This window comes from Aquarana catesbeiana, linkage group LG10, assembly GCF_042186555.1.
Source record: "Aquarana catesbeiana isolate 2022-GZ linkage group LG10, ASM4218655v1, whole genome shotgun sequence".
Taxonomy (NCBI): Eukaryota; Metazoa; Chordata; class Amphibia; order Anura; family Ranidae; genus Aquarana; species Aquarana catesbeiana.
In genome coordinates, this window is record NC_133333.1 from 221,670,574 (window position 1) to 222,824,006 (window position 1,153,433).

Here is a 1,153,433-nt window from a genome sequence, read left to right on the forward strand (position 1 = left end):
AAGACTATTCTTATACATTTATATAGTGCTGACAGTGCCCCACAGAGAGCCAGTTTCTTGTCGACCACACATTGTACATTTACTGTGACAGTGCCGTCCGGCTGTGCAGAATCACGTGTGTGTGTGTATATATATATATATATATATATATATATATATACACATACATACACACTTTTTATTGCCAAAAGTATTGGGAACTTTAATGACATCCCAGTCTTAGTCCGTAGGGTTCAATATTGAGTTGGCCCACCCTTTGCAGCTATAACAGCTTCAACTCTTCTGGGAAGGCTGCCCACAAGGTTTAGGAGTGTGTCTATGGGAATGTTTGACCATTCTTCCAGAAGCACATTTGTGAGGTGAGGCACTGGTGTTGGATGAGAAGGCCTGGCTCGCAGTCTCTAACTGATTCCAAAGGTGTTCTATTGGGTTGTGGTCAGGACTCTGTGCAGGCCAGTCAAGTTCCTCCACCCCAAACTCGCTCATCCATGTCTTTATGGACCTTCCTTTGTGCACTGGTCCAAATCATTTGGTAGAGGGGGGGTTATGGTGTGGGGTTGTTTCTCAGGGGTTGGGCTTAGCCCCTTAATTCCAGTGAAGGGAACTGCGAGCCAGGCCTTCTCATCCAACATCAGTGCCTGACCTCACAAATGCGTTTCTGGAAGAATGGTCAAACATTCCCATAGACACACTCCTAAACCTTGTGGACAGCCTTCCCAGAAGAGTTGAAGCTGTTATAGCTGCAAAGGGTGGGCAGTATATTCAATATTGAACCCTACAGACTAAGACTGGGATGCCATTAAAGTTCATGTGCATGTAAAGGAAGGCGTCCCAATACTTTTGGTAATATAGTGTATGTGTGTGTATATGTATATGTATATGTATATATATATATATATATATATATATATATATATACACTTTTTCACACAACTGTGTATATATATATATTTACCCCCTTCCTGATTTGTTATTTTTTTGCATATTTCTCACACTTAAATGATTCAGATCAGCAAACAAATTTTAATATTATACAAAGATAACCCAAGTAAGTCCAAGATGCAGTTTTTAAATGATTATTTTATTTTTTAAGGGAAAAAAACTGTTCAAACCTGCCTGTGAAAAAGTAATTGCCCCCTCCCCTGCTGAATCATGAATGAACTGTGGTTAACCACAATTTTTTGGAAAGCGGAGTTAAACTTCACTTGCCACACCCAGGTCTGATTACTGCCAGACCTGTTGAATCAAGAAATCCCATAAATAGAAGCTGTCTGACAAAGTGAAGCATGCTAACAGATCAAAAAAGGCAACACATCATGCCACAATCTAAAAAAAATTGAGAACAGATTAGAAACAAACTAATGTACATGTCGGTCTTGGAAGGGTTTCAAAGCCATTTCTAAGTCTTTGGAACTCCAGTGAACCACAAATGGAGATAACTTGGAACAGTGGTGAAACTTCCCAGGAATGGCTGGCCTACAAAAATTACTCCAAGAGCATGAAGACGACTCATCTAGGACGTCATAAAAGAACCCAGAACAACATCTAAAGAACTGCAGGCCTCTCTTGCCTCGGGTAAGATCAGTGTTCGTGAGTCAACAATAAGAAAGAGACTGGGCAAAAATGGCTTCCATAGGACAGTTCCAAGGCCAAAGCCACTGCTGACCAAAAAGAACATCAAGGCTCATCTCTCATTTACCAGAAAACATCTCGATTATCTCCAAGACTTTTGAGCAAATAAATGTAGCTTTTTGGAAGGTGTGCGGCCCGTTACATATGGCATAAAACTAATACAGTATTTCATAACAAGAACATCATACCAACAGTCAGACATGGTGGTGGTAGCGTGGTGGTCTGGGGCTGCTTTGCAGCTTCAGGACCTGGAGGACTTACCATAATTGATGGAACCATGAATTCTGAGCTCTACCAGAAAATCCTAAAGGAGAATGTCCGGCTATCAGTTCATGACCTCAAGCTCAAGTGCATTTGGGTTAAGCAGCAGGACAATGATCCAAAACACAACAGCAAGTCCACCTCCAAATGGTTCGAACAAAGCAAAATTTAGGTTTTGGAGTGGCCTAGTCAAAGCCTGAACTTAAATCCAATTGAGATGCTGTATCATGACCTTACACAGGCCGTTCATGCTGGAAAACCCTCCAATGTGGTTGAATTAAAACAATTCTGCAAAGAAGAGTGGGCCAAAATTGCTCCACAGCAATGTGAAAGACTCATTGCCAGTTATCACAAATGCTTGATTACAGTTGTTGCCGCCAAGGGTGGCACAACCAATTATTAGGTTTAGGGGGCAATTACTTTTTCACATAAAGCCAGGCAGATTTGGACAGCTTTTTTGCCTTAATAAATTAAACCATCATTTAAAAACTACATTTTGTATTTACTCGGGTTATCTTTGTGTAATAATAAAATTTGTTTGGATGATCTGAATCATTTAAGTGTGACAAATATGCAAAAAAAAAAAAAATCAGAAAGGGGGCAAATAATTTTTCACACAACTGTATATATCCAGTGGCTTGAAAAAGTATTCATACCCCCTGAAATTTTCCACATTTTGTCATGTTACAACCAAAAACGTAACTGTATTTTATTGGAATTTTATGTGATAGACCAACACAAAGTGGCACATAATTGTGAAGTGGAAGGATAATGATACATTTTCAAAATCTTTTACAAATAAATATGGGAAAAGTGTGGCGTGCATTTGTATTCAGCGCCCTTTACTCTGATACCCCTAACTAAAATCTAGTGGAACCAATTGCCTCCAGAAGTCACCTAATTAGGAAATAGAGTCCATCTGTGTGTAATTTAATCTCAGTATAAATACAGCTGTTCTGTGAAGCCCTCGGAGGTCTGTTAGAGATCCTTAGTGGACAAACAGCATCATGAAGGCCAAGGAACACACCAGACAGGTCAGGGATAAAGTTGTGGAGAAGTTTAAAGCAGGGTTAGATTATAAAACAATATTCCAAGCTTTGAACATCTCACGGAACACTGTTCAATCCATCATCTAAAAATGGAAAGAGTATGGCAAAACTATAAACCTACCAAGACATGACCGTCCACCTAAAATGACAGGCCGGGTAAGGAGAGCATTAATCAGAGAAGAAGCCAAGTGGCCCATGGTAACTTTGGAGCAGCTGCAGAGATCCACAGGTCGGGTGGGAGAATCTGTCCACAGGACAACTATTAGTCGTGCTCTCCACAAATCTGGCCTTTATGGAAGAGTGGCAAGAAGAAAGCCATTGTTGAAAGAAAGCCATAAGAAGTCCCGTTTGCGAGAAGCCATGTGGGGGACACAGCAAACATGTGGAAGAAGGTGCTCTGGTCACATGAGACCCAAATTTTACTTTTTGGCCTAAAAGCAAAACGCTATGCGCGGCAGAAAACTAACACTGCACATTACCCTGAACACACCATCCCCACTGTGACACATGGTGGTGGCATCATGTTGTGGGGATACTTTTCTTCAGCAGGGACAGGGAAGCTGGTCAGAGTTGATGGGAAGATGGATGGAGCCAAACACAGGGCAATCTTAGAAAAAAACCTGTTTGAGTCTGCAAAAGACTTGAGACTGGGGCGGAGGTTCACCTTCCAGCAGGACAATGACCTGAAACATACAGCCAGAGCTACAATGGAATGGTTTAGATCAAAGCATATTCATGTGTTAGAATGGCCCAGTCAAAGTCCAGACCTAAATCCAATTGAGAATCTGTGGCTGGCAAGACTTGAAAATTGCTGTTCACAGAAGCTCGCCATCCAATCTGAGCTTGAGCTATTTTGCAAAGAAGAATGGGCAAAAATGTCACTCTCTAGATGTACAAAGCTGGTAGAGACTTGCAGCTGTAATTGCAGTGAAAGGTGGTTCTACAAAGTATTGACTCAGGAGGGCTGAATACAAATGCACGCCACACTTTTCACATATTTGTAAAAAAATTTGAAAACCATTTATCATTTTCCTTCCACTTTATGTGGCACTTTGTGTTGGTCTAGCACATAAAATCCCAATAAAATACATTTACGTTTTTGTTTGAAATATGACAAAATGTGGAAAATTTCAAGGGGTATGAATACTTTTTCAAGGCATTGTATGTTACTGGATGTGAGGTAACAGGGGTACACTGGACTGGTGGAGTGGGCCCAGGCTCAGTACGTTCCTCCTAATGCAACACATACAGGTTACAGTGTGTGTATTGACATGGGACAAATCGCTTTTCAGAGGAATTCTGTATTATTACTGAACACAGTACAGGCTCATCTCTAAGTCAGGGAACTGCCTTAATGTTAGATTCTTTACATGACCGCAGTCTCCGCCTGGTCCCAGGCATTAATGAGCACGCTCCGCAAGAAAGGTATTCCCGCATGCACAGGCCCAGATGACCCCGCCCACATACAGTCAGATTGTAATGTGCATGGCAACCTTTCCCTTGCCATACAAGCAGTTCCCTTTGATTAGATGACTTTAGCAGCTCCCCAATCATGTAATGTCTGGGACAAAGGGATTGTAAGCTCTTGCAATCCAGCTTCTTTCAGTGTCCTGGTTGTAGCTAGTTTGCCCGTTTATTGTACAGCACTGTGGAATATGTCAGCACTTTATAAAGAAGTCTGGAAGTGCATTTAGAAGGCAGGCAGGGCCAGATATATAGTAGGTATTTGGTAAATGTGTGATGTCCAGGGAGAAGTTGCTTGTGCTTGTGTCCCAGCTGATTATCTTCTACTCCAGAAACTGTCCGTCTGATGTGTATGACTGGTGTGAAGATGGAGGTGTTGTGTGTAAATGATTTATGCAGGCATGAACAGCTGTGCCCGCTCATACACTGCCTGGCATATGGAAGGGAGACTGAGCTGGGACACACAGACAGGAAAGTCATAGGGGAGTCTGGAAGGATTCTGCTCATATGTTCACCACCCAGAGAGCAGGAGAAATGTGTTCAAAAGGGAAGAGAATTACTGTGCCCCTTCCTGGTACCTATGGGGGGGGGGGGATCCATGCTCTCCTCCCAGCAACGTCTTGTTTGATAATAAAAATCAATGAACTCACCACTGACCAAAAAGCTCGACCTCTTTTTGTAAAAAGAAGGTACGCGAAGGGTGGAGCCAAAAATATCACAGCAGGGTTTGTTAAAAGTGACACCAAGGATGTCATAGCAGGGTAAGTGAAGGGCAGGCCCAGAACTGTCACATTGGGTGGAAGTGGTCCAATACATTACAGCTTAGGGATATTTTTAATGTTCACTGTTGATTGCCATGTTTTGGGATTTCTGTTGGAGCCCCTCTCGGTGTTATTCCATAACGTGGCACATCTACGTCTGCCTACATATGGCCAGTTCCACATCCTCTGGCTACATCTCTGGTATAAAGCAGTGAATGTGAATCCACTGAGCGCTGCATGGGGGGAATGTTGTGCAGTGGAAGCTGAGAGTCAGTGTGCGATTGATGTTCCACTAAATGGGTATTATTTCCAGCAGATCCATATTCACAGGAGATAATATGATCACTGGGTGATTGCATATCAGATGTACAGGACGCCAGGGATGGGTCCTGGACGGCGGGTATATTTCCCTACTATTTCGGTTATGCTCTTTTTAAGGGGGATGGTTTGAAAACATAGTTGAGTACTCAGGAGTTCTCCCCTATGCAGGGTGAGGGGTTCTAAGTAGTCCGGTTGGAGAGGACTGATTTTCATTACTCTTTGGATTGGTAAATCCCTATCTGGGACCCAGAATTTGGAGGTTAGGAGAGACCTTTGGGTGGGAAAGAACCTTCAACTCAGAATACAGGGACTTTGGTCCTGAAGGAGTTAACTCGTCTGCATCCGAGTTCAGAAAAAGAGGAAAAAGCCAGCACCTATCCGTGAGGTGGAGAAAAGCAAAAGACACAGCTGAGCGAGCAATGTGGGATAGCTCTTTGGGACCCCTGAGGCAGATGGGAGCTTTCAATACCCTGTTAAGGGATAAGTGTGACTGGCAGTGAACCGACCCTTTATTTTATTGTGCCAACAATTGATAAACTATTTTTGTTTGCTGACGATAAGCTGTTTTTCAGTTTGCCTGTTTTAAATAAAAAGGACTGTTTGCTTTTACCAACATGCTTGGCTAATGATCTGGTGCTTCTCAAAGTTACCTCGGGGAATCCCAAAAATATTAGGAATCTTACCTGCAGAAGAAGCAGTTGAGAAAAGGAAAAGGGGCAGATTTGCATAGACAGTCCCCATATTCCCTGTACAGGCTTGTCTATACTCTGACCCCAGCAACCCCCATTTGCCTGCTTTGCGGTATCCCATTTCCTCAGTGTACATTGTGGGTCATTATTCATTATTTTATTCCGTCTCATCCTGTCCTGGCAGCGTGCGCAATATGTCTTCCTGATATTCATCTGTCTCACCGACCAGCTATTTCTCTCCACATCAACCCATCACCACCTCCAAATGAATATTACCCGCAGCCAAGGCCAAAATCCTTCTAATTAGACTCTGTAGTTTGCCCCATTACACTTCCAGCTCAGCTTCCATTAATACCGAGTTTAATTAATGACTCCTGATAAGCATCATTAATACGATGCCACGTGTAGCTTCAATTACAAATTGTAATGTGATAGCATTCAACAGAGTATTGAAGGCAACCTTGTGAGCGTTAATCCCTCTTATCTATATGTAAAGCAACTGATGTGTGCTAGAATCAGGCTTTTTTACTATAAATACTACATATACATACATGTGTGCATTATAACGCCTCAGTGCTGAGACATGCAATGTTAGGAATCATCTACCCCCTTAGTGCTGGTACATAGACCCAACAGCACTGCAAATCGAAAGGGAGGAAGCAGCTGCCCTAGCAAGGCTAAAGGTCATTGAACAAGCAATGTGAGAAAGTACTAACTCGGACTGTTCTATTCCAGCAGAAATGGAGGATCCAATTGAACGCACCAGTGAATATGTGCTAAGCCATAGTGTTTGCAATGATACAGAATCATCTCCTGTACCGTCTACTAACATTACTGTTCAGACTCTCAACAAAGAGACCTCCAATCTGCACAAGCCTAAGCCTCTTCAAGTCCACAAAGCAAGTGCATTTACACAGCAAACCACATCTCCTCCTGCCAATGACAAGGTGGCTCCCAGCAACAAGCCACAGTTCAAGCAACAGCCAACAGAAACCTTAGAGACTAAGCTAAATGCTCTTGCAACATCATTTCATCCTGGTAAACCTCACCCTGATTCACAAGAGAACTTTCATACCCAAGCGGACAAGTTACTTTGGCACCAAAGAGTGAGAGATCAGACCTGTCTGACTTCACTAGATATATGACCTGATCAGACCTGTCTGACTTCACCAGATATATTAGCCTCTCAAGGTTCGACGACTGTCCAGAGAACTATGGATCTTGGAGATCAACCTTCATAGCTTCTATTGCTGATTTCAACCTTACTGCCAAGGAGGAACATGATTTGCTTATAAAGTGCCTAGGGCCAGAATCTGCAGATTGTGTTAAAAGACTGAGAGCAGTACATGTTGACTACCCAGATGCAGGTCTTGCTGCTGCTTGGGCAAGACTTGAGCAAACCTATGGTACTTCTGAAGCCATAGAAAGTGCTCTATTCAAGAGACTGCAAAACTTTCCAAAAATGGGTAGCAAGGATCATCGCAAGCTTCAAGAACTAAGCAACCCCCTCATGGAGCTAAAGTTGGCAAAGGCAGACCCTCGTCTACCTGGGCTGAGCTACCTGGACACTGCCCATGGTGTGAATCCAGTGGTGTCTAAACTGCCATACCACCTACACGAGAAATGGGCACAACAGGTCTCAAGATATAAAAGAGACTATAATGTATCTTTATCTCCATTCTCATATTGTTGCAGGTTCATCAAGCCAGGATGAGAAAGGATCCCAGCTTCAGTGAGTCTAATTTGCCTGCATCATCATCATCATCATCATTATCATCATCATCATCAAGGTATGATAACAAAGCAACTAAATATAGAGACTTAAATAGAGCTGTATCTGCTAAAAAGACAGACATCTCACCTCCCGTATCCTCTCCCGAGATAAAGATCCAAATGGTCAGTGCCCTATTCACAAAAAACCTCACCCTCTAAAGAAATGTTGTGGGCTTAGGGCAAAGATGGTCCAAGAATGCAGGGAGATTCTCCGGAAACTTGGAATATGCTATAGGTGCTGTGCTTCCTATGACCATTTTGCTAAAAACTGTAAGATTGCCATCAAGTGCACAGAATCTTCTTCATGTACTGAAGTCTGTGAAGAAGGATTAAGCCACAAATGCTGTGCCAAGGTATGTCTATTTAAAATATATCCAAGGGATCAACCTAAGAAAGCTACCAGGATGTATGCCATAATAGATGAGCAGAGTAACAAATCCCTGGTCAAGCCTGAATTTTTTGAGATCTTTGGCATAAAGGGACATACAACACCATATACTCTCAACACCCGTTCTGGATGTGTAGAAACCTCTGGCAGAAGGGCCGATGGGTTCATGGTCTCCCATATCAAGGCAACGAAGGGCATGCCCTTGCCAACATTAGTTGAGTGTGACCAAATACTAGACAACAGGGAAGAAATTCCTACTCCAGAAGCTGCATATCACCATCCCCACTTAAGGCACCTGGTTTCCGAGATTCCTCCAATGGACATGGATGCTGAAATCTTAGTCTTGCTGGGAAGAGACATTCTCAGATTACATAAAGTATGCCAGCAGTGCAATGGATGTGACGACGCTCCATATGCACAAAGACTTGATCTAGGCTGGGTAATAGTGGGTGATGTATGCTTGAATAGAATGCGCACACCATCTGAGATTGATTCAAGACGCGTGTGCTAAAATATGGGCGTGCATCTCACTTTAGACAATGCCCTCATCATTACGAAGTAAAGGAGAAGCCTGTTGACATCATCCAGGTATATGATGTTACGTCCATCCCCTGTGATGACAACTTAGGTAGCACAGTGTTTTGTACTACACGCGATGACAACAGAAAATCTGGTAAATGGTAAATCTGAAGACAAAAATCTGCAGAAAATCTAATAGTGTGTATGGGGCTTAAGGAACAGGCCTGAAATTAAGGAACATTTCATTGCCTTTATGAAAAGGATCTTTGACAATGATCACGCCGAGCCAGCTCCACCTCTTCTTGAACATGATGAGTGCTGGTATCTGCATTTCTTTGGAGTATATCATCTACGTAAACTAATGCAAATCCGGGTAGTGTTTGACTCCAGTGCCAAGCATCAAGGCGTATCCCTGAATGATGTTCTTCTCACTGGTCCTAACCTAACCAACAACCTTGTAGGAGTACTTATGAGGTTATGCCCGCTTAGGCTCTGAGGAAAGGGGTTCTCCCCTGGAACGCGTCAGCCATCGCTCGATCCACTTGACGTCAGGTCCTGGCTTGTCGGTATTCAGAACCGCGAACCTGCTACATTGTCAATGCCTGTTACATATGCTCGATTGTGAGTATACATTTTGTTGTTTTATGCTTCAATTACGCTTTACCAGTGGTAATGCACTAGGTCCGTGCGCCTTCCTTTTTTCTTTTTTTGCAGATGCTCAACACTTCATTGTGAGAGACTTTTATGTGGATGACTGACTCAAATCCTTACCTACAGATGAGGAAGCCATAGACCTGCTCCAAAGGTATGCTTTCTGAGGCCAACCTCAGACTTCATAAGATTGCCTCAAACAGTGCTATGTGATGATCATACCACATGATTTACAGATTTAAATCTGGGAATGGACATGCCTCCTGTTCAAAAGAAGTCTGGACTTACGGTGGAACTTAAAGACACCTTTGGCTTTCAAGTCAGCTCAGCAGACAAGCCATTCACCAAATGTGGTGTGCTGTCAGTGGTAAACAGTCTATACGATCCACTGGGATTTGTGGCTCCCATCACCATACAAGGTAAATCCCTATTAAGACGGCTATCAGCGACTATTCAAGATTGGGATGCTCCACTACCATCAGACAAACATTCAAGGTGGGAGTCCTGGAAACAATCTCTACATACCTTAGATGGAATTGACATACCACGCTGCTACACTTCAGCTTCCCTTGCTACAAGTCAGAGAAAAGAGATTCACATCTTGTCAGATGCATCCACTGAGGCCATAGCTGGTGTTGCCTACCTCAAGGTAAGAGACTCTCTCATTCAAGCCCATGTAGGTTTTCTGTTTGGCAAAGCTAAGTTAGCACCCAAGCCTGAGCACACTATTCCCAAGCTTGAACTTTGTGGTTAACAGGACCTGAATTCCTGCTGGATCATACAGAAGAAACTACACGTGAGGTCTTCAGTCTTCTAGATCCTGACAACGATCTAGAGTCCCCAACCCTCCTTACTCCAGCCACTCTTCTTACCCAGAAGCTTGGGTCTGTTCCTGTTCCTCCTGGAGACTTTAAAGCAGGGAACTTATACCGTGAGCAATGGAAGCGAGTACAACACCTTGCCAACTTATTCTGGAATCATTGGAAGATGGAGTATTTTTCTCTTCTGCAAGGATGCAGAAAATGGCAACATCTGAACCCTAACCTCCAAGTTGGAGACCTTGTTCTGCTCAAGGACCAGCAAGCCGAAAGAATTGAATGGCCCATGGGGCTCATTGTAAAGACCATTCCTAGTGATGATGGTATGGTACATAAGGTAGAGGTGAAGGTTGCCAGACAAGGAACTGTAAAGACTTTCCTCAGACCCATCACAGAACTTGTTCTACTCTTGGAGACTGAACATGCTTACCTGGGTTTGCTGGATCCAGTTTCTACCACTAGAAGAATGTGCCTTGAACTATAAGTGACACTTCTTGATGCCTTATTGCAGTTATTATTGTTGCATATATGTGTAGCGCTGGTAGATTTTTATCTACCGTTGATAGGTAAATTTAGTGGTTCGCTTATTAGAGGAAGGTAGATTTGCCTCTGTTCCAGCTTGGCTGACGTTGCGTGTAGTTCCACATTGTGCCGGTGGGTGTCGTTGTCTCCATCGGCTGGTGTTGGAAAAGTAACATGTTGAAGCGGATGAGTGCTCCTCTTTCCCGGAGATAACTCGGTGGAGGTAGTCCTCCGAGTTGCATTCTGGGAGAGGGTATTTATGGAACAGACGCCATGTTTTAGGGTTTCATTTTCAGCCACCTGCTGGCCCTCCTGGCCGACAGGTATGCATTAGGAATACCACTTCATGGTCCTCTGTTCCGGAGGCCCACGCCGCTGTGGCATGTGGGTGGGCCCAGAAGCCTGTCTGGGGCCTACCACAGCAGCGGAGGAATGGTCCTGAGCTGTCTATCCTGAGCGAAGAAGCTGGACAACCGAGAAGATCCCAGGGGGGGACCCGTCATGGAAGGATCATGCATAGTGCTGGTCTGGAGAGGGGCCTGGTGACTCGGCTGGAGGACGCATTCCAAAGTAATTTAACAGTATAGTACTGCCGGGTTGGCTTAAAAGTTTAAGTACTGTATCTGATGTTCACCACAAACCAATACATCCTGTGGCAGAGGATCGTACGGGTTTTATTCCAAACAAGTCTGTGGCAGAGACTTTAGTTCGTGCTACATGCTGGCTGCTAGACCAGTGAGAGGGGTCTATCCAGGCGGGCAAAGATTGAATCCCACAGGGGGAGCGTTTTCAACCACGAGTGATTAATCTCAGAGAAATGTTCTAAAGAATACTAAGAAGAGTATTTGAGCTTCCCTGCAGCTTTCCTTCTACCTCTTTCCTGCTACTTCCCTTGTTCATTTATTAAAGCATTGGAAAACCCACTCAAGTGTTTGGTGCTTATATCGTCCAGAGGTAAACTCAACAGAACCCTAGACCCGGTGCCGGTGAAACAGAGGTATCGAGACTGAAGGTAACAGCCCGCTTAAACCAGCAGCTCCACCGAGAGTTATTGCTACATATGCATGTTCTTTTTTGTCTTTCAGGTCTTTAAGGTCTTCAAGAAAACTACAAATGGCACCATTGTTTATTTGCATTGCGTAACTACCGTTATAATGTAGCTTAGTGGTATTTACAATACCAGATGGGGAGTGTGCTGTTACACTGGTTGTGTAAAATGTAATGCTATGCATAGTTATGCTACTGTTTATATAATTGGTTATTATACTGCCATCTTGTGGTTATTTTGGTTGTAGTACTATCCTTTTCTGTTTATTATCTGTGTCCCCTCCCACATTATGATGTACTTCCTTTTCCTGTTCCTTCACTGTCTTGGGAGAACAGAGATGGCCATTTCTGTATAGGCCCATGCAATCTGTTCGCATGCTGGAACACATTACCATGTTTTGAGCTGCAGATACCGTCTTTCAATCATCTGCCAGATTTTGTTGTCTGTTATACCTGCTGCTTGCAATAAAACCCACACTTATGGAAGAAACGGTGTCTGGTGAGTTCAAGCTAGCTGATAAAGACTGTCTGCTGTGATTACATCTGCCTATACAGGCCAGGCATAGAGGTCTCAGCAAGGGTTAAGTTACTATTACAACAGTTGGAGTCAGAATAAGCACATTACACACATGTGAAAAGAATGTAGTAATTTGTGTCTCTTCCCCACCCACAATGGTGACAGTTCCCTTTAGGAGCGTGTGTCTTAGCTGTCTAGAATACATTGATTAACCACTTATAGGCAGGCGCCATCTACTTTTTCTACTGCAGGTGGCACTCTTCAACAGTGGCACAGGGTTCCTCTGTGATTTCCTGGGTCACTGGGGAATCTATCCTATTGGATGATGTCACCCCGTGTGATCCTAGCAGCCATCGTGGGTCAGGCAGAGCCTTTTAAAGGCCCTGGCTTCCAGGCTTGGCATGCTTTTTGTGAGTTGTTGAAGTAGGGATAGGTACCCCCACCTGTTAGGGTGTCAGGGTTGAGTTCATCTGCAATGGCGTCCCTAGGGGGGAGGCAGAGGGGGCCCCCCCCCATTAAATTTTTTTTTTTTTTTTTTACAAAAAGGCAATGTCTTTTTGTTTGCATTCGTAGCGGATGCACCACATCTTACTCGGGCCGCCGCTGGAGTAACACAGTCTCTATTGAGAGGGAGAGCATCCCCAGTCAGCTCCTACGGTTGATTCCTCCCCCCTCCTTCTGCTCGCTGACACTGCATATTGCGAGCACTCACACAACCATGGCCGCCCGATATGCTCCTTCCCCTGCATCCTCATTGGCAGGGAGAAGAGCGAGTTGCAGGAAGGACTCCACCAGGACTCTGTTACTGAGAAAACAGACTGATTTCTCCCATCCTTAGGACAGGAGAACCAGCCTGTAAATTCCAAGAGATGCCAGACCAGCGCTGTCAATAGCAGGGGCAGGACAGCAAGAGGAGGCTGGGGAACCCCACAATGGCAGAACACCAGGGCCCGGTGGCAAGACAACCTTTGCAACCCTGATAGTTCTCCCACTGCTTTGGACCCTTATATTTTCTTGGTATGCTGGTGACATATATCGCTTGTTTTCTGCCACCCTGGGGGGCCCCAATACAGTAGGAAGGGAGCTCACTGCAGAACATGTGAAAGGGCCCGTTGTGGGATCGTAGTAATGGTATATCATAGTGTATATATATATATATATATATATATATATATATATATATAGAATTGCATTTTATAGTTGCCCCCTACTTTTGTCCCTGTCCCCCCATGTGCCCCCCAAATATGAAAGCTGGAGACGCCACTGTTCACCTGCTATTGGCACTGGGGTTCACTGGGCCGATGGCTGCAGTTCCAGTGTCCACCAGCAGGTGTCTCCCAGAAGCCAGCAGGTTCTGATCAGCCACACCTGGCTCCAGCTGCCAGGTGGATATTTAAGGCTGCTCCTCCTTTCCCCCAGGGTGTCACTATCCTGTCTGATCGCCTCCTTGCTACCAGATTGTGCCTGATACCTATCCTGAACCTTCCTGTGTCCTGATCTGTCCTGCACCCTCTGCCTTGCTCCCTGCTCTTGTACCCAGTCATGTTCCCCTTTCTTGCATCCCTGTTACCTTTGTCCCTTGTGTTGTAAATATTGTATATAGATAGTAGTTAGGTTCATTAGTTATTTTTGTTCTTGTTTGCTGGAGTGGTTTATGTTTTCACTGGTTGCTGTGTATGTTTATTGGTGTGTGTGCTCACTGTAAATAAATATCACTTTAATGATAACTACATTGTTTTGGTCTCAGGTTCCTCGTGTAGCTACGTGTCTGGTCTCTTTAGCCGCTGATTCCTGACATATGGACAGGACTAGGGGTAAAGGAAAAGTTTCTGATGAAGAGGGAGGGTGCATCTCCCTTGGACTTCATCCCGTTTTGTCAGAAGATGGCCAGGCCACATTCTGCTCTCCTAACAGCCGCTGTCAGTCTGGCTGATACCCACTCTTTTTTCACATTACTGGAAACCGTGAGTGCACCTGGTTGGTCCACTAGGTTTATTGTGAACTGTTTACGCAGCACGCTGCACTCCACCTACACATTGGACTCCTAATACTTTTGTTATTCTTTATGTTTGCTATATTTCTTCAGACGTGTCACCAACAGGAGGAAAAGAGAAAAAGGAAGTGCAGTGTCAATATGAGGAGTGTCACTGAGTGGACAAAGGAATAAAGTACAGAGTATCACTGATAGGAGAAGGAAGTACAGAGTGTCAATGAGAGGAGGAAGAGAGTACAGAGAGTCACTGACAGGAAAAAGAAGGAAGTACAGAGTATCACTGAGAGGAGGAAGAAGGAAGTATAGAGTGTCAATAAGAGGAGGAAGGGAGTACAAAGAGTCACTGAGAGGAAAAATAAGGAAGTACAGAGTATCACTGAGAGGAGGAAGAAGGAAGTACAGAGTGTCACTGAGAGGAGAAAGAAGGAAGTACAGAGTGTCACTGAGAGGAGAAAGAAGGAATTACAGAGTGTCACTGAGAGGAGAAAGAAGGAAGTACAGAGTGACACTGAGAGGAGAAAGAAGGAAGTACAGAGTGTCACTGAGAGGAGGAAGAAGGAAGTACAGAGTGTCACTGAGAGCAGGAGGAAGGAAGTAGAGTGTCAATGAGAGGAGGAGGAAGGAAGTACAGAATGTCACTGAGAGGAGGAAGAAGGAAGTAGAGAGTGTCAATGAGAGGAGGGGGAAGGAAGTAGAGTGTGTCACTGGAAGGAAGTACAGAGTGTCACTGGGAGGAAAAAGAAAGTAGAGAGTTTTACAGAGAGGAGAAAGAAGTACAGAGTGGCACCCAGAAGAAGTGGAAGAAAGTACAGTGTTGCTGAGAGGAGGAAAAAGGAAGTACAAAGTGTGACAGAGAGAAGGAAGGAAGTATAGAGTGTCACTGATAGGAGGAGGAAGTAAGCACAGGGTGTCACTGAGAGGTGGAAGTAGGAAGGAAGTAGAGAGTGTCACTGATAGGAGGAGTAAGGAAGTATAGAGAGCATCACTGAGGAATAAGAAGGAAGTGCAGAGTGTCTGAGAGGAGGAGGAAGAAAGTACAGCATGTTTCTGCCAGGAGAAGGGGTTTAATATTTGGTAGGGGAACATGACTAAGGGAGGGAAATTCAGCAAAAGTAAAGCCACAAATAAGCCATAGCTGTGCTCATGCATTATTCAGCATTCCTCATGTTTAATTCTCGGGTGTTTATAAGTAAGGCACAAATAAGAAGCAGCAGACGTAGCTTTCCTTATTGGATCCCTGTGGCTCTCGGCATGAGAGCTCAGCATGGAGGCCGGGACAGACCTACACGATGGCTCCATTAGCTTCTAACGAGGGCTGACCTGCTCTGATGTCCCACTGCCCCTCCATCATCAGTCTAAGCTTTTAAGAGAAGAGGGACCCTGCTGAGTATTGCTCACAATTTTCTGCAGCATGGGCTGAGCATACAGGCTTCAATGAATCAGCAACAGTATGGTGATAATTTAAGCCCAACAAATCCCCCTTGGCACAGCATGGGTTAAATGAGCAGCATAATATGTAGGCCTCTTTCACTGCCGTGGATTTACCCATCCGTAGAGTTGATGAAGAAGAGCTGCTGACTACTTTTCAGCTTTATGGGGTTAATGGAGGAATTTAGTGCCATTTATTAAGCGGTTCTTGTGTTAAAGGTCTTCATTTTTTCAGCAGTGATGAGTTTAATGGCGTGCGTCCTAATGCGGTGATACATTGCAGTCCTAGGAATGAGAACAGAGGGGAGTAAAATATACCTTACGTAACGCTCTGCCCATTGCTACAGAATAAAAACTGCCTACACCTATACAACCTCACAATCTGACCTGGAGAAGTCTGCAGTCATTAGCATCAGTACTGGGGCCAGAGGACACCCTTGTCCTGTGAAGAAGGGGGTTGTTGAGTTGCCTTTATTTGTCAAGTAATAGGTTCTATGAAGGAATGAACAGCAGGTGTGTGGCCTCATTCTTTGGAATGGGCAGCCCTAGGGAGGAAGAGTTAACAGGTGGTCTTGCTTTGAATAGAAATGGCAGGCAATTGGGCCTGTTCTTTTAAGGAATGGTTAGTGGATAACTTTACTCTGCAAATGTACAGTATGCATGGCCTTGTTCTCTAGAGCAAACTTTCTAAACAAAGGGTCAGTTTACTGTCCTTCAGACTTTACGGGGACCGGACTGTGACCAGTGGGAGTAGAAAAGGTCCTGATGTCATTGGGAAAAACAATGCCCCATTGTTTTACTGGGAGTAATTGCTCCCCATTATTGGTGTAAATGGGAGGTATTGTGCCCCATCGTTGATGTCATTGGGAGAAACAAGTTTTATTGAAACAAATACAAGGTGACATAAGATGGTTGTATTACAGTTACAGGATTCATAACGTGTTGTAACATGTTAGACTTGCTATAAGAATTACAGGTAGAGTCATGAAATAAAACATCAATTATGGGTGGACAATCATAACACGGAGATACTTGTAGAACTTTGTTTTAGATAGAAGTCGACCGTAACAATGCATCTTGACAAAGAAAATAAGGTTATCGTGGATATAGATTATGAAAGGTTATTGATGATATAGATTGTTATAGTCTGGGATGGGTAAGTCATATCTGATGTAGACAACCCGGTACAGTATATGTTAATTAGGTGCTTCCAATAGTCGTATTTATTTTGTGGGGTTGCTGTTGTTACGTAGTGATTCCTGTTTGTCTCAGTGCGAGTGTCCAGCACAGACACTATGGGGAGTCCGATCTTGTGTTAGAAATTTTGGAGGGGAGAGGGAAGGAAAGAAAGAAAAGGGGGGGGGGGGGGGGATTGGGGGCAGTGTTCATGGTGAGCAAGAATAAAGAAGAGAAATGACTAGGTGTCTAGCTACATTTGTTTATCTAAGTATGTAAATGTGTGACTTTATTCCAATTGGATGTATATGTTCAATTGTATAATAACTTAGTATGATATAAACACATTGTTGTAACAAACCTTCTTTTCCCTAGTGTGCAGTGAACAGGTTGTAAAGAATGGATTTGGGCTTGTTGTGACAAGAGGCGGGTGTAATGTATACGTTCATTTTAGTGGGGGATGCCCATTGTCTTTAGATCGTTGGAGGTCTGGAATTGGCTTCAACCAGCCCATGTAGATGTAAATTTGTGGGGGATGTCATGTGAGATCGCAATGAGCTCCTCCATCTTTGCTATTTTGTTTATACGTTTGTACCAATCTGACAGAGATGGGATTTTGGTGGTACTCCATAGTTTAGGTATGCACATTTTAGCTGCCTTAATTAGCATCATCGCTAAAGATTTGTGATACGGTGTGTCTTTAGAGACATGGTGATGTAGTAAGAACTGTGCAGGTGTGTACTCAAGAGAGCTTGAGGTTATTTTGTTTGCGTGTGAACTTTCTTCCAGAAAGATTGAATGTGTGGGCAATCCCACCAAATATGTAGGAGATCGCCAATGGCTTATTGGCATCTCCAGCATTGATCAGGTATGGAGGACTCGAAATTGTGTAGGATAGAGGGGGTGTGGTACCAACGGGAGACTATTTTGTAGTTGTTCTTTTGGAAAGCAACGTTAATGGAGCCTTTGTGTATGTGACAATATATTTTTTCCCAATTGTTTTTCGTTAAGTTTATGTGGAGATTTTGGGCCCAGCCCTTGCAGGCCTTCCCGTCTTCTGCTTGAGTGTTTTCCCACAGCATGTTATGAACAGTCAAAATAATATGACGTTGGGGCTTTTGGTTTAAGCATAGTTTTTCAAAGGAAGTCAGAGGTTTGGAAAGATCCGTTAAGATGAACGTTGGATAGAGTTTACATAGTGTCTAATTTGCAAGTATTCCAGAGTGTTTAATTGTGGAGTGGCCAAAAGTGTGTCTTTTATATTTTCGTATAATAGTAGCCTGCCATTTGTAATGAGATGGTGTATTCAAATGCCAAAATTTGTTTGCATACTTTTTTAAAATCCAGAATTTCTCTTTTAAGGGCAGGATCACCACGTAAAAATAAAGGAAAAAAAGCATAAGGAAAAGAGAACTAATGCAGCAACCACATCTAAGGGTTGGTAAGCTGCATTTTTTTTTTTCCATATACGCTTTTAAGTGGTTTTTTGCCCTTGTTGCTTGCTTCCTTGTCTGTGGTGGATGGTCTTAGTTGATATCTTTGATATGCTGCAGAGTAAGATAGAGGTATTGTGAGTTTAAACCCACAAACAAACAAATATTTACATTGAAGTTTTTTTAGTTACCTGAAATTTCTACAAAAGTCAGTAACATTTTGCCATTTTTGGCTACATGCATTTAGATCAATGGGGAAAGAAACAGCAGTAAACGTAAAATAATTGTAAAAAAATATGGTTAGTTTACACTCCGTTTAATAATATCTACTATGTTCTTTTCCAGTCTATGAATTCCTTGAGATCAGCAAACCACAAAGTAATATATTTGGCAAGATATGACATCTGTTATTTCACCCATTGTATGTTTCTCTAGTCTATAGCCAGGTTAGTGTTGGAGACTGTTGATAGAGATCATGTGTAGTGAACGATCTTGAAGATAATGGCATTAGTTGAGATGATGTACTATGTTTCAAGGGAATTTACCCTTAAAAGAAGCATTTTACCAGATACAAAAGTAGTAGGTTATGTGAGAGTCTAATCAAGTTTGGTCACAAAAAGCTCACCTTCTGTCTGGGGCTGTCTGGGGCTATGGCATTGAGTGTATGCTGGTGTTATCACACAGGAAGGCTTGTGATGATCAAATCCTCATGTTAAATCAGGTTAGGGAGTCTCCCAACAAGACCATTCAGATGAGATAGTAGATCCAAATAGGTACAACTTTATTTCACTGCAGTGGAGAAATACAACACAGAGACCCAGTTCAGGTGAGCTGAGCAAAGGAAGGAAGTATCTCTGAGGTTACATCTACAGGTTATACAATTTTATACTTATGAATATGCATAAGATATGGGTGTGTGTTAAGTGTATTCTAGGTGTGATCTAGCTGTGACTGTATAGTTAGTCCAATCAGCATTCATATCTTCTTAGTAACAAGCAAACAGTTAAGTAGGTGGTAACATCATGTGACTGATAGAAAGTAAAACGAAACACGGGTGCCGCCATGACAGTTCTGGATCAAACTAGTTAGATAGGGCAGTCCATTCTGGTAGCAGAAAGGGAGTAGAGTGTTGCTTCTTATCTGGCAGTGACAGTCACCATAGACTGAAAACTTTGTGTCTAAAAAGAGACAAGCAAGTGCATTACAAATTCTTAAAGTGACAGTGTATGTATGTATGTATGTATATATGTGTGTGTGTGTGTATATATATATATATATATATATATATGTGTATATATATATTGTATATACAGTGGATATAAAAAGTCTACACACCCCTGTTAAAATGTCAGGTTTCTGTGCTGTAAAAAATGAGACAAAAATAAATAATTTCAGAACTTTTTCCACCTTTAATGTGACCTATAAACTGTACAACTCAATTGAAAAACAAACTGAAAACTTTTAGAATGGGGAAGTAAAAATAAAAAATGAAAATAATGTGGTTGCATAAGTGTGCATGCCCTGTTATAACTGGGGATGTAGCTGTGTTCAGAATTAAGCAATCACATTCAAACACATGGTAAATAGGAGTCAGTACACAACTGCCATCAATTAAAGTGCCTCTGATTAACCCCAAATAAAGTTCAGCTTTTCTAGTAGGTCTTTCCTGGCATTTTCCTAGTTGCATCCTACAGCAAAAGCCATGGTACTTCCAAAGCATCAGCGGGATCTCATTGTTAAAAGTTATCAGTCAGGAGAAGGGTACAAAAGAATTTCCTAGGCATTACATATACCATGGAATGTGAAGATAGTCATCATCTGGTGGAGAAAATATGGCACAACAGTAACTGAACAAGAACTGGACGTCCCTCCAAAATTGATGAAAAGACGAGAAGAAAACTGGTCAGAGAGGCTGCCAAGAGGCCTACAGCAACATTAAAAGGAGCCGCAGGAATATCTGGCAAGTATTGGCTGTGTGGTACATGTGACAACAACCTCCCTTCATATGTCTGGGCTATGGGGTAGAGTGGCACGATGGAAGCCTTTTCTTTCGATGAAAAACAGCCAAGCCCCGATAAATTTTGCAAAAACACACCAAAGTCTCTCAAAAGCATGTGGGAAAATGTGTTATGGTCTGATGAAACCAAGGTTTAACTTTTTGGCCATAATTCCAAAAGATATGTTTGGCGCAAAAACAACACTGCACATCACCAAAAGAACACCATACCCACAGTGAAGCATGGTGGTGGCAGCATCATGCTTTGGGGCTGTTTTTCTTCAGATGAAACAGGGGCCTTATTCAAGGTAGAGGGAATTCTGAACAGTTCCAAATACCAGTCAATATTGGCACAAAACCTTCAGGATTCTGTTAGAAAGCTGAACATGAAGAGGAACTTCATGTTTCAGCATGACAATGACCCAAAGCATACATCCAAATCGACAAAGGAATGGCTTCACCAGAAGAGGATTAAAGTTTTGGAATGGCCCAGCCAGAGCCCACACCGGAATCTGATTGAAAATCTGTGGAGTGATCTGAAGAGGGCTGTGCACAGGAGATACCTTTGCAATCTGACAGATTTGGAATGTTTTTGCAAATAAGAGTGGGCAAATATTGCCAAGTCAAGATGTGCCATGCTGATACTCATACCCAAAAACACTGAGCGCTGTAATAAAATCGAAAGGTGCTTCAACAAAGTATTAGATTAAGGGTGTGCACACTTATGCAACCATAATATTTTATTTTTTTATTTTTTACTTCCCTCCGCCTAAAAGATTTCAGTTTGTTTTTCAATTGAGTTGTACAGTTTATAGGTCAGATTAAAGGTGGAAAAAGTTCTGAAATGATTAATCTATTTTTTTTTACATCACAGAAACCTGACATTTTAACAGGGGTGTGTAGACTTTTTATATCCACTGTATATCTCAACATTATCAGACCCCTATGATTCTACTCACTCAGATAACCAACTTTTCAGACTTCTGTATTGAAGTTTTAGCCAGCAGTTGAGACTGCACCCTGTGGTTCAAGAGAATGAACTGTTGAAACTATATTTTTACCAGATGAGAAGAAACCAGATCAGGTTCAGAGATGCAAACATCTTTTAGTAGGCCAAGTGAGAGACTAGTTTAGTTTGGTCACAGCAAGCTCTCCTGGCATCTGAGGGTGTGGCATGGAGTGTATGCTGGTGCTATTATTAGCAAAACATTGTGAGTTTGAATCCTCAGATAGCCACCTAAGATATTTTTATTGAAGATTTAGTCTGCAGTGGAGACCGTGCCCTGTGGTTTAAAAAAAGAACGGACTACAGTTTTACCAGATGAGAAGATCCCTTAGTAAACTGGGTCAGTATTAGAGATTGTTGGAGTAGAGATGGAGATCATGTCTGGGGAAAGATCTTGAAGATAACGGCATCAGTTGAGATGATGTCCTATGGTTCTTGGTATGGTATGGTTATGGTAGGGAATTGACTTTTGAAAGATACAAAGATCTTTTAGTAGGCCAAGTGAGAGACTAGTCTAGTTTGGTCACAGCAAGCTCTCCTGGCATCTGAGGGTGTGGCATGGAGTGTATGCTGGTGCTATTATAAGCAAAAGATGTGAGTTTGAATCCTCAGATAGCCACCTAAAATATTTTTATTGAAGATTTAGTCTGCAGTTGAGACCGTGCCCTGTGGTTTAAAAGAACGGACTACAGTTTTACCAGATGAGAAGATCCCTTAGTATACTGGGTCAGTATTGGAGACTGTTGGAGTAGAGATGGCGATCATGTCTGGGGAAAGATCTTGAAGATAACGGCATCAGTTGAGATGATGTCCTATGGTTCTTGGTATGGTATGGTTATGGTAGGGAATTGACTTTTGAAAGGAGAGTTTTACCAGATGCAAAGATCTTTTAGTAGGCCAAGTGAGAGACCAGTTTACTTTGGTCACAAGAAGCTCACTGTCAGATAAGGGTACTCACCGAGGCCGAGATGCTGAGAGCGGTAACCTCTTGCGACTAAGCGCACTCCACTCCTGGAGATGGTACAGGGGGTGAAGGGCACAAAGAGGCACGAGTCACCAGCAGGCTGGGCAGGTCTTGCGCGAAGGTCACCGGCAGGGAGACAGCTGTGCAGGACTGGAAGATGCTGAAGCTCAAGAAGGAGGATAAACGGCTGATCCAACAACAGGCCGGGGGTCAAACACCGTTGACTAGTAAGAGTCTCTAGATAGGCAAAAACAGTCTAGTGCAAAGGATTGTTAGCAGGTCTGTCAGCAGGCTGATGACTTAGTACTAAAGATTGATAGCAAAGTCCGTAAACACCGTGAATGTGCGAAGGAAGGCATCGATATTGGCGAGACTGGTACTTGCCTCTTTCCTGACACTCACCTACTGTCTGAGACTGTGGCATTGAGAGTATCGTCACAAGCAAAGGGTTGTGTGTTCTAATCCTCAGATAACCACCTTTTCAGACTTCTTTATTGAACATTTAGGCCGCAGTTGAGATTATGCTCTGTGGTTCAAGAGAATGGCCTGGTAAAACTACATATTTACAAGATGAGAAGATTCTTAAGTTGGCAACTAGTCTAAGTCTGGGGATTAGGGGTGCTTAAATTAATCGCTGCATCAATGCATCGCGATTCGGGTGTCCTCGATGCGGCATCGATGCATGCGACTGTAGAGATCGATTGCCGGTGACGTCATTGCCCCCGCCCCTCGTGGGAGAGCGCTCCGAGCGTATCCCGTCGTGTACAATGCCTGTCTCTCTCCTCTCACTTCCAGCTCTTCTCACGTCAGTGGAGAATTCTCAGCCCCACCCGCTGACTGTTACTATCAAATCAGAAGAGAGGCGTGCGGGGCTGAGAATTCCCTGCTGACGTCAGGAGAGATGTGAGACTTGGGAGCAGAGAGGCCTGGCAGGTACAGTCACATCAGAGGTGCCTATGCTCAGGGCCGCTGATAAGGGGGTACAGGCAGCCTGTCCTCCTAGCACACCCACATAGTTCACTAGGCTAGCAGGCCGGGACTCGCGAGCGATGTCAGTACTCAGGGAGGGACTAATGAGGGAACTTGAGATACCCATTGGCAGAGGAGGCAGCAGGAGGCTCAGCCAATGGGTGCACAGGGAGGCCTGTCCATCACATTTTTCGTCCTGTGGTCTTCCTGACTTGGTGCAGGCACTGGAAGAAGTGGCTTTCAATGGAGCTTCTGAGCAAACTGCATTTGCTGACTAAGGTGAGGAATAGGGATGAGCCGAACACCCCCCGGTTCGGTTCGCACCAGAACCCGCGAACGGACCGAAAGTTCGCACGAACGTTAGAACCCCATTGACGTCTATGGGACTCGAACGTTCGAAATCAAAAGTGCTCATTTTAAAGGCTAATTTGCATGGTATTGTCCTAAAAAGGGTTTGGGGACCCGGGTCCTACCCCAGGGGACATGTATCAATGCAAAAAAAACTTTTAAAAACGGCCGTTTTTTCGGGAGCAGTGATTTTAATGATGCTTAAAGTAAAAAAAAAAAAGTGAAATATTCCTTTAAATATCGTACCTGGGGGGTGTCTATAGTATGCCTGTAAAGTGACGCGTGTTTCCCATGTTTAGAACAGTCCCTGCACCAAATGTCATTTTTAAAGGAAAAAATCTCATTTAAAACTGCTTGCGGGTTTAATGTCATGTCGGGTCATGGCAATATGGATGAAAATCAGTGAGACAAACGGCATGGGTACCCCCCAGTCCATTACCAGGCCCTTTGGGTCTTGTATGGATATTAAGGGGAACCCCGCACCCAAATTAAAATAAGGAAAGGTGTGGGGCCACCAGGCCCTATATACTCTGAACAGCAGTATACAGGCGGTGCAAACAAGACAGGGACTGTAGGTTTGTTGTTAAGTAGAATCTGTTTGTAATTTTGAACATTTTTAACGTGTTTAGCTCCAGCCAAAAAATCTTTTCTAAGCTTTTTGGAAAACATAGGGAAGGGTTATCACCCCTGTGACATTTGTTTTGCTGTCTTTCCTCCTCTTCAGAAGATTTCACCTCACTTTTTTGTCCCAATGAAAAATGTTTTTTGAAAATTTGGGTTTTTTTGTGGAACAAGGATTGGAAAGCATCAGTGGAAAGGAGAAATTGTTTTCCCATATTAACTCTTACAGGAGAGAATTTCCCTTCCTAGGGGTAGATTTCATCTCACTTCCTGTTGTCTCCTTCCGTTTGCAAGTAGGAGTCGTTTGTAAGTTAGATGTTTGAAAGTAGGGTCCTGCCCTATATACTCAGCAGAAATTTGGGCCTTAGGTGTTGCTGTGGCCACAACACTGTAAGCCCTCACAGGGCCCTGCTGTGAAATATTAGATCAAGAATTGTAATTACATGCCCCTGTTGAACAGGAGCTGAAAAATTAGGCCTTAGGCACTGGTGCTGGTGCCACAACACTGCAACCCCTCACAGACACTCTAGTTGGAACGCAGGAACGAGCCCTGCTGCAAAGTATTGCTTCAAAAATTGTAATTACACGCCCCTGTTAGACAGGGGCAGAAAAATTGGGCCTTAGGCACTGGTGCTGGTGCCACAACACTGCAACCCCTCACAGACACTCTAGTTGGAACGCAGGAACGAGCCCTGCTGCAAAGTATTGCATCAAAAATTGTAATTACACGCCCCTGTTAGACAGGGGCAGAAAAATTGGGCCTTAGGCACTGGTGCTGGTGCCACAACACTGCAACCCCTCACAGACACTCTAGTTGGAACGCAGGAACGAGCCCTGCTGCAAAGTATTGCATCAAAAATTGTAATTACACGCCCCTGTTAGACAGGGGCAGAAAAATTGGGCCTTAGGCACTGGTGCTGGTGCCACAACACTGCAACCCCTCACAGACACTCTAGTTGGAATGCAGAAACGAGCCCTGCTGCAAAGTATTACATCAAAAATTGTAATTACACGCCCCTGTTAAACAGGGGCTGAAAAATTGTGCCTTAGGCACTGGTGGTGGCGCCCAGAACCAAAAATGTTCTTACAAGCTATCAGCGTGATGATTGAGGAGGAAGAGGATAATTACTCAGGGATAGTCACTCAGCATCAGCATAGGCAGTCTTTGAAGGGATCTGAGATTTCAAAAAAAATTATTCGGTTACATCAGCATCAGGTGCTTGGTAGCTGGTGGTGATCCAAGACTCATTCATTTTTATGAAGGTCAGCCGATCGACCGAGTCGGTGGACAGACGCACCCTGTGATCGGTTACCACGCCTCCAGCAGCACTGAATGTGCGTTCCGAAAGAACGCTGGATGCAGGACAGGCCAGTAGCTCAATTGCATACTGTGCAAGCTCTGGCCAGTGATCCATCCTCAAGACCCAGTAACCCAGAGGATTTTCGGTGGGAAAGGTGTCCAAGTCTGATCTTGCCCCTAGGTATTCCTGTACCAAAAGCAGATTGCCCACAAGTACTTGGCTGTGACACACCTAATTCTACACCTTCATTCCTCTCACTGCAGGTCTCAGAGAGGACTGAAGGTCTAGTGGGGTTGGAAATCTCAGCTGATGAGGAGCAAGGAGATCCTCTTTGTTCTTTGGTGTGGGTCTTTTAGATACGCTTGCCAACGAACTGCATGGCAGGTCAACATATGTCTGGTCAAGCATGTGGTACCCAAGCGGGAGATGTTTTGGCCACGCGAGATACGCTTGAGACATATGTTGCAAATAGCAGCGGTGCGATCTGATGCACTCGTCTCAAAAAAGGCCCACACCAAAGAACTTTTTGAATAACGCGCAGAGACTGCAGCGCCCTGCACATGTGGAGCTTTGGGGTGTGATGCAGTCAATGTGCTGCCCTTAGGCTGGCCCCTGGAGGGCATCCTGCCTCGTTGGTGATGTGCCGCCGCCTCCTCCTCCTCCTCCTCTCTCCTATCAGGCACCCACGTTGAGTCAGTGACCTCATCATACCCTCCCTCCTCATCACTGGAGCAAACCTGGCAGTATGCTGCAGCAGGGGGAGCATGACTGCCAGATTGCTGTCCTTCTTGGGCACCCCCTCTGTCCGTGCTCATGTTACTGCCTTCATCGAGCTCAGTATCGTCATCAGAGCCTTCCAAACGCTGGGCATCCTCCTGGAGCATGTACCCAACACTGTGGTCAAACAGTTCGAGGGAATCCTCATGAGGACATGGTGGAGCTAGGGAAGGAGTCACTGATGACATTGAGCTGAGGGAAGAGGCCGCTGCTTTGCCAGACAAAGCACCCTGGGCATGGGTGAGAGAGGATGAGGAGGATGAGGACGGCTTGGTCATCCACTCGACCAAGTCTTCCGCATGTTGCGGCTCAACACGGCCAGCTGCCGAAAAAAAGGCCAAGCGTGTCCCATGGCCACGTGCTGATGAGGATGCACCGTCTCCACGACCAGCACTAGACACAGAGCCTGCTTGCCCTCTCTTATTGGCTTGTGACTGTCTGCCTCTCCTTCTTGGCCTTCCAGACATACTAATGGCCTGTAGCTGCACTAAGCTGGGATAGAACACCTGTAATTTTCTTCAGGTAGCTTTATATACTGTAACCAGACAAGCCTGCCTGTCAGTAGGAAGATAACAGGAACGGATCTAGCTGAACACTGTGAGCAGGACGCACTGTACTAAATGTAAATAGTCTAGCTGCCTGACCGTGGTACTAATAGGATCAAATAGAACACCTGTAATTTTCTTCAGGTAGCTTTATATACTGTAACCAGACAAGCCTGCCTGTCAGTAGGAAGATAACAGGAACGGATCTAGCTGAACACTGTGAGCAGGACGCACTGCACTAAATGTAAATAGTCTAGAAGATAACAGGAACGGATCTAGCTGAACACTGTGAGCAGGACGCACTGCACTAAATGTAAATAGTCTAGAAGATAACAGGAACGGATCTAGCTGAACACTGTGAGCAGGACGCACTGCACTAAATGTAAATAGTCTAGAAGATAACAGGAACGGATCTAGCTGAACACTGTGAGCAGGACGCACTGCACTAAATGTAAATAGCAGGAACGGATCTAGCTGAACACTGTGAGCAGGACGCACTGCACTAAATGTAAATAGTCTAGAAGATAACAGGAACGGATCTAGCTGAACACTGTGAGCAGGACGCACTGCACTAAATGTAAATAGCAGGAACGGCTCTAGCTGAACACTGTGAGCAGGACGCACTGCACTAAATGTAAATAGCAGGAACGGATCTAGCTGAACACTGTGAGCAGGACGCACTGCACTAAATATAAATAACAGGAACGGATCTAGCTGAACACTGTGAGCAGGACGCACTGCACTAAATGTAAATAGCAGGAACGGATCTAGCTGAACACTGTGAGCAGGACGCACTGCACTAAATGTAAATAGCAGGAATGGATCTAGCTGAACACTGTGAGCAGGACGCACTGCACTAAATGTAAATAACAGGAACGGATCTAGCTGAACACTGTGAGCAGGACGCACTGCACTAAATGTAAATAGCAGGAACGGATCTAGCTGAACACTGTGAGCAGGACGCACTGCACTAAATGTAAATAGCAGGAACGGATCTAGCTGAACACTGTGAGCAGGACGCACTGCACTAAATGTAAATTGCAGGAACGGATCTAGCTGAACACTGTGAGCAGGACGCACTGCACTAAATGTAAATTGCAGGAACGGATCTAGCTGAACACTGTGAGCAGGACGCACTGCACTAAATGTAAATAGCAGGAACGGATCTAGCTGAACACTGTGAGCAGGACGCACTGCATTAAATGTAAATAGTCTAGATAGAAGATAACAGGAACGGATCTAGCTAAACTGAATACAGTGTATATATATATATGCAACACCTGGGATGCATATATATACACAATACACTGTAAGTGCAGCTAACTGACTGACTGTTCTGCCTAATCTATCTAACTCAAATCAAATGACACTGTCTCTCTCTCTCTCTATCTCTCAGCACACCGGAACACACACTACACAGGGCCGCCGTGCAGGCGGCCTTATATAGTGTGGGGTGTGTACTAAATCCCCTGAGCCATAATTGGCCAAAGCCACCCTGGCTTTGGCCAATTACAGCTCTCTCTACTGACGGCGCTGTGATTGGCCAAGCATGCGGGTCATAGTGCATGCTTGGCCAATCATCAGCCAGCAATGCACTGCGATGCCGCAGTGAATTATGGGCCGTGACGCGCCACACGAATTTAGCGCGAACGGCCCATATCGTTCGCAATTCGGCGAACGGGCGAACAGCCGATGTTCGAGTCGAACATGGGTTCGACTCGAACACGAAGCTCATCCCTAGTGAGGAAGAGTTTTGTCCAAGTAGTAATAAAGGCAAACTGAGGAGCTGCTAGAAGTGACGGCATGTCTGGATGGATCCCGGGGAAGCCCATGCAGTGATAGCTCAGCAAAGTAATCAAAAACTGGCAGCAAAGGAAAACTTCCTCTGCTGGGCTCTGTAATAGATGATGTCATCAGTCAGAGCCTGGCAGAGAAGTGAGCAGAGGAAGTTTTCTTTTATGAGATGGTCTGAGCTATCACTGCACTGGCATCCCTGGCATCCCTTCAGATGAGAAAAATCAGTAGACAAGAAAAGTGAGAGGGGGATAATTCTTCTACAGGATTCCATATGGATTAAGGAGCACCAGTGCCCCCCCTCCCCCACTGACTGGGAGTGCCTCCTATCTCTCCCCACTAGGCCCCAAGAACCCTCCCATCTCCCCTCACTAAGCACCAGGACCCCCCATCTCTCCCCACTAATCACCCCCCATCTCCCCCCACTAAGCGCCAGGACCCCCATCTCCCTAATTGAGCACCAGTGATCCCTTTTGTCCTCCTTGAAAAAAATGGGGATATTTATTATAGCAAAAAGTAAAAAATATTGTTTTTTTCTAAATTGTTGCTTTTTTTTGTTTATAGCGCAAAAAATAAAAAACGCAGAGGTGATCAAATACCACCAAAAGAAAGCTCTATTTGTGGGGAAAAAAGGACGTCAATTTTGTTTGGGTACAACGTCGCACGACCACGCAATTGTCAGTTAAAGTAACGCAGTGCCGAATTGCAAAAAATGGCCTGGTCATTCAGCCAAATCTTCCGGGGCTGAAGTGGTTAAGGGAGTGAGGTTATTTTTAATTCAAAGTTCCAGTAAATTGTTTTGTTTATTAAAAGTCAGCAGCTACAAAAAAGTGTATCTTCTTTTAATAGAAAGACACTCACCTGTCCCACAATCCAGCGACGTGGCCACCTGACCTCCCTTCTCTCCCCCACCTGTCCACGGCGCTGGCAATACTACTGTGGGCATCCGGCTGTGACAGCTTGCAGCTTCACAGCTGGGTACGCATGTCTCACTGCACTGTCCTGAATGGCCGAGCAAACTTTTGGGACCTGTGATGTGTCCCAGAAGATTGCAGTGTGGAAGGGCCGCCTGGGCGGCCCAAGCAGAAGTGGGAGTTTGTCGGTAATCGTGATGCATCGTGGAATCGAATCGTTGACCAGATAATCGTAATCGAATTGTGAGACCAGTGAAGATGCGCACCTCTACTGGTGATAGCAGTTCAGTACAATTTTTAGACATGAAGCCACTAATATGATAATATGTAATGATAATACAACTACTGGTATCAGCACTCCCATCACCTTTGCCAAAGTTGCAGAAACTCATCGCAACCAATTGGCTTTCAGACTATGTACTTGGTCGCTGGGGGTTACTGCATTTCATTTGTAGGCAGCAGTTGAGATGGTGTCCTGTGGTTCAAGGCAATGGAGTCTCAAACGTGCACTTACCCTGTTTCCCCGAAAATAAGACCTAGCGTGATTATCGGTGATGGCTGCAATATAAGCCCTAACCCCAAATAAGGCCTACCCTGTTTCCTCGAAAATAAGTCCTACCCTGAAAAGAAGACCTACAAGGACTTTAACTAGGGCTTATTTGGGGGGGTAGGGCTTATATTGCAGCCATCACTGACAATCACGCTAGGTCTTATTTTCGGGGAAACAGGGTAGGAGGAGGCAAAGTGGGAAACTAGTGTAGGTCTGATGGTAGCAATTTAGTAAAATGTTTAAATATTAATGCACAAGTCAATTGGTATTCCATGATATTAAAGCTCAAGTTCCAAATACCACTTACCATCAGAGGACATGCCCATGTATGTATGCCACTGACTTAGCATATAAATGGTTGCAAGGTCTAATCTTTGGGTGGCTACCTTTTTCAGCTTTAGTTTTTAAAGTTGTAGAAACATTATGCATCCAATCAACTTTGAGATGAGGTGTCCTTCCATATTGGTTACTATGTGGTATTGCACTTTGTAGGCAGCAGTTGAGATAGGAATTGCCTCTAGGCCGAGTCAGAGATTTTTCTAGGTCTGATGGTAGCAGTTTAGTAAATTGTGTGAATATGAATCTACTAGTCATATGGTATTCCATTAAGTTAAAGGTCTAGTTTTGAGCCCCATCCACCATCTGAGGCAGTGGCCTTGTATGTAAAACACTGGGCTAGCAAATAAAATGCTTGCAAGTTCGACTCTGAAGGTGACCACCTTTTCAGAATAATATATTGAAATTGCAAGGACTTATCTTTTCCTATTGCTTTAGATTTTTGCACTTTGTAGGCAACAGTTGAGATAGTGCCCTGTGGTTCATGGCAATGGACATTTAAAAGTACAGTTTTACCAAATGGGAATTTCCTCTAAGCCAAGTGGCAGACTAGTCTAGGGTCTGATGGTAGCAACTTAGTAAAATATTCAAATATTAAGACTCTAGTCATGTGTTATTTTTTTAATGATATTAAAGCTCTAGTTTTAAGCCCTGCCCACCATCCGAGACAATGACCCTGCATGTATGCCGCTGATCTCACAAAAGATAAGTTTGCAAGTTCAAATCCTCAAGCAACCACCTTTTCATGATTCATTTATTAAAATTACATAAACTGAAGAAGCCCATAATAACCTATCAACTTTCAGACTAGGTATTATTTCATTATGGTCACTTTGGGTTATTGTACTTTGCAAGCAACAATTAAGATAATGCTCAAGGTAACGTATTCTTGAAAATACAGTTTTAACAGATGGGAACATCCTTTGGAAGGTCAACTGGGAGACTAGTTTTTGTTAGATGATGGCAATTTAGTACAATGTTTGAACATTAATCCACTGATCATATGGAATGTCATGATATTACAACTCTGGTTTGGTGTAACTCCTATCTGAGACTATATCCTTGTGGGTATGTTGGTGCTCTCACAATTAAAAAGGTTGTGAGTTCAGATCCACAGGTGGTTACCTTCCTAGATTTATTTATTAACATTGTACAAACTGTTGAAACCAATAGCAACCAATCCTCTTCATATTAGTTGCTATGCTATGCTTTGCAGCTTAAATCTTGGTTGGATTTAGGATGTATAGGCACTGCTGTCAGGCTTGAGCATCCAGGTCTGTGGTGCAACATGTAAGGTGGTGAATGTGGAATCTTGAAGGCCATGAGTTTGATTCCCAAAGCCCACCAAAAAAAGTGTCTACTCAGAGCGCTTTGGGGCAGAACAGCAATGATGTGCTTAGTGCTAAAGGGGTGTCCCTGTGTAATGAGAGGTTACAGAGTGGACCACGTAACCATGATGTGGGTGAAGCCTCAATGCAATGTAACCATCAAGTTGGTGTCCTTGAAACCATGGAAATTAAAGCTACAAGCAGTGGAAACTATGGAACAAAGGGGAACTTAAACATAGAAAGCACAGAAGTTGCACAATGTGTGCTGAAGGCTTAGGAAAGAACCAACAACCTCCAGCCAACATGTGCCAAGCAAACATCTTAAGGCCAAGGAAGGAGTTTTATTTATTTTTTATTTTTTTGCATTATACCAATTAATCTCATCATCTTCTCCTTCACAGTAGTCCTGCCCCAGGTCTGGAGGTGACAGGTTCACTCAAGCCCAGCCAATGGTGGTCCGCATCACCAACTTAGTCAAGTCTTGACCGCTTGACTGCTTTAGGGCGGCACAGTGGTGTAGTGGGTAGCACTCTCGCCTAGCAGTAAAAAGGGTCGCTGCTTCGAATCCCAACCATGACACTACCTGCCTGGAGTTTGCATGTTCTCCCTGTGCCTGCATGGGTTTTCTCCGGGTACTCCGGTTTCCTCCCACACTCCAAAGACATGCTGGTAGATTAATTAGCTTCTGTCCAAAATTGGCCCTAATATATGAATATGAGTTGGGGACCTTGGATTGTAGGCTCCTTGAGGGTAGGGACTGATGTGAGTGGGCAATATATGTGTGAAGCGCTGTGTAAATTGACAGCGCAATATGGGTACCTTAAATAAATAATAATATAATAGACGAGCATCTTAATGAGACGCAATGTATGGGGATAGGGACAATTGTAGACACGCACCCACACTCACTCAGGTTGAACTGGATGGACTGGTGTCTTTATTCAACCTTACTAACTATGTCCACCCCCCCATGTCCTAGTGCTTATTTGCTCACGCATGGGAATTTAACCTACAGCCTCTCTAATTCAAACATTAGGAGCTAACATGCTGCACCACAGGACCAGAAGACATCAGAAATAGTTGCTAGTGTACCTATATCATAGATCCAAACTCTCAAAGCATTTGAAACATAAAACTATTACCGCATCAGAGATTCGAACTAAGAAATCCAGGGCTTTCTGTATTTAACAGCAACACATCAACAACACGCACCACATGCTCTACCTAGCAAAGCATCTTCTCTGTAGAAATATATACTGAAGACGACATGATTAGAACAATTGAAAAACATTTTGTTTGAGACAAAACACTCTACTGTTACCACATCAGATTTGAACTAAGAAATCCAGGGCTTTCAGCATTCAAAAGCAGCACACCAACACCATGCACCACAGGCAACCCACCTTCGCTATATACCAAATGCGACATAATGAGAACAATTGAAAAACATTTGATGGCTTATGAAATACAAAACTGCATGCAGATTTTAACACACAACTGTTAAGCTACAAGACGAGCACTCTACACATTGAGCTACATTTAGAGCACGGCTTCCACTCTCCAAACCTTTCTATTTTCCAGGACTTCATAAATGCAGTGCTCATTTTACTGGTCACAAATTGGTGCTGGGTTAGAGATTTACTAAGCAGTAAAGCAAAAGGTAAGGGTTACAGCTTTCAAAATTAGATGCCAGTGGTGGCTACAATTCTTTTTTTTTTTTTTTATCCTGGCAGGTAATTTCCATGGGTATAGGCTCAGTTAGAAAGCATCCACATGGACATTGGATGCAAAGCACATCCAGAAGTTAAGTTTATTTTGGTCAACAACCAGACTGAGTTGCTGTTGCTCCCCCAGAAGAAAGCTATTGACATGAGTGCCTAGCCCAGGCCCATACATGCATGTGACATTTAGATTAACACAGCACACTGCAATGCCTGTTGAACTTTCCAATCTGACGGTCTTTGCTTTGCAAACACCGAAAAGTTGAGCAATCTGGGAGCCTCTGATCGCAGATTTCACAATATGACCACTGATTTAGAGAATGTGCAGTGAAACTCCTACTCTGTAGCCAGACGCAGGCACTATATACTGAATACAGGGACTCCAAGGAGCACTTCAGAACTAAGAGTACATATAAACATCTTGAAGTTTGTACTTTTAGGTCCTTCTCTCCGAAACACAATCATCCAAGTGACAGGCTTGCGTTTAAAAAGGACTTTGTTAAAAAGAAAATAAACTTTGTAGGAAGGCACTGGTGGAAGCTGTTATTCTTGCCCTCTCAGCCTGCATGCTACTGTAGTGTTCACCCCCAAAAGGACCTGCTGATTTGTCCCAGGTTCCTTTCCCAGATTAGTGTAATGGCAGCCAGGCACACAGCAACAGGCACCCTTCTGGCTCAATGAACAGTCTAGGGTAGGGGACTCCAAACTTTCTAAACAAAGGACCAGTTTACTGTCCTTCAGACTTTAGCGGGGCCAAATTAGGCCAGACTGTGCCCAGTGGAAGTAAACAATGCTCCATTGTTGGTGTGGGTGGAAGGAATAGTGCCCCACTGTTGGTGTGGGTGGGAGGAATAGCGCCCCACTGTTGGTGTGGGTGGGAGGAATAGCACCCCACTGATGGTATCGGTGGGAGGAATAGCGTCCCATTGTTGGTGTTGGTAGGAGGAATAGCGCCCCATTGTTGGTGTCAGTGGCAGAAATAATGGCTGGATAAAGGCAAGCAAAGGGCCACATCCAGCTCCGGCCACAGTTCAGAGACTACTGCTCTAGAGGAACAGTTTGTGGTTGTCTTTGTTTTGGGGATCAGCAGGTAGCCTTTTGCCAACAGAAGAGTAGTTGGTAGTTGATTACCTTGTTCTGGGAAAAAAAAGGTAAAAGGCAGCCAAGTTCTGAGGCAGAAGGGACCCAGTTGGTGATGGCGTTCTAAAAAGTCATTGCTGGTGGATGACAGTGTCCTAAGAACAAATGATGAGCATGGAAGATTAATGGTCTGTGGGTGACCATGTTCTGAAGAGAAATGGTCTTTTGGTCACCATGTTATAAGGTGGAATTGCATGTGAGTCACCATGTTTTGAGGAGGAACAGTCTGCGGGTCACCATGTTTTGAGGAGTAATAGTCTGTGGTACAAAATTTTTTGAGGAGGACTGGTCTGTCTCTGATCAAGTTCTGAGGAGGAATGGTCTGTGGGTCACCATGTTCTAAGGAGGAATGGCTGAATGGCTTGTGAGTCACCATTAGGGATGAGCCGAACACCCCCCCCCCCCCCCCCCCCAGTTTGCAGCAGAACATGCGAACAGGCAAAACATTTTTGCGAACAAATGAACACTGTTAAAGTCAATGGGACACATCAAAAGAGAAAATTTTAAAGGTTTATATGCAAATTATTGCCATAAAAAAAGTGTTTGGGGACCTGGGTCTTGCCCTAGGGTACATGTATCAATGCAAAAAAAAAAAAAGGTTTAAAAACTGACGTTTTTTCAGGAGCAGTGATTTTAATAGTGCTTAAAGTGAAACAATAAAAATGACATATTCCTTTAAATATGGTGCCTGGGAGGTCTCCGTACTCTGCCTGTAATGTAGCGCATCTTTCCCATGTTTATAATAGTACCACAGCAAAATGACATTTCTAAAGTAAAGAAATGTCATTTAAACTGCTTGCGGCTGTAATGTATTGTCGGATACCAGCAATATAGATATAAATCATTGAAAAGAAAACGGTGTGGGTTACCCCCCTAGTCCATTACCAGGCCCTTTGGGTCTGGTATGAATATTAAGGGGAACCCCGTGCCAAAAAAAATGGCGTGGGGGTCCCCCCAAAATCCATACAGGCCCTTCAGGTCTGGTATGGATATTAACCACTTCCTGCCCGGCCCATAGCAGATGACGGCCAGGCGGTGGTTCAGTTATCCTGACTGGGCGTCATATGACGTCCGCATTGCGGCGATCGGTGGAGCGGTGTGTCAGTCTGACACACCGCTCCACCGATCTTGGTAAAGAGCCTACGGCGTTGATGGGCTCTTCCTCACTCGCGTCTGACAGACGCAAGTAGAGAAGAGCCGATCGGCGGCTCTCCTGGCAGGGGGGGTCTGCGCTGATTGTTTATCAGCGCAGCCCCCCTCAGATCACCACACTGGACCACCAGGGATCGCCACTAGGACCACCAGGGAAGGGGCAACATGTGGATGGCCATGTATGTACCCCATGGCCATCCACATGTGCCCAGTCAGTGCCCAATCTGTGCCAATCAGTGCCCACAAATGGGCACTGATTGGCACCATTATGTTGCAGTGATGCCCAGCAATGCCACCCTTAGGGGCATCAGTGCAAACATTCAGTGTCATCAGTGCCACCCATCAGTGTCCATCGGTGCCACCTGTCAGTGCCCATCAGTGCCCACCTATCAGTGCCCATCCGTGCCCATCTGTGCCAACTATCAGTGCCACTCATAACTACCCATCAATGCCACCTATGAGTGCCCATCAATGCCACCTACGAGTGCCTATCAGTGCCGCCTATGAGTGCCTATCAGTGCCACCTATGAGTGCCCATCAGTGCCGCATACCAGTGCCACCTATCAGTGCCCATCAGTGCCGCCTATCAGTGCCCATCATCAGTGCCCGTTAGTGCCACCTCATCAGTGCCACCTCATTGGTGCCACTTCATCGGTGCCCATCAGTGCCGCCGTATCAGTGCCCGTCAGTGCAGCCATATCAGTGCCCGTCAGTGCAGCCATGTCAGTGCCCGTCATTGAAGAAGAAAACGTACTTATTCACAAAAATTTTTAACAGAAACAAAGAAAAATTTGTTTTTTTTTAAATTTTTTGTCTTTTTTTATTTGTTGCGCAAAAAATAAAAACCGCAGAGGTGATCAAATACCACCAAAAGAAAGCTCTATTTGTGGGAACAAAATGATTTGTTTTTGTACAGTGTTGCATGACCGCGCAATTGTCATTCAAATTGCGACAGCGCTGAAAGCTGAAAATTGGCCTGGGCAGGAAGGTGTCTAAGTGCCTGGTATTGAAGTGGTTAAGGGGCACTATATACTCTGCAGTATATATATTATACGGACTGCACTATATACTCAGAAAAATTGGGCCTTAAGTGTTGGTGGTGCCAGAACACTGTAACCCCTCACAGTTACTCTTGTTGGGCGCAGGAACGGGCCCTGCTGTTAAATATATCAAAAATTGTAATTACAGGGGGTCCCCGGGTTACGAACAAGATAGGGACTGTAGGTTTGTTCTTAAGTCGAATTTGTTTGTAAGTCGGAACAGTACCTTTTTTTCAGTGCACATCCAGTCTTTTATTTATTTTTGTATAATTTTTTTATTTTTAATATTATTTTTCTTATTCTTTACTTTTTTAATTACTTCTTTTTTATTTTATTAATTTAATTATTACTGTATTTCTTATTTTTTTAAAATTTTTATCAATTTTTTTTCATTTAAACTTTATTGCTATCACACAGGAGAAAACAATTCCCTGTGTGATAGCAATTGGAGGTGACAGGTTCTCTTTATTGACCCTGTCACCTCCAAAACAGGAGTCCCAGCACTGTGCTAGATTTCCACAGCACAGCACAGCTCTCCCCTCTCACTGTTTACATGGCAGCAGGGACAAGAGACACCAGAGAGAGGGGACCTGATGTGTGATGACACAGCAGGGAGATGGATGGATGGAGACAGCAGCAGTGTCTGTGATCCGAGTCCGGGCAGGCCGGCCGGCCGGCTGGCCGGCCGCAGTGCACCTCGGCGGGGCAGCGGCGCAGGAAAGACCGGGGATCCTGGAGGCTTCACTAGGTCGCACTAGGCCGCGGCCACGACGGGCAGTTTTAGCGGCCTGGCAGGCCACCGGACCGTACCAGGCCTGTGGATGGGCAGGCCAGGAACGGAGGAACGGCTCAGTCAAGCAAGGAGAGGAAGATTCGGCCGGCAGTGACGTCATTCGGGCCCCGTTCGTAAGTAGGAGTTGTTCGCAACTCGGATGTTCGTAAGTCGGGGACCCCCTGTACATGCCCCTGTTACACAGGGGCAGAAAAATTGGACCTTGGGTGGTAGTGGTGCTCTAAACCAAAAATATTGTTGGAAGCTAGCATTATCAAAATTCAGGAGGAATAGGATAGGCAGCATAGGCAGTCTTCAAGGGATCCCAGATCCATAGCAAATTCAATCAGTTACATCAGCATCAGGTGCTTGATAGCTGCTGATCCAGGACTGATTCATTTTTATAGTCTGTGGAAAGGTGCACTCTTTGATCCATTACAAACCCTCTAGCAACACTGAATGTGCGTTCAGAAAGCATGCTGGATGCAGGACAGGCCAGTAGCTCGATTGCATATTGAGCAAGTTCTGGCCTGTGGTCCATCCTCAAGACCCAGTAACCCAGTGGATGCTCTGTAGGAAAGGTCTCCAAGTCTGCTCCTGCCCAGAGATATTCCTGCACCATATAATGCAGACCCAGGCGATGGTTGCTTGAACCTATCAGACCTTGCAGCTGAGGACTGGAAAATTGTTTAAAGGCATCAGTCAGCCGGCCACACTCTCCACCGCTCTTCATGTTGTCCAGCACCAGGAAATGGTAACCTCCCAGGGTCTGGAAATACGTTACACGAACTTTTCTTCAAGGCCTCCTGAAGATGTTTCATCCTCTGCTCCCTCTGCGAAGGCAGGATTAGTTCTGCAACTTTACCCTTGTAACATGGATCAAGAAGGGTTGCCAGCCAGTAATTATCTCTCTCCTTTATACCATGAATCCTAGGGTCCTTTCGCAGCCATTGCAGAATCAGGGAGGCCATGCAGTGTAAGTTTGCAGAGGCATTTGATTCTGAGTCCTTTGGGTCAGTAAGGATTACATTATCTGTAATTACCTCCTCCCAGCCACGTACAAATCCTTGGGTTTCTGGGGACAGAAAACCATCCCTTGAAGACTGCTGCGTGTGCCCATAGCATCCTTCCTGCTGCATCCGCCAATCCTAATTGGGAACCCACCACTTCTGCAGCACCGTACTTCCCCCATTCACTGGCCAACCCGGCATTCAGGTGGAAACAGTTGATTTTACGTCACTTGATTTTTATTTGCTGTTTTTCACCGAAGATCTCTATAGATCTATTGTGGACCAATGCAATTTGTACGCTGGTCAACACATCGCCACTATTCCCCAGTCCTCCCTTGCCAGAGATTGGAGACCAATTACGGTTTCCGAATTTAGGCTCTTTCTGGGCCTTTCCCTCAACATGGGCATAAATAAAAAGAGTGAGTTGCGGTCATATTGGTCCACTGACCCAATTTACCATATGCCCGTGTTCTCTGTACAGGTTGTGTTGTGTTAAAAAATGTTTTATTTTTTACTATTTTTTTTGTATTTGCTTTGCAGGTATGGTAAGTCTTACTGTTATACTGTAATGTTACTTTGTTTTATTGTTAACCATCATTTGCTTAGCAGGTACACCATTCAGTTGCAGCGCGGATTTATTTATCTTGACAGCAACAGCATTTGCTCCCATGATACATAAAGCCGTGACTCCAGCGCTATAGGAGGTGATTTCACCACCACAGTTAAGAAAAAGAGCATATATGCCGAAGCATGGGGGCAGCAGGGGCGGATGCCCCCATGCTTCGGCATATATAAACGGTGCATGTATGCCCATCATTAGAAGTGGGTGGATGAAGGGAGGTATTCTAATGGTGGGCATACCCACCGCAATCTCTTTTTTTCGTTCAGCCCACAGGCTGCATGAAAAAAAAGTTTACAATATATGCCCAACAAGGACCAGCAACGTACTGGTATGTTGCTGGACTTTGAGTGGTTATACCAGAATGATGCCTGCAGGTTTAGGTATCATCTTGGTATCATTCTTTTCAGCCAGTGGTCGGCTTTCATGTAAAAGCAATCCTAGCGGCTAATTAGCCTCTACACTGCTTTTACAAGCAGTGGGAGGGAATGCCCCCCCCCCCACAGTCTTCCATGTTTTTCTCTGGCTCTTCTGTCCCAACAGGGAACCTGAGAATGCAGCCGGTGATTCAGCCAGCTGACCATAGAGCTGATCAGAGACCAGAATGGCTCCAAACATCTCTATGGCCTAAGAAACTGGAAGCTACGAGCAATTCATGACTTCACCGGATGTAAACAGCACCATTGGGAAATTGGGAAAGCATTTTATCACACCGATCTTGGTGTGGTCAGATGCTTTGAGGGCAGAGGAGAGATCTAGGGTCTAATAGACCCCAATTTTTTCAAAAAAGAGTACCTGTCACTACCTATTGCTATCATAGGAGATATTTACCTTCCCTGAGATAACAATAAAAATGATTTAAAGCATGCCGTGTTTGGTATCCATGTACTCGGCCTAAGATCATCTTTTTTATTTCATCAATCATTTGGCCAATATAGTGTGTTTTAGTGCGTTAAAATTTTAAAAAGTGTGTTTTTTCCCCAAAAAAATGCATTTGAAAAATTGCTGCGCAAATACTGTGTGAAAAAAAAAATGAAACACCCACCATTTTAAGGTGTAGGGCATTTGCTTAAAAAATATATATAATGTTAGGGGTTCAAAGTAAATTTCTTGCAAAAAAAAATAATTTTTTCATTTAAGCAAATAGTGTCAGAAAGGGCTTTGTCTTCAAGTGGTTAGAAGAGTGGGTGATGTGTGACATAAGCTTCTAAATGTTGTGCATAAAATGCCAGGACAGTTCAAAACCCCCCCAAATGACCCCATTTTGGAAAGTAGACACCCCAAGCTATTTGCTGAGAGGCATGTCGAGTCCATGGAATATTTTATATTGTGACACAAGTTGCGGGGAAAAGACAATTTTTTTTTTTTTTTGCACAAAGTTGTCACTAAATGATATATTGCTTAAACATGCCATGGGAATATGTGAAATTTTATGGCCTTCGAAACTGTGATAGGTAGTGAGGAGTGAATCAAAAATGTACGCCCTTAGAAATCCTGAAGGCGGTGATTGGTTTTCGGGGCCCCGTATGCAGCTAGGCTCCCAAAAAGTTCCACACATGTGGTATCCCCATACTCAGGAGAAGCAGCAGAATGTATTTTGGGGTGTAATTCCACATATGCCCATTGCATGTTTGAGCAATAGATCATTTAGTGACAACTTTGTGCAAAAAAAAAAAAAAAAAAAATTGTCACTTTCCCGCAACTTGTGTCAAAATATAAAATATTCCATGGACTCAACATGCCTCTCAGTAAATAGCTTGGGGTGTCTACTTTCCAAAATGGGGTCATTTGGGGGCGGTGTGCCATCTTGGCATTTTATGGCCTTCAAAACTTTGATAGTGAGGAGTGAAATAAAAAATTTATGCCCTTAGAAATCCTGAAGGCGGTGCTTGGTTTTCGGGGCCCCGTACGCGGCTAGGCTCCCAAAAAGTCCCACGCATGTGGTATCCCTGTACTTAGGATAAGCAGCAGAATGTATTTTGGGGTGTAATTCCACATATTCCCATGGCATGTTTGAGCAATATATCATTTAGTGACAACTTTGTGCAAAAAAAAAAAAAAAAAAAAAAGTTTATAATTTTACCGCAATGGTGCTTGTGTCAAAATAAAAAATATTCCATGGACTTAACATGCCTCTCAGCAAATAGCTTGGGGTGGCTACTTTCCAAAACGGGGTCATTTGGGGGGGTGTTTGTGCCATCTTGGCATTTTATGGCCTTCAAAACTGTGATAGGTAGTGAGGAGTGAAATCAAAAATTTACGCACTTAGAAATCCTGAAGGCGGTGATTGGTTTTAGGGGGGCCCCGTACGCGGCTAGGCTCCCAAAAAGTCCCACACATGTGGTATCCCCATACTCAGGAAAAGCAGCTTAATGTATTTTGGGGTGCAATTTCACATTTAACCATGGCCTGTGTGAGCAATATATCATTTAGTGACAACTTTTAGTACATTTTTTTTTTTATCATTATTCAATCACTTGGGACAAAAAAATATAATATTTAATGGGCTCAACATGCCTCTCAGCAATTTCCTTGGGGTGTCTACTTTCCAAAATGGGGTCATTTGTGGGGGTTTTGTACTGCCCTGCCATTTTAGCACCTTAAAGAAATGACATAGGCAGTCATAAACTAAAAGCTGTGTAAATTCCAGAAAATGTAACCTAGTTTGTAGATGCTATAACTTTTGCGCAAACCAAAAAATATATGCTTATTGACATTTTTTTTACCAAAGACGTGTGGCAGAATACATTTTGGCCTAAATGTATGACTAAAATTGAGTTTATTGGATTTTTGTATAACAAAAATTAGAAAATATCATTTTTTTTCAAAATTTTCGGTCTTTTTCCGTTTATAGCGCAAAAAATAACCGCAGAGGTGATCAAATACCATCAAAAGAAGCTCTATTTGTGGGAAAAAAAGGACGCAAATTTAATTTGGGTACAGCATTGCATGACCGCGCAATTAGCAGTTAAAGCGACACAGTGCCAAATTGTAAAAAGTGCTCTGGTCAGGAAGGGGGTAAATCCTTTTGGGGCTGAAGTGGTTAACCACTTGCCGACCGCCTAACGTATATACACGTCGGCAGAATGGCACGGGCAGGCAGAATCACGTACCTGTACGTGATCTGCCTCCCGCGGGCGGGGGGTCCGATCGGACCCCCCCCCCGGTGCCAGCGGCGGTCGGCATTTGACTGGGAGCGTCGGGAGGCGAGGGGGAGACCATCCGATCGTGGCCCCCCCCTCGCGATCGCTCCCAGCCAATCGGAATCCTCCCCTGCCTGTGTGTAGTTTCACACAGGCAGAGGATGTGATGTCATCTCTCCTCGGCTCGGCAGTTTCCGTTCCAGCGCCGAGGGGAGATGACATGTAAGTGCACACAACACAAACACACACAGTAGAACATGCCAGGCATACTTTACACCCCCGATCCCCCCCCGATCGCCCCCCGATCCCCCCCCAATCACCCCCCCCCTGTCACAAACTGACAGCAAGCAGTATTTTTTTTTTTTTTTTTTTTTTTTTTCTGATTACTGCATGGTGTCAGTTTGTGGCAGTTACTGTGTTAGGGCAGTGAATATTACCCCCCTTTAGGTCTAGGATACCCCCCTAACCCCCCCTAATAAAGTTTTAACCCCTTGATCACCCCCTATCACCAGTGTCACTAAGCGATCATTTTTCTGATCGCTGTATTAGTGTCGCTGGTCAGCGTTTTATAGTGACAGGGACCCCCATATACTACCTAATAAATGTTTTAACCCCTTGATTGCCCCCTAGTTAACCCTTTCACCACTGATCACCGTATAACCGTTACGGTTGACGCTGGTTAGTTCGTTTATTTTTTATAGTGTCAGGGCACCCGCCGTTTATTACCTAATAAAGGTTTAGCCCCCTGATCGCCCGGCGGTGATATGCGTCGCCCCAGGCAGCGTCAGATTAGCGCCAGTACCGCTAACACCCACGCACGCAGCATACGCCTCCCTTAGTGGTATAGTATCTGTACGGATCAATATCTGATCCGATCAGATCTATACTAGTGTCCCCAGCAGTTTAGGGTTCCCAAAAACGCAGTGTTAGCGGGATCAGCCCAGATACCCGCTAGCACCTGCGTTCTTCCCCTCCGCCCGGCCCAGCCCAAGTGCAGTATCGATCGATCACTGTCACTTACAAAACACTAAACGCATAACTGCAGCGTTCACAGAGTCAGGCCTGATCCCTGCGATCGCTAACAGTTTTCTTGGTAGCGTTTTGGTGAACTGGCAAGCACCAGCCCCAGGCAGCGTCAGATTAGCGCCAGTACCGCTAACACCCACGCACGCACCGTACACCTCCCTTAGTGGTATAGTATCTGATCGGATCAATATCTGATCTGATCAGATCTATACTAGCGTCCCCAGCAGTTTAGGGTTCCCACAAACGCAGTGTTAGCGGGATCAGCCCAGATACCTGCTAGCACCTGCGTTTTGCCCCTCCGCCCGGCCCAGCCCACCCAAGTGCAGTATCGATCGATCACTGACACTTACAAAACACTAAACGCATAACTGCAGCGTTCGCAGAGTCAGGCCTGATCCCTGCGATCGCTAACAGTTTTTTTGGTAGCGTTTTGGTGAACTGGCAAGCGCCAGCCCCAGGCAGCATCAGGTTAGCGCCAGTACCGCTAACACCCACGCACGCACCGTACACCTCCCTTAGTGGTATAGTATCTGATCAGATCAATATCTGATCCGATCAGATCTATACTAGCGTCCCCAGCAGTTTAGGGTTCCCACAAACGCAGTGTTAGCGGGATCAGCCCAGATACCTGCTAGCACCTGCGTTTTGCCCCTCTGCCCGGCCCAGCCCAGCCCACCCAAGTGCAGTATCGATCGATCACTGACACTTACAAAACACTAAACACATAACTGCAGCGTTCGCAGAGTCAGGCCTGATCCCTGCAATCTCTAACAATTTTTTTGGTAGTGTTTTGGTGAACTGGCAAGCACCAGCGCCCTAGTACACCCCGGTCATAGTCAAACCAGCACTGCAGTAACACTTGGTGACGTGGCGAGTCCCATAAGTGCAGTTCAAGCTGGTGAGGTGGCAAGCACAAGTAGTGTCCCGCTGCCACCAAGAAGACAAACACAGGCCCGTCGTGTCCATAGTGCCCTTCCTGCTGCATTCGCCAATCCTAATTGGGAACCCACCGCTTCTGCAGCGCCCGTACTTCCCCCATTCACATCCCCAACCAAATGCAGTCGGCTGCATGAGAGGCATTTTCTTTATGTCCTCCCGAGTACCCCTACCCAACGAACCCCCCCCCAAAAAAGATGTCGTGTCTGCAGCAAACGCAGATATAGGCGTGACACCCGCTATTATTGTCCCTCCTGTCCTGACAATCCTGGTCTTTGCATTGGTGAATGTTTTGAACACTACCATTCACTAGTTGAGTATTAGCGTAGGGTACAGCATTGCACAGACTAGGCACACTTTCACAGGGTCTCCCAAGATGCCATCGCATTTTGAGAGACCCGAACCTGGAACCGGTTACAGTTATAAAAGTTAGTTACAAAAAAAAGTGTAAAAAAAAAAAAAAAAACACAAACAAAAATATAAAATAAAAAAAAAATAGTTGTCGTTTTATTGTTCTCTCTCTCTATTCTCTCTCTATTGTTCTGCTCTTTTTTACTGTATTCTATTCTGCAATGTTTTATTGTTGTTATGTTTTAGCATGTTTGCTTTTCAGATATGCAATTTTTTATACCTTACCGTTTACTGTGCTTTATTGTTAACCATTTTTTTGTCTTCAGGTACGCCATTCACGACTTTGAGTGGTTATACCAGAATGATGCCTGCAGGTTTAGGTATCATCTTGGTATCATTCTTTTCAGCCAGCAATTGGCTTTCATGTAAAAGCAATCCTAGCAGCTAATAAGCCTCTAGACTGCTTTTACAAGCAGTGGGAGGGAATGCCCCCCCCCCCCCAACGTCTTCCGTGTTTTTCTCTGGCTCTCCTGTCTCAACAGGGAACCTGAGAATGCAGCCGGTGATTCAGCCAGCTGACCATAGAGCTGATCAGAGACCAGAGTGGCTCCAAACATCTCTATGGCCTAAGAAACCGGAAGCTACGAGCATTTTATGACTTAGATTTCGCCAGATGTAAATAGTGCCATTGGGAAATTGGGAAAGCATTTTATCACACCGATCTTGGTGTGGTCAGATGCTTTGAGGGCAGAGGAGAAATCTAGGGTCTAATAGACCCCAATTTTTGCAAAAAAGAGTACCTGTCACTACCTATTACTATGATAGGGGATATTTACATTCCCTGAGATAACAATAAAAATGATTTAAAAAAAAAAAAAATGAAAGGAACAGTTTAAAAATAAGATAAAAAAAATAACAATAATAAAGAAAAAAAAAAAAAAAAAAGCACCCCTGTCCCCCCTGCTCTCGCGCTAAGGCGAACGCAAGCGTCGGTCTGGCGTCAAATGTAAACAGCAATTGCACCATGCATGTGAGGTATCACCGCGAACGTCAGATCGAGGGCAGTAATTTTAGCAGTAGACCTCCTCTGTAAATCTAAAGTGGTAACCTGTAAAGGCTTTTAAAGGCTTTTAAAAATGTATTTAGTTTGTCGCCACTGCACGTTTGTGCGCAATTTTAAAGCATGTCATGTTTGGTATCCATGTACTCGGCCTAAGATCATCTTTTTTATTTCATCAAACATTTGGGCAATATAGTGTGTTTTAGTGCATTAAAATTTAAAAAAGTGTGTTTTTTCCCCAAAAAATGCGTTTGAAAAATCGCTGCGCAAATACTGTGTGAAAAAAAAAAATGAAACACCCACCATTTTAATCTGTAGGGCATTTGCTTTAAAAAAATATATAATGTTTGGGGGTTCAAAGTAATTTTCTTGCAAAAAAAAATTATTTTTTTTATGTAATCAAAAAGTGTCAGAAAGGGCTTTGTCTTCAAGTGGTTAGAAGAGTGTGTGATGTGTGACATAAGCTTCTAGATGTTGTGCATAAAATGCCAGGACAGTTCAAAACCCCCCCAAATGACCCCATTTTGGAAAGTAGACACCCCAAGCTATTTGCTGAGAGGCATGTCAAGTCCATGGAATATTTTATATTGTGACACAAGTTGCGGGAAAGAGACAATTTTTTATTTTTTTTATTTTTTTTTGCGCAAAGTTGTCACTAAATGATATATTGCTCAAACATGCCATGGGAATATGTGAAATTACACCCCAAAATACATTCTGTTGCTTCTCCTGAGTACGGGGATACCACATGTGTGAGACTTTTTGGGAGCCTAGCCGCGTACGGGACCCCAAAAACCAAGCACCGCCTTCAGGCTTTCTAAGGCCGTAAATTTTTGATTTCACTCTTCACTGCCTATCACAGTCTCGGAGGCCATGGAATGCCCAGGTGGCAAAAAAAACCCCCAAATGACCCCATTTTGGAAAGTAGACACCCCAAGCTATTTGATGAGAGGTATAGTGAGTATTTTGCAGACCTCACTTTTTGTCACAAAGTTTTGAAAATTGAAAAAAGAAAAAAAAAATTTTTTTTTCTCGTCTTTCTTTATTTTCAAAAACAAATGAGAGCTGCAAAATACTCACCATGCCTCTCAGCAAATAGCTTGGGGTGTCTACTTTCCAAAATGGGGTCATTTGGGGGGGGGTTGTGCCACCTGGGCATTCCATGGCCTCCGAAACTGTGATAGGTAGTGAGGAGTAAAATCAAAAATGTATGCCCTTAGAAATCCTGAAGGCGGTGCTTGGTTTTCGGGGCCCCGTACGCGGCTAGGCTCCCAAAAAGTCCCACACATGTGGTATCCCCATACTCAGGAGAAGCAGCTAAATGTATTTTGGGGTGCAATTCCACATATGCCCATGGCCTGTGTGAGCAATATATCATTTAGTGACAACTTTGTGCAAAAAAAAAAAAAAATTTGTCACTTTCCCGCAACTTGTGTCAAAATATAAAACATTCCATGGACTCAACATGCCTCAAAGCAAATAGCTTGGGGTGTCTACTTTCCAAAATGGGGTCATTTGGGGGGGTTTTATGCCATCTGGGCATTTTATGGCCTTCAAAACTGTGATAGGTAGTGAGGAGTAAAATCAAAAATGTACGCCCTTAGAAATCCTGAAGGCAGTGATTGGTTTTCGGGGGCCCCGTACGCGGCTAGGCTCCCAAAAAGTCCCACACATGTGGTATCCCCATACTCAGGAGAAGCAGCTAAATGTATTTTGGGGTGCAATTCCACATATGCACATGGCCTGTGTGAGCAATATATCATTTAGTGACAACTTTTTGTAATTTTTTTTTTTTTTTTTTTTGTCATTATTCAATCACTTGGGACAAAAAAAATGAATATTCAATGGGCTCAACATGCCTCTCAGCAAATTCCTTGGGGTGTCTACTTTCCAAAATGGGGTCATTTGTGGGGGTTTTGTACTGCCCTGCCATTTTAGCACCTCAAGAAACGACATAGGCAGTCATAAATTAAAGGCTGTGTAAATTCCAGAAAATGTACCCTAGTTTGTAGGCGCTATAACTTTTGCGCAAACCAATAAATATACACTTATTGACATTTTTTCTACCAAAGACATGTGGCCGAATACATTTTGGCCTAAATGTATGACTAAAATTGAGTTTATTGGATTTTTTTTAGAACAAAAAGTAGAAAATATAATTTTTTTTCAAAATTTTCGGTCTTTTTCCGTGTATAGCGCAAAAAATAAAAACGGCAGAGGTGATCAAATACCATCAAAAGAAAGCTCTATTTGTGGGAAGAAAAGGACGCAAATTTCGTTTGGGTACAGCATTGCATGACCGCGCAATTAGCAGTTAAAGCGACGCAGTGCCGAATTGTAAAAAGTGCTCTGGTCAGGAAGGGGGTAAAACCTTCCGGGGCTGAAGTGGTTAATAAATCTGCAAAAATGTCAACAATTCTGTGTTTTTCTGTCAATATGGGGTGCTGTGTGTACATTAATGAGGAAAAAAAATGAACTTAAATGATTTTAGCAAATGGCTGCAATATAACAAAGAGTGAAAAATTTAAGGGGGTCTGAATACTTTCCGTCCCCACTGTATAAATAAATATAGACACACACACTAATACACTATATATATATATATATATATATATATATATATATACATACATATATATACATATACATATATATATATATATATATATATATATATATATATACATACATATACATATATATATATATATATATATATATATATATATATATATATATATACACATATATATATATATACACACACACACACACACACAATTTTACAAACACACCTCTCACATTTTTGTAAATATTTTATTATATCTTTTCATATGACAAAACTGAAGAAATGACGCTTTGCTACAATGTAAAGTAGTGAGTGTACAGCTTGTATAACAGTGTAACTTTGCTGTCCCCTCAAAATAACTAACGAGCAGGGCCCTCTGATTCCTCCTGTATTGAATTGTATTGTACTTGTATTGTCTGCCCTAATATTGTAAAGCGCTGCGTAAACTGTCGGCGCTATATAAATCCTGTATAATAATAATAATAATAACTCAACACACAGCCATTAATGTCTAAACCACTGGCAACAAAAGTGAGCACACCCGTAAGTGAAAATGTCCAAATTGGGCCCAATTAGCCATTTTACCTCCCCGGTGTCATGTGAGTCCTTAGTGTTACAAGGTCTCAGATGTGAATAGGAAGAAGGTGTGTTTGGTGTTATCGCTCTCACTCTCTCATACTGGTCACTGGAATTTCAACATGGCACCTCATGGCAAAGAACTCTGAGGATCTGAAAAAAAGAATTGTTGCTCTACATAAAGATGACCTAGACTATAAGACGATTGCCAAGACCCTGAAACTGAGCTGCAGCACAGTGGCCAAGACCATACAGTGTTTAACAGGACAGGTTCCACTCAGAACACACCTCGCCATGGTCAACCAAAGAAGTTGAGTGCACGTGTTCAGCGTCATATCCAGAGGTTGTCTTTGGGAAAGACATATTAGTACTGCCAGCATTGCTGCAGAGGTTGAAGGGGTGGGGGGTCAGCCTGTCAGTGCTCAGACCATACGCTGCACACTGCATCAAATTGGTCTACATGGCTGTTGTCCCATAAGGAAGCCTTTTCTAAAGATGATGCAGAAGAAAGCCTGCAAACAGTTTGCTGAAGACAAGCAGACTAAGGGCATGGATTACTGGAACCATGTCCTGTGGTCTGATGAGACCAATATAAACTTATTTGGTTCAGATGGTGTCAAGCGTATGTGGTTGCAACCAGGTGAGGAGTACAAAGACAAGTGTGAGAAGAATACAAAGACAAGTGTGTCTTACCTACAGTCAAGCATGGTGGTGGGAGTGTCATGGTCTGGAGCTGCATGAGTGCTGCCGGCACTGGGAAACTACAGTTCATTGAGGGAACCATGAATGGCAACATGTACTGTGACATACTGAAGCAGAGCATGATCCCCTCTCTTCGGAAACCGCAGGGCAGTTTTCCAACATGATACCGACCCCCAACATACCTCCAAGACGACCACTGCCTTGCTAAAGAAGCTGAGGGTAAAGGTGATGGACTGGCCAAGCATGTCTCCAGACCTAAACCCTATTGAGCATGTGTGGGGCATCCTCAAATGAAACGTGGAGGAGTGCAAGGTCTCTAACATCCACCAGCTCCGTGATTTTGTCATGGAGGAGTGGAAGAGGACTCCATTGGCAACCTGTGAAGCTCTGGTGAACTCTATGCCCAAGAGGGTTAAGGCAGTGCTGGAAAATAATGGTAGCCACACAAAATATTGACACTTTGGGCCCAATTTGGACATTTACGCTTAGGGGTGTACTCACTTTTGTTGCCAGCGGTTTAGATTATTGGCTGTGTGTTGAGTTATTTTGAGGGGACAGCAAATTTACACTGTTATACAAGCTGTACACTCACTACTTTACATTATAGCAAAGTGTCATTTCTTCAGTGTTGTCATTGATACACTGAATGTGTGTGTGTGTGTGTATATATATATATATATATATATATATATATATATATATATATATATATATGTATATATATAAAATACACTGCAACTAATTAAATAACCTGCCTGCATAATCTAACTCAAGCTATCTCTCTGTCCACGCCAACCACACTACATGCAGCCGCTATGTAAGCAGCCTTATATAGTCCACGCCCTAACAGTAGCTTGAATTTCCCGCGAATGCCCCATAATGTTCTCTGTTCTGCGAACGGGCGAACACCCGATGTTCGAGTAGAATGTAATCCCTAGTCGCCATGTTTTGAGGAGGAATAGTCTGCGGGTCACCATGTTTTGAGGAGGAATAGTCTGCGGGTCACCATTTTTTAAGGAGGAATGGTCTGTCTGTGATCATGTTCTGATGAGGAATGGTCTGTCTCTGGTCATGCTCTAAAGAAGGAATGGTCTGTCTCTGATCATGTTCTGAGGAGGAATGGTCTGTCTCTGGTCATGCTCTGAGAAGGAATGGGCTGTGTGTTACCAAGTTCTAAGAACCAGTCTGTGGGTGACCATGTTCTTTCAAGGAATGGTCTGTGGGTGACCATATTCTAATGCTAAATGGCCTGTGGACGGTCATATTCTTAGCACGATCAGCGGGTTGAACCAAAAAAAAACTGATGAGCTTGGGAGGAGCTGCTGTACTAACTATGCTTTGCTAGTACAGCGATCTCCCCTGCTAAGCTACTGTGTTCTGACAGAGGTGTGGGGTAGCATTCCCCGCCCCAACACACTGAGCTCTGGTCGGATGCCGATCAGCAGACCTTTTTCAATCTTCCCCCTTCAACAGAAGCAACCAGAAAGCTTGGCTTCTGTCGGACTGGCTGTCACACACACACAAGGGCGAAATGTTGGCCGGTTTCTACTGAACCAGCCAATGCTGCCCGATATTTGCATCATGTGTACGGCCCTTTAGGAACAATGAAAATCTGTTGCATAAATAACATTTTTGTATAAATGCAAATTTTTCTTTTTATGTACTCGACCAGTAGAAAGATCCAAAAAGTCATGGACAATATGAAATGTTACAAAAAAGACTTAAAAGTTATGTACAATTGTAATGCATGAATAACCACTAATTGCTAAATATATTCACTTGTAAATTTGTACCATGCACACAAAATTACTCCATTCTCTGAAGCAGTTGATAATAATGTCTTTATTAAATACGATAAAGTTCTTGAAAAGAAAATCTGTCAAATAATTTGAGAAGTATATATGCATGCTGACTCATATAAAAAAACACCTAATTGCTGGTTTATTCATTGACTGTACTAATAGGGAGTCAGGAAGGGGTCCCTAAAGGGTAGATCCCCCCCCCCCCCGTATGACTTAATTTTATTAGATGGGTCCAGTAGTACTAGTAGTGCAGATAATGAGGCATCCACACGCTGTCAATGAAGCGAGCCAGGAATGGAGCTGTCTGCATTATCTCTCCATCCGTGTCTGGAATCTTAACATTGCTGGGCTCTGCTAGACAGGCTAGGGGGTGCAGGGGGCACATTAGTGGCCCCTGCTGCTTCCACACCTGTTCTTTTCATGGTGATAGCTTGCCATTGTCTGTAGGCGTGCTGGATATGTTACAGCACAAATTGTGGAATCAAAAAAAAAATAAGAACAATTCCACTAGTAATGTCATTGTAGCAGGATGGGTGGAAGGCAGAGAACTCTAATATTGGTGATGATGCAATGTAATCTCTTGGGTCTCTATGTATAAAATGAATGATAAAGGCAGATCACTTTATTCTTGCATGATGATATTAGACATGGCTAATATGTTGATCTTTTCAATTCACTGAATCAGGAAGAATCTTGTTTATGACAGTGTATGCAGTGATACAGATCGATGGAATCTCGGATGTAATGGGTAGTTTCTAATCAAAGCTGCGTCCAGATATAGAACAGCAGGTGTCAGAAGGAGGAGGTGGGAAAAGTGACTGGGCAATTTCCACCCTAAGACCTGTCCAATATAATCTGCAACCTGTCACACTCACCTGTGCCCCATTTCAGTGCCAGGTTTTTTTGCTCTGAGCATGGCCATCGGTTACTGGGTTCTTCCAGTGCCACGGTCAGTCTGCATCCAGGTACTATCTTTTCTACTTTGCAGCTGAATTGGGATAACACCTACTTCATATTTGTTACATATTCCCATTCACATAGCATAACTTTTAAAAAAATATTTAAAAAAAATATAGCTTACCTTTTTAGATGCTTTATCTTGGAACCTCCAGCACTGTAAAATCCTACTAGTTCATTTTGTTTATAAGGGGGGTTGGCAGCTATATTTTTCTTAATTAACCCGGTCTGTACTGTGCAGGCAAATCTTCATTAAAAGTTTGAACACTGTCTGTTGTAACAATGGGTTAAAGGTTTAAAAGCTTGGCTTTTTGTATTGTATGTTAATGAAAGGGATGTCATCCTGTACTTAGGACAGACTCACTCGGACATTATTCAAGAACCCTTGCAGTCAGCAATAACACCTTCTCTTGTAAAACATCTAAAAGGTATAAAATATTTGTAAAAAATCTCTTTGGGTATGTTGTGCGAATGGGAACTAAGGATGAGCTTCGGCGTGTTCGCACACTCCATGTGCAGAGCCCGCCAGGAAGTCGGCACGGCGCTCAGACTCGGATTTACTCCCTTTTCCGCCCCAAGGAAGCCCCCCCCCCCCCACACACACCACCATTCTCGTCCTTTAGTCTGATGACTGCTACAATAGATCAATTAAAAACATATCTCCACACACGAGAACACTGAAAATACTCTGTAATGCAGAAAATGCCTTTTAAAGATTATAGCAGTAAGAAACTCCCTACAATTTTAGTTCTAACTTTTCTTTTGGCAAACTCATCGATAATATCTTCGTAGGACAAAGTATTTAAAAGTTCTGACTCAATGGCAAGTAAAGCTAAACTGCTAAACTGTTCAGTCTTTCTTGACCCAAAGATGATCGTAAATAGTTCTTTATGCAAATACATTTCATTCATTTTTATGCACCAAAGCTCAGTTGCAGTGCATAGAAACAGTATGCATTTTGCACCACACTGCTCAGCACGCAGTGACGCCGTTGCAGTGTGAACAGAACACATAGAAAACAATTGTTTTCTATCGCCCTTGCAGAGACCTGTGTTTTGCTAGTGCAGAAATCACAGACCCCCTTTTACATCAGTGTCTTCAGTCCCGCCCCCCTTCACATCACATCACAGACCCCCTTTTACATCAGTGTCCTCATTCCCCCCTTTACATACCATACCCCCTTTTACATCACGACCCCCTTTTACATCAGTGTCCTTAGCCCCCCCCTTACGTCACATCCCCCCCGCCTCATCACAAACCCTCATCGCAGACCCCCCATTACAGACTGACCCATCACAGACTAACCTGCCCCATCACAGACTGACCCATCACAGACCCTCCCATCACAGACTGACCCCCCAAATCACAGACCCCTCATTACTGACTGACCCCCCATCACAGACCCCCATTACAGACTGATCTGACCCATAGCAGACCCCGCATCATAGACTGACCCCCCCATCACAGACCCCCCCATCACAGACTGACTCCCCATCACAAACTGGTCCTGACCCATCACAGACCCCCCCATCACAGACTGACTCCCCATCACAAACTGGTCCTGACCCATCACAGACCCCCCCATCACAGACTGACTCCCCATCACAAACTGGTCCTGATCCATCACAGACCCCCCCATCACAGACTGACTCCCCATCACAAACTGGTCCTGATCCATCACAGACTCCCCATCACAGACTGACTCCCCATCACAAACTGGTCCTGATCCATCACAGACTCCCCATCACAGACTGACCCCCCAAATCACAGACTGTCCCCCCCAATCACAGACTAAGCCCCCATCACAGTCCTCTCTCAATATCAAACTCCTTTACAGCACAGCACTCCCCCCTCCCCAAAGAACCCTACCTTATTCACACAAGACATGGAGCTTGGCTGGTCTGGACAACGGGCGGGACTTTTCACGTTAAAAGTGAGTGATTTATTGCTGGGACCGCCAAGCTGCTTAGCAACCAATCACCCACTTCTTAACTTAAAAAGTCCTGCCCTTTGTCTAGAGCGGCCACACTTCATGTTTTGTGTGAATAATACAGGCAGTGTGGGGAGGGGGCAGTACAGTGATATTAGAGAAGGCACGGACCTGCCGCACCTGCCATGCTGCTATGTTAGTGAGGGGGGGGGCGGCCGCGAAAGCCAAGAATTCGCCGCAGGAGCGGCGCCACCCCTGCACCACTGCCGCCCGAAGGCCTGGCCTTGTGGAAAATCTGTCCCTGACGGCGCTGCGCTAATCAAAGGCAGTGAGACATTTCCCGATCTCTGCAGCAGCACATCGGGAAAATGTCTCACTGCCTGTGATTAGCGCAGCGCAGTGCCGACTTCCTGGCGGGCTCTGCACGTGGAGTGTGCGAACACGCCAGAGCTCAACCTTAATGGGAACACATAACAAACATATCCTGGCGTTTCCTGAAATTTGACAGCAAAAGGTGAAATATGCTTTAAAGGGCACCACGCTAGCTTCTATGCTGCTATGCTACTGTGTCTCCTGGCGTTTTTCAGAGATTGTCCTCACTTTACTGTGTACCCAATGAACTTCTGTGACCCCTGTGCACTTCTCCTTGTTTCTCTTCAGTATCCATAGTCACTCTGCATACTTTGATAATTCCATGTGTCCCTAGAGACCCTACAGCTTCTGGTGTCACTGCCAACTCTGGGTAACCAGCATAACCCTGTGTCTCTATTTTACCCTGGGAGCCTCCCTCACATATGTCTCCACACAGCTTGGTGCTCTGCCTTCACTTGGACTGTCTGGTTTCCAGTGGATAAGGATCCCAGTCACAATCAGTCCAGATTTACTCCTCCTTTCTGTTCTGATCACTACTTAATCTGGTGTGATTTCCATCTAGTTCATGGGTGCTCAACCTGTGGCCCTCCAGCTGTTGCAGAACTACAATTCTCATCATGCCTCTGCCTTTGGGAGTCATGCTTTTAAATGGCAGTAGCTTGTAATGCCTCATGGGACTGGTAGCAACAGCTGGAGGGCCACAGGTTGAGCACCCATGAATTCTAGTCCAATCTGATTTATTTCCAGTTTGCTCCTATCTCTACTCAGTCTAGTCTGATCCTTGTCCAATATGGTCCAATTTCTGTCTAGTCCCATCTAATGTCTGTTCAGTCTTGCCCAACTCCATTCATTGTGGCCTAATCTCCAATCAGACTGACCAAATCTCGATCAAATTTGGTTTAGTCTATATCCAGACTGGTTCAATTTCCATCCAGTGTGACCTAATCACCATCCAGACTGGTCCAATCTCTCTGCTCCAATCTTCATTTAGTGTGGTCTAGTATTTTCCAGCCTTTTCTATCCAGGCCATTTAGTTTTCTCCCTATCCAACCATCACTATTTCAAATGCATAAAAGTTTGTTTAATTTAGTGAGTTTTATTCAGTCCCATCTAAGAATCATTCCGTCAATCTTCTGCTGATTCCAGGCAATCCAATCTGTTCTCTACGCTGATCACTGTAACATCATGACAGGTATTTTGGTCTTCCCCATCCAAAATGGCAAATGCGATCTTTTTTTTATACAAATGCATGCCAAACTTTTCAGATATTTATTTGTAAAAAAATATTGAAAACAATTTATAATTTTCCTTCCACTTCACAATTATGTGCCACTCTGTGTTGGTCTATCTCTTTAAGGCTGCATCCAATAAAGCAAGTCAAATTCTAATCTGTAGAGAATGCTATTTTATCTACAGTAAAGTGCCTTGAAAAAGTATTCATACCCCTTGAAATTTTCCACATTTTGTCATGTTACAACCAAAAACGTAAATGTATTTTATTGGGATTTTATGTGATAGACCAACACAAAGTGGCACATAATTGTGAAGTGGAAGGAAAATGATAAATTGTTTTCAATATTTTTTTTACAAATAAATATCTGAAAAGTGTGGCATGCATTTGTATTCAGCCCCCCTGAGTCAATACTTTGTAGAACCACCTTTCTCTGCAATTACAGCTGCAAGTCTTTTTGGGGATGTCTCTACCAGCTTTTCACATCTACAGAGTGACATTTTTGCCCATTCTTCGATGCAAAAAAGCTCAAGCTCCATCAGATTGGATGGAGAACGTCTGTGAACAGCAATTTTCAAGTCTTGCCACAGATTCTCAATTGGATTTAGGTCTGGACTTTGACTGGGCCATTCTAACACATGACTATGCTTTGATCTAAACCATTCCATTGTAGCTCTGGCTGTATGTTTAGGGGCATTGTCCTGCTGGAAGGTGAACCCCAGTCTCAAGTCTTTTGCAGACTCTAACAGGTGGTTTTCTTCTAAGATTGCCCTGTATTTGGCTCCATCCATCTCCCCATCAACACTGACCAGTTTCCCTGTCCGTGCTGAAGAAAAGCATCCCCACAACATGATGCTGCCACCACCATGTTTCCCAGTGGGGTGTGTTCAGGGTGATGTGCAGTGTCAGTTTTCCGCCACACATAGCGTTTTGCTTTTAGGCCAAAAAAGTTCAATTTTGGTCTCATCTGACCAGAGCACCTTCTTCCACGTGTTTGTTGTGTCCCCCCCATGGCTTCTCACAAACTGCAAACGTGACTTCTTATGGTTTTCTTTCAACAATGGCTTTCTTCTTGCCACTCTTCCATAAAGTTATGTGGAGTGCATGACTAATAGTTCTCCTGTGGACAGATTCTCCCATCTGAGCTGTGGATCTCTGACGCTCCTTCAGAGTTGCCATGGGCCTCTTGGCTAACGCTCTTCTTGCCCGACCTGTCAGTTTAGGTGGACGGTACTCTGTGAGATGTTCAGAGCTTGGGAATTTTTTTTTAACCTAACCCTGCTTTAAACGTCTCCACAACCTTATCCCTGACCTGTCTAGTGTGTTCTTTGGCCTTTATGATGCTGTTTGTTCACTAAGATGTTCTAACAAACCTCTGAGAGCTTAACAGAACTGCTGTATTAATACTGAAATTAAATTACACACAGGTGGACTCTATTTACTACTAATTAGGTGACTTCTGAAGGCAATTGGTTCCACTAGATTTTAGTTTGGGGTATCAGAGTAGAGGGGGCCGAATACAAATGCACCCCACACTTTTCAGATATTTATTTGTAAAAGAAAATCGAAAACCATTTATCGTTTTCCTTTCACTTCACAATTATGTGCCACTTTGTGTTGGTCTATCACATAAAATCCCAATAAAATACATTTACGTTTTTGGTTGTAACATGACAAAATGTGGAAAATTTCAAGGGGTATGAATATTTTTTTTTAAGGCACTGTATATTCATATTATATTGTGTGGGTTCAGTTTTAAACAGTGAGCATTTCAATGTAAGGTTACTCACCGTTCTTGGTTTTAGGACTGCCAAGCCATCTTTTGTTTATTCAGTAAGTAAAATTATAAAAAAAAAGTTTCAATACAAGGGTAAAGCCAGAAAAATAAAATCAGAGAAAAGTAAACTTTGCCATGCAGTCATCCAGTCAAATCAGTCCACTTCACTGACAGGCAAAGCTGCTTTTCCTTTAACAAGCACACCTGCTCTGTTCTGCATGGCCAGGGAGTACATCCTTTTTTTTCCCCGTGGCCAGGGAGCCCACCCTCTTTTCTCTGTGGCCAGGGAGCCCACCCTCTTTTCTCTGTGGCCAGGGAGCCCACCCTCTTTTCTCTGTGGCCAGGGAGCCCACCCTCTTTTCTCCGTGGTCAGGGAGCCCACCCTCTTTTCTCCGTGGTCAGGGAGCCCACCCTCTTTTCTCCGTGGTCAGGGAGCCCACTCTCTTTTCTCTGTGGCCAGGGAGCCCACTCTCTTTTCTCTGTGGCCAGGGAGCCCACCCTCTTTTCTCCATGGTCAGGGAGCCCACCCTCTTTTCTCTGTGGCCAGGGAGCCCACCCTCTTTTCTCTGTGGCCAGGGAGCCCACCCTCTTTTCTCCGTGGTCAGTGAGCCCACCCTCTTTTCTCCGTGGTCAGGGAGCCCACCCTCTTTTCTCTGTGGCCATTTAATAGACCTTTCTGCCGAGGAGGAACAACCCAGTGAACCTGCTGACCTCTGCCTACAGCAATTGGTGGCCCTGGAGGATTTGTGCAAGGCCATTGGCTTTTCATTTTACTTTCCAGCGGAAGAACTGGCATCAGGGCAGAACATCACTGAGCTCTGCCCAGCATCAACAGCAGCTTCAGTCTTCTTCAGAGAAGAAGCAGCCGGCCTTTCTCCCACACCACTGACAGAGACATGGGATATTATGCCAGCAGCATCTGTGGAGTTACAACAAACTTCTCCAGCAGAAGCACTGGCATCAGGGCAGAGTGCTACCAACCTCTGGGCAGTACTGGCAACAATCCTAAAGTTTCAGGGAGCCGGGGCAGGTGGCCCCTCTCCCAGTGACAAGCTGATGTAGTGAAGCTCCTACTCCCAGCTGAAAGAGGCACCCAAGCGGGGTGCCAAAGTGGTTCCGTCACAGAGCCCACCTTCACTGCTCTATAGACAGGTAACCCACCTTTTCTTCTCCATAGCCAGGAAGTCCACACTCTGTTCTCCATGGTCAGAGAGCCCACATTCTCCTTTCTATAGCCAGATAGCCCACTCTCTCTTCTCCATGGCCAGATACCAGAGCACAAAAGAAAGAAGACTGGATTCATGTTAAACTCCGAACTACCCTTGGAGCCTACAAAAATCTCCACAGCCTTGGTGTTAGATGTTCTTTAATGCAAGGCATCCCCAGTGCCAGCTTAGGTTGTTTAGTTAGTGAGAACATTATAACAAAGGAGGTTAAGCAACTAACAACAATATGGATTCTCTCTTTCTGACAGAGTACAGCAGATAGAGAGAAGGTGTAGGTGTATAAGTGACGCTGCCAGGTTGTTCTAGGCAAATAATAGCGGATGCAGAGAAGGTGTTGGTGTATAAGTGAGGTTGTTAGCCTCTTCCATTCAGAGTACTGTATAGTGGGTATGGAGAAGATGGTGCAGTGTTGTGAATATGGAAGAGGTGGATTGGTGTCATGTTTTGTGCCTCTTTTTTTTCCAGGTTGGATAAGCAGATGACAAGTGAATGGACTGCAGGAAGGGAGGATCAACTTACAAAGGCCAGTATTCAGCACAATCCCTGCCACACACTTGTTTTATTGTGCAACATAAAATGGTGATCATGTCCTGGTCACACAGAGGCAATTTCAGTGATGTCTAACCCCCCCAACTTCTCCATCAACAACTGCACCAGAAATTTAATCCCATCATACTCGTGTCTATTACCCCCTCCTTGGAAGCAATGAGGCTCCATCTGCAAACAAATTAACATCCCATTAGCTTAATGAAGATTGCAACATCCTCTGTCTGGGGTGCCACAGCCCAGCAGCAAGCAAGGGAGCTGGATAGCACAGAGCAGGAAGGATGCTCAGTGGTTTGATGTTAACCCATTCAGAGCTCCTAGACACACTGTGGGGTTATTTACTAAAACTGGAGAGAACAATGTACATGTAGCTACTTTAGATAATACATTTCTACCATTGCCTGGAGGATGGGGTTGTCTACTTTCCCATCATATCTTCTCCAGAACATTTATGTTAATCCATAGTGTCAGTCAGTTCCCACCATCAATTCTATTGTCTGGATTCTCTGGAAGGTGTGTGTGTGTGTGGTGGTGGTGGTGGGGGGTCTCCACTCCTCCATTATACCTTCTATAGAACATTAACATTACTCCATGGTGTCTGTTCCCACCATCCCTCATTCAGTTCACCTCTACTGTATCCCAATCCCACCTCTATCTTTTTGTTGTACCCCCAATCTCCTATGCCCCTCCACTTTAATGTAATGCCCCCGCTGTCTTTCTATTATACCCCGATTCCTCTTCTATCTCATTATAGTACCCTGGAAGGGGGTTCCAGCCCTCTGTTTTATCCTGATCCAACTCTGTCACTCTGCTGTCCCAAATTCTCCCTCTTATTCCAGTTACCCTTTTGTCCCTTTATTTACCACAATTCCTCTTTTGTAGTATCCTAGTGTAACAGGAGGTGATGTTACTGGCTCTGCGGTACTATTTTTCACCCACGAGATGACTGCAGCAGGTGTGCTTTTTGATTGAAGGTGACTTTGGGCTGCAGCACTGTTGGAGAGGTAATCTGGATGGAGATCGGAGTCATTGCCAATACTGGGAGATCAACTACTGTACCCTATGATACCCGAGAGTAGGAAGGAGCGGGGCTGTTGGAGAGAGCGGCTGCAGAGGAAGAGGTGCTGTGCTGTGTCTCACTGGGAATGAAAGGAGTTGGTGAGCTGCTTGTATGCTGAACTCTGTTGAACCCTGACCCAGGTAGCTGGACTGAGCTAGACTTTGCTGAAGGAAAAGCTGTAACTATTCTGGATCACCAGTCTGTGACCCAAGCCATTGCTGTTCTGGCCCGCTGGAGGAGCCATGGCGGTGACCCGCCAAAATACTTGTTATTCTTCTTTCCACATTTAACGGTCAACAAACTAAGCCCCCCCAACACCTCAGCCAACTGCTACAGGAGAGTAGTGAGTAATTCACAGACCCACAGTTAAGCTGAATCTTTGACATTGTTATTAGTCTCCAGGTGTAGGTGCAGGTAAGTTGTCCATAGATGAGAGATAAAAAGAACAGCGCCCTCTAAGTGCAGTATGCAAATTGATTTAATCAAGGAAATGGTTTAAAAACACTTACAAAAGTAGATGAACAAAGGGCATGAAATGTCATCCGCTCCTGACGGCCAGGTGAGAGAGAGGAAGGTCCAGTATGGATGTGGCGGTGGCTGTGTCTTCATGGATGCGATCCTGTGCCGGTCACACTGCTGGTTCACTGTGCTGTCTGGTGGATAGGAAGGGGATCGATGGTATACACTGCTCGCAGAGACAGACGTCACTTCCGGGACGGGTCGGCGGGAGGTGCTCGCGTTCGGGACACGCGTGTCCCTTCCCCAGGCTTGAATGGACTTTTTTCAACAATATTGCTTTTAATATTGGTTTTAATATTGCTACTAATGTTATTTTTAGTATTAGTGTTTTTAACACTGTCCCTAAACCACTGTCATATTGTTTTTACGGCCACAGTTTGTATTTTTATATTTCCAATAGATACCTGATTGTCCCCCCCCGTTCTAGATTCATTGTATCCAGAGAGCGCTGTATTATCCTACTCTTTTCATGTAAGTTGTCTATACATACACTATTGTTGCAGCTGTTGCTGAACTAGATTCAATTTACCTGTTCTTTTCATCCCATTGCTGCAACTGTTCACACCCTTTCTTCTAACTGCTGCAGATGTGCCTACAATTCATCTAATTGCTGCAACTGTGCCTACTCTTCATTTAACTACTCAACTGTATCCAAAGATCCCCCCCTTATTACTTAATCCAACTCCTGAGGTGCAGTACTGTAACCATCCAGACCACAGACATATCCCTTTTATATACATAGAGAAAAGTTGGCGCTTGCACCAGACTCAGTGTCAGTCCACCAGTCTGATAAGTAAATGGGAAATGGGGGATGATTACGTTTAAAAAAAATGACTGATAAAAACTCCATATAGTCTGTATGATAACACCTTGAAGGCAGCCCAGTGGAAGATGAAAAGCAAATCTTGGAACAGCTGAGGATAAAGCACACAGGCGCCACTCTAAGCGCAGTATAATGTAAATTTAATGCACAAGACGGATATACATACTCACAAGAGTAGGGTAAAAACAGGCATTTTTGGCATAGATTGCCTTGCGTCCGAGAAGGGGGGTGCATCCGTAGAGCTGCTGGCTGGTTACTCAGAGCGGGATACGCCGGTGGTCGCCGAAGCTTCCTGGATCTGGAACACACAGGGAGCCGAGGGATGACGTCACTTTCGGATTTATGATGAACCAATAGGCAACGTATTTATGGAGCATGCGGTCCTTCAGGCCTAACAGGGGGCCATGTTGGATAAGGGCTTATAAGCACTGGTGCCGCCGCCTCTTGGGTCCTAGAGTCCTGTGGCTATAGATATACCACATACATATATTGCTGGCTTAATGGTGATGCAGAGAGAGATATTTGAAGCTCAGCAGACGGAACTATAAAACTACTTTACTAACTGGGCATATAAAAGGATCATTGGAATTAATATAATAAGGATGGAGCATTGAGAAACATTTGTAAAAACGGCACTACAAAACAGCATAGTGCAGCACACAGCAGAAAAACACACACGCACATTAAGAGAGTATATTGTGATAAGAAATTTGTCCATAAACCAAATTGGTTAAATGGGAAATTGTGTGTATGGATACAACGTATGAATCGGGACGATCATGACTAACTTGTATTAATGAATATGATTAATATACCGTATTTATCGGCGTATAACACGCACCGGCGTATAACACGCACCCCAATTTAGGAGGGAATTTTAAGGAAAAAAAACTTTTAGGAGGGAAGTTGAAGGGAAAAAAACTTACATTTAAATGCCCATCATTGCAGCCTTCTCAGTGCAGCCTTGCCCCAGTGCAGCCTTGTCAGTGCAGCCTTCCCCAGTGCAGCCTTGTCAGTGCAGCCTTCCCCAGTGCAGCCTTGTCAGTGCAGCCTTCCCCAGTGCAGCCTTGTCAGTGCAGCCTTGTCAGTGCAGCCATGTCAGTGCAGCCATGTCAGTGCAGCCATGTCAGTGCAGCCTTCCCCAGTGCAGCCTTGTCAGTGCAGCCTTCCCCAGTGCAGCCTTCCCCAGTGCAGCCTTCCCCAGTGCAGCCTTCCCCAGTGCAGCCTTGCCCAGTGCAGCCTTCCCCAGTGCAGCCTTCGATCCCCTGTCTTCAAAGAGGGGCCCTCTTACACAGCCATCGCTAACAAGTGCCCGAGCGCCGTGTACAGCTGATGGTCAGCTGATCAACTTCGGGCATTTTCGGCATCTCCTTCTGCTCCATACTGCGCAAGCGCTGCGCCTGCGCAGTACGCAGCGGACACTATCCGATAGGAGGACAGTATATGTCAGAACACCGGTCCTCGGCTCTTTCCGGCGGCTCTCGTTCACTTTCGGCTCCACTCGTAGTCCCGAGCGGTTCGGATTGCTCCGCTCGGGACTACGAGTGGAGCCGAAAGTGAACGAGAACCGCCGGAAAGAGCCGAGGACCGGCTCTGTGTATTTCGGCGCCGGCGGCGCCATTTTCAAATCGCGGTCGGCGATTTTGAAGTTGTGCAGCTCAGGATCGCATGGTATCGGCGTATAACACGCACCTGCGACTTTCCCCTGATTTTAAGGGGAAAAAAGTGCGTGTTATACGCCGATAAATACGGTAATCATTATAAAAACAATAATAATAATGAAAATAAAAAATAAAATAAAAATAAAAAAATAAAAATAAATGTAAAAATAGATGTAAATAATGAATGGGAAAAGCAATTGTTCCTGTTTGTACACTTATTCAAAATATTATTGGGATTGATCACAACAAACCTAGAGTCATGGTACATTATTGTTGATGGGGTATTACAACTTTGTATTACTATTTCTATGGGTACTTACTTTTGTAATTAAAGACCTTAAGGGCCTGGGATAAATAAATGGGCAAGGATAAAGGAAGGAGGGCATTGAGGCCTATTATGTGGGCCTCAGGGACTTTTAACGGTGCTGAGATCAAAAAATATATATACAAAGTGTATCATAAAATAATATTTTATTTAAACAATCTCATTAAAAACAGACATAGGCAAAAGAAAATAAATGAAAAACAAAATGGGGTAATTCTTTGATACAAAAATTAATACCACTTTCTCAACATGTTTCGCTTTCATAAGCTTCTTCAGGAGATATATTTGTGATATTAAAGTCAGCTATAGGAGATAGAGAAAATATATATATAAACAATACATGTATATGTCTGCTTGTACGTCAAACAATTATATTTATCCTTATTTTTATTATAGACAAAGTATTAAACAATAAATAAAAAAAAAAAAAAAAAAAAAAAAAAAAAAAGGAGTAAGCAAGTCTTAATATATCTGTAAACATCACATGTTCAAATATTCAAATATGAAGTATAAAGTATAAAGTATATACGAGAAAAAAAAAAAAAAAAAAAACACACAACACACACATGTCATATATATATATACTGTCATCATTCAGTTTAAATAAGGGGGCTTACCTTTACTAAAGTAAAGAAGAAAAAGAGGAGGGGGGAAAAAAAAAAAAAATTGTGAGGGGTAGGGTTTTTTTTCTGTAATGGCAAATGCTTTCTCCTCAGTCCTCACTTCCCAAAAAGAGGCATGCAGAGAGGGATAAAACTAAGAATTCTCTAAGAGGAGAAAAATTAAAATCAGTATATATGTATAGATATGGTCAATTTGAATTAAAGTGCACTAGTCAGTAACATATATATAGGGATGAAAAGAAATCAGGTAATTACCTCCGGTAGAATCAATTGGGATTGACACAAATTACATCCAGAAGATGAGGATAGCAGAATTGCTTAAAAAAGTAAAAGAACGGTTCTGGTATTTTAGTGAAGTGACAGTCGAGGAAGGGGCAATATGCATCCATACGCAGCTGCTGAGTGAGCTGGACCTGGAGGTATTGCTGCACACTTTCACAAAGAACCTGAGGGATAAAAGTATAATCGGAGGGTATATTGAAATGTCATATAGACTAAAGTGCATCGTTACTGCAAGTAAGGGGATAGATGAGAAAACTTACTGTTGGTAGTTAATATCCTGTTGAAGGAGTCCCGTTGTCCATTAGGAGAGTGTCTGCCCCATGTATTAAACAAGAGAGTGACAGAGGTTAGCGGGGAAACGAAGCCCCGCTTTTAAACCTCTCCAGCGTGACGACGTCTGACTCGTCATCACGCTGCGGACTAAAGGAGACACCTGCGCATGCGCACGTATCCGATTTCTATTCAGGAAATAGCATAGGTGACGTCAGGCATTACAGGCCGACCCGCGGCCATCTTGGGAAATCCTGTGCCCTGAGTATAATACTACGGAAGCTCATAGGGCTCAAAAAGGCAAAAATATAGATTCTACATAATGTATAATGACGCGGTTTGGGGTAAAAGGTCTCTGAAAGAGCACAACTATGCCGCAACCATAAATGGGAAAACTATATACCCTGTATTATAATTTTTAAAGAGGCCCAAAGATGATAACAATAATGTGGTAGCATAGTGATGCCATTGTATGTAAATCGGAAAACGAGAAATGCAACATTCGGTGTCTAAACACGGGCGACTAAGCCATCAAGACATTGATTAGGAATTGATTAGCTGAGTGCCCGGGGTGTCCGTGCATACCAAAAGGGATGGAGGGAAGGGGACCGAGAGTAAAGCATAGGCCCATACCATACTCCAAATCATAAAGTGAATAAATATCAAAAAGATGTAATAAAATTAAATTTAGAGAAGTATATATATATAAGAAAATTGATCCTTCAATCAGTTACATCAATCAGTTATATATGGATTGATGTAACTGATTGAAGGATCAATTTTCTTATATATATACTTCTCAATTCCTAATCAATGTCTTGATGGCTTAGTCGCCCGTGTTTAGACACCGAATGCTGCATTTCTCGTTTTCCGATTTACATACAATGGCATCACTATGCTACCACATTATTGTTATCATCTTTGGGCCTCTTTAAAAATTATAATACAGGGTATATAGTTTTCCCATTTATGGTTGCGGCATAGTTGTGCTCTTTCAGAGACCTTTTACCCCAAACCGCGTCATTATACATTATGTAGAATCTATATTTTTGCCTTTTTGAGCCCTATGAGCTTCCGTAGTATTATACTCAGGGCACAGGATTTCCCAAGATGGCCGCGGGTCGGCCTGTAATGCCTGACGTCACCTATGCTATTTCCTGAATAGAAATCGGATACGTGCGCATGCGCAGGTGTCTCCTTTAGTCCGCAGCGTGATGACGAGTCAGACGTCGTCACGCTGGAGAGGTTTAAAAGCGGGGCTTCGTTTCCCCGCTAACCTCTGTCACTCTCTTGTTTAATACATGGGGCAGACACTCTCCTAATGGACAACGGGACTCCTTCAACAGGATATTAACTACCAACAGTAAGTTTTCTCATCTATCCCCTTACTTGCAGTAACGATGCACTTTAGTCTATATGACATTTCAATATACCCTCCGATTATACTTTTATCCCTCAGGTTCTTTGTGAAAGTGTGCAGCAATACCTCCAGGTCCAGCTCACTCAGCAGCTGCGTATGGATGCATATTGCCCCTTCCTCGACTGTCACTTCACTAAAATACCAGAACCGTTCTTTTACTTTTTTAAGCAATTCTGCTATCCTCATCTTCTGGATGTAATTTGTGTCAATCCCAATTGATTCTACCGGAGGTAATTACCTGATTTCTTTTCATCCCTATATATATGTTACTGACTAGTGCACTTTAATTCAAATTGACCATATCTATACATATATACTGATTTTAATTTTTCTCCTCTTAGAGAATTCTTAGTTTTATCCCTCTCTGCATGCCTCTTTTTGGGAAGTGAGGACTGAGGAGAAAGCATTTGCCATTACAGAAAAAAAACCCTACCCCTCACAATTTTTTTTTTTTTTTTTCCCCCTCCTCTTTTTCTTCTTTACTTTAGTAAAGGTAAGCCCCCTTATTTAAACTGAATGATGACAGTATATATATATATGACATGTGTGTGTTGTGTGTTTTTTTTTTTTTTTTTTTTTTTCTCGTATATACTTTATACTTTATACTTCATATTTGAATATTTGAACATGTGATGTTTACAGATATATTAAGACTTGCTTACTCCTTTTTTTTTTTTTTTTTTTTTATTTTTTTTATTTATTGTTTAATACTTTGTCTATAATAAAAATAAGGATAAATATAATTGTTTGACGTACAAGCAGACATATACATGTATTGTTTATATATATATTTTCTCTATCTCCTATAGCTGACTTTAATATCACAAATATATCTCCTGAAGAAGCTTATGAAAGCGAAACATGTTGAGAAAGTGGTATTAATTTTTGTATCAAAGAATTACCCCATTTTGTTTTTCATTTATTTTCTTTTGCCTATGTCTGTTTTTAATGAGATTGTTTAAATAAAATATTATTTTATGATACACTTTGTATATATATTTTTTGATCTCAGCACCGTTAAAAGTCCCTGAGGCCCACATAATAGGCCTCAATGCCCTCCTTCCAATTTCAAAATTTACTATATGGGATGTGGTGCTTCTGAATTTTCCTCTTATTTCAAATTTTTTCTCGGGCAAGGATAAAGGAAAAGAAAAGGATCATGAATGAAGAAATTATTTAGATATGGTTTTATACATATATATATATATATATGTGTGTGTCTGTGTGTGTGTACTGTACCATTCTATAATTATATAATTTTATAATCCCACTTTATAATGATACCATTCTATGATCCCACTGGAGGAATGGGGGATCAAACAATGGATACGTATGTTGGCCAACACAGGTACCACATCAAACCACACATGTGAGTGGGGGGGTTGTTGGTTTTGGATTGAGGGGGAAAGGAGGTGAAGACAGGGGGGAGAGAGGGAGAAGAACAAAGAGGGAGGGGAAAGGGGGAAGTGTTATAGAAGAATTTTGAAGGGGGTGTGGTTAGCGAGGGACAAGGCCAACACTGTCAATTCTGGAAGCGACAGAATTCTGCCTAACACATAATTATTTTGAATTCAATGGAGAATTCTATTTACAGGTAATGGGCACAGCTATGTGGGCAAATTTTGCCCCTAGCTATGCCAACCTCACCATGGGACTCTGGGAAGCCAATTACATCTGGCTCAATAATCCATATATCTCCCATATCATTTTTTATGGGAGATATATTGACATCTTTGTCATCTGGGACAGCCCAGAGTCCCTGTTCATAGAATTCTTACAGCATTGCAACAACAATGCATACAGTTTATCCTTCACTTCAGAACACTATTCCCAACAGTTATCATTCCTAGATTTAACGTTGTACCACCAAGAGGGCCAAATATTATCCAAAAATTACACCAAGCCCACAGCTGGCAACTCTTTCCTGTACCACGACAGTTGCCATCACCCTAGGTGGATTAATAATGTTCTGCCGCCTTCGCAGGAACTGTACCAGGGAATTAGATTATATTGAACAAGGGTCCTATCGCAAACAAAAATTCACTGAGAAAGCCTTCCCACCCAAACTCATAGATGAAGCCTTCAACTTCTATTTGTCTGATCACTCTGTGCAGCACAAAGACACTAACCAGTCTATTGTTAAACCAGTTAGGTTTGTCACCCAATTCCACACTAAACATAATGAAATGGAACGCATATTGGGCAAACATTGGTCCATTTTACTTGAGGATCCTCAGTTGCAATCTACTATCCAGGCCAAACCTAAATTGTCATACAGAAAAGCCAGGAACATCAAAAACTAGTAGCTCCCAGCAAGTATAAATATCACCCCATTTCCTTGACACAAACTTTATGCCTCATTCCTCTAGTTGGCATGTACCAGTGCCGTAAGTCAACCACGGGCAAAAATTATTTAAGGCACAAGGAAACATGTACCAGGTCTCCAGCTTATTCAATTGTTCCACATAATTCGTGGTCTATTTCCTTTTTTGACCTTGTGGCTTGCATTACGTTGGGAGGACCATACGGACGCTGAGGATGAGGTTTGGGGAACATCGCCGGTTTGTGGAGGGTGGAGATGACATACATAGTGTGCCCCGACACACACAACATGGAAAATCCTCTGCGGGCCTTAGGGTTTGCATTATAAAGTCTGTCCCTGGTACGTTCCAACTGGCAGAGCATTTCAAATGTTTCTGTCAGGGAGACGTACTGCATATACACCTGGGATTCTCTCACGTCCGGAGGCCTAAATGAGAAAATAGAGGTCAATAGTTTGATTTGACTCATATGTCCCCTTCATTTCCTTTACCCTTCTCCCCCCCCTTTTCCCATCTTGACAGTGTTGGCCTTGTTCCTCGCTAACCACACCCCCTTTTATAACACTTCCCTCCCTCTTTTTTATTCCCCCTCTCTCGCCCCCTCTCCCCCCGTCTCCACCTCCCTTTTATCCCTCCCCCTCCCAATCCAAAACTAACAACCCCCCCCACTCACATGTGTGGTTTGATGTGGTACCTGTGTTGGCCAACATACGTATCCATTGTATGATCCCCCATTCCTCCAGTGGGATCATAGAATGGTATAATTATAAAGTGGGATTATAAAATTATATAATTATAGAATGGTACAGTACACACACACACACACACATATATATATGTAAGTACATATATATATATAAGTTGTAATACCCCATCAATCCTGATAATATTTTGAATAAGTGTACAAACAGGAACAATTGTTTTTCCCATTCATTATTTACATTTATTTTTATGTTTTTATTATTTTCATTTTTGTTACTATTATTATTATTATTATTATTATTATTATTGTATTTCATTTTATTTTTATTTTTATTTTATTTTTATTTTCATTATTATTATTTTTATAATGATTATATTAATCATATTCATTATTACTAGTTATTCATGATCGTTCCGATCCGTACTTTGTATCCATACACACAATTTCCCATTTAACCAATTTGGTTTATGGCCAAATTTCTTATCGCAATATACTGGTATTCTCTTAATATATTCTCTTAATGTGCGTGTGTGTGTTTTTCTGCACTATGCTGTTTTGTAGTGCCGTTTTTATAAATGTTTCTCAATGCCCCCTCCTTATTATATTAATTCCAATGATCCTTTTATATGCCCAGTTAGTAACGTAGTTTTATAGTTCCATCTGCTGAGCTTCATATATCTCTCTCTGCATCACCATTAAGCCAGCAATATATGTATGTGGTATATCTATAGCCATAGGACTCTAGGACCCCGCAGCAGCAGCAGCACCAGTGCTTATAAGCCCTCATCCAACATGGCCTCCGTTAGGCCTGAAGAAGGAGCGCATGCTCCGTAAACACGACGCCTATTGGTTTATCACAAATCCGGAAGTGACGTCATCCCTCGGCTCCCTGTGTGTTCCAGATCCCGCTCTGAGTAACCATCCAGCAGATCTACAGATGCACCCCCCTTCTCGGACGCTAGGTGATCTATGCCAAAAATGCCTGTTTTTACCCTACCCTTGTGAGTATGTATATCCATTTTGTGCATTAAATTTACTGTTATACTGCACTTAGAATGGCGCCTGTGTGCTTTATCCTCAGATATCCCTTTTCCCCAGCGTAACAAAGTCTTCAAGGGCCCCAACCTAGCCGGCAGAAGATTCACATTTAGGACTATAGTTAGATAACTTATGTTGTACACTGGTTTACTTTAAGTTGCCAATACATTCTGTTATTCTTTCATAGAGTTGTAGGTCTAATTCTTGCGTGCTTGTCAAGGTTCACAAAAAGATATACTGGTGGTTGAGGCCTCACATATGGCTGAACAGGAGCAGAGGACCCAAATTAACCAGCGGCTCCTGTAGTCACCCTTTTATTCCTCTGTTTTATCCAATTCCCATTGTGTCTCTCTATTGCACCCCAGTCACTCCTCTTCTCCTATATTTACTTTGCTTTCCTTTATGGTACCCCCCCCCCGTCCATCTATTGTATCCCAATCCCACCCTATTTGTCCCTCTGTTGTGCCTCAATTCCTCCCGTTGTCCCTCTCTTATACCCCAATCCCTCCTTCTGTCCTGTTATTGTACCCCAATCTCATTTAATTTTTAATGTACTCCAGTACATTAATGCAGAATACTTTGTGAGCTGTTGGTGTAGGACATTGTGTAGTGTACTGTTGTGGCAAAACCTGTTCAATAAGGATTTAATATCTCTGTACATGGCCGCACCATATTATACCCAGAAGACACCAGAAATAAGCCTGGGAATATGGAGGGTAATGAGGTGTAAACATTTCTTCACTGTGTTAATGATAGCGGCAGCCCCTGATCCCTCTCAGTCCTCTTCGCACACACCATTTAACATGTTAAATCTTTATTTATTTCCACAATCAATACATACACAGAAACCATTTAACACATATTATGTGCAGACTCGCGTAAGTGATGGTCCCGGGGGGGGGGGGGATGGGGGGGGGGGGGCTGCAGATAATGACCTTCTACATATATCTGGAGATGTAGGGGCATTAAACAGTAGTTAGAGACACCCAACCTTTCTGCTCCTTACACACAGACACCAGGCCTCCCCACTCCTTAAGGCTGGTACACATTCGACCAGTGTGTACAGCAGCCTGTCTGGTTTCTGTTGAACGAGCATGCTGGAAAACCAGCAGCTGATTGGCATATGATCAGCGCTTGCAGCCAATGGCTGCAAGCCCTGACCGGTGTGTTCTGGCAGGGGGGCCAGTCCCCCTGTCAGAACACAATAGCTCAGTGTGGAGATCGCTGTACTAACATTTCATAATTAGTACAGCAAGTTCCTCAGTTTTCTTTTGTTCAGCCCACTGGGTTGAATGAAAAAGAAAAAAAAAAACCCTGCCGCTCGGCACCAAAAACATATACTCACTGGCCACTTTATTAGGTACACCTGTTCAATTGCTTGGTAACACAAATTGCTAATCAGCCAATCACATGGCAGCAACTGAAGGCATTTAGGCGTCTAGATGTGGTGAAGACAACTTGCTGAACTTCAAACTGAGCATCAGAATGAGGAAGAAAGGGAATTTAAGTGACTTTGAACGTGGCATGGTTGTTGGTGCCAGACGGGCTGGTCTAAGTATTTCAAAAACTGCCGATCTACTGGGATTTTCATGCACAGCCATCTCTCAGGTTTACAGAGAATGGTCTGAAAAAGAGAAAATATCCAATGCCTTGTTGATGTCAGAGGTCAGAGGAGATGATAGAAAGGCAACAGTAGCTGAAATAACCACTTGTTCCAACCAAGGTATGCAGAATAACCAAAAACCATCTCTGAACATACAGCACATTGAACCTTAACCACATGCCGACCGGCTCACGCCGATTTATGATGGCAGACTGGCACGGGCAAGCAAAAGGGAGTACCCGTATGTCCCTTTGAAATTGGCGCGACAGCGTGCCCACGGCTCCCGCAAACTCGATGTTCGCCGGCGGCCCGCGATTGCGGTGAGGAGAGGCCTATGTAAACAAGGCATTTCCCTGTTCTGCCTAGCAACATGACAGGGATCTACTGCTCCCTGTCATCTGGAGCAGTGATCTCTGTCATGTTGTAGTGAGCCCATCTCCCCCCACAGTTAGAACACACTGAGGGAACACACTTAACCCCTTCATCGCCCCCTAGTGTTTAACCCATTTCCTGCCAGGGTCATTTTTACAGTAGCTATCAGTGGTTATGTTATGGAAATGATTAAGAGCTCCAATCGAGCCCAAGGTTATCTGCTGCTGTCTCTAATTGGAAAGTGTGGATATGCATGCATATAAAAGTAAACACTCTGAGACACGCTCAGCTCCGTTACTTTTTACACTTCTAATTTATTCAAGGCGGTGCTAATGTTTTATACACACAAATACGTCATTGCTACGTTAGTCTAATAGGTACATCTCATTGGTTAGGATAGAAAAGAAGATGGAGAATCTTCATAACGAGGTTTGGCTGTCCTTGGTTTTATCTTCAGTTCCGCGTTCTTCTGATGTGTGGGATGTAGGGGGTACCCGCCATTTTGAGAAAACTATAGGAACAGAGCTAATCTGTATACTTATATAATGAGTAAGGAGAAAAATATGTATGCACATAAGAAAATAGACATTTTCAGATTATTATTATTATTATTTACATCACATTCCTTCACAATCCCCCCTAAAATGACTATTTTCTCTTTTCTGTCCCTAATACTAAAGGTCCTACTTTGGCCTGGCCCTTCTCCTCAGCAACTCTTTTAGGCTGTATATAGAATTGGGCAGCAACTGTTCACTTCCCTCCTCGATACAGCTGGAGAGGTGCAGTCAGGCGCTATCTATCCCTATAACCCTATAGGATTGTGAGATTATGGACAGGGAGTGACTGTAGAGGAGTGAAGGGTTTGTCATCTTCCATCATAAGGAGGTCCTCTTCTTCTTGGTGGAGAAATGTAGGTGTGCTATTGTCTACAGCCTTGCTCATTAACTTTTTACGAAAGGTAGAATACAGCATACAATCAGAGCTAAAAGAACCAGGATTATTAATACCCTTACCCGTATCTGGGCGAGCACCTTCTGCCACCCACTCATCCAGCTAAAATATTGGTCCCATGGGTCTGTGGTACCTGAGTTCTTCTTCAACTCCAATGACAGATCTTCTAATTTCTTTATAGCTAGAGTAACCTTACCATTTGGGCCAGTATTATCAGGAATGTATGTACAACAGGTTCCCGTTTTTTTTTCTATGATTTTACAAAACACCTCCTTTCCCAGCTAGCACCATGTCTAAGGCCATCCGGTCCTGGAATGTCATGTAGGAAGTGGGGGCTAACTGGTCAGCAATTCCCTGGAGGGCATCTTTAGTGTAATTTACAAATCTCTGTTGGTTATAATATGTGTAGTGTCAGGTCACCTAGAGGCTGGGTGACAGATGCACACCGTTGGGATCAGAAGTGCACCGCAAGGTAGTGGACCCTACGGCTGACTGCTGCGGATTGAACCCTGGGAGGTTCAGGAAGCAGGTCTACTGGATCACTGACACAGATCCCACTGGGAGCTAGAGCATAGATTCCCCAGGGTGCGGAGTCTAAGAGCCAGCAGGTGTTCACCAGAGCCTTTAATGGTAAGGATGGACTGCGCTGCAGTCTGGCTCCAGGTCGCGGCCCCCAGGGTCTCACAGCTCACGCTCACGGTAGACTACAGGAGAAGAGGAAGGAGGCAGCAGGCTAGAACAACAAGGAAAGTAAGGGACAAGCCAAGGTTCAGGGTCACAGGCAAACAGGGATGGTCGGGAACATGCCAAAGTCAGTAACAGGAATCAGATGTATGAAACACAGCAAGTACACACAGAGGCTAACACACAATGGTTGATCATCACTGCTGGCTTGCGGTGCACAGGTTAATATAGGGTTCCCTGATAGGGCCTGGGGTGGGGCCATGCTTAGAGGAGAGGTTACAAAAGCAGTCAGGTGAGGGTCAGCTGGTCTCTAGAGATGAACACATGGAGACAGGTATGCTGATCGACAAACTCTATTGCATAACCATGACATGTAGTTAATCCAATCTACATTCTTGCTGACAGTTGTTATGGGGATCAAAGACTCAAAACCAGCTTTTACCTGGTCCCTGGCTTTAAATTCATCAGGGACCCCCCTTGTAACCCCTATGACATCTATGTATACATGAGGGTCAAAGGCTTCCGGAGAGAGCTGCTCGCTTCCTCCTCTGACTGTGTGCTGGGTCAGTGTATGTATCAGGGGTATCTTCGGTTAGGATATGGGGGGCATAATGACCTTTGCAAGGGCACATTCACTGGTCCAGATTCCCTCTAGATCAAACTGAAAAAGGATATGCAGCACCCGAAAACACGCTCTCCTGCAGTGATAAGCGTGCATTCAGGTGTTCTTCCTGGCCAACTTGACTGAGGTGGCTGTGGTCAGCAAAAGTTGGAATGGACCATCATAACTTGACTCAAGTATCTCCAGACAGTAGTTGGTGTGTTCCTGTATCTAATTCAGGATCTGGAATGGAAGAAAACACCTGGACATGCATTCAGGTTAATTCTCGTGATAATGTGGTTACATAATTAGTCAACACATCAGACTGCAACTGTAACTGTTGTGGAAAGTAACAACCAAGTCTGGGAGCTGAACCAAACAAAATTTCATAAGGGGATAGGGCATGTTTCCCCTGGGGGTGTGTCTGACACTGAACAGGGCAATGGGCTAACTGTCTGGCCAACTCATGTTAGTCTCTTGGGCCATCTTTAACATCCTGTTTTTAGTGTCCCATTCATCCTTTCTACCTTCCCGCTACTTTGAGGGTGGTATGGGATGTGTAGTGCCAACTGAACCCCCAGTGCTGCCCAAATCTCTTTAGTAAGGGTTGCTGTTAAGGCTGGGCCCTGATCTCTCAATATCACCTCTGGGACCCCAAATCTACATACTATCTCACTCAGTAGTTTCTTAGCTGTGGTCCTGGCAGTCGTGACCACTTCCACTAGGGCGTTTTCGAATCTGCCACTTCTTGGCACTTGAGAATGATCAATTTGCATCCTCTGGAATGGGGTATAGGGCTTTTGCCAGGTGCTTGTTCTGTGTTTTTTTTCTGTGCGTCCTGGGTTACATTTGGTGCAGATAATGCATTATCTGCAGAAGTTGTCGGTCAGTGGAGTAACTCTTGGTGCAACAATTGTTGATAAGAGAGTTCATAAAAGTCTTTGTCAAGTGGGCAGCTCCATGTGCCCATTGCACCACGGCTGGGTACATACTCCTGGGTAGACAAGGCTTCTTGTTGCACTCGAATAGTCCATTTCTGAGAATTGCTCCTCTCCGTTTCCAGCTTTCCTTCTTATCCGGACTTGTTGTTTCCTGTAGTTCTTTTAGATAAACTCTGTCCACTGGGAAAGTCTGTAAGGTAAGCACAGGGTGGTCTTCTTCTACCACCCTGCTGTCCACTTCCCGTGGACCACCAGCTGTCTGTTTGGCAGCTGAATTGGCTAGATGATTGCCTCGAGCTTCCTTTAAGTTCAGTTTGTCGTGTGCTTTACTCATAATAGTCACTTGGGTTGGAGGGTTGGGAGAAGCAAGGCATCAATCAAGTTTTCACAGGTGTTCCTGCAGCGTCAGGAATCCTCTGTCCTAGATAACACCATAATGATGGGCAATGCTGAAAGCATATCTTGAGTCCATATGAATGTTGGCTCTTTTTCCCTCTGCCCATTTGCATGCTGTAGTAAGTGCTTACAGCTCTGCCTCCTGTGCAGACATCACCGGTGGTAAGGCTTCAGCTTGTAGAACAGTGTTTTCAGTGGTGACCGCGTGTCCTGTGTGGTCATGGGGTGACAAGTCAAGACTCTACTCCTCCTCCTCCTTTCCCCCCTCGAGAAGTGGAAGAAGGGTGGTAGGGTTCAGTGTTTGACAACTTAATAGAGTAATGCTGTCCAGTAGGAGGGAACACAGGAGTCTCAAGTGTCTGGTAGTGGACAAGTGGATCTTGGTTGAATATGGCAACAACGTCATGGGGAGTAAGCAGAACGAGGCAGTGTCCGAGGACCAAGTTCAAAGTTTTGTCAAGCAAGGTTTGTGTAGCAAAGTCAGCTCGCAGACACAATAGGCCTCCTCTTGCTACCGCATCCAGCCGACAGGAATAATATCCTATGGGGCGTAGGCTGATGCCGTGTGATTGGGTGAGTACACCTGCAGCATGTCCCAGACGTTTGGATACAAAGCGCTTGAGCGTTTTGTCGTAGGCTGGGAGCCCTAGCACCGGGGGTGGCGCACTTAAGGGCCTCAAACTTAGATATTTCTTCAGGAGACATCTGGAAGGGTCTGATTGCAGAGCATCAGTAGGAAGGCTTCTGGAATCCATGCTCTGCACTAGGAAATTAGTCCAAGGAAAATGACAGGTGTTGAGCACCACTGCAATTTGGGCTTTGAGGCTCTGCAGCCCTGGTTGGCAAGATAGCACAACAGGCTTTCTGAGGTGACTTCAACAGGGGGTAAGTCAGCTGCACAAAGGAGAAGGTCATCAACATGTTGGAAGAGAATCACTTCCGGGTGTTCCTCTTGTCATGTGTCAAGGATGATAGCCATAGCTTTTGCAAACTGGCTTGGAAAGTTCTGTGCCCCTTGTGGCACAACTGTTTAGGTATGTTGCCCTTTCTTTCCGTGGATGAATGCGAAAAGGTACCAGCAGGAGGGGTGAGGGTGGACACTGAAGAAAACGTTTGTAAGGTCCACCTCTGTGAGGTATTTTGCAGTCAAAGGCATCCACAGCAGGTACCTGGTTCTTCTTTAGGGGTTCTCTTCTTGGGGTTATTGTGGTTTCCGGGGCAATGAAGCGCCCTCTTTTAGCTTGACTGAAACTGGTGGCACTTTTAAGTGACCGTTGTCTTTCGGTCCTGTGGACCATAGGCACGCAGGGATTCTGTCAAGTACTTCCTGCAGTATTGAACTTGAAGTTTTTGCTTCATTAAGTGTCATCTGGAGAGGCAGAGAACACAAAGCAGATTAGTCTTCTAAAGATAGGGGAGTATGTAACTTCATCCCCCCTTCAGACGTGTCCTGATTGAGGCCTGTAGTCCGGACAACACATCAGCTCCTAGTAGATTCAAGGGACATGTAGAGGACTCCACAAATCTGGCAAGCAAATCAGGAAATGTCCCCACTTGGAGTGGCTCTACAAATGGACTGGAGCGGGGCAACCCATCCACTCCCACGCAGGAAACGTGTGTGTCTCTTTTCATAGTGGGAGAAACTCAGATCATCAAAGGCCTGTACGAGTCTAGCATGATACTTCTTCAGACTCCCCTTTATCTTGAGTAATATCTTGGATTGTGGTCTTCTGATCCGTCAACTTCTCCTTTGCCCAGTCGTGGAGCTGTGCACAGAACTCCACTCCTGAGGCGTAGGAAGTGGCACTTGTCAGGCAGGCATCATTGAAGGCCGGCTGCATGACTGCATGACTGGCCAAAAAACATGTCCTGCTTTGATTTGGCATAGGCTGATCAAGTCTCTCCAGGCAGCTGAGTAAGTTTCTTGTATCTGCACTATCCTGTGGTAGAAGGGAATTGGCTGCTTCTCTGGGTCAGGCAGACTTGTCACTAAGGCCTCTGCTTGTGGTGGAGTAAAAGCGACATACATCACTGGTGCCCCTTCTGGTAACCGAGACTGTTGTTGGGGCAGGGGCTGGCAAGGGGCACTGTTCTTTATGGTTGCCAGCATGTGTTTGAGATCCTCTCGGAACTGTGAGTCCGGAGCCGGATTGGGGGTTAAATCAGTGGGTGGCCTTGCTGCCTGCTGTTGGGCTTCCCACTCAGACGCTTCTTCATCATTAACATATCTGGCCTGGGAATGTGATGCTTCCGTATTGGGGAAGACAGATGTGTGGTACGAACCATCCTGGTTTAAAACAGGGAGGGCTGGGTACAGGCTGTTTAAGCTTACTGGGTGTACCAAGATGGCCGCCGGCAGGAAGTGCACTGGGCTGGGTAGAAAGTGAAGGCATGGGTGCACTAAGATGGCCGCCGGGCTGAGTTGTCACCGTGGGTTGTGCTTGGGTGGTGAGAAAGGAGTGGTCGTTAGACGGAGGGCAGTGCTGTCCCTCCCCTCCTTTTGTTTCAAGTTCCAACATATCATCAGCTCTGTGATACACATACATAATACAATTGCCATCTTCCTTAACTTCCTTTATCCAATTTTCTTTATCACACAGGATTTTTCTCCCTGTTTCTTTAGCAACATAACTTTCGCCACTTCGTTCAACTTTGTTAACTATTTCAACATCTTCTTCTCTCCTTCTTTACAATATCACATTCTTTTCTCTCTCTGTTTCTCGGCTAACGGCTTGAGAGGAGAATACGTACAACCAAGGGGTTAATATTCTTTCTCAGTGTTCTTTATCAACAAATTCCTTGGGTGTGGGCACATAAGACTGCGCTCCTAGCTGCTACTGTCTGCTATAACCCTGTAATGTACGGTTAATCTCAGAACAAGAACAAACACATCTGGGGTAGTGAGGAGCAACGGCCCGCGACCCAACAGATCCCCCGGGCAGCCCCCCCTCCGACCTTAACCAGTCCCCAACCCCTGTCGTGTATAGCAAACAGTAAACCACAAATACACTCACGACAGGACATTACACCTGCCACTCTTCGAACTGCAAAATTTCAGCAGGCTAAGATAACCTCAGGGGCAGACAACTCCCCATAAACCCAGTTAAAGGCCGTCATTACAGTTACTCCCAGAGGCCGACAGCTCATCTGGGGGTGAGACATCTGTAACGCTTTCAGACTGCGGGGGGCTCCAGCAGCTGAGATTTCCCTCAAAGGTCCGACAAACCAATGAGTAACCCGTCCCATAACCGACTGCCACAATAACCCATCTCACTCCAGAGGCCGACAGCTCGTCTGGAGATGAGAACACACATGTAGCACTTTTAGACTGCTGAGTTTCGTAGCCCAAAGAATGGCAGACAGTGAACAAATACAGACAGCAGAAACCCATTGGCAGGTTTGTTAAAACAACCTCAGGCGAGGAAATACCTGCCTCTAAGACAGTCTCAGCATACCGACAGAATCCAGCCGTCAACCGAAAGATAAGAAAGTCGTACAGTGGTAAGAATATAAAGAAGACTTACCGGTACTGTTAGGGCTGCGCAAACCCCCTCTCATCTTTCAATTAACGCCCGAATGCTTATCGCGGTATGACTTCGACTGTAGCCTGAGGTCCCGGGTTTCGGCACCATCTGTTATGGAAATGATTAAGAGCTCCAATCGAGCCCAAGGTTATCTGCTGCTGTCTCTAATTGGAAAGTGTGGATATGCATGCATATAAAAGTAAACACTCTGAGACACGCTCAGCTCCGTTACTTTTTACACTTCTGATTTATTCAAGGCGGTGCTAATGTTTTATACACACAAATACGTCATTGCTATGTTAGTCTAATAGGTACATCTCATTGGTTAGGATAGAAAAGAAGATGGAGAATCTTCATAACGAGGTTTGGCTGTCCTTGGTTTTATCTTCAGTTCCGCGTTCTTCTGATGTGTGGGATGTAGGGGGTACCCGCCATTTTGAGAAAAATATAGGAACAGAGCTAATCTGTATACTTATATAATGAGTAAGGAGAAAAATATGTATGCACATAAGAAAATAGACATTTTCAGATTATTATTATTATTATTTACATCACATTCCTTCACAGTTATTTTTAGCACTGATCGCTGTATAAACATCAATGGTCCCAAACTAGTGTCAAAAGTGTCTGATCTGTCCGCTGCAATGTCGCAATAACAACAAAAATCGCAGATCGCCGCCATTATTAGTGAAAAAAAATGAATAATAAAAATGCAATAAATCTATCCCCTATTTTGTAGATGCTATAACTTTTGCGCAAACCAATCAATATACGCTTATTACGATTTTTTTACCAAAAATATGTAGAAGAATACATATCAGTCTGTGGAAGAAATGTGTTTTTTTATATATTTTTAGGGATATTTATTATAGCAAAAAGTTAAAAAATATTGCTTTTTATTTCAAAATTGACCCTTTTTTTTGTTTATAGTGCAAAAAATAAAAACCGCAGAGGTGATCATATACCACCAAAAGAAGGATCTATTTGTATGAAAAAAAGGGACATCAATTTTGTTTGTGTACAACATCGCACGACCGTGCAATTGTCAGCTAAAGTGACGCAGTGCCGAATTGCAAAAAATGCTCTGGTCAGGAAGGGAGTAAATCCTTCCGGGGCTGAAGTGGTTAAAACAGAAGGACTACAGCAGCAAAAGACCACACCGGGTGTCACTCCTGCCAGCTAATAACAGGAAACTGAGGCTACAATTCGCACAGGCTCATCACAATTGGACAATTAAAGATTGGAAAAGTGTTGCCTGGTCTGATGAGTCTCGATTTCAGCTGCGACATTCAGATGGTGGGGTCAGGATTTGGCGTAAACAACATGAAAGCATGAATCCATCCTGCCTTTTATCAATGGTTCAGGCTGGTGGTGTAATGGTGTGGGTTATATTTTCTTGCACACTTTGGGCCCCTTAGTACCAATTGGGCATAGTTTAAATGCCACAAACTACCTGAGTATTGTTGCTGATCATTTCCATCCCTTTATGACTACAGTGTACCCATCTTCTGATGGCTCCTTCCAGCAGGATAATGCACCATGTCACAAAGCTCAAATCATCTCACCACTGGTTTCTTAGGTATGACAATGAGATCACTGTACTCCAATGGCTCCACAGTCTTCTCCCCACTCGCTTTTGCCTTTTCCTGCAGTGCCCTGAGGACATTCACAGAGTTGTCTCGTAGCCACTCCTATGTTATCTTGGCTGTGTGCTTAGGGTGGTTGTCCTGTTGGAAGATGAACCTTCACCCCAATCTGAGGTCCAGAGCGCTCTGGAGCAGGTTTTATTCAAGAATGTCTCTGTACATTGCTGCATTCATCTTTCCATTGATCCTGACTAGTCTCCCAGTTCCTGCTGCTGAAAAACATCCTGACAGCATGAGGCTGCCACCAACATGCTTCACTGTAGGGATGGTATTGGCCAGGTAATGAGTGGTGCCTGGTTTCCTCCAGACAGGATGTTTGCAATTCAGGCCAAAGAGTTCAATCTTTCTTTCATCAGACCAGAGAATTTTGTTTCTCATGGTCTGAGAGTCCTTCAGGTGCCTTTTGGCAAACTCCAGGTGGGCTGTCATGTGCCTTTTACTAAGGAGTGGCTTCCGTCTGGCCACTCTACCATCCAGGCCTGATTGGTGGAGTGCTACAGAGATGGCTGTTCTTCTGGAAGGTTCTCCCCTCTCCACAGAGCAACGCTGGAGCTCTGTCAGAGTGAACATTAGGTTCTTGGTCACCTCTCTGACTAAGGCCCTTCTCCCCCGATCGCTCAGTTTGGCCGGGCGGCCTGCTGTAGGAAGAGTCCTTGTGGTTCCAAACTTATTCCATTTACGGATGATGGAGGCCACTCTGCACATTTGGACCTTCAATGCTGCAGAAAATTTTCTGTACCCTTCCTCAGATACTGTCTCGGAGGTCTACAGAAAATTCCTTGGACTTCATGGCCTGGTTTGTTCTCTGATATGCACTGTTAACTGTGGGACCTTATATAGACAGGTGTGTGCCTTTCCAAATCATGTCCAATAAACTGAGTTTACCACCGGACTCCAGTCAAGTTGTAGAAATATCTTAAGGCTGATCAGTGGAAACAGGATGCACCTGAGCTCAATTTTGAGTGTCATGGCAAAGGCTGTGAATACTTATGTGATATTTTCGTTTTTTATTTTTAGTAAATGAATGATTTCAAACAAACTTCTTTCAGATTGTCATTGTGGGTTATTGTTTGTAGAATTTTTAGGAAAATAATGAATTGAATCCATTTTGGAATAAGGCTGTAACATAAAATGTGGAAAAAGTAAAGTGCTGTGAATACTTTCCGGATGCACTATAGTACATGACATAGGAGTTGATTTACTAAAGCCGTGCACCATCAGTAGAGGCGCATGGCGAGGTGCAAGGAACATTTCCATATTTACAACATGGTGCACCGGTAACAGAGCTGGAATCCCCCATTTACTATAGCGATCTCGGCGCACGGGAGAATGCAATCTGTGCGCCACTATGGGCATGGCGCACTGCATCCCCAATTCAATATTAACAGAAGATGGAGATGCCAATATTGTGTCATGTGTGTATGTCTGAATTATTTGGCCTCAAAACACACCTACTTCCTGTGTACAGTTTCACTTCCGGGCCAATGTATATTGCTTCCTGCTTCAGTGTGTGTGTAGATATAGATATATATTTATAGATGTAGGGTCTTGTGTCCACCAGCAGAGAGAAGTTTGGTAGATGCCACACTTCCAATTCTGCAGGCATAATAATGGTCTAGCACAGGGGTCTTCAAACTACGGCCCTCCAGTTGTTCAGGAACTACAATTCCCATCATATCTGGGAATGTCAGTTTTACAATGCCTCATGGGACGTGTAGTTCTGCAACAGCTGGAGAGCCGTAGTTTGAAAATTTCTGATCACTCTAGCATGTCTTGAAAAAAGGTGTGTTCTCATATGCCTTGTATAATGCCCAAGAAATATCGTTTGGAAAATACAAGTGGGTCATGGCACATCTACATTACAAATTTGGCATTTAAGATGGTCATGCACTGTGCAATCTCTTTGTAATGTATTGAATGATTTGGGTAAAAAAAAGAAAAACACATTTCAAAGATATATTAGAAGTAATAGAAATAAGATTAGCATCGAAAGGGTTAATTAAATGTGAACACCTACTAATTGCCTAACAAGACACACCCAATTAGATGAAATTTTATTGGGTGTGTGCTATTATCAACGAGAAACCTGCCGTTACCCTAGCGCCAGTTGCACTTAACATATTTATTATCGTTATTTGCACTTCAACGTTCGCGGGTTTGCACGTTCAATTAATGACTTTTCCCAAGCACCATTTAATGTATGAACTGGTGCAGTGCCTTCATAGTGAATGACCCTCATAGTCCTGACCAAGGTGTTCATTATCTCAACAGTTGCTGGCTTGCATTAAGTCTTTAAGGTAGGCTCAGTGAGGCAGAATTATATCTTTTTGTGTGCAGAAAAGCAAATGTAAATGAAAGTTACATTTTTAAAATAATCCTTTGTACTGAGGTTTATGTGTGTCTGTGAGACTGTCATTTGTAGCATAATAATTAGTAGTATATTGTGGGTAAAAAAAACGGTGGTATATGTGTAGAGTGTAAACTATCTGGGACTAGCCTCAGGTTGTTTTAAATCATCCCCCTTAAAGCTATTCCCACTGTTAGGCTTAATGTACACAGGACGCTGAGGCAACCTCCTCTGAACAATTTTTTTGACAGCTTCAAACCGGCGTTTAAGAACACCCGGTTTGCCGTGTTTGCATGCCGCGTTTTGCTGTGTTTGCGTCTAGGAGCGTTTATTTAAGATATGGACCCTCCCAAAGCCCAAAAACAGTATTATTTAACTATTTCAGCCATTCTGTGAGACCAGAGTGAGTAGCAGCAGCTGAGAGAGCAGCAGTGTACTTGTATCTACCTCAATTTCGGTGCTTTTACTATGGATCCCATAATGAGCATTTGTGAGGAAATTTTTTTTTAATATATTTAATTTTTAAATTGCAATTGATTAGGATATATTTTTGTTTTTTTATAAGCTGTATATTTAATTTCATTTTATTTATTTATTTTGTCTTTTTTATGCAAAATTTAATTGCAATTTTTTAAAATATATTTAATTTTTAAATTGGAATTGATTAGTATATTTTTTGTTTATTTTTTATTATAAGCTGTATATGTAATTTCGTTTTATTTATTTATATATTTATTTTGTCTTTTTTATGCAAAATTTGATGCAATTTTTTAATATATTTAATTTTTAAAATGCAATTGATTATTAGAATTTGTGTTTTTTATTTTTTTTTAAAAAGCTGTATGTGTAATTTCATTTTATTATTTATTTTGTTATTTATTTCTTATTTTTGTTTTATTATTTAATTTATTTTGTCTTTTTTTATGCAAATTTAAATAGCATTTTTTTAAATATTTTTAATTAACCCTAACCGGAAACCCTAACCCTAACTTGTTCTTCAAGGGGAAAACCCTAACCCTAACCATAACCCCCTAACCCCAATGGGAAACCCTAACCCTTACTGGAAAGCCTAACCCTAACCAGAAACCCTAACTTGTTCTTCAAGGGGAAACCCTAACCCTAATGGGAAACCCTAACTGGAAACCCTAACCCTAACTTGTTCTTCAAGGGGAAACCCCTAACCCTAACCATAACCCCCTAACCCTAATGGGAAACCCTAACTGGAAACCCTAACCTGTTCTTCATGGGGAAAACTCTAACCCTAACCATAACCCCCATATCCTAATGAGAAACCTTAACCGGAAACCCTAACTTGTTCTTCAAGGGGAAAACCCTAACCATACCCCCTAACCCTAATGGGAAACGCTAACCCCCAACTCTGACCGGAAACCCTAACTGGAAACCTTAACCCTAACTTGTTCTTCAAGGGGAAAACCCTAACTATAACCCTAATGGGAAACCCTAACCCCTAACCCTAACCGGAAACCCTAACTGGAAACCCTAACTTGTTCTTCAAGGGAAAAACCCTAACCCTAACCCTAAACCCCTAACCCTAATGGGAAACCCTAACCGGAAACCCTAAACCTAACTTGTTCTTAAAGGGGAAAACCCTAACCATAACCCCCTAACCCTAATGGGAAACCCTAACCAGAAACCCTAACCCCAACTGGAAACCATAACCCTTACCATAACCCTAAACTTGTTCTTCAAGGGGAAAACCCTAACCATAACCCCCTAACACTAATAGGAAACACTAACCCTAACCCCTAACCCTAAAGTTCATACAATTATGTTTGATCAAGTCGGGGGGTGAAGCTCCATGGTGGGGTCATCTGGTGGAAATCTAACAACATATAGGTCAAATTCCAATTATACTTTGGCTAACAGCAATGCTAGTGGTGTATTGGATTGGATTATGCTCATTAGGGGTATATAAATGGTCTATGAAGCATAGCAAGCAATTACAAGTTTTTTAAATATTAGTTTTAATATAGTTTTTAAAGTGTTTTTCCATCATTTGCTATCATTTTTAAGTTTTGTAATGTTAAAAAATAGGGCACCTGTAAAAATGCTTATAAACGAAATAGCGTGAACCAAAATAAGTGTAGGGATTGTCCCAACAAAACATGAAAAAAGATTGACTTATTTTTGGTTCACGGATTGTTATGAATTTTTTGCACTTTTATGGACTTCAATGAATTGCACATCACTGTTTAGGAATTGATTTTGATTGTTATTCTCATGAAATTTGCACATATATTTTTTTAGTATATTGCACTGTATGATTCAAGATTTTGATTGGTATTCTTATGAAATTTGCACATATTTATTTATTTATTTATTTTAGTGTATTGCACTGTATGATTCAAGAATTAATTTTTATTTTTATAATTCACATTGATCTATTGTAGTGTATAGCACTTTACTATTCAAGAATTCATTCCATTTATATGTTTGATATTTATGCAATATTGAATATACATTTCTTCATTCATTATTTCACCTTTATGTTACTCCCACTACCTTTATTTTTATATGTGAGTTACGGGTTTGTTTGATCAGTCGCATTGTTTATGCGTTCCAGTGGAGTCGCATTGCACTTCCTAGTAGCCTTTTGAATTTTCTGTGGCAATTTTAATTTCCATTTTCTGTTTATTTCCTTTCACACAGTGTGGGCATAAAGAGTGCCGCACATGTTTTTTTATTTTACCTGTTTGGTTCTGTTCATGTGAGGACACTGTTTTATGCTGGCAGCTCTTGTGTAGCCTACCCTTTTTCAGTTGATTGACTATTGTTGGTTTGCGCATTAGCTTATTTTCTATTTACCTACTGTCACCTATACTATTACAAAGGGGGCTATTAGTCCCCTATGTGATAGCAATAAAGTCATGTTTAAAAGAATGTAATTTTAAAAAATATTTAAAGAGACACATTCAAAAAAAAAGTTTGAGCCCACATACGTACATATACATACAAAAACCCATGCGTTGCAATTCCTTCACTCATCTGGGAGTAAAGGAGTATAAAAACAGAAAATGACTCCTGCGCACAAGTGGTCGACCCAATATAAAGGGGATACACTGGCCTTGCTGCCCTCAAGGATGGGGATTCCTAGCAAACAAAGAAATAAAAAGAGAGAAGGGCGCACCAGCCATGTGCATTATCTTTTGTAAAACATTTATTAAGTAAAATGATAAAGGAAATTACTCACAAGCAGTAAAGAATCATGTGCCATAAACCTTGGACATCAACTTGCAATATATAACACTGCTCGCTTACGCGTTTCGAAGGTCTCATCCCTTCTTCATCAGAGCTCAGCAGTCAGCAGTGACTGCTGAGCTCTGATGAAGAAGGGATGAGACCTTCGAAACGCGTAAGCGAGCAGTGTTATATATTCCTCGGGAACACCTTTGGAAGGCTTTGTTCATCATTTATACCACTTATTGCAAGTTGATGTCCAAGGTTTATGGCACATGATTCTTTACTGCTTGTGAGTAATTTCCTTTATCATTTTACTTAATAAATGTTTTACAAAAGATAATGCACATGGCTGGTGCGCCCTTCTCTCTTTTTATTTCTTAGTAAAGGAGTATACCCTGTGTATGTCTATGGCAGTGCCTCCACTCATTTAGAAGTATTCTCTGTATACCTCTATGGTAGTGTCTCCACTCACCTGGGGGTATGGGAGTAAATCTCAATTGTTGTACTATTTGCTGGTTCAGTATTGTGGGGGTATTCTCTGTGAATCTCTATGGCGGTACCATTTGCTGGTCCTGTATTACATAGTTACATAGTAGGTGAGGCTGAAAAAAGACACAAGTCCATCCTATGTGTGTGATTATATGTCAGTATTACATTGTAATGTTGCGGTCGTTCAGGTGCTTATCTATCTATCTATCTTATCGCTGCCCCCCGCTGAAACCACCGCCTGTGGAAGGGAATTCCACATCCTTGCTGCTCTTACATTAAAGAACCCTCTACGCAGTTTAAGGTTAAACCTCTTTTCTTCTCATTTTAGCGAGTGGCCACGTGTCTTTTTAAACTCCCTTTCGAGAAAGTTTTATCCCTATTGTGGGGTCACCAGTATGGTATTTATAAATTGAAATCATATCACCTCTCAAGTGTCTCTTTTCCATCCTAGATTCCCCCCTAGTGAGTAGATTGCATTCATATTTGCCATATATATTTTGCCACCCAGATGCATTATTTTACATTTTTCTACATTAAACTTCATTTGCCATGTAGTTGCCCATCCCATTAATTTGTTCAGATCTTTTTGTAAGGTTTCCACATCCTGCAGAGAAGTTATTGCCCTGCTTAGCTTAGTATCATCTGCAAATACAGAACCCTGGGGGACCCCACCTCCCACCCCTGACCATTCCGAGTATTCCCCATTTATCACCACCCTTCCCTTATCATCCCCTCAAAGGGCTTGCATACTATTGATGTTAGGCTAACTGGTCTGTAATTCCCAGGGATGTATTTTGGCCCTTTTTTAAATATTGGTGCTACATTGGCTTTTCTCCAATCAGCTGGTACCATTCCAGTCAGTAGACTGTCAGTAAAAATTAGGAACAATGGTCTGGCAATTACTTGACTGGAGTTCCCTAAGTATTGTTGGAGTATTCTCTGTGTCTCTCTATGGCAGTGCTTCCGCTTATCTGGGAGTATTCTCTGTGTATCTTTATGCCAGTGCTTCCAGTCATTTGGAAGTATTCTCTGTATATCTCCATGGTGGCGTCTACACTCACCTGGGGGTATGGAAGTATTCTCTGTGAATCTCAATGGTGGTACAATTTGCTGGTCCAGTATTGTGAGTATTTTTTGTGTATCTCTATTCTCTTTGTTCCTGTGGGTATATGGGAGTATTCTTTGTATATACCTATGTCAGTGCCACCACTCACCCGGGAGTATTCTCTGTCTATAACTAGCTATGTTAGACATGCAAAGACTTATAAAGCACAAATTCACACCCACCAGATAGCTGTTACTGAGCAAATACAACAGTCTTTGTTTTCTTACAGAAATATCACTTCTATTTTATAGAATTCAATAGAGCGGTTAATAGATGTCATTATTAGCAGATGATACTTTGTTCTTTCCATAATCAAATTTTCCATATTGCCAACAAAATACATTTTCTAATTAGGTTATAGAGCTTCCAGTTAATGAAAATTTTGGATGTTACATGTTAGGAAGTCCGGGCTCAGATGATAGTGCCATCATGGTGTACAGTTATGCAAACATTTACATTACGTCTAGTTCTTCCATTTTATTCTTTATCAAGTAATTGTGGAAAATCTACCATGACATTGACACAATTTTCTTTTTCTATGCACATCATTTACAAAAAAGTGGAGTAAAGAATTCTGGAAGGGGGAACAAATACACAAAGCCACCAATCCAATGTGGTAATTCAGTTGAAAGATGTAAGCTGATTGCTTGCTGTGAAGAACTGCTCAACTTTTCTTTTTTTGTTTTTTATCCTGCCACAATCCCTGTGCTATGGAGTCAGGAACCTCCTGCTGCAGAAACATTTCCAACAGGGAACGGGTGAACAGGTGGATGACCCACTGACATCAGGGATGGTGAGTGAATCTGACCAAACTCAATCAACTGTAGAACAAGATGTTTGTCCGCATGTTTCCTCTTTTTTAAGTTTCAGGGCTTATCTGCATCATTAACTTTAGAACAGCTGTACTCTGAATCGCATATAAGCGCCTATGGAGCTTCGTGTAGTACATCACAATATGGGAACAAGTTTTTTTACCCTATAAATGCAAATAATTCCACTATAGATACTTTTCAGGCTGTAATAGAGGGGAAATTGATACAATTGAAACAATGTAGCTTAACATCTAGGAAAACTAATGTCTCTAAGGAAGAGAGACAGGCTCTACAGCAGTTAAAAGTCAATAAGGGGTTAGTGATAAAGAAAGCAGATAAGGGAGGAGCAGTGGTGGTGATGACTAGGGAACAATATAGATCTGAAGCTATCAGACAGCTTAGTGACAGTGATACATATCGTCCCCTTTTAAAACATTTACAGTTGGGCATTAGTATGAGAGTTTTGTCATCCAAAACTGCTAAGTGTCTGCAAAACTGGGTGTCCGCAGAACTTTTTTTTGGGGGGGGCATCACCCATGCTCCGCCCCTTTTTGGCAATGTCATGGAGGGGAGGGGCTTGAGTGGGCGTTGACTGGATCTACATCTCTCTATCTCACCCCAGTAGGTCATCATTTTAGAATTAAAATTATTGCCCTCATACTGATGTGCACAGTGATATATGTGTAGGGCAAACACCATACTCGTACCTAGGTGACCTAGTACATGTGTTTTTGTATGTGTATGTGGGGGGGGGGGGGGGATGAGGGGAGGCCTCTAAAAAAAATGTATTATTGTTTATGTGTCCATTGAAAAAGTTCAAACTTTTTAAAATATATATTTATAAAAAAAAATTTCATGACTTTATTGTTATCAACCAAGAGCCCCTATGTGATGGCATATAGGTGACTAGGTGGCGGGGGGGGGGGGCACATCATAGCGGTTGTGGAAGTGATCAGCCAACATTTGGATTTACAAAAGTACACATACTTCTGGCTGCTATTGCCAGGAGCAGCCAGGAGTGTGTTAAAAGAACATAGCACATTAAAAATCTGAAGCTCCAGAAAGTGGCTGGGGCTTCAGATATTACCACCAACCCCCCCCCCCCCCCATATTGGCACTGATTGGTCTGATCGGGTCTGCCTGTCAGTTTTTCAGGCGGACTCGATCAGACCCTCCATTGTCCTCTATGGAGTGGTAGACGTAAACAGACTTGTGTCCGTTTACACCCGCCTACATCCAATCTGCCAAAAACAAATGAAGGGGATCTGTTCCCCTCTGTCTGGGCAGATGGGATTGGAGGGCAGTTGGGTGTAAACACACAAGTCTGTTTACACCTCACCACCCACAGAGCAGAGTGGGCTGTGTGGGATCTGCTCAGCAGGGGATCAGCACACAGATCCCAAGCTGAGCAAGTAGATAGGAAGCAGATTCTGTCCCTCTGTCTCCATGTAATCTTCTGTCTTGCCCCCATGTCCATTTCTGTCCCCATTTCTCTTTTTGCCTTGCACTCTGTCCCTATGTTTCTATCTATTCCTCATCTCTAGAGGGTCCCCATGGTGTACATGTCAGCGGGCTGTCTTATGCAAAGCAGCAAGATTTACCTTTCATCCCTCCACTCCATGCTGATCCTGCTCCTGTGCATGCTGACTCCTCCCCCTAGTCTCACTGGACCCCTCCCCCTCATATCTCACCTCCAGTTCAACGGCGATTGTTGACTCTGTGCTGGACTGGGGGCATTTCTGCGGGAATTGTTCAGTGTGGGGCTGGAGCCTGGAGAGAGAAAAGTGGTTGTTCTGCCCTTCACCCAGGATTCGGAGAGAGTAGGGGCAGTAGCAGCCTGGAGTGGGGAGCAAATGGAAGCTTGTAAACTGGAGGCAGCGTCTGAATGTTCACAAAATCACAGCGCGGTGCTGCATGTCACGGCGCGCACTGTGTGACCTGTATTGAGCTGGGTAAAGATGTGAGCAGGACCGGCGTCAGCATCAGCTTTTTTCGAGGGACCCCGTGGCTTTAGTGCCTTCCCTCTCCTGGTACCTTAAGGCGGCTGCCTTTTCTCCCCTATTCTAGCGCCGGCTCTGCACCCGCCCAGGATCAGCCTGGCCCCTGAGTGTCCATGTGCATACACCTTGCTTCAGGGGGGGCACTAGCCCACCCTTTGCCCCTACCTGCGGACACCCATGCTGCTGAGTATCTCTATGTTGATAAACCTGTGGTGCCAGTATTCCATCATCTTACCAAAATTCACAAGATTGATTGTCCTTTACAGGGACGACCAATCGTGGCCAGAATTGGTTCCTTATTGGATCGTTTGGGAGAATGGGTAGACCGGCACCTACAGCCTTTAGTACACAGATTGCCTGGCTACATTAGAGATGCGAGCACAGTCCTATCCCATATTACATCTGTCAAATGGACATCTACCTATATGTGTGGTACACTGGATGTGAGGGCACTTTATTCGTCCATCCCCCACAGCACTGGATTGCAGGCAATCCAATATCATCTTCAACGCTATAGCTCCTATTCTCAGGAGCTACAGAAGTTTATTTTGTTAAGCGTTAAGCTCTTATTAAAGCGCAATTATTTTTTATTTGAAGGTGTGTATTATGTCCAGCGCTGTGGGGCACCGATGGGTGCTAAATTCTCACCGTCCATGGAAAATCTCTACATGGATTGGTGGGGGTAACAATTTTTGTTCTCTCCCAGCAACCTCTTTGCCAGGCAGATTGTATAGTATGGTCGCTATATTGATGATCTTGTGATGGTGTGGAATGGTGACACTATAGGATTGCATGAATTTTGGAAATGCCTTAATGACAATCAGTTAAATTAGCATTTTTCAATTGAGCATGATGTTTTCAGTATCAACTTTTTAGACATCACCCTAATGGGCGATCCAACCACAGGTGATGTTTCAACATGCACCTATAGGAAACCTTGCTCTGGTAACACTACACTTTTTGCAGCCAGTTGTCATCCATCCCACACCATCAATGCCATCCCTTATAGGGAGTTTGTTTGAGCCAAATGAAACTGTTCAACAGACTTTGAGCTGGAATGCAAGGTCATTCATCAGCACTTATTGGACCGAGGTTATAACGAATCTGTTATACACCAAGGACTGGAAAGGGTTTTGACAATGGACAGAGAGGAATTACTGTCAGATAAGCCTAAAACCAAGAGAGAGTTAGAATAAGAATAAATCTTATAAGCCTTACAACTCTAGAAATAGAAGAATGGGCAAACCTATTACAGTTGTAACCACATTTTCCCAAGAATATCATTAAATAGTCAGAATAATAAAAAAGAATCTGCCAATACTGTATACAGATAAAGATTTAAATGGGATATTGCAAGCAGGTTGCCATTTTTCTAGCCGACGTGCGCCCGCATTAGGGACTGCACTATCACCTAGTCTTTTCTCATCTAAACAATGCCAACCCACCTGGCTCTCCTATTTTGAAAGTTACCCTTGTAATACAAAAACCTGTAGGTACTGTAATCTGTATGTTTGTTGCCACAGCCACAGATGAAGAGTTCATTATACAGCAATACATCAACTGTGGCAAAAACTATGTAATTTACCTGATCACCTGTATTTCATGCAGCCTCCAATATGTAGGTTGTACCAGACGTCCTTTGAGAGCATGTATAGGCATGGGCTTCCGCAGGTAGGGGCAAGAGGGGGCTAGTCCCCCCCGGAGCAAGGTGTTCGCACATGGACTCTCAGGGGCCAGGCTGATCCTGGGCGGGTGCAGAGCTGACACTAGCATAGGGGAGAAAAGGCAGCTGCCTTAAGGTACCAGGAGAGGGAGGGCACTAAAGCCACGGGGTCCCTCAAGAAAAGCTGATGCCAGTCCCGCTCATGCCTTTATCCAGCTCAGCACAGGTCACACAGCGCGCGCCGTGACATGCAGCACAGTGCTGTGATTCTGTGAACATCAGCCCTGCCTCCAGTTTACAAGCTTCCATTTGCTCCCCACTCCAGGCTGCTACTGCCCCTCCTCTCTCCGAGTCCTGGGTGAAGGGCAGAACAGCCGCTTTTCTCTCTCCAAGCTCCAGCCCCACACTGAACAATTCCCGCAGAAATGCCTCCAGTCCAGCACAGAGTCAACGATCACCGCTAAACTGGAGGCGAGAGATGAGGGGGAGGAGTCCAGTGAGACTAGGGAGAGGAGTCAGCAAGCACAGAAGCGGGATCAGCACAGAGTGGAGGGATGAAAGGTAAATCTTGCTGCTTTGCTTTGTTTTGCATAAAACAGCCCACTGACATGTACACCATGGGGACCCTCTAGAGATGAGGAATAGATGGGAACATAGGAACAGAGTGCACAGGAAAAAAGAGAAATGGGCATGGGGGGAAGACAGAAGATTACATGGAGACAGAGGGACAGAATCTGCTTCCTATCTACTTGCTCAGCTTGGGATCTGTGTGCTGATCCCCTGCTGAGCAGATCCCACACAGCCCACTCTGCTCTGTGGGTGGTGAGGTGTAAACAGGCTTGTGTGTTTACACCCAACTGTCCTCCAATCCCATCTGCCCAGACAGAGGGGAACAGATCCCCTTTGTTTGTTTTTGTCAGATTGGATTGGATGTAGGCGGGTGTAAACGGACACAAGTGTGTTTACATCTACCACTCCATAGAGGACAGTGGAGGCTCTGATCAGATCTGCCTGAAAAACTGACAAGCAGACCCGATCAGACCAATCAGTGCCAATATGGGGGGGGGGGGTAAAATATGAATCCCCAGCCACTCTCTGGAGCTTCGAAATTTTTAATATGCTACAGACATGTTCTTTTAACACACTCCTGCATCCAGAAGTATGTGTACTTTTGTAAATCCAAATGTTGGCTGATTACTTCCACAACCGCTATGATGTGCCACCCCCCGCCACCTAGTCACCTATATGCCATCACATAAGGGCTATTGGTTCCCTATGTAAAAACAATAAAGTCATGAAAAAAAATTAATAAATATAATTTAAAATTTTTTAACTGTTTAAATGGACACATAAACAATAATATATTTTTTTAGAGGCCTCCCCCCAACCCCCCCCCCCCCCCCCCCACATACACATACAATAACACATGTGCTGGGTCACCTAGGTAGAAAAATGGTACAGTCTCTCTCTACGCCAGATTGTCCTTTCAGTCCATACCAGTCCAAACAGTACTGACAGTCTTGCTCCTGGCTTGCCTTGCTCCCATCCTGCAGACCCGCATACGAGGCAACAGACGCTCTGCTTGGCTCCCTTGCACCATGACATCACATGACACGCTCAAGCATGGCCTCTGCCAGACCCGCCTCCACCAGTGCCACCCAAACACACTGTAGCAGGCACATGGTGGTCTCAGAGGGCTCTGAACTGGAACTGCGCATAAGGAAAAGAAAGAGCAGTACGCTCCTCCAAGTGAGTGTAATCCAAGAGGATTGGGTGGACTGGGGGCTAGCCCTGGCTCGCTTCAGTAGCAGTAGTGAGGACAAAAAAAATTTGGCTGCACACCACCGCTAGTCCAACAGTGTTTATTAGAACGATACAAGTAACTGCCACCAGGACATAGGCCACAGGATGAAATTAGCCGGCAACACGGTTACGTTCCAAGTTCCAAATTCCTTATTAGGCTACAATAAAAGCGGCACCAAATAGCTAACGTGTTTCGGCCAGGACTGCCTTCTTCAAATCATCAGTAAAAATGAGAAATCACAACATTTATAAATACATTTTAATTAAATTTATGATTTGTAATTATAAATGATGTAATTTCTCATTTTTACTTAGGCCTTGTAGCCTAATAAAGAATTTGGAACTTGGAAACGTACCGGGTTGCTGGTTAATTTCATTAATGGATTAATGCCTTGGGAGCACACACTCCAGACATAAGCACCGGCTCTCAGCAATCTATGAAGTAACAGCCCAGTTGAGCCTGGGTAAAGTTTCTTACACAGAGAATACTCCCATACTCCCAGATTAATGAAGGTTCCATCATAGAGATAGACAGAGAATACTCCCATACCCCCAGAATAATGAAAGTACCATCATAGAGGTAGATAGAGAATACTCCCAGGTTAATAAAGGTACCATCATAGCGATAGACAGAGAATACTCCCATACTCTCAGATTAATGAAGGTACCATCATAGAGATAGACAGAGAATACTCTCAGATTAATGAAGGTACCATCATAGAGATAGACAGAGAATACTCCCAGGTTAATGAAGGTACCAACATAGAGATAGACAGAGAATACTCCCATACTCCCAGATTAATGAAGGTACCAACATAGAGATAGACAGAGAATACTCCCATACTTCCAGATTAATGAAGGTACCATCATAGAGATAGAGAGAGAATACTCCCAGATTAATGAAGGTACCATCATAGAGATAGACAGAGAATACTCCCAGATTAATGAAGGTATCATCATAGAGATAGATGGAGAATACTCCCAGGTTACTGAAGGTACCATCATAGAGATAAACAGAGAATACTCTAATACTCCCAGATTAATGAAGGTACCATCATAGAGATAGACAGAGAACACTCCCATACTCCCATATGAGAGGAAACGTTGTCATAAAGATACACAGAGAAAACTTTCTTACTCCAAGATGATTGGAGGCACTGCAACAGAGATACACAGAGATAACTCTCAGACAAGCAAAGGCACTTCCGGATATACAGAAAATACAAGTGGAAAACGATAAGTAGTTGACCAATTGATCAGACAGAGACAAACGCTGGGTACACACAGATTGTAAATTCAGCAAAATAGGGTTAGCTCTGGTCGCAGAGCATTGTGCTCGGAGCCCACCCAGGTGTGTTAGAATAGCGAATTAATATTCACTATTCTAACACTGAATCGCCTCTCTGCCAATCAGGAAGCGCGGGTCTGATACCCGTTTCCGATTGGCTGAAAGGACAGGCGATCCTATTGGATGCCTAGGAGAGGGAGGGAGATGCACGGTGCCGTAATGCACAGGAGGAAGAAAGAAAGAAAGCTACAGCTCGCCGGACACGCTACCCGCCCGCCTGCTTCCTAGATGGAGTAAGTGCGGGGGGGCTTTGATGTCCCGACCGTCCTCCCGGGGGGGGGGGGGGGGATAGCCGCCTCCCCCTTAAAAGAAAAAAACACCAGCCGCCACTGGTGTGTAATATGCATCAAACACTGTTAAGTTGCTTCTCAACGTGCTAAGTTAAACAAGGTTCGCTTCATCGGGAGAAAGAACAAATTTTAAGCTGATAGCCAACATCTGCAAAGGAACCACGTCATTAGAATAAACAATATTCAAACAAAAAAATGGCCTCATAGAAGGGTGTGAAGGTTTTGACTTGGCTAACGTATCAAAAAATTTTGAAAAGAGGCCGCTGAGAGCTTATGAGTCATCAGTTGTTAAGGATGTGGCGGCTGGCTTCCCGGCCCGCTCTTTAACAACCAGCTATTCTTCACACAGAATTTAGACCGTTCAGAATTTGAATCGTTTCGAAAATTTGGAACTCCTTAGAAAATTAATAAACGAAACAAGATTAAACTAAATGAAATGATATAAAACTAAACTAAACGAATTCCAAAAGGAACCAACAAAACAAAATGAGTAAATTAACTATTCTCTCCGAAACTAAACTCATTTTCCCGTTCTGCAGCCCTGTCTAGTCCTATGGTCAGGCAACCTATTTTAGCAAATGAAAGATACTGTATGTACAATAAAAAAATATGTAATTTAAAAGGTGGTAAAAGGCCCTTTAGTTATGGTGATTGTAGGAAACGCATTGATGGTGTTTTAACCTGTTTTTATGATCAATAGATATTGACCTTCTTAAAGAATTCACTTGAAAGCACCTTTTTTATTGAATGGACGCTTCTGCATTGCACACTGGTTCAGTTTGGGGCCTTATCATTTTTACTAATTACTAATAAATTACCAATTTTAAAAGAATGTTCTTATCCATGCACAAATTGAATGTGTATACTACATGAGGATTGGCCTAATACTAAAAGGATATTCACTGCTCGTAAGCTTTTTGATGAAATGTATCCCATGGAAAAGGAATTTAAAGCTGAAATCCAGCTTTTGATATACTCTACATAGTTTGTTTGGGCCAGCTTGGCCCAAATGAACTATGTCCCTCACTAACATGTGAGGCTCCTGGATGTGTGGTATAAACTGTATGTAGTTGAGGTTACATACAGCATACCGCACTGTGTTCCAGGTTTGAGCCAAGACTTCTAGTCTTGTACCTGGAACACAGTAGAGTCTATCTGATCGATGCTTAGCCATTCAGAGAAAGCAATGTATTCTAGCAAGGAATACAAAGCTTCCTCTAATTGGCAGGGTCAGAGAGACATCAGAGGAAGCCTTGTATTCATTGCTAGAACCAGCACTTTCTTTGGTTGCAAGCCTTGGACACCTAAATTCACCAAGCCTGCCAGAAAGCCCTCCTCATAATGAAGGAGCCCCCCCACTCCTTAGATTAAGAGGACATCTATTGGCATTTGCGCCAGTCATTTAAAAGGGAACAAAATAGAGCTTGCAGCCATGATCCACTGATTGTGGTTGCAATGCTTTTCAGGCTCCTGTAAAAAAAATAATGAATGCACATTTCTTTCCTGCAAAAATATGCAGTTGGTCATACAAATCTCAAATTTGACTCCTTATGTTCCTATGGGATGTCTGTTCGGTTTCACAACACACAGAGGAAATTTCTTCACACTGCTTGGCTACTTGGATGTTGGCAGAGCTGTCAAGGTTTACCTGGTAGCCAAGGCTTCTGTTCGCCTTACCTCTAAGCTCTTGTAGAAGACAACCTGCTTCCCTCTCTTGCCAGGTGGATTAGAAAACTTATTTCCAAAGCTTACACCCTCTGTGGCTGTGGTCACCTCTTATTAGTTGCATAAAAATTGGAGTGTCCTGGAGTGGGTGAAGTTATATGAGTATACATTAGGACCAGCCCTAGCAAGTTTTTTTGACAGTGTCTTATCACTTGAGGGTATCCTGCGCATAACCCATGGTCTATGAATACAAGCCATGTGTCCTGTATTGTACTCCAAGATAAGGAATTTACAGGTAAGTCAATATTTCTGTTTTTCACTATATATAAAACTCTTCCTAAGTCTTTGTGAATTTTTTTAATTTTACCCAAAACTAGACAAAACAATGTTGGTAGAATTACACTTAAAAAACAAAACAAAGATGGTTTTAATTTCCAACGTTTAGGCTTCATGTACAGGGGACGTTTTAAAACCTCTCCTGAACGATGGAACTTGACAGCTAGTAATCGACATTTAAAAACGTCTGTTGTGCCGCGTTTACATGCTGCGTTTACATGCTGCGTTTGCGTTTAGAAGCGTTTTTTTGCATTGCAAACGGTCAGAAATGTATGTTCATTAAAAACGCCTATAAACGAAATGCGGCTTAACGCAAGTTACCGCATTTAAATGAGTTTACAAGCTGTTACAGGCATTTGGCATTTCAAATGCCTCTGAACATCCGTCCTGAACGCATTTTTTTGCTTTCCAAAAAATGCTTCTAACCTCAACTGCCTGGAAACGACTATATACCACTCAATGTACTGATAAGATAACATAGAGGAGAATTCAGAGGCAGCTGAAAAAAAGCCCAACAGCTCCTAAACGTCTGTTTACCAGCAGCAGTGTACATGAGGCCTTAGTTGAGTTAGTGAGTGAAAAAAAAAGGAAATAAAGAAATAAAGAAAGAGAGTTATATAAAAGTATGGATTTATGAACCCTTTGCTCTCCTGCTCTGGTCTGAGGTGTGTACAGTTAGTGGAATAAGTAGCTATGCAATCCACATACTGTATATTTATTTTATTTTTTCTTTCTAATTGTTTTCCTTTGGTTGTTGCCAGAAGGATGCCAGCACTGAACATCGATACTTTGTTGTGCTTCTCCAGCAGTCTGTAGGTTAATATGCATAAGCCACTTCTGCTGGCTCCAACGAGGAATCTAATCCTCACTGCCAAATATTTGTAGAAGAAATTGCTGTAATTCTCAGAAGAATAGAATGGGATAGTGTTTGTCTTGTTAACCCAGCAGGAGGCCAAAAAAATCAGGGCATTAATAAGAAAAAGCTGGTATCACAAGAAATTGATGGGACGAGGCCAGTAATTCCAGAAATGATATAAAAGGTGAGGGAATGTAGGGTGTGGACAACCAAGTATCTTGTTCCTAGCTAATATTAATCCAAGAGTCTGTATTTTTCAAAAGTGGAGATACCCCAAACAGAAGAACATTACATTTCTTAATTTACCAAATTATCTTTCATCAATATTGTACAGATATAACAAACAAACATACTCAAAGTGACCCTTGATATATTGTTTTATTACTTGTATGTCAATATTCAAACTTCAAACTAGAGTCACTTAATGCATACATTGCACGTATTAGTACTTCTAGGATGCAGCTGCCAGAATGCATATACAGTATGTGCTACCTGGTGCACTGTTAAAATTGTAATCCACTTTAAAGATGATGTCCCAAACAAGTTATTCAATACAAACAGGATCCCATATAATCACACTGGTGCTGGTGTTAAATTTGTAGCTGCACAAGCATGTTCACAAACCATATTCAATGCGACCTGGGCCCCGTACAAACATAAATCCTTAGCATGTTGTTGCATTTTGCATCTCAAATGAAACAGCACCCTTGGCGCCTCAACTCATTTCTCAAGAGTGTAACATATTGGTAAAACATATTATGTCCTTCTCACTAGTCAACCACACCACAAGCATTCTTTTAATTGACAAACTTGTGTCCTCTAATTAGTGTACAGGACTTCTGAATGCATAATGGTCCCTTGCAACCGTCTGGGTCACAATGCAGACCTTGTTCTTGTAATATCAAGGGTTGTGTGCAAAATAGGATAATTAGTGTGCTTGTGCTTACTGAACTGAATGTCAGAACATTCAGCATAATTTATATTGATATAATATACAATCTTCTGGGTTACACTAGGCACTTAATACAGGTCACTCTCCTATACATGGAGTACCTTTGCTTATACGACTGACCTAAACTCTAGTTGGGTACCTTAATCTTAATATATACCACCGTTCTCGGATCCCGATGATTAAGCGATGAGGGGCAGAGTGAAACACGTTGGGGGTGTGGCTTGGCGGGAGCCCAGGCTGAGACTGCCATGCATTCCAATACTACAAGTAAAACAGGCGCAGTGCAAGAGTACCTCTATAGAGTATACCTTGATAGTCCAGGGGGGTCGGAAACTATATATGATGATTATATATATATATAGAGACTGGTCTGTCAGGGCTGCCACCGATGGGACCAGAAGCAAGGTCCAAACAGGCTGAGAAAAAACAAGGAAAATGGGGCGCCTCTGAGTATGTATCAATAAACATTTATTATAAAAAATAATATCCACTCACATGGAAGATAGCATATCTTCATTCACGCATGTCTCTGGATGAGAGGAGAGGGACTGTAAGCTTCAGCATGTCCACAAACTGCTGGCGAATCCACATAGGATGATGTGGGGTGGTGGGGCACAGCGGTTCTTCTCCTTGGCACACAGAACTGAGATGTGATGGTATGTAGAAGCATCCAGGCATGTGTGGGTTCCAGTGGAGGGGGAAGGAGGACGCCGGGTCCTGTCACAAACAGTGCCGTGATGTTGTCAGTCTCCTCTGGTAGCACGGCCGTGGAGAGGGAACCAGAGAGAGGCTTGGCACGCACAGTAAAGCGTGGCGTGGAGTTGTAACGTCACCAATGTGCAACGCATTTCCGAGTATACAGGCTATGGATGGTCGGCATAGCAGCACTCCTTAGTCACTCCTTTGTCCGTTTGTGGACATGCTGAAGCTTGCAGTCTCTCTCCTCTCATCCAGAGACATGCCTGAATGCAGATATGCTATCTTCCATGTGAGTGGATATTATTTTTTATAATAAATGTTTATTGATACATACTCAGAGGCGCCCCATTTTCCTTGTTTATGCATTCCAATACCAGTGGGTCTGCTTTGATGTGAGGCTTCATGGGATCCATGTTTTGCTCAACCGTTGTTTGGAGCCAATTAAAATAAAGTCAAAATTGATCTAGCCAGCTCGTTTTTAACTTTTTGTTTTCTCTGAGATACAGGATGTTCAGGGATTTCACTCTGTTGTAAGCATTACACAATGTTCTTTCCTTATTTCCTCAATGTACACAATGTTCTTTCCTTAAAGGTTAAGTTCACCTTTACAGAAAACTCTGTAAGGTGAACTTACACAGGTGCCCCTCCTTGCCCCCCCAGGTCCCGCTGACCTGTACCGCCGATATCTCCGGTTCTAACCCTCGGTATATCTGCGCTAGGAGCACAGGGCTTAGAAAACCATTTACCACTGACAGTGCTTACAATGAGCAGCTTTTATTTGCTCACATAAAACCTTTATCCCAAAAGTTTAACAAAAATGTTGATGTAACTGCTTGTATAATACAGTGTAAACTTGCTAGTGTATCTAAATCTGCTAGTACAACTAACACTAACCTCCCCTCAGTTTGACAATGCTGCTGTTTGAAGGTGCTCCTGTCCAGAATGGGGGGCACTATGATAGAGGAGGTGAAGGAGGTTGTACAGATCACCAGGTGAAAACAGAGGGGAAAAAGCCAAAAAATAAATAAAACGAATGGACATCCAAGAATTGGTAAGCTGCAATATATTATATTTTTGTTTTTTAAATAAAAAATTTAATGTAAACATTATTAGTAGATTTTTTTAATTAATGATCTCAGATGTGTATTCCTGCTTCATGAATTATGCTTTCTGGCATTTTCTTTCTGTGTAACTTTGTGTACAGCTTACCTGGTATATCCTTACAGATCTTTACATCCAAAGAAAGACATTGTCTAGCTCTATGGTGAGCATGAGATTATATTCATTATTATTCTAGAGTGTTATTAATTCTTTAAGTTGTTCCGCAGCTCTGGCCCATAAGATGAAAATGTCTTTTATGTACCTGTGCCATGATAACACATGGCACAGGTACATAGAGAGGGCATACATTGGCCAGACATCATGTTTCCATCCCCCAGGTACATGTTTAAGTAAGATGGAGCACACATGGTACCCATTGCAGAACCCTGTACCTGGAGGTAGCGGGACTCATTAAAGAGGAAAATATTGTGCATATGCACAAAATCCAACAGCGCTAACAGAAATTTGTTGGGTATCTGTTCCGACATATCTAAGATGTCAAGGAATTTTCTCACCACCCCAGTCCTTTCTGGTGTGGTAGGGATAAATGTAAAGCTTACACATTAGATCCCACCATTGTAGTTCTGGTGGTACTTTCAGCCATGTAATCAAGGAAATCAGATCATGATTATCCATGACATATGAGGAAAGTGTTCCCAAATGAGGCTTCAGAAATGAATTTAAGACATTATTGGGAAGAGGCCATAAAGTAAAAACTTTGCCAGGAAGATGCCAATCATGCAGGACATTGATAATTCTAGATATGTTAGGGAAGAGACCAATAACTCAGGACTTTGATTGGAAAAGGGTGATAATTCAGCATACTTATGGGAGGAGGCTGGTAATTCAAATCAGTGATGGGAATGAGCTAGGAATTCAGGACATTGACCAGATGAGGCTAATACATTCAGGGCAAGAGGCTAATAATTCAGGATATTGATGGGGGGATAGGCCGGTAATAAGGAAATTGATAGGAAGAGGAGAATTTCAGGACATTGATGGGAAGAAACCAAAAACTCCAAACATCAATGAAATTAGGCCAGTAACTCAGGACATTATTAGGAAAAGGACAGTAATTGGGGACATTGGAAAGAGGCCATTAATTTAGGACATTAATTGGAAGAGGCTAGGAAATCAGAACATTGATGGGAGAAGGCTGATAATTTTATCACATTGATGAGAAGAGGCCGGTAATATAGAACATTGAAAGGGAGAGGCTAAATTTTCAGGACATTCATTGGAAGAGGTTGGTGATTCAGAAAATTAATGTGAAGAGACTGGTAATTAAGGACATTGATGGGAAAAGCCTGATTCCCCACAATGATAGGAAAAGCCTGGTAAATCATGACATTGATAGGAAGAGGCTGGTAATTCAGATTATTGATATGAAAAGGACAATATCACATGGCATTGTAAGGTCTTGGAAAATCAGGACATTGATAGGTAGAAGCCAATAATTCAGAACATTAATAGGAAGAGGCTGGAAATTCAGGACATTTATGGGACGAGCCCAGAAAATCAGGATAATGATGCAAAAAGACAGGAGGCTGGTATTCAGGACATTAATTGCAAAAGGCCAATAATTCAGAACATTGGTAGGAAGAGGCAGATAACCCAGGACATTAATGGGAAGTGGCTGATAATTCAAGACAATTAAGGGAGGAGACTAAAACATTCAGGACATTGATGAGAAAAGGTTTATACATTCATGGGAAGAGACTGATAATTCAGGACATGTTGGTAATGATGAGGACATTGATAGGAAGTGGCTTACAGTTCAGGACATTGGGGGGGCTGGAAACTCAGGATATGGATGGGAAGAGCGTGGTAACTCAGGACATTGATGGGAAGATGTTTATAATTCAGTACATTTATAGGAAAAGGTTAGTAACTGAGGATTTTGATGGGAAGAGCAAAGTAATTTGGGCTATTGATGGCCAAAAAATCAGGACATTGATAGAAAGAAGCCAATAATACAAGGTATTAATAGGAAGTGGTGGGTAAATCAGGTCATTTATGGGAAGATATTGGTATCATGAGACATTGATGGGAAGAGGACAGAATTTTAGAACATTAATCACAAGAAGCTGGTGATTCAGGAAATTGATGGTAAGAGGCAGGTAACTGAAGTAGTTGATGGGAAGAGGATTGTATCACAGAACATTGGAAGATCCTAGAAAATTAGGACATTGATGGGAAAAGACAAGCAATTTAAACAACAAAAACAAAGGTATCGCCCTTTGGGACTTTATATGAGGTGTGCACAATGGGCCGATGAAATTGACAAATATAAATACAGTAAAAACATTTATTGCAGAAATAATTACACATAAAAGAGTAGCATAAACAAAGGCAAAGCCAATACAATTTTACAGGGTTGAAGATCGCATTGCATTAGAAATACATGAATATACATAACATCTATAACAACCGACGCGTTTCACGAGATGTGACTCGCTCTTCAGGGGTGGATAAATGTAGGATATATCTGGAAATGAATGACAAAAAAGGAAATGTAACACATGAATAAATGATTGACAAACAGTAAGAGGGGCCTTGGAGAAAAAGGAAAGACCCCATACTCACCAATCGGCAAGGCCTGGGTGCCTGTGGCTGTGTTCACTGAGGATGGCAGCAATATATGCTTGGGAAGGGAGCTGAGGGAGCGGAGGCAACCACAAATCCTGACCAAGGAACAACAGGAAGGCAGACATGGCATGGGTAGAAATGAGTGACCTTGGAGGTCCTAAATGATCCGTTCAGGTGTCAACTATAATATAGTATTATATAATATGTATAGAAATTAAACATTGCTACATTGGCAAAGTAATCATGAAGTATATAATGGAATGCATGAATGCATGTATAAACCAACCTGTTGCGATGGTAAGACAGATAAAGGCCAATGAGCAATGTGTGCAAAACTGCAGATTTGTGAAAAGGGATATCAAATAAGGCAATCCCTGAAAGGAAAAGGGGAAATGTGAAAAAGTGTGAGTATAAAAAACATAACTAGTTATAAGAGAGGGCATGAGAAGGATGGAAGATGTATACCTGTGTAGAATCAGTAGCTTGCAGCAGTAGAGTGAACTGTCCTGTCCCATGTGAAGTGAGAATGAAATGAAACATTCCAGGCCATTTATAACCCCACAAAGGCTCCAACGGCCGCTGCCCCTGGATAATCAGTTCAGGTGTCAACTATAATACAGTATATGTATATAATCGACCATTGCTAAATTAGCAAAATGATCATGAAGTATATAATGGAATGCATGAATGTATATATAAACCAACCTATTACAATGGTAGGACGGATAATGGGGCCAGGGAGGAATGTGTACAAGGCAGCAGATGTGTGAAAAGGGATGTCATAAAGCAATCACCTAAAAGTAAAAGGGGGGGATTGTGAAAAAATGTGAATGTGAAAAACATAGCCAGACACAATGAAGTGCTTGGTGTGAAGGATAAATGGTTTGCGTACCTGTGTGAGATCAGTGGCTTGCAGCAGCAGAAAGACCTGTCCCATGTAGAGTAAAATAGTGAAATAAAAATAAATATAAACATAAAAATATGAAATCCCAGCCATGTGTGCTCTCTCATTGAAATCCCCGCAAGGTCTCCAGCAGGCTCCGCCCCCAACGCCATGTATGGGGAGGCATGACAAGCAATTTAGGGCATTGATAGGAAGAGGCCACATTTTCTGGACATTGTTGGAAAGAGGCTGGTCATTCGGGAAATGAGTGGGAAGAAACTGGTAATTCAGGACATTAATGGGAAATGCTTAATAATGTGGTGCATTGATGGAAAGAGGATAGTAATTAGATCATTGATGGGAAGAGGCCAAATAATCAGAATCTTTATAGGAAAAAGACAGTTTTATAAAACATTGATAAGAAAAGGCCATTAGTTCATGACATTGATTGGAAGAGGCTAATAATTCAGGCCATTGATATGAAGAGGCTGATAATTCATGACATTGATGGAAAGAGGCTGAAAAATTCAGGACATTGATGGGAAGAAGCCAATACACTCATAGTAAGAAGCTGATAATTCAGGAGATTGATAGGAAGAAGTTCGAATTTCGGGACATTGATGGGAAGAAACCTGAAACTCTGGACATCGATGGAAAGAAGCCAATAATGTAGGCAGTTCATGGGAAGAGATTGGTAAATCCGGACATTAACAGGAAAGGGACATTGACTGGAAGAGGCCAATAATTCAGGACATTGATGGGAAGAGGCCAGAAATTCAGGATATTAGTGGAAGGAGGGAAACTTTTTAGGGCATTAAAAACAAACCAGTAATTCAGAACATTGATAGGAAGAAGCTAGAATTTCAGAACATTAATTGGAAGAGGTTGATGATTCAGGAAATTAACTACTTGCCGACCAGCCGCCGTATAACGGTGACAGGTTGGCTCCCCTGCGCGAATCACTGTAGCTGTACGGCGGCTGATTTAACCGGTATAGGGGGCACGTGCGCGCACCCGCAGCGGCGTAGTCTGCCGCCCACCCGCGATTGCTCTTTAGAGAGCCAGAACGGGGATCCGTCTATGTAAACAGACAGATCCCCATTCTGACGGGGAAGGAGAGAGAGATCTGCTGTTCCAAGTGATCAGGAACAGCGATCTCTCTCTACTCCCTGTCAGTACACTGCCCCCACAAATAGAAATACCTCCCTAGGGAACACTTAACCCCTTGATCGCCCCCTAGTGTTAACCCCTTCCCTGCCAGTGACATTTATACAGGAATCGGTGGCTATTTTTAGCTCTGATCGCTTGTATAAATGTCAATGGTCCCAAAAAAGTGTCAAAAGTGTCCGATCTGTCTGCCGCAATGTCGCAGTCCCGCTAAAAATCTCTGATCACCGCCATTACTAGTAAAAAAATAAATTCATAGGAAAAATGCCATAAATAAATCCCCTATTTTGTAGATGCTATAACTTTTGCGCAAACCAATTAACATACGCTTATTGCAATTGTTTACCAAAAATATGTAGAAGACAACATATTCGCCTAAATTGATAAAGAATTTAGTTTTTTGGGTTTTTTTTGGGGATATTTATTATAGCAAAAAGTAAAAAATATTGTGCATACATACATATATTTTTTCAAAATTGTCGCTCTTTTTTTGTTCATAGCGCAAAAAAATAAGAGGTGATCAAATACCACCAAAAGAAAGTTCTATTTGTGGGAAAAACAGGACGTCAATTTTGTTTGGGTACAGCGTCGCATGACCATGTATGTGAAGAGGATGATTATTCAGGATATTAATGGGAAGAAGCTGATAATTTGGGACATTGATGGAAATACATCAAAAATTCAGCACAATGATGGGAAGAGACTGATAATTCTGAATATTGATGGGAGGAAGCTCATAATTCTGGACACTGATAGCAAGAGGCCAGAAATTCAGGACATTGATACGAAGAAGCAGATGGGAGGAGGATGTACAATCAGGATGGTGCTGGGAAAAAGCAGGTAGTTAGGAACATTGATGGGAAGAGGCAAGACACCAGTTATTTAGAATATTGTTTGGAAAAAGCTGATATTTGAAGACATTAATGTAAAAAGGCTGGTAATTCAGCACATTGATGCAAAGAGGCTGGTAATTCATGACATTGATAGAGGCCAGAACTTTGATTTGAAGGACATTGATTGGAAATATGTTGGTAATTAAAGACGCTGGGAATTCAGGATATTGATAGAAAGAGGTTGGAGATTCACAATGATGGAAAGAGGCTAGTAATTTAAGACACTGATAAGAGGAGGCTGTAAAATCGGGATTGAGATGGAAATGGTCTGGTAATTCGGGACATTGCTGGGATAAGGCCAGGAGTTCTGGACATTGATGAAAAGAGGTTGGTAATTTGAGACATTGATGGGAAGAGGCTGGTAATTTGGGACATTGATGGGAAGAGGCTGGTAATTTGGGACATTGGTGGGAAGCAGCCAAAAATTAAGGTTATTTATGGAGAGGGGCCAGCAAATTGGAACATGGATGTTAAAATCCTGGAAATTCAGCACATTGATTGAAAGAGGATGACAATTCAGCACATTGATGGGAAGAGGATGATAATACAGGATACTGATGAGTAGAGACTGATAATTCCGGATTTTATTGGGAAGAGACTGGTAATACAGGTCGTTATTGGAAGAAGCTGATAATTCAAACATTAATAGGAACAGGCCAACAATTCAGCATGTTAATAGAAAGATAACATTGATGGGAAGAGGCTGATAATTTAATACAAGAATGGGACGAGGCCGATAATTCAAAACACTGATAGAAAGAGACCATTAATTCAGGACAAAGGACTATAATTAAGGATATTGATGAAAACAGGCTGATATTTCAGGATCTTGAGGAATAGTGGCCAATAATTCTGGCTGTTGATGGGAAGAGGCTGACAATTTAGGACAGTTATTATTCAGGACAGATAAGTGTATAAGTGTATCATCTCCTCCATCTTGTACTTTGCGGAGTATCAGGTATATGAATTTGTGATTAAACTGTCATATGCTGTGGTATCTGAAGTGCTATAGTTTATATATTGTTATATTATAATTAATATTCCAAGGTCTTCTTTACAATCCAGTGTGATTTATTTTTGTCTTTTCTTCAGTGAGTAATATATATATATTGCTTAGAATAGATATACAAACCTTTTAGAATTGGTGATTACGGAGTGTGTGTTGAGCATAGTCTGCCTCTAAGTGCAATACATTCCAATAATATAGATGGTCTTTTTAAACATTACAGTTTCAGAACAGCTTGTTTCACCTAGCTTTTTTAAAGAGAATATACATGGTATACTATACATTATACAGGCACAGTAATACCTAACGAATGGGGAACATTCCACATGAAGGAATGTCTGTCAGTCAGGTCATTGCTGTACTGTATGTATGCTGGTTTATTCCTGAAGTCTTAGAAGTGGGAGGCTATTCTGACCTTTATATACTGAGATTTGTACAATCAATATGCAGATTACTTGGGTCAGGAACAAGACATCTTTGGGTCAGGATATTCGATGCCAAGCCTTCTTCACATAAGTTATTTGCAGGGACGTGTAAAGATTTTTTGTTTGAAATATATACACATCTGGTTAATTGGATAGGGCTGAGCTGAGGCACACAGGTCAAGGGCTCTGGATATGGGATTAATTACACCAAACAAATAATTCAGCTGAAAGTTGGAGACCAGACTGGAGTTGTGAATACTGTGATAACATTTACGTCATGTAGTTCATTGCCAGGTTCATCCATATAGTTACTGTGGCTTAAACATTTCAACTTCTCTTAAATAGCCATTACAATCTTCCCATCTTCCATCTAGCAGGTAACTATCAGTTTATAAATTTGGGACTTGAATAAACATATTTAATGTGCAGCAAATATTCCTGAAATACTCTGTACTCTGTGGTATTGTGCGTGTTCAGATGATTTGATTGGTTGTCCTGTCTGAGCATTTATTCATATTGGGAGTCAAGTGGAGCAAGAAATGAAGAGTGAATATATGACCCTTACCTATGAAGATACTAAGGAAAGCAGGTAGGTGAGTAACTTTCAGCAAGCATTCATTACAAGTTACACAGCAGGTCAGAAGCATTTGATTGCACAAGGTTGGTCATCATACACAGAAGAGAGGTCTGACATCATACACTGGAAATTGGTCTGCAACACTTCTATGTATAATGGCATACAACTCCCTGCTGTCAAACATGGGGGGGGGGGGGGTCTGTCATGGGATGTTCTGTGTCATACAAGGGAGGGTTGTCTGCCTTCATACACAGTAAGGAGGTCTCCCTCATACAGAGGAGATTGGTATACAAAGGAAGGGTGGTCTACCATCGTACAAGGGAGGGTGGTCTGCCTTCATACACAGTAAGGGTGTCTCCCTCATACAGAGGAGATTGGTATACAAAGGGAGTGTGGTCTACCATCGTACAAGGGAGGGTGGTCTGTCTTCATACACAGTACAGTGGTCTGCCACAGAAAAAGGGAAACCAGTCGTACACAAGACACCGATTCACTGTGACCAAAACTAAACTAGGTAATGTTAAATGGCTTCAGCTTTGCTCTCCATCCGCAGAAGAGGTTCCTCAGATGCATTTCGTCACTAGCTGTCGTAATCATTTAGGCCTCAGTGATTAAGCCGACTAAGGGGCGAAATGCGTCTGAGGGACCTCCCCTATTGGTGGAGGTCAGAGTTGATGATTAATGTTTAGGAGTATCTTTCCAGAACTCTCTTCCCTGGGAGAAAGCCTGTACGAAGGATACAAAGATAGGATGATTCCCCCAAGGGTTTTTTTTAGCAGCAAATTAAGTTAACCAGTAGTGACGATTTTGATAAAAAGTCTTTTTTATTATACAAAAACATATTTTTTTTAAATATGAGCTCTGGTTGCACATTTAAAGGACATATTCCATCATACATGACAGTATTGATACAGTGGAGCAAGATATTACAAAATGACAACCACAGTATAATACCCCAACGCGTTTCAACCCATGTGGTCATGGTCTTCCTCAGGGGGATTTTGTCTAGTAGCAATGAGTGAGTAATAAATAGAAGTACTTTAGGGGTTATGACAGAGTGAAAGAAGGTGCAAAACTGGGGAGAAAAAATATGTATATATTTCTCATTGTTTGTCTTTTATGTATATCCTATTTTGTGTTTCCATAAAGAATGATAATAGATAAATGATTCTTTTGTTTAAAGAGTGTATTGTTTACTGTGTATATCTTGTGTGTTCCAATAGAAGAAAAAAGTTGTGATAAAGAAATGTGTGTTCACTTTAAATCGTGCTAAAAAATGTGATGTCAGTGTCTATGAAGATACATGAATAAAATGACAGAATAACGTCAACCAGTGACTAAGGTACCTGACAAAGTGAGCCAAAAGTAAAATTTGTGAAAAATAATGAAAAAATAAGGTGCCCAAACAAAAATATGCAAAATTACCTTGTCAAGTGAAGTGACTTGGTGTGACCAAAAAGTAGATGTATGATATTATCAAACTGAAGTAAAAACATGAGTAAAGGTGCTCTGAAGTTATGGTGAAACCATAACATTGCTAAATGTGAAAAAAAGGGGGTGAAAAAGGAAAAAACAACCAAAGGGTCCTATGCAATACTCAAATGATTCAATATGTTATAGTAGTTGAAGCATTGCCTGGCCATTAAATTGCAGAGAAACAGGCTAGCATTGTATTTGTGAAATCAATACTTACAATAAACCACCAGTGCACCTCACACATCCCTGTCAACAACACCCATGGGATCGTCTCAGAATTCAACCCACATATCAAAACATTAATATATACAATACAGAAGAAACCGCGGATCCACTCAAACACTAAAAAAACACACATATCAAAACATTAATATATACAATACATAATTTGATAAATATATACAATCTTAACTATCAGTTATATTACCCAAAATACATTTGGGATTTTTCTTATGAAAGCTGTGTGAATATTCAATTTTTTAACTCTTTATGTCAATTCAAAATTCATTTTTCAATGTTGTTATGGTCTCAAACACAATAATGGACTAATGGGTCTTTCCTGACGTAAACCCTTTTAAAAAGGGAGCATATGATATGGACTCATTTAGGCCTGGAAAAGTAGTGGACTGTAATCTAAAAATCCATCTCTTCTCATGTTGGAGCAGGATTTTATTCCAGTCACTGCCTCGATCTGGAATATGTATCCGATCGTGGGCGTGGAAGGTGACTTTAGGCACAATATAGTCAGGTTTGAGCACTACATGTCTGCCAATTAGGAGGTAGCGGTTCCCAATTTGCATGCTGTACATGTTCTTAGAAATGCGGCGCCAAAATTCCTGTTTGGTTTTGCCTATATAAAAGGCGCCGCACTCACATACCATTAGGTAGACTATACCGCTGGTCGGGTGGGCTCGATGTCTGCTGGCGACCCGTGAGCTTTCATAAGAAAAATCCCAAAGGTGCTTTGGGAAATATAACTGATATTTAAGATTGTATATATTTATCAAATGATGTATTGTATATATTAATGTTTTGATATGTATGTTTTTTTAGTGTTTGAGTGGATCTGCGGTACCTCCTGCGTCCTCTCTGGTGGATTCTGGCTTTTCCATCGGCTTCCTGGCATGGAGGGGAGATGCGGGGATAATCCTTTCCTCACTTCTCCCTTTTGTTGTGCTCCAACCATGCTACAGTTCACTCCTTGGCCTCTGGGGGGAGCACTCCCGTGCCGGCGGCGTCCCTTGATCCCCTCTGGATGTCTCAGTGATGTGTGTCTTTCCATAAAAAAAGCCTGTATGAAAAATTTCTGTCAGGATCTGGCCTCAGTACGAGCCCTGAATTTGAAGGAAAAACAGCTGAACTGAGATATGCTTGTCTGAAGATTCTCACAGTGGTTGAGAAGCTGCCGTCTGGACCTAGAAAATGGGATCTTTGCCCTTGGGCTCAGAAATGTTATCTCCTCACAGAAGGACAGATATCAGATTCAGGAGCAAGGAAACACTATGGCTGCTCTCACAGATTATATGTATATCTGTCCTCCTATTTTGTGCTTTTTTGGGTAACTTGCACCCCTAAACACTCTCTCCAGTTTGAGAACTGGAATAAATAGTAGAAAACCCTAGGGACTGAAGCCTATTTTATTGTCGGAGTTTTTCTGTGAGCTATTGGATCCAGATACAGGGCAGGTAGCCATGGGATGGGTAGGTGAACCCAAATTATTCAAGTGGCTCCTTAAGGCATCACAGGAGGGTGGTCTTCCTTCATTAATAGGGGGAGGGTGGTCTGCTGTCATACACGGGGGGGTGGGCGACGGGGGTGTTGTGCCATCCAATATGAAAAAAGTGCCCTGTTGTGCCATTAACACAGTTCATCTGGACATTTGTTTTTTTCTAAATGGAGAGAGACAGGACAGGCTCTGTTTGGAGGGACAGAGCAGAACAGAGTATCTTTCCAGTTTGATTGCCAATATCACTGAAATCAATCACCTAGCTTGGGCCTGCCTTGGCCCTACAGCCATGAGATTTTAGTCTAATAGTCTGTTAGCTCACATTTGTGTGCACTTTTAAAGCATAGCAAGATGTTGAACTTTCTTTTGTGCAATGGCTGCATGTTGTCTGTAGTTTAGATGAGTTTACAGGAGAACACATTCCTTTCAAACGTTTCCGGTTGTTATGGAAAATGAGCTTTACTTCCCAGCATTCCAGCCATTAGCAGAACATTTATACATTTGTAAAGTTCTACAAGTTTATGGTGAAATACTATGTAGTCAGGTAATGGGCTGCAACAATATGGAGAGGCAGACATTGATCTTATTTACTTTCCTTTTCCCCTTTGTGATTGGTAATGTTGTATTGCACAGCCCTCCTCTAATCAGCAGGGGAAGATCTGAGTCCGGTAAACCCACAGACCTCAATGCAGAGTGCCTGGAATCCTGGAAGGTGTAGTCCGAGGCCGTGCATTGGTAAGATTGACTCTCTGATCTACAGGTACAATTTGACTCTGTGTGAGTAGGAGGAGCTAGAGAGAGCTTTTATTGATATACCCTGGAAAAGGCCTGCTCTCTTGGCCCCAATATGAGTCAATGCATCCAAACCTGTCTGTGTGAGCAGGAGACAGAGCCAGTCCTAGAGAGCCTAATGTAGAGGACGTGATCGCCGGGAAATCGGCAGCACCTTCAGACTTATCGACTTTGCAGAATGGGAGACAAGAGTATTCATCAGTTTTAACGCTTTGAGAGTTTGAGTTGCAGTTGCACCAGCGTTATTGTTCCTTCTGTTGTATTATCCATAACATTAATTAGTTTGAAGATCCAGCAGCCAAATAGGAAGCTCCTTTTATTTGTGGCAACCAGTGCGCAGATCTAAAAACTTATCACAGAAATTCAACTACAGAAATCACTTAAAAATAGAAGAAACCCTTTGTTCTACCCGCCATCATCCACTAAATGCTATATTATTAGTAAGAAGTGGAACAACCCTTTAAATTTCTGCCAAGGTCTCTAAACCACATTTGAAACAATTTCCATCCTGCTGCTTATTTCTTTGTCTCCACTTACAAAGTGTAGAATGTGGCGGTAAATCTCAGCAGAGGAAGGACTTCCCTGAGGATGGAGATTCATGGCTGTAAATTGTCCAGCACGCTGACTATTACAGGAATCCGAAAAAGCAGCTTGAGATTTCCCTATCAGTATTCTGCACACAGAATAATTGACTTGACCAGCAGTGGATAGTAGCTTGTTTTACACATCCATAATCAAGTTAGAGCAAAGAATAATCACCAGCTAATTCCTCCATACTGCTTTTATTTGCTGCGGTTGCAGAATGTTGGGGGGAGCTGCAGATAATATATCTTCACATCATCATTTAATGCATCACAGCATGCTCTTTTTCAAGGCTGGCGGGCCTTGTTGCGGCGGCATCTTCCTGCATCTAATACATGAAAACGTAAACAAGGCTAAATGCTTTCTGGCTGCTAAAAGGTTAAAATGAACAGGTCAGGGCACTTCCATCTACCTGGGTGTCCATAAGCATCCCTGCACTCTACCACCATTCATCCCCTGTACTCGCTACAATCCATCCATCCCTCACACTATGCTACTATCCATTCTTTGCACTCTGTCGCCACCCATTCGCATGAAAAGAGCTTTTGTTGGCACTGTAACAGCAATTCTTTAACGATCAATTACCCATCTCAAATGGATTGCTTTTCACAGCTGACCAGCCGCCACTCAGCCTTTCATTATAATCAATAAAACAGGCAAAGCGCTGCACAAGTTTACTCTGCTTCATTGTCATTAATTGAATAAAGGCGGACTCATGTTTGTCATTTCTAACTCTGGAGGGAAAAGCGTGATGGATCCCCAACACTATGGGAGATTAAAGAGGTAAATATACAGAGCCTCAGCCTCACCGGCCCAGTACACCTGCTTTGGAGTAACAGTATTTATTAGGGTCTATCTGGAGTAATAGGATTTTTTAGGGGTCCCTCTGGAGTAATAGGATACATTTGGGGTCTCTCTGGAGTAATAGGATTTTTTTGGGAGGCTATCTGGTGCAATAGGACATTTCAGGGGTTTCCTGAAATAGTAGGATATATAGTGGGGGGGGGGGGGGGGGCACTTTTCTGGAATTATGAAATATATTGGGGGGCCCTCTGGAGCAACAGGATTGGGGAGGGGTCTTTCCAGAATAACAAGATATGCTGGGGTCTTTATGGAATAATAGAATGTACCTGGCCTCTCTGAAATAATAGTATAAATTGTGGGTTTCTCTCTTGAATCATTGTGTATACTGGGATTTATTTGGAATAATAGGCTATATATATTGGGAGTATCTCTGAAATAATAGGATATATTGGGGGTCTCTTTGAAGTAATAAGGTTTTTGGAGGGCTTTTTGGAAATCCAGGATATATTGAGAGTCTCCAAGGAGTAATAGAATGTATGGGGGGTCTGACTTAAGTAATAGGATTGATTGGGGGCTCACTTTTGAAAGGAAGTGCAGTGCTGTAACTACATATAATTATCAGAAATAAACTGAGTAATAAGTGAACACACACAATGATCAATTGTGCAAAATGTAAACTGCACTAATCAATAGATCCAGTGATAGTATGAGGTACCATAAGGTCAATACCTTATGGATCAAGTGAATAAGTAACAACCAAGTTTAAAAAAACAAGGAATACATATATAAACTATATATCAGTGAATTATTTGTAAATAATAAAATGCCCCTAAATGTACATTATCACAATACAAAGTCCATCAAATGATGAATGTCATAGTATACTCTTCCACATAAGTGTCGGATAAATCCCAAAGGCATGGATGATGATGTTCCCGTCCTTTAAAACACCCAGGACTGTGCTTACACCACCGGGGAAGAGGGGTAGGTACTCTCACCATAGGGCGTGGACACACACGCCAGTGACGGTGAGTCAAACAAGCATGTATGGACACCCAAGTCCAAGGTCATGATCTCCAATGATGGAAAGGTGCAGGCACACGATCTCAGCAGTGGGATAGGCAAAACGAACCAAAGGCCGGAAGGCAACCACAATCTCCTGATCTTGTGTGGTATCCTTAAAGATTTTTCTCCAGCAGTGGGTAAAGGATGATCATGAAAAACAAACAGGAAGGCTTCCACATGGCATAGATCAAAACAACATACAGATTTATTAATAAAAGGTACAACCATCATTTAAGATGTGTGCTTTAAAAATGTGATCACAAAGAAATTCATAAAATTTGGTGCAATGTGCATAGCTCAGCAGACAGAGAACTGACGCGTTTCGTCCTATGGGACTTCTACCCCATGTGCATTTAGGTGGCATTTTATTATTCACAAATAATTCACTGATATATTGTTTATATATATATATATATATATATATATATATATATATATATATATATATATATATATATATATATATATATATATATATATTCCTTATTTTTTTAAACTTGGTTGTTACTTGATCCACCTTATGGTACCTCATACTAGCACTGAATCTATTGATTAGTGCAGTTTACATTTTGCACAATTGATCGTTGTGTGTGTTCACTTATGTGCACTTCCTTTCACATTTTCTGGAAATACAGAATATCTTGAGAGTCTACCTGTATTAATAGAGTTTATGGGGGAGTCTACTTGGAATAATACATGGATTAATAAGATTATATTGGGGCCTCTTTGGAATAAAATGATGTAGTGTGTGTGTGTGTGTGGGGGGGGTGTAATGTGAAATAATTAATAGGAAATGTTGGTTGGAGGGGGTCTATCTATCTAGAATAATATGATATATTGGGAGTGTCCCTCCAGAATAACATGATATATTGCAGAGTCTCTCAGGAATAATAGTATACAGTATATTGGGAGTCTCTTTACAATTATTGGATATTTTTTTTTTTGGGGGGGGGGGTCTATGAAAAAACAGGCTATATAAGGGGCAATAGGATATACTGCAGCATCGGTATCTATCTGGAGAAGTAGAATATATTGAGGGGGGCTTTCACATCAACAAGACACATTGATACCTCTCAGGATATATTAGGGGTATCTCTTCAGAATACTAGGATATACTGGGGGTAGGTCTCCTCTGGAATAATGAAATATTGGAGCATATCTCTTTGGAGTAATAGGATATACAGGGGGTGCCCGGGTTACAAACAAGTTAGGGACTGTAGGTTTGTTCTTAAGTTGAATCTGTTTGTAAGTCGGAACAGGTAAATTTTTTAAGTGTAGATCCAGCCCCAAAAAACTATTTTTAAGCTTTTTGGATAGCATAGGGAAGGGTTAACACCCCTGTAACATTTGTTTTGCTGTGTGTGTCCCTGTTCAGAAGATTTCACCTCACTTTCTGTCCCAATGACAATTGGATTTTTAAAATTTTGGGTTGTTGTGGAAACAAGGATTGGTGATAAAGCATCGGTGGAGACACCTTTTTCCCATATTAACTCTTACAGGAGAGAATTTCCCTTCCTAGGGGTAGATTTCCTCTCACTTCCTGTTGTCTCCCTCTGTAAGTAGGAGTCGTTTGTAAGTCAGATGTTTGTAACTAGGGGACCCCTTGTACTGGGGGTTTCTCTTGAATAACTGAATAATTACTTGGGGTCTGTTGAAAACCGGGATATATTGGCGGCGGATTTCTTTTTAGGGCCTCGACTTGCTGAAAGAAGAAAGGGTCGCTGAGCCACATGGAGGATAGCCTCTCTTAACAATCTATGGAAGAGTGCAGATTTCCTAAATGTAGATTTCAAAACTGTCCTCGTTATTTCCTCTTAGTTGACCAGGGAGAATTGAAACTGACTGACCTCTATCTCAACTAAGCACAGCAATTTGCGCACATCTTCATTCCTGAGCTCCTGTCTGTCCGCATGCAACCAACATTTACTAATCCCAGTAGCATCCAGAAATGACCTGCAGAACCTTTTCCCAGACTCATGGGTGTTCTGCAGCCGTACTTAAAGGGGAGTTCACAAATGAATGCAGATGATTGAATGCGAAATGTCTAGTGGTAATTTAAAAATGTGAAAAACCATGATAATTTCGGTAGCAGCCAATCAGATTGCAGCTGCCACCAGCCAGAAACATTTGATTGGTCAATCCTGAATAAACCGCTTGAGACTTGAAAGCTAATTTGCTATTATAAATATGGTAATTGATTGTGATATAATTAAATGATTCTTCAGTCTATGAGAACGGATCTGCTGGAGGATGTGGGTGAGACTGCTTATTGTGGGCAGTGTCTAATCAGCTAAAAATTTCTACCTTACTTAGTTCCTGCATTTTAGTCATAGAGTATGTATGTAGCACACCCCCTTAAGGGCCGCAGATGAACTGGGTTCCACCACCCTGCACAGCCAGCCACACAGAATTTTCACAGTCACTCCAAGTCAGAGAACAGTGCTTTGTTTTTGTCATTTTATTGGGGCATCCGAACTTGGATAGGGATTGGGAGTTATGGGTTGCCCGCTTGACCTCAAACAACTTCAGGGACAACTTCTACTATGTACAGTGCTATTTACACCCCTCACTTCCTCCAGCACACTTGCTTGCAGAACTCATGCTGGCGCACTGTTTGTGGATCTGACAAAAAGTACTCAGTCAGATTTAAAACAACAGCCTGGTATAGGCTGGAACCCAAGGCCCATTTGAGTGTGTAGCAAAAACGTCAGTGTCCAGTATACATCCCTGTGGCTACTGATCCCAGCACCACCTCTTCAGGCACTGCCAACCCGCCTGGCTGCAGCTGCCCCTTTTACTAGCCCTCATGGCTAACTTCCTCACAGTCCTCCCAGATGGACACTCTCTCCTCAGTCCTCCCAGACTGATCACTCATCAGCCCACCCGGCTGACTTCTCAGGAGATCTCCCGGAGGTGGTGACCTGCTCCTTCTGTCCTCTCACTTGCTCCTGTGCTTCCAGGAAAGGATTCCTCTGTGTGTTGTAGAGGGTCCCTCCAGCACCCAAGCCCCAGGCACGAGGTTACCCCCCCCCCCAGACTAGGGGGCACCCTCAGGGGCCACCATCAGACTCTTTAGCACTCCATCTCCATCTTCCGCTCGACTGCCCTGCTAGCATGAATTATGAGTATTTATGAGGTGGCCTGCCCCCTGCCAGCTCAATTTGCTGGGGATTGGCTGGGGCCCTCATCAATACTCCAAGCAGCTCCTTCTAGGTGGACTTCCGATGGACTTTCCTAAAGAACGGACTTGCCTACACACGATCACACCAAAGTCCGACGGATTCGTACGTGATGACGTATGACTGGACTAAAATAAGGAAGTTGATAGCTAGTAGCCAATAGCTGCCCTAGCGTCGGTTTTAGTCCGTCGGACTAGCATACAGACGAGCGGATTTTTTGACCAGACTCGAGTCTGTCGGAAAGATTTGAAACATGATTTATTTCTAGGTCCGTCTGACTTTTGGGGAAAAAAAGTCTGCTGGAGCCCACACACGATCGAATTGTCCGACGGAGTCCGGTCCGCCGGATCAAGTCTGCCGGAAAGTCTGCTCGTGTGTACGCGGCATAAGTCACTCGGCCCTGACCCAGATTCAACCCAGGCCTGGCTCTCAGCCAAGCCAAATTTTCCTACACTAACAACAACTATGATGATCTCAGACAAGAGACTGTACAGATGTCTACTGAAGCAATCAGAGGAGGCCATATTGAAGATCAGATGAGAACTTGGGCCTGCTATTACACTCAGTAAAGGGTGTACAAAGGGCGATTATCAATAGCAACGAATCAGAAATCGTACATGAACTGACATTGCTCTGAGTGGTCATGATGAGTTATCCCTTGCACATTCTTGATGTTCTTAGAACCGATGGATCAGAGATTCCCTGTGTGCATCCTTCATAGACATGAGATGTCCTCTTTCCCCATCATAAGGAAACATTTCCCAGCAAAAAAAATGAAACTCTGGGAGATGAAGAGTGTATTCCACAGTACACAGCCGGCAGACCAGGCAAGCAGTGTGGCTTCATATTTCCAATCAGTGATATCCCAATCAGATGGATCCACCAACTGGGACAACTACTAAAACACAGCCAGTGTTGCCAACCTACCAGATTGAAATTTACTGAAACAACACCCAAAATTTCCTGGCACAGCCAAGTTTTTACTGGCATTTCCAAAAATTAAAAAAACTACAGATTTATGTGCAAATTTTAGAATTTAGGCTACAAACAAGTACAATATGCAATTAGCAATGTGATTTAAGGTAGATATTAGGGAAAAAAACATATTTCTTATTTTATTTTCGATATAGTAAGTAAGTAGCTCAGGGACAGGAGGGCAAGAAATTAGAATAGGAAGGCACACACACACACATGAAGTTGACTCTCACAGTGACAATGACAGAAGTGTGCAGCAGCACAGATGATGCTGACTTCTCCCTGGCACATGTCCTCTCCTGTGTCACAGCGACAGTCTCTCTCCAAGCCAGGTGGTCCCTTCAGTCCACTCCAGTCTAAACAGCACTGACAGTCCCACAACACTCCTGACCTGCCCTGCTCCTTTCCTGCAGAGCCACACATGAGGCTCTGGCCGCTTTGCTTGGCTCCCTTGCACCATGACATCACACGACACGCTCGGGCAACCGCCTCCACCAGAGATGCCCAAACACACTGTAGCAGGCACTTGGATGGTCTCGGCCAGCTCTGGAGCGGGCCGAACATCACAGCCATATTTTTTACTGGCAGCTTTTTCCTTTTACTGGCAGGAGAACATTGCCTGTTTTTACTGGCTGCCAGTAAAATTACTGACGGTTGGCAGCACTGAACACAGTTCACACAGTGCTATACCATCACCCCTGCGCAACATACCTCAGCATGCTCTGCTCTCCTTGCACTACATGCTCTCCTTTGCCAGCACTATATATTCCAAGCATGCGCTGCTCGTGCTTAACTACATATCCCAACATGCTGGAAAAGTGATGTACAATCTAATACATTTATTGGACAGTTTTGCTGCCTCTCACCTCTTAAGAACATTTCTCCCATCTGCGCTCAGACATTGAACAGGACTTCTGAAGAACATTCCTCCAATCCTGGCACAGACATCAAATGGCATCACCAAACTACACATCTGCAGAACATTTTTCCTATCCTAGACACTGAATGGGAACTCTGCAGACCCTTACTCCCATTTGGGCACAGACAATATACAGGACTTCTGCAGAACGTTACTCCAAACCTGGCACAGACACGAAAGGGCACCTCTGCAAGAACACTCCTTCCAACCTGGCACAGACATTGAACAAGTGGCATGTATTAATCAAGGAAATTACCTATCAATCAAGAGATTGACCTACAGATTACAATACAGAAGCATTCCAGTTATTTGGGAAATTCTTCCTTCTGAGGAATGCCCTGACAATGCCCAAACTGGATTTGTAGATTTTAGAAGCGCCTATACAGAGCAGAACCTGTTTGCCATGGTTGGCTGACTTTCCATTGTACAGTGAGTGTAAACGCTGCGCTAAGCGTCCTCTGAGCGGTCTACAAATTGTGATATTATAAGGGCGGCGGAGCACATCATCCCTGGCTGTGTATTGTCATCGGCACGCAACACGGCTGACTTCATGTCCCCATAGACTGAGATTACTGACAATGTAAATGGCTCACATATGAATGGAATGTGATAATCGACTCCTCTATCCTCCACCGCTCACAGATAAGCAGCGCAGACATTGTCACAAGACATTACAAACTATCCAACATCACACACAGCCATAGAAGTCTTCAGTCATTTTTTTCAACTTTCCATCTATTAAATCTTCTGCCCTTGTTGTTTTAACTTTAGATGGTAAAACATTTTTTTTTCTGCCAGTAAATACCTTATACAGCCCACTTCCTTTTTCTTGTCTGGTAATTAGCCTAGGCTTATGACATCATGCACAGCTCTCTCTCTCTCTCTCTCTCTCTCTCTCTCTCTCTCTCTTTTATGAGTTTGCCAGGAAGGGAGGGAGGATGAGTCATAAGAGGGCCAATGAGAGTTGCAGAGCTGGAGGTGTGTCTGTGTAAATCCAGGAAGTGAACAGGCAGCAGCTTCAGCTGCCCACAGTTAAAATAGATGCAGCCAGACTCAGTGGAGGGAGATTTCTGCAGCATATTTGGCAAGTACAGAATCACAGTATATAGAAAATAATATGCAAAGTGGTGGGAGGGAAGCTTCAGAATGGACAATATGTTTTTATTACAAATTATGTGAGCAGACTGCAGTTCATCTTTAACATTGTATTTATATACAGTATGTAAACAGCTCCACTCCACTATACAATATAGACCACAGTACAAGCAATCTAACCAGGCTGGACATACAGGGCACTATCCTAATATAGGTTCGAACTCTGCCTCTTTCTTCATGGCTTTGGTTGATGTAGGATGTGGATGCAAGTTTACTTTAGACAGGATAAAGGTGGGGATGATGATGATGAGAATATAGATAATGAAAAGGATGCTGGTCAATTTTTTTTTTGTTTCCACTTTCAGTAAAAATGTTGAAAAGGGGAACTGGTTGTATTTTGACAAATGTGGCATGCTATTACAAAGTAAATTTTACAAATAAAATTAATATAAACCGTTTACTGGACTGCCTATATCATTGATGGCGAACCTTGGCACCCCAGATGTTTTGGAACTATATTTCCCATGATGCATAACTATGCTGCAGCGTGCATGAGCATCATGGGAAATGTAGTTCCAAAACATCTGGGGTGCCAAGGTTCGCCATCACTGGCCTCTATGATTAAAGTCTAACTTCAGGCAATGCTTAAAACACACTGCGATAGTCCATATATCTGAAAAAGATTTTCATATCAGTGAAGAAAGACTTAAGGTTCCTTTACCTATGCCATAAAGCACGTTACGATCTGTGGCTTCACTTTTCACAAATTAAAGTAATACAGTGTGTACATGGACCTACCCTGACCTTTGATTGGATAATAAAGAAACAGCAGCAGATAGGTTAACCCTATGCTCTCTCCTGTGTGGGTTGTCAGTGTTGTAATGAATCTGCCTAGAGTCCTGCTTCAATCTTAGGACATGTTACTGCTATTTTAGGTAACAAAGTATGACCAAGTCTCTATGATTAAGCACGAGCGTTAGCTCTGCCCTAAGGGTTTCATCACAACTGATGTCTTCTACGTCCCCGAAGACGTGAGTTGTGATGAAACGAGTAGGGCGGAGCTGACATTCGTGAAGTCATCACACATTCACAAACCCGGGAGTGGCCCGTTTAAATCCCAGGGCTGAGTGTTTACTGATATGAGCGATGTTTTTATGCTTGTGAGTATTTTACCATTCTAATAAATCTTGGAGTTTATGGTTTTACACAATGTTGTCCCCTAATTTTCTTTTATGGTGGTGTAGCACGGCCCCCTTGGGGACTGCTGAGAATTACCTGGTCATCTGCCAGGCCATGACCAAGTGAACCTTCCAACCCACCTGACACTCTAGGTTCAGACATCCTGTTAACACTATAAAGCAAGAATCAAACAACTCAGTAGTATAAGGTTCTGAAATATTTTACCTAAACCCAATTTGGAAAAAGTTATTTCACAAAAGGAAGGAATAGATCTGCTGAGCTGGGATAACAGCACCAACTCAGCAAACAGATTCCTCCCGAAGACACAACAATGCTTAAACGATGCATAATGCTATATACACAAGTGTATACTATATTCAGATCCGACGTCACCTCCTAGTGGATGTTTCAGTTAACTACATACGTGGCCACACTTAGATAAATGTAATCTAGACAGCCTATGTTACTCTAACGAGAGAGCTAATCACTGGGGTTATATATATATATATATATATATATATATATATATATATACATATATGTATATATATATATGTATTTCGGCTTCCTATAAGTAATGGCAATAGAGTTCACGTTGCAGATCTGTTATTCTTCGCTAGCTAGTTGGAGCTTGTTAAATGTAATCCATTTGGTTGTAGGTGAAACAATAGGTTCCGAGTGATGAAGGCCTAAGGCATCTGAGCACAGTGTTCCAGCAATGCAGTAAAGTGTTCTTGGGTAGAGACGTGTGTGTATGGTGTTCTGTAATGGTGGTAGTGAATAGATAACGATTGAGCAGCTTGCTCTCTCACCCATGACCCAAATCAATCCGAGGACTTCTAGACAGGAATAAGGATGTCAACACTCTGGCAACGGATCCTCTGTCTCGGCCTTCTGTAGTGACTTTCCCCACACGGCCGCACCGATGGGCAGGCGCTGTAAGTGATGCCAGTAACAGGATGTCCGACAGCGAGTAACAGGAGTAGACCCCTTGGGCCTCAGGGTGGGAGTAGCATCCCACGTGGTAGGCCACGATCTCTCTGTCATACTGAGTGGTCCGTCTTGCGTCAGGCCCAGGAGGAAGAGAGCGTGTGCGGGCTTCTCAGCTCCTTTTATCATCTCTCCCAGCAACCTTCAGGCCACTGCAAGGGTCCCTGGGATTTGTAGTCTTAGGGTACATGGGTTCATAGCAGCAGGATCAAAAAGGACTACATGCCCCATAACTCAATCTGTTGGCACACAGATATGAGGTCACTGGCTACACGAATAATCATGGGGGCAAACAAAGTTCAGAACACTGAAAGGTACGAAGCCTTCTGGTAACAGTCCATATCGCTACAGTGAAGTTTGTGATCCTTGACTGATGTGAGCCCACACGGGATAATGACAACCGAGTACTGGGCTTTCAGTTGCAAGCATTTTTTGACTTCTTTTTTAAAGCATCAAAAAGTTCCGGTAAGCGTATTTTGGATCTATTAGTGAAGGTGCACTGTTGGTGGGGCTTCTGTCGGGCTCTTTATTCTGCTCTGATACACGTGGATGATTGTTTATGCCCTTGATAGGGTTTTATCTACAAATATTTGGCACCACACACATGTGGTCTATTTGTTTTGAACCATTTCGCATCAAGGTCTGTTATTAATTGTCTATTGATATATCATTTCGATTACTTTCGCAGTGTACTGTGTCCATTTACACGTGGTGAATGCTGTTGTGATTTATGATTTTAGTGTTGCACTTTTTGATTTGTATCATTGAAAACAGTATCCAGCCATTTATTTAATTAAAATTGCAAGTGTAGGAGCGTAAGAACTGGGTAAAAGGACAGTCTCTCATGCACTTCCAGTGTTGCCGCCAATCCCTTTTTTAAAGTGGACACTGGACTATTTTTTGATCGCTTGGACTTGAAATATATTTATATATTGTATATTGTGAATAATAAAATTAGTGTTTTAATCAATTTATTTATATATAGATACAGTGCCTTGAAAAAGTATTCATACCCCTTGACATTTTCCACATTTTGTCATGTTACAACCAAAAACGTAAATGTATTTTATTGGGATTTTATGTGATAGACCAACACAAAGTGGCACATAATTGTGAAGTGAAAGGAAAATAATTTTCAAATTTTTTTACAAATAAATATGTGAAAAGAGTGGTGTGCATTTGTATTCAGTCCCCCGGAGTCAATACTTTGTAGAACCGCCTTTTGCTGCAATTACAGCTGCAAGTCTTTTTGGGTATGTCTTTACCAGCTTTGCACATGTAGAGTGTGACATTTTTGCCCATTCTTGTTTGCAAAATAGCCCAAGCTCTGTCAGATTGGATAGAGAGTGTCTGTGAACAGCAATTTTTTGCCACAGATTCTCAATTGGATTTAGGTCTGGACTTTGACTGGGCCATTTTAACACATGAATAGGTTCTGATCTAAACCATTCCATTGTAGCTCTGGCTGTATATTTAGGGTCGTTGTCCTGCTGGAAGGTCAACCTCCGCCCCAGTTTCAAGTCTTTTGCAGACTCTAATGCCGTGTATACACGGGCGGAGTTTTCGACCAGACTGGTCCGATGGAACGAATCCGTCTGACAATCCGTGGGCTTCATCGGACCTGCAGCTGACTTTTTCGGTCGAAAATCAGACGGACTTTAGATTTAAAACATGTTTCAAATCTTTATGACGGATTTGAGTCTGGTCGAAAAATCAGTTCGTCTGTATGCTAGTCCGACGGAGGAAAACCGACGCTAGGGCAGCTATTGGCTACTGGCTATGAACTTCCTTATTTTAGTCCGGTCGTACGTCATCACGTACGAATCCATTAGACTTTGGTGTGATCGTGTGTAGGCAAGTCTGTTCGTTTAAAAGTCCGTCAAAAGTCTGTCGAAAGTCCATCGGAAAGACCATTGGACCTTTGATGCCTAAAAGTCTGCCCGTGTGTACATGGCATAACAGGTTTTCTTCTAATGCCGCGTACACACGAGCGGACTTTCTATCCTACTTGGTCCGGCACACTTTCCGACGGACTTTGTCCGCCAGGTGCGCCGGACTTTAAAACGGACGGACTTGCCCACACACGCCGGGACTTTCCGGCGGGCTAAGTCCGCCCGTCTTTCCGACGGACTTTCGCCGGAGTTCCGGCGGACTTTCAGAATGAACGGACTTGCCCACACACGGACAAGTCCGTTCATTTTGAACGTGACTCAGGTGCGACGGGACTAGAAAAGGATGTCAATCTTGCCGCTTTTATCGGCGAGATTGACACCTTGCTAGCCCCGTCGCGGGGCATACCAGGCCCTTAGGTCTGGTATGGATTATAAAGGGGAACCCCGCTACGCCGAAAAAACGGCGTGGGGTCCCCCTAAAATCCATACCAGACCCCGATCCGAGCACGCAGCCTGGCCGGTCAGGAAAGGGGGTGGGGACGAGCGAGCGCCCCCCCCCCCCTCCTGAACCGTACCAGGCCGCATGCCCTCAACATGGGGGGTGGGTGCTTTGGGGGAGGGGGGCGCCCTGCGCCCCCCCCCCCCCAAAGCACCTTGTCCCCATGTTGATGAGGACAAGGGCCTCTTCCCGACAACCCTGGCCGTTGGTTGTCGGGGTCTGCGGGCGGGGGCTTATCGGAATCTGGGAGCCCCCTTTAATAAGGGGGCCCCCAGATCCCGGCCCCCCACCCTATGTAAATGAGTATGGGGTACATGGTACCCCTACCCATTTACCTAGGAAAAAAGTGTAAGTAATAAAACACACTACACAGGTTTTTAAAATATTTTATTAAACAGCTCCGGGGGGGGGGATCTTCCTCCGGCTTCGGGGGTCCCTCCGCTTCATCTTCTCCCGGCGTCCGGTTGGTTCTTCTCCGCTCTCCGGCCTCTTCTCCCGGTGTCGCAGGTCTTCGGCCGGCCCCTCCGCTCTCTTCATGTAGCTCTATTGCGAGCGGAGGTCCGGACTTCTGGGCTTCTTGGCTTCTTGGCTTCTTGGCTTCTTGGCTTCTCTTCTCTTCCCCCAGATGTTGACACGACGCTCTCTCCGGCTGGACTGGTCTCTGAGGGCTGCGTTGTGACTTATATAGGCGGAGACCCCGCCCCCATATGATGTCACAGTCCTTGGGCATGCTGGGACTGTGACGTTTTAGGGGGCGTGGTCGACCACGCCCCCTAAAACGTCACAGTCCCAGCATGCCCAAGGACTGTGACATCATATGGGGGCGGGGTCTCCGCCTATATAAGTCACAACGCAGCCCTCAGAGACCAGTCCAGCCGGAGAGAGCGTCGTGTCAACATCTGGGGGAAGAGAAGAGAAGAGAAGCCAAGAAGCCAAGAAGCCAAGAAGCCAAGAAGCCCAGAAGTCCGGACCTCCGCTCGCAATAGAGCTACATGAAGAGAGCGGAGGGGCCGGCCGAAGACCTGCGACACCGGGAGAAGAGGCCGGAGAGCGGAGAAGAACCAACCGGACGCCGGGAGAAGATGAAGCGGAGGGACCCCCGAAGCCGGAGGAAGATCCCCCCCCCGGAGCTGTTTAATAAAATATTTTAAAAACCTGTGTAGTGTGTTTTATTACTTACACTTTTTTCCTAGGTAAATGGGTAGGGGTACCATGTACCCCATACTCATTTACATAGGGTGGGGGGCCGGGATCTGGGGGCCCCCTTATTAAAGGGGGCTCCCAGATTCCGATAAGCCCCCGCCCGCAGACCCCGACAACCAACGGCCAGGGTTGTCGGGAAGAGGCCCTTGTCCTCATCAACATGGGGACAAGGTGCTTTGGGGGGGGGGGGGGGCGCAGGGCGCCCCCCTCCCCCAAAGCACCCACCCCCCATGTTGAGGGCATGCGGCCTGGTACGGTTCAGGAGGGGGGGGGGCGCTCGCTCGTCCCCACCCCCTTTCCTGACCGGCCAGGCTGCGTGCTCGGATCGGGGTCTGGTATGGATTTTAGGGGGACCCCACGCCGTTTTTTCGGCGTAGCGGGGTTCCCCTTTATAATCCATACCAGACCTAAGGGCCTGGTATGCCCCGCGCTCGCCGCAATAGGAAGATTTGTTTTTCCTATTGCAGCGAGCGCGAGATGCAATACCATCCCCTCGTGTCGTATTTGGTCTGTCGGACCAGCCTACACACGAGCGGGCTTTCCGTCGGACCAGCACACACACGAGCGGACTTTCCGCCCGAAACTGAGTCCGACGGAAAGATTTCAAACATGTTTAAAATCTAGGTCCGGCGGGCTTTTGGGAAGAAGTCCGCCGGAAAAGTCCGCCGCCGCCCACACACGGGCGGATTGTCCGGCACACTCTGGTCCGCCGGACCAAGTATGCCGGAAAGTCCGACCGTGTGTACGCGGCATAAGATTGCCCTGTATTTGGCTCCATCCATCTTCCCATCAACTCTGACCAGCTTCCCTGTACCTGCTAAAGAAAAGCACCCTCACAAGACGATGCTGCCATCACCATGTTTCATGGTGGGGATGGCGTGTTCGGGGTGATGTGCAGTGTTAGTTTTCCACCATATATAGCGTTTTGCTTTTAGGCCAAAAAGTTCAATATTGGTCATCATCTGACCAGAGCACCTTCTACCACATGTTTGCTGTGTCCCCCACATGGCTTCTCACAAACAGCAAACAAGACTTCTTATGGCTTTCTTTTAACAATGGCTTTCTTCTTGCCACTCTTCCATAAAGGGCAGATTTGTGGAGAGCGCGACTAATAGTTGTCCTGTGGACAGATTCTCCCACCTGAGCTGTGAATCTCTGCAGCTCCTCCAGAGTTACCATGGGCCTCTTGGCTGCTTCTCTGATTAATGCTCTCCATGCTGGCCTGTCAGTTTAGGTGGACGGTCATGTGTTAGTAGGTTTGCAGTTGTGCCATACTCTTTCCATTTTTGGATGATGGATTGAACTGTGCTCCATGAGATGTTCAAAGCTTGGGATATTTTTTTTATAACCTAACCCTGCTTTAAACTTCTCCACAACTTTATCCCTGACCTGTCTGGTGTGTTCCTAATCCTTGGCCTTCATGATGCTGTTTGTTCACTAAGGTTCTCTAACAAACCTCTGAAGGCTTCACAGAACAGTTGTATTTATACTGAGATTAAATTACACACAGGTGGACCCTATTTACGAATTAGGTAACTTCTGAATGCAATTGGTTCAACTAGATTTTAGTTAGAGGTATCAGAGTAAAGGGGGCTGAATACAAATGCACGCCACACTTTTCACATATTTATTTGTAAAAAATTCTGAAAACCATTTATCATTTTCCTTCCACTTCACAATTTTGTGCCACTTTGTGTTGGTCTATCACATAAAATCCCAATAAAATACATTTATGTTTTTGGTTGTAACATGACAAAAATGTGGAAAATTTCAAGGGTTATGAATACTTTTTCAAGGCACGGTATACTGTGTATATATACATATATATTTTGTCTAAAAAGTTTGGTGAATGGTCTGACATCTCAATGGCAACATGGGACAGGTGCGCACGCATGCACATGGCTATCCAGAGATTCGCCGAGAAGCGCCACCTAGCGTGGAGTACACGTAGCTGTCAGGGTAAACCTGCTGTGGGCAGTCAAACGTACTCAGTGTGAAAGGTAGGGTCACAGAGCAATGAAGCAACGAGTGAACATCAAGTTCTGCTACAAATTGGGGAAAACGGAGATGCATGAAATGTCGGTGCAAGTGTATGGGATGGAAGCCATGAGCAAAAAATGTATTTACGGCTGGTTCAAACGCTTTCACAGCGGGAGGGAAAGGGCTGATGATGAGCCACGTTCGGGTCAGCTGTCGACAAGCAGAACCCCAGACATGATCGAGTGAGTGTGACAAATGCTGGCATGAAATTGGCGACTGACTATGACTGATGGCGGACGAATTGGGCATTAGTAAGGAAACAGTGCACACCATCGACTGCGAAAATTTGGGTAGAGATATTATTATCATGTGTGACCAGGATCCATCCTTTCTGTGAACCATCATCACAGGGGATGAGACCTGGTGCTACCAGTTTGATCCGGAATCCAAGCGGCAACCAATGGAACGGCGTTTACTGTCTTCCCCGCGACCCAAAAAGAGTTGCCTGCAAAACTCCCCGCCTGAATAGCGTCATGAAAGGCGCTCGTTTTGTGGACGTGGAGACAATCCAAGAATGTGTAATAGCGGTTCTGCCAGTAGCCACAATGGGGATTCTGCCTGAAGTGTTCAGCTATAGCCACAGAGTGTCCTCTGTTGTAATATGCACTACATTTGGAGTATCGCATGGCTCATCCTACATCCTAACCAAGTTAACCATCATAAAAAATACAAAAAGACACGCGCTGCCTGTTTCTTGAGTTGTGGGACTATGGAGCTGCTGTGTGCCTGGCTGCCGTGTACCCCATAGGGCAGTGGATCTCAACCTGGGGGTTGGGACCCCCTCGGGAGTCAAATGATGATTTCCCAGGGGTCCCCAAATCCTTGGCTGTTCCTGAAGCCCGCACCGCTCTCCCAGCCTTTTTGCGGTCACCCAGCATGGCTGTCCCTGGAGCTCAGAGCCGCCCACTCAGCCTCTTCACAGCCGCCCATTCAGTTCACGGGATGACTGGGGGGCAGAGACTAGAGGTCAGCTGACTGGTGAGGAATGTGAATTGGCAGGGGCTGGAGGAGACCCTATCTCCTGATTTCGGCATAGGTGTCACTGCTACGAGACACCACAAAGTCAGAGACACATTGAGTAACACTACCTGGGATTATAGTTGCCATTAAAGGTCCCCACTACAGTTCTCAGATCAGCAGATGACCTTGATTAAGAGCACCTAAGTTGGCTGATGAGAACTCCCCCAGCACTGCCACTGATCCCAACTCCCCGCCACTCATCCCATTCCCCCCACACCCCCACCAAGGAGTAAGAGAAGGAATAAAAATACAGAATACATGGAAGGGAGAGGAAAAGAGGGGGGCGGAACAAAGAAAAAGGGAGAGAAAGAATAAGAGAAAGAACAAGAAATATGGCTAGAAAGAGGGATGGGGGAAAAAAACAAGAAATTAGCATAGAGAGAGATAAAAGGGAAAGAAAGGAGAACAAAGAGAAAGAGTGATACATCCTAAAATGTACCATAAAGGGTTTTAATACTGTAATGCCCCGTACACACGGTCGGACTTTGTTCGGACATTCCGACAACAAAATCCTAGGATTTTTTCCGGCGGATGTTGGCTCAAACTTGTCTTGCATACACACGGTCACACAAAGTTTTCGGAAAATCCGATCGTTCTGAACGTGGTGACGAAAAACACGTACGTCGGGACTATAAACGGGGCAGTGGCCAATAGCTTTCATCTCTTTATTTATTCTGAGCATGCGTGGCACTTTGTCCGTCGGATTTGTGTACACACGATCGGAATTTCCGACAACGGATTTTGTTGTTGGAAAATTTTATCTCCTGCTCTCCAACTTTGTGTGTCGGAAAATCCGATGGAAAATGTCCGATGGAGCCCACACACGGTCGGAATTTCCGACAACGCGCTCCGATCGGACATTTTCCATCGGAAAATCCGACCGTGTGTACGGGGCATAAGAGTGGAAGGGACTCAGGGAGCGATTAATGTCCGTGGGTTAGGGGCGCAAATTACTTGTCTTGCCTTGGGTGCTGACAACCCAAGCTATGAAAATAATTTTACGGTTGGGGATCCCCACAACTTGGGAAATTTTATCAAGGGCTAGGGAGGTTGAGAACCACTGCCATAGGGAATAGAACGTGGGACCAAACTGCCAGACCGGTCTGGAGTCTTTTTGCTGAAACAGGTGAGACTGGTGTGAAAAGTTTGACAAGTTGGAACTCCTAGTGAGATGGAGAGGATCTGCATTTGAGCTGTCTAGTAGGTGTGACTGGCGGCCTATTCAAGCACAGCTGTGGTGATGTATATCGGTGGTTGGCCTTGCTGTAATAGCCGCCTTTCCAATTTATCATCATTTTTGGAGTTCTCAATTCTACATGGATATGAGTATTAGAGACATAAAGTCTGGCAAACCTCCATTAAGTCTTGATGAACACAGTGTACAGATCAGGTCTCCATTCACATAACAGCAATTAGGAAGAAATTCACACGGCTCTGATCGCTGTAATTATTCGCTAACAGTCGGGAGAGGGAGTGATGCTGGCAGCCAGATTGCAGATATTGCATCTAAATGGTTGCACTTTCCAGATTACGTATTTCACTGATAAGGAGCCTTTCTGCAATAAAAAGACAATCACTAATGGGTGGAATAATCCTATTTATATCTACATACCTTTCTCTGAATCACTGTCCATACCCAGAAATACTTCAGCTGCAATCCTACATTGCATGTTCACCCCAATCACCTTGCGTTGGGTTTACTGTGTATGCGTTTGACCAGCTTCAGGCAATCATGTGCATATAAAGTAATAAATGCACTGCTCTTTTTTTTTTTCATTCTTATGTGTTGCAGCAAAGGTTAAAATACCCTGCAAACCTTAGAAAATCAGACCATTGCTCTCACACACAAGCATGGCCCAGGTCTCTGGCAGTCCTACACGCCCATCTGCCCACAGCACCAGTCAAAAGCAACCTATTTACATGAGCAGTACTGTTGACTGGAGCAATGTGCAGGCGGTGGGGTGGGAATGGCGGTCAGGCAGTTGGAGACCAGGGCTGCCACATTTACTACCTTTGTTGGCATTTATCCCCACCCACTGGCCATTGACTCCACCCACTCTGCAGGCAGTTTACTCCAAATCTTGCTATTGTCCCCACCTTAACCCTTACACCACCCCCTGGCAGATGTCAGTCAGTATATATATGGGGGTGTCAGTATATAGAGGTGGTGTCAGCAGTGTATATAAGGTGGTGTCAGGGAGTAAAAAGATGAGGTGTCAAGCAGTGTATATAAGGTGGTGTCAGTATATAGATGAGGTGTCAAGCAGTGTATATAAGGTGGTGTCAGTATATAGATGAGGTGTCAAGCAGTGTATATAAGGTGGTGTCAGTATATAGATGAAGTGTCAAGCAATGTATATGTAGCAATAACTCTCGGTGGAGCTGCTGGATATATATGGGGGTGTCAGTATACTGAGGAGGTATCAAGTGGTGTATATGTAGCAAGGTCCCAGGCCTCCTTTAGTCTAATGAGAACCTCCAGAGCCAGGAACAGTTGACATCCTTCTGTATAGAGTAGTTTGCAAGGCATAGTGGGTGTAATGCAAGGTAGATTCATGGGCGCCAGACGCTTCTTGAATGCAAAGAGATTTATTTTCTCTTGAACAGAACTGTGGGAGAGAGGGTTTAGGGCCAGGACACCCTTAGGAAGTTGCAATGTCAATTAGCAGACTCCGAGACTTCTACAGCCATGCAGGGAAAGGAATCCAGCAAGACACCACATCTGCATGTGTAGGAGCGCTGTCTCCTATAGCAACAGTCTTAGAACAATTCCTAACACAAATTGTAACAAACTCCTTTACTTTTATACAGTCACTTCTTGTAGATTCTCAGCCCACTGAGCTCCCAGTCTCTCTCACTAGACTTGCTGATTTCCTGCCACTGAAATCCTGTGAGCTCTTCTAATCTTCTTACTTTAGTATCTTCCTCAAGTGTCACTCCCGCTTCCCTGCTGGGTCCCTGGCTTGGCACTCTAGATACTCCTCAAGCGTCACCCCACTGGCTGAGTCCCTGGCTTGGCACCTGCTGAAGTTTCCCAGTTTTTCACCTTCCCCGGTTGGTGAGAATACTGCTCCGGTACTTGCTTCAGCTAATCACTGTGGTCCCTGGTAACAAGGTGGTTTGGTCCCTTAGTGGCGACAGCTTCTCCTCTACCTCCAACCACGACAGGTTCTCCAGCCGGCAGAACCGTCACTTCTGGTTGGACTGCGAACCGCAATCCCAACTCTACGCTGCTCTCTTGCTTCTGTATAGGCCCTAGGAGAGCCAAGCAGCCAGATGTGCCCGGGATAAGCCCAAACTCCGGCCTAGCAGCCCGGGCAGCACAACACACAACCACCCAGACAGCCATCCAGGTGGCACAGAACCCCGATCACCTTACCTCACCCAAATAAATAGGCTCTCCCAGCATGCCAAGGGACCCAAGAAGATCCCTGCCCATTGGCTGAGATACCCTATCTATTCCTAATCTGTCCTTGCAATGCCCTTGTCTTATCTAATGCCACCAGATACCCGGCCATCTAGTGACAAAAGTGAGAAGTGCAGCAATTTCAGGCTTAGGGTGAACTCAATAGATCCCTAACAATAGGCCAAGGCCAAAAACCCTGGCAGGTAAATTTAGGAGCAACCCTGCCTAGACATCAGGGTGCTACATATAGTATACGGGGGTGCCAGTATATATGTCTGTAAGGGGTGTCAGTATATTGAGGATGTCAGGCACTCAAAGAGCATCCCCAGGGGGTGTGCCTGGGCACACCCTGATCACTCTGTGCGGTGCAAATTACCCCTACTGCACGGGCTACTGCCCAGATGTGTCAGGATGGAGAGCGGGGGAAAGGGCTAGTTAATAGGTCATTTACCATCCCCTTCCTTTTCTAAATGAACACAGTGAACATACTCACTCACTCACTGTGTTCATTCATAACTGAAGCATAGTAAATTGTGTAAAGTTTGTGAATGAACAGGAAGCCACTTGTTCAGTGCAGCTGAGGCTGCAAAGAAAGGCATGTATGTTTGAGCTTTGGGGTGCACACCCTAATTCAATAGGCTGCGCACACCTGTGCAGGCACTGTGTATATAGGGGTGTCAGAATATAAAGAGGTGTCGGGCAGTGTATATATGGGGGTGTCAGTATATAGAGGGTATGTCAGGAAGTGTATAAATGGGGGTATATAGAGGATGTCAGGCAGTGTATATATGGGGGTGTCAGTATATAAAGGAGGTGTCAGGCACTGTATATATGGGAGTGTCGGTATACAGAGGAGGTGACAGGCAGTGTATATATGGGGATGTCAGTATACAGAGGAGGTGTATAGTATAGTATAGTATACAGAAGTGGTGTATAGTCTATGGGGGTGTCACTATATATAAGAGCTGAAATGCAGTGTAAATATGGGGGTGTCAGTATATAGAGGATGTCATGCTCTGTATATATGGGTACATGGGGGTGTCAGGCAGTGTATATATGGGGGTGTCAGTATATAGAGGGTGTGTCAGGCAGCGTATATATGGGGATGGGGGTATATAGAGGATGTCAGGCAGTGTGTATATGTGGGTGTCAGTAAATAGAGGATGTCAGGCAGGGTATATATGGGGGTGTCAGTATATACAGGATGTCAGGCAGTGTATACTGTATATATAAGAGTGTCAGTATATAAATGAGGTGACAAGCAGTGTATACATATGAGGGTGTCAGTATATAGAGAGGTTGTCAGGCAGTCTATATAGGGGAGTGTCAGTTTATAGAAGATGTCAGGCAGTGTATATATGGGGTATCCATATTCAGAGGATATCAGGCAGTGTATTGATGGGGTTGTCAGTATATAGAGGATGTCAGGCAGTGTATATATATATATAAGGGTGTCAGTATATAAATGAGGTGACAAGCAGTGTGTGTATATATATATATATATATATATATATATATATATATATATATATATGAGGTGACAAGCAGTGTATACATATGAGGGTGTCAGTATATGGAGGGAATGTAAGGCAGTGTATATAGGGGAGTGTCAGTTTTTATAGAAGATGTCAGGCAGTGTATATATGGGGTATCAGTATTCAGAGGATGTCAGGCAGTGTATAGATGGGGTTGTCAGTATATAGAGGTAGTGTTCGTGTACATATACCAATCACCCATAACATTATGATGACCCACATTATGATGACTCACTTAATATTGACTAGATCTCCATTTTGCTGTCAAAACACCCCCTTTTTCCGCCAAAACAGCCCTGACCTCCTGCGGCATGGACACCACCAGACCTCTGAAGTTATGCTGTGGTATTTGACACCAAGCCCTCAGTAGCAGATCCTTTAGGTCCTGTAAGTTGAGAGGTAGGGCTTCCATGGATCAGACTTGTTTTTCCAGCACATCCCATAGATGCTCGATGGATTGAGATCTGGAGAATTTGGAGGTCAAGTCAATATCTTGAACTCGTTTTTGTGTTCCTCAAACCATTCTTGAACCATTTTTGCAGTGTTGCAGGGCACATTATCCTGCAGAAAGAGGCCACTGCCATTAAGGAATACCATTTCCATGGAGGGGTGTATAGTACTTGGTTGGCAACAATGTTTAGGTGGGTGGTGGTACATGTCAAGTAACATCCACATAAATGGCAGGACCCAATGTTTCCCAGCAGAACATTGTCCAAAGCCTCACACTGCCTCTGCTAGCTTGTCTGCTTCCTATACTGCATCCTGGAGCCACCTCTTCCCCATGTAAGCGGCGCACACACCTGACTATTCCTATGATGTAAAAGAAAACCTGATTAATCAGGGCAGGTCACCTTCTTCCATTGCTCCATGGTCCAGTTCTGATGCTCACGTGCCCATTGTAGGTGCTTTTGGCTGTGGGCACGGGTCAGCATGAGCACCCTGACCAGTCTTCAGCTACACAGATCCATACACAGCAAACAGGGATGCATGTTTTTCTGCTTTTAACACATCAACTTAACCGTTTCCGGAAAGCCTTGCGTACATTTACTGCGGCCGGGCAGCTCGGGTGCGCAAAATCACGTACCTGTATGCGATTTTGTGCACGTGGTTTAGGGGGCACGCTGCCGCCAATCACAGCGGGAGCCAATCAGTGGGTCCGGCGGCCGCGATGGCTGCTACAACCCGCCGATCGTTTAGAAGAGACACGGAGCAGCAGTGTGCCGATGTAAACAAAGGGCACCGCTAATCTGTCAGGGAGCAAAAGTGAGAGATCGTGTTTCATCTAAGCTAAATCACGATATCTCTCTTCCTCCAGTGAATCTACTCCCCCCACAGTTAGAAACACCTCCCAGGGAACACATTTAACCCCTTGATTGCCCCCTAGTATTAACCCCTTCCCTGCCAGTGACATTTATACAGGGATCAGTGCATTTTTTTATTTAGCTCAGATCACTGTATTGGTGTCACCGGTCCCCAAAAAGTGTCACTTAGGGTCAGATTTGTCTGCTGCAATGTCGCAGTCCCGCTAAAAATCGCAGATCACCGCCATTACCAGTAAATAAATAAATAACAGTCCTTAAATCTATCCCGTAGTTTGTAGACGCTATAACTTTTGTGCAAACCAATCAATATACGCTTATTGGGATTTTTTAACCAAAAATATGTAGCAGTACATATTGGCCTAAATTGATGAAGAAATTAATTTTTTTAAATTTTTTTTTTTTGGTATGTATTATAGCAGAAAGTAGCAAATATTGTTTTTTTCTTTTTTTTTTAATTGCTGGTCTTTTTTTGTTTATAGCACAAAAAATAAAAACCGCAGAGGTGATCAAATACCACCAAAAGAAAGCTCTATTTGTGGGAAAAAAGGACATTAATTTTACTTGGGTAAAGCGTCGCACGACCGTGCAATTGTGAGTTAAAGTGATGCGGTGCCGAATCGCAAAAAAATGGCCTGTCAGGAAGGGGGTAAAACCTTCCGAGGCTGAAGTGGTTAATGGACAACATGTTCACTTGCTGCCCAGTATATCCCACCAACTTTCAGATGTTATTGTAACGAGATAATCAATGTTATTAACTCTACCTGTCAGTGATCAGTGATGTACTGATGGCTGTATGGTGTCATTATAGATAGGAGATGTCAGGTTGTGTATATATGGGGGTGTCAGTATATAGAGAAATGTCAGGCACTGTATATGTGGGAATGTTGAAATATAGAGGGATGTCAGGCAGTGTTCATATGGGGATGTAGTATATAGAGAGGATGTTAGGCTTAGGCAGTGTATAAATGAAGGTGTCCTCTATAGAGGGGACGTCGGGCAGTGTATATATGGGGTGTCATTATATACAGATGTGTCAGGCAGTGTATATATGGGGGTGTCAGTATACAGATGAAGTTAAGGGGTGTATATATGGGACTGTCACTATACAGAGGGATGTCAGGCACTATACAGCTGTCAGTATTACTGACATCTCCATATATACACTGCTTGATATTCTCTATATACCGACACCACCATATCCACTACCTGACTCAGTATATAGAGAATATCAGGCAGTGTATATATGGTGGTGTCAGTATATAGAGGGGGGTGTCAGGCAGTGTATATATGGGGGTGTCAGTATATAGAGGGGGATGTCAGGCAGTGTATATATGGGGGTGTCCCCCTATCTCTGTATAGCCAATAGCAGAGTGCGGGGTAGGTAGGTGGGTAGGTGGGTGGAGGGTGAGCAGTGTGTGTGTCGGTGAATGTTGCGGGTGTCACACAGCTCGGAGCTGCCACCACCACCATCATCACCCCCATCCTCTGCCCCTGTCTGTGCCGTCACCATGCGGGGGGTCCTCGTTCACCTCTTCAGAACCCTCCTGTGCTGGCTGACCGGACCGGCCCTGATCGCACTGCTCTCCGTACCAGGTACCGAACCCTCCCGGCCGGCATTACCCGCTACCGGGACCGATCTCTATACTTCCATCCTCCCGCAACCGACCCCGTCCATCACCCTCACCTGGGAAACAACCCCCTTCATATCTCCATCCTCCTCACCTGTCATTCCTCCATCCTCCTCACCTGTCATCCCTCCATCCTCCTCACCTGTCATTCCTCCATCCTCCTCACCTGTCATCCCTCCATCCTCCTCACCTGTCATTCCTCCATCCTCCTCACCTGTCATCCCTCCATCCTCCTCACCTGTCATCCCTCCATCCTCCTCACCTGTCATTCCTCCATCCTCCTCACCTGTCATTCCTCCATCCTCCTCACCTGTCTGTCATCCCTCCATTCTCCTCACCTGTCATCCCTCCATCCTCCTCACCTGTCATTCCTCCATCCTCCTCACCTGTCATTCCTCCATCCTCCTCACCTGTCATCCCTCCATCCTCCTCACCTGTCATTCCTCCATCCTCCTCACCTGTCTGTCATCCCTCCATTCTCCTCACCTGTCATCCCTCCATCCTCCTCACCTGTCATTCCTCCATCCTCCTCACCTGTCATTCCTCCATCCTCCTCACCTGTCTGTCATCCCTCCATCCTCCTCACCTGTCATCCCTCCATCCTCCTCACCTGTCTGTCATCCCTCCATTCTCCTCACCTGTCATCCCTCCATCCTCCTCACCTGTCATCCCTCCATCCTCCTCACCTGTCATTCCTCCATCCTCCTCACCTGTCTGTCATCCCTCCATCCTCCTCACCTGTCATCCCTCCATCCTCCTCACCTGTCATTCCTCCATCCTCCTCACCTGTCATTCCTCCATCCTCCTCACCTGTCTGTCATCCCTCCATCCTCCTCACCTGTCATCCCTCCATCCTCCTCACCTGTCTGTCATCCCTCCATTCTCCTCACCTGTCATCCCTCCATCCTCCTCACCTGTCATTCCTCCATCCTCCTCACCTGTCTGTCATCCCTCCATTCTCCTCACCTGTCATCCCTCCATCCTCCTCACCTGTCATTCCTCCATCCTCCTCACCTGTCATTCCTCCATCCTCCTCACCTGTCTGTCATCCCTCCATTCTCCTCACCTGTCATCCCTCCATCCTCCTCACCTGTCATTCCTCCATCCTCCTCACCTGTCATTCCTCCATCCTCCTCACCTGTCATTCCTCCATCCTCCTCACCTGTCTGTCATCCCTCCATCCTCCTCACCTGTCATTCCTCCATCCTCCTCACCTGTCATTCCTCCATCCTCCTCACCTGTCATTCCTCCATCCTCCTCACCTGTCTGTCATCCCTCCATCCTCCTCACCTGTCATCCCTCCATCCTCCTCACCTGTCATCCCTCCATCCTCCTCACCTGTCTGTCATCCCTCCATCCTCCTCACCTGTCTGTCATCCCTCCATCCTCCTCACCTGTCATCCCTCCATCCTCCTCACCTGTCATCCCTCCATCCCCCTCACCTGTCATCCCTCCAACCTCCTCACCTGTCTGTCATCCCTCCATCCCCCTCACCTGTCATCCCTCCACCCCCCTCACCTGTCATCCCTCCATCCTCCTCACCTGTCTGTCATCCCTCCATCCTCCTCACCTGTCTGTCATCCCTCCATCCTCCTCACCGGTCATCCCTCCATCCTCCTCACCGGTCATCCCTCCATCCTCCTCACTTATTTGTCATTCTTTCATGCTCCTCACCTGTCTGTCAACCATCCATCCTCCTCACCTGTCTGTCATCCTTCCATCCTCCTCACCTGTCTGTCATCTCTCCATCCCCTCACCTGTCATCCCTCCATCCCCCTCATCTGTCATCCCTCCACTCTCCTCACCTGTCATCCCTCCACCCTCCTCACCTGTCATTCCTCCACCCTCCTCACCTGTCATCCCTCCATCCTCTTCATCTGTCCATCACCCCTCCATCCTCCTCACCTGTCATCCCTCCATCCTCCTCACATGTCTGTCATGCCTCCATCCTCCTCAGCTGTCTGTCATCCCTCCATCCTCCTCTCCTGTCTGTCATCCCTCCATCCTCCTCACTTGTCTGTCATTCTTTGATCTATCTCACCTGTCCATCATCCCTCCATCCTCCTCACCTGTCCATCATCCCTCTATCCTCCTCACCTGTCTGTCATCCCTCCATCCTCATCACCTGTCTGTCATCCCTCCATCCTCATCACCTGTCTGTCATCCCCCTATCCTCCTCACCTGTCTGTCATCCCTCTATCCTTCTCACCTGTCCATCATTGCTAAATTCTTTTCACCTGTTCATTATCCCTCCATCCTTTTCATTTGTTCATCATCCCTTCATCCTCTTCACCTGTATGTCATTCCTCCAACCCTCTCACCTGTCCATCATCCCTCCACCCTTCTCACTAATCCATCCTCTTCACAGGTCCCCCCATACCTCCATATCTCTCACTTCTCCTTCATCCATCATCTGTCTCCCTTGCACTACCTCCTGACACTTTGATTTGTATTTAGTAACCCTTGTATCTGCCTTGGCACCTCTCCTAGTCACTGCCCTTTAGGTCATTTAAATGCCCTCCTTCTCCCCCCCCCATCCATAGGTCCCCACAAACGCTTGCAGAGTCCCCTCTTCTTCATCCATTAGTGCTCATTAACCCCTGCACTGCTCTGGTACTTTGTCTATTGCTACTTATTAACCCTTACTTTGCTCCCTTGTAGTAATTATGAACCCTCACATTCGGTAGTCCTTAGAAATCCTCACACTGCCCCTAGTTGTAGTCCTCATTAACCTTTGCTCTGCTCCTGGTAAAGCTCTCAATTCTATTTCGCCCTTACACTGCCCCTTCTGCATTAAAATTAGATTTTGCCCTACACCTTGGCATAGCTACTGACTTATCTGCTATTGCTTGTGTCTGCAACTTACTGGTCACCTGTTCCTTTTTATATGCCATCTGTATCCACATCATTTTTGGATTAGTTGATGTGTACTATATCCCATTACTACTACTTCACTGCACCTTACGTGCATCTTCCTTGTCCTATATCCTGTCTCTGATCAATGTGTACACCTATCTTAAATGTCCCATCTCCTTCTCCACTAGTGTTCACTGGTCTAACTTACCTTCCTTGTTTCTCACCTGCTGTATGCCCTCATCTCTCCTACTGTGTCTTTGCCTCTCCTTTGTTGTCCCATTAACTACTCTCTCATTTCCTCCATTGTCCCCTCATCTTCCATGCTGACCACTTATCTTCTCCTCCACTGTCCCTTTTTCTTTTTGCCCATAGTCCCCTCATATTCTTCTCCACTGCCTCTTCATCTTCTTCTCTGTTGCCCCTAATCTCATTTCATCTCCTCCTGTTTTGCCCCTTATCTCCTCCTCTTTTGCTGTCCCCTCCTCTACGGTCCATTTATTTCCTCTTCCACTACCCCTTCATCTCCTCTCCACTGTCCCCTTATCTCCTCTTCCACTTACTTCTCCCCTCCTTTGCAGCTACCTCCTTATCTCCCCCTCTGCTGTCCCCTTATATCATCCTTCACTACCCCTGGATTTCCTTCTCTGCTGTCCCCTGATCTCCTCCTCTGTTGCCCCCTCATCTGCACTTTTTCTGTCTCATCTGCTACTTTGTTTTCCCCTCTTCTCCTTCTCTGCCCCTAATCTTCTCCTCTGTTGTTCCCCTCATCTCCTTCTCCCCTAACCCCTCATCTCACCCTTCACTGTCCCCTGATCTTCTTCTTCACTGCCCCCCCCCCCCCTTGGTGTTTCATATTTTCTTCCATTACCTCTCCCTTCATCTTCTCCCCCACTACCGTATCTCTTCCTCCACTGTCCCCATACTCCTCTTTCAATGTCTCCTCATATCCTCCTCCACTACCCTCTTACCTCCTCTTCTGTCATCCCGTAATCTTTTCCTCTGCCCCCCCCCCCCCCCACATTTTTTTGGGCCTGACCCCTTATTTTTTCTTCACTGTGCTTTATCTCCTCTTCATCTGACACCTCTTTTCATCCTCCACTGTCCCCCTGATCTCCTCCTCCACTGTCCTCTCCTCTGCCATTACTTCCTTAACTCCTCCTCTGCTGTCCCCTCATAACCCCCTCAAATTCTCCTCCTTCTGAGGCTGAGGCCCTGACCTCTTCCTCTTTTGCTCTCTCAGCTATCCCTTTTCTGTCCTGTCTCCTCCTCCTCTGTCCCCTAGTCTTCTCCTCTGCTGCTTCTCCTCTGCTGTTTCTGACACCTCCTCCTTCCCTGACCTCTTATCTTCTCCCTCACTTCCTCCTTCGGTGATTCCTCATCTCCTCCCCCACTGTCCGCTGATCTCCTTCTTCTCTATCCCTTAATTCTCTCCTCTGGTGTCCCCCCCACCTCTTCCTCCTCTAACCCCTCATCTCATCCCCACTCTTTCCCATGATCTCCTCCACTGTCCTCTCTATTGCCATTACCCCCTTAACTCCACCTTTGTTGTATCTTGATCTACTCCTCTATTGCCTCCTCATCTCTCCCTTTTCTGCCCTGTCTCCTCCTTGGCTGTCACCTCTTCTTCCTTTGTCACCCAATCTTTTACACTGCTTTTTCCCTCATCTCCACCTCCCTTGGCACATTATTTTCTCCTTCATCACCCCGTTATCTCCTCCTCGCCTGACTCTCCCCCTCCACTGTTCCCCGGTCTTCACCTTTACCTTTTTATGTCCTCCTTCTCTGACCCCTCATGTTCTCCTCCACTGTCTACTCGTTTCCTTCCACCTGACCCCTTAATGTTCTCCTTCCCTGACCCCTCATCTCCCTGTCGGCTGTTCTCTGTTCTCCTCTGTCCCTTTCTCTTCATGTCCTCCTCCACTGCCCACTCTGCCACTTAATATTCTCCACTGCTCTTGCCCTCATCTCCTCCTCTCCTGACCCCCTATTTTCTCATTACTTACCCCTTTATCTTCTCTTTCCCCGACCCCTCATCCCCCCCCCCCTATTTTCCCCTTAACCCCTTCTTTTCTACCCTTTCTTGTCCTCCTCCACTGCCCTCTATGCCCCCTAATCTTCTCCACTGCTCTTGCCCTCATCTCCTCCATTACTGACCCCTTATTTTCTCCTAAATTACCCCTTTATCTCCTCCTTCCAATTTCTCTCCTATATTTCTCATTGGGTTTAAAGAAACAATAATACCTGTTAAGAGTATTTTCTCTCACAGTGCATCTTGTCTTGTTTTTCAAAATTTCACGAGCAATTTGGTTTCAGGGGTGTTCTCCTTTATATTTCACCAGATCTCTCTGGGGAGTTTTTCAATTTAAGTTATTTTGTAACTTCATGAAGTGGGCATAGCAGAGGATATGGAAAGTAAAAGAGGACTTGGGGTGGCTATTTATTCCTGAACACAAACTTGACTGCCATTATCAGTTTATATAATAGATGGTGGAGGTGAGGAGCCCAATTAGTTTCCAGAGTCCATGGGTCCATGTGACAGGTCTATAGATTGTGGATATACATTCCTTGTGTTTGATGATTGCTTTTTTCCTCAGTAGTTAAATAAGGGCTGGTATATGTTGGCTTTATACGTTTCTCACATCTGTAATATAATTCATTTAACTGGGTATGTTTAGTCAATACCAGCCAATAGTCAGCTACTATAACCTCTTTTATACGTTTGGATCATCATTATGGACAAAGAATTATATTATAGACACATCAGCGCTGAATATATTTCAGACTGCATTATGTGGTGAAATGGTATATGTCTGTAAGAGAGTACATATATTGCTTTTTATTCTCATTATAGCATGTAAGTTGTATATTTAGATCATGATATGTGGAATTAGCCATGCATGTGCCTCACCTATAGAGTGTAAATTCCTTCGTGTAGCACCATTTGTGGTCACACACCATTGTGTAGGCTCAGTGCTCTGCCTTTGTGTATGGAGTTGACATTAACACTGCTTTATTTATATATATATATATATATATATATATATATATATATATATATATATATATATATATATATATATATATATATATTTATATTGAGTGGGGGAAAATTTGCCTCTGGTAGTAAGTAAAAATGATACAATCCAAACATATTGCTATTATTTTAAATTTAATTTGTAGCCAGGCTGCGGCCTTTCAAATACTTAAATATTCTCAAGAAACAGAAAATGAGCTTTAAAACAGGCCCTCACTTCCCCCTATAGCTGCAGGCATTGTGGAAACATTCATCCTCAAAGTTCACAGCAGAAGCACTGAAATCATTTACTTGACAGTTCACTCTGCTCCACCCATCCAATAGTGACTCAGCAGCTCAGACCCTGTTTCCTCCCTTACAGCAGTGACTCAGCATCTCAGGTCACCCTGCCCCCCATCCCCAACAGTTGTGCAGCAGCTCAGCTCACCTTGCGTCTTCTACCCAACAGGGACTCAGCAGTTTTGCTTCCCCTGCCTTCCCCACCCAGCAGTGATTCAGCAGCTCAGCTCACCCTGTTCCTTCCTGTCAACAGTGATAAAGCAGCCCTGCTCACCCTATCCAGTAGTGGCCCAGCAGTGCGGCATCTCCTGCTCCCCCTCCCAGCAGTGACTCAACAGCTCAGATCCCCTGGTCCCTTCACCCTAGAGTGACTTAACAGTTCAGAGCCTCACTACCAGCAGTTCAGCACCCCCCCCTCCTTCTCATCCACCCAACAGTGCCTCAGCAGCTCAGCTCACTCTGCTCCCCTCCCTCAGCATTAACTTAGCATACCAGCTCACTCTACTCCTCCTGCCCAACAGTAAAAATCAGCTTCCTGGGTGTGAATTTCATCACTCAGACGCTCAGCTCTCTGTCTGCTCTTCCTTCTCAGCAGTGACTCAGCAGCTCAGCTCCCTGGTTTCCCACTACCAACAGTGACTAGGCTGCTAAGTCCACCCTGACCCCTCTTCCAGAGCTCTTTCTCCATGTTTGGATGAGAGATTATAAAGTTTGAAGGCTGCTGAGACATGACTTAATTTACTTCTGTGCCTCTGGTGTAAAGGATGATTTAATCAATAGGGCCTGTAGCTACAAAGGTTAGTGAGGGCTTGTTATAAAGCTCATTTACAGCTTAAGATTTACAGTATGCAAATACCTGAAAGTCTATAGCCTGTCCACAGGTGCACTTTATGGAAGCACTCTGTCTTTATGGCTTCCGCATTGGCCTTACATAGCTTTCTCTTCTACCACCTGCAGGGGGGTCAGCTAACATCTTTTTTATGTGTGTAAATCACAGAGGAGTAAAACCGAAATGTTCTATAGATTTAATTCAAACATCATTTCAGAGGTATATTATGTGCCAACAACGCTAGCTGTGGTGTGTATCGGCTAAAAATAATGAGTATATAGTGTTGCATTGTTTTGGGACTTTGTACTAGTTGATGTGTCTTCTCTTTAGCATGAAGTCTGGTAGATGTCCATACTGGAGGAGCAAATCTGTGTTTAGCTTCTTGGCAAATGTCTTATTATAAGGAAGAGGAAGGGGGGGGGGGGTAGATTTGAGGTTTAAACATTCCCCATAAATTACTAGACAGTGAATGACCCTTATTGTGATGTTGAGCCTGGCACACCTCAGTGGACTGACAGCCCCACATCAAGGGTGGTTAGGACTTAATAATTGTTTGTGACATGTCTAGGCAGTGGAGATAGGGGCATTGCTGACAACACACACAAAGGAGGTCACCTGGTCTACTTAGCACAGTAAAGGCTTGAGAAGGCCAACCATGGAGGTCAAATGATCCTATGGCCTCTGTATGGGATTTGTGGACCTCTTATATCAGAAACATGGCAAAGCTCATCCAACATAATAGAGACTGCTGCTATATCTGTGTGCAGGTGGGAAGAGTCTCTGAAGTGACGAATTGATGTTGAGAAGCTGTCAGTATAATGAACGGGGTGTTGTTCAATGTGACTGTGCAGATGGTGAGCTTTCATACACAGCTCCTAATGCTGGCAGAGATGAGCTTTAAGTGTGAAAGTCCCCATAGGATCATATGCTTTTTCTTTTTTATATTAGGAGATTTAATGTAATTAGCAGACATCTGCCTCTCTGTAGATGAAGTCATCACATTCTTCAGATTGGAAAGCAGCATATGTATAGAGAAAGACAGCACAGATCCTCCAGTCTCCATGTGACAGATCAGCAACACAAAACTTTCTGATTTGAAAAAAAGAGAACTCTGCATATGATTATTATTCCACTTGGTAAAGTATCACCACTGATTACATGATCAACAGATAACTTCCTGGCCTGTGTGATGTGAGCTGGACATAGGCTTTATGGTCAGTGTGGCCTTCTACACTCTGGTTGTTTCCACAGCCATTATGACATGACCGAGGCTACCGCTCAACCACTGCCAATGTTTGTTGAGTGGTAAGAGGAGAGAACTTTGTTCTGAAGCTATTAAGAGAAATAGTTTTATGTGACAGGAAATGGCAAAAGTGTTCTCAGTAAGTAGCCAGGAAATTAGCCCAATGAGTAGCTGGAAAGTGTGTTAAATTAGTAGCTAGAGCTTGTGCTTAAAGAGTAGCCGATGAATGTGCTCAATAAGTGGTTAAAATGTGAGCTCGATGATTTGCTGAGAAAGTGAGCTCAGTAAAGCCGCGTACACACGAGCGGAATGTCCGACAGAAAAAGTCAGACGGAAGATTTTCATTGTATATTCCGATCATGTGTGCGCCCCATCTGACTTTTTTTTTTTTTTAATTCTGATGGACCTAGAAATAGAACATGTTCTAAATATTTCTGACGGAACCAATTCCTATCGGGAAAACCGCTCGTCTGTATGCTGTTCCGACGGACCAAAAACGATGCATGCTGTGAAGCAAGTACGAGACGGAAGCTATTGGCTACTGGCTATTGAACTTCCTTTTTCTATTCCTGTCGTACGTGCTGTACGTCACCACGTTCTGGACGGTCGGACTTTTGGTCAGACTTTGGGTTGGCCATGTGTAGGCAAGACCGCTTGAATGGAATTCCGTCGGAGAAACCTTCAGAGTTTATTCCAACGGCAAAACCGGTTGTGTGTTCGTGGCATAAGTAGTTAAAAAGTGAGCCCAATTAGTAGCTGGGAAGTGTGCTCAATGAACAGCTGGGGGGTTTTCTCAATGAATAGCTGGGAGGTTTGCTCAATGAGTAGCCAGGAAGTGTACTCAATGGGGTTGATTTACTGAAAACAAATAGACTGTGAACTTTGCAAGTGCAGTTCCACTCTGCACGAGCAGTTGCTCCAGAGCTTAGTAAATGAGGTAAAGTCTCATTTTGCAAAGAATAGCCAACCACGTGCAAAGAAAATACAAAAACAGCATTTTTTCTTGCACATGATTGGATGATGGCAGTCAGAAGAGCTTCCCCTCACTTACTAAGCTCTGGAGAAACTGCACTTGCAAAGTGCACAGTCCATTTGCCTTTAGTAAATCAACCCCAAAAAGTGTGCTCAATTAGTGGACTGAAAGTGTGATCAGTGAGTAGCTAGGAAGTATGCACAATGAGTAGCTGGGCAGTGCGCTCAATGAGTAGCTAAGAAGGGTGCGTAATGGGTTGCTAGGAAGTATACTCAATGAGTAGCCAATAAAGTTGTCAAATGATTAGCTGGTTTTGTGCTAAATGTGTAGTTGGGAAGTGGTTTCAATGAGTAGACAGGTAATGAGGTCATAGACTAACAGGAAGTTCAGTCATAGAGTTGCCATGAAATCCAGTCATGGAGAAGCAAATGTGGTCACAAGTTAGATAGGAAGTACAATTTTGGAGTATATAGGAAGAATAGTCCTGGATTACATAAGAAGTATGGTCAGGAATTAGACAGGAAAGTGCAGCCACCGGGAAGTGTTATCACAGATTAGCAGGTCGAAGAGTAACAAAAGTGTGGTAGTAGAGCAGAAAAAAATGTGACGATGGAGTAACCAGGAATTCTAATCACAGGTCGATGAGTAATTACATAAATGGTAGTGACATGATCATGAGTGATTTTCTTGGGCTTCTAATATTGTACTAAACTGTAAAAAGAGCCATGTAATGCCCCATAGATTATTGCCCATTCCAGCTCGCAGTGGGTCAGAAGCTTACTCACCCGTGCAGCATGCCACTCTAGCCTCTGAGGATGCCAGTTAAAAAAAGGGTCTCCTTTTTTATGTGGTCTTATACAGGAAGTGTCCAGTCTGCAGATGTGAACAAAACCATTGCCACCGCTAACCCATGCTGGCCAGCAAAGAACACACAATAACAATTGAAAGTAACAAATTATGAAGAACAAAGTGCTCTCTTAAATAGTGTGCTCCTACTCTAAGGAGAGTACCAACACTAGGACTGATGTAGACCTGATGGTGGTTCCATCCCTATTGGATCCAGACATACACAGGGCAGCTGAGACCTTGTATGTGTACAAGGCAAACAGATGTTTATGAATTCAGATATTTGGATTTGGTCTACTGAATGGCAGCAATATGTGGTTTATTGTCCTCTCAAGAATGTTGCCCCTCCTGGCACAGTTACATCTCTGATCTTAGTAGAAAATATCTTGTAAGTGACTCCTCTTTGCTGTGATTCTGCTGCTTTTATGTGTAGGAGTTGTAGCTGATATGTATGGCTAGGTGGGCTCTCATCATTGTCAGTAATTGCAGGGAACACACAATGGGACAATGCCACTGACTGGCGATGACAATAATCTTGTAACTGTCACATGGAAAGGTGCTGATGACCCTTTCCAGCCTGCCAGTGACTCGGGAAGTAATGAAAACCATAAATGCCTTTCTGTGAGGCTGATTATATAAGAAAGGTGAAACTCTAGGACCCCTTGGGTCATCTGGAAAATAAAGTGATCCCTGAATGGCAGAATTGTGCCTGTGATATTAGATGTTCTGCCATTATTTAATTGCACTGCATTGTATGCTTTCATCTTTTCACCCCGACCCCTGAAAAGACCACACAACTAACACAGGTGTAGAAAAGAAGAGCACATTGATATTCAACATGCTATGTTTTCCAGAACTCTAGACAGGGACCCACTATATTTCATCAGTGATTGAGAGGGGGATCCATACTGCTCTCACTATCAGAATACAGACTAACTTGGAGGGTAGAGGGAGATCTGTAACCCCTTACCAGCCTATTGCAGAGTGACTTTGAAGGCAGAGGGAAATCAATACACCCCTCACAATTAGATTACAGAGTGACATGGAGGACAGAGGGGGATCCATACACCCCTCACCAGCAGATTGCACAGTGACATGGATGATGAAATGGGGAGCCATAGACCCTTTACAATCAGATTACAGAATTATATGGAGGGTATTGGGGGAACCCTACACCCCTCACCAGCTGATTACAGAGTGATATGAAGGGCAGAGTGGGATCTCTACACCCCTTACCAGCTGATTCCAGAGTGACATTGAAGGAAGAGGGAGATCAATACACCCCTCACCAATACATTATAGAATAACATGGCGGGCAGAGGGAGATCCGTATACCTCTTACCAACAGATTGGAGAGTGATTTAGAAGGCAGAGGGAAATCAATACACCCCTCATCATCATATAAAAGAACGTAGGTATGCGGCGCATATTCCCCCTACTGCATGGGGAAAAAATAAAATAAAATAATATAACTAAAAAACTATTGACACCACCCTCTGCCCAACTTACACCAGCCTCTGCCCTACTGACACCGTTTACTGCCCTACTGACTCTGCCCACTGCTCTACTGACACCATTCACTGTCCTGGTGACACCAACCTCTATCCTACTGATACCATCCACTGCCCTACTGACACAGTCAATGTGTGCTTAAGTTTGAGGTGCACACCCTAATGCAATAGGCCAGAGAATAACAGAGTTACAGAATAACATGGAGGACAGAGGTAGATTCGTACACCCCTTACAAACAGATTGCAGATTGATTTTGAAGGCAAATGGAAAGCAATACATCCCTCACCATCAAATTGCAGAGTGCCATGGGGGCAGAGGGGGATCCATACACCCCTCACCAACAGAGTGCAGAGGGACATGGTTGGTGACATGGAACGCAGAGGGGAATTTCTACACCCCTAACCAACAGATTGCAGTGTGACATGGAGGGCAGAGTGGGAACCCTACTTTCCTCACCGGCTGATTGTAGAGTGACATGGAAGGTACCATTAGATTAGAGTCCCATACACCCCTAATCATCAAAGTCTCTGAGCACAGCTGTAGCGATCTGTATTCTGTGTAGTGATGGAACAGTTTTCATCAAGATAGTTACATGGTTCTTTCACGAGGGATAATGGTCTCACTCTTCCAGACAGAGTTCTTCTGAATTTCTTAGCCTTATTATTAGAGAGCTCAGATATTGAATTAGGGGTTTGCAGAAAAAACCTGCTGGACAGTGTATTGGTTCCAGCATGATCAGGCTCCTCTTCCCAGGGTCTTTTCTTTTTTCATCTAATAGCTAGCTGTATATAGAGGAGCAGATTTTCTACTAAAAGATCTTAATGTGGTAATACAATCAATAGAGAACAATGCTAGTGTCATGGCAGTGTTGTGGTTTGTCCCAGCCCATCGTTATCACTGGACAGCTTGGTCTGCCTTTACAGTATATATGGAGGAAATGCTATTCAAGGCATGAAAAATACAAAAGTAAGTCTTTGTGATAGTATAAAACTGATTAAACTGCACTGAAATAAATTCAGTGGTTGCCACGGCCAAACCTATTGTAAAAATGCTGAGTGCCTGGCTGTCTCTAGTAGTCTCTGAGTCATGAACCCGAGTCATGAACCTGAAACACCTGATCTGCATAGTGTGATAAACAAGTCAGCCAGGCAGTTAGCATTTTCAGAGTGCAGACAGCAGTGACATTCTGCATATTGTTCCCAGTTTAATCCCTAATGCTGAGTATTCCAGTTCTGAATTGTTGCCCTTGTGAGAAATACTGTATACAATATAATCTATTCACTGTATATTTCTGAAGTGCGAGTTGTTTGTTTAATCTCTGGCGTTTGTCGTGAGTCTCAGCAGCGGACCCATGACATTATGTTCTCTTGCTGGGGTAAAGTGGGCAGATTGAGCCATCACATTGTAGCAGGTTAGGAAGATGTTAGAGGTGGCATGGGCTGCCTTCATCTGTGGGTGGTGGATGGACAGCAGCGCCTGGCAGGAGAGATTCACTTTTTAATCTTTCTGATAATGAGTAATGGGAGCTCGGAGCAAACCTGCACAGAGCTGTGTACACTGGCAGCACTGTATAAATATGTGCTATTAATTATCCATTAAGCTAGTTGCATGTCTCAGGGGAAGCCTGCGGCAGATGTAACAGTAGGCCGCGTCTTTTTCTGCCAGAAATTGGTCAGGATTAACCCCTTGTCTACGCAGACGCGGTCAATCAACTATAATCCTTTTGCTGGGTCTCTAGAACCCAGTTCTGACCAGGTCAGAACGTGTCCAGCATAGGTCTTCCTTTCCTGGGGAGCAGAGAAAGTTATTCTTCAATTTTCATATATCTGTAGTTGGTGCTTAAATGAAATGCCCCCTTTCTCTGTATGGTTTGGAGGCTTGTCCACATATATAATCATTGCCATTGTCTCCTGTAGCCAGCATGGGCCCTGGGGCAGACCAACTGTCTTCCTACTCAAGTCTACAGTCACGACTTTAAGCTACAGTTTTGCCCATAGTAGCTCCCAGGTGTCTATAAAAAACACAAGATAGAAATACTTCCAAGAAAACACAAATTAGGACTTTAAAATATATGTAGCGCTACCCCCATAGGAGCAGATGGTATTTTGCCCAGGTATTTCCCCTTTTTGCCCTGTACCGAGGTACAAGGTAGATTCACACATCCAGGTGCACACACACACTTCTGCTCGTTGTCTTCAATGACCAGTCTAGGGGTTTCATTTTTTTGTTGTTTTATTTTTGGAGAACTCGGATAGGGAAGGGACTTTAGTGGAGTACTCCAAGAAATAGTTATAGGTTTAGGGGTAATACGCTCAACCTGCGCAAAATTGATAAGTTGATTCAGTAGTGTGTTTGGCGTGAAAAAACAATGTGTTAATTACATAAATACAAATTTGGTACAGAACTGCTCGTTGTAAGGCTGAAAAACTAATAGTGATAAACAGATATTTAGTAACCGCGCTCCCTAACTTTAAGACCAAATATTAATAAAGTGTAAAATAAGACATATATCAATAAGGTGCAAAATGAATCAAAGGTGCATATTACTGTTAAAGTGCATAAATAAATGCATAAATAAAGTCAATTGAGTGCAATGTCCATGACTATGGTATTAACCATGGCTTGTTACCTGCTGTACCAATAACCTCACCCCTTTCATTTTAATGACCACACCACACATAACTGGAGTAAATTGGCCATAGCAGTTGTTTTATTAGCTAAATATAAATACCAATAATTAACATGTCAATAACCTTTAAAAACATAACATACGGTTTTATTAAAGATAATGGAGCCCAAGGTCCCAATAAGAAAAAAAAACAGAACTGTACCTGCTGGTCACTTCTCAGGCCTCCAGTCGCAAAACCACCGACTTGGAGACAACTAGCAGGTGTGCCCATACCAACTGGGAGCCGTACTTCAGACGGGTCCCTACACCATACCTTTAAAGTGCCCATTTGACCTAAAAGGACCTTGCACTCTGCCAAGTGCAACTCCTGCTCCCAAGGACTCTCAAGTCCCCCAAACAACATGACAAATTCCCCAAAAAATTTAAGGCGGGAGGGTGAGAAGCTGATTCACCGGCTCTTCCCCTCCAACTTAAATACCACCCCCCTTTCCTTCCCAGCTCACTTCCCCTATAGATCCACCCATATCTCCTAAAACATTCAGCAAAGCCTTAACAAAACCTAGCCACATACTCCCCTCCCATCTTACCATTACTCCCAGTCTCAAGCCCCAATAACCCCTGTCATGCCGGCCCTTCGTTTATTGCTTTGGGGCATACTACGGGCCTCTCTTAAACAACCACCAGGTGTCTCCAACTGGGTGCATATGCTCAATCAACAGATATCTTCCTGTAAGTCCCACACCAAAGTATGAGTATTCAGTGTCCTCTTCCACCAACAGCACACAGACCACTCACCGGACTCATATTCAAAAATAGCGGAATGTAATGCCACTCCCAATGGTCCTCCCCGCTGGTCAGAAGAGTCGACGGCTTATATATATACACAAACTAAATCTCCCACGAAAGGCAGAAAGAAAGGATGCCTTCCATAGTGAAGTACATAATGTTTATTAAAATGAACACGCTTAAAATGCTGCACTTACATTGTGAACGATCAAGTAGAGCTTAATCTCATAGCAGGGATGGCGATTTGAGTCTATACACCCTTGGCCTTCATATGATTCCAGGCCCATATGTCCTGGCCTTCAGCATTAATCAAGCCCATACATCCTGGCCTTTAGTGTCTATACCCCCTGGCCTCCAGCATGAATTCAATTTATAGCCCCCTGGCCTTCAGCATGTTTTGGACCTACATACTTTTGGCCCCAGCATGATTTAAGACAAAACGCCCTGGCCTTTAGTATGATTTAAAACTACCCCCTCTTGGTCCCCAACATGATTTTAGCCTTTACCCTCCCTGTCCTTCAACATATTTCAGCCCATACCCCAAATCCTTGCTCATAGTGTTTTTTTTCTACTAAACACATAATTCAATATATCAAAACATATGTAAACAAAGCAAAGGCATACCGGAAGTGACACGCTAATACGAGCTCGCTGTTCATGGAGTACATGCATGTTACACACTGTCTAAAAGTGAGTGAAAAGCTGTTTTTTTTTAACACATTAGAATTTTAAAAACAATACTACACTATGGGGAGTCTCTTTTACAATTCCCATTAATACGGACCTTACCAGGTGGGACCCCCAAGAGCAACACAGAGGAAACATCTATTACCATAGAGCCCCACCAGCCTGATAGATCACAGGAGGACCCCTAGAGGCAGGAGGAGACATACCAAAGACCAAGAAAATAAATCCACATATGCTGTTACCTTAGAGCAATAAGTTGAGAGGCTTGGCAGCACATAGGTGTCATAACACTAGAAAGAAGATACACCGGACAACATATCTCTATTGGGGAAGGGATACACTTTTATTTAAAAACCTCACAGTTAAAACATACTTCTTTTCTCTGTGTTAACCCTTTCCTGTTGTTCATTGATTAGTCACTATTGAGGAGGGGTGTCAAACTAAATTTTATTGCGGCCCGCATCAGCATTATGATTGCCCTCAAAAGGGTCGGTTGTATTTGTAAGACTAGATGTCCAGAGCATCCCCTACACTTACATCAGACGTCAAGAGCCCCCCACCATCAGAAGTTGAGTCCCCCACCCTCCCTTACGTCACAATACATCCCCCTTACCTTGTACTGCTGCTGGGAAGAAGCTGGAGGCATTGCTGGAAAGCAGAAAATACAGGCTATGTAGCACTGTTGAATTTTGTTTTGCACCGATCAGCACGCTTGTTATTGTTTATGTTTGTGGATTTATGCATATGTAACATATTGATTTACTTACCTTGCACAGGACTAATAAGCACTATTACTAAGTAATGGATACTTAAAGTGGTTGTTAAGCCACTCTGACTAATTTATATCATCTTCTCTGTGTCCTAATCCTGTGTCCCCCTGTTTGTGAGATTTAAAAAAAAATGCTGATTATACCTCATTTCAGAGGGCCGATTGGCACTCATGTGACTGGCCAGCTCTCTCCTCTCCCTGTCTGACAGCTGCAGTGGGCGAGGCTGAGATTCGTCAGGCGGGACAAGGAGAGGGGATGAGGAAAGCGATGGCTGGTCACGTGATTGCTGATCGACACTCTGAAATGAGGTATAATCAGCATTTCTTTTTTATAAATCACACACACACACACACACAGGGGCACACAGCATTAGGACACAGAGCGGATGGTATGAAAATGACACTGTTATTTCAGCAGCAGGAGGGGCGGGGGTGGGCATTGTCACTAGCTGACAGCTAGGGAGGGGGGAGAGGAGAGCAGACAGAAGAGAGCGGCTGAGGCGCGTAAACTGACGACAGTGTCAGGGCTCAGCAGCCATGATGAACCGTGGTCAGTTTACAAGGGCGATGGCAGAAACTGGCAGGGTCAGGTAGGTATTTCAGGTGATACAGGGGGCCAAATTACACAGCACAAGCACTGTACTGTATAACATGCTTTAAAGGGACAGGATCCATTTATTTTTTATTCTTTTTAGGTTAACAAACGCTTTAATGTTTTAAATATTTTTTGACACTTATTTTATATATTTTGGCACCAACAATTATGTGTTGTATATATTGATCGCATCGACATTATTCATACTAACAGCGCAGCACCAACACTGTTTGACATTTATCACATATTAGCCACGGATTAGCTAACCGGTGCTTGCAGCAGTTAACCACTTCAGAAGTTAACCACTTCAAAACACACAATGATAGCGCGGGAGCACTCATCTTATACTGTAAATGACATAATTCAACATACATACAGCCTCTGTGTAGATATAATGACTTTAGCTCCATTAATTTTGGACAGATACAGTATCTCACAAAACTGAGTACACCCCTCACATTTTTGTAAATATTTTATTATATCTTTTCATGTGACAACACTGATGAAATGACACTTTGCTACAATGTAAAGTAGTGAGTGTACAGCTTGTATAACAGTGTAAATTTGCTGTCCCCTCAAAATAACTCAACACACAGCCATTAATGTCTAAACCGCTAGCAACAAAAGTGAGTACACCCCTAAGTGAAAATTTCCAAATTGGGCCCAAAGTGTCAATATTTTGTGTGGCCACCATTATTTTCCAGCACTGCCTTAACCCTCTTGGACATGGAGTTCACCAGAGCTTCACAGGTTGCCACTGGAGTCCTCTTCCACTCCATGATGACATCACGGAGCTGCTGGATGTTAGAGACCTTGTGCTCCTCCACCTTCCATTTGAGGATGCCCCACAGATGCTCAATAGGATTTAGGTCTGGAGACATGCTTGGCCAGTCCATCACATTTACCCTCAGCTTCTTTAGCAAGGCAGTGGTCGTCTTGGAGGTGTGTTTGGGGTTGTTATCATGTTGGAATACTGCCCTGTGGCCCAGTCTCTGAAGGGAGGGGATCATGCTCTGCTTCAGTATGTCACAGTACATGTTGGCATTCATGGTTCCCTCAATGAACTGTAGCTCCCCAGTGCCGGCAGCACTCATGCAGCCCCAGACCATGACACTCCCACCACCATGCTTGACTGTAGGCAAGACACACTTGTCTTTGTACTCCTCACCTTGTTGCTGCCACACACGCTTGACACCATCTGAACCAAATAAGTTTATCTTGGTCTCATCAGACCCCAGGACATGGTTCCAGTAATCCATGTCCTGGGGTCTGCTTGTCTTCAGCAAACTGTTTGTGGGCTTTCTTTTGCATCATCTTTAGAAGAGGCTTCCTTCTGGGATGACAACCATGCAGACCAATATGATGCAGTGTGCGGCATATGGTCTGAGCACTGACAGGCTGACCCCCCCCCCCACCCCTTCAACCTTTGCAGCAATGCTGGCAGCACTTATACGTCTATTTCCCAAAGACAACCTCTGGATATGACGCTGAGCATGTGCACTCGACTTCTTTGGTGGACCATGGCGAGGCCTGTTCTGAGTGGAACCTGTCCTGTTAAACCGCTGTATGGTCTTGGCCAGCATGCTGCAGCTCAGTTTCAGGGTCTTGGCAATCTTCTTATAGCCTAGGCCATCTTTATGTAGAGCAACAATTCTTTTTTTCATATCCTCAGAGAGTTCTTTGCCATGGGCTGCCATGTTGAACTTCCAGTGACCAGTATGAGAGAATGAGAGCGATAACACCAAATTTAACACACCTGCTCCCCATGCACACCTGAGACCTTGTAACACTAATGCCTCGTACACAGGGTCGGACATTGATCGGACATTCCGACAACAAAATCCTAGGATTTTTTCCGACTGATGTTGGCTCAAACTTGTCTTGCACACACACGGTCACACAAGGTTGTCGGAAATTCCGATCATTCTGAACGCGGTGGCGTAAAACACGTACGTCGGGACTATAAATGGGTCAGTAGCCAATAGCTTTCATCTCTTTACTTATTCTGAGCATGCATGGCACTTTGTGCGTCGGATTTGTGTACACACGATCGGAAATTCCGACAACGGAAAATTTTATAGCCTGCTCACAAACTTTGTGTGTCGGAAAATCCAATGGAAAATGTCAGATGGAGCCCACACACGGTCGGAATGTCCGACAACACGATCCGATCGGACATTTTCCATCGGAAAATCCAACCGTGTGTACGGGGCATGACAAGTCACATGACATCGGGGAGGGGAAATTACTAATTTGGCCCAATTTGGACATTTTCACTTAGGGGTGTACTCACTTTTGTTGCCAGCGGTTTAGACATTAATGTGAAAAAGATATAATAAAATATTTACAAAAATGTGAGGGGTGTACTCACTTTTGTGAGATAATGTATGTGTAAAATGTTGGTGGTTCAGCAGCCCTTTAGAGAGTGTTGTCATTTCCCCTAGTCAGACCCATAATAACATTGGTGGGTCTTTTTATTATGTAAGTGTGTAAAATATCATCATTCAAACTTCAGATACTGCAGCATCTCCAAAGGTTCTTATCATAGAAAGGAAGTAACGCTAGTCCCTCCATTGCGGAGTACTTCCTCTCTAGTCCTGGTGAGTTGCTGAAGCATCCAGAGGTTACTTTCTACACAATTCCAAACCAACAAAAGGACAAATAACACTGGGACCATCAAACCAACAATGTTTGACACAGCACACACTGCCAGCTGCACTCTTGCACCAGGAGATGTTCCTGAGGCTCCTTTAAATAACAAGCCCCGAGGTTCTGGCCCACTCTTCCTCGCCTCTAATCAGGCCTGTCTGCAATCATTTATGTTTTGTCTTTTTGTTGATAGCAACCTTTGTGCATTTTTTTTCTGCCATACTGAACTAAGTGCAAACGGTGTTCCTATTATCTCCAGAGCAGTTGCTCATTTGGACACTTTTGGTCTTCAGGCACTGGAGAGCAGATCAGCTCATATGGACTGGAGACATCTTCTAATCCCCAGCGTTTCTCAGAACTCCCTTTTGTAACGTAGAAATATTGTAAGGAGATGGTGTGCTGATAAAGGTTACACAGATCTCCCCCAGGGACCGAGACAAGACATGCTTGTGCCATTTGCTCAGAGTTCATGTTATGACGTCCATTAGTTGTCCGTTCACAGCGGCAGAAACATCACAAGACATGGAGCGTGTGACAGGGAATACTGGCTCCTCCGGACATGCTCCAAAAATGGAGAACACTCACTTCTGCCAGGGGAGGGAGGACAGTGTACAGTACTACAGAGAAATAAAATGGAATTATTGTTCAATAAAACCTGACAATATTTCCTTCCATTCCATTGGTCTACTGAAACTGTTTGTTGCCAGGAGGCCAAGCTGACCCATCAATGTGTGTTTCTGATGTGCCTGATATTGTTTGTATCTTCATATTTAGCAGAATATTTAGAACTGTAAATGTGTGCTAAGTGAAAGCGCAAAATTGTTTTGGAGGATGGGGGGGTACAGTTTTTTTTAATGTGTTTTACTAAGATGGTTCTGGGGGTGCACAGTGTGTTCTAAAATAAATCAGAATAATGTAGTTCCTCAAATTGTGGATACAGTTGTAATAAGATGGCTCATGAGGAAAAGGAAGAAGGGTGGACAGTGGGTTCAAAAATATATCAGAATAACATGGTTCTTCAAGGTGGGGGTACAGTTGTAGTAAGACATTTACCAGGGAAATGAAAGTCGGGGGTGAGGGGCACAGTGGTTTCCAATCGAAATCAGAATAATGTGGTTCATCTTGTTGTAAGATACAGTTATACTAAGATAGTTCCCAGAGGACTGAAGGAGGTGCAGTGGGTTCCAATATACACTATATTACCAAAATTATTGGGATGCCTGCCTTTACACACACATGAACTTTAATGACATCCCAGTCTCAGTCCATAGTGTTCAATATTGAGTTGGCCCACCCTTTGCAGCTATAACAGCTTCAACTCTTCTGGGAAGGCTGTCCACAAGGTTTAGGAGTGTGTCTATGGGAATGTTTAACCATTCTTCCAGAAGCTCATTTGTGAGGTCAGGCACTGATGTGGATGAGAAGGCCTGGCTCGTAGTCTCCGCTGTAATTATTATTATACAAGATTTTACTGTATATAACACCAACAGTTTGTGCAGTGCTTTACAGTATAAAGGAAGACAATACACCAACAGTACAATTCAATACAAGAGGGTTAGAAGGGCCCTGCTCCTGCAAGCTTAATTCATCCCAAAGGTGTTCTATCGGGTTGAGGTCAGGACTCTGTGGAGGCCAGTCAAGTTCTTCCACCACAAACTCGCTCATCCATGTCTTTATGGACCTTGCATTGTGCAAATGATTTGGTGGAGGGGGATTATGGTGTTAGGTTGCTTTTCAGGGGTTGGGCTTGGCTCCAGTGAAGGGAACTCCTAAGGCATTAGCATGCAGTACCAAGACATTTTGGACAAATTCAAGCTCCCAATTTTGTGGGAACAGTTTGGGGATGGCCCCTTCCTGTTCCAACATGACTGCACACCAGTGTACAAAGCAAGGTACAACATACATGAAAAGAAAGGTCATCAGAAAAGGAATGGACACCGGGAAAAAACTTGATTGGTGTTGGTGGCACAGTGGGTTAGACTATAGACTGGAAGCTAGTGGAAACAGTAGCCTTCTCCCAGATATAATATCAGTGTGCAGTGTTGCCAACCATCAGTAATTTTACTGGCAGCCAGTAAAAAATGGGCACTTTTCTTCTGTCAGTAAACGCCAGTGACAGGAAAAGGTTGCCAGTAAAAAATATGGCTGTGACACTTGGCCCAAGCCAAGACCATTTGAGTGCCTTCTACAGTGTGTTCGGGCAGCGCTGGCGGGGAGCAGGTCTGGTGGAATCAGTGCCTGAGCATTTCATGTGATGTCATGGTGCAAGGGAGTCGAGCCGAGCGACCGGAATCTTGTGTGAGCAAGGCAAGCTGGGAGTGGCACTGTCAGTGCTGTTTGGACTGGAGTGGACTGAAGGGACCCCCTGGTGTGGAGAGTGACTGTCAGTGTGACTCAAGAGGGAAGAGAATTTTTCATCGGAAAATGTGACCGTGTGTATGCTCCATCGGACTTTTGCTGTCCGAATTCCAGCCAGCAAAAGATTGAGAGCATGTTCTTAATTTTTCGGGAAAAATTCCTATCCGAAACTGCGTTCGTTCCTACGCATGCTCAGAAACAATTCTACGCATGCTCGGAAGCATTGATCTTCATTTTCTTGGCTCGTCATAGTGTTGTATGTTGTAAGTTCAGAGAACTTTTGCATGACCGTGTGTATGCAAGGCAAACATGAGCGAAGTCCCGTCGGAAAAGCCGCCATATCTTTTTCCGACGAGAAGTCCGATCGTGTGTATGCGGCATAAGACTTTTCTTCCATTTTATTGCACTGTGTGATTGGGCAACTACAGTATGTGACAAAGGAGGTTTAATGTTGATAAATGTAAATGTATGCATGTAGCCATAGTCTACTGTTGCTGTAATGCCGTGTACACACGGGCAGACTTTTCGACCAGACTGGTCCGACGGAACGAATCCGTCGGACAATCCGACCGTGTGTGGGCTTCATTGGACCTACAGCTGACTTTTTCGGTCGAAAATCAGACGGACTTTAGATTTAAAACATGTTTCCGATGGACTCGAGTCCGGTCGAAAAATCTGTTCGTCTGTATGCTAGTCCGACGGACGAAGACTGACGCTAGGGCAGCTATTGGCTACTGGCTATCAACTTCCTTATTTTAGTCCGGTTGTACATCATCACGTACGAATCCGTCGGACTTTGGTGTGATCGTGTGTAGCCAAGTCCGTTCGTTCCAAAGTCCGTCGGAAGTCCGTCAAAAGTCAGTTGAAAGTCCGTCGGAAAGACCGTTGGACCTTTGATGCCGAAAAGTCCGCCTGTGTGTACACGGCATTAGAAGAAGAAGAATCAGAGAGAGCAGGTTGGGGACTGCAGAAGAGGAGTTAAGGGACTGCTCTGTGCAATATTATTGCACAGAGGAGCTAAGTATATGTTTTTTGTTTTTTTTTATGAAAAAAAAAAAAGCCTTTACAATCACTTTGATAATAGCATGCAATGCCAAGCTACAGTTTCTAAAGCTAGGTAGTAAACGTGGTAGTAAAACCTCATCCGGAATACTACAGTTCAGTTTTGGGCACATTAAGGATACCGGAGAATTGAAGAAGGTGCAGAGAAGAGCAACCAAACTGATAAGAGGCTCAGCTATGAGGAAAGATTATCTGAACTGAATTTATTCTCTCTTAAGAAAAGGAGGTTTAAGAGGAATATGATCCCTGCCATGTATAAATATATAAGTCATCCATATAGTGAACTTGGAGTAGAAATATTCACTTTCAGGTCATTACAGAGGACAAGGGGGCGCTCTTTGCATCTGGAGGAAAACGTTTTTGATGCAAAAGATTCCTTTTTAAATTTTTTTTTTTTTTATTTTAAATAGCAAAGTGATGAAATAAACATATATTTACCTGCTTTGTGCAATGGGTTTGCACAGAGCAGCCCCGATCCTCCTTTTCTTGGGTCCCCCCGCTGGCGCTCCTGGCTCCACCCTCCCCCGAGCACCCCCATAGCAAGACACTTGTCCCACTGACTCACGAGATGATCCAGTTCTCATACCTCTCCAGGATCCCCTCTAGCTGCTTTCCCCTGTGTTTTTATATTTGTAGAGGATATGTGGTAATGAGGCCTTTGACATTTGCTGTGTGTATGCACAATGCATTTTAATTTGTCTATGAAATGTCATTTGTGGGAGAAATTTAGCGTGTCCAAGGCGTCCAAGTTAGGTTTGTGTTCCTTTCTGCATCATTAACAGGACATAATCACTGTACGCTCCTAGAGATTGTGTCTTTATCCACAGTGTAGGTACATTATGACCCGGGATGGGGAGGATGGTGTAATAACACTGCTTGTAATATAACTGTACAGAGTGTGTGTGTTGCATATGTATGTTATGTGTGGGAGGGTTGTACTTGTACAGTGTGTGTGTGTGGGAGGGTTGTATCCGTATGTTATGTGTGTGTGAGAGTTGCACATATGTGGTGTGTGTGTGAGGGTTGTGTCTATACACTGTGTGTTAGGATTGCATCTGTGCAATGTGTGTAAGCGTTGTATCTCTGCATAGCTCTCAACTGTCCCTGATTTGGAGCAATGTCCCTCTGTCCCTCTTTCCCCCTCATTTGTCCCTCATTTTGGTCTGATCTATATTATAGTTATATATAAAATGCACTTTTTATCTTTCAAAAAGTGTTCCCCAGCGCTAAACCTTTCATCTGATTTATAAATTGCCGCATTTGTAAATTTTACAAGCCAATATAAAGGAATAGTAGTGGTAAAAAAAAGCACTTGTAGGTTGACTTAACCGTTTTGGTTTTTTAAGTGGGTGTGGCAAGGGGCGTGTCCTATGCCTACATACATTTGCTAGTAGGTGTCCCTCATTCCCATCTCATAATGTTGGGAGGCATGTCTCTGTGGTGTGTTTGTCCAGTGCCGGGACAAGGTCATCTAGAGCCCAGGGCGACCATGCCAAATTGCGCCCCCCACCCAATATGTATGAGCGTTATGTGTAAGCGAAAATCCCCTCCCCTTCCAAAAAAATTGAGCACTAATATGCATGATCAATTCCTAAGCAAGAATTCCCCCTCCTTTCAGTACAAATCCACTCCCCTCCTGAAATTGCCCCTCCCAGCACAAATCTTTGCCCCCCAGCTCAAATTCTCTCTACCCATATGGCCCTAGCACAAATTCCCCCCCCCACAACAAAAAAATCCCCCTTCTAGCCCATATCTCCTACCCTTCAAATTACCCATCTAAGCACAAATCCTCTCCCCCCACTCCAAATCCCCCCCCTTCCAGCACAAAGTCCCCTCCCCAAATCTGGCACAAATTCCCCCCAGCACAGATACCCCCAACCACCCCTTCTAGCACAAATCCTCTTCCCCTATCCCCCCTCCCAAACAAATCCCAAATCACCATTCCTAGCACACCTCCCCATATTTGCCCTCCTAGGACATTTCTTACCCGCTTCCTCCCCCCCAAATACCCCTTCTCAACACAAATCCCCTCCCCCATCTCCTTGTGGTGCCCCCCCCCACTTCACATGATACCACAGTGCCCAGGGCAACCGCCCCTCCTGCCCACCCCTTGTCCCGGCCCTGTGTATGTCCATAGGTGTGTGCACCCCATAGCTTACACATGCCTTTCTCTGCAGCCTCAGCTGCACAGGGCAGTGAATGAATGATAAGTGCTCTGTGCTGAGCAGCTTCCTGTTCATTCACAAACTGAAGCATAGTAAACACAGTTTGCTATGCTTCTGTTATGAATAGACACAGAGAGCGAGTGTGCTCACTGTGTTTATTTAGAAAAGGAAAGGGCCAGTAAATCACATATTTACTAGCCCCTTCCCCCGATCTCCATCCTGAAACATCCCCCCCCCCCGGTAGCAGCCAGGGGGAGAGAAGAGGAAGGAAGCCGGCAGCACTGCAGGGTGGAGGGGCCAACACAGGGGGGTGCCCAGGCAGCAGGGGGAATTAGCACCACACGTAGTGATTAGGGTGTGCACAGGCACACCTGGCACATCACTTGCGCACACCTATGTGTATGTCAGAGTTTTCTCAGTGCAGAGTGTCAAGGGTTATATCTGTACTGTGTGTGTGAAGGTTGTATATGTACAGTGTGTGTGTGTCAGGGCTGTATCAGTGCAGTGTCTGTGTCATGGTTGTATATGTAGAGCTTACACCCGAAGGACTCGTTTGATGTGTTGGGTCCCCTGTTCCTGCGCCCACAACTCTGTGAGCAGCACCACACACTCTGACATATTGGCTGGGTGGGGGATATTTTTTCCAAGACCCTGTATATACACTTCAAAGACTCAAGGTACATAGACACCATGAACAGCACAACAACTGAGTAATAGCAAGAAGTATGCTGCAACAGGATAATAAAATAAGAAATATACCGTAATGAATAAATAGAAAGAGAATTGTACTGCGCTGTTTAAACAGAAAGAGATATTTGCCGAAACAATTAGCAATTAGGAGTAACATGCTGCAGAAACAATAATTATTATAGAACACAACCCTTCCTGAGCCCTGTACTGGACAACCCTAATTAGGGGGAGATGTATATACAGTAATACAGTATATACCACAATATCACTTCGGCAGCCAGTCATATGCTACCCTATTTCTTCTGCTGGCCAGCTCACTGGGGCCCAAATGTTATGGTGGAGCGCTCAAGACAGTATACCTTTAGGAACTGATGCAGGCACTACTACTGTTTTTCTTGCAGACAACTCTCCCTCTGTGTAGTGCAGGGCTGGCCAGCGGCCTCTCACCACTCTGTGTCAACAGGCAATCTCTTTCTGCTCACTGACACAATGTACCTCTCTCAGTGTCCTCAGTATCTGACTATTCAATCAGGCAGCATCCAGGATGTCCCCCCAGGTTCCAGAAGGGCTGCCACTGTGTTTCTCTTTCACTCAGGTGCAGCGGTCCCCTTGCAGCCTCAATTTATATGCAGTTTCTCTTCCTTCCTTCCTCTCTACAGTTCAGGAAAGTTACAACACTCCCCCTCCTCCCCATCACAGTGCCGCTAGGAGTTGAAGTCTTTTCCTATTAGAATTTAAAGCCAATTCAGCCTGTAGAAACGACACCTCCCACTATCCTTCACACTTTTCTTCAGTGTCTCTAGCAGTCCGCATCCTCAGTGCACCCCCTAATGGAGGGTGGCTTAACACTGGTTGTTCTGTAATAGGAATCTTTCCTGCAGCTGTGCCTGTGTACAAAATCACCTCTGCAGCACAGACACAGAGTAATTTTCCTGCCAGAGCTGCAGCTACATATATGTATGGTGTGTGCGTCATGGTTGTATCTGTGTGGTGTGTGTTTCAGGGTTCTATTTTTCCTGTGTATGTGTAAGGATTGTATCTGTACAGTGGGTGTATGAGGGTTGTATCTGTGTGATATGTGTGTGAGGGTTGTATTGATGTGGTGTGTCTGTCAGGGTTCTATTTTTCCTGTGTATAGTATGTGTGAGGACTAGACATGTAGGTTACATAGTAGGTGAGTTTGAAAAAAGACACAAGTCCATCAAGTCCAACCTATGTGTGTGATTATATGTCAGTATTACACTGTATATCCCTGTATGTGGACAAAGATGTGGACAAAGAGGCAGGTTTATCCACTCTGGCAACTGCAGAGGACTGCACACTTGTCTCTGCTTGCGTGACAGAGGATGAGGAGGAAGGTTTAGTAAGCCAGTCCACCACCTCCTCTGCATGTTGTGGCTGGATAGCACGGGCAAACTCACTAAACAGAGGAAATGATGCCCTGCCTGAGGACTGACCACCATGTCCACCTTTGCCGGTGGACACATTTGTTGTTGGCCCCTTTACAGTGCCAAGGAAACGCCTGCCTCTCCTTGTTGTTCTCCCAGACATTATTGAGAGGGAGGGGGTGGTGCTTATAAGCAAATGTAAAGAAGAAGTTGAAATCTGTACGTAGATGCACTTTAATCAATGTAAAGAGGTGTTTGGTGCACTTTAATTTGAGTACTTACACTACACAGACACACTCCATGGATACACTATAATATACTGCAATATAATGCGCCAAACTACAGTACCGCACAAAACTATATGGCGTTAAACTGGCAGTAACGCACACAGAACTATATGGTGTTAAACTGGCAGTAACACACAAAAAAAGATATGGAGTTAAACTGGCAGTAACGCACAAAGAAGTAAATCGCATTAAACTTGCAGTAACGCACAAAACTATAAAGCGTTAAACTGGCAGTACCGCACACAGAAGTAAATGGCGTTAAACTGGCAGTATCGCAATCAAATAGACAGTGTTCAACTGTCACTAAACCGACGCTATCTGAACTGTCCCTTCTCTAGCTATACACTAATGTAAAGATTACTGACACGGTCTCGCTACACTACAGTGAAACTATCTGAGCTGTCCCTACTCTAGCTGCACACTATGCAAAGCTGAATGATGGTCCTCCTCACTACACTCACACTATCCCTAGACTATCACTAAACTAATATTCTACACTCAACTCCCTAAACAAGGTATTACTACAAACAGCAGACTCAGTGGTGCCAAAACGCAGAACACTCGTCCGCAAAAAAAACTCGAGATGGTTTAATGGCACTCTCACCCTACTCAAGCAAGAACGTAGAAGAGCTGAAAGACCATGGAGAAGAAATCCTACCAAGGAAAACCATACTAACTACAAAGCACTCACTGTGAAATACCACAAGGCAATCTTCAAAGCCAAAAAAAGAACATTTCTTGGACACCATCTCATCCGCCTTAAACCGCCCGCGGGAACTTTTCAAAATAGTCGCCCAGTCAATGAACCCAACCTGCTTAGAGCCCCCAGCAAACGATACTCAAGAATTTTGCAATGAGTTATCAAATTTCTTCATTGACAAAATCGACAACATTCGGAAATCAATTCATCAGAAAATAACAACCAACCTCACTCAACCAAAGCAAAAAGAGGATATCGACATGAACATCACACAACCACCGAATTTCTCTTTGTCCCCAATCACCACTGACACGACTAAAAACATCATCAGAAGCCTTTGAGACAGCACATCACCAAACGACATCATTCCCACAAAACTCCTGAAAGAATGTTCCGACATCTTGGCCCCTACCATAACACACCTCATAAATCAATCATTCAAAGAAGGGACTGTGCCAACCACCCTCAAGCAAGGCATCGTCAAACCCCTGCTAAAGAAACCCAATCTCGACCCTAAGGACCCCAACTGCCGCAGACAAATAACAAGCCTCAACACCATCTCCAAGATAATGGAGAAAGCAGTAGTACAACAGCTACAACGCCACCTGGACACACACCAACTCCTGGACCCTCTGCAATCAGGCTTCCGCCCAGGCCATGGCACAGAAACAGCACTTCTCAAAATATGGGACGACGCCCTTGAAGCAGCAGATGACGGAGAATCGTGTCTCCTGGTACTGTTAGACCTCAGCGCAGCATTTGATACTGTGCACCACAATACTTTATTTCTCCGTCTCGCAGAAGTAGCTGGAGCTACAGATTCTGCTCTAAAATGGTTTGCATCCTTCTTAGAGAATCGCTCTCAGATAGTGAAACTAGGAGCATTCACCTCGGAAAACCGGGCAGTCTCCTGTGGAGTCCCTCAGGGCTCACCCTTGTAATCAGTGCTATTCAACATCTACATCCGCCCAGTCCTCAATATCATCAGGAAAACGGACCTCTGCTTCCACTCATACGCAGATGACACCCAACACTATCTTCGCATCACCGGACAAAAAGACCATCATCAGCAATTAGAGAAATGCCTCACTTTAATAGATGACTGGATGACCATCAGCTCCCTCAAACTCAATGGTTTAAAAACAGAACTTCTTCTCCTACACGCTAACAAAAATTCTAAAACTAAGACTCCGTGGACACCTCCCACCATCCTCAGACAGACCATCTCTCCAAGCACCAAAGCCAAGAGTCTGGGAGTCATCTTTGACTCAGGAATGACAATGGATGCACAAATAGGATCAGTAGTTAGCGGATCCCACCATCTCCTCCACCTGCTACGTAGACTCATCCCCTTCATCCCAGAAGAGGACAAAGCAGCAGTTGTTGGGACAATCATCAATTCACGACTCGACTACGCAAATTCGCTCTATGTAGGATTACCCCAATATCAGCTTACGCGCTTGCAACTCATCCAAAACACGGCTGCAAGACTGTTAACAGGAAAAAAACCCTGGGAATCCATTTCCCCATCCCTAAAAAGCCTACACTGGCTAACCGTAAAGAATCGGATCACATTCAAGATCCTCTGCCTCACCTACAAATGCATACAAGGAAACGCTCCGCTATATCTCCGGGAGAAAATAAAACACTACACACCTAATCGCAGTCCTCAATCAGCTAACCAAAACCTCCTCATCATTCCCAAATACCGCTACAAAGCAAAGGGAGAACGAAGATTCGCAGTCCAGGGACCTCGGCTATGGAACGCTCTTCCGACGTACATCCGCATGGAAGAAAACCATCAGGTCTTCAGAAAAAAACTAAAGACCTTCCTTTTCGGGCCGTGTCCAAGATGGCGACGGGAGAGGACGCTCAGTAACAGAGCTCCCGGAGACTGTTTCTTATCCTCCATATAACCCCGGACCCAGTGCCAATACTGGGTTGAGCGAGAGCCCAGGGGATCGCCGGTGACTTCGGGTCATGCGCAGCGGCAATCCCAGAAGGTCCAAGTCGACAGCGGCACACTCAGACGGAGCAAGGACAAGGAGTCAGGCCGCCATTACAACGCACATGGCTTCCCAGACGGAGGCAACAGACTCTCCTCCAGCCACGGCTGCTGATCTAGCTGCAGCCATACAAACAATTGCCTCGGGACAAGCCGCCCTGATGGACAAAATAGATCATGTTCAGACTAATGTGGACTTTATCCGTAGAGACCTGGACTCATTCCGCGGCCGCATGGCGGAGGTGTAGCAGCGGGTCTCCGGGACTGTAGATACAGTGAGAGACCACTCAGGAGACCTACACACATTGAAGGCGAGGGTGAAGGCCCTGGAGAGTAGGGCAGAGGATGCCGAGAATCGGAACAGACGAAACAACCTCCGAATCGTCGGCCTCCCGGAGGGAGCTGAAGGTACGGACCCTACCGCCTTCACGGAGCGTCTCCTGAAAGACTTGCTCCCTGGGGCGAGATTCTCTCCTTTCTTTACTATCGAAAGGGCTCATCGCATGCCGGCGACGCGAGGGCCGCAGGGCTCCCCCCCTCGCACATTTATCTTTGAAATGCTTCATTTTAAAGATAGGGATATGGTGCTGAGAGAAGCCAGAGCAATACAAGATCTGAAATATGAGAACACGCGGCTGATGATATTCCCTGACTTCTCCATGGAGACCCAGAGGCAGCGTAACTCGTTCAACATAGTTCGCGCCAAATTGCGGGCTAAGGGAATAAAGTACAGTATGCTTTTTCCGGCACGACTCCGGGTGGAAGATGGAGAGTCAACCCGTTTTTTCACCTCACCAGCGGAGGCCTCATCCTGGATAGAGACGGTACGCAGGCACTGAGAATGGTTGTTTATATTTCCTTGTTTCTGTATCTCTACACGGATGCAATGGTGTGATCCCAGTGTTATAGAGGAGTCAGGATGGCAGAGCAGACTAACTCCCTAGGCCCAGTTGGTGGCGGAGACCCTTACTCCTAAAACTGCCCCCCCCCCCAGCAGGGCTGCTCTGGGGTTTCCCATGTTCCGGAAGACTATGAACAGAGATTTGCAAGGGGTATCCTGACTGACACGGCATTCCTCTCTCCTGTTAATAGCCCTCCCTGCCCTACTGCAACCTGTGTTCTATTCGGATTACCACGATGGGAGCTATCAAGAAGCAGGAGTATGAGAGGGTTGCCGCTGCATGGGATCTGAACTATGGGTCTTGTCCGTGATCCTGTCTAAAGGGGGGTCTCATCTCTCCCCACCCTCCTACTATCCTCTCTGAAATACAAGATTCCTTTATGCAGGGGGAGGTTGAGAGGCTGTGCTGCATGTCCCATCCTATCTAGCTCTGCGACGAAGGACTGCACTCCTTGGAAATACTGTGGATCACCTTACAGTTTATGATTGTTGGGTTTGCAACTAAGTTTTCTTACCCCCAGCATAGGCTGGGAGACTGCACTGGTCCCATTTATTCCGGTCTCTATTACCCGGTCCATGTACTGTACTCCAGAGGACGGGACTCCGGTGCCTTCTTGCACACGATACCTCCACAGAGGCCTGTTGCCTCCAGTTATTTCGGGAAAAAGGCTCCCTCCGGTTGGGGTGGGGGGTGGGGTTGGGGGAAAGGTTGGGGGGGTTTTTGTTTGGTTTGTAGGCAAGTGTACCAAGAGAAGTCAGATTTTGGCTATCTGACTCAAGGGTGGATGTCCCATGTAGAGCTGATATGACAGAATTTTGGGATGCTTGGGATAGATCCATCCCTGTCCCAGTTATCTGGGATGCATTTAAGGTGTGTATGAGAGGTAAGTTTCAGGACCGCATCGGCAACGTTCGTAAGGGGGCCCGTAGGGAAATTGAGAGGGCAGAGGTTAGGGTGGGTGGGTTGGAGGCTGCATACATTAGAGACCGTACCTCCCAGGCTTACGCTTCCTTTCAGGAAGCACTGAGAGACGTCTCCCTCATACGCACATCAATCACAAAATTGCATCTCCTGCATCAGAGTCAGAGGATTTTTGAGCAGGGGGAGAGAAGTGGTCGCCTATTGGCCTGGTTGTCAAGGGAGTATTCCTCCCCAGTATCTATACCCCGTATCTTCTGACGGAGAAGTCCTAACGGATTCCTCCCAAATAAATGAACAATTTGCAGCTTACTATCAAGAACTGTATAGATCCAGAGTGCGATTCACTGAATCTGAATTGCAGGCGTACCTTGAGGGGATAGATTTACCATGCCTGACAGATGCTACCAGGGAGAGACTGGATGGTCCTCTTACCCTCAAGGAACTCCAGATAGCAGTGAAATCCCTACAGGGTGGGAAGACACCGGGACCGGATGGTTACCCGGCGGAATTCCATAAGCAATACGCACGATATCTTACCTATATACAGGGAGGTGTTGCTGAAAACGCTTGAGAGTGGGACTCTCCCCCCCTCTATGTCCGAGGCGGTGATTGTCGTCCTCCCTAAGCCTGGCAAGGATTCGGAGCTCTGTTCCTCCTATCGACCAATCACGTTATTAAACGTGGATCTGAAAATACTTGCTAAAGCCTTGGCTGGTCGCCTGAATTCAGTAATCACGGCTTTGATCCACCCGGACCAGTCGGGGTTCATGCCGGGCAGAGGGACAGACATAAACATACGTAGACTTCTGACGCACCTGGACGTTGCATCGGAGGACAGCCCAGGAGTAGTGGTGTCTTTAGACGCCAAAAAAGCATTTGATTCCGTTGAATAGGAATACCTCTGGGCTGTCCTCCGGAAGTTTGGGTTTGGACCAACGTTTATTGGGTGGTTGCGCCTGATGTATGCCTCGCCCAAGGCCAAAGTACATACGAATAATTCCCTCTCGAGGGAATTCCCTCTATGCCGGGGTACTAGGCAGGGGTGTCCGCTGTCACCGGGGCTGTTTGCCCTGGTGGTGGAGCCCCTAGCGGCAAAGATTCGTGCAGAATCTAGGATTCGGGGGATCCCAATGGGAGTGGTGGAGGAGAAAATATCCTTGTATGCTGATGACACTATCCTGTACTTGAATGACGTCTCCTCCTCACTCCCAGTGGCTTTGCAGATGGTAGATGAGTTCGGGTCCTTCCCAGGAGTTAGGGTTAACTGGGGTAAATTCCTGATTTATCCCCTGAGCCCAAACAGGCCTAGACCACCCATTCGGAGTCAGTTGGTTTGGGTCGACAGGTTTAAGTATTTGGGGATTCATCTGGGGGGAAAAGTGGCCAAATACATGGATCTTAACCTAAACCCCTTATTGGCGCAGTTCTCCAAGAAGTGCACTGATTGGAAGTCACTCCCTCTGATGCCGGTGGGGAGAGTGAATTTAATCAAGATGGTTTTCCTCCCAAAGTTCCTCTACCTGTTTAGGAATAGCCCAATACAGATCCCAGCCTCCTACTTTGCTAAAATAAAAACTATAATTACCTCCTTTCTGTGGCTGGGGAAAGTGGCCAGATTGGCGCTGACCACACTACAGCTGACATTGGGTCGGGGGGGTTGGCTCTCCCGGATTTCCAGGTATATTATTGGGTCGCCATATTGGTGATGGCCAGATGGTGGTTCTCCCAGCCCAGAGATAACCCCGCAGTAACCCTAGAAGCTGCGATTTTGGGCTCCTATGCCGCTCTCAGTAACCTGGTGTTCCGAGGACCCAAGGCCTATCCAGACTTGACGACCCTAATGCGCACTACCATCACGGTCTGGCAGAAGGCCAGGGCAAGTTATCTCTCTGATGGTAAAATCTCCCCTCATACACCTCTTTGGGGTAACCCCAATCTTCCTCATATACGAACAGTGCCGGACCCACAGGTCTGGGCAACTAAAGGTATAGTGACTCTTAAACATTTGGTAGTAGGGGGTAGGCTGATGACATTCCCGGAACTAAAAGGAAAATATAGGCTGCCCAATTGGATGCTTTTCCGCTTCCTGCAGGTGAGGCACGCGTTTCAGCATCAGTTTCCCGGGGGTATCATCCTTGAGTCGGATCCGGTGGAGAGGTTAATTTCCACAAAAATTTTGATAGCCCCCCTCTCAACAATATACTTTCACATAACAGCTTCCAGGCCCACAAAACTTGAAAAAACATTTATGAAGTGGAAGAGGGACTTGCCATCCCTTGAGGAAGAAGAATGGGAGACATGTGTCTCTTCATATGTTTCTAACTTGATCTCTGCCAGGGACCAGTTCCTGCAACTAAAATTCCTGCACAGGGCTTATTACACGCCGCGCAGACTGGCTGCTATTTACCCCGACAGGTCTCCGGCATGCCCAAGATGCGGAGACCTGGAGGCCTCCTTCTTGCACATGACATGGTCATGCCCCAGGTTGCAGGGGTTTTGGGAGCGGGTTCTGGCGGACATCAACCAGACAGCGGAAACTACGATCCCAATGTGTCCGCGTGCATTACTGCTAAATGTACTGGCAGACACTGGTATAGGGAGATACACCAAATTGTTTATAGCATTCGCTACGTATTACGCCTGAAGGGAAATAATGCTGAGGTGGAGGTTGGGCGAGCCGCCTGCCATCAATGCCTGGAGGAAAACCCTAAATGCTATTTTGCCACTATACAAGATAACATATATCAACAGGAATTGTCCGTCTAAATTTGATAAAATATGGTCTTCGTGGATTGACTCCTGGGGATCTCTCTCACTGGAGGTCGCTCCACCTAGCCCAGGATTGGACCTGTAGATCACAATGGTAGAGATCTATTGCATACTGATTTGCAAAAATGTTGATAGGCTTCCGTCCCCCCCCTCCCCCCTCCTTCCCTTCCCGGTCCTTCCCCCCCCCCATCTCATCCGATCCTGCCGGGTTCCCCCCCTCTCCCTGGGCCTTTATCAATTCTCCTATCAACTCTCCTTTAATACTCCACTCCCCTTCCCTTTTGGGGATCGGTTATCACTATGCCCATTCGGAAGCCATTGGTTGGGGAGCTCTCTCCCCGACAATGAATCACTACAAGATCTCGAATAATTCAACAACTACATGAATCTCAAATGATTAACTACTGGTAATGCAAGTACCTATGTGATAATTTCTGTAACTGTAATACATTAATGCTCCTTCTCTTTCGCATGTATGATATATTGTAAACTGACGTGTTTGTTTTGATTGCAATAAAATTTACCTTTGTTAAAAAAAAAAAGACCTTCCTTTTCTAAGAAGCTGACAATAGAGAACTCATCTAGCGCCTTGAGGCGATTTAGTTCACATTTGCAGCGCTTTACAAATCATTCATTCATTCATTCACACTGACAATTAAAGTAAAATAGCACAATATAGCACACTAACTAACTGATAGCACTGAACAGACCCCTGTTCTATCTCTCCCCACGCCAAAATAACACTGAAAATGGCTGCCATTAAAAGAATACTTTTATACTGTGGGGCGGGAATGAGCCATGATTGGATAAAGTCATGATGACAGTGTCCAATCATGACTCTGACAGCTTTCACTGCTTCAGCCAATCAGGGCTTGCAATGCACTGTTCAGCCCCGCAATGCATTGTGGTCGGTTTGGGGGGCCGAACAAACGGTCGAACGACCCGTTTGTTCGGATGTTCGCTGAACGTCCGAACAACGAGAGTTCAGCCCCAACTTATGCTCGGGCCGAACCGTTCGCCCATCCCTACTAGTCAGTACTAGTGTGAAAAACTGTATTTGCTTTGGAAGAATAAATCACCTCTAATGTTGGCTGTCCTGCGTGTGGATGTTGCTGCATTATGTAAAACTATTAGAATGGGGTGCCTCAAGACTGTCCATAATTTTAAAGGGTGCCTTAACTGAAAAAAGGTTGAGAAACACTGCTGTGGAATATAGATTTTCATTATAATGAATGAATTTGTTTTATTGTTTAATTGTTTTGTTTTTAGATAATTTATTATTTATGTATGTATATATATTTGTGATAACGATTCGTAATTGAGAAAGTCGTTTGTTTATTGAATTAACACACACAATGACAATATTTTTTCTGCTACTTCTCAAGATTAATCTCCTCTGCTCACGTACAATACAGCACCCTTCTAAGGAATGCACTTTGCCAGTGGTTGTGCTGTGTCACTGCTGCTGGTATCAGGAGGAACCTGATGTTGAGAGCTTGAATCCATTAACACACACACACACAGGGGTTGATTTACTAAAGGCAAGTTGACTGTGCACTTTTGCAAGTGCAGTTGCTCCAGAGCTTAGTAAATTAGGGAGACATCTGCCGAGTTCCATCATCCAATCATGTTCAAGTAAAAATGCTGTTTTTTTAATTTTCCTTGCATATGATTGGGTATTCTTTTTTCTTTACCTCATTTAACAAGCTCTGGAGCAATTGCACTTGCAGAGTACAACTACACTTTGAAAAGTGCACAGTCCATATACAATTAGTAAATCAATCCCAATATCTCTTCTGCTGCTTCTCAAAAACTCATCTCCTCTGCTCAGATACAACACGCTTCTCACTCAGTTCTCAGGAATGCACTTTGCCAGTAATCCAACCTCCAGCACAAAATGAATCAGCTGATTGGACTGTAAGGTTTACTCCGATGTTGACCTGCTGTTTCATTAGACCTTTAACAAATTAATGAATCATGACAAATTAATTCGCTATTTTCGTTATAATTTATTTTGTATTCGTTGAAATTCGTTATACTTTTCTTTGAACATTTGGATGCATCCGAATGTCCGATATGTGCAAAATTCATCCAAATTTCGATTAGTTATGAAATGAATTGCACATGTCTAGTGATGTGTGTGTGTGAGAGTTGTAAAACAGACATAGGACAGAGCCGAGTTCTGTGATTTCTTTTATATGTGAGTGACTAATGGCTGGTAAAAGAGTACAAAAAGTTTACAGACGAAGAAGTCGGGGAGGAACGCACATAGATGACACCAGCCTTGCGAATTACCCAAGTGGTGTCTTTAATAATAAGTAAGAAAAGATATACTCACAAATAATTCAATGATAAAAAGCTGGAGGACCTTCCAGATGGCTAGCGCGTTTCAAGGGGAGATCCTCTCTTACTCAGAGCCATTTCTTTTTTCTTATTATTAAAGACACCACTTAGGTAAAGCGCAAGGCTTGTGCACCCTCTCTTCTTTGTTTTAGAGTGTTTCCATTGGGTTCTCCCACCTGACACTTAGAAGGAAGCAAAGCCTGTGCTTCCATTGGAACTGTTAAGGACCTGTGATACATCCACTGCTAATACATCATACTTGAGCGCAGGAGATTGTTGTTGTGTAAGAGTTGTATTGGTGTGATGTGTGTGTGTCAGGGCTGTATATGTACAATACATGTGTCATGGTTCTCGCTCTATGGCTGAGTTATTGTATTCTGACAGTGGGGAGCCTTCCCCACTATCAAAATACATTGATCAGTGTGGCTGGCTATAGCAGATGGCACTGATCATTCAGGAAAAACCAGACAGGCTGGGCTACAGAAGTCGATCAGTAGATTGACTTCTGTACAACCAGCCTGCCCATACATGGATTGAAACTCAGACGGTCCCTGCTGAACCAAATTAATTTCAACCCAAGTATGGCCTCCTTTAGTTGGGAGGATGTATCTGTAGAAAGAACCCATATTAGATGGGTGTCAGGATGGAAGTCTCTAAGCACCTCCTGATATCTGATCTCTGTTGATAAGCTCTCAGGTGCACTGCTCTCCTGTAACAGCAATTAGTGTCATTGTAATCAAGACATAGGACAAAGCCGAGTTCTGTGATTTCTTTTATATGTGAGTGATTAATGGCTGGCAAAAGCGTACAAAAAGTTTACAGATGAAGAAGTCAGGGAGGAACGTACATAGATGACACAGGAAAGGAATGTATAGATAAATTGAGGAATAAATCAGGGAGGGGAAGGTATATGGGTGACAAAGGAGAGGGATGGATAGAAGAATGGCAGAATAAATCAGGTAAGGACGTACAGTATATAGGTAACAAAGAAGAGCGACATATAAAAGAATAGAGGAATAAAACAGGGAGGGGGTGTGTACAGGTGTAGCACCCTCTACCTAGGGTAGGTACTAAATAGAGTTTTTTTTATAGAGGAGGTCAATTTAGGCAAGCCTAGCTTAAAGCTAGGCCTGTTTGTTTTGATCTGTGGGGCTGGGAGTGGCCTAGAGTAGGCTGGTGACTCTCAGCATCATCTTTCGTTTACCTCCCTTCTGCTTCTAGAGGCTTCTAGAAGGAAGGAGTGGAAGAAAGGTGGAGCTGCCTGGGGTGTCCTAAGGAGCCCTGACCAATCCCCAACCTGGATTGGCAGGGGGCAGGCCTCCTTAAATATTTAGAGTCAGCCAGCTGGGGAGGAGTTCTTCGGGTGGAAGAATTGGAGATGGAGTATTAGGCTGTCGGGCCTTTGAGGAAGGCCCCTACTCTTGGGCTAAGGGGCTCGGAGCTGGACAGGAACCCCACACAACCCAAGGGGTGTCCTGAACAGGAGCAGGAGAGGACAGCAGGGGGAATACTGCCGGGCAAGTCTCCAGGAGGGATTTAGCAGGTGTTGGTGAGTGACAGGCACAGTCGGGAGAGCTGGGAGGGGCATGCTGGAGCGGACTAGGAGAATGTAGTTTGAGATGGATGTAGAGCCAGCAGGAGAGACTGGCAGTGAAGTCGGGCCGCTGCAGCTGGGATAGCTGTCAAGGTCTGCAAAGGGCTGACTGGGATCAGTAGTCCACCAAAGAGGGCAGCTAGCACCAGAACTTTCCTTGCTACACCATAGAGGCCTGCGGTCCCTGCCTGTAATAAGGCACTTTTGCTAAGGCCTGGCTGAAATCAGTGTCAGGCCTAACCATGTGCCAGATGCGCCTGAAGAACTGTGCTGGAGGGAGAAGGAGAGATAGTCTGCAGCAAGAGTTGTGCAGGAGAAGAGTATCTATATTGTCCCAAGCTATGCTAATCTTTCTGGGCATCCCATCCCATGAATTCCTTAACCCCATCCAAGTTCTAATCCCTCAATAAAATACAAAAACAAAGCTGATGGACTTTTCATTGTCTTGGAGCATCTGGAAATGAATGCCGGGCTGGGCCGGGTGACAGGTGGGCCACATCACTCAGCAGCCCCTATGGGGGTACTTCTACACAGGTAAGACCGGAGTAAAGAATAATGAAGGATCAATCAGGACAGGACATATAGTATATGGGAGACACAGGAGAGAGACATATAGAAGAATGGAGGAAAATGTCATGACGGATGTACAGGATAAGGTGAGATGAACCAAATTAGGAGAGATGTATAAAAGTTCAGAGGAATAAATCAGGAAGCAGGGAATGTATAAGTGACACAGGAGAAGGATGTATAGAACAATCAAAGAAGATGGCACAAAAAGGATGTTGAACATCTAAAGGTTCCCCCATCTTTCCTTTGGTCACATAGCAAAATTGTAACACAGGGAGGCTGGACACTTTTGGTCTTACCTTGGGAAGGAACACAAGGCAGTTATCACAGCCTGCAATACCACCAGCCACCACTAAAGGAACACTCACTCAATAGCTAGCTGGTCAGATACACACGGCAGATCCAAATCCTGCATACAATCTAGAGCACTCCAAAGCCTCGTACACACGATCTGATTTTCCGACGGGAAATGTGTGATGACAGGCTGTTGGTGGAAAATCCATCGGACAATTGTTGTCGGATTTTCCGCAGGCAAATGTTGGCTAGCAGGTTTTAAAATTTTCCGCGGACAAATGTCTGTTGTCGGATTTTCCGAGTGTGTGTGTACACAAGTCCGTCGGACAAAAGTCCAAAAGTACAAACATGCATGCTCGGAAGCAAGGACGAACCAGAAGTGGTCGGTCTTGTAAACTAGCGTTCATAATGGAGGATTAACATTCCTGACGTGGCAAATTATGGAATCTCGAAATGCAGCGCACAATTCTCTTCTTCATTAATGGGATAATAATGAAGCTGCTTTGCTGGTGATACTGATGGAGTTATTGCAAACTAATTTTCAAAGGCTTTTTCTTTCTAGTGATATCAAGAATAATAATAGAATAGAACTTAACCAAAAAGTGCATTCTATGCATCCAAAAATATAGAAAATATACCAAATCAAATCATTATTCAACCAAAAAAAATAATGCCAAAGCAATAACTCCAAGGCCAATAATAAATAACACGTTATCTCTTCTGATTCCGCAACATGTCTGGTTGACAAACGGCCGTTCAGAAACGAACTCTCCAAACACTCACCAAACTTCTACTAACACGAAATTAGCAGAAGGAGCCCAAAGGGTGGAGCTAAAGAGCTTAAAAACCATGTAGTACGTCACTACATTCGTGATTGTTGGACAACAATTGTGTGGCCGTGTGTATGCAAGACAAGTTTGGGCCAATGCCCTTCGGACAAAAGTCTACGGGTTTGTTGGCCAACAATCCGTTCGTGTGTACGAGGCTTAAGTGTTGTGTGGCAGCTAGTAGATTCAGATTCCCATAAGCATGTGAGATTCCGCAAGCTATGTGAGCCGGAAGCTTTGCACACTTTCACCTTTTCCCACTACACACACCCGGGCGCACACACACACACACACACACACACACACACACACACACACACACTACTCGGGGTTGCTTACCATCACGCAGATTGTCAACTAACTGGTTTATTAGGCAACCAGACACGTGCACACACAGATTGCTGTTGTTGGCAACTGAGGTCTGTCTCTGCCTATGGCAGCAACGATAGTAACCACATTCTAAAGCTAATCTGAATGCAATCAGATTGGCTGTCTTGTTCTCTGTCAGCTAACTGCTGAAAGTATAGAGAACACAAGGCCATGCAATGCATTCTCACACTGATTAGAAGTGAATTTATAACCGAGCATATAGGCTCTTGGTAATACAATTCAACAGTCTCCCTAGGAGGTATGAATTCTTAGCTCAGTACACAGAACATATTCATATTTATATTTAATATGCCTATACGGGAAGTATATACAGAAGTAAAAATGACAAAAGCCAATTGCTATGAAAAAGGGAGAAAAATAGAAATAAACGTTATAGTTTGGGGGCGGTATAATTTTATCCTGTTAGCAGAAGCATCCTGTCATCCAGTAACTGCCTCGTTTTCAAACACACTCCAGACAAATTACAATGGTCAGTTGCATGCTACCTAATTTATAGTTAGTGAGGTGGGACTGGCTTTTTCACATTACCCAATTACCTTTGGCGACTGCATCCCGCTGGGTCTGAGGAAAGTTCTTACCTCTGAAGTGGTCGTAGGTTCTATGGGCCAGCCAGGTCTGATGGCTGGGTCAGAGTTAGAATTTCTGACACCAGTGCATCATTCTGATCTTAGAAAGTCCAAATCAGTCTGTATATGCAGAAAAGCATGCTTGTTATACTCACTGTGGAACCTAAGGGGTTAATCCTATGCATTGTGTAAAAAATAAAAAAATATAAAAAAGAAATTAGTAATTAGATGTGATCACCCACATACCTGCACCCACAAGCACAGCAACACGACATGTAAACATCTAGAAGATGTGACTGAGCTGTCACACTTGCGGGATGTATCCAGCCTCATTTTTTTTGTTCTTCGAAAGATGGTCCTGAAGAGATAAGACTGGAGCTCCTCTTTAATCAGATCATGAGAATCAATCAATCAATCAGAAACAAACAACTCCTAACTAGGAGCTCAGTACCTCACGCATCCAGGTTCCCCTTCTATGGAGATTAGTGGTCTAGTCACGGTCTAAGGAACGTTTTAGTGGTGTCTCCATTTCAAGAAAGGCCCCGACCGGGTTAAGGTCACAAGCTTTATTAAGCTTGCCAGTTGGTAAGCGTGCATTTTACTCATATCACAGTGGTGTGGTGAAGGTTATCCAGTTTATTTGTCAATCACTTTTGGTAGAGACCCAAGCTGGGGTCCTCATCCGTTTCACCTTTGAAGACTATTATTATAGAACTTTGCTGATTCAATTGATCTGATATGGACTCTAATATTATTTAACACTATTGTGACATTTATTTATCACATATTGCTTTACAGTGCTGCTTCTTCCATTTATTCATTGTGTAAAAAGGCTGTTTGATCATGTCTCCTCTGATCCTCCCCTTCTTCCATCATCCCCAATATGTTTCCTGATAACACAGAGTAAATGGAGTCAGGCTGCACATGCTCAGTTTGGAGAGTATTGCTAGAGAGTTTTGTTTTTTTCTTGGGAGAGTGCATGTGATCAGCACAGGGCCAATCAGCACTGTCCAGACAGAGGATGAGGGGCCCTGCATCCTGATAGGACAGCCAGTGCAGTATGAAAACTCCTCCTACAAGCTTTAACTAGCCACTGATAGAAGTCACAAGACTGCTATATACTGCTGATGAGAAAAGGTATTTAGAAGTTTATATTTACTAAAATAATTGCATTTTCCTGTTCTGTGTACTGTGGGAGACCAGATATAGTTGTGGTTGTGGGAGTTGTGGGAGTCCCAAAGTATGGGGTTTGGGACTCCCTTCTAGGATACCTTGTAGATGGAGTAGTGCAGGTCCAAACCTGAATGCTGGTTAACTAAGTATTTCAACTTGACAGAAGGTAGGATAGAAGGAGGTAGAATATCCAAACTCTCAGTCTCTCACAACTCCTCTGCTAGCAGTCACTTGGTGACCCTTGTCATCCATAAGCGCAACACTGCTTCTTCTAGAGAGAAGACTTATTAAAAGACTGTAATGCCCCGTACACACAGTCGGATTTTCCGATGGAAAATGTCCGATCGGAGCGTGTTGTCGGAAATTCCGACCGTGTGTGGGCTCCATCGGACATTTTCCATCGGATTTTCCGACACACAAAGTTGGAGAGCAGGAGATAAAATTTTCCGACAACAAAATCCGTTGTCGGAAATTCCAATCGTGTGTACACAAATCCGACGGACAAAGTGCCACGCCTGCTCAGAATAAATAAAGAGATGAAAGCTATTGGCCACTGCCCCGTTTATAGTCCCGACGTACATGTTTTTACGTCACCGCGTTTAAAACAATCGGATTTTCCAACAACTTTGTGTGACCGTGTGTATGCAAGACAAGTTTGAGCCAACATCCGTCGGAAAAAATCCTAGGATTTTGTTGTCGGAATGTCCGAACAAAGTCCGACCGTGTGTACGGGGCATTAGACCTGTTAGGTATTCAGAAGTCAAGAACAACCCCCTTCCACCCTCTAGGGGACCCTCACCTGAAAAGGTTTAATCGCACCTTCCTAGATATGCTTGGGACTCTTACTTCAGAGCAAAAGCAGCATTGGAGCAGGCACATTGCAGCCATTGTACATGCTTACAATAGCACTGAAAATGATGCCACAGGCTATTAACCTTATGTTTGGAAGGGAAGCTCAACTGCCAGTTGACTTAGCATTCGGCATCTCTTTAGATCATACCTCAATGGTGTCACACAGAGGATATGTGGACTGCCTGAAGAAGAGTATAAAAACAGCATATGAGAATGCCCAGGCTGCTTCAGATACCCGGGGCAGCAAAACAAAGGAAACTTCGACTTGAAGGTGAGAGTACATGATCTACAGCCTGGTGACAGAATATTGCTAAGGAATCTGGGCATGCCTGGCAAACATAGGCTACCTGATCGCTGCTAGTGGCAGCCCTACATTATCTATAAGCAGCTGCCAGGATTATCAGTATACCAGATTCACCCAGAAGGGAGCACGGGCTAACTAAAAACTTGGTATAGAAATCATCTGCTACCCTTATCAGAAGCAGTTTGCATGCCTCAACAACCAGATCCACAACCTACTCAATCTGCCTTTCACAGATCACTCCAGTAACCAGGTCTCAATCTGTGCCACCGAACACAGACGAAAAGGACAGTGAGGATGAAGAACTGGGTATGGACTGGCTGTGGCAGTCTATGCTACCAGAGACTGTCACTCTTCTTCCTCTAGAGAATCAGATACTGGAACCCTCAGGCCTGAGGCTCCAAAGTTCATACCCCAAAGCCAATCATAGACCCTCTAACCCCCCTGACTGCAGAGGACACAGAAACTTTTCAGCCGTCTATAGTGAAAGATTAAGTGTCAGTTGTACCAGAAGAAGAGTTCGTTGTACCTGAAACACCTGAGCAGAGAGAAAAGCGAATAATTCGTCCACCTAAAAGACTGACTTACAATACTTTAGGCGAAAGTTCTGAAGAAGCTGTCCTCACCTCTCAGAGAACTCATAACATGCTGACTCTTTCCACTACAGATTTAATGGACAGCTCACCCCCTGGCACATCTAGGTGGGCCAACCCAATATCGGTGGCTTGTATGCAAGACAATCTCCTCTCTTATGACAAATGGTGGGAGGTTCCCTTGCCAGATTCGTAGGTACATGCTAATTGCTTGTTTTCTTTTATGTACTAACCCTCTTTGCCTCCCACTGTATTTTGCATCATTTACAGTTGCATCACTTCCTGCCAGCAGAGTGGGACCATTTCTTTCAACAAGCAGAGCATCCTGGGACATGTAGTCCCACAGCCAGGACGTACTGCAATCTTTAGCACTGACTAGACGATTTTGAAAATACAATTGTGTTCCCTCCCACTGTACTTTGAAAGCTTGTACCAGGTTATGGGCATTATATGTAAATGGACGCTATCCCTTCTTTGGGGACCAAAGATTTCAAGTGGGGGGGAAGGATGTAGCCAAGTGCCAGTTATATCATTTTGCAACTTTCTCCCTAGTGCTCAGAGTTGGCATAGTTACATCATCTCCTGCCAACAGAGTGGAATCACGTCTTTAAACAAGCAGAGCATCTTGAGACACATAGTCCCACAGCCAGGACATACTGCAATCTTCAGCACTGACTAGACTAAACTTACCAGAAAGCTGGCAACTGAGGAGGAGAATGGGAAAAGAGATAAATTCCACAGCTAAGGGTGGGCTCTCTTGCCTGACACGGGACCTGCAGCTACAGGAGCGAGAGGCTAGGCTCCTTTGGTCGGTGTGAGCGGGCACCGAATCCTGGAAGGCATGGAGAGTCTTCCAGAGAGTGAGCATTATTGCTGGAGGCAGATCCTCAGCTGCTGGCCTCTCATTGGCAGCGTGGCTATCGGAGACCACTCTCACTTATACCCACATGGGGGCTGCTGAATCCCTGGGTTGTCAGGCTGCCAGTCTGGCAGATCCTTCAAGAGCCTGTTCTGGGACATCCTTCTCCACAAGCCTTGGTATCTATAGGATTGGTGAGAGGGCAGAAGCCCACCCTTAGTATTACATTCAGAGACACTGCATGCAGACCTCTTTACCTCACCCTTTCTGCATTAAAGGCCTTCCACTGGGAAACACATTGCTTATTCTATTCACCTTTGCTGGTTGCCAGTGCACAGCAACATCTTTGGGCCCCCTCATAGCTAGTTAAAGATTCTGGACTCCCTTACTGCAATGACTCCTCCACCCAAATGAATTAACCTACAGAATCTGTTATTGATTAAATTGTTTAAAGTGTAGTATATGTTGATCTTAAAGGATAACTCTCTCCCAGGTTTCACATATTGTGTTTCATTATTTTTTTTGCCTGTGGCATCAGGGTTTCGAGGAAGCTGACTGTCAAAGAGTGCTTTCTTTCCCCTCTTGCTCCTGGGATCATAGGTTCACTTGAGGTCTATTGGCCCCACAGTCAGGTTCACTGTTTTTGCCAGGTCATTGCATATCACTATAATTCTGTTCAGTGATAAACCCTGTAATTTGGTGAATACCCACAGTGTACATTTTGGTCATTTTCGTTGACCTAATAATCTCTAGTAAAGTATTATCTTGCAATCTCTAATATTCTTTTGGTGTCTTTTGCACAGGTGTTTGCAGTGATTTGATTTAACCAGGTGTGCCAGAGTGGCTGAGAATGTTCTTGGGGTAGAGGCGCAGAACAGAGAACCCAAAATTTCCAAGCAGCTCCTTCGGGGGTGGTGCTACAAACCAAACAAACAGCCTTCTTAATAGCTCCTGGCCCCAGAGGGAGAGCTTACGAAGAATGAAACAGGACTCACCAATAACAAACAAGGGGTTGGCCAGTTGACAACAAAGGCATAACTTCCAGCAACACACCTCTGACACAGGACTCTGGAACCTCCTCTGAGAGATAATGTGCAACTGAAAGTCCCTGAGCACCACATTCATAGAAAGGGGTCCCTACATAAGAGTAATCTCTCATAAGCTGGTTGTTTGCTTTTGTAGAGAAAGAGAGTAAACCGGCTCCACGCAGTGTCCCTGGGGGCATTTGAAGCCATGAAGATGATGCTACAAGACACAAATTGCTACAACTACAGTGCGTTGCTGCTACCATTTTCCTTTTATAGATTAACAATTAAGACTGGCTGCGCTTTGGGCATAGAGTGCTTGGTATTCGCTCCAGTGTGGGGCAGATGAGACGCTTTCCTCCTCTTTGCTGGCTGCTTGACTATTTTCCATCAAAACGTCAGCGGCTCTCTGATGGAAGTGTATAAATCCGTCCTTCTTCCACCATTCAATGACAAACGCCCCGAAGGCTTTCCACATCAATATTCATGTAGAAATAGAATTTTATTTCATATGAAATTTCTCTGACTTTTACTAGAAGGAAATAAGATTGTCAATGTATGTTTCTGGCATCTGCTAACAAGGCCTCCCCCTGGGACCATCGCACACTCCAGGTTCTCATGTCTACAGCAAAATGGCAAATGATATCACAGACGTGAAATTGAGATTGGTCCTACATCTTTTATTGTGATGTTCCTGATAAAAATAGCGCAAACTGCGTCTCCACCATGATTTGTCATCACTTAGTAGCATAAAACTCCTTCTGTCAGATGCTTCAACTGGGACATATTGTTCTGAATTGTTAGCCAGAGGTTCATTTCCTGCTACTAAGAGATTAAAAATCTCCTGTGCTCCATTAGGATCTGTACAGCTGAAGCTTGTATGCTGTACACTAGCTCAGTAGTCTCCAAACTCTAGCCTGAGGGCCAGATGCGGCCTTTTGCTTGGCTTTATGTAGCCCTTGGGGAACTATTCCTCTCATTGATACGAGGCATTATTGCCTCCTACTAACACCAATGATGAGCCCATTTTCTTTCCACCGACACCAACAATTGGGCAAAATTCCTCCTATTGAAGTCAACATCGGGGCCCTATTCCTCCCGCTGACATCAAAGATGGAGCACTATTCCTTTAACTAATACCAACAATGAGACACTATTCTTGCCACTGACATCAATGATGGGGCACTATTCCTTCCACTGACACCTTAGGGTAATGTTTCTTCTACTGACACCAACAATGGGATACTATTCCTTCCAATTACACCATTGTTGGGGTTCACTTCCTCCCACTAATATCAACAATGGGGCACTGTTTCCCCTTCTGACCACAGGCACTATGTAAATTTTTGGACTCCCACTGACCGCCAAGCCTGAGGCATTTTCTACTCGCACTGGCCATAGTGGGCCAACTGGCCCTCCTAAAGTATGAAGGACAGTAAATTTGACATTTGTTTAAAAAGTTTGGAGACCCCTGCACTAGCCGATGAGGCCAATCAAAGCAAAGTCAGGGAAGCCTGACACTCACCATATCTGTATGCTGCACCTGGTATCAAGTCTCCTGCCTTCGCTCTGCATAAAAATAAAGGCAGCCCTCAAATTTTCCACTCGCCTACTCGCATTTTGCGAGTGGAAAATTGTCTCTGGCGAGGAGCTGGGCTGCTTGGGAGTGGGGGGTGAGTACCGCCGGCCTGTGGGGTTAAACGGGAGCCATTCTACCATCGATCGCCCTGGGGGAAGAGAGCATGGAGGAAGAGGAAAGCCACCGGATCATAGAGCGATAGCCTGCTGTTACGGATAACATAACAATTGCTTCCACTCATGATTACTCACAGCCCCGCCCTCCTCACCCCGCGCCTGTGATAGACAGAACATCAGTCCAATTCTGGGATGTGCTCTGTCTATCACAGGCGCGGGGTCAGGAGGGTTGGCTGTGTGTGATCACGAGCGGAGGCAATTGTAATGTAAGCTGTAACAGCAGGCTATCGCTCTGTGATCCAGCAGCTTTCCTCTTCCCCATGATGATCCTCTGCACAGGTGAGCTGAGGCTGCAATGGAAGGCACAGATGAGGCAAGGCTGCAATGGTGGCACAAGTGAGCTGAGGCTGCAGTGGTGGGCACAGGTGAGGCAAGGCTGCAATGGTGGGCACAGGTGAGCTGAGGCTGCAATGGTGGCACAGGTAAGCTGAGGCTGCAAAGGAAGGCACAGTCGAGGCGAGGCTGCAATGGTGCCACTGGTGAGCTGAGGCTGCAATGGTGGCACAGGTGAGCTGAGGCTGCAGTGGTGGGCACAGGTGAGCTGAGGCTGCAGTGGTGGGCACAGTGAGCTGAGGCTGCAGTGGTGGGCACAGGTGAGCTGAGGCTGCAACAGTGGGCACAGGTGAGCTGAGGCTGCAATAGTGGGCACAGGTGAGCTGGGGCTGCAATGGTGGGCACAGGTGAGCTAAGGCTGCAATGGTGGGCACAGGTGAGCTGAGGCTACAATGGTGGCACAGTGAGCTGAGGCTGCAGTGGTGGGCACAAGTAAGCTGAGGTTGCAATGGTGGTACAGGTAAGCTGAGGCTACAGTGGTGGGCACAGGTGAGCTGAGGCTGCAATGGGCACAGTGAGCTGAGGCTGCAATGGTGGGCACAGTGAGCTGAGGCAGCAATGGTGGGCACAGGTGAGATGAGGCTGCAATGGTGGGCACAGGTGAGCTGAGGCTACAGTGGTGGCACAGTGAGCTAAGGCTGAAATGGTGGGCACAGTGAGCTGATGCTGCAATGGTGGTACAGGTAAGCTGAGGCTGCAATGGTGGGCACAGGTGAGCTGAGGCTGCAATGGGCACAGTGAGCTGAGGCTGCAATGGTGGGCACAGGTGAGCTGAGGCTGCAATGGTGGGCACAGGTGAGCTGAGGCTGCAATGGTGGGCACAGGTGAGCTGAGGCTGCAATGGTGGGCACTGATAAAGTTGTTGTTAATATTTATTTTTGTAACTTAATTCTGCATAGAACATTTAAGTGTAATTTCATGAGATCATTTATGAGGGCATGTATAGGAGCGGAATTAGGGGCGGTGCATGGTAGGGATTGGGTGGGGCAACTGGTGGCGAGTAACACTTAAGGCCTGGCTAGTAGCTCAGGACTTGAAATTTTGAGCCCTGATAAAGGGTTACAAAAAAAATCATTCTAGCTCCATTTTAAAGTGTAACTAAAGGCAAAACTTTTTTTTTTTTTTTCGTTTTGGAAACGTTTTGGATAGAATGGAGGGGCATTGCAACACCTGTCAGGTTTTAATTGTCATCTGTGCCCTCATTACTCAAATGCACTCTCTCAATTTGTCCTGTTTACTGTTATCAACCAGAATGAAAATGAAGGAAAATCCTAAAGTTTGGGCAGTCAACAGAACAAGAATAAAGGAAAAATCTTACATTGGGTACAGTAGTTCTGGTGACCCTGATGGCAACTAAGGGATTCCCTCACGTTGAAGAGATTTTCTGTCACTATGACTATGGGACATGAAATGAAGAGAAATTTTGCTAATGTGACACTGTTGGCAAAAGAACCTGAAAGGGGTTTTAACCCTTCCTTACTCAATCCAAAATGAAAAACTGCTTTAACCCTTTTATATACAGGTTCCAGTCTGTGACATGGCTGTGTAAGAAGCCTGCATACGGCATCCATCCCAAGGGTCTTCATCAGACCAAAGTATGGAAGGTCAATCAAATATACCCACAGAACCCAATCTGCACATCTTGGACAACATCCTCACACTGTAAAAAAAAGGAGCTGAAGCCAGGCGAGAGGCATCTGAAACCCCCAAAAACACCAAAATCAGCCCCCCCCCCATCAGGACGCCACAGTCATAACCGCTAATAATTAGAACTGTAATTATCACTACTAATTCTACCTAATTAATCACAAGGCAATAGCCAAATTGACTTTCCCATAATTATCAGATAAGCTGTAAGCACATCACAGCGATTATAATTAACACAACTTAATTAAAAACTCATATACATATATGCGTCCCTATAAAGGGAGTGTGTTGGGTTCAGTGCGGTTCGGTTTGATATCTGAACGGTGTCTTTTATGTCTTTGTGAGAGACGGAGAAGCTGAAAGCAGCTTGAGGAACAATTCCCCCCAATCAGCCTGCCAGAGGAGCATTTGTTGAGGCACTTTGAAGAATACAATCAAACATTGCCGATGGAATTACGGATTGTGCTGGGCCTGGCGCATTCAGCTGGCTCGTCTTCTGATCTGGAGGGTTCACACTTCTTACACACATTATTTCAGAAGTGTTGTCGTATTAGATTATAGGAGGTCGCCATAATGCTGACAATTTCCCCTGTGTCTCCAGGACCTATTTGTTGTTATACATTCATATAACTCTGACATACGCCGTAGCGCTGTGCTGGAAACACTGAGCCCAGTCACATTAGTCTCTGCACCAATGGAACGTGTGCTGTAATGATGTACAGAGAACACTGGGTCAGTCACATCAGCCACTGAACCAAAGGAGCGTACACTTCCACAGTCACATAATAATATTAATGTTATTATGAATACACATACATACACTGGGTTTGTGGCTCTTTTGTGTATCAGGGAACAGGGTAGATTGATAAACATGGAAATTTACCTGCTTGCCACCCTCCCCAAGAGCAGGAGATCAGCACAGTAGGTGTGACATCGGGGGGGGATACCTATCACTCTAATTCATAGATGTGATCAGGTGGCTTTGCAAGCACTCAGATCACTTCTACAGATATAGGGTAAACCAATTCAAACATGTTTTGAAGGCCAAATCCAGCCAAAACGTTATATTTCATGTTTCTCAGAGCAGAAAGGGGTTATGCCAGGTTTTTATTATTATCTGTGCTCTTGTTGGGGAGATTTTAATGATGTAAGCTGGTGTCAGGATGGCAGTGTGGTCCCCGGAGGTGGGCAATGCCAAGCTATCTTCCTAGGGTACTCTATCACACAAATACCAACTTCAGCCAGGTAGCTGTGGCCTTTGCCCTCCTGCCTACAGCACCCCACTATTGGTCAGTGATGGCTCAGAATCCAATGACAGGCAAGTAGTGCATTGCTGGAGGCAGGAAGGGGCAGGCCAAAATAGTGGACATTTTGCCTGAAGTTAGTATTTGCATAATATAGATTACCCTAGATTGCTCTATTACATAAATACCTCCTTCAGGCAGGTAGTTCACTTGTTGGCCCATGCCCTCCTGCCTACACTGCCCCACCATTGGTCAGTGATGCCTCAGAATCCAATGACAGGCAAGTAGTGCGTTGCCTTGCTGGAACCAGGAAGGGCAGGCTAAAAAAACAGACTTCTTGCCCGATGTTAGTATTTGCATAATCTAAAGCAGGGGTATCCAAACCTTCTAAACAAAGGGGCAGTTTACTGTCCTTCAGACTTTAGGGGGCCAGATTGTGGCCAGTGGGAGTAGAAAATGCCCCAGCATCAGTGGGAGTAAACAATGTGTCATCATTGGTTTTAGTGGGGGTAATATTGCTCCATGGTTGGTATCAGTGAAAATAACAGTGCTCCATTGTTGATATCAGTGGCAGGAATAGCACCACATCATTGGTGTCAGTGGAAGGAATAGTGTCCCATCATTGGTGTCAGTTGTGAATGGAATAGTGTCCCATCATTGGTGTCAGTTGTGGATGGAATAGTGTCCCATCATTGGTGTCAGTTGTGAATGGAATAGTGTCCCATCATTGGTGTCAGTTGTGAATGGAATAGTGTCCCATCATTGGTGTCAGTTGTGGATGGAATAGTGCCCCATCATTGGTGTCAGTTGTAGATGGAATAGTGCCCCATCATTGGTGTCAGTTGTGAATGGAATAGTGTCCCATCATTGGTGTCAGTGGAAGGAATAGTGCCCCATCATTGGTGTCAGTTGTGGATGGAATAGTGTCCCATCATTGGTGTCAGTTGTAGATGGAATAGTGCCCCATCATTGGTGTCAGTTGTGAATGGAATAGTGTCCCATCATTGGTGTCAGTTGTGGATGGACTAGTGCCCCAAGGACCATATAGAGGAAAGCAAAGGGCCACATCAGGCCCCAGGGCTGCAGTTTGGAGACCACTGATCTAGAGCACCTTAAGAGATACCTCCTGAGAAGTGCCATCTGGCTAAAATGTTACAGGTACGTGAAGGTAGGGAAAATGAAGAGTACACATTATTATGGTAAAGATCTGATCTGTCCTGAATTACAGAATATGAAACCAATTGATGGCTAAACAATATGGAGACTCTGCTTCTGCATAACAAGAACCAACAAAGAGAATTGGTTGTATATATAGTATGATGTCCATCCCAGTCCTCCTCTGCAGCTGCATTATTAGAGGAACATCTCTTCTTCTCTGGAGGTGATAATACAGAAGATTTCTGCTCGGAGTTCTGGATCATTAGAACTACACAGCTTTCTGATTAATTTTAGCATTTTATTTCACCGCAAGCTTAAAAATCTTTTTGGCTCCAATTTGGAGCTGAAATGTCCTTTGGCAACGGCGTGTGCGGGAGGAAGTGTGACGGCGTAGTGAAATTTGCGCGTTATGTAATGTCATTGTCATTTTCTCGCAGAAAGTCAGTAATTAGTGGGAGACTCAATAGACCTTTGCCTTGTCGTGCTGGGTTTCAGTTTGGCGCTCTCGGGGGGGCTGGCGATGCAGGCGCTTCCATTGTCTTTTTTTTCCTTGCCCTCATTGGTCGTAGATCAGAGCCTTTGTCAGTGCGGCGCAGCTGTGGGAGCCGAGGTGACATGTACACATCTGCTGGTGTGCAGTACGCACGGAAATAAACTCCCACTGACACAGTGCCATTCTATACTGGATAAATTATATATGTTACAATCGCACATTACCATCTAAAAAACATTAATGTTTATTATACGCTGCAAGACCCCACTAAATTCCACACATCTTCCACTCTTATATCTCCCAAAAGAGTTCAAGTTCAAATCTCTTCGATAATCTGTAACTTCCCAATAATGTGTAATGCTCTCCAATAAAGCATAATGCTCCCCTAATATTGTATAATTCCCCTCAAAAATGTGTTCCCCCACCCAATAATGTGTAATGTCTCTGATAATGTGTATTCCCCAAAATGTTTAATGCCCCAATAATCTCTCTACCTTTTATCTTCCATCTGCCTACTTCTCTTTCTTCTCCATCTACCATCCACCTAAAGTCGTGTACATACGACCGGTCTTTTCGATCGGACTGGTCCGACGGAATGAATCCGTCGGACAATCCGACCGTGTGTGGGCTTCATTGTACCTTCAGCGGACTTTCTCTGTCGAAAATCAGACAGACTTTAGATTTGGAACATGTTTCAAATCTTTCCGGTGGACTCGAGTCCGGTCGAAAAATCAGTTCGTCTGTATGCTAGTCCGATAGACAAGAAAGGATGCAAGGGCAGCTATTGGCTACTGGCTATGAACTTCCTTATTCTAGTCATTTCATACGTCATCACATTCAAACCAACGGACTTTCGAACGGACTTTAGTCCGTTCATGTGTGGGCAAGTCCGGTTGTCCGAAAGTCCGTCGTAACTCCGTTGAAAGTCCGTCGGACCTTTGATGCTGAAAAGTTCGCTCGTGTGTACGCGGCATAACTCTCTTCCTTGTAACCTCTCCTCCATTTATCCACCTACCTCTCTTATGCCGCGTACACACGGTCGGAATTTCCGACAACAAATGTTCGATGTGAGCTTGTGTAGGATCCATCGCACATTTGTTGTCGGAATTTCCGACGACAAAAATTAGAGAGCTGGTTCTCAAATTTTCCGACAACAAAATCCGTTGTCAGAAATTTCAAGCCTCTGTACACAATTCTGACACACAAAATTCCACGCATGCTCGGAATCAAGCAGAAGAGCTGCACTGGCTGTTGAACTTCATTTTTCTGGGCTCGCCGTACGTTTTGTACGTAACCGCGTTCCTGATGTTCGGAATTTCCAACATTTGTGCGACCGTGTGTATGCAAGACAAGTTTTAGCCAACATGCGTCGGTTATAAATGCAGGATTTTGTTGTCAGAATGTCCGATCGTGTGTTCTATCTACCATCCACCTTCCTTCCTTCCTTCGCTCTATCTACAATCCACCTACTTCACTTCCTTTTAACAACTTCCAGCCCAGGCTAATTCTGACATTCCTCTCTTACATTCAGCATTTTGTTTTAGGGCCAGTTCACACCGCATGCAGTCCAGTGCGTTTTTTTTTCTGCATCAAAAACACATGGAAAGTAGGTTATATGGTTTTTAATGACATAGTTTACACCAGTGCTTGCAGTTCCAGTATGTTTCAGTTCCAGAAAAAAAAAGTAGAATATGCTGCATTTTTTATGCACTGGACTGTACTGGAACGCTGTAAAACGCATCAAAAACGCACTGGAACACACCGGAACACACCAAAATGCACTGCAACACACTTGTCCTTATTTAAGGTTAAGAAAAAAGAGGGGGGGGGAGCACTGGACTGCATCAAAAACGCACCTGGAACGCATTAAAAACGCACTGGAACTCATCAAAAACACGCACGCAGAAAAGCACCTGGAACGCATCCGGACTGCGTTTCTATGATGTGAACTGACCCTTACTAGAAAATTACTTAGAACACTCAAACATTCTTTTTTTTTTTTTTTTTTTTTTTAAGGTGAAGCCCTAGAGAATAAAATGGTGGGTGTTGCATATTTTTATGTCACACGATATTTGCGAAAAATGTTTTTCAAACGCACATTTTAATTAATTTTAATGCACAGAAACACAATGTAATATCCAATTGGTTAAATATAAAAGACGATGTTACGCTGCGTAAACAGACACCAAACATGTCACGCTTTAACATTGTGTACGCCCATAAAACGATGCCAAACCACAGTACCTAAAAATCTCCATAGGTGATGTTTTAAAAGCCTTTACAGGCTACCAGTTTAGAGTTACACAGGAAGTCTGGTGCTAGAATTATTGCTCTTGCTCTGATGTTCACTGCGATACCTCACATGTGAGGTGCGATTGCCTGTACATATGCGTGCGGAACCGACGCGCGGGGGGGGGGGGGCTTAAAAAAGAAAAATTAATTTTATTTTTTTTTTAAATTAACCCTGTACACTGTTTACATTTTTGGATCAACTTTATTGCTATCACAAGGAATGAACAACTGGGCCGTTTCAGGTCCTCTTTATGGAGAGATTTGAGGTCTATGAGACCCCAGATCTTTCCTCTGGCCTTCAGAGCATCAGATCAAACCAAGATCAGATTCTTTCACAAGCCAGTAATGGCTTGTGTACATGAGACCGAAACCAGTAGTGACAAAATCTTTGTCGCTTCTATTTTCTGATGTCACACAGTGGGAGGAACAACATCAGTTCCTCTCACTGTGTCCCAGGAACCAGATGCTGCCAGTTGCACCCTTACCGGGCTACCCAATCAAATAGGAGAAGGTGATGGCGGGAAGGGCGGCTGTATAGCCGCTCGTATTAATTGTACTAAAAAGAGAATCGGCTGCTGAAAAAAATGGATCATGACTGTAGCTGTAGTCATTATCCTGGTATAACCATTTCAGCCTGCCACCATTTATAAACGGTGAAAGGACGGGAAGTGGCCAATTACCATCCATCTACCTCCCTTCCTTCTATCTACATTGTACCATCCACCACCTCCTTTTATTCTGTCTGTCATCAGCCTAACTCCCTTCCCTCAATCCACCATCCATCTACCTCCCTTCCTTCTATCTACCATCCACCTACCTCCCTTCCTTCTATCTACCATCCATCTACCTCCCTTCCTTCTATCTACCATCCACCTACCTCCCTTCCTTCTATCTACCATCCACCTACCTCCCTTCCTTCTATCTACCATCCATCTACCTCCCTTCCTTCTATCTACCATCCACCTACCTCCCTTCCTTCTATCTACCATCCACCTACCTCCCTTCCTTCTATCTACCATCCATCTACCTCCCTTCCTTCTATCTACCATCCACCTACCTCCCTTCCTTCTATCTACCATCCACCTACCTCACTTCCTTCTATCTACCATCCATCTACCTCCCTCCCTTCTATCTACCATCCATCTACCTCCCTTCCTTCTATCTACCATCCACCTACCTCCCTTCCTTCTATCTACCATCCATCTACCTCCCTTCCTTCTATCTACCATCCACCTACCTCCCTTCCTTCTATCTACCATCCACCTACCTCACTTCCTTCTATCTACCATCCATCTACCTCCCTTCCTTCTATCTACCATCCACCTACCTCCCTTCCTTCTATCTACCATCCATCTACCTCCCTTCCTTCTATCTACCATCCACCTACCTCCCTTCCTTCTATCTACCATCCACCTACCTCCCTTCCTTCTATCTACCATCCACCTACCTCCCTTCCTTCTATCTACCATCCATCTACCTCCCTTCCTTCTCTCTACCATCCATCTACCTCCCTTCCTTCTATCTACCATCCACCTACCTCCCGTCCTTCTATCTACCATCCACCTACCTCCCTCCCTTCTATCTACCATCCATCTACCTCCCTTCCTTCTATCTACCATCCACCTACCTCCCTTCCTTCTATCTACCATCCACCTACCTCCCTTCCTTCTATCTACCATCCACCTACCTCCCTTCTATCTACCATCCATCTACCTCCCTTCCTTCTATCTACCATCCACCTACCTCCCTTCCTTCTATCTACCATCTATCTACCTCCCCTCCTTCTATCTACCATCCATCTACCTCCCTTCCTTCTATCTACCATCCACCTACCTCCCTTTCTTCTATCTACCATCTATCTACCTCCCTTCCTTCTATCTACCATCCATCTACCTCCCTTCCTTCTATCTACCATCCACCTACCTCCCTTCCTTCTATCTACCATCCACCTACCTCCCTTCCTTCTATCTACCATCTATCTACCTCCCTTACTTCTATCTACCATCCACTACCTCCTGTTTTTCAATCTATCATCTGCCTCACTCTTTTCCTTTTATCCACCATCCATTTACTTCCCTTCCTTCTCTCTACCATCCACCAACTTCTCTTTATTTTAACTTCCATCCACCTACCTATCATTCTTCTACTTATCTCCCTTATTCTGTTTCAAATGCCGATATATACAATAACAGGCACTACCTCCTTAGACTAAATCTGTGCAGACAGTAGACACTTGCTGACTTGGCAGAATCCACAGGCAGCTTAATTCTTCCAACACTGTAGTTGAATCCAGCAAAGAATTATTTCAGAGGAATGCAATACAAAGGATGGTTTTTTTTTCAGTCTTTTGAAGTGCAAAGAAACTCCGACTTTTGTAAGCTTTTTCTCTGTGATGAAAAGTGAAATTAAACTGAGGCAGAACAGGGAAATTTACCAAGGGCGGAAAAGTATCCAGGCTGCAGTGGCAGAACACTCCCCACTTGCTATCGGTAATTACCAGTATATCAAAGTAGAATTCTTGCCAGACACGAACTAGCCTTATATAAAGTGTCCTCCTCCTTTTGCTATCTATGCTGACTAACCTATGCAAAAAAAAAAAGTGTATATATTTACCTATTTCAGCCCGCTACAGTCAAGTCATGCGATCCCCTGTGTCAATAAGCGGCAGCTGCAGGGGAGAGGAGGGTGCTCCTGACAGTGGCTGGGACATGGGAGCCAATGAGTGACGAACCCCTCTCCTCTCACCTGCAACTGCTGCTGACTGACACAGGGAATCACGGGATCAGATGGGAGCTGAATGAAAATAGGTAAATATACACATTTTCTTTACATAGATTAGTCAGCATAGATAACAAGAGGGAGAGGGGACTTTTAAGGCTACTTTTAGGCAGGAATTCTACTTTAACCACTTCAGCCCTGGAGGATTTTACTCCCTTCCTGACCAGAGCACTTTTTGCCATTCGGCACTGCGTCGCTTAAACTGACAATTGCGCGGTCATGCGACATGGTACCCAAACAAAATTGACGTCCTTTTTTTCCCACAAATAGAGCTTTCTTTTGGTGGTATTTGATCACCTCTGCGTTTTTTATTTTTTGCGATATAAACAAAAAAAGAGCAACATTTTTTTAAAAATGCAATGTTTTTTACTTTTTGCTATAATAAATATACCCCAAAAATGTATTAAAAAAAAAAAATTCCTCAGTTTAGGCCGATATGTATTCTTCTACATATTTTTGGTAAAAAAAATCGCAATAAGCATATATTGCTTGGTTTGCGCAAAGTTTATAGTGTCTACAAAATAGGGGATAGTTTTATGGCATTTTTATTTAAAATTTTTTTTTTTATTAGTAATGGCGGCAATCTGCGATTTTTATCGGGACTGCGACATTATGGTGGACACATCGGACATTTTTGACACTATTTTGGGACCATTGTTATTTATACAGCGATCGATGCTATAAAAATGCACTGATTACTATGTAAATGACACTGGCAGGGAAGGGGTTAACCACTAGGGGGCAGTGAAGGGGTTAAGTGTGTCCTAGGGAGTGATTCTAATGCCGCGTACACACGGTCGGACTTTTCAGCTACAAAAGTCCGACAGCCCATCCGACAGACTTTCGACAGACTTTCGACGGACTTTTGTCAGACTTTCAACACACTTTCTATCGAACGGACTTTCCTAGACACGATCACACCAAAGTCCAACGGATTTGTACGTGATGACGTACACTGGACTAAAATAAGGAAGTTCATAGCCAGTAGCCAATAGCTGCCCTAGCGTGGGTTTTTGTCCGTCGGACTAGTATACAGACGATCGGATTTCTGGGTCCAGCGGGGTTATGACGTAAAGATTTGAAGCATGTTCCAAATCTAAAGTCCGTCAGATTTGCGACTGGAAAAGTCCGCTGAAGGTCCGGTGAAGCCCACACACGATCGGATTGTCCGCCGGATTTGGTCCGTCGGCGTCCATCAGACCAGTCCGGTCCAAAAGTCCGACCTTGTGTATGCGGCATAACTGTTAGGAGGATGGACTTCAACACACAGGACAGTGATCATTGCTCTCGATGACAGAGAGCTGTGATCTCTGTCCTGTCACTAGGCAGAACGGGGAAATGCTTTGTTTACAAAAGCATCTCCCCGTTCTTCCTCTCCGTGACACGATCGCAGGCACCCGGCAGACATCGAGTCCGCAGGGCCTGCGATCACGGAGACCGCGGTGGGCGCGTACCCGCGCCACTGCTTCTTAAAGGGGATGTACCTATACACCCTTTTGCCTACCAGCGCCATTCTGCCGACCTACATCAGCGTGCGCTCGTCGGCAAGTGGTTAATAATTCATTTAAATTGACACAAACACAATAAACAATGAACATAAAATGTGTCTGCGAATGTGGATGACTTGTTCTTAGGACCTGAAAAACATAAATGCAACAAAAGTAAATACTGTATTTATTGGCGTATAAAATCGGATGCAAATAGTGTGTGCATATTATATGCCGATACTGCAATTTGGGCTGCCAAGGAGGGAACGGAGAGGGGGGCGGGACGAGCGCCGTCAGATTCCATACAGCAAGAATCTCCCGTTTAATCAGCGGCCTCTGTAATAGGAAGTCCCGTCTCCTGGGCTGGCATTGGACCAGTGTTCTGTCTATCATAGAAGCCGGTCCAGGAGGCGGGACTTTGTATTAAAGAGGACGCCAAGTAAACAGGAGATTCTCGCTGTATGTAATCTGGCGGCGGTCGTCCCACCCCCCTCCCTGTCCTCTCCGAGGCAGCAGTAATCTGAGGTGAGGCTGCAGATGGGCACTGATCAGGCTGCATTCATGGCAATGGTGAGGCTGCAAATGGGCATTGATCAAGCTGCATTGATGGGCAATTGTGAGGCTGTAGATGGGCATTGATCAGGCTGCAGATGGGCAATGGTGAGGCTGCATTTATGGGCACTGACCCTTATTTTGCTTCAAAGTTCTTTTTTTAAAATTTAAGTTTTTTTCCTGAAACTTCCCTCCTAAAATGAAGGTGCGTGTTATACGTCTGTGCGTGTTATATGCCGATAAATAAGGTAAGTCAATAAAAGAAGGACAACAACTTTGATAAAACTTCTGCAAGGTAGACTTGACAGGCTTTGAAGGCACCAAGTCATTTCTTCCTGGTGGCAAACCTTGCAAGGACCCTTATGGGTGTAGGTGGGATAGTCTTTCTATTTGGTCCAAGCTAGCACCTCTTGAAAAGTCTGCTTCTAAGAGACTGTGTTTCCGTCTTGTAAACTGGAGAAAAATCTTACACATTGATGGGTGTAGAAGGCTCCAATGAGTTTCTTTAGCCTTTCACTGTTAGCAGGGTGCCTGATGTAATACTGATAACCATGTCAACTTGGATCTTGATGGACGAATCTGTAGCTGAGTTGCAGCGTAGATCAAGACTCTTTTGAAGGAATGTAGAATCAAAGTCTTTTTCAGATGTACAGTAGTTTCATTGAAAACACCAGCCTGAGGTGCAACTCTTTAGCTTCTACTGATGTAGATATTGATTTAGAGTCACTAGTTATACAGTCCATAAATAACAAACAGAAGTATTGTGGTGCAGGATCTCAGTATTATTGTCACTTGTGGTTCATTCCAGTCAAGGTTCAGTCGTGCTGCTACCAGTTGTTTAATATGTTATATCACTCTAGTTGCTGTAATGGCGTGTACACACGATCAGAATTTCAGCCCGCAAAAGACCGATGAGAGTTTTTTGTCAGAAAATGCGACCGTGTGTATGCTCCATCGGACTTTTGCTGTCCGAATTCCAGCCAGCTAAAGATTGAGAGCATGTTCTTAATTTTTCGGTCGGGAAAAGTTCCTATCCGAAAATGCGATCGTCTGTGGCAATTCCGACACGCAAAATTCCTACGCATGCTCGGAAACAATTCGACGCATGCTCGGAAGCATTGAACTTCATTTTTTCGGCTCGTCGTAGTGTTGTAAGTCACCGCGTTCTTGACGGTCGTAAGCTCAGCGAACTTTTGCATGACCGTGTGTATGCAAGGCAAACTTGAGCGGAATCCCGTCGGAAAAGCCATCATATCTTTTTCCGACGAGAAGTCCGATCGTGTGTGGAATGTTTAAGATGATTCTCTGATATAGGCTTGATCGCTTATGAGAAGTCTTGTTGATATCGCCTTCAAGTCCTCATAGCATAAGTTTTGGGAGGTGAAAAGGATGTCTTGCCTTCTTTTGATTGTTTTAAAAATGCACACACTGTTTTGCCCCGTACACACGATCGGAAATTCCCCCAGCAAAAGTCCAATGTGAGCTTTTGGTCGGAAATTCCCACCGTGTGTATGCTCCATCGGACTTTTCTGGCGGAATTCCCGCCAACAAAAGATTGAGAGCAGGTTCTCTATTTTTCGGTCAGAAAAAGTTTTGATCGGAAATTCCGATCGTGTGTACAGATTCCGACGCGCAAAATTCCTACACATGCTCGGAAACAATTCGACGCATGCTCAGAAGCATTGAACTTCCATTTTCCCGTTGTAGCGTTGTATGTCGCCGCGTTCTTGACGGTCGAAAGTTCAGGGAACTTTTGTGTGACCGTGTGTATGCAAGGCAAGCTTGAGCAGAATTCCGTTGGAAAAACCATCCAAGTTTTTTTCCGACGGAAAATCCACTCGTGTGTACGGGGCATTAGAGTTTAGTTCCAAATCAAAATTCAGATGAAATTTTCGTTATTTACAGATTATTCAGAGATTTGGATGTATCAAAATATCCAATTTCCAATAATAAGGAATTTAAACGAATCCGAAATATTGAAACAACATTTCTTCCGAAATAACAAATTATCCAAATTGTAATCGAATTGCAATTAAATTTGAAAATAATTTGAAAACAAATTTGAAATGTTAACATATTGCTGACTATTGCTGATTTCCTTCAAAGACTGGGTGTATTAGAATATAGCCGAAATTCAAATTTAGAAAAGAATAGAAAATAAAGGAATAGAATAGCAAAATAAAAGAATGGAATAGAAAAAAAAATAATAGATTAGAATAGAGTAGATAGCATATAGCCGTCCTCCTAAATTCGAATTTCGAAATTTGAATAGAATAGAATAAAATACTGAGTATAGCTGTCTTTTGAAATTCGAATTTCAAAATTCAAATTTTGAATAGAATAAAATAGAAAGAATATAGCCGTCTTCTGAAATTTGAATTTCAAATAGAATAGAACTAGCTATATTTGATTCGAATACTTTGAATCCATTGGAAACATTTTAATCTGGTTGAAAAGGAATAAACAAAACAAATTGTGTTACGAATGCAAAACAAAATTAGTAACTTAACGAACTGATCCGAAACTAAATACATTTTTTTGTTCCGCACATAACATTTCATACTTGCTGGAGCAAGGGGCACGGATAACAAACCACCCTAGTCAGGGCCTTTGGGCATAAACGTGGTCATTGCACTCATTTAGCTGTTGATATATTTTGTGTGTTTTTTGGACATTTCTTCCTAGCAGAAGCAAGAATTTGGTATGGTTGTCAAGTGGTTGGATGTATCCAGTCAAGTGTACATGACATACGCCTTCTGGTGTAGGAATCTCCATTCTATCACTGGGTATTTGACTGCTCTCAAAGAGTGCAGGAGAATGTATTCCTTCAGTTCCTATTACAGTATGTCTGAAATAACAAATTCTTCAACAGGAACATTTCATTCTGTGGTTTCTACTGTGCCAGCATATGAGTGCAGCTTGTAGGACATTACTTCTCCATTTACATAAAACATGTCAAAGAACTCTGAAATTGCAAATAATTGTCCTTTGAGATGTAGCTTATTGTATTCAGATCTGACGGTTGGATTTGATGGTTTATGGTTGCCATGATCTGGATGTAAAATTTTCAGTAGACGTCGAGTCTTGTTTAAGGAGACCTCGGTGTAAGGCTGATGTGCTTGTCATTGCCACATTCAGAGCACTAAATTGTTGTTTTGCAGTCTCTGTGGCAAAGTGCTCTGTGGATGTGCTACATTTGAAAATAACATTGCCCCTTAGAAACTCTTTGTTTTCTTCAAAGAGTTTTTCTTTGAATACACATTTCCTGAGAGGATGCAGGTTATCATGAATAAGACATTAGGAGTTCGGGTCTTTTTACCTTTCTTCTGTGTTGCCGCTGGTAGTGGGTGTAACTCTCATCTTTCCAACAGAGATAATGGTGTTAATTTAGTAAAGGCAAATAGGCTGTTTTACTTTGAAAGATAAATTGCACTTTGCAAGAGAATTTGCCCCAGAATTTAGTGAATGAGAAGCTCTGCTGACTCCCATCATCCAATCATATGCAAGCAAAATTTAGTTTTTTATTATTTATTATTATATAGTTATATATTCTTTGCAAAGTGAAACTTCACCACATTTACTCGGCTCTGAGGCAAATTTCCCTGCAAAGTGAACGACCTATTTTGCTTTTGTAAATTAAACTCAATGTTTCCTATATTAAGCAGTGAGCTTTTTTTCTTCTTGTAGCTGGGGAGCTAGGGATTGTCAAGTTGATAAATGGGAAGCTTGGATTATCCTTAGCTCTGGCCAAGTCTTTGATGAACTCTTAAGCCTTGTACACACGATCGGATTTTCCGCAGACAAAACCTTGGATCTTTTGTCTAAAGGCCGTTGGCCAGGAACTTGTCTTGCATACAAACGACAAGGAATTGCGACCAACAAACACGAACGTAGTGACGTACTACGTGTTTTTTTAGCTCTTTAGCGCCACCATTTGGGCTCCTTCTGCTAATTTCATGTTAGTAGAAGTTTGAGTGTTGATTTGCGCTTTTCATTTCGCGCTTTTCAGTTTGCGCATTTCAGTTTGTTTCTTAACGGCCGTTCGTCAACCAGCCATGTTGCGGAATCGGAGGAGATAACCTGTTGTTTAGTATTGGCCTGGGAGTTATTGCTTTGACCCAAGTCCAGTCCAGGAACAGGAGGAGGAGGATTTCTTGGACCAAAAATTGGTTGCTTTATAAAGCGTGACCAATTATGTCATATGCCTTTGCTGCGGGAGCTCCAGGAGAATAATCCAGATGATTTTCGGAATTATCTCCAGATGACGGACCCCTGCTTTCCCCAACTCTTGGCATTGTTGACCCCCTATATTAAGAAGCAGGACACATGCATGAGGCTTTTATTTTATTTTTTGGTTGAATAATGATTTGATTTGGTATATTTTTGGAAAAAGAAAAAAGAGCGCACAAACAAAAAACACATATATGAAAATATATAAATAATTCTGTGCATACAAAATAATACAAACTTCGTAGTGCATATGATAAATGTGTCAAGACTTATCAAAAGAGAATCCTTCAATGTGAAAATTGAAAAATATATAAAAAATGTGTTAGACCATAAAAGTCTATAAGAAGATGTATTAAACCATAAACAATAAAAAGTCCATATGTTAATCTCTGAGTTCCAAAGAATAATCTGTTCTTCAATAGATAGAGTGTTCCAACATTCTGATACAAGTTGTAAAGTCACAAACTGCTTACCAGATTTATAGGATCTCATATGATAGAGATCAAAAGCGCTTGTGCATCAGCAAGTTCACGATCCACCTGTGATGTTCCTACAAGAAGGAATAATCCACCCGCAGCAGACGAACCATCAGAAGGAAAAAATCACTCCAAAGATCGCTCTCAGATTTAGAGGAATCTAAAAAGTCTCATTTAGTAGAGGACAAGAGAAGAGGGCTTCATAGTGTAGTATGTTACAAAAAAAAAGATTTATTTTAAAAGGATAACACGGGCTTTACATCCATAAAAGCACAGTGAAAAAAAGACAAATTGAAACCGCCAGCCGGCTGTTCAGCGTGATGACGTCACAAGTTATGCTCCACCCATATATTTTTGGATGCATAGAATGCACTTTTTGGTTAAGTTCTATTGGCAGATAGCATGTCTAATTTTATTTGTTTTCTTTTTTTTAATGCACAACAAAAAAAATTGTGGAGAATAATACTTGGCTATGTGTTTTACTTCAAATGTCAGTTTGGGAGTAGGCAGTTACATTTAAAAAATACAATGTAAAATTAACAAGGGACACCAACATAGTTGTATCTTTTATCTTAAAAACTACAGGATAATGGTATTGTGGTAACTTGCACCAAAAAAAAAAAAAATAACAAGCATAATCATATTATTCTTGATGTCTAGGAAAAAAAAGCCTTTGAAAATTTGTTTGCAATAACTCCATCAGTATCACCAGCAAAGCAGCTACATTATTACGCCATTAAAGAAGACGAGAATTGTGCACTGCATTTCGAGATTTCATAATTTGCTGCTTCACGAATGTTAATTCTCCATTACGAACGCTGGTTTACAAGACCGACCGATTCCAGCTCGTCCTTGCTTCCGAGCGTGCGTGTTTGTATTTTGGACTTTTGTCCAACAGACTTGTGTACACACGCTTGGAAAATCCGACAACAGACATTTGTCCGCGGAAAATTTTAAAGCCTGCCATCCAACATTTGTCCATGGAAAATCCGACAACAATTGTCCGATGGAGCGTACAAACGGTCGGATTTTCCGCCAACAGCCTGTCATCACACAATTCTCGTTGGAAAATCCGATTCTGTAGAAGGAAAAAAGTTGTAAATGAGACCTGTATTTCCTTCTTATACCTTTAGTCCTCCAGTGCCCATTTTTCTTTGATATTGTAAAACTATTTTGCTGCTACTGGGTTTATACCATGTTCAGTGTCTTGATAGCTAAGACCTGGTAGATGTGGGTCTTTCTTGGTGATTTCAGGCACAAGAAGTTCACTTAGTTCCTGAACCCTCTGGTTGTCTGTGTTGGATAGTTTTAAAATTTCCACAATTTGGTAAACAAGGCAAGCTTAATTACTTTAGATTTTCCGCAAGTTTGTATTATTATCTCCCACGCCTTGGTCTGGTTCATGGATGTGACCGTTTTAAATCTCTTACATAGTCGATAACTGGAGACCTAACCATCTGATCAGCAGATCAAGTTCTTGCATAGGTGGTATGCTCAGGTTGTGGGCTATCGACTTGAACATGGACCTCCAGCCCCTGTAGATATTTGGGTGTTCAGCAAAAGTCATAAGGCTGGTGTTAATAAGTCTTATTGACAGGGGCTCTTTCACCATTGCTGGAGGTGGCAGTATTGAATAACTGATGTTTAGGTGATGGAGGAGAGCATGGAGGGGTTGATGGTTCACTCATGTGAAGGCTTGACATGGATTAGAATAGCTGGAAGAAGTGGAGTAGCAGGTGGTAGTTTTCTACAATTGTGATATCCTGTCCTCTGTCCCTGACTTGGCCTCCAGAAATGCAGTGTAGCTATGTTCGTGAAGGATTGTTAAGTTATTTAGCTCCTGCATAGACTCTTCTGTGTTAATGTTTGATAAAAGAGAGTAATATTTTTCATACAGTCCTTTAAAGCTTTCGATGTTCTTTTAAGCCTTGCAAGTGCACTCCTATTGCTCTGCATCATTACTTGTTTCATCAGCAGCAGTTATACATTACAAAAATCTTGTTGAATTTTAAAAGCAGCGGCAAGCCTGCTGATCTCATAGGTTTGCTAATCTGACAGAAGTTCGCTGCTTTTAAAATTCAACATCTAACCCAGCCATTCTCAACCAGGGTTCCATGGAACCCTGGGGTTCCTCCAGAGATTGCTAGGGGTTCCTTGAGCTGTGGCTAATAAAACCACCCTTGTTGTGCCTACAGGGTTCAAGGTTCAGCATCACTTAGCAAAGCCAGCAACATGACACAAAATATATTTTTCGCTGTCTTTAAGGGTAGCATTCTGAGCACCATTTTAAGGGGAACATTCTTCCTATTGACCACCAGTATAAGGTGCATTGTTCTATTGACCCCTGATGAATTGGTTTTAGTAAGGGTTCCTCGAGACCTGAAAATTATTTTTGGGGTTCCTCTAGGGTTAAAAGGTTGAGAAAGCCTGATCTAACCAGTCAAACTGAGTTCTAAGTACTGTATTTCACTATATAAACTCACTTTACTGTTAAAAATAAGTGTAAAATGCAAAACTCCGGTGGGTGCAACAACCCTTCTCAGTGTATCCTTACTGTAGAGGAGTGCGGGGTGTAGCAAGATGGCGGCGACAGAACGTCACTTCCGTTACACATTCTGACGGGCCGCCTAATCTGATGAAACACGGGCAAATACCATGTGCTTTCTAAGGTCCAGGTATCACTTCAAAGCAGATAGAGCAGAGTGTGTAGAAAGCTTTAAAAAAATCTCTTCTTACTGTTTCAAATGTCATTATATATATATATACACAATGACTTACCTCCTTAGACACACAGTTGGTGCAAAATCCACAGGCAGCCTAAAGCTGGCCATAGATGGATCAAAATTCAGCCAGTTGAGAAGGGACCAGCAGAGTTTCAATCCATCTATGGGCAGGCTAATTGTACAGAAATCGATCTCTTGACACACCTCCCCCTTCTTTCCATGTTCCATCTATCTGCCTCCCTTCTTTTCATCTGCTGCCCACCTATCTCACCCCTTCTTCTTTCTATCTACCTATCCTTCTTCTTTCTTATTACTATCAACCTAACTACCTACCTTCCTTCCATCTACCATTGACCTACCTCATTTCCTTCTATCTACCCTATACCTATCCGCTATCATGAAGTCAAACTCAGAAGTCAAACTCAGCATAGTTTTACTTCAGATAAATGCAGTACAGATGTTGTTTTTCCAGTCTTTTGAAGCTCAGGCTTAATGTACACGGGACATTTTTACAACCTCTCCTGAACGATTTAACTTGACAGATAGTAACCCACATCTAAAACGTCCGTTTTGCCACGTTTACATGGTGCGTTTAGCAGCATTTTGCCGCATTTGCATTTAGAAGCGTTTGAAGAAAAAATATATATATATATTTTTTTTTCAAAATAGCAAAAAATGAAAAACGGCTGTAAACGAAACGCGACTAAGCGCGATTTACTGCGTTTAGCCGCGTTTAGAAGCGTTTGGCGCTTGAAATGCCTCTAAACTCAGCGTCTGAACTAATTTTTTTGCTTTCCAAAAAAGGCCTCTAAACTCAACTGTCCGGAAAGACTATGAACGATCCTGTGTACATGTACTGATAAGATAACATAAAGGAGAGTTCAGGAGCAGCCGAAAAAAAAAAACGCCCAACTGCTCCTAAACGTCCGTTTACCAGCAGCAGTGTACATGAGGCCTTAAAGAGGAACTGCAGTCTGCCCACATAAATTGTGATAAAAACATCTTTGCCGTTCTGAAGCTTCCCTCCAACCACTTTGCATATTATTTTATATATCCTGTGATTCTGTACTTGCCAAATATGCTGCAGAAATCTCCCTCCACTAAGTCTTTTACTATCCAAAGTTAAAACAACAAGGACAGACGATTTAATAGATGCAATGTTGAAAAAATGACTGAAGGCCTGCTTTAAGCAGACAATTACCTTCCTAAGCCCTGCTTCTGAGGGTGGAAAGTGAAAGCAAAGTGCACAGTAGAGGGAGGCAGAGAGTGTCTAGCTAGAAACTACTCCAACTAACACCATACAGGAGGAGGACATACCAAGGGCATAGAAAACAAGCAGGCTACCGTGGCAGAGCACACCTACCCGTTCCTTCTATATTACATCCATCTTCCTCCCTTCTTTCCATCTGCTCTCCACCTATCTCCCTTCCTTCTGTTTACTATCTATCTACTTCTTTCTAACTAATATCAACCTACCTACCATCCTTCCATCTTCAATTGACCTACCTCCCTTCCTTCTATCCACTCTACACCTATCTGCTTCTCTTCTATCTTCCATCCATCTACCTCCTTCCTTTTATTTACCGTTCGCCTTCCTTCTGTCTACCGACTACCTATCTCCCTACCTTCTATCTACCTACCTTACTTCCTTATGTCTACTATCCACCTACTTCTCTTTCTTCTATCTACCATCCGCCTACTTCCCTCCTTTTTATCAACCATCCACCTACCTCCCTCCCTTCTATTTATTACTCAACCTACCTTCATCTTACTTCCTTCATAACTCCCAACTGTCCCTGATTTCGAGGGACTGTCCCTGATTTGGAGCAATGTCCCTCTGTCCTTCTTTCCCCCTCATTTGTCCCTTATTTTGGTCTGAACCATATATTTGTATATAAAATGCACCTTTTATCTTTCAAAAAGTGTTTCCCAGTGCTAAACCTTTCATCCAAATTTTAAATTGGTGTATTTGTAAATTTTAAAAGCCAATATAAAGCAATAGTAGTGGTAAAAAAAGCTCTTTTTAATTAACCTTTTGTTTTGGTTAATTCTCCTTTAAGAGGGTGTGGCAGGAGGCGTGTCCTATGCCTACATACATTTGCTAGTAGGTGTCCCTCTTTACCATCTCAAAATGTTGGGAGATATGCTTCCTTCTAACTACCATCCACCTACCTCCCTTCTATTTACTATCAGTGCCTATCTTGTTTTGACCATCTATCTATATCTGACTATCTATAATCCACCAAGCTTCCTACTTTTTTTTTTTCAATTCCTTATTTAACTTTAAGCAGCAGTACAAAGGTCTCATAACACAAAAGTACCAGAATGTGTAACATAAGGAAAAAACAAAAAAGTGTCAGTAGTAATGAATAATTTGAGGCAGAGTCTACAACATTAATTAGGAATTCACTGTTCCTGCAAAAGGGTGGAATACACTATATTACCAAAAGTATTGGGACACCTGCCTTTTCACGCACATGCACTTTAATGGCATCCCAGTCTTACTCCGTAGGGTTCAATATTGAGTTGGCCCACCCTTTGCAGCTATAACAGCGTTAACGCATCTGGGAAGGCTGTCCACAAGGTTTAGGAGTGTGTCTATGAGAATGTTTGACCATTCTTCCAGAAGCGCATTTGTGAGGTCAGGTAGTGATGTTGGACAAGAAGGCCTGGTTCACAGTCTCTGCTCTAATTCATCCCAAAGGTGTGTTATTGGGTTGAGGTCGGGACTTTGTGCAGGCCAATCAAGTTCCTCCACCCCAAACTCGCTCATCTATGTCTTTATAGACCTTGCTTTGTGCCCTGGTCCACATCATTTGGTGAAGGGGGATTATGGTGTGGGGTTGCTTTTCAGGGGCTGGGCTTGGCCCCTTAGTTCTAGTGAAGGGTACCTCTTAAAGCGCTTGTGGAAGAATGGTCAAACATTCCCATAGACACACTCCTAAACCTTGTGGACAGCCTTCCCAGAAGAGTTGAAGCTGTTATAGCTGCAAAGGGTGGGCCAACTCAATACTGAACCCTACAGACTAAGACTGGGATGCCATTAAAGTTCATGTGCGTGTAAAGGCAGGTGTCTTAATACTTATGGTAATATAGTGTATGTGAGAATCCATTGTTGAGAGCATAAATACCTCACCTAACACCGGACTTAGGAGTCTATTTACCCTACAAAACATAAAATAGGGGAAGAGGTGGATGGGTAGGGGCAGAAAAAAAAGAAGGGGGTTGAAGTATTGGGAAAAGAATTGGGAGAGTTTCCTACTTTCTTAACGGCTTCAGATCCATGCTATAGCCGAATGACGGCTACAGCGCCTACCTACTTTGCCGGGAGGGCGTCAGTAGACGTGCTCCCGTGCCTGAGCGGCCTGCTCGCACCCTGCAGGGTGTAAGTGGAGCGCTCTGTGATCAGCAAGTCTATGAGACTCGCTGTATCACAGATCGGAGTAAGGGGTCGATCCCGACCCCTTACCACGTGATCAGCTGTCAGCCAATGACAGCTGATCATGTGATGTAAACAGATCCGGCAATCGGCTATTTTTTCTCCTCACGCTGATAGCGCGAGGAGAGAAAAAAAAAGGCGATCACCAGCGGCTGTCAGAGGGACATTGGTCCCGATCAAGGAGAGCAGCCGCCAGCTCATCTGTGCCCAGCTGTGCCACCTACCAGTGCACAACAGTGCCGTCTACCAGTGTCCACCAGCGCCACCTATCAGTATCCACAGTGCCACCTATCAATGTCACATAGTGCCTCAACAGTGCTGCCCATCAGTGTCACCTACCAGTGCCCATCAGTGCCACCTATTAGTGCCCGTCAAAGCCATCTATCAGTGGTACCTATCAGCAACACCTATCAGTGCCCATCAGTGCCACCCATCAGTGGCCATCAGTGCCATCTTATCAGTGGCCATCAGTGCCGCCTTATCTGTGCCCATTAGTACCGCCTTATCTGTCCCCATCAGTGCTGCCTTATCTGTGCCTATCAGTGCCGCCTTATCTGTGCCTATCAGGACCCATTAGTGCAGCCTATCAGTGCCCACCAGTGCAGCCTATCAGTGCTCATCAGTGCCACCTCATCAGCGCATATCAATGAAGGAGAAAAATGACCTGTTTACAAAATTTTATAACAAACTATGAAACATGATTTTTTTTTTCAAAATTTTCCATCTTTTTTTGTTTGTTTAGCAAAAAATAAAAACCTCAGCTGTGATTAAATACCACCAAAAGAGAGCTCTATTTGTGTGAAAAAAATGATAAAAATTTCATTTGGGTACAGTGTAGCATGACCGCGCAATTGTCATTCAAAGTCCGACAGCGCTGAAAGTTGAAAATTGGTCTGGGCAGGAGGGGGGTTTGAGTGCCCAGTAAGCAAGAGGTTAATGTCTACCAGCTACCTGGTCACCAGGACTAAGCGAGGGAATCTTCCCAGCTGTGACACAGTCAGGAATAAATCCTGATAGAGGTTATAACCTTTCCTTTCCCTACTCCATTTTTTTTTTTTTAATTCCCTAAAAGATACCTATAGATACACTTTAATGTATGGTAACACTGACCTCATTACACACATCATGTGATGGTAATCTTGGCTATTTCATGTAATAAGATCTACTGGCTGTCATCGTAACCAAAAGGATCAACAAAGTAGATGGTTCTGCCACAACATCTTCCAGCACTGAAATGTCCTGCTATGCACTTTTGGGTCTGAACCTCAAAACAGCTGCGCTTTACACCCTCTTTATAGTTAGCCCTATTTTTGGTTTGATCTCCAATGTGTGGGGTTCTTATGAATTGTATAGGCAGAATATCAACTCTTGCAGCATCCCCGTCCTCTGTAGTGAGCGAGCTGCATTATATCATCACTTGCACTTAAAGATAGGCAGTGTGGAGCCCATATATGGTCTATAAAATACTAAGCGGTGGGATGCGGCTGTCTTCCCTCCATCTGTACATGTCAGTCTGTATCCTGCTCTCCTCTCTCTAATCATGGAGGTGGCTCTGGCTTTATTCTTGCTCTCCTCACCCTTCAGAGAACATTAGGGCGCAGATGATCCTTTCAGCCTAAAGAGCAGCATTTCTCATCCCATTTTCTCTTTCCTAATCTCTGCCTTTGCTTCTCTAGGAAGACTGCAGCACTGTGAATCAAAATGATATTTTCAAAAGGTTAAGAAGGGATTTCGTACTTATCCACAGAGCTGCTGAATGGAGGCTCAATTTGAGCCGTAGCCTTTTCAGCTTTCTGTTGCACATCAAACTTGGGAAGGTGTCATAAGGAGACGGAGAGCAAATCTTCAGGCAGAAGACACCATGAAATGCTCTTTCTCTGCTTCTGTGTGGGGGCGGCACAGGCTGGGATGGATTTTATATCAGGATATTCTGTATAGGAGATTAGAAAACAGGCTGGCACACATACTGAATGCTCTGTAATGCCGGGGAAGGTGAGCCATCTGTTGGATCTTTTGGAGCCCACATCCCCAGTTTTCTGAGAATTTCTAGAATGGTTACCCACAATCTCTGTGTTAGTAGAAGACTTTACAGCCTTATCCCGCATGCACACGACCGGTTTTGCCGTCGGAATAAACTCCGAGGGCTTCTCAGACGGAACTCCGACGGAATTCCATTCAAGGGGTCTTGCCAAACCAAACTTGTCAAACCAAAGTCCGACCGTCCAGAACGCGGTGACGTACAACACTTATGACGGGACTAGAAAAAGGAAGTTCAATAGCCAGTAGCCAATAGCTTCCGTCTTGTACTTGCTTCAGAGCATGCGTCGTTTTTGGTCCGTCGGAACAGCATACAGAGGATCGGTTTTCCCGATAGGAATTGGTTCCGTCGGAAATATTTAGAACATGTTTCATTTCTAGGTCCGTCAGGATTTTCAAAAAACATAGTCCGATGGAGGCTACACATGATCGGAAAAGACGATGAAAAGCTTCCGTCGGACTTTTTCTGTCGGACATTCTGCTCGTGTGTACGCGGCTTAAGGGATTTTTTCCTGCTACTTTCTACAGCTGAACAGGAAAGTATAAGCAGGTCATTTTCATTTTTTAAAATGAGGTTTTAAATCTTTTTTTTTTGTTTTGAATAAATGGGAAAGGATTCCCAGAGCACTATGATTTACCTTAAATTGAGAGCAATCAGCGCAAACAATAATGTATAAAACAAGAGAAATATGCAAGCTGAACACTATAGGATTCACCAACCTAAGATACAATTATTAAAACAAAATTAGAGCAGCGCAAGTGATAAAATGTCCTTATTGAACTCATGCATCCAGTACATAAATCTTGAAAGGAAAATGTTGATGTCGTTCCCACAAGCCACAATAATCGCCAAACCAGTAGTAAATTTGCGCTTACCGGATAAGGTGGACCTCTAAATTATAGGAGGTCATAAGAGCCTGGGTTCCTTATGGAACTGTTAACGACCTGGATCTCTTGAGGACATCGATCATCAACATCCGCCAGTGATCAGAAGGAAACTGAAGCTGGTTATTAGCAACACTCTGTGGGTCTCATACACGAATCCTCCGATGTAATATACCATAAGGTAATAGTAAGTGTTGATCCTGTAAGTTGATGAGGAGGTACTAGATCTGAATCTAAGGCTCCAATTGGAACCCAGGCTCTTATGATCTCCTATAATTTAGAGATCCACCTTATCCGGTAAGCGCAAATTTACTACTGGTTTGGCGATTATTGTGGCTTGTGGGAACGACATCAGCATTTTCCTTCCAAGATTTATGTACTGGATGCATGAGTTCAATAAGGACATTTTATCACTTGCGCTGCACTAATTTTGTTTTAATAACACTATGATTTACCTGTCAGAAACCATGAAATCAGGCCGAGACAGAAGTACAGTTAAATCACACTTGTTTAATAATAAAAGTAAAAAGAACAAACGTAGTCAACAAGGATGTCTGAACAGGATGTCTGAACCCAGAGTGTCAGGTGGGTTGGAAGGTTCACTTGGACATGGCCGTGCAGATGAGCAGGTAATTCCTCAGCAGTCCCCATTGGGGTCGTGCTACACCACCATAAAAGAAAATCATAGTGTAAAATCATAAACTTCAAGATTTATTAGAATGGTAAAGTACTCACTGTCAGAAAACATGAAATCAGGCTGAGACAGAAGTACAGTTAAAGCGGAGTTCCACACAAAAATGGAACTTCCGCTTTTCGGAACCCCCCCCCCCTCCGGTGTCACATTTGGCACCTTTCAGGGGGGAGGGGGGTGCAGATACCTGTCTAAGACAGATATTTGCACCCACTTCCGGCATAGACTCCCATGGGAGTCTATGCCTCTTCCCGTCCCGACCGCGCTGTCTGCTGGGAACACACAGCTCCCAGGAGAGAGCGGGGACCACTAGGGACGCGCAGCGCGACTCGCGCATGCGCAGTAGGGAACCGGGAAGTGAAGCCGCAACGCTTCACTTCCTGATTCCCTCACCTAGGATGGCGGCGGCAGCTGCCGAGAACCGAGGGGGTTCTCAGCGTCCCCTGCCGACATCGCTGGACCCTGGGACAGGTAAGTGGGCATGTATTAAAAGTCAGCAGCTGCAGTGTTTGTAGCTGCTGGCTTTTAATTTTTTTTTTTTGGCGGTGTGGGTGAACCCCCGCTTTAAATCACACTTGTTTAATAATAAAAGTAAAAAGAACAAACGTAGTCAAAACATAGCAAAAGCTTAGTAACCGAAACAGATAGGCAGCCAAGCCAGAAGTCAGAGATCAATGTAGTGGAACAGCAAGCAGAATCTGGAGCCAGAAGGGATGTCAGCAAAGCACGTCTTGAGCAGGATCGCAGGAGATAGTTTCTGTTATGTTGACCAAGGCGAAGGCAGAGCTCCTCTGGACTGGACTGCTTAAGTAGGCAGGACTGACGAGCAGGATATCATCAACAGCTGAGTAACTGTGGAGAGATAGGAGCTGGCAATTAGCCGACAGCTGAGCGGCCAGATTAGAGAAGGAAGGGCTGAGCCCAGCCCTGACATTACCTCAAGAGACATCACAGCACAAGCATTTCCCATTCGGGCACACCGTCCCTCATTAAAACCTCTGACAAGCTGTTCAATAAGGGAGGAGTCATTAATTCACTGGAAATTAGTTGTACTAAATATTATACTCTGTTTTACAATTCATTTCCTCTCTTTTTGATTTCTACGTAGGAATGTTTTTCTGCTTGTCAAACTTGAGAAATATAGATAAATACTGCGCTGGTATTAATGAGTATTAAAGTAAAATAGAAAATTCTATCATACTGACCCTGAAATTTTCCTTTCATTGGCAGCATAAATATAGTAGTAGCCCCTCCCACTACTTCAACCCATGGGTCAGATAGCCAGGAGCGAACTGGGTGAGAAAAGTGTCCTGCCATGGGTTAGCACCAGGAAAGGAAAATTATGGAGGTAAGTATGATAGAATTTTTAATTTTCCTGGGGTTTAACGTTGCAGCATACATATGATAAACAAAAAGTTAGCTAGTAGGGAGGGCATGTTCAAGCAAATTGTATTTACAAGGAAAGTGAGGCTAAAATAGCTGACATGTAGATTGAAACATCTTATAGCTATGCACTGGTCATGTAGGATGGTAGGAGGAGGAGTTGCTACCATATACACTCACCGGCCACCTTATTAGGTACACCTTGCTAGTACCGGGTTGGACCCCTTCTGCCTTCAGAACTTCCTTCATTCTTCGTGGCATAGATTCAACAAGGTGTTGGGAACATTCCTCTGAGATTTTGGTTCATATTGATATGATAGCATCATGCAGTTGCTACAGATTTGTCGGCTGCACATCCATGACCCACGTCTCCTGTTCCACCACATCCCAAAGGTGCTCTATTGGATTGAGATCTGGTGACTGTGGAGGCCGTTGGAGTACAGTGACCTCATTGTCATGTTCAAGAAACCAGTGGTGAGATGATTTAAGCTTTGTGACATGGTGCATTATCCTGCTGGAAGGAGCCATCAGAAGATGGGTACACTGTAGTCATAAAGGGATGGACATGGTCAGCAACAATACTCAGGTAGGTCGTGGTGTTTAAACGATGCTCAATTGGTACTAAGGGGCCCAAAGTTTGCCAAGAAAATATCCTCCACACCATTACACCACCAGCCTGAACCATTAATACAAGACAGGACGGATCCATGCTTTCATGTTGTTTACGCCAAATGCTGACCCCACCATCTGATTGTCGCAGCTGAAATCAATACTCATCAGACCAGGCAACATTTTTCCAAACTTCTATTGTCCAATTTTGGTGAGCTGTGTGAACTGTAGCCTCAGTTTCCTGTTCTTAGCTGACAGGAGTGCCACCTGACGTGGTCTTCTGCTGCTGTGCATTCAGAGATGGTATTCTGCATACTTTGGTTGTAACAAGTCGTTATTTGAGTTACTGTTGCCTTTCTACTATCTCAAACCAGTCTGCCCATTCTCCTCTGACATCAACAAGGCATTTTCCTCCACACAACTGACGCTCACTGGATATTTTCTTTTTCGGACCATTCTCTGTAAACCCGAGAGATGGTTGTGCATGAAAATCCCAGTAGATCAGCAGTTTTTGAAATACTCAGACCATCCCATCTGGCACCAACGCCACTTAAATCCCCTTTATTCAAAATTCTGATGCTCGGTTTAAACCTCATCAAGTAGTCTTCACTGCGTCTAGATGCCTAAATGCATTGAGTTGCTGCTGTGTGATTGGCTGATTAGCGATTTTTGTTATCAAGCAATTGAATGGGTGTACCTAATAAAATGGCCAATGAGTGTATATCTTGCCATGTTGGCTTCTAGATAGAAGGTTAAAGGATGTCATTATGCTGTTCTGTAATGCTACATTTGAAACTTAAAGTGTATCTAAACTCCAAAATACAAATGTAATATATTGCAGCTTATCATTTTTTAGGAGTGGTAACTATTAATTTTCTTTTTTTTCCTGGCTTATTTTCTACTTGCGCTCACCTGTTATTTCTGCAAATAACATATATCCTGTCCCTGGGTAACAATGCTAATTTGTATTTATGGAGAAAGCTATGGTTGTCGTACACTCTGTACTTTAAACCTTTTTGCTTTTGTTCGCCTGCATTACATGGGGATAGATTGGATTAGTAATTTACAAATGAAAGTTAGGCTGCATTCACCCTGCTGATTAGAGCTGGTGCAAATTGTAGTGGAAATAATCTTCTGTTTACAGCTGTAGATGAAAGAGGCTAGGTGCAGCAGCTGGCCCTGTTCACTATAATGACAGGTTGCCGGTGGTCGCATCTACTTGCGACTCTCCGCACAGCCAGCGATTACATGCAGTGATCACTGCTGGGTGCACACAAAGTGTGCACACCTGTGAGCTTGCTCCCAGGCTGGGCTGTGTGTGTCCATAAATACTCACAGCACGGCTAGGCCCCGCCCCTAACTCCCTCCTCACAGTATTTGATTGACAGCGGAAAGAGCCAATAACTCCAGCTTCTCTCACTGAGTCAAGTGAGGAGAGGAAGATAGAGAGCAGCGCTGCTGCACTCGAGCACAGTGCTGGATCGAGATAGGACTCAGATAAGTATAAGGGAGGTGAGGGGGCAATGCAACCACTGGGACATTTTTTACATCCGGTGCTGCTCCTTATGACATTGTGCTGACGAAACGCATAGGGTGGAGCTTCCAGTGTCATTACATCAATTCCTGTTTGAAGCTGTGGAGCGCATATCGTCCCTGACTTCCTGATTTTATATGCTTTCTGAACACTGTAAAATTGTGAGAACATTTCCAACTGCATAAATTAAATAAAAGGATATAAAACTGTATTATGCTATGGGATTCAATCTTTTATCTGCATGTGGATGAGATCGAGGGGCTGAGCTTCTAAAAGAGGAAGGAGAGGCGAGTTACATAGAGGTGTGGATCTGGGATCTGCTACACAGTGGTATGAACTGTGACTATGAGACACCCCCTTGAGGGGAGAGCTTTTTGGTGAGTGCAGTACCATAGGGGAGCACAAAAACAAGCACCAGAACAAGCATGAATTTATGATAAACACGAGTAAAGAGCATGTATCACTTGATTCACTAATCCTTTAAATAAGGACTATCTGTGTACATACCAAGGATTGATAATTTGCTTTATATATCAAGGATTGATCAACTATTTAACAATAAGAGCACCAGTCACTTTTTTTACAAATACCATCCACCTATTTTGCATATGTTTCAAGGTCCAATTATTTTGTATTTTATATATATATATATTTTTTTTTTTTTTTGAGGAATAGGAGTACTTGACAATATAAATAAGGCCCAAATATCTATCAGGGATTGATAATTTGTTTGTAAATATTAAAGACTGATCAACCATGTAACAAAGAGCACCAGTCACCTATTTTGCATACTTTTCAAGGTCCATTTATTTGGTTTTTGTTATATATTATTTTTATTTCGAAGAAAAAGAACACTTGATACATACAGTGGGGACGGAAAGTATTCAGACCCCCTTAAATTTTTCACTCTTTGTTATATTGCAGCCATTAGCTAAAATCATTTACGTTCATTTTTTTATCCTCATTAATGTACACACAGCACCCCATATTGACAGAAAAACACAGAATTATTGACATTTTTGCAGATTTATTAAAAAAGAAAAACTGAAATATCACATGTCCTAAGTCAGTGATGGCGAACCTTGGCACCCCAGATGTTTTGGAACTACATTTCCCATGATGCTCAACTACACTGCATAGTGCATGAGCATCATGGGAAATGTAGTTCCAAAACCTCTGGGGTGCCAAGGTTTGCCATCACTGTCCTAAGTATTCATACCCTTTGCTCAGTATTTAGTAGAAGCTCCCTTTTGATCTAATACAGCCATGAGTCTTTTTGGGAAAGATGCAACAAGTTTTTCACACCTGGATTTGGGGATCCTCTGCCATTCCTCCTTGCAGATCCTCTCCAGTTCTGTCAGGTTGGATGGTAAACGTTGGTGGACAGCCATTTTTAAGTCTCTCCAGAGATGCTCAATTGGGTTTAAGTCAGGGCTCTGGCTGGGCCATTCAAGAACAGTCATGGAGTTGTTGTGAAGCCACTCCTTCCTTTTTTTAGCTGTGTGCTTAAGGTCATTGTCTTATTGGAAGGTAAACCTTCGGCCCAGTCTGAGGTCCTGAGCACTCTGGAGAAGGTTTTTGTCCAGGATATCCCTGTACTTGGCCGCATTCATCTTTCCCTCGATTGCAACCAGTCATCCTGTCCCTGCAGCTGAAAAACACCCCCACAGCATGATGCTGTGTGTACATTAATGAGGAAAAAAAAATGAACTTAAATGATTTTAGCAAATGGCTGCAATATAACAAAGAGTGAAAAATTTAAGGAGGTCTGAATACTTTCCGTCCCCAATGTATGTGTGTGTTTATTGTACTGATGTCTATAAAGAGTTGGTGAAAGTGACCCCTAGCATGTCCAGTGTGAAGAAGGGAAGGCCTTCCACCAGACTCTGGGACTCAGCTGATGCCTTTCCATTTTATTACCTATGACATTCACAATAATAATCCTTAATGGTGGGGTATAAGATCTGCCTGGAAGAGTTTTTGACCTTGAACAGATGTGAACCCCCCCCCCACTCCCATTCATATCTAAAGGTGAGAGACTTTGTAGAGAACTGCAGATTATTCAGCTGTTGGTTTATGATTTAAATCATGTCACACGTCTGTGTTGTACCTCGTCCTGAACACCGATCTATATTTTATTTACTACCTAATAATTGGTTGTCAGAACATCTTGTGAGATAGAGATTTGTTGGCTTGAAGTGAAACTGTTTAGGTGTTGTTGATCTATAGCAGTTTACAAAACAGGAAATTATTGTCATATGGGGTTCTCTGAGTGATCTGTAGACCTTTCCTTAAGAAGGATGACAGTGTAGAGGGGTTACATTAGAACCTTTTCATGTTATAAGGGTAGTTTTCACCAAATAATGGAGCTGCACAGATTTTTTTAATATATGACTCCATACACAGTGATGGGAAAGTGACAGTTATGACCTGTGGCCATTAGTGACCCTCTTTGCCATTGATCTCTGGTCCACTGCCAGGAGTAATCCTAGTCCCCCGAGATAAATGGTTTTGTAGAATAAAGTTTAGAAGATAATTAGCACCTGGATTTCTTTTATCTGTTGCTGATTTTATTTATCTGCTGTATGGAGTTAATAGTTTCTCTCTATAGCACATTTCAAACACAAGGCTCAAGGGCCAAATCCGGCCCGCCAGTCCATTTCATCTTGCCCTCGCACCCTGGGCTTTTTCCAGCCAGAACATGGCATAACTCTGAACCGCCACCTCCGGCTCTCGCCCTCCGAGGGCTCATCATTGTCACATGTAAACACAAAAGCCTTCTGCACTCACAGTGGAACAAGGGAGATGCAGGTGCAGTGTGGGATGGGACATCATGTGGTAAGCTGCACCATGATCCCCACCTGTGCCTGGATTCACAGATGCTGACCAATGATCTCCCTGCAAGTGAGAGAGGTGGAACCGCCTACACTGCCGTGAGGAAGGTTTTTTTTGGTGGGGGGGTGTTGTAGAGATTAGGCTCTGGAGAGAGATGTGTGCAGAGATCAGAGCCAAGGAGGGGGTGGAAGTAAGATGTGGACAGCCTGTGAAAGCGAGCGGAACCCTGCACACTAAATGGCACACTCTAAGCCCTGTACTTTGTATGCAGCGTGCTCCTCAACCCTGCACTCTGTACACAACACACCGATGAACTCTGCACTATGTATGTAGCGCACCCTGAAACTGCACTCAGTACAAAGTACACTGCTCGTATTTATTGCCCCTTTAACACCCTTCCACTGTTTGTGGAATTTGCCCACACCAACCTTTCAATACAATTTGGTGGGGGGGGTGTGAGGGCAATAATAATGCTGATGTCACCCTTCTCTATAGCCAGATATTTAAGAGAATCCTAATACCCTGTACACACGATAGGATTTTCCGATGGAAAATGTGTGATAGGACCTTGTTGTCGGAAATTCCGACCGTGTGTGGGCTCCATCACACATTTTCAATAGGAATTTCCGACACACAAAGTTTGAGAGCTTGCTATAAAATTTTCCGACAACAAAATCCGTTTGTCGGAAATTCAGATCGTGTGTACACAAATCCGACACACAAAGTGCCACGCATGCTCAGAATAAATTAAGAGACGAAAGCTATTGGCTACTGCCCCGTTTATAGTCCCGACGTACGTGTTTTACGTCACCGCGTTCAGAATGATCGGATTTTCCGACAACTTTGTGTGACCTTGTGTATGCAAGACTAGTTTGAGCCAACATCCTAGGATTTTGTTGTCAGAATGTCCGACCAATGTCCGACCGTGTGTACAGGGCATAAGACTTGATATCTCTCAGAATCTGCTGGATTTACATAGGAGAGGAAGCCTCTATCACACCAGTCAGAGCACAGCTTCACTGACTTGAGCAATGGAACACAAAGCAACGAATTAAAACTCAGTGTTTCTTATTTTGGCTGCTCTCAAATCATGAAAGGGGAAAGCTTATTGACTGGCATGTGTTTTTCTTTGTTTCTTACTTTATAAAGAATGACTGATAATGCACAGAGCACTTACTCTACCAGACTGACTATTTGTATCAAATATTAAGGAAAATTGTTATCCATACTTACCGTAATTTTCCTTTCCTGGATCATCCCCATGTCAGCCTACTATGGGTCAGCTCCACCCCCTCTGACCCCTCCAGGACCACCTCTTTTCTAGCCAATAAAAGGGCGGCTGTCTGCTCACACCAGTGTTAAAAAAAGCCCCGCCTCGAGACGGATAAACTGGGTGGCAATCCTCCAGCTGACATGGGGAGGATCCAGGAAAGCAAAAATTATGGTAAGTATGAATAACAATTTTCCTTATTCCTGGACCTCCCCGTGTCAGCTTACTATGGGATGTACCAAGCAATATTAAGAAGGGAGGGAAGACAAAGAATAAAAAATAAGCCAAACCCTCAATGCAGTGCTACTCAAATATTTTAATGGGCAACAGCTGCCGTAATAACCGTAGAGCCAAATGTTTCCTCAGGCGGACAAGCCATATTAAGCCTGTAATGCCTAATAAAATGTGTTGGGCGCGCTCCAGCTTGCTGCTTTGCAAACTACCTCAGGGGCGACGTTCACGTATGCCCAGGATGCTGCTATACCCCTCGTCGAATGTGCTTTGATCTCTGAAGGAGGACGAAGGCCCAGCGTTTTGTATGCAATATGCATGGTCTTGACAAACCAGGAAGACACAACTCTGGATGTTGCTGGCATACCCTTTTTAGGCCCCATTGGGAAAAAACCGACAGCTGATCTTGTTTTCAAAAGCTTTTAGTCCATTTCAGGTAGGTTGAAACCGCAGAGACCAGGTCTAACCTACTCCACTCATCAGCTGTATCTGCCAGAAAGGCTGGGAGAATGACCTCCCAGTTCATACGAAATTATGTGGCCACCTTAGGTAGAAAGCTCGGTATCGGCCTAAGGACTATCTTGACTGGGAGCACCAAACAATATGGTTCTTTAGATGAGAAGGTGCACAACTCAGAGACTCTTCTGGCTGAGGCCACGGCTAGTAAAAAACAAAAACAAAAAACTGTTAAAAGAAATAATGAATAAGAGGAAGCTTGATCAAATGGAGGAATCAGCAATGTTCCCAAGACGAGTGTTAAGTCCTCTTTTGGAAAAAACTATTTCAATGGAGGTCTGATTTCTATGGCTGCCCCTAAAAATCAGATCACCAACGGATGTAGAGCATATCTTGTACACGGTATAGCCGACAAGGCAGGGATTTGACCCTTCAGGGAATTATAAGCTAGCCCTTGGAGACCACTCTGCAGAAACTCCAAAATGTTAGATACTGAAGGAGATCCAAGGTCCTAACCACTTTCCATAGTATTCCAGATCCGGTGATAGGTTACATTCGTTCTTACGAGCCTGTAATAATGTCATTAACTTTATCCTTCTGTGGTTCGGGTGTCAGGCCCCACTCTGCAGAAGGAGATTTTGACAAGGAGGCAGAGGGATTGGTGAGCCCAACTTTATCCTCCAAGCCAGAGGGAACCACAGCTCCCTGAGCCAGTAAGGTAGGACTACTATTGCTGTGACCCTTTCTCACTGAATCTTCAGCAGGATTTTGAGAGCCAGTGGAAGCGGCAGAAACACATACACCAAGGGGAAGTTCCAAGACCTGGACGGAGCACCCTGACCCAATGCCTGCGGATGCCAGGTCTGGGAGAAGAAGCAAGGCAGTTGACAATTCTCCTCCAATGCCATAAGATCTATCAAAGGCATCCCGCCAGACCCTGTAGATCTTACGTAGGTACTTGGGGTTGAGGCCCCATTTGTTGTGATCCCCAAAGTCTCGACTCAAGCGATTTACTAAAACATTGCCAGTCCCTGGGAGATAAGATGCTGTAAGAGAGCCGAGATTCTTCTCTGCGCATAGGAAGAATGACATGCCACTTGAAGGAGAGGGTGACTTCTTGTGCCCCCTTGATGAGACACATAAGCCATCGTAGTTTTGTTGTCCAAAAGAATCTTGATAGCTCAACCTCGCAACATAGGTTGGAACGCTAAGAGCGCGTCTGACAGCATCCAATCCCAGGAAATTTGAACTCTTCGCCCTACAAAGGTTCCATTGGACTTGAACCTGCTGTCCCAGGCAGTGTGCCCCGCAGCCTGCAAGACTGGCGTTGGTCGACACCACTATTGGTTCTGAGGCCTTTAACGGAACTCCGCGGGAAAGATTGCTAGCTACTGACCACCAAACCAGGGACCAGAATATCGGAATTAGCAGACGATCCCACTGAAGAAGAACGTTGCATTGAAACCTCCCTCTGCGCCACCTGACCCATGGGACTACTGGAACTGTGGCTGATAAAACCCCCAGATACTGCATGCATTCCTTCATCATCATAGAAGGCCTGGCCATCACTGCTTTGTCTGAGACTGGATCTCCTGGACCTTCCTCTGAGGAAGAGAAACACGACCCCGATCCATGTTGAATTATACTCCTAAATACTCCAACATTTGGGTCAGATGCATCTGGCTCTTCCGAATGTTGATCAACCAACTGAAATGAGCTAGTGTTTTGCAGGTGAAATTCACATGAACTAGAAGGAGTTCATTTGACGGACCCAGAAGTAGCATGTCGTCTAGATAATGGAATATTAGCACTCCCTTGACCCTGAGAGTCGCAACGACAGCAGAGAGTAGCTTTAAAAACATTCTCAGAGTCGTGCAGAGACCGAATGGGAGAGATTAAAAATGAAAGTGAGAGCCTTCCATGGAAGGCCTGAGAAAGCGATGGTGAGATGCGTCTATGGAGACATGAAGATACGCATCCGCCAGATCGATGGAAACCATCCAGTCTCCTGACTCCACAACCGAAACGTTCGTTTCCAATGACTCCATTTTGAATGGTGGAACCGTTACGTAAGAATTCAGGACTTTGAGGTCAAAAACTGGTCCGAAACCCCCTGAAGCCTCTGGGACCAAAAACAGAAGGGAACATACTCTTTGACCCAATTCGTGCCTTGGAACCGGAAGGATGGCCCTTGCTGCCAACAGCTCCCCTATATATCCTTGCAAACATTGCCTCCTTTCCAAATCCGTAGGAAGCAGATTGACCAGCTGGAGACTGAGATTAGCCTAGAGGACAGAGCCTGCTGCAAATCAACAGTGAGCATTCTGATGTTTGCTAGGCAACCCAAAGAGGAAGCAGCCTCTGACCTCACCTGCTCAACTCTGAACTTCCTGAAAGAAGTACATGTGGAGGCGATGAACTACAAGTCCCAAACCACTGCCTGAACACACAAAAACATGGAAGGAGAGAGTGCCAGCACCTGCCTAACGAAGGTATATACAGTCATTTATACTGCCAGTGACCTTTGCCAGAAATACACACTCATTTATACTGTACCATACAATCCCAGCACCACGGGAACCCACCTCCTCAGGAGATTTACAGCCTATATGGGGGGTCTTCTGAACCGGGAGAGGCTGAACCCGACAGGATAGATGGATGGATGGATGGATGGAGAAAAAAAAATAAACAAATAAAAATAACTAAATAAATAAATAAAAATAAACTTTAAAAGGCGTCCAGAGCGAGGACGAACAAAGAACACTGGTGTGGGCAGACAGCTGCCCTTTTATGGGCTAGAAAAGAGGTGGTCCCGGAGGGGTCAGAGGGGGCGGAGCTGACCCATAGTAGGCTGACATGGGGAGGTCCAGGAAATAAGGTATAAACTGTTCTCTTCTTCTGAAGCAATTACTGTTGTGTTGAGTCACCATGTTACATGACAACATATAGCTGCAACATGGGCCAGTCCTCCATATCTCCTGTCTCATATCCTGTCCAAATCTTTGGGTGGACTATTTTTAGGAATTAAAGGGACTCTGTTGGGAATATAGGGTGGTAACAGGGTCTCTGGGTAGATTAAATATGACTGAATAAGGGTCTCTGGGTAGATTATACAGTATATGGTGGTATAGGGGGCTCTGGGTAGATTATACAGTATATGGTGGTATGGGGGTTTCAGGGTAGATTATATATGGTGGTATCAAAGTCAATCGGTGGATTATAAATGGTGGTATAGGGGTCTCTGGGAGGATTATGTATGGTGTTAGTAAAATCTCTGGGTGGATTGGTATCTCTGGGTGTATTATACATGGTGATATTGTAGTCTCTGGGTATATCATATATGATGGTATTGAGATCTCTGTGTGGATTATATATAGTGGTATTGAGGACTCTTGGTGGATTATATATGGTGGTATCTGGGTCTCTGTGTTGATTATATATGGTGGTATCTGGGTCTCTGTGTTGATTATATATGGTGGTATCTGGGTCTCTGTGTTGATTATATATGGTGGTATTGGGGTCTCTGGGTGAATTATAAATTATGTTATCTTGATCTCTGGGTGTATTATATATGGTGATAACATGGTCTCTGGGTGAGTTATATATCATGGTATTGAGGTCTCTAACTGCTCCTCTACACTTTATGTGTAATGCTCAATGTAGATAATTCATGACTTTTTATCAAACATTTTAGTAAGTGATGTAAAATTCCCTCTTTGTCTCCACGTGTATAAAATGGGCCATTTCCTCCAAGTCTATCAGAATTTCCCATGAAGTAGATGAGTTTTTTTATCTTCCTTTCTCCTTTACTTCCCAGTTAATCTTTGCTCAGTGTGTGTCATAAGGCTGTACTGTTACTGTCTCTGTACTGCAGTAATTCTTCTGTTTCTACTGTCTGTCACTCTTTCTGCATTATTTCTCTTTCCCATCTTCTTGTCCCCCAAATACCATCCTGGATCTCTTACTTTTCACCTCTTTCTCTCTCTCTCTCTCTCTGCATTTCTTTCCCTTTTTCTTCCCCTTTCTCTACCTCTTTCTACCCATTGTCTTTCTCCATTTCTCACCTTCCCCCCTTCTTTGCCCCCTCTCTCTTTTCAATTTCTGTGTTTCTTCTCTCTCTCTTTTTCCAAGCTCTTCTTCTCTCTCCCTTTCTTCCTTTTCCACTTTGTCTCTCCATTTCTTTCTCTCTGTCTCTGCCTTGTTCTTTCCCTTGTACTCCCTCTCTCTCCATTTCACCTCTCATATTTCTCCCTCAATCTCTCTTTCTTCCTTTCCCTTCCTTTCCCCTCCTTCATTCTCTCTTACTCCTCTTTCTTTTTCTCTCCCCCTCTCTCCCTCTTCCTTTTTCTCTCTCCCTTCCTCTCTTTTCCTTCCTCTGTCTTCTCCTGTCTCTTTTCCTCAGTCTCCATCGGTCCGTTCTCTCCCTCCGTCTCATTTTTCTCTCCAGCAGGATGTTGGAGTAGGAGGAAATTTCCCAGCTGCCCTCTCTTAGGTTGACAAGCACAATTATTCTTGTTCATTGTAATTAAATGGTTTAATTAGGCAAACTTCTTGTCAGCAGGATGCAGTCATTCTTTTGCATTTGGTGTTTCATGGGGAATGAGGTAAAGACTGAACTGCATAGAGAGGAAGAGAGACAGAGAATGACTAAAAGATACAGAGAGAGACAGAGAGAGAGAGAGAGAGAGAGAGAGAGAGAGAGAGAGACACAGAGAGAGAAGAGAGAGAGAGAGAGAGACGTAAACCAAAGATACTGCGAGAGACATAGGGCAAAATTCATTAAAGGTTATCACATGTGTTATGATGGTCACGTGACTACTTAAAGTGATACTAAAGTCTCTTTTTTTTCAGTTAAAAATAACAAACATGTTATACTTACCTCTTCTCAGGTCCCTCTTCAGAGCTCCTGGTTCCTCTCCTGTTGAGTGCCCCCACAGCAAGCCGCTTGCTATGGGGGCACCTGAACTGAGCCACAGCTCCCTGTGGCCATTCAGACACAGAGCCACAGCCCAGCCCATACCTCTTTCTCTCCTCATTGGCTGACGGACTTTGATTGACAGCAGCGGGAGCCAATGGCGCTGCACTGCTGTCTTAGCCAATGAGAAGGGGAGTCCTGGGCCGCCAAGACACTCCTGCAACATTGTTGGATCTAGATGGACCTTAGGTAAGTATTAGGGGGGCTGAGGGGGCTGCTACACACAGAAGGCTTTTGATCTTAATGCATAGAATGTATTAGGATAATAAAACATTTTGCCTTTACAACCACTTTGGTTGTAAAGGCAGTTCTCACAATCACTACCAGCCAGGGGCGGATCCAGAGTCTAGTATTGGGAGGGGCACTGCCAGAAAATATATTTTTTGGGGTAAATCTATCGGGGAAATGGCTGGTTTTCGCACTTCAATCATCATGGCACCATAGTTGTTATGATGTCAGGATGATTGAAGCGCATTATTACTATTTTTACATTGTTATAAAAAATTAAATAGTTTAAATCATCATAATACAGAATCAGTGGGAGCCCCGAGTGTGTCACTTGCCACATCGCCTGCCACCAAATGCGGATTGTCACTTGCCATGTCACTTGCCACGTCGCCAGTCACCAGATACAGATTGTCACTTGCCACGTCACCTGTCACCAGATGCAGATTGTCACTTGCCACGTCACCTGTCACCAGATGCAGATTGTCACTTGCCACGCCGCCTGCCACAGGTTGCGGATTGTCACTTGCCAAGTCACCTGTCACCAGATGCAGATTGTCACTTGCCACGTCACCTGTCACCAGATGCAGACTGTCACTTGCCACGTCGCCTGCCACATTTTGCGGATTGTCACTTGCCACGTCGCCTGTCACCAGATGCAGATTGTCACTTGCCACGTCGCCTGTCACCAGATGCAGATTGTCACTTGCCACGTCACCTGCCACACGTTGTGAATTGACAGTCACTTTCTGTGTCACTTTCCTACTAAGGTGGTCTCTGTGTCCCCTTGTCAGGCAGCAGAGAGATGATGTAATCTCTCTGCTGCCGTGGCTGCCTGCATGGTGAGGGGGGAACTGCAGGGATACAGGGCGGGCGCCGAGCGGTGAGAGATGATGTCATCTCTCTGCTCCCCCGCCCGCCGGCTCCCTGATTGGCCAGCAGCCCGCTCACACATCGAGCCACACAGCTGCTCATTCGCTCTCTCACCTTCCTGCTCACCAACTGAGCCGCCGGGCCCGCCCGCTGTCTCTCACCTGCGGAGCCGCTCGCCGGCTCTCTCACCCGCTGTGCCACCCGCCGGCTCTTTCGCCCGTGGATCTACTCGCCAGCTCTCTCACTCACCCGCATTCTCGGAGGGGGCAATTGCCCGTTGCCCCCCCCCCCGGATCTGCCCCCGCTACCAGCCCCTCTGCTATGACAAAATGTACTACACAATGTCTTTGTTTTTTTTAAATTCTTCCGCTAAATACCTTATTTCCCCTCGCCGCCACATGGTCACATGAGTAAGGCATTAGAATTAAAAAAAAAAACAAAGACACTGTGTAGTACATTTTGTCCTAGCAGAGGGGCTGCCAGTAATTGTGAGCAGTTACTTTACTGCCACTTGTAACAGCGGGAGGGAGGGGACAGAGGAGAGCAGTGAGCCGACGGAGGCACGTAAACTAACCACAGCAATCAGGGATCCGCAGCCATGAGAACCATGGTCAGTACACACAGGTGGGCACAGGAACAGGCAGGATTAACCAGGCTTTTTTATAGCATAAGAAAAGGAAAAATGACACCGCACAAGCACTATGCAGTTTAACATCCTTTAAAGTAACGGGATCTTTTTTTTTTTTTTTTTTTAGGGCTACAACCGCTAAATTTACTATTATAAATAGTACTATTTACTATTGCTCGTATGCAGTATTTAGACTAAACAACAAAAACGCTCGTTAAATACCACATACAAAGGCATTAAAGTCAATTCACAAAAGGAAATAAATAAATGCATGTGGTTGTTAAGTACTGGTCAAAGCTTGTGATACCTATTGGATAACTATGCAATAACTATGGCAATGGTCAGACCTCCCAGTGGTTTAAAAAATAGGTGGGACAATGCAAGATGGAGCAGGTGTCAGCTAGATTTTAGTGAGGAGTTGTGTCTGGGGGCTGGCAGACTGCATATCAAATAGGATGGAGCTGTTTGAATCCAGTCTTCTGGAATTTAAAGCAATGCAGAAGAGGAGGAGGAGAAGATCTCAAGTGGTCCTTTTAAAGGAAAGAACCTTTAAGGAGCGCACACTGCTGGATCAATTCTCCGATGCTGATACCCTGCAGAAGTTCAGGTTATCTAAGCCACTTATCATGGAGCTGTATACCAAACTCATAAGGTATCTTGAGCCCTCAACACAGAGAAGCCAGGCCATACCAGCCATGACTAATGCCGTGTACACACGGTCGGACTTTTCGGCATCAAAGGTCCGACGGTCTTTCCGATGCACTTTCGATGGACTTTTGACGGACTTCCGACGGACTTTCGAACGAATTGACTTGCCTACACACAATCACACCAAAGTCCGACGGATTCGTACGTGATGACGTACGACTGGACTAAAATAAGGAAGTTGATAGCCAGTAGCCAATAGCTGCCCTAGTGTCGGTTTTCGTTCGTCAGAATAGCATACAGACGAGCGGATTTTTTGACTGGACTCGAGTCCGTCGGAAAGATTTGAAACATGTTCCAAATCTAAAGTCCATCTGATTTTCGACCGAAAAAGTCTGCTGCAGGTCCAATGAAGCCCACACACGGTCGGATTGTCTGATGGATTCGTCCCGTCGGACCAGTCCGGTCGAAAAGTCTGCCCGTGTGTACACAGCATAAGTTGATTGCTGCCTTACACTTTTATGGAAAAGCATCATACCAGAAGGTAGCTGGAGAGATGGTGGGAATTTCCCAGACCTCATTTTCCCATCTCCTCACCCAAGTCCTACATGGTTTCCATGCAATAGCGGCCCAATACATTTTTTCTTCCTGAATCTCCTCAGGTGTGGGATCAAATCAAAAAACATTTTTATAATATTGCCAGAATACTCAATGTGCTCAGTGCAATTGACTATACCCATGTTGCTTTTTTTTTGCACCATCTTTTAAGGAGCATAACTACTGCTACGGGAAAGGTTACCACTCCTTAAATATCCAGGTGGTATGTGATGCCAATCTGATTATCAGGATGCTTGCGATAACTTACTGCATGGTTTCATGCAGTATTTAAGGCATACTTCGGAAAGATAATGCATGCAAGTTTTTAAGGAGAGTTTCTTCGTTTTTTTTTGGAACGTTGTGCGTTATTTTACTGCATACTCTGATACAGGAACATATTGCTTAGTGAATTGTACCCATGAACTGAACAAGAGAAAAAGGAAATTCAGACAATTGAGACCCAATTTCCAACACCAATAATGCTTTCATCCGATGTCATTGAGAGTTTTCTAGTTATTGACAAGAGTAACAAACCACTCAACCCCCCTACTTAAGTCTACCCTGTCCAAATACCCCAAAGTCGGCCTGCCTTTTCCAAAAATGGAAGAGGACATCCCTGTTTTGAGAGATAACTGATATAAATGTCTGCAACAATATGTCTCCTTTATGATCTCTGCCAGGGACAGGTTTACACAACTTTAATTCTTACATAGGGCCTACTATACCCCACAAAGACTGACCTCCATTTACCCAATGCTAATGGCACCGTGGCACAAATTTGAAATAGGTTCTTTCATTCCAGTGGTGTGCCTGTGGTGTCTCCAAACTAGACATTCGGACAGCCAGTTGTACAGTGCCTTGAAAAAGTGTTCATACCACTTGAAATTTTCCACATTTTGTCATGTTACAACCAAAAACGTAAATGTATTTTATTGGGATTTTAGGTGATAGACCAACACAAAGTGGCACATGATTGTGAAGTGGAAGGAAAATGATAAATGGTTTTCAATTTTTTTTTTACAAATAAATATGTGAAAAGTGTGGCGTGCATTTGCATTCAGCCCCCCTGAGTCAATACTTTGTATAACCACCTTTTGCTGCAATTACAGCTGCAAGTCTTTTTGGGGATGTCTCTACCAGCTTTGCGCATCTAGAGAGTGAACTTTTTGCACACTCTTCTTTGCAAAATAGCTTGAGCTCCGTCAGATTGGATAGAGAGAGAGTCTGCGAACAGCAATTTTCAAGTCTTGCCACAGATTCTCAATTGGATTTAGGTCTGGACTTTGACTGGTCCATTCAAACACATGAATATGCTTTGATCTAGACCATTCCATTGTAGCTCTGGTTGAACCTCTGCCCCAGTCTCAAGTCTTTTGCAGACTCTAAAAGGTCTTCCCATCAACTCTGTCCAGCTTCCCTGTCCCTGCTGAAGAAAAGCATGCCCATAACAGGATGCTGCCACCATCATGTTTCACAGTGGGGTTGATGTGTTCAGGGTGATGTGCAGTATTAGTTTTCCACCACACAGCATTTTGCTTTTAGGCTAAAAAGATAAATTTTGGTCTCATCTGACCAGAGCACCTTTTTCCACATTTGCTGTGTCCCCCACATAGCTTCTCGCAAACTGCAAATGGGACTTCTTATGGCTGTCTTTCAACAATGGCTTTCTTCTTGCCACACTTCCATAAAGGCCAGATTTGTGGAGTGCGCGACTAATAGTTGTCCTGTGGACAGATTATTCCACCAGAGCTGTGGATTTCTGCAGCTCCTCCAGAGTTACCATGGGCCTCTTGGCTGCTTCTCTGATTAATGCTCTCCTTGCCCGGCCTGTCAGTTTAGGTGGATGGCCATGTCTTGGTAGGTTTGCAGTTGCGCCATACTCTTTCCATTTTCGGATGAGGGATTGAACATTGATCCGTGTGATGTTCTTAGCTTGGGATATTTTTTTATAACCTAACCCTGCTTTAAACTTCTGCATGACTTTATCCTTGGCCTTCATGATGCTGTTTGTTCACTAAGGTTCTCTAACAAACCTTTGAGGGCTTCACAGAACAGCTGTATTTATACTGAGATTAAATTACACACAGGTGGACTTTATTAGGTGACTTCTAAAGGCAATTGGTTCCACTAGATTTAAGTTAGGAGTATCAGAGTAAAAGGGGTTGAGTACAAATGCACGCCACACTTTTCAGATATTTATTTGTAAAAAAAAATTGAAAACCATTTATCATTTTGCTGCAAATTTCCGTATGTGGTCAATTCATAGTGCTGACTACCCATAACACATAAAATCGCATAATAAATAAATAGCATAAATTGGTGTTGGCACTAAAAAACTATTAAAACTATTGAAATCGTGATAATCAGCATCACGTGTTAGTGAGAAGAAATATGTAAAGACATCTAAATGTGAAAATCTATAAAATACATTAAATACATATAGAAAATAGGAATAAAATTCAGAAAGGTGTCCTTATAGATTGTGCAAAATATATAGATTGCCAGTGCTTTAAGGTGATCTGGATATCTCCATTCAGACAAATTAATCCAAAACAATATATAAGTAATGAATGATATAAATCAATATAGTAAAATATCCCAACAATGGTGATTTCAGAATACTGTGCTAGTCTGCAAAACAATAGTAAATAACATGCCAATAAGTGCAGTAAACTAAAGTGCCAGTGTAAAAGTCATTTAAGGTGCATAAACAGGTTCTTGGTGTTCCAATCAAACAACAGTGGGGTGTCTGGGATGCAATTCACTCTGTGTCTTCTTCGTGCATAAAACACTCATGTAAGTAGTGGCCCCTTACCTAGCGGTGCTAGGTCAACCGCAAAAAATGTAGCTAAACCGCCAGGTCCTGAGCCTCATCCCCTGAAGAAGTCACGTGATCGGTGACATCACGCGTAGGGACGGAATAGGCTTTTTCACATTGCTGGATACAGAATGAGCTTGCTGCTCGTAAGGAGACAGACTCTCTCTTCACAGTTTTTATGTGAGTACATTTACTTAAGACTTTAAATAAAGCGCTATCTGGTTGTAACATACTTCACTATCAAGTACCTTTGTCCTGCATATTCTTGTATATATACACCTGAGATGTGGAGGCTGAGCTAGGACCCGCGCTGGTCCAGGACCCCAGCTAGGACCATAGCCACTTGTAACCAGTTGCCATTAGGATTATCCAACGCCGGCAAGCGTGGTCATAGGGACGCGATTGAGGCTCAGGACCTGGCGGTTTAGCTACATTTTTTGCGGTTGACCTAGCACCGCTAGGTAAGGGGCCACTACTTACATGAGTGTTTTATGCACGAAGAAGACACAGAGTGAATTGCATCCCAGACACCCCACTGTTGTTTGATTGGAACACCAAGAACCTGTTTATGCACCTTAAATGACTTTTACACTGGCACTTTAGTTTACTGCACTTATTGGCATGTTATTTACTATTGTTTTGCAGACTAGCACAGTATTCTAAAATCACCATTGTTGGGATATTTTACTATATTGATTTATATCATTCATTACTTATATATTGTTTTGGATTAATTTGTCTGAATGGAGATATCCAGATCACCTTAAAGCACTGGCACTCTATATATTTTGCACAATCTATAAGGACACCTTTCTGATTTTTATTCCTATTTTCTATATGTATTTAATGTATTTTATAGATTTTCACATATAGATGTCTTTACATATTTCTTCTCACTAATACGTGATGCTGATTATCACGATTTCAATAGTTTTAATAGTTTTTTAGTGCCAACACTAAACTAGGCGATGGGGGGGAGGGTCCAGAGACAGTGATAGCCAGCGCGGAAGATATTCCAGAGGGTAGTATTGGGGGCATTAGTGGTAGGTTAACCAAAGCACAAAAACACAAGGTGAGTATAGTAGCAAGTCCAAGTTGCAATCTTGAAACACCCAATACGAGGACAATATGCGACCGGTCTAAACTATGTGGCATGTTCACCAATGCCAGGAGCCTGGCAGACAAGATGGGTGAACTAGAGATACTGTTGTACAAGGAGGATTTGGATTTTGTGGGAATTTCAGAGACCTGGTTCAACAGCTCTCATGATTGGCTGGCAAACATTCAAGGGTATACCCTATACCGCAAGGATAGAGAGGGTAAAAAAGGGGGAGGGGTATGCCTATATATCAAGAATAATGTACAAGTGAATGTGAGAGATGACATCACTGAGGGGGCTAGGGAGGAGGTGGAATCTTTATGGGTAGAGCTCCAAAGGGATGAAGCTAAGGGGAAAATAATACTGGGAGTATGCTATAGGCCCCTTAACCTGAGGGAGGAAGTGGAGACGGATCTCCTATCACAAATTGGATTAGCAGCAAGGATGGGAAGTGTTATCATAATGGGGGATTTTAATTATCCAGACATAGACTGGGCGGAGGGAACCGCGCATTCATTTAAGGCTCGCCAGTTCCTTAATGTCTTGCAGGACAATTTTATGGGTCAGATGGTAGACGCACCAACTAGAAATAAAACATTACTAGATCTACTGATTACCAACAATACAGACCTGATAACAGATGTGGAAATACGGGGCAATTTAGGTAACAGCGATCACAGGTCAATTAGTTTCAGTATAAATCACACAAATAGGAGACATGAAGGGAACACAAAGACACTGAATTTCAAAAGAGCCAACTTCCCTAAACTACAAACCTTGCTAAAAGGCATAAATTGGGATAAAATATTAGGAACAAAGAATACAGAGGAGAGATGGGTTTGCTTTAAGAGCATATTAAATAAGGGCATTAGCCAATGTATCCCATTGGGTAATAAATTTAAAAGAGCGAACAAACATCCTGGATGGCTTAACTCCAATGTAAAAATGCATATAAAAGCAAAGGAGAAGGCCTTCAAAAAATACAAGGTTGAGGGATCATCCACAGCATTCAGAATTTATAAAGAATGCAATAAGAAATGTAAGGGTGCAATTAGGATGGCTAAGATAGAACATGAAAGACACATAGCGGAGGAGAGCAAAAAAAATCCCAAGAAATTCTTTAAGTATGTAAACAGTAAAAAAGGGAGGACAGACCATATTGGCCCCATAAAGAATAAGGAAGGACATCTGGTTACAAAGGATGGGGAGATGGCAGAGGTATTGAATTTATTCTTCTCCTCAGTCTTCACGAGTGAATCGGGGGGCTTCAGTAACCAAAACTGCAGTGTTTATCCTCATGACACAACACAGGAAGCACCTACATGGTTAACAGAGGACGGAATTAAAATTAGACTTGAGAAACTTAACATTAATAAATCACCGGGACCAGATGGCTTGCATCCGAGGGTACTTAGGGAACTCAGTCAGGTGATTGCCAGACCGTTGTTCCTAATTTTTACAGACAGTCTATTGACTGGAATGGTACCAGCTGATTGGAGAAAAGCCAATGTAGCACCAATATTTAAAAAGGGCCCAAAAAACATCCCTGGGAATTACAGACCAGTTAGCCTAACATCAATAGTATGTAAACTCTTGGAGGGGATGATAAGGGACTATATACAAGATTTTAGTAATAAGAATGATATCATTAGCAGTAATCAGCATGGATTCATGAAGAATCGTTCTTGCCAAACCAATCTATTAACCTTCTATGAGGAGGTGAGTTGCCATCTAGATAAAGGAAGGCCCGTAGACGTGGTGTATCTGGATTTTGCAAAAGCATTTGACACAGTTCCCCATAAACGTTTACTGTACAAAATAAGGTGCGTTGGCATGGACCATAGGGTGAGTACATGGATTGAAAACTGGCTACAAGGGCGTGTTCAGAGGGTGGTGATAAATGGGGAGTACTCAGAATGGTCAGGGGTGGGTAGTGGGGTCCCCCAGGGGTCTGTGCTGGGACCAATCCTATTTAATTTGTTCATAAACGACCTGGAGGATGGGATAAACAGTTCCATCTCTGTATTTGCAGACGATACTAAGCTAAGCAGGGCAATAACTTCTCCGCAGGATGTGGAAATCTTGCAAAAAGACCTGAACAAATTAATGGGGTGGGCGACTACATGGCAAATGAGGTTCAATGTAGAAAAATGTAAAATAATGCATTTGGGTGGCAAAAATATGAATGCAATCTATACACTGGGGGGAGAACCTCTGGGGGAATCTAGGATGGAAAAGGACTTGGGGGTCCTAGTGGATGATAGGCTCAGCAATGGCATGCAATGCCAAGCTGCTGCTAATAAAACAAACAGAATATTGGCATGCATTAAAAGGGGGATCAACTGCAGAGATAAAACGATAATTCTCCCGCTCTACAAGACTCTGGTCCGGCCGCACCTGGAGTATGCTGTCCAGTTCTGGGCACCAGTCCTCAGGAGGGACGTACTGGAAATGGAGCGAGTACAAAGAAGGGCAACAAAGCTAATAAAGGGTCTGGAGGATCTTAGTTATGAGGAAAGGTTGCGAGCACTGAACTTATTCTCTCTGGAGAAGAGACGCTTGAGAGGGGATATGATTTCAATTTACAAATACTGTACTGGTGACCCCACAATAGGGATAAAACTTTTTCGCAGAAGAGAGTTTAATAAGACTCGTGGCCACTCATTACAATTAGAAGAAAAGAGGTTTAACCTTAAACTACGTAGAGGGTTCTTTACTGTAAGAGCGGCAAGGATGTGGAATTCCCTTCCACAGGCGGTGGTCTCAGCGGGGAGCATTGATAGCTTCAAGAAACTATTAGATAATCACCTGAATGACCGCAATATACAGGGATATGTAATGTAATACTGACACATAATCACACACATAGGTTGGACTTGATGGACTTGTGTCTTTTTTCAACCTCCCCTACTATGTAACTATGTAACACCAATTTATGCAATTTATTTATTATGCGATTTTATGTGTTATGGTAGTCAGCACTATGAATTGACCACATACGGAAATTTGCAGAATTTTTCTGGTTAGCGCAGCACCCCTCCCCTCTTACACTTCTGTCCTACTTTAGGTTTATGCTTGGCCCTTTTTTGCTGCACGCAGCTGTCCAGTCGCATACGTGCGCTTCAGCCTTTTTCCTGCATTTTTTTTTTCTCTGTTTTTTCTTTTTTCTTTTTCCAATTGGGTAGCGCAGGAATATTCTTACTACACATTTATCATTTTCCTTCCACTTCACAATTATGTGCCACTTTGTGTTGGTCTATCACTTAAAATCCCAATAAAATACATTTATGTTTTTGGTTGTTACATGACAAAATGTGTACTTTGAATAGTTTTTCAATGCAATGTAAGTACTGTCAACTGAGAGAAAGAGAGACACAGACCCGAATAAGAGAAACAGAGACATGAACAGGGAGAAAGAATGAGACATAGACTGAGAGAGCGAGAGCTTCCCTCTCTGGGTAATTCAGTGCATAGAAATTCATATCGGAAAAGTAATGTGATCATTGTGAGTGATGGTGTGTGGGTGGTGTTAGGGAGGCCATTCACCTTTTATGTTATCTGACAGACGGAGCATTTACTGATGGCTGCTGTGGTTGATCCATTTCCTCCAACCTGCTGGGCCATTGTTCATGTGCATTCCGAAAATACTTTTTCCTCACAGATGCGTGTGCTAGTTAGTGTCCATCCACTATGGATGTGACTTTTGAAAGATCAGGTCTCTGTATATAAAGTAAGTGGAGATTCTTCTAGGGTGCAACCATTTCTGCCATACTGTAAGTATAGAATAGACTAGACACTACTTAAAAACCCCTATGTAAATAGAATATATAAATAAAGAAATTTAGCTGTATCCAAATTTAGGTCAAAGTAAGAAAATGAGGTAGTGCACAAAAGGTATAACTGAGAATGACTAAAAATGTTTGTGCAAAATGTTCATCAATCATCTTAGGTGTCCATGAAGTGTACCATCAGAGGTGACATTATTAGGTTTAGATAGCCAAAACATTGTGGTGACAGTGTAGTCTATAAGTGGTAGCAGACTTCCCAGATGGTGGAAGTGATCTGGAAATCACATGAATTATCAGCACTTTCTGGACATTTTGGTTTAGATTAGTAGTTTCCAACGTAGGATAGAAGTACCCCCAGGGGTATTTGGTAGCACATTTAGGGGTACTTGAAACATTTTTTTGTAATAGCAGAAAAAGTCTGTGGCAGAGGGGAGTCAGGGTGTGGCAGGGAGAAGTATATGCAGAAGGTCCGCAGAGTAAACCCATGGCCGCTTTTTTCATTTTTCACGTATTCTATAGTTCTGGCTGTCATTACCTCAATCAGGCCCCATTGGAGTGATATGACCTTTCTTAAGAGTGAATGCTGCCTTATGCAAACCTGCTGGAAGGAGAAGCAGCATAGGACAGAGATGGTGAGTGCTAAGACCGGAGTCCCGAGTGAGCCCTAAACTGCACCAAAATTGGCTCAACCCTCCTCTCCTCAGGGAACACCAACCTCCAATCCATTAAAGTTCCTCCATTGGATGAGATCTATTCCACTCGGCTCAATCCACCTCTCCCCAGAGAACACCAACCTTCAGTGCATTAAAGTCCTTCCATTGGATGAGATCTATTCCACTCTGCAGTGTCAATCCCCTTCACCTCACTTTTCACAGAGCACTGAAAATGCTGCTATAAATCTCCACGAACTGCAACATACAGGTGAGCCGCCGTATTGCACCTTTTTTCCATCTGCATCCTTTATGGCACAGACACCATTCATGGTGGGATGCTTAGCCCCCCCCAACCCACAGTGGCCCAAAAATCCCAGTGGAGTGCAAGATTCATGGAATCCAGTATCACAGGTTGCACCCCAAACAGGCCCAAAGATCACACTGAACACACCATTGCAATATAGTACACACCAATAAGCGTCCCACCCCAGCCTCCCAGCTTCCTCTTTAATCCTATTGATACAGCTGCAGCAGCATTTTTTCTTCCCATTGACACTGTAGCATTTTTTTCCTCCCACTTTAAGCCCCTCCTACTGTTAAAACAATTTGGCCACACCCACCATTCAGTGCAGTGCACTACTATTGCTTTTGTCCCCACCTGCTCTGTCTTCTAAATCCCAGTGAAGGACACAATTAACACAAATAGGCTGCCAACGGGTGAAAAAATGGTTGAGAACCAATGCTGTAGAATAGATTATGGACTACAAACTATGCAGATATTCTTCTTTATACCTTTAGAGGAGTGCTACCTCTTTTTCAAATGACTTTGTAGAGCTTTTATGTTATTTATCAAATGTTTAACATTGACTTTCAGTAGACTGTAACTAAAGTAGTGTTTTGTTAACAAGACTAGAATCATATTTTCTAAAAGATTTTATTAAAAATGAAGAATTCTGTGTATAAAAGTCCAAATTTAAATTTAAACTTATTAAATCACTTTAATGTGAATGGTTGTGGTACTTTGTGAAACAAATACAGAGAAAAGCGAAATTAATTTGATTGTCCAACTGTGCTTCTGCCTAAAGTTTTCCTCCTGAGTTATTTAAATTATAGTTAAAGTGATAATCAGCAAGGAAGTGTTAATTGCCATAATTCATTCATATAAATCATATATATTGTACCACTGAATTTAGTTTTTTCTTAATCCTTTAAAGTGATACTAAAGTCTCATTTGTTTTCATTTAAAAATAACAAACATGTCATACTTACCTGCTCTGTGCAGTTGGTTTTGCACAGAGCAGCCCAGATCCTCCTTTTCTCGGGTCCCTCACCTGCTCTCCAGGCCCCTCCCTCCTGCCGAGTGCCCCCACAGCAAGCAGCTTGCTATGGGAGTACCTAAGCCAAGCCGCTGCTCGATGTGTCCATCCAGACACGGAGCCGCGGTTCGGCCCCACTTCCTTCTCTCTCCTCATTGGCTCACTGACTTTGATTGACAGCAGTGGGAGCCAATGGCACCGCGCTGCTGTCTGAGTCAATGAGGAGCGTGAGTCTCAGACAGCCAAGACTCTCCTACAACATCACTGGTTTGAAATGGGCTCAGGTGAGTATTAGGGGGGCTGAGGGGGGCTGCTGCACACAGAAGGTTTTTTATCTTAATGCATTAATGCATTAAGATAAAAAACCTTCTGACTTTACAACCACTTTAAGTACCTTACTGTTAATCATGCTGTATGCTAAATTGTGCTATTACCCTTTTTAGTTCATTTTATGCTTGCCTAGTTACCAACCATATAGGAAGATGATAAATTAGGTTTGTCTTTACTACCTGGTTGTCAGAAACCATGAACCAGACCGAGACAGAAGTACAGTAAAATCACACTTGTTTATTAATAAAAATAAAAAGGTAAATAGAGTAAGCGTAGTCAAAGCATAGCCAGAGTCCAGTAACCGGATTGGGTAGTCAGCCAAGCCAGAGTTCAGTAACCAGATCGGGTAGTCAGCCAAGCCAGAGTTCAGTAAACAGATCGGGAAATCAGCCAGGCCAGAAGTCAGGGATCCAAGTAGAGGAACAGCAAGCAGGATAAGGAGCCAGAAGGGATATCAGCAAAGCCAGTCTTTAAACAGGAATGCAGAAGATAGTTTCTTGTGATGTGACCAAGGCGAAGGCAGGAATGAAGTGAGCTGGAGATCTTTAAGTAGGCAGGACTGATGAGCAGATCCACAACAGCTGGTAACTGTGGAGAGAGATGAGAGGTGGCAATTAGCCGACAGCTGAGCGGCCAGCTCTGAGAAGGAAGGGCTGAGCCAGCTCTGACACTGGTTTGGTGACTCCTTTCTTTTATATAGCACTACTACTGGGAACTAAGTATTATTCCCATTGATTTCCTGTGATGTTGTATGTTTGTACCCTCAACCTGGTGAGTCAGAGAGGCTGAAGTTCTTGAGAAGGTCAAGGCAAAGGACAGAGGACCCATCCTATCCAGCCGCTCCTACAGGGGTAGTGCTTTATAAGTTTTAGGTGGAGTGGAGAAGGATTAAGACACCTGTTTATTTTAACATTGACTGTTCCCCATTGCAAAAATTCACCCTACTTATGTGTCTTGGTGACCATTATCACCAAAACTGAAAAACACCCCAAATTTTGGGTTGTCACCAGAACAGAATTAGAGGGGAAATCTTCCAATTGGGACACTAGTTCTGGTGACTCTGGTAGCAACCAGGAAATCAATCACTTTGGAGGAAATTCCTCTCACTTCCTATTTTAGCTTTGGGACAGAAAGTGAAAGGAAATCTTCCCTGTGGGACACAGAGGGTAATGACCCTCCCTTACTGTATCCAAAACTAAGTAAAATGTTTTGCCTTTAGTTCTACTTTAAAACAAGACCATCCCCCTAAAAGGGAACTTGTGGAAAAACATTTTGGGGGGTGGGTTGGATACCTCGTTTTAGCAGGTGTCTGCTCCCACTTCAGCTCCTACCACCTAGCCAATCGGAGTGGAAGTTCTCCCCCTCATCTACAACCTTCTAGGACATGTTGCATGTCTCAGCAGGCTGGGGGACCAAGATACAGTATTTATAGCTGCTGACTTTTAATTTTTTTTTTATTTTTACGAGTGAAGATGAGTTAAGCTTTGAAAACTGTGAAATGACAAATAAGAAAATGATTGCACATATGAATGTTACTAGAAATACAAGCTCATCATAATTGCCATAGGATTTGGCATCAGGGGTCAGTAGAAAGATATGGTTCCATTCACAGGTAAATGAAGCAGTGTGCACCTGTGAATGGCCACTGATGATCAACTCCAACCTGTGGTACAGTGAGATTGGCAGTGTCTCTGTAAGCTGTGAATCAGTGAAAGTGCTTTGCATTTGTTTCCAGGTTACTGGTTGCTAAGCGACACATTTTGGGTTACTATCCTTTCTTAAGACTCTATTTTAATAAAGTGAATCTTTTAATGCACTATTGCACTTTTTATGTGCCTTGTAATAGAGGATCTTGAGAACACATCTAATGCTGAATCCTTGCAAGCTGTTTCCTATGGGGGACCATAATGGTTTCACATTTCCAGTAACCTCTAGGGGGAAAAAGTTTTGCCAATTTCCAGTTATCAAAGATTAAAGCCTAAGTGTAGTCGAAATAAAGAAAAAAAACAAAAATTCTTTCCTATTAAGAGTCCAGGCACTTTGTCAATGAGAACGTTTAACCTGCATAATGAATGGCTTTGCTCTTTGACTGACTATAGGCACACGCCTGCTCTTAATTACAGGCCAGTAAATGAAAGAACAAGGCCAATTATCATTCTCCATCCCCTCCTGCCACATATCCTAGAGCTGACAAGACCTTTAACCTCAGCACACAATCTACAGGAACATTAATATTTGCAACATCCATGAGATTTTTTCCCAGATTGTCTCTCGTTGTCTGAAATATTGTCTTAGGAGGCTGCAGAGGATTATAATCAGTCAGCCGTACCGCCATTCCTATGGGGGCCCACAATGAAACATCAGCACTTAATGTGTCCCCTTATCTGAAATGTAATTTCCCTTCCACTAAATCAATCTAAGTGAGATAATTATCTTTATTAAGATCGACAAATATTCAGGGACTAACACAATCCCCACTTCAACCATTATGTTCTCGACTCCTATTGCCTTGTAAACGCCTGTTTATGTTTAATAAATTGTTCTTGTTCCTGCAACATATGCTTATATGAATTATATTTATTTCAAAATACATTTAAGGATACCCTAATTATCATTTCTAGTATTTTTTGTTTTATCCTCCTTACTTTAAAATGCCTATATAGTTACTTTTCCACTGGCGATACCCTGTTGTTCCGTTCCAGTGCTCTCTCCTCATTCCTCACCCTCCCACCCTTACTACCTCATTCTTTCCCCACTTACCCTTACCATATCATTCCTTACCATCCCAGCCCAATCTCCTCATTCCTTCCCCTTACAGCTCAGATGCCCCATTCCTTACTCTCCCTCCCCAACTGTCTCATTCCTTCCTCTTCTATCTATACCACCTTATTTCTTCCCCTCCTATCTTAGCTGCCCCATTCCTTCCCCTTATACCACAGCTGCCCCATTCCTTCCCCTCCCACCCCAATCACATAATTTTTTCCCATCCTACCCCAACCACCTAATTTCCTTCCCTTTCTAGCTCAACTACCTCATTCCTTCTCCTCCCATCTTAACCACCTCATCCTTTCCCCTCCCACCCCAACTACGTCATTCCTTTCAATCTCACCCTAACCACCTTATTCTTTCTCCTTCTGCCTCAACTATCTTATTCGTTATACTCCCACCCCAACTGACTAATTCCTTCTTCTCCCACTCTAACTGCCCTTCTCCTTCACATTTTACCCCAAAAACATAATTCCTTACCCTCCTACCTCGACCACCTTATTCCTTCCCCTCCCATCCTAACTGATTAGTTTCTTCCCATCCCACTCAATCATCTTATTCCTTCACATTATACCCCAACAGCCTTTTTCCTTCCCCTCCTACCCCAAACTTCTTTTTTCTTCTCTTTCCATGCTAACCTCCTCATTCCATTCCATCCGACCCTAACCACCTAATTCCTTTCCCTTCCTCCTTCTCCATCCACCTCATTTCTTACACTTCTACCCTAATCAACCCATTCTTTTCCCTAACATTATGATTGCCTCATTTTTAAAATATTCCTATATGCATAATTGAGAGCTATTGCGTTCACCGTAAAGACGAACATTATTTTTTTATGCTTAATTAAATTAAATCAATTTCCGCAACTCGCTTTTATTTACATTTATTTTGTAAAAATAGATTGTTCTTCCATTAGAAGGAAGCAGGACTTGCTGACTTGCTGATTCAGAGCAGAAATGTGGTCTGAGGTTTTCTAATAGTTGAAATACAGCTACTGTATAGCACTTTGCGATTGTATAACTGAGCAGGGTGACCAACATTACAAAACAGAACACTGGCGGGTTTATGGTGGGAAAAGCCAAGTCTAATGGATTCTATAACACATCCACCAGGTTTCATTTCATTTCCAGATTTACTGCCAAAAATCCATGTGAAAAGAGCATCCTGACTGGCTGCTTTGGGCAAGACCAGGAGATGGTTTGTCATATCTCAGAGGGTAATTAGATTATAACTTCTCATTCAATATTTTCTACCCTGTGATAAGATTAAGCTGGGACTGTCTGTAATGTTTCTACCCACCCTTTACTGCCTAAACAGGAAAGCACTGGACGCCAAACTGTTTTTGGTTATGGCCAAAGGACATGGGAAAATAGTTGGACCATGCTACCAGGTCCAGCTATTCTCTGATGTTTATGAAATTTTTACATTGAAGTGTATATAATCTCTAACACTCAACCTCTCTTGTTTGGTCCCCTTTTCTGTTAAGTATACTATTGAAACTGTTTTGTTAAATCTGTTCTACAAGTAAAAAAAAAAAAATCTGTTGATCTTTTCAGAAATCTGAGGTGATAACTTCCTTGCGCTCTATTCAGTAAAATTGTTCCCAGCTATCTCTGTGGGCTAAGCAACATGTGCCCCTGTGTTATGGAAGTGATCCAAGGGGGAGGATCCTAGACATGTGCATGACGAAAAAAATATGTTTTTGTCTTGTTTAGAGTTGTTTATCTATTTATTTATTTTCATTAAATTTGGTTGATTCGTTGAATTTGTTTTCGGAATTCGTATTCGGAAATTGTATTCGGAATTTGTTTCCTTTATTATTTCCAATTTTCCTTTGATTTTCCGGATTATTTTTCTTTTCAAAGCGATCAAACCAAAAAATTTCAAATCTTTTCGATTCGAATGCGGCTGCCGAAATGGTTTCCTACATAAATAACATTTATAATTGAGGCAAAAAAGTTCTATATTTCTTTCTACAGACCAGAGATTATTCTTGTTCCTCACAGTCTAAGAGCCCTTCAGATGCATTTTTGAAAAATCCAAGAAGACGTGAATGTCTTTTGCAATGAGGAGTGGCTTCCATCTTCATCTAGCTTCTTGTTTGTATTAAAAATAAGTTTATTCAAAATATGTGACGTGTTCTAATTAATAAAAGTAATACAGTGGGGACGAAAAGTATTCAGACCCCCTTAAATTTTTCACTCTTTGTTATATTGCAGCCATTTGCTAAAATCATTTAAGTTCATTTTTTTCCTCATTAATGTACACACAGCACCCCATATTGACAGAAAAACACAGAATTGTTGACATTTTTGTAGATTTATTAAAAAAGAAAAACTGAAATATCACATGGTCCTAAGTATTCAGACCCTTTGCTGTGACACTCATATATTTAACTCAGGTGCTGTCCATTTCTTCTGATCATCCTTGAGATGGTTCTACACCTTCATTTGAGTCCAGCTGTGTTTGATTATATTGGTTGGACTTGATTAGGAAAGTCACACACCTGTCTATATATATTATAGCTCACAGTGCATGTCAGAACAAATGAGAATCATGAAATCAAAGGAGCTGCCTGAAGAGCTCAGAGACAGAATTGTGGCAAGGCACAGATCTGGCCAAGGTTACCAAAACATTTCTGCTGCACTTAAGGTTCCTAAGAGCACAGTGGCCTCCATAATCCTTAAATGGAAGATGTTTGGGACGAACAGAACCCTTCCTAGAGCTGGCCGTCCGGCCAAACTGAGCTATCGGGGGAGAAGAGCCTTGGTGAGAGAGGTAAAGAAGAACCCAAAGAACACTGTGGCTGAGCTCCAGAGATGCAGTCGGGAGATGGGAGAAAGTTGTAGAAAGTCAACCATCACTGCAGCTCTCCACCAGTCGGGGCTTTATGGCAGAGTGGCCCGACGGAAGCCTCTCCTCAGTGCAAGACACATGAAAGCCCGCATGGAGTTTGCTAAAAAAACACCTGAAGGACTCCAAGATGATGAGAAATAAGATTCTCTATTCTGATGAGACCAAGATAGAACTTTTTGGCCTTAACTCTAAGTGGTATGTGTGGAGAAAACCAGGCACTGCTCATCACCTGTCCAATACAGTCCCAACAGTGAAGCATGGTGGTGGCAGCATCATGCTGTAGGGGTGTTTTTCAGCTGCAGGGACAGGACAACTGGTTGCAATCAAGGAAAAGATGAATTCGGCTAAGTGCAGGGATATCCTGGATGAAAACCTTCTCCAGAGTGCTCAGGACTCAGACTGGGCCGAAGGTTTACCTTCCAACAAGACAATGACCCTAAGCACACAGCTAAAATAATGAAGGAGTGGCTTCACAACAACTCCGTGACTGTTTTGAATGACCCAGCCAGAGCCCTGACTTAAACCCAATTGAGCATCTCTGGAGAGACCTTAAAATGGCTGTCCACCAACGTTTACCATCCAATCTGACAGAACTGGAGAGGATCTGCAAGGAGGAATGGCAGAGGATCCCCAAATCCAGGTGTGAAAACTTGTTGCATCTTTTCCAAAAAGACTCATGGCTGTATTAGATCAAAAGGGGGCTTCTACTAAATACTGAGCAAAGGGTCTGAATACTTAGGACCATGTGATATTTCAGTTTTTCTTTTTTAATAAATCTGCAAAAATGTCAACAATTCTGTGTTTTTCTGTCAATATGGGGTGCTGTGTGTACGTTATTGAGGAAAAAAATGTACTTAAATGATTTTAGCAAATGGCTGCAATATAAAAAAGAGTGAAAAATTTAAGGGGATCTGAATACTTTCCGTCCCCACTGTATCTTACTTTCAACATTTTACTATGTACAATACTGTGCAGGGGTTTTAGCCAGCTGAGAAAAAATAATGTCAGGTACAAATGATCTCAAATACCATATTTATCGGCGTATAACACACACAGGCGTATAATACGCACCTTCATTTTAAGAGGGAAGTTTCAGGAAAAAATCTTACATTTTAAATAAAGAACTTTGAAGCAAAATAAGGGTCAGTGCCCATCAATGCAGCCTTATCAGTGCCTATCTGCAACCTCAGCAGTGCCCATCAATGCAGCCTCACTATTGTCCATTAATGCACCCAGATCAGTGCCCATCAGTGCAGCCTGATCAGTGCCCATCAGCAGCCTCACCATTGCCCATCAATGCAGCCCGATCAGTGCCCATCTGCAGACTCACCATTGCCCATTAATGCAGCCTGATCAGTGCCCATCTGCAGACTCACCATTGCCCATTAATGCAACCTGATCAGTGCCGGATTACACAGAGGGATCTCTCGTTTACTCGGCGGCCACTGTAATACGAAGTCCTGCATCCTGAATTGGCTCCTATGATAGACAGAACATTGGTCCAATGCTGGGACATGTGACGTCTATCCTAGGAGCTGGTCCAGGAGGCAGGACTGTGTGTGACTGCGAGCGCCAAGTAAACAGGAGATCCCCGCTCTGTGTAATCCGGAGGTGCCCCCCCCCCCCACATTCCCCTCCAAGGCAGCCAGGTAAAGTATCGGCGTATAACACGCACACATGATTTGCCCTCTATTTTCAGGTGGAAAAAGTGGGTGTTATACGCTGATAAATAGGGTGTATATATATATTTTACTGTTTTCTTTTTATCAATTTTACACATGCAAAGTGAACAAACAAAAGAAAAATCTACACTAAATGATTCAAATCAATTTTTAAATCACCTTTGGCTTAAAAAACAGAATTGTTTTGAATTGGTACAACGATTTGAATTTCGAAAATTCGGACAAATCTAATTTTCGTTATTCTAAGAATTCGGTAAAATTTGTTTGTACTGTGATTTGGAGATTTGGATACATCCGAAACTCCCAATAATGAAAAATGAGTCTGAATTTTTATTTGGAATGAAACAAACCTTGTGGTAGGGGCAGAGACACAAACTATGGCAGAGAAATCTTACCATTGTGGTAGGGGCAGAGACACAAACTATGGCAGAGAAATCTTACCATTGTGGTAGGGGCAGAGACACAAACTATGGCAGGGAAATCTTACCATTGTGGTAGGAATGGAGAAACAAACTATGGCAGGGAAATCTTACCAATGTGGTAGGAACAGAGAAACAAACTATGGTGGGGAAATCTTACCATTGTGGTAGGAACAAAAAAACAAACTATGGCAGGGAAATCTTACTATTGTGGTAGGAATGGAAAAACTAACTATAGCTTGGAAATCTTACCATTGTGGTAGGGGCAGAGACACAAACTATGGCGGGGAAATCTTACCATTGTGGTAGGGGCAGAGACACAAACTATGGCGAGGAAATCTTACCATTGTGGTAAGAATGGAGAAACAAACTATGGCGGGGAAATGTTATTATTGTGGTAGGAATGGAGAAATAAACTATGGCGGGGAAATCTTATTATTGTGGTAGAAACAGAGAAATAAACAACTGTGGGCAGGGCCGGATTAACATAGGGGCTGATGGAGCTGCAGCTCCAGGCCCCTGCCTTAAAATCGGCCCTCACAGCCAGCAGTATAAGCCTGATTTCTCATGTCCATAAACTTCTCTGGGACAGGAGAAGCTGTGTGTAAATGTAGGGGTGTCTGGCTGCATCTGTGTTGGCTCACTGTGGTTATTACAGTGTCACAGTGCACAGTTCCCCCCCTACACAAATGGCTCTGCCTTCCCCCTCCCCTCTCTCCTCTCTCTGTGTGCAGTGAAGGAGCCGTGTGGGCTGGGAAACAGAGCAACTGCAGCCGGCAGATAGAAGGTGAACATATATCTGAGTGATGAGCTTCTGACCATCCAAGTGTGAGCTCAGTGACTGGACTCTTATCTCCCTTCTCTCCCCCTCTTTTACCTTTATCTTCAGCAATGGCTGTTATAACTGCAGTCAATATGTAGACTCGGCTCCTTGTGCTTTTAGGTGGGTTCACACGGGTTTGCTGTGTTTTGGCCCATTGCTGGTGTATCTGCAGTTTTCCGGCGTTTTACCCATAGTCCTATTGATTTCTAAACTGCAGATACACAAGCAGTGCGCCCAAACTGCAGCAAACCAGTGTGAGCCCAAAGGCTGTACACACAACCCTCTATAGAACTTGGTCTGATCAATACTGCTGGCATTCATTTTACACACAACTATACCATCCCAGATTAGGAGGGGTGGGGGCTCCAGGGATTTCTTTGACTATGCAGGCCCTGTCCCTTCTACCCATCCTGGAAGAGTCCTGGAGGGAGTGGCAGGCTGCTGGTGGCAAGTGACACGCTGTATCTGGTGACAGGTTGTCAGTGGCAAGTGGCACACTGTATCTGGTGGCAGGCTGCTAGTGGCAAGTGGCACACTGTAGCTGGTGGCAGGCTGCTGGTGGCAAGTGGCACACTATCTGATGGAAGGCTGCTGGTGGTAAGTGACACACTGTATCTGGTGGTAGGCTGTGGTTGGCAAGTGGCACACTGTATCTGATGGCAGGCTGCTGGTTTCAAGTGGCACACTATCTGGTGGCAAGTGGCACACTGTATCTGGGGTCAGGCTGCTGGTGGCAAGTGACATGCTGTATCTGGTGACAGGCTGCTGGTGGCAAGTGGCACACTATCTGGTGGCAAGTGGCACACTGTATCTTGTGGCAGGCTTCTGGTGGCAAGTGGCACACTGTATCTGGTGGCAGGCTGCTGGTGGCAAGTGACATGCTGTATCTGGTGACAGGTGGCACACTATCTGGTGGCAAGTGGCACACTGTATCTTGTGGCAGGCTGCTGGTGGCAAGTGGCACACTGTATCTGGTGGCAGGCTGCTGGTGGCAAGTGGCACACTATCTGGTGGAAGGCTGCTGGTGGTAAGTGACACACTGTATCTGGTGGTAGGCTGTGGTTGGCAAGTGGCACACTGTATCTGGTGGCAGGCTGCTGGTTTCAAGTGGCACACTATCTGGTGGCAAGTGGCACACTGTATCTGGTGGTAGGCTGTGGTTGGCAAGTGGCACACTGTATCTGGTGGCAGGCTGCTGGTGGCAAGTGGCATACTGTATCTGGTGGCAGGCTGCTGGTGGCAAGTGGCACACTATCTGGTGGAAGGCTGCTGGTGGTAAGTGACACACTGTATCTGGTGGTAGGCTGTGGTTGGCAAGTGGCACACTGTATCTGGTGGCAGGCTGCTGGTGGCAAGTGGCACACTGTATCTGGTGGCAAGTGGCACACTGTATCTGGGGTCAGGCTGCTGGTGGCAAGTGACACGCTGTATCTGGTGACAGGCTGTCAGTGGCAAGTGTCACACTGTATCTGGTGGCAGGCTGCTAGTGGCAAGTGGCACACTGTATCTGGTGGCAGGCTGCTGGTGGCAAGTGGCACACTATCTGGTGGAAGGCTGCTGGTGGTAAGTGACACACTGTATCTGGTGGTAGGCTGTGGTTGGCAAGTGGCACACTGTATCTGGTGGCAGGCTGCTGGTGGCAAGTGGCACACTGTATCTGGTGGCAGGCTGCTGGTGGCAAGTGGCACACTGTATCTGGTGGCAGGCTGCTGGTGGCAAGTGGCACACTGTATCTGGTGGCAGGCTGCTGGTGGCAAGTGGCACACTGTATCTGATGGCAGGCTGCTGGTGGCAAGTGGCACACTGTATCTGGTGGCAGGGAGCTGGTGGCAAGTGGCACACTGTATCTGGTGGCAGGCTGCTGGTGGCAAGTGGCACACTGTATCTGATGGCAGGCTGCTGGTGGCAAGTGGCACACTGTATCTGGTGGCAGGCTGCTGGTGGCAAGTGGCACACTGTATCTGATGGCAGGCTGCTGGTGGCAAGTGGCACACTGTATCTGGTGGCAGGGAGCTGGTGGCAAGTGGCACACTGTATCTGGTGGCAAGTTGCACAATGTATCTGGTGGCACACTGTATCTGGTGGCAAGTGGCACACTGTATCTGGTGGCAAGTGGCACAATGTATCTGGTGACAGGCTGCTGGTGGCAAGTGACACACTGTATCTGGTGGCAGGCTGCTGGTGGCAAGTGGCACACTGTATCTGGTGGCAAGTGGCACAATGTATCTGGTGGCAAGTGGCACACTGTATCTAGTGGCAGGCTGCTGGTGGCAAGTGGCACACTGTATCTGATGACAGGCTGTCGGTAGCAAGTGGCACACTGTATCTGGTGACAGGCTGTGGTTGGCAAGTGGCGCACTGTATCTGGTGAAAGGCTGCTGTTGGCAAGTGGCACACTGTATCTGGTGGCATGCTGCTGGTGGCAAGTGGCCCACTGTATCTGGTGGCAGGCTGCTGGTGGCAATTGGCACATTGTATCTGGTGGCAGGCTGCTGGTGGCAATTGGCACATTGTATCAGGTGGCAGGCTGCTGGTGGCAAGTGGCACACTGTATCTGTGGCAGGCTGTGGGTAGCAAGTGCCACACTGTATCTGGTTGCAAGTGGCACACTGTATCTGGTGGCAGGCTGCTGGTGGCAAGTGACATGCTGCATCTAGCGGCAGGCAACTGTGGAAAGTGATACGCTACATCTGGTGGCAGGCTATGGGTGGCAAGTGACAAGCTGCATCTGGTGGCAAGTGACAAGCTCAGGTCCCACTGATTCTGCATCATGGTGAGTTGAACTATTTCACTATATATTACAATGTAGTAACTGAAATAATGGAATTTGATCATCCTGACACCATATCAAGCATGGTGTCAGGATGATTGATTTTATGTACTAACACCAGCCATTTGCCTGACAAATCACCTCCACCGCCAATTTCCCCGCCAACCCTGAGACTACATCCCCCACCCTCATCTTTTTTTTGGGAAGAGGGGGTTGTCTCTGAATGACAGTTTGGAAATGTGGTCTCCCTATGTTGCTGCTGGTGAGAGACCGCATAGCAGGTGGTATTGGTGGTGTTGCTGCTGCTCAGAGGCTGCACAGCTGATATTACTGATGAGAGTTTATTTAATTTGTTTTAGCGAAAAATTGTTTGCATTTTCATTTTGTTTCCATAAAAAGGCCCACCAAAATCCTCAGCACCAGGCCCATGATGCTCTTAATCTGGCCCTGACTGTGGGGAAATATCACCATTGTGGGAGGGGCAGAGACACAAATTACTGCAGGATAATTTCACCAATGTGGGAGGGGCATAGACACAAACTGCTGCAAGGAAATCTTACCATTGTGGTAGAAACAGAGAAATTAACAACTGTAGGGAAAATTTTACCATTGTGGGAGGGGCAGGGGACACAATTTTGGAAGGGTACAAGATATAAACTACTGTGGGTTAATCTCATCCTTGTGGGATAAGCAGAGACACAAACTATTTACTTGTTGCAGAAGCTGAAAATATAATAATTGTCCTATTTATGTTAGCACATTTATTCCTTCATACTGATATACCTGTGGCAGAGCAGTGATGAGGGTAGGTGAGTCTCCTCCAAGTTGTAATTATAGATTTTCTAGACTTTGAAGTCCCTTTTGAACTCTGTATGGGAAATGATTCAGAAAAGGCTGCTCATATGAATTTGAAGCTCTGTGGTGATCCGTATATCTTTCCTGGAGCAAGCAAAAGTGCAGGGTGTCATAGATATAAAAAGGCAGCATTTCTTTGTCATATTTGTCTCACTGTGCTGTGAAAATAAAGATTTTTTTGAGGAAACCTATAATTACTGGATCCATTATAATTAAATATTATGATAAAGAAGGAAAGAGATATCAGCGATTTCATGTAAATAAACTGTCTTCTGATGACTGATGTGACTATGGAGCTTTTCAGGTATTCTGAGGAACCCCACCCAAGTAAATAAAAAGTATGCCAGCTCAGCATGTTTGCCTTCTGCTTTATGGTGGCAATTGAGTCCATGCTGGAGCAATTTAATAGCACTTTGTTCTTTGCAGTAAAATTCATCCTCTTCACACCATCACACAGAAGAAAATTATGAGCCATTTTTCTTAAAGCTGACATTAAGCACCACCTAACGATGTATGCCATCACACTCTTAACATCTAGAACATATGAAGTAATCAGGGGTTCTTGGGCAGCATGGAGGCAGTTTGTCTTGCCGCTCTGGATTTAAATCCCAGAAAGGGAAGCTATCTGTATGAAGTTTGTATCTTCTCCCCTATGTTTTGCCTGAGTTTTCTCCAGGTGTTTTGGTTTTATTCCTACAAATTGAAACCCCTGTTGGTAGAGTAATTTGATTTCTACGGAAACTCTTCTAGTATGATAGTAACGGGGACATTGGATTGTGATCTCCTGTGGGTAACGTGTGGGTAGGTGCAGCATGATGTGGTGCCAGAAACCGCACAGAGTCCAAGCGCAGTAACAGGAATATATTATAACAGAAGTCCAGCAATGCAAAGCAGACCCGGCGGGAATGTGACCCAACCGGGAACTCTCACAAATTGTACAGCGATGGAACAGTAGATTGAAGACTCAGAGGTGCCAACAGCGTCTGTCTCGAGGGACAAAATGAAGCGTGATCAGTTGTACCCAGATCGGGAGGCTACCAGGAAGAATAGCTTGTCCCTGCACTTTCCATGCTCCTTTGAAACTTTTCACTGACGCTAAGCACTGTCCCTGAAAGAAGGTATCCTGTCCCTACACTGCCACTTGCAAAAAAGTGCACGTCAAACCCAGGAGCCAAGTTCCTAAATAGATTCTGCCTGACCCAAGATGACCACCAAAGTCACATGGGGTGCTAGCATCCAATCAGATAGCTGCATCCCTGTGACTGAGGAAACCATGGAGGAACTTGGTTCCTTCCAACTTCTTCCCCTATCTGCATTTCTGCTGTGGACAATCATTATATAGACTGCACCTGCCTACAGACGGAACTGACATCAATGGGTGTGTGTACTCTGTATAGTAAAAGGTTTGCACATTAAAAATGTAAGAGTGTTTCCAATGATGGGGGGGGGGGTTAATAGAGATGGCCCTCTCTGGGAAGCACACACATCCATTCTTGCTGTAGAACAAAGAGATCCTGAGTACCCGCTAAGTGGAAGATGAGGTAACCTTCCTGAGTTTTTAGTTCATTATTGCCTCCACCTATTAAGGTTTACAAGGGAATACAAGTTGGGAGTCAATTCTAGTGTAGCACGCTCTAGCTAGTGTGCTAGGTGTACATAGTTTAGTTGTTAGTGTAGGTAAATTGGCTTGGCTGAGAGCCAGGCCTGGGCTGAATCTGGGTCAGGGTTTAGTGACTCAGGGAGGCTGGATGGCTCATCTGACAGCTCTTCTGGTGCTTCCCACTGTTTTCTGGAACCTTGGAGAAGGTTCTAGATGCAGTGGGTGGAATCTAGGAGAGGTTGTCGTGCATACTTATGAGGACCCTGGCCAATCCCCAGCAAAAAGGGTTGGCAGGGGGCAGCTCACCTCATAAATAGAAATGAGCCATGCCGGCAGGGGCAGTCTGGTGGAAGATGGAGTGCTGAGGAGGCTGTCGAAGGGCGCCCCCTAGCCTTGGGGGGAGACCTCGGGACTGGGACTCAGGTGCTAGAAAGATCCGCCACAACACACGGAGGAATCCCTTTGCTGGATGCACAGGAGCAAGGAGAGAGAGGGCAGGGGGAGCAGGTCAGCATGTCTGGGAGATCTCCTGAGAGTCAGCCAGTGGGTTGTTGAGTGTCAGTCCAGAGGACTATGGGGAGAAGTTAGCCTGGAAGCCTAGTGAAAGGGGTAGCTGCAGCCAGATGGGTTGGCAGTTCTTAAAGAGGTGGTGCTGGGATTAGTATCCACGGGAGTGATGAAAGCTGAACTTTGCTACACAACCAAGAGGCCTCGTGTTCCTGCCTATAACAGGCTTTTGCTCTAATCTAATCTGAGTGCCTTGTCAGATCTTTACAGTGTGCCAGCTGGGCCTTCTGCAAGCAAGTGAGTGCTGAAAGAAGTGGAGTGTACATATAGGACTGTATATAGGAAGAGTTATCCCTGAAGTTGTTTTGAAGTCAAGTGGGCATCCCATAATTTCCAATCCCTCTCCAAGTTATTATCCCTCAATAAATAACAAAAACATGGACACAGACTGTTCTCTGATTCTGAGTGCCTGTGGAGATTTGGCGTGCCTGGATGTGCAGGGTGGGGGATCCCAATATACCTGCGGCTCCTTTGGTGGTGCGCTACACTAGCAATATCTTGTCCTTGGGTAGTTGTCTTGTTCTTGCGATAAATGCAAGTCCATTCTTTAGATGCATTTACAAACTTTAAAGTAAACTTCTGGGAAGAGGACAGGAGAATGCGAAATACATATTACAATGTAGGGCTGGTACAACTTCCCTAGCTAGTTGCTGGGTGGGTCTCAACAACCAGGAGCTTGCAGCTACCACTGGAGCAATTTTGCCACAAAATAAGAGGTTCTTCTGTTAGTCTGATCCAGCTCTCTGACCCTAGAAGTAATACTTTTAGGCACACTGCCTTCCCCCTCTAGGCCCTGGCTTTAGCCTGTGGGACACCTAACAGGCACACTGCCTGCACACATCAGGACCTCAGAGTACCTCTCGGTAAAGGGGAGGATTACCAAAAGGCCTCTCTCAGAGAGGGAAAGCTAACAAAGACCCCTTCCAGAACAGCGCACCTCAGTTTTCTCAAACCCAGTCCAACCCACAGATGACAAACTCAGCATGGGCTGGCCAGGTGATAAGACTAGCTTTGTTCACAGTTTTCCAACAGTGCACTGCCCAGATATACCTCTATATATATATATATATATATATATATATATATATATATATATATATATATATTTATATTTATATACAGTATATATTTATATTCCTTGTGGCTGGAGTAGGATTCATTGTATCACTAGATGAGACCTGGGGGCATGTTTATGAAGCTTTGAAGATAAAGGGGTGACCTCTACCAGAGTAACAGTATAAAGCATGCTGACCTGTAACTATATTGTACTTTGAAGCCAGTAAAGCTGCATAGCAAATTTATGTTTAACAATCCGTTGCATCTCCAGGGAATTTTCTTGAGCAGCCTTTCTGTAAGAGTCCTGATTGCCAGTTTGGAGTGTACATTGACTCAAGTATTGCTGTTGGATATTATCTGCATTATTGTCAAATCTGCTGTGCCCTTTGGTGCACTCTATTGGGACCTACAAATGCTTGGAAATGTAATGAACAATTTGGGTCCCTGTGGTGTTGATAGGACCCCTCAGGGCCTGCGCATAAGCACTGTGAGAGAAATGTATAGATTATCATTTGTTTTGTAATTTTTCATGTCTGTTATATTTATAGAATTCTATCATTTCATGAACGGGGAGCCCAGTAATTGGCTGACTTTCTCTGGAAAAACAAATAGAACAAAGTAGCTGCAATCACTTTATAAAAGTGGAAATTTGGGAATTAGGAGAAAGCAAAAGTGTCGAAAAATACATAGTTTGCTTAAAAAGTCAGTAAAATAAAAGTAAGAAAAAAAAAAAAGATACATTAAAAGAGATGACACAAAGTCACCTGGAAAATGATGAATTGATGGGAAATGTGGCTCTGCTATTAATGGATACACAACAGCGGCTCTCCGTCCTCACACACTGATCATTCCCCCAGCTTGCTCCCCGTGCTCAGAGCTCCGTGCTGAAAACTGTCACAATATGAAGATAAAATGTGTAAAAGGGACTTTGAAGTTTTGTTGGTAAATGTGCCGAGTCTGCCTGTGTGCCACGCTGGGGGATTTGGTGTAAAGAACAGGGAATTGCATTGCTCTCAGTGTGATGAAAACACATAAAGCCTTTCATCAAGGTTGATGTGAGATTAAGAGGAATGCGACAAATACATCTCCCGGCCTGGAACTACATGCATATTTACAATTTTATTGCCAAGTGCAGAGAAGGGCAGGTTGCTCCTTTTTTATACTGTACATCTTGATGACCCTAACATATTAACTCAATAGAAACCTGTCTTGGTGCTTCTCTTTTTTTCTGTGAAAGAAGAACTGTCTGGAATCAGACAGAGGAATGTTGCTATTTTAACTCAGATACTATTGAATACTGTTCGTGATATTGCAAGTGCACTTAAGTGGCTACAAAAACTTAGATATGAGAATAGAAGGGGTGCACGGTTGCCACGTCGAACTAAATTATTTTCTTGAAGTCATCTCATATAATATAGCTTTCCTCTGCAGATCCTCTGTGCCATGGAGTGATGATGACTGACTGCAGACCTCTCCTGCAATGGAGGGTGATGATTGGCTGAGAACCCAGCCTTTGATTGGTGAGTGGGTTATATAACAATGTACTGTAGATACAGCGGCGGCAGGTGAAGTTTTAGGATGGGGAGGCGCCAGACCCCACACTTCCTTTTTGACCCTCCCACTTCTCATAAGCCACACCCCTATATAATCCACCCACTCAGTCCCCTGTATTCTACTTGCTTCCACCCATAGTGTCAGAAGTATACAGCTCAGCATCACAGGACAGCGTATATAGCTCAGCCTCACAGATCAGGGTATATAGCTCAGCATTTCAGATAGGGTATATAGCTCAGCATTACAGATAGGATAAATAAATCAGCATTTCAGATAGGGTATATTTCCCAGCATTACAGATAGGGTATATAGGTGAACATTACAGATATGGTATATAGGTGAGCATTACAGATACAGTATATAGGTGAGCATTACAGATAGAGTATAGAGGTGAGCATTACAGATAGGGTATATAGGTGAGCATTACAGATAAGGTATATAGGTGAGAATTACAGATATGGTATATAGATGAGCATTTCAGATAGGGTATATAGGGCAGCATTAGAGATATGGTATATAGGTGAGAATTAGAGATATGGTATATAGGTGAGCATTAGAGATATGGTATAGAGCATTGGAGATATGGCATATAAGTGAGCATTACAGATAGGGCATCCCCCCCAGCGGCGGAGGTGTCCGCTTCTCTCATGCTTCCTCCACTTGCCAAAGTGCCGCTAGGCATCCAATAGAGTGAAAACAGGTCTTACGACCTGACCTGTGATTGGCGGGGAGGCACTGTAGTGTGAAAATAGTGAAAATTCATTCGCTATGGTCACACGATTGGGTGGGATTGGGGCGCACTCTCTGCTCCCCGATCCCACCCTTTTCTGAAGCCTATTAGAGCCTCTGGCTCTTATTACGTGCTTCAGAAAAAAAACACCCGGGGTCTAGAAAGGGGCCTGGGTGCATGGATAGGGAGATGGGGGGGGGGCAGCACCCGTGCGCCCTCAATGCATGGGACACCACTGCATAGATGTAAGATAGACCAAGGGGATTTGATTATTTTACTTTGGTGTTGCTCGGTACTCCATCCCTACTGGAAGAGCGTGTTAGACACATTGAATGTGGTGTTTCAGGTAAACGCCCCATTGGATCCTAAATGCTGCCCTCTGGGTATCCTCAGGGAGGTTGTGCAGGAAGAATTTCCCAGGATAGAAGTAAGTTGAGCCCTCTTTCATGCCCGAAAATGTATTCTGCAGTTTTGAAAATACCCTGATCCCCCTTCACACAAGTCTTGGGTGACTACTATAGGTAATGCTCTTGGAACGCCTTATCTATCCAAGCAGAAGTTGCTGTGATAAATTTGAAAAATGATGGGGCCCATGGCTTGACACCCCTGGTCTCAGCCCTACTGAACTCATATGTCAGAGAATTTTCCAATGCCTCGTAAGGCTGTATGGGTATGACATTTATTTCACTTTCATTGGCCTTTGATATGTCAATTGTCCATTTGGGTATTTTTGTTTTATTGTGGAAATTATTTGTTGAAGGAATGCTAAACGGCTCTATATTGTATGTACCTTTTTTTTTTTTTTTCAACTGTACTATTAAAAGGGTTAAATTCCTGTGCTTATTCTACCCTCCTGGTGAAGGGAAAAGTGACTACTGAAATGAAGAAATCAAACACATGAATAAATACATGAAAATATATAAAGAAAAGCTGTAACCTAAAAAGGTCTGAACCCCTACCATAAGCATAGATGATTAACCACTTCAGCCCCGGAAGGTTTTACCCCCTTCCTGACCAGAGCACTTTTTACAATTCGGCACTGCGTCGCTTTAACTGCTAATTGCGCGGTCATGCAATGCTGTACCCAAACGAAATTTGCGTCCTTTTCTTCCCACAAATAGAGCTTTCTTTTGATAGTATTTGATCACCTCTGCCGTTTTTATTTTTTGCGCTATACACGGAAAAAGACCGAAAATTTTGAAAAAAAATGATATTTTCTACTTTTTGTTCTAAAAAAAATCCAATAAACTCAATTTTAGTCATACATTTAGGCCAAAATGTATTCGGCCACATGTCTTTGGTAAAAAAAATGTCAATAAGTGTATATTTATTGGTTTGCGCAAAAGTTATAGCGTCTACAAACTAGGGTACATTTTCTGGAATTTACACAGCCTTTAATTTATGACTGCCTATGTCGTTTCTTGAGGTGCTAAAATGGCAGGGCAGTACAAAACCCCCACAAATGACCCCATTTTGGAAAGTAGACACCCCAAGGAATTTGCTGAGAGGCATGTTGAGCCCATTGAATATTCATTTTTTTTGTCCCAAGTGATTGAACAATGACAAAAAAAAAAAAAAAAAAAAAAAATTACAAAAAGTTGTCACTAAATGATATATTGCTCACACAGGCCATGGGCATATGTGGAATTGCACCCCAAAATACATTTAGCTGCTTCTCCTGAGTACGGGGATACCACATGTGTGAGACTTTTTGGGAGCCTAGCCGCGTACGGGGCCCCGAAAACCAATCACTGCCTTCAGGATTTCTAAGGGCGTACATTTTTGATTTTACTCCTCACTACCTATCACAGTTTTGAAGGCCATAAAATGCCCAGATGACATAAAACCCCCCCAAATGACCCCATTTTGGAAAGTAGACACCCCAAGCTATTTGCTTTGAGGCATGTTGAGTCCATGGAATGTTTTATATTTTGACACAAGTTGCGGGAAAGTGACAAATTTTTTTTTTTTTTTTTTTTTTTTGCACAAAGTTGTCACTAAATGATATATTGCTCACACAGGCCATGGGCATATGTGGAATTGCACCCCAAAATACATTTAGCTGCTTCTCCTGAGTATGGGGATACCACATGTGTGGGACTTTTTGGGAGCCTAGCCGCGTACGGGACCCCGAAAACCAATCACTGCCTTCAGGATTTCTAAGGGCGTACATTTTTGATTTTACTCCTCACTGCCTATCACAGTTTCGGAGGCCATGGAATGCCCAGGTGGCACAAACCCCCCCCAAATGACCCCATTTTGGAAAGTAGACACCCCAAGCTATTTGCTGAGAGGCATGGTGAGTATTTTGCAGCTCTCATTTGTTTTTGAAAATAAAGAAAGACGAGAAAAAAAATTTTTTTTTTTCTTTTTTCAATTTTCAAAACTTTGTGACAAAAAGTGAGGTCTGCAAAATACTCACTATACCTCTCATCAAATAGCTTGGGGTGTCTACTTTCCAAAATGGGGTCATTTGGGGGGTTTTTTTGCCACCTGGGCATTCCATGGCCTCCGAAACTGTGATAGGCAGTGAAGAGTGAAATCAAAAATTTACGGCCTTAGAAAGCCTGAAGGCGGTGCTTGGTTTTCGGGGTCCCGTACGCGGCTAGGCTCCCAAAAAGTCCCACACATGTGGTATCCCCGTACTCAGGAGAAGCAGCAGAATGTATTTTGGGGTGTAATTTCAAATATTCCCATGGCATGTTTGAGCAATATATCATTTAGTGACAACTTTGCGCAAAAAAAAAATAAAAAAAATAAAAAATTGTCTCTTTCCCGCAACTTGTGTCACAATATAAATTATTCCATGGACTCAACATGACTCTCAGCAAATAGCTTGGGGTGTCTACTTTCCAAAATGGGGTCATTTGGGGGGGTTTTGAACTGTCCTGGCATTTTATGCACAACATCTAGAAGCTTATGTCACACATCACCCACTCTTCTAACCACTTGAAGACAAAGCCCTTTCTGACACTTATTGTTTACATAAAAAAATAATTTTTTTTTGCAAGAAAATTACTTTGAACCCCCAAACATTATATTTTTTTTTAAAGCAAATGCCCTACAGATTAAAATGGTGGGTGTTTCATTTTTTTTTTTCACACAGTATTTGCGCAGCGATTTTTCAAACGCATTTTTTGGGGAAAAAACACACTTTTTTACATTTTAATGCACTAAAACACACTATATTGCCCAAATGTTTGATGAAATAAAAAAGATGATCTTAGGCCGAGTACATGGATACCAAACATGACATGCTTTAAAATTGCGCACAAACGTGCAGTGGCGACAAACTAAATACATTTTTAAAAGCTTTTAAAAGCCTTTACAGGTTACCACTTTAGATTTACAGAGGAGGTCTACTGCTAAACTTACTGCCCTCGATCTGACCTTCGCGGCGATACCTCACATGCATGGTGCAATTGCTGTTTACATTTGACGCCAGACCGACGCTTGCGTTCGCCTTAGCGCGAGAGCAGGGGGGACAGGGGTGCTTTTTTTTTTTTTTTTTTTTTTTCTTTATTATTATTATTTTTTTATCTTATTTTTAAACTGTTCCTTTCATTTTTTTTTTTTTTTTAATCATTTTTATTGTTATCTCAGGGAATGTAAATATCCCCTATCATAGCAACAGGTAGTGACAGGTACTCTTTTTTGCAAAAATTGGGGTCTATTAGACCCTAGATTTCTCCTCTGCCCTCAAAGCATCTGACCACACCAAGATCGGTGTGATAAAATGCTTTCCCAATTTCCCAATGGCGCTGTTTACATCCGGCGAAATCTAAGTCATAAAATGCTCGTAGCTTCCGGTTTCTTAGGCCATAGAGATGTTTGGAGCCACTCTGGTCTCTGATCAGCTCTATGGTCAGCTGGCTGAATCACCGGCTGCATTTTCAGGTTCCCTGTTGAGACAGGAGAGCCAGAGAAAAACACGGAAGACGTTGGGGGGGGAGGGGCATTCCCTCCCACTGCTTGTAAAAGCAGTCTAGAGGCTAATTAGCCGCTAGGATTGCTTTTACATGAAAGCCGACCGCTGGCTGAAAAGAATGATACCAAGATGATACCTAAACCTGCAGGCATCATTCTGGTATAACCACTCAAAGTCGTGAATGGCGTACCTGAAGACAAAAAAATGGTTAACAATAAAGCACAGTAAACGGTAAGGTATAAAAAATTGCATACCTGAAAAGCAAACATGATAAAACATAATAACAATAAAACATTGCAGAATAGAATACAGTAAAAAAGAACAGAACAATAGAGAGAGAGAATAGAGAGAGAAAGAACAATAAAACGACAACTATTTTTTTTTTATTTTATATTTTTGTATGTGTTTTTTTTTTTTTTTACACTTTTTTTTGTAACTGTAACTTTTATAACGGTAACCGGTTCCAGGTTCGGGTCTCTCAAAATGCGATGGCATCTTGGGAGACCCTGTGAAAGTGTGCCTAGTCTGTGCAATGCTGTACCCTACGCTAATACTCAACTAGTGAATGGTAGCGTTCAAAACATTCACCAATGCAAAGACCAGGATTGTCAGGACAGGAGGGACAATAATAGCGGGTGTCACGTCTATATCCGCACTTGCTGCAGACACAACATCTTTTTTGGGGGGGTTCGTTGGGTAGGGGTACTCGGGAGGACATAAAGAAAATGCCTCTCATACAGCCGACTGCATTTGGTTGGGGATGTGAATGGGGGAAGTACGGGCGCCGCAGAAGCGGTGGGTTCCCAATTAGGATTGGCGAATGCAGCAGGAAGGGCATTATGGGCACGACGGGCCTGTGTTTGTCTTCTTGGTGGCAGCGGGACACTACTTGTGCTTGCCACCTCACCAGCTTGAACTGCACTTATGGGACTCGCCACGTCACCAAGTGTTACTGCAGTGCTGGTTTGACTACGACCGGGGTGTACTAGGCCGCTGGTGCTTGCCAGTTCACCAAAACGCTACCAAAAAAACTGTTAGCGATCGCAGGGATCAGGCCTGACTCTGCGAACGCTGCAGTTATGCGTTTAGTGTTTTGTAAGTGACAGTGATCGATCGATACTGCACTTGGGTGGGCTGGGCCGGGCGGAGGGGCAAAACGCAGGTGCTAGCAGGTATCTGGGCTGATCCCGCTAACACTGCGTTTGTGGGAACCCTAAACTGCTGGGGACGCTAGTATAGATCTGATCGGATCAGATATTGATCCGATCAGATACTATACCACTAAAGGAGGCGTATGCTGCGTGCGTGGGTGTTAGCGGTACTGGCGCTAACCTGACGCTGCCTGGGGCTGGTGCTTGCCAGTTCACCAAAACGCTACCAGAAAAACTGTTAGCGATCGCAGGGATCAGGCCTGACTCTGCGAATGCTGTAGTTATGTGTTTAGTGTTTTGTAAGTGTCAGTGATCGATCGATACTGCACTTGGGTGGGCTGGGCTGGGTGGAGGGGCAAAACGCAGGTGCTAGCAGGTATCTGGGCTGATCCCGCTAACACTGCGTTTGTGGGAACCCTAAACTGCTGGGGACGCTAGTATAGATCTGATCAGATCAGATATTGATCCGATCAGATACTATACCACTAAGGGAGGTGTACGGTGCGTGCGTGGGTGTTAGCGGTACTGGCGCTAACCTGACGCTGCCTGGGGCTGGTGCTTGCCAGTTCACCAAAACGCTACCAAAAAAACTGTTAGCGATCGCAGGGATCAGGCCTGACTATGCGAACGCTGCAGTTATGCGTTTAGTGTTTTGTAAGTGACAGTGATCGATCGATACTGCACTTGGGTGGGCCGGGCAGAGGGGCAAAACGCAGGTGCTAGCGGGTATCTGGGCTGATCCCGCTAACACTGTGTTTTTGGGAACCCTAAACTGCTGGGGACGCTAGTATAGATCTGATTGGATCAGATATTGATCCGTACAGATACTATACCACTAAGGGAGGCGTATGCTGCGTGCGTGGGTGTTAGCGGTACTGGCGCTAATCTGACGCTGCCTGGGGCGATGCATATCACCGCCGGGCGATCAGGGGGCTAAACCTTTATTCGGTAATAAACGGCGGGTGCCCTGACACTATAAAAAATAAACAAACTAACCTGCGTCACTCGTAACAGTTATACGGTGATCAGTGGTGCAAGGGTTAACTAGGGGGCAATCAAGGGGTTAAAACCTTTATTAGATAGTATATGGGGGTCCCTGTCGCTATAAAACACTGACGGCGAACCTAAATATTTACGTCTCTAACTAGCGTCACCAGCGACACTAATACAGCGATCAGAAAAATGATCGCTTAGTGACACTGGTGACAGGGGGTGATCAAGGGGTTAAAACTTTATTAGGGGGGGTTAGGGGGGTATCCTAGACCTAAAGGGGGGTAATACTAACTGCCCTAACACTGTAACTGTCACAAACTGACACTATGCAGTAATCAGAAAAAAAAAAAAAAAAAAAAAAAAAAATACTGCTAATGTCAGTTTGTGACGGGGGGGGGGTGATTGGGGGGGGATCGGGGGGCGATCGGGGGGGGATCGGGGGTGTAAAGTATGCCTGGCATGTTCTACTGTGTGTGTTTGTGTTGTGTGCACTTACATGTCTTCTCTCCTCGGCGCTGGACGGAAACTGCCAGACCGAGGAGAGATGACATCACATCCTCTGCCTGTGTGAAACTACACACAGGCAGAGGAGGATTCCCATTGGCTGGGAGCGATCGCGAGGGGGGGGCCACGATCGGATGGTCTCCCCCTCGCCTCCCGACGCTCCCAGTCAGATGCCGACCGCCGATGGCACCGGGGGGGGGTCCGATCGGACCCCCCGCCCGCGGGAGGCAGATCACGTACAGGTACGTGATTCTGCCTGCCCGTGCCATTCTGCCGACGTATATATACGTTAGGCGGTCGGCAAGTGGTTAAAAGACACAGGTGCGCTAATCTATAGGAATATTCACAGTGCAAAAATACACATGACAAAAATTTATGGGCATAAAGTCCACTCCTACAAAAACAAGTGTATAAAAATAAATTTAAAAAAAATTAATAAAATGACTATTAAAGTGAAAAATACATGATTCAGTTCATAAAAAAGTGCATGAAAAAATGCATAAAAATTGTCCAACTGACAAACCCTTGTACAAAAGGGAAATGAGTAAACCAAGTATCTGAAAACTTCAGTGCTCTTCAAGGAAATTAAGTAAACCAAATATAAGGAAGCTTCAGTGCTCTTCAAAGCACAAAGACTTTAATATCCCATCACCACATAGATTCACTTCTCACCAGATAACGGTAGTTTCAAGCATTGGATAATATTCCCACCATGCTCCAACAGACTGGGCTGTAAAAATGAACCAAATTCCAGATAGCAGCAGTATCAGACACTGGACAATGATGCCATCAGGCTCCAACACCTTGAACTGTAAAAGTGGTCTCGGTTTTTCAATGGACACATGAATCAAGGTATCTTTGGAAGAGCTGATATCCAATCTGGCAGCTCAAGGATAAATCCCAGAGCATAAGGGAAGAAGAGGATAGCCTCGTAGTGCAATATGTTTCAACAAAAGGGTTTATTAAAACAGCACACTAAAAATTTACATCAAGGCAGCCAAACATCAGCAAAAATCAATGCACATAGAAAACAGAGCAGTGGTTTGCACCAGCCAGCTTAAACGGTTAGACGTCTCAAAATAGGCTCCACCCGAATAGTTTACCCGTAACAGGCTTCAGCTGGGAGAGGAGATTCCTTACTATTATGTACTTGTTTTTTGTTTGCACTGTCCTGGAATGCCGTATTGTTTACTTCTAATGAAATCTTCTTTGATTAAAAAAAATGTACTGTGATTACCAACAGTAATACCGGAATTGTTTTCAGAGCTTTGGTTCTGGAGAGATGATCACATGACAGAAGAGGTAGAGGAGACTGAATGATGGAAAACCACATCATGGATGGGCATAACTGATCACATAATGAAGGAGAGAGAGAGGAGATCACAGGATGGAGGAGGGCGAAAAGACTGTAAAACGGAGGAGAGAGAGGAGATATCAGAATGAAGAGGTAGAGGAGATGCGGGTGGGTAAGGAGACCACATGAAGGGGGGTTAGAGGGGACAGAGAAATTAGAGGACACCACATGATGGAGAGGGAAAATGAGACTGCATGAGGGAGGAGGGAGAGAAAACCACATGATAAAGGGGGGACAGGAGCCTGCATGATGAATGGGGGGACATGGGACCACAGAATAGAGGATGAGAGGAGACCACAGGATAAAGGGGCGAGGAGACCACACAATGGAGGGAGAATAAATAATGGAGGGTGGAGACAAAACTGCAGAATAGTGGGGTGGGGGGGGGGGGAATCACATAATGTTTGGGGAAAAGAGACCACAGTATGGAGGGTGAGAAGAGACTACATGATTGAGGGGGGATACTACAGGATGGAGGAGGAAGAGGTGACCACGGGATAGAGGTGGTGAGGATACTGGGTGAAAGAGGAGACCAAAGGACAGAGCTGGAGAAGGAACTACAGGATGGTGGAGGGAGAGAAGGTTACAGAATTGCAGGAAAGAGGAGATAGCAGGATGGAGAAGAAGAAAAAAAAAATAGATGGAAATTGGAGAGAGAACCGCTGGATCGAAAGTTATAGTGGACTGCAGGTTAGAGGAGGAAAGAAGACCACCAGATTTAAGAGAAGAGTTGACCAAAGGATGGACCTAGGGAAAGGAAACTGCATCACTGAGGAGGGAAAGGACACCACATAAGAGAGAGAGAGAGAGAGGAGTCTGAGATTGCATGACAGAGAAGGGTGAGGAGACTGCATTTTGAAGGTAGGAGAGGAGACCACATAATAGAAGGTAGAAAGGAAACTGTAGAATGGAGAGTTAGAGGAGACCAAATGATGGAGGGGGAGAGAAAACTACAGGATAGAGGTGAAGGAGGAGGCCACAGGATAGAGATGAAATTAAACCACATAAAGTGGAGGATGCTGCAAGATGAAGGAGTCGAGGGACCACAAGATGGTGGAGGGAGATAAGACTGCAAAGAAGGGAGATTGGCGAGAAAACTTTGGAATGGAGATGGTGGACCACAGGATAGAGAGAGAGGACCACAGAATGGAGGATGGGAAGAGATTGCGGGATAAGAGGGGACAGAGGAAACCTCAGGATGAAAAGATAAAACAGAGAAGATTCTAGATAACAGGCACAACAGTGTCCTTGTTTTGCCTCCTCTTTAGGTAATCTGTAGAGAGGTTCAATGTGTTCTGTCCACTTTCTCCTCCCCCACAATCCTCCTGACTCAGATTTAATTGCTTGTTAACCTGACAGCTGAAAAAATTGAAGAAGAAGCCCCGTCATGTTCTACAAAAGTGTGAAATCATCTCAGAGTTCACATGAGGGCCAGAAGGGGCCCCGACGATCAATTGTAGAGGTTTTATATCCCATGTTAGGGGGAAAGGAAGGGGGGTGATGAGCCTTTTCGAGTTTCTGTCCACAGCAGACTGACAGATGAACTGATTCAATGAGACGCCTCATTCTCCTCTGCCTGGCTGGAAAATGACACTTCGAGCATCTCTGGATTGTGACATCAGCAGGGGAATACAGCAATCTGCAGTGTATGGAGAGTGTGCTACGTGTCTTGTGTGTCAGCTTAAGCTCTGGCTTGGGTGCGCAGATATTGAATGTAAATCCTCAATTTTTGTTTTGATTGTCTTGCTTATGAAGCATCTTCAGGTAACTACTGTATGTGGCAGTTAATGGTGTCTAGTGTAGATCAACTTAGTTTTACAAAATTAAAGTCATGGTGGCATCAACTACTGTATGTGGTGATCCTAAAACAGCCAGCAAGGATACAATAAAATGGCACCATTGGGAAATCTGTAGTAGCCTTTAGAGAGCAGTCAGTAAATTCAGGAAATAAAGAATATGTATAGTATATGTCTCTGTGTGTCTATATACCCCACACACGGTATACACAGTATATACATTCACACACAGCATACACAATATATACACACTCCGGTATTATTCAGAGACTTGTTGTTTTGTGGCATCAGACAACTTTCTCTTCTGGTGGAGAAGACAGTGCCGTCCTCCCAGGATTACAGTCTGTCGGCCTCCATTAGGAACAGAACATGTCACCACCTGAGGCTGTAGCGGTAGTCAGTCTGTTCTTTTAATAGCCACATTATGCTCCTGCCAGTCAGCCACAGACTCTGCAAATTGGTCATTTGCATTGGCATAGTAGAGTCACAAATATATTGGAAAGATAAGTACTGTCAGTAGAGATTTGCCAGACAGAATTATTGCTTGGTGGTAGCATTGAGGCCCTCAGACATGTCTAGATGAGTGATTACCTCCCTCCAATGGTTACTGTGTAGGATTTGGTTTTGGCTCAAGGACGATGTACTGTATATATACAGGGTTGGGACAAAAAGACCCAAAATCTCTTCTTTACCTTTAAAAGCAAAAGATAAAAAAAAATTTTTTTTGATCTTTTGCTTTAAAAAAAAAAAAAAAGAAAATTATTTACTTTCAGGCTGGACCAGAAGTGACATCATGATATCGCTCTAGTCCTCCAGGGCCACAGAGGCGATCAAAGAGTATCTACTTTTTGTTTGCGTATTGGAGCAGCAGGCCGGACTTTCGGATAGCTTATCAGGCGAACAGGCAGAAACAGTAAGCCCGAAAAACACCGGCGATTGGGAGGGGAGCATTGTCCCCTCGCACCACTTCAGAAACCGTTCCAACGGCACATGAGCTGCTCGGAACAGTTTCATTAGAAAGCCAGCCGCTGGCTGGAAAAAACTATACCAGGATTATGGCTGATGTTTCCAGCCACAATCCCGGTAAACCACTTGCAACCCGCAATGTATATACAGAATACGCATTCTGCGGCCGGCAGGTGGTTAAACAAATAATAATACGGACGTTAATTAATAATATCAATATTATTAATCCCCTCCCACTTCTCACCGTTCTTTTAGGGGTAGGTCAGTAAAAAAACACACAACACACACTATGGGTGAAAAAGATTATATTGTACCAAGAATTAACATGAACAGCTCAGTCTTTGACAAGAAAATATTGCATACAAATTACAATACTTGAGAGTTATAAACATTGAAGAACCATATTAACAGCAACCGTCAATGCTAGCAAATAATACAGCCTCTGAACCTAAAAAGACAAATACCTATCAAACCCACAATATTCAAGCAATCATCAACTGTAATTACCCACAATATTCAAACAATCATCAACTATAATTCTAGCTGACCAGCAAGCACCTCCAATATTACCACTCCTCATTCAGATCTGCCATTCAAGTCTGCAGTTAAAGAGGAGCTTCAGTCTGGAAAAAAAAAATTAAAGTCAGCAGCTACAAAGACTGTTGCTGTTGACTCTTAATATAAGGACACTTACTGGTCCAGGGATCCCACGATGTCGGCACCCTGAACTGATTCATCAGTCAGCCTTGGGTGCAGGTGCCGGCATTGTAAGTAAGGGAAACTGGCAGTGAAGCCTTTGGGCTTCACAGCCGATTTCCTACGGCACATGTGCGAGTCGCGCTGCGCTTTTTGAATGCTTCTGCCACCTTCTGTGACCTGTGTGTGTCCTAAAAGGCAGTGAAGGGATGGAAATGACGTAGATCGCCGATCGGCCATCTTACCTGAAAGTGGGAGGGGGTACCTGTCAAAACCAGGTACCCGCTCCCCGCCAAAAAGTGCCAAATGTGGCAGTGGAGGGGGGGGGGGGGGTTGCCAACAATTGGAGCTCTGCTTAAAGGTATCTTCAGCACCTACTCAGTCAAGCTTCCTGTCAAGCTTCAGGTCCACCACTTCCTAATCAAATCTGCAGTCAAACCTTCCCAGTGACCCACCTTCTGCTATTCTTATACCCTCCATTCGCCATCATTGTGGAATCTCTGATTGGTCCAAACTGTCCAATTATATCTTTCTCAAGAAAGCAATTGGATGGAACTCAAATCTACTTTGCTAGGATGCTTAACCAAAATTAATGGAGTCGTGGTGTCTGAACCTGGATTTCAATTTTTACAGGTTCCTTATCCTATCTCTTTACATTAACAGTCAGCCAACTTTGCATCCCAAAGCCAAAGGACCTATGCTGTCAAGGTGTCTAGAAAATTGCCACCACCTATTTTCAACAACCCTCTAAAGATAAAACCAAAACTTAATCACCATGCATTTCATTTGGCTTTAGCATGCTATTGGTACATAGGTACTAAGCAGAAGCTTTTGTTCTCTGAGAGGCAGTCTTGACAGTCAAATGCCCCGTACACACGGTCGGATTTTCCGATGGAAAATGTCCGATCGGAGCGTGTTGTCGGAAATTCCGACCGTGTGTAGGCTCCATCGGACATTTTCCATCGGATTTTCCGACACACAAAGTTGGAGAGCAGGAGATAAAATTTTCCGACAACAAAATCTGTTGTCGGAAATTCCGATCGTGTGTACACAAATCCGACGGACAAAGTGCCACGCATGCTCAGAATAAATAAAGAGATGAAAGCTATTGGCCACTGCCCCGTTTATAGTCCCGACGTACGTGTTTTACGTCACCGCGTTCAGAACGATCAGATTTTCCGACAACTTTGTGTGACCGTGTGTATGCAAGACAAGTTTGAGCCAACATCCGTCGGAAAAAATCCTAGGATTTTGTTGTCGGAATGTCCGAACAAAGTCCGACCGTGTGTACGGGGCATTATAAACACAAACTAGGCCCATATCTCATAATAATTCCATAAAAATATTTTAATTTCATACTGGCCCTAGATACACATTTTCTTTCACTACAATATAAGCTGCCACCAGCAAATTACAGGATTTTAAGAGGTCTTGCTCCTGACACCTCTCTTTCCAGTTATGAGTTATGGAACCCAAAATGATAGTAAAGCCTAATACACACCATGAGTTTTTTGTCATTCAGCCTGCTGGCAGCTCCAGTCGGGGGCTCTGTATTAATGATCCGATGTTAGTACAGTGATCTCCCCCCACTGAGCTATTGTGTAGTGACATGGGGACGGCCCCCCGCCAGAACACTCCTGTCAGTGCTCTCAGCCATTGGACAGTCGGCCTCTGGGTTTCCAGCATGCACATCCGAAAAAAAGTCGGCCGATTGGCCGGGTTCTGTCAGACCAGCTGCCATACTCAAGGGGAGAATGTCGGCCGGTTTTTATTGAATGTCATCTGACATTTCGATTCAGCCTGTGTGTACTAGGCTTAATTGTTCCAGCTGTTGATCTACTGAGTCCAAACTATGATACTCTACACCAACCAGAACCAGTAGCACCGCAGATATAACTCCCCCATGTTTTATTATAAAACTAGCATGCTTGATGTCTCTTTGCACTGCCAGGCTTTTACAGATGGTTTAATGATTGTGTGCTGCATGGGTTGGGAGTTATGAGTTATTAACTTTTTTCAGGTTTTTTTGAAGATTGAATTGCGCACATCTGTCTTAGGTGCTAATTAAGCCTTTACACCTAGTTTGCAATAATTTGGAATTCAGATGCATCAGCTAGAATCAGGGAGAACGCACATTGCTGTGTGGATTCCTGCTGGGCAGGCATGGCCTTACCTAACACTGAATTGCTAAAATGCTTATGCAGATTGCTGTATTTCAAATGTTCCTTTATGCATTGACATACCGCCTTAGACCCAGTCTTTCCGGACAGAATGGTCACCTGCTGACTTGGCACCATCCGCAGGCAGCTTAACTCTTCAATAAGACAGAAGTTGAATCCAACACAATTTTACTTCAGCTAATTGCAGTACAGAGGATGTTTTTCCAGTATTTGAAGTTTAAAAAGACATGCTTTCATGAGCCCTGTCTCTGCAAATAGCTAACTCTGACCGAGAGAACATGGACAAAAATTGGGAGGGCCTACCTAGGACTAAACTAACTACTGTGCTGTGCCTTGAAAAAGTATTCATACCCATTGAAAATTTCCACATAATTAGGTGACTCCTGAATGCAATTGTTTCCACTAGATTTTAGTTAGGGGTATCAGCGTAAAGGGGGCTGAATACAAATGCACACCACACTTTTCACATATTTATTTGTAAAAAATGTTGAAAACCATTTATCATTTTCCTTCCACTTCACAATTATGTGCCACTTTGTGTTGGTTTAACACATACAATCCCAATAAAACACATTTATCATGACAAAATGTGGAAAATTTCAAGGGGTGTGAATACTTTTTCAAGGCACTGTAGCATTAAACAGGAAGGGGGGGGGGGGGGGGGCAGAGGAAGATGCCAAAATCATATAGTAAACAAGGTATAATGGCTCAAAACTGTAACTAGATGTCCGCATGCTACAAAACAATAACCTGATGCAGCTGAATACAAGACATCAAAAATACATAAACGTGGGGCAGAACAGAGATTTTTAAATAAATAACTTCTATGGTAACAGCATACACTTTCATTTTATAACATTGTTTTGGAAGGCATAACATCAGCACTGTAATAGCATTGCAAACAATAGTTATTTTTAACAATCTAATATATGCTTACTGAAAAATGTCCTTTCATGTTGTAAGTGCTGCCTGTCTGCTGGCTGTCTCTTTACATAACTTCCTTCCCTGCATGCTTTGCTGCTTCTCCACTGCTGTTTACTTTTAATTTCTAAGGACTACATGTCCCATGGTATCTTGTTCCCTTCAAGCAGTAATTCCTGTACAAACTGACTTGAAAAGGCTTTAAAATATGGGAGAAAGCTGGATTGGAAACTCCAGCAAAACAAAGTGACAGGGGTCTGGGGTGGCATGAGGACCATTACAGGTCTTAAGCAGGTTGGTGGAGGGACTAGGGGTGATGTGGAGAGGGCAAATGAACTGAACCTTTTTTTAATAGGTTTGATTTGGAGGCCCTGGCATTAACTCCCTCAGATTCAACACAAAGCTAAAGGAGAGTAGACTTGGGGAAAGTACTTTCCTCTTCTCATACTAGATGTCCTTCCTCCTTTAATGTGTGTTCTGATTTACCCCTATTGGATACTTTTACTGGTTGTTCTTTTTCTAAGAACAACTCTACTCCTCCTTTATAGGAAAGTGCATCAGTGTTTTTTACAGCTGATCAGGTGAGTAGACAGTTGAAGAGACTTAAAGCAGTACAATAAGCAGGCCCTGATGGAGTTAGCCCCAGGGTGCTTAGGGCATGTGCAGACCAGCTGGAGAATGTTCTTCAACGGGTCTTTAACTTGAGCCTGAGTCTACGAAAGGTTCCTGTGTTGTGGAAGACGCCCTGTCTTGTCCCTGTGCCAAAGATACTACGTCCTTGTGGCTTCAAGGATTATAGACCAGTGGCTTTGACCTCCCACATCATGAAGACCTTGAAGAGACTTGTTTTATATCAGTTACGACCCATGGTTAGTAAATGTTTAGACCCTTTGCAGTTTGCATAACAGCCAAGAGTGGGGGTTGAGGATGCTATCATTTTCATGGTAAATCACATGTATGTACACCTGGATAAGACAGCAAGCACTGTGTGGGTCATGTTTTTTACTTCTCTAGTGCTTTTGATACTATCAGGCCGGATCTTTTGGGCGAGAAGCTAGCAGCAATACAGGTTGATGTTTCCCTTGTATCAAGGATTATAGACTACCTGACAGGAAGACCAACAGTATGTGCATTTGCAAGACTGTGTGTCTGATAGGGTGATCAGCCAAATTGGGGTTCCACAGGGGACCGTTCTCTCTCCCTTTCTTTTTACTGTCTACACCACTGATTTCAGCTACCAGACAGAGTCTTGCCATCTTCAGAAGTTTTCTGATGACTCTGCGGTAGTGGGATGTATCAGGGATGGGGAAGAGACTGAGTATAGGACTGTGGTGGAGAACTTTGTCACATGGTGTGAGGTAAATCATATGTATCTAAATGTGACAAAGACAAAGGAGCTGGTTGTTGATTTCAGAAAGAAGAAGTCACCAGTGACCTCAATCTCTATCCGAGGAGTGGATGTGGAGGTAGTAGAGAGTTCCAAGTATCTGGGGGTACACATAGATAATAAGCTGGAGCAAGAACACTGAGGTGCTCTATAGGAAGGACCAGAGCCGCCTCTACTAATTGAGGAGACTGAGGTCCTTTAACATATGCCAGACGATGCTGAAGATGTTTTTATGAGTCTTTGGTGGCCAGAGCTCTCCTGCACGCAGTAGCATGCTGGGGAAGCAGGCTTAGGGTGTCCAAAACCAACAGACTCAACAAACTGATTTGCATGGCCAGTGATGTTGTTGGATTGAAATTGGAGTCTTTTACAATAGTGTTGGAGAGGACAATGTTGTTCATGTTACGTTCTTTCTTGGACAACTCCTCCCACCCACTCCACAATACGCTTGTCAGTCTGTGGAGTACCATCAGTGACAGATTGTTACACCCACAATGCACCACAGAGCGACACAGGAAATCATTTTTGCCTGTGGCGATCAAGATATATAATTCTTTTCTGTGAGGGCTGGAGGTGAAGATTTAATTCTGGTTTATTATCAGGATTTTGTGTTGCTTTTATAGTATGTTGGTATTGTGTTGGTTATTATCTGGGGCGTTCTTAGAGAAAGTGGTGTATTATTTGTATTTGGTAGTTTGCCTGTTATTTTAATCTGTGTTATTTATTCTATGTTGTATTTTAATTGTACGGATGTTTTATTTGTAGTGTAGTTATAATTTTGTAATTTGGTGTTAATGGCTGTTGCTAGTGATTTTGTTCTGTTTTTGTGTATTGTTCTGTCTATTGTTATGGTCTTGTGTTGTGTTTGTTGAGTGTGTCTGTGTCGTAACAATTTCCCAATTTCCCTTTGGGATTAATAAAGTATTCTGTATGTATTCTGTAAATTGTGTGACACAACAATGTAAGGAAGTAAAATTAATATAAGGAAGTAAATGTATGGGGATCTTCACAAAGTGAGTTTACAAACTTCAATACAGTTCATATTAGCAGGAGTAGGCTAGAAATAATTGAAATTCAATGTGGAAATAAAGATAATGATTTTACAGTTTGACAATAGATACGCTTTTTAACTTTTTTTGTAGGCTGGATCATGACTGATATTAAAAATGTTTCTGAAAATAAGTGAAAATGTGAAGCAGAATCTACACTCTCCATTTTCTGTTTCATGACATTATTATAATGAAAGCTGAATCAGACTTTCATGCCACAAAGAGAGGTATATCTCTATCAAGCTGTAGAGATAAGTGACAACCACCCCAATCCATAATTAACTTTTGCAGTAAGGCTAAATTGTCTGAATTATGTGTGGGGACGAATTTGATGCTTCCAGCTGCCATTGTGCTTTTGCTGGGCGTCCAATGCATCCTTGCGCCTATAAGTAGTAGTGGGCACCCTCCAGGCAAACCTGTCCTCAATTTATCCCATGCTATATGTGCTCCAGTTTGGAGACTCTGAAAACAATAGAGTTAGGACCACAGTATACAGAGGAGCCTTGACGAGACCCTTTGTCTTTGACAGACACTGTTAGACAGGACTACTTAGTTTTTTGGGGGTTTTTTTTTCTTTTTTTTCAGGCTAGCTGGTAAGTGTACTGGATAATTTTTGGTTGTTTGTAATGTATCATTATCAGTTGTCATGAACGGACAACCAAATATGTTAGCATAATCCAAGCAACAACAGTCACCGCTTCTTTGTATCCATGGTCATCACTGGTAGAGAAGGAGGGTTCATGCTTGCAGAGAGCAGGGGTAGATGATGGTGAAGAGGGATGGCGACCACTGGTGAAGAAAAGGGAATAGACTTTAATGGAATTGGAAGGTGGACACTGGCAGAGATGCAGGGTGGACACTAGTGCTCATGGCAGGTGGAGATGGTGAGTGAACACTGCTAGAAATTAAAGTTGGACAATGGTGGAGTTAAAGGATGGACACTGGTAGAGATGGCGGGTAGACACTGCTAGAGATGGAGGCTGAAGGAAAATGGTGGAGATGGTGGATAGACATGGTGAAGATGGTGGTTGGATACTGCTAGAGATGTTGGGTGGACATGGGCAGAGATGGCAGGTAGACATTGGCAGAGATAGAGGATGGACATTGGCAAAGATAGAAGACGTACATCACTAGAGATGGTAGGTTCGATGCTGAAGGGTTATGGATTCTGAGGGAGCACTGGAATTTTGTGAAAATAATGATGTTAAACAATGATAACGGATCAGTCCCCTGGAATGGAGGAGTCTGAGATTACCTATCATGCCGGTGCTAAATGAAGAGTTAATATGGATTCTTCATTCAACTGCTGTGCACTGAAGCAGGCGGTTTGCCAGTAGAACATTGGATGTTATTTTTCAGTTTCTCTTTATGGTAAATATACGGCAACATTGTAAAGCAGCAGAGAGACTTAATTGGTCAATCATTTCTATACAAACCCATCACTGCATCATCAGATATTTCCGGGGATGAGGCAACAAGTAACTCTTTAAGTGCTGATCCCTATTCTTTCTCAAGCAGTTGTGTCTTTCCCTTCTAACTTGTTGTCCAGCACAAATTCTAGCCAAGCTGATACACCCCAATGTATATGCTTAACCGATACAGCAGCAGGAATATTGCATCCATCCATAAGCTCTGGCTGCTGCTATGTACCCATGAAGGTTCGGTCTACAATTTCACACTTTGGTTGTAAAGAGTTCCTCCACCAACTGCAGGTTTAGCTTTATGTAAGCTAGGTTAACTCTGGAAAGAAACAAGTCCTCCCTTGACAACCTTTTAAGATATACAGTAATGATACCTTTTTTCTTTTTAGTGGCTATCTGTGTTATTTCTTGTAGGGATAAAGTGAGTTTCATGTTGTCAATTTTCTGGTTTCTGGTCAGAGTATCTCTTTAAGCTGTAAAAGAACTGTTGAGTTTCAATTTACTGAAATGATTTCTACTCTATAGAAATGTAGCAGTACCCCCGTAGGGGCTGCTGGTTTGTTCATCATCATCTTTGCCAATCACTCCGCTTCTGATCTCCCATACACGCACATGACACCAAACAGTCAATGTTCTTTACCTCTTTATTCGTGTAGTTAGTCTGGGGTTGCTCATAGGTAGATATGAGATGCTCCTCCGGACCCCACTTTATATGGGTGTAATCCACAGCCGTAGCTTTTGCTATTGGACTTCGATCCTTTCCTGAGTCTATTGCTTCCTCTTGTCTAGTACTTCCAAGTTGAACAGAAAGTCATTACTCTGAATAAATCCCTCTGCATGACTGATTTGGAGTATTAATGCTTAGTCACAGGCCGTCACCACCTATTTCCATGACCCACATACATAACGCCCCTCAGTCCTTAGAAGTTACTGTTCTTATGGTTCCTGCACTTGCTTCTCTGGATTGTCACTGACCTGTTTCCTCCCCATCAATAGTGCATGTTTCACTCACAAAAAATCGATCAACCAGTTCACTTCCTCCGCTTTACTCCTACTCCCTCCTTGCTGGGATGGATGTGCCGGGCGAGCGTGGGAACGCCCGGCTCTTCCCCAGCATTACATGCTGACTCCGCTATGCTCCAGTCACCTGCCTTGGACCTCTTGGAACACTCCTCGACTTCTTTTTTCTCCTGGGCCCCAGGCCCTCTTCTTCTTCTTTCCCAGGCCCCAGGCCCTTTCCTTCTTCTCTCCGGGGCCCCAGGCCCTCCCCCTTTCTGAGCATGTGACCCCCCTTATATGAGAGACCTCCTCTCGACCAAACAAATGAATAATTGGTCAGGATTCTCACAGCTTCCTGCCACTCTGATCTCAGCCTATCCTCTCCTCTTCAGCATATTTCACTGTCAGGCAGAGGAGGTATTCCTGAGCCTAAGTGTAGGTGGCCACACCCTCCTATTCTGACACTCCCACATCTAAATCAAAACAACCAGGCCTAGAAAAAGACCATAGGCCTGGCCAATTTTACCTGTAACTAAATCCTATACTACCAAACCACACTATCACACCTACCCTAAAGTAGAGGGCGCTACAGAAATATAATAAATACCTGATAATAGAATTACCGTATTTATCGGCGTATAACACGCACTTTTTTCCCCTTAAAATCAGGGGAAAATTGTGGGTGCGTGTTATACGCCGATCCTCTGCTGATTGTGAGCGGACTCACAGTCATGCCCAGTCCCGCCCTATGATGGACATAACACAGGGACTGGGCGTGACTGTGAGCGGAGCCGTGCCGAGTACACTCGGCTACTCTCGGCTCTGCTTGGGACTGCGAGAGGACCCGAGAGCCCCCGAGAGGACCTGAGTGCCGCCGAGAGGACCCAAGAGCCACCGAGAGGACCCAAGAGTAAGCGAGAGGACCCGAGAGCGGCCGAGAGGACCCGGCGCCATTTTTAAACTGGAAGAATGCAATGAAAAGGCTGCAATGACAAGTCTGCACTGACAAGGCTACACTGCAAGGCTGCACTGACAAGGCTACACTGACAAGGTACACTGACAAGGTACACTGACAAGGCTACACTGACAGGCTGCACTGACAAGGTACACTGACAAGGTACACTGACAAGGCTACACTGACAAGGCTGCAAATGACACTGACAAGGCTGCAAATGACACTGCAGATGGACACTGACAAGGCTGCATTGATGGGCATTTAAATGTAAGTTTTTTCCTTAACCACTTGACGACCGCCTCACGCCGATTTACGTCGGCAAGGTGGCACGGACAGGCAAAATCACGTACATATACGTGATTTGCCTTCCGCGGGTGGGGGGTCCGATCGGACCCCCCCGGTGCCCGAGGCGGTCGTCTTTTGTCCAGCGGCGATCAGAGGTGAGGGGGAGGCCATCCGTTCGTGGCCCCCCCCTCGCGATCGCCGCCGGCCAATCACATCATTCCTTTGCTGCTGTATGCTAAACAGCAGCAAAGGAAATGATGTCATCTCTCCTCGGCTCGGTAATTTCCGTTCCGGCCCGAGGAGAGAAGACAGGTATGTGAGTGCACCAACACTACACAACACAGTAGAACATGCCAGGCACACAAAACACCCCGATCCCCCCCCCCGATCGCCCCCCGATCCCCCCCCAATCACCCCCCCCCCCCCTATCACAAACTGACACCAGCAGTTTTTTTTTTTTTTTCTGATTACTGCATTGGTGTCAGTTTGTGACAGTTACAGTGTTGGGACAGTTAGTATTACCCCCCCTGTAGGTCTAGGATACCCCCCTAACCCCCCCTAATAAAGTTTTAACCCCTTGATCACCCCCTGTCACCAGTGTCATTTTTCTGATCGCTGTATTAGTGTCGCTGGTGACGCTAGTTAGGGACCTAAATATTTAGGTTCGCCGTCAGCGTTTTATAGCGACAGGGACCCCCATATACTACCGAATAAATGTTTTAACCCCTTGATTGCCCCCTAGTTAACCCTTTCACCACTGATCACCGTATAACTGTTACGGGTGACGCTGGTTAGTTTGTTTATTTTTTATAGTGTCAGGGCACCCGCCGTTTATTACCGAATAAAGGTTTAGCCCCCTGATCGCCCGGCGGTGATATGCGTTGCCCCAGGCAGCGTCAGATTAGCGCCAGTACCGCTAACACCCACGCACGCAGCATACGCCTCCCTTAGTGGTATAGTATCTGTACGGATCAATATCTGATCCGATCAGATCTATACTAGCGTCCCCAGCAGTTTAGGGTTCCCAAAAACACAGTGTTAGCGGGATCAGCCCAGATACCTGCTATCACCTGCGTTTTGCCCCTCCGCCCGGCCCACCCAAGTGCAGTATCGATCGATCACTGTCACTTACAAAACACTAAACGCATAACTGCAGCGTTCGCAGAGTCAGGCCTGATCCCTGCGATCGCTAACAGTTTTTTTGGTAGCATTTTGGTGAACTGGCAAGCACCAGCCCCAGGCAGCGTCAGGTTAGCGCCAGTAGCGCTAACACCCACGCACGCACCGTACAGCTCCCTTAGTGATATAGTATCTGATCGGATCAATATCTGATCCGATCAGATCTATACTAGCGTCCCCAGCAGTTTAGGGTTCCCAAAAACGCAGTGTTAGCGGGATCAGCCCAGATACCTGCTAGCACCTGCGTTTTGCCCCTCCGCCCGGCCCAGCCCAGCCCACCCAAGTGCAGTATCGATCGATCACTGACACTTACAAAACACTAAACGCATAACTGCAGCGTTCGCAGAGTCAGGCCTGATCCCTGCGATCGCTAACAGTTTTTTTGGTAGTATTTTGGTGAACTGGCAAGCACCAGCCCCAAGCAGCGTCAGATTAGCGCCAGTACCGCTAACACCCACGCACGCACCGTACACCTCCCTTAGTGGTATAGTATCTGAACGGATCAATATCTGATCCGATCAGATCTATACTGGCGTCCCCAGCAGTTTAGGGTTCCCAAAAACGCAGTGTTAGCGGGATCAGCCCAGATACCTGCTAGCACCTGTACTTTGCCCCTCCGCCCGGCCCAGCCCACCCAAGTGCAGTATCGATCGATCACTGTCACTTACAAAACACTTAACGCATAACTGCAGCATTCGCAGAGTCAGGCCTGATCCCTGCGATCGCTAACAGTTTTTTTGGTAGCTTTTTATTGAACTGGCAAGCGCCAGCGGCCTAGTACACCCCGGTCGTAGTCAAACCAGCACTGCAGTAACACTTGGTGACGTGGCGAGTCCCATAAGTGCAGTTCAAGCTGGTGAGGTGGCAAGCACAAGTAGTGTCCCGCTGCCACCAAGAAGACAAACACAGGCCCGTCGTGCCCATAATGCCCTTCCTGCTGCATTCGCCAATCCTAATTGGGAACCCACCGCTTCTGCAGCGCCCGTACTTCCCCCATTCACATCCCCAACCAAATGCAGTCGGCTGCATGAGAGGCATTTTCTTTATGTCCTCCCGAGTACCCCTACCCAACGAACCCCCAAAAAAGATGTTGTGTCTGCAGCAAGCGCGGATATAGGCGTGACACCTGCTATTATTGTCCCTCCTGTCCTGACAATCCTGGTCTTTGCATTGGTGAATGTTTTGAACGCTACCATTCATTAGTTGAGTATTAGCGTAGGGTACAGCATTGCACAGACTAGGCACACTTTCACAGGGTCTCCCAAGATGCCATCGCATTTTGAGAGACCCGAACCTGGAACCGGTTACCGTTATAAAAGTTAGTTACAAAAAAAGTGTAAAAAAAAAAAAAAATATATAAAATAAAAAAAAATAGTTGTCGTTTTATTGTTCTCTCTCTCTATTCTCTCTCTCTTGTTCTGCTCTTTTTTACTGTATTCTATTCTGCAATGTTTTATTGTTATTATGTTTTATCATGTTTGCTTTTCAGGTATGCAATTTTTTATACTTTACCGTTTACTGTGCTTTATTGTTAACCATTTTTTTGTCTTCAGGTACGCCATTCACGACTTTGAATGGTTATACCAGAATGATGCCTGCAGGTTTAGGTATCATCTTGGTATCATTCTTTTCAGCCAGCGGTCGGCTTTCATGTAAAAGCAATCCTAGTGGCTAATTAGCCTCTAGACTGCTTTTACAAGCCGTGGGAGGGAAAGCCCCCCCCCCACCGTCTTCCGTGTTTTTCTCTGGCTCTCCTGTCTCAACAGGGAACCTGAGAATGCAGCCGGTGATTCAGCCAGCTGACCATAGAGCTGATCAGAGACCAGAGTGGCTCCAAACATCTCTATGGCCTAAGAAACCGGAAGCTACGAGCATTTTATGACTTAGATTTCGCCGGATGTAAATAGCGCCATTGGGAAATTGGGGAAGCATTTTATCACACCGATCTTGGTGTCATCAGATGCTTTGAGGGCAGAGGAGAGATCTAGGGTCTAATAAACCCCAATGTTTTCAAAAAAGAGTACCTGTCACTACCTATTGCTATCATAGGGGATATTTACATTCCCCGAGATAACAATAAAAATGATTAAAAAAAAAAAAAAAAAATGAAAGGAACAGTTTAAAAATAAGATAAAAAAGCAAAAAAAATAATAAAGAAAAAAAAAAAAAAAAAGCACCCCTGTCGCCCCCTGCTCTCGCGCTAAGGTGAACGCAAGCGGCGGTCTGTCGTCAAATGTAAACAGCAATTGCACCATGCATGTGAGGTATCGCCGCGAAGGTCAGATCGAGGACAGTAATTTTTGCAGTAGACCTCCTCTGTAAATCTAAAGTGGTAACCTGTAAAGGCTTTTAAAGGCTTTTAAAAATGTATTTATTTTGTTGCCACTGCACGTTTGTGCGCAATTTTAAAGCATGTCATGTTTGGTATCCATGTACTCGGCCTAAGATCATCTTTTTTATTTCATCAAACATTTGGGCAATATAGTGTGCTTTAGTGCATTAAAATTTAAAAAAGTGTGTTTTTTCTCAAAAAAATGCGTTTGAAAAATCGCTGTGCAAATACTGTGTGAAAAAAAAAAATGAAACACCCACCATTTTAATCTGTAGGGCATTTGCTTTAAAAAAATATATAATGTTTGGGGGTTCAAAGTAATTTTTTTGCAAAAAAAAATAACTTTCTCATGTAAACAATGAGTGTCAGAAAGGGCTTTGTCTTCAAGTGGTTAGAAGAGTTGGTGATGTGTGACATAAGCTTCTAAATGTTGTGCATAAAATGCCAGGACAGCAGGACTGCTTTTGCAGCCCTGCTTATGGAAATAGGACTCCGGGATGTATGGAGAGAGAGACACAAAGAGGACAGATGTTATTCATGTTATTCTGCAACACATGAGGTCCTCTCCCGTATCGACCTGGGTTTAGGAAATGAGGCACTCCTGCAGTTAGTGGAGGACTCAGCGTATGAGCCACGCCTATTATCTGACCACTCCCCATTCTGGGTGCGGTTAGGCACCACTGGAAAGCTGGGGCGACAATTATGGAAGGTGAACCCCTACTGGTTGTCTCTGTTTCCCCAAATAGATAATATAAGAGAGGCGCTACGGGAGTTCCTGCAATTTAATAGGGGGTCTGCTAGCGCCATGGTAATATGGGATACACTTAAGGCATTCTTGAGGGGATGTCTTATTAAAGAAATTGCGGGAATTAAAACACGCTCCAGGGAATGGGAAAACAAGGTACGGGAAGAACTGATAGAAAGGGAACAGGTTTTGATAAGAGACCCATCAAAATCTAATCAAGAATCCTGGAGAGAGGTACAAGCGATATATAGCTCGGTTTGGTTATCAGCAGCAGAGAAGAGAAGATACTTTCAACAACAGAGTTATTTTGAAGAGGGGGAAAATACTGGCCGCCTTCTAGCCCTTATAGCCAGAGAGCAAAGAGATCCCACTACTATCCTGGCTGTGAGGGCTAAATCCGGGGAGAGGCAGACCCGTAGTTCAGACATCTTGAGCAGCTTCCAGCAGTTCTACGGGGACTTGTATTCTAGCAAAACTAGATACAACCCGCTTGAGCTGATGCAGTTTTTGCAGTCCTGTCCGCTCCCGCAATTGTCGGAGGCGGACAGGGAACTGTTGAACTGCCCAATCACATTAGTGGAATTAAGAGAAGCACTGGAGGGGACAGGTCGCCATAAATCACCAGGCCCAGACGGGATTCCGGCAGAGGTATACTCCCACTATAGAGAGGACCTCTTACCATCACTACTGCAGGCTATAAGGGAGGCTGAGGAACTGGGTTATCTACTGGATAGTATGCGTGAGGCAATAATAACAGTAATTTTAAAGCCTGGGAAAGATAATCTTCTATTAGACTCATATCGTCCAATCTCGCTATTAAACGCGGATGTTAAACTGTTCGCAAGTGTCCTGGCCAATAGGCTATCTCGAGTGATTAGCAGGTTGGTCCATCGTGATCAGTCTGGCTTTATACCTACCCGATCTACATCAGATAATATAAGGAGGCTCTACATGAACCTTCAGATGCCAGTGGACAATCCGGGGAGTAGGGCCATTCTATCTCTCGACGCCTCAAAAGCGTTCGACAGTGTGGAGTGGCCCTACCTCATGGAAACACTGAAAAGATTCGGGTTGGGAAGTAGGTTTGTAGCTTGGGTAGAGATACTCTATTTTAAACCTAGAGCCAGAATACGTATTAATGGTGACCTTTCGCCTCCATTTGAATTGCATAGGGGGACGAGACAGGGTTGCCCATTGTCTCCATTGCTGTTTGCCCTGGCAATAGAGCCTCTAGCTATAAAGATCCGGAATTCAATGGAGGTGGTGGGGTTCCGTAGACATCAGAGAGAAGAAAAAATATCTTTATATGCAGATGATGCACTTATATATCTGGGCGACATGACCTCATCCTTGCGGGCAGTAATGGAGATAGTGAGAGAATATGGCACCTTCTCAGGCTTTGTCATTAACTGGTCAAAATCAACGCTAATGCCCATAGACCAGCAGAGGGACCGACTACCAGTGGGAACGGAACAAATAACAATAGTTGACAGTTTTAAGTACCTGGGAGTGATGGTGTCCCCAAACCCGGCCGAGTACCTCCGGCTGAACCTGGAACCACTGATCTCTAGGCAGAAACAAAAAAGCAACAGCTGGTGTAGGCTCCCCCTATCAGTTATAGGACGAGCAAACTTAATAAAAATGGTATGGGCACCCCAACAATTATACGTTTTCCACAACTCTCCGACATGGATACCAAAAAAATGGTTTAAGCAAATTGACACACTAATGAGGGAATTGATATGGAAAAAAAAGACACCTAGAATTAGCCTAGAAACATTGCAATACGAAAAGGATAGAGGAGGGCTTGCAATACCCAATTCTAGGCTATATTTCTTGGCATCACAATTTCAACAAATGGCAGGATGGGGTCGAAAGGGCAATGAGGACCCTACATACCAATTGGTGACCATGATGGAACCCACACTAGAAGCGGCCTCTCACCTGGAAATGGACTTGCCAAGTATGAAGGGGGTAGACCCAATAAGTACGCTCTTTAAAAAAGTATGGGGTGAGGTTCGGAAAATCTTAAAGATAACAGGCGTGCTTTCATTTACGCCGATCTGGCACAATAGTAGATACTCTGAGATCCAGGGATTACAGGGGTTCACACAATGGCAAGAAAAGGGGATTCAGTTCTTCCCACAACTATATGAGGGAGAGGTGTTGAAGACATACGAACAATTATGTAGGGAATTCCACTTGAACCCGAGGGGCTTTTTCCAGTACCTCCAATTGCGCCATGCGATACAGGCACAACAAATAACGCACTCCCAGACAACACCGGCAGCTTCACTTTTGAATGAGATCTTTTTGGCAGATACAAGGAAAGGGTTAATATCCAAAATTTATAAGGAGTTGCTGAAGTCAACCCAGGTTCATACACTGTTAAAGTGCCGAAATAAATGGGTAGAGGACATAGGAGAAATAGATGACGAACAATGGGAAATGGCGCTCGAGGCTATTCCAGTGGTGTCACTCTCCGCAACCCAAAGATTGTCACAATTATTCATTCTTCATAGGGCCTATAGGACATCAGTACAGCTTTATAAATGGGGTCGAGGAGACTCCCCACTGTGCCCCAAGTGTAAGGTACACAGAGGGGACTTTATTCATTTAATTTGGAGGTGCCCAAAGCTGCATAGGTACTGGGATGAGGTTTCCCAACATATTTCCAGGGTGGCGCGGGTCCACATCCCCCTCAATCCGACCGTATACCTGCTTGGAGCTATAAGTGGAAAGATGTACCCGGGAGGAAAGTACTTCATGTTATCTAAACTGATGTATCTCGCCAGGAAACTTATTGCAAAGTACTGGATGGCTCCAACTGCCCCTACAGTTAAGCAATGGATTGCCTACGTTAACTCGTTTCTCCCTAGAGAACGACTGGCGTACGCCCGTAGAAGCGATCGGAGTAAATTTAACAAGATATGGCACTCATGGCTGGGGGATGCGGACCTGGCCCCACATCAATTGATAGTAGAAAGGCTTCAGATGTAGTGATCAGGGGGGGGTGACGTAGAGAGGAAGAACGAGACTGAGATACCCGAGGGGAAGGAAAGTGAGAGTAAGTACACAGGGGGGGGAGAAGAAGGAGGAATAGGAAGTTGGCTTGTAAAATTAATGACAACAAAATCAGATAAATAAGAACATTGGATAGGAGGGAAACCTGCGGTAGTTGTACAGGTGGTACAAGAACCATCAAAGGTAATATGAAAGGTTTGCTGTGACGGAGGGGAGGTGGGGTGGGGCGGGGTGGAGGGGAGGGTTGGAATAAAGTGAAGGGAAATGGAGGAATGAACTAGCAATAGAGATATGATTTTGTATGGAGGAAGGGCGGGAACACGAGAATAGGATTACATAAACCACACACTTTATACCATGTTTTGCTGTGCAATATAATGTGAATGATGGAAACTATGCTCCTCCTTTCTTGCCAGACATAGCCCCTGTGTGGGTCGACCTGGCTTTTGCCTTGCATTGTTATAATTTTATTGGCATATGTGCAATAAAAAAAAAATTGATTGAAAAAAGAAGGAGAAAGGAAAAATGCCAGGACAGTTCAAAACCCCCCCAAATGACCCCATTTTGGAAAGTAGACACCCCAAGCTATTTGCTGAGAGGCATGTCGAGTCCATGGAATATTTTATATTGCGACACAAGTTGCGGGAAAGAGACAAATTTTTTTTTTTTTTTTTTTTTTTTGCACAAAGTTGTCACTAAATGATATATTGCTCAAACATGCCATGGGAATATGTGAAATTACACCCCAAAATACATTCTGCTGCTTCTCCTGAGTACGGGGATACCACATGTGTGAGACTTTTTGGGAGCCTAGCCGCGTACGGGACCCCGAAAACCAAGCACCGCCTTCAGGCTTTCTAAGGGCGTGAATTTTTGATTTCACTCTTCACTGCCTATCACAGTTTCGGAGGCCATGGAAAGCCCAGGTGGCACAAAACCCCCCCAAATGACCCCATTTTGGAAAGTAGACACCCAAAGCTATTTGCTGATAGGTATAGTGAGTATTTTGCAGACCTCACTTTTTGTCACAAAGTTTTGAAAATTAAAAAAAAGAAAAAAAAAAAAGTTTTTTCTTGTCTTTCTTCATTTTCAAAAACAAATGAGAGCTGCAAAATACTCACCATGCCTCTCAGCAAATAGCTTGGGGTGTCTACTTTCCAAAATGGGGTCATTTGGGGGGGTTTTGTGCCACCTGGGCATTCCATGGCCTCCGAAACTGTGATAGGCAGTGAAGAGTGAAATCAAAAATGTTCACCCTTAGAAATCCTGAAGGCGGTGATTGGTTTTCGGGGCCCCGTACGCGGCTAGGCTCCCAAAAAGTCCCACACATGTGGTATCCCCATACTCAGGAGAAGCAGCTAAATGTATTTTGGGGTGCAATTCCACATATGCCCATGGCCTGTGTGAGCAATATATCATTTAGTGACAACTTTGTGCAAAAAAAAAAAAAAAAAGTGTCACTTTCCCGCAACTTGTGTCAAAATATAAAATATTCCATGGACTCAATATGCCTCTCAGCAAATAGCTTGGGGTGTCTACTTTCCAAAATGGGGTCATTTGGGGGGGTTTTGTGCCACCTGGGCATTCCATGGCCTCCGAAACTGTGATAGGCAGTGAAGAGTGAAATCAAAAATTTACACCCTTAGAAATCCTGAAGGCAGTGCTTGGTTTTCGGGGTCCCGTACGCGGCTAAGCTCCCAAAAAGTCCCACACATGTGGTATCCCCATACTCAGGAGAAGCAGCTGAATGTATTTTGGGGTGCAATTCCACATAGGCCCATGGCCTGTGTGAGCAATATATCATTTAGTGACAACTTTTTGTAAATTTTTTTTTTTTTTTTTGTCATTATTCAATCACTTGGGACAAAAAAAATAAATATTCAATGGGTTCAACACGCCTCTCAGCAATTTCCTTGGGGTGTCTACTTTCCAAAATGGGGTCATTTGGGGGGGTTTTGTACTGCCCTGCCATTTTAGCACCTCAAGAAATGACATAGGCAGTCATAAACTAAAAGCTGTGTAAATTACAGAAAATGTACCCTAGTTTGTAGACGCTATAACTTTTGCGCAAACCAATAAATATATGCTTATTGACATTTTTTTTTACCAAAGACATGTGGCCAAATACATTTTGGCCTAAATGTATGACTAAAATTTAGTTTATTGGATTTTTTTTATAACAAAAAGTAGAAAATATCATTTTTTTTCAAAATTTTCGGTCTTTTTCCGTTTATAGCGCAAAAAATAAAAACTGCAGAGGTGATCAAATACCATCAAAAGAAAGCTCTATTTGTGGGAAGAAAAGGACGCAAATTTCGTTTGGGTACAGCATTGCATGACCGCGCAATTAGCAGTTAAAGCAACGCAGTGCCAAATTGGAAAAAGACCTCTGGTCCTTAGGCAGCATAATGGTCCGGGGCTCAAGTGGTTAAACTTCCCTCCTAAAAGTTTTTGTCCCTAAAATTCCCTCCTAAACTTGGGGTGCGTGTTATACACCAGCGCGTGTTATAAGCCGATAAATACGGTAATACAACACACTGCTGTGTATGTTGATTCTCATTTATCCCAAGTTTGTGGGGGAAGCTCATCCAGCAGAAAGGAAACAAAAGTGGTGGCAAATGTAACCCATAGGGGATTATCGAGTAACCCAACACCTATTTATCAGCTAATTAGAAAATAATTAAATAAAGAAGTGCCAACAAGTTCAGCACAGGTGAGTGACCTGTTTCCAGAAGCAGCATATCTGTAGGAATCAATTTTAAGCAGCTAGGAAAGACTTGCGTGTTGAATATAGCTGGATACTGGAGTTAGAATATTTGTAAGAAGTGTATAATCTGAGATCCATGGTATTTGTGCATTCTGTGATATTCTACACTTAACAATGAAGTGGACATTTCTATGAAACTCCCCACAGGAATGTATGGAATGATTCATGTCCTGTTATATATTCATGTGATGACAAAAGAGCAAATCACAAAGAGACTTGTAATGGGACAATATCAGATTCATCAGACTGGCATGGAAAAGGCAACAGTGGGCAAAACACTGCTCCAATCTACTAAAAAATCTTAAAAAAAAAACCCTCAATATTGTGAGTGCTCATAGCATGTTTGGAGGAAATTAGTCCTCAGAAAATCTGAGGATATTTATTTTGTGGATAATTGACAAGTAGATCAGGCTTAACTGATGTGTGTGTCTACGATACATATTGTTTGATAACCACCTAAAGAACGGGGGGCGGAAATATGAGTCCCTTTTGGTCTTGCTGTCCATTCACATGTAGCAGTCCCGAGCCTCTTTAGGCCTAATGGTGACCTCCAGAGTTAGGGACAGCTAACATCCTTCAATGTAGATTGGATTACAAGGCATGATGGGTGTAATGCAAGATGAACAGGTGGGCGCCAGACACTTTTTGAAAGCAAAGAGATTTATTGTCTCTTGAACAGAACTGTAGGAGAGAGGGTTAGGGCCTGGACACCCTTAGGTAAATGCAAAGATAATTAGCAGACTCCGAGATTTCTATAGGTGGACAGTTATACAGGTGAAGGCTTCCAGCTGGACACCACTTCTGTATAGGTAGGATCGCTGTCTCCTATGGCAACAATCTTGTAGCTGTTACTAACGGTAATGGTATTCAACTATTTACAACTCGAACACTTCTCCTTACCCCACACTCACTCACTGTGGGTCTTCACTCAATGAGCTCCCAGTCGCTCTCTCAATAAACTTAAGCTCCACTAGCCACTGGATCCCCTGAGCTCTTCCACTTTAGCACTCATATCTTCCTCAAGCATCACCCCCGCTTCCTTGCTGGGTCCCTGGCTTGGCACTCACAGATACTTCTCAAGCTTCACCTCCCGCTGACACGTTAGGTCCCTGGTTTGGCACTCACTGATGCTCCACAAGCGTCACCTTGCTGTCCCACTGGGTCCCTGACTTGGCACTTGCTGAAGTTTTCCCACTTCTTCACTGTCCCCGGCTGGCAAGAAGTCTGCTCTGGTACTGGCCTCACCTCACTCACTGTGGTCTCCGGTAGCAAGGTGGATGGTCCCTTATTGGCGACAGCTTCCCCTCTACCCCTGACCGCCACTGGTTCCCCGGCTGGCAGAACTTATGGTTAGACTACAAGCCTGAAGTCCCAACCCTACGCTGCTCTCCTGCTTCTGGATAGGCCCTCAGACAGCCTAGCAGCCAGATGTCCTCAGGATAGGCCTTAGGCTTACGGCCTAGCAGCCTGGGGCAACATGACACACGTCCACCCAGACAGCCGTCCAGGTGGCACAGAACCCCAATCACCTGACTCCACCCAAATAACTAGGCTCTCCCAGCAGGCCAAGGGACCCAAGAAAATCCCTGCCCATTGGCTGAGATACCCCATTCATTCATTATCTGTCCTTGCTATGCCCTTCTCTTATCCAATGTCATCAGATACCCGGCCACCTAGTGACAGAAGAGAGAAGTGCAGCAATTGCAGAATTTGGGGAAATCAATTGATCTCCTAACAAATGGCCAAGGCAACTATCGCCTGGCAACTAAATTTAATAGCAGCCCTGCCTAAACATCAGGGTGCTACACACATAACTATGTTAGCTTTGTCCCAGGCATAATCAATTCATGAAGAAATTTAATAATTTACCAGTAAATAGGAATCTTATAGGGGGGAGTGGGGAAGTGTGCTTTCTCTGTTATCTCTGTTATCATTTGTTATCTTTTTCCTTGATGGGAGAGCATGACCCCCCAACCTTAGTTTTTCTGTATGGTAAAGGCTCCTCCACACATATACATATGTATGTAGCTTATCTCTAGCTCTGGGGACCCAATTATCACTTCTGTAAACTACAGTCATATATACTGCATGAAAATATAGGATATTTTCCAGAAAGCTCTGATTGTATTCAAAGGGAGTTTTCTAAGGAGATAGTATTGCATACCTGACTCTAACCTATGTGGTCACCATGCCAACACTTAGCATTATGATGGGTTGTCATACAGGAGGGTGTAAATGCTGAGTATTAAGATGTGTTGCGATACGCAACAATGTACGCTCGGAGCATTGTGATGAACTGTTATACAGAATGTTGTACACCCATGCAAAAAGGTGTACATACCAAGTACTGTGATGGGTTGTTATACAGGAAGGTGTATACCCTGAATATTGTGATGGGTTGTCAAATAGGATAGTGTACAGCCTGAGTTACAGTGCCTTGAAAAAGTTTTCATACCCACTGAAATTTTCCACATTTTGTCATGTTACAACCAAAAACGTAAATGTATTTTATTGGGATTTTATGTGATAGACCAACACAAAGTGGCACATAATTGTGAAGTGGAAGGAAAATGATAAATGGTTTTCAACATTTTTTACAAATAAATATGTGATAAGTGTGGCGTGCATTTGTATTCAGCCCCCTTTACACCGATACCCCTAACTAAAATCTAGTGGAACCAATTGTCTTCAGAATTCTCCTAATTAATTAGTAATTAGAGTCCACTTGTATGTAATTTATTCTCAGTATAAACACAGCTGTTCTGTGATGCCCTCATAGGTTTGTTAGAGAACCTTAGTGAACAAACAGCATTATGAAGGCCAAGGAACACACCAGACAAATCAGGGATAAAGTTGTGGGGAAGTTTAAAGCAGGGTTAAGTTTAAAAAAAATATCCCAAGCTTTGAACATCTCTTGGAGCACTGTTCAATCCATCATCCGAAAATGGAAAGAGTATGGCACAACTGCAAACCCACCAAGACATGGCCATCCACCGAAACTGACAGGCAGAGCAAGGGGAGCAATAATCAGCGGAGCAGCCAAGAGGCCCATGGTAACTCTGGAGGAACAGCAGAGATCCACAGCTCAGGTAGCAGAATCTGTTCACAGGACAACTATTAGTTGTGCACTCTTTATATCTGGCCTTTATGGAAGAGTGGCAAGAAGAAGCCAGTTGTTGAAATAAAGCCATAAGAAGTCCCTTTGCAGTTTGTGATAAGCCATGTGGGGGACACAGCAAACACGTGGAAGAAGGTGCTCTGGTCAGATGAGACCAAGATTGAACTTTTTGACCTAAAAGCAAAACACTATGTGTGGTGGAAAACTAACGCTGCACATCACCCTGAACACACCATCCCCACTTTGAAACATGGTGGTGGCAGCATCATATTGTGGGGATGCTTTTCTTCAGCAGGGACAGGGAAGCTGTTCAGAGTTGATGGGAAGATGAATGGAGCCAAACACAGGGCAATCTTAGAAGAAAACCTGTTATGCCCTGTCAGGTCGGATTTTCCGACGGAAAATGTGTGATAGGACCTTGTTGTCGGAAATTCCGACACACAAAGTTTGAGAGCTTGCTATAAAATTTTCCGACAACAAAATCCGTTGTCGGAAATTCCGATTGTGTGTACACAAATCCGACGCACAAAGTGCCACGCATGCTCAGAATAAATTAAGAGACGAAAGCTATTGGCTACTGCACCATTTATAGTCCCGACGTACGTGTTTTACGTCACCGCGTTTAGAACGATCGGATTTTCCGACAACTGTTGTGACCGTGTGTATGCAAGACAAGTTTGAGCCAACATCCGTCGGAAAAAATCCATGGATTTTGTTGTCAGAATGTCCAATCAATGTCCGATCCTGTGTACAGGGCATTAGAGTCTGCAAAAGACTTAAAACTGGGCTGGAGGTTCACCTTCCAGCAGGACAATCACCCTAAACATACAGCCAGAGCAACAATAGAATGGTTTAGATCAAAGCATATTCATGTGTTAGAATGGCCCAGTCAAAGTTCAGAAATCTAATTTCTAATTAAATCTAATTGAGAATCTGTGGCAAGACTTGAAAATTACTGTTCACAGACGCTCTCCATCCAATCTGACAGAGCTTGAGCTATTTTGCAAAGAAGAATGGGCAAAAATGTTACTCTCTAGATGTGCAAAGCTGGTAGAGACATCCACAAAAAGACTTGCAGCTGTAATTGCAGCGAAAGGTGGTTCTACAAAGTATTGGGGGGCTGAATACAAATGCACGCCACACTTTTCAGATATGTATTTGTAAAAAATGTTGAAAACCATTTATCATTTTCTATTCACTTCACAATCACATGCCACTTTGTGTTGGTCTATCACATAAAATCCCAATAAACTACATTTACGTTTTTGGTTGTAACATGACAAAATGTGGAAAATTTCAAGGGGTATGAATACTTTTTCAAGGCATGGTATGTGATGAGCTCTTGTACGGGATGGTGTATACCCTGAATATTGTGATGGGTTGTCATACAGCATGGTGTACACCCTGAATATTGTGATGGGTTGTCATACAGCATGGTGTACACCCTGAATATTGTGATGGGTTGTCATACAAGATGGTGTACAGCCTGAGTTTTGTGATGGGCTGTCATACAGGAAGGTGTACAGGCAGTCCCCAGGTTACAAACAAGATAGGGTTTGTACGTTTGTTCTTAGGTTGAATTTGTATGTAATTTGGAACAGGTACATTTTTAAGTGTAACTCCAGCCATAAAAAAGTTTTGATGTTTTTTGAATAGCACAGGAAAAGGTTAACACCCCTGTAATATTTGTTTTGCTGTCTGAGCCCCTGTTCAGAACATTTTACCTCACTTTCTGTCCCTGTGACAATTTGATTTAGAAAATTTTGGGTTGTTGTGGAAACAAGGATTGGTGATAAAGCTTCAGTGGAGACACCTTTTTCCCATGATAGCTCTTACAGGAGTGAATTTCCCTTCCTAGGGGTAGATTTGCTCTCACTTCCTGTTGTCGACCCCCTGTTTGTAAGTATGAGAAGTTTGTTAGTAGGATGTTTGTAACTCTGGGAACTGCCTGTACACACCAAATATTGTGATGGTTGTCATACAGGATGGTGTTTACGCTGAACACTGTGATAGATTAGCATATGGGTAGGTGGACCTAGGTGATGTTCAGGGAGAGAGCAAGGTCACTTGGGTGTTGTTCAAGGTGAGAGTGGGGTCACCTGGGCATTGTTCAGGTTGAGAGTGGTGTCACTTTGGTGATGTTCATGGTAAGAGACGAGTCACTTGGGGGTTGTTCAGGGTGAGAGTGGGGTCACTTGGGGGTTGTTCATGGTGAAAGCGGGTCATCTGGGTAATGGCCAGGGTGAGAGCAGGGTCACCTGGGCACTGGTAAACTGAGAGCCAGGTGATATTGCAGCTGATAATTCTGAGCAGGTGGAATGACTCCTCTGGTCTTCTCCGGGAAAAATGGCAGTGGGGCAGACGTTGCCAGCGGCTGAATTCGGTACTGGATGGTTTAGCCTGCGGATGTTAGTTTGATTTGAAGAAGAATGGACAGGGACACCCCGAGGGGCCTCTACACAGGTAAATAATGCATTTGTCTCTAGAAGTAACCTTGGAATGCATGCCCTCCTGGGATGCCCATCTGCAGCTGTGGCTAGACAGAGAAGGATATTATCTGACAGAAGGAATAGATAATGGGGCGGTGGTCCTGAGCGGAAACACAATCACGTTGTCACTGCTGAACAGAACAGAGAGTTTGATGTGTTGCAAATTGAAGAATTTACTGTGGGATCTGTTTACTGTGTGATAACACCTACATTTTGGTAATATATAACGTACACTCATACTGTAACACTGGAGAGCTGAGTATCTTATTTGTCCCCATTGTTTCCTTCAAGGATCAGCCATAATGTTACAATCATACAGAAGTTTGTGACCGTCAGGGCTGTAGCTATTTTTTTTTCCTGGGGGGGAGGGGGAGATCAGCCTTGGGCACCTAGATGAAAATAATTAGGTGGCATCCTACACTTTTGTAATAACTGTATGTGGGCTTAAAACTTGATCACAGACAAACATTTCCCAACACACCTACCAGTTAGCTTGCAAAAAATAAAAAACAAAAAACGAATTGACCCAGTCTAATTAAAAGAGAAGATTGTTTTTTCGTTTTTTTGTAGATTCTTACTTACCTCGGTGGATGGAGCATCAGACCAATGCTGCAGCTGTCCCCTGGTGTCTCTGCACTGAGAACCGAACCACCGAACATCGCCGATGGCTCGGTTCTCACTCCTCCACGAGCAGAGAGATGCTGCCTGTCAGCATTTCTCCTGCTCTGATCCTCCACGCTCATTGGAGCAATGAGCTGTGGAGGGGAAGCCCAGCCTAAAAAGCTCAGGCTGGACTTCTCCTTTAACATTAAAGACAAAGGGTTTAGTTGCACACATTTGCAAATATATGTGGAAACCGCAGTGCCTACGCTAAGGCTCCTCTGTATACTTCGGTTCTAACTCTATATTTTTGAGAGTCTTCAAGATGGAGCATATAGAGCAGTGGAAAAATTAATGGCAGGTTTGCCTGGAGGGAGCCCACTCCTCCTTAAAGGCACGGAAACACATTGGACGCCTGGCAAAAGCAAAATGGCAGCTAAAGTCATCCAGTGTGTGCCCATGCCAAATCCAGCAAACAAGCTATACAGGAGATAGTGACAGTCAGGGCTGTAGATTATTTTTTTCCTGGGGATCAGCCTCAAGCACCCATGGGTGGGCCTTAAAACTTAAAGCATTTGTTAACTCCCCCCCAAAAAAGATCCTTTTCCTTTAAAGCATTTTATACAGCACAGTGCTTGTGCTGTGTCATTTGGCCCCCTGTAACACCTGTAATACCTGGCTGATCCTGCCTGGCTATCCCCTCCCCTTTGTAAACTGACCAGGGTGTATCATGGCTGCTGAGCCCTGACACTGTGGTCAATTTACTTGCCTCCATCATTCGCAGCCCGGCTATCTGTCTACTCTGTGATTTCTCCCCCCTCCCTCCCTGCCTGTCAGCTCATGACAGTGCCTGTCCCCGCAACTGCTGCTGCTCAAATATCTTTCATATATTCATACTATCCCCTCTGTGTTCTTATCCTGTGTCCCCCTGTTTGAGTGATTTATAAAAAAAAGCCTACTATACCTAATTTCACAGCTCTTCTCAGCGATCACATGATCGGCTTGCTCTCTCTCTCTCCTCGCCTCCTCCTCTCCGAAGTGATGTCAGTGGGGGAATCTCAGCCCCACCCGCTGCATCTGTCAGTCACTGAGAGAGAGAAAAGAGAGAAAATAGCTGTGAAATGAGGTATAGCGGGCTTTTTTTTAATAAATCACTCACACAGGGGCACACAGGATTAGAACACAGAGGGGATGGTATGAAGATGTGAAATTTGCTTAACAACCACTTTAAGTGTACTCATTGTGCACCCAGTAACATATGGCACAGTCCTAACATAGCCAAAAACATTTAATAATGGTGCCACAAGCAAGAGTCCAACAGTGGTCAAGTGTGTGTAATGCACAGGTGAGTAGACAGGGTGCAAAATAACCTTACCTTCCTTCCCATGCTAACCCCCCCCAGTACAGTCCCCCCCCCATAGTAAAGATCCCCTTCCCCCAGTACAGCTCTTGTTTCAGTACTAATTCCCAGTACAGATTCCCCCTACAAAACAGATCTTCCACCAACAAGTACAGATCTCCTCCATTTTAGTCCTTCCCTCAGCACTGATCTCACCTCCAGCACAGATTTTCCCCCTTCAGTATAGATCTCCTCTTTTCAGTACAGATCCCCCCCCCCCGGTAACATGTGGCTGGTACAAATCCACCTCAGTAAAGATATTCCTCCCAGTACAGCCCACCTCTAGCAGCACAGCCTCCCCCTCAGTATAGATCTCCTCCCATTATATTTCCCTCCCAGTACAGCTTCCCCCTGTACAAACCCTCCCCCACCCAATACAGATCTCCTTCCCCCAGTACAGGCCTCCCCCCCAATACAGATGTCCCCCAGTACATATCTTCCACCTCAGTATAAAACCCCCTACCTGTACATATTCCTCCGGTACAGATTTCCCTTCCCCTAATATAGCTGCTTACCAGTACAGCTCCCATCAGTACAACTCCCCCATTACAGATCTCCTCCCCCACCACTACAGCTCCCCCTTGTCCAGATCTGCCCTCAACATAGATCTCCCCCAGTACAGATTCTCCCATGTACAGCTTCCTTCCACCAGTACAGACCTACCCTCTCCCTCACCAGTCCCTCAATGTAATCTACTCACCAGACTAGGCATTTCCGAGGAAAGCCTCCCTCACTATAAACTTGACTGCTGTCAGGTTTGGGGCCAATTTCTGTAGTAGGAGTAGGAGATGCTCACTATACAGGGCATCTCAGACAGACCCAGCCCATCTCTCATACAGGCCTGGCATTTCTTTAATACAATCCTGGTGCCCCTTTCATACAGGTCTGGCTCCTCTCTCATGTAGACCGGATCCTCCTTTATAAAGATCAGCCCCTCTCTCATAAAGGCCTGACCCCTTTCTCATACAGGCCCAGTCCCTTTCTAATGCAGGCCCAAGCCTTCTCTTATATGGGTCAGGCCCTTATCTTATTCAGCTCAACCCCTCTCTCATATAGTCTTGACCCTTTCCTTATATAGGCATAACCCCGCTCCCATAAAGGTCCGGCGCCTTTCTCTTGCACAAGCTCAGCCTATCTCTCAAACAGGCTTAGCCCTCTATTGTATAGACCCGATTCATCTCTTATAAATGCCCCTCTTTCATATCGGCCCAGCCCAGTGGCATATTATCCATGTGTGTAGTGTGTGCAGGGCACACAGACCCCCAAGGAAGGGGGACCCACTGTGCCAAGAGACACACTGCCAAGATAGAAGAAATGTGATTTTTTTTTTTTTTTTTGTTTGGATATGTTTTTCAGCAGAAAGAAAAAATATGTTTTTTTTTTTTGTTTTTTTTTAAATTGTCAGTAATTTTTGGTTTATAGTGCCAAAAAATAAAAACCGCAGAGGTGATCAAATACCACCAAAATAAAGTTCTATTTGTGGGGAAAAAAGAACATCAATTTTATTTGGGTACAGTGTCGCACAACCACACAATTGTCAGTTAAATTAACGCAGTGCCGTATCGCAAAAAATGTCCAGGTCAGGAAGGGGGTAAAAAAAACAGAGAGCTCACATTTTTTTCCAAGCCTACCTTAAAAAAGAGCTTACAATATTCAGGGACTGCTTAGCAACCAGCAACTGTTGAGACAAAGAACACTTTGGTGAGAAGTTTGGAATATACAATATACTGTAGTGTGTATATTATGCAGGAGTCTGTAAGGCAAAGTGCAGAGGTCAGAGGTGTGCACAGAGTGCTGCAGTCGGTGCCGGGTTTATCAGTGCGTGACACACGTAGAACAGGGGACGGGAGTATGTAATGCATACAATGCATGGGACATGTGTAATGCATACAATGCAGGGGACAGGAGTGTGTAATGCACAGAACGCAGGGGACAGGAGTGTGTAATGCACAGAATGCAGGGGACAGGAGTGTGTAATGCACAGAATGCAGGGGACAGGAGTGTGTAATGCACAGAATGCAGGGGACAGGAGTGTGTAATGCACAGAACGCAGGGGACAGGAGTGTGTAATGCACAGAATGCAGGGGACAGGAGTGTGTAATGCACAGAATGCAGGGGACAGGAGTGTGTAATGCACAGAACGCAGGGGACAGGAGTATGTAATGCACAGTGGGGGTCAGGAGTACAAAACAAAAACAGTGCAGGAAACATGGGTGTATAATGCAGTTTAGGGGTCAGGCAAGGGCAAAATTTCCACCAAAATATTGCCCCCTACTTTAACCACTATCCCTCCCCAAAAAATCCAGCACTTATCGGCATGCTTACCACTCCCAGCACAATCTTTGCCCTTCTTTTTTACAAGCTTTGCCCCCATCTTATATAGACCCAGCTCCTTACTCATACAGGCTCAATCCCTCTCTTTTACAGACTTGGCCTCTTTGTCATATAGTTACATAGTTACATAGTAGGTGAGGTTAACAAAAGGCACAAGTCCATCAAGTCCAACCTATGTGTGTGATTATATGTCAGTATTACATTGTATATCCCTGTATGTTGCAGTCGTTCAGGTGCTTATCTAATAGTTTTTTGAAACTATTGATGCTCCCCGCTGAGACCACTGCCTGTGGAAGGGAATTCCACGTCCTTGCCGCTCTTACAGTAAAGAACCCTCTACGTAGTTTAAGGTTAAACCTCTTTTCTTCTAATTTTAATGAGTGGCCACGTGTCTTGTTAAACTCCCTTCCGCGAAAAAGTTTTATCCATATTGTGGGGTCACCAGTACGGTATTTATAAATTGAAATCACATCCCCTCTCAAGCGTCTCTTCTCCAGAGAGGATACGTTCAGTGCTCGCAACCTTCCCTCATAATATCCTCCAGACCCTTTATTAGCTTAGTTGCCCTTCTTTGTTCTCGCTCCATTTCCAGTACATCCTTCCTGAGGACTGGTGCCCAGAACTGGACAGCATACTCTAGGTGAGGCCGGACCAGAGTCTTGTAGAGTGGGAGAATTATCGTTTTATCTCTGGAGTTGATCCCCTTTTTAATGCATGCCAATATTCTGTCTGTTTTGTTAGCAGCAGCTTGGCATTGCATGTCATTGCTGAGCCTATCATCTACTAGGATCCCCATGCCTTTTCCATCCTAGATTCCCCCAGAGGTTCTCCTCCAAATAGGCCAGGCCCCTCTCTCATACACTCCCATACAGGCCGACCCCTGTTGGCCTTCGGATCTGGTAGGAACACAAGAAGTCATCCAATATTGAAAGAATATTTCCTTTTAAATTATTTATTGTGTTTTGCTTTGCTAAAATATATTTGGGGTATTAGCTCATGTCTTGTCTTATTACCTCCCACGCACAACTTTTCAGTTGACTGCATCCTGTGACAATACATCATCATATCACATCTTCTCAGAGAATTTGTTGAGGCTTTTGCCTTCATATCTGACAGGTCATGCTCTTATTTCTGCGGTCGTTTGATTTTCAGGACTTTACCAGAATTCCGTATAACGTATATCCTTATTACGTATATATAGGCCTAAGCCACCAAGATAATTGTATAACAGTAAAATTGTCCCCTTGTCTTTGGATGTGGAACCACAAAGACCCTCAAATGTGTTAATAGGGTTGGAATCCGACCTAGGGAAGTGTGAGTTGTAAAAATGTCTGATCTGAAGATATCTGTAGAACTCTGACCTGGGCAAGGAGTGAGAGGATTGTAAGGATAAAAAGGAATGACGCACCCCATCCTTCTGGAGGGAGCCAAGAGTGACTAGGTCCCTAGAAATCCATAGGGAAAAGGAATTAGGATTAGGAAATGCTGCGACAAATGATGGGTTACCAACAAATGAGGCCCATCTGGGGTAAGGAGGGAGTAGGGAGAATTTTTTTTTTGTATAGGGACCACAGGTGTAAGGATTGACCCACCACTGAGTTAAGGGGGGAGATATCTTTTGGGCGAATTGCAGTGGCCTATAATAATCCTGGTAAAGAGTAAGGGGCTATGGAGGAATGTTCAAAACGGAGCCAGGGGATCCCAAGAGGGGAGATATGTCATTGTGCCAACTGTAGTAGTCTGGCAGAGAGGTAATAGTGCCAAAGATTGGGTAGGCCCAATCCTCCTCGAGCCTGAGGTCTGTATATCATCTGCATACCTAATCTGGGTTTTTTATTGTGCCATACAAATTTATCTCTTTGGATTGATTCAATCGTTTGTTGAGACACATAATTTGGGAGGGCTCTAAAAAAAATAAAAGTTTGGGAAGAATCAACTTTTTCATCTCCTGGATCCTGCCTAAAAAGGTGATGTGGTATGAGTTCCAAGTGTTTAAAAGTTGTCTGACTCGGGTAAATGCTGATGGATAGTTAGCTAAGTATAATTTGTGGAGAGAAGGTGCCAATTTGATCCCCAAGTATGGTAAGCACTGTCCATCCATGGCAAAACCAATGTTTGATTGAATTGTAGAGATAATATGTTGGGGGAAGTTTATAGGAAGGGCTGAGCATTTAGAAATGTTAACCCCTAAACCCGTGAGGTCTTGGAAGGCATGGAGGGTGGAAATCAAGTTGGGAATTGAGACTATCGGGTCAGACAAAAACAGGAGGACATCGTCCGCATATAGACTTAATTTGAATTCTTGGTCCCCTTTCAAATACCCTTTGATATTAGGGTCCAAGCTAATGGAACGGGCTAAGGGTTCGATGGCAGGGGCAAATAAAAGTGGTGACAGGGGGCAGCCTTGTCTTGTTTCCCTGTCTAACGTGAAATATTCAGCGTTACATCCTGGTAGTCTAATCCGGGTGCGGGGATGGTGATATAATGCCTGAAAACCATGAACAAAGGCCCCCAAGAAGCCAAATTTTTCTAGAGTTAGTTCGAGGTATGGCCAAAGCACACTATCAAATGCCTTATGAATGTCCAGGCTCAGAAATAGTACTTTGTGGGAATGGCAGTATCATTATGAGGGATTACTGTGATACCATGCCAGAAAATTGATTGCCAGCAGCATTTCAATATCTGCACTGTAGGAATTCTTGGGAAATTGCCTCTAGAATGATAAGTGGGAAACTGGGGGCTGCAGGTTGGAGATTCCCCCCAGAATGCTGAGGTGGGGATCTGAGGTTTGCAGGTCTACTATTCCTATCAAAAAACACTTTTATTGTTTTAATAGTACAGATTGATATTTGACAAAGAACATTAGTCCTTACCATGCTGTTGTGGCATCATTAACTACGGGCTGTAGATTATAACCATCCAGAGTTATTCTTGTCTAATCCTGCAATTTCCCCAGCCTTTCCGAAGGCTGCAACACTTGCATAATGGAAAATGTGTAAGATCACCCCCTCCCGCACAGTTATACGTCCAGCAGAATGCTGTGAAGTGAATGTGTTAAACACGGTCTCCTTCCATATTAGAAGTCATTGCTCGAAGCAACACACATTGTACGTCTTGTCATTTACTGCAGAGGAATTAATGTGGCACTTGTAAGTGTTCAGAGTGACACCATTGAGATGGCGCTTTGTGTGGCGTATTTTTACACTCTGCGGAGGGGGTTAGTGATTCCTTTGTAGCAGGAAATGCCCAACTCATCCAGTGAAGATGAAATTCTCATACTAATGGCAGGAATATGGGAAGAGACAGTGGGGAAAGTGGGGGGTGGTGAGAAGATGATAGAAGGATAGTGAAGAGAAGAGACATAAGTAGACAGCAAGGTGATAGTGGTGGTAAATTAGGAGTGGCTGCAAGGAGTCAGTGGGGGGATGATGGGGGACAGGGAGGGAATGGTTTGGGGAACAGCAAGGGATGTTGGAGTGACAGTGGAAGGACAGTGAGAGATAGTGGGGAACAATCAGTGGATGGTGGGGAATGGCAAAAGGATGGTGGGGGGACAGCAAGGGGTTGGTAGGGGGGACAGTGCAGAGATTGTGGGGGACAGTGAGGGGATAGCAGGGGACAGCGAAGAGATAGTGGGGGAACAATGAGGGGATGGTCAGGGGACAATGTGAGGACAGTGCAGGGACTGTAAAGGATGTTGAAGGACTATCAAAGGTGGGGAAACAGTGAAGGGAAGATGATGAGACAGTAATCAGATGGTGGGGACAACAAGAGAGATGTTAAGGTGATAGGTGAGGGGTTAATTAAGGACTGCAAAAGGACCATGGGCGAGCAGGGAGTGGACAGTGAAGGGGCAGCAAAGGGTTCAGTCCTTCCAAGGGAGAAGTATAGTCGGTCTCTTTGGAAGTGTGACTCTGATACAGCGAGCAACAAAAAAGGATGTTAGCCAGCACAGATTCAGGAAGCAGAGCACCCATGGGTCTCCCAACATGAGATCTGCTTTCTGGACTCCAGCTGGATAACAGAGAACTTCATTTAAAACTACAGACATTTAGTAATATTCATGGTCTGCTGTCATCCTCTTTTTTTCCCAGACACCTGATGACATTTCCGTAGGACACTTTGACTACTTTTCCTACAAAATGGCAATTTCGTTTTTTTAATTGGCTTGCTCAACAAATGCAACCAGTCTTCTACGTAAGGCCTAAATCAAACCAAAGACCTGCTGAGTGTTGTCCATCATTAGGCCTTCAAATCACTGAATTCAGTAGAGAAATTTTTAGTTTTTGAAGGGATGGGAAATAATTGGCTCTGGGTCATTGTTGTCCTTGGAAAAGACCAGACTATGGGTACAAACCAACAACCAGATAACGTTTTTTAAATAAGAACCATTCATCTTATTTTCTTTTATAAGTCTTTGCCCTTTTGGATTGGAGTAAAGTACTCACCTCCCGCGTTATCCTATACATTTTTATTGCTGTGTCCTCATTGGGGAAATTCTCCCTCCCTTCCTGTCTTCCTGGAAAATAAAAATTGCTGCTGAGGTTCCAAGCCTTTCTCTGATCTACCACTTTCTGTTTCTGTTAATGAAACTTCTTATTACACTCTGTCTTGGTGACATCACTGTCACCAGGACAGGAAATAAGGGGAAATCTTCTCAGTGAGACAACAGCCAGTTACATAAACCCTCCTCCACTACTATATGAGATTAAACTAAATTTAGCGAGAATTCAATTTTATTTCTCAGTGTGAGGAATAAACATTATGTTACATGGGGTTGTACAAGGTTGCCACCACTGAGACTTCCACAGCACTGTTCTAGGTTCATCTGTGTGTCCTAAAGCCCTGGAGGTGAGATAAGCTTGCAGCCATGATAGAAGTGGAAGGCAGGAGCGTCCCCTTTCACCCGTCTGAACACATCTGACCTCTCCGTAGAAGAGATGTGATGTCTCCCATGTCTTTATTTTCCAGAGTAAACTCTGAGCACACAATCCCCCTCCCAGCTCCGGGGAGCCTGAAATATTTACCAACCCTCTTATCTGAAGACTCCATCTAACGAGCCAAATAAAATATTAAATCTGCCTGATTAAAATCCAATCTTTCCCTTCTGTTTCTTCACAGCTGATAATACGGAAATGAATCAGAGTACCATGCCTGACAGCTCTTCGGATTTAATTAGCAGGCGCAGCTTGTCCTCTGGAGAGACTCTCTGTGTACCTGCGGCACCAGGTACACTCAACTCCCACCCTTTAAATCCTCACCAAATTTCATACATTAAGAGATCTGCAGTGACAAGGGGGCTTCATAGGTATGTCACTGATTCCTGTCCTGTGTATTGGTGGAGAGTCTGGGGATTGAGTTGACCTATACGCCCACATAGCAGACTGCAGCACCAATCATAAAACTCCACATCGCAAGCGATAAAACTTATGCCCTGTACACACGAGCAGATTTTTTCTTGGATGGTTTTTCCGATGGAATTCCGCTCAAGCTTGCCTTGCATACACACGGTCACACAAAAGTTCTCTGAACTTTCAATCGTCAAGGACACGGTGACGTACAACACTATGACGAGCCAAGAAAATCAAGTTCAATGCTTCTGAGCATGCGTGGAATTGTTTCCGAGCATGTGTAGGAATTTTGTGCGTGGGAATTTGTACAGACGATCACATTTTCGAATAGGAACTTTTTCCGACCGAAAAATTGAGATCTGCTCTCAATCTTTTGCTGGCGGGAATTCTGCCAGCAAGTGTCCGATGGAGCATACACATGGTCGCATTTTCCAACCAAAAGCTCTCGTCGGTCTTTTGCTGGCCGAATTTCCGATGTGTATGTGGCATTAGGGAGAATGATGTGCTCTCTTTTATTCAACCAATTCTGTTGTTATGGATAGTGTATATGCAGTGGGAGCATAATTTCTCATGTGTAATCATGTGTTATATACTGACCTTTCATTGCTCATCTTTCCTTTTCTGCACATATTTCACATGATATAACAGGCCTACATTAATAACTTTTTATTCTTTATACATCACCATCTGTCATACACAGCACATGACATAGACAGGACACATATCTCATTCCTCACATGACCATGTCACTAAACAATCTGTCATCAATTTGACTCCTCTATATAAGGGGTCTGCCTGATGTAACACCCCCAACATTATAACGGGTAAGCGGCTGAGAAAACATTGAAAAGACAGATTGAGAACAACAGACAGAGAACAACATGTAATAAATTGCGTCATTTTAATTCTGCCTGAAGCTCAACTTCAAATGCAAGAAGGCCTATAGAGCAGACATGGTGAATGATAGGAGGATTATGATTTCAAATTTTCCAATTCCAATGTTTTAACAGGGCTGATTTCTGGTGTATTCTGACTTGTTGGTCGGTGCACACTGTGGAGGATTAAGGAACATGTTGGACCTCTCCTGTTTTTTTAACCATACAACACCCAGCAGACAATTCGCTATTTTATAGATCTATCGCTTCATACACCAATTAGAATAGAACATACAGTGCCTTGAAAAAGTATTCATACCCCTTGACATTTTCCACATTTTGTCATGTTACGACCAAAAACGTAAATGTATTTTATTGGGACTTAATGTGATAGACCAACACAAAGTGGCACATAATTGTGAAGTGAAGGAAAATTATAAATGGTTTTCAACATTTTTTACAAATAAATATCTGAAAAGTGTGGCATGCATTTGTATTCAGCCCCCCTGAGTCAATACTTTGAAGAACCTCCTTTCACTGCAATTACAGCTGCAAGTCTCTTTGGGGATGTCTCTACCAGCTTTGCACATCTAGAGAGTGAAATTTTTTTCTTTGTAAAATAGCTCAAGCTTTGTCAGATTGGATGGGGAGCGTCTGTGAACAGCAATTTTTAAGTCCTGCTACAGATTCTCAATTGGATTTAGGTCTGGACTTTGGGCCATTCTAACACATGAATGAGCTTTGATCTAAACCATTCCATTGTAGCTCTGGCTGTATGTTTAGGGTCGTTGTCCCGCTGGAAGGTGAACCTCTGCCCCAGTCTCAAGTCTTTTGCAGACACTTATGCCCTATACACACGACCGGTTTTCCCATCGGAATAAACTCTGAAGGAATTCCGCTGAAACTGTCTTGCGTACACACGATCACACCAAAGTCCGACCGTCCAGAACGCGGTGATGTACAACACGTACGACGGGACTAGAAAAAGGAAGTTCAATAGCCAATAGCCAATAGCTTCCGTCTCGTACTTGCTTCAGAGCATGCGTCGTTTTTTGTACGTCGGAACAGCATACAGACAAGCAGTTTTCCCGATAGGAATTGGTTCCGTCGGAAATATTTAGAACATGTTCTCTTTCTAGGTCCGTCAGAATTTTTGACGTAAAAAGTCCGATGAGGCATACACACGATCAAAATATACAGTGGGGACGGAAAGTGTTCAGACCCCCTTACATTTTTCACTCTTTGTTATATTGCAGCCATTTGCTAAAATCATTTAAGTACATTTTTTTCCTCATTAATGTACACACAGCACCCCATATTGACAGAAAAACACAGAATTGTTGTCATTTTTGCAGATTTATTAAAAAGTGAAAAATTTAAGGGGGTCTGAATACTTTCCTTCCCCACTGTACGATGAAAAGCTCCCATGGACTTTTTCTGTCAGACATTCCGCTCGTGTGTACGGGGCATAACAGGTTTTTTTACCACTTAACATTTTTTCATCTTTGTATGTTTAGTGTGTATAAACGGTTTGATTTTATCTGCAACATTTGCATTGCATACGGCTTCATTATTATTATTATTATTATTGTTATTAATAAACAGGATTTATATAGCGCCAACAGATTGCGCAGCACTTTACAACATGAGGGCAGACAGTGCACTTACCATACAAATCAATACATGAGGAATCATCACCCATACCCCACATATTTACCACCTCCAGGTATATATACTTTGTGGTTTACATATTGGTGATACTTCACTGTATCCTTAGATCGCATTGTCCCCAGATTATCACATCATCAGGTGACTGCGGTTAAGATAAACTTTTAACACAACACATTTATTTTATATACCTGCTGAAGAAAAGCATCCCCACAACATGATGCTTGATGACCACCTTTTTTTACGGTGGGGATAGTGTGTTGAGGGTGATGTGCCGTGTTAGTTTTCCGCCACACATAGCGTTTTGCTTTTGGGCCAAAAAGTTCAATTTTGGTTTCATGTGACCAGAGCACCTTCTTCCACATGTTTGCTGTGTCCCCCAAATGGCTTCTCGCAAACTGCAAACTGGACTTCTTATAGATTTCTTTCAACAATGGCTTTCTTCTTGCCACTCTTCCATAAAGGCCAGATATGTGGAGTGCAGGACTAATAGTTGTCCTGTGGACAGATTCTCCCACCTGAGCTGTGAATCTCTGCAGCTCCTCCAGAGTTACCATGGGCCTCTTGGCTGCTTCTCTAATTAATGCTCTCCTTGCCCACCTCTCAGTTTAGGTGGACAAGCAAGTCTTGGTAGGTTTGCAGTTATCTCATACTTTTTCCATTTTAGGATGATGGATTGAACAGTGCTCTGTAAGATGTTCAAAGCATGGGATATTTTTTTTATAACCTAACCCTACTTTAAACTTCTCCACAACGTTATCCCTGGCCTGTCTGGTGTGTTCCTTGGCCTTCATGATGCTGTTTGTTCACTAAGGTTCTCTAACAGATCTCTAAGGGCTTCACAGAACAGCTATATTTATACTGAGATTAATTAACACAGGTGGACCCTATTTACTCTATTTAGGTGACTTCTGAAGGCAATTGGTTCCACTAGATTTTAGTTAGGGGTATCGGAGTAAAGGGGGCTGAATACAAATGCACGCCACACTTTTCAGATATTTATTTGTAAAAAAATGTCCAAGACCATTTATCATTTTCCTTCCACTTCACAATTATGTGCCACTTTGTGTTGGTCTATCACATAAAATACCAATAAAATACATTTACATTTTTGGTTGTAGCATGACAAAATGTGGAACATTTCAAGGGGTATGAATACTTTTTCAAGGCACTGTAAATGTGTAAATATTGCATTGTAGCAGAATGCCCATTTACCGTTCATGCTCTGATGCTACCAAAGATCCTATTTTAATATTATTATTATACAGGATTCATATAGCGCCAATGGTTTAAGCGGTGCTTTGCAACAGTGCAGCCGTGGCTAAACATTTTGAGAATGCCACAAATATACATTTTCACAAAGTCTGCTGCCTCAGTTTTTGTGATGGCAATTTGCATATACTCCAGAATGTTATGAAGAGTGATCAGACGAATTGCAATTAATTGCAAAGTCCCCTTTTGCCATGAAAATGAACTTAATCCCATGCTGCCAACAGTAAAGCATCCTAAGACCATTCATGTGTGGGGTTGCTTCTTAGCCAAGGGAATGGGCTCGCTCACAACTTTGCTTAAGAACAAAATCATGAAAAAGAATGGTATGAAAACATCCTCCGAGAGCAACTTCTTCCAACCATCCAAGAACAGTTTAGTGATGAACAATGCCTTTTCCAGCATAATGGAGCACCTTGCCATACTGTACGGCAAAAGTGATAACTAAGTGACTTGGGGAACAAAACATCGAAATTTTGGGTCCATGGCCAGGAAACTTCCCAGATCTTAATCTCATTGAGAACTTGTGGTCAATCTTTAAGAAGTGGGTGAACAAAAAATACCCGACAAATTCTGACAAACTCCAAGCATTGATTATGCAAGAATGGGCTGCCATCAGTCAGGGTGTGCACCAGAAGTTTATTGAAAGCATGCCAGGGTGAATTGCAGAGGTCTTGTAAAAGAAGGGTCAACGCTGCAAATATTGACTCTTTGCATAAACTAAATGTAATTGTCAATAAAAGCCTTTAACACTTATGAAATGCTTGTAATTATACTTCAGTATACCATAGTAACATCTGAGAAAAAAAACTAAAAACACTGAAGCAGCAGACTTAAAATTAATATTTGTGTAATTCTCAAAACTTTTGGCCACAGCTTTACAACTACAATACACTTTAATACAGTAGGAATCTGAGTCTGTGGGGGGTGTGCTGATGGAGAAAATAAAAGTACATTTAAGTGGGGGCCAGATAGGCTTCTCCGAAGAGATGCGTTTTCAGGGATCGTCTGAAGGTGAACAAAGTAGGAGATAGTTAGACAAATTGGGGTAGAGCAGTCTAGAGGATGGGAGAGGCTCCAGAGAAGTCCTGGAGGTGAGCATGGGATGAGGTTACAAGGGAGCTAGAGAACAGGAGGTCTTGGAAGGAACGGAGAGAACAGCTCCTTTTTCCAACTCCCTAGGTTCCTGAACATGCTCAGGTAAGATAAGCTTGTTGGCCACACTCAGCAGGTTAGAGAAACCACATCTGATGAGGAAGAGGTAGCTGAGCAGGTAATCTGCAGCCAGGTGAAAGCCCCCCTCTGTCAAAACCGACATGCAGGCAGCTGGGCAGGAACCTTATAGAATGAAACTTATGAGGAAGACCCAACTACTTTGGAGAGCACTTTCCTGATTACCACCAAAGTCCTGAATTTCCAGTGAGGGAGCAGTTCTTCCTCAGACCTTGGATTCCTCCATCTGTTCGCCTGTGTTACCAAAATGACCCTGGACCTCATTGAGAGGGGTGATGTTAGCTCTGCCGTCTCCTTACTGACCCCAGGACATTGGCAAGTCATGCTTTTAGTTACCGACCCTGGTGAAGAAATGGTCTCATGTGTACTTACTAACTCCTGAGATAGAGACACATTTTTGACATAGATATTGACCCTGGGACATTGGTCGGTCTTGTGGGAAGATACAGTACCTGACCGCGAGATTGTGTTTCCAGCGCAATCCCATCGCGCTGGTTCTCGGCGACAGGGTACTGTGCATGTCGCGCTGGCTCACTCATCGGGAAAGGAAAACTTTTTTTCCTTTCGCGATGAGCGACAGGCAGTGCTAACAGCTGTCTGGTATGAATCCTGAGGGGGAGCGCCGCGCCAAATTTTAAATGAAAAAAATGGCGTGGGTTCCCCCCAGGGGCATACCAAGCCCTTAGGTCTGGTATGGATTGTAAGGGGAACCCCCCTACACCAAAAAATTGGCCTGGGGGTCCCCCCAAAATCCATACTAGACCCTTATCCGAGCACGCAGCCCGGCCGGTCAGGAAAGGGGGTGGGGACGAGCGAGCGCCCCCCCTCCTGAACCGTACCAGGTCGCATGCCCTCAACATTCCCCCCACCCCAAAGCACCTTGCCCCCCATGTTGATGAGGACAAGGGCCTCTTCCCAACACCCCTGGCCGTTGGTTGTCGGGGTCTGCGGGCGGGGGGCTTATCGGAATCCGGAAGCCCCCTTTAATAAGGGGGCCCCCAGATCCCGGCCCCCCACCCTATGTGAATGAATATGGGGTACCCCTACCCATTTACCTAGGAAAAAAAAAAGTGTTAATAAAAAAAACACACCACACAGGTTTTAAAAGAAATTTATTAGGCAGCTCCGGGGGGGGGGTCTCTTCCGACTTCGGGGGTCTTCTTCCGACTTCTTCTCCCGGTGTTCCGCCTCTTCTCCCGGGCCCCTCTGCTATCTTCTTTACCGCCGACGCCGCCCCTCACATTCCCAGCATGTGCAGGGACTCTGGGGTCATGCCCCTTATGACGCCAGAGTCCCTGCGCATGCTGGGAATGTGACGTCACAAGGGGGCGGGGTCACCGCCTATATAAATGGTTTCGCAGCTCGGACACACCATTCCAGCAGGAGAGAGCGTTGTGTTAACATCAGAAGAAGAGAAGAAGAGAAGAGGAGAAGAGGGGACAAGACAGCGCAGCAGACCGGGTCCCCCACTAGCAATAGAGCTGGAAGAAGATAGCGGGGGAGTCCGGCAGAAGATACGGGAGAAGAACCGGACAGCGGCAGCAGACCGGGTCCCCGCTAGCAATAGAGCTGGAAGAAGATAGCGGTGGAATCCGGCAGAAGATACGGGAGAAGAACCGGACAGCGGCAGCAGACCGGGTCCCCGCTAGCAATAGAGCTGGAAGAAGATAGCGAGGGAGTCCGGCAGAAGATACGGGAGAAGAACCGGACAGCGGCAGCAGACCGGGCCCCCGCTAGCAAGAGAGCTGGAAGAAGATAGCGGAGGGGCCCTGGAGAGGAGGCGGAACACCGGGAGAAGAAGTCGGAAGAAGACCCCCGAAATCAGAAGAGACCCCCCCCCGGAGCTGCCTAATAAATTTCTTTTAAGGGTCCTTTCACACTGGAGCGGTTTGCAGGCGCTATTGCACTAATAATAGCGCCTGCAAACCGACCCGAAAGTGCCGCTGCTGTCTCTCCAGTGTGAAAGCCCTCTGGAAAAAAAGTCCTGCTAGCAGCATCTTCGGAGCGGTGAAGGAGTGGAGTGTATACCGCTCCTTCACCGCTCCTGCCCATTGAAATCAATGGGACAGCGCGGCTATACCTGCAGAGGCGCTTTCCGGTGGTTTTTAACCTTTTCTCAGCTGCTAGAAGGGGTAAAACCGCCCCGCTAGCGGCCGAATACCAACGGTAAAGCACCGCTTACAATAGCGGCGCTTTGCAGCCGACGCTGCCCCCGCCCCAGTGTGAAAGGGCCCTAAAACCTGTGTGGTATGTTTTTTTTATTATCACTTTTTTTTTTCCTAGGTGAATGGGTAGGGGTACCATGTACCCCATACTCATGCACATACGGTGGGGGGCCGGGATCTGGGGTCCCCCTTTTTAAAGGGGGCTCCCGGATTCCGATAAGTCCCCCGCCCGCAGACCCCGACAACCAACGGCCAGGGTTGTCGGGAAGAGGCCCTTGTCCTCATCAACATGGGGGCAAGGTGTTTTGGGGTGGGGGGCCCGCATGTTGAGGGCATGCGGCCTGGTACGGTTCAGGAGGGGGGGGGCGCTCGCTCGTCCCCACCCCCTTTCCTGACCAGCCGGGCTGCGTGCTTGGATAAGGGTCTGGTATGGATTTTGGGGGGACCCCCACGCTGATTTTTCGGCGTGGGGGGTTCCACTTACAATCCATACCAGACCTAAGGGCCTGGTATGCCCCTGGGGGGGAACCCACACAGGTTTTTTCATTTAAAATTTGGCGCGGCATTCCCCCTCAGGATTCATACCAGACAGCTGTCAGCACTGCCTGTCGCTCATCGCGAAAGGAAAAAAAAGTTTTCCTTTCCCGATGAGTGAGCCATCTCGGCGCTGGCTCCAGAGAAAAGCGGCGAGATTGACACAATATCGCGGTCATCTACTGTACAAACCCCAGGACAGAGATGAGTCTTGTGTGTAGATACTAACCCTGGTGCAGAACAGGTCTTGTGTATAGATACTGACCCTGGTGCGGAACAGGTCTTGTGTGTAGTTGCTGACCCCAGGACCAAGATGAGTCTTTTGTGTAACTAACCTGAGGGAGGAAGTGGAGACGGATCTCCTATCACAAATTGGATTAGCAGCAAGGATGGGAAGTGTTATCATAATGGGGGATTTTAATTATCCAGACATAGACTGGGCGGAGGGAACCACGCATTCATTTAAGGCTCGCCAGTTCCTTAATGTCTTGCAGGACAATTTTATGGGTCAGATGGTAGACGCACCAACTAGAAATAAAACATTACTGGATCTACTGATTACCAAAAATACAGACCAGAACACGGATGTGGAAATACGGGGCAATTTAGGTAACAGCGATCACAGGTCAATTAGTTTCAGTATAAATCACACAAATAGGAAACATGAAGGGAACACACAGACACTGAATTTCAAAAGAGCCAACTTCCCTAAAATGAGATGGGTTTGCTTTAAGAGCATATTAAATAAGGGCATTAGCCAATGTATCCCATTGGGTAATAAATTTAAAAGAGCGAACAAAAATCCTGGATGGCTTAACTCCAATGTAAAAATGCATATAAAAGCAAAGGAGAAGGCCTTCAAAAAATACAAGGTTGAGGGATCATCCTCAGCATTCAGACTTTATAAAGAATGCAACAAGAAATGTAAGGGTGCAATTAGGACGGCTAAGATAGAACATGAAAGACACATAGCGGAGGAGAGCAAAAAAAATCCCAAGAAATTCTTTAAGTATGTAAACAGTAAAAAAGGGAGGACAGACCATATTGGCCCCATAAAGAATGAGGAAGGACATCTGGTTACAAAGGATGGGGAGATAGCGAAGGTATTGAATTTATTCTTCTCCTCAGTCTTCACGAGTGAATCGGGGGGCTTCAGTAACCAAAACTGCAGTGTTTATCCTCATGACACAACACAGGAAGCACCTCCATGGTTAACAGAGGACAGAATTAAAATTAGACTTGAGAAACTTAAAGTGGTGTTCCGGCCGAAATTATACTTTTAAAATAAAAATACCCCTATAATACACAAGCTTAATGTATTCTAGTAAAGTTAATCTGTAAACTAAGGTCTGTTTTGTTAGTTTATAGCAGTAGTTTGTTATTTTATAAACTTACAGCAGGCCATGGCCATCTTAAGTGTGGGCATCTGAAGCCAGACTGTATTTCTTCCTGGATCTCATCCTTGCAGATCTCGCACATGCTCAGTGCAGCACAAGCAGTGTAATAGGTTTGAGGTCAGGTTTCCATAGCAACGGCAGTTTCCGAGGAAGTTGCCGCCCCTTCCCAGAAGGCATTGCAAACAGGAAATGATGTGATGGGCCGCGGCCAGGGAGGAGGAAGTGAAAAATGAATACAGCAGATATACAGTAGGTGCTGAGAAAAAAAATAAAAAAATATCCAATTTGTTTACAGTGCACAGTTTAGTGAGGGATGCTGAAGAGTTGTAAAAGTGGGTGGAACTCCACTTTAACATTAATAAATCACCGGGACCAGATGGCTTGCATCCAAGGGTACTTAGGGAACTCAGTCAAGTGATTGCCAGACCGTTGTTCCTAATTTTTACAGACAGTCTATTGACTGGAATGGTACCAGCTGATTGGAGAAAAGCCAATGTAGCACCAATATTTAAAATGGGCCCAAAATACATCCCTGGGAATTACAGACCAGTTAGCCTAACATCAATAGTATGTAAACTCTTGGAGGGGATGATAAGGGACTATATACAAGATTTTAGTAATAAGAACGATATCATTAGCAGTAATCAGCATGGATTCATGAAGAATCGTTCTTGCCAAACCAATCTATTAACCTTCTATGAGGAGGTGAGTTGCCATCTAGATAAAGGAAGGCCCGTAGACGTGGTGTATCTGGATTTTGCAAAAGCATTTGACACAGTTCCCCATAAACGTTTACTGTACAAAATAAGGTCCGTTGGCATGGACCATAGGGTGAGTACATGGAATGAAAACTGGCTACAAGGGCGAGTTCAGAGGGTGGTGATAAATGGGGAGTACTCAGAATGGTCAGGGGTGGGTAGTGGGGTTCCCCAGGGTTCTGTGCTGGGACCAATCCTATTTAATTTGTTTATAAACGACCTGGAGGATGGGATAAACAGTTCAATCTCTGTATTTGCAGACGATACTAAGCTAAGCAGGGCAATAACTTCTCCGCAGGATGTGAAAACCTTGCAAAAAGACCTGAACAAATTAATGGGGTGGGCGACTACATGGCAAATGAGGTTCAATGTAGAAAAATGTAAAATAATGCATTTGGGTGGCAAAAATATGAATGCAATCTATACACTGGGGGGAGAACCTCTGGGGGAATCTAGGATGGAAAAGGACCTGGGGGTCCTAGTAGATGATAGGCTCAGCAATGGCATGCAATGCCAAGCTGCTGCTAATAAAGCAAACAGAATATTGGCATGCATTAAAAGGGGGATCAATGCAAGAGATAAAACGATAATTGTCCCACTTTACAAGGCTCTGGTCCGGCCACACCTGGAGTATGCTGTCCAGTTCTGGGCACCAGTCCTCAGGAAGGATGTACTGGAAATGGAGCGAGTACAAAGAAGGGCAACAAAGCTAATAAAGGGTCTGGAGGATCTTAGTTATGAGGAAAGGTTGCAAGCACTGAACTTATTCTCTCTGGAGAAGAGACGCTTGAGAGGGGATATGAGGAGGAGATACTTGTGAGCAAGGTGCAGCATGGCGTGGTGTTTAGTAAAAGTTAGGCAAAAAAATTATATTGTAGAAAAGGTTCAAACACAAGGTATTTAGGCCCGGCGGGTAGGCACACCTATCTGGAGCCACTTAAGAATGGTGACAGTGGTCTAAAGACTTGAAGATGCCAGCAGCATCTGCAACGAGGAGCGTAATGCACCCTGGCCGGTCTGCACCCAATGGGAAGGCTTCTTATAGAGAGTTAGATGTAGTCCATGCACTGTCCCTACTCATCTGGAACCTTTCCCTACCTCCAAGCACAGTCCCTGTCAGACAGGGATCCTGTCCCCACACTAGCCACTCTCAAAACATGCACCAAACCCAGGAGCCAGAGCCTTAAATAAGCTCTGCTTGACTTAAGATGGTCGCTGGAGTTACAGCCTGTGTTCAGTCGGACAGCTACCTCCCTGTGACCACAGGAGGTCGTAGAGGAACCAAGTTCATCACAACTTCCTTCCCCTTCTGCATTGCCACTTCGTTTTAGCGCCACCTGCAGTGGGGAGTACAGACTGCACCTGCCTACATACTAATAAACATTGTATATAGATACTGACCCCAGGAAAGAGACAGGTCTTATGTGTACTTAGTGACCCTGTGACATTGCCAGGTCTTGTATGTAGATACCGACCCCAGGACAGAGACGAATCTTGATTGTAGATTCTGACCCTGGAACATTCATAGGTCATGTGTGTATCTAATGACCCTGGGACAGTACTGGTTCTTGTGTATAAATACTGGGTGTTGTGTGTAGACACTGACCCCGGGACAGAGATGGGTCTTGTGTGTAGATACTGACCCCAGGACAGAGATGGGACTTTTGTGTAGAAATTGATCACTGAACAATGCTGGATCTTGTGTGTAGATATTGAATAGGCCAATGGCTGAGGCTCTCTGTGACATCACATGCTTTTAGTTTACTGTGACTGTTGCTTCCTTATCTATCAGTATTTTAGAATGCCAATTTATTTTTACTGCCAGCACAAGCATTAGTCAGAGGGTCTCTTAGACATCGTCTCTTCACATCTCTCACTTCCCCTCTGGCAGCCTAAGCAAATACTGAGTTCACTCCCGGTGGACTTATAAATACTTTAAATGGTCCCAGACTGTATAGAGGAGCTTGTAGCTGAAAATTCTAGTTTTGCTACAAGTGCAACACTGTTCATCGGAGTTCTTAAGTAAATAACCTACAAGTTAGATTATGTGTCCCGAATGTTTTGTGAATGTTAGCACTGGAACAGGCCTACAGTCCAAACTCAGGAAGAGTTCCGAAATCCTGGCTCTAGGACAATACCACAGTCCAAGCTCAAATAGAGTCATGAAATTCCAGCGCTGGGACACTCCCTTAATCATACCACACAACTTTTTGAAATGGGAACAAGGGACACCTATTAGTAAAATAATGTAGGCATGGGACAAACCCCCTGCCACACCCCCCTTAAAGGAGAATTATACAGAAAAAATGATTAGTTAAACTCACAAATGCCTTTTTACCACTACTATTCCTTTATACTGGATTTTGAAATTTACAAATGCACTAATTTAAAATTTGGATGAAAAATTTCGCACTGGGAAACACTTTTTTAAAGATAAGTAGTGCATTTTATATACAACTATAGGGACAAATGAGGAGTAAGGAGGGACAGAGCGAATTTGTTCCAAATCAGGGATAGTTTGGAGCTATGTCTTAGTCCAAGCTCAGGAAGAAACCTGGAATTCTAGTACTGGGACAGTACCACAGTCCTAAATGTAGGCGTACACCCAAAAATACCCCTGTTCTGAGTCTTTGAGACCATCACCATGCCTTCACCCTTAAGGCGGCCATCAAGAGACACATTAATACATCTACTTAACAATTACTATTGTTAAGTAGATACTATTACTATTGCAAGTGTAATAAGCACTTATACTCGTCAAGGGGGTACCTTTACCTTTGCCTAGGCTATAAATTCTCCACGAGCTACACAGCTCTGGATATCCTGACGCTTCTGCCTATAGGACGGAGCGTCTGAAGCAGCATCTAGGCAGCTTGCCGTGCAACTCTCCTGAGCAATTGACACTAACAGTATGCATCTAGGCAGCCTGCTGTCTTGTTCTCCTGAGCAACCAGAGAGGACATATGCAGTTAAGCAGCTGCCATCCGGTCCTCTTTTTAACTCTCAACCCACTTTAAGTCCTTTATAAGAGGGCAACCAAAAAGGTGGCCTCTACCTTTCCCACCGCTGCCACTACTTAACTGTAGGGGTTACATTCTTACCGTCGGTCTCCCCCTCACCTTACTTTGGCTCAGGGCCCTGGAAGTCCTGCTTATTCAGACACACGCACTGGATAGTGAAGAGCAGAGACTTGTTTATTGTGTGCGTCTCATCATATTAAGTATACAAAAGACATGTGGGTGGGAACATCTCTGCCACCAATCAGATACAATTATAATGCATATGCATATTATATAATAAGTGCATGTCAGATGACAGATTTCCTTTACTATAAGGAGAAGACCTCATTTAATAATTTAACCAATCATAGAGATACACATATTTAGAATCCTTTACGTAGCTAGGCAAAACTATAATGTTACTTAGAAGAGTTTATAAAAAACTAAAGTGGTTTCCTCTGTCTAACAGTCGAGACATTGGTCCGGTATATATCTTAACTTATAAATTCCTCATTTTAAGTTTCACTTTTACTATATAAACTTTCTCAAATGTGCTTAGAACAAATAGCTTCCAAACAAAACCTAAAGTAGCACTCTACAGCCTGAAAAATTATTCATAATTGTATTAAACAATTATTAAACCCTTCACTAACTTCAGGAAGAATCCTGACATCCCATCACTGGGATAGTTCCACAGTCCAAGCTCAGGAAGAGTCCAGAAATCCTATCACTGAGACGCACCCACAGACCAAGATAAGATAAGAAAGAATCCTTCAATGCCAGTACTGTGACAACCCCATAATCCAAATCAAGGAAGAGTTCTGAAATCCTAGCACTGGGACAGTCCTACAGTCTGAGCTCAGAAATAATACTAATCCTAAAATCCCGACACCAGGACAACCTCATAGTCCAAGTTCAGGAAGAAACCTGAAATCCCCAAATCCTAGCACTAGGACAGTCCCAAAGTTCAAGCTCAGGAAGAATCTTGAAATCCTAGCACTGTGATAATCCCATAACTCAGGTAGAGTCTGGTAAGCACTTGTCTCAGAATGGTATAATTGCCACTTTTGGTGGCATAAAGAGCAGGTCAAGAGAGAAGTAGAAGTTCAGGAAAGAGAGGTCTGTAGAGGCTGAAGTCTGGACAGATTAAAATTTGCTGAAGATGTTTTAAAGAATCGAGATCATAAACAATGGAGGTATATAGATCAACAATTAAAGTGATTGCAATGCAATACACAAGAGCGGACTTTTCAGCATCAAAGGTCCGACGGTCTTTCCAGCTGACTTTTGACGGAGTTACGACGGACATTCGAACTACCGGACTTGCCCACACACGAACGGACTAAAGTCTGTTCGAAAGTCCGTTGGTATGAACGTGATGACGTACGAAGGGACTAGAATAAGGAAGTTCATAGCCAGTAGCCAATAGCTGCCCTTTTGCATCCTTTCTTGTCCGTCGGACTAGCATACAGACGAACTGATTTTTCGACCGGACTCAAGTTCGTCGGACAGATTTGAAACATGTTCCAAATCTAAAGTCTGTCTGATTTTCGACAGAAAAAGTCAGCTGAAGGTCTGATTAAGCCCACACACAGTCGGATTGTCCAACATATTCGTTCTGTCGGACCAGTCCGGTAGAAAAGTCCGGTCGTGTGTACACAGCTTTAGACTTCGTTTTTTATTTTATTCAAATAACAAACATGTCATACTTACCTCCACTGTGCAGTTCGTTTTGCACAGAGTGGCCTCGATCCTCCTCTTCTGGGGTCCCCCGGCGGTGCTGTTAGCTCCTCCCTGCATTGTATAACCCCCTAGGAGAAGCGCTCTCCCAGGGAGTTACCTTGCGGGTGCACTCCCGAGTCCAGCATTCAGCGTCCATAGACGCTGAATGTAGGACTCGGCCCCGCCCCCTGTCGCCCGCGTCATTGGATTTGTTTGACAGCAGCGGGAGCCAATGGCTGCGCTGCTATCAATCTATCCAATCAAGAGCTGAGACAACAGGGAGAGGGGAAGAGCGTGTCTATGGCAGGGGAATACAGGACTCAGGTGAGTAAAATGGGGGGCTGGGGGGCGGTCAGTGACAGAAGTTTTTTCACCTTAATTAAACCATTAGGATCTGAAATGCAAGATGGTAGTCTGTGTGACAAACAATAAGTAAAACTGCCATGATTTGAGGATGACAAAGAATAGATAAAAATGAGGCTTCATTCAAAAAAAGAAAAAGTGGGCCCCTGTATATTACCAATCAGTAACTGACACATCTTATTTTCAGGTGGGTACTTATCTACCAAATCATCATATAACTAAAAAAAAAGAAAAACAGTCACAGATGATAAAACATTCTGCTGTCTTCTGATTGTATGCAAAAATATTCAATACTTTAGTTTACATAAAAACAGGTCATGAAAAAGACTTGCTGTAAACGTTGGTTTTGCCAACTACCACCACTGGAAAGAAACGGTGCGGAAGTTAAAAACATTTAAAAAAACATCCAATTACTTTTTTCTAACACGCCCTCTATGACATCGGCAGGTAACTCCTATTGGATCTTATTCTCTTTTTACAAAAAGTAATTGGATGTGGTTTTAAATGGTGGCTTCAATAGTGGTAGTGGGCACAATCAGTGTTTACTACACGTTATTTTTATGACCTGTTTTTGATTAAATAAAATATTGAATATGATTTGTATATAATCAGGAGACAGCATGTTTTTTTATTATATACACTGTTTTTCCTATCTTTATTTTCTAGAAAGGAGTCTTCATCTTCATAAATTTAATCAGATGTAATTAATGCACAACATCATCAAAACACAGAATCGTAAACCAGATGATGAAGTGTGTCAGGCGATGGGTGGAATCTGGAAGGATGCTCACTGAAAATTAACAAAAAAGCGTACCCATGGTCAATATGTAAAAGCATATATTCATTTCCACATTGAATTTCAATTATTTCTAGCCTACTCTTTTTAATTTGAATGATCCTAAAATTTGTAAACTCTGTCAAGATCCCTATATTTTTACTTGAATTCTGTGACACATAGTCCCTATATCCTGTAAATAGGCAATGCTGTGTCACACATTTCACAGAGCCTGCCTTCTTCACTACAGAGGTGCTAGGAGGAGGAGTTTCAGGTGGTGCAACCAGTACAAGAATCACTGCTTGAAGGCAGCACAGTACCATGGGACATGTAGTCCTTAGAAAGGAGAAGCTGCAAAGCATGCAGGGAATCCAGGAACTTGTTGAATGAGATGGCCAGCAGACAGCACACAATGTGAAAGGAGATTTATCAAATAATCCTATATTGACTTGTCAGCAATAACTATTGTTTGTATTGCTACTACTATGCCGACATTATAAAAAAATTACATTATTAAAGTGTATACTGTGACCATGGATCTCCTGTTAATTTAAAACAAGAATAAAACACTGTAAATAAAAAAAGTCACAGATATATATGTGAGAGCAAAATAAGGAGAATTGTTATGTCTGTGCAGGGTGGTGCCCATACCAGATTATGGTTTACTTTTCATATATTCTTATTTTGAGAGGTGCATTATTCTGGTATTATTTATCTTCTTTAGTGTCCAGGGGTTACCAGTTATCTGCATATATGCAGGAAAATATAAAACTTTGGGTATGCTAAACCTGGGGTGTTAAACGCAATTTCTGCAACTCACTTCATCACAGGCGCATCAGCATTAGGGCCGGTTGTATATGTAAGACTATATACATTTATCCATGGCTTTTTTCTCAGAGAATAGGTGTGAGAACTCAATCAAGCCCCCGCAGAACCTCATTGAACAGTGAATGTGGCCAAATTGGGCTAACAGTGGGAGGATCTTAAGGGGGCAATAAATATTGGGAGTGCAGTATGTGCAGAGTTCAGGGATGTGCTATGTACAGAGTGCAAAGTTCAGGGTGCACTACATGCAGAATTCAGGGGCATGCTACGTACAAAGTGCAATTTCAGATGTGCCTTATGCACAGAGTGCAGCGTTCAAGGGTGTGCTGTATACAGAGTGTGGCGTTGAGGAGTGCGCTAAATACAGAGTGCAGGGTTGAGGAGTGTGCTACACACAGAGTGCAGGGTTTAGGGGTGTACAGGCTTCAGCTTTCTTTCACAGGCTGTCCACATCTCATTTCCACCTCTCCTCGGCTCTGACCTCTGCACCACTCTCCCCCATCCCACACCTGTGCACACATCTCTCTCCACAGACCTCTCCCCCCCAAAAAAAGCTTCCTCGCATCTTACCCACCCAGCCTGGCTCTAATATCTAACATCTAATAGTAGATGGCTCCACCTCCCTCCCACTTGCAGGGAGACCATTGGTCAGCATCTGTGCACCCTGACACAGATGGGGATTACAGTCCAACTTACCATGTGATGCCCCAAATCCACCTACATCTGCATCTTCCTTGTCCCCGACGTAAGTGCAGGGCAGGCAGGTATCTGTGAGAACCACCGAGAGGAAAGCTATCCTTGTAAACACAGAGCAGGGAGCGGAGGCCAAGAGCCAGAGGTGATGGAACAGAGTTCTGCCATGTTCCAGCTGAAAAAAGCCCTGGGTGCGAGGGCTACATGAAATGGCCTGCTGGGCCAGATTTAGTCCACTGGCCTTGTGTTTGACACATGTGTGCTAAACTCTTGTGTGGGATTTTTAGTCAAGATATCATCTGTTCAGACTGATAGGTTACAATTCAGAAATGTCATATGATCTGAGTATCCTGCATACAGTAGATACTTCCTCTAGGGTTATTTTTGTTATATAGGGATCCATACAGGGGCATAGCTGCCACGAGGCAAACAAGGCATTTGCTTTGGGTGGCATGATGATACCTGCAGCTGAAGGCATCACCCTGGTATCGTTTTTTTAGAGCTGGTGGTCGTCTCTCTTGTAACAGCAACCGGAGCTGCTTACTCCTGCTGTCCGTGGTTCTCTCGGGCTTTGGGAGAGCCAAGCAACCAGCCTGGGATCTGCTTTGATTGGCTGTTTGCAACAGTAAACCAGAAGAGATGGCATTATATCACTTCCGGGTTAACTGGGAAACCATCGGCACCAGTTTTTAAAAATCTAAAGCATTCAAAAACACAGCTCTTGCATATGAATGCTTTTGAGTGCAGAGGGGGGATTTGGGGTCTTTCTAGTCCCCAGATCTCTCCATAAAGTCAGCTAAATCGACGCAGTGCCGAATTGCAAAAAATGCTCTGGTCCGGAAGGGGGTAAAATCTTCCAGGGATGAAGTGATTAATACCTGCATTTACTGGATACCGGGCGCTCCTTTACTTTCACTTCTTTCCGGTGCTTTAATTTGGCACAGCTGAGAGTCTACTGCAGGACTGGAGGCTGCCTCGGCTTGACTGGTAGTGATGCCAGTTCCAGGGCAGAGTGCTCCTCTGCAGCATCACGTACAATGATGTGTTCTATTATAAGCCCAGCATTGCTTCTAGGAGCTAGGCAGAAGTAGTTGGATGGGAACCTCATACTGTTTCCTTTTATTATTTCGTTTATGTGTCCTACGCCACTCTGGTAAAAGTACAAGTGACCATCAGGGGGTCAGAAGAGTAAACATCGGACTCTTCTGATGGTGTTTCACTCCTCAGGGCCGCTGTACACTATATTGCAGAAACCGCAGATTTGTTTCAGATTTGTTATAAAGTAAAAGGTGATTTGAGTTGGCCTGAGTCCCTAGGATGTTGGTGCAGAAATTCTCTATAAATCAGAAAGAGACAGTAAATGAGACGGAAGGAGAAGGAAGCGGACTGCTTTCCATGAATCATCTTGAGGGAAATAACACTTACAGATGGATCCATCAAATTATATTTATGAGCAAACAATGAAATATATTCATAGAATGATCAGTTTTCCTGTGACCGTGAAGCTGCGTTGTGCAGATCAGCCTGGCCGAGCGATAAATCACAATTTCCTCTGCGAATTACCCAGAATTCAGCGGGATATTCTATCGCATTTCCAGGCTGGTAATGAGAGAGCAGGCTGGGAAATATAGTGAACTTCATGACTTTAGCACAGTTGGGTGAGAGTTTAAAGTGTTACTAAACCCAGGACCTTGCATTCACTATATCTGGTCTCCCACAGTACACAGAACATGGAAATGCAATTATTTTAGTAAATATAAACTGCTAAATACCTTTTCTCATCAGCGGCATATAGCAGTCTTGTGACTTCTATCGGTCTCTGGTTAAAACTTGTAGGAGGAGTTTTCATTCTCCTCTGACTGTCCTATGAGCCTGCATGACCCTCTCTCTGGCCAGTGCTGATTGGCCCTGTGTTGATCACATGCGCAAGGAATAAAAAAACGCTCTAGCAATACAAACTGAGCATGTGCAGAGTGACTCCAAAGGCTTTGTCTTATGAGCAGCTAGATTGGGGATTGTCACGGTCCCCATGACTAAGCTCCGAGGGGCGGAGTGAAATGCGTTGGGGGTTTGGCCTGGTTGAAGTCCAGGCTGTGATTGCAATTCACATACCCAGCATAGGGACAGCATGGATGTGTGGCTCCAGGGAGTCGTTCCTTCATTTTCAGTGATCATAGGAGCTGGGACGAGCTCCCTCCCTTGTCAGCACTCCCAGCAGCGGATGTTTGGGATTTACACCCCGCTTCAGTGAACTTGAGCGGTGTAGGAAGTCATCGAGAACCACTGTGGAATGTGCAACCAGAAGTAACGTCAATCCAGAGAGCGATCCATTGCCTGGGTGACGCGTTTCGGAGCACCAATAGTCTTGTTTGTCAAACCTATTAAAGTTAAGCTATCCAGTGAATAGCAATACTGCAGACAGAAACACCTTGTTATAAGAGAGAATGGAGGAGAATGGCCAGACTTGTTGGGATTGACTGAAATTCTACAGGTAAAACAATACAACAGGAGCACCAGACCAATTGGTGAAAGAGTCTAAATCACTTTAATTGGGTTTATAAAATAGCAAACGTGGTTCGGGGGCCAAAATGTCCCCAACAATAAATATAAGATCTCTCAGTATACATTTTAAAGTGATACTAAACACACACTGTTTAATGTACATTATCCCTTCTCTTTATGGATATGGATGATGGCTCTGTAATTATTTTAATATAAAAAAAAACATCTAAGTACCTATTTCCTAATCGATATACAGCTGTCACATGACCCAGCTCTCTCCCAGCTTGTCTGCAGGGAAACATAAGCAGGAGGAGCTTCTAGTCCTCTGCTGCCGGTCACATGTTCAAAAAAAAGAAAAAAAACACAGCGTTTGGAATACAGAGTAAAAATAAATAATTAATATCAATAAACTGTTTTAAATTGTCATACAAATATGTATTTGAAATGAAATCTTTATTATTTTTTGTCAATAACATGGTGTGGGTGGATTTCTGCCAGTCACAGGCTGTGTCACACCCCCCAGCCTGTGTCTTAGAATAACAGGGAGGTGAAGCCTCCATCAATCAAGCCCCCATTGTGTTTAGCTGGTTAGAGGGCATGGAGGAGAAGGGAGGGAGTGGGCTGTCATTTACCCCTGTGTATACTCCCACTTGTGTGACTCTGTAGTCACATGGGCTACTCAGATGTGAAAGGGAGAAAATGCTAAGCATAGAAACTCACTGAAAACTGTGCATGTGCAGAGTTGCCAACACAGAAAAATGCCCAATTGCAGTAGGGACATGAACAGAAGGGGAAGACCGAGAACAGCAGGACCAACCAGGTTTTTTTTTTTTTTTGCAGAATACAGAAAACAAATCCTATAGTGAGTGCATATGAACAGCATGTAATACGGAATTTATTGATAGTTTTTATGATGTGGGTTTAATGACACTTTAACCACTTACGGACCGCCCGCCGTTATACAGCGGCTGTTTGATGGAGGATATCGTTGTTATGGTAGCAGCTAGCTGCCGTAACCCCAGTTTCCCCGTCTTCAGCAGGCGGTCCACTACAAGATAAAAGTGATCTCTGTGGCGGATTCGCCGCAAGATCACTTTTATCGGTGGCGGGAGAGGGCCCCCCCGCCACAATCCGGTGCCCTCTGCCGCATACTGGAGCCGTCGGCAGTGGTGGAGGCGTTGGCGTCCTTTCGGTAGCTGGGTATGGAGACGAGTGAGGGGAAAATGGCCCCCACCCGTCTCCATACAATTGCTAGGCAGAAGAGAAGTCAAAACATCACTTCTGCCCACAGCTCTTAAAAGGCCATTTTTTTTAAATAATTTTTTTAAATTCCAATTTTTTTTTTTAATTTATTGCATTTTAGTGTAAATATGAGACCTGAAGTCTTTTTGACCCCCGATCTCATATTTAAGAGGACCTGCCATGTTTTTTTCTATTACAAGGGATGTTTACATTTCTTGTAATAGGAATAAAAGTGACATTTAAAAAAAAAAACAAAAAAAAATGTAAAAATAAAAAATAAAAGGTAAAATAAATAATAATAACATTTTTTTTTTAAACGTGCCCCGTCCCGACGAGCTCGCGTGCAGAAGCGAACACATACGTGAGTAGCGCCCACATATGAAAACAGTGTTCAAACCACACATATGAGGTATCGTCGCAATCGGTAGAGTGAGAGCAATAATTCTAGCCCTAGACCTCCTCTGTAACTTAAAACATGCAACCTGTAGAATTTTTTAAACGTCGCCTATGGAGATTTTTAAGGGTAAAAGTTTGTCGCCATTGCACGAGCGGGCACAATTTTGAAGCGTGACATGTTGGGTATCAATTCACTCCACGTAACATTATCTTTCACAATAAAAAAAAAAAAATTGGCTAACTTTACTGTTGTCTTATTTTTTAATTCAAAAAAGTGTATTTTTTCCAAAAAAAGTGCGCTTGTAAGACCGCTGCGCAAATACGGTGTGACAGAAAGTATTGCAACAACCGCCATTTTATTCTCTAGGGTGTTAGGAAAAAAAATGTATAATGTTTGGGGGTTCTAAGTAATTTTCTAGCAAAAAAAACCCCCTGTTTTTAACTTGTAAACAACAAATCTCAGAAAGAGGCTCGGTCCTTAAGTGGTTAATACAATAAGTACAGTAAGTGAACATAAAAATACAATTTGTAATAAAAAAATATGGCTGTAAAATATATTGTTTAAAAAACATTATGATAGGAATATATTAAATTGGAACGAACTACCACATTTAATACATTTAATTGAAAAAAACAGGTGTTTAAAGCCATATAAAAGCAAATCCAAGAACTACTCTGGCACAAGTCCAAAGCAATAAATAGTATCCATGTACTCGCTGGAAAGGCTACTGTGAATCTTTTTAAACACCTGTTTTTTTATTAAATTAATCATATCTGGTAGTTCATTCTGACTTAATATATTCCTATCATAATATTTTAAGTCATACATTTTATGTTATATTTCTAATTCAGTTTATGTTTATATGTTTGCACTTATTGGACTTACTGTGTTTCTATGGCTGTTCAAAATTCTTATGTTCATATTTATTGAAACCTTAATGAAGGGCAGGTTTTTTGGCCTCCAAAACACATTGGGGTCAATTCACACATAGGGTTTGATTTACTAAAGGCAAATAGACTGTGCACTTTGCTAAGTGCAGTTGCTCCAGAGATCAGTAAATGAAGTAACTTTACAAAGAATACCCAATTACCGTATATACTCGAGTATAAGCCGAGTTTTTCAGCACTTTTTTTGTGCTAAAAGTGTCCATTTGCAGCAATGTCATTTGGGGACCCTTTGGGTCCAGAGACCCCAAATTTTGGCTGCAGCTAGGGGGCATCTAGGAACCCTTAACTACAGCGTTTGAATTTCGGGGGACCTATGGCTGCAAATGGGCACAGTGAGGCTGCAAATGGGCATTGTTGACCCTCTTTTCCACTTACAGTAGCTGCGCATTTCTCACCCTAGGCTTATACTCGAGTCAATAAGTTTTCCCAGTTTTTTGTGGTAAAATTAGGTGCCTCGACTTATATTCAGGTCGGCTTATACTCGAGTATATACAGTACATCAGGGGCGTCGCTAGGGGGTGGCTTTTGGGGCTATAGCCCCGAATCTGGGGCCAATAGCCCCGAGTCTCTGCAGGGGTCCCCAAGGGGAGGGGAGGCTCTCTGGGGACCCTGATGCAAGGGAGAGGCCTCTCTGGGGACCCTAATGTAAGTGGGGGGCTCTCTGGAGATAGATATATAGATATATATATACACACACACACACACACACATACATATAAACACACGTATATTACTGTATATACATGTGTATGCCCGCCCAAGCGTATGACTTTCTTTACTACGCTGCTATGGGCTCTAGCCCCAGATCTTTTGTACAACTAGCAACGCCCCTGCAGTACATGCAAGGAAATTTTAAAAGATGTAATTTTTGCTTGTACATGATTGGATGATGGAAGTCAGCAGAACTTCCCCTAATTTACTAAGCTCTGGAGCAACTGTACTTTGCAATGTACACAATCTATTTGCCTTTAGTAAACGAACCCCATAGTGCGGTGACAGGTGTTTTAGTGCATTGTAAAATGCTTGTCAATGCAAGGACAGGCACTGCAATGCTGCCTGGAGCTGCGCTAAAAAGCAAATAGACTGTGCACTTTGCAAGTACAGTTACACTCACCTTCCCCAGAGCACAGTGAATGTGGTAAAGTTCTGCTGATTTCCATCTTCCGATCATCTGCAAGCAAGAATGTTGATTTTTTTTTTTTTTATATCTTCCTTGCTCCTGACTGCGTATTCTTTACAAAGTGAATTTTCACCACATTCACTAAGTGCTGGGGAAAATTAGTGCACAGTCTATTTGCCTTTAGTAAGGCTCAATTCACACTTGTGCGACTTGTCATGCGACTTTGGACACATAAAGTTGCGTGACAATTCGCAGCCCATTGATTTCAATGGAAGCCATTCAAATCAATGCAATTTAAAGTCACAGCAACTTTAAAAAGGTTTCTGCACTGCTTTGATGCAACTTTCATGCAACTTGAGTGCCATAGACTGCAATGTAAACTATCAAAAATCACATAAAAGTTACACCTTAATGTTATCAATGTGACAGTTGTGCAACAGTCTATGCCAAAGTCGCATCCAAGTTGCACCCATTCAGAGTTGTGTCAAAGTTGCACCAAAGTTGCAATGCAAAGTCACAATGGAAATTGCACGAGTGTGAATGGAGCCTAAAACAACCTCCTTGATTTTATACGATTATTCTTTGAGTCATTAGAACATTTTGGATTCTTTCATTGGTTTAGTGCTCTTGTTGTTTTCTTTTACCCTGGGTTGCATTCTAAGTAAGGTTGCACCGATACTGGTACTGGTATCGGTATAGGTGCCGATACTAAGCATTTGCAGGAGTATAGGTACTCTTGCAAATACTCCGATACCTGAAACCATAACTTTCAGCTTTGGTTCTTCTAGCCCTCAGGGGGATTCCCCCACTGCTTGGCGTTAAATTCCAGTACCATTAGCGATAACCCCGAGCCACACTCAGGATTGCAATGCAGAATCCTGGTACTTACCTTGTCCCCAGGAACCTGCGATGTTCCCCCACTGTGTCCCCTGCAAGATCATCCGCCTCATGCTCTGTCTGCAGGTAGTACTGTATTTTGGCCTAGGACGACACGGCCTAGGGCAGCAAAAAAGTCGCCCCCCTGCATGAGAAAAAACCAAGCCCCCCGACCTGTCTTCCCATGGCCACCTCACGCACAAATGCAGCCCCCGGTGACCGGCTTGATGTAGCGGCACTTGCAGGGGCGGACTGACCGAATCCGAGCCCAGCTTAGCGATGGGCGACGAGCGCCCTGTGATTGGCCAAATGGGGTCATGAGTGGGCGGCTGACATGGGCGTCTGCGATTGGCCCCAGCGGGGCTGGTCACGTGTGGTGGCAGAGCTGGTCTGTGAGTGGTCATGGTGTTCTGTCAGATATGGCGACTGGAACAGCGGCATGCGTGAGTCCCGCCTGTCTGCCTGGCGCGCTGTCTCCTGAGGTCTCTCTTTCATCTGCCCCCCCTCTGTCAGCCCACCTCTGTCAGTCAGCCCCCCTCTGTCAGTCAGCCCACCTCTCTCTGTCTGCCCCCCCCCCCCCGTCAGTCAGCCCACCCCTCTCTGTCAGCCCCCCTCCCCCCTCTCTCTGTCACCTTCCCCCTCTGTCTGTCAGCCCACCTCTCTCTGTTAACCCCCCCCCTGTCAGTCAGCCCACCCCTCTCTGTCAGCCCCCCTCCCCCCTCTCTCTGTCACCTTCCCCCTCTGTCTGTCAGCCCACCTCTCTCTGTTAACCCCCCCCTGTCAGTCAGCCCACCCCTCTCTGTCAACGTCCCCTCCCGTTGCGGCGCATGGGGGCGGAGCCTGGTGGCAAATTCAAAAAGTACAAAATTCCTAACACATACAATACACTGTAATCTTACAGATTACATTACTGCATCAAATCATTTCACATCCCTTTTTGTCCAGTGCCCTGCCTACACTTTTAAATTATATATACTGTTCTTTCTGCCTGTAAACTTGAGAATGTCCAACCAAAAAGTGTCCCTTTACATCAAAAGTGTTTTTACACCAGCTAGAAAACAGCGATAATAAATTATTACACTTGCAGAATTGAGCGATAGTGAATCATGGGGAAATTCATTTTTTTTATTATTATATCATTATTTTTTATAATTATTTATAGTTATTTATTATATTATAATTTATGATTTTGTGTTTCAAACTTTATCATACCCGGGATGTCTACTGGACTCTTGCTTGGACAGATTTAAGTGTGTTATTACTAAGAATTACAGGCCTACAATATAAAATGCCAAATTTCTATGCAAAACAATTGTACCGCTTTGAGATTCAAAAATCTGACATAATCATACCGCCAGGGAGGCTACGGAGCAGGGCCGCTGCATCCTTAAAAGCCGATGACTTATTCAGCTGTCAGTGGAGTTCCCCAGTTCACAGCTGAAGTGTAAAAGAAGTCCCAGCAATTGGAGCTGTCAAAGAAAAAAAGCAGCCAGGCAATGTTTATCAACAACATTTTTTTTTTTTAACAAGAACGTTTATCAACAACATTGCTCAGTGCTGAAACAGATAGATAAAAAAAACATTGTTTCTTTTTGTTTATACATCTACAGATCAAAGGGATGAACATCAATCTACAGATAAAGTCAGTTTAAAGCAACGTATCAAGTAAACAAAATATATATTTTTTTATTAAATGTTCTTCTATTTAATAATCCTTAATTTACTCTAATCAGCCTCAATTAACTCCTTATTCTCCTCCATTCAATTATTATTTTCCTGCTGATATTTTTTGTTCACTTCTATTTTATAAACTATTAATAATCAAAATGTTTTTCTTTTGTTTGCTTTGTTCGCTGATATTTTTACACATAAATGTACATATTTAACATATATTTACACGTTTCACATTGAAAAAAAGGACACAAATTAAAAAAAATAATAATAATTTCAAGTGTAAATAACTTTTCAATGCTTTGTAATATTGCTGACAGCTGAAGTGTACACAACAGTTGCGGTAGGTATCGGTAATTGGTATCGGCAAGTACTAAAAAACAAAGTATGATATCAGTGCATCCCTAATTCTAAGTGCTTCCTAAAAGGGATCCTTCTTTTTTACATGAGCAGCCACCCCGGAGCCAGTTCACTTACCAATTGATTTTGTTGGATGCCTCTCCTGTTAAGCCTCGTACACACGATCAGATTTTCGGACGACCGAACGTCCGTTTTTGTTGCATCCTGGTCAAAAGTGAAGAGGTTACTCATTCTACAAAAATTCTCGTACGACAGAATACAACTTCAGAAGTGATGTAATGTGTTGAATAGTTTTGTATGTATTCTTTTGTTTCTGAGCATGCGTAGTCTTCAGCTTACGTTTTTTTTTCGTGCGAAAACCACACTAATTAAACAAAAATCGGACGTTGAGTTTGCCTTATGACAAAACTTTTATAGTCTTCACATCCAGCTTTTGTCTGAAGAAAAAAATGGTATCGGCTGTTGAAAGCACCATACTAACAATCCGAAAATCAGCAGATCATTCATCAGATTAAATTTTTCTTCCGATTTTTGTATCGTGTGTACGGGTCTTAAGCCAAGAACAGAAAGTTGAGGCTACAGTTGGCACAGTATCACCTAAACTGAACAATCTTGATATCTGCTAAGGCACAGATAGTAGGTCAGTCCCAATAGAACCTTTGGGGTGTGGTAGGATAGGAACAATGCTGGCGGCAATTTACAACACACACTAATTTTGGTAGCATAATTATTAAAGCGGAACTAAACCCTCCTATCCTTTTTAGCCAAGGAAGCTGCCATCTTAGCCTCTGTTTGAGCTGCAACTGCCATGATTCTGCACATGTGATCAGTTAGAACACCAGTCATTTGACGGTTTGACAGTTTGGTTGAGAGCATTAACAAATGTGACAGTTAGCTTTCCCGACATGCCGGGAATGTAACTGTTTTTTGGAACCCTAAAATTAATTGGTGTACTTCCGCTTTAATGTGGAATGAATGTTATTTTCCTTGCTAAAGAACATAATTTTTTTATCAAGTTGTTATGCGTAAAGTTATGCTTTAAATGAAAAAAAAAAATGTTTTGGCTTTAGAAGTAATGTAAATAAGGCTAAAAGTGGCAGTTGATGCTTTCCTTTGATAATGGAATATATTCCACATTGCAAGATTTGCGCTGCTTCTGTAATTTCTGCAGCTGCTCTAAATTGGCAGTTATACAACCCAGATGTCAGAAAGTGGCTGTGTAAGATATAATGTTCTTTACTGCCAAAGAACTGAGCAGAGAAAAAAATAATGATGGTGTTCACAGGATCCAATAAAATATTTGCTTTCATTTTCTAAACTAAGCTGGAAAGTGACATCTTTAATCTGGTTGGCTGGAAGCACAGACAGGGTGCTCAGAGTGACTTATGGGCCTGGCTGTAAGATCTCCAGATCTATCTATCATGGCAGATATCTATGTATGGATTTTGGCGTTTTTTTTGCAGATCAGAGAGTTTGCATTACCTCTCATATACTCACTTAAGTGGAAATTCCAGCATCTTGGGAATCCTATCGGTCTGATATACTCTGCTTATTGATCTGTGTTGTGTAGCTCACGCTATTAATAAACAACTTCCAGCTGTCGCAGACACTGATGGGAAATGTGCAATCCATCACCCTGACACTCCACACTTACCTCTTGAAGTGGTATTTTCTGGTGGAGAAGCAGGAGATGTATAGACAGAGGGGTGTAGAGTGGAGAGAAGGGGGTCTCCACATATATAACATGCCAGTAGTGACATGTCTTTGTAGCTCCTTAAAATACATTCTGTAACCTAGGAGCGATCAGGATGACTTTAGTGATTTGGCATTCTCTGTAATATTTCATCGAGATACGTTTGTAAACGATCCATAGACTCTCTGTGTTTAGCCTTGTATAGTGCAAGCACTGTCAAGATTTTATATGGCGGATTGTTTGTCATTCGGAGATTATTCTGTTTTGTGAGCGCACCAGAATCCACAATCTTCCCGGATAGACAGCGATATCAGCTTCAGAGCGTTATTTTAGATTAGGTCTCCATGTATGATGAAAATACTTTCTCCTTGAATACTTTATCTGATTTGCTTATTTTCAGGATATCCTGCCAGTAATATACCAGACTGTGATGGTTCAGAAATGTTTTTCCACCTGTAAGCAGGTGCCTACTTATTGTGCTATAGTATATGAGAGGTAGCTGCTCAGTCTAGAAAAGGGTTAAGCTGTGGGCCAGTCAGGCTTTTTGGGTTTTGCCCTCCACCCTGGTTGATATATAAAAAGGGGGAAAGCTGGGCCCAGGGAGCCGCCGGCAGGACCGTGTGGGAAGCAGGAAGGCCCGGATCACCAGCAAGATGTATCCTGCACTAAAGGTATTCGTCACTAATGGACTCCAAGATTAGGACTTTCACCTATACAGGTATGCCTGGTCAGCCACAGTGTAGTCAGTGAGGTGGACTGAGTGTGCATTGAGTTCTGTAAATGTTACAAAAGCAGTCAGTAAAAGTTCATGAACTGTGCAAATGCCTGGTCAGAAGTTATTCAAAAGGGTGCATGGTGGTACATGGCCTTTCAGAAGAACAGGGCTGCAAAGCACATATAGGGGTGCAGGAGGAAGGCCACTACAAAGAGTTTACCTGGCTGAAGAGTTGGAGAAGAAGGAGAACATACCTGCGGTATGGAGACCTTGTGTACCAAGCCTCATGGTACAGGAGAGCTGAAGGAGTTATGAGAGTGCATGCATGAGGCCAGTGCTAGGTGCATGGCGGGACTCCATTCTGTCACTGGGAGTGAGCTGACCGAGGTGCGCTAGACTGGTGAAGAGGGCACTGGCTCAGCAGTATCCCCTCTAGGGCCCGTTTCACACTGGGGCGGTTTGCAGGCGCTATTGCGCTAAAAATAGCGCCTGCAAACTGACCTGAAAGTGCCGCTGCTTTGTCTCCAATGTGAAAGCCCCGAGGGCTTTCACATTGGAGCGGTGCGCTGGCAGGACAGTAAAAAAAGTCCTGCTAGCAGCATCTTTGGAGCGGTGAAGGAGCGGTGTGTATACCGCTCCTCCACCACTCCTGCCCATTGAAATCAATCGGACACCATGGTAATACCGCCGGCAAAGCGCCTCTGCAGAGGTGCTTTGCGGTGGTTTTTAACCCTTTGTCGGCCGCTAGCGGGGGTAAAACCGCCCCGCTAGCGGCCAAATACTGACGGTAAAGCGCCGATAACAATAGCGGCATTTTACCGCCGACGCCGCCGCAGATGGAAAGGGGCCTTAATGCAACATACAAAAAGGAAGGTGTGTAGTGACATGAGATGGAACGCTCTACAGAGGAACTATGTATGTTACATCACTGCACACGGTCTATGGCTCATCTCTAAGCTGGGGTTCTGCCTTAATGTTGGGTTTCACATGAACACAGCCCCTGTGGCATTGCTAAGCACGCACCCTCCAGGTGTGCACGGGCAAGGTGGCCCCTCCCGCACACCTAAATCGAATCTGTTTAAAGGGAGGCTTCATCCTCTGCTGTGTGTGTGGTAGTATTGGTTGTCACCACACCAGGTAGTCTGGTGAGGCTGTCTGCAGTTTGAAGGCTACAGAGATGATTAGAAGAATCACCCAAATATTGTGATGGAAATATTGATTTTATTTCAGGCAATTTCTGCAGAGGTATCCTTGGGACAAGGAATAATGCTGGCCATAGACTAGTTGAATTTTGTTTGAAAATTTTCATTTAAAAAACATTAGTATTGATTGTCTTCTCATTAGTAGGTTAGAATCGACATTTGACCACAGTAAATAAAAAATTCAAAGAAGCAGGGTGGAAAACTTTTCTTGAAGAAACAAATTTCCAACTGTGAATTTTGTTTTTATTTCGGGAAAGAGCATTCACTTTGAAATCAAATGTTGAAAGCAAGTGTTTTTCAAAGTCATGTACGTCAAGTCATTAAATGTACTGATGAGAATGTTTGGATGCTTGTTTGAAAAATGATCGGTCTATGGCCAGCTTAATAGGTCCCTAGTCTCGGGACTTGCTCTTAATATTGACACAGTGTAAAAAATGTTTTTTTCCACACATAGGCAAATCACTTCCCAGATCAATGAAAGGACTCCCCTATCCCATAATCTCTAAAGTGTTCTTTTCCTTAAAAGTGAACCTTAAGAATTTTCCAACTGCTGAAAAATCCTGTTGATTGAAGCTATCTATTGTCACATCTGGAATCCTGTCATCCTTTGAGCCTTCACACTTACATTACGTGATTACTGAACGTAACTCTTCAGTGTGCCGTCTGGCCTGTTTGAATCACACAGCACAAAGCCTTCAGAATAATCCACTTTTATGTCTCCTGTCCATCCTGAATTGCAATCACCTCCCCACCAGCTCCCCGCCTGGCATCTGTGCCGGCGAGCCCTGTACACGCTTACTCGTGTTTGTAATTATACAATTGACACGGCTGTTTTCCAGCCATGTGTTAGTGCAGCTCAGTAATTACCAGCAGATCCCAGAAACAGACGTGTAAATTGTACTGGGGGGAAAGATAAGCTTCATATTGACCTTTCACCAACGGCTGGACTGCGTTCATTTCTGTACGGCAAGAGAATCGCAGACTGTTAAAGTAATGTAAATGTCATAGAAAGATAATCTGAACAGAATAAATGCTCACTTGTGGCCTTGGATGAGTCTTGGTGGAATATTTCCATTCATACTTGCAGCATTTGTCGTCTCTATAGACAGCATCTGTAGAATGAGCGGGGTCCAACGTGAGGGGCTACAGTGAGTTTTCACCTCCTTTTACATGCAGTGGCGGCCGGTGGTAATTTTTTTGGGGGGGGGCGGTAAACAGTATCACCCCTTACCCCCCTCCAGTCGGTCGATCAGTCGGCAATCGGTCAGGTGGGTGGGTCTGTTGCACTTACCCCATCTATGGTGGGCAGCGCTTCTCCCAGTCTTTACCGGCACGTTTCCTTTGTTCGGCGGCTTTCCCTTCCCCTGCTCTCCAGGGGCATCGCAGCAGCTCCCAGCTCCCTCCACCTCGGTGGCCAATTTGGACTCTTCTCTTTTTGGCCAATCGGAAAACGGGTCTTAGACCTGCTTCTTATTGGCTGGATTGAGGATCAATGTTTCAATAGCCAATATTTATTCGCTGTTGACACACCTGTGTAGGCTCCTGGCGCAATGCTCTGCACCACAAGCCCACCCTATTTTAATCAGGTGCTTCAAAAAAACACCCCCGCCACTGTAACTCATGCGCCCGGCATCCTGAAAGGGCCCGGACACATAAATAGGGGGTGGTGGTGTCCTGCAAAATAGTGGCCATGGATAGAGCATGGGGTTGGCAGCCGTGGATAGAGGGGGTGGCGATCTGGGGCCCCTAATGAACGGGCCGCCACTGTTTCCATGTATTAAACTTTATTCTAATAAAATCAGCAGACATACTGTACGTCTAGCAATGGTGAACATATTTCACTGAGGCTTCTGCTCCCATGAACAGGAACATCATTCTTCATGCAAGGTCCAATATTAACATTCACAGGAAGTACAAGCTGCGTGGGTGTAAAGAAAGATTGTTTCACAGAGGTTGTTGTTGGGCGTTAGGCTAGGACTGCTGGTCCCCAACATCCTCAGCACACCTTTGAGGTTATCAGCGCAGGCATCGGATGAGTAGAACTTCAGTCGGAAACACCCTAACTGAACTGATTGGCCTTCAGTAAAAGGAACAAGTCAGCAGCTGAATTATTATTATTATTATTATACACGATTTATATAGCGTCAACAGTTTACGCAGCTCTTTACAATGTAGAGGGGGTACAGCACAATTACAGTACAGTTCAATAGAGAAAGGACAGGAGGGCCCGGCTCGTAGAGCTTACATTCTAAAGCAGGGGTCTCAAACTGGCGGCCCTCCAGCTGTTGCAAAACTACAAGTCCCATCATGCCTCTGCCTGTGGGAGTCATGTTTGTAACTGTCAGCCTTGCAATGCCTCATGGGACTTGTAGTTTCACAACAGCTGGAGGGCCGCTAGTTTGAGACCCCTGTTCTAAAGGGAGGGGATGGTGGTACAAAAGGTAATAGATGCGGGGAATGATTTGATGGGGGTGGCTCGAGGACAGTTGTTAGGTGGGTGTGGGATAGGCTTCCCTGAATAAGTGAGTTTTCAGGGATCTCCTAAAGGTGGACAGGTTAGGGGCTGATTGCATATACCAGGGCAAGGCGTTCCAGAGGATGAAAGAGGCTCTGGAGAAGTCCTGAAGACAAGCATGGGAGGAGGTAACAAGAGAGCTAGAGAGCAGGAGGTCCTGGGAGGAGCGAAGGGGACAATTTGGGTGATATCTGCAGATGAGGTTGGTGTTGTAGCTGGAGGCGATGTTGTGGATGGCCTTGTATGTTATGGTTAGCATTTTAAATTTTATACTGTGGGGTAGGGGAAGCCAGTGAAGGGATTGGCAGAGAGGGGCAGCAGTCACGGATAGATCAGAGAGGTGTGAATGAATGAATAATTTGTATAGCACTACATATGCAAACTAAATCGCCTCAAGGCGCTTTTGCCGCCAGTGTCCATCTGGGTCTTCAGAAGAGATGGGTCTTGAGCTTCTTCCTGAAGGCCAGATGGTTTTCTTCCTAAAGTGAGTCTAGCAGCAACATTCATAAAAGCCTGCGTAAGGGTAGGCCCTTAAGGAGAGGATTGCAGTAGTCAAAGTGAGAAATAATCAAGGAGTCTTGGTCAATACCTTCAGGATCAGCTGCTTCATCAACTTTCTGAAAGTTCCATTGTATCACTGCACTGTACCATGCATGCTAGACTTTGTTGGTAAAGGAGGGAGAAATGCAGATGGCAAATGTAGGGAACACATTAATAGTCTCCTAGCAAGGCCCGTTTTCTCAGACAATTTATGGGTTACGTGACATCAGAATCACATTCGAAGCAAGGTTACAGTTGAATTGGGAGCACCTGTCTTGGGTGGGGCTGAGGTCTACTATATTACGAATTAAGTTTGGAATCTTGGTTGATGGGCAGTTGTCCGTGTTGGCAATTCAGACAAAAAGGTGCGTCAGTAACCCACAGCATTCATTTCAATTTTACTGATTAGACTGCAGGATTCTGCACTCTGATAGGTCAGTGCTTTATTTATTCAATGCAGATAATTGATTGCGGAAAAAAGTTAGCATATCATATGAGGACAATAGATCTGAATAGTAGATATAAGTAATATAATAACATATGAAGATTGTAAAGCAGAGGATAACAGACCTTTTCCAGCAGAAAAGAAAGTCATGAGAGATTTCACATAGAGAGTGTGTGTGCAAAACCCTTTCTAAAATAGTATAAATATAATTTTAAATGTTAAAGATTTACTGCTTTACACCGTTCCTCTTTCCCTCATTATCACTGCTCAACCACTTTGGTAAAGCTTTGTTTACACCTTATTCTCTTTGCTTAAAATGCATCTTAGTGATGTATTTGTCAAATCTTCCTGCCATATTGCAAACCCTGCTATTGGTTGCTTCTCCATCCCATATTGAAAGAAGCAGAAATTTTAGTTGGATAGACATTTGAATTCTGTGAGGGGAAACATTGATAAAAGGAGGACATTTATGTTTTATTTTTTTAGATTCTGGGTTTATTTATGTTGAATAACAATATATTTTGGATTAACATGAGGAAGTATATTCTATATATTGCATTAGGGATGCCTTACTGTATATGTAGAGCATTGTGTTCTGGTTTTGTGCCATTAGTGCATTTCCTCTAAGTCAGCACACATACAGTAAATCAGCATAAAAAGGTGATAATACTGTACCTGGATAATGAATTAGGATCATAGATTGGGTAATATGTAACAATATTGTACATGGATAACACTTTGGCGTAGTAGATGGGGGTATTAGGTGAGGATATTGTACCTGGAAAATAGGTCAAAATAGTAAATGGCGGTAATATGTGAGGATATCGTATCTGGATAGCAGATCAGGATAGTAGATGGGGGTAATATGTAAGGATATGGTATCTGGATAGCAGATCAGGATAGTAGATGGGATTAATAGGTGAGATATTTTAGCTGGATAATGAATCATGATAGTAAATAGGGGTAATATGTGAAGATAAGAAAAGCACAAGTGGAGAGTCACCTCTGGGTGCAGTCGTTTTTAAAAAAATCGATTTAATATACAACATAAGATCAACTCACATGTAGTATATAAATGAAAAGCATGGTATCAGAAAGTCAAGATGACGTTCCCACATCCTGTGACAAGATCCGTGCTGTGTATGATGACCGGGGATCTTCCGAATGATGTAAACGCCGGCTCCAGAAGAGCGGCCTCAGAACGAGGCTTGGAACACAGTGGTACAATATGTGAAGATATTGTACCTGGATAATGCATCAAGATAGTAAATGATAGATAATAGTGAGCATATGAGCATATCATACCTGAACAAGGGAAAGGGATAGTAGAGGGGGTAATAGTTGAGCATATACTACCTGGATAATGAACTGGGATAGTAAATGGGGCTAATAGGTGAGAAGGTATATGGAAATAGCAGGTGGGGATATTGGGGAGGATATTGTACTAAAGTAATGGATCTGGATAGTTAATGTATGTAACAGGTGAGGATATCGTACATGCATAATTAATTGGAATAGTAGATAGGGGTAAAAGGTGAGGATAGCATACCTGGATAATAGATTGATATAGCAGATCGGGATAGTAGATGGAGCTTTAGGTGAGGATCATACTGTACGTGTATAATGCATCAGGATAATAGTTGGGGGTAATAAGTGAACATACCTATCTACATAATGGATCATGATAGTAGAGGGGGTTAATAGATGAAGATCCTGTTCTTGGATAGTGTATTAGGATAGTAGATAGGGTTAATATGTGAGGGATACCTATATAATATATTGGTAATTAAGTGGGTAATAGGTGAGGATATTATTTCTGAATAATAGATCAGGATAGTAGATGGGGTAATAGGTGGGGATATCGTACCTGGATAATTGGTCAATGTGAGAAGAGATCCTGATCACAGATCACCATTATTGGCTCTGTGGTTGGACAAGATTCTGTGGCAAGCAGGCGGCGGTGTCCCAGACAAGCTGTAGACCATCCTGGCGGTAAGTATGTAATATATCTGTGTCCAAAGCTGGCCTGTACCTCCTCCATAATGCTGTTGAACTACAAGCTCCAGCTAGGGTTTCCAAATGGTTATCTTTTTACCAGCCTGGCCTGCAGAAATGTGCCTTATTGCTAAGGACATAATAGGACAGATGAGAGAAGAATGGGGTAACAAAAAATATATATACTCACCTAAGTGGATGCAGCATCAGTCTGATGCTGCATCTGCCCGATGCTACATCTGCCCCCTGCCAGCTCTGAGACTGAGAACTGAGTGGTCAAAGACCGCTGATCACTCAGTTCTCAGTTTTCCGTGAGTAGAGAGCTGGCGACTGTCATCGGCTCTCTGCTCTGCCCCTCCAGCATTCACTGGAGCGCCGGGCTGTGGTGGGGGTGGGAGGTGCTGGCTCAGGCTCTCAGACAGCTGCGGATCCAGGCTTCTGGGCAGATCCCAACCATATTACTAAAGCCCGCTGTCAGCTGAAAATGGGTCACAGGAGTGCAGAATGAACTACACTCCTGCTGTTATCTCCAGGAGAACAGCCAAAAGAACTTTGGCTATACTTCTCTTTAAAGTAGAAATTCAGTCTAATCGTATCTAAACTTTTTTTTTTTTTTTTTTTTTATAGAATTTTTATTGTGCACATAACAGAAGAAAGCATACATCACAGTAGATAGGGTTACATCATCATGTACCAAACAGAAATCACATATCCATTACACCACCAGTGCAGATATCCATCTACCCTTCATACGCCATGTGGGTCTCCAACCCTACTCTACTTTTGTAGTATATGTGCATTTTTTATTTATTTTTAACAAAACAAGAGAGAATCTCTCATAACAATAAAACTCCACACCCTCCACCTGTTGCTCTCCCTGGGAGAGACGAAAGACCAGGCATCCCACCCCCGGAGGGTGAGCGCCCCCTCTGCACACCCCAACCAGAGAAGAGAAAAAAACCCTCCCCCCCCCGAGATGTCTGCATTCAATGTTTTGTACAATAAAACATGAGAATCCATGCCCTTCCACAGTAAGAGGCGAATGTCTCCTACCCTTCCTTCATCCCCTGACAACAACAAAAAACGTCCTTACTGTCTAGTGTTCTGTGGCTCTTCCTCCTCCAGTGTGTTTTCAGATTCCGCCCATCTAAACCATACCTTCCTAAACTTCTTGGGAGCTCCCCTAGCTTCATAGGTCATCTTATACATCATCACATCCGCATTTACTATTTTTATCCACATTCCCAGAATCAATTGTTCATCATGAATCCAGCGTCTGGCAATGAGTTTCCTCACCTCAAAGTATAGAATCCTAAGGAACAATTTAGTACATGCATTGATCTCCTTCTGATCAAAGACCCCGAGGAGGCAACGTAGGGGGGGAGCAGATGTTAGGCAAAGCAAACTTATCAGAAATAAATTCAGTCACCTGTGACCACAGTGGTCTCACCTTTTTACACTCCCACACCATGTGTAGGAAAGATCCTTCCTCCTCCATACATTTATGACATATAACAGTTTCCTTTCTTTGCATTCGGTAGAGTCTAACTGGAGTATAATACTGTTGATGAAGATACCAAAACCGAATCATTTTGTCCGTAGAGGAGATAACCAACACCAAATATGTGTCCAGAACCTCCTGCCACAGTTCCTCCGACAACTCCGGGACAATCATCTCCCACCGCGCCTTGGTCCTAGCTGCCCCATAATATCTAGAAATTTGCTTAGATGGCTCCGGGTCAATCAGAACCTTCTCCAAGTCCGTATTCTGGACCAGAATTGTATCCCCCCAAACTGGGCGTTCGCTGCATGTCTCAACTGTGCATATCGAAAAAGCCAAGTTTTGGGTACTCCAAATTGTTCTCTTAATTGGGCTGTGGATAAACGATCATTCTGGCAAATGTGATGTAGGTACTTAATACCAAATTGTGCACAGGTCTTTTGTCCATCAGGTAGTTTTAAAAACTCCCCCAAAGATCTATTACACCATAAAGGGCTGTTCGGAGACAGCCACAGGGGTGTATCCTTCCGCCATTGGGAGCACAAGTGAAATAATTTCCCAGGCAGTGCCATAACTGATCCCACCCTCCTCCCCGGAATCCCTTTCCTATAGAGCATATTTTGCAGGGTTTCTTGAGAGGTAGCAACTGCTGCCTCCAACAATGTAGTGGCATTAGTCTTCTGTAGAAAAAGTCGCCAGTGAAAAAAGGCTAATTGCGAGGCCAAAAAATAGGAGCGGAGATCAGGAAGGGCCATCCCTCCCATCGAAACTGGCAATTTCAATATCGCCAGGGATACCCTGGGTGCTTTAGAGCGCTAAAGTAATCCCACAACGATAGAGTTAATGTGTCTGAAAGTCCGTAGTGTCACAAAAACCGGGGAGTTCGAAAGAATGTAAAGAAACTTGGAAGGAAGATCATCTTAAACAAATTTATCCTTCCCATCAAGTTGATCGGTAAATTCCTCCATCTCTGCACCCTCTCTCGAAAACTTCCCACAATAGGCGACAAATTGTTCTCCAAGTACCTAGAGATGGGAAGTGGCACCTCAACCCCCAGGTACCTGAAAGACGTGGATAAAGGGATAGGACGATCCGGTGGAACTACCACCGCCCCATCAATAGTGAAAAGGGAGCATTTTTTCCAATTTATACGAAATCCGCAGTAGCTTCTGAGAGCAAGGGTCCCGGATCCTGCAGATATAACAGCATGTCATCTGCATAGAGTGACACTCTACTCCTCGAACTCCCCAAGCCTCAGATCAGTCAAATCAGAGGTAGATCTTATCTTAACCGCCAAGGGCTCAATTGCCAAGGCAAACAGGAGGGGTGAAAGAGGACACCCCTGTCTGGTGCCCCGGAATATTGGGAATGGGTCTGAAATAGTTCCATTAACCCTCAGTCTAATCAACGGATCCGTGTATAAGAGCCGTACCCATGAAATGAAAACAGGGCCAAAGCCATATGACTCCAATAGGTGGAACAGATAAGACCACTCCACGGAGTCAAAGGCCTTCTTAGTGTCTAAAGAGGCCACCATTCTAGTCCCGGAGTTGTCATGAACAGTTTGAAGATTCACAAAGAATCTTCTAATGTTCATCTGTGCACATCGTCCCTGTATAAATCCTGTTTGATCCGCATCAACCAACTTCGGGATGACTGTAGCCTGTCTGCAAGTATTTTGGCCAGGATCTTATCGTATCTAAACTTAAACTTGTTCCATTTTGGGCCTGATACATTGATCCATTGGATGACGGAAGCATTGTCAAACGTCACTTCCGCCCAACAACTTTAAAGGGACCATTTTTTTTATTGAAAAAAAGAAATTTTTTTTTTTTTTAATTGCATTTAAGTGTAAATGTGAGATCTGAGGTCTTTTTGACCCCAGTTCTCACATTAAAGAGATGTTTACATTCTTTGTAATAGGAATAAAAGTGATCCAAATATTTTTTTAAGGAATAAAAGTGATCCAAATATTTTTTTTAAAGGGACAGTATAAAAATAAAAAGTAAAATAAATAAGAATTTTCTTTTTTAAAGCACCCCGTCCCTGCGTGCTCGCGCGCAGAAGTCAATGTGTATGCAAGTCGCGCCCGCTTATGTAAACGGTGTTCAAACCACACATGTGAGGTATCGCCGCGATCGTTAAAGCGAGAGCAATAATTCTAGCAAAAGAACTCCTCTGTAACTCAAAACCGTTAACCTGTAGAACATTTTTAACTTTGCCTTTGGAGAATTTTAAGTGTCAAAGTTTTTTACCATTCCACGAGCAGGCGCAATTTTGAAGCATGGTATGCTGGGTATCAATTTACTCAGCGTAACATTATCCTTCACAATATAAAAAAAATTGGCTTGGTCAAGGACATATAAATGACCTCACATAGGGCTTTATTATAAAATGTGGAGCAGTTACCAATAGAAACTGATCAGGTTTCATTCTTTATACAGCAGAAATTTGTAAGAATAAAAGGGATTTGGTTGCTATGGGCAGCCGGTTTACTTCCCTGCAGGTTTCCTCCCTCCAGTCTTGCCATGGATGGAGAATAGAAGGTCTGGCCTTGTCTCTGGCTCTTTGAAGGTCCCACAATCCTTCCCTGTAGAACATAATATGCAACTGGCAGTCAGCATGCTATCAGGGACAGGAAGATAACCTGGACATTAATGAAGGGAGCCAAGTCTGTGTCAGCAACCAGGAAAATAGATCTTTCTTCTCTAACAGAAGCTGCTTAGCTGATGTTTTTTTGTCTCTCTTCGTCTTACACTGTTAGGTAAGTAAAGCTGGTGTCTGAAGTCAAGGAATGACTGTGTGGGTGGCAAGCATTGTTTGGGATGCTGCCTGCACCTTGGGGAAGCAAAATGTTAGTCCCGGCAGGTAGAGTCTTCTGTTGATCTCCACTCCAGATTTATCTCACTTTCCAGACTCGGCTGGGCCTCCTCCCTCCCGCACCTCATTCACTGCACAAATTTTATCTTCTGACTGTCGAGTTGTCACATTGTTCCCGATCTACACGGAACCAGCCAAACATCATATTTACACTGCATTTACTCAGATTGTGGCGATAACTGACTGAGGCGATGCACTGCGCCCACTTCATGTCCTCTGTGTGATTAGTCTTTATACGGAAACATGAAGGGCCCAGATTTCAGAAAGGCTTCTTTCATCTCACATGCTCCTGGTGGCCTCATTTAAGGGAATTAGCCAGGAAAAGAGAAATCTATTACGAAGTTAATTATTAAATTTGTTTACGGGGATTAGCATGTTTTTCTAATATTTTGATAAAATTCCCTTATAGAAGTGTTTGCGGAGTGAAAGATAATGTGCGTTTTGTTCAGAAGTCACACGCAGATAAAGGCAGACAATGTGTTTCTGGGATGTTTTAGTGCTTTGGAATATCTTCTACATAATGGAGTCAATTTTATAAAACTGGAGAGTGCAAAATCTGGGGCAGCTTCCAGGTTTTTTTTAGTTTTGTCAAAGCTTAATTGAACAAGCTAAAGTTAGAAGCCGATTGGCTACCATACACAGCTTCACCAGATTTTGCACTCTCCAGTGTTAGTAAATCAACCCCACTGTGTTTACAATATCCACAATTTATTCACATATATTTATTAGGATTGTTCTTATAATATTTCCCAATTTTACCCAGAATTGTATTTTGTCTTCTCTTGTCTTGGTGATTTGGGGTGTAGAGAAATGAGAGGTTATAATGTGATGGATGAGTCCATGCCCTTTTCCCTTTTAGAAGCTGGTTTTAATAGGAATGGATTGGATGTTTGTTATTGACTGGACTCGTTCCAGTGTGAATTCTTTCAGCTGAGATTTAGTGATGGTTTGTATACTGTATAATGGACCATCCGGCTGCCATACTTCCAAATATGATTAATGCCACATGTTTTTGCTGAAAAGCTCAGGAGGGGGGTTGTAACTCAGTCGGGTTGTAAAATGGGGGGGGGGGGGGGGTGCAATGTGACAATAACAGGTACTACTACTTTCACATACTCTAATGATGCTGAGAGCCAAGTAAAGCTGCAGAATGCTGTAGTTTGTATTGTACACTTGTAGTAAATTGCAACTTTTATTTGCAACTTTATGTCTTTACTGAATGGATGCCATTTTCTCTTTGCCTGGTACACATATGATGGGTCTCAGGTGCTCTGCCAGTCAGGATCTCTCCCATGTCACTTCCATAGAAGCTGCTCTCGGTTTATGGCCTAAAGTATATACTATATATTCACTGTTGGTACTCCTATCATATAGTAGGGCTCCGTTCACATATATGTGAATCGGATGCATTTTTAACTGCATCCGATTAGCATAAAATATGAATCAGACTGGCTTTCAATGGGTTGTGTCCTCAGCCGCCCAGGTGCCGGCTGCCCCGCATTTGCTGTCTGGGTTGGTGAGTGTGGTTGATTAACCATCTATACACACTAAACATTCTTGATTTTTTTCCCTAGAGTACGGTTCATTACATTTTTATATATATTCCATAGGTATGTCTATCGCATCTGCTCCTGACGAGTGGGAATACCCACGAAACGCGTCGAGCTACACTTGATGCTACAGCTACACCCTATACGGACTGTTATTTACTTAAAACCATTATACTCTATGATATCACCTATATACCATCTGGTGGATGCACATATACCATGTGGGCACATGTGCCAGCATCGGGCATGTTGCTATTGGCAATCGCTTGCCACATTTATTTAAGCATCCATCACTTTGATCATGTGTTGCTATGCATGTACTTTTTTACTCATCATATTTAGGCCCTGTGCCTGCTTGATGTATATATATAAGATGAACTATGTTTTATATGTGATCTAATAAATATTTTATATTGTAACTTACCTCCACTATCCAATTGCTTCATCTAAAGTCCCAACTCCCCTTTAGTTTTTATGTCTTTACTGAATGGCTGCCATTTTCTCTTTGCCTGGTACACATATGATTTGTCTCAGCTGCTCTGCCAGTCGGGATCGCTCCCATGTCACCTCCATAGAAGCTGCTCTTGGTTTATTCATTGACCTAAAGTATTTACTATATATTCACTGTTGGTGAATGACACCAGGAATGACAGACAGACATAAAAAGGAGATTGATGAAAAGGAAGGACCGTGACAGACAGACAGACATAAAATGATGAAGAGGAAGGATGGTGACAGATAGACAGACAGAGAATGATTGAAAGGAAGGACAGTGTCAGACAGTCAATGACGTAGACTGGAATGATGGCGAGAGACGGACAGGGAATGATGGACAGGAATGACAGTGACAGACAGGCATAAAGACAGAGAATGATGGAAAAGAAGGACTATAACAGACAGACAGACAGACAGACAGAAAATGATGGAGAGGAAGGACAGTGACAGACAGGCAGGGAATGACAGACAGGAATGACAGTGACATACAGAGAGAGAATGATGGAGAGAAGTGACATACAGAGAATACCAGAGAGGGATGGCAGTGACAAATGACAGACAGACAAAGAATACCAGAGAGGAATGACAATGACAGCCAGACAGAGAAAAAGAACAGTGACAGACAGACAATGAATGACTAAGAGGAATAGCTGTGACCGACAGACATGGAGACAGACAGACAGAGAATGACAAGGTGGAATGGCAGTGACAGAGAGAGAGAATAATGGACATGAATGACAGTGACAGAAACTCATAAAGCGGGAGAATGATGGAAAGGAAGGACAATACCAGACAGACAATTACGTAGACTGGATTGACAGTGACAGACAGACAGACAGGCAAGGAATTATGGACAGAAACGACACTGACAGACAATGACATAGACTGGAAAGACAATGACAGACAGGCAGGGAATTGTGGACAAGATTGACAGTGACAGACGATGATGTAGACTGGAATGACAGTGACAGATAGATAGACAAGCAGGGATATATTGACAGGAACGACAGTGACAGACAGACAATGACATAGACAGGGCTGTCTTTAAGGCAGGGCAAAAGGGGCAGCTGCCCTGGGCCCTGTCATTATTGTGGGGCCCAAAGCAGCTGCCCCATACTTGCCAACTATCCCAGTTTAAATTCCCTCGTCCCTTGTGGTTTTAGTCCAGTGCTGTGTCCTGATAGCTCAGTGTGAAGTTCTGTTACTAATGCTGCCCAGCTCTGCCCTATTGTTGTGTACAGATGACTCACCTGCAGACCCTGTGTTTACATGTAAATACAGGCATTGATATGTAAATAGCAGCTGCATTCATATGTAAATAGCGGCAGACCGGCAGCATTGATATGGTAAATAGAGGCAGTATCCATATGTATATCATGCCCCCCTGAGGTCATATCCACCATCACCTATACGGAATGCTGTCACTGGGGAGATAAAGGGGCATGCTGGAAATTGATCACACCCACCCCTCCCCCCAGCATTGCCACTGATCCCAGGAGTCCTAGGATCCCTAGGAGTTTTCTGTCTATTAATGGGTCCCCTCACCTCTTCAGTCCATGGTGTGCATGCATTGAGGAGATGATGTGATGTAACCTCTAGCAACCAATAATTAAGCAGTAATGATGTGCAGTAACCTCTAGCAACCAATCAGTGAGCAGTATTGCTTTACAGTAATCTCTAGCAACCAATCAACAAGCATAAATCATGTGCTGTAACCTCTAGCAGCTAATCAGTGAGCGGTAACGATACACTGTAACCCAGGAATCTTCAAACTACGGCCCTCCAGCTGTTGCGGAACTACACATCCCATGAGGCATTGTAAAACTCTGACATTCACAGACATGACTAGGCATGATGGGAATTGTAGTTCCTGAACAACTGGAGGGCCGTAGTTTGAAGACCTCTGCTGGCAACCAATCGCAATCGCTGCCTGATCTGGTTCAGTAAATGGATTTTGAGTCTAGCTGCTATTTATTGTATACCTCAAAGCAGGTGGAGAGCGAAACTGCATGGATTGGGGGGGCCAAGAATTTTTTTGCCCAGGGTCCATTCATTATTAAAGATGGCCCTGGACATAGACTGGAATGACAGAGACAGACAGACAGAGAATTATGGACTGGGGTGACAGTGACAGACAGACAGACAATGACAGACAGAGTGACACATTGTCATAGTGTTGAGGTAAATGGATCAGGGACTTTGAGGTGATTGATGGAGAGGAGACGGATGTGGTAATATGATTAGTTTGTTTCTCCCTCTTCTCATTACTGAACATTAATTAATGACTCCGCAGTAATTAATAAACTACACTGACAGGTCATCCTGAAAATCACTCAGGTCCTCTCATTAGGCTTAAATTAAGTGTCTGATGAGATCTAGGACCTGCCATTGACCGCACTTTGTCATTGTGTGTCACCCCCGTGTGTCACTATTGGGACGTCTTCCTATTCCACTTTAGGGCATGACTATAGCGGGCACACATACTGTAACCCATTTCCCAGTAATATGGTGGATTTATTTGCACAGGCGTTGTAATAAACAAGACTATACTTCAGCTTTAGTTTGTGGATGATAAAAATGGACCATAGTTGGAATTTTGTCTGTCACTTCAAACTAGTTATTATTGGGCTTCAACCGGCTTTTAACATGTTCCAAGTAATGCTGAAGCCGGATGGCAGGATAATTTAAGTGACAGAACTCTTTTTTGTTCTGTTTTAGATGAAGTAGGGAAGAGTTAGGACTTCTGTCAATTGTTACTGCCATCTGGAACTCCGTTAGAGAGATTTTCACCCATTTTCTGTTCTGGTGACAACCTTTCACCAGACAGGAATTGAGGGAAAATCTACAACACGGAAACAAACAGCAATGAAAACAGACAGAAAACAGACAGAGGTTTTAGAATTCCCCTATTAATTAAAAAAAAATATATATATATATATATATATTTCTGTAGGTGTTGCTGCCGGAGAGTTTTTTCTTTCACTTCCTGGCTGCTGAAAAAGTTGTCCTCAGGACAGGAAGTGAGGGGATATCTACCTAACTAAGCTCCAGACAGACATAAAACCTGACTGGAGTGCTAATCCTCCCACTCTCCATCCAAAATTAAAAATGATTATATTTATATATTATAAATTGGCTATAAATATACACTATATGACCAAAAGTATTGCGACGCCTGCGTTTAAAAGCACATTAACTTTAATGGCATCCCAATCTTAGTTCATAGGGTTCAATATTGAGTTGGCCCACCCTTTGCAGCTATAACAGCTTCAACTCTTCTGGGAAGGCTGTCCACAAGGTTTAGGAGTGTGTCTATGGGAATGTTTGACCATTCTTCCAGAAGCGCATTTGTGAGGTCAGGCGCTGATGTGGATGAGAAGGCCTGGCTAGCAGTCTCCGCTCTAATTCATCCCAAAGCTGTTCTATTGGGTTGAGGTCAGGACTCTATGCAGGCCAGTCAAGTTCCTCCACCCCTCACTCATCCATGTCTTTATGGACCTTGCTTTGTGCACTGGTGTGCAGTCATGTTAGAACAGGAAGGGGCCATCCCCAAACTATTCCCACAAAGTTGGGAGCATGAAATTGTCCAAAATGTCTTGGTATGCTGATGCCTTAAGAGTTCTCTTCACTGGAGCTAAGGGGCCAAGCCCAACCCCTGAAAAACAACCCCACACCATAATCCCCCCTCCACTAAATGATTTGGACCAGTGCACAAAGCAAGGTCCATAAAGACACGGATGAGTGAGTTTGGGGTGGAGGAATTTGACTGGCTTTCACACAGTCCTGACCTCAACCCAATAAAACACCTTTGGGATGAATTAGAGCAGAGACAGCAAGCCAGGCCTTCTTGTCCACATCAGTGCCTGACCTCACAATTGCGCTTCTGGAAAAATTGTCAAACATTCCCATAGACACACTCCTAAACCTTGTGGACAGCCTTCCCAGAAGAGTTGAAGCTGTTATAGCGGCAAAGGGTGGGGCAACTCAATATTGAACCCTGTGGACTAAGACTGGGATGCCATTAAAGTTCATGTGCGTGTAAAGGCAGGCGTCCCAATACTTGTGATAATATAGTGTAGATGAACATCCACAAACCTATGTTGAAGGGCGCGATAAAGCTGCTGCAAGTTTGGTGAAGGCCTTGTAAATGTAGTTCTTCAGACAGGTTATTATAATGACTATACATTTGAGTTAGTAGACCAAAAGCCAAATAAAATTGATACCGACTAAATGCCCCAATCAGTTATCCCAGCTGTACAATGTTTGCAGGTGTTGGGGGGGTTGAATACTGGCTTGTCAAAACCATCGAGGACTACAACAAAATGGCACCCATCTGCACACTGGCTCGTCATACAGTAAGCTCCTCTTAGTACAATAGAGAGCGTTTTGGTACAGGCATTTAGAAGAGTTTAGCGTTTTTTTTTCTGCCAGAAAACTCTTCTCAAAAATGCAACCCAGAATGGGTTTATTTTTTGCCTCTAAATGCTGAGCTTAAAATATCCTAATGTACATGGACACATAGGAGAACATTGAGCTGCTTCTACAGGCAAAATGCAAAACTCCCGTAGAAGCAGCATTTTTTAAGCCTGGTGCGCATGGCCTCCTAGGTTTTCTTGTATTATCTATAGATAAAAATTCTCCTAAAAATCATACAAAACCACACAATCCATGTGCTTTTGCTCACAATTATCAATATATAGCCTCAGAAATGTGGTGTCATATGGTGCCTCCCACAGTCTCTTATTTATATCTCAGAAAAGTTGATTGCAATTTTACTGTTCTTTCTTCCATTATTCTCTGTAAATGGGAAGAACTTGTCACTTTTTCCTTCTATGCTCACTCGTGGTGACCAGGCGTTAATTAGATAAAACGCACAAATGCTGATAAATTTTGTTCTTTATATCAGTGTTACCAGGGGCAGCGCAGGCAGTGGGTGACGAAATAAGAGAAGCATTAGCAGGTTACCGTAGCGATTATTAGGGGCTTTTGTCTTCTTTCAGGGAACAGTCCCCTACATACAATAGAAAAGTACAAAGGCAGTCTATTCTAATTAGCTTTAAATGGTTGACTCATAAAGTTGTCATTAAGTCTGCGAGCAGCTCTGCCTTATAATGATGTGTTGGATTACATCCGGTGAGCTGAGCTGGCCCTAGGATAGGAATATTACTGTAGTTGTGTGTGTTGTCCTGTGCATCTTCTCCCTGTGGTCAGAATATCCCCTTGCTGGTACCCACGGCACCAAATTTGCCTCCAAATGCCTTGAATGATTCAGTTGGTTCCTCCCAGCCTAGTTAGAGACACTATGGAAATTCTCCACATAAATAAAACAAGATTTGTTTGCATCAAAAAGCAGTTCTGTGGCCAGGAACCCTTAATCCCTCTAATGTACCCTTCCTGAACCTTGAATCTTATTATATGCCAGGCCTAAATGTTATCAGCACTGGATACCCTGTGACCTTCCAAGTATGGCCCTTTTCATTTGTGCTAAGACCTCTGTTAACAGACTCCCAGTTTTAGGTGTGTAGGAGGGTGGTAGAGCATACCCTTCTTTTGGCCACTAGGTGACACCCCTGCAGAACTATATAAAGTAGGAGCATGGGCATAGGGGTGAAGTAGAAGTAAGGAAGAAGAGAAGTAGCAACTTCTAGCTGCATTGGCCCCCTGTGGGACTGGTCGGAATGTGGGCCTGTACAGCCACCATGTAGCCGCATCAGTGGGAGGTGTTCCCTGGCAGGGGAATGCCTGGCAGGGCCCTGTGGCCCTGAAGGGAAGGATCGGAGCAGAAGTGTAACCTGTACAATGGGAAGTGCTGAGAAACTGCCAGTAAAGTGCTTCTGACATGTTTTGAAATGTTGTCTGCTAAGAGCTCTGAACTCTTATTATTACTTTAATGAAGTTATGAAGCAAAGCTTTGAAAAGCCTTTGGACTGGTGTCTCCTTCTTGAAAGGCCTATCCATAAAGAACCAAGATCTGGTGGGAAGACAGTGGGCAAGCATGGGATGATATGGCTAATGCTATGTGCTCCCTACGGGAATGGGGAATTACACAGACAAAGGGATCAGGATCTTAGGTTTGTCTGTGGTGCCCAGTGAGATCACGCTGTGCCCATGTCAGGTTGTACCTGCTAACAGGTGGTGTCTTAGCAGGTCCCTCTAAAGATCTTAGAAGGAGCTGTTAATAGAGTCATGGCCAAGAGCTCCCTCTGAGGGTCTCTGAAGAAGCACTAAGTGGAGATTTGGCAAGAATATATGTCTGAAGGATTCTAAAGCTGCAGGTTAACCTCTGGCTAAGAGCCCCTTGTAAGGATCTCTGAATCAGCCACAAGTAGAGCACCCAGGAGATCCCAATAATGTTTTTTGAAGGAACTGAAGATAGAGAAGAGAGAGTGATAGCCAGGAATCCCCTCTGGAGGTCTCTTGTGAATCCAGCCTCTTATAATCCATGAACTACGTATGTTTCACTGACAAGTCAAAAAGTGACACCATGCCCCTAGCCAGCATATAGAAATTGTTTGGAATTCAGGGAGAATTACTCTTTGTGACTTGTTAGTATACGATCTTATAACTGTCCTGTATTTTACAAAGTATGTAGTATATAATGTCTGCAGCTGTCTGCAAAGAGGACAAAACATCCCCCTCGGACTCCCTGTAAAACTGCTGCCAATTGTTCTACAAACGAGGAAAAAAATGACTTCATGGCTGTCCAAGGTCAGCCAGCTTAACTACCCAGATTAAAAAAATTGTTCTCTTAACCTCTAGTAATTATATCTTTAGATATTATGTGCAAGAAAATCATCCGTTCCTTTTTACCTCAATCCTTGTTTTTCTATTACTGCCTCATGTCGAAATGCATTACACAGCTTAACCACTCTCAAGCTGGCCATACATAATTAAAAATCCTGCCAGTTCAGCAGAGACCGTCCAAATTTCTATCCACGTATGGGCAGGGTGGTTATATAACTGCGCTTGACTTTTGTATAACTGCCCTGGTGGAATTGTGGCCGCTTGATTAGTGCTGGCGGCTATAGCTGTTATTGCTGATCAGTATATTCCGATGGCAGGGAAGTCTCCCCGCGGTCAGAATAGAAAGGCTCAGTGGGTGGATTCCCCCATCTATCCTGAATGTGTAGATTGCGGAATCAGGTCCTTTTTTTTTTTTTTGTTCAACCCACTGGTTGAACAAAAAAGAAGACTAATGTTTGGGCTGCGTTACTCTAAAGAAACATCTCATAAAGAACCCTTCACACAGTTTTATTTCCCTTTTTAAAGGGGAAAAATGTTTGTCTTCTTTTGTAGCTTCCATCTGACTTTGAGTGGAGCTGCTCAGTTGATTGCATCAAATCTCTAAAGGGCCATACACATGTGCCAAATATCGGGCGGCATTGGCCCGTGTGTATGGCAGCTGGTCCGGTCCGACAGAAGTGGGAAGAAGGGGCATGACTTTAAAAAGGTCTGCCGATCAGCACCCGTTCAGCGCTCTCAGCCACTGATGAGCTGACCGGTGTGTTCTGGTGGGGGGGAGCACAGAACACAATAGCTCAGCAGGGAAATCAATGTACTAACATTGGATCGTTAGTACAGCGACTCCTCCTAAACTCTTCAGTTTCACAGTGTGTACCAGGCGTTAGTCCTCTTTTTCTGTTTTACCCATCTGTATTCCATTTAATGTATAATGCCCTGTACACACGACCGATTTAGCCATCAGAATAAACTCCGAAGGTTTCTCCGACGGAACTTCGACGGAATTCCATTCAAGCGGTCTTGCCTACCCACGGTCAATCCAAAGTCCGACCAAAGTCTGAATGTCCAGAACGTGGTGACGTACAACACGTACGACGGGACTAGAAAAAGGAAGTTCAATAGCCAGTAGCCAATAGCTTCCGTCTCCTACTTGCTTCAGAGCATGCGTCGTTTTTGGTCTGTCGGAACAGCATACAGATGAGCGGTTTTCCCGATAGGAATTGTTTCCGTCGGAAATATTTACAGCATGTTCTATTTCTAGGTCAGTCAGAATTTTTGAAAAAAAAGTCAGATGAGGCATACACACGATCGGAATAGACGATGAAAAGCTTCCGTCTGACTTTTTCTGTCGCACATTCCGCTCGTGTGTACGGGGCATAAGGCCTAGGTGAATCACTTTACATTTTTCAGCAATAAAGGCTAACTCCAGGTTGAGCACAGAGAGAGGAGGTGAGTATTGCAGTTAAGCTGTTTTTTCTGTAAACTGCTGGACTATATCTTTTTTTCTTTTAAAAGCAGCCCTATAATTCTTTTATTTCCAGAGGTAATCAAAACTTTTATGACCTGACCAAATTTAAAGTTTTGGTAGGCATTGGTTTAATCATCAATACAGTGAAAAAAAAACAACACAGTTTTTAATTTGTGTAATGCATACCATATTCTGTACAGTTAATAATATTCCAGATATTTTCACTAAATGACATTTTTTCATATATGCTTAGTACAGGAACCCCAAATATGTGTAAATTTTGATACACTCGTCTGCACTGTAAGATCCCCAAACATAAGCGTAAGTATATTTTAGATTAGACCTTTTCTACAATGGCTATAATTCACCGACCTGCCTGTGAGGATAATAATTTACATAGCAGAATTTACATTTGCAGAATATGCATAATAAATAACAAATATTACACTGCGAAATGATAAATAACTCATAAATATAAATAGGCAATGCGTTAAAGACCTATATAACACAGTTCGAGGTGAAAATAAAATGATGGTCCCAAAATCATTTTTCAACCTCTGACATGTGGGGGATATCTAAGATGTAGTAAGCATTTATGTACTTACGCAGGACCGCTGATAAGGCAGTACAGCCAGCCCTCCTGTACCGGGCCCAGGCCCATCATTTTGAAAGGGGGGCACCTGCCAAGCAGGAGCGACTGCTGTGCTGCCTCATTGCCAACTCCTGTGGCTCCCCCTGCAGCTCTGCCGGCTTCTCCTCCCTTTTCTTCCTCTGGCTGCACTGCAGGGGGATTAGTATCTGCGTCCCCACCCCCTGCCATCCAGGCCTTCCTGTGTTGCCCCTTTCCCTGTGGCATTGCCAGCTTCCCTCCTCTTCTCTCTGCCAGCAGCAGCTGAGGGCACACAGGGGGATGTTTCAGGATGGAGGGGGGGGATGTGGTAAATATTCCTTTCCTGACAGACTCCATGGCAGCCTACGTATGGGTTAATCCCGCCTCTCATACCTCATAGGACCCCACTCCCATAAATCTTTGCTTCTAGCCGTAGACCGTGTTCCTTTTTTGTCCTCCTCCTAGGACCAAGGTGGATCTTACCTTATGAAGTTTTCTGCGGTCCGGTTCTGGTTGCACGGTGGTTCTGATGGCGGTTCTGGAGTCCAGCAGTCCCAGCTATTAGCAGGGTGGATACGGGCAGCTTTGCGATGCCATGAAGAGCTTACTAGCCTTGCCATTGGCAGGCAAGCGGCAACTGGGCCAAACGTCCTTGCTATTAGCAGGAGGCCCCCCCCTTATTGAAGCCCGGCCGTGCAGTGGATGATCATCCCCAAATCAGACTGGACCAGGAGCGTGCGGTGGTATCGTATATTTCACTGTTTCATTTTTATATGGCAGCTGTTTTGTGTGTTTTGTTCGTCCCTGTATCTTTCTTTCTGGCCTCTATGGCGGCTGGAACGCATCTGCGTCCCACTCCGCCGCGTCTTCCGGGTTTCTGCACATTGCGAGCCTCGTCTGAAAGCGAGGCTTGGTTCGCGCATGCGCAGTTCCGGGAAAATGGCGGCGGCCGCGCATGCGCACGAGCCCCGCTTGTCGACGCTGGGGGGCGCGGTGACGTCATCGGCGGCGCCAAGTTTAAATAGCTGTCAGAATACAGCTATTACTTGGGTTGTCTGCGGGTGAAAACGGCGGCTTCCCGGTGCAGTGCTTATTCCCTGGCAAGGTAGGAGACTTCGCTGCTGGATGTCCAAGCCTCTCTCTCTCTCTCTGATCCCTGTGTATTGACAAGGAATTGTCCATTTCAGATACCTGGTTTTCTGCTATGGACGTGTCACCGCCCCCCAGTGGCCAACCCTTGCGCTGCAGGTAGGAATTGTTTTTTCCTTCTGCTTCATTGTTTTGGGTTTGTTTCTTTCTGGATCCTGTTTATTTCCTTTTATTTTCCACAGCCCTAGGTCTGATCATAGACCCTCAGCACGTGAAGACACCGATCGTTCTAGATCGCATCATCAAAAACAGTCATCAAGTTCAAGGCGTTCGAGATCAGCTTCTAGGCACCATAGTGAAGAGCCCAAGTCTACATCTGGGCGTCACTCCCACCGCCATTCCAGCCGCTCTGACAAAAGGGCTTGCTGGGGATGTAAAGCTCAGGTCCCAGAAGGTAAATCCCTCTGTGAGCTATGTTACGCCCGAGCCGCAAAAGAAAGAGGAGCTGGAGACCAGCAAGTGGAAGCTATGGTCCGAAAGGTGGTTCAGGAATCCCTGATCAGATCGGATCCCAATCATTCAGCTATCTCTCCTTCTGCTCCAGTGCTAGCTCCAGGCGGAGTCGACCTTGGGGCTCCTGGTCCCTCTAGACGCAGTCCCTCCTTAAGCGGATCCTCCGAAAGCGAGACTGATCTGAATGACCCTGGTGTGGGTTTTGATTTCTCCATGGTGCCACGGTTGGTCAAGGCAGTTAAAGACGCATTGAGATGGGAAGAGCCAGTTGAAGCACCCTCTAAACAGAGGAAATACTTTAAACATCTCAAAAAGGATCAACCGAATTTTCCCTTCTTGGGAGAGCTGGGCGAAATCATTTCAGATGAGTGGAGTAAAGTTGAGAGGAAGAACTCACTAATCTCCAAAGTGGCCAAGATGTATCCGTTTAAGAGCGAAGAGGTAAAGCATCTGGAGTCAGCTCCGCTCATTGATGCTGCTTTGATGAGGTTGGTGAGGCATGTCACCCTCCCTCTAGAGGATACCATTTCATTTAAAGATGGTCTGGAAAGGAAGATCGATACTGATCTAAAACGCATCTATATTACGGCAGGTATGGCGTGTAAACCAGCCTTGGCTCTCGCAGCTCTGTCGAAAGCTATGGAGTCCTGGTCGGATGATGTGGATGCGGCATTAGCGAGTGTGTCCGAAGATTTGGTTAAGAGTTCACCAATTCATGAACTAAAACTGGCGTCAGTCTTCCTGGGGGAAGCATCCCTGGATATTATCCGCCTAGTGGCACGGGTCATGCTTTCCTCAGTCACAGCCAAGCGCGCCTTGTGGCTGCGCCCGTGGGTTGCGGATCCTGCCTCTAAACAGGCTTGGTGTAAAATTCCCTTTGAGGGTTCCTCCCTTTTTGGGAACAAACTGGACTCCGCCATTACCCGTGCTACAGGGGGTAGGTCAGGGTTCTTACCCCAGGATCGTCGCCTTTTGGGTCAGAGGAGACCCCAACCCAGGCAAGACCAAGAACGCGCTAGAGATGCCCGCCGCTATAGACCGGGCCGTGATTTCAGGAGAAATTGGAAGAGAAATCAACCCTCCGGCCAGAAGTCCTCAAAGACATCCTCTTCTGGTGGGCGGGAGGCTTCTAAGTCCTTTTGATATGAAGCCTGTCCAGGCGGAGCAAGTTGGGGCTCGGTTACTCCTTTTTCAGCACGTCTGGGCAGCCTCGATCAGGGACTACTGGACGGTCAAAACAGTCTCTTCAGGCCATTCGTGGGTGTTCTCCAATCCACCTTTACACCGGTTTGTTCCCACAGTCCTCCCTCACCAGGAAGAAAAGAAACAAATTCTTCTGTCATACACGGATTCTCTGATAGCTCAAGGGGCTGCCGTCCCGGTGCCTTCGGAAGAGAAATTTCAAGGGGTGTATTCCCCCCTTTTCATGGTCCTCAAAAAGAGTGGTTCCTGGAGGCCAGTCATCGACCTGACATATCTGAACTCCTTCATCAAGAAGGAAAAATTCAAGATGGAGACACTGCTAACAATTCGTCAGATAATACAGCCAGGCGATTGGCTAGTCTCCATAGACCTGAAAGATGCCTACTTTCATGTACCAATTACGAGAGACTTCCAGAAGTACCTACGTTTTGCAGTGGGTCAGAGACACCTCCAATTTACATGTCTCCCATTCGGGCTTACAACATCGCCTCGAGTGTTTTCGAAGCTCTTACTGGCTGTCGTGGCATTGATCAGAGTCAAGGGTATCCGTTTACACCACTACCTGGACGACCTACTCTTGCTTTCGCAGGACAGGGATCAACTAGTGTCACACCGAGATCAGGTCATTTCTACTCTGACAGAGTTCGGTTGGCTGTTGAACAGGGAAAAAAGTCATCTAGATCCGACACAGTCTCTGATATTCCTCGGAGCCCAGTTCAACACGTTGAAGAGTACCATCTCTCTGCCTCTGGAGAAAATCCCTTTGATTCGGGACAGAATTCACCTGGCAATGTCATCTCCCCTGCTCAGAGCTTCTCAGTGTCTCAGGATAATCGGCACCATGGTAGCAACAGCCCCCATGGTGAAATGGGCTCAATGGAGGATGCGCCCTTTTCAGAAGGGTTTTCTACAACAGTGGGATCCGGGTTCTCGAGACCATCTGGTTCGGATAACCCCGTCCATGCGGGAGAGTCTCCCCTGGTGGCTGCAGCGGAGGAATCTCCTCAATTGCCATTCCATAGCTCCCGTTTCCTGGATCACGGTGACAACGGATGCCAGCAGCAGAGGCTGGGGCGCTCTCTGTCTGACGGAGATAGCCCAGGGTCAGTGGGATTTCCCATCCCGGGGTGTAGTTTCAAATGTCCTGGAACTCCGAGCTGCCCTCTGTGCACTACGAGCCTTTCTCCACTTAACATCAGGGGCCTCAGTCCTCCTGAGGCTAGACAACACGACAGCGGTGTCTTATATCAAGAGACAAGGGGGCACACGCAGTCTCTCCCTTCTGAAGGAAGTGAGTCCTATCATGTCTTTGGCTCAGACGAACCTATCAAATTTGACAGCTGTCTATCTTCCAGGAGTCCAAAATGTCCAGGCGGACTTCCTCTCGAGGTTTGTCCTGGACAACAACGAGTGGTCTCTCCACACGGAGGTCTTCAATTGGATCCTGTCTCTGGGAGTGTCACCAGAAGTGGACTTGTTTGCGTCTCCTTGCAACCACAAAATGGAGAAGTACTTCACGAGATGTCTTTGTCCCCAGGCTTTCGGAGTGGATGCTCTGACGGACCAGTGGAGATTCCACAGGGCTTATGCCTTTCCACCAGTTCCGGTCATTCTTCGCTTCCTATCAAGGCTCAGGTGGGAAGAGGTCGAAATAGTGGCAGTTGTTCCATATTGGCCCAACAGACCGTGGTTCCCCCTCTTACTACAACTCAGCTACCGGAATCCAATTCCTCTCCCAGCCAGATCAGATCTCCTATTACAAGGAACATCTCTTCACCCATGTCCGTCCCAGCTCCAGCTGACGGCTTGGTTCTTGAGAGGGGAAGGTTGGAAGCCCTAGGGTGTCCAAGTGCGGCTATTTCGACTCTACTGAATGCCAGAAGACCAGGTACCAATAGAGTTTACCAAAGAATTTGGTCAAAATTTGCGGATTACATTTCCACCACTGATGGTTCCTGTACCGACCCAAGGATTCAGGATATTCTTGGTTTCTTACAGACAGGCCTGGATCTATCCTTATCAGTAAGTTCTCTACGGGTTCAGGTTTCCGCAATCTCTGCCTTCACAGGCATATCCTGGGCCAGACATCCCCTTACAAGGCAATTCTTCAGAGGAGCGATAAGAGTCAGGCCTCAAAGAAAGCCGAGGTTTTCCAAGTGGGATCTTCCCCTTGTCCTAAATTTCTTTTCGGAAAAGGAAATATGTGTGGATCAAGCAGCTATTAAAGATCTCTCTCTTAAAGCTGTATTCCTAGTGGCTATAACATCAGCCAAAAGGGTTTCTGAAATCAGTTCCCTAGGATGTAAAGAACCATTCCTTACCTTCTTCCCTGACCGGGTGGTCCTGATTCCTATGCTCGGATCAAATCCCAAGGTAACTTCGGTTTTTCATGAGAATCAGGAGATTGTTCTTCCAATTTTCCGGGCAACTGAGGACTCTAGCATTCACCCTTTGGATGTGGGAGAAGTTTTAAGGCAATACCTTGATGTCACTGCCTCTTTCCGAAGATCCGATTATTTGTTCGTTTATTTTCAAGGAAAGAACAAGGGTTTGCGTGCTTCCTCCAGGGTCATTGCAGCTTGGATCATTCAGGCTATACAAGGGGCTTATGCAGCCAAGGGTTTGGCTCCTCCGGAAGCGATGACCGCTCATTCTACTAGGAGCGTTTCTACGTCATGGGCAGCTTCCCGTCATGTATCCCCGGAAGTAATCTGCAAGGCGGCCTCTTGGTCGTCGATCAACACTTTTATGACACACTATTGTGTAGAACCGGCCTCTTTGTCTTCGGTTGGTTTTGGTTTGCATGTCTTGTCTGTTGACGGTGCCAAATAAACCTTTTTTCTTTGAACCAGCAATTTCCCACCCGGGAGTGTATGGCTAGTCATTTCCCATACGTAGGCTGCCATGGAGTCTGTCAGGAAAATGGAAAATTTATATCAAATACTTACCGTAATTTTCCTTTCCTGATGGACTCCATGGCAGCAGGAGTTCCCTCCCATTTGCTGGAGTAGGCTATATTACGGAACACGGTCTACGGCTAGAAGCATAGATTTAAGGGAGTGGGGTCCTATGAGGTATGAGAGGCGGGATTAACCCATACGTAGGCTGCCATGGAGTCCATCAGGAAAGGAAAATTACGGTAAGTATTTGATATAAATTTTCCATTATTTACCAGCCTCTTCCTTTCCTGAATGAATCCATTACTATTTCCCCCTTCATCCCTCAACTCATTCCTCTGTCCATCTCTTTACTTATCCCTCTATCCATCCCACCACTCATCCCTTACCTTACCTATAGCCATCCCTCAGCTCATCCCTCTGTCCATCCCTGCACTCATCACTCTCCTCCTCCAGCTCATCCCTCTGTCCATCCCCTCATTCATCCCTCAGCTCAATACCTCACCTCTCCCATCACCTCTAAAAGTGATCTTGTGGTAAATCTGCCGCCGGGGTCATTTTTAGCAGATGCCGAATCGCCCACATAAAAAAATGATACCAGGGTTATGGCAACTAGCCGCTACCATGGCCCCAGTAATAAACGTCAAAGTAAGACGTATATATATAGTGTGGGCGGTCGGCAAGTGGTTAAGAAAAATCACAAGGACATAGGTAGGTATTTTTTAATAAAAAAGGGTGGATGGCCCTCTTTCACCCCTCCACCCATCCATCCACTTATCCCTCCACTCATCCCTCCTCTTAATCCCTTTACTTATCCCTCCGCTCATTCTTCAGCTCATTTCCCCACTCTACTTTTTGTCATTAACTGCTTATCCCTCTGCTCATTACCTTCGCTCATCCATCATCTCATCCCTCTGCTCATTCCTTAGCTCATGCCTCTGTCCATCTCTTCACTCATCCCTACAGTCAGTCCTCTGTCCATCCTTCCACTAATACCTCTGCTTATCCCTCAGCTCATCCCTCTTCTCTCCTTTTATCCATCTGTTCATCCCTACACTCATCCCTTTGCTATCCCCCCCCATTATCCCTCAACTCATTCCTCCACTCATTCCTCCGTCCATCTCTGTACTCATCCCTCTATCCATCCCTACACTCATCCCTTCGCCATTCCCCCCATTCATCCCTCAGCTCATTCCTCCACTCATCCCTCTGTCCATCTCTGTACTCATCCCCCCTGTTCCTTCTTCTGCTCGTTCCTGTGCTCCTCCTTCAGCTGATTTCTTTTCTCATCCCTCCACATAATCCTTTTACCTCAACCTTTTGAAGAGCAATGGCCACTTATGCGACTTAGTAATCAGTGGTGGGCCACAATGAGCGGAGCGGATGGATGACAGGTCCGTGTCCACTCTGCACATGCAAAGTGGACACAGACACAGCCCATTCTACGCTATGGGCCCTCCGATCTGATCAGATGGAAGTGGATGGAATCACTTCTGTTTTTTTAGCAGATCAGATTGAAAGTAAGCGGGTATAAACAGACAGAAGTCCGTGTACATCTGCCGCTCCATAGAGGTGAATGGAGGGTCTGATTGGGTCGGACCGATTGAGATAAAGGGGCCTAATGCCACGTACACACGAGCGGAATGTCCGAAAATTTTACGTCGAAAATTCTGACGGACCTAGAAAGAGAACATGTTCTAAATTTTTCCAACGGAACCAATTCTTATCGGGAAAACCGCTCGTCTGTATGCTGTTCCGATGTACCAAAAATGACGCATGCTCTGAAGCAAGTATGAGACAGAAGCTATTAGCTACTGGCTATGGAACTTCCGTTTTCTAGTCCCCTCCTACATGTTGTACGTCACCGCGTTCTGGACGTTCGGAATTTGGTGTGACCGTGTGTATGCAAGACAGCTTGAGCGGAATTCCGTCGGAACTCCGTCGGAAAAACCTTCAGAGTTTATTCCGACGGGAAAACCGCTCGTGTGTACAGGGCATTAGGCTGCTTTTACACTGATGGTCTGTGGTCTACCCACACAGCAGCGCCTGTGGCCTTCCTGCAGGTTAGCTGCACTTTTCCATAAAATTCTATTATATCCTGCAGGTGTGGTGTACTTTCAGAAAGTGCACCAAACCCGCAGGTAAAACCAGAAGTCTGTGGCTCAGTGCAGATAAGCCGCAGGTGCACTGCGCTACACCTGGGGATCAGTTTGAAAGCAACCCAGTAACCACTGCAGAAGAGATATGCCTATATATACAATGTGATTTTAGTAATAAACTTACCTTTAATAACAGTTTTCCATTCAGGTATCGCCGGCTTTTGCTGTCCCAGGCGGAGTGCATTTGGTATCACTCCGCCTATGACAAGAGTTGGTGCTCTACAGGAAGCATTGTACAAGCCCTGCTGATGTCATTGCGTTACCCACAAACTTCAATTTTAAGCGCTTGATCCACTTTTTAAATGTGAGTGTTTCCAATTTTATGTTTATACGGGTTCACACTATGTGGAGTATTTTCTTTTTTGGTCATGCTATTTTGAACACTTGAGAGGATTTGGTCTGATAAGTTGGCTGCTTCTGAAGACCGCTTCTTGGTGACATCTCTTGACCAATTGGATTGCCCTACAACTTGATCTGGAACCCAGACGTGGAGGTCCCATATTTTGGTGGTTGCACCATAAGCCTTGTTGACTCACTGAGCATATGCCCATTTGGGTCCTCTCACTCCGGTAAGCCTCCTCACCAACTGGTGGTGGTTCTAGTGTCCTCACCTCAACATTGATGTCATGTGGAATCCCACTTCTAGTTACACAGCTTGTTTTCACCGTTTATTTAAAGACTGCTATGTTTATGTTTTAAAACAACTTTTGTATGATGGCACATGGACTTCAGTTTGGGTGTGAAATTCACATCTCATTTTCATTATTATTAGTTTTTGTGGTCATTGCACAGTGTACATTAGTTTGTATACATATGTATTTCAATGTTTTGAGCGCTGCACATAATTTCACTTTTTACTTATTCCTTGATTTACACTTGCCTTAGTGTTGTGCTGGCTGCTACTAGATATATGTCAGCGCGATATACACCAATTTTTTCTATTTATACAGGAAACATTGGCTTATGCGGCTCTGCTCCACAGCCACTTGCTTCCACTACCACCGGCCTCGGCTCTGCTCCACAGCCACTTGCTTCCACTACCACCGGCCTCGGCTCTGCTCCACAGCCACTTGCTTCCACTACCACCGGCCTCGGCTCTGCTCCACAGCCACTTGCTTCCTCTACCACCGGCCTCATTCACAACACTGATGCCCTGGTATGGCGGGTCGGCAACCTGTGATCTGGGCTTGCCAACCTGCCATCCCAGAGCAGGAAGTCACGGGCCACATCAGAGGGCTCCGCCGGCCACTGGTTGGGCACCCCTGCTGTACTTAAACCCTCTGCTCCTCTCTACTATCGACTGCTATAGATATAGACATATTTTCTAAGATACTGTTATCTGGTGGGTTGTTACTATTTTAGAGCAGAATCTAATTTTGGGAATATTGTTTCACATCTTCACAGTCAGATCTTGATGGATTTACTTGGGTGCACCACGGCGAGATTTTCTTTCTTCTTATGTTTTAAACTTTTATGGTTCTTCTCACATTTCTTCTCCAAATCTCATCTGAGACCTGAGCTGGCCATGCTTTGAACAATTTTCTTATTAAATTTCCTTCAGATTTACCTTCAACTGTGTAGTGAAAGAGCCTGCCTGATTGCAAACAAATTGAAAGTATTTAGGTTTGACCTCATATTATATGGTTTTGGTAAATCTAAAGGAAAGTTGTACAAGAGGAATGTATGGCCAGACTTGAGCTTAAACAGTTCACATTGCAGGTGTCTCTGTAATGTATACTCACTGGCCACTTTATTAGGTACACCTTTCTAGTACCGGGTTGGACCCCCGTTTGCCTTCAGAACTGGCTTAATTCTTTGTGGCATAGATTCAACAAGGTGTTGGAAACATTCCTCCGAGTATTTGCTTCATAGTGACATGATAGCATTACGCAGTTGCTGTGGACTTGACAGCTGCACATCCATGATGCGAATCTCTCGTTCTACCACATCCCAAAGGTGCTCTTTTGGATTGAGATCTGGTGACCGTGGAGGACATTGGAGTACAGTGATCTCATTGTCATGTTCAAGAAACCAGTGGTGAGATGATTGGATCTTTGTGACATGGTGCATTATCCTGCTGGAAGGAGCCATCAGAAGATGGGTACACTGTAGTCATAAAGGGATGGACATGGTCAGCAACAATACTCAGATAGGCCGTGGTGAACCCTTTTGCCACCAGGTCCGTGCGTCGTATGGACCTAACGTCGGGGGGGGGGGGGGGTATCACACACAATCCTGTGGCTGCAGCCACCGGGATTGTGTGTGAAACTGACAGGCAGACTCCTGCCTGTCAGGTGAGAGCATTCGGGTGGCTCCGCTGTCACCCGATTGCTCTCACACACCCCCGGTACCGGTGCCCCCCCACCGCGCCCCGCCATGCTTACTGTGCTCCGCTTGCCCTTCGGCTGGCCCGGGATCTCCATGGCAGGTGCCGAGGGGTAGGGGGGAAGGAGAAGAGCGGACACACGTCCGAGCTCCTTCCCTTCTTCTTGTGACCCCGGAAAGCGTCGTCTCTGGCGTCACTTCCGGGTCAAGCTCTCAGTGTCCCCGGCTCGATTTGCCGAGAAAGGATGTTTTGCAATGTGATCTGCATTGCAAAACATTCAATGGAGTACAGGGGAGACATTGGGGGACTAAAAGACCCTGCATATCTCAATAAAGAGAACCTGTGACCTAAAACTCATCGCAAAAATAAAGTTACAACCAAGCACATAAAATCCCCCCCAAAAAATGTTGAGGCCCCCCCCATCCCCACATATACACACGCACGTAAAAGCATGCGTTGGGGCGCCTACGCGTGAAAACATTGATCGAGATACACGTGTTACATATTGCCACGTACGCCGGAGTGAGAGCAATAGTTCTAACACCAGACCTCCTCCATCACACTAAACTGATACTTATAGGGAGCTTTTGAAGCGTCCCCTATAGAAAATATAGGGTACTGAAGTTTGCCACCATTTCACGGGCGCACATAACTTTAAGGTTTGGCATATTGAGTATCTATTTAGTCGGTGCAACGTCGTCTTTTATATTTTACCAAAAATGTGGGTAATTTACCGGGTTTGTTTGCCCTAAAATTCACATTAGTGTGCTTTTTCCTGAAATTTTGCGTTTCCTAGACCTTTGCGATAATATCGTGTGACAAGAAAAAACTACCACTATTTTATTCTCTAGGGTTTCTGCTTTCAGAAAATATATAATATTTGTGGGTTTTGTGTAATCTTCAGGCCTAAAATGATTTTTTAAACATGTGTGCAAAAAACACAAAAACGGCTATCTGAATGTCGCAGCTGAAATCGAGACTCATCAGACCAGGCAACGTTTTTCCAATCGTCTATTGTACAATTTTGGTGAGCTGTGCAAATTGTAGCCTCGGTTTCCCATTCTTAGCTGACAGGAGTGGCACCCGGTGTGGTCTTCTGCTGCTGTAGCCCATCTGCTTCATGGTTCGATGTATTGTGCATTCAGAGATGGTATTCTGCATACCTTGGATGTAAAACGTGGTTATTTGAGTTACTGTTGCCTTTCTATCATCTCGAGCCAGTCTGCCCATTCTCCGCTGACCTCTAATAAAACGAAGGATTCGCCCCGGGACTTTAAATGAAGTGGGTATTGTTTTCACCAGTAAACATAACAGTAGTAAATACAGTATATGGTTTATTCAAGTAAAATTGTTTACATGCATAGATATCACCAACAGTTGCCAATTTCAAAGATGCATAAACAAGAAATATTGCTACATAGATATAATGGCAGTCATAGTACATCATACTACCCAACGCGTTTCGCGAGATCCAGCTTGCTCTTCAGGGGTGGATGTGTGTGACAATGTACCTAGGATAAAAAAAGTATATATTTGGCAATATGGCACAGTATTAATTATAAGGGCACAGGGTAGGAGGGGTTATGGGTCCCCGACCCTCTGACCTCTGACATCAACAAGGCATTTTTGCCCACACAACTGGCGCTCACTGACTGGATATTTTCTCTTTTTCGGACCATTCTCTGTAAACCCGAGAGATGGCTGGCTGTGTGAAAATCCCAGTAGATCAGCAGTTTTTGAAATACTTAGACCAGCCCGTCTGACACCAACAACCATGCCACATTCAAAGTCACCTAAAGCGGAACTTCAGTAATTTTTTCATCTTTCCATCTATAAAATCTTCTGCCCTTGTTGTTAACTTTGGATAGTAAAATTTTTTTTCTGCCAGTAAATACCTTATACAGCCCACTTCCTGTTTCTTGTCTGGTCATTAGCCTAGGCTTATGACATCGTGCACAGCTCTCTCTCTCACTCAGTTTGCTAGGAAGGTAGGGGAGATGAGTCATAAGAGGGCCAATGAGAGCTGCGGAGCTGGAGGTGTGTGTCTGTTTAAATCCAGGAAGTGAACAGGCAGCAGCTTCAGCTGCCCACAGTTAAAATGGTTGCAGCCAGACTCAGTGGAGGGAGATTTCTGCAGCATATTTGGCAAGTACAGAATCACAGTATATATAATATAATATGCAAAGTGGTTGGAGGGAAGCTTCAGAATGGCAAAGATGTTTTTATTACAAATTATGTGAGCAGACGGCAGTTTCTCTTTAAAGCCCCTTTCTTCCCCATTCTGATGCTCGGTTTGAACCTCAGCAAGCCATCTTCACCACGTCTAGATGCCTAAATGCACTGAGTTGCTGCCATGTGATTGGCTGATTAGCAATTTGTGTTACCAAACAATTGAACAGGTGTACTTAATAAAGTGGCCGGTGAATGTATTCCTCTGTATCTGTGATGCGAAGCTTTGCAGTGTCAGCAGATTGATAGATTTTCTATCAGAGATTTCGCCCTCGGTGTTGGAAATTTCTTCTCCTTTGATACACACAGAGTTATCAAGCAGCAGTCAGTTCCTTGAACTTGTTATGACTTGCTGCATTGGTGACTTGTGCAGTTTGTTTTCCAGAAATCCTGACAGTGTGTTAAAGGAAGATAAAATGTAAGAGAATTTCGGTGTAAATGAAGACTTGGGGCTGCAAGGTTGTCCCTACCCACAATGCACAGCGGTCCCTGAATATCTGACTTGGAGATGCATGCTTGTCCTTACCCACAATGCACAGGGGTCCCTGAATATCTGATTTTGTTTATTTGCCTGAGGCGGGTAAGATTTGCCAGGAGGCAGCAAGAAAGCTGATGCAAGACTTTTCTGCTTCTCGAGACTGAATCCCGCACTCCTCGTTCCTCGCAATGGAAGTTATTCGGTGCAGTTTGCGTGTTGCAGCTGGCCATTTCAATGGCAGATCATGGATGAAAAGTTCAGTTCTTTCAGACAACTCTGATGTTTGTACTCTTTGTTTCCTTGGCAAGTCACTAACCTTTGTTGCCTGCCGTGTAAGTGTGATCTTCTCCCGCTTCAGTAAGTGTCAGACATGGATACTACTTGAGGAAACCGGAATGTGCGTCAGACTGAATAGCTGTACGCAGGAGACGTTCGGCAAATTGCTCTTTGTTGGGTTTTTTCGCTGACACAGAATGGCTCCCAGATCTCTCCCCACACTGGAAACACTTGATGTTTATTTTAGCAGGTCATGCGACGTGTTTGGGGACTTTATTTGCTGCCTGGATGAAAGAAGAACATTTTTCTTTTTACAAAGAACTGTGGCTGGTCCATTAGAGCTGTTATCCCAATGATATAACACCAGAGACAACCTACACCATGTTGGACTTGATAACTGTGATGGGATTTCCTCTTTTATTTGTATTTTCAGGAACCATAATATCATGGTCTACTCTTATGCCGCGTACACATGGTCGGACTTTTCAGCTACAAAAGTCCGACAGCCCGTCCGACAGACTTTCGACGGACTTTTGGCGGACTTTCTACAGACTTTCTAATGAACGGACTTGCCTACACACGATCACACCAAAGTCCGACGGATTCGTACGTGATGACGCACACCGGACTAAAATAAGGAAGTTGATAGCCAGTAGCCAATATCTGCCCTAGCGTGGGTTTTTGTCCGTCGGACTAGCATACAGATGAGCGGATTTCTGGGTCCGGCGGAGTTACGATGTAAAGATTTGAAGCATGTTCCAAATCTAAAGCCCGTCAGATTTGCAACTGGATAAGTCCGCTGAAGGTCCAGTGAAGCCCACACACGATCGGATCGTCCGCCGGATTTGGTCTGTCGGCGTCCGTCGGACAAGTTCGGTTGAAAAGTCCGACCGTGTGTATGCGGTATTAGCACCAGACGTTTCCTGGACAATGTTCTATTCGGCTTTGTGGTTTATTTGTTTGGAATGTATAAAATATATGTAGTGCTTGTCGTGGAAAAACCACTATACTCTTGTGCTATTAAGCACCCTTTCAGCCCTTTGGTATAATGCATCTTTAAGCAACCCGTGTCTCCCGTATTTCCCCAAGTAAACGGACATAGTCACCTTCTTAGCTCCATTGCTCGACCAACTGACCTGAACCCTCGGAGCAATTTTTATTCATATAACAAATAGAGCATCATGGTTTCACAATCGACCAATCAAGCACAGGCATTCCTTCAAACAGGAGGGGTTATACAACAACCAATGAACAATGACAAGGGGAGTCTTATGGGCGTGTCTGGGCATGGGGAGCGTGTATGATTTCCTGCCCCGTCTCTTTAAGCTATTATCTTCAGCTAGACAAAGGAAGGCGCATGGCTGGTCTCAAAATCATGGACGCTGTCCGACCATAATGCACCCAAAGACTCCCGTTTTTACCATTGGTGTGAATCCTTATTCTGCATTGTTCAGAGAACAACGCATACCCGGATAATGCTACCCTCCCTGTGGGTGGGAGATTATCTGCAGGGGCAAGCCACGGCCCCCCCCCCCCAAATGTGTTGATCAGGCACACAGGGATAAAACGAGCGTACATCCACTAAACCGACAATGTCTTGGCAGAGCGAACACATCCCCCCCAGACGATCGTTCTGTGCATCGCACAGGGGCCCTTCACTGGCGGAGATATCCCCACTCTGCAGACACTTCTCTACATCCCCAAGGAGCTTTTCACTACCAAACAGATCTCAACCAGCGTCAGTCGCCCCAGTCAGCTCTTTAGAGCGGGTTGCGGCAGAACTAACACTGGGAGACACTATGACCATACATATTAAATACATTCAATTTCCACAACATGCTACCCCCGTAGGAGCTGCTAGAAAGATACCCAGGGTTCCTTTTCCTAACAGTTGCCATGTAGCCAGGAATATGGTCACAGTCATTCTTCGGCTCACTAAAGAGTCTAGGGGTGTTCTTTTTTCTTTTTTTGGTAACTTGGATAGGGATATTGGGTGTGATACTCCAAAAAGAACCACGTACAAAGTGTGGACACTAGAATTAATTCTGTAGAACTGTAAGCAAAGTCCTCATAAAAGCAGTCAGGGGACTTGGCTTCGTATTAATAGCTAAAGTTACAAAAGCTTCCTCTTATGAGCAGAGTCCCTTCACACACAGCTGACTCTCTAGCACCAGAAGGGTGATAGCAGCCTACAGTCTCTAGGATCTTTCACTCAGTCTGTACTCACAAATGTCCTCAGATGATGGTTGCCTCCAGCCAAAATCTTCCAGACACCTTTTCCAGTGACCTCAGACTAGATCAGGGGTCTTCAAACTGCGGCCCTCCAGGTGTTCAGGAACTACAATTCCCATCATGCCTAGTCATGTCTGTGAATGTCAGAGTTTTACAATGCCTCATGGGATGTGTAGTTCTGCAACAGCTGGAGGGCCGTAGTTTGAGGATCCCTGGACTAGATCCTCAGATGGCAGCCCCTCAGTCAGCTTCCAGAAACTTTCAGCATCCAGGCCCCTCAGCTAGCCCAGCTGAGGCCTCACAAACAGCAAGCACATGGCAGGGTTGCCTAAGGGAGCAACTAACTCTCCCTTAGGCTGTGATCTCCTGCTAGAGAAAAATACCTGGAAGCTCTGTTTCTCACAGTATTTATACAAACTTCCAGCAGCCATCTGGGCCACTCTCCCAGGGATTGGCTAAGGACATATAAATATTCACGTTGCCCATTTGCCTTGCTCCACACCTATGAACCGTAACAACCAACAGTTCTCCAGAAAGCAGAAAGAGCAATCAAACCTGCAGCAAGTGAAACACTGAACAGGCCAGAATAATCAATACAGCCACAGGTTGCAGTAAACCAAAACTGAATTTGCCTAACAACAAACTGCAGCTCCACTGGATACAGTGAGCAATACCTAAATATACCTAATCCTAACACCTATCTAGGAGGGTTCTACATATACAGTATCTCAAAAAAGTCAGTACACCCCTCACATTTTTGTAAATATTTTATTATATCTTTTCATGTGACAACACTGAAGAAATGACACTTTGCTACAATGTAAAGTAGTGAGTGTACTGCTTGTATAACGGTGTAAATTTGCTGTCCCCTCAAAATAACTCAAAATACAGCCATTAATGTCTACACCACTGGCAACAAAAGTGAGTACACCCCTAAGTGAAAATCTCCAAATTGGGCCCAATTAGCCATTTTACGCTTCCCTGGTGTCATGTGACTCGTTAGTGTTACAAGGTCTCAGGTGTGAATGGGGAGCAGGTGTGTTAAATATCACTCTCTCATACTGGTCACTGGAAGTTCAGCATGGCACCTCATGGCAAAGAACTCTCTGAGGATCTGAAAAAAAGAATTGTTGCTCTACATAATGATGGCCCAGGCTATAAGAAGATTGTCAAGACCCTGAAACTGAACAGCAGCACAGTGGCCAAGACCATACAGCGCCTTAACAGGACAGGTTCCACTCAGAACAGGCCTCGCCATGGTTGACCAAAGAAGTTGAGTGCACGTGTTCAACGTCATATCCAGAGGTTGTCTTTGTGAAATAGACGTATGAGTGTTGCCAGTATTGCTGCAGAGGTTGAAGGGGTGGGGGGTCAGCCTGTCAGTGCTCAGACCATGCGCCAAACACTGCATCAAATTGGTCTGCATGGCTGTCATCCCAGAAGGAAGCCTCTTCTAAAGATGATGCACAAGGAAGCCCGCAAACAGTTTGCTGAAGACAAGCAGACTAAGGACATGGATTACTGGAACCATGTCCTGTGGTCTGATGATATCAAGATAAACTTATTTGTTTCAGATGGTGTCAAGCCATGTGGCGGCAACCAGGTGAGGAGTACAAAGACAATTGTGTCTTGCCTACAGTCAGGCATGGTGGTGGGAGTGCCATGGTCTGGGGCTGCATGAGTGCTGCCGGCACTGGGGAGCTACAGTTCATTGAGGGAACCATGAATGCTAACATGTACTGTGACATACTGAAGCAGAGCACGATCCCCTCCCTTCAGAGATTGGGCTGTAGGGCAGTATTCCAACATGATAACGGCCCCAAACACAGCTGCAAGACAACCACTGCCTTGCTAAAGAAGCTGAGGGTAAAGGTGATGGACTGGCCAAGCATGTCTCCAGACCTAAACTTTATTGAGCATCTGTGGGGCATCCTCAAATGGAAGGTGGAGGAACGCAAGGTCTCTAACGTCCACCAGCTCCGTGATGTCGTCATGGAGGAGTGGAAGAGGACTCCAGTGGCAACTTTTGAAGCTCTGGTAAACTCCATGCCCAAGAGGGTTAGGGCAATGCTGGAAAAAAATGGTGGCCACACAAAATATTGACACTTTGGGCCCAATTTGGAGATTTTACACAGGGGTGTACTCACTTTTGTTGCCAGCGGTTTAGACATTAATGGCTGTGTGTTGAGCTATTTTGAGGGGACAGCAAATTAACACTGTTATACAAGCTTTAGGCCTCATTCACACGAGGCGGACTCCGCTTGCACGGAGTCCGCCTCGGTCCGCCGGCTCAGCGGGAGATCTCTCCGTTGATCTCTGCTGAGCCGGCGGATGACAGGTCCCTCTCTGCTCACTGAGCGGGGAGGGGCTTGTCAGGTGCCGCTGCTTCCTATGGAAGGATCGGATGAAAACGGACAGCATGTCCGTTTTCATCTGATCTTACCCGATCCGCCAGCGACGGATCCAGACGTAGGGCCATCTGTCTGCTTTTTGCGGATTGGACCGGGTTGGATGTCAGCGGACATGTCTCCGCTGATATCCGTCGCTCTATAGGCTAACGTGGAGTGCCCGTTCAGGTCCGACGTCAAAACTGACAGGCGGACCTCAACGGTCCGACCGTGTAAAAGGGGCCTAACACTCACTACTTTACATTGTAGCAAAGTGTCATTTCTTCAGTGTTGTCACATGAAAAGATATAATAAAATATTTACAAAAATGTGAGGGATGTACTTACTTATGTGAGATACTGTAGCTAAAACCGAGTTGAATTAAAATGAAACGTAACCCTATCCCTTATCCAAGATGGATTGTGAAAGACAAACACTGAAATAATTAATCATTATTAGCTCCACTAACTAATCAGGTAGCACTAAGGTCATCTTCCAGCAAAGTAATTGCACTTTCGTTTCTTCCAGCAAATTAAATGACATTCATTATGCTGCTTATTAAATTCCTGGAAATGAGAAATGGATCACAAACCCAAAGAGGAGAAAATAAGAAAATCAATTGTGGATTTCCCCTCATCCGGGCACTCTTCATTCTTTCCTGTGTTCTGTGGTCTTCTAGGTCATTGTTGGCCTCCCTGGCAAGCCATGTTCTCTGGATCTTCTTCTGGAACGCAGGTGGAATAATCACTGACTCATCCGGAAGGATACAGTCACCTGAATTATAGATGATTATTACACCTGAGCTCTTAGGAGGAGATCCAAGAATCAGTCCTGAGGACTTACAGAGGATATGAGTTTGTATGTCCCCTGGCTGAGGTCACTGCTGGCAATATGGACGCTGAAGGACCGTAAAGACTGTACAAGGGAGCGAAAGAAAGAGCTTGACATTTAAATTATATCCTATTAGGCAAATCTAGTTTCTAGTGTTGGAACTTGAATGCTTCATTTAAATCAGATAGCTATAAATAGAAACATATTATAAATCAAAAAGGTTCTAATATTTAGTTATAACTATAAGTGATAATGAAATAACAGTATTTATCACATTTTTAATAATAATTTGCTGACATTTTGTACATTAGCTCTGCCATACCTTACTTCGACATGTATGTTGGAGGGCGCAGCATGATGTGGCGGCAGTAACTCAGGCTTGGTTCACACCTATGCGCGTGGCTGTGATTGTAGGAATCGCAGCGATTCCTGCACCCCAGTGAAAACGCGCTGCTGTGAATGGCATCCCCACGCATGTAATACCGCAGTGGGTGCTGGAACAGGAACCAACTGACCATGCAGCTTCCTTGCGGACCGCGTTTTGGCAAAGGTGCATGCATCATTTTCTGAGGGAAACGCAGGCATGGCAGCCCAAACGTGGGCTGCAAAAACGAAAAGGTGTGAACCTAGGGTAACACACAGTCCAGTTGCAAATAGAGAGAACTTGTATTTTAGTCAGAATATAACAATTCACAACAAGCCCGGTGGAAGGCAGCCCAACGGGGAACACTCATGGGAGAACAGCAGGTTGTAGCAGAGGTCTCAGCCAAACTGATAGCGTCTGTCTTGAGGGGCAGAATGTTGCCTGGCTGGTCCAAGGCCGAGCGGGGAAGCGCTCGTCTGGAACCTTTCCCTACTGCTATTACTGTCCCTGACACACGGGCAGGGCTTTTTTTTCCTCAGAGAATACACGCAGGAACTCTCCACTTCTGAGTCACTTCTTGTCTTCGCCCCCTGCCCACCTCTGAGCAACATCCCTTGGTTCCACCCCCTACCCACCTCTGAGCAGCAACCCTTGGTTCCACCCCCTACCCACCTGTCAGTACTGCCCCTTTTAGAAATTACAGAACCAAGTATCATTTTGTGGTGATAAGTAATTTGTATGAAATTGGTTAATAATAACAAGAAAAGCAGTACAGTGGATCCCCAGCAGCAACAGACCCTTCCCAGCATTAATCGATTCCCCCAGCAACAATAGATTCCCCCAGCAACAACAGACCCTTCCCAGCAACAATAGATTCTCCTAGCAACAATGGACCCCAACAACAATTGACCACCATAGCAACAATAGATTTCCTCAGCATCAACCCAGCATCAATAGGCTCTCCAGTAGCCAGCAACAATAGATCACTCCCTCAACAGCAGATCCCTTCCAGCAACAAGCGACCCCCCCCCCCCCCCCAGCAATATAAGCCCAACCAACAACTATCGTTCCCTTACCAGCAACAATAGACCTCCCCAGCAACAATAGACTGCCACGCAAAAATAGATGCCATCCAGCAACAATAGATCCACCAACAGCCAGCAACAATAGACTCCTCCCTCAATAGTAGATCCCTTCCAGCAACAATTGACCCCCCCCCCAGCAAAATAAGCCCAACCAACAGCAATAATTCCCCACCAGCATCAATAGACCTCCTCAGCAACAATAGACTGCCACGCAAAAATAAATGCTCTCCAGCAACAATAGATCGCCCAACAGCCCTCAACAATAGACCCTTCCATCAACAGTAGATCCCCTTCAGCAACAATTGACCCCGCCAGCAACATAAGCCCACCCCCAGTAACAATAACAGATCCTCTCCAGGACAGTAGATCCCCCAGCAACCAGCATTAATAGACTCTCCAGTACCCCTTGCCATTACATACATTCAGTGCAGGAGGTGCCAGAACTGTGTTCCCTCTGCATTCCCGCTGAAAAAAAGCCTACACTACCTACCTGTGGCCTACACTACCCACACGCTAAATGCACGCCAAACACAGGAGCCAGGGTCCTAAATAGACTCTGTCACACCCAAAATGACCACCAGAGTCAAATGGACTGTCACCATCAAACTAAATTGCTGCCCCAAGAAAACCATAGAGGAACTGCTTGCAGTGGACAAAATAGACATGTAGGTCTACACGTTCCCAGAGAAAAATACATTTTAGAATCGCCATTTGTAGCACTCTGTCAAGTTGGATCATGAAAAGATGCCCTGTTCAGGGGTTTTAAGACATATACAGCCTTTTTCTAAAATGTACTTATTTTGTGATAAAATTCCTTTGCCCCTAGTGGCAAAAATATTGCATCAGAGGAGACATTGCCGAGACTTTTCCCAGGGTGAATGTATGAGACATATACCGTTATTTATGATAATTTGTAAAGATACATTTTATATATACATTTGTGTAAAAATTAGAGCCTGTAGACAGACAAAACAAGGATGTTTCTAAGCTTAGGCTTTTTTTATCTGTTGGTGGCTGGGATCCGGTTTTGTAAAGAGCTGCAAGTTGAACAGAGTGCATTGTGTCGGTGCTGTCCTTTCCCCTTCAGTGACATCCCTGCCATGCCCTGTACTCTCAAGCCTCGTACACACGATCGGATTTTCCGACGGGAAATGTGTGATGACATGCTGTTGGCGGAAAATCCGACCGTGTGTATGCTCCATCGGACAACTGTTGGGTTTTCCACGGACAAATGTTGGATAGCAGGTTTTAAAATTTTCCGCGGATTTTCCGAGCGTGTGTACACAAGTCCATCAGACAAAAGTCCAAAGTACAAACACGTATGCTCGGAAGCAAGGACGAGCTAGAAGCGGTCAGTCTTGTAAACTAGTGTTTGTAATGGAGAATTAACATTTGTGACGTGGCAAATTATGAAATCTCCAAATGCAGCACACATTCTCTTCTTCTTTAATGGGATAATAATGAAGCTGCTTTGCTGGTGATACTGATGGAGTTATTGCAAACTAATATTCAAAGGCTTTTTTTTCTAGTGATATCAAGAATAATATATATAGATATATATTTTTTTGGGGGCAAGTTACCACAACAATATTATCCCATAGTTTTCATAGCTAACACAGAAAAGCCAGTAGAGGAAGTGAGCTGTGCAGAAAACTTCCTCTACTGGCTATGAGTTTACATGACAGGTCGGAGAGGAGAGGGCTACCCGAGGTTCCCGAACGCAGTTCTGGCAAGTTCTGGCTGAAAAAAAGCCCTGGTTTTTAAGATCAAAGATACAACTGTGTTGGTGTCCCTTGTTAATTTTACATTGTATTTTTTTAAATGTAACTGCCTACTCCCAAACTGTCATTTGAAGTAAAACAAATAGCCAAGTATTATTCTCCACATTTTTTTTTATTGTGCATTAAAAAAAGAAAACAAATAAAATTAGACATGCTATCTGCCAATAGAACTTAACCAAAAAGTGCATTCTATGCATCCAAAAATATAGAAAAATACCAAATTAAATCATTATTCAACCAAAAAAATAATGTCAAAGCAATAACTCCAAGGCCAATAATAAATAACACGTTATCTCCTCTGATTCCGCAACATGGCTGGTTGACAAACGGCCGTTCAGAAACGAACTGAAAAGCACAAAATGAAAAGCGCGAAATGAAAAGCGTGAAATGAAAAGCACGAATCAACACTCACCAAACTTCTACTAATACAAAATTAGCAGAAGGGGCCCAAAGGGTGGCGCTAAAGAGCTGAAAAACCAGGTAGTACGTCACTATGTTCGTGATTGTTGGCCGTGTGTATGCAAGACAAGTTTGGGCCAACGCCCTTCGGACAAAAGTCCACGGTTTTGTTGGCCAACAATCTGATCGTGTCTACAAGGCTTCAGTGTTAAAAGGCTTCCCTCCGCTCTGAACATCTCTATCAGTTTAATTCATTAGCGTCATTATTTCAGGGTGCCATCAGTCTCTGGTGCAAATCAATAACAGAGGGGGGTTTTCCTGCGGTCACATTCTCTGTATCAGATTACTTGTTAATAACACCATGTATGGGTGACTTGTTGAAAGTTTTGCTGGGTATAATTAGACAAATGTTGTGTCGGAGCTGTGCCGGCTCTGGGCTGTGCTCTCTTTGTGTTATTTTTCTTCTTCCATCAATTTAGATGAGGATCTGGAGATGACTGGAAAGGAAATGTTATCTCTGTACGTGGTATTTATCAACTGTGCAAGCTGCAGGCTGCACGACTGTGCCTTTCTCAAAGTGGTTAAACTTGAAATAGTTTACTCAGAGGGCTTGGTTGGACCCCATTATTGTCCAGAATAATTGATTTTTCCAGACTTAATTGAAATGAAAAAGATGGCCCTTCATATTGTGTATTGGATTTTGTCTTGTCATTTCCCTAAAGGTCAGACATTTGTATTAGTAGTGATTCTGTCTGCAGGGCCTTGCTCTCCTCTCTCGCACTTTCGGATTAACGGGGGCGCCGGAGACCTTGGAACAGGGTTTGAGTTTGTCTGTTGACAGGTTGAAAAATGACAAAATAAGAAAAAGTGGCCTTTGCGGGCACTGAGCAGTAATGAGTTGCTGCAGGAAAATGTCCCCAAGCTGGCCATTGCGTCCCCTGTCATCACTTGGCGGGGCCTGAAAGCTGCATAGGGAAGCAGATGTTTCCTGCATCTGATTGCCTTGGGACAGAATGAAATTGCCTCTTTTGTAGGCCTTGCTGGGGCCGAGCGTACAGTCACACTATCTGCTTGACTAGATAGGCTGCTGTCATTTGTATTAGTTAAGTGCTGGCGGAGTATCGTCCCCATCAGTCAGGGACGGAGCTGCGTTGGAGGATTCTGCTTCTGTTAGCATTTCAGGCTCATCTTCTAAACAAATGGAAAAATAAATAGACAGCTCAGAATATGCGGTGTCCTTTATCTTCATGAGAACAGACATGGACGGGCAGTTTCTGTCTTCTGTGTTAAGTTAATGAGTGGCAAACCAAGACAGAGCAACAAACTGTTAGGCGGATCCGAGCGTAATTGTCCACATTTCTGTCTTATCTTCCTTCATTCAAAATCTGCTTTATATTCCCATACTGAAACCTGGGGAAACGATCTGTCTCTTTTTGGCTCCAGCATTCTCCAATCCCTTGTTGCTGCATGTAGCAAGGGACCCCTGTGGCCCACTGACACTTTGCTGGAATTCCCTGTTGAAGCCAGCATAAAACGGATACAATCTTTAGGTCATTCAAAAAGAATTGCATTACGAGAAAAGCATGCAAGAGATTAGTACAGAACCAAAACAATTACATGTAATAGTTTCCATAGAGTATTTTAATGCCTAGAATACGAAGAACATTTGTATGCTAGGAGTTTAAGTAGGGTTGCCACCTTTTCATCAAGTCAAACCTGAACACTTTAACCATTTAGCCCCGGAAGAATTTACCCCCTTCCTGACAAGGCCATTTTTTGTGATACGGCACTGCATCACTTTAACTGACAATTGCACGGTCGTGTGATGTTGTACCCAAACAAAATTGATGTCCTTTTTTCCCACAAATGGAACTTTCTTTATGGGGTATTTGATCACCTCTGCTGTTTTTATTGCGCTATAAACAAAAGCACCAGAGCCCCCCTTGCATCAGATATAACACCAGAGCCCCCCCCCCTTACATCAGATATGACGCCAGAGCCCCCCTTACATCAGATATGACACCAGACCCCCCCCTTACATCAGATATGACACCAGAGCCCCCCTTTACATCAGATATGTCATCAGAGCCCCCCTTACATCAGATATTACACCAGAGCCCCTCTTACATCAGATATTACACCAGAGCCCACCCCCTTACATCAGATATGACACCAGAGTCCCCCTTACATCAGATATGACACCAGAGCCCCCCCTTACATCAGATATGACACCAGAGCCCCCTTACATCAGTTATGACACCAGTGCCCCCCTTTACATCAGATATGACACCAGAGCCCCCCCCCCTTACATCAGATAAGACACCAGAGCTCCTCCTTACATCAGATATTACACCAGAGCCCCCCTTACATAGATATGACACCAAAGCCCCCCTTACATCAGATATGACACCAGAGCCCCCCCTTACATCAGATATGACTGACACCAGAGCCCCCCCGTCACATCAGATATGACTGACACCAGAGCCCCCCTTATGTCAGATATGACACCAGAGCCCCCCTTACATCAGATATGACACCAGAGCCCCCCTTACATCAGATATGGCACCAGGGCTCCCCTTGCATCAGATATGACACCAGAGCCCCCCCTTACATGAGATATGACACCAGAGCCCCCCTTACATCAGATATGACACCAAAGCCCCCTTACATCAGCTATGACACCGGAGCCCCCCCTTACATCAGAGGTGACACTGGAGCCCCCCTTACATCAGATATGGCACCAGAGCCCCCCTTACATCAGATATGACACCAGAGCCCCCCTTACATGAGATATGACACTAGAGCCCCCTTACATCAGATATGACACCAGAGCCCCCCCTTACATCAGATATGACACCAGAGCCCCCCTTACATCAGCTATGACACCAGAGCCCCCCCTTACATCAGATATGACACCAGAGCCCCCCCTCACATCAGATATTACACCAGAGCCCCCCTTACATCAGATATGACACCAGAGCCCCCCTTACATCAGATATGACACCAGAGCCCCCCTTTACATCAGATATGTCATCAGAGCCCCCCTTACATCAGATATGACACCAGAGCCCCCCTTACATCAGATATTACACCAGAGCCCCTCTTACATCAGATATTACAACAGAGCCCACCCCCTTACATCAGATATGACACCAGAGCCCCCCCTTACATCAGATATGACACCAGAGCCCCCCCTATACATCAGATATAACACCAGAGCCCCTTACATCAGTTATGACACCAGTGCCCCCCTTTACATCAGATATGACACCAGAGCCCCCCTTACATCACATAAGACACCAGAGCTCCCCCTTACATCAGATATTACACCAGAGCCCCCCTTACATAGATATGACACCAAAGCCCCCCTTACATCAGATATGACACCAGAGCCCCCCCTTACATCAGATATGACTGACACCAGAGCCCCCCCTTACATCAGATATGACACCAAAGCCCCCTTACATCAGCTATGACACCGGAGCCCCCCCTTACATCAGAGGTGACACTGGAGCCCCCCTTACATCAGATATGGCACCAGAGCCCCCTTTACATCAGATATGACACCAGAGCCCCCCTTACATGAGATATGACACCAGAGCTCCCCCTTACATCAGATATGACACCAGAGCCCCCCTTACATCAGAGATGATACCGGAGCCCCCCTTACATCACATATGACACCAGAGCCCAACTTACTTCAGATATGGCACCAGAGCCCCCCTTACATCAGATATGACACCATAGCCCCCCTTACGTCAGATATGACACCAGAGCCCCCCTTACGTCAGATATGACATCAGTTCCCCCTTACATCAGATATGACACCAGAGCCCCCCCTTACATCAGATATGACACCAGAGCCCCCCCTTACATCAGATATGACACCAGAGCCCCCTTACATCAGATATGACATCAGAGCCCCCCTTACATCAGATGTGACACCAGAGCCCCCTCTTACATAAGATGTGACACCAGAGCCCCCTCTTACATCAGATATGCCACCAGAGCCCCCTTTACATCAGATATGACATCAGAGCCCCCCTAAATCAGATATGACACCAGAGCCCCCCTTTCCCCCCTGTACTCACTGATCACTAACTGCAAAAAAAGAGCCCCCCTTACATCAGATAAGACACCAGAGCTCCCCCTTACATCAGATATTACACCAGAGCCCCCCTTACATCAGATATGACACCAAAGCCCCCCCTTACATCAGATATGACTGACACCAGAGCCCCCTTACATCAGATATGACTTACACCAGAGCCCCCCTTACATCAGATATGACATCAGAGCCCCTTTACATCAGATATGACACCAGAGCCCCCCCTTACATCAGATATGGCACCAGAGCCCCCCTTACATCAGATTTGACACCAGAGCCCCCCTTACATGAGATATGACACCAGAGCCCCCCCTTACATCAGATATGTCTGACACCAGAGCCCCCCCTTATGTCAGATATGACACCAGAGCCCCCCTTACATCAGATATGACACCAGAGCCCCCTTACATCAGCTATGACACCAGAGCCCCCCTTACATCAGATATGGCACCAGAGCCCCCCTTACATCAGATATGACACCAGAGCCCCCTTACATCAGAGGTGACACCGGAGCCCCCCTTACATCAGATATGACACCAGAGCCCAACTTACATCAGATATGGCACAAGAGCCCCCCTTACATCAGATATGACATCAGTGCCCCCCTTACATCAGATATGACACCAGAGCCCCCCTTATGTCAGATATGACATCAGTGCCCCCCTTACATCAGATATGACACCAGAGCCCCCCTTACATCAGATATGACACCAGAGCCCCCCTTATGTCAGATATGACATCAGTGCCCCCCTTACATCAGATATGACACCAGAGCCCCCCCCCTACATCAGATATGACACCAGAGCCCCCCTTACATCAGATATGACATCTGAGCCCCCCCCTACATCAGATATGACACCAGAGCCCCCCTTACATCAGATATGACACCAGAGCCCCCCTTACATCAGATATGACACCAGAGCCCCCCTTACATCAGATATGACACCAGAGCCCCCCTTACATCAGATATGACACCAGAGCCCCCCTTTCCCCCTGTACTCACTGATCACTAACTGCAAAAAAAGTTCCTAATTTCTCATTCCAGGCTCCACACACTCCGTGTTCATTCCTCGGCAGTGCTGCTGAGACTTTTCAGTCAGTGCCGCTCTCTATTACTACCTGCAGGCTGGAGGGAGGAGAACACCTAATCCTCTGTCCAGCTATGAGCCACGATCCTATCTGAATAATGTGTCCAGTTTTCAGGGGGGCTCAAAACCGGGCACATGATTCAAATCCCGGACTGTACGGGGGAATCCCTTAAAGGTGGCAACCCTAAGTTTATTTTGAGGCCTCTGGCGTTCCAGAAAAGCCCTCTGCATCCACTCTGGATGGAAATATCATATCATTACATCTGGATGTGCAGGGAACTCTCAGAAACTCACACTAAATATTCATTCACACAGAAAATGAGCCAGTAAAGAGCAGGGGGTCAGTGTCAGTGGGTTGAGAAAACCAACTATGGATCACTGGAGACCTTAACGTCACTCTGCTGCCCACCACTGATGACCTTTGAAAAGGTTCCAACAATAGGAGGGAAATGTCAGCATAATAACAACTAATAATAACTTGTGCCAGGCCAGCACACACTTCTCTAAGCTAGAAGTACACACACAGCCCATGATACATTCCCTAGATAGGAGGAATCTGTGTAGGAGCCTAATTTCATCAGGAAGTGGAGGAGTAGTTTTAATTGGCAAAGGTTTTGTACATCACCATATTTATCCATAGGGTGGATGTTGTAGGTAACATTTTTGCAGACCTCTTTCATAGTTACATAGTAGGTGAGGTTGAAAAAAGACACAAGTCCATCAAGTCCAATGTGTGCTTTTATGCCAGTATTACATTGTATTGTATATCCCTGTATGTTGTGGTCATTCAGGTGCTTATCTAATAGTTTTTTAAATTAACGATGCTCCCCGCTGAAACCACGGCTTGTGGAGAATTCAACATCCTTACTGCTCTTACGGCGCGTACACACAGTTGGAATTTCCGACAACAAATGTTCGATGGGAGCTTGTTGCCGGAAATTCCGACCGTGTGTAGGCTCCATCTGACATTTTTTGTCGGAATTTACAACAACAAAAATTTGACAGCTGGTTCTCAAATTTTCCAACAACAAAATCCGTTGTCGTAAATTCTGATCATGTGTACACAATTCCTTACATCAGATATGACACCAAAGCCCCCTTACATCAGCTATGACACCGGAGCCGCCCCTTACATCAGAGGTGACACTGGAGCCCCCTTACATCAGATATGGCACCAGAGCCCCCCTTACATCAGATATGACACCAGAGCCCCCCTTACATGAGATATGACACTAGAGCCCCCTTACATCAAATATGACACCAGAGCCCCCCCCTTACATCAGATATGACACCAGAGCCCCCCTTACATCAGCTATGACACCAGAGCCCCCCCTTACATCAGATATGACACCAGAGCCCCCCCTCACATCAGATATTACACCAGAGCCCCCCTTACATCAGATATGACACCAGAGCCCCCCCTTACATCAGATATGACACCAGAGCCCCCCTTTACATCAGATATGTCATCAGAGCCCCCCTTACATCAGATATTACACCAGAGCCCCTCTTACATCAGATATTACAACAGAGCCCACCCCCTTACATCAGATATGACACCAGAGCCCCCCCTTACATCAGATATGACACCAGAGCCCCCCCTATACATCAGATATAACACCAGAGCCCCTTACATCAGTTATGACACCAGTGCCCCCCTTTACATCAGATATGACACCAGAGCCCCCCTTACATCAGATATTACACCAGAGCCCCCCTTACATAGATATGACACCAAAGCCCCCCTTACATCAGATATGACACCAGAGCCCCCCCTTACATCAGATATGACTGACACCAGAGCCCCCCCTTACATCAGATATGACACCAAAGCCCCCTTACATCAGCTATGACACCGGAGCCCCCCCTTACATCAGAGGTGACACTGGAGCCCCCCTTACATCAGATATGGCACCAGAGCCCCCTTTACATCAGATATGACACCAGAGCCCCCCTTACATGAGATATGACACCAGAGCTCCCCCTTACATCAGATATGACACCAGAGCCCCCCTTACATCAGAGATGATACCGGAGCCCCCCTTACATCACATATGACACCAGAGCCCAACTTACTTCAGATATGGCACCAGAGCCCCCCTTACATCAGATATGACACCATAGCCCCCCTTACGTCAGATATGACACCAGAGCCCCCCTTACGTCAGATATGACATCAGTTCCCCCTTACACCAGATATGACACCAGAGCCCCCCCTTACATCAGATATGACACCAGAGCCCCCCCTTGTGTACACAATTCCGACGCACAAAATTCCACGCATGCTCGGAATCAAGCAGAAGAGCCGCACTGGCTATTGAACTTCAATTTTCTCGCCTCATCGTACGTGTTGTAGGTCACCGCGTTCTTGACGTTCGGCATTTCCAACAACATTTGTGCGACCGTGTGTATGCAAGACAAGTTTGAGCCAACATCCGTCGGAAATAAATCCAGGATTTTGTTGTCGGAATGTCCAATCGTGTGTACGCAGCATTGCAGTAAAGAAGCCTCTATGCAGTTTAAGGTTAAACTGCTTCTCTTCTAATTTTAGTGAATGACCGCGTGTCTTTTTAAATTCCCTTTTGCAGAAAAGTTTTATACCTATTGTGGGGTCACTAGTACGGTATTTGTACATTGAAATCATATCCCCTCTCAAGTGTCTCTTCTCCAGAGAGAATAAGTTCAGTGCTCGCAATCTTTCTTCATAACTAAGGTCCTCCAATCCCTTTATTAGCTTTGTTGCCCTTCTCTGGACTCGCTCCATTTCCAGTACATCCTTCCTGAGGACTGGTGCCCAGAACTGGACGGCATACTCCAGGTGAGGTTGGACCAGAGTCTTGTAGAGTGGGAGAATTATCGCTTTATCCCTGGAGTTACTCCCCTTTTTAATGCATGCCAATATTCTGTTTGCTTTCTTAGCAGCAGCTTGGCATTGCATGCCACTGCCGACCCTATCATCTACTAGGACCCCCAGGTCCTTTTCCATCTTAGATTCCCCCACAGGTTCTCCCCTTAGTGAGTAGATTGCGTTCATATTTTTGCCACCCAAATGCAATATTTTACATTTTTCTACATTAAACTTCATTTGCCATGTAGTTGCCCACGACATTCATTTGTTCTGATCTTCTTGCAAGGTTTCCACATCCTGCGGAGAAATGATTACCCTGCTTAGCTTAGTATCATCTACAAATACTGAAATTGAGCTGTTTATCCCATCCTCTATGTCATTTATGAATAAATTAAATAGGATTGGTCCCAGGACAGAACCCTGGGGGTCCCTGCTTTCCACACCAGACCATTTCGAGTACTCCCTATTTATCACCACTCTCTGAACTCGCCCTTGTAGCCAGTTTTCAATCCACGTACTCCCCCTATGGTCCATGCCAACAGACCTTAGTTTGTACAGTAAACATTTGTGGGGAACTGTTTCAAATGCCTTTGCAAAATCCAGATACACCACGTCTACGGGCCTTCCTTTATCTAGATGGCAGCTCACCTCGTCATAGAAGGTTAATAGATTGGTTTGGCAAGAATGATTCTTAATGAATCCATGCTGATTACTGCTAATGATACAAGACATTATCCCAGAGACATTATCTCAGAGGGTGACTAATGTTTCCAGCTAGGCCATTAAAAAAAAAAGAGGTTAAAAGGGTGTTTTCTGCAGGTCCACCTGGTTTTCAGGTTCTTCACTCTTCTTGGGCTTTGCCAGGAAAGTAAACACTCCTTCACATACTTACGAGAGGCCTCTCTGTTTACAGTATTTCCAAGCCTGGTTTGCAGGAGGGCCCATCAGATGCCTGAGGTCCAAAGGGCATGGGGGCCCAGGTTGCCAGGCGCATGCACCGTGGTGGACCTTTTCTATGGTTGCCAAGCAAGTAAACCCTCCTCCACTATGCTACTACTTGCTCTCAGTCAGAAATGCTGCTATTATCTTTACTTTCTGAAGTTCCTGTTTACTGAACTACTTAGCAACAATGCACAAAAGTGCAAAGTAAAATTTCAGGAGTACAGCGATATGGTAAGTAAATCCAGATATTGTAAAAGTACAAAATCATTCATTGGCATGGCAAAGCAAGAGAAAAAGGAGGTGGTACTCACAAATCATAGTTCTCGTAAGATACAGTGACGAAAGTCCTAGGGGACCTCACCATCCATTGCTTTTCCCCGAGAACCCCTTGATCCTCCCACCAGAGAACCCTTTGACTCCTCTCGCTTTCCGCTGAGAACCCCCTGATTCCTTCTGCCCCTCTTCACAAGAACCTCTTGACTCTTCCCACCAAGTCCTTTCATCTTGTCCTAGGGAGCATGCTTGTGGTATTAAACCCAAAAGCCAACATTTATTATATTGCAGCTTACCAATTCTTAGATGTCATGGCTGCATTTGTTTTCTTTTTCAGACTTAGACTTTTAGATTTTTTTAATCTGTTGTTTTTCAACAGAACAAGCTCTCATGCAGATGTAGTAGTTAGATGCCCCGTACACACGGTCGGACTTTGTTCGGACATTCTGACAACAAAATCCTAGGATTTTTTCAGACGGATGTTGGCTCAAACTTGTCTTGCATATACACGGTCACACAAAGTTGTCGGAAAATCCGATCGTTCTAAACGCGGTGACGTAAAACACATACGTCGGGACTATAAACGGGGCAGTGGCCAATAGCTTTCATCTCTTTATTTATTCTGAGCATGCGTGGCACTTTGTCCGTCGGATTTGTGTACACACGATCGGAATTTCCGACAACGGATTTTGTTGTCGGAAAATTTTATAACCTGCTCTCAAACTTTGTGTGTCGGAAAATCTGATGGAAAATGTCCGATGGAGCCCACACATGGTCGGAATTTCCGACAACCCGCTCCGATCGGACATTTTCCATCAGAAAATGCGACTGTGTGTACGGGGCAAGAGTGTTGAGACAAATCATGTACTGCTGACAAGAGTATTTATAGTGGTCAGCTTTTATTTATTCGTGGAAAACCTTTAGCCCAAAAGGAAAAAAAAAACAGTTTGCTATATCTGATTGTGTAACTGCAGTGTGAGCTGGAGTTTGGCTCAATTTCTTAGACCCCTTTCACACTGGGGCGCTTTGCAGGCGCTACAGCACTAAAAATAGCGCCTGCAAAGCGCCCTGAAAGAGCCGCTGTTGTCTCTCCAGTGTGAAAGCCCCGAGGGCTTTCACACTGGAGCGGTGCGCTGACAGGACGCTAAAAAAAGTCTTGCTAGCAGCATCATTGGAGCGGTGAAGGAGCAGTGTATACCCATTGAACTGAATGGGCGCCACTGCAGAACCGCCGGCAAAGCACTGCTGCAGCAGCGCTTTGCGGTGGTTTTAACCCTTTCGCGGCTGGTTTTTAACCCTTCTCGGCCACTATAGGGGGGTAAAAGTGCCCCGCTAGTGGCCGAATGAAGCAGCGAAATTGATGGTAAAGCGCCGCCAAAAATAGTGGCGCTTTACCGCCGACTAACCCACCGCCCTTGGCCACTATAGGGGGGTAAAAGCGCCCCGCTAGCGGCCAAATAGAGCTGCGAAATTGATGGTAAAGTGCCGCTAAAAATAGCGGCGCTTTACCGCAGACTAACCCACCGCCCCAGTAGTCCATTTTACAATCCCCTCCCCCAGATTAACAATTCTGCAGTCTACTGTGCCCCATGCTCCCAGAGCAGAGGCACTCTAATATAGGACGTATGTTACTGGTCAGATCATAAGCAGAGGTGAAAAAGACCCCCCCAAAATAAATAAATAAATAAATAAGGTAGGCTGCAACATACCGTATTACATTTTGGGTCTGGGGTTTAACACCGACATGTTACAAATCCCAGGACCCTCCATTCACTATATCTGGTCTCCCACAGTACGTGGAACATGGAAATGCAATTATTTTAGTAACTATAAACTGCTAAATACCTTTTCTCATCAGTAGTATATAGCAGTCTTGTGACTTCTATCAGTGTCTGTTTAAAATTTGTAGGAGGAGTTTTCATTCTCCTCTGACTGTCCTATGAGGCTGCATGACCCCTGACCCTCTGTCTGGACAGTGCTGATTGGCCCTGTACTGATCACATGCACCCTCCCAAAAAAAAAAAAAAATCTCCAGCAATGCACACCAAACTGAGCATGTGCAGAGTGTAGGTCAGGAGATGTATTGGGGCACTGTGGAAGAAGGGGATAAACAAGACAGGATCAAACAGCCTTTTTACACAATCCGCAGGATTAGCCCCTTAGTTTTCACAGTGAGTATAACAAGCATGCTTTACTGCATATACAGACTGATTTTACTGCTGTGGGTTAAGTAATACTTTAATTGAACAAGCTGAAGATAGAAGCTGATTGGCTACCATGCACAGCTGCACCAGTTTCTGAGTATTTCAATTTTAGTAAATCTCCTCCACAATGACATCCAATGTTACCTGCAGAAACTACAAGAGACATCTTCCCAGATGTACTGTATACAATAGAGTCCCAACACCCTGTTACAAACCAGAGGCTCTGGATGTACAGTCGGATAAATGACTCTATAGTTAGTCTATATATGTGCTATAAACTGGCAGTTCTGAGTGTACAGCTGATAAATGTCTCTATATTTAGACTGTATCTGAGCTATAAACCTGCAATGCTGGATGGTCGTTTGGACAAACGACTCTATAATTAGGCTGCATCTGGGCTACAAACAGGGATCTCTTTATGGATGATTGAATAAATGGCTCTATATTTAGGTTGTATCTGGGCTATAAACTGAAGGCTCTGGGTGGATGGTTGGATAAATGGCTCTATATTTAGGTTGTATCTGGGCTATAAACGGAAGGCTCTGGATGGATGGTTGGATAAATGGCTCTATATTTAGGTTGTATCTGGGCTATAAATGGAAGGCTCTGGATGGATGGTTGGATAAATGGCTCTATATTTAGGTTGTATCTGGACTATAAGCAACTGCTCTAGATGGATGGTTGGATAAACAGCTGTATAATTAGGCTGTATTGTGGCTACGGATGAACAGTTGGATAAATGGCTCTATATTTAGGCTGCATTTGGGCTATTAACCAGAGGCTCTGGATACACGGTTGGATAAATGGCTTTATATTTGAGCTGTATAAGGGCTATAAACCAGTTGCTCTGAGTGGACAGTAGGATAAATGGTTCTATATTTAGGTTATATCCGTGCAATAAACCAGCAGGCCTCAAGGGACAGTTGGAAACAGTAAAGCCTCGTACACACGATCGGATTTTCCGACGGGAAATGTGTGATGACAGGCTGTTGGTGGAAAATCCGACCATTTGTGCGCTCCATCAGACAATTGTTGTTGGATTTTCCACGGACAAATGTCTGTGGTCGGATTTTCCGAGCGTGTGTACACAAGTCCGTCGGAAAAAAGTCCAAAGTACAAACACACATGCTCAGAAGCAAGGATGAGCCAGAAGCGGTCGGTCTTGTAAACTAGCGTTCGTAATGGAGAATTAACATCCGTGACGCGGCAAATTATGAAAGCTCAAAATGCAGCGCAAAATTCTCTTCTTCATTAATGGGATAATAATGAAGCTTCTTTGCAGGTGATACTGATGGAGTTATTGCAAACAAATTTTCAAAGGCTTTTTTTTTCTAGTGATATCAAGAATAATATTATTATGCTTTTTTTTTTAATTTATTTGGGCAAGTTACCACAACACCATTATCCCGTAGTTTTTAAGATCAAAGATACAACTATGTTGGTGTCCCTTGTCAATTTTACATTCTATTTTTTTAAATGTAACTGCCTCCTCCCAAACTGTCATTTGAAGTAAAACACATAGCCAAGTATTATTCTCCACAATTTTTTTATTGTGCATTAAAAAAAGAAAACAAATAAAATTAGACATGCTATCTGCCAATAGAACTTAACCAAAAAGTGCATTCTATGCATCCAAAAATATAGAAAATATACCAAATCAAATCATTATTTAACCAAAAAAATAATGTCAAAGCAATAACTTCAAGGCCAATAATAAATAACACGTTATCTCCTCTGATTCCGCAACATGGCTGGTTGACGAATGGCCGTTCAGAAATGAACTGAAAAGCGCAAAACGAAAAGCGTGAAATGAAAAGCGCAAAAATGAAAAGTGCAAAATAAAAAGTGGAAATGAAAAGCGCGAATCAACATTCACCAAACTTCTACTAACACAAAATTAGCAGAAGGAGCCCAAAGGGTGGCGCTAAAGAGCTGAAAAACAATGTTGTATGTCACTACGTTCATATTTGTTAGCTGACAATTGTGTGGCCGTTTGTATGCAAGACAAGTTTGGGCCAACGCCCTTTGGACAAAAGTCCACGGTTTTGTTGGCCAACAATCCCATCGTGTGTACGAGACTTTAGGATTTGCATGGCCCATCCTACTAAAATGAGGAATTAACTTTGCAATTTGGATTTGGCAGGTGTTGATGATAGCAGTGTTCACATGAAAGTACTTTTTTTTTTTTTTTACAAGAAATGCATTGTATGATTCATAGACATTTAGGGATTGATTTACCAAAAACTGAGAGCGCAAAATCTGGTGCAGCTTTGCAGGATAGCCAATCAGCTTCTAACTTCAGCTGGTTAAATTAAGCTTTGACAAAAAAAAATGTGGAAGCTGATTGGTTTCTATGCAGAGCTGCACCAGTTTTTGCAGTCTCCAGTTTTAGTAAATCAACCCCAAATGCGTCCTGTGACTACGCTCTATGCAATCATTCCCACATAGTAGATCTCTGTCGTTGCTCTGCTCGAAGTCTTCTTCTGTTTTATTTGACATGGTGAGATGAGGTTATGTCATACAAATTCCTTCCTCTGGCATTTCAGTGATTACGATGTAGCTGATTGCTAATAAAACCCTTCTAGACCTGAAATCAAATTTTTCTGTGAAAACAGAGCCAGGCAGGGTGGTGATTACAATAATGGACCTGAAATTCGGCTGATTAAGACACCTTGTCCCTTCCTGATGTTGCTAATCAGCCTCAGCTGTGCCTCCTTCCTGTCATCCTGACTCCCCGGCAACTGATAGGAAAATTACCCCCATACTATCCGATAGACAAGGATAGCTTGTTGGATAGACAAACTGGAGTGGAAAATGTGGTGTTTAGATGTCCGACACACCCAGAGATTGTGTGATTGGGTGTCCTTCCCACCGATCTGTGCACAAACACGTATCTATCTTTTGCATTCTAAATGCTGAGAAACCACACAAAATCCACAGCAAGTATGATGATGATAATTAGTGTGGATATAATTTGGGAGAGAAAACCCCATAACTACGTACACTTCTCTACTAAATAAAAACATAATAAAACCTAAATATAAAACCTAATTTTGGAATGTTGAAAAAAATATATAGTGTTTCCTGTGTAATTATAGGCCTAGTCTGACCTCTGGACCGATAAATATTTTTCTCTGATCCTGTGTAGATTTAGATTGTACCAACTCTTGGTAGGACTGTATCTAGTGAGGGAATTGTTGGCAAGTCTCTAAAATAATTTGTGGTTCTCATAAGTTCTCTGTATTTAGATGAGGAGGAATGAGCACCCAATGGCCAAAGAGATATCACACTTGATGGGAAGTTAACAGTCATTTATTGAGAGTCACGCATATACAGGTGTGCTACTACTATACATTCATATATACAGTGGGGACGGAAAGTATTCAGACCCCCTTAAATTTTTCACTCTTTGTTATATTGCAGCCATTTGCTAAAATCATTTCATTTTTTTCCTCATTAATGTACACACAGCACCCCATATTAACAGAAAAACACAGAATTGGTGACATTTTTGCAGATTTATTAAAAAAGAAAAACTGAAATATCACATGGTCCTAAGTATTCAGACCCTTTGCTCAGTATTTAGTAGAAGCACCCTTTTGATCTAATACAGCCATGAGTCTTTTTGGGAAAGATGCAACAAGTTTTTTACACCTGGATTTGGGGATCCTCTGCCATTCCTCCTTGCAGATCCTCTCCAGTTCTGTCAGGTTGGATGGTAAACGTTGGTGGACAGCCATTTTTAGGTCTCTCCAGAGATGCTCAATTGGGTTTAAGTCAGGGCTCTGGCTGGGCCATTCAAGAACAGTCACGGAGTTGTTGTGAAGCCACTCCTTCGTTATTTTAGCTGTGTGCTTAGGGTCATTGTCTTGTTGGAAGGTAAACCTTCGGCCCAGTCTGAGGTCCTGAGCACTCTGGAGAAGGTTTTCGCCCAGGATATCCCTGTACTTGGCCGCATTCATCTTTCCCTCGATTGCAACCAGTCGTCCTGTCCCTGCAGCTGAAAAACACCCCCACAGCATGATGCTGCCACCACCATGCTTCACTGTTGGGACTGTATTGGACAGGTGATGAGCAGTGCCTGGTTTTCTCCACACATACCGCTTAGAATTAAGGCCAAAAAGTTCAATCTTGGTCTCATCAGACCAGAGAATCTTATTTCTCACCATCTTGGAGTCCTTCAGGTGTTTTTTTAGCAAACTCCATGCGGGCTTTCATGTGTCTTGCACTAAGGAGAGGCTTCCGTCGGGCCACTCTGCCATAAAGCCCCGACTGGTGGAGGGCTGCAGTGATGGTTGACTTTCTACAACTTTCTCCCATCCCATCTCCCTTTCTACAACTTTCTCCCATCTCCTGACTGCATCTCTGGAGCTCAGCCACAGTGATCTTTGGGTTCTTCTTTACCTCTCTCACCAAGGATCTTCTCCCCCAATAGCTTACGAAAGGTTCTGGTCATCCCAAATGTCTTCCATTTAAGGATAATGTGCTCTTAGGAACCTTAAGTGCAGCAGAAATTTTTTTGTAACCTTGGCCAGATCTGTGCCTTGCCACAACTCTGTCTCTGAGCTCTTCAGGCAGTTCCTTTGACCTCATGATTCTCATTTGCTCTGACATGCATTGTGAGCTGTAAGGTCTTATATAGACAGGTGTGTGGCTTACTTAAGACCATGTGATATTTCAGGTTTTCCTTTTTAATAAATCTGCAAAAATGTCAACAATTCTGTGTTTTTCTGTCAATATGGGGTGCTGTGTGTACATTAATGAGGAAAAAAATGAACTTAAATGATTTTAGCAAATGGCTGCAATATACCAAAGAGTGAAAAATTTAAGGGGGTCTGAATACTTTCTGTCCCCACTGTACGTATATAGTGTGCTACTAGTGTTAGTGTAGGTAAATTTAAGCTTATGACTCATGGTAAGTTATGTGAGTCTGTAATTGGGTCGGTTACTGCAGGTCAGGCTGGATGGCTCTATGGATGCAGGTCTCTTGTACCTCCCTCTGGATCTAGAAGCTTATAGAAGCTTCCGGAAGTTAGTGGGCGCAGGCCAAGAGGTTCTGATCTGCATACTTAAAGTGATTGTAAAGTCTTGTTTTTTTCGTATAAAAATAACAAACATGTTATATTTACCTGCTCTGTGCAGTGGATTTGCACAGAACAGCTTGGATCCTCCTCTTCTCAGGTCCCTCTTCTCTGATCCTGGCCCCTCCCTGTTCAGTGCCCCCACAGCAAGCAGCTTCCTATGGGGGCACCCAAGTGGAGTCACAGCTTCCTGTGTCCATTCAGACACAGAACCCCGCCCCCTCTCTCCCTTAATTGGCTAGCTGATTTTGATTGACAGCAGCGAGAGCCAATGGTGCCACTGCTGTATCTCAGCCAATCAGGAAGAAGAATCTTGGCCGGCTGAGACACTCGTGGACATGGCTGGACAGAGAGGGACCTCAGGTAAGGGGGGCTGAGGGTGCTGCTGCACACAGAAGGATTTTTATCTCCATGCATGAAGATAAAAAACCTTCTGCCTTTACAACCCCTTTAATGAACTTGGCCAATCCTCAGGCAAAATGTCCTGGCAGGCATGCTAGGTCAGCCTTTAAATATGGTAGAGCCATGGCAGCAGGGGCGTCATGTGGAAGATGGAGTGCTGAGGAGGCTGTCGGTGGCCTAGGATGGGTCCCCTTGGTCTGGGGGGGTGCTTTGCCTCCAGGCTAGGTTCAGGGTGGCTGGGAAGAATCCTTTCAGCATAGGGCTTGAGAAGGAATCTTAGCTAAGAGCAACAGGGAGCAAGGAGGACAGAGTGAGTACATCAACACACCCAGGGATTCACAAGGGGAGAGACTGCCACATGTAGCAAACTTTCAAAAGACAGCACTGTGCTTAATGTTTTATCCCTTGTCTTGGGAGATTTTTGGAGCAGTTAGGTGGGCTGGTAGTATCTACAGGCATTGGAGCTGGGAGCAGTTCTACAGAGGAAATACTCCTGCATGGCGTTTTGCAACATTTTGTACTATTTTCCAAAGGGGACTATGAGCTCCTAGTCCACAAGGAAGAAAGTTGTCTTCATTTGTTGTTTTGGTGAAGTTGGGCATCCCATAACACATCTATCCCTTCCAAGTTACATCAGATATTACATCAGATATTACCCCTTCCAAGTTATTACAGGCATTCCACGCTTCACGTACAATCACTTTACGTACACTCACAAGTACGGACACATTGGTGTCTATGGAAAATCTTGGTCAGCTTGACATGGCACTGCTCCCAGTTTTTAACATTGGTGTCAATGGAAAATCTTGGTCAGCTTGACATGGCACTGCCATGCCACATATCTGATTTTGGGGCCGGCCAGCTTGCCTAGGTAATCATTTATGCCTTTAAATGACTATTGCAATGCAGTACATGCATTGCAAAGTGAAAAAAGGTATTGCTTCACTTTAAGTACATTTTCGTTTTACATACATGCTCTGGTCCCATTGTGTACTTAAAAGTGGTGTATGCCTGTATTCCTAATAAAAGCAACAAAAACAAGCCCGGGGACTGATTTCTTGTATTTGTATGCAAGTGGAAAATGCGTGTTGTCTGGCTGTGCAGGAATATTGGAGCCAGTTACCAGCAGCCCCTGTGGGGGTAATGCTACATACATATCAAGCCAGTGCATTTTGGGGGAATATGCCTTTCCCTTCTTCAGGTCTGAAAAGAACACAAACATAAACATAAGTGATGTATACTCAGTATTTGTTGTGAAGCTAAAACATAGAAAATAGAAAAATTCATATATACAGAATAAATTCCAAGTACAGTACACGATATATACAACTCTTGAATTCCAATTGAAAAGTTTGAACGATTAAGAGGTTAAAAGGTAATAACATAGATTAGCCATCAGAAGATTATAATAACAACAATAATAAAACTAGGAATAGTAAAAATGATTGCCGATAAATGAATAAATGCATACCTGTAGTAGTGATAAAAAGATAAAAATCTGTGAATCCATAAAAATAATAATAAGTTTGTTGAAAAATCTGAGTGCTGTATATTATCGACCTCTGCAAATGCATGCAGAATTCTACGGAAGAAAGATTTGATGTGAACTGGTATCAAAACTATTAGGTAAATGATATACATCAAGGTGATCATAAATGATCACCAGGGCAAAATTACCTGTTGACACCCATCAATGGAGATGGGTGGGCTCTGTAAAAAAAAAAAACAGGGATGAACCTGAAACTGGTTTGTATGCGACATTACACACTATATATTAAAATACATTACTGGTGACATGTAATGTGAGGGGTTTTTTTTTTTGAGGGGGGTTGGATCAAACGGGAGCTTTGTGGCAAGGAGCGGGTGGGTTAATAGAATGAAGAAGGGGGATGCAGGGGGTATAGCAAGTGATAAAAAATAGGAGATGAGCTCTTTGTGACATTGTCACACTGCCATCTTTAACTAGCTCTGACTGGGGTGGCATGGCCTAGACTCTGCAGGAGCCTTTAGTCTGTACTTTCCTTATGTAGAAGAGCTGAGTGGGACGGTCACAGTGTTTATCAGATTAGCCACTATGATTCCCTATTATGTAGGGAATAGCGTAAGACCAGCATAGTGTTTACCAGATCTGGAGCTCTATATCTCCATAATATAGAGAACTGCTGTAGGCCAGGACTGTGTTGACCAAGGCAGGTTCTCTGTACCAGTGTACCCCTATAATGTAGAGACTAGAATGGGGCCAGGACAGTGTTTCTTATCAGCCACTACTGTATGGAGCTCCATATTGTTGGGGAGTAGTGTGGGACCAGCATAGTGTTTACCAGATCTGGCGCTCTGTATCTCTATAATAAAGAGAACAGCCCAAGGTCAGCACAGTGTTTACCAAACCAGATTCTCTGTTTCTCCATAAATTAAAGAATAGTGTGTTGGCACAGTGTTTTCCAGCTCTGGCATTCTGTAGATTCCTAATGTAGAGAACAACCCAAGTCACAGTGTTTACCAGATCAGGCTTTGTATACCTATAATGTAAGAATATCTCATGTATTTACCAGCTGCAGTGTTCTGTAGCTCCATAATGTGGAGAGTGACCAGCACAATGTTTACTAGCTCTGGTACTATGTACCTCTATAGTTCAGAGCAGGGGTCTCCAAACTTACTAAACGTAGGGCCAGTTTTAGGTGGGCTGGACTGCATCTAGTGGGAGTAGAAAATGCCCCAGCATCAGTCTGAGTAAACTATACTTCAGGCTTGATGGCCAGTGAGAGTAAAAAATGTATTCGGGCTGGCCATAGATGGATCAAAATTTGTCTGGTTCAGCCAAAATTCAATCCATCTATGGGCAGGCTGGTTGTACAAAAATCAATCTCTCGATCAACTTATGACCAGCCTGACGGAAAACGTCTGCTTGATCAGTGCTGCCAGCTATAGCTGGCGGTGCTAATAAGTGCATACTGATGGCAGGGAGACCTGACAACTGTGAGAATACAGTAGCTCCATAGGAGGGATTCCCCCATCCACCTCTAGTGTGCAGATGGCGGAATCTAATCATTTTTTTTCGTTCAACTGACTGGTTGCATGAAAGAAAGTGAATTATGTATGTTCAGCCTTAGGGCCTGTTGTCAGTAGGAGGAAGAAGAGTATCCCAACGTCGATGTCAGTGGGAGGAGTTGTGCCCCACTGTTAGTGTCAGTGGGAGAAATAGTGCTTTTTCTTTGGTTTCAGTGGGAATAGTGCCCCATCATTGATGTGTAGCCCCCTTGTCCTAAACAGGGGCTACTATGTCAATTTCGTTTTTTTTGCTGGGCTGTAGCTAGCTCACACTGATTGTATAGTTTTTCACCTGGTTTTTCCCTAAGCTTACGTTAGCTTGTGATTTCTTACTGTCGCTAGTAAATGTCACTGGTATCACTGGTCACAGTATGAGATTTCACAAATGAAAGTAAGTTATGAATATTTACAGTATCTCACAAAAGTTAGTACACCCCTCACATTTTTGTAACTATTTTATTATATCTTTTCTTGTGACAACACTGAAGAAATTACACTTTGCTACAATGTAAAGTAGTGAGTGTACAGCTTGTATAACAGTGTAAATTTGCTGTCCCCTCAAAATAACTCAACACACAGCCATTAATGTCTAAACCGCTGGCAACAAAAGTAAATACACCCCTAGATGAAAATGGGCCCGCAGTGTCAATATTTGGTGTGGCCACCCTTATTTTCCAGCACTGCATAAACCCTCTTGGGCATGGAGTTCACCAGAGCTTCACAGGTTGCCACTGGAGTCCTCTTCCACTCCTCCATGATGACATCATGGAACTGGTGGATGTTAGAGACCTTGCGCTCCTCCACCTTTCATTTGAGAATGCCCCACAGATGCTCAATAGGGTTTAGGTCTGGAGACATGCTTGCCCAGTCCATTACCTTTACCCTCAGCTTCTTTAGCAAGGCAATGGTCATCTTGGAGGTGTGTTTGGGGTCGTTATCATGTTGGAATACTGCCCTGTGGCCCAGTCTCTGAAGGGAGGGGATCATGCTCTGCTTCAGCATGTCACAGCACATGTTGGCATTCGTGGTTCCCTCAATGAACTTTAGCTCCCCAGTGCCGGCAGCACTCATGCAGCCCCAGCCCATGACACTCCCACCACCGTGCTTGACTGTAGGCAAGACACACTTGTCTTTGTACTCCTCACCTGGTTGCCACCACACGCTTGACACCATCTGAACCAAATAAGTTTATCATGATCTCATCAGACCACAGGACATGGTTCCAGTAATCCATGTTCTTAGTCTGCTTGTTTTCAGCAAACTGCTTCCTTCTGGGATGAGAGCCATGCAGACCATTTTGATGCAGTGTGCAGTGTATGGTCCGAGCACTGACAGGATGCCCCCCCCCCCACACCCCTTCAACCTCTGCAGCAATGCTGGCAGCACTCATCTGTCTATTTCCCAAAGACAACCTCTGGACATGACGCTGAGCACGTGCACTCAACTTCTTTGGTTGACCATGGCGAGGCCTGTTCTGAGTGGAACCTGTCCTGTTAAACTGCTGTATGGTCTTGGCCACCGTGCTGCAGCTCAATTTCAGGGTCTTGGAAATCCTCTTATAGCCTAGACCATCTTTATGTAGAGCAACAATTCTTTTTTCAGATCCTCAGAGAGTTCTTTGCCATGAGATGCCATGTTGAACTTCTAATGACCAGTATGAGAGGGTGAGAGCGATAATACCAAATTTAACACACCTGCTCCCCATTCACACCTGAGACCCTGTAACACGAATGAGCCACATGACACCAGGGAGGGAAAATGGCTAATTGGGCCCAAATTGGACATTTTCACTTAGGGGTGTACTCACTTTTGTTTAGACATTAATGGCTGTGTTTTGAGTTATTTTGAGGGGACAGCAAATTTACACTGTTATACAAGCTGTACACTCACTACATTGTAGCAAAGTGTAATTTTTTCAGTGTTGTCACAAGAAAAGATATAATAAAATAGTTACAAAAATGTGAGGGGTGTACTCACTTTTGTAAAATACTGTATATTTTCTTCAGCCAGTCCAGTCAGCAGTTTATGCCACTGGTGCATGCTGGGTGGGGATATAAATATCAGGGAAAGGCCATGTGCTCTCTCTCTTCCCCTGGCCTGAGGAGGTGATGCTGGATGGGGCTTTGCTGTTAGGCCTAATAGTTGGGTGTGGGCCTAATGTTTGCTGAAGTAGTCCTGAAGCTATCCTACTCATCCTAAGGAAGCTGTGCCAAGGGGAGAACCAGGGGAGGCATCTTGCTGGAGGGAGCCGGGATGAAGGCCGGTCTCTCAGAAGAGCCTGGTGACTTACTTGGAGGACGACTAAAATTTGGGAAGATGCTTACAGTGTTCACTTAAAGGTTCTGGCACTGTGAAGCTAGACATTGATTTGGAGCTGGTGAGTCTGTAAGTGATCTGCTATGGTATATGGAATCCCTAACCCTCACTTCCTTAACTGTTCTGCAATAAAAAGATCAAAGTAACTGATGCCCAATATCCTTTCTTGGCACCTCCAATTTAGCCATGGACTCAGCCCTGGAGTGAAATGTTAGCCCCTGGCCTCTGGAGGTTCTTGAGGAGTCAGAGAGCTGCTACAGATGTGAGTGGGAGGAAATATGCCCCATCGTTGGCGTCAATGGAAGGAATAATGGAATAATGCCCCGCTGTTGGTGTCAGTGAAAGGAATGGTGCCTCATATCATATAGTGCCCTAAGGGCCAGATAAAGACTATAAAAGGGCCTCCGACTGCAGTTTGGAGACCACTGATTTAGAGAGTAGCCCGGGGCTAGCACAGTGTTTACCCAATTTGTTTGCATTGGAAACGTGTTTGAAAGATCTAATTGTCAGAAATGGTAACATTACAAATCAGATGTCAAACATCAGGACTACACGCTAGCTATTTGACAACCATAGGTGTGCGCAAGGGGTGTGCCAGGTGTGCCTGGGCACACCCTAATCCTGGAGTTGGCAACCCATCAATTGTGGGCAGGTGACAGGTAAGCCGCGATCCTTACTTGCTGACCCCCAGAACCTTTACAGGATAGGCAGCTGGAGTGGAAATTAAAGCGGGATTCCGGCCAGCTAAAAAAAATTTTTAAAGTCAGCAGCTACAAACACTGGGTGCCCGCGATGTCGGCCGCCCGAGGCTGACCCGTCCCTCGGCTCTCGGGTCCCGGCACCGCCATCCTAGGTAAGGGAAACAGGCAGTGGAGCCTTGCGGCTTCATGGCCAGTTTCCTACTGCTCACGCACGAGCGGCGCGGCGATCTGTGAATGGCCCCGTGGTTTTCTGGGAACACATACAGTTCCCAGAAGGCAACGGGGCCGCTCAGCTAGGAGCAGAACACGCCGCGGAATAGGAACAGGCAGATTAGGAAGGCTGCCTAGCAACAAGGGTTCAGGTAAGTTTAAAATGTTTGTTTTTTTTTCAAATGTTTTTTTTTTATTTTTTTTTTAGGATTTTTGGTGCAATTCTTTTTTCAGGGTGGCCCTCCACTTTAAGGGATCGATCTGTATTTTCTTCTGCAGCAGCTGAAAGTAGGCGTCTCCTCCTCTTCCTCTCGCCCATATTCAGCTGCCATGGGAGGAAAATACAGGGGATTGGTACCAATGTATGCCACCCCTCTTGTCCCAGTTCCTTTTCTTTCTGCTGCCCAGGTCCCCCTGTGTGCTCACCTGCTCCCCCCCCCCCCATTGTTTTAGGATGACGAGTGGGGAAGAGGCCGGTTAATATGTCACAAAGGCATATGTGTTGGAGCTTTGAGGTGCACACCCTAATACAATAGGTTGCGCACACCTATGTTGACAACTGTTTGATTTACGCCAAAAGCAAATGTAACCAATTTATCGATGGTATTTACTGCAGGCACTGGAAACTGAGTTTTAATCTACATTACAGGAACCTCTGGCATTTAAAGTTTATATGTATCAAAAATGTTTGTTTGGACTGGGATCAGTTAGAAATTCTGTCATTTTTAATTTTTGCTGTTTGTACCATTGTTCAGATAGAAGGAAAAAGTGGGAGGGAATCTCTCCAACAAGGGCATGGCATTAAAAACATGTTTTATTAGCTTGGTCGGGAAGGTTAGAATGGCTGTCTGTCTCGTCACTGGAGATTTCACTAAACAGTGACACCAGGAGAGGAAATCTCCTCAACAGGACACAGACAGAAATAATAAAAAGCATCCCACATAGGAATGGCCAAGCCACATAGGTTTAACCCACCCACATAGGGCAGAATGGGATTTCTATGTGCAGTGCCCATCATGGATATGTGCTGAATAAACTCCACAGTGTGATGGGGTGGGTGAAATGAAGATTAAATTATTAACACAATCTATGCCAAGAATCATGTGGCTAGTCCCAGGATCACACGGCCGCTAGTCTCCCTTATCCCAGGAACATAGTTCCACAATCTATACTGACAATGATGTGGCTTGTCCTGGGAACACAATTTCTCTGCTCTCTCCCATATCCAAGGAACATTTTCCCACAATGTACACTGAGAACGATGAAATTTGTCCCGTGATCACACTGTTGCTGCTTTCTTTTATCCCAGGAAATTCATTCCACAATCGAATGTAGCACCCTTCTAGATAGGCTGCTAAGTGATAGGAAAATGTTGTTTTTGGCTGGGTGGTAGTCAGTCCAGGTTTTGACTTGTATAGTTGTACATTTGGATTCTCCTTAAACTCACTGAGGTTGTGGTTTCTCACTGTAGGTGTCACTAGTGCCACTGTCTATAGTATTAGGTTTCTCTGCCAGGTTATTTATATTTATATTTCCCCCCAGCCATCCCAGTACAGTGCCTTGAAAAAGTATTCACACCCCTTACATTTTTCCACATTTTGTTTTGTTACAACCAAAAACATTAATGTATTTTTATTGGGATTTTATGTGATGGACCAACACAAAGTGACACATAATTGTGAAGTGGAAGGAAAATGATAAATGGCTTTCAACATTTTTTACAAATTAATACTGTATTTATTGGCGTATAACACTCACTTTTTCACCATGAAAATCGGGTGCAAATAGCGTGTGCGTGTTATAAGCCAATACTTCAATTTCAGCTGCCGTCAGATTACATACAGTGAGAATCTCCTGTTTACTTGGCGGCCTCTGTAATAGGAAGTCAATAGATGGCAATGGCGACGAGGCTGCTGCATTGATGGCAATGGTGAGGCTTCATTGATGTGGACTAATAAGGCTGCATTGATGGCACTTGTGAGGCTGCAGATGGGCACTGACCCTTATTTTGCTTCAAAGTTCCTTATTTAAAATTTAAGTTTTTTTCCTGAAACTTCCCTCTTAAAATGAATGTGCGTGTTATATGCCGATAAACACGGTATCTGAAAAGTGTGACGTGCATTTGTATTCAGCCCCCTTTACTCTGATATCGATAACTAAAATCTAGCTGAACCAATTCTTCAGAAGTCACTTAATTAGTAAATAGTGTCAACCTGTGTGTAATTTAATCTCAGTATAAATACAGCTGTTCTGTTCAAAGCCCTCAGAGGTTTGTTAGAGAACCTTAGTAAACAAACAGCATCATCAAGGCCAAGGAACACACCAGACAGGTCAGGGATAAAGTTGTGAAGAAGTTTAAAACAGGGTTAGGTTATTAAAAAATATCCCAAGCTTTGAACATCTCACGGAGCACTGTTCAATCCATCATCTGTAAATGGAAAGAGTATGGCACAACTGCAAACCTACCAAGACATGGCCGTCCACCTAAACTGACAGGCCGGGCAAAGAGAACATTAATCAGAGAAGAAGCCAAGAGGCCCATGATAACTCTGGAGGAGCTGCAGAGATCCACAGCTCAGGTGGGAGAATCTGTCCACAGGACAACTATTAGACATGCACTCCACAAATCTGGCATTTATGGAAGAGTGGCAAGAAATAAGCTATTGTTGAAGGAGAGCTATAATTATTCCTATTTGCACTTTGTGAGAAGCCATGTGGGGGACACAGCAAACATGTGGAAGAAGGTGCTCTGGTCAGATGAGACCAAAATTTAACCTTTTGGCCTAAAAGCAAAATGCTATGTGTGGCAGAAAACTAACACTGCACATCACCCTGAACACACCATCCCCACCGTGAAACATAGTGTTGGCAGCATCATGTTGTGGGGATGCTTTTCTTCAGCAGGGACAGGGAACCTGGTCAGAGTTGATCAGAAGATGGATGAGCCAAACACAGGGCAATCTTAGAAGAAAACCTGTTAAGCCGCGTACACACGAGCCGAATGTCCGACAGAAAAAGTCAGATGGAAGCTTTTCATCGTCTATTCAGATCGTGTGTATGCCTCATCGGACTTTTTTTTTCTCGAAAATTCTGACAGACCTAGAAATGGAACATGTTCTAAATATTTCAGACGGAACCAATTCCTATCGGGAAAACCGCACATCTGTATGCTGTTCCGACAGACCAAAAACGACGCATGCTCTGAAGCAAGTATGACAAGTAAGCTATTGGCTACTGGCTATTGAACTTCCTTTTTCTAGTCCCGTCGTACGTGTTGTACGTCACCGTGTTCTGGACGGTCGGACTTTGGTGTGACCGTGTGTATGCAAGACTGCTTGGGCGGAATTCCGTAGGAGAAACCTTTGAAGTTTATTCCGACGGCAAAACCGGTCGTGTGTACACGACATTAGAGTCTGCAAATGACTTGAGACTGGGGTGGAGGTTCACCTTCCAGCAGGACAATGACCCTAAACATACAGCCAGAGCTACAATGGAATGGTTTAGAGCAGGGATATGCAATTAGCGGACCTCAAGCTGTTGCAGAACTACAAGTCCCATGAGGCATAGCAAAACTCTGACAGCCACAAGCATGACACCCAGAGGCAGAGGCATGATGGGACTTGTAGTTTTTCAACAGCTGGAGGTCCGTTATTTGCATATCCCTGGTTTAGAGCAAAGCATATTCATGTGTTTGAATGTCCCAGTCAAAGTCCAGACCTAAATTCAATTTAGAATCTGTGGCTAGATTTAAAAACTGCTGTTCACAGACGCTGATAGAGCTTGATCTATTTTGCAAAGAAGAATGGGCAAAAATTTCACTCTCTAGATGTGCAAAGCTGGTAGAGACATCCCTAAAAAGACTTTCAGCTGTAATTGCAGCGAAATGCACACCATACTTTTCAGATTTTTCTTTTTTAAAAGTTTGGGAAACCATTTATCATTTTTCTTCCACTTTAAAATTTTGTTCCACTTTGTGTTGGTCTATCACATGAAATCCCAATAAAATACATTTATGTTTTTGGTTGTAACATGACACAATTTGGAAAATTTCAAGGGGTTTGAGAACTTTTTCAAGGCACTGTAAGAGGGTCAGGCCACTGGGTCATGATATTTGGGGAAGCCATGTGCTAGCTCTCTAGAAAAGCCTGGAGCAACAGCATGCAATGCTGTAGGCAAAGGGCGCCCATGACAGTGGGAACAGGGTAAGGGTTAATGTTAAAGGGTTATAGTGGAGCCGAGGGGGAGGGAGGATTAGGGGAGGGGACAGTTAAAAGGGCTTCCCGCTCTGGGAGGGACAGCAGAAGATTTTGGAAAGTTCAGGAGCAGGTCAGTGCCACATCATGTCGGATTTAGAAGGGCTCATGGCCCAGTTAAGGGAGGAAGCGGCAGTGCGGGGGGCGGAATGGCTGCAGGAGACGATCTCGGCAGCGATCCGGGTTCCCAATGCGCAAGCTAGTGAGGGAGAGAGAGGCAGTACCAGAGCGCGCCGCTCCCGACCGCCTGAGCGGTTCTCACCGGACCGGGTTATTTATTCCCAGCGGCACCCGGGCAACATGGTGGCCAGTGTCCAGGGGGGCCCACCAGCTAAACGATCGGCGGGAGGAGAGCGGGTCAGCGGGCGGGCGGCCCTGACAGGACAGAAGAGGAGCCCAGCAGGAGGACGGACAGGAGAGAGGCCTAATAGCGGTAGACGCGCGGGGAGCGCGAGCCCCGCCCCCAGGAAGACGGCGGGGAGCTCCGCCATCGCTGCCGCTGCAATGCCAAGAGGGGTCCCTGGGCCTTCCATCGCTTCGGCAGGGGACAGGCAGAGTAGAGGAAGGGACAGGACTGGCTTAACAACAACAAGAGCGGAGGCCGGCAGGAATGCGGTAGCCCACACCGGTCCTGGGAAGGCTGTCCAGAAATCCACAGGAGGATTTGCTGCGCGGAGGAAGGGAAGGATGGCGTATAGTACGGCAGCCGCGGTCAATATCCCGGGCGGGCCAGCATCGGATGAGGGGGAGGAATCGGGTCGGAGCGGGAGAGAAGAGATGTCTGGATCGGAAGAGGAGACGGCCCAGATGCCCGGGAGGATGGGGCCAGGAGAAAGCAGACGGTCGGCTGATGGGGCGACACCTATGCAGCCCGGTGAGTTACCACAAGATATTGCAAATGCTAGTTTAAATAATGTAACAGTAGCAGGAGATGGGGCTGGAGGGTCGGGAGAAAGTAGGGTAAGAACCGACATGGGGGGAGGAGCTCCGGGGTTTTTGGGTTTTTTAACAGGAATTAAGGAGCTAGTGCAGAGGCTGGAGGCTGCTGAGAAGCCGGCAGGGGGCCCGATAGCCGCCTGGGTGCAGCAGTCTGGGAAGGAATTGGATAACACAGGGCGGGGGGCCGCCACAACTACAGTTACAGCGGAGGTCATGTTGCCAGCGCAGGAGGCCGTGGCGAGTGTTGCGGCGCAGGGGAAGGACAAAGCGGCATCGTCAGGGGAGGCTGCGGGGAGAAAAGATATCGTTAGGCTGGCGGACGCAGCTCGCTGTGAAGTGTATGTGTGCTACGAAGGACCGTTAGGAGCTCACCTGAAACATGAGGTTCGGGAAAAATTATGGAAGGGTGAGTATGTAGAAATATTTTCATTACTGCCCTTGGAAAAGTTCAACCTTGATAGAGTCAAGCCGGATGATTCCAAGAAGGAGGATGAGGAAAAGAGGAGGTATAGGCTGATACCTAGGACATTTACGAATTGGTTGCAAGCATTTGCAATTATGGCTAGCGTGATAGGAGAGAAACAGCCGGAACACTGTTCGGCGCTTTTCTGCTATCAGGACGCGATAGGGGAAGCGTATAGAGTATATGGGGGTACGGCATGGTTGAGGTACGATGAACAGTTCAGGCAGCGGAGAGCAGTACGCCCGGAACTACGTTGGGAACATAAAGACATCAGTCTGTGGATGCGTTTGATGACGACGGCGAGGGCACCGAATCCGTTTTTTCAGGGGGGAGCCGGTGGACCGTCAACCCAGGGACATTCGGCTGGAAACAAGAAGGGGGTCTGTTGGCAGTATAACTCAGGGGCTTGCAGGTTCGGAGGATCATGTAAGTTTAAACACGAATGCTCCGGCTGCGGGGGAACACATCCGTCATCCAGGTGTTTTAAGCAGGGAAAAGGTCGTCATGGAGAAGCTGGGAACAAAAGGGAGGACTCCGGTGATGGTGGAAAGGATGCGACCGTTTCTCGGTAAGTACCCCGACAAACAAGCAGCACGGCTATTAGAAGAAGGTTTTACGGTAGGATTTAGGATTCCATGCAATTTATCAGCTGTCCCCCCAATACCCAAAAATTTAAAGTCAGCCTTGCAACATCCGGAAGTTGTTTCGGAAAAACTACAGAAGGAGGTTGCATTGGGTAGAATGAGCGGTCCTTTTCCAGTGGCGCCAGTGGCGGATTTGGTGGTGTCACCTTTAGGTGTGGTGCCCAAAAAAGAGCCCAATAAATTCAGGCTCATTCACCACTTATCCTTCCCGAAAGGGGGATCCGTGAATGATGCCATTGACCAAGAAGCGTGCTCAGTGACGTATACGCCGTTTGATGCCGCTGTGAGGTGGGTGCGCCGCTATGGAAAAGGGGCATTGATGGCAAAGGCAGATGTGGAGTCGGCCTTTCGACTGCTGCCAGTGCACCCGGAGAGTTTTCGGCTGCTGGGGTGTCATTGGAATGGTGGATTCTACATTGATCAATGCCTACCGATGGGTTGTTCGGTGTCGTGTGCGATGTTCGAACAATTCAGCTCCTTCGTGGAATGGGTGGTAAGGGATGTATCCGGAGTGAATTCGATAATTCACTACTTGGATGATTTTTTATGCATTGGCCCGGCGGATTCTAGAGTTTGTGCAGTGCTACTAGCGTCATTGCAGCACATAGCAGAAAGATTTGGCATTCCATTGGCAGCTGAAAAGACGGAGGGACCCTGCTCGGTCATCACGTTCTTGGGTATCGTATTAGATTCGGATGCGATGGAATGCAGATTACCGGAGGAGAAATTGGAAGATTTGAGGAGGGAAGTGGCAGGTTTGATAGGCCTGAAAAAGGTACAATTGCGAAGGTTACAATCGGTTTTGGGCAAGCTGAATTTTGCTTGCCGCATACTACCGATGGGGAGAGTGTTTAGTCGCCGGCTGGCGGCCAGCACGAGTGGGATCAAATCCCCAAAACATTTTGTACGTTTAGTTAAAACACATAGGGAGGATCTCAGGGTTTGGCATACCTTTCTGGAATCCTTTAACGGTAGGGCAATGTGGATGTCAGGTCCAGTCAGTAACTTTGACTTGGAACTATTCACCGATGCCGCTGGATCAACAGGTTTTGGGGCGTTCTTTCAAGGGCAATGGAGCGCAGGTCCATGGCCATAATCGTGGGTAAAGGAAGGTTTCACGAAGAATCTGGTTTTGCTGGAACTGTTTCCAGTGGTGCTGGCGGTGGAGTTATGGGGCGCATCGTTCAGGGATCTGAAAGTGCGCTTTCATGGGGACAACATGGGGGTGGTGCAAGTGATAAACAGGGTCACGGCGTCATCTCCGCCGGTGATCAGGATGCTGCAGCACTTAGTGTTAAGATGCTTACAACTGAATGTCTTCATTCATGCTGTTCACTTACCGGGGGTGGAGAACGTGATTGCTGATGCGTTGTCTCGCTTCCAGTGGGACAGGTTCAGAGAGTTGGCGCCGGAAGCGGAGCAACAGGGGGTGCCTTGTCCAGACTGGCTGTGGGAGATTGCACTGGTGTCGTCGAGGGATGGATTAAGCGGTCGGTAAGTGGGGCTACTTGGGCAGCATACAATAAGGTATGGCAGGAGTGGATGTCCTTTGTGCGAGTTTTGGGGGAGGAGCTTATAGGGCAGGGAGTGCGTTCGCTGTTACTGTATTATCTGGCAAGAAAATTGAACGAGGGTGCGTCGGTATCAGCGATCAATAAACAGCTAGCTGGTTTGGCTTTCCTTTTTAAGCTACAAGGGCAGCCCGACGTCACCAAGGATTTTTGGGTGAGACAGGCGTTGAAGGGTTATCGGAGGGCGGTGGTCCAGCGCGATTCAAGGAGACCAGTAACTTTTGAGATACTGGGGGGTATTGTGGAACAACTGGTGGGGGTTTGTTCGTCTGCTTACAAAGTTAGTTTGTTTAAGGTAGCTTTTGTATTAGCATTTTTTGGTGCATTCAGGATAGGGGAGTTGGTTAGCCCTTCAACCCAACTCCCCCTTGCACTGTTTTTGAAGGAGGTTACACTGGAAGAGGACGGGGTATCGATATTCCTAAGGAAGTCTAAGACGGATCAGGAAGGAAGAGGCAGGATGGTGCGAGTTTATTCCATCCAGGGATCCCCTCAGTGCCCAGTGGGTGCAGTCAGGGAATTTTTGAAAGTTAGGCCGGACTGTCAGGGCCCTTTATTAGTACATTCAAATGGAGATATGTTATCGCGTTTTCAGTTTATAACTGTTTTTAGGAAATGTTTGCTTGGGCTGGGACTGGAGGAGCGGGATTTTTCATCACATTCATTCCGGATAGGAGCCGCGACAGAAGCGGCCAGATTGGGTATGGATGTGGAATTAATAAAACGGATTGGGCGGTGGGAATCTAACAGATTCCAATCTTATGTGCGACCGCAACTGGCGGTAAAATTGTAAGGGGTCAGGTTTGTTTTTGTGGTTTTTATGGCCGGTGGGACAGTAGTTAATTGGTCAATGTTGAGCATGGTTTTGTTTTCTTCTAATTTCAGGTGCAGCTCCAAGTGTGGTCTGGATTATGGGCCATTCTTATGTATGTTGGGGGGCTCGGAGGGGAGACGCTCGACCTGAGGGTAGGCAGTTAGGCTTTGATAGACGGGAAGTGTATATAAAATGGTTTGGTATACCAGGGATGTTGTGGGGCAGGTTGGTTCAGGAGGTACAACGATATGCAAATAGGGAGGGCCCTCCGGATGTGCTGGTAATACATGTGGGCGGCAATGATCTTGGTATTCGGTCAATGATAGACATTACGCGAGACATTAAATTTGACATCTGGCGCTTGATGAAGGAATTTCCGAAAATGATCATTGTCTGGTCGGACATGGTTGCCCGCATGTGTTGGAGAATGGCCAGGTCCGTGGAGGGGGTAAATAGGGCAAGGAGGAAGATCAATAGGGAAGTGAGTAAATTTGTGGTTAGTTGTGGAGGGTTGGCAATCAGGCATAGCGAACTGGAATTCGAGACATGGAGGTACTTAAGACGTGATGGGGTACATCTTAATGAGGTAGGGACGGATTTGTGGGCTTTGGGCTTACAAGATGGTATACAGCAAGCTATTCGGGTGTGGAGGAGCACCCAAGAGTAAGGTATTACTATTGGGATGCTGTGGCGGGCGTTGGTCTGGGCAAGGGAAGGAAGATGGCTAAAAAGTAAGAGTGGGGATCCAACGTTGATATGGGTCCGGAGGTTTTTTGGTTCCCGGTTAGCCGGGAAGTGATATGGGGCACTGCAGTCACGGCAGTCTCTGAGCCAGCTTGTCGGCTTGAGGCCTATTGGAGAGTTTTGGTTTAGGGCTGCAGTGCCATAGTTGTTATGGCCATCAGATGGATTTGCTAAAGCTATTGCCCAGACCAACGTTCTTTTTTGATCCAGGTTGCATAACAGATGTCTGTTTTTCTCGATGACGGAAGTTTTATATTTTGATATACTTTTATATTAAGTTAATAAAGTAGGCTGCTACAGCCTTTGTTTTTATACTCCAGAAACTGGTGTGGTCTCATTATTGGGAATAGGAGTATAAAGGTTGGGTAATGGTTAATATGGCATCTGTTATCCAATAGTCATGCCTCTAGCATGTGTCGGGTGAACTGCCCTACACACTTGGCCTAGGAGATTCAGCAGGGGAAGCTGACATCTCTTAAAGCTTGGATGTTGATCTATATTGAAGCTCATCAGGATCCCGGCTGTGGCAAAACCAGGGGACACATACCTGTAACTACAGGGACACCCCTAACGCTTTACCCTTGAGAATCCAGTCCACTAACACCTCACTGAAAGCGACTGGAAGCTATGTCTGGGTAGCTTTTCGGTGACCTCCTGAGTAAAAGACTGCTTGCTAATGGTTTGGTGCTTTAAAGATATAAGAGCCAATGTAGCTTTACAGGGTACAATTCCCACAGATGTCCCTGATTTGGCCATTCCTTTAAGCCTCAGAGGTCAAGAAATGCTATTTACAGGACAGTGAAGTTAGTGTCCTCTACTTTGGAGCAAGCAATATTCGATATTCCATGGCCTATACCCCTCCCCGGTTACAAGTTTCTCAGCATTAAAAACTCAAAAGGCAGCCATTAGACTGGTTGTTGGGTCAGTGTGCATGGAGTCATTATTGGTTGTGTGCCAGTGGACTCTGCATAATCAGGAAAAGAACCCTTGTCATCATCAACAATTGTGCTGCCGTTATCAGGAAAAGCTACATTCAATCATCACCAATCAGCACCCCTTTCAGGTGTATGCTACAGTACATGAATGATGTGGCTTGTCTTGGGATCACATTGTCTCTGCTCTCCCGAATTCCCAGAACATCATCCTACAGTCTATACTGAAAATGATGTGGCTTGCCCTGGGATCACACTGTAGCTGCTCTCTTATATCCTAGGAACATTGTCTCACAATTTATACTGAGAATAATGCATCTTGTCCAAGGATCACACTGCCACTATTCTCCCATATCCCAGGAACATCGTCCCACAATCTACACTGAGAATGAGGCAGCTTATCCCGGGATCACACTGTCACTATTCTTCTATATCCCAAGTACATTGTCCCACAATCTAGGCTGAGTATTATACTACAAGCTTGGCACACTTATTTTTGGGCAGTTTCTCCTATTCTTCTTTGCAGGACCTCTCAAGCTCCATCAGGTTGGATGGGGAGTGTCGGTGTACAGCCATTTTCAGATCTCTCCAGAGATGTTCAATCAGGTTCAAGTCTGAGCTCTGGCTGGGCCACTCAAGGGCATTCACAGAGTTGTCCTGTAGCCACTCCTTTTGTTATTTTAGCTGTCCCACAATTTACATTGAGAATGATGTGGTTTATCCTGGGATCACACTGTCACTATTCTTCCATATCCCAAGATCATTGTCCCACAATCTAGGCTTTTCCCAGGATCCCATTTACGCTGCTTTTCTATATCCCAGACATATACTGATCAATGTGATCTCCCTTAAATCAAGTTATAGATCTTTTACCTGGAGGAAACAATGTTCAACTGACAGGATGTACCCACTAGAACTGGGTATGGAATCCCCTCTAATGACATAATTCCAGGGTCTTATGACTATGAGTACAGGAGCATTTTAATTATGGGGGAATATCTGGCAATAAGAAAATTTAGAAAAATGTTTGCATTTTACTGTAGTAAGATGAACAAGTGTGAAGAGGCTCTGAGAACATAGTTCACTCACTGTATGGAGCACATAAGCTCCTTGTGTCTTGTGTATAAATGCTCATCTACCCTCCCCGGAGGCTGCGCCGAGCTGCACTGTGCGCAAAATGTTCTCACCAGCTCCGCGCTCTTAATGAAGCTGCAATATTCATATTCACAGTGCATTATCCTCCTATTCTGCGGCAGGGATTAGATGGTGTTAGAGACGAGAATAATGAGAAAGACCAGAACTGATAACTCTTCACTATCACACACAGATCTTGTAAAGTCAATTAATTATTCTCTGTCAGCAAAACCAGAATATAGAGGAAAATTAACAGAACCCACCCCCACCACCACCACCACCACCACCACCACTCCTCCGGCTCTGGCTCCAGAATAATTCTTTACATGTAAGCTAAACTGCCTGATGAACATTGATCTTTCCTCCTGACAGGGCCTCTTTTTTTCCTGCAGGCATACTAGTTTGTTAATCTGCCATAAAAATCAATGTTATACACATGGCGTCATATATATAGCAAATATATATATATCTGCAAATTGTGGTAACCCAGTCACCACTCAATAACCAGATTTCCTTGTCTGATTCTCTGATCGAAGAATTGGAATTTCTGGATTTGCAAGAGTTCTGTAATTAAATCTCTTCCCACTATACAAAGCTTTATGGTGTTCCTAGTCTGTGGGAAGTGACTATTATTAACACCATATATTATACAGTGCAACACTTTGCTGGTTGGATCACTGCAGTTTCGCTACACTCTCATTCTCCCACAATCAAAAGCTGAGAGGCAACATAGCCCTTACATTGCTGCGATCCACATAGCCAATCACATTTCTGATTTGTTGCACTCTAACCATCTGCTGGGAGGATAATGAGGTATTTGGCAGCTTAGAGCTCATTTGGTCAAATTTAAAAAAACGGTGTTGCAGAATCCATGTGGATGCATTTTGGCTCTGATAGACCTAATGACATTTCAAGGGGTAATCCACATTGTGCATTGATCGCCCTTTTTATCGGCCTACTTATAGTTATCGGCTGCTCTGTGTTCTGGCATACGGTTTAAGATTGAACTGCCCGGGTGGGTGCCCATGTGTCCTCCTCAGATACTTTAGATCAAATAGTTTTATAACAGTCACTATTTAAAGGTTTGTATATTGCAATCATATCCCTCTTAAAGTATAACTAAAGGCAAAACACTTTTTTTTAGTTTTCGATAGAGTGGAGAGGTTTTAGAACAATTGTCAGCTTTTACTGCTGTCTGTGCCCCCATATCCAATTCGCATGACAGGAGAGTATGACCGGCTCTCAATGGAGCCGGTTCACACAGTCCTGGGGCGGCCTGCCGTCTGCATTGGATAAGGGTCCTGTGCGAATTCTGGTCCGATTCAGGTGCAAATTAAGGCAAAAATTCGAACCTGATTTGCACCTGAATCGTGAACAGGGACGCACCGGTCCCCATGCTATGAGCCGTGGCCGCAGCATGTGTGAACGGAGCCTAAAAGAAAATCCCAAATTTTGGGTTGTCCCCAGAAAAGTAACAGAGGGGAAATATTTCAATGGTGACATGAGTTCTAGTGACCTGGGGGGGGGGGGGCAAGGAATTCCCTTATTTTGCAGAGATTTCCTCTCACTTCCTGTTTGTCTATGGGGCAGGAAGTGAAGGGAAATCTCCGCAAAGGGGCATAGATAGTGAAAAAAAATCTGACAGGGGTTATAACCCTCCCTTTCTCTACCCAAAATAAAAAGAAAACGTTTTGCCTATAGTTCTACATTAAGTATCTCATCTCCAGGGCGAATATGTTTAATGTAATGGATGCTAGCCTTGCTTGCTGCAACTTGGCATTGCTATGGCTGAGACTGTGATCTACTACCACTCCCTGATCCGTTTCTATCCTCAATCCTCCCGGGGGTTCTTCCCCCCAGTGAGTACCTTGCATGCATATTTTATCTCCCATGTGCATTACTTTACATTTTCCAATATTAACTTCATTATCCACATACAGTAGCTGCCCACCCCTCTATTTTACCAAGGTCGTTTCAAAAAGCTGTATTTCCTGTTGCTTAGCTTTGTGTTATCAGCAAACACTGCGATTGAGCTATCTATTTCAACCTCAATATCCTTTATGAACAGAATTTGTCCCAGGGCAAAGACCTGGAGCACAGCGCTCACAACTCTAGACCATTCAGAAAATATGCCATTAATTACTACTCTAGGGCAATGTCAATTTTGCTGCCCGATTGTTTCCTAGTATTTTAAAGATTTAAATATTCATTTGTTTCAGGGTGTCTAAATGACCCTCCTTTGTAAAAGCACACAGATAAAACATTTGGCCTCTCCTCAACACCGTATTGCTTTAATGCTTTGCATATTCTGAATTATTCCGGACACTGTATTGTTAGAATAGCCTGCATATTCTGAATTACCTTTTCTCTAGCTCGATAATGACTATGATATTATGAATGTTTATGACAATAAGTGAAAATGAGATGCAGACCTACTGTTGTATCATGACACTCACCAAACCCTAACCAATAAGATTCCACCAACTAATGACATCACACCAACATCACCATCTCAATCAATAGGATCTCGTCATCATTTCCATACCAATGGTTGAGATCCCATGAACTTGCCGTGAGATCTTCCCAGTGAGATCCCAGTGACTCTTCATATAGGCCAAGGAGATTATACCAACTTCACAGTACCGCCCAACAGGATCCCAACAACTGGCTTTTGGACACCATTTCATAAACATACTGATGTTATGGTGTAGCTATCAATGCAGGTACGAAAGCACTACCCTGCCCCATCGCTGGTTGTCACATACATGTAGAGACCATGCTGACGAGACGGCTATCCTTACACCTCCTGTCCATTACCCCCTGGAGTTGGTGACAAGGTGTTGAAAGGATTAGGAGTGGCACAGTTGCCTGCGGAAGGTCCTAGAGTGGTGGGTGGTCAGATGACAGTCTGGATGCTGCCGTGATACAGTGAATGCTCAGACTGGAGCTTGTGCAGAATGGTGGCACACAGGTGGAGCACAGGAACTTGCAGGTGCAGGAAACAAAGCAACAACCGAGTAGCAGAGGTACTATATCAAAAGGCAGGAACAGGGTCAGAATCCAGATCGGGGTCAATATCATCAGCAGAAGTACCAACAAAGCAGGAAGGAGATGAAGTCAGGACACAAGCCAAAGTCAGCAAAAGGAGATCAGGATAAAACAGGGTCAAGGAGCAAACTGGGTCAAATAAAAGATAGCAGGATGTGGGTCTGGTCACAAATCATAGAAGCTGACAACTGATCAACAACTCTCCTTAGTTATGATGAGCTTTAAATAGCCCTCTGGGTGCCAAAAGCCAGTGCTGGACGTGTACACTAATTTAAGCTAATAATGCATGCACAGTCTTGACCCTATGTACTGGTCGCCAAGCTGCACCAGGTGCATGTGCAGATCTAAGGATATGTACTCAGTCTTAAAACCAAGTAATTCTGCGCTGCTCCCAAAGTCAGCAGCTAACACACCACATTGAATAAATGGTATATAAACATAAAAACTTCAAAGTGTAGCGCTAAAAGTTGATATGCCCGTGACAGTGTATACAGTGAATCCCGATAGCACTGAATTCAAAAAATGCAATGAATAGATAAAACAAACAATAAAATGTGCAAAACAGTCCACATGAAGTCCATATGGATAATGGTGCAAAAATAGTGAGCAATGAAAATATGTCCTTAGTCCACGGGGTTAAATCAATGAGATACACTAATTAAACGCCTCTATGGAAGGAGAACTTGCAAACAATGAATTGTGTAATTGTGAAGGAAACCACCACCGTGTGAAGAGGAGGCTTACCGGATTGTTTGACACGCAGAGCGTATGCCCTGACGTTTTCAAACAGGCTTGGGTAGAAATGGATAGACTCTAGATCGGTGTCCTCAGGCAGATATTCACAAATGACAGCCGGATGGAGACATAAGGAACGTGGTATCACGTGCAGACCGAAACTCAGAAATTTGCAGCAGGAGCTCGTCATTTAACGTCTCTTATGTACTCAGTCTTTCTGATACCGGTTGTAATTGTGTCTGAGCTGTACAGTCACTCAGGACACCTACCTGAGGAGACACTCACTGATTTTCACCCTGTTATATATAGCTAGAACTAGCAATCTCTGGCAAAACCCCAAACTGGCACCCTCTGTCCTCTTCACTGTCTTCAAGCTGTTCACTTTCCTGGAGGCTAACTGAGCAAAGGTGAAGCCAAGTGCCTAAATCTCTATCAGAATATCCTCACATCCGAAACAAGAGCTGCACACTGCTGGATCCCTTTTTGCTGTTGGTTGCTCTCCATCAGAAGCTGACAGCATGCAGTACATGTTGGAGCTTTGTCAATGTTGTGTCTCCCTCCAGGAGGAATCTTTAAATCATTCAGCCTCTCTGATGCTTAAGGAGCCTACAAGGCAGTTAGACAGCTTGCAGAAATGTCAGTGTGTCAGTAGCACTAGAGGAAGACAGTTAAACCAGGCTTTCCAGGACCCCATTATAGTAATTTAGAGGGTGAACCACAGGTCAGTCCTGCCAATAAGGCCATAGATATGTTAGGATGTAGCAATCTTACCAGTAGGAATGTAATTTTGTTGGTGTCATGGTGATGGCAGCTTCCATATGAGTTCTACTGGTGCTTTCTACTATGAGTTTAAATTTATAGTATTTCTTACCGTATTTCTTCTTATCTATCGTACCTATCTAGACAAGATACAGATAAAGGTCAGTATTGTCTACCATGCAGTAATCAGAGATGTAGCCGATCTTCCTCCATATCCTGATGGATTTTCTGTCGTCACACAATGCAGAAATTGTGAAAATTTTGAGCCTTTCTAGTTTTTGTTTGATAGTCTCCAGAGATTCTGCCGAAACCTGCAACTTCCTCTTCAAAGTGGTGATTCTCCTGCGGTTCCTCTTCTGCTCTTACTGCCTTCATCATCTTTTTCTGTAAAATCTTCCAGTTCCCAAAGGTCTCGCTCATCCAAGATGTGACTTTGACTTCGCTAGGAACCATGTCAGAAAATGCCACTAATTATGCCGTCAATCATTGACCTTCAGACACATGAAATAAAGTGTAACTTCCCAGAGGGGACAAGTGACAGTGGCCTAGATTAACCCCTCTTATACCTGTGAAGAGATCATGAAACATTGCTGTCCCTGTGTAGCTCATTATAAACCGTATCTAAATGATATATTCCCTAGAATTGTATATATATGTCTATATACAGTGTATACAGTCTACTGACGAAGAGACCTTGGCTTGTAAACTTCTGACACTGATAAAAATCCACCCGCTATGGATTATGGCACATCTCTCAGTTACTAAATAAGCACTTTTTTGATACAATAAAATAAAGTAATTCTCATATTATAGTTCACCTCACTCTACATTTCAGTCACACAATTTCATTGGCTGGTCAAGCTAATCCATTTGTCGATAGACCAGAGCTAATGTGACAAATGTGTATTAGGATACTGTTCTTGAAAATTCCCAGCTCACTTACCAGATAGTCTGCAACAAGCCAAATTGACCTTGTTTAACAGTTCACGTTAAAACCAAGGGATTTAGTTTGCACACGTTTACAAAAATATGCGTAAGCTGCAGCGGCCACTTCACGGTAGCCCAGTGTACTGCAGTCTTAACTCTAAAAGTTTGAGAGTCTCCTGAGTTGGAGCACATATATAATAATGGATATATTAGGGGCAGGTATGCCTGGAGAGAGCCTACCCCTCCTTAAAGGTATAGGAACGCACTGGACATCCAGCAATAGCATAACGGCAGTGAAGTTATCCAATCCATCCCCTCACCAGGCCCCTTTAACTCTATTTACTACAGCTCCCTGGGCTCCAGGACACTCCAGAGATGATAAGTTTCTCAGTTTTTCACCCTCAGGAGTTCAGAGAGACCACATCTGATGAGGCAAAGTTAGCTAGGCAAGCGATCTGCAGCCAGGTGAGAAGCCCTCCATCGTCACAACCAGTATGTGGGCAGCTGGGCCAGAGCATAATAGCACACTTCTTCAAAAGACCCAGCTACTGTGGAGAACGCCTCCGCTTTTGTTCTCGCAATTCTAATGAGGTGGCTATTTGTATGTGGGTCTTAAGTCCCTCCAGCTGTTTGCCTGTGTTACTAGAGCTACCCTGGACTTCACTGAGAGGGACACTGTATATGTGGGTAATCTCAAGGAACTGTTTGTGTTCCCATTTGTTTTACTGAAGTGGTGATTCTCACCTAAACTCTGTTGGTATCAAGTCTTTTATGGGGATGATTTACTAAAACTGGCGAGTGCAAAATCTGGTGCAGCTGTCCATGGTATCCAATCAGCTTTTAACTTCAGCTTGTTCAATTAAGCTTTGACAAAAAAAACTGGATGCTGATTGGTTTCTATGCAGAGCTGCATCAGATTTTGCCCTCTCCAGTTTTAGTAAATCAACCCCTATGCTTTGCAGTCACGTTACCCTGAGTCACAGAGATGTTAACTAGGGTTGAGGTTCAACTTCAGGAAGATGCAAAGTTCAACCCGCACTCTGACTTTTTACGTTTTGACGAAGCGATTAACTAAATGGCCTTTTTGCCCACTCACTGTAGCGAACCACCAGCTGTGCAGGAAGTCTTTCATTTGTGGTCGTGTTACCACTGCTTCTAATCAATGACAACTTCACACTCAAGGCAGTGTTTGTATCCCTGATCCCAGGAGAATGGCAGTAGAGGATCATCATGGGACATTTACTTCATTGGGCATTATTTTTTAAAAGTCGTAAGACAATATTTTCGGTCATCATGGGACATTATATTTTGGACATCAATTTTGTACATTAGGGGACACTATTTTCAGGGCCGTCTTTAATATTGATTGGACCCTGGGCAAAAAATGTATTGGGCCCCCCCCCCTCCATGCAGTTTCGCTCTTGTTTCGATCAATGGCAATGCTGATTTTTTTTTTTTTTTTTTTTACCGACTACCAATATAAAGAGGAGTTTCAACACTGGTCACAAATGTAATAGGGGTTTACACTGACCACTAATGTAATAGAAGCATTCACAGTAACCACCAATGTAAGGAGGGATTTACACTGACCACCAATGTAAGGGGGGCGTTTACACTGGCCACTAGTGTGAATGAAAGGATTCTACACCAAGCCCCAATGTAATGAGAAGATTTACACTGACCACCAATGTGACTGAGACATTTAGCCTGCGTTCACATTTGTGTGTGTCGAACGCATGCAAAAATGCTTTTCTGACACCACAGAAACATGCTGCCCTTTAGCAGATACACAGCAGTGCCATTACTTGTTAATGACACCCTCACACATCTGCTGACATGTGCCTGGGCACTGTGTGATTTTGGGACTTACTTGTGCATTTGTAGCCCATAGAGCAGCCCATTGAAATGAATGGGCTGCTCTACACATGACCTACATCTTTATCCACCCTGTCAGTACACCTTTGCAATCCTAAAACCCCTGCTAACCTCCACACCCCAAACATCCCCCATCCTCTCCACCCCAGTCCCCATCCCCTTTAACTCTACCTGCCTCCTCTGCTCATCTTTGCACCCACCTTCCTTACCTCCATATATCCACTCCTTGCTCACATGTGCATTCCAAACTGTAATTCCTTCTCTGCCTATCTCTGCACACCCCACACTACCCTCCCCCCCACCAATTTATTTACCTTTGCAGAACATGCTGATGGTAGGCTTAATGACCACAGTTGTAGACAGGACCTTCAAGCATGCCCCTTTTATCTCCCCAGTGGGCAGCATGCAGAATAGGTGATGGTGGATATGATCTCAGGGGGGCATGATATACATATGAATACCACCTCTATTTACATACGAATGCTGGCGGTCCGCCCTTATTTACATATGAATTCTGCTGGTATTTACATATCAATTCCAGTACTTACATGTAAACACAGGGTCTGCAGGTGACTCATCTGTACACAACAATAGGGCAGCATTAATAACAGAACTTCAAACTGAGATATCAGGACACAGCACGGGACTAAAACCTCAAGGAATAAGGGAATTTATACTGGGATAGTTGGCAAGTATGAGGCAGCTGCTTTGTGCCCCACAACATTGACAGGACCCAGGGCAGCTACCCCTTTTGCCCTACCTTAAAGACAACCCTGATTATTTTTGGACTTCATGGGACAATATTTTTTGAACATCAGGGGACATTATTATGATTATTAATTACCCCGCTCCATTTCCTTGCCAGCCAGGCTGCAGGCTTTGATAAAGGTCTGATTCCTAAATTTTGCATACTAAAAAAAAGGACACATGACATATTTGTGTAGCACCCTGGAGTTTAGGCAGGGTTGCTTTTCAGAAACTTACCTGCCAGGTATAGTTGCCTTGGCCAATTGATAGGAGATCAATTGATTTCTCCCTAAGTTTGACTTTGTTGCACGTTTCTCTTCTACCACTAGGTGGCCGGGTACCTGGTGGTACTAGATACGAGAAGGGCAATGCAAGGTCGGATTATGACTATATGGGGTATCTCAGCCTATGGGCAGGGGTTTTCTTGAATCCCTTGGCCTGCTGGGAGAACCTATACTGTATATTCGGGTGGAGTCAGATGATCGGTGTTCTGTGCCACCTGGACGGCTGTCTGGGTGGACATGTGTTGTACTGCCCGGGCTGCTAGGCCGGATATTGGGCCTGTCCCGGGCACATCTGGTTGCTAAGCTGTCTGAGGGCCTATCCAGAAGCAAGAGAGCAGCTCAGGGTTGGGATTGCGGCTTGCAGTCCAACCAGAAGTGACGGTTCTACCGGCCGGAGAACCTGTTATGGTCAGAGGTAGAGGGGAAGCTGTCGCCAGTAAGGGACCATCTGCCTTATTACCAGGGACCACAGTGAGTAGCTGAAGCAAGTACCGAAGCAGTATTCTCACCAACCAGGGACAGTGAAGAATCGGGAAGCTTCAGTGGGTATCAAGCCAGGGACCCAGCCAGAGGAGGTGACGCTTGCAGAGCAGCCTTGTGTGTCAAGCCAGGGACCGAACAGGCCAGTGGGGTGAAGCTTGAGAGGTATCTTGAGTGCCAAGCTAGGGACCCAGCAGAGAAGCGGGGGTGACGCTTGAGGAAGATACCACCATGAAGATTGGAGGAGCTCAAGGGATTAAGTGGCAGTAAATCAGCAAGTCTAGTGAGAGACCGGGAGCTCAGTGGGCTGAAGAACTGCAAGGAGTGATTGTAATGGAAGTGAAGGAACTGTTACTCTTTGCGTTAGGAACTGTTAAAGACTGTTGCCATAGGAGACAGCATTCCTGCACATGCAGATGTGGCATCTTGATGGATGCCTTTCCCTGCATGGCTGTCCTCCTATTAAAGTCTCAGAGTCTGCCAATTGAATTTGCAACTACCTAGGGGTGTCCTGGCCCTAACCCTCTCTCCCAAAGTTTGTTAAGAGAAATAAACTCTCTTTTGCATTCAAGAAGTGTCTGTCGCCCAATAACTTTAACTATCTTGCACCCACCATGCCTCACAACCCACCATATACAGAAGAATGTCAGCTGTCTCTGGCCCTGGAGGTTCTCATTAGATCGAAGGAGGCCTGGGATCTTGCTAGATTTGTTTGTTGCATAAACCACCTTGTTTAGCTTGGACTACATCAGGAATATCACCCCTGCAGTGTAGGTGCTTGGTCTCAGAATTTAATGTTCAGATGTTAATAGGGTTGCCACCTTTTCTTCAAGCCAAACCTGAACACTTTAGGGGCGCACTGCATTTTTCTTTTTTTTGTAGTATATACACTATGCAAAAACTCTAATCTAGGGTGGTCTTTACTCCCGCACACGATGAAAAATGTATGTAATGACGTAAAAGCGCCATTCTGTGCAGGTGTAATAAGAGCCCATGATGACGTACAACCAGGAGCTGTACCGCACACCTTTCACCAGACTCTAATCTAATGGGAGGTCTGTAGGTTGGGCACTGATATAAGGGACTCTGAGCTAATGGGGGGGAGGGGGTGCTGATATAAGGTGATACTGATATAAGTGGGGTCTCTAATGAGGGGTGCTGACTGCTGATCTAATGGTTGGTCAGCAAATTCTCTTCCCCATTCTGGTACATTTTGACATAGCACCAGTGAAATAACACACACACACACAATTTAAAAAGAATAGAAAATAAAATTTACTTAACTGATAACAGATGACAGGATGCAGAAATTGCAGTCTCACGTCTCTTTTTCAAGTTCCATCCAACTCAGTGAGAGGGCCAAACCTTTAGTTAGGATGGTCTAATGCCGTGTACACACGGCCAGACTTTTCGACCAAACTTATCCGACGGAACGGACAATTCGACCATGTATGGGCTTCATCGGACCTGCAGTGGACCTTTTCTGTTGAAAATGTGACGGGCTTTAGATTTGGAACATGTTTCAAATCTTTCCGACGGACTTGAGTCTGGTCGAAAAATCCGCTCGTCTGTATGCTAGTCCGAGGGACGAAAACCAACGCTAGGGCAGTTATTGGCTACTGGCTATGAACTTCCTTATTCTAGTCCAGTCGTACGTCATCATGGTTGAATCCGTCGGACTTTGGTGTGATTGTGTGTAGACAAGTCCGATTCGACGGAAGTCCGTCGAAAAGTCTGTCGAAAGTCCGTCGAAAAGTCCGACGTGATTCAGTCCATCGAAAGTCCGGTTGTGTGTACACAGCATTAGAGCCCTCTGACCAAACAGGGTTCAACTCCAGAAAAACTAATGACAACAGCTTCCTTTCCATTTTTTCAAATTTTGGAGGCACTCCAGAAGATTAATATATCCCTGAGCTGATTGGCCAGAACAGCCTGCTGCTAATTTTGCTGCTTTCTATAGTATTATTATTATTATACAGTATTTATATAGCGCCAACAGTTTACGTAGCGCTTTACAACTTGAGGGTAGACAGTACAAATACAGTACAATTTGATACAGTAGGAATCAGAGGGCCCTGCTCCTTAGAGCTTACAATCTAAGAGGGAAGGTCAAGAGATACAAGAGGTAATAACTGTGGGTGATGTGCTGATTGAGAAGATAAATGTACAGTTGTTAGGTGGGGGCCAGATAGGCTTCTCTGAAGAGATGAGTTTTCAGGGATCGTCTGAAAGTGGATAAAGTAGGAGAAAATCGGACGGATTGGGGTAGAGCATTCCAGAGGATGGGGGAGGCTCTGGAGAAGTCCTGAAGGCGAGCATGGGATGAGGTGACAAGGGAGTTTGAGAGCAGGAGGTCTTGGGAGGAGCGAAGAGAACGATTAGGTTGGTATTTTGTGACTAGGTTAGAGATGTAGCCAGGGGCCAGGTTGTGGATGGCTTTGTAAGTTATAGTTAGTATCTTGAATTTAATTCGGTGACTGAGTGGCAGCCAATGGAGGGATTGGCAGAGGGGTGTAGCAGACGCTGAGCGGTTTGTGTGGTGGATGAGCCTGGCCGCAGCGTTCATGATGGACTAAGCAAGCATGGAAAAGCATGGATAGTAAGCAAGACTGTTTCTCTGTGAATTCTAAAACTAGTTGCAGTTTCAGCCTGATAACTTAATATAATAAATATTCATTTATCTAGCAATACAACTCCCAAAATACATATATAAGCAGAACTTCAGGCAAACAGCTTTTAATCATTACTGTTGTGAAAAAAAAATGTACTACTAATGATGTGTATAACAGGTCCAGGTTGACTGTCCATACTTGAAAAGATACACTTTCATTCAGCCGAATAGCAGGACTTTTTTTCAGCGGGATCACTGGGGAACGCAGTTCTGGCACCTCCAACACTGAATGTATTTTATGGCAAGGTGTGCTGGAAGATCTATTGATACTGGCTGCTGGGAGATCTATTGTCTCTGGTGGGGATCAATTTTTTTTGTAGGGATCTATTGTAGCTGGGTAGGTCTATTGTTGCTGGCTGGGGGGTCAATTGTTACTGAGAGGGACCTACTGTTGAGGGAGAGGTCTATTGTAGCTGGCTGCTGGAGGATTTATTGATGCTGGCTGCTGGGAGATCTGTTATTGCTGCTGGGGGTCTATTGTTGATGGGGTGGTATCTTGTTGTGGGGGTCCATTGTTGCTGTGGTGGGGTCTGTTGTTGCTGGGGGGAGGGTCTATTGTTGCTGGGGTGGGGTCTATCAAATTCCATACAAATTACTTAGTAGCACAAAATGATACTTGGTTCTGTATTCTCTAAAAAGTGACAGTACTGGGAGGTGGTTAGGGGTGGTGTGAATGGACAGTGCTCAGAGGTGGGTAGGGGGCAGAGATGAAGGATGACTCAGAAGGGGGGAGTTCCTACACATATTCTCTGAGAAAAAAAGCCATGCCAAATAGTATACTTCACACTATATTTCCAGCCCCCTGCAACTGTGGCTTCTGTGTAGGAGAGCTGCAGCAGGCCAGAAGTATAGCATATACTATCTGGTCAATGTGCGTTCTTTCTTTTTGGGCCCGTGTGCAATTATCTGTCTCCTCTTATCAGACACATGTGCGATTAACTACACCTCTTATCAAGACCAAGTTCACCCCTACCCCTTTTAAGGACCCATGTGCCTGTCCCTTCTTATAGGGCCCAGATAAATAGACTTTTCTCTTTCGTGTGGTGCCCCTTCTAAAGTGTCTCTCTGGCTGCTGTATTGCACTCTTCTCCCTGAATGTCTGGTCATGGTGACTGTTGGGAGCTATGCTCCTAAGATGCCTCCATAATGCAGTGTACCCATCACCCTATGTGCCCATTATTGGGCAGTGTTCATCTGTCTCTGGGGAGCTGTGAGCACAGGCAGCATTACACACATGAAAAGAATGGATCGTTGGGCTTCAAAGGGGAAGAATGTGGCAGTTTGTGTGCTGCAGAGAGGCTGAGAATTGACTGGAACGGTTTCCCGCTGTGAGAAAGAGTGCAGAGAAGGTGACGCCACCATAATAACCCTTTCTCAGCCAGAAAAAATGTGCTGCGATTATTGCTGGCTGCCTGCTGCCAGCAGCTGGGAATCATTTCATCTTTTACCTCATGGGGAGAGGAAAATGCCAACCAATAAGACCCTGGGGAGACTATCTTATGCCAGGTACACTAGTGTAATATTACCCTGAGAACACTAGCGTAATCATACCCCAGGTACACTAATGTTATCTTACCCTGGGAACACTAGCATAACCATGCCCCAGGTACACTAGAGTAATCTCGCTTTGGGAACACTAGAGTAATCTTACCTCGGCAACACAAGAGTAATCTTACCTATGGACTCTAGAGTCTTCTTATTCCAGGGACACTAGACAAATGTTACCCCTGGTAACACTGCAGTCATATTACCTCAAGGACAGTAGCCTCATCTGACCCTGTAGTAACATTTTGAAATGTACTGTGCTTTACTGTTAACCGGCATAACCAGGAACTGCTTATTCTTGCAAGCTCTCTATATACCCAAAGGCCAGTTAACTGAACATAAAAGAGAAGAGCAAAACAGAGCGTACTGGATAGTTCAGATAAAATGTATTTTAATAAATAAAATAATGTAAGTTGCACTTACAAACAATTATTTTAATCAGGGCATAACACCAGAAAAGTGCCACCCCCTGTAAGCTACCAGGTCACAGCAATGTCTACTCTCACTAGGCAGCCAGCATGAGGAGAGAGTAGGAGCACGTATGAGAAACTTGTGGAAGCAAAGCTGGGTAAAACCTGAATAGAGGCACTGGAAGTCTCCCTCTATAACTAGATGCAAAAGAGAAAGAAATTGTATCCTGTAAACTGAAGGACCTCCACTAGCAAGGGTACAATTCTGGCTGCCTAGTCAAAGTGGACATCACAATGGTTGCTTTGACCTGGTAGCCCACAGGAGGGGGCTTCTCCTTGTGTTATGACCTGCTCTAAGTTATTGCTTGTAAGTGCAACTTGTATCATTTTATTTATTAAAATATGTTTTATTTGCTCTAGAAGATGTGCCCTGTTTTGCTCTTCTCTTGTTACCCTGGGCCCACTAGAGTGATCATGTGTGATCACCTGCCTCTCTTACTGGGTACATGGGAGGTCACCTGTCACCTCATGAGATTATTATTAGTCATTCTCATTAACATTGCTCTGACACAACACACTTATGTTTTACACTTTTTATTAAGCTGTGGAAGTCAGTCCATTGAATTATTTCACATTCATATTGTCTGACATGTTAATAAACACAATTTCTGTCCATAATTGCTACAAAGAGGCAGAATTATGCTTTGTTTTGTGATTCCTTGCGGTTAAAGTTGTGCCCTGGCAGGGATGGCTCCTCAAGCTCAGTACCATTGCATCCCTGTTTGAGCCTTATCTGGCAATTATGCAGAAGGGTTAAGTGTGGAGCAGCAATAGCTTCGGGGTGTCCAGATGGCCGGTGGCAGGGGCAGCTCCTGTGGGCAGGCAAGAGGAGGGAGCTCTGATGCCTGCGCTCTTGGCATGGATGCCTCGTTAGGTTGGGCTCATCGATAGTGCTCATTAGCACATTCTTGAAGGTTAGTCAGGACCTGAGAGTAGCCCTGGACACAGCAGAGTTTATATTCAGCTCTTTTCTCCCAGAAGAAGGGACAAAATGACTTTTCCAACACTGAGACAAGCCTGCATGTGTAATCAGAAAACTGTATAAATTACCACAATGAGCAAAACGGCCTGTTTGTCCCTGAGCAACAAAGATATTGTGAACTATCCTGAAGCATCAGATGGATAACTGGAGGGCGCCGCATGCTGGAGGATTAAGGCATGACTGACATTGAATCTGGTTTAGGATAGGAGACAGCATAGAAAATAACACAGCTGAGTCATCACATTGTGCTCCACCTGGCTCCATTCTTCATCCATCCGAAGCTGCAGCTGGTTATTCAGAAAAAAAGAGAGTAGTGAAGGCGCTGGATTATAAAGGTAACCGTGTGTATTTATAAAACAATATACTTCCCTTACACTTAGGCAAGGGTAGTGCAGCTATGAGGCAGAGAGGTACAAAAAACAGTTCAAGCAGCACAGACTCCCGGATCAGTGAGCCAGATGGTGAAGAGCCGAACCAGCCAAAGAGTATGCCACCGGCAGCATCTCACAGCCTTCCTCGAGCACTCCAAGTCAACAACCAATGCCGGGATGTACAGTGCCTTGCAAAAGTATTCACCCTTGGCTTTTTACCTATTTTGTTACATTATAGCCTTTAGTTCAATGTTTTTTTAATCTGAATGATATGTGATGGATCAGAACACAATACTCTAAGTTGGTGAAGTAAAATTAGAAAATATATACATAAAACAATTTTTCAGAAATAAAAAACGTATAGTTGGCATGTGCGTATGTATTCACCCCCTTTGTTATGAAGCCCATAAAAAGCTCTGGTGCAACCAATTACCTTCAGATGTCACATAATTAGTGCAATGATATCCACCTGTGTGCAATCTAAGTGTCACATGATCTGTCATTACATATACACATCTTTTTGAAAGGCCCCAGAGCCTGCAACACCTAAGCAAGAGGCACCACTAATCAAACACTGCCATGAAGACCAAGGAACTCTCCAAACAAGTAAGGGGCCATGTTGTTGAGAAGTACAAGTCAGGGTTAGATTATACATAAATATCCAAATCTTTGATGATCCCTAGGAGCACCATCAAATCTATCATAACCAAATGGAAAGAACATGGCACAACAGCAAAACCTGCCAAGAGACGGCCGCACACCAAAACTCACGGACCGGGCAAGGGGGGCATTAATCAGAGAGGCAGCACAGAGACCTAAGGTAACCCTGGAGGAGCTGCAGAGTTCCAAAGCCGAGACTGAAGTATCTGTACATAGGATGACAATAAGCCGTACGCTCCATAGAGTTGGGCTTTATGGCAGAGTGGCCAGAAGAAAGCCATTACTTTCAGCAAAAAACAAAATGGCATGTTCTGAGTTTGCGAAAAGGCATGTGGGAGACTCCCAAAATGTATGGAGGAAGGTGCTCTGTTCTGATGAGACTAAAATTGAACTTTTTGGCCATGAAAGAAAACACTATGTCTGGCGCAAACCCAACATATCACATCACCCAAAGAACACCATCCCCACAGTGAAACATGGTGATGGCAGCATCATGCTGTGAGGATGTTTTTCAGCAGTTGGGACTGGGAAACTGGTCAGAGTTGAATTAAAGATGGATGGTGCTAAATACAGGGATATTCTTGAGCAAAACCTGTACCACTCTGTGTGTGATTTGAGGCTAGGACGGAGGTTCACTTTCCAGCAGGACAATGACCCCAAACACACTGTTAAAGCAACACTTGAGTGGTTTAAGGGGAAACATGTAAATGTGTTGGAATGGTCTAGTCAAAGCCCAGACCTCAATCCAATAGAGAATCTGTGGTCAGACTTAAAGATTGCTGTTCACAAGCGCAAACCATCCAACTTGAAGGAGATGGAGCAGTTTTGTAAGGAGGAATGGAAAAAAATCCCAGTGGTAAGATGTGGCAAGCTCATAGAGACTCATCCAAAGCGACTTGGAGTTGAGATAGCCGCAAAAGGTGGCTCTACAAAGTATTGACTTTAGGGGGGTGAATAGTTATGCACAATGACTTTTTCTGTTATGTTGTCCTATTTGTTGTTTGCTTCACAATAAGAAAAAAAAATCATCAAAGTTGTGGGCATGTTCTGTAAATTAAATGATGCAAATCCTCAAACAATCCGTGTTAATTCCAGGTTGTGAGGCAACAAAACACGAACAATGCCAAGGGGGGTGAATACTTTTGCAAGGCACTGTAGGCAGGCACTACAGGTTTCAGTGGCCCCATCCCTTTGTCAAGTCTACCCGAGAGGAAACAAGAGCCGTTATTAAAGTGGTTCTAAAGGCAGGAGGTTTTTTTTACCTTAATGCATTCTATGCATTCAAATAAAATACCTTCTATGTGCAGCAGCCCGCTAATACTTACCTGAGCCCCATCTTGATCCAGTGATGTGCATAAGAGCCTTGGCTCTCCTGGGACTCTCCCTATTCATTGGCTGAGACAGCAGCGGGCGCCATTGGCTCCCACTGCAGTCAAAGTCAGTGAGCCAATGAGGAGAGAGAGGGGGCAGGGCTGAGCCAGGGCTCCGTGTGTGAATGGACACACAGAGCTGCTTGCTCTGGGGGCACTCGGCAGGAGGGAAGAGCCGGGAGCAGAGGTGGGGGACCAAAGAAGAGGAGGATCAGGGCTGCTCTGTGCAAAACCACGGCACAGAGCAGGTAAGTATGACATGTTTGTTATTATTTTTTTTAAAACATAGTCTTTAATATCACTTTAAGCCAGTAGATGAAGGGGAGGTTCTCATGTATTTAAAGCGGAGCTCCACCCAAAAGGGGAAGCTATGCTTTTCTGGCTCCTCCCCCCCTCCGCTGCCACATTTGGCACCATTTGGGGGGGACCGGGTACCTGTTTTTGGCAGGTACCCACTCTCACTTCTGGCTCAGTTTGCTGTGGCAAACTGAGCTGGAAGTTCAGCCTCCCTCCTACTTCCCTCACAGCCAGCCCATTCACAAAGCACAGTGCATGTGCAGTAGGGAACTGTCTGTGAAGCTGCAAGGCTTCACTGTCGGTTTCCCTTAGCCGAGCAGCAGCACCCAAATGAAAACTCAGCTCGGGTGAGGGCACCACTGGATTCCTGGACAGGTAAGTGCCCCATTATTAAAAGTCAGCAGCTACAGTATTTGTAGCTGCTGAATTTTAGTTTTTTTCTGAAGGAGCCTGGAGCTCCCCTTTAATAGTTTTATAGGACTGTATAAAGCAGGTCAATATCCACGCCACTTAATAATGTTAGAGATAGTATTATTAGCAGCAAGCACAATTTGTTGATCAGCAAAACATAAGAATATAAAAGTCCACATGCGGCGCTAAATGAAAAGTAAATCCAAGGGGAGGAGAGAGTCGATAAACCCGTCACCAGCTTCAATGTGTATAAGCACACCGCACCATGTGGAAATCCAATCTGCTTACCAGACAGCTGTAAAAAGCAGTCATGTAATAGACAGACAAAGACCACAGCTCTGTTCTCCAGCTTTAAGTAGTGGGTAGGGATGAGCCGAACACCCCCCTGTTCGGTTCGCACCAGAACATGCGAACAGGAAAAAAGTTCGTTCGAACACGCGAACACCGTTAAAGTCTATGGGACACGAACATGAATACTCAAAAGTGCTAATTTTAAAGGCTAATATGCAAGTTATTGTCATAAAAAGTGTTTGGGGACCTGGGTCCTGCCCCAGGGGACATGGATCAATGCAAAAAAAAGTTTTAAAAACGGCCGTTTTTTCAGGAGCAGTGATTTTAATAATGCTTAAAGTCAAACAATAAAAGTGTAATATCCCTTTAAATTTCGTACCTGGGGGGTGTCTATAGTATGCCTGTAAAGGGGCGCATGTTTCCCGTGTTTAGAACAGTCTGACAGCAAAATGACATTTTGAAGGAAAAATTCCATTTAAAACTACCCGCGGCTATTGCATTGCCGTCAATACACATAGAAGTTCATTGATAAAAACGGCATGGGAATTCCCCAAAGGGGAACCCCGAACCAAAATTTAAAAAAAAAAATGACGTGGGAGTCCCCCTAAATTCCATACCAGGCCCTTCAGGTCTGGTATGGATATTAAGGGGAACCCCGGCCAAAATTAAAAAAAAAAAATGATGTGGGGTTCCCCCTAAATTCCACACCAGACCTGATTTTAAGGGGAACCCCGCGCCAAAAAAAACAAAAAAAAACGGCGTGGGGTCCCCCCAAAAATCCATACCAGACCCTTATCCGAGCACGCAACCTGGCAGGCCGCAGGAAAAGAGGGGGGGACGAGAGTGCGGCCCCCCCCTCCTGAACCGTACCAGGCCACATGCCCTCAACATTGGGAGGGTGCTTTGGGGTAGCCACCCAAAACACCTTGTCCCCATGTTGATGAGGACAAGGGCCTCATCCCTACAACCCTGGCCGGTGGTTGTGGGGGTCTGCGGGCGGGGGGCTTATCGGAATCTGGAAGCCCCCTTTAACAAGGGGACCCCCAGATCCCGGCCCCCCCCCCTGTGTGAAATGGTAAGGGCCAGTTTTTGACAATTCCTTTATTTAAATACTTCTTCTTTCTTCTATCTTCCTTCATCTTCTGGTTCTTCTGGTTCTTCTGGCTCTTCTGGTTCTTCCTCCGGCGTTCTCGTCCAGCATCTCCTCCGCAGCGTCTTCTATCTTCTTCTCCTCGGGCCGCTCCGCACCCATGGCATGGGGGGAGGCTCCCGCTCTTCTCTTCTTCTTCATCTTCTACTCTTCTTCTCTTCTTCATTTTCTTCTCCGGGCCGCTCCGCATCTATGCTGGCATGAAGGGAGGCTCCCGCTGTGTGACGGCGCTCCTCGTCTGACAGTTCTTAAATAACGGGGGGGGGGGCCACCCGGTGACCCCGCCCCCCTCTGACGCACGGGACATGACGGGACTTCCCTGTGGCATTCCCCGTGACGTCACAGGGAAGTCCCGTCAAGTCACCGTGCGTCAGAGGGGGGCGGGGTCACTGGGTGGCCCCGCCCCCCGTTATTTAAGAACTGTCAGACGAGGAGCGCCGTCACACAGCGGGAGCCTCCCGCCATGCTAGCATGTGTGAGGAGCGGCCCGGAGAAGAAAATGAAGAAGAGAAGAAAAGAAGAAGAGAAGAAGATGAAGAAGAAGAGAAGAGCGGGAGCCTCCCCCCATGCCATGGGTGCGGAGCGGCCCGAGGAGAAGAAGATAGAAGACACCGCGGAGGAGATGCTGGACGAGAACGCCGGAGGAAGAACCAGAAGAGCCAGAAGAACCAAAAGATGAAGGAAGATAGAAGAAAGAAGAAGTATTTAAATAAAGGAATTGTCAAAAACTGTCTCTTGTCATTTTTAACATTTTTGACAGTTTTTTAGTGAAATGGTAGGGGTACTTTTGTACCCCCTTACCATTTCACACAGGGGGGGCCGGGATCTGGGGGTCCCCTTGTTAAAGGGGGCTTCCAGATTCCTATAAGCCCCCCGCCCGCAGACCCCCACAACCACCGGCCAGGGTTGTGGGGATGAGGCCCTTGTCCTCATCAACATGGGGACAAGGTGTTTTGGGGGGCTACCCCAAAGCACCCTCCCAATGTTGAGGGCATGTGGCCTGGTACGGTTCAGGAGGGGGGGGGGCGCACTCTCGTCCCCCCCTCTTTTCCTGTGGCCTGCCAGGTTGCGTGCTCGGATAAGGGTCTGGTATGGATTTTTGGGGGGAACCCACGCCGTTTTTTTTTTTTTTTTTTTTGGCGCGGGGTTCCCCTTAAAATCCATACCAGACCTGAAGGGCCTGGTATGGAATTTAGGGGGAACCCCACATCATTTTTTTTTTTTAATTTTGGCCGGGGTTCCCCTTAATATCCATACCAGACCTGAAGGGCCTGGTATGGAATTTAGGGGGACTCCCACGTCATTTTTTTTTTTTAATTTTGGTTCGGGGTTCCCCTTTGGGGAATTCCCATGCCGTTTTTATCAATGAACTTCTATGTGTATTGTCGGCAATGCAATAGCCGCGGGTAGTTTTAAATGAGTTTTTTCCTTCAAAATGTCATTTTGCTGTCAGACTGTTCTAAACACAGGAAACATGCGCCCCTTTACAGGCATACTATAGACACCCCCCAGGTACGAAATTTAAAGGGATATTACACTTTTATTGTTTGACTTTAAGCATTATTAAAATCACTGCTCCTGAAAAAACGTCCGTTTTTAAAACTTTTTTTTGCATTGATCCATGTCCCCTGGGGCAGGACCTGGGTCCCCAAACACTTTTTATGACAATAACTTGCATATTAGCCTTTAAAATTAGCACTTTTGATTTCTCCCATAGACTTTTAAAGGGTGTTCCGCGGCATTCGAATTTGCCGCGAACACCCCAAATTGTTCGCTGTTCGGCGAACTTGCGAACAGCCAATGTTCGAGTCGAACATGAGTTCGACTCGAACTCGAAGCTCATCCCTAGTAGTGGGTATGTAGAATCCAGGCCACAGCTAATTGTCAGACATTCTCATACAGCAAAACTTCTTTGAGCTCTCATATGGGATGTAATAACATTCACCCAGACGGCCAGCGATACCCAATGAAAAGATAATGCAGCCAATAGCGAAGCCCATAAAGTAATATAAAAAATGTATTCGTAGTAACTTACAGTTTAATACAGAAACAAGTACATCATGATGTTCAAATGGCCGCGGCTCTCAGCGCGGTAGCTTCATCCCGCCTGACATGTTTCATCCAACAGGATTTTGTCAGAGGCGTAGCTATGTGACACTAGCACGCCCTTTTATCTCAATAACAAATGACGCTCATCCCGCAAGAACGAACTCTCGGGGTGACGCGTCAGCCGGAAGCAAGGTCAGTGGAGCGCAACACGTGCCATGCTTGCGCTCCACCGCCAAGCGGTCTCACATGGATGACATCACTCCAGAAAAGCACAGACAAGATGTGACAAGTGACCGGACGGTGCTGAGTGAGCATCATACATATTGGCAGACGTTTTAAAAAACCCTGAATAAAATACAGACATTGATTAAACATTAAACGAACTTCAATGTGTCCTTAAGGGTAGCTAATATAACATTATAGGAGGCTAACTAGGGAACAATCGATAAACCAGAAATCAATATTTAGAATGATGTTTAAACGAATACTAGTAAAAGGACCATTTAGTGGCAGACCAGAGAAACTGCTAATGCAGATAAACCCAGATAAATATAGTAAAGAAAAGAGAAATGTTACTATTGACTGGATCAACAATTATTAATAAAACTGTTCACATCCCAGTCAACATTTAACCCAAAGGGAGTATAACGGTTGAGGTTATAGATCCAGCGAGTTTCCAACAGCGAGATCTCTCTCTTTGTCATACTCCCTCGCCAATGAGGTGTAAATCGACCTATGGCTATGAAAGTAGTTCCTACTGGATTTTTATTGTGACATTCCATGTAATGGCGAGAAACAGTGTGTTTGGGGAACCCTTTCTTAATATTTGCCAGATGTTCCTTAATCCTAATATTAATAGCTCGCATAGTGCGGCCTACATATTGTAGACCGCATGGATAAATCAATACATAAACCATGTTTTTAGACATACAGGTTATGAAAGTATTGATATTATACACCTTGGCAGTGGTGTGGGACTTAAATTGACAGATTTTTCTATCTTTGTTTTTGTTAACATAACAAAAGGCACATTTTCAACAAGGAAAAAAGCCTTTAGCGTTTTGGAAAAAAGAAACCCTATTGGGGGCATCCAAAACATTTGGAGCAACTTGGAACTTTAAAGGTGGTACTCAGCTAAAGATAACTTGTGGATGTTCAGGTAAGACAAGCCCCAAAATGTTATCATTCTTGAGCACTGCCCAATGTTTGTTCATAATCGTTCTAATGTCGTAATGTTGTTGCGATTATGTAGTAATCATAGAACAATTATGAACATTCTCAGCACCTTGGGATTTGTCTTTGCCTTTTAGCATAGTGGCCCTATCCATAACAGCCACTTCATTTATCACTTTATCTAAATCGGTAGTCACATACCCCTTCTCAATAAATTTGTTCTTATGGATTCAGGCTTGCTCCAAATAATCTTTCTTCATGGTACAGTTTTGCCTTAAGCAAACAAACTGGCTTTTGGGCATCGATTTCAGCCATGTGGGGTGGTGGCAACTTCCCTGCCCAATATATCCGTTTCTGTCTGTACTTTTGAAGAAAGTGGAGATGTTGAAACTACCATCCTTGATTTCTATATTAAGGTCAAGGAAATTAATCTTTTCTTTACTGGTTTCAAATTGTAAAGCAATACCCAAAGAGTTCTCATTAAGCTGCTGTATAAAGGTAGATAGTGATGTCTTATCACCGTCCCATAGAAGGAGGATGTCATCTATATACCTCCCCCAGAACACCAGTTCAGGCCTCCTGTTGACATCCTCCTCCCATTTAGCCATAAACAGGTTTGCCATGCTCGGTGCAAACTTTGCACCCATTGCAACCCCTCTGTTTTGGAGGTAATAGGCCCCTCCAAACCAGAAGTAATTTTGAGACATGGCAAACCTGAGTAAGCTCACCACAAGCTCTCTCTGTGGTGAAATCAAAAGATCATCTCTCCCAAGCAACATGTCAACAGCCTCTAGTCCATCCAGATGTGATATAATAGTATAGAGAGAGGGTCACATCCGCAGTTGCCACGATGTAGATCTCTCTCCACTTCATAGACTCTAGGGTTTGGATAACTTGGGAGGAGTCCTTGATATATGACGGGGTCTGTGACACCAATGGCTGTAAAATGCCATCAATATATTTCCCAATTCGGGAAGTCACAGAGTCCAGACCAATGATGATAGGTCCCTGGTGGATTGACCGAATTTTTGTGAACTTTAGGAAGAAAATATATCACCGGTATTCTTGGGGCCATAGGAACTAGATATGCCCTTTCTTTTTATTAAGTAAATGGTCATTAAAACTTGCTTCAATGAGTTTGGTAAGCTCTTTTTTACACAAATAAAAATTATTCCTGCGCTACCATGTACGGAGAGAAAGACAGAGACAGGTTAAACCATCCACCGAGAAACTCAGACGAGATAAGTCGTGACGTCACGCGTAGGGACGGGACAGGCACTCTATGTGGATTGGAGATACGAGCTCGCCGCTCGTCGGATTTTTACCTTATATTACTGTTTTTATGTGAGTACTTCTATTTGCTTAAATAAACCCAGCTTACTGCCAAACAATATCACACTATTGTGGGACCTTCCTTTGCTCTTTTCCCCATCTTGGTGACCCTGGTACACTACTTGGAGGGACGCAGCTCTCATACGAGGTTAGCCAGGATAGGACCAAAGATTGTCGCCGCTATTACTGGTTGAAGTTGGCATTCCGCCATTTGGAAGATCTCCTTATCCCTACACCATGAATAAGGGCCGCCATGCCTAAAATTGGCTAATGCTATTACCCCATTACCTGCAGGTAAGGGGCCACTGCCCACTATTGTGTGGTGTGTTGCATGAAGAAAGAAAATATCACCATTGGTTCCAGTCACCTTACTTGCCTTAAGAGGATCACTTTTTATGCACGTTTATTTGTGGACTTTTTTAGTTTATTGTCACATTGTTCCAGGCAAGTTGTCAACTATACCTTGTCTGTTTGCACGAGTCACTTTATTTTTTATGTTTGTTTGCTGTGTGCCTGGTTGCACATTATTTACATATATTTTTTTGAGGCTAGTTATTGTTATTATCTTTATCTGTGATTACCTTGCACATGGTATTGATCACATGTTGCTCTATCACGTGTTTTATGTTTTACAATCAACACATTAGTATTACACAGTCACCTTATAGATCTTCAAGCTAATTTGATTAAGAGATATCAGCACTGGCATTATATTATATTTATACATTTTCACTTATTTACGTACCATATTTTTTCAAATGGATTAGCGCAGCACCATATTTCCATTGATTTAAGCTCTTTTTTATATTTACCCGTCTGGTCATAATGTAAAGGAACATAGGTATCTCTATCAGAAAGGATTTTATTCATTTCCTCTACATACGCTATTTTATCCAATACCACGATTCCACCCCCCTTGTCTGCGGGGCGAATAATAATATCCTTTCTAGTCTTTAAGGATTTTAGTCCCTGACAAAACCTGGCATTGTTATGATCCCTTTTAATTTTAAGTTTGTCAATATCCTTTAAAACAAAATCCTTACAGACTGAAACCACCCTCCCAGCTGGCTGCGACAAAAAAATGCCTTTTAATATTAATTTTCCTGATGTACCTTTGCACATCAATAAAGGCTCCAAATTTGCTTAGAGGCTTTTCAGGGGAAAATTTAAGCCCATGATTGAGCACATATTTTTCATTGTCAGTTAGTGAATTTTTGCTCAAACTAAAAATCCCAACATCTTTTACATCCTCCTCCTTTTTCGTTATGTGCCTCCTCCCCCCTCTGGTCCCTCTTTTGGTTCTCCATCCCATATTTTTTTGAGAACCCTTTGGAAAAAAAATGAATAACCAGGTGGTGGGGGATCTTCAGTGGATTATTGTGGTCTCCTAGGGGGATAGAAACCAGGGCTATCCCACCCAGAATATCCACGACCTTGATGCATATTTCTTGGTGTTCGTTGAAATGGGTGTTGGACAATATATCTATTGTCATAATCATCTGTATAATCATCATAATCCCTGTCTAGAGGCTCATAGTGGTTATAAACAGGTGCTCCGCCAGGGTTGAGTCTTGGTGGATGGTTATATTGAACACGATCATTCCTAAAATGATTATTCACATGGCTAGATCTAGCTTGTGGATGGTTGGGATTAAAAGGTTTTTTTGGTCCCACTTTCTTCCACCCTCCTCCTGGTGTATTGATATTATTTTGCCCCCCTCCTCTCAGTTGAGAAGTGGAGGTATTTGGCCCCAAGTTTGTAGCTGGTCCTGAGGTTTGCTCCGCCCCTCCATTGGCTAGAGCTGCCCTCCTGACCTGCCATTTAAAAACTTGACTGGTCTTATAGTCATCCAAGTCTCTAATATATTTCTTTTTCTTTTTTGATCTCTGGTCTAAATCCTCTTTCTCTAAAATCTTTTTAAGATTGTCAGACTTGTTTTTGTACTCATCTAATTCTTTATATGATGATAATTTATTTTTAACATCAACTAAATGTTCATCAAGTTTATTTAACTTTCTTCTCTTTCTGGCTATTAAAAAGCATAGGAGATCAAGTCCCACGTCATTAAAATATTTGTACCAACCTTGGGGGTCTACTTCATCATCCTGAGGTGTTATCTCAAACCTTATGCTTCTGGGGACCATTTGGTCATCTAAGTATTTCTCTAAGAATGCCACGTCCCAGTTCCCATGAACCTCTGCTACCATAAGGTTTTTTCATCTCATAAATAGACCTCCTATGTCCAGATTCTGTTGGTCCTCTGTATTGTTAAAAACATCTTTAAGATCTATAGAGCTTGAACTTCTAAAATCAAAGATATATCATAGGATTACAAGTGCCAACAAAATCAAACTATGGCTTTTATGGCCAGCATTAACAGATAAACAGTTTTATCTACAGGGAACCAGCACAAATACCTGGGGGATAATGACAAGGTGCCTCACTGATGCGGCCGGACTACAAGTAAAAGCATAACTGACCTGTACAGAAAAATTATATATATATGTTAACAATAAATATAATAAGTGAATAAAAATAAATGTATTCAATCATAGATGGACAATCAGTTAACTATTTTCAATACATAGTGCCAATACATGTGCCAATATTATGAATAAATAGAATAAATCCATGAGATTAAAAATAGAATTAAAAAATATAAATATAAAAGGCAATACAAATTCCTTATAATAAAGTAATAGGAATAATAATAAAAAAATACAGAACAATTCATTAATTTTTTTTCAAGAAGATTTGTATTACCTAATAACATTTCTTTAATTACTTATTACAAAAAAAAACTATTTTTATATATTAAAAAGTATACTAAATTACATAAATCTAAAAATGTGATTGTACATGTATTGCAGTTATGTTTTATGTATTATATCTTCTCTTTGGGCCTAAGAAATATCAAGTATCACAGAAAGGATGAGTATAATAAGAAGTACACTGGAAAAAAAACAAAAAAAAGGACTGTGGTTATATTATAGTGTAGACCTCCAGTTCTTCGTTTAATCCTTTGGGGGCAAGGGTATTCAGTGTGAATATCCAGAATGTCTAACGCATGCAGAGTTTGTGAAGTCTCTAAGCAAAAGAAGTGTGTCGGGAATTAATTCAATGAGCCAGACCAGGAAACCTCTAGTGGATTTATTATGGTGGAAGGTGAAATGTCTCGGGACGCTGTGATCAAAGTCCCCATCTTCGATTAATATCTTGTACTCTCCAAATCTAGCCCTGACTGTGCATATAGTGTTATCTACGTAAAGAAGATGCTTGAGCTGGAGAGACAGTAGACTACAGTAGACTACAAAAGTAGTGGCACATGTGAAAAAATTATGATGATGTACTCCTTTTTTGGTTATTTGGAAAGGAGCATAAATGCTCAAGCCTGTATTTAAAATCTTTTTGGGTCCAGGTCACTGGATTGGGTCTTCACTTAGGGAAATCGGCAGTGAAGCCATGTGTAAGCCACGCTGCATGTTGTGAATGGTCCCGCAGTCTTTTGAGACCTGTGATGTGCCCCAGAAGGCTACGGGGGAAGGTGGTGGGGAGTAAACTTCTGCTCGGATCACCACGACGATCTAACCAGAAGTGGTATCGGGTACCTTTCAAAATCAGGTACCCCCCAAAAAAAGAGTGTCAATCATTAAAGAGGAGGGATATGCAAATAAGCGTAACTTCCCCTTTTGGGTGAAGTTCTGCTATAAGTGCATTGTAGCGCTATCCCCAGACGAGCCACTAAATTGCTTTGTGATTTCTCTACACAGCTGAAAATTACACACCTCACTCACCCACACACCTTGGGGTATTTCAATTTATTAGGCCATGCATAGCATAAATATAGAGAGGTTTAGAGAAGAGAGGGTGCTCTCTAGTACAGTCGGAACTCACCAGGTATCCAAATCACAGCTCTCAAGGTTCTCAGGCTCTTTGGTTCCTAGAGTGCTCAACTGATTGTGGCCAGCTATGGAAGGGATCCACTTATCCGGCAGCAGCAGCAGCAGCTCTGTCTTTTCCCCATGCACCTGCTTGCTTCCAGGCAGTCCTCCACTCTTCTGTATAGCCTGCAGACACCCCTAGCCTTGTTTTGTTGCTTCAGCCAATCACATTCCTCCAGGTTCAAATCGGACTCAGCCAAGATGGCTGTCCCCTGTACTGGAGACACTCCATAGATGAGTACTGCAAATGGTCTTCTTAAAGATGGCTGCTGCACTTCTGCATTAATGAATATTCAGTTTAACCCTGTTCACACTGCAGAAGGATAAAAAAGCAGCAACAAAGGCTCCACAGCAGTTATCAGCTACAGTCTTAGTGTTGGTGGCCCTCACAATGTATAGGAAAATGCGATAAATATAGAGGCCTTCAGCTGGAAATTGTGGATTCTGGCCATTTTGTCTGTTTATAAGCCTGCTTTTCCAAAATTTTTCTTTTTCGGTTCCTAGCAAACGTTTAAAAAAAGGCAAATACCTGCTTTGTCGAACATTTGAGTTTATAAAGACTGTTTTACCCTACTTGCTGCAACTTGTTGGGACTTTCTCATTGTGCAGTTAAATTTTATTTGGGATATTTTGCTGTTTTCTTTCCACTTTGCACCATTTTTTACGCTCTTATTTGGCATAGCAAAATTCAGGGTCAGAATGAAAAGCAATGTTGATTGATAACTATAAATAAGCCTCAAATAGGTGAGCTAGGATCCAGATCAGCATCTACCTCTTGGCTGTGACATTGAAAGTTTTCTTCTCCAAAAGGCACAACAGGCTGGAATGCTGCAAATCTATTTACTATGCAAATCCATGCTAATCAGTTGAGCCTTGAATGGCGCTAGGCGGATCCTCTCCCCAGTAACACAATGTAATGAGAGTGAAAGGCGAGTGCTCCAGGTTATTCTCCTTCCTTTCCTCCAGATGTCACTTTATATCCCACATTGCTGTGCAGGGATTATTGAAGATTATTTCAATATATAGACTGGCTGGTGTATGTAGTAGAGATTTGTGTTGTCATATAGGTGTTATACATCTATCTATATCAGAGGTCTCAGTTGTCCATCATTGGCATCTTAATTCCTCAGTCCCTCTCTCCTCCTCTGATCTCTAGACTTCTAATAAATGTCTCCTTCAACTACTAATAGCATTATACTGCACTAAAAAATTCATCCAGATTATTGCATCCGTTAAAAGCCAGTATAATAGAAAGGTAGTGGTGCAAAAATGCACTTGTGGGCTTAGCCAATATTTTTTGCATTTTAGTACATTATAGTTTGCATAACTGGGGGCATGGCAGAGATGTGTCCTTTGCTTATATACTTTGTGCTAAAAGGTTATCCTTTTTCACATCTCAGGGAGTTGGGAGGCAGTAAACAGCAGGGCTGGGACAAAGGGTGGGCAGGAGGGGCAGCTGCCCTGGATGCAGCAGTAGGTGGGGCACCCCCTCACCGCACACATGTTCCAGATCAGTGGCTGGTAACCACTGGGCCACGGCTTCATGTTTGACAGCTACTGCTCCAACATGCCCACACTCCATCCCATCTACTTATGGCTGACACAAAAAAACCTGCATGGGCAGGTGCCCTCTAGCTCCCAGATATCAAGTGTTTGGCCATGCATGTGCAGTGCACATTCCATGCCAACCATGAGCAGCTGGAGCAAGGGGGCAGAGAATCGGTGCAGAGCAGAACGCCCATTCTATGCAATACCAGCAGGGGAAGGGTGTAGTTTTGTATCCTTTCTCTGTGCGCTGGACAAACATGTCCCGGTTCTGGTGAACACATCCAGTTACTATTCAAAGGTCTTGTTAATGGATTGGCCAGCAGGGTGGACAGGAATCCCAGACCACTCCCAGTCACTTGACTTACAATTGCATCTCTGCTCAAGTTTTAAGGGTAAACTCCACTTTACTTAATAAAAAATAATATAGCATATGCTATCGCTATACAAGCCATTTTTTACCCTTCATAGTTACATAGTTAGTCAGGTTGAAAAAAGACACAAGTCCATCTAGTCCAACCAAAAAAAAATCATACAATCCCATGTATACAATTCTTCACCACAGTTGATCCAGCGGAAGGCGAAAAACCCCAGCAAAGCATCATCCAATTTGCTACAGCAGGGGAAAAATGCCTTCCCGATCCCCCAAGAGGCAAACATATTTTCCCTGGATTAACTTTAACTATAAATGTCAGTATCCAGTTATATTATGTACATTAAGGAAAGAATCCAGTCCTTTTTTAAAGTAATCTACTGAGCTGGCCAGTAGGGAGTGCATTCCACATTTTCACAGCTCTTACTATGAAGAAAACCTTTCCATATTTAGAGATGAAATCATTTTTCCTCTAGACATAAAGAGTGCCCCCTTGTCCTCTGTGATGACCTTAAAGAGAATAACTCAACTCAGTTCACTATATGGACCACTTACGTACCGGTATATATAAATGTTGATCATATCCCCCCTTATTCTCCTCTTCACAAGAGAGAATAAATTCCGTTCCTCTAATCTTTCCTCATAGCTGAGCTCCTCCATGCCTCTTATCAGTTTGGTTGCCCTTCTCTGCACTTTCTCCAGTTCTCCGATATCCTTTTTGAGAATTGGTGCCCAAAACTGAACTGCATATTCCAGATGAGGTCTTACTAATGATTTGTACAGGGGCAAAATGATATCTCTCTCTCTCTAGAGTCCATACCTCTCTTAATACAAGAAAGGACTTTGCTCGCTTTGGAAACTGCAGCTTGGCATTGAATGCTATTATTGAGCTTATGATCTACCAAAACCCCCAGATCATTCTCCACTATGGATTCCCCCAGTTGTACTCCTCCTAGTATGTATGATGTGTGCAAATTCTTAGCCCTCAAGTGCATAACTTTACATTTATCAACGTTAAACCGCATTTTCCACTTAGTTGCCCAATTAGACAGTGCACTGAGGTCAGCTTGTAAATTTAAGACATCCTGTAAGGATGTTATTCCACTGCATAACTTGGTGTCATCTGCAAAGGCAGAAATGTTACTTTTAATCCCAGACCCAATATCATTTATAAAGATATTATAAAGTAAGGGTCCCAGCACTGAACCTTGGGGTACACCACTGATAACCTTAGACCATTCAGAGTTATGCCCTGTACACACGATCGGATTTTCCGACAACAAATGTTGGATGTGAGCTTGTTGGCTGAAAGTCCGATGGTGTGTATGTTTCCTCGAACATTTGTTGTCGGACTTTCCGCCAACAAATGTTACCTAGCAGGTTCTCCAATTTTCCGCCAACAAAACTTTCGTGTGTACACAAGTCCGACGCACAAAAGTTCACGCATGCTCGGAATCAAGCAGAAGGAGCCGCATTGGCTATTGAACTTCCTTTTTCTCGGCTCGTCTTACGTCTTGTACGTCACCGCGTTCCCACGTTTGTAATTGTTGGCCAACATTGGCCAACATTTGTGTGACCGTGTGTATGCAAGACAAGTTTGAGCCAACATCCTTCGAACAAAAATCCACGGTTTTGTTGGCGGAAAGTCCGATCGTGTGTACAGGGCATAAGAGTCATTAACCACTACTCTCTGAATTCGTTTTTTGAGCCAGTTTTCTAACCATTTACAAACTGATCTTTCCAAGCCTGTAGACTTTACCTTACACATTAGCCATGTGTGGGGAACTGTGTCAGACGCTTTTGCAAAATCCAAGTATACCACGACCACAGCCACCCCTCTGTCCAAGGTTTTACTTTCCTCCTCACAAAAAGAAATCAGATTTGTTCTGTCTTTCATGAATCCATACTGTCTGAGCTTAAAATATTTTTTCCAGCAAGAACTCGTCTATGTGGTCTTTTATTAAACTCTCCAGTATCTTCCCAACTTTAGAAGTTAAACGAACAGGTCTATAGTTACTTAGTAAAGATCCCTTTTTAAATATGGGCACCACATTGGCCCTACGCCAATCCAGTGGTACCATTCCAGTCATTAATGAGTCCCTAAAAATTAGAAACAATGGCTTTCAAATGACAGAGCGTAATTCTTTTAGGATCCGTGGGTAGGTGCAATCTGGTCCAGGTGCTTTATCCACATTTATTCTGTCTAAATATTTCTGGACCATATCACTTGTGAGCCACTGTGGATCATTTGGGGCTGTGTCAATACCATTCCCATTATAGCCATGAGCTCCCCCATGCTCCTTTGTATACACAGAGCTGAAGAAAGTATTTAATAAATTTGCCTTCTCTTTGTCCCCAGTCACCCACTCCAGATTATTTTGTAAAAGGCCTACATGCTCAGACCTAATCTTTTTACTAATAATATATTTGAAGAATTTTTTTCTTTCATAGAAACATAGAATAGTTATAGCAGAAAAGACAGAGAAGCCCATCAAGTTTTGTTTGTTTGATTTATTTTTTCTGTAACTTTTTTTGTCCTAATATGGATCTATGTTTATCCCAAGCATGTTTGAAGCCATTTACTGTTGACTGGCTCACTACCTCCCCCAGACCTTTCACCATTTTTGTTACCTGTCTCTGGACTTGTTCTATCTTATCAATGTCTTTTTGTAAGTGAGGTTTGCAGAACTGGACACAGTATTCTAAATGAGGTCTCACTAAAGATTTATCTAGAGGAATCAGGACCTCCTTCCTCCTGCTGGTGATCCCTCTAGTGATGCCTCCTATAATTCTATTCACTTTCCCCACTGCCTGGTCACACTGTTTGCTCATTTTGCAATCATCTACAATAAGTACCCCCAAATCTTTTTCTTCTGTAGTACTGGCCAATACTGTACCCCAATGTTGTACTCTCTCAGGGGATTCTTTTTTCCTAGGTGCATTATTTTACATTTAGAAACATTGAACTGCAGTCTCCACTGCTTTGACCAATCAAAGGAGACTTCCGGTCGCGGCCGAGATGTGATGTCCCAACGGCTCCTTTCCCTCACGTGTATCGTCACTGACCACGTGACTTTTTCACACCCTTTGATAAGTCACGTGGTCAGTGATGATACGAGTGAGGGAAAGGAGCCGTGGTGACATCACTCCCGGTCGCAGCCGAGCCCGGAAGTCTCCTTTGTTTATGCTGTTCATTTGTTTCATCAATTGTAAGTTGTTACTACATTATTATTAAAATTATTTGATAAATACTACACTATGGAGTGCTCCTCTTGCCTTTGCCTTTCCATGCCTTACCATTGAGTGCTGCCAATCTGAGAGCCTGATTGTTCCTGACTTACTGAGGAATCGATCTACCAGATATCGATCGACTAGTGTGGAATACTCAAGCTTAATTTATTTCTATATGAGGTGAGAGGCTGGGGGAAACTTTATCACTCACAGTGGATGGCGTACCCTTATTAGAGTGTGGCACATGCACTGTATGTCTGGAATATTTAAGCTTGATTGATTTCTATATGAGGTGAGAGGCTGGGGGAAACAGTATCACTCACATCGGATAGAGTACCCTTATTAGAGTGTGGTACATGCACTTTATATCTGGATGCACTGTATATTGGATGAACTGTCCTGTTTATTGGGATCCAGCACCGCTTTTTTGTGCTTATTACACTTATAAAGACTGAGTTGTAACAAGACTGTGTTGTCACAAATTGATTGCATTTGCACTTTTTGGAAGTTTTTTTACTGTCACTTTGCACTTTACTTTTGGATATTATTACACATTCACTCCATTACTGGTATTCATACCAACTGGTTTATTTCTTGCACTTTAATATATAGCTGCTATTGCTGCACTGTTTGCACAGATATATATTTCTATTTTTTATTGATAATTTATTTAGTCATTATTTATTTAGCGTTATCTATTTAGGATTTGCTTAGCTATTAGTAAGCGCCACAATCTTTAATTCTGACCACAGATTTTCTATTGGATTGAGGTCTGGGCTTTGACTAGGCCATTCCAACACATTTACATGTTTCCCCTCAAACCACTCAAGTGTTGCTTTAGCAGTGTGTTTGGGGTCATTGTCCTGCTGGAAGGTGAACCTAGCCTCAAATCACACACAGAGTGGTACAGGTTTTGCTCAAGATTATCGCTGTATTTAGCATCATCCATCTTCCCCTCAACCCTGACCAGTTTCCCAGTCCTGACTGCTGAAAAACATCCCCACAGCATGATGCTGCCACCACCATGTTTCACTGTGGGGATGGTGTTCTTTGGGTGATGTGATGTGATATGTTGGGTTTGCACCAGACATAGCGTTTTCTTTGATGGCCAAAAAGTTCATTTTTAGTCTCATCAGACCAGAGCACCTTCCTCCATACATTTTGGGAGTCTCCCACATGCCTTTTCACAAACTCAAAATGTGCCATTTTGTTTTTTGCTGAAAGTATTGGCTTTCTTCTAGCCACTCTGCCATAAAGCCCAACTCTATGGAGCGTATGGCTTATTGTTGTCCTATGTACAGATACTCCAGTCTCTGCTGTGGAACTCTGCAGCTCCTCCAGGGTTACCTTAGGTCTCTGTGCCGCCTCTCTGATTAATGCTCTCCTTGCCCGGTCCCTGAATTTTGGTGTGCAGCCCTCTCTTGGCAGGTTTGCTGTTGTGCCATGTTTTTTCCGTTTGGTTATGATGGATTTGATGGTGCTACTAGGGATCATCATAAGATTTGGATATTTTTTTATAACCTAACCCTGACTTGTACTTCTCAACAACATTGTCCCTTACTTGTTTGGAGAGTTCTTTGGTCTTCATGCCAGTGTTTGGTTAGTGGTGCCTCTTGCTTAGGTGTTGCAGCCTCTGGGGCCTTTCGAAAAGGTGTGTATATGTAATGACAGATCATGTGACATTTAGATTGCCCACAGGTGGACATCATTTCACTAATTATGTGACATTTGAAGGTAATTGGTTGCACCAGAGCTTTTTATGGGCTTCATAACAAAGGGGGTGAATATATACACACATGCTAATTATAAGTTTTTTATTTCTGAAAAATTGTTTTATGTATATATTTTTCGAATTTTACTTCACCAACTTAGACTATTGTGTTCTGATCCATCACATATGATTCAGATTAAAAAAACATTGAACTAAAGGCTGTAATGTAACAAAATAGGTAAAAAGCCAGGGGGTGAATACTTTTGCAAGGCACTGTATGTATAGTGGGTATCATGTGAGGCGTGTGGCGGGTATCATGTAAGGTGTGTGGCTGGTATCATGTGAGGTGTGTGGTGGGTATCATGTGAGGTGTGTGGCGGGTATCATGTGAGGGGAAGGGTGGGTATCATGTGAGGTGTGTGGCTGGTATCATGTGAGGTGTGTGGCTGGTATCATGTGAGGTGTGTGGTGGGTATCATGTGAGGTGTGTGGTGGGTATCATGTGAGGTGAAGGGTGGGTATCATGTGAGGTGTGTGGCTGGTATCATGTGAGGTGTGTGGCTGGTATCATGTGAGGTGTGTGGTGGGTATCATGTGAGGTGTGTGGCTGGTATCATGTGAGGTGTGTGGCGGGTATCATGTGAGGTGTAGGGTGGGTATCATGTGAGGTGTGTGGCGGGTATCATGTGAGGTGTATCTATGTATACTGGGTATTATGTGAGGTGTGTGTCAGGTATCATGTGAGGTGTGTGCCGGGTATCATGTGAGGTGTGTGGTGGGTATCATGTGAGGTTTGTGGTGGGTATCATGTGAGGTGTGTGGCGGGTATCATGTGAGATGTATCTATGTATAGTGGGTATCATGTGAGGTGTGGCGGGTATCATGTGAGGTGTGTGCCAGGTATCATGTGAGGTGTGTGGCGGGTATCATGTGCGGTGTGTGGTGGGTATCATGTGAGGTGTGTGACGGGCATCATGTGAGGTGTATCTATGTATAGTGGGTATCATGTGAGGTGTGTGCCAGGTATCATGTGAGGTGTGGCGGGTATCATGTGAGGTGTGTGCCGGGTATCATGTGAGGTGTGTGGCGGGTATCATGTGAGGTGTATCTGTGTATAGTGGGTATCATGTGAGGTGTGTTCCAGGTATCATGTGAGGTGTGTGCCAGGTATCATGTGAGGTGTGTGCCAGGTATCATGTGAGGTGTGTGGTGGGTATCATGTGAGGTTTGTGGTGGGTAACATGTGGGGTGTGTGGTGGGTATCATGTGAGGTGTATCTATGTATAGTGGGTATCATGTGAGGTGTGTGCCAGGTATCATGTGAGGTGTGTGCCAGGTATCATGTGAGGTGTGTGACGGGTATCATGTGAGGTGTGGTGGGTATCATGTGAGGTGTGGCAGGTATCATGCGAGGTGTGTGCCAGGTATCATGTGAGGTGTGTGGTGGGTATCATGTGAGGTTTGTGGTGGGTAACATGTGGGGTGTGTGGTGGGTATCATGTGAGGTGTATCTATGTATAGTGGGTATCATGTGAGGTGTGTGCCAGGTATCATGTGAGGTGTGTGCCAGGTATCATGTGAGGTGTGTGACGGGTATCATGTGAGGTGTGGTGGGTATCATGTGAGGTGTGTGGCGGGTATCATGTGAGGTGTGGCAGGTATCATGCGAGGTGTGTGCCAGGTATCATGTGAGGTGTGTGGTGGGTATTATGTGAGGTGTGTGGCGGGTATCATGTAAGGTGTTCGGCGGGTATCATGTGAGGTGTGTGGTGGGTATCATGTGAAGTGTATCTATGTATAGTGGGTATCACGTGAGGTGTGTGCCGGGTATCATGTGAGGTGTGTGCCAGGTATCATGTGAGGTGTGTGCTGGGTATCATGTGACGTGTGTGGCGGGTATCATGTGAGGTGTGGCTGGTATCATGTGAGGTGTGGCGGGCATCATGTGAGGTGTGGCGGGGTATCATGTGAGGTGTGTGGTGGGTATCATGTGAGGTGTGTGGCGGGTATAATGTGAGGTGTGTGGCTGGTATCATGTGAGGTGTGTGGCTGGTATCATGTGAGGTGTGTGCCAGGTATCATGTGAGGTGTGTGGCAGGTATCATGTTAGGTGTGTGGTGGGTATCATGTGGGGTGTGTGGTGGGTATCATGTGGGGTGTATGTATAGCAGATATCATGTGAGGTGTGTGGTGGGTATCATGTGGGGTGTATGTATAGCAGATATCATGTGAGGTGTGTGGTGGGTATCATGTGAGGTGTGTGTGGTGGGTATCATGTGAGGTGTGTGGTGGGTATCCTGTGAGGTGTGTGTGGTGGGTATCATGTGAGGTGTGTGGTGGGTATCCTGTAAGGTGTATGTATGTATAGTGGGTATCATGTGAGGTGTGTGGCGGGTATGAGGTGTGTGGTGGGTATCATGTGAGGTGTGGTGGGTATCATGTGAGGTATGGCGGGTATGAGGTATGTGGTGAGTATCATGTGAGGTGTGTGGTGGGTATCATGCGAGGTGTGTAGGGTATCATGTGAGGTGTGGCGGGTATCATGTGAGGTGTGGCGGGTATCATGTGAGGTGTGGCGGGTATCATGTGAGGTGTGTGGTGGGTATCATGTGAGATGTGTGTGGTGGGTATCATGTGAGGTGTGTGGTGGGTATCATGTGAGGTGTGTGGTGGGTATCCTGTGAGGTGTATGTATGTATAGTGGGTATCATGTGAGGTGTGTGGCGGGTATGAGGTGTGTGGTGGGTATCATGTGAGGTGTGGTGGGTATCATGTGAGGTATGGCGGGTATGAGGTGTGTGGTGGGTATCATGTGAGGTGTGGTGGGTATCATGTGAGGTGTGTGGTGGGTATCATGTGAGGTGTGTCGGGTATCATGTGAGGTGTGGCAGGTATCATGTGAGGTGTGGCGGGTATCATGTGAGGTGTGTGGTGGGTATCATGTGAGGTGTGGTGGGTATCATGTGAGGTGTGTGGCGAGAATCATGTGAGGTGTATGGCGGGTATCATGTGAGGTGTGTGGTGGGTATCATGTGAGGTGTGTGGCGGGTATCATGTGAGGTGTGTGGCGGGTATCATGTGAGGTGTGTGGTGGGTGTCATGTGAGGTGTTGGGTATCATGTGAGGTGTGTGGTGGGTATCATGTGAGGTGTGGTGGGTATCATTTGAGGTGTGTGGCGGGTATCATGTGAGGTGTGTGGTGGGTATCATGTGAGGTGTGTAGTGGGTATCATGTGAGGTGTGGTGGGTATCATGTGAGGTGTGGCGGGTATAATGTGAGGTGGTAGGTAGGTGGTAGGTGCATACAGTAAGTAATAGGAATCTGCTGTTTGGTGGTAGATGGGCTCTGACCACTGAATGGTAGCTCTTCTTCTCTATGTGTCTCCTCAGGAATATAAATGAAGTCAGTGATGAGTTCTATGGACACACAGGGCTCTCATGTGAGGTGTGGTGGGTATCATGTGAGGTGTGGTGGGTATCATGTGAGGTGTGGAGGGTATCATGTGAGGTGTGTGGCGGGTATAATGTGAGGTGTGTAGTGGGTATCATGTGAGGTGTGGTGGCTATCATGTGAGGTGTGGCGGGTATCATGTGAGGTGTGTGGCGGGTATAATGTGAGGTGTGTAGTGGGTATCATGTGAGGTGTGGAGGGTATCATGTGAGGTGTTGGGTATCATGTGAGGTGTGGAGGGTATCATGTGAGGTGTGGAGGGTATCATGTGAGGTGTTGGGTATCATGTGAGGTGTGTGGCGGGTATCATGTGAGGTGTGGAGGGTATCATGTGAGGTGTGTGGCTGGTATCATGTGAGGTGTGTGGCGGGTATCATGTGAGGTGTGGTGGGTATCATGTGAGGTGTGTGGAGGGTATCATGTGAGGTGTGGTGGGTATCATGTGAGGTGTGGAGGGTATCATGTGAGGTGTGTGGCGGGTATAATGTGAGGTGTGTAGTGGGTATCATGTGAGGTGTGGTGGGTATCATGTGAGGTGTGTGGTGGGTATCATGTGAGGTGTGGTGGGTATAATGTGAGGTGTGTAGTGGGTATCATGTGAGGTGTGGTGGGTATCATGTGAGGTGTGTCGGGTATCATGTGAGGTGTGTGGCTGGTATCATGTGAGGTGTGGTGGGTATCATGTGAGGTGTGTCGGGTATCATGTGAGGTGTGTGTCGGGTATCATGTGAGGTGTGTGGCTGGTATCATGTGAGGTGTGGTGGGTATCATGTGAGGTGTGGTGGGTATCATTTGAGGTGTGTGGCGGGTATCATGTGAGGTGTGTGGCGGGTATCATGTGAGGTGTGTGGTGGGTATCATGTGAGGTGTGTAGTGGGTATCATGTGAGGTGTGGTGGGTATCATGTGAGGTGTGGTGGGTATCATTTGAGGTGTGTGGTGGGTATCATGTGAGGTGTGTGGTGGGTATCATGTGAGGTGTGGTGGGTATCATGTGAGGTGTGGTGGGTATCATGTGAGGTGGTAGGTAGGTGGTAGGTGGTAGGTGCATACAGTAAGTAATAGGAATCTGCTGTTTAGTAGTAGATGGGCTCTGACCATTGAATGGTAGCTCTTCTTCTCTATGTGTCTCCTCAGGAATATAAATGAAGTCAGTGATGAGTTCTATGGACACACAGGGCTCTCATGCTGTTTTATACAATTGAATGAACACTTTGATCGTATTCTGAGGTGGTTCTGGCACAAGTTTTCCATTTTTCAGTTAAAAAGATAGATTTTATTTAATTGATTTTCAATGTTCAAAAGGATTGAATTTCAGTGATAGCACAGATGTTACAACCCTATCACAGTACGGCTAAAGATTCTCCAATCGGGCCTGTTGCTTCCTTTCAGATCAACCAAAAATATATGAAAGGACGACCACATGTGTTTAGGTGTTTCCTAGATCTGATGAGAATGTAGAAAATGGAACATTCTGAGCAAATGGACAAAGCAGACATCTTAAAGAGAACCTGTCATGAGACAATAATGGAGGCAGCCATGTCCTGAGCTTTTACTTTAATGTTGACTTAATGACCCGGAACAGTTAAAGAGATTAAGAATTCTGACACTTTACTGACATTCATTTACCAAATGCTTATTTTGTGTCCGTGACTTAAAAATACACAGAGAGATGGAGAGAGGAATTCATCATCTTCAGAAACAGGACGGCGATTGCAGCCAGACATACTTTCATAACCTTATACTGTATAATGTATATTATATGTATGTAGGAATGACACATGCACTATTATAGTAGTTCCACAAGGTGGTAGTATTGCAGCACATCAAATCTCAGGCGCTGTACTTACAACAATGTTGTCCTCTATATTATAGAATACGCAGCTTGCTGACTCCCACACATTACACTTCTTGGCTAAATTAGAATTATTCATTGCCGGATCTGTAAAATCAATAAAACTCGTTAAATGCAGTATTAAACCCAAAACCAAAAATATAATAAATAATTGCAGCTTACCAATCCTTAAATGTGGTGGCTGCATTTGTTTTCTTTTTTTTTAAGCTTTTCCCCCCTCTGTTTTCATCTGGTGATCTGTCCAGTAACACACCTCCTGTACTATAGTGCCACTCTGGATGGAGGAGCACAGAGGGCACCTTTGGACAGCAGAATTGCCAGTCTGGGGGGAGGGGAGTAAAAGGTGTACTAGCAGATTTAAAATACACTAACACATTGAAGCCACACTCAAGCGAACACTTTAAAAGCATTCGCAGCAGTTATTTTTCCTTTTGGGTTGAAGGTTGTGTAAATAAATAAAAGCTAATCATTGTAAGCACCCCTGCCAGTGTTAAATGGTTTGTTTCATCTCTGTAAATAATACGTTCTGCTAGAGAGCTTGTTCTTTTGAAAAACAACACACTTACTGGCTGGATCGCTAGGTGAAAATAGAAGAAAAAAATCCTGAAAAAGAAAATGAATGCAGTCATTGCATCTAAGATATGGTAAGCTGCAATATATTAACCACTTATTGACCACTCTTTTGCCAAAAGACAGCTACAGTGTGATCGTCAAGTTCTGGGAGGGTGTCTATTGATGTTTTGCAGAACCCTGCCCCCTCGGGGCACACATCGGGCGCACGCTGGATTGCTGTGTCTTTTGAACACAGCTGATCACAGATCGAGGTAAAGGGCCAATCACAGTGACCCTTTACCATGTGATGAGCTGTGTCCAATCACAGCTAAACCCATGTAAACAAATGCTGGTTATTAGCATTTCCCTTCCCCAGCGTGTGAGTAAAGGAAAGCCGATAACTAGCAATCTTGTGACAGTACACATTTACACTGATAATCAGGTGCCCTAATTATCAGTGCAGCCCCATTAGTGCCAATGAGTGCCCATCAGTGCAACATATCAGTGCCGCCTATCAGTGCCGCCTTGTCAGTGCAGCATCATCAGTGCCTATCAGTGCCGCCTCATCAGTGCAGCTTTATCAATGCCCATCGGTGCAGCCTCATCGGTGCCCGTCAGTGCAGCCTCATCAGTGCCTGTCAGTGGACATCAGTAATGAAGAAAAATGAATTAATTGCAAAATAAAACTTTTTTTTTTCTCAAAATTGTCAGGCTTTTTTTCGTTTGTTTAGCAAAAAATATAAAACCCAGTGGTGATTAAGTACCACCAAAAGAAAGCCCTATCTGTCTCAAAAAAATCATAAAAAGTTCACATGGGTATAGGGCTGCTTGCCTGCACAATTGTCATTCAAAGTGTGCTGAAAGCTAAAAATTGACCTGGGCAGGAAGGGGGTAAAAGTGCCCAGTAGGCAAGTGGTTAAATGTGTGCTTTTGGGTTTTATACCACTTTAAATGTTTTGTGTTGGTGGAAGGAACACAAACACTTTGGGGGGGATTGAATATAGCCCAAACAGGACTTCTCTGATGGTAGTTCCCTCATACATGAATCGACATCCGAACGGTTCAGCAGGGACCGGCTGAATTTTGATCCATGTATGGGCACAGTGTGTACTGATTAACTTCTGTACAACTGTCCTGCTGGATTTTCCCTTCTCGATAAGTGCTGCAGCCTATAGCCTGCAATGCTGATCAGTGTATCCTGACAGCAGACTACAGACTACTACAGACTACAATAGCTCAGCGGGGAGGATTCCCCCATCCACCTTGAATGTGTGGATGGGGGAAGCGGATCGCTTTTTTTTTTGTTCAACCCGTTGGCTGAAGGAAAAAAAAAAAAGAAAAAAAGAAGAATCTATAGGCTGCCTAAGAACTACCTGCGCCTAATTCAGTCAAGCATTTAGGCCAGTTTTGGTAACATTACCGATACATGTGTCAAACTCAGGTAATTCTTACTACCGCTAATTTAGGAATCTGTCACTTTGGCAAATCCTTAAAGCATTACCACCATTTTGCTGATTTGAAAACTGCCCATAATTAAAGTGGTTCTAAAAGCAGAACGTTTTTCACCTTCTGCATGCAGTCCCAGCCCGCCTTATACTTACCTGAGCCCAATCTTGAACCAGAGCAGAGTCTCTCTCTTCTCATTGGCTCCTGCTGCTGTCAATAACAGCCAGTGACGAGGGAGCAGGTGGCGGGGCCCAGTCCTGCTATCTGTGCCAATAGATGCAGACAGCCAGGCTTGGGAATGAGCCCGCACAAGTGCCCCCATAGCAAGCAGTTTGCTATGGGGGCATTCAGCAGGAGGGAGGAGCCAGGAGCGCAAGCGGGGGACCTGAGAAGAGCAGGATCGGGGCTGCTCTGTGCAAAACCATTACACAGAGTATGTATGTATAAGATGTTTGTTATTTAAGAAAAAAGTTTAGGATCACTTTAAGACCAGCTCTGACCCATTGTTCAATGGTACTCAGCACTCAAACCTGTGTTGGGAAACTGTCATTTATGTGCACAGTTCTGTGCCCCTGGCCCCATTAGCCTGTCGGCTGGAGATTCCGTGGCTGACAACTAAATGTAAACAGGAGATGCAGATGATGTCATTACCCAGGTATGAGCAATGCCCATATTTGGGAAAGGACTTGTCACTGGGTGGGCAAAGCTTTTACTTTTGATTGACAGCGCATGGCAGTGGGTGGATTTGAAAGCCGCTATTGGGTTCAATATGTTGTGTCAATTAAAAGTAAAGGGCACCTGATGGGGATCTAATCTGTCAGTTCCCCATCAGGCCCTGTCCATCCCTAGTACAAAACCCCTTGGCCATGCACCTGTCAATGCAAGTGCACTGAGAAAGACACACAGAGTGAAATGTACTAAAACTGGAGCACTCCAGAATCTAGGGCAGCTGTGTATAGTAGCCAATCAGCTTCTAACTTCAGCATCCCACCTGCCCTATAGTGAAATGACGGGCAGGCAGGAGCACTCTCATTTTGGGAGGACATCATATGACATCCTTCCATTCTTGCCGCGCATGCCTTGCCGTGGAGGGGGGGTGTTGTGCAGGGATCGGTGTTGCACACAGCACATCACCAATCATGATAAATAGCCTATGACATAGGGTCTTTACCATGTGATCAGCTGTGTCCAATCAGAGCTGATCACAGTATAAACAGGAAATTACAATTATCGGAATTCCTCTCCTCACGCTGACAGCGCTCATCAGTGCTCATCAGTGCAGCCTCATCAGTGCCCGCCAGCGAAGAAGAAAAATTAGTTATTTACAAAATTTTATAGCAGAAACTACGAAACTTTTTTTTTTTTTTTTTTTTTTCCGTTTGTTTAGCAAAAAATAAAAAACCCAGTGGTCATTAAATACCACCAAAAGAAACTTCTATATGTCTCAAAAAAATTATAAAAGTGTTGTTTGGGTACAGTGTTGCATGACCGCGCACTTGTCACTCAAAATGAGACAGCACTGAAAGCTAAAAATTGGCCTGGGCAGGAAGGGGGTGAAAGTGCCCTGTAGGCAAGTGCTTAATTAAACTTTGAAAATAAAACCTGGAAGCTGATTGGTTTCTATGCAGAGCTGCACCACATTTCGCACTCTCTAGTTTTAGTAAATCTCCTCCACAGTGTGGATACTCCTTCCTCTGTGCAGTCACGGACAGATTCATCCACCTGCCTCTAATAAGCACGTGAATCGGACACAAGCACCGGCACTTTCGGAGTTCTAAAGGGTGTCTACCAGAGTTCTAAAGAGTGCCTACCAGAGTTCTAAAGGGTGTCTACCAGAGTTCTAAAGAGTGTCTACCAGAGTTCTAAAGGGTGTCTACCAGAGTTCTAAAGAGTGTCTACCAGAGTTCTAAAGGGTGTCTACCAGAGTTCTAAAGAGTGTCTACCAGAGGCGGCCGCTCCATTATGGGCGCAGGAGCGCCGCCCCCCTAATCCATGGGCCCGGCCCCTAATCTACACACTGGGCGCTGGACGCATGGATTTCTGTCACGTACCTGGTGGAGACTGAGCTGTAGAGAGGGCTTCTCTTGCACCTCCTGTCTAGCACCCCTGATAGAGATGACAGGGAGTGAAAGATACGGAGTGGCACGAGGGCCGATGTAGCAGGTGGCTCAGGACGGGTCTTGGCAGGAGTCCGATAGCTGCAGATTACCGGACGGGCACCGAGGACTGGAACTCCGTGTTGTTGGAACAGCAGGTTGAGTCGTGGTCGGTACATAAGCCAGGAGGTCATCAACAGCCGAGCAGAGCAGGTACTGGAACGTGAGACAGGATCAAAGACGGGATACAGGCCAGGTTCGGTACACAGTCGGGCGGCACGGTACAGGAGCATGAAGCAGGGACAAGGTCAAAACACAAGCCGGGGTTACAGGAAGGCAGGCAGAAGTCCAAGAGGGGTCTCAGGTACAAGCCGGGTCAAACACAGGAACACAGGAACAGATCAGATTCAGGTAACAGGTACTAGCTGAAAGACCACTCAGCAAGGCTCATGTGTCAGTGTTCAGCTTAAATAAACTATTTGGCGCCCAGACGTGCACGTGTGCGCGCATTAGCACACACCTGTGTGCGCGCATTGTCGCGCACATGTGTGCGCCAATACAAGTCCTTTTTACACACACTGGTGTGTCCGTGCTTGTGTGCAGGTGCGCATCTGTTAGCCAGACTTCTCTTACAATTTCAATTTTTACATTTTTTTTTTTTAAGCGCGTAATTTGAGCCCGAGGCTCTCATTGGCTTCAAAAAAGGGCAGAGCACTGTGCCCCGAGCCCACCCACTTGTGTGACATTAGCGAATTAATATTTGCTAATGTCTTCCTGCTTCTCCTTCCGGCCAATCATGAAGCGGGTCTTGAGACCCGATTGGCCAGGAGTCTTAGGACCCACTTCCTGTTCAGCTGGGAGGACAAGCAACGCCTGTTCGGCTGGGAGCCTGGAGGGAGGAGCAGCCTCCTAAGGTAAGGCCGGATTTATTGCCACCTTCCCATCTGATCGCTACTCTCCTGTCTGTCTCCGGTGGAGTGGTTGTGAGGGGGGCAGGTTTGTTTGCTGCCTCCCCCCAAATATTGAGCACCAGCCGTCACTGGTTTCTACAAAACCCTTTATGAATTCCCCCAACTTGTTAATTTTCGGGGACACAGTTGCTGCCCCCCAAATAATTGAACTATTACAAATAATTTAACTATTACTGTGTATGACGTGCTGCATTGTATGTGTGTTCATACCTCCCAACTGTCCCTGATTTGGAGCAATGCCCCTTGTCCCTCATTCCTCCTCATTTTGGTCTGATCTATATACAGTTGAACCTCCTCGGATTGCGAGCATAATCTGTTCCAGGAGTATGCTCGTAATCCAAAGTACTTGCATATCAAAGCGAGTTTTCCCATTGAAGTCAATGGAAATGAAAATGATTTGTTCCGCATTGACTTCAATGGGATGCAATACCGCATGCGGCCAGAGATGGGGGGCGCCGAAGAGCCTCGGAAACGGCCAGAAAGGCCCAAGGACACGTCGCCTCACCTCGGCAACCATCAGAAAGGCTCGGAAACTAAGTATTTCCGTGTATTTCAGTGTCTTTCCGAGCATTGCCGAACGGCGGCGATCGACTGCGATCATCGCTGTTCGGCTCTGCTCAGCTCCAGCGCTCCCGCATGTCAGGCCAAATGCGGTACTGCAGGCCCTATTAGATTGAATTCTGCCGTCTTGCGAGACAACACTGGCAAACCGAGTTAGAATTTTGCTCGCACATCAAAACGCTCTCAAACCAAGGTACTCTTAAACCGAGGTTCCACTGTAGTTGTATATAAAATGCACTTTTTATCTTCAAAAGTGTTTCCCAGTGCTAAACCTTTCATCCAATTTCTAAATTGCTGCATTTGTGAACTTCAAAAGCTAATATAAAGGAATAGTAGTGGTAAAAAAGAGCACTTGTGGCAGGGGCGGACTGACAGCTCATGGGGCCCCCGGGCAATAGGAGATTATGGGGCCACACAGTATACACACACACGCAGTATATACATACATGTACACACAGTATACACAGAGATGTTTCTATTGGCTGAGAAGGTACTGGAGAGGTGGGGCAGCTATAATCTCTGGATTTTTAGACCAAAAGGATGTCGGTAAGGGAGATTTCAGAGACAGATGTAAAAAAAACACAGATTTTTACATACTCTCCCTGGTTTTACTGAGGCTGGCAACCCTGATGGGGCCCCCGGGCAGTGCCCAAGTGACCGAATGGTCAGTCCGCCCCTGACTTGTAGGTTTTACTAATATTTGTTTTTGTATAATGCTCCTTTAAGGGGACGTGGCAGGGGGTGTGTCCTATGCCTACATACATTTGCTAATAGGTGTTTCTCGCTCCCATCTCAAAAAATTGGGAGGTATGTGCGTGTTGTGTTACCATTGAAATCTAGGTAGTGCCCATTTTGCTGGAAATCAAAGATACAACAAGCAAGTCTTTTTTTTTTTTTAAAGCATATGCACCCACAGCACACCTAAAATCCACAGATGTGAACAAGGCCAACACTTCATACTGGGCCAGGGGACCATAATCCACATTCCCAGGTGTTCTGGATTGGAAAATAACTTTTTTTTTCTATTTAAACCTTTGTAGTCTTCAATAATCAATAGTTACTTGTAGAAAATAGCAAGGGAAATCAAATTGCAGTGTGATGAGAAAAAGGAGAATTGTTATGAAATCAGTCAAGTCTTACCTGGAACAGTCCCTAGAAACAGATTACAGACACCAGAAGGTCTATTTATGAAAAAAAAATTACTTTCCGAATATCCCATCAATTGTACAAATAATATAATAATAATATTTGTAATATGCGTGTAAATGTTCTTTTTTTTTTTGTTGCCCGGTGGAATGCCTACACTCTGGATGAAGGAGCAACAGAAACACCTTTGGACAGCAGCATTATCAGTCCTGGGGGGAGTGTTAGATACTCTAGCACATTTAAAGCGGAGTTCCACCCAAAAATGGAACTTCCGCTTTTCGGAATCCCCCCCCCCCCCGTCCGGTGTCACATTTGGCACCTTTCAGGGGGGAGGGGGGGAGCAGATACCTGTCTAATACCCGAGCCACCAGTGGGTATCTGTGCCACTTCCGGCGACTTCTCCGTCCCCCCCCCCCCCCCCCGCTGTCTTCTGAGAGACACACAGGTCCCAAAAGACAGCAGGGACCAGTGGGATCGCGCAGCCCGACTTGCGCATGCGCAGTAGGGAACCAGGAAGTGAAGCCGCAAGGCTTCACTTCCTGATTCCCTTAACGAAGATGGTGGCGGCAGCACCTGAGAGCCGAGGGAAAGATCGGCTTTGGGTGCCGACATCGCGGGTGCCCTGGGCAGGTAAGTGTCCTTATTTTAAAAGTCAGCAGCTGCAGTATTTGTAGCTGCTGACTTTAAAAAAAAAACAAAAAATTTGTCGGAACTCCTCTTTAAGGCCCGTACACACAATGCGAACTTCGGAAGGGAATTGTCGTTCGACGGCCTATAGTCCAAAATTCTTATAGTTAGTAGGCTTCTTTCGACATCTGATTTTTATTTTTCGTAAGACAAAAGCTGGATGAGCGGACTAGTAAAATTTTGATGAACGACAGCTCAATGTCCGATTTTCGGATGGCCAGTACAGAAATCGTCACACAAAAGTTTGAAAGTACAAACACGCATGATTGGAGACAAGGAAGGGCCCAGAAGCAGTTGGTCTTGTAAACTAGCGCTCATAATCTAGAATTAACATTCATGACACAGCAATTGATGAAATGTCAAAATGCAGCGCACATTCTCATCTTCTTTAACCACCTCAATAGCGGGCACTTACACCCCCTCCTGCCCAGGCCATTTTTCAGCTTTCAGCGCTGTCGCACTTTGAATGATAATTGCGCGGTCATGCTATACTGTACACATTAAATAGAGCTTTCTTTTGGTGGTATTTAATCACTCCTGGGTTTTTTATTTTTTCCTAAAAAAAAAAGAGTTTCTGTCAGTAAATTTTGTAAATAAGTAATTTTTCTCCTTCATTGATGGGCACTGATAGGCTGCACTGATAGGCACTGATGAGGTGGCACTTATGGACACTGATGAGGCGGCACTTATGGGCACTGATTAGGTGGCACTGATGAGGAGGCACGAATATGCCGTACTTATGGGCACTGATATGTGGCACTGATGAGCAATATGCTGCACTGATGGGTGGCACTGGGCACAAATAGGCGGCACTGGTGGGCACAGATAGGCGGCACGGATAGGCGGCACTGATGGGCAGCACTGATAGGTGGCATTGATGGGCAGCAGTGATGAGCATTGATGGACAGCAGTAATGGGCATTGATGGGCAGCACTGACTGGCATCACTAATGGCCATTGATTGCTGGCACTTGTGGGCACTGATTGCTGGCACTTGTTGGCACAGATTGGTGGCAATTGTGGGCACTGGTTGGCACTGATTGCTGGCAGTGGTGGGCACTTAATTGTAATCAGGGCACTGATGATCAGTGCTGCCCTGATTTACATACCTAGCTGTCCCCTGTGAGGAGATGCCGCTGGTCGGCTCTCCTCTCCTCACACTCCGTCAGTGTGAGGTGAGGAGCGCCGATTACCGGCATCTCCGTGTTTACATGTGACCGGCTGTGATTGGACAAGTGGTTAATAGGATAATAATGAAGCTGCTTTGCTGGTGATACGGATGGAGTTATTGCAAACGTATTTTAAAAGGCTTTTGTTTTGTAGTGATATAAATAATATTAATATTATGGTTGTTGTTTGATTTTTTGGGCAAGTTACCACAACACCATTATCCTGCAGTTTTTAAGATCAAAGATACAACTATGTTGGTGTCCTTTGTTAGTTTTCCATTGTGTTGTTTTTAATGTAACTGCCGACTCCCAAACTGTCATTTGAATATCTGAAAATCACGAATCAACACTCACCAAACTTCTACTAACGCAGTGGTTCTCAACTCCCGTCCTCAGGACCCACCAACAGGCCAGATTTTATGTATTACCTTGGGGAGATGCAGACTAGAATACTGCAATCACTGAGCAGCAAATCATATCACCTGTCATGTATTTCAGTTATCTTGCAAACCTGGCCTGTTAGTGGGTCCTGAGGACCGGAGTTGAGAACCACTGTACTAACGGGAAATTAGCAGAAGGGGCCCAAAGGGTGGCGCTCGAGAAATGAACTTCCTCTTCATACTCTCGTAGTCACTACGTTCGTGTTTGTCGAACGACAATTTGCGTATAGTTAGTATGCTGGACAAAATCCTGAGCACGCGCTTTTGACAAAAAACAGACGCTCGGTCGTACGACAATCGAACCTGTGTGTACGAGGCTTTAGACACACTAAACAAATTGAAGCTGAACTCCAGCTAACACTTTACAAGCGATTACAGTTTTGTTCCTTTTGGGATAAAGGTTTTACATAAATAAATAAATGCTGATCATTGTGAGCACAACCCTGCAAATGATTTGTCTCGACTCTCCAACTTCTACATCTGCATGACAGCTTGTTCTGTTGAAAAAAAAAAAAAGACTTACTGGCTGAATCATCAGGCAAGAAGAAAAGAAAGAAAGCCTAAAACGGAAAACAAATGCAGCCATTACGTCTAAAGGTCCATACATACGATCAGACTTTTTGACAACAAACATGCAAATGACCTGTTTTAAGGCAACACCCGACCGCGTGTACGCTCCATCGGACAAACTTTTTCGGTTTTCATCGGACAAATGTTGGCTGTGCGAACAAACTTTCCTGCAACAAAAGTCCCACATCGGCTAGTCCGATCGTGTGTACACAAATCCATCGGACTTTAGTCCAAGTACAAACACGCATTCTCAGAACCAATGCAAAAGATCAGACAACAATACAGAAGTTGACCAAAGGGTGGCAGTAAAGAGCTGAAAACCCATGTGATTTGGTGAAAGTTGGCTGAAAAAGTCCTGCCGTGTGTATGCATACCAAGTTCACGGCCAACGCCCTTTGGACAGAAATCCACGGAAAAGTTTGTTTGAAGTCCGATCGTGTGTACGAGGCTTAAGAATTGGGAAGCTGTAACATATTAAATGTTATGTTTTGGGGTTTAATACCGCTTTAAAGAACGTTCATTAATACAGAAAATTTCCTACGTTATAGGTTAACCACTTCAGCTCCGGAAGATTTTTTGCGATATGGCACTGCGTTATTTTAACTGACAATTGTGCGGTCGTCCGATGCTGTGCCCAAAAAAATTGATGTCCTTTTTTCCCCACAAATAGAGCTTTTTTTTTGGGGGGGGGGGGTGTTTTTAATTTTTTGTGACCGAAAATTAAAACAAAATTTATTTTACTTTCTGCTATAAAACATATCCAAACAAAAAAAAATCGAATTTCTTCATCAGTTTAGGTCCAAATTTATTCTGCTACAGAAATCTCAATAAGCGTATATTGATTGGTTTGCGCAAAAGCTATAGCGTCTGCAAACTATGGGATATATTTATGGAATTTTTATTTATTTTCTACTAGTAATGGCGGCAATCAGCCACTTATAGTGGGACTGCAATATTGCGGTGGACAATCGAACACTAACTGACACTTTTGACACTAATACAGTGATAAGTGCTTAAAACATATACACTGTCACTGTATTAATGACACTGGCTGGGAAGGGGTTAACATCAGGTGTGATCAAAGGTTTAACTGTGTGCCTAGCCAGTGTTTTTTTGCAGTGTGGGAGGTGCTTTTACTAGGGGAAGTCATGGATCCATGTTCCTGCTTTTCAGAAACACAGGATCCATGCCTTCCCCCCTGACAGAACGGAGATCTGCCTTGTTTACATAGGTAGACTGCCGTTCTGCCTCTGTAGAAAACGATTGGCGGGTGCCGGCGGACTTTTCATAGTAGTTTCCTCACAGAAAACACACATAGTTCCAATCACTCTTCAGGTATGCTTTTTATGGATGCTCTAAAGAAACTTGAACTTGGGTAGGTAGTGGGTAATGGTAAGATACCCCTGAACTTTGAGGACACTGAGGACACTTTGAGGACACTGAACTTTCCCTTGTAGAACTGTGAGCCAAGTCCTTGCATAAGAAATGATGGACTGAGCTTTGTAGTAGCAACTTTAGTAGATTCATCTTCCTCTCTGGACAGTCGGAGCAAAGTCCTTCCTCTAAGAACTACATAGACTGAGCTCTTCGGGACAATGGAAACAAAGTCTCCTTTAAATGTGCTGGCTTTAGCATAAGAGGGATGGCAAACAGCACACAGTCTCTAGGATCTCCCTCGCCAGTCTACTCACAAATGTCCTTGGGACACTGGTTGCCTCCTTCCAATATCATCTAGAAACCTTTACCCCGTAATACCAGACTAGATCCTCAGACGACAGCCAATCATGTAACTACTTGCCGCCTGCGCTATAGCCGAAAGACGGCTACAGTGCAGGCCTAAATTGCCGGGAGGGCGTCCATGGACGTCCTCCCGAGCAAGCGTTGTCTGCGCGACCCTGCAGGTCGTGCGCGGCGCGTTCTGTGATCACCGAGTCTATGAGAGCCGGCTGATCACAGATCCGAGTAAAGGGTCAATCCCAGCCCCTCACCACGTGATCAGCTGTCAGCATCGGTTCCTCACACAGAGTTGAGTTGAGAGGTATCTTGATATAGCGCGGTCTTACCCTGAAGGGTCCCGACAGAAAGCCGCGGCTACATTCTCTGTGCCCACCAGTGTCAGCTGCCAGTGCCCACTGTGCCACTCACCAGTGCCACCTATCAGTACCCACCATTGCCACCTATCAGTGCCCACAGTGCCACCTACCTGTGCCCACAGTGCCACCCATCAACGCCAAGCTCACTCCTCACAGCGCCTCCGATTAGATGCCTTGAGATGCACTTCTGCTGGGATTGGTGGAGGGGGAAGTGGGCGGAAAAGTTTCCGCCCAGCTCCCCCTCCACCAATTGCAGCAGAAGTGCATCCGGAGGCTTCTAATCTGCAGCGCCTGTGAGGAGTGAGCTTGGCGTTGCCCCGGGAACCTGGAAGTGTGGCGGAGAGACCGAAAGTATGGAGGGTCTCACCGTCTCACAGGAAGAGGACTGAAAGGGGGGGAGGCTCCTGCTGGTCTCATCTGATGTTCTCCTCCTGCCGCTCCCCGCAATGACAGGGCTCCATTCTACCCCTTTCTGCATCAATGTCCTGGCTCCTCTCCTCTATGCTGGTGAGTAGCTGTGTCTGTACACACATCCATGTACTAAGTGGAATGTTAATGTTATGCCCCTTTCACACTCGGGCGGTGCGTGCGTCGGCGGTAAAGCGCTGCTATTGTTAGCGGCGCTTTACCGTCGATTCTGCGGCGCTATTCGGCCGCTAGCGGGTGCTTTTAACTCCTGCTAGCGGCAGAGAAAGGGTTAAAACCACCCGCAAAGCGCCGCTGCAGTAGCGGTTTGCCGGCGGTTTAGCTGCGCTGCCCATTGACTTCAATGGGCAGGGGCGCTTTAGGGGAGGTGTATTCACCGCTCCTAATGCGCTGCAAAGATGCTGCTTGCAGGACTTTTTTTTCGGTCCTGCTAGCGCACCGCCACAGTGTGAAAGCCCTCGGGGCTTTCACATTGGAGAGACAGTGAAAGCCAGTGTGAAAGCCCGAATGCTTTCACACTGGAGCGGTGTGCTTGCAGGACAGGAAAAAAAAAAATTCCTGCAAGCAGCATCTTTGGGGTGGTGCGGGAGAGGTGAATACAACGCTCCTAACCCGCCCCTGCCATTGAAAACAATATGCAGCGCTGCTGAAGCGCCTGCAAAGCCATTCAGCAGCTGCACTTTGTGGGTGCTTTTAACCCTTTTTTGGCCACTAGCGGGGGGTTAAAAGTGCAGCTAAGACGACGGTAAAGTGCCGGGGGGGGGGGCAGACCAAAAGTTGTGTAAGGGATCCCAAAATTTCTGATGGCTGCCCTGCCCATCAGTGCCAACCATCAGTGCCATCTATCAGTGCCGCCTCATTAATGCTTATCAGTGCCACCTATCAGTGCTCATTAGTGCAGCCTTATTAGTGCCTATCAGTGCCCATCAGTGAAGGAGAAGAATTACCTGTTCTCAAAATTTTATAGCAAACTATGAAACAGTTTTGTTTTATTTTCAAAATTTTCGGTCCTTTTTTTGTTTTTATTTAGCAAAAAATAACCTAGCAGCAATTAAATACCACCAAAAGAAAGATCTATCTGTGTGAAAAAAAATAATAAAAATTTCATTTGGGTAAACTGTAGCATGACCGTGCAATTGTCATTCAAAGTGTGACAGCGCTGAAAGCTGAAAATTGGTCTGGGCAGGAGAGGGGTTTAAGTGCCCTGTAAGCAAGTGGTTAATGATAAATGTGTATTTGCTTATATGCTTTGTGATTTGTGAATGAATAATATCAATTAAATTTATAATTGGTGTGCAGTCATACTTAACCAATTAATCCTACAAATAATTATTTCTCATTTCCTGTTCCAAAAGACATCAATTCATATATATACACATCATATTCATTCTATGTTACATCAATTCATGTATGTACAGTCAGGTCCATAAATATTGGGACATCGACACAATTCTAATCTTTTTGACTCTATACAGCACCACAATGGATTTGAAATGAAACAAAAGTTTGATGGATGATTGTTAATCTGTCCCATTACTTTTGGTCCCTTAAAAAGTGGGAGGCACATAGACAAACTGTTGTAATTCCTACACCGTTCACCTGATTTGGATGTAAATACCCTCAAATTAAAGCTGAAAGTCTGCAGTTAAAGCACATCTTGTTTGTTTCATTTCAAATCCATTGTGGTGGTGTATAGAGACAAAAAGATTAGAATTGTGGCGCTGTCCCAATATTTATGGACCTGACCTACAATGGTAAAGTGCAAAATTTAAAGTTCTCCCAGTGTTTGTGAAATATTATATAAAATGAACCTTCAAGCAAATGTGGCATTAAACCTCAAATTAGTTAAGAACTAAAGTGCAGAAATTCTTTACACAACTGTGACAAACTAATTATATGCATACAATTCCATGTTTAAGTGTTCAGTGCATAAAAAGTTCATAAGGCATACACTATATCATTGGTGCTCAACCTGTGGCCCACCAGCTGTTGCAGAACTACAAGTCCCATGAGGCACTACAAGTTGCTGACAGTTCTAAGCATGACTCATAAAGGCAGAGGCATGATGGGACTTGTAGTTTTGCAACAGCTGTAGGGCCAAAGGTTGAGAACCCATGTACTATACTGTCAAAAGTATTGGGACGCCTGCCTTTACACGCACATGAACTTTAAATGGCATCCCAGTCTTAGTCCGTAGGGTTCAATATTGAGTTGGCCCACCCTTTGCAACTATAACAGCTTCAACTCTTCTGGGAAGGCTGTCCACAAGGTTTAGGAGTGTGTCTCTGGGAATGTTTGACCATTCTTCCAGAAGCACATTTGTGAGCTCAGGCACTGATGTGGATGAGAAGGCCTGGTTCGCAGTCTCTGCTCTAATTCATTCCAAAGGTGTTCTATCGGGTTGAGGTCAGGAGTCTGTGCAGGCCAGTCAAGTTCCTCCACCCCAAACTCGCTCAACCATGTATTTTTGGACCTTGCTTTGTGCACTGGTGAGCAGTCATGCTGGAACAGGAAGAGGCCACCCCCAAACTGTTCCAACAAAGTTGGGAGCATGAAGTTGTCCAAAATGTCTTGGTATTCTGACGCCTTAAGATTTCCCTTCACTGGAACTAAGCGGCCAAGCCCAACCCCTGAAAAACAACCCCACACCACAATCCCCCCTCCACCAAATGATTTGGATCAGTGTATAAAGCAAGGTCCATAAAGACATGGATGAGCGAGTCTGGGGTGGAGGAACTTGACTGGCCTGCACAGAGTCCTGACCTCAACCTGATCTTTGGGATGAATTAGAGTGGAGACTGCGAGCCAGGCCTTCTCATCCAACATCAGTGCCTGACCTCACAAATACGCTTCAATTATTCCTACATATAGTTCTTTCTCATTTCCTCTTCCAAAAGACATCAATTCATACATATATATATATATATATATATATATACACACACACATCATATTCATTCTATGTTACATCAATTCATATATGCACAATGTTAAAGTGCTCCCAGTGTTTGTTCCAAATCATATAAAATTAACCTTCAAGCAAATGTGACATTAAACCACAAATCAATTGTGGAAAAATCTAAAGTGCGGAAATCCTTCACACCGCTGTGACAATCTAATTATATGCATACAATTCCATGTTTAAGTGTTCAGTGCATAAAAAGTTCAGAAGACATCTTCATCCACTTCAAGATAATCCCATGTGTGAACCACTATATCCCACAATGATGAACATCCACCATGTGCTTCACCCTAATCGCTCACCTTCAAGCTTGATCTATATTCTCATACAGATCAAACAAGCTGGTTGGTGCACTTCTCCTCAGTGCTAGGATCTCCTATGTACTTATTGTATACCTCCGCTCCCGTTCTGCCTCTCCAAATGTTTCCCAGATATGGTCACACATAGTGTAAAACCGTAATTATTTTTTTTTTTTAAAAAGCTGCTTTTACACTCACATTCCAATTGTACAAGAAAGTGCAGCATGTACAACACACATGTGGTCTGACCGTGACACGGAAGTGACGTCACCCGGTTCCTCCCGACGCGTTGTGTCACAACACTCGTGACGTCATCCTTTATTACTTACACTTATGGTGACCCATGAATCTAATGTGAGCAGCTGCTTGAATTAAAACAATATCATCACCTAGTAAAAGCATAAAATCTAAAGTGGTAGCGCATAGGATTTCTTACAATAGCAAATCATTTAGCTTTCAGCAACTTAGGCCTCCAGCACACTGCAGGCACATGGTAGATTTGCCTAGGGGGCCCGGAGCCCCCCTAGGCTGTGATCTCCTCCTCAGGGAAAAAGATCAGGCTGCTCTCAGGCTCAGAGTATTTATACAGACTCCCAGTCACCATCTGGGCACCTCTCCCCAGGGATTAGCCAGGGCTGTATGAATATTCAGCTGCTGATTAGTCTCTTCCTGTCCACTATATTTCAGAAGATTTCTGGACCGGCCAGGGGGAAGCAATCAATCCTGCAGCCACTGAAACACAGACCAGACCAGAACAATCAACATAGCCACACTGTGAGCCAAATGAGCCAAAACTTAATTTGCCTAGCAACAAACTGCAGCTCTACTGGATACAGTGAGCAGGAAGAAAATGTACCTAATTCTAGGAGAGTGCTACAAATAGATAGCTTTGAGCTGAATGTAACAACGGAGGATATGCTGGTGTGATATACAGAACTAACAATACATAGAGTGAAGCAGAGTGTGACAATGGAGAATACAGTGCTGGGATGTACAGAACTGTTACTACACTACACAATGCACAGGATTCAATACTGAGATGTATAGAACTGACTCTATATAGAGCAGAGCTGGGTGTGATAATGAAGGATATGCAAAACTGGCACTACATAAAGTGCTGTTGGGTGTGACAATGGAGGACGTAATGCTGGAAATGTACAGAATTGAGACTACATAGAGTGGAGCTGGGTGTGAATATAGCTGATACACTGCCGGGACGTATAGAGTTGATAGTATATAGAACATAGCAAGGAGTGAAATGGTGGACATTAGACTTGTGCAATTCGTTTCGTTCCGAATTAGTTTTTTAACGAGTTTTGACAAATTTGTTAACGAAAAACCTTTTAATGAATGTTTCAGAATATTCGTAAATTCGAATACTTGAAAATTCGTAAATTCATAAATTCGAAAATTCGGAAATTTGAAAATCTGAAAACCAGAAAAATTTGAAAATCTGAAATAATAACTAACTAATAATAACTTAACTATTACTAACTATTAAATGATAGGTATTGGAATTTCCTTTCAAATTTGGCTGTTAGTGAACGTTACGAATACGAATTTATCTGAAGTTACAAATGCTGTATCTAAAGGAATGTACGTAACAAAGTAATAATCATAAAAACTTTTTATTATTATTATTATTATTATTAATATTATTCATTCGTTCCGTTCCATGTGTTTAGATGCAGCATTCGTTATTTTGGATAATTCGTAACTTCGGATAAATTCGTATTCCTTACGTTCACTTATGCCGTGTACACACGGATGGACTTTTCGGCATCAAAAGTCCGGCGGTCTTTCCAACGGACTTTTGATGGACTTCTGATGGACTTTCGAACGAACGGACTTGCCTACACACGATCACACCAAAATCCGACGGATTCGTACGTGATGACGTACGACCGGACTAAAATAAGGAAGTTGATAGCCAGTAGCCAATAGCTGCCCTAGCGTCGGTTTTCGTCCGTCGGACTAGCATACAGACGAACCGATTTTTCGACCGGACTCGAGTCTGTCGGAAAGATTTGAAACATGTTCCAAATCTAAAGTCCGTCTGATTTTCGACCGTAAAAGTCCGCTGCAGGTCCGATGAAGCCCACACACGGTCGGATTGTCTGACAGATTCGTTCCGTCGGACCAGTCTGGTTAAAAAGTCCGTCCGTGTGTACACAGCATAACCGCCAAATTTGAAAGAAAATTCCAATACCTAAAATTTAATAGTTAGTTATTATTAGTTATTCTTTCGGATATTCTTTTTAATTTTTGGATTGCCGAATTTACGAATCGCGATCATAATGAGTGACCCGAAAAACAAACAAAAAAACAAATGAAACTAAAACGAACACATTTTTTCGGCAGTGCACATTTCTAGTGGACATGCTGCTGGGATAAGAGAACTAACCCTATATAAAGTGGAGCTGGGTGGGACTATGAAGGATACAATGATGGGTTGTACAGAACTGATGCCATATAATATAGAAAGGACTGATTAGGTTCATGGAGTAGCTGGCAAAACGTAGAATATTTCTGGGGGTAACTGGTAAACTATTTCTCTTTCTGCAGGCAGAGTAAGAGGGGGAGCAGGAAATTTAGGAGGTCCTGTTGGGTGTCCATTTTTTAGTGAAGTTTAAACAGATTACAGAAATTAGCGGGAGGGCTGCACTGTGTGGATTGATAAGTTATTAATCGCCAGCAAGAAGAGAAGGATTTTGTGTAGCCCATGTAGCTAGGGTTGCCACCTTTTCTTCAAGTCAAACCCGAAAACTTCAGAGTCGCACACCAATTTTTTTTCTTAGTATGCATAGATAAACTATGCATAGATGTTGCTATTAAATAACATTTCTAATCATATGAAGTTAAACACAAGAGTCCCCCTTTACATCAGAGTCCACAGAGTTCCCCTTTTACATCTGAATCCGCAGAGTTCCCCTTTTACATCTGAATCAGCAAAGTTCCCCTTTTACATCTGAATATGCAGAGTTCCCCTTTTACATCTGAATCCGCAGAGTTCCCCTTTTACATCTGAACCTGCAGGGAAGCTCTGATGTAATGAGTGCTCTGAGAACCCCAATTTACCTTAGTGTACTCACTTTGAGGCAGGATAGAGAAGGGGGGAGGGGGAGACTTCAGTCACAGACAGGGATGGATGGTAAGCTCACTCACCCCTTGGCAGTCAGCACCTCTCATCCAGATGTATCTGAAGCTGCTGGGCTTCAAATTTCCCGTCCCTACTTTTCTTTTCTGTGGTACAGTGCTGGGGATTGGAGTGTAGGCAGACACAGAGGGGTAGAGGCTGGAGAAAGAGGTGTATATTGAGCCCTCTCTCCTTTCCCATCTGTCTGTGTGTGTTTGGGGGGGGGGGGGTTATTAGTGCTGGCTTTGGGCAGTGTGAAAGAGAGTGTAACAGATACTCTCAGATTAGACAACTGCAGTCAACAACCCTGCTGGGAAGCCATAGTCCGGTCTGAATAATGTGTCCGGGTCTCCGACCGTCTGAAACCCGGACGCATGATTCCAAAATCCAGAACAGGTGGCAACCCTACATGTAGCATTGCAATATGTACATTGCATGTGAGAGAGAAGGTATGGTGGGTTCAGGAACGAATGAAAGGGTGTAGAAAAGATAGAGAGGAGGATTACAGGAGTGTAAACAATGCAGAGGATTGGGGGAATTCAGGAATGTGCAGGTTAAGGAGGGTAATAATGTGCAGTGTGAGAAAGGTAGGCAATTATGAAGAGAAAAGGCAGGGGTTTGTAGGGTAATGGAGACATACACAGGGTTTGCAGAATGAAGAGGAAAGAGGTGCACAAGGTACAGAGAAGAGCAGTGCACAGGGGGCAGAGGAGAGGGGTGCCAGGGTGAGAGGTTTACATCATGTGCAGAGGAAAGTTGTGTAATGGGTACAGAGGAGAGGGCTGTATTGGGTGCAAACAAGAGGGGTGCACAGGGTGCAGAGGAGAGGGGTGTACAGAGTACTGAAGAGAGTATTGTACAGGGTGCACAGGAGAGGGGTGCACAGGGTGCAGAAGAGAGGGGTGTACAGAGTACTGAAGAGAGTATTGTACAGGGTGCACAGGAGAGGGGTGCACAGGGTGCAGAGGAGAGGGGTGTACAGAGTACTGAAGAGAGTATTGTACAGGGTCCACAGGAGAGGGGTGCACAGGGTGCAGAGGAGAGGGGTGTACAGAGTACTGAAGAGAGTATTGTACAGGGTGCACAGGAGAGGGGTGCACAGGGTGCAGAGGAGAGGGGTGTACAGAGTACTGAAGAGAGTATTGTACAGGGTGCACAAGAGAGGGGTGTACAGGGTGCAGAGGAGAGGGGTGTACAGAGTACTGAAGAGAGTATTGTACAGGGTGCACAGGAGAGGGGTGTACAGAGTACTGAAGAGAGTATTGTACAGGGTGCACAGGAGAGGGGTGTACAGGGTGCAGAGGAGAGGGGTGTACAGAGTACTGAAGAGAGTATTGTACAGGGTGCACAAGAGAGGGGTGTACAGGGTGCAGAGGAGAGGGGTGTACAGAGTACTGAAAAGAGTATTGTACAGGGTGCACAGGGTGCAGAGGAGAGGGGTGTACAGAGTACTGAAAAGAGTATTGTACAGGGTGCACAGGAGAGGGGTGCACAGGGTGCAGAGGAGAGAGGTACACAATAGACTTGTGCACAACGGAAAATTTTGTTTAGTTTCATTTCATTTTCATTCGTAAAATACATAATTTCGTTCTGTTATATTCGTTATGTTCCGTTAATTCATTTTTGGATAATTCGTTATTTCTGTAGCATGTCGATATTCGTTATACTGAATCTTGAATCATGTCGAATTCATTCATTATATACGTTATAATTTCTTTCGTATTAGTTGAAATTCGATATTTATGTATATATATATTCGTGATAATGATTCGTAGTTTGGAAAGTCGTTTGTTTATTGAATCTATTAACACCCAATGACAATATCTCTTCTCCTCTGCTCAAATACAATACAACACACACAATGACTATATCTCTTCTCCTATGCTCAAATACAATACAACACCTTCTCACTCAGTTCTCAGGAATGCACTTTGCCAGTAATCCAACCTCCAGCACAAAGTTGATCAGCTGATTGGACTGTAAGATTTACTTTGAGTTGACCTTTTGTTTCATTAGATCTTTAACAAATTACAGAATCATGTCAAATTCATTCCTTATATCCGCTATAATTTCTTTCGTATTAGTTGAAATTCATTATTTTTTAATTCGGACATTCGGAAGCATCCGAATGTCCAAAAGATGCAAAATTAGGCCGAATTTCGATTTGTTGCAAAACTGATTGCACATGTCTAGTGCACAGAGTTTTACGGAGAGGGGTGTACAGGGTGCTGAGGAGAGTTACAGTATGTGCAGGGTGCAAAAAAGACGAGTGTACATGGTGCATAGTAGAGGTTAGATACTGTAGGGTCAAGAGGAGAGTTGCTTTGTAGGGTGCAGAGTACAGGGTGCAGAGAAGAGGTGTGCATAGGATACAAAGGAGTAGAGTGTACATGTTGCAGAGGAGAAAGGTGTATAGGGTGCAGGGAAGAGGGGTGTAGAGGAGAGGTATGTACAGGGTGCAGAGGAAAGGTATGTACAGGATGCAGAGGAGAGGTATGTACAGGGTGCAGAGGAGACTTATGTTCAGGGTGCAGAGGAGAGGTATGTACAGGGTGCAGAGGAGAGGTATGTACAGGGTGCAGAGGAGATATATGTTCAGGGTGCAGAGGAGAGGTATGTACAGGGTGCAGAGGAGAGGTATGTACAGGGTGCAGAGGAAAGGTATGTACAGGATGCAGAGGAGAGGTATGTACAGGGTGCAGAGGAGAGGTATGTACAGGGTGCAGAGGAGAGGTATGTACAGGGTGCAGAGGAGAGGTATGTTCAGGGAGCAGAGAAGAGGTATGTACAGGGTGCAAAGAAGAGGTACAGTGGGGACGGAAAGTATTCAGACCCCACTTAAATTTTTCACTCTTTGTTATATTGCAGCCATTTTCTAAAATCAATTAAGTTCATTTTTTTTCCTCATTAATGTATGGTCCTAAGTATTCAGACCCTTTGCTGTGACACTCATATATTTAACTCAGGTGCTGTCCATTTCTTCTGATCATCCTTGAGATGGTTCTACACCTTCATTTGAGTCCAGCTGTGTTTGATAATACTAATTGGACTTGATTAGGAAAGCCACACACCTGTCTATATAAAACCTTACAGCTCACAGTGCATGTCAGAGCAAATGAGAATCATGAGGTCAAAGGAACTGCCTGAAGAGCTCAGAGACAGAATTGTGGCAAGGCACAGATCTGGCCAAGGTTACAAAAAAATTTCTGCTGCACTTAAGGTTCCTAAGAGCACAGTGGCCTCCATCATCCTTAAATGGAAGAGGTTTGGGACGACCAGAACCCTTCCTAGAGCTGTCCGTCTGGCCAAACTGAGCTATCGGGGGAGAAGAGCCTTGGTTAGAGAGGTAAAGAAGAACCTAAAGATCACTGTGGCTGAGCTCCAGAGATGCAGTCAGGAGATGGGAGAAAGTTGTAGAAAGTCAACCATCACTGCAGCCCTCCACCAGTCGGGAATTTATGGCAGAGTGGCCTGACGGAAACCTCTCCTCAGTGCAAGACACATGAAAGCCTGCATGGAGTTTGCTAAAAAACACCTGAAGGACTCCAAGATGGTGAGAAATAAGATTCTCTGGTCTGATGAGGCCAAGATAGAACTTTTTGGCCTTAATTCTAAGCGGTATGTGTGGAGAAAACCAGGCACTGCTCATCACCTGTCCAATACAGTCCCAACAGTGAAGCATGGTGGTGGCAGCATCATGCTGTGGGGGTGTTTTTCAGCTGCAGGGACAGGACGACTGGTTGCAATTGAGGGAAAGATGAATTCGGCCAAGTACAGGGATATCCTGGACGAAAACCTTCTCCAGAGTGCTCAGGACCTCAGACTGGGCCGAAGGTTTACCTTCCAACAAGACAATGACCCTAAGCACACAGCTAAAATAACGAAGGAGTGGCTTCACAACAACTCCGTGACTGTTCTTGAATGGCCCAGCCAGAGCCCTGACTTAAACCCAATTGAGCATCTCTGGAGAGACCTAAAAATGGCTGTCCACCAACGTTTACCATCCAACCTGACAGAACTGGAGAGGATCTGCAAGGAGGAATGGCAGAGGATCCCAAATCCAGGTGTGAAAAACTTGTTGCATCTTTCCCAAAAAGACTCAAAAGGGGCTTCTACTAAATACCGAGCAAAGGGTCTGAATACTTAGGACATGTGATATTTCAGTTTTTCTTTTTTAATAAATCTGCAAAAATGTCAACAATTCTGTGTTTTTTTGTCAATATGAGGTGCTGTGTGTACATTACTGAGGAAAAAAAATGAACTTAAATGATTTTAGCAAATGGCTGCAATATAACAAAGAGTGAAAAATTTAAGGGGGTCTGAATACTTTCCGTCCCCTCTGTATGCTCAGGGTGCAAAGGAAACATGTGTTCAGGGTGCAGAGGAGAGCTATGTTCAGGGTGCAGAGGGAAGGTATCTACAGGGTGCAGAGGAGAGGTATGTGCAGAGCAAAGAAGTGTACAGTTTGCAGGGGAGAGGGGTGCACAGAATACATAGGAGAAGTATATATAGAGTGCAGAGGAGATGTATGTATAGGCTGCAGAGGAGAAGTATGTGCAGGTAAAAAGGGTTTACATGGCACACAGTAAAGAGAGGTATGTACAGGGTGCAGAGGAGAGGTATGTACAGGGTGCAGAGGAGAGGTATGTACAGGGTGCAGAGGAGAGGTATGTACAGGGTGCAGAGGAGAGGTATGTTCAGGGTGCAGAAGAGAGGTGTGTACAGCGTGCAGAGAAGATGGGGGTAAAGGGTGCAGAAGAGGGGACTATAGGGTACAGAACGCTTGCTTCATCTTCCCAGAAAAATGTGATCTGGTGCCCTTGGGATGTTCAGGTTGCTTCTGCTCCACCAGCATAATGAGTGCGATTACTCAGTGTCCACTGCAGCTGGATGAGTGATGTGCGGGGGACAGAGGCTGATTAGGAGAGCGCCATATCGATCCCTGGACGGGAGCAGAACACTGCCTGTAATACAAACAGTGTCAGCTCAGCCAACACAGCCACAACTCACTGACACAAATGTCCACACCGACTAGTATCCATCTATCCATCGCTATCCCTTCCTAATATCCATATATCCATTCACCCATCTACCCATTTTTTCATTCATCCTTCTATCTATCGTTGTTCTTCCAGCCATACATCCATCTCTTACCCTCCATTCATCCCTATCCTTCTATCTATCTATCTTTCTATCTATCTGTAGCGCACCTCCTAAGGAGCCGCAAGTAGAAAGGGATCCCCCACCCTGCACAGCCAGGCAAACTGCATTTTCACAGCACACTTGAGGCAAGGAACAGTCCAGAGCTTTGATTTGTATTTTTATTAGAGGGTTAAACTTGGATAGAAAGAAGGGTAATATGCCCACTTGACTTTAGAAGAACTTTCGGGGACAAACTTATTCTGTACAGCTATTTACACCCCTCAGCTTCTTCCAGCACAACACTTGCTTGAAGCACTACAACTCCCAGGACCAGCTGGCACTGTTGGATAGGTAGCAAATGCCCTTTACAGGCAGGGACTGTGGGCCCCCTGTTTGTGTAGCAAAGTCCTAGTGTCCAGCTGTCCTTCTGAGGCCACTGATCCCAACACCACCTCTTCAGACACTGCCAGGCCTCCCGGCTGCAGCTGCCCCTTTCTCCAGCCCTCCCAGCTAAATATCCACAGTCCTCCCAGACTGACTCTGCATCCATCCCAGACTGCTTCCACCCAGTCCACTCAGGCATGCCTCTCAGTTCTCCCAACTGTACACTCACCAGCCCACCTGGTTGTCCTGATTTAAGTGGCAATGTTCTCCTGCTGTCCTTTTCCTGCTCAGGACACCCCTGTGTGTCGTGAAGAAGGTCCCTTCCACACCCAAGCCCAGGCCCGAGGAGGCCACCGACTGCCTAACACTGTTTCTCCAGCTTCCACCTGAACTCCTTCCCCAGCTGGGCTGAACCAGAGTATTTTGAGGGGGCCTGCCCCCTGTCAACCCATATTTTGGGGATCCATCAGGGCCCTTATGAATACTCCAGGAAGCTCCTCCTCACCTCCACTCCTATTCTTCTGGAAGTTTCCAGCAAGTTCCAGAAGTAGGGAGAGGTCTCAGAGATGCTGCCTGTGAGTCATCCAGCCCTCCCTGAGTCACTCACTCAACCCAGACAAAAAAAACACAGGCTTGACTGCCAGCCAAGCCTAAACAATTTTCCTACACTAACAAAAACCTATTCTAGCACACTAGAGGGTGCTACGTATCTATCTGTCTACCCATCCATACATCTTTTTATCCATCCATTCCTTCCTCCGTCCATCAATCTGTCTTAGGATTCTGAGTATGTAAACTTCCATCCATCCTTTTATTCAATCCCTCCTTTCCTTCTACCCAGAAGAATTTCACTAATGACAAATCGTGACTTTTGTTATTAAAAATATGCTAATCCCTTAAGTGGCTAATGACAACCGTGCACCAATGTGGGGCTCTTGGCATTGCATTGCACTCAGATTGCCCAGTTATACCACTCCAGTATGTTGAGAAATCCCTTGATACAGACTGTGATGAATTGGAGGGGAACGGCTTTGATAAGTGTCTCCTCTGTCCCTCTTGGACCAAGTTGTATAAATAAGTTTTGTTCTCTGTGAAAGGGTGAACGTGCAGAAATGTGCCAGTTGCTTAGCAATCTTCCTGTCTCCTTTATTGTGATATGAATAGGAGACTCATGGCCTCTGCTCATTCTTAGTCTAGAATGGTCGGCCTATAGCTTGCCCACAAGTAGTCCGGGGACTGCAATGGATGAGATGGCTTAAGCAGCGCATAACATGATGTGGTTCACCTTTGTGCATTGTGACTGACAGGTCAAGCAGAATGTATTCACATGCAACAAGCCGCATCTATCCATCTTTCTTCTCCTCAGAGGGGCTGATCTGCATTTGTTGTGTGTTTTTAGTATGCGGACTGATGAGGCCTCTCACTGTGCCCTGCCAATTAAACTTTCTTCCTGGGCAATGCTGCTAATGAACACAGTATCCTGTACACTATAAACCGCAAAGACATAAGTCATCTTGCTGTGCGGAGGAGCTGCTGACACATTGCTGGATGTACCAGTGTGCTGTGGAGTGGATACTAACCAGGGCAGAGATTAAGACCTGGGAAATGGAAGAAAACAAGAACACTTTGAATTCAGAGATGTTTTCAAGTGGTGAGCTCTCCGTCTTAAGGGTTATATGTCTCTTGCACTTCAGTCTCTGCAAGTTTGCAAGCTGCAAGTTTCTGTGGGTGACAGGTAAGCTGACTCTTGAAACAGCTGAAAACCTTACCCTGATTGGCGTTTCCAGTTTTCCTTGCTGATTGAGATTGCTTGCCTATGAAGGCAAGCTGCCAAGATCACCAATTTTAAACCAGAAGATTTCTGAAAAGAGTATAATGGCAAAACAGTCAAAGCTCAGCTAGAAAGGATGACAGATTAGTAGATATGAAATGTGAAATGCCACCAAACTTGATAGATTTATGATATATGAAAGGCATGTAATTATATTAATATTTAAAAATCCTCATATGATATTTTACATTTGTATTACTTTTTTTTGTGCAGCCGGTTGCTTTATTGCTTTATGTTAGCTGTCACTCTAGAGTAAAGGTGGGGCAAAAAATGACATCTGCCAATGACTGGTGGTCATCTGTGTGTTGAAATATATCTTCTCACTCTTTTCTATTTGCATATTTTTCATTTCTGTTTCCTGAGCTTTTCCGAGACAAAATCCATAAATGTCATAGTTCAGATAAACTCCCAGTAATATAATGTTATTTATAGAGATTCTCTCCAGCTTACTTTCATCAGCACTATATAAGAGTGAAGTAGTTCCTTTAACCAAGTATAGATGTACTGACTCTGTCATTTATGTCCTTGTATGAGGCCAGCTCAAGGGTTTTCATTAAAAATGGACTTTGGCATATTTATCAAGGGGTATGGAATACCAAAACCTTAGAATGTGGATTTAATGAAAACATGCTACTCTAGAAGAAGGTCCTCTTGTGACACCAGAGAGTTTTCCTCTGTACTCCATGAACTCAACTTCCTACATAGCTGCTGACTTCGAAGGAGAACTTCAGGTGAGACTCACTAAGAAAATCTAATTGCTTGAGACCCATATCCCCATTTGTACTTACTTGTTAAGCCCAGGTATTGGCAAGAGGGTATATAAGTCTATGTGTTGAATTTTGCAGATCCTGGTGGCCGAAGCCCACCTCCTATTTGGCAGTCTTACAGACCTTAATTCACTTATTAATATGGCTGCATTAAATATATCTTCTGCCTGACACCAAATTCCCTTTCTATGGGAGCCTCATGTGGCTTCTGTAGTTGCGCCTCCATGTGGTTCCACATTTCACCACAGACTGGAACTTTATAGACAATTTTCAGTCCAGAGTATTATCACACCAGGTTTTGGACAGATCACATAGTTGCTATCTGAGATGGGCTCAGGTAACAGATCCAGCTACAGAAGAGGAGGTTACATAGGCTCCTATACCTAAATATAAACATTTGATCCTTTAATGCTAATGAAGCGCAACCCACGTAGGAGCCGCTGGTAATTTTGGGTCTTATGCTCTTTCTTTGGCCCTAGGCAGAGCCTCGCTTCTGCTGATAACACCAGAAAACCTTGGCTGGGGACTCCCAGCAGTCACACAAAGATGGCACACGCCAGTGTTACCAACCTACAAGATTGAAATTTACTGACACAACACCCAAAATTTACTGGCACAGCTAAGTATTTACTGCCATTTCCAAAAGTTACAAAATTACAGTTTTAAGTGCAAATTTCAGCATTTAAGCTGCAAATAAGTACAATATGCAATTTGCAATATGATTTAAGGTAGATACTACAGCAAATTTCTTATTTTATTTTCAATATAGTAAATAAGTGGCTCAGGGACAGAACTCAGAAATTAGAATGGACAGGCACACACATGAAATTGAGCAGTGTGCAGCAGGACAGATCACCAACAGGTCCCCTCCTGAGTCACAGTGACAGTCTCTCTCCATGCCAGGTTGTCTCTTCAGTCCACTCCAGTCCAAACAGCACTAACAGTCCCAATCCTGGCTTGCCTTGCTCCCGTCCCGCAGACCTGCAAATGAGGCTCTGGCCGCTCCGCTCCCTTCCCTTGCATCATGACATCACACGACAAGCTCAGGCACCACCTCCACCAGATGCACCCCCGCCGGTACCGCCTGAACACACTGTAGCAGGCACTCGGATGGTCTTGGCTGGCTCTGGACCCGAGCTGAGCATGCACAGTTCCGAGCCAAGCGCCACAGACATTTTTTTTTACTGGTGGCAACCCTTTCCTCTTACTGGCATTTACTGGCAGGAGAAAAAGACAGTTTTTTACTGGCTGCCAGTAAAAGTACTGACGGTTGGCAACACTGGCACACGCTGACCATTAGAGAATAATAAATAAAGTAAAAAAAGTAACACGGCAGATCAGGCGTTCAGTGCCAACATGTGAGAAAATAGCACAATACAAATATAATGCAATTAACCCCAGGTACCTTTTAAGGATAGACTCAGCATGTACTGCTGTCCCAAGTACATAAAATAATAGCTCCCTGACTCAGGGATTACATACCAAGTGACTGTAAATGGCTAACGGTAGGTACAGCAGGCTAGTTCACTTGAGGGCTCTCAGACAAGAGGAGCTAGGCTTAGGCCTGTGTGTTTGATACGCTACCAACAACCCTGTTCTCCCCCACGGTATGCAACACGATTGGAACAGTTTGTTGGCGTAAGCTGCTGCCGGCACAGTTAGGGCCCTTTATTGCTGGCGTGCAAAAACAATGCAATGCTTCCAGGGCGTGAAATGTGAAAACAATTAAATGAGGAGTTAGACTCAGTCACAGTGGATATCCCCTTTTAGGCGGCTAGGTGACAGTAAACACTTTTAAAGAAAAGGGGAATGTAATGTGGGAGAAGATTGGAAGGAGTTAACGTTGGGGTATTATGCAGTAAGTGGTGGTGCACAAGGAGTAATCAATGTCAGCAATCTGGAGTAATGGCTGCTTTGTGGGTGTCTCTGGCGTTATTAGCTGCTGTTATAAGTTGAAAATGACAGCAAGTGTGTTTGGCCTCTAATGGGAGAAATGTCAATGGAGGATAATGGTCTCCCCTCGGAAAACAGGAGTTAACTGATTGTTATGGCTGTTTTGCGAGTCAGAGACCCTCTCACCAGATCCTTCTGTAGCAGTCCTCATGCAACAATGAGTAGTCTGTTTGGTTTGGCCCCCTTAAGCAGCGATGCAGCAATGGTGATCATGCTGAATATGGCTTGAACAGCGATTCCAGATGATGTATGCTCCACCTGTGGTTACTTCAGCAGTCTGCCCCTCAGCTCTGGTACAGCATCGTCGAATGCAGTTCAGCCTGGCCTGGTTCAACACAACACAGCACAGCTCGGCTAACACACACCTTTTTGGTTGAGGTGTCTCCCTCCAACTGCCTTGCTTCTTCCCAGGCTTTTGTTTCTATATCATCCCTCTCCCCTTTCTGATGCTTGTGGGCCTTGTAGTTGTGACCCTAGCATCTCTGTGTTCAAGATCCTCCTTCGAGACTACATCTCCCCCAGACTGCTCTGGGTGTTTGTGTTAGAACTATGATTAGGCAAAGTACTGGACAATGCCATCTTGTGGGCACATATTGTTCTGCATCTTAGTAACCAATGCCCAGGGTTACACTAACGACAGTTTCCTAATGGCTAAATATAGTGCTCCACACTATGCATGCTACAGTGCCACATTGATTGGTGAGCATGGCGAAATGTGGGTGTTCCAAAAAGACATGGTATATCGTGACACATCTTTTCACATTTTGCAGTATCGGCTTACTCTGCGGCTCTTGGCATTCAGTCACATGACATCTTAGAGCCATAAAAAGTTGGTGCTGCAAGAATTCCTTGTACTAGATGCTGTGATCGCAGGTCTGAAGGGGGAGCAGGTAGCTATATAATGCTCACCATATGTCACTGGCTGGGGGTCCACTCTGAGAGGAATCTATCTCTACTCAGGGCCTAAAGCCCAACCTATCTTATTAACACTGGCCCAAGGAGATAATGCTCTCTAGGACCCATATGTCTGTTAGCATGTGGTCAATATGACAGTTTTCGGTATTAGCTCTTGTGTGGTGTAGCATTATCTTTTGGCTGGAGGCCAAAATACATTACCGTGCCCCACACACAGAAGAATATCACCCTATACCATGCCAGTAACTCTTGTTCCGGAACTGACTACCGAGGCATTTTGAGGGAGATAGAGCTGAACACTAATCATACTCCACCAGTTCTTCATGACATGCACTGTACACTTACTGTTGTACTGCCTTAAAGGCACAACTGACAGGGCCCTGTATTCACATGGTTCCAGGCCCAGTCCCTAGGAGGATTCCATACCACAGCAGGTCCAATGATAGGAACTCTGCTGCACAGTAGAGTGCCCTGTGCCCAGGCCACCTCTACCTGCAGAATCTCCGTCACTGGCCAGCACCTCTTCGCACTCGAACTGGGTGCTCCTCCTTCTTGGCACTACTCAGCTCCTAACCCCAAGGTTTAACTGTAATTCAGACTTTATTCCATAACCGCAAGAGTTAACTTTGTTTTAGCACACTTCACTGCATAACCAGGAGAGTTAACACAGACAGGCACTCTACATTCCCCAGTTCTTTTAATACACTATGAATCAGTGGTGTATTTAGGTTTTGTGCTGCCCTAGGCCTGACTAAACGCATGCACCCCCCTAATTTAAATACGACCCACCCCATCCTGCCGAGGCCACACCCCTTCCTGTTTAAGACCCACCCTATCATCTGTAAACAACACCCCTTCCTCTTTAGGCTCATTTGGCACCTTTCAGGGGGGAACGGGTACCTGTTTCTGACAGGTACCCTTCCCCACTTCTGGTAGACTGCGCTGTCCCCTCTGAAGTTTGCCCCCCCTCCTCCTTCCTCCACTGGGCCATTCAGAAAGTGCAACGCGCTTCGCACATGTGCAGTAGGGAACCGGTCGGTTTCCCTTACCATGAATGATAGTGGCAAAACCCGAGAGCCAATCCGAAAATCGGCTGAGGTGTCGACATCGCTGGATCCCTGGACAGGTAAGTGTTCTAATATTAAAAGTCAGCAGCTACAGTATTTTTAGCTGCTGAGTTTTAATGCTATCATGGGGGGGTCTCACTGTGCCCATCAATTGCAGCCTCACTGTGCCCCATCAAACGCAGTCACTGTGCCCATCAAATGCAGCCACTGTGCCCATCAAATGCAGCCACTGTGCCCATCAAATGCAGCCACTGTGTCCATCAAATGCTGCCCCTGTGCCCATCAATTGCAGCCACTGTGCCCATCAATTGCAGCCACTGCGCCCCATCAATTGCAGCCACTGCACCCCATCAATTGCAGCCACTGTGCCCCATCAATTGCAGCCACTGTGCCCCATCAATTGCAGCCACTGTGCCCCATCAATTGCAGCCACTGTGCCCCATCAAACGCAGCCACTGTGCCCCATCAAACGCAGCCACTGTGCCCCATAAAACGCAGCCACTGTGCCCCATCAATTGCAGCCACTGTGCCCCATTAATTGCAGCCACTGTGCCCCATCAATTGCAGCCACTGTGCCCCATCAATTGCAGCCACTGTGCCCCATCAAACGCAGCCACTGTGCCCCATCAAACGCAGCCACTGTGCCCCATCAAATGCAGCCACTGTGCCCCATCAAACGCAGCCACTGTGCCCATCAATTGCAGCCACTGTGCCCATCAAACGCAGCCATTGTGCCATCAAACGTAGCCATTGTGCCATCAAACGCAGCCACTGTGCCATCAAACGCAGCCATTGTGCCCTCAAACGCAGCCACTGTGCCATCAAACGTAGCCATTATGCCATCAAACATAGCCATTGTGCCATCAAACGCAGCCATTGTGCCATCAAACGTAGCCATTGCGCCCATCAAATGAAGCCACCGTGCCCATCAAACGCAGTCACTGTGCCCATCAAATGAAGCCACCGTGCCCATCAAACGCAGCCATTGTGCCATCAAATGTAGCCATTGTGCCCTCAAATGCAGCCACTGTGCCCATCAAATGCTGCCACTGTGCCCATCAAATGCAGCCACTGTGCTATCAAATGCAGCCACTGTGCCCATCAAATGAAGCCACCGTGCCCATCAAATGCAGCCATTGTGCCATCAAACGTAGCCATTGTGCCCTCAAACGCAGCCACTGTGCCCATCAAATGAAGCCACCGTGCCCATCAAATACAGCCATTGTGCCATCAAACGTAGCCATTGTGCCCTCAAACGCAGCCACTGTGCCCATCAAATGAAACCACCGTGCCCATCAAACGTAGCCATTGTGCCCTCAAACGCAGCCACTGTGTCCATCAAATGCAGCCACTGTGCCCATCAAATTCTGCCAGTGCCCATCAAATGCTGCCAGTGTCCATAACACTGATATACTTTATTAAAACACTGTACCTGCTGTCCTGGGGGTTTCCCTCGTGCTCCTCTCTCTCCTCCTGACGTCACAGCCCCAGGGCCGAGGAGAAGATGCAGTGCAGGGGAGGGTAGGCGGAGCTTAAGGCTCCACCTGTCACCTGTTGCTTATGGGGGCGCGAGTGACACACGCCGCCCCCCCGCATGAGATAAAGCCCCCCCATCCGTCTTGCTGATTCCCGGCTCCCGCTGCCGCCTCCCGCACACTTGCAGCCCACGGCGGCCGGCTTTCTGTAGCGGCGCCGTGGTGTATGGGTGTGCTTGTCAGAGAGTAGGGGGGCGTGAGATACACGCCCCCATCCTCTGCCAAGCACGCCCATACACAGTGGCGCCGCTACAGAAAGCCGGCCGCCGTGGGCTGCAAGTGTGCGGGAGGCGGCAGCGGGAGCCGGGAATCAGCAAGACGGGTGGGGGGGCTTTATCTCATGCGGGGGGGGGCGGCCCTTTTTGCCGCCCCCCGCAAAGTGCCGCCCTAGGCCTAGGCCTTTTCGGCCTAGGCCAAAACACAGCCCTGCTATGAATACACCACTGGGTACACATTTGGTTCCTCTTCCCCAAGTAAATCAGACAGTTCTTCTGAAAGTGTTACTAAACCCAGGACCCTGCATTCACTGTATCTGGTTTCCCACAGTACACATAACATGGGAATGCAAACACAGCTAAACGTGGCTAAACTGTGGCAAAACGGACGTTTTTAAACATAGGTTACTATCTGTCAAGTTAAATGGTTCAGGAGAGGTTGTAAAATGTCCTGTGTACATTAAGCTAGGACTTTCATAATTTTCCCAAAATAGTAAAAAATAAAAATTTCTTTCTCCATTCTTTATGTTTGATACATGTTGGCTTTTTCTTACTTCATGCACAAAAGGTTGCTGGTGACACCTGGGTCGAGGATCCGCCTCCACCTCACCAATCACAAATGAAGATAATTACAAATTGACTGCCAGCGACAGTCCGGCTGATAATTGATTACAGCCTTTCAGACTGGCAGCCAAAGTTAATTAACCTTTACTTTAAAATACCAAACTGTGTCTGCTGATAGAGGAAGAAGACTGTGTGTTCTTCTTGGTAGTCCAGAACCTCTCTCTTCATACTGTACGAAATAGTACAAACCTGACCTCAGGAGTCTCACTTCCCATTAGGGACTCTCTAACAAAGACAGTTTGTCGTTATAATGGTCCTTGTGCCCGTCTGTGCTGGAATGGTGATGGTCGATGAGCCAACGCTAAGGACTAGTGGCCAGTGGCTCCCTTTAGCTGGAACAAACATATTTAAAAGAATTTCTTCAGTTGGGTCACCTGGACTTACAGTGCCTTAAAAAAGTATTCAGACCCCTTGAAATATTCCACATTTTGTCATGTTACAACCAAAAACGTAAATGTATTTTATTGGGATTTTATGTGTTAGACCAACACAAAGTGGCACATAATTGTGAAGTAGAAGGAAAATGATAAATGGTTTTCAATTTTTTTTTACAAATAAATATCTTAAAAGTGTGGCGTGCATTTGTATTCAGCCCCCTTCACTCTGATACCCCAAACTAAAATCTAGTGGAACCAATTGTCTTTGGAAGTCACCTAATTAGTAAATAGAGTCCACCTCTGTGTAATTTAATCTCAGTATAAATACAGCTCTCTATCCAATCTGACAGAGCTTGAGCTATTTTGCAAATAAGAATGGGCAAAAATGTCACTCTCTAGATGTGCAAAGCTGGTAGAGACATCCACAAAAAGACTTGCAGCTGTAAGGGCACTTTCACACTGGGGCGGGCGGGAGTTCGTCGGCAGTAAATCGCCGCTATTTATAGCGGCGCTTTACCGTCGTTTTTGCTTTTGACCCCCGCTAAAAAAAAAAAAAAAGAAAAAGGGATTAAAAGTGTCAGCAAAACACCGCTGCCGTGGTGCTGCCCATTGATTTCAATGGACAGGGGCACTGTAGGAGCAATGTATACACCGCTCCCACAGCTCCTCAAAGATGCTACTTGCAGGACTTTTTTGAGCGTCTTGCCAGTGGACTGCTCCAGTGTGAAAGCACTTTGGCTTTTACCCTGGAGTGAGAGGAGAGGCACTTTGCAGGCACTATTTTTAGTGCTATAGCGCCTGTAACGCGCCTCAGTGTGAAAGTAGCCTAATTGCAGCCGAAGGTGGTTCTACAAAGTATTGACTCAGGGGGGCTGAATACAAATGCATGCCACACCTTTCACATATTTATTTGTAAAAAAATTTGAAAATTATTTTCCTTTCACTTCACAATTATGTGCCACTTTGTGTTGGTCTTTCACAGAAAATCCCAATAAAATACATTTACGTTTTTGGTTGTAACATGACAAAATGTGGAAAATTTCAAGGGATATGAATACTTTTTCAAGGCACTGTATGTAGAACAACTTTTCCAATAAAAAGCAATCAAATTTAAGAAAATTATTTATTACTCTCGGAGAATAGGTGCAGGATCTCCCCCTTCTGAGTCACCCCTTGTCTCCGCCCCTGATAAGAAATATGCAAAGAATTACAGGTGATATCGACATTTGCCTTGTTCCTTATATGCTCTTTTTCTAGCTAAAATGGCGCTGACTTATTGTTTATGCAACCTGCTTATTTCTGACTAACGCCTAAAACAATACTTAAAAGAACTAGCAAAAGTTTACCATATTAGGAAATATTGTGAAAGGCACACTGAATTTTGGCAATAAAGCTGACAATGCACCATGAGTCATCAGTGTGCCTTAGCCAATGGCAGCTTGCCAAATACTGCTATAAAATGACATATGTAAAAGGATTCCTGTGTGACTCTGCATGGAACTCCTTGCTGTGAACAGAGTTTACCCCTATGTATCGATACATTTGTAATAAATCTGGCTTGTAATCAACATGACCGGAGTTGACTGATCAGTGAGAGAATGAAATTTTACAGACAGCTCCCTACCCACCTCTGAGCACTGTTCCTTGGTTCCACCCCCTACCCACCTCCCAGTAGCTCCTCTTTTAGAGAATACAGAGCCAAGTTTTTGGGACTAAGTAATTTGAATGGAATGTGTTAATAACAAAAAAAGTAGTAAAATTGATCCTCAACAGCAATAATGGATTCACCCGGAAACAATAGACCACTCCAGCAACAATGGACTCCCACAAAAAAATACCACCCCAGCAGCAACAACAGATCTCCAACAGCCAGCAACAATAGACTCCCTCCCTTAACAGTAGATCTCTCCCAGCAACAATTGACCCTCCAGAAATAATAGATCCCACACCAGCAACAGTAGACTTCCCCAGCAACAATAGACCGCCACGCAAAAATAGATCCCGCACCAGCAACAATAGACCACCATGCAAAAAATAGACCCCCCACCAGAACAATAGACCTCCCTAGGAACAATAGACTGCCACGCAAAATAGATCCCCTCCAGGAACCACAGATCCCCCAGCAGCTAGCATTAATAGACCCTCCAACACACTCCAGCACTCCTTGCTATTGCATACATTCAGTGCCGGAGGTGCCGGAACTGTGTTCCCCCACGTTCTCGCTGAAAAAAAAGCCCTGATTACTCTTATTGAAAAAGAACCCTCACATTGGTAGTTGTGTGGTCAGCAAAGAGAAGATCAATTGCAACCATTTGTAGGTCAGCTTTACCCTTGTTATATCATCACCTTTGGATTAATGAATCTTTAAAAAAAATTACATTTACATGGGAAAACCATCCAGAGTCTTGTGCAAATATTCCAACAATATTTTTTTTTATATACCGTAATTGTTTCTTTCTGACCTTTATTTCATCTGTAATCCAGCAATAATTCACTCATTTATTTTTTGAATGTTTGGAAAGAGAAAAAAAGTGTTGGATTCCCTGTCTGTTTTGTATGTGTCTCACTGGGAATATCCCCCTTCCTGTCCCAGAGACAATAGGAAGTAAACAGAAAATCTCCTTTATAGGCTGCTATCACTAGAACAGGTGCCCCTAATGGAAGATTTCCCCTCACCTCCTTTTCTGGTGAACAGATATGAAACTTTGAATATTTAAAATCCAAAAGCCATTTATATCACTTTCCACAACCCAGATCCATTTTATCTAAATGATCAGCTCCCCCACCCCCCCATCCCTAAATCCTGCAAGCAGCTTAATTAGTGCTGTGCGTTGGGCGAGAGGCATGTAAATCAGAAATCTATTTTGACAGCTCTCTTAAAAATAAACTGCTTGTACTGTTCTAAAAATGTATGTACAGTGTCATAAGTCGGATTTTTATACAGCACTGCAGGCATGATGAGCCAAGATCCACTCTGCCAGTTTATGTGCTCAGTCCAAAATAACTTCTACTCATCACGATGGCACCATCTGGGCACTAAAAAGAACCCCGATACTCTGTGTTTCTAAAACTTGACACAGTTCCTGTGTGCTGCCAGGCTCATTGACAACTGCTCTTCTGTAGTTCTGCATCCTCTAGTCTGCCAAGCTTGTGCAACTTCTGTACCCAAGAGTGGGCTTAGTACTGTGACTGGTGCAGTCCTGGCATTCTGTACCGCTAGATATTGTATCAGGGAGGGGCACTGTAAAACTGCCAGATGTCAGGAAAGGGCACTGTATACCACTAGATATCAGGAAAGGGCACTGTACATCGCTAGATGTCAGGAAAGGGCACTGTACACCACTAGATGTCAGGAAAGGGCACTGTACACTGCTAGATGTCAGGAAAGGGCACTGTACACCTCTAGATGTCAGGAAGGGTCACTGTACACCGCTAGATGTCAGGAAAGGGCACTGTACACCGCTAGATGTCAGGAAGGGTCACTGTATACCGCTAGATGTCAGGAAAGGGCACTGTACACCGCTAGATGTCAGGAAAGGGCACTGTACACCGCTAGATGTCAGGAAGGGTCACTGTATACCGCTAGATGTCAGGAAAGGGCACTGTACACCGCTAGATGTCAGGAAAGGGCACTGTACACCACTAGATGTCAGGAAGGGTCACTGTAAATGGCTAGATGTCAGGAAACAGCCCTGAATACTGCTAGATGTCAGAAAGGTCACTGTAAACCCCTAGATATCTAGTTATATACCATGTACCTTCCTCATATTAGGAAGTGGCCCTGTATAACACTAGATGTAAGGAAGGAGCAGTGCATACCACTAGATGTCAGAACTGTAAAAAACTAGAGGTCAGGAAGAGGCATTATATACCACTAGATGTCATGAAAGGGCATTATATACTGCTAGGTGTCATGAAGGGGCATTATATACTGCTAGATGTCAGGAAGGGGCATTATATACTGCTAGATGTCAGGAAGGGCACTGTATAACACTAGATGTCAGGAAGGGGCACTGTATAACACTAGATGTCAGGAAGGGGCACTGTATAACACTAGATGTCAGGAAGGGGCATTGTATACCACTCAGTATCAGGAAAGGGGTACTGTATATCACTAGATGTCAGGAAACAGCACTGTATACCCCAAGATGTTAGGACACAGCACTGAATATTGCTAGATGTCAGAAAGGGGCACTGTATAATGCTAGATGTTAGGAAGGGGCACTCTATACCACTAGATGTCAGGAAGGGGCACTAAATATCACTAGATGTCAGGAAGGGGCATTGTATACTGCTAGATGTAAGGAAGGAGCAGTGCATACCACTAGATGTCAGAACTGTAAAAAACTAGAGGTCAGGAAGAGGCATTATATACCACTAGATGTCATAAAGGGGCATTATATACTACTAGATGTCAGGAAGGGGCACTGTATAACACTAGATGTCAGGAAGGAGCAGTGTATACCACTCAATATCAAGAAAGGGGTACTGTATATTGCTAGATGTCAGGAGACAGCACTGTATACCCTATAGTGTCAGGACACGGCACTGAATATCAGAAAGGAGCACTATATAATGCTAGATGTCAGGAAGGGGCACTATATACCACTGGTTGGCAGGAAGGGGCTCTGTACACCACTAGATGGCAGGGAGAGGCACTATATACAACTAGAGGTCAGGAAGGGGCACCGTATACCACTGGATATCAGGAAACGGCACGTATATTGCTAGGTGTTAGGAAGGAGCACTGGATTCCACTAGATGTCATGAAAGGACACTGTATATCCCTAGATGCCATAAAACAGCACTGTATACTGCTAGATGTCAGGAAGGGGTGCTGGATACTACTAGATGTCAGGAAGGGGTGCTGGATACTACTAGATGTCAGGAAAGGTCACTGTGTAACTCTAGAGGTCAGAAAGGGGCACTGTATTCTTATTGATGTCAGGAAGGGGCACTGTATAATCTCAATGCCAGGATGGGGCACTGGATACCCCTAGATATCAGGAAGGGGCACTGTATACCATTGGATGCCAGAAATAGGCTTTTACCAATATACATTATTTTTTTGAGCAATGATTGCAGTAACCATAGTGACCTGATATACGGTTTGTAGCCTTTATCTAGTGCTAGACTCCTGTGGGTTTCTGTTGTCTTGCGGTTTTCTGACTGGTGAGTCTTCAGAGAATGGCTTGCAGGCTGGTTATTGTCAGCTCCAGATCTTCATTGTGTGTGCTGGTGTAATAGTGCCTCCAGTCCTCATATTATCAGAAGATTGACTAATCTGTAAATGTTTTCATTGTAGTGAAATACTAATTTGGGCCCATTGAAAGGAAATAACAGTACAAAGATAAATCTGAAAAAAGAAAATGTAATGAAATGACCGATTACAGCACTGTGAGGGAGATGTCTCCATTCTTGTGTGATGAGGTGGTCTCAGCTTGGAGAGAAATACTCTCAGATCTTCGAGTCTGATGCCTCTGGTCAGTGCCTGGGAGCTCCAGATTACAGCGCTCCCTACAGGCTGTACTCTATGATGGGCTGCTGACAGGGAGGATTTGAGGGGAATACATCTAACAGGCACATTCATTAAAGGGTCAGTCCACCCAAAATGCCTTATATTTTTAGCGCAGCCAGATACACCATCCATCTATAGCACAACCAGGTACACCATCCATCTATAGTACAGCCAGGGACACCATCCATCTATAGTACAGCCAGGTACACCATCCATCTATAGCACAACCAGGTACACCATCCATCTATAGCACAGCCAGATACACCATCCATCTATAGTACAGCCAGGTACACCATCCATCTATAGCACAGCCAGATACACCATCCATTTATAGTACAGCCAGGTACACCATTCATCTATAGCACAGCCAGATACACCATCCATCTATAGCACAGTTAGATAACCATCCTGACACCCATCAATCTATAGTGCAGCCAGATACACCATCCGTCTATAACACAGTTAGATACACCATTCTGATACTCATCCACCTATAACACAGCCAGGTACACCATCCTGATACTTGTCCACCTATAGTATAGCCAGATAAACCATATTGACACCCTCCCTCCATAACACAGATAGATACACCATCCTGACACTTGTCCACCTATAACACAGTTAGATACACCATCCTGACTTTTGTCAACCTATACCACAGCCAAGTACACCATCCTGACACCATCCTTCAATAATACAGTTAGATGCACCGTTCTGACATTCGTCCACCTATCATATAGTCAGATACACCATCCTAACACCCTCTGTCCATAACACAGGTGGATACACCATCCTGACACTCCTCCACCTATAACACAGTTAGAAAAACCATCCTGACACCATCCCTCTATAACACAATTAGATGCACCATCATCCATCTATATCAGAGTTAAATACACCATCCTGACACCTGTCCATCTATAGCACAGCCAGATACACCATCCTGACACCTGTACATCTATAGCCATTAAAACACTGATCTCATTAATAGACTGGAGGTTGTAAGGTAGGGAGGTTCACTTATACACACATTCATTTAACCACTTAAGGACCAGCCTTGTTTTGGATTTTAGGTGTTTACATGTTTAAAACAGTTTTTTTGCTAGAAAATTACTTAGAACCCCCAAACATTATATATTGTTTTTTTTCTAACACCCTAGAGAATAAAATGGCGGTCATTGCAATACTTTTTTTTGCACCGTATTTGCTCAGCGGTCTTATAAGCGCACTTTTTTTGGAAAAAATTCACTTTTTTGAATAAAAAAATAAGACAGCAGTAAAGTTAGCCCAATTTTTTTTTATATTGTGAAATATAATGTTACGCCAAGTAAATTGATACCCGACATGTCACGCTTCAAAATTGCGCACGCTCGTGGAATAGCGTCAAACTTTTACCCTTAAAAATCTCCATAGGCGACGTTTAAAAAATTCTATAGGTTGCATGTTTTGCGTTACAGAGGAAGTCTAGGGCTAGAATTATTGCTCTCGCTCTACCGGTCAAGGCGATACCTCACATGTGTGGTTTGACCACCGTTTTCATATGCGGGCGCTACTCACGTATGCATTTGCTTCTGCGCGCGAGCTCGTTGGGACAGGGCGCTTTAAAATTTTTTTTTTTTTTTTATTATTTATTTTACTTGATTTTATTTATTTTTTAACTGTTTTAAAAAAAAAAAATTTGGATCACTTTTATTCCTATTACAAGGAATGTAAACATCCCTTGTAATAGAAAAAAGCATGACAGGTCCTCTTAAATATGAAATCTGGGGTCAAAAAGTCCTCAGATCTCATATTTAGACTAAAATTCAAAAAAAAAAAACCCGCCACAGAGACCACCATTATCGTGTACAGAAACGCCAGCCCTAAAGATGGATACCTCGGTTGTGGCAGCAGCTGCTGCCGTTACCGAGATATCCATCTTTAAAGTAATGACGTACATATACAGTGGCCGGTCGTTAAGTGGTTAAACACTTGTAGCCAATTAACCTCATTCATAAAAAACACAGCTAACCATATAGCAGGGATATGCAATTAGCGGACCTCCAGCTGTTGCAAAACTACAAGTCCCATCATGCTCTGCCTCTGGGTGCCATGCTTGTGGCTGTCAGAGTCTTGCTATGCTTCATGGGACTTGTAGTTCTGCAACAGCTGGAGGTCCACTAATTGCATATCCCTGCCATATAGCATTGCCACAGTATAACCACATTATATAAACTCACACAAAGGCACACAAAATGCAAGTCTCAATATAAATACAATCATTAGGTTATAAACCAGGACTGTTTTTAAGGCAGGGCAAAAGGGGCAGCTGCCCTGGGTACTATCATTGTAGTGGGGCTCAAAGCAGCTGCCTCATACTTGCCAACTAACTCAGTTTAAATTCCTTTATCCCTTGAAGTTTTAGTCCCGTGCTGTGTCCCGATATCTAAGTGTAAACTTCTGCTGCTGCTGCCCAGCTCTGCCCTATTGCCGTGTACAGATGACTCACCTACAGACTCTGTGTTTACATGTAAATAACAGGCATTCATATGTAAATATTTGCGGCATTAATATGTAAATAGTCGTGGACCGCGGCATTGATATGTAAATAGAGGAGGCATTCATATGTATATCATGTCCCCCTGAGCTCACATCCACCATCACTTCTGCTGAATGCTGCCCACTGGGGAGGTAAAGGAGCATGCTTGAAAGTCCTGCCTACAACTGTGATCATTAAGCCTAACATCAGCCTGTTCTGCAAAAGTAAGCAAATTGGAGGTGGAACATGGCGCCACAGCACCCTGAATTTTGGTGCATGTGAATATGCAGGCAGGCAGTGAGGAGATGATGTGCACTAACCTCTTGTAACCAATCAGTGAGCAGTAATAATGTGCAGTAACCTCTAACAACCAATTAGTGAGTGGTATAGATGTTCAGTAACCTCTAGCAATCAATCAGTGAGCAGTAATAATGTGCAGTAACCTCTAACAACCAGTCAACAAGAAGATCTCATGTGCTGTAACCTCTAGAAAATAACAGTAAGCCATAATGTGTGCTGTAACCTCTAGCAGCCAGTCAGTGAGCGGTAATGATACACTGTAACCTCTGGCAACCAATCGCAATTGCTGCCTGATCTGATTCAGTAAACTGATTTTAAGTCTAGCTGCTATTTGTTGTATGTTTCAAAGCATATGCATATGGAGAGTGAAATTGCGTGGAAGAGGGGGCCCAAGAAAATGTTTGTTTGCCCAGGGTCCAATAAATATTAAAGTCGGCCCTGTTATAAACCAATCACTATACATAGCTGTGTATTTTCTATATATGTTTATACATCAGTTTCTTTATCATAATCCTTACCCTGAAACAACCCTAAGATCATTAACTTTTGTTAAAGAAATAAGTAAAGCAAAACTCAGATTATTGTGTATTGGAATAAATATTAAATGTCCATATAAAGAACATTCCATCATACAAAATTCATATAGTCAGAATACAATTCTGCATGTACATAATTACATCTTTAATATCAAAATGACCCATTATCGGAGGAAGGTGGAGAATGGAAGGTGTCTTTTTTTTCTCTAATGTTGCACCATCCCGACACCCCTCCATCTATAGCATAGCCAGATACACCATCCTGACACCCATCCATCCATAGCATAGCCAGATACACCATCCTGACACACATCCATCCATAGCATAGCCAGATACACCATCCTGACACACATCCATCCATAGCATAGCCAGATACACCATCCTGACACACATCCATCCATAGCATAGCCAGATACACCATCCTGACACACATCCATCCATAGCATAGCCAGATACACCATCCTGACACACATCCATCCATAGCATAGCCAGATACACCATCCTGACACACATCCATCTATAGCATAGCCAGATACACCATCCTGACACACATCCATCCATAGCATAGCCAGATACACCATCCTGACACACATCCATCCATAGCATAGCCAGATACACCATCCTGACACACATCCATCTATAGCATAGCCAGATACACCATCCTGACACACATCCATCCATAGCATAGCCAGATACACCATCCTGACACCCATCCATCTATAGCATAGCCAGATACACCATCCTGATACCCAACCATCTATAGCATAGCCAGATACACCATCCTGACACCCATCCATCTATAGCATAGCCAGATACACCATCCTGACACCCATCCATCTATAGCATAGCCAGATACACCATCCTGACACCCAACCATCTATAGCATAGCCATTTACACCATCCTGACATCCATACATCCATAGCAAAGCCAGATACACCATCCTTCTATCCATTTGTCTATAGCAGAGACAGATACACCATCTTAACACCCATCTATCTATAGCACAATCTAATACACCATTCTGATATATATCCATCTACAGCACAACCAGATATACCATCCTGACACCTGTTCATCTGTAGCACTGCCAGATACAGTGCCTTGAAACTGTATTCATACCCCTTAAAATTTTCCATATTTTGTCATGTTACAGCAAAAACATAAATGTATTTTATTGGGATTTTATGTGATAGACCAACACAAAGTGGCACATAATTGTGAAGTAGAAGGAAAATGATAAATGGTTTTCAAATTCTTTTTACAAATAAATATCTGAAAAGTGTGGCGTGCATTTATATTCAGCCTGCCTGAGTCAATACTTTGTAGAACCCCCTTTCACTGCAATTACAGCTGCAAGTCTTTTTGAATATGTCTTTACCAGCTTTGCACATCTAGAGAGTAACATTTTTGCCCATTCTTCTTTGCAAAATAGCTCAAGCTCTGTCAGATTGGATGGAGAGCGTCTGTGAACAGCAATTTTCGAGTCTTGCCACAGATTCTCAATTGGATCTAGGTCTGGACTTTGACTGGCCATTCTAACATATGAATATGCTTTGATTTAAATCATTCCATTGTAGCTCTGGCTGTATGTTGAGGGTCGTTATCCTGCTGGAAGATCAACCTCCGCCTCAGTCTGAAGTCTTTTGCAGACTCTAACAGGTTTTCTTCTAAGATTGCCCTGTATTTTGCTTCATTATTCTTCCCATCAACTCTGACCAGCTTCCCCGTCCCTGCTGAAGAAAAGCATCCCACAACATGATGCTGCCACCACCATGTTTCACGGTGGTGATGGTGTGTTTAGGGTGATGTGCAGTGTTAGTTTTCTGCCACACATAGTGTTTTGCTTTTAGGCCAAAAAGTTCAATTTTGGTCTTATTTGACCAGAGCACCTTTTTCCACATGGTTGCTAAGTCCCCCACATGGCTTCTCGCAAACTGCAAACGTGACTTCTTATGGCTTTCTTTCAACAATGGCTTTCTTCTTGCCACTCTTCCATAAAAGTCAGATTTGTGGAGTGCATAACTAATAGTTGTCCTGTGGACAGATTCTCCCACCTGAGCTGTGGATCTCTGCAGCTCCTCCAGAGTTACCATGGGCCTCTTGACTGCTTCTCTGATTAATTCTCTCCTTGCCCGGCCTGTCAGTTTAGGTGGACGTCCATGTCTTGGTTTGCACTTGTGCCATACTCTTTCCATTTTCAGATGATGGATTGAACAGAGCTCCATGAGATGTTCAAAGCTTGGGATAATTTTTTATAACCTAACCCTGCTTTAAACATCTCCACAACTTTATCCCTGACCTGTCTGGTGTGTTCCTTGGCCTTCATGATGCTGTTTGTTCACTAAGGTTCTAACAAACCTCTGAGGGCCTCTCAAAACAGCTGTATTTATACTGAGATTAAATTACTTACAGGTGGACTCTATTTACTAATTAGGTGACTTCTGAAGACAATTGGTTCCACTAGATTTTAGTTAGGGGTATCAGAGTAAAGGGGACTGAATACAAATGCACGCCATACTTTTCATATATTTATTTTGTAAATAATATGGAAAACAATTTATCACTTTCCTTCCACTTCACAATGATGTGCCACCTTGTGTTGGTCCATCACATAAAATCACAATAAAATATATTTAGGTTTTTGGTTGAAACATGACAAAATGTGGAAAATTTCAAGGGGTATGAATACTTTTTCAAGGCACTGTACACCATCCTGACATCATCCATTTATAGCACAGGCATGTCAGTGCCTGCTATCTCTGTAAATGAACAGAGGACAATGTAATGGTGTATGTCAGCTCCTGCTATCTTGGTGTATATATAATGGTCAGAGTCATAGCGCCTGCTGTCTCTGTGATAATAGAGATTCCTATAGAAGTCGGGGCAGTCATATCATCTGCGGCTCGTCAGTGCATCTTACAGATATTCTATTAGTGGGAAGTGAATAGAGAATTAATGTTGGCCCTGGGAATTCTCTATCAAACATTGTAATTAAATTATCCTCATTGTGATTGAAGCAGAGGGACCACATGGCAGCCTATTCAGTGTTCCAGTACACAGTGGAATACAGGAGGGAGTCAGTGACTGATGTCTGCACTGATGTGCAAACTGAGTGGAAGCAGATATTTGCCTTAGGATTTGGGCAGTATGTGAATACATGTGTGTTGACATGACACTGACCGGGAAATATCAGGATTGCAGGGGACTCTGGGCTGACTGTCTGCTCTTGCAATTTTCCAATAGTCTGCTCTTCCAGCTTTGTATTAATTTGCTCTTCCAGCTTTGTAATAGTTTGCTCTTCCAGCTATATAATAGCTCGCTCTTCCGTTTTTTTAATAGTCTGCTTTCCAGTTTTATTTTAGTCTCCTCCTCCAGGTGATAGGAGGATAGTCTGCTCTTCCAGCTTCATAAATGACTGCTCTTCCAGTTTTACAATAGTCTGCTCTTCCAGATTTATAGTAGTCTGCTCTTCCAGTTTTTTAATAGTCTGCTCCTTCCGTTTTATGATAGTCTGCTCTTCATAATTGTCTGTTCTTCCAGTTGTATAATAGTCTGCTCTTCCAGAGGTATGGTAACTTGCCCTTCCAGCTTTGGAATAGTCTGCTCTCCCAGCCTTGTAATAGCTTGCTCTTCAAGCTTAATAATAGTCTGCTCTCCTAGTGTTATGATAGTCTGCTCTTCCAGTTTTAAAATAGTCCGCTTCTCCAGTTTTTATGATAGTCTGCTTATCCAGTTTCATAATTGACTGCTCTTCCAGCTTTACAATAGCCTCCTCTTTCAGCTCTATATTGCCCTGTTCTTCAAGTTTTAGAATAGTCTGGTCTTCCAGTTTTATGGTCTTCTGCTCCTCCAGTTTTATAATAGTCTGCTCCAGGGCCGTCTTAATAGCATCATGGGCCCCTGGGCAAAGAAATGCTCTGGGGCCCCTACAACGGAGACAGCGCAGATAAACAGACATCAAGTAGGTAGGAGGCAGACAAGCAGAGCTTCCCCTTTTGGGTGGAGCTCTGCATTAACTACATGAACAATCATTCTGTACAGCAAAGAAACAGTGGGAAAATACTACATACATAAAGTAACAAAGCTGTCCTGTACATATAATATATCTGCTAGATTGATGCCTCCCCAGCACTATGGCCCCTCTACACCCTAGATATCCCCCCCCAGCACTCTGACCACTCTACACCCCAGATATCCCCCCCAGCACTCTGACCCCTCTACACCCCAGATATCCCCCCAGCACTCTGACCCCTCTACACCCCAGATATCCCCCCAGCACTCTGACCACTCTACACCCCAGATATCCCCCCAGCACTCTGACCCCTCTACAGCCCAGATATCCCCCCAGCACTCTGACCCCTCTACAGCCCAGATATCCCCCCAGCACTCTGACCCCTCTACACCCCAGATATCCCCCCAGCACTCAGACCCCTCTACACCCAAGATATTACCCTCAGCACTGTTACCATATATCATAAGATACCCCTTGTATTGTGACCCCACGAAATCCCTGATACCTTCTACACTGTGGCCTCTCTACATCCCTGATACCTCTAGCACTATAGCCACCCAAGCTACCCCAAGCATTGCTACCCCCTATACACCCCAGATCCCCCCTCAGCATTGTTTTCCCTCATACACCCTTGATATCCCCCAGCACCATTATTCCATCCATTTAGTACCCCCTTTTCCAGTGGAGATACAGTGCATGTAAACTTTTTTGTGCCCACCTCCAGCACTGCACTCTCCTATACCAATCAAGCAGGCAGAAGGAGGGGCGGAGGAGGGAGCATCGTCCTGGGCATTCCAAGCCCTTCGGTGCAAACAGTGCTGGACAGCTGGGCTTACCATGACACCATCCACAACGCTACTTCCGCAGGTGGGCTCTCAGTGCTGCTGACTCAGCAGCTCCCACTCCAGCTCCTACCCCGCAGCCTTCGAGTCCCGAGCATTTAAGCTGCATGGGGTGGGGTCAGAGCATCACTGGCGCTCCGGCCCTGCCCCTCCCTGCTGGCTGTAAAATAATAGGTATCGTTCTGCACAGCACGGCGCACCGCTGCCAGTCTGCCTCCCCTGTGTATCCATGACTCTCAGTGCCATCATGGGGCCCCCAATTTTGGGGCAGCGTGGGCTCAAGGCCCAGCTGCTTTGGGGTAAGTGCAGGGGCCCCCATGCAGCTGGGGCCTCTTGGCAGTACTTAAGTGTGCCCACTCATTAAGACAGTCTTATAGTCTGTTCTTCCAATGTTATGAAAGCCTACTCTTCCAGCTTTAATATAGTCTATTCTTCCAGCTTTATAATAGTCTGCTCCTCCAGCTTATTAATAGTCTGTTCTCATTTTTTTTTTAAATATTCTGTTCTTCTTAAGCTGGAAGGCAATAATAGTTTGCTCTTCCAGCTTAATAATAGTCTGCTCTTATAGTTTTATAGTAGTCTGCTCTTCCAGACACAATACAGTCTGTTCATTTTATATGTAATATCCCTAGGTGGACAATACATAGACAAGGTAGAAAGTTACAGACTGAAACATACACAACCAATCAGTATTAATAATAAAAGGGATAGAAGTTACAGAACAAAGGATTTCTCCTGCTTCTGGAGATATATAGAAAACATGAACCGTAACTGCCGCATAAATGGGGATCCTTCAGATATGATCAAGATCAATGATCGTCTTGGAGGTGTGTTTGGGGTCGTTATCATGTTGGAATACTGCCCTGCGGCCCAGTCTCTGAAGGGAGGGGATCATGCTCTGCTTCAGTATGTCACAGTACATGTTGGCATTCATGGTTCCCTCAATGAACTGTAGCTCCCCAATGCCGGCAGCACTCATGCAGCCCCAGACCATGACACTCCCACCACCATACTTGACAGTAGCCAAGACACACTTGTCTTTGTACTCCTCACCTGGTTGCCGCAGCACATGCTTGACACCATCTGAAAGTAAACTCAGGACAGAAGAAGAGCTGCCGTTGCAGGGGCAGTCTTCCTTATTCTGGATTTCATCCCTAGACTAGCAACAAGTATGCAGGACAGGAGCTTAAATTTTTTGCCTTCTCTTGCTGCGTGCTTGCGCCCTGTCAGGAATTTGATAAAGGGAAACCAGGATGAGGATGATATGATTTATAAGCAACAGGACAATGGAATCTTCGTACAGGATATCAGAGAGACATTTTTATCTCCACAGTAAAAAAAAAAAAAAATCCAGATTACCCCCATAGTTTCCAGCATTACCTCTCCAAGGACGGCTTTTATTATCACCATCAAAATCAGACTTGGGACAATATTTCAGACCCAGCAGACACTGAGTAACACCCAGAGGGTGCAAAAATGATCACCAATTGGGAAACAAGTTTTTTTATTCCTTCACCTCTCCAAACACATTGAACCTTATAAAGTTTTCATGAGTTGATGCCCTTTCTGGAGGGGATGTCATCAGAATGTTGGCAATATTGTCACCTTATGATGAACAGAACATTGACAGAAAATAACCTTTAAACTGTACGCAGTATAAAACTTGTACAATGGTGTCAAGTTTATAGGATCTCATAAGCTGATAGATGTCACCATTATTGAGAGGGTGCTCAGGGTGAAAGGAAGTCTCTTCTGCTCAGTGGGAAAGAATTCCTGTTGTATAAAGAATAAAACAGACATAGAGAAGATATTGTGCGACAGCAGCCTGGTGTCCCTGTGGCTGAGATATGATGGATACAATGGTGCACAAGGAGAATACATATTAGGCCAGGGTGATGGACACATTTGCAAGATTTGGTACCTTTTCCTGTCTACAGATGGTGACAGTTGTGTGACAATCCACTGGCGTTTGCTGGAGGTTTATATCATCTGTACAATTATTATGGAAATGTGTAGATGTCCTTCCCCTTAACCCTGCCTGCAAGACCCTCTGGCACTGCCTTGACATTACCATCCAAGAAAGGGAGACCCTGGCAGCACAATGACAGCTGTATCTTTCTCTTTTCCTGACATTGTGGATCAGCAGACTGCTGTCCACAGGCGATAAGTGCTCTTTGATCCTCTGGACCTCTGGGGATCCTCTGATCTTTTATTAATAATAACACATCCTTTTGGCTGTCACCGACTAGATTCTGGGTATGTCATGCAGCACAGAGAGGTAAAGGTCCTTCACAATATGATGGCTTCTAGCCCTCTACAATCATCCTGCTATATTTAAGTACTTCATTAGTGTAGCATGTGTGTACTGAATCTTGTCTGGACTTCTCAGAGAAGAGACACCCAAGCCATATATACCATCCCGATACCCAACCATCTAGAGCAGGGGTAGGCAACCTTAAAGAGATGGAGATCTACTTAAACAACATGGGAGAAGTCAAAGATCACCTGGCACAGTGCTGGATAGTGTCACCTCCTCACACCTGATTTAAACCTCATTTGCACTTTGCCATAGAGCTCTATTATATCCTGCAGGTGTGGTTCACTTTCTGAAAGCACACCAAAACCCCTGAATGCAGGAAAGCTGCAGGTACACTGCACTGTACCCGCGGTGTGAGTAAACCGCAGCATATCAGTATGAAAGCAGCCCTATACTATTATGACCAATGTATTGCTTCACACTGACCTGAAGATCTCTTCTTTCCTGCTGCTGGGACCATTCTGGAGACCACTAGCCAGGATAAGAGATGGAGTGCATCTCTTATCGCATGGGACAGGAGCCAGCACTTCAGAGGAAGCATCAGCTTATGCAGCTCTTGCTCCCTACTACAGCTCTAACCTTACAAGTAGTGCCTCTGCATTGCACTCTGATGCTCTGGAATAGTGGGTCAGCAAGCCCAGACCATGACCTACCAGTCACCTGTCTGTGATCTACTGGTAGATCGCGATCTACAGGTTGCTGACCCCCAGCAAGGACAGAGAAAGATACAATGTAGCTCTCTCATCCATTCACAGAGACAGAAAACACAAGGGTGGACTTCACAGTGACGGAACACTGTGATAGCCAATCATAGGCTATCTGGTGACCCAGAATCAGACGTTCCAAGTCCTGAACCTTAGAATGAGGCTCTTGGAGAGACCCCAGTCTCTCTGCTGGGAGCGTGCCGTGCGGCGCTCACCCAGCACAAAGGGAGATACGCAAATATGCGGCCCCATGGAAAAAAGCCCAGTGCAGTGGGGCCGCATATTTGTGCTATGTCGGCACAAAGGGGTTAAATTCAAGTCATTAAAACTATCAAGAAATGGTGTATTACATGCTGTTCATACTCAATACGGATCTCTATCTATCCCTTCTGTACATGTCCCCACTGCAGTTGGGGATTTTGCAGAGCATGTTGGCAGCTCTGCACATGCTCAGTTTTCAGTGTATTTTGTACCCTGAGCATTTCCTTCCTATCACATCTGAGCAGCCCATGTGACTATAGAGTCACATATGTGGTTGTATACACAGTGGTAAATGATAGCCCACTCCCTCTGTCCTCCTTCATGCCCACTAACCAGCTAAACACAATGGGCGTGGGATATTACATCTTGATTGATGGAGGCTTCACCTCCCTCTTTTTCTAAGACACAGGCTGGAGGGGCCTGACACAGCCTGTGACTGTCAGAAATCCACCCGCCCCACGTTATTGCCAACAAATAATAAAGATTGCATTTTAAATATACACTAAGCAAAATTATAAATGCAACACGTTTGTGTTTGCCCCTGTTTATCATGAGCTGAATGCAAATATCTACTTCTTCTATGTGCACAAAAGGTCTAAATCTGTGTTAGTGAGCACTTCTCCTTTGCCAAGATAATCCATCCACCTCACAGGTATGGCATATCAAGATGCTGATTAGACAGCATGATTATTGCACAGGTGTGCTTTAGGCTGGCCACAATAAAAGACCACTCTAAAATATGCAGTTTTACTGTATTGGGGGGGTCGGAGGGTCTGAAAACCAGTCAGTATTTGGGGTGACCACCACGGTCACGCTCCTTGCCGACAACCCCCCCCCATTCATAATAAAATACTATAATAAAATAATACTTTAAAGATAATTAATAATATAATGCCATAATAAAATAATACAATATGTCTTCTACAGTCATTTAACCCACCATGGGCTACGGAGAATTCACTGCTGCAAACAGTGCAGCGAGCTACACCGTCATTGTTTTTTACCCCTATTATGCATGGGTACACTTTAGTGTAGTCTGGGGTGAAGTGCATTTTGTACTTCTTTTTTTTTTTTTACCCTGCCATGATGGTTCTGCACTGCCACTGATAACCCTGGCCCTGCCTGTGTAGTATCACATTTTTTGGGCTCAGATTATGATTATTCAGAAATAATAAAAAGCACAAAAAATTGTGACTCATTTTAAATTTGCATCAGCAATGGTATTGTTTGTGGTTTGTAAAGACACCTGTGTCAGTTTGGGTAAAGATTGTTGTGAGATGGAGAGTAACAAGTGAAAGTGACAGAGAAAAAATGATTTTATCAAAACATTCCACATTCTAAAATTCTTAAAAACAAAATAGATTAAGTAGAAGCAACAATGTTGCAAAGGAAAATTTATTTCAGAGAAAGATACATTTCATCTCAACTTTAAAAGGATTTATTTGGGGAAGTTACAATTGTGCCATTAGAATCAATGGCTAAAACTTGCATTGGACTATAATAGCTCCGATTTTCACTTCCAAAAAAATGCTCTTTAACACAGCTCTCATTCTGGTATTTACTATAGCACCCTGTGAAAAATACACTGGAGTTAAAATGAAATCTATTTGCAGGTATGAGCATGCTCAGTTGTGTTGGCACCTAGTTGTACAAAACCGTGAATTTATCTCTTCTCAGACTTTTAACCGCTTCAGCCCCGGAAGATTTTACCCCCTTCCTGACCAGAGCACTTTTTGAGAATCGTCACTGCATGGATTTAACTGACAGTTGCGCGGCCGTGCGACGTTGCACCCAAACAAAATTGACGTCCTTTTTTTTCCCATAAATAGAGCTTTCTTTTGGTGGTATTTGATCACCTCTGCGTTTTTTATTTTTTGCACTATAAACAAAAAAAGAGCGACAATTGTGAAAAAAACACAGTATTTTTTACTTTTTGCTATAATAAATATCCCACAAAAATATATAAAAAAACTATTTTTTTTAGGCTGATATGTATTCTTCTACATATTTTTTGGTAAAAAAAAACCCCAAAAAACGCAATAAGCGTATATTGATTGGTATATATATATATATATATATATATGTATATATATATATATATATATATATATATATATATATATATATATATATATATATATATATGTATATATATATATTGATTGGTTTGCGCAAAAGTTATAACGTTTTCAAAAATAGGGGATAGTTTAATTGCATTTTTATTATTTTTTTTTTTACTAGTAATGGTGGCGATCCGTGATTTTTATCAGGATTGCGACATTATGGTGGACACATGGGACAATTTTGACACATTTTTGGGACCATTGGCATTTATACAGCGATCAGTGCTATAAAAATGCATTAATTACTGTAAAAATGTCACTGGCAGGGAAGGGGTTAACACTAGGGGACGATCAAGGGGTTAATTGTGTTCCCTAGTGTGTGTTCTAACTGAAGGGGGTAGGGGACTGTGTAGGGGAGATGACAGATTGCTGTTCATACTCTGTATGAACAGACAATCTGTCTCTTCTCCCCTCAGAGAACCGGAAACTGTGTTTACACACACACAGATCCCGGTTCTCCGTGTGTCAGCAGCGATCGCGGGAGTCACCCACAGGGCGAAGTGATGTAACGTAAAGTCAGTTCGCCCAGCCATACCATTCTGCTGCAGTACATATATACTACTAGATGTTTCAGTGTAGAAATAACTTTTTCACACAGTTTAAAAGCAGATTATCTTTAAATATTATACCACATATTTCAGTACTATTTAGGCGATTATATCATGCTCTAAACATTATTTCCATGTGCACTACTCCAGGTTTTAGCAGAGTAATGCCGCATACACGCGATCGGACATGACATTCCGACAACAAAATCCATGTTTTTTTTCCGACGGATGTTGGCTCAAACTTGTCTTGCATACACACGGTCACACAAATCTTGTCGGAAATTCCGATCGCCAAGAACGCGGTGACATACAACACGTACGACGAGCCAAGAAAAATGAAGTTCAATAGCCAGTGCAGCTCTTCTGCTTGATTCCGAGCATGCGTAGAACTTTGTGCATCGGAATTGTGTACACACGATCGGAATTTCCGACAACGAATTTTGTTGTCAGAAAATTTGAGATCCAGATCTCAAATTTTGTTTGTCGGAAATTCCGGCGGAAAATGTCCTATGGAGCCTACACACGGTCGGAATTTCCAACAAAAAGCTCACATCGAACATTTGTTGTTGGAAAATCAGACCATGTGTACGCTAGAGCTGCATGATTCTGGCTAAAATGAGAATCACAATTTTTTTGCTTAGGGCTCTTTCACACGGGGCGGATCAGTGATGATCCGCCCCGTGAACACCCGCTTGCTCAGCGGGGATCGCTCCGCCGATCCCCGCTGAGCAGGAAGATGACAGGCCCATCGCTGCACACTGTGCAGCGACTGACCTGTCAGAGCGCCGCTTTCCCTTATGGGGGATCGGGTGATGACGGACCGTAGTGTCCGTCGTCACCCGATCCGAAAACGGATGGAAAAGTAGGGTTTTCCTCCGTTACACTTTTCGGATCGGAGCGGGCGGATGTCAGCGGACATGTCACCGCTGACATCCGACGCTCCATAGGGATGCATGTATGTCCGTTTTTCATCCGAAAACGGAAGGATGAAAAACGGACATACGAATCCCTCGTGTGAAAGAGGCCTTAGAAGGTAGATCATGATTCTCTCACGATTCTCGTGGCGTAAAATCATCTTTCACATTAAAACAAAAAAAATTGGGCTAACTATACTGTTTCGTTTTTTTTTTTTATTCATTGAAGTGTATTTTTACTCAAAAAATTGCATTTAAAAAACGCTGAGCAAATACAGTGTGACATAAAATATTGCAGCAATTGACATTTTATTCCCTAGGGTCTCTGCTAAAATATATATAATGTTTGGGGGTTCCAAGTAATTTTCTAGAAAAAAATATTGATTTTAACTTAAGAAAGAAGTGTCAGAAAAAGATTTAGACTTTAAGAGGTTAAACTTCCTGCATTTACACGTTGTTTAAAACTTGGCAGACTGCCCAGATTATTTATTTACACAGAAGTTCTATCCCTTTGATCTAAGAAGGAAGCTTAGTTACAATGTTTCAAGATAAAGACTTGGCATAATGCCCGGATGCTTTCTTTTGACAGCTGAGTGAGCAGATAAAGTCTCTCCACTTGTTTATATGAAAGAATCGGCAACCTCTGCAGGAGAGATCATCAGGGGAGGTGAATCGAGATCACGATTTTTAAACGATTAATTGTGCAGCTTTAGTGTTCGCAGCATAAGGGTTTGGGCGATATTTGGTTTCAGGGAACTATAGTAAATTCGATTTTGGGAGTGTTTTTTTTACCAGCACTATAGTGAATACAGTTTTAGCGCTAATTTGCGGTAATTAGCGGTAATTAGCGCTGCAGCGCTATAGTAAATGACCCCCAATGTGTGTAGTCTCATGTAGCCATGCAACACTAGAGAAAAAAATGTCTTGGTGGGTAAACAAGAGTGTCTACTCCCTACAGGAGTGACTACCTACAGAGACTATAATGGAATAAACCAGTGTTTAATCAAAAATAGTAAACTTTATAAATAAATGTGTCTAAAAAGGGTAAATAAGTGTAAATTGCAAGAGTAAAGATTACATCCATCACCAATATAAGGACAACATTGTCTTCCCAAAAAAAAGTCCCCCCCCCCCCAAAGACATCAAATAGTAACCACACCAAGCAAGTAAATGAGTAGAGGACAGAGTAAACCATTGACTCATCAACACCGCATAATGTGTTATCACCTCTCGGAATTAACAAAACACTGCAATATAGGCTAGCCAAAAAAGGAAGTCCAGAGGAGTATAATTAGTACATTGAAGACTCAGTAGCGTCGGTTATGTGATGATGTGTACACAGCAGTAACTGCGTGTTAGTGCATGCTGTCTTCTTAATATAAAGCGTTGTAGGAAGACAAAGTTGTCTTTATATTGGTGATGGATGTGATCTTTACTCTTGCAATATACACTTATTTACCCTTTTTAGACAAATTTATTAATAAAGTTTACTATTTTTGCTATTATCAAACATTGGTTTAGTCCGCTAAAGTCTCTGTAGGTAGCCACTGCTGTTGGGGTTGTTTACACACCGAGACATTTTTTTTTTATAGAGAACTAGAAGCTCCTCCTGCCACTGTTTCCCTGCAGACAGGCTGGGAAAGAGCTGAGTCATATGACACCTGTATATCGAATAGGAAAAAGGTACTTCGATTTTCTTTTTTTAATTAAAATACCGTAATTACAGTGACATCATCCACATAGAGAAATAGAAGAGCTAAGGCTGAGAACTGAGAGAACAAACACCGCTGATCACTCAGTTCTCCCCACCGCTCCGAGCAGAGACCCGTGACTGTCAGTCTCGCTCTCTGCTCTGTCCACCTGTGCTCACTGGAGCGTGGAGGGGGCATGAGCGGTTGGCTCAGGCTCTCAGCGGCTCGCTGAGAGGCTGAGCCGGGTGTCAGTCCAGGCTGGTCCTGGGTGGATCTCAACCATATGGGTCACGGGAGTGCAGAACAAGCTGCACTCCTGTGATTCACAGAAGAAGTACAGCCAAACAAGCTTTGGCTGTACATCTCCTTTAAGAGGAAGTCCTCTTCAGTCCTTGGCGGAAAGAAACGTTGTTGCAATTGCAGATGTCACCGAATCAAGTAATTACTTGGACACTGTTTTTCTTGTTGAATTACCTTTTGGAACATTGCTTTTTTCAAGTCCTAAAAAGTGGGAATAGTCTACAAAGGGAAAGTATTGGATTTCTTTGATATTTCATTGCATCATTTTGGATAAAAGTTTCTTGGACTGGAGTTTTTGTGAGTCTAGCATTTGTCTTCTTTTGGTGCTGCTTCTGACACCTACCTACTAAATGAGTGTTATGTATATACACTATACTGTCAAAAGTATTGGGACGCCTGCCTTTACACACACCTGAACTTTAATGGCATCCCAGTCTTAGTCCGTAGGGTTCAATATTGAGTTAGCCCATCCTTTACAGCTATAACAGCTTCAACTCTTCTGGGAAGGCTGCCCACAAGGTTTAAGAGTGTGTCTATGGGAATGTTTGACCATTCTTCCAGAAGTGCATTTGTGAGGTCAGGCACTGATGTTGGACGTGAAGGCCTGGCTCGCAGTCTCCCTCTAATTCATCCCAAAGGTGTTCTATTGGGTTGATGTCAGGAATCTGTGCCGGTCAGTCAAGTTCCTCCACCCCAGACTCGCTCATCCATGTCTTTATGGACCTTGCTTTGTGCACTGGTGAGCAGTCATGTTGGAACAGGAAGGGCATCCCCAAACTGTTCCCACAAAGATGGGAGCATGAAATTGTCCAACATGTCTTGGTATGCTGGCACCTTAAGAGTTCCTTTCACTGGAACTAAGGGGCCAAGCCCAACCCCTGAAAAACAACCCCACACCATAATCCCCCCTCCACCAAATGATTTGGACCAGTGCACAAAGCAATGTCCATAAAGACATGGCTGAGCGAGTTTGCAATTGAGGAACTTGAGTGGCCTGCACAGTCCTGACCTCAACCCGATACAACACCTTTGGCATGAATTAGAGTGGAGACTGCGAGCCAAGCCTTCTCATCCAACATCAGTGCCTGATGTCACAAATGCGCTTCTGAAAGAATGGTCAAACAATCCCTTTGAAACACTCCTAAACCTTGTGGACAGCCTTCCTAGAAGAGTTGAAGCTGTATAGCGGCAAAGGGTGGGCCAAATCAATATTGAACCCTACGGACTAAGACTGGGATGCCATTAAAGTTCATGTACGTGTAAAGGCAGGTGTCCCAATACTTCTGAAAATATAGTGTAGTATGTCCAGTGGTGTCTGTTGTGCCCATTTATTTCTGAGTAGGGGGAATATGTGCTGAAGATGTTTGTCAGATGTTAAAGTGGAGCCAGGTAATGCAAAGCTCCATCTGCTTCTGCTGCCCTTGTCATGTCTGCTTTAATGATATGACTATACAAAAGCTGAGCACATTGCTGACTAGATTGGCTGGGAAGGTCAATGTGCACATTATTTGAAGCTTCAAATGAACAATTCTGTTCCTAAAAAATGAATCGCAGTAATTGGATGTGATCTCACCGGACAGAGATTTATCCAGATTGCGACCAGCAACATCAGGAAAGATGGTTAAGTGTGCACAATTTGCAAACAGTATATATATGTATATATTATTCATATTCTGATATACTTCATAGACCTTTGTGCCAGCGAGTGGCTGTCATCTTTTTTCAAGATTTCTGTCTTTTCTCCACAAGCTGTTGGAAGGACAATGCATAGAAGTGACCCCCTGCAACATTAAAAGTCAAAATGTCAGCATTTGTTGAATGTCACAGTCAGTGACAAGTTCTCTTCATGTGGCAAACAGCTGTTTAACGTGATAAATGGCAGCGCAGCCGGGAGTACGGCCATTCTGGAGGGAGAAGTGTCAGTCTTCTCTCACCAACTCCTTACTGGAGAAAGGATGTTTTACATACTATAACGTCTGTCAGTTTCCCAGCATTCTGCCGTTCTGATCCCTTTATTCAATGCTCAGGGGAAGCACAAGTCCTCTCCAAGGCTGCACTGGGCCTTAAAGTCTGCACATTTTCAATAGTGGTATGGACAATACAAGTATCCTAACAGTTTTGTCAAAAACCAGAATTAATTTTTCACCATCCATGTTTCTCTGACATTTAACTGCACCTGCAAACTTCCATGGTTGGCTTCTGGCAAGATAGAGTGCATGGCAAAGCTAGGACAGGCATGGCTGGTAATACAGCCTGGTTCAGTCCCACCTAGTAGAGAGGCCTTATCGGAACTAAAATAACCATTTATCTACTTACCTTACAATTCATTTTGATTATCTCAATGACCAGAAATCTGCTTCTTTAAAATATGCACTAGTAGAGCTCAGAAGAAGTCAGGAATAGTAACTGTATTTAAAAATAACATGTCTGCAGGCAACTTACTCCCTTCAAGACAGAAATGTGCAGGTTGGATCTCCTACTAAAATAGACAGCTCACCCACAGCTCTGTACACAATGAAGCCAGGAAACTTGGAATAGGCAACTGCACACCGAAACAGGATACCAATAAAAACTTCTTTATTGTAATGTAGGCAGACACAGTCAAAGGGACAAACAGAAGGTTAACATGTTTCACATATCTTGTGCTTAGTCATAACCATAGGTTAACATGTTTCACACATCTTGTGCTTAGTCATAACCATGGGTTATGACTAAGCACTAGATTTGTCGAACATGTTAACCTTCTGTTCATTCCTGTGATTACATCCGTGTACAATACAAAAAAGACGTTTTTATTAGTATCCCGTTGCGGTGTGTGGACGCCTGTTCCAATTTTCCATGTTTGTCGAGATGGGGAGGCGGGCCAGCACCTGTGGGGTTACCTGCTATGGTAGCTCTTCGGCTCACCTGGAGCGGTGATTTCTCCTCTGCCTTCCTGCCACTATTAGGCCTACTGAAAGCATAGCAGGAAACCTTTTCAGACATATGTGGCAAGTGGATCTAAAGGACACACTATTCTTTATTTAACATCCTGGATCAGGGATCTGAGGGTATGCAGCCTTCGTTGCCCATCCTAGATGGAGATCAGGGAGCCTCCATCTTTCTATTGCTATCCTAGATTCCATCCTGAAGGCTTCCATCCCTTATTTACCATCCCAGTTGGAGAGCTGAGGTCCTCCGTGCTTAATTTACCATACTAGTTGGGGAACTGAGGGCCTTCATCTACTTTCCTGGATGGATCCATCTTTTATTAACCATTCTAGATGGAGATCTGTGAGCCTTCATTTACCATGCTAGACTTGAAATCATGGGCGGATCCAGAGTCTTGTCTCGGGAGGGGCACTGCCAGAAAATCTGTTTATTTTTGTGGGCAATTTATCGGGGAAACGGCTGGTGTTGGCGCTTCAATCATCCCAGCACCATGGTTGTTACAGTGTTAGGATGATTGAAGCACATTATTTTCTATAATTACATTGTAATATAAAATGAAATAGTTCAACTCACCATAATGCAGAATCAGTGGGAGCCCTGAGTGTGTCACTTGCCACGTCACCTGCCACATGTTGCGGATTGTCACTTGCCACGTCGCCTGCCACACCTTGTGGATTGTCACTTGCCTGCCACCAGATGCAGATTGTCACTTGCCACGTCACCTGCCACACCTTGTGGATTGTCACTTGCCTGCCACCAGATGCAGATTGTCACTTGCCACGTCGCCTGCCACACCTTGCAGATTGCCACTTGCTACGTCACCTGCCACACCTTGTGAATTGTCACTTGCCACGTCACCTGCCACACCTTGCGGATTGCCACGTCATCTGCCACACCTTGTGAATTGTCACTTGCCACGTCACCTGCCGCACCTTGCGGATTGCCACATCACCTGCCACACCTTGCGGATTGCCACTTGCCACGTCACCTGCCACACCTTGCGGATTGCCACTTGCCACGTCACCTGCCACACATTGCGGATCGTCACTTGCCACGTCACCTTCCACACATTGCGGATTGTCACTTGCCACGTTACCTGCCACATCTTGTGGATTGTCACTTGCCTGTTGAGGTGTTTTGGTTGTCTCTTGCTGTGTCCCAGACTCCCAGACTGAGTCAGGCAGCAGAGAGATAATGTAATCTCTCTGCTGCCTGCCCACTGAGGGCGGACGTTACTGCAGGGATGCAAGGCTGGCGGAGAAGTGTATACTGTATGTATTGTAACAGGGGCGGCGCTGCTCCAGGCTGTGTCACACTGTCACGTCGGTCGGCTCTGAGAGACTCGAGTCCGACCTCCGACGTGACGCCGTGACTCACTCACTCACTGCAGTGTGAGTGTGACTGACAGTGACATCACTCGTTGCTAACGCCAGGGCCGCCTGGCGTCTAGCAACAAGTGCAGAGCAGGGAAGAGGCTCCACCCACCTATCCTTCCTTCAGTGTCAGTGACCGCCGCCACCACCCGTACTTACCACACGCGAGTCTCTCTCTCGGCGCCGCTGATCGGCACATGTGAAAGAGAGACTCGGGCCGGCAGCGGAGCGCAGGAGACAATTACATTCAGAGTGTGTGTGCTATTATTTCGGGGGGGGGGGGCAATTGCCCTGTTGCCCCCCTCCTGGATCCGCCCCTGCTTGAAATCTGAGGGCCTCCATTTTAGAGGGAGCTCTGAGGTTCTTTATTCTTCAATAACTATCCTAGACAAGACATCTGAGGGACTCTATCCTTCACTGACTATAGAATGAAGATCTGAGGGTCGTCATTGTTTATTTACCATTCTAGACAGAGATTTAAGAACCTCCATCCTTTACCATCCTTGACAGAGATCTGTGGGCTTCCATGCTTCATTTACCATCCTAGATCTAGGTCTAAGAGCCTCTATCCTGTATTTACTATCCTAGCATGAGCTCTGAGGGCCTCCATTCTTTATTTTCTATCCTAGACCTCAGATCTAAGAGCCAAAAAATAAACTCAGCGCTCATTTGAGGAGAGACCCTGGAGATGTCCACAGATCAAATAAATGTGATTAAAAGAGTCTCCCAATAGGAGCTACAAAGTCCATAGCAACAGTCTCTAAGATGAAGAGAGAGAGGAATTCATGTACCAGCACTAAGGGCAGCCAGTGTGAAGAGCTAGAAGCAGTCTCTGCAATGCAACAAAGGAAAAGAAACCCAGATCCTCTAAGTGCAGTATTGGCAAATAACTTAATGATAACTCAAAAGTGAAATTACTCAAAAAGGGTGCATAAACACAAGCATGATAGTAATCCTGCAGCAAAATCCGGGGGTGGTTTTCTCCTAAACGTCAGTGTCTCTGAAGTGCAGCTGACAGCTCGTGCAGGTGGATTCCAGCATTCGCAGCCTATGAGAACAGCAGGGAACACAGGAGCAATTGGAGATCACATCACTTCCGGGTGCAGGGTGAGAGGAGGTGGCTTCGCGTTCAGAGCATGCTTGCTCCTTCCTCAGGCCATACGGGTAGAACTATTATCATGCTTGTGTTTATGCTCCATTTGTGAGTAGTTTCACTTTTGACTTATCATTAAATGGTTTACCAATACAGGCGCTGTGTTTCTTTTCTTTTGTCAGATCCAAGAGCCTCCAACCTTAGAGATGTCTGAGGCTCCATCCTTTCTTTGCTACCATACAGTAGATGGAGATCTAACAGCCTCCATCTTTCATTTAATATCTGCAATGGAGATCTGATGGTCTCCATCCTTCATTTTCTATCTGTGATGGAGATCTGAGGGCCTCCGCCCTTCATTTACCATCCTAGACTGGAGATCTGAAGGCCTCAATACTTCATTTACTGTTCAAAGCTGGAGGTCTGAGGGCCTCCATCCTTAATTTACTATCTGAGATCAAATATCTATCTCTTCACTAACTATCCTAGACCAGAAATCTGAGGGTCTCCTTCCTATATTTACCATACTAGACAAAGAGGTGAGGGTCGCCATCCTTTTTTTTTTACCATCCTATACCAGAGTTCTGAAAGCCTCCATCCTTTATCTATTCTTAGATTTCTTAGAGATCGTAGACCAACGATCTGAGGGCTTGTATCATTCCTACTATCCTAGTCCAGTGATCTGAGGGCCTCCATCCTTCACATACTATCCTTGACCGGAGATCTGAGGCCCTCCATCTTTCTCATAACTGGCCAGCTGATCTAAGGGTTTCCAATCTTCATTTACCATCCAAGACCAGAGATTTGAGGGCCTCCTTCCTTCATTTACCATCCTAGACAAAGAGGCAAGGGTTGACATTCTCTATTTATCGTCTTATACCATAGATCTAAAAACCTCCATCCTTTATCTACTATCTTAGACCAAAGATATGAGGGCTTTTATCCTTCATTTACTATCCTAGTCCGATAATATGAGGGTCTCTATCCTTCACATACTATCCTAGACCAGAGATCTGAGGGCCTCCATCTTTGTCATAACCCTTTATACATACACGACTGGCTGATCTAAAGGGTCTCCATTCTTAATTTACCACCCCAGACCAGAGATTTGAAGGCATTGTTCCTTCATTTACCATCCTAGACAAAGAGGGCCTCCATCCTTCACATACTCCTTCAGACATATGCAGCCAGCTGATCTAAGGGTATCCATTCTTCATTTATGACCCTAGATCAGAGATCTGAGGGCCTCCATCCTTCATTTATGTTCCTAGATGGAGATCTGAGGGCCTCCATCCTTTATTTGCTCTCCTAGATAGAGGTCTGAGGACATCCTTTTTTATATTTACCATCTTAAACAGAGAGGTGAGGGTTACCATTCTTTATTTATCATCCTAGACCAGAGATCTGAAGCTCTCCATCATTCATCTACTATCCTAGACCAGAGATCTGAGGGCCTTGATCCTTCTTTTACTAAACTACTGTAGAATGGTGATCTGAGGGTCTCCGTTTGTAGGCAGCTGCTGGTTTCTGAAGTAACTTTGGTGGAACGCCAAGAATTTTTTTTAACTTGTGGTCTGGAAGCTCAGCCAATAAGAATGCCCCTCTCCCTTTTATTGAGGGAAATACTAAGACAGCAAATTTGACCCTTCCTGGCTCCATCTAATTTTAAAAATAAGAGAGAAAAAGAGAGTTTTAACTGCCCACATCTACAGTATAATCATAGTAGCCTAAATCTAAAATCTTTTTTTTTTTTTTTTGTATTGACTATTGACAGATACCCAGCTACTGTCAAGTGTACTGTCAGCTGATGTCATTGTATCATTATATAGTATATCATCGGCTAATGTCTTTGCTTAGGTCAGCTGTAGTCAGCTCACGGTGCTGTCTCTGTATAGTTCATGCAAGAAGGTGATGGAGGAGGCCGGCTGTGCTTTATTGGTGTCAGAGTGCAATGAACTACTTATAATCCAGTGTTAAGGTGTCACCAGTATTGGGATGTATATGGAATTATATCTGCATTTGTGGGATTATCTGACAGCTCTGTACACATTGCTTTTTGTACATTGCTCTGTCCTCATTGTTTGTCCTGCACTGTCAGTTTCTGTACTAACGGGGTGACTTTGGGTGATACTGGGGATTCCTACAGAGGGTTAATCTGAGCATCAAAGTCTCCTCTTTGCTGTTATCTCTCATTGCGCCCTGTCACTACAGCACAACTGCTCATCATTGCGAAGCTCAGGCTATGCGTTATTCACTCCCTGACCTCTGATCTGAGAGTGACAAGAGAGAACCGAAGACGGGCAACAATAGATATTACCTATATATATAGAGAGAGACATAACACACTGTCAGTATTTAGAGACCACTCTACTGTGAGAGCACCAAAACACACCAGACCCACTTTATATAGAGGCCACTGTACTGTGGGAGCACCAAAACACACCAGGCCCCCTGTTCACAGAGATTGCTCTACTGTGACATCACCAACACATACCAGACTGTCTGCATATAGACCCCTCCATTGTGACATTACCAACACATACCAGACTGTCTGTATACAGGGCCGCTGATAGAAATCATGGGGCCCTGTACAGCCTACCTGATGGGGCCCCCTTCAGCCGCACCCTCAACCCCACCCCTGGCCCCTTCCCAGAGCCCACCAGACAAATTGGACACCTGACACTTTTTTAGGAACCAGTGTCACCAATACAGTGATCAGTGCTATAAATATGCACTGTCACTATACTAATGACACTGGCTGGGAAAGGGTTAACATCAGGGGTGATCAAAGGGTTAAATATGTGCCTAACAAGTGTTTTCTTACTGTGTGGAGGAGGTGGTTTTACTAATGGAAGGCATAGATCGTTGTCCCTGCTTTGCAGGAACACAGAACGGCAATCTGTCTTGTTTACATAGGCAGACTGTCATTCTGCCTGTGTACAGAATTATCGGTGGGTGCCGGTGGACATCCAGTGCGCTGGACCCGCTGGTCGGTTCTGATACCCAAAAATGCAGATCACACACACACACACACACATATATATATATATATATATATATATATATATATATATATATATACGCGTAATCCTGCGCAACGCGACCACCCTGCAGCAGTAAATCTGCTACAGGGCAGTCGGCAACTGGTTAAGGGTTAAGATCATCAGCATTATGATAACACACACAGGTAGCAGGCTCTTTATCATGGCTCTGGCTGGCACTGTCAGTGTGTCACATAACATTGCTGTTGGGTGATGACCTTGTTAAATTATGACCAATAAGTTAACAAATTCAACACCCAACAGTCATATTATGTGACACGCTGACAGTGCCAGCCAGAGCCATCATAGCGTGCCTGTGTGTTATGATACTATCCATGCCACAATGTGCTGCAGACAGTGCAATGTAGTATATTCACCCCCAAGCACACCTGTGTTGAAGGCAGAGTCTCGCTCTCCGCCTCAGGCCCCACTACTGAGTGGGGAGCGGAAAAAAGATCACTCCGCCAGGGAAGGCAAGGAGATAGGCAGGCGGCCGGCCAGGACTTGAGCCTAGCCACATGAATAGGCGGAGCAGGTGCGGAACAGACATGCGCCCGAAACTGAAGAAATAGTCCCTCCACTCCCACCAGCACATCCTCGGAGAGGGGCTCAGATAGTGGAAAATATACACTCCCCTAAGCTAGTAGGAGCGTCAAATCAGTGCTGTAATTCATAAAGGCAGTTTTTTTTTTATTATGCACTGCCTGCCTTTGAGATTTCCCGGGCACCCCCTGCTGAGCTGAGGATGTCGGGCCCGGGCCCCAACAGGGATGGTTATACTGGCTTATCAGCGGCCCTGTCTGTATATATAGACTTCTCTATTGTGACATCAAGACATACCACACTGTATAGAGCGATCACTCTATTGTGATAGCAGCAACACACACCAGACCGCCCTATATATAGAGACCACTCCATTGTGACATCACCAACACATACTACACTGTATAGAGAGATCATTCTATTGTGACATCACCAACAAATACCTGACTGTCTGTATATAGAGAGCCCTGTATTGTGGGAGCACCAACACACACCAGACTGTATATATAGACCACTCTATTGTGACAGCACCAACACATACCACACTGTGTAGAGAGATCACTCTATTGTGACAGCACCGACACACACCATACTGTATATATATAGAGAGTGCTGTAATGTGGGAGCACCAACATCAGACTGTCTGTATATATATACCACTCTAATGTGAAAGCACCAACACAACCCAGACCACCTGTATATAAAGATCCCTGAATTGTGGGAGCACCAACACACATCAGACCACCTGTATATAGAGACTGCTGTATTGTGAGAACGCCAACACACACCAGACCACTTGTATATAGAGACTGCTGTTTTGTGGGAGTACCTACATGTATCAGACCGCCTGTATATAGAGACTGCTGTATTGTGAGAACGCCAACACACACCAGACCACTTGTATATAGAGACTGCTGTTTTGTGGGAGTACCTACATGTATCAGACCGCCTGTATATAGAGACTGCTGTATTGTGGGAGTACCTACATGTACCAGACCACCTGCATATAGAGACTGCTGTATTGTGGGAGTACCAACATGTACCAGACCACCTGTATATAGAGACTGCTGTATTGTGGGAGTACCTACATGTACCAGACCGCCTGTATATAGAGACTGCTGTATTATAGGAGTACCTACATGTATCAGACCGCCTGTATATAGAGACTGCTGTATTGTGGGAGTACCTACATGTACCGGACCACATGCATATAGAGACTGCTGTATTGTGGGAGTACCAACATGTATCAGATCGCCTGTATATAGAGACTGCTGTATTGTGGGAGTACCTACATGTATCAGACCGCCTGTATATAGAGACTGCTGTATTGTGGGAGGGAGTACCTACATGTATCAGCCCGCCTGTATATAGAGACTGCTGTATTGTGGGAGCACCAACATACAGAGGCCATAGCTGTTTTGGTGGGAGCTGTCCAGGCTGATGCAGTCATGATCTCATTTCATTGTGAATGCTGTATTGGGGGAAGGGGTATTATAAAACAACTAATACCTGGAGTCAGTGGGCTATATTCGTAGCATGGACCTAGAAAAGAACACAAACTCCTTTAGATTGATACAAAATGTATATATAAGTATATAAGAACACTGTATATAAGAACACTAGGATCTCACAGATAAAACTGTGTAACAAATCCCAACTGTGACAATGTTGCAATTATCAAATAAAAGTCCAAACAAGTAAAAGACTTAGTTGGTTTATTTTACTTTATTTATTTATGTATTTATTTTTTGCACAGTTACATAGTTAGTCAGGTTGAAAAAAGACACAAGACCATCTAGTTCAACCATAAAAATAAATAAATAAAAAATAATATCAAACAATCCCATATACCCAATCCTATACCCACAGTTGATCCAGAGGAAGGCGAAAAACCCCAGCAAAGCATGATCCAATTTGCTACAGCAGGGGAAAAATTCCTTCCTGACCCCCAAGAGGCAATCGGCTATTCCCTTTTATACATTTTATACATGTTGATTATACACCCCCCCCAATGTCCTCTTCTCAAGAGAGAATAAATTCAGTTCCTCTAATCTTTCCTCATAGCTGAGCTCCTCCATGTCCCTTCACTGCACTTTCTCCAGTTCCCTGATATCCTTTTTGAGAACTGGTGCCCAAAACTGAATTGCATATTCCAGATGAGGTCTTACTAAAGATTTGTACAGGGGCAACATTATATCTCTCTCTCTGGAGTCCATACCTCTCTTAATACAAGAAAGGACTTTGCTCATCTTTTACTTGTTTGGACATTTATTTGATAATTGTAACATTGTCACAGTTGGAATTTGTTACACAGTTTATCAGTGAGATGAGATCCCAGTGTTCTCCTATAGAGGGATATCTTGTGATTTGAATTTGAGACGTGATGATCATTTGCAATATCTTTGTATTTTATTGTTTTATTAACACTTAGAAGAGATGAGCACCTGCTTTTGTGTTATTTGATACGCATTTATTGATAGCACAAATGATTTCACTATATTTATTGTGTATAATGTAAAGAGAGAAGGGGTGGATCTGGCACTGTGTAACGTGTACAGAGAGCTAAAAGAGAGACTCTGGCACTGTGTAAGATGTACAGGGAGAGAAGGAAGATGATAGCACTGTGTAAAATGTACAGAGAGGGGGAGAGGGACTACGATTATTGTATAAGATCTGCAGAGAGGGAAAGGGGCTCTGGCACTGTGTAACATGTACAAAGAGGAGGGGATATGAAGAGTGGGGCACTATGTAAGGCACAGAGAATAAGGAAGGAGGAGGATTATGTAGGAGATAACTCTGACACTGTGTAGGGTATATGAAGAGTGGGGCACTATGTAAGACACAGAGGATGGAGATGGGAAGGAAGAGGGAGGAGGAGGATGGGAGGGTGTAGGGTATATGAAGAGTGGGGCACTATGTAAGACACAGAGGATGGAGATGAGAAGGATGAGGGGGAGGAGGAGGAGGCTGGGAGATAACTCAGGCACTGTGTAGGGCATATGAAGAGTGGGGCACTATGTAAGACACAGAGGATGGAGATGGGAAGGATAAGGGAGGAGGAGGATGGGCTATAACTCTGGCACTGTGTAGGGTATATGGGGCACTATGTAAGACACAGAGGATGGAGATGGGGAGGATAAGGGAGGAGGAGGATGGGATATAACTGGCACTTTGTAGGGTATATGGGGCACTATGTAAGACACAGAGGATGAAGATGGGAAGGATGATGGAGGAGGAGGATGGGAGATAACTCTGGCACTGTGTAGGGTATATGGGGCCCTATGTAAGACACAGAGGATGGAGATGGTAAGGATGAGGGAAGAGGAGAATGGGAGATAACTCTGGCACTGTGTAGGGTATATGGGGCACTATGTAAGACACAGAGGATGGAGATGGGAAGGATGAGAGATAACTCTGCACAGTGTAGGGTATATGAGGCACTATGTAAGACACAGAGGATGGAGATGGGAAGGATGAGGGAAGAGGAGGATGGGAGATAACTCCGCACAGTGTAGGGTATATGGGGCACTATGTAAGACACAGAGGATGGAGATGGGAAGGATGAGGGAAGAGAAGGAGGAGGATGGGAGATAACTCTGCACAGTGTAGGGTATATGAGGCACTATATAAGACACAGAGGATGGAGATGGGAAGGATGAGGGAAGAGGAGAATGGGAGATAACTCTGGCACTGTGTAGGGTATATGGGGCACTGTGTAAGACACAGAGGATGGAGATGGGAAGGATGAGGGAAGAGGAGGATGGGAGATAACTCTGCACAGTGTAGGGTATATGGGGCACTATGTAAGACACAGAGGATGGAGATGGGAAGGATGAGGGAAGAGAAGGAGGAGGATGGGAGATAACTCTGCACAGTGTAGGGTATATGGGACACTATGTAAGACACAGAGGATGGAGATGGGAAGGATGAGGGAAGAGAAGGAGGAGGATGAGAGATAACTCTGCACAGTGTAGGGTATATGAGGCACTATATAAGACACAGAGGATGGAGATGGGAAGGATGAGGGAAGAGGAGAATGGGAGATAACTCTGGCACTGTGTAGGGTATATGGGGCACTGTGTAAGACACAGAGGATGGAGATGGGAAGGATGAGGGAAGAGGAGGATGGGAGATAACTCTGCACAGTGTAGGGTATATGGGGCACTATGTAAGACACAGAGGATGGAGATGGGAAGGATGAGGGAAGAGAAGGAGGAGGATGGGAGATAACTCTGCACAGTGTAGGGTATATGGGACACTATGTAAGACACAGAGGATGGAGATGGGAAGGATGAGGGAAGAGGAGGAGGAGGATGGGAGATAACTCTGGCACAGTGTAGGGTATATGGGGCACTGTGTAAGACACAGAGGATGGAGATGGGAAGGATGAGGGAAGAGGAGAATGGGAGATAACTCTGGCACTGTGTAGGGTATATGGGGCACTGTGTAAGACATAGAGGATGGAGATGGGAAGGATGAGGGAAGAGGAGAATGGGAGATAACTCTGGCACTGTGTAGGGTATATGGGGCACTGTGTAAGACACAGAGGATGGAGATGGGAAGGATGAGGGAGGAGGAGGAGGAGATGTGATGGAGGGAGGAAGGAAGGAGGGAAGAGGGAGGGAGGCAGCCGCTCGCAGACTGTATCACGCACAGTACTCTCTCCTCTATACACAGTGCCAGGCTGTGTGCCCCTGTGCTGGTGCCAGGCTGTGGACATGTAGCAGAGGGGGGGCAGCCAGTCAGTCAGTGTTTGCGCTTTCTGTGCTCTCACAATGGGGGTTGCCCCCTGCTGGAGGTGGCTACTTGCCCTGGGTCTCAGGCTGCTGTTTCTTGTGCCCGCAGGAGTGCCAGTCCGCAGCGGAGATGCTGGATTTTCCAAAGCCATGGACAACGTGACGGTGCGGCAAGGAGAGAGCGCCATCCTCAGGTAGGACCCTTCTATTACCTGTGTGATCGGGGGGTGTGTGCCGTGATCGGGGCTCATGCATGGTTCGATGTCCTCAGGTGGGAGCCTCCTATTACCTGTCCGGTCGGGGGGAGGGGGTGTGTGGGCTGTGATCGTACAGATCGGTTGCTGTGCAGACTAATGAAGAGATAGTACGATGTGTATCGTATGGTGTGTGTATTCCAGATCACTAGTAGTACTGCATGTCCCAGCATGCACTGTCATTGTTATGGAGGTGTTCAGTGTGGGGGGTTCTCTGCCTTCTAATTCTGCTCCCATCCCAGTGCTCTTCTCCTACTTCTACACACTTCTACAAAGATGCTACCAGCAGTGCCAACCCTGTCATCAGGAGGCGCACTCAGCATTGCCATCCCCATCAGCAGGAGGCACACTAAGGGCAGTGCCATGGCCAGGGGGCGCACTGCGTGCAATACCAGCTCTATCCAGCAGGGGACGCACTCAGCATTGCAATCCTCATCAGCAGGGGGCACAGTAAAGGCAATGCCAGTGTGACGGTCAGGGGGCACACTGCGAGCAATACCAGTTCTATCAGCAGGGGGCGCACTCAGCATTGCCATCCCCATCAGCAGGGGGCACACTAAGGGCAATGCCAGTGCCATGGTCAGGGGGCGCACTGCAAGCAATACCAGTTCTATCAGCAGGGGGCGCGCTCAGCATTGACATCCCTATAAGCAGGGTCACACTAAGGGCAATGCCAGTGCCATGGTCAGGGGGTGCACTGCGAGGAATAGCAGCTCTATCAGCAGGGGGTGCACTCAGCATTGACATCCCTATAAGCAGGGTCACACTAAGGGCAATGCCAGTGCCATGGTCAGGGGGTGCACTGCGAGGAATAGCAGCTCTATCAGCAGGGGGTGCACTCAGCACTGCCATCACCATCAGCAGGGTGCACACTAAGGGCAATGCCAGTGCCATGGCCAGGGGACGCACTGCGAGCAATAGCAGCTGCATCAGCAGGGGGCACACTCGGCAACGCCAACTCTATCAGCAGGAGGCCTACTAAGGGCAATGCCAGCAGCAGGGGGCGCACTGATAAAAAATGCCAGCAGGGAATGTACACAGCAATGCCAGCTTCATCAGGGCACACTGAAAGCAATGCCTTCCATATGACCAAAGGCCTTCTCAGAGCAATGTCAAGTCCATCAGCAGGGGGCACAATGCAAGCAATACCAGCTCCTTCAGTAGGGGGTGCACTCATCACTACCTGTCTTTCAGATTTACACCGACTAAGGGCAGTGTCAGCTCCATCAGCATGGGACTGCAAGCAGCATCAGCTCCATCAGCATAAGGCACACTCAGATCAATGCCAGCTGTAGCAACAGGAGGCCCACTAAGGGCAATACCAGCTCTATCAGCATAAGGCGCACTTCGAGCAATGCCAGCTCTATCGGCCAGGGACCTACTCAGAGCAATACCAAGTCCATCAGCAGGGAGCGTACCAAGGGTCTTGTAAGCACCACCAGCAGGAGACCCACTGATGGCAATGCCAGCTACAACAGCAGGGGTGCAATGATTAAAAAGGCCAACTCCATCAGCAGGGGGATCACTGAGAACAATGCTAGGTATATCATTAGGTGGCAAACTGAGAGTACTGCCAGCTTCGTTAGCAAAGGGGGGAACTTCATTCATCATTTATATCCCTAGCAGCAGGGGGCACACTGAGAGGAATGCCACCTCGATTAGCAAGGTATGCACTGAGAGCAATATCAGCTTTAGCAGCAGGGGGCGCATTGAGAGCAATGCAGACTCCATCAGCAAGAGGGGCCTATTGATAAAAATTGCACTTCCATAAGCAGGGGGCACACTGAAAGCAATGCCACATACACCAGTAGGGAGTGCACTGGGAGCACTGCTACAAGTATGTACAAGGGGCACACATAGAGAAATGCAAATTGGATCAGTAGGGGGGCATTCCCAGAGCAATGACAACTCCATTAGCAAGGGGTGCACTCAGAGCCATGCCAGCTTTAGCAGCAGGGGGCCCACTAACAGCAATGGCAGCTCCTTTTGCATAGGGTGCACTAGGAGCAACGCCAGCTTCATCAGCAAGGAGAGCACCAAGAGCAATTTCAGGTTCATCAGCAGAGGACGCACTTAAAGCAGTGCCAAGTACACCACTGGGGCATGCACTGAAAGCACTAATGGGCATACACAGACACAGCGGTGTCAACTGCGTCAGTGGGCGGGGCACACTGAGAAAAATGCCAACTGTATCAGTGAGGGGTGCACTCAGAGCAATGCCCACTTCATTAGCAAGAGCCACACTGAGAGCAATGCCAGCATTAGCAGCAAGGGATGAATTAAATGCAGCTCTAGCATCTTTTGCAGAGGGTGCACTGAGAGTAATGCCAGCTCCATCAGCAGAGGGCCCACTAAGAGCAATGCCAGCTCCATCAGCAAGAGGAGCAGCAAGAGCAATTCCAGGTTTACCAGTAGGGGGCGCAGTATGAGCAATGCCAGATACATCAGTCCTAATAAAGGCTTCTTAAAGTGCAGTAATGCATGACAGCCCAGCAGGAACTGTGTCACATCTGGTACAACTGCAGTACACTAAAAAAATGGTTGCCATGTGTTACCATGTGTTATGTGTCTGACCTTGTCTGAACTCCTCTCCTACCCTTCTCTGTTTTCCAATCTTCTCTTTCCCCTGTTATCCCCTATTGTCCTCACAGTTAGCCTCTTCTCCCATCTCCCCTCCTTTCCGCTTCTCTGCTTTTATCTACACTCCTACCCTCCTGTTCTCCCCCTCTCCATTTCTGTTGACTCCTTCCACCCTTTCCTCTCTCTTTCCATTCTTCCCTCCCCATCTCTCCTTCCTCACCAGTCTCTGCAGCTTCTCCATATTCTCCTTTCTCTTTCCCCTCCTTTCCTATAATCTTCTCTCCTCTTCCTGTCCTCTATTTTTCCCCTGCTTCCCTCCTCTCTCTCTTTCGGTCCTCTGTCCCTCCATTACTCCTCTCCTTCTCTCTCCTTCTGTCTTTTCAGCCCTTCCGCCTCTCTCTTTAATTTACCTTACTCTTCTGTTCCTCTCCTCTGTTTCCCTCTCTTCCATCTTCTCTTTTCCACTTTTCCTCCTCTACTTTTTCACGTCTTCTCCTCTTCCCTCTTCTCCTCTCCTCGCCCATCCTCTCTTCACTTTTCTCTCCTTACCTCTCCACCCTTCACTTCCTCATCAGTCTTTTCCACTCCTCCCCTTTTCTCTCACTTTCTCTTCCCCTCTAATATTCCCTTACTTGCTTTTCTTCTCCTCACTTCCTCTATCTTCCTCCCCATCTCATTTTCCTACTTCTACTCTCCTGTTCTATCCTCTCTTCCACTGCTTTCCTGTTCTCTTCTCCCTTTCTCTACTCTCCTGTACTCTCCTCCATTCCTTTACTCTCCTATCCTCTCCTCTTTTCCTCTTTTTTCTCTCGTCCACTTCTCCCTTTCTCTAATCTCCTATCTTCACCTCTCTTTTTCCCCTGTCTACCTTTACTCTTCTGCCCTCTCTTCTCTTCCTCTACTCCCCTATCCTTTCCTTTTTTCCCTCTATTCTTTTGTCCTCTTCTCTCTTGCTCTACTCCCCTATCCTTTTCTCTTTTCCTCTACTCTCTTGTCCTATCTTTTCTTCCTCTGTTCTCCTGTCCTCTCCTCTCTTTCTCTACTCTCTTGTCCTCTCCACTCTTCCTCTGCTCTCCTGTCTTTACTTTTTTTCCCACCCCACTTCATCTACTCTCATGTACTATGCTCTCTTTCTCTATTCTCCTATCCTCTCCCCTCCTCCTCTACTTTACTGTCTTCTCCTTCCTTCCCCTGTTCTCCTCTCTCTTTTTCTACTCTCTTGTCCTCTCAACTCTTCCTCTACTCTCCTGTCCTCTTCTGTCTTTATCTACTTTTTTCCCTGCCCCACTTCCTCTACTCTCATGTCCTGTGTTCTCTTTCTCTACTCTCCTATCCTCTCATTTTTCCTCTCCTCTCCCATCCTTTCCTCTCCTATCCTCTCCTCTCTTCCTCTACTTCTCTACTTTTCTGTCATCTTCTCTCTTTCTCTACTCTCCAGTTTTTACCTCTCTTCTTTTACACTTCTGTCCCCGCCTCTTTTCCTCTACGCTCTTGGCATTTCCTAACTTCCTCTACTCTCCCGTCCCCTCCTCTACTCACCTGTCCTTTCATTCCTTCCTCTACTCTCCCGTCCCCTCCTCTACTCTCCTGTCCTTTCATTCCTTCCTCTACTCTCCTGTCCTTTCATTCCTTCCTCTACTCTCCCACCCCCTCCTCTACTCTCCCGTCCCCTCCTCTACTCTCCTGTCCTTTCATACCTTCCTCTACTCTCCTGTCCTTTCATACCTTCCTCTACTCTCCTGTCCTTTCATTCCTCCCTCTACTCTCCTGTCCTTTCATTCCTTCCTCTACTCTCCCACCCCCTCCTCTACTCTCCCGTCCCCTCCTCTACTCTCCTGTCCTTTCATACCTTCCTCTACTCTCCTGTCCCCTCCTCTACTCACCTGTCCTTTCATTCCTTCCTCTACTCTCCTGTCCTTTCATTCCTTCCTCTACTCTCCCGCCCCCTCCTCTACTCTCCCGTCCCCTCCTCTACTCTCCTGTCCTTTCATTCCTTCCTCTACTCTCCTGTCCTTTCATTCCTTCCTCTACTCTCCCGTCCCCTCCTCTACTCTCCTGTCCTTTCATACCTTCCTCTACTCTCCTGTCCCCTCCTCTACTCACCTGCCTTTCATTCCTTCCTCTACTCTCCCATCCCCTCCTCTACTCTCCTGTCCTTTCATTCCTTCCTCTACTCTCCCGCCCCCTCCTCTACTCTACCGTCCCCTCCTGTACTCTCCTGTCCTTTCATTCCTTCCTCTACTCTCCCGTCCCCTCCTCTACTCTCCTGTCCTTTCATACCTTCCTCTACTCTCCTGTCCCCTCCTCTACTCTCCTGTCCTTTCATTCCTTCCTCTACTCTCCTGTCCTTTCATTCCTTCCTCTACTCTCCCGTCCCCTCCTCTACTCTCCTGTACTTTCATACCTTCCTCTACTCTCCTGTCCCCTCCTCTACTCTCCTGTACTTTCATTCCTTCCTCTACTCTCCCATCCCTTCCTCTACTCTCCTGTCCTTTCATTCCTTCCTCTACTCTCCCGCCCCCTCCTCTACTCTACCGTCCCCTCCTGTACTCTCCTGTCCTTTCATTCCTTCCTCTACTCTCCCGTCCCCTCCTGTACTCTCCTGTCCTTTCATACCTTCCTCTACTCTCCTGTCCCCTCCTCTACTCTCCTGTCCTTTCATTCCTTCCTCTACTCTCCTGTCCTTTCATTCCTTCCTCTACTCTCCCATCCCCTCCTCTACTCTCCTGTACTTTCATACCTTCCTCTACTCTCCTGTCCCCTCCTCTACTCTCCTGTACTTTCATTCCTTCCTCTACTCTCCCATCCCTTCCTCTACTCTCCTGTCCTTTCATACCTTCCTCTACTCTCCTGTCCCCTCCTCTACTCACCTGCCTTTCATTCCTTCCTCTACTCTCCCATCCCCTCCTCTACTCTCCTGTCCTTTCATTCCTTCCTCTACTCTCCCGCCCCCTCCTCTACTCTACCGTCCCCTCCTGTACTCTCCTGTCCTTTCATTCCTTCCTCTACTCTCCCGTCCCCTCCTCTACTCTCCTGTCCTTTCATACCTTCCTCTACTCTCCTGTCCCCTCCTCTACTCTCCTGTCCTTTCATTCCTTCCTCTACTCTCCTGTCCTTTCATTCCTTCCTCTACTCTCCCGTCCCCTCCTCTACTCTCCTGTACTTTCATACCTTCCTCTACTCTCCCGTCCCCTCCTCTACTCTCCTGTACTTTCATACCTTCCTCTACTCTCCCGTCCCCTCCTCTACTCTCCTGTACTTTCATACCTTCCTCTACTCTCCTGTCCCCTCCTCTACCCTCCTGTACTTTCATTCCTTCCTCTACTCTCCCATCCCTTCCTCTACTCTCCTGTCCTTTCATTCCTTCCTCTACTCTCCCGCCCCCTCCTCTACTCTACCGTCCCCTCCTGTACTCTCCTGTCCTTTCATTCCTTCCTCTACTCTCCCGTCCCCTCCTCTACTCTCCTGTCCTTTCATACCTTCCTCTGCTCTCCTGTCCCCTCCTCTACTCTCCTGTCCTTTCATACCTTCCTCTACTCTCCTGTCCCCTCCTCTACTCTCCTGTCCTTTCATTCCTTCCTCTACTCTCCTGTCCTTTCATTCCTTCCTCTACTCTCCCATCCCCTCCTCTACTCTCCTGTACTTTCATACCTTCCTCTACTCTCCTGTCCCCTCCTCTACTCTCCTGTACTTTCATTCCTTCCTCTACTCTCCCATCCCTTCCTCTACTCTCCTGTCCTTTCATTCCTTCCTCTACTCTCCCGTCCCCTCCTCTACTCTCTTGTCCTTTCATTCCTTCCTCTACTCTCCTGCCCTCATTTGCTCTCAACTCCTCTTCCTTTCTTTGGTTTCCTTCCCTTCTATCATCTCTTGCCCCCCAGTACCCCCCCCCCCCATCTATCTTCCATTTTTGTCTTCTCCTACTGCATTGCACAGGGTCCAAAATCAACTGGACCTGCCTATACAATTTATATCTCCACCCCAGCGCCACAGCGGTCTGCAGAGCATTGCATCAGGGCAGGCAATAATATGACCACCTGTATGTCTTTCCCTGAGTTGGTTAGTCCTGCAGACCATTGCACAGTGACAGGAAGTGTCTGGTCCCCCCTATACCAACAATATCTCCTCCCCAATTTTCCAGAGCTTTGTAGAGCATTGCACGTGATCCCTCAATACCACTCGTGTCTTCTCCCCAGGGTCAGGAAGGAGCGCAGAGCATTGCACAGCCTGGCAGTTGTTAGCTGTCTCCGCTGTGTTATATGATTAGAGAGATGTAGAGGCAATAGATTATAAAGATGTTGCTCATTATAATATTCATCTAGAAAGAAACAAGGCCTTTCTTCATGCAGCGTTTTAATAACTTGGCTGCCATAAGCCCTGCTCCTTCTAGCGCTGTGTGATTATCAGACATTATGAAGTTTATAGAAGGCCTGTCACTTCTCATCATGCTGAATAGTGCTATTCTCTGGAAGCGTGTGATTGTGTATCTCCACAGCGGACACTTACTAAAACCTCCCATTGATGAAATGCCTGAGAGCAGATTAAATGGCCCCTTATTGTGGGAATAAGGCAAATAGAGGAAGGGACAGTTTATAAAATGTCACACCATCCTTTCCTTATACTTCACAAAGCTAAAAGGTAAAGGGTAAAAAAAAAAAAAAATAGCAAATAAAAAAAATAATGTAGTGTATACACTTATGACATGTCACATTGTAATTTCATTTTATTAGCAAAATGTCCTTTCCTTTTCAATCTGCTACGCTGTAATTTTCTGTAAAATGCAATGCAATATGGCAACCTGGAGGTGTTCTGTACACAGATGGTGTCAGGAGTGCGCCCCCCCCCCCCCCCCCCCCCGAAATGTAATTTCTTGCTTGTGTCATTGGCTCACTGATTTTTCCCAGAAGTCTGCACTGACATACAAATCAGATTTTGGGCATTCCCTACAACAAAAATGTTATTTTTGGTGAGATACTCACAAAGGGAAATCACATCTACCCTGTCTCCCCGAAGATAAGCCCTAGCGTGTTTTTCGGGGATGGCTGCAATATAAGCCCTACTCTGAAAATAAGCCCTAGTTAAAGTCTTTGTAAAAACATGTAATCGGTTTTGTAAAAAGATTTTATAATGTACAGTGTGTCTCCTTGTGAAACTTTAATAAGGTATTTTCCACAATAAAGTTACACAAGGAGACACACTGCACATTATATAATCTTTTAACAGAAAAGATTACATCATTTTACATGGATTTTACCCAAGGTTTTGGTATTACAGGATTTCATAATGCTGACACCAGAGCTGACAGGCGAGAGAAGACAGGGGACACAGGAACTTTTTAAAAAACATTTTATTGTTTTATTCCAGGTTTTGTAGAACATAGAGAGGGGTAAACGACACAGCACAAGCACTGTGCAGTCTATCATGCTTTAAAGGATCAAGATTATATATATATACACACACACACACATTTTTTTTTTTTCCAGAAGAAGACGACATGACTGTATTTGAATAAATGTAGATTATTGTACATACTGTGAATAAATAAGACATCCCCTGAGAATTAGCCCTAGTGTGTTTTTTGTAGCCAAAATTAATAGAAGACCCGGTCTTATTTTCAGGGAAACACGGTAATGGGATGCAGACCCTGACACTTTCCTCAATAGAACCCTGCAAGGCAGCAGCTGATTAATAATTATAAATTCACTGCCATTCACATTCACTCTTCACATGGTCACAAATCCTTAATACAGACAGCTTCATATATCAGTATCTTTAGATACTGTATAGACAGACCCACATTAGGAAAGCTGAATTTCTTCTGCAGAATGGCCATTATATAGGACACTTCTTTTAAATTATATTTGCACTGGTGAAAACCATTTTAGTTGCTTCTTGCTGACTGGCAGCATTTGATGGGGCACAGTAGCGACAATTGATAGGCACACTGGCAGCATTTGATGGGGCACAGTAGCGCCAATTGATTGGCACACTGGCAGCAGTTGATGGACACACTGGCAGCAATTGATGGGTACAGTAGCTGCGTTTGATGGCACAGTGGCTGCGCTTGATGGGCACAGTGGCTGCGTTTTATGGGCACAGTGGCTGTGTTTGATGGGCACAGTGGCTGCGTTTGATGGGCACAGTGGCTGCGTTTAATGGGCACAGTGGGACAGCATTTGATGGGCACAGTGGCTGCGTTTGATGGGCACAGTGGTGGCAATTGATGGGCACAGTGGCTGCGTTTGATGGGCACAGTGGCTGCGTTTGATGGGCACAATGGCTGCACTTGATGGGCACAGTGGCAGCATTTGATGGGCACATTGGCTGTGCTTGATGGGCACAGTGGTGGCAATTGATGGGCACAGTAGCTACGTTTGATGGACACAGTGGCTGTGCTTGATGGGCACAGTGGCAGCATTTGATGGGCACAGTGGCAGTATTTGATGGGCCCAGTGGTGGCAATTGATGGGCACAGTGGCAGCATTTGATGGGCACAGTGGCAGTATTTGATGGGCCCAGTGGTGGCAATTGATGGGCACAGTGGCAGCAATTGATGGGCACAGTGGCTGCACTTGATGGCACAGTGGCTGAAATTGATGTTTTTTTTCAGTTTGTTTGCGTCCCCCCAAAAAATTATGAGCACCAGCCGCCACTGATACAGCGCTATATGTGGCCAGAAGTTTGGGGGCGATGGTGGCTCCCAGCACTTCCTGGAGAACTTGGAGACTCTCGGGAACTGTTGACATAAATTCAGGGTGCTCCAAACGCACATTACACCCGCCCCACCCAGCTGAGGGTGTCTCTGGATGTCTCAGCTTTACTCTACATATACACAGTGGCTTTACATGGATGAACACAAGACTCCCTAACATTGTGAGTGTAATGCCCTGTACACACAGTCGGACATTGTTCGGACATTCCGACAACAAAATCCATGGATTTTTTCCGATGGATGTTGGCTCAAACTTGTCTTGTATACACACGGTCACACAAAGTTGGTCAGAAATTCTGAACATCAAGAACGCGGTGACATACAACACGTACGACGAGCCCAGAAGAATGCAATTCAATAGACAGTGCTGCTCTTCTGCTTGATTCTGAGCATGCGTGGCACTTTGTGTGTCGGAATTGTGTACACACAAACGGAATTTCCAGCAACGGATTTTGTTGTCGGAAAATTTTATAGCAAGCTCTCAAACTTTGTGTGTCGGAAATTCCTATGGAAAATGTGTGATGGAGCCTACACACAGTTGGAATTTCCAACAACAAGGTCCTATCACACATTTTCTATCGGAAAATCCTATCGTGTGTATAGGGCATTATTCTTTTTTTTTCACAGTAAAACTAGTGCTCTTATATCAAGACAAAAAAATAAAAAATGTTGCTCGTCTTTCCTAAGTGCACCATTATTAAGGTCTGCACCTTTATTGGTGGCCTGTGGCAATTGTCATGCATTGTGGTATGATGTGGATTGACCTATGGATACTATAATTCTTAAAATAGGAGGGGTGGCAACACGGATGCTCTTGAATAAAAGTACTTTATTTGTTACATGGGTACAGGCTATATACTGACGCTTTCGGCTATGAAACCTTCGTCAAAGCATTGAAAATATAATCATATATTGTGGTATGTTGGTAATCGGCCTATGGATATTATTATTTTGTATTGTGGTATTTTTGGATCAGCCTATGAATAATATTATCATGTATTGTGGTATGTTGGGGATTAACCTATGGATAATATTATGATTTATTGTGTCATAGTGTGTATTGGCCTATAAATAAATGACCACGTGTTGTTGTATGCTTGGTATTGACCTATGACTAATATAATTATGTTTAGTGGAAAGTTGGGGATTGGAATATGGATAGTAATTTCATGTATTGTGGTATGTTGTGAATTGTCCTATAAATAAAGTATCAAGTATTGTAATATGCTGGGGATTGGTCTATGACTAATAAAATCATGTATTGTGGTATGCTGAGGATTGGCCTATAGGTAATATTATCATATATTGTGGCATGCTGTGGATTGGACAATGGATAATGTTATTATGTATTGTGGTATGCTGAGGATTGGCCTATAGGTAATATTATCATATATTGTGGTATGTTGTGGATTGGACAATGGATAATGTTATTATGTATTGTGGTATACTGGGGATTGTCCTATGGATAATATAATTATGCATTGTAAAAAAGTTGAAGAATGGCCTGTGGATAATAATGTCATGTATTGTGGTACATTGTGGATTGGCATATTGACAATATAATCATGTATTGTGCTATGTTGCATATTGGTCAATGGATAATATTATCATGTATTGTGGTATGTTGTGGATTGGTCTATGGAGAAAAAATATCGTATAGCTCCCAACTGTCCCTGATTTGGAGGGACTGTCCCTGATTTGGAGCAATGTCCCTCTGACCCTCATTTCTCCCCATTTGTCCCTCATTTTGGTCTGATCTATATAGATGTATATAAAATGCACTTTTTATCTATCAAAAAATGTTTCTCAGTGGTAAACGTTTTGTGATATGTTGTATGTTGGTCTATGAATAATATTATCATGTATGTTGTATTTTGGTCTATGGATAATAATATCATGTATTGTGGTATGTTGTGGATCGGCCTATGGACCATATTATTATGCTTGCCGTATGTTGTGGATCGGCCTATTGGCAATATTACCAATGCATGTACTGTGCTTTGTTGCATATTGGTCAATGGATAATATCTTGTATTGTGCTATGTTGTGCATTGGTCTATGGAGAATACTATCATGTATTGTGATATGTTGTATGTTGCTCCATGAATAATATTATCATGTATTGTGGCATGTTGTGGATCAGCTTATGGATAATAGTATGCATTGTGGTATGTTGCATATTGGTCTATTGATAATGTTATCATGTATTGTGGTATTTTGTATATTGGTCTGTGGATAATATTATCATAAATTGTGGTATGTTGTGGATCAGGCTATGGATAATGTTATCATGTATTGTGGTATACTAAGGATTGTCCTATGGCTAATATAATTATGGATTGTAAAAAAGTTAAAGAATGACCTGTGGATAATAATATCATGTATTGTGGCATGTTGTGGATCAACCTATGGATAATAGTATGTATTGTAGCATATAGGGGAATGGACTATGGAAATATTATGTTTTTGTGGTATGTTGTGGATCAGCCTATGTATAATATTATCATATTTTGTGGTATCTGGTAGATCAGCCTATGGAGAATACTATCATGTTTTGTGGTATTTTGTATATTGGTTGTGGATAATAATTGCATGTATTGTGGCATATAGTGGATCAGCCTATGGGCAATATTATGTTTGTGGTATGTTGTGGATTAGCCTATTATCATATTTTGTGGTATATTGTGGATCCGCCTTTTGACAATATTATCATGTATTGTGGTATGTTGTGGATTGGTCCATGGATGATAATTAATTAGTTTCATAGTTACATAGTAGGTGAGGTTGAAAAAAGACACAAGCCCATCAAGTCAAACCTATGTGTGTTATTATATGTCAGTATTACATTGTATATCCCTGTAAGTTGTGGTCGTTCAGGTGCTTATCTAATAGTTTTTTGAAACTATCGATGCTCCCCGCTGAGACCACCACCCGTGGAAGGGAATTCCACATCCTTACCGCTCTAATGCCCCGTACACACGGTCGGATTTTCCGATGGAAAATGTCCGATCGGAGCGTGTTGTCGGAAATTCCGACCGTGTGTGGGCTCCATCGGACATTTTCCATCGGATTTTCCGACACACAAAGTTGGAGAGCAGGAGATAAAATTTTCCGACAACAAAATCCGTTGTCGGAAATTCCGATCGTGTGTACACAAATCCGACGGACAAAGTGCCAGGCATGCTCAGAATAAATAAAGAGATGAAAGCTATTGGCCACTGCCCCGTTTATAGTCCCGACGTACGTGTTTTACGTCACCGCGTTCAGAACGTTCGGATTTTCCGACAACTTTGTGTGACCGTGTGTATGCAAGACAAGTTTGAGCCAACATCCGTCGGAAAATATCCTAGGATTTTGTTGTCGGAATGTCCGAACAAAGTCCGACCATGTGTACGGGGCATTACAGTAAAGAACCCTCTACGTAGTTTAAGGTTAAACCTCTTTTCTTCTAATTTTAATGAGTGGCCACATGTCTTGATAAACTCCCTTCAGCGAAAAAGTTTTATCCCTGTTGTGGGGTCATCAGTACAGTATTTATAAATTGAAATCATATCCCCTCTCAAGCGTCTCTTCTCTAGAGAGAATAAGTTCAGTGCTCGCAACCTTTCCTCATAACTAATATCCTCCAGACCCTTTATTAGCTTTATTGCCCTTCTTTGTACTCGCTCCATTTCCAGTACATCCTTCCTGAGGACTGGTGCCCAGAACTGGACAGCATACTCTAGGTTCGGCCGGACAGAGTCTTGTAGAGCGGGAGAATTATCGTTTTATCTCTGGAGTTAATCCCCTTTTTAATGCTTGCCAATATTTTGTTTGCTTTGTTAGCAGCAGCTTGAGCCTATCATCTACTAGGACCCCCAGGTCCTTTTCCATCCTAGATTCCCCCAGAGGTTCTTCCCCCAGTGTATAGATTGCATTCATATTTTTGCCACCGAAATGCATTATTTTACATTTTTCTACATTAAACCTCATTTGCCATGTAGATGCCCACCCTATTAATTTGTTCAGATCTTTTTGCAAGGTTTCCACATCCTGCGCAGAAGTTATTGCCCTGCTTAGCTTAGTATCATCCGCAAATACAGAGATTGAGCTGTTTACCCCATCCTCCAGGTCGTTTATGAACAAAATAAATAGGATTGGTCCCAGCACAGAACCCTGGGGAACCCCACTACCCATCCCTGACCATTCCCAGTACTCCCCATTTATCACCACCCTCTGAACTCACCCTTGTAGCCAGTTTTCAATCCATGTACTCACCCTATGGTCCATGCCAATGGACCTTATTTTGTACAGTAAACATTTATGGGGAACTGTGTCAAATGCTTTTGCAAAATACAGATACACCACGTCTACTGGCCTTCCTTTATCTAGATGGCAACTCACCTCCTCATAGAAGGTTCATAGATTGGTTTGGCAAGAACGATTCTTCATGAATCCATGCTGATTACTGCTAATGAAGGTGAACGGAAAACTCTGGACAGCCACACTCCAAAGAAAATTTCTTGTGCCTTTTATTGAAAAATTGGGATCACACTGTACAAGCCACAGCAAAGTGTTACAAACAAGAGCTGACGCGTTTCACACTACAGAAAGTGCTTACTCAAAGCTGAGCTATATAATAGAGCTATGAGTAAGCACTTTCTGTAGTGTGAAACGCATCAGCTCTTGTTTGTATCACTTTGCTCTGGCTTGTACAGTATGATCCCAATTTTTCAATAAAAGGCACAAGAAATTTTCTTTGGAGTGCGGCTGTCTAGAGTTTTCCGTTCACCTTCATTTGCTCTATGCATTAGCCAGCACCTGGGGCTCTTCATTTCTAGAGGAATAGTTTTTTTTTTCGGCTGACCTACCTGGAGCGGTGGTCTCTCTCTCTGATTACTGCTAATGATACCTTTCTTATTACTAAAATCTTGTATATATTCCCTTATCATCCCCTCCAAGAGCTTGCATACTATTGATGTTAGGCTAACTGGTCTGTAATTCCCAACTGGTCTGTATTTTGGGCCATTTTTAAATATTGGTGCTACATTGGCTTTTCTCCAATCACCTGGTACCATTCCAGTCAGTAGACTGTGAGTAAAAATTAGGAACAATGTTCTGGCAATTAATTAACAGAGTTCCCTAAGTACCCTCGGATGCAAGCCATCTGGTCCCAAGTCTAATTTTAATTCTATCCTCTGTTAACCATGGAGGTGCTTCCTGTGCTGTGTCACGAGGATGAACACTGCAGTTTTGGTTACTGAAGCCCCCCCGATTCCCTTGTGAAGACTGAGGAGAAGAATAAATTCAATACCTTCACCATCTCCCCATCCTTTGTAACCAGATGTCCTTCCTCATTCTTTATGGGGCCAATATGGTCTGTCCTCCCTTTTTTACTGTTTACATACTTAAAGAATTTCTTGGGATTTTTTTTGCTCTCCTCCGCTATGTATCTTTTGTGTTCTATCTTAGCCGCCCTAATTGCACCCTTACATTTCTTGTTGCATTCTTTATAAAGTCTGAAGATGATCCCTCAACCTTGTATTTTTTGAAGGCCTTCTCCTTTGCTTTTATATGCATTTTTACATTGGAGTTAAGCCATCCAGGACTTTTGTTCGCTCTTTTAAATTTATTACCTAATGGGATGCATTGGCTAATGCCCTTATTTAATATGCTCTTAAAGCAAACCAATCTCTCCTCCGTGTTCTTTGTTCCTAAGATTTTATCCCAATTCATGCTTTCTAACAAGGTTTGTAGTTTAGGGAAGCTGGCTCTTTTGAAATTTGGTCTCTTTGTATTCCCCTTATGTTTCCTATTTGTGTGATTTATACTGAAGCCAATCGACCTGTGATCGCTGTTTCCTAAATTGCCCCGTATTATCAGGTCTGTATTGTTGGTAATCAGTAGATCCAGTAACGCTTTATTTCTAGTTGGTGCGTCTACCATCTGAACCAAGAAAATGTCCTGCAAGACATTTAGGAACTGGTGAGGCTTAGACGAATGCGTGGTTCCATCCGCCTAGTCTATGTCTGGATAATTAAAATCCCCCATTATGATAACACTTCCCATCCTTGATGCTAATCCAACTTGTGATAGGAGGCCCTCCTCCCCCTCCTCCCTCAGGTTAGGGGGCCTATAGCATACTCCCAGTATTATTTTTCCCTTAGCTTCATCACTTTGGAGATCTCCCCTTAAGGATTCCACCTCCTCCCTAACTCCCTTAGTGATGTCATCTCTCACATTCACTTGTACATTATTCTTGATATATAGGCATACCCCTCCCCCTTTTTTACCCTCTCTATCCCTGCAATAAAGGGTATACCCTTGAATGGTTGCCAGCCAATCATGAGAGCTGTTGAACCAGGTCTCTGAAATTCCCACACAATCCAAATCCTTCTTGTAGAACAGTATCTCTAGTTCACCCATCTTGTCCAACAGGCTCCTGGCATTGGTGAATACGTAGTTTAGACCGGTCACATACTATCCTCTTATTGGGTGTTCCAAGATTGCAACTAGGACTTATTACTATACTTACCTTGGGTTTATGTGCTTTAGTAAACCTACCACTAATGCCCCCAATACTACCCTCTGGAATATGTTCTGCGCTGTCTATCTCTACCTCTGGGCCCTGCCCCCGTCGCCTAGTTTAAAAACCCCTCTAACTTTTTGGCCATCTTCACTCCCAACAGATCTGCACCCTCCTCATTTAGGTGCAGTCCGTCTCTTCTATACTACTGGTGATCGACTGAGAAGTCGGCCCAGTCTTCCAGGAACCCAAACCCCCCTTTATTACACTGGCTCTTCAGCCACTTGTTTACTTTCCTAATCTCCCTCTGCCTTTCTGGTGTGGTTCGATGTACCGGTAGTATTCCTGAGAATACTACTTTGGAGGTTCTTTTCAATTTATCTCCCAAGTCCCTATAATCGTTCTTTAGGACACTCCATCTGCCTCTGACTTTGTCATTGGTGCCAACGTGCACCATGACAGCTGGGTCTTCCCCAGCCCCTCTCAGTAATCTGTCCACAAGATCCGTGATGTGCCGAACCCGAGCACCCGGTAGACAACATACAGTTTGGTGCTTCAGGTCTTTGTTACAGATTGCTCTCTCTGTCCTTCTAAGAATTGAGTCCCCTACCTAGAATCTGTCTTTCCATTCCCTTCGCTTCCCCCCCACTCTCACTGGAGGAGTTCTTCCCCCAGCAGCTAGAAGAGTCCCTCAGCCCCAGCAGTGTTGGTTCCTGACTGGTTTCACCAATGTCACGCAATGGAGCGTACTTATTGGGTTGCTTCAGCCCTGGATTGGCCTCCCTGGCACTTCTGCCTCTACCCTTCCTGACTGTCACCCATCTACTCTTTCCTAGTGCCTGCACCTCTTTGTCTCCCCCCGCCTCTGTGCTGGCCCCTGCAGGCACCTGCTGTATATGTTCCTGGCTCTCCTTTAGTATGGAGGGACTTCTCAGTGCTGACAGTTGCTCCCCCAGATTCAGAACCTGGGCTTCCAAGGAAACAATGTGCTTAAATTTTACACAGCAGTATTCACCCTCAATCAAGGAACGCATACATGCCGCAAGATGTACATCGAGTTGCATCTCCACACACACCGGGCATCATACCTACTAATTTAATGAGGATTGGGGATTATACCCTGTCCAAATTACCTAACAACTAGCTTCCTAACACTAATACTCAACAAGACAACACACAGATACTCAACAAGACAATACACAGGTACTCGCTGACCAACGTGTATTGTGGCATGTTGTGTAATGGCCCATGGCTTTGGCTAATAGTAGTATGTAGAGTAGTATGTTGGGGATTGGCCAATGGAAAGTAATAATATGTATTGTGGTTTGGCCTATGGATAATACTTTCATACTGTATATTGTGGTACATTGTTTATTGGTCCATGGATAATATCATCAGTATTGTGGTATGTTGTGGAATAACCTATGGATCATAGTATTATGTAGAGTAGTATGTTTGAAATTGGCCACTGAAAAATATTTTCATGTATTGTGGTTCACTATGGATTGGCCTATTGATAATACTATGATACTGTATATTGTGGTACATTGTGGATTGGTCCATTTTGTAATATTATCATGTATTGCAATATGTTGGAGAACGGCCAATGACATATTAACATATTAATTGGCCAATGGAAAATATTAATATGTATTGTGGTTTGCTATGGTTTGGCCTATGGATAATACTTTCATACTGTATATTGTGGTACATTGTGTATTGGTCCATGGATAATATCATCAGGTATTGTGGTATGTTGTGGAATGTCCTATGGATAATAGTATTATGTAGAGTAGTATGTTGGGGATTGGCCAGTGAAAACTATTATCATGTATTGTGGTTTACTATGGTTTAGCCTATGGATAATACTATCATACTGTATATTGTGGTACTTTGTGGATTGGTCCATGGATAATATTATCATGTATTGTGGTACTTTTTGGATTGGTCCATGGATAATATTATCATGTATTATGTTGTGTAATGGGCTATGAATAATAGTAGGATGTAGAGTAGTATGTTGGGGATTGTCCAATGAAAAGTATTATCATGTATTGTGGGTTACTATGGTTTAGCCTATTGATAATACTCTTATACTGTATATTGTGGTACATTGTGGATTGGTCCATTGGTAATATTATCATGTATTGTGGTACTTTTTGGATTGGTCCATGGATAATATTATTATGTATTGTGGTACTTTTTGGATTGGTCCATGGATAATATTATTATGTATTGTGGTACTTTTTGGATTAGTCCATGGATAATATTATCATGTATTGTGGTACTTTTTGGATTGGTCCATGGATAATATTATTATGTATTGTGGTACTTTTTGGATTAGTCCATGGATAATATTATCATGTATTGTGGTACTTTTTGGATTGGTCCATGGATAATATTATTATGTATTGTGGTACTTTTTGGATTGGTCCATGGATAATATTATTATGTATTGTGGTACTTTTTTCATTGGTCCATGGATAGTATTATCATGTATTGTGGTACTTTTTGGATTGGTCCATGGATAATATTATCATGTATTGTGGTATGTTGTGTAATGGCCTATGGATAATGGTAGTATGTAGAGTAGTATGTTGGGGATTGTCCAATGAAAAGTATTATCATGTATTGTGGGTTGCTATGGTTTAGCCTATTGATAATACTATCATACTGTATATTGTGGTACATTGTGGATTGGTCCATTGGTAATATTATCATGTATTGCAATATGTTGGAGAACGGCCAATGGCATTGTGCTAAATTGTGATAAAATGGGTTGTATTGTGTAAGTTTGTGGTCCATTGTTTGTTACTGGACAGAATTGGGAAAAAGGTGAACTAGCACTGGACCATGATGTGTATAGTTGATGGGAAGGTGTTCTATTGTGTTATTTTATGTTGGAGTCATGTAGCCCCCCAGATGTGACCGGCACTTTGATGCTGAATGAATGTGTTTTTCATGTACAATTGGCATTTCCTCCAGATGGGTTTAATCACTGGTGTTTAACCTACAAAATGCCTTTATACCATGTGAGTGTGGCTGACGCGGGGGGCTCCCGTATTAATTGGCCTGTTTCTCTGGGGACTTCCTGCCTGTCTAAGCAATCACCTGTCTACGCAGTGTCAGCACAGAAAAACAAAGGTGATTTTTTTTTCCGCCTTTCTCTTAAATCTAACACTTTCCAAAAGCAGATAAATGCAATTACTCTGTTTCCCTGCAGGCAAGGCGGCAGAGAGATTAATGTCGCTATTTTGGCAGCGGTATAAAAAGAACTGGGTCACAGAAACAATGCGAAATTGTAGAAAAAAAGATGATAAACCTTAATGTTTGGAACGGGGAGCCTCTTGCTGGATATTTAGTACAATACAAATGAAATAGATCCATCCCATTAAAATGCTGTGCTTAGTTGAAGTAATGCTGCGGGGGGAGTCATCATGATTCCTGTAGTTATGTCATGTTGTAGGCTGCTGAGTAGACACATAACGCACAACGCTCCTTATCGGCACAGGTAACACTTCCTGTCAGTGAAAATTGCACTGGGAAGGTAAGAAAGAAGCCTTCTGGCTATTGTGGAAGATTTAGGCAGAATTACACTGACGTTAGTGTGAAATGAGGTCTTTTACAATCTGCATAATTATCTGGATTCATGGAAATGTGGCGCAGGCTCCAGCCTACGGGCTGCAAGATACAGGGGCAGCAGGTTGCATTTCCTCATGAGAGTTTTTTTTCTTTCCTGTTTATGTCCCTTATTTTAAGAATAATATTTCTTTCTTCGCAGCTTGAAGTGGTATTTGGAATAAGACTCCAAGTTAATGCGTCAGTAAGGAAACAGTGTGTGGTTTGGGATTAATGTGTCAGTAAAAAGACTTTGTACGATTTAGGATTAATATGTCAGTAAGAAGACGTATGACTTGGGATCAATGTGTCAGTAAAAAGACTTTGAACGATTTAGGATTAATATGTCAGTAAAAAGATGTATGACTTGGGATTAATGTGTCAGTAAAAAGACTTTGTACGATTTAGGATTAATATGTCAGTAAGAAGACGCATGACTTGGGAATAATGTGTCAGTAAGAAGATGTTGTATGATTTAAATTGAACGTGTCACTAAGAAGACGTATGACTTGGGATTAATGTGTCAGTAAGAAGATGTTGTATGATTTAAATTGAACGTGTCACTAAGAAGACGTATGACTTGGGATTAATGTGTCAGTAAGAAGATGTTGTATGATTTAAATTGAATGTGTCACTAAGAAGACGTATGACTTGGGATTAATGTGTCAGCAGGAAGACATGGACTAATGTGTCAATGAGAAGACATTGTTTGACTTGGAACAAGTACATCAATAAACAGTGTATGACGCGATATTAATGCGTCTGTAAGGAGGAGACGTTGTATGATATGAGATTAATGTATTAGTAAAAAGATGTTTTATGACTTGGTATTAATGTGTCAGTGAACAGTGTATGACTCAGGATTAATGTGTCAGTAAGAAGACATTGTATGATTTTGTACTGATGTGTCAGTAAGCAGACAATGTGTGGCTCAGAATGAATGTGTTAGTAAACAGATGGTGTGAGATTTGGGATTGATGTGTCAGTAACAAGTGTAGGACACTGGATTCGTTTTTCAGTAAGCAGCCATTATTTGACTCTAGATTACTGTGTCAGTAAAGCTACTGTACATTCACGATGGCTCCAGACTGCATGCTGCAAGATATAGGGGCCTCCTGCTTGTGCCCCTTATTTAGGAATAAGGTTTATATCTTCCTATCTTGGAGTGGTAGGGAAATTAGTGGAAGTTAAACTCCAGAATAAAGTGTCAGTTAGAAGGGTGTGCAAAATGGGATTAATGTGCCAATAAGTAGTAGATGCTATATGACTCAGGATTCACGTGTCAGTAAGGAGGCATTGTATGACTCAGAACTGATGTGTTAGTAAGGAGGTGTTATATGACTCAGAAATTATATGTTAGTAAGGAGGTGTTCTGTGACTCAGGATTGATGTGTCAGTAAGGAGGTGTATGACCCAGGATTGATGTGTAAGTAAGGAGGTGTTGTAGGAGTTAGAATTGATGTGTCAGTAAGGTGTTGTTATATGCCTCCGAACTGATGTGTCAGTAAGGAGGTGTTATATGACTCAGAAATTATGTGTTAGTAAGGAGGTGTTATATGACTCAGAAATGATGTGTTAGTAAGGAGGTGTTGTGTGACTCAGGATTGATGTGTCAGTAAGGAGGTATTGTATGACCCAGGATTGATGTGTAAGTAAGGAGGTGTTGTAGGAGTTAGGATTGATGTGTCAGTAAGGTGTTGTTTTATACCTCAGAACCGATGTGTCAGTAAGGAGGTGTTCTGTGACTCTAGGTTGATGTGTCAGTAAGGAGGTGTTATGTGGCTACAAGTTGCTGTGTCAGTAAGGAGGCGTTGTAAGACTCTAGACTGATGTTTCAGTAAGAAGGTGTTGTATGACTCGGACCTGATGTGTCAGTAAGGAGGGGTTATATGCCTCAGAACCCATGTGTCAGTAAGGAGGTGTTGTGTGACTCTAGGTTGATGTGTCAGTAAGGAGGTGTTGTGTGATTACAAGTCAATGTGTCAGTAAGGAGGCGTTGTAAGACTCTAGACTGATGTTTCAGTAAGAAGGTGTCGTAAGACTCTAGATTGAAGTATCAATAAGGAGGTGTTGTATGATTCTGACCTGATGTGTCAGTAAGGAGGCATTGTATGATTCAGGATTGATGTGTCAGTAAGGAGGCGTTGTTTGACTCTAGGTTGATGTGTCAGTAAGGAGACGTTTTTAGACTCTGAATTGATGTATCATTAAGAAGATGTTGTAAAACTCAAGGTTGATGTGTCAGTAAGGAGGTGTTGTATGATTCTAGGTTGATGTGTCAGTAAAAAAAAAACTTGTATCCTGCTAAGCAGCAGGTAGTGCACTGGCTTCAGAAAGGTTGGTTTTATACACAACATTTATTGCTATACTGGATTGATACAGAGCCAATAGTTTGCACAGCACTTTCATAAATAAAGGGTGACACAACAATTACAATAAAATAGAGTGTAAAAACACCAAATAATTCAAAATTGTAACAACTTTAAAACGTGCAGATTAAAATGTGAAATCCATAGCCAGTAACAATTCATATCTTCCTTTTTGCTGGGTGCCATCTTTGATCCATGTGGTGAGAGCCTGAGTCGGCCATTGTTTGTGTGGTTGTACACACTTCACCACATCCTTGAAGTATTAGAGATACCAGATTTGTAACATCATTTTTTGACATACGCAGCAGGATCTGTGTTTGTTTATACAGGGAGACCGGTGGGAGTTGGACGGTTTTGAAAAAAAAAAAAAAAAAAACAGTGTTCCGTAGATTTTCAACTTGTGATGGATTTATTTTTACAAAAATAGAGGTCAAGACATGCCATTTGAGTAACTTATTCAGTTATGAAAAATAATGAAATTTAGATGATGACCATCCTCCTAAATGCAGCTTTCAATCCTTCGCTTCAAATTGTCCATCACTCGGGCCAACAGCTTGTTGATCAATCATGAGCACTTCTTGTCGGATGGCTTCCTTCAATTATTATATTATTATTATACAGGATTTATATAGCGCCAACAGTTTACGCAGCACTTTACAATATAAAAGGGAGACAATACAGTTATGATACAATAAGATATAAGAGGATTAGGAGGGCCCTGCTCAGAAGAGCTTACAATCTAATAGGTTGGGGCAGGTGGTACAAAAGGTTGTAACTGTGGGGAATGAGCTGATGGAAGTGGTAGGAGATTGGAGACGTGATAGGCTTTCCTGAAGAGATGAGTTTTCAGGGATCGCCTGAAGGTAGCAAGAGTAGGGGATAGAATTCAGATTATGGGGTTTGTGAGTGTACACACGGCTCTTCAGGTACCTTTGTTACTGGGCTCCCGAAAATCCTAGGAACACTCAAGAAAGACCTCTCTACGCTGCACGTGTTACAGTGTGGTGTGCGGTTGCCCCTTTCGGAGTTATTGGCCCGTATTTTTTCAAGGAAAGTGGCGTAACAGTGACTGTTAACTGCGAAGATGACTAATAAACATGAGAAATGTTTATTTTCAGCAGGATGGTGCCACAGCGCCTACTGCCAACACACTAATGGAAGTTCTTCTAAACATATTCCCTGGGTGCCTCATTTCTCGTTTGGACGATGTCCCATGGCCTCCCAAGGTCTCCTGACTTGTCATCATGTGATGTCTTCCTATAAGGGTACCTGAACAGCCGTGTGTACACTCACAAACCTCGTAATTTGAATGGATTGAAGGATGCATTCCGACAAGAAGTGCTCACAGTTGATCAACAGCTGTTGGCCCGAGTGATGGACAATTTCAAGCAAAGGATTGGACGCTGAATTTAAGAGGATGGTCATCTAAAAAACATTATTTTCATAATTGAATAAGTAACTCAAATGACACATATTGACCTTGGTTTTTGTAAAAATAAATCCATTTCAAGTTGAAAATCTATGGAGTACTGTTTTTTTTAAAACCGTCCGACTCCCTTCGGTCAGCCTGAAGTATTTCCTCCTTTGATTGGCGGTAAATTCCACACGGAATTTGTCCGGATGTATTTTTCTACCTACCATATGATCATGATTTGATAGATATGTATTCATATTTATGTATAATTGAGATCCATGGTCCTGATGAAGCGGAGGATCCCACGAAACGTGTTGACCTTTAGATGGTGATCTCATTGGGCCCCTTCATGCTCTTTTCTTCGCCTATCTCAATTTGAGGATATGTATTGTTACTGCAATGGATTTTACATTAAATTCACTGAGATCTTAAGTTTTTTTTTCAACCTGCACCTTTTAAAGTTATTACAATAAAGCGGTACAATTTTTAATTATTTGGTGTTTTTACATTCTATCTTTAGAGGTATATTTAAATGTATTTTTTATTTTCTGTGTATATGGGGATGATACCTTCCAAAGATTTATTATCTTTGTAAACACTCCTCCTTCTCCTTTCCAAACAACAATTACAATACAATTCAATGCAGGAGAGTTAAGAGGACCCTGCTAATGAAGGCTTGCAATCTAAAGCTGGTCATATACAGTACTTCATTCAAAAACGTTCATTTTCAGAACATTGGTCCAATTTTTTGTGGTTAGTGGGGTCAAATTGCTGTTTGTTTTTGACTGTAGAGACAGAAATTTTGAAGGAGCAGGATGGAATTTTTTCTTTTGGATGAATGTTATTCTAACTGTAAATGTCATTTTCATTCAGTAAAAATGTATAAATTGTTTGTACCAGTTTCTGTGATGTCATGACTGATAATAAGTGTCATGTCTATGCAGAGAGAGCATTATTATGTAGGAACTTCCAGTATATCTTTACTGTATTTTGTGACTTTAAAAGGAGTCAAAGCCTTATATTTTAGATGTTGTCGCTCCCCATGTATCCAGTATTTCACTATTTTTAGTGGAGCCGAGGAGCGCTTTGAATGCGGTACAAGATTCAATACCTTCCTCCACCTGGAGAGAGAACTATTGACTATGTGTATGATTGTGTACTCCGCACAGCGAGGAAAGACGCCTTAATCCGATTTGCCATTAAACCTCGCCGACAAAAGTTTGTCTCTAATCCTCAGTCCGCCACAACAACTGAAACAAGCCCTTTATTCTGTGTTTTACTAAACGTAGTATACTACTGTGACTGGGGCTGTTTACAGAGCGGATAGGACTGCTTCAATACCAGAACACATCATACTCTATACTTCATATATACTGAATTATAAGGCTTTGTACAAGTCTGATCTTCTCCACATTGACACATTTTTCTATTCTCCAGATGTTATTTAAATAGGTGAAGCTCTTCTCTCTGACTCCTATATGATGCTAGGGCTTGTCAGGTCAGCTTAGGACATGTCCTAGATAACACAACGGGATGGTGTCAGGGACTGAGGCACCATGGGCTGAATTTTAAGGCAGAATTTTAACAATGATGACCTCATTGTTAGTAATTCCTGTAACCCCTCAAATCCCAAAAAGTTGACATCTATGCTTTGTAAAAGCCACCAAACTGCCCTAGAAGTAGTAGGGTAGCCAGGCCACCAGTGAAATCTGCATTAAATAGCACAGTGCCTGTCTCCCCCGGGGAGAGGCCTTAAACTTCTATGTTACACACTTGGCATCAGCCAGAAACAGCCATTGTCTCATCCCTCTGCCACTGCCCCATCCCTCTGCCCCATCCCTCTGCCACTGCTTCATCCCTCTGCCACTGCCACTGCCTCATGCCTCTTCCACTACCTCATGACTCTGCCTCATCCCTCTGCCGCTGCCCCATCCCTCTGCCTCATGCCTCTGCCTCATCCCTCTGCCTCATCCCTCTGCCACTGCCTCATCCCTCTGCCACTGCCTCATCCCTCTGCCACTGCCTCATCCCTCTGCCACTGCCTCATCCCTCTGCCACTGCCTCATCCCTCTGCCACTGCCTCATCCCTCTGCCACTGTCTCATCCCTCTGCCACTGCCTCATCCCTCTGCCACTGCCTCATCCCTCTGCCACTGTCTCATCCCTCTGCCACTGCCTCATCCCTCTGCCACTGCCTCATCCCTCTGCCACTGCCTCATCCCTCTGCCACTGTCTCATCCCTCTGCCACTGCCTCATCCCTCTGCCTCATGCCTCTGCCTCATCCCTCTGCCACTGTCTCATCCCTCTGCCTCATGCCACTGCCTCATCCCTCTGCCACTGCCTCATCCCTCTGCTACTGCCTCATCCCTCTGCCACATCCCTCTGCTACTGCCTCCTCCCTCTGCCACTGCCTCATCCCTCTGCCACATCCCTCTGCTACTGCCTCATCCCTCTGCCACTGCCTCATCCCTCTGCCACTGCCTCATCCCTCTGCCACATGCCTCTGCCACTGCCTCATCCCTCTGCCACTGCCTCATCCCTCTGTTACTGCCTCATCCCTCTGCTACTGCCTCATCCCTCTGCTACTGCCTCATCCCTCTGCCACTGCCTCATCCCTCTGCCACATGCCTCTGCCACTGCCTCATCCCTCTGCCACATGCCTCTGCCACTGCCTCATCCTTCTGCTACTGCCTCATCCCTCTGCCACTGCCTCATCCCTCTGCCACTGCCTCATCCCTCTGCCACATCCCTCTGCTACTGCCTCATCCCTCTGCCACATCCCTCTGCTACTGCCTGATCCCTCTGCCACATCCCTCTGCTACTGCCTCATCCCTCTGCCACTGCCTCATCCCTCTGCCACATCCCTCTGCTACTGCCTGATCCCTCTGCTACTGCCTCATCCCTCTGCCACTGCCTCATCCCTCTGCCACATCCCTCTGCTACTGCCTCATCCCTCTGCCACATCCCTCTGCTACTGCCTGATCCCTCTGCTACTGCCTCATCCCTCTGCTACTGCCTCATCCCTCTGCCACTGCCTCATCCCTCTGCCTCATCCCTCTGCCACTGCCTCATCCCTCTGCCACATCCCTCTGCTACTGCCTCATCCCTCTGCCACTGCCTCATCCCTCTGCCACATCCCTCTGCTACTGCCTCATCCCTCTGCTACTGCCTCATCCCTCTGCCACATCCCTCTGCTACTGCCTCATCCCTCTGCCACTGCCTCATCCCTCTGCCACATCCCTCTGCTACTGCCTCATCCCTCTGCCACATCCCTCTGCTACTGCCTCATCCCTCTGCTACTGCCTCATCCCTCTGCCACTGCCTCATCCCTCTGCCACTGCCTCATCCCTCTGCCACATCCCTCTGCTACTGCCTGATCCCTCTGCTACTGCCTCATCCCTCTGCCACTGCCTCATCCCTCTGCCACATCCCTCTGCTACTGCCTCATCCCTCTGCCACATCCCTCTGCTACTGCCTGATCCCTCTGCTACTGCCTCATCCCTCTGCTACTGCCTCATCCCTCTGCCACTGCCTCATCCCTCTGCCTCATCCCTCTGCCACTGCCTCATCCCTCTGCCACATCCCTCTGCTACTGCCTCATCCCTCTGCCACTGCCTCATCCCTCTGCCACATCCCTCTGCTACTGCCTCATCCCTCTGCTACTGCCTCATCCCTCTGCCACATCCCTCTGCTACTGCCTCATCCCTCTGCCACTGCCTCATCCCTCTGCCACATCCCTCTGCTACTGCCTCATCCCTCTGCCACATCCCTCTGCTACTGCCTCATCCCTCTGCTACTGCCTCATCCCTCTGCCACTGCCTCATCCCTCTGCCACTGCCTCATCCCTCTGCCACATCCCTCTGCTACTGCCTCATCCCTCTGCCACTGCTTCATCCCTCTGCCACATGCCTCTGCTACTGACTCAGCCCTCTGCCACTGCCTCAGCCACTGCCTCATCCCTCTGCCACTGCCTCTGCCTCATGCCTCAGCCACTGCCGCATGCCTCTGCCACTGCCTCATCCCTCTGCAACTGCCACTGTCTCATGCCCCTGCAACTGCCACTGCCTCATGCCTCTTCCACTACCTCATGACTCTGCCACTGCCTCTGCCTCATGCCGCTGCCCCATCCCTCTGCCACTGCCTCATCCCTATGCCTCTGCCACTGCCTCATCCCTCTTCCATTGCCTCATGCCTCTGCCACTGCCTTTGCGGCATCCCCCAGCCACTGCTGCACCCCTCAACCACTACCTCATCCCTCTGCCACTGCCTCATCCCTCTGCCTCTGCCACTGCCTAATGCCACTGCCTCATGCCTCTGCCACTGCCACTGCCACATGCCTCTGCCACTGCCTCATCCCTCTGCCACTGCCTCATGCCTCTGCCTCATCTGCCTCTGCCACTGCCTCATCTGCCTCTGCCACTGCCGCATCCCCCAGCCACTGCTGCTTCCCTCTGCCACTGCCTCATGCCTCTGCCACTGCCTCATGCCTCTGCCACTGCCACTGCCTCATGCCTCTGCCACTGCTTCATGCCTCTGCCTCATGCCTCTGCCACTGCCTCATGCCTCTGCCACTGCCTCATCACTCTGCCACATGCCTCTGCTACTGCCTCAGCCCTCTGCCACTGCCTCAGCCACTGCCTCATCCCTCTGCCACTGCCTCTGCCTCATGCCTCAGCCACTGCCGCATCCCTCTGCCACATCCCTCTGCCACTGCCTCATCCCTCTGCCACTGTCTCATGCCTCTGCCACTGCCTCATGCCTCTGCTGTATTTTATGCAGTGACCCTTACCCATAGCTCCAAACTGTCCCTAATTCCAAGGGACTGTCCATGATTTGGAACAAAGTCCCTCTGTCCCTCATCCCGTCCCTCCTCATTTGTCCCTCATTTTGGTCTGATTTATATCGTCGTATATAAAAATCTATTTATCTATCATAAAATGTTTCACAGTGCTAAACCTTTCATCCAATTTCCTAATTGCTACATTTGTAAATGTTAAAAGCTGCTGCTGTCAATCAAAAGCTGTGACACGGGAGCAGGGGAGGCGGAGCTGAGTCCCGCTGTCTGTGTCAATGGATGCAGCAGCGGGACTTGGGACTTTCCGTAGGGGCACCCAATGAAGAGGAGAAGCCTGGTGGAAACCACAGAAGAGGATTGGGGCTGCTCTGTGCAAAACAATTGCACAGAGCAGGTACATATAGGCATGTTTGTTGTTTATTTCTTTTTTTAATCGAACATTTACAACCACTTTAATCTGTCAGTAGTCATAAAGTTATGGCTGATCGGTGTATATTTATAGACAAATACACACAATGGTATATAAACACCCATTACAAATGTAGCAAGGTCTCTGTCTTTGTCTAGTCTAATGAGGACCTCCAAGGCCAAAGATAGCTGACATCCTTCAATATGTAGTGGGTTTTGAGGCGTAGTGGGTGCAAAGATGGTGAAAGTCATTGGGCGCCATGACACTTCATGGATGTAAAAGAGGTTTTATTTCTTTTGACAGTCCTTTTTGTATTTTTGGGGGAAAGAGGGTTAGGGCCAGAACACCCTTAAGTAGTTGTAGATTCAATTGGCAGACTCTGAGACTTCAATAGGAGGACAGCCGTGCAGGGAAAGGCCCCAACAAGGTGCAACTTCTGCACATGCAGGAATGCTGTCTCCTATGATAACAGTCTTTAAAAGTTCCTAACTCAGACGTAACAGTTATTTCAGCTTCACTACAACTGCCTCTTGTAGTTCAACACTGAGCTCCTGGTCTCTCACTAGACCCTCTGTTTCACTAACTCTGAATTCCTTGAGCTCCTCCAAGGTTTGCGGTGGTATCCCCTCAAGCGTCACCCACGCTTCCCTGCTGGGTCCCCCAGCTTGGCACTCCAGATACTTCCCAAGCATCACCCCCACTAACCAGCTCAGTCCCTGGCTTGACTCACAAGGCTGCTCTGCAAGCCTCACCTCCATGAGTTGGATCCCTGACTTGATCACTGCCAAAAGTTTCCAGATTTTCCACCGTGGCCTTTCGGTGAAAATGTGGTTCCGGTACATTCTTCAGTTACTCACTATGGTCCCTGGTAAAGGTGGTTGGTCCCTTTGTGGCAACAGCTTCCCCTCTACCCCCCGACCACTGACAGGTTCTCCGGCACTTCTGGTTGGACTGCAAGCTGCAATCCCAACCCTGCGCTGCTCTCTTTACTTCTGGATAGGCCCTCACACAGCCTAGCAGCCAGATGCCCCCGCAGGATAGGCCCAATCTCCGGCCTAGCAGCCCAGGGCGTACCACAAACGTTCACCCAGACAGTCATCCAAGTGGCACAGACCATAGATCACCTGACCTCACCCGAATATATAGGTTCTCCCAGCAGGCTAAGGGATTCAAGAAAACCCCTTCCCCATTGGCTGAGATACCCCATATACGCATAACCTGACCTTGGGTTGCCCTTCTCATATCTAGTACTGCCAAGTACCCGGCCACCTAGTGGTACAAGAGAAAAGTGCAACAAAGCCAAACAGAGAGAAATCAATAGATCTCTATCAATTGACCAAGACTACTCCTGGCAAGTAAATTTGTGAAGAGCTCCCTGACTAAACCTCAGGGTGCTACACAAATACGCACAGACCCAGTGGAATACACAACCATACACACAATGGTATACAGGTACACACACATACAGTATATATGCACACACTATAGGGTTGATTTTACTAAAGACAAATACACTGTGCACTTTGCAAAGATCTTTGTACATGAGGTAAAACTTCACTTTGCAAAGAATACCCAATCACATGCAAAGAAAATAAAAAAAAAAATGTTTGCATTTTTTGTTTGCACATAATTGGATGATGGAATTCAGCAGACCTCTCCCTCATTTACTAAGCTCTGGAGCATTTGCACGTTACTAAATCAACCCTATACATAGGCGCATAGGTGCCTGGGCACACCCTAATCACCCCATGTGGCGCAGATTCCCCATTTAGACCCCTGACATTTCACTAAGGCCCCCTAATGGGGCTTCTAAAAAATAGTAAAATAAAAATAATAAAACTGTAAAAAATAATAAATAAAATAATAAAAATAAAAACTACTGACTCCGTCCACTGCCCTACTGACACCGTCTATTGCTCTACTGACACTGTCAGTATATATACACATGCACACACATGCATATGTGTTTGAGCTTTGGGGTGCACACCCTAATGCAATGTACTGTGCACACCTATGACCCTATAGATAGTGTACATATTATTTACATGCTCACACACACCATATGTACATACTGTACTGTATATAGTATATACTGTATATGCACACACAATGGCAGAGACAGGGCTCCATCCTCCCAGCTCCCTCTCTCAGGAGACATCTGCTCCTCGGAGGGTCTCCGCCACTGACTCATTTTGACGCCAATTAGAAGCATATTGAGAGGGAGATGACGTGTTGATCCAGAGATGTTAAACATCCAGAGGGGGAACAAATACTCAGCTGGGTGTTAAGACGACATCAGCCATTCACCGAGAAAATGAAAGAGGAATGGGCTCATTTACAGCCCGCGGCGGTCTCATTTATCGCCAGTGCGCGGCGATGCCAGGCTGATTGCTGCTACTCAGAAATTCCTGTACAGGGTAAAGAGCACCTGTCATTACAAAGTGCTATCACAGGAAGGGGCCTACCTGCAGCTCTCTCATGCCTCATGGAATGCTCAGAGGATGAACACACAGGGGTTGATTTACTAAAGGCAAATAGACTGTGCACTCTGCAAGTGCAGTGCCTCCAGAGCTTAGTAAATGAGGTAAAGTTTCACTTTGCAAAGAATACCCAATCACGCGCAAGGAAAATAATAAAATACAAAACAAACAAAAAAAAAACAGCATTTTGCTTTCACATGATTGGATGATGGAAGTCATCAGAGCTTCTGCTCATTTACTAAGCTCTGGAGCAACTGCACTATGCAAAGTGTACAGTCTTTTTGCCTGTAACCACTTGCCGACCAGCCGCCGCAGAATGGCATGGCTGGGCGAAGCAACGTTATGTTACATCACTTCGCCCTGTGGCCACTAGGGGCGCGCGCGTGCCACCGGAGGCCCACTGCTCGCCCCCGGAGGCCCACGGCTCCCTCCGGAGCCGATGCGAGTGCCGTTATCGTGACTGCCGGGCTCCCGCGATCGCGGCTGACACACGGAGAACCGGGATCTGTGTGTGTAAACACACAGTTTCCGGTTCTCTAAGGGGAGAAGAGACAGATCGCCTGTTCGTACAGAGTATGAACAGCGATCTGTAATCTCCCCTGCACAGTCCCCTCCCCCCTTCAGTTAGAATCACCTCCCAGGGAACACAATTAACCCCTTGATCGCCCCCTAGTGTTAACCCCTTCCCTGCCAGTGATATTTTTACAGTAATCAGTGCATTTTTATAGCACTGATCACTGTATAAATGCCAATGGTCCCAAAAATGTGTCAAAATTGTCCGATGTGCCCGACATAATGTCGCAGTCCCAATAAAAATCGCAGATTGCCGCCATTACTAGTAAAAAAAAAAAAAATTAATAATAAAAATGCCATGAATCTATCCCCTATTTTGTAGACGCTATAACTTTTGCGCAAACCAATTAATATACGCTTATTGCGAATTTTTTTTACCAAAAATATGTAGAAGAATACGTATCGGCCTAAACTGAGGAAAAAACATTTTTTATATATTTTTGGGGGATATTTATTATAGCAAAAAGTAAAAAATATTGCGTTTTTTTCAAAATTATTGCTCTTTTTTTGTTTATAGAGAAAAAAAAAAAAACGCAGAGGTGATCAAAGACCACCAAAAAAGGTCTATTTGTGGGAAAAAAAGGATGTCAATTTTGTTTGGGTGCAACGTCACACGATTTTGCGCACGCAGTGCCAAATTGAAAAAAGTGCTCTGATCAGGAAGGGGGTAAAATATTCCGGGGCTGAAGCGGTTAAAAAATAAACCCCAAAATGTGATTGGTCCAGATATGAGCTATGCCCTGATTTACAGTGAACATTTCTTGTAAAGGGGGCCGCACATGTATCAATATGATCATAGAATCAACTAATCATTGTAGCTAAACTGATCAAATTGAATAAAAATCCTACACCAAAGAGTGTCCAATTGATTTAGTGAGCTATTGATCAATTTTGACTCAATTTTGTTGATCACTTCTGATTTATTGAACAAATATCAAGGTGTGCATGTGTAATATTAATTCAGATTGATTAAATGATCATTTTTTTTAGATTATTTATATAGATTATATTTTGATTCAGTGTTTTCAGTCAATCTCAAAATGCAGAACAATCGTATGTGATGCATTGTTCATGTTTTTATTTATGGATCGATCGCTTGTATGCAAATGCTTGTATCTAAATTGATGACAAATCTCTACATGTATGGCCACCTTTAGGTATAGGCTGTACAGTAACAGGTGTCAGGGCGATAGAGATGTAATTCTATCCACAAATCTTGTTATTTACGTTAATCTCAGACTTTCATTTCACAAGCCATCTGCAGCCTCGGATTGTGTGAATGACATTCTTCGCTGAGGTCGCTACTTGTAGAGCCGCGTACAAAATGCCGCCTTTTATTGCCTTTAACATTTCTATTTGTTTTTCGTGTTTTCTTTGGTGCTTGTCATTTTTTTTTCCCAATGTATTTCTTGGAGGATTGATGATAAGCTTGCAACATGCAGAAATTCGATTTCTACATACAGAAAGGTTGCTAAATATTATTGTCATATGAATGGATCACGGCTACAACTCAATATGCAGAAACATTTCTCAGATCTATCATGTAAAATTATTTATCAGACACGCTACAATCCAATTCCTAAATTTGGTGAACATGATTAGCCTGTATATATGGAGGCTGAGCCATCCATCATGGAGCTTTCCAGGTCTCTCGCAATACTGCATAAATAAGGCAAGAATCAGCATCAGTTGCAGCCAAGCATGGCTGTACATCTCCTGTACCCCACATACAGATCTTTCCACCAATCACTGTACATCTCCTGTACCCCACATACAGACCTTTCCACCAATCACTGTACATCTCCTGTACCCCACATACAGACCTTTCCACCAATCACTGTACATCTCCTGTACCCCACATACAGACCTTTCCACCAATCACTGTACATCTCCTGTACCCCACATACAGACCTTTCCACCAATCACTGTACATCTCCTGTACCCCACATACAGACCTTTCCACCAATCACTGTACATCTCCTGTACCCCACATACAGACCTTTCCACCAATCACTGTACATCTCCTGTACCCCACATACAGACCTTTCCACCAATCACTGTACATCTCCTGTACCCCACATACAGACCTTTCCACCAATCACTGTACATCTCATGTACCCCACATACAGACCTTTCCACCAATCACTGTACATCTCATCTACCCCACATACAGACCTTTCCACCAATCACTGTTTATCTCCTGTACCCCACATACAGACCTTTCCCACCAATCACTATACATCTCATGTACCCCACATACAGACCTTTCCACCAATCACTGTACATCTCCTGTACCCCACATACAGACCTTTCCACCAATCACTGTACATCTCATGTACCCCACATACAGACCTTTCCACCAATCACTGTACATCTCCTGTACCCAACATACAGACCTTTCCACCAATCACTGCACATCTCATGTACCCCACATACAGACCTTTCCACCAATCACTGTACATCTCATCTACCCCACATACAGACCTTTCCACCAATCACTGTACATCTCATGTACCCAAAATACAGACCTTTCCACCAATCACTGTATATCTCCTGTACCCCACATACAGACCTTTCCCACCAATCACTATACATCTCATGTACCCCACATACAGACCTTTCCACCAATCACTGTACATCTCCTGTACCCCACATACAGACCTTTCCACCAATCACTGTACATCTCATGTACCCCACATACAGACCTTTCCACCAATCACTGTACATCTCCTGTACCCAACATACAGACCTTTCCACCAATCACTGCACATCTCATGTACCCCACATACAGACCTTTCCACCAATCACTGTACATCTCCTGTACCCAAAATACAGACCTTTCCACCAATCACTGTACATCTCATGTACCCAAAATACAGACCTTTCCACCAATCACTGTACATCTCATGTACCCCACATACAGACCTTTCCACCAATCACTGTACATCTCCTGTACCCAACATACAGACCTTTCCACCAATCACTGTACATCTCCTGTACCCAACATACAGACCTTTCCACCAACTGCAGTTGCACTCTGCAAGAGAAGTTGCTCCAGAGCTTAGTAAATGAGCCGAAGCTCTGCTGACTTCCATCATACAATCTTATGCAGGCAAGAATGCAGTTTTTTTAATCTTCCTTGATGTGATTGGATATTCTTTGCAAAGTGAAGCCTTATCTCATTTACTAAGTTCTGGAGCAACTGCACTTGCAGAGTGCAACTGCACTTTGCAAAGTGCACAGTCTAGTTGCCCTTAGTAAATCAACCCCTCTGCGTATCCCCCCCTCCCTACCCACATCCGAGCACTGACCCTTGGTTCCGCAATATACCCCCCCTCCCAGCAACTATAGACCCCTAGCAGCAACAACAGATCTCACAGTAGCCAGCATCAATAGACTCTCCAGCAGCCAGCAACAGTAGATCCCTCCCTAAACAGTGGATGCCTTGCAGCAACAATTGACCCCAGTAACAAAAGCTCCTTCACCAGCAACAATAGATCGCCACACAAAAATAGATCCACTCCAGCAACAATAGATACCCCACAGCCAGCATCAGTAGACCATCCATCACACCCCAGCACCCCTTGCCATTGCAAACATTCAGTGCTGGAGGTGCCAGAACTGCATTGCCTCACGTTCTCCCTGAAAAAAAGCCCTCGGTATGTATGTGGAGGTCAAAGCTCTTCCACCAGATGCAAGGAGTGCCAGCTTGTCATCTGTGGCACTTCTCACCTGATGGTTTATGCAAATAGGGGGAAAAGTGTGGAGCACAGAGTAAATGGTATGATTAGGGCAGATTGTGAGTCTGCTAACACCACAGAAAGATCCACGTGAGATCAACACACCTCCAGACAATACTAGTCAGACGGGGTGAGCAGTCTTTTCTGTGGGTATCCTCCAATTTGTTGGTGAGAGGTCAGCGTTGAGTGTGGCAGAATCATCAGAGACAGGCAAGTGGCAGTCAAATTTCTCATCTGTGTAGCTCTATAATAGACCGCAAGGCTGTGACCCTGAATGCACACGAGCAGTAATAATTCATGGCTGCTGTGAATATATTAGGCCCTCCGGGTGTATGGCCGTTGTGCCGAATCTCTGATCTGTGTCATTGTACAGCACATTATTAATATCATTATTTGTTTCTATTTCTCGGCACCAATGGCAAACATTCAAAAACTGTCTGTCATCACTATCGGAGAGACAATCGCTGTATCTGCTGCCTAATGATGCTTTTCACTGACATGGCTGGTAATGAATCCCATGGCAAACACTCCAGGATTAAGGAGATTCCAGCGTTCGATCGGATGCGGAGCGGTGCTCACTGTACATAACATCTAAAACAGTGACAAAGTGATAGTCCTAGGCTGTGCGTCAGCAATGCAGCACCCCACTTGTCAGCACCCCAACAATCATGGGATTCTCAGGAGATCAGGGACAGGGCCGGATTAAGAGCATCATGTGCTCGGTGCTAAGGATTTTGGTGGACCTTTTACTGGGCACCCTTCTGCTTTCCAATAACCTGTGCTGGCATGCGCCCAAACTCAAAAGGGCTCAGCCGCACAGGCATAACATAAGGGAAGCCTGGCATTTGATTTTCCAAGTTTCTGTAAGGGCCGTGCATCGGCGTGCACTCTGACCTGAAAGAGTACAGCTGCACAGGCCTAACACTATGGAAGCCCCAGACTTCCTGCATTGGTGTGCCCCTGGCTTCTGTTAGGACTGCTCATGCAGTGCCCACTATCAATCCCACCACCCTGCCCAGGCGGTGCATGTGGAATGCAGGGCCCGTCAGCGGAGATCTCTTCCCGTTGGCCCATTGCTTTCCATGAGCAGTCTGTCCTTTTTGGGTGGCTGGGCCTATATTAAAGTAGGGGCCTGGAGCTGCAGCTCCAATAGCCCCTACGTTAATCCACCCCTGATCAGGGATATTTCTAATCTGCTTCATACTGACCTCATCCTGCACCTGAAGCTTATAAATCCCCAGAAAGCCTTTCCTATATTGAAACCATGCAGCACCAAGATCCCAGCACTAGAAAAAGTCACTCTATAAAAACTGCACCCACACATACCCAATCATTTTATCCAGAGAAAACCCCATGAACATCTCTATATAAAAGGTAACACCTTTGCCCTCAGTATAAAATTGATTCCACAGTTGTACAAAAATTGTGCAGATCTCACAAAACTAAATCAGAGACGCTGTACCCCTCAAATGCCAGGATAGGCGACACAAAATAATTCTATAAACATATGAGTGCGATGTCTCTTTAAATAAAATCACAATGTCAAATAAACATAAAATATGGAATACATGACTGCTGAGGTGCAATAAGCCCAGGTCCCATACCATAAATTACTATAGCAACTTATAACACCTTACCCCTTCTTCCCATCCAATAAAGACCACTTACAACCATTAATGTTGGAAAGGGCAAGGCCACAGCTTTTATTAACTCAAACATAACATTAACATTTTAACAGTGCCAGTCACAGTTGCACTGTGAGCACACAATTCCAAATGGGAAAGGGAGTTGAAGGAGGGGCCTGTCCTTACCATAAGTGCCGGACCGGCCGTCTATCTCCCCATTACCATCAAGGGCATAACTATTAATCCATGTTTGCTGGCAAGGTCACCAAAACCGCAGCAAGCTGTGACATACCAACCAGAAATAGGGCGGGAGGGTGGGCAGCTCTTCCATGCTTCCATTCGAAAAGGCCCAGAATCCCCTGGGGTGCCAAACTATTGAGCTCAGGCTCAACCCCAGTCCCGTCCTGCACCAATCCCGAGTGACCCCAATAGTCACCTTTACTCCGCCCTGGCCATGCCCCCATCAGTCAGGGCTCTCTTTCCCGAAGGGTTCAAGAAGCCTTCATTCAGTGCAACAAATCAGTGATAAATGTTAAACATGCAAGAAGTCCACTTCAGCAACAAATGTGAAGATATACAAAATCTTGTGATGCGTGGACTACAAGTGCCAGCAATCCTTATAGTGCCCGTGCTCCTTTACCAACATAAACTCTATCCACTTACTGGAACAATAAACCCTCAAAATTAAAGAGGTCTAAAGCTCTTAGAGATAAACTCAATGCCCAATGGTCACCCAGTCAAGCCACAGCAAAAACAGGCAACTTTTTATTCCTCTGTCTCCGGGAGTCTGATCAAATTTCAGAACATATCCTCAAAACAAGCCCCAAATTGCCACAAAAGAAAAAGGATCCATAATACATTATTACCAAACAAACTGCTGTTTATTAAATAAACACCTACTCACAAATGGAGATAATACAGTTGAATGGCAATCATTCCACTGAGGACATCTATGTGGACGAAACATATAGGGGTGGGGCTTTGCACTGACATTATCATGCATGCGTGCTGGGACAGGTGGCATGCCGGATTGCTATATGTGATTGTAATATCTCCCTGTATATGTAGGTAGTGTGCAGGGGCGTAACTAGAAATAGCAGGGCCCCATAGCAAAATGTTGTATGGGGCCCCCCTGCAAACAGCCCCCCCCCCACAGCTGCCCTATTGTCAATGCAGCGTGACCTGTGCCACATACAGCGTGACCTGTGCCCAATGCAGCGTGACCTGTGCCCAATACAGCGTGACCTGTGCCCAATACAGCGTGACCTGTGCCCCATACAGCGTGACCTGTGCCCCATACAGCGTGACCTGTGCCCAATACAGCCTGGTCTTCCTGTGCCCCATACAGCTCCACCTATGCAGAGGAAGAGGCAAGCCACCCGGATCAGCAGAGAGCGGGATTGCCCGCTGTAATAGCTTTCATTTGAATTTCCTGTCTTCCCGGGGCTCATCGTCACATAGCCCCACCTCTTGGCCCGACGCCTTTGATGACGTCACATGTCCCGCATTGGATCGGCATTCTGTCTATCAAAGGCACAGGGCCAAAAGGTGGAGCTATGTGACGTGAGCACCGGGAGCACTGGAAGTTCTAATGAAAGCTCTTACATCGGGCAATTCAGCTCTCTGCTGATACGGACAGCTCGCCTCTTCCTCTCCTCTCTCTTCCCCTGGCTGGGAGACTGTGCCTGCGGTGCTCTTATCCTCACTGGGCCCCACTCGGCTGCGGGCCCCATAGCGCCCGCATGGGTCGCTATGGTGGTAGTTACGCCCCTGGTAGTGTGGATACAATGTACATGGAACAGAGTAAATCCAACTTAACTTGACGCTAAACTCTTCTTGTGTATCTAAATCCAAAACGTAAAAATGTAATATATAGCAGATTACTAGGCTTTGGTGTGGTAGCTGCAGTAGTTTTCTTTTTTTTCCCAGGGTTTCTTTCTTTTTATTTTCACCTGGTAATCCTGCAAATAACATACTTCATGTCCCTGAGTGGCTACGTCACTCCTCAGCTGTATCCATAATGGGAGCCATGGCTGGTCTCCTGATAGGACTAGAAATACACTATAAACTATTACCAAAACTATTGGGGCACCTGCCTTTACACACACATAAACTTTTATAGCATCCCAATCTTAGTCCATTGGGTTCAATATTGAGTTGGCCCACCCTTTGCAGCTATAACAGCTTCAACTCTTCTGGAAAGGCTGCCCACAAGGTTTAGGAGTGTGTCTATGGGAATGTTTGACCATTCTTCCAGAAGGGCATTTGTGAAGTCAGGCACAGATGTGGAATAGAAGGTCTGGCTTGCATTCTCCACTCTAATTCATCCCAAAAGTGTTCTTTCAGGTTGAGATTAGGACTCTGCAGGCCAGTGAAGTTCCTCCACCCCAAACTCGCTCATCCATGTCTTTATGGACCTTGCTTTGTGCATTGGTGCGCAGTCATGTTGGAAGAAAGGGGCCATCCCCAAACTGTTCCCACAAAGTTGGGAGCATGAAATTGTCCAAAATGTCTTGGTATTAGGGATGAGCTTCGAGTTCGAGTCGAACTCATGTTTGACTCGAACATTAGCTGTTCGCAAGTTCGCCGAACACCGAACAATTTGGGGTGTTCGCGGCAAATTCAAATGCCTTGGAACACCCTTTAAAAGTCTATGGGAGAAATCAAAAGTGCTAATTTTAAAGGCTTATATGCAAGTTATTGTCATAAAAAGTGTTTGGGGACCCGGTCCTGCCCCAGGGGACATGTATCAATGCAAAAAAAAGTTTTAAAAACGGACGTTTTTTCAGGAGCAGTGATTTTAATAATGCTTAAAGTCAAACAATAAAAGTGTAATATCCCTTTAAATTTCGTACCTGGGGGGTGTCTATAGTATGCCTGTAAAGGGGCGCATGTTTCCCGTGTTTAGAACAGTCTGACAGCAAAATGACATTTGGAAGGAAAAAACACATTTAAAACTACCCGCGGCTATTGCATTGCCGACAATACACATAGAAGTTCATTGATAAAAACGGCATGGGAATTCCCCCCAGGGAAACCCCGAACCAAAATTTAAAAAAAAAAAAATGACGTGGGGGGGTCCCCCTAAATTCCATACCAGGCCCTTCAGGTCTGGTATGGATATTAAGGGGAACCCCGGCCAAAATTTAAAAAAAAAAATGACGTGGGGTTCCCCCTAAATTCCATACCAGACCCTTCAGGTCTGGTATGGATTTTAAGGGGAACCCCGCGCCAAAAAAAAAAAAAAAAAACGGCGTGGGGTTCCCCCAAAAATCCATACCAGACCCTTATCCGAGCACGCAACCTGGCAGGCCGCAGGAAAAGAGGGGGGGACGAGAGTGCGGCCCCCCCCCCTCCTGAACCGTACCAGGCCACATGCCCTCAACATTGGGAGGGTGCTTTGGGGTAGCCCCCCAAAACACCTTGTCCCCATGTTGATGAGGACAAGGGCCTCATCCCCACAACCGTGGCCGGTGGTTGTGGGGGTCTGCGGGCGGGGGGCTTATCGGAATCTGGAAGCCCCCTTTAACAAGGGGACCCCCAGATCCCGGCCCCCCCCCTGTGTGAAATGGTAAGGGGGTACTTACCCCTACCATTTCACTAAAAAACTGTCAAAATAGTTAAAAATGACAAGAGACAGTTTTTGACAATTCCTTTATTTAAATGCTTCTTCTATCTTCCTTCATCTTCTTCTGGTTCTTCTGACTCTTCTGGTTCTTCCTCCGGCGTTCTCGTCCAGCATCTTCTCCGCGGCGTCTTCTATCTTCTTCTCCTCGGGCCGCTCCGCACCCATGGCATGAGGGGAGGCTCCCGCTCTTCTCTTCATCTTCTTCTTCATCCTCTTCTCTTCTTCATCTTCTTCATCTTCATCTTCTCTTCTTTTCTTCTGCGGGCCGCTCCGCATCCATGCATGGAGGGAGGCTCCCGCTGTGTGATGGCGTCTCCTCGTCTGACGGTTCTTAAATAACGGGGGGCGGGGCCACCCGGTGACCCCGCCCCCTCTGACGCACGGGACATGACGGGACTTCCCTGTGGCATTCCCCGTGACGTCACAGGGAAGTCCCGTCAAGTCACCGTGCGTCAGAGGGGGGCGGGGTCACCGGGTGGCCCCGCCCCCCGTTATTTAAGAACCGTCAGACGAGGAGACGCCGTCACACAGCGGGAGCCTCCCTCCATGCATGGATGCGGAGCGGCCCGCAGAAGAAAAGAAGAGAAGATGAAGATGAAGAAGATGAAGAAGAGAAGAGGATGAAGAAGAAGATGAAGAGAAGAGCGGGAGCCTCCCCTCATGCCATGGGTGCGGAGCGGCCCGAGGAGAAGAAGATAGAAGACGCCGCGGAGAAGATGCTGGACAAGAACGCCGGAGGAAGAACCAGAAGAGTCAGAAGAACCAGAAGAAGAAGAAGATGAAGGAAGATAGAAGCATTTAAATAAAGGAATTGTCAAAAACTGTCTCTTGTCATTTTTAACTATTTTGACAGTTTTTTAGTGAAATGGTAGGGGTAAGTACCCCTTTACCATTTCACACAGGGGGGGGGGGCCGGGATCTGGGGGTCCCCTTGTTAAAGGGGGCTTCCAGATTCCGATAAGCCCCCCGCCCGCAGACCCCCACAACCACCGGCCACGGTTGTGGGGATGAGGCCCTTGTCCTCATCAACATGGGGACAAGGTGTTTTGGGGGGCTACCCCAAAGCACCCTCCCAATGTTGAGGGCATGTGGCCTGGTACGGTTCAGGAGGGGGGGGGGCCGCACTCTCGTCCCCCCCTCTTTTCCTGCGGCCTGCCAGGTTGCGTGCTCGGATAAGGGTCTGGTATGGATTTTTGGGGGAACCCCACGCCGTTTTTTTTTTTTTTTTTTTTGGCGCGGGGTTCCCCTTAAAATCCATACCAGACCTGAAGGGCCTGGTATGGAATTTAGGGGGACCCCCCCCCACGTCATTTTTTTTTTTTTTAATTTTGGTTCGGGGTTTCCCTGGGGGGAATTCCCATGCCGTTTTTATCAATGAACTTCTATGTGTATTGTCGGCAATGCAATAGCCGCGGGTAGTTTTAAATGTGTTTTTTCCTTCCAAATGTCATTTTGCTGTCAGACTGTTCTAAACACAGGAAACATGCACCGCTTTACAGGCATACTATAGACACCCCCCAGGTACGAAATTTAAAGGGATATTACACTTTTATTGTTTGACTTTAAGCATTATTAAAATCACTGCTCCTGAAAAAACGGCCGTTTTTAAAACTTTTTTTTGCATTGATCCATGTCCCCTGGGGCAGGACCCAGGTCCCCAAACACTTTTTATGACAATAACTTGCATATAAGCCTTTAAAATTAGCACTTTTGATTATTCATGTTCGTGTCCCATAGACTTTAACGGTGTTCGCGTGTTCGAGCGAACTTTTTTCCTGTTCGCATGTTCTGGTGCGAACCGAATAGGGGGGTGTTCGGCTCATCCCTACTTGGTATGCTGACGCCTTAAGAGTTCCCTTCACTAGAACTAAGGGGCCAAGCCCAACCCCTGAAAAACAACCCCACACCATAATCCACCCTCCACCAAATAATTTGGACCAGTGCACAAAGCAAGGTCTATAAAGACATGGATGAGCGAGTTTGAGGTGAAGGAACTTGACTCGCCTGCACAGAGTCCTGATCTCAACCCGATAGAACGGAGTGAAATAAAGCGAAGACTGCGAGCCAGGCCTTCTCATCCAAAATCAGTGCCTGACCTGACAAATGTGCTTCTGGAAGAATGGTCAAACATTCCCATAGACACACTCCTAAACCTTGTGGACGGCCTTCCCAGAAGAGTTGAAACTGTTATAGCTGCAAAGGGTGGGCCAACTCAATATTGAACCCTACGGACTAAGACTGGGATGCCAATTAAAGTTCATGCGCGTGCAATACTTTTGACAAGACAGTGTACTTTGGTGTGTTGGTGTGCCGTTATATGCCGTGTCAGCTGTCAGAATTTCAGAGTCATTAGCTCCCAATCACTTTCTAGTAATGATTATCGTATGTACGGCACGTGTTAAATCTGCTGTGACAAAGAGAAGTTGCAGCAACTCCATAATCAGACACCTTCATTCTAATATCAAGTGACTGCGGTGCTGCTCGTTCCCAGCCCAGCAGAGTCTGCACATCCCTGATGACAATCCTGAATTCCTGGAGAGTATTGTATGTGAGCCGCTCTAGCGATGACCCTGGCGGCTCCATTATCCCACTGGGCATGCCAGATTGAGGCTTCCAATCGGTGTCTCTATCTGCCTTTTTCCTATCTTCACATTAATGGAAAGAGACCAGACTATGGCCGGCAGCCAGTCACAAACACTACGCAGAGCGGACTGTACGTTGCTGATTTTTTTTTTTGTTCCTCCTGTGAGATCAGTAAATACATTCTGGATACATCAGCTCCAAAAGTCAATGAACTTCTTTCCTGTGAGCAGGGAGTGAACCTGAATATGTGTCTAGAAATTCTTCCATGATGTGTGATTTGATTTATTAAAAAGTGATAGGAATCATGGCGCCGTGTGGTCACATGACTGTCCTGCAGGAAGATAAAGCCGCTGAACTGTCATGGACGCTCTCCACCTTAACCATAATCTCCTGTGATTGGAATCATGCCACTGTGGGGTCACATGACTGTCCAACGGTTCTTCTACACGTCTCTTATGTGATGTCCTTTGACCCCTGCACACAATGTCCCGTTACGTCTCATATGTGATATATTGTGACCATGTACACATTGTCCCCTATCATAGCTCATACGTGATGCTCTGTGACTCCCGCACACAATTTCCCCCCTATCATGGCTCACGTGTGATGTTCTGTGACCCCTGCGCAAAATGTTCCCGTTACAGCTCATATGTGATATATTGTGACCCCATACACATTGTCCCCGATCAGAGCTCATATGTGATGCTGTGTGACCCCATACACAGTGTCCTCCCATCACGGCTCATATGTGATGTTCTGTGTCCTACATACACAATGTCCCCCTTCACAGCTCATATGTGATGTTGTGTGACCCCCGTACAAAATGTCCCCCATCACGGCTCATATGTGATGATGTGTTACCCCCATACAAAATGTCCCCCATCACGGCTCATATGTGATGATGTGTTACCCCCATACAAAATGTCCCCCATCACGGCTCATATGTGATGCTATGTGACCCCCGTACCAAATGTCCCCCATCACGGCTCATATGTGATGCTATGTGACCCCCATACAAAATGTCCCCCATCACGGCTCATATGTGATGCTATGTGACCCCCGTACAAAATGTCCCCCATCACGGCTCATATGTGATGCTATGTGACCCCCGTACAAAATGTCCCCCATCACGGCTCATATGTGGTGCTATGTGACCCCCGTACACAATGTCCCCCATCACGGCTTATATGTGATGCTATGTGACCCCCATACAAAATGTCCCCCATCATGGCTTATATGTGATGCTATGTGACCCCCGTACAAAATGTCCCCCATCACGGCTCATATGTGATGCTGTGTGACCCCCGTACAAAATGTCCCCCATCACGGCTCATATGTGGTGCTATGTGACCCCCGTACACAATGTCCCCCATCACGGCTTATATGTGATGCTATGTGACCCCCATACACAATGTCCCCCATCACGGCTCATATGTGATGCTGTGTGACCCCTGTACACAATGTCTCCCATCACAATTTATATGTGATGTTTTGATGTTTTTTTCCCCCATCACAACCCATATACAGTATGATGTTCTGTGACCCCCCATCGGTCACTGCCCTCAAGGAGCTTACAATCTAAGGTCTCTAACGCACATTCATATATATGTACACATAATAGGGCAAATTTTCGTACCAGCATGTCTTTGGAGTGTGGGAGGAAACCCATGCAGGCACATAGAGAACATGCAAACTCCAGGCAGGTAGTACCAACGTTGGGATTCAAACCAACAACCCTAGTGCTGCTAGGTGGGAATGCTAACCACTTAGCCCCTGTGCTTTCCAATATAGCTTATATGTAATGTTCTGTGACCCTCATACACAATGTCCCCATCACAACCCATACCATATGTAATGTTCTATGACCCCCCCATACATATTCTCCTCCTTAACAACCCATATGTGATATTCTGTGACTCCCCTCCAACAAAATTTCCTCCAATATAGCTCATATGTAATGTTCTGTGACCCCCATACATATTGTCCCCCCTTTACAACCCATATGTGATGTTCTATAATCCCCATACAAAATGTCCCCCATCTCAGCTCATATGCAATATTCTGTGAGCCCCCCCCACACACACACACACACACACAATGTCCCCCCATTATGGCTCATACTGTATGTGATGGTTTGTGACCCCCGTACACAATGTCCTGCAGGACACCAGCATATGTCAGTCGGTATTATCTCTCTTATTTCATGTAAGACACGTATGAGCATGGAAGTAACCCCCCCAATCCCTGGCAATGCAGTGTGTGAGGACTTATGTCCAGTACTCCCCTTTCCCTACGGGAATTCCATGTGTATGGAACACATTCATTTCTGGGATGAAACACACCGCGCAGACAATACACCACTCAGTTCCATATTTCTGATGTCTAATCTTGCACAAAGCCGGCACTTAATAAAGAGCCCTGAGAGCTGACTATTAATAAAATGGGACACGCTAGAGTCGCACACCAGACAATCTTATCTTCAAACCAGCAGATTACTATAAAATCTGAGATGATTTATTTCCCCCTCAGGCTACACCTGTCCTTCAGATAAGCCCCTCTGCTGACACCCACAACCCTTCCTAAAAGATAAGAAATCTATAGAATATACAGTCAGCATACACAACTATAGGTAAATACACAGAGTATACACGGCTAAGGAACATATAGAATCTATAGAGTGAGAGGCCAGACAACACCTACATCTATAGGGGAATACACACGGCTCAGGAACATAAAAGATCTATAGAGTGAGGGGCCGGCAAGCACACACATCTATAGGGGAATGCACAGGATATACATGACTCAGGAACATATAGCATCTATAGAGTGAGAGGCCAGACAACACTTTCATCTATAGGGGAATACACATGGCTCAGGAACATAAAAGATCTATAGAGTGAGGGGCCAGGCAGCACACAAATCTATAGGGGAATGCTCAGGAACATATAGCATCTATAGAGTGAGAGGACAGACAACACCTTCATCTATAGGGGAATACACACGGCTCAGGAACATAAAAGATCTATAGAGTGAGAGGCCAGACAACACCCATACCTATGGATCAGGGACATATGGGACCTGTAGAGTGAGGGTCCAGCCAGCACACACATCTATAAGGGAATAGGCCAAATATGCACCATTCCAGAACATATAGTATTTTTAGAGTGAGGGGCTGGTCAGCACACAGCTCTGGAGGGAAATACGCATAATATACATGGCTCAGGACCAGATAGGATTGATAGAGTGAGAGGCCATCCATCAAACACACATTTATAGGTGAAAAGTTGAATACACATAATATACTTGATACTGAAACGTATAGGATGGGGTCTCCAAAGGTTCTAAACAAAGGGCCAGTTTATTGTCATTCAGACTTTAGGAGGGATGGACTATGGCCAGCGGGAGTGGAAATTTTCCTGGCATCAGTGGGAGCAACCATCACCATAATCGGTATTAAGGGGAAGAATAGTGTTTCAGCATTAGAAACAAAGGAAGGAATAGTGCTCCAATAATGGTATCAGTATTAGAAATGGTGCCCCATTGGCAAAATAGTGTCTCGTATCAGTGGGAGGAATAGTGCCCCAAGGGCCAGATAAAAGCAAGCAAAGGGCCGGAGACCACTGATATAGGTTATGAGGGATGTGCCATCAATCACACCCATCTATTGGGAAACACACCAAATATGAACAGTTTAGAAACATCTAGGATCCATAGAGTCAGTGGACAGCCAACAAACACACATCTATAGGGGATTGGGGAATACACAGCATAACCATGGTTCAGGAGCATATAGGCTCCATGAGGAAGGGCCAGCCAGCATATACAGTATCTCACAAATGTGAGTACACCCCTCACATTTTTGTAAATATTTTATTATATCTTTTCATGTGACAACACTGAAGAAATGACACTTTGCTACAATGTAAAGTAGTGAGTGTAAAGCTTGTATAACAGTGTAAATTTGCTGTCCCATAAAAAAATAACTCACCACACAGCCATTAATGTCTTAACTGCTGCCAACAAAAGTGAGTACACCCCTAAAAGAAAATGTCTAACTATGGGCCCAAAGTGGTAATATTTTGTGTGGCCACCATTATTTTTCAAAACTGCCTTAAGCTCTGGTGAACTACATGCCCAAGAGGGTTCACAGGCCGCCACTGGAGTCTTCTTCAACTCCATGATGACATCATAGAGCTGGTGAATGTTAGAGACCTTTCGCTTCTCCACCTTACATTTGAAGATGCCCCACAGATGCTCAATAGGGTTTGGGTCTGGAGACATGCTTGGCCAGTCCATCACCTTTACCCTCAGCTTCTTTAGCAAGGCAGTGGTGGTCTTGGAGGTGTATTTGGGGTCGTTATCATGTTGGAATACTGCCCTGTGGCCCAGTCTCTGAAGGGATGGGATAATGCTCTGCTTCAGTATGTCACAGTTAGGGTTGCCACCTTTTCTTCAAGCCAAACCCAAACACTTTTTAAATTTTTTTTTTTATATTTTATTCTTTTGCAGTAAACACTATAGGATTATAAAAGACCTGGGACACATTTGGGTGCCCCAAGGGGAGTAGTAATGTAGTGCACAGAGAACGCCAGTGGGTGTGGCCAAATTGCTCTTGCTGACATCATCACCCCACCCTTCAGTGATGCCAAACCTGCCCCCAAACAGCCACCCGCAGCAGCAACAGATTTGTGTATGACTATCTCGGTTACTTGGGGAGCCACAGCCTGGTCTGAATAATGTGTCCGGGTTTCAGGTGGACTGAAACCTGGACACATGATTCAAAACCCGAACTATCTGGGTGAATCCTGGACAGGTGGCAACCCTAGTCACAGTACATGTTGGCATACATGGTTTCCTCAATGAACTGTAGCTCCCCAGTGCCGGCAGCACTCATACATCCCCAGACCATGACACTCCCACCACCATGCTTGACTGTAGGCAAGACACACTTGTCTTTGTACTCCTCACCTGGTTGCCGCCACACACGCTTTACATCATCTGAACCAAATAAGTTTATTTTGGTCTCATCAGACTACGGGACATGGTTCCTGTAATCCATTTTCTTAGTCTGCTTGTCTTCAGCAAACTGTTTGCAGGCTTTCTTGTGCATCTTCTTTAGAAGAGGCTTCCTTCTGGGATGACAGCCATGCAGACCAATTTGATGCAGTGTGCGGCGTATGGTCTGAGCACTGTAAGGCTGACCCCCCACCCCTTCAACCTCTGCAGCAATGCTGGCTGCAATCATACATCTATTTCCCAAAGACAACCTCTGGATATGAGATTGAGCACGTGTACTCAACTTCTTTGGTTGACCATGGTGAGGCCTGTTCTGAGTGGAATCTGTCCTGTTAAACCGCTTGGCCACCGTGCTGCAGCTCAGTTTCAGGGCCTTGGTAATCTTCTAATAGCCTAGGCCAGCTTTATGTAGAGCAAAAAAAATGTTTTCAGATCCTCAGAGAGTTCTTTGCCATGAGGTACCATGTTGAACGTCCAGTGACCAGTATGAGAGAGTGAGAGCGATAACACCAAATTTAACACACCTGCTCCCCATTCACATCTAAGACCTTGTTACACTAACGAGTCACATGACACCGGTAAGGGAAAATGGCTAATTGGGCCCAATTTGGACATTTTCACTTAGGGGTGTACTCACTTTTGTTGCCAGCAGTTTAGACATTAATGGCTGTGTGTTGAGTTATTTTGAGGGGACAGCAAATTTACACTGTTATACAAGCTGTACACTCACTACTTTACATTGTAGCAAAGTGTAATTTCTTCAGTGTTGTCACATGAATAAAATATTTACAAAAATGTGAGGGGTGTACTCACTTTTGTGAGATACTGTACATCTATAGGGAAATACACAGAATATACATAGCTCAGGAACATGGAGGATATAGTGTATAGCATGGCATATTTGAAGGATTATACACACAATATACATGTCTCAAGAACATATAGAATCTATAGTGAGAGGCCATCCAGCCCACACATCTGTAGGGGAATACACAGAATATAGACAGCTCAGGAATGTATAGAATATATAGAGTGAGATGTCTGAAGGGGAATACACAGAATATAGACAGCTAAGGAACGTAAAGAATATATAGTGAGGGGCCATCCAGCCCACACATCTGTAGAGGAATACAAAGAATATAGACAGCTCAGGAACGTATAGAATATATATAGTGACATGTCTGAAGTGGAATACACAGACTATAGACAGCTCAGCAACATATAGGACATAAAGAATTAAGGTCAATCATTACAGTGAAAGTTGTATATGAGGGTTATTTCTGGACGGGAAAGGTTCACAGAGACCAGCATAATTAGTATGGCACATATTACAGGAAGAGGTAAAAGCCTTTCCATAGGTGGCAGATCTGCTTAAGTGTATTCCAATTACCGTGCATGTGATATGGGCAATAAAGAAAAGATGCACTTTTGCTTTAAAATTTAGGAACCCAAATATAGATTTTAGGGAAATGTCTAATTTTCACGTAGATGGTGTCTGGAACTTAGAATGTGTCTGCTGGGTGTTTGTAACATCTTGTTGACAGATTGTCTGATTTATGAAGCTTTGTCTGTCACCAGCGCAGATAAGCAGCTAATTTGTAAAATTATATTTGGTCCTCAGAAAACTTCTCTTGGATATTTGATTGAATCTATTCTCTGTATGGCATTATATAGTGGATTCTGGTTCTCCGCAAGTCGACAAGACCCTTCACGGAGGCATGGGCGTCCGCAGCATAGGGCGGGGGGGGGGGGGCAATTGCCTCCCTGGAATCGTAAGAAGGTTTTGAAGAGTGAAGACAGTTGCCCTGTGTAACGCAGTGGCTGCCGCGGCCGCCTCCACGTCAGCCGTGGACTTTTTTTTCTATGTCTGCTGGCCTGGGGATGCTCTGAGTCTGTTCTGACTTATCACAGATTGATACAGACATCCATCCCTCCTTCTCTCACCCCCCCGGCCCAATCATCGTATTGGCTCTGACTGCCGCTTGGGCCCCTGCTCGACATCTCAGCTGTTCCGGAACGTGATTGGCTGCCTCAGTCTGCCTGTGTAACGTTGCTATGCCGATTGCTATGTCTAAGTGCCCCCCCCCTGAAAATTGTTCTGCGGACGCCCATGCACGGAGGATATCTGAATAGTTTGATTCAAGCCGTGCAGCCTCACCTGTTCTACCCTTATGTAGATCCAAATTTGATATTCTTGGGTGTACATATGATATGTATTGACAGATTTTTGATCACTAGACTCCTGAGGACAATTGTACATGATGTCATCCCACTGGCAGATACTACCGCCCCAATTACTGTAAGGCCAGATTCACATTTGCATTGCAGTAACAAATCATTATCACTTTTAAAAAAGTCCAACATTGGGTGACATGAAGCTTCTATGTCTGACCTTCTAAAAATGCTAGTTGCCTGGCTGTTATGCTGACCTTCTGGCTCTAATGCTTGAAACCACTGACCCAGAGCAAGTATTCGGATAAGAACTTCTTACTTTCTTCTAACTTTCCTGATTTGCATACTGGGTCAGTAATTCAAAGTTGAAGCCGGGAGACTTTCTGAAGGCAATAGAGAGGTTCCATGTGGATTCTAAGTACCCTCTCATCTGTCTACGGTCCCCTCTCACTTGTCCTCAGCAGTGTTAATTTCATTGATGAAAATATTTTCGTCAGAGTTTTTGTCAGCTATGTGTTTTCAGTGAGAAAAACTAAACAAAAATTAAAATTAGAATTAAGTCAATTGACGAAAACTATGACAAAAATCAATTCCAATTTTTATTTCATCAACTAAAACCTAATGCGTTTAGTGAAACTGTAATGCATTATTCAAGCATTTCTTTAGAATTTCCAAACTCATTATGTACTCCTGGAGTAAAACTCTAATAACATGTTATTATTTATGGTATTAAGGTTTGACTATGCACTACAGACACAGATTGAGCCTTTGCGATATACAGTATACCATCTTTACAAATAAAACCTAGTTTCATAAACAATCAATAATATTGCTTTTTAAAAAACAGAAATACAGAAATTAAATATATAAAATAAATAACGAAATTGTACACGCTGTTGGCTGTAATGTCAGGCTGCATGTGGGGATGGGGAAGTAAATGGGGGTGAGGGAGTGCACAGGGCAGGGTGCATTATACATTGGGGACGGGGAGGTGACCTGTAAGTAGGGATGGGGAAGTAAATGGGGGTGAGGGAGTGCACAGGGCAGGGTGCATTATATTTTGGGGATGGGGAGATGACCTGTAAGTAGGGATGGGTAAGTAAATGGGGGTGAGGGAGTGCACAGGGCAGGGTGTATTATACATTGGGGATGGGGAGATGACCTGTAAGTAGGGATGGGGAAGTAAATGGGGGTGAGGGAGTGCACAGGGCAGGGTGCATTATATTTTGGGGATGGGGAGATGACCTGTAAGTAGGGATGGGAAAGTAAATGGGGGTGAGGGAGTGCACAGGGCAGGGTGCATTATATTTTGGGGATGGGGAGATGACCTGTAAGTAGGGATGAGTAAGTAAATGGGGGTGAGGGAGTGCACAGGGCAGGGTGTATTATACATTGGGGATGGGGAGATGACCTGTAAGTAGGGATGGGAAAGTAAATGGGGGTGAGGGAGTGCACAGGGCAGGGTGTATTATACATTGGGGATGTGGAAGTAAATGGGGGTGAGGGAGTGCACAGGGCAGAGTGCCTTATACTTTGGGGATGAGGAGATGACCTGCAAGTGGGGATGGGAAAGTAAAAGAGAGTGAGGGAGTGCACAGGGCAGAGAACTGAGCGCTCTGGGGAGGCTGATATTTTACACAGTGCTAAGCACTGCTACCTTGCTAGGAGGGGAAACCCTCACCATGTCACAGGCAGATAGACAAGAATCCTACAGAGGCGTTCCTCTTCTGTGGTTTGCAGGGCATTGTTTTAGAACTCAAAGGCAGCAGGCAGACCGAGGGAGATTGCATCCCTCAGTCAATACAGCTTGCCGATAGAGTCAGGGAGTTGGGGCTTTAAGAGGCAGGCGGAGCCCAGAGGAAAGCGGAAGTTCAGGTGGGTACTGGAGAGCACTGAACCTTTTCTCACTGGAGAAGAGACGCTTGAGAGGGGATATGATTTCAATTTACAAATACCATACTGGTGACCCCACAATAGGGATAAAACTTTTTCGCTGAAGGGAGTTTAACAAGACACGTGGCCACTCATTAAAATTAGAAGAAAAGAGGTTTAACCTTAAACTGCGTAGACGGTTCTTTACTGTAAGAGCAGCAAGGATGTGGAATTCCCTTTCACAGGTGGTGGTCTCAGCGGGGAGCATCGATAGTTTAAATAAACTATTAGATAAGCACCTGAACAACCACAACATACAGGGATTTACAAGGTAATTCTGACAAATAATCACACAGATAGGTTGGACTTGATGGACTTGTGTCTTTTTTCAACCTCGCCTACTATGTAACAGTGGTCCTCAGCCCCCTTCCGCCTACTATCTCTTTTCATCTTTTTTAGTCCTTTTCTCCTCATTAGATGTCACCTACCTCCTACCTCCAGCCCTTCATTTTTATCTGCACTCACCATCATTTGTCTACAGATTCCCCCTACATGTCAGCTTCCATCTGTCTGTAGTAAATACATTTTATCCACAGTCTTCCCCATTGTGTCACAAGGCTCCTCTTACATTTCAGTCTCCATTAGTCTGCAGTCCCTCCACACCTCTCTAAAGCCCCTTCCTACCTCTCAGCTGTCGCTTTCTATTGTCTTCCGCCCTCTCCTACCTGTCTGCAGACCACTTCTGTCTGTCAGCTGTCGCCTTCTATTGTCTGCAGTCCTCTTCTACCTGTCTGCAGACCACTTCTGTCTGTCAGCTGTCGCCTTCTATTGTCTGCAGTCCTCTTCTACCTGTCTGCAGACCACTTCTGTCTGTCAGCTGTGACCTTCTATTGTCTTCCGCCCTCACCTATCTGTCTGCAGACCACTTCTGTCAGCTGTCACTTTCTATTGTCTTCCGCCCTCTCCTACCTGCTTGCAGACCACTTTTGTCTGTCAGCTGTCACCTTCTATTGTCTTCCGCCCTCACCTACCTGTCTGTAGACCACTTCTGTCTGTCAGCTGTTGCCTTCTTTTGTCTGCAGTCCTCTTTTACATGTATGCAGACCACTTCTGTCTGTTAGCTGTCACTTTCTATTGTCTGAAGTCCTCTCCTACCTGTCTTCAGATTCCTCTTACCTGTCATCTGTCACATTTCATTGCCATTTAATTGCCTGCAGTGTCAGTCTACCTGTCTGCAAATCCCTCCTATCTGTCAGCTTTCACTATCTATCTGTTTGCAGACCCTTCCTACCTGTCTGCAGAATCCTCTTCCTACTTGTCCTCAGTCCCCTTGCAGGAATAGTGCGTTGGTTGAGTTGGGAACTGTCCGTAGTGCTGACTTACAAGTCTTTTCCCCACTCGCTCGACTGGTCTGAACATAAGGTCCTGCCACATGAGCTAGTTCCAGTTAGAGCCCATTAATGCAGGACAGGCCTGTTATTAGTCACTTCCCTCTTTCCAGTAGCTAGAGAATTACAGCAACTTTGTCATTCTCTGAATAAAATTGAGCCACTCCGTCCTTGTATTATTTGTGTGTGAGATATTCAACTGCCAGTTAGGGGATTCCATGGCCATACTTGGTCAGTGATGTCAGTCAGCATCCTACTCCTTGTTAGCTACCAGGTGGAGATCTGTCTCAATGAGAGTCCATTTGTAGATGATCATCAGTGCATCTTATGTTGGAGAATCATCAAGATCAGCATTTATAGTGATTGACAATGGACCTACATCTCTGAATTATGTTATTGACCATGGATATAGTATGGCTTGGTTTGTTTTTTTAAATAAAGGAATTTACCACGACATGTGTTTATTTACTTTGTGATTTATTTATTTTTGTGAATGAATAATCAGGATTACTCATTTACATAAGAAGGAGGGCCAGCTATCTGGCAGACAACCACATCTACTGTGCCAGAAATGCAAGGAATAGGCCCTTGTTCCACCCGGCCAGGTTTTGTCCTGATGTTGAGGACATGTGGCCTGGTATGGTCCAGGAGAAGGGGGGGGGGCACACTTGCTGACCTCCTTTCGTTGCCTGGGGGCCTGCGTGTTCAGATAAGGGTCTGGTAACATCATCAAGGGTCATGTATCCAGGCCGGTATACATTTTGTGGGTGGGACCACATGCGTTTTTTGTAAAAGAAAGTGAGCTAGCAGAGACATATAATTTAGTGGCAATTTTTTTCCTTACTTTCTAAAATGTCATTTACATGACATGTCATGACATGTAGGTTTAGGGCATCCTCCAAGTATGTTATTTAAAGGAATTGTGCATTTTTATTGTTTCACTTCAACCTAAACTGTATTTTTTTTTGTATTGATACCACTTCCCCATTCCTTTTGTTTGACAATCCCTTGCCTATTAGCCTTGAAACTGGAGAGAATTAATTTTCAAGATTTGCCCTCGCACCCCTTGACTTCAATGGGATATGCATTTTGCATATGGGATAAGTTCACAATCTGCTGATTTTTGGGCGCGTTTGCTGATCAAGCCTGCATCAAACCCAGTGAAATTTGCTCATCACTAATGAAGATGTAAGTTCCTGCTATCTGATGTCAGTACTGGTTGAAGAATGTCCCTGACAGGCCCAAGTGGGACCCTCACTGAATATCGGAAAGAAAGCCAGTTGTAAAATGGACTTTTCTCCCGTCTGCCATCATCATTAGAGGCTCATTTCATGCATCAACTGGCTCCTAATTATACATGTAATTCACAAAAACTATTTTTAAGATAAACAAAGTGAACATAATCATCATTTTCTTTTTCCTTAAAAGTGGTATAATATCCATTTAATTAGTAGACAGAAAACTGGACGTGTTTGTGTTCTTCATTCCTTACAGAATAATAGAGAGCAGAAGAGAGCCTGGAGTCCACTTCTACATGACAGTCAGCAATGACGAGCTCTCATTCCTTATCTGTTAACCTTGGTCACTGGTTTAAAACAGATTGCTCATGGACAGTGTGCAGTTCAACCAACAGTCCAGCTGCAGACTATGCTCGGTCTTAAAGGGTTAATGCTTTTGAGACCATCTCAGTGTCTTGAGGACAATCTTGGCATTTGGAGCACAGTGTTAGTGGAATCAGGACTATGTCAGTGTCATTGTGACTTATGTCAGGACCATGGCAATGTCATTGTGGCTATTTTAGCAATGTCAGAACCATTCCAGTGTCAATGTGGCTATCTTAGTACATTGTAATTTGAGGACCATCCTAGTATCATTTTGGCTATCTTAATGATGTCAAGACCATCCTGGTGTCGTTTTGGCCATCTTAGTGATATCAAGATCATCCTGGTGTCGTTCTGGCCATCTTAGTGTTGTCAAGACCATGTCAGTGTCATTGTGTCATATTATTATACAGAATTTATATAGCGGCAACAGTTTACGCAGTACATTCACCAATAATGGGTCACTATTCTTTTCACTGATGATGGGGACTATTCCATCCACTGACACCAACAATGATGGGTCACTAATCCTTCCAGTGATACCAATTATGGGTCACTATTCCTCGCACTTAAATTAATGATGGGTCTCTATTTCTTTCACTTACACCAATGATGGGTCACTATTCCTTCAACTGACACCAATAATGGGGACTATTCCATCCACTGACACCAAGAATGAGATACTATTCCTTCCACTGACACAAATGATGGGTCAATATTCCTCAAACCTACATTATGAGTCACTATTCGTTCCACTGATACCAGTGAAGGGTTACTACTCATCCCACTAACACCAATGATGTGTCACTATTCTTTCCACTGACATCAACAATAGGATATTACTCCAATGATGGGTCACTATTCCATCCGCTGACACCAATGTAGGCACACTATTGTGGTACTATTCCTCCCACTGACACCAATGATAGGTCACCATTCCTCCCACTGACACCAATGATTGGTCACTATTCCTTCCAGTGACACGAATTATGGGTCACTATTTTTTCAACTGATTCTAATTATGGGTCATTATTCCTCCCACTGATACCAATGCTGGCTCACTATTCTTTCCACTGACACCAACAATAGGATGTTACTCCTCCCACTGACACCAATAATGGGTCACTATTCCTTCCACTGACTCCAATGATGGGTCATTATTCTTTCTAAAGACACCAATGATGGATCACTAATCCTCAAACTGACACAAATGATGGATCACTATTCCTTCCACTGACACCAATAATGGGAACTATACCGTCCACTTACTCCAATAATGGAGTACTGTTCCTCCCAGTGACACAAATGATGGGTCACTATTCTATCCACTGACACAAACAATGGGTCACTATTCTATCCACTGACACCGACAATGGGGTACTATTCCACCCACTGACACCAATGCTGGCTATTCCTTCCACTGAGTGTCTTGAGGACAATCTTGGCATTTGGAGCACAGTGTTAGTGGAATCAGGACGATGTCAGTGTCATTGTGACTTACACTACAATATAAAGGTGGACAGTACAATTACAATACTGTTCAATACAGAAGGAATAGGAGGGCCCTGCTAATGGAGCTTATAATCTTAATGTCAGGACCATCTCAGTATCAATGTGGCCGTATAAGTAATGTTAGAAACATCTCAGTGTTATTGTGGCTATCTTAGTGATGTCAGGACCATCTCAGTCTCAATATTGGTGATGTCAGGAACATCTCAGTGTTATTGTGGCTATATCTTAGTGATGTTGTCAGGAGCATGTAGCGCTCCTGTTCCATATCAGCTGCTGGTCTCATTCCAGCATCCTGGTTTTGGCTGAGCTGTATTTTCCCTGTCTGCCTGGCCATCAGCAAGGTGATTGATGTAGCCAGTCTCTAGGTGGAGACCAAACCTGTTTTAAGCCAGCCAACCCCCTCAGTGTTTTGCTAGTGTGTGTAACACATGCTTCAAGCTCCCTGTTTGTTTGCCCTGTTCATGTGCCTACTAGTTTGGATTCTCTTGTTGATGATTTCAAATCGGATATAAACTACACTCACAACTTAGCCTGTCCTGAACCCAGACTGTCACTGACCACTCTGCCTGTCTGCCAACCGCAAGTATCTGTTCACTGTGCTCAGTTCACGCCTCCCCTGGCGTGGTATCCGGGCACCTATAGCTTTGTATATAAGACCTGTGGGCAACCGAGTAGGCCCACTTGCCTTATGGGAATGGGGGCTGCTATAGGTAAAGAACACAGAAGCCAGCTATAGTGCCTGACCAGTGACCACCTACGCTAAAAGGTAGGCATGAAAGATGTCAGGACCATGTCAACATCATTAAGGCTCTCTTAGTGATGTCAGGACCATCTCACTGTCTTTTTAGCTCACTCGGTGATGTCAGGACAGTCTCAGTATTTTTGTGGCCTTCTAAGTGATGTCAAGACAATCTTAGTGTCGTGACTCTCTTAGAGATGTCAGGACCAGCTCAATGTCTTTGTGGCTGATATCAGGGCCATCTCAGTGTCATTTTGGCTCATGTCAGGACCATCATAGTGTATTACTGCTGTCCAGAGCACCTCCACATCATTGGGGCTCTCATAGAGATGTCAGGATCATTTCAGAATCATTGTGGCCATCCTAGTGGCCATCCTAGTGATATCAGGACCATGCCAATGTAACTGTGGCTCTTTTAGTAATCTCAAGATTATATCTGGGTCATTGTGGTTATCTTAATGATGTCAGGACCACCTCTGTGTCTTTGTGACTGATGTCAGGGCCATCTCAGTGTTTTTTTTAAACTGATGTTAGGATCTGCTCTTATAATGATCTTGGTGTTGCTAGGACACACCAGTGTTGATATCAAAAATTTTATGTAATATAATACATTTGACTTACTAATCATACTGCATTCAGCAGCAGAACGGAAACTTTAAGGTACTAGGGCATTCAATGCAATTAGCTGTAGATGATGGCCAAGTTAACACATGAATCTAGTAGGCCAGTTGTGAAGCTTTTTGTCTGTAGGGTGCATTAGTATAAAGGTCACCCCTTTGTCTGGGTGGGATATCTGGTCTGGATAGTAGTGTCAGATCAGATACCTTCTCTTTTATATAGACCTAGCAGTCAACACCTTGCATTCTTTATCCTTGTTTGATGGAGGATTTGATTTAGGATCTTGTTGGGTTTATTTAGTATGTTTTCTCAGCTGGTGGGTTGGGTGTTCCTGGTCCACTGACTCAATAAATGGTCTTCATATTCCCCTTATCTTACAGAATCTGGGGAATCTGGGTTGTTACTGATATCCAGGGCTTTTTTTCTCAGACAATAGGTGCAGGAACTCCCCTTTTCCGAGTCACCCCTTTTCCCCGCCCCTACCCACCTCCGTGCACCATCCCTTGGTTCCATACCCTACCCACCTCCCAGTACCACCCCTTTTAGACAATACAGAACCAAGTATCATTTTGTATGGAATTTGGTAATGATATCAAGAAAAGCAGTAAAATAGATCCCCTTCAGCCAGCAACATAAGATCCCCCTAACAACAATGTATCACCCACAACAACAGATCAACAGATCTCCGCACAGCATTAATAGACTCTCTGGCAGCCATCAACAATAGACTCCTCCCCCAGCAGTAGATCTCCTTCAGCAACAACTGACCCCCCAGCAACATAAGACCCACCCCTAGCAACAATAGGTCCCCCACCAGAAACAATAGACCTCCTCAGCAACAATAGACTCCCCTGCAAAAATAGATCCCCTCTAGCTAGAATAGATCCCCCAGCAGTGAGCATCAATACCCTGCAGCACACCCCAGCACCCCTTGCCATTACATACAGTCAGTCCAGGAGGTGCCGGAACTTCGTTCCCCCACGTTCCCGCAGAAAAAAGCCCTGCTGATATCAAGCAATCAGATAAAATGTAGAAAACCCTGATCAGATGGTGGTTGTTACGACTCCAGTTGTTTTTACTCTAGCTTTTGTAAAGGCACGCAGCATTACAGATACATACATTTTTGGAAGACAAAGAACATTCAGATTATCTCAAACATGTGGGTCTTTTGCATGTATATTGCAGATAGTGATCTAAGCACTTTGTATATAGATGAAGTTGTTACAGGCTTCACACCTTCCAAAGGGTGACAAAATTCGCAGCTCCTAAGAAATTCTGCCATTTATTACATGCATATCGCACATATTGCTAAGTAATATACCTGGCGGAAGTGGCTTAGCGCAGACTCGGATATCAGCTGACGTATATACACCTCTCCTCTATAGCTGCAGCCAGCGCTTATTTCCCTCCAGCAGTGAAAGAGTGCATTATGCTATGACATTCATTTGACAATGCTGCATTTATTTGGCACACTCTGTATAATTGGTGTCATTTGCTCAATTACCCTCATATGCAATCACGCCGTATTATGAGAGTGAATGTGCGTTTTAGATAAAAGGAGAAAAGATTTCCCAGCACAATTGTTTTCCTCGCTTCTACCTCTGGCACAGTTAACCCCTTCCTTACTGCTACGTATCATATTCATGCAGAAAGTCCCAGGTATTCCTTGCAGTATTTAGTCACTAATATGGTCAATAAGCACTTTGTATTATTGTTACACACTAATCTAGAGTAATCTGTTTTACATCTGTTTATTTTTTATGGTCCTGCAGTAGCAAAATGTAAAGCAGCAGCGACAATGCTGTGGAGTAAATATTAAAGCAGCGAAGAGAACGCACAGCGGAGGAGGAACAATGTACCGTGTGGCACTGAGATTCCTGAATGCATACCATGAAGGCTAATCATCAGGGTTAGACAATTCATCTGTGTTTCATGCAGTTGCTAAGCATCAAATCAGAGTATGTCTATCACAGGGTCTACCCTGTGCTGTCCCATGTTGTCCTGTGCTGTCCCATGTTGGCCTAAATCCATCAGCTATCTTGAAGAACATCACTTATCTTGGAGATAAGGGCTATACCTGGCACGTCTGCTCAAGCATGGACATACACTATCATCAAGTATGGTTGTACAATTATGCCATTGTCGCTCAACAGAACAACCGTGCCATCTGATATCTGTGGGGACCCCTGGAACATTCAGAAAGTTTTTTGGGTATCCAAAAAACTGTAGAGGCCAGTTAAAAAAAAAAAAAAAAAAACTGAAAAAGGGAACACGAGCTGCATTGTTGCTCACGGTCATTGGTCTCCAAACTGCGGCCCGGGGGGGCGGATGCAGCCCTTTGCTTGCCTTTCTCTGGCCCTTGGGGCACTTTTTCCTCACACAAACAATGGGGCAAAATTCCTGCTACTGACATCAACAACGGGGCACTATTTCTCCCATTGACACCAACAATGAGGCACTATTCCGTAAAACTGACACCAACGATGAGGATCTATTCTGCCCACTGACAGAAACAATAGGGCACTATTTCTCCCACTGATACTAACAATGAGACACTATTCCTCCCACTAATACCAATGATGGGGCACTATTTCTCCCACTGACATCAATGATGGGGCACTATTCCTCCCACTGACAACAATAATGGGGCACTATTTCTCCCACTGACATCAATGATGGGGCACTATTCCTCCCACTGACAACAATAATGGGGCACTATTTCTCCCACTGACACCAATGATGGGACACTATTCCCCCCCCTGACACCAATGATGGGACACTATGCCCCCCACTGACACAAATGATGGGGCAATATTCCTCCCAATTACACCAATGATGGGGCACTATTCCTCCCACTGACACCAATGATGGGGCACTAATCCTCCCACTGATACGAGCGATGGGATACTGTTCCTCCTACTGATACCAATGATGGGGCACTATTCCTTCCACTGATACCAGTGATGGGCACTATTCCTCCCACTAATACCAAAGATGGGGCACTGTTCCTCCCACTAACATCAATGATGGGATCCTATTCCTTTCACTGACACCACAATGGCGTTCTAATCATCCCCCTAATACCAAAGATGCATTGGTTACTCCTACTGATGCCAGGACAATTTCCACTCCCAATGGTCACAGTCAGGCCCCCCTAAAGTCTGTAGAACAGTAAACTGGCCCTTTGCTTAGAGAGTTTGGAGAACCCTGCTCAAGGTAAACAATCAGCTTCTTTTTTCTTTTTTTTTTCAGTGATAAAAGAAGAAACATTTTTGGTCACTCTGGGCAACAACTGAACATTTGTTTGCTCCTTTTCTTTGCTAGTTCTTGTACACCAAGTTTTTCCCTATGCCCATGATGAAGTACAATGTAGACTATTCCCATCACAATCATCTCCCTGGAAATGGCTTGTGGCAGGTGGGTCCTGTAATGAATACCAGCTGATAAATAGTAGGAACTCCAGCAGGGAGCTGGTATCCAAAAGTTTATTAAAGTTTATTAAAGTGATCACATCCCAGCAGATCGTTGTAATCCTCTGCTGTGATGTGATCAACTTTTACATATAATCAAAAGGGGTGAACAGCGCTGATCAGCAGACATAAATAGGACCCTCAGAGGCAAAGTAAAAACTTTTTATTATTGTTAAAAAAATAATAAAATGTTCACCAAGGCATACAGCAGTCGATTGATGGTCATGCAGAAACTTGGATTAAAAAACTGACGGTACCTGGAGGCTGGAGCCGCATGGATGACACAGGGGCTTAGGGAAGCCCAGCACAAAGCCGTTGGACAAAGAACACAGGAGCACCACTGATGGGGGGGATCATCCAGGACCGTAAGGACAGGGATCCGATGAAAGGGGAACCAAACTGCAGGCACAGGAACTGTTGGGACCAGTATACAGCGGCCGTTCGCACTGTGTACGAAGCCCGGAAGTGATGTCACAGCCTGGCAGAAGTCAGCCAAAGGAATCTGAAGAGTATGGGCAAACCCTGCTGCTGGAGCCAATTGGGAACTGCCGATGCCAAGGGAGCAAAGAGAGTCACACATCGCCAACTGGGGTTCTATTTTTTATACCCAGAATGAGGAACAATGCAAACTTTTCCAATCTTATCAAAGGGTAACTCCACTTTCGTGGGGAGAAAAATAGAAAATAAAGAGGACATAATATAGCGTATACTATTGCGACACAAGTCATACTGTGATTGAATGTTATTAAAAATTACCTTTCCTTTTTAATCTGCAGCCGCTGTAATTTTCTGAAAATGCAATGCAATATGGCTACCTGGAGTTGTTTTGTACACAGAATGTGTACTGGCCACACCCATAAACATAATTTCCTGCTTGTGTGATTGGCTAACTGATTTTCCCAGAAGTCTGCACCAAGATACAAGTCAGATTTCAGACATCCCAGGAACAAAAATGTCATTTTTGATGAGATACTCCCAATTATAACACATCTAAAGGGATGCAGGCCCTGCAGATTTCATCATCGGTGCTCTGCAGGTGCCACAGCTGATTGGTAATTATGAAACAACCCCCATTAGATTCATTTTCCCATATGGGCACGAGAAACAGAGGGATTTCTTCAGAACAACAAACGGTAGGAATCTGCAACTAAGGTTGTTATAATCCTTGCAATGTACATAGATCAGCTAGGGGGGAATGTTTTTTTTTTTCTCAACAAAAGTGGAGTTACGCTTTAACTGTCTTTTGATATTATTTACTTATAGTTTTTGGGTTGAGTATTTTTCATGCAGATTGTAAGTTCAGATATGTTAAAAACTCTGTTGCGGTCTTGAAATATGTTTAGAACCCCAGGCCAGACAAAAGAGATAAGAAGACTTCCTCTGCAGCCTTCTTTATGGAGATTTTGTTGTTAGATAGGCCCAAATAAACAGAAAGCCGATTGATATGGGTCTGTTCTGTAAGTCTTGTCTATCAAAGTATGTGAAAGAAAAGTTTGGGTTGTTGGTAGCAGCTAATCAGGTTATTTTGTTCATTAGCTTATCTGCATTGTGAGAATGAACAATGGTATCTGTTGTCTGCTTGGAGACCTACAGGCCTCAGGCCTACAACCTGAATGTTTTAGGGTGGAGAAGATCATGGTGAAGCCCTTTTGACTGGTCTGTGTAAGCCAATGTTGCCAACCCACCAGATTGACAACTACTGACATGACACCCAAAATTTACTGGCCCAGACAAGTTTTTACTGGCATTTCAAAAAGTTACGTGCAAATTTCAGTATTTATTTATTGTTATTATTTCAGGTACTTATATAGCGCTGTCAATTTACGCAGCGCTTTACATATACATTGTACATTCACATCAGTCCCTACCCTCAAGGAGCTTACAATCTAAGGGCTACAAACAAGTACAATATGCAATTAGCAATGTGATTTAAGGTAGCTATTAAGGCAAAAAACATATTTCCTATTTTATTTTCCATATAGTAAGTAAGTAGCTCAGGGGCAGGATTCAAGAGGGCAACAAATTAGAAATGGGCAGACAGACACACATGAAATAGACTCTCACAGTGACACTGGCAGCAGTGTGCAGCAGAATAGATGATGATGACACCTCGCCAACACGACACGTCCTCTCCTGAGTCACAGTACCAGTCTCTCTCCATGCCAGGTGGTCCCTTCAGTCCACCCCAGTCCAAACAGAACTGACAGTCCCAGCTTGGCATGCTCCGTCCTGCAGATCCGTACACGAGGCTCCAGCCGCTCCGTTCGGCTGCCTCGCACCATGACATCACATGACACGCTCAAGCCCTGCATACGCCAGATCTGCCCTTCACCGGTGCCGCTCGAACAAACTGTAGCAGGCACTTGGATGGTCTTGCCCGTGCGTCAAAGCCATTTTTTTAACTGCCAACCTTTTCCTCTCACTGGCATTTCCTGGCAGGAGAAAAGTGCCCCATTTTTTTTACTGGCTGCTAGCTGGCAACACTGGTGTAAGCTAAGCTGTAGGAACTGGCTGATAAATGTCCAATATTCGGCCTGTGTGTACGGCCCTTTATTCTCAGTGTGTTTCCCTCAGAAGTCCACACCTGTGTGGAACAGCATGTTAAAGGTTCACCTAAATGGCTGCAGGAACTATAATGAATCTTTGTAATTTATCAGTAAGATCATCATCACTGTAGTATATTTAGTGTTTTTCTTTTTTTGGTATCTCCTACCCGCCATTCCTTGGTGAACCCTCTGACTTCCCAGCTTGTAATTAGCAGTGAGCCATCCTTAATTAGAGCCTCCAGCTCATGCTTCTTGTCACTCGTTATTAAATACTCATTAAACTCTTGGGAATACCTAATAATAGTTATAGAAGTGAATTGACGTATAAGTGCCCCGGTGACCACTTTGTTCTTGGTATTCATCTGTCTGGAGAGCACTGGGGATGCCAACAAGCTGTGAGGTTTCTATACAATTCTAGTTGTAAATTTGATTGGTACAAAAACCTTTCTGTACAGTAGGCTGTGTATTATGTGTTCCTCATCTACAACAAACCCATACTGTAGGTCCCAACTGTCCCTCACATGGAGGGACTGTTCCTCTAATGGAACCAAGAGCATATATCGCCAGCACACTATGGATCATGAGAAAATTGTTTTAAACATTTATTCCAGCTATCACATAACAGCAATAAGGTACAAAAATACAGAGCAATGAAGGACCTCTTCATCAGGCAGAACACCTTATGGAACCAAATCCTTTTTTTCCATGTTTTTGGTCTTGTATATGGACCTCTATTAAAATAAATGCAGTATTTCATTACCATAGGTTTTAGTCCTCATGCACACGGACGTTTTTACAGCTGCTTTTTTGAGCTTTTTTTGCAGCTTAAAAAGGCCTGTCTATGTTAGTCTATGGCTTCATGCCCACCTAGGCGTTTTTGAGCTGCAAGTGGCATAGGCGTTTTTAAGCTGTAAAAAAACCCAGGACCAGTGGGTTCTGAAAGACGTTTTTCAGCTGTAAAAACGCTCTAACGCTGAAAAACGCTCAAAAACGCTCAAAAACGTCATTCACCAACGTTTTTTAGCGTTTTTGATCCATTGAAAAAAAAAATGTGAAAAAAACGCTCATAAACGCTAACGCGGAAAAACGCTCAAACACGCTCAAAAACGCTAAAAAACGCTATTGCAAAAACGCTGAAAAAAGCTGAAAAAAGTTAAAAAAAATCACTGCAAAGATACTGGCGTTTTCATAACGTTTTTTTAACAGCCTGTGTGCATGAGGGCTTATACTACACTAAACCCTCCATTCTAACTCCATTTGATTTCCTTTACAGGGATGTGTCCTTTGCCTACACACAGTGGGTATAGAAAAGGATCACACCCCCACCCTAAAATAATCATATTTTGTTGCTTTCCAGCCTGAAATGAAGACAGACACAATTTTTGTTTTTTGTAGCTGTATTTACTCAGTACAACCTCTAACATCCCAGTGAAAGATATAACACCAACACGTCAGAAAAAAAGTGTTGGAAAAAAGGATCACCCCCTTGTATCAGTATTTTGTTGAACCACTGTTTGCTTTAATTGCAGCCCTTATGCCGCGTACACACAGTCGGACTTTTCACCTGCAAAAGTCCGACGGACGCCGCCGGACCAAGTCCGGCGGACAATCCGACCGTGTGTGGTCTCCATCGGACTTCCGACGGACCGTTTCGGGCGGAAATCCGACGTACTTTAGATTTGAAGCCTGCTTCAAATCTTTACGTCGTACCTCCGCCGGACTCAGTTCCTGACGGAAAGCTCGTTCGTCTGTATGCTAGTCCGAAGGACCAGATACGACGGAGGAGCAGGTTACTGCATCTCGCGCTCGCTGCAATAGGAAAAACTAATTTTCCCATTGCGGCGAGCGCGGGGGGCATCCCAGGCCCTTAGGTCTGGTATGGAACTTTAAGGAGAACCCCCTACGCCGAAAAACCGGCGTGGGGGTCCCCCCAAAATCCATACCAGACCCCGATCCGAGTACGCAGCCCGGCCGGTCAGGAAAGGGGGTGGGGACGAACGAGCGCCCCCCCCCTCCTGAACCGTACCAGGCCGCATGCCCTCAACATGGGGGGGTGCTTTGGGGGAGGGGGCGCCTTGCGGCGCCCCCCCACCACAAAGCACCTTGTCCCCATGTTGATGAGGATAAGGGCCTCTTCCCGACAACCCTGGCCGTTGGTTGTCGGGGTCTGCGGGCGGGGGGCTTATCGGAATCCGGGAGCCCCCTATAATAAGAGGGCCCCCAGATCCCGGCCCCCCCACCCTATGTGAATGAGTATGGGGTACATGGTACCCCTACCCATTCACCTAGGTAAAAAGTGTCAATAATAAAACACAACACAGGTTTTTAAAATAATTTATTAAACAGCTCCGGGGGGGTCTTCTTCCGTCTTCGGGGGTCCCTCTGGTTCATCTTCTCCCGGCGTCCGGTTGGTTCTTCTCCGCGCTCCGGCCTCTTCTCCCGGTGTCCCAGGTCTTCGGCCGGCCCCTCCGCTGTCTTCAGGTAGCTCTATTGCCAGCGGAGGTCCGGACTTCTTGGCTTCTTGGCTTCTTGGCTTCTTGGCTTCTTGTGTTCTCTTCTCTTCCCCCAGATGTTGACACGACGCTCTCTCCGGCTGGACTGGTCTCTGAGGGCTGCGTTGTGACTTATATAGGCGGAGACCCCGCCCCATATGATGTCACAGTCCCTGGGCATGCTGGGACTGTGACGTTTTAGGGGGCGTGGTCGACCACGCCCCCTAAAACGTCACAGTCCCAGCATGCCCAGGGACTGTGACATCATATGGGGGCGGGGTCTCCGCCTATATAAGTCACAACGCAGCCCTCAGAGACCAGTCCAGCCGGAGAGAGCGTCGTGTCAACATCTGGGGGAAGAGAAGAGAAGAGAACACAAGAAGCCAAGAAGCCAAGAAGCCAAGAAGTCCGGACCTCCGCTGGCAATAGAGCTACCTGAAGACAGCGGAGGGGCCGGCCGAAGACCTGGGACACCGGGAGAAGAGGCCGGAGCGCGGAGAAGAACCAACCGGACGCCGGGAGAAGATGAACCAGAGGGACCCCCGAAGACGGAAGAAGACCCCCCCGGAGCTGTTTAATAAATTATTTTAAAAACCTGTGTTGTGTTTTATTATTGACACTTTTTACCTAGGTGAATGGGTAGGGGTACCATGTACCCCATACTCATTCACATAGGGTGGGGGGGCCGGGATCTGGGGGCCCTCTTATTATAGGGGGCTCCCGGATTCCGATAAGCCCCCCGCCCGTAGACCCCGACAACCAACGGCCAGGGTTGTCGGGAAGAGGCCCTTATCCTCATCAACATGGGGACAAGGTGCTTTGTGGTGGGGGGGCACCGCAAGGCGCCCCTCCCCCAAAGCACCCCCCCATGTTGAGGGCATGCGGCCTGGTACGGTTCAGGAGGGGGGGGGCGCTCGTTCGTCCCCACCCCCTTTCCTGACCGGCAGGACTGCGTGCTCGGATCGGAGTCTGGTATGGATTTTGGGGGGACCCCCACGCCGGTTTTTCGGCGTAGGGGGTTCCCCTTAAAGTTCCATACCAGACCTAAGGGCCTGCGACGGGGCTCGCAAGGTTTCAATCTCGCCAAAAAAAGCGGCGAGATTGAATTCCTTTTCTAGTCCCGTCGTACCCAAGTCACGTTCAAAATGAACGGACTTGTCCGTGTGTGGGAAAGTCCGTTCATTCTGAAAGTCCGGCGGAAGTCCGTCGGGAAGACCGGATTCCGGAAAGTCCGGCCGTGTGTAGGCAAGTCCGGCCGTTCAGAAAGTCCGGCGGTAGTCCGCCGGAAGTCTGGCGGCAAATACGTCGGACCTAGCTTTCTAGAAAGTCCGACCGTGTGTATGCGGCATTAGTATATTGGATATGTCTCTACAAACTTTGCATATCTAGACTTTGCAATATTTGTCCACTTTTCTCTGCAGAACTGCTCAAGTTTAGTTAAATTTGATGGTGACCATTTGTGGACTGCAGGCTTCAAGTCATTCTACAGATTTTCAATGGGGTTTAAAGTGATTGTAAAGATTCACATTTTTTTTTTAATTAACAAACCATGTCATACTTACCTCCACTGTGCAGTTCATTTTGCACAGAGTGGCCCTGAACATCGACTTCTGGGTTCCCTCGGCAGCTCTCGCGGCTCCTCCTCTTATCAAATAACCCCCTAGGAGAAGCGCTCTCCCATGGGGGTTACTTTGCAGGCACGCTCCCGAATCCAGCATTTGCGTCCATAGACACGAATGCCGGACTCGGCCCCGCCCCCTGGTGCCCGCGTCATTGGATTTGATTGACAGCAGCGGGAGCCAATGGCTGCACTGATATCAATCTATCCAATCAAGAGTTGAGAACCCCGGGCAAAGGAAGAGCATGTCTCCGCCAGGTGAAATTACAGGGCTCAGGTAAGTAAAACGGGGGGGGGGGCTGGTGACTGCCAGGTGTTTTTTCACCTTAATGCATAGGATGCATTAAGGTGAAAAAACACGAGGGTTTACAACCCCTTTAAGTCTGGGCTCTGACTAGGCCATGCAAGGACATTCACTCTTTTCTCCTTCGAATGAATGAATGAATAACTTGTATAGCGCTACATATGCGAACTAAATCACTTCAAGGTGCTTTTGCTGCCAGTGTCCGTCTTGGTCTTCAGAAGAGATGGGTCTTGAGCTTCTTCCTGAAGGCCAGATGGTTTTCTTCCGAGCAGATGCCTGCGGGTCGAACGTTCCATAGCCGTGGTCCTTGGACTGTGAACCTTTGTTCGCCTTTTAATTTATAACGGGGCTTGGGGATGTGGAGGAGGTTCTGGTTAGTTGACCGGAGAGGGCGACCTGGGGTGTAGTGCTTTATTTTGTCACAGAGATATTGCTGGGCTTTTCCTTGTGTACATTTGTGAGTGAAGCAGAGGGTCTTAAACGTAACTCAGTCCTTCATGGCTAGCCAATGGAGGGTCCTCAGGGATGGGGTGATTGATTCCCAGGGTTTTTTTTCAGTTACCAGTCTGGCTGCTGAGTTCTGGACGATTTGTAGACGTGAAATTTGGTATTTTGGAAGTCCTAGGTAGAGGGAATTTGCGTAGCCGAGTCGGGGATTGATGATTGTTCCAACTACTGCTGCCGTATCTCCTTCCGGGATGAAGGGAATGAGTCTATGCAATAGGCGAAAAAGGTAGTGGGATCTGCTGACTACTGATCCTATTTGTGCATCCATCATCATGTTTGAGTCAAAAATGACTCAGAGGCTTTTGGCTTTAGTGCTGGGGGTGATGGATTGTGCGAGAATAGTGAGTGGTGTGGACATCGTGCCAGGGTTTTTGTTTTGGTTTGCGTGGAGGAGAGGAGTTCTATTTTGGATCTGTTGAGTTTACGGAAGCTCCCGTCATCCAATCATCGATCAATGAGAGACAGTTTTCTAGTGCCTGGTATTGGTCTTTTTTGTTGGTGATGCGTAGGTAGAGTTGGCTGTCATCCATGTAGGAGTGATAAAGTAAGTCCTGGTTGCTGATGATTTTGAGGAGTGGGCAGAGACAGATGGTAAAGAGCACGGGCGACAGGGGAGATCCTTGAGGGACTCCGCATGTAATTTTTCGTGCTTCTGAAGTGAAAGCTCCTAGTTTCACTTTCTGAGACCGGTTCTCTAGGAAGGATGCAAACCAGGGTAAGTCTGAGTCTGCAATTCCAGCTACTTCTGTGAGACGAGTGAGCAGGGTTTTATTGTCCACTGTGTCGAACGTTGCACTGAGGTCCAGCAGCACCAGGAGACACGATTCTCCTTCATCTGCTGCTTTGAGGGTGTCATCCCAAATTTTGAGGAGTGCAGTTTCTGTCCCACGGCCAGGGCGGAAACCAGATTGTAGTGGGTCCAAGAGTTTATGGGTGTCCAGATGGAGTTGTAGCTGTTGTACTACTGCTTTCTTGATAATTTTGGAGATGGTGTTGAGGCTTGTGACAGGTCTGCGGTCGTTTGGGTCTTTGGGATCGAGGTTAGGCTTCTTTAGGATGGGTTTGATTGTGCCTTGACGATTCCTTCTTTAAATGACTGGTTTATGAGGTATGTTATGATGGGTGCCAAGATGTCGGTACATTCTTTCAGGAGTTTTGTGGGAATAATGTTGTTTGGCGCTGTCCTGTTCGGAGGTTTCTGATGATGGACCAGAGTAAATCTTGGTGGTTGTAGAATCTCTGTGTGGTTTTTGTCTTCTTGCTCTGGTCCAGTGGGGTTACTTGCTATGTTCTGCTGAATTATTTCCCGAATGGTTGCGATTTTGTCAATGAAAAAATCAGATAACTTATTCCAGAATTCTTGTGTTTCGTTTGCTGGAGACTCTAAACAGGTGGGGTTCATAGTCTGGGTGACTAGTTTGAAGAGTGCTCGAGGGCGGTTTATGGCTTTTGAGATGGTATTGGAGAAATGTTCTTTTTTTGCTATGAAGATGGCTTTGTGGTATCTTGTGATGAGTGATTTGTAATTTGTGTGGTTTTCCATTGTTGGGTTCCTTCTCCGTGCTCCTTCAGTTCTTCTGCGTTCTTGTTTCAGTGATGTAAGAGAGTCATTGAACCAACCCGAATTGTTTTTGCGAGTGGGTGCTCTGCGTATTGGTGCGACTATGTCTGCTGTCTGTAATATTGCTGTGTTAATTGAATTGAGTGTGTCTTCAGTTGAGTAGTTTTGGGTTAACACCGCTATTTTGTTGGATAGTGTAGTTTTGAAGAGTTGTGAGTATAGTTTCTTCTGCGATCTTGTCCAGTGTATTGTCGTTGAGTGTGTTGGTATTTGGTAAGTGATGTTTATTTTGAATTTGATCACGTGGTGGTCAGTCTAAGGCAATGGCATGTTATCAAGTGTGTTAATATCAATGTTTTGTTTGAAGATGAGGTCGAGGGTATGGCCCGAAGCATGCATGGGAGCATTTATCAGTTGCTGCAGGCCTAGTGCTTCCAGTTGGTTGATGCAAGCGGTAGCGATGGAGTCCTGGGAGGAGTTTGCCCACTGTGTGCTCATTTTTGCTGTGTGCTTTGAGTCATTGTCCTGTTGGAAGGTAAACCATCTTCCCGTTAACAACTTTCTGGCAGAGGACAGCAGATTTTCCTTGAATGTTGTTATTTGGATGATGAGCTGTATTGGATTACTGCCAGACATATCGTTTGGTGTTGAAGCCAAATATTTCAATTTTAGTGTCATCTGACCATAACACCTTTTTCCATGAGACCTCAGAATCTTCAAGTTGGGTTTTGGCAAAGCTCAGTCATGACTGCATGTGGCCTTTCTTGAGGAGTGGCTTTTTTTCTTGCAACCCTGCCATACAAGCCACATTTGTGGAGAATTCATGATATTGTTGTCACATGCACACAATGACCACTCTTTGTCATAAGTTCCTGCAACTGCTTCAGAGTTGCTGTAGGCCTCTTGGTAGCCTTTCTGACCAGTTTCCTTCTGGCTCTTTGATCCAGTTTGGAGTGAAGTCCTGATCCAGGGAGGGTCTGCGTTGTATCACTTCTTAATAATATACTTTACTATGCTTCTAGACATTGTTAAAGCCTTTGAAATTGTTTTGTATCCATCTCTTGACTTGTGCCTGTCCACAACCTTATCCCGGAGATCTTTTGCCACCAATAGTTGATTGTGTGCTTCAGATGCACTACCGGGACTGAAATGCTCAAGGAAAGCTTTTTTCATGCTGAGCTAATCGAAATGACCACAGCTGATCACAGTTGAAAGTCAAATGGCTTTGTGTGCCATTAGGAAGGTGATTAGCTACACCTGATTGAGTTTACAAGTCATTTTTAGGAGAGGGGCAATCCTTTTTGCAAATCAGTGATTCCGTTTTTTAGGTTATTTTTTAATCTTTTTTCTGACATGTTGACTGGCAAACAATTCCATTCTCTCTACTTCTTGCCAACCTGGCCTGGAATAGGAAACACCAAAACCTTCCTCCGTCACACAGTTGTGTTCACTCCCCTGGGATCGTGTGAGATAATGCAGAAACCATGACTGGGCTGTGTAATACCACAAATCATTTCATTCCATTTTACTTTTTTCTTTGTAGTTACAATCCTTGTTGGCCTTGCATTTCGGTATTTTGATGCAATGAAAAATAACTGAAAATAAATTCCATATACAGTAGCCAATCCCAATATTGACTTAGCGATCACCATGCGATTTAGTGAAAAGGCACCTGCGCAGGGGCTGTGAGCCAACTGACAAGAGCACTATAAGAACCCATTATTAATATTTATGTATCACAATGTTGACAGATTAATTATGCAAATATCATTAGTGATAAACAAACATGTTTGCTGGCTGTTAAGTGGTTTCCCTGCTGGGCTTTTATCCTTGTCTCTGAAGAGTAAAATACCAGAGGACAGGAATGGGTGGTGTCGAGATAGACGAGTGGGGGGCAAATAACTTAGGACTTTTATATAAACAGATTCCATGTTTTCTATTGAGAATACTTTATGTATATTTTCATCAATTAACTCAATTAAGAATTAAATAATAAAAAAAGAATGTTTGCACTCTCTAGATGAGATTTATCTCATTTTTGTAATCAGTAATCTGAAATACACTATATTACCAAAAGTATTGGGACGCCTGCCTTTACACGCACATGAACTTTAATGGCATCCCAGTCTTAGTCCGTAGGGTTCAATATTGAGTTGGCACACCCTTTGCAGCTATAACAGCTTCAACTCTTCTGGGAAGGCTGTCCACAAGGTTTAGGTGTGTCTATGGGAATGTTTGATCATTCTACCAGAAGTGCACTTGTGAGGTCAGGCACTGATGTTGGACAAGAAGGCCTGGCTCGCAGTCTCCACTCTAATTCATCCCAAAGGTGTTCTATCAGGTTGAGGTCTGGCCAGTCAAGTTCCTCCACCCCAAACTCCATGTCTTTATGGACCTTGCTTTGTGCACTGGTCCAAATCATTTGGGGGAGGGGGATTATGGTGTGGGGTTGTTTTTCAGGGGTTGAGCTTGGCCCCTTAGTTAGTTATAGCTGCAAAGGGTGTGCAAACTCAACATTGAACCCTACGGACTAAAACTGGGATGCCATTAAAGTTCATGTGCGTTTAAAGTCAGGCATCCCAATACTTTTGGTAATATAGTGTATGTCTCAAGGCAACCATCACATAATGCTATAGAACATGGATGGCTTGAAACTGTCACATTGCTCATTTTATGCTAAGTTAGGGGCGGCGCCTGCACGATCCTGCTCCTGCTGTGTGGCGGGTCGAGGGGGGACCCCGGTACTCCTGGAGGCCTCGCCCGCCAAGCTTGGTCTTTGAGAGGGATTCCTCCCAGGACCCCCCGCCGCGGGCACAGCCGGGCGCTTAGCAGGCGGTCCTGAAGGGGCCCGTACGGGACTCCCGATGTGATGCCGAGCTCTGGGGGAGGAGTCCAGGGAGAAGCACTCCAGGTGCCCCATCGCCCAGTACCATAGGCAGCCGCTTCTGCAGCCACTCCGCACCCCGTGATGCTGCCTTCGCCCGCAGCTTGGCCAACAGTGTGTCCACCATCGACATGCTGTGCCTCAGCCAAACTCTCTCCTTACGCTGCCACTGAACGCTGCGGAGGGGCCATCTCCTTTTTTACTGCCTATGACCCCACCTCCTCCAGCTGCCCCAATCAGGTGAGCTTTCTTATTTCTTCCACTCTGTTCCCTGTTTCCACTGTCACGCAAGCCCTGCACTATTTTTTTTTTTTTGCTCCGGGGCTTCTTTTTATAGAGATACTGTTTGGACTACATCTTCCATGATACCAAGCTCTCTGCATTACAGTCTATGAGATTGCTTGAATAGCTCTCCTGCTTCATGATTGGTCCTCTGCGCAGTCGTCAGAAAGGGAAGGGTAAGTGGCGGGAGAAGTCATACACAGAGCTGCAGCACAGCCAGCATGAGAAGAGGATTTTGCACAGGCTGCTCTGGCTCCCTCTCCCACAATGGTGGGATTTCCCTGCAGTAGTTTTTGTCTCTGGACCTCCCACAATGGCGAGATTTCCCTTACAGTAGTTTGTGTCTCTGCCCCTCCCACAATGGTGAGATCTCCCTGGAGTAGTTTGTGTCTCTGCCCCTCCCACAATGGTGATATTTCCCTGCAGTAGTTTGTGTCTCTGCCCCCCCACAATGGTGATATTTCCCTGCAGTAGTTTGTGTCTCTGCCCCTCCCACAATGGTGATATTTCCCTGCAGTAGTTTGTGTCTCTGCCCCTCCCACAATGGTGATATTTCCTTGCATTAGTTTGTGTCTCTGCTCCTCCCACAATGGTGATATTTCCCTGCAGTAGTTTGTGTCTCTGCCCCTCCCACAGTGGTGAGGTTTTCCTGCAATACTTTGTATCCATAGGGGCACTCCTGTGGAGTGAGGAGGGGTGCCAGACTTAACTGAATTTCATTCTAGAGGTTCAGGATGGTTCAGTTGCCCAGCACAGCCATTTCTACCTCATTACAGACTGCCGATCTGTGTGATGTAGCGGCTGATTGAATCTGGTTACTTAGAAATTGCTTTTAAATCCCATCTATCCAGTGTGTGAAGTGCAGACAGAGGTGACAATTACAGGTCTGAAGTGACACAATCTGCTTGGCAGGTCACATGACCTCGGATGTCGGTACGAGGGATGCACGAGGCCATTTCCATGTTAGAAATATAATGAAGCAAGCTTTGTGGAATGTGGCTACATGATGGTAAAGATCCTGAGAATTCCTCTAAGCTTCTGAGCCCTGGTATCACATCTGCCGCACATCTCCGGGGCTCAGCTGTCACATCGTCTTCTATCTGGATGTTTCTAAATTGAATCGCTCACACTCTTGGTCTCTGTGGCCATTCGGCATCTGCAGTAAATCCTTCATCGCCTCTTCCTGGACTGATAGCCAACGTGCAAAGTGTGGAAATCAGTTTTTTGACTCAATTGAACTTGTACAAGGTGAAATCTGGTATCTATGGGTTTCTGTGCTTCATCAATATAGTAGTATTAACCCCTCATAATTTTAGCTTAAAGTGTTACTAAACCCCCAACAGTAAAATCAGTCTGTATATGCAGTAAAGCATGCTTGTTCTACTCACTGTGGCACCTAAGGGGTTAATCCTCTACATTGTGTAAAAAGGCTGTTTGATCCTGTCTTCTCTGATCCTCCCCTTCTTCCACTGACCCCAATCCATCTGATAGAACAGAGCCTTGGAGTCACTCTGCACATGCTCAGTTTGGTCTGTATTACTAGTTTTTTTTTTTGGGAGGGTGCATGTGATCAGCACAGGGCCAATCAGCACTGTCCAGACAGAGGTTCAGAAGTCCTGCATCCTCATAGGACAGTCAGAGGAGAATGGAAACGTCTCCTACAAGCTTTAACCAGACACTGATAGAAGTCACAAGACTGCTATATACTGCTGATGATAAAAGATATTTAGCAGTTTATATTTACTAAAAGAATTGCTTTTCCGTGTTCTGTGTACTGTGGTAGACCAGATATAGTGAATGCAGGGTCCTGGGTTTAGTAACACTTTAAGTCATTGAGCACAATAAATTAAATATTCCTGGGTAAACTAGTCAAATTCTTACTCCAGCACTTACATTTTTCAAATTTCAATGCCGCTGGCTCCTGCTTTCTCAGTGTTGCTCCTCTGAACTTCCGGTCTTCCCAGGAAAGTCTTACCAGTGAGCAGTGCAGTCTGGAGTCAGTCTGTTAGCTTGGAGAAGGGGTGTGGGGTAGTCCTTTGCCATCCTAGGCTATGGGTCTGTGTGTATGTATTGATGCACCTAGTGTAGAGGGACACAACTCTAGTCCATGCATGCAAGCGTGGCTCCATAGGATGCTGTAAGAGAAAGGAGCCACCCTGGAACAGGGAACCTTGGGCAGTGTCACTGTCATGGCACCAGCTTAAACTGGAACATAGGCAAGGATTAAAAGGTAAAGAAGCTGCATGCCCAGTAAGTGATTAAACCAGCTGATTAAAATGTTTAAAAACAAATGGTTTAATATTACTTTAATATCATTTGATCTATTTTTATAAATAGTTCTAAAAAAATCTTAAAGGGAACATGCACAGAGAGAATATGGAGGCTGGCATTGCCGACCCTCTTCAGAAATTGTGTGTTGCCTTGTTGTCTCTGGCTTTAGTACATTCCCATTTAACTGGAACAAGCATACATATGAGGAAAGTTGGAGTGAAGCCTGAGAACCTGATCTGCATACTGGCCTCAGGTCAGTAACTCGGAAGGTATTGAAGCCAGTGGAGCAGCATGATAGACAGTCACTTAGTATTTTCAGAAGGAGAGGTCTGCCGTAGAAGTTTCCATGGTTCTCTAGTTACAGGTTTCTTTTGCTGAGAGAAAATTTGCAGTCTCTGGCAAAAAAGGCCAGAAAACACTATCTTGGGGGTGATAGGGGTTCACTACACAGAGTTCCTTCATGATACCTTAATCCAGCTATATTACCATTTCCTTCATGGCATAGAATAACCTCTATACTGAGCTTAGCAAGTCCCGAGCACTCAACGGGCCTATCATTGCTTTGATTTATTGGGTCAGTGACCCCTTGGTATGATGCAGTGTCTTGGTGACCTCTTGGTATGATACCTCGGTGACTCCCTTGGTATAACTGTTTCCCACCAGTGAAAATCAATGCTTGCATCACTTTAATCAAAGAAAATTGGATCAGGCACAGCAGTCATTTTCATTTCCATTCCTCGGGGTGCTGGTGATCTGCAGAATAAGACAGCTTTCCATGGCATAGTGATATTTGTCTAAATCACCTAAGAGTCTGCAGCACAGTGTGCCTTTCCCCAGCTCGTATTGTTCTTGCTTTGGCAACCCAAGACAGAGAGCACAGATTTCTTGAAGTATAGGAGGGAAGTGTAGCTTAGGGGTATTACGGAGATTGGGTAGTGGAGTCATGGCATGGCTGTTCTTGCCTGGAGTACAGGGAAATCTCGCCTTTCTAGTGGGGGAAAGTTGGCTCTTGTTGAAGTATTGGGGAGAAAGGAGTCATTTCATAGTGGGTCCTTCCTTGGTATTGGGGGAGGGAACCTTGCTATGATATGGAGGGAGGGGGGTCCTGTTGAAGTATGGTAAGAATAGAGTTTTGGGGTATTTTCAGGGATGGGGAGTAGATGGGGTATGGGGTGGGGGGGGGAGGGGCTGCAAAGTCTTGCGGTGGTATGATGGGACAGTGGAGTGTAGGCATGTTATGGGAGAGAGTGGAATCTTCTCATGATATGGGGATAGAGTGGAGTCTGAGGGAAGGGAGAGCAAACATTTTTTTCCAATGTGGGTAAATTTGCCAATGAATGATCAAATAAAGAAGTATAACCATAGTATGGTTGCAGCACCAGAGGAAAGGTAGGCTCTTGTCATGGTATGAGAGGGACAGGGGAGTTGTACTGTGGTATGTGGGAACAGTGGGGTCCTGCCATGGTATTGGAGGAGAACGTAATCTCGTCATGGTATGGGGTAAGGCGGAGTCTTGCCAAAATATGGAGGGAGAGCAAACTCTTGTTGCAGTATGGGAATTGGAGAACCTTGCCATTCAGAGTTTTACCATAGTACAGGGGGAGAGCAGAAACTTTTGATAGCATGAGATGAAAGTGGAGTCTTTCCATGGTACAGGGACTCTTGTTTTTATATAGGGGGGAGAGGTGGCAATCTGCCATTATATGGGGGGAAAGCAGGATTTTGCCCTGGGAGCATGTGAGGAAGAGAATAGTCTTGTCATTAACAAAGTAAAGTGGACTCTTGCTGTTGTCTTGGATAGCCTTGCCATGACATTTTTGATGAAGAGGATGAAGTGCAGACTCTTGTCACAGAGGGGTAGCGTAGACTTGCTGGGGTATGGGGAGCAGGTTTTTATGATATGGAGGAGAAAGCGGAGTCTTGCCATGGTGAGGAGGGTGTGTGTGTGTGTGTGTGGGGGGGGGGGGGGGCACATTTTGCATTGATATGGGGGGGGGGGGGTGTAGTGGACCTTTGCAGTGGTATGGGAGGGTAGGCTCTTACTGTGATATTGGAGGAGAGTGGACACTGCCTATGATATAAGGGAGAGCACCCTTGAGCATCATGACATAGGAGGGAGATAGGGTTGCCACCTCATCCCTTTAAAACTGAACACATATTAATTACACAGGTTCTGTAGCTGATTAGGTGGTAAATAAACTCACTTGGTGCCTTATCTGCATTAAATTAGCCTCAGAACCTGTGGAATTCATATGCTTTGGGTTTAAAGGGATGAGGTGGCAACCCTAGAGGGAGAGAATGGTGTCTTGTCTTGGTATGGGGGTATGTGGTATTGGAGAAGAGTGGACTCTTCCTGTGATATAGGGGAGAGCAGACTTGAGTATCATGACGTGGAGGGAGAGAGTGGTGTCTTGTCTTGGTATGGGGGAACGTGGTATTGGAGGTAAAGTGGACTCTTTCTGTGGTATGGGGGAAGCAGTGAATTCTTCCATAGTGTGGAAGAGGCAGACTCTTGGCATGGTAGAGGAGGAAAGTAGACAAGCAGAGTCTTGTCATGGTTGGGGGCAAACACTTGCTATGGTATAGCCAGGCATGTGGACTCTTGATGTGGTGAAGAAGGAGAGATGACTCTTGCTGTAGAGTGTTCTGTAGCTGTCTTAACAGCTTCTCTCTGGTCCTGCAACTCCGCTCGTGTTCTTGGTTTCATATTTCCATAATTTCTTTAATCTTGTGTCAGGAATACAAATGTTGCCATCAGGACCACAAGCTCTGTCACCTCAGGGAAAAACCTCTGCTTTCACATCTACAGAAACCTTCTTTAGAAATGCGTACTGGAGGCTGTATGCGGCTTTCATTCACGCACAAGGACATTTCGCTGTTAAGTGTAAAATCATTTCTTGGGTTTTTTTTTTTTTTTTATTCTCCTGCTTTCTGTTAATACATTCCATTTTTGCCCAGAGCCACACATTTTTCTCGCTGACAGATTCGACTTTATCTATAATGTCCCACTATTACACCATTACTGTCCCTGGCATCTTCACCCAGCATCGATTCATCTCCATACATCTATCCACTGCTCCGTCATTGTGCTCACACCCATAAAAATGTTACCATCCATGCGATGTGTCAGACTGTGTACTTGGCGCTTTGCTTCTTGGTATTGGGTGGTGTCCCGTTGGGGTTGAATTACTAAAGGCAAATGGACTGTTCACTTTGCAAAGTGCATTTGCACACTGTAATGCCGCGTACACACGATCGGACTTCTCATCGGAAAAAGATATGACGTCTTTTCCGACGGGATTCTGCTCAAGTTTGCCTTGCATACACACGGTCACGCAAGAGTTCGCTGAAATTAAGACCGTCAAGAACGCGGTGACGTACAACACTACCACAAGCCGAGAAAATGAAGTTCACTGCTTCTGAGCATGCGTCGAATTGTTTCCGAGCATGCGTAGGAATTTTGCGTGTCGGAATTGCCACAGGCGATCGCATTTTCGGATAGGAACTTTTGCCGAAAAATTGAGAGCATGCTCTCAATCTTTTGCTGGCTGGAATTCGGCCAGCAAAAGTCCGATAGAGCAGGGGTCTTCAAACTATGGCCCTCCAGTTGTTCAGGAACTACAATTTCCATCATGCCTAGTCATGTCTGTGAATGTCAGAGTTTTACAATGCCTCATGGGATGTGTAGTTCCGCAACAGCTGGAGGGCCGTAGTTTGAGGATCCCTGCGATAGAGCATACACACGGTCGCATTTTCCGACGAAAAATTCTCATCGGTCTTTTGCGAGCCGAAATTCCGATCATGTGCAGTTGCTCCAGAGCTTAGTAAATGAGCAGGAGCTCTGCTGACTTCCATCATCCAATCACGCGCGAGGAAAAAGGCTGTTTTTTTTATTTTCCTTGCATGTGATTGGGTATTTTTGCAAAGTGAATCCTTACCTCATTTACTAAGCTCTGGAGCAACTGCACTTTGCAAAGTACACAGTCTATTTGCCTTTAGTAAATCAACCCCTTTGTCTCTGTCCCTGGCACTGTGTCTATTGCCAGGCATCCATTCTAATTCTGGGATGCTTCAAGTCCACGTAGCACTACATTTCTTTATGTCAGTGTGAGGTCAGAGGCAATATAAGAGGTCAGAAAAATGTATTGAAGACCACAAACTAACAGCTATTTAAAAATATGTATTTACCATGATGCGCTTACATGAAGTGTTCTTAAACTGGGTCTTAAAGTGGTTGTAAACCATTACATATACCCAGTGAAGTGACTGGTCTCAGGTGATACACGGGGATGAGACAAATCCTCCTAGATAAGTTGTACCTGTTTATCTGCAGTCTTCTCTTCTCTACAGCTATTCAAAGTGCACCATTTATGCGGCTTGTCTGATTTTTTATTTGTCTAATTTTTTAGAAAGCAGGAGGCGAGGAGCTAAGGTTACACTCTACAGATCTCAATATGAACTGATGGAGAGAAGGGACACACCCCCCTTCACACAACACACAGGAACAGAGCATAAACTATCAATCACAGGCTGTGTGCTTGAGCTCCCGCCCCTGTCACCTTTTTACCCGTTAGTGTCAGGAAAACCTGTCAGAAGTAATTCATTCAGATAGCAGAGGAACAAGGCAGCAGAGAGAAATTAAATTATTATTTTTTGTAGGTCATTTTTGGTTACAAGAGACTGCGCACACTGTGTGTACACGTGTTACAGGATTATTCATACGTCCCTTCTTAAAGTGGTGTTCCGGCCGAAATTATACTTTTTAAATAAAAATAGCCCTATAATACACAAGCTTAATGTATTCTAGTAAAGTTAGTCTGTAAATTAAGATCTGTTTTGTTAGTTTATAGCAGTAGTTTGTTATTTTATAAACTTACAACAGGCCGTGGCCATCTTAAGTGTGGGCATCTGAAGCCAGACTGTATTTCTTCCTGGATCTCATCCTTGCAGATCTCGCAAATGCTCAGTGCAGCACAAGCAGTGTAATAGGTTTCAGGTCAGGTTTCCATAGCAACGGCAGTGTCAGAGGAAGTTGCCTCCCCTTCCCAGAAGGCATTGCAAACAGGAAATGATGCGATGGGCCGCGGCCAGGGAGGAGGAAGTGGAAAATGAATACAGCAGATATACAGTAGGTGCTGAGAAAAAAAAATAAAAATATCCAATTCGTTTACAGTGCACAGTTTAGTGAGGGATGCTGAAGAGTTGTAAAAGTGGGTGGAACTCCACTTTAAGTTATTTAGAAATGACACTTAGTGCTCTGGATTGAGACATGTACACACTATAGAAGGACATGCTTGGTTCATATTTCATGTCAGGGGTTTACAGTCAACTTAAAGTGATACTAAAGTCTCATATTTTTTTTTGGTTAAAAATAAAAAACCTGTTATACTTACCTGCTCTGTGTAATGGTTTTGCACAGAGCAGGCCAGATCCTCCTCTTCTCGGGTTCCTCTTCTGTGCTCCTGGCCCCTCTCTCCTGTTGAGTGCCCCCACAGCAAGCAGCTTGCTATGGGGGCACCTGAGCTGAGACACAGCTCCCTGTGTCCATTCAGACACGGAGCCGCGGTCTGCCCCCTGCCCGCCCCCTTTCTCTTCTCTTCGGCTCACTGACTTTGAATGACAGCAGCGGGAGCCAATGGTGCCGCGCTGCTGTCTCAGTCAATTAGGAGGGGAGTGCCGGACAGCTGAGTCTCTCGTGCAACGTTGCTGGATCGAGATCGGGCTCAGGTAAGTATTAGGGGGGTTGCTGTACACAAAAGGATTTTTATCTTAATGCATAGACTGCATTATAATAAAAAACCTTCTATCTTTACAATCACTTTAAAGTACCGTATATGTGAACCGTTACCTTGTAAAACAACCCATTCAGTTTAAAATAGAAATGAAAGGCAAAACATTTGTTTATAAATATAAAAAAAAACATCCTCTTTTCTCAGCTGCATGATGAGCTTAGAGAGCTGGAGGAGGAAAAACAGCAGCACACTGAACTTCCCAGTGAATGGCTATGTAGGAGGGGCAGGCATGTACTGGCCATTGGGACTACAGGGAGTTTCCCGGTGGGCCGATGGCTCAGTGGGCCGATTTCAGTGACAGTGGACTGCTGCCTCCCACCGGTCCTCTGTCCCCCCCCACAGTGCTCACCTCCTCTCCCTGGCTAGTTATGCAGCGCGCCTGAATACAGACATGATGCTCAGGAGTCAACACTGAGAAGCTCATCATATGATCTGGAAGGAGGGCGGCCTCACTTTCCTGCCTAATCTTGTCCCATTGGGGGGGGGGCTCCAAACTGATTCTTTGCCCCAGGTGAAATAATGTCTAGCTTCCCCACTGGTACTGCCCAGGGCCGTCTTTAATTTTGATTGGGCCCTGGGCAAACATTTTCTTGGGGCCCCACCCCTCCATTCTGAGACATACAAAAAATAGCAGGTAGACTCAAAATCAGTTTACTGCAGCAGATCACGCAGCAATTGCAATTGTTTGCCAGAGGTTACAGCCTATCCTTACTGCTCACTGGCTGGTTTCTAGAGGTTACAACACATAATTTCTGCTTGCCGATTGGTTGCTAGAGGTTGATGTACATTATTAGCCCTCACTTGCTTGCTAGGGGTTACAGTACATCATTATCACTTACTGATTGGTTGCTAGAGATTAAAGCAGATCACTACTGTTCGCTGATTGGTTGCTAGAGGTTAATGCACATCATTACCTCTCACTGAGCAGTGGAGCAATCCCAAATAATTGAGCAAGTAAAGGGGCACATTAATACACATATTACAGGAGAGTGTCAGAGAGTGCAGACATACTGCAGGAGACAATCAGAGACTGTGGACATACTGCAGGAGACAATCAGAGACTGCGGACATACTGCAGGAGATTACCAGAGACTGCGGACTTACTGCAGGAGATTACCAGATACTGCGGACATACTGCAGGAGACAATCAGAGACTGCGGACATACTGCAGGAGACAATCAGAGACTGCGGACATACTGCAGGAGACAATCAGAGACTGCGGACATACTGCAGGAGACAATCAGAGACTGCAGACATTATACAGGAGATGGTCAAAGAACTTTCAGCAATGCACAGCTTTACAGTTGAATAACACAGCTCAGGGTTTCAGCAGTCAGGCATTTTATGGGTGTAAAGACATACCTGGCCAGCCAAACTCACTACATACATTCAGGTGTGTGGGCGGGGCTTCCACTCTCTGCTCTCACTACAACAGTTCCACTGATGCTTTGTGTTGGGGGCTGCATCACCTATGAATTGGGGCCCCGATGACAGCTTTGCAGAGCGCACAGAGGATACAGGAGGATGTATTCCCGCGCTAGTCAGCTGAGAGGGGCGGGGCTGGGAGCTCCACTGACGCCGCCCACGTGCAGCCTGTGTACTCGCATCTGTAGTGAGAGCCAGTGATCGGAGTGGGAGTGTCATTGGAGCTCCCGGCCCCGCCCCCGGACCTCTGTATTCACCAGCCAGTATAGAGGAGGCGGGGCCGGGAACTCCAATGACACTCCCACTCCGATCACTGGCTCTCACTACAAGCCGTCACGTAGGCGGGGTCAGAGCGTCAGTGGAGCTCCCGGCCCCACCCCCTCTCAGCTGGTTAGCACGGAATACATCCTCCCGTGTCCTCTGCGCACTCTGCAAAGCTGTCATCGGGGCCCCAATTCACGGCTAGCGCGGGCCCCCCAACAAAGATTGGGCCCAGGGCAAGTGCCCCGTTTGCCCTGCGCTAAAGACGGCCCTGGTACTGCCTATAAGAGAAATAATGTAGAACGGCTAATGGCTAGTGGGGGGGGGGGGGCTTGGGTGGCAAGCCGGCATGGGAGAGACCTGTCAAAGTGGGCCAGTCTGGATGAAGTCCAGGGCCAAATTTTTGTCCCAGTCCAGCCCTGAGGAGGGGCATGTCAGCACAAGTCCAATCAATGGAGAAGAGCACAGCGCAACTAAAAAACTGACTACGCTGTGCTCTCATGTCTACTGTGTTCAGCTTTTAATAGGAAAGCAGAGGGACTGGCAGGAACACCAGGGATTTCACACAAAGGAAGCAATACAGAGAGAACAGAAGACTTTTTTTATACATGTTGGGCTACAGTGCAAGAAGCATGCTGATGAGAGGAAAGAACACAATGACATAGAGATCAGTTCATCAATCAACTGTTTTTATGGTCCAGTCAAATGCTGAGGGTGGGGGAGGAGACCTGTAAGTGTCAGGTACCAATCTTTTGACAGGTAAGCAGTACAGTGTACTCCGCTCTCCCTGGCTGACTCCCAGCAGTACAGTGTACTCCGCTCTCCCAGGCTGACTCCCAGCAGTACAGTGTACTCCGCTCTCCCAGGCTGACTCCGAGCAGTACAGTGTACTCCGCTATCCCAAGCTGACTCCCAGCAGTACAGTGTACTCCGCTCTCCCAGGCTGACTCTGAGCAGTACAGTGTACTCCGCTCTCCCAGGCTGACTCCCAGCAGTACAGTGTACTCCGCTCTCCCAGGCTGACTCTGAGCAGTACAGTGTACTCCGCTCTCCCAGGCTGACTCTGAGCAGTACAGTGTACTCCGCTCTCCCAGGCTGACTCCGAGCAGTACAGTGTACTCCGCTATCCCAAGCTGACTCCCAGCAGTACAGTGTACTCCGCTCTCCCAGGCTGACTCCCAGCAGTACAGTGTACTCCGCTATCCCAAGCTGACTCCGAGCAGTACAGTGTACTCCGCTCTCCCAAGCTGACTCCGAGCAGTACAGTGTACTCTGCTCTCCCAGGCTGACTCCGATCAGTACAGTGTACTCCGCTCTCCCAGGCTGACTCTGAGCAGTACAGTGTACTCCGCTATCCCAAGCTGACTCCGAGCAGTACAGTGTACTCCGCTATCCCAAGCTGACTCCCAGCAGTACAGTGTACTCCGCTCTCCCAGGCTGACTCTGAGCAGTACAGTGTACTCCGCTATCCCAAGCTGACTCCGAGCAGTACAGTGTACTCCGCTCTCCCAAGCTGACTCTGAGCAGTACAGTGTACTCTGCTCTCCCAGGCTAACTCCGAGCAGTACAGTGTACTCCGCTATCCCAAGCTGACTCCCAGCAGTACAGTGTACTCCGCTCTCCCAGGCTGACTCCGAGCAGTACAGTGTACTCCGCTATCCCAAGCTGACTCCCAGCAGTACAGTGTACTCCGCTCTCCCAGGCTGACTTCGAGCAGTACAGTGTACTCCGCTCTCCCAGGCTGACTCTGAGTAGTACAGTGTACTCCGCTCTCCCAGGCTGACACCAAGTAGTACAGTGTACTCCGCTCTCCCAGGCTGACTCTGAGCAGTACCGTGTACTCCGCTATCCCAGGCTGACTCCGAGCAGTACAGTGTACTCCGCTCTCCCAGGCTGACTCTGAGCAGTACCGTGTACTCCGCTATCCCAGGCTGACTCCAAGCAGTACAGTGTACTCTGCTCTCCCAGGCTGACTCCAAGCAGTACAGTGTACTCCGCTCTCCCAGGCTGACTCTGAGCAGTACAGTGTACTCCGCTCTCCCAGGCTGACTCTGAGCAGTACAGTGTACTCCACTCTCCCAGGCTGACTCTGAGCAGTACCGTGTACTCCGCTATCCCAGGCTGACTCCGAGCAGTACAGTGTACTCCGCTCTCCCAGGCTGACTCTGAGCAGTACCGTGTACTCCGCTATCCCAGGCTGACTTCCAGCAGTACAGTGTACTCTGCTCTCCCAGGCTGACTCCAAGCAGTACAGTGTACTCCGCTCTCCCAGTCTGACTCCAAGTAGTACAGTGTACTCCGCTCTCCCAGGCTGACTCTGAGCAGTACAGTGTACTCCGCTCTCCCAGGCTGACTCTGAGCAGTACAGTGTACTCCGCTATCCCAGGCTGACTCCCAGCAGTACAGTGTACTCTGCTCTCCCAGGCTGACTCCAAGCAGTACAGTGTACTCTGCTCTCCCAGGCTGACTCCAAGTAGTACAGTGTACTCCGCTCTCCCAGGCTGACTCCGAGCAGTACAGTGTACTCCGCTCTCCCAGGCTGGCTCCAAGTAGTACAGTGTACTCCGCTCTCCCAGGCTGACTCCAAGTAGTACAGTGTACTCCGCTCTCCCAGGCTGACTCCAAGCAGTACAGTGTACTCCGCTCTCCCAGGCTGACTCCAAGCAGTACAGTGTACTCCGCTCTCCCAGGCTGACTCTGAGCAGTACCGTGTACTCCGCTCTCCCAGGCGGACTCCCAGTAGTACAGTGTACTCCGCTCTCCCAGGCTGACTCCGAGCAGTACAGTGTACTCCGCTATCCCAGGCTGACTCCGAGCAGTACAGTGTACTCCGCTCTCCCAGGCTGACTCCGAGCAGTACAGTGTACTCCGCTCTCCCAGGCGGACTCCCAGCAGTACAGTGTACTCCGCTCTCCCAGGCTGATACAGAGCAGTACATTGTTAGGATCCCTTTCTGAGGAAGTTTATCATTTAATAAATTGTAAATAATGCAATCACACTGCCACCATTAGTGGACTTCAGTGAGTTCTACAGTGGTGACTGCCCTTCATATGTTGACATTGGCAATGGACACCTTATAGTATACTCGCCCCCGCCCCCCCCCCCCCCCCCCCCCAATACATCTATCCTGGATCACCTCTGTGCACATGACATGGTCTATTTTGGTGTAGTTATACAAATGTCTGACAGTACAATAGCAGCTGGGGGTCAAAAAGGTAAATAGATAATCTTGGTGTGACAGAGGGGTAAGTTTTGAAGACTGAGAACGTTAGTCAAGCTTTGATTTGGTCTCTTGTTTGGTCTCATTAAAGACATTTTCTCTGCATAGAAGGAACTAGGCTGTATCCCCCACCAGCTCTCTTGTCTGTGCTCCATGTCTACATGAATATTTGATTATGTTTACTTGAGCCATTTTGAGCATTTCTCATTACAAAATCTTCTTTAAAGAAGTAGCAGCAAAACTATTTATCTATTGTTCTAGGTGTGGAGCAGTGGCTGTTTTTTTTTAATCATTTCTATTATTCTAATTATTGTAATGATTCATAAAATATCTTAAAATAATGCGCAGTTTTTGCAATGTTTTGTGTTGATCTTGCCTCTGCGGATTAGGGCAAGAACCCCCATTGCAGGCGGAGGATAAGAGAAGAGGATTACGTTTAATTACCTTTCCTTTCTATGTTTTAATCAAGCCAGAGCCTCAGCCACACTCCATAATCTGTGCTGCTCAACTACCTTGGTAACCGTCCATCATAAAGGCCGTCCTGCTGTCTCTGCATCTATTTTGGTCGCACTAACATTTCCCGTTTCTGAGATAGCGATCGCTGACAGACGTGGTGAGATGGAAGTCATTAAATGCTGCAGACTGCAGGGAGAGTGCAACACATTGCTGAAAGATGCAGAGGAATCTGCCTTCGTATTGATAGTATTGGGCACCTTGGTCCATAGGATGCAAAAAGATGGAGCAGAGAACACTGCATGGCATGCACAGTGCACAGTCACTTCTGGCTTCTACAAGTCTGATCGATTGCTCCGAGCAACATTTCTTTACGCTCATCACTGCCCAAGGCTCCTATAAGAAATAACTGATCACATGACACAACCATTACTTGCTTCTCTACATTTTCCAGCTGACGCAGATGTATCTCAGAGTGAGGGTTTTACAGACTGCACTTTTATGACAGAAGAGAATACTCATTTAATTGTAAATCCTGAAGAGAACCTGTGTCCTTCCTATGGACATAGAAGTACTGACATACTCTTAAAGGACAAGTGCAGGATTTAAAAAAAAAAAACAATCATACACACCTAGGTAGAAGCAGCATCAATCTGATGCTGCATCTATCCCTTTCCGGCTCTACACCAAAAACTGAGCAATCAAAGACTGTTGATTGCTCAGTTCTTGGGTCCGCTCTGTGCAGAGAGCAGTGACTGTAAGACCCCATACACACTATTTTGTGGTCTGATTTCCTTTAGATTTATCAAAACCATGTAGTGCAAGGGCCTGCCTGATTGCATGCAAATTGAAACTCTTAAGGTTTGACCTCATATTATATGATTTTGGTAAATCTAAAGGAAAAAATCTACAGGAAATTGTATACAGTAGTGTGTAGCCAGCTTTAGTCACAGCTCTGTGTTTTGCCCCTCCAGCGCTCACTGGAGCGCCAGAGTGTGACGGGGGCAGGTGTGCATGGCTCAGGCTCTCAGCAGCGCGCTGAAAGGCTGAGCCAGCTTCTGCTCAGGCATCTGGGTGGTCCCTGACAATAATATAGGGATACCCACAGAGCCTAGACCATCTCTGTGATGTTAGTTGACAGCAGGCTTCAACGCGCTGTTGGCTGAATCTGGGTCGCTGGAGTGCAGAACTAAGCGCACTCCTGCGATCCACAGGAGAAATATGACCATACAAGCTTTGGCCATATTTCTCTTTTAAGTAAATTGGCTTTAAAACAAACACTCAACTGACCTCTGTAGCTGCAGACACTGTGAATCAGTTCATCCTCACAGTTTACAGCAGCCTTTTAAGCCACCCTCCTCCAGCAGGAACTTAGTACCCTGCTTCCCTTTCCCAGCAGTGACTCAGCAACTCAGCTCACTCTATTCCCCCCTCCCAGCAGTAACTCAATAGTTTTAAGCTTACCCTGAGTCCACCCCTTCTCCCAGCAGTAACTCAGAAGCTCAGCCCACCCTGCAGCCCCCCACCCCCCAGCAGCTCAGGCCACCCTGCTGCCCCCCCCCAGCAGCTCAGGCCACCCTGCTGCCCCCCCAGCAGCTCAGGCCACTCTGCTGCCCCCCCAGCAGCTCAGGCCACCCTGCTGCCCCCCCCCAGCAGCTCAGGCCACTCTGCTGCCCCCCCCCAGCAGCTCAGGCCACTCTGCTGCCCCCCCCAGCAGCTCAGGCCACTCTGCTGCCCCCCAGCAGCTCAGGCCACTCTGCTGCCCCACCCAGCAGCTCAGGCCACCCTGCTGCCCCCCCAGCAGCTCAGGCCACTCTGCTGCCCCCCCAGCAGCTCAGGCCACCCTGCTGCCCCCCCCCCCAGCAGCTCAGGCCACCCTGCTGCCCCCCCAGCAGCTCAGGCCACTCTGCTGCCCCCCCCCAGCAGCTCAGGCCACTCTGCTGCCCCCCCCCAGCAGCTCAGGCCACTCTGCTGCCCCCCAGCAGCTCAGGCCACTCTGCTGCCCCCCCCAGCAGCTCAGGCCACTCTGCTGCCCCCCCCAGCAGCTCAGGCCACCCTGCTGCCCCCCAGCAGCTCAGGCCACCCTGCTGCCCCCCCAGCAGCTCAGCTCCCTGCACTCTCCACCCCCACCAGTGACTCAACGTTCAGCCTCCCTCCCCCCACCAAGCAGTAACTCAGTAGCTCAACCCACCCTGCCGCTCCCTCCTAGCAGTGACTCAGCAGCTCAGCTCACCCCATTCCTTTGTGCCAACAGTGACTGGGTAGCTCAACCCACAATGCTCCCCCTTTCCAGCAGTCACTCTGCAGCTTAGCTCTCCTCTCCCATTGTACCTACTTTGTTTTTACACAAGAGTAGAAGGCTGTTGAGTTACCATTGGGACGGTACAGCAGGGAGAGCTGCGCTACCAAGTAATTTCTTAAAGGGGAGAGCAGGCTGAGCTGCTGAGTAACTGCTGGAAGGGTAAGCAGGGTAAGCTGTGCTGCTAGGTCACTTCTGAGAAAAGAGAGGGAGCAAGGGGAGTTGAGCTGGCCTAGAGAAGAACGTCAGCTATTCTGATATGGATTTGAGGATGAATGGCTCCACAATTCCTGAAGCTACAGAGGTCATTGAGGACTTTTTTTAAAGCTTGTTTACTATATGTTAAATATATGAATGTCCACTACATGGCCAGTGTTACAGTGTAAGAGAAAGAATATAGGGACCTGCTGTTTGCTTGTAAGTATATAACACTGGAAAAAGGACAAAGAGATCCTTTTTCAGGGTTTCCTGTGTGCCATGTGGAGATTTTACCTAATGGGGGGGGGGGTCTGTCCTCTATGGGATTTTAGAATGGCAGCATGTTTCCTCAGTAGTAAGCACTCTTGCCTTGCAAGGAAGGATGTAGGGTTCAGTTTATACATGTGTACATGGAGTTTGTATATTCTCCCTGCATCTATGTGGTTTTTTTAGGTGGCCTAAGGCGGGCCAATTTCTTCCTACATCCCAAAAATTCATGTAGGTTACCTTCCTTCCAAATTGCTTCAACATGCGGTGGGGCATTAAACTGTGAGCTCATTTGTGGTACGGGACAGATTCAATCAGTGTATGCTGTAAAGTGCTGTGTAAGAAGATGCCAGCGCTATACAATAACTGAGGACAAACTATTATTTGAAGGTCTGTTTGTCCCTAATGGACCTTCCACAGGTTCTTAGGCTAGTGTAGATTTTAGTCTAGAACTGGGATCTCCAATTGTTCTAAGCAAAGGATCAGTTTGCTGTCCTTCAGACTTTGAGGGGCCAAACTGTGGCCATTTTGGGTAGAAACTGCCCTGGTGTCAACAGGAGTGAACAGTGCCCCATCATTGGTGGGATAAATGGTGCCCCATTGTCAGTATCAGGAAAAGGAATAGTGCCCCATCATTGGTGTCAGTGGGAGGAATAATGCCCCATTCTTGGTGTCAGAGGTAGGAATTGAACATTGTATCAATGGGAGGAATAGTGCCCCAAAGGCCAGATAAAGGTAAGCAAAGACTGCATCCATCCCCCAGGCTGCAATTTGGAAACCTCCGGTCAAGTATGTGATCTTACAGAAGGGTTGCAGTTATGTCTGTGCATTGACTTTACCCATTGATGAATTATACTGTTGGCTTCTCATTTGGAAATAAATGCATTGAAAGGTGGGCAGAGTTTAATACCTCAATGTTTAAATTTTGTGAAGAATCATCTCTATGAACAGATCCAATTTTTTCTTTTGCTACCAACTTTCGGAATAGTAATATTTCTTTTTTTAGTAGATAGAAAAATTTGACTTGGTAGGAAGATTGGCACAATAAAGTAGACGTGTCTTTCTGATGTAAAAATGTGTTACTTTATGTTTTCCACTAATATGTTAAATCAGAAGCTGAATCTGGTGCAGGAAAAAGTAGAAATAGGGCTTATTTGGCTCATAGTGAGACACAAATGTCAAATAAAGACGGAGATGTTATCCCAGACGTTGACGTGTGACTGACAGCAACATATATGCTAGCGGCCTGACACAATGTAATAGCTCTGCTCAGTATTCCCAGGAAATGAATTGCACATGCAAAGACAGGAAAAAAGTTTTAGGGTTGATAGGGTAAATGGAAAGAGATCTCCTGCCTGCAGAGGTCATTTTCCTTTTTTAATTCTATCTTGGCATGAGTACAAGTCTTTTCATATCCAAAGTCAAATTTTCAAAATTACAGAGGTGCTATATCATTTCTGCCATTGATTCTCTGCTGCAGACATTGTTATGTAGATTCCATTGATTGATAGGAATTTATAGCTCCAAACTTTTTGAGTTGAGAAAGAGGGACACCCTTTAGCACAAAGTGGGTAAAATTATTGGATAAGAAAAAAGTGGAAAGTTCCCCACTGGGCTTTTTAGCAGCAAATAGGAGTCAAATATTTTATAAAAAAAACACAGATTTTTTATTATTATTCCAAAGGATGGTTAGACACAAAACATATATAAAAATTAAAATATGAGCTCTGGTATATACAAGGCGAGACAAATTGGGCTAGGAAAGGTTATACATCAAGAGTGATACATTGTTACACTTGAAATTGCACTATCCGATGTATGGAAATGCCCCAATGCATTTCGACCTCAAAGGTTATGGTCTTCTTCAGGGGGTCCTTACATTTCCTTTCCACCAGGAAGGCTCGCTTAATCAGAGACTTCTTTAAAAACCAGATAATCCTCTCAAGTACGATCCTGGACCCACTGAGAGACTGTCCATGCCCTCAACCCCGATCTGTGAGGCTTAGAAGTGGTCACATGTTTAACAGCCCCCCAAACGGGGAATCAAATGGGCAGGAGCACCTTATTGCGTTGTTGAAGTAATTGTGTGTTCAGATCAGAAGAGTATAAATACTGCATCCATCCATCTTGCAAAGCATATATGTGTGCTCTCCCCGGGCGGCGTCAGGTCAAATTATTGGATAAACCCAAAAGTGCTTTTTTCACCATCATGTTTCCTTAATACTACCTTTTTAAAACAAAAATGTGATAATACAAGTGTTTGTGTGAAAGGTTTGGTGTAATGCAACACTTTTGGTAGTTAAGGTGGGTAATAGCTAGTTTTATCCAGGGGGAAAGGAGAAACGGGTTTACTTACCTGATCCTCCGCTGCCCCAGCTCTGCCTCATGCTTCTGGCTATGGACCCTGCTTTGGTCTTGATGATGTCTGGTCCATAGACTGCTGGAGTGTGGGGAAAAGATGCAGAGGATCGAGTAGGCAACTCTTCTTTTATTGTCCCCCTAGATCAGCAGTTTCCAAACTGTGGCCTAAAGGCCGAATGTGGCCCTTTGCTTGCCTTTATACGGCCCTTGGGAGGCTATTCCATCCACTGACACCAACAATGGGGCAGAATACCTTCCACTGACACCAATGATGGGGCAGAATTCCTTCCATTAACACAGATTGGGCAGAATTCCTCCCACTGACACCAATGATGGGGCAGAATTCCGTCCATTGACAATAACAATGGAGCAGAAGCCCTTTGATTGACACCAACAATGGGGCAGAATTCCTTTCATTGACACCAACAATGGGGCACTATTCCTCCCACTGACATCAATGAAAGGGCACTATTCTTCCCACTGAAACTAAAGATAGGGCATTGCTTACTCCCACTGGACACCAGGACATTTTCTACTCCCATTGGCCCTAGTCTGGCCTTCCTAAAGGACAGTAAATTAGCCCTTTGTGTAGAAAATCTGGAGACCACTGCCCTACATCTAAATGAGCAAATAATGCCCCACTGCAAGAATTTTTTTTTTTAGTTGCCTGGAGTTGGGCTTAAAATAATATTAAAGACAGAATTTATTTAAAAAAAAAATTAACAAACATGTAATATTTACTTACTCTGTGTAATGGTTTTGTGCAAAGCAGCCCTGATCCTCCTCTTCTTGGATCCCCCACTGGCACTCCTGGCCCCTCATGCTGAGTGCCCCCACAGCAATCAGCTTGCTATGGGGGCACCCGAGCAGGCTCACTCCCAACCTGCTGCTCTGTGTGTCCATTCACACAAACAGAGCCGCGGCTCGGCCCCACCCCTTCTTCCTGCTCATTGGTTCACTGGCTGTGACTGACAGCGGCGGGAGCCAATGGCTCAGCCAAAGAGAAGAGAGAGTCCCTGGAGAGCTGCTGCTCTCGTGTGCACACTGCTGGTTCAAGATGGGGCTCAGGTAAGTATGGGGGGGGGGGGGGCTGCTGCACACAGAAGGTTTTTTACCTTCATGCATAGAATGCATGAGGGTTAAAAACCTTGAGCCTTTACAACCACTTTAAAGTATTGCACTTATTATAAAAACACATCTGCATGAAAACAAACACCTCATCTACACATAAGTGTAACGAATCATGACACATGATCTTGAAGGTTGTTTCACTGTCCCATCCATACGGTGCCCAGAAGCCACATGCGGCCCTGCTGTCCTCCTTAAACTGACGAAATCTATGATTCTAAAGAAAAACAAAAAAAGAGGGCGCACCAGCCTAGTGCATAATTATAAGCACCAGCTAATACGGAAGCTAGCTAGCTCTGAAGAAGAGGGTCTATCCATTGAAACGTGTTAGTAATCTTGCAATGGTTTGTGCAATGTGCTAGGTCATAGACGTTCAAGAGAACCTATTGGATTTATTACAAGCTTTTATATTTACTAACAAGTAAAAGGATTGAGCTACGACTAAGGCTGTTGCTGAAATGCGTCAGCTGCTTTGCTTGCCTATTCATGAAACTAACCATTGAAATAACTATATGGACTACAGAGTTGCCGGCTCAATCCCTGTACTTGTTTATGTTGTGGTAGGTAAGGACACACTGAGCCTGAGCACCTGACAGAGGATCGTGAAATTGAATTGGGAGTTCCCCGTTGTGTGCGCTGCCTCTCTTCAAACTTTTAGATTTACTACCTTTGCGAGAATCTCTTTACATTTTTTTTTATTAATTGGTGCTTATGAAAATGCACTAGGTTTGTGCGCCTTCTTTTTTGTTTTTATAAAGAAGTATCTGTCTAAAATGATAGACAACTGAGAAGAAAAGATGGACAGAGGGATTTTTATTTAATCGTGTATCTCCATTACAGTAAAATTGATGAATTATGGGAAGAGTTGAAAGCTGAAGATATGTGAAAGGACAGTTTCAGGTCAAGTAAGGCTAGACTTACAAATGTGTATTGCTTCTAGACCTCTTTACAAATGGTTACTATCAGGGCTATTTGCAGACTCTGGTTAAAGGAGGTTACAACATCCATTTATGACAGGCTCATTAACAGGCTTGTGTAGATTCTGGTTAAAATGTTTATGTTCAAACTCAGGATCAATGTGTCATGAGTTGGTTGTTTTTATTTCTCAATCTGTAGCTTCTTTGCTTCCTAACACAGACATAAGATTTATATCTGACGGCCCCCATTACTGATTTTGGGGAAATTGAGGGTACATTTTGGGGAAATTGAGGGTGGCACTGTGTGTAAATAATGACTTTTTGTATTCTCTCCACTCAGTGGATCGTTAGACCTCATTACCAATACACCAGAGACTTAATATACAGTGCCTTAAAAAAGTAATCATACCTCTTGAAATTTTCCACATTTTGTCATGTTATAACCAAAAACGTAAATGTATTTCATTGGGATTGTATTTGATAGACCAACACAAAGTGGCACATATTGGAAGGAAAATGATAAATGGTATTCAAAAATTTTTACAAATAAATATATGAAAAGTGTGGTGTGCATTTGTATTCAGCTTCCTTTACTCCGATACCCCTAACTAAAATCTAGTACCAATTGCCTTCAGAAATCACCTAATTAGTAAATAGAGTCCACATGTGTGTAAGTTAATCTCAGTATAAATACAGCTGTTCTGTGAAGCCCTCAGAGGTTTGTTATAGAACCTTAGTGAACAAACAACATCATGAAGGTCAAGGAACACATCAGACAGGTCAAGAATAAGGTTGTGGAGAAGTCTAATGCCGCGTACACACGACCGGACTTTCCGGCAAACTAGGTCTGACGGTCTTCCGACGGACTTTCGGCAGAGTTCCGACGGACTTTCAGAACGAACGGACTTGGCCACACACGAACGGACTAAGTCCAGTCGAAAGTACGTTCGTTTTGTACGTGATGACGTAAACGGGACAAAAAACAGAAGTTCAATAGTCAGTAGCCAATAGCTTCCCTTGCGTCGTATTTGGTCCGTCGGACCAGCACACAAACGAACGGTTTTCCCGATGTTTAGTCCATCGGACAGATTTGAAACATGTTCTATTTCTAGGTCTGTCTGATTTTTCCCCGTCGGACCTAATTTGCCGGAAAGTCCGGTCGTGTGTACGCGGCATTAAGCAGGATTAGGTTTTTAAAAACAATATCCCAAGCTTTGAACATCCCACAGAGCACTGTTCAATCCATCATCAGAAAATGGAGAGTATGGCACAACTGCAAACCTACCAAGACATGGCCGTCCACCTAAACTGACCGGCCGGGCAAGGAGAGCAATCAGAGAAGCAGCCAAGAGGCCCATGGTAACTCTGGAGGAGCTGCCGAGATCAACAGCTCAGGTGGGAGAATCTGTCCACAGGACAACTATTAGTCGTGCACTCCACAAATCTGACCTTTATGGAAGAGTGGCAAGAAGAAAGACATTGTTGAAAGAAAAACCATAAGAAGTTCTGTTTGCAGTTTGCAAGTAGCCATGTGGGGGACACAGCAACCATGTGGAAGAATGTGCTCTGGTCAGATGAGACCAAAATTGAACTTTTTGGCCCAAAAGCAAAAGGCTATGTGTGGCGGAAACATGGTGGTGGCAGCATCATGTTGTAGGGATGCTTTTCTTTAGCAGGGACAGGGAAACTGGTCAGAGTTGATGGGAAGATGGATGGAGCCAAATACAGGACAATCTTAGAAGAAAACCTGTTATGCCCTGTACACACGGGCGGACTGGTCCGGCGGTCTTTCCGACGGTCTTTCCGACGGACTTTCAAACAAACGGACTTGCCTACACACGATCAACCAAAGTCCGACGTATTCGTACGTGATGACATACGACCGGACTAAAAAAAGGAAGTTGGTAGCCAATAGCTGCCCTAGCATCGGTTTTTGTCCGTCGGACTAGAATACAGACAAGCGCATTTTTCAACCGGACTCGAGTCCGTCAGAAAGATTTGAAACATGTTTTATTTCTAGGTCCGTCGGACTTTTGGGAAAAAAAAGTCAGCTGCAGCCCACACACGATTGAATTGTCCGACGGAGTCCGGTCCGCCGGACCAAGTTTGCCGGAAAGTCCGCTCATGTATACGCGGCATTAGAGTCTGCAAAAGATTCGAGACTGGGGCGAAGGTTCACCTTTCAGCAGGACAACAACCCGAAACATACAGCCAGAGCTACAATGGAATGGTTTAGATCAAAGCATATTCATGTGTTAGAATGGCCCAGTCAAAGTCCAGACCTAAATCCAATTGAGAATCTGTGGCAAGACTTGAAAATTGCTGTTCACAGATGCTCTCCATCCAATCTGGCAGAGCTTGAGCTATTTTGCAAAGAAGAATGGGCAAAAATGTCACTTTTTAGATGTGCAAAGCTGGTAGAGACATCCCCAAAAAGACTTACAGCTGTAATTGAAGCGAAAGGTGGTTCTACAAAGTATTGACTCAGGGGGGCTGAATACAAAAGCACGCTACACTTTCAGATATCTATTTGTAAAAAATTTTTTTAAATGATTTATAATTTTATTTCCATTTCACAATTATGTGCCACATTGTGTTGGTCTATCAAATAAAATCCCAATAAAATACATTTATGTTTTTGGTTGTAACGTGACAAAATGTGGAAAATTTTAAGGGGTATAAATACTTTTTCAATGCACTGTACTGATAGCCTTCCTGTCTATACTGTATGCTGAGACTGGGTGCCCTATATGCTCAGGGACTTAGTATACTGATAGCACTCTTTTCTATACTGTATACTGAGCTTGGTGCCCTATATACCCTATACTGCTTATAATGACAATAGTCTGATAAGAACAAAAGAATGTTAAATTTCTCACAAGGGTTTTCTGCATAATCCTGTTAATGCTGCTTGACTTTCCTGGTAATGAAGTGGGTTTAATGTGACATTTTCCACCACAAGGCAGCATAAAGTAGTGAATATGTTGTATAATTATAGAGGGAGAACTCACACATGACTTTGGGCTAATTGACATCTCGCTTAGGAGACAAGGGTGGCTGTTAATAATTCAAGGCCTAAAAGCTCCTCATCACGGAGTATGTGGTCTTAAATGAAATGAGCAAGCTTTTCCCGACTTATTAGCCAGAGCCACACAGATCTTGGTAATGGCAGAAACACCAATGGTCTATGGGATTAGAACATGAATTGTTCAGATCCATGCTCATGGGTGCAAAAAAATACATGTTTTTAGAGCTAATTTCTAAAAAGCATCTGGAAATATGTAATGCTTTGCTACTTCGGAATTTACACTTATAGCTCAGCTGCATCTAGGTGCATCAGACTAGCTGCGTTTACAAAAAAAACAGAACTTTGTGCATCCTGGGACCTTTTAGCTTTTTTTCCTGCAGCTAAACACGTATAAATGTAAGTGTATCTAGATATAAAAGGAATGGATCTGGGAAGTATAACGTTTTTTTTTTTTTTATTTCCCAGATCAATTCCTTCTGCATAAACACAGGGGCCTATATGCATGTTATGTCTGATGTCTGCACAACAGTACAGGACACCAGTATCACTGTAGACCTGTTATAATGCCCACAAGCCCTACAAATGTAGCTGTAGAAGAGAAATATTTACAGTGATTGTAAAGGTTTTAACCACTTCAATACTGGGCACTTATACACCTTCCTGCCCAGACCAATTTTCAGCTTTCAGCGCTGTCACAGTTTGAATGACAATTGCGCGGTCTTGCTACACTGTACCCAAACTGAATTTTTATCATCTTGTTCCCACAAATAGAGCTTTCTTTTGGTGGTATTTGATCACTTCTGCGGTTTTTATTTTTTGCTAAACAAATAAAAAAAGACAGAAAATTAAACAAAAAATAAAAGTTTTGCTTTTGTTTCTGTTAAATGATTTTGTAAATAAGTAAGTTTTCTCTTTCACTGATGGGCACTGATAAGGCGGCACTGACAGGCACTGATAAGGTGGCACCGATGAGGTGGCACCAATGAGCAGGCACTGATGGGCACTTATATGCGGCACTGGTGGGTGGCACTGATATGCAGCACTGATGGGCATTGATAGGCGGCACTCATGGGTGTAACTGGTGGGCACTGATGGGCACTGATAGGCGACACTGATGGGCACTGAAAGGCTGCAAAGATGGGTTCTTATGGGTGGCACTGATAGGCGGCACTAATGGGCACTGATAAGCGGCACTGCTGGGCACTGATAGGTGGCACTGATGGGCACTGATACGCGGCACTGATAGGCATCCCTGGTGGCACTGGCAGTGGTAGGCATTGTGAGTGGGCAGTGATTGGCAGCTGCCTGGGCACAGATTAGTATTTCCCTGGGGGTCTAGGGGGCATACCTGGTGGTCCAGTGTGGATGGCCATCCTGGTGGTCCTTGGCGGCTTCCCTGGTGGTCCTGGGCGGCTTCCCTGGTGGTCCTGGGTGGGATCCGAGGGGGGGCTGTGCTGATAAACAATCAGCACAGACCCCCCCTGTCAGGAGAGCAGCCAATCGGCTCTCCTCTACTTGCGTCTGTCAGACGCGAGTGAGGAAAAGCCGATCACCGTCTCTTCCTATTGACATAGTGATCAGCTGTGATTGGACAAGGCTGATCACGTGGTAAAGAGTCTCCGTCAGAGACTCTTTACCTAGATCGGAGTTGCGGTGTGTCAGACTGACACACCGAAACAACGATCGCTGAGATGCGCCCCCCCCGGGTGCGCGCAGCGGCTCAATATCCTGCGTCATATGACGCCCAGTCAGGATATTGAAACCACTTTGCAGAGGTCATTTTGCGGCAAGTGGTTAATAAAAAAATAAAATAATAACAAACATGTAATAAATACCTGCTCTGTGCAATGGTTTTTGCATAGAGCAGCCCCGATTCTCTTGTTTTTGGGTCCTCTTGGTCTTCTTTTTAGCCTCCCGCTATGGGGCACTCGTGTAGGATCCCTCTCGTGCTCCTCTAAGGCTGGGTTCACACAGGAGTACGCTCAGGCTCACAGCAGGAGTCCGGTATGTCCCCATTCATCGTTTCAGGTCTGATTTCAGGCAGAATTTTTGGCTGAATTTGGACCTGAAACTGACCAAAATACGCACAGGACTCCTGTAACTCCTGCAATTAGCACCGGAGCCGCTGCAGAGATGTGTGAACCGGTACCATAGAGAGCTGGTCACAATCTCCTGCTTTGTGAATTGGATGCGAAGAAACCCTCATCCAGTTCGCACTGGTGTGAACCCAGCCTGAATGGATATTGTCTATACACACAAAGTACAGCTGGGCCCCGCCTCTCTCTCTCCTCATTGGCTCACTGACTGTGATTGAGAGCAGCAGGAGCCAATGGCTCCTGCTGCTGTGTGAGCCAATGAGGCGAGAAAGACCCAGAAAAGCTGTTGCTCTCATGTACATCGTTGGATTGAGTTGGTGCTCAGAGTTGGGCAGGTGTCAATGCACACTGGACGTTTTTGGACGTTTTTACAGCAGCTGTTTTTGGCTTCAGACGTTTTTTTCTACAGTCAATAAACTCCCCATCATATTATCCTATGTGTCCATGCACACATAGGCTTTTATCAGCAGTTTTTGGCTGGGGCATTTTTTGGCTTAAAAAACCCCCCAAAACTGGTGGGCTCTGAGAGGAGTTTCTCAGCTGTAAAAACGCTTTTACGTCAAAGAACGCTGATAAACGCAGATAAACCCTCAAAAACGTGGCTCACCAGTGTTTTTAGAAGTTTTTGATCCATTGAAAATAATATGTAAAAAAAAAAACACTAACGCGGAAAAGCGCTGAAATACGCTAATAAACGCTAAAAAACACTGTTGCAGAAACGTTGAAAAACTCACCGCAAAGCTACTAGCGTTTTTATAACATTATTTTAATATCCAGTGTGCATAAGGCCTTAGGGGGGGGCTGCATACTGAAGGTTTTTTTTTTACCTTAAAAGAAAAGTATGGGTTTTTTTTTTTTTGCATATTCATACTTACCTAGGTGGATGCTGCATCTGTCCCTCGCCGCCTCTTCACTGAGAAGCGAGCCACCGATCATCGCCAATGGCTCGGTTCTCTCACCTCCCTGAGCGGAGAGCTGCTGACTGTCAGTCAGCATCTCTCCTGCTCTGCTCCTCCACACTCATTAGAGCACTGAGCTGTGGAGGGGCGGGGAGCGGCCGTTTCAACGGCTCAATGAGACACCCATCAGTCAGGCAGCTGCCTCGACTGATCCTGGTGACGTCAGCAGAGAGCGGGATTCAGGTCCTTCTCCGGTGAAAACGGGTCAAAAAGAATTGCACTCCCGTGACCCTTATGAGAAGCCCAGCCTAAAAAGCTGAGGCTGGACTTCCCCTTTAATGCATTCTATGCATTAAAGGGGTTGAAAAGTCTCATGGTTTTTAACCTTCATGGATTCTATCCATTAGGGGAAAAACCTTCTTTGCTGTAGCTGCCCCCAGAGCCCCCCTCCCCCCCTTTTCTTACCTAAACCCATCCGTTCCAGCGACGAGCACAAACCAGCGGCTCCAGCTGCTGTCTCTGTCCTCGTTGGATAGATTGATAGCAGCAGAAGCCATTGGCTCCCGCTGCTGTCAATCAAATCCAGTGACACGAGAGCGGGGGCAGGGCCGAGTCCTGCGGTCTGTGTCAATGGACGAAGCAGCAGGACTCCATAGCACGCCCACATGAAAGTGGTTCTTCGTGGGGGTCCCCGATGAAGAGGAGGAGCCGATGGGGCACCCCAGAAGAAGAGGATCAGGGCTGCTCTGTACAAAACCCTTGCTCAGAGCTGGGCAGGTAAGTATAACATGTTTGTTATTTTTTTTTTTTTTTTAAAAAGCGAACCTTTACAAACCCTTTAAGAAGGTAAAAAAACCTTCTGCCTTCAAAACCACTTTCAAGTGATAATAAAGACTAATGCCTCGTACACACGATCGGAAATGCCGCCAGCCAAACTCCGATGAGAGCTTTTGGTCGGAAAATGCGACCGTGTATATGCTCCATCGGACTTTTGCTGGCGGAATTCCAGCCAGCAAAAGATTGAGAGCAGGTTCTCAGTTTTTCGGTTGGAAAAAAGTTCCGATCGGAAATTCCGATCGTCTGTACCAATTCCGACACGCAAAATTCCTACGCACGCTCGGAAACAATTCGACGCATCCTCGGAAGCATTGAACTTCATTTTCTCGGCTCGTCGTAGTGTTGTACGTCACCGCGTTCTTGGCGGTCGAAAGTTCAATGAACTTTTGTGTGACCGTGTGTATGCAAGGCAAGCTTGAGCGTAATTCCATTGGAAAAACCATCCAAGATTTTTCCAACAGAAATTCCGCTCGTGTGTACAGAGCATTATGCTTTTTTTTTTTTTTCTTAAAATAAAAAAAGATGTTATACTTGCCTACTCTGTGCAACAATATTGCATAGAGCGGTCTGTTATCTCCTCTTTGGCAGTCCCCCGCCAGCACTCTTCTTGCAAATGCCCCTCAATAAGCCATGTGCTAAGGGGGCACCTGTGCATGCATGCTTCCGACCTGGGCTGTGTGCGTCCATAAAAACACATAGCACCGGCAAGCTGCGCCTCCGCTCCCTTTTCACAGAATTTTGAGGGATGGGGTGGGGAACAAGTAGTGGGGCATTTTTTACCCTAATGCATGGAATGCATCAAGGTAAAAAAATCAAGGTAAAAAATTCACTTCTCTTTCCGCTTTTTTCAGTTGTCAGACATGTCTGTGAAATATTTTGCTTTCCATTCCTGTCATAGATCAGGGATAGTTGGTGGGATGTTTTATCTGACTGTCAGCTATGTGATTCAGTTCTAGAACACTGCATGTGATTTGTGAAGTGTTCTGGACTGGAGAGTAATATGAAGCATACACGAGTGTGGTTATCTTATAGATAGAATCTCACCTGCTTCTCTGATGTGTATAACAAGGAATGCTCAATGTATTGACGGTGTATTTAAGGAGAGACCCCGCCGCCAAAATTTCCACCCTAATTATAATTAATGAGCCGTTTCCAGAGATGTCCTCGTATGTGACTGCGCAGCGCCGCCTCGGCTCACCGGCAGGGATTGAAATAAAAAGGATCCCAATTTATCTGTTAACAAATGTCTTCGCTCTCAAGTTTGTCTGTTAATTATATTTTCACACTTCAGACTTTACTTCCATCCAAGAAAATTAAAGAAAAAAAACCTCCAGAAACTCTAGAGAGAAAAAAAAAATCCATTATGCCGACAGGGCTTTGTGAAACCCTAAATTACCCAAAGTCTTCAAAACCTAATGAGCACCCCCTGTTCATGTCCCAGGACCACCAACTTCCACTGTCTATATATTACAAAAATGAAAAAAAAAATAGTACTGTGGCTTTATAGACATGTAGTACCCTCCTAGATAGATGCTAGAAGAGAGTATAGTTTTTGGTCTTTTTGCTTACCAGGAAGATGGTCGGGTAAAACATGGAGTGCTCTCTGCCTACCAGGGAGCAGGATCTATTGGTTGGGTCTGCTCATTGTACTCAGGTGCAGCTCAGCTTGTTCTGACTGTCCCCCACTGGTCCAATAGGGAGACATATTGGACAGTGGGAGGGGACCTGACAAGTGAGTGCACAGGCTTTGTTACAGCCCCGGCAATTGGCAGAGGAAAAGTGCTGCATTGCATGTTGGGATACTGTATATAAAGCCAGAGTATATGTGTTCAGAGTTAGTTGAGCCGGGGAACAGAGTCCAGGAGGGAGGGGGCGGCCCTGATTGGTTGACCCAGGGGCCTAGAGAGAGAGAGAAGCTGAACCCAGAAGTCCTGCAGAGCTGACTGGAAGGGAGACACCAGGAGGGATCTGATTCTGCCTACAGTGAGGACAGATCTGTGTCTTTGTGGCCTGTCAAGTGAGGCCCGCCCCATTCAGCTAGAAGAGTCAGTGGACGGGTTTCACACGACAAGTGCGCTCCGCCTGTCCGTTTTTCAAGCGGATCCAAGCAGGCCATCCATTGACTCCTATGGGCAGGCAGATGTCAGCGGAGCTGTGTCCGCTGACACCCGCCTGCCATCCAATCCGCTAAAATCAGACGTATGGCGATACTTTCAGCCATCCGTCTGGCGGATCAGATGAGATCTTATGAAAACGGACATGCTGTCTGTTTTCGTCCAATCTCCCCATAGGAATCAGCGGGGCTCTGACAGGCCCCTCCCCACTCAGTGAACGGAGACGGACCTGTCATCTGCCGGCTCAGCGGAGATGCATCCTATGCATTAAGGTGAAAGAATTTCTTTAAAGCAGTGTGACTGCTTCTGCTAATAATCCGGTGAGGTCATTAGAGACTTGTCCCTATCCTTTGTGAATAGTTCCAGTTGGAGTATCCCACTCATCCCTTCTCTCATCCAAGTTCCAAAATAAAATACAAAAACACGAATACCCTGGACTGGTCATTGAGTAATGAGCAAGTGGGCGTAAGGGTGGGCCAAGTGGGAACTCCTAGCAAACAAGCAGGAACCCCTAGCAACAAGTGGGAACCCCCCCAGCAACTAAGTGGAAACTATTAGCAACCAGCTGCTGGTAACAAGAGAGAGGCCTATGAAGTCACCACTCAGCAAGCTCTATGGGGAAAGTGCTACAGACAGATTCTGCTTAACTGGCCTTATCTCATTTACATAAACACTAACTAGGAAATGTATGTGCAACTACCAGCGGCACACCCTACCAGTATAATGTCTGAAATAAAAACTGTCTGCACTGTCCCTCCCAATAGACACAAATCCAAATTATACCGCAATGGAACACATACTGTAGGTGTGACAATTTAATTCCCAGAATGGACCATGAAAGAAAATGTTTGTGCAGGAGCATTGTCTTGGTGGAGAATCCATTTGTCAGGCCAGAGTTCCAGTCTTTTCCTCAGATTCCTGTAATCTTTTCAGAATTTCCAAGAAACAATGTTGGTTTACCATTGTATTACAGTATGTTCTATGAACTTGTAGTGAGCTCTCCCCTTGTGATAACTTTGGTATATATTTGAAAATTGATCAATCCTGATCTACTGACGGCATTTCTCATTTCTTGAGGCCCAAAAATGTCAGGACAGTAGAGATATCCCCCAAATGACCACTTTTTGGAAAGTAGACAGTTAGAGGCATGGCAAGTTTTTTAAAGGTTGTAAAATTTGATTTATAAAAAAAAAATTAAAACTTTTTTTTTTTTTGTTACACACTATCACCAGGGCAGTACTGCGTCATCATATAACTGGTGACATTATAGGGGGAAAATGTTTTTTTTTTTTTTTCAAATGTTTTTTTTTTTTTTTTATAATATTTTTTTTTCTTCTGTTTACAATTTTTTTTAACACACTTTGACCAGAGAAATATCATGTTACCATAGTCCTTACCTCAACCCGATAGAACACCTTTGAGATGAATTAGAGCAGAGACTGTGAGCCAGGCCTTCTTGTCCAAAATCAAGCCTGACCTCACAAATGCGCTTCTGGAAGAATGATCAAACACTCCCATAGACACGCTGCTAAACCTTGTGGACAGCCTTCCCAGAAGAGTTAAAGCTGTTATAGCTGCAAAGGGTGGTTCAACATAATATTGAACCCTACGGATTAAGACTGGGATGCCATTAAACTTCATGTGCGTGTAAAGGTAGGCGTCCCAATACTTTTGGTAGTATAGTGTATATACAGTATATATATATATATATATATACCTCAATAACAGTTTAGCAGTCAGAAATATGCTACACTATTTCTTCTGCTGGCCAGCTCATTGGGGCCCTAGTGTATCTTTAGGAACTGATGCAGGCACTGTATTCCTCGCAGATAACTCTGTCCCTCTTTTATCAAGGTATAATGCAGGGTTGGCCAGCGGCCTCTTGACCACTAAGTGTCAGCAGGGGATCTCCTTCTGCTCACTGGCAAAGTGTACCCCAGTCAGTGTCCTGCTCCTCAGTCAGGCAGCAGGCTCAATCAGCATCTTAGGCATCCTCCATGTTCTGGAATGGCTGCCACTGTGTCTCTTTCACTCAGCTGCAGTGGTCCCCCCCTTGCAACTTCGGTTTCTCTTCAAGACATCCTTCCTTCCCCTCTTCAGCCCGAGAAAATCACAACACTCACAACAATCATAACCCCTCCTGTCCATCACAGTGCCGTTGGGAGCTGTAGTGTTTTCCTCTAGAATCTAAAGCCAGTTCAGTCTGTAGAGGTTACATCAGTGATTCTCAAACTGTGTGCTGCAGCACATTTGCAGGGGTGCCGTTGGATATTTCGGGGAGCCGTCAGCAAAAGACTAAGCGCTCAGAGTGACCGTCAGACCCACGGGGCCAAGGTGGGAGGACTTGGCAGTCTGTGTTGGAGCACAGCGTGACACGCAGTGCCCGCTGGAAAGTGGATCACTGGAAGGAAATTACACAATGTGTTTTCAGAGCATGCGCGATAGTCCAGAGAGGGCGCAGCGCTTCTTTCTCCTTTCTCAAGCTTTCTGAGCCCTGTACCTGTGTACCAACCTCTGTACCATCTTCAGCAGCACCACGGAAGCACCTATTGTATGATGTGCCTCTATACTTCCCCTCTCATGTGAGTTGATTCTTTTAATAAATGTTGTGAGATACTACTACACTGTCTTAGGGTCTTAGACTTAAAGGCGCCTGTCCCTTTTTTCTCTTTTGCCTTCACATTAAATGTAAAATTAAATAAAATGTAAAAATAAATAAGTTCTTCACCACAAAAATTGTTAAATCTTTTCAGGTGGGCCGCAAAATTTTTTGTGTTCTTTTTGGTGCGCCGCAAGACAAAAAAGTTTGAGAAACACTGGGTTACGTTATCTAGTAGTCCACATCCTCAGTGCACCCCCTAGTGGATAGAGGGGGCTTAACACTGGCTGCTCTATGTTCGGTGACAGCAGCCTCTCCTACAGCCATGCCTGTAAACTTTCTCTGTCAATTACCAGACACAAACATCTTCTCTGTGTTCTGTGGCAGTACAGAGAGGGTATAATTTTTGCTGCAACCATGAAGCATATGGTATGTGTACACCCCAAGTCCAACAGTCTTTGCAACTTAAAACTGCAGCTCAACTGCCTGTTTTTCCAGCCCCCCAAACACACGTTTAGGAGCAGTTGGGCATTTTTTTCAACTGCCCCTGAACTCTCCTCTATGTTATCTTATCAGTACATGTACACAGGGCCGTTTATAGTCGTTTCTAGGCAGGTGCGTTCAGAGGCTTTTTTTGGAACCCAAAAAAATGCTTTCAGAAGCTGTGTATAGAGGCATTTCAACGCCAAACGCGGCTAGACACGGTAACTTTTAATGGTAAAAATACTTTTTTTTTTTTTTCAAATGCTTCTAGACGCCACCACGGCTAAACGCAGAATGTAAACGCGGCTAAACGGCCGTTTTTAGGTGCTGGTTTCTAGCTGTCAAGTCAAATCGTTCAGGAGAGGTTGAACAACGTCCCGTGTACATGAAGCCTAAGACCCGGTTCACACAGGGGCGACTTGTCAGGCGACTTAGACGCCTGACAAGTTGCGTTCCGTTCTGTACAATGGAACCGTTCTAATAGGAGCGACTCAAGTCGCTCCGACTTAGAAAAAGGTACCTGTACTACTTTTGGGGCGACTTCAGGCGACTTGCATTGACTTCTTTACAGAAGTCGTTTTGCAAATCGCCGCTGAAGTCGTGTGCAGGTCGCCTCTGTGAGTTGCGCTGCAAGTCGTGCTGCCCCTGTGTGAACCGGCTCTTAATGAGCACTTGAATTTTAAATACATTTCAGCAGGTATAATAAGTGGTCTACAATATAGAACATAAGAGTATGTAAAAAAAATATAGCAACTGGTTTATTATATGGTATATACAACGCAGATTATATACTACAGCGGGTATAACTAGTTTAAAATATAGAGTATATAACAGAAAATAACACAGCAAGTATATGCTATGTAGCACAGAATACAATCCTTATTCCTTTAGATTCAGAGAAGTATTACCTTTGTCAACCTCATTTCTTAAACGTAGGTGTCTTCCGGCATCTGCACATATTGCATTAAGATGGATAAATGTCAACATTAAAACTTAGCTATAAGGAGATGGCATATAGAGGGGGATGTGCAGAAACCTTCAGCAATCAGTTCAGAAATTAGTAAAGTCAAACCAGAGTGATCCGCTATCTGATTGGATGGTTAGAATTACTTTTCATTACTTTTGCTTTATTAAACTAAAGGCAATTGGACCTCATGTATCAAGATGCCTGAATTAAGAACTGTCTGTGTTGCTGCAGGCAGTACAACAGCCAACCATATTCAGTCATGTAAAAAAAAAAAAAAAAAAACATGGTAGCCAAAAGTATGAACGTGTTTTGTCAAGCATGTTCAGACATTTTAAGGCCTAATGTACACAGGACCGTCAACAACGATGCTTTTACAGGCGCTTGATGTTTTTTATTCTGACTCTAAATGCTCCTCTATGTTACCCTATGGGGTTGATTTACTAAAGGCAAATTGACTGTGCACTTTGTAAAGTGCAGTTGCCCTCTACAAGAGCAGTTGCTCCAGAGCTTAGTAAAAATGAGCAGAAGCTCTGCTGATTTTCATCATCCAATCATGTGCAAGCAAACATGCTGTTTTTTTATTTTCCTTTGCATGGGATTGGGTGTTCTTTGCAAAGTTAGGCTTTACCTCATTTACTAAGCTCTGGAGCAATTGCACCTGCAGAGTGCAACTGCACTTTGCAAAGTGCACAGTCTAGTTGTCTTTAGAAAATCAACCCCTATGTGTCCATGCACACATAGATGTGAACTGCATTAAGGCTTGATCCAGACCTATGAATTTTTTGTTCTTTTTGCATTTTGCAGATTTGCACTGCAGTCCATTTAACATGGCTTCCTATGGAACACGTTCTGTAGTGCAAATCTGCAAAATGCAAAATGCACTTAAAATGCATAAGTGTTAATCAGGCCTTAGAGGCAGAAAAAAACAAAAACACTTGTGCGTTCAGAAGAGGAACTTTTGGCCAAAAAAAATGCTAAACGTGCATTAATGCTAGACGCATGTAAATTAATGTTCTGGCCAATATAATGCATTCATGCCAAATGCTCAAGTGCATAAGCGCATGTGAACACGCATAAACGTACTTAAAAGTGCTCTCATACTCCCTTCCCGGCGCCCTCAGTCTCTTTCCTGCTCCCAAAGTGCCTTCCCTGCTTCCATCCCATAGCCCACTCCCACAGTGCCTTCCACATTTCCCACAATCCTTTTCCCACTCCCACAATGCTTTACTCACTTACACAGTGACTGACCCGCACCCAATGTCCTTCCTCTGCTTCCTCAGTCTCTTTCCTGGCTCCCACAGACTTTCCTGCCCCCACCGTTCCCTCCCTGCTCCCATAGCCCCTTCCCTGCTCACTAGACATGTGTGCCATTAATAAATTTGTTTAGTTTTGTTCCATTCCATTTCGTATTATAATTAATTCGTATTTCGTAATTCGTGTCCGAATTTTCGTTAGGTTTGTTAACTTTTCATAACAATTACGAATGTTTGTTATGAATTTATCATTATGAGGGGCTCCCACCATCCCTGTGCTGTGCTGACTTCCTGGGTTTTTAACTTTTAGGTTCGTTAACTTTTCGTAACAATTACGAATGTTCGTTAGGAATTTGGATCCGAAATTCGTAAACGAAATTTCGTATTTCGTACAAGATTCGGAAGCATAGCAATTCGTATTTTGGATCCTCCCGAATGTACGAATTTACGGAGATTCGTAGGAATTTTCGATTCGTACAAAAATAATCGCACATGTCTACTGCTCACACACTCCTTTCCTGGCTCCCACAGTCTCTTTCCTGCTCCCACAGTTCCTTCCCAGCTCTCAGAGTCTCTTTCCTGCTCTTCCCTACTCACACACTCCCTTCCTGGCTCCCGCACCTCTTTCCTCTCCCATAGTTCCTTCCCAGCTCTTACAGTCACTTTCCTGTTCCCACAGTCTCTCCCCTGCTCCCACAGTCCCTTCCCTACTCACACACTCCCTTCCTGGCTCCCACAGTCTCTTTCCTCTCCCATAGTACCTTCCCAGCTCTTACAGTCATATTCCTGTTCCCACAGTCTCTCCCCTGCTCCCACAGTCCCTTCCCTGCTCACATACTCCCTTCCCAGCTCCCACAGTCTCTTTCCAGCTCCCACAGTACCTTCTCTGCTCCCACAGTCCCCTCCCTACTCACACACTTCCTTCCTGGCTCCCATAGTCTCTTTCCTCTCCCATAGTACATTCCCAGCTCTTACAGTCATTTTCCTGTTCCCAGCTCCCACAGTCCCTTTCCTGCTCCCACAGTCCCTTCCCTGCACACACACTCCTTTCATGGCTCTCATAGTCTCCATCCTGCTCCCACAGTACCTTCCCAACTCTCAGTCTCTTCCCTGCTTCCACAGTCCCTTCCCTACTCACGCACTTCTTTTATGGCTCCCAAAGTCTCTTTGCTGCTCCCACAGTTCCTTTCCTGGCTTCCACAGTCTCTTTCCTCTCCCATAGTATCTTCCCAGCTCTTACAGTCATTTTCCTGTTCCCACAGTCTGTTCCCAGCTCCCACAGTCCCTTCCCTGCTCCCACAGTCCCTTCCCTGCTCCCACAGTCCCTTCCCTGCTCACACACTCCTTTCATGGCTCTCATAGTCTCTTTCCTGCTCCCACAGTACCTTCCCAGCTCACAGTCTCTTCCCTGCTTCCACAGTCCCTTCCCTACTCACACACTTCTTTCATGGCTCCCAAAGTCTCTTTGCTGCTCCCACAGTACCTTCCTGGCTTCCACAGCCTCTTTCCTTTCCCATAGTACCTTCCCAGCTCTTACAGTCATATTCCTGCTCCCACAGTCCCTTCCCTGCTCACACACTCCTTTTGTGGCTCCCAAAGTCTCTTCCCTGCTCACACACCCCCTTCCCAGCTCTCACAGCCTACTCCTAGAGTGCCTTCCTCATTTCCCACAGCTTCTTCCCAGCTCCCACAGTCTCTTCCCTGCTCACACACCCCCTTCCCAGCTCTCACAGCCTACTCCTAGAGTGCCTTCCTCATTTCCCACAGCTTCTTCCCAGCTCCCACAGTCTCTTCCCTGCTCACACACCCCCCTTCCCAGCTCTCACAGCCTACTCCTAGAGTGCCTTCCTCATTTCCCACAGCTTCTTCCTGGCTCCCACAGTCTCTTCCTGGCTCCCACACTCCATTACCAGCTCCCACACTCCCTTTGCGTCTCTCCCAGTCTCTTTCCTGCTCCCACAGTCTCTTTTTTTCACTCCCACAGTGCTTTATCCACTCCCACAGTGCCTTCCCTGCTTCCACAGTCCTTTCCCTGGGTGGTCTTTTCCTGTATATATAAAGTTCTAGGTAATATGATAAGAGATGTGTACAACGTGTAACAAATTTAAAGGTTTCACATTATCCTATCATCGTATTAGCGCTGTCCAGCCTGGATATGACAAATTGTTTTTCTACGCCATCACTCAATAACAGCAATATTATTTATCACATGTCTAATAAATGGACATTAAATTGCCCCTGGGGCACTCCACTTTCCAGCTGCTAGTTTTTCATTAAGCTACCGATCGTGTCATTCCATAAACAGCAGTATGGCAGGAAAGATATGCAACTAAATGCCAGGGAATGGATGTCTGCTTTTTTTTCTTTAGAGGAAAACACTCAATCCTAACCATAAAGGTAGATTATATGTAGCACCCTGAAGTTTAGTCACGGAGCTCCTCACAAATGTAATTGCCAAGAGCAGTTATCTTGGTTGATTGATTGGGATCTATTGATTTCTCCCTAAGCTTGGCCTTGTTGCACTTTTCTCTTCTACCACTAGGTGGCCGGGTTCTTGGTGGTACTAGATACCAGAAGGGAAACCCAAGGTCAGGTTACGGGTATGTGGGTGTCCCAGCCAATGGGCAGGGGTTTTCTTGAATCCCTTGGCCTGCTGGGAGAGCCTATATATTCGAGTGAGTGAGTCAGGTGATCTATGTTCTCTACCACCTGGATGGCTGTCTGGTAGGACGCGTATCCTACCCCCCGGGCTGCTAGGCCGGAGATTGGGCCTATCCCGGGGGCATCTTGCTGCTGGGCTGTGTGAGGGCCTATCGAGAAATAAGAGAGCAGCGCAGGGTTGGGATTGCGGCTTGCAGTCCAACCAGAAGTGACTGTTCTGCTGGCTGGAGAACCTGTCAGTGGTCGAGGTAGAAGGGAAGCTGTCGCTAAGAAGGGACCAACCGTCTTTACCAGGGACCACAGTCAAGTACCGGAATCATATTCTCACTGAAGGGCACGGTGGAGAATCGTGAAACTTCAAGCGGTGATCAAGTCAGGGACCCAACCAGCGGTGGAAATGTTTTCAGAGCAGCCTTGTGTGTCAAGCCAGGGACCGAACTGGTTAGCAGGGGTGAAGCTTGAGAAGTATCTGGAGTGCCAAGCTAGGGACCCAGCAGAGAAGTGGGGATGACGCTTGAGGGGATACCACCGCAAACCTTGGAGGAGCTCAAGAGATTCATAGTCAGTGAATCAGTGGGTCTAGTGAGAGACCAGGAGCTCAGTATTGAAGAACTACAAGGAGCAGTTGCAGCTTCACGCGCAAAAGTGGAGCCTTGCTGGGGCCTTTCCCTGTATGGCTGTCCTCCTATTGAAGTCTCTGAGGCTGCCAATTGAGTTTGTAACTACCTAAGGGTGTCCTGGCCCTAACCCTTTTCTCCCTAAAATATAGAAAAAGGACTGTCAAAAGAAATAAAACCTCTTTTACATCCAAAAAGGGTCTGGCGCCCAATGACTTTTGACATCTTTGCACCCACTATGCCTCACAACCCACCACATATTGAAGGATCATTAGGCTGGAAGTCCCATCTGATAGCTGGCCGGATAGAATTAGACTGAGACCTTGCCAGACTGCACCTGTCCCCTCCACTGCTTGTGTCTGCAGTCAGCATGCTGAACTTGTGACAGTGATCACATTGTCCTTGGAGGGATCCACTATAGAGATCACACACTGCTCTCTATGTACTGGGGGATTATTAGGGTTGTGTCCAGGTAATTGATCCCCGGGGGTCCCCCTTCCTGGAGTTCTGAAGATTTGGGTGCTCACCTGGAGCCGATCCCCATCACAGGCATGAGACATGGCGTCTGTCAAGGTGGCAGTGCGAGTCCGACCGATGAACCGCAGGATTTCCTGATACAGCCATCAATCTCCCAGTGATATAGAGCCCAATGAATATTAAGTCTGAGAGTTGGTAAGCACACTCTACAGCTGTGGTGGTGGGTTATCACCTTTGTTCCAAATGCACAATAGGGTGTTGGTTTCAGGTGCATGTTCATATTTGGTTGCAAAACAATATTATACTATGGCAAGCATTTTTGTTTCTCTTTCGGTAATGAACTGAGGGAACTACGCCTGAACTCTGACAGAGCTGATCGGTCCTTATCCCAAAAGGCCCCGGTTGGGTTTTAAGCCATCCGCTTATTATATTTGGCGTTCTGGTAAGGGCAATTCATGGTCGTGATCTCTGGATTGTGAGTCATTTCTATGCATGTTGTACCATTTGGATGATCCGGAGTGCTTTTTCTTACTCAAGGCGATATTTGGACTATACCATTGTACATTCACTTCAAATATTTATGTCAATATCAACTAAAGGACACTTAGCGCAGTTTATTTTTATTATACATATTGAAGGATGTCAGCTATCTTTGGCCTTGGAGCTTCTCATTAGACCAAAAGAGGGAAAAGACCTTGCTACATATATAGGCAGAGAAATTTTCCCAGAGGATAAAGTACAGACCTGGCCCCTCTTTTGTGCCTCCAGGCATGTGTAGTGCAGGCAGGGCCCCCTCTTCTATGGCTAGCCATGCAGATAGTACAGATGAGACAAGTCCTCCTTTTCTGTAGCTAATGGCATAAGTAGTGCAGGCAAGGCCCCCTCTTCTGTGGCTCTTGGCATGTGCAGTACAGGCAGGGCCCCATCTTCTGTGGCTCTTGGTGTAAGTAGTGCAGACAAGGCCCCCCTCTTCTGTGACTCTTGACATGTGTACTATAGACAGGGACCCCTCTTCTGTGCCTCCTAGCATGTATAGTGCAGACAGGGCTCTCTCTTCTGTGGCTCCTGGCAAAGGTAGTGCAGACAAGGCCCCCTCTTCTGAGGCTCTGGGCATGTGTTGTGCAGGCAGGGCCACCTCTTCTGTGGCCCTTGGTGTGTAGTGCATACAAACCCCCCTCTTCTGTGGCTGTTGGCATGCATAATTTAGCCAGGACCCCCTCTTCTGTTGCTCTTGGCATAGGTAGTGCAGACAGGGTCCCCTCTTCTGTGGCTAGCTACACAGATACTGTAACACAGATGAGACAAGTCCCCTTTTATGTAGCTAATGGCATAGGTAATGCAGACAAGACCCCCTCTTCTGTGGCTCTTGGCTTGTGCAGTACAGGCAGGGCCCCATCTTCTGTGGCTCTTGGTGTTAGTAGTGCAGACAAGGCCCCATCTTCTGTGGCTCTTGGCATGTGTGCTGCAGACAGGGACCCCTCTTCTGTGCCTCCTGGCAAGGGTAGTGCAGACAATGCCCCCTCTTCTGAGGCTCTTGGCATGTGTTGTAAAGGCAGGGCCCCCTCTTCAGTGACCCTTGGGGTGAAGTGCATACAACCCCCCCCCCTCTGTGGCTCTTGGCATAGGTAGTGCAGACAAGTCCCACTCTTCTGTGGCTGTTGGCATGCATAATACAGACCCCCTCTTCTGTTGTTCTTGGCATAGGTAGTGCAGACAGGGCCCCCTCTTCTGCGGCTCTTGGCATGTGTAGTACAGACATGGCACCCTCTTCTCTAGCCCTTGGCATGTGTAATACAGACATGACCCCCTCTTCTATGGCCCTTGGCATGTATAATACAGGGAGGGCCCCCCTCTTCTGTGGCCCTTGGTGTTTGTAGTGTGGACAAGTCCCCCTCTTCTCTGGCTCTTGGCATGTGTAGTACAGACAGGCCCCACTTCTGTGGCTCTTCATGTAGGTAGTGCAGACAGGGCCCCCTCTTCTGTGGCTCTTGACATGTGTAGTACAGGCAGGCCCCTACTCCTCTGTGGCTGTTGGTGTGTGTAGTGTGGACAAGGCCCCCTCTCCTCTGGCAGTTGGCATGTGTAGTAAAGACAGAGCCCCCTCTTCTGTGGCTCTTGGCATGTATGGAAAGGAACTGCCTTCCAATCATGAGGACAAAGGACCTAAGAAATGTGATTTCTCTTATACTGTATATCATCTACATTCATTGTAAATCAATTCTCAAATTCTGCCTCGTTTGCCAACAAGTGCATTACATTGTAGGCTCTCCCACTCATGCCCTGCGAGGACCACCATGCTTGTTTATATCAGGAACATTTCTATGGTAATAACTGAGGCAGTAGCTCTGATTCAGGATTTTTGTGTTAATTATGCCATGTGTTCAATGCAGTTCCGTTTTGGGTGGATGCTGATTTGTTTTATGTGGCAAGATCTCCTTGTTTGACATGATTGCACTGTCCAGCTCAGTGCAGCATTTATTAAGCCATGAAAAGCTGTCTTTTTTGTTTAGCTGCAGTCCCTGTGTTCTACATAAATTGGACTAACTACAATAGAGAAGAGTGAGCACCAAAACTACCGCTGTTTAGTGGGTTGGCCTGTTAATTAGAATTATTGTACTGTAAGATCAAATGCAATAAAAAGCTGTTTTGCGATTTGGATGATTTATATTGTGCAATAAGCAGAACATGTAATAAGAACATAATAAATAGTGTTCAAAAAGTTTCCAGTTAAATGCTAACATAAGGCATGTAAAGGGACTCAATGGACCCAGCCTGTTTGCTAAATGGCTCAGACTTCTATTTCAGCATTCATGTTATTCACTTGGCTGCTGTACTAATTAGATCCCTATGATTTTTGGTCTCTTCATATTTTTGAAGGCCCTGTGAATCCAGGAAAATCCAGCCAGGGTGTTACCTGGTTCCAGCTCCAACTTTCACTAAGCCCCTTAGGGCTCTTTCACATGGGTGGGCCCTGCGGGGGGCAGAAAAAACAGGCGGTTGAACAGAAACTATGTTCTAACATTTTAATTCATCCTACAGGGTTTGACAGGCTGCACCGCTCATCAAAGGTCAATTCCCCTCCCTGATTCTGATGACACCCTTGATTCCTTGTGACAAGGTGAACATTAAATATGTAAATAGCACACAGCCTTATTAATCACAATAATAACATTACAGCGTCAATAAATGTGATATTGCAGATCAGTTTTTCTAGCTAAACGATCAAATTAGTTGTAAACTTGGAATTCTGTGAGTTCACAAATCACAATAAGACTTCAGGTAAGGTGTATTGTCCCTTTAGGATACTTCACACTGAAGGAAGCCTCCATATGTCACGTCCAGTTCAACAGTTAGCTCTCCTTAATGCATTATGGCAGACAGTAGGATAAGGGACAGAGCTTTGACTCCTCTATGGAAACCATGGGTCAAATCCAACTCAGTAGGCAGCTCTTTTCTGTCTTCAATGGCATATGGTAGGATGGGGTACAGAGGTTTGACTCCTCTATGGAAACCATGTGTCACTTCCAACGCAGTAGTCAGCTCTCTTCTGTCTTCAGTGGAAGACGGAAGGATGGGGTACAGGGTATTGACTCCTCTATGGAGACCATGTGTCACTTCCAATGTAGTAGTCAGCTCTCCTCTGTCTTCAGTGGCAGACAGTAGGATGGGGTATGGAGCTTTGACTCCTCTATGGAGACCATGTGTCACTTCCAGTGCGGTAGTTGGCTCTCCTAAGTCCTATATGGAAGACAAAAGGATGGGGGACAGAGCTCTGACTCCTCTCATCTCCTTTCTGCTACTCTCCAAGATGGCTCTCTCCAGGCTGCCTGTCAGAACCTTCTTCACTGTCTGATGGAATGTGTGTCTGTTATGTCAGTACATGTTATGAAGAGAGGGATCCCCTGGCCTGCTGGTAGGACCTCACACAATGAGATTTGGGAGATGGTGTAATTTATGATATTTTAAAGTAGATGAAGGGAAAGATCCCCAAACCTAATGGGGCCTCAAATTAGATTGGGCGTTGGTGTAATCCATCATATTATTAATAGATGAGGGGAGAGATCCCCTGACCTGCTGATAGGACCTCAAATTAGATTGGGCGTTGGTGTAATCCATCATATTATCAGTAGATGAGAGGAGGGATCCCCTGACCTGCTGATAGGACCTCAAATTAGATTGGGCGTTGGTGTAATCCATCATATTATCAGTAGATGAGAGGAGGGATCCCCTGACCTGCTGATAGGACCTCAAATTAGATTGGGTGTTGGTGTAATCCATCATATTATCAGTAGATGAGAGGAGAGATCCCCTGACCTGCTGATAGGACCTCAAATTAGATTGGGCGTTGGTGTAATCTATCATATTATCAGTAGATGAGAGGAGGGATCCCCTGACCTGCTGATAGGACCTCAAATTAGATTGGGTGTTGGTGTAATCCGTCATATTATTAGTAGATGAGGGTAGAGATTCCCTGACCTGCTGTTAGGACCTCACATAATGTGATTGGGCAATGGTGTAATCCGTCATAATATTAGTAGATGATGGGGGAATCACCTGGCCTGCTGATAAGACCTTACACTATTAGATTGGTTTTTGTTGTAATCCATCATACTATTAGTGGAGAAAGGGAGGGATTCCCTGACCTGCTGATAGGACCTCACACAAGGTTGGCTGGAGCAGAATCTGCTTGATGGAGGTCAGTGTGCAGTGGTTGGGAACAGGTGATGATGATGAAATGATATTGAACATCAATGAGAATTCAGGATCGTTGCAGCCAGGGGCGTTGCTAGGGGGTGGCTTTTGGGGCTACAGCCCCGAATCTGAGGCCAATAGCCCCGAGTCTCTGCAGGGGTCCCCAAGGGGAGGGGAGGCTCTCTGGGGACCCTTATGTAAGTGGGGGGGCTCTCTGGAGACCCTGATGTAAGGGAGAGGCTCTCTGGGGACCCTGATTTTAAGGCCTAGGCTCTCTAGGAACCCAGATTTAAGGGGGAGGCTCTCTGGGGACCCTAATGTAAGGGGGCCTCTCTGGGAACCCTGATGTAAGTGGGGGGGGCCCTCTGGGTACCCTGATGGAAGGGGGAGGCTCTCTGAGGACTCTGATGTAAGGAGGAGGCTCTCTGGGGACCCTGATGTAAGGGGGGGCTCTCTGGGGACCCTGATGTAAGCGGAGGGCTCTCTGGGGATATATATATACACCCACACGTATATCACTGTATATACATGTGTATGCCCGCCCAAGCCTATGACTTTCTTTACTACGCTGCTATGGGCTCTAGCCCCAGATCTTTTGTAGACCTAACAACGCCCCTGGTTGCAGCTCTCAGTACAATCAAAAACAGCCCTTGTGGTTTCTGTTCGTAAAATTGGCCTTTTCTAATCCTTCTGAAATCTTCTTTTTTTATCCATTTAAACTCCTTCTAACTGGCATCTGTCACATAAACTGAGCAGATTGTGGGTCAGCATGCTTCATGTCTTCCCAGCAAATCCCCATCCCCGTATCTTTATTATTTATAATCTTTTCTTTTCTGCATAATAGAAATCTGCATTTTTTTTTATTACAGATGAATTGGCCTTTTGGATAATCAAAATGATTAGAAATGAATACCAATAATTAGCTAGTGCCAACACAGAATGTTCTGTGCCTTACTGCTGGTGCCTATGCGTCAGAATTCCAATTGCAGGCCTCTGTTAATGTTTGATGGGTACAGAATAAAAGGGAGCAGGGGCTGCTTGTTTCTCTCCAGCAAGTTCTTAGTAGCTAGAGTGAAATTATTAGGCAGAGGGCACAGCAAGAATATGATTTCCACTTTCCTGTGATTGCATGAAGAATTTGGTATTGTGCCACATAAGATTATTATCTTCAAAACAAGCCAAGTGACTAAAGTGTCTGTAACTTGGAACCAGTAATGAAAAATGTGTGTCGCTCAGGCTAGAAGAGAGAGAGCAATCCTGTGTCCACCACTGTGATTGCAGGTCAGGGAAGGAGCTTATCTCGGCTCCAAACAACTGTTGAGCAAAGGATGGATCCCATGAAGTCGCACATCAAAGCAGACCCACTGGTATTGGAATGAATGGCAGTCTCAGTCTGGGCTCCCTCCACACATTTCACTCCTCCCCCAGGGGCTTAATCATGGCGATCCCCGAGATTAAGTTCTGAGGGGCATAGTGAAACATGTTGGGGATGAGGCCAGGCTGAGACTGCCATTTATTCCAATACCAGTGGGCCTGCAGTGATGTGCGGCTTCATGCGATCCATCCTTTGCTCATCGGTAATTTGGATCTTAGTAATCCAGGGACACAAAGACAGACTATGGATGTCACCATGTTTGTGTTCTAGCAGGGGATAGAAGATGCGCTATACAATATGTTTCCAGCTGGAAATATTCAGGAGACAATTTAGTGCACAGGGTTCAGGAAGTGTTCTTCCTGGTGGAGGTGTTGCAAGGGAATCTGTCAGTGCAGCCTATAGCCAGAATTTTAACATTTAATGCTCTGCCCTGTATTTAGAGAACAGCACTTCTATGATACATAAGATGTATTTCTCTGAGCCTTTACCAACATAAAACATTAATTAGACCACATCTGGAGTATTCTGTCCAGTTCTGGTCACCAGTCTTTAGAAGGGATGTGCAGGAACTGGAGAGAGTCCAAAGAAGGGCAACAAAACGAATAAGGAGACTGGAGGACCTCGATTACGAGGAACAACTGCAAACCCTCGATTTATTCTTGCTGGAGAAAGGATGCTTCTAGAGGGACATGATAGCGATTTACAAATACCTCAATGGCGATCCCAGCATAGGAAAAAAACGATCAGTCACAAGGAGTGTAAAGCTGTGTACACACGGGCGGACTTTTCAGCATCAAACGTCCGACGGACTTTCGACGGAGTTACAACGGACATTCGGACGACCGGACTTGCCCACACACGAACGGACTTTAGTCCGTTGGTATGAACGTGATGACATACGAAGGGACTAGAATAAGGAAGTTCATAGCCAGTAGCCAATAGCTGCCCTTGCGTCCTTTTTTGTCCGTCGGACTAGCATACAGACGAGCGGAATTTTCAACTGGACTCGAGTCCGTCGGAAAGATTTGAAACATGTTCCAAATCTAAAGTCCGTCTGATTTTCGACAGAAAAAGTCAGCTGAAGGTCCGATGAAGCCCACACACGGTCGGATTGTCCCACGGATTCGTTCCGTCGGACCAGTCCGATCGAAAAGTCCACCCGTGTGTACACGGCATAAGAGGACACGGGGCCACACATTGAGATGGGAAGAGAAGCGGTTTAATCTTAAACTGTGAAGGGGGTTTTTCACTGTCAGGGCAATAGGGATGTGGAACTCTCTTCCACAATTGGTGGTGGCTGCGAGGAGTATGGATAGTTTTAAGAAACTCTTAAATGTGCATCTTAAGGAACATGACATACAGGGATATGGGAAATATAGACACTGACACACGGGCACCTACACAGGTTAAACTGGATGGACTATTGTCTTTTTTCGACCTTACCTACTATGATACTATAAACGGTATAGTTATGTTTGGTGCTTTAAACCTTGGTCATTTATACAGGGGAGAAATCTGCCATTTGTATAATTGATACACTGTACATGATGGACGTTTATGACTTCCTCATCTCTGACGTATGTAGCAGACGAGATGAGCATAGACAGAAAATTAATGACTTCCAGATCCAACATCGTCAGTCATGTGCAAATTACTTGTAATTAATGACTCCATTAAAGTGTGACTTATTCCCTACAAGGTACAGAGCGCACCTCTCTGCGTCCTTTCCTTCATGTATGACAACATTTGTCTCATGTGACGGTCGCATGTCATAAATCTGTCACCCAGTTGTCAGAATCTAACATGACGCCATAATACAGCAGATGACAGATATCATTCCAGGCTTTTATCACAAGTGACAGATTTATTCTTCACCAGCTATGCTTGACAAGTTTCCTCCATCCACTTTTACCACCCAGTAATAAATCTTTCATACGTGCTGTTAGCATGTCACTTCTAACGGGTCATGTGATACATGAAAGGAGCAGCTGCCCCATCTTATCTGAACATGTATTGCCCCCAATCGCAGTTCTTATTAATGGGGGAGGGTGTAGGTGTGGCACTATTCCTCTTAAGGAGACCTAATTAAGGTGCTTAAAGTGCTGAAAATGTGTGCAAAAAATAAATTAAATATATGACAATAATATCATATAATAGATTAGTACTGAAAGTGTTGCACCCTCTGGAGAGTGCAGTTTAAGATGCCTTTTAAAATGGATCAGGAAATGTTAAATTTAAAGTGATAAGTGCTTGTGTGTTGCACCCTCTGCAAAGTGCAACCCTAAATAGTGAATGCCTTCAAAACATGTGCTAGTGCTAATGGCGTGTATGAGAATGATATCCCTACGTGCTCATACACTTATTATTATTATTATTATTATTATGCAGGATTTAAATGGCACCAACAGTTTACGTAGCGCTTTACAACTTGAGGGTAGACAGTACAAATACAATACACTTTGATACAGTAGGAATCAGAGGGCCCTGCTCCTTAGAGCTTACAATCTAAGAGGGAAGGTCAAGAGATACAAGAGGTAATAACTGTGGGTGATGTGCTGATTGAGAAGATAAGTGTACAGTTGTTAGGTGGGGGCCAGATAGGCTTCTCTGAAGAGATGAGTTTTCAGGGATTGTCTGAAAGTGGATAAAGTAGGAGAAAATCGGACGGATTGGGGTAGAGCATTCCAGAGGATGGGGGAGGCTCTGGAGAAGTCCTGAAGGCGAGCATGGGATGAGGTGACAAGGGAGTTTGAGAGCAGGAGGTCTTGGGAGGAGCGAAGAGAACGATTAGGTTGGTATTTTGTGACTAGGTTAGAGATGTAGCTGGGGGCCAGGTTGTGGATGGCTTTGTAAGTTATAGTTAGTATCTTGAATTTAATTTGGTGACTGAGTGGCAGCCAATGGAGGGATTGGCAGAGGGGTGTAGCAGACGCTGAGCGGTTTGTGTGGTGGATGAGCCTGGCAGCAGCGTTCATGACGGACTGAAGTGGGGATAGCCTATTTAGAGGTAAACCAATGAGGAGGGAGTTGCAGTAGTCGAGGTTGTTCCTTATGTATGAAAAAATGGGTGTTTGAACCTCTGCTACAAAATTCCAATTATATAAACATACAATAATGGTAAATAAAAGGAGAGAGGAAAAATCCCGCAGATGGCCTTACCCCCACCCCCCCAGGGGTACTGCGCAGCCACAGTATATGCCACTGTGTAGCACTCTGGAAACAGCCGTGGTTTACTAATGGCGTTCTGCCAGATTACCATATAGAAAAGAGAGGAATGCCCATAGCCTAATACCACTTTAAACTGTTTATTTGTGAAAAGTTTGTAGATATACTCACATTTTAGTTAAAAATTACAGGCAAATAGATTAATGATGCAGGCGCAGAGTAAACAAACCTCTATGGCCCTGACCGGAAGTGACACAAAGACGTACTGTAACTCCTCCCTACGCGTGTCATCACTCAAGACATCATCTGGAGCGTGCAGTTCTTATTCAACTGTAGGCCCTATACAATGGAGGGCTATTTCTGTGTTATCCAGCGTTGCTAGATTGCAACAACATGCAGAGATCATTTGACCAAGTGTGCGTGTGCACGCTATCCTCAGCACCAAGGTCAGCCTCATGTATCTTCTTGTGTGTTAGGATGATTGGCTCTACTAATTCCAGTTCCCCAGAGGCAGCTGGCCATAAGAGGTATTTAGCTCAGTGACATATGTGGCCACAAAAGCAGAACTGTACCTAATGTTTGCTGTCCCTTATTTCCATGAGTTTCCAAGGGACCCCAAATAGCCCAGTAGTTTTTTTTGCTAGTTTCTGTTGAGTTTGTACAGGAAGGGCTGTCAGAGATATTTAAATAATTGGCTTTAACAATACTGTCATAGACAGAACTGAACATCAAAGCCCAGCTCTAGGATGTTGGCATCTTCCCTCCCTCCTCTTTCTCCCACGCTACCAGGCCTGTACTGGCCATCGGGACTACCGGGAGTTTCCCGGTGGGCCGATGGCTCAGTGGGCCAGTCAGGCGCAGTCCTGGAGCCACTCCTCACTGACAGTGAGTGATCATGATTTCACTCCTGTCACCAAGGAGCAGCTGCCGACACTTGCTGGAGTGAGGATTAAGCTTTCTGCTTCCTCCAGCCTGCAGGGGGAGATAGACAGCCAGCAAACTTTCCTTCCTCTCTCCCCTTATCATTTGACTGGAGAGAGGAATGAGAAGCTGCCTTCAGAACTGTGAGTACACATGGGAGGGGGAGGAGAGGGGGGACACTCTGATGTAAGGGTGTGCTGATGGGGACACTCTGATGTAAGGGGGTTCTGATGGGGACACTCTGATGTAAGGGGGTGCTGATGGGGACACTCTTATGTAAGGGGGTGCTGATGGGAACACTCTTATGTTAGGGGTGCTGATGGGGACACTCTGATGTAAGGGGGTGCTGATGGGGACACTCTGATGTAAGGGGGTGCTGATGGGACCACTCTGATGTAAGAGGGTGCTGATGGGGACACTCTAATGTAAGGGGGTGCTGATGGGGACACTCTAATGTAAGGGGGCTTCTGATGGGGACACTCTGATGTGAAGGGGGTGCTGATAGGGACACTCTGATGTAAGGGGGGTGCTGATAGGGGGCCGGTCTAGATGAAGTCCAGGGCCAAATGTTTGTCCCAGTCCAGCCCTGCACCCTACTCTAACTAACTGCTGTCATGAAAAAAGAAAAAACTATCCTAATGCCCAAAGTGGAACTGAAATTACAAAATAAAAAATTGTGATCAGTTAGACCTTTTTTTTTTAGAAGAAGAAACATGCAATGTCTGTTCTGCAATAAGAAACACTTACCCGCCTGTTCGCAATCCCATTGTGAATGTACACAAGCTGCGCATGTACAGCTCAATTTACATTCTGGTACATTGCCCATGTGCCGAGATGACTACACTTCTGCGGGAGTGACATCATCCCAATGTGGCCAATCAAGATGAATGAAAACCAGCAACCAGAAGAATCTGGGGAGAAGAGGAACTTGATGGGCATTGGACTGTTTAACAGAAGTAGGTATACTTACCTTTAATTCCATGGTCACATGATGATCCTCCTTTCTTCTTCTCTTTACTCACTGGGGTCCTTCAGTGCCTGCTTGATGTGGGCATATTGGCGCAGTCAGGGGCGGTCTGTCCATTAAGGGTGCCGCCACCTCCTATTCACATATCCAGCCCCTTTTAGGAATTACAGCGGCGGGGGTGTTTTTTTGAAGCACCTGATTAGAGCCATAGGCTCTAATAGGCTTCAAAATAGGGTGGGCTCGTGGCGCAGAGCATTGCGCTCTGAGCCCACCCAGGTGTGATAGAAAATCAAATGAATATTCGCTATTGTAACACTAAATCGCCTCTCTGCCAATCAGGAAGCGCGGGTCTGATATCTGTTTCTCAATTGGCTGAAAGGTCAGGTAATCCTATTGGACACCTTGGCTGAAAGGTCAGGTGATCCTATTGGACACCTAGGAGAAGGAGGGGGGTGTATGGTGGAAGCCGCCGTGACCCACATCACAGGAGGAGGAAGAAAGCTGCCAGCCTGCCCGATTCCTAGATGGGGAAAGTGTGGGCCTTTAATGTCCCGACTGTCCTCCGGGGGGGGGGGTTCTCGCCACCCCCCCCAAAAGAAAAAACCACCAGCCACCACTGGGTGCAGGCAACACTTCCAGCGGTCGCGACCTCTCTCGCAGTCTCCAGAAACAGGAGAATTGGCAGAGCAGTGAGGGAACCAGTACCCAAGAAGATAACATGCAGGGAAAAATGTCCTGTCCCCAGGGCAGGCTATCAACTTTCCTCATAGTGGAAACTGACTTTGATCCATTACATAACATTGCAGGATGACATTTGAGAAGGTGTTTGGAATTAAAGTGATTGTAAACCCTTACATATAAATAGTGAAGTGACTGGCCTCAGGTAATACAGAGATAAAAAAACATTCTTCTACACAATTTGTACCTGTTTTTCTGCAGTCCAGAATTTATTCAGCTTGCTTGAGCTGTCAGAAAACAGGGAATGGGGAGCTGAAATTACACACTGCAGAGCTTAGTGAGGAGAACTTTGAGAGCTGATTGGAGGGAAGAGACACAACCCTCTTCACACCACACAGGCTGTCAATCACAGGCTGTGTGCAGGAGCTCCTTCTCCTGTCACCTTTTTTTCTTGAAGCATCAAACAGAAAAGAAGAATGAAGCAGCAGACAGAAATGACACTTAGTGCTCTGGATTGAGACAAGTACACACTATAGAGGGGAATACTTTGTGTCTGAGGTTTACAACCACTTTAAAGTGATTCTAAAGGTTGTATTTTTTTTTTTAAATAACAAACATGTTATACTTACTTGCTCTGAACAATGGTTTTGCACAGAGCAGCCCAGATCATCTTTTTTTTGGGTCTCCTGCAGACACTTCTGGCTCCTCCCCCTTGCTGAGTGCCCCAATAGCAACCTTCTTTAGGATAGATTTATGGCATTTTTATTATAATTTTTTTTTTATTAGTAATGGCGGCGATCTACGATTTTTATCATGACTGCGACATTATGGAAGACACATTGGACACTTTTGACACTATTTTGGGACCATTGTCATCTATACAGCGATCGGTGCTATAAAAAGAGTACTGTGTAAATGACACTGACAGGGAAGGGGTTAACACTAGGGGCGATCAAGGGGTTAAGTGTGTCCTAGGGAGTAATTCTAACTGTGGGGGGGAAGGGCTACCTAGGACTTGACAGCGATCACTTATCCCGATGACAGGGAGCAGTAGATCTCTGTCTTGTCACAAGGCAGAATGGGGAAATGCCTTGTTTACATAGACATCTCCCCGTTCTGCTGCGCCGTGACACGATTGGGGGACACCGGCGGAAATCAAGTCTGCGGTTCCCGCTGGCACGGTCAGGCGCATGCCCACAATGCCGCTTCTTAAAGGGGACGTACCTGTACGCCCATTTGCGCAGACGTGCCATTGTGTCGACGTATATCGTCATGCACTGGTCGGCAAGCGGTTAAACTCCAGGAAGACACAGCCGGCTTGCATATCCAAGGAGGCAGTGCTGGAGACCCGCAAAAAGAACCAGCTGCAGGAAGACAGCGTAAGACTCCAGGCACTAGTAAGTACCTGATTTTTTTTTTTTGCAGACAGAAATAGATTTTTAAAAGTCAGCAGCTTCAGTATTTGTACCTGCTGACTTTAAAAGAGGGAAAACCTGAAGTTCCTCAAGCCACAGAATAAGGATTTTCATCAGGCCTTTTGATCCTACAAGCTCCAACCATGCCTCAGATTTGTTATAGGGTTGTCACCCGTCCGGGATTCACCCGGACAGTCCAGGATTTGAATCACGTGTCCAGGTTTTAGTCCCCCTAAAACCTGGACACATTATTCAGACAGGAATGTGGCTCGGAACATGGCCTGATAGGAGGGTGAGGGGGCACTATGCACGTTGCATTACTATTTTCTTTGGAGCCCAAAGGTGTCCTAGCTCTGTTACAATCCTATAGTGTACACTAAAAAGAAAAAAATGTGCAGTGTGCTGCTAAAGTGTTTGGCTTGAAGAAAATGTGGCAACCCTAGTCTGTGAGCCACTAAGTACCAAAGCTGCAGGATCAGTGTGACAGCCAGGAAGTTAGCATTTTTAGAGGGGGAGTCATAAAGAGTGACATAGGTATTTCTCACGACAGGGATACATACTGTTTTTGGACTGCTAGGGCTGTGTGATAAGTAGGAGAAGAAGTGTCACTATAATATTATTTCTTCTTGCGTTCTAAACAGTTCAGGTCCATCTTTAGTTTTCACATTTTTACTAAACAGACACAGTCCGCAGCCACTGTTGGAAATTGTTGAGCTGTAAACTGGTAATGGGATGATGTGGTTGATTTGATAGGGCACAGACCTTTCCATAATAAAGCCAGATTGTCTTCAATCTGAAAAGTGTCATATTTTCTGCATTGAGGGGTAAATGGACCAGCAGCGAGCTGTCTCTATCATGGTATTGGGGGTCATGAAACGCATAGTGTGCAGCTGGTGCATTCCGGGGATGAAAGCGTTACGTGGACATGAGCTGCAGCACTGGACGACTATGCGGAGGCATGCCGGCTGAGCAGATGGTGAGATAGTTAGACCTGCTCTCGCTCTTTGCCCTGGTGCTTTTGGCAGAGATGCACGGTACCGGATTATCACTCTCCTAGGCCGCTTCTCAAGGTCACACCATGCAGACCTTGCATGTCAGCCCCTTCCAGGCACCACCGCCTGTGGATTATCAATAACATGCCAGATCCTCAAACGCCATATCTCTCCAGCCAGATCCCGGAGTATTCTGCATGGCTGTCATGTCTGACACCCCTTCCAATGTGTGCCAGTGCTCCGGCCATTCATCATTATTGCTGCTCTATAATGAACACAATACATTGGTACCACCTTCTTTAGCTTCTGTATAAACATAGGCACGAGGCACTACTCTACCTGAAGCGACAGATCGCACACAATAGTTATATAATTTATCATTTTCAAGTAGTTGATGAAAAATTACTCAGAAGCCGTAACCAAATGGATGTTTTTAAGAGTAACTGATAAATAAAAAAAAAAGGGAATTACATTTTGCGGAATATTTGCCAAAAACCTTGGCATCACCCACAACAAGACATTATGGAATATGCTGTAATCTATAATACGTTCATATGAAGATAACCACCATGGGGTTTTTCCTCCATCTCTGCCTATCACATCATGGTCATGTCTGGAAGCATGCAGAGGCAATTTGCCAGCAGTTATTACCGTTACACAACACTTTAACCAGCAATCTCAGTGGCTTCTGTCATGTTACATGGCCACCTAATGTCCTGTTCTGGCTGGAATTACAGGAGACAAGTCAATGTACTGATATCCTTTATTTGTAAGTACAGCTGGTGGCGGCTGGGCGGGCTGTGATGTGAAATGTAGATTCTCTGTTTATTGTACTCAGCAGGTTTTGGAAGAGAAGTGGACCAGTATGAGGTATATGGCGGATTGGAGGGGTGACTGATATGGAGGATGGGAAGGATGACTAACGCAGAGAGGATAGAAGGTATGACACACATGGAAGATAAGAGGGATGGTTGAGATGGAGGGAGAGAGAAAAGACTGGCACGAAGGATCGGGATGACAACTGATGCACAGGATATGAAGTATGACAGACATGGAGGATGGAAAGTATGATGGACATGGAGATTGGAAGGTATGACAGACATGGAGGATGGAAAGTATGATGGACATGGAGGATGGAAAGTATGATGGATATAGACAACAAGGGGGGATGACTGATATGGAGGATGGACAGTATGACGGACATGGAGGATGGAAGGTATGACTGACATGGAAGGTGGGAAGGATGATTCACAGGTAGGATGGAAGGTATGATGGTTATAGACAAGGGGGGATGACTGACATGGAGGTTGGACAGTATGACGAACATGGAGGATGGAAGGTATGACAGACATGGAGGGTGGGAAGGGTGATTCACAGGTAGGATGGAAGGTATGATGGATGTAGACAACAAGGGGGATGACTGACATGGAGGATGGACAGTATGACGGACATGGAGGATGAAAGGTATGACAGACATGAAGGGTGGGATGGGTGATTCACAGGTAGGATGGAAGGTATGATGGATGTAGACAACAAGTTGGGGATGACTGACATGGAGGATAGGAGGTATGATGGACAATGAGGTGGTAGTTATGACTAATATGAAGGATGGAGGGGTATGATTGACACAGAGGATAAGAGGCATGACTGATGTGTAGGTTGGGAGGGATGTTGGACATGGTGGATGGGAGGAATTACTGATATATAGGATGGGAGGGATTGCTGACACAGAAGTATGAGTTACATGGCAGGTGAGGGGTATGTCTGACATAGAGGATGGGAAGTATTACTGATACAGTATGGAGGCTGGAAGGGATGGCTGATATAGAGTATCGGAGGGATGATGGACATTGAGGGTGGGAGGGATGGTTGAAATTAATTAGAGGGATCACTGACATGGTGGACAACATTGAGGATGGGAGGTATGACAAACATGGAGAATGGTAGATATGACAGACATAGTGAATGGTGGGGTGACTGACACAGAGGGCGAGAGGGATGACTGAGCTGGAGGATGTAAAGTATGTGAAAGTACATGAAAGTAGTCATGTCCCTTTTTGGACATAACCTTTCCAGCATGTTTTCTTGGGATGCCCAAACTCTACATGTGAACTTAGACTTGCTGGTGTGAATTTAATTCTTAAAGTGTATTTCCGGTTTTGCAAGTAAATTGGGATAACATCTACTTTTTTCACTTGTTACATGTTCCCATTCAGATAACATAACTTGAAATAAATATTTAACAATTGCAGCTTACCCTTTTAGATTCTGTTTTTCTGGAAATTCGTGCTCTGAAAAGCCTTATTAGTTCTCTTTTTTTATGTGGGTACTAGGGAGCTGTGTTTGCCATAATTAATCCTGCCTGTACTATGCCTGCAGATCTCATTATCAGTTGTAGACTAGATTTGAACACTGTCTGTCCTAACAAAAGGTTAAAGAGTTAGAAGCTGGCCTTCTACAATAAGAGGAAGCTTAGCTAGTCCTTAGCTCTTCTGTTGAGACAGATTCACACTAAACGTGTTCAGAAATGTTTACAGTCTCTGATAGCACCCTATAGTTTCATAGTAGGTAAGGTTGAATAAAGACAATAGTCCATCCAGTTCAACCTGTGTAGGTGTATGTGTGTCAATGTGGATACTTATTTCTCAAATACCTGTATGTTGTGTTCACTAAGATGCACATCCAAATTTTTTTTTTTTATAAATATCAATACTCCCCGTTAACACCACCAGTTGTGGAAGAGAGTTCCACATCCTTATCGCCCTGACAGTGAAAAACCCCCTACACAGCGTAAGGTTAAACTGCTTCTCCTCCAATCTCATTGTGTGGCCCCCTGTCCTCTTACACTCCCTGAAACTGAAAGGTTTTCTTACTAAGCTGAAATCACCATTGAGGTATTTGTATATCGCTATCATATCTCCTCTCAAGCGTCTCTTCTCCAGGGAGAATAAATTTAGTGCTTGTAGTCATTCCTTGTAATTGAGGTCCTCCAGTCTGCTTATTAATTTCTTTTCCTTCTCTGGAATATTAGATGTGGCCGAACTAGAGTTTTATAAATTGGCAGGCTTATCGTTTTATCTATGGAGTAAATTCCTTTTTTATGCAAGCTAATGGTCTGCTGGCTTTGCTTGCTGCAGCTTGACATTGCCTGCTATTGCTCAGTATGTCTTTTACCAGGACCCCCAGATCTTTCTCCATCCTTGATTCCTCCAGATGTTCTCCCCCTAGTAAATAGTTTGTGTTTATATTTTTAGCCCCCCAAATGCATCACTTTACATTTTTGAACATTTAACCTCATTTGCCATATAGTTATTTTATTCAGGTCTTCCTGTAAAATTTCTATATCCCGATGTGAAGTTATTGGCCTGCTTATTTTTGTGTTTTCTGCAAAAACTGAGATTGAGCTATTTATAACGACCTCTATATCATTTATGAATAAATTAAACAGAATTGGTCCAAGGACAGATCCTTGGGGTACTCCACTTACCACTCCAGTGTCTGAGTACATGTTATTTATTACCACCCTTTGGACACACCCCTGTAACTAGTTTTCTATCCATGAAAAAAACTCTATGGTCTATGCCTATAGACCTCAGTTTGTAGATTAAGCATTTATGGGGAACAGTATTGAATGCTTTTGCAAAATCCAGATACACCACATCCACAGGCGCCCCACTATCTAGATGGCAGCACACTTCCTCAGAGAATGTTAACAGATTGGTCTGGCAGGAACGACCCTTCATAAATCCATGCTGATTACTGCTAATGATACTGTTTTCATTAGCAAATTCTTGGATATAATCCCCTAATCATCCCCTCCAATAGTTTACATACTATTGATGCTAGGCTGACAGGTCTGTAGTTTTCTGGTATACAGTGGGGAAAATAATATTTGATCCCCTGCATATTTTGTAAGTTTCCCCTTTTACAAAGAAATGAGGGGTCTATAATTATTGTTATACTGTATGTGTATTTTAAATGATGTGTACCACATGAGCACATATTGTAGTCAGTCTGTGGGAGCCAGAATTATTGTTGGTTGGTAGGGGATCAAATACTTATTTTCCCCACTGAACTAGAACTCAACTTGTAGCATTTGTATCATGTGTTTTTTCTGGATTTTTTGGTTGATATTCTGCCTCTTTCATTTAAAATACACCTATGATAAAAAATATAGACCCTACATTTCTTTGTAAGTGGGCAAACTTACAAAATCTGTAGGGCATCAAATAATTATTTTCCCCACTGTATGTCTCTGCCCTTTTTTGAACATTGGTACCACATGGGCTTCTCCCCAAACAGCTGGTACCATTCCTGTCAATATACTATTGATAAAGATTAGGAATAATGGTCTGGCTATAACCTGACTGAGTTCTTTGAGGACTCTTGGATGGAAGCCATCTGGTCCTTGTGATTTATTTGTGTTAGACTTTCCTAGTCTTTTCTGGACACCGGCTTCTGTTAGCCACATGGGTACATTCTACAACGTGTTACTAACAATACAGTCGTGGACAGTATACCCCTCATTTTCCTTTGTGAAAACTGAGGAGAAGAAAGCATTTATCCTAAGAAACATCTAAAAAGAAGGAGATACTCTTTTAAAAAAAGAATAAAAATGTAAAGTATGTTTTGTACAGGGGAACGCAAAACAACCATAAAGAAGTGTTTTCTCAAATTTGACTGCAAAAGTGGAAATACACTTTAATCCCTTTACTGTGCTTGGTAGGAGTAAAGCTTCTCATACATGGGGCAGTTTTTTTTTTTTCATTCAGCCAGCCAGCTGACCCAATTTCCCCATTCACACATTTGATGTGGATGAAGGAATCCTCCCCACTGTGTCTTTGTATTCTGACAGCGACGACGAGACTCCTCCGCCTCTTCACTGTCAGTATATACTGATCAGCGTTGCAGCTTATTCACTGTAGCGCTGATCAAACTGAAATTTTACAGCAGTCCTATCCGTGAGAAGATGATTGATAAATTAACTTCTCATGAGCAGGAATGGCCATGTATGGATCAATTCAGACGGTTCCTGTTGAACTGACTAAAGTTCGATACATATATGGCCTGCTTGAGGGTATGAGGCATAAAAAGCACTGAAAATCTTTTTCCTGCGCTATGTACAACATTGCCGAATGTACAACATAAAACAGCCTCGTAAATCATTAATCCCCTCCACAGGCATCAATATTACCCCATAGGGTGTCATTACTTCTGTATACTCACTAATATCCTTCACAGACATGACATGTACCCATAGGGGATTTTTACCGCTTTAGAATTATTAATCCCCTCCACAGATAACAAATTTAGCTTATAGGGTGTCATACCCCCTGTATGCTCACTAATCCCTTAAAAAGACATCACATGCGCCCCATAGGGTGTCATTGCCTCTGTATATGTTATTAATCCCCTCCACAGACATCATGCATACCTCATAGGGTGTCCTTACCTCTGTAGACTCACTAACGCCCTCCAATGACATCACACATACCCTATAGGGTGTAATTACTTCTAAAAACTCACTAATCCCATTCACAGACACCACACATACCCCATAGGGTGTCATTGCCTCTGTATACTCACTAACTCCCTCCACAGACACCACACATACCCCATAGGGTGTCATTGCCTCTGTATACTCACTAACTCCCTCCACAGACACCACACATACCCCATAGGGTGTCATTGCCTCTGTATACTCACTAACTCCCTCCACAGACGTCACGCTTACCCCATAGGGTGTCATTGCCACCGTATACTCGTTAACCCCCTCCGATGACATCACACATAACCCATAGGGTGTGATTACTTCTATAAACTCACTAATCCCATCCACAGACATCACACTTACCCCATAGGGTGTCATTGCCTCTGTATGCTCACTAACTCCCACCACAGACATGACATTTATCCCATAGCGTGTCATTGCCACAGTATACCCACTAAGTCCCTCCACAGACATCACATTGAACCCATAGGGTGTCATTGCCTCTGTATACTTAATAATCCCTCCACAGACATCACAATTATCCCTTAGGGTGTCATTGACTCTGTATACTGAATAATCCCTCCACAGACATCACATTTATCCCTTAGGGTGTTATTGCCTCTGTGCACTCACTAACCCCCTCTGATGAAATCACATATACCCCATAGGATGTGGTTACTTCTATAAATTCACTAATCCCGTCCGGAGACATCACACATACCCCATAGGGTGTCATTGACTCTATATACTCACTAACTCCCTCCACAGACGTCACACATACCCCATAGGGTATCATTGCCACTGTATACTCACTAACTCCCTCCACAGACATCACATTTATCCCATAGGGTATCATTGCCACTGTATACTTAATAATCCCTCCACAGACATCACATTTATCCCTTAGGGTGTTATTGCCTCTGTACACTCGCTAACCCCCTCTGATGAAATCACACATACCCCATAGGGTGTCACTGCCTCTGTATACTCGCTAAAGCCCTCCGATGATATCACACATATCCCATATTGTGTGATTACTTCTATAAACTCACTAATCCCTCCACAGACATCACACTTACCCCATAGGGTGTCATTGCCACTGAATACCCACTAAGTCCCTCCACAGACATCACATTGAACCCATAGGGTGTCATTGCCTCTGTATACTCAATAATCCCTCCACAGATATCACATTTATCCCTTAGGGTGTTATTGCCTCTGTACACTCATTAACCCCCTCTGATGACATCACACATACCCCATAGGGTGTAATTGCCTCTGTATACTCGCTAAACCCCTCGGATGACATCACACAAACCCCATAGGGTGTGATTACTTCTATAAACTGACTAATCCCATCTGCAGACATCACACATATCCCATAGGGTGTCATTGCCTCTGTATACTCGCTAAACCCCTCGGATGACATCACACATACCCCATAGGGTGTCTTTCCCACTGTATACTCACTAAGTCCCTTCACAGACATCTCATTGAACCCATAGGGTGTCCTTGCCTCTGTATATCCAATAATCCCTCCACAGACATCACCTGTACCCCTTAGTGCCATTATCTCTCTATTACAGCACGTGAAATAATTGGCCACGGTTGTGGTGTGATAAGTACTGCTAGGTCCATTAAGGTTTATAGTTTCTGCTCAGTGGCCTGTAACCGTTGGGGGACAGGTGTAGAAACAACCAGGCAGGACAATGCGGTATGGCGGACGATAGGCTTTTCCACACTAGGCTCTCCTCGCCTGCTATCCATTCCTCTGCCTCCTGAGAAGGGGACTCTGACGCTGTCAGATATTTCCCAGCTGCCCCCATTGCTCTGACCTTTACTGAGTGCTCAGTTGCTGATAGACGCAGATGACTTCTGCTTTTTCTTCCTGCTGCTTCTTCGATTTGCTGGAGAGAGGCTGAGATCTGACCATTAAATCCACTTATCAAACCATAGCAGCTGTTTCCCCAGAAAGAAGCTCACAGAGACACAGATATAGGTCTGGCCTCCTCACTCTTATCATAACCGCTGGGGGGGTGCAGGTATAGCTGCCAGGATAATGATCACCACTGTCGCCCCATGGTAGGAACACTCAGGCTGGCGGAATGGGTTAACGGAGACTCCGGTATATTATACATCTTATCAGAGAGCTTCTGCTCTAGTCTGTGGGGAGAACTGGATAAATGGGAGATAAAAGCTCCTAACACAATTACTTTTCCCTTCTGTAGAAGGATTATGAATATCACCAGAGCTGGCAGCGAATTTGGCAGGACGGGGCTGAGTCTGCCTTTAGTGGCACACTTGTACGAAATAGTAAGTTCAATTTGTAAAACAACAGTGCTATTCCACGGGTACTTCTGCCCCCTCTTTGAGGATATCCTGCTTCCTTGTATTATGGCCCATCATAATCCTGGCTGAGGATATTCTTCCCCTCATACTTCTGGCTGAGGATATTCTCCCCCCTCATCTTTCTGGCTGAGAATATTCTCCACCCTCATGCTCCTGTCTGAGGATATTCTGCCCCCTCATACTCCTGGCTGAGAATATTCTGCCCCCCTCATACCCTTAGCTGAGAACATTCTGCCCCTCTCATAATCTTGATTGAGGATATTCTGCCCCCTCATACTTCTGGCTGGGGATATTCTGCCCCCTCATACTCTTGACTGAGGATAGTCTCCCTCCTCATGCTCCTGTCTGAGGATATTCTGCCCCCTCATACTCTTGGCTGAGGATATTCTGTCCCCTCATACTTCTGGCTGAGGATATTCTGCCCCCTAATGCTCCTGTCTGAGGATATTTTGCCCCACATACGTCTGGCTGAGGATATTCTCCCCTCTCATACTCCTGAGAATATTTTGCCCCCCTCATATTCCTGGCTGAGGAAGTTCTGCCCCTTCATACCCCTGGGTAAGCATGTTCTGTCCCTTCATACTCCTGACTCAAAATATTCTGCCCCTGATACTCCTGCCTGAGGAAATTCTGCCCCCTTATACGTCTGGCTGAAGATGTTCTGCTGTTTCATACTCCCGGATAAGAATATTCTATCCTCTCATACTCCTGGCTGAAGATATTCTTCCCCCTCATACTCCTGGCTAAGGATGTTCTGCCCTCCCATACCCCTGGCTAAGGATGCTATACCCATCACACTCCTGTCTGAGGATATTCTACCTCCTCATACTCCTGACTGTGGATATTCTACCCCCTTATACCTCTGGCTAAGGGTATTCTACCACCTTATACTCTCCTGGCTAAGGATGCTATACCCCTCATACGTCCGACTGTGGATATTCTACCCCTCATACTCCTGGCTAAGGATATTTTACCCCCTTATACCTCTGGCTAAGGGTATTCTACCACCTTATACTCCTGGCTAAGGATATTCTACCCCCTCATACTCCTGGCTAAGGATATTCTTCCCCCTCACACTCTTGGCTGAAGATGTTATGCCCCTTCATACTACTGTCTGAGATTGTTCTGCTCCGCATTCTCCTGGCTAAGGATATTCTGATCCCTCATACTCCTGACTGGGGTTATCCTGCCCCCTTATACCCTTGGCTGAGGATTTTCTGCATCTCATACTTTTCTGCCATTAGTGAATGATGGGCCGTTGTTTTCTGCCATTTTTCATGTCTTCATACTATCTTCCAAAACTCAGCAGACCTTTTATGGTCCCATTTTACTCCTGTCTGTAAAGATAAGGAAGTGCTGGGGTCTCTGGAGGTGTGTAGATGATGGCATAAGTAATGTTTTTTTTTTTTTTGGTACCTTTATTCAGCTCAGTAGCAATAAAAGTTTCTAGATAAAAGTCTTAAAGTGTGTTGATATACAGACGCAAAACCAACCAGAACCCATGAAATGCAATTGAAATGATGGAGATTGTCCCCAGCTGGTTACTCCTCACTCCTGGATTTACATTGCAGGATGGCTATTGCTCCACTCATCCCCATTTATTAGGCTGCTGCTGTGCATGTCTAGAAAAATGCATTCAGATATATTTTTTGGGAGAAATTTCCAGGTCTTTGGTCTAATTTTTTGGTGATCAAGCTATGATTACAGATAGGTCATCTGTTTGTTTCGGAAGTAATTTAAGAAGGTTTGTAGATGAATGTGTAATTTTCTATACTGATCCTATGTTGAAATATTCAGATTTTATCCCTTGCATGCATTGTGCATTGTTATATGTCTCATATGGAGTGTGCGGGCTGTAATACCTTCACACTGGTTATAGTATCAGAGCATTTAATGAAGCTTGTTATAGAGGTTCGTACCTTCAGTATGAAGATAAACCTCATTCTCAATGGCAATATTGGGGTCATTCCAGGAATTCGATCATTCTACTGTGCTCCATGTTTTCCTCTCAGTATCTAGGGAGATGAGTCTGAATTATCTTCCAGGTTTGGAGATGTAAAATGTATAATCATTTTGCATACTTGGATGCCTCTCTAAAGGCTGCTTTTAGCAGCAGCTCACCACCTGGTGAGGGGGGGTGCCTGTCAACCAGGGCAAGAGACAACACTGAATCTGTGGACTGAAGATGCTGGATCAGGAGGTTAATAGCAACAAGCAGAATGGAAATGTAGCTGTCAGTGGACTCTAGCAACTTGGCAACTACAGGCCATATGACCAGCTCAGGCCTGAAACCAAAGGTGGCGTCACAGCATAGAATGTGGTAGAGAGGTACCGGCTCACACTTCTGTATGTTTGATACCTGTTGAAAAGCCAACCATGCAATTAGCCCACAGAAAGGATTCATAAAGTGGTAAGAGCCCTTGGGAAATCTTAAATAAAAAAATCTATCAGCAGCACAGAGAAGGTGATAATTTGAAGTGACCTGGACAAGAAGAAAATCAATTTGAGTTGGAAAAAAAGAAGTGTGTTCATCCTGAGAGAGAGAGAGAGAGAGAGACAAAAGGAGGAAGGGTCAGGGACAAAATAGATCATTACACCACCAATAACTGATAAAAAAAATATACATTTCCACCTGATCTGTGAAGAATCAAGACCTGCTCACCCTTCCTGTGCTGGATTGAGTGAGGACCTGTTCACCCTCCCTGTTCTGAATGGAGTATGAGGACCTGTTCACCATACCTGTGTTGGATGGAGTATGAGGACCTGTTCACCCTCCCTGTTCTGAATGGAGTATGAGGACCTGTTCACCCTCCCTGTTCTGAATGGAGTATGAGGACCTGTTCACCCTACTTGTGTTGGATGGAGTATGAGGACCTGTTCACCCTCCCTGTTCTGAATGGAGTATGAGGACCTGTTCACCCTCCCGGTTCTGAATGGAGTATGAGGACCTGTTCACCCTCCCTGTTCTGAATGGAGTATGAGGACCTGTTCACCCTCCCTGTTCTGAATGGAGTATGAGGACCTGTTCACCCTCCCTGTTCTGAATGGAGTATGAGGACCTGTTCACCCTCCCGGTTCTGAATGGAGTATGAGGACCTGTTCACCCTCCCTGTTCTGAATGGAGTATGAGGACCTGTTCACCCTCCCTGTTCTGAATGGAGTATGAGGACCTGTTCACCCTCCCTGTTCTGAATGGAGTATGAGGACCTGTTCACCCTACTTGTGTTGGATGGAGTATGAGGACCTGTTCACCCTCCCTGTTCTGAATGGAGTATGAGGACCTGTTCACCCTCCCTGTTCTGAATGGAGTATGAGGACCTGTTCACCCTACCTGTGTTGGATGGAGTATGAGGACCTGTTCACCCTTCCTGTGCTGAATGGAATGAAGTCCTATTCCCTTTTCTTGTGCTGAATGGAATAGGTGAACCTGTTTACCCTTCCTGTGCTGACTAGAGTGCGAGGACCCGATTACCCTATCTGTGCTGAAACCAGTGAGTTCCTGTTCACCCTACATGTGCTAGATGGTGGGAGGATATGTTCATCCTTATTGTTCTGAATGTAGAATAATGACCTGTTCACCCCCTTGTTCTAAATGAAGTATGAGGAACTGTTCACCATTCCTGTGGTGAATAAAGTGTACGGACCTGTTCATTCTTTCCTGTGCTGAATATAGTGTGAAGTTCTGTTTATCCTACCTGTGCTGAATCGATTAATAACCTGTTCACTCTACCCGTACTGAATCCAGTGAGAACCTGTTCACCCTACCTTTGCTGGATGGTGTGAGGATATGTTCTTCCTTACTGTTCTTAATGTGGCACAATGACCTGTTCACCCTTCTTGTTTTGAATGGAGTATGAGGTCCTGTTCATCCTTCCTGTGCTGGATGGAATGAAGACCTGCTCACCCTTCCTGTGCTGGATAGAATGTAAGGACCTGTTTACCCCTCTTTGGCTGGATGGAGTGTGAGGACCTGATCACTCTTCTGCCGCATACACACGATCGCACATTCCGACAACAAAATCCATGTTTTTTTTTCCGACGGTTGGCTCAAACTTGGTCACAAATCTGGTCGGAAATTCCGATCGCCAAGAACGCGGTGACGTACAACACTTACGACGAGCCGAGAAAAATTAGGTTCAATAGCCAGTGCGGCTCTTCTGCTTGATTCCGAGCATGTGTGGAACTTTGTGCATCGGAATTGTGTACGCACGATCAGAATTTCCGACAATGGATTTTGTTGTCGGAAAATTTGAGATCCAGATCTCAAATTTTGTTTGTCGGAAATTCAGATGGAAAATGTTCGATGGAGCCTACACACGGTCGGAATTTCCAACAAAAAGCTCACATCGACCATTTGTTGTCGGAAAATCCGATCGTGTGTACGCGGCATTCCTGTGCACAGTGAAGTTTGAGGACCTGTTCACTCTTTCTCTGATGGATGGAGTATAAGGGTATGCCCATGTTTCCTGCTCTGGATGGAATGTGAGAACCTTTTTCCCTTTTCATTGCTGGATAGAACTTTTCACTCCTCCTGTGCTGGATAAAGTGTTAGAACCTGTCCACTGTTCCTATAATGGATAGAGTGTGAGGACTTGTTCACCCTTCCTGCACTAGATGGAATGAGGACCTGTTCACCCTTCCTGTGATGGATGGAACATGAAGATCTGCTCACCCTTCCTGTGCTTGATGGAATAAGGACCTGTTCACTCTTCCTTTACTGGTTAGAGAGTGAGGACCTCTTCACCCTTCCTGAGCTGGATGGAGCATGAAGACCTGTTCACCCTTCCTGTGCTGGATAGACCATGAAGATCTGCTCACCCTTCCTGTGCTTGATGGAGTAAGGACCTGTTCACCCTTCCTGTACTGGATAGAGTGTAAGAACCCATTCACTCTTCCTGTGCAGGATGTAGTTCGAGGACCTGTTTACTCTACCAGTGCTGGATGGAGTATAAGGGCCTTTCATTGCTGGATAGACCTTTTCACACTTCCTGTGCTGTATGAAGTGCTAGGACCTGTCCACTGTTCCTTTAATGGATGGAGTGTGAGGGTCTATTCACTCTTCCTGCACTGGATGGAATGAGGACCTGTTCACCCTTCCCGTGCTGGATAGAGCACGAAGACCTGCTCACCCTTCCTGTGCTTGATGGAGTAAGGACCTGCTGGCCTTTCCTGTACTGGATGGAGTGAGGACTTGTTCACTCTTCCTGTACTGGATAGAGTGTGAGGACCTGTTCACGCTACCTGTACTGGATGGAGTGAGGACCTGTTCACCCTACCTGTGCTGGATGGAGTGAGGACCTGTTCACTCTTCCTGTACTGGATAGAGTATGAAGACCTATTCACCCGTCCTGTACTGGATGGAGTGAGGAGCTATTTACTCTTCCTGTACTGGATGGAGTGAGGAGCTATTCACTCTTCCTGTAGTGGACGGAGCGAGGACTTGTTCACTCTTCCTGTACTGGATAAAGCGTGAGGACCTGTTCACCCTACCTGTACTAGATGGAGCATGAAGACATGTTCACCATTCATGAGCTGAATAGGCTGTCAGGACCTGCTCACCCTTCCTGTACTGGATGAAGTGTTAGGGCCTGTTCATTCTTCCTGTGCAGGATGAAGTGTGAGGACTTGTTCACTCTTCCTGCACTGGATGGAGTGAGGACCTGTTCACTCTTCCTATTCGGGATAGTGTGTAAGGACATGTTCACCTTTTTTAAAACATTTTAATGTAGGTTTGTAATTGTATTTTTGAATTTAGTTACTAAGAAAAGGTCCAGAATGACATCTTACAGGTCCTTAATGTATTTTTTGTGTTGTGTTTCAAGTAGGCTAGGTTAGGTAGCTTTCCTTTGTCAGCAGAAGATTGTCAGTTGCCCAGCTAAATGAGTTTGTAAAGCATTTTTGTGCTCGTAGAGAAAAGTATAAATAGTAGTAAAGTCCAAGTGATGATCCCTTCTTTGCATTTGGGGCTTATGGAAAATCAGTTATATAAAAACTAAATATATCCCGAACATCTCCCACCTGTACTGTGGTGTAGTCCTGGCACTTTATGTATGGAATGTATGATCTAAACCTTGGTGCTAAAGGAATTTAACATGCAAATAGAAATGCGTACTCTTCTGCAGGTCCCAGAATATTCAGCAGAAAAAGCTCAATCAGTCACTGGTGATAGCAGATAAGAGTCTTCTGTGAGATTTCCAGAACATTTACTCCTTAATTGGTAAATGGAGCTGCAAAGGCTGCGGAGTGCAGGGGTCAAATACACTGAAGCCAAAAATAAACAGAGCTCATTCTCAGCTGACTTCACTGGTTGCATGCTTGTTCTGGGTCTATGAAGCTGTTATTGCCATCTTCCCGTAATTAAGCAATGATTCAAGTAATGATTAAGGCACATCACACCCCACCCCTCATGGCAATGCTATACTGAGCCACCACTTAAAGTAGAAGTCCAGTCAAATACTAACGAACCCCCATTCTAAGCCCTAATCTACCTACCCTGTAAAGGAAAGATGTCTATACTTACCTATTCTGAGGGCGGTCCAGTCTGGTCACGTGATCAGCTCCCAGCGCCAGCTTTAGTGTAGAGGAGGGACAGCCGACAACAGATACCCAATAGTAAGCCCATGGGTGATGTCACCACATAGGCATTGTAGCCATTGTCGGCAATCTCTCCTCTTCACTGAAGCTGGATGCTGGGGAAATCATGTGACCGGATTGACCTTCAGAATAGGTACGTATAGACATGTTTCCTTTACAGGATAGTTAGATTAAGGATTAGAATGGGGGTGTGAGTAGGTTTAAAGTGGTTGTATACCCTCACATATACCCAGTGAAGTGAACAGCCTCAGATGATACACAGAGATGAAGCAATTCCTCTTACATAGGTTTTACTTGTTTATCTGCAGCCTCCTCTTCCCTATACCCTTTCAAAAGTGCAGATCATGTTAAAAATCTTTCTTCATCTGTTGGCAGCACAGAGGAGAGGGTGGAGAGACTGCAGTTACAGTGTGTGAAAGCTGATTGAAGGAAAGGCACACCCACTTTACACAGCAAAAGAACTATGTTGTGAATAGACAAGCTTTGTTCTGAGCTCTCCCCCTCCCTCCCGACACAAATTTATCTCATGTGCTGGCAAAACTTCTCAGAGTGACTGATAACAGAGGAACAAAGCACTAGAGAGAAATGACACTTAGAGCTTTGGAGATAGATAAGTAAACACTACAGATATATGTGCTTTGCTCCGATTCCATGACTGAGGTTTACAACAACTTTAAGCTTAGTTAGTATTTGACTTGACTTCTATTTTAATATCTCCAATGATAGATCATATGGTCTCAATATTTAAACTCTTTCCAGGGACGTAACACATATATGCGGCCTCACTGGACTAGGCTTTTTTCCGTGGGGCTGCATATGTGCATATCTTCCTTTGTACTGGGAACGTGCCACACAGCGTTCCAGGACCCGGAACACCTGATTCCAGGTCACCTGATCGCTGTGGTAGCATCTGATTGGCTACCACAGTGATCGGTCACTGTGAAGCCCGCCCCTGTGTTTCTCTGTCTCTGTGAATGGAGGAGGGAGATCAATTGTATCTCTCTTTCTCTCTCTCTCTCTCCTTTCAGAGAGAGAAAAAAATGGTGTGTGTAACAATAAAAAGAAAAAAAAAAGAAAAGAAAAAATAAAATAAAGAAAAATTACCTAGATCAAGGTTTGATCTACAGTAGGTCAGTGCCAGGGTCAGTGGTTGGGTCAAGTAAGGGTCAAAGTTCAAGGTCAGGGTCCGTATATTTTGAGCAGGATTTTTTTTTAAATTAGTATCAGTGTCAGTGTGTTTTAGGTAGGAAAAAAAAAATGCGCACTATTGTTTCTAGGCAATACTACTACAAATACCATACACATATGTGGTATCGCTGCAATCGTCAGGAGCAGGAGAATTAATGTTGGGTTGTTCTTTGGTTGTATGTTAAGGTAGTAACTAGAAATATACAGCTAAATTTTAAAAAAATTATTATTTTTTTTTTTTTACTATTTTGGGCCAGTTTTCTTTTGATAATAAAAAAAATCAGGAGATGTCCATTACCATTTATCACCAAAAAGAAAGCCCAATTTATCTTATAAAAACAAGGTATAATCCACCTGGATGCACAAAGTTGTTGTGATGATATGTACAGTTTTACTAACACATGTGAAAGTTGCAGTGTTAATTTCGTTGACTAAAACCGACTAAAACATTTTAGTCGACTACCTTAATAACATTTTAGTCGACTAAAATACAACTAAAATTAAAACAACTACTGAGATGACTAAAATATGACTAAAACAAAAATGGCATTTTAGTCAAAAGACTAAATTGAGACTAAAACTAAAATGGCATTTTAGTCAAAAGACTAAGACTAAAACGAAATTGAAATATGACTTCAAAATGAACACTGGTTTGTAGTGCATGTTCATACCTTAATACCATAAATAATAACATATTCAATTTTTCACTCCAGCAGTATATAATGGGTTTGGAAATTGTAGAGAAATACTTAAATAATGCATTACAGTTTAACTACACCCATTAGATTTTAGATGACTAAAATTAGTTTTAGTCGACTAAAATGATTTTAGTCGACTAAAATGTACTGGAGATTTTAGTCAACTAAAATGTAGGGCATTTTCGTCGACTAAAATGTACTGAAGATTTAGTCGACTAAATACAACTAAAACTAAAACAATTGCAGAAGACTAAAATGGGACTAAAACTTAAATGCCATTTTAGTCCTAAGATTAAGACTAAAACTAAATTGAGATTTGCTGCCAAAATTAACACTGGTTGCAAATTTGTGTTTAGGCATTAAGATTTGCTTTCCCCTTAGGCGTGAAGGGGTTAATATGCGTGACTGGAGACTTTTGCCTGCCCCTTTTTTGTTTTGTATTTAACCGTTTTGGCTGAATTCACACCCTTCGTGTATTTAAAGGTCTCATTCATGTCCCCTCTTTCTCTTCATTTCTCGTGACTAGTGATTAAGGATTATGCCAGGGTTTGATTTGTGGGCCGTTCATCAAACTCATTGTAAATTCTGGAAATAGCAAACTTTAATCCAAACCCCATTGAAGTCACTGGGGGATGAATTTTGAAAATCAATTCTGGCAATTTTCAAGGCTTTTAGGCAAAGGATTATCGAATAGGCACGGGAAGCTAGGCACATGTACCAATGCAAAAATACATTTGAAAAATGACAGTTTAATGAGAGTTGGAGAGGGTTATCCTTTTTATGCAACATGTAAAAAACACCAGTGCTTGAAATGACTTGCTTCCATGCTACATTCGGTGCCTTTAGGCGGTATGTGGTTTTAGGCAACAGTACAATGTCGTCAGATACACCATATGCTGGCATCACATAATTTGCATTTGTAGTACATTTTTTTACTTTTACATTATTGCTTGGTTTTAATATAGCAGCGGCAGCACTCCCCCCATCTGACTCATTATTCTACTAAGAAACTAAGAAAAAAATAGCTGATTTCTTTAACCAGCCCATAACAGGCATTAATTAAATGGTAGGAGTAGCAGCCAGAACAGATCAAAGCGTTATAGCAAATTGTACTCTTCAAAAAAAATAAATCAATAAATAAAGCTTAAAGTGTTACTAACCCACAACAGTAAAATCAGTCTGTATATACATTAAAGCATGCTTGTTATACTAACTATGGAACCTAAGGGGTTAATCCTCTGCATTGTGTAAAAAGGCTGTTTGATCCTGTCATCTCTGATCCTCCTCTTCTTCCACTGTTCCCAATCCATCCGTTGATAGAACAGAGCCTCGGGGACAAGCTGCACATGCTCAGTTTGGTGTGTATTGCTAGAATTTTTTTTTTCTTGTGATCAGCACAGGGCCAATCAGCACTGTCCAGACAGAGGGTCAGGGATCACGCAGCCTCATAGGACAATCAGAGGAGAATGAAAACTCCTCCTACAAGCTTTAACCAGACACTGATAGAAGTCACAAGACTGCTATATACTGCTGATGAGAAAAGGTGTTTAGCTGTTTATATTTACTAAAATAATTGCATTTCCATTTTCTGTGTACTGTGGGGGACCAGATATAGTGAATGAAGGGTCCTGGGTTTAGTAACACTTTAACTCTTAAAGTGTCGTTTAATCCACATCATTAAAAATGATCAATAACTGGTTTACTACATGCTGTTCATACTCAGTCCCTATGGGATTCATTTTCTATCTCCCGTTATATCCCCCTCCTGTCCATGACCCCACTGCCATGGACGTCTGCAAGTAGGGGCAAGGGGGGGCTAGCGACCCCCCCCCCTGGAATCGGCAAGGGTCCGTCCGCCGCGGCTGCATCTGTAGCTGTGCTGGCTCTCTGGGTTTGTGCGAGTCGACTCCACAGCTGCTGCTGATCATTGTGTCATTGAGCTTACAGAGCTCTTTACTGCCACCTCTGGCTGCTTCCTGTATGTGCGCCCCTCCTGTGTGCTGTAATGTATCACAGGGACATGTGGAAACAGGACCTGGGACAAGGAAGACCACCTTACAAGTGGGGGCTGTGAGTACAAGTGAAGGGAGGAGGCTGTTTGTGTACAGGGGGGGCCAGAGCTGTGTGTGTTCCTGACATATATACAGCTAAGTGCATATACAGGTATGATCAGTGAAGGGGGGGCAAATCATCATATCATCTGTCCTGTATACAGCTATATACACCCATCTTCCTTCCTGTGTTCCTCCATCATCACTGACTACACACTGCAGATATACATCATCTGTCCTGTATATATAGCTGTATATACCCACCTTCCTTACTGTATATAGAGACCTTCCTCCATCATCACTGACTGCAGATATACATCATCTATCCTGTATACAGTTATATATACCCACCTTCCTTCCTGTATATACTAATACCATCCACCCCCTCTATATACACATACTGTACACCCTCTGTACTTTACAGGCCACATTTGATGGGCACATGCCTGCGCTTTAAGGGATAATGACTAAGCCCCTCCCCTTCATGACATTATTGAAAGGGGGCAGAGCATGGATGACCTTAAAATGATGCCTCCCCCCCCCCCCCTGAAAAAAGTTCTGCGGACACCCATGCCCACTGCAGTTGAGGATTTTGCGGAACAGTGTTGGCGGCTAGTGTACATGCTCAGTTTTCAGTGTATTTTCTACCCTGAACATTTCCTCTCTATCACATTTGAGCAGCCCATGTGACTATAGAGTCACACATGTGGGTATATACACAGTGGTAAATGGCAGCCCACTCCCTCCTCCTCCTCCATGCCCACTAACCAGCTAAAACAGTGTGGACTGGATATTACATGTAAATTGATGGAGGCTTCACCTCCCTCTTATTCTCAGACAAAGGCTGGAGGAGAGGGAGACAGGCTGTGATTGGTAGAAATCTCCCCACACCATGTTATAATTTTATTGCCAAAAAATAATAAATATTTGATTTCAAGTATATATTTGTATGACCATTTAAAACAGTTTATTGATAATAATTATGTATTTTTACTCTGTATCCCAAAGGCTATTTTATTTTGAACATATGACAAGCAGCAGAGGACTAGAAGCTTCTCCTGCCACTATTTCCCTACAGACAGGCTAGGAAAGATCACGTGACACCTGTATATCGATTAATAAAATAGGTACTTAGATGTTTTTTTTTTTAACCACTTAAGGACTGCCCCACATACATGTACTGCGGCAGGGTGGCCCTTAAGCGCAAAATCACATACCTATACATGATTCCTATTGTTGGCTCTGGGGCGCGCACGCGGGCCTCCGAAATCACGCTCCCGCTGTTCTTGGACAAAATCAGCAGGTCCGGCGGCCGTGATGGCCACCGTGACCCACTGATCATTCATTGGAGAGGCAGAACGGCAATCTGTCTATGTACACAGGGCAGCCTGCCATTCTGTCAAAGAGGAAGAGAGAGATCTTGTGTTCCCACAAATCAGGAACACAGATCTCCCTCTTCCTCCAGGTAAACCACCCCCCACACAGTTAGAAATCACTCCCTAGGAGCACACTTAACCCTTTTATCGCCCCCGATGTTAACCCCTTCCCTGCCAGTGTCATGTATACAGTGACAGTGCATTTTTTTTAGCACTGATCACTGTATTGGAGTCACTGGTCCCCAAAAAGTGTCAGTGTCAAATTTGTTTGCCGCAATGTCACAATCCTGCTAAAAATCGCTGATCGCAGCCATTACAAGTAAAAATAAAAAGTCCATAATTATATCCCATAATTTGTAGACGCTATAACTTTTGCGCAAACCAATCAACATACGCTTATTGGGATTTTTTTAACCAAAAATATGTAACAGAATACATATTGGCCTAAACTGATGAATAAATTCGATTTTTAAATTTTTTTTATTGGATATGTTTTATAGCAGAAAGTAAAAAATATGGTTTTGTTTTTTTCACAATTGTCGCCCTTTTTTTGTTTATAGCGCAAAAAATAAAAAACGCAGGGGTGATCAAATACCACCAAAAAAACCCTCTATTTGTGGGAAAAAAAGGACATCAATTTTATTTGGGTACAACGTCGCACGACCGCGCAATTGTCAGTTAAAGTAATGTTATTAAGTGGGTAAAACCTTTCCGGGACTGAAGTGCTTCATTAAAATAATTACAGTGCTACATATTCAGAAAGAAAAGGGATACTGTAAATTAAAGCGTGTGTGTTTAATATCACTTTAACTTAATTGTCCAGAAGCACAACAATTTGATAGTATAATTGGTGTGCTTTTTTTTTGCAGTACCACACTACATTTTCTAAAAGTTTAAGAATATATAAAAAAAAAGAGAGCACCAAAACCACAACCCCACATTCCCCATCCCCGTGTCCATAATTATAAAATATTAAATATAGACTTTTGGTATGTGTTTGATAAAAAACAGCTAGCGTCAGGACAGTATGCATGTACACTGGAAAAGGTCAAAGTTCAGCTTTTGAAAAACCCCAGACATATTGCACAGATTGTTTAGCAATCTATATATAACAAAATACTATACAAATGTGACAAGCAAGCGAACAGCTGCAATGAAATATTTCTGTACCTTGTCCAATATGATTTTTCCCTATGGTCGTCAGTGCCCTCTAGTGGCCATAACTTGGTATTTTCCTGATTGAAATGTTTCAGGAAAAATACTGCATTATGGCCACTAGAATGGTGCTGACAATCATAGCAAATAATCACATTCGACAATATATGGCAATTTTTCATTGCAGCTGTGTGCATGTTTTTCGCTGTACAGAATTTTCTTTTATAAACAGACCCCACAGTGTCTATGTAAGCAACTTAAAGCGGAGTTCCACCCAAATTTTGAACAATATCTGTATGTATTCTCTTCCTTGCCTAGATGCTGACATGCCATTTAAAAAAATTAAAATCGCCGTAATTACCTTTTATTTTTCTATTCTTCTTTGCACTTCCTGGTTCTCCTCCCATGGGAGTAGGCGTGTTTCTAGCCTCTCCCAGACTCCTGGGAGCTAGTCTCAGGCTTCCCAGGATGCCACTGAGCATGTGCGGGAACGAGCGGTGAATGCTGGGAGCACAGCATTCACCACATCCAGGAAATAAATGCTTGTGGGTTTCAAATGCCCACAATGAAGATGGAAACCGCCTGCAGTGAATAATATAAGTTATTCTCTCCGACGAAATCTGACACAGGCAGACATATTACACACAATATGTGAGTATGTAATGCTGAGAAGAAAAGTTTGTGAATGAACTCAAAAAAAAAAAAACGATAGATAGGTGGACCCCCGCTTTAAGTAGGCTGCAATCTAAGAGGGACAGACCAGGCAATGTTTATCCAAAAATTTTATATTGGAGTATTTTATTTTCACGGAAAAAAAAAAATTGCTCAAGGTTGATTCAGACAATATAAGCAGCTTTAATAGGCCGTAGTTTTAAAGACTGGGATCGGGAGGTTTAGGATAAAAAAAAAAAAGTTTTTCATCCAAAACTATGGTGTATTATTTCACAGAAAATGTTCTGCTATGGATGCAGATTGCTTGTGTCCAGGGCAGATCATCCACAGGCAACGGCTACATGTTCATTTACATGTGAATGGCTGCAGGCGCTGTCAGCCTCTAATTGCCCTGAATAGGGCAGCTGTTCGCAGATAACCCTCCTGCAAAAAATCATAATCAGCCCCAAGATCTAAAGGTCAGATCAAGGTCTAACGTTATATTTAAAAATATGTTTTATGGTACAAACCCTGATGTTCACTCCTGGATGACTGCAGCTTCTCTGATGCAAGTATAGCATGATGCCTCTGTACACTACAAAAATATTCAAAAGACATGGGGCATCACCATCTAAGGGTAAAAAAGTCGATTTTTGCCAGCACACCAAGAATCGGCACAAAGTGGCATCCAAACGGGTAGTTTATTGGATGCCAGTTTGTGCCGATCCTTGGTGTGCTGGCAAATATCTACTTTGTGACTTCAACCAGTATCCAGCTGGTTGTTGCTACAGCACCCAAATCTTGAGAGCTTATACCAGGAATGTGTGCGATGGGAATATGCAGTATTACTTAAAGTTTTAAAAATGGACGTTTTTTCGGGAGCAGTGATTTTAATAATGCTTAAAGTGAAACAATAAAAGTGAAATATTCCTTTCAATTTCGTACCTGGGGGGTGTCTAAGGTATGCCTGTAAAGTTGCGCATTTTTCCCATGTTTAGAACAGTCCCCTCACAAAATGACATTTCTAAAGGAAAAAAAGTCATTTAAAACTACTCACGGCTATAATGAATTGTGGGGTCTCGGCAATACAGATAAAAGTCATTGAAAAAAACTGCATGGGGGTCCCCCCAAAAATCCATACCAGGCCCTTTGGGTCTGGTATGAATATTAAGGGGAACCCTGAACCAAAATTTTTTAAAAATTGCGTGGGGGTCCCCCCAAATTCAATACCAAGCCTTTCATGTCTGGTATGGATATTAAGGAGAACCCTCTGCCAATTTTTTTTTTAAATTGCGTAGGGGTCCCCCTCAAAATCCATACCAGACCCTTCAGGTCTGGTATGAATTTTAAGGGGAACACCGCACCAAAATTAAAAAAAAATGGCATGGGGGTCCCCCCAAACCCTTATCCGAGCACACAACCTGGCAGGCCGCAGGAAAAGAGGGGGGATGAGAGTGCACATCCCTCCTCCTGAACCATTCCAGGCCACATGCCCTCAACATGGAGAGGGTGCTTTGGGGTCCCCATGTTGATGGGGACAAGGGCCTCATCCCCACAACCCTTGCCTGGTGGTTGTGGGGGTATGCGGGCGGGGGGCTTATCGGAATCTGGAAGCCCCCTTCAACAAGGGGACCCCCAGATCCCAGCCCCCCCCTGTTTGAAATGGTAACGGGTACATTGTACCCCTACCATTTCACAAAAAAAGTGTCAAGATGTTAAAAAACCACATCTTGGGACAAGTCCTTTATTAAAAAATAAAAATGTCCCACGAAGTCCATTCATCTTCTTCTCTCGCTCTGCCGGACCGAAAAAAAAAAACCCGCACGCCGCCACCGATCCGCCTCCATGGGAGGCACCTGCCATAATGACCGTCCTCAAGGGTGACAGTTCTTTTATAACTGAGGGCGGGGCCACACGGTGACGTACCCAGGTGACCCCGTCCTCCCCTGACGCACGGGGACTTCCCAATGGCTTCCGGGGGGGCAGGGCCACCCGTTTACGTAAAAAAAGGGTGGTCTCAGGTGCAGAGCTCTGCGAATTAGCGAATGAACATTCACTATTGTGCTCCTGCTTCTCCTCCCGGCCAATCAGAACAGGAAGTGGGTCCAAGGCCGGATTGGCTGGGAGGAGAAGCTGAAGCCCGCGACCTGGATGGGATAATTGCGGGGCTACCGGACCGGGGGGGGGGGAGTTGTTTGCCACCCCAAAAAATGGAGCACCATTGTGAACCAAGCCTGAAAACTCTGGGATGAATACCAAAATTAGAGGTCTGACGGCAGCCAAGTCCTTGCTGGGAGAGGCAACAAAGGGAAAGGTGCTGTGATTCTAGTTGTCTATTATGGATAAAATATTGTATAGTGCCTACACCCATCAAGTTCAATGAGCGCTCCGTTCACAGGGGTGCGACTTATCACACCTTATTTTTGGCAATGGACCTGTTCAAATCGATGCGAAGGCGACTTTGCGGTGCGCACCAATTTGAAAAAGTAGTTACTGCACTACTTTTGCAGATTTCAGGTACGACTTGTGTAGATATCTGTGGATGAAATTGCACAGATGTCAGCCAAGTAGCACCTGAAGTCACACTGGCATACGCATAGTTGCCAACATTGTAAAGAAAAATTTGGGACACGTAGCGCGCCACAGTGACAAATGGGCGTGACTTCTGTGAAATGGTAGGCGTGGCTTAAAGGGGCGTGACTCAAAGGGGGGGTGGTTAGAGTCTGAGATAAACGAGGGATGGAGGGAGAAACAAAGGGAGAAAGAAAGGGATAGCGGGCCCAGATGCTACACCACAATAGAAATATGTGTATTTCAGAAAGTTTAACAATCAGCAAATAAAGATACTCCAAACCCCTGGTGTTAGCGCTTGAATCATCCCGACACCACACTCCACACTGACCTCTATGGCTCTATGACAGGGGGTAGGTCAAGACACATCTGAACTGGTGCATTCACTCACAGGGCTGCTGTTAGAAATTATCGGGGCCCCGTACAGCCTGAGGAGGGAAAGATGGAGGTGAGAGAGAGGCAGTAGTGAGGGGGGTGAGAGAAAGGGGGGAGGAGAGGAGAGAGGTGAAAGAGGGGGGTCTGACAGAGAGGAGGGGGGTCTGACAAAGAGGAGGGGGGTCTGACAGAGAGGGGGGGAGGTCTGGTGCAATCACTTATAGGGCTGCTGTTAGGCTGTACAGGTCAGACAAAAGAAGAGGGGGTCAGACAGAGAGGAGGGGGGTCTGACAGAGAGGAGGGGGGCTGACAGAGAGGAGGAGGGGGGTCTGACACAGAGGAGGAGGGGGGTCTGACAGAGAGGAGGGGGGTCTGACAGAGAGGAGGAGGGGGGTCTGACAGAGAGGAGGAGGGTCTGACAGAGAGGAGGGGGGCTGACAGAGAGGAGGAGGGGGGTCTGACAGAGAGGAGGGGGGCTGACAGAGAGGAGGAGGGGGGTCTGACACAGAGGAGGAGGGGGGTCTGACAGCGAGGAGGAGGGGGGTCTGACAGCGAGGAGGAGGGGGGTCTGACAGCGAGGAGGAGGGGGGTCTGACAGCAAGGAGGAGGGGGGTCTGACAGCGAGGAGGAGGGGGGTCTGACAGCGAGGAGGAGGGGGGTCTGACAGAGAGGAGGGGTTGCTGACAGAGAGGAGGAGGGAGGTCTGACAGAGAGGAGGGGGGTCTGGTGCACTCACTCACAGGGCTGCTGTCAGACAAAAAAAGAGGGGGGGTCAGACAGAAAGAGGGGGTCAGACAATGGAGGGGGGGTCTGACAGAGAGGAGGGGGGGGTCGGACAGATAGGAGGAAGGGGGGTCTGACAGAGAGGAGGAGGGGGGGTCTGACAGAGAGGAGGAGGGGGGGTCTGACACAGAGGAGGAGGGGTCTGACACAGAGGAGGGGGGGTCTGACAGAGAGGAGGAGGGGGGGTCTGACAGAGAGGAGGAGGGGGTCTGACAGAGAGGGGTAGGGGGGGTCTGACACAGAGGAGGGGGGGTCTGACAGAGAGGATGGGGGGTCTGACAGATAGGAGGAAGGGGGGTCTGACAGAGAGGAGGAGGGGGGGTCTGACAGAGAGGAGGGGGGGGTCGGACAGATAGGAGGAAGGGGGGTCTGACAGAGAGGAGGAGGGGGTCTGACAGAGAGGAGGAGGGGGGGTCTGACACAGAGGAGGGGGGGTCTGACAGAGAGGATGGGGGGTCTGACAGATAGGAGGAAGGGGGGTCTGACAGAGAGGAGAAGGGGGGGTCTGACAGAGAGGAGGGGGGGTCGGACAGATAGGAGGAAGGGGGGTCTGACAGAGAGGAGGAGGGGGGTCTGACAGAGAGGAGGGGTTGCTGACAGAGAGGAGGAGGGAGGTCTGACAGAGAGGAGGGGGGTCTGGTGCACTCACTCACAGGGCTGCTGTCAGACAAAAAAAGAGGGGGGGTCAGACAGAAAGAGGGGGTCAGACAATGGAGGGGGGGTCTGACAGAGAGGAGGGGGGGGTCGGACAGATAGGAGGAAGGGGGGTCTGACAGAGAGGAGGAGGGGGGGTCTGACAGAGAGGAGGAGGGGGGGTCTGACACAGAGGAGGAGGGGTCTGACACAGAGGAGGGGGGGTCTGACAGAGAGGAGGAGGGGGGGTCTGACAGAGAGGAGGAGGGGGTCTGACAGAGAGGGGTAGGGGGGGTCTGACACAGAGGAGGGGGGGTCTGACAGAGAGGATGGGGGGTCTGACAGATAGGAGGAAGGGGGGTCTGACAGAGAGGAGGAGGGGGGGTCTGACTGAGAGGAGGGGGGGGTCGGACAGATAGGAGGAAGGGGGGTCTGACAGAGAGGAGGAGGGGGTCTGACAGAGAGGAGGAGGGGGGGTCTGACACAGAGGAGGGGGGGTCTGACAGAGAGGATGGGGGGTCTGACAGATAGGAGGAAGGGGGGTCTGACAGAGAGGAGAAGGGGGGGTCTGACAGAGAGGAGGGGGGGTCGGACAGATAGGAGGAAGGGGGGTCTGACAGAGAGGAGGAGGGGGGGTCTGACAGAGAGGAGGAGGGGGGGTCTGACACAGAGGAGGGGGGGTCTGACAGAGAGGATGGGGGGGCTGACAGATAGGAGGAGGGGGGGTCTGACAGAGAGGATGGGGGGTCTGACAGATAGGAGGAGGGGGGGTCTGACAGAGAGGAGGAGGGGGTCTGACAGATAGGAGGAGGGGGGGTCTGACAGAGAGGATGGGGGGTCTGACAGATAGGAGGAAGGGGGGTCTGACAGAGAGGAGGAGGGGGGGTCTGACAGAGAGGAGGGGGGGTCGGACAGATAGGAGGAACGGGGGTCTGACAGAGAGGAGGAGGGGGGGTCTGACAGAGAGGAGGAGGGGGGGTCTGACACAGAGGAGGGGGGGTCTGACAGAGAGGATGGGGGTCTGACAGATAGGAGGAGGGGGGGTCTGAAAGAGAGGAGGACGGGGTCTGACAGAGAGGAGGGGGGTCTGACAGAGAAGAGAGGGGTCTGGTGCACTCACTAACAGGGCTGCTGTTAGGCTGTACGGGTCAGACAAAAAAAGAGGGGGATCAGACAGAGAAGAGGGGGGGTCTGACAGAGAGGAGGGGGGGTCTGACAGAGAGGAGGGGGGGTCTGACGGGGCTGGCGCGATTACTCACAGACACAGTCCAGCCCTGCATCCACATGTGACCAGCTCCTCCAGGCGAATCATGTCCTCCTCTGTCCCGCACATGACCTGCTCGGTCAATCACAGGACACCCACCGCTGCCCATTGCTAAGCTCGGCTCAAACACAGAGCGCAGCAGCATGGACATTCTGGTCTTCTGGAAAATGGTGGCCAGCGGAGACAGTATCTTCGCCGGCCGCGAACCTCTACCAAAAAAAAAAAAATCGTGAAAAAAGGGATTTCCCGGGACATCTACCGGGAAACATTAAAATCGGGAAAAGGGTCTAAATCCCGGGAATGTTGTAACTATTGGCAACTATTCATACGGCTCTGAAATCATGTGATTTCAAGTAAATTTGCACGATTTCAAAGCCGCGTTCAGTGTGAACAGGGGCGAACTGCTTGTTCAGAATGCATAAACAGGTTCAGTTTAAAGCGGAACTTCACTCTCTCATTCAACTGATTATTTTTAATCCATATGCTGCTATCATTAGTAAATAGATAGGAAAGTACTGTACTATATTTACTTGATTTAAGCTATTTTTTTTTTTTTTTCATTTTTTCAGTTGCTTCCTAGGTTCCATGCCTAGGCAAATGATGTCACATATCCCAGGAGTCTTTAGGAGGGAAGGAAGGGTTTTCTAAGCTAATCACACTCTCCTGCATGCATGCCTGAGCTAAGGGCAGATGGATTTCAGGAAGTAAAATGAATGATCTGCCCTTCATGAATCATCTTCCCTTACTTAAGATGGCCACAGCCAGAAATGCTCGGGGGTTGTTTTTCAAAGTGATTTCTTAGCAAACTAAATCATGGAGGTATAGATTGATATGTGAGTTTGCTTTAAATATTAAAAACAAATTAAATAGTGTTTTTTGGTTTGTGGTGTTCAGATGCAGTGTAGTTCTGTTTTAAGCTATTTTTTTTGCTGTAAGTTCTCAGTAAAGCATTTGTCTTAATTTCACAGTTCTGGTGTCTCCTCTTGTCCTGGCTAAGCACAGTCTACACTTAGACATCTTGGAATTCTTCAGTGCTGTAGAGTTTGTGATGTCACAAGACGGTGCAAGTACACAGTGTCCGAGGCAGACGTTGTATGGGGCACATTCCTAGGCATGTTAGATACCACTGATAGGGAATGCATTGCTTCTAGAATGCAGCATTAAGGCTCCATTCACACTAGCGCGTTTTTTGATGCATTTTGCATTTTGCAGAAATGCATGGGAATTTTTTAACATGGGTTCCTATGGAACATGTTCACATCAATGCCTTTTTGTACCTCTGCATTTTTGGAAAGGGTCAGGGACTTTTTTTCATGTAAAATGCAGCGTTTTGCATGTAATACAATTCAATGGACCAGCATCAAAAACGCATGTGCACCGTTTTTGCAGCGTTTTTACAGCGTTTTTGATGCGTTTTTGCCTTTTTTTTTTTTTTTTATTTATTTTTTAAAACTGTAAAAAAAAAAAAAACATGCAAAACGCGGCAAAAACGCCGCAAAAACATGGCTGTAAAAACACTACAAAAACGCTGCTCAAAAACGTGGCAAGCATGACAAAAAAAACTCCAAAAACGCTCAAAAGCAACATGCATAGGTGTGAATCGAGCCTTAAGCAGAATGCAGTTAGACCCCGTGGGGGAGATTTACTAAAACTGGTGCACTCAGAATCTGGTGCAGCTGTGCACGGTAGCCAATCAAGTTCTAACCGCAGCTTGTTCAATTAAGCTTTGGAAACAAGCCCAAGTTCACACGGAGCTGCGGGAATGAAGCTGTGCTCGTTCAGCTGAACTCGCACGATTTCACTCCCGCATGTCAGTCCCGATTTCGGCTGCGATTTCACAGACATCTGTGTGGGTTTCTGCACAGATGTCAATGGAAATCGCAAAAAGTAGTACAGAAACTACTTTTTGAAATCGGTGCGACGCCGCAAATGCAGCGTCGCACCGATTAGGATGTGCCATTGCCGGCAATTGCTGCCGATTTGACATGTGATTTGACATGTCAAATCGCACCAATGTGAACCAGGGCTAAAACCTGGAAGTGGATTGGTTTCTATGCAGAGCTACACCAGATTTTGCACAAGCCAGTTTTAGTAAATAACCCCTTATGCCAGGTTCAGCATCTGGCAATTGGAGCGCATGCCTGTCCATCTGTTAACAATGCCATTTACTGAGTGTGCTGACTGTACGTCCTGCAAACTGCGAGTCCATGCCAGCACTTTAAACATGTTTAATAGTATGACCTGCAGCACTCCATCAATAATATATCACAGAGAAATATTCCCTCTTCATTTATTCATACAGTTTTATGTTGCTGACATTGCTGTCACTGGTGAACAAAATGAAGATGATAGTTAAAGTACGATTATGCCTGTCGATTTATGGGACGTACACTTCCTACTTGTTGGGGGTTATTAAAGCTGCAACTTGTAATATTACTGGCATAATTGTCTAAAGCAATGGTGGTCAACTAATTGTCTAAAGCAATGGTGGTCAACTAATGCCATGTACACACGATCGGAATTTCGGGCCGCAAAAGACCGATGAGAGTTTTTCATCGGAAAATGCGACCGTGTGTATGCTCCATCGGTCTTTTGCTGGCGGAATTCCAGCCAGCAAAAGATTGAGAGCATGCTCTCAATTTATCGGTCGGGAAAAATTCCTATCCAAAAATGCGATCGTCTGTGGAAATTCCAACGCGCAAAATCCTACGCATGCTCGGAAACAATTCGACGCATGCTCAGAAGCATTGGACTTCATTTTCTCGGCTCGTTGTAGTGTTGTACGTCACCGCGTTCTTGACGGTCGTAATTTCAGCGAACTTTTGCGTGACCGTGTGTATGCAAGGCAAACTTGAGCGGAATCCCGTCGGAAAAGCCTTAATATCTTTTTCCGACAAGAAAACCGATCGTGTGTACACGGCATTATTGTCTAACGCAATGGTGGTCAACTAATTGTCTAAAGCAATGATGGTCAACTAATTGTCTAAAGCAATGGTGATCAGCTGGACCTGACACCTCCAGGCTGCACAATAGGCGCACATATTCTCACCTTAACACCCAAGGATTTTTGTCCTGCAGCATTTTTTGTAATTTATTACACTGCACACGGAAGGAGTTGAAGTACAATAGCCAACAGCACTGGTGACAGTAGCTGCAAAAATAAACCCCAACATTGGTATCAGTAGACACAATAATAACCCCCAACAATGGTGTTAGTTGATGTAATAAAAACTCCCAGAATTGGTGTCAGTGGATGCAATAATAACCCCCAGCACTGGTGGCAGTGAATGCAAAAATAAGCCCCAGTACTGGCATCAGTCTATACAATAATAACACTAGCATTGGTGTCAGTGGACGCAATAATAACCCCCAGTACTGGCATTAGGGGATACAATAAAAACCCCTATAATTGGTGTTAGTGAACGCAATAATAGCCCTCAACACTGGTATAGCCCCAATATTGGTGTCAGTTAATACAATAAAAGTCCAATCTTTCCCTTTCAGTGATGGTGCTGAAACACAGAGAGCATTCCAGCGCCTGGCACCCTGCTTTCAACAAATTGCCCAACAGACCACAGACCAGTGCTGCACTGGTGGGCACTGATAGGCTGCACTGATGGGAAATTATACGCTGCACTGATGGGCAATGATACGCTGCACTGATGGGCACTGACATGCTGCACTGATGGGCAATGGTAGGCTGCACTGGTGGGCACTGATAGGCTGCACTGATGGGCAATGATACGCTGCACTGATGGGCAATGATACGCTGCACTGATGGGCAATGATACTCTGCACTGATGGGCAATAGTAGGTTGCACTGATGGGCACTGACATGCTGCACTGATGGGCACTGACATGCTGCACTGATGGGCAATGATAGGCTGCACTGATGGGCAATGATATGCTGCACTGATGGCCACTGATATACTGCACTAATGGCCACTGATATACTGCACTGATGACCACTGATGAGGTGGAACTGATAAGCTGCACTGATGGGGCTGCACTGATAAGCTGCACTGATGGGCACTAAAGAGGCTGCACTGATGGGCACTGACAGGATGCACGGATGGGCACTAATAGGCTGCACTGATGAGCAATGGTATGCTTTATGTTAATGTTGTTGGGGGGCTTCAGTAACCAAAACTGCAGTGTTTGTCCTCATGACAGATCACAGGATGCACCCTCATGGCTAACAGAGGACAGAGTTAGAAATAGACTTGGGAAACGTAACATTAATAAATCACCGGGACCAGATGGCTTGCACCCGAGGGTACTTAGGGAACTAAGTCATGTAATTGCCAGACCATTGTTCCTAATTTTTACTGACAGTCTACTGACTGGAATGGTACCAGCTGATTGGAGAAAAGCCAATGTAGCACCAATATTTAAGAAACAGCCAAAATACATCCCTGGGGATTACAGACCAGTTAGCCTAACATCAGTAGTATGCAAGCTCTTGGAATGGATGATAAAGGACTATATACAAGATTTTAGTAATGAAAACGCTATCATTAGCCGTAATCAGCATGGAGTTGCCATCTAGATAAAGGAAGGCCCGTAGACGTGGTGTATCTGGATTTTGCAAAAGCATTTGACACAGTTCCCCATAAACATTTACTGTACAAAGTAAGGTCCTTTGGCATGGACCATAGGATGACTACATAGATTGAAAACTGGCTACAAGGGCGAGTTCAGAGGGTGGACCTGGAGGATGGGGTAAACAGTTCAATCTCTGTATTTGCAGACGACACTAAGCTAAGCAGGGCAATAACTTCTCCGCAGAAAGTGGAAACCTTGCAGGTAGATCTGAACAAATTAATGGGGTGGGCAACTACATTGCAAATGAGGTTTAATGCAGAAAAATGTAAAATACTGCATTTGGGTGGCAAAAATATGAATGCAATCTATAGACTGGGGGAAGAACCTCTGGGGGAATTTGGAATGGAAAAGGACCTGGGGGTCCTAGTAGATGATAGGCTCAGCAATGGCATGCAATGCCAAGCTACTGCTAACAAAGCAAACAGAATATTGACATGCATTAAATAGGGGATTAACTCCAGGGATAAAGCGATAATTCTCCCACTCTACAAGACTCTGGTCCGGCCTCACCTGTCCAGTTCTGGGCACCAGTCCTCAGGAAGGATGTACTGGAAATGGAGCGAGTACAAAGAAGGGCAACAAAGCTAATAAAGGGTCAGGAGGACATTAGTTATGAAGAAAGGTTGCGAGCACTGAACTTATTCTCTCTGGAGAAGAGATGCTTGAGAAGGGATATGATTTCAATTTACAAATACCGTACTGGTGACCCTACAATAGGTATAAAACTTTTTCGAGGAAGGGAGTTTAACAAGACATGTGGCCACTCATTAAAATTAGAAGAAAAGAGGTTTAACCTTAAACTATGTAGAGGGTTCTTTACGGTAAGAGCGGCAAGGATGTGGAATTCCCTTCTACAGGTGGTGGTCTCAGCGGGGATCATCGATAGTTTCAAAAAACTATTAGATAAGCACCTGAATGACCGCAACATACAGGGATATACATTGTAATACTGACACATAATCACACACATAGGTTGGACTTGATGGACTTGGGTTTTTTCAACCTCACCTACTATGTAACTATGGCAGGGTAGGGATTAAAAACGGATTAGAAATTGCTAATCAGAAAAATGGCAGCTTGATCCTTCTAGTAAACTTTTGCATCAGATTTCTCAAACCTTTGCATGCCTGCGCTTTATATGATGACTAAGCCCCTCCCCTTCATGACATTGTCAAAAAGGGGCGGAGCATGGGTGACCTTAAAATGATGCCCCCCACTGAAAAAAGTTCTGCGGACACCCATACATATGTGGTAGATCTCTGCTCCCTAATCCTCCAGACAACCTAGTTAACCTGTGCTGTTGCAGCCCCACTGCATGGGAAAAACTATTTGGCCGGAGTTCAGCTTTAATGCTAAGTATTCAGATGGACCCCTTGTCCCTGGGCTCATTGTCATCCTTCAACTTCCTATACATTGAGACATTTCTGTTTTCTGCTGCACAAAAAACGACATTAGTAATTTATTTTTGGTCTCCTTCATTCGGTCGGTGATTGCAGCTGCCATCAGAGAGAATTAGGCAGCGTGAGCCATAAATAATAACAGTGATAATAATGATGTCCATTGTTACACAATGAGGCGCTCTCGAACACATGGCTATTTATTTCTTCTGATCTGTGAAGTCTTTTATTCTCCTGGGTTATTGAGGTTATTTAATTTTAAGTCTCTCTGTATGAGTCAGCATTTTCCATGGATTGATGATGTCAGAGTGAGTGGTGTGATGTCACATGGCTAATGATCTGCAGACATTCTCAATCATATCGTCACTGGAACTTCGCTACAGAAACCAGCTGGCAGAATTTGTAACATCATAAAATATCACGTGGCAAAGTGCAATTTGTGGTACTATTCAGATCATAACCAGTCAGATTCCTAATTCTTTATCACCTTCCAGTAGCAGAACTAATATTGTTTGTGATAACTTCTCTAAATCGTCACTGTGCTCAGTACAACTCCTCTGATACATCAATGTGCTCAGTACAACTCATCCAATCCATCACTGTGCTCAGTACAACTCCTCTGATCCATCACTGTGCTCAGTACAACTCATCCAATCCATCACTGTGCTCAGTACAACTCATCCGATCCATCCCTGTGCTCAGTACAACTCATCCGATCCATCACTGTGCTCAGTACAACTCATCCGATCCATCACTGTGCTCAGCACAACTCATCCGATCCATCACTGTGCTCAGTACAACTCATCCGATCCATCCCTGTGCTCAGTACAACTCATCCGATCCATCACTGTGCTCAGCACAACTCATCCGATCCATCCCTGTGCTCAGTACAACTCATCCGATCCATCCCTGTGCTCAGTACAACTCATCCGATCCATCACTGTGCTCAGCACAACTCATCCGATCCATCACTGTGCTCAGTACAACTCATCTGATCCATCACTGTGCTCAGTACAACTCATCCGATCCATCACTGTGCCAATCCATCACTGTGCTCAGGACAACTCATCCGATCCATCACTGTGCCAATCCATCACTGTGCTCAGTACAACTCATCCGATCCATCACTGTGCTCAGTACAACTCATCAGATCTGTCACTGTGCTCAGTACAACTCCTCTGATCCATCACTGTGCTCAGTACAACTCCTCTGATCCGTCACTGTGATTAGTACAATTCCTCTGATCCTTAACTGTGCTCAGTACAACTCCTCTGATCCGTCACTGTGATTAGTACAATTCCTCTGATCCTTAACTGTGCTCAGTACAACTCATCCGATCCATCACTGTGCTCAGTACAACTCATCCGATCCATCACTGTGCTCAGTACAACTCATCAGATCTGTCACTGTGCTCAGTACAACTCCTCTGATCCATGACTATGCTCAGTACAACTCATGAGATCTGTCACTGTGCTCAGTAGAATTCTTCAGATCTGTCACTTTGCTCTGTGCAACTCCTCTGGTCCGGCACTGTGCTCATTAAAATTCCTCTGATTCCTCACTGTACTCTGTACAAATCCTCTTACTTGTCATTATGCTCAGTACAACTTTTATGGTCTGGCATTGTGCTCAGTACAACTCCTCTAATGCTGTGCCATGCTAGACAACTCCATAAAGATATATAATTTGCCAAAATATAATTTGTGTTGTAAATTCCATGCAGACTGATGTGTGTACAATCTTGGTATCTGGGATTATGTATTGTGTGTCACTATACCATGACTTCCATACCCTGAAGTTCTGGATCCCATCCTATACCTGAAATGCTGGAGTTACAGAGTCGCCAGTCCAGGCCAATAACAAAATATAATGCTTGAGAGGTTTTTTTTGTTGTGCAGATGGCGCTGTCTGCGCAGGTCATGTGACTTTGAAGTGAATGAGAGGACTTTCACTTGAAAGGGCTATTGCCTGGCTCTAGATATTTATTATACGGCATCCCGCCGCGTAATGGGGGCATTCCAGGTCAGCAGCTTTTATTTCTGATATGGCAGCGACCATCAATAACAAAGGAGATGATTGTAAGTTGTCCTCTTAGAACACTCAGCTTTTCATCGGATAGGGATAACTTCAGTCCGAACAAAATCTATTTCAATCTTCTCTTTTTACACCCCTGAATATAACCTGTTTAAGTATATGTATGGTCAAAATGTAAAAGCATATATTAATTTCCACATTGTATTTCAATTATTTCTACCCTACTCATATTAATCTAAACCAATGGTCTCCAAACCGCTGCCCAGGGGCCAGATGTGGCCCTTTGCTTGCTTTTATCAGGCCCTGCCACAACAATGTGGCATAATCCCCCCCCCCCACCCCCACTGAGACCAGTGAAGGGGTACAATTCCTCCCAATTACATCAACAATGGGGTACAATTCCTCCCAATAACACCAATGATGGGGCACAATTGCTCCCAATGACACCATTGATGGGGCACAATTGCTCCCAATGACACCAAGGATGGGGCACAATTCCTCCCACTGCCTCCAAGGATGGGGCACAGTTCCTCCCAATAACACAAACAATTGGGCCCAGTAACACCAATGATGGGGCACAATTCCTCCCAATGATACCAATGATGGCATACAATTCCTCTCACTGACACCGTCACACCAATGATGGGACACAGTTCCTCCTAATGGCACCAATGATGGGGCAAAATCCCCCCGAATGACACCAATGATGGGGCACAAATTCTCTTACTGACACCAACAATGGGACACCGTTCCTCCCACTGACACCAACGATGGGGCACAATGCCTCCCACTGATAACAAAGATGAGGAAATGTTTGTTCCCTCTGATGTTGAAACCTTTTCTACTCCTATTGGTCACAGTCTGGCCCCCCTAAAGTCTGAAGGACAGTAAACTGGTCCCTGTTTAGAAAGTTTGGAGACCCCTGATCTAAATGATCTGTAAGTTTGTAAACATAATTTGTGAAGATCCCCACATGTTTTATGCCTTGAATTCTATGACACGTATCCTCTATGCCCCGTGAGTAGGCACTGATGTGTCACACATTTCACAGAGCCTGCCTTCTGACCTACAGAGGTGCTGAGAGGAGGAGTTTCAGATGGTAGAGTCAGTACAGGAATCACTGCTTGCAGGCAGCAAGGTACCATGGGATATGTAGTCCTTAGAAATTTAGGAGAAGGTGCAAAGCAAGCAGGAAATTCAGTAAGTTGTGGACAGAGATGGCCAGCAGACAGGCAAAACTAACAACATGAAAGGAGATTTTGCAAGTACGCTTATTTTGAATTGTCAAAAACAATTATTGTTTGCATTGTTATTACAGTGCTGATATTATAAAATGAAGTTGTATACTGTGACCATACATTTCCTTTAACAACATTGTCCAGTTTTTGGAGCTGGGAGAACTTCTGATATGCAAATGAGTCAATATTAAAAACTAAACCACACACAGAATTCTTTGATGTCTCATCATAACTGACTCATGAAAAACTACTTATGGTTTATGGGAACTAATCTTCCTGCTCAGTACAACTCTTCTGATGTGTCACTGGGTTCAGTACATTTCAACTAATCTGCCAAATAACCATTTTTCCGAGATTCAGTGGACATGATTAAAAGGTTTGTCAATTTTTTAATTCTTCTAAATGTGTATGATGGTTTTCTTCCCAAAGTATGGCTTCTAGATTCACTTATATCTAAAAAAAAAGAGGGGTTTAAAAATGTGTGAAATGTATGATCTTGACATTGCATCTCCAGGGTTGTCTCAGACCCTTTTCCTGTGATCTTGTCATTGCATACCCAGGTCACCTCAGATGTTAGTCCTTTGATCTCTTCATTGCGTCTTCCAGGTCATCTCAGATTTTATTACTATGATCTTGTCACTGCTTCCTCCAGGTCACCTCAGATCTCATTCCTGTGATCTTTTCATGGCATCCCCAGGGTCATCTCAGATCTCATTCCTGTGATCTTCTCATTACATCCCCCAGGGTCATCTCAGATCTCATTCCTGTGATCTTCTCATTACCTCCCCCTGGTCATCTCTGATCTCATTCCTGTGATCTTCTCATTACCTCCCCAGAGCAGTCTCTGATCTCATTCCTGTGATCTTCTCATTACCTCCCCAGAGCAGTCTCCGATCTCATTCCTGTGATCTTCTCATTACATCCCCCAGGGTCATCTCAGATCTCATTCCTGTGATCTTCTCATTACCTCCCCAGAGCCGTCTCAGATCTCATTCCTGTGATCTTCTCATTACCTCCCCAGGGTCATCGCAGATCTCATTCCTGGAATCTTGTTATTATGTCCCTGGGTTTGACTCTGATCCCATTATTGTGATCTTATCAATGCATACCCAGGGGCATTTTAGATCCCATTCCTGTTATCTTTTCATTGCATCTTACACCTAATTTCTGTGCTCTCTTCATTGTGTCCCTGGGGTCACCTCAGATCTCATTCTACAATCTCTTCATTGCTCCCCCAGAGTCATGCCACGTCTAATTTCTATGATCTCTTCACTGTGTCTCCGGGGTCACTTCAGATCACATTCTACAATCTCTTCATTGCTCCCCCAGAGTCATGCCACGTCTAATTTCTATGATCTCTTCACTGTGTCTCCGGGGTCACTTCAGATCACATTCTACAATCTCTTCATTGCGTTCCCAGAGTTGTCCCACATCGAATTTCTATAATCTCTTCATTGTGTCCCTGGGGTTGTCCCAGATCGCATTCCTGTGATTGCTTCACTGCATCCCTAGAGTCATCTCAGATCTCATTCCTGTGATCGCCTCAGATCTCATTCCAGTGATCTTGTCACTGCACTCTTGGGCTCATCTCAGATCTCATTCCTGTGATCGCCTCAGATCTCATTCCAGTGATCTTGTCACTGCACCCTTGGGCTCATCTCAGATCTCATTACTGTGATCTTCTTACTGCTTCCCTGGGGCACCTCAGATCTCACTAATGTGATCTCATCATTATATTATAGGGTCCTCTATGATCTCTTTCCTGTGATCATGTCCCCGGGATCTTCTCAGATCTCATTCCTGTACTTTCTGCTAATTTAGTCCCTTCAATCTACAATGAAAAGTTACAAAACTATATATTTGTGTTTCTGGGTAACAAAGATCATTTTAGTGCAGTTCCATGTTCCTTGTGATGTTTGAAGAAAATTGTTTTCCATATTTAACAGAGAGAGGGGACAATACCAGGTGCGGAATGTCATTGTCACCTCTGTGTTACACCCTCCATACTTCACTGCTCCTCACATAATTGTCTATTAATTTGTTTTCTTCAGTTCTGCTCTTAGATGGTGATTCAAGCAATAAATGAATATGTGCTGCTAATTTCAAATAAGAAAGTATAAATTACCGGCACAGAGCTGATCGAAGTGAAATTGGTTGCAGGAGAGAAGCAATCTAACAATTTAATAAAAGTATTGTTTTCCAGCGACAGCGGGAAAGGTTTAGGACACTTGTGGTGGAGAACCGTCCGCGAGGATGGTTATTTTTGTCAGATGAACATTTCACTTTTGTTGTGAATGTTGGAGTGCGGTGCTATTTCTGAAAGCGAAGGTTGCATTTCATAAGAAGAGGCCCCGCAAGCATCGATTGCTGTTTTCAGCGTCAACTGATGAGATCTTGCACATATTAACACCGAGGATTGCAAGGAAAGAGACAACAGCAATCTGTGCTATGAGTGCCAAAAACCTCCAACTTCTCAGAGCAGAGAGCTTCGGCCACCAGACAGGTCAGGAACACAGATTATACTGATGAGAAGTACAGTATCTCTACATACAAAATCAGAACCGATGTAAACCTCTATTCGTGCTCAGCTGGTCCGGTTCTCCTTCATAGGTTGGTCATGGAGGACCCAGTCGTCTCTCTAGGGAGGCTTGGCCATATTTCGGCTTCCTGGTCAGGTTGATAGGCCAGAGGGGCTGGGTACAGCAGGGTTGTCCTCTCTTTTGTCCTCTGGCCAGGAAGAATTCGACGTGTCATTATTTGTTTTATGCTGTATTCCGTGAAATGGTTCTATTGATTTTTATAGCCGTTACTGATCACAGATTACTCGTCATGCTTGTAAAACTTGTCAGAGGCGGCTGTGCCTGAAATGAGGAGATGAAGCTGCTGACCTCTATGAAGGTCGTACAATGAGCGGGAGAAGTACTGTAGATGGGTACGTACCCCCAAAGTCTCCCATCCAGGGTGGGTAATTATTGTTCTCTACCTAGTCGGAGCTTCAAGGATAACGAGTTTAATTAATCCCCCCTCCCCCCCGTCCTGTCACTCTGCATGCGCTGAGTCAGGGGCTTGTCACGCAGCTGACACTCAATCTTTGGAGCGGCCAAGCATATAAGAAAGAAAGATTTATGAGTGTGTGTGGGGCTGTCAGTGCTATTGTCAGCGCAGTGCGGTGTGTCAGGTGTGAATGGTGTCTGCTTTTCTTCTGGCTTGGATTATTCGGGTGTTCGCAGTTAGCACTCGATGGAAGCTGCGGTGAGCGAGAAGGTGACAGGGTGACACACAGACATGATGACATCATTTGGGCACTTTATGGGGTGATTAACACATTGGCTGACCACATGCGCTTATTTATTTTCACAGGTTAGAAACCATAAGAGGGATTAACCCTTCATAGCTGATTCTGGATTCCTCTGTACTGTATATGAGAAAGGAGAACAAGTTTATTGAATGGACCCCTTCATGTCATGATGGAGATAATGGGCCCCACCTCAGTACTGCGAGTGTTATTATTATAATCATGACACAAATGTACAACAGTTAGATTGCAAACATTTTAACATTTGGTTGAAATGTTAAAATGTTTGGAAAATGTTTCACAGTACTCTGTTGTTCTTTGCATAGAACAATGCAAGTAAAGTGATTGTAAACAATCACCTTGTAAAACAACCCATTCTGTTTAAGCCCTCATTCACATTGGAGTGACTGTTCATGCGATTTGACAGATTTGCTGGCAACTGCACTGTTCAAATTGGTGCAACACCGTCTTTGCGGTGACGCATCAATTTGAATATGTAGTACTTGCACTACTTGTGGTGATTTCGGGTGCGACTTGCATAGACATCTGTGCATGAAGCCGCACAGATGTCTTCAAAGTCGCACCTGAAGCTGCACTGACATTCGGCTTTGAAATTGTGCGATTTTAGAGGAAGTCGCACAATTTCAAAGCCGTATTTAACGTGAACAAGGGCTTAAGTAGAAGTGAAAGACAAATAATTGTGTGTGTATGTATGTATGTGTAATATATATATATATATATATATATATATATATATATATATATATATATGTGTGTGTGCGCGTGTGTATAGGTAAATGTAAATATAAATATATATAGATATATATATATATCTATATATATATATATAGATATATCTATATATATATATAGATATATATATCTATATATATCTATATCTATTTATATATATAGATATAGATATATATATCTATATCTATATATATATATATAAAATTATAAATACCTTTTTTCACATTCCTTCTGTGCTCAGCTGCATAAGAGCCGACGGGGAGGAGAAACAGCAGTACACTGAGCTTCCCAGTGACAGGCTGTGCGGGGGGGGGCATGTCAGGACAAGCCTGATCATTGGAGGAGAGCAGGCTGAGTTCCCAGCACAACTAGAGAACTGACCAAGGTGTGCTCTCCTGCTTAGTGTGGTCAGTGTTCAATAGGAAAGCAGAGGGACTGGCAGGAACACCAGGGGTTTTACTCAAATGAAGCAATACAAAGAGAACAGGATATTTTTTAAATGAAATGTTGGGGTAACAAAAACTTTAATTATTATTATTATTATACAAGATTTATATAACACCAACAGTTTGCGCCAATCAGTACAAGGTCCAGAGAGTGACGGATCTCATTCTCAGTCATGATGTCCATGGCTCACTTCACCTCTAGAAAAACATATTCTTACATTAGATAATATTATGGTGATAATAGTCTTTAGTGAGAAGTTGATCCACAGATGGAAAGTTCCCACAATTGTTCATATCAGGTCTTTCAGCTGGTGTTATACGCACACTGCTGTTGGGTGAGCAGACTCTGCCTGATGGAAGAAGAGCTTTTTGAGGGGTATAGAGGAATGCCCACTATAAAAGTTTGTCACACTAGAAGGTATATTGAAGAAATGTTTTGAAGATACATGCCATGCCTCGCTGACTGCCTGGCACTTTCCCCATTTTGGTGGGGGATCAGGCAGCGGGTGACGGCGGCGAGCTGTGGGATGGTGGGTTCAGTGATAGAAAAGCGAATATTCATTCCCTTTTCTAACACACCTGGGTGGACTGCGAGTGCAATGCTCTGCGCTCCGAGTCCACCTTTTTTGAAGCCTATTAGAGCCTATGGCTCTAATCGGGTGCTTCCACAAAACACCCCCGCCGCTGGAATTCAGGCGCCCCACGTCTGAAAAGGGTCCGGGCGCCTGAATAGGGGTGGCTACAGCAGCCATGGATAGATTCATGCTATGCAAGAATCTATCCATTCTACACAGAGGGGGTGGCGTGACAGAGGGGGAGGCGCCCGGATGCCCCTAATAGACGCACCGCCACTGATACGCATATTGAAGCATGGGAATGATAGCATCATGCTTTGGGGCTGTTTTTCTTCAGATGGAACAGGGGTCTTAGTCAAGGTAGAGGGAATTATGAACAGTTCCAAATACCAGTCAAAATTGGCACAAAACCTTCAGGCTTCTGTTAGAAAGCTGAGCATGAAGAGGAACTTCATCTTTCAGCATGACAACGACTCAAAGCATAAATCCAAATCAACGAAGGAATGGCTTCACCACAAGAAGATTCAAGTTTTGAAATGGCCCAGCCAGAGCCCAGACCTGAATCCGATTGAAAATCTGTGGGGCGATCTGAAGAGGGCTGTGCACAGGAGATGCCTTTGCAATCTGACAGATTTGGAATGTTTTTGCAAAGAAGAGTGGGCAAATATTGCCAAGTCAAGATGTGCCATGCTGATAGACTCATACCCAAAAAGACTGAGTGCTGTAATAAAATCAAAAGGTGCTTCAACAAAGTATTAGTTTAAGGGTGTGCACTCTTATGCAACCATATTATTTTAGTTGTTATTTTTTACTTACCTCCACCTACAAGATTTCCGTTTGTTCAACTGAGTTGTACAGTTTATTGGTCACATTAAAGGTGGAAAAAGTTCTGAAATGATTTAGCTTTGTCTCATTTTTTTACATCACAGAAAGCTGACATTTTAATAGGGGTGTGTAGACTTTTTATATCCACTGTACCTGGAACAATGGTCGTGTTGGCACAGCAATGTGGCTAAGAATAAAGCCCATTAAAAGTTAACTGAGTGGTGGCATGGCCCAGATATGGTATTCACCATACAGCGTAAATAATTGTGTCCATCATAAATAACTGTGTTTATTAGAGAAAGATTTCTGTGAAGAAGGGGGGAGGCTGGACAGTTTGGAGAGTGTCACCATCCTCAGCTGAGATGTTTAACTGTAATTCTGTGTGGTCATTGTTGATAGAGCAAGTGATTATTCTGTGTTGGCATTGTTGGCAAGACATGTGACCCTTCTGTGGTCATTGGCAGAATGTAAGATCATAATGTGTGGTCATTGTTGGTGATATGTGTGTGACCGTTCTGTGTAGTCATTGTTGATGGAATGTTTGCTCATTCTGCCTGGTCATTGTTGGTGGAGTGTGTGATAATTCTGTGTGGGCATTTTTGGTGGAGTGTGTAAATACTCTGTATGGTAATTGTTAATCGACCGTGTGGTCATTGTTGTTGGAATGTGTGATCATTTTATGTGGTCATTGCTGGCGGAGCATATGACCCATCTGTGTGGCCATTGTTGGTAGAGTGTGGGATCATTCGGTGTGGTCATTGTTGTTGGAGTGTGTGATAATTCTGTGTGGTCATTGTTGGTGGAGTGTGTGACCAATCGGCATGGTCATTGTTGGTGGAGTGTGCGATCATTCTTTGTGGTCATTGGTGGAGTGTGGGATCATTTGGTGTGGTCATTGTTGGTGGAGTGTGGGATCATTTTGTGTGGTCATTGTTGGTTGAGTGTTTGATAATTCTGTATGGTCATTGTTGGTGGAGTGTGTGACCAAGCTGTGTGGTCATTGTTGGTGAAGTGTTTGATCATTGGGTGTGGTCATTGTTGGTGAAGTTTGTGATCACTATATGTGGTTGTTGTTGGTGGAGTGTGTAATCATTCTGTGTGATCATTGTTGGGGGAGTGTGTGACCAATCTGTGTCATCATTGTTGGTGGAGTGTGTGATCATTGGGTATGGTCATTGTGGACGGGGTGTGTGACCAATCTGTGTGATCATTATGTGTGGTCGCTGTTGGTGGAGTGTACGATCATTTGGTGTGGTCATTGTTGGTGGTGTGTGTGACCAATCTGTGTGATCATTGGTAGAGTGTGTGATAATTATGAGTGGTCGTTGTTGGTGGAGTTTGCGATCATTCAGAGTGGTCATTGTTGGTGGAGCGTGTAATTAGACTTTGTATAAACACTCATTGGGGTGATCAGCCGTCTGTGTCGGTTCACACAATTCCCGGCAGGTCGCCGCGCTCTCAGTGGATGACTATGATAAATATTGAACTGTCTTTACAACGTTCTGTTCAGGGTCAGATTTGCTGGACTCAGACCAGCATCATATCCATTATTAATGTATAATGGGACAGACAACATGGCGTCCTGCTGACTCTGCTTGCAGTGATGTATGTACAATGTATATACGGGAACCTCATTAGGAAGCCAGACATGAATTTTCTTTAATGAGCTCTTAATATATTCGCAGCCAACACATGTTAATGACATTAATCACGGCTATGATTTATAGCAGTGCGCTCGTGTCCGGAGAGATCGCCGCTGGATGAAAAGAGCTCGTTAGGTAGAGAATTCTCTACAAATTATAAATAATCTCAAGGCCGTGTTTTGTGTTTCATTCCAAGAAACACATTTCCAGTTTCCGGTAAAAGGTATCAATAAATTCTGCAGATATTATACAAGATCGCATAATTGCAATCAGAGCTTTTATTCTTGTAATATTCCCGCAGGTGGGCCACAAATAACCACCGTGATTATTCCTAATGAAAAGTACAATGCGCTAAAGAATAGAGACATTATTACCTTCAGGAGCCCGAACTAAGCGTCTACCGAGAACGCAGCGCTCACCATCTCTTGTATCTGTGGAGACACTATAACAAATCCCTGCACAGTTCTCTATTCCATTATCATTATCCTGTATGGACTCTGCCCAGTACCACCTCTCTTGTTCTGAATGCTGGGTGTAATTCTCAGTATCTGTTCCTATTCTGTATGTATGGATGTGGGATCTGCACAGTACCACTTCTCTTGTCCTGTATTCTGGGTGTAATTCTCAGTATCTGTTCTTATTCTGTATGTATGGACATGAGTTATGCACAGTACAATATTTTAAAGTAAAATTGTAAAAATAATAAAAAAAATAAAAAAACACAGACTGTCCACCCCCCCCCCCTCCAAAAAAAAGAAAGCATTGTAAAAAAAATAATATTATATATATAAAGTTTATTGGAGTTATTAATGCATTATGATGGGATGCCAGAAAAAAAAAATCTGTGGCTCCGCTTTAAGAATGCTCAGGCCACCATTGGTCAGAAGGTTTATCAAGTTAGCCTTAATGGCCTCAAAACATCAATTTGGGAGATGAGTATAATCACCGAACCTTCACAGAAGTAATATCCCCCACTATAAACAATATCCTTATAGATTTTCTGATGTGTGGGGGGTTGTTAGCTCAAGTGTAGCTCTCACCGGTGATTACAGTCCATGCCAGATATGCCGTTTTAGGGCTTGTTGGCCCACTTTTATTTGAATGGAAAGAAAAGTACAACAAAAGTAAAATTTTCAACATGGGACAGTTGACCAGGTAGGGGTTTCCACCATAAACACAAAATAAACAATATTCAGCCTCCTGACTTTCTCTACAGTAGCAGCAACGCTGTAAAGGTCTTGTGCCTTGGTTTTCCAGACTATCTAACACAGCATCCTTGTGTTCATGTACCGAAACTGTACCTCTGTCAGCTCTCACTTTCTTGCAGCTCCCTGGTGCTCTGGCCTTCTGGCTTGGGGCCTGTGCCCATTCTGTCCTAGGCATGCACACCTTTGGCTGCTCCCTTTCAATCATACAGACTCCTCATGAGGGTGGAACCCTGATCTACTGTCGAGTCCTAGACTATAAAAGGTTTGAACACCTGCATCATCAGTGTGCCGGCTGTCTGCAAAATCTGGCCCCAGGATTAGAGATCACCCCCCCTTCCAAATCTCTATAAAATCTCTGGGTTCCAGGTCCCAAACTGGGTTTTACCAACCAAACTGAAAAAAATGTTTCCTCTAAATAAAACACACATCTTGGAGCCCCTGAACCTGCCTGGATGAGAATCTTAGGTGACACAAAACCCTTTTAACACCATGGCAGGGCATCAGTTTTACAATATATAATACACAGGGGGCGTACCTTCACAATGTTCCTATAAATGTCTTTAACACTCGGGGCATACATGCACTGACTGTGTTCTTGGATTTGTTCCCTAGGGGTTATTTATTAAGTACATAAGGTTTGTACATAGTGTATTTGTATAAAGGATTGGTGCTGTATGGATCTGTCATGTGCTCCTGGCCCTTCACATACTTCTCTCTGGACCTGTCGTGTATCCTGGACCTTTCCACATTCCAGTACATATTCTTACTTGGTCCTTCCAGGCCTCATCTCTCCCCAGCATGATAGCAAGTGACAGGGCACGAAATTGGCCCCCTTCCTCTCATTGTAATAGAAATGTGCTCATCTATCACCTTTCTAATATGCTTGTAGTATTTCATTACAGTCTTCGCCGACTACTGTATATATTAATACTCTTCTTCATTACTCTGCTCAAGGGCAGCACGGACATTTATGGCTTTCCAGCTGCCTCCACAAATATCATTTTTATATTGGAGACCGCTGTGATCTCCACCATTGAAATGTGTGTGGTAAGAAGTGTGACTTGCCAGGGTGGTGCTTTTTTAAATAATATTGGCTTCAGTTGATATTTTTCAGCAATATCTAATTTATTTAGATTAAACTTTATTATTGCACTTATGTGTATTAAAGACCAAATATCTCCATCGACATTCAACTTGAAGTGGTAGATCTGATAGCGAATAGATGACTTTACAAAACATTTGGGTATAACCTCCGACATCTTCACATCAGGGACAGAAAACTATTGTCACATAGCAAACGTATGTGTGATACATTTTTGGTGTAAGCAGTCTTCTGTCTCTTGAACAGCGACTAGGAAAATGACTTCTACTTCACTACCTGAGAGTTAAGATGTGACTCGCGGTACAGGGAATAGTTTCCTTCATTAGGACCCATGCACCCAGGTATAATTTTAAAGGGGAGCCCCAATACTAAGACTCCTCTGTGTTTAGCTGACCAATGGGAAAATACTTCTTTTGCAGCACTAATGTCACCCACATAGGAGCTATACTAGAGTTCTAGGCTTCTCGAACAGGTTTGATGGTAACATGTCATCATCGAGAGTAAATCAGTATAAATTGGGGTACAGATATAACCAACAGAATCAATAGATGTGAGGTGTATTGGCCAAATGCTCAAATATTCTCACAGGAGTGGATATTTCTAATATTAAATTCAGAATTATACAACTCCACCAGCATCATTTACAACATGAGGATACATGGTCATTATCTGGAATCACAGATAACACCTGATCAAAACTCAGTTCTGCCAAAACTAAAAGTCAGCAGCTACAAAAACTGTAGCTGCTGACTTTTAATAAACAGACTTTCACCTGTCCAAGGATTCAGCCACCATCCTCACCCAGTCTGGATCTTCATCGGTCCTCTGGTCCCCGGCATCGGCATGTTAACTGTGGGCAGCTGGCTGCGATTCCTTGTGGATTTACAGCTGACTGCCCAATGTGCATGTGCGAGCCAGGCTGCTCTTTGTGAATGGTCCCGCAGCCTTCTGGGACCTGTGATGTGTCCCAGAAGGCTGCAGGCAAGGGGGGGGGGGACGACTTCCCCTTGGATCCCCTAGGCGATCCAAGCGGAAGTAGGAGCAGATACCTGTCAAAACTAGGTACCTGCTGCTCACCCCCCAAAAAAATATGTTTCAAACATGGCAGGGGGGGGGGGGGGGGGGAATATTGGAACTTCCCCTTTTGGATTAAGCCCAGCGTGAAACTAACAAAGGTGACCTGCTAAGTGTACCAGGAGATCTGTGGGCAATGGAGATACACATTACACTCTGTGTGCCAAGAACCATGTGGGAAATGGGCAGCCACATTCCACTCTGTGTACTAGAGGCCTAGGGTTAAATGGACCACCAGCTTCCACTGTGTGCACTAGGAGCCAGGGGTAAATGGATAGCAAAGTTTCACTCCATGAACCAGGATCCCGGTGGGAAATGGACAGCCATGTTACATTCTGTGTACTAGGAGCCCAGGGGTAAAAGGAACAGCCAGGTTCCACTCCATGAACCAGGATCCATGTGGGAAATGGACAGCTAGATTTCAGTCTGTGTACTAGGAACAGCAGGAAACCAACAGTTGGGTCTTACTCTGTGTACCAGTGGGGAAATGTACAGCCAGGTCCAGTTCTGTGTACCAGGAGCTTTGTGGAAAACTGACACATGGGTTCTGCTCTATATAATAGAATCCCTGTGATAAACTGTCAAGTCTCACTCTGTGTACTAGGAGCCCTGCAGGAAAGCGGCTGCCGAGTCCCACTTTGTCTTTCAGGGGCTGCAGTCAGCATTGCTTATACACAGAGAGGGATCTAGCTATGAAAAAGACAGTCCAGCCCCTGAGGTTGGAAGAGCGACTCTTTCGATGTAATTTACTACTGAAGCTGCACCCGCCCCCAAAGGGTGGCTTTTTTTCCTCCTACTGTATATTGGCCCCTATTCTCCCTATGCACTCTCTTCCCTAATACCACATCTCTAGTACTAGTACGTCATAGAAATTCATGTTTAAAAATCTGTAATATATTGGGGAAAAAAACAGTACAGTTGAGGGTTCTAAATTAACATGACCATACCTTCAACAGGCATGTGGATGTGGCAGTGTATTTGGATAAAAGTATGACCATACCTTAAGGAAGCACTTATGCCGCGTACACACGGTCGGACTTTTCGTCTACAAAAGTCCGACAGCCTGTCCGACAGACTTCCGACGTACCTTCGGCGGACTTGCGGCAGACTTTCTTACGAACGGACTTGCCTACACACGACCACACAAAAGTCCGACGGATTCGTACGTGATGACGTACACCGGACTAAAATAAGGAAGTCCATAGCCAGTAGCCAATAGCTGCCCTAGCATGGGTTTTTGTCCGTCGGACTAGCACACAGACGAGCGGATTTCGGGGTCCGTCGTACTTACGACGTAAAGATTTGAAGCATGTTTCAAATCTAAAGTCCGTCGGATTTGAGGCTAAAAAAGTCCGTTGAAAGTCCGGAGAAGCCCACACACGATCGGATTACCAGCCAGCTTTAGTCCGTCAGCGTCCGTTGGACTTTTGTAGACGAAAAGTCCGACCGTGTGTACGCGGCATTAGATGTTGTTCTGTAGCTTTACCAATGTCTGCCACAAAGACCTTGCAAATTAGGTGATAGAAACAGTTGGTAGTCCAGTCTCTATGATGCATAACTGAAGGGAATGCAGGGCAATGTTTGTATTCTGGATTCACTAGGAATTGGCCCAGCCCCTCTATTAGTTATACATTGGTTGTGTGCATATGTATGTATGGTACAACCTCCCAGCCCACAAGTCATCATTGGCAAACCTAACATTTGGTGGATCATACTTCTAATTAACACATTAGTAAGCGTTCTTTTATTAATAGTCGGTAGCTACAATATTTGTAGCTGTTGATTTCTTTTTTTTTTTCAAACAGGTTGAAGAAACTCTTTAATAACTTAAGTTAGTTTGAAGGGGATCACTTAAAAATCCCGAACCCCTCTGCTTCGGTTGATGGCTAACACAGTACTAAATCTACTACTTGGCTTATTTCCACTCTCTATAAATGGTGCTGTAATTAGGATCAGGATTAGTTGCACTTTAGTTAATTGTGAGTTTGTCGACGTTTACATAGACATCAGATGTCAAGGCCTGGCAGAGCGTGATACTCTGGCAAGAATTGTCGATAATGTTAATGTAAATGAACTATGTCTGAGGTTCTGATCCGTAATGAGCAATTTCTGGTGAGCTGTAACTCTCTCTGTGTGAAGTGATGGGCCAGAGACGAAGGTGAATTTTCCTTTCCACCAATTTAGCATCATCCACTTCCATGATAAAATGAAGTTTTGTTACCCTGAATGGCCTTGGAGCAGATTGTCTGATGAGGAGATTCAGGATTTGTTGGCCACAAGAAGTGACAAAACTAGGAGAAGTGGGCTGAGATGCGATGTCAGTAAAATTGAAGGATTAGAGATTTCTGTATATGCAGTTTGGAAGGGAATGAAGCAGGTCAGTATCAGAGAAGAAGGACTGTAATACAAAACCTTATGTTCTGAAATAATTCAGAGAAATGCTTTCACTGCCCTATCCCACATCTCCAGTACTGTTCTGTGCCCATCCTGCCCAGTCCTGTCCCTGTCCTCTCTATCCCCACTCTCCTGTCTGTGTCCACTCTCCTTTTTCCTATCTGTACCCCCCTCCCCAGTCATGTCTGTGCCCATTCTCTCCTGTCCATCCTGTGCCCACCCTCCCCAGACCTGCCCCTGTCCTCTCTGTCCCCACCCTCCTGTCTGTGTCCACTATCTTTTTTTCCTACCTTTGCCCCCCTCTCCAGTCCTGTCTGTGCCCACTCTCTCCTGTGCATTCTGTGCCCATCCTCCCCAGTCCTGTCCCTGTCCTCTCTGACCTCACCCATCTGTGTCCACTCTCTTTTTTCCTATCTGTGCCCCCCTCCCCAGTCCTGTCCCTGTCCTCTCTGACCTCACCCATCTGTCTGTGTCCACTCTCTTTTTTCCTATCTGTGCCCCCCTCCCCAGTCCTGTCCCTGTCCTCTCTGACCTCACCCATCTGTCTGTGTCCACTCTCTTTTTTCATATCTGTGCCCCCCTCCCCAGTTCTGTCTGTGCCCAATCTCTCTTGTCCATTCTGTGCCTGTCCAGTCTTGTCCCTGTCCTCTCTGACCCCACCCTTATGGTTGTGTCCACTCACTTTTTTCCTATCTGTGCCCCCCTCCCCAGTCTTGTCTGTGCCCAATCTCTCCTGTCCAGTCTGTGCACACCCTCCCCAGTCCTGTCCATGTCTACTCTCCCCTGTCCTCTCTGTCCTCACCCTCCTGTCTGTGTCCACTCTATTTTGTCCGTCTGGTTTCCACCCTCTCCAGTACTGTCTGTGCACCCTCTCTCGTCAAGTCTGTGCCCACCTTACCCAGTCGCATCTGTGCCCACTTTCTCCTGTCCTATTTGTACCCACCCCCCTCTTTACTGCTTGTGCCCCCCTCCCTATTCCTGCCTGTGCCCCCCCCCCCCTCTTCCCTATATGTGTCTGTGCCTCTCCCAGTATTGTCTGTGGTCCAATTCCTTTGTGCAGAGGCTTCTATTCATATCTAACGAGATCCTATTCCTTCAGAGCGTCCCGTTACTGTCTGAAGAGTGTTCCCATTCATTCATGGCTACAGAGATCTCATTACAGTTAGCAAAGAATCAGTTCCAGTCTGCAAAGGGTCCTGTTCCTTTCTGCAGAAGGTTCTGTTCACATCTTCAGAGAGTCCTGTTCCTTTCTGATAAGGGTCCTAATCTTGCCTGAAGAAGACTCCCTTCCTGTCTGAAGAGGGTCCCATTCATGCCTGCATAGGGTTCTGTCCCTGTCTACAGGGGGTCCTGTTCCTTTCTGCAAAGGGTCCTGTTCCTGCCTGAAAAAGGTTCTGTCCCTGTTTGCAGAGTGTTCCTGCCTGCAAAAGATTGTTTTCTTGTCTGCGGAGAGGGTCCCTTTTCTGCCTGTAGAGGGTCCATTTCCTACCTGCAAATGGTTCTTTTCCTGCCTGCAGTGGGTCCTGCTCCTGTATGTAGCAAGCCACATTCAAGCCTGCGCAGGGTTTTGTTCCTGTTTGCAGAGGTCCTGTTCCTGTCTAAAGAGGGTTCCATTCCTTCTGTAGAGGTTCTGTCCCTGTCTGCAAAGGGTCCTGTTCCTTTCTGCAGATGGTCGTGTTCTTGCCATCAAAAGGTTATGTTCCTGTCTGCAGAGCGTTCCTGCCTGCAAAAGATTCTGCTCTTTTCTGAAGAGGGTCCTATTCCTGCCTGCAAAGGGTTCTTTTCCTACCTGCAGTGGGTCCTGCTCCTGTATGCACAGGGTCCCATTCCTGCCTGCAGAGGGTTCTGCTCCTGTCTGCAGAGGGTTCTGTTCCTGGCTGCAGAGGGTTCTGTTCCTGGCTGCAGAGGGTTCTGTGCCTGCCTGCAGTGGGTCCTGCTCCAGTATGCACAGGTCCCCATTCCTGCCTGCAAAGGGTTCTGTTCCTGTCTGCAGAGGTCCTGTTCTTGTCTAAAGAAGGTCCTATTCCTACTTGCAGAAGGTTCTGTTCCTGTCTGCAGAGAGTCCAATTAACCTGGCTGTCTCTCCCCTTATCATCTAGCGTTTTCTTTAATTAATCCCCCTTGGGAGGCCTGGCAGATGATTTTGTTTCTGCTCTCTTAAGATAATATCAGATAATAATTGGCTGCCTTTCTCCTGCATTGTGACTTTATCCGCTGTCCAGCTGTTTAGCAGATAATTAACACAACTGCAGAACATCTGGAAAATCTTTTCTTCTCCAGTCAAATGGCAGAGTACTATGGTGTACAGAATGTTAACAAAAAGATTTCTGCATTCACTATAACGTCACTTGCTGAATGCTTATTCTATATTAGTGACTCAAAAAGTAGTGAAGGCAGAAGACTCAATGACGGCCAGGCAACTAACATTTTCAATGGAATGTCATCAATGGCAGTCTTAGTATTTCTTTCAGCACAGCTGAAATGTGGCTGTGCCTTAACCCCTTATTGGTTAGTTAGTGCTGCAGTGCACTGGTACTCCTGAAGGAGATATTGAGGGTGTACAGTGGTGCAGCTTCTGTGTTGGTCATGGCGTCCTTCCCTTCATAGCTTGAGACTAGAAAGAGAAACAACAGTTGTGATTCACTTACTGCACCATCACTCGGTCAGCTGATAACCTGGTAGTGCTTGCTTTGAGAAAGACCAGCTACATGACCCCTGTAATCTGAGGTTTGTTCCTGATGTCCATCAAGTGTATGCCTTTATTGCCTTGTTTCACTAGGAGTTCATCTGTCAGAGCTCAGCAGTCGGTCTTTTTAGGTTCGGTAGCTGGCCTCCAATGCAGTGCCTTTAAAATTGTTCAGAGGGGTGATATAGAACCAATAGTGCATGTACCGTACATTCTGAAATGGGTGCAATTCAGGAGTTCTTGTTGGATGTCATTGAGATTTGTGATAGGGAAGTTGTGTTGGTGTTGCTGCCATAGATGGTTGTGCTGGCGCCTTTGCCATAGATGGTTGTACTGGTGTCTCTGCCATGGATGGTTGGTTGTTCAGGTGACCCTACCATTAATGTTTGTGCCAGGTTCTCAAATGTAGATAATTGTTCTGGTGCCTCTGCAGTAAAAAGTTGATGGTCTCAACATTCCTCACTTCTCCACTGTAGATGGTTTGTGGTGCCGGCATTTATGCCGTGGATGGTGGTGCTGGAGTCACTGCCATAGATGTTTGATGATGCTGTCAACTCTACTGTAGCTACTTATCAAGGCAGGTGTTGATTGTCCAAGAACATGAAGAGAGGTGTGTTGGGTAGGTGCAGTGTGTTGTGGCAAGTAGTGAACATTCAGAGCCTCAGTTTTTTCTTTTTTTATAATTCTTTATTTTTTCATATAAAGTGTGTACAACAAATAACATATCCAGCATAGGTACATAACAAAAGTCAAGCAGAAAATTCAGACAGGATTACAAAAGCAAGGTAAAAAAATCAAGTTTTCTTACTTAGCACCGTATTCAAGGCACATGGGGGAAAGACCCCGGTATGGCAATACTGACAGTGCACGGGACCCTGGGGGTGCTCTGAAAGTTAGTCGTTTGACCTGGAGCTGGCGTTAGAACATATCAAATCATGCCATACAGTAATATAGTATACATTTTTATAGTTGATTGGGGAGCAAGGGGATCCGAAGGACTGATGAGCCCAAGCATGAGACATGTGAAAATGTAATGAATTTTAGGATCTTCACTGTATCTGTTCAGGTAACCCATGAATGGGAAAGAGTTATAAGAAAACTGGTATCCCTAAAAGTAGGAAAGGGATAGGGGCCGGGAAAAGAGAGGGGGAAGGCAGGGGAAGGGGAGGAAGGTAAGTGGTGAAACTAGAAACAGGAGACGGAGAGGGAGCAGAGTAAGGTAGAGTAAGTTGAGATAATGTAGTATAATGAAATGCGATGCCCTCCGCCTAGGGGGTGGGACCAGCCCATTAGGTCAGTTAGTTTGTGCCATTTCTTGGAGATAGGCTTCTGTGTATATAAAATGTTGCCAGGGTCTCCAGTTCTCTCGAAAGGTCTCCTCTCTATTGTTCAGGGTAGCAGTGAGATCCTCCATATCTCTCAGTTCGTTCACTTTAGTAAGACATAGGGACTTTGCCGGTGGTCTCTCCGATCTCCAACAGAGCGGAATACAAGTCAGAGCCTCAGTTTGCAGGAATGTTGTACTGAAACAGAAAGTCAACAGCACAAACATCAGGCATTACTTACCACCAAGTAGCAAATTAACAGTGGTCAGAAGAATGAGAAATGCCGACAGCATCTGCCACAAGGAGCAAAGTGTGGCCTGGGTAGTTCGACCCAAAGGGGAAGCTTCCTGAAAAGGTAGACATAGTCTTTGCTCTCTCCCTACTCCACCAGAACTTTTCCCCATCACTATCGCTGTCCCCATCACTATCGCATAAAGCATGCCAAACTCATAGGTCAGAGTCTTAACCAGTGGCGGCTGGTGCTCAAAAAATTTTTTTTTGGGGGGGGGGGGGGGCGCAAACAAACTGAAAAATTCTGAAAGATACTGAAACAAAGACAAATGCAGCCACTGTGCCATCAATTGCAGCCACTGTGCCCATCATATGCAGCCACTGTGCCCATCATATGCAGCCATTGTGCCCCATCAAATGCAGCCATTGTGCCCCATCAAATGCAGCAACTGTACCCATCAAATGCAGCCACTGTGCCCATCTATGTAGCCTCTGTGCCCATGAAATGCAGCCTCTGTGCCCCATCAATTGCAGCCTCTGTGCTCATCATATGCAGCCTCTGTGCCCATGAAATGCAGCCTCTGTGCCCATCAATTGCAGCCTCTGTGCCCATCAATTGCAGCTACTGTTCCCATCATATGCAGCCTTTGTGCTCCATCAATTGCAGCCTCTGTGCCCATGAAATGCAGCCTCTGTGCCCCATCATATGCAGCCACTGTGCCCCCCCCGCCCGCTCGCTGTCTGACCGGGCACTTACCCCATCTTGGTGGCGGGTCAGGCAGCCAGTGATGGCGGCGAGCTGTGAGACAGGTAGCGCGGGTCAGGCGATGGCTCCTGTGTCCTCCGTGCATCTCTTCTTTGTTTATGCTAGTTGGCCAAAGGTAATCGCTTGTGGCTTCAGCCAATCAGGTGACCGGTATTAGACCCGCGCCTCCTGATTGGCGGAGAGGCGGTTCAGTGTTAGAAAAGCGAATATCCATTTGCTTTTCTAACATGCCTGGGTGGACTGTGAGCGCAATGCTCTGCGCTCCAAGTCCACCTTTTTGGAAGCCTATTAGAGCCTATGGCTCTAATCAGGTGCTTAAAAAAAAAACAACCCCGCCACTGGAATTCAGGCGCCCGGCATCCGAAAAGGGGCCGGACGCCTGAATAGGGGGTGGCAGCTGTGTCCATGGATAGATTCATGCAATGCAATGCATGAATCAGTCCATTTGTCATATAGGGGACGGCATAACAGAGGGGGCGGTGCCCATGCGCCCTTAATGGGCGGTGCGCCCCTGGTCTTAGCTAGAATCTTCCTGACTTAAGATGACTACCAGGGTCACATGGGGAATGTTTATCTAACCAGGATCACTGCCCAAGTGACTGAGAAAATCATAGAGAAACATAGCTTCTCTTAAAGAGGAACTCCAGTCTCTCCCAAGAAAATTAAAAGTCAGCAGCTACAAATACTGCAGCTGCTGACTTTTAATATAAGGACACTTACCTGTCCAGGGCCCCCAGGATGTCGGCACCCGAGCTGATTTTTCAATCGACTTCAGGTACAGGTGCTCCTAGGCAGTGAAGCCTTCTGGCGCATTGTGAATGGTCCTGTAGTCTTCTGGGACCTGTGTGTGTCCCAGAAGGCAGTGGGGGGAAGGAGGAGGGATGCTTGTAGATCACCACTGCAATCTGACCCGGGAAGTGGGAGCGTGTACCTGTCAAAACCAGGTACCCGCTCCCCCCTCCTTCCCAAAAAGTGCCAAATGTGGCAGTGGAGGGGAGTGGAGGGGGTGCAAACAACCAGAGCTTCCCCTTTTGGATGGAGCTCCACTTTACATTCCTCTCCCATCTGTATTGCTGCTGCGGGTGAGCTCCACCTGCAGTGGAGAATTTAGACTGTACCTGCCTACAGGTGTAAATGTTTGTGAATCTTTGTAATCGTAATTAGAAGAGGGTGATTTCAGAAACTTTTTCCCCTCCCATCCTGTTATTGGATAATCAACATCTGCCTTGACACATTCCATAGGTATTGGATTAAGATTGCAGAGTTGCCACATATGTACAAATAAATGATGGAGCATGTTCCTGACATTCATAAGAACAGGAGGAATAAAACTGAATGAACACAGAAATGTCTTTAACGTTACAGAACATTGGATGGGACCTAATAACTATGCTATAACCTGGATAATGGAGAACCTTCACAAACAGAGTCAGTGAGTTTTATTACGGTGTCGTCTTCTTTGGTTAGAGATATAGAGCAGCGCGTCGGCTGATCAGTTCTCATATATGGATTAGGAGGAAGTCTGCGTTCTGGGACTGGATGAGCTGAATAGATTTATGGTGATCCACCTAAGCTGTTTCCCAGCAGCTGGTTTAATGTTATGAATCTGTTGTTTTATAGCGATGTCTCTCAAATCCATCTTCCTGTGCTTCTTCCTTCAGTCCATGTCCAGGGCACAGGGGAGTCCTTTGAGGCAATACTGCCATATGCATTATATATGATCAGTATGTAAGATATAAGTGTACCTTCAGACAATTGTGCCTAATTTAAAATAATTATTTGTAGTACTTAGAGATGTTTGTGCAGATCAGTGTTTCTCAGCCTTTTTTGAGTTAAGGCACCCTTTAAAATGATGCACAATCTCAAGGCACCCCATTGCGGGCGCTTTTAACCCTTTATTCGGCCACTAGGAGGGGGTTAAAAGCGCCCCGTTAGCACCTAAAAGCACCGCAAAAACTACGGTAAAGCGCCGCTAAAACATGACCCGAATACGTAACAGAAGTTCTGTAGAACTGACACTTCTCCAATGACCGTTTTAATGTTCTTCATGGAGCCATGAAAAAACCTTCTCTAACCGAGCTTCATGCTCTTCTAATGTTCTTCCAAACACAATGATATCATCCAAATACACTAATGCTTCTATAAGGTTCATATCTCCTACTGTTCTTTCCATTAATCGCTGGAAGGTTGCTGAGGCCCCTGACAATCCCTGAGGCATTCGACTGAACTCATAAAACCCCAAAGGGCAGATAAATGCAGTTTTTTTTCTGTCTTCCGGTTGCATGGGAATCTGGTAGTACTCACTCTTAAAGTCGAGCACACTGAACCATTTAGCTCCAGTAAGACACTGGAGAGCATCTCCAATGTGAGGGGTTGTGTACTGATTAGGAATAGTGTGGCGATTCAAAGTCTGGTAGTCAATACACATGTGTAGTGACCCATTCTTCTTCCGCACCACCACAAAAGGCGACGCATAGGGGCTTCTGAAATCCTGAATGACCCCTGACCTTTTCAACTCGGCTAACTGCTCTCGAAGGTCTTCCAGGTCACTGAGAGGTATTCTCCTAGCTCGCTCTCGAAAGGGCTTATTCTCTTGCAACCGAATTTGGTGCTGAGCGCTCTTGGCACATCCCACATCAAAGTCACCCTTCGAAAAAATCTTCTCCCATCTCATCAGCTGTGACTTTATTCTTTGCTGCCATACAGGGGGTAAAACTTCAGAACAACCCTGGAACTCCTTCCACATCTGCTGACAACCCTCTCTACCAGTAGCCTCTTCAGGAAGCACAGGGGTGGCTGCACTCACTTGTCCCACCAACATACATGCCCCTAACGTGATCGAATGATCTGTGACATTCTGACTTGACTAATTGGCACCTTTTTTCCAGTTCAGGACAGGTCCTTGGTGGGGACCAATTCAGGGACCATCCCTAATCCAACAGCTTGAGCTTGTCCATCAGTTTCTAATACAACAAAGGGGCCCCATTGGTCCCAGGTCAGCTTGACTGTGGCCTTCTAACTAGCAACTTCTCCTTCTCCAGCCTGCAACACTCTCTCCCTGGTCTCCAACTTCCACAGGCCTCCTACTCCCTTGGTAGAGGCACTCTGCTCTCTTGCCACACGTCGACAAGCTTGAAGTAACTGAGGATGGATCATGTTAGGGATGGAACTATCTTCTACCAATACAGACGACAACAGTCTCCTCACCAAGTCAGTGTTCGTCCCAATCAGTATCAAATTTCATCCGGCCCCTGGTGGCCTGGGGCACACAACTGCCAAGGTATCGAATGCTTCCACTTTCCCAACAGCTGCTGGTCTGAATGATATCTGAATGGGGATATACCCATCATATGGGCATTTGGCAGTTCCAATCCCCCAGATCTCTAGTTCTTCAAGTTTGCATAAAGTAATGTGGCTCAGGTACTTGTCATAGAAGTCTCGATATAAGAGCGTGACTTGGGCCTCAGTGTCCAGCAAGACCCTAGTGTAAATACCCTCCACTTGTACAGACACAATTGGGGATGGCCTCACTAATCTCTCTGAGAAGCTCTCTAGGTTGTTTCTAGTAGGATTGGGTCTGCAATCTCTCTTTGGTGTACTCTGAGAGGACCTAACAGTGGCCCTAGGTGGTAAGTCATTGACCCTCTGTGCCCGGATCCCTGACCCCGATGATGGGTTACTTGACTGCAAAGGTAGCAAGAATGTCGACGCCAGGCCTTTCTTCTGGGGCCTCTTCTTGGCCTTCCTTCTCTTTACAATCTTGAAGCTCTGTTTCTTCTCGGGGTTCCCAGCTGGCTCCTTCACTAAGACCCCTGAAAGTTTTCCGCCTTCTGATCTAAGAACAACTTTTGTAACACTTTCATGAGTACTGCCAGAAGTTTGGCATTTCTTTCCTTCTGCGGGCACTGCGCCTTGAAGTGTCCTGGTTCCCCACACTTGAAACACTTTCGTATACCGTCCTTTCGGGCCGGTGCTTTGGCTTGAGCCTCCATAACATGCATCAAAACTTGTTGCACCTGCTCTTGAACTTGGGCCCCAGTGTCTGGCAACTTAACTGGGGTAACTTTGGGTGCAGATTGTGCCACGGGAGACTTATGGCCCCCCACTCTGACTCCTCATCACTTTCCAGCACACTGGCATCCATTTGAGCTGACTGAGCTGCAACTTTCTCTGCCTTCTGAGGGGTCTTCGTCACATCCTATGACCCTTGATTTTTCTCATCCAGCAAAGCTTCTTCTTCTCTAACCAATTTCATCAACTATGGTCAAGTTGGAGCCTCTTGTGTTCCTTTCAGTAACAGTCAAAGCACAATTGGATGGTTGGGCCTAGCCCCTTGCAGAATTCTGTCCAGTCTGGCTTTGTCCGCTTCCTGACGATCAGTCCCCTTTTTCAGGATAATTTGATGCAGGATTCGACCCACTCGGACAACATAGTCCGACAACCTCTCTCCTCGACACTGATGAGTATGTTCAAATGTATACATTAAGTACGGTAGTTTATCCACTCTACCGTAGACTGCACACAAAGCCTCAATGTTCGGGAAAACAGTTCGGTTTTCCCCTCTTCAGACTTTGAATAACATCAACTGCCGGGCTCCTGAGGCTTTTACTGATCCATTGTCTCCTCACTGCTTCACGGATTCATTCCAATCCTCTATTGCCTGCAAGGCTTGATCCATCCAACTGTCAAACTCTTCCTCCCCGCTTGGGGTGGGAACACGGCCTAAGAAGAATTGCAATTTCTGATACCCCTGATTAGCAGAGATGGCATGACTCTTTATCAGGCTCTCAACCAATGGACTCATATCCGTGTAGAATGAAGCTGGGGGCATTCTAGCCATTGCACTACCTGTGGTTAAACCGTCTGCAAGTGGACTCCCTCGTTGCGACTGGGAGGGGTCCTCATCCAGATCACCTGTTGACTGCAATGGGATCACTTGACCATCAAGGCCTTCTGCCAGACTTACAACACTCCTCTGAAACTCAGCTAGAATACACTCCCGGCATTCCAAGAGAACATACGTGCAATCGTCATCATATTCGTATTTTAAGTCTAAGATGTAGGACCCTTGTTGTGGAACAGCCTTTCTCATCAGCTGTCGCACCTCCTTGTCGAACCACTGGACTCTTGGCAGTTTTAAAACTGAGGTTAGCTCCAATCGGCTCCCATGTTCTCGGCCCCAGTCAGTGGCAGTGACCAGATACATTTTCTCTTCTACCCTGGACACATCACCTGACTTGCTTGAGCGTCCCAGATGGGGTATCTCGGTGGGACCTCCATATCTATCAGTACCCCCATGAAGGCTGCTAATAGACGCTGTACCCCACTGATTACCTCGACTCTGCGAATCCTCATTACCTCTGACACCCTCCCTGGGTTCAGTCATCTTACTAACTGTATTAATAAGGAGAGAATCACACAATATTAATGAAACAATTCAAGTTTGTTTACTGTATTAGTAACACAGAAATAGGTATATCTCAACACTGTAAGATAATAAAAAGGCACACCTACAAACACTATATCTTTATTTATGAAAAAGGCAAGATAGTGATCTGAAGTTCCTTCAACTGTAAATGAACACAGATATTAACCCAATCACAGACACCTATGTGAACAGGTCAGCAGGAGGGTAGAGAGCTGGCACTGTTTCTTCTGTGTCAGGCTCCTCCCTTCTGTCTCCTCAACCCACAGCCCATTAAAACTTGCACAACATAAAGAAAACAATATGCAGACTATTATATTCAAATTGGCTGGCTCCCTTTAAATGAAGTCCATTTAAATTAAAGCAGATGAGAAAAAGGATAACAAAAGGTAAAAGGGTGTTCTTTGAAATCCAGATGTCTTCAGCTAGCTTTGTTGTATTGCAACTAAAGTAATCCTTGATAATAATAAATAATTAATAGGGTATAGCAAATTTGGCAGAACTTTAAGGTATCCTTGTTATACTGTAACTTCCTCTCATATGATCCTAATGGTGTTATCCAGTGTAGCTACAAGAGTCAATAATGCGAACACGGCATAGTCGTCTGCTTTCAGTGTTCATTATAGCATAAGAACTGGCTTCCAGTGGAACTACAAATACCATCAAGCTGAACTGTGTGAATGATGTTTGAAAGCAGTGTCTTATAATAACAAGATGAGCCACACTGGAACTCAGATACAGCTGGCAACGATGTAGGTGATGAAGAAGACTCTATCAGGAACTCTCTCTGTATCCTGGCCCTGGGAAATGGCGCCCGCCAAGCCACGCTGCTGGCGTCTCTGAATGACCTGGAACGACCTCCGGTCCGCTGCAGGGAAGAAGCGATGCTGTCCACAGAGGTCCCTCTGGGTATAGCTGATCGGCTCCCTGCTGTGAAGGCTGCATATCAACAGCAGCTCACTGTCACGCAGACCTCCTACTGGCAGGATCAAACGGTGTCCCAACAGAAAGATCTAGGCCGCGCCAGCCATTTTATATCCTTTCCCAGCAGTCTGTTCTGTCCACTCAGCATTCTGTTAATTGTAGTTCAAATCAGTCCTGCTGGCATTGAAACTTCAGCATTCTGAACTACACATCCCACGATGCTTTGCTCTGAATTTTGTCACAAGAAAAGGAAATGACACATAGAGTCCAGCAAACACTAGAGGGAGCCAACCCCACATTAATAACACAGCAAAAAAAAGTCTCTGAATTGCAGGCATAATAGCCAGCTCCTGGCTACACAATCTACTGAGCTGGCCAGAACCAGCTCTTGAAGGAGTCTAGTCCACATTTTCACAGCTCTGTCTGTGAAGAAGCCTTTCTGTATTTGGAGATGAATTCTCTTTTCCTCCAGACCTAAAGAGTGCCCCCTTGTCCTCTGTGATGACCTTAATGTGAATAACTCAACACCAAGTTCACTATATGGACCACATACTGTATGTCTTTATACATGTTGATCATATCCCCCCTAAATCTCCTCTTCTCAAGAGAGAATAAAATCAGTTCCTCTAATCTTTCCTCATAGCTGAGCTTATCCATGCCTCTTATCAGTTTGGTTGCCCTTCCCTGCCTTTTCTCCAGTTTCCCAATATCCTTTTTTGAGAACTAGTGCCCAAAACTGAACTGCATATTCCAGATGAGGTCTTACTAATGATTTGTACAGGGGCAAAATGATATCTATCTCTCTGCAGTCCATACCTCTGTTAATACAAGAAAGGACTTTGCTCACTTTGGAAACTGCAGCTTGGCATTGCGTGCCATTATTAAGCCTATGATCTACCAAAACCCCCAGATCCTTCTCCAACATTGACTCCCCCAGTTGTACTCCCCCTAGTATGTAAGATGTGTGCATGTTTCTAGCCCCCAAGTGCATAACTTTACATTCTCAACATTAAACCTCATTTTGTATCTAAACATAAATGGGCAGGTTGGTAAAAACGAATGCTGCATATATAGCAGCACAATGAATATCAGTGATTGCTTTCAGGTCACATATTATCAGCCACATTTTCTGCAGGCTAAAATCTAAAATGTAAATGGAATAATAGCATTTAATCACATGGTTGAACATTTTCACTTTAGATAGAAATATCTCCTGTCTATCGTAAAGCGGTTGCGCCCCTTGGCGGTATTATATCCCTCCTCAGTCGGATCAATAGCGCTCTATCTACCTGGATGAATCTGGTTTGTTGGTCACGTGTGTTTCCTCTGGGAAAAGAAGAGATTTATTACAATCTTTCTATTAATTCACCCGAGATTTGCTATTAATAACTTGCAGCGTGACACCTCCCAGGTAAATGGGACAGATTATATAACCATTCTGGTAGCCACACAGTGTAATTATCAATCTCATATTACTGTGATAAGCTTCATACATCTCTCATCATTCAGATGCAGTCACATCTGGTTATTGCCATTTTTAATAACACATTGTCAACAGATGAGAAGGTGGACATCTGCTGTAAGATGCTCACATACCAGCAGATCTTCCATCTTGGCCCTATTCTGTATGAGGTGTGACAAATTAATTCCTGGAGTGGACTGTAAAAAAATGTTAGCTTACCTATTCACTAGCAACCCGTGTCACCTTCAAAGTAGTCCCCTTGTGAAGAGATGCACTTTTCTAGATGACTGTACCGCTGCTGAAAACATGACTGCTGAGAAGCATAGGCCCGTTTTGACCATCTATTGTAACAAAACCTTGCCCCCCCCCCAAAAAAAAACAGAGGCTGATTAAGTTGTAAATCGGGCATGGCCACAGCTTTATTGAACTTTCCAAATGTAACAACTTTCAAAGTACCACATAACAATGCCAGTCACAGTTATATAGTGAGCATCCATAACAAAACACAGATAGTCTAAGGCCCCTTTCACACCAGTGGACCGATCGGGTCCGCCTGTCCGTTTTTCAGGCGGACCCGATCGGACAACCCATTGTTCTCTATGGGGTGGCGGATGTCATCCACCGGTGGGTGTTCGCTGTCACCCAGCGGCATCCAATTCGGTCCGCTAAAAACAGATGGATGGGGATCCACATCCGTCCATCGGATCACAATTAGATGGAAACGGACAGGCGGTCCATTTCCATCCGACCGCCCCATAGAGAAGAGCGGGCTGTGTCAGTGTCCACTCTGCATAGCGGAGTGGACACGGACCTGTCATCCTCCTGCTCAGCTAGGATCAGCTTAGAGATCCCCCACTGGGCAGGCTGACCCGCTTGGACGGATTCCGCTTCATCTAAAAAGGAGCCTAAGAGGCCTGTCTCCACCATCAGTGCCAGACACTAGTGATGTCTCAATCTCCTCAGGGTAGTGGGACGTGCTCCTGTGTAGCATTTTCTAGAGATCAGGCTCCACCCAGTCAGCTAGTGTCTTGGTGGCCAATCCTAACAGAGCCACTTAACCTCCCTGGTTTAGGTTGATGACCGCGTAGATGCCAAGCTTCCAGCAGTTAAGGCTCCCTTTCCCTAGAGGGGATTCAAGGAATTCATTTTCTGGAACTCTGTGCAGTACCTTTGTTGCGACGTGCTAGATGTCCGGAATGTCATCAAATCTGTGTCCTCTTAAGGCATTTTAAAAATTTTAGAAACAGCCAAAAGTCGCAAGGGTGATAAGTCTAGGAATTAGGGTGGTTGGGCAAGTATTGAAATGAATTTATGGGCCAAGAACTCACAAACACTTAATGTATCATGTGCAGGAGCAATGTTGTGGTGGAGAATACACTTGTCAGTCCAGAGTTTCTGTCTTTTCCTCTGAACAGAGTCCCGTAACCATTTCAGAAGTTCCAAATAATAATGTTGGTTGACTGTTGTACCATATTATATGAACTCGTAGTGATTTATTCCCTTGTGATCAAAAAAACACACCAGCATGGTCTTGAACTAAGAAAGGGACATGCTTTCTTCGGGCGAGGTGATTTCTTTGCAAATGAGGTGAAACAAATGTCAATGTAAAAAAGAGAGAGAGACAAATAATTCCACAGTAGCGCACTAAATTAATCTACAAAACTCCTAAATATTAATATTGTGAAATGATCAACATAAAACACCCATACATAATGAAAAGTGTCCATATGGCATATCCAAAAAATATATATGCTCCAACATATGCAAATCAATATGGTAATACAGTCCAACTTAAAGTGATGAAAAAATAGTGAAACAAAATCTCGTTGATCCACCAAAATCCTTCATCAATGTAATGTGTGCCAATTCCACTCCCTTAAGAATAAAGCTCACCAGATACTGTTGCCATTCACTCTCGTGTCTGGCAAATATCACCTTATTAGATGTTATTGAAGAGCCACTTTTACACGCCAATCTATATCCAGATTAATAAAGACACTCTCCACATGTGGAGATAGAAATTAAGATAGAGCCTCCAATAGTGTAAAAACACCTCATAAAAGATTCAAAATCACCTTGTTAAAATTCCAAACGTGCAATCTCCTCATAGCTTCCTTCATACACATGAAGTCACCGTCTCATCGTTTTGCCGTGTATCCATCCCCGACGCGTTTCGTCACTTCGGACTTTGTCATAGGGTGATTTCTTTGTTTTCCACTGCATGCTCTGGCGTTTTGTTTTTAGATCATATTGGAAACACCATGGGGTTGATTTACTGTGCAGTTGCACTCTGCAAGTGCAGTTGCTCCAGAGCTTAGTAAATTAAGCAAAGAATACCCAATCACGTGCAAGGAAGATAAAGTAAAAAATGCATTTTTGCGTGCACATGATTGGATGATGGAAGTCAGCAGAGCTTCTGATCATTTACTAAGCTCTGGAGCAACTGTACTTTGCAATGTGCACAGTAAATCAAGCCCCATGTTTCATCATTGGTAATAACCCGATCAAACACCTCTGCATTCTTCAAAAGATCAAATAAAAGTGAAATTTGAACACAGCGTTCTTCTTTCTGGTCTCAATCTTCGATCTGAGCATACAGAGGTTTGCACTCTGTCCACATTTGCATCTGTCCTTTGCATTTTTGGCTTCCCACATATTGCATCATTGTGGAAATTTTCCTGTCCCCCCTTAAACCGCCTATGCTATTCAGAAACACTTGATTTCCTAATGGAATGTTCACCATAAGCCTGTTGTACCAGAGCTAAAGTTTCACTTGCACTTTTGCCAGTGTTCACCCAAAATTTGATGTTAATCTCCAGATTCCTGTCACTCGTTTTCCACCAACAGTGCAACACACGTGTGTTGTTTCTTTTATTGTTCCATAAAGACTGAGTCAACTGGTCTGTGACCCAGGCGAGTGCAAGTTAGAACATGTCAGAAACACGCTTGAGTGGAAATGGCTGTGTGACTCACCACCATAGTGCTACGCCACGGGCATTCCAGGAATGAAATTGTCACACCTTGTATTGCAACCCATAGCAACAAATCAGAAATTTCCTTTTACTGATCTCTCTCTTCATCCTGACCATTTGGCCTAATTGAGGGAATTCATCAGATGAATGGATTCCGCCATATGAACAGACACATTCACCCAATTGCTGAATGTTACAGGAGCTGATGATGGCGGTCGTATATATGCTGCATACAATAATCAATGGGGTCACTGTACTTATGAATATTTACTCCTACTTGTATCTAGCCAATTAAAATCAGGATTGAGCAGTGCCCCATACACAGATCTTCTGCTGCATAGGTATTTAAAAACAGGAGGACCCGTCAGAGTTTTTGTGGCTACAGAGACCATTATGACACCAGGGGGCGGGGCTGGGCTGAAATTGTTTGCACTGATTGGTAGATTGTCTGGTAAATACTTGTTGTTTTGCACTGCACTTTGACACTTGCCTGACGAAGGGACTCTGCGTGTCTCTGAAACGTTGCCGTATGTTTACCATGTGACCACGAAAATAAAGCTTTGGACCCTTATGAGGAATCCTTGGTGTGCTGATGACATTTCTTCACATTTCATCCATGGTATGTAAAAAAATGAGAGACCCTATGCTGCTATTGCTACATTGCTCCACTGAGGCACATATGAATGGGGGATTTTGGAGGGTTCTAAAATAGAATTCTACATAGAAGAAACTCTAAGAGGCGGTTCACACTGCCGCAACCTGAAAGTCGGCATGTCTTTGCCAGGCAACTTCAAGGCAACTTCAAAGCAACTTCAGGGAATGCCTGGGTAATCTTCCTGTCCTGTAATGTCTGACAGTGGCGGCTAGTGGGTTGTTCTTCGGAGGGGGCGGCAAACAAACAACACCCCCCCCCCGGCGGCATGGCACAGCCCTCCCCTCCCCTCCCCCGTGGGTGGCCCTGCACTTACCCACTCTTGTGGCAGGGCTGTGGTGTCCTCTCCAGCTTCCTCCGCCGTCTGTCTTCCACCAAAGCGCTAGGCATCCAATAGGATCGCCTGATGCTTTGGCCAATTGGGAAACAGGTCTTACAGACCTGCCTACTGATTGGTGGGGAGGAACTTTAGTGTGATAATAGCGAAAATGTATTCGTTATGGTCAGGCAACTGGGTGGCCTCTGAGCACAATCCTCTGCGCTCCAAGCTCACCCTTTTTTGAAGCCTATTAGAGAACCTGGCTCTAATCAGGTGCTTCAAACAAACACCCCGCCGCATTGGATTCCATGATCTGGTGCCACTGATATGTAGATCAGGGGGCCGGACGCATGGATGGGGAGGTGGTACCTGTGTGCCCTCTATGGACAGGCCGCCACATTCCAAATCACATCAATTAAGATAAGGATCTGACTTGAAGTCTATGGGCACAAGTCGGATAGAAGTCACCTCAAAGTAGTACAGGGACCTTTTCTAAAGTCGGAGCGACTTCAGTAGTGCTAATTAAGACAGCTCTCATTGACTAACATGGGATTTCACATGTCACGCGACATGGGGTCTTACAAATCGGATCCCAAGTTGCTGCATTGTGAACCGAGCCTAAAGCACTTCAAAATTGGCAGTATTATTGTGGTTGTAGCTTGATGACATCATCACCTCTACGATGATGTAATTTCTGCACTATGCTTAAAATAGTAAAAGCTTCTATGGACTTCTGTTTGGAGGCCTCTAAAAATAGCTGTCAGGGGAACCCTTCCTGTAAGAAAGACAATGAAAGAAGCAGTTACCTGTATCTTGGCAGCAATTGATTTTATCAGTACATTATGGGTTATGGGAGATGTTGTGATGACATTTTCCTCTTATTCCCTGTTATGTCTGGAGAAGACGCATTGTAAGCTCTGGAGAGGACTTCACTTTATTAATTAAAACATGATAATTTATGATAACAGGAAATCACAAAAGTGAGCAAAAACAATGCCACGCTTGTGCTAAATAAAGATCCTGAGCGCTAACAGAAATCAGCAGCACATCCAGATAACTGTTCTAGAGAGAGATGATTGTGTTATATAAAGACTGGCAGGCGGTGCCCCCCCCCAACACATACACTTCGCACTGGCACCTCCACCCACATCTATTGTTCTGTTTCACGGCACACTGAGCTCATCTCTGAAACAGTTGCTTGAAGAACTCTGGTGTCTCCAGAAATGAATTCAAGGTGTGTTATCGGTCCAGGGACTGTCAGTGTAGTCGCACATCCTGCATTACACTGAGGGGCCCAACTACTGGCCTTAAAGCGGAGTTCCAGGCAAAAATTGAACTCTCTTTGAATAAAAAGCATTCCCCCCCCCCCTCTGTTTTCGGAAATTTCTTTTTTTTTCCATTCCTTTCTGGAATGTTTTCTTTGGGACTTCCGTTCCATGTCGCCGCGGCAAGGTACGTCACTTCCGCTTTTTTTTTAGCGCCCTCCTCCTCCCCCCCCCCGTCGCCCTGTGGGACCTGTGTGTGACCCAGAAAATGACAGGACCTTTCAGAAAGCGCAGCGCGACTTGCGCATGCGCAGTAGGAAACAGGCTGTGAAGGCTTCCTGCACCCGGAGCTGATGGACAGGTTGGCTTCGGGTGTCAACATCGTGGATTCCCTGGACAGATAAGTGTCCTTATATTAAAAGTCAGCAGCTACAGTATTTGTAGCTGCTGACTTTTCATTTTTTTTTTCACCCAGGCGGAACTCCGCTTTGAAAATGCAGCGCTAAGAACATAACATTAAAAGTAAAAGTCCATAGTGTTTATGATAAAGTCCTTGTTCAGGGAAAAAACTGGAACCACCCACAGTGCAGACAGAGACACAAATTAGGTGAGCACAAACTTATCCTCCACCGAACATCAACACACCAGGCCTCTTACCAAAAAGAATGGACCACTAAATTACAGATGGTCAAACAAGCATGATAAACCCACAGAGCCACAAAACCATTTCATGAGGGTCATAGATGGATGGGTCTTGTAGTCTCACCAGATGAATATTCAGAGGTGCTTACATAAGATACAAAAGAAGGAACTCCTCATGGTGTAATACTTTAAAACCAGGATCACATTTATTTTAAAAAAATATCCAGGGTACTCACATTTTAGCAAATAAAAACAGGCATGTTCAAAAGCAGCAGTCTGCATAAGGTAGCGTTTGTATCCAACCACAAAGATGGCCGCGGTCAACACGTTGTAGCGTCGTGACGTCAGAACTCCATCCTATGCGGCGTTTCGTCCAATTGAACGTCGTCAGGAGCGTGGTCAGAGCGCGTCGTAACTTCTTTATATAGGAGGAAGGGCGGAAATAGAAACGCCCATTCCCGCTGCGCTCCAAGCCTCTCTCCCATCCGCCGGAAGCGGAACCACCTACAAAGTGGATGTTTAATATACACAGCTAGAACCACCCACGGCGGCCATGTTTAGGGAGACTACATAGGAAAACACTATATAGTGTACCCATCTGATCTCTGAGAGAGGGAAAAGAAGAAAACCGGGCCAGATCGGAAACAAAAATAGTGAATAGATAAAAATGAGAGTACTTAAATAATCTAAAAGATGGAAATAAAAGTAACATGAAGATATTAATAAATTTACAGCTTAATCAAAAACTGCCTATGTAGTGGACGTAATGCTGCTTTAACAGGGGCCGAAGGTGCAGTTCTCCCACGCTGTCTGTAATTATATCCGGATCAGGATCTGGTTCACTTAGAAAGAGATTTGCAAACAATCGGAAAAGATTTACTGTGACAAAAAAAGGTGATAAGCTCCTTCAGTACTTACTTAGACCCCTATAAATCCTCTGCCAGATTTTACAAATCTGGGCTCTTTCCAGAGGCCAGAATATCAGCAGAGAGAAACAGCAATCAGAGCCTTAAAGTGGTATTAAAGCTTTGTTTTTTGCTTTGTTTTGTTTTTTTTTTTAAATAAAAAACATGTTATACTTACCTGTTCTGTGCTGTGGTTTTGCAGAAAACAGGATCGATCCTCTTCTTTTTATGTCCCCTGCCGGTGGTGGCTCCTCCCCTTGAGCAGTGCCCCTAGAGAAAGCCGCTTGCCCTGGAGGCTCTGTTCACAAGACACATAAAGCCATGGCTGGCACGCCCCCCCCCCCCGCTCTCTCCTCATTGGCTCTTGGCTCACTGGCTGTGATTGTGTCTCAGCCAATGAGGAGGGAGAGTCCCAGGACAGCCGAGGATATCGTGAACATTGCAAGATTGGAGAGAGCTCAGGTGGGGCACTTTAAGTGTTATGGAAATTGGCCATAGGGGATGGGTAGGTGAGGATTTCTACATTTGAATAGGGGGTGAATGATGCCAGACTCCCAACATTTATGGATGATTATCACTGGGTATAATTATTAATGTTTATTGCTTAAAGAGTAACTCCACTTTTGTTGAGAAAAAAACATTCCCCTCTGGGTGATCTATGTACATTGCAAGGATTTTAACAAACTTTGTTGCAGATTCCTACCTTTTGTTATTCTGAAGAAATCCCTGTGTGTTTGTCTGTGCACACGTGGAAAGTGAATCTATATGGGAATGATTTCATAATTATCAATCAGCTGCTGCACCTGCAGGGCTCTAACGAGGAAAGTGGCAGGGTCTGCATCCCTTTAGATGTGATTTCCCTATTGGGAGTATCTCACCAAAAATTACATTTTTGTTGCAGGGGATGCCTGAAATCTGACTTGTATCTTAGTGTAGACTTCTAGGAAAATCAGTGAGCCAATCACACAAGCAGGAAATTATGTTTCTGGGGGGCATTCTGTACACATTATGTGTACAGAACACCTCCAGGTTGCCATATTGCATTTTAAAGAAAATTACAGAGCTGCAGATTGAAAAGAAAGGTTCATTTTTTAATAACATTCAATTACAATATGACTTGTGTCACAATTGTATATGTTATATTATTTTTTTTTATTTGCTATATTTTTGTTTTCACAAAAGTGGAATTTCCCTTTAAAGTATAACTAAAGGCAGAACTTTTTTAAAGTTTTGGATAGGGTGCAGAGGGATTAGAACACCTGTCCAGTTTTTGTTGCTGTCTATGCCTTCATTAGGGAAATTCTCTCTGTCCATTTGATCTGTTTACCATTATATTAGAAATTGAAAGTAAAGGAAAATCCTAAATTTTTGGTTGTCCCCAGAAAAGTAATAGAGGAGAAACGTTCCAATGGGGACGCTAGTTCTGGTGACCTGGGGGGCCCCAAAGGATTCTCTTAATTTGCAGGGATTTCCTCTCACTTCCTGTTTTGGCTATGGACAGGAAGCGAAGGTAAATCTCCACAATGGGACACTATTGGGCAAAAAAAAAAACTGACAGGGGTTATAACCCTCTCTTACTCTATCCAAATCAGAAAAAAAAAAGTTTTGCTTAGTTCTGCTTTAAAGCTTTTTTCCAGCTTTTAGTGAAGTTTAACCATTTACTTACTAGGCACTTATGCCCCCTTCCTGCCCAGGCCAATTTTCAGCTTTCAGCACTGTCACACTTTGAATGAATTGCGTGATCATGCAACACTGTACCCATATGAAATTTTTATCATTTAAAGCTTTCTATTGGTGATATTTAGTGCCGGTTCACACTTGTGCGATGCGGGAACCCTGCGAATCCACCGCTGATTCCTGCATCGCACCCGACTCGCATGGCAGTTCGCACTGCCATATGCAAACTGCTGCGAGTGTCAATACATTGTTAATGACACCCCCATTTCAGTTAGCATATCGCACTGCAAACTGACAGTTCGGACATGAATCGGATCGCATGGGTGTGAACATCCATGCAACCCAATTCCGGTTCGGACCAAAAAAAGGGTCCTATGTGAGTTTGGTCTGAATGCAATGCGATATCAGCCATACTATCTGCAGTGTGGTGCGAATCACATGCGATCTCGCAGAGCGCACATATATGAACCGGCACTAAATCGCCACTGGGCTAAACAAACAAAAAAAGACCAAAAATTTTGAAAAAAACTCAAAAGGTTTTTTCATATTTTGTTATAAAATTTTGCAAACAGGTAGTTTTTCTCCTTCACTGATGGACACTGATGAGGGGGCACTGATAGGCTGCTCTGATGGGCACTGATACGTGGTACTGATGAGGCGGCATTGGTGGATGGCACTCATGGGCATTGATGGGCACTCATAGGCGGCAAGGAGAGGTGGCACTGATAGGTGGCACTGATGGGCATTTATGGGCACTGGTAGGAGGCACTGATAAGTGACGCTGATGATGAGGCACTGATTGGCAGCACTGATGAGCACTGATAGGTGGTACTGGTGGGCACTGATTAGCAGTACTGATGGGCACTGATAGATGGCACTGGTGGGCACTCAGCAGCACTGGAGGGCACTGATTAGCAGGACTGGTGGGCACTAAAGGGACCGATATCCCTCTAACAGAAGCCGATTGACGGCTTTCTTCTTCTCTTTACACTGACAGCATGAGAAAAAAAGAGCCGATAACTGGCTTCTGTTTACTTCCGTGATCAGCTTTCATTGGCTCACAGCTGATCACCCGATAAAGGGCCCGCTGTGATTGGCCCTTTACTCCGATCTGTGATTAGCTGAGTCCCAAGGACTCAGTTACATACAGTGTACAGCGCTGTGTTCTGGCAGCAGGATGGAAAATTCCTGTCCCACACCCGGAACAAAATCAAAACTGACAGAGCGTTGCTCAGCAACTTCCTCTGATTGGCTGAGCTGGAAAGGCCTGTGAATGACGTCACAATACAAGTTTTGTATTCATTCATAGAATACAAAGCTGCCTGTGAATGTCTGATTTCCCAACTTGATTTCATTCCGGGAGTGGGACAGGAAGTTCCCATCCCGCTGTCGGAACACAGCGCTGTATACTGTATGTAGCTGAGGCTTGTTTATACAGTGCACACATCTATAGGTCCAAACAAACTATGTAAAGCTCACTAAAATCTGGAGACCAGCTTTAAAGGAAATCTATGGTCACAGCATATACAGTACCCTCACTTTATAACATCAGCATTGTAATAACAATACAAACAATAGTTATTATTGACAATCCAATATAAGCTTACTTGAAAAATCTTCTTTCATCTGCTGGCCATCGATGTCCAAAAATTCCTGGATTCCTTGCATGCTTTGCAGTTTCTACTCTGCTGTTTAATTTCAGTTCCTAAGGACTACATGTCCCATGGTACCTTGCTGCCTGCAAGCAGTGATTCCTGTACTGACTCTGCCTCCTGAAACTCCTTCTTTCTCTCAGCGCTGCTGTAGTTCAGAAGGCAGGCTCTGTGAAATGTGTGACACAGCACTGCCTACTGACATGGTATAGTGGCTACAGGTCACAGATTTCAAGGAAGTAAATGTGCGGAGATCTTTTCAAAGTAAGTTTACAAACTTCAAGATAATTCGGATTAATAGGAACAGGCTAGAAATAATTGAAATAAATATATGACTTTATATTTTGACATAAATGCTTTGGGCTGGGTTCACACGTGTCCGGCTGCAGTTTGAGTCTGGTGCAGTTTTGTTCACCGGTTCAGGTGTAATTCAGGTGCTAATTTTTACTTGAATTCGCACCTAAACCTGACCCAAGATCGCACAGGACCCTTTTTTAGAAACGGACAGAGGCCGCCCCAGACATGTGTAAACCGCCTTCATTCTAAGGTGGTCTGAGACACATGTTATGCGAATCGGATGCAGTTAAAAATGCATCCAATTCGCATATATGTGAACCAAGCCTTAAACATAAATGTATCCGACTGCTGGGAAAATATCTGCCACCAATTTTCTGCCACTCCTCACTGCTCCTTCTTGGACTGCGTTTTAGCCTATGTAATGGTTCTTGACTAACACTGTCGAATTTAACATGGACCAGCCATGCTTTTTCTGTGATGTGTGATCACATAGTAAAGATGTCATTATTAGTATAATAGCCCCCATCCTAACTCATTCTTCCCTGCATGAGATCCGTAGGCACTGATGTTTCTATAGAAGCCGCTACAGAAAACAATGCTCAAGGACAAGTTGGAATGACAACATTCCAGCTTGAAGGACACCTCAAGGACGATGTGAGATGCCACGTACATCGCTGATATTCAAAACAAATGTGGAATGTGATTCCATTTAATTTATTCATGACAATGATGTGTAACATACCTGTAGCAGCTTACACCCAGCACATGGAAGATGCAGTATGGGGGCAGGGGGTCATATAATAACAAGTACGGCTAGGAGGGTGTCAGCATATCATTGCATAAACAAGAGATGCTTTTCCAGTTCCAAGCTTGTATATGCATGACAAACCCTCTTTCTTATCCAAGTCTCCATCACTCTTGGTTTAATGTATAATTCTGTATAATATTTTATGTAGTCAGTGATGGATGGGGGGCTGATGTTGGTGGTGGAAAATGATTGACGGAGGATGGGACAGGTGAGAAGAATGGCTGGAGGGATAAAAAGGTGGTGGTGGGGTGGGGGTAAGAGGGAGAGAGGGTGAATTTAGGCAGCAGTGATGGGGGTAGTCGGAGGTAGGTTGTCACAGGTAGTAAGGGGCGCAATGATTTGAAGTACGGTTCGGTCAATGAGAGGGTGCGACAGTTGGTGGCAAGAAAAGAGGTTGGATGAAGGATTGGTAATAAGAAGGACAACAAAAGTATAGAGTAGATTGGCATGGCTCTTGATGGCTCAGGAATCTCTGCTCACAATATCCTTTGCTCTTTTTGTCCAAAATGGCACCCAGCAAAAAAAAGGCTGTGAAATGCTTATTTTGGGAGTAAAACTTTTGAAGAGGGGAGTGTAGTGCACAAAACGCCTATAAACTAAAATGCTCTTAAAGTGGTGTTCCGGCCGAAATTATACTTTTTAAATAAAAATACCCCTATAATACACAAGCTTAATGTATTCTAGTAAAGTTAGTCTGTAAACTAAGGTCTGTTTTGTTAGTTTATAGCAGTAATTTGTTATTTTATAAAATTACAGCAGGTCGTGGCCATCTTAAGTGTGGGCATCTGAAGCCAGACTGTATTTCTTCCTGGATCTCATCCTTGCAGATCTCGCACATGCTCAGTGCCGCACTAGCAGTATAATAGGTTTCAGGTCAGGTTTCCATAGCAATGGCAGTTTCAGAGGAAGTTGCCGCCCCTTCCCAGAAGGCATTGCAAACAGGAAATAATGCGATGGGCCGCGGCCAGGGAGGAGGAAGTGAAAAATGAATACAGCAGATATACAGTAGGTGCTGAGAAAAAAAATTAAAAAATATCCAATTTGTTTACAGTGCACAGTTTAGTGAGGGATGCTGAAGAGTTGTAAAAGTGGGTGGAACTTCACTTTAAACTCTCATAGACGCGCCTAAACTTTGTACAATATGCTCTCAATTCGCTTCTTTTATACCACGTTTTTAAAGCTAAAATGCTGACGTTTTTTCTGCTCCTAGTGTGCATGGAGCCTTATGCCCCACACACACGATTGGAATTTCCATCGGAAAAATCTTGGATGGTTTTTCCGACAGAATTCCGCTCAAGCTTGCCTTGCATACACACGGTCACACAAAAGTTCTCTGAACTTTCGACCATCAAGAACGCGGTGACGTACAACACTACGATGAGAAAATGAAGTTCAGTGCTTCCGAGCATGCGTCAAATTGTTTCCGAGCATGTGTAGGAATTTTGCGCGTCGGAATTGCTACAGGCGATCGGAATTTTCAATAGGAACTTTTTCCGTCGGAAAAATAGAGAACCTGCTCTAAATCTTTTGCTGGCCGGGAATCCCGCCAGCAAAAGTCTGATGGAGCATACACACGGTTGGAATTTCCGACCAAAAGCTCACATCAGACTTTTGCTGGCGGAATTTCCGATCGTGTGTATGGGGCATTAGGGGTGTACTCACTTTTGTTGCCAGCGGTTTAGACATTAATGGCTGTGTGTTGAGTTATTTTGAGAGGACAGCAAATTCACACTGTTATACAAGCTGTACACTCACTACTTTACATTGTAGCAAAGTGTCATTTCTTCAGTGTTGTCACATGAAATGATATAATAAAATATTTACAAAAATGTGAGGGGTGTACTCACTTTTGTGAGGTACTGTGTGTGTGTGTGTGTGTATATATATATATATATATATATATATATATATATAATCGCTTTTTGGCACTGTTAACAGTGTGTGTTGTATATGATATTTACACTACACTAAGCACTTCATGTTTTTGAATTGTTTGCACAGCATATTTTGGCATTTTTATTTTTTTTTTGATAGAGGATATTTGCACTTAGCACTTTATATTTATGAATTGATTACATATTGTATATAATATTTGTTTGTTATTGCTCTAGCATTTTGTACATATGAATTTGTTAGGCAATAGGCACATCATCAAATTAGTTATTCATGGACACATGTGGGAGGTATTAGTGTAGTATGGAGGTTTGATTTAGACTAGCGCTGCTCATTTTCCATTATCATTGAAATTTAATGTTTATCAAAACTAGGGGTAGCAGCTGTCTGTTTTTTATTTGCACATCATTTTTTGGGGAAGCATTTGGAATCTCTGGCGCAGTTTCATTCATAGATCTCAAAAGTAGTAATAAAGCCTCAGTATTTTTTTGCTTAACCACTTAAGGACCGGAAGGATTTGCCCCCTTAATGACCAGGCCATTTTTTGCTATACGGCACTGCGTCGCTTTAAAGGACAATTGTGCAGTCGTGCGACGCTGTACCCAAATAAAATTTATGTCCTTTTTTTTCCCCACAAATAGAGCTTTCTTTTAGTTGTATTTGATCACCTCTGCGTTTTTTTTCTTTTTTGCGCTATAAACAAAAAAAGACCGACAATTTTGAGAAAAAAACAATATTTTTTACTTTTTTCTATAATAAATATCCCAAAGAAATGTAAAAAAACTAATTTCTTCCACAGTTTAGGCCGATATGTATTCTTCTACATATTTTTGTTAAAAAAAATTGCAATAAGCGTATATTGATTGGTTTGCGCAAAAGTTATAGCATCTACAAAATAGGGGATAGATTTATGGCATTTTTATTATAATTTTTTTTATTCGTAATGGCGGTGATCAGCGATTTTTAGCGGGACTGCGACATTGCAGCAGACAGATCGGACACTTTTTACACTTTTTTGGGACCATTGACATTTATACAGCGATCAGAGCTAAAAATAGCCACTGATTACTGTATAAATGTCACTGGCAGGGAAGGGGTTAGCACTAGGGGGCGATCAAGGGGTTATGTGTTCCCTAGGGAGGTGTTTCTAACTGTAGGGGGCAGTGTAGTGACTGGAGGAGGAGACAGATCGCTGTTCCTAATCACTAGGAACAGCAGATTTGTCTATCTTCCCTTGACAGAATGGGGATCTGTCTGTTTACATTGACAGATCCCCGTTCTGTCTCTCTCAGAAGCGATCGCGTACGGCTGGCGGACCACCGGCGGTGCGTGCCCCCCTAGAGGTCTTAATGCAGCCAACGTACCATGACGCCGATTCTCACCCAGGGGAGCCAACCTGCCCCAATATAAGTGCGGCAGCTGGTCTTTAAGTGGTTAATGCATGGAGCATGATAAAATAAAAACATTCCCAAGTAAACTATTTGTTAATATTCCTAACCCAGCACTTGCAGTTTGCAACTTTCAATGCTGCTGGTTCCTGCTCTCTCAGTGGTTCTTTGCAGGAAAGAGTTAAAAATGGACAGTGCAGTCTGGAGTCAGTCTGTTAGCTTGGAGGGAGTTGAGGGGAGGAAGATGGAGGAGCAGGGGAGTGCCTTGCCATCCTAGGCTACAGGAATTTGTGTTTCTATTGATGCACACAGTGTAGGGAGACACAGCTCTAGTCTCTGCATGAAAGGGTGGCTCCAAAGGATGCTGCTAGAGGAAGGGTGGCTCCATAGGATGCTGCCTTCAAGTCAGAATTCATCTTTCACTCTTTTTATTACAGAAGCATAATTTCTGACTGGCTGTTGCTGTGGCTCATGTAATCATATGCCCCGTACACACGATTGGATTTTCCGACAACAAAACTGTGGATTTTTATTCGAAGGATGTTGGCTCAAACTTGTCTGGCATACACACGGTCACACAAATGTTGGCCAAAAAGTTCAATAGCCAGTGCGGCTCCTTCTGCTTGATTCCGAGCATCCGTGAATTTTTGTGCGACGGACTTGTGTACACACGATCGGACTTTCCGACAACAAAACTGTGGATTTTTGTTCGAAGGATGTTGGCTCAAACTTGTCTGGCATACACACGGTCACACAAATGTTGGCCAAAAAGTTCAATAGCCAGTGGGGCTCCTTCTGCTTGATTCCGAGCATCTGTGAATTTTTGTGCGACGGACTTGTGTACACACGATCGGACTTTCCGACAACAAGTTTTGTTGGCGGAAAATTTGAGAACCTGCTCTTAAACATTTCTTGACGGAAATTCCGACAGCAAAGGTTGGATGGAGCGTACACATGGTGGGACTTTCCGAAACATTTCCCGTCGGAAAATCCGACCGTGTGTACGCGGCAATAGACTCTCCTGGGTGCAGTAGCTGTGATTTTATAAGAAACTGGAATATTTCTGTCATTTTGACACTCTATAGCATTTTCTATAATTTGCACATGAAAAAAGCTGTTACACAAATGACAAAATAATTGTCACCAAGATGGTAACTCTCAGGAGGTTTTCAAAGTGGGCTGATCTTCAAAGATTTAGTATGAAGGAATGGAGGAAAATCAGGATAACTCTCCATAGCAATCATGTCAGTTTATGAAACAAATAATCTGTCTGTGCCAGTCTTTGTAGTGGCAGTTGAAGGCAGGTTACAACAACTGGACCACAGACAGTGGAAAAAAGATGGGTCGAAGAAAAGGAAAATGTACAATGGGTCAGCCAAGGCCAACAAAGGCTTATTTTGTTCCTAAAATCTCCTTCTACAATGGGACATTTATGTTTTTAAAGATGGCGGTAAATGGCAGCCTGTCCATTAGAAGATGTTTTCCTTGGATCATGTCCTTCTTCACTTGCAGGTTCACCAGCACTGCTTCTGAGGTACAGTGGTTTACAGAGTGAGAAATTCCACCTAGCTCCATAGCTTTTTCATGACAAAGTTCCTCCCAAGTCTGCCAGGGTCTAAAGCCATCCATACATGGATCAAAATGTGTCCAGTCCACGAGAAACCAGACAAATTTCAATCCATTTATGGGCGGGCTGGTTGTACACAGGTCGATCAATTGATCGACTTGTTTATGACCAGCTTGTCGGGTTTTTCCCGTACAACCAGTGCGGCCGGCTAAAGCCAGCAACACTAATCATTGTATTCTGATGAAAAGGAAAAATACTCCACGCCAAATTTAGTGAAAAATAATTGCATTAAAATAAACATAAAAATGAAAAATTACAAATAGTAGTGAGCTGCTCCCCAATTTGAGCAAATATTGATCAAAATGTATGTAGATAGATAGGGGGCGCATATTGGTTAAAGTGGATAATAAAAATTAATAGAATGTTAAATGTTAAATACAATATAAAAACTTAATGGAAAACCTTTCACAAACCTTGAGAATTAGAAAGTGAATAAATAAATAAGAAAATGTATAAATAGCACATTTATGACACACAATAAAAGTGATAATGGAAAATGTCCCAGTGGTGGACTAGCTCAGTAGCCAGTGAAGCAAAAGGATCTTCCAAAATGGATTGATTTCTTGATGTATACAGATAGGGGTTCCTTCACCAAGAGAAAAGAAAAATGCACCTTGCAGTAGTAAAAAGATATCTGCTTACCAGATACCAATGACTCCTTCATGGGCGTCCGCAGAACTTTTTTCAGGGGGGGGCATAATTTTATGGACACCCATGCTCGGCCCTTTTCGACAATGTCATGAAGGGAGGGGCTTAGTCACTGCCACTGTGCCAAACGCTGCCACTGTGCCATCAAACGCAGCCACTGTGCCATCAAACGCTGCCAGTGTGCCATCAAACACTGCCAGTGTGCCATCAAATGCTGCCAGTGTGCCATCAAATGCAGCCAGTGTGCCATCAAACGCAGCCAGCGTGCCATCAAACGCTGCCAGTGTGCCCATCTTTATGCTGCCAGTGTGCCCATCATGATTGGCGGAGAGGCGGTTTAGTGTTAGGAAAGTGAGTAGTCATTCGCTTTTCTAACACAGCTGAGTGACCTGCGAGCGCCAAGCATGGCGCTTGTAGGTCACCATTTTTGACGCCTATTAGAGCCTATGGCCTATGGCTCTAATCAGGTGCTTAAAAAAACACCCTCCGCCGATGTAATTCAGGCGTCTTGCACCCGAAAAGGGGCCGGGCGCCTGAGTAGGGGGTGGCAGCGTCGGCCATAGATAGATTCACGCAATGCATGAATCTATCTATAAGTGATAGAGGGGTGGCAGGAGAGAGGGGGCGGCGCTCCCGTGCGCCCTTAATGTATGGGCCGCCATTGTGTTCTGGCCATATTTTGATCTTGATGAAAACAGCTATACAGACTGTATAATACAGTCTGTATAGCTGTTTCCATCAAGATCAAAATTTGGCCACAACAGTTCCAGCAATACAAAAAAATTGTACATAGTGGTAGGCCCTGCTGTTACCTGTGGTTCTTCAGGGATAGTCCAGGCACTGGCAGTCAGGCAGTGTATTCCCTGTCGTCCCAGCCACTGCACGCCACGCAGCTGTGACCTGTGGGAGGAGCCGGCGCTGCGCCGGCCGGATCGGCATAGGCACAACATAATTTACACAGGCAGAGGCAGCAGCCAATCGAGGAACAGCCGGGTCAGTGTCACATTAAGCAGAGCGGCAAACACAGAGGCTCGAGCGGCAGAACCAATCTGATGCTCCGGCCGGGGGTGAGGAGGGAGGGACGGTCACGGATGCATCCATGTGTAGTCGGAAAAGACAGTCGTAGCCCCAGCAGCAGCCAGGCTTTGAAAAAAAACACCACAGCTGCAACACACTCTTACGATTCCAGGGGGGGCAAATGACCCCCCTTGCCCTATGGTGCGGACACCCATGGACTCCTTTAATTAAAAAGAGAGTCATTAGCGCTTGTGCAGCGTTGTGCCTGCTCACATTGGATGACTGGATGTTGGATGATGGTAAGCAAAGAACCCTTCCGGCCCCGGTAATTCACATATGGGATATGTGAAAAGCAATATAAACTTCCATAGTATAACACCGTTTATTAAAATTGTAAAAACAGATGATAAAGCCAAATGGCCGCTTACATTAGTAGGCGCCTACCCGGCACTGGGGCTCGGTCTCGGTATGGATGAGGACAGGGATTCCTTCGCACAGCGTGCATTCCACCCGGCGTGAGTAACAACCAGATAAACCGGACGTAGGAAGAGATCACGTGACCACGTACCGCTCCGACGTACGTTTCGTATAAACGTCTTCAGGGAAGCGTACATTGGTCACTAGGTTAGGAGAATTTATAGCAAAGGAGACGGATAGATAGGCGTTGTAGGAAGCTGCTCATGCCAATAAAGTTGTATGGTTAAAACTAGCAGTGGTTAGGAGACACTGGATATTACTCCCCCTAGTGGGTCATATAAAAAAAGCTGGAAAACACAGACACAAAAAATATGGAAATATGGATTGGTTTGAAAATTAAAAAAACCTTAATAAACGTGCAGCCACAGTCTCGATTTACAATATGTAATTTGTTGCATGTTTGGTAAAAATTATTGTTATTGCCATTAGGTTAATCACAACTGGATGATCCCATAGATTACCATACTTTGGAAAATAGCAGCACATATTGTAAATTCCATATTAAATTAAAAAGATTAATATCCTACAGATGGACATATATATAAAGGGGATAGTGTTAGGACTATTGGGGACAAGAGTAGAGGGCAGTTCTAACTAGTTGGAAAATGTGGGAATAAAGTTTTAGAGTATTCCCAGCTGATTGGGAAGATATAAAATACAAAAAGAATAACACTTGAGAGTGACCCAAGGTGTCAATCATTGGTCAGGAAGCAATTTAAATCTATTTCTATAGTCATTCCATGGGGCTGCATGGTATGTAATTTATAGAGCCAATATGTCTCATTTTGTGATATGGCTCTATTCATATGTGTACCCCTCCAGTGTTTGGAAATTTTGTCAATACCGTAGAACGTACACAGTGTTGGATCACTATTGTGGAAGAGTTTGAAATGTCTTGAAACACTGTGGTTAGGGTAGCCATTTTTTATATTTGTAAGATGTTAATTTATTCTAGTTTTTAATTGTCGTGTAGTCCTCCCCACGTATTGAAGGGAGCATGGGCATTCCAGAACATATGTGACATATTCTGAATCGCATGTAATGAGGGGTTTGATTGTGAATTCTTGTTTTGTCACCTGAGATTTAAACTGAGATAATTTCTTGCTCGTACCTGGTTTCCTGGTTAGTTTACAAGTTTTGCTCCTAGTGCAATAGTGGAAACCAGATCCATCCAAAAAGGTGGATGGTTTTCTCGGAGGATCTGGTACATTGCGAGCAATACGATTTCTAAGGCCTGGGGCCCTTCTATATATGAACTTGGGTTTGCTGGGTAGGGAGGACTGGAGGTCTTTATCTTTAAGTAGAATTGGCCAGTATTTTTTAAAAATAAATTCTACTTCTTTATATTGGCGATGGAAGCCTGATATAAATGCTGAATCTCCCTTGAATCCTTTTTTAGTTTTATCAGCCAACATAGACTGTCTGTCCATAGTTGACACCTGTGACACAAGTTTCTCTAATGTGTGGATAGGGTAGCCCTTCTCTAGAAATCTAGTGGTAAGAATTCCCGCTTGTAAAAAATAATCTGTATCATTGTCGCAATTTCACCATATACGCATATATTGCCCCTTAGGGACAGCCCCTATCCATTGCGGATGGTGGCAACTATGGGTGGGTACAAAGGCGTTGCGATCTGTTACTTTAAAGAAAGTCTTTGTACCAATAGTGTTATGATGTTTGTTAAGTGTCAAATCTAAATAATTCACTGATGTTAGGCTGTGTTTTGCCGTGAATTTTAAATTGAATTTATTGTTGTTCAAATGTTCTAAATATATTAGGAAGCTCTCCCGAGTACCCTCCCACAGTAGAATGACATCATCGATGTACGTTTTGTAAAGAAGCAGCGATTGAGGTCTGCTTTTAAAAATGGTTTCTGACTCCCATTTGTTTAAAGTGATGTTTGCCACACTGGGAGCATAGCGTGCTCCCATGGCTACGCCACCAGTTTGGTTATAATATTCGTTCAGTGCCTAAAAGAAAATGTTCCCCATGGCCATAGATAATCCTTCAATCAAAAATTTGATTTGTGATTTAGTTAAGTTGGAGTTTTTTGAAAAAGCCCACCTAACTGCTTCCAACGCATCAGTGTGGCGTATGTTGGTGTATAGAGACTCGATGTCTATTGTTACCATTAGGGTATTATCAGTAACAGCAATGGATTGTAAAATTGTGATTAATTCTCGACTATCTTTGAGATAGGATTGTCTCTGTGGAACTAGAGGCTGGAGGAATATGTCAAGGTACTCCCCCAACCTAGAGTACAGAGAGCCAATCCCACTCACTATGGGACGGCCAGGAGGGTTCTCTTTATTCTTATGTATTTTTGGTACGGTATATAGTACTGGAATTCTAGGTATATTGAGATTGAGGTAGTCTGCTTCCTTTTGGTTTAGTATTTTTTTGGTGGTTCCTTTTGTAATCCATTCTAATAGTTCTTGTTTTAATCGTGGGGTAGGGTTGGAGTTAAGCTTTTCATAAGTTGTAGTATCATTAAGTAATCTTGCTAATTCCTTGTTGTAATAGTCTTTAGTTAGCATTACCACCCCCCCTCCCTTATCAGCGGGTCTCACCACTATCTGTTTGTTCTCCTCCAGTGATTTGATTCCCTCCCATATTGCTTGATTATTCTGATGTTTGTTTACTTCTATTTGGCGAAATTCAGCTTGTACAATGGTACTAAATACTTCTATATGGTGGTTTGAACCCTTTTTGGGGTTGAATACAGAATTGTTTTTCAAACCGCTATGTGTAAAGGGGTCATTAGTCTCTTTAGTCATTACATTATTATTTTGTCCTGCAAAATATTTTTTTGATATTTAATTTTCTGATATATTTCTCAATATCGACAAATAAATTAAACTTGTCTATATTCTTATTTGGTGCAAATTTCAAACCCTGTGACAAACTTCCAATTCTTTATCAGAAAATGAAATATCAGTTAGATTGAATAATCCTGACTTTAGTTGTTTCTCTTCCTTTTTCTTTCTCCTCTGCCTCTTCTTCCTCTTTTTCTACTCGTTCTGTATAGTGTTGTGGGGGGTTAGTTAGATGAATGCGTAACTCTTTGGCTTTTTCTAAATATTCATTGGAGGCCATAAAGGGCTCCATTTTTGTCTTGAGTTCAGTTATTTTGGATTCCAAGACAGCTTTTTTGCTTGACGTCTTCGTATCATCATTTGCATAAGTTTCTGTTCACAAGCGTTGAAGAACTGGTACCACTCATTGAGTAGTCGAGAACCATACAGGATTCCAACCAACCCCCCCACAACACTATACAGAACTAGTATAAAAAGAGGAAGAAGAGGCAGAGGGAGAAAGAAAAAGGAAGAGAAACAACTAAAGTCAGGATTATTCAATCTAACTGATGTTTCATTTTCTGATAAAGAATTGGAAGTTTTGTCACAGGGTTTGAAATTTGCACCAAATAAGAATATAGACAAGTTTAATTTATTTGTCGATATTGAGAAATATATCAGAAAATTAAATATCAAAAAACATTTTGCAGGACAAAATAATAATGTAATGACTAAAGAGACTAATGACCCCTTTACACATAGCGGTTTGAAAAACAATTCTGTATTCAACCCCAAAAAGGGTTCAAACCACCATATAGAAGTATTTAGGATCATGGTACAAGATGACGTTCGCCAAATAGAAGTAAACAAACATCAGAATAATCAAGCAATATGGGAGGGAATCAAATCACTGGAGGAGAACAAACAGATAGTGGTGAGACCCGCTGATAAGGGGGGCAGGGCTGGTAATACTAACTAAAGACTATTACAACAAAGAATTAGCAAGATTATTTAATGATACTACAACTTATAAAAAGCTTAACGCCAACCCTACCCCACGATTAAAATAAGAACTATTAGAATGGATTACAAAAGGAACCACCAAAAAAATACTAAACCAAAAGGAAGCAGACTACCTCAATCTCAATATACCTAGAATTCCAGTACTATATACAGTACCAAAAATACATAAGAATAAAGAGAACCCTCCTGGCGGTCCCATAGTGAGTGGGATTGGCTCTCTGTACTCTAGGTTGGGGGAGTACCTTGACATATTCCTCCAGCCTCTAGTTCCACAGAGCCAATCCTATCTCAAAGATAGTCGAGAATTAATCACAATTTAACAATCCATTGCTGTTACTGATAATACCCTAATGGTAACAATAGACATCGAGTCTCTATACACCAACATACGCCACACTGATGCGTTGGAAGCAGTTAGGTGGGCTTTTTAAAAAAAATCCAACTTAACTAAATCACAAATCAAATTTTTGATTGAAGGATTATCTATGGCCATGGGGAACAAATACTTTTGGGCACTGAACGAATATTATAACCAAACTGGTGGTGTAGCCATGGGAGCACGCTATGCTCCCAGTGTGGCAAACATCACTTTAAACAAATGGGAGTCAGAAACCATTTTTAAAAGCAGACCTCAATCGCTGCTTCTTTACAAAACGTACATCAATGATGTCATTCTACTGTGGGAGGGTACTCGGGAGAGCTTCCTAATATATTTAGAACATATGAACAACAATAAATACAATTTAAAATTGATGGCAGAACACAGCCTAACAACAGTGAATTATTTAGATTTGACACTTACCAAACATCATAACACTATAGGTACAAAGACTTTCTTTAAAGTAACAGGTCGCAACGCCTTTGTACCCACCCATAGTTGCCACCATCCGCAATGGATAGGGGCTGTCCCTAAGGGGCAATATATGCGTATACGGCGAAATTGCAACAATGATACAGATTATTTTTTACAAGCGGGAATTCTTACCACTAGATTTCTAGAGAAGGGCTACCCTATCCACACATTAGAGAAACTTGTGTCGCAGGTGTCAACTATGGACAGACAGTCTATGTTGGCTGATAAAACTAAAAAAGGATTCAAGGGAGATTCAGCATTTATATCAGGCTTCCATCGCCAATATAAAGAAATGGAATTTATTTTTTAAAAATACTGGCCCATTCTACTTAAAGATAAAGACCTCCAGTCCTCCCTACCCAACAAACCCAAGTTCATATATAGAAGGGCCCCAGGCCTTAGAAACCGTATTGCTCGCAATGTACCAGATCCTCCGAGAAAACCATCCACCTTTTTGGATGGATCTGGTTTCCACTATTGCACTAGGTGCAAAGCTTGTAAACTAACCAGGAAACCAGGTACGAGCAAGAAATGATCTCAGTTTAAATCTCAGGTGACAAAACAAGAATTCACAATCAAACCCCTCATTACATGCGATTCAGAATATGTCACATATGTTCTGGAATGCCCATGCTCCCTTCAATATGTGGGGAGGACTACACGACAATTAAAAACTAGAATAAATTAACATCTTACAAATATAAAAAATGTCTACCCTAACCACAGTGTTTCAAGACATTTCAAACTCTTCCACAATAGTGATCCAACACTGTGTACATTCTACGGTATTGACAAAATTTCCAAACACTGGAGGGGTACACATATGAAGAGAGCCATATCACAAAATGAGACATATTGGCTCTATAAATTACATACCATGCAACCCCATGGAATGAATATAGAAATAGATTTCAATTGCTTCCTGACCAATGATTGACACCTTGGGTCACTCTCAAGTGTTATTCTTTTTGTATTTTATATCTTCCCAATCAGCTGGGAATACTCTAAAACTTTATTCCCACATTTTCCAACTAGTTAGAACTAACCTCTACTCTTGTCCACAATAGTCCTAACACTATCCCCTTTATATATATGTCCATCTGTAGGATATAAATCTTTTTAATTTAATATGGAATTTACAATATGTGCTGCTATTTTCCAAAGTATGGCAATCTATAGGATCATCCCGTTGTGATTAACCTAATGGCAACAACAATAATTTTTACCAAACATGCAACAAACTAGATATTGTAAACCGAGACTGTGGCTGCACGTTTATTAAGGTTTTTTTAATTCTCAAACCAATCCATATTTCCATATTTTTTGTGTCGGTGTTTTCCAGCCCTTTTTATATGACCCACTAGGCGGAGTACTATCCAGTGCCTCCTAACCACTGCTAGTTTTAACCATACAACTTTATTGGCACGAGCGGCTTCCTACCACGCCTATCTATCCATCTCCTTTACTATAAATGCTCGTAACCTAGTGACCAACGTACTCTTCCCTGAAGACGTTTATACGAAACGTACGTCGGAGCGGTACGTGGTCACGTGATCTCTTCCTACGTCCGGTTTATCTGGTTGTTACTCACGCCGGGTGGAACGCACGCCGACTCTTGAGGCGGTGCAAAGGAATCCCTGTCCTCATCCATACTGAGACCGAGCCCCGGTGCCGGGTAGGCGCCTACTAATGTAAGCAGCCATTTGGCTTTTTTATCTGTTTTTACAATTTTAATAAACGGTGTTATACTATGGAAGTTTATATTGTTTTTCACATATCCCATATCTGAATTACCGGGGCCGGAAGGGTTCTTTGCTTACCATCATCCAACATCCAGTCATCCAATGTGAGCAGGCACAACCCTGCAAAAGTGCTAATGACTCTCTTTTTAATTGAAGGAGTCATTGGTATCTGGTAAGCAGATATCTTTTTACTACTGCAAGATGCATTTTTCTTTTCTCTTGGTGAAGGAACCCCTATCTGTATACATCAAGAAATCAATCCATTTTGGAAGATCCTTTTGCTTCACTGGCTACTGAGCTAGTCCACCACTGGGACATTTTCCATTATCACTTTTATTGTGTGTCATAAATTTGCTATTTATACATTTTCTTATTTATTTATTCACTTTCTAATTCTCAAGGTTTGTGAAAGGTTTTCCATTAAGTTTTTATATTGTATTTAACATTTAACATTCTATTAATTTTTATTATCCACTTTAACCAATATGCGCCCCCTATCTATCTACATACATTGTATTCTAATGGCAAGGAAGGCTTCCCATGGTCGGAATACAAAGGCTTAGTGGGAAGAATTCCCCCATCCATATTGAATGTGTGGATGGGGGGAATTGGCTCATTTGTTTAGTTCAACCTGCTAATTGAATTAGAGAAATGCATCTTGTATGGCCAGCTTAAAGTGATTGTAAACCCTCACAATCGAACAACCCATTCAGTTTAACCACTTGCTTACTGGGCACATAAACCCCCTTCCTGCCCAGGCCAATTTTCAGCTTTCAGCGCTGTCACACTTTGAATGACAATTGCGTGGTCATGCTACACTATACCCAAATTATATTTTTTACTTTTTTTCACACAAATAGAGCTTTCTTTTAGTGGTATTTAATCACTGCTGGGTTTTTTATTTTAGTCATTGACAGCTGACCATGTGGTGAGGGGCCGGGATCAGCCCCTTACTCCGATCTGTGATCAGCCGAGTCTCATTGACTCAGTGATCACAGAGCGTGCAGGGGGTGCACAGGCGGCGCATTCTCGGGAGGATGTACATGGACACCCTCCTGGCAATTAAGGCCCGTGCTGTGGCCGTCTTTCCGCTATAGCACGAGCGGGAGCTGGTTAAAATAGAAATTAAAGGTAAAACATTTGTGTATAGACATAATAAACGTTATAAGCAATTTTTTCCCCTTTTTTCTAAGTCAGGGGTCTCCAAACTTACTAAACAAAGGACCAGTTTATTGCCTTTCCTTAGGAAGGCCAAACTGTGGCTAGTGGGAGTAGAAAATGCCTCGTCTTTGTTATTATGGGAGGAATAGCTCCCGTTGTTTTAGTGTCAGTTGGAGGAATAGTGCCTCATTGTTGGTATAAGTGGAAGGAATAGTGCTCCATCATTGGAGTCAGTGGGAGAAATAATGCCCCGTTGTTGGTGTTAGTTGGAGGAATAGTGCCCCATCATTGGTATTAGTGGGAGGAATAGTGCCCTGTTGTTGGAGTCATTGGGAGGTATAGTTCCCCATTGTCGGTGACAGTAGGAGGTATAGTGCCCCATTGTTGGTGACAGTAGGAGGTATAAACCCCATTGTTGGAGTCATTGGGAGGTATAGTGCCCCATTGTTGGTGACAGTAGGAGGTATAGTGCCCCATTATTGGTGACAGTAGGAGGTATAGTGTCCCATTGTTGGTGTCAGTGGGAAGAATATGCCTCATCATTGGTCTCAGTGGGAGAAATAGTGCCCCATTATTGGTATTAGTGGGAGGAATAGTATCCCATTGTTGGTGTCAGTGGGAAGAATAGTACCTCATCATTGGCGTCAGTGGGAGGAATAGTGCCCTATTATTGGTATTAGTAGGAGGAATAGTGCCTCATCATTGGTGTCAGTAGAGAAGAATAGTGCCCCATTGTTGGAGTCAGCGGGAGATATAGTGCCCCATCACTGGTGTCAGTGGGAGGAATAGTGCCTGCATAAGAGCTGGAAGAGGAGAAACAGCAGTACACCAAGCTTCCCAGTGGAAGGCTGTGCAGAAGTTCAGGTCTGATTATTGGAGGAGAGTAGGCTGAGTTCCCAGCACAGCTAGAGACCTGACGATATGGTGTTCTCCTGCTTAGTGTGGTCAGTTTTTAATAGGGAAACAAGGGGACTAGCAGGAACAACATGGGTTTCACACAAAGGGAGCAATACAAAGAGAACAGGATAATAATTCATACAAGTACATGGTACAGCAGCCACATATCAGGAATATGAAATGTTGGATTTACATACTTTTTAAGGAGCACCAAATCAGCCATTTTATCATAGGGATGTCCTGAAGCAGTGTCTATGGACAGTTGTAAAATATTAGACATTAAGGTGTTCTTATCTCTAAACACCTCTGTGGAAAATATGTGTTCATCTTTTCATGTGTGTTATTCATTCCTATGGAAAGGAAATGTTGCTGGATATCTCTACAAAGATGCAGTAATCTAGATTTTATATTATCAAACCACAGTCAGGCCTTAGCTCGGGTATATTGATTCCAGTGTTCACCATATTAATTGATTTTCATTGTAGTTGACATAAAACTATTGCAGGTTCAGCAGACAATACACAGACAGTCTGTGACCTCCTCACTGTCCTATCAGCTAATTGCAAGCTTATTTCACGTAAAAGAGAAAGATGAGGTAGTAATATGATTACTGATTACTGATTAATTTTATGATATGTAAAGTAAGTCAGGCCCAACAGATGTGGGTATGTGCATTGTACAGTACCAGGCAAGAACAATTGGCGCTATGCCCAACAATTTCATAATACCCCTTCTGCCTCTTTGCAGGCACCCATCATTCCCACAGCCTTCTAGTCCTCATTGTAATGACATTAGCAGGGTGTTGTACAGCGCAGCATGTAAATCAGCAGAATGGTGTTCTTCTACATGTCTGCCAATGCCCAGAAAGCTTTCACACTTTATTAGCGTGACCGCCACATTAGTTTTACTGTTTGCATTAATCCTTCTAGCGGCCATTATAATTAATGAGTTACATCATTAGAGGTATAACGCCCATTTAAGGGGCCTGTAACCCTATCTAACATTTAATTTTTACTGACGGCCAAAAGTAGGAAAAGATTGGAAGGTTCTCCTGGAAGGTTTTATTCACAAGGATGATACAAAGCAGCCCGGTTTCGCCTTTTCAGGTCTGTGAATAGTAAAACCTTAATGGCTGCTGTGGGTTACATCGCCATGTTGTAACTGGAGGGAGCAGGTAGAAGAGGATACTGGGAGTGATGAAATCTCTACTTGGTTTTGAACAGGTAATGCACAAGCGAGGTGAGCTGGAGGGTACACAATGAGCTTCCCTTTACATTCTATTAATCCATTCACTTTAAGCAGGATATCTGTTACAGACGATTGATTCCCACACTGTGGTGTTAATGAATTTAGAATAATGCTCCATTAATCCTCTCCTGCTTTATCATGCTGAGCTGGTGAGCAACACATTCTTATTTTTGCATGTGAACAGAACCTATTAATTGAAAAATCCACAAACCCCCATCCCCCTAACATCTCTTTCCTCAAGATCTAACTCATCCTCAAGACCCCGCTGATCTCACCCAGCACTTGAAGTCCTCCTAAATTCTCCAGCCTCTGGACACCCTTCCCAATGCACCTGAAATTTTGGTTCATTCTAGGTCCTTCTCTGCATCCCTTCCCTCAAATCATGCTTTAACCTTAGGTCTCCCCCAACATTGGATACATCACGTATCCCCCAACGTCTCCCTTTCCCCAGGCTCTCACCAGATCCCCTGTCACATTCCTGGTAGTAGAGTGAATTTTACAAGGTTGGCCTCTCTTGTATCTCCAGCCCAGGCATCACTGAAGGTGGACTAGATGGTGCCAAGGGACAGGAGGAACATGTGTGCCGGCAGGTGTTGATAGCAGAACTTGCAGCAGGAGATGCAGGCTTGGGACGTCAGGCCATGAGCAGATGTGATGCATACTGGAACAGCCAAGGTTAAAGGGGTACTCCACATGTACTGCAGTTTCTGGAAGCATGGCTTGTCGAAGCTCTCAGCAGGCTTTAGGCAGAAACATACCACAATGACTGGAGAGGGTATAAAGGACAGCCAAGAAGTGGTATGAAGCTGGAAGCAGCAGTAATGTTACAGAGGGAAGTCAGTAGCAGGCAGGCAATGAGGTACAAAAGCGTAGGCAGGGGCATGGTAAGGAAGAGGGCCAAAGTCAGGAACCGGTGGGCAGAGGTACTGGTATAATCCAGGACCAGATCAGTAACAAGCCGGGTCGTCAACAGAAGTCACATACAGGATACACTCAGGGCACAGGAAATGCGGAAGACCAGTCAGCACTGACAGAAAGCAAGATCATTCCTTAAATAGTCCATCTGGCTGCAGAATCTGTGGGCACGCTCCCACGTGCGTGCACACATCTGTGCGCACATTCGCATTTATATTCGCAATACGCCTATGCTCATTTCTATTAGCAATGCTATGCACATACGGTATCTATGAGTAAGTCGCCGTACTGGATTTCCCTTTTTTTCTTAATATTTAATGTTGGTAATATATTCAGATAATATGTGCAATGGCATTACAGCCAATACAGTTTATAGTTTTTGTTTTTTTTTATATTTTAAAGTTGCACTTCTGTTTGTCAAAAAGCAATATTTGTGTTTGTTTATGAAATTTGGTTTTATTTATAAAGATACATAATAAAAATTGCAGTGTTAAAATAAATGAAGTTCAAAGTAAATCATTAAAAAACAAGTCCATATAGTGCGTAAACACTAAAGTGCATAGTGACAGATGAAGAGAAAGTCCATTGAAGTAATATCCAAATAAATGTGATTGTTTAGATGAATATCCACCTGCTGAACCTCCAACTTTGATAATAAACACGATGTAAGCCTACCAGATCTCTAGACTCCACGTTATAGGAGTCTAGACAAGCATTTAAATATTGATCCAACACTGAAGGTAACATGGCTGGCCAAAAAAAACCCTGGTGTTCCTCAGATGTGACCAATAAGGAAGAAAAGGCAGGTCCACATAGTGTAAAACCGTAAACATTTATTTTGAGAAAAGGTTACTAAACACTTACAGCAATCCAGTGAATAGTCAACGGTTAAAATGGTAGTTCCCAGCATAAAAAATGACTTGTATACAAGCTCAATTGCCGTGGTTAGTTCAGACATAGACTACGTCCTACATGTTTCATCATATGTGAAATCATTGGGGACATGGAGTCTATGTCCACCTCCATGCCATTATATAGTGTCCAGGGCAGGGAGAGCGCGGCTGTCTCCGGTAAACAAATTCCATGTGTTATCAATGTAGAGAATCAAACGGTATTTCCGTATACCTGACGAGACCAGCTAGGTATAATCACAGCAATGACCACACTCACAAGACCCTCTCAGTACTGAGGAGCTTCTTGGTGAACACAAAAAGAGATGATGCAGAGGTTATGTCCAAAGCTATCTGATTTTATTCTGGGCGGGTATACGATTTATGTATAGTTATCATTAACCAATCATAATATGGGAGATGGGAGTGGTTAATACAGGGGTGTACATTTCATATCATTACATCTCATTAATGGTAAAATGATTGACCTCATGATGATGGCCGACATAGGTCACTTAGAGTAGTCATGCCACCTGCTTTCATGACTCATAGTCATGAGTCCTGCTTCCCTGTTTCATATCTCATTACACAGGAAAGGTGGCCCAGACATATTGAGCCACAATTCTTTATTTAGACCGTACAGAATAAAACTGCTTACGCAGGCTATATTTTCTTATATGTGTGCTTTATAGAAAACCTGTTACAAAGCTGAAAAACAGAACTAGTTGACTTAACTCGAGTCTGAATATACAAGTTAAGATACATGAATTTATATGACTTTATTGCCACACAAAATGGAGTCACTTCTGTTCAGTCATATTACTACAATCAATATGGCCACCATTCTACCAAGCCTTGGAAACCCTTGGATAGACAAGCGTCTTTTTTGAAAAGAGGCTGCCTCAAGGAATGAACCAAGCCTCGTTGTTAAAATCAGAATGGCTGTTACGAGATCTATATAGATGGCCAAGATTCGTTTTGAAAACAAGATGACTGCGTCAAAATCTGAGTAGGAAACCAAGCCTCGACCAGAGGATGGCCAAGTCTCGTTTTGAAAACAAAATGGCCACATCAAAAAAAACAGCTAAATCTGTGTCTGTGCATGTTCAAACCTTAATACTAGAAATAATAACATGGTATTAATTTTTTACTATAGGAGTATATAATGAGTTTGGCAATTGTTGAGAAATGCTTAAATAATGCATTACAATGTAACTAAACCCATTCGATTTTAGACGACTAAAATGTACTGGAGATTTTAGTTGACTAAAGTAACTAAAACATTTCATATGACTAAAATACGACTAATGCCCCGTACACACGGTCGGACTTTGTTCGGACATTCCAACAACAAAATCCTAGGATTTTTTCCTACGGATGTTGGCTCAAACTTGTCTTGCATACACACGGTCACACAAAGTTGTTGGAAAAATCCAATCGTTCTAAACACGGTGACGTAAAACACATACGTCGGGACTATAAACGGGGCAGTGGCCAATAGCTTTCATCTCTTTATTTATTCTGAGTATGCGTGGCACTTTGTGCGTCGGATTTGTGTACACACGATCGGAATTTCCGACAACGGATTTTGTTGTCGGAAAATTTTATATCCTGCTCTCAAACTTTGTGTGTTGGAAATTCCGATGGAAAATGTGTGATGGAGCCCACACACGGTCGGAATTTCCAACAACAAGGTCCTATCACACATTTTCCGTCGGAAAATCCGACCGTGTGTATGGGGCATAAAACTAAAATGCCATTTTAATCAAAAGACTCTGACTAAAACCAAAATGAAATTTGACCTCAAAATTAACACTGCTTTTACCCAGATCATTCACCGGCCTCTGGTCTCCCCTAAGATCTATGAGGCTACTCTGTGGAGGTTATTTTAAGTCCAAGAACAAAAACACGAGAATGTACAAAGGAAATTATTTTGAATGCAAAGTGGTGTTCCCCATAGCAATGTTATTCATTTATCTAGTCCAGCTTATATGAAGCAAGATAACCTACTTTATAACTAATCAGTGCTTGTGTTCATGCAGGTCTATTATTCAGCTCTGATACAATCAGCTCAGGGACAGTTGGGGAGAAGGATGAGTCGCACTGTGGATACATGGGGGCCAAAAGTAAAGCTTGGGGGCAAACATGATACTTTGGGGGTACATAATATATATTCGAGGGACACATACAAAATTTTATTGAAAGATGTGTAGGTTAGTGATGAGTGGCGCTGCCTATGAACTGAAAAGTGATATAATAAATCACCCTTCCCAGGTGGATATTAAAGTGAGATATCACAGTTAATTTGAACAGTGTTGAGTGCTCCAAATCTCCTAAAAAAACAGTAATACATTCATCAATTGATTATTGCGTGCATTACTAAAATTAGCCAACACTAGCTATAACCATTTGTATTCCTAATTGAAATAAAGTCCACCTTACACACAAGTGTATAACCACACTCAGAGTAATCAGTTGAAGTCCACCTAATGCAAGGTTTTAGGATCACACTTAAGAGTGGTAAAAGTGTTTTAAGTGCCTTGCCAAGCACTGTGCAAAAACCAAAAAAATATATATAGTAACGATAAAAAATAAGCAATCCAGTAAAAAGTCATAACATAATTTTCAAGTGACTTGTGTTGTTTCAAAGTGACTTGTGCTTGTACTTGATTCCAATCCTAGTGCCAGAGTGATAAATTGATTGTTGTGCTCCCCCTTTGGATCCCTACTCACCAGATCCTGGCACCCCTGCAGATGTAAAACACATATGTTGAGTGTGAAACCGGCTGCCGGACCGATCGTTCCCTTCTTTCACTCATCCTGGGAAAGCCAGAGCCTCCAGGCCCTCTGGGGAAGTTTCTGATATTCTGTTGTCACTAGGTCAAGGGGTAGTGGTATCTTCCTTTGTGACCCCAATAATGTATCCTCATGTAGAAAAGAGATGGGTTCCAATAGTGTAATTTCCGGATAAACATTTATTAAAAAGCCAGCAGATTTCTAAAACAGAACAGGTCAAAAGTCCCATAGATGGATGGGTGGAAAAAGCCAGCCCGAATCCACTAATTTAAAAAATGAGTGCTCTCGGTCTACGTGCGTTCCACCAGTCTCATTTAACCAAAAGTGACGTGTGTACGTGGCTCCATCTTACGCGTTTCAGATGACATCCTATGACGAAACGCATAAGATGGAGCCACACACAGCCTGCAGGGCTGCCAGGATCTGGTGAGTAGGGATCCAAAGGGGGAGCACAACAGTCACTTTATCACTCTGGCACTGTGATTGGAATCAAGTACAAGCACAAGTCACTTTGAAACAACACAAGTCACTTGAAAAATTATGTTATGACTTTTTACTGTATTGCTTATTTTTTATCGTTACTATATATATTTTTTCTGGTTTTTGAACAGTGCTTGGCAAAGCACTTAAAACACTTTTACCACTCTTAAGTGTGATCCTAAAACCTTGCATTAGGTGGACTTCAATTGATCACTTTGAGTGTGGTTATACACTTGGTGGACTTTATTTCATTCAGGAATACAAATGGTTATAGTTAGTGTTGGCTAATTTTAGTAATGCACACAATAATCAATTGATGAATGTATTACGGATTTTTTTTTAGGAGATTTAGAGCACTCAACACTGTTCAAATTAACTGTGATATCTCACTTTAATATCTACCTGTGAAGGTGATTTATAATATCACTTTTCAGTTCATAGGCAGCGCCACTCATCCCTAACATATACATCTTTCATTGTATTGGTGCTTCATTTTGGGCATCCCAGGGGAGGCTGCAGCCTAGCCTATACCCAATTGCGGATTCTATATATACATGCAAAATTTTAAGACCACATATGATACTTGAAGGGCATTTATAATCCTTGGAAGCATCCACAAAATTTGGCATACATGTCATACTTGAGAGGCACACATGAAACTTGGGAAAACAATACTTTGGGGGGACAGGTGATGCTTGGGGGGAACAGGTTATATTTTGGTGAAACAGATGGTACTTGGTAGATGCAGGTCATTCGTAGTCTCCTATACTGTCTGGGTCCCTGGATTCATGATTTGTTGTGTTCCAAGTCATAGATGGAGATCAATCTATCACTTTCATTGTGAACAGTGATCATTCTGTCTCTTTCATTGACAGGCTGATTATAGGAGATTTTTTTTAGCTGTGGCTCCTTCTTTCATGTGGTATATTTCTTTTGTGGCCAAGTTAATACTATGAGGATTAGTTTGTAGCAGAACCTTGTCACTGCCTGGGAGTTGCATTGATTCAGGTCGAGTTTTGTATTTAGTTCTCTGGGTGATTTGAAAATTCAGAGGGGCTCGCAGCAGAAAATGCCATCATATATTGCTTTTTACTGTTGTTCCTCTCATGCTATCTCCATACTGTTAGAAGCACTCAGTGCAGAGGTGCTCCTCGTGTTGTTTGTGCCTCACCTCTCAGTAGTAGTCACTGCTGCAATAACTGTGAGAGTGGGGTGCCTAGTGCCAGTGCTTACGTCTTATTCATCATGGTTGTCAATGCTCCTCACAGTGAAGAAAGGCCACCCGCTAATCATGTCTCAGGCCTTCTGGATAGGAGTCTTGTGCTGTGCTGTGAGCTAGAAGAGCTCCGCTGGGTATCTGTAGACACTGAGCAGCAATCTTCCACATTTCTGCTCTGTGGGTTCTATGTCCCCTGGATAAGATTTGCTTTGGAAGAAAAATCTTCTGAATACTTATTCACCATTAAATTGATCTGATGAATTCTGTAGAGAAAATCTAGACCAGCTGCATTTTGCTGATGCGCTTATTAAAAAAATATCAGAATCCCATGTTTTGAGTTCCCTACCTTTCTGAGTATCCATCTTTTATCCACTCTGCAAGCTCCAGGTGTGTTGTAGCACAGTGTGTCCAGTTGTGAGAGAACAGAGCAAAACCACTAAAAATGTCCTATTTGTAATGCACAATTATAAATGTCCTAACTTTATCTTTTGGAACATAATCCCTCTGTCCCTCATTATTCCTCCCCCTCCTTTTAGGTCTGGTATAGAGATCTGTATAAATAAATATCCTATTTAGCTGCCAAATTGTTTATGTTGCACTAAACTTTCCTTCATCACGTGTCTTTGTCCATGTGGCCTCCCCCAGTATCCTGTGGAGAGAAATCACTTCCCAGTGTACACGTGGCTACTCCCAGCCAGTATCCTGTGGAGAGAAATCCTTTCCCGGTGTCCATGTGGTCTCTCCCCATATCCCAAGGGCAGAGATCACGTCCTCGTGTCCATGTGGCCTCTCCCTGTACTATGGACAGAGATCTTTTCCCTGTGTCAGTGTTGCCTCTCCCTGTATCCTATGGACAGAGATTGTTTGCTTGTGCCCATGTGGCCTCTTCCTATATTCTCTGGACAGAGATCCCTTCCCTGTGTCCATGTGGCCTCTCCCTGTACTATGGACAGAGATCTTTTCCCTGTGTCAGTGTTGCCTCTCCCTGTATCCTATGGACAGAGATTGTTTGCTTGTGCCCATGTGGCCTCTTCCTATATTCTCTGGACAGAGATCCCTTCCCTGTGTCCATGTGGCCTCTCCCTGTACTATGGACAGAGATCTTTTCCCTGTGTCAGTGTTGCCTCTCCCTGTATCCTATGGACAGAGATGGTTTGCTTGTGCCCATGTGGCCTCTTCCTATATTCTCTGGACAGAGATCCCTTCCCTGTGTCCATGTGGCCTTTCCCTGTAACCTATAGACAGAGATCCTCCTTTCCTTGTGCCCATGTGGTCTCTCCCTGTACCCTATGGACAGAGATTCCTTACTGTGTCTATGTGGCCTCTCCTTGTATACTGTGGACTGAGATCCCTTCCCTGTGTCCATGTGGCCTCTACCTGTACTCTATAGATAGAGATCGCTTCCTCATGTTCATGTGGCCTCTCTCTGTATTCTATGGACACAGATCGCTTCATCATGTTCATGTGGCCTCTCCCTATATCTTATGGACAGAGATCGCTTCCTTGTATCTATGTGGCTTTTCCCTGTATCCTATGGAAAGAGATCCTTTCCTTTTGTCTATGTAGCCTCCCCCTGTATACTGTGGACTGAGATCCCTACCCTGTGTCCATGTGGCCTCTCCCTGCATGCTGTGTATGCTTCTTCATGTCCATGTTGGCTCATCCTGTATCGTATGAACAGAGATCCTCCTTTCCTTGTGTCCATGTGGCCTCTCCCTCTATCCTATGGAAAGGGATCCTTACCCTGTGTCCATGTAGCCTTTCCATTTTCCCTTCGGGCAGAGATTACTTTCCTGCTTCTATGTAGCCTCTCCCTATATGCTGTGGACAGAGATCCCTTCCCTGTGTCCATGTGGCCTCTACCTGCATCCTGTGGACAGAGATCCTTTGTCTGTGTCCCTCTGGCCTGTTCCTGTATTTTGTAGTGTGGACAGAGATTTCTTCAATGATTCCATGTAGCCTCTCCTCATATGCTATGGACAAAGATTGCTTCCTTGTGTACATGTTGCATCTCCCTGTATCCTATAGACAGAAATCACCGCTTCCTTGTGTCCATGTGGCCTCAACCTGTATCCTACGAACAGAGGTCTCTCCCTGTATACTTCGGGATGGGATCTCTTCACTGCGTCTAACCCTAAAAGACCTTCATATCCGCTTTCTAAGGGTTTTTGAAATTGCCATGTAAACAACAAGCTTGATGACATAATCAATCAATACCATCAGAGCACAGCAACCTTATCAGAAGTGGCCTAACAAACAAACAGGGCATAGCTACATTGTATCACATAGTATCAGCTGTAAACAGGAAAAGGTGCAAACGTCACCCAAATTGTAGTATCTGTAGATGTGTATGTTCAGATTCACCATTGATGTCATTATGCTGTGTGGGAAGTGTTAGTACAAAGCTCTATTCATTTTTTGTAGGTTAGAAACATTACACGTCCCACTGATCCAAAAGCTGCCTGCTAATTAACTGTGACATTGACCCTGTAATCATCATTTGCTGGCTGAAACTTTGGAGTTGCCAGTTTCTGCATGGCTAGGGTACCCCAGATAATAACCATCCCCATACCCATGGGCGTCTGCAGAACTTTTTTTTTGGGGGGGGCATCATTTTAGGGTTACCCATGTGCCTCCCCTTTTCCATTATCACATTATCATGGTCAGAGACTGCAGGCGTAGTACAGTCCCTAGAATAAGTAATGGATAATGACCGACAGGCCCTCTTACCAGACCCAGCGAAACTACAGAAATGATCCCTCCGGCTGGATGATCGCTCAACATGTCTGAGCCCCTGCCAGGGTACAGTCTTTCTCTCTCTGGTAGTGCTGGGTAGCACGGCTCGCTCTCTGGAGCTGGGTAACGTGGCTCTCTCTGGTGGCGCTGGGTAGCGTGGCTCTCTCTGGTGGCGCTGGGTAGCGTGGCTCTCTCCAGTGGTGCTGAGTAGCGTGTTTTTTTTCTCTGGTGGCGCTGGGTAGCGTGACGCTCTCTCTGGTGATGCTGGGCAGCGCGGCGCTCTCTCTGGTGACGCTGGGCAGCGTGGAGCTCTCTATGGTGACGCTGAGCAGCGTGGCGCTCTCTCTGGTAACGCTGAGCAGCGTGACGCTCTCTCTGGTAATGCTAGGCAGCATAACGCTCTCTCTGGTGGCGCTGGGCGGCGTGACGCTGGGCAGTGCGGCGCTTTCTCTGGTGAAGCTGGGGAAGGAACAGAGCGGGCAGTAAGCTGGGTGGGGAACCTGGTGAGAGCCGCCGTCTCTTCTCCCTGACAGGAGGGGGGGGGCGAGTGGGGGAAACCTCTGACAGCCTGCAGCTCGCCCTTCTCCTGATACAGTGCCGCCGAGTTCTCTGCTGGACTGAGCAGGGAAAAGAGCCCACAGTCACACTACACTGATCGGGGGGCTTGACAGCACCTTGATGGTGTCCCCCCCCCCCCCCCACTGACTGCCTGCACCCCCATAGCAACCCCACTGTGCTGAATGTGCCAATCTGATCCCTGATTCCAGGGGGGGGGGGGCACTTGACCCCCCTTGCCCTTACCTGTGGACGCCTATGCCCATACCAATCCTAAACCTTCCCAAACTTTGTATATACAAATGACACTCGACAACTTGAGGAAAGTGTCAGTTTGGCCATTTTTTTTTAACAAATAAATATTAAAATCTCTTTAACATTAACAATCAAAAACCAGTACCCATAATGTATCACTAGAACTAGGTTGCAGGTCTTAGGAGGCATCCCATAACCCCATTCAGCTTTAGTATCACTGTTATACTCAATTATCCCTAGCCGCGCAACACCGGCTCGGGGACAAACTTTACAGCTCCAAATTGCTAATGCCTCCACAGGAGGGTTGCCACCTCATTCCTTTAAACCCGAACACATATGAATTACACAGGTTCCAAGGCTAATTTAATGCAGATAAGGCACCAAGTGAGTTTAATCACCACCTTAACCACTTGCTGCCCACCCACTGTCATATGACTGCCGGGCACCCCCGCGATTGCCCGGTAACCGAGCAGGACTGTGGATCTGTGTGTGTAAACACACAGAACCACGTCCTGTCAGATGGGAGGAGACTGATGGTGTGTTCCTTGTACAGAGGAATACCGATCGGTCTCCTCCCCTTGTGAGTCCCCTCCCCCCACAGTTAGAATCACTCCCTATCAACATGATTAACCCTACAGCGCCCCCTCCTGGTTAACCCCTTCATTGCCAGTCACATTTCTACAGTAATCAATGCATTTTTATAGCACGGATCGCTGTATAAATGTGAATGGTCCCAAAAATGTGTCAAAAGTGTCCGATATGTCCGCCGCAATATCGCAGTCATGGTAAAAATCGTAGATCGCCGCCATTACTAGTAAAAAAAATAATAATAAAAATGCTATAAATCTATCCCCTTATTTTGTAGACGCTATAACTTTTGCGCAAACCAATAAATATACGCTTATTGCAATATTTTTTTACCAAAAATATGTAGAAAAATACGCATCGGCCTAAACTGAGGAAAACAATTGTTTAAAAAAAAAAAAAATTTGGATATTTATTATAGCAAAAAGTAAAAAAATATTGTGTTTTTTTTCAAACTTGTCACTCTTGTTTTGTTTATAGCGCAAGGAATAAAAACCGCAGAGGTGATCAAATACCACCAAAAGAAAGCTCTAATAGTGGGGAAAAAATGATAAAAATTTCATATGTGTACAGTGTTGTATGACCGCGCAATTGTTATTCAAGTTGCGACAGCGCTGAAAGCTGTAAATTGGCCTGGGCAGGAAGGAGGTGAAAATGCCCTGCAGGCAAGTGGTTAATCAGCCACAGAACCTGTGTAATTAATATGTGTTTGGTTTTAAAGGGATGAGGTGGCAACTCTACTCCACAGACTCCAGCAGCCACACGTCTAGGCTAATAAAATGAAAAGCAATCCACAATTGAAAGGGTGAGAGGGCAGGACTTCCTTCTTCTTTGGATCCACCACGAGTCTGCTGCTGTTTTCGCCTGTTTTTTTTTTTTTTTTGCTACGGGCTTGTCTTTCTTCTGAACGGCCTTGATACTGCATGTTCTCTGGTTCCAGCACCATTTGTTCTTTCTGACCCAGAAATAAAAAGAGAAAAGGGCGCACCAGCCATGTGCATTATCTTTTGTAAAACATTTATTGAGTAAAATGATAAAGGAAATTACTCACAAGCAGTAGTAAAATCATATGCCGTAAACCTTGGACATCAACTAACAGCAAGTGGTTAAAATGATGAACGAAGCCTTCCAAAGGTATTTAGAGGAATATATAGCACTGCCCGCTAACGCGTTTCGAAGGGCTCGTCCCTTCTTCATCAGAGCTCAGCAGTCAGCTATATATTCCTCTAAATACCTTTGGAAGGCTTCGTTCATCATTTTAACCACTTGCTGTTAGTTGATGTCCAAGGTTTACGGCATATGATTTTACTACTGCTTGTGAGTAATTTCCTTTATCATTTTACTCAATAAATGTTTTACAAAAGATAATGCACATGGCTGGTGCGCCCTTTTCTCTTTTTATTTCTTTGTCTGCTAGGATTCCCCATCCTTGAGGGCAGCAAGGCCTGTGTCTCCCTTCCATCTATTTGGTCGACCACTTGTGCGCAGGAGTCATTTTCTGTTTTTGTATCGGTTCTTTCTGACCCCAGTGAAGTTGCACATATAAATGTGGGAACATAAGAGGGAAGTTGCTGGTAATCACATGACAAGAAGCTTCAGTTCTACATAGAAGCCCGCTGAAAAGCCTGCCGAAGGGATCTGATGACTTTAACACAGTTGCAGCGCTTTCTGCCATAGCATTAATATTTCAATAATCGATTTTACTTTAATGGCAAATTTTTATTTTATTTTACTTCTGATCTGTAACCAGATTGATTTTAAATCTGCAGGTGCGCAGTGGACAGTCGAGTGACGCGGGTGGCCTGGCTGAACCGCAGCACCATCTTATACACCAGCAACGATAAGTGGTCCATAGACCCCCGTGTGGTTCTGGTAGCAAACACCAATACTCTGTACAGCATCAAGATCCAAAATGTGGACATCTATGATGAGGGACCATACACCTGCTCTATCCAGACAGACAATCACCCCAAAACCACCCGCATACACCTCATTGTACAAGGTAAGAATGATTTTTACCTGGTCATGAAGTTACTTTGATCGGAGCACACATCTTTCTTTCATTTCACATCTTGTAAAAAGAATGTTATTGTTTCTCAATTTAATTGTTCAGGTACCAGAGTAAGGACCACTCAAGTAACAGGTCTCTTGTACCAGTTCCATCTGGAAGATAAGTGATTGCTGGGTACAAGAAAATGGCGCCATCCCAATAGCAAAAAACATTCCATGCTATTAGTGACAGCAGTAGCGCCTGGTGTTGTTTTTTTTTTTAGGGGAGGCTGGCAGGCAGAGCTCCTACAGGCGGCAGGTGGCGGATGCCGTGGCGTCTCCTCCTCTTCAACATCACGGAGCTTCCGCTGTGCATCTTCTCCCTTCTCCTCCTATGCATCCAATAGGATCTCCTGTTCTTTCAGCAATTTGGGTGTCGGGTCTCAGGACCTGCTTCCTGATTGGCCGGGAGGAGAATCAGTGTGACAATATTCATTTGCTATTGTCACACAAGTGGGTGTGCTCGGGGGGGCAGCCCACCCTCGCGAGCCCAACCTTTTTTGAAGCCTATTAGAGACTTTGGCTCTAATCACGTGCTTAAAAAAAAAAAATTTGGAATCCATGCGTCCAGGGCCCCGAATGTAGATTAGGGGACCAGACGCATGGATGGGGGGCGGCACTCCTGCGCCCCTTATGTTAACTTTCTGTTCTAGCAGAGTACGCTAGGAGTCTTATGGCTGGTTATGTGGCTGCTTACTTAGTCATGACTGGTGTATGGCTCATGTATCGTCTGCCCCCATTCCTGATGCCAACCCTCTAGGTTGCCCAAAAAACCTTAGAAAAGGAATATGCGACACCATCTGGATTTTAAATGACTGTAGCAGCCCCTTTATTAACAACCATAACAACATTTTATATAAAATAAATTCTATTTTATATAACCCAACTTTTTGTACCCAGCTCAAACTGACTGCTATGTCTAATGCCCTGTACACACGACTGGTTTTGCCATCGGAATAAACTCCGAAGGTTTCTCCGACAGGAATTCCGTTCAAGCTGTCTTGCATACACACGGTCACACCAAAGTCCAACCATCCAGAACGAGGTGACGTACAACACGTACGACGGGACTAGAAAAAGGAAGTTCAATAGCCAGTAGCCAATAGCTTCTGAGCATGCATCGTTTTTGGTACGTTGGAACAGCATACAGACGAGCGGGTTTCCCCGATAGTAATTAGTTCCGCCGGAAAAATTTAGAACATGTTCACTATCTAAGTCCGTCAGAATTTTCGACAGAAAAAGTCCAATGGGGCATACACACGGAAAATACGGTGAAAAGCTCCCATCGAACTTTTTCTGACGGACATTCTGCTCGTGTGTTACGTGGCATAAGGTTCACGAAGGAAGGTTTTCTATCGCATCGGCTGTATCACCACCACCAAGTCATCCTGGCCCCTAGCCGCAATTCCACCAGCTCAGGGGCAAACTATTACCAATTTCTTGCCCGATGCAGCCGATTACTGATAGCCCATTATTTCCATGATAGGGAAGGTACCCATAATGAGATAGGCCCACACCACATACTGTATACCTTCCAACATTCCAACCTTCAAGAACCCGAAACCCCTGCAGCCATTAACCTAAATGAGAAAACACAACATTAAACCACACTGCTTAAAAAGATAGGGAGGGAGGGAAAGAAAAGCTGAAAGGAAATAGTAGGTATTCTGGAGGACCACCCATATCTGGAGACACCATGAAACGAGAAGCAAGTTATGCATTCATAAAATGTCTGCCTTTATTAGGTGTGTTACAGCTTATATATGGTTTAACATACCAATAGAAAGAGGGGAGAGGGGAGTGGTTAGTAAATGATGTATTTGTAAAGAAATATATAGTTATGTGGTTATACAAGTCAGTCACCCTCCAAGATACCTCATCATGAGTTAACACGGGTCAACAGGCTGTCTGGTTATGAGTCATAAGTCATGCATCCTGTCCCATGGCCTACCAACCCACAATGATGTATATATAGAATAAAGTGCTTGTGCACGCATCTTTCTAAGCATTCTGTTATAGTTGCAAATTTAAGCTATCTTGTATACTGAAATAGCAAAGCATATCAAAGCATATCAGTCACAATGGTTTGGGCATATTACAACACCTGTACTGTTGTCTACCTCCTGCTGACCCCCTACTGAGAAAAACTGCCCCCGCCCCCGAGGCCAACACAGTAACCAGGCAGAACCCCTATCCTACCACTGAGCCAATAGTAAAACCCCTATTTACACTAACTTGTAAAATTGACCATTCAGCCTGCCCAGCCACCCCAGTCGTGTGGGCCCTACACCTAGGTTCCCTTCTGCTCCGGGCCTGTTCTGTTTGGTAACAACAAATTATGTCTATGGCTGCACAGTCCTTGTAGTGCTAGACCATGTTTGATTTGGTGGGCTCTTGAAGCAACTGCAACGAATGGTGTTGTTCAGAACCAGAAATATGTAGTAAAAAATCACCATCACTCCAAAGATTATTTTTTTTAACAGTTTATTATGAACACATAGTGGTTGATTTATCAGGAATTTGCGTAGACATTCGCTCAATTAAAGTACATTTGTTCTGTGCCAAAGGGGAATAAAAAGATAATGTGAATAGGCTATTCCTGTGCTGTTCTAATGTAAAACTTTGACTATAAAGAACAACTCCGGACAAAAAAAGTTTTCCCATGAAGTGGGGCTGTGGCTGCACTGCACATGTCAACTGCTCATTTTTGTCTAGGGCAGAGGTCTCCAAACTTTCCTAATCAAGAGCCAGTTTATTGTTCTTCAGACTTTAGATGGGCCGGACTGTGGTCAGTGGGAGTGGAAGAGTAGAAAATGTCCTGGGGTCATTGGGAGTAAAGAGTGCCCCATATTTGGTATTAGGGGGAGAAATAGTGCCCCATCATTGGTGTCAGTGGCGGAAATAGTGCCCCATTGTTGGCGTTAGTGGAATGAATAGTGTCTTGTCTCAGTGGAAGGAATAGTGCCCTAAGGGTCAGATAAAGGCATGCAAAGGGCCACAGTTTGGAGACCACTGGTCTAGGGGATTGGAGAAAGGGGTATACTCACCTGATCCTCCGCTCCACCTGCAAGGTCTATGGGCGTGATGACATCAGGAACAGTCCACCACACAAGATCACTAGACCGCGGAGGGGAGCAGGAGCCACAGGGACTGTTCTTGTGCGGGGGGATGGGGAATTAGAGGATGAGGTAAGTATATTTCCGTTCCTCAATCCCCTAGACAAAAACAAGCAAATGACCTGTGGAGTGAGGGAACAGCCCCACTCAACTGGAATTTGTTTTTGCCTAGAGTTCAGCTTTAACATTTACATTTATATTTTTAGCCCCATCTAGTGGCCATATGTAGCATTTTGCATTTTAAAAAAATGAACAGCACAAGATATACGGTGCCTTGAAAAAAGTATTCATACCCCTTGAAATTTTTCACATCTTGTCATGTTATAACCAAAAATGTAAATGTATTTTATTGGGATTTTATGTGAGACCAACACAAAGTGGCACATAATTGTGAAATGAAAGGAAAATGATAAATGGTTTTCCAAATTTTTTACAAATTAATATCTGAAAAGTGTGGCGTGCATTTATTTTCAGCCCCCTTTACTCTGCTACCCCTAACTAAAATCTAGTGGGACCATTTGCCGTTGGAAGTCCCCTAATTAGTAAATAGAGTAAACCTATATGTAATTTAATCTCAGTATAAATACAGTTGTTCTGTGAAGCCCTCAGAGGTTTGTTAGTGAACAAACAGCATCACGAAGGCCAAGGAAAACACCAGACAGGTCAGGAATAAAGTTGTGGAGAAATGTAAGTTTGAACATCTTATCCGAAAATAGAGTATGGCACAACTGCAAATCTACCATGACATGGCAAGGAGAGCATTAATCAGAGAAGCAGGCAAAAGGCCCATGGTAACTCTGGAGGAGCTGCAGAGATCCACAGCTCAGGTGGGAGAATCTGTCCACAGGACAACTATTAGTCGTGCACTCAACAAATCTGGCCTTTATGGAAGCGTGGCAAGAAGAAAGCCATTGTTGAAAGAAAGCAATAAGAAGTCCTGTTTACAGTTTGTGAGAAGCCATGTGGCAAACACAGCAAACATGTGGAAGAAGGAGCTCTAATCAGATGAGAGCAAAATTGAATTTTCTGCCCTAAAAGCAAAGAGCTATGTGTGGCAGAAAACTAACACTGCCCATCACCCTGAACACACCATCCACACTGTGAAACATGGTGGTTGACAGCATCATGTTGTGGGGATGCTTTTCTTCAGAAGGGACAAGGAAGCTGGTCAGAGTTGATGGGAAGATGAATGGAGCCAAATACAGGGCAATCTTAGAAGAAAACCTGTTAGAGTCTGCAAAAAGACTTGAGACGGTGCAGAGGTTCACCTTTCAGCGACAACCCCAAACATAAAGCCTGAGCTACAATGGAATGACCAAAGCATATTCATGTGTTAGAATATCCCAATCAAGTTTTGTTTTTGTGACCCATTGGCAAAAAAGAAGTGTACATGCACTTTCACTAGGCAAATGGCTGTGAGTTAGGAAGAACTTATCCATGAGTCAGTTATAAAAGAAAAGTCTGTCAAACCCTAAGAATCAAAGAGTCCATGAGCTACTGAGTGTTCTGAGTACTGAGAGTAACTGAATGCTGAGCAACTGTGTATGGAGTACTATGAGTAATGGGGTACTAATAAATTAGAGTCAGGAAGCAAGTTTACAGTTATTCGGGCAGAGTAAAACCCCTAATCCTCTAGGAGAATCCCCATTAAATTAGTGGGTATGGTGTCCAACAGGTATGGAAATGCGACTCGGTGCACATCTTGTCACATGTATGCATTCCTTGAACATCCGATCAAGGGAAAATACTGCTGCACAAATTGTGAGCATGTTGCTTCCTTGGAAGCCCAGGTCCTGAATCTAGAGAAGCAGCTGGCAACACTGGGATGCCTCTCCAACCTGAAAGCGAGCTTTGAACGTATCAGACAGGTACTGGCAGGGGCCAGCACAGAAGCGATGGAGATATAGGGGTGCAGGCAAAAGAGCAGAGTAGTTGGGTGATAGTTAGGCAGGATAGAGGGGAAAGCATCAAGGAGGCCAGTCCTGGACTGGAACATCCCAATAAGTTTGCCCTGTTGTGTGATATGGGGAAAAACTCCTCCAGTGAGGGCGGGGGCAAGGCTAAGGGTAAGGAAAGAGGAGGAAAGACAGATTCTGGTGGTAGGGAATTCAGTTATTAAAAGGGCAGAGAGGACAATCTGTCATAAACAACGTAAGCACCGAACTGTATGTTGTTTACCGGGCGCTCGGGTTCGGCACATTGCGGATCGGGTGGACAGATTATTGGGTGAGACTGGGGAAGACCCAGTTGTCATGGTACACGTGGGTACTAATGACAAAGTTAGAGGAAGATGGAGAGTCCTAAATAACCATTTCAGGGACTTAGGAGCTAAGTTGAAGAGAAGGACCTCCAAGGTAGTATTTTTAGAAATACTACCGGTACCTTGAGCCACACCAGAGAGGCAGCGGGAGATTAGGGAAATTAACAAGTGGCTGAGGAGCTGGTGTAGTGAGGGGGGGTTTGGGTTCCTGGAGAACTGGGCTGACTTTTCACTCGGTTACCAGCTCTTTAGAAGGGATGGACTGCAGCTAAATGGGCAGGGTGCAGCTCGGCTGGGAGAGAAGATGGCCGAAAAGTTAGAGGGGCTTTTAAACTAGATGTTGGGGGGGGGGGGGGGGGGTCCAGATGTAGAGTTAGCCAGCATGGAACAAAGGTTCAGAAAGAAATATTCGGGGCATTAGCAGTAGGCTGACTAGAATACCAAAACCCAGGGTAGGTAAGTTGGCAAATACAAATTGCAACCTCATAATAACTAACAAGGAAATAGTAAGTGACAGGACAAAATAAAGAGGCTTGAATACCAATGCTAAAAGTCTGGCTAACAAGATGGGAGACTGCATGATACCAGGGGCCCACTCTGGCTGCTGTGTGGTAATAGGGGCCCTACACTGGCTGCTATAAGATGCCACAAGGACAACGGTATGATACGAGGGTCCTCCTATCAGCTGATGTATGAGACCGGGGCCGCACACCAACCATACTAGCTTATATGTGATAGCAAGCTTCTGTATGATACTTGGGGATGGATTTACTAAAGGCAAATAGACTATGCACTTCCCAAGTGCAGTTGCACTCATTTTTCCGAGAGCCTAGTAAATGTGGTAAAGCTCTGCTGATTTCCATCATCCAATCATGTTCAAGCAAAAATGCTGTGTTTTTATTTTCCTTGCATCTAATTGGATATTCTTTACAAAGTAAAGCTTTACCACAGTTACTAAGCTTTGGGGAAAACGAGTACAACTGCACTTGCGAAAGTGCACAGTCTTTTTGCCTTTAGTAAGTCTATATCATGGGGGTTGATTTACTGAAGGCAAATTCACTGTGCACTATAAGTGCACTAGGAAGTGCAGTCACTGTAGATCTTAGGGAAAGATCTGAAATGAGGGGAAGCTCTGCTGATTTCTATCATCCAAGCATGTGCAAGCTAAAATGTCCCCCTCTAAGATCTACAGCGACTGCACTTCCAAGTGCACTTGTAGTGCACAGTGGATTTGCCTTTAGTAAATAACTCCCATGGCGTCCCATTTCTGTATTATACCAGGGGCCCCACACCATCTGCTGTATTATACCAGAGGCCCCACGCATAGCTCCCAACTGTCCCTGATTTGGAGGGACTGTCCCTGATTTGGAGCAATGTCCCTCTGTCCCTCTTTCCCCCTCATGTGTCCCTCATTTTGGTCTGATCTATATATTGTATATAAAATGCACTTTTTATATTTCAAAAAGTGTTTCCCAGTGCTAAACCTTTCATCCAATTTCTAAATTACTGCATTTGTACATTTTAAAAGCCAATATAAAGGAATAGTAGTGGTAAAAAAAAAGCACTTGTGGATTTAATTAACCTTTTTTGGGGTTAATTCTCCTTTAAGGGGGTGTGGCAGGGGAGTGTCCTATGCCTACATACATTTGTTAGTAGGTGTCCCTCATTCCCATCTCAAAATGTTGGGAGGTATGCCCACGCCATCTGCTGTATTATACCAGGGGCCCCATGCCACATCCTGTATTATACAAAGGGTCCCACGCCATCTGCTGTATTATACCAGGGGTCTTATAATGGCTGCTGTATTATACCAGGTATACTATAGCTCCCAACTGTCCTTGATTTGAAGATACTGTCCCTGGTTTGGAACAAAGTCACTCTGTCCCTCTGTCCTCCTAATTTGTCCCTGACTTTGGTTTTATCTATATACTTGTATCTAAAATGCACTTTTTATCTTTCAAAATGTGTTTCCCAGTGATAAACCTTTTTATCCAATTTCTAAATTGCTGCATTTGTAAATTTCAAAAGCTAATATAAAGGAATAGTTGTGGTAAAAAAAAAAAAAAAAAAAAAAAAAGCACTTGTGAGTTTAACCAAATCTTTTTTTTTTTCGTATAATTTTCTTTTCGGGGGATGGGGCGTGTCCTATGCCTACACACTTTTGCTAATAGGTGTCCCTCATTCCCATCTCAAAAAGATGGGAGGTATGTACCAGGGGCCCCACCTGCTGCTCTATTATACCAAGGCCCCCAAACCCATCTACTGTATGTAGCACTAAGTCTCGGTGGAGCTGCTGGTTTAAGCGGGCTTGTTACCTTCACTCTCGATACCTCTGTTTCACCAGCACCGGGTCTAGGGTTCCGTTGAGTTTACCTCTGGACGACACACACACCAAACACTTGAGTAGGTTTTCCAATGCTTTAATAAATGAACAAGGGAAGTAGCAGGAAAGAGGTAGAAGGAAAGCTGCAGGGAAGCTCAAATACCTTTCAGTAGTATTCTTCAGAACTTTCTTTGCAATTGAACACTTGTAGCTGAATAGTCTCCCCTTTATAGGATTCAATCTTTGCTCGCCTGGATAGACATCTCTCACTTGCCTAGCAACCAGTACGCAGCACGAACAAAAGTCTCTGCCACAGACTTGTTTGGAATAAAACCCGTACGATCCTCTGCCACAGGATGTATTGGTTTGCGATGAATGTCAGACACAGTACTTGAACCTTTAAGCCAACCCAGCAGTACTATGCAGTAAGACTACTTCAGGATACGTCCTCCAACCGAGTCACCAGGCACCTCTCCAGACCAGCACTCTGCATGATCCTTCCATGACAGGTCCTCCCCTGGGATCTTCTCGGTTGTCCAGCTTCTTTACTCAGGATAGACAGCTCAGGACCATTCCTCTGCTGCTGTGGTAGGCCCCAGACAGACTTCTGGGCTCACCCACAGGCCGCAGCGGCGTGGGCCTCTGGAACGCATACCTGTCGGCCAGGAGGGCCAGCAGGTGGCTGAAAACCAACCCCAAAATATGGCATCTGTCCCATAAATACCCTCTCCCAGAATGCAACTCGGAGGACCACCTCCACCGAGTTGTCCCCGGGACAGAGGAGCACTCATACGCCTCAACACGTTGCTTTTCCAACACTGGCCCATGGTGACAACGACACCCACCGGCACAGTGTGGAACCACATGCAACTCAGCCAAGCTGGAACAGAGGCAAATCTAACTTCCTCTAACAAGTGACCCACTAGATTTACCTATCAGCGGTAGATCAAAATCTACCAGCGCTACATGTATGATACCAGGGACCCGAATGCTGCATGATAAAAAGGACTTGCTTACTGGCTGCTCTGTGATACCAAGGGCCACACAACTGAAGTCAGGGGCCCTTCTCTGCATATTTCACTGACAGTAGGAACCACTTTCCTATACTGTTATTAATAGAGCACATTACTATGGTGACCACTTTGTCTAAGAAACACTGGATTATCATTAGTGAACAGACATAAAAAGTGCTAAGGAATTAATTGTCACTTACTGATATTGGCTGCTGGATACACCATGCCTACTGACTTGTTCACCCAACTGCATGCTGGTGGCTTACAGTTTTCAGTTGCTTCCCATATTATACATATATACTGTGTGTGTGTGTGTGTGTATATATATATATATATATATAGTATGTATCTAAAAAACATTTTAGATATCAATAATTATAAGTGTTGCCTTTCCTGGAACCAACGACCCTTCCACATGTCACACTCATACATCTGGAACATCATTTGGGTGTAGTACAATATTCACTTTAAATAATGAGCTATTAATCAGCCTCTTGTGAACCTAATTAAACCTGTTATGGAGGCTTGTAATTATTAGGTAGAAGCAGAGCTAACCTTAGGGTGAAGAATAGGTGGATGTCTGTTAATGACTGATGCAGAACCTCAATGAGGTGAGCTTCAGATGTTGTGTACTGTATTCTGTAGAACAAACTGAATAATAAATCATAAGAGTTCATCAATAGTTACTAACAGCTCCTACTCAAACCACTTCTAATTGAGACCTGCTATGAGACCTGTTTATCAGTTGCACTTACGTTTCCAGACCTTCTGTCCTGATCAACTATCATTGTGTGCAAAACTTCAAGAGCAAAATATTGGTATGGTTTGTGACCCTTATTGGATACAGTATATGCATGGCCAGTTTGGACACCTTTGCCCAGGAGTGCTACACCTGACTACAGGGGCTCTGTCACATTTCTGACCACTTTGAAGATAGATGTTAGCTGCAGTTCCACTCACTGAACACATTATACAGCCCTGGCAACCATCCCACAGCCCTTCAATAATTATTGTGTAGTACCCAGGCTAAAGCAGCCATCAGTGCATTTGGGAGCATTGATTTGTACAGGGGCTGTACTAGCAGTAGTCTATAGCAATCCCTTGCAATATACACTCTGCATCTGACAATCTTGTGTATTAAGTTTCTAGCCTTTGACTTTGACTCTCTTCTGTAATAAATCCACATTCTTTGACCACCTCTTGTAGCCTAGCCATAGTCCATGACCTTCTCCTGTAGTATATCCTCAGTCTTTATATTGTGTCCCCAGTCTCTGATATTCTCCTGTATAATGTCCCCAGTCTCCGAGCTTCTCCTGTAATATATCCCCAGTCTCTGACTGTCTCCTATGGTGTGCCCGAATCTCTGCCCATTTCCTGCAGTATGTCTCTAGTCTCTGACTATCTCTTGCAGTATGTCCTAAAGCTCTGCTGTCTCCATCCCTCCTCTGTTCCCTGCCACTCCTCTATTGCCTATCACTTCTCTGTTCCCAACCCTCTCCCATCACCCATCCCTTCTCTGTCCTCCTATCCCTCCCTCTCCCACCTCTATCTCTCTCTCTTCTCTGTCCCTCATTACTCATCTGTCTCCCATCTGTGCTCTGTTCCCTGTCAATCCTCTGTCCCCAGTCCCTCCCCTGCCCCTGATCATCCTTTATCCTCAGTCCCTCCCCTGCCCCTGATTCATTTTCTATCCTGAGTCCCTCCCCTGCTCCTCATTCCTCCTATGTCCCCAGTCCCTCCCCTGCCTCTCATTTATCCTCTGTCCCCAGTCCCTCCCCTGCCCCTGTTTCATCCTCTATCACCAGTCCCTCTCCTGCCCCTCACTCATTCTCTATCCCCAGTCCCTCCCCTGCCCCTCTTTCCTCCTATGTCCCCAGTCCCTCCCCAGCCTCTCATTCATCCTCTGTGCCTAGTCCCTCCCCTGCCCATCATTCCACCTCTGTCTCCAGTCCCTCCTCTTTCCCTCATTTCTCCTCTGTACCCAGTACCATACCTGCCCCTTGTTCCTTCACTGTCTCCAGTCCCTCCCCTGCCCCTCATTTCTCCTCTATCCCTAGTCCCTTCCCTGCCCCAATTCTTCCTCTGTACTCAGTCCCTTCCCTTCCCCTCATTCTTCCTCTGTACCCAGTCCCATCCCTGCCCCCCATTCCTTCACTGTCTCCAGTCCCTCCTCTGCCTTTCATTCCTCCTATGTCCCCAATCATTCCCCTTCATTCCTCTTATGTTCCCAATCCCTCCCTTTCCCCTCATTTCTCCTCTGTACTGAGTCCCATCCCTAGCCCTAATTCTGTCACTGTCTCCAGTCCCTCTACTGCCCCTCATTTCTCCTTCATTACTCATCTGTCTCCCCTCTGTACTCTGTTCCCTGTCACTCCTCTGTCCCCTGTCCCTCCACTTACCACTCCTCTTCTGTCTCCATTCATCATCTGGTCTCCATTGTCCATCTGTCCCTATTTCTTCTCCATGCCTCTTCTGTCCTCATTCCTTCTCTGTACCCCATCCATCCTCTCTCCCCATCTCTTATTGGACGGTCATCCCTTCTCCTTACCCTATCCCTCCTCTGTTCCAGTCTCTCCCTTGCTGCTCATTCCTCCTATGTCCTCATTCCCTTTCCCTGTATCATTCCTCCTCTATCCCTAGACCCTCCCCTGCCCGTCATTCATTCACTGTCTCCAGTCCCTCCCCCGCCCCTCATTCCCCCTCTGTCTTTAGTCCCATCCCTGCCCCTTGCTCCTTAACTGTCTCCAGTCCCTCCCCTGCCTCTCATTCCTCCTCTATCCCTAGTCCCATCCCTGCCCCTCGTTCCTTAACCGTCTCTAGTCCCTCTTATATATACCCTTTTAGTGCAGCCTATATATATTTATATTTTGTCTTTGCACGATATATGTGACGTATGTAATGCTAGCAGCTTCCAGCTTCAGGTAATTTTATCTACGTTTAAGCATCTAGGAAGTGGTGGCTCGCAGGATTTTCCTATTTTTTGTCTCCAGTCCCTCCCCTGCCTCTCATTCCTCCGATGTTCCTCTCCTGCCCCTCCTTTCTCCTTTGTCCCCAATTCCTCCCCTTCCCATCATTCCTCCTCTGTCCCCAGTGCCTCTCCTGCTTTTCATTCCTCCTCTGTACCCAGTCCCACCCCTGCCCCTCATTCCTCCTCTGTCCCCATTCCTTGCCTGTCCCCTAACTCTTCTTTCTCTCTGAGTGCTTTGATTATTATGGTGGATTTGCCCCTGTGATCCACACAGAGCTCAGTACAGGAGCAGAGTGAGCACTGTGATTTAGATACACAGGGGTTGTGCAATGTGGAATCTTGCTGAGAATTGTGAGTAGTGGAGCCTGTCCTGAGATCCCCATGGCCAGTCATCATGGTTCACTGGTCTTGTGTGGAATTGCATAGAGAGAGGCATAGCGACTGTAGTTAGTTTGTGCTGCTCAGTTAATATTTTGAGGCGTCTAGGATGTAATTCTGTGTGACAAGATTGCTGTTATAAGAAGTCCTTATGCTTTTAATAGCATTTTAATGTACAGTTTGCTTAGTAAAAATTGCTTAGATTAATGGGTAATACTTTTTGTACAGCTCTGGCAGCAGCATGTACTTTATTCTTAGTTGATCATTACTACAGATTTGTAATAATAATTCATGAACGAAATGTCAGTGGAGACACAAGATGCAACAATTCCTGCCGCATGATACTCTACACTTCTGAAAACAGTGATGTTGTCCATAGCAACCATTCAGTCTGCTGTGTATTGTGCACATTGCATGTAGAAAGGAATGATGGCAGCTATGATAATTCTGTGAGTGGATTGTGAGATGTTTTCCTGCATATTATTTTTCGGGAGAGCAATATCAATGCAGGATCTGAAAAGGTTCACAAGTCCCTAAATTGTCACCTTTACCTCCCTCCTTCCGTTGTATGTCTCTTGCACAGATGAGTTTTCAGCCCCGTGTACCTATAAAGAGAAGCCTGAAGCAAAAAATAAAGAAAAAATAGGCGTAGGGCTGCATGACAAGGGTGACAGTGGAACAAGCTAGGATAGGGTTAAATTGGCAAGAGATACGACTCACCGAGGTTGGGCAGTTTTCAGAGAGGAGGCGGGTATACAGGTTGGGGTTCAGTTTTGGCGGCAATCAGTCGGACCCAACGGATGAGAAGAAACTTCCCACCCTCCTGCTCGGTGTTGGATTTGTTTATGTTGACAATAATGTTTAAGCGGTTAGGGTCTTCGGAGACGTTCAAATTTCTCAGTTATAATTCATGGTAGGGGACCCATCTAAGGTATGGAGTCCTCTGTGGTATCCCAGTTAATGGTAGGTTTACTGGGAAGTGGTAAATAGTAAGTATCTGCATAAGGTGGGTTGTCCTTGAGCCAATGTTGTGTGGCTGGGGAGTTTTTAATATTATTATTATTATTATACAGGATTTATATAGCGCCAACAGTTTGCGCAGCACTTTACAACATGAGGGAAGACAGTACACTTACCATACAAATCAATACAGGAGGGATCAGAGAGCCCTGCTTGTTAGAGCTTACAATCTAGAAGGGAGGGTCAAGTGGAAACAAAAGGTAATAACTGTGGGGATGAGCTGATGGAGAAAATGAAAATACAGTTGTTAGGTATGAGTAGGATAGACTTCTCTGAAGAGAAGGGTTTTCAGGGATCGTCTAAAAGCTAATAGAGTAGGAGATAAGTGGACAGATTGGGGTAGGGCATTCCATAGGATTGGAGAGGCTTTAGAAAAGTGCTGGAGGCGAGCATGGGAGGAGGTGACGAGGGAGCTAGGGAGCAGGAGGTCTTGAGAGGAACGAAGAGAAGGAGTATGTTGGTATTTAGAGACTAGGCTAGTGATGTAGCTGGGGGCGAAATTGTGGATGGCTTTGAAAGTAGATGTTAGTATTTTGAATTTAATTCGTTGGGTGAGCGGGAGCCAGTGGAGGGATTGACAGAGAGACGCAGATACAAACCGCATTGGTTTGTGGTGCCTCACAAGATCAGCAACTTTTAAATTATGGTTACTTGATGATGAATCATTGCATCTTATTGTTTCTGTTTTAAAGTAATGTAGTTATTGTTAATATATGGCCACTGGGGCCAAATTTTCTCAATGTTGGTGTTATTCTCATTATTGTTAGATGTTTTAATGTGATGGGTAAATAAGGTATAGTTGGTAAGAAGTGGTGAACACCTGAGTCATGACAGCATAACGCTGTGTAATCAGGATTTTTGCAAAGAGGTAAGCCCCTGGGAGACGGCAATCCACTGCACACTCTATACAGCCATCAGCACTGCTGAAATTGAACTAAGGACTTATCATTGGATGCCTTCCGGCCCCATTTTTTCCTACCTTTTGTAGATCAGGAATAGTAAATTTTCATCTGCCCCTGCCTATCTACCCAACCACATCGTATCTACTTATAGTTTCTAAACACACTACTCAGCTTATCTTGGCTTTATATGACACTATACTCCAAACTAAGTTAGAGAAACATATTCTCTTATCTGTTCTGCCTGTGAACCTTGGCCGTGTCCTGAAGAAGCTTAGCGGCGAAACTCATAGGCATACAAGGGCTCACTGCACAAATACAATATAGATGCATTTTTATTCGTAATTTGTGTTTTTTGTACATTGTTAACTTTAATAAATTTATTGTTTATAAATTATTTTTTCTCCATTGTTTCTTAGCCGTTAAAGTCTGCCTTTTTGGTAATACTTAGTACTACCCTATTTTTTTCGCCTCAATAATTACGGACGTGGCTGCCCTTTGTGCACTTTCCCTTTTCAGTTGTTTCACAATTATGTGCCACTTTGTGTTGGTCTACCACATAAAATCCCAATAAAATACATTTACGTTTTTGGTTGTAACGTGACAAAATGTGGAAAATTTCAAGGGGTATGAATACTTTTTCAAGGAACTGTAAATCTGTATTACTGCATGATGATCTATTGGGTGAGTTCCCGTTAAACAGGACATGCATTTTTTGGGCAGCATCTGCAGACAACTTTCTGGAATCGGCTATCATTTTCCAGTAAGTTGCAAAGGGGAATATGTCGAATGAGTGTGCTAATTTTTGTTGCCTAGAGTAACCAGTTGGAATCCTTGCTTCATTTTCAAAACCAATTGGAATCTTTGCTTCATTTTCAAACCTTGCCCGAGCATTGGCATTGAGCTAAATAGTTGCTATAGACATCGAGTAAATTTTCTTCTAACATAATTTGCATATCAGTCCCATGTGCATATTTTTATGGCAAGAGGTGTCTACAAACATGAAGAAATGACAATCGTCTGCCACATCAGTCTCGGTGTTGTTTCCTTCTTTAAAGCTTATAGTAATAACTGCTTGCTGAATACATTTCTCTTCAATTTCCCTGTGCTAGAAACATGCTAACTGACATAAAATCCATTGATTGGAGATTATTAAGAACTGATAGACTACTTTGACCAACCTTGCTTCACTCAAGCCTTTACTATATCGTCATTTCCATTTGAAAATGTATAGTTCAATGTGGAGATGTCACCCAATCCTCATTGAAAGACATTGCAGCTGCTTGATAAATTGCTTGCTTTTATTTATGATGTGAATACAGATATAATGATATCAAACATAAATGCAGCTCTCTATTACTGTTATAAATGGTGGCATTTTATGTGACTTTGTGAAATGATTCAATTGCACCACTTGTTCTTTCAAGCCAATTTATTATATGGGTAGGCTCTAAGTAAATACTAAGAATGCTATAGTATCATAAAAATAAATATATCATTATCTGAGCACTTACTTTAACAGCAGCCATGTGTGTGTGCTAAAATCATACTATTGTTTAAAAATCTAAATTGCCAGTTGCCTCCTCTACTGCAAAAATCCTGGCAAAAGACACACAGGGGGTTATTTACTAAAGGCAAATCCACTTTGCACTGAAAGTGCACTTGGAAGTGCAGTCGTTGTAGATCGGAGGGGGACATGCAAGGAGAATAAAAAACAACATTTTAGCTTGCACATGATTGGATGATAAAATCAGCAGAGCTTCCACTCATTTCAGATCTACCCCTTAGATTTAGAGCGACTGCATTTCCAAGTGCACTTTCAGTGCAAAGTGCATTTGCCTTTCGTAAATAACCCCCACAGTGTAGTATAATTGTTAAAAGAAAGACAAATACTGATTATAAAAAAAACAATATACTACAAGATAGAGCGCAATCTCCTCTCCAGAGCCAACAATCTAAAGATACACTATAACCCTGCTTTTACTTTAATATGAGATCCCACTACTGATGTCCACAGATAATGGCTAGGGAGTGAATATAATGACTGAGTCTAGACCATCCAGCTCTGGATCCAGTAACACTCTTTGACCCTACTCAGTCACTGATGGACTTTTTCTTGATATACAGTAGAAATCATTGTAGATCACACATACTTGTTGTCTTACTGTAGATCCAGTAGCTCTTATTTAGTGTAATTGGTGTGAGTGTTTTAATAATTTTACACCAACTTTTGATTATCCACTGCATTTATTTAATTTGGGGGATTAGCGCTGCTTTCTATTGTTTATTATTTGTTGTGTGTATCTCACTTTAGCAGCAGCTTTTTGTTTTTGGGTATATATTTTTTAGTTTTACTCTATTTACTGTAATTGGTGACTGCTGGTTTTCTTGGATTCAGTATAGCACACCGGCCTTCCTCTAGTGCCTGGTACACACTATGAGATTATCGGACAAATGATCGTCCGTTTTTTTGGGGGTTTTTTTGCATGCCTCATATCGAAAATGAAGAGTTTACTAAAGTTACGAAAATTCTCGTACGACAGAATAAAAATAAGAAAGTGATACAATGTGTTGTAGTGTATTTGTATTTTTTTGTATTTTTGTATTTTTAAATGACAACTGTACTGCTTAAATGAAATTGTACGATCTGGTATCGTACAAGAAAAAATTTCATGCCTGTCCCATCAGATTGTCGAATTGTCGTGATCGGCTCTCGAAAGCTCTGTATTAACGATCAAATTATGGTATGATCACTTCGAAAGTGGTATTTTTTGTATGATTTTTTGATCGTGTGTACAGGCCTTAAGTCTGTAACTATTGTAGATCCTGCTTAGTCACTGATCGTTGTTTTATAGATACCGTAACCCTGGAAAATTCCATTTATTCTTCACTGGTCTTCCCCTGGATTTAATAACCCTTGTAAATCCCACTCAATCACTGCTGTTCTTCTTCTAGATCCAGCAGGACTCGGTAACCCTTTAGAGAACTCACTGAATAACTGCTGTTCTTATTTTAGATCCAGCAGGACCCAGTAACTCATGAAGAACCCACTCAGTCACTGCTGGGAATTCAGTAACCATTTTAGATCATAACTCAGTTACTGCTGGTCGTCTTCTAGATCCAATAACCCTTGTAGATCACACCCATACACCACTGGACTTCTTCTAGATCCAGTAACCCTTGTAGATCTTGTTCAGCTTCTAGTTCTAGTAACTCCTGTAGATCTCACTCAGTCACGTCTGGTCTTCTAGATCCAGTAACCCTTGTAGTCTTCTGTCAATCAACCTTTGAGGGTATCACAATATGTCTTTTTCCAGATGCTCGCAACTATGTCTTCAGCCTTTCCATAAACTCTCCATAAACAATAAGGCTCCATGCACATTGGCTTAAAAAACTTTGCTTCTACAGGAGTTTTGTGTTCTGCCGGTAGAAGCAGCTCAGTGTTATCCTAGGTGTCCATGCACATTAGGACGATTACAGGCATATTTATCAATGTTTAGAGGCAGGAAAAAAACCCTTCTGGTTTGCATTTATGATTGGAGCTTTCTGGTAGAAAAAAAAATGCAAAATTCTTAAACTCACCTAAACTGTGTACGAAAAACGCTCTACATAATTATTTTTTTCTGCCAGGGGAACTGGCATTTTTTTTAAGCCCAGTGTGCACGGAGCCTTAGACAGATGTCTGAATCTGCTGTTAGTTTCTTTAGTTATCCTGCATTACTTTTAATTGTAATAATCCCCACTTAGAAGAACCAGCTCCCATTTGTGCCAAGTACTGATCCCCCTCACTTCCCCCTAGTTCTCTTTCCCCTGCTCCCCCCCCCATCTCTGTCCCCCTTATTCATCCTTTTCTTTCTGCTCTTTTCCAACAGTTCCTCCAAAAATCTTGAATATCTCTTCAGACATTACAGTGAATGAGGGCAGCACAGTGATCCTGCAATGTTTAGCCACTGGCAGACCTGAACCTGCTGTGACATGGAAACACTATCATGAGAAATGTAAGTACAGCTTGTAAAGTGACTGTGGAAATTCCCAAGTTTCTGACACTGTATAATGTTGTTTTGCAGTTGGTTTATGTAGGCATAGTGCATGAGAGTATCCACTATGATAGATGATTGTTCATCATGATGGAAGGCAAATACTTCCTGATGCTTTTCTTAAAGAGGAGGGCCCATTAAAAAAAAAAAAATTAAAAGTCAGCAGCTACAAATACTGCAGCTGCTGACTTTTTGGACGCTTACCTGTCCCAGGGTCCAGCGATGCGGGGGTTCGAAACCCCGCTCGCCTCCTCCTCCGTTCGGTGGCGCCAGCATTGCAACTGTGGGCGCCGGGCTGTGGCTTCACGGCCGGGCACCCACTGCGCATGCTCGAGCGGTGCCACGCGCCGTGATTGGCCGCTCAGTCACCTGGGACCTGTAATGGGACCAGGTGATTGATAAGAGGGAGGGAGCAGAGCCGAGTCCTTCCTGTGCCGAGGGGGAAGTGATGTCACCAGCCCAGGCACTGAAAGAGGCAGACTACGAGGGACCCCCTAGCAACAGGCATTTAGAGGTGAGTTAAAAAAAAAAATTCCAAATGTTTTTTTTAATTTTTTTTTAGGAATTTTCATGCATTTTTTATTTTTTGGGTGGAACACCACTTTAAAGAGGAACTGAAGTCAGCTCACATAATTTGTAATAAAAACACCTTTGCCATTCTGAAGTTTCCCTTCAACCACTTTGCATATTATTTTATATAATAGGATTTTTATGTCATATTTACCTGTAAAATCCTTTTCTTTGAGTACATCATGGGACACAGAGTCAGGCTAATATTCATTACCTGCTGGGTTATACTCCATCATTAGGTGAATGGACACTGGTAGACCAAAGGTCTTCAGACAGGAAGTGATCCCCTATACAACCCCTTCCATACAGGAAGTACTTTAGTTTTGTAGCAAGCACTAAATCCTCAAAAAAGAGGGGAGGTATCTGTGTGTCCCATGATATACTCAAAGAAAAGGATTTTACAGGTAAGTATGACGTAAAAAATCCTATTTTCTTTTTCATACATCATGGGACACAGAGTCAGGCTAATGTTCATTACCTGCTGGGACGTCCCAGAACAATAGCTTTGAGGGGAGGGAGACACCCTGCCAAACAATAGCCATCATAACTTATACGTACACAGAAAAGCCGCATCCTCAGCTGCTCCAACATCCACTTAATAACATTTTGTGAACATATGCACTGATATGCACTGAAGACCAGGTAGCAGCCTTACAAATCTGAGCCACAGATACCTGATGGCAAAAAGCCCAGGAGGTTCCTACACCCCTGGTAGAATGAGCTCTCAACCTAAAGGGAGGAGCTTTATGTTTCAGACCGTAGGCCTGAATGACCAATTGACGGACCCAAATGGCAATGGAAGCTTTGGAAGCTGCCTGCCCCTTCTTGGGTCCTTTTGGTAAAACAAAAAACGAGTCTAATCCTCGGATCTCTGCAGATCTAGACAAATATACCTTGACTGCCCAGACAACGTCCAAAGAATGCAATAGTCTCTCTTCCGCCGACTGAGGCTGAGAGAAAAAAGAAGGCAAAATAATGTGTGAATATGAAGGGCCGACACCACCTTTGGCAAAAAGGATGGAACAGGTCATAACACGACTCTGTCATGGTGAAGGATCAAGTACGGTTCCCTGCATGAAAGGGCCGCCAACTCCGACATCCTTCTGGCCGAGGTGATAGCGATCAGGAAGGCTAGCTTGCATAATAGCAAGTCTAATGGAATTTCCTTTAATAGGGTCAAATGGTTGTTTCTGTAATACAGATAACACCAAGTTCAAGTCTCAAGGACAAATAGGTGACCTGATGGGGGGAAGCAAGCGAGTTGCCCCTTGCATAAAGGTTCGGATCAGTGAATGGGAGGCTAAAGGCCTTTGGAAGAATACTGATAGGGCCGAAACTTGACCTCTGATTGTACTCAAAGCCAATTTGATTTCCACAGCTGACTATAGAAAAGAGAGAATTCTCCCAATCACATATTTCCGAGGATGCCATTTGCTGGCTTCACACCAAGAAATATAAGTCTTCCAGACCTTATGATAAATCTTCCTAGTGATAGCTTTTCTAGCATTCACTAGGGTAGATACCACTGGTCCCGAGATGCCACGGTCCTTTAACACCCTGGCTTCAATAGCCATGCCATCAAATTTAGAGACTGTAAATTGGGGTGGAATATAGGACCTTGAGACAGTAGATCGGGGCGACGTGGAAGCGTCCATGGCCGTCTATTGTCAGTCTCAATCTGCAGGAACCAGGGACTTCTGGGCCAGGCTGGTGCCACCAGAATGACTGAAATCCCCTCTCTCCGAATCCTGCGCAAAAAATATGGAAGGAGAGGGACCGGAGGGAAAGCATAAACCAGGGAGTACTGGCTCCATGGAACTATCAGAGCATCTGCTCCAATTGAAAAACAACAGAAAGGGAGTTGGCGCTGTTCCATATGAAAAAAAAATATATATATATTAATGAATAATAAAGGTGTGAGTATACCTACTAGTAATATGTGTACCACCAATTGAGCATATATATATGTATATACATACATATAGTGGGTGTAAATTATGTGCAATTAAGCAAGGATAAATACTCTGAACCAAGTGATCATCAAAGTGACTAGTGCTTAGAAATTGATACAGGTAAAAATCAAAAAGGAAAATCAAAAAATTTATCTATAATTAACAACTGGTGTTAAATAGAATAGAATACCACCATTCCACAAAAAGCCACCATGTGATATATTCAAAGTATAAACATCATTTAACTAATAAGCATGTTGTTAAAATGATAAAAACGAATAAAAAGGTATATTTAAGTGTCCATATAAAGTGATGGAGTGCTTCTTCCAATTAGTGCAAGTTTATCCAACAGTAAACAGTGAATGTGCCAAAACGAGTAACGTTGCTCCCCTCTTGTGCCTTCACTCACCAGAGCGCTTCACCCCTGCAGGGGTACAAGCATGAAGTGTAGATGATACGGATCCCAATCTCAAAGCTCGTTCCCAGCATCGGAGCGAAAAGAATCATCCACGGTCGGGAGGGAAGGAGACTCCAATGTCTCCCTTCTGCACTCGAAAGAGTTGAGGTTCTGAATAGAGGACGTGATTTTATTACGAGCACGGAGTGCAGAGGAAATGTCTGGCGGCGGCCGCTGATGGAGCGGAGAGAGAGAGAGCTGTGTCCGGCGGGCTGGACGGAGCTGCTGTCTGGGGAAGTTAGAAGCGCACGAGAGAACTTAGCCGGGTCACCTGAGGCGGCAATGCCAAAGCAACGGAACTCCTTCACCAACGTCTCACTAGGCCTGCCTCAGCCTGCTTGCTTACAGAGAACAGCGCCATATGGAATGGATGTTTTTCATATTGAGATTGGGTCCCATTTTGATGGGACTCTTTGTATAGGGAGGCAGCAGTTCCTTACTTCCTAAGCGTGGATTTCCCTAATACATTTCATCTGCTCCAATTGCCAGAGGGTCTCTTGTTCAAGACACAAACTGCTGTAGTTTGTTGTTGAACCTGGATGCCAATAGGTCGACCTCTGGTTATCCCCAATGTTGGAAAATTTCCTGGAACACCTCTGGGTGCAGGGACCATTCCCCCGGGCAGATCTGCTGGTGGCTGAGATAATCTGCCTTCCAGTTCTCTACTCTGGGGATATGGACTGCCGATATTATTGGCACATGTCCCTCTGCCCAATCTAGTATGTAGGTCACCTCCTTCAGAGCTGAATGACTCCTGGTACCACCTGGGTGGTTTATATAGGCCACTGCCATGGCATTGTCGGACTGAACCCTGCAGAAGCAGTCCTGAAGCTCCACCATTAAGGATCATAGGGCTAGACGTACTGCCCGTAATTCTAGGACATTGATGGGCAGGGTCTGCTCTGTCCCTGACAATTTCCCCTGGGCTGTGAGCCCATTTAGGGTCGCTCCCCAGCCTGAGAGACTGGCATCTGTAGTCAGTACTCTTCAAGTTACCGGGAGAATGGATTTTCTCTTTTGCAGGTTCGGATCCTGCAATCACCAGCTTAGGCTTAAACATGCCTGAGGAGATAAGCACATTGGATTATCCAGGGCATTTCTTCCTCTCTTCCAAGCCAACAAGATGTCTTGTTGTAAAGGCCTGGAATGGAACTGGGCATAGGGCACTGCCTTAAAGGAGGATACCATCCTCCCTAGAAGACTCATACAGAGCCGAATGGAGGGTTGTCTGGTGCCCCTTATCTGACGCACCTGATCCTTCAGGGCACAGATCCTTACGGTTGGCAAAAATACTCTTGTTTGGACCATGTTTAGAATTAGACCTAAATATTTTAGACTTTGAGCTGGTCTCAAGGCTGACTTTTTGGTATTTATGATCCAGCCTAAGCTTTTCAAATACCTCACTGTGTATATTATGCTCTGTTCTAGAGCCTGTACTGAGTGATCTCTGAGCAGGAGGTCGTCCAGATACCCAAGCACCAGGATCCCTTGGGCCCTTAAAAGACCCAGTACTGGTGCTAGGACCTTTGTGAACACCTGGGGAGCTGTAGCAAGCCCGAAGGGTAGAGCCACAAACTGAAAATGACGTTCCTCTACTGCAAAATGTAGTAACCTCCGATGAGGCTGAAAGATAGGTACGTGTAAGTATGCGTCCTTTATATCGATGGAGGCTAAAAAGTCTCCCCTCTAGAGTGAGGTTACTACTGAGTGGACACACTCCATTCGAAAGGATTGTATCAATAGATACTTGTTCAGGGACCTTAGGTCCAAAATGGGCCTTGTGTCCCCGTTTGGTTTCTGAACTGTAAACAGGTTTGAGTAAAACCCTGTGCCCCTTTCGGATACCGGAACCTCTACAATCACTCCTTGATGCACTAGATGATGTAGTGCCTAAAGCAATACGTTTCTTTTCGGAGTATCCGAGGGAACGTTGGATCTTAGAAACCTCTGAGGGGGCACCCCGTAACTCCAGCTTGTAACCGCGAGATATAATTGAGGTGACCAACTCGTCCTGAATTGTTGTTTTCCAAATGTCTGCAAAGTGCAGCAGCCTTCCCCCCAACCGATGGAGTAGGGGCGTCCCCTCAAAAGGAGGGCTTGATGCTGAGTTTAGAAGAATTTTGGACCCAGGGCTTTTTCTGGACCTGGCCTTGCAGCTTTCCCCTGGCCCTGGCACCCTGTTGGCGGTGGACCGCCCTGACGCTGAGACGTTTGAGGAAGCAGTCCCTGGGTTTTTAAACGAGGGACGTTTGGTGCTTTTGTTCACAGGAAGTAGAGAATTCTTCCCTCCGGAAATCTTTTGGATATATTTGTACAAATGATCACCAAATAAATGTTCCCCATGGAACGGGAAACCTGCCAATAACTTTTTAAAAGGAAGCTCGGCTGACCAGTTCTTAAGCCATAAAAGGCTGCGCATATGTACAGACAAGAAAGCCAGACGAGAAACCTGCTGTATTGAATGCTTTAAAGCATCAACAGCAAAACACAGTGCTCAAGGAATATCTGTCTTACTTTCAGGTAGATCATCCTCCTGGTTAGGCCTATCTGGCTGTTTTAAAATAGATAAATAAATGCAGCACTAGCAAATATGTGAATAAGTGCAAAAAAGAATGATTGAAAACTGTTGCAGCTGCTGTATATAAGTGCTAAGACTTCATATATGTTTGAACAAATGAATACAGCGCTAGCAACTAAAACACACTCAAAAAATAAATAAATAAATCTGTGGCAAAATTGGAGAATGCAAATATCACTAAAATGATATGGATGTGATCAAAATTGCACTGTGTGCTATACTAGAGCAAGTGACATAAAAATAAAAATTATAAAAAATATATATGTCTGTATATATGGAAAAACTGCTAGCAACTAAAAGATATAGCGTCAGCATTAACAATATGTGATTAAAATATTTTATCAAACACACATGAAGTGATATAATCCGGGATGGATGTGCACATTCCCTAAGAGAAAGCCCACTGGTCAGCGATAGCAGGCTTTCAGCTCTTCAGCCTAAATAGAATACACTCAGTCACCTGAAATGTTGCAGTTTCTACAAGCAAATAAGATGGGACCTGGATTATTGTCAATGGGATAAAGGCTTGAGGATAGAGGTCATCATATTCCACCCAAAAAATAGAAGGAAAAGAACATGGTGAAGTAGCATAGGGAAATTGATCAGGCGTGCATAATAGCGATACTCACAAAATGGAGGCTGCAAACAGGCATTCAGAATGTTTCAGCGATTGCCGCTGTGATAGCGTGCGTTCCACAGAAAACAGCGTCACTGGTTAGAATGTGAGCTGGATATTGCGTCAACACGTTTCGCCCCTCCTCCAGGGCGTCATCAAAGACATAACATCCAGCCCACAAATGATCAAATTTATATGTAACGTCAGACAAACTCCTCCCAAGGAGAAAGAAGTGACAGCCAATCAAGGCTAGTGGGTGTGTATTGTCCACCTCTTCCTGATTCATCATATCCTGTTACAACTCCAATAGACTTTATTAACAAAACGACAAGAACACAACATTCTTGTCATGAATAGAAAAACATTTGAAAACATGTAAATTTGAATACAAATATAAATATAAGACAAATTAGTAATAGGTCTCAAATATAATTGCCTACAAACAATAAATAAAAATGGAATGTATAAAAAATTAATATAAATTGAAAAATATGTAAAAATATATTAAAAAATATATAAAAAAATATTTAAATTATGAAATTTTTTTTTTTTTAAATAATTAGAAATATTGTGAAACTCTACAAGAATATGAAGCAGTTACCAATTAGATAAAAAACAATTGAGATCCAGCTCAATATTGAGGCCATAGGGGCTCAAAGTACATAACCTGTGGATCCATTGGGTCTCATTCTGGGAAATGGCCCTTCTAAGATTAGAGCCTTGCCAGTGTTTCTCAACTCTGTCAATCCCACAGAACGTGAGCACACTGGGATCCCTATTGTGAAACAACCTAAAGTGGTTAGAAAGACCATGATGTTTGTATCCTTTCCTAATCCTATTAACATGCTCTCTAAGTCTGACACTTGTCTAGTAGTCCTCCCCACATACTGTAGGTTGCACGGACAAGACAGAAGGTATGTGACATGTGTCGTACTGCATGTAATGAACTTTTTGATCTCAAAAGATCTCCCTTCTGATAGAGAACTAAAATGGGTGATTTTTTTCTTACGGAATCTGGAGGTCCTACACATCATACATCTGCCACAGCTGTAAAACCCAGTTCTATCTAAAAAAGTACATAATTTCTTCGGGAGGTTTACAACATTATGTGCCAGTTGAAGCCTAAGCGTGGGTGGCTTAGTATAAATAAATTCAGGCTGAGTTGGCAGGATCTTGGATCTCAATTGTTTTTTATCTAATTGGTAACTCCTTCATTTTCTTGTAGAGTTTCACAATATTTCTAATTATTTTTTTTAATTTCTTTTTCATAATTTAAATATTTTTTGATATATTTTTTAATATATTTTTACATATTTTTCAATTTATATTAATTTTTTATACATTCCATTTTTATTTATTGTTTGTAGGCAATTATATTTGAGACCTATTACTAATTTGTCTTATATTTATATTTGTATTAAAATTTACATGTTTTCAAATGTTTTTCTATTCATGACAAGAATGTTGTGTTCTTGTCGTTTTGTTAATAAAGTCTATTGGAGTTGTAACAGAATATGATGAATCAGGAAGAGGTGGACAATACACACCCACTAGCCTTGATTGGCTGTCACTTCTTTCTCCTTGGGAGGAGTTTGTCTGATGTTACATATAAACTTGATCATTTGTGGGCTGGATGTTATGTCTTTGATGACGTCCTGGAGGGGGGCGAAACGCGTCGACGCAATATCCGGCTCACGTTCTAACCAGTGACGCTGTTTCCTGTTTTCTGTGGAACGAACGCTATCACAGCGGCGATCGCGGAAACATTCTGAATGCCTGTTTGCAGCCTCCATTCTGTGAGTAGCACTATTATGCGCGCCTGATCAATTTCCCTACGGTACTTGACCATGTTCTTTTCCTTCTATTTTTTTGGATGGAATATGATGTCCTCTATCCTCAAGCCTTTATCCCATTGACAACGATCCAAGTCCCATCTTATTTGCTTGTAGAAACTGCAACATTTCAGGTGACTGAGTGTATTCTATTTAGGCTGAAGAGCTGAAAGCCTGCTATCGCTGACCAGTGGGATTTCTCTTAGGGAATGTGCACATCCATCCCGGATTATATCACTTCATGTGTGTTTGATATAATATTTTAATCACATATTGTTAATGCTGATGCTATATCTTTTATTTGCTAGCGATTTTTCCATATATACAGACATATATATTTTTTATAATTTTTATTTTTATGTCTCTTGCTCTAGTATAGCACACAGTGCAATTTTGATCACATCCATATCATTTTAGTGATATTTGCATTCTCCAATTTTGCCACAAATTTATTTATTTATTTTTTGTGTTTTAGTTGCTAGCGCTGTATTCATTCGTTCAAACTATCCGGCCGTTTGACTTGATCCTTTATGGACTGGCAAATACCAATTGCTGTAACAGCTGGCTGAATAGCTGAACTGGCCAAGGAAAAGGAAGCTTTTAATAATAATTCCAATTTCTTGTCAAGCCCTGTGCGTTATCTACCGAACAAGTTAAGTTCTTGTTTAAGGAAGAGACTGCTGCATCTACGGCTGGCATGCTTAATTTTTTAACAAACTTTTCATCCATGGGATATAAAAGGGAAAACCTTTTAGGAGGCAAAAATGTCCTGTCAGGATGTTCCCAATCAGCATACACCGCCTGTTCCAACAGGGGGTGTAGCGGGAAAGTCTGTTCGACCTGAAAAGGTCTCAGAGGTCCCAAAGAGGACCAGGGGGGCTCAGTCACCTCTGCAAGAGGCAACTTAAAGGCAGAACAAATCATTTCGGTCAGAGTCAGGGCCAGAAACCTCTGCAACTGAGAGGCAGACATCAACTGGATATCTTTTTGTCCAGATTGCTCAGAAGCAGACTCATCTGCCGGGCATTCCACTGAATTCTGAGCTTCAAGCTCTTCCCCATGCTCAACCCATTCCTGCTCCAAATGAGGAAACTTCGGGGAGGGGGATCTGTCACGCTTCCTGCCATCCTGCGGGATGGAGGCAAGCATGCTGGCAATCCTGTGCTCTAACCCGGCTAGGGCTGAGGACATTTCATCCTTAGTGATAAAGGGCGAAGCAGCAGCGTTGACTGTAGGCACAATACCAGATAGGCGCATCGGCTCAGATTGCCCGGAAGCCTCTGGTCTTTCAGAGGATACAACACTAGGGATACGACTAGGTTCATCAGGAACTACTGATGACGTAGGTGTGCCCTTCCCTGTGGTGTTAGTCCCACTCCTCTTTTTGAAAGACATTTAATGCCTGCAAACAAAGAGTACTTGCTTGTAATTAAAACACATCAAAAGGGAGACCCTTTAATAGGGCTCACCAAGCCCCTATGCAGCAATCCTGCTTTAGCCTTTAGCCTGCCAAGCAACACCTGGTGACTCACGTGACCCGGGTAAGGAGAAATGAACCACTACAAGTGTCTGTTCAGAGCCTGCTCTGTGACCCACAGCTGCCTTCTGGAAGCATCACATGCTTGGCATACACAGCTTAAATAAGCTGGGTGTGCGTCGGAACGTTCTATACGTGCGTGCGTACGCGACTATTCGCATACGACGCAAATTTTCGTGCGCCCAGATAAAGGCTACGGTGTATGTGTGGCGAATCCGCGTGCGCCATGGCCGCCAAACAAACTGCTGAGCCCAGCGGCGCTCTTGCGAACGCACATGCGCCATGGCGAACCAAGGCAAAATGGCGCACCGTAATGTGCCATCGTACAGGTAAAAAACAGCCAGACACAAGCAAAAAAGGTACACTTTGCAAACACCCACAGCTAGCCCAGAACTCCCCCGTATGGTTACTGCACACAGGTGTCCAGCCTTTAGCTAGCTTGATTGATTGTTACAATCACTGGGACACCCCATAATAATAAAATAAAGGGGTTTCACTTACCCGTCCAGGCGCAGGGCCACTTAGAAACGAAGGACCCAATCTTCACCCTTCACGGCGGGTTCCTGTCACTTGGACCCTCAAGGGCTGGGTACCCTTTCATATTTAGGGTCCACTCCCTTGGACCTGTACAACACCCTGCAGGAAATGCCTTAGCAATGTAGTGTCCAGGATTTCCACTCTGCAGGGTCCAGTGCCCGGAGGCCACATTACAGGCAAAACCTCGCAGGATCTTGAGTCTTCTTTGTGAGGCTCGGGTACCATTTATCTAAGCATAAAAGCCTGTGTTAAATGGATCCGATGGGTCAATCCCTTGATTCGTTTTTGGAACCGTTTGTGGGACTAGAGACCTGGAGCTCAGAGAGCTCAACAAACCGTGCCATCCACCTTGCAGACACTGGTAAAAAACGAAAGTACTTCCTGTATGGGAGGGGTTATATAGGGGACCACTTCCTATCTGAAGACCTTTGGTCTACCAGTGTCCATTCACCTAATGATAACTGGTCTCCAGTAGCAAGGCGGATGGTCCCTTTGTGGCGGCAGCTTCCCCTCTACCTCCGACCACGACTGGTTCCCCGGCCGGTGGAACTGTTACTTCTGGTTGGACTACAAGCCCGCAGTCCCAACCCTGCTCTACTTCTAGATAGGTTCTCAGCTAGCCTAGCAACCAGATGCCCCCGGGATAGGCCTTAGGTTTCTGGCAATACAATACATGTCCACCCAGACAGCTGTCCAGGTGGCACAGAACCCCGATCACCTGACTCCACCCAAATAAATAGGCTCTACCAGCAGGCCAAGGGACCCAAGAAGATCCCTACCCATTGGCTGAGACACCCCATTAATTCCAAATCTGTCCTTGCAATGCCCTTGTCTTATTTAATGTCACCAGATACCCGGCCATCTAGCGACAGAAGAGAGAAGTGCAGCAATTTAAGAATTAGGGCGAAATCAATTGACCTCCTAACAATTGACCAAGGCAACTATCACTTGGTAAATACATTTAATAGCAACCCTGCCTAAACATCAGGATGCTACATGCTTATGAATAAACACAATGTCACTGTGTGAAACGTGTCTACCTGATGCACTTGCTACTATCCTGTGATGTGTGACTCTTTGAATTTTTTGGAAGAGGAATAAAAGGACTTTTATTAATCCAGTGTGCAGCCACACTTTTCTTCAAGTCTAGTTATAGCTTGGCAAGTCATTTTCAAACTTGCAGCACAATTGTTTGCTATATGGGATGCAAAGTGTCCCTGAGTATTCACTTGTCTGTGCTGGGACCTCCTTTAAGCGCAGTCACAGCATTTCTTCGCACTAGGATATAACTTCTGTCCCTCTGTAAACAGACAAAAATACCCAAGTCCATGAGTAAAGATCCCTTTTCCAAGGTCCAGACAGCAGCTTGTCTCCCAGCTCCCCTGTGAGCCTCTTCAGTTATCTCTGTTCAGCACAGTACCCTTTAAGCATTACTCCAGCTCTAACTTGGTTTCCAATGCCCTCAACACATAGCACATCCTAAGGTCTGGCTTAGACAGCAGTCGTCACACTTTGTACCCTTCCAGGAGGAGAGCCCCAGGGGAAATAGATTGCTGGAAAAGTGTTCCCAAACATTTATCACCTCCCTAGACCCAGCCTCTGAACAACACCATCAGGGATTGAGTCAGATAAATATTCATGACCTAGCGGTTATTCCTTTCCACACTGATTATTTGAACCTCCTTACAGCAAAAGGCTGAATCAATCAACCCAACAGGCTTAAAGCCTACAGAACCCCAAATAAGTAAATGACAACTCAGGCTGGTTACAGCCCAACCTAAGAATGACGCTTGTCCCCATCTCCTGTGACCTTTCCTATTTTGAGGGATCTGTCCCCCCTGAAATGAGAATCTCCAGCATTGTCCATTCTCCTTGGTATCCCAGCAGCCTACAGTAAATGCACAGTGCAGGCAACCACTCAGCAATTGTCCTGTGTAGTGGTCAAGGCATGCAATCTGTGTTGACCATTGCACAGGGCGATTGCTGAATGGATGCCTTGGCTGTGCACTTACTGTGGGCTGCAAGATGTTTACACTGCACTGTGGAAGCCAGGCAGAAAAACTTGGGGGGCCTGCATACATGAAAAGCACAGGCAAAGAGAAGGGGGAAGGAATGGATGCCAGACTATCATGTAAGCCAGCTGCAAAGGGCAAGGTAGAATATCTTAAAATTACTGTGCTGCAGCTGAACGTATTGCACCACCTTTGCACTATGTGCATTACTTGATCAAGACCTCTGCAATCTGTTTATTATGTACTCTTGACTCCTGAATTCTGTGCATTAATTACTTTTGATCTCTACAATATGTATGTTATCTCCTCCTGAGTGCATTATATATTCCTAATCTCTGCACACTGTGGGGTTGATTTACTAAAGACAAATACACGGTGCACTTTGAAAAGTGCAGTTGCACTCTGCAAGAGCAGTTACTCCGAAGCTTATTAAATGAGCAAAAGCTCTGCTGACCTCCATCATCCAATCATGTGTAAGAAAAAATTCTGTTTTTTTTTTTTTTATTTTCCTTGCATGTGATTGGGTACTTTTTGCATAGTGAAGCCTTGCCTCATTTACTAAGCTCTGGAGCAACTGCACTTGCAAAGTGCACAGTCTATTTGCCTTTAGTAAATCAACCCCTGTATGTTACATCCTCCTGACCTCTTCAGTCGGTGTTTTACACCCTACAGAACTCTGCCCTCTGTGCCTTACACCCTCCTGACATCTGCACTTTGTGCCTTACACCCTCCTGACATCTGCACTTTCTGCTTTACACCCTCCTGACATCTGCACTTTGTGCCTTACACCCTCCTGACATCTGCACTTTGTGCCTTACACCCTCCTGACATCTGCACTTTCTGCCTTACACCCTCCTGACATCTGCACTTTGTGCCTTACACCCTCCTGACATCTGCACTTTCTGCCTTACACCCTCCTGACCCCTGCACTCTCTGTTGCACCATCCTCAACTCTGCACTCTTTACGTTTCACTCCTCTGACCTTTGCACTTTTTGTGTTGCACCCTCCTGACCTCTGCAATCTGGGCATTATACCCTTCTGACCTCTGCAATCAGTACTTTAAATACTTCTGACCAGGGCTTTTTTTCAGCGGGAACGTGGGAGAACGCAGTTCCGGCACCTCCAGCACCAAATGTATGTAATAGCAAGGGATGTGGTGGAGGGTCTATTGATGCTGTCTGCTGGGTGATTTATGATCACTGGTGAGTATCTGTATTTGTGTGAGGGTCTATTATTGCTTGTGGGGGATCAGTTGTTGCTAGGGGGGGTGTCTTATGGTGCTTGTAGGGATCTACTGTTTAGGGAGAGGTCTAATCTTGCTGGCTGCTGTAGGGTATATTAATGCTGACCGCTGGGAGATCTGTTGATGCTGCTGGGGGGGGGCTGGGTCTAATGTTACTAGGGTGGATCTTTTGTTGCTGAGGGTGGTATTTTGTTGTGGATAGTCCATTGTTTCTGTGTGGGGGTTCTATTGTTGTGTGGAGAACTATTGTTGTTGGGGTCTATTGTTGCTGGGGGGAACTATTGTTACTGGGGTGGGGACCATTGTTGCTGGGGGAGTCTATTGTTGTGTGAGGGATCTATTGTTGCTGGGGTGGGGTCTATTATTGCTGGGAGGGGAATTTTTGTTGCTTGGGAGGACCTATTGTTGGGGTGGGGTCTATTATTGGTGGGAGGGGAATCTATTGTTGCTTGGGAGGATCTATTATTACTGGGGTTGGGTCTATTGTTGCTGGCTCCATTGCATCAATTTTTACTGCTTTTCTTGTTATTAGACAAGAACAAATTCCATACAAATTATTTAGAAAATGATACTTGGGGCAGTACTGGGAGGTGGGTAGGGGGTGGAATCAAGGGACAGTGCTGGAGGTGGGTAGGGGGCGGAGACAAGGGGGGGGACTCAGAAGGGGGGAGTTCTTGCACCTATTCTCTGAGAAAAAAAGCCCTGCTTCTGACCATTGCACTTTGTGCATTACACACTGCTGACCCCTGCACTCAATACATTACACACTCCTGACCCATAGTAGACCAATATTTTATTTAACCATACCAGTTTGAGCCCCCCTCACTGTTACCACAATCTGGCCACTCCCACAGTTTACTGCCAAGCAGTAAGCGTGCCACATGATTTCTGTGTTCGTGGTGCCCAGCTGTTGCAGACCATATTAAAAATAGGGGTGTGATTTTTTTGGGGTGGCTACAAATGGCGTGTGACTTTGTGGGTGTGGTTTAAAAGTAGGTGTGGTCCATACATGTCTCTAGGGATTTCATTCTGAAAATCTGCTAACCGTAGCCCAGCGAAAACACACACTAAATTTAGATAGAGACACAGCTGCATAAGACAACACTTATCTAGGTGGCTATTGTGATGGATTTAATTATCTTCCATAATGTCCAAATCTGACAGATATCAGTGTAAAGACAATTGAAGTAAATGCGGAGAAGTTGCATACGTTTTTCAATGCAGCACCCAAAAAAAGGTCCTTGCGCACAGGCTGCTGAACCTGCTCTATGTAGATGCTGACGTCTTCCCCCACCTGCGCGGCCCACGTGCAGTAACCAGCCTTCAATTAAGAAGAGTGGCTGTGCGCTGCTGTACTCGGCTATAGGGATGTGCTATCATAAGCATAAATGCAGCATATGGGTGTATGCAAAAAATAGAAAACTATCTATTCTTTGCCTATGCCTATAAGCTGTACTCGTGTTTATGATAGCACCACTGTATACTCAAATACAGCAGCACACAGATATTAATGTCTATAGGAGGCTGTATACTGCACCAGTGCTGCCTAGGCAAGGGAAAGATGTTGGTATTTACGTTGAATAGCTAAGCACCCCTATGTGCAAGGAACCATACAATTACAACTTTTAAGTCATGTTTTCTAACTGGACACCAGGGTGAACTGCCCCCGGACTGGCTGACTATTATCACAGAAGCTCTAATCTTTCCCTGTGAGTATTCCGCACATACTGTATATGAGCATCTTTGGTCTCAAACTGGATGCCATGAGCAGCTTAGATATCACACTGAGTCATAGACGTGTGCAAATGGTGTGCTGGGTGTGCCTGGGCACATCCTAATCTCCCTGTTTGGTGCCAATTCCCCCTGCGTCCTGACATCCCCCGCCTTTCCCCTGCAGTGCTGCCAGCTTTGTTCCTCTCCCACTGGCTACTGCAGGGGATATTTGGGTTTCCACCTGTCTGGGATTCACCCGGACAGTTCGGGTTTGGAATCATGCGTCCGGGTATCAGACTGCTTGAAATTCAGACACATGATTCAGACTGGACTATGGCTTCCCAGCAGGGTTGCTGGCTGCAGTTGTCTAAGCTGAGAGTGTGTGTTACACTCTTTCATACTGCCCAAAGCCAACACTAACAACCCCCCCCCCCCTTAAACACACAGACAGGAGAGGAGAGAGGGCTTGATCTGCACCTCTTCCTCCCGCCCCTACCCCTCTGTGTCTGACCACACTCCAATCCCCGGCACTGTGCCTCAGAAAAAGAAAGTGGGGGCCAGAAATTTGAAGTCCAGCAGCCTCAGATACATCTGGATCAGAATTGCTGACTGCCAAGTGGTGAGTAAGATCACATCCATCCCTGTCTGTGATTGAAGTCACCCCCCTTCTCTCTCCTTCCTCTGAGTGAGTACAATAAGATAAATCAGGGTTCTCAGATCACCCCTTACATCAGAGTTCCCCTTTACACCAGAGGCCACAGTGTTCCCCCTTACATGAGAGTCCTCACCGTACATCAGAGTACTCAGTGTTCCACCTTACATCAGAGTTCTCTCTGTACATCAGAGTTCTCAGTGTTCCCCCTTACATCAGAGTCCTCTCTGTACATCAGAGTTCTCAGTGTTCCCCCTTAAATCAGGGTTCCCAGATCATCCCTTTATTAGAGTCCCCAATGTTCTCCCTTACATCAGAGTCTGCAGAGTCCCCCCTTAGAAGGAAAGGGATCTCTGCAAGTTCAGATGTAAAAGGGGAACTCTGTGGACTATGATGTAAAGGGGGTCTCTTTTAATTAACTTCATATGATTATACATGTTATTTAATAGCAAAATATATGTATATTATACTATTTAAAAAAAAAATTGTTGTGTGCTGCTAAGGTGTTTGGGTTTTACTTGAAGAAAAGGTGGCAACCCTAGGTAAGTTTCAGGATGGATAAATGAATGAGTGAATGAATACAGTGAGTGATCTGTACCGATCGCTCCTGTGTTCATTCTTAACTGAAGCATAGTAAACTATGCTTCAGTCTGTGAATGAACAAGAAGCCACTCAGCAAAGAGCACTTCCCATTTGTTCACTGTCCAGTGCAGCTGAGGCTGCAGAGAGGGACTGGGGAAGCTCTGTCCTCAGTCCCTTTCTCCTTGTTTAGACCCTTGATATTTCACCTTTGGTCTACCAGTGTCCATTCACCTGGAGATGAAGTATAACCCTATATGCTCCGTGGCATCTGGCTGATCGAGATCCCTAGATGAGAACTGGATATCGTGGATGACCTTCTCTGACCGTCAGTGAGTCCCAGAGATGAGGTGGACCATTTGACCCTGCAGATGGCTAGATCTGCAAGTGTTTGTGACCTCGCTAGCAATGCAAGGTTCACATTATATGGTAAGAGTCCTAATTTACAGAGTGATTTTCACAGGAAGAGTTGCCTGTTTTTTCTTGGTGGTGGAACTTCTTGGATCACAATATCTTGTTGGATTTAGAATGTTGGGAACATTCTTGTACCTTCTAGAACTTTTATTTTTAAAAGACGGAGAGTTGGTCTGGTTAATGGTGAAACACCCAACCATATGGCACCTCATCCCAAATATAGGTAAATCAAAATAGAGGAGTTTGCAGGGATTTTTACGGTGCCAGGAAAATCCAGAAAAAGTAATTGTTTAAAAAGTGTATAGCTAATATTTTATTTCAACAAATTCAAGGTTAAAAGATACAAGGAAAAATATTCACAATGATAATAATGATGATGTGGTGGTAACAGAAAGCAGGTTCATGTAGAGTAAATACATTGCACATTAGCCCGACATGTTTCACTGATTGCTTCTTCAGGGGATGTGCGAATGAAGACACAAATAATATAATATTTAAAAAAATTTTCATTTATTTTTTTATTTTTAATTAAATTTATTTATAAATATTTTTTCACATATATATATATATTTTTTCACTTTTTCAAAATCAATGTTCTGTTTATCCAATATGCACTAAGATATTATTCTATTGTACATTTGCAGTTTATTATCGATTGGGCGCGACTATTTTGTTTTTTACTTCACCAAAGCCCCCCCCCCCCCCCCCCCCCCCCCAACGGGGCTCCTAAAAAAATTGTAAAAAAATAATAATAAAAAATTATTAAAATAAAATTGTAAAAAAAGACAAAAATAATAATAAAAATAAAAACGACTGACACCGTCCACTGTCCTGCTGACATCAATTTCTGCTGACATACACGGATGTGTGTTTGTGCTCTGGGGTGCACACCCTAATGCAATAAGCTGCGCACACCAATGCACAGAAGTGACCCTTGGGGAATATTCCTGCTCTATGCGTCCTCGACACGATAAACACGGTACTAAGTGGTGGTGAGATCTGATGTGCTGTGGTTGTTATTCGGTCTCCGCCATGCCTTAAGATGTGAGTGTGGGCTGGGCGTAGTGGCAGGATAGCGCCCCTCCTTGGTGGCTCAGCTGGAAGCCTAAAGCTTTAATGGGCTTATTTTTGTTCTGATCTGAATTGGTGTGAAGATTCTTCTCCCGTTCCCCAGGTGGTCGGTTTTAATTGGAGCATAATATTTAATCGTGGTAATTATAACAAGCAGCTTCACAGCAAGGTCAGCTAACGAGGGACACAGGGGATGCTAGGATTGTTATTACCATGAAGGCGCATCAACAACGTTCTCACTTTACCCCCATCCTTCCTCCTCCATTATAATATGTGTTGGCATGTCTTATTCCTCTGACGCCTTCAAAGGGGCATTTGCGTATAACTTATTCAGTCTCACCGAGGACCCCGGAGTGATGAATCCAGAGGAGATGTGTGCCCAGACTGGAAGTGACACAAAGAACATATATTGATTTTGTACACACGCAGGTGTCGCCGCAAGCTTCCTATTCTATCTTCTCTTGGCTGCTTAATTAGCTCTTCTAAGCGCTCCTCACATTTAAATAAAAGTCTCATTTTACCCAACCTAAGAAGGACATGAACATTTGCATATTAAGTGTAGGAACTAATTAAAACTCTACATATTTCTATTTCCACATTCCTATCTTGGTAAGTTCCCCTGAGCTGCTGGCATTGCACAGCCTGTCCCCATTCTGTCACTTGCTGAAGTCACAGAGAGAGGAGGGGAGCCAGCCAGACATGGGGTAAAAAGTTTGAGGGGACAGAAGAACCTGGAACTCTAGTGACATAATAAGCGCTGGAAGAGCAAGGAAGAGGATAAATGGGGAGTTTGTTAATGAATACAATCAGTGACAGCGGCACTGGCTGCTTCTAGGCTCAGGGCCCGAAATAAATGGAGGTTTTAATGTCCTATAAATTGAGCACCAGTGACAGGCTAAGATACCCCCTGCATTCCCCCCCTCGTGGAATCAAGATGCTATTTATATGCAGATAATGGTGGAGGGATGTATTCCCAGCTCAGCACTTCACGGGGGCTGTGACTCACCACAGAGCGCCAACTACACTGTGAAAACCTTCGCCTGCCATCTTCAATGCATTATTTACAGGGATGGAGGGTGTATGATGCCGGAATAACACAGAGCGGCGGGCAGATGTTCTGTCAGCCTGTCTGTGCCGGGCATGGCTCAGTGCAATAGGCTGCCAGGAGCTGGACCGAGGAGATTTATCAGATGGTTGGACAAGTCTGGTGCTGCGTAGGTGTCTCGTGTCTTGACTGTAAGTCAAGAATAGATCCTTCCCGTTCTGTCATTCACCCGACCAAAAAGGAGATTTTCACATGAACTGAGGAATGATTGACTGATCTTCCATTAAAACACTAAGCATCAGCCTATAGAAATCCTCCACAGGCTTCACCTGTCTGCTGACACGTGTAATCCAGATCACAGGTACAAAACCTTCTTATTTGGCACCGTAAGTCTAAGCGTGAGGCTCTGACTGACAGGCCGCTCAGTATGGTGCTTCCCAGCACATGAATGGATGTGTCAATAAGTTATGGAGGGGATTTTGGGTCCTGACTCACAGCTTGTAATAGCAGGGTGAGATCAGAGCCCTCCAACCTTATACAGTAAAACCATGGTTTAATGCCGCGTACACACGGTCGGACTTTTCGACCGGACTGGTCCGATGGACGCCGACGGACCAAATCCGGCGGACAATCCGATCGTGTGTGGGCTTCACCGGACCTTTCCAGTCGCAAATCTGATGGACTTTATATTTGGAACATGCTTCAAATCTTTACGTCGTAACTCCGCCGGACCCAGAAATCCGCTCGTCTGTATGCTAGTCCGACGGACAAAAACCAACGCTAGGGCAGCTATTGGCTACTGGCTATCAACTTCCTTATTTTAGTGCGAATCCGTCTGACTTTTGTGTGATCGTGTGTAGTTAAGTCCATTCGTTAGAAAGTCTACCGCAAGTCTGCCAAAAGTCTGTCGAAAGTCTGTCGGACGAGCTGTCGGACTTTTGTAGCTGAAAAGTCCGACCGTGTGTACGCGGCATTAGAGTAACTTGGTTTGAGAGCGTTTTGCAGGTCAAGCTACATTTTTTAATACGTTTCGACTTGATATACAAGCGATGTCTTGATATACAAGTACTGTCAAGTCACAACTGAGTATAAAAGAGAAGAGAGGCTCCTCTAAGTGTAGCAGTATGGTTACATTTAATGAAGGTACAACATTTAGCAACTCACATGGTTGATGATTAAAACAGGCACTTCTAATGCCGCGTACACACGGTTGGACTTGCCAATGGGACAAGCTCCGTCGGCATTTCCAAAGGAAAATTTTAGAGCATGTTCTCGGAAATGCCGACAGAAAAAGTCAGATGGGGCATACAAACGGTCGGATTATCTGACCAAAAGCTCCCATCGGACTTTTTCTGTTGGAAATTCCGAACGTGTATACGCAGTATAAGTATGCAGGCATCCAAGTAACGTTGTCCACATAGACCATCCTCCTCACCACCATCGATGTCGTCCCTTCCATGCTGCGCTCCACGAGTGCTTCAAGCCTCACTTTCAGATCGCTCTACTGCAGGCTAGTCTTCCCGGTCATAATTGCAGACTGACAGCGGTAAGAACCGGCGGTGCGGGGGAGGGTCTATGTGGACAGCTTTACCCCGGATGTCTGCATACTTAGATGTGCCTGTTTTAACCATCAACCATGTGAGTTGCTAAATGTTGTACCGTCATTAAATGTAACTGTATTGGGGAGATGGGGCCCCGTCCCCAGGGGAGATGTGGGACCTCGTCCCCAGGGTTGATGGGGTCCCTGTCCCCAAGTGAGAAGGGGTCCCTGTCCCCAGGGGAGATGGAGTCCCTGTCCCCAGGGGTGATGGGGTCCCTGTCCCCAGGAGAGAAGGGTCCCTTTCCCCAAGTGAGAAGGGGTCCCTTTCCCAAGGGGTGATGAGGACCCTAATACCCCCCTTTGCAATGTCCTCTGTCCCCCTTCACATCACTCACATAGTGTCCTCTAACCCCCCTCCCCCCACAGCAAGTTTCCTGTGCCCCCCAAAGCAGTGTTCTCTGTCCCTGCACCCCCCCCCCCCCACTGTAGTGTCCTCTGCCCCCATAGTGTCCTCTGCCCTCATAGTGTCCCCTACCCCCATAGTCTCCTCTGTCCTCTGCCCCCATAGTGTCCTCTGTCCTCTGCCCCCATAGTGTCCTCTGTCCCCATAGTGTCTTCTGCCTCATAGTGTCCTCTGTCCCCATAGTGTCCTCTGCCCTTATAGTGTCCTCTGCCCCCATGGAGTCCTCTGCCCCCATAGTGTCCTCTGTCCTCTGCCCCCATAGTGTCCTCTGCCCCCATAGTGTCCTCTGCCCTTATAGTGTCCTCTGCCCTTATAGTGTCCTCTGCCCCATAGAGTCCTCTGCCCCCATAGTGTCCTCTGTCTTCTGCCCCCATAGTGTCCTCTGTCCCCATAGTGTCTTCTGCCTCATAGTGTCCTCTGCCCCATAGTGTCCTCTGTCCTCTGCCCCCATACTGTCCTCTGCCCCCATAGTGTCCTCTGCCCCCATAGTGTCCTCTGTCCCCATAGTGTCTTCTGCCTCATAGTGTCCTCTGCCTTTATAGTGTCCTCTGCCCCATAGTGTCCTCTGTCCCCATAGTGTCCTCTGTCCCCATAGTGTCCTCTGCCCTTATAGTGTCCTCTGCCCCATAGTGTCCTCTGTCCCCATAGTGTCTTCTGCCTCATAGTGTCCTCTGTCCCCATAGTGTCCTCTGCCCTTATAGTGTCCTCTGCCCCATAGTGTCCTCTGTCCCCATAGTGTCCTCTGCCCTTATAGTGTCCTCTGCCCCATAGTGTCCTCTGTCCCCATAGTGTCCTCTGTCCTCTGCTTCCATAGTGTACTCTGCCCCATAGTGTCCTCTGTCCCCATAGTGTCCTCTGTCCTCTGCTTCCATAGTGTACTCTGCCCCATAGTGTCCTCTGTCCTCTTCCCCCATAGTGTCCTCTGTCCTCTTCCCCCATAGTGTCCTCTGCCCCCCCCCCCCGCACCCCACCCCATGGACACAAAAACACACACTGTGCAGGTAGAATTCTCCTACCTTACACAGGTATAGAGCACAGCCACGATCGGCTGGTATCACAGAGCTGGATGGGGGCAGGAACTGCTGAAGTTTACGTTTTACATCAACAGGCTGGTGATTGGTTGCCAGGCGATCCTAGCAACCAATCACCTGCTGTTTAATGTAAAAAGTTAACTTCAGTGGTTCCCATCCAGCCCTGTGATACCAGCCGCTCGCTGCTGTCCAATGAAGAGGACAGCGGCGAACATATCCAAGGGCTGGGGGTTGCTGACCCCTGCTCTACAAAGTAAAAGCAATCCCAGCGGCTAATTTACATTCAGACCAAAACAAATTGCACATGTCTAGTCTCAGAATATGCCTGGTCTTCAAGTGGTTAAAGAACATAATTGAGTATGTGTTCATGCTATGCTATTGTTTCTAGAAGGCACAATTGACTGGGTTACACTAGGTAATCTGCATAGTCAGCTAGAGAATAGGAATGGGGTTCGCATTTGCTGCGGGCTGGGATTCATGCAAACATTGGGTGTTCACTGCTTGTTGAATGAGCAAAATAAATAGGGTGTTTACCTGCTGAAGTGAACCTCTGGCTGCTGCCGGAAGTCATTCATTTATTGGCAATAGTAATATAAACGTCAACTTCCCACTGTGCAGGCCGCAAGTGTCTTTGGTTGCTAGGACACAAGCGACTCCCTGCCACCTAGCAAACAAGGGTACTTTGTGTTTATTTAATAGTTACATTTTGGTATGGTTCGGGGGGGATGCACATCACTTGCTCAGCTACATCTACCTTTTTAAGTGTAGCCTCTCTGGGCTGCAAAGGGAGGGAAGCAAACCTATAGATTCTCTTTTCCTCTCCTGCCCATAGATCCATTATACCCTCCCCCTATAGGTCACCTGTACTCTCCAGCTCATAGATCCATCTAATATCCTTTTAACCGTAGATCCTCCTTTGCTTTCCTGTCTGTAGAGCCACATTATATCCTTCCCTCTTAAGTCACCTGTGCTTCCCAGCTCATACAACCAATATATATCCTCCTATCCATAGATCCCATTTTCCTTTTCTGCCCATAGATCCACAATACCGGTATATCCTCCCCCATAAGTCCTCAGTGGTCAGCAACCTTTTGGACCCCACGGACCACTAAACTCACAATTTTAAATCCCACGGACCACTAATATTAATTTTACATGCCTTATAAATACAATGCTTCAGCTCTTTACTAACCCCCCCCCCCCCCCGCACTCTGCATCACACTGCTGCCTTACACAGACTCATCATTGGATCTCACCTCTATATCCAGCCATGTGCTCAAGCTCTGTGCTCCCTCCCACAGTCTGTGATCAGCGCTGCCATTGGAAGTCCTCTCCTTCTTCATCTCCCTCTTTCTGCACTACGCCCAGTGCCTCCCTCTGAGTTCACAGGAGCCAGAACTACAGAGGAGGCATCAGTTATAAATGCGCACTGACAATATTGACTGTCAGCGCACATTGAGAACAACACTGCAAAGAACATTGGGAGGTATGCATCCACCAAAATGTCGATTTGCAGCAGAACCCCTGGGGACCACCAAAATGTTCTCGTGGACCATCAGTGGGCCATGGACCACTGATTTGTGACCGCTGCTCTAGCTCAAAGATCCATTTTATATCCTCTTATCCACAGATCCTCCTTTCCTGCCCATAGATCCACAATATATATATATTCCCCCATAAGTCACCTGTGCTCCTCAACTTATAGATTTCATTTTATTTCCTCTTACTCATAGATTCTCTTTTTCTCTCTCACCTATAAAGCCACGTCATATTCTCACACCCATAGGTCACCTGTCCACCTGCATAGGCAGTTTTTTGGTAAAGATTAACTAACCCTTCAAAGTCACCATCCCCCAGAGCCAGACTTTCCATTGGGCTTGACGGGGCTCAAGCCCATGGGCCCAGGCCAATAGGGGGCCCCACGGGCCCCGCCAGCCCCGCTCGTTCCGAAAGCCGCCGAGTGCGCCCGAGAGAGGCCGAAAGCCAGCTCTGTATCTCGGCGGCGCCATTTTTAAACTGAAAGGCTGCAATGAGAAGGCAGCAGTGACACTGGAGCAAGGCTACACTGACAAGTCTGCAAATGACACTGGGGCAAGGCTACACTGACAAGGCTACACTGACACTGACAAGGCTACACTGATACTGACAAGGCTACACTGACACTGACAAGGCTACACTGATACTGACAAGGCTACACTGACAAGTCTGCAAATGACACTGGAGCAAGGCTACACTGACACTGACAAGGCTGCAGATGGACACTGATAAGGCTGCATTGATGGGCATTTAAATGTAAGTTTTTTTCCTTAAACTTCCCTCCTAAAAGATTTTTTCCTTAAAATTCCCTCCTAAACTTGGGGTGAGTGTTATACTCTGGCGCATGTTATATGCCGGTAAACATGGTAATTATCATTTTATTCATTTTTATTGCTTTTATCAATCGTGGACCCAGGACTAATACCAGTACAGTATCCCCCACTTATACGCTTATATATTATCTACTTTTGGGAGTAGCCATTTGGCTGTTTTGTCTTGTCCAATTAAACAGAAGTTCTTTAATACTGCACTGACTCTGGTGCACCTTGTCCTTTTCTATTTCTATTTTATAGAGCTGTGCATATGTATAGAAAGTAGGGCCCAAAAGTGACTCAAGCCCAAGGGCCCCCACCACCCTAAGTCCTGCCCTGCCATCCCCCCCATGGTTGCCCCCCCCCCCCTCTCTCTCTCTCTCTCTCTCTCTCTCTCTCTCTCTCTCTCTCTCTCTTTCTCTCTCTCTGTGATTCATTATTTCCATTTGTTTACAATGAATGAAAAATGCCTGTCTGACCACAGCAAATGCTGCAGAGGAAGTAAAGCACTGGAGTCCGCAGGAGGGCATTATGGATAATGGCAGGGAAGGATGACTGATGTGATATTGTCAGGTTCCTTCCCCCCTTTTCCATGAAAAGATGATGTTTGTGTCTGAAAGCTCACTGGCTTCATCCAACCCGTCATTCTCAATGAAGCCATGTGCATGTGTGTAGGGTTCTCTGTGTGCTATTCATGTTACAGTTGTCTGTGTCCTCTTGCAGCTCGTGGATTTGTAGGTGATGATGAGTATCTGGAGATCACAGGGATCACCAAGGAGCAGTCGGGACTATATGAATGCAGTGCCGCCAATGAGGTGTCCATACCAGATGTCCGCAGAGTCAGAATCACAGTCAACTGTGAGTGGCATCTTCTTCTTCTTTGGTTATTAAAGAAAAGACGTAGATGAAAGACACTGAGAAATGTCTGATAGTGCATATCTGGGCCTAGCAATTTACTGTCATCTTAAAAACCAATTTATTCTCAGAGGACTCTAAAACGCGACAGGAACAATCCATATATATGACATACCAGCAGAGACCATCTGCAAGGTACAACCATATACCAGCGTGTGCACTATACAGTGGCGAAAATAATTCTTGATCCCCTGAAGATTTGTAAGTTTGCCCACTTACAAAGAAATGAAGGGTCTGTCATTTTTATCATAGGTGTATTTTAAATGATAGAGACAGAATATCAACCAAAAATTCAGAAAAAACACATGATACAAATGTTATAAATTGAGTTGCAGTGCAATGAGTAAAATTAGTATTTGATCCCCTACCAACCAACAATAATTCTGGCTCACATAGACTGGCTACAGTATGTGCTCATGTGGTATACCAGTTAAGGACCAGACAACATTTGTTGTTTTCATTAGTCTTTCTTGTTAGAAAATTACTTGGAACCCCCAAACAATATATATAAATATTTTTTAGCAGAGACCCTAGAGAATAAAATGGCGGTCTTTATGTCACACGGTATTTGCGCAGCGGTGTTTCAAATGCAATTTTTTGGGAAAAAAACACTTTCATGAATTTAAAAAAAAAAAAAAAACAGTAAAGTTAGCCCATTTTTTTTCCCCATAATGTGAAAGATGATGTTCGCCGAGTAAATAGGCACCTAACATGTCATGCTTCAAAATTGCACATGCTCGTGGAATGGCAACAGACTACGGTACTTAAAAAATCTCATTAGGCGACGCATTAACATTTTTTACAGGTTACCTGTTTAGGGTTGCAGAGGAGGTCTAATGCTAGAATTATTGCTCTCGTTCTAACGATCGCGGCAATACCTCACATGTGTGGTTTGAATAACATTTACATATGTGGGCGTGACTTAGATATGCGTTTTTCTGTGCGCAAGCTCAGAGGGACGGGGCGCTTTAATTTTTTTTTAACTTAATTTATTTAACTTTTTCTTTTTACACCGTCCCTTTAAAAAAAAATGTTTTGATCACTGTTATTCCTGTTACAAGGCATACAAACATACCTTGTAATAAAATTAAGCATGACAGGTCCTCTATATTTCAAAAATCTGGGTAGTCAAAAAGACTTTAGATCTCACATTTACACTTAAAAGAAAAAAAAATGAATTTTACATTTTCTAATAAAAAAAAAAATTGTCCCTTTAAGGTTGTTAGGCGAAAGTGACGTCAGACGTCGCTTCGGTCCTCCAGGGGCATAGAGTGGAGTGGGGGCCATCTTGCCCTCACTCGCCTTCCTGCCCATCGCTCCACAGGATCGGACCGTTTTCACCACTACCGAAAGAGGATGTGAAAGAGGATCGCCCACTGTTTAAATAGACATGGTATATAACGTCAAAGTAATGACGTATATATACAGTGGGCGGTCCAGAAGTGGTTAGTCCTGTCAATGTAACCACTTCAGCCCTGGAAGGATTTACCCACTTCCTGACCAGGCCATTTTTTGCGATACAGCACTGCGTTACGTTAACTGACAATTGCGCGCCCTTGCAATGCTGTACCCAAATAAAATGTATGTCCTTTTTTTCCAACAAATTGAGCTTTCTTTTGGTGGTATTTGATCACCTCTGCAGTTTTTATTTTTTTCGCTATAAACAAAAAAAGACCGAAAATTTTGAAAAAAAAACAATAGGAGGAAGTGATGAGCTCCCTCGTCACTTCCTCCCTCGCCTATGCTCCTGGGAAATGATGTGTCATCATTTCCTAGGAGTCTGTGGGCAGTACTGTGATCAAAAATCGCATTATTTCCTGACGCAATTTAAGGAGGATCACAACACCATTTTTAAAACATTCCCCCAATTTCTAAAACATTCCCCCAATTTTTAAAACATTCCCCCAATTTTTTTTTTAAATCTACTTTCTTCATAAATTTAGGCCAATATATATTCTGCTACATATTTTTGATTGAAAAAAAAAACCCAATAAGCGTATATTGACTGGTTTGGGCAAAAGTTATAGCGTTTACAAAATAGGGGAAAGATTTATGGCATTTTTATTTATTTTTTACTAGCAATGGTGGTGATCAGTGATTTTTAACGGGACTACGACATTGCGGCGGACAGATCGGACACCTAGCTGACATTTTTGACACTTTTTTGGGAACCAGTGACATTATTACAGTGATCAGTGCTAAAAATATGCATTGACATTGTACTAATGACACTGGCAGGGAAGGAGTTAACATCAGGGGCGATCAAGGGGTTAAATGTGTTCCCTCAGTGTGTTTCTAACTGTGTGGGGGGATGGGCTGCCATAGCAGAATGACAGGATCTCTGTGTCATCCCCTGACAGAAAGGAGATCTGCCTTGTTTACTATGGCAGATCCCCGTTCTGTCTCTGCGAGTAATGAGCCATAGAGACATAGAGTCCGCCGGACCCACTGATTGGCTCCCCCACTGGCCAATGGGCACGCGTGCGTCATCAGAACCTAGCGCATGAACCACCGTACACCTATGGCGTTTTGCGCCGCCGAGCCAACCTGCTGCAGTAAAACTGCGGCGGCTGGTCAACAAGAGGTTAAAGTGGAATTTAGTCCGAAAATGAAGTCCTGCTAGATGACTTCAGGCTGGCCCCTTTTGCAGGTATTAAAAAAAAGTCCCTATACTGTTTAAAATCCAGCAATACACTGCATCACCCTTCTCTGCACATGCCCAGTTGCTTTCCGTTTTTAGGCATTTTTAGGCACTGCTGATTTTGTAGAGGCCGATCTGCTGAAAGACTTAAAGCGAAGTTACACCCTGAATTTTTTTTTTCCATTAACAGACTCCTTTTAACCTAAAAAGAAAAATTTGGAGGAAATTTTTTTTTATACTTACCAGAATCACCCTGTTGCTATGTAGTCCTCCTAATCTGCCACTTCCTGGTCCGCGGAGCTCCCTCGTCACTTCCTCCCTTGCCTCTGCTCCTGGGAAATGATGTGTCATCATTTCCTAGGAGTCTGTGGGCAGTACTGTGATCAGAATTTCCTTACGCGATTTAAGGCGGATAACAGCACCATTTTTAAAAAGGGAAGAAAGCCCCTTGTTGTCATAACAATGGGGCGGGACCTTCCTCCATTCTTATGGCAACTTCAGAAACAATTGGCGCTATGGCCGCTGGTGAATCGCGCATGCGTGAGACGAGAGGTGCATGCTGGTTACCCAGCATGCACCTCTCCTACACTTATCCAGGAAGAGTTAGCGATTGGGCTTCACATGCACAATCATGATGGCAACGGACACAACAGGACTGAAAAACTTGTGAGTAGTAATTTAACATTTTAGAAACATCCTTTTTTTAAATTGTATAATCGTTTTTGTATTTAAGAATGAATTATGCACGAAAAAATGTGTCCAGAACTCCGCTTTAAAGCAGAATTAAACCCTCCTATCCTATACAGCCAAGGAAGCTGCTTCTATTTGATCTGCAACTGCCATGTGATCCGTTATGACACCAACCATTTGATGGTTTGACAGTTTGATTGAGGACACAATCAAATCAAACTGTTTTATTGATGGATTTAGTTCCGCTTTGAGATTTACATCTGGGGCTTTGGGCTTCAGTAAAATGGCCTCCGGCAAGAAGAAACAGGAACACTGCTGGAGGCAATTTACAGCACACACTCATTTTGGTAGCATAATTATTAATGTGGAATGTATGTTCCTTGCTAAAGAACATTATTTTTTATCAAATTGTTATGGGTAAAGTTCTTTAACTACTTCCTGCCTGTAGGATGTCCTCGGGTTGCAGTAGTTATACCGGGATGATGCCTGCACCTACATGCATCATCCCGGTATTGAATTCTTCAGCTGGTGATTTCCTTTGTAGCAGAAGTGATTGAGTGGCTAAATAGCCACTCAATCACTTCTGTGGGTGGTGAAAGGGGGTCCCACTAAATCCCCCCCCCCCCCCCCCCGCCCTCCAGTTGCCGCCTCTCCCAGGCTCTACCATCCGATCGCGGGGCTTGGGAGTAATGCGACCGGTGGCATTAGCTGCACGGAACAGAGAGACCCTCTCTCTCTCTGTGACCCCGGAAACAAGAAGTGATAAGTATGTTCTTCACTTCTGGTCCCACCTCTTTGTTTACCTGACCGCTAGCGGTCGGGAAAGCAGCCGATCAGTCTGATCTGTGTCTGATCGGCTGCATTGGAGGACAGAGGAGAGATTAATAGATTAATAGGACCAAGATCTCTCCATAAAGAGGACCTGTCACGGCCAATGCAGTCACAAGGGATGTTGTTCATCCCTTGTGATAGCAATAAAGTTAATCCAAAAAAAAAAATTATAAAAAATGTGAGGTATCCCCGAGAACGTTAGAGCGAGAGCAATAGTTCTAGAACCAGACCTCTTGTGTAGCTCTAAACTGGTAACCAAGGACCAGGCCTCTTTTTTTAGATATGTTGTTTACATATCTAAAAAAGTTTTTTTTTTGCTAGAAAATTACTTAGAACCCCCAAACATTATACATTTTTTCTCTAACACCCTAGAGAATAAAATGGCGGTCGTTGCAATACTTTCTGTCACACCGTATTTGTGCAGTGTTCTTACAAGCGCACTTTCTTTAAAAAAAAAATACACTTTTTTTTTTAATTAAAAAATAAGACAACAGTAAAGTTAGCCCAATTTTTTTTTATATTGTGAAAGATAATGTTACGCCGAGTAAATTGATACCCAACAGATCGCGCTTCAAAATTGCGCCCGCTCGTGGAATGGTGACAAACTTTTACCCTTATAAACCTCCACAGGCAATGTTTAAAAAATTCTACAGGTTGCATGTTTTGAGTTACTGTGGAGGTCTAGGGCTAGAATTATTGCTCTACCGATCGCCGCGATACCTCACACCGTTTTCATATGCGGGCGCTACTCACGTATGCGTTCGCTTCTGCACGCAAGCTTAGCGGGACGGGGCTTGTTTAAAAAAAAAAAAAAAAGTTTTTCTTATTTATTTTACCTTTTATTTTTTATTTTTACACTGTTTAAAAAAAAAATTGTGTCACTTTTATTCCTATTGCAAGGAATGTAAACATCCCTTGTAATAGAAAAAAAGCATGTCAGGACCTCTTAAATATGAGATCTGGGGTCAAAAAGACCTCACATCTCATATTTACACTAAAATGCTATTAAAAAAAAATAAATTGTCATTTAAAAAAATTATTTAAAAAAAATGAGAGAGCTATGGGCGGAAGCGACGTCAAAATGTCACTTCCGCCCATAGCTCTCTCATTTTTTTAAATAATTTTTTTAAATGACAATTTATTTTTTTTTAATAGCATTTTAGTGTAAACATGAGACCTGAGGTCTTTTTGCAGTGTCATGGAGACGGGTGGGTGACCATCTTCCCCTAACTCATCTCCATGCACAGCCAGTGAGAGGACCGGATCGCCTCCGCCGCTGCCGACGGCTCCGGTAAGTGGCGGAGGGCACCAGAGCGCGGCGGGAGGGGGGGCGGCTCTCTCCCGCCGCCAATAAAAGTGATCTCACAGCGAATCCGCCGCATAGACCACTTTTATCTAGTAGCCAAACGCTGGACGAACACGGGGATACCGGGGTTATGGCAGCTAGCTGCTGCCATAACAACGATATCCGTCCTCAAAGTGAGGACTTATATCGGAGTTAGGCCAGTGGTTAAAGCAACGCCTATGGAGAATTTTAAGCACCGTAGTTTGCCCCCATTCCACAGGAAGACAGCCTGACATGTTAGGTATCAATTTCCTCGGCGTAACATCATCTTTCACATTATACAAAAAAATTGGGGTAACTATACTACTTATATTCCCAAAAATGAAATGAAAAACTGCTGCGCAAATACAATGTGACATAAAAAATTGCAACAATCACCATTTTATTTTCTAGGGTTTTATTTTATTCTCTAGTATAATGTTTGGGGGTTCTAAGTAATTTTCTAGCAAAAAAAAAGTAGATTTTTACATGTAAGGCCCCTTTGGTTTTAACCCCCGCTGGCGGACGAAAAAGGGTTAAATCCGCTCGTACAGCGCGGCTATAGCCGCGGTATTACCGCGGTATAGCCGCGCTGTCCCATTGATTTCAATGGGCAGGAGCGGTTTAGGAGTGGTGAATACACCGCTCCTTCCCCGCTCCAAAGAAGCGGCTCGCAGGACTTTTTTTACCGTCCTGCGAGCGCACCGCTTCAGTGTGAAAGCCCTCGGGCTTTCACACTGAACAAACAGCGGAGGCTGTTTAGGGGCGGTTTTCAGGCGGTATTTTTAGCGCAATACCGCCTGAAAACCGCTCCAGTGTGAAAGGGGCCTTAGAGCAAAGTTTCAGAATTGGCCCGGATACGAAGTGGTTAAGAAGGTGTTTCTAACGACAATTCGTTATGTGTATAAAAGACACCTGTCCACAGAAGCTCTTTCTTCTATTCAAACTTCCCCATCATGGGCAACACCAAAGACCTGCAACACAATTTATAACATTTGTATCATATTTTTTTCTGGATTTTTAGTTGATATTCTGTCTCTATCGTTTAAAATACACCTGTGATAAAAATGATAGATCCTTCCTTTTTTTTGTAAGTGGGCAAACTTCCAAAATCTGCAGGGGATCAAATAATGATTTTCTCCGCTGTATATTTTGTGCCAACAGGTACAATCTATGTCTACAATTTACATGGCAGAGGCCATATACCAGCGTGGGCACTATATATTATTTATCAGCAAGTACAATCTACTGTACATGTACAACATATACCAGCAGAGACCATCTGCAAGGCATCTATAGACCAGCAATGTGCATTATATAATATGTATCAGCAAGTACAATCTAAATGTACAACATGTATTAGTCGGGACCATCTGCAAGGCATGCCACATACCAACAGCATGTATATTATATATCAGCAGGTAAAATCTATATGTACAACTTATACCAGCAGAGACCATCTGCAATGCATGCTATATCATGCTATATATGTACCGGCATGTGCACTGTATATTATATGTTGGCAGGTACCAATTACATGCATAAAATATACCAGCAGAGACCATATTCAAGATGCATCTTATTTGTATATTGCACTATACATATTATATGCTACTGCTAGCAAGTACAGTCTACATGTACAACATACATCAACAAAGACCATATACCAGCAGGTGAATTAGATTTATATCAGCAGGTGAAATCCACATGTACAACATTATATACCAGCAGAGTCCATCTGCAAGAGACGCCATATACCAGCAGTATGTGCACTATATTTTATATCAGCATGTACAATCTATATTGTACAACATATACCATCAGAGACTATCAGCAAGGCATGTGAGGAACTCTTTTTAAAAAAAAAAATTAAAACTTTAATCCTAATTGCAAACACCGGTAAAGTATGCTCTATAAGCAAGCATTGCATTTCTACTGAAAAAGGCAATGATTTAACTCCTCAATCAGGCAAATTTTATTTAGAAACTGCATAATGGAATATCAGGTTATTGGTAATGGTAAGGAACATTTTTCTGAATAGGGTGAGTGTTACAGGAAAGGCCTTCTCCTTTTGAAGAACAGGTGTTGCTGATTTAACGGAATGTATTTTTTCACTGGGAAAATGTTGGGTGAATGTTTTGTGAAGTCCCCATCAAATCTTTGATAAACATACCAGAAATTGATATAATTGAGCTGACTTTTTGATTTGCCTGTCCATTTCACAGACCCACCATACATATCTGACGCCAGAAACACGGGAGCGTCTGTCGGACAGAAAGGCATTCTGCGCTGCTCTGCCCTGGCTGTCCCGCTGGCTGAATTCCAGTGGTATAAGGAAGACACTCGGTGAGTCTCGGAGAATTAGATATAAACATTGTGAAATATCCCAATAATCCCTATTCTTAATAGGGGGAATGATGTGTGCTGTCACTACAGTGCAGGAACTTCAGCGGATGGAGATTTGAAATTACTTTGACACATTGGGGTTGATTTAATAAAAGTGTAGAGTGCAAAATCTGGTGCAGTTGTGCATGGTAGCCAATCAGCCTCTAACATTAGCTTGTTCAATTAAAGGGATTGTAAAGGCAATTTAAAAAAATAAATAAATAATAACAAACATGTTATACTTACCTCCACTGTGCAGCTCGTTTTGCACAGAGTGGCCCTGAACCTGGTCTTCTGGGGTCCCTCGGCGGCTGTCTCAGCTCCTCCCCGCAAGAACTAACCACCTTCATGCAAGCTCTCTCGCATGGTGGTTAGTTCTTGCGGGCACGCTCCCGTGATACAGCCAGCGGCTATAGCCGCTCACTGTATCACTCGGTCCCGCCCCCTGGCGCACCGTGTCATTGGATGTAATTGACAGCAGCGCGAGCCAATGGCTGCGCTGCTTTCAAACCATCCACTCTAGCCAATCAACAGCCAGGCTGAGCGGCGAAGAGGACATCGGGGGCGAGCGCAGCAGGTGAATGGGCTCAGGTAAGTAAAACAGGGGGGGGGGGCTGGGGGGGCCAGTATTGTCGGATGTTTTTTCACCTTAATTCATCGGATGCATTAAGGTGAAAAAAACGCGAACCTTTACGACTCCTTTAAGCTTTGAAAAAAAAAAAAATGGAAGCGGATTGGTTTCTATGCAGAGCTGCACCAGATTTTGCACTCTCGTCTTAGTAAATCAACCCCATTGTAGATAAATTAGGAGGTCTTGTGCTAAGGGTAGGCAGAAGACTTTCCTTGAACATTTCAGCAGGAGGCAAGGGTCACAAAAAGGGCAGGACCTACAAACTATGCTGAAGAAGTAGTTCACCACTCATGGGTGGGGCGCTCATTGACTTTTTGGGTGCTAAAGGACCTTGTCCCAGCACTGACCATTGCTTCGTAAAATTGAATCTGAGGTTTTACATTAAAGATTAAATTGCGTGCAGATGTGCCGCAGGTCTCTGCCTGGACTTGAAGGCCCCTGGCACATCGGTTCTCATGCAGAATTGGGAGGCAAACATCTGTAGCACCCCCCTGACCTCCAGGAGTAGGTGGAGGAACCCTGGAGACAGGGAGGGCCAGCATTTCACCCCAGGGCTGAGTCTATGGCTAAAATTCCACCTTATTTGTCCCTCATTTTTGCCTGATCCATATAGTTGTATATAAAATGGACTTTTTATCTTTCAAAAAGTGTTCCCCAGTGCTAAACCTTTCATCCAAATTCTAAATTGCTGCATTTGTATATTTTAAAAGCCAATATAAAGGAATTGTAGTGGTAAAAAAAAGTCCTTGTCGATTTAATTAACCTTTTTTTTTTTGGTTAATTCTTCTTTAAGGGGGTGTGGCAGGGGGCGTGTCCTATGACCACTTACATTTGTTAGTAGGTGTCCCTCATTCCCATCTCAAAATGTTGGGAGGTATGGATAGATTACTCCAGCAGCACCTCCCCAGCCCACAGCTCGGGGGGAAGACTGAGATCACAAGGCCTGCCCAAAATATTTATATCCTCCCCAGCATGTACCAGTGGTAAGAAACCTCCTACTGGTTGGCTGAAGAAAATATAAATATTTACTGTGTAAGTCTTACTGTGGAATCTCATACTGTTGCCAGGTACCAGTGACACCTACTGGCAGCAGAGAGAAACAACAGCTCCACTGAGTTTAGGGGATACCAAGCGATGAAATAAACTACAAATTCAGCTTGGGCTGACTACTACCCAACAAAATGTAGGTAGTAGTCGCTGTTGAAGACAGGGTGCTAAACCTCAAACAAACACAGTAAAGTTAAAAACAGTAACCAAATGTGAGAGAGGAAAGGGGGGAGAAGTCGGGAGAAAACTTTTTTTTTTTTTAAGGTGGAGATCTACTTTAGTGCTGCTCGTTGGCATTAAATTAATCATTTTTTGAAGCTGTGCGACCACATCTCTGAAATTTGGAAGATTTCTTAATTATACTACAGAGCTGCACTCTGATTGAAGCTTGTCCATTCCATGGGTGGAAGTGCTTATATAGACCAATTAGGAAGAAGTGCTTCTTAAGACGGTGGCACCAACAAAAAGCAGATCCCAAGGCAGCAAGTCTATGGGCTGTGCACTCTTCTATAATCTAATATAAGGAGATAGAAGATCGATCACAACATTTGTTGTAATTGGCCCTGACCCTACAGCTGAGAGTAAAGAATGACAGCAGAGTACTCCCTCCTCTGGAATGTGATGGAACGAGAGACGCTTATAAATAGAAAGCATCGCTGTTTATTTTTGGCCTCAGAATTGTATTCACATCCAAGGACACTTCATATTAATTTTTTAAAATATTTGCATCTTTTGTATCTTTATTCCTCTCTGATGCCAAATGAAGAACAGATGTTTCCAGTAGTGTGACTCTGATGTATGTAAAGTAGGCAGGCTCCCTGCTGCAGCATGCTGGGGGTTATCATGTACTAGATATATAACATCAGTAATACGATTATAGATTTATAACCTCTTATGCACAGTATGTGATCAGCTGCACATATGGTAATACAGAGGACTTATTACCTTGTAAGGATTAGAAGAACATACAAATTCCAGATGCAGCTCTCACTTGTGTTCCTGGAAAATGGTTGCATTTGAGATACGTTCACAATAAATTCTCGTTGGCTTGTGTAGAGGAACTATAGCAATGCAGGAGAAAAGCTGCAACAATCACTTTTTTTTTATACCATCCAGTTTAGAAAGTAAAGATAGCTTTTCAGAGCCTTCAAAAATCATTGATGAGTGCCAATGTATACTGGTTAATATTAGCAAAAGGAGGGTGCACCGACCTCGTGCATTACCAAAAATAGATTTTATTCCAAATAAAAACAGCATGATGCCGGAAGGTAGGGATCACTTTGGCTCTGAGGAAGAGGGTCCTCCCTCGAAACGCGTTAGCCACTCTGAATACTGCCTGGTCTTCTGGCATTACCAGTTCTTCATAAAAGACCCGAGGGAGACTGTTCGCATCTGCCTCTGCTATGATATGTCTATATACAACGTCTGTATGAGAGTACAACCATTGGTGTTTTTATTTGGAATAAAATGTATCTTTGGTAATGCACTAGGTCGGTGCGCCCTCCTGTTGCTAATATTTTGCAGTTCTAAGGATACCCATTGTTCTGAGAAGGGCAGAAAGGCCGTTGGCATTGAAAAGAGTTGTCTGCACTATACATCCCTAGACCTACCACCCAAGCGCAGGAGAATTATTCTGTGAATGTATACTGGTTCACAGGTGTCTTAGGTGTCTGCTCCATGGTTCCAGTATACAAAACCACAGAAATATTTCCAATATTAGGAGATGTTGATGGGCAGAAAAGTGATGCCATCCCTGCAGGATGGCAGTTATTTGAGAAGTAGTCAGACATTCGTGGAAGCCTTTCCTGACAGAACATGGAAGCTGCCGTTGCTGACCTCTCATCTTTAAAAGGCTATTTACCTGGGTGTATTGCTGACCCTCTGCTTTTACTAAACTAGAACGAGTATGCAGACAAGGACCTGTGACCTTTTTAATGTCATCCTTGTTCCAAGTTTATGATTCAGAAAGTACTGAGAGTCTTGAGCGTGCACGCTGAATTGTAGCTACGTTACAGTAACAGGTATTGATATAAGGACCTTTCCTCTGATGATAAGTAAGAGTTAATTGATAGGGAAAAAAAACACTCATAAACATCACAATGAAATCATTAGATATTTTGTAACTCCAATTACAAAATCTTCTTTAATGGCAATGTCATCCATTTTCACATTTTTTTCTTTTCAATAATGTTTATTCAGAGATTGTAAAAGTAGACAGAGATTACAAGTGCCATTACACATATCATCACACATCTCCTTTTCGTAACAAAATATAAGGTTACAATTAATGATAATAACATTCCATGTATAAAAAACGAGCAATTGAAGATCCGGGTTATCATCATGTCTAACATATGCTAAGAACAGCATATTAGGAACGACTCATTAGTAGAGTTGCCACCTCATCCCTTTAAACCCGAACACATATGAATTACACAAGTTCTGAGGCTAATTTAATGCAGATAAGGCACCAAGTGAGTTTAATTACCACCGTAATCAGCCACAGAACCTATGTAATTAATATGTGTTCAGGTTTAAAGGGATGAGGCGGCAACCCTACTTATTAGCCATCTGCATCAAACAGGCTTATCGTCATGGTAGTGTAAGAAGATATAAGGCATAGGGCAGCCACGTGCAAATCCCAGATAGCCCAACCATTCTGGGCCCCTTACGGGCTACAGGCCACATACCCCACAAACCTCAACCACCCATCTAATCATGCTTCCGAAGGAGTCTTCCCAAAGTTTTGGGAGATAGAAAAATAAAAAACTTAAAAGAAGATGAAAAAGACAAGGTGGAAAGAAAAATTAGTGCACGGGCATATAGCCCCTCCGATCCAAAGCAGAGCTGTTGCTAATGTAATAGGTGGTTTCCGTTAGGTAGTTGACCAGGGATCCCAGACTCACTCCAAAAATATAATTTTGTCATCATTTTCAATATTTCTTAATTTGCAACTTCCATTAATTGAATCCCTGGTAATCCAGCTATGAAGGTGGTTCAAGCACGTCCTGTTATAGGGAAACAATGTTCTGGCCCTGTCTCCTGATTGTGCTCCAGTGTTGTCATCCTGTCACACGGGCTTCTGATGGAAACTACAAGGGGCCATTTCAACACAAATTATGCAGGCATCATTCACTGGTGTCACCATCATTTCAAAAACTGACATGTGGCTGGCCACTTCTCACCTGAATTGGTATTATTCATTCATCAACAAATATACCAGTTTACATATTTGCTGTATCCTAGGTTACACAATTATCCTTGAGAATTTGCTGGCTGACACATGGTTGTGTTTTTGGATCTAAAGGGGCTCATATTTGGCTTCCGCCTCCATCTTTGGGCTTCCTACAAGTCTAGATATGATGAAGCCAGTGTGAGTGTCCACCACCACTCTGCTCTACCCAGGGCCAGATTAAGAGCAACATGGGCCTGGTGCTAAGGATTTTGGTGGGCCTTTTTATTGAAATAAATAAAATGAAAACGCAAACAATTTTTGTTAAATTTAAATTAAAAAGAGAGATTGGGGTGTGAGAGAGTGGTTAAGAGAGAGAGAGAGAGAGGGGGGGGTGATAGCGAGATGGGGGGTTGAAAGAGAGGGGATGAGAGGGAGGGGGAAAGAGAGAGAATGGGGGTGAATGAGAGAGAGGGGGTGAGAGAGAGAGGGGACAAGAGAGAGGGGGTGAGAGAGAGAGGGGACAAGAGAGAGGGGGTGAGAGAGAGAGGGGACAAGAGAGAGGGGGTGAGAGAGAGGGGGGACAAGAGAGAGGGGGTGAGAAAAAGGGGAATAGAGAGAGGGTGAAAGAGAGAGAGGGTGGTAAGGGGTGAAGGGGGTGAGAGAGAGAGAACAGGGTGAAAGAGAGGGGATGAGAAAGTGAGGGGGTGAGTCTGTGGAAGGCACAGCATAGTACATAACACGGGGGGGGGATAGCACAGTACATTACATGGTTGGCACAACACATTACATGGTGGATACATGGATACAGCACATTTAATGGTAAGCAAAGCACAGTACATTACATGGTGGGCACAGCACATTACACAGTTGGCACTGCCTAATACAGCACATTACAAGGTAGGCACAGTTCATTATATGGTGGGTACAGCACATGACATGGTTGGTACTGCACAACACAGAACATTGCATGGTGGGCACAACACAGCACATGCACACGGTGGGCACAGGACCTTATATGATGGGCACAGCACATGACATCGCGGGCACAGCTGAGCACATTACATGGTAGGCACTGCACATTACAAGTGGGCACTGAACAGCACATTATATGGTGGGCACACAGCGTATTATATGGTGGGCACTGCACATGGCATGGTGGGCACTGCACAGCACATGACAAGGTGGGTACTGCATGACACCACATGACATGGTGGGCACTGCACGACACAGCACAGCACATTAAATGGTGGACACCACACATGACATGGTGAGCCCTGCACACCACATTCCATTGGGCACTGCACGACACAGCACATTACATTGTGAGCACAGCCCATTAAATGGTGGACACAGCACATGACATGGTGAGCCCCACACAGCCCATTCCATTGTGGGTACTGCACGGCACATGCCATGGTGGACAATGTACAACACATTACATGGTGAGTACAGCACATTAGATGGTAGGCACTGCATGGTGCAGCACATGACATGGTGGGCATAACACAGCACATGACATAGTGGGCACAACACAGCACATGACATGGTGGACACTGCACAGCAATTTACATGGTGGGCACTGCACATGACATGGTGGGCACTGCATGGCACAGCACATTACATGGTGGGTACAGCGCATTACATGGTGGGCACTGCATGGCACAGTACATTACATGGTGGGTACAGCGCATTACATGGTGGGCACTGCATGGCACAGCACATGACGTGGTGGGCACAGCGCATTACATGGTGGGCACAGCACATTACATGGTGGGCACTGCATGACATAGCAGATTTCATGGTGGGCAATGCAACTGCACATTACATGTTAGGAACTGCACATGACATGGTGGGCACTGCTGAACAGCACAGTACATTACACAGTGGGCACAACACACTACATGCTGGGCACAACACATGGCAGGGTGGGCACAGAACATGACATGGTGGGAACTGCACATGACATGGTGGGCACTGCATGGCACAGCGCATTACATGGTGGGCACTGCACATTACATGGTGGGATCACTGCATGGCACAGCACATGACATGGTGGACACTGCAAATTACATAGCGGGCATTGCAAGGCACAGCACATGACATGGTGGGCACTGCACATTACATGGGGGGCACTAAATGGCACAGCCCATGACATGGTGGGCATTGCTCATGACATGGTGGGCACTGGATGGCACATCACATGACATGGTGGGCACTGCACATTACATGGCGGGCACAGTGCATGACATGGTGGGCACTGCATGGCACATCACATGACATGGTGGGCACTTCAAATTACATGGTGGGCACTGCAAGGCACAGCACGACATAGGGGGCACTGCACATCACATGAAGGGCAATGCAATGCACAGCACATGACATGGTGGGCACTGCACATTACATAGTGAGCACTGCAATGTACAGCACATGACATACTGGACACAGCACATTACATGGGGGGCACTGCAATGTACAGCATATGACATACTGGACACAGCACATTACATGGGGGGCACTGCATGGGACAGCACATTACATGGTGGGCACAACACATTACATGGTGGGCACAACACATTACATGGTGGGCACTGCATGGCATAGCAGATTTCATGGTGGGCAATGCAAATGCACATTACATGTTAGGAACTGCACATGACATGGTGGGCACTGCTGAACAGCACAGCACATTACACAGTGGGCACAACACACTGCATGCTGGGCACAACACATGGCAGGGTGGGCACAGCACATGGCATGGTGGGAACTGCACATGACATGGTGGGCACTGCATGGCACAGCGCATTACATGGTGGGCACTGCACATTACATGGTGGGATCACTGCATGGCACAGCACATGACATGGTGGACACTGCAAATTACATAGCGGGCATTGCAAGGCACAGCACATGACATGGTGGGCACTGCACATTACATGGGGGGGCACTGAATGGCACAGCCCATGACATGGTGGGCATTGCACATGACATGGTGGGCACTGGATGGCACATCACATGACATGGTGGGCACTGCACATTACATGGCGGGCACAGTGCATGACATGGTGGGCACTGCATGGCACATCACATGACATGGTGGGCACTTCAAATTACATGGAGGGCACTGCAATGTACAGAATATGACATACTGGACACAGCACATTACATGGGGGGCATGGGACAGCACATTACATGGTGGGCACAGCACATTACATGGTGGGCACTGCTGAACAGCACAGTACATTACACAGTGGGCACAACACACTACATGCTGGGCACAACACATGGCAGGGTGGGCACAGCACATGACATGGTGGGAACTGCACATGACATGGTGGGCACTGCTTGGCACATCACATGACATGGTGGGCACTTCAAATTACATGGTGGGCACTGCAAGGCACAGCAGGACATAGGGGGCACTGCACATCACATGAAGGGCAATGCAATGCACAGCACATGACATGGTGGGCACTGCACATTACATGGAGGGCACTGCAATGTACAGCATATGACATTACACAGTGGGCACAACACACTGCATGCTGGGCACAACACATGGCAGGGTGGGCACAGCACATGACATGGTGGGAACTGCACATGACATGGTGGGCACTGCATGGCACAGCGCATTACATGGTGGGCACTGCACATTACATGGTGGGATCACTGCATGGCACAGCACATGACATGGTGGACACTGCAAATTACATAGCGGGCATTGCAAGGCACAGCACATGACATGGTGGGCACTGCACATTACATGGGGGGCACTGCAAGGCACAGTACGACATAGGGGGCACTGCACATCACATGAAGGGCAATGAAATGCACATGGTGGGCACTGCACATTACATAGTGAGCACTGCAATGTACAGCACATGACATACTGGACACAGCACATTACATGGGGGGCACTGCATGGGACAGCACATTACATGGTGGGCACAAGAGAGCACATTACATGGGGGGAAGCAGCAGTCTGTCCCCTAGCACAATAATTACACAACATCTCCCTAACAAATGTACTGACCTTATCATAACAGCATGTAAGATGTCCTTCCTCCCGGGCTTCTGCTGGTTAGGAGAACATCAGCGCCCCTCCCCCAGACAGCTCCCAGACACTGAGGAGGATCTGTGTTAGTGTAACAGATCCTGTGATAGGAGTCAGGAGGCATCCACAGAGACAGGACTCGGCTGCACTGACACTTGTCTCCTCCATGTGTACACAGAGGGCTCCTCTTCCTTCAGGAAGGCACACAGATATTCATAAGCCACTGGCATGGGCCTATATTGAGGGAGGGGCCTGGAGCTGCAGCTCCACCAGCCCCTATGTTAATCCGGCCCTGGCTCTACCTCTGTCCAGGAGGCTTTGCACATTTTACTAGGAAATATCTGCCCCCCTCCTCCATCAGTGGCCTTTGTACAAGTGAAGACCAGATAATGCCACACTGAGTGTCCAACACACTGCCCTACCTCTGTCCAGGAGGCTTTGCTCATTGTTCTGGTGAAATATTTGCTCCCTCCTCCATCAGTGGTCTTTGTACAAGTGAAAACCAGATAATGCCACACTGAGTGTCCGACATTCTGCCCTGCCCCTTGTCCAGTAGAATTTGCACATTATATAGGTGAAAAGTCTGCCACACCTTTATCTGTTGCCTTCCAACAAGTCTAGATCCAATGGTGCCACACTGAGTGTTGGAACACTGCCCTGCTTCTTGTTCAGTAGACTCTAGAGCCGCCATTCTCAACCAGGGTTCCGTGGAACCCAAAGGTTTCTCCAGAGGCTGTTCCTTGAGCTGTGGCTGATTGATCTCCCATTTGATGGTGCTTGCATAGTTCCAGGATAATTGCCATTTGGAAAAGCCAGTAGCATGACAGCAATTTTCATTTTAACTGTCCATAAGGGTGGCATTCTTACCATCGCTATAGGGTTTTATTCTTCCTACTGTAAGAGACAACAAGGGTTCCCCAAGACCTGTAAAATTAACTTCTGGGATCCTCTGTGGTTAAAAGGTTGAGAAAGGCTGCTATAGACAAATGGTTTCAAACTGACAGACAATTACCATATTGGCAGGATAGAACTTGCAAAACATTTCAGGAAGGGGTACTGCAGAAGTTAAAAGTTTTGCATGACTTGATAGAGACAGTAGGGAATCTGGCTATATCTTTCATGTCGATGAATATTTCCATGCTGTGTCTGCTAACATGCGCACATCTCCAAGATAGGAACACTGACAAGTGATTTTTATCTAAATAGATTTTCCGCCAGTGCAAATGAACATGGTTTGTGTTCCTGGGAGACCTGAATTGTGATGAAATCTGCTTGTATTCTACAGGTTATCTAACAACCTGGGTGGAGTAAGGATCGACCACAAAGATCACATGTCCATTCTGACCTTCTTCAACGTAACTGAAAAGGATTATGGGAATTATACTTGTGTGGCATCAAATAAGCTGGGCAACAGCAACGCCAGTGTCATCTTATATGGTATGATAAGAAGAGCATCTATGTTGCCTGTAGCGACTAATCAATTGTTATCTTTTAATGCCTTCTGTACTGGAGCAATGTTTTCTGGACTGTAATTTGCTAGTATGAGCAACTCAGTGGGGTCACCTGCTGAGAAGAGCAGCCATAGTAACAATCTCGCACTAGCCGCACGTCACAAGGGTATATACTTAGCCTTTCTGTCACCGACATACAGTATATTAGAGACCCTGTCACTGTCCTGAGAGGAGAGAGTTTAAACAACACGTTTTACTTTCTGCTATAAAACATATCCAATAAAAAAAAATTAAAACATTTCTTTATCAATTTAGGCCAATATGTATTCTGCTACATGCGCGTTTCATCATTACCTATCAAGTCCGTGGTATCCGCTGATCAGCTCCCGCTGTGTAGAATTTTCGCATTTGCGCCCGTGACCCGGAAATGCAGGTTCACAGCGGCCGCCCTGTAGCAGGATATCTGCTATAGGTCAGTCAGTAAGTGGTTACAAGCGGGTACAGCATTAATATATGTGTAGCTAACCCCCGCAAGGGCTGCTGGATTCGTTGCGTCTTTCCCCCACACAACCAGACAACAGGAATTTTCTCACTCTCCCTAGATGCTCAATAAATCTGTGATTTAGTTTTATATTGTTTATTTAAAGGGATGAACTTGCATAGGGAATAGGGATGCATGGGATGCCCAGAAATGAAGAACTTCAAACAAATAGAACAAATGGATGAGAACCCGCTAGTGTCTCTGGCTGCTATGAACTAACTCCAGCTGTGCTGCTCACCCGTTGGAGTGATTGTACAGATAAAGTAACAACAGAATTTCCAAAAAACTGAAGTTGCAAGTGCAGCACCTGGCTGTGTTGCAATCACCTGGCTGCATTAGACCCATGCTAGGGATATTGGGGTGCTCTTAGCTTTTTTGCGCTGGCTCTAATCTATCCCCTGGTCCCCGACATTTAAAATATTCTGCCTTACTGTCCTCTCTTTAGCCTTGGGGTATGTTGAATGGAAGGTTCTCACTCAATTCCTTTTAAGTAGCTCCTTAAATCCAGAAGGCTGCTGCACCGGCCTTACTGCTACTGGTTCCCTGGATATCTACAGCTAAGGCTAGCTGAGATTGGACTGGTGTCTCTTTCTCTCTCCTGATCTTCCTTCTGCCCCAGGGGGAGAGTCCCTCAGCACAAGGGTCCCTCCTCCAGATGACTGGACTCTGCGCCCTGACTGCCAGGCTCTTGAGTATTAATGGGTTTTTTCCCCACCTTCTGGCCCTTACCTCCCCAGGGATTGGTGGAAACTCAACTAAATATTCAGGCTCCAGCCTCTGTTCCTCCACCCTTTAAGTTCCAGAACTATCCAGAGAGTTCTAGAAGCCAATGGAGGTAGCAACAGAGTCACAACCTTTGGAGCACTGTACAGCCTTTTAAACAAAAGTAACCTATGCTCTTCTGCATACAGAGGAACCAGACTAAGTTTACCTACATTAGCAACTAGGAGGGTGCTACACATACGTTAAAAACAGCAGGTTGCTGTGTTAGGTCCTCTCAACTTGTTTCAACCTTCACTGGGTCTTTGATACATCAGGCCTGTTTAACGCACATGCGTGATTTTAATGCTGGTGGGAGAAGCTCTTCAGTTTCCTAGACTCAACCAGTCCATCCTGCTGAGGCATTCTGCTGTATCCCGTTTGGTAGGCGGTTTTTGCTGTTGTCATCTCACAAATATAAAATTTACATTTTACATTTACATTTATATTTTCCACAAGCAGCATAAAAAATCCTAGATTAAAGTAAACTATTTTCACTGGCTTGCACTGATGAATAATGAACACTTTCTCTTTGCAGGACCAGGAGCCGTGCACAACACAAGCAGCTCCACCTCAGCTGCCTTGGCCATCATCTGCCTCTGGTGCTCCATCCTCTACTCCCTCAGCAAGTTTTGATGAAGAAGGTGACTGTGGAGATGGGGGGAGGTTTGAGATACCTTGAAGCCATGTGGAGCGCCCCTCTCCCCCTTCCCAGGAAAAGACTTCATAGATATTTTGGAGGACCCTCCACCTTGCTATCCTCATCCTCCCTCGGGTTTGTTATCCTGCTGAAAAATCTTTATTTTCTACACACTGAAAGCCCCTGCAGGCACCTCAGATGTGGAATGGGAGCCCGGGGGAACTATGGGGCTGGTTTCTTGTGTTGGTGTCTATGTCAGTCCCTGTGTCATGCTCCATAGGTCTTTTCAGATAAGGCAGGATGAGGTGAGAGGAGGGCTGGCTACATGGACAATGGTCTTCACTGCATCGGTGGAATAGAGATCTCCTTCACCTGCATCATTGGCTCCACAGATAAATTATAATTTTTTGGACACTGCAAAGGACTGGTACATATAGTGGACCTACAAGAAATACTCAGGCTCTAAGAAGGAGTGGGCAGATATTTTTGTGTAGTTGTGCAGAGTTTATTATCCTTATTGACCACTCGCACAGACTAGACTGTCAAATGTAGAGTATGGAACTCTCCAGTGCAATAGGATTACACAACCTATAAGAATATCTGTATGTTCCAAAGATATCCAGTGTCCCATTGGTCATCGGAGGGCCTTTAGTGATCAGTTTCCATTCAGTCTGCAGCTTTGTGGCTTCTGTCTAAGTATGTTAATGGTGGAATCCGTGAGGGAGCCCTCTGACTCTGACAACCCATATTGGATGAGATGGACACTGGCACACTCCTGTTGTCAAGCACACGGTTACCAGCAGTCTTGTGTAAAGACTGAAGGTGATTATATTATACATGAAAGGATGTGATGGCCAACTGGACTATCAGAGGCTCCATTTTCCATGGTTCAAGAACAGATGACTACATTTCTTTTACACAATGTTATTTTGCCAATTTGGATCCCCAACTGTCAGTGTCATTATTGTGGGACCTTCAATGTCAAGATATTATTTTGGGAACTCCAACAACATTTCTGACAACTGTGGGCTGATAGCCAGCCTGTAACTGCCGATTGTAACCCCTTGCTATAACAATCACCCTGCCCTAGCATCTCCAGTACAGTCCATCCATTGTTACCATTTCAAAAATGTTAGTAGAATATTAATGGAGCAACAGAAAGCTGGAGAGCATTGCCTCTCTAGAGTGATGGCTGAAACATTCCCCTCTACAGTAACCTTCATCGACAGCTCATCTACATAATTTCAGCTATAATATGTCCCACAGATCTGTCATAGATATCATTTTAGTGATAGTCTGATCTATTCAAGGGAGCACGCTTGGAATTTCATGACAAAATGAAATTTTTGGGATGTATTTATTTGGCTTTCATTTAAATCTTAGAAGGCAAGAATGTTTAGTTAAGACACAGCCGGATCGCTGCATGTTCCACAGCGTTTGTACATTTTTTCTAGATGAGGACAGTCAGATGGTTGTAATCCTGTGATGTGTCAATAAAGTCTGATATTTGTACCTGCGATCTTTCTTCATGCTCTGCAAACTAATAAGCCTATACATTAAAAACGTATCAAGGTTGCACGACTGTCACTCCAATCTCTCGGATCAAAAATCTACAGTATTACTTGAATTTACTAATAGCCAGTTGTATTATGTGCATTTAAAAACACTTCCAACCTTTTTTGAAACAATTTACAGAATTGGCTAAAACTAGCTCTTGTGAAGCCCTTCCATACATGGGGGTTACACCTCTTTTTCTCCAGAGAGTGCCACTTGTCATTTTTATTTAACTTGAAAGCCTAAAAGTGAATAACTTTGTACCAAGTTTACTATTTAGACCATTTAGGTATTTATACAAGGTGATTGTGACAGACTCCTGACACCCTGTTGGGTATATCTGCCAAGAAGCTGCTTCCCAAGTTCTGGAACACGAGACCAATGGATCTTGCTATTGTAACCCCAAGAACCAGACAACACCAGTCTTGGAGTACACCAGAATAAGAACTGCTTTATTCAAGAAACACACTGAATTCTTACAGAAAAGCCATCAGATAAGGGCTAATCCCATGATCTCAGACAATGGTCACCTTAGTAGAGCTAATCCTATTATCATGACAATGACCACCTTAGACAGTCCAGCTCCCCCATAGCAATACCTTATGCATAAGAAGCCAAAAGCAATTAGTGACCAGCTCTGTCTGGATAACTTAAAGCGGAGGTTTGCTGAAAAAAAAATATTAAAAGCCAGCAGCTACAAATACTGCAGCTGCTGACTTTTAATATATGGACACTTACCTGTCCAGGAAGCCCGCGGTGTCGGCAGTCGAAGCCGATCCGTCCTTCGGCTCTCGGCTGCTGCCGCCGCCATCCTCGGTAAGGGAATAAGGAAGTGAAGCCGTGCGGCTTCACTTCCTGGTTCCCTACTGCGCATGCGCGAGCCGCGCTGCGCGTCCTCACAGATCCCTGCTGTATTCTGTGTCTCACAGAATACAGCGGGGGAGGACAGGGTAGGCGGTGGAAGTGGCATAGGTCACCGCAATCACCGCAGTGATCTATGCCAGGAAGTGGGAGCAAATACCTGTATTAGACAGGTATCTGCTCCCTCCTCCCCCCTGAAAGGTGCCAAATGTGACACCGGAGGGGGGGAGGAATCCAAAAAGTGGAAGTTCCATTTTTGGGTGGAACTCCACTTTACGAACACACTAAAACACAGAGTTCTCCAGGGAATGGTTCTCCTGCAGCCCAATATCCATAAAAGTGATCATATCCACTCTTAATTCAGAGGGAATACATTCACTTCCGGTAATCTTTCCTCATAGCTGACCTCCTCCATGCCTCTTATAAGTTTGGTTGCTCTTCTCTGCACCCTCTCCAGTTCCACCATATCTCTTTTGTGAACTAATGCCCAAAACTGAACTGCATACTCCAGATGAGGTCTTGCTATTGGTTTGTACGGGGGTAGATTTTGTTTTATTCATATAGAACAGGGTTATTGAATTAAAATTTAAGGAGGTCAGGTTCTTCCACCCGAGGTCAGAATCTCAAGTTTGTGCTATGATTCAGAAAGATTGATGTCATTGTATGTCTATCAAAAAATGAGAACATTTCCATAGCATTTCAACAGTATTTATTCCTCATCAGAGTGCCCCTTTACATCAGGTTCCCATCAGAGTACACCTATAGATGAGGTCCCCTACCTGAGTTTCCCCCCTAGTGCAGGTTTCCCTATCAGAGTGCCCCTTCACATCAAGTGTGCCCATCAGATTGCCAACATAGAGCAGGTGTTCCCATCAGAGTGCCTCTTTAAATCAGGCGTCCCTATCAGAGTGCCCCCATCGTTCAGGTTCCCCCTTCAGAGTGCCCCCATAGATTAGGTGTCCCCATCAGAGTGCCCCTTTACATCAGGTATGCCCATAAGGATCTCCCCATAGATTAGGTGCCACCATTAGAGTGCCACTTTACATCAGATGTCCCCATCAGAGTGTCCCCATTACAGTGCCCCCATAGATCAGGTGTGCCTATCAGAGTACCCGCTACATCAGGTGTCCCATTCAGAGTGCGCCCATAGAGTAGGTGTCCTCATCAGTGTGCCCCCATAGAGCGGGAGTCCCCATCAGAGTTTCCCAATAGAGCAGGTGTCCCCATGAGAGTGCCCCCATAGAGTCAAAATCTCAATCAGAGTGCTCCCATAGAGCAGGTGTCCCCATCAGAGTGTGCCCATAGAGCAGGTGCTTCCTTCAGAGTTTCCCAATAGAGCAAGTGCCTCCATAGACCCGGAGTAGAGTTCTCCTACAGAACCGGAGTCTCTATCAGAGTGCTCCCATAGAGCAGGTGTCCCCTTCAGAGTGACCCCACAAAGCAGGTGTCCCCATCAAAGTGCCCCATAAAGAGCAGGTCTCCCCATCAAAGTGCCCCTACAGAGCAGGTGTGCCCATCCTTAAATTTAATTTGTGAACCATCACAGTGTACCTTTAGCTTGGTAGAACCCATCTAAATAAACAGTGTACCTGATGGATAAATTCCTGTAGCCGGGCAGGCAGGCAGGGGCAGGAGCTTGAAGAAAAAGCATGCTGCAAAGGGCGGGACCTGGGTGGAGAAACTAGCTGAAGAGGGCAGGTGCAAGTGATGTAATTGGTTGCCAGGACGCGAGAAGTCCTTCCAGCGGTAAGCGGTCACCGCTGACAAGGCTTCCATCTTCACCTGGTCTGCCTTCTGGATTCACAGACTCCGGCTGTGTCAGTGGCCAGAACCACGATGATGTCACTCCCACGCATGCACACGGGAACTGCCGTTTATGGCACAGGGTGCCCAGGTGACCATTTCTTCAAAGCGCCAGTGACGTAACCAGCTGCATGTACAGTAAATATCTCCTAAACGGCGCATGTTTAGGAGATATTTACTGTACCCATAGGTAAGCTTTAATATAGGCTTACCTATGAGTACAATTTATGCATGGGAGTTTACTCCACTTTAATTTACATTGTCCCTTTTATTTCTCTGTGGATAATAGCACTGTAATTCTTTTAATAAAAAAAATTTAAGTACCTTTTTCCTAATCAATATGCACAGTGTTGCCACCCCCCCCAGTGAAATTTAGGAGATTGTTAGAGGCTGCAGACATGGTACAGGAGATGGTTAGAAGCTGCAGACATGGTACAGGAGATGGTTATAGGCTGTGGAAATGTTACAGGCGATATTTAGAGGCTGCAGACATGGTACAGGAGATGGTTAGAGGCTGCAGACATGGTACAGGAGATGGTTAGAGGCTGCAAACATGGTACAGGAGATGGTTAGAGGCTGCAAACATGGTACAGGAGATAGTTAGAGGCTGCAGACATGGTACAGGAGATGTTCAGAGGCTGCGGACACGGTACAGGAGATGCTTAGAGGCTGTGGGTATGATACAGTTAAAATCTCACCAGTCGTCACTCGCCACTGCATGTGCCTGGCTTGCCCATGGCTCCTCTGACTGGCACAGACACCGAGACCTGGGGAGTAGCTCTCCCATCTTCCCATCCAGTCCTCCTGGCTGTCGCTTGCTGTGACAATATATAAAAAGGCGCCAAGTGGCACCACGAAGACAGTGCACACCCACCTCCCTGCCAGTGTTGCAACCCCCCCACCCCCCCACCGAAGTGAAATTTATGGGCAGGACACCAAAATTTACAAATGGCACCAATTTTTTACTGGCAAAAACCATTATATTTACCGGCAGAGCCGCATTTTTTACTGGCACTGCACAAAAGTACTTAAAATGCCTGTTTTCAGTGCTAAACAGTGCAAATATCAATGTTTAAACTATAAACATGTTGCTAGTGCTATTCGCAATGTGTTTAAGTTAAACAAAAGTCAAAAACCATATTTCTCCATTTACATGGAATGTGAGGGGGTCAGAGGCTGCGCGGAATGGTACAGGAGGGGGTCAGAGGCTGCTTGGATACGGTACAGGGGTCAGAGGCTGCGTGGATATGGTACGGGGGTCAGAGGCTGCGTCGACATGGTACGGGGGTCAGAGGCTGCGTTAACATGGTACAGGGGTCAGAGGCTGTATGTACATGGTACGGGGGTCAGAGGCTGCATGTACATGGTACAGGGGTCAAAGGCTGCGTGGACATGGTACGGGGGTCAGAGGCTGCGTGGACATGGCACAGGGGTCAGAGGCTGCAGGTACATGGTACAGGGGTCAGAGGCTGCGTGAACATGGTACAGAGGTCAGAGGCTGCAGGTACATGGTACGGGGGTCAGAGGCTGCATGGACCTGGTACAAGGGTCAGAGGCTGCATGGACCTGGTACAAGGGTCAGAGGCTGCATGGACATGGTACGGGGGTCAGAGGCTGCTTGTGTAGTGTTCTCTTATTGAATGGCTCAGCTCTGCTCTAGCTGTCCTCCCTCCTTCAGCTCAGGCTGATCAGCACAATACAAATCAGTTTCTGACTGACCTGGAGTGAAGTGGTCAGTCAGCGGTGCTCTGTTCAGCACTCCCTCCGTTCCAGTCAGCGACAGACAGACAGACCGACCAACCTCCTCCTCTGCTGTCTCTGTGGTGTGATGCCGACGAGAACGGAGCGCCTAACATTCAAAAATGGCTCCAGGCAGCGCCATCACATCACTGCGCATGCACCCGCCCGGCCGAGCATGTACGAGTTTTCCCAAGCTCGGCAAGCATCAGAACGGCGCATGCGCAGTTGCGCTGTCGGCCCACAGCCATCTTTTGTACGGGCACAGCTGCCAGTAACAGACATTTACGGGCGGCCCGAAAACAGGCTGAAATTTACGGGCTGCCCGTAAAATTAATGGGTGGTTGGCAACACTGCTCCCCGCCTGAGCTCAGCTGAGCTTGCCCGATCCTGTCCCGGCTACAGAACTGCACATGAGCACTTGCACAGTTGGCTGAAGGCCCTTTATTTAATGGCAGCCGCTGTCTGCAACAGACATTTACGGACATCCGTAAATGCTTTAATATTTATGGACTGTCCCTAAAATTACGAACGGTTGGCAAACCAGGATATACAGCTGTCACATCACCCAGATCTTTCCCAGCCTGTCTGCAGGGAAACATAAGCAAGAGGAGCTTCTAGTCCTCTGCTGCTGGTTACATGTTCAAAAAAAAAACCCTTTGGAATACAGAGTAAAAATAAAAAAATAATATCAATAAATTGTTATACAAATTAAATTGGCATACAAATATATATTTGAAAACAAATCTTTATTATTTGTGGAAATAACAGGGTGGGGACAGATTTCTGTCAGTCACAGGCTGTGTCACGCCCCTTCAAGCCTGTGTCTTAGAATAAGAGGGAGATGAAGCCACCATCAATCTACATGTAATAACCCTACCCTCATTGTGTTTGCATAGTTAGTGGGCATGAAGGAGGAGGGAAGGAGTGGGCTGTCATTTACCACTGTGTATACACCCACGTGTGTGTAGCACTACCACTGTAGGGGTTGAAGATGACTGATCAACACCCCTGGCCTCCACCCTCCAGTTTCTAGAAGTTTCTCCAAATTCCCAGAACCAGGGGGAGGCATCAGAGACCTTCCTGTATGAGTCATTCAGCCCTGACCTGCAATAAACATTTGACCCAGAATAAAGGCTCAGAAGTTAACGTGTTACTAAAGCCACAACAGTAAAATCAGTCTGTATATGCAGTAATACATGCTTGTTATACTCCATGTATAACCTAAGGGGTTAATCCTCAGCATTGTGTATAAAGGCTGTTTGATCCTGTCTTCTCTGATCCTCCCTTTCTTCCACTGTTTCCAAAAAATAACCTGATATTTACAGAGCCAGGGGACGGGCTGCACATGCTCAGTTTGGTGTGTATTGCTAGAGAGTTTTTTCTTTTTTCTTGGGAGGGTACATGTGATCAGCACAGGGCCAATCAGCACTGTCCAGACATGTCCAGACAGAGGAGATGGAGAATGAAAACTCCTCCTACAGCCTTTACTAGGAACTGATAGAAGTCACAAGGCTGCTTTAGACCGCTAATGAGAAAAAGTAATTTAGCAGTTTATGTTTACTAAAATTATTGCATTTCCATCTTCTGTGTACTGTGGGAGACCAGATATAGTGAATGCAGGACCCTGGGTTTAGTAACACTTTAACAGAAGCCAAAATATAGATTTGCCTGCACTCACACTAGTAGCACACTAGAGGGTTCTACATGTGACTCTATAATGACCCTATAAGTGGGCTGCTCAGATGTGAGAGGGAGGAAATGCCCAGCAAAGAAACCCACTGGAAACTGAGCATGTGCAAAGTTGTCACCACAGCTGCAAAATCCCTAGCTGAATTGGAGACATGAACAGAAGGTGGAGCTAGAGAGCAGCAGGATCAACCAGGTTTTTTTGTAGTTGCAGAAAACAGAAAATGAATCTCATAGTGACTGAGTGAGTATGAACAGCATGTAATAATCCATTTATTGATATTTTTATATGATGTGGGTTTAGTGACACTTTAAAGCATAAGTGTGGAAAAATAAAGGCTTACAGGTGGCAATATAAGAGATGAAGAGGAGAGACTCTGGAGGGATCAGAATGGCTCCTAAGTGAAGTGTAGAAAAACAAAACTTTTGTTATGTATGTAATGGAGACATGGAAAAATAACTGAAATGAATGCAGGTTATAAAGTCATTCTGATCAATAAAGTCACAACTGCAGTGCTTTAGGATAATCATATGTTGTACGGTGTCATTGTGTATAACATTGGATTTAACCAACATCAATTTGTGTCCAGAACAGAGAAAAAACCATCAACAGTCAAAGGGAAAGGTACGTTCTAGCATTCTAGATTGGCTCCTCTGATCTGTCATGGTGATGAAAAGAAAGTGATTTATTTTACAGTCTGGAGACAATTTATTAACTGGTGTACTGTTCATCAGATCTTCAATTTTCCTTCAACTTTTTCTTTAACCACTTCAATACCAGGCACTTTTACCCCCTTCCTGCCCAGACCAATTTTCAGCTTTCAGCGCGCTTGCACTTTGAATGCCAATTACTCAGTTATGCAACACTGTACCCAAACAAAATTGTTATCATTTCTTTCACACAAATAGAGCTTTCTTTTGATGGTATTTAATCACCACTGGGTTTTTTATTTTTTGCGATATAAGTAAAAAAAACAAGAAAAGCGAAAATTTTGAAAAAAAACAAAACACTTTTTTTTTTTAGTTTCTATTGCAAATAAGTAATTTTTGTCCATAAATTTGGGCCAAAATTTTCACAGTTACATATCTTTGGTAAAAATAACCTAAATTAGTGGATATTATTTAGTCTGTGTGAAAGTTATAGAGTCTACAAACTATGGTGCCAATCACTGAAAATTGATCACATCTGATGTACTGACGGCCTATCTCATCTCTTGAGGCCGTGAAATGTCAGGACAGTACAAATATCCCCCAAATTACCCCTTTTTGGAAAGTAGAAAGTACAAGGTTTTTAGTAAGAGGCATGGCGAGTTTTTTGAAGTTGTAACTTTTTCCCACAATTCTTGGGAAAATGAAGAAATAATTTTTTTTTATTTTATTTTTTTACACAAAATTGTTATAATAACAAGTTCTCAAACACAGCATGTGCATACTTCCAATTATACCCAACAACACATTCTGCTACTCCTCCCAAGTATGGCAATGCCACATGTGTGACACTTTTTCACAGTCTAGCCACATACAGACTGAGGCCCAACATGCAAAGAGCATACCTCCGAACTTTTTGAGATAGGAACGAGGGACACCTATTAGCAAAAGTATGTAGACATAGGACATGCCCCCTGTCACGCCCCCTTAAAGGAGAATTACAAATACAAAAAAAATTTATAGTTAAACCCACAAGTGCTTTTTTTTAATACAACTATTCTTTTATACTGGCTTTTGAAATTTACAAATGCAACAGTTTAGAAATTGTCTGAAAGGTTTAGCACTGGGAAACACCTTTTAAAAAATAAAAAGTGCATTTTATATACAACTATATAGATCAGACAAAAATGAGGGACAACTGAGGGGGAAAGTGGGACAGAGGGACTTTGATCCGAATCAGGGACAGTTGGGAGCTATGAGAGAGCACCATCAGGTGTTCTAGGAGCATAAATTACACATATAAATTCATATAATTTCCCGACGACCTATCACACTGTTGAAGGCCCTTGAGCACCAGGACAATGGGATTACCCACAAAATTACCCCATTTTGGAAAGCAAACACCCCAGCGTATATTCTATGAGGCATAATGAGTATTTTGAACTTGTAATTTTTTTCCCACAAATATTTGGAAAATGTGGAAAGAAAATTAAAACTTTTTTTGTTTTTGTTTACACAAAGTTGTCAATTCATAAGATTTTTCTAACACATAGCATGTACATAGCAAAAATTGCACCCCAAAATACACTCTGCTACTCGTCCTGAGTATGGCGATACCACATGTGTGAGATTTTTACACAACCTGGCCACATAGAGAGGCCCAACATGCAGGGAGTGCCATCAGGCGTTCTAGGAGCATAAATTACACATCTCATTTCTTGATGACCTATCACACTTTTGAAGGCCCTGGAGCACCAGGACAGTGGAATTACCCTATTTTGGAAAGCAAACACCCCAACGTATATTATATGAGGCATGAGCTGCAGATAGGTACTCAGGTAATCTGATGGGCTGCAGATAGGTACTTGGGTTTTCTGGGCTGGAGACAGGTAATCGGGTAATCTGAGGAGCTGGAGACAGGTACCCAGGTAATCTGATGGGCTGCAGATAGGTACTCGGGTACTCTGGTGGGCTGGAGAGAGGTACTTGGGTAATCTTGGCTGGAAACAGGTACTCTGGTACTCTGATGGGCTGAAGATAGGTACACAGGTACTCTGAGGGGTTGTGACAGGTACTTGGGTACTCAAATGGTCTGCAGATAGGTACTCTGGGCTGGGGACAGATACTCAGGTACTTTGAGGGGTCGTGATAGGTATTCAGGTATTCAAATGGTTTGCAGATAGGTAGTCAGGTACTCTAGGCTGGGGACAGGTACTCAGGTACTTTGATGGGATGGTGACAGGTACTCTGATGGACTGGTGACAGGTCGTCTTTATTACTGGGGCAATCAGTGTGTAATGGTGTGTACTGTGGGTGGTAACTAGCTGTTACCTGCAATCTTCTCCTCCCACACGATCGGTGTGTGAGGAGGAGAACCTGGTAACAGCTAGTTACCGCGGCTTGTTTACATTCTGTGACCGGCTGTAATTGGACACAGCTAGTCATGTGGTAAAGAGCCAATTTCATTGGCTCTTTACTCCAATCAGGGATGGGCTGTGTCAGAGTGACAGGCCTCATCCCCGATCACCGCTCTGTGAGCAGCGTGCACAAGGACAGTTCTTGTGATCGGCTGTGATTGGGCACAGCCGATCACATGGTAAAGAGCCATTTTTATTGGCTCTTTACACTGATTGGGGATGGGCTGTGTCCTGAGGGACACGCCTCATCCCCGATCGGCACGTTCCGTGCCCCCAGGTGAGCGTCATATGACGTCCTATGCATTTCTAAATTTTTTTTTGCAGAAACGCACTACAGCCCATTTAACATGGTTTCCTATGGGACACATTCACAACTATGCTTTTTTCAGCCACTGAGTTTTTGGAAAGGGTCGAGGACTTTTTTAAACGAAAAACTGTGCCTTTTTTTTTTTTGCATCTTTTGGTTCAAAAGACTTCAATAGAGAAGCTGCAGAAAAGCATGTGGTGTACTTTTGCACACGTGATTTTACAGCGATTTGCGTTTTTCTAATCTGCCCAACAACAAATTGGCCGGAACAAAAAAAAATGAAAAAATGCTAAACGCAAATCGTGTTAAAATCGCCTGTGCAAAAATGCACAGCAAAAATTACTGGAGAAACGACCAAAAGCAAATGGTATAGGTAAGAACCCGAGCCTTACTTTTAGTACTTTCATACTAACAGAACGGCGATCTGCCTTGTTTACATAGGCAGAGCGCCATTCTCTCTCTGTAGGGAAGGATCGGTGGGTACTGGCAGACATCGAGTCCACAGTACCCGCGGATCAGCTCCCACTGTGTATAATCACAGTGGGAGCGGGCCACTAGGGGCACGTTTGCGAGCCCCAGACCCAGAAGTGTTGGATCATGTACTAAGTACGTGATCCAGCGCAGCCACGCCACTTTGCCTCAGTATATCTAAGCTGTACTGTCGGCAAGTGGTTAACAATAATTTACATTCTATATACAGTATTTTTGAGTAAATTGGAGTTTTCTTTTAAAGTGACAAGAAAGCCTAAAGCTTTCCCGAACACGCGATCGGACTTTCCGACGACAGGCTGTTGTCGGTAAAATCCAACCATGTGTACGCTCCATTGGACAATTGTTGTCGGACTTTCCGGCAACAAATGTTGGCTAGCATGTTTTCAAATTTTCCGCCAACAAGTGTCTGTTGTTGGATTTTCCGATCGTGTGTACACAAGTCAGTCGGACAAAAATCCAAAGTACAAACACGCATGCTCAGAAGCAAGGACGAGCCAGAAGCGGTCGGTCTTGTAAACTAGCGTTCGTAATGGAGAATGAACATTTGTGACGTGGCAAATTATGAAATCTCGAAATGCAGCGCACAATTCTCTTCTTCTTTAATGGGATAATAATGAAGCTGCTTTGCTGGTGATACTGATGGAGTTATGGCAAACTAATTTTCAAAGGCTTTTTTTTCCTAGTGATATTAAGAATAATATTATTATGCTTTTTTTAATTTTTTTTTAATTTGTGCAGGTTACCACAACACCATTATCCCGTAGTTTTTAAGAACAAAGATACAACTATGCTGGTGTCCCTTGTCAATTTTACATTGTATTTTTTTTTAAATGTAACTGCCTACTCCCAAACTGTCATTTGAAGTAAAACACAAGCCAAGTATTATTCTCCACAATTTTTTTTATTGTGCATTAAAAAAAGAAAACAAATAAAATTAGACATGCTATCTGCCAATAGAACTTAACCAAAAAGTGCATTCTATGCATCCAAAAATATAGAAAAATACCAAATTAAATCATTATTCAACCAAAAAAATAATGTCAAAGCAATAACTCCAAGGCCAATAATAAATAACACGTAATAATAAATAACAATAAATAAATAAATAACTCCTCCGATTCCGCAACATGTCTGGTTGACCAACGGCCGTTTAGAAACGAACTGAAAAGTGTAAAATGAAAAACGCGAAAAGAAAAGCGCAAATCAACTTTCACCAAACTTCTACTAACACAAAAGTAGCAGAAGGAGCCCAAAGGGTGGCGCTAAAGAGCTAAAAAAAGTTCGGAATTGTTGGCCAACATTTGTGTGACCGTGTGTATGCAAAACAAGTTTGGTCCAATGCCCTTCGTACAAAATTCTACGGTTTTGTTGGCGGAAAGTCCGATTGTGTGTACGAGGCATTAGAGATATTTTGAACAAAAATACTGATTTCAGAAAGTGAAAAAGTAAAATTTTGTGCTTCTCAGGACTTTATAATCAGATTAATTTCAAAGCACACCTAGATGGTTTTGCTAAATTATTCATAAACATTATATAAATGGACAGCACAGTGGTGTAGTGGTTACCACTTTCGCCTAGCAGCAAAAGGGTTGCTGGTTCAAATCCCAACCATGACACTATCTACCTGGAGTTTGTATGTTGTGCCTGTGTGGGTTTCCTTAAAGCAGAGTTCCACACAAAAATGAACTTCCGCTTTTCGGAACCCTCCCCCCCTCCGGTGTCACATTTGGCACCTTTCAGGGGGGAGGGGGGTGCAGATACCTGTCAAAGACAGGTATTTGCACCCACTTCCCATGGGAGTCTATGCCTCTTCCCGTCCCGACTGCGCTGTCTGCTGGGAACACACAGCTCCCAGCAGAGAGTAGGGACGCGCAGCGCGACTCGTGCATGCGCAGTAGGGAACCGGGAAGTGAAGCCGCAACGCTTCACTTCCTGATTCCCTCACCTAGGATGGCGGCGGCAGCTGCTGAGAACCGAGCGGGTTCTCGGCGTCCCCTGCCGACATCGCTGGACCCCGGGACAGGTAAGTGGCCATGTATTAAAAGTCAGCAGCTGCAGTATTTGTAGCTGCTGGCTTTTAATTTTTTTTTTTTTTGGCGGTGTGGGTGAACCCCCGCTTTAAGGTATTCTGATTTCCTCCAATGCTCCAAAGAAACCCTGGTAGGTTAATTGGATCTCGTCTATTATGTCCTTATTATGTGTAGGTATGAATGTGAGTTAGGGACCTTAGATTGTAAGCTCCTTGAGGGCAGGGGCTATATAAGGCTGTATAAGTACCTGAAATAAATAAATACATTAACCTCTTTCTGACCAGCCACCACCATTATACTGCGGCAGGTCAGCTCCCCTGCGCAAACCATCGTAAGTGTACGTCGGTCTGTGCAGGGAGGCTAGCGGGAACACAGTTAACCCCTTGATCGCCCCCTAGTGTTAACCCCTTCCTTGCCAGTGACATTTATACAGTAATCAGTGGCTATTTTTAGCTCTGATCGCTGTATAAATGTCACTGATTCAAAAAAAGCGTCAAAAGTGTCCCATCTGTCCGCCACAATGTCACAGTCCCACAAAAATCGCAGATCACCACCATTACTAGTAAAAAAAAAAAAAAAATTATAATAAAAATGCCATAAATCTATTCCCTATTTTGTAGACGCTATAACTTTTGCACAAACCAATCAATATACGCTTATTGCGATTTTATTTTACCAAACATATGTAGAAGAATACATATGGGCCTAAACAGAAATTTGTTTTTTTTTTTTTTTTTTTAAATTTGGGATATTTATTATAGCAAAAAAGTTAAAAATATTGTTTTTTTTTTCAAAATTGTCGCTCTTTTTTTGTTTATAGCGCAAAAAAGTAAAAACTGCAGAGTTGATCAAATACCCCAAAAGAAAGCTCTATTTGTGGAAAAAAAGGACATAAATTTTGTTCGGGTGCAACGTCACAGGACCGCGCAATTGTCAGTTAAAGCAGTGCCGTATCGCAAAAAAGTGCCTGGTCATTAAGGGGGCAAATCTTTCTGGGGCTGAAGTGGTTAAAGTTCATTTGGTGACAAAGGGATCTACAACCTGGGCAAAAAGTGCCCCAATGGGTGAGATGTGTCTACTCCAGGGGTGCTGCCTTCAGGGCATGTAGAAAAATGGGTTTCCAAGTTCATCATTTGTATTCATTTATCTTTTACATGTAGGGCACTTTTATTATCTTTATTATCTGTCAAGTAAGTAATTGTAGTCCTGTCTGTATGTAATTATTCTCACCCACATTTAGTATTTATCAACCACACAGTATACAGTAGGTGTGGATGAAGAACAGGATTCTGGAAAGAGTTCAGCCCTGGGTGTTCTCCTCTCTGCACTACACACAGCATGTTTCTACCATGTTGGGACTCATTAATGGAGGACAGAGAAGTGTGTAACCATCTGATATTCAAGGATTGCACTTCACGGAATGGACCCGAATACACCGGAAGTATGTTTTAGCGCGCAATAAATAAACTGGGCTGACTTGGGACTATAAAACACCATAAAACAATTGTTTTACACATTTCCTGCATCATGAACTGAACATAATGGAAATATCTACCACACAATAAACTAGCAGAGAAAATCAATGCGGTTTTTCCCTTCCACACTAGCATCCTCCGCGTTAGTTTATGGAATTTACACAGAATGAATGAACAAGCCCAGCGAAGAGTATTGAAGGTAACAGCTAAGTAATGTGATGTAGAATGGAAAGCTCTGCAAAGCTAAAGCTTCATCTCCTAGCAAAGAGTGAAGAAACCCCAAGGAGAGATATAAGTGCTGCTCACCCCAATATGGACAGAAAAAAATGGGAAAAGGTCCCCCAGCTGGGTTTTTAGGCAGCTGACTATAGATATGAGCAAAAAAACATTGAGTAAAGCATTGGAATTCTTTATTGAAAAGTAATAAATAAGTAAATTAATATATGAGTATTCAATTATGAGCTCAAGTGGGAAAACACCCATACCAAATACAGATAATAGCAAACATATGGGTTATACACAGCATGTAATAAAGCTATTGCATAAGAGTACTGACGCGTTTCGACCCATGAAGTTTGGGGTCTCTTCAGAGGATGAGTTTGCTAAGGAGAAAAGAAAATTTATAATAACATATCCAGCTTATTTAAAAAGGTTATAGCATATGCAAATTTGTTTAGTAACATATTGCACATAATTACCACTGAATTTGAATGTACCCTTCGGTCAGAGCCCCCCCACATAGCAGTCAGGCCATCCAATGTGCCCGCATGTCACAGAACCCCGGAGGGGGGACGAGGATCCACTTGATGTGGCTTACAAGGAGTCACACGTACAGATGCCCCCCACCAACACGCCGCGAGGGAGGTGGGGCCAGAACCTACGACAATTATCAGAGCGTTAATTAAACGCTTCAGCCCCAGAAGATTTTACCCCTTCCTGACCAGAGCGTTTTTTGCGATTCGGCACTGCATCGCTTTAACTGACAATTGCGCGGTCGTGCGCCGTGGCTCCCAAACAAAATTGACGTCTTTTTTTCCCCTACAAATAGAGCTTTCTTTTGGTGGTATTTGATCGCCTCTGAAATTTTTATTTTTTGCGCTATAAACAAAAAAAGAGCGACAATTTTGAAAAAAACACATTCTTTTTTACATTTTGCTATAATAAATATCCCCCAAAAATATATAAAAAAACATTTTTTTTCCTCAGTTTAGGCCGATCGTATTGTTCTACATATTTTTAGTAAAAAAAAATCGAAATAAGCGTTTATTGATTGGTTTGCGCAAATGTTATAGCGTTTACTAAATAGGGGATAGTTTTATGGCATTTTTATTAATAATTTTTTTTTTTACTAGTAATGGTGGCGATCAGCGATTTTTATTGTGACTGCGACGTTATGGCGGACATGTCGGACATTTTTGACACATTTTTGGGACCATTCTCATTTATACAGCGATTAGTGCAAATAAAAATGCACTGATTCCTGTGTAAATGACACTGGCAGTGAAGGGGTTAACCACTAGGAGGCGGGGAGGGGTTAGGTATGTCCTAGGGGAGTGATTACTAACTGTAGGGGGATGGGCTAGCAGTGTCATTACTCTGATCACTGCTCCCAATGACAGGGAGCAGTGATCAGTGACACTTGTCACTAGGCAGAACGGGGAGATGCTGTTTACATCAGCATCTCCCCGTTCGTCCTCTCCGTGAGCCGATCGCGGGTATCCCCGCGGCGATCGAGTCCGCGGGACACGCGACCCGATTCACGGAGCTCCCGGCGCGCACGCAATGGCACGGTGGGGAATTCAAATGGACGTACCTGTAAGTCCATTTGCCCAGCCGTGCCATTCTGCCGACGCACATCGGCGTGCACCGGTCGGGAACCAGTTAATGATTAAATTTATCTATTGGGCGGTCAGAAAATGTTGCAATGATCTATTACAAATTTTGGTAATCTATTATGTAAGAAAGAAATAATGATATTAGTAAAGTAATGATAACTATATTGGTATAACTAATATGGAGTATGCCAGAGATGACCTTGTCTTTAAACTCTGACAATAGCAGTGATGGGAAAGGGAGTGGAGAGTGTGCAAAGTGAATGATAAAGTGTGAAAGATGAAAAAAGAATGTACATGAAAAATGAAGTGATGTAAGTGAATGTTTGAAAAGCAAGAGAAAAGGGGAAAAATCAATGAGTGTGTATTTAGTGTGCAATTTAAAAAGAAAGGTGTGCAAAAAAATTGCAAGGTATTTAAATCTGCGGCATCCAAAGCTGATGTACGCATGAATCAAAATTAAATAGAAGTAAAAATATTATTCTATGGGGTCTGACAAAGCATTTATAAACAAGTATATAATGGGTTGTTACTTACTCCTACAGTTAAAGCGGAAGTAAACCCATCCATAAAACAGTTACCTTTCCGGCACGTGCCGGGAACGTAACACTCCTATTGGTTGTGCTCTCAACCAAACTGTCAAACCATCCAATGGGAGGTGTCATAACGGATCACATGTGCAGCATCATGGCAGCTCTAGACTAAACAGAGGCCAAGATGGAGGCTTCCTTGGCTGAAAATGATAGGAGGGTTTACTTCCACTTTAAGGAAAAGAGTCTGACCGTCCAAGGAGGAATGTGAGGGGATCACAACCGGATCAACCCTCGTTCCAAAATTAAATAGTGTCCTTAATTACAGGGACACTAATGAAATTAACTACATGTGTCGTTTGTTCCGCCCCCCAACCCCGGTACGCAGAGGGAGGCTATGGCCGCCATTAGCAGGCCTCGTGTGGCTCCACCTCCGCCGTAAGATACGTGACGTCGCGACGCCGCACGCACACGCGGACGTGCCCGCGTGCGCACACCGCACGCAATGCCCGGAGGTGATCAGGGATGCTGCCGGCAGGGTGATTACACCCATAGGCGGCCGACCCGGGAAACCCAAGGGGAGAAAAAAGGGGAGCGCAGGTGGCAAGACTCCCCACCCTGCCGGGAAGACACATCAGGAAACATGATCCCCCACCCGGGGAGCATGCGGCCATGCAGGCATCACAGGGATCCAAAGGTCCGAACTGCAAGCGGGGAGGCGCCGATCGAGAGGCACATAAACGAGCTCACATATTCAATTTATAAAGAATGACAAATAGCAATAGTTCTTACATAATTACTCATTGATCATACAAAGTGAACATTTAAAACTGTACACTGATAATTCTAACAGTATCCCTAAAAGTGTATTATTACCAAATCAGCCCAGAGATGGCTACATTGATTAAACATTTAAATGAATTAATTGGAAGGAAATATCTCCCAAATGCACAGGGGAGTAAATATATAACAACCCAAGTGAGAAAATGGCATCGGATCCAATGGGTCCCTCATTGCTCCCGGTTGTGGTGCGATTTTTAATCTATTCTCAACCACGAACGAGACTATAAATTATAGACTCGATTGAGTGTAGCAATGATACAGATTTACAATACAAAAGCGTAACTATTTTAGTGAGCCCAAGGGGAGAAATATAATTACAATTTGGTCCCCTTATTGAGAGTCTGCTTCATATCCTAACCATTGCACACAATATAATGTCTACATTACACACAGGAAAAGGAACTGGTTAATTCCTACATGTGTACAGATAGATAACATATAGATGGCCATACCGTCTGTTTTGTCTGGTTCTGGTACAGTGTCCATTATAGGAAATAATGATACAATGAAGAATCAGTTTAGATGATACAACAATATAAAACATTCTATCACTCGATATATAATTATCCATTACCTAGGATATCCCCAACTATCACATTCACGAAATCATCAACCATCACACCAGAAATGATCAACGATCACCCAAGAAACCATGAACCATCACAACAGTAGGGATGGGCTGACTGTTCGAGTCGAACATGAGTTTGACTCAAACATCGGCTGTTCGATCGTTCGACGAAGATCGAACATTATAGGCCGTTCGCGCCGAATTCAAGCGGCGTGTCACGGGCCATAATGCACGGCATCATCGCAGTGCTTTGCTGGCTGATGATTGGCCAAGCATGCAGGTCATAGCGCCGTAAGCAAATAGAGCCATAATTGGCCAAAGGCAGGGTGCCTTTGGCCAATTATGGCTCAGGGGGTTAAGTAAACGCCCCACAGTATATAAGGCCGCCTGCATGTCGGCCCTGTGTAGTGTGTTACTGGCCTTATAGAGAGAGAGTGTGTCATTTCATTTACTTTGAGCAGGCAGTTTATTCAGTTAGCTAGATCTGACTGCAGACCGTTCATGCTGTACTGTTTCTAATCTACTTCAGGCAGTCAGTTGATTCAGTTAGCTGCAGTGTATTTCATATATATCTACAGGCTTGTATATATATAGTCTAGCCAAGCCTATACCTGACTGTAGGCCATTCCTGGAGTACGTGTTCAAAGACACTTTCAGGCAGGTGACTCAGTGAGGTGCAGTTCATAAAATATATATCCACTGCTTTGTAGTCCAGCCAAGCCTATACCTGACTGTAGGCTATTCCTGGAGTACGTGTTCAAAGACACTTTCAGGCAGGTGACTCAGTGAGGGGCAGGTCCCTATGTTTTCCAAAAAGCTTTAAAATAGATTTTTTGGCTGGAGCTACACTTACAAAATGTACCTGTTCCAAATTACAAACAGATTCTACATAAGAACAAACCTACAGTCCCTGTCTTGTTTGGACCGCCTGTATACTGCTGTTCAGAGTATATAGGGCCTGGGGGCCCCATGCCTTTTCTTTTTTTAATTTTGGTGCGGGGTTCCCCTTAATATCCATACAAGACCCAAGGGGCCTGGTAGTGGTCTGGGGGGGTTACACAATGCCGTTTTTCTCAATAATTTTCATCCATATTGCCAGGACCCGACATTACATTACAACTGCAAACAGTTTTAAATGACTTTTATTCCTTTAGAAATCATATTTTGTGCAGGGACTGTTCTAAACACGGGAAACACGCGCCACTTTACAAGCATACTATAGACACCCCCCAGGTACGATATTTAAAGGAATATTTCACTTTTATTTTTTCACTTTAAGCATTATTAAAATCACTGCTCCATAAAAAACGTCCGTTTTTAAAACTTTCTTTTCCATTGATACATGTCCCCTGGGGCAGGACCCGGGTCCCCAAAACCTTTTTAGGACAATAACTTGCATATTAGACTTTAAAATTCGCACTTTTGATTTCTCACATTCGAGTCCCATAGACTTTAACGGTGTTCGCGCAAACATTCGGTCCGTTCGCATGTTCTGAATTCGAACCCAACCGGGGGGTGTTCGGCCCATCCCTACACACCAGAAATGATCAACGATCACCCAAGAAACCATCACACCAGAGATGATCAACAATCACCCAAGAAACCATGAACCATCACACCAGAGATGATCAACAATCACCCAAGAAACCATCACAACAGAAATGATCAACAAACACCCAAGAAACCATCACACCAGAAATTCTCAACATCACACAAGAAATCAACCAACCGAATAGATCATTATTCACCCAAGAAAACATCAACCACAACCCAAGAAGTCATCAACCATCACACATGAAATCAATACCCACCCGAGCAATCCCTTAACCATCACAAAATAAATAATCAACCGTTACCCAATAAATCATCATTCATTTCCTAGGAAATCATTAACCATCATCCATTAATCATTTATAATCCAAGAAATCGTCGCACAAGAAATCATCAACCATCACCCAAGAAATCATAAACTATCTAACCAATGCCAAGAGCCCAAAGCGAGCATGCTAAACTGTGCCCCCACCCCCTCCAAGATGTATGAGCATTATGTGTCAGCAAAAATCCCCCCTATAAAAACACTGAGCACTAATCTGCATTTTTACACATTTGCATAAATTCCTCCTCTTCCAGTGCAAATCCACCCCCCCTGCTGAAATCCCCCAGTTCAAATCCCCCCCCCCCCCCCAGTACACATCTTCTCCCTCCCAATTTAAATCCCCGCTCCTAGCACAAATCCTCTTCCCCATCCCCCTTCCAACACAAATCCCCCTAAATTACCACTCTTAGCACCCCCCCCAAATTTCCCCTCCTAGAACAATCATTACCCCCTGCAACCACCCAGATTCCCCCTTCCAACACAAATCCCCTCTTCCCCAATCTCCTTGTGGTGCCCCAAAGCCCCCCCTTTACATGATACCACAGTGCCATGGGCAGCCGCCCCTCCTGCCCACCCCTTGTCCCAGCCCCGCTATCACCAATTATAACCTCATCTTTTTTCACCAAAAAAAAATCACACAAAAGAAGAGACAGATATTACATGTATAGCAAAATATTATCAGCTGACAGAATATTGGCCTGAGTTGAAATGACTATATTGACATACTGTAATATATCTGCCATAATATCATCATTGCTCATTGTAATACTCTCTAGAATCTGGCTTCTCACAAACTGCAAACAGGACTTCTTATGCTTTTTCTTTCAACAATGGCTTTCTTCTTGCCACTCTTCTATAAAGGCCAGATTTGTGGAGTGCACGACTAATGCCGTGTACACACGATCGGACATTCCAATGAAATTCTGGGATTTATTTCCGACGGATGTTGGCTCAAACTTGTCTTGCATACACACGGTTGCACAAATGTTGGCGGAAATTCCGAACGTCACGAACGCGGTGACGTACAACATGTACGACGAGCCAAGAAAAATTAAGTTCAATAGCTAGTGCGGCTCTTCTGCTTGATTCTGAGCATGCCTGGAATTTTGTGCGTTGGAATTGTGTACACACGGTCGGAATTTCCGACAACGGATTTTGTTGTGGGAAAATTTGAGAACCAGCTCTCAAATTTTTGTTTTCGGAAATTCCGACAAAAAATGTCCGAAGGAGCCTACACACAGTCAGAATTTCCGACAACAAGCTCACATCGAACATTTGTTATTGCAATGTTCAATCGTGTGTACGCGGCATTATAGTTGTCCTGTGGACAGATTCTCCCACCTGAGCTGTGGATTTCTGCAGCTCCTCCAGAATTACCATGGGCCTCTTGGATGCTTCTCTGATTAATGCTCTCCTTGCCCGGCCTGTCAGTTTAGGTGGACGGCCATGTCTTGGTAGGTTTGCAGTTGTGCCATACTCTTTCCATTTTCGGATGATGGATTGAACAGTGCTTCATGAGATGTTCAAAGCTTGGGATATTTTTTTATAATCTAACCCTGCTTTAAACTTTTCTACAACTTTATCCCTGACCTGTCTGGTGTGTTCTTTGGCCTTCATGATGCTGTTTGTTCCCTAAGATTCTCTAACAAACCTCTGAGGGCTTCACAGAACAGTTGTATTTATATTGAGATGAAATTACACACAGGTGGACTCTATTTACTAATTAGGTGACTTCTGAAGGCAATTGGTTCCACTAGATTTTAATTAGGGGTATCAGAGTAAAGGGGGCTGAATACAAATGCACGCCACACTTTTCAGATATTAATTTGTAAAAAATGTTGAAAACATTTATCATTTTCCTTCCACTTCACAATTGTGTGCCACTTTGTGTTGGTCTATCACATAGAATTCCAATAAAATACATTTACATTTCAAGGGGTGTGAATACTTTTTCAAGGCACTGTATATATATGGTGTCAGTAGAGCAGTGAACTTTGTTAGTAGGTCAGAGGACCGTGTCAGTAGAGCAGTAGACGGTGTCATTAGTTTTTTATTTTTGTTTATAATTTTTTTAGTTATAGTTTTTTATTATTTTTTAAAATATTATTTTTAGTATTTTTTTATTTTTTTATTTTTTTTATTTTTTAGGAGCCCTGCTGGGGGCTTTGATAAAATATCAGGGTTCTAACAGACCCCTGATTTCTCACTTTTGAGACAGAAAAGAGAATGAGGACAAAGATTCCCCAGTCCCTCCACAGCCTCAGCTGCACTGGACGGTGAATGAACGTGCTCTGTGCTGGGACGTGCTCTGTGCTGAGCAGCTTCCTGTCCATTCACACAACAACAACACGGTTTACTATGCTTCAGTTATGACTAAACACAGTGAATGGTTGGTACCAATCACTCACTGTGTTTATTCAGAAAAGGAAGGGGTCGTCAAATGACATATTTACCAGCCCCTTTCCCACTCTCCATCCTGAAACGATCCCTTACAGCAGCCAGCAGGAGAGGAGGGGAAGCTGGCTGAGCTGTGGGGGGAGGGGGCATCAGAGGAGCACACATGGGGCAGGCAGGCAAAAACAAGAGAAACAGGGACAAAAGGGGTGGCAGGGGCAGCATTTACTGATACCAATCCCCTGTATTTTCTTCCTGTGGCAGCTGAATGACAGCGGGAGGGAGAGGAGCAGAAGCCTACTTTCAGCTGCTGCAGGAGGAAAATAGAGATCAGTCACATGCCTATGATAATAAGTAATGTCCCTTGTGCTGATTTTTGTTTCCCTTTACCATCCCTTTCCACAACTTCCTGGATTCCTTGTATGCTTTGTAGCATCTTCTCTGCTGTTTACATTCAATTCTTAAGGACTACATATCCCATGGTACATTGCTGCCTGCAAGTGCAGATTTCTGCACTCACTCTGCCTTCTCAAATCCTCCTCTCAGCACCTCTGTAGTTCAAAAGACATTGGCTATTTACAGGGCATACTAAATATGTGTCATACAGTGAAGTAAATGTGTGGGGATCTTCAAAAAGTAAGTATAGAAACCTCAAAATTTTCCTGACTAATAGGAGTACATCAGAAAAAAATATAAATACAATGTGCAAATTAATACATGTTCTGTCCATGCTACACATTTGCCTGTGCATTACGCGAAATACAGCTAAACCCTCCTATTCCAACACTGAGAACCAAGTGATCAAACACCGCTAATCGCTTGGTTCTCAGAGCTCCGTAAGCAGAGAGCTGGTGACTATCAGTCAACGCTGCCCTGCCCCCCCCCACACACTCACTGGAGTGCTGGGCTGTGAAGGGGGTGGGATCTGTTGGCTCTGGTTCTTAGCAGCTCACCTTAGAGGCTGAGTAGGGTGCCGGTCCAGGGTTGTTACATTTAGTCAGGTTGGAAAAAGACACAAGTCCATCTAGTTCAGCCAATAAAAAGAAAAAAGATTCTGTGGGCAGATTCTGACTTTATTCTTGTGATCTTGCCCCAGCCTGGACCAGATCTGTGATGTCAGCGGACAGCTGGCTTCAGTCCACTGTCTGCTGAAAATGGTTCACATGAATGCAGAACAAGCTGCACTCCTGTGATCCACAGGAGAAGTACAGCCAAATGAGTTTTGGCTGTACTTCTCTTTTAAAGCTTTATATTTTTTTAAAGGCCATTTTTTTTCTCTGTAATGTAAAAAGTCTTATTAAAGAGAAAAAAATGGCCTTTAAAAAATATAAAGTGGAGGGGTCATTATCAGCATTCCAACACTAAAAGGAATACAATAAGAAGTGTAAGAACAAAAGCAGGGTGGCTAAAAGACTACAAGAGACACATAGCAGAGGAGAGTAAAAAAAATCCCAAGGAATTTTTTAGATATTTTAACAGTAAAAAAGCGAAATCAGAGCACATTGCCCACATAAAAAACAATGATGGGAGGATGGTTACAGATAACACAGAGAAGGCAACTGTATTAAACGCTTTATTCTCCTCAGTTTTTACACAGGAAAAGGAGGGGTATACTGACAATAACAGTATTGTTAATAACACATCACAGGACATACCCTTGTGGTTAACAGAGGCCAGAGTCAAGGAAAGACTAGATAAGCCTAAAGTGAATGTAAACCTGATTCATGAAACTTGACCTAGGCACAAATATCTGCAGTGTTTTCTTATCTCTCTCCAAAGCCCTAAGTCCCGTGTCTTTCTGCTGCTCTGTTCTTCTGTTATCAGCATAACTTCTGACAAGTTCTCTGACAACCGAGATAAAATCAGCCTGAAATTTGTGTCCAGGTGGGTGCTATAAATAGATTAGCAGAGAGTTGGTCTATTCACAGCACATTCCTCTGCCTATATGGAGGGGGGGGGGCCTTTCCTCCAATCAGCTGTCACACAGTGTATGCCAAGACTCCACTCCCAGTGCTGAACAGGAAGAGAACATTTCCAACATGATGTGCACTTTCTAAAGAATATAGCAAGGTGAAGACAGCAGATATACAAGTAAAACTTATGTAGGGAGATTTGTTTAATCTCCGTGTATAATCTGAGGCTGTCCACTTCACTGGGTATATGTGAGGGTTTATATCCATTTTAACACAAATAAATCAGCAGGACCAGATGGCTTACACCCGAGAGTCCTCAAAGAACTCAGTCAGATTATAGCTAGACCATTATTTCTAAACTTTGCGGACAGCATACGAACGGAAATAGTACCAGCTGATTGGAGAAAAGCCAATGTGGTAACAATATTCAAAAAAGGACCTATTCCTGGAAACTACAGGCCAGTCAGCCTAACATCAATAGTAGGTAAATTATTGGAGGGAATGATAAGGGGCTATATTTAAGAATTTGCTGAAGACAACAGTCTCATTAGAAGAAATCAGCATGGGTTTATGAAGGGTTGTTCCTGTCAGACCAATCTTTTAAGATTCTACGAGGAAGTGAGCTGCCATCTAGATAGGGGGAGGCCTGTGGATGTGGTGTATCTGGATTTTGCAAAAGCATTCGTATACAGTTCCCCATAAAGGCCTGATCTAAAAACTGAGGTCTGTAGGCATGGACCACAAGGGTTTTTCTTGGATAGAAAACTGGTTACAGTGTCCAAAGGGTGGTGATAAATAACGTGTACTCAGACTGGTCTGGAGTGGTAAGTGGGGTACCCCAAGGCTCTGTCTTGGGACCAATTCTGTTTAATTTATTCATAAATATAGTGGATGGGATAAATAGCTCAATCTCAGTTTTTGCGGACGACACAAATTTAAGCAGGGCAATAACTTCACATTAGGATATAGAAATTTTACAGAAAGACCTGAACAAAATAATGGAGTGGGCAAATACATGGCAAATGAGGTTTAATGTGGAGAAATGTAAGGTAATGCACTTGGGGGCTAAAAACATAAACGCAAACTACCAAAGCCGGCAGAATATTGAGCATGCATAAAAAAGGGATATACTCCAGAGATAAAATGATAATCCTGCCACTTTATAAAACTATGGTTGGGCCACATGTGGAGTATTCCGTCCAGTTCTGGTCACCGATCCTCAGAAGGGATGTGCTGGAGCTGGAGAGTGTCCACAGAAGGGCAACAAAATGAATAAAGTGACTGGAGGACCTCAATTACGAGGAACAACCACAAGCACTACATTTATTCTCTCTGGAGAAGAGACGCTTGAGAGGAGGCATGATAGTGATTTACAAACACCTCAATCGTGATCCCAGAGTAGGAAAAAAACGATTCAGTCTCAGGGAGTGTAAGAGGACATGGGGCCACACAATCAGATTGGAAAAGAAGCGGTTTAACCTTAAGCTGCATAGGGGGGTTCTTCACTGTCAGGGCGATAAGGATGTGGAACTCTCTTTCACAATTGGTGGTGTCAGCGGGGAGTATTGATATTTTTAAAAGACTCTTAGACGTGCATTTTAAAGAACACAGCATACAGGGATATGGGAAATGATTATCAACACTGACACACGTACACCTACACAGGTTGAACTAGATGGATTATTGTCTTTATTCAACCTTACCTACTATGTAGCTATCTATATAATCCAATTAGTCTCTAGCTTTTGTAAAATAGTACATGTATTCTGAGCTCCATCTAGTGGCCAAATTTGATATTGCAGGGAGAACAGACATAATGAAGTTTCTTCTGGAGGCAGAACAATATATGTGTAGCTCCCCTGTCCTGGGCTGGATACATTTAGTGTATAGCTCTGCTGTAGCCAGCTAAGCTATAATTCATATTTCAGGTCTGATCAGGGTTTCCCTAAACCTCATGGCTCATAGCTTCTGTCCGCTTCTGTTAGAATAGTCAAGAAATAGTTTGGAAGGGTCAATCACTAGATCAGTGATTCTCAACCAGGGTTCCGTGGAACCCTAGGGTTCCTCCAAAGGTTGCTAGGGGTTCCTTCAGAATTGGGCAATTTTTGCCTCTCAGATAAGTTCCCACTGACACCATTGATCTTTTTAGCTATCTGTAAGAAGGTAATTCTTCCCACTGACCATCACACTATTGCATCATGAGTTGTAGATTTCTAATTTTTAGCAGGGGTTCCCCCGGGACCGGAGAACTATTTCAAGGGTTCCTCTGTGTTGAAAAGGTTGAGAAAGGCTACACTAGATTATGAATTGTTACATAGTTAGTAAGGTTGAATAAAGACACCAGTCCATCCAGTTCAACCTGAGTGAGTGTCTACAATTATCCCTATCCCTGTACATTGTGTCTCATTAAGATGCTTGTCTATTATATCATTATTTATTTAAGTTACCCATATAGTGCCATCAATTTACGCAGCGCTCCACACATACATCACACACTCACATCGGTCCCTACCCACAAGGAGCCCACAATCCAAGGTCCCCAACTCACATTCATACATACTAGGGACAATTTTGGACAGAAGCCAATTAACCTACCAGCATGTCCTTGAAGTTCTCTGACCCTATCCATTTCCATTGACTTGGGCTTTTAAATTAGAACCGAAGCCAAGACTTCTGTTTGTATTTTGGATAAATTATGTTTTTTTGTCATATATGTCCTATTGGGGTGATTTACCTTTACTTCTGTTCCATAGTCAAGACAGGAAGTGAGAGCAAATCCCCCCAAAGTGAGGAAACCCTTATTGTCACTAGAATTTGTGTCCCCATTGGAAGTATCCCTGCATTCCTGTTCTGCTGACAACCCAAAATTTGGGATCTTGTTTCACTTTCACGCTCAGTGTTAAAGTGGATGTAAACCCGAATTTTTTTTTTTTTACTTTTTTTTTATTTTATATCATACTGTAGAGTATAGGATTTCCTATCATTTGAGCCCAGTCTTGCCACACAGAGTTAATCCATCTCTGAGCAATCCTCTTTTATTGTTCAGTGAGATAAATCTTGACAAACTGAGAAAAACTTTGTCAAATACTCCCCCTTGCTGTGAGTGACAGCCTAAGACACATGCATTATTTTTTAATTCTCTCCCCCACTCCTTTCTTCAGCAGCTCTGCAAGGATTGGCTGTTCCACACCTCACCATGATTTGGCATGCTGAAGTCATGTGGTTACTTTCCTGTCTTTTCACTGGATGTTAGAGATCATAGCAGAAGTTCAGTGTAAGAAATACACAGGAGAAAATGCATATTGACAAGGGGAGTGTAGAGGTGGGCGGGGAGTCTACTGACATCATGACTCCACCCACTGAGCTCCAGACAACAGACCCGCCCACAGAATCTGCAGTTTTTCGGGTCTAATAACAGACAGAGGGGAGACATTTGACAGGTAAAGATGCATGCAGGAGGCATGTATAGCCTTATAGATAACCCCTATGGCAGGAGTTTAGAAAGGATGACACTGGGTTTACATCCACTTTAATGATAATCAGGACAAATAGAGAGGGTCAATCACCTTAATGGGGACACAGACAGCTATAAAAACCTGACAGGTATTCTAATCCCTCTCTAATCTAAAAAAAAAAAAAGTTTTGCCTTCAGTTATACTTTAAAGGGGTTTTAGTTTTTCCCCAATTCTGAGCAAAATAGAAACATTTTGGAAGAAGCTGCAAGGATTAGATTGTGAGCTATTTTGGCAAAAATGAATGCTAGAAGGCATTATTGGTCTATTATATACAAGATTACTTTTACCTGTATAGACCACCACACAAGAGAAAGGAGAGATAAATTTATGTTCCCCGATTTACTAAGAGTCTTCTGACTCCTCTCAGTTTCAGCGCGATTTCAAAGCCGCACATCAGTGCGATTTCCACTGCCGATTTAATTGTGGTTTGCGACTTCATTTAACAAAAAGTCTATGCAAGTCACAGCGAAATCGGTAAATAGTAGTGCAGGAAACTTTTGACTGATCACTGTACCGACCAGCTGCCAGTACCATGTGATCACTGTGACCAATCACAGCAGATCACATGACAGTTGTAAACAATAGATACCTTTCATGCCATCCATGGTGTAAAATTGCGTTGCTAACTGTGATTGGTCACAGTGATCACGTGGTACAGACAGAGCCAATCACAAAACCGTCTGTACCATGTGATTTGCTTTGGCCAATCACAGCTAATCACAACAAAAGACACTGAATGACCCAGTTTCATTCAGTAAAAATGGTTGCTTATACCGATGAAATTCACTGGTATAAGCAATCATAATGTGAAAAAAAAAATCCTGATCACTTCCCCAGAGTAGTACAGAGTTACTATGGTAACACTGTATTGCTCTGGTCACAGCGTGTTAGAAAATTGTAAAAAATAAAAAAAAATAAAAAATAAAAATAAACAAATTTAAAAAAATATATATTAAAAAATCTTGTTTTTTTTTACATACTGTTACCAGTCAGTGTCCCTGATCACCGCCACACCAGTTATATGATAACGCTGTACTGCACTGGTGACAGTATGTAAAAAAAAAAAAGTGTGAACATTTTTTTTTTTTATTTCTTCATTTTTCAAAAAATTCAAAAATGACAAGTTCAAAACACTCATAATGCTTCTTTCCAAATACCACAGACTGTCTACTTTCCAAAAAGGGGTAATTTGGGGGTATTTGTACTGTCCTAGCGTTTTCGTGTCATGAGATAGGGTGTCAGGATTGATGAGAAGGTCAGGATTGATCAGTTTCCAGATATATACAGTATACCATAGTTTGTGGATTTTCCCACAGACTAAATAATATACACTGATTTGGGTTATTTTCACCAAAGTAATGTAGCAGAATACATTTTGACCTACATTTATGAAGAAAGATTATTTATTTGCAAAATTTTATAACAGAAGAAACAAAGAAAAACTTTTTTTTTTTTTTTTTTTTTTTTAATTTAGCAAAAAATAAAAAACCCAGTGGTGATTAAATGCCACCAAAAGAAAGCTCTATCTGTGTAAATAAAATGATATAAATTTCTCATGGGTACAGTGTTACATGACCGTGCAATTATCATTCAAAGTGCGACAGGCTGAAAGTTGAAAATTGGCCTGGGCAGGAATAGAGTAAATGTGCCCGGCATTGAAGTGGTTAAAGCACAGGGCAAACCTGCTTGGATTGCTCCTGGGTGTCCCTGTCCCATTCATGGTTTACTGCTTGCCAATACCAGTTGAGCCTGTCCTGCTTCCACTACATGTGCAAAGTCCAACTCCAGCCAAAAAATGTCAATGAGGCAGGAAGTGAGGGTATATCTGGCCAACAGAGTCAAACAATTATTAATATAATTATTTTATGTTTTAGTTGAGTGTAAACGGTTTATTGTTGGTTTTGTTGATGATGATTGTTGTTGATGTGTCACTTTAACTGACAATTGCGCAGTCATGCGGCACTGCACCAAAACAAAATTGATGTCCTTTTTTCCCCACATATAGAACTTTCTTTTGGTGGTATTTGATCACCTCTGCGGTTTTTATTTTTTGCGCTATAAACAAAAAAAGAGCGACAGTTTTGAAAAAAACACAATATTTTGTACTTTTTGCTATAATAAATATCCCCATTTTTTTTAAAAAAAAAAAGCAAATTTTTTCTCAGTTTAGGCCGATACGTATTCTTCTACATATTTTTGGTAATAAAAATCCCAATAAGCGTATATTGATTGGTTTGCACGAAAGTTATAGCGTCTACAAAATAGGGGATAGATTTATAGCATTTTTATTATTATTTTTTTTTTATTAGTAATGGCGGCGATCTGCGATTTTTATCAGGACTGCGACATTATGGCGGACACATCGGACACCTTTGATACATTTTTGGGACCATTGGCATTTATACAGCGATCAGCGCTATAAAAATGCACTGATTACTGTTAAAATTTCACTGGCAGGGAAGGGGTTAACACTAGGGGGCGATCAAGGGGTTAACTGTGTTCCCTAGTGTGTGTTTCTAACTGTGGGGGGAGGGGACTGGCCTAGAGGAAATGACAGATCGTGGTTCCTAGCTACAGTATTAGGAACTCACGATCTGTCTCTGTTTACACACACGTCCCAGTTCTGCCTCTCGTGCCCACAATCGTGACCGTCGGCCACGAGCATCGGCACCCCCGCAGTGCAGCACGTGTGTGTGCCATTGGCTCCCGCTGCTGTCAATCACATCTTATAACGAGGGAGCAAGGGGCAGGGCAAAGGCCCTGTTGTCTGCGTCAATAGACGCAGGCAGTGCGGCTCGGGATCAATAACCCCCCCTTAGTAAGCGACTTGCTAGGCGTAAGTACTCGGAAGGGGGGAGGAACCAGAAGCACTGAAGGGGGACCCCACAAGAGGGAGATCAGTGCTGCTCTGTGCAAAACCATTACACAGAGCAGGTAAGTAATGACATGTTTGTTATTAAAAAAAAAAAAAAAAAGTTTATTGTCACTTTAATGGATACCCATTAAAAAATACAAGAAATGCCATTGCTGTTCTCTTGGAAATGCTATTTGCCTGGCTGCAGATTCAGAAGTCACTAACCAGGAGCAATTATGCAGCCAGTGAAGTCAGAGCTTATATGGAACTAAAGTAATAAAGGGTTGTTTTTTTTTTTTCTCTTTTAATCAGCCAGGTAATTATTCTTCTCAGAAGGGGATCAGCAATACAGCTCACATAATTCTCTTAGTACAGCTATCTGTTCATTTCCAGTCTCAGCGGAGAGCAATGGAAGCTCTCACGGATGTTGCGCTCTCAGTACATAAAATCAGTCATCGCTCTTCAGCATTATTTTTGGCAAAGTGCAATGTCTCCTTCCAGTGGATAAAAAGGGAAAAGCATTCAAAAAGAATAGGCGATCACATTAAAGGCTTTCCAGGGTGAATCTTATGCCGCGTACACACGGTCGGACTTTTCAGCTACAAAAGTCCGACAGCCTGTCCGACAGACTTCCGGCGGACTTTCGGCGGACTTGCGGCAGACTTTCTAACGAACGGACTTGCCTACACACGACCACACAAAAGTCCGACGGATTCGTACGTGATGACGTACAACGGACTAAAATAAGGAAGTTCATAGCCAGTAGCCAATAGCTGCCCTAGCGTGGGTTTTTGTCCGTCGGACTAGCACACAGACGAGCGGATTTCGGGGTCCGTCGTAGTTACGACGTAAAGATTTGAAGCATGTTTCAAATCTAAAGTCCGTCGGATTTGAGGCTAAAAAAGTCAGTTGAAAGTCCGGAGAAGCCCACACACGATCGGATTACCAGCCAGCTTTAGTCCGTCAGCGTCCGTTGGACTTTTGTAGACGAAAAGTCCGACCGTGTGTACGCGGCATTAGAGGCCTTATGCCCCGTACACACGGTAGGATTTTACGACGGAAAATGTTCGATGGGAGCTTGTTATCGGAAATTCCGACCGTGTTTAGGCTCCATCGGACATTTTCCATCGGAATTTCCGACACACAAAATTTGAGATCTGGATCTCAATTTTTCCGACAACAAAATCCGTTCTTGTAAATTCCGATTGTGTGTACACGATTCCGACGCCCAAAGTTCCACACATGCTCGGAATCAAGCAGAAGAGCCGCACTGGCTATCGAACTTCATTTTTCTCGGCTCGTCGTACGTGTTGTGTGTCACCGCGTTCTTGACGTTTGGAATTTCCGACAAGATTTGTGTGACCGTGTGTATGCAAGACAAGTTTGAGCCAACATCTGTCGGAAATAAACCATGGATTTTGTTGTCGGAAAATCCTTTCGTGTGTACAGGGCAGAACTGTTACTAACTTAGAACAAAATATGCAGATAAGGATTTCTGACCTTCCTGATCTGCTTGTCCCAGTTCAGTTCAAGGGTTAGGGCTCGATTCACACTAATGCGTTTTTTGATGCATTTTGCATTTTGCAGAAATGCATGGAAATTTTTTAACATGGGTTCCTATGGAACATGTTCACATCAATGCATTTTTGTGCCTCTGCGTTTTTGGAAAGGGTCGGAGACTTTTTTGTATGCAAAATGCAGTGTTTTGCATGTAATAGAATTCAATGGACCTGCATCCAAAACGCAAGTACCGCGTTTTTAGCACGTTTTTGCCGCGATTTGCGTTTTGCATGGTTTTTTTATTTCTTTTTACACTGTATATAGCTGGTTGCTAAGCAACCACAGTGTAAAAAAAAAACACTGTAAAAAAAAAAAAAAAAACGCAAAACGCGGCAAGCACCGCAAAAAGCACTGCAGAAAAACTCAAAAGCAACATGCATAGATTTGACTCGAGCCTAAAACAACAGTCAGCTAAAGTGGACTTTCTCTAACTTACAAAAATACCAACAATGATAACTGGGTACAATACCTTTGTTGATGGAGACATAGACAAAGGGAAGGCGATAGCAGTGACATCAACATCCTCATCCCTTCACTTTTTTAGCTGAGCTTTTTTCTAGCATGGGGATCGGTCGTTTGCGCCAGTTTCCTTGGGTTTTTTGGCAATTCGGTGGCCGGAGGGTATCATGATAGACAAGCAATTTATGACGATGAAAAGAAACGGCAGAGAAAGAAGTATCACCGCTCTAGGAAGGTCAATTAGGAACAGACCTCTCTTCCATGCTGGAAGCTACGGGTGCCGACAATGCTTGTAACAATGAAGTGATGAGAAAAAATCCTAGATAGCTCCACTCAAAGTAATTTTCGCCTTTATTAAAAAAAAATCAACAAAAATACATGCCACAGCAGAAAGTGCAGGGAAGTTGACGCGTTTCACACTATAATCAGTACTTAATCATAGCCAAAAGAAACGGCACACAGATCTCTCCAATGGTCACCAAAATACATAGCAGTCCCTTGGGGGGGGGGGGGGGTCCTGGTCCCAGTGCTTTTTACAATAAAAACACATTTATGTGAATGTTACTGCAGCACTTTCTGTACATCGCAGAGATGTGCCCCTTCACAGGCAGGATTAGGACACCCCCCAGGCATGTTTTTTTTTTAAATAGACATTTATAATGTTTTACTTTAAGTATTTAATATTCACTGCTCTTGGCCAATTTAAATTAATTAAAAATGAAAAAAAAAAAATGTTTAAAATTTGTTTTGCATATTCTCCAAGGCAGGGCCTGCACCATGCTACTTTTTTTTTTTACAGTCCCTTGCCTACTGGCACAGAAAATGGGCATTTTTAATTTGAAAGAATCGACTCCCATTGATTTCAAAGGGGGTTTGGGTTCAGCATCTCAACTCCTCTGAAGTTTGCTGAACCCTGCTCAAAACTAGCCCAGGGCAGTTTGACTCATCCTTAATTTTCAGCTTCCTCTGGGATTTTACAGGTATGCATGCATATACATACTTACAGTGGCAAGAAAAATCATGGAACCCCTTGGAATTGTAGTCTGATCCTCATCTAAGTCACAATAATAGACAAACACAATGTGCTTAAGCTAATAACACACAAACAATTCTAATTTCTTGTGTCCTTATTGAACACACCCATTAAACATTCACAGTGCTGGAGGAAAAAAAGTAAGTGAATCCATAGACTAATTACTTCAACCAAAGCTAATTGGAGTAAGTAGTTTGCACACTTGGAATTTAATTAATGAAATGAGTTTGGAGGTGTGGTTTAACCACTTGAGCCCCGGACCATTATGCTGCCTAAGGACCAGAGGTCTTTTTCCAATTTGGCACTGCGTCGCTTTAACTGCTAATTGCGCGGTCATGCAATGCTGTACCCAAACGAAATTTGCGTCCTTTTCTTCCCACAAATAGAGCTTTCTTTTGATGGTATTTGATCACCTCTGCAGTTTTTATTTTTTGCGCTATAAACGGAAAAAGACCGAAAATTTTGAAAAAAAATGATATTTTCTACTTTTTGTTATAAAAAAAATCCAATAAACTCAATTTTAGTCATACATTTAGGCCAAAATGTATTCGGCCACATGTCTTTGGTAAAAAAAATGTCAATAAGCGTATATTTATTGGTTTGCGCAAAAGTTATAGCGTCTACAAACTAGGGTACATTTTCTGGAATTTACACAGCTTTTAGTTTATGACTGCCTATGTCATTTCTTGAGGTGCTAAAATGGCAGGGCAGTACAAAACCCCCCCAAATGACCCCATTTTGGAAAGTAGACACCCCAAGGAAATTGCTGATAGGCATGTTGAACCCATTGAATATTTATTTTTTTTGTCCCAAGTGATTGAATAATGACAAAAAAAAAAAAAATATTTACAAAAAGTTGTCACTAAATGATATATTGCTCACACAGGCCATGGGCCTATGTGGAATTGCACACCAAAATATATTCAGCTACTTCTCCTGAGTACGGGGATACCACATGTGTGGGACTTTTTGGGAGCCTAGCCGCGTATGGGACCCCGAAAACCAATCACCGCCTTCAGGATTTCTAAGGGTGTAACTTTTTGATTTCACTCTTCACTGCCTATCACAGTTTCAGAGGCCATGGAATGCCCAGGTGGCACAACCCCCCCCCCAAATGACCCCATTTTGGAAAGTAGACACCCCAAGCTATTTGCTGAGAGGCATATTGAGTCCATGGAATATTTTATATTTTGACACAAGTTGCGGGAAAGTGACACTTTTTTTTTTTTTTTTTTTTTTTTTTTTGCACAAAGTTGTCACTAAATGATATATTGCTCACACAGGCCATGGGCCTATGTGGAATTGCACCCCAAAATACATTTAGCTGCTTCTCCTGAGTATGGGGATACCACATGTGTGGGACTTTTTGGGAGCCTAGCCGCGTACGGGGCCCCGAAAACCAATCACCGCCTTCAGCGTTTTTAAGGGCGTGAATTTTTGATTTTACTCTTCACTGCCTAACACCGTTTCGGAGGCCATGGAATGCCCAGGTGGCACAAAACCCCCCCAAATGACCCCATTTTGGAAAGTAGACACCCCAAGCTATTTGCTGAGAGGCATGGTGAGTATTTTGCAGCTCTCATTTGTTTTTGAAAATGAAGAAAGACAAGAAAAAACTTTTTTTTTTTTCTTTTTTCAAATTTCAAAACTTTGTGACAAAAAGTGAGGTCTGCAAAATACTCACTATACCTCTCAGCAAATAGCTTGGGGTGTCTACTTTCCAAAATGGGGTCATTTGGGGGGGGTTTGTGCCACCTGGGCATTCCATGGCCTCCGAAACTGTGATAGGCAGTGAAGAGTGAAATCAAAAATTCACGCCCTTAGAAAGCCTGAAGGCGGTGCTTGGTTTTCGGGGTCCCGTACACGGCTAGGCTCCCAAAACGTCTCACACATGTGGTATCCCCGTACTCAGGAGAAGCAGCAGAATGTATTTTGGGGTGTAATTTCACATATTCCCATGGCATGTTTGAGCAATATATCATTTAGTGACAACTTTGTGCAAAAAAAAAAAAAAAAAATTGTCTCTTTCCCGCAACTTGTGTCGCAATATAAAATATTCCATGGACTCGACATGCCTCTCAGCAAATAGCTTGGGGTGTCTACTTTCCAAAATGGGGTCATTTGGGGGGGGTTTTGAACTGTCCTGGCATTTTATGCACAACATTTAGAAGCTTATGTCACACATCACCCACTCTTCTAACCACTTGAAGACAAAGCCCTTTCTGACACTTATTTTTTACATGAAAAAGTTTTTTTTTTTTGCAAGAAAATTACTTTGAACCCCCAAACATTATATATTTTTTTAAAGCAAATGCCCTACAGATTAAAATGGTGGGTGTTTCATTTTTTTTTTTCACACAGTATTTGCGCAGCGATTTTTCAAACGCATTTTTTGGGGAAAAAACACACTTTTTTAAATTTTAATGCACTAAAACACACTATATTGCCCAAATGTTTGATGAAATAAAAAAGATGATCTTAGACCGAGTACATGGATACCAAACATGACATGCTTTACAATTGCGCACAAACGTGCAGTGGCAACAAAATAAATACATTTTTAAAAGCCTTTAAAAGCCTTTACAGGTTACCACTTTAGATTTGCAGAGGAGGTCTACTGCAAAAATTACTGCCCTCGATCTGACCTTCGCGGCGATACCTCACATGCATGGTGCAATTGCTGTTTACGTTTGACGACAGACCGCCGCTTGCGTTCGCCTTAGCCTTAGTTTATTTTTAAACTGTTCCTTTCATTTTTTTTTTTTTTAAATCATTTTTATTGTTATCTCGGGGAATGTAAATATCCCCTATGATAGCAATAGGTAGTGACAGGTACTCTTTTTTGAAAAAATTGGGGTCTATTAGACCCTAGATCTCTCCTCTGCCTTCAAAGCATCTGACCACACCAAGATCGGTGTGATAAAATGCTTCCCCAATTTCCCAATGGCGCTATTTACATCCGGCGAAATCTAAGTCATAAAATGCTCGTAGCTTCCGGTTTCTTAGGCCATAGAGATGTTTGGAGCCACTCTTGTCTCTGATCAGCTCTATGGTCAGCTGGCTGAATCACCGGCTGCATTCTCAGGTTCCCTGTTGAGACAGGAGAGCCAGAGAAAAACACGGAAGACGGTGGGGGGGGGGGGGCATTCCCTCCCACGGCTTGTAAAGGCAGTCTAGAGGCTAATTAGCCGCTAGGATTGCTTTTACATGAAAGCCGACCGCTGGCTGAAAAGAATGATACCAAGATGATACCTAAACCTGCAGGCATCATTCTGGTATAACCACTCAAAGTTGTGAATGGCGTACCTGAAGACAAAAAAATGGTTAACAATAAAGCACAGTAAACAGTAAAGTATAAATAATTACATACCTGAAAAACAAACATGATAAAACATAATAACAATAACAATAACAATAACAATAAAACACTGCAGAATAGAATACAGTAAAAAAAGAGCAGAACAATAGAGAGAGAGAATAGAGAGAGAGAACAATAAAACGACAACTATTTTTTTTTATTTTATATATATATATTTTTTTTTTTACACTTTTTTTGTAACTAACTTTTATAACGGTAACCGGTTCCAGGTTCGGGTCTCTCAAAATGCGATGGCATCTTGGGAGACCCTGTGAAAGTGTGCCTAGTCTGTGCAATGCTGTACCCTACGCTAATACTCAACTAGTGTATGGTAGCGTTCAAAACATTCACCAATGCAAAGACCAGGATTGTCAGGACAGGAGGGACAATAATAGCGGGTGTCACGCCTATATCCGCGTTTGCTGCAGACACAACATCTTTTTTGGGGGTTCGTTGGGTAGGGGTACTCGGGAGGACATAAAGAAAATGCCTCTCATGCAGCCGACTGCATTTGGTTGGGGATGTGAATGGGGGAAGTACGGGCGCTGCAGAAGCGGTGGGTTCCCAATTAGGATTGGCGAATGCAGCAGGAAGGGCACTATGGGCACGACGGGCCTGTGTTTGTCTTTTTGGTGGCAGCGGGACACTACTTGTGCTTGCCACCTCACCAGCTTGAACTGCACTTATGGGACTCGCCACGTCACCAAGTGTTACTGCAGCGCTGGTTTGACTACGACCGGGGTATACTAGGCCGCTGGTGCTTGCCAGTTCAATAAAAAGCTTCCAAAAAAACTGTTAGCGATCGCAGGGATCAGGTCTGACTCTGCGAACGCTGCAGTTATGCGTTTAGTGTTTTGTAAGTGTCAGTGATCGATCGATACTGCACTTGGGTGGGCTGGACTGGGCCGGGCGGAGGGGCAAAACGCAGGTGCTAGCAGGTATCTGGGCTGATCCCGCTAACACTGCGTTTTTGGGAACCCTAAACTGCTGGGGACGCTAGTATAGATCTGATCGGATCAGATATTGATCCGATCAGATACTATACCACTAAAGGAGGCGTATGCTGCGTGCGTGGGTGTTAGTGGTACTGGCGCTAACCTGACGCTGCCTGGGGCCGGTGCTTGCTAGTTCACCAAAATGCTACCAAAAAAACTGTTAGCGATCGCAGGGATCAGGCCTGACTCTGCGAACGCTGCAGTTATGCGTTTAGTGCCTTGTAAGTGACAGTGATCGATCGATACTGCACTTGGGTGGGCTGGGCTGGGCCGGGCGGAGGGGCACAACGCAGGTGCTAGCAGGTATCTGGGCTGATCCCGCTAACACTGCGTTTTTGGGAACCCTAAACTGCTGGGGACGCTAGTATAGATCTGATCGGATCAGATATTGATCCGATCAGATACTATACCACTAAGGGAGGTGTACGGTGCGTGCGTGGGTGTTAGCGCTACTGGCGCTAACCTGACGCTGCCTGGTGCTTGCTTGCCAGTTCACCAAAATGCTACCAAAAAAACTGTTAGCGATCGTAGGGATCAGGCCTGACTCTGCGAACGCTGCAGTTATGCGTTTAGTGTTTTGTAAGTGACAGTGATCGATCGATACTGCACTTGGGTGGGCTGGGCGGAGGGGCAAAACGCAGGTGCTAGCGGGTATCTGGGCTGATCCCGCTAACACTGTGTTTTTGGGAACCCTAAACTGCTGGGGACGCCAGTATAGATCTGATCGGATCAGATATTGATCCGATCAGATACTATACCACTAAGGGAGGCGCATGCTGCGTGCGTGGGTGTTAGCGGTACTGGCGCTAATCTGACGCTGCCTGGGGCGACGCATATCACCGCCGGGAGATCAGGGGGCTAAACCTTTATTCGGTAATAAACGGCGGGTGCCCTGACACTATAAAAAATAAACGAACTAACCTGCGTCACCCGTAACGGTTATACGGTGATCAGTGGTGAAAGGGTTAACTAGGGGGCAATCAAGGGGTTAAAACATTTATTAGGTAGTATATGGGGGTCCCTGTCACTATAAAACGCTGACGGCGAACCTAAATATTTACCTCACTAACTAGCGTCACCAGTGACACTAATACAGCGATCAGAAAAATGATCGCTTAGCGACACTGGCGATGGGGGGTGATCAAGGGGTTAAAACTTTATTAGGGGGGGTTAGGGGGGTATCCTAGACCTAAAGGGGGGTAATACTCACTGTCCCAACACTGTAACTGTCACAAACTGACACTATGCAGTAATCAGAAAAAAAAAAAAAAAAACCTGCTGGTGTCAGTTTGTGACAGGGGGGGGGGTGATTGGGGGGGGATCGGGGGGCGATCGGGGGGGGGGATCGGGGTGTTTTGTATGCCTGGCATGTTCTACTGTGTGTGTGTGTGTTGTGCACTCACATTGATGTCTTCTCCCCTCGGCGCTGGAACGGAAACTACCGAGCCGAGGGGAGATGACATCATTTCCTTTGCTGCTGTTTAGCATACAGCAGCAAAGGAGTGTTCCCATTGGCCGGCGGCGATCGCGAGGGGGGGGCCACGAACGGATGGCCTCCCCCTCATCTCGGATCGCCGGGGAACAGAACGGGACCGCTTCGGGCACCGGGGGGGGGTCCGATCGGACCCCCCACCCGCGAGAGGCAAATCACGTACATGTACGTGATTTTGCCTGCCCGTGCCGCCTTGCCGACGTAAATCGGCGTTAGGCGGTCCTTAAGTGGTTAAAGCTACTTTGATTAATAAAATGCACTGAAACATTTTAAGATTGCTGTCCATAAGAAGCATTAGCTGATGTTGTGAACCATGCCTCACAAATAGGAGCTCAATGAAAACATACAATCAAGAGTAATTGATCTGCATATGGCCCCTTTCAGACGGAGTGGAATCTGTCCAAGTGGATCCGCCTGCTGAGCAGGGGATCTTTCTGCAGCAGGCAGGCGACAGGTCCATATCTGCTCGGCTATGCAGAGCGGACACAGCCCGCTGTTCTCTATTGGGCAGTCAGATGGAAATGGACTTTATGCCCGTTTCCATTTGATTGTCATCTGATCCGCCGGACGGATGGCAAATGTATCCTGATCCATCTGTTTTTAGTGGACCGGGTTGGATGCTCGCGGGTGACAGTGGACACACGTCCGCTGACATCCGCCCCCCCATAGAGAACAATGGATGTTCCAAACGCGTCCGCCTGAAGAACGGTCCGCTGGTATGAAAAGGGACCTAAGGCTGGAGAGGAATACAAATCAATCTCAAAGTGTTTAGGCATCTATCAGTCGTCAGTTAAACAAACTGTCTATAAACAGAGGCAGTTTAATACTGTGGCTACTCTTCCTATAATGTCCTGTTTCCACTGAGCGGATCGGTTCGGGTCGGTACAGTTTGGAAGGCCTAGAATGGTCTGGCCTATTCAGGGGAGCGTTTCCACTGCAAGTGGGACCGCCAGGGGCCATACGTGGGTTTAGAAAAAATGCCTAGCATGGTGTCACACGTCCGCCAATCAGTGGAATGTATCGTAGCTCCGCCACACATCTGAAGCAGGACCCAGAATGGTGCAGTTCAGTTTGGTTGTATGGGCCACTTTCATAATGGAAACACTCAAAATAGCGTACCGTACAGAACCGAACCGAACCGAACCGAACCGTTCCGCTCAGTGGAAACGAGGCATAAGTCAACACTCAGCCAAGAGGACTCCCAAAGCACAACACAGAATTCTCACTAAGGTTTAGAAGAACCCACAAGTAGACATCACTAGAGCTGGCAAACATCCTTGATTATGAGTTTAAGAATTCAAATACTAATTCCCAAGTCTACCAAAATATCTTACAGGATAATGTCATGGTGGCTGTCCACCAGCTGAAGCTTAGTAGAAGTTGAGGGATGCAGCAGGACAATGACTCTAAGCATCAAAGTAAATCCACCAAAGACTGGCTTCAGAAAAAGAAAATGCACCTTTTGGGAGTGGCCCAGTCCTTAACCCACTAGACATCCTACAAATGTGGCTGAGCTGAAGCAGTTTTGTAAAGAGGAATGGTCAAAATTCCTCCTGAATGTTGTGCAGGTCTGATCCAGAGCTATTGAAAGAATCCAGAGCTATTTGCTTGAATCAAATAAATGTGTTGCGTTATCTCTTCAAACTCTTAGTTATGAAGAATCATGTGTGAATAACAATGAGAAATGAACAATAAAAAAACATACAGTGTCACAAAAACACACACAAATATATAACGTGCTTTAAATCAGTAACAAAAAGTCCATAAATGTTGAAACACCAGGCTTCAACACTTGTGACTTAGAGAGACTTGTGTTTAGAGTTTATTCTTCAAGGTGCTCCTCAACCATCACAGCGCTTCAATATGTGATCCAAAGAGCAGCCAGGAACCAAACACTCTCATCACAAACAGCAGCTCCATAGTTACAAACTCCACATTGCAGGAAAAAACAAGTGCAGGTCGAGGCTGTGTCTGCAAGGGAATCCAATCTCAGATATGTGATGCATTGGGAGAAAGAGATCGGCTAAGTGCCCAGGCTGTGTGCAGTGCAGGGATGGGAGGAGGAGCTCTGCTGAATGCTCTGCCAGCAGGGACCCTGTCCTCTTCTCTGTTGACCACTGTCTTCTGCCCTACTGACCCCTGTCCTGTACCCTGTGGACCCCTGTCCTGTACCCTGCTGACCCCTGTCCTGTACCCTGCTGACCCCTGTACACTGCCTTTCTAACCACTGGCCTCTGCCCTGCTGAACCCCTTTCCTCTGCCCTGTTGACTCCCTTTCCTCTGCCCTGCTGCCTCTGTCTTCTGCCCTGATAACCCCTGTTCTCCACCCTGCTGACCTCTGTCATATGCTCTGTTGACCCCTGTCTTCTGCCTGGCTGACTCCTATCCTCTGCCCTACTGTCCCCCTGTACACTCCCCTGCTGGCCTTTCATCCTCTACGCTGCTGACCCCCTATACACTGCCATGATAACCCACTGTACACTGCCCTACAAGCTAATGGCCTCTGTACTCTGTCCTACAAACTGATAACCCTATTCTCTGCCCTGCTGACCCCCTTTACACTGCCCCACTGACTCCTTTACACTGCCCTGCTGTTCTTGCACCCTCTGCCCCCTGCCATTTTTTACTGCACCTCCACATCAGAAAGGCTAGATCCAGCCCTGGTTTGCTGTAACTGATTATAAAATATCAGCTGGAGTTTGGCTTCAGTTTGTTAGTGTATCGAAATCTGTTAGTACATCTAACACTCCCCTCCCCCTAGACTGACAATGCTGCTGCCCAAAGGGGCCTCTGATCTCCTTTATCCTACAGGAGGTGTGTTACTGGCCAGATCACTAGGTGAAAACAGAGGAAAAAAAGCCTAAAAAAAGAAAAACAATACAGCCTCCACATCTAATGATTGGCGACCTGCAATATATTACATTTTTGGTTTAATTCAGCTTTAACAACATTATGTTTGTCTGTTGTTGTGACTTAGATGAGGATTAGAACACATTCTATGGCAAATTACTGCAGAAAGCCGGTTAATTCTCCTTCCCTTTCTGAAGTAGTTGCATTATCCTTAGACCAGGTGTTCATTTATGATGCATAAAGAGTAATCATTGTCCGCACAGCTGTGGTCAGCCTTTCAACTTGAATGTTATTCTGCATAGAAGTAACAAACAGCAATTCCCCATTTCAAACTTTACATTTGAAGTAGTTGCAATCTCTTACAATTACCCACTGAAGAGAATTGGATGAGGTGATACGCAGAGATGAATCAAATCATACTTCATAAATTATACCTGTTTTCTGCAGCTCTTCTGCATCCTCCTAAAACACACAGATCAAGTGCTTTTTTCTCAGCTTGAAAAGGCAGAAGGTGGGGATCTGATGTCACACACTGCACAAGCTCAGAAAGGAGAGCTCTGTGTAATCTGAGACCTGGGTGGAGAGAATAGACACACCCCCTCTATATAATCCCACAGGAAAACATGCACAGATCAGGCTGTCAATCATCTTCTGAGCACTGGAGGAGGGGTTGGGGTGTCACCTAGGATCCTGTGGTGTAGAGTTAGACGAGTTAGAGTTAGGGGCTTTGAATTGAGGCAATGCACACTACACAGTGATATGCTTTGTTCATTTTTATTTTCAGAGGATTACAACCACTTTAAGTCCCACATCACGATTGAAGTTTTTAAATACTTTCTTCCAGGCCACCTACTTTACACGGAAGTCTTAAGAGATCTTAAACCACCTAAAGTGGATATGTTGCTTAAATTAACTTGAAAAGAATACAAGTATGCAAAGAAAAAAGAATAGTCGCCTTTCCCTCTGCCCCTGGTGCTGATAGCCGCCCAGCTATAGTGAAATCCCAAAGTGAAGTTACTTCAGAAACCAACAGGACACAGTAGTGATGAGGAGGTTGGCAGGAGGAACCACTAGAGATGGGAAAGCCTGGGAAAAAAAAATGAAAATTTCCCAGACAAATATGGAATATGTTGTGTTACAATGATAAATATTATATCTGCGACATGGTATTCAAACTTTATAACATGAAGACCTTAATGAAAGATTTCTGAGACATTATGTAAAGTCCTAAATTATTTCAGATTATCTCAAGCTCAGCTGAAGACAAGCAAATCCTGGAATAGAATTCAAGTAACACTGTACTTCTCAATGCAGTTCCCAAGCAAGAGAAATATGCATTTCCACCACTAGGGGACACTGCAGGGAAAAGGCTCAAGTTTAGTTTGCTTGTGGGCTCCATCTTGTACCTCCTACAGTTGGGTGATTGTTGGGATACAGTAGATGATAGTTTCTGGCCTCTTAACCTCCCTGGCGGTATTCCCAAGTGTGGCTCGGGGTGAATTTTCACTACCAAAAGCAGTAACCCTGAGCCACTCGGGATTGCATCGCAGTATCCAGGCAAAGTTACTTACCTTGTCCCCAGGATCCTGCGATGTCCCCCTGCTGTGTACTCCTCTCAATGTATTACTGTGTCGGGCTCCGTTCCCTGCGATGCACAGGGGTGGAGCCCAGCGGTAAATTCAAAATAGTGAAAAATACATAACACATACAATACACTGTAATCTGTAAGATTACATTACTGTATCAAATAATTTTACCTCCCCTTTGTCCCTAGTAGGGATAGACGAACGTTTCGGCCCGAGCATAAGTTCGGGCCGAACTTTCGGTGTACGGACGTTTGGCAAACATCCGAACAAACAGGTCGTTCGACCATTTGTTTGGCCCCCCCGAGCCGACCACAATGCATTGCGGCGCTGAACAGTGCATTGCAAGCTCTGATTGGTTGAAGCAGGGAAAGCTTCAGCCAATCAGGGCACAGAGTCATGATTGGACACTGTCATCATGACTTTATCCAATCATGGCTCATTCCCGCCCCACAGTATAAAAGTATTCTTTCAATGGCAGCCGTTTTCAGTGTGATTTCGACATGGGGGGAGATAGAACAGGGCTCTGTTCAGTGCTATTAGTTAGTGTGCTATACTGTGCTATTTGCTTCAATTGTCAGTGTAGAATATTAGTTTAGTGTCAGTCTAGGGATAGTATGAGTGTAATGAGTAGGACCATCATTCAGCTTTGCATAGCGTGCAGCTAGAGTAGGGACAGCTTAGATAGTTTCACTGTAGTGTAGTGAGACCGTGTCATTCATACATACATTAGTGTAGAGTAGGGACAGCTCAGATAGTTTTAGTGTAGTGTAGTGAGACAGTGTCAGTAATCTTTACATTAGTGTATAGCTAGAGTAGGGACAGTTCAGATAGCGTCAGTGTAGTGATGGTTGAACACTGTCTATTTGATTGCGTTACTCCCAGTTTAACGCCATTTACTTCTGTGTGCGTTACTGCCAGTTTATCGCCATATCGTTTTGTGCGTTACTGCCAGTTTAACAACATATAGTTCGCAGTTTAACACCATATAGTTCTGTGTGCGTTACTGCTAGTTTAACGCCATATCGTTTTGTATGCGTTACTGCCAGTTTAATAGGATATAGTTTTGTGCGTTACTGCAAGTTTAACGCCATTTTCTTCTGTGTGCGTTACTGCAAGTTTAACGCCATTTATTTCTGTGTGCGTTACTGCAAGTTTAACACCTTTTACTTCTGTGTACTTTACTGAAAGTTTAATGCCATATAGTTCTGTGCTTCACTGTACGTTTGGCGCATTATATTGCAGTATATTATAGTGTATCCGTGAAGTATTTCTGTGTAGTGTGAGTACTCAAATTAAAGTGCACCAAACACCATTTTACATTAAAGTGCATCTACGTACAGATTTCCACTTCTTCTTTACATTTGCTTATAAGCACCGCCCCCTCCCTCCCAATAATGTCTGGGAGGACAACAAGGAGAGGCAGATGTTCCCTTGGCACTGTAAGGGGGCCAGCAACAAATGTGTCCACAGGCAAAGGTGGACGTGGTGGTCAGTCCTCAGGCAGGGCATCATTTCCTCTGTTTAGTGAGTTTGCCCATGCTATCCAGCCACAGCATGCAGAGGAGGTCGTGGACTGGCTTACTAAATCTTTCTCATCCTCCTCATTCTCTGTCACACAAGCAGAGACAAGTGTGCAGTCCCCTGCAGTTGCCAGAGTGGATAAATCCACATCTATTCCTGCCATAGCCCCAACATCAGCCATGGAGGAGTCAGCTGAGTTATTTGACCACAGCGTCAGCCACTTGCTCCTTGATGATGCCCAGCCATTACTGGATTCAGATGTTGGTTCTGAGGTTGAGGATGACAGGAACATGAGCCTAGAGAGGGAGGAACACTGGTAGACAAATTGGCATTCATGCTCCCCCAGGCGCAGCGTATTGCCAAGTTGTCTCCAGTGGTAATGAATATGATGAAGATGGAGGAGATGGAGATGATGAGGTCACTGATGCGACTTGGGTGCCAGATAGAGCAGAGGAGGAAACTGAAGGTGAGGCAGCACAACCCCAAGGAGGCCGACATCAAGAAAGAGTAGAGAGCAGCCACCCTATTCCCAGCTGTTATCTCCCGTCCCACTCCCCAAACCTCAGCTGTCTGGGCCTTTTTCAGCACATCTGCAGCAGATCGCACTGTTGCTATCTGCAAACTGTGTCTCAGGCACATCAAACGTGGCAAAAACACCAGCCATTTGGGTACCGCATGCTTAACAAGGCATTTAACAACCACTCAGCCCGTTGGCAAGAGCACCTAAAAGCCGAACAAAAGGGGCAGAAATCTGTCCCTCCTCCTCCTCCTCCTTACCCACTTCAGTCTGCCCCTGCTCATTACCTCTCAGCAGCCTCCACTGACAGGGATGATGGTATAGCACAGGTCCTAGCTTCACATCTGCCAGCAGCGCACCCCCAGCTGTAGACTGTAGCCGGCAAATTTCTCTGTCCCATCTGCTGCAGCCAAAAAAAAATACAGTCCCTGCCACCCACATGCCCAGCGTTTAAATGCAAGCTTATCAAAGCTGTTGGCTCTCCAACTTCTGCCTTTCAGCCTGGTGGATTCTGCCCCCTTCCGTGAATTTGCACAATTTGCTGCACCATAATGGCAGGTTCCCAGTCGCTACTACTTTTCACATAAGGCCGTTCCATCTCTCTACCATCACATGGAAGGGAATATTCTGGCATTGTTGGGAAAGGGAGTCTACCTTACTGCTGACACGTGGTCCAGCAAGCATGGGCAGGGATGATATATTTCATTCACAGCACACTGGGTAACGCTGCTTGCAACTAGAAAGCATGCAGGACAGGGCTCGGTGCTGCAGCTTGTTGTGCCACCATGTCTCCATACAGCTAGTGGTGATGATGCCAGACCTGTGAGCTCTACCCCCTCCTCCTCCTACACAGGAACCACACCAGAGCAGAGATTCTTACAGCTCTGCAGGGACAGGCTCAGAGGTGGTTCACACCACGCCAGCTGGAGCCAGGAATGGTGGTGTGCGATAATGGCTCAAACCTCCTGTCTGCCCTTAGACAGTGAAAGTTGACATATGTGCCATGCCCGGCACATGTCCTTAATTTGGTAGTGCAGCATTTCCTAAATGCATACCCAGGGTTGCAAGATGTGCTAAAGCTGGCCAGAAGAGTCTGTAGCCATTTCAGGTGGTCATACACAGCCAGCGCTCGGTTGGCTGAAATTCAGCGGGAATTCCACCTGCCCGTAAACTGCCTTATTTGTGACATGGTCATCAGGTGGAACTCGACTTTGGCAATGCTGCAGCAGCTATACATGAATAAGAGGGCGATCAACGAGTACCTATGCAAGTACGGCATGATGACAGTCTCAGGCCATCTCTGTTTTTTTTCCCCACGCCAATGGCTGATCATTAAGGATGCATGCACTGTATTGTCACAATTTGAGGAGGCCACAAGGATGGTGAGCTGTGACAGTGCATGCATCAGTGACACAATCCCTGTTGTGTTCCTGCTGGAGCAGATTCTGTGTGGCATTATGGACATGGCACTGGAGGCAGAGCAGCAGGAGGAAGAGGAGGACTTCCTTTCCTCTCAAGGCCCACTTTATCCAGACACCATTATTTCTATGTCACGGAACCCACAGGAGGAGAGAGGGGATGAGGAGGAGGATTCTGGCACTTTCATAAGCTGTCATCCTGAGTGACCCCCAGGAGTCTGCTTCTGAAGCCTCGGCAAATTTTAGGAGCATGGGCATCCTCATGCTTCAAAGCCTACGAAAGGGCCCAAGAATATGTGGAATAAAGGGTAAGGATGATTACTGGTTGGCAACCCTCCTTGACCACCGTTATAAGGGAAAGGTCTTAGAACTCATCCCGTCCCCACAGAGAGTGCAAAAGATAAAATCTCACAGGACACATTAAAGAGGATTTTATTGAACGTTTTTCCTGACTCCAGTAGGTTACAGTGTGGTGGAAAACGTAGTTTTGAGTCTTCTGTTGGTCAATAGAGGAGCGTTGGCGGCATTTCGGAATTTTTTTAGTCCTCGCCGCCCAGGGCTGTCAGCTTCCACATCCCATCGGCAGCGTCTGCATCACATGGTGGCTGATTACCTCGGGGCCAAAACAAAGATGGAGAGCTTTCCAGCTGACGATCCGCTGACTTACTGGGTCATGAGAATAGACCACTGGCCAGAACTTGCCCAGTATGCTATTGAGTTGTTGGGCTGCCCTGCATTCAGCGTGCTTTCAGAACAAGCATTTAGTGCTGCAGGAGGTTTCGTTACTGATCATAGAACACATCTGTCCACAGACTCCGTGAACCATTTGACTTTTATAAAAAATGAATCAGTCCTGGATTACCAGTTATGAAGCCCCTGATACCGATGTCACTGATTAAGTCTTTTTTGGAATGTGGAATCTCCTCAGGACTTCAAGGCTGCTTAGCTTTAAGGGCGTTCAATCATTTCATCTGGAAGAATGTTTTTGGTATAGGTTTCATAGGCACAATTAACAACCAAAGACCAATTTTTCAGCACCTGTTTGAGAGGTGCCAAATTCTTGCTTTCATCAAGATTACCTCTATAGGGTTACGGTGGGAAGGCGCCACCGAGACCCAAAGACTAATTTTTTTACACACCTGTTACTTCTAGTCAAAGTCAAAGTGACACCAGAAGGTGTCCAAAAAATCTCTAATCTTGTTTCCAGTGCACTACATTGTGGCCTCATCATACACACTGGCTCCCCAGCTGTTGCTGAGCAAAATAAAGGCAGCTTGCAGGGAAAATATAATTTTTTTGGCTTTATAAATGCAATTATTGCTGCAGCAGATTCTAGACATGGTACAGATCTGCCATTTTACAGGTAGACTAAGGGGACCCCCCAGGCACTATATTGGAAGGAATTTTTCATTTTTATGCTTTCACTTTCATTCAAAAAAATCACTGCTCATTAAAAAATTACGTTTTTCACAAACTTTTTTTTTTATTGATACATGTCCTTCAGGGCAGGACTCCGACCCCTATAACCATTGTATGCCCAATTACTTGCATATAAGCCTTCAAAATGGGCACTTTTGATTTTTGACGCTCGGGTCCTATTGACTTTAATGGGGTTCGTTATTCGGGTCCAAACTTTCGCGGTGTTCGAACATTCTGGTGCGAACTGAACAGGGGTCCGTTCGGTCCATCCCTAGTCCCTAGTGCTTTGTCCATTGCCCTGCATGCACTTTTATATTATATATACTGTTCTTTCTGCCTGGAAACTTGGGAAAGTCCATGGCAACCAAAAAGTGTCCCTTTACGTCAAAAGCGGTTTTAGACCAGCTAGAAAACAGCGATAATAAATTAGAATCACTTGCAGAATTGAGCGATAGTGATTCGTGGGGAAATTCATCATCAAACATTGAAAGTGACGACAGCAACAATTCTACAGCTGAGCAAATTTCAGTGTTTTTGATTTGATTACATTATTGAATAAAATGTATTATTATTATATTTTTTATAATTATTGATAGTTATTTATTAAATTATGATTTATGATTTTGTGTTTCAAACGTTATCATACCCGGGATGTCTACTAGACTAGAATTACAGGCCTACAATATAAAATGCCAAATTTCCATGCGAAACAATGTACCGCTTTGAGCTTCAAAAATCTGACATAATCATACCGCCAGGGAGGCTAAAGTGTTACTAAACCCACAACTGTAAAATTAATCTGTATATACAGTAAAACATACTTGTTGTACTCACTGTGGAACCTAAGGGGTTAATCCTCCCTAGTGTGTAAAAAGGCTGTTTAATCCTTTATGCACAGATCCTCCTCTCGTTCCACTGACTACAGAACATGTCCAAATAAGACAGAGCCTTTAGAGTCAGGCTGCATGTGCTCAGTGGTGTGTATTGCTAGAGAATAGTTTTTTTCTAGTGAGAGTGCATGTGATCATCAGAGGGCCAATCAGCACTGTCCAGATAGAGGTTAAGGGGTCTTGATCCTGATAGGACAGCTCAGTGCAGTATGAAAATTCCCCCACAAGCTTTGCCAATGTAGCACCCTGGAGCTTAGGCAGGGTTGCTCCTCACAAATTTACTTGCCAGGAGTAGTTATCCTGGTTGATTGTTATAGGTCTATTGATTTCTCCCTAAGTTTGGCCTTGTTGCACTTTTCTCTTCTACCACTAGGTGGCCGGGTACTTGGGGGTACTAGATACGAGAAGGGCAATGCAAGGTCAGGTTATGGGTATATGGGATATCTCAGCCAATGGGCAGGGGTTTTCTTCAATTCTTTGGCCTGCTGAAAGAGCCTATATATTTGGGTGGAGTCAGGTGATCTTTGTTCTGTGCCACCTGGAGGGCTGTCTGGGTGGACATGTCTTGAATTGCCCGGGCTGCTAGGCCAGAGATTGGGCCTATCCTGGGCACATCTGGCTGCTGTCTGAGGGCCTATCCAGAAGCAAGAGAGCAGTGCAGGGTTGGGATTACGGCTTGCAGTCCAGTCAAAAGTGCCGGTTCTGCGGGCCGGAGAACCTGTCGTGGTCGGAGGTAGAGGGAAAGCTGTTGCCAGGAAGGGACTATCTGCCTTATTACCAGGGACCACAGTGAGTAACTGAAGCAAGTACCGGAGCAGCATCTCACCCAACGGGGGGCGGTGAAGAATCTGGAAGCTTCAGTGGGTATCAAGCCAGAGACCCAGCCAGTGGAGGTGACGCTTGCAGAGCAGCCTTGTGTGTCAAGCCAGGGATCGAGCAGGCCAGAGGGGGTGAAGCTTGAGAGGTATCTTGAGTGCCAAGCTAGGAACCAAGCAGAGAAGCGGGGGTGACGCTTGAGGAAGATACCACCGTGAAGATTGGATTGGATTCCTGCACATGCAGATGTGGCTTCTTGCTGGAAGTCTTTCCCTGCAAGGCTGTCCTCCTATTAAAGTTTCAGAGTCTGCCAATTGAACTTGCATCTACCTAAGGGTGTCCTGGCCCTAACCCTCTCACCCCCCCAAAAAAGGTTTGTTAAGAGAAATAAACTTTCTTTTGCATCCAAGAAGTGTCTGGCGACCAATAACGTTAACTACTCTGCATAAACCATGCCTCATAACCCACCACATACAGAAGGATGTCAGCTATTTCTGGCCCTGGAGGTCCTCATTAGACCGAAGGAGGCCTGGGACCTTGCTACAACAGGAACTGATAGAAGTCACAAGACTGCTGTATACTGCTGATGAGAAAAGGTATTTAGCAGTTTATATTTACTAAAATAATTGCATTTCCATGTTCTGTGTACTGTGGGAGAGCAGATATAGTGAATGCAGGGTCCTGGGTTTAGTAACACTTTAATTGCCCAAATTAGAGGGGAAATTTGTCTAACAAATGTGTTTCTTTTTAACCCTTTCATGATATCTAGTAAGGTTCTCCACCATCACAGCATAATGTGTACCTATAGTCTTGTCAGTAAATTGGTTTTTCTTTTCCTCCTCTCAGGAAAATGGTGAGACCAACATCTAGAGTTTGGAATAATTTCCACAGTTCAATTCCTGCTGAGAGCAAACCTGCAATTTGCAAATATTGTGAGAAGAAATATTCCTTTCTGAGTGCTACAAAACACATCTTTGCCAGAGGTGCCATAAAGACATTAAAATATTTAGAATAAATCAAAAAAATATTTTTTTAAATTGTATTTTTTTTTTGTATTTTGTCTGTAAAATAGATTTTTTTTAAATACATTTTTGTTTTTGTATTTTTGTCTGTAAAATGGAAAAAAAAATATATAAATAAAATCTAAATACAAAAAAAACGTAATGGAATTAAATGATGAGCACCATAATGAAAGTGCAAGTAGCTTTTCCCTTCAAAGTTCTCATTCCAGAAACACTCTTTCTGGTGCGTCTGGATCATCATAGGGAGGTTGATATACTAAAGGTAAATATTCTGTGCACTGAAAATACACTTTGGAGTGCATTTGGTCTGGATCTGAGAGGAAGCTCTGAAATCTTTTCTATCATCCAATTATGTACAAACTAAAAATGGTTTTAGTCGACAAAAAATGTACTGCGGATTTTAGTCGACTAAAATACGACAAAAACAATTCAGATCACTAAAATATGACTAAAACTAAAATGGCATTTTAGTAAAAACATTATGACTAAAACCAAATAGAAATTTGACGTCAAAATTAACACTGCTTCTTCTCAGATAGCAAGGATAACTTGCCACAAATTTGGGGCAGTGTTGAATTGTAAGACTGTTAAAGTGATTGTAAAGCCTTGTTTTTTTTTTTTTTTAGTTAAAAATGATAAACATGTTATACTTACCTGCTCTGTGTAATGGATTTGCACAGAGCAGCCCGGATCCTCCTCTTCTTGGGTCCCTCTTCAGTGCTCCTGGCCCCTCCCTCCTGTTGAGGGCCCCCACAACAAGCAACTTGCTATGGGGCACCCGAGACGAGCCACAGCTCCCTGCGTCCAGTCAGACAAAGAGCCGTGACTTGACCCCGCCCCCTCTCTCTCCTCATTGGCTGACTGACTTTGATTGACGGCAGCGGGAGCCAATGGAGCTGCGCTGATGTCTCAGCCAATGCGGAGGGAAGTTCCGGCCAGCCGAGTGTCTCGTGCAACATTGATGGATCTAGAGGGGGCTCAGGTAAGTATTAGGGGCGATGGAGAGGCTGCTGCGCACAAAAGGCTTTTTATCTTAATGCATAGAATGCATTAAAGTGATTGTAAAGGCAGAAGGTTTTTTTTATCTTAATACATTCTATGCATTAAGATAAAAAGCCTTCTGTGTGGAGCAGCCCTCCCAATACTTACCTGAGCCCCATCTCTGTCCAGCAATGTCCACAAGTGAATCAGTCTTCCGGCACTCTCCCTCCTGATTAGCTGAGACACAGCAGCGGCGCCATTGGCTCCAGCTGATGTCAATCTAACTCAGTTAGCCAATCAGGAAAAAGAGGAGGTGGGGCCGAACCACAGCTCTGTGTCTGAATAGATAGACGGAGCTGCAGCTCGGCTCGGGGGCCCCCCATAGCAAGCTGCTTGCTGTGGGGGCACTTGACAGGAGGGAGGAGCCAGGGACCTGAGAAGAGGTGGGTCTGGGCTGCTCTGTGCAAAACCCCAGCCCAGAGCAGGTAAGTATAACATGTTTTTTATTTTAATAGAAAAAATAACAAGACTTTACAATCACTTTATGATAAAAAACCTTCTGACTTTACAATTACTTTAACTTGCTGCACATTTTCACTGGCAAGTTGTACACTTGCAGAGCACTTGAAACACAAGTTCTAGTTGACACTTTTCCAATTTATAGCAAATTTATGTGGTAAGTCTCTGTCAAGAGCAAAGTGGCAGTGGTGAGTCTACAGCAAGAGCTCTGCAAGTCACAGCATGAAAATGTAGCCACAGTGCCCCCTGTGGTGGGATGACTATTGCACAACATAACTGAACCAGAACTTGCAGCAGACTTGCAGAATGTTTGCAAAGAAAGTTGATCTGGAGTTATGCAATGTGGAATTGCTGTAACTGTGCAACAAACATGTGAAGCCTGGCAAGTCTAGCAATAGCTTAGCAAATCATTTTCAAACTTGCAGCACAATTGCATGCTATCTGGGTTGCCAGTGTTTGTCTCAGGAAAGTGTTTGGAGCCATAAATAGGTGCTGGGGATCAATGCAGCTGTCTTCTGGCTAGCTACATTGTTGCTGGACAGCCATATAGGGTTGCCACCTGTCCGGGATTCACCCGGACAGTTCGGGTCTGGAATCATGCGTCCGGGTTTCAGACTGAAACCTGGACACATTAATCACACTGGACTATGACTTCCCAGCAGGGTTGCTGGCTGCAGTTGTCTAAGCCGGACATGTCTGTTACACTCTTTCTCACACTACCCAGCACTAACACTCCCCCCTCCCACATACAGATGGGAGAGGAGAGAGGGATCCATCTGCACCTCTTCCTCCCGCCCCTACCCTTCTGCCTCTGTCTACACTCCAATCCCTGGCGCTGTGCCTCAGAAAAGGAAAGTGGGGGCCGGAACTTTGAAGCCCAGCAACCACAGATACATGTAGATGAGAGGTGCTGACTGCCAAGGGGTGAGTGAGCTCACCATCCATCCCTGTCTGTGACTGAAGTCTCCCCCCCTCGCCTGTTCTCTTTCCTGCCCCTGAGTGAGTACAATAAGGTAAATCAGGGTTCTCAGAACACCCCTTACATCAGAGTTCCTCTTTACACTAGAGGCAGCAATGTTCCCCCTTACATCAGAGTCCTCTCCATATATTCTCAGTGTTCCCCCTTAAATCATGGTTTCCAGAGCATCCTTTATGTCAGAGTCCCTAGAGTTCTCCCTTACATCAGAATCTACAGTGTTAGGAAAATCTGCAATTTCAGATGTAAAGGGGGACTCTGTGGATTCAGATGTAAATGGGGATCTCTGTGGACTCTGATGTAAAGGGGGCTCTTGTGATAAACTTCATATGATTAAAAATGTTATATAATCGCAAAGTATATCTATAGTTTATACTATAAAAAAAATGCTGTGCTCCGCTAAAGTGTTTGGGTGGTTTGACTTGAAGAAAAGGTGGCAACCCTACAGCCAAAGGGGAAGGCCACCTGACAATGTCCCACCCCAACATACTTTAAAAAAATGAGTGAAAACGGGAAAACAAATTTGCATCGCCTTTCATGTCCACACTGGCCATTGCTGGTCCCACTCTCTTCTATTCTCTGTTCTATCATTGGTATTGTTGGCTTCCTGGCTGGAGCTTTTATTGGTTGATATCCTCGGTAACAAACATTTACAGAACAAAATTAAATTGGATACATTCTAAATGAATAAAGAACAGCAACATTCTTCCGTTTTCTTTTCGGATATGATTTCGCTTAGATGATCATAGGTATCTGAGTTACAGTTATTAATAACAAGACTTAATTATTTCAGCAAAATATAAGGACATCGTTTTTACTGTATTACCAGAGAAACAGCGGTGTGTTTGACCCTCATTTGTGCAATGAAAGTAAATTTGATTTTCTTTATTCATCTGTTATATATTCTGCTTTTTTCTTCTTCCCTGTGGCTCACATGGGGTCCAATGGGCATTATTTAAGAAGAGATTTTCTTCCTTATTAAATTACAATTGTTTTGAAGAGGGGACATGGGGCTAATTAGAAACAGCAAGGACTAGACTGAATATTACTGTCTTATTATTGGGATCCTGTACTGATTGTAATATACCAACTGGTGTGTTTAACGCATTGGATCATTTTTTCTTTTGTTTCTACTATAAGTATTGCAGAGCTTACCCCCGAAGGAGCTGCTTGAAATGACCCAAGTCTTCCTTACCAATTCAGAGGCTACCGGGCCCAGACACCAATTCCAAGCATACTGACAAACACAGGCTCAGTCTAGGAGATCTAGGTGTCTTTTTGTAGAATTATTGCAGTTGTAGCAAGTGGCGGCCGGTGGTAATTTTCTTTGGGGGGGGGCGGAAAACAGTACCCCCCCAGTCAGTCGGTTGGCGAGTCTGGTGCACTTACCCCATCAGCACTTCTCCCAGGCTCTCAGCGGCGGCGCGGTCTCCCTTCCCCTGCTCTCCAATCTCCACAAGCAACGGCTCTGGCCTCCGTTTCAAGTCTTCTCTTTTCGGCCAATCAGAAAACGTCTCTCAGACCTGCTTCTGGTTGGCCAGATTGAGGATCAGTGTTACAACAGCGAATATTCATTCGCTGTTGTAACATCTGGGTGGGCTCCTAGCACAATGCTCTGTGCCACGAACACACATATTTTGAAGACTAGTAGAGCCGATGGCTCTAATCAGCTGCTTCATCAGCTGATTCAAAAATACACCCGCGCCGCTATAATTCAGGCGCCCAGCATCCTGAAAGCGGCCGGACGCCTGAATAGGGGGTGGCAGCAGTGGCCGTAGATAGATTCATGTTATGCATGAATCTATCCATTAGTTGTATAGGGGGTGGTGAGGAGAGAGGGGGAGGCACCTGGGCGCCCCTAGTGGACGTGCCACTGTTGGTTGTAGCACTACCCCCACAAGCGCTGCTGGATTTGCGGATCCCCCCTTATGCACACAGCCAGGCATCAGGAATCAGGAATTTTTGCAATGTCCATGCAGACTCAAGAATCAGTCCAAGGGATGTTTGTTTTTTTTTCCTTTTGTTTATTTAGGGGGTTAAAACTTGGATGGTGAGTGGAAACATGGGATGCCCAGAACTGTAGAACTTGAACGTAAACTTGAAACTGATGTAGCAATATGGACTACAAGCATAAAGTACCGTACCTCTAGTGTTTCAGGGTATCGGCTGTCCCTCTAGTGATCCATGTATCCAGTGACATCATATTTGTGTGCCAAATAAAAGGATTGTGCGATGAATAGTACTCCTGTCAGATAATTGCTTTGCACGATTGTGTGCCAGGACTACATATCCCAGGGATCTTTGCTGCCATCTGAAGATTGCTGAGAGTAGCTATAAAAGCATCAGAAGCCCACACACTGCTCTCTTCCTCCTTGGCCTGACACAAGACGGACCTCTCTGTGCAACATGGAAAGAGAGGTTGCAGCCTACTACACGGAGTATGACTTTCCAAACCATGGCCTGAGGGGCCTAGCTCTGCCGTTCGCTGTCAGACATCCTTTCCAGCACCACTCCAGTCGCCTGCCTGTCGATGTCTGTCAAGCTTCACGTCGGGAGATCAAGACAGCGGATCCGTTGCACGAGTGTTGCTGCACGAGTTCCTGTACAGAAGACATCGGAGTGATCTGGTCATTGGTGAGAGGGCAAATCGCTCGACCTTTATCCATTCTTTGTCATACTTGTATTGAGACACTTTGCACAGACATCTTTAACTCAATGATACTTTACTGCATTATTTGAACACTGTGCTTAGACATCTTTAGCTTTCTCCATTCCAAGGAATTTATTGCCCCACTACACTCGATTAGAATTATGAGCTCCAACTAGCCGGTGAAGAACATCAGATCTGCAACGTGGACTTTATTGCCCTTACTTGTAGAAAGGCCCCTATATAACTCTTTCACGGACCGTTCTCCTTCTTCTCAGGCTAGCGTTATAGGCTGGCCAGGTTACATCGTCTACATAGTGGCAGTTTAAGCAGTTAGCTGTACCATCTGTATAGGAGGGGGATAACGTGTACATATATGTTTAAGTACCTGTGTAGGGTGAGTGTGTACCTGTGTATTTTAAATACATGAGTGCTGCGAGTGCATGTGGACTGTATTGAGTGTTAGTATCAGGTAGTACCTGTGTATTGTGAGTACCTAAGTATTGTCTGAGTAGTGTGTGGAGCGTTAGTACTTGTGTATTGTGCATGTGTGTGCACGTTGGTTCAGCGAGTGCACGTTGGTCAGCGAGTGCACGTTGGTCAGCGGGTGCACGTTGGTCAGCGGGTGCACGTTGGTCAGCGAGTGCACGTTGGTTCAGCGAGTGCACGTTGGTTCAGCGAGAGCATGTTGGTCAGCGAGTACCTGTGTATTGTCTTGTTGAGTACCTGTGTATTGTCTTGTTGAGTACCTGTGTATTGTCTTGTTGAGTATTAGTGTCAGGAAGCTAGTCGTTAGGTAATTTGGACAGAGTATAATCCCCAATCCTCATTAAATTAGTAGGTACGATGCCCGTGGAGGGGGTTGGGTGGAGATGCGACTCAGTGTACATCTTGCGGCATGTATGCGTTCCATGATCATCCGATCGAGGGCGAATACTGCTGTGCAAAATGTAAGCACTTTGTTTCCCTGAAAGCCCAGGTTCTGAATCTGGGGAAGCAACTGTCAGCACAGAGGCGGGTGGAGACAAAGAGGTGCAGGCACTAGGAAAGAGTAGATGGGTGACAGTCAGGAAGGGTAGAGGGGGAAGTGCCAGGGAGGCCGATCCAGGGCTGTGACATTGGTAAAACCAATTGAGTGACATTGGTGAAACCAATCAGGGACCAGCACTGCTGGAGCTGAGGGACTTTCCTAGCTGCCGGGGGAAGAACTCCTCCAGTGAGAGTGGCGGGGGAAGCAAAGGGAATGGAAAGACAGATTCTAGTGGTAGGGGACTCAATTCTTAGAAGGACAGTGAGGGCAATCTGTAACAAAGACCTGAAGCGCCAAACTGTATGTTGTCTACCGGGCGCTCAGATTTGGCACATCATGGATCTTGTGGACAGATTACTGGGAGGGGCTGGGGAAGACCTGTCTGTCTTGGTGCACGTTGGCACCAATGACAAAGTCAGAGGCAGATGGAGTGTCCTAAAGAACGATTTCAGGGACTTGGGAGCTAAATTGAGGAAAAGGACCTCAAAGGTAGTATTCTCAGGAATACTACCTTGGAGGAATACAGATGGCATGTTCACCAATGCCAGGAGCCTGGCGGACAAGATGGGTGAACTAGAGATACTGTTGTACAAGGAGGATTTGGATTTTGTGGGAATTTCAGAGACCTGGTTCAACAACTCTCACGATTAGCTGGCAACCATTCAAGGGTATACCCTTTATCACAGGGACAGAGAGGGTATAAAGGGGGGAGGGGTATGCCTATATATTAAGAATAATGTACAAGTGAATGTGAGATATGACATCACTAAGGGAGCAAGGGAGGAGGTGGAATCCTTATGGGTAGAGCTCCAAAGGGATGAAGCTAAGGGGAAAATATTACTGGGAGTATGCTATAGGCCCCCTAACCTGAGGGAGGAGGGAGAGATGGATCTCCTATCACAAGTTGGATTAGCAGCAAGGATGGGAAGTGTTATCATAATGGGGGACTTTATTTATCCAGACATAGACTGGGCGGAGGGAACCACGCATTCGTCTAAGGCTCGTCAGTTCCTAAATGTCTTACAGGACAATTTCATGGTTCAGATGGTAGACGCACCATCTAGAAATAAAGCGTTACTGGAACTACTGATTACCAACAATACAGACCTGATCACGGATGTGGAAATACGGGGCAATTTAGGAAACAGCGATCACAGGTTAATTGGCTTCAGTATAAATCACACAAATAGGAAACATAAGGGGAATACAAAGACACTGAATTTCAAAAGGGCCAACTTCCCTAAACTACAAACCTTGTTAGAAGGCGCGAATTGGGATAAAATCTTAGGAACAAAGAATACGGAGGAGAGATGGGTTTGCTTTAAGAGCATATTAAATAAGGGCATTAGCCAATGCATCCCATTGAGTAATACATTTAAAAGAGCGAACAAAAGTCCTAGAAGGCTTGACTCCAATGTAAAATGCATATAAAAGCAAAAGAGAAGGCCTTAAAAAAAACAAGGTTGAGGGATCATCATCAGCATTCAGACTTTATAAAGAATGCAACAAGAAATGTAAGGGTGCAATTAGGGTGGCTAAGATAGAACACGAGAGACACATAGCAGAGGAGAGCAAAAAAATCCCAAGAAATTCTTTAAGTATGTAAACAGCAAAAAAGGGAGGACAGACAATATTGGCCCCATAAAGAATGAGGAAGGATATCTGGTTACAAAGGATGGGGAGATGGCGAAGGTATTGAACTTCAGTAACCAAAACTGAAGTGTTTATCCTTATGACACATCACAGGAAGCACCTACATGGTTAACAGAGGACAGTTAAATTGGACTTGGGAAGCTTAACATTATTAAATCACCAGGACCAGATGGCTTGCATCCGAGGGTACTTAGGGAACTCAGTCAAGTAATTGCCAGACCATTGTTCCTAATTTTTACTGACAGTTTACTGACTGGAATGGTACCAGGTGATTGGAGAAAAGCCAATGTAGCACCAATATTTAAAAAGGCCCAAAATACATCCCTGGGAATTTACAGACTATATACAAGATTTTAGTAATGAGAATGGTATCATTAGCAGTAATCAGCATGGATTCATGAAGAATCGTTCTTGCCAAACCAATCTATTAACCTTCTATGAGGAGGTGAGTTGCCATCTAGATAAAGGAAGGCCCGTAGATGTGATGTATCTGGATTTTGCAAAAGCATTTGACACAGTTCCCCATAAACGTTTACTGTACAAAATAAGGTCCGTTGGCAAGGACCATAGGGTGAGTACATGGATTGAAAACTGGCTACAAGGGTGAGTTCAGAGGGTGGTGATAAATGGGGAGTACTCGGAATGGTCAGGGGTGGGTAGTGGGGTCCCCCAGGGTTCTGTGCTGGGACCAATCCTATTTATTTTGTTCATAAACTACCTGGAGGATGGGATAAACAGTTCAATCTCTGTATTTGTGGACGATACTAAGTTAAGCAGGGCAATAACTTCTCCACAGGATGTGGAAACCTTACAAAAAGATCTGAACAAATTAATGGGGTGGGCAACTACATGGCAAATGAGGTTTAATGTGGAAAAATGTAAAATAATGCATTTGGGTGGCAAAATTATAATGCAATCTATACACAGGGGGGAGAACCTCTGGGGGAATCTAGGATGGAAAAGGACCTGGGGGTCCTAGTAGATGATAGGCTCAGCAATGGCATGCAATGCCAAACTGCTGCTAACAAAGCAAACAGAATATTGGCATTAAAAAGGGGTTCAACTTCTGAGGCAAAACAATAATTCTCCCGCTCTACAAGACTCTGGTCCGGCCGCACCTGGAGTATGCTGTCCAGTTCTGGGCACCAGTCCTCAGGAAGGATGTACTGGAAATGGAGCGAGTACAAAGAAGGTTAACAAAGCTAATAAAGGGTCTGGAGGATATTAGTTATGAGGAAAGGTTGCGAGCACTGAACTTATTCTCTCTGGAGAAGAGACGCTTGAGAGGGGATATGATTTCAATTTACAAATACCGTACTGGTGACCCCACAATAGGGATAAAACTTTTTCACAGAAGGGAGTTTAACAAGACACATGGCCATTCATTAACATTAGAAGAAAAGAGGTTTAGCCTTAAACTACGTAGAGGGTTCTTTACTGTAAGAGCGGCAAAGATGTGGAATTCCCTTCCACAGGCTGTGGTCTCAGCGAGGAGCATCGATAGTTTCAAAAACCTATTAGATAAGCACCGCAACATACCGGGATATACAATGTAATACTGACATAATCACACACATAGGTTGGACTTGATGGACTTGTGTCTTTTTTCAACCTCACCTACTATATGTATAGCATTGTCATTGTTAAAATATCGTCTTGTGAATTTCAGAGGAATTATTTTGCTGAGTTGGCGCTGTCACCTAGAACTCAGCAGATCCTCTCTGTAACAACTTTCCCTTTTATTGGTTCAAGTAAAATAATCATAGAACCTAAATACCTTGAGTTGTCTGATTATTGCCCTACGGTGATACAAGGATGTCTGAACCCAGAGTGTCAGGTGGGTCAGAATGTTCACCATGGCCATGCAGATGAGCAGGTAATATTAAGCAGTCCTCTAGGACAGTGGTCATCAACCCTGTCCTCAGGGCCCACTAACAGGCCAGGTTTTATGTTGTTACCTTGGGGAGATGCAGACTAGAATACTGCAATCACTGAGCAGCAAATTATATCACCTGTGATGTATTTCAGTTATCTTGCAAACCTGGCCTGTTAGTGGGCCCTGAGGACAAGGTTAATGACCACTGCTCTAGGGGACCGTGCTAAATTTGGGGGCTCATCCGGGATGCTATCTGCAGCTGGCCCTAGCCAACCTAGATCGGAGCCACAATCTGCGTGGGAAGCCCCCCCATCCATGCGTCTGGCCCCTTTCAGGACGCTGGACGCATGGATTCCTATGGCGGGGGCGGGAGGGAGTGGTACTTTTTGAAGCACCTGATTAGAGCCATAGGCTCTAATAGGCTTCAAAATAGGGTTGGCTCGAGGTGCAGAGAGTGCACCCTGATCCCACCCAATTGTGTGAACGATAGCAAATTAATTTTCGCTATTTTCACACTAACCTTCCTCCCTGTCAATCAGGAGGCAGGGCCTCAGACCTGTTTCCTAATTGGCCAAAGTGCCAGGCCACCCTATTGGATGCCTGGAGCTTAGGAAGAGGAGCGGAGGACTTGGAGACATACACTGGAGCGGAGGTCACCGCCGTTCCAGCATGTGTGGAGCTGCTGCCTGGCGGTAAGTGCCACAATCTCAGAGCCGTGCACGGGGGGGTTGGGGGTGCTGCCAGAGCCACGAGCCCCGCGAGTGGGGGGGGGGGTCGGGGGGCACAGTGGCTGCATATGATGGGCACAAGTGGCTGCATATGATGGGCACAAGTGGCTGAATTTGATTGGCACTGTGGCTGCATTTGATGGGCACAAGTGGCTGCATATGATGGATATCATAATGGCACAATAATATCACAATGGCTGCGTTTGGGTACAATGGCTGCGTTTTATGGGCACAATGGCTGCATTTGATGGGCACAGTATGGCTGCAATTGATGGAAGAGGGGTTGAGTATTTTTCAGTTTGTTTGCGCCCCCCCAAAAAATTTTGAGCACCAGTCACCACTGCAGAGAGACATTGCTGGGAAGAGTCTGTGAGACATGTTTGTGCAGCTTTCATAATCTGTTTTGTATTAGTCTGCAGTTTATGCATGTTGTTTGCCACTCTGACCCGCTTTTGCATTATTGATCGAAAGTTACTTTGCACCTGTTGACAAAACTGCATTTACATTTAACGTTTGTTGAGAAAAAAAATCCCCTCTTGGTGATCAATGTACATTGCAGGGATTTTAATAAACCCTGTATCATATTCCTACCCCTTGTCGCTGTGAAGAAATAGCTCTTTGTTTAACCACTTGCCGACCGGCCGCCGTCGTTATACGGCAGCAGGTCGGCTCTCCTGTGCAAAATGCTGTAGCCGTACAGCTTATCGCGCAGGCGCAATAGGGGGCGCGTGCCCGTGCCCGCTGCATGTTGAGGGAGTGTGCCTGCGGGTCGGCCGGACTCTATGTCCTCCGGCGGCCCGCGATTGCGGTGTACAGAGGCAGAACAGGGACCTGCCTTTGTAAACAAGGCTTATCCCCATTCTGACAGGAGACATGACAGAGATCTACTGTTCCAAGTCATCGGGAACAGTGATCTCTGTCATGTCCCCGCCTGTCCATCCCCCTTACAGTTACAACGCACTGAGGGAACACATTTAACCCCTTGATCGCCCCCTACTGTTAACCCCTTCCCTGCCAGTGTCATTTTTACATTGATCAGTGCATTTTGATAGCACTGATCAATGAAATAATGTCACTGGTCCCCAAAAAGTGTCATTTAGGGTCAGATTTGTCCACCGCAATGTCGCAGTCCCGCTAAAAATCGCAGATCACCGCCATTGCCATTAAAATCAATAAAAAAAAAATTAAAGTCCCTAAATCTTTTCTATAGTTTGTAGACGCGATAAGTTTTGCGCAAACCAAACAATATACGCCTATTGTGATTTTTTTTTTACCAAAAATATGTAGAAGAATATATATCGGCCTAAACTGATTTAGACATTTTTTTTATATATTTTTTTTGGATTTGTATTATAGCAAAAAGTTTAAAAAAAAAGTTTTTTTTTTTCAAAATTGTCGCTCTTTGCTTATAGCACAAAAAATAAAAAACACACAGATGATCAAAAACCACTAAAAGAAAGCTCTTTTTGTGAGAAAAAAAGGACATCAATTTTATTTGTGTACAGTGTCGCACGACCGCGCAATTGTCAGTTAAAGCGACGCAGTGCCGTATTACAAAAATGACCTGGTCAGTAAGGGGGCAAATCCTTCCGGGGCTGGAGTGGTTAAAGTGATTGTAAAGTCAGAAGGTTTTTTATGTTAATACATTCTATGCATTAAGATAAAAAGCCTTCTGTGTGCAGCAGCTGCCTCAGCACCCCCTAATACTTACCTGAGCCCCATCTCTGTCCAATGATGTCCACGGGTGTCTCGGCCAACTGGGAGAGAGGGGGCTGCTTCATGTCTGAATGGACACAGGGAGCTGTGACTCGGCACGGGTGACCCCATAGCAAGCTGCTTGCTGTGGGGGCACTCGACAGGAGGGAGGGGTCAGGAGAGCCGAAGAGGAACCTGAGAAGAGGAGGATCCGGGCTGCTCTGTGCAAAACCACTGCACAGAGGAGGTAAATATAACATGTTTGTTATTTTTATCGAAAGAAAACCAAGACTTTACAAACACTTTAACTAGACGAATTCTGAATGGGAGGATCTGGTTCATTATAATCAGCTGATACACTTTCTGTATACTGATGAGGAAAGTTGCAGTGTCTGCATCCTTTTAGAGGTGATTAACCTTTGGGGGGGGGGGTCTCACCAAATCTTACATTTCTATTGCAGGGGATACCTAAAATCTGACTAGTATCTCAGTGCAGACTTCTAGGAAAATCAGTGAGCCAATCACACAAGCAGGAAATTACTGTACATTTCTGGGGAAGTTAAGTACACAAACTACACAAAATGCCTCTACGTTGCCATATCGCATTCAATTTTCCAGGGTATTAAAGTGCTGCAGACTGAAAAGGACTGGTTGTTTTTAATAACATTAAGGCTGGGTTCTCACCTATGTGAATTGCATGAGGGTTTTTCCTGCATCCAATTCGCATAGCAGGAGATTGTAATCGGCTTTCCATGGAGCCAGTTCACACAACTCCGGAGCGGCTCCAGTGCGAATTTCACAGGAGTCCTGTGCGTCTTTTGGTCCGTTTAAGGTCTCAGTTCAGCCCAAATTTTGGGCTGAAATCAGATCAGAAACAATGAAGGGAAACGCACCGGACCCCCTGCTGGGAGCCGCTGTGTGTTCCAGTGTGAACCCAGCCTGAATCTCTTACTGCAACTGATGTAGAAACAATGTTGGTAGCTTTGGGGTTTTGCACCCACTGCCTGTGGCTGCCGCTTCCACGCACTCTGGTAACTACCATAGCTCCCAACTGTCCCTGATTTCGAGGGACTGTCCCTGATTTGGAGCAATGTCCCTCTGTCCCTCTTTCCTCCCCATTTTGGTCTGATCTATATAGATGTATATAAAATTGACTTTTTATCTATCAAAAAATGTTTTCCAGCAATAAACCTTTCATCTGATTTCTAAATTGTAAATTCCAAAAGCCAATATAAAGGAATAGTAGTGGTAAAAAAAACACTTGTGGGTTTAACCAATCTTGATTTTTTTGTACAATTCCCCTTTAAGGGGGCGTGGCAAGGGGTGTGTCCTATGCCTGCATGCTTTTGCTGATAGGTGTCCCTCATTCCCACATTCCCATCTCAAAAAGTTGGGAGGTATGTAACTACTGGTCACCCCCCCCCCCCCCCATGTGTGGCCCATGTTTTCCAGACTCTGAATACCCATTGGTGGACCTGGGACCAGCAAGGTGAATGCCACTAGGTAGAGGGGAGGGAGATCAGCGAACGCCCGTTTGCTGATCTCTGCTTCCTGTTACTGACCTGGATACAATATGTAAAACGTCACTTCCAGGTCTTGGTGTCACTGTTCCCAGCTAGTATGGCTGGGGAAGAAGCTAATCGATCTGCATTAGCTTCTTTGAAACATAGAGGAGACATGCAGGTTCTTTAGGACCCCTTGTGTCTCATTAAAGAGAACATGTCACCAAAAAAAAAAAAAAGTTTAATAAAAAAAATGACACCAGCACTTAAAGTGATTGTAAAGCCTCATTTTTTTTTTTCTAGAAAAATAAAAAATGTGTCATGCTTACCTGCTCTGTGCAGTGGTTTTGCACAGAGCAGCCTCGATCCTCCTCTTCTTGGGTCCCTCTTCGGCTCTCCTGGCCCCTCCCTCCTGTCGAGTGCCCCCCACAGCAAGCAGCTTGCTATGGGGGCACCCGAGCCGAGCTGCAGATTTGTGTGTCCATTCAGACACGAAGCTGCGATTTGTCCTCACCCCACCTCTCTCCTGATTGGCTGACTGACTTTGATTGACAGCAGCGGGAGCCAGTGGCGCCACTGCTGTGTCTCAGCCAGTCAGGAGGGAGAGTCCCGAATGGCTGAGGCACTTGTGGACATCGCTGGACAGAGATGGGGCTCAGGTGAGTATTAGGGGGGCTGCTGCACACAGAAGGCTTTTTATCTTAATGCATAGAATGTATTAAGATAAAAAACCTTCTGACTTTACAACCACTTTACCCATAACTCCCAACATTTCGAGATGAGAATGAGTGACACCTACTAACAAACGTATGTAGGCATAGGACACGCCCCTTGCCACACCCCCTTAAAGGAGAATTAACCAAAAAAAAAAAAAGGTTAATTAAATCCATGAGGACTTTTTTTACCACTACTATTCCTTTATATTGGCTTTTAAAATGTACAAATGCAGCAATTTAGAAATTGGATGAAAGGTTTAGCACTGGGAAACACTTTTTGAAACATAAAAAGTGCATTTTATATATATCTATATAGATCAGACCAAAATGAGGAGGAATGAGGGACAGGGGGACTTTGTTCCAAATCAGGGACAGTCCCTCGAAATCAGGGACAGTTGGGAGCTATGAATTTACCCCCCCCTCAAATTTTGGAGCCCCCCACCCACACAATGTAAATGTTGGGGGTGTCTATGCATGAAAGTGTGGAATTCTAGGCCAATTATTCATGGGGAACTCTAAATGAATGATCTGTAGGGCTTTTAATAGCATCACTTATAGAATCTATAGGGTACTACTAACTTTTTTTAACTGTTTCACGGTGCACGCAATTTTAGGGTTTGACATGCCGGGTATCCCTTTTCTCAACACACCCTTATCTTTTATATTTTACCAAAAAAATTAGCAATCTATTCCGTTTGTGTGCAATAAAATGAACTTTAGTGTATTTCTTACTGCAATTTTGCATTTCCTATACCGTTGTGCTAATATTTTGTGACATAAAACATTGCAGCTACCACTATTTTATTCTCCAGGGTGTTTGCTTTCAGAAAATATATCATGTTTTGGTAATCTTCAGGCTTAAAATGATTTTTTAAAACTCTGTAAAAGTGGAGTATCCCTTTAATCACCATCTGACCATTTGGCCCATTACCAATCCTATTATAATTGTATGAAATACCCCAATAGATTGTTTTTTTTCCCCAGATGTCTTGCTGTGAAAACTTTTTCTCTCCTTGCCGCTCAGAACACAACAAACTAATTGTAGAATTGCCTTACATAGAAGAAAAGAGAAGATGTCATACCGAAAGGCGACCAGCAGGTGGCCCACGGTAAGCAGTAACGCTGCATATGGGGGCTAGGTTGTAACACTAAAGATGAACCAGCAGGTGGCGATCACAGGCTTCTATAGCTGTGTATAGGGAACAGAAGGAGGTGTAATACCTGGAAGAGACCAGCAGAGGGACGTAAAAAGCCTTCATCCCTGAATACCGTTAGATGTTGGGAATAGAAGACCAATGGACAGAGGTGGGCGGAGCTTAGTACATCCTCGGGGCAGAAGATGGCGGCGCGGAGAGTTTCGGGGCTTCTTTTCCTCCTATTGCGGGGTGAGTACCGAGCGCAGACTCCTCCCACCGCCGGGTGATTGAGGGGTGACGTTCCCTTCCACCCGGTGCTTTTCTTTGTGTGTCACCCCGGCTTCTCCTTCCCTCCGATCTCCTTCCATTGTTCTCCGATCTCCATATCTCTCCTCTGTCCGTCTATTGTACCCCGATGTCCCCCCTCCCCCCACTACTGTACCCCGATGTCCCCCCTCCCCCCACTACTGTACCCCGATGTCCCCCCTCCACTCACCATTGTACCCCCATATCCCCCTCTATTGTACCCCCATATCTCTCCTCTATTGTACCCCCATATCCCCCCCTCCCCCACTATTGTACCCCCATATCTCTCCTCTATTGTACCCCCATATCCCCCCCTCCCCCACTACTGTACCCCCATATCTCTCCTCTATTGTACCCCCATATCCCCCCCTCCCCCACTATTGTACCCCCATATCTCTCCTCTATTGTACCCCCATATCCCCCCACTACTGTACCCCCATATCCCCCCTCTATTGTACCCCCATATCTCTCCTCTATTGTACCCCCATATCTCTCCTCTATTGTACCCCCATATCCCCCCTCCCCCCTCTATTGTACCCCCATATCTCTCCTCTATTGTACCCCCATATCTCTCCTCTATTGTACCCCCATATCTCTCCTCTATTGTACCCCCATATCCCCCCACTACTGTACCCCCATATCCCCCCTCCCCCCTCTATTGTACCCCCATATCTCTCCTCTATTGTACCCCCATATCCCCCCTCCCCCCTCTATTGTACCCCCATATCTCTCCTCTATTGTACCCCCATATCCCCCCTCTATTGTACCCCCATATCCCCCCCTCCCCCCTCTATTGTACCCCCATATCTCTCCTCTATTGTACCCCCATATCTCTCCTCTATTGTACCCCCATATCCCCCCTCCCCCCTCTATTGTACCCCCATATCCCCCCTCTATTGTACCCCCATATCCCCCCTCTATTGTACCCCCATATCCCCCCACTATTGTACCCCCATATCCCCCCACTATTGTACCCCCATATCCCCCCTCTATTGTACCCCCATATCCCCCCTCTATTGTACCCCCATATCCCCCCTCCCCCCTCTATTGTACCCCCATATCTCTCCTCTATTGTACCCCCATATCCCCCCTCTATTGTACCCCCATATCCCCCCTCTATTGTACCCCCATATCTCTCCTCTATTGTACCCCCATATCCCCCCTCCCCCCTCTATTGTACCCCCATATCCCCCCTCTATTGTACCCCCATATCCCCCCACTATTGTACCCCCATATCCCCCCTCCCCCCTCTATTGTACCCCCATATCCCTCCTCCCCCTCTACTGTACCCCCATATCTCTCCTCTATTGTACCCCGATGTCCCCCTCCCCCTCTATTGTACCCCCATATCCCTCCTCTATTGTACCCCGATGTCCCCCTCCCCCTCTATTGTACCCCGATGTCCCCCTCCCCCTCTATTGTACCCCGATGTCCCCCCCCTGATATCCCTTCTCCCCTCTACTGTACCCCTTCAGTGTATTCCAATAATCTCCTCTATCGTCCCCCCATTACATTATCTGCCTTTTATTACACCCCAGTCCCTCCATTGTCCATCACTGTACCCCAGTAATACTCTGTGTGTCCCTCTGTTGTACCCCAATAACCCCCCTCTGTCTGTCTATTGTACCTCAATAGTCAATAAGGGGAGCGGGGGGGGGGGGGGGATATTGGCCATCAAGTTCACACAAAAAAGAAAGTTTGATGTGTTATAAAAGATTTCTACAAGAGGAGTTTTGTCATTTACAATGCTGTGGTGTTTTTTTTTTTTTTTTTTTTTTTTTCCTTTACCACTTCAATACCGGACACTTCCCATCCCCCGTCCTGCCCAGGACAATTCTCAGCTTCTGCGCTGTTGCACTTTGAATGACAATTACGCGGTCATAAAACATTGTACACATAGGAGATTCTATTTATTTTCTTCCCACAAATAGAAGCTTTTCTTTTGTTTTCGTTTTGTTTTTTTTTTTTTTTTGGTTTTTGCTAAAAAAAAAAAAAAAAAACGGAAAAAGACCGAAATTTTTTTTTTTTTTTAAAGTTTTTCTTTGTTTCTGTCAGTAAATTTTGTAAATAAGTCATTTTTCTCTTTCACTGATGAGGAGGCACTGATATGGCACACTGGTAGGTACTGATCTGCGGCACTGACTGGCATCACTGGTGGGCACTGCTGGGGCTCCATTGATAATCAGGGCACTGATTACCTGTACAGTCTCTGCTGCGAGGAGATGCCGCCGATCTCCCTTTGCCGGTGTGAGGCGAGGAGAGCCAAAAAACTGCACTTCCCTGATTTACATGTGACCGGCTCTGATTGGACACAGCTGATCACATGGTTAAAGAGCCGTGTCATCTGTTCTTTACCCAGATCGGGGTCGCACCCTGTCCTAGGAACCCGCGGCGATCATTGCGTGCCAGAGCGATGACGGCCTAGGACGGTGCCCCAGAACAAGAGGGGATCTCGCCCACCGTCGTTTTACTGTATGGCAGGAGGTAGTTCAAATAATATCCACGTTCTACTCATCCGCACGGTGTAATGGTTTTGCACAGAGCAGCCTCGATCCTCTTCTTGGGGTCCTCTGCCGGCGGCGATCTTTGCTCCTCCTCCTCTGTGTCTGTCCCCCATAACAAGTCACCTGCTATAGGGGAAGACATGCAGGCTCGCGTGTGTTTGTCTATAGATACACACGGTCGTCTCCACCGCCTACTGGACCCACTGGTAGCAGCAGAGACGATCGTGTCCTCTCCTGTGGATCGTGGATGCCTGGCTGCTGACTGGCTTCATAGCGTGGCAGGGCGGAAGCGACGTCAAACATCACTTCCGCCCAGCTCTTAACTACATTAGTTATCATGCCATATTCCTATTACAATAAAAAATGTAAAGTAAAATTAACAATGAAAAAAAATAATAATACTTTTTTTTTTTTTTAAAGCGTCCCTGTGTACTCGCATGCAGAAGCGAACGCATATGCAAGTCCCGCCCACATATGAAAACGGTGTTCAAACCACACTCGTGAGGTGTCGCCGTGAACGTTGGAGCGAGAGCAATAATTCTATCCCTGGACCTCCTCTGTAACTCTAAACATGTGACCAGTAAAAAAAAATTTAATGCGTCGCCTATGGGGGGTTTTTAAGTACCAAAGTTTGGCGCCATTCCACAGGCGTGTACAATATTGAAGCGTGCCATGTTAGGTATCTATTTACTCGGCGTAACTTTCTCTTTCACGTTATGCAAACAAATTGGGCTAACTTTTTACTGTGTTTTTTTTTTTTTTTTTTTTTTTTTTCTTTAAAGCATGAAAGTTCTTTTTCCCCAAAAAAAAAACGCGTTCGAAAAATTGCTGCGCAAATGCTGTGCGAGATAAAAAGTTGCAATGACCGCCATTGTATTCTCCAAGGTCTCTGCTAAAAAAAAATATATATATATCATGTTTGGTTCTATGTCATTTCCTAGCAAAAAAAATAATGATTTTTACATGTAGGAAACGTCAGAATTGGCCTGGTTGGCAAGTGGTTAAAGGAATTTTTTTTTTCCGGCGTTAATCTCCCAGGGGGGACCCCAGAACAGCAGCGTCCGCCAGGCGAGATTAACGCCGACACTCTACACCAAGGACTGACATTCCTACGGTTCCAGCTCCATGTTGGATTTCTCGAGTTGGCTGCGGAGACCTTGTGGATCCTTGTGAGGGACTTCTCCAGCCGAGAGGATCTCTCATTTATTTGGTCACTTTTTTCCACTTCTGGATATGTGTCTTTCTACCTGTTCAGCTCCATCTTAACCATTTTTTTATAAATATTTGATCTCATGAACATAGTACTGAGCATCTCCAAGTATCATCTCCTCCATGCCCCTGAAGAAGGGATTCACCCCCAAATTCCCGAAACGCGTCTAGGAGACGCGTTTTTCTCATACTATATGTATATTATGTACTATTTTATGCATGGTGTTGTTTCACATCACTACACTTTTTAACTTATAAAACAATAAGGCTCCATGCACACTGGAGCTAATAAACTGCAGTTTATTGGCGTTTGGGCGTTTTTTTTTTTTAAAAGCCCATAAACTTCACTCTGTTATCCTATGTGTCCATGCACACATGGACGTTTTTTAGCTTTAATGAGCAGTGGAGTTTATGGGCTTTTTTATGAATGCCAGAAATTTGCGTTCAAAGTGCCGTTTTTCACCACTAAAAAAAGCCAAACGCTCATAAACGCGCGTTAATTAGCGATTTATTTTTTCAATACATCGTGGGAGTTTGGAACGCATTGTGGGATTTTTGGAGTGTCCTCCTGTGTATTTTGATTAAAAACGCCCATTAACGCTAATGCTAAAAAACGCTTATAAACGCTCATTAACGCTAGTACAAGACGCTGTTAAAAAAGCTAGTTTTTCAACAAGCGTTTTCTGCCAGCAATCTGGCTTCAAGAAAAAGCTTTTTTGAGCTCCAGTGTGCATGGAGCCTAAATCTTTCTATGTTTTCAAAAGTTCGCCCTTAAAGTCCCATAGTACCGGGGGGGTACTTTCTTTCTACAACTATACAATATTTTGGGATGTTGGCAACAAAAAATTGAGGTTTTTTTTTTTTTTTTTTCATTCTCCGTAGTGGGGTTCCTTTTTTATAATTCAAATATCTCTCTATTAAAGGATCACTAAAGCTATTTTTTTTTTTTTTTTTTTAAATAACAAACATGTTATACTTATACTTACAGAGTGGCCCTGAACCTGGTCTTCTGGGGTCCCTCGGCGGCTGTCTCGGCTCCCCCCCCACAAGGACTCAACACTTTCATGCGCGCTCCCTCGCATGGTGTTGAGTGCTTGCAGGCGCGCTCTCGTGATACAGCCGGCGGCCACAGCCGCTCACTGTATCACTCGGCCCCGCCCCCTGGCACGCCACATCATTGGATGTGATTGACAGCAGCGCGAGCCAATGGCTGCACTGCTTTCAATCTATCCACTCTAGCCAATCGACGGCCAGGCTGAGCGGCGAAGAGGATGTCGGGAACGAGCGCGGGGCTTTCGAGGGGTCAGGTAAGTAAAACTGGGGGGGGGGGCGGTATTGTGGGATGTTTTTTCACCTTAATGCATAGAATGCATTAGGGTGAAAAAACTTTTAGCTTTACAACTACTTTAACACACAGAGAACTGCAAATCGATCCTCTCCTGATTAAAGCTGTTCCCGGGAAATCCTCGCCCATCCTGAGTGACCCCCTGAATGTTATCACACTTCCCTTAAAGGGACCACAACCCAAATATTGGTGATATATAGTTCCCGTCCAGGACCCAACCTTGGCGTCCTGTACACAACCCAGAACCAAGTCTTTTCCAGAGGTGGACTCATCTATGACAGTTGATGTGTTTTTTTGTGTATCTCCTATAAAGAAGGAGTTAAATGGTGCCGAGCCGGATAGTGCCAGGAATGTGCTGGCAGGGAGATGTCACCAGACAATGAGCGCACTTCTTCCTGCAGATACAGCCTTCCGTCATTGTTTGGTGCTGTCATTCGGGAGGAATAATGTACACAAGCTCTGGATGAATTAAGGCAGACGCCACGGGCACAATGCCGTCTGCTCAGACAAAAGCTCTGACTTTTCCGTTATTCAGTATTTTTTTTTTTTTATGAATTTTATTATTAGTGTGCCATAACCGAAAATTCAGGATGCACCGAAATTGAAGTTTAAAAAAAAAAAAAAAAATATATATATATACATATAAAATTGTATTTAACTTTTTAATTATTATCATGAATTTAAATGAATATGAATTTATTTTCGGCCACTACTGACACCTTTTTGGCCGATTAGGCTGCTTTCACACTGAGCGTTTTTTTTTTTGCGTTAAAAAAGCGCAAGAACAAACTCAACAAAAATGCATCCCTTTAAAGTGCTTGTAAACCCACTTTTTGGACTTCTACCTATAGGTGACCCTAGAATAAGGCTTACCTATAGGTAGTGGAAATATCTCCTTAAACGTATGCCGTTTAGGAGATATTTTACTTGTAGTCCGCCGAAAATTCCAACGGCTCATGTGCGGGGAAGAAACGAAACAAAGTGCCGTTTCTTCCCTAGCCTGTGCCGTTAATCGCGGCTCCCGTGCGCATGCGTGGGAGTGGCGTCACACGGCTCCGGCGAATCACAGAGCCGGCTGTCCGGAAGGAAGAGGGGCCAGAAGATGGATGCTGCCCACACAGGGGACATCGCTGGATTCTTTTGCAGGTAAGTGGCACATAATGGGCTAGTAAGTAATGCATACTAGCCCATTATGCTTTTCATTTGCAGGCTTTGCAGCGAGCAAAAGAGGAAGTAAAACCCATCAGGGTTTACTTCCTCTTTAAATTCTATGTATGTCTTCACAACTGGTTCTGTTGCGGTGTTAAAAATCCTGCTTAGTTATGAGCCCTTATAATTATTATTATTATTATTATTCAGGATTTATATAGTGCCAACAGTTTACGCAGCGCTTTACAATATAAAAGGGAGACAATACAGTTATAATACAATACAATACACTAGGATTAAGAGGGCCCTGCTCAGAAGAGCTTACAATCTAATAGGTATAAGGTTTATATAGTTCTATTCAGCACCAACGTACAGCAATAGAGAGGGTGAATCTCCCTAACGGGGGGGGGGTCTAATACCTCTCCACTTTATCCAAAACTAAAACAGTTTTGCCTCTAGTTATACTTTCATGGTTTGTGCCTTTTGTAAAACTACCAGATGACTCTGGGCTGAAGGACAACAACACCATCAAGCAACCAATTCACTCCCTTGTGGTTCTAGCCTTGACCACTACAACTCCCTCCTCATTGGCCTACTTCTACACAGGCCATCCCTCCTTCTGTATATCATGAATGCTACTGCCAGACTTATACACCTTCTAACCACTCGGTGTGTGCCAAGCTTCTCTGCCAATCCCTCCAACGACTTCTGATTATCCAATAATTAAAATTCATAATATGAACAACAGCCTACATAGCCATCTACGACTCTGCCCCATGCTTTTTTTGCTTTTTCCCAAGACCTGCCGCTCTGTGGATCCTTCATCACCTCCTCCCATGCTTGCCTCCAGGACTTCTCCAGTTGACTGGATCTCCTTACTACAATCCGCCCAGCTATTCTCTATTCTGTATACCTTTCATTTAACCTCCAGATTTTAACCCCTTCATGACCATGGCATTTTCTGCTGTTCACCACTGTGCTACTTTAACTGGCAATTGTGTGGTCATGCGACGCTGTACCCAAATTATATTTTTTTCCCCCCATACAAATAGAACTTCTTTTGGTGGTATTTCATCACTTCTGTTTTTCTTTTTATTTTTTATTATATAAACAACAAAAAAAAGACCAAAAACTTTGAAAAATATTTTTTACTTTTTGCTATAAAATATATCCAATAAATTAAAAAAAAAAATTAGCTTCATCATAAATGTTGGCCAAAATGTATTTTACTACATGTCTTTGGTAAAAAAAAAAAATATAGTATAAAATAAGTATATATTGATTAGTTTGCATGAAACTTATAGTGTCTACAAATGATGGTATTTATACTGGAATTTTTAATTATTTAAAAAAAAAAAAATTTAATACTAGTATTGGTGTTGATCAGCGGCTTCTAGGGGGCAACCTGACACTAACTGACATCACCAGTGACTGATACAGTGATCAGTGCTAATACTCTACACTGTCACTGTACTAATGACACTGGCTGGGAAGGGGTTAACATCTAGGGGCGATCAAGGGGTTAATTGTGTGCCTAACAATGTGTAATGTTTGCTGCTTTTACTAATCGATGTGGAAGATTTTTCTCCCTGCAAAGCAGGGCATGGCTGCCCATATACTGTAGGTGAGGAGAGAGCAGATCGTCTCTGCTCACCTCTGTGATCTAGGAGGTTGGAAGCGTCACTTCTGGTTTAGAACAGATGTAAACATTGCCTTTTTTTTCGGGAAAGCATCAGATTAACCACTTCAATACCAGGCACTTAGACACCTTCCTGCCCAGACCAATTTTCAGCTTTCAGCGCCGTCGCAATTTGAATGACAATTGCGCGGTCATGCTACACTGTACCCAAACACATTTTTTATCATTTTGTTCCCACAAATAGAGCTTTCTTTTGGTGGTATTTGATCACCTCTGCGGTTTTATTTTTTGCGCAACAAATAAAAAAAGACTGAAATTAAAAAAAAAAAAAATAGTTTTTCTTTGTTTCTGTTAATTTTTTGTAAATAAGTACGTTTTCTTCTTCACTGACGGGCACTGATATGGCTGCACTGACGGGCACTGATACGGTGGCACTGATGGGCACCGATGAGGTGGCACTGATAGGTGGGACTGATGGGCACTGATAGGTGGCACTGGTATGCGGCACTGATGGGCACTCATAGGCGGCACTGATGGGCACTCATAGGCGGCACTGATGGGCACTCATAGGCGGCACTGATGGGCACTCATAGGCGGCACTGATGGGCACTCATAGGCGGCACTGATTGGTACATATGGGTGGCACTGATGGGTACTTATGGGTGGCACTGATAGGTGCCACTGATGGGCACCGATGGGCAATGACAGGTGGCACTGATGACACTGATTGGTGGCACTGATAAAATTTATTGGTGGCATTGCTGGGCATAACTAAAACATAATGGTGCCAATCAGCGGCTCTTCCTATTGACAGCATGTTCAGCCGTGATTGGACACGGCTGATCACGTGGTAAAGAGCCTCCGCCGGAGGCTCTTTACCAAGATCGGTGGAGCGGTGTGTCAGGCTGACACACCACTCCACCGATCGCGGCGATGCGCGCGGCGGCATGTTATCCCGCTGGACGTCATATGACGCCCAGTCAGGATAACGGAACCACTTCCCGGACGTCAATCCGTTATAGGGCGGGCGGGAAGTGGTTAATGGTTTTTTTCTTTTTTTGATCTGATCCTTTCAAGGGTAGAGAATTATAGACCCCAGATGTCTCCATAAAGAGGACCTGACATGATTTATTGTTATCACAAGGGATGTTTACATTTCTTGTGATAGAAATAAAAGCAATCAAAAAATATTTAGGTCCAGTTCACACCACATGCAGTCCTGTGCGGGTTTTTTTTTTTTTTTTTGCATCAAAAACGCATGGAAAGTAGGTTATATGGTTTTTAATGGCGTAGTTCACACCAGTGCTTGCAGTTCCAGTTTCAGAAAAAAAAAGTAGAATGTGTTGCATTTTTCCTGCACTGGACTGTACTGGAATGCTGAAAAACGCACCAAAACCGCACTGGAACACACGTCCTTATTTAAGGTTAAGAAAAAAGAGGGGGGAAAAGGCACTGGACTGCATCAAAAACGCACAAACTTCTTTTTTTTTTTTTTCAAAGTGCTCCCCCCCCCCCCCGCTCGTGTGCACAGACGAACGCATACGTAGGTCATTCACCTATAAACGATCATACTACACATGTGAGATATCGCTGCGATCCTTATAGCAAGAGCAATAATTCTAGACTCTAGACTTCCTTTGTAACTTTAATCAGGGAGATAGATTAAAAAAAATGGGGGCATATGGCTGGCTTTTGGTTACATCAGTGATTGGGGGAGGGGAGGGGAGGGGGGTATTTAGGATTTAAGGCCTTTTCTTCCACTTTGTGTTGCATTTACATCTGATATAACTCCAGCAAATAGATGGCAATAATGACTTCATGCTGAATCTTGATCTATATTCTATGTATAGATATGGACTGGGATATTACATGTGTGTCTATGATACCTGTGCGGTGTGTAGCCGCGGCTCCGTACATAGGGGGGTGTATAAATCTTGGCCTGGGTTCAGCTGACACACACCTGTCACTGTTTGCAGCCTCTGACAGCTGTCCCCGGCTCGTCTGTCTGATCAGAGCCATGAGCATGAATGGAACAGCTGACGGGGACAACACTGGTGGCTGTTGGTTGGATAAATGCAGTAGATGTGACATCTGGTGATGAATGGCTGGGCCCCCCCTGAGCACTGAGACCATGGGGGGGGGGGGGGGGTGATGGAGCCGGGTGTGAATTTCTTACTGTCCCTCCATTAGAACAACTGTCACTTGTACCTGAACTCTGATTATCTCACAAGCTACGCCAAAAAGATTTCTGATGTGTGAGTTGGATTGGAATGTGGATCCAGCGCTCGCTTTTATTTCATTGTGTTTTCTTCATTTCATTTTGGCTGGGGCGGCGGGTGTGTAAGCGGTAAAGCGCTGCTAATTTTAGCGGCACTTTACCGCTGTTTAATCAGCGCTTTTCGCCCGCTAGCGGGGCACTTTTATCCCCTGCTAGCAGCCAAAGTATGGGTTAAAAGCGCCCGCATTACGGCGCTTCCGAAACGCTTTTCAGGCGCTTAGGAAGCGCTGCCCAATTATTTCAGTGGGCAGGGGCGGGTGTGGGACCGCCCCAGAGATGCTGCTTGCAGGACTTTTTTTCCCGTCCCGCAAGCGCACCGCCCCAGTGTGAACGCACTCGGGCTTTCACACCGGGGAGGCAGGAGAGGCAGTTTTCAGGCGCTTTACAGGCACTATTTTTAGCGCTAAAATGCCTGAAAACTGCCACAGTGTGAAAGGGGGTCTTGGTGATACACACTGGGGCGGTGGGTCCATTAGCAGTAAAGTGCCGCTAGTTTTAATAGCGGCTGAAGAAGGGGTTAATAGCGCCCGTGTTGTGGCACTTTGGAAGCTCTGCCCATTCATTCCAATGGGCAAGGGCAGTGTATGAGCACTGTATACAGCGCACCTGCACCGCCCCAAAGACGCTGCTTGCAGGACTTTTTTTTTCAGTTTCGCAAACGCGCCACCCAAGTGTGAACGCACTCTGACTTTCACACTGGAGAGGCAGTTTTCATGCGCTTTACAGGCACTATTTTTAGCGCTAAAATGCCTGAAAACTGCCTCAGTGTGAAATAGAGCTGCACGATTCTGGCTAAAATGAGAATCACGATTTTGCTTAGAATAAAGATCGCGATTCTCGCGGTGTAACATCTTCTTTCACATTATACAAAAAAATTGGACTAACTTTACTGTTTAGTTTTTTTAACACATTAAAGTATATTTTTTTCCCAAAAAAATTGCTTTTGAAAAACCGCTGCGCAAATACAGTGTGACATAAAATATTGCAACAACCACCATTTTATTCCCAGTGTCTCTGCTAAAAAAAAAAAAATATCATGTTTGGGTGCTCCAAGTAATTTTCTAGCAGAAAATAATGACTTTTACTTGTAAGCAACAAATGTCAGAAAAGGTCTGGTCTTTAAATGGTTAAACTTCCCTCATTTACATGCCGGAGTTCTTTCCTTTGATAAAAGAATGAAAAGATACTTTGTTTCTACTTATTGGTAATAAAACTTGGCAGGCTGCCTGGATTTTTTTATTTTATTTTTTCCAGCTAATCGTGACATGCTTGTTTTGAAGATCGGGAAGGGAAAAAGATCGCGATTTTGGATTCTCTAGTGTGAAAGTACCCTAAAGGCAAATAGACTGTACAGTTGCTCCAGAGCTTAGTAAATGAGGGGAAGCTCTGCTGACTTTCATCATCCAATCATGTGCAAGCAAAAATGCTGTTTTTTTTTTTTTTGTTTGTTTTTTTTTTCCTTGCACATGATTGGGTATGCTTTGCAAAGATTTATTTAATTTACTAAGCTCTGGAGCAACTGCAGAGAGCACAGTCTGTTTGCCTTTAGCAAATCAACCCTTGTGTACTTACTTGTGGTAGTGACAGTATACAGTTACAGTTACACCGCTACCTCTATGCAGTTTGCACTGTAAGAACAATGGGGTTGATTTACTAAAGGCAAATAGATTGTGCACTTTGCACTTGCTCCAGAGTAGACGTGCGATTCATTTTGTTAGGAATTAATTTTCAGATGAAATTCGGCATATTCATTCGGGAAGCATCCGAATAAATGAAAATCTTTTGACGAATGAATGCGAAAACAAATTTTCAGAAAGAATGAATTGATTACATTCGGATAATTTCGTTTTACGTATTTTCTATTCTAATTTAAATTATTAATTATTATTATAATTTGTATTATTATTTATTATTATAAACTATTACATTGTAGGTAAAATAGCTGAAGTAATTCAGTAATTCTTTCATTCGGGTCTCTGCTCCATAGCAGCTATTTTGGGATAGATTCGATTTAAATTTTTGTTGGATTTTCCTTAATTTGGCTAAATTAACTGTTATGCCGCATACACACGATCGCTTTTCTCATCTGAAAAAGATATGACGGGATTCCACTCAAGTTTACCTTGCATACACACGGTCACGCAAAAGTTCGCTGAAATTACGTCAGGAAAGCGGTGACGTACAACACTACGACGAGCCGAGAAAATTACGTTCAATGCTTCCGAGCATGCGTCGAATTGTTTCTGAGCATGCGTAGGGATATTGCGCATCGGAATGGCCACAGACGATCGCATTTTCGGATAGGAACTTTTCCTGACCGAAAAATTGAGAGCATGCTCTCAATATTTTGCTGGCTGGAATTCCGCCAGCAAAAGACAGATGGAGCATACACGCGGTCGCATTTTCCGATGAAAAACGCTCATCTGTCTTTTGCGGGCCGAAATTCCGATCGTGTGTACGCGGCATTAGTGAACGGAACAAATATGAATGCATTCGAAGTTACGAATTATCTGAAGTAACACATGTCGCATCTAAACAAATGGAATGGAACGTGAATACAAATGCATCCTAAGTTACTAATGATCCAAAGTAATGAATGCCGATCATTACAAATGATCCGATAAACGGAAAAAAAAAAAAATAAAAAATCGAATGAAACTAATTTTTCAGTAGTGCACATGTCTACTCCAGAGTTTAGTAAATGAGATGAAGCTCTGCTCACTTCCATCATCCAATCATGTGCAAGAAAATTTGTTTTGTTTTTTTTCCTTGCACATGATTGGGTATGCTTTGCAAAGTGAAGATTTACCTCCTTACCGGGAGAACACGATGACTCCACAGTAGGGATTGTTTCCCCTTTGTAGAGCCCATTTTCGTTTTGGGGACTTCATTGGTGAAATCCCTTGTAAGACCAGTATAATGAGAGTCCACTCTATATGTGTTGACTTATTTTATACTATACAGCAGCCTTTCTCAACCTTTTTATACCAGAAAGAAGTACCTTAAAGAAAAATTACAGTGCCTTGCAAAATTATTGCCATTTTTTTCGTGTTTTGTTTAGAGGTCGACCGATATATGGGCCGATATTTGGCTTTTTTTACTTAATCGGCATCGACCGATTGTGCTCATAAAAAAGGCTGATGTGACTTGCAAATGACTTCTGTAAGGCCCCTTTCACACTGGGGCGGTGGGGGCGTCGGCGGTACAACAGCGCTATTTTTAGCGCTGCTGTACCGTCGTTCTTGCAGCGATATTCGGCCGCTAGCGGTGCGGTTTTAACCCCCGCTGGCGGCCGAAAAAGGGTTAAAATCCCTCGTACAGCGCGGCTATAGCCGCGGTATTGCCGCGGTATAGCCGCGCTGTCCCATTGATTTCAATGGGCAGGAGCGGTGAATACACCGCTCCTTCACCGCTCCAAAGAAGCGGTTTGCAGGACTTTTTTGACCGTCCTGCCAGCGCACCGCTTCAGTGTGAAAGCCCTCGGCCTTCCACACAGAACAAACAGCGGAGGCTGTTTAGGGGCGGTTTGCAGGCAGTATTTTTAGCGCAATAACGCCTGCAAACCACCCCAGTGTGAAAGGGGTCTAATAGAAGTCAATGCAAGTTGCCTGACATTATCTGTGGAGAGGATTCTCTCCTCCCTGGGCAGCCTGCCAAATCTGATAAGAAGATACATTGTATCTTTTCAGGTTCTTTTTATCAATAGACTGAACTCCATGTGTAGGAATTCTCAGTTTAACCATTTAAAGACTAAATCTTTTCTGACACTTGTTGCTTACAGGTAAAAATCCTGTATTTTCTGCTAGAAAATCACTTAGAACCCCAAAACATTATATATATATTTTTTTTAGCAGAGACCCTAGGGAATAAAATGGTGGTTGTTGCAATATTTTATGTCACACGGTATTTGCGCAGCGGTCTTTCAAACGCAATTTTAAAAAAAAAAATACAGTAATGAATTTAAAAAAAACTAAGCAGTAAAGTTAGCCCATTTGTTTTCGTCCAAAAGTTTTGATTACCTGTTTTTGTGTATTTAATATTTAACCACTTCCCGCCCACCCTATAGCGGATTGACGTCCGGGAAGTGGTTCTGTTATCCTGACTGGACGTCATATGACGTCCAGCAGGATAACATGCCGCAGCGCGCCCCCGGGGGCGCGCATCGCGGCGATCGGTGGAGCGGTGTGTCAGTCTGACACACCGCTACACTGATCTTGGTAAAAAGCCTCCGGCGGAGGCTCTTTACCACGTGATCAGCCGTGTCCAATCATGGCTGATCACGCTGTCAATAGGAAGAGCCGTTGATCGGCTCTTCCTCACTCGCGTCTGACAGACGCGATTAGAGGAGAGCCGATCGGCGGCTCTCCTGGCAGGGGGGGGTCTGCGCTGATTGTTTATCAGCACAGCCCCCCCACAGATCACCACACTGGACCACCAGGGATCGCCACTAGGACCACCAGGGAAGGGGCAACATGTGGATGGCCAGGTATGTACCCCATGGCCATCCACATGTGCCCAGTGTGCCAAATCTGTGCCAATCAGTGCCCACAAATGGGCACTGATTGGCACCATTATGTTGCAGTGATGCCCAGCAATGCCACCCTAAGGGGCATCACTGCAAACAAGCAGTGCCATCAGTGCCACCCATCAGTGTCCATTCATGCCACCTGTCAGTGCCCATCTGTGCCCATCAGTGCCCATCTATCAGTGCCCATCCATGCCCATCTGTGCCAACTATCAATGCCACCTATGAGTGCCCATCTGTGCCACCTATGAGTGCCCATCAGTGCCGCATACCAGTGCCACCTATCAGTGCCCGTCAGTGGCACCTCATCAGTGCCACCTCATTGGTGCCCATCAGTGCCGCCGTATCAGTGCCCGTCATTGAAGAAGAAAACGTACTTATTTACAAAAAAGTTTTAACAGAAACAAAGAAAAACTTGTTTTTTTTTCAAAATTTTCGGTCTTTTTTTATTTGTTGCGCAAAAAATAAAAACCGCAGAGGTGATCAAATACCACCAAAAGAAAGCTATATTTGTGGGAACAAAATGATAAAAAATTTGTTTGGGTACAGTGTAGCATGACCGCGCAATTGTCATTCAAATTGCGACAGCGCTGAAAGCTGAAAATTGGTCTGGGCGGGAAGGTGTCTAAGTGCCTGGTATTGAAGTGGTTAAGATAGATTTTTTTTTTTTTTTTTTCCTAAATTATACATACAAGTGAACTGATTGGAGGTTTGTTTTGTTTAATAAATGTTTAAATGTAAAAAATTTTCTGTATCACTTATTACTTAAGGCTGCTTTCACACTTGAGCGGGCATGCGTTGATGGTAAAACGCTGCTAGTTTTAGCGGCGCTTTACCGTCATTTTAGAGGCACTATTCGGCTGCTAGCAGGGCGCTTATAACCCAGCTAGCAGCCGAGGAAGGGGTTAAATGCGCCCCTGAAGCGCCGCTGCCAAAACGCTTTGCAGGCGCTTCGGCAGCGGTGCGCATTCATTTCAATGGGCAGGAGTGGTGGAGGAGCGGTATACACCGCTCCAAAGATGCCGTTTGCAGGACTTTTTTTTTTTTACATCCTGCCAGCGGATCGCCTCAGTGTGACAGCACTCAGGATATCACACTGAGACTGCAGAGGAGCCGTTTTACAGGCACTTTACAGGCGCTCTTTTTAGCCCAAAAGCGCCTGAAAAACGCCCCAGTGTGAAAGGGGTCTAACTGTTAGATTTTATGAGATGAAGGGGAAAAAAAAAAAAAAATCGGCCAAATATATCGGCCCAAAAAAAATCGGCATCACATATCAGCCATCGGCCACCGCGATTTCTAAATATCGGCATCGGCCAGAGAAAAACCCATATCGGTTGACCTCTAGTTTTGTTGCCTCACAGCCTGGAATTAACATGGATTGTTTGAGGATTTGCATCATTTAATTTACAGAACATGCCCACAACTTTGATGATTTTTTTTTTTTTTTATTGTGAAGCAAACAACAAATAGGCCAAAATAACAGAAAAAGTCAGTGTGCATAACTATTCACCCCCCTAAAGTCAATACTTTGTAGAGCCACCTTTTGCGGCTATCACAGCTCCAAGTCGCTTTGGATAAGTCTATGAGCTTGTCACATCTTACCACTGGGATTTTTGCCCATTCCTCCTTACAAAACTGCTCCAGCTTCTTCAAGTTGGATGGTTTGCACTTGTGAACAGCAATCTTTAAGTCTGACCACAGATTTTCTATTGGATTGAGGTCTGGGCTTTGACTAGGCCATTCCAACACATTTACATGTTTCCCCTTAAACCACTCAAATGTTGCTTTAGCAGTGTATTTGGGGTCATTGTCCTGCTGGAAAGTGAACCTCCATCCTAGCCTCAAATCACACATAGAGTGGTACAGGTTTTGCTCAAGAATATCCCTGTATTTAGCACCATCCATCTTTCCCTCAACTCTGACCAGTTTCCCAGTCCCGACTGCTGAAAAACATCCCCACAGCATGATGCTGCCACCACCATGTCTCACGGTGGGTATGGTGTTCTTTGGGTGATGTGATGTGTTGGGTTTGCACCAGACATAGCGTTTTATTTGATGGCTAAAAAGTTCACTTTTAGTCTCATCAGACCAGAGCACCTTCCTCCATACATTTTGGGAGTCTCCCACATGCGTTTTTGTAAACTCAAAACGTGCCATTTTGTTTTTTGCTGAAAGTAATGGCTTTCTTCTGGCCACTCTGCCATAAAGCCCAACTCTATGGAGCGTACGGCTTATTGTCGTCCTATGTACAGATACTCCAGTCTCTGCTGTGGAACTCTGCAGCTCCTCCAGGGTTACCTTAGGTCTCTGTGCTGCCTCTCTGATTAATGCCCTCCTTGCCCAGTCCGTGAGTTTTGGTGTGCGGCCGTCTCTTGGCAGGTTTGCTGTTGTGCCATGTTCTTTCTATTTGGTTATGATAGATTTGATGGTGCTCCTAGGGATCATCAAAGATTTGGATATTTTTTTATAACCTAACCCTGACTTGTACTTCTCAACAACATTGTCTCTTACTTGTTTGGAGAGTTCCTTGGTCCTTATGGCAGTGTTTGGTTAGTGGTGCCTCTTGCTTAGGTGTTGCAGCCTCTGGGGCCTTTCAAAAAGGTGTGTATATGTAATGACAGATCATGTGACACTTAAATTGCACACAGGTGGGCATCATTTTACTAATTATGTAAGTTTTGAAGGTAATTGGTTGCACCAGAGCCTTTTATGGGCTTCATAACAAAGGGGGTGAATATACGCAACAGCCAATTATCAGTTTTTTATTTCTGAAAAATAGTTTTATGTATATGTTTTTCTAATTTTACTTCACCAACTTGTATTCTGATCCATCACATACAATTCTGATTAAAAAAACATTTGAGCTAAAGGCTGTAATGTAACAAAATGGGTAAAAGCCAATGGGGGGGGGGGGGGGGGGGGTGAATACTTTTGCAAGGCACTGTAGGTTTTAGGGAACCTCTGCTAAAAACAGTTCATGAGGAGCAGTGTGAAGAATGCTCTTTGCCTCCATGATTTTTAGGAAGAATTGCCTCCTTACAGAGGTGGTCACAATGCCACCCTTTCCAATTGCTATAAAGATCATTGGTGTAAAGCCGCTGCTGTGACACGTGGCATGGGCCACTGCAATATGTAGGCACCATCAAGATGGAAGGTCAGTTGGCTCAAAGAACACCCAGCAACCTCTGGTGGAACCTTGGTTGAGAATGGCTGCTGTAGAGAATGGAATAGGAAATTTCAAAGGTGCAGAACGAATAGTTTTGTCAAGGAGATATCATCTGTGGAGTCCTGAAGAGATATGAGGCCTACTTCAGCCTACCAGACTGTCTGTCTAAAACTAACAATGACTGCTTAAAAGTTCCCCTTAAGGACTCGTTCGCTCAGATGTTGAAGATAGGTGGTTGGGTTGTGTTTCTACTACTCCTCGACCACATATCAACTCTATTCACAATTGTTAAAACGGGGACCAGATGGAGAAGTACACATGGCAGCTTTAAACTTGCTTTGCGTCGTGGAAAGGCGAAGATAGCGCTGACTGAGGTATGGGCCCCAAGGGACATGAGGGCTACATGGGAGCTACGGGAAACAGGAATTCAGTGTTTGGAAAGTGGCAGGCCTGTTGGGTAAGTATGCTTTGTGCTTGGAGTGCCGACATCACACGACTGATTCATTGAGCAGATGTGTGACACAGGAAGATGTCACAATATTGGTGCCCCCCCCCCCCTCCCCCGGTGACACTGGAAGATAAAATGATGGTGCCACCCTACTGGCTGAGCTGTGCGGCTGGCTGTGTGACTGTATAACATGTAGTAAGCAAGTCAGAACAGTCAGTGACTCAACTGATTTGTATTTTTAGAGAGGTCAGCAAGTTTCTCTGCTGTGTATGAAGTCGTCCAGAGTGACCCATGTCTTCCAGTGATGCAAGGAATTTTCCACAACAGCGTTCTGTGCCTTCCCACAATCCTTTTATTGCACGTAGCACACTCCACGAGTCGGATCGCTGCTGTTGCATTTTGCCAGCATCTTCCACAGTGTTGAGAATATGCAGAGATAATCATTTTATCAAATATGGAAAAGCTTAAAAAGTTATCAAAGATGAAGGCTTTTTCACAAGAGTGTGTCATTTAAAACAATCTGATAAGAGAGAATACAGTATATATTGTGCGATCGATCCTTTACCTGTTCCATGTATCTGGTTGTACTCAGATGTCTCTGCACATTGCCAGTGGTAGCAATTGTCAGATGTTCCCACCCATTGCTGGGAGTAACGGTTGTGGGAGGTCTCTGCTAATTGCTGGGGGTAATGGTTGTGTGGTCAGATGTCTCTGCCCATTGCTTGGGATAACGCTTGTCAGATATTTCCATCGATTGCAGGGGTAGTGGATGTCAGATATCTCTGCCCATTGCTTAGATTAACGTTTATTTAGATGTCTCCGCCCATTGCTGGCGGTAGCATTTATTTGGCTGTCTACGGCCATTGCTGGATATAACATTTTACTCCATTGTCTCCACTTATTGCTGGGGGTAACGTTTACTTCAATGTCCCCATCCATTGCTGGGAATATCGTTTACTCCAATGTCTCCATTCATTGCTGGGAGTAACGTTTATTCAGATGTCTTCGCCTATTGCTGGATGTGTTTTTTTTTTTTCAAATGTCTCCACCCATTACTGGAGTAGTGTTTATTCAGATATTTCCACCCATTGCTGGGGTTTACCTTTATTCAGATGTCCGGAGGTAGTGGTTGCCATATTTTTCCATCCATTGTTGGTGTTGTGGTTGTTGGATGCCTCTGCCCATTGCTGGGGTTAGCACCTGTCAAATATCTCCATAGTGGATGTTGGATATCTCTGCCTGTTGCTGGGGGTAGTGGATGTTGGATATCTCTGCCTGTTGCTGGGAGTAGTGGTTGTTGGATATCTCTGCCTGTTGCTGGGGGTAGTGGTTGTTGGATATCTCTGCCTGTTACTGGGAGTAGTGGATGTTGGATATCTCTGCCTGTTGCTGGGAGTAGTGGTTGTTGGATATCTCTGCCTGTTGCTGGGGGTAGTGGTTGTTGGATATCTCTGCCTGTTGCTGGGGGTAGTGGTTGTTGGATATCTCTGCCTGTTGCTGGGAGTAGTGGATGTTGGATATCTCTGCCTGTTGCTGGGAGCATTGGTTGTCGGATATCTCTGCCTGTTGCTGGGAGCATTGGTTGTCGGATATCTCTGCCTGTTGCTGGGAGTAGTGGTTGTTGGATATCTCTGCCTGTTGCTGGGAGCATTGGTTGTCGGATATCTCTGCCTGTTGCTGGGAGAAGTGGTTGTTGGATATCTCTGCCTGTTGCTGGGAGCATTGGTTGTCGGATATCTCTGCCTGTTGCTGGGAGTAGTGGTTGTTGGATGTACTGATCACTGATGCAGAATGTTGATAGACTAGTTCTCTGTTTCTGGGGTGCAGACAAATTGCTGAACTCCATATGCAGTGCCATGGTCCTTTTTTGACCTTTCTTGTCACTTCACATCTTCGTCTTAAAGTTTTTTTACTAAACCCACAACAGTAACATATGTCTGTATATGCAGCATAGCATGCTTGTTATACTCACTGTGGAAAATAAGGGGTTAATCCTCTGCATCGTGTAAAAAGGCTGTTTTATCCTGTATGCACAGATCCTTCCCTCCCTACTCTGTCTATCTGGGGAAGGCCAGCTAACACAGGCAGTAGCTGACCTGCACATGCTCAGTTGTGTCTTTTCTTGCTGGAGAGAATAGTTTCTTGTTCTCAGAGATAGCAAGGTCACATGATATTGACATCACACAGGTGGGTGTGTATACAGGCTGAATTGGAAATCTCCTCCTACCTGAACTCTCAGAACTGGAGAAACTGTGCAGTTTATCATGTAACCGTGATGAACCAGATGAACTTTTTTCATATTACTGGGTTTAGTAACACTTTAAGGTGGCCAAACACGTCAGGAATTTCATCCAGTTACTTTTGAACCAGTTGAGATTTGGTTCACCACGCTTGACAAGCTTCGATTGAGAAATTGAAGACGACGGGAAGATAAAGTCAGCAGAACAGTGACTGCAGTCAGTTGTAGTCACTGTTTGGTTATTCTGACAGCCATGGGTGCCAGCTGTCAGGATACAATGGCTGTCAGTGGGAAATTTGTCCATCCACGTTGTTTAGGGAAATATGTGGATTGCTCTCAATCAGCCCACAAGGCTGGATGAGCGAAATCTTTATGTGTATGGTAAGTTTTAGATTTAGACCAAGCTTGTAAAAAAACATCCGCCTCCCCTGATAAGGGTCTTCTGCGGCTTCCTCTGATACACATTCTTCTTATCTTTCTCCGGGTGGAAGTTGGGTGAAAATAAAGTTTATGTATGTGAAGCACAGAATCGGATCTCCATTCTTCCTCTGTGTACATTGGGGAAGTGTGCACAGGAAAGCCTTTGTGTATTCCATAACCGGAATTCGGATGAGACTTGTCCCTTTTGTCATGTGGTTAATGATGTCCGTCATCGGAGCATAGCAGACTGGTGATCATCAGAACTCGGCGGAAAGGCCCCTTCTAGATAAAGTGCTAGTCATATTTCCTGAGAAAGTTATTATTGTCATATTTCTGCGCTCTCTCTAATTTCACAACACCAAATATTAGCAGCTCCACTTAACCAGAAAAGAATTGCTGATAACTTCAGTTTGATGGTCCAGTCCCGGTGCCCCAGATTTATGGATCTTAAAACACTTTTCGATAGCATTATTTTATAAGACATAATAACGCTTTGCCTGGAAATATACTCTATAGCAGGGATATGCATTTAGCGGACATCCAGCTGTTGCAAAACTACAAGTCCCATCATGCCTCTGCCTCTGGGTGTCATGCTTGTGGCTGTCAGTCTTGCTATTCCTCATGGGACTTGTAGTTCTGCAACAGCTGGAGGTCCGCTAATTGCATATCCCTGCTCTATAGGGATGCACCAATACCGGGATCAGTGCCGATACCAATACCAAGCATTTGCGTGAGTATCAGTACTCACCCAAATGCTCCCGATACCGAAACTGATACTTTGCGGTGCGATTTGCATCTATACAAAATGAACAGGCGCAAATCACTGCAAAGAGTTTCATGCAAACTGATCAGGAATGTCCCGATCATCGGCGATTTTCCCCCACCGCTCGTGTGTGTGTAAAGAAAGGGAAACGTGCCATCTAGTGGGCAGTTTAAAAAAATGATAGAACTCAGAGTACATATCTGGCCACATGCAAAATAATCTACAAAGGTGTCCCGGTCCGCCGATGATAGCAAATCACAGCCGCTGGAGGTGCTCACAAGGCTGGAGGAGATGTAGAGGCGGTGCGCCCCCAAGCTGACATTTCCATTTGATGCCCACGGGGGGTCCCGAAACTTCTCCAGCCCTGTGAGCACCTCCAGCGGCCCTGATTTGCTATAATCGTCGGTCCGAGAAACCTATGTACATTATTTTGCATGTGGCCAGATATGAACTGTGAGTTCTAACATTTTTTTAAACTGCCCTTTCTACACGCGCACACACACACAGGAGCAGTGCGGGAAATCGCATGCAATTTGGACAGGAATCGCACTGCATTTCTGTTCAAATTGCATGCGATTCTTTGCAGTGAAAGCATCGGTACGTGTACTCGCTGATAATAAAAAAAACGGTATTGGTGCAACCCTAAAGCCTCATGTACGCTGCTGCTGCTAAACAGACGTTTAGGAACAGTTGGGCGTTTTTTTCAGCTGCTCCTGAACTCTCCTCTGTCATCTTATCAGTACTGTACACAGGGGCGTTTATAGTTGTTTCTAGGCAGTTGAGTTTAGAGGCTTTTTTTGGAACGCAAAAAAATGGGTTCAGAAGCTGAATTTGGAGGCATTTCAAGCGCTAAATGCTTCTAAACGCGGTAACTCGCATTTAGCTGCGTTTCGTTTACAGGTGTTTTTCATTATTGGCTATTTTGGGGGGAAAAAAAAAATATATATATATAATCTTTTTCCAAACCGACTTTGGGGCCCCTTATCTCGGGGCCACTTGGTGCTAGGAACCCCACATTTGGTGTGAAAACCCAGTGGAATTAGCACTACAACATATCCAAAACTGGGGTTCCTAGCACCAAGTGGCCCCGAGATACGGGGCCCAAAGTCGGTTCGGAAAATGTCATTCTCTGCTGCAGAAAAGTGCTTAACATTTTCCCAACCGATTTTGGGGCCCCATATCTCGGGGCCACTTGGTGCTAGGAACTTGGTGGGTTTGCATACCAAATTTGGGGTTCTTAGCACCAAGTGGCCCCGAGATACAGGGCCCCAAAGTCGGTAAACTGTGTCCAACTGCCGCAATGTCATTTCGGGACCCTTTGGGTCCAGAGACCCCAAATTTTGCCTGCAGCTAGGGGGCATCTAGGAACCCTTAAACACCAAGTTTGAAGTTCAGGGGACCTATGGCTGCAAATGGGCACAGTGAGGCTGCAAATGGGCATTGTTGACCCTCTTCTCCACTTACAGTAGCTGCACATTTCTCACCCTCGTCTTATTCTCGAGTCAATACGTTTTCCCAGTTTTTTATAGTAAAATTATTTGGCTTCAGGCGTTTTTTTCTGCCCTCAGTAAACTCCCCAACATATTCTCCTATGTGTCCATGCACACATAGGCTGTTCTCAGCAATTTTTGGCTGGAGAAAAAAAAACAAAACGCCTGAAGCCACAAACAGCAGCTGTAAAAACGTCCAGTGTGCATGAGGCTTTAAAAGAAAGTGAACCTGTCACACACAGACAATTTCGTTTTAGAATAAGTGTAGGTAAAGGTTGATGTCCGTGAAATACAGGGTGGATAAAAATCAATGATTTAAAAAATATATAAAATGTATTTTAATAAAATGCTTTTGGAGTAAAAATCTATGTAAAGACAGTTTTCTATTTAAGATACATGAATAATTTAGTATATTCAGCATGAAATGGAGCTTAGTTATGTAGTATGAGGCTGTATATTCTGCAATATTTACATTTTTGTTAAACTCTTTCAATGAATTCAAACTCTGCAGAGGGCGCACGCCGCCGACAGTATCTAATGCATGAAACGACGTACAGGTACGACGTATCGTGCAGCCCTGCCGCAGTATATGTGCGGCGGGCGGTCCGGAAATGGTTAATTGAGTAATATACTCTTTTTTTTTTTAATTGGAATTTTGATAAAATAAATACATGTTTTACACTATCCAATAGTCCAATGTCTGCCTAATTACCCGCTTGGTTACCTATGGTGTAGGGCTGGGGAAAAAATCTATTTAAATCAAGTTGAGAGGTCAAATCGATTCAAAATTTAAGCAAATCGTTTTATTTAGATTTTTTTTTTTTTTCACTGCGCCGGTCCTGAGGAGCTGCGGGCAGCAGTTTTTAGGCGATGCCGCGGACTAGGCCAAAGCTGCGGCCTCGCCTAAAAACTCCTGCCCGCAGCTCCTCAGGACCGTCGAGGTGTCAAAAAAAAAAAAAAACTCAATTTGAATTGTGAATCGAGGTTTTTTTTTTGTTTTTTTTTTTTTGTTTTGTTTTTTTTTTATTTTTTTGTGAAAATCGACCAGTCCTACTATGGTGTGAGTTTTACCCCCCACTTAGGGTTAACCGCTCCTCTCCTTTTTGCTTTGCATATGCTTGGTTAGAGGGCAGAACACCAAAACGGTGTTTGGACATTTGGTTTAGTGATATTGTGATAAATATACCCCTCTCCCTTCTTTGGTTCCTGTTTACATTGATAACCTGCTTCCTTGGGGATCGGCCAGGTATGTCATATACATACATGTCGGGCCAAGCTGGACCAACGTTAATTATGGGCAGCACAGTGGTGTAGTGGGTAGCACTCTCGCCTAGCAGTAAAAAGGGTTTGCTGGTTCGAATTTCAACCACGACACTGCCTGCCCTGAGTTTGCATGTTCTCCCTGTGCCTGCGTGGGTTTCCTCCGGGTACTCCGGTTTCCTCCCACACTACAAAGACATGCTGGTAGGTTAATTGGCTTCTGTCTTAATTGGCCCTAGTATGTATGAATGTGAGTTAGGGACCTTAGATTGTAAGCTCCTCGAGGGTAGGGGCCGATGTGAATGTACAATGTATATGTAAAGCGCTGTGTAAATTGACGGCGCTATATAAGTACCTGAAATAATAATAATGGTAATATGCAAACTTTAACGTCTGCTTCCTATATCTGCTTATCTTTTTGGCTTGAGGGTTTCATTTGAGTTTGAATTGCCTGGTTTGGAGCAGGTCCAGTCAGGTGTCTTCTAATATTATCAAGGGAGTCCTAGTATGGAAATAAATCCTCTATGGAGATAGAAGCACACAATGGATGGCGATGACCAGGACTATATCCTTGCTGTACTAATGATTACTTTTGTTGGCAATGCTTTATGTGCCTCCATTGTTCTGCAATTAGCACTTTCCGGCTTTGAGGATGTCTTCTCTCCTGTTAACCATTTCCTTCCATGTAGATTTGCTGCACATCCCCCCCCCCCCCCCCCCCATTGAAGGGTAATGGAGCTCTGGGGTGCAGCTGGGATCATTTCCATCTTATAGCGGTAGCAACGCAATGTCCTAATTAGGGCTGGGCGATTTTTCTCCAAAAAAAATCTGATTTAAAAAAACAAAAATCTCGATTCACGATTTGAATCGAGTATTTTTTTTTTTTTTTCACCGTGCCGGTCATGAGGAGATACGGGCAGGAGTTTTTAGGCGAGGCTGCGGATTCGGCCTAGTCCGCGGCATCCGGCCTCGCGGGCTAGGCCGAAGCCATGGCCTCGCCTAAAAACTCCTGCCCGCAGCTCTTAAGGACCGGCACGGTGAAAAAAAAAAAATCTAAAAAAATCGATTTTTTTTTTTTTTTTTTTTTTAATTTTTCCCCAGCCCTAGTCCTAATGTGCTGGTATGCATTGCATACTAGCTCATTATGAAATACCTTAGAACGAAGTTGTTGCAGCGGTCCCTGCACACAGCTGAGACGGTTGACATTTTACCCAAAGTTTGTTTCGGGTTCGCGGGCTCTGGCATTGTGTTGGCCGAAACCGCAATGAGGTCACATGCATGCACGCGGGGGCCGTCGTTCAGGGCATGGGGCTCGGAAATCTCACGCATGCGCGTTGCGGCGAAGGGTGATGTACTGTCTCTCCTCTATGCTTGTGCTGTGATCAGCACCAATGTTTACACCCCCTTGTGACGTAGTGTTTCTGGAAGGTGTGAACGGGGCTGTACTCTCACCGGATTGCAATGCTGCAGAGCGTGGATGACACAGGCAAGGCATCTTCCTAGGTGGACTGATGGCATACAGAGCGCGCTGTGATCCACCAAAGATGTGCGCATGCGCCGCTGTCACCATTCAGGTGAACAGCACTGGATTTCTGCAGGTTAGCCACTTCAGCCCTGGAAGAATTTACCCCCTTCCTGACCAGAACACTTTTTGTGATACGGTACTGTGCCTTAACTGACAATTGCGCAGTCGTGCGACGTTGCACCTAAACAAATTTGACGTTCTTTTTTTTCCCCACAAATAGAGCTTTCTTTTGGTGGTATTTGATCACCTCTGCGGTTTTTATTTTTTGCGCTATAAACAAAAGAAGAGCGACAATTGTGAAAAAAAAAACAATATTTTTTACTTTTTGCTATAATAAATATCCCCAAAAAATATATAAAAAAAAATCGATTCTTTCTCAGTTTAGGCCGATATGTATTCTTCTACATATTTTTGGTAAAAAAAAAAAAAAAAAAATCGCAATAAGCGTATATTGATTGGTTTGAGCAAACGTTATTGCGCCTACAAAATAGGGGATAGATTTATGGCATCTTTATTATTATTTTTTTTTATTAGTAATGGCAGCGATCTGCGATTTTTTTTTTTTTTTTTTTTTAAATCTATCGTGACTGCGACATTATTTAGCGGACACATTGTACGCTTTTGACACTATTTTGGGATCATTGTCATTTATACAGTGATCATGGCTATAAAAATGCACTGATTACTTTATAAATGACACTGCAAGGGGACGTACCTGTACGCCCATTTGTGCAGCCATGCCACTGTGCCGACGAATATCGTCGTGCACTGGTTGGCAAGTTGTTAGGAAGAATGTAAACACAGCGCCATGTACAATATCTCACAAAAGTGAGTACACCCCTCACATTTATGTAAATATTTTATTATATTTTTTCATGTGACAACACTGATGAAATGACACTTTGCTACAATGTAAAGTAGTGAGTGTACAGCTTGTATAACAGTGTAAATTTGCTGTCCCCTCAAAATAACTCAACACACAGCTATTAATGTCTAAACCGCTGGCAACAAAAGTGAGTACACCCCTAAGTGAAAATGTCCAAATTGGGCGCGAAGTGTCAATATTTTGTGTGGCCACCATTATTTTCCAGCACTGCCTTAACCCTCTTGGGCATGGAGTTCACCAGAGCTTTACAGGTTGTCACTGGAGTCCTCTTCCACTCCTCCATGATGACAACACAGAGCTGGTGGATGTTAGAGACCTTGTGCTCCTCCACCTTCTGTTTGAAGATGCCCCACAGATGTTCAATAGGGTTTAGGTCTGGAGACATGCTTGGCCAGTCCATCACCTTTACCCTCAGCTTCTTTAGCAAGGCAGTGGTCGTCTTGGAGGTGTGTTTGGGGTCGTTATCATGTTTGGAATACTGCCCTGCGGCCCAGTCTCCGAAGGGAGGGGATCATGTTCGGCTTCAGTATGTCACAGTACATGTTGGCATTCATGGTTCCCTCAATGATCTGTAGCTCCCCAGTGCCGGCAGCACTCATGCAGCCCCAGACCATGACACTCCCACCACCATGCTTGACTGTAGGCAAGACACACTTGTCTTTGTACTCCTCACCTGGTTGCCGCCACACACGCTTGACACCATCTGAATTAAATAAGTTTATCTTGGTCTCATCAGACCACAGGACATGGTTCCAGTAATCCATGTCCTTAGTCTGCTTGTCTTTAGCAAACTGTTTGCGGGCTTTCTTCTGCATCATCTTTAGAAGAGGCTTCCTTCTGGGAGGACAGCCATGCAGACCAATTTGATGCAGTGTGCAGAGTATGGTCTGAGCACTGACAGGCTGACCCCCCACCCCTTCAACCTCTGCAGCAATGCTGGCAGCACTCATATGTCTATTTCCCAAAGACAATCTCTGGATATGACGCTGAGCATGTGCACGCAACTTCTTTGATCGACCATGGCGAGACCTGTTCTGAGTGGAACCTGTCCTATTAAACCGCTGTATGGTCTTGGCCACTGTGCTGCAGCTCAGTGGGTCGCCTTCGCTGTCATCTTGGATATGGGATCCAGCTGTAGCTTCTTGAAGAACAGTATCCAGCTCACCACTGTGGTGTACAAGCTCACACGGTGCGCTGTGAATGGTCCTGCAGCCTCCCGGGACATGTGATTGCTGCAGGAAGGGGGCAGGGCAAGCGTGGTCATGCTCGCCTAAATGAGCATTGTGGAAACGGGTACCAAAAAAAAAAAAAAAAAAATTGGTACTCACACCCCACCTGTAAAAACCTGTAAATCAGTTACTTGCTGGGGGGAAGGAGCAAACTACTTGGATTTTACTTTTTTTTTTTTTTTTATGAAATTTCTCTTTAATAAGTTTGTTGGATTGGTTGGGCCTGCTGCTTCCTTATGTTTTCACAGTTAGCTTCAGTTATTAAGGATTTCCTGTGTTTATATACAGTGCATCAGGAAAGTATTCACAGCGCTTCACTTTTTCCACTTGTTATGTTACAGGCTTATTCCAAAATTAATTAAATTTATTATTTTCTTCAAAATTCTACAAACAATCCCCCATAATGACAGCGTGAAGGAAGTTTGTTTGAAATCTTTGCAAATTTATCAAAAATAAAAAACGAAAAAAATCCCATGTACAGAAATATTCACAGCCTTTGCCATGACGCTCAACACTGAGCTCAGGTGCATCCTATTTTCACTGATCATCCTTGAGATGTTTCTACAACTTGATTGGAGTCCACCTGTGGTAAATTCAGTTGATTGGACATGATTTGGAAAGGCACACACCTGTCTATATAAGGTCCCACAGTTTACCATGCATGTCAGAGCACAAACCAAGCCATGAAGTCCAAGGAATTGTTTGTAGACCTCCGAGACAGGATTATATGGAGGCACAGATCTGGGGAAGGGTACAGAAAAATGTCTGCAGCATTGAAGGTCCCAATGAGCACAGTGGCCTCCATCATCCATAAATGGAAGAGGTTTGGAACTACCAGGACTCTTCCTAGAGTGGGCCGCCCGGCCAAACTGAGGGTTTGGAGGAGAAGGGCCTTAGTCAGGGAGTTGACCAAGAACCCGATGGTCACTCTGACAGAGCTCCAGTGTTTCTCTGTGTAGAGAGGAGAACCTTTCAGAAGAACAACCATCTCTGCAGCACTCCACCAATCAGGCCTGTATGGTAGAGTGGCCAGACAGAAGACACTCCTCAGTAAAAGGCACATGACAGCCCGCCTGGAGTTTGCCAAAAGTCACCTGAAGGACTCTCAGACCATGAGAAACAAAATTCTCTGGTCTGATGAAACAAAGATTGAACTCTCTGGCCTGAATAGCAAGCGTCATGTTTGGAGGAAACCAGGCACCGCTCATCACCTGGCCAATACCATCCCTACAGTGAAGCATGGTGGTGGCAGCATCATGCTGTGGGGATGTTTTTCAGCGGTAGGAACTGGGAGACTAGTCAGGGTCGAGGGAAAGATGAATGCAGCAATGTATAGTAACATCCTTGATGAAAACCTGCTCCAGGGCGCTCTAGACCTCACACTGGGGTTAAGGTTCATATTGCAACAGGACAACGACCCTAAGCACACAGCCAAGATAACAAAAGGGTGGCTATGGGACAACTCGGTAAGTGTTCTTGAGTGGCCCAGACTTGAACCCAATTGAACATTTCTGGAGAGATCTGAAAATGGCTGTGCACCGACGCTCCCCATCCAACCTGATGGAGCTTGAATGGGAGAAACTGCCCAAAAATAGGTGTGCCAAGCTTGTAGCATCATACTTAAAAAGACTTGTGGCTGTAATTGGTGCCAAAAGTGCTTCACCAAAGTATTGAGCAAAGGCTGTTTATACTTGTATACATAGGATTTTTTTGTTTTTTATTTATAATAAATTTGCAAAGATGTAAAACTTCTTTCACGTTGTCATTATGGGATATTGTTTGTAGAATTTTGAGGAAAATAATGAATTTACTCCATTTTGGAATGTAACGTAACAAAATGTGGAAAAAGTGAAGCGCTGTGAATACTTTCCGGATGCACTGTATGCAGAGACTCCATGCTGAAAGTCCACATTTTCTTTCCTATAAGTGAAATGCACTTCTCTGTGGGTTCCAGGCTAACTTTGTTGCTTTTCATCTCACAAAGCAGTGTGATGAGACAATAATATTCCAGATCACGGATTACATTACTGTTCTAAGACAAAAGGGGACTATAACCTTCACATCTAGGTAAAGCCTGATTTGCTGGAAGGTTTTCCCTGTCCTCTACCGTTTTTTGCATTTTAGGAATTTTATCATTGGTGTGTCGGGCATTGTGGTCGGTAACGTTTGTGTGTTTTATGAGTTCTGTCACAGACTGGTAATTTGCTGTTTTAATATTTGAAGTTGGTCTGCAGTGTCTGGTGAACCTCCTAGATTTTGTGATATTAGCTGGAAAATAGGACACCAAAATGTTGTCATAAAGTTTTTCTTGCGTCCTTACACCCACAATAACATTTCTAAGCTATAAAAAGCGCACCTCTCCCCGCTGGGGACCGCTACATTGCTGCACCTTCTCCCCGGGTGTCTTGGTAAGAGCCCTTTCACACTGGGGCGGTTTGCAGGCGCTATTGCGCTAATAATAGCGCCTGCAAACTGACCCGAAAGTGCCGCTGCTTTGTCTCCAGTGTGAAAGCCCCGAGGGCTTTCACACTGGAGCGGTGCGCTAGCAGGACAGTAAAAAAAGTCCTGCTAGCAGCATCTTCGGAGCGGTGAAGGAGCGGAGTGTAGAGCTGCACGATTCTGGCCAAAATGAGAATCGCAATTTTTTTTGCTTAGAATAAAAAGATCACGATTCTCAAGACGTAAAATCTTTCACATTATACAAAAAAAAAAAAAATGGGCTAACTTTACTGGTTAGATTTTTTATTTTTATTTTTTTAATTGATTAAAGTAATTTTTTCCAAAAAAATTTGAAAGACCGCTGCGCAAATGCAGTGTGACATAAAATATTGCAACAACCACCATTTTATTCTCTAGAGTGTCTACTAAAAAAATACATATGTTCGGGGGTTCTAAGTAATTTTCTATAAAAAAAAAAAAAAAATGATTTTAACTTGAAACCAACAAATGTCATAAAAAGGTTTAGTGTTTAAGTGGTTTAAACTTTTTTCACTTACACAGGAAGTCTATTCCATTGACACATTGTTACAATGTTTATACTTAAGTTCAACTGATAAAGAATGTTTTGTTTCTTGGCAGACTGCCCGGTTTTTCGCTTCCTTTCTTTTGAGGGCTGTGGCTTCAGAAGAGCAGAGAGAATTCTTTGCATAGAAAGAATTGTGAAATACTTTAGTCAAGATCGCGATAACGATTCTTGACGATTAATTGTGCAGCTCTAGTGGAGTGTATACCGCTCCTTCACCGCTCCTGCCCATTGAAATCAATGGGACAGCGCGGCTATACCGCCGGCAAAGCGCCTCTGCAGAGGCGCTTTGCGGTGGTTTTTAACCCTTTCTCGGCCCCCCCCCCCCTGCTAGCGGCCGAATACCGATGGTAAAGCGCCGCTTACAATAGAAAGGGCCCTTATACCTAGAAAAAAAACTTCAGTCACATAATGTCCATACAGCTAACAAATGTCCAAATACTTAGCAGCATTAGTAGTAGTTGCAGTTATCTCACCCAGTCATGCAGAGAATCGGGGGGGGGGGGGGGGGGGGGATATAAATCAATGATTTTTTTTTTTTTAAAGAATTTTAAAAAATCTGATATTTTTTTTATTTTTATCAAATTTATTTTAATAAAATGCATTTGGAGTAAAAATCTATCCAAAGATAGTTTTTTCTATTTAGGATACATTAATCATTTAGTTTATTCAGCATGAAATGGAGCTTAGTTATGTAGCATGAGGCTGTATATTCTGCAATATTTTTTGGTAAACTCATTCAATGAATGCAAGTTCTGCAAGCTGAGATAACATGCACTGCATTGATGCATTCACACAATTTCACAGTAACCATGAGATAAACCGAAGTTCAGGAATATTCCTTTATCCCATTGTTTTGCAAATCTATGTACACTACAAACTGTATGATTGGATCGGTTCTGATATCGCTGTTTTACTAACTTGACAGCTTTATTATTCTAATTAGGAAATCTTCATTTTGTTTGCAAATATTAAAGATTCTAACTACCAGCAAGAATGAGTCCTTACATTTTAAAGGGCACCTGTCATTTCAGATCCATCATGGCAGCGCCTGTTAGCGGCATCCACACACCTGCTGCCACCACGTCCCTCACCTTGTTGTGTCACTGCTGCATCACCAGCCGTCCCATTAAAGTGAATGGGACTGTCGGTGAGTCAACAGCGGGTCAGAGGAGGAGCCGCTACGGGACAGAGATGACAGTTGCTCTTTAAAAATTATGATTTAAATCGAGTCTTTTTACTAGTGATTTCAGTCGACTTGGTTTAAATCAAATCCACCCTGCAGAGAATAAACCTCTTTCAGTCCACACTCCGCTTAGGTTCACGTTGCGGGATTTGCAGCAATTCCTGTGCGTAACAACACACGATGCAATGGATTGACTTGGGTACAATTGGCCTGCCCATACATGGATTGAAATACCTCTGGTCCCTACTGAACCGGCTGAATTTCAATCTATGTATGGCCGGCTTTGTCATGTCTGTTGCCATGTGTCTTCAATGCTGTCTGTATAGAGAGTCATCTCTAATTTGTCTTCCTACTTTCATATCTGTCTGACAACAGTGTCCTCAATGCTTTCTATAAATAAAGTATACTGTCCTAGTGTCATGTCTGTTCTGTAACCATGCGTCCTGATCTCAACCCATTAGAACGCCTTTGGGATGAATTAGAGCAGAGACTGTGAGCCAGGCCTTCTCGTCCAACATCAGTGCCTGACCTCACAAATGCACTTCTGGAAGAATGGTCAAACATTCCCATAGACACACTCCTAAACCTTGTGGACAGCCTTCCTAGAAGAGTTGAAGCTGTTATAATTGTAAAGGGTGGGCCAACTCAATATTGAACCCTACGGACTAAGACTGGGATGCCATTAACCACTTGCCACTCAGGCCAATTCTGACATTCCTCTCCTACATATAAATATCAGAATTTTTTTGCTAGAAAATTACACAGAAACCCCAAACATTATATGTGTTTTGTTTTTTTTAGCAGAAACCATAGAGAATAAGATGGCGGTCATTGCCACGTTTTATCTTGCACAGTATTTGCGCAGCACTTTTTCAAACGCCTTTTTTTTTTGGAAAAAAAACAGTTTCATGCATTAAAAAAAACCAAAACAGTAAAGTTAGGCCAATTTTTTTGTATAATGTGAAAGATGATGTTATGTCGAGTAAATATATACCTAATATGTCACGCTTGAAAATTGCGCCCACTCGTGGATTGGTGCCAAACTTTGGTACTTAAAAATCCCCATAGGTTACATGTTTTGAGTTACAGAGGAGGTCTAGTGCTAGAATTATCGCTCTCGCTCAAACGTTCGCGGCGATACCTCACATGTGTGGTTTGAACTCCATTTACATATGTGGGCACGACTTGCGTATGCGTTCGCTTCTGCGAGCGGGGACAGGGGCATTTACAATTTCTATTTTTTTTTTTATTGTTAATTTTACTTTGACACTTTCTTTTTACATTTTTTTTGATCACTTTTATTCCTATTACAAGGAATGTAAACATCCCTTGTAATAGAAATAAGCATGACAGGTCCTCTTTACAGTGAGATATGGGGTCAATAAGTCCCCACCTCTCTCCTCTAGGCTCGGAAGCCTGAGATAAAAAAAAGAAAAGAAAAGATCCTGGCTTCCCAGCTGAGGCGGCGCCATTTTTTCAAATGCAGAGGCCGGGCGTGACGTCATAACGTTGCGCCCGACCTCCGAACAATCATAGAGACTCCGGGGACCATCTGGTCCGCCGGAAATCTCTATGGTCAGCATCCGGGGCCGGTGGATCCCTTCTCCGGTTCGTCGATGGCAGGGGGCGAGCCAGGAGAAACACCGGAGGGCGACGTCCCCTCTCGCCGCCTAATAAGAACAATCAAGCGGCTGAACAGCCGCTATTATTATTATTATTATTCAGGATTTATATAGCGCCAACAGTTTACGCAGCGCTTTACAATATAAAAGGGAGACAATACAGTTATAATACAATAAAATACAAGAGGATTAAGAGGGCCCTGCTCAGAAGAGCTTACAATCTAATAGGGCGGGGAAGGTGATACAAAAGGTTGTAACTGTGGGGAATGAGCTGATGGAAGTGGTAGGAGATTAGTTGGAGACGTGATAGGCTTTCCTGAAGAAATGAGTTTTCAGGGATCGCCTGAAGGTAGCAAGAGTAGGGGATAGCCGTATAGATGGAGGTAGCGCGTTCCAGAGGATGGGAGAGGCTCTGGAGAAATCCTGGAGACGACCATGGGAGAAGGAGATGAGAGAGCTTGAAAGCAGGAGGTCTTGAGAAGAGCGGAGAGGTCGATTTGGGTGATATTTGGAGACAAGGTTGGTGATGTAGCTCGGGGCAGAGTTGTGAATGGCTTTGTATGTTGTGGTTAGTATTTTGAATTTAATTCGCTGGGTGATTGGGAGCCAGTGTAGGGATTGGAGTAGAAGGTTGGCAGACACTGAGCGGTTGGTAAGGTGGATAAGTCTGGCAGCTATGATCATTCTTACGGTGAAGGGAATCGCCGTCTCTAAAAGACGATATCTGAATGATGCCTGTAGCTGCAGCCATCATTCAGATCTCATCGCTCAAAGCCGTGACGTCAAATGACATTACACTTGCGGCAAGCGGTTAAAGTCGATGTGCGTGTAAAGGCAGGTGTCCCAATAGTTTTGGCAATATAGTGTATACACACACACACACACACACACACACACACACACACACACACACACACACACACACACACACACACACACACACACACACACACACACACGCGCGCGCGCACGCGTGCGCTTATGGCAGAGCCCGCACAATGAAAATATGGTAGCACTCCCCACCGGCACACAGTGCGATGATGCTAATGCATACAGGGTGATTGTGCACACCTATCTATTCTGGAGTGCTGCCACCCCTGTCCAGGACAGTCATGGTACCAGAAGGACAACACAGCCAGAGAGGAGAAGACAAACCTAAAGCTACAAGGATAGCGAAGTCATAGCTGAAGCTGAGAAGGGGACAACTTTGCATACAGTGAAGAGGAAAAATGGGTGCAAGAAAGATATACCAGAAGTGAGTACCAGGAAAAGGAGAGGTGGTGGCCTTGTGTATAGGAATAATGGAGGATGGTCACAATGGAGAGATGATCCCAAAAGCTGAGCCAGAGGGGTGGGGGAAGGAGTCTGTGTCTGGACGGGATCTAGGACATATGGCAGCAAGAGACACTTCTAAAGGAGGAATGAGGGGGTGGGGGCTTTCTATAGAGACACATGGCTGCAAGACAGACATGACACTAGGAGGACAGAATGAAGCTACATGGGGGAATGGAGGAGAGATGGTTTCTATACAGAACACAAGCTGCAGGACAGATATGACACTAGGAGGATAGAGTTGAGGACACGGGGAGGAGGAGGCTCTCTATACAGACAGTGGGGAGGACACATAGCTGTGGGACACACATTTTGCTAAAAGCACAGGGTTGAGCCACGGGGAGAAAGGAGGCTCTCTATACAGATAATAGGGAGGAATGATGGCTGCAGGATGGATATGACATTAAGTGGGCAGAATGGAGCTACAGGGGGAGGAGGTGGCTCTCTATACAGAAAGGGTGAAGGACAAACGTGACACTAGAAGAATAGAGTGGAGGCATCTTTCTATATAGAACAAATGGTCACACAGCTGCAGAACAGATATGACACGAGGAGGTCAGAGTGGAGGTGGCTCTCTATATAGGCAGCACTGAGAACGCATGGTTGTAGAACAGACATGACACAAGGAGGACAGAGTGGAGGTGGCTCTCTATATAGGCAGCACTGAGGATGCATGGTTGTAGAACAGACATGACACAAGGAGGTCAGAGTGGAGGTGGCTCTCTATATAGACAGCACTGAGAAAGCATGGTTGTAGAACAGACATGACACAAGGAGGACAGAGTGGAGGTGGCTCTCTATATAGACAGCACTGAGGACGCATGGTTGTAGAACAGACATGACACAAGGAGGACAGAGTGGAGGTGGCTCTCTATATAGACAGCACTGAGGATGCATGGTTGTAGAACAGACATGACATGATGAGGACAGAGTGGAGGTGGCTCTCTATATAGGCAGCACTGAGGATGCATGGTTGTAGAACAGACCTGACACAAGGAGGACAGAGTGGAGGTGGCTCTCTATATAGACAGCACTGAGGATGCATGGTTGTAGAACAGACCTGACACAAGGAGGACAGAGTGGAGGTGGCTCTCTATATAGACAGCACTGAGGATGCATGGTTGTAGAACAGACCTGACACAAGGAGAACAGAGTGGAGGTAGCTCTCTATATAGACAGCACTGAGGACACATGGTTGTAGAACAGACATGACATGATGAGGACAGAATGGAGGTTGCTCTCTACATAGACAGCACTGACTTCAATACAAAAACGCCCCCCTATTGACCTCAATGCAGAATCGCTTCCCATTGACTTCAATGCAAAATTGCCAGCCACATTATTTAAATTATTTTTGTTTTTTTCAACTGTCCATTTGGTTTCAGTTTTCGGCCAAGTGCATCCTGAATTTTCATTTTGGTGCACCACTAATATCTGGTCGCGTGTCCTCCATCTGACCTATAAACGGTAGCCAGTTCTTGTCCTGTGAGTCTACTAGTTCTTGGGCATTTCTGGTGTAATATCTTCTCCTTCATACAGTCCATGCATGGAACCTCTGCTACCACTGTGGCCCTGCTCTATGTTGTCTACCATGCAGCTATATGTTCTCAATACGGCCTTCACTCAGAGATACCTCCTCTTTCTACTTCAGTTCTGTCCTTTTGCTTTTGTGTTTTGGGGATTATCAGACAAAGGGATTTATCCCGCTGCAAATGCGGCACGCCTGATTGACCCTCTGTCAGCTCTTTGTACACAAATGAAAAGAGGGTGCAGCTGGATAATGCTGAACTGTGTATGGCCAATGCTGTACTCTGCTCAGTTGTTTCCTCTCAGTGACCTGGAAATAATGAGCCGGATGTTAGAGCGGACATTATCCAGCCAAGCTTTGTTTTCCAAGAGGTGTAATCTCATTGTGCTTGGCGTTGAACTTTTTAGGCGTGCTAATACTAGACTTAAAGGCCAAAATTTCTGTTTGTTACAAAAAACCTTTTTTGGGAGGCGAATAATTAGTAGCTAAATCCATTGCAAACATCCAAAATGGTCTACACCAGAGGTTCTCAACTCCTGTCCTCAGGACCCACTAACAGGCCAGTTTTTCAAGATTACTGAAAGACGTCACAGGTGATATCATTTTTTGCTCAGTGATTGCAGTATTCCAGTCTGCATCTCCCCAAAGTTATACTTAAAACCTGGCCTGTTAGTGGGTCCTGAGGACAGGAGTTGAGAACCACTGGTCTACACGCTGATGACATCACACCACTAAAAGCTTATTCCGCCAGACTGGCTTACAACTCTCTAATGGGGTCCTTTTTAGGAAGTTTCCTGTGGCTCACCAAGTGAAGATGAGCTCCTTGGGCCAATACCTGGTTCACTGCTGACTGGAGATGAGTGCAGAGTTTGGAGTGATGGGATCTTTTCCTAGATCCATACTCACTTAAAAGTCAGGTGGTCTCTGGAAAAGGGGAGGTTTCAGTTCTTAAATTTGTTGCAAACCCTTACATATATCCAGTGAAGTGACTGGCCTCACATACCTTAAATAAATTCTACTATGCAAGTTGTACCTGTTTATCTGCAATCTTCTCTACAGCTGTTCAAAATCCAGAATTTATACAGCTCTCTGAAATCAGGGAGTGGGGAGCTGAAATTACTCTGAGATCTGATTGGAGGGAAGGGATACACCCCTCTTCATACAGCACACAGGAGCAGATCTGAGGCTGCCAATCACAGGCTGTGTGCAGGAGCTTCCTCCCTTGTCACCTTTTTTTCTCTTGGTGTCAGGAAAACCTTTCAGAAGTGACTTTGAAGATAGCAGAGGAATGAGGCAGCAGACAGAATTCTGACACCTGAGGTCTATAACCACTTTAAGGGTAGATTTAGACATGCCTCTAAATTTCCCTGAAGACCAGTCTGCTTCCGGATTGCACTCCAGAGGCTACTGACAGACGAAGAAGCGGTACACCTCCTCACTGCCTGTTTTAACCCCATTTTTGCTGACAATTGCGCCACAATCGCATGCATTGAATGCAATTGAGGGATGTTTGCGGTGCTTCCCCATTCACTTGCATGTAGGGCTGAAACAACTAATCAATTAATCGACAACTAATTGATTATGAAAATAGTTGTCAACTATTTTCATAATTGATTAATCGGCCAGCCGATTAGTTGGCCTGCATACAGAATGCATTATTTGTTTACATATCAGGAAATACAGTGCAGCACACATACAGCTCAGTACACCATCCATACATGTCAGGAAGTGCCTGAGAACTTGTGAATGTGAATGTGTGAGGAGCAATGCCTCATGGAACATGTAGTCCTGGGCAGTAAGTGAGTGGGTCTAAAAGCAGAAGTTTTTTTCCCTTGCTATAGGGGCACACTATACTATAATTTGCAGCTTGCTATTGGGGCACTCTAAAGGCAGGAGGAGCCAGAGGCATCGGTGGGGGACCCCAGAAGAGAAGAATCGGGGCTGCTATGTGCAAAACCATTACACAGAGCAGGTAAGTATACCATGTTTGTTTTTAAAAAAAATGACTTTAAAGACTGTGCAGGGAAGATCAGCATCTGAACCCAGAGCAGGTGGAGGCTGATAGACTGGAGGTCATAGAAGGCATTACTATTACATTTAATGTAAACTTTTACATGGAGGCAAGCCACATTACGTGGGAGCAGGGCACATTTCAAGGAGGCAGGGCACATTAAGTGGGAGCAGGGCACATTATATGTGCCCCAGTGTGAATGGGGTCTAAATAAAAAATGTGATCTCTGAGTTTGATGATATTTACCAGATTCAACCTCTAATAGTATATACAGTATATCTCTCCTCTAATAGTATATACAGTATATCTCTTCTGTCTGTTATTCTCAGAGTGGATTAAAGATTTTGCTCCCTAATCATATAGTTGATTATTTATATTTACCACTGCATATAGATTTTGAGGAATAAATTGCCTTTTTTTTTAAACTTTACATATTAAATTATACACCACACTTTTTTTAATGTTATTATCCGATTAATCGATTAATCGAAACAATAATCGGCCAACTAATCGATTATGAAAATAATCGTTAGTTGCAGCCCTACTTGCATGTGTAGCATTTGGCGGGCTTACCACCCACCAATCGCTGCAATCGCAATCGCTGCATGGTGGGTCAACTTAGCCACAGTCGCCAAGCAAAGCATTGTGGCCACGGCATGTAAACATCCCCCTACACTGTCTATTGAAAAGAACAGAGGAGGTACCCCAGGGATTTTATGGGCAAAGGGTGAAAACCAGATAAGAAAGTAGAGGACGTATATAAAAAAAGTATTACAAAGATTATTGGTTACAAAAAGCATATAAATACACAAAATAAATGATTATAAAAGCAAAACAGATAGTCATGCTATGATAATACATACAATACAGCTAGGTTCTGGGGCACATGATTGGTCTCATAGTAGGAGGCCAACCAGGGTGAACGGGTTCAGAAATCCCAACACGTTTCGGAATATATGATTAAATGTTTAATTCCTTCTTCAGGGGCTGATTTGGCGCAAGCTGTATTTTCTGGTAACACAACAGCAAAAAAATCCAGTCAGTAAAAAGTATATATGTATACAGTGGTAAAGTATAGGTATGAGAATATATAAACAGAAATAGGGGCTTGTATTGTATGTATTATCATAGCATGACTATCCGTTTTGCTTTTATAATCATTTATTTTGTGTATTTATATGCTTTTTGTAACCAAACTTTGTAATACTTTTTTATGTACGTCCTCTACTCTTATCTGGTTTTCACCCTTTGCCCATAAAATCCCTGCGGCACCTCCTCTGTTCTTTTCTATGCATTTTGGGATGTGGTTTAGGTTTCCAGCTTAGTATCTACATCTAGTTCTTCAACATATCTTTTTTACACCGTCTATTGCAGCTTAAGGGGCAACAAAAATGCGGCTCAACCATAAATTTTTGCTGCACCCCAACCGCAAATGTAAACGAGGCCTTAGGATGACATTGACATAGAAGTTGATATTGGGCCTCACAGTTTGAGGTGGGAAAGTCCCTGGAGAAATTGGTTGGTTCCTATTTAAATGCACACAAAGAGGTGGGATGGCCTCTGGAGAAAAGGATTGGCAGTTCCTATCTGGGATTACATGTAGAGGTAGGATGTTCTCTATAGAGGGGTTGGCAGTTCATATTCCAGATTATTCATAGAGGTGGGGTGGTCTCTATAGAAAAAGGTTAGCAGTTCTTATTCCAGATCACACATAAACGTAGGATGGTCTCTATAGAACGTGCTTAGCAGCTATTTTTCCGAATTATGCATAGAGATGGGATGGTCTCTATAGAGGGGTTAGCAGTTTCTGATTTCAGATTATGCATAGGCGTGGGCCCCAGATGGGATCTGAGACCATCTGCGATGGTCTCAGACCATCCCAGATGTTTGATCTTATTCCAGATCACACATAAACATAGGATGGTTTCTATAGAGGGGTTAGCAGTTATTTTTCTAGATTATGCATAGAGGTGGGATGGTCTCTAATGAAGGGGTTAGCCGTTTTCAATTCCTTATCATTCATAGAGGTGGGATGATCTCTATAGAAAGGTGTTAGCTGTCTTCAGTTTCGGATTATGCCTAGAGGTGGGATGATCTCTATAGAAAGGGGTTAGCAGTTTCCCATTCTGGATTATGCATAGACATGGGATGATCTCTATAGACAGGGGTAATCTGTTTCCCATACTGGGTTATGCATAGATGTAAGATGATCTCTATAGAAAGGGGTTATCAGTTTCCAATTTTTAGAAATGGGTTGGCAGTTCTCATTTCAGTTCACACATAAACATAGGATGGTCTCTATAGGGGTGTTAGCAGTTCGTATTCTGGATTTTGCAGAAAATGGTATGGTCTCTGTGAAAAAGGATTGGGTTGTTCTTAAAAAACACATGTAGTGGTGTGATGGTCTCTATAGAGAGAAGTTGATGGTTCTTATTCCAAGTTACACGTAGAGATGTGTGGTATTTATACAGAGAGGTCATGGTTATTATTTCAGATCACACATAGCCATGGCATAGTGCCTATAGAAAGGGGTTTGTGGTTCCTACTCCAGATTATGCATAGAAGTGGGATGGTGTCTGTAGAATGGGTTGGTGGTTTCTATCACACGTATGAGGTGAGATGATCCTGGCAGAATAGAAGGTTGTATTAGTCTTCATTGCTATTTTGGCTTCTAGCATTTGATGTTCTTTCTTGATCTTCAAGGTTTAACTTCATCAATAAGTGTCTTTTATTCAGCCTGGTTAGCAATGTAACTATGCAGGGAGCAGCCTTTGATCACAGAGTGCGGTTGGCAACCATACATGTTTTCTGTGAATAAGTTTATTATAGTCTTCTCCTTGGCCATGATTCCCCCAATAGCTCTTCTCTGCTCTTCTGACAGATGAGAAACTCCAGTTTAAGATGGTAAGACAGCTGCTTGGAGACTTCAGTGACTAAGGAATGCTAGATGGAGCCCTCTGCTCCCGGTGTTCATTTATACTGCGCCTAGCTTTCCTGCAGCAGCCGGAGCTGAAAAAAAGCTAAAACCTTATTGTATCTTTTAGCAATTAGTATGTTTTCTTGTTGCGGAAAAGTGACTCTCTCTTTCCAGTGCAGTTATTTAGCAGTAAGTGGGATGTTCAGTGGGCTATCTCTGTTCCATCTCAGAACTGACCTAGGGAGCCCTGACAATGTTTCACAGCATTTTATGATCTGTCATTTGAGGTCAGTTGATTGTAAAACCCTTAAAAAAAAACAAAAAAAAAAACATGTTAGACGTACTTGCTATGTGCAATGGTTCAAAGCAGCCCAGATCCTCCTCTTCTCTGGTCCCCTGCTGGTGCTCCTGGCTCCTCCCTCCCGCCAAGTGCCCACCATAGCAGGCCTCTTGCTATGGGGGCACTCGTGTGTTCTCACTCCCGAGCCACCTCTGTGTATCTGTAGATACGTAGAGCTCAGCTTTGCTTGTCGTCCCCCCCCCCGCTCACTTTCCACTGGCTGAGATTGACTGCAGTGGGAGCCAGTGGCTCCTGCTGCTGTGTCTAAGACAATATCTTATCACGGTTACGTGATGGTTTATATTTTTGGGGTTGTATTTGAGATGTGCAAAGAGAGATCACACAAACACTTGTAGGTGTAACATTTAACTACCATATTTATCAGCGTATAACACGCACCTTTTCCCCCTTAAAGTTGATGGAAAATCGTGTGTGCGTGTTATACGCCGAACGGCTTCCTCGGAGGGGAAGGAGGGAACGAGTATTGACGTTCCGCCATTGGACCGGTGTTATGTCCATCATAAGAGCCGGGCCAAGGGGTGTGACTGGGCGGGATTGCGAGCCGAGTCGTGTACACAGGAAATCCGGCTATGTTTATGTTGGCAAAAACAAGGCTGCAGATGCGCACTGATCATGCTGCAAAGAGGGGCAAGACTGCAGATGGGCACTGATCATGCTGCAATGATGAGCAAGGCTGCAGATGGGCACCGATCAGACTGCAATGATTGGCAAGGCTGCAGATGGGCACTGATCATGCTGCAAAGAGGGGCAAGACTGCAGATGGGCACTGATCAGGCTACAATGATGGGCAAGGCTGCAATGATGGGCACTGATCAGGCTGCAATGATGGGCAGTGCAAGGCTGCGGATGGGCACTGATAAGGCTGCATTGATGGGCACTGACCCTTATTTTTCTTTAAAATTCTTTATTCAAAATGTAAGTTTTTTTTTCCTGAAACTTTCCTCTTAAAATTAAAGTGCGTGTTATACGCCAATAAATACGGTAAGTAATGACAGATAACAATCTGTAATTTGAATACTACCAAAATAAAGCCCTTTCTGTCTAAAAATAAAAAATAAAAAAATTATAAAAATGTCATATAGGTGCAGTATTGCATGACCGCGCAATTGTCATTCAACGTGCGACAGTGCTGAAGGCTGAAAATTGGCCTGGGCAGGAAGGGGGTGAAAGTGCCCAGTAGGCAAGTGGTTAAAGCAGAATTAAACTCTGTAAATACCTCTGCACTGATGACGGGACGTCCACAAGGTCATTCATCGGTCCAACATGTTCTACCCAGCTCTTTCGGGGTGTTGGTCTTTGGCTGTCTTGATTGGCATGCCGGGAAATACCAAAACTCCGGCTCTTGTGCACTGGAGTTCATTTATTCAGGTGCCAAGGTGTGCTGGGAAAGCTGAGTTGCTCATACACCTCTCAATGTACATTCATTGCGAGCAGGCAGGTAGGGTTTTTTTTCCATTGCAGTAGAAAGCATAGCATGTATCTTCTGAAATAAAGAGAAAAAAGTTTTTTTTTTGTTTTGTTCTAGGCTGGGAGTGAAGCTCCCACCTTGACAATCAAGTGGTTAATTAGGCAAACATAGGGCTATTGGAAGGTGCAAATATTTATTATATCAAATTCCAGTAAAAGAGTATAATAGCTCGATAGAAAATACAATATATCGATCTATAACACACTCATCTGCTCCATGTATCACACTGTGCTGGCGTGAGGGATTCCTTGAGCCGCTTGTGTAGTGCGCATGTCCATACGAGGCATCTCTTCCAGACTGTCCGACGACAAACCTGTGACGTCAACGCGTTTCACTACGTCATTGCAGCTTCGTCAGGAACTGGATTCGCAGTCCACATAGTTAATTGTCCGGACACTACCAAATTGTGACGTTGTTTTTTGTTTTTTGCTTCATGTGATGTGTTTTGTCTTTGAGGGATGGTGAAGGGATTGTTTTTGATATATATGGTGTTTTCTATTGAGTTATCATTCTCTTTTTTAATTTGATTATAATAAATATTTGCACCTTCCAATAGTCCTGTGCTTGCCTTATTAACCGCTTAGCTGTCAGGGTGGGAACTTCACTCCCATCCTAGAACAAACCAAAAAAAGACCTTTTTTCTCAGTATATTTTGGGTAAGAGGGCACCACCACCTAACGATCTTTGGACATTGGTTAGGCAATTTTTATAACCTTCTGCAATAAAGAGGACCTGCCCTCCTGTATTTTGTTTGCACTTTAGTTTCGCTTTAACAATCGTATTTGACTGTAATGTGCATTTATGTATTTCGTCATTCACTAGAATCTAAAAATATGAGATTTGGCTGGGCAGACCCTTTTATTAGAAGAGAAATGAAATTTTTTCCATGATGGTGGAATTGTGTACTGATGGCTGATCTCTGTTTGCAGGTTGCGTTGTGCTGGCAGTGGAGCTCACTACAATTAACACAAATCCCGAGGTTCAAGAATATCAGAGTAAGTCCATGTCCTCCTGTCTCTGATCAATGTTAGTCCTTTTCTCCTTTTTTCCCAGTTGTGATAACATCAGAAGGTAATTGCAGCCTTTCTCTGGTCATTATATAGATATGTAGTCCGGATTGTGAGGGTGAGAAGCATTGTAGCATATTTCCCACAGTAATCAGACTCCAATTTGTTCCTTTCCAACGCATGATGGTTAATGAAAGGAGATTGTTCTGTCTTGTGGAATGAATGGAAGGGTGCAATTTGTTTTGTCATTCTCTCCTTAAAGTAGAATTCCACTACCACTAACCATGCTTAGAAATGTTCCCTCTCCCCTCCTGCTACCTGTCCTACCTAATCTGTGGAACAAAGATCTGTATACTTACCTAGTTTTTAGTCTACTCCAGTTCAGTTATGTGATCCCACAGCTCTGGCTCCCCTATGTCGGTGAGTGGCTGCTGCAGGGGAGAGAATGGAGCGCTGACATTGGTTGGGACATGGGAGCCTTTGGGTGACATCAAGGCTTCCGAAACTTCCAGCCATTGTCAAGTGCTTTCTTCTCTCCCCTGCAGCCAGCGCTTACCAAGGGATTACATGTCTGGACTGGAAGGGACCAAAAATAGGTACATCTACAGGTTAGGCAAGATGGATATTAGGAAGGCAAGGGAACATTTTTAAGCATAGTTGAAGTCAGCCTGGAATTCCACTTTAAAGCCCAACTCCAGGATTTAAACGGAAAGACAGCCTGGTTCCTTAACCTGCCCATCAAATCTCCCTGCTTTTTTTTGCAAAATCTTTATTACGTTTTTCACAATTGTACAACAGAAAATATGGAGAAAGGAAAAGCCAAATTTGAAAACATAAAGTTATAATACTAATAAAATATACAGCAAGTGGCCAGATGCCTTTTACATTTCCATCAGAATAGAGTTCACCTGATAAAAAACGAAAAATAGTAAACCGCACAAGTGGTCAAACATGTAAACAAATTGTTAATGTGAAAACCAGCTGCAGGCACACTAATGCCCTGTACACACAACCGTTTTTCCCGTCGGAATAAACTCTAATGCCGCGTACACACGGTCGGACTTTTCGGCTACAAAAGTCCGACAGCCTGTCCGACAGACTTTCAACGGACTTTTGTCAGACTTTTTTCGGACTTGCGGCAGACTTTCTTATGAACGGACTTGCCTACATACGATCACACAAAAGTCCGACGGATTCGTATGTGATGACGTACACCGGACTAAAATAAGGAAGTTGATAGCCAGTAGTCAGTAGCTGCCCTAGCGTGGGTTTTTGTCCATCGGACTAGCACACAGACGAGCGGATTTCTGTGCATCAAATGCATTAGTACATCCACCACCAGTGCAATGGGCTGTCAGCAGAAGTGAATATATGAAGGCCTACCAGATTTCCATGACCTCCTAAATTAATAGAATGGTCATAAATCACATGAGTAAAATCTCCCTGGCACGACACACAACTTGATAGTAAATCAGGTTAAAAAATGCCCAAAGATTTTAAATTACTCTCACACTAGGTGCAAAGAGGACACCCATGCCCGTTTCACAGGACTTCTTCTGCTACCAAACTTGTTTGTGGTTATCACTCAAAAAAGCATAAAAGGAGACCCATGCTCCACATAGTGTAAACCAGCTATTACAATTTTATTAAAAGCTAAAAATTGCACTTACACAGAAGAAAATCACCAAGAGGGACACCTCTAGTTTGCGAAGACGTCACGTGTGTGGCTCAACTGACGCCTTTCGTCAAATAACATTTTCAAAAGACTTTGACGAAATGTGTCAGGGCGGAGCCACACACATAATGTCATCGTGAACTGGAGGTGACCCTTGTGGTGAGTTTGATGTGACAATACAGTGCTGTATTTGATTTGATTGATTGTGTCAAACAGTGTGCCAGGGAGCTTTTACTCATGTGATTTATGACCTTTCTATTAACTTAGGAGGTCATGCAAATCTGGTAAGCCTTCATATATTCACTTTTGGTGATGGCCCATTGCACTGGTTATTTCCTCCTCCTCGGTGCTAGCGTTGTGCAGTGGGCGGCAAGGAGACCACATGTTCCTGCAGAGCGTTATCCAGCCCAAAATGGGATGGCAGCAGTAGAATGCGAAATCATGGAGCTACACAATGATGTGGACAGTCTTTAAGTATGAAAATAAAAATGAGAAAAAGAGCAATGTCTGGGAATGAATTCTGTAAGTATAAAAAAAAAAAAAAAACTGGAGTTGGACTTTAATGTCATCCTAGCATTAGGTGTAAAACTAAAGTTACTGCCCGTAGCATCCAAGCATGGAGTCTGGCTGTAGTGGCTTGATTTTTGGCTTCAGGAATTGTCATGTTTTGCTTTTTCCCCATCATACAATATACCTGCATTATACAAAGCACGTTTTTGTCACCATTAGGTATTTAGCCTTGATGCTTATAACCCATGTTATGTTTCATCTTGGTAATAACTGTATCTAAAGCCAATGTAATTAACAATAATCTAAAACCTACATTACCACTAACCCTGACCCTGAACACCACGCTAAATGCTGCACTGATCTTTTGTGACTGATTGTAAAAATCATTTAAAAGTGAATGAAAAGTAATCCTCTCGGGGTTTATTTTTTTTCCTAGCATTTGAAAATCGATCGTCAATGTATGTGGACACCTTTAGCTGTAATTTGCAGTCTGCAGACTTTTATCTATATTTGTTGCAGCTGTTGGTATTTCAAATGAGATATTCTACAAAAGTTGAATCTTTTTACCCTGTTTTCTGCCAGGAGTGGAGCTCTCTTGTATCATTAAAAACAGCAACACCAATGACCCACGCATTGAATGGAAGAAGACTCGTAATAATGAGACCACCTATGTCTATTTTGAAAATAATATTCAAGGTATATTAGCTAGGCAATATGGAAAGGGGGGGGGGGGGGGTTATTAGGGGGCTTTGATGGGTTGATTTGGAGACATACATACAGTAAATGCAAGGTTCATGCGTAGAAAGGAGAACCAGGTGAGCTGGGATAAAATGAAGGGGTGCACATGGAAGGTGTGATGAGAGAGGAAGAGGTACACAGTATAGACATGATCAGGTGAAGGGGCATACAGTTAATGGTGATGGAAGGAAAGGGGTGCACAGTCAGGGGGGATGAGGGGAAGGGAGCGCACAGTAAAGTCCTGATAAACGGAAGTGGCATGCAGTAAGGAGTGATGAGGGGAAGGGGCACAAAGTGAAGCGTAATGAGAGAAAGGGGTGCACAGTGAAAGGTGATGAGGGGAAGGGGCACGCAGCAAAGGGGGCCGAGGGGAATGGGCACACAGCGAAGTGTGATGAGAGAAAGAGGTGCACAGTAAAGGGTGATGAGGGGAAGGGGCGCACAGTGAAGGGTGATGAGGGGAAGGGGCGCACAGTGAAGGGTGATGAGGGGAAGGGGCGCACAGTGAAGGGTGATGAAAAGGAAGGGGCATACAGTGAAGGGTGATGAGGGGAAGGGACACAAAGTAAAGCATGATGTAAGAAAGGGGTGCATAGTGAAGGGTGATGAGGGGGAGGGGCACGCAGTGAAGGGTGATGAGGGGAAGGGCCGCACAGTGAAGGGTGAGGAGGAAAAGGGGTGCACAGTGGAGTCATGATGAACAGAAGTGGCACACAGTGAAGGGTGATGAGGGGAAGGGACGCACAGTGAAGGTTGAGGAGAGGAAGGGGCACACAGTGAAGGGTGATGAGAGGAAGGGACGCATAGTGAAGGGTGATGAGAGGAGGGGGCGCACAGTGAAGGGTGATGAGAGGAGGGGGCGCACAGTGAAGGGTGATGAGAGGAGGGGGCGCACAGTGAAGGGTAATGAGAGGAAGGTGCGCACAGTGAAGAGTGATGAGAGGAAGGGGGCGCATAGTGAAGGGTGATGAGAGGAAGGTGCGCACAGTGAAGGGTGATGAGGGGAAGGGACACAAAATAAAGCATGATGTAAGAAAGGGGTGCATAGTGAAGGGTGATGAGGGGGGGGGCACGCAGTGAAGGGTGATGAGGGGAAGGGCCGCACAGTGAAGGGTGAGGAGGGGAAGGGGTGCACAGTGAAGTCATGATGAACAGAAGTGGCACACAGTGAAGGGTGATGAGGGGAAGGGGTGTACAGTGAAGCGTGATGAGAGAAGGGGGTGCACAGTGAAGGTTGAGGAGAGGAAGGGGCACACAGTGAAGGGTGAGGAGGAAAAGGGGTGCACAGTGGAGTCATGATGAACAGAAGTGGCACACAGTGAAGGGTGATGAGGGGAAGGGACGCACAGTGAAGGGTGATGAGAGAAAGGCGCGCACAGTGAAGGTTGAGGAGAGGAAGGGGCACACAGTGAAGGGTGATGAGAGGAAGGGACGCACAGTGAAGGGTGATGAGAGGAAGGGGCACACAGTGAAGGGTGATGAGAGGAGGGGGCGCACAGTGAAGGGTGATGATAGGAGGGGGCGCACAGTGAAGGGTGATGAGAGGAGGGGGCGCACAGTGAAGGGTGATGAGAGGAGGGGGCGCACAGTGAAGGGTAATGAGAGGAAGGTGCGCACAGTGAAGAGTGATGAGAGGAAGGGGGCGCATAGTGAAGGGTGATGAGAGGAAGGTGCGCACAGTGAAGGGTGATGAGGGGAAGGGACACAAAATAAAGCATGATGTAAGAAAGGGGTGCATAGTGAAGGGTGATGAGGGGGGGGGCACGCAGTGAAGGGTGATGAGGGGAAGGGCCGCACAGTGAAGGGTGAGGAGGGGAAGGGGTGCACAGTGAAGTCATGATGAACAGAAGTGGCACACAGTGAAGGGTGATGAGGGGAAGGGGTGTACAGTGAAGCGTGATGAGAGAAGGGGGTGCACAGTGAAGGTTGAGGAGAGGAAGGGGCACACAGTGAAGGGTGATGAAAGAAAGGGGCGCACAGTGAATGGTGATGAGTGGAAGGGGGTGCACAGTGAATGGTGATGAGGGGAAGGGACACAAAGTAAAGCATGATGTAAGACATGGGTGCATAGTGAAGGGTGATGGGGGGGAGGGGCACGCAGTGAAGGGTGATGAGAGGAAGGGGTGTACAGTGAAGGGTGATGAGAGGAAGGGGTGCACGGTGCAGAGTGATGAGGGGAAGGGGCGCACAGTGCAGAGTGATGAGGGGAAGGGGCGCACAGTGCAGAGTGATGAGGGGAAGGGGCGCACAGTGCAGAGTGATGAGGGGAAGGGGCGCACAGTGCAGAGTGATGAGGGGAAGGGGCGCACAGTGCAGAGTGATGAGGGGAAGGGGCGCACAGTGCAGAGTGATGAGGGGAAGGGGCGCACAGTGCAGAGTGATGAGGGGAAGGGGCGCACAGTGCAGAGTGATGAGGGGAAGGGGCGCACAGTGCAGAGTGATGAGGGGAAGGGGCGCACAGTGCAGAGTGATGAGGGGAAGGGGCGCACAGTGCAGAGTGATGAGGGGAAGGGGCGCACAGTGCAGGGTGATGAGAGGAAGGTGCGCACAGTGAAGGGTGATGAGAGGAGGGGGCGCACAGTGAAGGGTGATGAGAGGAAGGTGCGCACAGTGAAGGGTGATGAGAGGAGGGGGCGCACAGTGAAGGGTGATGAGAGGAGGGGGCGCACAGTGAAGGGTGATGAGAGGAGGGGGCGCACAGTGAAGTGTGATGAGGGGAAGGGGCGCACAGTGAAGGGTGATGAGAGGAGGGGGCGCACAGTGAAGGGTGTTGAGGGGAAGGGACACACAATGAAGGTGTGATGTGGGGAATGGGTGCACAGGCAAGGGTGATGTATGATTACAGCAGCCTTTCTCTAATCATACATCACCCATTCCTTCAGAGTTTGCTAGGGGTTCCTTTAAGCAGTGTTCTCTGTACAACACTGCGGAATGTGTCAGTGCTACATAAATGTATAATAATAATAATAGCATGTGACTGTGGTGGGAACGTTAGATTGTTGTGTAGAGACTGACGTGAACAGTTTCATGTACTTAGTATAGTAGTTTGAAGTGCATGTACTTTATAAGCAAATCTGTATTGTTCTGTATTAGGAGACTTAAAAGGTCGTGCTGAAGTTCAGTCCCAAAGCTCGTTGGTTATAAATAATGCCAGCCGGACCGACAGTGGAACATATCGCTGCGAAGTGGCCGCCGTGGACGACCTTAAGAATTTAGCAGAGATTATAATTAATCTCACTGTCAAAGGTAAGCATTGCTGTAACATGCTGAAATAGTCCACACTTTGATTTTGTGTTATTTTATGTGTTGCCAGCAGCATCTGGCCCTCTGGAGATATCTCAGACAGAACAGATATTGATAGTCAGTTGTAGCTGCCAGATGCTATTCCTCTCATCTAGTTGAATTATTGCTGACTTGTCAGTTACTGACTGTCATATTATATTATTATTATTATATTATATATCTGAGATATGTTTGTTTCTACCCAAGAAGAGCGATGCCACTTACTGGCCAATTTATAGAGGCTGTTTCCAGAACAAATTAAAACTGATGCTGATATAAAGTTTAGGTATATAGTGGTACAGTACATGTAATCTGCGGAACCCTTAATCTGCACCTGTGCCCAGACTATGTGGTTGTAAAAGCTGCATTCTCTGCATTAAAGTGGAGCTGCACTCAAAAGGGGAAGCTCCGCTTGTCTGCCTCCCTACTACTTACCTGAGCCTGATCTCGATGCAGGGATCTGCACAATAGCAGAGGCTCTCTCTGCTCTCCCCTCCTTATCGGTTCTGACACAGCAGCGGGAGCTATTGGCTCCCACTGCTGTCAGTCAGATCCAGTGCGGACAGAGCAGGGGGAGGGGCAGAGATGCACTCTTACACACAGAGGTGGCTCAGAAGTGAGCACACACAAGTGCCCCCATGGCAAGTGGCTTAATATGGGGGCACTTGGCATGGGGGAGGAGCCAGGAGCACCAGTGAAGAGGATCGGGGCTTCTCTGTGCAAAGCCATTGCACAGAGCAGGTGAGTATGACTTGTTTGTTTATTAACCACTTGACGACCGCCTCACGCCGATGTACGTCGGCAAGGCGGCACGGACAGGCAAAATCACGTACAGGGTACGTGATTTGCCTTCCGCGGGTGGGGGGTCCGACCGGACCCCCCCCCCGCCGCCCGAGGCGGTCCCGTTCTGTCCCCCGGCGATCAGAGACGAGGGGGAGGCCATCCGTTCGTGGCCCCCCCCTCGCGATCGCCGCCGGCCAATGGGAACACAGCATACAGCAGCAAAGGAAGTGATGTATTCTCCCCTCGGGTCGGTAGTTTCCGTTCCGGCCCGAGGAGAGACGGCATGTGAGTGAGTGCACTAACACACACACACACACACAGTAGAACATGCCAGGCACACATTACACCCCGATCGCCCCCCGATCCCCCCCCAATCACCCCCCCCCCCCCGTCACAAACTGACACCAGCAGTTTTTTTTTTTTTTTTCTGATTACTGCTGTGTCAGTTTGTGACAGTTACAGTGTTAGCACAGTTACTGTTACCCCCCTGTAGGTCTAGGGTACCCCCCTAACCCCCCCTAATAAAGTTTTAACCCCTTGATCACCCCCTGTCACCAGTGTCGCTAAGCGATCATTTTTCTGATCGCTGTATTAGTGTCGCTGGTGACGCTAGTTAGTGAGGTAAATATTTAGGTTCGCCGTCAGCGTTTTATAGCGACAGGGACCCCCATATACTACCGAATAAATGTTTTAACCCCTTGATTGCCCCCTAGTTAACCCTTTCACCACTGATCACCGTATAAACGTTACGGTTGACGCTGGTTAGTTTTTTTTTTTTTTTATAGTGTCAGGGCACCCGCCGTTTATTACCGAATAAAGGTTTAGCCCCCTGATCGCCCGGCGGTGATATGCGTCGCCCCAGGCAGCGTCAGATTAGCGCCAGTACCGCTAACACCCACGCACACAGCATGCGCCTCCCTTAGTGGTATAGTATCTGATCGGATCAATATCTGATCCGATCAGATCTATACTAGCGTCCCCAGCAGTTTAGGGTTCCCAAAAATGCAGTGTTAGCGGGATCAGCCCAGATACCTGCTAGCACCTGCGTTTTGCCCCTCCGCCCAGCCCACCCAAGTGCAGTATCGATCGATCGCTGTCACTTACAAGGCACTAAACGCATAACTGCAGCGTTCGCAGAGTCAGGCCTGATCCCTGCGATTGCTAACAGTTTTTTTGGTAGCATTTTGGTGAACTGGCAAGCACCAGCCCCAGGAAGCGTCAGGTTAGCGCCAGTACCGCTAACACCCACGCACGCACCGTACACCTCCCTTAGTGGTATAGTATCTGAACGGATCAATATCTGATCCGATCAGATCTATACTAGCGTCACCAGCAGTTTAGGGTTCCCAAAAACGCAGTGTTAGCGGGATCAGCCCAGATACCTGCTAGCACCTGCGTTTTGCCCCTCCGCCCGGCCCAGCCCAGCGCACCCAAGTGCAGTATCGATCGATCACTGTCACTTACAGAACACTAAACGCATAACTGCAGCGTTCGCAGAGTCAGGCCTGATCCCTGCGATCGCTAACAGTTTTTTTGGTAGCGTTTTGGTGAACTGGCAAGCACCAGCCCCAGGCAGCGTCAGGTTAGCGCCAGTACCGCTAACACCCACGCACGCACCGTACACCTCCCTTAGTGGTATAGTATCTGATCGCATCAATATCTGATCCGATCAGATCTATACTAGCGTCACCAGCAGTTTAGGATTCCCAAAAACGCAGTGTTAGCTGGATCAGCCCAGATACCTGCTAGCACCTGCGTTTTGCCCCTCCGCCCGGCCCAGCCCACCCAAGTGCAGTATCGATCGATCACTGACACTTACAAAACACTAAACGCATAACTGCAGCGTTCGCAGAGTCAGGCCTGATCCCTGCGATCGCTAACAGTTTTTTGGTAGCGTTTTGGGGAACTGGCAAGCACCAGCGGCCTAGTACACCCCGGTCGTAGTCAAACCAGCACTGCAGTAACACGTGGTGACGTGGCGAGTCCCATAAGTGCAGTTCAAGCTGGTGAGGTGGCAAGCACAAGTAGTGTCCCGCTGCCACCAAGAAGACAAACACAGGCCCGTCATGCCCATAATGCCCTTCCTGCTGCATTCGCCAATCCTAATTGGGAACCCACCACTTCTGCAGCGCCCGTACTTCCCCCATTCACATCCCCAACCAAATGCAGTCGGCTGCATGAGAGGCATTTTCTTTATGTCCTCCCGAGTACCCCTACCCAGCGAACCCCCCAAAAAAGATGTGTCTGCAGCAAGCGCGGATATAGGCGTGACACCCGCTATTATTGTCCCTCCTGTCCTGACAATCCTGGTCTTTGCATTGGTGAATGTTTTGAACGCTACCATTCACTAGTTGAGTATTAGCGTAGAGTACAGCATTGCACAGACTAGGCACACTTTCACAGGGTCTCCCTAAATGCCATCGCATTTTGAGAGACCCGAACCTGGAACCGGTTACCGTTATAAAAGTTAGTTACAAAAAAAGTGTAAAAAAAAAAAAAAATATGAAATAAAAAAAAAATAGTTGTCGTTTTATTGTTCTCTCTCTCTCTATTCTCTCTCTCTATTGTTCTGCTCTTTTTTACTGTATTCTATTCTGCAATGTTTTATTGTTATTGTTATTGTTATTATGTTTTATCATGTTTGTTTTTCAGGTGTGTAATTATTTATACTTTACTGTTTACTGTGCTTTATTGTTAACCATTGTTAACCATTTTTTTGTCTTCAGGTACGCCATTCACGAATTTGAGTGGTTATACCAGAATGATGCTTGCAGGTTTAGGTATCATCTTGGTATCATTCTTTTCAGCCAGCGGTCGGCTTTCATGTAAAAGCAATCCTAGCGGCTAATTAGCCTCTAGACTGCCTTTACAAGCCGTGGGAGGGAATGCCCCCCCCACCCCCACCGTCTTCCGTGTTTTTCTCTGGCTCTCCTGTCTCAACAGGGAACCTGAGAATGCAGCCGGTGATTCAGCCAGCTGACCATAGAGCTGATCAGAGAGCAGAGTGGCTCCAAACATCTCTATGGCCTAAGAAACCGGAAGCTACGAGTATTTCATGACTTAGATTTCGCCGGATGTAAATAGCGCCATTGGGAAATTGGGGAAGCATTTTATCACACCGATCTTAGTGTGGTCAGATGCTTTGAGGGCAGAGGAGAGATCTAGGGTCTAATAGACCACAATTTTTTCAAAAAAGAGTACCTGTCACTACCTATTGCTATCATAGGGGATATTTACATTCCCCGAGATAACAATAAAAATGATTAAAAAAAAAAATATGAAAGGAACAGTTTAAAAGTAAGATTAAAAAAGCAAAAAAATAATAAAGAAAAAAAAAAAAAAAAAAAAAAAAAAGCACCCCTGTCGCCCCCTGCTCTCGCGCTAAGGCGAACGCAAGCGGCGGTCTGGCGTCATATGTAAACAGCAATTGCACCATGCATGTGAGGTATCACCGCGAAGGCCAGATCGAGTGCAGTAATTTTTCCAGTAGACCTCCTCTGTAAATCTAAAGTGGTAACCTGTAAAGGCTTTTGAAGGCTTTTAAACATGTATTTATTTTGTTGCCACTGCACGTTTGTGCGCAATTTTAAAGCATGTCATGTTTGGTATCCATGTACTCGGCCTAAGATCATCTTTTTTATTTCATCAAACATTTGGGCAATATAGTGTGTTTTAGTGCATTAAAATTTAAAAAAGTGTGTTTTTTCCCCAAAAAATGCGTTTGAAAAATCGCTGCGCAATTACTGTGTGAAAAAAAAAAATGAAACACCCACCATTTTAATCTGTAGGGCATTTGCTTTAAAAAAATATATAATGTTTGGGGGTTCAAAGTAATTTTTTTGCAAAAAAAAAAAACTTTTTCATGTAAACAATAAGTGTCAGAAAGGGCTTTGTCTTCAAGTGGTTAGAAGAGTGGGTGATGTGTGACATAAGCTTCTAAATGTTGTGCATAAAATGCCAGGACAGTTCAAAACCCCCCCAAATGACCCCATTTTGGAAAGTAGACACCCCAAGCTATTTGCTGAGAGGCATGTCGAGTCCATGGAATATTTTATATTGCGACACAAGTTGCGGGAAAGAGACAAATTTTTTTTTTTTTTTTTTTTTTTTTTTTTTGCACAAAGTTGTCACTAAATGATATATTGCTCAAACATGCCATGGGAATATGTGAAATTACACCCCAAAATACATTCTGCTGCTTCTCCTGAGTACGGGGATACCACATGTGTGAGACTTTTTGGGAGCCTAGCCGCGTACGGGACCCCGAAAACCAAGCACCGCCTTCAGGCTTTCTAAGGGTGTGAATTTTTGATTTCACTCTTCACTGCCTATCACAGTTTCGGAGGCCATGGAATGCCCAGGTGGCACAAAACCCCCCCAAATGACCCAATTTTGGAAAGTAGACACCCCAAGCTATTTGCTGAGAGGTATAGTGAGTATTTTGCAGACCTCACTTTTTGTCACAAAGTTTTGAAGATTGAAAAAAGAAAAAAAAATTTTTTTCTTGTCTTTCTTCAATTTCAAAAACAAATGAGAGCTGCAAAATACTCACCATGCCTCTCAGCAAATAGCTTGGGGTGTCTACTTTCCAAAATGGGGTCATTTGGGGGGGTTTTATGCCACCTGGGCATTCCATGGCCTCCGAAACTGTGATAGGCAGTAAAGAGTGAAATCAAAAATTTTCACCCTTAGAAAGCCTGAAGGCGGTGATTGGTTTTCGGGGTCCCGTACGCGGCTAGGCTCCCAAAAAGTCCCACACATGTGGTATCCCCGTACTCAGGAGAAGCAGCTAAATGTATTTTGGGGTGCAATTCCACATATGCCCATGGCCTGTGTGAGCAATATATCATTTAGTGACAACTTTATGAAAAAAAAAAAAAAAGTGTCACTTTCCCGCAACTTGTGTCAAAATATAAAATATTCCATGGACTCAATATGCCTCTCAGCAAATAGCTTGGGGTGTCTACTTTCCAAAATGGGGTCATTTTGGGGGGTTTTGTGCCACCTGGGCATTCCATGGCCTCCGAAACTGTGATAGGCAGTGAAGAGTGAAAGCAAAAATTTACACCCTTAGAAATCCTGAAGGCGGTGATTGGTTTTCGGGGCCCCGTACGCGGCTAGGCTCCCAAAAAGTCCCACACATGTGGTATCCCCATACTCAGGAGAAGCAGCTGAATGTATTTTGGGGTGCAATTCCACATAGGCCCATGGCCTGTGTGAGCAATATATCATTTAGTGACAACTTTTTGTAAATATTTTTTTTTTTTTTTTTTTTTTTTGTCATTTTTCAATCACTTGGGACAAAAAAAATGAATATTCAATGGGCTCAACATGCCTCTCAGCAATTTCCTTGGGGTGTCTACTTTCCAAAATGGGGTCATTTGTGGGGGTTTTGTACTGCCCTGTCATTTTAGCACCTCAAGAAATGACACAGGCAGTCATAAACTAAAAGCTGTGTAAATTCCAGAAAATGTACCCTAGTTTGTAGACGCTATAACTTTTGCGCAAACCAATAAATATACGCTTATTGACATTTTTTTTACCAAAGACATGTGGCCGAATACATTTTGGCCTAAATGTATGACTAAAATTTAGTTTATTGGATTTTTTTTATAACAAAAAGTAGAAAATATCATTTTTTTTCAAAATTTTTGGTCTTTTTCCGTTTATAGCGCAAAAAATAAAAACCGCAGAGGTGATCAAATACCATCAAAAGAAAGCTCTATTTGTGGGAAGAAAAGGACGCAAATTTCGTTTGGGTACAGCATTGCATGACCGCGCAATTAGCAGTTAAAGCGACGCAGTGCCAAATTGGAAAAAGACCTCTGGTCCTTAGGCAGCATAATGGTCCGGGGCTCAAGTGGTTAAAGAAAAATAGTATGCCTTTACAATCACTAATTTATTTACACATTCTTAACAAGCAATAGAACCACTTTAGAATGAACCATCACTGACTTCACTAGCTGCATTTAATGTGAAGTAATTCATTCTCAATGAACATAACAAAGTCCGTTTATAGGGTCATTCACACCATTTGCCCTAGAATGTGGGGAGCAGCGTTGCCCAACGCAAAGACAAGGCAATTTGTCTGGTTTCCTATGGTGTCAATTCACATCACTGTATTGCATGCACTTTTTTTTGCAGCGCAGCATGCTGCAGCAGAAACCTGCATGCCAACATCGCTGTGTAAAAGAATTTGATGAAATGCCAACTGGTGACATTTTTCGTAAAATTGTAACAGAAAAGAGGAAAACCGTGCAATGCATCGTCCTGCCAGTGCACACCAGCATCTGCGTTCAGCACAGCTGCTGGTGCAAATCAGCCCTAAAATAGCTTAGAAACATTTATTGTGTGTTTATGTTAGAGGTTTGACATGATCTGATAGAAACATCAGCTGTGTGTTTACATTAGAGGGCTTGCAGGCTGCTTTGATCTATTGCAATAGAAAGTAAGAGGAAAAGAGCTAAGATTTTAATGCCTGTGTTGCGAAATGTGAAGATGATGGTCTCCACAATGCCTATAGATACAACACAAAGAGGGGTTTAAAACACTTTTACTGCTTGTTCAGAATATATACATTTTTAAGTGTGCACAGTCTATGCAGTTTTTAGTTACAGATGAATGCTGGGTTCTTGATGCAAAGCTTCAGCAGTTCTTCATTCAGTGCCAAAGCTTGGCTCAACTTCTTTTTTGCCTCCTGCTCATTCCTATTGGCCAATGAGGTAGCTTCGTGGTGATAAGCCAGTAAGAATGTGGAGGTTGGACTTGGTGACAAACTTCAACACTAGCTTTGACTATTAGAACTGCCCAGGAATGGGCCTTCATTGTATACTGAATGGTGAGACTTTTCAGGTCTTCCTAGTGTGTGGTGCTGAATGGTGAGAACTTTCAGGTCTTCATAGTATAGAGGCACTGAATGGTGAGTCTTTTCAGGTCTTCCTATTGTGGGGGCACTGAATGGTGACTTTTCAGGTCTTCCTAGTGTGGTGGCACTGAATGGTGAGACCTTTCATGTCTTCCCTAGTGTGGGGGCACTGAATGGTGAGACCTTTCAGGTCTTCCTAGTGTGGGGGCACTAAATGGTGAGACCTTTCATGTCTTCCCTAGTGTGGGGGCACTGAATGGTGAGACCTTTCAGGTCTTCCTAGTGTGGTGGCACTGAATGGTGAGACATTTCATGTCTTCCTAGTGTGGTGGCACTGAATGGTGAGACTTTTCAGGTCTTCCTAGTGTGGTGGCACTGAATGGTGAGACCTTTCATGTCTTCCTAGTGTGGTGGCACTGAATGGTGAGACTTTTCAGGTCTTTCTAGTGTGGGGGCACTGAATGGTGAGACTTTTCAGGTTTTCCTTTTCCTCTAGTTATTTTGTTTGTTCCCGTCTGTCATCTTTAGTAAAGCTCTATTCATTGTCATGAAGATGCATCTAATACTTTTTCTGTTTTCTTCCTCAGTAAAACCAGTGACTCCCCAGTGCCGAGTGCCCAAGTCTGTCCCAGTGGGAAAGTCTGCCATTCTGTATTGCCAGGAGAAAGAAGGTTACCCCAATTCTGTGTATCGATGGTATCGCAATAGCGACGCACTGCCTGATGACTCGAAAACCAGCCCAAAATTTGTCAATTCATCTTTTACCGCAAACACCAATACTGGAACCTTGGTGAGACTAATGATCATGTATGGAAAAAGTGGCATCCTGGTATAGGGGGGAGATATCACACTGTCTGATTTTGGCCTTTTGATATAATTAAGAAGAGCAAGGTCTTGGAAGGGTATATTAAGTGTGATGCAGCCAATATATATTTGATAATCCATTACCCTTTGCATGCAGGTGTGTATTTTTCTTGAGCTCCTCTTCCTTAGACCCCTTTCACACTGAGACCTTTTTCAGGAGCTTTTGGGCTAAAAATAGCGCCTGAAAAATGGGTCCCCTGCAGTCTCAGTGTGAAAGCCGGAGAGCTTTCACACTGAGGCGATGCGCTGGCAGGATGTTAAAAAAAAAGTCCTGCAAGCAGCATCTTTGGAGAGATGTATACACCGCTCCTGCCCATTGAACTGAATGGGCACCGCTGCTGGAGCGGCACTTTGCGGGTCGTTTTAACCCTTTTTTCGGTCGCTAGCGGGGGTTAAAATCTCCCCGCTAGCGTCCGAAAACCCCCGCAAAAACGTCGATAAAGCGCCACTAAAAATAGCGCCGACACCCCAGTGTGAAAGGGGCCTCAAGCTGCTATTCACCTTCTATAACCCTTTGGGGAAATAGACTTGGTGCAGCATATTACATTCACTAAACTGATACAGCCAGTGCTAAGACAACTTGAGTTAACGCACAAAAACACAATATAATACCAAATTGATTAGTAAAATATAAAAGATAATATTATGCTGAGTAAATAAATGCCAAACATCACACTTAGAATTGCATATGCCCGTGGAATGGCACCAAACTACGGTACCTAAAAATCTCCATAGGTGATGCTTTAAAAGCCTTTACAGGTTACCTATTTAGAGTTACACAGGAGGTCTGGTGCTAAAATGATCAACACCGTTAACATATGCTGGCACGACCTACATATACATTCTCCTGAGCCCGGGTGGGTGCTTTACTTTTTTTTTTTTTTTTTTTTATTATTTATTTTATTTACAATTTCTTTTTTAGACTGTTACATTTTTATATTTTTTAACTACTTTATTACTATCACAAGGGATGAACAACATCCCATGAGAGCATGGACCGTGACAGGTCCTCTTTACAGTTAGACCCCAGATCTCTTCTCTAGCCTCCAAAGCATCCAATCAGACTGGCACCCGGCCAGTAAACACAAAAACCGAAACCATAAGGGACAAAATACTCGTGGCTTTGTTCTAGGTATGTTCCAGTCCTCGATCATCTCTATGGTTGGCCGACACAACCACCAGCTGCAAACCCGGGTTCCCTGGTGGTACGGGAGAGCCCAGGAAGGTGGCGGGAGGTGGTGGCTAATTAGCCGCTAGGATCTCTTTTAGAAAAAACTCTGCAACTCAAGGACATACAGGGACGTCCTTGGGTGGCAAGTGGATAAATTAGATTAAACCAATCATTGCACTTACAGGGTAATTGAACAGGTAACAGCCTCCATGCACTTCAATGGCATATTCACTTCCTAGTAAAGATGGCCATGCGCGCCGGAAATGATGTCAGCATAGACAATACTAAGGGGAAAGAGAGCTCCTAAAGTGCTATTGACCTGCTTATTAACCATAAGTGGTCATTAACATCTGGTGAGTGTCTCATAGATGGAGTGGGGAGAAGGCACTTTTAGGCCCTTTTACACTGGCGGGATCCGCCTACTTAGCGTGGAATCTCTCCGCTGATCCCCGCTTAGCAGGCGGATGACAGGTCCGTGTCCGCTCTGCTGATGCTAAACGGACACAGACACGGACACAGCCTACTGACCTCTATGGGCTTTCGGATTGAAACAGACTGCCTGTCTGTTTCCATCCGACTGTTATCCAATCCACCAGACGGATGGGGAACGGATCCCCATCTGTCTGTTTTTAGTGGATGGATCGGATGTCGGCGGGTGTCAACGGACACATAGAGGGCAATGGATGGTCCGATCGGGTCCACCTAAAAAAACTGACAGACTGACCCGATCGGTTTGCGCTTGTGAAAGGGGCCTTGCGGTTGATGTGGAGCAGAGTTGTTGATGAAGCAATAAATAAACCTTCACAGACTTTCTTTTGCAAAAGCACTTTATTTATTTATTGCATTGAGAGTAGGGACATTTATTGTTTACAATTGCAGCACTTTCATACTTAGTGGAATTGGAAGAACATTTTGTCCAATTGTTTTGATTTTGCAGATGGACTGCTGTATCTATCATTTTATTTGCATGGCATCGTGATTGCACAATATTGGTCTTGGCACGGGCTGTAATAGTTTAGTGAATGTAACATTTTAATATAGCACTGCACCAAGTTTATATGTAAAATAACCAAATATATTTATTGAGGGATTTTGAAAAGTCCATGGTATGGAAGGGTTGTATGGTTTGAGCAGGGTGTGGTTTCATATAGGGTCTCACTGATCTAGGACAGGGGTCTCCAAACTGCGGCCCTGGGGCCCTTTGCTTGCCTTTATCCGGCCCTTGGGGCACTATTCCATCTACTGACACCAACAACGGGGAATCAATCTTGTTGCTGATACCAACAATGGGGCACTATTCCTCCAACTGACACCATGAAAAGGACACAATTCCTTCTTTTGACACCAACGACGGGGCACTAGTCCTCCCACTGACGCCAAAGATATGGTATTGTTTACTCCCACTGGACACCTGGGCATTTTGTACCACCAATGGATCTAGTCTGACTCCCCTGAAGGACAGTAAACTGGCCCTTTGTTTCGAAAGTTTGGAGACCCCTGGTCTAGGGATAAAACATGGATTTTGGGGTTAAAGTGGTTCTAAAGGCAGATGATAAAAAAAACCTTCTGTGTGCAGCAGCCTCTCCAGCACCTCCTAATACTTACTTACCTGAGCCTCATCTCGATCCAGCGATGTTGCATGAGAGCCTCGGCTGTTCGGGACTTTCCCTTCTCATTGCCTGAGACAGCAGCGGATACCATTGGCTCCCGCTGCTGTCAGTCAAAGTCAGTGAGCCACTGAGGAGAGAGAGAGGAGGTAGGGCTGAGCCGGAGTTCTGTGTCTGAATGGACACACAGAGCAGCGGCTCATCTCGGGTGCCCCCATAGCAAGCTGCTGTCTGTGGGGTCATTTGGCAGGAGAGAGGGGTGAGGTGCGCCGGCTAAGTACTCGAGAAGAGGAGGATCTGGGCAGGTAAGTATAACATCTTTGTTATTTTTAAACCACAAAAAAAAAAAAAAGACTTTAATATCACTTGAAACCTTATTGTAATATATGGCAGAAATGCAGACAACAGTATAGAGTCAGTGGATTAGAAGGTGTTTGTGAACATGGAATAAAACTATATATTGATTAAGGGAGATGGCCTGGTATAGTAGCACAGGACATCTACTAACACTTTCAGACATACATTAATCTTCACTAAATGTGTCCATGACAGCATTCAGGGCTAATCAGTTGCTTCTGTTTTTCCCTGATGGGTTGCTTAAGAATCTGTTGGTCTGTAACTCTTTCCATCTCTCTGGATATTCTGCTGATGCAACTACTTTGTGATCAAGACCATGAAGGGGAATTTCATCTTCACTTCTTCTTTTTGATTTGGTGTCTGTTGCTTTCTGAAGAGTATGATCATTTGACATTACACTAGAATAAACATTATTTATGAATACCAATATCCCGTTCTTAGTGACTGCCATTACCTGCCATGTCTTCCTTATCAATGGACTTGAACATTCTGATCTTTGTTTTATACTGTATATGTTTTTAGTTTTCTGTTACAAAGAGTTTTGATAATATTTATTCCAGCATAACAGCTCATCACATTGATCGCAAATAAACATATAATAATACCAAAAAAGAAAACAAAGTAAAGTAAATAGATATGTTCAAGTCTTATAGATTCCAAGATGGGTCATACATAACATTTGGAAGATTGATATCTCAGTCTGGAACCTCGGTATTCTAGGACACGTTGCACCAAATATCGATTGAAAATGTCTATGCAGAGTTTTGAATGCAGCTTGCTATCAAACCATATATTCGATAAGTAGATTATCAAGGATATGCTATATAACAGTACTAGAAGTTAACCATGTAACCTTCCCTCCCAGGCGGATGCCTGGTGGCCTAATGAACTAAAAGGAAGAATGGGAAAGGAGATGAAAGGGAGGAAGAGAGGAGTAAGAGACCAGGATTAGGAAAGGAAAGAGAAATAAGGAGGAAGGGGAGTCCACATGGTGGGGAGCAGAAGCACGTTAAATCGAGAGAAGCATAAAGTCAAATCTGGAAGGTTGAATATAGGCAACCCATGGCTGCCAAACCCGAAGGAATTTGTCATGGGTGTCTGAAAGTATAGCCACAGCAGAAATCTTTAGATAAGCCTTAATCCCCAGTGTGAATGTAGGCTTATTGGTGAAGGGTCAGTGATACAGTGTGATAAGTCAATATATTTGTCCTGAAGTGGAGGGGTAGAAATTGGGGTTCGACCGATATTATTTTTTAGGTGCCGATACGATACTGATATTTCGGCAACCTCTCAGGCCGATAGCCGATAATTCTCAACATTTAAAATTTTTATTTTTACACTGTCCATTTACATTTTTTATTTTTTTTTGTAGCACTGTTCTTGCTGTCACAAGGAATGTAAATATCCCTTGTGACAGTAATAGGCAGCGATAGGTCCTCTTTATGGAGGGATCCGGGGTCTATAAGACCCTAAACCCCTCCACTGCACTTGAAAGTATTCAAAACGTCAAGATCTGCGTCTTTGAATACTTTCTATTGTTTAAAACAGGCGCCTTTAAGATACCAGTAATCCGGGAAGTGATGTCCGCGAAGTGATCTTCGGCCAGCCGGCGGACATGCCGGCTGGTTGCTCAGGCCTCCTGGTGGGGCTTGTAATAACAGCAGAGGGGCTGCTGAGCCGCATCGGCTGTTATTACAATAAAGCTAACCGTCCGCTCTAAAGAACGGTACCGGGGCACCCCGGTAAAACCGCTTAAAGCAATAACGGTAATATTGGGTATGTTTGTAAACGATACTTCCAAAAAAAGTGAATATCGGCCGCACCGATAATTGGTCAATCTCTAGTAGAAATAGAGAGAAATCCCTGATGTTGGCCCTTAGAGGCATTAGAATCTAATATGTAAAAATCCATATGAAGAAAGGCGGTATTAATCTAATCGTGGCCTTACATGCTTTGATTTTTCTTATTCGATCGATGTGTGATACAACCAAATTGCTTGAATCTGGCAAATAATCAAATAGCCACAACTTCTCTTCTTGAAATAGATTTGATTTAAAGAAGATTTGATCACACTAAAATGCTTTGGTCATGAATTCTGTCGTACTTTTGATTGACTAAATCAGGGTTCTCCAAACTTTCTAAACAAAAGGCCATGGGCCGTAGTTTGGAGATCACTGGACTAGATTATGAGATTGCATGGTGGAAAAAGAGATGCGATCCATAATTTACAATTGTATCTTCCAACTATCAATTGGATTCCACTTAGTTGTACAGTATGTGGCATATTGATTTGATTTGGGTTATTGACTATAGTTCGATTATACCTGTTGGGAGAGATTGATCGGAAAATAAATCACTTTTATCAAAGCCACCATATGGCCACCATAAGGCCTGTAGATAAGCATAATCCAGTTTCTGAGTCAGCAAGATTTTCTCTGAATTGCTGTTTAGTATTTTTGTTTGGGGTATAGCTTCATTAGTTAAGTGCTTCACAAATCTCCAAGCTTTCCTAGATGTCTGGTTCCTGCAAAAGAGAAGACAAACTCCCAATCCAAGGGGAATTAAAGTCCTAATCTGCAGCACTGCTACCGTTTTATAAGGAGCTTTGCATGCAATTCCAAGAGTCAAGATGATTTTGAACGCATTAACGAAGATCCCCATTTGTTTCTCTTTTGCAAGTCTAGAATATCCCACCTAAACTTGTGTGCAAATATTGGTCTTGCTTCCTTTTCCAGGAAGTTCCACATTGTCTCCAATGATTCAGGACCTCTTTCCTCCTGCTGGTGATTGCCCTAGTGATACACTACAGCATTCTATTCACCTTTTCCACTGCCAAGCCACACTGTTTTCTTATTTTTGTTATTATCTGAAATAAGCACCCCAAATCATTCTCTTCTGTAATTCTGACCAACCCTATATACCAACCCTATAGCCCCAATATTAACATGTGGAAGCACTTATTTATATTTGCTATTTTTTAAATTTTTTTATTTACATATCTAAAAATAACAAAAATGTGGTTATTTTACAGCCTTGGTCCCGATGGAAGGGACTTCCTTTGTGTTTGCTTCTATAACCGCTTCAGCCCTGGAAGATTTTGCCCCCTTCCTGACCAGAACACTTTTTGCGATACGGCACTGCGTCACTTTAACTGACAATTGCGCAGTCGTGCGATCTTGCACACAAACAAAATGGACGTCCTTTTTTTCCCACAAACAGAGCTTTCTTTTGGCGGTATTTGATCACCTCTGCAGTTTTTATTTTTTGCGCTATAAACAAAAAAAGAGTGACAATTTTGAAAAAAAACACGCATTATTTTTTACTTTTTACTATAATAAATATCCCCCAAAAATATATAAAAAAACTATTTGTTTCCTGAGTTTAGGCCGATACGTATTCTTCTACATATTTTTCGCAATAAGCGTATATTGATTGGTTTGCGCAAAAGTTATAGCGTCTACAAAATAGGGGATAGTTTTATGGCATTTATATTTTAATTTTTTTATAGGTAATAGCAGCGATCTGCGTTTTTTTAAATTGGAACTGCGACATTATGGCGGACACATTGGTCACTTTTGACACTATTTTGGGACCATTGTCATATATACAGCGATCAGTGCTATAAAAATGCACTGATTACTGTGTAAATGACACTGGCAGTGAAGGGGTTAACCATTAGGGGGCGATGAAGGGGTTAAGTGTGTCCTATGGAGTGATTCTAACTGTGTGGGGGGGTGGGCTTCAAGTCACATGACAGCGATCACCGTTCCCGGTGACAGGGAGCGGTGATCTCTGTCATGACACAAGGCAGAACAGGGAAAATGCCTTGTTTACATAGGCACTTCCCCGTTCTGAGGCTCCATGACACGATCCCGGCGGACATTGAGTCCGGCCGGTCCCTCGAGCGCGGTCACGCCTGCTATCCCCGGCTCTTAAAGGGGACGTCTATGTATGCCCATTTGCCCACCGCTGCCATTGTGCCGACGTATATTGGCGTGCAGCAGTCGGCAAGTGGATAAGCAAATTTGGCCTTGATGTTTTGGATGGCCCTTCCACTGTAATGTTGCCTATCCTACCAGAGACATCTGTTTGGCACAATGAGGCACCCGATGGGGCTTGAGAAGGGGTTGGATGTGGGGGAAGGGGTTTTGTGAGAAGTCATAGTGTTTGATCGGTGGAGAGGAGGAGTTGTGGGCATTTGAGGGGCTGGTGACAGAGATCGGGGGGAAGATTAGAGTCTAGGCTCAGGACTGCAGTTCACAGTTTGAAGCTTGGGTAGGACATAAATGCTTTGACCACAATAATCTAAAGTTTGCACTGTGTGTTTTGTAGGTATTTACTTCAGTTAATAAAGGAGACATGGGAATGTACTACTGTGTAGCCAGAAATTCTGCCGGAACTGCTCGTTGTGAGTCTCAGCAGCTGGAAGTGTGTAAGTTGTACATGTCACAGCTATTCGTTTTTTTTTTAACAACTGATATGCATCCCCTCATATTTACACCAAAGCATAAAACCGTAAATAATATATCTTAATCGTACAGGACATAGGAAAGCAAGTCACAGCCCCCCGGGGTTATATGCCGCTACCTTCATTTAATTTACGAAAACTGTACTGAGGATGCCCCCGTTGTACCCTCTAAACCATTCCTTTTTGAAATTTCTTTACTTCAAGTGACACTTCTATCAAGATCCAACTGATTATTGCCCCAGGGTTCATTTACCATTTCTGGATCGGTTACCCTCAGTGTACATCTTGGGAACTGTAACTGGACCCTGAAAACCATTAACAGGAGCCCCTGTTAATAATGATCTACAGCTCACAGTACATTAGTGTGATGGTCATTGAAAAAAAAAAAAAAAAAAACGCTCCTTACATTTATTGCCATTGGGAATATCCCCTGCCTTACAGGTGGCTAAAAAGATCATTGCTGTCTGTGGTTACTCAGCCGAGAGACAAAAGCTGCTCTTTGTTTAACCACTTCCGTCCCAGAAGAATTTACCCCCTTCCTGACCAGGCCATTTTTTGCGATACGGCACTGCGTCGCTTTAACTGACAATTGCGCGGTCGTGCGACATTGTACCCAAACAAACATTTTTTTCCCCACAAACAGAGCTTTCTTTTGGTGGTATTTGATCACCTCTGTGGTTTTTATTTTTTGCGCTATAAACAAAAGAAGAGCGGCAAGTTTGAAAAAAACAATATTTTTTACTTTTTGCTATAATAAATATCCCAATTTTTTTGTTAAATAAACACATTTCTTCATCAGTTTAGGCCAATATGTATTCTTCTACATATTTTTGATAAAAACAAATCGCATTAAGCGTATATTGATTGGTTTGCGCAAAAGTTATAGAATCTACAAAATAGGGGATAGATTTATGGCATTTTTATTATTATTAATTTTTTACTAGTAATGGCAGCGATCAGCGATTTTTATCGTTATTGCGACTTTTTGGGGACCATTGAGATTTATATAGCTATCATAACTAAAAATAGCCACTGATTACTGTATAAATGTCACTGGCAGGGAAGGGGTTAACACTAGTGGGCGATCAAGGGGTTAAATGTCTTCCCTAGATGTTTCTAACTGTGGGGGGATGTGACTGACTAGAGGAGGAGCCAGATCGTTGTTCCTACTTAGTGGGAACAGACGATCTGTTTCTTCTCCCCTGTCAGAACAGGGATTTGTGTGTTTACACACACAAATTCTCGTTCTGGCTCTCGCGCCCACGGGGCAATTGAGCTCGCCGACCACGCGCATCTGGTCCCCCACCGAGCAGCGGGCGCATGCACGTGCCTGCTATGGCTCTTTAAGGAGCTGCTGTACATATACGACAATTCACGCAGGAGAGCCATCCTGCCTCCGTATATGTACAGGAGTCGGTCGGGAAGCAGTTAAGGAACTTATAGCAACCTCTGGGGGAACCCTAGGGTTTCATGGATTCTGGCTGAGAAAGGCTGCTCTAGAGAATGTAATTTGCCAGGTCTCTAGGATGTCACTGCTGTCTGTGCGTATGTGCAGAATTTTGTGGTTAAAGGCGTGGTCTGCTGAGCCTGTTTGCAAAAGGCCTTTGTGCATGCCTTTAGATGGTGAATGCCTGTTTGGTAAATCTCTTAATAGATTTATTAAGGAGGTTACTGGAGAGAGAAATTTTTATCCCACAAGAAACAACCTAAGCCCACTACTACTACAGCTACTGCTTCTCAAACAAAACAGGTCCTTTCACTCCACCCAGGTACCCTTAAGTGAGAGGCGGGTCCATCCTGTCATTGAAAGCCTGAAGCTCTCCTTGCAGTGAAGGGGCACCACAACTCTCTAGGCTGGGGGGCCATCTGTTGGCATTTGCACCAGCTTGGATCAAAGATGTCCCAGGACCTATGAATCCAATCTGTCATTTCCAGGGACTACAAAATAGAATTTCTTTCTGCCCCCTCCTTGATTCCTACCCTCCAGGGCAGGCAGATTTGTAGGCATAAGAGGTGATCACTGCAGAGGAAAAGTTTCAAGGGTATTACTCGCACCTATTCACAGTCCCAAAATGAAATGGGGACATTCACCTACTTCCGGACCTAAAATCTCTTAACCAATATCTACATGTCCCCAAATACATCATGGAGTCTGTGAAATTGATCATCACTTCTTCAGACCAAGGGAATTTTTGCCATCAGTGTTTATCCAAGATGCCTATCTTCACATTCCTGGCTTCCCACAAACCAATGCTTTCTACTCTTTGCTGTGAGAGACCCAGATTTTTCATTTTTTTGCTCAACCATTTGGGCTTTCATCTGCATCAGGATTCTTCGCAAAGGTGCTTGTTCCGCATCTGGCCTGGATCAGATCTCAGGACATACAGATCGCAAGATACCTGGACAATCCTTTGCTGAAAGATACATCAGCCACAGTCCTGACCTCCAACATCCAAAAGATGATCCAGTTCCTTAAAACCTTTGGCTGGCTGGCTGATCAGCTTCAAGAAGTCTGCTCTCCAGCCTTCCCATCATCTGGAGTACATGGGGCTGATCTTGGACACAGTCCAGGCAAAAAATGTCCTTCCCCAGTGTAATAGAATGTATAAACAACTGACTCCATCTTAGATTCCCTTCCATTTTACATAAAGTATAAATTAACTTTGTGTGTGTGTGAGTTTTGCCATAATCAGCTTAAAAGTTTGCCATAATCAGCTTAAAAGTTTGCATAGAAACACACCCTATGAGATACTGTGGTTAAGCCGAATCTGTGTCAGCAAGTCAGCTATTTCCTGTTATCTATTCAAGCAGTCTAACTCTTGATAAGAAAGTGCTGAGTGTAAAGTTTGAATATATATATATATATATATATATATATACACGCTACTGTTGTATTCAATAAAGACAGAGATCTTATGAACACACTCCAGCTTGTTTCCCGTGTCTCATGTAGTCTCTAACGGATCCGAGGGTCCCGGTGGTCTGCCTGCATAAACCAGGGTGGTCTTCAAGGTGTACAATTCCTTTCACCCAGGAAGAGATGGTTTCTCTCTGATGTCCAGCTGTTGGACTCTCAGGTAAACCTGGAATCTCCCAACTCACTTCTGCATGGTGGCCTTCTTCGTGGCTCAGTTCCACTCAAGGCCTTTGCAGCTCAACATCTTTCCAGTGTGTGACAAGCAGATCCCTGGACTGCCTGCTATTGTCCAGCTAGGAAAAATTTTTCCTGGTAGTGTGGATTTCCAACTCGGCCCTAGAATCCAGGAAGTTGTTCCTTCCCCCTCTCTGCAGGGTATACAACTGCAGAACTGTCCAGGGAACCTTGTCCCCACAGGAGTTGATGCTACCCATCAACATTCTGAAACAGAGTACCGTAAGACTGGCATTGATTGTGTAGAACTTACTTTAAGCTCCTGAGTAGAACGTCTTCCTCTCCACAGTACCTCTTCCTAGTGTGCCTTTAATAAAGCATGGTGACTTAAAAAAAGTTTGGAAAGATGTCACAAAGAAATGCAAAGATGAGCATAGAATGGATATACAGCGCTAATAATTTTGGAAAATGTTCCCACACTTATTAAATCTATGCACAGTATTTTCACAGTAAGGCGTTGTCTTTAAGGTAGGGTCTTGTTTTATTGTTTTTAAAGTAATCTGAGCTTTGTCTTAATTTCCAGATGATCTGAACATTGCTGGCATTGTTGGAGGTATCCTAGTGGTGGTGGTGGTGCTGGCCTTGATCACTGTTGGCATGTGTTGTGCCTATCGTAAAGGCTACTTTTCCACCAGCAGTGGAGGAAGCGGGCAAAGGTGAGTTACCAGCTGTCTGAATCTTGTCACTTTCCTGTCTGCTGTCTCCTGCCAGTCATCAGACACGGGGAGGACAAAAGGCCCTTTATATCTCATCTGTCAGCAGAGGAGCAATGCTACATTTTAAAAGCAGTATCTCCAGTCTGTGTCCTACTGCCTCAGTCAGGGCACTCAGTGAAATGACATGTGAGATCTAATTGTAGCATATTATTTACATACAACTTTCTGAATAAACTTTGATAACTATTTATTATACTGAATCTCCCTGTTTTTCAGTTTCTAGTAACAATTTCAGTGATTTTTTAAAAAAATATGTAGATGTTTGTAAAGGCTTTTGTTATTGACTGAGTGCTGCTTATTCCATTCCCATGTGGAAGAGCAAAAAAGCCTTTTTAAAGCGGTTGTATACCCCGCATGGCCACTCGCAGGGCCGGAGCCATGAATCGGGAAGAAATGCAGAGGGAACATGTCAGCTCCCTCACCGGGAGGCGATGCTGGCACTTCATTGTAAGGCAGTGGTTCTCAACCTTACTAGTGCCGTGACCCCTTGATAAAATTTCCCAAGTTGTGGGGACCCCTAACAGTAAAATTATTTTCATAGCGTAGGTTGTCTCTTGCTGGGCGACTGCAGAAAGACTGGAGAGCAGGCTTCAAGAACAGCCCAGGATTCGTTGACCCCTGGCAAATAGACATTTGACCCCCGAGGGGGTCCGGGCCCCCAGGTTGAGAACCACTGATCTAAGGTATTTCATAATGGGCTAGTATGCGGTGCATACTAGCCCAGTATGCCTTTGCCTTGCAGGTTTTTTTTCTTTTTTCGGGGTATACAACCGCTTTAACTGTTCAAATGTCACATTTGCCAATCAGAAGACAGATTTTCTACCAATGATCATGCTCCCAACCAATTGGACTTAGCAGTTATATACGACTGAGTTGAAATTGATCCCTGCACAACGATCCTTCTGGCTGTCATCAGTGAAACTCCCACAGCTCTGCCATTTTACTTCATGGGGTGATTAGAGTGCTGTAACTCATGCTATATGGGGTAGATTTACTAAAGGCAAATTGACTGTGCAGTTGCTCCAGAGCTTAGTATATGAGAGAAAGCTCTGCTGACTTCCCCTTATACAATCACGTTCAAGCAAAAATGCTGTTTTTGTTTTTTTTTTTTTTTTCCTTGCTTGTGATTGGGTATTTTTTTGCAGTGTGCAGCTTTACCTCATTTTCTAAGCCCTGGAACAACTGCACATTCAAAGTGCATACTTTCTATTTGCCCTTAGTAAATCCACCCCTGTATGTTTCATTTTTCAAATTGTACATAGATAGGGTTGTGAATTGGAGAGACCTATGCTGTTGCCACATTATGAAAAAGTCCACCCATATGCTTGGCAAGTATAGCACTGGCCGTAGGGATTTCTAGAAGATCTGTGCTGAGAGAATTTGTTTTTATTTTTTTTTTAAAGCGGAGTTCCAGCCTGGGTGAAATAAAATTTAAAAGTCAGCAGCTACAAATACTGTAGCTGCTGACTTTTAATATAAGGACAGTTATCTGTCCAGGGTGCCTGCAATGTTTGCACCGGAAGCGAACTTGTCCCATCCATCGGCTCCGGGTGCAGGCGTCAGCATCCTTACTGAGGGCAACAGGAAGTGTAGTCTTGTGGCTTCACGGCCTGTTTCCTCCTGCACATGCGCGAGTCATGCGGTGTTTTCTGAATGGTCCCGTCGTCTTCTGTTACACACACGGGTCCTAGAAGGCAACGGGGTGGAAGGAGGAGGGGCACGATAAAACCATGGAAGTGACATACTTTCACCACCGTGACATGGGACAGATGTCCCGAAAAAACGGTATGAAAAAGAAGAAAAAAAGGGGGGATGTTCTGTTGTTTCAGAGAATTTTTGCCTGGAACTCCGCTTTAAGTTTCTGTATGTAAATAATACAATGGTGGTTCAGGTCTGCCAGTATGCTCTAACTATAAGAATTATAATAATTTCTGCTCAGTGTTGTGATGAAACTTGCTGTCTCTCTCTCTCTCTCTCTGACATTCTCCTTTTCCTCCAGCTACAAAAATTCTGCTAAGCCAGACGCTATGAACTATTTGCGGTCAAACGATGAGGTGAGGATGTGGCGGGATCTATTCTAGTTCCATGACATGTTGGCCTTCATTCCTAAGCTCATGTAATGTGAATTTGTTAATGTATTATATGTAACATGTGGCTTGCTGACAAGGATAAGCATATTAGGATTCAGTGTGCATACAAATGCAGAAGACTGCAGTGTTCGTCCAGGCAGACCATCATTTCAGTACCAGCTGTTCATATAATACATCACCAAATGTGAAGCTGAAGCTTGGTAGAAGTAAAAGGATACCGGCATTTGGAAAGGTATAGAAGATAGAAGAGTAATGCTGCAGAGCCTGTGGGATAGAAATCTGAGAGTTGCCATTGCTGTTTTTTTTTTTTTTTTTTATTAGTACATGTTTTGGGGCTGTTCTTGTTTTACTACTTAGTAGATCAATGAACTAAAGCAAGCATTGGATTACTAAAGACTAAAACCGGGGTCTTAAAGTGGTGGTCCTCCAGCTGTTGCGAAACTACAAGTCCCATCATGCCTCTGCCTGTGGGAGTCATGCTTTTAACTGTCAGCCTTGCAATGTCTCATGGGACTTGTAGTTTCGCAACAGCTGGAGGGCTGCCAGTTTGAGATCCCTGGACTAAAAACTCTGGCCCCCCTCATCCTGCATGCTTGTTTCAGTTCTGTGAATCACTGTTAACCGCTTCAGCCTTGGAAGATTTTACCCCCTTCCTGACCAGAGCACTTTTTGCGATTCGGCACTGCGTCGCTTTAACTGACAATTGCGCGGTTGTGCGACGTTGCACCCAAACAAAATTGATGTCCTTTTTTTCCCACAAATAGAACTTTCTTTTGGTTGTATTTGATCACCTCTGCGTTTTTTATTTTTTGCGCTATAAACAAAAAAAGAGCGACAATTTTGAAAAAAAACAATATTTTTTACTTTTTGTTATTATAAATATCCCCCAAAAATATATTTTTTTCCACAGTTTAGGTCGATATGTATTATTCTACATATTTTTGGTAAAAAAAAAAGCGCAATAAGCGTATATTGATTGGTTTGCACAAAAGTTATAGCGTCTACAAAATAGGGGATAGTTTTATGGCATTTTTATTATTATTTTCTTTACTAGTAATGGTGGCAATTTGCGATTTTTATCGGGACTGCGACATTATAGTGGACACATCGGACAATTTTGACACATTTTTGGGACCATTCACATTTATACAGCGATCAATGCTATAAAAATGCACTGATTACAGTAAAAATGTCACTGGCAAGGAATGGGTTAACACTAGGGGACGATCAAGGGGTTAATTGTGTTCCCTCTCTGTGTTCTAACTGAAGGGGGAGGGGACTGTGTAGGGGAGATGACAGATCGCTGTTCATACTCTTTATGAACAGACGATCTGTTTCTTCTCCTCTCAGAGAACCGTAAACTGTGTGTTTACACACACAGATCCAGGTTCTCCATGTGTCAGCAGCGATCGCGGGAGCCTGGTGGTGATCGTGACCGCCGGGCACTCTCATCGGCTCCAGAGGCGAGCAGCGGGCGTTTGTGCGTGCCCCTAGTGGCCACAGGGCGAAGTGACATACCATAACATCGCTTCGCCCAGTCATGCCATTCTGCCGCAGTACAACTTCGGCGGCTGGTCGGCAAGTGGTTAAAGCAAGGATGATGATGACAGCCCCAGAACAGCACCCACATTTCTGTCCTTGCTGGTCCTCTTAAAGTCTCCGCAGCTTTACGTATAATAACACCGCCCCAGGACTACATCACCTGCCCTGCTGCTCCATTACCTCTAAACATAGATGGGTACAGGCCCTGCTGCAACATTAACATAGGAAGAAATGAAAGGCTGGATTGGCCGCACTCCAATGCAATCTCTTTTTATTGATGAATATTGTAATTTATAGAGCAAACAGAGGTGAACTACAAGGATAAGCTGATGCGTTTCACACCTATATCTGGTGCTTAATCATAGCTTGAATAGCTATGATTAAGCACCAGATATAGGTGTGAAACGCGTCAGTTTATATTTGTAGTTCACCTCTGCTCTATGGATTACGATATTCATCCATAAAAGATTGCATTGGAGTGCGGCCATCCAGCCTTTCCTTTCTCCACAGCTTTACTTTTCCATTGTAGATGTCCAGCCATTTTCCTCCATCTAAGACCCCTTTCACACTGGGGCGGTGCAGGCATTAGCGGTAAAGAGCTGCTAGTTTTAGCAGCAGTTTACCGATTTTCAGCCAATAGTGGGGCGGTTTTAACCCCCGCTAGCAGCCGAAGAAGGGGTTAATAGTGCCCGTGTTGCGACGCTACCAAATCGCTTTGCAGGCGCTTTGGCAGCGCTGCCCTTTCATTCCAATGGGCAGGGATGGTGGAGGAGCGGAGCGGTGTATACACCACTCCCCCACTGCCCTAAAGATGCGGCTTGCAGTACTTTTTTTCCCATCCTGCAAGCGCACCGCCCCAGTGTGGAAGCACTCAGGTTTTCACACTGGGGTGGCTTGAGAGGCACTTTTCAGGCGCTATTTTTTGTGCTAAAAAGCCTGAAAAGCGCCCCAATGTGAAAGGGATCTTACTCTCTAGATGTTCTGTGTGTTCCCTCTTCATCTTTCTGTTTAGATGTCCTCTCCTCTCCATTCTTCTTTTCTAGGTGTCATGTCTTCCCTGTATATTTCTTTTTTAGTAGTCCTCTTCTCATCCCTTATTTCTACATCTCCTCTCTTGCTTCACCTTCCATTCTTCAGGTCTTTATTCCTCATCCATCCTGCTTCAAAAGAAAAAAAAATGGATGAGAAACAAATCATTCTCTCTGTACAAAGCTCTGTGTTTATTATCAACAGAGAGCTCTGATCTGTGATAGGACACAGCCGATCAGCAGGTCCTGGGCGTGAATCATTGACTGACTGGGACTTGCTGACAGGCTTCCGCTGTGTACATTCCTAAAGGGTGCCTGCCAGGGGACAAGCGTGCGCATGCCCTGAACCCAGAAGTAGACAGCAGGGTACGGTGACATCGCTTTGCTTGCACCGGCCGCTCGTCAGTACATTGTGGGCTGATGGTCAGGAAGTGGTTAAGGGATAAGTTCATCTATCAAGAAAAAATAATAAATACACATTTTTGCAGGAAAACAGTGCACTTATTATTTTTTTCTGCAGGAGCGGAAAGCATCGTAACCGTGAACAGGATCAGGGATTCAGTGTGGGGTTTCTGCAGGCAAGCCCTGTAGCTTTCTGCCTGCACCTTCATATGGGCTCTCTGTGTGAAAGCTGCTGGGCTTGTGAATGAACTACGAGAGCGCTCATCAGCATCCTCACAGTTCATTCAGGACTACAAGCCGTCAGCTGCGGTGGGTGATGGTTGTTGTAGTTCATTCATTCACAGGAAACTGTGAATGAATGAATGACGTGGCCGCAGTTTTTACCCACTTAATTGTTCTGATTGGATGTCATATGACGTCCTTCAGAACAAGCCGCTCGTGCGCTCCTCCCTTGAAACACACCGCATCACCTATTATGTAGGCTCTTTACCATGTGATCAGCTGTGTCCAATCACAGCTGGTCACAGTGTGAATAGAAATTGCCGGTTATAGACATTCCTCTCCTCACACTGACAGCGTGGAAGGAGAGCCGATAAGTGGTTTTCTCTCACAGGGGAGATCTGCAATGATTATCAGTGTAGCTCCAACAGTGATGCCAATCAGTGCTGACTTTCAGTGCACATCAGTACCGCTTATTACATTTTAATGCCTCATCAGTGCACGTCAGTGAAGGAGAAAATTTATTTACAAAATTTTATAATTGAAATGAAGAAAAACTTTTTTTTTCAATTTTCGGACTTTCAGTACCGGCTATCATTGCTGCCTATCAGTGCCACCTATCGCATTTTATTGCCTCCTCATCAGTGCCCCCTCATCAGCGCACATCAGTGAAAGAGAACAATTATTTACAAAATTTTATGATTAAAATGAAGAAAAACTTTTTTTTTTTAAATTTTCAGACTCTCAGTACAGCCTATCCATGCCCATCAGTGCCACCTATAACATTTTAATGCCTCCTCATCAGTGCCGCCTCATCAGCGCACGTCAGTGAAGGAGAAAAATTATTTACAAAATGTTATGATTAAAATGAAGAGCTTTTTTTTTTTTCAAATTTTTGGACTCTCAGTACCGCCTATCCATGCCCATCAGTGCTGCCTATCACATTTTAATGCATCCTCATCAGTACCACCTCATCAGCATATGTCGGTGAAAAGAGAAAAATTATTTACAAAATGTTATAATTGAAATAAAGAAAAATATATATTTTTTTTTAAATTTTTTTTTTTGTTTAGCAAAAAATAAAAAATCCAGTGGTAATTAAATACCACCAAAAGAAAGCTCTGTCTAAAAAAAAAAAATGATAAAAATGTTGTTTGGGTACATCATTTTATGACCACGCAATTGTCATTCAAAGTTTGACAGCTTAAAATTGGCCTGGGCAGGAAGGGGGTGAAAGTGCCCGGCATAGAGTTAAATTGTGACAATGGGTGCAGGAAGAAGATCCCCTGCCTGCTGTCACATGGAGGAGCGGATTGGGGGAAACTGGCCTCTAGAATCGTATTGTGTCAGTGATCCAGCACACCCCGAACTGAAAAAAGCTAACCTTATGATCTTTTTCCTAGGGCGACTTCCGACATAAATCTTCCTTTGTCATCTGAGGCATTGCTCCAGTAAGAAGCTTGGCGAAATAAAAACTTGCACTGAATTGGAGAAGACCGCACTTCACTATGAAATATTCATGTGTTGCCAAAGTCCAAGCAGCCCATCCTCCGCTGGAAGCGTGAACTTCCCGCCATGTGTGGGTGTGTCTGTACCGTTTACAGTATTAGCCAGATCACTGCCAAATATAAAGTTTTTAGTTTCCAGGAATTCACTGAAGCTGTTTGCAGAAAGTTGTCACGAGATGAACTGAAGTCACTTCATCAAAAAAAAAAAAAAAAAAATGAAAGCACAGATGAATTACTGAACATCAGGAAGGGGCTGACACCGACTCTCCCAGGAACTGCTGGGGCAAATGGAATGAAATGGGATTTGCTATCACAGAGAAGGGATCTATTATGTTATTGGTTCATCAGCTGGAAGATTTTTTCCCACAGTCTTAGGGCTACGGGCTTCGGAGCCCCGTACTGAGTCCGGTGAATAGTGACACTTTGCTGCCCTCTGCTGGTTGTGTCAGCAATATATTGTTTGTCGTTGGTATGAGTATGCTGGCTATGATTTTCTATTTTTCTGTTCTAATAACATTCAGTGTTTGTGGAGAGTATTTTTATACATGTAAATTTGTAATAATAGGAAAAAATATTGGGATAGGCCAGATATGTGTTGGGATGGGGAGGGAAGTGGGAATGTACCCGGTGCAGCCGATTTGCACCAAGATAATTATTTGTAGCGTTGGGAGGGAAATTTTAGAAGTGACCAGAACACTGGGAAGTAATGGGCACATAGTAGCATCACTGCAGGTAAATGGCTGCGGCTGCCTTTCCAGCTGTCTCTCACTGTATATATTAAACTAAGCAGTCATGGTTATTCACAGGCGTTCTAAGGTTTCCATTGTAAAGGTAAAAACTGTAAAATGGGAATTTAATTTGGGAAAGGATAGAAACACAGAATGGACAAAGGACATGCTTCATATTGATGACTTTGCAAAAAAAAAAAAAAAATGTATGACATGGAGCCAAATATTGTACATTATTGTGAAGTTATCGGTGGGGTAAGAGAATAGTTTTATAAATATGTTCTTTACTCTCTAAGCCGGTCATTTTCCAAAATAAATGATGTATATAGCAAAGTCATCCTGTGCAATGGTGTTAGTGGAGAAGGAGGGGGGGGGTCATCTGGGCCTTTCAGTGCCTGCTTAGGGTAGCACAAAAAACATTGACTAGCATTGTCTTCACAGCAGTGCACCCCTCTACTTTCAGAACCAATAAGATGATCACATATACAGCAGTGCACACCCTTCTCTGAGCCTGGTAAGGTGGCGCTATAGTGTTCCCCTCTCCCTGAGAAGCCTAGTAAGATCGCTCGATTATATATATATATATATATATATATATATATATATATATATATATATATATATATATATACACATATATATACATACACACACACACACACCAGGCCCATGTGTAACAGTGCACCCCTTGCTGTAGAATTTGGAAAGGTGGTCACGTATACATCAGTGCACCCCCTCTCAGCCTAGGTAAGATGGCCACATAGATACAGCAGTGAAGCTTCACTCTGCGGAGCCTGGTCAAATGGTCATATACAGCAATGCACCTCCTCCCTGCACAGTCTGGTAAGATGATCACAGATACAGCAGTGAACCCCCGTTCCTGCCCCTGCAAAGCCTTGTAAAATGGTCAAATACACAGTAATACATGCCCTCCATGCAGAGCCTGGTAAGCTGACCACATATACAGGAGTATACTCCCTCCCTGCAGAGCCTGGTAAGCTGACCACATATACAGGAGTATACTCCCTCCCTGCAGAGCCTGGTAAGCTGACCACATATACAGGAGTATACTCCCTCCCTGCAGAGCCTGGTAAGCTGACCACATATACAGGAGTATACTCCCTCCCTGCAGAGCCTGGTAAGATGACCACATATACAGGAGTATACTCCCTCCCTGCAGAGCCTGGTAAGATGACCACATATACAGGAGTATACTCCCTCCCTGCAGAGCCTGGTAAGATGACCACATATACAGGAGTATACTCCCTCCCTGCAGAGCCTGGTAAGATAAACACATATACAGGAGTATACTCCCTCCCTGCAGAGCCTGGTAAGATGACCACATATACAGGAGTATACTCCCTCCCTGCAGAGCCTGGTAAAATGACCACATATACAGGAGTATACTCCCTCCCTGCAGAGCCCGGCAAGCTGACCACATATACAGGAGTGTACTCCCTCCCTGCAGAGCCTGGTAAGATGACCACATATACAGGAGCATACTCCCTCCCTGCAGAGCCTGGTAAGCTAACCACATATACAGGAGCATACTCCCTCCCTGCAGAGCCTGGTAAGCTAACCACATATACAGGAGTACACCCCTTCCTGCAGAGCCTGGTAAAATAACCATGTATATAGCTGTGCACCCCCCTCCCTGCAGAGCCTGATAGAAAGTTTTTTTAGGGGAAAATGTTGTGACTGTGGAATACCATGCTTCATTGCTTCTTTTAAAACCTTTAATGTTTAATACTTTTATATAATCAAATATTGTGCAATCTCAAATTTGCATTGGCTGTAGAAAGTGCCTGCACATTTTACTTCTCTTCTAGAGGATCCGTGGAGTCCTGAAATCTGGGGAGGTGTTAGGCCTTATACACACAGGCTTAAGCTTGGATAAGAGCATTCAGCAAATTTTTTCCCCAGTCTCGTCTAAAGATTGGGAACCAGTCCGCATGCCATGGTTCATATCCATTATGACGTGGTGGTCATGTGGCTTTGTAAACAGCTGTTGGTGTATTTCTTAAATGTGCATAATGCCTTTCATAGAGACACTTCAATGTTGGAAAAACACTTTTTTTTTTTTTTTCATGTTCATTTAATTTATCGGCCTATAATACATCTGTAGACTGAGTGGTGTTACTGTATCCCTGTTCTCTTCTGCTAAACAACTCAACCACTCCTATTTTCCACAACATAGAAAGTAGTTAGTAATACGGGGACTCTTTGAGATAATACATGAAGTGTACAAAGGCTAGCTCTACATTTCTGGCAGGAACAACAGATATGTTATTGCACTTATCGAACAAATAGATCAAAAGGCTTCAAATGGTATATTAGCTAGGGCTACCTTTGGCGATATCATTAACTGCTTCGAGAGAACAGCTGGATTCTTACTGAAAGCCTTGGAAATGCTTTTTTAAGCCTTACTGCTCTTGTGCAAGCTGAAGATAAATTTCTAAAGGAATTTTTGCTTGGCCCCACCTCCTGGGTATCACTATTGGTCAATAGTCAGATATATTGATATATAATAGGAAACCAAACGGTGCAACAAAAATAGATGCAATAGGAATGCAGGCTGAACACTATTGGTAATTCAATTTTTACAATACCTACAAAGTCAATACACAAGAAAAAAAAGTGCAGCACAAACCAAACAGGATAACATACACAAAGTCCTCAGAAGTACTAATGAAGTATCTGAGTCCAGTAACAAGTAGCGTGACAGATGAAACTTCAATATGGCAAATGTGCTGGGTCCCACCACCCACCAAAGGACAAATTAGCGCTCACCTCAAGTGTATGACCCCTGAACTAACAGGAAGGTCATAACAAGCATTGCCCTTTAGGGTAAGATCCAAAGGCTGTGGTGCCACTGGGAACGCTACTCCAGATACAGAACTCCGTCAAAGATGTGCAATAGAAAAGGGCGACAGCATAGTGCTCTCTGTATACAATATTTTATTGATAAAATACATGTAGAACATACTCGCATTTAATGGCACCGTTCTCAGTGCATGTAAAAAGCCTCAGAGTATAAGGTGCATCACACGAGACAGCCACGCGTGACGTCATCAAAGGGTTCTCTGCCCCATTACGTATTTCGTCCAGGGCAGGACTTCGTTACTTTGTGTGCACTTTAGTCGCATATGTTATCCTGTTTTTTGTTTGTCTGTTAAAAGTTTGCGCTGCACTTTTTTTTTTTTTCTTGTGTACTGATATATTGATAGGCTATTGGAGGTTTGCAGAGATGGAAGGGACTGGGTCAAGCATGTTTGCTGTAATGTCAGAGGCATTGACATGAAAATGTCAATAAAAGTAGATGGATCTGCTCAGATGTGCTCTTTATGATCGCTTTATCAGATCTTTTGATGTTCATCCAGGATGGTCCTTACAACCATCTTAACAGACCTAATTTATTGAGTAAAGATGTAGGCTACTGTTGGCAGGTTGCCTCTGGCTTTAGTATTTTGAGTCATTGACTTGAGGCAAATATGCAGATCAGGAGTTCTTATTTCCCGATCCACATATATATTCAGTGACTTCCCATCAAAGCCAGAGGGTCAGCATTGCAGCAAGGCAAACAGCATGACCAGTTTTTAACCCCCTTCCTGCCCATCCTGATATCCCTTTAAAAGGTTCTGAACACCTGGGAGAGATGGGAAGGATCAGCAAAATTGTGACCATTGTGATTGGCTGTCACAGTGATCACATGATTGGGAGCTGGTCCCACCGGCTACCGATCAGTATTGGGAACCGAGAATTGTCTTCCGGGAGCGCGCAATGAGCGCCTGCTCAGCACAGAAACAGCGGCCACCTAGTGGCGTGTGGGCATTATCGCCCACTTTTTTGCCACAGCACATACAGTATGTATTACATGGGTGGCAACAGATTAAAGGAAAAATTCACTGTAACATCAAGAGCCTCTCACTAGCGAATCAGCAATTGAGTGTCTTCCTCAAACCATCCGCTAATCAGCAATTGAGTGTCTTCCCCACACCCATCCGCTTATCAGCAACTGAGTGTCTTCCCCAAACCATCCTCTACAATGTTGGTGTTTATCTTCTTTACCGGAAGCCTTCGTTCTGCTCGGGGTGGTTTTAAATACTGTAAATGAATTGATTGTTTCTTTCTGTTCCAGCAGGGGCCTATTTCCCAGCTAGTGATCATCATGGTTAGCCTGGGGAAATAAATCTGCAGCCAATGTCAGTTGTCAGTGAAAATGGCTTTGGGTTCGCTCATCACTACTTTTGAACATTCAGCAATGATGGCTTCAGGTTATATTAGCACATGCAAAAATTGTCTTCATGCCATAAGTGCGTTGTCTAAGCTGCTCATTCTATATACATACAAAAACATGAGAAAAGTGGGGACTTTAAAGGTGCAAATCGACACAATTCTCTTCAAAAATAATTATTTATTTTATATCAATAAAATTCATTTTTGTAATAAAATTCAAAATCACAAAACTGATAAATTTAACACACATTTTACATGTTCCTAGTTAAAATTGATGCATCTCGACATGTTTCGCCAAATCTGTGTAACAAATTTGGCGAAACATGTCGAGATGGATGCTTCAATTTTAACATGGAACATGTAAGATGTGTCTGTTAAATGTATTGGGTTTGTGATTTTGAATTTTATTACAAAAATGAATTTTATTGATATAAAATAAATAATAATTTTTGAAGAGAATTGTGTCAATTTGCAGCTTTAAAGACCCCACTTTTCTCATGTTTTTGTATTTAAAAATTAGGATGTGGTGCTAAGATATTTCAAATCGTTTTGTCCAGGACTCAATAGTGGTAACATTCTATATACATAATTATGAAGGAAACTGGGTCTTTCAGTCATTATAAGTCCTCAATAACCAATGTATTTAAATGAGAATTTCTGATGAACAACACATTATCCAAAACGTGTATGATTTTTGTAAACTCGTCATGTCCATTAGCTCCCCAACTGAGAAAAGATGCCACATCCTGCCTACATATAGTGTAGGAGACATCATTCTGATCTCCATATCCCTATTAACTCAAATTCCCTCTTACATCTTTTGAACCACACAGCAGCAGCAACATGTACCAAAAAATATCTAAGTTTTATTTTACAATTCATTAAAAAAAAAAAAAAGTTTTCTTATTCTAAAGCTCTATATGAATCTGTAGGAGACCTATTACTAGCAACCACGAAAACTCCAACCCATAAAATCAGTATTACCCACTTCAGCTCCAGGCCTTTTTTTATATTTTTGTTTACGTGTCAAAATCGGTAATTGTTGCTATAAAATTAGTTAAAATCCCCAAACATTATGTATATTTTTTTTAAAGCAAAGGCCCTTAGAGAATAAATTGGTGGGTGTTGCACTTTTTTATGTCACACGGTAGTTTTTGAAACGCAATTTTATATATTTTTTAAAATACACTTTTTTGAATTTCAATGCAAAAAACACAATACATAACAATTTTTTTGTAAAATATAGATGCCGCCTAGTAAATAGATACTCGCTCGTCTGTGCAACAGCGACATAAATGTTACGATCTATAGGCAACGCCTTGAAATCCTTTACAGGTTAGCATTTTAGATTTACAGAGGAGGTCTGGGGCCCATGATCTGACATTCACAGGGTTACCTCATATAAGACGATCACTGTTTGCGAGTATGTGGGACCGACATGTGCATTCGCTTGTGCACGGGGGGGGAGGGGTCGCTTACAAAAAAAGTTTTATCATTTTATATTATTTTTTTATTTTTATACTGTTGCTTTATTTTTTTCTGATTACTTTTTTGTTATCACAAGGAATGTAAACATCCTTTGTGACAGCAGTAGACATCCGTGTAAACTGGAAGTAATGTCATTTTATCGCTTCCGGGCTACAATAATGAACAGCCGATCAAAGTTGATCCCGGTGGGATGGGAGAGCCTGAGCGAGCCGGGGGGGGTTTACAGGGGTTGGACGCTGCTTGTCATAGCAATCTAGTGGCTAGTAAGCCGCTCTGCTTGCTTTTACAAGAGAAGCTGACAGCTGGCTCTTGAAAACGGTACTGGGATGATGCCTACGGCTGCAGGTATCATCCCGGTATAACCACTAAAAGTCCAGCACCGTACAGGTACATCATTGGTTGTTAGGTGGTTAATATGTTCCTTACCATATCATATAGCTTTATAATAAGAAAAACATTTTTTGTAAATATTCATGGTAATTAAAGTGTTTATATGTTTTGAATAAACGCTGTTGCTGTTTAATAGACGTAAGAACGAATTGGAGTTCTGATTTACTTTGTCCTCCTCTATTTGCACACAGTGGTTGTATGTCTCCAATTTTCAGTTGAGCAAGCTATACTGTATCTCCTTCTTCCTGTTCGATGCTGTATTGATGATCTTAGCTGTGTTTTTTGTGAAGATGACATAAATAAAACAGTTTTATGGTGACATTCACTAAGACAGAACAAAAACTGCTTAAAATCCTACTTCAGACTGTTGCTAAATGCACCATTGCACTGGGTTCCCCCCTGCACTGTATGGGCTAAATGCCTGTTTGGCTAGAAGGTAATAAATTGAATGCTTACCTTATTCCTCACTCCCACATGCCTCCTCCGCCTTTCCATGCATAGGGTCCCCTAAACCTCTTCATTTCACCCTTTGGGTAGCCACAGCTCTCTGCCATCATCCTGTATAGAGTAGGACCAGCAGTACTGCATTGTACGAGAGGAAAGTGAGGGTCCACCCAGATCCTGGGAGCGTCAGACCGGGGAGCAAGGAATAGCATAAGAACATGTACTTATCCCTTCCCCCCCCTAGCCAAATTAACTTTTAACCAATGCAATGTTGGAGGGACCCCACTGAATATGTGAATTTAACAGCAGGCAGGGATGAAGCTTAAGGACTCATGCACTCTGGCCCTTTTTGCAGTTGCTCCTAGGGGCAACAAACTTTTTTTTTGCTGACTCTAAACTCCCCTCCATGTTAGCCTATAGGGTTGACTTACTAAAGGCAAATCGACTTTGCATTGGAAGTGCAGTCGCTGTAGATCTGAAGGAAGGATCTGAAATGTGGGGAAGCTCTGCCGATTTTATCATCCAATCATGTACAAGCAAAAATGCTGTTTTTTTGTTTTCCGTGCATGTCCCCCTCAGATCTAAAGCGACTGCACTTCCAAGTGCGCTTGTAGTGCAAAGTCGATTTGCCTTTAGTAAAAAAAAAAACCCCCACGTGTCCATGTGCGCATAGAGGTTGATTTACTCAAGATCTGAGGGGAAGCTCTGCTGATTTCTATTGTCCAAACACGTGCAAGCAAAAATGCTGTTTTTTATTTTCCTTGCATGTGATTGGGTATTCTTTGCAAAGGGAAGATTTACCTCATTTACTAAGCTCTGGAGCAACTGCACAGTATATTTACCTTTAGTAAATCAACCCCGTAGCCTTTTAGCAGTGTTAATGGGCAGGGGCTTTTAGATGCAGGAAAAAATATCCCCCACTGCCAGTGCGTCCAAGGGCAGCGGCGTTTGACAGAAAAAGCACTTGTTGATGCATGTTAACTCTTGAGCATTAGTTTGTTTCAATGGCCAGAATAAATAATTCATATCATTGGCCATTACACACTTTTACAAGCATCAGGCTTTTTTTCTGCCAAAACGCTGCTGCCAAGAGGAAACACTTTTAGGAGAGTTTCCAAATTATCCTGTGCAGTGTAGACAAAAATAACACTATTTTAGTCTACTAAAATACGACTAAAACCTAAAACAATTCAGATGAGTAATATATGACTCAAACTAAAATGGCATTTTAGTCATAAGACTATGACTAAATAGATATATAAACTGGTTATATATCTATATAACGGCTAAATCTGTGTCTGTAGTGCATGTTCAAACCTTAATACCAGAAATAATAACATATTAGATTTTTACTGCAGGAGTATGAGTTTGGAAATTCTAGAAAGGTGCTTGAATAATGCGTTACAATTTAACTAAACCCATTCAATTTTAGTCAACTAAAATGTACTGCAGATTTTAGTCGACTAAAACACGACTAAAATTAAAACCATTCAAATTACTAAAATACGAATAAAAATAAAATGGCATTTTAGTCAAAAGACTATGACTAAAACTGCACCAAAATTTTATATCAAAATTAACACTGGTCCTGTGTGCAAGGAGCCTTAGTGTGTAGTCATATGAAATTGGACATGCCATATATTATGGATCTGGGCGGAGCTGACAATTTTCCCATCCACTTGTAGGATGATTTCACAATTCACAGTATACACTTTTTAGTTTGAGATGTCCCTGGAGAACATTGATGCCCTGTGATGTCCACTATATTATTTTCTGTAACAAAAATATGGCCATCTGAACTGATATGCTAAAAGCAATGTGACTTTACCTTATAATAAATATGTTTTCAAGTGTTATTCTTTATTTCCTGTGTATCTTTTATATTTATTTTCCTGTTTACAAAGGTTCAACGATCACCTTTTATTAATGGTCACAAACAGTTTTTTACACCCCCTTTCTACTTTACTCTAAGACCTCATTTGCTGCATGGACACAGCCGCTACTGCCAATTTGACATCCATATGGGTACTGTGACGGCCTGCCTGGTTGCCTCCGCCAAGATACAGTTTCCTCCACTGGAACCAGGTATTATAGCTGAACATTGCACCCAAGAACTAGACGGCATTAGTTTAGGCGGAACGCTGCTTCCATGGTGACCAGTTCCTGGAACACTTCTTCAATAACATCCGACACTGGGTCCCAGTGGTGGTATGGACTGCCAGTAGGGGGGAAGCAGATCCCACCGCTGCCTCTAAATTGTGACAGACCTCCTGGCACCCCACCTTAGTGCTTCTTCCACTCAGCATCCAGGTATTATAGCTGAGCATTGCACCCAAGAACTAGACGACACTAGCTTGGGTGCAAACTGGAACTGACTTTATTGTAAATTCACACAGAATACTGTATATACCACACTAAATCAGGTAAGAGCTTGATCACATTACCCTAACAACGCAAACTGTAAACCATACTCTCATCAGTACATCTAATGAACAGCCAACATAAACAGTAATATAATTAAACAGTATGCTAATTAACAATTAGTCACTTAGACAAGCCTAGGTGACTCAGGTCAGTGTCTACCCAGACATTTCGGCAAAAGTTCCCCAGAAAGAACTTTCACTTGTGTAATCTGTCCACTAGACAAGTCATCATAAGACAAACCTCATACAATGTTCCAGCAGTCTAAAAAAGTGAGAAAATAGATGGAGAATACCACCAACCCCTGTAGATGGGATAGTAATTAATAGCGTGAAATTTACATGAGAGCAGCACGTTATAAGAAAAGTAAATGAAAAATAATTAACAAGTTAATTAAAACCGCACTCTCTATAAAGTGCAAAAAATGGTTAATCTCTTAACACAAGAAAATGATAATATCTGAAATCATAAATACATTCTCAACTAAAGTCCAAACATGAAACACCAACATAGGTGTTTCGTAGTGTGTGTTCAAAAAATATATATACAAGCCAAAATCAAAAAAGTCAAAATTGTGAAATAGTGTTCAAAATTAGCAAACAAAATCTGGATGACTTCTGGATAAAATCTTCCTAATACTCGTCAGTCATCTGAGGGGTTAATCTTCCACCACCATCACCGGTCACACCATCTACTCACCAGAATGTAGTGAATCCCATTACAGGAGTCAAAAGCACTTGTATGGAAAATGCCAGATGGTATCTCACAACTGCTGCTTGATCCAAATGCTGTGTAATTAGAGATGCTGTGACCTGCCTGGACACTGGATGGACTTGTTTGTGGAACCCTCAATGCGGGATTGGTCATTGAAAACCATCAATGCCATAAATTGGGAAAAAATATATAGAATGTTCCCATAGTGAAGTAATCCAAAAAATTATTAAAAGCTTAATAAAACAAAGTAAAAAAACGCATACATTTCATCAAGGTTTGTGCAGACAATCTTTACACAAACAAACGCCGCTGGTGCTCCAGCTGTGTTGCAAAGGCAGAAGTGACATGTCACACTCAGTATATCCTAGTGACGTCATCAGGGGTTGTAACGGCGGACACGTCGCCTCCATCTAAATACAACCGCCAATTAACCACTTCCCTACCGGGCCATAGTAAAATGACGTCCTTGACTTTGTGAGGGGACATCTGAATGATGCCTGTAGCTACAGGCATCATTCAGATATCATTCTTTCCAGCCGGCGATTCTCTGCATGATAAGAATGATCATAGCGGCAGTTCTGCCGCTTGATCGTTCTTTTAGGCAACGGGAGGGGACACCCCCCCCCGCCGCCATCCGGTGCTTCTCCTGGCTCTCCCATCGGGGGTCTGGAGAAAGAATCGGCCAGCACCGGATGACGACGATAGAGATTTCCAGTGACCAGATGGTCACCAGTCATCTCTATGACCATCAGAGGCCCGGGCGTGGCATTTTGACATCACGCCCAGGTTCCCGGATGTAAACAAAGCCGCGATCGTGGCTGTCAGCATGAGATCGGTGAATTTGTTTTCTCGATCTCATGCTTTCCAGCCTGGAGGAGAGATGTGGGGTCTTATTGACCTCGCATCTCCATGAAGAGGACCTGTCACAATAGATTCCTATTACAAGGGATGTTTACATTCCTTGTAATAGGAATAAAAGCGATCAAAAAAATAAAAATGTAAAAAAAAGTGTAAAAATAAAAAAAAATAAGTAAAATAAGTAAAATAAAAAAAAATTAAAATGCCCCTGTACCCGGTAGCTTGCGCTCAGAAGCGAACGCACACGCAAGCCCCACCCACATATGTAAACAGCTTTCAAACCACACATGTGAGGTATCGCCGCGTGCGTTAGAGCGTGTGCAACAATTTTAGCCCTAGATCTCCTCTGTAACTCTAAACTGGTAACCTGTAAAACTTTTCAAAGCGTTGCCTATGGAGATTTTTAAGTACCGAAGTTTGGCGCCATTCCATGAGTGTGCACAATTTTAAAACGTGACATGTTGGGTATCTATTTACTTGGCGTAACATCATCTTTCACATTATACAAAAAAATTGGGCCAATTTTACTGTTTTGTTATTTTTTAATTCATGAAACGTTTTTTGATATTCTCTGAACCATATTCTCTGAACCATATTCCCTCCCCTCCAATCAACATCTAATCTGTCTATGCCAAAAAATCTGGCCAAACTAGGGTCCTTGTGATATATTCTGAAATGGTTAGCTGTGTTTTAAAAATCCATTTTTTATGTTGGTGAGATGTTCATTAATACGTTTACAAAGATTTCTTTTAGTACGTCCCACATAGAATATCAAAAAACAAAACAGAATGGATATATAAATTTAATACACTTACTCCGGCAGGTATTAATGTTGATATTGATCTGAACTGTTATCTGTCTAATTATTGAATTATATTGTCAAAGGGTTAATCCATTTCAGTCTCAACCTTGACATCTAAGCTTTGTAATTTGAATCTGGCCACTAGCAGGTGGTACCTCCTAGGAGTAACTAATTTATATATATTTATTTTTATTTTTATCATTATTTCTATTGTCAATTTCCTTTTCACCACAAGATGGCTCTACATATAATTCTTATTTCCTTTTTTATGCAAATGCAGTTGGACTTTTTGGCCACAAGATGGCAGTCTAGATGTTTATAACAAATCTGTCACGTATTTGTAGTTTGGCTTTTTAGCCACATGATGGCAGCCTAAATTTATTTAATTTTTTTTGACCAATAACATCACATTATATCAGCTCTTTGAAGTTTATATCCATCCAGCTAACCCCAATCACATTTCTTTCTTCAAGCATCAAGGATGGCACTGGATTGGATATCCTTAATTGGCAGTTGTATTTAGATGGAGGCGACGTGTCCGCCCTTACAACCCCTGATGACGTCAGAGTGTTACTGACGAAACCGGTAGGGTATACTGAGCGTGACACGTCACTTCCGCCTTTGCTACGCAGCTGGAGCACCAGCGGCGTTTGTGTGAAGATTGTCTGCACAAACCTTGATGAAATGTATGCTTTTTTTTACTTTGTTTTATTACGCTTTTAATACATTTTTGACATACTTCACTACGGGAACATTTTATATATTTTTTCCCAATTTATGGCATTGATGGTTATTAATGAGTAATCTCTCATTGAGGTTCCACAAACAAGTCCATCCAGTGTCCAGGCAGGTCACAGCATCTCTAACTACGCAGCATTTGGATCAAGCCACAGTTGTGAGATACCATCTGGCATTTTCCATACAAGCGCTTCTGACTCCTGTAATGGGAGTCACTACATTCTGGTGAGTAGATGGTGTGACCGGTGATGGTGGTGGAAGATTAACCCCTCAGATGACTGACGAGTATTAGGAAGATTTTATCCAGAAATCATCCAGATTTTGTTTGCTAATTTTGAACACTATTTCACAGTTTTTTGTGTTAAGAGATTAACAGTCTGAAAAAATGGAATTCATTTATCTTCGTAGATTTCTAAAAGAAGATTTTTGGTAAATATTTCTGTCCCAAGTGGAATAGCTTCTGCACCTTAGTCTGCAGGATGGCAACCATATTTCCTCTGACCATTAACCTGTACAAGATTAATATTACACCTTTCCATCCACTCCAGAAGGAAAGCTTTATTCAGAGAATGAATCCATGCCTCGCTCTCAGCGTTCATCATGTCCATCATTAGAGAATTATCTGCTCTCTTCATGGGTTCAGAGGCTGAACTGAGCTCTTTTCCATGCTCTGACCAGGGGAAACAGACAAAATCCTCAGTCTCCTCCATGGGCCATAATCAATGGGTAGAAGGCTTGCCCCTAGTCCCCTCCAAAAAACCCTGTCCTGGTTGGGTCTGTTGCAGGTGGAGATACCCAAACGCAGACAGTGTTAATGAGACCAAACTGTGTGGTTTTGTGTGTTAATTGACTCAGATTTTGTTCTAAGTTTTAGCAAATTGCCAATAAAGCCTGGTGTTATTCAGGTCAATGAAGTGTACTTGTGTGAGCAGGTGTGTTGGATCCCCCAGGGTGCAGAGTCTAAGGGCCAGTCGGTGTTCTTCTAGGGGACTTATAAATATAAATACACTACACCCATCTCTTTACTGGTCAGATGTATGGCTGAATTCCCCAAAGCATGTAGTGCAAGGGCCTGCCTGTATACTTTCCAATGAAAAGCTATACTTCAGAAGAGCATGTTGTTGGTAAAGTTGTAATAACTGAGATTCGTTTTGGATATTGACATAAACAAACAGCTATTTCTTCAGGAGCAACAAAAGCCTAGGTGGAAAAAATTCCCAGTTTATCTTATAGGTGCCGGACATCTAACAGAGGGGAACGCTGCCTGTATTACTACAGTGAAACATTGTTGTCAGTGGTTTCCATCCCTGATTTGTCTGACAGTAAGCAGAGGGGAACGTTGCTGCTATCACAACAGAGAAAGATATACATTGATGCCTGATATTTCCATTTTTGAGGTGAGAGTCTAGAGAGCCTGGTTGAGCCTCCAGTTGTTTAATGAAGATTATCATTACCATCATCATCTACATTTATTTTTTCTATTACCATCATTACTTATGAACTCTGTATGGTCATTTTTATGAACTTGTTTCTGATATATCCATTGATTGGAAGTATCCTACACTACGTTGTTTGCAGTTTGGCATCCTTGCTGCACATGTTTTGCATTTTTGCACACGTGTTCGATTTGATTTTTTATGTGATTATACATTGTGACATATGAATTTTTAGCACGGGCACTTTATTGATACACTTTATTTAAGATTTGTTTTGTTGCACACTCACTTATTAATATTAGTAGTTGTGTATATGTTTATTTATTTATTTATATGATAGATTTTATGCGCGAAATCCTCTTATCCCTATTTCTTCTAGGGGACTTCCCGTGGAGGTTTGGACTTAGCGGTCATGATCTGGGTACAGCATACAGCTAATTCACCCTGCTCTAACAAATGGAAATGAATCTGCACTAGCAAAGGCAGATGAGCGCAGGGGTGTACTAGTGGCAGTGGTGGAGACAGGAACCATGCTGCATAGAGTGACATGCGCAAAGCACTCCAGAGCAAGCTGGAACATGCAACAGAGGTATATGGAAGGAAAGTGCAAAACAAACCAGGCAGCACAACTGCCGATCTCAGCACAGGCGCATTCTGGATAAACAGTGGACCTCAACCAGTTGCAATATTCAAACCAGTGACCGAGACAATTATTCAGATAAGGCGTTTTTTATGGAAAAGTATTATTTCAGAGGCCACACATATTGTATATTCGCTAGAGAGCATGTAAGCAAACTTATTAGGCCACAATGTAAGATCGAAAGATAAGTCAGATTTTTTAATTAAATATTTTTTAGGAGGCAGTAGTCAAAAATAATTGACATTTGCTGGAGAGTACGCAGGTAACTTAATTAGGCTGCCGTGTAATAGGAAATAAGCCAGTTTTTGCCTTGAAATAGACATTGATATTTTAGAGAGACGATATCTACAAATATGTTTACATGCTGAAGCACCAGAGTAGGCGGAGACACATGATTTACCCTGCAGCAAGCATTAAAATTTTGCAGCTGAGGACAAGTTGTGTGGCACTTTCATAGTGCTGGAAAAACAGAAAAGGGTAGGAGAAGTTACAGGAACTGGTAATGGTGGCACGCCAGCACAAGTTGCATAAGATAGTAATTGTGGCAGGAGCTGGTATTGGTAGCAGAAATGGTAGGAGTTGGTAATGATGGTTCACCAGTAGAGGTAGTAACAGAATGGCAATAACGGAAGGCCAGCAGAGGTGGCAGGAGCTTGTAATAATGGAAGGTCAGTAAAAGTGGCATGAGATGGAAATGATGGCAGTCTAGTAGAGGTGGCATGAGCTGGCAATAGCCAAATCTGGTATCCCTTCATTAACATGGCCTGTGAAATTTGAAATCCCCTCTCTAACGTGGGCCATGAAGTCTGATATCTCCTCACAAACATGGGTCATGAAATCTAGTATCCCCTCACAAACATGGCCTGTGAAATCTGGCATACCCTCACAAACATGGGTCATGAAATCTGGTATTTTCTCACTAACATGGCCCTGAAAATCTGGTGTCTCCTCACTAACAAGACCAGTGAAAGCTGGTATCTCTTCACAAACACAGCTGGAAAATTTGGCATCCCCTCATTAACATGGCTTGTGAAATCTAGTATCTCCAAACCAACACTGCCTGCTAAATCTGGGAATCCCCCTCACTAATGCTAATTGGCATTTGTGTCCCCACTAAGAATTTTAATAACAATTCACCCACTCTATTTGTCCTGTGACCATTGTCATAGGAAATCCAAAGTTTACAGTTGTCACCAGAACTGGAATAGAGGATAAATCTTCCAGTGTGGTTATTTGTTCCACGGACAACTGTCCAAAAGGAGACTTCTCATCGTGACCTTGGGACAGGAAGTAAAGGGGACTTTCGCCAAGGTACCATAGGTAAAAAAAGAAAACCTGATTGGAGTCTTTACCATTCCATTCTCCATCCAAAGCTTTGTAAAAAGTGAAGGCACACTATAAGTTAAGTCCAAGGAGGTGCATGGAATCTCCTGAACCCATCTCTATTTATTTATATTTGACATGTTTATAGTACTCCCGGAAGATCTGCTATTATTGTATTTCTGGGAGGTCAACACTAATCCCTCAGGTCTCTGCATCTTCAACAGTAAAGTCGCTGCAGCTGCTATGCCCACTCCTCCTCCTGACAAACAAAAATTTTGTATTTTTGTATTCTATGCATTAAGATTAAAAAAAACTTCTGTGTGCAGCAGCCCCCCTAATACTTACCTGAGCCCCATCTCTATCCAGCGATGTTGCAGGAGAGACTCAGCTGCCGAGAGTCTCCTCCTCATTGGCTGAGACAGCAGCGGAGCTCCATTGGCTCACGCTGCTGTCAAAGTCAGTGAGCCAATGAGGAGAGAGAAGGGGCGGGGCCCAGCCTGGGCTCCATGTCTGAATGGAGCAGCCGCTCAGCTCGGGTGCCCCATAGCAAGCTGGTTGCTGTGGGGGCACTCATCAGGGGGAGGAGCCAGGAGAGCCGATGAAGGACCCGAGAAGAGGAAGCTCTGCGCTACTCTATGCAAAACCAACTGCACAGAGCAGGTAAGTATAACATGTTTGTTATTTTTATCCAAAAAAAAGGAGACTTTAGTATCACTTTAAGGAAGGGCAAATAAAAACATATCTTCTGTTATCGAAGTGGACCTGGATTCAAATACAGCACAAGAATGCAGCAAGGACAAAGCGTATTCAATGAATATTGTACAAAAAACTTCATAAGGTGCCAATTTCACATCACGTGAAAGCCCTCTAGAGCAAGGGTCAACAACCCCCGGGCCAAGGACTGGTGGCAGTCCGTGGCTTGTTGGGGGCCAGGCCGTGCGGCGGTGGGTAGCATGCGAGCAAGCCAGCATAACCTATACTGCCACCTTTCTACCACCAGAGGATGCCTGCTCCCTTTCTCCCAGCACCATTACTTCCTTCCTTCTCTGTTGTTACCTTACCTATGAAGAGGAAGGGGGAGAAGAAGCTGTGCCGTTGTTCTGTCAAAAGAGCAAACTCGTAAAAATCTCCAATTACGTCACTTCCGATGATTTTCCAGCAGCAGTAATTGCAGATTTTGACAACCTGGCTGTGTTCACAGAACACCGGCAGCCTATACACTACGGTACATGATATAATGAGTGGACATTGGTTGTCCGCTTGCTAGTAACCAACAACATGGCCGCCTCCAAGGCAGTGACAACTTTTTTACTCCTTAGCCGGTGTTCTGTGAAAACAGCCAAGTCACTGGAAGTGACGTAATTGTAGGTTTTGATGAGTTTCTTTTGACAGAGGCTCTTTTGACAGAACACCAGCCTGGAGGTGACAGGTTGTGATAACACCCCCCCAGGTAACAGGAGTGACGCGCACACCACCCCAGCACTCCCTGACCCAACCTTCTACCAACCCCCCAGTCCAATGAGGGATTTTGGTTACTGAGGCTGGTCCCTGGTGCCGGGGAGTTTGGATAGCTCTAGAGACTCTGCTACTGTATATAGAGCAGGGACGTGTGGTGAGGTCAGTGGCTGGTGAGGCACTGGCTAGTATCAGAGCCAGACACAAACAGGTTACATACCCTGCGATCGTTAGAGCGAGAGCAGAAATTCTAGCACTAGACCTCCTTTGTAACTTTAAACAGATAACCTGTAAAAAATATCCACAAGTGTGCGCAATTTTAAAGCTTGTATCTATTTACTCGGAGCAACATCATCTTTCATTGTATACAAAAAAATCGGGCTAATAATGTGTAACATAAAAAGTTGTGACGACCGCCATTTTATTTATTCCCTAGGGTATCTGCTAAAAAGATATATATAATGTTTGGGGGTTCTGAGTAATTTTCTAGCAAAAAAATATGATTTTTACATGTAGGAGAGAAGTGTCAGAATTGGCCTGGGTGGTAAGGGGTTAATTACCATAAGTAAGTAATATACAAATAATTATTATATATTGTTTTTAAGGTTATTTTCAAAATCTGTACTCAAGCAGGTGGCTTAACGGATAAATTACTGCAGTTTGAAGTTATAACTTCCAACCAGTAATTTCACAGTAAATATATAAAGAATAAATTATTATGTTTTAACATATAGCATAATAACAGCCCTCAAATTTTCCACTCGCATACTCGCATTTTGCCTTTGTGCTGAAGTTTATGTGTGTCTATAAAACTGTCACTTGACAGAGAGAGAGCACCTCCCCCCTCCTGAACCGTACCAGGCCACATGCCCTCAACATTGGGAGGGTGCTTTGGGGTAGCCCCCCAAAGCACCCTGTCCCCACATTGATGGGGAGAAGAGCCTCATCCCCACAACCCTTGCCCGGTGGTTGTGGGGGTCTGCGGGCGGGGGGCTTATCGGAATCTGGAAGCCCCCTTTAACAAGGAGACCCCCAGATCCCGCCCCCCGTGTGAAATGATAACGGGGTACAAATGTACCCCTACCATTTCACAAAAAATGTGTGAAAATGGTAAAAAAAAACACAATACATGCCTTGGGACAAGTCCTTTATTAAAAAAATTAATAAAAATAAAACTGTCCCACGGAGTCTTCTTCTTTTTCTCACGCTCCGACAAACAGAAAAAGAAAAAAAAAAAAAAAAAGCCGCATGCCCGCCGTAATGACCGGCCGCTCTCAGGTGACAGCTCTATAGGCCTCGGGTTTCTGCCTATAATGGGCCAATGCTTTAAACCTGGCTGAGTGACTGTCAGATCTTTACAGTGTTCCAGCTGGGTTCTGCAAGTGAATGAGTGCTGGAGGAAGAGGTGGAGTGTATATAGAGACTATACAAAGAGTCTGTATATAGGAAAAGGTGTCCCTGAAGTTTGCTTGCTGACGTCAAGTGGGCATCCCATAACCTCCCAACCCTAGCCAAGTTATTAGCCCCTAATAAATAAGTCACAAACCATTCTGACTCTGGAGTGAATGTGAAAATCCGGTGTGCCTGGCTTGTGCAGGGTGGCGTATCCCATTTCATCCGCGGCCCTTAAGGGGGTGCGCTACAGACCTGTTAACATTTTTTTGCTAGAAAATTACTTAAAATAACTTAAAACACCTAACAAATTATATTTTCTGAAAACAAAGGCCTTGTACAATAAGATTGTGGCAGTTGCAATTTGTGAAGCCTTGTACACACAATTGGATTGTTGGCCAACAAAACCGTGGACTTTTGTCCGAAGGGCGTTGGCACAAACTTGTCTTGCATACACACGGCACACAATTATTGGCCAACAATTATGAACGTAGTGACGTACTACATGGTTTTTCAGCTCTTTAGTGCCACCCTTTGGGCTCCTTCTGCTAATTTCGTGTTAGTAGAAGTTTGGTGAGTGTTTATTCGTGCTTTTCATTTCACGCTTTCCATTTCATGCTTTTCAGTTAGTTTCTGAACGGCCGTTCGTCAACCAGCCATGTTACGGAATCGGAGGAGATAACGTGTTATTTATTATTGGCCTGGCAGTTATTGCTTTGACATTATTTTTTTGGTTAAATAATGATTTGATTTGGTATATTTTCTATATTTTTGGATGCATAGAATGCACTTTTTGGTTAAGTTCTATTGGCAGATAGCATGTCTAATTTTATTTGTTTTCTTTTTTTAATGCACAATAAAAATAATTGTGTAGAATAATACTTGGCTATGTGTTTTACATCAAATGACAGTTTGGGAGTAGGCAGTTACATTTAAAAATACAATGTAAAATTAACAAGGGACACCAACATAGTTGTATATTTGATCTTAAAAACTACGGGATAATGGTGTTGTGGTAACTTGCCCAAATAAAAAAAAACAAAAAAAAAACAGCATAATAATATTATTCTTGATATCACTAGAAAAAAAAAGCATTTTTGCAAACTTCATTTGCAATAACTCCATCAGTATCACCAGCAAAGCAGCTTCATTATTATCCTATTAAAGAAGAAGAAAATGTGCTCTGCATTTTGAGATTTCATAATTTGCCACGTCACGAATGTTAATTCTCCATTATGAACGTTAGTTTACAAGACCGACCGCTTCTGGCTCGTCCTTGCTTCCGAGCATGTGTGTTTGTACTTTGGACTTTTGTCCAACGGACTTGTGTACACACGATCGGAAAATCCGACAACACACAGAATTTTAAAACCTGCTATCCAACATTTGTCCGCGGAAAATCAGACAACAATTGTTCATAGGAGCACCCACACGGTCGGATTTACCGCCAACAGCCTGTCATTGAACATATCCTGTCGGAAAGTCCGATCGTGTGTGGGCTTTGGACAATTTCCGCACAATTGTTTATCAAATTTATATTTTCAGGAACAGAGACAGCTAATAAAAGAACAGACTGAGAAAAACAAGAAACTCTAACTGGCAATTCTAAAGGAACAACAGTAAATAAAGGGAAATTATTGGGCTTCATAACACCAGTGGGCACATGTTATGCTCCCTATACAAGTGCTGATGTGTGCTGTGTAGGGGTGGTGTGATGAGTTGTATAGCAACATTTACTTTTTTTTTTTACTTTACTGAAATATCACAAATGGCATCCCATTTATCTTTATGCACTGCAGTGCATTATTGGTTTACTTTTTTCATTGCACACCAATGCAGCATGTTGTTGTGAACTGATTTAATTGAAATGTATGGATTTTCATCTGTGTATGTCTGAATCTAACTTTCCACTTTTCTCTGGTTGCAAAATTAAACATCTTTATAGAACTAAGCAAAAATGTTATCCAAATCTTTGCTTTTTTTTGGCCTTATTACAACATTACAACACCATTCAGCTAAAGTTAAATGACAGTGCTCTGTATTCATTCACTCACAGTCCACATTCTTGCCCAGTGAAGTGGCAGAGAAGTTCAGAGAAGTAATTGTGTGAAATTCTGCATGCTGCTTATTAAAGGGAGCATTGAGAATTACTATCCAGCAGGGGGCAGCAATCAAACACAAATGATAGAAAAGGTAGACATGCAGTAAGTGATCATTAGTGTTCATTTTTCCTTTTCTAAATTTCCTATAATATTTCTTTTTATATTACATCTTGGCTTTACATTTTTATCATTCATTTGCTTCCACTTTATTTTGGAGCAACAAAATCTTGTTTCATTGAGTAGCTTTTATCTGATTGAAGGTATGCATTTTATTATCATTACCTATACATGGTAGTTTGGGTACATTATCCTGTATGTTTTTGGATACGTCCAAAAACTACCTTTTTTATATCATTTTGGAGATATACAGTGCATCCAGGAATTATTCACAGCGCTTCACTTTTTCCACATTTTTTTCATATTACAGCCAAAATGGATTAAATTCATTATTTTCCTCAAAATTCTACAAACAATACCCCATAATGACAACCTGAAAGAAGTTTGTTTGAAATCTTTGCAAATTATTAAAAATTAAAAACTGAAAAATACCATGTATTCACAACCTTTGCCATGACACTCCACTGATCAGTTTCCACTGATCATCCTTGAGATGTTTCTACAACTTGATTGGAGTCCACCTGTGGTAAATTCAGTTGATTGGACATGATTTGGAAAGGCACACACCTGTCTATATAAGGTCCCACAGTTAACAGTGCATGTCAGAGCACAAACCAAGCCATTCATTCAAAAGGAATTGTCTGTAGACCTCTAAGACAGGATTGTATTGAGGCACAGATCTTGGGAAGGGTACAGATTATTGCAGCATTGAAACCCCAATAAGCACAGTGGCCTCCATCATTAATAAATGGAAGACATTTGGCCTGAATGGCAAGCGTCATGTCTGGAGGAAACCAGGCACCGCTCATCACCTGGCCATTACCATCCCTACAGTAAAGCATGGTGGTGGCAGCATCATGCTGTGGGGATGTTTTTCAGCGGTAGGAACTGGGAGACTAGTCAGGATCGAGGGAAAGATGAATGCAGTAATGTACAGAGACATCCTTGATGAAAAGCTGCTGGGGCAAAGTTTCATCATCCAACAGAACAACAACCCTAAGCACACAGCCAAGATAACAAAGGAGTGCCTACACGGAAACTCTGTGAATGTGTCAGGGCTGGGCCCGGCCCTTCCTTCTCTGAGCCGGCCGCTCAGCTGTCAGCTAATTGCCAGCTCCTATCTCTCCAAAGTTACTCACCTGTTGATGATATCCTGCTCCGTCAGTCCTTCCATCTTAGGCCATCCAGCCCAGAAGATCTCTGCCTTCTCCTGCGTTCCTGTTTAACGGCTTGCTTAGCTGACTATCTATTCCGGTTACCGAACTTTGGCTGTGTTTTGACTATGTTTTTTCTATTTACTTTTATTATTAAACAAGCGTGATTTAACTGTACTTCCGTCTCTGTCTGATTTCATGGTTTCTGACAGTAGACGAAGGCCATGAATTCAGAAGATACAGTCAATCCACTTGTTGGTAATATTTTTTCCAGATTTAATGAGCAGGATCACTGCATGGATCAGTTTGCCATGTCGTTACAAGTGCTCCTGAATTGCACGGCTCAACTGGAATCTGCCACTGTGGCTGCTCTGGTACAACCTGTGTTGCAGGCTGTCCCTGCTGCTGCTCCAGTCTCTGTGCAGGCACCCGCCTTGAGTATGACCCCTATAAGGAGGTATGTCTGGTTCCGCTCCGCTTCCCCAGCGATTTGGGGGCAATCCAGTCTAATGCAGAGGGTTCCTCAACCAGGTTAAGATATACTTTGAGATGCTGCCCCAGGCACGGACAGAAGCTAAGTAGGTTTCGTGATATCTTTGCTTTCAGAGAGAGCCTTGGCCTGGGCAAACCCTCTATGGGAGATACAAAAACCTGTTGTCTTGAGCTACCCTGATTTTGCGGCTTCCTTTAAAAGGGTATTTGACGTTCCCGCATGCTTCGCTTCTACTGCCAAGTGCCTCATGTCCATCAAAAGAGTACGAGAACTGTTGCCGATTACGCCATTGAATTCCATACTCTGGCAGCAGAGGTTGCTTGGAACAATGAGGCCCTTGTGGCTGCTTTTTCTCATGGTCTCTCGGATACCATCAAGGATGAGATACCAGCCCGAGATATACCCACTGAGCTGGAGAAGTTGATCACGTTTGTCATCCTCATTGACACCAGACACCAGAGAAAGACTCTTTTAAGGAGCATTTGCGGAAGCCTCCTGTAAGTTTGTCTGAGCTTTGCAGTCCCACCCGTGCCTCCCTCACCTCCCATGCCCCCTGGTACCGAGTCTGTCAGTGAAGGTGAACCCATGCACTTGGGTTTCATGCGTCTCTCTGCGTACGAGAGAACCTTTAGGAGGAGGGAGAGATTGTGCCTTTATTATGGTCAGGCAGGTCACTTTTTGATGTCTGGTCCTACCTGTCCAGGGAACGCCTGAAGCTTGAGGTCCTGTCTCGGACAGACCTTAGGTGGCGTTGTTTCGTCCCCAGTTATCCAGAAGGATAAGCCCCTGGTTTCAGTCACCCTTTCTTGGGGGGGTCGTCCGTCGAGATACAGGCTCTAATCGACTCTGGGGCTGCAGGCTTGTTCATTGATGCTGCCTTTGTATCGAAGCACTCGATTCCGCTGCAGCTGTGTGACACTCCACTTGCCATTGAGGCTCTTGACGGAAGACCTCTACAGTCTGCCCATGTGACTCATGAGACTGTTCTGTTGTCCATGGCCGTAGGGGCTCTTCACCATGAGATAATCCAATTCCAAGTTATTTCCTCATTTCCTATTTTCCTAAGTTTCCGCTGGTTATTGGTTATCCTTGGTTACAGAGGCACAACCAATCTTTTGATTGGCTCCGTGCTGAGGTTCTCTCCTGGTCGCCACAATGCAGTAAGACATGCTTCCAGAAGGTAGCCAAGGTCCTGTGCCCCTCTTCACTCTCCTCCCTGTCGGAAGAGTACCGTGATTTTAGCGATGTCTTTGACAAAGGTCAAGCCGGTAGTTTGCTTCCACACCGGTCATATGATTGCGCAATTGACCTTCAACCTGGTGCCATACCCCCTCGTGACTGGGTTTACCCTTTGTCAATCTCGGAGAATAAGACCATGGAGGAGTATGTTGAAGACACACTTTCTCAAGGTTTCATCCGCAAATCCTTGTCTCCTGCTGGTGCTGGTTTCTTCTTTGTGAAGAAGAAGAGTGGTGAACTGAGACCTTGTATTGATTATAGGGGTCTCAATTGTTTCACGATTAAGAATGCCTATCCGATTCCATTGATTACGGAGTTATTTGACTGCTTCAAGGGAGCAACGGTTTTCACGAAGCTTGATTTGAGAGGGGCATACAATCTCGTGAGGATTAAGGAGGGCGACAAGTGAAAACTGTGTTTGATACCAGTACAGGCCATTATGAGTACCTCGTAATGCCTTGAGTACCTCGTAATGCCTTTTGGCCTTTGTAACGCCCGGCAGTTTTCCAGAAATGTATTAACCATGTCCTCCGAGATTTGTTGCAGTTACATGTGGTGGTTTATCTTGACAATATCCTCATATTTTCTAAGTCCCTGGAGAGCCACCACACAGATGCCTGTTGTGTGCTTCAGAAACTAGTGCTAATTCCATAGTGAACAGGTTAAATTCATGCGCTATGTCATTTCCACTGCTGGTTTTTCGATGGACCCAGAGAAACTTTCAGCAGTCCTACAGTAGCCCCGACCCGTGGGTTTACGTCCTCTGCAGCGTTTTCTGGGCTTTGACAACTATTATCGGAAATTTATTCGTAACTTCTCATCTCTGGTCAAGCCCCTGACTGATATGACCAGAAAGGACGGTAACCCACAGAGTTGGTCTCCTGAGTCCTTTAAGGCCTTTGAGAGTCTCAAGGCTGCCTTTGTTTCTGCTCCTGTGTTGGCACATCCTGATCCTACGTTACCTTTTATCCTTGAGGTTGATGCTTCTGAGACTGGTGTTGGCGCCCTTCTGTCTCAACATCCTACCTCTGAGAGTGCTATGCATCCTTGTGGCTATTTTTCCTCAAAATTGTCACCTGTGGAGTGCAATTACGAGATTGGTGACAGAGGGCTGTTAGCGATCATTTTAGCCCTGAAAGAATGGAGACATCTCCTCAAAAGTACCACTGTGCTGGCTCTCATTCTTACTGACCATAAGAATCTCACATTTTTGTCTGAGGCTAAAAGCTTCTCCCAGAAGGGCGCAATGGGCTCTTTTCTAGAATGTACTAAAAAGAAGTACTAAGAATGTAAGGGCTGACGCTCTGTCGCAACAATTTTCCTCCACTTCCAAGATGGAGTCGGTTCCGGTTCCTGTGATTCCTCCCGATCATATTCTGGCGTCAGGTGACAAAATTCAACTCTTTTGGGCCACTTCCCAACAATTCTGGTGGCCTAGTCTATGTGCTGATGTAACCGCCTTCGTAACTGCCTGTTCTGTGTGTGCTCAGAGTAATGCCCTATATACACGACCGCGATTTTCCCGTCGGAATAAATTGAAGGTTTTTCCGATGGAGTTCCGCTGAAACTGTCTTGCATACACACGATCACACCAAAGTCCAATCGTCAAGAACGCGGTGACGTACAACACGTACGACGGGATTAGAAAAAGGAAGTTCAATAGCCAGTAGCCAATAGCTTCCGTCTCGTACTTGCTTCAGAGCATGCGTCGTTTTTGGTCCGTCAGAACAGCATACAGACAAGTTGTTTTCCCGATAGGAATTGGTTCTGTTGGAAATATTTAGAACATGTTCTATTTCTAGGTCCGTCAGAATTAAAAAAAAAAAAAAGTCCGATGAGGCATACACACGATCGGAATATACTATGAAAAGCTTCCCTCTGACTTTTTCTGTCGGACTTTCCGCTCGTGTGTACGCAGCATAAGACTCCACGACACCTTCCAGTGGGCCTTCTACAACCCATACCCAATAGAGCGAGGCCCTGGACCCACCTGTCGATGGATTTCATTGTGGAGTTACCCAACTCCCAGGGCAACACAGGTATCCTTATGGTGGTTGACCGGTTCTCAAAATTGTATTCCACTTAAGAAGTTGCCCACTTCTAAGGAACTGGCTTCCATTTTTGGTCAGGAAATCTTTCTCTTACATGGGCTACCCAAAGTGATTGTCTCGGAAAGGGGTAGTCAGTTTGTGTCCCCTTTCTGGTTAGCCTTTTGTGCACAGTTGGGAATTCAGCTTGCTTTTTCCTCTGCGTATCACCCGAAGTCTAATGGGGCCGCAGAATGAGCCAATCAATCCTTGGAGAAATTCCTATGTTGCTATACTTCTGACCATCATAACAACTGGTCAGACCTATTACCGTGGGCAGAGTTTGCTCACAATAGTGCCTTGAATTCTGCTTCCTGATTGTCCCCGTTTATGGCGAACTATGGTTTCCAACCTTCCATGTTTCCTGACTCATGTTCCTGTCCTGACTCAATGCTCTTGTTCCGCAGTATTCCTGCGTTTAGAGGAGCATCTCCATGGTCTTCATTCCACTTGGGCACAAGTCCAGGAGGCTTTGCGGCATGCTCATAGGTACAGACGCCATGCTGACCGCAGACGCCTGCCTGCGCCTTCCTACTAGGTTGGGGACAGGGTTTGGCTGTCATCTCGCAACCTCCGACTTTGTGTTCCCTCTCTGAAGTTCACACCTCGGTTCATTGGGCCTTTCCGTATTCTTCGCAGGATTAACCCAGTGGCTTACGCATTAGACCTTCCTTCTAATATGCGTATCTCAAATGTATTTCATGTCTCCTTATTAAAACCTTTGGTCTGCAACCGCTTTACCACCTCGGTGCCACGTCCTCACCCTGTACAGCTTGAGAATCTTAAGGAGTATGAAGTATAGTCCATTGTTGACTCCCGTAGGTTCCGTGGGCACATACATTACCTTGTGCATTGGAAGGGGTAGGGTCCGGAGGAACGCTCTTGGGTCTCATCCTCGGACGTACATGCCCCTGTCCTCCTCTGTGATTTCCATAGACGTTTTCCCTTCAAGCCTGGTGGTCCTCCAAGGGGAAGGGGTCGTTGAAGAGGGGGTACTGTCAGGGCTGGGCTCAGCCCTTCTTTCTCTGAGCTGGCCGCTCAGCTGTCGGCTAATTGCCAGCTCCTATCTCTCCACAGGTACCCAGCTGTTGATGATAACCTGCTCGTCAGTCCTGCCTACTTAAGGCCTGGTATGGACTGGGGGGGGACCCATGACCATTTTTTCCTTGATTTTTATCCGTCTATATTACTTGGAGCTGGCAATACATTACACCTGCAAGCAGTTTTGAATTAAAATTTTCTTTTAGAAATGAAAATTTGCTGTGGCACTGTAAAAGACATCACGCAGATGCGCCACTTTACAGGCAGACTAAGGGCACCGTCGGGAGGAAGTAGAGAGGAGATATTGCTGGAACTGGCAGCAGAGATGCATACTTTCCTGTGGAAACCATTAAAAGGACAACAGTGATATATGGGGAAAGAAGACCAGGGAATCGCAGAGAGGAATCGAATTGATCGACAAGGAACTTCGCTACTGGATTCACATACACATACCTATTACCCCTGCAGGGGTTGGGCGTTCCGGTGAGTGAGGGCACAAGTGGGGGTTCAATAGAAGACGCATAGCATCAGTCACAGCAGTAACCAAGATCTTTATGGGATTATTTGCATGCACACACCGTTATTTTTTCACAGGAATTTTTTTCACATTCATAGGACAATTTTTATTGCAGTATTTGGATGCACAAATTGTTATTTTATCACAGATTCTTCTTGACTGAAAAAAATGTATCAAATTTGAACATTATTTGCTTGTTTTTTATTTACCTTTTTATTTTTATCATCTTTGTGATTTTTTCAGTCATTATTAGAGGATTTATAGCTGCTGTTTTGATATGTGGTGTCACACTGTTTTGAACATTTATTATTGGGACTTTCATAGTGGATGCAATTGATGTTTTAATTTCACTATATATTTTTTGTGATGTTTTGTATAATTAATATTTTGTATGGCACATACATTTCAAAGGTTTTTAGCACTTTTATATGATTCTTCACCTAATTTGTTGATGCACCTTGATGCACACATTTTTCACGTTGAGGATTCACAAGTTTTTTGAACAGCGCCAATTCCCCTATTAGAGTATTTTATCGTTTGGATTTCACCTTGGTGTTTTCCTTTTCTGGGGGGCTGCAGTTCTTTTTGTATTTGCCCTAAGCGCGGAATATTTGAATCTTATAAGGGCACCCCCAGGCACAATATTTAAAGGAATATTTCATTTTTGTTGTTTCACTGCAAGCATTGTTAAAATCACTGCACCTAAAAAAAATCTGTTGTTTTGAAAACTTTTTTTGCATTGTTACATTCCCCTAGAGCAGCACCCCTGTCACCATACACTTTTCAGGGCAATAACTTGCATATAAGCCTTTAAAATTAGCACTTTTGATTTTTAATGTTCATGTCCCATAGACTTTAATGAGGTTCGCACAAATTTTTTGCCTGTTCGTATGTTTTGGTGCGAACTGGACCGGGGGGAGTCGGCCCATCCCTAGTGGACAGATTCTCCCACCTGAGCTGTGGATCTCTGCAGCTCCTCCAGAGTTACCATGGGCCTCTTGGCTGCTTCTTTGATTCAGCCCGGGTTCACACCATAATACGCTGCGCACCGCACAGGAGCGCTGTGCGTCCCTGTTCACCGTTTCAGGGACGAATCAGGGCCGATTCTATGCCTGAATTCGGCCCTGAAACGCAGCCAAAGACGCACAGCGTTTTTGTGCAGTGCGCACCGCAGCCGCCCCGGAGATATGTGAACCGGCTCCATAGGGAGCCAGTCACATTCTCCTGCTATGCGAATTAGAGGTACGGAAACGCACCTCTAATTCGCATAGGTGTGAACCCGGGGTAATGCTCTCCTTGCCCGGCCTGTCAGTTTAGGTGGACGGCCATGTCTTGGTAGGTTTGCAGTTGTCCCATACTCTTTCCATTTTCGGATGATGGATTGAACAGTGCTCTGTGAGATGTTCAAAGCTTGGGATATTTTTTTTATAACCTAACCCTGCTTTAAACTTCTCCTCAACTTTATCCCTGACCTGTCTGGTGTGTTCCTTGGCTTCATGATGCTGTTTGTTCACTAAGGTTCTCTAACAAACCTCTGAGGGCTTCACAGAACAGCTGCGTTTATACTGAGATTAAATTACACACAGGTGGACTCTATTTACTAATTAGGTGACTTCTGAAGGCAATTGGCACTAGATTTTAGTTAGGGGTATCAGAGTAAAGGGGGCTGAATATAAATGCACGCCACACTTTTCATATATTTATTTGTAAAAAATGTGTAACAAACATTTATCATTTTCCTTCAAGTTCACAATTATGTGCCACTTTATGTTGGTCTATTACATAAAATCTCAATAAAATACATTTATGTTTTGGGTTGGAACATGACAAAATGTGGAAAATCTCAAGGGGGTATAAATAATAATAAAACTATAATCATTATAACATTCTAAATTTCCTCTAGTTTTTATTTCCAGGAACAATTGTCAGACCATTTTTAAATATAATTGTATGTATTTTTAAAGTTCCTTTTTTTCTCTTTGGATATTACCAAAGGACTATTAAAAAGCACTAATTGGACCCCAAGGACCTATTATAGCAAGTAAAAGTGTAACATAGCCAGCAATGCTTACCAGTTTTTTTATCAGAAGAAAATGATTAGGCTGTCAGAAAATCTGATACACAGAAATAAAAAGTATAACATCATTTACGGGAAAAAGAAATACACAAGTCTTTATACCATCTGCAATAATCAACATCCAAAAACAAAGCATGTTGACAGAGTTTTTCCAACTGTTTTTCAATTTCCATATATGAAAATGTAACTCATACTGCAAACTAAAAATATTAGAATTCACCTCTGATAACCTATGATAATATAACCGCAAGCCCAGACTGCAGAGGGGATGTGATATCCTTAAAGAATATCTAAACCCCAAAACAAAAATGCATTATACTACTACATACCAGTCCTTAGTTGTGGTGACTGCATCAGCTTTTACTTTTTTTAGGTTTTTTGCTCTTTTATTTTTACTTGGTGATCCTGCAAATAACACTTCATGTCTCTCTTTTTTTTTCTACACTAATTTCTCCACTGTATCTTTGAAGAAAGCCATAGTTGTCACACAGGCTAAACTTCAAAGATGTCTGCCTTTGTTTATATCCATTACATGGTAGATAGATGAGACTAATAATGTAAGGCTATTTACCCTATATTACCAAAAGTATTGGGACACCTGCCTTTATGAACTTTAATGGCATCCCAGTCTTAGTCTGTAGGGTTCAATATTGAGTTGGCCCACCATTTGCAGCTATAACAGCTTAAAATCTTCAGGGGTTGGGTTTGGCCCCTTATTTCTAGTGAAGGGAACTCCTAAGGCGTCAGCATACCAAGACATTTTGGACAATTTCATGCTCCCAACTTTGTGGGAATAGTTTGGGGATGGCCCCTTCCTGTTCCAACATGACTGTGCACCAATGCACAAAGCAAGGTCCATAAAGACATGGATGAGCAAGTTTGTGGTGAGCCTGAAAAATGAAAAACAAAAGCAACCATCACATCTAAGGACTGGTCTAAAAGTAAACTGCTATTTGTCTACTTTAATGAAGTTCTAAGTGTCAGAACTTTAATTTATAAGTGTGATTATGGAGCTGCTATGCAGGAGTAAGGGAAACTTAATCTAAGGAACTATTAAGAAGGTGAAGAAAATCTAAATACATCAGGGGTGATAAGCTACACACCTCAAACTGATTGATGCAACTATCTTCACAGTTCCAGCTTGCACCCCCAACACACCAAATGGCCCATCATACACAGCCAGGCCATCAGATACCATCAAATATTCTCAGACCCAGAGGAACAGAAATAAACATCTCAGAATACTAGCAGACTCCTTCCAAATGAAAGGTTACGAGGTCCAAACCATCAATGCAAGCACAAACACTGCCCTGAAAACCCAAAGAGAAAATCTCCTTCAACACAGAGGAAAAAAAACAAATAACCATGTACCTTTAGTGACCACATACAATCCAACCCTAGAAGAGATAAAGATAATCAAAGATTTGCAACCCATTAGAACAGAGCATGAAACACTGAAAAAAATAACAACCCCCAATGCTGACTTTCAGGCAACCACCCAACCTCAGACAAATGAATCAGCAGGAAATTTCATCCTGATTATAAAGTCACATATAATGCAACCAAAGCTTGCATCAAAAAACGCTGCAAACTGTAGAGCCAAATCGGTCCATTAAAAAGTGTCAAACAAACAAAAGGGACCTTTAAAATTACATACAGCTCCAGTAATGTTGTGCAAAAAATGCAACAAAAGATCTCACTTTGGCGAAACAGAATAGAAGTTTCAAGCAAGAATGAATTTACAGAGACACTGGGGCTGATTTACCAAGAACAATGTGTTTCGTCAGTTCATACCTTAATTGGTGCGCTGAAAAAGTCGTTAACAGAACGTGAGAATTGGCGCACTTTAAAGCGCAAAACGATAATAAATATGTAAACTGCAACTGTCCCTAGGGTAACTGCGATTTTCTCATTGATAATAGTGCACGCCCAATACAATTGGTTAATTTCATCTCATTGGATGTGTCTTGTTAGGCAATTAGTAGTTGTTCTCTAGGGGCTGAACACTCCCTAATCGGTTCGCATCCAGAACATGTGAACAGGCAAAAACTTTGTTCGAACACGTGAGCACCGTTAAAGTCTATGGGACACGAACATGAAAAATCAAAAGTGCTAATTTTAAAGGCTTATATGCATGGTATTGCCATAAGGGTTTGGGGACCTAAGTCCTGCCCCAGGGGACATGTATCAATGCAAAAAAAGTTTTAAAACCGGTTGTTTTTTCGGGAGCAGTGATTTTAATAATACTTATGCCCCGTACACATGGTCGGATTTTCCGATGGAAAATGTGTGATAGGACCTTGTTGTCGGAAATTCTGACCATGTGTAGGCTCCATCACACATTTTCCATCGGATTTTCCAACACACAAAGTTTGAGAGCAGGATATAAAATTTTCCAACAACAAAATCCGTTGTCGGAAATTCCGATCGTGTGTACACAAATCCGATGGACAAAGTGCCACGCATGCTCAGAATAAATAAAGAGATGAAAGCTATTGGCCACTGCCCCGTTTATAGTCCCGACCTACGTGTTTTACGTCACCGCGTTTAGAACGATCGGATTTTCCAACAACTTTGTGTGACCATGTGTATGCAAGACAAGTTTGAGCCAACATCTGTCGGAAAAAATCCTAGGATTTCGTTGTCGGAATGTCCGAACAAAGTCCGACCGTGTGTACGGGGCATTAAAGTGAAACAATAAAATTCCTTTAAATAGTATGCTTGTAAAATGGTGCATGTTTCCCATGTTTAGAACAGTCCGAGTGCAAAATTACATTTCTAAAGGAAAAAAAGTAATTTAAAAGTTCTATCGCTAGTGCCTGCTATAATGAATTGTCTGTCCGGGAATACACATAAAAGCTAATTGATAAAAACGGCATGGAATTTCCCCACAGGGGAACCCCGAACCAAAATTTAAAAAAAAAATGTGTGGGGTCCCCCTCAAAATCCATACCAGACCCTTCAGGTCTGGTATAGATTTTAAGGGGAACCCCGTGCCAATTTTTTTTTTTTAAATGGCGTGGGGGTCCCCCTCAAAATTCATACCAGACACTTATCCGAGCACGAAACCTGGCAGGCCGCAGGAAAAGAGGGGGGACGAGAGAGCGCCCTCCCCCTCCTCAACCGTACCAGGCCACATGCCCTCAACATTGGGAGGGTTCTTTGGGGTAGCGGCCCCCCCAAAGCACCTTGTCCCCATGTTGATGGGGAGAAGGGCCTCATCCCCACAACCCTTGCCCAGTGGTTGTGGGGGTTTGCAGGCAGGGGGGGGCTTATCGGAATCTGGAAGCACCCTTTAACAATCGGACCCCCAGATCCCGGCCCCCTGTGTGAATTGGTAATGGGGTACAAATGTACCCCTACCATTTCACAAAAAAAGTGTCAAGAAAAAGAAGAAAAAAAAAAGCAAAGTCCCTGAGCATGCCCAGACCAACCCAAATGTAGCTAGCACAAAATAAGCCACCCCCGTCCAAAATTAAGCACATTATCCAGCATGCTACAAAATTACAGATGGGACAAACAACCCCCGGTCCAGGGGGGCAAACAAAGAGCCTAAAATGGGCAAAAGTTATACAACAAATACCATTGCAGTCTATGGGAACTGAGTTGTTAATTTTGCTAGTCCCCACTTGCCTGGCTTATCTTCTAGTTATTGGTCTTAAAATGGGTATGGGGGCCCAGGTCCCACCCTAAGGGACATATATCAATGTCACCAATTTGGACAACCCCAAAAACTAAACAAGGAGGAGTGCCTTAAAAAAGGCAAAATTGCTTAAAAGCTAGTAACTCGGGGGGGGGGGGGGGGGGCTTACTCTGCCTGTAAAGTGGTGCATCTGTAGCATGTATCCAAAATTCTGCTTCTAAGATGTACGACTTTAGAGAAAAGTTACAAATCTACATTGCAGCTGCAAGATTTTAACACAAAACAAAAAATAGCCTGCCCCCCCCCCCTAAAAGCTTAAAATGTGAACCCCCACATGAAAAATACCTCTCCAAACTCAAAAAATATTGTGCCCCTCTCACACACTAACAAACCCCTAGCCAAACACACAACAAGCCAGCGCATGAAAGGGGGGTGGATGCTTGGGGGCAGGAGGGGCTCAGGAACCCCAAAAGTCAACCACCTTGTTCCAATATTCAGGGGGGACAAGGTCCTCTTCCACACAACCCTAGGCTGGGGTTGTGGGTGGCTGCAGACAGGGGATTTTACGGAATGTGGAAAGCCCCTTTTAACTAGTGGGTACAAGGTGCTTGTGGTTGGTATTGGGCTGAGCCCAACATGCCCCAAAGGCAGCCAGCTATGTTGAGTGCATGTGGCCTTGTATGGTTCAGTAGGGGGTTGGGCGATCGCTCTTCTCGCCCCTTTCCTAGCTGGCCTTGTTGTATGCTCTGAAAAAGGATGTGGTTGGAATTGCTCACAGCCTTTTGATAATGGAGTGAAGTGTGGAGTTGCCCTTTAAAAGCAAAAGTTAGCCTATGGAAATCCAAGGGGTTAGAGGGGGGAGACAAGAGCATTGGAGAATGGAGTGTGGAGTTCCCCTCCTTTAAAAGCAAAAGCTAGTCCAAGGAAATCATATGCATTGGAGGGGGAAGGTTAAATGCCCTTTTAGGAGGAGCTAGAGGAGCGAGAGTCTTTTTACATAATTTTAACAAGGTGTATGTCACATGTTGGCAACATAACATGCTAACATGACCTGTGTGCAAATCTCTTTAAAAAAATACATAAAGGTGAACCAGCGTTAAAAAAAAAAAAAAAAAAAATGTCAAGTTTAGAGGTGTGCCCGTTCAACCCACGCAATGCATTTGCATTGCTTGACATTTACTAAGATTTTGGCCATGCAGTGAACAAACGCATTTGAACTCACGCAGTTCTAAACGTACTTACAGGCACAGCAGGCTTTCTCTGAAAAAGTTACTTTCTCATTCTATTTTGGGCATATTTGTTACTTGGGCAGTTGTTACTAAACTTCCTCACATCACCCCACATCACCCCAATATATTGGCATCTCCATCTTCTGTTAATATTGAACTGAAGATGCCATGTGCCATGTCCATAGTGGCGCACAGATTGCATTCTCCTGTGCGCCGAGATCGCTATAGTAAATGGGGGATTCGCACTCTGTTCCCAGTGCACCGTTTTGTAAATATGAAAATGTGCATTGCGCCTCGCCGTGCGCCTCTACTGATGGCACATGGCTTTCGTAAATCAGCCCCAGTGTCAAAAACCATGAATCAGACTGAGACAGAAGTACAGTTAAATCTCACTTGTTTAATAATAATAAAAAATGGTAAACAGAGTAAACGTAGTCAAAACATAGCCAGAGTTCAGGAGCGGATAGTCAGACAAGCCAAAACGTCAGGGAGCCAGAGCATAGTAGAACAGCAAGCAGGATCTGGAGCCAGAAGAAATGTCAGCCAAGCAAGTCTTTAACAGGAACACAGGAGAGCGTCTCTAGAGATGTGACCAAGGCAAAGGCAGAGATCATCTGGACTGGACAGCTTAAGAAGGCAGGACTGACAAGTTGGATATCATCAACAGGTGAGTCACTGTGGAGAGATAGGAGCTTGCAATTAGCCGACAGCTGAGAGGCCAGCTTTAAGAAGGAGGGGCTGAGCCCAGCCCTGACACAAGGACAGAAATCAGAGTCAGAGAAAAGAACCTTAACAGATACTCATATGCATTGAACATGTAAGGATAACTATTCTAAGCCAAGGCTTACTACAATATTCCAATCAAACAAATAAACGTAAGCTTGCCATACACATGAAGAATTTTCTTTGAAAACATTTGCTTTAGGAATCTCCATTCAATTTTCAGTGTACTCAAATTGACATTTGTTTTCAACCATCATGCAGAAAAAATTGAAAGGAGCAACACTTAGAGCCATAATTACTGTCATCCCGAAAAGGGAAAGGGTCTGGTGCAGTGTAATACCTACCTCCAGATCTTGTTAAACATAGATCTAAAGTAAGTTAGTAAAATATTGGGGAGCAAATTACTCCCCCTTTATCTCCCAAGGAAACCATAAGGATTAAGTTGGTTTTGTACCCCAAAGAGAGGCTAAAGACAACACTACTAGACCCATCAATGCTATTCACTGGGCACACACTAAGAAACTGCATACCATACTACTCTCAACTGACACCAAGAATGCCTTTGACCAGATACACTAGACCTATATGAAGGCAGTCATGGGCATCCTTGGTCTAGGTACAAACTTTTTCAAGTGGATTGATACAATTTGTTCCCTTCTGACTGCTATTGTTAGAATACTGTAAATGGTACACTAACAGAGCCCTTTGAGCTGAATAATTGGATTAGACAGAATTTCCCGCTATGTGCTCTCTTTTCCATACTCTCTTTTGAACCTCTACCCCGCCAGATAAGAGCCAATTCCAATATTAAAGGAATCCACACCAAATATGGAGAACACAAAGTGGCAGGTTATGCCGATGATTTGTTGTTTTTCTTGACCCAGCTTCTGACATCCCTTCTGGCAGAATTTCATCTATACCATCAGATTTCCAACTTTAAAATGAATTGGCAAAAGTCAGAAGCTCTGAATGTTAATTTACCACCCACAATTTTCCACCAATTACAGGTCCTCTTTCAGTTCAAATGGTCCTCACACCATTTGTGTTCCTAAACAATATTTTGGAATTTATCTTACGCCTAACACTGGTGACATATTCTTGGCTAATTTTCCTCCAATCATCACACAGCTCAGAAGGGACTTTCTCATGTGGTCCACGATGTTGCTCTTTTGATTTGGAAGGTGTAAAATGATAAAAATGAACGTTCACCTTGCATTTCATAGCTTTTCCAACCCCTCCCAATAAGAGTCCCTGGAGAGAGTTTCTGAAACTGCTCTGGGATGAGTTTGGGAATTTTCTCTGCTCAGGTAAAACACACCAAATCTCCCAAAAACTTCTGACCAGGCCTAAGGTTTTAGGTGGTATAGGCCTTCAGAATGTCTTTAAATATCATACAGCAACACATACGTCCCATATTTTGAATCGGTGCCTCGGTGCCCTTGGTTGCACCAAGACATAGCCTGCCATCTATATCACCATCCGATTATTGGCGCAGCATTGTGCTTATTCTGGACTAACAAACTTCCAGTCCTGTTGGATTCCTTGTCGTCCAGGCAACTCTAGTAATAGGTCTTCAACATGGGTCATTTCTCTGAGCTATGCACAATGGCTCCTGTCATCAACAATATTTTTGTAGAGAAGGACACTGAGGATTTCTATCCGACATTCAAAATATGTTCAATCCCCCTCTCCCCTTGTGGAAAGCAATGAAAGTAAGACATTTTCTGACTCATAATTAGGGTAGGGTCTGTGTCGATATCTGCCCCAATTAAACTGCAATTAACTTCTATTTTAAGGCAATACTTTCTATTGATAAAATCACCTAGGCTGTTTTAGTTAGGCACAAATGCACATGTAGTGTGTCACCAGTAAGCCTCTTCTGCTATTATAATAGTATCAAAATGCAGGTTAGAACCAGCAAAATATAGCCTTTTTCTCCTTATTTCTTGGTTAATGTTAGCAACACAAATCTGACAAGGGACATTTCTACACTTTACCCAATGCTAAAAAAAATACCTTTATATACTTTAAAAGAGAACACCAGGTTCATAAAAAAAAAAAAAAAATGCAGCAAAAAACTTCTACACTAGTTTTTTGTAATGTAATGTTATTAAAATGTACTTTTCCATTTCAAGCTAAAATCGCTGTAATTTAAACATTTAAAAAAATTCAATGCAATATGGCAGAAAAGGAAGAAAATTAAAACTGCGCATAGGTAAAAATGTGTAAACAAAAGTGAAGCTGCAAGTTCCTATGTGTAACACAAACATAAGGTAAACAATTGGAAAAGTGTAACTGCGCTAATGAAACAAGCTATACAAATGACAACTAGCCATCATATAGTGCAAAACCACGTGAAAGGTATATGAAACATATACATAGTACACGTCACTAAACATATGCATTAAATGGACATACAAAAGTAAGTTTTCCATGTGCAACAGTGCAAATTACAGAGTAATAAATTAAGTCCATAAAATTAATGGGATAAGTCACCCAAGTGTTGATTAAGATGTGGAAAAAATCTTGATAACTGAGGATAAAGTGTTTGATCCACCACCACCAATGAAGATAATGGCCACTTACCAGAGACCCATGACCCCCCACTACAGAGGGTCTGGGTAAGCTGTTAAAAATGGTTGCTCCGGACCACCACCAAGGAACCAGATAGTATCCCCCATCGCTGTTGTGTACCAGCAGGACAGGCTGTCTGTGGGCATCCGGCCGGTGACTTCTCTTCAGTCGTTCAACATTTTGATATTACATGTGAGTGTTTACATATTTTTACTTAATAAAACCTTATGATTTTACACTATTGGAACTCTCTTTTCCATTTATGGTCAACCACGTTGCTGAGAGTTTGATGCCCTGCCATTGTGCTATTTATCCATCTGACATCGAGGCCTCCAATATTTCATCGTAGCGATACTATCTGGTTCCTTGGTGGTGGTCCGGAGCAACCATTTTTAACAACTTACCCAGACCCTCTGTAGTGAGGGTTTATGGGTCTCTGGTAAGTGGCCATTATCTTCATTGGTGGTGGTGGATCAAACACTTTATCCTCAGTTATCAAGATTTTTTCCACATCTTAATCTTAAACACTTGGGTGACTTATCCCATTAATTTTTTGGACAAACTGATTTTTTGACCGGACTCAAATCCGTCGGAAAGATTTGAAACATGTTTTATTTCTAGGACTGTCTGACTTTTGGGAAAAAAAAGTCCGCTGGAGCCCACACGGTCGAATTGTCCGACGGGGTCCGGTCTGCCGGACCTAGTCCATCGAAAAGTCTGCTCGTGTGTACGTGGCATTATACTTTAAGTACAGAGTATCATGTGAATAGTTTTTAAGATATACTTTCAAAATATAATTTGTTATACAGTTTCTTTGTTATTCTTTCTGATTAATTTCAAAGCAATTACAGGCAAAAAGTTTTTTTTCTGCTTATTAAGCACATACTGAGTTTTCAAACAACCAAAGTCAGCTGTAAAAAGTTCAGAAAAATGTACACTTAGAACATCAGGGACTGTGTCTCTGAAGGCCAGAACACTATAACTACAAACTGTGCTAAGCATGATCAGAAATACTTTCCATATCATTTAGAGCTGTAGCATATATTATGATTTTGTAGATTATTTTGTTACTTTCTTAGCCTTTAGCTTAAGTGGAACAGACAGCGGAATTCACAAGCAGCTGGCCAAAATATAAGTATGGAAACTGTCAATCATTTTGTTATATAATATATGGTCAGGTTTTTTTTTTTTACCTTGCATCAAAAAGATCTAATGAGCTTGATCATCAGTAGCAGGAATATGAAATGATTATCTTAATGTTTTAAAGCCACAAAGGTACTTTGCTAAATACATTTTAGATAAGTGTTAAACTGCAATCTGCAATCTCTAATCAGATGTACAGTAAATGCAATGCTGTTTTACCTTCCATCACTTTTTATCTTATAATGTGATATAATTCACGGCACTACCTTTGCAATGGGACTGAATTTCAGTACTGATTGATTTGATTTCTTGATTGTAGATGCTATTTGTCTTCATATGAATCTATAGAAATTATGTTGATTTTGACTGCCAAAAATGTGCTCACTTTTCAATTGATTTTAGCAAACAACACGGGTCTTTTCTTACTTTGGTCACTTTTCTGTGATTACACCTTACACAAAACCACATACTACAACTTGCTTGCATTACAGTTGAAAGTTGGGGAATATAAAATCAGACACAGTATATCCACTTGCTGACCAGGCCTTTTCTGGCACTTTTTGTTTATAAGTTTAAATCAATATTTTTTCTAGAAAATTACTTATAACCCCCAAACATTGTATGTGTATTTTTTTAAAATCAGAGACCCTACGGAATAAAATTACAATCACTGCTATTTTTTACTTCACACTGTATTTGCGCAGTGGTTTTTCAAACACAGTTTAAAAAAAGAAAAATAAATTTTGATGAATGAAAAAAAAACAAAAACAAAACGCAATATATATATATATATATATATATACCCCAATTTTTTATATAACATGAAAGATGATGGTACGCAGAGTAAAATGATACCTAACATGTCATGCTTTAAAATTGCTCGTGGAATGGCGACAAACGATGGTACTTAAAAATCTCCATTGGCGACTCTTTAAACGCCTGTAGAGTTACAGAGGAGGTCTGGTGCTAGAATTATTGCTCTTGCTCTAACGTTTGCAGCAATACCTCACATGTGTGGTGCAAGCACCGTTTAAACATGCGTGTGTGTTTTGATCTTTTGCTTAAAAAAAAAATTGTTTACTTCCGCCCTAGACTGGAAGTGACGTCAAGACATCACTCTGGTCCTCCAAGGTCATAGAGGCGATCAAAAATGGTCTAGTCTTTTATCCCCTCTGTGACCAGCCGGCCACACCGTCAGATTGTTTCTCGGGCTAGCCGGAGGAAACGGTAAGCCCAAGAAACACCGCTGTGGGATGAGGGGAACTTCCCCTCCTGCAGCTTCTGAAAGTGTTCCAGTGGCTTATGAGCCAATTGAAACACTTTCATGAGTGACCCAGCCACCGGCTAAAATAAAAAAAAAAAAAACAATACCGGGGTTATAGCTGATAGCTTTAGCCATAATCCTGGTAAACTACTTTTAAACCGCAACGTATATATGTGTATTGCGGTCGGCAAGTGGATATTTTGGCATATTGGGCAATATAAAAGTGGTATTAAATGATTAAATTGCAGCTTACCATTTCTTTTTTTTTTTTCAAATCTTTTATTTAGCAAAAGACAGGATCCATAGCATCAAAGCAGTAAAGATAAAGAACACGTTAGGTACAATTTAGCAATGTAGTACTTCCATATTACTAACTTCAGATACGAGGCAGTGGCAGGAATCACGTGTATTACTGGAGTCTGTACCATACCTTACAGCACTAGCCTGTATCTTCACTAAATAAACATTGTATGCTTGTGAAAATAGAGGGAGGCCAATTTTTCAGAACCGAATGACAACAAGAAAAGATTCCATGAATCCTGCCTCAACCAAGAAAAGTATTAAAGAGAGAGTAGTAAAGGAAATTGATAAACGATGAAAAGGGGAAGAGGGGGGAGAAGGAGGGAAGAAAAAGGAAGGGGGGGGATCGGGGGGGCAACAGAGGGAATATGGATTCGCGGAGTGTTTAAGATTCATGATAAGGTGAATTATTCACTTCCATCAGAGTTCGCATATCACTCACGAGATATGTATTATGGGATCAGTCGGCAGTATCTCTTTCGAATAATGCCTTTCCCTTGTTAGAGAAGACAAACAAGTTCCACAGAGTGCAGGTTTTGTAATATCGTTCATGTTGGTGCCTTGATGAAAGGACAAGGTCCTCCATTTTGTTTATCTGCTCTACTTTACGCAGCCAGAAGCCAATGGTCGGTGGATGCGGGGATTTCCAATTGAGAGGGATACACATCTTGCCAGCGTCAAGGAGGTGGCGAATAATGGATTTCTTGTAAACTTTTTCTGGGATATTGGAGGCATGGAGAAGAAATTACAACAACAAAGTTCCTAAAGCGCTACAACACTTGGGACTGTATGGTGTAACTGCAATAAAGAATTTTGAGGCAATGATTGTGGCTAGAACTCAATGCAGCCAATACAACATTGAAAAAATGCAAAGCAGACAAAAACACACAACACTATACACACGGTTGGATTTTCCGATGGAAAATGTTTGATGGGAACCTTTTGTTGGAAATTCCGACCATGTGTAGGCTCCATCGGACATTTTCCATCGGAATTTCCGTCGCACAAAATTTGAGATCTGGATCTCAAATTTTCCAACAACAAAATCCGCTCGCATAAATTCCGATCGCGTGTACACAATTCCGACGCACAAAGTTCCACGCATGCTCGGAATCAACCAGAAGAGCCGCACTGGCTATTAAACTTCATTTTTCTCGGCTCGTCGTATGTGTTTTACGTCACCATGTTCTTGACGTTCGCAATTTCCGACCAACTTTGTGTGACTGTGTGTATGCAAGACAAGTTTGAGCCAACATCCGTCTGAAAAAATCCATGGATTTTGTTGTCGGAATGTCCGATAAATGTCCGATTGTGTGTACGGGGCGTAAGTGTGGCGATCTATGAGTAAAATCCAATAGATACTGTTGCACAAATGATGCTAACTGGTTTGAATGAATAATAGTGTTTATTCCATCGTGATATCAACGGGCTGATACAAGTCTGAAATATTTAATAAAATGAGAAAGCAAAAAAATTGCAAAAGTTAAAATTAAAATCTTTAACCAAAATATTGTTCAAACGTTACCACTGATGACCTCAGAGTAGGTGGAGGGGTTGACAACCATCCGGAAGGCTAGCTGGGAAGACTGTGGGGACACCCATGACCCTGCCAAAGGATGGAAAAGAAATCCAATGCCCAGGACGAAAAAAGCCCACTGGCTGCGGGCTGGTATGGTTAATTCAGCCAGCTCCTAAGGTGTTAACGATGCCGCTCCGTGCGGAGGAGTCACAAGGCTGTGGTGGTCTAGACTGAGGAGATGTAAACAGTCTGTAGGTAGATGAGGGCTGGTAAATGGCAGATGAAATGAATGAAACCTAGAAAGTGGCAAGGATCAGGGAGCCAGAAAGACAGAGAAGCCAAGCAAAGTCGAGGCTCCTAGCGTTCCTGAGCGCCTGTGGTGACATCAATGCTGTGCCGGAGGTGAAAGGGAAGACTTCCTACGGTCTGCTAGTGGAACGCTGTTCTGTTGCCATGACTTACATGTTTTGCACATATGCGCTTTGTCAATCTTTGCTTTCTCATTTTGTTAAATATTTCAGATTTGTATCAGCCCGTCGATATCACGATGGAATAAACACTATTATTCATTCAAACCAGTTAGCATCATTTGTGCAACAGTATCTATTGGATTTTACTCATAGAGTGCCACACTTATGCCGCATACACACGGTCGGACTTTCCGACAGGAAATGTTGGATGTGAGCTTGTTGACGGAAAGTCCGACCGTGTGTATGCTCCATCGAACATTTGCTGTCGGAATTTCCGGCCACAAATGTTTGAGAGCAGTTTCTCAAATTTTCCGACAACTTCACTTGTTGTCGGAAAGTCCAATCGTGTGTACACAAGTCTGTCGCATAAAAGCTCACGCATGCTCGGAATCAAGCAGAAGGAGCCGCACTGGCTATTGAACTTCCTTTTTCTCAGCTTGTCATACATCTTGTACGTCACAGCGTTCTTGACGTTCGGAATTTCCGACATTTGTGTGACCGTGTGTATGCAAGACAACATTCTTCGGAAAAAAATCCACGGTTTTGTTGTCAGAAAATCCGATCGTGTGTACATGGCATGATGCTGTTATGTTAGTTGTGCGTTTGTTGGCGGAAAGTCCAGCTATGTGTAGGTTCCATCGAACATTTGTTGTTGGAATTTCCCCCAACAAATGTTGGCTAGCAGGTTCTCAAATTTTCCGCCAACAAATTTTTGTTGTCGGACTTTCCGATTGTGTGTACATAAGTCCGTCGCACAAAAGTCCACTCATGCTCGGAATCAAGTACGAGCCGGAAGCACTCGGTCTTGTAAAACTAGCGTTCGTAATAGAGATATCACATGACTATTGAACTTCCTTTTTATCGGCTCGCCGTACGTCTTGTACGTCACTATGTTTGTAATTGTTGGCCAACATTTGTGTGACCGTGTGCATGCAAGACAGGTTGGAGCCAGCAAACTTCGAACAAAATTCCACGGTTTTGTTGTGGGAAAAGTCTGATCGTGTGTACGGGGCATTAGTATGTTTTTGTATGGAGAAGAAAGAAGGCTGGGTCGTCTGGTATCGGTCTTTCCATGAATTTTTGTATGGTGTGATGAACCGTTTTCCAGAATTGCTCGAGTTTGGTGCATGACCAGAAAATGTGTAATGCCCCGTACACACGGTCGGACTTTATTCGGACATTCCGACAACAGACACAGCACGTCACGGGTCCTCCAGACACAGCGCGTCACGGAAGGGGCAAAGGGCCAATCACAGCTGCCCTTTACCACATGATCGCTCCATTCAATGACGGAGCGATCACTTGTCAACAAACCAGAGCTTTTCTGGTGCAGCTCTTCCCCTCTCCTCGCAGTGATCAGTACAGTGTGCGAGGAGAGAAGGGAGCCGGGTGCAGCAGCGCTGTGGGCTGTCTCTGGAATGCCCACAGTGCTGATCTGTGCCCATCCATGCTACATACCTGGCTCATCCATGCTCCACATGTGCTGAAAACATGCCTCATATGTGCCCATCCATGGTCCACATGTGCTGAAAACATGCCTCATATGTGCCCATCAATGCTCCATATGTGCCCATCTGTACTCCATCCATCCCTGGCTCATCCGTGCTCCATCCATCCATGCTCCATCCATCCCTGGCTCATCCATGCTCCACGCATCCCTGGCTCATCTGTGCTCATTCATACTCAATCCGTGCTCCATCCCTGGCTCATCCTTGCTCTATCCATCTCTGGCTCATCAATGCTCCATTCATCCCTGGCTCATCCATGCTCCATCCATCCCTGACTTATCCGTGCTCCATCCATCCCTGGCTCATCTGTGCTCATCCATGCTCAATCCGTGCTCATCCATCCCTGGCTCATCCATGCTCCATCCATTCCTGGCTCATCCATGCTCCATTCATCCCTGGCTCATCCGTGCTCCATCCATCTGTGCTCATCCATGCTCCATCCATCCCTGGCTCATCTGTGCGCCATCCATGCTCATCCATGCTCAATTCGTGCTCATCCATGCTCAATCCATGCTCATCCATGCGCCATCCATGCTCATCCATGCGCCATCCATGCTCATCCATGCCAATCCATGGCTCATTCATGTTCATCCATGCCTCATCTGTGCTCATCCTTGCCACAGCCTTGCCAAATCAGTGCTCATCCGTGCCACATCAGTTCTCATCTATGCTGAATCCCTGCCACTACAGTGCCCATCAGTGAATCACAAAAGTGTAATAGGTAGTCAAATTAGATTTGAAATGTATGTCCATGATGGTGCTCCCTGCATGTTGGGCCTCTGTATGTGCCCCGGCTGTGGAAAAGTCTCCCACATGTGGTATCGCCATACTCAGGAGGAGTAGCAGAATATATATTGGGGGTAATTTTTGCTATGTACATGCTTTGTGTTAGAAATATCTTATAAATGGACAACTTTCTGTAAAAAAAAAAAAATGCATTTTCATTTTCTTTCCATGTTTTCCAAAAACATGGAAAAAAGGACAAGTTCAAAAGACTCATCATGCCTTATAGAATATATGTTGGGGTGATTACTTTCCAAAATGGGGTCATTTTGTGGGCATTTCCATTGTCCTGGTGCTCTAGGGCCTTCAAAAGTGTATGAGGTAGTCAAAAAATGAAATGTGTAATTTACGCCCCTAGAACGCCTAATGTTGCTCCCTGCATGTTGGGCCTCTGTATGTAGCCACGCTGTGTATAAGTCTCACACGTGTGGTATCGCCATACTCAGGAGGAGTAGTAGAATGTGTTTTGGGGTATAATTTGTGGTATGCATATGCTGTGTGAGAGCAATAACCTGTTAATATGACAATTCTGTGGAAAAAATTAAAATAAAATCTTCATGTTGCAAAGAATTGTGGGAAAAAATTACAACTTCAAAAAACTCACAATGCCTCTTACTAAATACCTTGGATTGTCTAATTTCCAAAAAAGGGTCATTTGGGGGGTATTTGTACTTTCCTGGCTTTTTAGTGTCTCAAGAATTGAGATAGGCTGTCAGTACATCAGGTGTGATCAGGTAAGATCAATTTTCAGTGATTGGCACCATAGGTTGTAGACTCTATAACTTTCACAAAGACCAAATAATATACACCGATTTTGGTTATGTTTACCAAATATATGTGGCAGTATAAATTGTGGCCAAAATTTATGAAGAAAAATGACTAATTTGCAAAATTTTAAAGCCGAAACAAAGAAAAAATTTTTTTTTTTACAAATATTTCGTTCTTTTTTCATTTATAGCGCAAAATATAAAAATCCCAGTGGTGATCAAATACAACCAAAAGAAAGCTCTATTTGTGTGAAAAAAGGACAAAAAATTCATATGGGTAGCATGTTGCCTGTCTGAGTAATTGTCATTCAAAATGTGAGAGCACTGAAAGCTGAAAATTGGTCTGGTTAGGAAGGGGGTTTAAGTGCCCAGTGTGCAAGCGGTTAGGGTCCTTTCACACTGGGGCGGTTTGCAGGCGCTATTGCACTAATAATAGCGCCTGCAAACCGATCCGAAAGTGCCGCTGCTTTCATTCCAGTGTGAAAGCCCCGAGGGCTTTCACACTGGAGCGATGCGCTGGCAGGACGGTAAAAAAAGTCCTGCCAGCAGCATCTTCGGAGCGGTGAAGGAGCGGAGTGTATACCGCCCCTTCACCGCTCCTGCCCATTGAAATCAATGGGACGGCGCGGCTATACCGCCGGCAAAGCGCCTCTGCAGAGTAAATACTGCAGTGCAGGAGCAATACTATGCTCCTTCTGAAAATGCTAGTTGCCTGACTCATGCTGAACTGCCAGTTTCAATACTTTAAGGCACTGATCCAGAATAAGCATGCAGATAAGGATGTCTGACCTTTCTCTAGGTTTCCTGATCTGTTGAGGGAGTATTAAAGCCAGAGGTTTAGCATAACAGCTAATTAACCACTTCAGCTCCAGAAGATTTACCCGCCTTCCTGACCAGGCCATTTTTTGCAATACGGCACTGCGTTACTTTAACTGACAATTGCACGGTCGTGCGACGCTGTACACAAATAAAATTGATTTTGTCCTTTTTTTTTTACCACAAATAGAGCTTTCTTTTGGTGGTATTTGATCACCTCTGCGTTTTTTTGTTTTTTTTTGTGCTATAAACAATTTAGAAAAAACAAAACAATATTTTTTACTTTCTGCTATAAAACATCTCCAATAAAAAATGTCAAAATTCAAATTTCTTCATCAATTTAGGCCAATATATATTCTGCTACAAATTTTTGGTAAAAAAAATATCCCAATATTGATTGGTTTGCACAAAAGTTATTGCGTCTACAAACTATGGGATATATTTTTGGAATTTTTAATGATTTATTTATTTTTTACTAGTAATGGTGGCGATCAGCGACTTATAGCGAGACTAACACTGAAACGGACACTTTTGACACTTTTTGGGGACCAGTGACACGAATACAGTGCTAAAATAGTGTGGGAGGTGCTTTTACTGTGGGAAGACAGAGATCCGTGTTCCTGCTTAGCAGAAACACAGGATCTATGCCTTCCCTTGTCACAGAACGGCAATCTACCTTGTTTACATAGGCAGATCACCGTTCTGCTTGTGCCTCGAACGATCGGCGGGTCAATTGAACAAGCTGAAGTTAAAAGCTGATTGGCTACCATGCACAGCTGCACCAGATTCTGACTGCTCCCCTTTTAGTAAATCTCCCCCTGTATGTTGTGAATCCCCTATTTATTATAGTAAAGCTAATTTTACATTAGTGGCAACATCAGTATGCAGCCCATTCATTTGTACTTGGCAAGTTGAATGTGAAATCATTGGGGATTCATATGACCTTCACAGGTCCATTTGACTAACAGTTGACTTCCTTTTGACATGCATTTGACTTCCTTTTAAGCTGTATTTTTAAAGTGATTGTAAAGTCTTGTTTTTTTGTTTTTGTTTTTTAAATAACAAACATGTCATCCTTACCTCCTCTGTGCAGTTAGTTATGCACAGAGCAGCCCAGATCCTCCTCTTCTCGGGTCCCTCTTTGGTGCTGCTGGCCCCTCCCTCCTGTTGAGTGCCCCCACAGCAAGCAGCTTGCTATGAGGGCACCAGAGCCGAGCTGCAGTTCCGTGTGTCCATTCAGACACAGAGCTGCTCTTTGGCCCCACCCCCTCTCTCCCCTGATTGACTAGCTGACTTTTACTGACAGCCGCGGGAGCCAATGGCACCACTGCTGTGTCTCAGCCAATTAGGAGGGAGAGTCCCTGGCGGCCGAGGGATTTATGGACATTGCAGGACAGAGAGGGGGCTCAGGTAAGTATTAGGGGGTGCTGGGGCGGCTGCTACACACAGAAGGATTTTTATCTTAATGCATAGAATTAGGATAAAAAACCTTCTGCCTTTACAACTCCTTTAATTGACTTACCGACAAATTGAAATACAGTACAATTGTATTCCAATTGATTTACCAACAAAAGCCTATGTTCACAGGCACTTAAGGATCTACCCTGGAAAACCTCTCTGTGTGATAACAGGTACCTCCAACTGCTTAAGGTGGCCATAGTCTCTTTTTAGCACATCAGAAATGGCCAACATTAGGCCCTTTTTACATGGGTGCCTCCGCGGAGCAGGATTCACTTGCTTAGTGGGGGATCTTGCAGAGCAAACACGGACACAGCCCGCTGTTGTCTAGGGGGCAATCAGATGTAAACGGGCCACCTGTCCGTTTTTATCCGATGCCAACCAATCCACCAGTCAGAAGAGGAATAGGTCCCCCATCCGTCTGTTTTTGATGGACATGATTAGATAGGATGGCGGTGGGTGTCAGTGGACATGTGTTCACTGACAGCTGCCACTCCATAGAAGAGACTGGAGGGTTCGATCAGGTCCGACAGGTGGACCTAATCGGATCACCGCGTGAAAGGGGCCTAAGATGCTCAAAACTAGGAACATCTCTTGCTTTTATTCAGCTGTTTATGGGCAACTTAATTTATATCTGAGCTTTCTCCTAACACAATAATTTCTTTCTCTCTAGACTAATAAGTGCAAAGTCAACAGGACCAGAGTTACAGATTTCTTTCTTCTATCGGAGAAACCAGCAATTATATGTTATCATTTCATCCTATTCTTAGTAATATATCTTGATCTTTATGTGGTTGGGAGAGGATGGAGGGTGTGAGAAGGAAAGGGGGTAGAGCAGTGGTGGAACTTTCAGGGTTGCAGCAGTCGCACTTGGGATTGGGCCCTGCCATTCTGCCGCTGTGGGGGGGGGGCCCAAGACCCGGCATCTCCCCCTGCACCTCTGGCTTTCAGTTTTGGATGCAGTGAGGGGAGTGGGAGGCGGCGATCGGTAGCTCTATGGTGCCCGCGGAGATAGTAGTTCTCCTCCTGAGTGTATACAGTGGAGAGGGGAGAGGCCTCTGACCCGGGCAGCTATCAGTTTCACTCTTCAGTATACAAGTGAGTTGTTCTGCTTGTACACTCTTGCTGATAGCTGCCAGGGTCAGAGGCCTCTCCCCTCTCCACTGTGTACACTCAGGAGGAGAACTACAAGCCCCAGGGAGATCGTGTGGTCCACAGGCACCATAGAGCTGCTGATCGCCCCCTCCCACCTCCCCCTGTGCTGGGGGTTGGAGGTGCACAGACAGCGGAGACCGGCCAGGTACACGGGGAACCTTTGGAAGGGGGGGCGGCTGTCCGGGGACCCTAATGTAAAGGGGGGCCCTCTGGGGACCCTGATGTAAGGGGGGCCCTCAGGGGACCCTGATGTAAGGGGGCTCTCTGGGGACCCTGATGTAAGGAGGGGGCTCTCTGGAGACCCTGATGTAAGGAGGGGGCTCTCTGGAGACCCTGATATAAGGGGGGGGCTTTCTGGGGACCCTGATGTAAGAGGGGGCTCTCTGGAGACCCTGATGTAAGGAGGGGTTCTCTGGGAACCCTGATGTAAGGGGGGCTCTCTGGGGATCCTTATGTAAGGGGAGGCTCTCTGGGGACCCTGATGTAATGGGGGCTCTCTGGGGACCCTGATGTAAGGGGAGCTCTCTGGGGACCCTGATGTAACGGGAGGCTCTCTGGGAACCCTGATGTAAGGGGGGCTCTCTGGGGATCCTTATGTAAGGGGAGGCTCTCTGGGGACCATGATGTAATGGGGGCTCTCTGGGGACCCTGATGTAAGGGGAGCTCTCTGGGGACCCTGATGTAAGGGGAGGCTCTCTGGGAACCCTGATGTAAGGGGGGCTCTCTGGGGATCCTTATGTAAGGAGAGACTTTCTGGGGACCCTGATGTAATGGGGGCTCTCTGGGGACCCTGATGTAAGGGGAGCTCTCTGGGGAAGCTGATGTAAGGGGAGGCTCTCTGGGAACCATGATTGAAGGGGGGCTCTCTGGGGACCCTGATGTAATGGGAGGCTCTCTGGGGACCCTGATGTAAGGAGGGGGCTCTCTGGGGACCCTAATGTAAGGAGGGGGCTCTCTGGGGATCCTGATGTAAGGAAGGGGCTCTCTGGGGACCCTGATGTAATGAGGGGGCTCTGGGGACCCTGATGCAAGGGGGAGGCTCTTTGGGGTCCCTGATGGGGGAGGCTCTCTGTAAACCCTGATGTAAGGAAGGGCTCTCTGGGGACCCTGATGTAAGGGGTGGGGCTCTCTGGAGACCCGGATGTAAGAGGGGGCTCTCTGGGGACTCTGATGTAAGGAGAGGGCTGTCTGGAGACCCTGATATAAGAATGGTGCTCTCTGGGGACCCTGATGTAGGAGGTAGGAGGGGGCTCTCTGGGGACCCTGATGTAAGGAGGGGCTCTCTGGGGACCCTGATGTAAGGAGGGGCTCTCTGGGGACCCTGATGTGAGGGGCTCTCTGGGGATCCTTATATAATGGGAGGATCTCTGGGAACCCTGATGTAAGGGGGGCTCTCTGGGGACCCTGATGTAATGGGGGCTCTCTGGGGACCCTGATGTAAGGGGAGCTCTCTGGGGACCCTGATGTAACGGGAGGCTCTCTGGGAACCCTGATGTAAGGGGGGCTCTCTGGGGATCCTTATGTAAGGGGAGGCTCTCTGGGGACCATGATGTAATGGGGGCTCTCTGGGGACCCTGATGTAAGGGGAGCTCTCTGGGGACCCTGATGTAAGGGGAGGCTCTCTGGGAACCCTGATGTAAGGGGGGCTCTCTGGGGATCCTTATGTAAGGAGAGACTTTCTGGGGACCCTGATGTAATGGGGGCTCTCTGGGGACCCTGATGTAAGGGGAGCTCTCTGGGGAAGCTGATGTAAGGGGAGGCTCTCTGGGAACCATGATTGAAGGGGGGCTCTCTGGGGACCCTGATGTAATGGGAGGCTCTCTGGGGACCCTGATGTAAGGAGGGGGCTCTCTGGGGACCCTAATGTAAGGAGGGGGCTCTCTGGGGATCCTGATGTAAGGAAGGGGCTCTCTGGGGACCCTGATGTAATGAGGGGGCTCTGGGGACCCTGATGCAAGGGGGAGGCTCTTTGGGGTCCCTGATGGGGGAGGCTCTCTGTAAACCCTGATGTAAGGAAGGGCTCTCTGGGGACCCTGATGTAAGGGGTGGTGCTCTCTGGAGACCCGGATGTAAGAGGGGGCTCTCTGGGGACTCTGATGTAAGGAGAGGGCTGTCTGGAGACCCTGATATAAGAATGGTGCTCTCTGGGGACCCTGATGTAGGAGGTAGGAGGGGGCTCTCTGGGGACCCTGATGTAAGGAGGGGCTCTCTGGGGACCCTGATGTAAGGAGGGGCTCTCTGGGGACCCTGATGTGAGGGGCTCTCTGGGGATCCTTATATAATGGGAGGATCTCTGGGAACCCTGATGTAAGGGGGGCTCTCTGGGGACCCTGATGTAAGGGGGGCTCTCTGGGGACCCTGATGTAAGGGGAGGCTCTCTGGAGACCCTGATATAAGGGGGGCTCTCTGGAGACCCTGATATAATGGGAGGCTCTTTGGGGACCCTGATGTAAGGGGAGGCTTTCTAAGGACCCTGATGTAAGGGGGGCTCTCTGGGGATCCTGATGTAATGAGGGGGCTCTGGGGACACTGATGTAAGGGGGGAGGCTCTCTGGGGACCCTAATGTAAGGAGGAGGTTCTCTGTGGACCCTGATGTAAGGAGGGGCTCTCTGGGGACCCTGATGAAAGGAGGGGGCTCTCTGGGAACCCTGATGTAAGCAAGGGGCTCTCTGGGGACCCTGATGTAATGAGGGGGCTCTGGGGACCCTGATGTAAGGGGGAGGCTCTTTGGGGTCCCTGCTGTAAGGGGGAGGCTCTCTGTGGACCCTGATGTAAGGGGAGGCTCTCCGGAGACCCTGATGTAATTGGTTGGCTCTCCAGTTACCCTGATGTAAGGGGGGCTCTCTGGGGACCCTGATTGATGTAAGGGTAGGCTCTCTGGGGACCCTGATGTAAGGGGAGGCTCTCTGAGGACCCTGATGCAATGAGGGGGGCTCTGGGGACCCTGATGTAAAGGGGATCCGCACTCAGATATGTTACGATTTATATATATATATATATATATATATATATATATATATATATATATATAAGACACACATGTATATTGTATACAATACCCTTCATGGTTTCATGCACCGGGGCCCTGAAGATTCTAGATACTGGGGTAGAGGGTAGGGGGTGAAATCATGAGAGGCAAGATCTAGGTGTAAAGGCCTGGCAGTCACCAGACTTAAGAGAAAATGGGGGGAAAATAAAACGTTTTTTTTTTTTTTGGAAGATCAGTTGGAATATATATATTCAGATTTGGAGAGACCACGCCTCTCCTTCTGTCCCTTTCCTCCTATTTAGGGAATAAATGCGGTTGCTATGATGCTTGAATAGGATCCTAGGATACACACTTGTATAGGTTTGGTTTTGGTTTAGCCTTAAATGTCCTTTTCTTGATTGTTTTTTGTAATGTATTTATATGTAAATTATTTAAGACAAATAAAAATAATTTAAACTCAAAAGCCCATGTACACAGGCCCTTAAAGATCTACCCTGGAAAATCTCCCTGTTTGATAATAGGTACCTCCAACTGCTTGAGGTGGTCATTGTCTCTTTTTAGTACATCAGAAATGGCCAAGATAAGATACTCGAAACTAGGAACATCTCTTGCATTTATTGAGCCATTTATGGGCAGCTTAATTTATATCTTATAAACTTTTTACTAACACCATAATTTCTTTCTCTCTAGACTAAAATGTACACAGTCAACAGGACCAGAGTTACAGATTTCTTTCTTGTAAGCCTATCGGAGAACCCTGCAATTATATGTTATCTTTTCATCCTATTTTTATTGATCTATATCATCACTGTACTTGGAAATATGTCTATAATTCTTGCCTACAAGCTGAGCTCAAACCTCCAGACCCCTATGTACTTTTTTCTTGCCAACTTTTCCTTTCTAGAAATGTGCTACGTAACTGACACATCACCCAAAATGTTGCATGTTTTACTATCGCAAGACAAGTCCATTTCCTTCTCTGGTTGTGCCGCCCAACTGTTTGGTGGTACGTTATTTGGTGGTGCTGAGTGTTACGTACTTACAAGCATGGCCTATGATCGGTATAGTGCTATATGTCATCCATTACTATATAATAGGATTATGAATAAAATTGCTTGCAGTTTACTTATAACTGGGTCATATCTTATGGGTGTGCTCAGTTCTGTAACGCACACCACTCTTACATTCAGTCTGCCTTTCTGCGGGTCTGATGTAAGCCACTTTTTTTGTGATGTTCCACCTTTACTAAAACTGGCTTGTACTGACACTTGGGTTAACGAGCTGGTGGTTTTTGCATTAGGTAGCTATCTTGTTGCAAGTACAGTTTTGTTAATAGTAATCTCTTACATATACATCATTACATCTGTCTTCAAAATCCAGTCATCTGTCGGGCGGAAGAAAGCCTTTTCAACATGCACTTCTCATCTCATCGTTGTTATTATATTCTATGGTTCCATCTTTTTTGTGTACCTCAAACCTAAATCAATGTACAATCTAGAGCACGACAGAGTTGTGTCTGTCATGTACACAATTGTGGCTCCCTTGTTAAACCCTTTTATATACAGTATACGTAACAATGAAATGAAAGAGGCTTTCATGAAAATGCTAAAGAAAGTAACTATGGGGAGATGGCATTATGTTGGGTGTACTTTGCCCCTGAAAGTGGCCTTCTTAAAATTAAAAAAAGAAAACAAAAACACATTTTAGGATCATATGTGCAAAAATGCAAAAACTACATTTATTCTTTTTTTCATCACAGATTTAGCCTAATTAGAGAATGAATTGTGCTCAAAGAGACAAAAAAGATAGTATTGTAAAATACACTGATACCTTTGAAGTTGAATTTAAGGCAGATATGAAACAAACCCAAAGAATAAATGTACTGTAACACAACTTACGAAATGACTACCATCATCAAATTGCAAAAAAAAAAAAAAAAAGCCCAGCACAAAAAAGAGTTTATAAACAGTCCATATACAATATAGTCTCTTATTAAAACACCCCCACAACTGAGAAGGCCTTGTGTCATTCGATCTGCAAAATATAATTTTGTCCTCATAATACATTTGTTTTAGAGAGACCCCTCCTCCTTTCTTTTAATATATGCTTAGGTGATTATCCATCAATTCCCTATGCCTTCACATTTATTTTTTTATTCATTTATTCTTTTATTTTAGTTGAGTCTGTTTTATCCTTTTGAGCCCCCGTTCACACCTATGCGAATTAGATGCGGCTTACACCGGATCCAATTCGCAGGACATTTTAAAATACATTCATATGAATACTTCTTGTTCACATATGTGCGTTGCATTCGCATTGCGCATTGCACAAAAAAAGTGTGCGTTTTCTGGGCATTGCGGTGCGAATTACAAGCCCATTATCTTCTAAAGGAACGCATCTGATTCGCAGATGCATTGCGTTCTGAACATGGATTTTCTCCTTCTCCTCACTACCCCCCCTCTCCCCCCCCCTCTCCCTGCTCACTGATCCGCAGGTACAATGCAGAAAAACCTCTGAACAACTGATTTTTATTTTCCCAGTGAAACCTGAGCTTCAATTCGCACCGCACATGTGTTAACCCAGGCTAAATGTTTTTACTGTTGTTATGCTACTGAACCCATTGTACTCTGTGTGATAAACTAAACATGCATTCATTCTCTCGTGGCAAGTGTTGGGGAAGTTTGGCTCTGGCCCCAAATTTATACTATAGATTGAGCTGCTCTATAGATCCCCCACAGCTAGAGTCAGAATTAATGGCATTCTATCCCCAGTGTTCAGTTTCAGCAGAGGCACCAGACAGGGATACCCCCTATCTCCTGGGCTCTTTGCGCTGGCGATGGAACCCCCGGCTATTCTGATTTGCTCCTCCCCCGGATCTTTGGTCTTCCAGTTCGCCCCTTACGGGAAAAATTCTCCTTATACGCAGATGATGCCCTATTGTATTTACTTGATGCCTCCGGCACCCTTGAAGCGGTCCTTGAAATTGGGGTATTCTTGGGCATCAGGATCAACTGGAGCAAGTCATGGTTGTTTTCTTAATCTCAGCTGCCACCCTCCCTTCCCCCTGCCCAGACTTCCCTGACCTGGGTCTCTAAATTTAGATACTTGGGAATTGAGATTCAGGGTACCCTCTCCTCCTATTTCAGCTAACTCTAAATGTCAGGCATGAAAGTCATTGCTACTCTTCCCGGTAGGAAGGATTAACATTTTGAAAATGACATTTCTCCCTATGTTTTTATATGTCTTTTATAATACCCCAGTTCCTATCCCTAATTGTTTTTTTGTTAAACTTGATCAGATTGTCAATAATTTCATCTGGGCTGGATCTACCCCTAGAATAGCTAAATCTACCCTACAATTGCCTCTGTCATTGGGGGAATGGCGCTGCCCTGTTTTCGTCAATATTATTGGGCTGCTGTCTTAGTGACAGTACACTGGTGGTTTGAGCAGACAAAGATGAACCCAACCGTCAATCTGGAGGCAGCTATTTTAGGCTCATACCTAGTGTTCAGAGGTTTAAAGGCACATAATAACATGACCACGCCAATGTGTACCACTGTTAGAGTATGGGGACAGATGACAATGACAGTCAGTGAACTGCAGGTGATCTTCCCTCACACGTCACTTTGGGGTAATCCTCGATTACCGCATCTCCATTCCATGCTTGACCCCAATGTGTTGGCTAGCTTTGGTATAATTTAAAAAAAAACATATAATGCCGGAAGGACATCTGTTGTCATATAATTTTTTAAAAGCTACATTTCACCTACCCTTGTGGATGTTCTTCCGCTATTAGCAGCTGCGCTATAAGGTACTATCACAATTCCCTGATGTCCCTACAATTACTTCTCACACTGTGGAGCATTTCCTAACTTCCAGCAATGCTGACAAGACCCTGTCGTCTCTCTACCTTAGGATCTCTGCCAGAGACACTGGCAAAAATACTCAATTGTTTAATATCTGGAAGGGGGGCATACCTGCTCTTAATTCAGAGGCCTGGGATGAAGGGGTTCAACAACATATTCCATTGGTGTTATCTGCTAGGGATATGTATATTCAGATCAAGTTTCTTCATAGGGCATATTATACCCCTCAGAGGCTCTCGAAGATTTATCCTAAACAGTCTGACCGCTGCCCTAAATTCCTTAGTGACACTGGGACTTTCATGCATGTTGTTTGGTCGTGCCCTGTGATCCAGAAATTCTGGTGGGAGGTGGTGGAGGAAATCAATTCGGTGGGAGATCTGTCTGTGATCCTAGGATTCTTCTCCTGGGTATCTGACACTGTTGATCGCAGCATACACAAACAGCTGTTTGTTTTGTATGCATTTTATGCCAGAAAAAACATTTTGTCTAAATGGAAGCAAGCCACCCCCCCCCCACAATCTCACAATGAAGGTCGACTGTTGACGCGGTCTTACCCCTCTACAAACTCACTTATATGAGCCGCAGGTGTCCCAAAAAGTTTATTAAGATCTGGTAAAAGATAGACCAATGACATCATAGAGGTCACCTACTCCATAGTCCTTTTTGTGCGACTGATGTGAGGACCTATGTGCTGGTACTGTTTCTCTGTATTCTCCTTTCCTTCCCCTTCACCTTGCCTCTTCCTTTCCCCCTCCGTCCCCCCCCCCCCCCCCTTCAGCATCACGCTGCCCCATTTGTCCTTTTCTACCGCTTAAGGTTTTAACGCACTTGATATAACTGTCCGACTCCGATCCTTTGTATGATGTATAATATACACTGCAAAGAGCTTTTTTTTAAGAATAATGCAATCTATATTGTATGATGATGTGAACTATGTGCCTTATAGTTTCTTTTGTACTTCTGTTTAATTTTTTTTATGTTATGATAAATAAAAACTTTTCATTCAATGTTGTTTTTGTAAAACTTTAATAAACGTATTGAAAATGTAAAAACATCAGATGTATGGGAATGGTTGGAATCCATCAGATGTCTTACTAAACAGCGACTGCAGCTCTACAATCAAGATCTTGGGAGGATCCAACTGATGCAAGGTAAAGAATAAACACAGGGTGCAGGTGGGTGTTCGCGGCATCAAAGATTAAATAAGAATAAAAAAACATAATGCATTCCCATGTAAAACTTGGTAAAAACAAGGGTGAAGTAGCTTCAGGATGTCCAAAGCCTGTGTACAGGGCTGTTTCAGACTCAGATTTTCTGAGTTATAAATAATGTGTAATAATTGAAGTTAATGTCTTGAACCATCTGTCCTGACCGGTAAAATTAACCCTTCTTCAACAAACTATCGGTCCAATTAAAAGAGAAGTAACTATAGCAATTCCCTATGCAGTGGTAATTGTTCCTTGAGGACAAATTACCAAAACAGCAATTAATATGAAAAAAATAAAAGTAAGTGACATTGAGGATTTGTCCCCAGAGGTACAAGAACCCTATATTACCATGGGATGTGTACAGCAGGGCCTGTGTATGTTCTGTAAACAATGGAAGTTAGAAAGCATTCAATATTTTTCTGCATTAGCATACATTGGTTTTAAGATTATAGCACAAAGTAATTGTCTTAAATAACTAATTGAAGGGCAAGGTAAGCTCAGTTACTATTTCTTGTAATCTTGTTAAAGTGAAGCTCTGAGCTGCCTTGGCCGACTTGTTTTTAAAGGTCTAGGCTTCAGGGCTGCCATGCTCATAATGGCCTAACTAGTGAGTTAAGCAGCCAATTACAGTTTTGCTCATAAGTTTACATAACCTGGCATAATTTATGATTTCTTGGCCATTTTTCAGAGAATATGAATGATAACACAAAAACTTTTCTTTCACTCATGGTTAGTGTTTGGCTGAAGCCATTTATTATCAACCAACTGTGTTTACTCTTTTGAAATCATAATGGCAACAGAAAATACCCAAATGACCCTGATCAAAAGTTTACATACCCCAGTTCTTAATACCGTGTATTACCTCCTTTAACATCAATGACAACTTGAAGTTTTTTGTGGTATTTGTGGATGAGGCTCTTTATCTTCTCAGATGGTAAAGCTGCCCATTCCTCTTGGCAAAAAGCCTCTAGTTCCTGTAAATTCTTGGGCTGACTATTGAGGTCAGGAGACTGAGATGGCCACTCCAGAACCTTCACTGTATTCTGCTGTAGCCAATGACAGGTCGACTTGGCCTTGTGTTTTGGATCATTGTCATGTTGGAATGTCCAAGTACGTCACATGCGCAGCTTCCTGGCTGACGAATGCAAATGTTCCTCCAGTATTTTTTGATAACATACTGCATTCATCTTGCCAACAATTTTGACCAAATTTCCTGTGTCTTTGTAGCTCACACATCCCCAAAACATCAGTGATTCAACTCCTGACCTTTCATCATAGGCCTTGTTGACTCCTCTCCAAATGTAGAGTTTATGGTTGTGGCCAAAAAGCTCAATTGTGGTCTCATCACTCCAAATGACTTTGTGCCAGAAGGTTTGAGGCTTGTCTCTGTGCTGTTTGGCATATTGTAAGTTGGATACTTTGTGGCATTTGCATAGTAATGGCTTTCTTCTGGTGACTTGACCATGCAGCCCATCTTTCTTCAAGTGCCTCCTTATTATGCATCTTGAAACAGTCACACCACATGTTTTCAGAGAGTCCTGTATTTCACCTGAAGTTATTTGTGGGTTTTTCTTTGCATCCCAAACTATTTTCCTGGCAGTTGTGGCTGAAATTTTAGTGGGTCTACCTGACGTGGTTTGGTTTCAACAGAACCCCTCATTTTTCACTTCTTGATTAGAGTTTAAACACTGCTGATTGGCATTCTCAATTCCTTGGATTAATTTGTATATCCCTTTCCTGTTTTATACAGTTCAACTACCTTTTCCCGCAGATCCTTTGACAATTCTTTTGCTTTCCCCATGACTCAGAATCCAGAAACGTCAGTGCAGCACTGGATGAAAGCTGCAAGGGTCTGTCAGGAGTCCAGAAACTCAATGACCTTTTATATACACACACTAATTACAAGCAAACAGATCATAGGTGAGGATGGTTACCTTTAATAGCCATTCAAACCCCTTTGTGTCAACTTGTGTGCATGTTATCAGGCCAAAATCACCAGGGTATGTAAACTTTTGATCAGGGTCATTTGGGTAGTTTCTGTTGTCATTATATTTTAAAAAGAGTAAACACAGTTGATTGATAATAAATGGCTTCAGCCAAACACTAACCATAAGTGAAAGAAATGTTTTTGTGTTATCATTCATATTCTCTGAAAAATGGCCAAGAAATCATAAATTCTGCCAGGGTATGTAAACTTATGAGCACAACTGTATATCTGAAAAAGTCTCTTTTGACAGGTCAATGACTCATTAAAGTGTACTTTAGCCTAGAAACAAAATTGTAAGGTACAGCAGTTTACCAGTCTTTAGATGTGGTGGCTGTATTAGTTTCCTAATTTGTACCTGGTGATCCTGCCATTAACATACACCTCTTGTCCCAGGGTGACAATGCTCTCCCACTATACTGTATCTTCTGGAGAAACAGCAATGCTGCTCTCCTGATTTGAGATACAAAAACCTTTACCTCTCCTTATCTCCAGTAAATTGGGAGTGCAGTGGTATTCCGTGGTTCACAAAAAATAGCTGAGAAGGCTGATAATATTGTTTGAGATACCAGTTCAACACACAAAATGTTACAAAGACACTGAATTATGGTCAAGCTCAGCAGGTACTTTCCTGATCTTGCAATCGAAAATGTACTTAACAACTGTAAATGAGAGTGCACTGGCATAATGTAAGGTCCTCAAAATATCTTTAATTGGTTAAAATAAATGTATTGTACTCACAAAAGTGATATAAAAGTCACTTCACAAATAATTTCCATAAGGAACATCTCATCGACCAACAAATGCACCCATCCGTCCACAAGTACATTTGTTGGTATATGAGTTGTTCCTCATGGAAATATTATACAATATATTTATTTGAGACAATTAAAGATGTTTTTAAGGATCTTATACTATGCCAGTGCACTCTTTGTTTCATTTACAGTATTTCCAAAAATTCCCTGGTCTTGAAAGGGCAATGTGATGGAACTGATTTGGCACCCTGCTTGGGTGCTTCCTTCCATGAAACAGTGCCTCCTGCCCTCCAAACCGTTCCGAGCAGACCGAGAGTTAATACCAGTACTTTTTACCTCAAGCATCGTACACAGACAAGATGTTGGGATAGAACCAAAGGAATGACTGTTTATTGAACAGAAATACAGGTTTTTTATACACTTGAAAAGTAGGTCAGTCACCACGTGAACAATGAAATGTTTTTTTTTTTTTTTTTTAACAACAAGGTTGGTCTTTATTTGAAAAATTGAATTGCAGTACATTATAAGACATGAAATCATTGCAGTGAACACAACAATGGGAAAACAGTATATATGCAGTACACAGTATGCAGTGTAGTCATAGGACATGGCAGATAAACATCACACAGGACAGGAAAATAAGGGTTTTATCCCTCCGCTGTCATCAGAAAAAAAAAAAGGGGAGAAAAAAAAGAGAGGAGGGGGGGAGGGGCGGGGGGAAGGGAACACCGAACAATAGAGCGCAGTCAAATACAGTGCATCAAATACAGCCTATAGGGTGAGGACAACAAAAGAGGATAATACAGATCACAGGGGGTTGGTCCATGGCTGCCAGACCCCCTCAAATTTCCAGGGACAACCTCTGCTTATATAGGTAACTTTATACATTGGCAGAATAGCATTAATTGAGTTTTCCCATGACCTTATTGTAGGTGGTAAGGGGGACGTCCATCTAAGGAGGATCTCCTTTTTGGCATAAAAGAGTAGCAATGAAAGCAGAAGTTTAGTATACCAAGGCCTTTGGTCATCATCCTGTATACCTAGTAGGGCCAGTTCCACCGCCAGGGGCAGCTCCAGCTGGAGCCGTACATTAATAAACTCGAAAATATCAGCCCAATAACGGTTGAGTTTAGGACATAGCCAAAACATGTGCATATAATCACTGTCTGGAGACTGACATCTTGGACAGTTCGGGGATCTCAGCGGGTAAATTCTGTGCAGTCTCTGAGGCGTGAAGTAAATCCTATGCAGGAATTTGGTTTGTATTAATTTGTCCCTAGAGGATATCACCGGTTGGGAGCAATTTTTGAAACATTCCTCCCAAGTCTCTCTATCTAGGGATGGGATATCAGCCCTCCACTTGTCCCATAGTACATCCATTTTTTTTAGAGTCTGTGCTAAGTAACGTCAAGTATAGCGTCGATAGGGGCTTAGACAAGGATTCTTGCGCCAATAACTCCTCGACCGAATCCGTCTCAAGGTCAGGTGGTGTTGGGAACTGAGCACGGAACGCGTGACGCAGCTGATAGTAGCGAAACAGCATTCCTGCCGGAAGGCCACACCTCTCTACCAGTTCTTGAAAGGAAACCATGACCCCGGAGGAAACAACATCCTTCAGAATTTTAATTCCATACCGGGCCCATACTTGAGGGTCGGGAATAGTCCTGAAATGCGGGAGAGTAGGATTCCCCCATAACGGACAATAAGGGGACCACCTATTTGGAGATAGAAACCGTCTCCTAGCCACCCCCCATACACGCAGAGTGGCTCGAGTGGGACCGGAGAGGGTAGGACTGGAGGAGGCCCCACGATATACCAAATTACCAAGCTCTTTAAGGGAACCCACCATAGCCGCCTCCAAACAGACTGCTGCATTGGTCCTAGACTGCTCAAACCACCATCTAACCGTGACTAGCACAGCAGCCCAATAATACACCATCAGGTTAGGTAAGGCCAAACCCCCACATCTGACAGGGAGCTGAAGAGTTGATTTGGCTATATGAGGGGAGGATCCCCGCCAAAGGAAGGATCCAATGCAGCCGTCTATCTCTTTGAAAAACGCCTGGGGTATCCATGTGGGGCAATTCCAAAAGATATAATTTAATTTAGGTAGATAAATCATTTTCAATATATTTATACGCCCTAGCAAATTAAGGGGAAGATTGGCCCACCTAGAGCAGTGGTCTTTAAGACATGCGACTATAGGCTGTAGGTTAAGGCGTTGAAAGGACCTAAAATCTCGTGATATCTTTATTCCCAGGTATGTGAATTCCTCCGCCCACTTCAGCGCAGGTTGGTTCACTAGATCCCTGGCCTTTGCATCTAGAGGAAAAAGTACCGATTTAGACCAATTAATGCGGACTCCTGAAAAACGTCCAAACTCATCAAAAATTTCTAAAGCCGCCTGCAGTGAAGTATCTGCATCCTGTAAATAGAGTAGTGCGTCATCGGCATACAGGGATATCTTCTCCTCCAGAGGGCCAACCCGCAATCCCACAATGTGGCTAGATTCACGAACCAGTGTCGCCAGGGGCTCTAAGGCCAAGGCAAACAGAGTGGGGGACAGTGGGCACCCCTGCATGGTCCCCCTCCGGAGGAGAAAAACATTGGAAAGGGAGTCATTTACCCTAATCCTTGCTCTGGGGGCCCTATATAACAAACCTAGCCAGTGAAGAAATTTAGGACCCACCCCAAATCTCTTCAGCACTTCCCATAAATATTCCCACTCCACGGAGTCAAAAGCCTTCTCCGCGTCCAGAGAGGCTATGACTCGTGTTCCGTCGTTATCATGGGTGGCAGCCAGGTTTAGGAACAGACGGTGTATGTTGATATCGGTGCTCTTCCCCGGCATGAACCCGGTTTGATCTACATGTACGAGGTCCTCTATCACCTTCCCAAGTCTCCTGCCCCAAATTTTTGCCAGTAGTTTGGCGTCTGCGTTGATGAGGGAAATAGGTCAATAGGAGGCACATTCTTCAGGGTCCTTACCGGGTTTGGGCACCAACACCACCACTGCTTCGGAGAAAGATTCAGGGAGAGCATTCAAAGTAAAAGATTGCTGTAGTAACGAAGTAAATCTAGGTGCGAGGAGTTCTTGGTATATAGCATAAAATTCAATGGGTATCCCATCTGGTCCCGGGGCCTTTCCCTGAACCCAGGGCCTCCTGAACCTCTTCTAATGAAATATCCTTCTCCATTTCTACACGTTTTTCGGGCTCTAAAGAGGGGAGGGTAACCTGGTTGAGATATTCAATCAACTGGGAATGATCATAATCAGCTCTAGAAGAATAACGAGTTTTGTAGAAGTCAAAAAATCTTGCACTAATATCCGCCGGAGCTGTCAATAGACTGCCATCCAGGTCTTTCAATCTACCAATGCGAGTAACAGTGTGCTGTCCCCTGGCAAGCCAGGCCAACAGCCTACCGTTCTTGTCTCCAAACTCAAATACCCTTTGGGCGCTATCTAGCATCGACTTCTTAGTGAGCTCGATCCTACAAAGAGACAACTCTCTGAGGACATCCTGCCAAAGCACATAATGGGTCTGGTCAGGAAATCGGACATATTCCGCCTCCTTCAGCCTAGCCTGGTCCTCTAATAGCCTCAGAGACTGCGCAGATCCCCTCTTTTTCGCAGATATGCGGGTCATATATTCACCTCTAAGCCAGGCCTTAAACGCATCCCACTGTACCAGAGGTCCAGTAGAGTCTGCATTGGTAATCCAAAAACCGCATAATGTCTCCGGTATCTCCTCCTGGATCTCCGGCTCCATAATCCAGTACTTGGATAACCTCCACATCCTCTCACCCACCATCGGAGAAAGTTGGATGGTCACAGACACCGGAGCATGATCTGAAATTCCACGGGAGAGAATCTCCACCGAGACCAACCTCCTCATAAGGCTGGGGGAGGCATATGCTAAGTCAATACGGGACATGGTTCGGTGTGTGGTGGAGAGGCAAGTGAACTCTTTATCAGTGGGATGGAAATGGCGCCAAGCATCTGTCATATGAAAGGCGGACGCCCAGTGGGAAAGGTCCTGTTGCTGGGGACCAACCACCTGCATCCTGTCCAGCTCCCTATTTGGGGTCATATTAAAATCACCTAGAAATAGGACATTTTCTACATTATATAACGTGGCTTGTTGCAGCAGGTCATGAAGTAACCCTACGTCCGCCGGAGGAGGCAGGTAGACTCCCACAATAACAACAGGAATCTCCTCAATCAGAGAATGTAGGAGAACATACCTACCCCCTGGGTCTAGATGAACATCCAACAGTTGAAAATGCAGGGATTTGTGCACTAGCACACTGACCCCCCTGGCATAATTGAAGTATGTCCCATGGTAATGAGTAGCAACCCATGCCCGCTTTAAACTAAGAAAGCGGGAGCCCACGAGATGCGTCTCCTGCAGGATACACACCTGTGGGCGGAGCTTGCGCAAGTAATTGAGCACTAAAGAGCGCTTCACAGCGGAATTTAAGCCTCGTATATTCCACGACACCACTAGACATCCAGCCATGGCAACAACTCCTCAATACCAGAAGGGCCCTGTCTTGATGAGGATGCCCGTCCCCAGTCCCCCCGGGGGGGGGAAAGCCCCACGTCCGGTTACAACGGGGACACACACCCTGTCAAAATGTAAAAGCACACTACATATATTACTCATAAATGTGTAAAAAAATACATGTCTTATTAGACCAACTCGAACCTGAAAATAAAAAAGGGTTAGTATAGATAACCAACCATAACCACCAATGAACAACCCCACCCCCCACCCCGCACCCCCCAAAACATTGAGGAGCACATAAGTCCCATGAACCCCAGAAAAACTGGTAACTTAAGTTGAGGTCGTGTAGCCGGAACGGGACCTCACAACACCATCATTGAGTATGGGAACTAGGTGTTTGTGTATCAGTACATATCCCAGAGCCTGTGGAGTGATAAGTAGGAGAGGATAAAATGTTCTGTTCATCACCTGACTAAGCAGGGGCACCTTCTTCATTGCTCGTTACAAAAATGAAAAAGAAAAGAAAACAAACATGAAAATAAAACGATCCCCCAGGACAACCTGAAAAGAGCATATAAGGAAAAGTTGCAAGAGGGCCAGAGCTGCTGGAACAGCCAATCCTCTCCTCTGGCAGGAGTCCCTAAGCATGGCAATAATCCATAGGAATCCGTGGAGGAAGATATGAGAAAGGATTGGAGTGCAGCCACAGTACACAAGGGGGGAAATGCATGTTCATCTATTCCCAGATATGCAAAGTAAGCAATTCCAAACAGCGTGCCCATAGTAGCAGAATACGAAAGTTAAACTTACGGGGGGAGAGTCTCCAGCCAGGCGGACGCATCTTTAGGATTAGTGAAAAATCGAACCGTCTCACCGTCTACCACTCGCAGTTTAGCAGGGAATAGGATGCTGTACTTTATTCCTCTTCTTCGCAGGGCAGCTTTAACCGAATCAAAAGAGCGGCGTTGGCGTTGCGTTTCCATAGCATAGTCCGGGAACAGCAGGAGCTTGACATTTTTGTAAGGCAGCTCACCAGCAACACTCAAAGCTCTAAGCAACTCATCCCTGTCTCAGAAGTTTAATAAACGGAGGATGAAAGTGCGAGGGGGAGATCCTTCAGGCCCCGGCCGGGGCGGCACTCGATGGGCCCTCTCCACCACAAAGTACGGGGAAAGCTGGGCAGCTGGGAGCATGGAGCGCAATAACTCCTCCGCAAACTGGGCTGGGGCTCGGCCTTCTACCCCCTCCGGGAGACCCACGATCCTGAGGTTGTTCCTCCTGCTCCGGTTCTCGGCGTCTTCTGCACGGTATTCCAGGGCCCGCACCTTCGTCTGAAGGGCGCGGATGGAGGCATCATGGTCAGTAATTGTGTCCTCTGCCTCTCCTATCCTCTGCTCAGCCTCTGATATCCTAGAGCGGATTTTATCCAGATCTTGCCTAACTATGCCCACGTTCAGCTGGACCTCTTCTATCTTGGAGGCCAAGGTGGATTGACAAGAAGTTACTGCAGACTGGCAGGAGGTAATAGCCGCCATGAGCTCCGTCAGTCCCGGAGGGGTCAGAGCAGGATCCTCCTCATGGTCCGTCTGCGACGCCATATTACTATGGCGCGCAGGAGATCCCACAGAGCGGGGGGTTGATCCGTCCTCTTCTGGGATATTTGGGGGAACTTTAGCTTCTTACCCCTCTTTTTGTAGCCAGGAGTCCTGGAAGACATCCAGCAAGCTCAGGATTCCTTTAGTCGGTGCAGCAGAACAGTGCGGATTACTTTATAGGATTACACTCCAGGAGAGCTCAGAACACACGTCTGTTCAGTCCGCCATCTTGGCCACGCCCCTACAATAAAATATTTTCCCAAAATATCACACAATGGTTTAGATAATGAGCTAGAACTGACACAAGGCCAATCCCATCATAGATACCTCCAAGAGTTAGCCAAGTTAGCCAACAGACAGAAACAATAGGTGACTCAATTAACTTAATTAACAATGGGAGAAATATACGTAACACATAACACCTTAAGTAGATTAAATCAGGATACCCCCAGCATCAAGTTGCTTTGAGTTGATGATATTAACATCTGCTCTGAGTCTCACAGTCTGAAGTAGTCATTGCTGGTTTGGTCCTTTGGGAAAACATGGACTTGAATCTGAAGCAAGACCTCTCCAGGGGTCCCCCAGGCACACAGCTCCCAAAGAGTAGTGTTCCCTTAAAAGCAAGGGCCCCTAGTCAGTAGGGAAGAGGCTAGCATGTCCCCTCCAAAAAGCCTCTGTCCTTGTTGGGTCTGTCACAGGCTACAAGAGAGTGTATATTTTTTTCTACTACATTAGGTTGAAGAAAGAGACTCTGTGCCAATAATTAGGGCTTTGGAAGACATGGACTTGTAGATTCCATCTCTGATAAACGCTGACATTAGTTTATCATTTTAGAAAATATACTTAGCCTTGAAAAAGAAAACAAACCACCACATCTAATCCATGCATGCAATCCCACTTGGAGTGGTTACTGTGGTTAGGTACAGGTGAGCGGCTATGGATGTGGGCTGCCTTTGTCAAGGGATGCATACATGTTCTTAACTAGTGGCATTTGCTCTATGTGCAATTCAGAAACGATTTGTCATTGATTTATACAGGTTTTCTATCGTTGGCTGATTGGAAACACCTGGCCATACCCTTCACAGAAATACATTGATGGGGGGGCGGGTACAGCCTTCTTTAGCCATGTGAAAAAAATATATACATTTAAAAACATGAATTAACTTGTAAATAACTTTGTAACAAACTGCTATCCATGCAATGTAATTTGGTGTCATGAACATACAGGAAAAAATGACTGAATAAAATTAGCACTTTATATTTACAGTTGCTATAAATTGATGGTCAAACTGAGAAAAACATATTTTCTTCTAGTTTTTACTTTTATTTAATTCTTTCAAAAGAATAGAAAATTAAATAATTCCTGGAATACAATATCACCAAAGGAATTGCCCCAAAAAACAATACATGCCTCAATTCCGCATTAATTTAATTGCCAAATAAATAGTCCCATAGCTAAAATGTGAAAATGTTTTCGAGCATAACTGGTCAGAACTTGAAAAACATCAAAATATCAAAGGAACACAAAACGTACATTATATCTTGTATAGATCATATTGGTAGACACATAGACAACTTAAGCTACAAAGACGAAACATTTATATACAAACTCTTAACGTCCCAATATTGGCTCACATTTAAACTCAAAAAACAGTTTAGTTCAGCGCATACAATACATACACAATGATAATGACAGTCTCTGGGGCCATGTACTGTAGATAGTCCTTACAATTTTATTGCTCTTCATTAGAAATCGCACAAGTCCTCTCAGTCTCATAAAAAAATAGAAGGCCTACTTCCCAAAATGTTTATTAATGCCAAAAATATTGTTAAAATTCTTGGGCTCAAAATCACAATCTATTAAAGCTCAGATACAAAAATATGTACTAAACTCTAGTACATGTGCCTCTGGGGATAACTTTGCAGGATAACAAGTAAAAAAACTTTGTACAAAACACAATAGAGTTCTTTTATGGTTTGAGCACACACACGATAGGTTCCTTAACCACTTGCCGACCGCCTAACGCATATATACGTCAACAAAATGGCACGGGCAGGCAAAATCACGTACCTGGTACGTGATTGCCTTCCCGCGGGCGGGGGGTCCGATCAGAACCCCCCCCGGTGCCAGCGGTGGTCGGCTTTGGTCTGGGAGCGTTGAGAGACGAGGGAGAGGCCATCCGATCGTGGCCCCCCCCTCGCGATCGCTCCCAGCCAATGAGAAACATCCCCTGTATAGTACACAGAGGCAGAGGATGTGATGTCATCTCTCCTCGGCTCGGCAGTTTCCATTCCGGCGCAGAGGAGAGAAGACATCTGAGTAAGTGCAAAACACACACACAGTAGAACATGCCAGGCATACATTACACCCCCGATCCCCCCCGATCGCCCCCCGATCCCCCCCCTATCACCCCTCCCCCCCCCGTCACACTGACACCAAGCAGGTTTTTTTTTTTCTGATTACTGCATGGTGTCAGTTTGTGACAGTTAGAAATGGTAGGGCAGTTAGTATTATCCCCCTTTAGGTCTAGGGTACCCCCCTAACCCCCCCATATAAAGTTTTAACCCCTTGATAACCCCCTGTCACCAGTGTCGCTAAGCAATCATTTTTCTGATCGCTGTATTAGTGTCGCTGGTGACGCTAGTTAGGGAGGTAAATATTTAGGTTCGCCGTCAGCATTTTATAGCGACAGGGACCCCCATATAATACCTAATAAAGGTTTTAACCCCTTGATTGCCCCTATTTAACCCTTTCACCACTGATCACCGTATAACCGTTACGGGTGACGCTGGTTAGTTCGTTTATTTTTTATAGTGTCAGGGCACCCGCTGTTTATTACCGAATAAAGGTTTAGCCCCCTGATCGCCCGGCGGTGATATGCATCGCCCCAGGCAGCGTCAGATTAGCGCCAGTACCGCTAACACCCACGCACGCAGCATACGCCTCCCTTAGTGGTATAGTATCTGAACGCATCAATATCTGATCCGATCAGATCTATACTAGCGTCCCCAGCAGTTTAGGGTTCCCAAAAACGCAGTGTTAGCGGGATCAGCCCAGATACCTGCTATCACCTGCGTTTTGCCCCTCCGCCCGGCCCAGCCCAGCCCACCCAAGTGCAGTATCGATCGATCACTGTCACTTACAAAACACTAAACACATAACTGCAGCGTTCGCAGAGTCAGGCCTGATCCCTGCGATCGCTAACACTTTTTTTGGTAGCGTTTTGGTGAACTGGCAAGCACTAGCCCCAAGCAGCATCAGGTTAGCGCCAGTAGCTTTAACACCCACGCATGCACCGTACACCTCCCTTAGTGGTATAGTATCTGAACGGATCAATATCTGATCCGATCAGATCTATACCAGCGTCCCCAGCAGTTTAGGGTTCCCAAAAACGCAGTGTTAGCGGGATCAGCCCAGATACCTGCTAGCACCTGCGTTTTGCCCCTCCGCCCGGCCCAGCCCAGCCCACCCAAGTGCAGTATCGATCGATCACTGTCACTTACAAAACACTAAACGCATAACTGCAGCGTCCGCAGAGTCAGGCCTGATCCCTGCGATCGCTAACACTTTTTTTTGGTAGCGTTTTGGTGAACTGGCAAGCACCAGCCCCAGGCAGCGTCAGGTTAGTGCCAGTACCGCTAACACCCACGCACGCAGCATACGCCTCCCTTAGTGGTATAGTATCTGAACGGATCAATATCTGATCCGATCAGATCTATACTAGCGTCCCCAGCAGTTTAGGGTTCCCAAAAACGCAGTGTTAGCGGGATCAGCCCAGATACCTGCTAGCACCTGCGTTTTGCCCCTCCGCCCGGCCCAGCCCATCCAAGTGCAGTATCGATCGATCACTGTCACTTACAAAACACTAAACGCATAACTGCAGCGTTTGCAGAGTCAGGCCTGATCCCTGCGATCGCTAACAGTTTTTTTTGGTAGAGTTTTGGTGAACTTTCAACCACCAGCGGCCTAGTACAGCCCGGTCGTAGTCAAACCAGCACTGCAGTAACACTTGGTGACGTGGCGAGTCCCATAAGTGCAGTTCAAGCTGGTGAGGTGGCAAGCACAAGTAGTGTCCCGCTGCCACCAAGAAGACAAACACAGGCCTGTCGTGCCCATAATGCCCTTCCTGCTGCATTCGCCAATCCTAATTGGGAACCCACCGCTTCTGCAGCGCCCGTACTTCCCCCATTCACATCCCCAACCAAATGCAGTCGGCTGCATGAGAGGCATTTTTTTTATGTCCTCCCGAGTACCCCTACCCAAAGAACCCCCCCAAAAAAGATGTTGTGTCTGCAGCAAGCGCGGATATAGGCTTGACACCCACTATTATTGTCCCTCCTGTCCTGACAATCCTGGTCTTTGCGTTGGTGAATGTTTTGAACGCCACCATACACTAGTTGAGTATTAGCGTAGGGTACAGCATTGCACAGACTAGGCACACTAACACAGGGTCTCCCAAGATGACGTCGCATTTTGAGAGACCTGAACCTGGAACCGGTTACAGTTATAAAAGTTACAGTTACAAAAAAAATGTAAAAAAAAAAAACACAAACAAAAATATAAAATAAAAAAAATAGTTGTCGTTTTATTGTTCTCTCTCTCTCTATTCTCTCTATTGTTCTGCTCTTTTTTATTGTATTCTATTCTGCAATGTTTTATTGTTATTATGTTTTAGCATGTTTGCTTTTCAGGTATGCAATTTTTTATACTTTACCGTTTACTGTGCTTTATTGTTAACCATTTTTTTGTCTTCAGGTACGCCATTCACGACTTTGAGTGGTTATACCAGAATGATGCCTGCAGGTTTAGGTATTATCTTGGTATCATTCTTTTCAGCCAGCGGTCGGCTTTCATGTAAAAGCAATCCTAGCGGCTAATTAGCCTCTAGACTGCTTTTACAAGCAGTGGGAGGGAATGCCCCCCCCCACCGTCTTCCGTGTTTTTCTCTGGCTCTCCTGTCTCAACAGGGAACCTGAGAAGTGCAGCCGGTGATTCAGCCAGCTGACCATAGAGCTGATCAGAGACCAGAGTGGCTCCAAACATCTCAACACTAGTTGAGTATTAGCGTAGGGTACAGCATTGCACAGACTAGGCACACTAACACAGGGTCTCCCAAGATGACGTCGCATTTTGAGAGACCTGAACCTGGAACCGGTTACAGTTATAAAAGTTACAGTTACAAAAAAAATGTAAAAAAAAAAAACACAAACAAAAATATAAAATAAAAAAAATAGTTGTCGTTTTATTGTTCTCTCTCTCTCTATTCTCTCTATTGTTCTGCTCTTTTTTATTGTATTCTATTCTGCAATGTTTTATTGTTATTATGTTTTAGCATGTTTGCTTTTCAGGTATGCAATTTTTTATACTTTACCGTTTACTGTGCTTTATTGTTAACCATTTTTTTGTCTTCAGGTACGCCATTCACGACTTTGAGTGGTTATACCAGAATGATGCCTGCAGGTTTAGGTATTATCTTGGTATCATTCTTTTCAGCCAGCGGTCGGCTTTCATGTAAAAGCAATCCTAGCGGCTAATTAGCCTCTAGACTGCTTTTACAAGCAGTGGGAGGGAATGCCCCCCCCCACCGTCTTCCGTGTTTTTCTCTGGCTCTCCTGTCTCAACAGGGAACCTGAGAAGTGCAGCCGGTGATTCAGCCAGCTGACCATAGAGCTGATCAGAGACCAGAGTGGCTCCAAACATCTCTATGGCCTAAGAAACTGGAAGCTATGAGCATTTTATGACTTAGATTTCGCCGGATGTAAACAGCGCCATTGGGAAATTGGGGAAGCATTTTATCACACCGATCTTGGTGTGGTCAGATGCTTTGAGGGCAGAGGAGAAATCTAGGGTCTAATAGACCCCAATTTTTTCAAAAAAGAGTACCTGTCACTACCTATTGCTATCATAGGGGATATTTACATTCCCTGAGATAACAATAAAAATGTTTTAAAAAAAAAAATATGAAAGGAACAGTTTAAAAATAAGATAAAAAATCAAAAAAATAATAAAGAAAAAAAAAAAAAAAGCACCCCTGTCCCCCCTGCTCTTGCGCTAAGGCGAACGCAAGCGTCGGTCTGGCGTCAAATGTAAACAGCAATTGCACCATGCATGTGAGGTATCACCGCGAAGGTCAAATCAAGGGCAGTAATTTTAGCAGTAGACCTCCTCTGTAAATCTAAAGTGGTAACCTGTAAAGGCTTTTAAAAATGTATTAATTTTGTTGCCACTGCACGTTTGTGCGCAATTTTAAAGCATGTCATGTTTGGTATCGGCCTAAGATCATTTTTTTTATTTCATCAAACATTTGGGCAATATAGTGTGTTTTAGTGCATTAAAATGTAAAAAAGTGTGTTTTTTTCCCCAAAAAATGCGTTTGAAAAATCGCTGCGCAAATACTGTGTGAAAAAAAAAAATGAAACACCCACCATTTTAATCTGTAGGGCATTTGCTTTAAAAAAATATATAATGTTTGGGGGTTCAAAGTAATTTTCTTTAAAAAAAAAATAATTATTTCATGTAATCAAAAAGTGTCAGAAAGGGCTTTGTCTTCAAGCGGTTAGAAGAGTGGGTGATGTGTGACATAAGCTTCTAGATGTTGTGCATAAAATGCCAAGACAGTTCAAAGCCCCCCCAAATGACCCCATTTTGGAAAGTAGACACCCCAAGCTATTTGCTGAGAGTCATGTCGAGTCCATGGAATATTTTATATTGTGACACAAGTTGCGGGAAAGAGACACATTTTTTTTTTTTTTTTTGCACAAAGTTGTCACTAAATGATATATTGCTCAAACATGCCATGGGAATATGTGAAATTACACCCCAAAATACATTCTGTTGCTTCTCCTGAGTGTGGGACTTTTTGGGAGCCTAGCCACGCACGGGACCCCGAAATCCAAGCACCGCCTTCAGGCTTTCTAAGGGCGTAAATTTTTGATTTCACTCTTCACTGCCTATCACAGTTTCGGAGGCCATGGAATGCCCAGGTGGCAAACCCCCCCCCCAAATGACCCCATTTTGGAAAGTAGACACCCCAAGGTATTTGCTGAGAGGTATAGTGAGTATTTTGCAGACCTCACTTTTTGTCACAAAGTTTTGAAGATTGAAAAAAGAAAAAAAAATGTTTTTCTTGTCTTTCTTCAATTTCAAAAACAAATGAGAGCTGCAAAATACTCACCATGCCTCTCAGCAAATAGCTTGGGGTGTCTACTTTCCAAAATGGCGTCATTTGGGGGGGTTTGTGCCACCTGGGCATTCCATGGCCTCCGAAACTGTGCTAGGCAGTGAAGAGTGAAATCAAAAATTTACACCCTTAGAAATCCTGAAGGCGGTGATTGGTTTTCGGGGCCCCGTATGCGGCTAGGCTCCTAACAAGTCTCACACATGTGGTATCCCCATACTCAGGAGAAGCAGCTAAATGTATTTTGGGGTGCAATTCCACATATGCCCATGGCCTGTGTGAGCAATATATCATTTAGTGACAACTTTGTGCAAAAAAAAAAAAATTTGTCACATTCCCGCAACTTGTGTCAAAAAATAAAATATTCCATGGACTCAACATGCCTCTCAGCAAATAGCTTGGGGTGTCTACTTTCCAAAATGGGGTCATTTGGGGGGGGTTTGTGCCATCTTGGCATTTTATGGCCTTCAAAACTGTGATAGGTAGTGAGGAGTGAAATCAAAAATGTATGCCCTTAGAAATCCTGAAGGCGGTGCTTGGTTTTCGGGGCCCCGTACGCGGCTAGGCTCCCAAAAAGTCCCACACATGTGGTATCCCCATACTCAGGAGAAGCAGCTGAATGTATTTTGGGGTGCAATTCCTCATATGCCCATGGCCTGTGTGAGCAATATATCATTTAGTGACAACTTTTTGTAAATTTTTTTTTTTTTCATTATTCAATCACTTGGGACAAAAAAAATAAATATTCAATGGGCTCAACATGCCTCTTAGCAATTTCCTTGGGGTGTCTACTTTCCAAAATGGGGTCATTTGGGGGGGGTTTGTACTGCCCTGCCATTTTAGCACCTCAAGAAATGACATAGGCAGTCATAAACTAAAAGCTGTGTAAATTCCAGAAAATGTACCCTAGTTTGTAGACGCTATATCTTTTGCGCAAACCAATAAATATACGCTTATTGACATTTTTTTTACCAAAGACATGTGGCCGAATACATTTTGGCCTAAATGTATGACTAAAATTGAGTTTATTGGATTTTTTTTATAACAAAATTTAGAAAATATCATTTTTTTTCAAAATTTTCGGTCTTTTTCCGTTTATAGCGCAAAAAATAAAAACGGCAGAGGTGATCAAATACCATCAAAAGAAAGCTCTATTTGTGGGAAGAAAAGGACGCAAATTTCGTTTGGGTACAGCATTGCATGACCGCGCAATTAGCAGTTAAAGCAACGCAGTGCCAAATTGTAAAAAGTGCTCTGGTCAGGAAGGGGGTAAATCCTTCCGGGGCTGAAGTGGTTAATGGGCCTGTCCACCCAAACTTAAAAAAATATATTTACATGCACACAAACTATAATATATATATAGATATATATAATATATATATCTATATATATATATATATATATATATATATATATATATATATATATATATATATATATATATATATATATTGATTGTAACAGACCTAGCCAGGACAGAGGCTTTTGGAGGGAACTGAATGCTAGCCTCTTGCCTACCAATCATGGGCCCTGGCATTTGGGGCAATTGTGCTCTTTGTGAGCTGTATGCCTGGGGACCCTTGAGGTGGTGTTACTTTGGATTTAGGTCCATATCCCCCCAAGACACACACAGACTCTGGGAACCCTGTATATGCCATATTAGAAATAGTGACTGGTTCATACTGTTGGGACACTTACTGTTAGATGCTAATGTCATCAACTGCAGCCACCTGTCTGTTGTCTTCTATAATGTAAATTAGTCTACTCTGGCTTGCCACAGCTTCTAAGAGTCTTTCACCCATTGTTGTTTGTGCTAATTAACCCTGCAATTGTATGAAGGAGTTCTGTGTTGAGATGTATGATAATGTGTAGTGTAGTTAGGGAGTCACATCGGCTGCTTTAAGGGATTAGTTAATTAGCTCATGTTAATTAGGTTTCTGGTTACAGTTTTTATTGTAAGCCTGCTGTATATATTTGTGTGTCATCTCAAAGAAAAGAGTCCATGTTCAGCAAATAAAGTATCGTCTTGTTTTGTGCTTGTGAGCGGTTGGAATACCTGATATCTATATTCAGGACTGAGAGGAAGCGGTATATGATGAAAGCACTCAAGCGGAGTGTAGGGACGTTCGGTTACACTGATGGTGCCTGGTGGTCTAAATTAGCACCTGGATTCTTAAGTGCCTTGGATACTTCAACATTGTTCTCCTTGCTATGATTCCTTTTGTATCCAGTTGAGAGTTATGTGTGTTCCAACTCTTGCTGTTACATTGTCGATTATGTAAAGTAAATAAACGATCCAACAAGGAGAGCAGGAACTCCTCAGAAAGGTCACAGCATCTATGCAGACAAGTAAAGGTTGACTGACCCCTTTAAATGGGCCATAGGAAATTTTGGTGCATGAACTTTGCCATGGGACTGCACTTGAGATGTAAGAAGCTGATGGAGATCTTACCCATGACATCTGCAGTTTCTTGAGTTAAGAACAATTTTGTGATGAATGATAGTTTAAGAGGACCTTCTCACACAAGAAGAATTTGGTTAGCACGTGCTGTTTTAAAATTGTACTATTATATTGCCTCTATAGTCTCTAGATTATTATTAAATCATTTTATATGTTTTGGTAATCTATTTTATATGTGGGTGGTGGGAATCTGGTATTTTTAATAATGTTCTTTCTTTCAGGTATTTTTTATTCCTGCGCTACCATGTAAGAACGGTAATAGTAAAGGAAAAGCAGCTTGCACCGAATAGGGTCCAACCTGACCCTAAGGGCAGATGTAATATAGTCAGTAGGAATGGTGCTGCGCTAATCCTAATGTACACCCCAGTGCCTAAATGTAAATAAGCAATAGCAATCAGTGGCTTAAGAAGTAAATAGCTAACTTCGGTGTGCTAGTGAATATTAAACTCAGGCGGTGACCTATATTACCTATAGTGCTAAATAGAAATAGACGTAAGTGATCGCGAGTCAAAATAGTGACGTGTAGGTCAGTAGTAATACATCAACCTGTAAAAACAAAAGCAATGCTTATTATAATAATAAATTGCACAGTTGACAAATTTTGGAAATCCTTTTTGTAAATGCACATTTTACCTAGTATATAACACCTGCTTTTATTGAGTTGTACTTTTGTTATTTTGAATATCATGATGATTGGTTTGAAACTGTAGATTTTAATTAGACAGTATTTGTATTCACAGAAAGAAATAACTTGACATGGACCATAACTACACAACTGTGACAGAATTCATTCTCATTGGACTTTCAGAAATTGTGGAAGTCCAAGTTTTAATTTTTATGGTGTTTTTAATGATTTACATTATTACTGTAATTGGAAACCTAAGTATTATTTTAGCTTATCTATTTAGCCGAAATCTTCACACTCCTATGTACTTTTTACTCACTAATTTTTCTTTTCTTGAAACCTGTTACATTTCAATCAATATTCCAAAGATGCTTTCTAACTTGTTATTTGAGAATAAGACCATTTCTTTCTATGGCTGTGCTATACAAGTCTATAGCTTTGTAGTCTGTGGTGGGACAGAGTGTTACTTACTAGCAGCAATGGCATATGACCGGTATAGTGCAATATGTCACCCTCTTTTATATAGCATCATAATGAAAAGAATGGTTTGTATTCGACTTCTCATCGGGTCTTATTTGGTTGGCTCGGCAAATTCTCTGCTGCATACAGTTCTTACATTCACTTTGCCTTTTTGTGGTTCTAATAACATCAATCACATTTTTTGTGACATTCCACCAATATTAACCTTAGCATGTGCAGACACCAGGATTAATCAGATTGTTATTTTTGTGACCGGTATCTGTGTTGTGGTTGGTTCATTTTTATTAATTGTGGTATCGTATATATATATTATAATGGCTATTGTTAGAATTAATTCTACATCCAGTAGAAAGAAAGCGTTTTCCACTTGTACTTCACACTTCACGGTGGTTACTATATTTTATGGTTCTGTTATGTTTATGTACTTAAAGCCTGAATCAAGCCATGCCATTGTCCAGGACAATTTGGTGGCAGTCATGTATACAGTTATTGCACCTCTGTTAAACCCTTTTATCTACAGTCTAAGGAACAGAGACGTCAAAATGGCTCTTGTTAAAATGTATCATAAGCTGGTGGCATCTAAGAAGCATTTAGCAGAGTCTTGATTTTATCAGTTTGATACACATTTTAGAGTTTTAAGCAGTTTGTATGTTTAGAACACAAGTATGCAGGTAGACGATTACTTGACAATGAAACAGTACTTTGCCCCTTCACTTTATAATAGCAGGAACTCCAAATAGACAACTCCTGAAACTTACCTGACTTACAATCAGGCTTCCTAACCTCTAACCCCTGCTTGCTACCATTTTCCCTTGCCAGTCCCCCTTGAAATAACTTAATGATCCATTTGAACCTGGTTAAGTAACCAGCACCATGATGTCATTTGAGGTTAGAGGGAGGGTCCTGATTGGGGTGTGAGCTTGGACTTGGGGCCAACATCAAACTTACACCAGGAATTTGGTAGGAAAGGAGTGCAACCAGGGCAGTGGAAGGGGGGAATACATGGCAAGTTTCAGCAAGCTTAAAGCTTAACTCAAGCTAAATAAATTGTTGCAAAGGCGCTACATAGAATTCCAAATGGCAAATTCTGAGTTTGAAGTTCCAGATTTCAAGTTTTGAGTTCTGAATTCTGCATTCTGAGTTCCAAATTCGAAACGCCAAATGCCAAGTTCAAATTTATGAATTTAGAGTTTAAAAGTTCCAAATTCTGAGTTCTGAAGTTTCAGCATGCTTAAAGCTTAACTCTAGCTAAAAAGATTATTGCAATGCAAAGGCAGTATTGTTTTACCTGCCAATAGGTATGTAATTATATTAAAGCAGTCCTGTAATTCAGGCACTTCTTCCATACAGCACAGCCACATTGTTGACCTTTTTTGTACTTCTACGATTTGATAAAACGATTAAGTCACTAAACATACAATAATTTTTTAAACAAACATGTAACTTATTAAATGGTGTTTTTTTTTATATCTGCCCTATAATCAGCTTTTAAAGAATACCTCTCTCATGTATTGTTGACATCTAAACTGGCCATGCAATATAAGAACAATGCTGTATGTATATTAAACAATTTTTATCTTAAAATAAAGCTTTTGTCCTCGTTAAAATCAATTTCTGATGATCCTATTTTGATATGTTTAAAGCCCACACCTCGACCCCCACACACGTACATACAAAAATGTAAGCATTGGGGTGCCTACATTGGAAAATGGCAATCTCCTGAAGCTGCCCTTTTTCATAAACTGCCTGATGAAACACCCAAACAATCAGTAAAACTGATTACATATATATTACTGGTGGCAAGAATTACAATTGCAAGACATTGGAGGCAGTCAGTGATCCCTCTTGACCAGGTTAAGAATAAACTTAATTGGATTATGATCAATGATAAACTCACTCACATTCTCAGTAATAAAGTCAAGAAATTTAATAGGATATGGGACCCATGGATTGACTATATTTCTACTCCATAGCGAACTCCAGGATGACCCTCTCCCTCCCCATTTCACTTTTCCTCTTCGTTTCTTCCTTTCTTCCCTCCTTTTCTCTCTTCCTTTTGTTCTGTTCCCCTTTTTTCCTTTCTTTTTCTTATTCTCACATCTCACAAATTCTGATACAATACAGATGATCTCGTATATGATCCTCTATGACTATGAGACCTGGGATTGTCTCAAAGACCATGTCCAGGACCTCCCAGGACTCGGGAGCTGTGCCATTCCCTCCCACAGGAATTGTCCAGCTCTTAATTGAGAGGATATGGTTAAATGCCACCGATATTTGGATGTTTACCGCATTTTGTATGTTATGTTACCATAATAGGTGGTGTATAAGTCATATGAATCTATCTGAATTATTTTTGTATTGGAATATACTGCTTTGATGATTTACCATTAATCTGCCTATGTGACTGGCTATTTTGTACTTTGCTACCTTCTTTTTCAATAAAAACATTGAAATATAAAGTGTAGCTCCAGCCAAAAAATCTATTTTTAAGATTTTTGGAAAACAAAGGGAAGGGTTATCACCCCTGTAACATTTTTTTTTGCTGTCTGTGCACCTCTTCAGAAGATTTCACCTCACTTTCTGTCCGAATGACAAATGTTTTTTGAAAATTTGGGGTTTTTAGTGAAACAAGGATTGGTGATAAAGCATCAGTGAAGAGAAGACACGTTTTTCCCATATTAACCCTTACAGGAGAGAATTTCCCTTCCTAGCTTCCTAGGGGTAGATTTAATCTCACTTCCTGTTGTCTCCTTCCGTTTGCAAGTAGGAGTCGTTTGTAAATTGGATGTTTGAAAGTAGGGGCCTGCCCTATATACTCTGCAGAAATTGAGGCCTTAGGTGTTGGTGTTGCCACAACACTGTAAGCCCTCACAGTTACTTTTGGTGGGCGCAGGAAAAGGCCCTGCTGTAAAATATTAGATCAAGAATTGTAATTACATGCCATTGTTGAACAATGATAGAAAAATTGGGCCTTTGGTGGTGATGGTGGTGCTAGTGCCACAACACTGTAAGTCCTCACAGTTACTCTTGGTTGGCGCTGGAATGGGCCCTGCTGTGAAATATTATATCAAGAATTGTAATTACATGCACCTGTTGAACCGGGGCAGAAAAATTGGGCCTTTGGTGGTGGTGTTGCCACAACACTGTAAGCCCTCACAGTTACTCTTGGTGGGTGCAGGAATGGGCCCTGCTGTGAAATATTAGATCAAGAATTGTAATTACATGTCCCTGTTGAACGGGGCAGAAAAATTGGGCCTTAGGCACTGGTGCTACAACACTGCAACCCCTCACAGATGCTATAGTTGGAGCACAGGAATGAGCCCTGCTGCAAATTATTGCATCAAAAATTGTAATTATATGCCTCTGTTACATAGTTACATAGTTACATAGTAGGTGAGGTTGAAAAAAGACGCAAGTCCATCAAGTCCAACCTATGTGTGTGATTATGTGTCAGTATTACATTACATATCCCTGTATGTTGCGGTCATTCAGGTGATTATCTAATAGTTTCTATCAATGCTCCCCGCTGAGACCATCGCCTGTGGAAGGGAATTCCACATCCTTGCCACTCTTACAGTAAAGAACCCTCTACGTAGTTTAAGGTTAAACCTCTTTTCTTCTAATTGTAATGAGTGGCCACGAGTCTTATTAAACTCTCTACTGCGAAAAAGTTTTATCCCTATTGTGGGGTCACCAGTACAGTATTTGTAAATTGAAATCATATCCCCTCTCAAACGTCTCTTCTCCAGAGAGAATAAGTTCAGTGCTCGCAACCTTTCCTCATAACTAAGATCCTCCAGACTCTTTATTAGCTTTGTTGCCCTTCTTTGTACTCGCTTCATTTCCAGTACATCCCTCCTGAGGACTGGTGCCCAGAACTGGACAGCATACTCCAGGTGCGGCCGAACCAGAGTCTTGTAGAGCGGGAGAATTATCGTTTTATCTCTGGAGTTGATCCCCCTTTTAATGCATGCCAATATTCTGTTTGCTTTATTAGCAGCAGCTTGGCATTGCATGCCATTGCTGAGCCTATCATCTACTAGGACCCCCAGGTCCTTTTCCATCCTAGATTCCCCCAGAGGTTCTCCCCCCAGTGTATAGATTGCATTCATATTTTTGCCACCCAAATGCATTATTTTACATTTTTCTACATTGAACGTCATTTGCCATGTAGTCGCCCACCCCATTAATTTGTTCAGGTCTTTTTGCAAGATTTCCACATCCTGCGGAGAAGTTATTGCCCTGCTTAGCTTAGTATCGTCTGCAAATACAGAGATTGAACTGTTTATCCCATCCTCCAGGTCGTTTATGAACAAAATTAAATAGGATTGGTCCCAGCACAGAACCCTGGGGAACCCCACTACCCACCCCTGACCATTCTGAGTACTCCCCATTTATCACCACCCTCTGAACACGCCCCTGTAGCCAGTTTTCAATCCATGTACTCACCCTATGGTCCATGCCAACGCACCTTATTTTGTACAGTAAACGTTTATGGGGAACTGTGTCAAATGCTTTTGCAAAATCCAGATACACCACGTCTACGGGCCTTCCTTTATCTAGATGGCAACTCACCTCCTCATAGAAGGTTAATAGATTGGTTTGGCAAGAACGATTCTTCATGAATCCATGCTGATTACTGCTAATGATATCATTCTTATTACTAAAATCTTGTATATAGTCCCTTATCATCCCCTCCAAGTGTTTACATACTATTGATGTTAGGCTAACTGGTCTGTAATTCCCAGGGATGTTTTTTGGGCCCTTTCTAAATATTGGTGCTACATTGGCTTTTCTCCAATCAGCTGGTACCATTCCAGTCAATAGACTGTCTGTAAAAATTAGGAACAACGGTGTGGCAATCACCTGACTGAGTTCCCTAAGTACCCTCGGATGCAAGCCATCTGGTCCCGGTGATTTATTAATGTTAAGTTTCTCAAGTCTAATTTTAATTCCGTCCTCTGTTAACCATGTAGGTGCTTCCTGTGTTGTGTCATGAGGATAAACACTGCAGTTTTGGTTACTGAAGCCCCCTGATTCACTCGTGAAGACTGAGGAGAAGACTAAATTCAATACCTTTGCCATCTCCCCATCCTTTGTAACCAGATGTCCTTCCTCATTCTTTATGGGGCCAATATGGTCTGTCCTCCCTTTTTTACTGTTTACATACTTAAAGAATTTCTTGGGATTTTTTTTGCTCTCCTCCGCTATTTGTCTTTCATGTTCTATCTTAGCCGTCCTAATTGCACCCTTACATTTCTTATTGCATTCTTTATAAAGTCTGAATGCTGAGGATGATCCCTCAACCTTGTATTTTTTGAAGGCCTTCTCCTTTGCTTTTATATGCATTTTTACATTGGAGTTAAGCCATCCAGGATTTTTGTTTGCTCTTTTAAATTTATTACCCAATGGGATACATTGGCTAATGCCCTTATTTAATATGCTCTTAAAGCAAACCCATCTCTCCTCCGTATTCTTTGTTCCTAATATTTTATCCCAATTTATGCCTTTTAGCAAGGTTTGTAGTTTAGGGAAGTTGGCTCTTTTGAAATTCAGTGTCTTTGTGTTCCCTTCATGTTTCCTATTTGTGTGATTTATACTGGAACTAATTGACCTGTGATCGCTGTTACCTAAATTGCCCCGTATTTCCACATCTGTGATCAGGTCTATATTGTTGGTAATCAGTAGATCCAGTAATGTTTTATTTCTAGTTGGTGTGTCTACCATTTGACCTATAAAATTGTCCTGCAAGACATTAAGGAACTGGCGAGCCTTAAATGAATGCGCGGTTCCCTCTGCCCAGTCTATGTCTGGATAATTAAAATCCCCCATTATGATAACACTTCCCATCCTTGCTGCTAATCCAATTTGTGATAGGAGATCCGTCTCCACTTCCTCCCTCAGGTTAGGGGGCCTATAGCATACTCCCAGTATTATTTTCCCCTTAGCTTCATCCCTTTGGAGCTCTACCCATAAAGATTCCACCTCCTCCCTAGCTCCCTCAGTGATGTCATCTCTCACATTCACTTGTACATTATTCTTGATATATAGGCATACCCCTCCTCCTTTTTTACCCTCTCTATCCTTGTGGTATAGGGTATACCCTTGAATGTTTGCCAGCCAATCATGAGAGCTGTTGAACCAGGTCTCTGAAATTCCCACAAAATCCAAATCCTCCTTGTACAACAGTATCTCTAGTTCACCCATCTTGTCCGCCATGCTCCTGGCATTAGTGAACATGCCACATAGTTTAGACCGGTCGCATATTGTCCTCGTATTGGGTGTTTCAAGATTGCAACTAGGACTTGCTACTATACTCACCTTGTGTTTTTGTGCTTTGGTTAACCTACCACTAATGCCCCCAATACTACCCTCTGGAATATCTTCCGCGCTGGCTATCACTGTCTCTGGACCCTCCCCCCCATCGTCTAGTTTAAAAACCCCTCTAACTTTTTGGCCATCTTCATTCCCAGCAGATCTGCACCCTCCTCATTTAGGTGCAGTCCGTCCCTTCTATAGTACCGGTTACCGACTGAGAAGTCGGCCCAGTCCTCCAGGAACCCAAACCCCTCCTTACTACACCAGCTCTTCAGCCACTTGTTTACTTCCCTAATCTCCCTCTGCCTTTCTGGTGTGGCTCGATGTACCGGTAGTATTTCTGAGAACACTACCTTGGAGGTCCTTTTCCTCAATTTAGCACCTAAATCCCTAAAATCGTTCTTTAGGACACTCCATCTGCCTCTGACTTTGTCATTGGTGCCAACGTGCACCATGACAGCCGGGTCTTCCCCAGCCCCTCCCAGTAATCTGTCCACAAGATCCGTGATGTGCCGAACCCGAGCGCCCGGTAGACAACATACTGTTCGGCGCTTCAGGTCTTGGTTACAGATTGCCCTCTCTGTCCTTCTAAGAATTGAGTCCCCTACCACCAGAATCTGTCTTTCCTTTCCCTTTGCTGCCCCCCCACTCTCACTGGAGGAGTTCTTCCCCTGGCAGCTAGGAGAGTCCCTCATCTCCAGCAGTGCTGGTTCCTGACTGGTTTCACCAATGTCACTCAATGGAGCGTACTTATTGGGATGCTCCAGTCCTGGATCAGCCCCCTTTTAAACAGGGGCTGAAAATTTGGGCCTTGGGCACTGGTGCTGGTGCCACAACACTGCAACCCCTTACAGATACTCTAGTTGGAGTGCAGGAATGAGCCCTGCTGCAATGTATTGCGTCTTTTTTGTGTATCTCAAACCTAAATCAATGTAGACTCTAGAGCACGACAGAGTTGTGTCTGTCATGTACACAATTGTGGCTCCCTTGTTAAACCCTTTTTATATACAGTATACGTAACAATGAAATGAAAGAGGCTTTCATGAAAATGCATAAGAAAGTAACTATGGGGAGATGTGGGGTTATGTTGGGTGTACTTTGCCCCTGAAAGTGGCCTTCTTAAAATTAAAAAAGAGAACAAAAACACATTTTAGGATGATATGTGCAAAAATGCAAAAACTACATTTATGCTTTTTTTCATCACAGATTTAACCTAATTAGAGGATGAATTGTGCTCAAAGAGACAGAAAAGATAGTATTGTAAAATACACTGATACCTTTGAAGTTGAATTTAAGGCAGATATGAAACAAACCCAAAGAATAAATGTACTGTAACACAACCTACGAAATGACTACCATCATCAAATTGCAAAAAAAAAAAAAAAAAAAAAAAAAAAAAGCCCAGCACAAAAAAGAGTTCATAAACATTCCATATACAATATAGACTCTTAATAAAACACCCCCACAACTGAGAAGGCCTTGTGTCATTCTATCTGCAAAATATACTTTTGTCCTCATGATACATTTGTTTTAGAGAGACCCCTCTTCCTTTTTTTTATATATGCTTACTGGTGATTATCCATCAATTCCCTATGCCTTCACATTTTTTTGTTTATTTATTTATTCTTTTATTTTAGCTGAGTCTGTTTTATCCTTTTAAATGTTTTTACTGTTGTTGTGCTACTGAACCCTTTGTATTCTGTGTGATAAACTAAACATGCATTCATTCTCTTGTGGCAAGTGATGGGAAGTTTGGCTTTGGCCCCAAATTTATATCATAGATTGAGCTGCTCTATAGATCCCACACGGGTAGAGTCAGAATTAATGGCATTCTATCCCCAGTGTTCAGTCTCAGCAGAGGCACCAGACAGGGATGCCCCCTATCTCCTGGGCTCTTTGCGCTGATGATGGAACCCCTGGCTATTCTGATTTGCTCCTCCCCTCTGATCTTTGGTCTTCCAGTGGGCCACTTACGGGAAAAAATCTCCTTATATGCAGATGATGCCCTATTGTATTTACTTGATGCCTCCGGCACCCTGGAATCGGTCCTTGAAATTGGGGTATTTTCGGGCATCAGGATCAACTAGAGCAAGTCATGGTTGTTTCCTTTGTCTCAGCCGCCACCCTCCCTTCCCCCTGCCCAGACTTCCCTGACCTGGGTCTCTAAATTTAAATACTTGGGGAGATTCGGGGTACCCTCTCCTCCTATTTGAATGACAATGTGTATCCAGTATTGCATCAGCTAACTCTAAATGTCAGGCATGAAAGTCGTTGCTACTCTTCCCGGTAGGAAGGATTAACATTTTGAAAATTACATTTCTCCCTTTGTTTTTATATGTCTTTTATAATACCCCAGTTCCTATCCCTAACTTTTTTTTTGTTCATCTTGATCAGATTGTCAATAATTTCATCTGGGCTGGATCTACCCCTAGAATAGCTAAATCTACCCTACAATTGCCCTGTTTTCATCAATATTATTGGGCTTAGTGACAGTACGCTGATGGTTTGAGCAGACAAAGATGAACCCAACCGTCAATCTGGAGGCAGCTATTTTAGGCTCATACTTAGTGTTCAGAGGCTCAAAGGCACATAATAACATGACCACACCAATGCGTCACACGCCACTTTGGGGTAATCCTCAATTACCGCATCTCCATTCCATGCTTGACCCCAATGTGTTGGCTAGCTTTGGTATAATTAAAAAAAAACATATATTGCTGGAAGGACACCTGTTGTCACATATTTTTTTAAAAGCTACATTTCACCTACCCTTGTGGATGTTCTTCCGCTATTTGCAGGTGCACCATGAGGTACTATCACAATTCCCTGATCTCCATACAATTACTTCTCACACTGTGGAGCATTTCCTAACTTCCAGCAATGCTGACAAGACCCTGTCGTCTCTCTACCTTAGGATCTCTGCCAGAGACACTGGCAAAAATGCTCAGTTGTTTAATATCTGGAAGGGGGGCATACCTGCTCTTAATTCAGAGGACTGGGATGAAGGGGTTCAACAACATATTCCATTGGTGTTGTCTGCTAGGGATAGGTATATTCAGATCGAGTTTCTTCATAGGGCATATTATACCCCTCAGAGGCTCTCGAAGATCTATCCTAAACAGTCTGACCGCTGCCCTAAATTCCTTAGTGACACTGGGACTTTCATGCATGTTGTTTGGCCGTGCCCTGTGATCCAGAAATTCTGGAGGGAGGTGGTGGAGGAAATCAATTCGGTGGGAGATCTGTCTGTGATCCTAGGATTCTTCTCCTGGGTATCTGACACTGTTGATCGCAGCATACACAAACAGCTGTTTGTTTTGTATGCAGCATTTTATGTCAGAAAAAAACATTTTGTCTAAATGGAAGCAAGCCACCCCCCCACAGTCTCACAATGAAGGTCGACTGTTGATGCTGTCTTACCCCTCTACAAACTCACTTATATGAGCCGCGGGTGTCCCAAAAAGTTTAATAAGGTCTGGGGAGAGTGGGTAAAAGATAGACCAATGACATCATAGAGGTCATCTACTCCACAGTCCCTTTTGTGCCACTGATGTGAGGACCTATGTGCTGGTACTGTTTCTCTGTATTCTCCTTTCCTTCCCCGCCCATCTCCTCCCTACTACCCCTTCACCTTGCCTCTTCCTTTCCCCCTCCGACCCCCCTCCCCTTCAGCATCACGCAGCCCCCATTTGTCCTTTTCTATCTATAGCAATAACTCTCGGTGGAGCTGCTGGTTTAAGCGGGCTTGTTACCTTCACTCTCCTTCCCTCTGTTTCATCGGCACTGGGTCTAGGGTTCCGTTGAGTTTACCTCCGGACGATACAAGCACCAACACTTGAGTATGTTTTCAATGCTTTATTGAACAATTAACGAAGGAAGTAGCAGGAAAGAGGCAGAAGGGAAACTGCAGGGAAAGCTCAAATACCTTTCTGTAGGATTCTTGACAAATGTCCTTTAGAGTTGAATATTACAGTAGAATGTGCTCCCCTTGTGGGTCACACTCTTTGCTCGCCTTGATAGGCCTCTCTCACTTTCCTAGCAGCCAGTACGTAGCACGAACAAAAGTCCCTGCCACAGACTTGCTTGGGGTGAACCCGTACGATCCTCTGTCACAGGATGTATTGGTTTTGCGGTGAATGTCAGTCACAGTGCTTGAACCTTTAAGCCAAACCCGGCAACACTATGCAGTAAAGTTACTTTAGGATACATCCTCCAACCGAGTCACTAGGCCCCTCTCCAGACCAGCACTCTGCATGATCCTTCCATGACGGGACCTCCCCTGGGATCTCCTTGGTTGTCCAGCTTCTTTACTCTGGATAGACAGCTCAGGACCATTCCTCGGCTGCTGTGGTAGGCCCCAGACAAGCTTCTGGGCCCACCCATGCGCTGCAGCGACATGGGGCTCCGGAACGGAGGACCACGAGGTAGCACTCTAACGCATATCTGTCGGCCAGAAGGACCAGCAGGTGGCTGTAAAAACGACCCTAAAACATGGCGTCTGTCCCATAAATACCCTCTCCCAGAATCCCACTCGGAGGACCACCTCCACTGAGTTGTCTCCGGGACACTAGATCATCCATACGCTTTGACACATTGCCTTTCCAACACTAGCCAATAGTAACAACGACACCCACCGGCCCAGTATGGAAACACACACAACGTCAGCCAAGCTGGAACAGAGGCAAATCTAACTTCCCCTAACGAGCAATTTACTAAATTTACCTATCAGATCGCAAATGTACCAGCGCTACATATCGTTTAAGGTTTTAACGCACTTGATATAACTGTCCGATCTAGGGGCAGACTGACCATTCAGGCACTCGGGCACTGCCCGAGGGCCCCGGTCCACTAGGGGGACCCTTCATTGTTGCCAGCCTCAGTAAAACCAGGAACGTATGTAAAAATCTGTGTTTTTTTACATCTGTCCCTGAAATGTCCCTTACTGACATACTTTTGGTCTAAAAATCCTGAGATTATAGCTGCCCCGCCAATCCAGTACCTCCTCAGCCAACAGAAACACGCTATACACACCCCCTTCTCCAGCACGGCTCATTTGTCTGTAGCAGAGGAGATGCCGACTGCTGGAGGAGAGGGAGGAGGGGACACAGCCTGTAATATGGGTACAGATTGCTGCCTGATGGTCCCAGCTAAATGTATTCTTGTCAGTGGCTTACCATAGCGAGGAGGGGGGAGGATGTGTTTCCTCTAGCATGGCCTCTCCTGTCTCTGAGGCTATTAGATTGTTTTCCTGTGTAATAAGTGCACTGCTCCTGGAGAAAGGACATTCTGAATGTCTCCCCCAATCTCTGCTACATCTCCCTACTCATTACCTACCCTCCATTATACAGGCACAGTCCCTTCCTCTCCTGCATTACCAACTAATGTGTCTGTGAGATGCTGGGGCACTACAAGTACCAGCATGCCAGGAGATGGGGGCAGCAGCAGTGTGTTCCATCAGGATGATTTCTAGATGGAAAGTCCTGGTGTGTGTGCATATGCTGTGTGTATACTGTATGTATGTGTATACTGTGTGTGTATATGAATGTGTATACTGTATGTGTGTATACGTATGTGTATACTGTTTGTGAGTGTATGTGTATACTGTGTGTGTGTATGTATGTATGTCTGTATATGTATGTGTATACTGTGTGTGTGTGTGTGTGTGTGTGTACTATATGTATGTGTATACTGTGTGTGTGTACTGTGATTGTATACTGTGTGTGTGTATGTATTCTGTGTGTCTGTATGTGTATTCTGTGTGTGTGTATGTGTATACTGTGTGGCCCCAAAATCTCCTATTGCCCGGGGGCCCCATGAGTTGTCAGTCCGCCCCTGGTCCAGTCCTTTGTATGATGTATAATATACACTGCAAAGAGCTTTTTTATGAATAATGCAATCTATATTGTATGATGATGTGAACTGTGTGCTTTACAGTTTCTTTTGTACTTCTGTTTAATTTTCTTTTGAGTTATGATAAATAAAAACTTTTCATTCAATGTTGTTTTTGTAAAACTTTAATAAACATATTAAAAAAGTAAAAACATCAGATGTATGGGAATGGTTGGAATCCATCAGATATCTTACTAAACAGTGACTGCAGGTCTACAATCAAGATCTTGGGAGGATCCAACTGCTGCAAGGGAAAGAATAAACACAGGGTGCAGGTGGGTGTTTGCGGTATCAAAGATTTAATAAGAATAAAAAAACATAATGCATTCCCATGTAAAAATTAGTAAAAAGAAGAGTGAAGAAGCTTCAGGATGTCCAAAGCCTGTGTACAGGGCTGTTTCAGACTCAGATTTTCTGAGTTATAAATAATGTGTAATAATTGAAGTTAATGTCTTGAACCATCTGTCCTGACCGGTAAAATTAACCCTTCTTCAACAAACTATCCATCCAATTAAAAGAGAAGTAACTATAGCAATTCCCTATGCAGTGTTAATTGTTCCTTGAGGACAAATTACCAAAACAGCAATTAATATGTAAAAAATAAAAGTAAGTGACATTGAGGATTCGTCCCCAGAGGTACAAGAACCCTATATTACCATGGGATGTGTACAGCAGGGCCTGTGTATGCTCTGTAAACAATGGAAGTTAGAAAGCGTTCAATATTTTTCTGCATTAGCATACATTGGTTTTAAGATTATGGCACAAAGTAATTGTTTTATATAACTAATTGAAGGGCAAGGTAAGCTCAGTTACTATTTCTCCTAATCTTGTTAAAGTGAATCTTTGAGCTGCCTTGGCCGACTTGTTTTTAAGGTCTAGGCTTCAGGGCTGCCATGCCCATAATGGCCTAACTAGTGAGTTAGGCAGCCAATTACAGTTGTGCTCATAAGTTTACACACCATGGCAGAATTTATGATTTCTTGGCCATTTTTCAGAGAATATGAATGATAACACAAAAATTTTTCTTTCACTCATGGTTAGTGTTTGGTTGAAGCCATTTATTATCAACCAACTGTGTTTACTCTTTCGAAATCATAATGGCAACAGAAACTACCCAAATGACCCTGATCAAAAGTTTACATACCCCAGTTCTTAATACCATGTATTGCCTCCTTTAACATCAATGACAGCTTGAAGTCTATTGTGGTATTTGTGGATGAGGCTCTTTATCTTATCAGATGGTAAAGCTGCCTATTCCTCTTGGCAAAAAGCCTCCAGTTCCTGTAAATTCTTGGGCTGTCTTGCATGAACTGCACATTTGAGATCTCCCCAGAGTGGCTCAATGATATTACGGTCAGGAGACTGAGATGGCCACTCCAGAACCTTCACTTTATTCTGCTGTAGCCAATGACAGGTCGACTTGGCCTTGTGTTTTGGATCATTGTCATGTTGGAATGTCCAAGTACGTCACATGTGCAGCTTCCTGGCTGATGAATGCAAATGTTCCTTCAGTATTTTTTGATAACATACTGCATTCATCTTGCCAACAATTTTGACACACACACTAATTACAAGCAAACAGATCATAGGTGAGGATGGTTACCTTTAATAGCCATTAAAACCCCTTTGTGTCAACTTGTGTGCATGTTATCAGACCAAAATCACCAGGGTATGTAAACTTTTGATCGGGGTCATTTGGGTAGTTTCTGTTATCATTATGATTCAAAAAGAGTAAACACAGTTGATTGATTATAAATGGCTTCAGCCAAACACTAACCACGCGTGAAAGAAATGTTTTTGTGTTATCATTCATATTCTCTGAAAAATGGCCAAGAAATCATAAATTCTGCCAGGGTATGTAAACTTATGAGCACAACTGTATATCTGAAAAAGTCTCTTTTGACAGGTCAATGACTCATTTAAGTGTACTTTAGCCTAGAAACCAGTATTTAGATGTGATGGCTGTATTAGTTTCCTAATTTTAAACTGGTGATCCTGCCAGTAACACGTGCCTCTTGTCCCAGGGTAACAATGCTCTCCCACTATACTGTATCTTCTGGAGGAACAGCAATGCTGCTCTCCTGATTTGAAATACAAACACTCCTTATCTCCAGTAAATTGGGAGTGCAGTGGTATTCTGTGGTTCACAAAAAATAGCTGAGAAGGCTGATAATATTGTTTGAGGTACCAGTTAAGCACACAAGATGTTACAAAGACACTGAATTGTGGTCAAGCTCAGCAGGTACTTTCCTGATCTTGCTATCAAAAATGTACTTAAAAACTGTAAATGAGAGTGCACTGGCATAATGTAAGGTCCTCAAAATATCTTTAATTGGTTAAAATAAATGTATTGTACTCACAAAAGTGATATAAAAGACACACTTCACAAATAATTTCCATAAGGAACATCTCATCGAACAACAAATGCACCCATCCGTCCACAAGTACATTTGTTGGTATATGAGATGTTCCTCGTAGAAATATTATACACTATTTTTTTTTTAACCAATTAAAGATGTTTTTAAGGATCTTATACTATGCCAGTGCACTCTCTGTTTCATTTACAGTTTTTCCAAAAATTCCCCGGTCTTGAAAGGGCTATGTGAGAACCGATTTGACACCCTGCTTCGGTGCTTCCTTCCATGAAACAGTGCCTCCTGCCCTCCAAACCGTTCCGAGCAGACCGAGAGCTAATACCAGTACTTTTTACCTCAAGCATCGTACACAGACAAGATGCTGGGATAGAACCAAAGGAATGACTGTTTATTGAACAGAAATACAGGTTTTTTATACACTTGAAATGTAGATCAGTCACCACGTGAACAATGAAATATTTACCCAAAACATCACACAAGGGTTTAGATAATGAGGTAGAACTGACACAAGGCCAATCCCATCATAGATACCTCCAAGAGTTAGCCAAGTTAGCCAACAGACAGAAAGAATAGGTGACTCAATTAACTTAATTAACAATGGGAGAAATATACTTAACACATAACACCTTAAACAGATTAAATCAGGAGACCCCCAGCATCAGGTTGCTTTGAGTTGATGATATTAACATCTGCTCTGAATCTCACAGTCTGTAGTAGTCATTGCTGGTTTGGTCCTTTGGGAAAACATGGACTTGAATCTGAAGCAAGACCTCTCCAAGGGTCCCCCAGGCACACAGCTTCCAAAGAGTAGTGTTCCCTTAAAAGCAAGGGCCCATAGTCAGTAGGGAAGAGGCTAGCATGCAGTCCCCTCTCAAAGCCTCTATCCTTGTTAGGTCTGTCACAGGCTACAAGAGAGTATGTTTTTTTCTACTACATTAGGTTGAAGATTGAGACTCTGTGCCAATAATTAAAGCTTTGGAAGACATGTACTTGTAGATTCCATCTCTGATAAACGCTGACATTAGTTTATTATTTTAGAAAATATACTTAGCCTCGAAAAAGAAAACAAACCACCACATCTAATCCATGCATGCATTTCCACATGGAGTGGTTACTGTGGTTAGGTACAGGTGAGCGGCTATGGATGTGGGCTGCCTTTGTCAAGGGATGCATACATGTTCTTAACTAGTGGCATTTGCTCTATGTGCAATTCAGGAACGATTTGTCATTGATTTATACAGATTTTCTATCGTTGGCTGATTGGAAACATCTGTCCATACCCTTCACAGAAATACATTGATGGGGTGGGGGCGGGTACAGCCATCATTAGCCGTGTGTAAAAAAAAATTATACATTTAAAAACATGAATTAACTTGTGAATAACTTTGTAACAAACTGCTAACCATACAATGTAATTTGGTGTCATGAACATACAGGAAAAATTAGCTGAATAAAATTAGCACTTTATATTTACAGTTGCTTTAAATTGATGGTCAAACTGAGAAAAACACATTTTCTTATAGTTTTTACTTTTATTTAATTCTTTCAAAATAATAGAAAATTAAACAATTCCTGGAATACAATATCGCCAAAGGAATTGCCCCAGAAAACAATACATGCCTCAATTCCGCATCAATGTAAATGCCAAATGAATAGTCCCATAGCTAAAATGGGAAAATGTTTTCGAGCATAACTGGTCAAAAATTGAAAAACATCAAAATATCAAAGGAACACAAAAAGTACATTATATCTTGTATAGATCATTTTGGTAGACATATAGACATTTATATACAAACTCTTAACGTCCCAATATTTGGCTCACATTTAAACTAAAAAAAACAGTTTAGTTCAGCGCATACAATACATACACAATGATAATGACAGTCTCTGGGGCCATATACTGTAGATAGTCCTTACATTTTTATTGCTTTTCATTAGTAATCGCACAAGTCCTCTCAGTCTCATAAAAAATAGAAGGCCTACTTCCCAAAATGTTTATTAATGCCAAAAATATTGTTAAAATTCTTGGGCTCAAAATCGCAATCTATTAATGCTCAGATACAAAAATATGTACTAAACTCTAGTACATGTGCCTCTGGGGATAACCTTGCAGGATAACAAGTAAAAAAACTTTGTACAAAACACAATAGAGTACTTTTATGGTTTGAGCACACACACAATAGGTTCCTTAATGGGCCTGTCCACCCAAATTTATATTAAATATATTTACATGCACACAAACTATAATATATATATATATATATATATATATATATATATATATATATATATATATATATATATATATACTGATTGTGACAGACCTAGCCAGGACAGAGGCTTTTGGAGGGAACTGAATGCTAGCCTCTTGCCTACCGATCATGGGCCCTGGCATTTGGGGGAACGGTGCTCTTTGTGAGCTGTATGCCTGGGGGCCCTTGAGGTGGTGTTACTTTGGGTTTAGGTCCATATCCCCCCAAGACACACACAGACTATGGGAACCCTGTATATGCCATATTAGAAACAGTGACAGATTCATACTGTTGGGACACATACTGTTAGATGCTAATGTCATCAACTGCAGCCACCTGTCTATTGTCTTCTATAATGTAAATGAGTCTAGTCTGGCTTGCCACAGCTTCTAAGAGTATTTCACTCATTGTTGTTTGTGCTAATTAACCCTGCAATTGTATGAAAGAGTTCTGTGTTGAGATGTATGATAATGTGTAGTGTAGTTAGGGAGTCACATCCGCTGCTTTAAGGGATTAGTTAATTAGCTCATGCTAATTAGGTTTCTGGTTACAGTTTTTATTGTAAGCCTGCTGTATATATTTGTGTGTCATCTCAAATAAAAGAGTCCATGTTCAGCAACTAAACAAGTATCGTCTTGTTTTGTGCTTGTGAGCGGTTGGAATAACTGATATCTATATTCAGACTGAGAGGAAGCGGTATATGACGAAAGCACTCAAGTGGAGTGTAGGGACGTTCCATTACATTGATGGTGCCTGGTGGTCTAAATCAGCACCTGGATTCTTAAGTGTCTGGGATACTTCAATATTGTTCTCCTTGCTATGAATCATTTTGTATCCTGTTAAGAGTTATGTGTGTTCCAACTCCTGCTGTTACATTGTCGATTATGTAAAGTAAATAAACAATCCAACAAGGAGAGCAGGAACTCCTCAGAAAGACCACAGCGTATATGCAGACAAGTAAAGGTTGACTGATCCCCTTTAAATGGACCATAGGAAATTTGGGTGTATGAGCCATGGGGCTGCACTTGAGATGTAAGAAGCTGATGGAGATCTTACCCATCACATCTGCAGTTTCTTGATTTAAGAATAATTTTGTGATGAATGATGGTTTAAGAGGACCTTCTCACACAAGAAGAATTTGGTTAGCACGTGCAGTTTTAAAATTGTACTATTATATTGTCTCTATAGTCTCTAGATTATTATTAAATCATTTTATATGTTTTGATAATATATTTTATATGTGGGTGGTGGGAATCTGATATTTTTAATAATGTTCTTTCTTTATAGCCTGTAAAAACAAAAGCAATGCTTATTATAATAATAAATTGCACAGTTGACAAATTTTGGAAATCCTTTTGGTAAATGCATATTTTACCTAGTAGATAACACCTGCTTTTATTGAGTTGTACTTTTGTTATTTTGAATATCACGATGATTGGTTTGAAACTGTAGATTTTAATTGGACAGTATTTGTATTTACAGACAGAAATAACTTGACATGGACCATAACTACACAACTGTGACAGAATTCATTCTCATTGGACTTTCGGAAATTGCGGAACTCCAAGTTTTAATTTTTATGGTGTTTTTAATGATTTACATTATTACTGTAATTGGAAACCTAAGTATTATTTTAGCTTATCTATTTAGCCGAAATCTTCACACTCCTATGTACTTTTTACTCACTAATTTTTCTTTTCTTGAAACTTGTTACATTTCAGTCAATATTCCAAAGATGCTTTCTAACTTGTTATTTGAGAATAAGACCATTTCTTTCTATGGCTGTGCTATACAAGTCTATAGCTTTGGAGTCTGTGGTGGGACAGAGTGTTACTTACTAGTGGCAATGGCATATGACCGGTATAGTGCAATATGTCACCCTCTTTTATATAGCATCATAATGAAAAGAATGGTTTGTATTCGACTTCTCATCGGATCTTATTTGGTTGGCTCAGCAAATTCTCTGCTGCATACAATTCTTACATTCACTTTGCCTTTTTGTGGTTCTAATAACATCAATCACATTTTTTGTGACATTCCACCAATATTAACCTTAGCATGTGCAGACACCAGGATTAATCAGATTGTTATTTTTGTGACCAGTATCTGTGTTGTGGTTGGTTCATTTTTATTAATTGTGGTATCTTATATATATATTATAATGGCTATTGTTAGAATTAATTCTACATCCGGTAGAAAGAAAGCTTTTTCCACTTGTACTTCACACTTTATGGTGGTTACTATATTTTATGGTTCTGTTATGTTTATGTACTTAAAGCCTGAATCGAGCAATGCCATTGTCCAGGACAAGTTGGTGGCAGTCATGTATACAGTTATTGCACCTCTGTTAAACCCTTTTATCTACAGTCTAAGGAACAGAGACGTCAGAATGGCTCTTGTTAAAATGTATCATAGGCTGGTGGCATCTAAGAAGCATTTAGCAGAGTCTTGATTTTATCAGTTTGATACACATTTTAGAGTTTTAAGCAGTTTGTATGTTTAGAACACAAGTATGCAGGTAGACGATTACTTGACAATGAAACATTACTTTGCCCCTTCACTTTATAATAGCAGGAACTCCAAATAGACAATTCCTGAATCTTACCTGACTTACAATCAGGTTTCCTAACCTCTAACCCCTGCTTGCTGCCATTTTCCCTTGCCAGTCCCCCTTGAAATACTTAAATGATCCATTTCAACCTGGATAAAGTAACCAGCACCATGATGTCATTTGAGGTTAGAGGGAGGGTCCTGACTGGGGTGTGAGCTTGGACTTGGAGCCAACATCAAACATACACCAGGAATTTGGTAGGAAAGGAGTGCAACCAGGGCAGTGAAAGGGGGGAATACAAGCCAAGTTTCAGCAGGCTTAAAGCTTAACTCAAGCAAAATAGATTGTTGCAAAGGCGCTACATAGAATTCCAAATGGCAAATTCTGAGTTTGAAGTTCCAGATTCCAAGTTTTGAGTTCTGAATTCGGCATTCTGAGTTCCAAATTCCAAACTCCAAATTCCAAGTTCAAATTTTTGAATTCAGATTTTAAAAGTTCCAAATTCTGAGTTCTGAAGTTTCAGAATGCTTAAAGCTTAACTCTACATAGTTACATAGTTACATAGTTAGTCAGGTTGAAAAAAGACACAAGTCCATCCAGTCCAACCATAAAAAAAAAAAAAAAAAAAAAAAAAAAAAACGTACAATCCAATATACCCAATACTATACCCACAGTTGATCCAGAGGAAGGCAAAAAACCCCAGCAGAGCATGCTCCAATTTGCTACAGCAGGGGAAAAAATTCCTTCCTGATCCCAGAGAGGCAATCGGATTTTCCCTGGATCAACTTTACCTATAAATGTCAGTACCCAGTTATATTATGTACATTTAGGAAAGTATCCAGGCCTTTCTTAAAGCAATCTACTGAGCTGGCCAGAACCACCTCTGGAGGGAGTCTATTCCACATTTTCACAGCTCTTACTGTGAAGAAACCTTTCCGTATTTGGAGATGAAATCTCTTTTCCTCCAGTCGTAAAGAGTGCCCCCTTGTCCTCTGTGTTGACCGTAAAGTGAATAACTCAACACCAAGTTCACTATATGGACCCCTTATATATTTAAACATGTTGATCATATCCCCCCTTATTCTCCTCTTCTCAAGAGTGAACAAATTCAGTTCCTCTAATCTTTCCTCATAGCTGAGCTCCCCCATGCCTCTTATCAGTTTGGTTGCCCTTCTCTGCACTTTCTCCAGTTCCCCGATATCCTTTTTGAGAACTGGTGTCCAAAACTGAACTGCATATTCCAGATGAGGTCTTACTAATGATTTGAACAGGGGCAAAATGATATCTCTCTCTCTGGAGTCCATACCTCTCTTAATACAAGAAAGAACTTTGCTCGCTTTGGAAACCGCAGCTTGGCATTGCATGCTATTATTGAGCTTATGATCTACCAAAACCCCCAGATCCTTCTCCACTACAGATTCCCCCAGTTGTACTCCCCCTAGCATGTATGATGCATGCATATTCTTAGCCCCCAAGTGCATAACTTTACATTTCTCAACATTAAACCTCATCTGCCACATAGTCGCCCAATTAGACAGAGCATTGAGGTCAGCTTGTAAATTGGAGACATCCTGTAAGGACGTTATTCCACTGCATAGCTTGGTGTCATCTGCAAAGACAGAAATGTTACTTTTGATCCCAGATCCAATATCATTTATAAAGATATTAAAGAGTAAGGGTCCCAGCACTGAACCTTGGGGTACACCACTGATAACCTTAGACCATTCAGAGTAAGAATCATTAACCACTACTCTCTGATAGGGATGAGCCGAACACCCCCCGGTTCGGTTCGCACCAGAACCCGCGAACGGACCGAAAGTTCGCACGAACGTTAGAACCCCATTGACGTCTATGGGACTCGAACGTTCGAAATCAAAAGTGCTCATTTTAAAGGCTAATTTGCATGGTATTGTCCTAAAAAGGGTTTGGGGACCCGGGTCCTACCCCAGGGGACATGTATCAATGCAAAAAAAACTTTTAAAAACGGCCGTTTTTTCGGGAGCAGTGATTTTAATGATGCTTAAAGTAAAAAAAAAAAAAGTGAAATATTCCTTTAAATATCGTACCTGGGGGGTGTCTATAGTATGCCTGTAAAGTGACGCGTGTTTCCCATGTTTAGAACAGTCCCTGCACCAAATGTCATTTTTAAAGGAAAAAATCTCATTTAAAACTGCTTGCGGGTTTAATGTCATGTCGGGTCATGGCAATATGGATGAAAATCAGTGAGACAAACGGCATGGGTACCCCCCAGTCCATTACCAGTCCCTTTGGGTCTTGTATGGATATTAAGGGGAACCCCGCACCCAAATTAAAATAAGGAAAGGTGTGGGGCCACCAGGCCCTATATACTCTGAACAGCAGTATACAGGCGGTGCAAACAAGACAGGGACTGTAGGTTTGTTGTTAAGTAGAATCTGTTTGTAATTTTGAACATTTTTAACGTGTTTAGCTCCAGCCAAAAAATCTTTTCTAAGCTTTTTGGAAAACATAGGGAAGGGTTATCACCCCTGTGACATTTGTTTTGCTGTCTTTCCTCCTCTTCAGAAGATTTCACCTCACTTTTTTGTCCCAATGAAAAATGTTTTTTGAAAATTTGGGTTTTTTTGTGGAACAAGGATTGGAAAGCATCAGTGGAAAGGAGAACTTGTTTTCCCATATTAACTCTTACAGGAGAGAATTTCCCTTCCTAGGGGTAGATTTCATCTCACTTCCTGTTGTCTCCTTCCGTTTGCAAGTAGGAGTCGTTTGTAAGTTAGATGTTTGAAAGTAGGGTCCTGCCCTATATACTCAGCAGAAATTTGGGCCTTAGGTGTTGCTGTGGCCACAACACTGTAAGCCCTCACAGGGCCCTGCTGTGAAATATTAGATCAAGAATTGTAATTACATGCCCCTGTTGAACAGGAGCTGAAAAATTAGGCCTTAGGCACTGGTGCTGGTGCCACAACACTGCAACCCCTCACAGACACTCTAGTTGGAACGCAGGAACGAGCCCTGCTGCAAATTATTGCTTCAAAAATTGTAATTACACGCCCCTGTTAGACAGGGGCAGAAAAATTGGGCCTTAGGCACTGGTGCTGGTGCCACAACACTGCAACCCCTCACAGACACTCTAGTTGGAACGCAGGAACGAGCCCTGCTGCAAAGTATTGCATCAAAAATTGTAATTACACGCCCCTGTTAGACAGGGGCAGAAAAATTGGGCCTTAGGCACTGGTGCTGGTGCCACAACACTGCAACCCCTCACAGACACTCTAGTTGGAACGCAGGAACGAGCCCTGCTGCAAAGTATTGCATCAAAAATTGTAATTACACGCCCCTGTTAGACAGGGGCAGAAAAATTGGGCCCTAGGCACTGGTGCTGGTGCCACAACACTGCAACCCCTCACAGACACTCTAGTTGGAATGCAGGAACGAGCCCTGCTGCAAAGTATTACATCAAAAATTGTAATTACACGCCCCTGTTAAACAGGGGCTGAAAAATTGTGCCTTAGGCACTGGTGGTGGCGCCCAGAACCAAAAATGTTCTTACAAGCTATCAGCGTGATGATTGAGGAGGAAGAGGATAATTACTCAGGGATAGTCACTCAGCATCAGCATAGGCAGTCTTTGAAGGGATCTGAGATTTCAAAAAAAATTATTCGGTTACATCAGCATCAGGTGCTTGGTAGCTGGTGGTGATCCAAGACTCATTCATTTTTATGAAGGTCAGCCGATCGACCGAGTCGGTGGACAGACGCACCCTGTGATCGGTTACCACGCCTCCAGCAGCACTGAATGTGCGTTCCGAAAGAACGCTGGATGCAGGACAGGCCAGTAGCTCAATTGCATACTGTGCAAGCTCTGGCCAGTGATCCATCCTCAAGACCCAGTAACCCAGAGGATTTTCGGTGGGAAAGGTGTCCAAGTCTGATCTTGCCCCTAGGTATTCCTGCACCATGTAAAACAGACGCTGGCGATGGTTGCTGGAACCGATCATACCTTGGGGCTGCGGACCAAAAAATTGTCTGAACGCATCGGTCAGACGGCCACCTTCTCCACCGCTCCTTCTTTGACTGACCGAAGCCTCAGCAACACGTTGTCCAGAAACAGGAGTTTGTAACCTCCCAGTCTCTGGGAACGCATTGCACAGACCTTTCTGCAAGGCCTCCCGAAGATGTTTCATCCTCTGCTCCCTCTGCGATGGCAAGATAAGGTCCGCAACCTTACCCTTGTAACGTGGATCAAGGAGGGTTGCCAGCCAGTATTGGTCCTTCTCCTTGATACCACGAATACGAGGATCCTTACGCAGGCTTTGCAGGATCAGGGAGGCCATGCAGCGTAGGTTTGCTGAGGCATTCGGTCCGGAGTCCTCTGGGTCACTAAGAACGACATGGTCCGCAGCCACCTCCTCCCAGCCACGTACAAGTCCATGTGTTTCTTGGGACTGATCCCTTAAAGACTGCTGCTGATGCTGAGTGCCAGGCTCCACCTCCATACTGACACAATCTTCCTCCTCCTCCTCTTCCTCCTCGTCCTCTTCCTGTGTGATCGGCGGGCACGCAGGAACACTGTCTGGATAAAGGGGGCCTTGAGAGCTAAGGAAGTCCTCCTCTTCCTGCCTCTGTTCTGCCTCAAGTGCCCTGTCCATTATTCCACGCAGCGTGTGCTCCAACAGGTGGACAAGGGGGACAGTGTCACTGATGCATGCACTGTCACTGCTCACCATCCTCGTGGCCTCCTCGAATGGTGACAGGACAGTGCATGCATCCCTGATCATGGCCCACTGGCGTGGGGAAAAAAAACCAAGCTCCCCTGACCCTGTCCTGGTGCCATAGTCGCACAGGTACTCATTGATGGCCCTCTGCTGCGTGTGCAGCCGCTGCAGCATGGCCAACGTTGAGTTCCACCTGGTGGGCATGTCACAGATTAGGCGGTTCTTGGGCAGGTTAAACTCCTTTTGGAGGTCCGTCAGCCGAGCACTGGCATTATATGACCGGCGGAAATGCACACAGACTTTCCTGGCCTGCCTCAGGACATCCTGTAAGCCCGGGTACCTGCCCAAGAACCGCTGCACCACCAAGTTAAGGACGTGAGCCAAACAGGGCACATGGGTCATTTGTCCCTGTCGGAGGGCAGAGAGGAGGTTGGTGCCATTGTCGCAAACCACCATTCCTGCCTTAAGTTGGCGTGGCGTCAACCACCTCTGAACCTGCCCCTGCAGAGCTGACAGAACCTCTGCCCCAGTGTGGCTCCTGTCCCCCAAGCACACCAGCTCAAGCACCGCATGGCATCTTTTGGCCTGCGTACTTGCGTAGCCCCTTGAACGCCTACGGAGCACCGCTGGTTCCGAGGAAGAGGCCATGGAGGAAGAAGAAGAGGAGGGGGTGGAGGAGAGAGGTGTGTCACAATCAGCATTTTGGAGGCGTGGTGGCGGAACAACCTCCAACACTACTGCACCTTGTCCTGCATCCTTCCCAGCTGCCAGCAGAGTCACCCAATGCGCCGTGAAACTTAGGTAACGTCCCTGTCCATGCCTGCTGGACCATGAGTCAGCGGTAATATGCACCTTACCGCTGACCGCCCTGTCCAGCGAGGCATGGACATTGCCTTCCACATGCCGGTAGAGAGCCGGAATCGCCTTCCGTGAGAAAAAGTGGCGTTTGGGTACCTGCCACTGAGGAACCGCACATTCCACAAACTCACGGAAGGGGGCAGAGTCTACCAACTGAAAAGGCAGCAGTTGAAGTGCTAGCAATTTTGCCAAGCTAGCATTCAACCGCTGGGCATGTGGATGGCTGGGAGCAAACTTCTTTCGGCGGTGCAGCAGCTGGGGCAGGGAAATTTGCCTGGTACAATCTGACGTCGGTGTACCAAAAGCAGATTGCCCACAAGTACTTGGCTGTGACACACCTAATTCTACACCTTCATTCCTCTCACTGCAGGTCTCAGAGAGGACTGAAGGTCTAGTGGGGTTGGAAATCTCAGCTGATGAGGAGCAAGGAGAGATCCTCTTTGTTCTTTGGTGTGGGTCTTTTAGATACGCTTGCCAACGAACTGCATGGCAGGTCAACATATGTCTGGTCAAGCATGTGGTACCCAAGCGGGAGATATTTTGGCCACGCGAGATACGCTTGAGACATATGTTGCAAATAGCAGCGGTGCGATCTGATGCACTCGTCTCAAAAAAGGCCCACACCAAAGAACTTTTTGAATAACGCGCAGAGACTGCAGCGCCCTGCACATGTGGAGCTTTGGGCTGTGATGCAGTCAATGTGCTGCCCTTAGGCTGGCCCCTGGAGGGCATCCTGCCTCGTTGGTGATGTGCTGCCGCCTCCTCCTCCTCCTCCTCCTCCTCCTCCTCCTCTCTCCTATCAGGCACCCACGTTGAGTCAGTGACCTCATCATCCCCTCCCTCCTCATCACTGGAGCAAACCTGGCAGTATGCTGCAGCAGGGGGAGCATGACTGCCAGATTGCTGTCCTTCTTGGGCACCCCCTCTGTCCGCGCTCATGTTACTGCCTTCATCGAGCTCAGTATCGTCATCAGAGCCTTCCAAACGCTGGGCATCCTCCTGGAGCATGTACCCAACACTGTGGTCAAACAGTTCGAGGGAATCCTCATGAGGACATGGTGGAGCTAGGGAAGGAGTCACTGATGACATTGAGCTGAGGGAAGAGGCCGCTGCTTTGCCAGACAAAGCACCCTGGGCATGGGTGAGAGAGGATGAGGAGGATGAGGACGGCTTGGTCATCCACTCGACCAAGTCTTCCGCATGTTGCGGCTCAACATGGCCAGCTGCCGAAAAAAAGGCCAAGCGTGTCCCATGGCCACGTGCTGATGAGGATGCACCGTCTCCACGACCAGCACTAGACACAGAGCCTGCTTGCCCTCTCTTATTGGCTTGTGACTGTCTGCCTCTCCTTCTTGGCCTTCCAGACATACTAATGGCCTGTAGCTGCACTAAGCTGGGATAGAACACCTGTAATTTTCTTCAAGTAGCTTTATATACTGTAACCAGACAAGCCTGCCTGTCAGTAGGAAGATAACAGGAACGGATCTAGCTGAACACTGTGAGCAGGACGCACTGTACTAAATGTAAATAGTCTAGCTGCCTGACCGTGGTACTAATAGGATCAAATAGAACACCTGTAATTTTCTTCAGGTAGCTTTATATACTGTAACCAGACAAGCCTGCCTGTCAGTAGGAAGATAACAGGAACGGATCTAGCTGTACACTGTGAGCAGGACGCACTGTACTAAATGTAAATAGTCTAGCTGCCTGACCGTGGTACTAATAGGATCAAATAGAACACCTGTAATTTTCTTCAGGTAGCTTTATATACTGTAACCAGACAAGCCTGCCTGTCAGTAGGAAGATAACAGGAACGGATCTAGCTGAACACTGTGAGCAGGACACACTGTACTAAATGTAAATAGTCTAGCTGCCTGACCGTGGTACTAATAGGATCAAATAGAACACCTGTAATTTTCTTCAGGTAGCTTTATATACTGTAACCAGACAAGCCTGCCGGTCAGTAGGAATTTAACAGGAACGGATCTAGCTGAACACTGTGAGCAGGACGCACTGCACTAAATGTAAATAGCAGGAACGGATCTAGCTGAACACTGTGAGCAGGACGCACTGCACTAAATGTAAATAGTCTAGAAGATAACAGGAACGGATCTAGCTGAACACTGTGAGCAGGACGCACTGCACTAAATGTAAATAGTCTAGATAGAAGATAACAGGAACGGATCTAGCTAAACTGAATACAGTGTATATATATATATGCAACACCTGGGATGCATATATATACACAATACACTGTAAGTGCAGCTAACTGACTGACTGTTCTGCCTAATCTATCTAACTCAAATCAAATGACACTGTCTCTCTCTCTCTCTATCTCTCAGCACACCGGAACACACACTACACAGGGCCGCCGTGCAGGCGGCCTTATATAGTGTGGGGTGTGTACTAAATGCCCTGAGCCGTAATTGGCCAAAGCCACCCTGGCTTTGGCCAATTACAGCTCTCTCTACTGACAGCGCTGTGATTGGCCAAGCATGCGGGTCATAGTGCATGCTTGGCCAATCATCAGCCAGCAATGCACTGCGATGCCGCAGTGAATTATGGGCCGTGACGCGCCACACGAATTTAGCGCGAACGGCCCATAACGTTCGCAATTCGGCGAACGATCGAACAGCCGATGTTCGAGTCGAACATGGGTTCGACTCGAACACGAAGCTCATCCCTACTCTCTGAATTCTGTCTTTTAGCCAGTTTTCTATCCATTTACAAACTGATATTTCCAAGCCTGTAGACTTTAACTTACACATGAGCCGTGTGTGCGGAACTGTATCAAACGCTTTTGCAAAATCCAAATAAACCACGTCCACAGCCACCCCTCTGTCCAAGGTTTTACTTACCTCTTCATAAAAAGAAATCAGGTTTGTCTGACAACTTCTGTCTTTCATGAACCCATGCTGTCTGTTGCTTAAAATGTTTTTTTCCAGCAAGAACTCGTCTATGTGGTCTTTTATTAAACGCTCCAGTATCTTCCCGACTATAGAAGTTAAACTAACAGGTCTATAGTTACTTGGTAAAGACTTTGATCCCTTTTTAAATATAGGCACCACGTTCGCCCTGCGCCAATCCAGCGGTACTATTCCCGTCATTAATGAGTCCCTAAAAATTAGATACAATGGCTTTGAAATTACAGAGCTCAATTCTTTTAGGATCCGTGGGTGGATGCCATCAGGTCCAGGTGCTTTATCCACCTTTATTCTGTCTAAATATTTCTGGACCATATCCCTTTTGAGCCATTGTGGATCATTGGGGGCTGTGTCAATACCACCCCCCTTATGGACATGAGCTTCCCCATGCTCTTTTGTATATACAGAGCTGAAGAAAGTATTTAATAAATTAGCCTTCTCCTTGTCCCCAGTCACCCACTCTAGATTATTTTGTAAAGGGCCTACATGCTCAGACCTGACCTTTTTACTATTAATATATTTGAAGAATTTTTTGGGGTTTGTCCTACTATTTTTTGCGATCTCTCGTTCATTTTGAATTTTTGCACCCTTGATTTCCTTTTTACATATTCTGTTAAATTCTTTGTAGCATTTAAATGACACTAGTGTTCCTTCATTTTTATATTTTTTAAAAGCTCTTTTCTTATTGTTTATAGCTTTTCTAACTTTGACCGTGAGCCACATAGGTTTTCTTTTTAGCCTTTTAAACTTATTGCCCATGGGAATATACTTTGCAGTGAGGTCCCAAACAGTCTTTTTGAAGAATTCCCATTTCTGTTCTATGTTTATCGCTGCCAATATTCCCTCCCAGTCTAAGTCCTCGAGAGCAGCCCTCATCCTTGGAAAATTTGCTCTCTTGAAGTTAAGTGTTTTTATCTTTCCCTTATGTATTTCTTGTTTACAGCTAACATCAAATGAAATCATGTTATGGTCACTGCTACCCAGGTGTTCCTTTATCTGCACATTAGTAAACTCTAGCTAAAAAGATTATTGCAATGCAGAGGCGGTATTGTTTTACCTGCCAATAGGTATGTAATTATATTCAAGCAGTCCTGTAATCCAGGCACTAAACAGACTTGTGCTTAAATACATACAATAATTTTTTAAACAAACATGTAACTTATTAAATGGTGTTTTTTTAATATCTGCCCTATAATCATCATTTAAAGAATACCTCTCTCATGTATTGTTGACATCTAAACTGGCCATGCAATATAAGAACAGTGCTGTATGTATATTAAACAACTTTTATCTTAAAATAAAGCTTTTGTCCTTGTTAAAATCAATTTCTGATGATCCTATTTTGATATGTTTAAAGCCCACACCTCGACCCCCACACACGTACATACAAAAATGTAAGCATTGGGGTGCCTACATTGGAAAATGGCAATTGCACTACACATGTTAGATATCACCACACACGCCAGTGTGAGTTCTGAATTCAAAATTCCAAGTTCCAGATTTCAAATTCTGAATGACACTTTCCAAATTCCAAATTCCATGTTCCAATTTTCAAATTCCAAATTGCAAGTTCTGAATTCCGGATTCCAAATTAAGAGTTCCAAATTCTAAAGTCTCAGTTATAATTTCTGAGTTACGAATTCTGAAGTACAGCTTCTGAATTTGAAGTTCCAAATTCTGAATTCTGAATTTACTATTTTAAGTTCCATATTCTGAATTCTGAGTTCTAAATTTCAAATTCTGGATTCCAAATTTCAGGTTTCTGAGCTCTGAATTCCAAATTCCAAATTATGATTCCAAATTTTAAATTCCCAGTTCTGAATTGCAAACTCTAAATTCTAGATTCCCAGTTCCGAATTCCAAATTCGGAGTTTTAAATTCCAAATTCGGAGTTTTAAATTCCAAATTCCAAGTTCTGAATTCCAAATTCCAACTTCAGAATTTCGAAGTATGAATTCTTAAGTCCCTGTCCGCTCTGATGGGAGAGAGAAACTCATGCTGCCACCACACAACAGTATCAGTCCTCTCTCCCAAAAACATCAGCTCAGACCTCTGCACTACCTAGGAGTGACAAAGGTATAGATAGATATATACAGCTGTGGGAATCAGTGACATAACTAGAACCTTCAAGGCCCCAGTGCAAGAAACCATATAGGGCCCACCTGACCCCGGCTGCGGCCCTTTCCTCTGGTGGCGGAATGCCAGATTCCCGGTGCAAGTGGGATCTTTGCAACCCAGGTAGTTCTGCCCCTGGCGTCAGTAGTTTTTTATTTTTGTTATTTTTTTAAAAAGTATTTTTATCATTTTATTTTTATGTTACAATATTATTATTTTTATTATTTTAAAAAAAAATTTCTAGGGCCCCTGTTTGGAGGCTTTGGTCAGGGCTCTAAACAGACCTCTGATGTTTGACCTTTGAGACAGACACAGTCTTCAATCTCCATCTCTGGAGTCTCAGCAGCACAGAATGAATGGACAGGAATAGCTCTGTACATATCTTCCCGTTCACTCACAAACGGAAGCATAGTAAATACAGTTTACTATTCTTTAGTTATGAATGGACAGAGTCGGCGATCAGTACAGATCACTGACTCTATTCATTCAGACAAGGAAGTGGCTGGTAAATGACACATTTACTGGCCCCTTCCCCACTCTCCATCCTGACAGCAACCCTTGCAGCAACCGACAGGAAAGGGAGAACCTGGCCAAGCTGCGGGGGATGAGGAGGGGCCAGGAGAGAGCACAATTGCCCAACAGAGTAAGTAGGGGGGCCGGAAGAGCACTTGAGGGAGAGGGAGGGGCCCATGAGAGAGCACAGGGGCCCGGGCAGCAAAGGGAAGCTGGATAGGATGTGCAGCAAGATGGCAGCATATAGAGGAACCAATCCAGTCCTCCTGCAGCCGCTGAATGCCTGCCAGAGGGAAAGGAGAAGAAGCAGGCATTCTGCGGCTGCATGAGGAGGGGATTGGTTCCTCTATATGCCCCCCCTCCTATTCAGTTGTACAGGGGGGCGCATGGGCCCTCTGGAGCATGGGGCTGGGTTGCAGTTGTGACCCTTGCGGCCCTTGCAGCTACATCCCTGCTGGGAATATGATTATGAACATGTAACTGTCCATGCACATGTATTCTTGCGATGAACATCAGTGAAAATCACAATGTATATTTCAGAATACCCACATCCTGAAAAAGCAGACAAGACCCAAGAAATGCATAGACGAATGGAATACCCAAAAATTTAAATTGTATCCTGAAGGTTATGAATATTATAAAGGAATTTTTAGTTTGCCAACAGTTTACACAGCGCTTTACAATCTAAAAGTTGGGGGAGGTTGTACAAAAGGTAATAGCTGCAGAGGATGATTTGATGGAGGTGACTCAAGTACAGTTTTTAGATGGAGGTGGGGTGGAATAATGAGTTGTCAAGGACACTGTAGGGGCTGACCGGACATACTGGAGTAGGGAATTCCAGAGGATGGAAGAGGTTCTGGAGAAGTCCTGAAAGTGAGCATGGGAGGAGGTAAGGGAGCTAGAGAGCAAGATGTCATGGGAGGAGTAGGGTGGAACATTTGGATGATATCTTGAGATGAGGCTGGTGATGTTGCTGGGGGCAGTGTTGTAGATGACCTTGTATGTTGTTTTAAAATGCCAGAACAGTACAAACACCGTTCAAATTACTTATTTTTGGAAAGTAGGCAGCCCGAAGTATTTAGTAAGAGGCATGGTGAGTTTTTTGAAGTTGTAATTTTCTGGCACAATGTTTTGGAAAATGAAGAAATTAAATAAATTATTTTTTTTCACAATTCTTTTTTACATACTGTCACGAGTGCAGTACAGAATCATAGGACAGGTGTGGCAGTGATCAGGGACACTGACTGGTGACAGTATGTAAAATAAGAAAAAAACACTTCAAAATGTTTTCTTTTTTTAACATTTTTTTTCTTTTTTTTACTGATTTTCTTTTTACACCCTTTCATCACATTAGTTCAGTGTCACCATAGTAACACTGTACTACTCTGGAGGGGTGATCAGGGAGTGTTTGTTTTTACACTTTGATTGCTGTTGCAATGATGATCACTATAACAGCAAAGTTTTGAGCTGTCATGAATGGGTTACAATTTTATCAGCTGTGATTACTAGTGATCTGTGATTGGCTACAGTTAATCACATGGTACAGGGTGCTGTGATTGGCCCAGGTACCATGTGATAGCTGGGGACCAATCACAGTATCACTGTATAGAAATCATAGCTGTTAGGCCCCTTTCACACTGGGGCGGTGGATGCGTCGGCGGTAAAACACCGCTATTTTTAGCGGCGCTTTACCGTCAATTTTGCGTCGCTATTCGGCCGCTAGCGGGGTGCTTTTACCCCCCCGCTAGTGGCCAAGAAAGGGTTAAAACCACCGCAAAGCGCTGCTGCAGCAGCGCTTTGTCGGCGGTATAGCCACGCTGCCCCATTGATTTCAATGGGCAGGAGCGGTGAAGGAGTGGTGTATCCAAAGATGCTGCTAGGAGGACTTTTTTAGCGTCCTGCCAGTGCACCACTCCAGTGTGAAAGCCCTCGGGGCTTTCACACTGGAGAGACAGCAGCAGCTCTTTCAGGGCGCTTTGCAGGCGCTATTTTTAGCGTTATAGCACCTGCAAAGCGCCTCAGTGTGAAAGGGGTCTAATGAATGACATTCATTCATAACAGTTTTGTTGACGTTGTGATCATGTGATCACATAGCGATCACGTGATCCCCGGGCTGCTCAAAGAGAGGCTAGGTACGGGGAGCTGAAATCCGCTGTGTCCCCCAGGGGATACACTGCGCACCCCAGGCATCCCAGATGTATGTCATCCAGTCTGCCTGTGCCAGCCACTTGCAGTAAATGTACTGTTGGCAGTCGGCCAGTGGTTAAAGTGCCATGTTGGCCAACAGGGCACTTTATTCAAAAAATGGCCAGCCTTCCCTGTCGCCAGTTGATATGTATCTTAAATTGATGTGTCCAGAATTGTCCTACTTGTCTGACTACAACACATTGGGGATGATTTACTAAAGGGAAAAAGACTGTGGACTTTGCAAAGTGTAGTTGCACCACAGCTTAGTAAATGAGCAGAAAGTCTGCTGACTTTTATCATCCAATCATGTGCACGCAAAAATGCTGTTTTTTTATTTTCCTTGCACGTGATTACCGTATATACTCGAGTATAAGTCGAGTTTTTCAGCACATTTTTTTGTGCTGAAAGTGCCCCCCTCGACTTATACTCGAGTCAAGCACTTTTCTGCAGCAAAAAATTTCATTTTCCAAACCGACTTTGGGGCCTCGTATCTCAGGGCCACTTTGTGCTAGGAACCCCAAATTTGGTGCAAACCCAGTGGAACTGGTACCACAACATATCCAAAGCTGGGGTTCCTAGCACTAAGTGGCCCCGAGATACGGGGCCCCAAAATCAGTTCGGAAAATGTCATTCTCTGCTGCAGAAAAGTGCTTGACATTATCTTAACCGAGTTTGGGGCCCTGTATCTCAAGGCCACTAGGTGCTAGGAACCCCAGCTTTGGATATTTTATGGTGCTAGTTCCACTGAGTTAGCACACTGAATTTGGGGTTCCTAGCACTAAGTGGCCCCGAAATACAGGGGCCCCAAAATCAGTCAACTGTGTCCATCTGCAGCAATGTCATTTCGGGACCATTTGGGTTCAGAGACCCCAAATTTTGGCTGCAGCTAGGGGGCATCTAGGAACCCTTAACTACCGAGTTTGAAGTTTGGGGGACCTATGGCTGCAAATGGGCACAGTGAGGCTGCAAATGGGCATTGTTGACCCTCTTTTCCACTTGAAGTAGCATTTTCAGTACATTTCTCACCTTCGTCTTATACTCGGGTCACTAAGTTTTTCCCATTTTTTTGTGGTAAATTAGGGCCTCGACTTATACTCGAAACGACTTATACTTGAGTATATACGGTAGGTATTCTTTACAAAGTAAAGCCCCTAATTTGCTCTGGAGCAACTGCACTTTGCAAAATGCACAGTCTATTTGCCTTTAGTAAATAAACCCCATTATCACAGAGCACTTTCAAAAGAAGTCACAAATCACAAATAAAACTCAGAACGTGACTCATAATGTGTTGAAGCCACAATATTAACTTTACAGTTAAGTAACTAACAATTTTATAAGTAGATCACCAATGCCATGCTTTATTTCACCCATGACAGGTTTCTGAATTCATTAGCCTTATATTTTGTCATTGCTCTATCATGATTTACAGTATATGAATTATTAATATCCAAACAATACACCTTTATTATTATAAATTCTTTAACACCTGAAAACTATTTTTTATAAAAGCAAAGAAGAGCATATAACAAGCAAATCAGCAACACAACTAGCCACAAACCGTCTCTCGTCTAGCAAATAATATGCAACAGTTTTTTTGTGTTTCCGATTGTGATTTTAATCCTGGAGATTCAACTAAAACAGATTCAAACAGGTTATGCACACATCAATAAATGGGTATACAATGGCTACCAAAGGAAGATCGTTGCCTGTCTAGTACATGAGCAACATGCGTATATGCCCTCATATACTTGGAATATACACTCACCGACCACTTTATTAGGTACACCTGTTCAATTGCTTGGTAACGCAAATTGCTAATCAGCCAATCACATGGCAGCAAGAAGGCCATGATTCCATGTGCCCTCATGAATGAAAACTTGCCTCTTGCATCCCCTGTTATGGATGGGGGGGGGGGGATACCGTTCCCTGTGCTATTGACCCTCAGGCGTTTATTCATTTATCAGTGTCACTGTTCATTAAGCTCCTTTATTGATGGTTGGTTTTAGGATCCTAATCTGCCTTAATACAAATCAATTTGCAATTTGTTTTTCCAAGAGGCACAATTTTGTTTCCATAATGCAAGGAAATCAAATTTATCAATTCCAACACCTCTTGTAATGCTTCTTCCTCTCCCAGTCTAAGCTCTGCTGTACAGGGGCTTCATGAGGCTGATATTAACTAAATTCAGGTACCGACACTGTTTGCATTTAAAGACAATACATTTTACCGCTTGCCGACCAGCGAACAACGATATGCGTTGGAACAATGGCACGGCTGTGCGAATGGGCGTACAGGTATGTCCCCTTTAAGACGCGGCATTGTGGGCGAGCGACCGCCGCATGCTCCGTGACCGTGCCCGCGGGTACCTCGGACTCTATGTCCACCGGTGTCCCGCAATCGTGTCACGGAGCAGGAGAACGGGGAAATGTAAACAAGGCATTTCCCTGTTCTGCCTAGTGACATGACAAGGATCTACTGCTTCCTGTCATCGGGAGCAGTGATCGATGTCATGTCCTAGGTAGCCTATCGCCCCCACAGTTAGAATCACTCCCTAGGACACACTTAACCCATTGATCGCCCCCTAGTGTTTAACCCCGTCTCTGCCAGTGTCATTACACAGTAATCAGTGCATTTTTATAGCACTGATCGCTGTATACATGACAATGGTCCTAGTGTCAAATATAGTGTCAAAAGTGTCAGATGTGTCCGCCATAATGTCGCAGTCACGATAAAAATCACAGATCGCCGTCATTTACTAATAAAAAAAATAATAATAATAAAATGCCATAAATCTATCCCCTATTTTGTAGACGCTATAAGTTTTGCACAAACCAATCAATATACACTTATTGGGATTTTTTTTTTACCAAAAATATGTAGAAGAATACATATCAGCCTAAACTGAGGAAAAAAATTATTTTTTTATATATTTTTTGAGGATATTGCTTTTTTTTTTTCAAAATTGTCGCTCTTTTTTTGTTTATAGCACAAAAAATAAAAATCGCAGAGGTGATCAAATACCACCAAAAGAAAGCTCTATTTGTAGGAAAAATAGGACGTCAATTTTGTTTGGGTACAACGCCGCACGACTGCGCAATTGTCAGTTAAAGCGACGCAGTGCCGTATCGCAAAAAGTGCTCTGGTCGGGAAGGGGGTAAATTCTTCTGGGGCTGAAGTGGTTAATGATGTATTAATGGATATAGAGTTGCATTCATTTGTGTATTTTGTATCTGTCCAAACTTTATACCTTAAAAATAAATACATTTACATTTACTTTATTCCTAGGCCAAATCATTTTTTACCATACCATCATTTGGATTTCACCTTTGGATTCCTAAATGTCCTTAGCAGATACCATTCTCATTGCTATTTATTTAGGTGATTTCAGTTTCAGTCACCATGAGTAACTCTTTGGAAAAATACTTTTCAATTTTTATACTTTATTATTTGGATATAGTTAAGTGCTTGAAAACAGAAGAAAGGTTTGGTATGGCAACTCCCTTGAATCAAACAAGCAACATCTGTTGTCACACTATGTTTAGCTGAAATAAAATTAGACCAGCTGGGATTATGTCTCAAAGGGCTAAAAGAGGGTAAACACATTATATGATTATCACACTGAAAACAAATGATGTACTTTATTATGTAGCTCTGATTATTCATTTTTTTCTGTTGTTGTAAATATTGTCTTTTTCAATGTTCTGAAGAAATAGTTGAATTTGAAAGCATCTAGGGCAGCCATTCTCAACCAGGGTTCCACCAGAGACTGCTAGGAGCTCCTTGTGCTGTGACTGACTGAGGTCACGTTTGATGGTGCCCACATAGTTCTGGGTCCAACACCAGTCGGCAGAGAAATCAGCATTACTGGTTACATTAATAATGTTTTTAACTGTAAAGATGGCATTCTGGCAACCACTGAAAGGGAGGCATTCTTTCCACTGACCACCAATGTAAGGGACATTCTTCCCACTGACCCCCAAAGAATACATTTTCGCTGGGGTTCCCCGAGACCTGAAATTTACTTCAAGGGTTCCTTTATGCCCTGTACACACGGTCGGATTTTCCGACGGAAAATGTGTGATAGGACCTTGTTGTCGGAAATTCCGCCCATGTGTAGGCTTCATCACACATTTTCCATCGGATTTTCCGACACACAAAGTTTGAGAGTAGGATATAAAATTTTCCGACAACAAAATCCGTTGTCGGAATTTCCGATCGTGTGTACACAAATCCGACGCACAAAGTGCCACGCATGCTCAGAATAAATAAAGAGATGAAAGCTATTGGCTACTGCCCCGTTTATAGTCCCGACGTACGTGTTTTACGTCACCGCGTTCAGAATGATCGGATTTTCCGACAACTTTGTGTGACCGTGTGTATGCAAGACAAGTTTGAGCCAAAATCCGTCAGAAAAAATCCTAGGATTTTGTTGTCGGAATGTCCGATCAATGTCCGACTGTTTGTACGGGACATTAGAGTATAAATGTTGATAAAGTTTGATCTAGGGGAGTAAAATTTTCATACACCACTCTTGGGGTAAATTTTGTCTCACTTTCTGTTTGGGACACTCTTTTCCCATGTATTGTTTGTCTTGGTGTCACAAGTATTACATTTGGGGAGGCATTGTTCCATAGGAGTCCCTGACAGCAGTATAAGCCCAGCAGATGCGCTAACCCCTTTCTCACTCTATCCAAAAAGAAAAGAATAAAACTTTTAGGAAGTACAGTAGATTTCAATTTTCAGTTCAGATAAAAAAAAAAAAATCTGCAAGAGTGGCGAGCCACTTGCCTCTGTAATATATCATATATATATATATATATATATATATATATATATATATATATATATATATATATATATATATATATATATATACATATATATATATATATATATATATATTTACAGTATCTCACAAAAGTGAGTACACCCCCTCACATTTTTGTTAATATTTTATTATATCTTTTCATGTGACAACACTGAAGAAATGACACTTTGCTACAATGTAAAGTAGTGAGTGTACAGCTTTTATAACAGTGTAAATTTGCTTTTCCCCTCAAAATAACTCAGCACACAGCCATTAATGTCTAAACCGCTGGCAACAAAAGTGAGTACACTCCTAAGTGAAAATGTCCAAATTGGGCCCAATTAGCCATTTTCCCTCCCCGGTGTCATGTGACTCGTTAGTGTTACAAGGTCTCAGGTGTGAATGGGGAGCAGGTGTGTTAAATTTGGTGTTATCGCTCTCACTCTCTCATACTGATCACTGAAAGTTCAACATGGCACCTCATGGCAAAGAACTCTCTGAGGATCTGAAAAAAAAGAATTGTTGCCCTACATAAAGATGGCCTAGGCTATAAGAAGATTGCCAAGAACCTGAAACTGAGCTGCAGCACGGTGGCCAAGACCATACAGCGGTTTAACGAGACAGGTTCCACTCAGAACAGGCCTCGCCATGGTCGACCAAAGAAGATGAGTGCACGTGTTCAGCGTCATATCCAGAGGTTGTCTTTGGGAAATAGACATATGAGTGCTGCCAGCATTGCTGCAGAGGTTGAAGGGATGGTGGGTCAGCCTGTCAGTGCTAAGACCATACGCTGCACACTGCATCAAATTGGTCTGCATGGCTGTCGTCCCAGGAGGAAGCCTCTTCTAAAGATAATGCACAAGAAAGCCCGCAAACACTTTGCTGAAGACAAGCAGACTAAGGACATGGATTACTGGAACTATGTCCTGTTGTCTGATGAGACCAAGATAAACGTATTTGGTTCAGATGGTGTCAAGCGTGTGTGGTGGCAACCAGGTGAGGAGTACAAAGACAAGTGTGTCTTGCCTACATTCAAGCATGTTGGTGGGAGTGTCATGGTCTGGGGCTGCATGAGTGCTGCCGGCACTGGGGAGCTACAGTTCATTGAGGAAACCATGAATGTCAACATGTACTGTGACATACTGAAGCAGAGCATGATCCCCTCCCTTCTGAGACTGGGCCACAGGGCAGTATTCCAACATGATAACGACCCCAAACACACCTCCAAGACGACCACTGTCTTGCTAAAGAAGCTGAGGGTAAATGTGATGGACTGGCCAAGCATGTCTCCAGACCTAAAACCTATTGATCATCTGTGGGGCATCCTCAAACGGAAGGTGGAGGAGCGCAAGGTCTCTAACACCCATCAGCTCTGTGATGTTGTCATGGAGGAGTTGAAAAGGACTCCAGTGGCAACTTGGGAAGCTCTGGTGAACTCCATGCCCAAGAGGGTTAAGGCAGGCAGTGGCCAGGGTTAATGGTGGCCACACAAAATATTGACACTTTGGGCCTAATTTGGACATTTTCACCTAGGGGTGTACTCACTTTTGTTGCCAGCGGTTTAGACATTAATGGCTGTGTGTTGAGTTATTTTGAGGGGACAGCAAATTTACACTGTTATACAAGCTGTACACTTAATACTTTACATTGTAGCAAAGTGTCATCTCTTCAGTGTTGTCACATGAAAAGATATAATAAAATATTTACAAAAATGTGAGGTGGTGTACTCACTTTTGTGAGATACTGTATATACAGTTGTGCTCATAAGTTTACATACCCTAGCAGAATTTATGATTTCTTGGCCATTTTTCAGAGAATATGAATGATAACACAAAAACATTTCTTTCACTCGTGGTTAGTGTTTGGCTGAAGCCATTTATTATCAATCAACTTTGTTTACTCTTTTTAAATCATAATGACAACAGAAACTACCCAAATGGCCCTGATCAAAAGTTTATATACCCTGAAATGTGTGGCCTTGGTACAGACACAGAAGGTGGCACACACAGGTTAAAATGGCAATTAAAGGTTAATTTCACAAATTAGTGTCTGTGTATAAATAGTCAATGAGTTTGTTAGCTCTCACGTGGATGCACTAAGCAGGCTAGACACCGAGCCATGAGGAGGTAGAAAAGAACAGTCAAAAGACCTGTGTAACAAGGTAATAAAACTTTACAAAGATGGAAAAGGATATAAAAAGATATCCAAAGCCTTGAATATGCCAGTCAGTACTGTTTATTCACTTATTAAGAAATGGAAAATTGGGGATCTATTGATACCAAGCCAAGGTCAGGTAGATCAAGAAAGATTTCAGCCACAACTGCCCTAGGCTCCTAATAGTAGGGAGCCTAGAAAAAAAACACTGGCACCCTCTGACCAGGAAGGTGCCGGAAGTGACGCGATTGCCGGACCAGAAAACGTGTCACAGGAAATTATTCCATCCGGTAAAGAAAAGCGCATATTACAGGAACCTGATCACCATATGCACTCCAAGTAGGAGCACAAGCAGAAGCAAACAACCGCAGTCATGCCCCAATAGGGAAACCATGCCAAGGTAGACCCACGGGCAGTAATACAAGTGGTTTCCCACTATTATGGTGTTTAACCACTTGCTGCCCGCCCTATTACAGAATGACGGCTGCAAAGTGGTTTGATATTCCTGATCGGACGTCATATGACGTGATCAAGAATATCGAGCCGCTGCGCGCCCCAGGGGGCGCGCATCACGGCGATCGTTGTTGCGGGGTGTCAGTCTGACACCCTGCAACACCGATCTAGGTAAAGAGTCTCCGACGGAGACTCTTTATCACGTGATCAGCCATGTCCAATCACGGCTGATCACGATGTAAATAGGAAGAGCCGGTGATCGGCTTTTCCTCACTCGTGTCTGACAGACGCGAGTAGAGGAGAGCCGATCGGCTGCTCTCCTGACAGGGGGGGTCTGTGCTGATTGTTTATCAGCACAGCCCCCCCTCGGATCCTACCCAGGACCACCAGGGAAGCCGCCCAGGACCACCAGGGAAGCGATCCACACTGGACCACCAGGTATGCCCCTAGACCACCAGGGAAATGTCACTGTGTGCCCAGGCAACTGCCAATCTGTGCCCAGGCAGCTGCCAGTCAGTGCCCACTGCAATGCCTACCACTGCCAGTGCCACCAGGGATGCCCATCAGTGCCTCATTTTAGTGCCGCGTATCAGTGCCCATCAGTGCCACATATCAGTGCCCAGCAGTGCCGCCTATCAGTGCCCATCAGTGCCCAGCAGTGCCGCCTATCAGTGCCGCCTATCAGTGCCACCCTATTAGTGCCTAGCAGTGCCCAGCAGTGCCGCCTTTCATTGCACATCAATGTCGCCCATCAGTGCCCATCAGTGCCACCCAGTGCCACCCATCAGTGCCGCCTATCAATGCCCATCAGTGCTGCATATGAGTGCCACCCATCAGTGCCGCCTACCAGTGCCCATCAGTGCCGCATTTCAGTGCCCATCGTCAGTGCCCGTCAGTGCCCTCTCATTGGTGCCACCTTATCGGTGCCGCCGTATCAGTGCCTGTCAGTGCCTGTCAGTGCCGCCTTATCAGTGCCCATCAGAGAAAGAGAAAACTTACTTATTTACAATTTTTTTTAACAGAAACAAAAGCAAAACTTTTATTTTTTTCAAAATTTTCAGTCTTTTTTTATTTGTTTAGCAAAAAATAAAAACCGCAGAAGTGATCAAATACCACCAAAAGAAAGCTCTATTTGTGGGAACAAAATTATAAAAATTTAGTTTGGGCACAGTTTAGCATGACCGCGCAATTGTCATTCAAACTGCGACAGCGCTGAAAGCTGAAAATTGGTCTGGGCAGGAGGGTGTCTAAGTGCCCTGTATTGAAGTGATTAAAGGGGGCAGTCCTTGGGGTTATAAAGGAAGGGGTGGTGACTATGCTGGGACACTTTCCCGATGAGTGCCTGGTTACACATTGCATGTTTGGCTTTGTAGAGGTTCTACGCTGGCAAGGATTATCGTTGCTACATAGTCTCTTCCTTTCTCCTAAGCTTTTCAAATATTAGAATTGTGAACTAATCGGAAGTTTATATTTTATTTATAATTTGTAGTTATTTAGAAATATCTTGGATCTTTTTTCTCCACAGGGCTCTGAAGGAATGGCCACGGGTGGCTGTTCCTTCAGAGCATGTGCACCAGTGATGTCACTAGCTGCACGTACAGTAAATATCTCCTAAATGATGCACGTTTAGGAGATATTTACACTACCTATAGGTAAGCCTTATTATAGGCTTACCTATAGGTAAAATTTAGTGATGGAAGTTTACTTCTACTTTAACACATGGGGGGAGCACCACACTAAATAAAACAGTGCCTACAAAATGTCAACAAAATCCAACGCATTTCAGTAGCTCAACACTCCCTCTTCATCGGGGCTGGTAGAACAATAACCATAGGGTGAGATTAAGCACTATATATAGTGTGAAACACGTTAGCTTTTTTGTTCTGCTGTGGCATATATTTTTGTTTGTAGTTTTTGAATAAAAGGCATATTCCGAGTGCGGCTGTCCAGAACTACTTCTTATCTATTTTCATAGGGTGAGTGCTGTCCTGGGTTGAAAGTTGGAACCCAGGTAGGTGTATACAGATCATGCAGGCATTTGGACAGAGATAACCTATATTGCTTAAGAAGTGACTGCCCTATGCCCTTGAGGAGAAGGAAAAAAGTGCATTAGAAGCCCTTGCATGCAAGTGACTCCTCTTCATCTGGGAAGGGTAAAAAAGAAAGACTTTGTCAGCCACTTCACCACCTATTGCATGATTCATACTGGGGATCTAAAAAAACTCATCTTCACTGAACCTTTCCAGACTGCCTTCCACTTGGCCAAAATATGGGTGGAATGAAGGAAACAGAGGTGGCAAAGGTGGTAGAGGAAGTGCTTTTATAATTAATATCATTATTAGTATTACTATATAGACATTATATAGTGCCAACAGTTTGCACAGCGCTTTGCAATCTAAAGGGAGACAGTGCAGTTACAATAGAATAAAATACCAGAGGGTTAAGAGTAGGGATGGGCCGAACGGACCTCTGTTCGTTTCGCACCAGAACTTCCGAACACCGCGAAAGTTCAGACCCGAATAGCGAACCCCAATAAAGTCAATGAGACCCGACCGTCAAATATCAAAAGTGCCCATTTTTAAGGTTTATATGCAAGTAATTGGGCATACAATGGTTATAGAGGTCCCTACTCTACACTAATGTATGTATGAATGACACGGTGTCACTACACTACAGTAAAATGATCTGAACTGTCCCTACTCTAGCTGCACACTATGCAAAGCTGAATGATGATCCTACTCATTACACTCACACTATCCCTAGACTGACACTAAACTAATATACTACACTGACAATTGAAGCAAAATAGCACAGTATAGCACACTAACTAACTAATAGCACTGAAAGAGCCCTGTTCTATCTCTCTCTGCGCCAAAAGCACACTGAAAATGGCTGCCATTGAAAGAATACTTTTATACTGTGAGGAGGGAATGAGTCATGATTGGATAAAGTCATGATGACAGTATCCAATCATGACTCTGACAGTGCTCTGTGTCCTGATTGGCTGAAGCTTTCACTGCTTCAGCCAATCAGGGCTTGCAATGCACTATTCAGCACCGCAATGCATTGTGGTCAGTTTGGGGGGCCGAACAAATGTCCGAACGACCCATTTGTTCGGCTGTGCGCCGAACATCTGAACAGCGAAAGTTCGGCCCGAACTTATGCTCGGGCCGAACCGTTCATCCATCCTTACTTAAGGCTGGATTCACACTTATGCAGTTTTAGTGCTTTTTGCATTTTGCAGATTTGCACTGCAGTCCATTTAACATGGTTTCCTATGGAACATGTTCTGTAGTACAAATCTACAAAATGCAAAAAGCACTAAAACTGCATAAGTGTGAATCCAGCCTTAAGTGGGCACTGCTCATAAGAACTGATAATTTAATAGAGTGGGGCAAGTGTTTCAAAAGGTAATCCATGTGGGGGATGAATTGATGGAAAAGTATGGGGCGGCACAGTGGTGTAGTGGATAGCACTTTTGCTAGCAGTAAGAAGGGTCCCAACCATGACACTACCTGCTTGGAGTTTGCATGTTCTCCCTGTGCCTGCGTGGGTTTACTCCGGGTACTCCGGTTTCTTGCCACACTCCAAAGACATGCTGGTAGGCTAATTGGATCCTGTCTAAATTGTCCCTAGTATATGAATGTGAGTTAGGGACCTCAGATTGTAAGCTCCTTGAGGGTAGGGACTGATGTGAATGTACAATGTATATGTAAAGCGCTGCGTAAATTGACAGCGCTATATAAGTATCTGAAATAAATAAAATAAAAATAAATAAGTTAAAAGTCCATTTGTTAGTTGAAGGCATGATAGGCTTCCCTGAAGAGCTTAGTTTTCAGGGATTGCTTAAAGTGATTGTAAATAATCACCTTGTAAAACAACCCATTCAGCTTAAAATGGAAATGCAAGGCAAATATTTGTGTATAGATATAAAAAAAATGTATAAATACTTTTTAATCCCTTTTTTTAATAAATGATCACATTCCCTCTCTTCTCATCTGCGTAAGAGCTGGGGGAGGAGGGGCAGCAGCACACTGAGCTTCCCAGTGAATGGCTGTGCTGTTTGATAATTAGAGGAGAGCACACTGAGTTCCAAGCACAGCTAGAAAACTGACCATGGTGTGCTCTACTGCTTAGTGTGGTCCGTTTTTTTAATAGGACAGCAGAGGGACAGGGATTTCACACAAAGAAAGCAATACAAAGAGAACAAGATACGTTGTCATATAAGTACATAGTACGGCAGGCACATATAAGGAATATGAAATGTTGGGTAACAAACATTTTAAAGGTTGCCAGAGTAGGAGATAGACAGACAGATTGAGGTAAAGAGTTCCAGAGGAGGGGAGAGGCTCTGGAGAAGTCCTGGAGACAAGCGTGGGATCTTTTAGAGCTGTGGTTTCTGCTACTTTCACCATTCAATTCAGGCCTTTTTCTGCTGGATAAAAAAGCATGTGCCAAAGCCCAAAACTACACAAATATGCCTTTTTTCATGTTGTAATGAATCTGACTGGGGTGTTGCTGCTGATGTATTTAAGCCAAGCTAGAACTAAAAATAAAAAAAATCCAGTACATCCAAAATATGTGATCCGAACATACGGTGTTGGTGTTTGATAAGTATTTTTCTTTTGTTGCCCTCCAAATTACATTAAATGGAGGACCCTCTTCCCACCTGAAGGTCTTCTTTTTTCCTGCATTGGTGAATTTTACCCATGGAAGTGCCCAGCTTCCCATGCCCTTAATTAGGTTCGACTCAAACATCGGGTGTTCGTTTGCTCACAAACAAACCAAACATATGGGGCGTTTGTGGGAAATTCGAGCGCCGCGGAATGCCCCATAATGCACTGTGAGATCGCAGTGCATTGACGTCTGATGATTGGCCAAAGCATGCACCTGACCTGCACGCTTTGACCTGCTGTAAGAGTCATAATTGGTCATAATTGGTGCCTTTGGCCAAGCATGGCTCAAGGGGACTAAATCCACACCCCACACTATATAAGGCTGCTTACATAGCAGCAGTGTATAGTCTGTGGACGGAGATAGATTAAGCTAGATTAGGCAGGCAGGTTAGTTAGTGGCGTGCAGGCAGTGTATTTAATATATATATGTATATATATATATATATATATATGTATATATATATATATAAAAACATATTTATATACATATAAATCCATACCAGGCCCTTCAGGTCTGGTATATATTTTAAGGGGAACCCCACGCCAAAAAAAATGTCAAAGGGGTAAATCCAAAATTCATACCAGGCCCTTCAGGTCTTGTATAGATTTTAAGGGGAACCCAGGGCCAAACTTTAAAAAAAATGTCGTGCCCCCCCCAAATCCATACCAGACCCTTATCCGAGCAAGCAACCTGGCAGGTCAGGATGGGGGGGACGAGCGAGTGCCCCCCCTTCTGAACCATACCAGGCCACTGGCCCTCAACATGGGAAGGGTGCTTTGGGGTCCCAGCCCACCCCTATGTGAATAGGTATGGGGCATTGTACCCCTACCCATTCACCAAAAAAAAAAAAAAAAAAAGTGTCAAAAAGTAAAAACCACAAAAGACAGTTTTTTTATATAGGCAAGGGAGGGGCCACCCGGTGATGTAAATGAGTGACCCCGCCACTTCTGACATCATGTGCCATCAGAGGGATCATGGTCATCCAGTTACGTCACATAGGGGGGCGGGATCTGGGGGCCCCCTTGTTAAGCCCCCCACCCGCAGACCCCCACAACCACAGGGAAAGGGTTGTGGGAATGAGGTTCTTGTCCCCATCAACATGGGGACAAGGTGCTTTGGGGGGACCCCAAACACCCTCCCCATGTTGAGGGCATGTGGCCTGGTATGGTTTGGGGGGGGCGCTTGCTTGTCCCACGCTTTCCTGGCCTGCCAGGCTGCTTGCTCGGATAAGGGTCTGGTATGGATTTTAAGGGGACCTCCACGCCAATTAAAAAAAAAAATTGGTGTGGAGTTCCCCTTTAAAATCCATACAGGGACCTGAAGGGCCTGGTATGGATTTTGGGGGGACCCCACGCTGTTTTTTAAAAAAAAATTGGCGTGGAGTTCCCCTTAATATCCATATCAAACCCAAAGGGCCTGGTATGGACTGGGGGGGTGGGGGTTCCCACGCCGTTTTTTTCCTTGATTTTTGACTCTATTGCCGGGACCCGGCAATACATTACAGCCACAAGCAAGTTTAAATTACATTTTTTCCTTTAGAAACGTAATTTTGCTGCGGGACTGTAAAACTCATCACACAGATGCACTACTTTACAGGCAGACTAAGGGGACCCATCCCCCCCCAAGCAAGATATTTAAAAGAATATTTCATCTTTATTGTTTCACTTTAAGCATTCTTAAAATCACTGCTCCTGTCATTTTTAAAACTTTTTTTTGCATTGACACATGTCCCCTGGGGCAGTACCCGGGTCCCCATACACTTTTTATGGCAATAACTTGTATATAACCCTTTAAAATGAGCACTTTTGATTTTTCATGTTCGTGTCCCATAAACTGTAACGGTGTTCACATCTTCGCACAAATTCTTTGCCTGTTCGCCTGTTCTGGTGCAAACCGAACCAGGGGTTGTTCAGCTCATTCCTACCCTTAATTGCCTTTGCCTGTTAGCCTTGAAAATGACCAGAAAGTATCAACATTTTCCTCCCCATAGACATCATTGTGGCCCAATGTTATGTTTAGAATTTTCTGACTTCCTGCAGGATTCAAAGAATCCCCCCTGAAAATCAAACCCAATTTGCTCATCACTACCTAGCAAATTCAAAAGCATATTGCAAAAAATATAAAATTGTGAATAGTAAAGAAAAACACTGTAAGTAAGCAGTTAAAATATTTGATTTTTCTGCTATTACTTGCAATTTTTTATGTTGGAAGCAGTCTCTTAATTTCTTATATGGCAGATTTGAAACTTGTTTTTTGATTGCTACTTGGAAATAAATTTTATTAATCAAGTCTGCACAATTTTCAAATCAGGTTTTTCTGTAAGTCTTTGAAGTAGAAGGATATACATAATAGTGAGGAACTTTTAGCAAGATCTTTCTTGCTGTTTTACTTTCTCGTGTTGTTTGTGCTACGGTAAGTAGTTCTGACATACAGCTTTTACAATACTTACTTTTACATTTATTGGGTTAGCAATCTTGACACCTTTCACTAGAGTTTTAGAAAGATCCACCATTCCCTCTTGACTCATACTAATAAAAGTAAATTAATTGCTTTAATGGGCCAATAAGAATATGTACAGCACCTGGCTGTGGCCACTGCTCCACTTGTCAACTGTGATATGGACATAGGCACACAAAGAAAAGTCCCTAGATGTTGAAAACATCAGCTTTTCTGCCAAAAAGTGACAAAAGTGCAGAAATATTCCTTTATTTTCCTGTGTAAGCAATTTGGCAAATGCACAGTAACTCCAGTTAGTAGCATGAATCCCAAACACTATTGCAAGGTTAGGCAGTAAATCGTAAACCAATATCACTTTTACTGCCAAATTTGCAGTTAGAGCCTTGTGTGAGCTACTGGCAAATGCAGAGTTATTAAAGAAAGAAAAACTCCATGCAAAAAGATAAATAGATATTTTAAATACATAAATGTAAACTGTCTTGTCTTCATAATATTTGTAATTCAGGTCTTCCAACCTTGTGATTCATGCACTCACCAATCTCACTCCTACTAAATTGTGATTTATAATCCAGCTCTTTATACCATGTATGAAAAACTGGACCAAAATATGCCAAAAAGTGGCACAAAAATACATTGTAAAATGAGTCAACATTTAAAAAATGTCTTCTTCCTCTTTCCGTGCCTCACTTGAAACGACCAGTGCAGTAACTCTAATACCTTTGCCAATGATAATACATTCTATGCAACAGGCTTCCTGTAATTAAAAGGAAATAGTTTGTGACAAACTGAATACTATTGGTAAGGCTACATGGAGGGAAAATATAATTTTTCATAAATAGGTTGTAAACCTCTTTGTGTACGTTGTGCCTATTGGTAAGCCTAGAATAAGGCTTACCTATAGGTACTGTAAATATCTCCTAAACGTGCGCCGTTTAGATATTTCTTGTATACTGCGCCGATGATGTAATCGGCGCATGCTCTTTGAAGGAACAACCTTCCGTGCTGTTTCTTCAGGAGCGTGTGCCATGACCTGTAGCTGCCGCGCGCATGTGCAGGAGTGACATCAGATGGCTCCGGCCAGTCACACAGCCAGAGTCCGCGTCCAATGGCCAAAGATGGATGCAGCCTGCAGTGGGGACGACGCATGCTTCGTTTGCAGGTAAGTGTCACATTATGTGCTAGTATGCAATGCATACTAGCACATTATGCCTTTACGTTGCAGAAAAGAAGGAAGAAAAACCCACCAGGGTTTACTTCTTCTTTAAGTAATGGAGATCATAGCTGGTAAAGGTTCAAAGGAAAGGTGTATTTTTTTAATTACATTATCAATTTGCCTTTTAAGCATTTATATATTCTAAAATGTGAAAATGTGAGTTCTAAAATCTCAGATCAAGAGAATCCAAACCAATTATATTTAATCCACACCAAGTACTGTATAAAAGGTAATTTCATGGCAAACAGAAACATTACTTTTGAAAAAATATGATTTGAATAAAACTCTTTCTGTTTTTATAAAATATACACGTTACTACTACTGTATTTGCATTAGCGTTACCACTAGTCTCAGGGATTTACTCAGGGATTGTGCTGGCAATGCACAAGATCAAAACGTATATGACAAAACATTATTTAATCTTACAGATAAGTGAGACTAAAAACAGAGACTGAAAAGAAAAAAGTTGCGCTTAATAGGCACAAATAACATAGTCCAACTGATGATCTATAAGTCCAAAGAATCACTTCAAAAAGCAAAACAAGAAATACTGGATAAAGTGCTTGTGGTATACAACAATATCCTTCACCAAGTGATGTCACCAACATAAAGTCAGGATGTACTCTTACCCCACGTGATGAACCCTCTATTATGGAAGGTCAAGTACGCATTAGGATATATCAGCTATTAGGCGTCCGAAAGGATGTAGTGCAGGCAGTACACGTTTCTCCAGCCGTTCCTCCCGCAATAGAATCTAATCCTCATGGCGGCCAAGCAATACCCCAAAAAAAACAACAAGCAAGGGGCTTCTGATAGTGTAAAACCTTCTTAAGGTGTTTATTTGAAGAACAAATGCACTTAGACAGAAAGTCACTAATGGTGCATAAAGGTAATAAAAAGCTGCAGCATACAATGGTTTAAAAATTGTGGTGACTGGATAGCGTGTCCTCACCTGACCGGTTTTTACACGATTGGACTTCTTCCGGGGCATGAGGAACACTTCCTGTCACTACATAAATACCAAACAAGACATGCCAAGCCTCGCTTTCACACACAGGCTTGTGGTGAAGTAACCAAGCCTTGCTCTGAATGGTATAGATAATTAGATGACTCATTCAAGGCCAGCGGAAATGGTAAATCAACCAAGCCTCATCTTCATACTGAGGCTTGAAATACTGGTCATGGATGATCCACTCACCTCCGGCAGCGGAACCAGAAATAAAGGAAGGGGATCTCCCATTCCCAGATGTGGTATCGCAACCGACATTGTGTCCCCAAACGGGGAAAGAAGAGCAACAGATAAATTCAATTGCATTTGGCAAATAAAATAGATATTATATTCTCAAAAGGCAAGGCATGGCTGGTAATGTATAAAGTAATAATCACAAATACATTACCCATAATTAATCTAAAAAATAATCAATTAAAATTGAACAACAATTAAATTTATACAAACAATAAGCAAAATACATAAAGGCACGTCCAGGAGTTGTTTACAAAACAATTAACATCCCAGTCTATATTTAAACCGTGTGGAATGTAACTTTTTAGGATGTATATCCACTTTGTTTCCATTCAGGAGCGTTCTCTCACCTTCAGGCTACCTCGCCAGTGGGAAACAAAGTGGTCAATTCTCACAAACAGGGTGCCCCGTGGATCTCTGTTATGAACCAAATCATAGTGATGAGAGACACTATGATTTTTTCTTCACGATATTGCTAATGTGGTCATTAAGCCTAACACTAAGGGCCCATGTGGTCCGGCCCACATATTGTAACCCCCACGGGCATTGAAGAAGGTATACCACATGTGTGGTGCTACATGTTATAAAGGGTTTGATAGTGTATGTCCTACTTGTGGTATTAGAGGTGAACTGCAAAATCTTTCTAGTTTTATGACTATTGCAAAGGCAGACACAACATCTGCCACATTTGAAATAGCCATTCAGTTGGTGAAAAAAGGAAGGTCTATAAGGGGGTCTAAAATATTCTGAACTACCCTATCTTTAATGGAGGATACGCCCCTATAGAAAACTTGGGGTCTGGATGGAAGTAGTGGTGCAAGAATGTTATCATTACGGAGAATGTGCCAATGCTTTTGAATAATACGCTTAATAGTATAATGTTGGGGCGAATAGGGCGTAATGAATGGTATATCAGAATGAATGTCTTTTAGGTTTCCACCCTATCATCCAGCAGAGAGTTGTGGTCTCTACCTTTTATCTCTTCCATGATATTCAGTAGATTGGCTGAGTCATAACCCTTTCCTACAAATCTCTGAATCAGGAGTGTGCACTGTGAGTTGTAATCTTCTGTATTAGTTCAATTCCTCCTAATTCAGAGAAATTGGCTTTTAGGGATCCCATCGAGCCATGCTCTATGGTGGCAGCTGTCCTTGGGAATGTAGGCATTTCTATCAGTGGTCTTAAAGAAAGTGACTAAAATTCCCTCCTCCACCCTTATTTCAGGATCCAAGAAATATATCTTGGTTTGGCTAGTTTCATAATTCAAAATAATTCCTCTCTCATTCTGATTGAGGGGATCAAGGAAACTTATAAGTGAGGCATGGTCACACTTCCACAGGACAAGGATGTCATCTATGTATCGAGCCCACAAGACCAAATTTGGTCTCCGTTGGGCATAGATGACATCCTGCTCCCATTTGGCCATACATAAATTGGCCACACTGAGGGCATGTTTTTCCCCCATCGTGACACCTCTATCTTGTGAATAAAAGTTGCCATCAAACCAGAAATAGTTGTGTGTTGCTGCAAATTGTAGGAGGTTCATAATGAACTCTTTCTAAATAGGCAGCAAAACCAAATCCTGGTTAAGATAATATGACACTGCAGCCAAACCCAAATCATGGGGAATAATAGGGTATAGGGACGTATTGTCCACCGTCACGAGCCACCAACCCTCCTGGAAAGGGCATTCCTTAATTAAATTGCCCTAGTATCCTTAAGGTAAGAAGGCATGTTCTTAACCAGGGGTTGAAGGTAGGTGTCAATATATTTGCCCACCCGGGACATTACTGATCCTATACCACTTACTATAGGGCACCACGTGGCCAAACAGGATTTTTACGTACCTGATGGGTGTTCTAGGAAAAGATGGTACCAAAAATAATTTTTCTTTTTGATTAATGACTTCATGTTGAAAACCCCTATTAACAACTTTAATTAACTCTTGTTGAAAGTCAGGGCCTGGACCCTTTCTCAAAGGAATATAGGTATCACTATCACTTAGGATTTTGGTCACTTCATTGACATAAGCCTCCTTATCTAGCACTACAATCCCCCCCCCCCTCATCGGTTGGTCTGAGATCCCTGCGATCACACAGTTCCTGAAGACAGACCCACTTCCAATTTTGATTGCATTTTGGTATTTTGAATTTTTAACCTTATCAAGGTCTCTTAAAACGATATTGCGAAAAACTCTTACAAAAGGAGCCATCCCACCTGGGGGATTAAACAAAGAGGCATTACGAAGATAAGAGAATTGTATACCTGTGGAAACAATTCTCCCCTCTTTAATGGGATTTGATGCAATGTATCTTTTATATTAACTTTGCGGATGTACTTCTGCACATCAATGAAAGTTTGAAATTTGTTACTTTTTTTAGGGGGAGCAAACTTAAGTCCCTTATCCAACAGGGCTTTCTCACTATCAGTTAAGGGTTTGGAACTGACATAAAAAATTTCCCCTTATATTCTTTTCCTTTTTCGCTTGTAGTCTTCTCCCCCCTCTGGTCCCTTTCTTTGATTTTCCTGTTCTCTTTGGTAGTGTCCTTGTTGGGGAAAACCCCCATAGGGGGGTCTCCTTGGGGGGGCCCTTTGTGTAGGGGCGATTGGAAGGACCTGGTCCATTAGAGGTTGGTCTCCACGCTGGACCCCGGTTGTAGAAATTTTTATTTGATGGTCCAGGTCTAGGGGCCTGTTCCAGCCTAGATGGATATTACCCCCTCCCCTCCCTAGGGTGATTTTGATATAAATTTCCATTTCCATAGGGGCGATGGTTGGGATGTTGATTTAAACTGTGGTTAAAAGAACCATAATTGTTAGTAGATGGATTTTTTGGGGCTTGTCTGAGGTCAAAATAAGGTTGACTCTGGGGTTCTAGGTTATCCCTCCTTTCATTGAGGACCTCATATCTATTATGGGTGGGAATAAGGTTTTCATGTTGAAAATCACCAAACACCTCATCCTCTACCCTGTCCCACAAATTAAATGGTGATTCAGGGGGTTGGTAGGTTTAATTTGGATATGAAAAATTATCCCTATTTCTATTTATAGATGGGTGGAAGCCTGATCTATTTTGTTTGAAAGGAACTTGTTGCCACTGGCCCACAAGAGCCGGATCTCAAATAGCTCCCACTTCCATAGGCTGAGGGTGATTGGAATCACCTCCACTGGTTTGGTCTGGCAAAATTTTGTTCTACCAACCAAACACTAATCCTGCTGAATAATCATTTTTATTCCTATTATATTTTTTCCTATTTTCTTTTTTGATAATGTTCTTCCTTTTCCATAAACTTCCTAAGGTTAGTGGAACGCTCCTTATATTCACTTTCTTTAAATGAGACTAACTTATCTCTAATATCGTGAATTTGAGAGTCCAGTGTTGACAACTTCCTGACCCTTCTGTCTTTTAAAAACCTTAAAAGATCCAAGCCTGCCTCGTTAAAATACTTATACCACTCATCTAATTGTGTTTCCCCTTTGTGGGGGGTTGACTTCCCATCTGAGACTGTGTGGGACAGATATATTGTTCAAAAAAAGGCTATGTCCCACTGCACATGTGTCTTTGAGACAAGGAGATTTTTAAGTCTAACAAAAAGAGCACCTACATCACTGTTGTCTCCTTGAGACATCAAAAAAACACCTTCCGTATAGATTTTACGTGTAGCTTTGAAGTAAAAATACATCCATTATGGTTGTATGAAAAGATATGTGAAAAATGTGAGACTAGAACTGAATCTATAACAGAGCAGAGCAGCAATATAAAATATCTCAATAGCAATAAAAAAACCCAAAAAGCAATACTGCGCTTGTGTACCAGAGTGAAACCCAAAAAAAACAAAAAAAAGAGGGGCTGCTGACAAATTAACTAAGAAAGTAACTCTTAATGTATGTGCAATTTTAATCAGTTTTCTTGCCCCTTGACCCCAAGGTGTTGTAGTTATTTTATAGTTTTAGTAGTTGACATCTAATGTCAGTCAGGATCACTTCTCATGGGTCCTTTTTACAAACATTTGTTAGAAAAACTGGAGACTTAAGATGTCCATACACAAGTAAAATTTTGATTGAGTGTTTGTACAGAAATTCTAAGCATTCGATCTTGCCATTATTGAGTTAGCTAATTTTGTTAGAAAGCCCTTACAATTTTATCCAGACTTGCTACTTCAAAGGAATCCCAGATTAACCACTTGCTGACCACAATATACATTTTAATACCAAAAGTATTGGGACACCTGCCTTTACACGCACCTGAACTTTAATGGCATCCCCGACTTAGTCCGTAGGGTTCAATATTGAGTTTGCCCACCCTTTGCAGCTCTAACAGCTTCAACTCTTCCAGGAAGGCTGTCCACAAGGTTTAGAAGTGTGTCTATGGGAATGTTTAACCATTCTTCCAGAAGCGCATTTGGGAGGTCAGGCACTGATGTGGATAAGAATGCCTGGTTCACAGTCTCCGATCAAATTTATCCCAAAGGTGTTCTTTCGGGCTGAGCCCATTAACCATTAGAATATCAAACAAATGAACAAAAATTTTGAAATGAAATTCTATGTTGTGCTACATTTTCAGATCCTTAACGATCTGTTAACAACTAGGGATGGCGAACGGTTCGGCCCGAGCATACGTTCGGGCCGAACTTTCGCTGTTCAGACATTAGGCAAGCAGCTGAACAAACAGGTAATTTGTTCGCCCCCCCGAACCGATTACAATGCATTGCGGTTCTGAACAGTGCATTGCAAGAGCACTGTCATCATGACTTTATCCAATCATGGCTCATTCCAGCCCCACAGTATAAAAGTATTCTTTCAATGGCAGCCATTTTAAGTGGCAGTAACGCACATTAACACCATATAGTTCTGTGTGCGTTACTGCCAGTTTAACGTCATATAGTTCTGTGTGCATTACTGCCAGTTTAACGCCTTATAGTTTTGTGCATTACTGCCAGTTTAACGCCATTTACTTCTGTGTGCATTACTGCCAGTTTAATGCCATATAGTTCTGTGTGCGTTACTGTCACACTACTGTCGTAGTTACGTGGCGTTCCTGTCAGTTTAACACCATATAGTTTTGTGTGCGTTACTGCCATTTTATCACCATATAGTTCTGTGTGCGTTACTGCCAGTTTAACGCCATATAGTTCTGTGTGCATTACTGCCAGTTTAACTGTTGATTTTGTGTGTCGGAATTGTGTACACACGATGGAAATTTCCGACAACGGATTTTGTTGTTGGAAAATTTGAGATCCAGATCTCAAATTTTGTTTGTTGGAAATTCCGCCGGAAAATGTCCGATGGAGCCTACACACGGTCGGAATTTCCGACAACAAGCTCCCATCGAACATTTGTCATCGGAAATTCCAACCGTGTGTACGCGGCATAAGGGGGCCAGCAACAAATGTGTCCACAGGCAAAGGTGGACGTGGTGGTCAGTCCTCAGGCAGGGCATCATTTCCTCTGTTTAGTGAGTTTGCCTGTGCTATCCAGCCACAGCATGCAGAGGAGGTGGTGGACTGGCTTACTAAACCTTCCTCATCCGCCATATAGTTTTGTGTGTGTTACTGCCAGTTTAACGTCATATAGTTCTGTGTGCGTTACTGCCAGTTTAACTCCATATAGTTCTGTGTGCATTACTGCCAGTTTAACGCCTTATAGTTTTGTGCATTACTGCCAGTTTAATGACATATAGTTCTGTGTGTGTTACTGCCAGTTTAACGCCATTTACTTTTGTGTGTGTTACTGCTAGTTTAACACCATTTATTTCTGTGTGCATTACTGCCAGTTTAACGCCTTATAGTTCTATGTGCGTTACTGCCAGTTTAACGCCATATAGTTTTGTGTGCATGACTGCCAGTTTAACGCCATATAGTTCTGTGTGCGTTACTGCCAGTTTAACGCTATAGAGTTCTGTGTGCGTCACTGCCAGTTTAACGCCATATAGTTTTGTGCGTTACTGCCAGTTTAGCACCATATAGTTTTGTGTGCGTTACTGCCAGGTTAACGCCATATAGTTCTATGTGCGTTACTGGCAGTTTAACGCCATATAGTTTTATGTGCGTTACTGCAAGTTTAATGCCATATAGTTCTGTGTGCATTACTGCCAGTTTAACGCCATATAGTTCTGTGTGCGTTACTGCCAGATTAACGTCATACAGTTTTGTGCATTACTGCCAGTTTAACGCCATTTACTTTGGTGTGCATTACTGCCAGTTTAACGCCATATTGTACTGTGTGCGTTTAACGCCATATAGTTTTATGCGTTACTGCCAGTTTAACGCCATATAGTTTTGTGTGCGTTACTACAAGTTTAACGCCATATAGTTCTGTGTGCGTTACTGCCAGTTTAACGCCATATAGTTTTGTGCATTATTGACAGTTTAACACCATATAGTTCTGTGCGTCACTGTACATTTGGCACATTATATTGCAGTATATTATAGTGTATTCGTGGAGTGTGTCTGTGTAGTGTGAGTACTCAAATTAAAGTGCACCAAACACCGCTTTACATTGATTAAAGTGCATCTACGTACAGATTTCAACTTCTTCTTTACATTTGCTTATAAGCACCATCCCCTCCCTCCCAATAATGTCTGGGAGGACAACAAGGAGAGGCAGACGTTCCCTTAAAACTGTAAGGAGGCCAGCAACACATGTGTCCACAGGCAGTGGTCAGTCCTCAGGCAGGGCGTTTCCGCTGTTTAGTGAGTTTGCCCGTGCTATCCAGCCACAGCATTCAGAGGAGGTGGTGGACTGACTTACTAAACCTTCCTCATCCTCTGTCACGCAAGCAGAGACAAGTGTGCAGTCCTCTGCAGTTGCCAGAGTGGATAAACCTGCCTCCTTGTCCACATCTATTCCTGCCATAGCCCCAACATCAGCCATTAAGGAGTCAGCTGAGTTATTTGACCACAGCGTCAGCAACTTGCTTGATGATGCCCAGCCATTACTGGATTCAGATGTTGGTTCTGAGGTTGAGGATGACAGGAACATGAGCCTAGAGAGAGGGAGGAACACTGGTAGACAAATTGGCATTCATGTTCCCCAAACCACAGCGTATTGCCAAGTTGTGTCCAGTGGTAATGATGAAGATGGAGAAGATGGGGATGATGATGATGAGGTCACTGATGCGACTTGGGTACCAGATAGAGCAGAGGAGGAAACTGAAGGTGAGGCGGCACAACCCCAAGGAGGCCTAAATCAAAAAAGAGTAGAGAGCAGCCAACCTATTCCATCACATTTTTGCAGCTGTTATTTCCCGACCCACTCCCCAAAGCTTAGCTGTCTGGCCTTTTTCAGCACATCTGCAGCAGATCATACTGTTGCTTTCTGCAAACTGTGTCTCAGGCACATCAAACATTGCAAAAACACCAACCATTTGGGTACCACATGCTTAATAAGGCACTTAACGTCCAACCACTCAGCCCGTTGGCAAGAGCACCTAAAAGCCACACAAAAGGGGCACAGATCTGTCCCTCCTCCTCCTCCTTACCCACTTCAGTCTGCCCCTGCTATACCGAGTCATTACTTCTCAGCAGCCTCCACTGACAGAGATTATGCTATAGCACAGGGTGTCCCAGGTCCTAGCAGCAAATTTGCCAGCAGCACACCACCAGCTATATTTCTCTGCCCCATCTGCCACAGCAGAAAAAAAAATACAGTCCCTGCCACCCACATGTCCAGCGTCAAATGCAAGCTTGTCAAAGCTGTTGGCTCTCCAACTTCTGCCTTTCAGCCTGGTGGATTCTGCCCCCTTCCTCCACCACCTCCATGCCCTCCTCTGCAGAATTGTCCTATGAACATCAGGTACCCCCTAAGCGTTCAAAGGGCTATTCTCAGAGTCAGGCTAAAAGGTGCCATGCAGTGCTTCAGCTGGTGTGTTTAGGGGACAGGAACCACACCGGAGCAGAGATTCTTGCAGCTGTGCAGGGACAGGCCCAGAGGTGGTTCACACCACGCCAGCTGGAGCAAGGAATGGTGGTGTGCGATAATGGCTCAAACCTCCTCTCCGCCCTTAGACAGGGAAAGTTGACACATGTGCCATGCCTGGCACATGTCCTCAATTTGGTGGTGCAGCGTTTCCTAAATACGTACCCAGAGTTGAAAGATGTGCTAAAGCTGGCCAGAAGAGTCTGTAGCCATTTCAGGTGGTCATACACAGCCAGTGCCCGGTTGGCTGAAATTCAGCGGGAAATCCACCTGCCCGTAAACCGCCTAAATTGTGACATGCCCACCAGGGGGAACTCGACTTTGTCAATGCTGCAGCGGCTATACATGCAGCAGAGGGCCGTCAATGAGTACCTGTGCGAATTTGGCACAACGACAGGCTCAAGCTGCCTCGGCTTTATTTCCCCAATAGAGCCAATGGCTGATTATTAAGGATGCATGCACTTTATTGTCACCATTTGAGGAGGTCACAAGGATGGTGAGCCGTGACAATGCATGCATCAGTGATACAATCCCTGTTGTGTTCCTGCTGGAGCAGACTCTGCATGGCATCATGGACAGGGTACTGGAGGCAGAGCAGCAGGAGGAAGAGGAGGACTTCTATTCCTCTCAAGGCCAACTTTATCCAGACACCATCATTCCTATGTCACAGAACACACAGGAGGAGAGAGGGGAGGAGGATGAGGAGGAGGATTCTGGCACTTTCATAGACTTCGAAGAAGAGGAAGACATGCGGTAATATGTAAGCGATGGCTTTCCAACCCCAGGATCCTTGGAAGTAGTACGTGGCTAGGAGGAGGAAGTTCCAGATGCTGTCATCCTGAGTGACCCGAGGAGTCTGCTTCTCAAGCCTTGGCAAATTTGAGGCGCATGGGAAACCTCACGCTTCAAAGCCTGTGAAAGGACCCAAGAATACGTAGCATAAGGGAGAAGGATGATTATAGGTTGGCAACCCTCCTTGACCACCATTATAAGGGGAAGGTCTTAGAACTCATCCCATCTACACAGAGAAAGAAGAAGATAAAATCTCTTGAGGACACGTTAAAGACGATTTTATTGAACCTTTTTCCTGACTCCAGTAGGTTACAGAGTCGTGGAAAAGTAGTTTTGAGTCTTCTGTTGGTCAAGAGAGGAGCATTGGAGAAGGTGTCCGCATTTCGTCCTCACCGCCCAGAGCTGTCAGCTTCCACATCCCATCGGCAACATCTGCTTCACATGGAGGACGATTACCACTGGGCCAAAACAGAGATGGGGAGCTTTCCAGCTGACGATCCACTGACTTACTGGGTCATGAGAATAGACCACTGGCCAGAACTTGCCCAGTATGCTATTGAGTTGTTGGGCTGCCCTGCATCCAGCGTCCTTTCAGAACGGGCATTCAGTGCTGCAGGAGGTTTTGTTACTGATCATAAAACGCATCTGTCCTCAGACTCCGTGGACTGTTTGACTTTTATATAAATTAATCAGCCTGGATTACCAGCTATGAAGCCCCTGATGCCGATGTCACTGATTAAGTCTTTTTGGGATGTGGAATCTCTGCGGGACTTCAAGGCTGCCTAGCTTTGAGGGTGTTCAATCATTTCATCTGGAAGAATGTTTTTGGTATAGGTTTCCTGGGCACAATTAACACCCAAAGATCACTTTTTCTACACCTGTTTGACAGGTGCATATCATTCCAATTTTTTTTAGCAAGGCCAATTCTTGCTTTCATCAAGATTACCTCTATAGGGTTAGAGTGGGAAGGCGCCACTGACACCCTAAGACCAATTTTTCTGCACTTGTTTGACAGGTGCATATCTTTGCCACTTTTTTTACAGCAAGGCCAATTCTTGCTTTCATCAAGAATACCTCTATAGGGTTACGGTGGGAAGGCGCCACTGACACCTAAAGACCAATTTTTATGCACCCGTTACTTCTATACAAAGTCAAAGTGACACCAGAATGTATCCAAAAAATCTCTAATCTCTAATCTAATCCCAGTGCTCTACATTGTGGCTCCATCATACACACTGGTTCCCCAGCTGTTGCTGGGCAAAATAAAGGCAGCTTGCAGGGAAATTTCCATTTTTTTTGGCTTTATAAATGCAATTGCTGCAGCAGATTTTTTTTCTAACACCCTAGAGAATAAAATGTCGGTCGTTGCAATACTTTCTGTCACACCGTATTTGCGCAGCGGTCTTACAAGCGCACTTTTGTTGGAAAAAATACATTTTTTTGAATTAAAAAATAAGACAGTGAACAGTAACAGTAACAGTAAAGTTAGCCCAATTTTTTTTTTATATTGTGAAAGATAATGTTAAAGTAAATTGATACCCAACATGTCATGCTTCAAAATTGCGCCCGCTTGTGGAATGGCGACAAACTTTTACCCTTAAAAATCTCCATATGCGGCGTTTAAAAAATTCTACAGGTTGCATGTTTTGAGTTACAGAGGAGGTCTAGGGCTAGAATTATTGCTCTCGCTCTAACGATACATCATGTGTGTGGTTTGAACACCATTTTCATATGTGGGCGCTTATTTATTTTACTTTTTTTTTTTTTTTTTTTTACACTGTTCTTTAAAAAAAAAAATTGTGTCACTTTTATTCCTATTACAAGGAATGTAAACATCCCTTGTAATAGAAAAAAAAAGCATAACAGGACCTCTTAAATATGAGATCTGGGGTCAAAAAGACCTCAGATATGATATTTACACTAAAATGCAATAAAAAAAAATGTTGTCATTTGAAAAATAAAAATAAAATGGCCCTTTAAGAGCTATGGGCGGAAGTGATGTTTTGACGTGGCTTCCACCCTGCAATGGTATGGAGACAGGTGGGGGCCATCTTCCCCTCACTCGTCTCCATACCACACACGGAAGAGGACCCGATCACCTCCACTGCTTACTGGAGCCGTCGGCAGCAGCGGAGGTGATCGGGTCCTCTTCCAGCACGGGAGAGCGGCGGGAGGGGAGCCCTCTCCCGCCACCGATAAAAGTGATCTTGCGGCGAATCCGCTGCAGACACCACTATTATCAGATACCAAGGTTATGGCAGCTAGCTGCTGCCATAACAAAGATATCCCTCTTCAAACAGCCGACATATATTGGCGTGCAGCGGTCCTGAAGTGGTTAAAAATCACGTTTTTCACAAACTTTTTTTTTATTGATACATGTCCCCCAGGGCAGGACTCGGACCCCTATAACCATTGTATGCCCAATTACTTGCATATAAGCCTTCAAAATGGACATTTTTCATTTTTGACGTTCAGGTCCCATTGACTTTAATGGGGTTCGTTATTCGGGTCAGAACTTTCGCGGTGTCCGAAAGTTCTGACGCGAACCGAACAGGGGTCCGTTCGGCCCATCCCTATTAACAACCATTGGGAATATTATCTTTGCCAGTAGAGGAAATCTAAGTAAACTTGAATATTTAAATTTAGAAGTCCCAAACCACACACAAGCCCTTGTGTTTTCCTTTGTGTCAAAATGAAAACAACACAATTATTATTTAGGTGTAGCATATCCTCCTAGAATTAAGAATTTTCTTTTAAGAATTGCCTTGAGATTAACTCTAGAAGACCTGTCCCACTTGGTCTATGAGACAACATATTAAAAGCCTCTGCACAGTAATAAACAATACTCAAGATTACAAGTTATGTATATGTAATACACAGCTAATTTCTGTTTTAATTGTTTCTTTTTCAGCAACATGCCAGAATTAAAGGGGACGACAGCATTATTAAACCAGAAAAACGTTCAATTTAATTTTTTCCAGAAATTAAATTATTTATATATGCAAAAAAGAAAATTCTAATTGCTTATAGCAATGCCAGTTACCAGGATTATAGAAAAGCATTGCTTTTTTTCAAGACTTTACCATATGTGTAGTGTAACTTGACTAAATTGGTTGCTTTACAGACAAAATGATACATTGTGAGTTGAATCAAATACTAAAGGTATGTTTGATTGTCTCAATAAAAATTCTAACCAAAATTAAACTGAATGGCCTCGGAAAAGATGGTAGTTCATGCCGATCCCTAAAGCAATTAGGGTAATATGGGTTTGGTATGAATTGGTAAGAATCAAGTCTCCTATCCCTCTCCAATAAAATGGCATTCTGTACTTAGTCCCCCTGGCATCAATACAAAAACACTATTTAATGCAGTTGTATATACTTTAAAATTAAATGAATTCACAAATAGTCCTGAGTCTATCTTTATATTGCCCTCCTGTATTGGTAGAAGTTGGATTCAATAAGGCTCTGCTTCAAACATATGAAAGCAGAGGACATACTGTCACGAGTAGAGAGCAAGGTGAGTACAGCTGATAATTTATCAATGTGTTGCTCCTCATCGCCCAATCAGAAGACTAGAGTTAGGAAGGTGACACCATTGTATCCCTTAATTCAAAAAGATAAAACGGTGTCAGTCTTGCTGGTTGTGCTGTCTATCAGGGGGGAAAGAATGACAAAGGAGGATGGACAGAATTATAAATCCTTTGACAGAGATTAGCTCACATATGTGTATTTTCAATTTATGGGTAAGCAATATTCTCAGATTTTAGTGCCTGCAGCAATCAAACTATTAATGTGCCATATGACCAATCTAAAACATGTACAGTGGGGACGGAAAGTATTCAGACCCCCTTAAATTTTTCACTCTTTGTTATATTGCAGCCATTTGCTAAAATAATTTAAGTTCATTTTTTTCCTCATTAATGTACACACAGCACCCCATATTGACAGAAAAACACAGAATTGTTGTCATTTTTGCAGATTTATTAAAAAAGAAAAACTGAAATATCACATGGTCCTAAGTATTCAGACCCTTTGCTGTGACACTCATATATTTAACTCAGGTGCTGTCCATTTCTTCTGATCATCCTTGAGATGGTTCTACACCTTCATTTGAGTCCAGCTGTGTTTGATTATACTGATTGGACTTGATTAGGAAAGCCACACACCTGTCTATATAAGACTTTACAGCTCACAGTCAGAGCAAATGAGAATCATGAGGTCAAAGGAACTGCCTGAAGAGCTCAGAGACAGAATTGTGGCAAGGCACAGATCTGGCCAAGGTTACAAAAAAATTTCTGCTGCACTTAAGGTTCCTAAGAGCACAGTGGCCTCCATAATCCTTAAATGGAAGACGTTTGGGATGACCAGAACCCTTCCTAGAGCTGGCCGTCCGGCCAGACTGAGCTATTGGGGGAGAAGAGCCTTGGTGAGAGAGGTAAAGAAGAACCCAAAGATCACTGTGGCTGAGCTCCAGAGATGCAGTCAGGAGATGGGAGAAAGTTGTAGAAAGTCAACCATCACTGCAGCCCTCCACCAGTCAAAGCTTTATGGCAGAGTGGCTCGACGGAAGCCTCTCCTCAGTGCAAGACACATGAAAGCCCGCATGGAGTTTGCTAAAAAAACACCTGAAGGATTCCAAGATGGTGAGAAATAAGATTCTTTGGTCTGATGAGACCAAGATAGAACTTTTTGACCTTAATTCTAAGTGGTATGTGTGGAGAAAACCAGGCACTGCTCATCACCTGTCCAATACAGTCCCAGCAGTGAAGCATGGTGGTGGCAGCATCATGCTGTGGGTGTGTTTTTCAGCTGCAGGGATAGGACGACTGGTTGCAATCAAGGGAAAGATGAATGCGGCCAAGTACAGGGATATCCTGGATGAAAACCTTCTCCAGAGTGCTCAGGACCTCAGACTGGGCCGAAGGTTTACCTTTCAACAAGACAATGACCCTAAGCACACAGCTAAAATAACGAAGGAGTGGCTTCACAACAACTCCGCAACTGTTCTTGAATGGCCCAGCCAGAGCCCTGACTTAAACCCAATTGAGCATCTCTGGAGAGACCTAAAAATGGCTGTTCACCAACGTTTACCATCCAACCTGACAGAACTGGAGAGGATCTGCAAGGAGGAATGGCAGAGGATCCCCAAATCCAGGTGTGAAAAACTTGTTACATCTTTCCCAAAAAGACTGAGCAAAGGGTCTGAATACTTAGGACCATGTGATATTTCAGTTTTTCTTTTTTAATAAATCTGCCAAAAATGTCAACAATTCTGTGTTTTTCTGTCAATATGGGGTGCTGTGTGTACATTAATGAGGAAAAAAATTAACTTAAATGATTTTCGCAAATGGCTGCAACATAACAAAGAGTGAAAAATTTAAGGGGATCTGAATACTTTCCGTCCCCACTGTAAATCAAATCATTACAATGATGGTTTCATCATCATTGTATGATGACCTTTGGCAAAAAATTGAGGAAATAGAAACTTTCAATTTTGGTCATTGATAATGGCCACCTACAATATATGGGTCTACATAAATCAGAATGTGTACCACAAATAGGTAAACATTGTTCCTGGTCAGATTGCACATCAACCAGGCAGATCAGAAGTGCAATCTGGCCCATCCATAAGCAACACAATATAATTAATATCAAAACAAAGATGACTGCTCCCCGTGATCCTGTTATAAAGTTTTCTTTATTTGAAAATGGCACAGGTTAAAAGTTCTAATGGTGGCCACACACATATTGATAGCATTACTCAATTGATCATTCAATGCAACTAAATTGATTGGATTGAATACAAATCACAAACTATTTGATAAAACATAGCAACCGTGAATACATTATCTTTTGGTGGATGGTAGAGGTAAGGGGGGGAGAAGCGCCTTGACAGCTTTCAAATTCTTCTTCCTTTCTTCCATTTTCCTATTTTTTTCTCTCTCTCCTTTTATATATAAACTCATAATCTTGGTTGAGTGGCTACTCATTGACAATTTATATAATATTTTGCTATGCAAGATTCCTGGGCACTATATTGTGCACTTTGGCAGATAACTGCTATATCTTCTCTTCTAATTTGACGAGTACTGCACAACATCTAACACCATTAGGCCTCTCAAGTGGAATATTGAGCTGTCATTTCCTCTACAATCCTATAGTTCAATCAGTCCATGATACTCTGGACTGACTCCATACGGATATGTTATCTAATATTGGTTGTATTGTTTCTTGATAATTTTTATATGACTACCTCCTAATATTAGGTGGTCATGTTTTCTACCTCGTTTTGTATAATTTATATTTTTGTAAAACTAATAAACAGATTGAAATCTAAAAAATATCACAAACCAAAGACCCCCCATTTGATCGATAAAGTGATCTCTTGACTGATTACAAATCAATTGCCTGCAGCAGAATATTGTTGATTGTTTCGCACAAGTTGGAAAGATACTGCAGTTATGTCTTCTTACCAGTCAGATGGTGCAAGATATGTTGTTGAGAGCCCTTCTTGTTTGTATTAGAAAACCACAGTAACAGAAAACTACATCATAACCATTGCAGTTCCACTAGAAAAAATAATATAGTATGCAAGCTTTAATACTCATAACACTACTACTTAAACTGGCATTGCACTAGTAGATTTCATACAAACATTTCTAGGATAGTGGTCAGTACATTAGATGACCTGATGAATGTCGTTTGAAAGTACTTAAAAATTTTGGTTGATTTTAACCCCTTACCACCCACGCTGGCATCCCTTTAAATAGTTCTCAATGCTCTGGTAGTGGGAAGGGTTGTCTATTTTGTGACCACTGTCACAGTGGTCACATGATCAGAAGCCAGTCACTCCGGCTACAGATCTTTAGTCTGCACCGAGAGCTGTCTTTATGAGCTTGTTCTTTGTGCTGCTAGCACATAGTGAATGTGTTCTCAGCACATAAACATCACCTGCCCAGCAGTACATATGTGTGGCGACAAAACAGTGGATTGTAATGCCCACATGGCGCACATATGCAATGCTGGATGGCTGAGAGCACGCCTACTATGCGTTAGGCAGTAAAGGGGTTAATATTGAATTTTGGATAGAATTCAAATTCCTGAACGAAAATCACATTTGCAGTTAGAACGTTCTTAAAGTACAACTAAAGGCAAAACTTTTAGGGCTGCGGAAATAAACGATTAATTCCTCGATTAATCGTTAATTTTTTTGATTAATCAAAATTCTTTTGATCGGTACTCACCTCTCCGCCGGCTTCAGGGTCTTCAGGGAGTTCCGTAGGAGATCCGGTGACATCACTCACCTGTATCTATATAGTCCCGGCTCCTCCTCCACCCCCTATGTCTTCTGCTTCGCACTGCCCAAAGGGATCGAACAGAGCTTGTGAGAGCGGAAGGCGGAGTGAACTGTACTCCGCGGCTCTGCCCCGCCCCTCAGTGCTGTGCGGGAGATCAGTTTGGTGCTGTGTGTGGGACTCAGATGGTATCAGATCATGGATAGTGGTAGGTAGCCTGTCAGGTGGTCCTCTTCCTCCCCCTCCTCCCTAGCCCCATGTCATGTAATCTGGTCTGTGTGTAAAAAAAATGCTGCTGAATGGGGTTGTGCTGTGGTGGACTTGGCTGGGTGGTCTCCTGACTGTTTTGGGTGGTCTCTTTGCTGGGCAGTGGCACTCTTTGCTGGGTAGTCTCTTTACTAGTAGTGGTATTTTTACTGGGCAGTCTCTTTACTGGGCAGTCTCTTTACTGGTGGTATTTTTGCTGGGCAGTCTCTTTACTGGGAAGTCTCTTTGCTGGTGGTCTTTTTGCTGGTGGTCTTTTTGTATTTGTGTGAACTGTGAAGTTAAGTCATGGATTGTGGAAACTAACTAGTGTCGGGTGATTGTATATAGTGTATACCACATTTACCACTGACTAATGCAGAGTTGCAATGCAAGGAGATCAGCTAAAAGTAGTTGGATCTGTATGCCTGTTATAATTAATCGAAATTAGTCGATTAATCTATTTTTAAAAAATTGATTAATCGAACACGAAAATTTTAATCAGTAACAGCCCTAAAAACTTTTTTTATTTTTTCGTTTTGAATAGAGTGCAGAGGGATTAGAATGCCTGTCAGTTTGTATTGCTGTCTGTGCCCCCATTAGGGAGTTTCCCCCTCTCTATTTGTCCTGTTTACCATTATCATTGAAAGTGAAATGAAAAGAAAACCCACATTTTGGGTTGTCTCCAGAAAAGTAATAGAGGGGAAATCTTCCAATGGGGGCACTAGTTCTGGTGAGCTGGGGGTCCCCAAGGAATCCCCTTAATTTGCAAGGATTTCTTCTCAATTCCTGATTTTCTATAAACAAGGAAGTGAAGGGAATCTTCGCAATGGGACACAGATGGTGAAAAAACAATCTGACAAGGGTTATAACTCTCCCTTACTCTATTCAAAATGAAAAAAAAAAGTTTTGTCTATAGTTCTCCTTTAAAGCAAAAACATTAAAATGAAATTCTGCAATGTATGGCCAACTTTGATCACAAATTCACCCCCTTGGCATTTTTTCATGTTTTGTTGCTGCACAACCTGGAATTAACATGGATTGTTTGAGGATTTGCATCATTTAATTTACAGAACATGCCCATAATTTGAAGGTTTTTTTTTTTTTTTATTGTGAAGCAAACAACAAATAGGACAAAATAACAGAAAAATTCAATGTGCATAATTATTCACCCCCCTAAAGTCAATACTTTGTAGAGCCACCTTTTGCGGCTATCACAGCTCCAAGTCGCTTTGGATAAGTCTCTATGAGCTTGCCACATCTTACCACTGGGATTTTTGCCCATTCCACCTTGCAAAACTGATCCAGCTCCTTCAAGTTGGATGGTTTGCGCTTGTGAACAGCAATCGTTAAGTCTGACCACAGATTTTCTATTGGATTGAGGTCTGAGCTTTGACTAGGCCATTCCAACACATTTGCATGTTTCCCCTTAAACCACTCAAGTGTTGCTTTAGCAGTGTATTTGGGGTCATTGTCCTGCTGGAAGGTGAACCTCCATCCTAGCCTCAAATCACACACAGAGTGGTCCAGGTTTTGCTCAAGAATATCCCTGTATTTAACACCATCCATCTTTCCCTCAACTCTGATCAGTTTCCCAGTCCTGACTGCTGAAAAACATCCCCACAGCATGATGCTGCCACCACCATGTGTCACTGTGGGGATGGTGTTCTTTGGGTGATGTGATGTGTTGGGTTTGCGCCAGACATAGCGTTTTCTTTGATGGCCGAAAAGTTAAATTTTATTCTCATCAGACCAGACCACCTTCCTCCATACATTTTGGGAGTCTCCCACATGCCTTTTTACAAACTCAAAACGTTCCATTTTGTTTTTTGCTGAAAGTAATGGCTTTCTTCTGGCCACTCTGCCATAAAGCCCAACTCTATGAAGCGTACGGCTTATTGTCATCCTCTGTACAGATACTCCAGTCTCTGCTGTGGAACTCTGCAGCTCCTCCAGGGTTACCTTAGATCTCTGTGCTGCCTCTCTGATTAATGCCCTCCTTGCCCGGTCCGTGAGTTTTGGTGTGTCTCTTGGCAGGTTTGCTGTTGTGCCATGTTCTTTCCATTTGGTTATGATAGATTTAATGGTGCTCCTAGGGATCATCAAAGATTTGAATATTTTTTTATAACCTAACCCTGACTTGTACTTCTCAACAACATTGTCCCTTACTTGTTTGGAGAGTTCCTTGGTCTTCATGGCAGTGTTTGGTTAGTGGTGCCTCTTGCTTAGGTGTTGCAGCCTCTGGGGCCTTTCAAAAAGGTGTGTATATGTAATGACAGATCATGTGACACTTAGATTGCACACAGGTGGACATCATTTGACTAATTATATAACTTCTGAAGGTAATTGGTTGCACCAGAGCTTTTTATGGGCTTCCTAACAAAGGGGGTGAATACATACACACATGCCAATTATCAGTTTTTTATTTCTGAAAAATAGTTTTATGTATATATTTTTCTAATTTTACTTCACCAACTTAGACTATTGTGTTCTAATCCTTTACATATAATTCAGATTAAAAAAAAAACATTAAACTAAAGGCTGTAATGTAACAAAATAGGTAAAAAGCCAAGGGGGGGGGGGGGGGGCGGTGAATACTTTTGCAAGGCACCTAAAACCCAAATCGAGTTATGCCACGCATCAGGATCAAATAATGTCTGTCATGTACACTGTGGTGGCACCATTGTTAAATCCTTTTATGTATACAGACTATATTGTGTATTATCTCATTTATGCAGAAACAGCTGCTACAATGGCAAAGAAAAATCAGACTATGGTATCAGAATTTATTCTTGCTGGCATTTCCGAAAATCCAGAACTTCACAATTTATTTTTCATTGTACTTCTGTGCATTTATATCATTACAGTGCTTGGAAACCTATCCCTTATTATTGCCTATAGATTTAGTCCCAAACTCCAGACTCCTATGTACTTCTTTCTTGCCAACTTCTCCTTCCTAGATATATGTTACATTTCATCCACTGTACCCAAGATGTTGTCCAACTTGCTGTCAGGTAATAAAACCATCTCATTTTGCGGGTGCATCCTACAGTTGTACAGTTTCGGAGTGTGTGGCGGTACAGAGTGCTATGTACTGGCAGCCATGGCGTATGATCGATATAATGCCATATGCCACCCACTGCTGTATACCACCATCATGAACAAAAAGACGTGCCTTCAGCTTATTGCTGGCTCTTGGATTATTGGCAGTGCCAACATTTTCATACACACAGTCCTGACCTTCCAGTTGCCTTTCTGTGACAATAAGATACACCAGGTATTTTGTGACATCCCGCCACTATTGAAACTCTCCTGTATTGACACCTGGACCAATGAAATTGTCATATTTTTAACAAGCGGTCTTGTTATACTTTGTTCATTTATTTTAATCCTTTTATCTTACATAAAGATCTTATCATCAATTTTGACAATCCACTCAACCACAGGGATGAAGAAAGCATTTTCTACTTGTACTTCCCACTTAATAGTGGTAACGGTATTTTACGGATCAATCATGTTCGTGTACCTAAAACCCAAATCGAGTTATGCCACGCATCAGGATCAAATAGTGGCTGTCATGTACACTGTGGTGGCACCATTGTTAAATCCTTTTATATATAGTTTAAGAAACAGTGAGGTTAAAAATGCTCTTGTGAAGATGGCTAAGTCCATGTGGAGAACTGAAAAACCTTAAAGGGTAACTCCACTTTTTTTGGGGGAAAAAATGGCAAATAAAGAAAAAACAATATAGCGTGTACAATTGTGACACAATTCATATTGTAATTGAATGTTATTAAAAACGACCTTTCCTTTTCAATCTGCAGCTCTGTAATTTTCTTTAAAATGCAATATGGCTACCTGGAGGTGTTCTGTACACAGAATGTGTACAGAACGCCCCCCAGAAACATCATTTTCTGCTTGTGTGGTTGACTCACCGATTTTCCCAGAAGTCTACAGTAAGATACAATTCAGATTTGCGGCATCCCCTGGAACAAAAGGGATGCAGGCCCAGATTTCCTCAATAGTGCCCTGCAGCTGCCACAGTTGATTGATAATTATGAAACCACTTATATTAGACCCACTGGGCACAGAGAAACAAACAGTGATTTCTTCAGAATAACAAAAGGTAGGAATCTGCAACAAAGTTTGTTAAAATCCTTGTAATGTACAAATGTACATAGATCACCCAGAGGGGAAAAAAACTATATTTTTTACATTCTGCTATAAAACACATCCGATAAAAAAATGTAAAAAATCTAACTTCCTCATCAATTTAGGTCAATATGTATTCTGCTACATGTTTTTGGTAATAAAAAAAACCCCAATTAGCTTATATTGATTGGTTTGCACAAAAGTTATAGCATCTACAAACTATGAGATATATTTATTGAAGTTTTATTTATTTTTTATTCTTTACTAGTAATGGCGGCGCTCAGTGATTCATATCGGGAATATTGCGGCAGACAAATTGCGACACTCAATTGCGGCGGACAAATTGGACACTCAACTGACACTTTTGACACTTTTTTGGGAACCAGTGACACCAATACCGTGATCAGTCCTAAAAATATGCACTGTCACTGTACTAATGACACTGGCTGGGAAGGGGTTAAGCATTTAGAGCGATCAAAGGGTTAAATGTGTTCCTAACCAGTGTTTTTGTGTACACATTGTGGTGCTTTCACTAAGGGATGTGCTAGATTTTATTATCTGCTTTGCAAGGAAACAAAATCCAGCACATTCCTGCTGAGGGGCCTGAGATCTGCTTTGTTTACATAGGCAGAGCTCTGTCCTCTCTCTCTCCTCGCCAATCAGCAGGCAGGTCTGGACTGGACATAGGGCAGACCGGGCATGTGCCTGGTGGGCTGGGGCCGCCCGCTCCGTGGCCTGTTGATGATCAGGCCGCACAGCGGGAGGTAAGCGGCAACCGCGGCCCGAATATGGGTAACACTCGCCTACTGCTATGCGGCCGTGCCTGTGTCATCTCTGGCGGCTGCATGGGCTGAGCTGTGTGTCTCTCTCACACACAGCTCAGCCTCAGAGCCGCGCTGACAGTTCTGCTCTCCTCCTCCAGCCATGGGCGTCTGCACGATGGGGAGAGCTACAGGCTGCTGTCATGATGTTTCCCCCGCTCGCCCCCCCTCCCCTTCTCATGTCAGCAGCACAGGGAAGAGATGGCTTTCCTGTCTGTTCTTCTTCCCTCCCCATTGGCCGCAGCGGAGGGCCAATCAGAAGCAACTAGAGGGGGATCATGGGAAATGTAGTCCCAGAGATAGGTGGCCAAATTTTTTTAAGCAGGGAGCAGACTAAAGTCCCCAGCATGCACTCTGTTGGGGTAAAACAGAAAACCTGGAAACAAGCTGAGGAGTGCTTGTAGCAGCTACTACAGGAGACATGGAAAACGAGAGAGAGGACCATGCTGGGGGAACTAATAGCCCCAGCACCACCAGAGAGAGCTACGCTGTACCGCACCACCAGAGAAAAAGCCACGCTGTACCGCACCACCAGAGAGAGAGCCACGCTGTACTACACCACCAGAGAGAGAGCCACGCTGCACGACACCACCAGACAGAGAGCCACGCTGTACTGCACCTCCAGAAAGAAAGCAGGTCAGTGTCACTGGGCAGTGTGGGCACAATAGGAGACAGAGTACTAGCATTGTATGGCCACAATAGGACTGGGACACTGTAATATAAAGGGGACTGCACTGTAAAGGGGCACTGTAATCATTGCAGTGCCCCTTTACAGTGCAGTTCCCTTTATATCACAGTGTCCCTGCACATTACAGTGTGGACTACCGACACCAGCCACCCCCACGACTGTCTACCAACACCCCCCCCCCAGGTCCCTGGAAAAGTTGGCTGCTCAGTCTAAAATGCCCGGGCCTATTTTTGTCCCAGTCCGGGCCTGTCAGCAGGTGCCAGTGGACCTCCATTGGGAAGAGGTTAACATCTGGGGCGATCAAATTGTTAAATGTGTGGCCAACATGTTACTGTACAGTATGTGCTGTTTTTACCAAGCAATGTGCTGTTTTTTACTTCCTGCTTTGCAGGAAGAAAAAACAGCTCATTGCTGCTGTCAGAAGAGAGCCCTGTGTTTGTTTACCTTCACAATGCTTTATTCAGTAATGCCCGGAGCCGAACGTCAGGTGTCGGTGACCAGTCAGCGGCCAGCACCCACTTATTGGTTGGTGCTGCAGCCAATCTCAGCACGCTCCCTACCTCGGCATGTGGATCACGTACTAGGTACGTGATCCAGCGTAGAGTGGTGGCCCTGCCGCAGCATATCTACGGGGGGCGGCCTGCAAGAGGTTAATGTATAGCGCGGAAAAAAAAGTGGTTGTAAATACCCAGTGAAGTGACTGGCCTTAGGTGATAAATAGAGATGAAACAAATCCTCCTACACACAGTGGGGACGGAAAGTATTCAGACCGCCTTAAATGTTTCACTCTTTATTATATTGCAGCCATTTGCTAAAATCATTTAAGTTCATTTTTTCCTCATTAATGTACACACAGCACCCCATATTGACAGAAAACACAGAATTGACATTTTTGCAGATTTATTAAAAAAGAAAAACTGAAATATCACATGGTCTTAAGTATTCAGACCCTTTGCTGTGACACTCATATATTTAACTCAGGTGCTGTCCATTTCTTCTGATCATCCTTGAGATGGTTCTACACCTTCATTTGAGTCCAGCTGTGTTTGATTATACTGATTGGACTTGATTAGGAAAGCCACACACCTGTCTATATAAGACCTTACAGCTCACGGTGCATGTCAGAGCAAATAAGAATCATGAGGTCAAAGGAACTGCCTGAAGAGCTCAGAGACAGAATTGTGGCAAGGCACAGATCTGGTCAAGGTTACAAAAAAATTTCTGCTGCACTTAGGGTTCCTAAGAGCACAGTGGCCTCCATAATCCTTAAATGGAAGACGTTTGGGACGACCAGAACCCTTCCTAGACCTGGCCGTCCGGCCAAACTGAGCTATCGGGGGAGAAGAGCCATGGTGAGGGAGGTAAAGAAGAACCCAAAGATCACTGTGGCTGAGCTCCAGAGATGCAGTCAGGAGATGGGAGAAAGTTGTAGAAAGTCAACCATCACTGCAGCCCTCCACCAGTCGGGGCTTTATGGCAGAGTGGCCCGACGGAAGCCTCTCCTCAGTGCAAGACACATAAAAGCCCGCATGGAGTTTGTTAAAAAACACCTGAAGGACTCCAAGATGGTGAGAAATAAGATTCTCTGGTCTGATGAGACCAAGATAGAACTTTTTGGCCTTAATTCTAAGCGGTATGTGTGGAGAAAACCAGGCACTGCTCATCACCTGTCCAATACAGTCCCAACAGTGAAGCATGGTGGTGGCAGCATCATGCTGTGGGGGTTTTTCAGCTGCAGGGACAGGACGACTGGTTGCAATCGAGGGAAAGATGAATGTGGCCGAGTACAGGGATATCCTGGACGAAAACCTTCCCCAGAGTGCTCAGGACCTCAGACTGGGCTGAAGGTTTACCTTCCAACAAGACAATGACCCTAAGCACACAGCTAAAATAACGAAGAAGTGGCTTCACAACAACTCCGTGACTGTTCATGAATGGCCCAGCCAGAGCCCTGACTTAAACCCAATTGAGCATCTCTGGAGAGACCTAAAAATGGCTGTCCACCAACGTTTACCATCCAACCTGACAGAACTGGAGAGGATCTGCAAGGAGGAATGGCAGAGGATCCCCAAATCCAGGTGTGAAAAACTTGTTGCATCTTTCCCAAAAAGACTCATGTCTGTATTAGATCAAAAGGGTGCTTCTCCTAAATACTGAGCAAAGGGTCTGAATACTTAGGACCATGTGATATTTCAGTTTTTCTTTTTTAATAAATGTCAACAATTCTGTGTTTTTCTGTCAATATGGGGTGCTGTGTGTACATTAATGAGGAAAAAAATGAACTTAAATGATTTTAGCAAATGGCTGCAATATAAAAAAAAAATGTAAGGGGGTCTGAATACTTTCCGTCCCCACTGTAAGTTGTACCTATTTATCTGCAGTCTTCTCTTCTCTACAGCCATTCAAAATCCAGAACTTTTGAAGCTTGTCTGAGCATTCAGAAAACAGGGTGCGGAGAGCTGAAGTTACACTCTGCAGAGCTCAGTGAGGAGAGCTCTGAGAGCTGATTGGAAGGAAGGGACACATCCTCATTTACACACCACAGAGTAACAGAGCTGAGGTTGTCAATCACAGGCTGTGTGCTGGAGCTCCCTCCCCTGTCACCTTTTTTTTTCTTGATGTCAGGAATACTTGTCAGAAGTGACTCATGCTGATAGCAGAGGAACAGAGCAGCAAACAGAAATGACACTTAGTTCTCTTAATTGAGACAAGTACACACTATAGTGGAATATGCTTTGTTCATATTTCATGTATGCGGTTTACAACCACTTTAAGGGCCGATATGTCATTCTGTATTGACAACTCAAGACAACCACTTATGGCATTAGATAGTAAGGTTTGTTGGATGAACCTAATTTTCTTGTAATGCCGCATACACACGATCGGATGTTGGCTCAAACTTGTCTTGCATACACACGGTCACACAAATCTTGTCGGAAATTCCGAATGTCAAGAATGCGGTGACGTACAAGACGTATGAGGAGCCGAAAAAAATGAAATTTAATAGCCAGTGCGGTTTTTCTATTTGATTCCGAGCATGCGTGGAATTTTGTGCGTCTGAATTGTCTACACACGATCGGAATTTCCGACAACGGATTTTGTTGTCAGAAAATTTGAGATCCAGCTCTCAAATTTTTGTTGTCGGAAATTCCGACAGAAAATGTCTGATGGAGCCTATGCACGGTCGGAATTTCCAACAACAATCTCCCATCGAACATTTGTTGTCGGAAATTCCGACCGTGTGTACGCGGCATAAGACAGTACAAAACATATTACAGCGCACACATTCAAGAATGACATTTCCTGCAGGGCTAGTTAAAAACATCTGAACATATTAAAAAAAATACGGGGGTTTGGTCACACTATATGGTCATGTAGTGCTGAGCCCACTTACTGCGACAAAGTACCCCAAATTAGTGGGTCCTACTCTAGTAATAGAATGAAAGATCCTTTGTCTCAACCATGGGAGCCGAACTCCTCTATGTGGGAGAACTGAGGGGGACTCCTCCTATGCACTGGTGGCCACTAAATAAGAGGTAATGAAGAGGGGGAGGGGTGCTCCAGCCCAAAAAAACCTGGTCAGGGTCTATTACAATTGTCATTCTTGAATGTGTGCGTTGTAATATGTTTTGTACTGTTTGTTGGTCTTATAACAGCACCATCTTGAATATAAACGCATTTTAGGGTGTGCCCCCCAAATATGATTTTGTATACGCGGCCTAATGCCCCGTACACACGGTCGGATTTTCCGATGGAAAATGTGTGATAGGACCTTGTTGTTGGAAATTCTGATAGTGTGTAGGCTCCATCACACATTTTCCATCGGATTTTCCGACACACAAAGTTTGAGAGCAGGATATAAAATTTTCCGACAACAAAAATCCGTTGTCGGAAATTCCGATCGTGTGTACACAAATCCGACGGACAAAGTGCCACGCATGCTCAGAATAAATAAAGAGATGAAAGCTATTGGCCACTGCCCCGTTTATAGTCCCGACGTACGTGTTTTACGTCACCGCGTTTAGAACGATCGGATTTTCCAACAACTTTGTGTGACCGTGTGCATGCAACACAAGTTTGAGCCAACATCCGTCGGAAAAAATCCTAGGATTTCGTTGTTGGAATGTCCGAACAAAGTCCGATCGTGTGTACAGGCCATTAGAGTCTAAACTGGACAGATATGACAGGAATGTAATTTACGTGTTTGAGATTCTTTTTGTCATGTCGTGTCTGAGATATGTTTTTGGAATGTTGTCTGTAAACCCTTGCTCTACCTCATTTGATAAATAAAATTTTTTTTTTTTAAAAAGGAAACCTTTTTGAAAATGTCCCTTCATTTCCTTACACAGTAGACAATTAGAGGATATCTCTGGAAATTAAGAAAAATCCCCTCCTAGATAGGGATCATTTAGTTAGGTGTTCCAGTATCAACTCTAAAAGAGAGATTTCCCATTACTTCCTGTCCCAGTGACAGTGGTCACCAGGACATATTGAGATAATGAATCTCCCCACTAGGGATACAGACAGCAAAAAAAAAAAAAAAATGACAGGGGCACAAAAAAAATCTCAAAAAAGCGTATATTGATTGGTTTGCGCAAAAGTTATCACATCTTCAAACTATGGGCTAGATTTAGGGACGTTTTCTTTATTGATTTTACTAGTAATGGCGACGCTCTGCGATTTTTAGTGGGACTGCAACATTGCGACGGATAAATCTGTCCCCAAGTGACACTTTTTGGGGACCCGTGACATTATTACATTGATCAGTGCTATAAAAATGCACCGATCAATGTAAAAATGACACTGGCAGGAAAGGGGTTAAGACTAGGGGGCGATCAAGGGGTTAAGTGTGTTCCCTGGATGTGTTCTAACTGTAAGGAGGATGGGCTTACTGGAACAGAGATCACTGTTCCCGATCACTGGGAACAGTAGATCTCTGTCATGTCATTAGGCAGAACGGGGAATCGTCTTGTTTACATAGACAGTTCCCAGTTCTGCCTCTCCTCACCAGGATCGTGGGTTGCCGGCGGACATCGCCCGCTATCCTTCCTGCATGGACCGACGTATAGGTATGTCGGTTCGCGCAGGAGAGCCCGACTTGCCACAGTATATCTGCGTGAGCAGGTTGGCAAGTGGTTAAATAAGACCACTATACCTAATGATGATGGGGACAAAATGTGTCCCCAATAATTATACAGAGAAAAGCTGTCTCTTTTCCTCTGCCTCCTATAGGCACATGCATACTGTGCCCATTTGTAAATCCAACCCTGCGGAGGCTCCAACCATTCCCTACTTTAGCTAAAGCAAAGATCACATTTGAGGTCTTGGCTAATATGTGCAAAATTTTTGGATAAAAATATTTTGGATAAAATCTTTTTTTGATAAAATTAATAATCTCTATTTTGTGAGGCCAATTTATATGATATTATAATATAATAGCAGAAGATGATATATATAACAATGGGTTTCTGCCTAACATAGAGGGGTACACACACACACACACACAGATCAAAATTCAGCCCCCCGCTGAACCCGATGAATTCTGATCTGTGTGTGCCCAACTTTACCGTATCCCTTGCTTCAGCATGCTCTCTGAAGTTCTGTCCCCTGCAGATCCTATGTATGGTAGGAATGACATTGGTCACACTCCAGCCTCCACTTCATACCATTCGGGTTTGATCTTTCTTTATATGTGATGATGTCTAGGGAGGAGAACACTGGAGCTGGCTGGAACATAGAATCAGGTAAATAAAAAAAAAGCTATACCCCTCTTCCCCTCTCCTGCACACTGCAAGAGTGGTCTTCTGTACTTTCTTGCAGTTGGGCTGGGATATCAACACACCCTTTGCTGTGTATTCTTATATTCTTGAATAGGTTAGGAATTAGTATGACATTTCAGGTGCTACATAGATGTAATCCACATACACATTATGTACAGGAGGTCTCTGCTGTGTGCTTGGCCACCCATCGCCACCAGGAACTTGAGCGCAATCCAGACTACAACTCACGGAATGCAGCGCGGGAGCAACAGAGCCAATCGGCGGCCACCGCGGTCGACCTCCTGCATACATAAAAAAATGTCAGCAGACAGCGGCCATGAAGTGGCCATTTTGAATATAAGTTAGGCGGCCTAGGGGGAAAATTTCCACCCTGCCCCCCGGCCCAGCCTGCCCCTGCTTTAGGTGAAGATTTTTTCAATTTATACCTGGTTTGTAAGAAATAAACATAGATATTTAGCCAAAATATACTAATGTTGTTCATGTACGCTTCTTTTTGTTGATGTTGTACAGCAGGGGTCTTCAAATTTTCCAAACAAAGGGCCATTTTACTGTCCTTCAGACTTTAGGGGGGCCGGACTGGGACCATCAGGAATAGAAAATGTCAGATATCAGTAGGAGTAGACAATGTGTCAGTGAGATGAATTGTGCCCCATTGATGGTGTCATTGGGCCCCATCGTTGGTGTTATTGGTAAAAATTGTGCCCCATCTTTGGAGTCATTGGCAGGAATTCTGCCCCTTTATTGGTGTCAGTGGATGAAATAGTGCCCCAAGGGCCAGATAAAAGCAAGCAAAGACCCCCGGGCCACAGTTTGGAGATCACTGTTGTACAGGATAATACAATATTTATCTTGTTTCTTGATCATCTACAGTCCTTGTCTTTAGATATACATTAGAGTTGTGGGAAAGGGAGGGGTAGGGAAAGCTTTCAGCCAAACAATGAAAGAAATACAGTGCCTTGAAAAAGTATTTATACCCCTTGAAATTTTCCACCTTTTGTCATGTTACCAAAAAACGTAAATGTATTTTATTGGAATTTTATGTGATACATAATTGTGCAATGGAAGGAAAATGATAAACGGTTTTCAACATTTTTTATTAATAAATATGTGAAAAGTGTGGTGTGCATTTGTATTCAGCCCCCCCGAGTCAATACTTTGTAGAACCACCTTTCTCTACAATTACAGCCACAAGTCTTTTTTGGGATGTCTCTACCAGCTTTGCACATCTAGAGAGTGACACTTTTGCCCATTCTTCTTTGCAAAATAGCTCAAGCTTTGTCAGATTGGATGGAGAGTGTCTGTGAACAGCAATTTTCAAGTCTTGCCACAGATTCTCAATTGCTTTTAGGTCTGGACTTTGACTGGGACATTCTAACACAAGAATATGCTTTGATCTAAACCATTCCATTGTAGCTCTGGCTGTATGTTTAGGGTCGTTGTCCTGCTGGAAGGTGAACCTTCACCCTATTCTCAAGTCTTTTGCAGACTCTAACAGGTTTTCTTCTAAGATTGCCCTGTATTTGGCTCCATCCATCTTCCCATCAACTCTGACCAGTTTCCCTGTCCCTGCTGAAGAAAAGTATCTCCGCAACATGATTCTGCCACTACCATGTTTCATGGTGGGGATGGTGTGTTCAGAGTTATGTGCAGTGTTAGTTTTTTGCCCACATAGCGTTTTGCTTTTAGGCCAAAACGTTAAATTTTGGTCTTATCTGACCAGAGCACCTTTTTCCACATGTTTGCTGTGTCCCCCACATGGCTTCTCACAAACTGCAAATGGGACTTCTTATGGCTTTCTTTCAACAATGGCTTTCTTCTTGCCACTCTACCATAAAGGCCAGATTTGTGGAGTGCACAACTAATACCCTGTTTCCCCGAAAATAAGACCTAGCGTGATTGTCGGTGATGGCTGCAATATAAGCCCTACCCCCCCCAAATAAGCCCTAGTTAAAGTCCTTGTAGGTCTTATTTTCAGGGTAGGGCTTATTTTCGGGGAAACAGGGTAGGGCTTATTTGGGGGGTAGGGCTTATATTGCAGCCATCACCGACAATCACGCTAGGTCTTATTTTCGGGGAAACAGGGTAGTTGTCCTGTGGACAGATTCTCTCACCTGAGCTGTGGATCTCTGCAGCTCCTCCAGAGTTACCATGGACCTCTTGGCTGGTTCTCTGATGAATGCTCTTCTTGCCCGGCCTGTCAGTTTAGGTGGACGGCCATGTCCTGGTAAGTTTGCAGTTGTGCCATACTCTTTCCATTTTCAGACGATGGATTGAACAGTGCTCCGTGAGATGTTCAAAGCTTGAAATGTTTTTTATAACCTAATACTGCTTTAAATTCTCCACAACTTTATCCCTTACCTGTCTGGTGTGTTCCTTGGCCTTCTTTATGCTGTTTGTTCACTAAGGTTCTCTAACAAACATCTGAGGGCTTCACAGAAGAGCTGTATTTATACTGAGAATAAATTACACACAGGTGGATGCTATTTACTAATTAGGTGACTTCTGAAGGCAATCGGTTCCACTAGATTTTAGTTAGGGGTATGAGAGTAAAGGGGGCTGAATACAAATGCACGCAACGCTTTTCACATATTTATTTGTAACACATTTTAAAAACCATTTATCATTTTCCTTCCACTTCACAATTATGTGCCACTTTGTGTTGATCTATCAAATATAATCCCAATAAAATACATTTACGTTTTTGGTTGTAACATGACAAAATTTGGAAAATTTCAAGGGGTATGAATATTTTTCAAGGCACTGCATATATACTGTACCTAAGATATTTATGAAAAGGGGTTCCCCTAGGCGGACTTTAAAGGCACTTAGTGTTTATCTTAGAAATGTACACTCTAATCTACATTCTAATACTAATTTATATAACCATTGACCAGCCCTTATACTTTTGCTTGAAGAAAAAAACTTAAAAAAAAAAAAAAAAGTGTAAACTAGCTAAAACTAAATGCTACTTTTCTATTATACTCTCCACTACACCATAAACTGATTAGTTAATCCATACACACAAAATTTGATACTTATCCAAAAAAGTTTCCAACACAATACTTACCGTGTTTTATTAGTTGGCGGTAATGTGTAATTATATATATATATATATATTTTTTTCCCTGTTTCTTGTAATTTTACAACATAATTCATACAATAATATTCTAATATTTTGTTGGTTACCTTTATACCTTAATATACCTCTAAGCATCTTACAACCATGCTTTGAACCTCAATTAAATAGACTTCTCATGGCAGTATTATGTATATGTTTTATTTTCAGTTACCAAACCCACCCCTTCTCTTTTTGATCCAACATTATTTTTTATCAACTTACCAACATATACAGGTATATACACATCTTATTAATTGCTTAAACGTTTAGACTACATGTCCAGCAAGGTCCTGGATTTATATTTTTGATATACTTTTCTACATCCAGGGACTCCATTTGCCTCAATATATCGCTCTGGCCGCCATCTTGCCGCGGAACGCGGGGGTAACCTCCTCCATCTGAGGACAATACTATTTGGTATATACTCACAGACCTCTCTGATGCCCACGTTGTGGCTAGACAGCAATTTTACCAGTACCAATACCCGGTGCTATGTTGATTCTAAGCTTTTAATGTGATTCAACGAAACATTGTAACAACTACTTCACCATCCTATATTATGTAGGTTGGACTTGATGGACTTGTGTCTTTTTTCAACCTCACCTTCTATGTAACTATGTAACTATGTAAGTGCTATAATCACACTATTTTAAACATATAACACTATACTCTCAGATGCTATGGTAAATTCATTAACCATATATCTTAATTATATCTTAGATAAATCCCTCTCTTCTCTTTCTCTGCACCCCTGAAGAAGGACTATACTATATCCCGAAACGCGTTGGGTGTGAGAAGAGTTCCCCTTTTTCATTTTTTTATATATTTATTTTGTATGGTGATATAAATGAACTACTTAGATATGTCTATGTTTCGTTGTATTGTTTTTAATGTTGTTTCTAAATAAAATTTGTTTATTATTACACTGTTGTACATTCCGACACATTTCAACCTAAGATAAACACTAAGTGCCTTTAAAGTCCGCCTAGGGGAACCCCTTTTCATTTTTATCCTTCATATTGGATGCGGCACTGCTTTAATAACCTAGGTTAGCCTCTCGCCCCCTTCTTTGTACCTAAGATATTGTTATAGCCCTTAATGGGGGGATTCAGAGAGATGTCAACACTCTAGTTGCTATCCTTATTGATATGGTCACAACCAAAACATCAGTGTTCAGGCGGTGGTGTTAACTTCCTAGCTTCCTCAGCTCTAACTCGACCATAGGCTCAGTTCGACAATAGAATTCTGGCAAGCTAAATCTGACCATCCCAGCGATATTATTTTAAGTGACTAAAGTTTATTTACTAAAGTAGCAAATGTTCAACTTGAAAAATTAGTGTTCACTTTGATAAGTGAACATACATTTGGCAAAGTGAACTCTAGTAAGTTAGGTGCACCTGTGTTCTCTTTGATTGCCCAACTGTGTGCAAGAGAAGATTAAAAATATACAATATTCAACAGTTGCCCCCCCAATTCGAGGGTACACTCTTGATGGGTGGAGATTCAAACATCACCTTGGACTCCTCTCTAGACAAGACACGCCCACCAGGTTCTCAAATCTTCAAACCCACTAAATTGAGCACCAAATTTGCGAAATTGCTACATGACCATCATTTGGTGGATGTCTGGAGAGAATGTAACGCTACAAACCGCAATTATACCTTCTACTCCCATGTTCATTTGACTTATTCGCAGATAGACCATATCTTCACGTCTGCCTCGTCCCTACCTATCTGTACTGCCTCCAAGATCCTGGAGACCCCGTGGTTTGACCATTCTCGGGTAGTGGCCCGTCTATCTTCGCTGCAAAGCCCTACGGCCTCTTATATCTGGCGACTAAATGAGTCCCATCTTAGCAATCTGGCGACATGCCTCGACATTGAGCTGGCATTGAAGGAGTACTTCTCCCTGAATGACCCAGATCAAACCTCCCCAATGTGTAACTGGGCCACTCACAAGGCGACAATCAGGGGAATTCGGATTCAGATAACCGCTAGATATAAGAGACATTATAATCCTTTGTTAAAACAAAAGGAGGTGGAATTAGCTTCCCTACTCAAAGAACACAAACAAACCCTTACCTAGATTTACGCAGTCGGATCGAGTCAGCACGCCTTGAAATAAATGTTTGCCTCACTACCAAGGCAGAAAAACAACTGTGCTGGACGCAGGCCAGATTCTTTTCACAAACAGATAAACCCGGTAAACTCCTAGCAACGAAATACCCCCCCCGCCGCCCACCTCACATATACCTAGTATTAGGAAACGGGACGGTACACTAACCCAAAATCCTACCTTCATTCTACAAGAATTCCAACACTTCTATGAAAATGTATATAGATACACACACCAGCTGCTCCTCTCTTTGGAAACCCCTTGTTTTCACCAGGGCTGCAGGCTGTAGGCTGCAGGCTGGTGGTTAAACAAGGGTCTTTACCGCATTGGGGACTATATTGATCATAGAGGGTTGCGTGCTCTATCACACTTCATTAACAGTCTGGAGATACCCCACTCAGGAAATTTCCATCTACAGCAAATTTATAATTTTCTTAAATCGCTACAGCAATCCAGCCCAGACCTAGCAGTACGCATCATATTTGAAAATAGGTGCATGCGGGAGAGCTCTATGCAGGGGGGCATCTCCATGCTATATAAACTATTCTCCAACCCTACGGTCAAGTTGAATTATCAGATGGCCCCGGAGAGGGACCTGGACATATCTCCTGAGGCGGAGGACTGGCAAAAATGGAGCACACGGATTCACAAAGAAATTTTAAATGTGGCTTTGATTGAGGCTAGCTACAAAGTGCATGCTAGATGGTACCTGGTACTGGAACGCCTCTTGAAAATGTTTCCAGGCTCATCGGCCTCCTGCTTCAGAGGATGTGGCCAGATAGGCACGCCTTTCCTTACATGGTGGACTTGTCCTAAAGTGCGCCGTTTTTGGATGAGAGTGCACTCTTTTATTCATTCAGTTACGTCGGTCAAAATTATTAAAGATGTAAGTATTGCCCTACTGAATAAACCAGTCGAAAATATCCCACGACACACACAGACCTCAAGATTTCATGTTCCTGGCAGCCAAAATTGCTATTGCAACCACCTGGAAAAGTCCAGTTATAGACAAAGCCTTAATGAAGCGTAAACTAACTTGGATAATTCTAAATGAAAAAATGGTTATTGTCTTGCGAGATAAACAAAGTCTTTTCGACAAAATATGGTCTCTTTGGCTTGCCTACTTATAGGTCCCAGACATAAATTGCTGATTCCAGGAACGGTTGGCATTAGACTCCCGGACGGACTCACCTCTTTTTCTTCTCTATCTTTCCCACTCTTTTTTTCATTCACCCCATTATACCCCCTACTCTACTTATTTTTCACAAATGAACGGTAGTGGGGGTTGCATTTCCCATAAAAGAATGCTTTGTGTTCTGACAATGGAGAGAGTACCTGTACCCCACAACGTAAGATAAAAGTTGAATTGTTTGCAGAATATTTCATAAAGGTATTGTGATATTGTTGTTTAAAGCTTTAGGATTATGGGTGTATGGGGGAAGGGTCTGTGGGACTACCCTGGGGAGGGCCCCCTCTTCCACCTGCGGGGGCTTTGTGGGTTTCCTCTATGCAACCACCTACATAATGTTCAGTCCTCAAGTTCACTATTGTGCCTATATCGGCCACCAAGGTTGACCTGTCTTCTTCGCAAAGCCTCAAATCCTCAATTACATTTCTCTCCCCCCCCCCACTTCCCCTACCTTTTGTTCCCTATGTAGTTGTATTGTTAAATTGTTTGAGCATGGAAAGGATTTTTTGTTACTCAATTTTGTGACACTCATAAAAAAATATTTTTTTCAATAAAAACTATTGTTACAGGAAGAAATATACAATATTCATATCTGAAATACAAATAAAACAAATACAAAAAATTGTCAGAGAGTGTGGAAACTCCAATGATGGCAATAGCATATGTGCAGTCCTCAGAACTCTGAGATCTTGCCAATATGGTACCAAAGTGATATATACTATTGTCTGGTGTATTAACTCCTCATCTACCAAAAATTGGAACATGCACCATAACAATGTTTTACTGATCAAACAAAAAAAAATTTAGCCAATGGTAGATGTACACCATTGGACACTTCTAATGTATTCAAATGGTACATCTTACAGCAAGCATCACCTTAGTTTTTTACATTTATAACATTATTCACAATTGAATGCAGTAAGCATTTTAAGTCAAAGTGGATTTTTTGGAAAGCATGGACACACAATTAGAAGGTTCTAGTAATAACTGATCCCATGTCAAGGAATACTTGAAATTAGGTATTGCACTTTAGGGGGTACTCAATAAACACTGACTTTTATAAAGTGGTGCTTATTGTAATAAGGTTGAGTATCCCTATTAAACAGCAAAATATTGTTGCTTGCTTTGGTTTATTATCCGTTACTGATTTTTCTTCTACAAATGTCAGAAGTTCTGGGAAAGTTTTGAATGTGTTTGAATAAATTTCCAGTCTTTTTCTCCACACCAAAGACTTTTCTCAAGTACATTGCAAACATTTCTTCAGAGACTTGTCCCAAATGACTCACAAACCGTTACAAGAAGGAAATGTGTGGCAGCAGTAACTGGGGACTCTTGTTTTATTCCATAGAGTAACTGTTATATTAATTCATATAAACAGATGGAACGTCTTTCGCTTAATCCTTTGAGATGTCATTGTGAAATCAATTTTCTGAAATCTGCTTTAAGTTGTGTATTTTCATTCAAAACTTTTTTTTTTTCTGGGGAAACTTTTGAAAGGTTAGAACCTCTGACTAATGTGGAGATTTCTCATCACTTCCAAATGTAACAGGGACTGTGGGTAAACAGTTAGGTATATATTGATCAGGACAGATGCCATTTTCACTTTGATTGTTGGATTTAGCGCTGATAAACCCTGGAGGTCCTCAGTTGCCATTAGGTCATCTGAGCGTCTTGTGTGTCTCTGCACCTTTAGGGAGGGTTGGGCTTATCTCCAGAGGCGGCTCTCTAATTAGGCAAATTAGGCGGTCGCCTAGGGCTTCGCACTCCCAGGGGCCAAGCGGCCGTCTAATTTGCCCATAGCTTAACATCCCTGGGATCATCCCGCAATTTGTACCATGTCCCAATCCGGAGTCCCAGCGAATCAGAGTCCCGGAATGCCTGCGGGGTGTCTTGGTTCCCGCGAGCAACGCTTCATATGGCAGCCGCAAACTAGCATCTTTGCCCAGCTGACACACACATACAGAGCGCTGTGCACTGACCCTGCCCCCTCCTCCTCCTGTTGTGATGTTTTCCTGGACACAGAGGAGGAGATGGGGAGGAAGCACGGCCACACAGCTCTGCCAGGACAGCACTGATCTGAGGTCTTTATTTATGAGCTAAAAGTGAGACTTGCATCCATCCCCCTCACCCCCCAGCACAAGTTTGTCCCCTCCCAAAGCACCCCCTAGTACATATCCTCTCTCTCCCCCTCTCTCCCCCCCCCTCAATCAAAGAGATGCTGTCTGTCTGTGGCTCTAGTGTTTGTGACTGCTGCAGCAATGTGAGAGTTTGCTTGTCATTACCAATCTTTGACCATCTCCTGTTTTTATCTCTGCAATCTCTGACCGTCTCCTGTTTTTAAGTCTGCAGTCTTTGACCGTCTCCTGTTTTTATGTCTGCAGTCTCTGACCATCTCCTGTTTTTATGTCTGCGGTCTCTGGCCATCTCCTGTATCTTGTTCGCAGTCTCTGGCCATCTCCTGTATCATGTCTGCGGTCTCTGGCCATCTCCTGTATCTTGTTCGCAGTCTCTGACCATCTCCTGTATCATGTCTGCAGTTAATGACCATCTCTTGTATCATGTCTGCACAGTCTCTGACCATCTCTTGTATCATGTCTGCGGTCTCTGACCATCTCCTGTATCATGTCTGCAGTCTCTAACCATCTCTTTTATCATGCCTGCAGTCTCTGACCATTTCTTGTATCATGTCCGCAGCCTCTGATCATCTCTTGTATCATGTCTGCAGTCTCTGACCATCTCTTGTATCATGTCTGCAGTCTCTGACCATCTCTTGTATCATGTCTGCAGTCTCTGATCATCTCTTGTATCATGTCTGCAGTCTCTGACCATCCCTTGTATCATGTCTGCAGTCCCCGACCATCTCTTGCATCATGTCTGCAGTCTCTGACCATATCCTGTATCATGTATGCAGTCTCTGACCATCTCCTGTATCATGTCTGCACAGTCTCTGACCATCTCCTGTGTCATGTCTGCACAGACTCTGACCATCTCTTGTATTATGGCCGTACAGTCTCTGACCATCTTCTTTTATGTTTCTGCAGTCTCTGGGGGGGGGGAGCCTATAGAGTTCCCCCTAATAATAGTAACCCCCCCTTTACCTTAGTGTATTCACTCTGCGGAAGTTGATCTGTGGTCACCAGAGTCCCCCCCACATTGGAGTTCTCATTTTAAATGCAAGTTAGAACTCTTCGGATCCTAATGAAAAATGGGAACTCTGATGTAAATGTCAATGCTGTGGTCACCTTATTGGTGACCAGAGAACAAGATACATTCTGTGAGTACAGAAGACATGGATCCTGTGTTTCTGTGAAGCAGAAACACTGATCCATGTCTTCCAGTAGTAAAAGCACCTCCCCCGATAGGATCTGGGAGCCATGGTTGACATATCTGTCTGTAGGTTTATGAAGTGTTAGTAGAGCTCAATGGGGATCTACAGGGGTGCACTCCCTTCCCACCCCCCTCTTCCCTTTTTCTCTTTCACTTCTTCCTTTTCTCTTTTCTTCTCTTACCTCTCTTCCCCTTCTGCACAGGTCTTTCTTTCCATCGTTGTCATCCTAGTATCTTATATGAAAGACCAGTGTGTGGTAAGTGGCCTTGTGGCCATATGATGTGGAGAGGAGTGGTTGGGGTCCTTCCTTCCACAGTGTGATGCCAAAGGGGGTGGCTGGTGGGACTCTTGCCTATATCCTTCTCTCCGTTAAGCACATCAGTAAAGCAGAGACAATTCTAGGGACAATATATATATATATATATATATATATATATATATATATATATATATATATATATATACCTAAACAGCCTTAACTCCAAGTTATGATATTTTTTATAATGCCCAACGTTGTATGTGAGTGAAATCAGGAAGAGTTGGAAGGAAAAAAATTAACCAACCGAGGTTCACTTCATGCTGAGATAGTGGAGTTGATATTTACTTTCTGTAAAATTTAGCAGGCCGTGTTGGCCGTGATATGTTTCTACTTTTCAATATTTGCGGAATGTACATTGTATTTTTTTTCTCAACTGTTAAACTCAATAAACAATATTGGAAAAGAAAGCACCTCCCCCACAGTTAGTAAGCACTCCCTTTGATCGCCCCTGATGTTAACCAGTTTCCTGCCAGTGTCACTAGTACAGTGACAGTGCATGTTTTTAGCACCGATCACTGCATTAGTGTCACTGGTCCCCATAAAAGTGTCAAAAGTGTCAGTTAGGTGTCCAATTTGTCCGCTGCAATAATGCAGTCCCACTATAAGTTGCTGATTGCCTCCCTTACTAGTAAAAAAAAAAAAAATATATATATATATATATATATATATATATATATATATATATATATAAATAAATATCCCATAGTTTGTAGATGCAATAACTTTTGCACAAACCAATCAATATACGCTTATTGGAATTTCTTTTACCAAAAATATGTGGCAGAATACATATTGGCCTAAACTGATGAAGAAATTAGATTTTTTAAATTATTTTATTAGATAAGTTTTATTGCAGAAAGTAAAAAAATATTGTTTTTTTTTCAAAATTGTCAGTCACTCTTTGTTTCTAGCGCAAACAATAAAAACTGCAGAGGTGATCAAATACCACCAAAGGAAACTCTATTTGTGGGAAAAAAGGACATACATTTTATTTGGGTACAGTGTCGCACGGCCACGTATTTGTCAGTCGAAGCAACGCAGTGCCGTATCGCAAAAAATGGTCTGGTCAGGAAGAAGGTAAATCTTCCGGAGCTGAAGTGGTTAAACTTACAGCACTGAATCAATACAGTGGAACAGGTATCTAACCGGCAACACATAATTGTGAATGTGCCCCTTAGTTAAAAGGGTGATTATGTTTAGGGGAATAACGTTTAAGAATCATTTCTCAAAATTGTAACAACTTCTATAAAGTTCAAAGTAAGCCTGAAACATCATAGGCTATCTGAATACCTTTCATTCTTCCAGGACAAGTTAAGGAGTACAAAGTTTTGCCCAAGAATAAGGCAAACAAAGGTCAAATGACTAGTCAAAAGGATCACTTATAGGCTCTCTGAGGATGATCCCTTCCCCATAATTGACCTAAAATCACTTATTCTGCATTGTGTCTCTGTATGAAAGAGGCTATCTTAGTTGGGGCTTTGTTATATAATTTCAGAGCTGCCCTCCAATCACTTGTGATCTGATAATTAGTGTTAGAATATTCAAAAAGTAGCAGAAGTGCAGAAATCACAGCTCCAGTCCAGAGAATAAATAATGCAGAAGCATGGGGATCCTTTCACTGCAGGTCCTCGAGTACAGTTTTCTTTCCAGCAAAGAGAACAATGAGCAACACAGTAGTTACATCACCACATGCCAAATCTTGTGGGATTAGCAGCCAAAGGCAGCAGTGCATTCATCTTACAGATCAGATATAGTGCTATGAAGCTCAGGGTACAGGCCAAGGCAAATGAAGTGTACTTACATTTATCAAGAGGAAATAGAGACAAAAGGTACATTTTTCAGGATACTGCTTAGACATTACATTTGATTCCAAATGTCCCCTATAAGATACTAAATGTTCACTTTTTGAGTTCAGCTCCTCTTTCTTCTGGCACTGTCATCATGTATGAGGCTCAGTCTTTTGTTACCTTTTGAGATGTTTTGAAATGTATTTATTACAGTTATAGCGTCATGAATTTACACATATATTGTACATTTACATCAGTCCCCGTCATCAAGGAACTTACAATCTAAGAACCCTAACTCACATTCATACATACACATACTAGGGCCAATTTCCCTTCCAGCATGTCTTTGGAGTGTGGGAGGAAACCCACACCGGCACAGGGAGAACGTTGTGCTGTGGTTCGGATTCAAACCAACAACCCTGGTGCTTCTAGGTGGACGTGCTATTCACTTTCAGCAGCTTCTGTGCTGCCCATTGTACAGTTAAACCTCTCGCACAACAGTTATTTTCTTTTCACACAGCAAATGAGTTTAAAATTCCCCTGTGACTATTCCCTCAGGTTCACTTTCATTATATAACCATGCAAGGTCTTTGTAACCGTATGTATCTCCTCTTTTTCTATTCAAGGCACCACAAAATTCCTGTTTATAAAACATAAGAAATACAGCAGAAAATTTAAAGAATATTAGTTTTACAGCCCTTGTATTGGAATAATAACATCTTGTTCTCTAAAGTTATTAATACACTAAAACTTCCAGTAAGTTGTTTTGACTATTCCTATTTGCACAGTACACTTTTTTGAAAGTATAAATGAAAATATCTCCAAGCTCCTTGAATTTAGGTCAATGATAACTAGGGATAAGGTTTGGACTGGCTGCGACCATGGATTTGGGTTCAAACTTCAATGTCCAGCTAAGTTCATATGCAAATAAAGATTTTTTTAATAATGCACTACATGGCACTTGAACCAATTAGGATGTTTGGTTAAGCCATCCTCCTGACTATTACAGGGCAGTGTTGCCAACCGTCAGTATTTTTACTGGCAGCCAGTAAAAAACAGGAAATTTTCTCCTGCCAGTAAATGCCAGTAAAAGTAAAAGGTTGCCAGAAAAAAATATGGCTGTGACACTTGGCTTGGTCCAGAGCTGGCTGAGACCATCTGAGCGCCTACTACAGTGTGATTGGGTGGCTCTGGCGGAGGCGGTGCCTGAGTATGTCGTGTGATGTCATTGTGCAATGGAGCCGAGCAGAGCTGCCAGGGCCTCGTGTGCGGGTCTGTGGTATGGGAGCAAGGCAGGCTGGGACCGTCAGTGCTGTTTCGATGGGAGTGGACTGGAGGGATTACTTGGCTTGGAGAGAGACTGACACTGTGACTCAGGAGGGGACGTGTCGGTGAGGTCTCATCATCATCTGTGCTACTGCACATTGCTGTCAGTGTCGCTGTGAGAGTCAATTTTATGTGTGTGTGCCACCCATTCTAATTTCTTGCCCTCCTGAGGCCTGTCCCTGAGCTGCTATACTTACTATAATCAAAAATAAATAAGAAATATGTTTTTTGCCTTATTATCTACCTTAAATCATATTGCTAATTGCATATTGTATTTGTTTTTAGTCTAAATACTCAAATTTTCACTTAAAGCTGTAATTTTGTAACTCCTGGAAATGCCAGTAAAAACTTGGCTGTGTCAGTAAATTTCAGTCTGGTAGGTTGGCAACACTGTAATGCCCCATACACACGGTCGGACATTGATCGGATATTCCGACAACAAAATCCATGGATTTTTTCCGACAGATGTTGGCTCAAACTTGTCTTGCATACACACGGTCACACAAAGTTGTCGGAAAATCCGATCGTTCTGAACGCGGTGACGTAAAACACGTACGTCGGGACTATAAACGGGGCAGTGGCCAATAGCTTCCGTCTCTTAATTTATTCTGAACATGCGTGGCACTTTGTGCGTCGGATTTGTGTACACACGATCGGAATTTCCGACAACGGATTTTGTTGACGGAAAATTTTATAGCAAGCTCTCAAACTTTGTGTGTTGGAAATTCGGATGGAAAATGTGTGATGGAGCCCACACACGGTCGGAATTTCCGACAACAAGGTCCTATCACACATTTTCCGTCGGAAAATCTGACCGTGTGTACAGGGCATTACAGGGGGTGCTAAGAGTAGCCATATGGGCTGATTTATTTAAGGCAAATAGACTGTGCACTTTGAAAGTGCACTTGCACTCATTTTACTTAGTAAATGTGGTGAAGCTTCACTTTGTAAAGAATACCCGTTCAAGTGCAAGGGGGAAAAAAGCATTTTTACTTGCACATGATTTGTTAATGAAATCAGCAGAGCTTCACCACATGTGATATGCTCTTGTGAAAATGAGTGCAACTGCACTTGCAAAGTGCACAGTCTATTTGCTTTTAGTAAATTAATCCCAGTGGGTCAGTATATTAAATGCTGCTGTAGGGTGAAAATATGGAGAGATAAGAAACTACTTATGGAGAGATTGGGGTCAGTTAAGAAATTTTGCTTTACTTCTGATTGCTAGCTCCTTGGGCAATGACCACTTTGCTGCCTTCTTTTCTTTTTTTTTTTGTTTGTTGTTGATTTGAGAGCAGCGGTTACTGTTAACTGTTCTCCCGTCTATAGCAAACTGTTTTAATATTTTTTTGTCAGTTGTTGCTGACCATCTATTCTTGAAGCTGCCTTTTATTCACAGCACACAGCTGCATTATTTGAGATAAAGAAAAACAAAGCCTAAAAACAGCGTACACATAAACCAATTCACATTATATAACTCTTACTCACTGTATCCGCCTATCCCCGCAGTAAAGTTGGGCATACACCTGTAAAGGAAATTTGTAAGTTCTGTATATTATTGTAATCTATTTTTGCACACTGCACTAATAATGTTTTCATTACATGTTTGCATTCTTTTAAGTCCTGACTAGAATTAGCCTGCCTATGTTACGCCCCTTGTTACCATAAAAGGACAATTGTAATAATAATGTGATACCTACGTAATCATGTGTATAAATACCTTTTTTTTTTCGTCAAATACATTTAGAACAGTTATTTTGGAAAGATGCGGAGTGTATCTTTTGTGTCTGTTCCCTACTGCAGTAGTTATTATTAATTTGGAACCACCAATCAATATAAGGATAGGAGTTGCCTATCTATAAAACTGGTGGTCACCATCATGAAAACCAACCTAAAATATGCCATGTGGCCATTACTGGAGTTCACAGTAGGTGGCTTAAAATGGGCTGCAGTAGATAATATTCAAATTTAAAGAAACGTTTATAATATACAATACTTTAGAAAGTAAAAAAAAATCCAGTTAGGGTTTACATTGACTTTAAGACAAAATACTATAAGACAGAATGCTATACAAAAGAATGCTTTTTTATTCAATACATTTATAAAGTATATTTATCCTTTACAGAAAAATAAATATAAATGAGTACAAATGCCACCATGGTAACAGAATTTATTCTCCTAGGATTTTCCAAGTTAAGGGAAAACCAAATTTTCCTCTATCCTGTGTTCCTTCTCATCTATGTCATTACAGTGGGTGGAAATGTATCTGTAATTATTACATATAAACTTAGTCTGAATCTCCACACCCCGATGTACTTTTTTCTTGCAAATTTCTCCTTTTTAGAAATATTTTATGTGACATCTACAATTCCCAACATCTTATCCAATTTGTTATCTAATCATAGAGCTATCTCTTTTTATGGCTGTGCAGTCCAAATGTACTGTGTCCTGCTTTTGGGTGGAACAGAGTGTTATATGTTGGCAGCCATGGCATTTGATCGGTATAATGCTATTTGTCGACCCTTGTTATATACCATTATTATGAACAGAACAGCTTGCATTAAGCACATCATTGGATCATGGTTCATTGGGGCAATTAATGCAATAATACATACATATCTTGCATTTTCTTTGTCATTTTGCAGATCTAATCAGATTAACCATTTCTTCTGTGACGTCCCACCATTGCTAGAACTGTCGTGTCAGGACACCTGGGTGAATGAATGGACGATATTTAGTGTTGCTGGTTGCGTTATAATTGGCTCATTCATATTAACAATGTTCTCTTACATACAGATCATCTCAACAGTGCTTCAGGTACATTCAAGTTCTGGGAGAAAGAAAGCTTTTTCAACCTGCACCTCTCACTTGATAGTAGTTACAATTTTTTATGGCTCTGCAATCTTCATGTATTTTAGACCCAAGTCAGGTCATGGGATGACGTATGATAGTTTTGTGTCACTAATGTATACTGTGATTGCACCTCTCTTAAACCCTTTTATTTACACTCTTAGAAACAAAGAAGTAAAATCAGCAATCACAAAGATATTACTTCAAAAAACAAGACCTTGATTGTTGATATTGTCTATAACGACTGATGTAAAGTTGTGATATATATACTGTATGTATGTATATGTATATATATATATATATATATATATATATATATATATATATATATATATATATATATATATATATACACACATGCATTTGTATAGTAGAACCAAATCAGTGTATCTTACTTAGTCTGTGTGAAAGTTGGGGAGTTTACAAAACACAGTATATATCTGAAATGTATGTCTTGAGGCCCTAAAAGGCCAAGTCAGTACAAATAACTCCAAAATGACCCATTTTTTTAATCAGAAATCAGAATCAGAAACTCCAAGGTATTTAGTAACAAGCATAGTGAGTTTTTTTGAAGTTGTAATTTTGTGCCAGGATTTTTTGGAAAAAGAGGTAAGAAATGAAGATTTGTTATGAATTAGCAAAGTTTTTCTTGAACAACTTGTTTCTCCTAAGTATGGGGATACCACATGTGTGAGACTCTTCTGCCTAGATGCATAGAGGAGCTCAAAATCAAATGACTACATTTTGCAAAGTTTACCCTCAAACTTTTTTAATGGCATAGTAAGTCTTTGGAAGATCACATTTTTTTGCCACAAGTTTTTGGAAAATTAAAGTGGTTCTAAAAGCTCAAGTTTTTTACCTTCATGCATTCTATGCATGAAGGTAAAAAACCTCCACTGTGCAGCAGCCCCCCAAACGACCATCTTGATCCAGCAAAGTGCACAAGCGCCTCGTCTCTCTGGGGGACTCTGCCACCTCATTGGCTGTCACTGCTATCAATCATAGTCACTGAGCCAATCAGGAGACAGGGGGCGGGGCCAAGCCACAGCTCTGAGTGGGAATTAACATGCAGAGCCGCAGCTTGGAAGTGAGCCTGCTCGGGTGCCCCCATTGCAAGCTGGGGGCACTTTGCAGGAATGAGAAGCCAGGTGACTGGCAAGGGACTAGAGAAGAGGAGGATCAGGGCTGCTCTGTGCCACTGCACAGAGCAGGTAAGTATAACATGTCTGTTTTTTTTGTTTTTTTTTTTTAACTTTAATTTAAGAAAGAAAATGGAAACATATTTTTTTATTTTACACACAGCTGTCAATTAATAAGATATTTCTCACACACAGCATGGGCAAAAACTCTCTGCTATTCCTCTTAAGTATGGGGATCTCGCATAATAGAGTATTTTTTGCAGTCTAACCACATAGAGAGGCTCAAAATCCAAGGAGCACCTTCAGGCTTTCAAGGGGCATACATTAGGAATCTGATTTCCTGACTACCTGTCACATGTTTGGAGGCCCTGGAGTGGCAGGACACTAGGATCACCCACAGAATGACCACATTTTGGAAAGCAGATACTCCCAAGGTACTTTTTTCTTGTTCAAATATTTTATTGAAATGGAGATGTACGAAAGACAAAGAACATGTCACAATGAAATTTTGTGGCTACAATCCTCCAGTTTTGAAACAAGAATAGGAATAATCTTAGCATCAGTACAACATGGTGGAACAATTACATTAAAGATAGTTCGTTCAAGATTCATTAGACAAGTGATGCCCAAATAGTGAAGTAATTCCAGGTAATACTTAAAAACATACCTGGGTAGAACAGTTGTATGCCTGGGCCTTGGAGTGTGGTTAAGAAGGAGAGGGGGGGTGGAAGGGGGGGGGGAGGAAGGATATTAACATAGGAGCATCTCACAGGACAATATAGTCATAGAATGTCAGCATAGGAACAGCTCATAGGATAATACAATGCATCTTAAGTGATTGAGTCGTGTGCGTCTATCCATTGTGACCAGACCTTATCAAATTTTTTTGGGCAGTTCCTACTCTCATAGGTTAGTTTATACAGTGGCAATACAGAATTAATCGTTGTTATCCAGTTGTTGAGCGTTGGCGGTATTGGTTGTTTCCACCAAAGGAGAATCTCACTTCTGGAGTAGTATAGAGTATAGAAGAGAAATAATTTCACGTGCCTGGAGGTCACAATATTCTCCATGGTGCCAAGTAGCGCTAAGGCCAGATCCTGTCTAAGGGACCAGTCTCCAAATTCATTTAAAGCCCCAATGACCTTCTCCCAAAACTTGCGAATAAGGGGGCATTCCCATACCATGTGGAGGAATGTACCCGGGAAGGAGCGACACCTAGAGCAGAGGGGGCTTGTCTCGGGATAAATTTTGGCTAATCTTGCCGGGGTATAATAAGCTCTATGAAGGAATTTAAGTTGGATGAAATGGTCTCTAGCAGAGATCATTTTAGTGATATAGCCACTCATCAAGTCCTCCCAGTCCTCCTCAGTCAGCCCTGGTATGGCGGCCCTCCACTTGTCGTATACTGTCGTCAGAGTGGTTGCGGGAGCCGAGTCAAGATAAAAGTAAAGGGAAGATAGAGGTTTTTCTAGAATTTCCAAGATCAGAAGGCTCTCTGTCTGGTCCGTTTGAAGGGTTATAGGGCTAGGGAATTGTACCTGTGTCGCGTGTCTAAGCTGGTAGTACCTGAAGGCCATTGAGGCAGGTATTTCTCTCGCAGCACCAAGAAGGAGGAGAGAAATCCATCTGTGAAAATATGTTTAAGAGTTATAATTCCCCTGGATGCCCAGAGCTAGGGATCTAGTAATTGATAATAAAGCTTAAGCTGTGGATTACCCCATAAGGGGGTATGAGGGGAGAGGGTAGAATCCGTGTTGTATATAGCACCTGCCTGCTGCCATACACGAACAGTCGTTTTCATCAGAGTTGTCACTGCAAGATGGACTTGGGTCCCCTATAAACTAGATTGCTCAGGGCTGCATAAGACCCTAAAATAGCTGCCTCCAATGACTCTGCAGGGTTTTGTTTGGGTTGGCTAAACCACCATCGGACAGACACTAGTACTGCCGCCCAGTAATAAAGTTGGAAGTGAGGCATTAAATATAAAGTGTCCTGTGAGTCTCCACTAATCCAAAATGCCTTAATTATCAAAAATCAGCTGCAAGCGTTAAACATGCCTCATATATCATGCAAAAGTGGATAAATAAATATATATGCTGCGCTTTCCAAAGTCATACACTATACCAGTGAAAAAGAAACATTTAAAAAACCTCCAATAGTGAAAAAAAACGTCTTTCCTAACAGTGGAAAGTGACAATAGTGCAATAAATGAACACATATATTAAAAATAAAAGATGTGTATATAAAAGCATAAACAATGATGATAATAGATATAAAGTGCTACTGTGCAAAGAGGTGCAATTCCCACTTTTATGATCCTGTATAGATTATCAGTGACCCACTAATGCATAAAAAAGTGCTCCTGTGCATGTGCATAGCATCCAGTTTTTTATAGTATATCAATATTGCATTGCTGGTTTGTTCAAAGAAGTGCTCCTGTACAAGTGTATGGTATCCAAAAAGAGTCTATCCAGATGTAATAAATTTCATGTGATTATAAAGTTCATGCGATTATAAAACCGCTAAGTGCAATAAAGTTCATGCGATTATAAAATCCAGAACATGCCGTGGTGTTGCTCACTCTGGTGCTCCCCTTAGGTATTTAATGCTCACCTCAGAGCGTGCGACCTTGCAACTAAGCGCAGTCAAAACACGCATATGAACCACCTCTGGGCTCTTGTAGTTACACTGGAATCCTAAACTCGTCAGTATGGTACCTCGGTGAGTGTATAAAATAAAGACTTGATAGTGTAATAGACTTTTAACGCTTTAATAAACAGAAAGCAAAAAAGGCCCTAAACTGGGGTACTCACATGGATTAGGTGCGGCAGTGCACCACTCTATATCAGGTAAAACAATGGTAAATACCGGACTGATATCGGGATGGTATGTTGTTCCTCTCTGTCAGATCACCTATGCAAACGTGCCGTCCTGTCCCCTTCCCCTATGCGTCTCAATACAGGGGTTTCTGTATCTTCTTAAGGGGGAAATCTCAGAAGTGAGACATTGCCAGCCCCCCCTGAGAAAGAGGGAGTTGTAGTGTTCGTTTTGTCAAATGCAGGGTTTTCCTTGCCAAAACAAAGATAGTTATAAGACTGTCCAATTTACGAAAAAACTATTTAGATTTGAGAAGGTAAACCATTTTTAGTAGGTTTACTCTACCTACTTGCGACAGTGGCAGGGTCTTTCATGACTGGCACTTCCTCTTGAACTGAGTGACCAAGAGCATAAGGTTGTCTTCCAAATAAGCAGGCAGGGATCATTTGACTTTTACCCCCAAGTATATAAACTCCTCTACCTACTGGAGGGGGGTCCGAATGTCCGCTCCAGAGCCCGAGGGGTGAAGGGAAACAGTACTGACTTGTCCCAATTGATACGGATCCCGGAGTACTGACCAAATTGGTCAATTATCCCTAAAGCAGACTTCAAGGGGACACCCACGTCAGCCAGATGTAACAACGTGTCATCCGCATAAAGAGACACTGGACAACTGGAATTCCCTTCACCCTGGGGTCCTGGCGCAAGAGGATTGCCGGGGGCCCAAGCAAAGAGCCCCGGGAGAGGGGGGGGCCTTGTATGGTTCCCCTGCTCAGATTGAAGGGAGCAGACAATAGACCATTAACTCTGACTTTGGCAGTTGGGTTCCTATACAAGAGTTGGATCCAAGAAATGAACCTAGGTCCAAAGCCAAAGCATTCTAGCACCTGCCAGTGAAAAAGCCACTCGACCGAGTCAAATGCCTTTTCTGCATCTAACGCCGCAACCACCCCTGAGCTGCTTTCCTCGGCCAGTTCTATATGGGTGAACAATCTACGAATGTTAATGTCTGCCCCCTAGCTGGCATGAACCCAGGTTGGTCTGGATGCACCAAGTAGTATATACCGTGGTCAAACGGTTCGCCAATATCTTTGCTAGAAGCTTGGCATCCACATTTATCAAAGATATCGTACGGTAAGATTTACAGAGTTCCAGGTCCCTGCCAGGCTTGGGGACCACTACTATCACAGCCTCTGACATGGAGGCCGGCAGGGACCCCTTCCCCAAGGAAGATAATAACATACAGTGGGGATGGAAAGTATTCAGACCCCCTTAAATTTTTCACTCTTTGTTATATTGCAGCCATTTGCTAAAATCATTTAAGTTCATTTTTTTCCTCATTAATGTACACACAGCACCCCATATTGACAGAAAAACACAGAATTGTTGACATTTTTGCAGATTTATTAAAAAAGAAAAATGAAATATCACATGGTCCTAAGTATTCAGACCCTTTGCTCAGTATTTAGTAGAAGCACCCTTTTGATCTAATACAGATTCCCCTTGGGAGGATAGATATCTGTTGGACTCTGGGGAGGATGGGGCTGCCCACATACATAGTTACATAGTTACATAGTAGGTGAGGTTGAAAAAAGACACAAGTCCATCAAGTCCAACCTATGTGTGTGTCAGTATTACATTATATATCCCTGTATGTTGCGGTCATTTAGGTGATTATCTAATAGTTTCTTGAAGCTATCAATGCTCCCTGCTGAGACCACCGCCTGTGGAAGGGAATTCCACATCCTTGCCGCTCTTACAGTAAAGAACCCTCTACGTAGTTTAAGGTTAAACCTCTTTTCTTCTAATTGTAATGAGTGGCCACGAGTCTTATTAAACTCTCTTCTGCGAAAAAGTTTTATCCCTATTGTGGGGTCACCAGTACAGTATTTGTAAATTGAAATCATATCCCCTCTCAAGCGTCTCTTCTCCAGAGAGAATAAGTTCAGTGCTCGCAACCTTTCCTCATAACTAAGATCCTCCAGACCCTTTATTAGCTTTGTTGCCCTTCTTTGTACTCGCTCCATTTGCAGTACATCCTTCCTGAGGACTGGTGCCCAGAACTGGACAGCATACTCCAGGTGCGGCCGGACCAGAGCCTTGTAGAGTGGGAGAATTATCGTTTTATCTCTTGCGTTGATCCCCCTTTTAATGCATGCCAATATTCTGTTTGCTTTATTAGCAGCAGCTTGGCATTGCATGCCATTGCTGAGCCTATCATCTACTAGGACCCCCAGGTCCTTTTCCATCCTAGATTCCCCCAGAGGTTCTCTGCCCAGTGTATAGATTGCATTCATATTTTTGCCACCCAAATGCATTATTTTACATTTTTCTACATTGAACCTCATTTGCCATGTAGTCGCCCACCCCATTAATTTGTTCAGGTCTTTTTGCAAGGTTTCCACATCCTGCGGAGAAGTTATTGCCCTGCTTAGCTTAGTATCGTCTGCAAATACAGAGATTGAACTGTTTATCTCATCCTCCAGGTTGTTTATAAACAAATTAAATAGCATTGGTCCCAGCACAGAACCCTGGGGAACCCCACTACCCACCCCTGACCATTCTGAGTACTCCCCATTTATCACCACCCTCTGAACTCGCCCTTGTAGCCAGTTTTCAATCCATGTACTCACCCTATGGTCCATGCCAATGGACCTTATTTTGTACAGTAAACATTTATGGGGAACTGTGTCAAATGCTTTTGCAAAATCCAGATACACCACGTCTACGGGCCTTCCTTTACCTAGATGGCAACTCACCTCCTCATAGAAGGTTAATAGATTGGTTTGGCAAGAACGATTCTTCATGAATCCATGCTGATTACTGCTAATATCGTTCTTATTACTAAAATCTTGTATATAGTCCCTTATCATCCCCTCCAAGGGTTTACATACTATTGATGTTAGGCTAACTGGTCTGTAATTCCCAGGGATGTATTTTGGGCCCTTTTTAAATATTGGTGCTACATTGGCTTTTCTCCAATCAGCTGGTACCATTCCAGTCAACAGACTGTCTGTAAAAATTAGGAACAACGGTCTGGCAATCACTTGACTGAGTTCCCTAAGTACCCACGGATGCAAGCCATCTGGTCCCGGTGATTTATTAATGTTAAGTTTCTCAAGTCTACTTTTAATTCTGTCCTCTGGTAACCATGGAGGTGCTTCCTGTGTTGTGTCATGAGGATAAACACTGCAGTTTTGGTTACTGAAGCCCCCCGATTCACTTGTGAAGACTGAGGAGAAGAATAAATTCAATACCTTCGCCATCTCCCCATCCTTTGTAACCAGATGTCCTTCCTCATTCTTTATGGGGCCAATATGGTCTGTCCTCCCTTTTTTACTGTTTACATACTTAAAGAATTTCTTGGGATTTTTCTTGCTCTCCTCCGCTATGTGTCTTTCATGTTCTATCTTAGCCGTCCTAATTGCACCCTTACATTTCTTGTTGCATTCTTTATAAAGTCTGAATGCTGAGGATGATCCCTCAACCTTGTATTTTTTGAAGGCCTTCTCCTTTGCTTTTATATGCATTTTTACATTGGAGTTAAGCCATCCAGGATTTTTGTTCGCTCTTTTACATTTATTACCCAATGGGATACATTGGCTAATGCCCTTATTTAATATGCTTTTAAAGCAAACCCATCTCTCCTCCGTATTCTTTGTTCCTAATATTTTATCCCAATTTATGCCTTTTAGCAAGGTTTGAAGTTTAGGGAAGTTGGCTCTTTTGAAATTCAGTGTCTTTGTGTTCCCTTTATGTTTCCTATTTGTGTGATTTATACTGAAACCAATTGACCTGTGATCACTGTTACCTAAATTGTCCCGTATTTCCACATCCGTGATCAGGTCTGTATTGTTGGTAATCAGTAGATCCAGTAATGTTTTATTTCTAGTTGGTGCGTCTACCATCTGACCCATAAAATTGTCCTGCAAGACATTAAGGAACTGGCGAGCCTTAAATGAATGCGCGGTTCCCTCCGCCCAGTCTATGTCTGGATAATTAAAATCCCCCATTATGATAACACTTTCCATCCTTGCTGCTAATCCAATTTGTGATAGGAGATCTGTATCCACTTCCTCCCTCAGGTTAGGGGGCCTATAGCATACTCCCAGTATTATTTTCCCCTTAGCTTCATCCCTTTGGAGCTCTACCCATAAGGATTCCACCTCCTCTCTAGCTCCCTCAGTGATGTCATCTCTCACATTCGCTTGTAAATTATTCTTGGTATATAGGCATACCCCTCCCCATACATCAGATCAATGCTGGAAAAAGACCTATAGGTGGCAGAGTGACACATGAAAGACCTGACGAGGGGATGTCTCCATCTCCACAGATCCATCAGGCCATAGGTGTCCACCCATCCGGAGAGGTCCAATGAGGAGCCTCCTATGGAGGTGAAACGGTCAAGCTCAGGGTTAGGTGACATATTTAAAATCCCCCATGAAAATCACGTTGTCAGTGCCGTACTTGGCAATGAGAGAAGTAAGCTTTTGAAGCAACTTAATAGAGGTAAGGGGAGGTAGGAGGTATATAGAGTAATACCAGCACAATTTCTAAGGATTCCATCATAGCATGAATCACCACATATCGTACATCTGGGTCAAGCACCAGATCCAGTAGTCTAAAGGGTAAGGATTTACGTATCAGGATACTCACACCCCTGGCAAAATTAGAATAGCTCGAGTGATACTGGTGGCCCACCCAGGTTTTTTTAAGACTGAGAGTCTTCCTCCCAACTAGATGAGTCTCCTGGAGCACACAGATATGAGGATTATGGGTGTTTAGGAACTGGAATACCAGGGACCTCTTTATAGGAGAGTTAAGGCCTCTGGTGTTCCAGGAGATCACAGTAAGGGACGCCATCAGAGCACTAGGACCAACAGATAGACCACATCCACATGAGAGGATGCCAGCCGCTGAGTTGCCCAGTGAGGTTAAGCATAAATTAAGTATGACTAGTTGTGTCACATACATACATTCATAGAAAACAAGAAAATAATAAAGAAAAAAACAGAACATCCCCCCCACATCACCGACCCCCCTAAAACTGGGAGCCGTATATCTTCTCAACCCAGGCACAGCAGGCCACCATACAACGGAGGCAACCTGTGCAAGAGGCATACAATGCATAAGTCTGTTAACCCATAACAGCTAGGGTCATCCAGAGGATAAATGGGGTGCAGGTATCCCAGCAAGCTGGGGGTACAAAACTTGTTACAGTGCACAGGAACGTCCTGGGTAGCTAATAAACATTTGAGAACAAAAAGAAAATAAAAGGCAAAAAAAAAAATGTAGCTCAGCTTCCACAAGGCTACAGGCGCTAGGCCAGATATACATAGGTCAACAGGACTATATAAACTGAGTGGTCATGGGACAATTACCCCGCTGGGCCCAGTAAGAGTGGCAAGGAGGTGATGATGATCAGTTCTCTGCTCGGGCAGCAGTCTTGTGAGCCGCAGGGCTTTCCAAAGGAACAGGATCAAGTAGTTTATGTAAGGCCATAGGTAGTCCAGGAGAGTAGGAGGTAGCAGCCGTCATCACCCTAAGCGAACAGTATCCAGCCAGGAGGACGCCTCCTCAGGTGACGTGAAGAAGTGCACCCGTTCTCCATCTTGAACCCGGAGTCTCGCTGGGAAAAGCATACTGTACTTAAAGCATTTGGCACGGAGGCGGGTTCGGACATGGTCAAATGATTTCCATAATCTTTGCGTTTCAATAGAATAGTCAGGGAATATAAAGGGTTTAGTATTTTCAGATTTCAGCTCACACACATTACAGGCCTCCAGCAGCACCAGATCCCTGTCTCGGAAGTTCAGAAGTTTAAATATAAGGGTACGCGGGGGTGCCCCCTGAGGGCCTCTAACAGGGGGAATATGGTGGACCCGCTCCACCACAAACTGAGGTGTGAAGGAGGCTCGGGGGAGAAGGGTATGCAATAAACCTTCCGTAAAGGAAATGGGGTCATTACCTACCGCTCCCTCCAGCAGTCCCAGAACCCGCAAGTTGTTCCAATGGTTCTGGTTCTCAGCGTCCTCCGCTATAGCCTCCAGGTGCTTAACCTTGACTTTCAGCGTGTGGAGGTCTGCCGAGTGGTCCCTATGCATGTCCTTAGCTGAGGAGACCCGCTGCTCCACCTCCACCATGTGGCCTCGGAATGTATCCAGGTCTCAGCGGATCAGTCCGAGCTCTGTGTAGACATGATCTATTTTGTCCGTCAGTGTGGTACGGCATGCAGTAATAGCCTGCATTAATTCAGCAAACTCCGAGGAGGACGCAGATGGCCCCTTTGCTTGCTAAAAAATAAAAAAGTGGGTCGCTTAGTGTGCTTTGTTGAAGAGTAGCCATTGTTTTTCATTGTGGCAATGCTGCTGCTATGATTGTAAAAGGCCTGGGGTGCCTTTGGGCACCATAAGTAGAAGAGTAATATGGCGAACTTAGCACGGCATGGCAAATTGTGTGTTGGGCCACATTGTGTTAAGAATGGGAGGGGCTTAAAGGAGGCATAGTTAAATAAAATAAAAAACCTTCTTGTACTTATAAAATATGCTGAAATAGCTGTCCCGCAAGCCAGAGTCTCACAGACATGTATAGACCTTAGCACATTCATTATTTAAAAAAATGAAACACTGCCATTACCTATGATTTTGTATAGACTGAAAATAGTCAGGGAGATAACACTTTGTCTGAGCCTGCCTTAAGGAAGAACTCCATTACAATAGTCAGGGACAGCTTAGCAACCAGCAACTGTTGATATATTGATCACTTTGGTGAGAAGTATATAATGTACAATATTGTGTGTACAATATAGTGTATATAGTGCAGGAGGAGTGTGTGATGTACATTATAGTATACATAGTGCAGGATTCTGGTAATCTGGCCATAGTCAGTTTTTACTTTTAGAACAGATTCCTCCATCCACACAAATTAGGTGAATGGAAGAATCCCTGTACAATATACCTCCTCAGGTCAGTCTGTCCCCCTGTACAAAACCTCCTTACTCCCAAGACAGTCTGTCCCCCAGCACAATTTTTCCTCCCAGGTCAGCCTGCCCCCAGTACAATTTCACCCCCTTGGTTCAGTCTGTCCCCACAGCTCAGCCTGTGTATAGCAGCGGGTAGTATGTGCAGGAGAGGGGTGTGGAGTGTATAGTGGTAGGTAATATGTGCAGGAGAGGAGTGCAGAATGTATAGCGTCAAGTAGTATGTGCAGGAGAGGTGTACGGAGTGTATGATGATGGGTAGGATGTGAAAAAAGATGAGTACTGATGGGATGAAAATATATGGTGTGAACAAGCCTTAATGCATTGCTCCAGCACTGCAGAGGCCACAGGGCATTGGCATGCATAGAGCAAGTGAAGCTGGCTGCAGACACACAGGGCCAGTACTGCCCTCCCACCATTCTGGAGACATATTGCTGTCACACCCAATCTCAACCTCTTTCCTGCACAGAGGTCCTTCCCAAATCCTTACAAAACCAGCCAACTTTCCATCCCCCCCCCCCCCCCCCCCCCGCATCCCTCAGAATGAACTTTTGCAGCCACCATCCCTCCCGGTGAGATCTCCAACTTCCAGCTGTGAGCTCCCATTCCACCTTCACTTCTTAGCAGCAGCAGCACTCTGGATCTGCTTCAAACCTCCTGTAATCTTTCTGCCAGCAGAGGTGGAGCAGACTGAGGGAGAGCGCTGGGGAGTGCTGAGAGGGAGAGTGGAGAATCCATGTCTGAAGTGTATGTTCCTTATCGGCTATATTTACTTATGGGTGCTGTATTTACATGGCTGTGCTGTGTTTACAAAGCAACGCTACCTTAGCATAGTGGCATTGGCAAGCATGACAAGATCCTGTGACAGCAACTATACAGAGGACAATGATGGGTGCAGCTGCAGTGCCTAAAACGTGCCTCCTCCATGGGTGCAATGTGGGTCGGAGTACAGTGGGCCCCACCCCCCTCGGGGCCCACGTATATAAGACATATTGCACACATGGATAATACGCCACTATCTCCCCACTTACTGTCCTGGACCCCCCATTATTGTCCTTAAGCCCCCCATTACCATGCTCAGCACTCCATTACTGTTCTCAGCCCTCCCCCATAATTGACCTCGGCTACCCCATTACTGTCCTCGCCCCCCCCCCCCCCATAATTTCCCAAAGATACTCCATTACTGTCCTCAGCTCCACATTACTGTCCTCAGCTCCACATTACTGTCCTCAGCTCCACATTACTGTCCTGAGCTCTCCCTTGCTGTCCTGAGCTCCTCATAATTTTCCTCAGCCCCCCATAGCATCCATTTACTGTCCTCAGCCTCTCCATTATTAAACTCAGCCCCCCCATAATTGTCAACAGCTCCCCCTTACTGTGCTGAGCCCCTTTATTATTATCCTTAAGTCCCCCTTTACTATCATCAGCCCCCATAATTGTTTTTAGCAGCCTATATTGTCCTCACCCCCTGTTTTTGTGCTCAGCCCCCATTACTGCATTAATCAGCCTTAGCACATCTGGCCGGGTCTACTCTATGACTGTCCTGTCACCTCTCTGGTCGGGTCTGCTATTCTGGCAGTCTCCTCTGCCTCACACTGCTGGACTGGCTGGGTCACAACGCGAACACGCATTGCGCATGCGCGGTTTTAATCTAAACAGCGGTGAAGCTTTATCACAGGTTTTTATATTGTTTCATTTCGGGCATTGTATATGCCTTTTTTAATGCAGTGTATCCGCTATTGTAACTGCTTTTTTGGAATAAACGGAACTTGATCATCTGCACTATGGGAGTTCCTTTTTCTTTTTACATGATATTCCCATGCTGAAGTGTTTGCTGAGTGCATCATCCTGTCACTTAACTCTCTGGAGAGCTTCTGGCCATCATCCATGAGCCATCGTGAAGGGAAGTTGGTGGAGCCATAGATCTTATCCCTGCAGGACATCTACGGTGACCTACTAAGCCTGTTTTGACCCCCCCTGAATAAGGGCGGTCGCAGGCTTTCTGGTAAGCCTCCATTTCTCCCCTTTGGTGGTGGGCGTCACACGCAAGTCGATTGCTGGATCTTGGAGTTCACATCCTTCACTCTACACTTTTTCTTTGGGATTTTCTTGGACTTCATTATCACATTTGATCATTCTTTTTAATTTATTTTAGGTGTCATGAACACTTATTTTCCACTTATTGTTTTTTACTGATGGTTGAGTATTTTTGGTTGCTCACAATAATTTATGGGCACATTGTCACTTACACATTTTTTTAATAATATTTCTTGTTAGTATTGGTTGGTATAATTATTGATTCATATCCAATGCTGCACTGTTTATTGTCTATGCTAATTTGCCTCGTTTCTGGGTTATGGTTCGGCAGCAGGACTCTTATCACGGATATTTTGTTTCTTTAAACTGTATTTTATTCACTAATTTGTTCATAACATATTTTGTGGGTAATATTTTTCATAGTATTATTATCACTATTTAAACAATTATTCACTATACTCTATGTCCAGCGCTACACTGATTTACATCTCACACTGCTGGACTGGCATGATCAACCTTGGGGGCCACGCTCCCTCACGAGTACCGACCAATTATGCAAAAAGGGCAGGCACCACCTGATTTCCTGGAGGCAGAGGAGGAAGAGGGAGGGATCTCTAAATGTGTCCGATGACCTGACTGTCACACACCACGGTATGTGTTTTGCCATTGTCAGCAAACCAGCAACTCTCTTAGCTGTCAATAATAGAACTTAATTTTTGGGATTCTGCCCAGGACAAGGTCTGATCGGGACACTTGTCACATTTTTATGAATGTCCCGGGCATTTTGGGATTGTTGGCAACTATGCCTGGTGTGGTGGCGATCAGGAACACTGATGCCGGCTGCAATGGTCTGGTGACTGGCACTGGTGTGGCAGCAATCAGGAAACACTTGTCAGCTGCACTAGTCTGGAGGTACTATGACTGGCAGCAATCAGGAAAACTATTTCTGGCTTACACTGGTTTGGTGACCCTGGGACTTGTGTGGGGGTGATCAGGAACATGGTTGCTGGCTGCACTGGCCTTGTGACACTGGGACTGGTGTGGCACCAATCAGGAACACTGTTGCTGGTTTACACTGGTTTGGTAAAACTGGAACTGGTGTGGCAGTGGTGTGGCAGTGTCTGAGGAAGGTGACAAAATCCTAATTGATTCTGGGTTCTTGCAAGTTAGGGGAGATCGGCAAATGGCTATTTTTAGGTTCCCCTCCCCTCTACCCAGTTACACCTGCCATGTAGGTCTTGGGCACACAGGTGGAATAGCTGACAGACAGTCAGCTTGTGGCACTTACACACATTGAGAAGATATTTCTCCTCAAAGATCAGAACAAAGATTCTCAGGTCAAGTTAAAGTGATACTAAAGGTTTTATACTTATCTGCTATGTGAAGCAATATTGCACAGACCGGTCCCTTACCTCTTCTTTGGTGGTCCCCCGCCAGTGCTGTCCACTCCTTCTTCCTTCGGGTGTCGCCACGAGCCCACTCACTTGTGTGACAATAGTGAATTTGTACTTGCTATTGTCTTCCTGATTCTCCTCCTGGCCAATCAGAAAGCAGGTACTGAGACTGGATTGGCCAGGGAGCCTTAGGCTCACAATTATGTCTAAGGACACACTGGGCAATTGTGTCTCTCATGAACTTCCTGTTCAGCCCGGAGGACAAGCAATGGCTTTGCTCTTCATTTTCCCTGCCTCCCATATTAAGTTTAGTCTCATCGCCTTCCTGTCCGTCGTCCGTATCCCAGGGGGGGCGAACTGGGGGTGCTTGCGGTGATCACATCTTCCCCTCCGCTGTCCGTCTCCCGTGAAGGGGGTCGCTTGCGGCGATCACCGCCTTCCCATGAGTTTCCCCTGGGAGGGGGGGTTGTGGTGAATGGCGTTAGTTTGCCGCCCCCCGTAATATTTAGCTCCAGCCGCCACTGGAGGTAAATGAACACTTGCTTCAAAGTGCTTTTACTACCTGTTCAGCACATTTAAATATTTTATTGTGCAAAGTCTGGGCACAGGCTCACTTTAAGCTATGTTCACCCTGATATAACTGTATTTTGATATGTATAGGGAACTGTGCTCCATGCTAGTGTACGTTAACTTATGCTATGGTACCTACATCCTGAAAATTAGTCTATGGAAAGGACAACCTCTAGATATGACGCTGAGCACGTGCACTCAACTTCTTTGGTTGACCATGGCGAGTCCTGTTCTGAGTGGAACCTGTCCTGTTAAACCGCTGTATGGTCTTGGCCACCATGCTGTAGCTCGGTTTCAGGGTCTTGGCAATCTTCTTATAGCCTAGGCCATCTTTATGTAGAGCAACAATTCTTTTTTTCAGATCCTCAGAGAGTTCTTTGAAATGAGGTGCCATGTTGAACTTCTAGTGACCAGTATCAGAGAGTGAGAGTGATAAAACCAAATTTAACACACCTGCACACCATTCACACCTGAGACCTTGTAACACTAACGAGTCACATGACACCGGGGAGGGAAAATGGCTAATCGGCCCAATTTGGACATTTTCACGTAGGGGTGTACTCACTTTTGTTGCCAGCGGTTTAGACATTAATGGCTGTGTGTTGAGTTATTTTGAGGGGACAGCAAATTTACACTGTTATACAAGCTGTACACTCACTACTTTCTACTAGTTTCTTTAGTGTTGTCACATGAAAAGATATAATAAAATATTTATAAAAATGTGAGGGGTGTACTCACTTTTGTGAGCTACTGTATGTGAGGGTTTACATCCACTTTAATTGCATAGTAATCACCAACCCATTAATGGATCTTAAACCAGGTGACAACACTAGGGCAGAGATAAAGAAAAGAAAGCAAAGATGGAAAAAAGAAGAAAAGAAGAAAAAAAAGAGAATACTAATACACATATCTAAAGAAAGGGGCCCATAAAACAGCCGCCCCGAGCCATACACGATTTACAGAAAAGGTTTGTATGTGAACATTTCATTGATCCCTGGGGGAATCATAGTGTTCAATCACTCAATGCAGAGCGTTTCACATTGCAAAATATGTCTATCCCAATCCCCACCCCATGGATGTGGAGGGATAACCTCTAGAGCGAAAAAGAAGTCCATTGTGTTATCATATTTATGATACTCTCCTATGTGTCTCCTAACTGGGATAAGTATTTTGCCATTTACTGATTAATAAATATGATCTCCTAGCCTCTGGTCAAATTGGCATATTGCCTTACCAACATAAAAAGATTGACAACAACATCAAAACATTACACAACTCCCTGAGTGGTACATTCAGCAAATTTCCAGAGTTTATGCCATTGGCCATTCGGCAAACGAATGCCTGGACACTCAATCACCCAAGGGCATCCTTGGCAACTGCCACAGCGGTAGGTACTGCCAGGAACCGCCAGGTGGAGAAGGATTATCTGCAGCATTTTTGTAGTGACTGGTTGTAAGGCAGTCTCGTAAGGAGGTCACCCGTCTAAAGACCAATTCTGGGAAAGGCCTCAAATATTTAGATAAAATATATTCATCTGTTAGTACATGCCAATGCTTAGAGATGATGGAGTGCAGTTGATGTTCGTGTGCTCAGAACCTTGTGACTAGTTTAACCATTCCAGTATCCCTATTAGGAGTGGTATCATAAAGCGAGGATGTTCTGGAGCGACTTCTAGCCTTATTATAGGCTTTCCTTAGGGTAGAACAAGAGTAGCCCAGGGCAAGCAGACGTTGTAAACTGTCCACCTGTTTCTTGAAATCAGAATCTGATGTACAGTTCCTGTGCAGTATAGCTCATAAGGAATACTTCTCACAAGGGGTGCAGGGTGGACACTGGTAGCATGTAATAACATATTTCCGGCACTGGGTTTCCGATACAAATTAGTTGCAACATATCCATCTGGTTTATAACTCAACCTTCAATGTATTTAGCAAGTAGAATTTTAATCTTATATAGAAAAATAAAATTAATGCAAAGAACACAATAGTAACAGCATTTATTCTTCTGGGTTTTTCCAAGTTATGGGAATGACAACTGTTTTCTTTTCCCACTTTCCTTTTCATGTGTGTTTTACAGTGGGTGGAAATATGTGTATAATTGTTTTAGCATGTTTTATTTTTAGTTTAAATTTTTGGGGATTATTTTCAATCTAGCACAATCTTGCCACTATAGATTCTATCATTAGTATCTCTGGTTCACACAAACCAAAAAATCCACTTCTGACACCAAATGCTTTATCATGTTTACGTGATAGTTTATGTTTTTGGGATTTATTTTTTAGATGCGCAAAGAGAGATCACACAAACGCTTGCAGGTAAAATCAAACTGAATATAAGATTTGAATACGTAATGACAGATGGAGATAAACAAATGTGATAATATTGGAAACATGTAACAAGGAACAAGGAATGTAAGAAGGAATTTAGCTATAGATCCCTTTTGCCAAGGTGTCCCATACATTTTCAACGGCTTGACAGATAATCAAACCAGACATGTGTGTGTAGCAGCTGTAATGGAAATTTGTAAGTTCTGTATATAATTGTATTGTATTTTGTATGTATTGCACACGGCCCTCACTGTGCACACGGCACTAATAATGTTTTCAGTAAATGTTTACATTCTTTTGAGTCCTGATTAGAATAAGCCTGCCTATGTAACGCCCCTTGTTACCATAAACGTACAATTGTAATATTAATGTGATACCTACGTAATCATGTGCATAAAAACCTTCAATTGCGTCATAATAAAGCAGAACAGTAATTTGGAAAGATGCTGAGCGTATCTTTTGTGTCTGTTCCCTACTGCAGTAGATATTATTAATTTGGAACCACTAATCAATATGAGGATAGGAGTTGCCTATCATCAATTTAACCGAGTCATGCATGGCGAGCCAGCCAGGAGGGGATTCCAGGTGACCCTGAGTATCCGAAACGAGGAGCTTGAGACGATCCGGGAATTTCTGATAATCAGCCGGCTGAGGTAAGCCTTTTGCTTACATTTGAGTTATCAGACTTCCTTGATCGGTAAGGCATTTTCGGGACAAAGGGTACCTATTTTACTCCCCTTAATCGAACTGTATTGATTGGTGGTTATATGTTATGTTGTCCCTGTCTATTGTCCATCGGAGTGTTATAAATAAGAAAGGGAAGAATAGTGCTGTTCACAGGTATATGTAGTAAATCTGCTAGATAAAGTAGTTTAGAGGCAAGAGGGTATAGGCACAAGTAGAGAAGAGAGAAGACTGGCCAGTCATTATGGGCATTGAATTAAGTAAGGGAATGAAGGGTAAGAGACCCTCAAAAATGCCCAGCGCAAGAGGAGCGCTACATATGAACCAAAGGTGAGGTTCCGCCTATACTGAGCCCCTAGATTAATGGTTAGAGTGGACAGGGATCCACAATGGGTAACTGGGTTACCAAAGTCCACAGGGACTAAGAATCGTGCAGAGTAAATAGCTGAAGAAACAGTTATCTATGTGAGCAGGATGGATCAAGGGTGACATTAACACTAGACAGAAAGGGACATTTTCATGTTAAGTTGTGGGATGAATTTGGGATCAGGCACTACAACTAGTAAAAGTCAGAAACAGAGAAATGAGAGGTAAAACAGAATACTTTATATGTTGTCAGAGAGGGAAGATGGGATGAGCACTGTGGCTCCCCATCTGATCATAGAATCATAGAAGCTAGATATAAAAGTTATTTAAACAAAATAAGGAAAGCAGAATTTAGGCAGGGAAATATTAAAGAGTTAAAAGAAAGTGAGAGAATGATATGCATGTGTTGTGTACAAATGGGAAAAATGTAAGCGATTTTAGAGAGATATTGGTGTACGTGTGTGCGAATGCTGGGACCTTTAGTTCTATTGCTTGTGTGTGTCATGTACGCAGATGTGACCCCCTCCTTTGTGCTCTCATGAAAGAAATGTGGCTGGGATGAGAGGTTAGTGATAAGCTGGAAGGACATCATGCCAATTCCAGTTTTTTAGACAAAACATTTATAACAAAATGTGCCGGGTTAACGAATCTAATGGTAAACAATGTGATCACAATTATTTTGAATCTGTTTTCCAAACATGGTAAAATGAAGGTTACATTTAACCGTTTATTACACAAATTGAATATCCTTTGATAGTGGAAACAGTGCATTTAAAAAAGGGAAATTAAGTAAAATTAAGTAGTAATGAGTATTAATTTCTAATATGAGTTTAACAATTTTAACAATAATATAGATATATTGAAACTGGTTTAGACAACCTTTGGTTGGAAATGAAGTCCAGGTTAATGGGGAAATTTGTAATGAAAAAAGATTAGTTTAGATTAAGATAACAATTTTGTAATTTTACATTTATACAATAAGCCCTTATTGAGAGAAAAAAAGATTAAGATGAGGTTGTTATTTGGAATAAAGCTGCCATAATATTTAACAAAGCCAAGATGGATGGAATACATAAGAAGTTTTTCTACAAAAATGATATTGTAAGGTTTTTGATGAAAACTTGATGTGCGGTCCATGATGTAAGAGTAATATTAAATAAAATTTAAATATAACAGACCCATCACATCAAGTCCACACACCCTGTTAGGATAGATGCCGCCTGCAGCCAGTTGTTTTATAGTTTTTGATGCTTTCTGGTCCATCATACAGATTCTTGGTCCTTTTGTTTTTATTTATTTTTATTTTTGAAATCCAAAGCAGAATGTGTGGATTGTGAAATGATGTGCCCATTTTTCTTGTAAGTGAAGTGGTATAGGCAGAAGAATAGTTTGGATTTATGGGCATCTCTCCATGACCGCAGGGTATTGTTATCATTTATTATAATATTGCCAGGAAGAAGTTGTCTTTTGAAACATGAAACTGGAGTTCTTACACAAATAGTGTGATAGAAAACAAGACATTGTAATATATTTATGCAAGCTGGACCCAGTAATGAAGGGTTCACCCCGATATATCAGAGCTGTAGCTTTTATGCAAAGGTGCTATTAGACAAAGTTAGATATTGTTTTGGTCAATGGTCCGACATTTTGCGCAGCAAATATACAGATAACTAAATGTTTGTCTAATGAAAGGTTTAAAATATGAGTTTATTTATGTACAAATCTAACAATGAAAAACGCGTACATTTATTCAAGAGAAAGGAAGACACATGTGTTAAATTGATGGTGTAGGAATCAGCTGCTGTGAGCCCAGTGCAGGACACACTCCCTGAAGACCCAGATATTTAATTTTTTCTAGATTTGAGTATGCAGTTTATCACCCAGAAGGATACTCTGTATTCAAAGTCATTGGATCCTTTTTCCCCAGCTCAAGAAGCAGAGCTCCATGTTTTAGCAAAGCCTGTGAGCTATAAAAAGAGTGTATATTTATATAGATAGTCGAGATATAGAGAGCTTTTGGTTCCATTTGAAGGGCCAGAAGTTTGTTTTTACTTCGGCAGGTAAACCAATAAAGCATGCCAAGTTAATTTGATTGGCTGTTTTCAGCCTTCCAGCTTCTTGCTGAGGTAGCCATATTAACTTTCACACATGGAAGCAGACCAGGTGACTCTAAGGATGCTGCATTTACAGCCCCGGACACTTGATGGGTCTGTGCAACTCACAGATTCCACCCTAGTTCTGGCCCAGTATAGCTGGGATTAATAATTCAACTTTAAGGACCCCAGAACGAGAAGAACAAGTGGTCCACAGGGGGCAACTTCTTATGAAACAGGACTTTGGAAAAGGTGATCATTTATGTCTGCCAGCCACTCTTTTCCCTTCAGCTTGACACATGGACCGTGTCATCAGTCACAAGCAGTTATGGCTGCCTTAGTAAATGAGCGTGGGATAGAGCCAGGGTTCATCACAGTTGTTTTTATAACACACCACTTCTTGTTTTACCTGTTACCAAAGGGGTTACCAAAAGCTGAACATCCCTCCCAGAGATTACAAAAAAGATATATCCAGATGCCCAAGTCAGGATCTTACAAGTATGCATTTTGTCTGTATGGACATGTTTTTTGGATGTCCAGTGGCAAATGCTACTGCAAAGGCCACAGTAAAAAGTGTTATCAGAAGTAGTTTGTAAATATAGAGTGCCAGAAAGTACAGAGCGTAACAAAAGAAATCATTTTTTATAGGAGAGTCCTTACTAGAAGTTTTGAGGTTTTATTTTTACACCCCTTACTGTCTACAATATAGCGGACAAAGTAGAGTAAGAAACTAGAAAACTTTTGCCTGAATGTTTTCTTATATTTTATGAAGCCCCTAAGGGGGATATTGGACTCTCTCCCTATGAGATTTTGTTTGGGAGTGTGTTACTCATTTGCTTATATTTTGTCTCAGCAGCTGAAGTCCTCCATTCGGATCTCACGGAGAATGCTGATGATCTTTTAAGGTTTTTTACAAACTCATTTATGTGTTTTCTCCCTAATTCCAGATCCTAAAAGTTTGGAAGGATCTAAAACTAAAGCCAGGTGACTTTTGGATTGTTAAGAGACATTTATATATAAGGAAATGTTTGGAGACTCAATACAGCATCTATTTCATGTACAGTTTTTGCAAAACTTGAAGGAAAAGTCACCTGGATCCACACCAGACACTGCAAAAATGACTAAATTAAAGAAATCTCTGTGTTTGATTTGTTTCCCTCTTGTGATCACAGTCTAGGGTACTTTTTGATTAAATTACTTTAATTGTAAGGGATATATATATATATTTGAAAAGTAGTTTAGCCATGTTGAAGTCATATCTTGTCTTTTGTACGTCTTCCATTTTATGTAGAATTGTCTGTGTTTACATATGCTGATAAGTCAGCATGCCAACAATTAAGCTAGAAGGCCATTCTGGCCACAGGAGTGTACAGCCAGTACTCTGTAAATATGTCTTATCAATCATTTGTTTTTCACAATGAAAAGTCATTTGGTAATGAAAAAGTTGCTCAGCTATTATTTTCTCCACAATGGAGTTTTTTTTTGCCTCTTTGGCCAGGACTACCTCCACCTAAGCATGTGGAGGTTCCAGGTTAAAGGTGATAGCAGGTATGGTTAGTGATCAAAATATTGATCAAAAGAGGGGAGACTGTAATGGAAATTTGTAAGTTCTGTATATAATTGTATTGTATTTTGTATGTATTGCACACGGCCCTCACTGTGCACACGGCACTAATAATGTTTTCAGTAAATGTTTACATTCTTTTGAGTCCTGATTAGAATAAGCCTGCCTATGTAACGCCCCTTGTTACCATAAACGTACAATTGTAATATTAATGTGATACCTACGTAATCATGTGCATAAAAACCTTCAATTGCGTCATAATAAAGCAGAACAGTAATTTGGAAAGATGCTGAGCGTATCTTTTGTGTCTGTTCCCTACTGCAGTAGATATTATTAATTTGGAACCACTAATCAATATGAGGATAGGAGTTGCCTATCATCAATTTAACCGAGTCACAGCCCTGGAGAGAAACAAACTTATTCCAGTTTTAGCTGTGGTATATACAGGAATAATTGGTGGTAACAACCAATAATAATAATAGTAATATTTCCTTTAAAGGAAGATAGCACACATTCCTGAAGGGGCTTGGTCAGTTCCTAGTAATGTTTGGTCAGTTAGGTGAAAGCCATCCCTCATCTACATTCCTATGTATAAGTGAGCCATACCAAAAAAAAAAAAATGACATTTCTCCATCAATATTCATTACATATAAGTTAAGTCCAAATCTCCATACCCCAATGTACTTTATTCTTGCAAATGTCTCATTTTTTGTGACAAGTATTGTTCTAAAACTGTTATTTAAATTTTATTGTATCAGATCAAAAATATTTCTTTTATGGCTGTGTCATTCTGATGTACTGTACCCTGTCTTTTGGAAGCACAGAGTATTCTGAAGTATTATATGTTGGCTGCCATGGCATATTGATTGATATAATGCCATTTGCTGACCCTGTTATATACCACTGTAACAGAGTAGCTTGCATTAAGTATATTATTGGATCGTGCCAATAAATGCATTAATACAAACAGCACTTTTTCTGTGTCAGTTCACGAATTGAATCAGATTAACCAATTCTTCATCCACCACTGCTACAATTGCCATGTCGAGATGCTTAGTTCAACGAATAGACAATATTTAGTGTTGCCAGTTGTGTTGTAATTGGCTCATTCACATTAATGATGTTCTCCTACATGCAGATGATCTTAAGGCTGGGTTCACACTTATGCAAATTGAATGGTTGGGAAACCCCCATCTAATTCGCATGACAGGAGAGTGTGACCGGCTCTCAATTGAGCCAAGTCACACAATTCCAGGGCGGCCACGGAGCGCACAGCAGAAGGGTCCTGTGCATCTTTGGCTCAGTTTCAGGTCCGAATTCAGGCAAAAATTCAGACCTAATTCGGAGCTGAAACGGTGAATGGGGAAAAACTGTATCGGTGAACAGGGAAAAACATGTGCTATCCCAGCTAGTTCTATGAAATCATTCAGGTTCTGGGAGGAACAAAACATTTTCAACCTGCTCCTCTCACATGATAGTTGTTACAATATTTTACAGATAGGATGGATCAAGTCCAAGCATATTCCATATACTTATTTATGCTCTTAGGAACAGTGAATTCAAATTAGGATTTAAGAAGGTGTGATACCATCGAAAAATATCTTGATTGTTTGTATTGTATCTAATGGTTAAATCGTCTTATTTTTTTTATACAGCTACATAGTTACATAGTTGGTAAGGTTGAATAAAGAGAAAATCATTTCCCATATCCCTGTATATCCCTGTATATTGTTTTCGCTAAGATGCACATCCAAAAGTCTTTTAAAACTATCCATATTTCTTGCTGACACCACTGATTGTGGAAGAGGGTTCCACATCCTTACCATCCTGATAGTGAAAACCCCCCTGCGCAGCTTAAGGTTAAACCGCTTCTCTTCCAGTCTAATCGTGTGGCCCCCGTATTTACATTTATTTTTAGATTTTTGGGCATTTAAAATGGATGTAAACTCTTACTGAATAAAATTTAGTTTGCCAAAAATTGTGTTTCATAAACAATGTAATTTTTTTAAAAATAAAAGCAGAAAACTGCTTATCTCCTACCTCTTTGTAGCAACTTCCTGCAAAGACTGAATGACATTTCTCTGGCGGGTTTACTGATGGTGAAACCAATGAACTATACCTGTGTGATGTATGTGTAAAAAATATATTTGTAGTCTCTAGCCAAAGCCCATGTGACAGAGTGGTTGACAATGTAGGAGCATTTGGGAGGCAGGGTGAGAGCGTTGTCATCCCATAACAGGAAATGCCTGAGCAAGGACCTTCATAACA

The 1,153,433-nt window shown here is 44.0% G+C and overlaps 7 protein-coding genes across 10 annotated transcripts; all 7 read left to right on the forward strand.

Annotated features, from left to right (window-relative positions):
* The first annotated feature begins 138,570 nt into the window (after nt 1–138,570).
* LOC141111222 (opioid-binding protein/cell adhesion molecule homolog) lies at nt 138,571–814,869 on the forward strand. Of its 2 annotated transcripts, none has more exons than XM_073603349.1 (8): nt 138,571–138,811; nt 520,461–520,545; nt 749,792–750,024; nt 767,921–768,046; nt 793,000–793,134; nt 800,903–801,023; nt 811,252–811,403; nt 813,256–814,869. In XM_073603349.1, exons 1-8 carry the CDS (start codon nt 138,646–138,648, stop codon nt 813,351–813,353), a joined length of 1,116 nt encoding a protein of 371 aa, XP_073459450.1. In that variant the 5' UTR covers nt 138,571–138,645; the 3' UTR covers nt 813,354–814,869. The 2 variants fall into 2 exon arrangements, with proteins under 2 accessions (XP_073459450.1, XP_073459449.1); XM_073603348.1 differs by lacking the exon at nt 138,571–138,811 and adding an exon at nt 476,243–476,503.
* A 66,332-nt stretch (nt 814,870–881,201) lies between these two features.
* Nucleotides 881,202–959,962, forward strand: JAM3 (junctional adhesion molecule 3). Of its 3 annotated transcripts, XM_073603350.1 has the most exons (10): nt 881,202–881,339; nt 925,848–925,913; nt 926,022–926,043; nt 928,693–928,806; nt 931,942–932,094; nt 940,366–940,568; nt 948,110–948,209; nt 951,920–952,052; nt 954,112–954,166; nt 958,797–959,962. In XM_073603350.1, exons 1-10 carry the CDS (start codon nt 881,250–881,252, stop codon nt 958,830–958,832), a joined length of 972 nt encoding a protein of 323 aa, XP_073459451.1. In that variant the 5' UTR covers nt 881,202–881,249; the 3' UTR covers nt 958,833–959,962. The 3 variants fall into 3 exon arrangements, with proteins under 3 accessions (XP_073459451.1, XP_073459452.1, XP_073459453.1); XM_073603351.1 differs by lacking the exon at nt 954,112–954,166; XM_073603352.1 differs by lacking the exon at nt 926,022–926,043 and having other exon boundaries at nt 881,205–881,339.
* A 51,869-nt stretch (nt 959,963–1,011,831) lies between these two features.
* On the forward strand, nt 1,011,832–1,021,383 carry LOC141109885 (olfactory receptor 5AR1-like). Its single transcript, XM_073601142.1, has 2 exons — nt 1,011,832–1,012,766; nt 1,021,209–1,021,383. The coding sequence occupies exons 1-2, from the start codon at nt 1,011,832–1,011,834 to the stop codon at nt 1,021,381–1,021,383; spliced, it is 1,110 nt and encodes a 369-aa protein (XP_073457243.1).
* A 14,063-nt stretch (nt 1,021,384–1,035,446) lies between these two features.
* Nucleotides 1,035,447–1,036,400, forward strand: LOC141109886 (olfactory receptor 5AR1-like). The gene has a single exon (XM_073601143.1). The coding sequence runs from the start codon at nt 1,035,447–1,035,449 to the stop codon at nt 1,036,398–1,036,400; it is 954 nt and encodes a 317-aa protein (XP_073457244.1).
* Nucleotides 1,036,401–1,054,130: 17,730 nt separating this feature from the next.
* Nucleotides 1,054,131–1,055,084, forward strand: LOC141109887 (olfactory receptor 5AP2-like). The gene has a single exon (XM_073601144.1). The coding sequence runs from the start codon at nt 1,054,131–1,054,133 to the stop codon at nt 1,055,082–1,055,084; it is 954 nt and encodes a 317-aa protein (XP_073457245.1).
* A 49,385-nt stretch (nt 1,055,085–1,104,469) lies between these two features.
* LOC141109888 (olfactory receptor 8H3-like) lies at nt 1,104,470–1,105,420 on the forward strand. The gene has a single exon (XM_073601145.1). The coding sequence runs from the start codon at nt 1,104,479–1,104,481 to the stop codon at nt 1,105,418–1,105,420; it is 942 nt and encodes a 313-aa protein (XP_073457246.1). The 5' UTR covers nt 1,104,470–1,104,478.
* A 23,065-nt stretch (nt 1,105,421–1,128,485) lies between these two features.
* LOC141110147 (olfactory receptor 5V1-like) lies at nt 1,128,486–1,129,418 on the forward strand. Its single transcript, XM_073601359.1, has one exon. The coding sequence runs from the start codon at nt 1,128,486–1,128,488 to the stop codon at nt 1,129,416–1,129,418; it is 933 nt and encodes a 310-aa protein (XP_073457460.1).
* Nucleotides 1,129,419–1,153,433: the final 24,015 nt, after the last annotated feature.

What these genes read in the sequence shown, in the direction of transcription:
- LOC141111222 (XM_073603348.1), top strand. Translation starts at nt 476,317, where the DNA reads ATGTACCAGTGTGCTGTGGAGTGGATACTAACCAGGGCAGAGATTAAG. An exon ending in CAAGTTTCTGTGGGTGACAG is followed by an intron (nt 476,504 to 520,460) that starts GTAAGCTGACTC and finishes TTGTGCCCGCAG; the next exon opens with GAGTGCCAGTCCGCAGCGGA. An exon ending in AGTCAGAATCACAGTCAACT is followed by an intron (nt 793,135 to 800,902) that starts GTGAGTGGCATC and finishes TCCATTTCACAG; the next exon opens with ACCCACCATACATATCTGAC.
- LOC141110147 (XM_073601359.1), top strand. Translation starts at nt 1,128,486, where the DNA reads ATGAGTACAAATGCCACCATGGTAACAGAATTTATTCTCCTAGGATTT.
- JAM3 (XM_073603350.1), top strand. Translation starts at nt 881,250, where the DNA reads ATGGACAGAGGTGGGCGGAGCTTAGTACATCCTCGGGGCAGAAGATGG. An exon ending in CGAGGTTCAAGAATATCAGA is followed by an intron (nt 925,914 to 926,021) that starts GTAAGTCCATGT and finishes GTCATTATATAG; the next exon opens with ATATGTAGTCCGGATTGTGA. An exon ending in AGTGGAGGAAGCGGGCAAAG is followed by an intron (nt 952,053 to 954,111) that starts GTGAGTTACCAG and finishes CTTTTCCTCCAG; the next exon opens with CTACAAAAATTCTGCTAAGC.
- LOC141109886 (XM_073601143.1), top strand. Translation starts at nt 1,035,447, where the DNA reads ATGGACCATAACTACACAACTGTGACAGAATTCATTCTCATTGGACTT.
- LOC141109887 (XM_073601144.1), top strand. Translation starts at nt 1,054,131, where the DNA reads ATGGACCATAACTACACAACTGTGACAGAATTCATTCTCATTGGACTT.
- LOC141109885 (XM_073601142.1), top strand. Translation starts at nt 1,011,832, where the DNA reads ATGTACACAGTCAACAGGACCAGAGTTACAGATTTCTTTCTTGTAAGC. An exon ending in AAAGTAACTATGGGGAGATG is followed by an intron (nt 1,012,767 to 1,021,208) that starts GCATTATGTTGG and finishes CTTTATTCCCAG; the next exon opens with GTATGTGAATTCCTCCGCCC.
- LOC141109888 (XM_073601145.1), top strand. Translation starts at nt 1,104,479, where the DNA reads ATGGCAAAGAAAAATCAGACTATGGTATCAGAATTTATTCTTGCTGGC.